General features: G+C 37.8%; 5 protein-coding genes across 7 annotated transcripts in view; 3 read left to right on the plus strand and 2 right to left on the minus strand.

Moving 5' to 3' along the window:
- The window catches only part of LOC150079614 (uncharacterized), an 88,846-nt gene extending 6,003 nt beyond the window's left edge, over nt 1-82,843 (plus strand). For both annotated transcript variants that reach the window (XM_090384158.1, XM_090384159.1), the window contains exons 2-4: nt 59,673-59,735; nt 71,358-72,620; nt 82,261-82,843. In XM_090384158.1, the coding sequence (XP_090240284.1) occupies nt 59,673-59,735; nt 71,358-72,041 (747 nt within the window). In that variant the 3' untranslated portion in view covers nt 72,042-72,620; nt 82,261-82,843. The remainder of the gene's footprint in view (nt 1-59,672; nt 59,736-71,357; nt 72,621-82,260) is intronic.
- An 8,859-nt stretch (nt 82,844-91,702) lies between these two features.
- On the plus strand, nt 91,703-187,075 carry LOC150079615 (hypoxanthine-guanine phosphoribosyltransferase-like). The gene is made up of 8 exons (XM_090383136.1): nt 91,703-91,811; nt 128,599-128,705; nt 135,344-135,530; nt 142,671-142,736; nt 142,873-142,973; nt 157,913-157,956; nt 186,801-186,877; nt 186,992-187,075. Exons 1-8 carry the CDS (start codon nt 91,776-91,778, stop codon nt 187,073-187,075), a joined length of 702 nt encoding a protein of 233 aa, XP_090239262.1. The 5' UTR covers nt 91,703-91,775.
- A 21,696-nt stretch (nt 187,076-208,771) lies between these two features.
- LOC150079616 (voltage-gated inwardly rectifying potassium channel KCNH6-like) lies at nt 208,772-806,324 on the minus strand. The gene is made up of 19 exons (XM_090383538.1): nt 805,919-806,324; nt 715,824-716,054; nt 685,880-686,023; nt 618,339-618,614; nt 579,575-579,649; nt 506,983-507,197; nt 388,943-389,368; nt 340,865-341,258; nt 311,425-311,624; nt 304,171-304,423; nt 303,135-303,328; nt 295,093-295,168; nt 284,830-285,060; nt 278,626-278,694; nt 267,574-267,786; nt 258,649-258,991; nt 254,493-254,789; nt 227,936-228,089; nt 208,772-211,221 (listed from the first exon to the last, which is right to left on the minus strand). The coding sequence occupies exons 1-19, from the start codon at nt 805,995-805,997 to the stop codon at nt 210,979-210,981; spliced, it is 4,113 nt and encodes a 1,370-aa protein (XP_090239664.1). The 5' UTR covers nt 805,998-806,324; the 3' UTR covers nt 208,772-210,978.
- A 125,807-nt stretch (nt 806,325-932,131) lies between these two features.
- Nucleotides 932,132-963,247, minus strand: LOC150079617 (putative glutamate receptor). Its single transcript, XM_090383137.1, has 8 exons — nt 963,230-963,247; nt 955,507-955,581; nt 955,302-955,390; nt 951,858-951,945; nt 946,339-946,500; nt 943,727-943,898; nt 934,371-934,588; nt 932,132-932,374 (listed from the first exon to the last, which is right to left on the minus strand). The coding sequence occupies exons 1-8, from the start codon at nt 963,245-963,247 to the stop codon at nt 932,132-932,134; spliced, it is 1,065 nt and encodes a 354-aa protein (XP_090239263.1).
- Nucleotides 963,248-972,264: 9,017 nt separating this feature from the next.
- Nucleotides 972,265-1,139,392, plus strand: fidipidine (coiled-coil domain-containing protein 93). 2 transcript variants are annotated; one of them, XM_090382322.1, is made up of 22 exons: nt 972,265-972,399; nt 978,746-978,859; nt 998,617-998,711; nt 1,005,396-1,005,507; nt 1,012,387-1,012,485; nt 1,016,615-1,016,671; nt 1,023,746-1,023,843; nt 1,034,035-1,034,071; nt 1,058,110-1,058,169; nt 1,065,358-1,065,408; nt 1,069,355-1,069,441; nt 1,079,552-1,079,671; nt 1,081,889-1,081,951; nt 1,087,844-1,087,917; nt 1,098,462-1,098,618; nt 1,110,508-1,110,579; nt 1,119,990-1,120,098; nt 1,126,010-1,126,092; nt 1,128,387-1,128,424; nt 1,130,861-1,130,945; nt 1,136,083-1,136,196; nt 1,139,290-1,139,392. In XM_090382322.1, the coding sequence occupies exons 1-22, from the start codon at nt 972,313-972,315 to the stop codon at nt 1,139,341-1,139,343; spliced, it is 1,866 nt and encodes a 621-aa protein (XP_090238448.1). In that variant the 5' UTR covers nt 972,265-972,312; the 3' UTR covers nt 1,139,344-1,139,392. The 2 variants fall into 2 exon arrangements, with proteins under 2 accessions (XP_090238448.1, XP_090238449.1); XM_090382323.1 differs by lacking the exon at nt 1,065,358-1,065,408.
- The last annotated feature ends 14,041 nt before the right edge of the window (nt 1,139,393-1,153,433 follow it).

Here is a 1,153,433-nt window from a genome sequence, read left to right on the forward strand (position 1 = left end):
TTCCAAAGCTTTGCGAAGAAATTGTTTGAAAGACGCCACCAACTTCGTGGTTCGCCCAATCTTCCTGGAACTGCGACTTCTGGAGTTTCAACTATTTAAATATACCAATATTTCTATGCAACACAGTCTGCAAAACCTACTGAGTCTGTATTCCTTCGATGTCTTGGACCCCCTTACGATGAACTCAAGACCGGCCGCTCTGCTACTCCTCAAGCGTAATATGAAGAAGCATATCTTCAGGTTTTTTGGTAGAACGCCTATTGACCACCAGCTGCACCTGCTAGCACCACTTCGGTGCGGGAATTCTAGCACCAAACATCTGTTGGTCATGGGGTCATTTCAACTTGTTTTTTCCTTCTTTACACTTTTATTTCTTCTTTTTTCAATTTCTTCTATCCTTGTATGAATGAGTGTCATTCTGTGTGTAAGTATGCATGAATGTACTGCCACTCTCCGATGAGCCGGGATGCCGGCATCTCTGAGCCCTTCTTTGTTCCTAGTAATGTGGGATCTGGTGGCACCCACAGGATTTGAGCTACTGCCTGTGGGTGTGAGTGTTTTTTTTTTTTTTTTTTTTGTGGTTGTTTTGTTTTGTCTGTTTTGGACAGCACCTGTATAATTGTGGTCCACTTCCCCATAATGTGAACAAATGTCGGTGAGTAGCCTTCCTAGTGATCGCTGCTCCCTGATAACAAAGTGACCAGAAACAACTAAATAATACAACATACACTCTCTGCACAAATATAGCACTACACATATTTCTGGCCATTTTAGGGAGTTCTGTATCATCACAGAGTGATATGGCGGAGTTGAACTAGCGTCAGGAGCCGCTCTACATAAGATACACCTCATGATCATGTCCACATGCATCAATTTTCACAAATCACCAATCTGTTCGCCTTTCTTTGAGCCATTTTTAGGAGTTCTATGTCATTTCTTTAGACATGGCTTCTAGTTCTGAATACAATCTTCCAAATGTATTACAAAACATTAACCACAGAAGCCTTGAATGCTTATATACTATTAAAAATACTCCACGAGGAAGATTCCAAGTTGGATGAATAAGGAAGTTGCCAGATTACTTGAGCAGAAAAAGACGGCATGGAAAAGTTGCAGAGAAATAAAAATTACTGAAGCCTATTAACAGCTACAACTTTATCTGTAACAGTGTCACAAAAAAGGTTAGGCTGGCAAAGGCAGATTAACGAGAAATCGCCAGCAAAGAGAACAGAGTGGAGATAAGGAATTCTTCACATAAATGCAAAGAAGAGAAGGACAAACCAAGTCGGACCCTTATGTAACGGACGTGAGATAGTATTAGATACCCCAGCTGAAGTTACAGATGAACTCAAGTTATTTTGCATCGATATTTACAGAAGAAAAACTCTGTGTCAATGAGAAATTATGGGAGTGCAGTTGAAAAAAAAAAGTAATTAATGATGTTTAAATTCCACATGTTTATTTAATGAAAAAACTTTCGAGCCTACAGGCCAGTAAGGATTCTGGGTAATGGCATGTACCCTATAATCTTAAGGGAGCGGCAAGTGAGTGCATTGAACCATTGAGGCGAATTATGAGAGCATCACTGGACTCGAGAGTGATTCCATTGGACTGGAAAAGTGCCAATGATACATTATAAGGGTGGTTCTAAGAGTGAGTGGAAAATTTACCGGATGGTCAATCCGGTCAAACTTTAGTAGTAGGAAAAATCATGGAGACAATGATAATAGGTGGAATTTAGGATCATTTAGATAGAAATAGAATTCTGAAGGATACTCAGCATGGTTTTGTAATGGGAAAATCATGTTTAACTAATCTGATTAGTTATTTTGACAGCATCACTCAAGAGCTGGATTTAGGGATTTTTTTTTTTTTTTTTTTTTGGCGCATCGGCTTCTGTGGCCATAATGCACCTCCCAAAGTTTCTGCATTTTACTCTGATCCAAGCCCGAGGCGGGATTCGAACCCGCGACCTTGGACGGAGACCACCAAGGGTGAGATAACCAGAAGATATCTACCTGACCTCCAGAAAATCTACCCAAAACAGCCGACCTGATACTTCCCAGGGTACCATTTGACATCTCTAATAACAGGACACGGACCCTACAATGAGAAGCTGCACGGATTCGGACTCACTGAGGACCCAAACTGTACGTGCGGGGAGACAGAAAGCTGGAATCACATAGTGTACGAGTGCCCACAATATGAAGACCTCAGAGGGGTACTTATAACAAAAATAAGATACCTACCAAAAGGATTGGAATCCCATTTCATAGATACTGAGGATGAATACAGAGCATTATCCCAGTTCGCACAAGACCTCTTCATCAGGAGAAGGACATTAATCACCATCTACAATGACTGACATCAAGTACCACTATTGAGACACCAGCCAGCACAATGTAAAGGCTGCAACTAAAGATGAGGGGCACAAGGACGGAGCTTGCCCCATGAGTAAAGAAACTTGAAACAATAGCTGCCAATAGCCATATGGCGATCTGAAGAGGGCACTCTAGCCCCCTTCACCTTTAAACCTACTTCCCTGGGGAGGGACATTTTCGTCCTCCTCTCCTCTCCACCCTATATCTTCTACTCTGGTGGGACATGGGCATGTCCCACTGAAAACTGGGGCTACCTACTCTATTGGCCCCATATTTCTGTCTTTTTCCCCCCAGCCTTCTGCCTCCCCCCCTCTCTATCTATAAGCTAGCGAAAGCCCTACCCAAAAACTTAACATATCTAAATTACCTTACGCCCATAACTTGGCCTAGCAAAACTAAGCGATTCTACCCCTACGTCGACGCGTTTCTGTTTTTTTTTTTTTTTTTTTTTTTAAGGTCCTAGCCGCCGAAATCTCAGGAAATTAAATGGCAGGACCTGCCAGAGTGAAACAGACTACTGGGTTCCTGGTCTGCCTCCACGGGGCGTAAGTGGGGCAACGTTGGGCCTCAGTAGGGGCCCAGCGGCTAAATGACCAGATGAACAACGGTACAAGGCATCACACATGTACAAAGTCCATACACTTTTAAATCTCTGGCTTTTCCAGTCAACTGGTTCACCCACAATGTAAACTACGCGGAGATGGGGGGAACCCCTTGTGCCGTTTGACCCTAAATACACTTACACTTACTTACCTTTGGGTTGCTAGGCAGGCACTTTACCCACCTGGCTAGCCCGGTCGGCATTTAGGGAATAATTTCGACATTATTTATTTGGATTTCAGCAAAGCATTTGGCTCAGTCCCACATGAGCGGTTACTTTATAAGCTGGAACAGAATGGAATCACAGGGAAATTCTTTAGATGGATAGCTGGATGGCTTTAGGGTAGGAGGCAGAGTGTTGTGATAAACGGTTATTCTTCAGATTGGAATGATATAAGAAATGGGGTTCCCCAAGGATCTGTTGTTTTAGATTTCCATAAATGGAAATCTAAAATTATCTGATGTCTAATCTGATGTTTATCTGATGTCTAAATTTTCAGATTACGTAAAGCTTGGTAGAGTAGTTAATGATCACCTCCAAGCAGAGCTTCTTCAGAGTGAACTAGATAGACTTCAGGGATTATCAGAAAAATGGCAGCTATGCTATAATCCAACAAAGTGTAAGGTATTACACCTGGGAAACAGTAACCCCAAAATAACTTATGCACTTGGTGGAGTTGAACTAAAGCCGTTATTGGGGGAAAGGGACTTGGATATTACGATACGGTCAGACATTAAGTTCTCCGAGCATTGTAGACAGGTTGCAAGGAAGGCCCATGGTGTCCTGTCGATAATTTATCGAACAATTGCTAGTAGAGATAAGGACGTCATAATCCCATTATATAAGGCTATTGTTAGACCACACTTGGAATACTGTTTTCAAGTATGGAGACCGCACCTAAAGAAAGACATTGTGCTTCTTGAAAGGGTCAAAAGACGGGTAACTTGCCTGGTGAGATCAGCATGTCCATATGAGGAAAGACTTCGAATATGTGGGTTGAGCTTGGAAACTAGGCACCTTAGAGGAGACTTGATTGAGGTGTTTAAGGCTCTGAGAGGCATAAGTAAAAAAAAAAAAAAAAATTCTGTTTATACTCCAGCACGACAACGAAGTCAGTACAAATATTTATCGTATTTACCAGTCACGGGCTTGAATCCCGGTCCACTTAAGGAACGCGTGCTATGCACTCTCGCTCCTGACCACTGGGCTACGTCAGGCCTAAAATGAATGAGGACAAAATTTTCACTGTTATAAATGATTCTAGAACTAGGGGTCATAATTTCAAGTTACGGGAAGGGATTGCAGGAAGTTTTATTTTAGCCAGCGAGTTATAAATTACTGGAATAAGTTACCTTCATGGGTGATAGAGGTTGACAGTTTGGGGAAATTCAAAGATCAGCTGGATAACCTATGCAAGGAGGGAAACGCATAGGTTGTCTATTTCCTTTTCTCTTATTATTTATTATTTTTTAAAATTTTCTTCTTAAATTTTTATTTATTTATTTTTTTATATTATTTTATTTATTTATTTTTTATTTTATTTCTTTATTTATTTTTTATTTTATTTATTTATTTATTTTTTATTTTATTTCTTTATTTATTTTTTATTTTATTTATTTATTTATTTTTTAGCTGGTGCAGCATAAGCCATAGGTTTCCTTGCACCATGTGGCCATTGCTAATACTAATGCTGTCTAACCATGATAATGGCGTTCTTTTTCCTATTAGCAAAGGTCCTGTAAGCTACGAACGGGACACCATGTCTTCCTAGCTGCCTGTTTGCATTGCATGGATCAATAAGGTTATTGTTGATTATTCATGTCTGACCGAATCGTAACATCCCTATATATTTTTTCGGAGGGGTATGAAACCGCTCCTCTATCCCTTCGCTTATGCGATTCCATGATTTCTGTTTCCCAAATGGATAATCTTATATTTAGAAACATTAAACTTTAGTTGTTATTTTTCGGACCACATATCGAACCGATCCAAGGCTTTTTGGAGCAACATGGCATGGCTCTTATTGTTCAGCACATTTCAAGGATACAATGAATATTGACTCTGCGAAAGCAAAAAAGAGAAAAAATAAAACTTCATAGTCAATTGAGAGGAACAGAAAAACTTTCTAATTATAAATCATGAATGTGCAACTCTACAGAAGACTAAAAAGAAATCTGAAAACAAAAAGAAAGGAAACTTTATTACTGTGATTCTATTTTTATTCAGTATGTATCCTATGCCCCATCTCCTTGTCCTATTTTTCCACTACACTATTTCAAATGCATCTCACAAAGCATTGAATAAAACTACAAGACCACTAAAAGTCACTGTAGCAATTTTACTTTAGATGATAAGATGATGTAGGAATTGCCAAAATTCTTTACACGACTGTGGTCCACAGTCAATCAGAAATAAATGCTACATAAATATCCCATTTATTTCTACGTTTATCTGATCGGCTGCCTTTATCTAAGTTCCAGGAATGGAGTCCACTTGGAGGAATGCCAGACTTGGGAACTTACAAGAAACTGCGACATTTATACGTTCGCCATATGGAGACATTTTCTCTTATATACCAAAGGTCAGCTGGCTATCGCCGGGAGAGATTGCTCTTCGCGTTCATCCGCTGCAGCATCCTTGTCCCTCCGCTGATTAGGAAGAGACTTGCATCTCACATTATTGATTCTGAAATCATCCTCCACACATGCGCACCTCGTACTAATGGGCACCAGTTAGTTCGATAGTACCAGTTATTCCTAGAAATAAAGGATAATTTGCTCTAATCTTTTATGTGTATAGCTAAACACATCTAGAATTTAACTAACTAAGCATTATAGTGAACTTTATCTGCTACTGGCTAAAATAAAGTTGACTATATTAATTCTCTGAAAGTTGCTCCTTTCTGAGTGTTTCTGTAAAATAGAGTGTTTGATTTTGTCATTTCGAAACCTTTGTTTTTCTAATATTCGATTTATCATGTATCAACTGACAGAATATGCTTATTTGTCAAGCATAAACGTTTTTGTTATCTGAAACTCACTCCCCCCCCCCTATATTTTCGAATTTCATTTTGTCAATGTTGTTGACTTTTTTTCAGAGAGAGAGACTTTTATCTGATGGCGAAATAAAGGCATTTCCAAAGAATAATACATTGTTGGTATTGATTTTAGCTATTTGATCTGTGCCATCATTTTTTTCCCATCGTAATGTCAACACATTACGTTGTTCAAGTAATGACAAGCACGTGACTAGATTACTATTGGATTAATCTGATCAAGCACGTAACCCTGTACAGTGCATACTCGTAACAGCCAAGCTTGGACCACTGTAAAGTGTCTATTAAACGCCAAAGCAGCTAAGGCTATGAGGCGTCATCACTGTGTCTGTGAATTGCGTGCTTTCTGTGGTCTGTTTGCTGGATGAAAATCCTGACATTCTGTAAAATAAAAACTATGCAGCCCTCGCCCGAGACCAACTTACTCTACCACGTTGTGAAAAAGCCGATACCCGTTATTTACGCGCCACATGTGAAAAACCCAGGAGTTTGCATTTTAACATAAAAAAAAAAAATATATATATATATATATATATATATTCCAGTAAAGCAAATTGAATGAACATAGTGGGTGGTGTTTTCCTGTCAAATTAGATTACTGCTTATCAAATTAACACCCAAAGATAAGTGGACGGAAGGAACTTTTATAGGACTTTTTTCACAATGGATGATCTACTAGACGAAGGGGTTTTTTTTGTTTGTTTTTTGTTGTTTTTTTTTGGAAGGCAAAATAAACTTCCACCTAGCGTTGTGGAAGTGAGTATTTTGAATAAGTTTAAAGCAGATTATTAGAAGGAATGGGCAAATGAAGTAGGTAGTTATCATTTTTTATTTGTTTGGCTACTGCTGTATAAAGTTTGCTTCGTTGCATCACGTTTAGAATACTAACACTAGCTGTGGTTTTCCAAAACCAAAAACACTAACGTGCTCTGGCGCCTCCGTAGCCAGGTGGGAAGGAGCAGCAGTGCGCAGCACACGCTTCTTGATTAGACCGGGGTTCGAGCCCGTCACCACCAAATACGGAGGATGCGGAAAGGTCAAGGAATGACCACCGCATATCCCGGAGCAATATGGCCTTAGTTGCTAATGCTCCTAAAAACCAACAAAACAAACAAACAAACTAACGTGCTAGAAGAACACGCACAAACATGACAAACATTTTTCATCCTGCAAACAAAATTCCATAATCAAGATATCCCATCTATACATCCTATCTTGATTATAGAACTGTATAGAATACACCCAATTTACAAACATGACACTGACAGCTGTCACGGCCTTTATTATAACCATATTATAAATGATTCAGGCCAACAGCAAATCGTAAACAGATGGAGTCTCTTTCGTTGCCACAAAAAGAAACCAATTCTAGGAGCATCCGTTGAATCACCTACATGGAAGCTGGATTGTTTCCTGAAACGTAATTATTGTCTAGTTGTACCGTATATTATTTCGAATCCTTAACCGAGTACCATAAATAATTCCATGAATCATTTGTGCAGCAAGTTCCAAATATAGCGGCCACGTCACGATAGATAAGGTCGTTAAGTGAGTTGCACATCTGACCCACTTAGTCATTGATATATATATGCGAGAAATGGCCCAGTGCATAGTGAAGGCGCGTGTAATCTATTGACGTCACCTTTCGATTGGCCCTTATTAGCCTTTGGGAAACACCGTCTGCTCCACCTGAGGCTATAAATTGACATAGGTGGATAAATGATTAGGGGGTTAGCTATACTGGAACGGTACGCGTCGTCTTGGAAGTTTAGCAATTCATTATTGAGCAGTGGAGGCGACACTTCTAGCATCTACCGGGAGAAGAATAAAAGTGATTAATAGTGAATAAAAAATTGAACAGGTGCCATTACATGTAGGCACTGATTACAAGGAGAAGAGTCCTAGAATAGATACATTTCCAATTCTGCGTATGCCGTTACAGTCATGTATTGCGCATGCGTTAGGCAGTTTCATAATGGGGAATTCCTTGTTTCATATGTATACCCAGGGCACGATTTAATGATTTTTTTCATGACGAGGTTCTCTGAAGTTATATGTGACTTCAGTTATTCTTTCCCAAGAATTAATGATTCGGAATCAGTCGACTGGTGCAGTTTATTTCATGAATATGATTAGGAGAAGGCAACATCTTTTGTCCTAGCCAAATATTCTCTAATGAGAAACTCCAATTTCTGTCAGCATACTAAATGCTAGCTGAACTAATGTATCTAGAAAACTTTGCCAACTAATTAATTCCACAAACAGAATAAGTTTACTTTGAACTCCTTCACTTAATCAACAAGAATGTATTCGTGAAAGGAATATATAATGATCTTTTATCAAGTTCCCTTTTGTCCTTAAAAGCAAACATACCCTGCAATCTGCAGCGCTTTCTATTTATACTGAAAGTCGATTGCAGTTATAGAACCTACAGAGTTAAAAAAAAAAATTAATCCGGCACAATAATTTTGGTTAATAAAATTCAAATCCAAAACAGAACAAATCATAATATAAGAGGGCTGTTTGAAAAGTAAGGTAACAAATTTTAACGGAAAAAAATTCTTTCCGAACAGTGAAACATTAAAAAGGCACATATATACAACGGTGCACCAGCACATATATACAACGCTTATGCTACACCAGCCAAAAACCAGAAAAAAAAAAAAAAAAAAAAAAAAATCGAGTTAACCTGGGAGAGAGAGAGAAGTAGAAAAGGAATCATCACCAAGAAAGAGAAGAATGATGATATCTTTTGCTACAGAACGCTGTACGCCATCTTTGTTACATTAGGTAAGTGCGCCAGAATGGCTGCCCTACTTGAAACGTGGCCAAAGAAAGAACGATAGGCAGCTATTCGATTTCTGAATGTTAAAGGGAATAAGTTCACAGAAATTCATTGGTAACCGACCTGCCTTTGGCCCAAAGTCTTGTCCTACTGTTATCCATTGCTACTCAGTCCTGAGTTAGCTCCTTCTCGCTTTCATATGTTAAGACGTTGGAGGGGGAAAAAATGGAAGAGAATACACACTCAGTGATCAATGAATTATAACAACCTACCTAATACTGTGTTGGGCCATTGTCGGCATGGACAACAGCTGCTATTCGTTAGACACTGACTTCACTAGATGTGAAGGCAGCCATAGAGTCTGCAGCCATGCTGCCTGCAAGGCTTTCCACAGTGTCGCAATAAACGGTTGCGTGTCCATATGCTTCATCCCACAGGTGTTCATTTGGACAGAGGTCAGGCGAATTTGGAGGCAAATCAAGATGGGTGATATCTTCACTTCATTCCTCGAACCATTTGTGCATAGTACGGGCCCGATGACAATGCGCATTATCGCCTTAGAAGATCCAGTTTCTGTTCGAGAAAAATGCAACATGGCAAATTGCACATGGCTCCTAAGAGCTGCCAGTAGACCTTGCCAACGAAACGTGGGTCCATACACACCAGGAGTCCCAGTCCTTGCAAGCAAAACATACTCTATATTAAGCAACCACTGCTACCTGCCTGGATAGTGGGCACCATGCAATTGATATATGGACTCGTGTATCCATTTCGACCACACGCGGAGTCCGTCGGCGTGTTGCATCAGGTATTTGGACCCATCCGACCAGCACACTCGTTTCCAGTTCTCCACTGTTCAAACAGTGTACTGTTAACACCATATCATTCAGCCGTCGACGATGATCAGCGGTGAGGAGAGGGTGTCTCTTGGGTCGTCAGTTGTGGAACCCCATATGTCTGAGTGTTTGGCACATAATCATTTGGGGTATTGTTCTTGCCTTCCTTATACTGTATTGCAATGTCAACTATCGCACAGTGACCTTCCGTGGAGCCGGTACAATGCGTTGCATCCTTCGCTTACCACGAACATCCATCTTGTGTAATCCTTTACAGTTCTGTCGGTGGGAGGTGATTTGACCCGTTCGACACCATTCTTTGTACATCTAAACCACAGTGGGCCTTGAGGAACCAACAAGACGCGCTGTTTCCGATATGGAAGCACCCGACGCAATCATACCCTTTTGAAACTCCGTGATATTTTTACTACGCCCCATACCTGGTACTTAATCCTTCAACTTGCACGACTAGATGCAAATTACCAGTGCTCTAGTGTATAAAGCTGTTCGTCTTTTTATGTTGCGAGCTATGCGGCATAGGCTTGTGGATATACACCGATGAGCCAGAACATTATGACCAGCGAGTCGTTATGCAAATCTAAGCAATTGCAGGTGAACTAAGGCGCGTGCGCGGGTCAGGACACTGTATAAAGAACACCTCATACTGAGAGCTCCGTTAATCAGTTCTTCAGATGGAAAGGCAGCGGACTTAACCGAGTTTGACAAAGGCCAAATTGTAATGGCCAGACGACCTGGCCATTACAATTTGGGTCAGAGCATATCAAAAAAAAAAAAAACCTATTATATTTAGGCCACCCGAATAATTAAATCCATCTGCTGTGCATTATGTCTGTAAATTGCGCGTGTTCTATGGACGATTTGTCTGATTTGTTGGACGAAAAACCCGTTTCTGGGGGGGGGGAGACCTTGCTATCTATGCCTGAGACCGACTAACTGAGCCACAGAGTGAAAAACGCCCACTAAAGTTCCTCGCGTCATGACGGGATTCGAACCTGGGCCTTTTTCACCCGGTATGGGAATGACGGTGATGATACCACTGCGCTATCCGCACAGACTGGTCAGAGTATAGCTGAAACAGCACGGTTGGTGGGATGCTCAAGGTCAGCTGTGGTCAGTACCTACCGAAAGTGGTCCGAGGAGGGGAAACCCACGAACCGCCAGAGAGTTGTTGGACGACCACGGCTCATCTATGTTCGAGGTGAGCAAAGGCTCTCCCGAATGGTACATGGCAACAGAAGGGAAACTGTGGCGCAACTCGCCGGTAATTTGCATGCTGGTGATGGGAGTAATGTGTCACAACACACAGCAGTACATCGAACCGTGCTGAAAATTGGGCTGTGTAGCCGCAGGCTGCTCCGAATGGCCATGCTAACCACAGTTCACCGGCGACAACGCCTACAATGGTCACGGGAGCATCGAAACTGGACCTTGAGTGATTGGAAGAAGGTCGTCGGGCCCGATGAATCACGTTTCCCCTTGCACTATGTGGACAGCTGGGTACATGTGCGTCATTTACTTGGGGAAGTGATGGCGCCTGGATGCATCATGGGACAAAAACAAGTCAGTGGCAGCAGTGTCATGCTTTGGGCAATGTTGTACTGGGTTACCCTGGATCCAGTCACCCATGTGCCGGCACTCTGGTGTCTACCACCTACCTAAACAGGAGTGCCCGGTTTGCTGTAATTTTCAGATTTGCTCTGCTGTCCTCAGCCAGACAGCAGAATGAGGTCGTGTGCATAGGCTTGGGACAAGGCGTTTCCACGATTGAGATTTAGAAATCCGTCCAGTACCACGTTCCAAAGAAGTGGGCCCAGAATGGAGCCTTGTGGGCATTCTTTTTAAATTGATCTTGTTACTGTGCAGTATGGAGCAGTGACTTTGAGACAGATCTGTTGGATAGATATGTACTTATGCACTTAAATAGGTTGATTGGAAGATTGGCCTCCAAGAGCCTACCGAGGACGCTTGGCGACCAGAAGGTGTCAAACGCCCCAGCGAAGTCGATTGCAATGACGCGGAAGTATTTCCGATCTGTTGTTGCGGTAGCGTTGATAATGTTTTGCAGGGCATCAGTGGTGGAGTGTCCGTTCCGAAAGCCGAACTGATTCGAGAACTCTAGGCCTAATGAAAATGTCCTTTCCGAAAGCCGAACTGATTCGAGAACTCTAGGCCTGTATTTGAATAGTGGTTTTATTTCCTATTTCTATGCAGGTATTTCAGCAGTTTGCAGAGTACTGTAAGGAGTGCTATGTGTCGATATTACCCCGGGAGGTCCTGCCGCTTTGTTGGATTTTTTAGGATTAGTCTGAGCGTTGCCACCCTCCAAGCATAGGAAAGTATCCTTCTTTTAGGCATTTGTTGTATAATTTTGTTTTTCCTCCGAAATGGTCTCAACTGTCTTCTTAATAATATCTGGTTCTAAAAGATCGTCCCCTGGGGACTTCTTGTTCCTCAGCTTGGCAGCCGCAATCTCCAGCTCAATCCTGGTGAAGGGTTCCTCTTCCTGTGTTGTTGTGTAGGAGATATTTTGTTGGCAGAGCTGTGTTTGCTCCAGGGTGGATAGATCCAGATGTTCCGGAAACATGGCGTCTAAGGTATTTTTAATTGATTCTCCTGATCTGCACTGGTTCTCCCCAGGACAGCTGGTTACATACCTGCTTACTGGTCACGGCACCATCGGACATAACCTATCAAACTTTTGACTCAGTGACACCCCCCACCATGCTATTGTGGAATGACAGCAATACATGGGAGCATCTTATGCACCACTCTCATTTATATGACGACCTTCGTTGCCGCCTTATCACTAAAATCCAATACGTATTACAGAACCAAGAGGACTGTATACTGAGGAGGAGGGTAGTTACAGAGCCCTAACAAAATATGCACAGGACCTCTTCGACAGAAGACGAACCTTCCCCGTGCCACAATCCCAGCAAGCACAACCAATGTAAACCCTGGCTAACTCCCTCAATGAAACCACAAAATCTGAAACCACCAAAGATCACTGGAATCTACCAAGCCTGACCATGAATAACTTGGCCATATAAACCACTACACAATGTCCATGGACGGACACTCAGCCGACTGAACCAAACTACTTAAGATGAGACCACATCCCATGGAAGATAAACACTGATTGGGCTGGACCAGACCATGGACGTGACAACCACAGACAAGACTGACAGACTCAACCCAAGGAACTGACCAAAAGCAGACATACTGCTACTACGTGACAATCGCGGACTGGACCAAACACCTCGATGTGATAACCACGGACTCGACTCAAGGATTTCACCAAATAGCAAGCATACTGCCACCGAGCCTTACTGGCGATCTGTGCCAGCTCCCTTGCTTGGCCCACTTTAACCTCCCTGTCGGGGGAGGAGTTGACGGTCCTCCCCTCCACCCCTCTTTCTCCCTCTGGCGGAGAATGGGATGCCCCACTGACATCTGATTGGGGTCGTCTTCACTATTGACCCCATCCTTCTGTCGTTCTCCTCCCAGCCTTCAGTCTCCCTCCCCTCTCTATCTCAATGCTAGCATGCGCCCCACATGTCAAAATCTAACTTTGTCCAAATTACTTTTCGCTCGCATTTTGGCCTCTCAATCTTCAAGCGCTCTCCCCATGCAATCGATCAATTATTAAATAATTATATGTATATATAGATTCATTTATTTTTTTAAAGGTCCTAGCCACTGAAATCTCAGGAAATTAGGTGGCAAGACCTGCCAGAGTAAATGCAAACTATTAGGTACCTGGTCTGCCTCCACGGGTAACGTCGGGCCTCAGCAGAGGTCTGGGAGCTAAATGGCTAGAAGAACAACGGTACGTGACACTACACATTCCAAGATCCACACACTTTTAAATCTCTGGCCTTTACAGCGAACTATATCACACCACAATGTAAACTACGCTGAGATGGAGGAAACCCTTGGTGCCGACTGACCTGAAATACACTTGACACTTTACCTAAACATCATTGCTGACCAGGTACACCCTTTCATGGTAACGGTCTTCCCCTCTGGCAGTGCCATCTTTCAGCAGGATAATGAGCCATGCCACACCGCCCGGATTGTTCGAGACTGGTTCGCGCAACATGAGGAAGACTTCCAGTATTATCCTGACCGAAATTCCTCAGACATCAATCCCATCGAGCACCTATAGTGTGTTGGAACAGCAATCTACGGTGGTCCGTGGTTGAGACGCCGTAGATCGGAGACCAACAACGTGGTTGAGCGTAGATCGGAGATCAACCATGGACCTTACAGGAGTTAATGAATCTGCTGGTTACGTGTTGGTATCAGATACCACAAGACATATTTAGAAATCTTGTAGCATCCATGCCTCGCCGAGTACGAGCTGTTTTGGCTGCACGTGGAGGACCAACATCATATTAGGTAGGTGGTCATAATGTTTTGGCTCATCGGTGTAGTAGTTATAATTCAGTCACATCACTGTGTGTGTGTGTGTGTGTGTGTATGTAAATTGCGCATGTCTGTGGCCGATTTGCCTGTGTACCGGACGAAAAACCCGAGTTTCCTGCAGGAATAAACCATGCAACCCTCGCCTGAGACCGACTAATCAGCCACGTTATGCAAAAGCTCATAAAAATTTCTCCCATCATTGACGATATTCGAACCGGGGCCTTTCCCACACGGGTGAGGACAACAGTGCTTATATGCACTGTGTTAATGCGAGAGCTGGTAATACGATGATTGATTACAACACTTCAATCACCTGAAGATTTTCGCACGGCTCGCTTGGTATGCCAGTGACCAGGGTAAAAGGGTATAATGCCTAGAGACTGACTTGTGTTGTTCCCCAACATGATTAATTTATTAACAGAAAATTAAATTATATGCGAGGGGAGGTTTAAAGACGAGAAAGATGGATGCATCTAACTCAGCTCAACAACAGAATTTTTACAGTATGTGTGTATATACATATACGCACCACACACAGCAAGACTATTTGTGTCACTGTCCTGCATACAAAAAAAAACAAACAAACAAAAAAAGAAAACCGTCATTTAGGGCCACCGAAAATTACTTCATCTACCTGTGTATAATGTCAATACATAGTATGCTGATTCCTCACGGCCTTAGCTGCCTTGGCGCTAATGATGGCTCATGGTTTTTATCTCCGGAACTCGGATTTCTTTCAGGAAGCAGCAAACCGACCAAAAACCTACACGCAGTTACAGACATAATATGTTAAAAAAGATGGCAAGTGAGATGGAATTCCTCGATCAAAGGAGCAGTGACCAGATGTTTTATACCTGATATTAAATTCACTACCTCAAAAAGTAATCAGTTTTTGTTCTATCCAAGCCTTTTTACATCATACATTCTAACTGGCCATGGTTCTTTGAAGGCTCGTCTTCAATTCAATCTAGCCACGTCAGATACCCATTTCTGCGGCGCCTCTGAAGACTGGAGTCATGTCTTATTCTTTTGCCCAGTTTACAAAGATTTAAGACAAACATTATCTAGAAGAGTACATAATTTCTCTCCTGGAAATTAAAGACATCTTATTGCAAATCAAAATGCCTTCTCATCTCAGAATGTCTTTGTTAACCTTAAAGTTATCCAAATGCCAAATAGAAAGGATACGTAATCCAATTACTTTTGTGCATCGTCCTATTGCCCTCCTGGGTAGCACAGTTGGAAGAATCGCCGTCCTCCCCGCACCGGGTGGAAAAGACCCGAGTTCAAGTCCCGTCGATGACGTGAGGTATTTTTATGGGCCTTTTTCACAACTTGGCTGAGTTAGTCGGTCTCAGGCGAGGAAAGCTTGGTTTTTTTTGGTTCAGAAAACAGAAAATAGAACACAGAACACACGCAATTTACAGACAATATACACTGAGCAATATGGCCTTAGTCGTTGATTCTCCTAAAACCCTACTACAACAATACAGTTGTCCTATTACGCAATCTGTCATCCTTTTTAGTAATAACTTCTTCGAAAATTCTCAGGCCTCAGTTACGATTAAAGGAAGTGACTTCAGCCAACGGTGATAGCATGACCAGTGGGCAGAGCAAACCACCTAAACTTGATTAGGATTCATCGCATGTCCCCCATATTCCAGAAATGCTCAATCAAGGGGGAGTCTCGAACACACTCCTCTCTATAGCAGCCAGATACAGTATCTGTCTAGGCAGTCACGCAGATAACTACCAAGTTTGACCTAAATAGCATTTATCTCATGGAACATACTACTTCGCTCTGCAGAAAAAAAGACATGCTTCAAAGACAAGAGTGGTTTTACTTGGGTGACTACCGGCAACACACTACGGGCTCGAATATGGATACACCAAACATATTCCCCTCACAAAATCTATTCAATAATATAGGACAGGCCTAGATAGAACGAAATGAACACCGTGGCCGGCGAATAAGGATGTTGGGAACGCGAGTCAAGAAAAGAAGAGGAGAGAGAGAGAGAGGGAGAGGAGAAACAAAATCAAACGATAATCTGAACATCAGATACCCTTCCCATATCAAATGGATTTTGCTAGTAGAGAGCGTTCGTAGTATCCAACTTTCGATTGCAATATTTTGTCGGTCACGCAAGTGAAACCACTCTTGTCTATTCATGCAGAGAATTAGCACATAGATTGCGATGAATGTCATTAGGGTCAAGAAAAGAAGGGTATGTGTAATTGCATGAATGGACATTTAACTGCTATTCAAGAAGATGATGTTGAGGATTCTCATTCGGCTGACATTTCTGAAATACGGGACATCTATTTAATCCTAATCAAGTTATGTGGTGGATTGCGTACGTCAGCTATATCATCGTCGGTGGATGGAGTCACTTTATATCATTACCATTTCCACTGGCTTTAATCATAACTTTGGCCACAGAATTAACTCCACTTTCGAATAAGTTATTATTCAGGAGAACAGATGGCATAAACAGGTTATTACGCAAGCAGTTACTAAGTCATGTAATTTTTTTCTACCTGCTGCTACTACACTGGTATGCAAAACTTAAGGACCAACACTATTTCTAAAGGTTAGAACCTCAAAATCGAATGAAACAGCCTGTGGCGATTTGCATAACTGTGGCCGTTCAGTAGAACGCTGGTGCACATGCAAAAATTTGAATCGTGGTGAGAGGGCTCACATAAACAGATAAAAGCAGCAGTTCAGCAGTTAAGTGCAAATTACCGAATGGTGAGCACAATTTGAATCTATGCCCCCTCAGGTTCTTAGTCTGAGCAAGGGAAAGTATGCCGTCAGCATTGAGCCTGCTCAAACCATTCAAGGCTTTATACACCTCAATCAGATCACCTCGCAGGTGACTAGTCTCCAGATGCTGCAACTTGCAGAATTTAAGCCTTTCTTCATAAGCGGCACCCCTTTGTTCCTTTCACCAATCTTGTTGCCCTTCTCTGTACTCGTTCTGGCAACTCCATCCTTTCTAAAATGAGGCCTCCAGACCTGTATACAGTACTCACGGTGTAGCCTGACCATTGCCTTATACAAAGGGATATTCACCTCCTTGTCTCTGCTAGCAAAATTCGTATATATCATTGACAAAACTCCATGACCTGCTCTGGCAGACCGTCTGCACTGCTCAGAGAACTTCATATCTGACTGCACAATTACCCCAAGGTCTTTTTCATTCTCCACCTCTCTGAGTGTAGTACCACAGAGTTGGTACGTTTCTCTTGGGTTACTGCTACCCATATGCAGTACTTTGCATATGTCAATGTTAAACTTCAGTTGCCACTTCTGAGCCCATTTGCCTAACTTTTCTAGATCCTGTTGCAGTAGCATACTGTCTTTAGTGTCATTAACAACCCTGCCAACCTTTGTATCATCTGCAAACTTGGACATTAAGCCTGATATACCTTCATCGATATCACTGATAAATACGTAAAACAACAATGGGCCCAGCACCGAACCCTGGAGGACGCCGCTAATAACACTAGTCCACGTAGAGCAGTGTCCATTTATTACAACTCTCGGCCGTCAACCTGAGTACAGTAGTACAGTATTGTGAATGATATCATCAGTACATTCAAGGATTATTCCACTGGACTGGTGAATTGCCAATATCTCCCAATACATAAGGGAGGAACTAAAAAATTGAAAGTTATAAAACAGTGAGTTTGACTTCTATGGATTGGAATTTTTTGGTTTAAGAAGCAATACAGAACCTTCTCGGCAAGAATGGGCCTAAATGAGCCAGCATGATTTTGTGAAGGAAAAATTTCCCTGAAAATCTGGTAAATGATTATGACTAGGTTGTAAAGCAACTTTGAAATTAGATATCTAGATTTAAGTATCGCTTTAGATAAGGTTCATTATGAGAATTTATTGTCTAAATTAGAGCAAGTTGGAATAACAGGGTGGACCCACTGGCGGATTATGTTGTTGTAATTTGGTTTTTGGAGCATTACGACTAAGGCCATATTGCTCCGTATATGCTGTCTGCAAATTGCGTGTGTTCTTTGGTCGATTTTCTGTTTGGTGGAAGAAAAACCCCGAGAGAAAATGCTACCCTTGCCTGAGACCGACTAACTCAGCAACGTTATGAAAAAGGCCCATAAAAATTCCTCCTCTCATCGATGAGACTCGAACTAAGGTCTTTTCCACCCGGTGTGGGGAGGATGGAATTCTATCAACTCTGCTACCCACGAGGGCTGGTTGAAGGATAGGAAACAAAGGATAGTTATAAATGGGTATTCCTCAAAGTGGACTGGAACAGCAAGTAGGGTCTCTCACAGATTAGTGCTCAGGCCTCGCTTGTTTCTTGTCGTCCTAAATGATATTTATCAGGGAATACAAGGGAAGTTGTCAAAACTACTGACAATTTAAAGTTTGTGAGAGTGGGTAATTATTGGAACCAGGCTATGCTGGTTCAAAAGGTTTTGGACGGTCTGATAAATAGCAGCCAAAGTTAAACACTATAAAATGCAGTATAAAAAGAGTTTTGTGATCGGTGCATTATATCCGAGTACGGCCGAGAAGCCAGGCAAAGGTCATATCAGTAAGCTTTCCAAGACATTTCTTTCTTTTTCTTTTTTTTTTTTTTTTTTTTTTGTAAGCCAGGACGGCATGACAAAGTACCATTTTTAATTTTTACTAAGATTCAGGTATTCGTTTTCGCATGCACATTCAAACAACTGGAATCTTTCAACAACTCGCTCTGCGCATGTCGTAGTCAACTATTAAACGAAGCAACCTGGCTGAATAGGCGTACGAAGGGCCAGTGAATTATACATTACATACAGGAAGAAAAAGACTTCATGTCATAAATAAACAAATGAAAGAAAACAAAAATCTAGATGCAAATGTTTCGTAATGAATTTTAATTCATATTTACGCAGTCTTGTTTCTCAGTCCCTAAAATATAATTGAGGTTCTCACAAGCCATACGCCTGTGTTTGCATTCAGTTGCAATATCACAACGTGACATACTTGTGTGCTCTTAACAGTTCAATAATTTACTGGAAATGTGACATCATAAAACTTCGGCACGCAACTTTATAATAGTAGCGTGCATACACAACTCGAACTGGCCACACGAAAAATTGGCTCTTTTTTAACTTCCTATTCCTTCTTCACGGAGAAAAGAGTAGAAACGATTGCGACATTCAGATTTGAGAAAAAAAAAAAAAAAAAACATTTCACAAGAGTTTCTCTGAATAAATGATTTCATTGCTTCTTCTCCGTGAATTGTGGGAATTGACGTGATAGTGCGAAAATGGTAGCTTGTGAATTCTTAATGAATACTCCAGGACGAGAGAAATACAGTTTTCATTGGACTGTGCTTACCTGTTTGAAGAAATGATACCTATACAAAAGTAAAGTCAATACAAAATCCAATCCACAGATCACGTAAAAAGGTACGGGTCCAATTCCACGTATTATCCGACAATATTTCTTTGCCATTGTTATTCAGAAGGATCCGAAACTATCAGCTTATTTATCACATACTTTCATGCCTATGAATAAACTCTTTAGAGACAGAATAATTGATTATCAGAGATGCATCAGTTATTAACAAGAATATTCAAAACTTTTGCTTCTGTCTGCAGATAATGAATTATGAACAAATTTCTTTATTATTAATTACTCTTCATTACTCATCATTTCAAATACATGTTTATTGATAAATGGAGAATTTTTTGTCAAATATTTCTTTCTGTAAAACAATTTTGTATCGTATAGTTTTTTTTTTTCATTATTTAAATTAGGAGGAACCAGTATATCGAAAGCACACCGCATGCTAAGTCCACGGTTTCTTTTCTTTTTTTTTCTTCTTTTTTTTTTTTTCACAGAGTGGCCAAGTTTGTCGGTCTCTGGAGACGTATGCATGATTTTATCTCCCAGAAAATTATTATTTTTCGACAAACACGTAATTTGCAAACGGAAATGCACTTATGCTTTAGGGGCTTAGCTGTTTTGGTGTTTATTCCCCCCCCCCTCCCAAATTCATTCGTGCTTTGTACTGCAGTCTTGTAACTGATTCACAAGATTACAGCAGGATGGAATATCCTTACAGGCATTTGGGAATGCCCTGGTAGGCTGCCACGCTACAAGTGATACAGGGCAAAAAAATTATTCGTCATTTCCTTTTCAATTTTTATTATTTAAAATAATTTAAAATTTACTAATTTAATACTGTGACCCTTAAAGTCATCAAAAGTTTAATACACATAACGTTAACATAATTCACTGAAAAGAAAACTGAATAAATCATGTGAATTGCTTTTAAGTAGAATTTACTGTGAAAAATATATGCTTACAGAAATGCCAATGGAGTGCATTCATGTATACTTTTATTCCAATACTACTTCTTAAATGATTTAACCGTTTCGAGATTGCCTATAGAATTCTGTCATCAGGCCTGAAGGAAGTTACAGCTTCAACATGAATTCGGACTGTTGTCCAAAGCCAAGCGATTTACAGAGTTATTTCAAAGTCGTTGCAGCCTTTTACCCTGAATCAACAAACTTACATTCAGGCTCAAATAACTTACCTCGAGTGAAGTCATTTAATTTATAATTTCCACAGTTAATCCAATTACGTCATATCAACGTATGACTTTCACACAAGAAATTAAACTACATTTCACATTATAAATATTTTCATTTTCAGCAAATTTGCTCTATACAAACAACTACACTTTATAATATTCATCAACAGTTTTCTAAATTTATCTCCAGTGGATGGGGAAGGGGACTTTAACTTCAATCTCTATAAAACCCAGTCCTATTTTATTTCTTGCAAAGAAAGGATTTGCTACTCTCCATGCTCTCATCTTTAATAACACTCAGATCTCTAGAATACGTCTCTTTCTTGGGATTAACAGTGACTTGTAACTTTTATTGGCATAAGCACATCATAAATATCACTTCTGCATACAAAATAGAACGCTTTCTCTTTCACTCTCGACCTTATTTTTCTCTTAAGCAATTCGAAAATCACAATACCAGTTGGCCTTACTATGTATCCAACCTTGCCATATTACAATTTTTGAGATGTGCCACTGCATTGAGCATTTCAAGTTGGTCTGAATGAAAGTCAAACCAAACTGCAGAGAAGGCGATACGATTTTAATCGCATAAATTGGACTTTCACTGGCGAGCTTGTTATACAACACTCATTTATTACTGTAACATCACAAAATAAAGATGAAAATCGCATAATTACTCATTTTTAAATGTTTCAAGTAATTTATTAGTCTCTGCACCAATGCATGGTTACTGGAATAACATACCCACCTGAGTTCCGTGAAAAATTACGCAGATTTCTGTAATTTCTCTTGCATGTGTTTATGTTAGTATCCTTCCAGGGTCGGTAACCGTCGGGCAACGTGTGTGTGTGAATAAACTGCGCAGTGATATGCAAATGATTTAGCTGGAGGCAATGAACTCAAGAAATGCGTCTCTGTTTAGTTAATGCAGAACACGACTTCCAAATAATATTCTCCTCGCACCTGAGGTCTTCGCCATCTTGCGTAATTTAAATGAAGTTTAAAAGGCTCTCATTTTTATGCTAACAACATGTAGAACTGAATTGACTAAAATGTTTTTATCTTAGTTTTAGAATGAGTATTTCAGGTTATGTATAATACAATTTATTTATACATTTTCGTGTTGTTACTAGACACAGACCAATATAACTGAATTAAGTTTTCCTTTTCCCAGCCTGAAGGGCAGATATGACGAAAACAGCCACATATTATTGCCCAAAATGGTCCATGAGAACGATTGATACCACTCTTGATTTAATAGAGAAAAGTGCTTTTGCTTGTGCTAGACGAGATCGAATGTGCTTCTTTTTTTTTTTTTTTTTTTTTTTTTTTTTGGCCAGAAGCTATAGCTATCAGAAGTTTTATTGAGAAACCGCTAAGGAGATGCGCGTTTTTCACGAATCTAAAATAAGAAACGTTCATGTGCAGAATACGCCAGTGCCCTATTAGAATGCATATTTTTAAAAAGAGGCTTTCTTCAACCATCTTTAGTTTTACTAGGAGTAGGTGAGCCTTGGCTAGCTACTTATCAGTATCTTTCAATGTCGACTTAAACGACAGTCGTCACGAAGCTATATTTGCAGATAAAGAAACTCATCTAGCACACGCATAGTCAACTTGGACAACTGGGTTTATTCTTTTTGGTCTATTTTTGTATATATAACTGCACTTCACACTGCAAAGAATGGAAAAAGATCGCTTATAAAAGGTCAAACAAAAATTCCTAACTCTTTCAAATATTCATGCTTTGTTCGATATGTTATCAATTTCTATTCTTAATGTATTAATTTGAAATACTAAAAGGAGCGGAAAAGATCAATATCGAGTAGTATTCAAAATTACAGTGCCTCGTGTATTACGTTCTCTCGCCACTTATTGTAAAACACAGGGTTAAAAAAAAAAAAATGGTTAAAACAATCAGGGTATCGGAGACGAAAAGAAAACCTGGAGGTAACTGTGCAGTCAGATATAAAATTTTTAGTGCTGTGCAGAAAGGCTACCAGGACAGCTGATGGGATTTTGTAAAGGATATACAGGAATTTTGCCGGCAGGGATAAGGAGATGATTATTCTGCTGTACAAATCAATGTTAGGCCACATCTTGAGTATTGCATACAGGTCTGGAAGCCTCATTTTAGGAAGAATGTGGATCTGTTGGAACCGGTGCAGATAAGAGCAATAAGATTGGTGAGGGAGAAACGAAAGGATACTTTTATTAGGAAAAACTTTAGTTCTGTAAACTGCAGCGCCTGGAAACCAGGCATCTGGGAGGAGATCTGATTGAGGTGTTAAGGCTTTGAATGGGATTGAGTAAGCTAAATGCTGATAGTATTTTTCCGCTTGTTCAGACAAGACGCATATGGTGGCAATTTAAATTGAGGAAGAAGGTTGCAGGATAGATGTGCAGAAATTTGCCTTCAGTCCGTAAGATTAAATTTACACCAGCAGGCGGAAAAAGCTTCCATCTGGTGTTGTGGGAGTGGGCAGTATAAATAATTTTAAGGAAGAATTAGATTTCTTAGGGTGGAAGAACAAGTGATGTGAGAATGTTTTTTGTTTCGGCAGATGCTGTATAAGCTTCCGTTCTTGCATCATTTTCCACTACTAATACAAATACTAACAACGCAACTCAGACTTGGATTATGGGCTAGAGATTGCGATTCTTTGTGTTTCTTGGGTGTGATCTGGCGCGTGTCCTCGTATTATGCTCCTGTGTGTGGCTCCTTGTGCCACTAGTGGTGTTCCTGTATGGATATGGTGCTTCAAGAAGGAACTGCTCAGATGTATTGGAGTTGCACAATCTATTCCTGTGCTTTGGAGAATCTGTGACCTGACACTTGATTGTAATTTGTTTTTTATTAGAGTAAATCTGAATTTTAAATATACGGTGGGATCACCAAAGTTTGGCAGTATAGTAAAATAAATAATAATAAAAAAAATCATGAAGATTTAAATAAAAAAGAATTTGTCCCTTCTCTACTTGACAACCGAATGGTGATAAGCAAACTAAAATGCACTTTTCAGTTATGAGGTAATGTTGGCGCTACCTGCTTTGTCGCTGTGTCCAAATTCTTGAGACTTGCATTCAGATTTAAATATGATAGAAAAATGCATCCATAAGTGCAAATACTAACAGTTTTTATTATGGCATATGCACTGTTTGGTGGAGCGGTAGATTTAAGAGCTTAAAACGGCTTGTGTGGTCTCATTTGGGACTAACAACACGACAGGTACAAAGAAAAGGGAAAAAAAGCCGACGTTGAAGATAAGAAACCAAAAATAGGAAGGGAAATGGGACTGGTGTTGTTCAAACAAAAACTCACATTGTGGGGAACTTTAAATTGTACTCGGAGGCATTTATTTTTTCATTAGTAGACATTAGTTGGTTTGCTTTTGGGAATATCTTGTTAGAAGGTGGTTGTTGAATATATGATCCAGAAATGCGTAGGCTGACTACTAACCTGCTAGCAATTCTTTGTCTTTTGTCAGAGTTGTAAAAGAAACCTTAAGGACACTGCAGATATTCTATGTCCCGCCCGTTTCTCTCAGAGACAATGGCAGAAATATTCTTATTGTGATAAGGCGAGAGACTTCATCATGCATTCCTTTGGATTCGCAAGGTTTCGTCTGATCATTGCTAACTGCTGGGTTCATTGGATTAATACAAGGCAACTAATAAGAATAATGATAAGAAGAAAAGGAACAACATGGCGAATCAGACCATCTAGCATTCTTATATAATGTCCGTTTTAATTCCGGTTTGTTTGTTGTACAGGTTGAGTATTCGCAAAAAAAAAAAAAAAAAAAAATCGTACAAAATTCTGAGATAGGATAACTCAGATAATTAAGGTACCTCTACTTTCTATTATCGGTCAAGAGGTTATTTGTGTTCCATTCGATTTCGAACTTAACTTTCAGCAACAGTAATGTACTTTCTTAGTCAGCCTTAAATAATTAACTGGATGGTTTGTTGAATTGCGTTCGTGATTGTATGCTAACACGAATGAATTGCTTGTCTACTATTAAGATGGTTGTACAGTTAAGAACGTGCTTTAGTCGATACGTGACTTCAATAGTCTCTGGTTGAAGTAGTAATGGTCTGTATCTATTTTTGATTATATTCCCCTGCCCGCAGTGCTCAAATGCGCGTGTCAATTTACGTACTACTGAAGGCATTACATTTAAGTTAGAAAAGAAGTGCATTTTTCTTTTTTGAAACAAAAAAAAAAGAACCCTGAGTGTCCACTTGTTATAACTATTAGCTTTAAAACCTTAAATGGGACGTATATGATTTGTTTCCTCAAAATTACTGTAGCTCAGAGAAAAATATACATCTTTTCAATGTTTCGGACACCCAGGAGTTTCTTGAAAGAATTCCAGTTGAATAACACGGTAACCTCATACGATATTCAGGCTATACTTAATTAAATGCAGTCCTACCAACGTTTCTAGAATATTTTCGTTATTTCTATGCCTTTTTTAAAATTTTATTTTCTGTTTATTAGTATTAGTAGTGGCAAATGATGCTTATACAGCCAAAAAAAACCTACTCTCCTCTTTTGTGCATCCCCTATAACAATTTGTTTAGTTTACAGATGCTGCAATTTTCAGAAATGAAGCCTTTCTTGGCAAGAGTAATAACCTTATTTAACTTTGGTGCTGTTCTCTGCAATCTATCTGATCCACTTCCTTCCTAAAACTGGATTTCCAAACTTGTATACATTACTCAATATGCGGCTTAACTACTGCCTTATAAGAGATAGTCACTTCCTTGTCCCTGCTGCCAAAATGTCTGTATATCATTCCCAGAACCGCATGAGCTGTCCTAGCAGCTTGTATGCACTGCTAAAAAAACTTCATGTCGAACTTTATAATTATTTCTTGGTCTTTTTCATTTTCCACTACTTTGAGTATGGAATCACCCAGGTGGTATGTATACTCTGGGATGGCCAAATATAGTCAGAGGAGTTTACAAGTTAGATAACACAATAATGTTACCGTATTTAAAGGTCGCGTTGGCTCCAACCACGGTCAATTCAAACTTGTGTTTGAATTGACCTCTCTGACCTAGCCACTTTGATACGTGAGACCTTTTGCTATCTTCATCTGGATTTTAGTCGTGTGCTGGATTTACTATCTTTATATATATTTTTTACATAAGCGTAGATGTTATGTTTTATTTACCAATTTGAGCTCAAAACTCCTACCGCACTGATTTTTAATGCCAAGAATTCAATTATACAATATATACTTTCATCTCATTATTAGGGAGTAGCGGAATTTGGATGTGTTGGGTGTCTGCACATGTAAATAGTTATTTCTCCTGATTATGTGCTTTAAAATATTCTTGGAAATGTCTGGCTTGCCCAAAGACCGTTTCCTTTTCTGAAAGTATTTAATGTAACCGGTCAGATTCTATCGTGGGGGAATCGTTCCATTTTATATTTACTCAATGGCATACAAGATAGGAGAAAGTGTTATTTTTCATTAAAAATAGTTCTTCGCCACTTCATGTCATCAAATCGTACATTAACGGACGGTACTCTGTTTTACTGGTAATGGACAGTAATAACTGATGCAACATGACGATTAAACCGAACTTACACTGTAGTGCATATCGAAAATTTCGTTAAAATGCGTATTTCGAGATTTTTATTTATTTAATTTTATTTTTGCGTTTTCCTGTTTCCTACGGCTGAAAACTAAACTGTATTAAAATTTTTCAGGTTTCCGACTTCTAAAAGTTGGCAGGTCTGGAAATGGTTTTTCACCTTTGCAAGAGTATGTAGTGCATCAGTATACGAAATGAAGGAATTGAATTCGGAATTATTACCCTCTCTCAGGTCATTTTTCTTACTGCTGGTAGTTGAAAATAATATAAAGATCCTTGTGTTTATATAATGTTTTAAACTAATATAAACGCCCTTAGTTCGCAAAGGTATTTCACAGTTTTCAGTTTTTACGTACTCAGATTTTGGTCCATCTTAGTTGGATTGCTGATTGAGAAGTTCTGAAGTCAGGACTTTTCTAGATCTTGCTGCAGTGGGCAGTTTCCAATCATTTTTAGGCTGTTCTACCCATACCTACATGTCACAATGGAAACATCCATACATCTATACCAATCGGTCATGCTGAGCACGTGAAAGAATCCTATGAGAACATGGAACTTCTTCCAAGAAAACTACAGTGCAATAAATACGAGTGGCCCGTCTGCGGAAAACAAAGTTACCAGGATCATTTTAGATCCGCAATTTTGTTGAAAGAGTGCTAAAATCCTTTGGAAACGGCAACTTGACAATCCTTCTAGAAAGTCTGTAAGCATTTCTTGGGCAACAACACAGCAGCCAACCGTAAAATCTTGGTTAAGAATTTATCAAGCCTACAAAAAGATAGGATGCAATATGTCTCTAATCTGGCACTTCCAAAATCTTCTGAACAGTTCTTGGATCAAGACTTCTTTCTGAAGATCTCTCTCTCTCTCTCTCTCTCTCTCTCTCTCTCTCTCTCTCTCTCTCTCTCTCTCTCGACAAAATTTTCCTCGAGACAGACGGCGAGGAGTTCATTCATTGGTACTGCGTTCGAGTTAACTGTGACTGATAAATACGGCGATGTTCTTATATTCTGTCTATCTTGCTACCTCCTCTGGCACTATGTGGTCGTGCCGAAGTATAAATAGAAAATTTATAGAATTTACTTTATTTATAAACCTTCTCTTTGTATTAATATTCTCCGATTTTCATTAAAAATGCATTTTGTCCATTTTATCATAAAGAAAGTATTTCGATGAAATAAATGAAATTTTCGAAATAGGGCACCTCCGTAGCCAGGTGGGCAGGAGCAGCAGTGCGTAGCACATGCTTTCTGATTAGACTGGGGTTCGAGCCCGTGACCACCAAACACGGAGGACGCAGAAGGTTAGGGAATGACCACCGCATATCCCCAGCTCGGATAAAGGGAAAGGGTTGGCGTCAGGAAGGGCATCCGGCGTAAAAATCATATATAATGGGAAAAAAGGCGAGGACAAAAAAAAAAAAAAAAAGAAATTTTCGACATAAAGAAAACATGCTTTCCCCCTTCTTAATTTATAGACAAATCATTACTTGATATAAAGATTAGAATTCAATTTTTAAATCAGCATAGTAGACCACGGAAAGATAACGTATTAGTATAGAAACCGCCAGTGGGGATTCAGAGTAGGGCACCGGGCACGTGCCTCCAATGTTATTTTTCGGAGATTATACACCAATCGTTTAAATTCCCTTTAGCTACAAAAAAAATTTTTTTTTTCATTGTTAACATAGAATTTTATCTATTTGTGCATTGTGGCTCAGCTATTTTCAACTGACTACAGTTGGCAACACTGATGCTTATGTGATCGACATTCTAGTTCGAGGCGTCACGCAGTTTGGTCGTGCGTAATGTTTACTTCAAAGTAATTCAGAGTTTAGCTGTGTGCCTGTTTGTGTCCGCCAGTCACATTATGTTTGAGGTATATAGGTATAGGCGCGGCCCTCATCGCTAGAGTCACTCGCAGGGATTGGGGACTCAGAGACGTACTACCCTGTCTCTGTACTACAAAACTCTCTTCATCCCTGCCATCACATATGGCTCCCCTGTCTGGTACGCGAGGGCGGCACTAGAAGTGAATAAACGGATCCTCGAAACCATTCAGAGGACCATCCTCCTTACTATGTCGAGAGCAACTAGTCACATTATGTTTGAGGTGTCATATTTGTTTTGTTCTGTGCACTATTTTGTGCCTTGTTTGTGCAAAATGATGCCCCTCCTGTCAATTTTTTTCTGGATCCGCCACTGGAATCTCTCTCTCTCTCTCTCCAAGAAAGCAAGCTTATATACAGCGTCACCCAAAAAAAAAAAAAAAAAAAAAAAAAAACCACAAAAAACTTCCCATTTCACCTATCCATTCGCTCTGAAAGTTTTGTCCAGTTCTTCATTGAATTTATTTCAGCAAAGACAAATTTCCGCACATCTATTCTGCAACCGTCTTTCCTAAGTTTTTGAATTTATTGTCCCCTCAAGTGCGCAATCTGAGTAAGAGGAAGAATCCCATCAGAACTAAGCTTGCTCAAACCATTAAAAGCGTTAAACGCCTCAATCAGATCAACTAGCAGGTGCCAAGTCCCCAGACACAACAATTTGCAGAACTAAAGCCTTTCTTGGTAAGAGCACCTCTTTGCTGCCCTTCTCTGTACTCGTTCAAGCAGCTCTACATCCTTTCTAAAATGAGGCCTCCAAACCTGTATACAGTACTCAAGGTGTGGCCTAACCATTGCCTTATACAATGGGATAACACCTCCTTATCCCTGCTAGAAAAAAAAAAATCCTGTATATCATCGAGAACGTCATATCGGACTGCACAGTTAACCCCCAGATCTTTTTTCATTCTCCACTACCCTGAGTGTGGTACCACACAGTTTGGTACATTATTCTGGGGTTACTGCTACTCATATACAGTACTTTGCATTTGCCAATTTTAAACTTCAGTTGCCACTTCTCAGCTCATTTACCTAACTTTTCTAGATCCTTTTGCAGTGGTATACTGTCATTAACAGCCCTGCCAACCTTTGTGTCATCTGTAAACTTGGGCATTTAAGTCTGATATACCTTCGTCCGTATCATTGATAAATATACAAAACAAGAATGGACCCAACAGAGAACCCTGGGGGACTCCACTAATAACATTATTCCAGGAAGAGTAGTGTCCATTGATTACCACTCTGTCCTCCCCACTCAACCATCTGTTTTTCCATAGCAGCAACTTGCCCTTAAAGATAAAATGCTCCAGTCTGTACAGTAGTCTTTTATGTGCAACAGTATCAAGAGCTTTCCTGAGATCCAAGTATTGTATATGATATCGAAATTTTTTGCATCCAGTTCCTTTGTGACCACATCGCAGTATCCAATCAAATTGGTCAGACAAGATTTCTCCTTCACAAATCTGAACTATAACTACAAGCTTCTCTAGATGATTCTGCATTACTTCTTTAACCAGTGACTCTATTATTTTCCCTGGAACAGAAGTTAAACTAACAGGCCTCTAATTACTCGTGTCATCCTCTGATCCCCTTTGTGAAACGGCGATACCTTCGCATTCCTTCAGTCCGTGTGGACATTCCCCTGAATCCAAGGATCCTCTTACATGCAAAGAAAAACATCAAAGACTTTTTTACTTATGTTTATATTTTATTATTGTATATTTTTGGCTAAGGGTTTGTTACTTCCTTTGCTGCCTCCCTCAATATAATTGGGTCGATCCCATCCACCCCAAACAGCTTTCTTATGTTTAACCTCAACGATTTCTTTTCCAACAATTTGTTTTCTATTACAAAATCATTTAGCTTCCTGTTATAGTTTGATAAACATCTTGCATCCACTTCTCTAAGAATTCCTCATGTGTGAATGAAGACGCAAAATACTCATTCAGTTTGTCAGCTACCCGAGCAGGATCATCAACAGTCGAACCATCAATGGCAAGTGGTCCAACCTGGTTCATGTCCTTCCTTCTGGAGTTTACATAAGTAAAGCAGTCTTTGCTGTTTTTCTTTGCATCCTTTTACCCAAAGATTTCTTGTTATCTGCCTTCGCTTGCCTAACCGTCATGCGACCTCTTTTTTGTGACTTTTTTTTGTTTGTTTGTCGGTCTCAGGCGTGGACAGCAAGCTTTTTCCTCCTGGAAACTCGGTTTTCCGTCCAGCAAAAGAAGCAAGCCGACCAGAGGGCACATGCAATTTATAGACCTATTACACGTGAGTAGACGAGTTAGTTCTCGGGTGGCTCTAAATGACACTTTTTTTTTCTTTTAGAGCTTTTAGAGCCACCCGAGAACTAACTCGGGCACTCCACTAATAACAAAAGTGGTGACTAATAGTATTAGAGAGAGGGCAACACAGCCATAAGCATAATCACGGATATTTTATTAATATCGAAGTGAAGTAATCTGCTAATACAATTTTATATCGTGTTTTTCTTCTCATCCAGCCTATTACATATGAATTTGGTAGTCTCATATGCTGGCTGGTTAATTAAATTCGAAAAGGCAAGAACTAGTACCAGTAGTAATGGCAAATGATGCAAAAGCATCATAGCATCAGCCAAAAAAAAAAAAAAAAAAAAAAAAAAACACACTTCACCCATCCGTACCATCCAATTTGACTAGTTCTCCCTTGAATTTATTCAACCCTCTTACTTCCACAACAACAGATGTAAGCCTGTTCCAATAATCAACCACCCGCTGGCTGAAACCAAACTTCCGTACACCTATCTTGCAACCACCTTTCCTTATCAAATGCCTTCCTGAATTTATGTTCCTTCATGTGTGTAGTCTAAGCAAGTGAAAGAATATCATTAACATTGAACTTACTCAATCCATTCAAGGCTTTAAACACTCCAATCAGATCTCCCCGCGGCTGCCTGGTCTCGAGACGCTGCAATTTGCAGAAATGAAACCTTTCTACGTAAGAGCACCCTTTTGTTTCATTCCCTTCACAATCTGGTTGTCCTCTGCATCCGTTTCAGAAGATCTACATCCTTACTAAAGTGAGGCCTCGAGACCTGTATACAGTGCTCAAGATGGGGCCAAACCATGGCCTTATAGAAAGGGATAATCACCTCCTTATCCTTGCTAGCAAAGTTTCTATATATCATTGACAAAACTTCATAAGCTGTCCTGGCCAACAAGTCTGTACTGCTCAGAGAATTTCATATCTAATTGTACAATTACCCCCAGGTCTTTTCATTCAACACTACCTGATTGTAGTACTACACAGTTGATAAGTTACTCTACAAATTAATGCTATCATGTGCAGTACCTTGTATTTGTCAGTGTTAAACTTCAATTGCCATTTTGCAAACCAATTTTCCTAGATCTTGTTGCAGTAGCTCAGCTGATGACTGTCTTTAACCACCCTGCCACCCTTCGCAAACTTAAACATTAATCCTGATATACCTTAATCAATATCTTTGATAAATATTGAAAACAACAATAAACCCAGCACTGAGTCATGGGAACCTCCACTAAGAATATTAGTCCACGAAGAGCAGTGCCCATTGATAACCACTCTCTGACTTCTTCCACTTTACCATCCCTTTATTCATAGCAGTAACTTGGCCTTGATGCCACATTCCTCTAGTTTGTACAGCAGTCTTTTAGGTGCAACAGTATCAAATGCCTTCCTGAAATCCAAGTATAAGATATCAAAATTAATTTTTCCATCCAGTTCATTGGTCACTGCATCATAGTAACCTATCAAATTGGTTAGACAAAACCGCCCCTTGACAAATCCATGCTGTGATTGCAATATAATTGCATACCTGTCCAAATGGTCCTTTACTTCTGTAACCAGTGATTTCATTATTTTCCCTGGAATAGTCGTTAAGGTAATACGTCTGTAATGCATAGGTCGCATTTTGATTCCCCTTTATGAATTGGAGATAACACGCATCTCCAGTCCATATGGACCTCCCCTGAATCCAAGGATGCTCTCATAATTATGGCTAAGGGTTTGCTTACCTACTTTTCTACCTCCCTTAATATAATTAGGTAGACTGAATTCATCTCAGGTGTGTTTTTCATGTCTATCTTCAACAATTTCTCCTCTACTCTCCTTTCAGTTATCACAAAGTCATTTAACTCCTGATTAGTGGAATAGGACCAGACATACCCTGGTTCTATTCCACCGATCCTTCTTGCACAACATGTTACCCTGACAACAGTCACTGACAAGAACTAGCTCCTATGGGACCAGCGCATTCTGCCTTGAAGATTGCCGCTGTGTTGTCTGATGCACAAGAGTGAGCTCTGGCGTCGAATTAGGCAGCTGAGACCTTTATTGCATCTGTACGTTGCGTACGTTCTGAAGGTTACTTTCTATTTTCAAGGATGAAAAACCGGAGCTTTCCTATTGGAAAGCTCTATTATTTTCTTTCAGGTCGTTAACGAACCCTTTTAACACAGTTCCCCAAGGATTCGGATTGCAGACCTTCATCTGAAGTATACTACAAACAGGAAACTGTTTTGAGTAAATTAGAAATTAGCCATGCGGAATCCTACTCGTGCAAAATTTCACGCTAGAACTATTCAGAATTGGAAACTAGATCAATAAACCTAATTATATGTCTCTGCGGGCGAAGTGCTCAAGGAGGGCATCTGTCGTCGGTGTTCGGCTGTACCTCCATATCAACCACTATGCTAAAAATGCAACCTTATCTTGTTATAACTTAAAGTTCAAAATAATGAAGTAAGCAAAACTTCATTCTTCTGGGGCCTTCTGCCGGCTTCCCAGCTAATTGGCTCCAACTCTCCATATATCTTTTATGCCTATAGCACTGTTTCTCATTTGTAGCGGATTCCTAAGATAATTACACTATCAGCTGGCTTGGAAGGGGGATTTCTCCTTCTCTTTCCATTTATTCTTCATTAAGAAGTGTTCACTATAGCGTAAAAGTTCTCCATTATTTGTAATAAACTATCCACGGAACTCTTGTAATGAGAATTATTTTCGATAGGAAGTTCGCATTTTTAAAATGCTTCTAACAATAGCTACATATAGTCAAGAACACATTTTCTCCATTGAGGGCTATGGTTTAGCTCGTTAAACATCTGCCAGAGTCGCAAGGTAAGATAATAAAAATGGACTAGATCTCCAATACGCAGTATTGTTGAAATCATTGGAGTTCTTAAAACATGAAATCTTCTTTTTTTTTTTTTTTTCTTGATGGTGTTCAGTATTTGTTTGGAGCGAAATAGCTTCAACAACGTTCCATAGAACTTGGAACTTATTATTCATATGAGATGAGCTTACTAAAAATAAATACTGCCATTAGGGAAACTGAGTAGTCTTCTGTAATCCCAGTGCTGCTGACAATAAAGATTATTTATTTAAGGATAGATTTCTGCATTCTTTGCATAACAAATAGTAATGTGAATAAGTGCACAAAGACAAAATCGGTAAAAAAGAATGTATACAGTGCATTTCCATTCTAGAAACAAGAGGATGCACCCTTTTTCTGGATAATTGCTTCTATACGTTTAAATCCAGAGTGACAGCCTTTTTTAATTCCACGAGAGAAAAAATGTTTTTGGTAAAGAGTGTCGACCATTACGCACCGCACTTTGAATTTCTGCAGCATCAACTTGCTCCCCTGAAAGGGGAAGGATGGCACAACATTAATCATCAATTCGAACCTTCCCGAAGTGAATTTTAAAGTGGTCCGAACATGGACCACTTTAAAACAGAAGATTCAAGGTTAGAACTGAAGGGTGTAATATTAAGGGGTCTCAAATTTCAACTTCTGCATTAGTCTACCAGCAGGGAGCTAGCAATGACCTGCTGTAAGATAAATCCTGCACTTAGGGAACCACTACTTTTCAACCGAAATGCAACCTAACGTTCAATTTATTCAAATCGAATGTTAGCATTCGATTTGAATAAATTGAAAAATTTCATCTATATTGATACTTTGACCCTTCTGAATATTTTTAATAGAACTATAAACGGTCAGGTGTTGCTAGTCTAACTGATCTACCAAAGTGATCTGTCGCATGTGGGAAAAGCAGAAGGAAAAACTGATGTTAAATTGATGTTAGGGATTCCGAGAGCCGAAGCTTGTATACCCAGAACATATTACATATGCAGTAACGCGTGTGGTCGGTTTTTTCCCTTTTGCAGAACGCAAAATCCGAGTACCTGTGGTGGGTGGGGGAATCATGCTACCCTTGCCCAACACCAACTAACTTTGATGCATGCGTGAAACTCATAAAATTTGTCTTTGAAGGGATTCGAGCCTAGTCTTTTTCCGCACGGTTGTCGACGGACGGCGATGTTAACTACTTAACAACCTGTTAGGAAACAACAGAAAGTCACAGCGAATGGGGCTCTTGTCCCCTAAACTCGTGCTCAAGTTATATTTATGGTTTTGTTCGCTGATGACTATGGCTTCACGGAATGTATTTTGCCTCTAGCCTCACAGAAATTAGTGCTATTAGTGAATGGGAGAGACCAATTCTGAAAACTGCTCACGTTATTCGATGATAAACAACTGTCGCTGTGCTCGTCATGCGTTCAAACTGTAAATTTTATTACCTTCACCATCATCAGATAGTAAAAATCAAGTGACACTTCTCTGCCATTTTGCAAGTGACTTAGCTGCCATTTTGAAAGGTTGAACACAGTATGAACCAAAACCTAAGATACAAAATCAAATAAAACACACAAGGATGGTTGTGAGAGCTGAAAACCTTGGACTAACAAATAAAGGAACAACAAAACTGACGGTCCGGTTTAGTTTGTACCATTAAAGAAACTGTTCAAATGACAATGATAAACACTTGGTTGGACAAGCTTTTTTCATTCCATGAGAGAAAAACTGGGTGTTTTACCCAGTGTAGGCAACTATGTCTTGACTTTCTATTCATACGCATTTCCACTTTATTTCAAGAACCCTACATGTTAAGACATACTAAAAGGGTATGTGATTATAAATACAAGTTAATGTTTGTATACGATGAGAAAATTATATAAAAACATCAAAATTTGCGTTATTTATTGACTATCCCGGAATTTCTGTTCTAATGTGAGATAGTGAATAACCATAAACAGGGAAAAATGAAATCCAAAATTCGGTCAATGTGTTCGAATCGGTGAATTTGAAGACACTGGCCGTATTTGTGAGGTCAAAATATTTCCCTGTTTACAAATCCTTCCTTCTTTCCAATAGAAAGTTATTCACAATATATATATATATATATATATATATATTTTTTTTTTTTTTTTTTTTCGATAATAAAGTTAATAAAGCTTTGTGATAGCTCTGCCTTAAACAGTTTTATTCTGTTACTGTGCAATCGAAAGTACACCAGCACTTCAACTCTCCAGCTTTTTGAACTCCTATCAGAAAATTTTATAAATTTTCAAAAGTTGATTAGCATATCTCATTAATTGGATATGTAGAGGCATCCCATTCTGTCATACAAACAGGCATTTAAAGGAATTTCATAAATTCCTTTAAATTTCTGAAATTCTTTCTTTAAATTCCAGGAGACAAAGACAGAGAAAATGCATCTTCTCAATCTTTGTGTTTATTTGTGAGTTTATTTTAGCAATTCTAATAATTTTCTATCTTTAGAGCATTAATTTCTTACGCACAATATCGTGTGCTGCTTTATTCTAAATAGCAATGGCAGTGTGTTGCATCTGTGCTAACTTCGTTTCGCATAGCTCCAGAGACGGTTGCCTAGGTAACGAATTCTCCGGGTTTCCAGTTGCTAGGCAACAGACACCATTATCCAGACATCAAAGAAATGTGGGGGCGAGTCTCTGACGTCACCAGACTCTAACGTCACCAGACCAGAAATTCATATGAAAAGAAATAACCACCTTATCAGCCCAGATAGCTTGATGCGAACATCAGAAACAAGCTTTATAATTTTCGATATCAAAAGAGCTATTTATACTTTTAAGTGTCTTACATAGGGACATCATCCTAAAGAGTGCTGCGTGGATAAAGACTTCGTTCTGTTCCACTGCGCAATGCAAGCCTCTTTATCTATCAAGCTACTGTTTAAAATTGGAGAAAGTTCCATTTTATGTAAAATTAATGTTATAATTAAACGAGTTTGTCTTCTATCATCAGTAAGGTTATTTTTCTAGGAGATTAAAAGTTAATTTATAAATTAGAATTTTATTGCACACTTTAGAGGCTTAAAATATAACCATTGTAACTTTAAATTACGATATTTAACTATTCACCGAAAGCACATTCCTAGAAATTTGAAAATCTTTGCAAGAATAATAAATACAGGCAACCCCCGCATAACATGGTACTTCTACAACACGGTTTCGTTCTAACACGATTGATAAATTGCTCAATCCTCGCACAACACGGTACTTATATCACACAGTTAGAGAATTTCGGCAAAACTCGCATAACAGGGTATTTTTGAGGTTTTGTGCAGGGAAAAACCTGCTATTACGTTGGATGTAATTTTTCAACATTTCCACTATTTTTGAATCCCCGCTGTTGACTCGATAGTCAAAAAAAAAAAAAAAAAAAAAAAAAAGAAAGAGAAATCCCTGTATTTTATTTTGTTGGGAAATCCCCGTGTTATGCTCTGTTCTGTTCTGTTCTATTGAACTTGTGAAAAAATCTAGATTTCAAAGTTTTATTCCTATTCGATAGCACCATCCAAAAGATTTAAGTCATCCAAAAGTTGTATTGTTCCCACCGTCAGAGTTGTACTTAGGTTAATACAACTTCTTTCATTCAGCCATTATACAGTATATATATCTTTATTGCAGGCAGTGATTGGTTACATGATTGCCTGATGCAATAATACGCACAACAGCGACAATGCCAGGGGTTTAACATTAAATAACTAATAAAAGAAAAATTACATAAAACATATATTAGGACATAAAACGTATAATTACATATTTTACATATAAAATTAATATTAACATGTGAAATGAAGATACATGAAAGGACGATGACAGTCACTCGGTTGAAGACGAAAGCTGGTCCCTGATGATGAGTCTTCTGCACGATTTGTCCTCTATGAACTTTTTGTAGTCCACATCTATCTCCTGGACGTTGTGGAGCATCTCCATGGGCAGGAATCTATCCCCTATTCTGAGCCTCCACGCCACAGACTGCAGAGAGGGGAGGGCTCTTAAGGGTTTTGGGGGGATCCTCCAATTGCACATCTGCCAAAAATTTGGCGTATTGACTTCACCCGCTATCATTTTAATTGGCACATGCAAGCGGAGGGCAAATATCCGTTTGGAGACTTTTCTGTAATTTAAAAGTTGGGTGATATCTGAAGTATGTATGAGTGTTGGCAGTTTATGCTTGAAGAGGACCCACCGAAGAAGCCAGTACTCATCAGATGCAATGGTTTTTAGCGTGGTTTTCGTTGCCGACGCCCAGATTTCTGACCCGTAGGTGATGGCTGGCTGCAGAAACTAGTATATGTATTGGAGTGTGTACTCAGGCTCTGTGACATGAAGGAGGTGTTGTTTGGCATGCCATCTTGTTCTGCAGACCTTGTTGTGAATGTCTGCAACATGATGTTTGAAACTGAGTTTAGAGTCGAATATAACCCCGAGATCTTTGTGCTTGATGACTTGGGTGATGGGGGTTCCGTGGATTTCCAGGTTTAGTTGCGTTGGGTTTAATTTGAGGGAAAATACCATTTGTGCAGATTTTTTTTGGATTTATCTTAAGAGAGAGAACTGTGCCAAGTATGTAATCAGATTCTTGAAGCTGTTGATAATGGTTTCAGAAACAGAATCAGATCGGGCGGTCCCGTTGATCCGATAGAGGAGCTTCAAGTCGTCTGCGTAACTGATAAAATTCTGTTTGCTGGCACAGGAATGGGTGGATGGCAGCCGTAAAGAGGAGCCCTGAGGGAACACCTACACAATCTTTCCTTGTGAAAGATTTTTTATTCACAGTCACATGAAGGACCCTTGTCGTAAGTAGCGACTTCAACAATTCTAGTATATTGCCTTTTATCTGGTATCCATCCTCACAAAGTTGCAGGAGGGCTGGATGTTTATGCTGTCGAATGCAGGCTGGATATCCAGATAAACAATTGCCATCTCAGCCCTATCTTGTAGAGCCCCCAGAATGGTGTTGGTGGTTTGAAATAGGTTGGTACTGGTGGACCTGCGTTTCAAGGCATAGTGAATATATGGTGATTCATATGGCAGAACCTGGTTGGTTAGGATGGGAAGAAGGCAATTCTCCATGACTTTGAGGAGACATGAGGCTTTCATTATTGGCCTGAATTGTGAAATTGATGTCGCTCCTTGTGTTTTTGGGATTGGTCGGACAATATATTGATTCCAGGCTGTTGGGAAACTTTGCGTTGTGAGGATTCCATTGAAGATACCTAGGAGTGCATCAATGATGAAAACACTAACACTCTTAAGAATTAATTGTGGCACTCCATCATATCCAGTGCAAGACGTTGGTGGGATATCATTGATGGCCTGGATAAGCTCTCTTTTTGTGATGATGATGGAAGCGAGGACATCTCGCTGACAACTGTTGTGAATGCTCTTAAGGTCTAACACTGACTTTGGCTTAAATCTTGTGATGTAGTCTAGCCATTCAATTGGATTAAGTTGTTGAGGGAATTCATCATGCCTTGCCTTAAACGGTGCCTTCCCGATCTTGATTGTTTTGTCGATGTAGGCATTAATGGCTTCAGATTTGCTTCTATTGAACTGGGAACGGGCTCTTGAGTATGCAACTCTGTCTAGTGGGTCTGATTTTGCTTTCCATTTTGCATGTAGTCTTTGTTTATTCTGAAATTTAAGGCTCAGATCTTGGGTCCACCATGCTTTGCTTCGACAGGAAATTGAAACTGTTTTTGACGCTGCAGTTCGAGCAATAGACTGCAGCCAGCAGGTAAGAAAGTGCAGCCCGAGCTGTGGATCACATTGGTTTAGAGCTTCCCAAGGAAAAATGGATGCTGCGAAGCAGCATTTCTCTGGATTGAGGAGAGAAGGGCTAATCACTATCTTCTTAACTGGTGCCTGATGTTGCCAGGATGTCCTGGAAGTGATTGGAAGAATGAGGGCTACTGGTAGATGGTCTGACATGAAGGCTGTTTCCGGTTGGCTGTCAACGGTGAGGGTGTCTGTTGTAAATATTAGGTCTAACAGGTTAGCGCCTCTGGTAGAAAACATGAGGAAAAATTCTTTTGGGGAAAAATTCTGGAGGGTCAGACCTACTGATGCCAGATTAGTAGATAACAATTTGCGAAGACTGTGTTGGCCTGAGTTAATATTAAAGTCTCCACACACTAGTAATGTTGCTTTAGGGTGGCATTGATTAATGATCCAGTTGGAGATCTCTTGTAAAGTGTTCTTTACTGTGGGAGGGGGATGTAGACTGTGCACATGTCAAGTCTGTGGCCTTGAATGCTGAGTGAGGCTCTTGCAGCTTCAAACAGTTCTGTTTTTAGAGTGGCTGAGCTAGTCAGTGAGAATTTTTTTGTGTTGAAGAGAATACCTACACCATCACCAGTTGTCCGTTCCCTGGAGGCAAAAATGCCCGAGAAGCAAGTGGCTTGAGAAAATGCCAGGTCTTCTTCATTGGGGGACAGCCATGCCTCTGTGATACAAATGATGTCATACAATCTTGACAAGAGAAGAATTTCCATTGTCTGAAGTTTATTTCTCAGACTTCTGTATTTTGATAGAAAATTGTGCACATTAAAGAAGTTTGGATGTATGCCCTTGTTGGAGCTCTGATGGCCTTCATCAGTCGTCTATGGTTCATTCTGGAGGTAGTTCTCACCTCAATCTTCATATGTCTTCCCTCAGGCGTTTGTGGTGGGTGATCATGTCGCTGGCAAGCTTCTGTGAGAGTGTTTGAACCTTTAAGAAGCTCCTATTCAGTATAACCGGAATGTTCCTCACCAAACTTAGACTTAATGGGGGGGTTTTCCTTTCATTATTTGTGGTTTCAATATGTTGGGGATACCGCATCCAGGTAGAGATACGCTTTGTAGTGTAGAAGTGTTTCACTAGTGCCCCTGCAGGCCATGAAGATACCAGGCTGAGTAGTTTGTAGTTTGATTCTGCTGTAGTGATTTTGAATAATGTATAGTATAGTTGTTTGGTCGTGAGGCTGGTAACTTCTGTGTCTATACCTAAGTCTTCATTCAAACAAGACCACATCTGTTCAACAGTTGTCCGTGGAGAAAGCTTGGAGACAAAAATTGATTTTTCAAATGAGGAGATTTTTAGCGGAATTGCATGTACATGTATTTTCGTTGAGTTAGCAGTCCCGACTGTGGGCTTCATGTAGATCAAGGCATTATATCCACCTTTAAAACTGATTATTTCAGAAAATCGTTACAATGGATTTTGGAAAAAAAAATTGATTCCGAATCTATCGAAGTAATGGAAACATTTCTCACTTGTGGACTGTATCAGATTCAGAAAGAAGTAAAACCGCCAACGTTAAATGCGTATGATAAAATGTATGGCCAGAGTTAGTTCATTCAAGAAATATGGTCGAACCGTCAGAAAAGGGAATCGGTGCGATAGTAGAACTTCCTACGTCGGTAGGAGGGGAAGGTTTTGATGACATGACTACTGAAGCCCTCGTGGGTAGCATAGTTGATAGAATCACCCTCCTCTCCACACCGGGCGGAAAAGACCTGAATCCAAATCCCATCGATGACGGGAGGAATTTTTATGGGTCTTTTTCAAAACATGGCTGAGTTAGTCAGGCTCAGGCGAGGTTAACATGTTTTTTTTCTCCCGGAAACTTGAATTTTTCGTCCAAGCAAAACAAAATCGACCTCAGGACACACGCAATTTATAGAAAATATACGCAGAGCAATATGGCCTTAGTCGCCGATGCTCCTAAAAAAAAAAAATGATTACTGAAGACGTTCAAGAATTAGCATTAGCATTAGTAGAGGCATTTGATGCAAGAAAGCAAGCTTATGCAGCATCAGCCAAAAAAAAAAAAAAAAAACCCACTTCCACCTCACCCCTCTGTTCGTTCCAAATACCTGTCCAGCTGAGCCTTAAACTTATTTAGGCTATCAACCTCCACCACAAGGGATGGAAGTCTGTTCCACCAACCAACCACCCGCTGGCTAAAGGCAAATTTATGCACGTCTATCTTACATCTGTCTTTCCTCAATTTGAATTTATGCCCTCTCAGGTGATTTTTCTGAGCTAGAGGAAGACTCCCATCAGCATTGAGCATGCTTAAACCATTCAAGGCTTTATACACCTCTATCAGATCACCTCGCTGGTGCCTAGTCTCCAGACACTGTAATTTGCAAAACTTAAGCCTTTCTTCGTAAGAGCACCCCTTTGTTCCATTCACTAATCTTGTTGCCCTTCTCTGTACTCGTTCCAGCAGCTCTACATCCTTCTTGAAATGAGGCCTCCAGACCTGTATACAGTACTCTAGGTGTGGCCTGACCATCGCCTTATACAATGGAATAATCACCTCCTTATCCCTGCTGGAAAAATTCCTGTATATCATTGACAATACTCCATGAGCTACTCTTGCAGCCCGTCTGCACTGCTCAGAGAACTTCATATCTGCCTGCACAACCACCCCCAAGTCCCTTTCATTCTCTACCACTGTCAGTGTAGTACCACAGAGTTGATACATTGCTCTGGGGTTGCTGTTTCCCATGTGTAGTACTTTACATTTGTCAATGTTAAACTTCATTTGCCACCTCTCAGCCCATCTGCTCAACCTTTCCAGATCCTGTTGCAGCAGCATAGTGTCCTTGACAACCCTGCCAACCTTTGTATCATCTGCAAACTTGGACATTAAGCTTGATATACCATCATCAATATCATTTATAAATACAGAAAACAATAATGGACCCAACACTGAGCCCTGAGGGACTCCACTAATAACATTAGTCCACGATGAGCAGTGTCCATTGTTTACCACTCTCTGTCTTCTCCCCCCTCAACCACCCCTTTATCCATAGCAGCAATTTGCCTCCAATGTCACACTGCTCCAATTTGTGTAGCAGTCTTCCATGTTCAACAGTATCAAAAGCCTTTCTAAGATCCAAGTATATAATGTCAAAGTTATTCCCTGCATCCAGTTCTTTTGTGACTGCATCATAATATCCAATCAAGTTGGTCAGGCAAGACTTCCCCTTAACAAAACCATGCTGTGTCTGAGCTATAACTGAAGTCTTGTCTAAATGATCCTGCAGTGCTTCTTTAACCAGTGCCTCCATTAATTTTCCTGGAACAGAAGTTAAGCTCACAGGTCTATAATTACTTGTGTCAGCCTTTGATCCTCCTTTGTGAATTGGAGTCACATTTGCACATTTCCAGTCTATGGGTACCTCCCCTGAGTCCAAGGAAGCTCTCATAATTATGGCTAAGGGTTTGCTTACTTCCTTTGCTGCTTCCTTTAATATAACTGGATAGATCCCATCCACCCCAGGTGCCTTTCTTGTATTTATCTTCAACAGTTTCTCCTCCACTTTACTCACAGTTATTTCAAGATTCTCTAGATTACTGCTAGAGTTGAATACACCTCTGGCATTCCCCTTGCTGAATAACTCCTCATGTGTGAATGTCGATGCAAAATATTCATTTAGTTTGTTAGCTACCTGAGCAGGATCATCAACAGTTGACCCATCAATATCAAGTGGACCAATCTGATTCATCCCCTTCCTTCTAGAGTTAACATAAGTAAAGAACTCTTTGCTGTTTTTCTTTGCATCCCTTGCCAAGGATTTCTCGTAATCTGCCTTTGCCTGCCTAACCTCCTTTGTAACTTGGTTGCATATCAACTTGTATCTATCATAGGCTTCTGTGTCATGTGTTAATTTGTAAGTATCCCATGCAGTTTTCTTCTCTGCCATATGCCTCATTAGTTCATCTGACATCCATTTTGGCCTAAACCTTGAACAATATTTCTTAGTTGGTATGTAAAGCCTAGTAGCTTCCAAGATAAGTTCTTTGAATGCTTCCCATTTTGAATTTGCTGTTGGTAACATCATCAGTTGGTCCCACTGTATAGAATTTAAATACTGTCTCAGTCCATCGTAGTCGCCTTTACGGAAGCAATAACCCTTCCCTTTACCCCTAATGGTAGTTACCTCTTTGAGTAAATCCCACTTCAGCACACTGTGATCACTGCCACCTAGTGGTTCGTTTATCTGCAGATTCTTAATGCATGAAGAATCACTGCTGATAATCAAATCAAGAGTATTACTCCCTCTAGTTGCCTCCCGAAGATGCTGATGTAGAAAATAATCATCCAATAAATCCACAAAAGCCCTGCTAGTGTGTGAGTAACCAGCCCCCAAATTCCAGTCAATATCTGGGAAATTAAAATCTCCCATTATAAGACTCTCTGATTTACTGGCCCACTCTATTTCCCTGTACAGTTCCTTATTATACTCATCAGAGTCATTAGGCCTATAGCACACTCCTACTCTCAATTTTGATCTCCCAATGCTTATGTCACACCAAACTGACTCAACACTGCACTGTCCGGCAATGTCGACTGGCTTCACTTCCTTGGATTTTATGTGTTTCTTAACTAATAGCATAACCCCTCCCCCCCTTCCTATCCTGTCTATCCTTTCTGTAGACGTTGTACTCCCCAAATTGCAGTTCTGCATCCCTTATATCTGTGTGACACCACGTCTCTGATATCCCAACAATATCTGCCTTTGATGTTTTGAGCAATACCTCAAATTCATCAAATTTATTTACTAAACTCCTAGCATTGGTGTACACGCAAGCATACCTGCACCTGTTTCTATTCTTAGCTACCCTAACACAACCCATGTGTTTACTTGTACCGCAATGGCTCCCAGCAGTCTCTGAAATACCATGCATCTTGTTTTCCAGGCTTCTGCTCATTCTAATAGAAGCAGTGCAAGAATCTCTTTCACCTCTGCCAGTGGCTACTGTCAATCTATTGGTCTTTGTCTCCCCCCAAGCTAGCAGTTTTCCGACCCACCTAACACTGCCTCGATAGCATCAGCAAATATTCTTGCACCCTTTCTATTTAAGTGTATCCCATCCCTGTAGAAGCAATCTCTCCTGTTAACAAGTACAGTCCAGGCTGAAAAAAATTCTACCCCTTGAGCCTTGCACAATCTTTCCAGGGCCGAATTGATCGACAAGGCTCTCATCATATACTCCCTCCTATCGTGTCTGGGCAGAATTGCAGACACTTTCAAATTCAACCCTAATTCTCGGCTTTTGTTCAACAGTGACCTGTACTTGTTAAGTAATTCTGCCGGTCTCCTACTCTTAATATTATTAGTGCCAACGTGTACAACTATATCACCTTTTGTGCCCTTAAAAGATGATATTCGCTCTACAACGTCATCAACCTTTGCCCCTGGCAGACATACCCTGGTCCTGTGCCACCTATCATTCCTGGTAGAAAAATAAGCTGGCGAAGTGGATTTGGTGGAAATGGCAGCGGAGATAAAAACAAATCAATTCAGAGGATGATAGCACAGATGAAAATTCTAAACTTCCAAATTTTACACTAAAAACCATACAGGAAGGCATAAAGTTAACCTAGCAATTAGAATCTTATTTTTTTTAATGCAGATTCTTGAATGAAAGGAGCCCAAAGTTCAAAAGGAGCTTCAAAAATGCTTAGTTCCATACGATGAAAATCACAAAGATTTATCAAGCAAAAGCAAACAAACCCAGATATTTTAAAGAGCAGAAGATACACGAAATCTAGAATGGTGTATTTTTGTTAACATTGTGTTAACGAAATAGTGTATTTTTGTTAACGAAATTGTGTATTTTTGTTAGCTTTTGGAACGTAATCCCCTTTTTTGTACTTTTCTTAGTCCCGTATAACACGGTTTCGCACAACACGACATTTTATAGGAACTTAACTACCGTGTTATACGAGTGTTACTTGTATATTGATTGTATCATAGTAAAATACAGGTCTATGACAGTTGGTTGACAGGAGAGTGGGTGGACAATCCGTTTTTAAGAAACGTTCAAGTTCGACGATATCAGAATTAATAAGTTTAATATTACTATTAAAATGGCATAATGAGGGAAGGAAGCGAACTTATTATGTATCTGCTCCCCCCCCCCCCCAAATACTCCCCTTATTATTCTCATAATCAAAAAGTGCCTAACCAATTCTTTCTTGAATTTTGCAGAACTCTACGCTTCAGCCACTTTTGAAGGCTCTCATAATCAAAAAGTGCCTAACCAATTCTTTCTTGAATTTTGCAGAACTCTACGCTTCAGCCACTTTTGAAGGCAACTTAACCGAACATTACTATTAAAGAACTATTGTTCGAAAAAAAGAATTTACCCACCCAATCAGTTTTAACGTTTGGCGATAAGGCGGGGCACCCTGATCTGGGATCATCTTCAGTCATCTCCAGTCTGTCGCGAAAACAACTGCAAAACTTAAATGTAAGTGAATATAACAAATCTACATTACTGCAATCTTGAGAAGGAATTTAATATTTCTGTCCATCTCCGGTGACAAGACTGAATTAGCCAAATTTGAAATGGAGGTCGAAAAAAGGGATCTAGTTTATTTCCCTATTAATGGACTCTGAAATTTTTCTGTCAAAATAAAACCAGCCCTTGAATTTTTAAGACAAAAATGCGCTTGATTTGTACAGATGAAATGCATTTCGATTAACGTCGTGGTACAACACTTCAACTGAAATGCTTCCCTGTGTAATGAGTTGTAGCCCAACCTTGTTACAATACCATTACCGCCAACAGACCAAACAGGCGCTTGCTTCTAAGAGTCCAAGGAGGGTTTGCGTGATAGGATGTGGGAAATTCGTGTTTTTAAGTATAAATAAGCTAATGTTAGCAAGCAATTTCGCCATTTTTTTTAAGTTAATGAAAGAAGCAAGAAAAACATTAAATCCACAAACAGCTACATAAACAATCCCCTATTCAACGAGGCGTAAAGTATTCCAATCAGTTTTCCAATACTGAAAGGGAAAATATACAGTATATTGTCGTGATTAAATGTTCTAAGCGAGATTAAAAGTTAAAAATACTAACCAAAATATTTGCTGCGGCGTAGCATAAACTGATTTCAATCATCCAGGAGAGCTCTACCTCTTGAATAGTATTGACATAGTTGAAACTACGAATCCATCAATATTTGAGCAACGACTCTGTTGCCAAGTGACACAATATGTCAAATAAAAACAAAAATCATCATTACGCACATGATAGAAATGATTATATATAAACACGCAATCAAAAGGTACAACGCTATCACAGCTGCATATTACGTAAGACTTCCGTACAAAGTGGTGAATGGTGAATGGAATATTCTCACCAGCTACATTCTGAATACTTTAAAATTATAAATAAATAACCTTTATTATTACTTCAACATTGTGCGCAGATGGGGGAAACCCCTGGTGCCGTATGACATTAATATACCTTATTCAACATTGTACATAATTTTGCTATGTTGAGGGTCTAGAGAAGCAATAAACTGCTCGCCAGGAGGCGTTACATAGTCCAATGATTAATGATAAAGAAATACTAGTAAGATGTTAATAACCGCCAAGCAAAACAGGCACTTCTGTAACATTACAAAAATTATAATCAACCACCGAGTCAGTTTGTTATTATGACTGTTGTAAATCACGGTCACCATTAGTCGAGCCATTCATAGTATTGCTCACGTTTGAACGGTTACATAACATCTCGCATGTTATGTTATACTAACACTTAGTCTCCTTTTTATACTAACCCTTACAAAACCAGGACCCTTACAAAAAAGGTTGGGCTTTACATCCCCAGCTAGCCTAGTACGTTTTAAAAGCCCAACCTTTTAGTGAGTACCCTGGCTTTGTAAGTGTTAGATTAAAAGGAGACTAGTCTCCTTTTTATACTAACACTACTAACACTTACAAAGCCAGGGTACTCACTAAAAGGTGAGTACCCTCACAAAAAAACTTTTTATTTTTACCTTTTTTCCCGTTCGTAGAACTATTAGTGCAGTACGAGGGCGATACGAACGTTCCAACTATCCTCATTCTATCGCTATTTTTCGTCTTTATTTAACCATTCCTTCATCCCTTCCCCATCCTCAAACCAATATCTCACTCTATACCATATGCTTGTTCTAAATAATTTTAATTTTAATTCCTCTAATTTCCACAAAATTCCAACACCAATATATTTTTCCAAATTTAATTAAAAATCTACATATAATTCAAAAACCTTTTTTCCCACTCTGAAAACACTTTATTATATTTTATTTTTGCTGTATCCTTATTTTTATCTTAACAATTTTCATATCATTGACACTGCGTTGGGATTACCTTGTCCATACTGTAAGAGAATGCGCTAATTTTATTCTTTTTGCTTTTTTGGCTTTAATTCACTCTCTTCCACTGTTATGGACAAGTATAGAAACGCAGTTCTTGATACATGGTCAAATGTAGTCCCCCTGATGAAATACCTGACAATGTATCAATATTTACTTCAGCTGACATCAGATTTTGTCTTTTTCCTATCTCTGTCTTCGACTTATAACTAAGTTTGCCCACTCATATCTGATGACAGCTCTACCACCTTTTATTTTTTTTATTTATTTTGTTTAATCACTATGAAAGAAGAAATATTTAAAGAGTGGACCGAGCTCCCTTTTCAACAGACTGACCAATCGCGTTCACAGCTCCCTGTAACACTTTCCGGCCTTCCATGCACACCGCCAATATCACTCCTAACCATAACCCGAAGCTATCTGATGGAGATTGTCAAAAAACTACCACTGAAAGCCGTAGTCGGCCCTGACCGATTTCCTCTGTTTCTAATAAAAATCTGTAGTACATATATTATAGACCCCCTGGTACATATTTTTAATAAAATCATTGAAAGTGGAAAGATCCCAAAGATCTGGAACACGTATATTGTCCGTCCAGTCCCTAAATGCAGAGACCCCAAGCGGCCACAAGATTTCAGGCCTATTGCCATCAGCTGTGGGTTCCTTAAGATATTTGAAAAAGCAATTCAGCCCTCCATTGCAGACCACTGTTTCAATCACCGGCTCCCGTCCTCCATACCGTGATTAAGGGGAGATCTACAAATAGTAACCTTATGGACACCCTTATCAGAATCCAGAAAGCTCTCAATGACAGCACACACAGCTAGACGTTATATTTTTTTGATATTAAAGTGGCCTATGAAAAAATTGATAAAATATCTTTAATCACCATTCTCTAGCATTACTTCAACATTACACGAAATACTCTCAGCATAATTAAATCAATCCTGGAGCATAGACATCTCACATCGTAGCTTCCGGACAACGTGAACTACTAATAGGAGTATCCCATAAGGGGGAGTCTTATCATCAACCCTATTTGTCGCCGTGCTAGAGCCCTTCCTGCCACCCCAAACTGATTTTCAGTCATATGCTGATGACCTGAAATTTTACATTACATCCTCTAACAAAAAGCAGGTCCTTACCACTACTCTGCAGGCAAATAAAAAAAATCCATCAACTTGAACAATTTCTGGCCTCGATTGGTTTGCTGTTTGACCAAGCAAAGACAGACCAAATGTCATTCACCTGGAAGAAGTCACACAATAAAATCAACGTTACCATCAACTTTTTAACGTTTTAACTTTTTTAATGGGTGATCCACCCATTAAAGTTAAAACGCACAAGGATCTGGGGTTAGTAGGAATGAGGGTCTGACATTCCAGGCACACTTCCTGAACACGAAAACAAAAATGTATTCTGCTATGTGGGCAATCCGCCAGGAACTAATGGGGATATGCAATGCTGCATTGGTCAAGAAATACGTCCTTCGATGTCTCTACCCCATTCCTCTTTATGCAGCAACTATTTGGTCATTGGCCCCTACAACACACTTCAATAAGTTCCTCCGCCTGGAATACTGGCTCCTGAAATGGCCCAACTGGCGGACTGGCAACCAGTACACTATTTCCAGGACCCATCTCTACATCAATCTCGAAGTCACACCATGGAAACAACGAATTATGGCAGCTAACCTTCTTGCACTGGCCAGACTAATTACAGGACGACTTGACGCCCCTGATATAAGTGACATAATAAAAATTCCCCGAATTTCTGGAAGAAGTCAAGTGGACACAAGGCTCCAACTTAGTATCAGTTTCAGCAACCTCAAAGGCCTGAGAAGCATGTTCCCAGGAAACACGGTTGATTTGACACACAGTCTAACCATCGACCTCGATAAATTGTGCCAGCATCACTTACAGACGCCAGAAACTAATGGACACATACATAAATCTACCGTTATGATTCTCAGGGACAGCACCAGAAGGAAAATATGGACTGCCTCAACTAAGGAATTACCTGCTCGTACATATACTTCACGTTTTATCCAGCATTTTTGATCAAATATTATCTTGCTGTTTGGGATACTACGGTATTCCACAATTTTCAGGTATATAATTAAAGAATTCTGTAAATACTGTTCCTTTCAGGTTAAGCACCCATATGGCTCCATGTAACCCCAGACACATGTCCCTGCCTTAATCTGTGAATGTAACAATCTGCCTCCTAGCTTACTGCTGTCCAGGGGGTGGCTCTAAAGTAGACCAATAAACAGATATTAATAATAATAATTAATCATTTTACTTTACAACTCCCTCATCTCTAACTGGCTTTGCAATTCAGCCCATAACTTTCTTAATTCATCATAATTTTTAGGTTATTAACGTTCTTTCGCCTTTTACAAACCTACTATACTTCTTTTTTCTACTGTCCTTACCCTTCTAATCCTCGGAACGTTGTGTATTTTTCACCTCCATCTATGCAAATTATTTTATCAGACTTATCTATTCCTTTACTGCTGCTTTGCGTGTTTTTGTGAATCTGTTATACTTTGTTTATTTATTTTTATCCATCAACTGAAACTTTGATTTTATATTACATTTAATATATATATATATATATATATATATATATGTTCAGGCAGTGATCACTGCCATAGGTGCCGAAGTTCTGCTTCATCCCCCTTATTCACTAAACTTAGCTCCATGTGATTTCTTCCTGTTTCCATTTCTGAAGAAGGCTCTGAAAGGCAAGCGTTTCGAGTCCGACACAACGATGCTCGGAGAGCCACAACGGAAGTACGTCGCAGGCTCTGGAAAAATGGATTTCAAGAAGCATTTAATGCGTGGGTACGACGGTGGCGAAAGTGTGTTAAGTTCAATGGAGAGTATTTCGAGAAGGAGAAATCCACAGAAGATTCAGATGATGACAATTATGCGCAATATCTTGCGCCAGCCCGCGAATTAAATGATCACTCCCCGTACAAGTATAAGAAAGTGCTCATTTATTACTATACGGTAATTATGTCCAAGGATAAATTTTATGAAAGTAGCAGGGGGCAAACCAATTCCGTTTTGAAATCAACAGTTAAAATTACATCAAATTTATACATTTGAGGTATTTTTTTAAATATGTGATCTCTCTCTCTCTCTCTCTCCAAATTGTTTATGTAATTTTTTTTTAAAGCAACTATTTTCGGAAGGTGATCTATTTTATGTTCTGGTCAGTGGCCAAATTTCTAATTCGTTAACTATAAAGCAGTAAAAATCTAGTACACAAGAAATGCCTACCTTTAATTATAAGTAATGGGAACTAGATGTGAAACAGTTACAGCATAACACTAAAAGAGACAGAAAAATAAAAAAGATATATTAAAATACAGTCAATACCTCTGGGAGCACATTCGAACTTCATAAAATAAATCTGTCATTAAAAAGCTGAGAGAAGACTAGGTTAAAAATATAATACGATTAAAATAAATGAACAAATTATATAATATAAATATAATATAAATAATTAAATTTACATTAATTTAATTAAAGAAATATAAATATTGCAAATAAGTAATATAACATAATATATGATATAAATAAATCTGCAACTGCAGCGAGAAATAAGCTAGGATAACCCCCCACTCTACTTAACCCAATTACTTGTATTTATTTATATATTTATTCGGAAATTTTCCAATTTTAAATTTTGCTAGTAAGCAAGTAGCAGCTGGCACCTCCTCAGCATTACTCGTTTCAGTTTGAAACTATCCCTTAAACATGGTATAATATTGCTTTAATTCCACAAATCATTAAAATACGTCTATGCGCGTAGCACAGTGACTATAATCAAGACTTTTGTGCAAGACTTATAAGCAACACTTTTGTGGATTTACTGGATGATTGTTTTCTACAGCAGCATGTTCGAGAGCAACCACAGGGAGTAATACTCGTGATCTGATTATCAGCAGTGATTATTCATGCATTAAGAATTTACAGATAAAGGAACCACTAGGTGGCCACAGTGTACGGATGTGGGATTTACTTAAAGATGTAACTACCATCAGGGGTAAAGGGAAGGGTTTTTGCTTTCTTAAAGGTGACTGCAGTGGTCTCAGACAGTTTTTAAATTCTATATAGTGGGACCAATTGATGATGTTACAAACAGCAAATTCTAAATGGGAAGCATTCAAGGATTTAATCTTGAACGTTACTAGGCTTTTAATACCAATTAAGACATACTCTTCAAGGTTTAGGCCAAAATGGACGTCACAAAGGAGGTTAGGCAAGCGAAGGCAAATTACAAAAAATCTTTGGCAAAGGATTCAAAGAAAAGAGCAAAGATTTTTTACTTATATAAATTCTAGAAAGAAGGGGATGAATCAGATTGATCCACTTGATATCGATGGTTTTACTGTTGATGATCCTGTTCTACAGAAGAAAAACCCTTCACATCAATGACAAATTCTGGGAGTGAAGTCGAAATAAAATGTAATTAATGATGTCACATGTTTATTTAATGAAAAAAATTTCGAGCCTACAGGCCAGTAAGGCTCCTGGGGTTGATGGCATATACCCTATAATCTTAAGGGAGGCGGCAAGTGAGTGCATTGAACCATTGAGGCTAATTATGCGAGCATCACTGGGCTCGGGAGTGATCCGTTGGAGTGGAAAAGTGCCAATGTATCTCCAATACATAAGGGCGGTTCTAAGAGTGAAGTGGGAAATTACCGGCCGGCTAGTCTAACTTCAGTAGTAGGGAAAATCATGGAAACAATGATCAAAGTTGAAATTCCGGATCATTTAGGTAGAAATGGAATTCTGAAGGATAATCAGCATGGTTTTGCAAAGGGAAAATCATGTTTAACTAATCTGGTTAGCTATTTTGACGGGGTTACTCAAGAGCTGGACTTTGGGAATAACTGTGAAATTGTTTATTTGGATTTCAGCAAAGCATTTGACTCAGTCCCACATGAGCGGTTACTTTATAAGTTGGAACAGGTTAGAATCACAGGGAAAATCCTTAGATGGATAGCTGGATGGCTTCAGGGCAGGAGGCAGAGGGGTGAGATAAATGGTTATTCCTCAGATTGGGTTGACGTAAGAAGTGGGATTCCCCAAGGATCAGTATTAGGACCACTGTTGTTTTTGATTTTCATAAATGACATCGACGAAGGGATAGAGGGCGTGATGTCTAAATTTGCAGATTATATAAATATTGGTAGAGTAGTTAATGATCGCCGCCAAGCAGAGCTTCTTCAGAATGACCTAGATAGACTTCAGGGATGGTCAGAAAAATGGCAGCTATGCTATAATCCAGCAAAGTGTAAGGTATTGCACCTGGGAAATAGTAACCCCAAAATAACTTATGAACTTTGAGTTGAACTGAAGCCGGTAGTGGAGGAAAGGGACTTGAGTGTTACGATACAGTCAGACATGAAATTCTCTGAGCACTGTAGACAGGTTGCAAGGAAGGCCCATGGTGTCCTATCGATGATTTATCGAACAGTCGCTAGTATAGATAAGGACGTCATAATCCCATTATATAAGTAGAGTATATTGTTAGACCACACTTGGAATACTGTGTTCAGGTATGGAGACCGCACCTAAAGAAAGTCATTGTGCTTCTTGAAAGGGTCCAGAGACTGGTAACTCGCCTGGTGAGATCAGCAAAAGGGCGTCTATATGAGGAAAGACTTCGAATATGTAGGTTGCAGAACTTGGAAACTAGGCACCTTAGAGGAGACTTGATTGAGGTGTTTAAGGCTCTGAGAGGCATAAGAAAAATTAATAAGGACGAAAATTTCACGGTTATAAATGATTCTAGAACTAGGGGCCATAACTTCAGGTTACCGGGGGAAGTTGTTTAGACCAGATTGCAGGAAGTTTTATTTTAGCCAGCGAGTTATAAATTACTGGAATAAGTTACCTACATGGGTGGTAGAGGCTGACAGTTTGGGGAAACTCAAAGGTCAGCTGGATAATTACCTACGGGAGGAGGGAAATGCTTAGGTTGTCCATTTCCTTTTCTCTTATTTATTAATTATTATGATATATATATATATATATATTTAATTTTCTTCTTCTTGTTATTATTTTATTCTTATTTTATTTTTATTTTTTTTTTAAATTTAATTAATTTATTTTTTTGGTTGGTGCAGCATGAGCCATAGGCTTCCTTGCACCATATGGCCATTACTAATACATAGCTGAGAAATTGAATGAGCATTTTTCATCTACATTCACACATGAGGAATTCTGTGAGGAAGGGGAGGACAGCAATTTACTAAACTCTAACAGGGAACTAAATGATTTTGTAATAATGGAGAACAAAGTGGAGGAGAAATATTGTTGTTGTTGTTATTTGGTTCTTAGGAGCATTAGCAACTAAGGCCATACTGCTCCGGGAATATGCGGTGGTCATTCCCTGACCTTTTCGCAACCTCCGTATTTGGTGGTGACGGGCTCGAACCCCAGTCTAATCAAGAAGCATGTGTTACGCACTGCTGCTCCTTCCCACCTGGCTACGGAGGAGCCCGAGGAGAAATAAGGAAGGCACCTGGGGGTGGATAGGATATATCTAGGGATATTAAAGGAGGTGGCAAAGGAAGTAAGCAAACCGTTAGCCATAATTATGGGAGCATCATTGGACTCTTGGGAGGTTCCCTCAGACTGGAGATGTGCAAATGTATCTCCAATTCACAAAGGGTGACACTAGTAATTACAGATCTGTTAGTTTAACTTCTGTTCCGGGGATAAATAATAGTCAGACTGGTTAAAGAAGCACTGCAAGATCATCTAGACAAGACCGCAGTTATAGTCAGACACAGCATGGGTTTGTTAAGGGGAAATTTTGTCTGACAAATTTGATTGTATACTATTATGTGGTCACAAAGGAATTGGATGCAAAAAATAATTTTGATATCATATACTTGAATTTCAGGAAAGCTTTTGATACTGTTGCACATGGAAGACTACTGTACAAATTGCAGCAGTATGGCTTTAAGGGCAAGTTGCTACAATGGATAAAAGGATGGTTGAGGGGCAGAAGACAAAGTGGTAATATGGACACTGCTCTTCGTGGACTAATGTTATTAGTGGAGTCCCGGAGTTCGGTATTGGGCCCATTGTTGTTTTGTATATTGATCAATGATATTGATTTATGTATATCAGGCTTAATGTCGAAGGTTGGCAGGGTTCTTAATGGCAGTAACGACAGTATGCTGCTGCAACAGGATCTAGAAAAGTTGGGGAGATGGGCTGAGAAGTGGCAACTGAAGTTTAACGTTGAAAAATGCAAAGTACCGCATATGGGTAGTAGTAACCCCCAGAGATATGTACCAACTGTGTGGTACTACGCATAGGGTAGTGTAGAATGATAATGACCTGGGTGTAATTGTGTACTCAGATATGAAGTTTTCTTAGCAGTGTAGACAGGCTCCAGAATTATTATTTAACATCTTAGGGACGGACAAAGCGCAATTTTACCTTGATGGATCTGTGATAGGCAGAAATTGTCGAATGTTGTCTTGAGAAAACATTGATGTGCATATTGAGGAATTACAGAGAGAGAGAGAGAGAGAGAGAGAGAGTCGCCACGGTAACTAAGTCTATGAGGCGAGATTATACTGCGTCTGTAAACTGTGTGTATTCTGTAGTAGACTGCTTGTCTGCTGGATGTAAAATCAGTTTTCTGGAGAAAAACTATGAATATCTTGCCAGAGACTGACTAATTAAGCTGTTCTGAAAAATACCCTAAAAATTCCTTGCATCATTGACGGGATTGAATCCAGGCACTTTCCAATCGGTATAGGAAAGGACGGTGATTTTTATCCGCTGTGCTACTGCGAGAGCTTGAGGACTCACTCCACTCTAAAGGAGTATGGTGTGGATTCAGGGGCACATTATATTATTGGTTCTTATTTTTTTTTCTTTCGAAACCGTTACCTATCAAGGGTATTTTGAGATATGCACAATTAATCCCACACGATATCTTACCTATTGCGGACTAAAATTATCCCAGATATTAAAGAACATACATGGTTTGTATGGAAAGATGATTTTTATGCAAGATGGTGCTAAGTCCCATAATGACAATAATGTGAACGTTTCTAGTAGAAACCTTCAAAATAGAGCGAATTATCAGTCGCCATTTTCCACATCCCTGGCCTTCACGACCTTCCGACCTAACTCCAGCAGACTTTTAGTTTTGGGGGGGGACTTTTGAAACATCGTGTTTACGAAGAATTCCCTTCAACTCTTTTATATCAGAGGGATGCAATCCATTGGGAGGTAATGAACGTTCCATCAGAAATTCTGAGTACAGCTATGGAGAACCCAATCCCCCATCTTGATTATCTATTAGAAAATAATGATAGACGCCTGATATCTTATCATCAATAAAGATTTGAGAAAAAAATTTCTAAGTTTTTATTGTTTAAAAAAACCTATATATACTGATCACAATGCAAAAAACTGTTTTTCGATAAGAGTTGTAGTTTTTGAGTTATTATTTTGTAAAAATGGGAAAGAACTTTATCATCGCTAGATGTTTTATCATCGCCTGTTATTTCGCACTTTGTAGAAAAAGCCTGGATTCGATTTTTGTAAGGAAAGGAACTCTTAAACAACACAACGTAAATACTGCAGTAACTAATACTTTTCGAAGTTTGTTCTTGTTTTTTTATTGTTTCCGGTGACAACGCCAAAAAAGAAGCTGTTATACAAGGGAAAAGATGAAATGAATATGGCACTCAACAAAATAGCTTTGCTAAGTGCATAACTAAAACTATAAAAATTGTGACCGAACCGCTAACAACTAACTGCTATCCTCGTATTATAAAAAAATATACTTTTTCGACGATTAAAAGTTCTTAATGACAGCATCACAGTACTAAATAATATGAATGTTGCATGCCTGAATGCAGTGATAATACGAAACAACGAATAAGAAAAAAATAATAAAATAGATAAAAATCATCAAAATGATTAAAGAATGAGGGCAAGAACTTGCTTACCAAAGAGAATTGTTACAGAACGAAATATACGTAGGGGGTTACATTTCAGACGCGTGTCAAATAATAATTCACAATTTATATATATAAAAAAAAAAAAAAAAAAAAAAAGCAACTTTTATGTACGAATCGAAAGCATTTCATTACTGCGCATCCGCCATATTTTCATTCATTTTTCTAATCACCGCATGGCAAAAATAGCATCCTAAGTTTCAGCTATAATATACGGTACATGTGTGATATCTGTGAAAAAGAGAAATAATAATTGCCGGATTTCTACTGTTCCGACTTTACTGAAATATTTGAAAGCTCAGTAAATCGCTCCAAACAAGCCAAATATAAAATTTCATGACAATACAAATTTGTACATCAACTTCGAGTTACATGCGAACGGACTGACGGATAAATAAATAATAATTTACGGATTTCCATTGGCCCGATGTTAATGAAATTTGGGAGGATTCAGTAAATTTTCTCTCAAGGAGCCAAATATTTTTTTTTTTGAAATTTCATCCATTAGGAGTCGAATTATTATATGAAGACGGACATGGTAAAGACAATCGGCGCATTATATGCCAAAGTGTTTAAAAATGATCTACTTGAGAGTTATTTTTAAGCGAGTTAGCTACAGTTACGAATTATGGGGTTCAAAGAAATAAAGAATTACCTTTTCTCACTACTTTGATTTATTTAAAATTATCTTTGCTCATTCAAATTGTAATGTGCAAAGATAACTGAACTAGGTTTTTTAAAATGGAATGTAACGATAACTAAAACTTTGAATTAACACGAGGTCTTTTAAACATAAATAGTTTTTAAAATTGAATTGGTAAATTAAAAGACGAATTAACTAAATTTTCTAAATAGCTACTACACCATGATAAAGTCAACGGAATATAAAAGGCCGAAGGCCATTTTTATTACAAAGGGGAAACAGTTTTATGAGTAGCCAACTCTGCAACAAATCTAATAAATTTTATTCATAGGGAATCTATGGCAGTCAAATGTACCATTTTATGGTACCTTTTAATGAGCAGATTATATTTATAATTTCCTCTACTGTCTATAAAGTAATACAAATCTAAAGAATTAACACTAATTAACTCTGTAAATCCCTCATTATGGGACAACCTTATGGGGTTGTCCTATAAAGGAAAAGGCTTACAGTTATTTAATAAAAAGCCATAAAAAAATAAATAAAAGAGAGAAAAACATCATGTAACCTTAATGGTAAAATAGAAACACAGTTTTACTTTAATGATTCCATTCTAGAATTCGATCGCAATGAGATGATCGATCGATCACACAAGAATTATTTAGCGTAATTAATAGTCCTTTCCTGTATATGGCTGCAGTTTTAGGTTTTTTTAAAAGCGTTTTAGAGACTCGGGCCATATTGCACCTTATATATTATGTCTGTAAACTGCGTGTATTCTGTGGTCTATTTGTCTGTTCGATGGACAAAAAACTTTGGGTTTTTCGTCTAGTGAACAGACCCAAAAACCAAAGTTTTCGGAAGGAAAGCCATGAAACTCCTGCCTGAGACCGACTAACCCAGCAACATTGTGAAAAAAAACCTATCAAATTTCCTCATGTAATTGAGTGGATCCAAATCCTGGCCCTTTCAATCCAGTGTGGGGAGGACGGTGCTCGTATGTACTGTGCTACACGCGAGGGCGTACGCATGGCCTACTTAGTGTTGATACGGTACAGAGTGCATCGTTCAAAGATTATGATCACAGCTTCTTCCATTCATTCATTTTATAGCTTTCTCAGACAACCAAACACTGTTTGGTTGTCTAAGAATTTCCTTATGATTTGATATTTGATTCACAATGTGGAAGATTGGGATGTATTCTGAGTCGCGATATGGGTCAATCTGGATACCATAAAGAGGGAGACCTACCTTTTCATTACATCATCTCTGCATGCAGTACTCATGATATTGAATGGAACGAAAAATGGATTTGGAGGATATTACCCATACCGAGATGAGCGAGTAAGAGAAGACTGAAAGAACTTGAAAAGACAAAGGTGGAGACAGCTCATCAGAGGAACTGACCAGTCACAAGACTGAATTACTGGATGATGATGATGATGACGACGACCCACACCGTGGAGCAGTAGCATAATTGCCATACTGCAGTTCAGTTACTGATAATTCCTATATTAAATCTCTAGCATTTTGGCCGTCGTGGATACTCTACTGGTGAGCTTTGATGCTTTCATTTTCACTAATTTCAATAAAGATATATATTGTGAAAAAAGGATATGGGGGAATAGGACCAGGGTATGTCTGACAAGGACAAAAGTTGATGATATGTAGAGCAGATATCATCTTTTAAGATCACAGAAGGTGATATTGTTGGTAGAGTAGGAGAGCTGCAGATTTACTACAGATTTACATACCCACTATTAGGTAGGCGGTCATAACGTTGTGACTAGACAGTGTATTTACCACAATCAAATTCCACATACATTATACTAGAGTGGCACCAGGTTTCCGATATTCCTATTATGTCTGTATTTGTTGGTTTTACTTAAACAGCACTTCAGATTTATTCATCAAATTTAGTTTTACTCTTAGCATTAGTACATCAACATTTAGAGTCTGTCTTTTCATATTCGTTGTGACTCTAACACAGCCCACTGATTAGGGCACTGTTGTCTCGAGGGGCTTCTATATAATTATCAGACTAGTTTTAGCACATTTTAATAAAGTTTAGTACTTTGTTATCAAAGTTTAATATTCTGAAAATGGAAGAATGAAATTATTTTCAATTTCAAAATTATTCTTAAATCACGAAGGTATTTTCTAATTTTAAACTATAATTAATTTATTCGATAATTTTAATTAATATTTAACACGCTGACACCTGTAATTTGACTTATTAAGAAGACAAATTTAAAGACCTATTTCTCTGAATGTTTTGGATTGCACGTTATTGCTCGTATATATGTTAGTTATCAGGCTTGCCCTGAAACGACTAAAAAAATTGATTACATTCCAGAACTCTTGTTAGAAAATAACTTTTAGTACTGAGAGCTGTTTGTAATAACTTAAATATGATTATTACTTGGTGAATGTTTGCATGATTGCGCCATAATATCGAGTTCTAAGGCAATTGTCGACTTTTTATTTTTAGGATAAACTACTAACTAGGCTGGAGGAACATGAACCCGAATTGGCTGTGTCACAAGAAGAAGAGGTTAGTAACATTGCAATTTGTTCATCATATCGGTGTATCTTTTTTCCATATATATATATATATATATATATATATATATATATATATATATATATATATTTCTGTGTCAAAATATTAGAGAATGCAGTTATTAATAAATGAGTAATAAACAATGCTCCTTTGAACTGCTTCTACAAAACTGCACGTGTATCCCTAGGGCTGCTAGCAGATTTCTGTAAAAGTATGATCTACAGATTCCCCAGAGCAGCCTCTCTGATGAATCTTTCGGAAAAATCCTCCAGTTTCTCTTGGGATTTAAATCCAGGAACTGCAGGAGTCAAGAAGATAGCGGATATATTCAGGATGGTCTGTAAATCTTTCCGAATAGTTTGCAGACCTATGCGTAGTGACACTGGTGTCCGGGATTAGGTTGTGTTGTTCAGAATTTTTCCAACGAAGATCAGTCAGGAGCGGTTAGTATATCGTATCTGTAAATTGCATGTATTCTATGGTCGGATTTCATGTTCTGCGGGATAAAAACCCCATTTCTGCAAGACAGAAACCACTCAACCCTCATACGAGACTTCAAAGTGTATTTGGAAGTTAATGGCGGCAACCAGGGTTTCCCCTATATTCGCCGTATTTAAGCATAGCGCCAAAGCCGGCAAAAAAAAAAAAATAATAAAATAATAATAATAATTTAAAATTTAAAATTTTTATTAATTATTTGCAAATAGTGTATGTAAGTGTGTTTTTTATGATGTGTGTATGCCGGCACCGGTGACTCAAATCCCTGACCACCCAATCTTGTCCCTAGCCACGAGGAGGCTGCCAGGAACTACTATATGGCGAAATCACTGAGGGAGCAAACAGGAAAAATCTGAGTGCTCTTGGAATAAAATAAAATAAAGGATAGCTCGAAAGTTTAAAAATTTTTGTAAGTTTATTTTAGAAATTAAGGGTAATTCAACTAAGTTAAAAAAAAAACAAAAAAATTTTTCTTTAAGCCAGTGCAAGAGTGCCCTGTCTTACAGTAGTCTCAATCATAGTAGTTAGGCTACTGAAAAAAAAAAAAAAAAAAAAAAATCTAGAACAAGAGCACTCTGTCTTGTAATGTCTTAATTCAGGTAGTTAGACTACTGAGAGATATAAAAAATTTTAAGTTCATTAGACTTAAAAAAAATAATAAAATTTGACCCCTAGCAATATCAAAAGCCAAAGACATTTGCGAGATAGTGACAGAACCCTGTCCACCCGCAGGGTCTGTCAGAGAAAGCCCTTCATGATCTTACATCCAATAACCAGAATAATAAAAATTTTTATACAATTTTCTACATATGACAAGTTCAATGTTACATTGGTTTCCCCATATTACAGTCATTTCCTAACACATCTGTTGATTAATCCGGAAGTCCATGGATTAGTCTTCTTCTGCGGAAAGCCTTTTCAACGAAAGTGGTCAAGGCCTTATAATTCATTTCTTTTCCACCATATATGTGGAAGATCTGTGACATCATATATTTCAGTTTTGAGATGCAGAGGTAGTCTAAGATCTGTATAGTACACACAATCAAAGATTAAGTGTTGGACGGTCTCTAAAATACCACATTTACAGTTTGGAGACGCAGCCAAACCCAGAGCAAAAAGCTTTGAATTTAGGCTGCCGTGTCCGGAAAGTAGAAAGGTTAAAAATAGACCTGAATTGATCCAAGGCCTTGTACATTTATTAGTTTCCATTACCTGGGGAAAAAATAGGAATGTGACTCTACCAGTAGTAGCGTTCATCCAGTCACGTTGCCAGTCCTCAACATACAGGGTTCTGAGTCTCTTATTGTCTTCTTTGACAGGGACATTTAAATCAAAGACGTAGCTGTCAAAACTTGACAGCAAGCCATGAATTCTACAATACAGTATGTAGCCGTTGATAACTTCATACTTTATTGGTAGTTTACCACATATAACCTGGAGAGCAGAAGTCGAGATTGTTCGGCAAGCTCTTGAGGCAGCCAGTAGGAAAAATCTTTGTGCCTGTGTTAGGAATTTATTTACTGTTTATTAACTCTGCTAGCCCAAGCACCTGCGGCATAGCATACAATTGGGATAAAGAGACAGTTATAGTATAGCTGTAATGTTGATGGTTTAATTTTCCAACTGCGTCTGGTAACTTTTAGCAGTTTGCCCGTAAGGGTTTTAACTTTATTTACAATATATTTTGCGTGGGCATTGAATTGCAGTTTGCTGTTTAAAATTACGCCGAGGTATTTATAAGTACTGACAAGCTTTATATTCTGGTTTTCCAGTTTAATTTTGGGAGGTCTATTAATGTCTAGGCTACCTTTAAACAGCACCTGTCTAGTTTTGTCTATAGATATTACTAACTTATTAGTGCGACACCAAGAGTTCAGGTCTTCCAGGACATCAGTAGCGGTTCCTCAAGGGACAGTCTAGAGTTACCTTCAATTAGGAGGACAAGGTCGTCCGCGTATATTATTTTTGTAACAAGAGGATGAGGTCGAGAGAGCCACCCATCAAGGACCACATTCCAGCAGACAGGGCCAAAAACTGATCCCTGAGGGCAGCCTCTAGAGACAGACCTCGTAACTGAGCAGGAACCACTGGAGACCACGATATTTCTATCGGAAAAGTAATCCGTAATTAGACGGTAAATGGGAATTGAGACCCCGGTCTCCCGGAACCTTGCCAGATCCCTGAGAGAGTACATTCTGATAGATGTGTCGCTTCCGTTATTGCCCCCAGAAATGTCCTACTGAACTTAGAGATGAGAGAGTTAATTTAGACACATTACCAAGTGACAGGATATTCCAATGTTAGATTAGATGAGAAACTCTCGTATATCTGTATGAACAGTTCTCTAATATTTTGATAAGGTAGTTCCATAGCAGGTTATACAATGCATGAAGTAATCTAAAAAACTTAGGCTTATTTCGTTATGCTGTCCATTGTATGTGTAATTTAATTTGACATTATAATCTTATTTTGTAAAGAACTGTAAGAAGCAAGAAATAGAATCCCACCACAGTTTTTTTTTTTTTTTTTAATATAATCTCTAGAACCCAAGTGGAAAATATTACAAAAATAACTGTTGTTCAATGTTATCTATCCATCACGGAGACAAAGTCAAGGATTTCACATCAAGGCAAAAAGGAAAATCAGTCTCTGACCAAATAGTTATACATGTAAATTTGTGGGTCAATTGTCTGAGATACAAAGAAAGTTAGCTTGCCACGTTATTTCAAATTGGTATCGTATGTTGATAATTAGTACGGCTGTCAACAGCTGAATGATGGTCTAACACAAAAAAATTATACAGACATTAAAAATAGCATATAAAACTAATAAAATATATAGTGCACTAAAAGTTAAGGATGGGGATAGAAGGGTATAAAAATATAGATCAGTAAGCCATCTACATCTCTTCCAGTTATGCTATTGCTACAGTAGTTACATTTAAAATAATGTTTATAGAATGAACACAATGTATGAATAATTCAACAGTGTGTGTGTGTGTGTGTGTGTGTGAGAGAGAGAGAGAGAGAGAGAGAGAGAGAGAGAGAGAGAGAGAGAGAGAGTTGACATTATTAGGTCGCATTTCCCCATTTTGTTTCCTCAAAAATTCTCCTCACTAATCATAGTTGATAATCAGTTCAGCAATATCTGACTTCATGAGTTTCTCAGTTGAAATACCCGGACGTTTGGCACTAGATCATTAAAAAACTAGTTCTTATAAACACGCAGCTTGAAAATGCCTACTTGCTGCGTTAACTCTTCTTGAAATTTTGCCAGCAAAACAAGAAGCAGTAAAATAATCTTTCATTTATTTATGCAAAAAAAATTCTAACATTAAATGTCCACTTTCAGTCTTAACGACGCCACATAGACAAATAACTGATTCTTCTCAAAAGAAAACAATCATCGCGGGAAGCAGAACACTTCTTCAGCATTATTCAGTATATGCTAAAGTTAGTCGTCCTGAAATGATTCCTCATTCCCCCATATACCAGTAGTTCACATATAAAAATCCATTGGATTGAGGTTAGAAGAGTGGAAGGCTAACTGCTTCCTCGATCCATTGCTGAAGGAAAATTTTCTTATAGTCAAACCAACGACTGCATTCCACAATGCCAGAGATAATCCATCGAGTTGGCACCGCATTTCTAGTAACACAATAAGATATTAAGATGTGCTTCCGCACTAAGTAAATGCGTAAAAATAACATAGTGATTCAGAAGACTAGCAAAATTTCAAAAATCTTGAACTCAACGAAAGCCATGTTCATTAGAACGTTTTTATTTTTTTTTTTAACTTGCGTGTCCAACGTGACAGTATACACTGTGCTGCCACTTTATTAGGTACATCCCTGCTGTACACACAAATGGTTTGTCCCACAACGTTGCAAGTCACATGACCACAGTTGTGGATATAAATGCAGATGAACAACCTTTCTAGTATCACTTAAGCGTGCAAACCGTAGCAAGAATGGGGAAAAGGAGTGATCTAAACGGACTTCGAACGTGGCATGGTAGTAGGTGCAAGACGTGCTGGACAAAGCATCTCTGAAACGGCAGTTCTCCTGAACCTTTTATGCACCACAGTTTCAAGGTGTATCGATAATGGTGCAACGAATAGAAAACATCCTCTCAACAGCACTCCTGTGGAAGAAAATCGCTTGTTGATGAGAGAGATCAGAGGAGGATGGCTAGAATTGTGCAAGAAAACTGACGGGCCACAATGTCGCACATCACGTCAGAATACAACCTTGGTGCGCAGAACAAAATATCGCAACGGACCACTAGTCGCACTTTGTCGCGAATGGGCTACAACAGCCGACGGCCACATCGCGTACCTTTGTTATCAATGAAGAACAAGAGAGCACGCCTCCTGCGGGCACAGTAACACCAGTACTGGACTATCGAGGATTGGAAAACAGTTGCTTGGTCTGACGAGTCGAAGTTCCTGGTGCATCATGTTGATGAAAGGCTCAGAATTTGGCGAAAACAACATGAATCCATGGACCCGTCATGTCTGACGACTACTGTGCAAGGTGGTGGGGGCCGTGTTATGGTGTGGGGAATGTTTTCTTGGCACACGTTGGGTCCATTGACACCCATAGATTCACGTCTGAATGCTACATCGTACCAAAATATCGTTGCTGACCAAGTGCATCCGTTCATGTTGACAGTTTATCCTCAGTCAGATGGTTACTTCCAGCAGGATAATGCGCCGGTGCACAAAGCGTGAATCACTATGGAATGGTTCCAGGAACATGGCAATGACTTTTCTTTGCTGCAGTGGCCCGCTCAGTCCCACAGATCTTAATCCTATCTTTGGGATGAGCTGGAAAGGGCTGTTCGCTGCAGGCCTATACCTCCGTCGAATCTCAAGGAACTGCGTGACACACTTATGTCTGCATGGTATTCCATTCCCGCACAACGTTTTCAGCATCTTGTTGAATCCATGCCTAGACGAATTCAGGCTGTTTTGAAGGCTAAAGGAGGCTCAACACGCTGCTAGGTAGGTGTACCTAATAAAGTAGCAGCACAGTGTAGTTTCGCTATTTTTCACTCTTTTGAAGAGGTCTGGATTCGAGTCCCAGTGATGACTAAAATAATTTCTAAAGGCCTCTTCAATCGATCTGTAATTAGCCGATGTCAGGTGGAGGGAGTAGAGAGCAGATTTTCCTTATGAATTAATCCGGATTTTTTAGCTGGCACAACATGCAAATTGGTCCCTAAATACACACTTGCACTGACACAACATATAATGGCTCAATATGGCCTCAGTGCTGAAGCGCCTAAGAACCAACAATATCTTCAGCACGCTCTCAAAGTTTGGCAGGAAAGTTCTGAATCACCATGTATATAACAAAAACAGCTAGTAGCGTATTAAGAGGGCTTCCACACTTCAGTTCTATCAGTGAACTGCTCCTTATGATATAGAGGTTCGTACGCCCACTCACAACAATTCTTACCCTGAAGACCATCAATTCATTCCCGTAATAACTGACTTCATTCCACGACAAGGAAAAAAGCTTTTGAGGATTTTACGTTCGTACTAGATAATTACTTGTCAAGAATCAAGTTGTAAACCTAATGTGGAATTCGTCTGTGAAGAGTTTGGCTATATTGGTTATAGGCCCATCTACGATGTTTCTAAACCCAGTTCCTGCAGGACTTATGGTGACGCGCGGTCAGTGGAAAGGAAACTAGTACCATAAACTAGTATGAAACTTCCCTTAGCGAAGGCTTATTAGCTAGTTCTGTGGATTACGTATCTTTCCGTGGTTCAAGGAACTAACGTTTCAGTCGTGTGTAGCCCAGTGGTTCCCAAACTACTGAGATTTACGGACCCTTTCAAAAATCGAAAAAAAAAAAAAAAAAAAAATATATATATATATATATATATATATATATTTGTATTTAATCTATTATGAAATGATGGAATGAAAGTAAGAGTGTTAAAATGCATTTCATGGCCCGCTTATTTCTTTTTTGCCTAATGGCCTGCTTATTACTTTTATCCTAAAGTTTTATCATAAGGTACAATTTACGCTCTTACAGTAATACTTATATATATATATATATATATATGGTCGGCCTCCGTTTCGCGGACCCCAGTTTGGGAAACGCTGGTGTAGCCTATCAGTCGTCGATATTCGACAAGCAGTTTAAACCAAACAGTGGCCATACACGAAGTTGATGGACCTCAGAGCCTTAAACTATGCTTGAAGAAAAATTAACCGACCTGAAGAGTCTACTACACTCATTCACGCTACAGCGTTCAGAATGCGGAAGTTTGCTGTAGCGATGATAGCGTGTATGTGTGTGCGGTGTGGGAGGGAATATTTGATTTAATTTGAATTTAAATTTGAACCCTACTGAAGTCCCAACCCCACCCCACATTACGCAAATCTGACTGCAATTCACAGAAAATTCTAGATTCTAGGATATGTAAAGCGGGTGTTAGCAGAACATTAGACTTTTTTTTTTTTTTCAATAAAATTTACAACCTTTAATGAACATATACAACATTTACATAAAAAAAAAATAATTACATACAAGCATACCAATTTCAATATATTTGAACCATACTACAGCACACTACACTATCTCTCTCTCATCAACTATTCTCAATTTACAAATTATTAACATCAGTTTGTATCAGTTGTATCGTACTAAATACGAATCCTCGATGATTACTCTATCATTCTCTTCCATTACCAATTTTTATCACTTGCATCAGTAAAACTCATTTCAACTCTTATTACTATTTTTGTATATTTGTTTCTAGCCTTTAACAAATGAAATGTATTGCAACAGGTATCCTCTTACCTCAGTAATGTTCACTATAAATCTCTCATTCTACCTTAATAACTCTCTAGTTACCATCTTAGTCACTCCTCTTTACTCATGAGGTTTATCTATTAATAAAATTTCTTTCTCTGTACCCTCATCTGGTATGTTATCTTGTGTTGGAACCTGGCCTAATTTAATGATATAGGTTAACATATCCTTACAGTACTACCCCTTAAATATAATTTCTTTACTTATTCCTTTATACTATTACTTTCTTTTTATTACTCCTGTATCACCCTTACGTTATTTCATAATAATTAACATTCATAACAAATTGCCTCAACCTTAGTAACTAACTTGCTTAATACAACAGGAATGTTCCTTTTTTAAAAGGACTACCACTCAATTGCTTACAGAGCTAGGTTATGAGTCCTTGAGTTCAGGGTTCAATAAAAAAAAAACAGGAACAGATTTACGTTCCAAAATGACCGCTACTTCCAATTCCCTTGCGCTCAGGCTTCCTTCGTGGCAGACAGGCTTTCTTCCATTTCTTGGGCACTCTGCTTTCCTTAGTGGCAGACAGGCTTTCATTCTTTTGCTCACATATCTGCAAAACTGGCTATTTCTCAATAGGCTGGAACCTAGACACAAGAGTAGTCTCTTACACGACAAAACTTCGGAGGTACATCTTGCGATTTCGTTGCTAAGGACGCCGATCACCCTATCACTGCCCTCCGATGCCGGACCAGGCTTTCTTTCTCTTCTTGGCTCACATATCTGCACAAATGGCCATTATCACTGTCTTCCGATGCCGAACCAGGTTTTGTTTTTCTGACATTTTTCTTCTTTTTTCTTTTTCATCTTGCTACCACCAGATGTGAACTCTGGCCACCAAAAAATTTACTTCCACTTCAACCCGCAAACTCATGACTTTCTCTTTAGACCACAGAGAAGCCAGATACAGAGTGGACACTTTCTCAATTACTCCCCCCGAACTTTTCTTTTTCCCTCAAGTTTGGAACGCCTCCCCCAAGGACTCACAACCAATCCTCATACTCTGCTTAATTTTCATTCCTTTTTACTTGCTAAAACATCTCACCCCAGCTTTCTCCCTAGTGCACAAACCAACCCTTCTCTAGAATTTTTTTTTTTTTTTTCACACAGCAGTATGACCTTTTCATGTTTGCCGGTCACCTCCAAAACACTCATTTTCGTGTTCACACTTTCTCTGCTAAATATGACCAACTTGCCAAAATATCGGTCACCTTGACGCCGTTTTCTTTTGACGCGAACACTGGACGTCCACTAATTTCCTGTTCACTTCCTAACGGTGACTTAGATCAAAAGAGACGCTTCGTAATCCCATTTTTCGGTTCTATTGTTCTTGTCCTCAGTAACCCTTTCACGTCTGTTCTCAAATAGCACCCTCTACCTAGTCCTGCTGTACCTGTTAGCACTCTTACATTATTCGAAATTACTTGTTTCCATTTAGCCACTATTTTAATTCCCACGCCTAAAACTGTACATTACTAAATCCAGTGTTCTTCCAACTTTAACCTTTTTTTACATTCAACCTAAATATTCTATCTTAATATTTACTATCTTTAAATTAATACTCGGGCATTAATACTAATACTAATTTTAATTTTCCATTGCCCTTCCCGGATTTATTTTATCAAAACAAATATTTCTATTATATTTGTAAGATCTACATCCTACAAGTGGGATTATCAACAATAGGGTGGACGAGACGACCCACGTAATAGCCACTTCTTCATTGATATTGAAAACGATTCCCTTTGCTTAATTTCAACTTTCTCTCATTGTTATACATCATAATTACCATAATGATAATTGTTCTGCAATATCATGAACTTTGCGATGCCGCTCGTATAGCATATGATCGATGCAGTTGGAGGAATTTGTTGGTGGCCACAATAGCTCCTCAGGGAACTATGTGACTGGAAGAAGAAGAATAATGAACATATGGTCATGATGGACATCTCCTAGTGCTGTTCCATCTATTCCTGTTTCAAAATATATTTCAAAAAATGAATTACACTCTCCCGTGGGAAAAGCGCCTTCTTCTCTTGGTGATCCATCCATGCAGCCAGATGCATGGGAGCCAGCATCAGTGTTGTAGTGACCCTGAGTACTAATGAGCCCCTGATTTAATTCTCTCCAGGGTATCAACCTCCTCTCCCCCCCTCAGGCCCCTAATCTCGTTTATAAAAAAAAAAAAACATTGAATTTTCGTTTCATTAACCCACTCCTTCGCATCTAACAGGCACAAAAACAATCTCTAGAACTATTACATCCTGCTAGGGACAGCTCCGATTACATGGCAGATGCAAGCAATAAAATTTTGACCCACAGGAAAATTACCTACATCATAATTATAACATCGCAATTCTTTTCCTATTCAGAATCATGAATCATGCCTCCCTGAGTCATGCTAACTTTGCTAGATCTTCTTTTAACCATAATTAGGAAAAATATCACAATATGCTTAATAAGATCATATACTCAAGAAATCTATTTATAATACTTTTTTTTAAACTATGCAACACTACAGTTTTAAATATAGGTGTGATCAGACTAGATCGAAAATTATCAATTATCGATACTTATTTTCGCAACTTTTGAACTGTTCCAAAATACACTAGAAAACAATCTGACAACCAACATGCACAGTTTATTATTAACGATCGTTAAAAATCAATATTGCAGCGACAAATGCCGCTGCAAAGCTAATTTACACGGTTTTTATGAAGTTTTCTTGGTACTTATCATTATTTGCAAATCATGTGTAAAATCACACAGGAATTGTCAATATTATATATGTTGTAAATCGATAGTATCTAATTCTAAGAGCAGTGTTTTTCGGATTCAGATCTATTGTATTGTAATCATATACAAAAGTTTTATGAAGGACGTAACAGACAACCATTTTAAAAACATTCCGCGAGTATGCATACGTGAAATGTTTCTGATACCTGCCTTAAAAAATACATTCTTAAAGAAACAACAAGAGAAGTAATCAGACTTCCTGTGTGGGTATTTTTTTTTTAAAAATATACTATACTAAAAGGCCATTGAAATAGGAACCTATCCTAATGGGGGAAGTGGACTGAGCACGAACATTGTTATGATTTTCTATTTACCTATTTTTGGCACCAAGTAGAAAAGCTTCACCATCGCTGCTCTAGGTCCTGTGCCATTGCAAAGCCTTTTTTTTTTTTTTTCCCTGTTTATACTCCGGCACGACAACCAAGTCAGTAGAGTTTACAATAAATCGTCAATACAAATATTTGTCGTATTTAGCAGTCACGGGCTTGAACCCCGGTCCACTCAAGGAACGCGTGCTATGCACTCTCGCTCCTGACCACTGGGCTACGTCGAAGTCCTATCGCACCTCCACTGCCGACCACATACAGACATCAGTGTTCCCGCTTTTCTCTAATGGTGGTGGCATCTTCCAGCAGGATAATGAACCGGACCAGACGTGTGCAGGAAAGATTTACTGAACTTTGAAGGCTTTACCATCCTCTAGTGGCCCCCAATTCCCATAACTTTAATCCCATCGAACAGACTGCCAATATTTATTCACCGTCTACCAACATGGGACAATTTTAAGTTGTCATATAGATAGCATGGGGATCCATATCCCCAGATATGTTCATGTATCGTATAATAACCATGCCGCAATGTACGAGTAATATGGTCTAAGTCCCTGACGTGCCTAAAACCAACAACAACGTATGCAAACTATTCTGCGAGCCTATTGAGGCTAGCCTTATTAGATTGTTTTTAATTTTTAGGAGCATCAGTGACTTGGGCCATATTTCTCCATTGTGTATTATGTCTGTTGAGCTGTGCGTGTGTGTACGCCGAGTTGCATGTTGTGCGGGCTGAAAAACCGAATTAACTGAAGAGGAAAAACCGTACTTCTTTCGCCTGAGATCGACTAACTACAGGCCTGACTGAAGAGACCTGCAGAAATTTCTCCAGTCATCAACAGGATTCGAAACCAGACCTCTCAAAACTAGTGACAAATGTCGAAACCACTGTACTATCATGGAGAAGGTAAACAGACCTAATTAAATGTCTCCCTTCAGTATACAGAGTTTTCAGCTTAAATCTAACTGTAGAAATTAAAAAAAAAACAACTTAAGTTTGAAATTTACGTCAACATATTTTAATATTATGCTGTATTTATTAAATCATGGAGACAGAGCATCATTAGGTATTCGTAAAAATTAAGTTGTTAAATTGACCAATTTATATTTAACGCGAGTAAACTCTTCGTTCTTATCCTGTTTTGTTCCAGTGTGCCATCTGCATCAGTGCCAAGGCTACCATGCAAACCTTTCCCTGTGGGCATAAAGTGGTATGTCGGAAATGCTTTGTGAAGACCATCCAAATGGCCGTTTCCCAGAGGATGTTGCCACTTCGTTGTGTTATTTGCCGCGCCAAGATCCTCCGACTGAAACAGTCCGCCCACCCCGCCGCCGAAACAATGGGGAGTGCTTCCTTTCCGTCCGTTATATCTTGCAGGTCATCTCTTCCACCCCACGTAGTTGCCGAGCACCTGGTGTTTTCGAGTTTGGCCAGAGGATCGTCTTCATGCCTCTCTACTCTGAGGAAAGATGCCACTCTCGGAACTGCTGAAGATCGCAATCTCCAACAACTTGGCTTCCCATGTGCCAAAGTGATATTAAAGACACCGCACTGGCGCCGTCCTAGGGCCCGTTCCCGTACTACTCCGCTCTTGCCGATTCCGGAAATGGAAGAATTGGAATTGGTACAGTCCGTACGATCAGTTTCGCCGCATTTATGCGCTGACAAGTCTGCTCAATTTAAGTTTAAATCAAATCCAGATGATGACATTCCAACCGGTATTCAATTAGCCTCAAGGGAAAGCGGAAAGAATAAAGTGAGCACGTGGTCTGCTTTGGCACGGTTATATCCGTTCCGTACTCCGTCACTTCTAAAGAGATTTCGCCGAAAATAAAATAATGGCAATAAACTTTCCCAAAAGATGCTTTTTTTTTTTTTTTGTAGGCAAACTATCTAAAGTTGCATATATCTTTTAAGTTTGCATTTTGTGAAGACGTTCTGTTTGGAAAGTTGATAATGTTGTGTTGTACTTATGTAAAAAAGAAAAACGTCAAACTCTGCATTCACCTGTTGTCAGCAGGGCATAAACATTGCTTTTCGCTACTACTACTGTGAGAACTGCTTCAGTGGCTCTTTATATACATGTGTTTTTCATTAAGTTAATACATCCTTTCAATGTTTGTATTTATTCCGCGTGCTTAACATTAAAAGAAAAAAAAATTAAGATCGCTGCATTGCCACAAAATACACTGGCTGTGGAACAGAGAGGACAAGATTTACTGTTGAGTAACTTTGGTAGAGGAAACATGCTTTGGTGGGCCGCTGATTAATTTCGAAGTATTTTCCATTCCCATGGATTTCGAAGAGAAGACCACTAACTGTCAACAATATGTGCCAAATAAATTTTATATATCGAAATCATTCAAGATGTTTTCATTTCAATTACTACATCTTCCTCTTGCATTTTAAAGAGGTAAGCTATTTTTTAAAATCCTTTTAGGTTTTCAAATTTTTTAGCGCTTTAAAATTATTTCATATTTTTAAATTGTATATTAATTTAATTAAATTTAAAATTTTGCTTAATAAGCAAATTTTTAAATCATGTATATTTAGAATTATTTAATATTTATTTTTAAAATTGAATTTTAATTTGTTTTGTTGGAGAAGGACGTTACGTGGTGGTTTTCCACGTAATCTAGATTTTGGACGGGCAAGGTTCCCGAAAAGTAACCTTAATGTATAGTGATTTAGTTAATAGCTAAATAAACTGTCTTGCTATTCACGTAGTATAAGAGTGATCATTATAGAAATCTAGATTTAATTCAGTTTCTTGTTTAATAATCAATTTTTTTAAATTGTATTTTTAGAATTATTTAATATTTCTTGTTTTAAATTGATATGAGTTAAATTAAATTTTTGTTTAATAATCAATTTCTTAAATTATGTACTTTTTAATATTATATCATTTTTATTTAATATTTTAGCATCTTTATCATGCTAATTGTGTACGAATGAGATTATAGTGTATGTTAAGGGCTGTTGTTTTCACGGTGTTTCAGGCGTATCAGGAGAATTTACATATTGTGCCATATATATTATGTCTAAATTGTGTGTTCTGTGATTGTTTTGCCTGTTTTATGAACAAAAAACCATGCTACCTTCGCAATAAGACGGACTAACTCAGCCACGTTGTGAAAAAAGGCAACAAACATTCCTAGGGTAATTATTAATGGGATTCGAACCCAGTCGGTGCGAGGAGGTGATTATATAATCTGTGCTACAAGAAGGTAGCACAGTTGATATAATCACCAATTACTCCTCAAGGGTTCGTGTACAATACACTATGTATTTATGTGCAATATCTTCATATTAGGGATATTCCTGCAAATTTTCCCCTACATGACACTAAGTCTAATTGCAAAAGAGCTACAACACTTGTCTAAACATTGTAATTTTGACAATTAGCAAATTCCGTCATATTTATCGAATGATGAATTAGCCAACATTTTGTCACTGTCAATGAGATACAAATTCGAGCTTTATGCGATCGTTGGTCAGTAAATATCCACTTTCACCTACAACCCTTAGTTTTACATACTCGTATACTGATAATTACGGCGCCTCCGTAGCCAGGTGGGAAGGAGCACCAGTGTGTAACACACGCTTCTTGATTAGACCGGGGTTCGAGCCCGTCACCACCAAATATGGAGGATGCGGAAAGGTCAGGGAATGACCACCGCACATCCCCGGAGCAATATGGCCTTAGTTGCTAATGCTCCTAAAAACCAAATAACAACAACAACAACTGATAATTAATAGTTAACTTAAGAAACTTGTCACAACAGATAATGCTATCTAAAATTATTCAAATAATTAAATAAAAAGAAACAAGTTAGGCCTAAACATGATTCTGCGTAAAAATTCTCTAATGAGTTAAAATCCTTCACATGCAACAACTGATATTATAAATCGAAGAAGGAATAAGATTTTAAAAGCTCTTCAAACTTTTACTTAAAATTACTTCAAAGTCTAATTATAACCAACCTTCTAATCAGACCGTGCTCATATTATTACAATCACGTTCAACGTTCTTAATACTTTCACTGCAAATTTTAAGCGCCATCTAACTTTTCTAATTATAATATTGTATAATCTTCCCAATTCTTACAACATAACATATTTTAAGAAATTTCAATATTGAAGTTTCGTTCCACACATTTAGGCTTGGGGAAAGAACACGACGTAGTAATTAGTTGCAGACCCTTAAAAAAAAAAAAAAAAAAAAAACAGAGGGAACCAAACTATTCTGTAAAACATAAAAATAAAAATACACCTATAATTTTACACGAATATTATTAGTATCAGTATGAATATCGTCCATGTAGTGGGAAAGGAAGCCAGAAGACTTTGCTGCAACGATAAATAAATAAACAACAACAAAAACAGCAACGACAAAAATAATAGTTTTGTTTCTCTCGTCCTATAGATATTGGTATAGTAGACTTTGCCTTCGTTCTAGTCCCGTCGATGACGGGAGGAATTTGTATGAATCTTTTCACAACGTGGTTGAGTTAGTCGGTCAACCACTAACTCCCAGAAACTCGGGTTTTTGATCCAGAAAAACAGAAAATCGACTTCAAAACACATGCAATTTACAGATAATATACACGGAGCAATATGGTCTTAGTCACTGATGCTCTTAAAACCCTACAACAGCAACAACAACCAGTAGGCCTTTGAACTTTATCAAGCTATCAACCTGACTACCCATGAGAGTAACTTATTCCAAAGATAGGCTAACAAGTTGCTGACTGAAGGAAAACTTCTTACAATACGGTCTATAATTCTTCCACTTCAGTTTTCATTTATGTCTCCTATTTAAAACTATGTTTAATACCATGAATATTTCAAACATTAATTTATTTTAACAACGCACAGAGCCTCATAGCCTTCATTCGCATCCCTCCCCTACCAAGAACTGTAGCACACATATATTCGAGGCCTTTCCTTATATGGGCACCCTTTGGCCAATTTCATCAGACGACTTGTCGTCTTTGGATCTTTAAAGAAGTTCGATGGTTTTTCGTAGGCTTGGCCTACATACAGTACATAGACAAAATGTTCCAAGTGCAGTTTCCCAACTGCCTTATATAGTGAAATTTTATTTCCCCCATCTGTACAAGCAATTGTTCGAAAACTCATAGACTGGACATTATAAGGTCCCTCTTTGCTGTCTGCACTGCTCAGAGAATTTCAGTTCTGCCTGGCTTGTAATCCCCAAAATACTTTCCTCCTGTACTGTTTTGAATTCAATCCATCGTAGTCTATGTTATTTTGCAGTTATTTCCCAAGTATTATTAGCCTTGCATTTTGCAGCTTTAGAATATTGTTTCACACTTGGCTGATCATTCTAGAAGTTATCTTGGTCATTCTGAACGAACTCCGCGTAGCAGTAGGCTTTAGTCATTTTCAAGGTACTATAGACATCACTCTCACTCTCTGTATTCCTTCATAAATATCATTTAAGAAAATCAGAAACAGTAACAGTGCCAGCATCTGTCGCTGAAGAAACTCGCTTCTTACTGTAGTCAAAGCTAAGGATAATCATTAATCAGAACTCTTTTCCTCCAATCATATTGTCATTCCAATCCTTTGACTGTGATTCCAATATGTTCTAGCTTATACAGCAATAGCTCGTACAGGAGTGAGTAATATATTTTGCTAAAGTGAAGATTAACAATGTCAATGTTATTTCCTGCATACAATTCACGTGCGACACTAATATAATAGTTTCTCAGACAATTAAACAAGGTTTTCAGTTTACAAAACAGTTGTGTTCCATTGAAATACCATTTCTATTTAGATGACCTTGTATTGCATTCTTAATAATCGCCTCTATGATTCTTCCTATCACTGAAGTCACAGCAACCGGTGCGTAATCCTCCAATCCAAGAAAACCTTCATCCTTCCCCCCACTCCGATTCCAGTGGATCAGAGTCTTAAAGAGTTTGATGAATTTCCCTCACCGCTTCCCTCAAAGTCACTTGGTATTTCTCGCCTTACTACAGGGGGCTTATTCGCTTTCAGGCACAAAAGCTTTTGTAATAAACAAGCTTTTGTTGTATTCAGCTTCAGTTTCTTCTTGCCATGAAAGAACTTTTATCTGCCAAGATCTATTGGATGTACTCATTCAGTTCTCAGCTGTATCATCTCAGTTATCAAAGACTATATCACATGTTTTGTAAGGGTTTCTTTGCTTTGCTTTATCTTCTTTATACTGTATTTATATAATATCGGTGTAAATACACCATAGTTCTACTATGGTGTATTTACACCGATATTATATAGTTTTACCATAGTTCTACTATGGTGTATTTACACCGATATTATATAAATACAGTGGTGTATTTACACCGATACATATTATATAGTTAATTATCAAAACCCATAAGGATTATGCCTAGTGCATTTAATTTTCCAAATACTGTATTCATATACGCGTAAAACGCTTTATTCCCATTCTTTGCTATTTTAGTCATTAGCTCATTTTTATGACCATTGTATTCAGCCTGATTTCCCAGAACATTTAAACTCTTTTTATCTGTCCAGTACTATGACGAAATTTAGTAATTTTCCCTCCACAGAAGAATAAAGAGAAAAATTTAGCTTGTTGTTGTTGGGTTTTTATGAGCATCGGCAACTAAGGCCATATTGCTCCGTGTAATTGTCTGTAAATTGTGTGTGTTCTGAGTCGATTTTCTGTTTGCTTGAAGGAAAACCATGCTATCCTCGCCTGAGACCGAATAACTCAGCCACGTTGTGAAAAAGGCCCATAAAAATTCCTTTCTTCATCGACGGGATTCGAACTCAGGTCTGTTCCACCCGGTGTGGGGAGAACGGCGATCCTACCAACGGCAGTTCTACGCATGTGTTTTATTTGCTTAATTTTTTCTATGATACAGAAATGCAGATTATACTAAGGGTGGCAGAGTTGTCAATGACAGTAACGACGGTACACTGTTGCAACAGGATCTGGAAAAGTTGGACAGATCGGCGGAGAGTTGGCAACTGAAGTTTAACTTGGCAAATGCAAAGTATTGCATATGGGTAGCATTAACCCCAGAGTAACGTACCATCTGTGCGGTACAACGCTCAAGAGTAGTGGAGAATGAAAAATATCTGGGGATAATTGTGCCGTCAGATATAAAGTTTACAGAGCAGTGCTGACAGGCTTCCAGAGCAGCTTATGAGGTCTTGTCAATGATATATATCAGCTTTGCTAGCAGGGATAAGGAGGTGATTATCCCTTTTAGGAAGGATGTAGAGCTGCTAGAACGAGTACAGAGAAGGCCAACGAGATTGATGAAGCGAACAAAGGTAATATTACCAAGAAAGGCTGCTACTAATGCTGATGCTAAAATAGCCACTTTGGTGGAACAATTATTGCAATGCCTTAGAATAAAAATGAACAGTGGAGTTTTATTTTAATTTGTAATGATTCCAAAAAAAAAAAAAAAAAAAAAAAATGTTGAAACCTTTAGTACACTTGTACACTCGAGGAATGAGAAGACGAAAGAAAATTGTCGACAATGAATATGGTTTCTGTAAGTTATAATTTCCAGGAAACAACTATGAATTTAGATTATTTGTATTATTCTGAAGAATAGAAGTAAAGATAATGACAAACAGGATGAAAAGTTATGTAGTGGCAAAGTATTTAGAGTTAGGCGCCATCCGTGGTTTCCCACATCTGCGCCATATGTACTCTGTGATGGAATGCAGAACTATTGCATAAGCCAGAAAAAAGTGTAGTGTCTGGTTTATGCAGTATTATGTTATGTTCTGTTGTTGTGTCTCTGGCTACTTGGCCGCAGGGTCCCTAATGGAACCCTACGTTGCCCGCCACCACCACTGGGAGGTGAGCCAGGCTGCCTTCATATTCTGGCTGATCTCCGCCAGGATCGCCTGAGCTTTCTGGACGGAGACCGAACAAAAAAAAAAAAAAAAAAAAAAAGGGAAGAGAGTGGGGAAGATAGTAGAAGTGGTGGAGTCAAAATAGGCAAAAGGAGGAGGATGAGGAAAGACGGCACGGCATTCTCCAACGGAAAGCAGAGGTGAGAAGGGAGAAGTAGGAATCACCCCTGGTCTGGGAGCCAACCGAAGGCCAGGGAAAGGAATACAGCTTGCAGAACAAGGGAGGTCTGCAAAGTTGGGAAGGTGCAACGGGAAGTGTCTGAGTTTGATTTCTATCAGTTCAGTGCAGTCATTCCAACGAGGAAGATGTCCAGTTAGGTGTTCATTCAGTTCTGATAGTGGCCGGTGATGAGGGAAGAGCAAGTACGAGGAGAGATCACAGCGGTTTCAGGAACGTCTGGTATGGATGTCTATGTTGTGGGATCAGACGTGGAGAGATGATACTAACGCCTTTTGAAGACTGCTGAGGCATACCTGCTAAAAGCTAAAAACGCTTCTTTTGATTTTAACAGGTTGCTTTCCGGGCTGAGTGTGAGTAAATTTATATCCAGTAACAGGTGATTACGTAGGTCTAGCTAGATGTTACACGAGTGCATTACGTGGTGCCAGTCCTCCAGTTCTCCACAAACACAGTGGGCTTTGTTTACAAGCCAAAAGTCTTGAAGTCGCTTTTTGAATGACCCATGTCCTGTCAGAAGAAAAGTAGCGTGTAAATTAGGGAAGAACCAGCCAAGTCTTTGTTTGTTGAGGTAGGAGACACTAGGTAGAAATAGCTTGGTAGTAATGCCTTTGGTGGAATCATCCCAACGGATTTGCCAGAGGGAAACAAGTTCCTGCCAAGGACGCCGGAGTTCTTGTTTCGGATCTGCATCGACAATAGTTTTTATCCCCAGGAATTCAGTTCTTTGTTCTTTCTGATGGCATGTTAAAGCGCTGTGAAGGCCGCTTGGAGGTCAAGGGGGATACAACCTGTTAATATTTGTAGTGCTGCTGTTGAGGTCGTTCTACACGCCCGAGTCATTTTTAGTAACATCAACCGTTGTATCTGCAGAATAACGGTCCTAGTGCTGATGATGGACAAACGATGGAACCATACGGCAGCGCCGTATGTTACGAAGGGTACAAAAAGAGCTGAATAAAGAAGGTGGAGTGCAGGTCCCTTAAGATCCCAGTCTTTGAGGGTGAAGCGAGTAAGCATATTGATATAATTTTTGGCCTTCTCTTTCATGGACTTTAGATGTGTCATTAAAGTTCTGCGATCATCTAGGGTGACACCTAAATATTTGAATGAACGTTGATTCTTGAGTGCATGTCCTTCATAACGAATGGTTGGTGGTCTGTTGATGTCAAGACGGACTTTGAGAAGCAGGGTTCTGCTTTTATCTGTAGAGATTTCCAGCTTATTCTCTTCAGCCCAAACCGACAGAGCATTCAAGACTGTGTTGGCTTTGGTCTCAATAGCTGCACGAGTAGGGCCCTCAACAACGATAACCAGGTCATCTGCATAGGAGAACTGTGTGGTGTGGGGGAAAGTCCTGCAGGAGCCATTCATCCAGAATCATATTCCAAATGGCTGGCCCCAGAACAGAGCCCTGCGGGCAGCCTCTGATGAGTTGGCGGGTGATACTATGAAATTTTGTTTTCATGGTAACTTTTCTGTTATAGAAGTAATCTGTAAGACATTTGAAGATGTTGAGGGAGCAGCCAGATATTCTGGCTCGCCGCAAGTCCCTGGCCACCAGACGGTGTCAAAAGCTCCCTTATAATCAATAAAAATCGCCAGTACGTAACGGGCATCAGAATTATCTGCTAGCTGAGTGGTTTTCAGTAGTGCATCAATAGTTGAGCACCCCTGCTTGAAGCCAAACTGGAGTGTAGAGGCGAGTCCTTTGGTTTCGTAGACAGACTAAAGACGGATGAGAAGTAACCTCTCAAATACTTTTCCTAATATTGGCAATAGAGTAATTGGACGGTATGTTTTGGCTGCACCAGTGGAACGATTTGGATCCTTCTGTAAGAGCCTGAGGTTGGCGTGTTTCCAACGTGTAGGAAAGGAGCCTTCATTAAGACACGTGTTGAATAGTTGTACTAGAACATCGGGTGCAACAGACCAAAGGTGCTTGATGGATTCCCCCTCGATGAGGTCCAGTCCGGGAGCTTTTCCATTTTGGATTTTATTTATGGCTAATGCAACCTCCTCTTCTGTGAAGGGTTCTTCTGTGGCCGAGGGCAAGTAGCCCTGATTCTCAGTGATGACGTTTCTATGTACTTCAGTGTCATGATCAGGATTGTTTTGGTAGACTATTGCGTCTAGAATCTTGTTCATTGTCTCTTTCCAGGAAAGCGTCTCCGAGGAGCCCTCAGAACTGATAGAATTTATGATATCTGTGGACCCAACTTTGTTCCCTATGAGCTTGTGCACCAAACCCCAAGGGTTTTTATTGCCTTCCGTCTCCACCAGGGCTTCGTAGTCGAACAGTAAATGGATGCTGGCTGGTTACTAGACGTTTTAAACTTGTTAGAAGGAAGTAATGGATTCCATACGCCGATTCAGAAGACCAGTGCTCTTGGATATATCCAAAGATGGGGGGGGGGGAGAAACTGATTTACCATGTTGTTCTCTTTGGAACGGAACTGAGGCTCTCGTAAGCCCACAGTTGGTATATTCATCGCCCTCCCCACACCAGCAGAAAAGACCCGAGTTTGAACAGTGAACACATCTACCTACTTTTTTGGATTTTCTCCGCACTTTATCCAAGTTTTTGGTATGTGAAGATCGAAATCTTCCTACAAGACCTTCCTATTGAACTATACCATCTTGTTCTGGTTCGACTATTATTCCAAAATGTCCCAAAGAGGTTCAGTTGGATTCAGCTGAGTACAGACTGTACTCACTGTTAGTGCAGTACGTTCTGGATGAAACTGTTTTTTTTTTGTTTTTTTTCGGCATATACCACATCCCAGTATGTCCATCCGACGTATGGACAGCGTAGCGTGAGTCATCACTCCACATCCCGTAGATCCACTGCTGCAATGTCCAATGTTTCAGTTCTCCGTAATCAGTATAGTCGGTGGGACACAGATAGCACAAAACTTCAGCTTACAAGCAACTGTGTGACAATGGTAACTTATTATTTGGTGTTTCTCTGATGGCTGTTGGTCCTGCACTTTATCCTAGTTCTGTGAACTGTCTTTAGCATGAGCGCATTAGGGGTGCTTTTGTGATTTCATCCACTGTTCATTTCAACTCACAACATGTTCTGGGGTATGACTGGTTTTGTATAAATGGTCGTGTTACTTACTCTTTTCTATTAATTACGATATTGGCAACAGTCCAATATTTTTTTTGTTGTAGACTTTTAGGCGCATCAGCGACTTAGGCCGCGTTGCGCCGTATATATTGCGTCTGTAAATTGCATGTGTTCTGTGGTCGATTTGCTATTTGCTAGAGGCTCTCGTAAGCCTCTAGCAAATAGCAAATAGCGAGTTTCCAGGAGAAAAAACATGCTACCCTTGCCTGAGACCGACTAACTCAGCCACGTTGTGAGAAAGGCTCATAAAAGTTCCCCACGTCATCGACGGGATTCGAAATCAGGTCTTTCCCACTTGGCGTAGGTTTAACAACAGTTTTTAAACTGTGCTACTGGCGAGCGCTTTATGTCACCTCTGGAATAACCATTAATTAGGGGTTAGATGTCTCAGCTATAACCGGGGGATGCACATGTTAAAAGAGAAGTTGGGTAATTCATGGTAAGCACAGAGATGCCATGAGGCGTCGATAGATTTTATCTGTAAATTGCATGAGTGCTCAACCAGTTTACATTGATGGAAAACCTAAATTTCTGGGATAAAAATCTTTCTCTCGGCTGTTCTGCTACAGAAACTGAACTGTGGACGATTTCCGAGCAATGCCAAGTAAAGAGCTAACTAAATTGTCACAGGGAATAAGAAATATCTTATCTTAAAACTTAACTCTTAAAGGCTCTTAACTTTTTTTATAAATAAAAAAATTTCTAGGATACTCATTTTATTTTAACTAGGATATATAGAAGTAAAAAGATATATTTAAGTTGGATTTCTGTGTAAGTTAACTTTTTTAAATTATAACTCTTTCTCTCTCTTTTTTTTTTTTTTTATAGGCTGAGACCTTATTAAAGCGCTTATGTACAACTTCAAGGCTGAGTATTGACATTAATACCAATTCCATCCTCAATTTCTACGAAAGCAGTTCGGATGTGATTATCAAGTTCATATTGATCATAATTCATTTCTTTTTTCTAGATACTGAAAATCGAACAAAATATTTCTTTATTCTTTCACAATTAATTATAACAACTCTTGAAACTTTGCTTATAAAATCAAGCTCCTTTGCTAAGAGAAATCTAGTCCAGACTAATAATTTTGTTTGTACATCACAAAGAAAGAGAAGAGAAAGCCATCAAGTGAAGAGCGTGGAAAAGGATTTCTTTGGACTGTTATTCGTACTTCAACATTTCTAATGTAATAGCTGCTGTCTTTCAACTTCCTTCACATTGTAAGACATGGACTAGCCAAGTCTCTAATTCTGCATCACCCAATAACACTTTGCTCAAGATGATGTTCGGCATTTCCCTCTATGTTGTACACATCAAAGACGTACTTCCGTTCTTTTGAACACTGTAAATCCGTTCATTGTATTTATGTCAAACGCCATTCATTCAAATAAAAATTAAGATAATAGTTTCTTGTGTAATGTTTTTTGTAAGATTTACATACGAGTACAATAAAAACAGGCACCTCCTTCAGGTTAAAATTTATAGAAACAGAATAAGCGCATACAGTGATCAGTTCCTCCACTGCTCTGCAGAGATGAGAAAAAGACAAGGGTAGAATATATTTGAAAGCACTGAAGAGTGAAATACAACTAGTCCTTTGATCCAATTTGAAGAACAAGAATAGTTACAGATCCAAATCATTTCAAGCTTAAAATCAATAATATGAAATTAAATAATGCATAAATAGAACTGATGCATTCCAATATGTTGCTAAGAGCCAAAGCTCGTGACAGTTAATTACGGAAAAATAAGGATAAATAGCGAAGGTGCATATAAGGAGGATTATACTCTTTTACTGGTCTACCTATAAATAGAAAAGGTATAGTAACCTATAAGGTAAAGGTAAACTGCAGCCATTATCAATCCACTGCAGGCTGGAAGCTTCCTCAATGATTCATGTTGAGGGAAATGGACCATAATCTGCCATGCTGATCCAATGAGGGTTGGCATTGGATCAGCTCGGCTTGAATCCCGGTCTACTCAAAGAGCGTGTGTTACTGCATTCCCTCTCGTGACCACTAGGCTACAAGAAGAGATTTTATTTATAAAAAAAAAAAAAAAAAAAAAAATAAGATTAACCCATCCTTACAAGTATTAGTATTCACATTTAGCAGTAGTAATAATTGCCGTCCTTACATACCATATGGAGAAGACTTCTGTTCGAATTTTGTCTCGAGAAACTTTGGGATTTTATAAATAAAAAAAAAAAAAGTCATATTAGGGTTCACCCCAGAACAAGCTCATCCACTCATGTGGATTAAAATTGCGTGTTTTCTGGCCAGTTTGCCTGTTTTGCTGGACGAAAAACCGGAGTGTCCGGGATAAAAACCTTGTTATCCTTGCAAGGTAATTGATGGTATTTGAACCGTGGTCTTTTCCACTTGATGTGAGAAGGACAATGATTATAATCATTGTGCTACACGTGAGAACTGTATAATCAGATGGTACGTTTTTAATTCTGTGATGAGGACATGTGATGTATTTTACGTAGGGCTGTCCCTGAACACTACACTCCGTATTTTAATTTTGTGATAAAATTATTGTTGATCCTTATAAGAAGCTTGTAGGAGCAAGGTTCTGTCTGTGTTGATTTGTACAGAAGCAACTAAAGCCTGATCGCTGTAGCCGAGTTCTGGTCGGGCACGAGGGTGCATAAGTACATGCGGTGCGCTTTCTAGTATTCTGTCTCGTGAACACCTCTGACCGTGTGGTCGTCCCGGATTCTAAAAAGAAAATTTATTTATTTTATTATACCAGATAATAACTAGCTGATAAAAATGTCCAAATTACCACTTACAACTAAAGTGAATATAGAGTCTATAATGCCCTTAGAAAAGTTCTTGCAAATAGTTTTATAGAAACCAGTCAGTGTCCTTAGGTTCTGTATGTAAAAGAACCTGTATAAGGCTGTTTTAAGGGAGAAAAGCATTCTACATGTCAAAGTATCTAACCAAGAAACATTATTAAACATTTTGTTAATGAGTGACATATTGCTATTATTAATTGATATCTTCTGAAAACTTTCGTAATAATTAATAAAAAATGTGAATTTATTTTGTGCAATTTTAGCCCAAAATAAATCCACATTTTTGTTATAATAAATCTAAAAGAAAGTGATGTTTTATAAAAATAAGGAATTAAATAAACTGGGTACAAGTTGAGCTAAAATGTTCGAAGCAAGTACAGTGTTCATATAAGCATTACAACAGAACATTTCATATTGTAAATGCCTACCAAGTAAGAGTAGGGGAACTTATTGTGAAGGAGGTTCCCAATACGTAACACAGGAGTGCTATCTCCCTTGGAATTTTGGGATTCTCCAAAAATTAATAAGGAATCATTATTAGTTAAAATATTGTAACAATAAAATTATGATCACTTCTTATTTTGTTTTATTTATCAAATAAGTTTTCGATCAACAAGTAAAATAAATATAAGGATTCATGTATAAAATCTGACATTTTAGCATTATTTTAACACATTTAGAGTTTATGGAACTTTTGACCAGACAGATTTCAGCTGGGATTCCTGAAGGAGAAGGTTCTGTCTGACTGCCCTCATTTCCCCACTTGTCGAAGATGGACCTAATCTAATCTGTTATGCTGGCTGACGATATAAAGATCTTTACGCAAGTTACTACCATTGATAAACCGGTATTCGTCACAGGATTTATCAACACGAAACTTCAAGTGATGGCAGTTTACCTTAATTAATTCAGTCTCAAGATAGATCCATATAAACCACAATGTATGCTGTTCTCTCTCTCTCTCTCAAGCAGATCCCCTCCAACACTGAACCAACTGTTTTATATTCTCCAATCCCGATAGTTGTTAAATAAACATACCGATCTGAGGGTTATATTCGACCTCAAAATTCGCTTTCACCACTTTCTCAAAAGTTCTCCACTAGTGCTAACTGCTTTAGATAGACTGCTCTCTAATACTTTCAGTATGTCAACTAATAGAAAACTCAGTAAAATACATCAATAGAATTATTTACTCTTCACTTCTATACATTACTGTGTGTCACAGTAACACACAAATGAACACACACGCAATCAGTACTGTGTACCTACTTTTGGCCCACCCTGTATATTTTTTTAAGAAAGCCCCAAACATGAAAGTTATTAGGACCTATAGTACCGTGCATGGGTTGAAGATGAAAGGAGATACTTGTTGACATTAGACTTGAATTTCTGTAGATTGTAATTTTTAGGAAATAAGTGTGAAGGAAGGCAGTTCCAGGAAACGGAAGTTGAAGAATAAATGAGGAAGAAGAAAAATTAGTTCTGTGAATTTGGACAGTAAAAGGGTGCTAACTGGTCGCGGCACGCGTTCAGACAGGTTTGGAAGAGAGAGAGAGAGAGAGAGAGAGAGAGAGAGAGAGAGAGAGAGAGAGAGAGAGAGAGAGAGAGAATTATAGAAGCCAATTCTGAAGAATAGTGCCCATGGAAGTATCTATAGAAAAGGGATGCAGTAGAAACAAAACGTGTATGAGACAGAGGGTGGAGAAACTTTGTTAGAGATGAGGCATTAATTAACCTAACTGCCGTCTTCTAAATGGAACATAGAAGCCTGAGAGAGGTTTGCGGACACCGCCCCAGAAGTGGGAACAATACTCTATGGGTAGGGCGGATTTGCGATTAATACAAAGTAAACAGCTGTTTCGAAGAAAAGTAACGCCGAGATTGATTAACAACAAAGCTGGTGTTCCTTGGGATACAAAAAGCTTTGTTGTTGTTGTTGTTGTAGGGTTTTAGGAGCATCAGCGACTAAAGCCATACTGTTCCGTATATATTGTTTGTAAATTGCGTGTGCTGTGGTCGATTTTCTGTTTTGCTGGACGAAAAACCCGAGTTTCTGGGAGTAAAAACCATGCTACCCTCGCCTGAGACCGACTAACTCAGCCACGCTGTGAAAAAGACCCATTAAAACTCCTCACGTCATCGACAGGACTCTAACTCAGGTATTTTCCACAAGGTGTAGTGAGGACGTCACTGATATTCCAGTTGGCGATTCCAACAACTGGAACACCAGCTTTAGTGGAGAAGTTAGAAGGCAATGCAGTCTACCATCACCGGCAGTGAACTGTACGACAGAAAAATGGATATCTAATTACAAAAACCAGTTGGCAAACCATAAGATGGAAGCTTATTTAGAACACTTTTATGCCAAGCACGATCAAAAGCCTCTTTGAAATGTCAAGAACAACTGCTTGAGTTTCACCAAGCTTTTCCATTGAATTTGGCCATAGATGAGTAATATAAGACAGTATATCACCAGTGGATCAACACAGACGGAATCCATATTGGTGATCATTGATCAGATGAAAGGTTTCTAGATTGTTTAGGAGTTGGCGGTTAATGGATTTCTCCATTACCTTGGAAAGAGTAGAAATAAGTGCAATGGGACGATAGTTGGATGGAAAAGATTTGTCACTCTTTTCAGGAACTGGCCAGATAAGAACAAATTTCCAAACAGAAGGAAAAACACCAGTGGAATACGAAAGTGCAAAAAGACAATGTAGAACAGGAGTAGGCTCAGGAGTACAGGTATAGAAAACAAGTGAAACACCATCAGGACCTGGAACTTTCTAGGCATCAAGATTGCTCAGAATTGTTCTGAGATCCTTTTGAAGGAAGAGCACAGGAAGCATTGAATGGAGTGTACTGGGAATGGTAGGAAGTGGTTTACCTAGGTCATCAATAAAAGACTTAGAAGAAAAGTATAAGGCTAGCAGGCTGGATTTATCTTTAGCTCTGGCGGCCATAGAAATATCAGATTTTAACAAAATTGCGGCCAATAGATTTGGCAAGAGACCAGAATACTCGAATACCGTTTGTACAAGAAGCAAGTTTTCTACTCTTAGCTTGTTCAATTTCTAGTTTGGGCTTATTAATAACTGCATGAAGAGCAGTTATTAATCAGTCCGAAGTGGTTGCTACCGAAGTATGGGAATCTGCTGCTCCTACCTACCACAATAAAACCATTGCCAACGAATTCTGGTTCGTCGTGTGCAATAAGCATAAACACTCTTTATCCCAAAATAGAAACAATGGAAATAACCAAGTCGCTCAACATCCAGAGGCTTCCTGCTCAAATAGTGTCCACTCAGTCGTGTAGTTACAATTAAATTAATGGCAGATTTCTGCACCTGCTTTCTGGGAGCTGCTGGAGATTTCCATAGGAAACTTCAGATCAACTTCTTTGCTAATAGATTCCTGCCATCAGACGCTCTCCCAGGTAGAAATCCTTGATGCAGACTTAAAAAAGTTTGTGATCATGCCTATAAACAGTCAGTGTTTAACCGTCCTTTCACTAAGCCTGGTATCGGCTGCTCTTAAGGCCTTGTTTTCCCTACAAAGCCGTTGATCTGGTGTAGTTCTTGCCGATCAAAGCTATACTACATCAGTTTTATTAAGCTACATCCTGCTAGCGATGGCCACTGGTGCTTCAAAGATGGCTGCTGAACGATACCTCCGACTTGTATGTTATCACGCTTACTCCGAAACAAAAAAATATTTGGGTCACACAGATTTTCAGATTGCCAAGAGAGCTTACTAATCTGAACATTCTCTGTGCTCCCACTTTCTCATTTCTACTTATGATTGATGCCTGTGTATTTGAATTTAAATCATGTTCTATAATGTTTAATACTTTATATTTCTTATGGTTTATTTCTTTTTATAATCTAATTTAATAATTTTCACTATTTGTATACTATTTAATATTATTTATATATTCACATCTCCACATTACGTGGTACGCCCCTATCTAGATGTGGGCTCCTGCCATGGAAGTGTCTTAATTTATATCATGTCAACCCCTGGCCTTGTGGCTGTGTGGGCTATATTGCAAAGTATCTGTTGTTGTTGAAATAAAGATTTCCTAATCAATAGAGCCAGGGATAAAAGGTAATAACTCTGCGGCTATGCAATTTGTGGTTTTAGATATACAGCAACTGAAATAAAATGACAATAACCATTCCAATCTAAAAAAAGTTTACTAAAGCAATAACTGTATTGCAATGACATAGTACAAAATAAACAACACAGTGCCCAGGCATAAAACTGAATGCTAAAGCTTTTCAGCCACAGCCCTCGTGGGTAGCACAGTTGGTAGAATCGCCGTTCTCCCCACACCGGGTGGAAAAGACATGAGTTCGAGTTCCGACAATGACGTGAGGAATTTTTATAGGCCTTTTTCACAACGTGGCTGAGTTAGTCAGTGTCAGGCGAGGGTAGCATGGTTTTTTCTCCTGGAAACACGAGTTTTTCTTCCAGCAACAGAAAATCGACCTCAGAACACACGCAATTTACAGACAGCATATACGGAGCAATATGGCCTTAGTCGCTGATGATCCTAATACAGGGTCGGAAACCTACGGCTCTAACTTTTAGCCCACTACGACAAGCGACGTATTTCCGCGTGCAAATATTTTCGAACATGAGCTATATTAAAAATAAATCAAGAAACCGTCAGAACAATGCAAGTCTCTCAGCATGTTTAAAGGTAAAAATTACGGTACATTCGCCTGATGTTGAGAGACTCGCTCAAGTTCAGCAGCAAAAGTCACATTAATTCGTACCTAATTGGAAGTTTATGTTTTTTTCAGTATTAATAAATGATATTTAAATATATATATTTTTAATTGAACATCTTCTCCCTCTATTCCATTTATTAAAAAACTCCCCCCCCATCCCAGCTTCAGCTGAGGTGTGGCTCTTCGGATTCTTTTTTTTATTAAATCAAAAATGTCTCTTCATTCAAAAAAGGTTGCCGACCCCTGCCCTAAAACAACATGGTAGGAGTGCCAAAAACTGGATTTGGCATTACCAGCTGACATTATAATAAGTTTGGCAGCACTTAGTACAGAAATAACTTGATCAAGATAGCCTAGATGGAGTGTAATGTCGGAAGTTGGTGGGCAGTAGGGTGAATGTAAAAAGTAAGAGCCATTAGGAGTTTGTTACTTGGTTTTTAGGAGCATTAGTAACTAAGGCCCTATTGCTCCGGCGATATGCGGTGGTCATTATATGAGAGAGTCAGAAGTAGAAGGGAATCATCGAGAAAGAGAAGAATGATGATATCCAGCTCAGGACCCTGGGTATGCCAAGCCCATACTCACCAGATGCGAGCCCCTGGGTTCTCTTTTTAATGTATAACAGTTGGTTGCAATGTTTTTTTATGCTCACTACAATATGCATATACTGTTCACGCATTATATGCATAATGTGTAAACAGTATAAGCATATTGTTTTCATGATGTCTGTCTGTAGGTCCGCGTGTAATAAGTCGACTCCCATTTTATGGATTTCATGAAATTTTATGTTTGGGGCTTTTAAGAATATTTGTCTAGCTTTCCCAAATAAATAAATAATAATTTCCTCATATATTAAAATCTAGTAATTATTATTTCTGTCTTTCTTTCTTTCTTTTTTTTTTTTTCATACATACACATAGGCTATCTTATATACTGTATATTCTAGCTGAAGCACTGGATATAATTCATTGCCGTGCGTTGGTTGTAGGAATGAATGTACGATATGGCGGATGCATAAAAACGAAATTTTTTCGGTTCGAGCAAAAAATAAAAAAAAAAACGTGTTTTTTTTTTTTGTTATAAATCATGAATTCTTACTATTTGCCATGCGCGTGAAATGTAACGCAGTGTACATTATTAACTAACGCGTTTATTTATATTTATCAATAATCAAAAGAATGTAATTGAAATTTATAAAAATTAAATTAATTAAAAAATAAATACAAATTATAAATAAAGGACGATAAAAACTTAACAATGGTAATCAGTTTTGTTCAATTTTAATTGGATGATTTGTAGGAGGCGAATGTTTTTAGCAAAATGTCTGTGAAAATAGTCTTGCACAAAAAAATTTTTAAACTGAATGCATTGTGTATGTATTCATTTTCTTTAACTATTTCTACTTTTTTCCCCCTTCATTGTAGACCGAAGTTAACACTTGAGTTTATTTATTTGCGACTTCAAATAGAGACTGACGCGCTGCCTACTGCGCTACTGAGGCAATTCTTCAAATAGATGAGATAATGATTATCAGTATTTGCAGAATGGCACTATATCTAGAGAAGGTCGCGAAGTTAAATGCTTTATCGTTTATAATACCCCAGGAAGGCGTATTATTGATGATACAATATTCATGTCAAAAAAATCAGGGCAGTTCTAAATCTTATTTGGGAGGTTCTAAAATTTATCTTACCTGGTAATCCTGACAATAATTTTTTTTTTTTTTCTAGATTCTAAGGATTTTAATTGGAAGTGTCTGTGAAAAAATGTCTGAAAAGTGTGCTGGGGGGGGGATATTGTATATTTATACATCCAGGGGCTCACATCTGGTGAGTATGGGCTTGGTACACCCAGGGTCCTGAGCTGGATATCGTCATTCTTCTCTTTCTCGATGATTCCCTTCTACTTCTGACGCTCTCTCTCTCTCTCTCAGGATAACTGAGAATTTTTTTTTTTTTTTTTTTTTTGGCTGGTGCAGCATAAGCCTCTGGCTTTCTTGCACCGTATGGATAATGATGATAATAAGGAAAATATCTCGGATAGGTTGTGTAGGTTTATAAATATTTCACACAATCGAAATTGTTTAAAATATTAATATTTAATATTAATTTCAAACAAATAAATAAAATATCTCTGGATTTTTATTTATTTGTTTTCAGCTTTCAAAAATTTTAAGAACAGCGCTTTATTTATTTTTGTGGGAAGAGAAGTTGGCACATTTAAGTGAATATTTCAGGTGATTCAAACATGGAAACTGTGATTCTACTTGCACCCAAGTTTGGTTATGAAAGAGTCAGTATATTGTAAATATCGCAAACTGCATACTGAATAGATCTTTCCGGCTTCATTCATGTTTTATTACAAAAGCCCAATCTCTTGATCTCATGTGTGATTAAGCTTAGACTATTTGATTTATAAAAATACACCGAAAAGTAAGGCAATAGAATCATATTGAAACGATTTTCTCTCTTTCTCTTCCCCCCCCCCCCCCCCCCCCTTTTAGTTTCTCTTTTTGAGCAATAAGGTTGAAGTCTAAAAAATTCTTTAGGAATGATATTATACCTTCAGTAATAAAGTTCAGATGGCAGTACGGTGCCATTACACAATTCTTTCGATGGTTAGCTTTAAGTTAAACAGGATATAATGCAATGCGAAAATCGACTCTAATTAAACACGAACAAAAGCAGTCTGTGCATTGCACTCGACAAACACGTGATAGTAGGCGTAATCTCAGAATTGTATGTCCATTTGTGCAATGTTGTCTACTTTCTTTACCCGTTCGTTAAAAACTTGTCACGATGAATGAAATATCTACAGTTCCGCCATATATTGTGGTAAGCCAATATTTTAACTTTCCCTTGGATATTCTAATATTTTACGAATGCTAATCTAACATATATTTTAAAAAGATGCATATTTACACTTAGCGCAGGTCCTGACGCTGTCGCCTTCGTTGACACCGATATTAAATTGAACCAGGCGTCGTCTATCACCGCCTGGTTCAATGTTGGCGAAAAGTACAGTATATTGCCAGAGCCCATTAAAGGGATGGGAGAATAAGGAAATGCAGCTCCAAGGTGTCAGTTGCGATAGGGAATCCCTATAATCTGTGTACATATTCTGTCAAAAACTACTTCTATTGGGAGATGAGGGAAACGAAAAATAAATGGAAAATTTAAAAAATGCAAAAAAAAAAAAAAAAAAAACTAACCTATTTAAGTTTTTTTTTTTTTTTACATAGAAAAAAAAAAAAAAAAACACTATACAGTAAAACCTGTTCGTATATGTTTATGAAATTAATGTATTATGTTTACATAAATTCAAAAAACACACATATAAGTATATGATATAATATATCATATCTAAACTAAGTAAATTAACCGAAGTTTATATATATATATATATATATATATATATATTTTTTTTTTTTTTTTTTTTTTTGTTAGTTGTTGGCGCATCGGCTTCTGTGGCCATAATGCACCTCCCAAAGTTTTTGCATTTTACTCTGATCCAAGCCCGAGGCGGGATTCGAACCCTCGACATTTGGGTTGCCAGGGAAATTTTTTATAGTTCCATCGTTTCATTACATCTCATATTGTGAATGTCCTCACAACGAGTTGTCTATTCGGTTATACTTCGAATAAGTAACGCTTCCCCATTAAAGAACACTATTGTTACTTATTCTCAGTGGATACAACCACCTAGACAGGCGTTTCAGGGTATATGTGTAGGGATGTAATGCTTTTTAACCTACAGGCTCCTAAAAGTAAAAGAAAAGCTTAAGAGTGAGCCGAAAGAAGGACAGTAGGAGACCAAAGTTTACCCCCGAAAGAAAGGAAAGGAGCCACATCCATTTTACTCATACTTCCTCATTTATACCTCGAATAAGTAACGCTTCTCCTATTGAGTAGACTATTGTTACTTATTCTCAGTCTCGGTGTATGTGGCGAAAACAAACAGCTGTTTCAGGGGTATTTGGCCTTTCATCACGGGATTGGTAAGCACCCTGATGGTATGACAGCTGACAACCCAGTTGTGAAAATAATTCCACAATATGAGAGACGCCAAATGGTGTTTAGTAGTTTAATACCTAATAAAAATTCAGGTCTAAAGCCTCAGACTGTGGGAAAATTTACAGACATAATGCATCATAGACATGACGCCTTTGCACTAACTTATATTATTATTATTAGCCATATGGTGCAAGGAAGCCTAAGGCTTATGCTGCACTGGCCAAAAAAAAAAAAAAAAAAAAATTCCCTATTACCCTGAGAGAGAGAGCAAGAGAGAGAGAGAGAAGTAGAAAGGAATCACCAAGAAAGAGAAGAATGATGATATCCAGCTCAGGACCCTAGGTATGCCAAGCCCATACTCACCAGATGTGAGCCCCTGGGGGTATGTCTGTAAATTTTCTCGCAATCTGACGCTTTAGCCATGAATTTCAAAGTACTAAATGCAGAAATAAAAATAATTCCAAGTAATTATAGCCATCAAATTGTGCTCTGTCCTGTGCTCTGGGAATGCTTAAATGCATCTTATGTATTGCAAATTAACAGGAATTATGGGAAGAAACAGTAATAGTGAAAATAAGGCCAAATAATGCAAGTGTGTCCCAGCCAAAAAGTAAAATAGAATAAATAAATAACCAAAAAGAGATGCATGTACAATCGATCCTCTGACTTACGGTAGGTTACATTCTTAGAAAAGTGCTGCAAGTTAGAGGAAATAAGTCGAAAACAATCTTACCACACAAACAATAATGTAAAAGAGGATTACGTTCCTCTTCTGATTTGCAACTTTTTATACATACGAATACAAAGAGCATATTTAATCATTTACAAAATACGATAACAATGTTTAGTAAGACCTGATATTAATTCTCAATTTCTGATTTCATTTGAATCGAATAGCATACACTAAATTTGCAATTGAAGAAGAAGGAAAAAAAATAAATAAACTTTTATTATGATTTCTGGGGAGCATTTTTGGGGTCTGATTTGTTGGATTTATTTCAGGAATGTTTTGGAGGTGCTGAATTCCCAGTGGCGAAACTACTAACCACCAAGTCACCTTCCGAGGTGAGGCATCTGGGTCGTCTTCTTCTAGTCACATAGTTCCCTGAGGAACTGTTATGGCCACCAACAAATTCCTCCAACTGCATCGGTCATGTGCTATACGAGCAGCATCGCAAAATGTCACGCCCAAAAGTTCACTGATCCCATCCTTCCAACTAGTTGCAGGTCTTCCTTTAACAGCAGGTTTTGGAGTTGGTTTTATTATAGTCTCTGTGGCATTAGATAATGTGGTGGTATGCCATTGCCTGCCACATGGCCGATTTTGAAAGAGGCCGACTTTAATCATAGTAAGAGTTATCATGTATCCCACGAGATGCTCTTGCAGAACTCTGCTTAGTGCAGGTGACTCCGCTTAGGTGACTACAGCAGAGCTCAGCTTAGTGCAGAAGGCTGATTCCAACTGGTTTTTGCCTGGTTTCCATAAGTCGTCTATGTATATAAACGGATATATATTTTTCATTAGTAATTATTATGTCTTCACTATGATGTTTAAAGATCACATGGGGGCGTTTGGCAATCTAACTTGGAGGAGCCCAGAATTTACATTTTTGCCTCTCTCTCTGAAGGCTACTTGGATTTTGTATTGAAGAATGTATCAGAAGTTTGTTTAATCTTCTCATTTTGAATTACTCTGCAGTAAGTGTAGGCATTTTTATATTGTTAATCTTGGTTGCTTGGAAATGTTTCAAGTTGGGATCATTCCTCGAAATATCCAGAGCAGCAGGGGCAGAATGGTAATTACAAGGGGATCCGGGAAATGTTTTGAGGGGCCTCCTCAACTTTTTTTTTAACTACAGATATCTTTCACTAATCACGGATCTTTTATCAATCGCAGATTAGAGGATCGGCAGACTCTTTCAATAGACAAAACCGCAAATAGCAAATACAAAGTAATCTAAAAAGGAGGGTTATGTTCCAAGCGAGTTGGAAAATGCAGAAACGCAACTTCATATTTTAGAAATAGGAAAAAATCGTATCGTAAATTATATTTATACAATAAGGGTTTAACTTACCAGTGATAAAAAAAAGACAATAAAATGAGGCTTGATACATGATACACTGGAAGATGATAGGGGAGATTTGTTGATGGGAGCTACATTCAGAGGAGGTACATTCAATCAGGGCCGGCCCCAATATTTGCGGAGCTCTGTTGAAGAATTACTTGCGGGGCCATGATCAGGAATTACTTGCAGGGCCTTTTTTGTTATTTCCTTACCTCCAGAAGTTAAAAACAATACAGATACACTGGTGTGCAAAACTTAGGGACCAGTCAGGTTTTCCCCTGTAGCTTCTCATAGGAGTGGCCTGGATATGGGAAAAGCATGCCAAAGGAACCTAGTTAGGTAAAGAAATGATGAAGGAAACAACACCGACACAACAACGGAAAAAAAAAAACAGTACAGAAGGACTTTATTCAAAAATGGCAACATAGCACTGGCTGCCATGATACAGATGCATCACTGCCAAAGATGGAACAAAGGGAAGAGGTGGTCCTCAGTAGGAGATATGGCCACCCCTAATGTCAATGAAGGCTTTGCACCGCCTGTCCATACTTAGAATAATGTTGTTGATAAGTTCTTGCGGTAACATCGCCCGTTCCTCTGTCAGTGCCATCTTCAGCAGATGAACATTTTCTGGTGGGTGTGGACGTGCCGCTAGGCGTCTCCCCAGAGCGTCCCATATGTCTTAGATGGGATTTAGAATGAGGGAAACGGGCAGGCCAATCCACACGAACAATGTCCTCACTTTCCAAAAGCATATCAACAGTTGCAGTGCGATGGGGTGTGGCATTATCATCTATAAACACGAACTCGGGGTCAATGGCACCTCGGAACAGACGCACATGGGGAAGGATTACCTCAGCACAGTAGCGTGCACCGGTTAAAGTACCACTTTCCGTATCTGGAGTTGTGTACGTCCATCCAAGATAACGCCTCCCCAGACGAGAACACCTCTACCTCTATATCGATCCCTTTCAGTGATGTTTGCGGGGTGATACCATGTGCCAACCTCTCGCCAGATTAGCTGACGTCCAGAATCACTGCTGAGACTGAATCTACTCTCATCAGTAAAGAGTACCTTACCCCATTGCGCTGCTGTCGAGTCCTTGTGTTCGATGCACCACTGTAAACGTGACTCCGATGGGCAGGTGTTAAAGGGACACAGCGTACTGGCCGTCGGGCAAACAGTCCACCTTTGTGGAGTCGCCTGGCCACAGTAAACCGCGATATCCTGCGTCCTGTGCAGCTGGTTTGCAATGGATCCTGCTGTCTGGTGTCGGTCCCTCTTGGCCTGTAGGAGTATATAGCGGTCATCACTGGGCGTTGTTTTTCGTGGTCGACCACCACTGGTCCTTCGAACAGCTGTAACTGTCATTGTGAAGGCCGCCCACGCACATGATACAATGCTATGGGCAATACCGAATTCTGCAGCCACACTCCTCGCACTTCGACCTTCCTAGAGCTTCCCAATTATTCGACCCTGGGTAAAGTCATCCATCCAGATGTTGTCTACTGGCCATTTCGTTGTCTGTAGCACTGTATGAAACCAATCAAACGTCTGTAACAATCGTGCTCACCATTCGGTAATTTGCACATAACTGCTGAATTGTTGCTTTTATCTGTTTATGTGAGCCCTCTTATCACGATTCAAATTTTTGCATGTGCACCAGCTTTCTACTGAACGGCCACAGTTATGCAAATCGCCACAGGCTGTTTCGTTTGAATTTCTCACAGGGAGTCATATCTGGTGAGTATGGGCTTGGCACACCCAGGGTTCTGAGCTGGATATTATCATTCTTCTCTTTCTTGGTGATTCCTTTTTGCTTCTCTCTCTCTCTCTCTCTCTCTCTCTCTCTCTCTCTCTCTCTCTCTCGCTCTCTCTCTCTCTCTCTCAGGGTAATTTAAAAAAAAAAATTATTTTTGCCTTGTGCAGCATAAGCCTCAGGCTTCCTTGCACCATATGGAGAATAATAATAATTTTGTGGTTATAACCTTTAGAACAGTGTTGGTCCTTAATTTTTGCACACCAGTGTATTATTGAAAGTGAGTGTAACATAAAAATTCCATTTTTAATTAACGTACTATGTACGATATCAAACGAAACACACACATTGGGAATGCAGTATACGCTCTACTTCTAGCAATTTTCAAGTCGACTCGCGCAAGCACTCCTGGAGTGAGTAACTAGACATACATTAAGACGGGTAGATTCGTTGGTAGAAATGCGGAAAAAACGTGGATGATATTATTATTTAGACCATTTGAACGCGGGGGCCTGTTCAACAGAACCGGTTGAACATGCTTGTAGATAGCCTTGCATTCAATGCAGCTGATGCAGGGCGCCTCCGTAGCCAGGTGGGAAGGAGCAGCAGTGCGTAGCACACGCTTCTTGATTAGACCGAGGTTCGAACCCGTCCCCACCAAATACGGAGGATGCGGAAAGGTCAGGGATGACCACCGCATATCCCCGGAGCAATATGGCCTTAGTTGCTAATGCTCCTAAAAAAAAAAACCAAATAACAATAATAACAATAAATAATAACAGCTGATGCAGAGGAGGTAGATGCAATGCAGCTGATGCAGAGGAGGTAGATGCAATGCAGCTGATGCAGAGGAGATAGATGCAATGCAGTTTGATGCAGCGAAGGCAAAAATCCCTTCGAGAATTGTGATTGAAATCTGCTTATATTTTTATATATTTATTTATTTATAGGGTTCTCTATAAGAAAAGAGGTCTTCCCTTCCGGAAAGTTGGATTTTTCGTCCGAGAAAACAGGCAAAACGACCAGAGAACACACGCAATTTATTGACATAATGCACGTATGAGGTGGTTCTCTGGTGAAAATAATAATAAAAATATAATAATATTTTACTATTCTTTTCTTATAAGGTAATAGAAGAGCATTGGATTTTGTAACAGAACAGCTCTGGATCAACTCCCACAACAAATCGCACCATGAGCTGTTCTGCTACAAAATCCAATGCAATTAAGTTATAAGACATGTACACATAATAATAATAATAATAATAAGTTAAAATACTAAAATAAACATTAACTGGACACTTACCATTAACAGACTTGGGTAATCTCGAAATTTTATTTAAAAATAAAATCCATTCTTCGCTTTTATTTGTTGAAAATAGATTAATAACTTTTTCATTCAAGTTTGGTGCACTGTTCAAATTTCATACAAATCCGTTGACTGTATATTTAGATTTAAAAAGCTGGGGTACTGCAGGTTCCACAGTGCCTACCAACGAGCCGCCCCTGATAGATATAGTACACAATAAACCACCTGCCAGCGTACCATGAGTATAACAATCGATGAACGACAAATTCCCAAAAAAGAACAACCACATTAAATTTATAAATTTCTATAGGCATTTTTGTTTTTTCTTAAATTTAAGAAATATGTAAAATTAGAACTTATTAAATTTGTGCGATTATGGGTTCAATAAGTCTTGCTGCTTGGGAACCACCGGCATATGTCTACCAGGAAATTTTCGGGAAACTCAGTGGCCCATGAGACTGGCCATTGAAATTCCTGTAAACATTTAGAAGCTGCATGACAGCTTTCAAAATGTTTAAAGACCTCAATTATCTGCTTGGTTTTCACTGTCTTGAAATGGGGTTCAAGCATCTGACTTCTTCTGCTTCTCTAGGAAAACATGGTCTTCAATGGTGACTTCCTGGGAATAACTGGAAAGCATTTCCTGAACATTGTCTGCTTGAACTTCTAACTACAATTTTTAACTATTTCCAAAATTCTTCCATTTGATCTTTAAATCCCAGGAAGACAGTTACGATTTCTTGTCATAATTTTCTTGAAGCACCATTGAGATGCTTCAAGAAAATTAATGAAAACGTGTGCTTGAATTCTTTAACTTGATTCCAAGCCTCTCCAGTATTCTTCACAGAATCCAAAGATTTTGAATCCTGACAGGTGCCGCGCTCCTGTTTTTGTAACTTTTTGTTCTTAGTAGTCTCGCGGCACCTCACAGATGCCGACTGCATTTTGTATTTGTACAGTATTTATATTTACTGTATATTTCGATTGCACGGTGAATATCCATCCGGTTTTTGTTGAAGGTTACAGTTCCTTGTGTAACTGTAAATATAGGGTTGCCACAGCCTTGAATTAAATGTTTCGGGACTTTTGTAGTCACTAGCCGAAATCACGCGAAAATGCTGCATTCCTTGTGAATATTTTTGCGTAATTAATACTATTTCAATTTTTCAGCTTTTTTTTTTATCGAAAATTATACAATATTTTGATAAATTACCCTAACATTTTTAAAAATTTGTTTGAGTCCATTATAGTCTAGACTTCTTCGAGCAGTATGTAGAAACAGTTATAAACGGAAAAAATTGAGCAAGTGTGATTTTGAAATTTTGCGTGCAGTTTTTACGATTTTATTTAGTTGAAAATAGATATGAACAATAGCAAAGAGTAGTATCCAGTATCTTTCTGTCATATACAGTGAAACTTCCCTTTAACGGACAGCCATGGGGAACTAAAATGTATCCGTTAGAGAGAAGTGTCCGCTAACAAGAAGTCTGAGGGAGAAAAAAAAAAAAAAAGAAAGAAAAATCGTTAAACGTTTACTGTAAAATTAAATTAAATTATATACAGATTTTGCACAATATTTTTGTAAATAATATACATACAATTGTGCTATGCATATCATGACTTTATCTTAAGAAAAATACATACAGTAATCACTTATTTTCTTCTGCACCTTCTTCCGGCTCATGATTTTGTTTTCAACATTTGTTTGGAGTGAAGAAACCATCGAAAGTCCTTCAGTATCTTCTTCAGCGGCGAAAAAACATTTTTAAACGATTGATTTGTATGAGCGCTTCTTCCATTTTCATCGGTGGTTCGTCATTAATATGTTCTTCGACAGAATGACCTCCTTCCATTTCTTTATCCTCATGAGGAACTTCTTGAAAAATATCGATGATAATGTCGTTGATATCTATAGCACCATCTTCTGTAGTGAGGTTCGAGTCTATATCTTTGTAGCCAGGGTCACTTTGTAGCTGAAGTATCGTACATTATCAATAGATGTTGAAGTTCTTGTTCTTCTTGGTGCTCCACATTGCTGTTCACAACTTCAATTTTTGCGTTTGAGAAGCCAGACTTTACAAAACAGTTCACGACAGTTTGTTTTCTAATTGCATTTAATGAAGAGGAAATCCATTGAATCGCATCTAGGATGCTGAGTTTATTTGCGAAGTCACTCGCACATGTTACATCGTTCATGTTTGCAATGAGATGTCTTAAAACACGTTGTCTGTAGTGAAGTTTAAAATTTTTTATTATCCCTTGATCCAAGGGCTGACACTCTGGAGATGTGTTTGGTGGCAGAAAAACGATTTGAATGTTGGACAATTCAATGTGCGGGTGAGATGCAGCATTATCCATGAAAAGAATATTTTTCTGTTTTGACGAATCATGTTTTGGTTAAAGTGACTTATCCATTCGCTCATGATATCTCGTGTCATCCACGCTTTTTTATTAGACTTCCAGTCAACATTCAAAAGATTCAACTTTATGCCCTTGACACAACGAGGATTTTGTGGTTTTCCTATAACAAGAGGTTGTTCAAAGTCTCTCAGCATATTTGTACACAATAGTACAGTCAAGCGTTCCTTAGGAATTTTTCCGCACTGGCATTTTTCGTTTTTTAGACTCATTGTTTTTTTCAGGAAGAGCTTTAAAAAACAACCCTGTTTCGTCACAGTTGTAAATATCCTTAGCTTCAAAATCACGACATGAATCTTCCAATTTGATGGTCCACTCTGTTACAATCCCAGTATCAACAGATCCACCTTCACCACTTACGGTTTTCCAAGAAATTTTATGCCGAGTTTTGAACTTGTCTAGCCATCCCACAGAAGCTTTGAACTCATTTACTCCCATAGATTTCGCAACCTCCAAAGCCTTTTCCCTAATAATAGGCCCATTAATGGGAATTTTTTTAGCACGTGCGCAACAAAACCACTCGTACGTAGCATTGTCAATTTGAAGTCCAACAGTTTTCGGGAATGATTTTTGAACCTGATCATTTCCGTGTTGCCAAAATTGTTTGAGCAGTTCATTTTTTTTTCTTTAGGATGTCGCGTACCTGCGTCTTCCCGATTTTGAATTTTGCAGCGAGATTGCGAACACTATTTTTTTGCCGATCATACGCATTAATGAGTTCGACTTTATCTTTTAAAGTTAAATGTTTACGAGAAGACATTGTGCACTTCACACGACACTCAACAAAACCGAAAACTGAAACTGAAAAGACGAAAGGCCAACCAAATCCCACCCCCCCCCCCCTGCACACACCGAATTCATCAAAAGTTTTACACGTGCCTTAAAATTCTTGAAAAAGGGTTTAGAACCGCGACGTAAACCTTGATAAAATTCAGAGAATCGGAAATAGAAAATAAACACACGATTGAGGCAATACGTGGAAGAAGAAAAGTTCCTAGAAAAAGGGCCGTGAGCTCGCCCGCTGTCCGTTATGGGGAGATCAAATTAAGTGCTAATCTAAACGAAACAGTGCAGATTGCCTGTCCGCGTCCGTTACAGAGAATGTCCGCTAGACAGAAGCTGCAAACACGTTAAAACCAATGGAGGTGAGTTGGGGAATTTGAAAATGTCCGTTAACGAGAGGTGTCCGTTAGGAGAAGTTTCACTATATATATATATATATATAAAAACGAATATTATTGTAACCCCTTAAAGGTAATGTTTAAAAAGTTACATAGGATAAAAAGGTATTCAGTTGATGAAATGGTTTCAGTAAATGAAAGGTTAATGAGTCAGGTATGAGAGATGCACCCAAAAGCGCAAAGCAGCATTAAAAGATGCAAGAGTATATATATGTTTGTATTAATATATTGAATAAAGTATGCATAAACGAATGTTAAAGTTACACAAAGTGCCAGTAACTAGAAGGGTGAGGATAGTTGAAAAAGAAGTGTAGTGAAAGAATGTTAATATCCTAAAAGTTATGATGACTTAAGAAAATTATGGGCTAAATTACTAAGCCAAGAGAAGGTTGGATAACTAAAGAAAAATCAGTACAGAAAAATACCAATAAAACAAAAATAAAGATTAAAAATAGAAAGTGGTACAGCTGTCATCAGATATGGGGGAAAATGTATTTAAGTAATGGTTGAATATAGGTAAGGCAAAAGTGCCTGATCTGATGTCAGCTGCAAAAAGTATTGATACATGATCAGGTATTTCAACAGGGGACTACACCTGACCATGTGATTCTTCCTCTTGCGCAGAATAATCACCTGAGAGGGCATAAATTCAAATTGAGGAAAGACAGATGTAGGATAGATGTGCCGAAGTTTGCCTTTAGCCAGCAGGTAGTTGGTTGGTGGAACAGACTTCCATCTTTTGTTGTGGAAGTTGATAGCCTAAATAAATTTAAGAATGGGCTGGACAGGTATTTGGAACGAACGGAGGGATGAAATGGGAAAATTTTTTTTTTTTTTGGCTGATGCTGCATAAGCTTGGTTTCTTGCATCATGTGCTTCTACTAATGCTAATATATCAGGAACTGCATTACTATACTTGTCCATAGTAGTAGAAGAAGAAAGGCGAATGGCCAAAACCAACAAAAATAAAATTAGCACTTTCTAATACTGTATGGACAAAGTAATCCCAACACAGTATAATTTATTAAAGTAAAAATAAGGATAAAGTTAGAATAAATATGGTTAATATAAATATGTAGAATTTAGTGTAGGATTTAAAGGATGTAATTGGAATTTTGTGTATGGTTCAATAAATAAATAATTTGGAACTGAATGGTTCAATAAATAAATAATTTGGAACAAGCACATGGTATAGGGTGGTATACCTGATCATGTATCAATATTTTTTGCAGCTGACATCAGATCAGTTACTTTTGCCTTACCTATATTCGACCATTACCTAAATATGTTTCCCCCCCATATCTGATGACAGCTGTACCACTTTCTATTTTTATTTCTGTTTTTTTATCTTTATTTTTGTTTTATTGGTATTTTGCCATACTAATTTTTCTTTACAGTTCTCCAACCTTCTATTGGCTTAGTAATATAGCCCATAATTTTCTTAATTCATCATAACTTTGAGGATATTAACATTCTTTCCCCTTTCTCATATCTACTACACTTTTTTTTCAACTATCCTCACCCTTCTAGTTACTGGCACTTTGTGTAACTTTCACATCTATTTATGCATAATTTATTCAATATATTAATACAAACATATATACAGGGTATTTCAAAAATGATGATCAATAATTTAAAGGTGAAAAGTACAAACTAAAATAAGCAAAAAAGTCCCAGTGAACATTGGGCTGCAAATGAACCGTTTTCGAGATAATGCACATTTTCTGTTAAGATCCACCACTAACTATGGGAGCACTAGTGTAGCAAAAATCTGTGAATCATTTGCTAAGGGTAGTATTATTAAACATAAGATAATACATTTTTAATTTTTGGTTTCAACACCACAGGATTTTACAGATGTTACATGTTACAGGGGCACCTCCGTAGCCAGGTGGGAAGGAGCAGCAGTGTGTAGCATACGCTTCTTGATTAGACCGGGGTTCAAGCCCGTCACCACCAAATACGGAGGATGCGGAAAGGTCAGGGAATGACCATCGCATATCCCGGAGCATTTTCGACAGAGCAAACGTGACAGTTATAAAAATTAAAAATACCGTCACGAGTAAACCTAGCTTCGTCAGTGAACAGAATGTTTAAAAATTGGGGTTTCAGGAAACGCTGTTGTTGTATTCACTGGTAGAAGTTCACTCTGGCAGGGTAGTCTGTATTGCTGACCTTGTACATGCTGGATATGGTAGGGGTACAGTAATTAGTGATGTAAAATTCACTACATGCACTGCTGTGACTCAGTACATGCTCTTGCAGAGCAACTCTCCTTGTCGAAATTCCTGGATTTTGTTCTATTCTTTCTAACACCATTTCCTCAACATCAGGTGTTATGCTTTTGGGCCTACCTGCTCGTAAGCCATTTGCGAAGCGCCCATGTTCTATAAGGCATTGATGTACCCTGATGAATGTGCACCTGTTGGGCTGCCTTTGGAGGGGAAATGCTTCTTGGTACAAACATGCAGTCTCGAGTGCACAACCGTTGCCTTTACCTAACATGAAGTGCATGTCCGCATACTCTTCATTGCTGTAACCACTTTACACGTTGACTATCCTTTGACAAGTACTAGTATGCCTGGTACGTCTCAGAGCATTGAGAGAGGGGAAATGGAGAGAATGAGCATAACCTAACCTAAAATAATAAGTCAGTGGTGGATCCCAACTAGAAATGTGCTATATCTGAAAAATGATTCACTTAAGGACCCATGTTTACTAGGCTTTTTTTGCTTATTGTAGTCTGTACAGTTCACCCTTAAATTATTGACCATCTCTTTTGAAACACCCTGTGTATGTATATAATCCAAAAATGAAATAGAGTGGTTAAAAGTAAAGGTTGTAAAACTCTGTTTGGTAAAACTGGTTTGCGATGCTACTGTCATATATTTTATTTTAGTTTATATATATATATAAATAAAAAAGTGACATGCAGAAGCGAAAGTAAAAGAGAGAAGAAAACGAGTGAAGAAGTATAAAAAAATAGTAAAGAGTAAGAAGAGTAAAAAAAATGAAAAATTATATATAAATGTACAAATAAAAAAAAAGATCAATATATTGTGGCATATTGTACAAGCCTAGTGTCATTTACAAGTGTCAACCATGAGAATTGTACGTAGTAGTAATGGCAAATGATGCAAGAAAGAAAGCTTCTATAGCATCAGCCAAAAAAAAAAACCAGTTCACTCAATTGTACCTTCCATTTGTCTATTTCTCCATGAATTTATTCATTCAATCCATCCACTTCCACAACAATAGATGGAAGCCTGTTCCAACAATCAACCACCAGCTGGCTGAAGGCAGACTTCTGCACATCTATTCTGCAATCAGAGGTGGACTGACCATAAGACTTACTGGGAAAATCTCGGTGGGCTAGAGGCCAGTGTGATTTTGAATACTGCACTCTTACTGATACATTCAATTTGATAGCATTAGAATTAGTAGAGGCATATGATGCAAGAAAGCAAGCTTATGCAGCATCAGCCAAAAAAAACCCCTCATATTTCACACCTCCATTCGTTCCAAATGCCTATCCAGCTCAGCGTTAAATTTATTTAGGCTATTAGCTTCCACAACAAAAGATGGAAACCTGTTCCACCAATCAACTACCCGCTGGCTAAATGCAAATTTCCACACATCTATTCTACAACTATCTTTCCTCAGTTTGAAACTGTGCCCCCTCAGGTACTTAGTCTGAGCAGGAGGAAGAATCCCATCAGCATTCAGCTTGCTCAACCCATTCAAGGCCTTATACACCTTAATCTGATCATCTCACAGGTGCCTACTCTCCAAGGGCTGCAATTTGCAGAACTTAAGCCTTTCTTCTTGTTGCCCTTCTTTGTACTCGTTCTAGTAACTCTACATACTTCCTAAAATGAGGCCTCCAGACCTGTACACAGTACTCTAGGTGTTGCCTGACCATTGCCTTATATAACGGAGATAATCACCTCCCTGTCCCTGCTATCAAAATTGCTATATATCATTGACAAGACTCCATGATCTGCCCTGGCAGCCCATCTGCACTGCTCAGCAAACTTCATATTTGATTGCACAGTTATCCCCAGGTCTTTTTCACTTTCTACTTCCCTGAGTGTAGTACCACAGAGTTGGTACGTTTCTCTTGGTTACTGATACCCATGTGCAGTACTTTGCATTTGTCAATGTTAAACTTCAGTTGCCACTTCTCAGCCCATCTTCCCAACTTATCTAGATCCAGCTGGAGTAGAATTCTGTCTTTACTGTCGTTAACAACCCTGCCAACCTTTGTATCATCTGCAAACTTGGACAGAATAAGCCTCAGGCTTCCTTGCACCATATGGATTATAATAATAAATAATAATAAATTAAACCTGATATACCTTCATCAATATCATTGATAAATATACAAAACAACAATGGGCCCAACACCGAACCCAACACCAAAACAACAATGGGAACTCCACTAATAACATTTACAAAAAGCAGTGCCCATTGATTACCACTCTCTGTTATCTCCCACTCAACCATCCCTTTATCCATTGTGGCAACTTACCCTTAATGCCATAATTCTACAATTTGTACAGCAGTCTTCCATGTGCAACAATATCAAAAACTTTCCTGAATTCCAAGTATATGACATCAAAATTATTTTTGGCATTCAGTTCCTTTGTGACCACATCATAGTATCCAATCAGATTGGTCAGACAAGACCTCCTTTTAACAAACCCATGCTGTGTTTTAACTATTACTGCAGTCTTGTGTCTAGATGATCCTGCAGTGCTTCTTTAACCAGTGATTCCATTATTTTCCCCGGAACACAAGTTAAACCCCCCTTTGTGAATTGGTGATACATTTGCACGATAAATGTTGATAAATTTATGCCAAGGAATCTCTCATAATTATGGCTAAGGGGTTTGCTTGCATCCTTTGCTGCCTCCTTTAATATAACTGGATAGATCCCATACACCCAGGTGCCTTACGTTTAACTTCAACAATTTCTCATCCACTTTGCTCTCAGTTATTATAAAATCACTTAGCTCCCTGTTAGTGTTTGATAAACTTCTGGAACTCCCCTCATTGAATAAATACTCATTTGTGAATGTAGATGCAAAATACTCATTCAGTTTGTCACCTACCTGAGCATGATCATCAATAGTCAAACCATCTTTGTTAAGTGGACCAATCTGATTCATCCCTATCCTTCTAGACAAGTACAGAAGTCTTTGCTGTTTTTCTTTGCATCCTTTCCCCAAGATTTCTCATAATCTGCCTTTGCCTACCTAACATCCTTTGTGACTTGATTACAGACTTATATCTGTCATAGGCTTCTGTGTCGTCTGATAATTTATATGCATCCCATGCATTTTTCTTCTCAGAAACGAGCTGCATTAATTCATCTGATATCCATTTAGGCCTAAACCTTAAACAATATTTCTTAGTTGTTGGAATGAAAAGCCTAGTAGCCTCCAAAATTAAGTCCCAGAAGGATTCCCATTTAGAATTCAACATTGGTAACATCATCAGTTGATCCCACTGTACAGAATTTAAACTCTGTCTGAGACCTCTGTAGTCACCTTACGAAAGCAAAAGCCCTTACCTTTAGCCTTGATGGTAGTTACTTTTTAGCATATAGCATTAGCATTAGTAGAGGCATTTGATGCAAGAAAGCAAGCTTATGCAGAATCAGCCAAAAAAAAAAAAAAACCACTTCCACTTCACCCCTCTGATCGTTTGAAATACCTGTCCAGCTGAGCCTTAAACTTATTTAGGCTATCAACTTCCAAGACAAGGGATGGAAGTCTGTTCCACCAACCAACCACCCACTGGCAAAAGGCAAATTTCCTCACATCTATCCTACATCTGTCTTTCCTCAATTTGAATTTATGCCCTCTCAGGTGATTATTCTGAGCAAGAGGAAAAATCCCATCAGCATTGAGCATGCTCAAACCATTCAAGGTTTTATACACCTCAATCAGATCACCTCGCTGGTGCCTAGCCTCCAGACACTGTAATTTGCAAAACTTAAGCCTTTCTTCGTAAGAGCACCCCCTTTGTTCCATTCACCAATCTTGTTGACCTTCTCTGTACTCGTTCCAGCATCCCTACATCCTTCTTGAAATGAGGCCTCCAGACCTGTATACAGCATTAGCATTAGTAGAGGCATTTGATGCAAAAAAGCAAGCTTATGCAGCATCAGCCAAAAAAAAAAAAAAAAACCACTTCACCCCTCTGTTCGTTCAAAATACCTGTCCAGCTGAGCCTTAAACTTATTTAGGCTATCAACTTCCACGACAAGGGATGGAAGTCTGTTCCACCAACCAACCACCCGCTGGCTAAAGGCAAATTTATGCACGTCTATCCTACATCTGTCTTTCCTCAATTTGAATTTATGCCATCTCAGGTGATTATTCTGAGCGAGAGGAAGAATCCCATCAGCATTGAGCATGCTTAAACCATTCAAGGCTTTATACACCTCTATCAGATCACCTCGCTGGTGCCTAGTCTCCAGACACTGTAATTTGCAAAACTTAAGCCTTTCTTCATAAGAGCACCCCTTTGTTCCATTCACTAATCTTGTTGCCCTTCTCTGTACTCGTTCCAGCAACTCTACATCCTTCTTGAAATGAGGCCTCCAGACCTGTATACAGTACTCTAGGTGTGGCCTGACCATTGCCTTATACAAGGGAATAATCACCTCCTTATCCCTGCTAGAAAAAGTCCTATATATCATTGACAATACACCATGAGCTACTCTTATAGCCCATCTGCACTGCTCAGAGAACTTCATATCTGCCTGCACAACCACCCCCAGGTCCCTTTCATTCTCTACCACTGTCAGTGTAGTACCACAGAGTTGATACGTTGCTCTGGGGTTGCTGTTTCCCATATGTAGTACTTTACATTTGTCAATGTTAAACTTCATTTGCCACCTCTCAGCCCATCTGCTCAACCTTTCCGGATCCTGTTGCAGTAGCATAGTGTCAGTGGTTTCCTTGACTACCCTGCCAACCTTTGTATCATCTGCAAACTTGGACATTAAGCTTGATATACAATGTACCATCATCAATATCATTTATAAATACAGAAAACAATAATGGACCCAATACTGAACCCTGAGGGACTCCACTAATAACAATAGTCCACGATGAGCAGTGTCCATTGATTACCACTCTCTGTCTTCTCCCCCTCAACCACCCCTTTATCCATAGCAGCAATTTTCCTCCAATGCCACACTGCTCCAATTTGTGCAGCAGTCTTCCATGTGCAACAGTATCAAAAGCCTTTTTAAGATCAAAGTATATAATATCAAAGTTATTCCCTGCATCCAGTTCTTTTGTGACTGCATCATAGTATCCAATCAAATTGGTCAGGCAAGACTTCCCCTTAACAAAACCGTGCTGTGTCTGAGCTATAACTGAAGTCTTGTCTCGATGATCCTGCAGTGCTTCTTTAACCAGTGCCTCCATTAATTTTCTGGGAACAGAAGTTAAACTAACAGGTCTATAATTACTTGTGTCGCCTTTTGATCCTCCTTTGTGAATTGGGGTCACATTTGCACATCTCCAATCCATTGGTACTTCCCCTGAGTCCAAGGAAGCTCTCATAATTATGGCTAAGGGTTTGCTTACTTCCTTTGCTGCCTCCTTTAATATAACTGGATAGATCCCATCCACCCCTGGTGCCTTTCTTGTGTTTATCTTCAACAGTTTCTCCTCCACTTTACTCCCAGTTATTTCAAGATTCTGTAGCTTACTGCTAGAGTTGAATACACCTCTGGCATTCCCCTCGCTGAATAACTCCTCATGTGTGAATGTCGATGCAAAATATTCATTTAGTTTGTTAGCTACCTGAGCAGGATCATCAACAGTTGACCCATCGATATCAAGTGGACCAATCTGATTCATCCCCTTCCTTCTAGAGTTTACATAAGTAAAGAACTCTTTGCTGTGTTTCTTTGCATCCCTTGCCAAAGATTTCTCGTAATCTGCCTTCGCCTGCCTAACCTCCTTTGTAACTTGGTTACAGATCAACTTGTATCTATCATAGGCTTCTGTGTCATGTGTTAATTTGTATGTATCCCATGCGTTTTTCTTCTCTCCCATATGTCTCATTAGTTCATCTGACATCCACTTAGGCCTAAACCTTGAACAATATTTCTTAGATGGTATGTAAAGCCTAGTAGCTTCCAAGATAAGTTCTTTGAATGCTTCCCATTTCGAATTTGCTGTTGGTAACATCATCAGTTGGTCCCACTGTATAGAATTTAAATACTGTCTCAGTCCATTGTAGTCGCCTTTACGAAAGCAATAACCCTTCCCTTTACCCCTAATGGTAGTTACCTCTTTGAGTAAATCCCACTTCAGCACACTGTGATCACTGCCATCTAGTGGTTCATTTACCTGCAGATTCTTAATGCATGAAGAATCACTGCTGATAATGAAATCAAGAGTATTACTCCCTCTAGTTGCCTCCCGAACATGCTGATGTAGAAAACAATCATCCAATAAATCCAAAAAAGCCTTGCTGGTGTGTGAGTGACCAGCCCCCAAATTCCAGTCAATATCTGAGAAATTAAAATCCCCCATTATAAGACTCTCTGATTTACTGGCCCACTCTGTTTCCCTGTACAATTTCTTATTATACTCATCAGAGTCATTAGGCCTATAGGACACTCCTACTCTCAATTTTGATCTCCCAATGCTTATGTCACACCAAACTGACTTGACACTGCACTGTCCAGCAATATCGACTGGCTTCACTTCCTTGGATTTTATGTATTTCTTAACTAATAGCATAACCCCTCCTCCCTTCCTATCCTGTCTATCCCTTCTGTAGACATTGTACTCCCCAAATTCCAGTTCTGCATTCCTTATATCTGTGTGACACCATGTCTCTGAAATCCCCACAATATCTGCCTTTGATGTTTTGAGCAATACCTCAAATTCATCAAATTTGTTTACAGAACTCCTAGCATTGGTGTACACGCAAGTATACATGCACCTGTTCTTTTTCTTATCTACCCTAACACAACCCATGTATTTACTTGTACCCCAATGATTCCCAGCAGTCTCTGAAATATCCTGCATCTTATTTTCCAGGCTGCAGCTTATTCCAATAGAAGCAGTGCAAGAATCACTTTCACCTCTGCCAGTGGCTACTGTTAATCTATTAGTCCTTGTATCCCCCCAATCTAGCAGTTTTCCGACCCACCTAACACTGCCTCGATAGCATCAGCAAACATTCTTGCACCCTTTCTATTATCCCATCCCTGTAGAAGCAGTCTCTCCTGTTAACATGTACAGACCAGGCTGAAAAAATTTCTACCCCTTGAGCCTTGCACAATCTTTCCAGGGCTGAATTGATCGACAGGGCTCTCATCATATCCTTCCTCCTATCGTGTCTTTGCAGAATTGTAGACACTTTCAAATTCAACCCTAATTCACGGCTTTTTTTCAACAACATTATCAACACTATCCTACATCTGTCTTTCCTCAATTTGAATTTATGCCCTCTCAGGTGATTATTCTGAGCAAGAGGAAGAATCCCATCAGCATTGAGCATGCTCAAACCATTCAAGGCTTTATACACCTCTATCAGATCACCTCGCTGCTGCCTAGTCTCCAAAGACTGTAATTTGCAAAACTTAAGCCTTTCTTCGTAAGAGCACCCCTTTGTTCCATTCACCAATCTTGTTGCCCTTCTCTGTACTCGTTCCAGCAGCTCTACATCCTTCTTGTAATGAGGCCTCCAGACCTGTATACAGTACTCCAGGTGTGGCCTGACAATTGCCTTATACAAGGGAATAATCACCTCCTTATCCCTGCTAGAAAAATTCCTATATATCATTGACAATACACCATGAGCTACTCTTTCATCCCATCTGCACTGTTCAGAGAACTTCATATCTGCCTGCACAACCACCCCTAGGTTCCTTTCATTCTCTACCACTGTCAGTACCACAGAGTTGATACGTTGCTCTGGGGTTGCTGTTTTCCATATGTAGTACTTTACATTTGTCAATGTTAAACTTCATTTGCTACCTCTCAGCCCATCTGCGCAACCTTTCCAAATCCTGTTGCAGCAGCATAGTGTCAGTAGTGTCCTTGACAACCCTGCCAAACTTCTTTAAGTAATTCCCACATCAGTACATTGTGATCACTGTCACCCAGTGGTTCCTTTATCAGCAAATTATTAATGCATGAATAATCACTGCTGGTAATCAGATCAAGAGTATTACTCCCTCTGCTTGCCTCTCGAACATGTTGCTGTAGAAAACAGTCATCCAATAAATCCACAAAAGTCTTGCTAGTGTGCGAGTGACCAAACACAAGTTCCAGTCAATATCTAGAAAGTTAAAATCCCCCATTATAAGACATTCTGATTTACTGGCCCACTCTATTTCTCTGTGCAATTGCTCATTATACTCATCAGATTCATTAGGCCTATAACACACACACCTACTCTCATTTTTCCTTTCCCAGTGCTTATGTCACACCAAACAGACTCAACACTGCATTGTTCACCAACATAATTGGATGCACTTCCTTAGATTTTATGTGTTTCTTAACTAACAGCATAATCTCTCCTCCCTTCCTGCACACATTGTACTCCCCAAATTCCAATTCTGCACTGCTTATATCTGTGTAACACCACGTCTCTGATATCCCAACAATATCTGCTTTTGATGTCTTGACTATCACTTCAAGCTCATCAAATTTATTAACTATACTCCTAGCATTGGTGTACATGCAAGTATACATGTACCTGTTCCTACTTTTAGTTATCCTAACACAGCCCATGTATTTACCTGTTCCACTATGACTCCCAGCAGTCCTGGGTATATCCATTTCCTTGCTTTCCAGGCTGCTGCTCATTCTAATAGAAGCAGTTGACTTATATATGCAAACTAAATGCACAAAAATCATAAAAAAAATACAGGTCTTCCTTATCCACAGTAATATATGAGTCAAGTCATTTAGAAATGTTTTGTTTGCCTGTATATTAGTTGCATCAATGCTGTTAGAGTTTGATTGATAAAAGCAGCACCACCAGGTTGCTGTTGCGGCTAGTGGCTACCATACATATTAATTCAAGGTAGTGTGGCAGCTATGGTATGGTTATGAAAATCATGACTTCTCAGTACAGTATGTGGAAGAGGTGGTATATAGGTTTTACAGACACCATTCAATTGTAGAATGTTAATCCCTTTAGCTCTTAATTTGTGTTAACTGGACCACCCATGAATTAAGAGTTAAAGGGACCACCAATGAGTTAAGAGTTAATTAACATTCCAAAATTCAGTGGAATGTTACTCCCTTTCATTCATTCCACAATTTGCAATAAAGCTTAATCTTTATGATTATGAAGCTAGCACTATTTATTTATTATTATTATTATCATTAGCCAGATGGTGCAAGGAAGCCCAAGGCTTTTGCTGCAGCAGCCAAAAAAATATATATATATATATATATATTTCTGATTTATCCAGTGAGAGAGAGAGAGAGAGAACAAGAGTCAGAAGTAGAAGGGAATCACCAAGAGAGAGAAGAATGATGATATCCAGCTCAGGACCCTGGGTGTGCCAAGCCCATACTCACACCAGATGTGAGACCCTGAGGTTACATTAAGTATTGTTAAATAAATGAAAAAATATTTTGTTTTTTTGATAAAATAATTAATTGTGATTTATATTTAAAATTCATTAAAAAATTAATGATTGATAATTACACTAGTTATTCATAATCCTCCAACCACACTTCCTTACAATATGGCCATAATCCTAGAGTAATGCATCGACTGTGTGGTACTATAGTCAAGGTTGTAGAGAATGAAAAGGACCTGGGGGTTATTGTGCAGTCAGATATGAAGTTTTCTGAGCTGTGCAGACAGTCTGCAAGAGTAGCTCATGGTGTCTTGTCAATGATATACAGGAATTTTTCTAGCAGAGATAAGGAGGTGATTATCCTCTTGTATAAGGCAATGGTCAGGCCACACCTTGAGTACTGCATAAAAGTCTGGAGGCCTCATTTTAGGAAGGATGTAGAGCTGTTGGAACGAGTACAGAGAAGGGCAACAAGATTAGTGAATGGAACAAAGGGTTGCTCTTATGAAGAAAGGCTTAAGATTTTAAAATTTCAGTCTCTGGTAACTAGGTACCTGCGATGTTATCTGATTGAGGTGTATAAAGCCTTGAATGGTTTGAGCAAGCTCAATACTGATGGGATCCTTCCTCTTGCCCAGATTAGTCGTCTGAGGGGACATAAATTCAAATTGAGGAAAGACAATTGTAGAATAGATGCGTGGTTGATTGTTGGAACAAACTGCCATCTGTCATTGTAGAAGTTGACAGCTTAAATAAATTCAAGGTAGAACTAGACAAACATTTGGAGCGAATGGATGGGTGAAATGGGAAGGTTTTTTTTTTTTTTGAATGATGCTGCATAAACTTGCTTTCTTGCATCATATGCCTCTACTGATGCTAATGCACACTAGCACGAGGCCGCTACAAATTTTCCCTGGTAAGAATTTTTGACCCAGTCTGCCTCTGCCTACAACCATCCTTCCTCAACTTGAATATATGCTCCCTTTTGTGTGTAGTCTCAGCAAGTGGAAGAATACTATTAACATTGGGCTTACTCAATCCAGTCTAGAATTTAAACATCTCAGTTAGATTTCCCCACAGGTGCCTGGTCTCAAGACACTGCAGTTTGCAGAACTGAAGCCTTTCTAGGTAAGAGCACCCTTTTGTTCTCTTTACCAATCTGGCTGTCCTTCTCTGCACCTGTTCCAGGAAATCTGTATCCTTCCTAAAGTTAGGCCTCCAGACCTGTATACAGTACTCATGATGCAGCCTAACCATGTCTGTATATATATAATAATAGACCGTTGGTCCTATTATTATATATATAAGACGAACAGTACATTATTTCCAGTTTACAACTAAATTAACCACATTCTTTCCAGTTTAAAACCAAATCAACCCACCCTCCCCAGGTGATATAATTTCACTATACTTTCCAATAAAATTCTATATCTATTATATATCTATTAATAAACACCTGGTAATATGGATCATAGAAACATTGTATATTGCTGATTGCTTTCACTTGTACATTGATGGGTGTTGGTCCCCGTTGAGTGCCCATCAGGTATACAGGCTGTAATCAGCAGGTGATAAATTTAAATATCAATAATATTAATCCGGTATTTATTTTGCTAATGTTAGTTTTAAAATCTCTTTTACCCTTCTTCACTATTACCCTTAATTACATATAAGTAATTGGTGCATTGAACATGCTAGTTCATGAACACAATTTATAGTTTATGGCAAGTATTATAGCTTATTACTGAAATAATTTTAATGGCATAATAGTTTTAATTATATATATATATATATATATATATATATATATATATATAATGTTTATATATGCAATATATAAGCAAAAATATGTGCACATGCATAATTTTGAAATTTGTTCATTTACTGGTTTTATTAACTAGAAAATTTATGCAGTTAATTTTTTTGTTTTGAGCAGAATTAATAAAAGTTTCTTAATATTTCTCCTTGTACATATATATGAAATGAGTGGCAGGTGTAAATTTGAGTGCTTAACCTGGCAGTAACTGCATCTCCAATAGTGACAAAAAAGCCTGCGGGATCTGACAGGTTCCCAAATTTATTTTTTATTCCTGAAAAACTTTTTGTTTTTTTAAAATTTTTTAATATTGCAGTATACCAATACTGGACCTTTTGTGAATGGGTTACATTAATTATTATTTATATCTTTTAATTTTTTTAATTAAAAATTTTTATTTTTAAAAATTCTTGTGTTTTTTTAAAATATAATTTTCAATGAAACAAAACTTTTATAAGTTCTGCTCAGAATAAGGGAATAAAGCTCATTAACATAAAATGTAAGCATGAAACTATTAGTTGTTTCCATTTTCAAATTTATAAAATAGATGAGCTAAAAATTGAAAATAAATTTTGCACCCTTATTTCTGTTTAATATTACTTGTAGAAGAAGAAATATGTTGAAATTTTTATTAATTCTGCTCAAAAAAAAAAAATATTATATATATATATATATATATATATATTTCTATATAAATGCGAAACTATTAGGCCCTTCTATTTTAGAGTTGATAAAACCCATTAAATACTTGTCTATGCAGCTTCTCACTTATGGTGGGCACTAAGACAGATCTGTTTTTGGAATCTGCTGTAAGTTTACCTTTGCTTCATATTGTTAAATTTAAGAATGGAAAACATCATCCTTCCTTTATAAGAGGTCACATTTTTTATAACTGTGAGTGGATACAGGAACAGTACTGTTCATGTAAATTAATTTGTAAATTTATTACAAACAAGCAAACAAACCTTTTAAGTTACAGGTTACCTGAGCAATAATTCATACTTCCCAAATGTAATTATGTGCAAGTTGCCCTTGTCTCTGGTCAGTTTGCCTACTTTGCTGGATGAAAAAAAATCCTGATTTTTTTTTGGAGAAAGAAACCTTGCTACCTCGTCCTCATCTGAGACCAACAAGTTTGATCACAATGTGAAAAAAACCACAAGCTTTCCTTGCAATGTTGACAGGATTCCAACCCAGACATTTTCCAAAATGGTCTGGAGGACAGTGAGTATAAACAATGTGCTATCCATGGGCATGGTTGTAAGTAACTGTAGTCATTACCAGATATATAAGCTTCTCAAACTTGTAAAGAACTTATAATTGGTAGTTAGTTAAAAGGTCATGTCATTTTCCCACAACTCTGGTTAGGACTTATTACAGAGATAACAACGTTATTTCTACTCACACATAGGGTATATCTGCCTGCAATAGGCAGTGTGGTTGTAAGGCAAAATGGTTTTCAGTGGAGTTAAAATTTGAAAATTCTTTAGTTTCACTTCAATCCATGCAACTGGTTGAGGGAACAATGTCACTTTTGTGCACTCAGTGTAAAAATGGGTGGGATCATTTGTTACCAAGCTGCCAGCAACAAAGGTCTACATTTGAGAACCGATAAACTTAAAAATCCTCCTTTAAAAAGCTTCCTGTCAATACTGAATATAACTAATGCCATCTACTAAACAAACAGAGAAAGAAATAGTGCAGTCTATCAGCAGAAATTACTGCAAAGCATTGTGGGTACAAATACTTTTAAAAATTGGACTCCTCCTGAAGTTATCAATTAGCATTAGTAGTGGCATATAATGCAAGAAAGCAAGCTTATAAAGCATCAGCCAAAAAAACCCCGCTTCCCATTCACCTCTCCACCCGCTCCAAAAGTTTGTCCAGTTCTTCCTTTATAGCCTTAGCAGCTTATGTGCCATTAAGCCTCCATAACAACAACAGTTCTTCCTTGAATTTATTTAAGCTATCGACTTCCACCAATGACAGATGGAAGTTTGTTCTTGCAATCATTAGCATTAGCATTAGTAGAGGCATATGATGCAAGAAAGCAAGCTTATTCAGCATCAGCCAAAAAAAAAAAAAAAAAAAAACCCTCTCCCATTTCACCCCTCCGTTCGTTCGAAATACCTGTCCAGTTGAGCTTTAAATTTGTTTAGGCTATCAACTTCAACAACAAGTGATGGAAGTCGGTTCCACCAACCAACCACCCGCTGGCCAAAGGCAAATTTCCGCACATCTATCCGACATCCGTCCTTCCTCAATTTGAATTTATGCCCTCTGAGGTGATTATTCTGAGAAAGATGAAGAATCCCATTGGCATTGAGCATGCTCAAACCATTCAAAGCCTTATACACCTCTATCAGATCACCTCGCCGGTGCCTAGTCTCCAGACTCTGTAATTTGCAAAACTTAAGCCTTTCTTCGTAAGAGCAACCCTTTGTTCCATTTACTAATCTTGTTGCCCTTCTCTGTACCCGTTCCAGCAGCTCTACATCCTTCTTGAAATGAGGCCTCCAGACCTGTATACAGTACTCAAGATGTGGCCTAACCATTGCCTTATACAAGGGAATAATCACCTCCTTATCCCTGCTAGAAAAATTCCTGTATATCATTGACAAGACACCATGAGCTACTCTTGCAGCTCGTCTGCACTGCTCAGAGAACTTCATATCTGCCTGCACAATTACCCCCAGGTCCTTTTCATTCTCCACCACTGTCAGTGTAGTACCGCAGAGTTGATACATTGCTCTGGGGTTACTGTTACCCATATGTAGTACTTTACATTTGTCAATGTTAAACTTCATTTGCCACCTCTCAGCCCATCTGTTCAACCTTTCCAGATCCTGTTGCAGCAGCATAGCGTCAGTAGTGTCCTTAACGACCCTGCCAACCTTTGTATCATCTGCAAACTTAGACATTAAACTTGATATCCCATCATCAATATCATTCATAAACACCGAAAACAACAATGGACCCAACACTGAACCTTGAGGAACTCCACTAATAACATTAGTCCACGTTGAGCAGTGTCCATTGATTACCACTCTCTGTCTTCTGCCACTCAACCATCCCCTTATCCATAGCAGCAATTTGCCTCCAATGCCACACTGCTCCAATTTGTGCAGCAGTCTTCCATGCGCAACAGTATCAAAAGCCTTTCTAAGATCCAAATATATAATATCAAAGTTATTCCCTGCATCCAGTTCTTTTGTGACTACATCATAGTATCCAATCAAATTGGTCAGGCAAGACCTGCCCTTAACAAAACCATGCTGCGTCTGAGCTATAACTGAATTCTTGTCTAGATGATCCTGCAGTGCTTCTTTAACCAGTGCCTCCATTAATTTACCTGGAACAGAAGTTAAACTAACAGGTCTATAATTACTTGTGTCAGCCTTTGATCCTCCTTTGTGAATTGGGGTTACATTTGCACATCTCCAGTCTATGGGTACCTCCCCTGAGTCCAAAGAAGTTCTCATAATTATGGCTAGGGGTTTGCATACTTCCTTTGCTGCCTCCTTTAATATAATTGGATAGATCCCATCCACCCCAGGTGCCTTATTTATGTTTATCCTCAACAATCTCTCCTCCACTTTCCTCTCGGTTATTACAAAATCATCCAGCTCACTGCCAATGTTTACTTTACCTACATCATTCTCCTTCCTGAATAACTCCTCATGCGTGAATGTAGATGCAAAATACTCGTTTAGATTGTTAGCCACCTGAGCAGGATCCTCAACTGTTGAACCATCAATATCCAGTGGACCAATCTGATTCATCCCTTTCCTTCTCGAGTTCAAGTATGTAAAGAACTCCTTTCTGTTTTTCTTTGCATCCTTTGCCAAGGATTTTTCGTAGTCTGCCTTTGCCTGCCTAATCTCCTTTGTGACTTGGTTACAGACCAACTTATATCTATCATAGGCTTCCATGTCACCCATTAATTTGTATGTATCCCATGCATTTTTCTTCTCTGCCACATGTCTCATTAGTCCATCTGACAACCATTTAGGCCTAAACCTTGAACAATATTTCTTATTTGGTATGTAAAGCCTGGTAGCCACCAAGATTAGTTCCTTGAATGCTTCCCATTTTGAGTTTGCTGTTGGTAACATCATCAGTTGGTCCCACTGTATAGAATTTAAATACTGTCTCAGACCATCATAGTCGCCTTTACGAAAACAAAAGCCCTTCCCTTTACCTCTGATGGTAGTTACCTCCTTGAGTAAATCCCACTTCAACACACTGTGATCACTGCCACCTAGTGGTTCATTTATCTGCAGGTTCTTAATGCATGAAGAATCACTACTGATAATCAGATCAAGAGTATTGCTCCCTCTTGTTGCCTCACGAACATGCTGATGTAGAAAACAATCATCCAATAAATCCACAAAAGCCTTGCTAGTGTGCGAGTGACCAACCCACAAATTCCAGTCAATATCTGGGAAATTAAAATCCCCCATTATAAGACTCTCTGATTTACTGGCCCACTCTATTTCCCTGTACAATATATTATTATACTCATCAGAGTCATTAGGCCTATAGCACACTCCTACTCTCAATTTTGATTTCCCTATGCTTAAGTCACACCAAACTGACTCGACACTGCCCTGTCCATCGATGTCAACTGGCTTCACTTCCTTTGACTTTGTGTTTCTTAATTAATAGCATAACCCCTCCTCCCCTCCTGTCCTGTCTATCCTTTCTATATACATTGTATTCCCCAAATTCCAGTTCCGCATTACTTATATCTGTGTGACACCACGTCTCTGATATCCCAACAATATCTGCCTTTGATGTTTTGAGCAATACCTCAAATTCATCAAATTTATTTACCAAACTCCTAGCATTGGTGTACACGCAGGTATACATGCACCTGTTTCTATTCTTAGCTACCCTAACACAACCCATGTGTTTACTTGTAACGCAATGACTACCAGCAGTCTCTGAAATATCCTGCATCTTGTTTTTCAGACTTCTGCTCATTTGAATAGAAGCAGTGCAAGAATCACTTCCACCTCTGCCAGTGGCTACTGTTAATCTATTAGTCCTTGTATCCCCCCCAACTAGCAGTTTTCCGACCCACCTAACACTGCCTCGACAGCATCAGCAAAAATTCTTGCACCCTTTCTATTTAAGTGTATCCCATCCCTGTAGAAGCAATCTCTCCTGTTAACAAGTACAGTCCAGGCTGAAAAAAATTCTACCCCTTGAGCCTTGCACAATCCCTCCAGGGCCGAATTGATCGACACTTGCGAATCAACCACTTGCTGACTAAAGCAAATTTCTACACATCTATTCTGCAACTGTCTTTCCTCAATTTGAATTTACGTCCCTTCAAGTGCATAATCTGAGCAAGAAGCCCATCAGCATTGAGCTTGCTCAAACCATTTAAAGCCATAAACACCTCCGTCAGATTGCCTCGCGGATAGTCTCCAGATGCTGCAATTTGCAGAACTTAAGGCTTTCTTGGTAAGAGCACCCCTTTGTTCCCCTCATCAATTTCATTGCCCTTCTCTTTACCCATTTCAATTTATAATTCTCCGTGATTAATTTAACACCCAGGTTCAATTTTCAGTTGAACTCATTCACTTGTCTATTCACATGTATCCCATAAAAGTTTTGATAATATGGCAAAACCTGTATTTGAAATTTTAGGAATTCCTTCTCATAGTATGATTCTTTCAGATATTTGAGCACTTAAAAGAGAATTTGAAGACACCAATTTCTTGATAACCAAGTGATATAAATAGTGTAACCAAAGATGTACAAATACTTAATGCTCTTGCAGAGCATTAAGTATTTGTACATCTTTGTTAATTTTAATATCAATAGAATTTTTTTGCTAATTAAATGTAGCATTTTTGTATAGTAAACTTACAAGTTTACTATAACAAAAAATTTACAAGGCATATCAGGCTTAATGTACAAGTTTTTAGATGATACATAGGTTGGCAGGGTGGTTAATGACAACCATGATGGTATGCTACTACAACAGGATCTAGAAAAATTAGGTAGATGGGCTGAGAAATGGTAATTGAAGTTTAACATTGACAAATACAAAGTACTGTATATGGGTAGCAGTAACCCCAAAGTAACATACCAACTTTGTGGTACTGCACTCAAGGTAGTGGAAAATGAAAAAGACCTGACGGTAATTGTGTAGTCAGATAATGAAGTTCTCTGAGCAATGCAGACAGGCGGCCAGGACAGTTCGTGGGGTTTTGTCAGTGATAAGGGATAAGGTGATTATCCCATTGTATAAGCAATGGTCAGGTCATTTCTTGAGTACTGCATACAGGTCTGGAGGCCCCATTTTACGAAGGATGTAGAGCTAGCTGCTTGTTGCCCTTCTCTATATTTTGATAGGTATTGAGAAGGGCAACAAGATTGACGATGGAAACAAATTGGTGCTCTTACCAAGAAAGCCTTTAGTTCTGAAAATTGCAGTTTCAGGAAACTAGGCACTTATGTGGTGATCTGACTGAGGTGTTTAAGGCTTTGAATGGATTGAGCAAGCTCAAAGCTGATGGGATTCTTCCTCCTGCTCAGACTATGCCCATGGGTACAAATTCAAATTAAGGATGAATAGATGTGCAGATGTTTCATGTGATCATTCATGTGGGCTTCCTGTCAAAGTTTTTGTTTTGTGATTTGTTTTTTTATAATACTTTTAACAATTGGAAACTTCTTAGTTGCACAGTTTCCTTTAAACTGGGCATATTTTTGATCACTGAGATCAAATTAAAAATAATTCTCTGAGATCAGGTGACAAATAATTGGCCAAGCCAGCAGGTGGCCGAACAAACTTCCATCCGTTGTTGTGGAAGTTAATAGTTTAATTAAATTCAAGGAAGAACTAGACAAACTATTGGAGAGAATGGAGAGGTGAAATGGGAATTTTTTTTTGCTGATGCTGTATAAGCTTGCTTTTTTTTATTATTATTATTTATTATTAGCCATATGGTGCAAGGAAGTCTGAGGCTTATGCTGCACCAGCCAAAAAAAAAAAATTGCTGAGTTACCCTGAGAGAGAGAGAGAGAGAGAGAGAGAGAGAGAGAGAGAGATTGACAGAAGTAGAAAGGAATCACCAAGAAAGAGAAGAATGATGATATCCAGCACTCAGGACCCTGAGTGTGCCAAGTCCATACTCACCAGATTTGAGCCCCTGGGGCTTGCATCATTTGCCACTACTAATACTAATATCGTAGCCTTTTGAATCATCCTTGTATATGCAAATATACCGTTCATGATTTTTTTGTGGATGCAAATATTCATTGAAGTTTTTGTGATGTTAAAAGGTTGAAAAATGCTGTGCTATCCAAATAATACAGTAGAGATCTTAAAGTGTGGTTTTACCATGCAGTCACTAATTAGAAATATATATTAAAAAATAGTTATTTATAGATTCACATTTTGATATGGAGGTAAAACATCAAATAAGATGTATACTACTTTATTTTTACATCTGTTGTAAAACAATATGGGGGTAGCAGAATCTGGATCCTCTCCATAATGTTCAGTCAAACTAGAATGTCTTAAAATCCTTAGTGTCATAAAAGTTAAGAAAGACAACAACAGGATTGGTGCAAGCCTGAATTATATCCCAGATGGCAAACTTCCTTAAAACTGAACACAGTGAATTGATTAGGCTATACCATATGAAATTTTTTGTGTGAGATATGCTGCCAGGTGGCATTATGACATTTAATGATTATTATATTTTGGATTTCATTGTGTTTCTTCTTGCACACCCATGCCTTGTTATATAACAAGATTATCTCAACAAATTGTCTTGATGTTGGTGTATAAATAAAGAGTATATCTCAAAATAAGAGGCATATTACTATTTAGTAATATAGAGGCATATTAGGGGCTTAGAGGGGAACAGGTATCCTGTGTGTTATCAGACACTCAGCCTAAAACACTGATGGATCCAATATCTCTCTATTACAGAAGATTTAGGAGAAGTCCGGTTGGCCTGCCTCCCTAAAATCCACTCATGCACACCTTCTCGATGGTAAGCCCTGTTACGTCACTTAGGTGGCAACGAACGTGTAGAGTGGTTCTCTTCAAGATGCCTGGTCAGCATGAAGAGGAAAAGACCAACCCCTCCAGCAATATGAAAGCACGACGAAACAAATGGCCCTCAGTCCCCAGCAGCTTTCACTCTCCCTCTTACGGCAGCGAGAGGATTAGAGTGGAAGCAGAGGGTGCTAAGAATCTCTGGGTACGACCAGGCTGCCATGCACGGAAACTGAACTTGGCCTGTTATAACGTAAGAACACTCATCGGTGAAGACAGGATATTAGAGCTGGAAAAGGAATTAGAAAATGTGAATTGGAATATCATCGGTTTGGCTGAAACAAGAAGAAGAAATGAATCACTTATAAGTTTATCAAGTGGAAATCTGCTGTACACCAATGGAAACAGTGAAAGGAGTGAAGGTGGAATTGGGTTTCTGGTCTATAAAGATTTTAAAAACAACATTTTGGAATTCAAAAGTACATCACCAAGAGTGTCAAGACTAATACTCAAGATTTCTAAGAGATACAAGCTAAAGATTATAATGATTTATGCACCAACATCGAGCCATGATGATGAAGAGGTTGAAGAAATGTACACTGAAATTGAGAGTCTTCTAGATGAGCAGAAAACCCACTACACTATTATTATGGGAGACTTCAATGCTAAGGTTGGAAAAAGACAAAACAGCACAGAAAGGGGAACTATAGGAAATTTTGGAATTGGTGAAAGAAATGAAAGAGGTGAAAGACTTGTGGAATTTGCAGAATCTCAAGGACTGTCAGTAATGAACACTTTTTTCAAGAAAAGGGTGAACAGAAAGTGGACATGGAAGAGTCCAAATGGATTAACTACTAATGAAATCGACTTCATCCTCACTAACAGAAGATATATTGTGAATGATGTTACCGTCCTGAATAAGGTAAATGTTGGAAGTGATCACAGAATGGTAAGATGTACACTTGATATAGATGTAGGAAAGGAAAGGAAAAAACTGACTCGAGTAAATAATACAAAGGTCTTTGAAATAACAGAGGAGGAGAAAAAGCAGTATGTACTGGAAATTAAGAACAAGTTTGAGCTTCTGCAGACTGCTCAGGACCAAGATATCGACGAGGAATATTACAACTTTCTGAAAGTGATAAAGCCCAAGAAACCTATAGGGAAACAGAAATCCAAAGAAGAAAAAATTAGTCAAGAAACACTTGTCATGATGAACCAAAGACGACAAATGAAGAGCAAGAAAAACACTGACAGGGAGAAAATTGAGTATACTGAGTTATGCAAAGCCATTAGAAAGAGACTCAGAGAGGACATAAGAAGATTTAACACAAGAAAAGTAGAACAAGCATTAAGGGAAAACAAAGGATTTAAATCAGCAGCCATGAGCAGTAATACAGAAAGACAAATGATACTGAAACTGAAGAATAGTGATGGTGTACTTATAAACAGCAGAGAAGGCATAATTCAAATAGCAGAAGACTACTATAGAGAATTATACAAGGAGCAGGGGAATGATGCCAGCAGTGGGGAAGATGGATTGCAACGTAGCAACACATACGACATACCCAATATTCTTCCTGATGAGGTAGAGCATGCATTGAAGAAAATGAAGAATCAGAAAGCCCCGGGGGAAGATGAAGTTACTGTAGAGTTGTTAAAATTGGGAGGAAGAGACATAACACAAAAACTGGCAAGGCTCTTCACAAAGTGCATTAGAAAAGGTGTGACGCCTAAGCAGTGGAATAATGCAATCATAGTTTTGCTGCATAAGAAAGGAGATAAATCAGAAATTGGAAATTATAGACCAATTAGCTTGTTATCCCACATCTACAAGTTGTTCACAAGGGTCATTACTAACAGATTAGAAAGAATACTGGATGAGAATCAACCAAAAGAGCAAGCTGGCTTTAGGACAGGATTCTCAACTATGGATCACCTTCATGTAATATCACAGCTAATGGAGAAAGCAAATGAATATAAAACACCATTATGCCTGGCATTTGTGGATTATGAAAAGGCATTTGACTCCATACAGCATAAGGCAATGTTTCGGGCACTGGAAAGACAAGGCATTGATACCCCATATATTATGATTTTGAAGAAAATATACAAGAGTGCTACCTCCTTTATTAGACTAGACAAAGACAGTAGGAAATTTAAAATTGAGAAAGGAGTTCGACAAGGAGACACAATATCTCCGAAGCTGTTTACTGCTGCCCTTGAGGAATCTTTCAGAAGATTAGACTGGTCGCAGAAAGGAGTCAATGTGAATGGAGAGTACCTAAACCATTTACGATTTGCAGATGACATTGTGGTCATAAGCCATGATCCCAAAGAATTAGAGGAAAATCTTAATCAGTTATGCACAGCTAGTAAGGATTTTGGACTAAAGATGAATATGGCTAAAACAAAAGTAATGATGAACAAGTATGCCACAGAAAGGGAAATAATGATTGAAGGAGCAGTAATTGAAAAGGTGGAGTCATATACTTATCTGGGACAAGTTATTAGCTGTAATAATGATAAATGGCTGGAAGTCAAGAGAAGAATAAATTTTGGATGGATAGCATTCAGGAAATATAGTCACATACTGAAGAGCAATATCCCAGTTTGTCTGAAACGTAAAATAATGGACCAATGTATACTCCCCATCATGACTTATGGAAGTGAAACTTGGGCACTCACCAAAAGAATGGAAGAGAAGCTGAGAACTACACAGCGAAGAATGGAACGAATCATATTGGGAATAAGACTGTTAGATAAGAAGAGAAACACATGGATTAGGCAACAAACTCAAGTAAAGGACATTCTTATCAAAACTAAAGAACTAAAATGGTCTTGGGCAGGACACATAGCTCGAAGACATGATGACAGATGGACTAAGAAAATAACAGAATGGTATCCAAGAGGAGCTAGAAGAAAACCTGGAAGACAAAGGCGGAGATGGATAGATGAAATTCATGAGTTTGTGGGTAGTAAATGGATGTCCAGTGCTCAAAACAGAAGGAACTGGAAAGTTGCTGGAGAGGCCTTCATCCTGCAGTGGATTGAAAATGGCTGATGATGATGATGATGATGATGATTACTATTTATTTGTAATGCATGCCACTATATATATATATATGACCATTAGAGGTTATCCCCCCCCCATCACTGGATGGGTAAGTAATCATCAGTGCAACACATGACAACACAGCGTTGCTTTAATTATTTGTATTAAACTCAATTATGACAGTGGTCATTAAAATTTAAATTTGAATAATTACAAAGACTAACTGATTTATGTATAAAAGAATGCAATTTGGTGTCTATTTTTGGAACCATTAGACCATGTATATTTTCACTGAAAAATTTAGTATTATTATATAAAAAAAATCTTTTTATTGGTTACCATACACTGAGTGATCACTGAATTATGACCACCCCTATGAAAACTGAATGCGACCCTTGACCACTTGAGGTACGAGAGTGCAGAGTTAGTCGACCTATGTAGCATAGATTGTTGTTATTTGGTTTTTAGGAGCATTAGCAACTAAGGCCATATTGCTCCGAGGATATGCGGTGATCATTCCCTGACCTTTCCGCATCTTCCGTATTTGGTGGTCATGGGCTCAAACCCTGGTCTAATCAAGAAGCGTGTGCTACACACTGCTGCTCCTGCCCACCTGGCTATGGAGCCGCCCCATAGATAACGTGTCAGTGGTTCAGTAGGTAGTAAATTTCCGAGCATGATGGGTAAAAGGAATGATTTATTGGACTTTGATATAGGACAGATTGTGGATGCCCAACGAGCTGGTGACTCAATTTCCCAAATGACTGAACTTGTGGGGTGTTTGAGAGCCGCCATAGTTAAAGTGCCAGGACTGCTGTCAAAATGGTCAAACAATGACCCGACAGCAAAACTGCAAAGGTCAGCTAAAGGTTGATGTTAGAGGTGAGTGCTGGGTCCAGCAACTCGTACTGGCAAACAGGCACAGCACTGTTGAAGAGTTGACTACCTAATACAACATGAGCCAACCCGGAACAATATCTGGCATGACCATGTGTCTCACACTCGCATGTATGGGCTATACCAGCAGACGACCCCTACGGCATCCTCTCCTAACAGCATAAAAGGCTCGCCTGGTGCAAAGTGCATGCAAGTTGGACATTAGAAGACTGGAAGAAGGTGTGCTGGTCAGATGAGTCACATTATTTACTCCACACTGTGGATGGTCGTGTACAGATTTGGCATCACAACATGAGACTCTTGATCCATCATGCATGGTATCAAAAGTGCAGGCCGGTGGAGGCGGTTGTATGGTGTGGGACATGTTTCACTGGCAGGAACTTGGACCCCTGCTGCATGTGGAACAACGTATCGGCGGTCTCTGCTATTGTCAACTGCTTACTGACTGTGTACACCCCGCTATGTTGCACTATTTCCTGAATGGCAATGGTGTCTTCCAAGATGACAATGCACCAAGCCATCGGGCACTTGTTGTGCAGGAATGGTTTGAGGAACACAGTTCTGACTTTCAGCATATTGATTGGCCTCCAAGCTCCCCCGATATCAATCCCATAGAGCACTTGTAGGATACTATGGAAAGGCATATCAGGCATCTGGATATGCCAATCACCTCCATACCTGCATTTTTGGCCACATTACACACAGCTTGGTTGACCATACCTCCCAAATGCTTCTGACATCTTGTTGAATGAATGCCATGTCGAATAGCTGCTGTACTGAGGGTAAAAGGAGGACCTACAAAGTATTAGGTAGGTGGTCATAATTCAGTGATCACTCAGTGTATAATTAGATGAGTTTTTATAATTAGGGGCATCAAGAGCCAGCAGGACCTGGAGAATGTGCTTCATTTGGACAGCTTGCCTTTCCTTTTAGGGGGGCATGGATACTAATTCTGAATCCCCTCCGTAATGTTTGGGCCCAGAGCAGTTGTATCATCTCCTACCTTGACATGCCTGCTTATAATTATGATTTATGGAAATCATACATGGTTCACACTTTTAATAGACAGTATATTTTGTGGCATCATAAAGATTTGAATATGCAATAAGTGACAATGACCATTCAACTGATCCCCGCCAAATATATTTTGTAGGGCTCAATATAGGAAACAATGTAAAAAATTTTACATAGGTACTTTTGTAGTGCAGGTTAATAGATCTTAATTTTTTTTTGTGAGTCATTTTATTTGCTTTAAACTTCTTTTAATAATAAGCAAAAGAGAACAAAACATGTCAATATGCAACTTTGATCAAACTTTTCAATTGTTGTTGTAACTCATAGTTTTGTGGACTATGGTCCACAAAACTATGAGTGTATACTGCTTTATGTATAAACTTTATCAACCACTTTAGATACTTAAAGAATTTTTTTTTTTTTTTTACCTCATTAATTTTTGAAACATTTCCTATTGATTTGTGTATGTTTTTCTAATTTATTTAGCTTGCAGATGATTATGAGGGATTTAGTCCTGAATTTTTTTCTGTTCCTAAACATTATGATGGTGCCTTGGAGTGCATTCTTATTCCAGGTGGCATGGTCCAAGACAGGTAAGATAATTATTTTTGGAAAACTTTTCTTTAGTAATTAATCGAAAAATTTCATTGCTGAATACAGTTTAGTATTTTATGAACAGTTATTACCACTGTTCTTGTATGTTTTAGGGTTACACTTGCGAGCATTATTTTATCTCTTTTCCAAAATATTGAATTTTCTTTTGTGTTCTGAATATAATTTGATAGTAACAGAGTTTCAAACTCATAATAGTTCTCAAAAGGATGGTTGAGTGGGAGAAGACAGAGAGTGGTAATCAATGGGTGCTGTTCTATGTGGATTAATGTTATTAGTGATGTCCCTCAGGGTTTGGTGATGGGCCCATTGTTGTTTTGTATATTTATCAATGATATTGATGAAGGTATATCAAGCTTAATGTCAAAGTTTGCAGACGATACAAAGGTTGGCAGGGTTGTTAATAACAGTAATGACAGTATGCTGGGCGCCTCCTTAGCCAGGTGGAAAGGAGCAGCAGTGCGTAGCACATGCTTCTTGATTAGACCGGGGTTCGAGCCCATCACCACCAAAAACGGAGGATGCGGAAAGGTCAGGGAATGACCACCGCATATCCCGGAGCAATATGGCCTTAGTTGCTAATGCTCCTAAAAACCAAATAACAACAACAACAACATGCTGCTGAAAAAGGATCTGGAAAAGTTGGGTAGATGGGCTGAGAAGTGGCAACTGAAGTTTTGCATTGACAAATGCAAAGTATTACATATGGGTATTGAATTTTCTTTTGTGTTCTGAATATAATTTGATAGTAACAGAGTTTCAAACTCATAATAGTTCTCAAAAGGATGGTTGAGTGGGAGAAGACAGAGAGTGGTAATCAATGGGTGCTGTTCTATGTGGATTAATGTTATTAGTGATGTCCCTCAGGGTTTGGTGATGGGCCCATTGTTGTTTTGTATATTTATCAATGATATTGATGAAGGTATATCAAGCTTAATGTCAAAGTTTGCAGACGATACAAAGGTTGGCAGGGTTGTTAATAACAGTAATGACAGTATGCTGGGCGCCTCCTTAGCCAGGTGGGAAGGAGCAGCAGTGCGTAGCACATGCTTCTTGATTAGACCGGGGTTCGAGCCCATCACCACCAAAAACGGAGGATGCGGAAAGGTCAGGGAATGACCACTGCATATCCCGGAGCAATATGGCCTTAGTTGCTAATGCTCCTAAAAACCAAATAACAACAACAACAACATGCTGCTGAAAAAGGATCTGGAAAAGTTGGGTAGATGGGCTGAGAAGTGGCAACTGAAGTTTTGCATTGACAAATGCAAAGTATTACATATGGGTATTGAATTTTCTTTTGTGTTCTGAATATAATTTGATAGTAACAGAGTTTCAAACTCATAATAGTTCTCAAAAGGATGGTTGAGTGGGAGAAGACAGAGAGTGGTAATCAATGGGTGCTGTTCTATGTGGATTAATGTTATTAGTGATGTCCCTCAGGGTTTGGTGATGGGCCCATTGTTGTTTTGTATATTTATCAATGATATTGATGAAGGTATATCAAGCTTAATGTCAAAGTTTGCAGACGATACAAAGGTTGGCAGGGTTGTTAATAACAGTAATGACAGTATGCTGGGCGCCTCCTTAGCCAGGTGGGAAGGAGCAGCAGTGCGTAGCACATGCTTCTTGATTAGACCGGGGTTCGAGCCCATCACCACCAAAAACGGAGGATGCGGAAAGGTCAGGGAATGACCACTGCATATCCCGGAGCAATATGGCCTTAGTTGCTAATGCTCCTAAAAACCAAATAACAACAACAACAACATGCTGCTGAAAAAGGATCTGGAAAAGTTGGGTAGATGGGCTGAGAAGTGGCAACTGAAGTTTTGCATTGACAAATGCAAAGTATTACATATGGGTAGCAATAACCCCAGAGAAATGTACCAACTATGTGGTGTTACACTCAGGGTAGTGGGGAATGAAAGAGACCTGGGAGTAATTTTGCTGTCAGATATGAAGTTTTCTGTGCAGTGCAGTAAGGCTGCCAGAGAAAGTAAGTCATGGGGTCTTGCCAATGATATACAGGAATTTTGTGAGCAGGGATAAGGAGGTGATTATCTCCTTGTATAAGCAATGGTCAGGCTTCCAGACCTTGAGTACTGCATACAGGTCTGGAAGCCTCATTTTAGGAGGATGTAGAGTTGCTAGAATGAGTACAGAGGCATGTAACAACACTTATAAAAAAGGCTTAAGTTCTGCAAATTGCAGCTTCTGGAGACTTAGGCACCTGTGAAGCGATCTGATTGAGCAGGCTCAATTCTGATGGAATTCTTCCTCTTGCTCAGATTACAAACCTGAGGGGGCATAGATTCAAACTGAGGAAAGACAGTTGTAGAATAGATGTGCAGAAGTTTGCCTTTATAGCCAGTGGGGTAGTTGTTTGCTGGAACAAACTTCCATCTGTCGTTGTGGAAGTTGAAAGCTTAAATAAATTCAAGGAAGAAATGGACAATCTTTTGAAGCCAATAGATGAGTGAAATGGGAATTTTTTTTTTTTTTTGCCTGATGCTGTATAAGCTTGCTTTCTTGCATCATGTGTCTCTACTAATGCTAAAGTTACACCAGCATCTCTTAAGGGCTTATAGGTTGGACTAGTATCTTTACTTGCAGGCTGATAGTGTATACACAATACATGCCACTTGTAAAATGAAAAGGCTTTTGTCTATTTCGAATTAGAATAAGAAAAACAATTGTGGCAGTAAGTGCTACAGTGCAGTAAAGCCCCAAAAAAGTTATTACCAGAGACAATTATTAGAACGACACAAGTCAGGAGAATAATCTTGCAAGAATTTTGATCAGATTTCCACAAACTCCTTTTTGCTCATACCTAAAGCCTACAGATTATGGGAACAGATTCCAGTACTGTCACACCAAAGTAAAACATTTAACTGTTTCTGGTCCTTGAGGTTGTCACAGACATTGACTGGTCCTTAACTGGTCCTTGAGGTTGTCACAGACATTAGCATTAGCATTAGTAGAGGCATATGATGCAAGAAAGCAAGCTTATGCAGCATCAGCCAAAAAAAAACCAAAAAAAAAACCACTTCCATTTCACCCCTCTGTTCGTTCAAAATACCTGTCCAGTTGAGCCTTAGATTTATTTAGGCTATCAACTTACACAACAAGGGATGGAAGTCTGTTCCACCAACCAACCACCCGCCGGCTAAAGGCAAACCTCCACACATCCATCCTACATCCGTCCTTCCTCAATCCGAACCTATGCCCTCTCAGGTGATTATTCTGAGCAAGAGGAAGAACCCCATCGGCACCGAGCATGCTCAAACCATTCAAGGCCTTATACACCTCCATTATACACATAGACGTGCGGAAATTTTTATGACTTCCGTCTGATCAATGATCGCCAGTATGGATTCCGTCAGTGTCGATCCACTGGCGATATTCTGGCTTATGTTACCCATTTATGGACTAATTCAATGGAAAGGTTTGGTGAAACACAAGTAGTTGCTCTTGACATCTCAAAGGCTTTTGATCGTGTTTGGCATAAAGGTCTTCAAAACAAGCTTCCATCTTACGGTTTGCCAACTGTTTTTAGTAATTGGTTATCCAGTTTTCTCTCTGATCGCTCACTGAGGGTGATGGTAGATGGCTCTCTGTCTTCTAACTTCTCCACTAATGCTGGTGTCCCCCAAGGTTCAGTTCTTTCCCCCACTCTTTTCCTCTTATATATTAATGACCTTCTTCCATTGACTGGGAATCCTATCCGTAGTTTTGCTGATGATAGCACATTGCATTCCACTTTCCATTTTAAGAAACCTTGTCCTGCTCAATCAGCTTCAACTTCTTGAAAATCTGCTACCAATTCCTTAAATGCCGATCTTCAGGTAATTCTCCAGTGGGGCAAAGACAACTTAGTTGATTTCAACCCTTCTAAAACTCAGTCTTGTCTTATATCTCGCAGAAAGGATTCTTCTGCTCCTATGCTTATCTTTAGTGACACTATGATTTCTAGGCAAAATGATATATCTCTTTTAGGGATTACCCTGACTTCTAATCTCTCTCTTGGCACAAGCACATTACAAATATTGCTTCCTCTGCATCTAAAAAAACTTGGTTTTCTCTTTCGCTCTCGCCTTTACTTTTCTTCCAAACAGCTGCTCACTCTGTATAAATCGCAAATCCGCCCTGCCATGGAATATTGTTCCCACATCTGGGGTGGTGCCCCCAAAACCTCTCTCAGGCTTCTTGATCCCATTCAGAAGAGGGCAGTTAGGTTAATTAATGATTCATCTCTAACAGAGTCTCTCCACTCGCTTTCTCATAGACATACTGTTTCTGCTGCGTGCCTCTTCTACAAATACTTCCATGGGCACTGTTCTTCTGAATTGGCTTCTATAATTCCTGCTGCTCTCTCTTTCAAAACAGTCTGAACACGTGCCGCCACCAGCCAACATCCATTTACTGTCCAACCTCAAACCCACAGAACCAACTTTTCATCTTCCTCATTTATTCATTCAACTGCCGTTTTCTGGAACAACCTTCCTTCATACGTATTTTCTGAATATTACAATCTACAGAAGTTCAAGTCCAATGTAAACAAATATCTTCTTTCGTCTTCTCATCCTCCAACCCAAGCACGGTACTAAGTACTATAGGTTCTAATACCTCTCGTGTTTGGGGTTCACATAAAAAAAAAAAAAAAAAAAAAATTAAGACAATCAAAATATCAAACAAAACTCTGTGTCTGATGAAGCTCATTTCAACTTGAATTGCCACTCAACAAATGGAATTGCCATATATGGTACCTGCTGTAGGGCTTTTTAATGAAATATTTTCTAATGATGATTCATGTGTTTTAAATTTAAAAATTCTTAAATCACTTAACACACTTTTTAATTAGAATAAAATCACTGAGAAGTCAACAGAAGGTGGATTGGTAGGCTGCACATAGTCTATATGTGACACTTTAACATGTTTGAGACCCTGGATTATGGCAGTATGTATTGTGCTTTTAGTCGGAATGTTGAAATGGTCATCAGATATAAGCCAATAAAAAAAGTCTCCTGCCTTGAGTGATGCTTAGTAGCAAATGTTGATGAAGGTTTTGCAGCATTATTGAATTAATCTTTTATGATATTTATTCTGTTTTATAACTTATATGATGGTATTATTATTTATTTACTAAATTATTTTTATGACTCACTGAAGGTAATTAAATTCTATATGTAATAAACCATTACTTACTTACTCCATGGTGCATTGAGGAAGCCAAGGTTCTAAAAGTCCTTTTACAACCTTGGTTTCCTCAATGATTTTCCTCCAACTGTCTCTTTCCCTGGCTATTGTTCTCCATCGTCTCACCTTAAAGCAACCCCAGGAGCTCACATCTGGGGAGTATGAGCTTGGCACACCCAGGGTCCTGAGCTGGATATCATCATTCTTCTCTTTGTTGGTGATTCCCTTCTCTCTCTCTCTCTCTCTCTCTCTCTCTCTCTCTCTCTCTCTCTCTCTCTCTCTCTCTCTCAGGGTAACTCGGGATTTTTTTTTTTTTTTTTTTGGCTAGTGCAGCATAAGCCTCAGGCTTCCTTGCACCATATAGCTAATAATAATAATAATAATAATAAGTTGTAGGTTGTTCTCTATGTTGTAGGTCATTCTCTATCTATCCACCTCCTTCTCGGTCTTTCTTTCAATCTTTTTCCTCCTGTTTGCCCTTCCATTGCTTTCCTTGGCCATCTGTTTTCCTCCATTCGTATAATGTGGCCTGCTCATCTAAATCTTGAGCTCTTTATCACTCCTACTATATCTGGTTCTTCATACAGTTCCTTCAGCTCTTGGTTTGCCCTTATTTTCCACTCTTCCCCAACTTATGGGGCCAAAGATTTTCCTTAATATCTTAAGATTTTTCGTCCTCCTTTTTACGCATCCATGTTTCATTAGCATAAGTCACGACATGTCGTACCACCATTTTGTATAACACTAATTTTGTTCTTCTAGAGAGCAGTTTTGATCGAAAGTGTTTCTGCAGGGAAAAATATCATCTATTACCAGCATTAAGATGAGCCTGAATTTCTGGGGTGTTACTACTATCATGTTGAATCATAGCGCCCAGATATTTGAAGGATTCTGTTCTATTGAAACTATGCTTTGCTGTTTGCCAGATCTGTTGGATTCTTTGTCTCTCCCTCCCACCTGTAATCATAAACTACATTTTATTTTCATTTACCTTCAACCCAACCCGTTCTGCTTCTTTCTCCAAGTCTTCAAAAGCTGTTGTCAGAATATGTGGGTTTCTTGCAGTCATCACTATATCATCTGCATAGGCTAAGTGCTGGTAGAGTCTGTTTTATATGATCCCATTGGAGGTGGGGGCTGATACTTTCCTCATAACCCTCTCCTTTGTTGACCCTCATTTTCACCATTGATGAGGTAGGCCTCTGGAAAAGTTGCCCATTTTCTCTTTTGCTTATCTTCAAATTATCATTTTGATGTGAACATTACATTGTATATTTATAAATTATGTTTTTTTTAACTCTTTTTTTTTTTTTTTTTTTTTGTTAAAATATTATTGAAGTATTCTTATTTCTTTAGATATTTAATTATAATATTTGAATATTTTATTTGAATGATGCAAATTATTTGAATTAATATTTTACAGAGTGGAGCGCATAGCCATAAATATCGCTAAAGATTTAGGAGAGGAATCCTTAATAGCTCTCTGTGTTCTCAAAGGAGGTTATAAATTTTTTACAGATCTTATAGAAAAGGTTAAATTATACCATAGCTATGTGTCGGAAAATTCTCTTCCCATTTCTGTTGACTTTATTCGCCTAAAGAGCTATGAGGTATGTTATATGGAAATTACTGGAACATTATGTATGTTTAATGTCACCAACCCATTACTTGTTGGGAACTTTATTTCATTACATACTGTTTTCAAATCTTAAACAATGCAGCTACTTTATAAAATATTTTCCACACATATTGTAAACATACAATGGAACAGATAATTATATGTCTAAAAATTGTGCTCATTTCATGTAATTTTTTCAAAAAAACATGGCATGATCCCCATGGTAAAGAAGCTACTTATGTAGACTATTTAGGTTTTTTTTTTTTTATGCAGAACCCCCTCCCCCCAAACGTGAAAGTTATTAGAATCTATGAGGGGCATTTGAAAAGATTGTGGGCTGAATATGAAGAATTTATTTGAGGAATCTGGTAAGACTTTACTTTTCAACATAGTCTCTTTTGGAGTCTACACACTTTTGTTGCAATTTTTTTTTTTCCAACTGCAAAGAAAGTTTTCTTTTGGGCCGCCTGGAATGCATCCACTACAGCTTTGTAGTGGATGCATTCACTGTCAATGGGAAAATGGATGCAGCCAGGTATTTTTTAAAATTAGGAAATGGTTGAAAGTCTGATGGTGCTATATCTGGTGAATATTGGGGGTATGGTCCAAGATTTCAAACCTGCACTCATGCAATGCTTCAATGGCAGTGGCAGGGTTTGTGAGCAGGCACATTGTCCTGGTAGAAAAAGACTCATTTGTTGAGTTTTTCTCTGCATTTGTTTTTGATGTTTTCATACAAACACTTCAAAATGTCTGCATAATATGCCCCAGTGACTGCCTGGCCCTTCTGAAGGTAATCTACTAGTAACGCCCCAACAGCATCCCAAAAACCGATGGCGTCACCTTGCCAGTAGAAAGGAATTGACTTGGCTTTCACAAATCTTGTAAGGAAATTTGCTGGATCTGCTTGAAAAAAATAGAGATGTTCACTTGACAACCCTTGTGCATTTTTGATGCGTTTTTGATCTGTTTTCAAAAACTTTGAGATCCATCATGCTGACACCATTTTCATAGCCAGTACCTCTGTTATTATGTGGTACACATTCAGATGAAATGTTGAAGATGCTGGCAATGTACCAAACTGTTACTCTTTTGATCATGCTTAACCAGCTTATGGACACTGTCCACAACTTCTGCAGTGATGGACATTGCAGGTCTTTCACAGTGTCTTCTAGGCTCTTCCTCCTTAATTTAAATTCTGCTGCCCACTTTTATATCCATAGAATAGGAACAAGCATCATCCCCCCCCCCCCCCAATGTTGTAACCATATCCTAAGGTCCATATCCATATCCCATAACTAAATTGCCTTTAGTGTTAGTCTCTTTTTTCTCAAATATTGTATGATTGCACAGCGACTGATTTTGTCCATCTTTCCTCATTTACACAACTTTGTTTACTTCAGGATCTGTAATTAAAAAAAAAAAAAAGATGTTATTGAAACTGCATGAAACTTGATGGGTTACTATTTGAAGTGTTATACCTTAAGTACAGAAATTTTTAACACTGTACCACTACCCTTTCATACTCAGGCCATGACTTTTAAAATGCTGCTTGTATAGTACCTAGTACTGTGCATGGGTTGAAGGCTGAGAAGAAGATATTGTTGACATTAGATTTGAATTTCTGTAGACTATAATTTTTTTGGAAATACATGTGAAGAAAGGTTGTTCCAAAAAGCTAAAGTAGGAGGGAAAAGGAGGAAGAGGAGGAAAAGCTGGTTCTGTGTGTTTGGAGTTGGATAATGAATGGATTCTGATTGCTTGCATCACATGCCCAGACTGATTTAGAAGTGAGTAGAGTAATTACAGAAGCCATTTCAGAAAATCGCTGTTTGTGAAAGTATCTGTGGAAAAGGTATTCAGAAACTGAATGTCTATGAGGCAGAAAGTGGAGAGGTTTAAAAGGTGGATCATTAATTAACCTGAATGATCTCTTTTGAATGGAGTCAAGAAGCTTGAGAAAGGTTATGAGGGCACCACTCCAGATGTGGGAGCAGTATTCCCTGATGCACTGGCGCCTCCATAGCCAGGTGGGAAGGAGCAACAGTGCGTAGCACATGCTTCTTGATTAGACCGGTGTTCGAGCCCGTCACCACCAAATACGAAGGATGTGGAAAGGTCAGGGAATGACCACCGCATATCCCGGAGCAATATGGCCTTAGTTGCTAATGCTCCTAAAAACCAAATAAACAAAACAAACAAACCCTGATGCACTCCTTGATTGTTAAACAGCTATTACATTCCAAAATAACCAAATTCATTATAGAATCAAGAGGAAGGTCCACTGCAACTAACTTGTTTATAACTAATTTATTTATTCTAAATTCCCTTAACTAAAAAAAAACACATGAACATAATATACACAATATAAATTCTGCATTTGATGCAGTCTCAGTTCAATCTTTGCTTAATGATTAATCTTCTTGAACATTATTACCAATCACTAGAAATCTTTTAAACTTTTTTGCTAACCTACTGAAAGTGAGAGTTCTAGTCTCCAGTTTTAAGAATATTCTACCATATCACTTGCTCTGCTGATATTTCTCAAGGAATTTCTACCATTTCAGCAACACTGTTCTCTGCTATCTTCCAACCTTTCTTATTGTCATATGAACATGTGATTTCTTATGCAGATGACATAAAAATCTTTGCAACCATTCAGTTCAATCTTCCACCATTGTGCAAGACTTCTTTTTTCTTTTTTATGAAAACCCTAAACACGAGAGGTAATATAACCTGTAGTACTTATTTCTGCGCATGGGTTGAAGGTTGAGAAGACATAAGATACTTGATAACATTAGATTTTAATTTTTGTAGATGGCAGTTTTTGGGAAATACATGGGAAGAAAGGTTGTTCCAGAAAATGGAAGTTAAAGGGATAAATGAGGAAAAAGAAAAGTCGATTATGTGAGTTTGAAGTTGCATAGTAAATGATTTTTGACTGGTTGCAGCATGTGTTTAGACTGCTTTGGAAGAGAGAGGAAAATTATAGATGCAAATTCAGGAGAACAGTGCCCATGGACGTATCGACAAAAATCGCCCCAAATGTCGAAAAAATCTTCCATGGTAGGGCAGATTTCAGATTTGTACAGAGTGAGTAGCTGTTTAGAAGAAATGTAACACTGAGAATGAAAGAGAAAACCCACTTTTTTAGATTCAGAGAGAGCAATATCAGTGATGTGCTTATGCCAAAGAGATTAAGAGGTCAGGGTATTCCCTAATATAGATATGTAATCTTGTCTAGAGATCTGAGTGTACTGCACCTATGCTTAATCTTAGAGATTTGAAGATAAGCATAGATGCAGTAGACTCATTTTTGTGGGATATAAGGTGGGACTGAGTTTTAGAAGGATTTAAATTAACTAAATTATCTTTGCCACATTGGAGAATTATCTGTAGATCAGCATTTAAGGAATTGTGGTGGATATTCAAGAAGATGAAGCTGTTTTTGCAGGGGAAGGTTTCTTAACCTGGAAGGTGGAATGTGTTATCATTGGAAAAACATAGACAGGATTTCCAGTCAGTGGAAGGTCATTAATGTACAAGAGGAAAAGAAAGGGAGAAAGAACTAAACTTTGGGGAACACCAATATTAGTGCAAAAGTTAGAAGACAGAAAGCCATCTACCATCACCTGTAGCAAGTGCCCATAGAGAAAAATGGATACCTAATAGCAAAAAACAGTCAGCAGTTCATAAGATGAAAGTTTGTTTTAGAAGGCCTTTATTCCAAGCACAATCAAAAGCCTTAGAAATGTCAAGAGCAGCTGCTTGAGTTTTGCCAAACTTTTCCATTGAATTCTTTCACAGTAAGCCAATATATTGCCAGTGGATTGACACCGACAGAATCCATATTGGCAATCATTGTTCAGATGGAAGGTTTCAAGGTAGTTTAGGAGTCTGTAGTTAATGGATTTCTACATTACTTTGGAAAGAGTAAAAATAAGTACAATGGATTGATAATTGGATGGAAGAGATGTATCACCTTTTTGGAACTGGTTGTATATCAGTGAATTTCCAGGCAGAAGGAGAAAAACAGCTGTGGAATAAGAAAATATGAAAGGCAACACTGAACAGGAGCAAGCTCAGGAGCATATGTATTGAGAACAAGTGGAGAAATGCCATCAGGACCTGGAGCTTTTCTTGGCATTAAGATTGTTCAAAATTCATCTGATGTCCTCTTGATGGAAGACCACAGGAGGCATTGAGTGCTGGGAATGGCAGGAGATAGTTTACCAAGATCAATACAAGAGTTAGAAGAAAAGTAGGATACTAGTCATTTGGCTTTGTCATTAGCTGAGGAAGCAGTAGAACTATCATATTTTAATTGAGGTGACAGTATAGTTCAGCAAAAGTTGTGGCCAATAGCATTGGAAAGAGATCAGAAAGCTCGACCATTTGGACTGGAAGCAAGTTTTCTACTCTTAGCCTGTTCAAAATCTAGTTTGGATTGATTAATATCTGCTTTACAATTGTTGCAAGTTTTACTGCAGGCAGAAAATGAATCTGGAGATTTGTTGTATTGCATAGAATGTTGCATAATTGCAACATGCAACATTCTTGTCTTGAACAGACTTTGCCCATTTATTGGAAAACAAAGTTTTAGGTAAAGAATGAGATTTTAAGGTGGAGTGCAGAAAAAAGAATTTCATTCTTACAAGGATAATTTCACTGACACAATTTGAGTGAATTTAAGTCAGAAGATTTAAAACAGTAATCCAACCAAGGAAAAGAAGAATAGAAATCTTAGATTAATTATCCCATTTTAGCATTCTTGTAATGCAAACAACATGAGGCTGAGAATGGCCACAAGAGAAAGGCTTCATTGGAGAAGAGCATCACCAAGTTATAATCTGAGGTGCCTAGAGGACCACTCACCTTTACCTTGTACTTAGAAGGATTGTTTTTGAGAAAAAGATCAAGAGTGTGGCTGTGTGGTTAGGATTTTCTGGTATTCTGGTAGCTAAATGAATAATCTGTGCGAGGCCATTAGTTGTTGCCAGAACCTCAGCATCTTGCCCAGCTAGGTCTGTGTGACTAGATAAAAAAAAAAAAAAGAAGCTAGCTGGAGTTTGTGAGCAGTAAAATCACTGTGGAAAATTACTTCAGTATTAGGAAAGTTGGACTTGAGAAAATAGAATTTCAGAGAAAGGAAGTCAAAAAGTTCCAAGTGTTTATATAAGTTATTATTATATGCAAAATTTTGTATGATTTTTCTTCATATCTTCATTCTTTCAATTTATCCTTAACCTCAAGATCCAGTCATCTTCAAATCTCTCTTAAAAAGAATATCCTTTCAATCATGACCTCTCTTGATTTTCAAATTATTCATCTTGTCCCTGAACACAAGGATCTCAGAGTTTATTTCATCAAATTCAGTTTCTCTGATCGTGTAAACTATTTTTTGAAAAACGTATAAAATCTATATGGTATGCTAAACAAAACCCAAAACATATTCACTCTGCCCATATTATTTATCATATATATTTCAACAATGATCAAACTTAACATCCATTATGCTTCACTGGTCTGGGTGTTTCTAACTCAAACTTCAAAAAAGTCACATCTATTGAATACTGGGTTCTGAGATGGATTTTTTAAAGTCCAGCTATGAGCCTGTAAGATGGTGATCTTTCATGGTAAACTGCCTCAATTATTGTGAAAGTACTTTTTTTGACTTGATACAACAATCTCTTACTTTTCTGCAAATTATATAATTCTGACATCCACTGCCCTGAAATTTAGGAGTTTGTGACATGAAAAATTCCCAGAAAATCCTCTAAAAAAACACTTTCTTAACCACTTAAACACTTTCCATGTAAATTATCTTCTCTGTTACCTCATTGAACTTAGATCCTGCCTTATTAATTCACAATAAAACTCTTCTTTTGCTTGCACCAAAACTAATTCAAGTGAATTTCAATCAGGCCAAAAACAACCAATTTGTTGCATCCTTTCTCTCCTTCCACCAGATTTCACACTATAATCCTTTCTTTTTTACTAAATAATAATCATGTGTGGTATTCTTACCATTAAATTATTACTTATGTTTTATTTTTTTTCCTTGTGCTTTTTTTGAAATTACATTTTTTTATTATAAATAATTTTATTGTTACTTTATTTTATTAATCACTCTTTATGTAAGAACTTTTATTGTATGCATAAAACACATCACTGTATACACCTTCCTTTGTGGCCAGGGACTCCTGCTGAAAAAATTTCTGTATTTTATTGACAGAACCCTATGAGCTATTCTAGCAGTCTTTCTGTACTGCTCAGAGAACTTTATGTGAGACTGTATTATTACCCCTAGGTCTCTTTATTTCTCCACCAACCAACTTGAGTGTGGTACCACCCAAATGTTATGTTCTTCTTGATTGCTGCCATATGAAGTACCTTGCATTCATCAGTGTTAAATTTTTAATTTCCACTTCTCAGCTCATATTTTGCAGTAATACACTTTGATTTCTATCACTTAGCACACTGCCAACCTTTTTGTCATCTGCAAACTTGGAAAATTAGCTTATTATGTACCAATACAGTTAAAAAATATTGAAAACAGAAGGGGGGCCCAGCACCCTGAATCCTGAGGGATACCACTAATAACATTAGTCCAAGAAGAGCAGTGCCAATTAATAACTTTTTTTTTTTTTTTTTTTTTTTTTGTCACCAGACCATTCATTTATCCATAACAGTAACTTTTCCCTAATTCCACACTACTCTAATTCATACAGCAGTCTTACCTGTGGAACAGTTTCAAAAGCTTTGCTGAAATCTAAGTATATGATGTCAAAATTATTTTTTGCATCCAGTTTCTTTGTTTCCAAAAAATACATTGAGTGTTATACTGAATTTATCTGCAAATTTAACATGAAATGTTTTGTGGATGTATGTGAGTAATAGTTAAAATATCATGTGATTGTTATATTTTGCTTTTTGATAGTTGTAATGATGTATGAAATTTTTATTATTGATTTCTGTATGATACATATGTTTTTTAGGCAATCTGAATATCATTCTTTCTGAATTTAAGGCAAAATAAAAACTGATTGGCACTGAGCCATGCAATTAGGTTTATTTCCCCCTTTCAAGAGATATAAAAAATTGTAACATTTTAACTTTTTCTTTGTTGAAGGATGATAAATCAACAGGTGAGATACGAGTCATTGGTCTTGACAGTCTTGATGTTTTTCATGACAAAGTAAGTAAAGCTTTGGGTTTAAAGATACTTGTTATCACAAATTGTTTTAATTTGTAAAAAATGTTTCATTCATTTTTAAGTTGTAATTTGTTGTAAGACTTAATTATGTATGAATATGTTGGTTGTCAAATTTTAGAATGTACTTATTGTAGAAGACCTTATAGACACTGGTTGCACTATCCAGAACCTCCTAAAATTGTTGGTACAGCACAAACCCAAAAGTGTTAAAGTAGCGAGGTGAGTAATCTTTTAATTTATTATTTGAAACTGAAATTTTGGAAATTCAATGAGATTTATCTCTCTATTTTCATAATAAATTCTATTTTTATTCATGTTTACCATCAGTTAAATGTATGTATAAAGTTTTGATTTATTATGTTCAGCTGTTATAATCCCAATATAGGCATAATCCTAATGGCAATGAGCCATACCTTGCCAATGACATCAAGGCAGAGAAACAACAAATTGCCACACGACTACATCAGATATGGCAAACTGAATGGGAGCAAGAGACCAAAGGTGCTACTACCAAAACATTTTTTCCACAGGTGTCTATGGTTAGCCCAAAAACACTTAAGTGGTATGCTCCAGGACTTTCTACCACATTTCTAGTGAGAGGTCATGGATCCCTTAAAGCTAAATTACACTCTTCGGGACTGGCCAATGATCCCCACTGTACCTGTGGCAAAAGTGAGGATTGGGCACACATTCTATATGACTGTGTAATGTGTGAAAATGAACATAGACAGTTAATCACAGAAATTGGATCCTTTCCTAGGGGTCAAGAACACCAATTCATCACGGAGGAGGTCTTTTACAAGGCCTTCACCAAATATGCTCAAAACATTTTTGAAATCTGCTGAAACTTGCAGAGATGGGCTCTTCAACCAGTCCCTGTAGCAAATCAATAGACCAAATATATAACCAGCGCATTTCTCCCCCCATGTCCAGTGAATGACAAAATCTCTACATGACTGAACATACCTGAATTGACTCAGAAATTACCAGGACTTTACCAGAGTTGATGCCCTATCCCTGGGGACTCCTTTGGCTCATTGCCAGTGGATCATAGAGGTAGGAAATAACCAAATGTGACTGATGGGAATAAAGACAGGATGGTACTGCCCTCATCATAGCATACGTCCAACCAAAACAGACTGAGTTCTCAAACGCGACAACACTCATGGAAACGACTTTAAAGAGACTGGTATAGACATGCAGTCAGGGTTACCTGTCAGCTGGAAAAAACTAGTAAGCCACAGGTTTCTCCGGGATATGCTAGTATGAATGAGAACTGGAGTGAATTTAAAGGCAATAGTATGAAAGGAAATGCTAGGAAGGGTGAGTGAATGATAATTTATGCTTCTGGGTGTGTGAGGGATGAATGTGTGAGAATGGGTGAGTGCTGAAAGAGTAAATTGAGTAAAATTAGCGAATGACTGTGGAGTCTGAGTGAAATGGGCTGAATGTAAGGGTGTAAAAGTGTGTGTGCCTGGATCAGTGAATGAATGCAAGAAATAGTGTGTTGAATGTATAAATGTCTAAAGCAGAATGTAAAAGTATGACAGGAAGTTTGTTTAAAAAAAAAAAATTTAGCATTAGTATAACTGTTATATAAATGTGTTTTTTTTTTTTTTTTGTTTTTGTTCAATTAGATATGTAGATAAATAGTATTCTCCTAAATTTGATTATTTGTATGTCATTTAAATTGTGTGAGCTTTCTTTAAATTATTTGCTTGTTTAAATTGTTGCTTTGTCTTTAAAGCAATGGTTAAACAAGCATTAAATTATTTTAAAGCAATAATTGGACAGGCGGGATTAACAGCTTGGTGTCAGTTTTGCCTGTTTAATTAGTCACCTCTGCCCAGTGTGAATAAGAATGATGGATGAATGGGAAATAAAAAAGTTGTAAAATGTAAAAACTATAAAATGTTGCCTTGAAATGCAGGAAAAAAAAAACTATAAAATGTACAGAAAAGAGAAAAGAAAGAAAGAAAAAAAAAAAAAAAAAAGTGTGTGAGTGAATGATATAAATTGCATGTTCTATTCCAGCCTCACCACCAGATGGATGGATGGCCATGGGAACCTTATGGACCACAAGGTCATCCATGCTGTTGGCTGTTCCTAGCCGGCATGCTGTGGAATGCTATCCCAGGTGGGACACAACCACCAGCACAGCTCAGCTGCTGCCATTAGGCATTCCTAGCCATGCTCCCTTGCATGGTTCTTTGTGCTTTGCCTCCACTTCCCAGGCGGGAGGGGGAGGTTACCTCTGGTCTTCTCCCCCTTGCCACCCCTCTTTCTGCTCTGGTGGGGCATGGGCCTGCTCTACTGATTTGGGGGTCATCTTCTCTATGGACCCCATATTTCTGTCTTTTTCCCCAGCCTTCAGTCTCCCCTCCCCCCTCTAACTTACAACTACTATCATTCGAATCATTGTTAAATTGCTTGAGCCCTACACCCAAAAACTTAATGACATCAAATCGCATAACTAGTACTCGTTTTGGCTGACCCCTATCTATAATTTTTTTTTTCTTTTTTAGGTCCTAGCCACCGAAATCTCAGGAAATTAGGTGGCAGTACCTGCCAGATAAATAACTGTAATACTCGTGTACCTGCTCTGCCTCCACAGGGTGGAGTGTGGGCAATGTTAGGTCCCATTAGGGGCCCAGCGGCCAAATGACCAGAGGAACAATGGTACACGACAACACTTGACATATACAAGATCCATACACCTTTAAACCTCTGGCATTGACAGTGTTCTGTTTCACACCTACAATGTATACTACGCAGAGATGGGGGAAACCCCGGTGCCATTTGATACTAAACACACTACACACTCTGCCTCTGCCAACCTTTGTATCATCTGCAAACTTGGATATTAAGCCTGATAAACCTTCATCAGTATCGTTGATAAATATACAAAACAATAGTTGGCCAACACCGAACTCTGGGGAACTCCATTAATAACATTAGTCCATGTATAGCAGTATCCATTGATTACCATTCTCAGTCTTGTCCCACTCAACCACCCTTTTTGATACAACAGTATCAAAAGCTTTCCTGAAATCCAAGTACTGTATATGATATCAAAATTATTTTTTTCTTCCAGTTCCTTTGTAACCACATCATAGTATCCAATCATATTTGTCAGACAAGACTTTCCCTTAACAAACCTATGCTCTGTCTGAATTATTACTTCAGTCTTGTCTAGATGATCCTGCAGTGCTTCTTTAACCAGTGACTTCATATTGTTCCCCTTGAACAGAAGTTAAGCTGACAGTTCTGTAATTACTCGTGTCACCCTTTGTGAATTGGAGATACATTTGCACATATCCAGTCCATGTGGACTTCCCGTGAGTCCAAGGATGCTCTCATAATTATGGCTAAGGGTTTGCTTACTTCCTTTGCTGCCTCCTTTGATGTAACTGGTTAGATCCTATCCACCTCAGATGCCTTTTTTATGTTTAACTTCAACAATTTCTGCTCCACTTTGCTCTCAGTTATTACAAAATCATTACGCACCCTGTTACAGTTTGATAACCTTCCGGAATTTTCCTCTATGTGTGAATGTAGATGCAAAATAGTCATTCAGATTATCAGCTATCTGTGCAGGATCATCAACAGCCAAACCATCGATATCAAGTGGACCAATCTGATTCATCCCCTTCCTTCTAGAGTTTATATAAAGAAGTTTATAAAGAAGTCCTTGCTGTTTTTCTTAGCATCCTTTGCCAAAGATTTCTCATCAATGCCTTTGCTTGCCTAACCTTCTTTGTGACTTGTTTTTCATTTTACACTATCTGGTGTGTGATATTTGGAATATTATTCTGGGATTACTGCTACTCATATGCAGTATCTTGCATTTGTCAATATTAAATTTCATTCGCTGCTTGACAGCCCATTATGAAAGAAACAGAATTAATCTACACTGGTACTTGATCAAAGAATTGCAAGTGCCCAATAGGACATGAAATATTACAAATTATCCCGTCATGCTTGTAATTTTAATAATTTTTCATAGCAGTGCTGAATCCCAGAGAATATTCAAACAGGTGAAAATAAAATTAATTCAGATCTCTTTCTGGTGCAGGTTTGGAAATGCTCTTGCTAGCCATGTCTAAACAGCCATGCCATTGTTATTAAGAAAACTTTGGGTCAACATTGCAGCAAAGTCTGCTGCAGTATCTGTTTTGAAACGGTTATAAACAGTTGACAATCCAAAACAGAGGCAATCCAAACAGAAATCCGTGGACATAAAAATGTTAAGTAAACTAATGCTTAAAAGCATGCTGTAGTGATAAACAATCATATGGCCATATTTTAATATAAAATGTATATTATTCATTGAAATTTAATTTGTAGTGCATTGCAAACTTTGAAAAATCTTCCTGCTTTTTCTGAAAATTCTCCTGTTTTCCTCCTGTTGTTTTGCCTGGTTTGGCCAAAAAACCTGTGGGACTATATGCAAAAATTTTAAACTCAGAAGCAATCATGGGTGCACCAGTGTGCAAACAACACACCAGTGCCATTATTGGGGAATGCCAGAGATGTATTCAACTCTGACAGTAAGCTGGATAATCTTGTAATAACTGAGAGTAAAGTGGAGGAGAAATTGTTGAAGATAAACACAAGAAAGGCACCTGGGGTGGATGGGATCTATCTAATTATATTGAAGGAGGCAGCAAAGGAAGTAAGCAAACCCTTAGCCATAATTATGAGAGCTTCCTTGGACTCAGGGGAGGTATAAATCGACTGGAGATGTGGAAATGTGACCCCAATTCACGAAGGAGGAACAAAGACTGACACAAGTAATTATAGACCTGTGAGTTTAACTTCTGTTCCAGGAAAATTAATGGAGGCACTGATTAGAGAAGCACTGCAGGATCATCTAGACAAGACTTCAGTTATAGCTTGGACACAGCATGGTTTTGTTAAGGGAAAGTCTTGCCTGACCAATGTGATTGGATACTATGATGCAGTCACAAAAGAACTGGATGCAGGGAATAACTTTGATATTATATATTTGGATCTTAGAAAGGCTTTTGATACTATTGCACATGGAAGACTGCTGCACAAATTGGAGCAGTGTGGCATCAGAGACAAATTGCTGCTATGGATAAAGGGGTGGTTGAGGGGGAGAAGACAGAGAGTGGTAATCAATGGACACTGCTCAAGTATCACCAATAACCATTACTGTATTTTCATATGAGTTTAACACTGTGAACCTCTTTAAGTTATCAATACTTCGGGGCCTGCACAGAAATCTGGGGCAACACAAGTCCTTCTAGTTTCACATGCCTGGATGGAGGATTAGTGGTACAAATGGGTGCACTCAACTGAAATGAATTAACAATTGGTCATTCTGTTGTTATCATAAACAATTGAACAGTTATTCACTAGGTCTCAGTTGGCTAGCAGAATGAATAGAATACATTAAGAAAAGCTGTTTTGGTCACCATTTGACTGTTTCAGAAATAACTAAACAGTTTGATAATTTTCATTTGATTGTATTAGTATTAGCAATGGCCACATGGGACAAGGAAGCCTATGGCTTATGCTGAACCAGCCAAAAAAAAAAAAAAAAAAAATACATAAAATTAAAAATAAATACAAGTAAAATAATAATAATAAGAAGAAAATAAAAAAAAAATAGACAAACTATGCATTACCCACCTCTCACAGGTAATTATCCAGCTGACCTTTGAATTTTCCCAAAAAAAAAAAAAATAATAATAAATAAAATTAAAAATAAATACAAGTAAAATAATAATAAGAAGAAGAAAATTAAAAAAAAATAGACAAACTATGCATTACCCTCCTCCCGCAGGTAATTACCCATCTTCGGACACTTTCAAGAAGCACAATGTCTATCTTTAGGTGGGGTCTCAATACTTGAACACAGTATTCCAAGTATAGTCTAACAGTAGCCTCATATGATGGGATTATGACGTCCATATCCCTACTAGCAATTGTTCGATAAATCATTGATAGGACAGTATAGGCCTTCCTTGCAACCTCTCTACAATGCTTGGAGAAAATTATGTCTGACTGTATCGTAACACCCAAGTTCCTTTCCTCCACTACTGGCTTTAGTTCAACTCCACCAAGTGTATAAGTTAGTGTTCCCCACCCCCACCATCAGGTGCAATACTTTACACTTTGCTGGATTAAAGCATAGCTGACATTTTTCTGACCATCCCTGAAGTCTATCTAGGTCACTCTGAAGAAGCTCTGCCAAGCAGAGCTTCTTCAGAGTGACCTAGATAGACTTCAGGGATGGTCATTAACTACTCTACTAATTTTTACATCATCTGCAAATTTAGACATCACGCCTCTATTCCTTCATCGATGTCATTTATGAAAATCAAAAACAACAGTGGTTCTAATACTGATCCTTGGGGAACCACACTAATAAACATCAACCCAATCTGAGGAATAACCATTTATCACAGCCCTCTGCCTACAGCCCTAAAGCCATCCAGCTATAAATCTGAAGATTTTCCCTATGATTCCAACCTGTTCCAGGTTACTTTATAAACTCATTTTACAGGCCAATGTTGGAAAAAGTCACAAGTTAGGGTTAAATTTGAAAGTGTCTGCAATTTCACAAGTTAGGGTTAGTGTCTGAAATTCTGCCCAGACATAATAGGAGGGAGTATATGATGAGAGCCTTGTCAATCAATTCGGCCTTGGAGAAATTGTGCAAAGCTCATGGGGTAGAATTTTTTAAAGTGTGGTCTATGCTTGATAACAGGAGAGACTGCTTCTACAGGGGTGGAATACACTTAAATAAAAAGGGTGCAAGAATATTTGCTGATGCTATATTTGAATATTTGTTGAGCAACGTATCAACTCTGTGGTAATACACTGACAGTGGTAGAGAATGAAAAGGACCTGGAGGTAATTGTGCAGGCAGATATGAAGTTCTCTGAGCAGTGCAGATGGGCTGCAAGAGTAGCTCATGGTGTCTTGTCAGTGATATACAGGGTTTTTCTAGAAGGGATAAGGAGGTGATTATTCCCTTGTATAAGGCAATGGTCAGGCCACACCTTGAATACTGTATACAGGTTGGAGGCCTCATTTCAAGAAGGATGTAGAGCTGCTGGAACGAGTACAGAGAAGGGCAACAAGATTAGTGAATGGAACAAATGGTTGCTCTTACGAAGAAAGGTTTAAGTTTTGCAAATTAAAGTGTCTGGAGATTGGGCATCGACGAGGTGATCTGATAGAGGTGTATAAAGCCTTGAATGGTTTGAGCATGCTCAATGCCGATGGGATTCTTCCTCTTGTTCAGAATAATCACCTGAGAGGACATAAATTCAAATTGAGGAAAGACAGATGTAGGATAGATGTGTGGAAATTTGCCTTTAGCCAGCAGGTAGTTGGTTGGTGGAACAGACTTCCATCCCTTGTTGTGGAAGTTGATAGCCTAAATAAATTTAAGGCTCAGCTGGACAGGTATTTCGAATGAATGGAGGGGTGAAATGGGAGTTTTTTTTTTTTTTTTTTTGGCTGATGCTGCGTAAGCTTGCTTTCTTGCATCATATGCCTCTACTAATGCTAATGTTAAAAGATTAATGGTAGCTGCAGGCAGAGGCGAAAGTGATTCTTGCACTGCTTCTATTGTAATGAGCAGCAGCCTAGAGAGTAAGTTACTGGGGACTTCAAGAGCTGCTGGGAGTCATCATGGAACAAGTAAATACATGGGCCGTATTAGGGTAACTAAGAGTAAGAATAAGTGCATATATACTTGCATGAACACTAATGCTAGAAGTATAGTAAATAAAATTGATGAATTTGAAGTGCTGAGCAAGACATCAAAGGCAGATATTGTTGGTATATCAGAGATATGGTGTCACACAAATATAAACAGTGCAGAATTGGAATTTGGGGAGTACAATGTGTACAGAAAGGACAGACAGGGTAGGAAGGGAGAAGGAGTTATGCTGTTAGTTAAGAAATACATAAATCCTAAGGAAGTACATCCAGTTCTCACGGGTGGACAGTGCAATGTTGAGTCTGTCTGGTGTGACATAAACACTGAGAGAGGGAAAATGAGAGTAGAAGTATGTTATAGGCCTAATGACTCTGATGAGTACAATGAACAGTTGAACAGAGAAATAGAATGGGCCAGTAAATCAGAATGTCTTGTAATGGGGGATTTTAACTTTCCAGGTATTGACTGGAACTTGTGAGTTGGTCACTCTCACGCTAGCAAGACTTTTGTGGATTTATTGGAGGATTGTTTTCTACAGCAACATGTTCGAGGGGCAACCAGAGGGATTAATACCCTTGATCTGATTATCTGCAGTGATTATTCATGCATTAAAAATTTGCAGATAAAGGAACCACTAGGTGACAGTGATCACAGTGTACTGATGTGGTATTTACTTAAAGATGTAACTACCATCAATGGTAAAGGGAAGGGTTTTTGTTTTCGTAAAGGTGACTACAGTGGCCTTAGACAGTATTTAAATTCTATACAGTGGGAGCAACTGATGATGTTACCAATGGTGAATTAGCATTAGTTGAAGCATATGATGCAAGAAAGCAAGCTTATACAGCATCAGCCAAAAAAAAAAAAAAAACCCCTTCCAATTTCACCCATCCAGTCACTCCAAATGTTTGTCTAGTTCAGCCTTAAATTTATTTAAGCTATCAACAACAGATGGAAGTCTGTTCCAGCAATCAACTACCCGTTGGCTAATGCCAAACTTCAGCACATCTATTCTACAACTGTCGTTCCTCAATTTCAATGGGAAACCTTCAGGGACTTAATCTTGGAGGCTACTAGGCTTTTCATACCAACTAAGAAATATTGTGAAAGGTTCTGGCCTAAATGGATGTCGGATAAATTAATGAGGCTTGTGGCAAGGAAGAAAAATGCATCGGATGCATATAAATTATCAAGCAACACAGAAGCCTATGGCAGATATAAGCTAGTTTGCAATCAAATCACAAAGGAGGTTAGGCAGGTGAAGGCAGATTACAAGAAATCTTTTGCAAAGGACGCAAAGAAAAACAGTAAAGAGTTCTTTAATTATGTAAACTCTAGAAGGAAGGGGATGAATCAGAACGGACCACTTAACATAGATGGTTCAACTATTGATGATCCTGCTCAAGTAACTTATAAACTGAATGAGTATTTTCCATCTACATTCACAAATGAGAAGTTATTCAAGGAGGGGGAATGCCAGAAGTTTATCAAACATTAACAGGGATATAAGTGATTTTGTAATAACTGAGAGCAAAGTGGACTGAGAAATTGTTGAAGTTAAACATAAAAAAGGCACCTGGGGCAGATGGAATCTATCCAGTTATAATGAGGGAGACAACAAGGAAAGTAAGCAAACTGTTAGCCATAATTATGAGAGCATCAAACCCTTAGATGCGCAAATACAAAGGGTGCTAGGAAAGTTTTGCAATACAGCTTTGTTTATTTAATTTTTTCAAAGTAATTTCCTCTACATTCAATACACCTCTCCATCCTCCGAAACCAATCTTTAAACCAGTTCTGCCAAGTTTCACTAGGGAGTAAAGCACACTCGTTGTCCCAAGCCCGTAGAAGGTCCTCATCACTGGAAAACCACCTCCCTTTTAGCTTCATTTTCACATGCGGGAACAGTGCAAAGTCGCAGGGAGCAAGGTCTGGACTGTAGGGAGGGTGCTTGAGAAGTTTCAGTCCTGTTGTGGTCAAATATTTGGCGCCGTGACCTGGAGCATTTTCGTGATGGAGGTACCAGGTGTCCATTCTTGACTTTGGCTGCAGGTTCTTCATAGATCCAATGACTTTAGGCAGGCATTGTTCAGTATACCACTTAGCTGTGACTGTCTTCTGCGTGTCCAAAACGACACGTTCCACAATTCCACTCGATTTGAAAAATACAGCTATCATTTTCTTCTTTACAGATCGGGATTTTCTGACAATTACGGGTGTGTCGTCATCATCAAAGACCCAAACTTTGTTTTGAGCCTTGGTCGGCAGATCGTAATAGTACAGCCAAGTCTCGTCACCTGTCACGATGTTGTTCACATACCGAGATTGTCCCTTATCAAACTTTTTTAACATCTCCCGGCACCAAGTCACACGTCGTGCCATCTGCTCTTCAGTCAGTTGATGCGGCACCCAGAGAGAACAAAGTTTCTTCACGTGCAAATGATCTTGCAGAATCGAACGAATTGCTGGTGCATTTAGGCCCAAAGTATCCTCTATCTGTTGGTAGGTCACTCGCCTGTTTTCGTCAAGCATTTTCCTCACAGCAGTAACGTTTTCCTCCGTAACTGACGTTCGTGGCCTTCCCGGCCTCTCAGAATCCTCCAGAGTGAAATTTCCCCTTTGGAATTCTCTATACCACCTGAATATCGTTGTACGATGTGGACAATCATCATCTAGTGCAAGAGTCATTTCTTCTAAGCACTGGTCTATGGTTAAACCACGCACGAAATTATACCGCAAAACTGTCCTTATCTCATTTCGTGACCACGATGCCATCGCAAGCACTTTACACTCTCACTACTAATGAATAACTGAGCCCATCGACTTGGCGCGGTGGCTACTATGCACGTATGAACATGTCTCAACATGCAGCAACAAGCAGCTTCCTGTGATTTATTGTTGCGTCATATTGCAAAACTTTCCTAGTACCCTTTGTATATATTTCCAATTCACAAAGGGGGTTCAAAGGGTGACACAAATAATCATAGACCTGTTTGTTTAACTTCTGTTCCAAGGAAAATAATGGAGTCACTTCTTAAAGGGGTGATACAGAATCACCTAGATTTGAAATCTATATTCAAATTGAGGAAAGACATCTGTAGAATAGATGTGCAGAAGTTTGCTTTTAGCCAGTGGGTAGTTGATTGCTGGAACAGACTTTCATCTGTTGTTGTGGAAGTTGATAGCTTAAATAAATTTTTGGCTGAACTAGACAAACATTTGGAGTGACCGGATGGGTGAAATGGGTAGGGTTTTTTTTTTTGGCTGCTGCTGCTGTATAAGTTTGCTTTCTTGCATCATATGTCTCAACTAATGTTAATGTGGGACTGAGTCAAATGCTTTGCTGAAATCCAAACAATGTCAAAATTATTCCCCAAGTCCAGCTCTTGAGTGATCCTGTCAAAGTAGCTAACTAGATTAGTTAAACATGATTTTCCCTTTACAAAACCATGCCAAGTATCCTTCAGAATTCCATTTCTATCTAAATGATCCTGAATTTCACCCTTGATCATTGTCTCCATGAAATTTTTCCTATTATTGAAGTTAGACTGCCCGGCCGGTAATTTCCCACTTCACTCTTACAACCACCCTTATGTATTGGAGATACATTGGCACTTTTCCAATCCAATTGTGCCCAATACTTAGTGTGCATGTAGAGTGAGTCAGTAGTAATCTGTTATTTACCTAATACCTCGACTGACACAAACCATGAGCTTTCATTTTTTATTTTTTATTTTTTTTTATAAGTATTTCATTTGTAGCTGTTCGATTAAATAAAGTTACTTGTCATTTTCCTCAGACAGGTTGTGTATTAAATCTTTTGGACTCTATCCAAAAGAGTGCAGACAGGCTCATGGTCCATCTCTTACAAACACTTACCACTCTCTGTGATGCAGATATTCAGTTTCTGCTGCATGCCTTTTCTGTAGATATATCTATGGGCTCTGTTCTGTATTGGCATTTGCAATTCCACCTCTTTCTTCAAAATCAGCCTGAAAAAGTACCTCAACTAGTCAACATCCATTCACCGTTCAACTCCAAACTTGCAGAACTAACTTTTCTCTTTGTTATTTATCTTTCTTGCTTTTGTGCTTTGGAAAACCTTCTCTTGCATATATTTACTGAAAATTATGACATCAGCAAGTATCGTCTGTCTTCTCAACCTTGAACCTATACATAGGCTTTGTGTTTCTATTATATGTAAAATTGCATTTAAAACTCAGTTCAGATGAATGAGTGGATAGCTGCTATTTTTCAATTTTGTGTTGACATTCCAGTTCTTCCATCAGTCTCTTTATATATGGGCTTACACACATGCAAAGGGAACCCTCTTTACACGCACATGCAAAGGGAATCCTGCATACCATAAAATGTCAATAGTTTTTTATTTTTTTTTTCTGTATAAATATAGCTTATTTATAAAAAAAAAAATGTTTAGGAAGATTCTTGTACCATAATAGAAAATCTATTCTTACAGTCTGAAAAATTCCAAAAATTCTGCCTGTTTTTTGATAAATTTAAATTGCATACTAAGTGATTATTCTCACTTTGTTGAATTTGGAAGTTCTTTCCAATTGGTAGTACAGGTGTGGAAAGATTTTCTTGATGTGGGATTCGCTTCATTACAGAAGCAATGTTTAAATATTCTATTTATTTAATGCTGCTCCTTGAAAAAAACTTAAATTGCATAATGTAAGATAGTAGTAGAGGCATGTGATGCAAGAAAGAAAGCTTATGTAGCATCAGCAAAAAAAAAAAAAAAAAAACACCATTTCACACATTAATTCCCCTAAAAGTTTGTCCAGTTCCTCCTTGAATTTATTTAAGCTATCATCTTCCACAATGACAAATGGAAGTTTGTTCCAGCAATCAACTACCCACCGGCTAAAGGCAAATTTCCACACATCTATTTTAAAACTGTCTTTCCTCAATTCGAATTTATGCCCCCTCAGATTCGTAATTTGAGCAAGAGGAAGAATCCCATCAGAATTGAGCCTGCTCAACCTATTCAAGGCCTTGTGCACCTCAATCAGATCACCTCGCAGGTGCCTAGTCTTCAGATGCTGCAATTTGCAGAACTTAAGCCTTTCTTCATAAGAGCACCCCTTTGTTCCCCTCACCAGTCTGCTTGCCCTTCTTGCCACTCGTTCTAGCAACTCTACATCCTTCCTAAAATGAGGCCTCCAGACCTGTATGCAGTACTCAAGGCGTGGCCTGACCATTGCCTTATACAAAGGGATAGAATTAGTAGTCTTTGCTATAGCTAGTTGTTTGGGTTATAACAGGGGAACAGCATATGGCAGACTCTTCCTTTCATCCACTCAGTGAGGTTTACATATCATGATATGCAACATGTATGCAGTGTCCTACTTCTGTTTTAATCTCCCAGTTGACATGCACAGTAAAAGTAATAAATGTTTAACCATTTTTGTTATAGACTGACACTATGATTTTAGCACGCATGCACACACATGCACGCGCACATACACACATGCGCACACACGCACACACACACACGTGCGCGCACACACACACACGTGCACACACACACACACACACACACACACACACACACACACACACACACACACACACACACACACACACACACACACACACACACACACACACACAGTCATGAATTTATCTAGTTGTAATGTTATTTCTCCACATTGTTATAAAACCACTTTACATAAAGAAAAAATAAAAATAGTAAACCATGTAACTGGCCTCAAATGTGTGCAGATGACAACTGATAATTGCCTTTTACTTCCTGCTTATTCACTTAATACTCACCCACATTTACTTCTTTTGCACAATGATGTTATAACTGATTCTCATAACAGGTGACTCTTATTGAGTTATCCTTTGGTACATCTCTTCTTCTCTCCTCTCCTGTTTCACAAACATTCAGTGAGTTGTGTTTATTTTCATAACACAAAATTATGTACACACCCATTTTATTTTTTTGTGAAGCAACATTTTTTTCATCTGCATGAGGGTCAAAGATTGACAGATTAACTCTTTTGCTGTTGACATTTCCAGTGACCTTGTTGACCTCGGATTGAAAACCATGAGATTGATTCAATCTGGATTGAAAAGGGCAGAGACATTTTTGAGCTTTCTTCTCACTGTGACTGAATTAATGAGCCTCCAGTGAAGGTTGCTTGATAGAAATGTTTGATCTTTCTTCTGTCCAATTGTAAGAAAAAGTTCTAAAAGCAGGATGGTTCTCCCTCCAAGTGGATTAAAAATATGAAGACACATTTGTGTGAGGAAGCAGTGAACATGTTAATAGAGTTTATTACCAGATGAATGTTTTATCGTCCTTAACCTTCCATTACTTGTGCCCTAATTGGAACATAATTTAATTTTGAGCATTGTTTGCAGAATTAAAAACCACCTTTAAGTTGCAAAATTTATTTCATTCCTCATTGTTCAAAATTTATTGAGCTATCTGTTTTTACATTTTTTGTTTATATCCATCTCCTCCTCAATCACATCCATGGTTATTTATCTCACAAACTGAACTGCCTTTTATGGGATGAAATATTTCAGAAAAGTACATATGATCAGTACATGAAGCCCAGTTTGAGAGATCCCATTATAAAGAGTCCTTTCTTTTTCATTCATCCACCCAACCATCCATATATACCTCTTTTACATCTATAATCACTCTCAAAATTGGACCACTTACTCAGACAGTGTCTATTTGATGCCGACTAAAAATTTTACCTCTTTTTAATCCTTAGTAAATTGGATTGAAAATAGAAAATACTGCAATCATCATTTTGACAAAATTGGCTGAGAAAGTTGGCAGACATGGCACACATTTATTAAGTTTTAGAAGAAATCATAATGAATTGTACAATATGACTGGCACATCAGTAGCCAGGTGGACAGGAGCAGCAGTGCGTAGCACACGCTACTTGATTAGACTGTGGTTCGAGCCTGTGACCACCAAATATGGAGGATGTGGAAATGTCAGGGAATGACCACCGCATATCCCTGGAGCAATATGGCCTTAGTTGCTAATGCTCCTAAAAACCAAATAACAAACAAATAAACAAAACAATATGACTCTTATAGTGTAAACTGCTCACATCTATACCTTTTGGAAACCTATTTTATAATTTTTTTGTCATCAGAAAAATAAACGTATAGATTTCTTCTTGATGCAAATGTTAATGCTGATGACAGTGAAATGAAAGTACTGCGCTGTATTTTCACTTCATGAGAAATGGCAAAATTTTTTTTTACAGAGACATCTTTCCATTCCAGGAGAAATAAAAGTGGTAAAAATATTTAATCTCTTCAGTACTTATTTTACTGCTATATCTACTTTAGACTGATGAACTGAGATTTATTTTATTATTCAATATTAACAATAAGTTGCTATAGCAAAGTTTTTTTTTTTTTTTGCATTAAGAGAAATAGTTGAATTTTTAAATTTCAGCTTGCTTGTGAAAAGGAAGAGTGAATGTAAATATAGACCAGACTGTGAGTAAAGTTTCTGCTTTTTTTTACTTAGATTCTTTTATGGCAGTTTTGTAATAGTAAAATCAGCTTGTTATTATACCAGATTGATTTAGCACGTTTCTAACAACAGAATAAATTTTGTCAAAAGAAATTAAATGATATCACAAAACAGTTTTAAAAAACTTAATGATTAAATATATATTATATTGTATAATATTAACTGCACATATTTATATTAATTGCATATATTTTTTTATAATTTTAATAGTTGCACAGGAGCATATTTTACTTTAACTTTAGAAAATTATGATGCAGCCACATGTGTTTTCTCATTAGTGTGTTTTTGGACAAGTATCACTCTAAGCTGCTGTTTATAAATGTTCTTATGACTTGCTGCTTGGATTTTTTTTCTAATATGTACAGTTTTAAAATAGGTAAGGAACCATATCTTTCATGAAGAGCACTATGAGTAACACTAGGGTAGACAACATGATTGAAGAGCAGGAAAGATTTTTATGTCATGGAGAGGTTATGCAAACTCCTGCATTCCTGTATATGGGTTATTAAAATATTTATTGTAAATATGGTGATTTGAGTATATTACCATTTTGGTTATGTTGTTTATAATAAGTGTGAAAACACTTAAGCCCTAAATGCAATGGAATGGTGTTCTGGAACAAAAAAAATTCAAATAAAATTTTTTTTGGGGAGCCATTATTTCTGGGGATCTTAGAAGTAATGATGACAAGTTTGGTGAAGAGTGGTAAAATGGCATGGGCGAAGTTAGTGAACAGACAAACATATAACTTGCCCTTATTTTTTTTATAAATATTCCTGTCTTAATAAATTAAGAGGCTATAATGATTATTACATTCTGTAAGAAACATCTGTCCAAAGCCTATTAAATGAATATCATATAAATTCTGTAGATTTATAGTGTAATTTGAAAAACTTATCAAACATACTAATTTTAGTATTTCTAAAATACTAATTACTAATACTAAATACTAATTATGGCTCATGTGATTGATAATTACTATGCTGTTGTTCTTGTATTCTCTCTATCTTGTAAACTTCTTGGTTATGTTGTTTATAATAAGTGTGAAGACATTTAAGCCCTGTATGCAATGGAATGGTGTTCTGGAACAACAAAAAATTCATATAACAATTTTTTGAATTTATTTATTTATATATTTAATCATTCAAATTTCATATTCATATAACATATGAATATGAAATTCATATAATGAAATTATAATATGAATATGAAATTCATATAACATAATATGAATATGAAATTCATATAACATAAAAATTCATATAACAATTTTTTGAATTTATTTATTTATATATTTAATCATTCAAATTTCATATTAATATTGAATTTAAATATGACAATGAGGAATCCTCCAATTAAGTATGCCACACATAGTGAAACTCAGTTATGCTCCATGCCATTTTGTCTAAGGGTTTTTGGTCCTTGAGGTTGACACAGACATTCTCTCAGATATGCCAGACAAGCTGTGCTTGCTACCTGGGAGTCTAAAACACTGATGGAACTGATATTCGGGCGACACTCAAGTCAAGTGGATCCAATTTCAGCAAATTCCGGACAGTCTATGATCGCCAAATCCTCTGCTTGCACCTTCACAATGGTGGGACTGTTAGTAATCCTGGGTATATGTTGTTGTTGTTGTTATTTGGTTTTTAGGAGCATTAGCAACTAAGGCCATATTGCTCTGGGGATGTGCGGTGGTCATTCCCTCACCTTTCCGCATCCTCCGTATTTGGTGGTGACGGGCTCGAACCCCGGTCTAATCAAGAAGCGTGTACTAACCACCTAGGTGTGAACCAATTTAAGCAGGGGTAAAGGTGTGGCACCCACACCACACAGAGAGAGGCTGCCTTTCTGTGTTACCAGGCAATACTAGGTGGTAGACGACTCTCATTAACTGGTACAATACCACCACTTTGCTTATTGGAGGCTTAAATGGTGGAACCCTTTTTTAGTCTCCAGAGCTAAGTTATGGTCAACCCTTCCCTATCTCTTCCATCATGCAGTATGACTGATGTCTTTTAGTATTAGTATTAGTAACGGCCGCATGGTGCAAGAAATCCTATGGCTTATGCTGCACCAGCCAAAAAATAAAAAAAAAAAATCCAAACAAAACAATGATAAAAACAAAAAAAATAAATAAAATAAATAACTAAATAATAATAATTAATAAAAAAAAAAAAAAAGGAAATTAAACCTATCATCCTAGGCGCTTCTCTTACCCGAAAGTACTATCCAGATTACCTTTGAATTTCCCCAAACTGTCGGCCTCTACCACCCATGAAGGCAACTTATTCCAGTAATTTATAACTCGCTGGCTAAAATAAAACTTCCTGCAGTCCAATCTAAACATTTCCCCCCCGTAACTGAATTTATGTCCCCTAGTTCTAGCATCATTTATAATCTTGAAAATTTCATCCTCATTCATTTTACTGATGCCTCTCAGAGCCTTAAACACCTCAATCAAATCTCCTCTAAGGTGTCTAGTTTCCAAACTCTGCAACCCACATATTCGAAGTCTTTCTTCATAAGGACGCCTTTTTGTCGATCTCACCAGGCAAGTTACCCGTCTTTGCACCCTTTCAAGAAGCTCGATGTCTTTCTTTAGGTGCGGTCTCCATACTTGAACACAGTATTCCAAGTGTGGTCTAACATAAGCCTTATATAATGGGGTTATCACGTCCCTATCTCTAATTGCAAAAGTTCGATAGATCATCGATAGGACACCTTGGGCCTTCCTTGCAACCAAGGTTGTGATGAACACCATGGCGATATCCAAACTTCCTTACATTTAAAGGGTACAGCTCTAAAACGGTGTTCGCAGATTGGCTGCTAGTTACTACACCAGACCGAGCCTATTTGTAACTTCCTAGGAGGCTTCTGGATCAGATAGTGTATAATCTTGCTACCTCTACTCTGTCAGATAGTGACTAGAGGGAGTCCAAGTAGTGTGTATGCGGGAGGCATTGTCAAGGCCACATATGTCAAGGATCTGGGTATATTTTTACCACGTGTAGGCAATATCCAAAAATGTCATTACTTCATACAGCACCACTTTTTCATACTATTGAATACACCATGAATTGTCACACTAATAGAGCAAGCTTATCTTCGAAAAGATCTAAACCTCCCAAACACTTCCTAGTTCATTTCACAACTATACATAGTCTCAGTTCTAATCTCAACAATGTCCATTCCCACTTACAGTCTGCTAAACCTTATGTACTTTTTCTGACAGAATCTCAGTTATCAGTTGATTCAACCACTGCTCATCTCAGTTGCCCAAATTATTTGCTGTATGATTCCTTTTGCCTCAAAGGTGGTACTTGTGCATATGTCTGTTCCGATATTCCTTGTCAGAGAGTTGGTAATTTGGAATCTCCTCTTTTCTATCTTCTCTAGCTTAAAATCTGTCTACCTCATTCTGTCAAATTCATCTGTTGTCTTTACTGTTCTCTCAACTCCACTAATCATTTGGAGCTGTTTGACTTCCTCTCTTTGCAGCTTGACTTTCTCCAGTCCAACTTTCCTAATAGTGAGGTAATTTTCCTTGGTGATTTTAATGTTCACAACTCCAGCTGGCTTCTGTTTTCTAGTCACACCGACCCAGCTGATTGAGATGCTGAGGCTTTTGCAATTATTAATGACCTCGCACTGATTGTTCTTTTACCTACCAGAATACCGACAATCCTAATCATACAGCCAACATGCTTGATCTTTTTCTCACAAAGTACATAGTTGAAGTGAGTGGTCCTTTAGGAACCTCAGATCACAACTTGGTGATTGTCTTTTCTCCAATGGAGCCTTTATCTCATGGCTGTTCCCAACCTCGTGTCATTTGACATTACAAGAATGCAAAATGGGATGACCTAAGAGATTTCTTTCTTGTTTTCCTTGGTCAGATTACTGTTTCAAAACTTCTGATGTCAATGTTTGCTCAGACCGTGTCAGTGAAATTATTCTTGTAGGAATGGAATCCTTTATTCCACACTTCACGTTAAAATCTCGTCGTTTATCTAAACCTTGGTTTCCAATAAATGTGCTAAGGCTGTTCGAGAGAAGAATTGCATATCGTAATTGGCTTGTTTCCAATTCTTCCGTTTTATTTTCTGCCTACACCAAAGCTTACAACAATTGTAAAGCAGTTATTAATCAATCCAAACTAGACTTTGAACAGGCTAAGAGTAGAAAACTTGCACCTTGCTCAAATGGTAGCCGAGCATTCTGGTCTCTTGCCAAAGCTATTGGCCGCAACTTTTGTCCATCTTTGCTCCCTCCTCTGTAAAAACCAGTTGGTTCTATTGTCATTTCAGCCATGGATAAAGCTGACCTGCTAGCATCCCATTTTTCTTCCAACCCATGTATTAATGATCTTGGTAAAACACCTCCCACCATTCCCAACACGTTCCACCACCACTGTGCTTATTGGAGGCTTGAAGTGGTGAAACCCATGTTTAGTCTCTAGAGAAAAGTTTCCGGCATCCCCCTCTCCCCATACTTCTCCTTCAACCCATGCACGGTACTAAGTACTATAGGTTTTGATACCGTTCGTGTTTGGGGTTCTCATAAAAAAAAAAAAAAAAATTCAATGTCTCCTTTGGTCTTCCGTCAAAAGGATCTCAGAACGATTTTGATAAAACTTGATGCTCAGAAAGCTCCAGGACCTGATGGTATTTCTCCACTTGTTCACAAAACCTGTGATCCCAAAATAACTCCTGTTCTTTGCTGCCTTTTTTCACTTTCTTATTTCAAAGGTGTTTATCCTTCTGCTTGGAAATTTGCTCATATCCAGCCAGTTCCTAAAAAGGGTGACAAATCCCTCCCATCCAATTATCATCCCATTGCAATTACTTCTATTCTTTCTAAAGTAATGGAGAAATCCATTAACCGCCAACTCTTAAACTACCTAGAAACCTTCCATCTGATCAACGATCACCAGTATGGATTCCGTCAGTGTCAATCCACTGGTGATATTCTGGCTTATGTTACCCATTTATGGACTAATTCAATGGAAAAGTTCGGTGAAACCCAAGCAGTTGCTCTTGATAATCTAAAAGACTTTCGATTGTGTTTGGCATAAAGGTCTTCTAAACAAGCTTCCATCTTATGTTTTGCTAACTGTTTTTTGTAATTGGTTATCCAGTTTTCTCTCTGATTGCTCATTGAGGGTGATGATAGATGGCTCTGTCTTCTAGCTTCTCCACTAATGCTGTTGTCGCCCAAGTTTCAGTTCTTTCTGCCACTCTTTTCCTCTTATATATTAATGACCTTCCATTGACTGGGAATTCTATCCATAGTTTTGCTGATGATAGCACATTGCATTCCACTTTCAATTTTCAGAAACCTTGCCCTGCTCAATCAACTTCTACCTCTCGAATATCCAATTCCTTAAATGCCGATCTCCAGGTAATTCTCCAGTGGAGCAAAGACAACTTAGTTGATTTCAATCCTTCTAAAACTCAGTACTGTCTTATATCTTGCAAAAAGGATTCTTCTGCTCCTATGCTTATCTTTGGTGACAATCCGATTTCTAGGTAAGATGATATATCTCTTTTGGGGATTACCACGACTTCTAATCTCTCTTGACACAAGTATATTACAAATATTGCTTCCTCTGCATCTAAAAAACTTGGTTTTCTCTTTCGCCCTGAGCGTTACTTTTCTTCCAAACAGCTGTTCGGAGCTTCTGTTGCCAGGTGGGCAAGAGCAGCAGTGCATAGCACACACTTGATTAGACCGGGGTTCGAGCCTGTGACCACCAAATATGGAGGATGCAGAAGGGTCAGGGAATGGCCACCGCATATCCCCGGAGCAGTATGGCCTTAGTTGCTAATGCTCCTAAAAACAAAATAAACAAACAAACAGAGCCGTTCACTCTTTTTTAACGCAAATCAACCCTATCATGGAATATTGTTCCCACATCTGGGTTGGTGCCCCCAAAACCTCTCTCAGGCTGCTAGATTCCATTCAGAAGAGGGCAGCAATAAGGACCCATCTCTAACAGTCTCTCCACTCTCTGTTTCATAGACTTTTGTGAATTTATTGGATGATTGTTTTCTGGAGCAGCATGTTCGAGAGGCAACCAGAGAGAGTAATACTCTTTATCTGGTTATCAGCAATGATCATTCGTGTATTAAGAATTTGCAGATAAAGGAACCACTAGGTGGCAGTGATCACAGTGTACTAATGTGGGATTTACTTAAAGATATAATTACCATCGGGGTAAAGGAAAGGGTTTTTGCTTCCGTAAAGGTGAGTACAGCGGTCTCAGAAAGTTTTTAAATTCTGTACAGTGGGATAAACTGATGATGTTACCAACAGTAAATTCTAAGTGGAAAGTATTCTTCTCGTAACAGAGAAGAAAAAGAAAAATGCATGGGATGCATATAAATTATCAAGCGACTCAGAAGCCTATGGCAGATATAAGCTAGTCTGTAATCAGGTCACAAAGGAGGTTAGGCATGCGAAGGCAGAGTACGAGAAATCTTTGGCAAAAGATGCTAAGAAAAACAGCAAGGATTTCTTAACTTATATAAACTCTAAAAGGAAGGGGATGAATCTGATTGGTCCACCTGATATCGATGGATCGACTGTTGGTGATCCTGCCCAGATAGCAAACAAACTGAATGAGTATTTTGCATCTACATTCACACATGAGGAATTATTAAGGTTTGAAAATGGCAGAAGGTTATCAGATTGTAGCAGGATACTTAATGATTTTGTATTAACTGAAAGCAAAGTGGAGGAGAAATTGTTGAAGTTAAACATAAGAAAAGCACCTGGGGTGGATGGGATCTATCCAGTTATATTAAAGGAGACGGCAAAGCAACTAAGCAAACCCTTGGCCATAATTATGAGAGCATCCTTGGACTCAGGGGAGCTTCCCACGGACTGGAGATGTGCAAATGTATCCCCAATTCACAAAGGGGGAACGAAGGGTGGCACGAGTAATTACAGACCAGTTAGTTTAACTTCTGTTCCGGGTAAAAAAATGGAGTCACTGGTTAAAGATGCATTGCAGGATCATCTAGACAAGACTGCAGCAATAATTCAGACACAGCATGGGTTTTTTAAGGGAAAGTCTTGTCTGACAAATTTGATAGGATATTATGATGTGGTTACAAAGGAACTGGATGCAAAAAAATAATTTTGATATCATCTATTTGGATTTCAGGAAAGCTTTTGACACAGTTGCGCATGAAAGACTATTGTACAAATTGGAGCAGAATGGTATTAAGGGTAAGTTGCTACAATGGATAAAAGGATGGTTAAGTGGGAGAAGACAGAGGGTGGTAATCAATGGGTGCTGCTCTTCGTGGACTAATGGTATTAGTGGAGTCCCACAGGGTTCGGTGTTAGGTCCACTGTTGTTTTGTATATTTATCAATGATATTGATTAAGGTATATCAGGCTTAATGTCGAAGTTTGCAGACGATACAAAGGTTGGCAGGGTTGTTAATGACAGTAATGGCAGTGTGCTACTGCAACAGGATCTAGATAATTTGGGCAGATGGGCTAAGACGTGGCAATTGAAGTTTAACCTTGACAAATGCAAAGCACTGTATATGGGTAGAAGTAACCCCAGAGAAACGTACCAACTGTGTGGTACTACACTTAAAGTGGTAGAAAATGAAAAAGACCTGGGAGTAATTGTGCAGGCAGATATGAAGTTTTCTGAGCATTGCAGACGGGCTGCCAGGGCAGGTCATGGGGTTTTGTCTATGATATATAGGAATTTTGCTAGCAGGGGAAAGGAGGTGATTATCCCCCTGTATAAGGCAATGGTCAGGCCATACCTTGAGTACTGCGTACAGGTCAGGAGGCCTCATATTAGGAAGGATGTAGATTTACTTGAGTGTGTACAGAGAAGGGCAACAAGATTGGTGAGGAGAATGAAGGGATTCTCTTACCAAGAGAGGCTTGAGTTCTGCAAATTGCAGTGGCTGGAGACTAGGCACCTGCATGGTGATCTAATTAAGGTATATAAGGCCTTGAATGGGTTGAGCATGCTGAATTCTGATGGGATCCTTCCACTTGTTCAGATTACGAATCTAAGGGGGCATAAATTCAAATTAAGAAAAGACAGATGTAGAATAGATGTGCGGAAATTTGCCTTTAGCCAGCAGGTGGTTAATTGCTGGAACAAACTTTCATCTGTCGTTGTGGAAGTTGATAGGTTGAATAAATTTAAGGAGGAACTGGACAGGCATTTGGAGGGAATGGTGTGATTTTTTGTTTTTTTGGCTGATGCTGCATGAGCTCATACATATGCTTTCTTGCATCACATGCCACTACTACTACTACTACATACTGTTTCTGCTGCATGCCTTTTCTACAGATACTTCCATGAGCACCGTTCTTCTGAATTAGCTTCTGTAATTTCCACTCTCTTTCAAACAGTCTGAACATGTGTCGCCACCAGTCAACATCCATTTACTGTCCAATTTCAAACTCATAGAACCAACTTTTCATCTTCCTCGTTTATTCATTCAACTTCCGTTTTCTGGAACAACCTTCCTTCATACGTATTTCCTGAAAATTACAGTCTACAGAAGTTCAAGTCTAATGTCAAGAAATATCTTCTTTCTTCTTCTCAACCTCCAACCCAAGCTTGGTACTAAGTACTATAGGTTTTAATACCTCTCGTGTTTGGGGTTTTCATAAAAAATAAAATAAAAGCATTTTTATTTTAGTGGTTTCTGATGATTTGTAAGCAATATTAGTGCACATTGTTGTTCTTGATCATGTCTTGAGAATTTTCCAATTCAAAGGGTGACATGTGTGACCTATTAGCTTAATTTCTATTCCAGGGAAAATAATGGAATCGCTAGTTAAAGAAGTAATGCAAGACCATCTAGACAGGAGTACAGTTACAATTTGATTGGCTACTATGATGCAGTAGCAAAGGAACTGAATGCAAAAAATAATTTTAATTATATACTTAGATTTTATAAAAGGTTTTTATATTGTTGCACATAAAAGAAAATTCAAATTAGAGCAGTGTGGCTTTATCCACAGCAAGCTACTGCTATGGATAACGGTAAGTGAGAGAAGACAGGGAGTGGTTATCAAGGGACATTGCTCTTTGGTTGAGACTCCTCAGGGTTCATTATTGGGCTCATAGTTGTTTTCTATATTTATTGATGAAGGCATATCAGTCTTAATATCTAAGTTTGAAGATGATACAAAGGTCGGCAGAGTGGTTAATAACAGAGATAAACAAGATTGAGAAAAACTTGGGAGATGAGTTGTGAAATAGCATTAGCATTAGCATTAGCATTAGTAGAGGCATTTGATGCAAGAAAGCAAGCTTATGCAGCATCAGCCAAAAAAAAAAAAAAAAAAAGTAACATAAATAAATAAAAATAACCACTTCCACTTCACCCCTCTGTTCGTTCGAAATACCTGTCCAGCTGAGCCTTAAACATATTTAGGCTATCAACTTCCACGACAAGGGATGGAAGTCTGTTCCACCCACCAACCACCCGCTGGCTAAAGGCAAATTTCCGCACATCTATCCTACATCTGTCTTTCCTCAATTTGAATTTATGCCCTCTCAGGTGATTTTTCTGAGCTAGAGGAAGAATCCCATCAGCATTGAGCATGCTCAAACCATTCAAGGCTTTGTACACCTCTATCAGATCACCCCGCTGGTGCCTAGTTTCCAGACACTGTAATTTGCAAAACTTAAGCCTTTCTTCGTAAGAGAACCCCTTTGTCCCATTCACCAATCTAGTTGCCCTTCTCTGTACTCGTTCCAGCAGCTCTACATCCTTCCTGAAATGAGGCCTCCAGGCCTGTATACAGTACTCTAGGTGTGGCCTGACCATTGCCTTATACAAGGGAATAATCACCTCCTTATTCCTGCTAGAAAAATTCCTATATATCATTGACAATACACCATGAGCTACTCTTGCAGCTCGTCTGCACTGCTCAGAGAACTTCATATCTGCCTGCACCACCACCCCCAGGTCCCTTTCATTCTCTACCACTGTCAGTGTAGTACCACAGAGTTGATACGTTGCTCTGGGGTTGCTGTTTCCCATATGTAGTACTTTACATTTGTCAATGTTAAACTTCATTTGCCACCTCGAAGCCCATCTGCTCAACCTTTCCAAATCCTGTTGCAGCAGCATAGTGTCAGTAGTGTCCTTGACAACCCTGCCAACCTTCGTATCGTCTGCAAACTTGGACATTAAGCCTGATATACCATCATCAATATCATTTATAAATACAGAAAACAATAAAGGCCCCAATACTGAACCCTGAGGGACTCCACTAATAACATTAGTCCACGATGAGCAGTGTCCATTGATTACCACTCTCTGTCTTCTCCCCCTCAACCACCCCTTTATCCATAGCAGCAACTTGCCTCCAATGCCACACTGCTCCAATTTGTGCAGCAGTCTTCCATGTGCAACAGTATCAAAAGCCTTTCTAAGATCCAAGTATATAATATCAAAGTTATTCCCTGCATCCAGTTCTTTTGTGACTGCATCATAGTATCCAATCAAATTGGTCAGGCAAGACTTCCCCTTAACAAAACCATGCTGTGTCCTAGCTATAACTGAAGTCTTGTCTAGATGATCCTGCAGTGCTTCTTTCACCAGTGCCTCCATTAATTTTCCGGGAACAGAAGTTAAACTCACAGGTCTATAATTACTTGTGTCAGCCTTTGATCCCCCTTTGTGAATTGGGGTCACATTTGCACATCTCCAGTCAATGGGTACCTCCCCTGAGTCCAAGGAAGCTCTCATAATTATGGCTAAGGGTTTGCTTACCTCCTTTGCTGCCTCCTTTAATATAACTGGATAGATCCCATCCACCCCAGGTGCCTTTCTTGTGTTTATCTTCAACAATTTCTCCTCCACTTTGCTCTCAGTTATTACAAGATTCTCTAGCTTACTGCTAGAGTTGAATACACCTCTGGCATTCCCCTCGCTGAATAACTCCTCATGTGTGAATGTCGATGCAAAATATTCATTTAGTTTGTTAGCTACCCGAGCAGGGTCATCAACAGTTGACCCATCGATCTCAAGTGGACCAATCTGATTCATCCCCTTCCTTCTAGAGTTTACATAAGTAAAGAACTCTTTGCTGTTTTTCTTCGCTTCCCTTGCCAAGGATCTCTCGTAATCTGCCTTCGCCTGCCTAACCTCCTTTGTAACTTGGTTACAGATCAACTTGTATCTATCATAGGCGTCCGTGTCACGTGTTAATTTGTATGTATCCCATGCATTTTTCTTCTCTGCCATATGCCTCATTAGTTCATCTGACAACCATTTAGGCCTAAACCTTGAACAATATTTCTTAGTTGGTATGTAAAGCCTAGTAGCTTCCACGATAAGTTCTTTGAATGCTTCCCATTTTGAATTTGCTGTTGGCAATATCATCAGTTGATCCCACTGTATAGAATTTAAATACTGTCTCAGTCCATTGTAGTCGCCTTTACGAAAGCAATACCCCTTCCCTTTACCCCTAATGGTAGTTACCTCTTTGAGTAACTCCCACTTCAGCACACTGTGATCACTGCCACCAAGTGGTTCATTTACCTGCAGATTCTTTATGCATGAAGAATCACTACTGATAATCAAATCAAGAGTATTACTCCCTCTAGTTGCCTCCCGAACATGCTGATGTAGAAAACAATCATCCAATAAATCCACAAAAGCCTTGCTACTGTGTGAGTGACCAGCCCCCAAATTCCAGTCAATATCTGGGAAATTAAAATCCCCCATTATAAGACTCTCTGATTTACTGGCCCACTCTATTTCTCCGAACAGTTTCTTATTATACTCATCAGAGTCATTAGGCCTATAGCACACTCCTACTCTCAATTTTGATCTCCCAATGCTTATGTCACACCAAACTGACTCGACACTGCACTGTCCAGCGATGTCGACTGGCTTCACTTCCTTGGATTTTATGTGTTTTTTAACTAATAGCATAACCCCTCCTCCCTTCCTATCCTGTCTATCCTTTCTGTAGACATTGTACTCCCCAAATTCCAGTTCTGCATTTCTTATATCTGTGTGACACCACGTCTCTGAAATCCCCACAATATCTGCTTTTGATGTTTTGAGCAATACCTCAAATTCATCAAATTTATTTACTAAACTCCTAGCATTGGTGTACACACAAGTATACATGCACCTGTTCTTTTTCTTAGCTACCCTAACACAACCCATGTGTTTACTTGTACCCCAATGATTCCCAGCAGTCTCTGAAATATCCTGCATCTTATTTTCCAGGCTGCGGCTCATTCCAATAGAAGCAGTGCAAGAATCACTTTCACCTCTGCCAGTGGCTACTGTTAATCTATTAGTCCTTGTATCCCCCCAATCTAGCAGTTTTCCGACCCACCTAACATTGCCTCGATAGCATCAGCAAACATTCTTGCACCCTTTCTATTTAAGTGTATCCCATCCCTGTAGAAGCAGTCTCTCCTGTTAACAAGTACAGACCAGGCTGAAAAAAATTCTACCCCTTGAGCCCTGCACAATCTTTCCAGGGCCGAATTGATTGACAGGGCTCTCATCATATACTCCCTCCTATCGTGTCTGGGCAGAATTGCAGACACTTTCAATTTCAACCCTAATTCACGGCTTTTTTCATCAGTGACCTGTACTTGTCAAGTAATTCCGCCGGTCTCCTACTGTTAATGTCATTAGTGCCAACGTGTACAACTATATCACCTTTTGTGCCCTTAAAAGATGATATCCGCTCTACAACGTCATCAACGTTTGCCCCTGGCAGACATACCCTGGTCCTATTCCACCTATCCTTTTTACAAAGCATGTTTCCCGTTTCCCTGACAATAGAGTCACCAACAACTACTAGTTCCTTTGGGACCAGCGCATTCTGCCTTGGGGGTTGCCGCTGTGTTCCGCGATGACCAAGTGCAAGCTCTGGCATTGGTGTGGGCAGCTGAGAGCTTGATGGGCCCCTCACTTGTAATCCTTCGAGGGCATCCACCCTATCCTTCAAGCTCTCATATAGGCCCATAACAACGCTGAGTTGTCGCCTTATCTCCTTACACTCCTTGCATCGCACACACACAAAGACATCCCCCATGGCAGTATCATGTCCCATACTTGACTGCTCCGCAAACATCAAGCAAATAGTGCATCTTACAAGGCTGTGATTCAGAGGACAACTGCACCCCTCAGTTCTCCCCTGGGCCACAGCATTCCCATTAGCTTGAGCCCTTTGCTTTGCTGCTCTGGTTTGAGTCATGATTTAGATTTACTTTCAATAAAATTTCAATTTCTGTACAAAATTAAATCCTAAACTTGTATCCAAACACAGTTATAACGGTATATTTATGTTTCAGTAACGAGTGTTATCTACGGAATATTTACGTTTCAGTAACGAGTGTTATCTACGAAATATTTACGTTTCAGTAACGAGTGTTATCTGCGAAATCCCTTTATATAACTTTCGTATCAAGTTATGTATTAATTATTTGTTTTTACTAATTATTTATGTTACGTAACCTAAGTGGTTATATGTATAATTAATTATGTTAAATAAAATTAATTATATTACGTTTGTAATCTAAGTCGTTATATGTATTTATTTAAACGTACAATTTAACTGCTAACGAAGTTCAACTAACGCTATCTAGTACGGTATATCGTATCACAAAGGCGGGAAAATTACGAACGGTTAGCGGAGTTGAAACACGTGGAAACCTTTACCGATACTTTTATGCAATTACAAGGCCGAGTAAAGAATAAATACACCAAATTAATCAGAAAATCACAAAATAATGTTATACTACTAAATTTAAATCAAAAGTTTTAGAAAAACAATAATTTCAAATCAATAATAAGAAAAATCCACTTAGCGGCTTTGAAAACGACCGTCTCTAGTAGCCTCGTCATATTGTGAATACCTTCACAGTGAGTTACATTGATATTTCACTACCTTGAATAAGTAACGCTTCACCAATAGAAATTGAAGTTTATCATTGACAAATGTAAGGTGCTATATATGGGTAGCAGTAATTCCAAATTAATGTACCAACTGTGTGGTACTACACTGAGGGTAGTGGAAAATGAAAAAATATCTAGGGGTAATTTTGCAGTCTGATACGAAGTTCGCTGAGCAGTGCATACAGGCTGTCACGACAGCTCATGCAGTTTTGTCAATGATATACAGGAATTTTGTTAGCAGAGATAAGGTGGTGATTATCCTTATAAGGCAATGGTTAGACTGCACTTAAGTACTGCATACAGGTGTGGAGACCTCATTTGAGGTAGGATGTAATGTAAATCTACTGAAATGGGGGCAGAGAAGGGTAGTGAGATTGGTGAGGTGAAGAAAACGGTCGTTTTACCAAGAAAAGCTATAGTTCTGCAAATTGCAGCTGTGGAGACTAGACGCCTGTGAGGTGATCGATTGAGGTGTTTAAGGCTTTGAATGGATTGAGCATGCTCAGTGCTGATAGCATTCTTGCTTAGACTACAGACATGAAGGGGCATAAATTCAAATTGAGAAAGGATGGTTGCGGGATAGATATGTAGAAGTTTTCCTTCAGCCAGTGGCTAGTTGATTGTTGGAACAAACTTCCAGCTGGTGTTGTGGAAGTGAGTAGTTTGAATAAATATTCAAGGAAGAACTAGACAATCTATTAAAGGGAATGGACAGGTAAATGTGGGAAGGTTTTTTTTTTTTTTTTTTTTTTTTTTTTTTATGTTTTATAAGCTTTCTTTCTTGTATCATTTGCTATTACTTATACTAATTAGGAAATGTATCCTGAACTATGAGTGAACAGCCATTCACACAAATGAGATGCACACAAATGTTAAATTATTTAGACACCTGCATTCAAATGTAACCCTGCAACCTTTATCATTGTACTGTACAGAGTAAATGCAGCTGAGTATTAGAAGTTTATGTACAAATTTTTCGGAAGCAATATACAGACTAATAGTTAAACAGTGACAGCAAGCAATGAAATTAATTCTAGTGCTTGCTTATATTGGTACATGTATCTACCTGAATAAAAGGTGTGGGTGATTACAAAGCCTACTTGGGAACCCTTATGTCACAAGCAAGCAAATACGCTGGCCATGTTAGGATTACTAAGAGCAATAACAAGGATACATACTTGCTTCTACATTAATACTAGGAGTGTAGTAGAATTGATGAATTTGAAGTATTGCTTAAGTCATGAAATGCAGTCATTATAGTGATATCAGAAATGTAGTGCTACTCAGACATAGAGGATGCAGAACTTAAATAATGGGGGTGGGGTACAACACATGCAGACAGGACAGGAAGAGGGGGGGTATGCTCTTTGTTAAGAAGCACATATGAGGTGTGGCAATAAAGTTTCCGGACCGGTGCAATATGAAGACCACAAAGTGAAGAAGCTCAAAAATTATTTTATTTTATTCAGAGTAATCACCAATTGATTGATTGTGTTTATTACACATTATAAAAGTTTCTGAAAGGAGTCAGCAAAGGCATCCAAAGAGATGATGTTCAGTTTAGTGGTTACATTTCTCTTTATGTACTCAGCATCCAGAAATCTCTTTCCTTTAAGAACAGTTTTCACCTTGGGGAAAAGGAAAAGAGGAAGATGTCCACTGGTGCTATGTCGGGAGAGTAGGGTGGGTGGTTGATCTGTACAATGTCATGTTTCATCAGAATTTTCTTCACAAGTGCAGAATAGGTGAGAGTAATTGTTGTGCAACAAGAACCAGCTGCCTTTCTTGCAAAATTAGCATTAGCAGCTCAAATGATACAAGAAAGCAAGCTGATCCACAAAAAAAAAAAAAAAAAAAAAAAAAAACCCCTGCCCATTTCACCTATCCATTCACTCCAAAACTTTGTCCAGTTCTTCCTTGAATCTATTTATATCATATGACAGATAGAAGTTTGTTTTAGCAATCAACCACTTGCTGGCTAAAGGCAAATTTCCACACATCTATTCTACAACTGTCTTTCCTCAATTTGATTTTATGCCTCCTCAGGTTCATAATCTGAGCAAGTGGAAGAATCTCATCAGCATTGAGCCTGCTCAAACCTTATATGCCTTATTCAGATTACGTCCCAGGTGTCTCCAGATGCTACAATTTGCAGAACTTTAAGCCTTTCTTGGTAATAGCACCCTTTGTTCCCCTCATCAATCTCATTTCCTTTCTCTGTACTCATTCCAGTAGCTCTACATCCTTTCTAAAAAATGAGGAAAGCAAAAATCTTTCCCTTTATCCCTGATGGTAGTTACATCTTTAAATGTATCCCACATCAGTACACTGCAATCACTGCTGATAATCATATCAAGAGTATTACTTCCTCTGGTTGCCTCTCGAACATGTTGCTGTAGAAAACTCATCCAATAAATCCACAAAAGTCTTGCTAGTGTGTGAAAATCCTCCATTATAAGATATTCTGAGTTACTGGCCCTACTGTATTTCTCTGTACAGTTATTTGTTGTACTTATTAGAGTACAACAAATGGGAATTTTTGCATTCCCAGTGCTTATGTCACACCAAACAGACTCAACATTGCATTGGCCATCCATGTCAACTGGATGCACTGCCTGAGATTTTATGTGTTTCCCAAGTAACAGCATAACCCCTCCTCCCTTCCTATCCTGCTGTCATTTTTCTACAGTTGCCAGGTGCCAACACTCAACAGAACCCATACATAACCCCAGGGGCTCACATCTGGTAAGTATGGGCTTGGCACACCCAGGGTTCTAAGCTGGATATCATCATTCTTCTCTTTCTTGGTGATTCCCTTCTACTTCTGACTCTCTCTCTCTCTCTCTCTCTCTCTCTCTCTCTCTCTCTCTCTCTCTCTCTGTGGATAAATCGGGAATTTTTTTTTTTTTTTTTTTTTTTTTTTTTTGCTGGTGCAGCAAAAGCCTCAGGCTTCCTTGCACCATATAGCTAATAATAATAATACTATACACACCTACACTTATACACATTTTCCAGCCTTGGCAAATGTCCTGTCAGATGCATCAGCAGTGTATAGGAGAAACTCTGGGGAACACCTATAATACAAGAATACTCTGAATACTTTGTCCTTTTCTACACAGTATACTCTCCAAATTCAAATTCTACATTCTTTATATCTGTGATACCGCATCTCTGATACCTTAACAATATCTGCCTTTGATGTCTTTACCAGTGCTTCAAATTCATCAAATTTATTTACTACACTTCTAGCGTTGTTGTACTTGCAAGTATACATGCACCTGTTCTTACTCTTAGTTATCCTAACATAGCCTATATATTTACCTGTTTCATTAATGACTCCCAGCAGTTCTTGAAATTCCCAGCACCTTGCTTTCCAGGCTGCTGCTCATTCCAGCAGAAGCAGTGCAAGAATCACTTTCATCTCTGCCTGCAGACATTGTTAATCTATTCTATATAGCCCTTCAAGCTAGTGGTTTTCTGACCCACCTAACACTGCCTCAATAGCATCAGCAAATATTCTTGCACCCTTTCTGTTCAAGTGTATCCCAATCCTGTAGAAGCAGTTTCTCCTGGTAACAAGCACAGACCATGCTGAGAAAAATTCTGCCCCATGAGCCTTGCACAATCTTTCCAGGGCCGGATTGATTGACAAGGCTCTCATCATATACTCTCTCCTATCGTGTCTGGGCAGAATTGCAGACACTTTGAAATTTAACCCTAACTCACGACTTTTTTTCAACATTAACCTGTACTTGTTGAGTAAGTCTGCAGATCTACTCTTAATGTCACTAGTGCCAATGTGTACAACAATATCACCTTTTGTGCCCTTGAAAGATATCTGCCCTACAACACCATTAACTTTTGTCCCTGGCAGACATACCTTGGTCCTATTTCACCTATCCTTTTTACACAATATAATTCCCATTTCTCTGACAATAGAGTCATCGACAACAAATAGCTCTTATGGACCAAATCATTTTTCCTTTGGGATTGCTGCGGTAATAGTAGTAGTAGTAGTAGTAGTAATGGAGGCATGTGATGCAAGAAAGCAAGCTTATGAGCTTATGTAGCATCATAAAAAAAAAAAAAAAAAAATTCACACATCCATTCCTTCTAAAAGTTTGTCCAGTTCCTCCTTGAATATATTTAATCTATCAACTTCCACAATGACAGATGGTAGTTTGTTCCAGCAATTAACCACCCACTGGCTAAAGGCAAATTTCCGCACATCTGTTCTACAACTTGTGTTGCCTGATAATCAGGTGCAAGCTCTGGCTTTGATGTGGGCAGCTGAGAGCTTGATGCACCCTGAATTTAATTTATTTGAGGGCATCCACCATGTTCTTCAAGCTCTCATAAAGGCCCATAACAATGCTGAGTTGGCACCTAATATCCTCACACTCTTTACATCGAGACATTGTGACAAATTGCAACCTATCTAGAAACGAGCTTCAATAACCTTTTGAAGCACCTGTATGTAGAGCGCAGCATTGACTTTCTCCCCTTCAGGTACAAATTCCTTGTGAATCACATCCTGTTTGTTAAAAAACATGAACAACATCATCTTGATCCTGGACTTCTGTAAATGAAATGTTTTGGGCCTTGGTAATGATTTTGAAGTCCACTGCATGCTCTGATGCATCTGTAGTGCTCTTCTCCAATGACAGTATAGTCAAGGAAATTAGAATTGTCTTGCCTAGTCTGGATGAAGTCTTTGCTTGATGACGCTCTTTGTTGCTTCTGCTCATTTGTGAGGCTATGTAGCACAAATTTTGCATAGACCTTCCTTTTTTGTAATTCTTCATGCAGAATTTGATGTATTGTCCCCTTATTCATATTAAACTCATCAGACATTATTCTGAGGCACAAATGACAATCTGCAGCCACAATTTTCCAAACTTTTGCAACTCTGTTCTCATTTCAAGAGGCTGATGGATGTCCACTTCTTGGGACATTGCAAACATCCAGCTTTCATCCACCATTCAAACATACTGGTATGACTTAACATTTCATTGACAGTTTCACCAACTGTTCATAAACAGTTTTTAACATTTCACGTTTCTGTTGTAGATTTTCCCAGTTTAAAGCAAAATTGACATATACTAATGAAACTGGTTGTTACGTGCAACCTTCCAGCCTACTGGTTGATCTCTGTACCACTGTCTGTTGAAGGAAATTTGAACTACAACATGCCACTTCTGTTTATTTTCAAACTCATTGAACATGGCTGCAACAGCACCAGTCTGGGAACTTCATTGCCACACCTCGTGGAATCTAAGGCAGTACATCTGGTTGATGTGGGTGGCCAGTATAATATTTAATCAGTGTGGCATGATATAAGCTCTGGGACAACAAAAATGAGAGTAGGAGATGGCCAGGAAATCAGCATGTCTTATAATGAGAGATATTGAGTGGAGATATTGGCTTTCCAGATAATGACTGGAACTTGTGGGTTGGTCACTCACACAATAATACAGTTTTTCTGCATTTATTTGATGACTATTTTCTACCAGATTGTTAGAGAGGAAACAAGCAAAAGCAATACTTTTGTTTATGATTTCCTTTATCTCCAGATAAAGGAATACTGAGTGGCAGTGATCAGAATCTACTGATGTGGGATTTACTTAAAGATCTAACTATTATACTGAACAACAAATTTTGGGTCATATCTTGTTATGGGCATGAAGGTAAGTTTACGTTATAGATTTTGGGGTGCTAAATGCAGAAATAGTGCTTAAAATGATAGATTGGCTCTTGTTTTTGAAAAAAAGTAGTTTATATTTATACAAGGTATTTTTTATTTATATGACCGTAGCTATGAACATACTTGTACCAAACACGGCACCTTTTCGCCTTTCGCTTGTACTCAGTTTCGGGAGCATCCCTTTTCACCATCCAACAAGTACTGTATACAGGTCTGGAGGCCTCATTTCAAGAAGGATGTAGAGCTGCTGGAACGAGTACAGAGAAGGGCAACAAGATTAGTGAATGGAACAAAGGGGTGCTCTTACGAAGAAAGGCTTAAGTTTTGCAAATTACAGTGTCTGGAGACTAGGCACCAGCGAGGTGATCTGATAGAGGTGTATAAAGCCTTGAATGGTTTAAGCATGCTCAATGCTGATGGGATTCTTCCTCTAGCTCAGAAAAATCACCTGAGAGGGCATAAATTCAAATTGAGGAAAGACAGATGTAGGATAGACGTGCGGAAATTTGCCTTTAGTCAGCGGGTGGTTGGTTGGTGGAACAGACTTCCATCCCTTGTGGTGGAGGTTGATAGCCTAAATAAGTTTAAGGCTCAGCTGGACAGGTATTTTGAACGAACAGAGGGGTGAAGTGGAAGTGGGGTTTTTTTTTTTTTTTTTTTTTGGCTGATGCTGCATAAGCTTGCTTTCTTGCATCAAATGCCTCTACTAATGCTAATGCTAATGCTAACAATAATTGGCTAACATGATGGCACTTCATTTGCTTTTGTATCTTTGTTCCATCGCTGCAATGTCTTGATGGAATTGCTCATCATGTTCATTGCTGACGGCACCACAGTTTGGCAGGAAGAAATCCAGGTGTGAGTGCAAGAAATGCATCTTCAATGACATGTTGCACCCCAGTTTTTTGTAAGAAGTAATGAGATCTTCCACAAGCTACCTGTAGTTGCTGGTTTTAACATTTCTTAGAAAACCAGCCGAAACATTTTGAAAGGACTTCCACACTGATTTCTCGCTATCATTAAGGGCACATTCTAACTATTCGTCTTTGAAAAGTTTCCTTATTTGTGGACCACACCCACCTTAATCTTCTCTGTACTAAGTCTTGCCTTTTTGTTTTTTTTTTTCTGTAAAGACTACTGTACAAATTTCTCTTGCAAGTATGTGAATGCAGGACCGTTCGCTTCCAAAGCCTTCACAAAGTTTTTCATGAGCCCCAGTTTGATGTAGAGTGGTGGAAGCAAAACTATTTGGATCTACCAGTTTAAAATGCTATATTCTTCATTCCAGGTGTTAATGTTTTTTGTTGAGGCCAATTCCCCCTTCTCATTGTGCATATCCTTGGAATGACTACCCCACTCGCAGAGAAAGCAATAGTGTAACCCTTTTGTAGTGCTAATAAAATGGTGATTACCTTCAAATTACCACATATCTGCCACTCACACTTCTGAGTGTACAGTACACCTAAGAGGATTTTCTCCTTGTTTACATATGTTTCTTTTGTGGGCAGCATACACAAGAGGTATTGAAGGCAGCATATTTCCATTATGTAATAACACAGCCTTAAGGCTAACCTTAGAAGTGTCTATAAATAGTCGGCATTCTTCGGGAACATATCTCATGTTCATTGCTGCCATTAGACCATCAGAATCCTTATAAACAGTGAGTTCACCTTCTGTTTGAAAGAATTTATCATAGTCTTTATTTCAATTACGAAATGTTCAGGCCATAAAAAGGTACTCTTATCAAGAAAGACTTCAGTGCTGAAAATTGCAGAACCTTGAAACCAGGCATTTTGTCTGATCAAATCTAATAGCAGTGTTTTAAGGCTTTGAGTGGATTGAGTTAACTAAATGCTAATGGCATCCTTATTTTGCTTGGATGACTGTGGCATTATAATGGGATATTACTTTAAATTGAGAGAGGATGATGCAGGACAGATGTGAAATGCTTTCAGCCAGAGAGGCTGCCATAGTTTAGTCAGGTGTGAGGGTGCATAAGTATGTGCCTTAAGTGACCGGGCTTCAAGTCTGTGACTGCTAAATATAGTGCTGTTTCTTGTATTCTCTCTACCTTGTGAACTCCTCTGACCGTGTTGTCATTCCTGAGTATAAACAGAAAATTTATTTTATTTTAATTGACTTTAGAAACGAACGTCTATCTGGTGTTGTGGAAGTGGGTAATTTGAATAAATTTTAGCAAGGATTAGACAGTTAGAGGGGATAGACAGATGGTATGGGTAGTTTTTTTTTTGTCTGATGCTGTGTAAGCTTGCTTTCTTTCATTTTTTTCATTGCTATTGTTACTTTAAAATTAGAGGATGCAGATGTTCTGCAGTTTGATAATATGTCACCCATTTGTCACAGGTGATTATTATGTAAACAGCTTCAGTGTTGACATCTTTAACAGACATTTGAGATTAGCCAGTATTCTTCATAGCCTCCTTTGAACTTGCCATACCATTCATACCTTTGATGCTTTGCTATGGTATTCTCAGAATAAAAATTTATTCTGAGGTGTTGAATTTCTACAGGTTAAGAAGAAATCAAACACTTGAATCTTTTCTTTACACTTTTAGTTGCAATGTTTTTTTCAAAAGACTGAAAAACACATGAATATAAAGTGATCATTAGTTGTGTAATGTGCAAAATAGCTAATCCTTTTTACAAGTAGCTCATTTGGCTATTGTTTTTGTTTTTCTCTAAAATAGAATTATGGTTACTTAATGATTCTTCCTTGCCATTTCATTTATGCCTCCCATGTAATTTGTATTTAGATAAAAGTATATTTTCTTTCTATAAAAATGTTTGAAAATAAGATATTGATTCAGCCATTAATTTTATTTGTTATTTTGTGGGAATACATAGTAAAGTCTTTTTTGTTATTATTTTTTAAGAAAATAGAACTAGTGATAAATAGTATTTTACTTGTTATAAAGTTTCCTATGTTAAGCATATATATTTTATTTTAAAAATTATTTGTTTATTATATTTCTTACATTGCAAGCAGTGCACTCATACAATTGTTATAGAATTTTAAAGTTTAAAGACTGTTAGAAATTGAAAGTAATGTGCCAGCAGAAAGAAATAGAAGCAAAAAAATGTGAATTTTCCTAATTGGTTGAATGCTGGTTTGTTTTTATTTGCATTGCAGAATTTGTGGAGTGTTTATTAATTACATAGTTCTGGGAACTATAAATTCACTTGCCTCAAGTATCGACATATCATGAATCAGAAGCTGTCAGTAATTATTTATGCTGTAGATGAAATTAAGTGCATAAATATAGGAATCTGTTGGTGAGTGGAAGATTAAAATTTTAATGGTTACCTAGAGATTTAATTTAAATACATACTCTTCACTTTGACTACAAATTTATAATTTGGAATAGATGGAAGTTCTAATGGAAATATTCTACAATGTATTACTGGTCATATGCATGGCTTCTTGACATGTTTTTCTCCAACTGTGAACAAAGTTAGTGATGTCAGTGTTCTGTCTTACTGTCAGTATATTAATTTAAACAGCTTATTTGGTTTTTAACAAGTTGTTTGGCTCAATCCTTCACGAGAGCTTATTGTATAAGCTGGAACACGTTGGGATTATTGTAAAAATTCAAAGATGGATTGCTGGGTGGCTGCAGGGCAGAAGGCATAATGTTGTGATTAATGGATATTCTTCAGATTGGTGTAAAGTTAGAAGTAGGGTTCCCCAAGGATCGGTTCTTGGACCACTGTTGTTTCTGATTTTCATAAATGACATTGATGATGGGATAGAAGGCTTGATGTCAAAATTTGCTGATGTAAAGATTGGTAGAGAATTAATGATCAGTACCAAGCAGTGCTCCTTCAGGATAACTTGAATAGGCTGCAAGAATGGTCAGAAAAATGACGGCTATGTTTTAATGCAGCAAAATGTAAGGTCTTTCACTTGGGGAACAGCAACCCCAAAATAAATTGCACACTTGGTGGAGTTGAATTAAAAACAGTAGAGGAAGAAAGGAAGATTTACATAACAGAGCCTTCTGTGTACCATCGATGATTTATTGAACATTATCTGTAGAGTTAGGAGGTCATAGTCCCACATAGATCTTACAACTGTATAAGACAGTTGTAAGATCACATTTGAAATACTGTGTTCAAGTATGGAGACCTCATCTGAAAAAAGATATTGAACTTCTTGCAAGGGGTCCAAAGATGGGCACCTCCATGGTGAGATCGGTAGAAAGGTGGCCCTATAAGAAAAGACTGTATATGTGAGCTACAGAGCTTGGCAACCAGGCACTTCAGAGGTTAGCATTAGCATTAGTATTAGTAGAGGCATATGATGCAAGAAAGCAAGCTTATTCAGCATCAGCCAAAAAAAAAAAAAAAAAAAAAAAAAACCCTCTCCCATTTCACCCCTCCGTTCGTTCGAAATACCTGTCCAGTTGAGCTTTAAATTTGTTTAGGCTATCAACTTCAACAACAAGTGATGGAAGTCGGTTCCACCAACCAACCACCCGCTGGCCAAAGGCAAATTTCCGCACATCTATCCGACATCCGTCCTTCCTCAATTTGAATTTATGCCCTCTGAGGTGATTATTCTGAGAAAGATGAAGAATCCCATTGGCATTGAGCATGCTCAAACCATTCAAAGCCTTATACACCTCTATCAGATCACCTCGCTGGTGCCTAGTCTCCAGACTCTGTAATTTGCAAAACTTAAGCCTTTCTTCGTAAGAGCAACCCTTTGTTCCATTTACTAATCTTATTGCCCTTCTCTGTACCCGTTCCAGCAGCTCTACATCCTTCTTGAAATGAGGCCTCCAGACCTGTATACAGTACTCAAGATGTGGCCTAACCATTGCCTTATACAAGGGAATAATCACCTCCTTATCCCTGCTAGAAAAATTCCTGTATATCATTGACAAGACACCATGAGCTACTCTTGCAGCTCGTCTGCACTGCTCAGAGAACTTCATATCTGCCTGCACAATTACCCCCAGGTCCTTTTCATTCTCCACCACTGTCAGTGTAGTACCGCAGAGTTGATACATTGCTCTGGGGTTACTGTTACCCATATGTAGTACTTTACATTTGTCAATGTTAAACTTCATTTGCCACCTCTCAGCCCATCTGTTCAACCTTTCCAGATCCTGTTGCAGCAGCATAGCGTCAGTAGTGTCCTTAATGATCCTGCCAACCTTTGTATCATCTGCAAACTTAGACATTAAACTTGATATCCCATCATCAATATCATTCATAAACACCGAAAACAACAACGGACCCAACACTGAACCCTGAGGAACTCCACTAATAACATTAGTCCACGTTGAGCAGTGTCCATTGATTACCACTCTCTGTCTTCTGCCACTCAACCATCCCCTTATCCATAGCAGCAATTTGCCTCCAATGCCACACTGCTCCAATTTGTGCAGCAGTCTTCCATGTGCAACAGTATCAAAAGCCTTTCTAAGATCCAAATATATAATATCAAAGTTATTCCCTGCATCCAGTTCTTTTGTGACTACATCATAGTATCCAATCAAATTGGTCAGGCAAGACCTGCCCTTAAAAAAACCATGCTGCGTCTGAGCTATAACTGAATTCTTGTCTAGATGATCCTGCAGTGCTTCTTTAACCAGTGCCTCCATTAATTTACCTGGAACAGAAGTTAAACTAACAGGTCTATAATTACTTGTGTCAGCCTTTGATCCTCCTTTGTGAATTGGGGTTACATTTGCACATCTCCAGTCTATGGGTACCTCCCCTGAGTCCAAAGAAGCTCTCATTATTATGGCTAGGGGTTTGCATACTTCCTTTGCTGCCTCCTTTAATATAACTGGATAGATCCCATCCACCCCAGGTGCCTTTTTTATGTTTATCCTCAACAATCTCTCCTCCACTTTCCTCTCAGTTATTACAAAATCATCCAGCTCACTGCCAATGTTTACTTTACCTACATCATTCTCCTTCCTGAATAACTCCTCATGCGTGAATGTAGATGCAAAATACTCGTTTAGATTGTTAGCCACCTGAGCAGGATCCTCAACTGTTGAACCATCAATATCCAGTGGACCAATCTGATTCATCCCTTTCCTTCTCGAGTTCAAGTATGTAAAGAACTCCTTTCTGTTTTTCTTTGCATCCTTTGCCAAGGATTTTTCGTAGTCTGCCTTTGCCTGCCTAATCTCCTTTGTGACTTGGTTACAGACCAACTTATATCTATCATAGGCTTCCATGTCACCCATTAATTTGTATGTATCCCATGCATTTTTCTTCTCTGCTACATGTCTCATTAGTCCATCTGACAACCATTTAGGCCTAAACCTTGAACAATATTTCTTAGTTGGTATGTAAAGCCTGGTAGCCACCAAGATTAGTTCCTTGAATGCTTCCCATTTTGAGTTTGCTGTTGGTAACATCATCGGTTGGTCCCACTGTATAGAATTTAAATACTGTCTCAGACCATCATAGTCGCCTTTACGAAAACAAAAACCCTTCCCTTTACCTCTGATGGTAGTTACCTCCTTGAGTAAATCCCACTTCAACACACTGTGATCACTGCCACCTAGTGGTTCATTTATCTGCAGGTTCTTAATGCATGAAGAATCACTACTGATAATCAGATCAAGAGTATTGCTCCCTCTTGTTGCCTCACGAACATGCTGATGTAGAAAACAATCATCCAATAAATCCACAAAAGCCTTGCTAGTGTGCGAGTGACCAACCCACAAATTCCAGTCAATATCTGGGAAATTAAAATCCCCCATTATAAGACTCTCTGATTTACTGGCCCACTCTATTTCCCTGTACAATATATTATTATACTCATCAGAGTCATTAGGCCTATAGCACACTCCTACTCTCAATTTTGATTTCCCTATGCTTATGTCACACCAAACTGACTCGACACTGCCCTGTCCATCGATGTCAACTGGCTTCACTTCCTTTGACTTTATGTGTTTCTTAATTAATAGCATAACCCCTCCTCCCCTCCTGTCCTGTCTATCCTTTCTATATACATTGTATTCCCCAAATTCCAGTTCCGCATTACTTATATCTGTGTGACACCATCTCTGATATCCCAACAATATCTGCCTTTGATGTTTTGAGCAATACCTCAAATTCATCAAATTTATTTACCAAACTCCTAGCATTGGTGTACATGCAGGTATACATGCACCTGTTTCTATTCTTAGCTACCCTAACACAACCCATGTGTTTACTTGTAACGCAATGACTACCAGCAGTCTCTGAAATATCCTGCATCTTGTTTTTCAGACTTCTGCTCATTTGAATAGAAGCAGTGCAAGAATCACTTCCACCTCTGCCAGTGGCTACTGTTAATCTATTAGTCCTTGTATCCCCCCCAACTAGCAGTTTTCCGACCCACCTTCAACAACAAGTGATGGAAGTCAGTTCCACCAATCAACCACCCGCTGGCCAAAGGCAAATTTCCGCACATCTATCCGACATCCGTCCTTCCTCAATTTGAATTTATGCCCTCTGAGGTGATTATTCTGAGCAAGATGAAGAATCCCATTGGCATTGAGCATGCTCAAACCATTCAAAGCCTTATACACCTCTATCAGATCACCTCGCCGGTGCCTAGTCTCCAGACTCTGTAATTTGCAAAACTTAAGCCTTTCTTCGTAAGAGCAACCCTTTGAGAGCAACCCAGGTGACCTGATTGAGGTTTATAAGGCTCTGAAAGGGGTTAGTAAAATGAATGAAGGTGGAATTTTCACTGTTATAGAGAATTCTAGAACTTGAAGGCATAAATTACAGGGGAAGAGGTTTAGACTAGATTGTAGGAAATTTTCTTTTGTCCAGTGAGTTGTCGATTGCTGGAACAGGTTGCCTTCACAAGTAGTTCAGGCTGAGAGTTTGAATAAATTAAAAGAACAGTGCTGGATAGTTACCTATGTGAGGAGGGAAGCAAATAATTTGTATTTGCTTATCTACTCATGTTTCCCCCCTCCTCAGTCAGTGCAGCAAAAACCTTTAGCTTCCTTGCACTATATGCAGGATACAGTTTGTTACCACTTTTGCTAAGCCTATATATGTATTCTTGCTAATTGTTCCTTTTAAAAAATATTAATATTATGTAGGCTTTTGAAGCACTAAAAAACATCCAAAATTTTAAGGTTGCCCTGTACATTTAATATAAAATTGTAAACTTGAATTAAAGGCACCTGCTTAGAATTAGAAAGACAGGAAATAATACCAGTATATTTACAATTTATTATATATATATATATATATATATATATATATATATATATATATATATATATATATGCATATTTTTACAGAAATATACATTGTTGCTCACATTTTAAAACTCAAGAATTTGTTCTTCATGAGATGAAAATGTTAATCAATATTGGTTATGTTTTTAGGTTTATTTTTGAGTTCTCAAAAAGTATACTCTTGGGACTGGTAATTTCTTATAGCACTTCCATATCGAGGCATTGTTTACAGGGAAACTAATTTTCAGTACAGTACTAAACATGCTACAAGGAATGGCTCATTTACATAACAGAGCCTTCCGTGTACACATATAGTATTAGTAAGGGCAATCATATTATCACTCGTGTTTATAGGTTTTGGTCTTGAAAGTGTACTGTACACTTTCTTCACAATTAATTATGCGCCAATAAAACCCAACCAACCATCACAATTAATTGTGCAGTGTAAACTTTAAAGCAAAATGTGAAAGATGGCTGAAAAAAGACATGGCAAATATAAGATTAGGCACGAATTTTCAAGGCAAAAAATTAGAAGTCGATTTTATATGCCACGTCAACTTAAACGCCAGAATATACATTATATAGTTCCCTTGAGGAAATTACATCCTGTGCCTTTCAGAACCCTAGTCTAGATCAGTGGTTCCCAATTTGCATGCTGTGACCTACTTCAGGTGTGCTGTGATATTTGAAAAACTCCATTCAGTTCAGTGGCAATTACTCTTTAGGTGCGCTGCAAATATAGTGTCTTTTAACGGTCAGTTGTGGTTCGAGTGACAAAAGGTTGGAAACCACTGGTCTAGATAACTATAAAGTTCCTTGAATATATTAGATATCTAAGACCAGGGATATGATTAGTCATTAAAATTAATGTAATTTACTTTCATTTTCTTTTTTTTTTGTTTTTAATAAAAAAAATCTGTTTCAATTATTTTCTATAGATTGTGGATTTGAAGTTCCAGATAAGTTTATTGTTGGATATGCAATTGACTATAATGAACATTTCAGAGACATAAATGTAAGTTTTAATTCTGATGGTCTTGCCTTTATTATAACTTACTATTAAGCATATAAATTTAATATATTGTATAATTATTTTGTGTTTTATTATGCTTTTTGATATATTTTTTAGCATGTCTGCATTGTTAACGAATATGGAAAAATGAAGTTTGGATCAGCATATGGAAAAAAAAAGATCATGCAGAATATAGTATAACTGAATTTTCTGATAAAAATTGGTATTTTCAATTGATTGAATTATTTAATAAAGCTGTTGTCTTGCGGAATGTGAGAGCAGCCTAATTTTGTTCAATAAAATAACAGAATGTATTTCTTTGTTTAGAATTAAGAACATATCGTGTGTGTATAGTAGTGCATGTTATATTTTTCATTTCACATTACAGTCACATAAAAGTAAGTAGCACAGTTAAATGCTATACCAAAATAACCAGAAGTAATTTTACTGTAAAAGGGTTTTCATTTAAAAAACATTTCTTTAAAAGCTTTTCTTAAAACATTTCTTGCACTAAATCTGTTACTATAAAAGCAGTATTTTTGGTATTCTTAAGAAAGAACTGTGAAATCTAAAATTTTGTGCTCTCCCTTTACATGTTCCTGTAAAGGGAAAGCACAAAGACAAAGCAGCCATTTATTTTCTCAACTGCTTTGCCAAATTTCTGGTAAATACTGTTCAGCTGTCTTTTAACGAGATAGCACTATCTCATTAAGAGACAGCTGGACAGTATTTATCAGAAACTACTATCAAAACAGCAGTTAGGGCAGTGTATTGGGTTGTTTAAGGTAAATTCTGAGAATATCAATGCAAATGAGGCCCTTGTTGTATTTGTTTGAAAGATGCAATATTAGGCAGCTCATTACAAATTCAAGTGTGTTCTGCTGTAAGAATGAAGACTATTGCATTATCATGCAGTTTTAATAAAAGGACTATGGGATCCGGTGTATTGAAGTTGATAACTTTAAATATAAGAAGGAACTTACCTTTGTTATTTTTTTAAAAGTGTATACAACAAATGCACACAATAAAATTAATTACAATCATGAATTTTAGCACTCAAGAAACAAGTTGCATCCCACTCTGTCAGCCTAAACAATGATTGGACACCCAATTGCCACAAATCTCAGAATGTTAAAATGTACTACCAGTTTCAAGTGAGACGCTAAAAGAGAAGTTCATTTTAAATTTCACAAATTGCTTATTTAAATAAGTTAATTTAAACTTATTTTAATAAGTAACTTGTCTTTTAGTATCTCGCTTAAAATTTGTATTGCAGTACATATCAGTATTCTGAGGTTTGCAGCAGCTAGTGTCTGTTTGTTTTTTAGACTGAAGGAGCAGTATGTAGCTTATTTTTAAATGCAAAAATTCATGATCATAAGTTTATTGTGTGTTGTACACAAGGTACATAAGTAGTACTTTGAAAAAAATAGTGAAGGTAAGTTCCTTACGTTTAAAATTATCAGTGAAGTAAAATTCTGCTGGCTACAAAAACAGATGAAAGGACAAGATAGTTTTGTAAAGCATCTTATAATTTTTCTGAGGTCATACAGCTTTAGCTATATTATAACTTTGAGTTTCTCTCTTTTAGTGATATCTGTTATTCAGTGGACCTTGTAACTTAGCACAATATGATCTTGGAAATTACTGTATACTGTTTCAGTAAGGTGAAGTCTAACAGTGATTTCAATGAAATAATTATTATTAGATATTTGGGCATAACTTAAAATGGAAGATATTTTCTTTCCATGAAGGCTATATGCTTTTCTAGCTGTCTTCATTTAATTATCAGTAATGGATGATGTATTTTAGCCTCTTTTATAGAGAAGTACTTCTCATTGTAAGTTATGGTAAATTATATCAGTGAAATGCTTATTCAATATTTTGGATTTGGAATAACAACCGAGTAAAACTTCATATTTGAAACACATTTCAAGAAATTCAAAAATTTTTAACAATTTTTAAAAATTTTAAAAACTGCTTAAAGGATCCTAAGTAATTCAAGTTTAATGCTGTCTGAATAAAATATAATGTTTAATGAAATGAATATTAAAATACTTTAATACATAAGTTAACCTTCCATCACTTCTACCATCCAGTTTAATAAGGACGCTTGTGAAGTGTCTGTGTGATTCCTTTTTTGTTTTAATTTAAAAAAAATAATTTTTATCTTTTTTACTGAATTGAAATGGTGATCTATTAATTATGATTTGCTAAACCCAATTAAAAATATCAAACAAAAATAAATATAAGGAACCAATAATAATAGTTTTTATCAGAATTTAAGGTCACTGATCCCCCAGACTGAAACCCAGACACTCTCATGGCATCTGGCCGATGCAGTGTGAACATCTGTATTTTTGTAAGCTGTTTACATTTAGCTTGTGAAATCAAAGCTCTATGGCAAGATTTAGACACCTGTCAGTGGCATGTCACACATGCCACATGGGAATTGCCAAGAAGAAAGGCACACTTTTTGCTCATATGGCTATCATGTAATTTATAGTAAAATTAAAGTAGAAAATACTGTATAACCAGTTAGAGAAGATTGGTGGGCAAAGGTACATGGGAAGATTTGATTTCATTATAAAAAAAAAAAAAAAAACAAGAAAAATTTAAAAAAGTGGTGTCTGACAAACTATGCTAGCAGTGTAGGTTAAATGAATGTCTCTGTTTTTACTAATATACCAAATTTTGTTAATTTTTCATAAAGGAGTAAGTCTCTAAGTGAAACCATTTCTTTTCAAATACCTATATCCAGAGAAATGACTCTCATGTTTACATCATATACCTATGAGAATCACACCATAAGTCATAGCCACATCAGATTTTTTTTTTTTTTTTTTGTGAATTACTGTATTCAAGTAAAACTTGTTTCACATGTTCTCCTAATAATGAAACAGATCATCTTAAAACAGCCATTTGATATGAGGGCACCACATTATAATAAAATAGTGGCATGCATCTCTTATGAGAATAATTTTTCACTACAGCATTGAGGCAACTCATTACAGTAGTTTCTGAAAAGATATGATAAATGCATCATGAAGACTTTTTCTGGTGTCCATAACAAATGAATGAATGACCTCTTATTTATATTGTTTCCACATTTAACTAAGCATAAAGTTCTTTCATGAGTATAATTATTTCATATATTATTTTTATTCCAAAATGGGATATGGAATTTGGAGGATCAAATGTGCTTTGGCAAACCTGGGTTGGATTGCATTGGATTGTGTTGGGTTGTTTTGAATCGGCACTAAAACAGCTTACTTTTTAAAGCATTAGAATGTTAGCAAAAGATCTTCAAGTTCTCACATAATTGATGGGATTTGAATATAAAATTTTCCAGTGAGTGACAAGAGTAACAAAGTAGTGAGAATACAATCTATATTCATAAAATTCTAATGTTAATTGTGATAATGTTTGAACTGATTTTTTACTGTTTTTCAATAAAGACTGATCATAATTTTTCATGAACAACCATACTGCTTGCTATTTCTAGTTGGGCTGCAGAATTTAAGACCAAACCAAGCTGCATCACACAGCAACTGCACAAATGACTTGTGACATGGTGGGAACTTGGCGGTTGATCAAGTTTATATCTGTTCAGTTTCGCCTACATAACAATGGATGTGACATGCTAGGAACAGTATGCTGCTCTCAAATTTTGTTTCCATCTCAAGAAAACATCAGCTGAAGCATATGATACGTTAAAAGAGGCTTATGGTGAATCTATGCTTCCATACAGCACAGCTCGCAGGTTGTTTAAAATGTTTAAAGATGGACATGATTCAATCACAAAAATCAGCAGTCATCGCACTGCTATCACCACAGAAACCATAAACACTGCTTCTGTAATCATGAGAGATCATTGTATAACAGTAAGGCAGAGATGGCAGAGATGTTTAGAATATCAGTAGGAAGCACACACATGGTATTCTCCATGACCATTTGCATGTGTTTGTGCACACTGGGTTCCAAGACTATTCCCACCTGAGTAACAGCAAGTTTGCATGGCAGTGTGTTAGGATCTGCAACAGATGGTTACTGAAGATGGTGAGGTTCTGCACAAGGTGAAAACAGTGGATGAGACATGGCTTCATCATTTCAACCTAGAGAGTAAGCAACAAAGCTCTGTTTGGAAGTCTGGGTCATTGCCAACACCGAAACTTCTGCAGGAAAGGTTATAGTCATCTCTTTTTTTTTTGATGTTCAAGGAATGGTTTACCAGCATGTTGCGCCACATTATATAATTGTTACTGGACCTTTGTCGCAAGTTACCACAATTGCATGCAGTGGGTGGATGCTGCGTCATGCCAATGTGAGACCTCACATTACTTGTACTGTCATTGTGTACTTAGTCAGCATTAATGTCAAATGTGTTCCTCATCTGCCCTACAGCCCTGACCTTGCAAATTTCTTTTTTATTTCCAAAGTTAAGGAAGGAGCTGCAAGGAAAATGTTTCCAGTCATCAGAAGTTGTAAAGACAGAGGCAATTCTCAAATGCATGTCAAAAAAAAATGGCTTCCACCATGTTTTAGAAGGATGGCAGAAATGTCGGAGTAAGTGCATTTTATCAAATGGGGACTACTTTGAAAAGGACTATCAAAATATGGATGATTAATAAAGGTATGTAGGCGCCTCCGTAGCCATGTGGGAAGGAGCAGTAGTGCGAAGCACACGCTTCTTGATTAGACCGGGGTTCGAGCCCATCACCACCAAATACGGAGGATGCGGAAAAGTCAGGGAATGACCACCGCATATCCCGGAGCAATATGGCCTTAGTTGCTAATGCTCCTAAAAACCAAATAACAAACAATAACAATAAAGGTATGTTGTAAAAAAAATTATGATCATTCATTATTAAACAGCCCTTGTATATTTAGTAAGAAAATTGAAGGTATGTACCAATCTAAGGAGAAAAAGTGATTTATGTTCAGGAGGAATTGGTAATTACAAGGTAGCCCAGAAATGTCTTGTGGGGGGGGCCCTCAACTTATTATTATTTTTTTAATTACAGATATTACTTGTTTGTTGCAGACGTTTAGGACTGCAAAACCACAAACAACAAATATTTAAAGTGATGGAAAAGGTGGTTGGGGAATTACATTCCAGGTAAGGTGGACAATACAGAAACACAATTATTAAACAATAGAAAAAGGTAAAATTATCAATGAAAATTATTCATATAAAAGTACATAGGTGTTTAATCCATAAAAATCATCTACACAGCTTGACAAGCTGAGAGTTGATAAGGGTGATTTGTTGATGGAAGAGCTACATGTAGAGGGGGTAGATGCATTACAGCTTTATGCAGTAGAGGTAGAAATCATTTTCAAGGACTGTGTGATTGTAAAACATGCACATGTAAATCTACCTGTAATTGTACAGACATAATGCAAAATAAACTATATGAACCAACATACTATGACTCGTACAACTGATGCACCAGAAATCCCCAAATTAGAAACAACTGTAATAAATTTTCCAGCAGCACAATCTATCCTTCTTTACATTTGTACTTGCATAATGCCTTTGCAGTTTTAAGCAACATCTACTTCCTTGCCATGGAGACATTTTGGAAAGGTTGTGATGACCACACAATTACTTTAAATGAGTAGTTGGAGTGATGATTTTGAAGAGACTGCTTAATAAACACAAGCATAGTGCATCACCTGCATTTGAAATATTCATTTCAAACACAGAAATACACAAATTACTTGTGTTTGATATGAATAATTCAAAAAATGAAACAGTGCATTATCTGTGTTTGAAATGAATATTTTAAAAACATAATGCACTATGTTTGCATATTTTTGAAACAAAAAGGCAAAAAATTAGTTACACGAGAGACAACAAGCAAGTTTTGGGACCAAATTTTTTTTTGTTTTTACCAAATACAAAAATATTTTGCCTTTCCTGAAGTTTATTATCAGGTCCCTTTATTTAATCCATTCGCAGACTTCTTTTTGTGGCAGTTTTAAGCTTTATTGTATCCAGGATGGAAATGACTTTTCAGAAGTAGGTGAATATTTTGCTTATTTATTTCTAGGAATATAGAATGAATTCCCAGTAACATCAGCACAGGACATCACAAGAGCTCTGGAACTAGAGAGACAGCATCCCCATACCACCCATTTCTAGTCCTTACCATATCCATTGCAGGTTAAAGGTGATAGAGATTACAGGTTTCTGTTCATAATGGAAGAAACTAGACTGACATATAACAATCACCAGTATTTAGGTCTTAATATGAGAGTTTTACCCTCAGACTCATCACTGGTCTTAATTTTGTGCAAATTTGGACTAGCGTACATTAAATATTTCAGTTTACTGTGTTTCTCCCTTATCACTCATGAACTATTTTACCTTTACGGATTAATTCGGACACCAGAGACGTGGTGTCACACAGATATAAGGGATGCAGAACTGCAATTTGGGGAGTACAACGTCTACAGAAAGGATAGACAGGATAGGAAGGGAGGAGGGGTTATGTTATTAGTTAAGAAACACATAAAAACCAAGGAAGTGAAGCCAGTCGATATTGCTGGACAGTGCAGTGTCAAGTCAGTTTGGTGTGACATAAACATTGGGAGATCAAAATTGAGAGTAGGAGTGTGCTATAGGCCTAATGACTCTGATGAGTATAATAAGGAACTGTACAGGGAAATAGAGTGGGCCAGTAAATCAGAGTGTATTATAATGGGAGATTTTAATTTCCCAGATATTGACTGGAATTTGGGGGCTGGTTACTCACACACTAGCAGGACTTTTGTGGATTTATTGGATGATTGTTTTCTACATCAGCATGTTCGGGAGGCAACTAGAGGGAGTAATACTCTTGATTTGATTATCAGCAGTGATTCTTCATGCATTAAGAATCTGCAGATAAATGAACCACTAGGTGGCAGTGATCACAGTGTGCTGAAGTGGGATTTACTCAAAGAGGTAACTACCATTAGGGGTAAAGGGAAGGGTTATTGCTTCCGTAAAGGCGACTACGATGGACTGAGACAGTATTTAAATTCTATACAGTGGGACCAACTGATGATGTTACCAACAGCAAATTCAAAATGGGAAGCATTCAAAGAACTTATCTTGGAAGCTACTAGGCTTTACATACCAACTAAGAAATATTGTTCAAGGTTTAGGCCAAAATGGATGTCAGATGAACTAATGAGGCATATGGCAGAGAAGAAAAATGCATGGGATACATACAAATTAACACATGACACAGAAGCCTATGATAGATACAAGTTGATATGCAACCAAGTTACAAAGGAGGTTAGGCAGGCGAAGGCAGATTACGAGAAATCCTTGGCAAGGGATGCAAAGAAAAACAGCAAAGAGTTCTTTACTTATGTAAACTCTAGAAGGAAGGGGATGAATCAGATTGGTCCACTTGATATTGATGGGTCAAGTGTTGATGATCCTGCTCAGGTAGCTAACAAACTAAATGAATATTTTGCATCGACATTCACACATGAGGAGTTATTCAGCGAGGGGAATGCCAGAGGTGTATTCAACTCTAGCAGTAAGCTACAGAATCTTGAAATAACTGGGAGTAAAGTGGAGGAGAAACTGTTGAAGATAAACACAAGAAAGGCACCCGGGGTGGATGGGATCTATCCAGTTATATTAAAGGAGGCAGCAAAGGAAGTAAGCAAACCCTTAGCCATAATTATGAGAGCTTCCTTGGACTCAGGGGAGGTACCCATAGACTGGAAATGTGCAAATGTGACCCCAATTCACAAAGGAGGATCAAAGGCTGACACAAGTAATTATAGACCTGTGTGCTTAACTTCTGTTCCAGGAAAATTAATGGAGGCACTGGTTAAAGAAGCACTGCAGGATCATTTAGACAAGACTTCAGTTATAGCTCAGACACAGCATGGTTTTGTTAAGGGGAAGTCTTGCCTGACCAACTTGATTGGATACTATGATGCAGTCACAAAAGAACTGGATGCAGGGAATAACTTTTATATTATATACTTGGATCTTAGTAAGGCTTTTGATACTGTTGCACATGGAAGACTGCTACACAAATTGGAGCAGTGTGACATTGGAGGCAAATTGCTGCTATGAATAAAGGGGTGGTTGAGGGGGAGAAGACAGAGAGTGGTAATCAATGGACACTGCTCATCGTGGACTGATGTTATTAGTGGAGTCCCTCAGGGCTCAGTGTTGGGTCCATTATTGTTTTCTGTATTTATAAATGATATTGATGATGGTATATCGGGCTTAATGTCCAAGTTTGCAGACGATACAAAGGTTGGCAGGGCTGTCAAGGACACTACTGACACTATGCTGCTGCAACAGGATCTGGAAAGGTTGAGCAGATGGGCTGAGAGGTGGCAAATGAAGTTTAACATTGATAAATGTAAAGTACTACACATGGGAAACAGCAACCCCAGAGCAACGTATCAACTCTGTGGTACTACACTGACAGTGGTAGAGAATGAAAGGGACTTGGGGGTGGTTGTGCAGGCAGATATGAAGTTCTCTGAGCAGTGCAGACGGGCTGCAAGAGTAGCTCATGGAGTATTGTCAATGATATACAGGAATTTTTCCAGCAGGGATAAGGAGGTGATTATTCCATTGTATAAGGCGATGGTCAGGCCACACCTAGAGTACTGTATACAGGTCTGGAGACCTCATTTCAAGAAGGATGTAGAGCTGCTGGAACGAATACAGAGAAGGGCAACAAGATTAGTGAATGGAACAAAGGGGTGCTCTTACAAAGAAAGGCTTAAGTTTTGCAAATTACAGTGTCTGGAGACTAGGCACCAGCGAGGTGATCTGATAGAGGTGTATAAAGCCTTGAATGGTTTAAGCATGCTCAATGCTGATGGGATTCTTCCTCTAGCTCAGAAAAATCACCTGAGAGGGCATAAATTCAAATTGAGGAAAGACAGATGTAGGATAGACGTGCGGAAATTTGCCTTTAGCCAGCGGGTGGTTGGTTGGTGGAACAGACTTCCATCCCTTGTGGTGGAGGTTGATAGCCTAAATAAGTTTAAGGCTCAGCTGGACAGGTATTTGGAACGAACAGAGGGGTGAAGTGGAAGTGGGTTTTTTTTTTTTTTTTTTTGGCTGATGCTGCATAAGCTTGCTTTCTTGCATCAAATGCCTCTACTAATGCTAATGCTAATTCAACTGCTTGCTTATTTAGATAAAGAGAAAGGAGTTACAGCTGATCTAATTAGTAGTGCAGTTTACCTAAGTCCACTGCAGCTTCTACCACTGACAAAAAAAAAAAAAATTTTTTTTGTCAGAGGTGGAAATTAGTGACTGGAAAGAAGGCCAAGCACAAACAGGATCTAAGAATTTCAGTCCATAGTTTCACTAATTGTTGTTAGACGTTGGGTTTTTTTATTTCTACATTTCAAATGCAGGATTAAAATGTCTAATTTTCTTATTATACTGATAAATGGAATCCAAATGTAGTGTGGATAAGAGCTTGCTACTCTCTGTTGATATTAGTCTAACTGAGTGCAAGTATTATTTGCAAGTAACTTTCCACTGCAAAATTTAGTTATTTAGAAAAAAATCTGATTTATTTTCAACACTGAATTTTTAAAATAGTCTTAAAATTTTTGGATAATTATGTTTTGCTATCTCAGTAAATTGAGTCTCAAACACAAAGTCTTAAGCTGTGAGATTTGTAGAATATCATGGATTTGAAATTTTGGTAAGTAGGAAAGAAAATCACACTTGTTAATAGTGTAATTATCAGATAATTATGACTGTAAGCAGCTCCTAATTGCTGTTGTTATTAGGGAAGTTTCTGAGAATAAATATCAATTTCATATATGTAAGGTAAGTGTGGTTTCTTTTCTGTCTTTAATGCCTACAGTTCATTTGCTAGTATACTTTTGATTTTTATGGCATGGTACTTATAATCTCAGTAAAAGGATTATTTTGACATTTGCTTTACTAATAAATCTGTTGCAAAGACAGTGGAACATCATTAATGTGCATCATTTGTGGTTGTACCTGGGCTTATAAATGCGAAGGGACACTCCCCTACTGTTTGATGGGTAAAGTGATAAAACTTGATTCTTACCACCTGAGCTCACTAACTTTTTTTATACTTTTCCAATAGTGCTTCATTCAGTAACATATTTAAACTTCATTGTGATGTTTGAAATCAACCTACCGTGCCTCATAAGAATTAAATACTTTGTAGGTATCGTATCTTTATATATATTTGCTAAACTTTGTGAGGAGTGTGACTGATTAGTATTGTGATGAAATAATATCAATCTGTAATATTGAAATAACAGTAGTTATCTCACCTCAACCATTGGAGTATGTTATATCAGTTATCTACTTTTGTAGTATTTAACTGGAAAATTGCAGTAACTTGTCAAGAAATCTGAAGTTTTATTAATGGGCATAAGTTTTGTGTGGTAATTATTATTATTATTATTATTATGCCATATGGTGCATGGAAGCCTGAGGCTTATGCTGCACCAGCCAAAAAAAAATTTCTGAACTACCGAGAGAGAGAGAGAGAGAGAGAGAGAGAGAGAGAGAGAAATAAAAGGGAATCACCAAGGAAGAGAAGAATGATGATACCCTGGGTGTGCCAAGCCCATATTCACCAGATGTGAGCCCCTGGGGTTAATTTAAAAGAAATCAATTACCGGAGCTTTAGCCAGTACAGAATTTGTGAGAAAAAGACTGGGTATTAACAAGACTGTTTTTATACAGTAATATATTACTGTATAAAAACTGCATAAATATATTACTGTATATTACATTAGTTTTTTTATATAAATAAAAAAACTGATGTAATATAAAAAATAAATACCAAAATAAAGTGGACATGATAGTTTTTAACATTTTTTTCATGTGTTTATACAAAATAGTGAAAAATACATTAACATAATCTTCAAGTGTTAAAGATGTGGTGCAGTGTTTAGTAGTGAGCTTTTATATTTATAATAATTTATGAAGCAGTAAAGAGCTTATCATTGTTTCTGCCTTTAAATATCTGTAATAAAATTTAACCTTTCCTACATGATTTGATTCATATATAATACATCTTCTTATAGTTAAATTATTTGAAAATTTAATTATTTATGCAAAACAGTTTTTGAAATCTCTTGATAAAAAGGCACTTAGAAAAACTTAGGATTATATATTCTTTTGCAGCAAACAGCTGTGTTACTAGCTCATATCAAAAAGTTAATTTACTTTTAACTTTAATGGATAAGCAATTACATATGCTATTATATACCAAAGGAAATGGAACACACAAAAGAGTGATCGGATTTTGACCAAAGTTGGTGATAATGTTAAGAGGCATTATAGGAATAAATTAATAAATTTTCAGGGAATTTGATTCAGTTTTAAAAAACATAACTTGTTTGTGAAAATTCTAGAGTTGAAGTTGCTGTTTCTTTAAATAAAAAATTAAAAATTTTTTGAAAGTTTTTGATTAAAATTTATCATATTCCTAGATTAATGCTGAGAAGAAATAAACTGCCCCATAAGTCCAACTGATGGACTTTGAGAGAGGACAGATAGTCAGCCTACAAGAGGGCTGAATGTCATTACCCAATACTGTTGAATGAGTTGGATGAAGACCAGGCACAGGGACTGGTGCATCTAACAGATGTGTTTGATGAACAGATCAGTTGTTAGGAGTGCTCTGGCCCATGGCTCCTTGCACAGCTTTCAATCAGTTGCTGGAAGTGAGGCCGTAATCTTGAGTCCTACTGAGCTGTCTGCCTCTTGCTTCTACTCATTATTGTGAATGTTTTTAGTAGTGTTGTGTGCAGGTCAATAGGAGATTGAAATGGCATTCAGTAGTGTTTAGCGATGAGAGACACAGGTATTGCAAATCCCAATGGTTTGGAGCCATTCGTGTATGGCATGAGAACTGTGAAGGGCAGTACAACAGCCCATTATTACTTTGAAAATGTCGTAAATTCAGTGATCATTCTGTTTTTGGTGAATTGGGATAATGCCATCCACATACCAGATTGACTCTTCAAGATGTGAATATATCCTTCCATGGTCTGTGAGATCACCAGATCTATTTTTATTTGAACATGTTTAGGATGTGATCGGAAGGCACTAGACTTCATTGATTGCACTTTTGATCCCTCAATTGAGAATTCAAGTGGAACAGGCCTGGAATGCCATACTCCAAGATGACATCCAAACATTTCTTTGACTGAATGAACATCAAAGTAAATGCTTCTATTCAAGCATGTATGGGTCATACATACTTGAATATTACTTTGTTCATGTTCAACAGTGTAAACATTTTTCAATGATATCTCAAATAAACTTATAACCATTTGAAAATTTAATCATTTATTTTTTTACTCTCTATTAACATTATCAAATTTGGTCAAAATATTTCATCGAGTTTTGGTTTCCATTTTTCAATATTGGTCAAAGTTATGCTTGAAAATGACACAAGAACTTGTGGAAATACTTATTGTACATGATTTGGCCCTTATACTTAAAACCTAGAATAAAAATTGCTATATTTAATTATTGTTTTGTTCAACAATGAACCTGATTTTTTTTGTTTATAACACTGACTGAAAACATTATTCAATTGAATAATACTAATATAACTAATAATAATAAAACTAATACTAATCTGCAGCTTTATCCATATTTTTTCACAAATGAGTGATTGAGAATATATCTTTTTTTGTAAACGTATGTGGACACCAGAATGTTGAAGAAAATGGATTTTTGTTAAAGAAATTAATGATGTCAGCATACCTTTGACCTGAAGAGCACTAATCCTTCCTGGAAGACTTTTGACAGTTTACAGTAACAGCTGACTGATACGTGGTGCTATTCTTTCTTCAGCACTGTTGCCATTTCAGCAGTCAAAGTGGGCTGTACTTGCATGGACAATTGCAGAACCTGATTATCTAGATGGTTGTATGTACAAGCTTGAATGGAATGGAGCACCATCGTGCTGGGACATGAAAGAGCTTCATTCACTAAATTGTCAAAGTGCAGGATTCTGCAGCATTGTCCATAATTTCAATAATGACACAGCATTCAGGTTTTTTGGCACTGCAAGCAATGATGTAATCGAAACATGAGATGCAAGCCCACACTATGGTGCTTCCTTTCCAAATTTCATTTCTATGACTGTGCAGTGCAGTATCATTCTCCAAATACAAACTGGATCTGTGTGGGACTAATGGGACTTGTTGCTACACAGTTCTAGTACCCATCGGCTGTACACCACTCCAAATGATGTTTGGTGTTTCTTTGTGTTATGTAGATGTGTTATGTTTATCAGCTGGAGTTTTCCCATACAAATCCATATGGATAATTAAAATGCATTTATGGACCGTTCTGTTGATGTCTGTTGCCCTGATGTTTGAGAGCTATATAACCAGACTGGGATTTGCTGATTCCCGCAAAGCAGTTCCTTAGATTACCAGATTATGGTTTAACTTTTGAATCATTTTCAGTCTTCTATCTTTTCACAACATTGATATCTGTTGACTTTGGAAAGCTCAAAAGGTTTCATGTGTCATGCACTGACAGATTATTGACATAGCAACTAGCAATCTCATCTCTTTGGAATTGCATCCGTGCCTTATGTACATCGTAATTCACTATGTACATATTTGGATGCCCCTCTGAAAGTATTGAATTATGTGTACATAATTTGCTACCTTCAGAAGGGTATCCAAATACTTTTCAGAGGACAGTGCATTCCCTTATATACTAATGTACAGTATATAGGCACCAGAGAACCTTTCTTATATTAAAGAATATGGAAATTTTCCTGAAAGAAGTAAATTGCAAAATAAAGAAAAATAGGTATGTTTAGGCATATTAGCATATATACATTATGGGTCTATTTTTATCACCATGTCCATCTGTCTGTCTATCCATCCATCTGTATGTGACAACTTGACTCCCACTGGACAGGTTTTCATGAAATTTTATATTTGGACCTTTTAAAAAGAATTATTGAAGCATTCCAAATTTTATTAAAACTGGACCAGTAGAAATCCAGAACTCATTATTATTTTTATTTTTTTCCTGCCCTTATAATAACTTAATTCCCAGTGGATGGATTTTCATGAAATTTTATATTTCAGCCATAAGAAAGATTTATAGAGCAAATCAAATTTAATTAAAATTGGACCAATAGAAATTTGACAATTATTTCTTTGTCCATCCATCTGCACATAATAATTCAACTCCCAGTGGATGAGTTTTAGCAAAATTTTATATTTTGCTCTTTTAGAAATATTTGCCAAGCCAAATATTTCTAAATTTCATTAAAATCAGACCAATTTTAATGAAATCATCCAAATTTCATTAAAATCACACCAATAGAAAATAACAGTTATTATTTCTTTATCTGTCCATCTGCATGTAATAGCTTGATTCCCATTCACTGGGAGTCAAGTTATTACATGCAGATGATTTGTCGACCATTCCCAAATTTCATTAAAATTTAACCAATAGAAATCCAGCAATTATTATTTATTTTTTTCATACATATTACATAGGCTATACATATTAGCATTAGCATTAGTAGAGACATATGATGTAAGAAAGCAAGCTTATATAGCATCAGCCAAAAAATAAAACCCCTTCCCAATTCATCCATCCATCCATTCACTCCAAATATTTGTCTAGAAATATTGTAGATGAAGTGCTGGATATTATGTTTGTTGCCATGTGTTGATTGGAGGAATGAATGGGTAATGTAATGAATGTGCAGAAATGAAATTTTTTTTGGTTCACACACCAATGTCACTGCTTTTTTTTTTTTTGTTATAAATCATGACTTGTTACTATTTGTTAATGTGCCTGAATGTAATGCACTGTGTCCATTAACTAACTAACTTGTTTTTTCCAAACACCCCTATCCTATTGGATCACGGTAGCCTTTGACAAACAGCAGTTTGTTTTGAGAGCACACCCAGGTACTTTCTGGGTAGCAAATATTTGTCTAACATAACTGTATTCTCAGTAACCATGCATGGACATGAAAAGCAATTCTTTGAGAGAGACAGTGCCTTTAATGGCATTTAACAGAGGACTGTTAAATGGATGCATTGAAAGTTTGCCAACAGAGTTTCAATGTATAGTTGTTAGTTCTGTATTGAGGAAGGGGGATCTAGCCATGGCTTTGGGGCTAACATATGTTGTCACCAATATGCATGTTGCATGATTAAATTTGTACTCTGCCAAAAAAAGATGTACTCCTGATTGTGGCACTTGGTATGCTGGGTTGATATAAAAATAAACTAGTTAATCTAAAAAGTGTTATGAATAATAAATGAGAAAATATGCTGGAGCTGCATTTAAGATTTCATTGCCCATAGAGGAATTAAGGACTGACGGACTTCATCTATTACTAAAATACTTTGCTTTGCAAATTATGAAAAACAAAACATTTTATGCCTTGAAAGTTTGGCATGATAGATAGTTAACCTCATTTAACTATTCATAAATCTCGATCAATATTCATGAATTCATTTTTCTCATTTTAGGAAGGATATGTATCTGTTGGAATGAGTGCAAACAAAAGGATGCTCTTACCAGGAAAGGCTTCAGCTTTGCAAATTGCAGTATGCGGAGACTAGACACCTGTGAGGAATTCTGATTGAGGTGCTTAAGGCTTTGAATGGATTGAGCAAGCTCAATGCTCCCTCTTGCTCAGACTACACAAATGAGTGGGCATATATTAAAATTGAGGAAGGATGGTGCAGGACAGATATGTGGAAGTTTTACTTACACAACAGGATAATAACCTCCTTATCCCTGCTGGCAAAATTTCTGCATATCACTGACAAACTCCATGAGCTGTACTAGCAGCCTGTCTGCGCTGATCATAGATCTTCATGTCTGACTACAATTATATTTGATGTTATTGTTTGTTATTTTGGTTTTTAGGAGCATTAGCAACTAAGGCCATATTGCTCCGAGAATATGCGGTGGTCATTCCCTAACCTTTCCGCATCCTCCGTATTTGGTGGTGACGGGCTCGAACCACGGTCTAATCAAGAAGCGTGTGCTACGCACTGCTGCTCCTTCCCACCTGGCTACGGAGGCGGCAATTATATTTGACCTCATCCATGTGCAGTAGCTTATGTTTGTCAATGTTAACCTTTAACTGCCACTTCTTAGCTCATCTGTCTAATTTTTCTAGACCTTGTTGCAGTAGCATTATGATCATTAACCACCCTGACAACTTTAATATCATCTGCAAACTTAGACATAAGTCTGATATGACTTCATCAATATCATTAATAAATACAGCAAACAACAATGGGCCCAGCACTAAACCTCAGGGGACTCTGCTAATAACATTTGGCAAAGAAGAGCGGCGGTTCCCATTGATAACTCCGTCTTCTCCCGCTCAATCATCCTTCATCCATGGTAGTAACTTACCCTTAATGCCATATTGCTCCAATTTGTACAGCAGTGTTTTATGCCTTTTCTGAAATCTATGTATATGACATCAAAATTATTTGCAGCATCCAGTTCCTTTGTTACAGCATCATAGTGTCCAATCAGATTGGTCAGATAGGATTACTCCTTTAATGAGTGACATCATTATTTTATCTGGAGCAAAAGTTAAGTAAACAGGTCTTAATTACTCATATCACCATTTGATTCCCATCTCTGGTCCATAGGGACTTCCTGTGAAGCCAAGGATGCTCTCATAATTATGGCTAAAAGTTTCCTTTCCTCATTTGCTGCTCCTCTTAATATAATTGGATAGATCCCATCCACCACAGGTGCCTTTTTACATTTAGCTTCAACAATTTCTCCTCCACTTTCCTCTCAATTATCACAAAATCATTCCGCTTCCTGTTAGAATTTGACACACTTTCATCATCCCCATCCCTAAAATCCTTGTGTGAATGTAGATGCAGAATATTTATATGAGTTTTATGAGTTTTCACCACAGTGAAAACTCATAACATAGTTGATGATGGTGTCTGAGTTAATTAATGACCCTTCTCTTACAAAGTCTCTCTGCTCTCCATCTCACAGACATTCGGTTTCTGCTGCATGCTTTTTGTAGATACTTCCATGGGCACTGTTCTTCTGAATTGGCACCTGTAATTTCTACAACCAGTCAGTATCCATTCACTGTCCAATTCCAAACTCACAGAACCAACTTTTTCTTTTCCTTTTCCTCATTTATATCCCTTCTATTTCTTTGACAATAGATTTAAATTTCTATTTCCTGAAACAGTCTTCTTTTGCATGTATTTCATGTGAATTACAATTAAAGAAATTTAAATCTAATGTCAAAAAGTATCTTGTCAACCTACACCCCATACATAGTACTAAGTTCTACAGGTTCTAATGCCTTTTGTGTTTGGGGTTAAAAAAAAAAAAAATTCTATAACATCATCACTATATTCACTATATCAGAGATGATCTGCAGTGGGTTTGGGCAAGCATTTAGACATTGGAAGGTTTGTTGAGCTCATTAAAATAGTTACTCATGTTACTGACTGATCAACCCTAGCAATGATGAAAATTTCAAATTTCTTCAAGAAATCTTCAACCAAGGAGCATATACCTCTGTCAGGACCAGTTAGTGTGATTGCATAGGAAGAGGCTGGTGAATAGAGTGGGATGAAAATTAGTGAACTTACTTTTATATACCATGAAATATTGTTCCCAGATCTAAGGTAAAGCTTCCAAACCTTTCTCAAGCTCCTGGACCCTCTTCAAAAGAGGGTGGTCTTTTTTTTTTTTATGAAAACCCCAAACACGAAAGGTATCAAAACCTATAGTACTTAGTACCGTGCATGGGTTGAAGGAGAAGTATGGAGGGAGGGGGATGCCGGAAACTTTGCTCTAGAGACTAAACATAGGTTTCACCACTTCAAGCCTCCAATAAGCAAAGTGGTGGTATTTCACCAGTTGATGAAAGTCATCTACCATCTGGTTAATTAATGAACGCCCCCATCCTTTACAAACTCTTTCTTCATTCTCTGTCGCATAGATGTACAGTTTCTGCTGCAGCAGAAACTGGGCAACTGCCTTTTCTGCAGATATTTCCATAGATACTGTTTTTCTGAATTGGCATCTATAATTCCACTACTCTTTTTTCTTAACCAGTACAAACACATTCCTCAACCATTGAAACATCCATTCACTGTCTAACCCCAAGCTCACAGACCTGTGCTTCCATATTTATCTTTTCTACTTTTGTTCTTTGGAACAACCTTACTTCACATGTATTTTTTGAAAAATACATATGAAGAAAAAACAGAAATGTAGTGAATAGTGTGAATGAGATGCATGCAAAGCAGAACAGGTTTAAAAGTGTGAAGGCAATAGCAGAGATATCACAAACAGCCAAGAAAATTAAGGAAGGAGAGATAGAAACAAATTGCTGCTGCTTGCTATAAAGAACTGATAAATAAATAAATTTACAGTGAGCAATAAATAAAGAATTTATTGCTCACTATAAAGAATCCACTACAAATTAATGTGGTCATTAGTACCTACACCTTATTTATTTATTAAAACTCATGTTTTTCTAAACAGGTGTCTGAATACTTTTGGTATGGCAGTATGTTATGTCTCTTTCAATATTCAGTGCTATGCATAACAAGCTGCAGTAGAGAAATGCAATAGTTTTCTTTTTTAATATATGATTATGTAGTTGAGCAAAGCTCGTGGGGATTTTTTATCAGCATGGTCTGTGCTTGTTAACAGGACACAGTTTTTAAAAACAGGGATGAGAAACACTTAAATAGAAGGGGGTACAAGACTTATTTGCTGATGCTATCAAGGCAGCATTAGGTTGGTTGAATGGAAACCTGTTAGTTTGGGGATACAAAGACTAATAGTTTAACAGCAGCCACAAGCAAAGGTGAAAATGATTCTTGTGCTCTTTCTATTGGAACACGAAGCAGCCTGAAAAACAAGATGTGGGAGATTACAGGGCCCGCTGAGAGACCTCATGACACAAGCAAATATATGGGCTGTATTAGAGTTACTAAGAACAAAAACAGGTGTACATATACATGCTTGTACACTAACACTAGGAGTATAGTATAATATATAAATTTAAAGTATTGGTTAAGTTATCAAATATGGACATTGTAATGATACCTGAAACATGGTGAAACATAGAGGATGAGGAATTTCAATATGGTGAGTACAGAGAGGATAGGAGAGAGGAGAAGTTATGCTCCTCTTGGGTAAGAAACACATAGATTCCAAGACAGTGCATCCAGTTGATGTGGGTGAACAGTGTAAAACTGAGTCAGTTTGGAGTAACATAAGCACAGAGAAATCAAAAATGAGAATAGGAGTATGTTACAGACCAAATGGCTGTGATCAGTATGATGAATAACTATATAGACAAATGGAGTTGGCCAGAAAATCATAATGTCTTATAATGGGGGATTTTAATTTTTCAGATATTGATTGTAAATTGTGGATTGGTTGCTCATACAGTAGCAGAGCTGTACTGGATGCTGTTTTCTGCACCAGTATATTAGAGAAACAGCAAGATAAAACAGTATTCTTGATTTGATTATTAGCAGTGACCCTTCATGCATTAAGAATCTTCAGATAAAGGAACCACTAGGTGGCAGTGTTCATAATCTACTGATGTAAGATTTTCTTAAGTCACAGTAAAGGAAGGGATTCGTTTTTGTAAAGGTACCCTGCATTGGGACCAAGTGATGATGTTATCAACTGCAAATTCTAAATGGGAAACATTCAGGGAAACAATTGTAGAAGCTATTAAGATTTTTATAGAAACTAGGAGATATTGCTTAAGGTTTAGACCTAAATGTAAGATGAACTGATGGGACTCATGGCAGAGAAGAAAAATGCATGCATATAAATTATCAGGTGATACCAAAGCCTACAGTAGATATAAACTAGTGTGCAATCAAGTCATGAAGGACTTGATTGCACACTAGTTTATATCTACTGTAGGAATTTTAACTAAGGAATTTTATGAGAAACAAAAAAAGCAGCACAAAAGTAGAATGAAGCCGCCTCCTCTAACTCATGGAATAAGGATCAATAAAGTGGGGGGTAGAGAGCGAATGCAAATTTCAGTTTTTTTGGGTAGAATAAATGAAATGATGTGTGACAAAGTGGCAATTAAAAACTGTAGTATATGAAATGGTAATCAGAACACAATTGCAGAAATACATGGGGCATAATGCACAATAATAAAAAAAATAATGTAGGCAGATGGAACTATTTAAACTTCAGTCTTCATTTCCCAATGAAATTTTCTGGATAGAAATTTGTAGTTTCTTTAATACTGACAAACTATCCATTAAACCTTACTCTTTAGCATCTCTAGTTTATGATAAGAATACATTCCCTCTTGTTGTTTTGTTTTTGTGCCAAAACAATTTAAAGCTATGAGGCATTGATGCATTGTGTCTACAAATTGCATGTATTCTTATGGTTATTTTGCGTGTTTTACTAGATGAAAAACCATGTAATTCTCTGAGATCAACTAACTGAGTAGTACTGTGAAAAAAAGCCCATGACAATTCTTGCCATCTTGATGGACTTTGAAATGAGTTTTTTTTAACACAGTATGGAAACTGCCATTAGCATAACTTTTAAAATTCTACTGTAAACAAGCAAAGTAAAAAAAAAAAAATAATAAGAATGCTGGTAATTAAAACTGTTATTATGGTTCATCTATTACTGAAATTTATTTAATGATTTGCAAATAAATGTTTAATTTTTTAGTGTGACACCACCTTATTAAAGGGTAAATGCTTATATAACATTTGTTTAAAACTAAATCTATTTGAGTATATACAGTCATTTTTGGGTAATTATAAAGTTTGACACTGTATTTTGAAACATTAAACTTTGGTAGTTTATCAAATGGACTTTATCTATTTGGTAAACTACCAAACAGACTTCAAAGATTTTTCAGATTTTTACTCAGGAATGAGTGAATAAGTCTTAGAAGATTTATATTTAATACCAATCTGGTAATACCATATAAGCATTTGTTTTATTTTCTAGGTAGCTTGCATACTTAAGAAATTAAGTCTTCATATATTGAAACATAAGATAAAGTGTACAACAAATTAATATTATTATGACAAAATGCAAATGACTGTGTATTGAAAAGATTCATATAAAATGTGCACAAAGGAGTAAATTAGTTATTACAAAAGAGTCACATTTCAGCTGGGACTTAAATCCATTGGATATGTGTGAAATTGGAAAGATTCATAATCTAATATTTAAATGAAGAATTAAAAAATAAACAGTACACAGGAAAATATATGGGTAGTTTATAATTCCTGTTACATCAAATGTCAGTTTTTTGGAAATGAATCATGATTAAAATATAAAATAGACAAAATAATTTTAAATGAGGTTTAAAATGAACAAATACCCTCTTTCATTATGTAAAAAGGTGTTTATTCATTCAGCCTAATACGATAATACCTGCAGCATATTCAGGAGTTCACAAGAAAATAATAGCACATTCCTTGAACAACCCTCATGAGTGTAAACCTAAGCTCGAAATGCCATAAAATTCATGATGCTTACTCTTTCCTGAGTCTGCATAGAAAATACTGGCATTTATAATCCTTTGTACTATTTTTGATATATAAGCCTTCCATGCTTTCTCATCATGATAGAGATTTTGCTGTGCAGAGTGATAACTAACATCTTGCTTGGCAAACTTATTATAAAGAAAAAAGTATCTAATGCAACAGAAGTAAAATTTAACCTGGATATGATTAACAGCGCAATAAATTACAAGAGAGTAAGGGAATAATTTACACACTATTGACATTCGCATATACTTTTATTAAAAGGAACGATTGCAGTGGACTACAAAAAAAAAAAAAAAAAAAGGTATTTTTCTTCAGCAGCCATAGAATTATGAAGCAGTTACCAATGAGCTGTGGTTAAGTGTCAATAAAATTTAGTTAAGCAGGGTGTAGAGTTCCCAGCTGTAAATTCAACTTGTTACTGGAACATTCTGTTCAATAACAGGGTTGGGACCATTGATTTGAGCACTAAACTATTTAAAGGACTCTGAATCTTTGATTATCATCATTTCTTGCTCTCCATTTGTAAATAGAAAAGGCTATACTTTTGACTAACTCAAAATGAAATATAAAGTGTGGTTATAATACTGAAAATAAACTTTTAGTAAGATTTCTTGACTGGGTGTACTTCATTCTTCAACTGACAATAGTGTAGAGATGTGCAGGACTTGAGGATATTATTGCATCTTGCTGTGTTCTGTACCAAGATTGAACTAGACTGACTTGGGTGTTTTAGCGGTACATGAATAAAAAACAGGGGAGATGGTTGCATAGGTATCTTTATTGTAGTTAACCAGTTATAGAAATGAAGCGGGCTCAAGCAGAGAACCTGATAACAAAATAATCTCACGGCCAGCAACGGAATAGTTTGCTAACATTGAAAGGAAGGCCTCATCTTCAGCATAGTTCTGTTCAAGGGCGCCTCCTGGGGGGCTCTGTATACTAACATGCTAAAAGAAACGCGGCCTGTGTTGTGTATAAACAATTCATTGTCTGTAAAATATGTAACAATTTATATAAAAATGGAGCATTTTAAACAACATATGTACAAGATTGGTGAATAACTGCTATACATGACTGGGAAGAAAGCAAACGGCCCCAGACTGACCGAATGGTGCATCACCGGTAAAGCTGAACTGCAGTGAGAATTCAAAAGTTGCATACTCGGAGTCCAGCAAAGCCCGATTAGTTGCTGCACACACACACAAAGTATTGTGCCGGACTGTAGATGCCTGTCTGACTCGTTTTGTGCATCCTCTTACTGAAGGCAATAGAGCAATGGGTGCTTTTTTTTTTTTTTTTTTTTTTTGCATTTGAATAGGAAACGGTTAAGTAAAAGTGTTACTGGCTGACGCTAGTGAATGGCCCGAAAATTCATGTTTAACTACACTGCTTAATGGTGCGCATGTTAGTAAAAGGTTACAGTTGTGATGTTTGCCAATGATGCATAATTTAAATTGATTTTGTTAGCAGACTTTTCAAAATGAGTCTAGGCTATTGGTGAGGGAAGGAAATAATGTTGGGCTGCACGCAGTTGGAGTCACCTGTAGTTTGCCATGAAAGAAGATTGGTGATTGTGTTATAATTGTCTAACTACTGGCCATTGATAAGACCGATGGTGCATAGATTAGTGGATTAATCTATGTCATTGCCAAGGCCTCTGGTAGAAAACCAACTGGGCCAAACAGTGAGATGCTACATGCAAAAACAGTGCCAGTGTATGATATTTCTTACAAGAATTCCGGGCCCATACCAGTAACAAAGGCAGAATTAATTATATTAGGCAACGAGGCAATACACCTCTCTAAACCCTACTATGTACAGTTCTGAAAGCAGAATATGAAGTTCATTATAAAGCCAGAGAGGATACTGAACTTGAAGCTAGTCCATAGTAGGAGACGTCCAGTTGCTGTTCGTTAGCAGAATTAATCCTAAATTCTAGTCTAGGCTTAGGTTGGACAGAGTTGTAGGGAATCACAGCTAGCACACACTTCCACTAGGTGGCAGCACACTTCACAATAGTTCTTTATTTAGTAGCACCTGTAGCCGACCCATCAAGAGAAAAAGAAAAGGAAAAAAACTATCACAGAACGGTGGACTAAAGCACTCCTCTTGATATTGGGTTTGTTCTGTCTCCCTGAGTAAACCACTTAAAACACCTCCATTGTGAACGTAAGCAAGGACACAAGAAAACGCTTACCCTTCACGTTTTTTGTACACAGGGTTACGTGCATGATAAATGTCTACAGCACGTTACATAACGAGATGAACAAAATTAAAGAAAACTTGGAATGAACTGAGCTTGAAGTAACTGAAAACAAATAACTCGTTGTTATTAATCCATATTCACAGGCACTAATTCAAAGGAGACAATTTCAGGGCCTGTCATTCTTCTTGCTTAGCTTGGCTGGGACATGACCACTTGGGCGAGATACTTTAAATCACACAGCACATTCAACAGTTGAAAGACTCATCTCACGGCATTGTACACATAAAAGAAAGCCCATTTGGTAGAAAAATAAATCCAACCCTACAACAATTTTATGTATTTACACATCCGATGACATTGGGTCCCTAGTATGGGCTAATGGTCGTTTTCCAGCCTCTTCACTCGAAACCTTTCTCTCTGCACTGGAGGGTCTACTGTCAGCTTCTTTTACTGATGATAGAGTTCCCGTTGAACCAAGAGGTAACACATTTCTTGTTTCTCGAGAGCCTTCCTTTTCTGATGTCAGTGGATCAGTCTGGTCGGACGAGTGTCTGTTAAGCCTGCTCAGGCGAAACCGAGGTCTCTGTAAAAGATCAAAAGACTGTTTAAGTTCTATTAGCAGTTGAGAGTGTTATCACATTTCTAATTGGTCTCACAAGTAAGTAATATTTTCATAATACAATGGAAATTTTACATAACTCAATAATCGAATCTTGCCTTAAGAAAACAAATTCTGAACTGATTCATAATTTGTAATTACGTAATTCGTAAAACTGATTTGTAATTTGTCTTTCATTTATTGGGTAACATTGTCAATTTTTCTGATAGAAGTGAGTACATAATCTCTTAAAGTCAAAAGCCTTAAAAGTCAGGTTTTCGATAAAGAAACAAAAGTTGTTGTTTTCTCTACTTCAATTTGAGCTGAGTGATACACTGGCCATTCTGAAACACAATATATTATTTCTGTGCCTCATTCAGCCTAGCCACCAGAATATTAAAAAAAAAAGAGCAAGGTATATATAAAGTCCAAATAAATTTCTGGAGTCAGTTTGGTTACTGTGCCAATATTGACACCGAAAATCAAGACAAAAATAGTCATGATTCTGAAAGAGCACTACCTTTTACATTCATAACTATTATCTAGGTGGTAGATGACTCTCATAAACCGGTGTAGTACCACCACTTTGTTTATTGGAGGCCTGAAGTAGTGAAACCTATGTTTCATCTCCTAAGCTAAGTTCCGGTCAACCCTTCCCCATCTCTTCCATCATGCAGTATGACTGATGACTTTTGAGGTTATGATGGACATCATGGCGAGATCCAATCTTCCTTACATTTCGAGGGTACAGCTCTAAAATGGTGTTCGCAGGCAGCCACTAGTTAGTACACTGGACTGAACCTATTGGTAACTCTCTAGGAGGCTTCTGGATCAGTTAGTGACTGGAGGGAGTCCGAGTAGTGTGTATGCGGGAGGCATTTTCGAGGCCATATTATGTCAAAGATCTGGGTATACTCTTACCATGTGTACGCCATATCCAAAAATTTCATTACTTCATACAGTATGTCCCACCCACATTTTCTTACTATTGAATACACCATGAATTGTCAAACTAATAGAGTAAGCTTATCTGTGAAAAGATCTAAACCTCCCAAACACTTCCTAGTTCATTTCACAAATATACGGGGTCTCAGTTCTAATCCCAACAATGTCCATTTCCACTTGCAGTCTGCCAAACCCCATGTACTTTTTCTGACAGAATCTCAGTTATCAGTTGATTCAACCACTGCTCATCTCAGTTGCCCAAATTATTCGCTGTATGATTCCTTTCACCTCAAAGGTGGTACTTGTGCATATGTCTGTTCCAATATTCCCTGTCAGAGACCTGGTAATTCGGAATCTCCTCTTTTCAATCTTCTCTGGCTTAAAATCTCTCTGCCTCATTCTGTCAAATTCATCTGTTGTCTCTATTGTTATTCCAACTCCACTAATCACTTGGAGCTCTTTGACTTCCTCTCTTTGCAACTTGACTTTCTCCAGTCAAACTTTCCTAATGGTGAGGTAATTTTCCTTGGTGATTTTGATGTTCACAACTCCAGTTGGCTTCCATTTTTCTAGTCATAGTGACCCAGCTGGTCAAGATGCTGAGGCTTTTGCAATTACTAATGACCTTGCACAGATTGTTCATTTACCTACCAGAAAATCCTAACCATACAGCCAACACACGTGATCGTTTTCTCACAAACAACCCTTCTAATTACACAGTTGAAGTGAGTGGGCCTTTAGGACCTCAGATCACAACTTGGTGATTGTCTCTTCTCCAATGGAGCCTTTATCTCATGGCTATTTACAACCTCATGTTGTTTGCCATTACAAGAATGCAAAATAGGATGACCTAAGAGATTTTTTTTCTTCTTTTCCTTGGTTGGATTACCATTTCAAAACTTCTGATGTCAATAATTTGGCTCAGATCGTGTCAGTGATTCTTGTAGGAATGGAATCGTTTATTCCACACTCCACTTTAAAATCTTGTCCTGTATTTAAACCTTGGTTTTCCAATAAATGTGCTAAGGCTGTTCAAGAGAAGAATGTTGCATATTGTAATTGGCTTGTTTCCAATTCTTCAATTTCATTTTCTGTCTAAAAACCAAAGCTCACAACAATTGTAAAGCAGTTATAAATCAGTCCAAACTAGATTTTGAACAGGCTAAGAGTAGAAAACTTGCACCTTGCCCTAATGGTAGCTAAGCATTCTGGTCTCTTGCCAAAGATATTAGCCACAACTTTTGCCCATCTCTGCTCCCACCTCTGTCAAAACCAGATGGTTCTATTGTCACTTCAGCCAAGGATAAAGCTGACCTGCTAGCATCCCATTTTTCTTCCAACTCATGTATTAATGATCTTGGTAAAACACCTTTCACCATTACCAGCATGCTCCATTCAATGCCTCCTGTGGTCTTCTATTAAAAGGATGTCAGAAGGATTTTGATGAATCTTGATGCTAAGAAAGCTCCAGGTCCTGATGGTATTTCTCCACTTGTTCTCAAAACTGTGCTACTGTTCTTTGCTGCCTTTTTTGCTTTCTTATTCCAAAGGTGTTTTTCCTTCTGCTTGGAAATTTGCTCATATCCAGTCAGTTCCTAAAAAGGGTGACAAATCCCTCCCATCCAAGTATCGCCCCATTGCAATTACTTATACTCTTTCTAAAGTAATGGAGAAATCAGTTAACCACCAACTCTTAAACTACCTAAAAATCTTCCGTCTGATCAACGATCGCCAGTATGGATTCCATCAATGTCAATCCACTGGTGATATTATGGCTTATGTTATCCATTTATGGACGCATTCAATGGAAAAGTTCGGTGAAACACAAGCAGTTGCGCTTGATATCTCAAAGGCTTTTGATCGAACTGCTGTTTTTTGGCATAAAGGTCTTCTAAACAAGCTTCCATCTTATGGTCTGTCAACTGTTTTTTCTAACTGGTTAACCAGTTTTCTCTCTGATCACTCACCGAGGGTGATGGCAGATGGCTTGTTTGTTATTTGATTTTTAGGAGCATTAGCAACTAAGGCCATATTGCTCCGGGGATATGCGGTGGTCATTCCCTGACCTTTCTGCATCCTCCGTATTTAGTAGTCACTGGCTCAAACCCTGGTCTAATCAAGAAGCGTGTGCTACGCACTGCTGCTTCTGCCCACCTGGCTACAGAGGCACCTGGCAGATGGCTTTCTGTCTTCTAACTTCTCCACTAATGCTGATGTCCCACAAGGTTCAGTTCTTTTCCCCACTCTTTTCAATGGAAGAAGGTATATTAATGACCTACTTCCATTGACTGGAAATCCTATCCATAGTTTTGCCAATGACAGCACATTGCATTCCACTTTCCAGTTTGAGAAACCTTGCCCTGCTCAATCAGCCTCAACTTCTGAAATATCTGCTACCAATTCCTTAAATGCCAATCTCCAGGTAATTCTCCAGTGGGGCAAAGACAACTTAGTTCATTTCAATCCTTCTAAAACTCAATCTTGTCTTATATCTCACAAAAAGGATTCTTCTGCTCCTATGCTTATCTTTGGTGACACTCTGATTTCTAGGCAAGATGGTATATTTACTCTGACTTCTAAACTCTCTTGGCACAAGCACATTACAAATATTGCTTCCTTTGCATCTAAAAAACTTGGTTTTCTCTTTTTCTCTCATCATTACTTTTCTTCCAAACAGCTGTTCACTCTGTATAAATTGCAAATCCACCCTACCATGGAATATTGTTTCCACATCTGGGGCAGTGTCTCCCAAAACCTCTCCCAGACTTCTAGATGCCTTACAGAACAGGGCAGTTAGGTTAATCGATGACTCATCTCTAACAGAGTCTCTCTATTCGCTGTCTCATAGATGTACTGTTGGCGCCTCCATAACCAGGTGGGAAGGAGCAGCAGTGTGTAGCACACGCTTCTTGATTAGATCGAGGTTCGAGCCCGTCACTACCAAATACGTAGGATGCGGAAAGGTCAGGGAATGACCACTGCATATCCTGGAGCAATATGGCCTTAGTTGCTAATGCTCCTAAAAACCAAATAACTAACTAAAATAACTAACTAGATGTACTGTTTCTGCTGCATTCCTTTTCTACAGATACTTCCATGGGCACTGTTAATCGATGACTCATCTCTAACAGAGTCTCTCTATTCGCTGTCTCATAGATGTACTGTTTCTGCTGCATGCCTTTTCTACAGATACTTCCATGGGCACTGTTCTTCTGAATTGGCTTCTATAATTCCTGCTCTCTCTTTCAAAACAGTCTGAACAGTGCTACCACCAGCCAACATCCATTTACTGTCCCACTTCAAACTCACAGAACCAACTTTTCATCTTCCTCGTTTATTCATTCAACTGCTGTTTTCTGGAACAACCTTCTTTCATATGTATTTCCTGAAAATTACAGTCTACAGAAGTTCAAATCTAATGTCAACAAATAACTTCTTTCTTCTTCTCAACCTCCAACTGGAGCACGGTACTAAGCACTAAAGGTTCTAATACCTCTCGTGTTTGGGGTTTTCATAAAAAAAAAAAAAAAAAACTTTTTAAAATTTTATCTTTATCCCTGGCTGGAGAGAGCTCTAATTATCCCTATCTATAAAAATCAATCCAGATTATGGATTAAAAATTGCAAGCCTATAACTAATCTGAATCTAAATGCCAAATTTCTGTAGATACCTATGAAATACTTTATTCACTTTTCTTTCATATGAATTCTGCAGCTTCTCCAGGAAGCCCACACATCAGCGAATCTTTTCTCATATGTGCCTCTGTGGAACTTGATAATACACTGATGTCTACTTTCATGAATTGAAATCATTTTAATTATTATGTACTGGATTATCGAAGATGGGTTTTTCTTGAACTCCCATTTGGTTTGCTTTTCATTATAAATTATATAAATGACTCCATCTTGTACTTTAGTAATCTTTCCCCCACACAGTTCATCTCTCATTTATAATCATCATAAATATAAACAGAAAGGTTCTGCTTCAGCTGTGCAATTACTCTGATATCGCTACTTTTGGGTGTGCAACCAATGTGGTATTTAGGTAGCCTGATGGCTCTGTAACAGAGCCGGAACAGGTGGGGTGAGTGGGGCATCAGCCCCAGGTGCAGCATTTTAAGGGTGCATCCGACCAGCTATATATTTTAAAATTTCATTTTTGGTTTAATTACAGTTGGACCTGTGTTTAATGAACTTTTTTATAGCAAATTTTTTGAATTCCTTTTGGTAGTTACATTTAAAAGTTTCTGTAGAAGAAAATTTCCATATAACAAACGGATTACATGAGACTTAACTTTGTATGCTTTGTTTCCTTCTCCAGTCTTTAGGCAATTTAAGCAATTATAAAGTGCAAATTAAGGGTTAATTACCGTTCCACAATGTAAGTGGAACGTAAGATGTATGCAGCCACCTATCCCACATACCGAGAAGTCATGCTAGTCAAATGCTTTCTATAGCCAGTCAAAAGATTAAGGCGTATTCCTGACACAGATAATAGCTTCTGGTCAACTTGCGTTCTTTGTTTAAAATAAAAATAAAAATTTTATTAAAAGAAATACTGCATTATCTTTGTATGTGCTACTTATGATTCCAGAAATTTTTGTGATTTTGTGAGAGTTAAAAAAATTATAAATTCGGGATTTATAATCACTTACAGAAAAAAATATCACGGAGGAACAGTGGTTTACAAATTTCAAAAATAACAGAGAAACTCCAATTACAAACTTCTACAAAGTATGGCCCGTTTTGTGACGTCAAACCTCTGAGCTTTTTGGTTTGTTCTCCAGTAGTTAGCACTGGAGGACAAACAATTTTTCAAATATCTGTTGATATTTCAACAGATATTTTAAAAATCATGTTTTATCAATTCTGCAGGATATAAAATCTGTAACCCTTTTACAACTACTCAAATTCGTTCATGAGTATTGTCTAATAGAATCTTAATCTAAATATAGAAATAGCGCTATGAATTTTTCTTACCCTGCCTGTAACAATAGCTTCTTGTGAAAGGGCCTTCAAAGCGAGAAAAATTCAATTAAAATAATATACCTTCATTGCATATTTTTAGTTTATGTTATAATGTTAAAAGAAAAATATATCACAATATTTTGTTTCTATGATTTTATACTACATATATAAATGTAAACTGTCTGGTTTTCTAATTTCTTTGTAGTTTATATAGAATTAAATTCTCTGTAGATATAAACGAATACTGTATTTGTAAGTTTCTTTTTATTTGATATTTTTTTTTTGTTACATTCATTGTATTATTTCAATTATTTTATTAATAATTATATGCAAATTATACTGTTGCAATAGTAATTTTTATAAATTACTAAAGGTTGCAGAGGCGTAGCAAAGGGAGTGCAGGGGGAGGGATTCCCACCCCAGCAGGTAGTTGGTAGGTGGAACAGAATTCCATCCCTTGTTGTGGAAGTTGATAGCCTAAATAAATTTAAGGCTCAGCTGGACAGGTATTTCGAACGAACGGAGGGGTTAAATGGGAGTGTTTTTTTTTTTTTTTTGGCTGATGCTGCATAAGCTTGCTTTCTTGCATCATATGCCTCTACTAATGCTAATGGTCTTGAATGGTGAGTATGAATTCTTCGGTCTTGGGGAAGAACTCATATGGATGCCCCTTTGCTGATCTCATCAGGAGAGTTGCCTGTCTTTGGAACCTTTCAAGAAGCCTGATGTCTTTTATAGGTAATCTCCATACCTGAACACAGAATTCCAAGTGTGGTCTTACTATTACCTTATACTGGGGCATTGTGACCTCCTTATCTACAAACAAATGTTTGATAAATAATTGATATTACACCGTGGGGCTATCTTGCTGCCTCCCAGTTGTTTGGATAACTTCATATCCCACCATATTATTATTATCAGACATATGGTGCAAGGAAGTCTGAGGCTTATGCTGCACCAGCCAAAAAAAAAAAATAAAAAAAATTTCTGAGTTACCCTGTGAGAGAGAGAGAGAGAGAGAGAGAGAGAGAGAGAGAGAGAGAGAGAGAGAGAGAGAGAGAGAGAGAGAGAGAGAGAGAGAGGAATCACCAAGAAAGAGAAGAATGATGAAATCCAGCTCAGGACCCTGGGTGTGCCAAGCCCATACTCACCAGATGTGAGCCCCTGGGGTCATAACTCCCAAATCTATTTTTCCTTCTACTGTATTGTTTCTGTAAATTACATCTATTCTATGTAGGTTTACCTGTTTTCTGGATGAAAACCCATGTGACACTCCTTCAAGACTAATTTAGCCATTGTATTAAAAGATTCCATAATATTACCTCCATTCCAAAATGAGGCTTGAATCCAGGTCTTTTCCACATAGCATGTGGGACAGTGATTGTAATTCGTTGCTGGCAGTGAAGCACTTCTACTTTTTCATGGCTTGATGTGCAATGGCAGTATGACAATCCATATAGCTGTCAAAGCTTCAGTAGAGATTCTTCAAGAGAGCTCAAAAGCCTTCTTCCACTCTGCATTTTTTTCTAGTGTTAAAACTGCCAACTTGGGTTTATGCTTGTGGCCATTCAGGTTACCTGTTTGACACTCAACAAATTACAGCCTAGGGCTTCTAATTATCCATATAACAATCATAAATGAAAATAAAGAGCTGAGTTGTCTTTATAAAGAAGTCTATCTCATTTGTGATTACCTGATTGATGAAACTGTTGTATATTTTGTTGAATGGTTGTTTTATTTCATAAAGGCTGATTGGATATTTATTACTGCATGTTTCTTATCACTGCAAAATGATTTGAATGTGGGATAGGGTTTGTCTTGTTCTTGGAAAAAAAAAAATTCAATACACTGCACTAATAAATGTACTGCTGCTCAAACAACCCCTGTGGTAGCATAGTGATTATGATCATCTTACACACTGTGTGGAAAAGGCCTTATTCAAAAGACATCAAGAGAGCAAGAACTTTTATAGGCTTTTTCAGATCATGGCAAGAGTTAACAAGTCTTAGGTTAGAGTTGCACTGTTTCTCCCCTAGCTAACCCAGAAACTCTAGATATTCATCCAGAAAAAAGAAAAAAAAAGGGCCATAAAATACACACAACATACATTCATATCTCTTAGCTATAGTTGCTATAACTTTTGGAGCGAATGGATGAGTGAAATAGGAAGGTTTTTTTTTTTTTTTTTTTTGCTGATGCTGTATAAGTGTTTACTCTCATGCATCATATACCTCTACTAATGCTAATGTGCAAAAATTAACAAAGACAATCAAATGCCACTACTGTCAGGATGAAACTGTTTTTTGGCTTCTGTCTAAAAATATCTCATGCCATAGTTATGTAAATTTAGATACCTAGTTGATGAAAAAGGCTGTATGTTGGGATGATTTGTTTTATTTGATAAAGCTTGCTTGGATATTTATTACTGCGTGTAGCTGGGCATTAAAAAACATTTTGGATGCAAGATAAGATTCCAAAATAAATAGTAGTAGTAGTGGTGGTAAATGATGGAAGAAAGCAAACATATAGAACATCAGCCAAAAAAAAAACCAAAAAAAAAACCCACACACACTACACACTTCACCGATCCATACCCTCCAAAAATTTGACTGTTTTTCCTTCAATGTATTCAAACCATCCACTTCCACAACTACTGATGGTTTAGGCCTAAATGGATGTCAGATGAACTAATGAGACTTGCGACAGAGAAGAAAAATGCATGGGATGCATATAAATTATCAGGAGACACAGATGCCTATGGTAGATATAAGATAGTCTATAATCAAGTCACAAAGGAGGTTACTTAAGCAAAGGCAGATTACAAGAAATCTCTGGCAAAGGACACAAAGAAAAACAGTAAAAACATTACTTATGTAAACTCTAGAAGGAAGGGGATGAATCAGATTGGTCCAATTGATATCGATGGTTCAATTGTTGATGATCCTGCTGAGGTAGCTGACAAACTGAATGAATATTTTGCATCTACATTCACACATGAGGAATTATTAAGGGAGGAAAATGCCAGAAGTTCATCAAACTGTAATAGGGAGCTAAAGGATTTTGAAATAACAGAGCAAAGTGGAGGAAAAATTGTTGAAGTTGAACATAAGAAAGGCACTTGGGGTGGACGGGATCTATCCAATTATATTAAAGGAGGTAGCAAAGGAAATAAGCAGGCCCTTAGCCATAATTATCAGGGCATTCTTGGACTCATAGGAGGTCCCCACAGACTGGAAATGTATCCCCCAATTCAAAAAGGGAGATCAGAAGGTGACACAAGTAATTACAGGACTGTTAGTTTAACTTCTGTTCCAGGGAAAATAATAGCGTCACTGGTTAAAGAAGCACTGTAGGATCATTTAGACAAGACTGCAGTTATAGTTCAGACACAGCGTGGGTTTGTTAAGGGGAAGTCTTGTCTGGCCAATTTGATTGGATACTACAATGTGGTCACAAAGGAACTGGATGCAAAATATAATTTTGATATCATATACTTGGATTTTAGGAAAGCTTTTGATACTGTTGCACATGGAAGACTATTGTACAAGTTTGAGTGGTATGGCATTAAGGGCAAGTTGTTGCTATGGATAATGGGATCAATAGACACTGCTCTTTGTGGACTAATGTTATTAGTGGTGTTATTGTTGTTATTTGTTGTTATTTGGTTTTTAGGAGCATTAGCAACTAAGGCCATATTGCTCCGGGATATGCGGTGGTCATTCCCTGAATGACCTTTCCGCATCCTCCGTATTTGGTGGTGACGGGCTCGAACCCCGGTCTAATCAAGAAGCGTGTGCTACGCACTGCTGCTCCTTCCCACCTGGCTACGGAGGCGCCTATTAGTGGTGTACCCAAGGGATCCTTGTTGGGCCCATTGCTATGTTCTGTATTTATCAATGATATTGAAAAGGTACATCAGGCTTAATATCAAAGTTTGCAGACGAATGATACAAAGGCTTGTAAGGTTGTTCATGACAATAAGGACGGTATGCTACTGCAACAGGATGTGGCAAAGTTGAGCAGATGGGCTGAGATGTGGCAACTGAAGTTTAACATTGACAAATGCAAAGTGCTCCATATGGGTAGTAGTAACCCCAGAGTAACATACCACCTGTGTGGTACTACACTTTGGGTTGTGAAGAATGAAAAAGACCTGGGGGTAATTGTGCAGTCAGATATGAAGTTCTCTGAGCAGTGCAAAAAGGCTGCAAGAGTAGCTCATTGGTTCTTGTCAATGATATATAGGAATTTTGCTAGCTGGGATAAGGTGATTGCCTCCTTGTATAAGGCACTGGTCAGGCGACACCATGAGTACTGCATACAGATCTGGAGGCCTCATTTTAGGAAAGATGTAGAGCTGCTGGAATGAGTACAGGGAAGGGCAATGAGATTAGTGAATGGAACAAAGGGTTGCTGTTACCAAGAAAGGCTTAAGTTCTGCAAGTTGCAGCATCTGGAGATGAGGCACCTGTGAGGTGATCTGATTGAGGTGTATAAGGCCTTGAATGGTTTGAGAAAGTCAACGGTGATGTGATTCTTTATCTTGCTCAGATTTCGTACTTGAAGGGGCATAAATTCAAATTTGGGGAAAGACAATTTTAGAATAGATGTGTGGAAATTTGCCTTTAGCCAGTAGGTGGTTGATTGATGGAACAAACTTCCATCCGTTGTTGTGGAAGTTGACAGCTTAAATAAATTCAAGGCTGAACTAGACAATCTTTTGAAGTGAACATTTGGGTGAAACGGGATGGTTTTTTTTTTTTTTTTTTTTGTTGAGGCTATATAAGCTTGCTTTATTTCATCATATACCTCTGCTAATGCTAACATTAGTCCACGAAGAGCAGTGCCCACTGATAACCACTCTCTGTCTTCTTCCACTCAACTATACTTTTATCCTTAGCATTAACTTGCCCATAATGCCACATTGCTCCAGTTTATACAGCAGTCTTTTATGTGCAACAGTGTCAAAATCCTTCCTAAAATCCAAGTGTATGATATTAAAAATTAATTTTTGCATCTAGTTCCTTGGCCACTGCATCATAGTCACCTATCGGATTGTTTAACAAGACCACCCCTTAACAAATCTATGCTGTGACTGACATATAAGTGCATTCCTCTCCAGATGGTCCTACATTTCTTCTTTAACCAGTGACTCCATTATTTTCCTTAAATTCACTTAATTTCTCAAGAATAAATTCACCTTATTCTTGGGGGGAAAACCATTTAATACACTGCCTTAATAAATGTACTTATAACCAGATTAATGAACTGATAATGATTAATATATTTATAAAGAGATTTAAACTTCCTTATTCATTTCACAAATATACATAGTTCTCAGTTCCAATCCCAATGATGTCCATTTTTGCCTATCAACTGACCAGACAACACAAAATTTATGGACATATTACACATGGGTGGAGGTTGTTGTTCTTGAGTAATCCTAATATCACTTTTTTTTTTTTTTTTTTTTTTTCCAAACTAGACTAAACACGAACTGCAATCAGTCAGCATCCATTCACTGTCTATTTCCAAACTCACAGAACCAACCTTTTCGCTTTCTCATTTATCACATCTACTTTTGTTTGCTAGAACCACTTTCATTCACTTGTTTGTTTGTTGTTTGTTATTTGGTTTTTAGGAGCATTAGCAACTAAGGCCATATTGCTCCGGGGATATGCGGTGGTCATTCCCTGACCTTTCCACATCCTCCGTATTTGGTGGTCATGGGCTTGAACCCCGGTCTAATCAAGAAGCGTGTGCTATGCACTGCTGCTCCTACCCACCTGGCTACGGAGGAGCCACCTTCATTCACTTGTATTTCCTGAAAATTATAATCTACAGAAATTCAAGTAATGTCAACAAGTAGCATTAGTAGAGGTATATTCTACCCCAGGGGCTCACATCTGGTGAGTATGGGCTTGGAAAACCCAGGGTCTTGAGCTGGATATCATCATTCTTCTCTTTCTTGGTGATTCCCTACTAGTTCTCTCTCTCTCTCTCTCTCTCTCATGGTAATGTGGGAATTTTTTTTTTTTTTTTTTTGGCCGGTGCAGCATAAGCCTCAGGCTTCCTTGCACCATATGGCTAATAATAATAATAATAATATGATGCAAGCTTATACAGCATCAAAACTTCCTATTTCACCCATCCATTTGCCACAAAAGTTTGTAAAGTTCTTCCTTGAATTTATTTAAGCTATCAACTTCCACAACGACAGATGGAAGTTTGTTCCAACTATCAATCATACATTGGCTAAAGGCAAACTTCCACACATCTATTCTACAACTCTCTTTCCTCAATTTGAATTTATGCCACCTCAAGTGTGTAATTTGAGCAAGAGGAAGAATCCCATCAGCATTGAGCTTGCTTAAACCATTCAAGGCCTTATACACCTCAATAAGTATCTTCTGTCTTCTTAGCCTTCAATTCATGCACAGTACTAAGTACTATAGATTCTAATACCTTTTTGAGTTTTGGGATTTTCATTAAAAAAAAAAAATAATAATAATAATTACCATGGTATACACTATTGGCCACTGGGATGCATGACTCCTCTGGTTCTTATAATTCAGGATTGCTGTGTGGTTATCCTGAAGTACAAACTGATAATTTATTTTATAAATGGACAATGTTCTGCATACAAGGTGTTTATTAATAATTTCCTGATTGCAATTTTGCAAATCCTTATCCTCTCAGAGTACTTGTTGGAAAGAGCTGAATTTTGAAATATTCTTATAGCTTGCACTCAAGATATAAAGATGCTAAAGTTGCATGATGGCATAGTTCAAGCCTGTGTCACTAGGTGCAGAATGATAATTTATTAAGGTTCAGAAAAACAAAGCAGTTGATCATCTAAGATGACAGAAACAGGAGTGCAATGTGGTGAGTAGGTGAAGCATTGATATAAGACACTAGAAAAAAAATTAGTTAATTGTAGTATTTACGGCACATAATAGATTAAAAACATGTGTACATTTGACGTTTGTTTGCTTACAGTACTGAAATTAGAGTACAAGGTCAGCTGTGACCAAAGCGAGGATTTCTGTCACAAAAGAGAGGACACAAAAGAGATGTTAGTGAGTGGCAAAAGAAGGGATTTAAGGAATGGTGTGAGGCAAAATAAACCAGAAATCAATGACAGAATTGTGCTAAGTGATCATGATTAAAAATAAAAAAAACAATTTCAAATAAGACAAAAACTGCTGCAAAGAGTTAACCAGAGATCTCATCAGCTGATTCTGGGAAAATACTTTGAAGAGAATTGCATAACTGGAGTAAGTTCCCTTACAAAAAGTACCATGTTAACAACTGGACATAAAAAAGCCCAGCTAATATGGGCTAAAAATTGTAAAAAAACTGGACTATTGATGATTAGAAAGATGTAATGTGGACTGACAAATAATGGTACACTGCCTATACTCTAATGATTCCAGGCATCAAGTTCATATGAGAGTAGAAATGAAGCATTTCATCCAGACCAGTGTGCAAGGTGTCATACAAACTGGTGTTGGGTATGAATTTTTTTTAACTGTTATGAGCTGGGATCCCTACTTGAAATGTTAACCAGGATGAATCAGGCTGGCTACATGATGATTAGGTTGCACCTTTTGCTGAACGTTTGAGAAACTCCTCATGATTTCAATAATCCTGTATTCTAGGACAACAACTGTCCAGTTCACAGGGCCTCTACTGATTTAAACTGACATGAGGAACATGATGGAATGTTAGGGCCTTTAAATTGGTCAGCAAAGTCACCAGACATAAATCCTGCAGAGAATATGGAATATATCTTGAAAAGAAACTGAAAACACAACAATAGTATCCAAGAAACCTGAATGAACTATTGCCTCAAATGTTTTCATTATGGTCTAATATTGATATAAACTATTTAAGGAGTATGGTTGAATCCCTATCAATGAGCATTCATGAATTTATTTGTGCTAAGGGTTGGATTACCATTAATAATTTAAAAATTACACAGGCGATTGATTTATTTTTGTCTGTTGTCTGGATGCAAACTTGCAGCTAATTCATGGGAACATAAACATGTCCATATTTTCAGTTGTGGTCCATGTTCTATTAGGCCTGTCAATATTTGATAAAGAAATTTGAGGCCATAGGGTTGTTGTGTGGTAGACTGCTTGTTGTTGTTGTTTGGTTTTTAGGAGCATTAGCAACTAAGGCCATATTGCTCCGGGATATGCGGTGGTCATTCCCTGACCTTTCCGCATCCTCCGTATGTGGTGGTCACGGGCTCGAATCCCAGTCTAATCAAGAAGCGTGTGCTACACACTGCTGCTCCTGCCCACCTGGCTACGGAGGCACCTGTGGTAGACTGCATAAAATACCTTGTGCTAGTACAAAATCTCTCAGATAACTGACTAAATTAATTTAATCTAATTAACCAAGCCTTATCTAATGATACAAAATTATATAATCTAATTTTGCATAAAAAGGTTCATGACTGACCTAAGAAATATGTCAAGTCACACCATTTTGTAGCCAAACATAATACATAAACTTTCAGTTCATATTTCTATTAGGCCAAATGCATTTACAACTATACTACAGTGAATCGCTGTAACAATGTACGGTATTTTGTGGTGTCGTGTGCATTTGATCACAGCATAAATAATTCTGCTTTACTGCTCTGACTCAAGTAACCATTAATTTTTATGGGACTACATTATACATGGTATCACAAAAGTGTGGAACCATAGGGGAAATACTTAATTTACAAAATTGTTCTATACATTCATCCTCTGGCTCAAAACATCCTTGCAATTGGAACTTAATGTTGTTTTGAATTGTTTGCAGCATCTATGCTGTAATGTACATGCAGAATTCAGTTTGAGATAATTTGCATTAGAAATTTTCACCCTATAAACTTGCAATTTTATGTAGCCCCAAAAACAAATGAGTGGATTTAAGTCTGGTGATTTGAGAAGCCCACTTTACTGGCTCCCCTCCTACCATCACACTAGAAATATTTTATCTAGCCAGTGATGAACTGGAAGTGCATGAAGTGGAGAGCCATCTTGTATGAATTATGCTAGCTTGCCTTTAAAGATATCAAGCTCTAACATCAACTTATCTCCTAGCATTTGCAAACAACTTTCTTCACTCGTGGTGCCAGTAAAGCAGAGTGGACCATGACTTCTGTGCCCTAAATGAATCATAAATGTACCACCATTATGCATCCCCAGGGGTTCACATCTGGTGAACACCCAGGGTCTCTCTCTCTCTCTCAGGGTAAGAGAAATTTTTTTTTGGCTGGTGTAGCATAAGCCTCAGGCTTCCTTTCACCATATGGCTAATAATAATAATTCTCTGGACTCTTTACTTTCGGACCAATGTGGATTTTTCTCTCAACCAGTACCTATCATCATAATTTTCATCTTGTTCAATGTTACCACAGAACCATTCACACATTTCTAATGCCAGTCAGAATCATCTTCTATGATGTGTTTCAATAGCTGAAGTTTATAAATTTTTAATTTTTCAGAATGTTGTTGATAGTAATTTGCGGTATTCGGAAATTCCAAGTTGGTGTGCCTCAATGACTTTTCTGGATTATTACAATTACAATTTCATAAATTACTTCTGGAGTGCTGGGATGACCTGAATGCGATTTGCCTGCTAAAAAGCCAGTTTCTTTAAACTTGTTAAATAATTTTCCAACCATAGTATGTATTACTGGATTTCTTTTAGGTGATAGTCGTTAAACTTATCTGCCTCACTTCCACTGGACGAGTCATTGTGACCTCACAAAAGAATAATCTCTACACGCTGTTGTAACATACAATGAAATTGAAACCTTGAAACTGAAAAAAACAGAGAATTAATTTTAACCAACTTTCTATAGTTTTAGACTTTGTGAGCATCCCGTATAAGTAATCATAAAGATTAAGTAACAAAGTTCAGCTGTTGCTCTTAACTGATAATAACCCAAATGAAGTCAACACAGACATACTGTTTCATTAATAATGCCAATGGATAAATAAGTATGAGAAAAACAAGCCCTTGCAAGCTGATAACTCACGTTTGCCTCTATAGAGTCAAGCAGTTAGAGAGAAAATCAGTGCACATTTTGGGCTGCATTGTACAATAATACGAAGCTGAGATTACTTGGAAAACTTTTCAGAAATTATGGTTTTGAAGTACTCCCTTTCTTTCTTAAAATAATAATGTATTATGTATTTGTGCAGTTATAATGTTTTAAATGCCTATAAAGCATATAATGTTATGTGATCATAACACTGAAGTTTTCATTTTAAAACTTTTATCCATAAAAAAAAAATAAAAATAAATATGAAGACAGAAATACAGAGTTACAGCTTACAAATGGTCACCTGATGGCTTAAAAAGGTTGAGTACTTTTCTTCCAATTCTTCAATAGCTTTGAATGTGAATATAAACTGCCTTTTTACAGTATAATAAATGAAATAAGCCAATACAGTATGGAAAAAACAAAGAATAGGCAGCTCAAGGCCTACTCACAGTATATACACACAATAAGGAGGGGTGAGCAGAGGAAACCCAGTAAGTGACCCTGATCTGCCCACTGTTTTTCTTTACTATATTATTCATTGCAATACTCTTAATATATAAGAATATTAATTAAAAGTCTCACTGAGAAAGAGCATAATATCTATGAATTGAGTGAAGCTGGGGAAACTGCATCAAAATAAATACATGTACTTGCGAGCCGAATATCCTCTTGGATATGCAACCTCTTACATGCTAAAGATGGCATTATTATTACCAACAAGAAATTAATTTACCTCTAAAGGCTGGGAGAAGCACCTAGGAGGTTCGGGTGGCCTGTCAGAGGCAGGTGTGACAGGCACAGTTTTGGGATGGTGTGACTCCCGACTACTAAAATCTGGTCGGTTAGGATCTCCTGAAGGCACCACTCCGACACTATCTTCATTGGCTCTGGACCAAACACAATAATTTTTATAACACAGCTCGGCATTTCAAAATAATATATTTGTACAATACATTTCTTTTTGAAGACTAAATGCACGAGGCATAATATGTTATGGGTTGAATTAACTATATAATATCGGTGTAAATATACCATAGTTTACCCATAAATTTAACTACATAAGTAGTGTAATGGCATCATTTGATTTTATCTCATATTATGGCTACTTTCACAATGAGATACCAGGTATTGCACTACTTCAAATAAATAATGCTTCTCTAATAGAGGAGACTACTGATATTTATTCTCAGTGGGCACCATCACCCAGACGAGTTCTGGAGTTTGTTGGCTCACTCATCGGTGGGCAGGCAGGTACCCTGATAATGCAGACATGCCATCACGGTTGCAAAATTAACATTATCTCCACCATTTTGCATCTCTCGTATTGGGAATTAACTTTGCAACTGTGATGGCATTTCTCCATTATCAGGGTACCTGCCTGCTCACTGATGAGTGAACCAACAAGCTCCAAAACGCGTCTGGATGGTGGTGCCCACTGAGAATAAATAACAGTAGTCTCCTCTATTAGAGAAGTATTATTTATTCGAAGTAGTGCAATACCTGGTATCTCATTGTTGAAGGTAGCCACAATATGAGATAAAATCAAACGATGACATTACACTACTTATGTAGTTAAATTTATGGGTAAACTATGGTGTATTTACCCAGATATTATATAATACATTTCTTTACATGATTCTTCATGTAAGGTTTCATTCACATCATGACATACATGATGTGAATAACTATATGCAGCTCTATAAGAATTTAAAGTAGCCATTAAATTTTTTTATTTCCATTTACTAGTGTTTAAAATGTAATGTAATGATATTGTTTAAAATACTTGTATTAAACAAAACTTAATAACAATATAAAGTAGGTATATTTTTATTAAGCATCTTATGTTAGTGTCTGGTATTTCACAGAAACTTAAAAATAAAATAATCAAAAGGTAAAAACATGCTAAATATTGACTTGACTTTAATTTTTTCCCCCTTGAATTATTCTTCTGGTTTTTCACTCAGCACAGTGCGTAAATCTGGCCATGAAAACATACTTATGGAGATAACAGTGCTCCCCAGATTTTCTGAAGGCAGTAGGGATGTACAAAGCAGTCACAGGCAAATTTGTTGGGATATCAGAGACGGGGTGTCACACAGATATAAGGAATGCAGAATTGGAATTTGGGGAGTACAATGTGTACAGGAAGGATAGGAAGGGAGGAGGGATTATGCTGTTACTTAAGAAACACATAAAATCTAAGGAAGTGCATCCAATTAACATCGGTGGTCAGTGCAATGTTGACTCAATTTGATGTGTCATAAGCCTGGTTTGGTTTGGTTGTCTGGTTTTTTTTTTAGGAGCATTAGCAACTAAGGCCATATTGCTCCGGGGATATGCGGTGGTCATTCCCTGACCTTTCCGCATCCTCCGTATTTGGTGTTCACGGGCTCGAACCCCGGTCTAATCAAGAAGCGTGTGCTACGCACTGCTGCTCCTGCCCACCTGGCTACCGAGGCGCCTATGTCATAAGCACTGGGAAAACAAAGTTGAGAGTGGGAGTGTGTTATAGGTCCAATTACTCTGATGAGTATAATGAACTGTACAGAGAAATAGAGTGGGCCAGTATATCAGATTGTCTTATAGTGGGGGATTTTAATTTCTCAGATATTGACTGGAACTTGTGGGTTGGTCACTTAGGATGTAGAGCTCCTGGAACGAGTACAGAGAAGGGCAACAAGATTAGTGAATGGAACAAAGGGTTGCTCTTACGAAGAAAGGCTTAAGTTTTGCAAATTACAGTGTCTGGAGACTAGGCACTGGCGAGGTGATCTGATAGAGGTGTATAAAGCCTTGAATGGTTTGGGCATGCTCAATGCTGATGGGAGTCTTCCTCTTGCTCAGAATAATCACCTGAGAGGGCATAAATTCAAATTGAGTGCGGAATAGATGTGCGGAAATTTGCCTTTAGCCAGCGGGTAGTTGGTTTGTGGAACAGACTTCCATCCCTTGTTGTGGAAGTTGATAGCCTAAATAAATTTAAGGCTCAGCTGGACGGGTATTTCGAATGAATGGAGGGGTGAAATGGGACTGGTTTTTTTTTGGCTGATGCTGCATAAGCTTGCTTTCTTGCATCATATGCCTCTACTAATGCTAATGCTAACTTGCACACTACCAAGGCTTTTGTGGATTTATTGGATGATTGTTTTCTGCAACAGCATGTTAGAGAGGCAACTAGAGGCAGCAATACTCTTGATCTGATTATAAGTAGTGATTCTTCATGCATTAAGAATCTGGAGATAAAGGAACCACTAGATGGCAGTGATCACAGTGTGCTGATGTGGGTTTTACTTAAAGAGGTAACTACCATCAGGGGTAAAGGGAAGGGTTTTTGCTTTCGTAAAGATGACTACAGTGGTCTGAGACAGTTTTTAAATTCTATACAGTGAGACCAACTGATGATGTTACCAACAGCAAATTCTAAATGGAAAGCATTCAAAAAATAAATCTTTGAGCTACTAGGCTTTTCATACCAATTAAGAAATATTGTTCAAGGTTTAGGCCTAAATGGATGTCAGATGAACTAATAAGAATTGTGACAGAGAAGAATAATGCATGGTATGCATATAAATTAAGCTGATCTGCAATCATGTCACAAAGGAGGTTAAGTAGGCGAAGGCAGATTACGATAAATCTTTGGCAAAGGATGCAAAGAAAAACAGCAAAAAGTTCTTTACTTATGTAAACTAGAAGGATGGGGATGAATCAGATTGGTCCACTCGATATCGATCGTTTGACTGTTGATGATCCTGCTGAGGTAGCTGACAAACCAAACGAGTATTTTGCATCAACATTCACACATGAGGAGTTATTCAAGGAGGAGAATGCCAGAAGTTTATCAAACTCTAAATGATTTAATGATTTTGTAATAACTGAGAGCAAAGTGGAGGAAAAATTGTTGAAGTTAAATATAAGAAAGGCACCTGTGGTTGATGGGATCTAATTAGTTATATTAAAGGAGGCAGCACAGGAAGTAAGCGAACCCTTAGCCATAATTATGAGAGCTTCCTTGGACTCAGGGGAGGTCCCCATGGTTTGCAGATATGCATATGTGACTCCAATTCACAAAGGAGGCTCAAAGAGTGACACAAGTAATTACAGACCTGTTAGTTTAACTTCTGTTCTGGGGAAATTGATGGAGGCACTGATTAAAGAATCATTGCAGGATCATCTAGACGAGACAGCAGTTATAGTTCAGACACAGCATGGGTTTGTTAAGGGGAAGTCTTGTCTGACCAATTTGACTGACTATGATGTAGTCACAAAGATGTAATCAATGGACACTGCTCTTTGTGGACTAATATTATTAGTGGTTCCCCCCCCCCCCCCCAAGGGCTCGGTGTTGGGTCCATTACTGTTTTCTGTATTTCTTAATGATATTGATGAAGGTATATCAAGCTTAATGTCGAAGTTTTCCAATGATATGAAGGTTGGCAAGGTTGTTAATGACAATAATGACAGTACGCTACTGCAACAGGATCTAGAAAAGTTCAGTAGATGGGCTAAGAGGTGGCAACTTTTTTTTTTTTTTTTTTTTTTATGAAAACCCCAAACACGAAAGGTATCAAAACCTATGGTACTTAGTACCATGCATGGGTTGAAGGAAAAGTATGGGGGAAGGGGGATGCCGGAAACTGCTCTAGAGACTAAACATGGGTTTCACCACTTCAAGACTCCAATAAGCAAAGTAGTGGTATTTCACCGGTTGAAAGTCATCTACTACCTGAAGTTTAATACTGACAAATGTAAAGTACTGATGGGTAGCATGAAGAATAACCTAGGGGTAATTGTGCAGTCAGATATGAAGTTTTCTGATCAGTGCAGAGACAGTCTGCAAGAGTAGCACGTGGTGTCTTGTCAATGAAATACAGGAATTTTTCTAGTAGGGATAAAGAGGTGATTATCCCTTTTATAAGGCAATGCTCAGGCCACACCTTTAGCATTGTATACAGGTCTGGAGGAATCATTTTAGGAAGGATGTAGAGCTGCTGGAACAAATAAAGAGAAGGTCAATGAGATTGGTGAATGGAACAAAGAGTTGCTCTTACGAAGAAAGGCTTAAGTTCTGCAAATTGTGTTGTCTGGAGACTAGTCACCTGAGAGGTGATCTGATTGAGGCGTATAAAGGCCTGAATGGTTTGAGCAAGCTCAATGCTGAAGGGATTCTTCCTCTTGCCCAGATTAATCGCCTGAAGTGACATAAATTCAAACTGAGGAAAGACAGTTGTAGAACAGATGTGCGTAAATTTGCCTTTAGCCAGTGGGTGGTTGATTGCTGGAACAAACTTCCATCTATCATTGTAGAAGTTGACAGCTTAAATAAATTCAAGACAGAACTAGGACAAATAGTTACTGATTATTAAGGTAAATTAGATAATTGGAGCTGGTTTGAGATTGACAAGAGGGAAAAGTCACCACAGATTAATATTTTAATCTAGTGATGTTTGGTGACAGAAATCAAAATGACACATAACCTGTAAGTAGTAAGAAAGTACTCAGAGTCAGATCATCATAATGCTGATGTTGAATCAGTGTAATGTGAAGTGACTTGCATTAAAAGGACACAATACTGGGGGTATGTTACAGGCCAAAGTCTCTTAACTGCAGTTTATCTCCGTCTTCTGTGACACGTGATATTGTCCCCTTATAGGCCTCAGATTTAACATTAATATTTGAAAAAGTATTTGATTTTTCTGACTTGTGCTTTTAGTGTATTATTGCTTGACATTTTACCAGTAGATTGCAATGCTTATTAATTTCATTTGATTTTTTTAAATAATAATTGAAAATTTTGCAAATGTTTTTTGTGACTAAAAATACTCATTAATTTTATAAAGAAATAAAAATTTATTAATTATACTTAAATTTTCAGAAAAACTTTGGACATAAGAGAGAAATATGAAACATTTAATTTCTGTCAAATTTAAGTTTGTGGAAGCATTAATTGCATGAAACTTCAGCATTAGTCCAACACAAAAAATTAAGCAATATTTACAAAAAATTATCCCAATGAAAAAATAATTACAAAATTATTTTTTCATTGAAATAGAAATTAATCTATTTCAATGAAAAAAATATTAAAATTCTATTAATTTTGCCTATGTATGTCATGAATATTATAAAAAAGAAATTATTCATATCCTTTTTTCCAGGATTCTTGTGACATACATTACATGAAAATTCTTAATGGCTGAAATAGAAAACAATTACAATGTTGCTTTCCTTTGCATTCCCATCTTTTATTGTAATAATTTTTATATTTATTATGAACAGACTTCTTTGCATGTTACCACCTGCATGTCACTTGCAGATTGATGCCTTCAAAATTAATTAGGAAAAAAAAAAATCACCATGGACCAGCATATAGTATTCTGGCTGATACATAGTACACAATTCATTGAACTATGTCAGCCCCCCCCCCCACCACTTTGTTGAATTGTAAAATGTTATGATCTTGTGGATTCTACCCCTTCTGTTGAAACATCAGTTTCACTGCCATGATTCATACTACCTGTCAGAATAATGTTCTAGCCATTGAAGATTAATTACTATATTTAATCATCAGATCATGATGGGTATCGGTAAGATGCCTGAAATATCACCTTAAATGTATAGTGGTTTGGGCATTAAGCTTATAAACTATATTATTAATGTCATGTGGTATAAGAGTGGTTATTAAATATAATAATTAATCTTCATGGAAAACAACCACGTAACGTCCTTCCCTAACTATATTAATTCTGGCCTTTTTTTTTTGGTATATTGTGATACTATACACAGGATACTATTGTAACACCTTCCTGGAATGCAGATGCACTAGGAATAGCTTATTTATGTTCACAGCCACAAACTTTACTGGAATTTCTCTTAATTTCCACAATAATTCTTGCATAGGCAAGTGGTGAACTTTGAGAAACTTTTAGATAGTGAAAAACATGCCATCGTAATGAAAAGCATTGCTTTATTACACGACAAACTGTACTTGGCTGGACACACTTGAGTAATATAAGCTGTACTGTCTACTCTTTCAGGGCCACTCAGCTTTCATGAAGCGAAAAACAATATAAATGGATAAAAAAAGCAGCATATACAAGTTTAAAGTACAAAAAGAATCAACTGCTAATCCCCAAACCAGTCACTAGTAAGAAATATTTTTCTGCTGGTCCTGTCTGGCGACAGGTTGGTACTGCCAAATTAAGGCAGTTTGAATGGACTAATAAGTAAGAGTGTCATATTAAGGATGACTAAAATCTATCTCTTATAGATAGAAATGCATGGAATGAATGGCCACTTTATTATATACAACTACCTAATAAAGTCATTCTCCCATTTAGCCCTCAGAGGTGTTGAAAGCATGCTACAGAGATTCAGGTTCATGCTGACTCACTTGTTTCCCACAGTTGTTGCAAATTGGATGGTTGTTGATCTCTACTCTGAAGAGCCCATTCCACCTTCCTACAGATGCTCAAATGGACTGAGATCTTGTGACTGGGAAGGCCACTGAATCAGGCTGAATTTGCTCTCATATTTCTGGAACCAGCTGTGTACTGTTCTGGTCTTGTTGTTGTTGTTGTTGTTATGGAAGTTTAAAAGCGCATACGCTACTATGGCTATAATGTGCCTTCTGGTCTTGTGACATTGCACATTATCCTGTTGGAAGAACCTATTTGCAGATGTATACACTGTAGCCATGATAAAGGAAGTGCACATGGTTGTACACAATTTCCAGATAACTGGTGGGATTGAAATTTAGCTTCTCTGGTATCAAGGGCCCAAATGTGCACCATGAAAATACTTTCCACATTGTTACACCACTACAATCAGCCTGCATTGTTAACACCTGTGCAGGATAGTTTTGTAGACTCATGCTGTTTTTGTCATTTTATGATTCTCTCATTACCATGAAACAGCAGGAACCAGGATCTGTCAGACACAGTCACTGATTTTTTCAGTCCTCTACCGTTGATGGTGCTGAGTTTACTGTAACCATACTTCTTGTTTTTTGCTGCCACGAGTGGAACCTGGTTCAATTGCTGGCTGGTCCAATCTCGATATGCCTAAGACACAGTCATAAGTGGAAATCCCAGCAGAGTTGCAGTTTTTGAGATACTCATACTGGTGAAGTTAGTGCTTACTAATTTTCCATGTTCAAAGTCACATCAGTCTTTTTTCTTATCCATTCTCTCACTGAACTGCACACACCTCTATATCTGCCCAACTGCTTTATATTGTGTTATGAACACATGATTGTGTTACTGAAGAAGCCCCCCATTTAATGAAAATGGTAGGTTACTAATAAAGTGGAGGTAATGGTACAGAATTTTTTCTTTTACAAATTGGATACTTACTACTTACTATGTCCAGAGATAGTAAGAGGATCTCTAATATCCAAGATCTCGTTCCCACTAAGGAACCTAACTGCATCAAAAACTTGAGAGGAGAAAAACCAATAGCAAGCAGTAATTGTGGTACCATAAAATGAGTTATATCTAAAGAAATGTCTGTCAGAGGTAAAGGCAAGAGCTTCAATTTCGAGAAAGAGAGAGCGGACTATAATGGAATGAAATATTTCTTGAGTTCGATCAGCTGGAGAGACAACCATATGTTGTCGTATAGAGATATGCTATGGGAAATATTCAAAGGATTTATCGAAGCCCTAGACATATTTGACCACAGAACTTGACCACTGGTCAAGTTCTGTGGTCAAAATGGATGATTAGTAAGGCTGAAAGTTTAACTAAACAAAAAAAAAAGTATGGGACATTATAGAAAATCATGTGATTCCAATTTATATGAGCATTAAAGGAAAATATATAACAAAATCACTGATGAAATTAAGGCATGTACTAGTAGTAGTGGCATATGATGCAAGAAAGCAAGTGTATGAGCTTATGCAGCATCAGCCAAAAAAAATCACACCATTCTCTCCAAATGCCTGTCCAGTTCCTCCTTAAATTTATTCAACCTATCAACTTCCACAACAACAGATGGAAGTTTGTTCCAGCAATTAACCACCTGCTGGCTAAAGGCAAATTTCCGCACATCTATTCTACATCTGTCTTTTCTTAATTTGAATTTATGCCCCCTTAGGTTCGTAATCTGAACAAGTGGAAGGATCCCATCAGAATTCAGCATGCTCAACCCATTCAAGGCCTTATACACCTCAATCATATCACCACACAGGTGTCTAGTCTCCAGCCACTGCAATTTGCAGAACTTAAGCCTCTCTTGGTAAGAGGATCCCTTCATTCCCCTCACCAATCTTGTTGCCCTTCTCTGTACACGCTCAAGTAAATCTACATCCTTCCTAAAATGAGGCCTCCAGACCTGTACGCAGTACTCAAGGCGTGGCCTGACCACTGCCTTATACAGAGGGACAATCACCTCCTTCTCCCTGCTAGCAAAATTCCTATATATCATTGACAAAACCCCATGACCTGCCCTGGCAGCCTGTCTGCATTGCTCAGAAAACTTCATATCTGACTGCACAATTACTCCCAGGTCTTTTTCATTTTCTACCACCTTAAGTGTAGTACCACACAGTTGGTACGTTTCTCTGGGGTTACTTCTACCCATATGCAGTACTTTGCATTTGTCAAGGTTAAACTTCAGTTGCCACTTCTTAGCCCATCTGCCCAAATTATCTAGATCCTGTTGCAGTAGCACACTGCCATTACTGTCATTAACAACCCTGCCAACCTTTGTATCATCTGCAAACTTTGACATTAAGCCTGATACACCTTCATCAATATCATTGATAAATATACAAAACAACAGTGGACCTAACACCGAACCCTGTGGGACTCCACTAATAACATTAGTCCACGAAGAGCTGCACCCATTGATTACCACCCTCTGCCTTCTCCCACTTAACCATCCTTTCATCCATTGTAGCAACTTACCCTTAATACCATTCTGCTCCAATTTGTACAATAGTCTTCCATGCGCAACAGTGTCAAAAGCTTTCCTGAAATCCAAATAGATGATATCAAAATTATTTTTTGCATCCAGTTCCTTTGTAACCACATCATAATATCCTATCAAATTTGTCAGACAAGACTTTCCCTTAACAAACCCATGCTGTGTCTGAATTATTGCTGCAGTCTTGTCTAGATGATCCTGCAATGCATCTTTAACCAGCGACTCCATTATTTTACCCGGAACAGAAGTTAAACTAACTGGTCTGTAATTACTCGTGCCACCCTTCGATTCCCCTTTGTGAATTGGGGATACATTTGCACATCTCCAGTCCGTGGGATGAGTCCAAGGATGCTCTCATAGTTATGGCCAAGGGTTTGCTTAGTTGCTTTGCCGCCTCCTTTAATATAACTGGATAGATCCCATCCACCCCACGTGCTTTTCTTATGTTTAACTTCAACAATTTCTCCTCCACTTTGCTTTCAGTTATTACAAAATCATTAAGTATCCTGCTACAATTTGATAACCTTCTGCCATTTTCAAACCTTAATAATTCCTCATGTGTGAATGTAGATGCAAAATACTCATTCAGTTTGTTTGCTATCTGAGCAGGATCACCATGATGTGGAAACTGATTATGAGAAATATTTAGAAAGGAGGGCTAAGAATAGGAATAGGGATTTTTCAGCTCCGAATTCTAAAAAGAACAGAGTAAATGAAAGAGAGCCCTTAATCAGATGCAGTGGAAAGTTCACAGAAAGTCCAACAGAAATGGCAGATGAGCTGAACAGTACGTAACAATGTCTACACCAAAACCAAGCTCAAATCCTTGGGAAAATTATAATGCTTGTTGTAGCACATGTTGCAAGAAAGCAAGCTTAAATAGCATAAGCCAACAAAAAAACACACCCCCTTCTCATTTCATTCATCCACCCGCTTGAACTAGACAAGGCAGGACTTGTCTAGTTCTGCCTTGAATCTGTTTAAGCTATCAATTTTTACAACGACAGATGGAAGTCTGTTCCAGCAATCAACCACCCGCTGGCCGAAGGCAAACTTCCTCACATCTATCCTACAGCTGTCTTTCCTCAATTTCAATTTATGCCCTCTCAGGTGATTATTCTGAGCAAGAAGAAGAATCCCATCAGCATTGAGCATGCTCAAACCATTCAAGACTTTATACATATCAATCAGATCACCTCGCAGGTGCCTAGCCTCCAGACACTGTAATTTGCAAAACTTAAGCCTTTCTTCATAACATTAGCATTAGTAGACGCATGATGGAAGAAAGCAAGCTTATGCAACATCAGCCAAAAAAAAAAAAAGAAAAAAAAAGCCATTCCCATTTCATCCCTCCGTTCATTCGATATACCTGTCCAGCTGAGCCTTAAATTTATTTAGGCTATCAACTTCCACAACAAGGGATGGAAGTCTGTTCTACCAACCAACTACCCGCTGGTTAAAGGCAAATTTCCGCACATCTATCCTACATCTGTCTTTCCTCAATTTGAATTTATGCCCTCTCAGGTGATTATTCTGAACAAGAGGAAGAATCCCATCGGCATTGAGCATGCTCAAACCATTCAAGGCTTTATACACCTCTATCAGATCACCTCGCCGGTGCCTAGTCTCCAGACACTATAATTTGCAAAACTTAAGCCTTTCTTCGTAAGAGCAACCCTTTGTTCCATTCACTAATCTTGTTGCCCTTCTCTGTACTCGTTCCAGCAGCTCTACATCCTTCTTGAAATGAGGCCTCCAGACCTGTATACAGTACTCAAGGTGTTGCCTAACCATTGCCTTATACAAGGGAATAATCACCTCCTTATCCCTACTAGAAAAATTCTAGCATGGTGTCTATATCATTGACAAGACACCATGAGCTACTCTTGCAGCCCATCTGCACTGCTGAAAAGACTTCATATCTGCCTGCACAATTACCCCCAGGTCCTTTTCACTCTCTCTACCACTGTCAGTGTAGTACCACAGAGTTGATACGTTCTGGGGTTACTGTTTCCCATATGTAGTACTTTACATTTGTCAATGTTAAACTTCATTTGCCACCTCTCAGCCCATCTGCTCAACCTTTCCAGATATTGTTGCAGCAGCAGCATACTGTCAGTAGTGTCCTTAACAATCCTGTCAACCTTTGTATTATCTGTAAATTTGGATATTAAGCTTAATATACCATCATCAATATCATTTATTAATACAGAAAACAACAATGGACCGAACACTGAACTCTGAGGGACTCCACTAATAACATTAGTCCAAGATGAGCAGTGTCCATTGATTACCACTCTGTCTTCTCCCCCTTAACCATCCCTTTATCCCTAGCAGCAATTTGCTTCCAACGCCATACTGCTCCAATTTGTGCAGCAGTCTTCCATGTGCAACAGTATCAAAAGTCTTTCTAAGATCCAAATATATAAACACACCCCTTCTCCTGCATCATAGTATCCAATCAAATTGTCAGGCAAGACTTTCCCTTAACAAAACCATGCTGTGTCCGAGCTATAATTGAAGTCTTGTCTAGATGATCCTGCAGTGCTTCTTTAACCAGTGCCTCCATTAATTTTCCTGGAACAGAAGTTAAACTCGCAGGTCTATAATTACTTGTGTCAGCCTTTGATCCTCCTTTGTGAATTGGGGTCACATTTGCACATCTCCAGTCTATGGGTACCTCCCCTGAGTCCAAAGAAGCTCTCATAATTATGGCTAAGGGTTTGCTTACTTCCCTTGCTGCTTTCTTTAATATAAATGGATAGATCCCATCCACCCCGGTTGCCTTTTTTATGTTATCCTCAACAATTTCTCCACTTTTCTCTCAGTTATTAAAAAATCATCTAGCTCACTGTCAGAGTTTACTTCACCTCTGGCATTCTCCTTCCTGAATAACTCCTCATGTGTGAATGTAGTTGCAAAATACTCGTTTAGTTTGTTAGCCACCTGAGCAGGATCATCAACAGTTGAGCCATCAATATCCAGTGGATCAATCTGATTCATCCCTTTCCTTCTAGAGTTTACATAGGTAAAGAACTCTTTTCTGTTTTTCTTTGCATCCTTTGCCAAGGATTTCTCATAATCTGCCTTTGCCTGCCTAATCTCCTTTGTGACTTGGTTACAGACCAGCTTATATCTATCATAGGCTTCTATGTCACCCATTAATTTATATATATCCCATGCATTTTTCTTCTCTACCATATGTCTCATTAGTTCATCTGACATCCATTTAGGCCTAAACCTTGAACAATATTTCTTAGTTGGTATGTAAACCTTAGTACAGGGGTGGGCAACCCACGGCCTTCTAAGATCTTATGTGCGGCCTTTGTCACACAAAGATGAAATAAAATCATTAAATAATCCTACTACTTTTAAACTAATATTTTTTAAAATTAAATATTCAAAACGTTTTAATAATAAAAAATTTATATATATTTTTTCACAATATAGAAACATTATTCAGATAATTAAAAAAAGAAAATACAAATTTTTTTATCTAAAAAGTAAAATATATCATGTTTAACTTTTTCTATTGTTTTTATGTATCACAAATGATAAAAAACGAAAGCTATTTAATAAAAAAAAATTCTAAACCTCTGTTAAGTTTGTTAAAATAAAAAAAATATTTTAACAGAGTTAATAATTTGACAAAAATATTTTTTTATTTTAAAATTTTAATTGTGACATCGTGATTTTTTATCTGTTGCTTTTATGTGCATATTTGTAACTATGAAAATTTTAACAACTGCATGTATGTATTCTTGTCTTGAATTTTGTAATCCTGTAATTTCTTATGTTTGATTTCACAATTGCTTAATTTTTATATTGCCCATCATGTCCAAAAAAGTTAAAAGGAAGTTGAATGAAGAAATCAGAACATTTAAAGAAGATTGGGAGATGCAGTATTTTCTTATTTCTGTGAAAGGCAAAATGGTTTGTTTGATATGTAATACAGCACTAACAACATTAAAAAAATACAATGCAAATCAACATTATCTATCTCACAAGGACCATAAATATGTAAAATTAGAAAGAGAAGCTCATAAATCTGCACTTCAAAAAATGAAGAAAGAAAGAAAAACAGCACCAGGAAAAGGCTTTTGGTGCTTTTATTAAGTGAGGAACTTCTGCAACTGATGTTACGTACAAAATTGCACATGTACTTGGAAAAAAAGGCAAATCATTTAGTGACATCGAAATGATAAAAGAATGTATTGTTGAAGCAGTAGGATGTTTAGATCCAGAAAAAGTTGACAAATACAAATAATTACCTCTCTCAAGAAAAACTATAACTAATAGACAACATTAATTAGCTCAGAATGTAGGAGAACAACTTCAGGTAATAATTCACTCTAAAGATGTATATTTTTCAATAGCGTTAGATGAAACCACTGATAGAAATGACTCTGCTCAAATATTACATTTTATTCGTGCTATAACTGAAGATTTTCATTGTTACGAGGAACTACTGGTTTTAGGTACGCTCACTGGAAGGACTCGTGGAATTGATATTTTTAACAACTTTAAAGAAATGTGTCTTGAGAGAGGACTAAACCATGGTAACCTGGTGAGTGTATGCAAGGATGGTGCACCTTCTTTGAGAGGAAAGCGAGAAGGATTTGTTTCATTATTAAAAAAAAGAAAAGCCCAATTTAGAAAAGTTAATTTCGTTCCACTGTATATTACACCAACAAAACCTTTGTGCTAAATCCTCCACATTGAGCAATTCTTTGGACAAAATTATTGCAATTGTTAACTTTATTCGAGTAAATGCTTTAAGACATCACCAATTTCGAAGCATGCTTATATTGGATGATGAGACATATAATGTCGACTTGCCATATTATTGTAAAGTGCACTGGTTATCAAAAGGACAAATTTTAGTAAAAGTTTTGGCTTTGCAAGAACAAATTAAAAAATTTTACAAGGAACAACAACAAGAATGTGATTTATTAGATGAAGAATTTTGTAGAAATGCTGCTTTTTTGTGTGATATTATGGAAAAGCAAAATGAATTAAATGTTTATTTGCAGGGAAAAACAAGACATATATATGACATGTAGCAAAAAATTCAGGTATTTCGAAAAAAATTTAATTTTTTACAAAACTCTTTTCTCTAAATCAGAAATATCTGGGGAACATTTCCTTCATTTAAAAAATATGTTAAAGGAGAAGAAATATGTTGTATGTGACACTTTCAAAGACTACATAACCGTATTGGACATGCTAATTGAAGAATACAATGATAGATTTTCTGATTTTGAAGAACATACTTTAGAAATGAAATTGGCGTATGAGCCACATTTAGTTGATATCCTGACGGCACCCACGGAACTACAGATGGAATTAATTGAATTAGGAGAAGATAATATGAAAAAGACTTTTTTTGATACAAAAAAAGATCCTATTGAAATATGGAAAAATGCAGTTGAATACCCATGTTTACGTCAACATGATTGTCGACTGATGTCTTGCTTTGCAACTACGTATTGTTGCGAATCAACTTTTTCATACCTCACACAAATTAAGTCATTTAAGGACTCAGATATCTTATATTCATTTAGAAGACCAACTCAAGTTGTATACAACTAAGATGGAGCCTAATATCCAGTTGTTATCTAATAAAAAACAAACCCAAAAATCTCATTAGTTAATTATCAAAAAAGATGTTTCGGCTGAAACAAATGCATTCTGATGAGTTTAGCTCATTAAAAATGTGCAATCAAAGTGGTTTCAGCTGAGACATCTTTTTTGGCAAACAACTCAACAACCAAAGCATCAAATCTTCAACTCATTAGTTAACTCATATTAAATTATTTTTTACAATAGTACAGTTTTTTCTAATTATTCTTGTATAATACACAGAGAGAATGTTAAATAATTGCTATAAATTTTCATTTGAATAACAATATAGAAAATAATTTATTATCTTTATAATTATATTTTTTTAAATTTTGTGTTCATATAAAATGTAGATGGATGTATTATGATGAGAATATTGTAAATATGTACGTTTCATTGAAATTTATTTGACTTTTCTATAGTTATATGTAATAAAATTTAACACTGATAATTAAGTATGTTTTACTTCGTAAGTAGTGGTTTGAAGGATCGGTGTGGCCTTTCCACTATTTCCGAAAATGAATATGGCCTTTTATTCAAAAAAGGTTGCCCACCCCTGGCCTAGTAGCTTCCAAGATAAATTCTTTGAATGCTTCCCATTTTGAATTTGCTGTTGGTAACATAATCAGTTGGTCCCACTGTATAGAATTTAAATACTGTCTCAGACCATTATAGTCGCCTTTAAGAAAGCAAAAACCCTTCCCTTTACCCCTGATGGTAATTACCTCTGAGTAAATCCCACTTCAGCACACTGTGATCACTGCCACCTAGTAGTTCCCCTATCTGCAGATTCTTAATGCATGAAGAATCACTACTGATAATCGATCAAGAGTATTACTCCCTCTAGTTGCCTCCCGAACATGCTGATGTTTGTAGAAAACAATCATCCAATAAATCCACAAAAGCCTTGCTAGTGTATGAGTGACCAATCCACAAATTCCAGTCAATATCTGGGAAATTAAAATCCCCCATTATAAGACTCTCTGATTTACTAGCCCACTCTATTTCCCTGTAGAGTTTCTTATTATACTCATCAGAGTCATTAGACCTATAGCACACTCCTACTCTCAAATTTGATCTCCCAATGCTTATGTCACACCATGACTCTACACTGCACTGTCCAGCGATGTCGACTGGCTTCACTTCCTTGGATTTTATGTGTTTCTTAACTAATAGCATAACCCCTCCTCCCTTCCTATCCTGTCTATCCTTTCTGTACACATTGTACTCCCCAAATTCCAGTTCTGCATTCCTTATATCTGTGTGACACCATGTCTCTGATATCCCACCAATATCTGCCTTTGATGTTTTGAGCAATACCTCAAATTCATCAAATTTATTTACCAAACTCCTAGCATTAGGTGTACACGCACCTGTTCCTATTCTTAGCTACCCTAACACAACCCATGTGTTTACTTGTACCGCAGTGACTCCCAGCAGTCTCTGAAATACCCTGCATCTTGTTTTCAGGCTGCTGCTCATTCCAATAGAAGTGGTACAAGAATCACTTTCACCTCTGCCAGTGGCTACTATTAATCTATTATTTCTTGTATCTCCCCAAGCTAGCAGTTTTCCAACCCACCTAACACTGCCTCGATAGCATCAGCAAATATTCTTGCACCCTTTCTATTTAAGTGTATCCCATCCCTGTAGAAGCAGTCTCTCCTGTTAACAAGTACAGACCAGGCTGAAAAAAATTCCCTTGAGCCTTGCACAATCTTTCCAGGGCCGAATTGATCGACAAGGCTATCATCATATACTCCCTCCTATCGTGTGTGGGCAGAATTGCAGACACTTTCAAATTCAACCCTAATTCACGGCTTTTTTTCAACTGTGACCTGTACTAGTTAAGTAATTCCGCTGGTCTCCTACTCTTAATATCATTAGTGCCAAAATGTACAACAATAATACCTTTTGTGCCCTTAAAAGATGATATCCGCTCTAAAAGTCATCAACCTTTGCCCCTGGCAGACATACCCTGGTTCTGTTCCCCGTTTCCCTGACAATAGAGTCACCAACAACTACTAGTTCCTGTGGGACCAGCACATTCTGAATTGGGGGTTGCCGCTGTGTTGCATGATGATCAAGTGCAGGCTCTGGCATTGATGTGGGCAGCTGAGAGCTTGATGTGCCCCTCAATTTAGATCCTTTAAGGGCATCCACCCAGTCCTTCAAGATCTCATATAGGCCCATAACAATGCTGAGTTGTTGTCTGATTTCCTTACACTCCTTACATCGCGCACACACACACACACACACAAAGACATCCCCCATTGCAATATCATGTTCCGTATCCGACTGCTCCACAAACATCAAGCAAGCAGTGCATTTTAAAAGGCTGTGATTCAGAGGGCAACTGCCCCCCTCAGTTCCCCCTGAGCCACAGCACTCCCATTAGCTTGAGCTTTTTCTTTGCTGCTCTGGTCTGAGTCATGATTTCGATTTAATTTCAATAAAATTTCAATTTCAGTACAAAATTATAACCCTAAACTTGTATCCCAACACAGTTACAACACTATATATCTATGTATATTTTTCAGTATCGAGTATTATCTAAGAGTTTCGTTTATATAACTTCCGTATCAAGTTATGTATTAATTAATTATGTTATGTTTGTAAAATCTAAGGCGTTATATGTATTTAGTTAAAAAGTACAATTTAATTGAAAACGAAGTTTAAAAAGATTAATAGATTTTACTGATTAATTGACAATATTTTATAATATAATATACTATAATATACTAAGCTAAAGCTATCTAGTTCGGGATATAACGTTGTATCGTATAACAATGGCGGCAAGTTAAGAATGGTAAATCTACGGACACTTAAGTATTAATTAACTTCCAAAATCTTGCTGTCTCAATTCAGAATAAACCAAGGATCTTGACTAGGTCTATAAGCTACTTATAGAAAATAATTTAATATAACAATTGGTCAATAAAGTGGCTAAATATGGCTAAAAAACTTCTTGTTCAGCAGAGCTGCAAAACTTGTAACGTGTGGATTGGATACCCTTACCGATACTAAGTAATAACCTACGAAATCTTTATCTAAGTTAAACTTTAAAGTATCATAACTAGGAATATAAAGCTACTCTAGAAAATAAGTTAATATGCCAATTTAAGCTAATAAAACAGAAAAAACTTCTCTATTTCGAGGAGCAGTAAAAGCTTTGCCTGAACAAGGCTACTCTCGTTCCTGTAAAATAAGAAATCTCTGAAAAGAGGTTGTTAGAAAAGCTATTGAAGTTAAAGGAGGACAAGCTTTGGGGGGGGGAGGATGGTATACATTCAGTTATAATTCAAAATGCCGCATATCAGTGTATCAAATGCTTGAGAATGTTAATGAGAGTGTCATTAGACTTCAAGCAGGACTTGCACTAGAGAAATCCTATTATCTCCCTAGTTCCCAAAGTTGGTGCAGGCTGTTAAGAGGAGTTCAACAACTATAGGCGAGTGAATCTGACTTTTGAGTTAAGAAAGATCATGGATCTATGGTTAAGAATGCGTTTCACAACCATCCTGATAAGAATGTCATCTTTAATAGATTCCAATATGGGATCATTAAGGGAGGTCATACTAACCAATCTGGTAAATCACCATGATGTAAAAACTTTTAATGCCTTTCCTCGTGGAAAGATGAGCGAATGGAGTTACTGGTCTTACATTGGATCGCATGCTGGTTAAAAGGAGAAAAGATGTCACAGTAGTGTAACAAGTGTGGTGTCTCAGAGATCAATGTTGGTTCCTCCTATTTTTAATTTTCATAAATGATATGAGGAGGATATCCAAGGGATGTTGTCAAAGTTTGCTGATGATATGAAGGTAGGAATAGTGGTTAACAATTCAAGCCAAGGCCATATTGCTTCAGAAAATACTTGGATTGGTGGCATATATGGTCAAAAAAATGGCAAGTAAAGTTTAATGCTTGTAAATGATAGGTATGCATTTGGGGAGCAGAAATCTTAGAATCATGTGCAAGCTAAGCAGTTCAGAACAAAGGAGACTTAGTGGTTACAATTTAGTCAGACATGAAATTTTCCATGCAATTTACATTGCACGGAAAATATGTGTGACTAGACACCTGTACATGATTTATAGGATCTTTGTTAGTAGGGAGAAGGTCATCATTATCCCTTTATGCAAGATAATGGTTATGCTGCATTTGGAATATATTTTTTTTTTATGTGAACCCCAAACACGAGAGGTATTAGAACCTATAGTACTTATACCGTGTTTGTATACAGGTTTAGAGACTGCATCTAAAAAAAAAAAAAAAAAAAATAGAACTTCTGGAAAGAGTTCAGAGAAGGGCAACCAAATTGGTGGTGAGTGTAAAGTGATGAGCATATGAGCTTACAAGGGGTGGACTGCAAAGTTTGGCAACTAGACATCTAAGGGAAGATCTAATTGAGGTATGTATGGCCCTGAAGAGGTTGAGTAAAATGAATGAGGAAGGTCTGTTTTCCCTCATAGGTAAGACAAAGAACCAGGATAGAAATAGAAAATCTCAGGGAATATCAGAAGATTGAATCTCATGAAGTTTATCTATGAGCAGCAGCAGTGAGTCTCTGGAGAAGTTCAAAGCAGAATTGGATGGTTTATTGTGGGAATGAGAATGGTATAAATATTGTTTTTTTTTACTATTATATTATATACTTTTTTTTTTGGTTGATGAAGAAAAAATCCACTTCCTTGTATCATTTGTCCTTACTAATACTAATAAATACATGGCAGGGAGATGTCTGGGAGTGTGACAAACTGGCTAAAGTGTAACACCTCTGAATGATTGTTTCTTGGGTTGTATCTGTGGAATGGGATCTATGATTGTGAATAGCTGGTGTAAACATTATCCTGGGGAACTGGATGGCTGGTATTTCCTTAGAGGTTTCTTTTGGCAAAATGAAGATGGGAGGTTATTTGATTCTAAAACAAAATATTGGGGTTGAAGGTTCCCCTCCTGTTTCATCAATACTTGCTATCCAACATGTTCTTGTGACCGAAGTGATCCTTTGTGATGGTGATATTGCAAAGACAGCTGTCACTGAAGAAGTGGTAAGAAAATACGATGAGACATTTGATCCCATTATATACATATTTCCAATTTTGAAATAAATATAATAATACCAACATAGGTTTTGAATGCTTTGTTATCTTCAAAAAATATCTAATGAAATGCTTCTTTGAATGCTCTTCAATGGTAGGATTAATCAATGGACAGAATAGGAACTATATTTGAGCAACCAAGTACGTCAACATTGTAGAAGATTGAAAGTTAGGTCAGGCTTATCCACTTTCCCAAACTGGACTTTCTTGTCATGTTCTTTGATCCCAACTTTAAATCTTCTGTATTATTCATCAATATAAACTTCCCTGAAACCATATTAAATGTGGCAAATACACTCAATGGCCAAAAAATTATAAATTATTATTCAATACTTAGTAGTGCCCTTTTGTGTGAATTACAGCCTGTACATGTCAAGGTATGGATTCCACTAGATGTCTGAGGATGTCTAGCTCCAGATTTGACCATTCTTCCAACAGGATATTTGTCAGCTATTGTATTATGGTTGGTAGAGAACTGAGAAGCTGAACTGCTCTTTCCAACATATTTCACACATTCTCAATTTGATTCATATCTGGACATGTCAAGGTATGGATTCCACTAGATGTCTGAAGATGTCTAGCCCCAGATTTGACCATTCTTCCAACAGGATATTTGTCAGCTATTGTATTGTGGTTGGTAGAGAACTGAGAAGCTGAACTGCTCTTTCCAACATATTCCACACATTCTCAATTTGATTCATATCTGGAGAATTAGGTGACTAGGGTAGATGTTGAAAATGTTGGGAATGTTCCTCGAACCATTGAGATAACTTTTTTATGGGAGATATTCCATTGTCTTGAAAAAATCCATCGCAATCCAAGGAAAAATGAAGCACTGCAGTTAAATCAATCTGATATGACAGAAAGATGTTCACTGGAGGTAATGCAACCTTCTAACAGTACAAGGGGACTAAGTCCATACTAACAGATACCATCTTCAGATGTTTAGGTGGTAGACACAAGACAGTCTGAATGCAAGACTTAATTAAGTTCATGGCATGCTTCCACCTTACTACTCGTGTAAAAAAGTGCAAATAATTTTTTTTCATTTGAATTTTTTTTTTTTTTGGCTGATGCTGCTTTTGGCTAAGCTTGCTTTCTTGCATTAGCATTATTGCTACTACTAATAATCGAGACTCGTCTGACGATGATCTTTTTCTACCATTCTACTATCCAGTCAGTGTTGGTGGCAGCATTCCAATCCAATTGAATCTTTCAATTTTTTACAGAAAGAAGTGCTTTCATATAGGCACGCGAATACCAAATCCTAGATTCTTCAACTCCTGCCGCAGATTTCAGTTGAAAATAGGTCTTTCTTTGTCTGAATTGAATTTTTAAGTCATTTGCTGCATACTGGACCTTACTGCAGTCTTGTATTTGGAGTACTGACATTCTGCTGCATTTCTCCTTTGCATTCATTCTCCTTTTGTCTTCCACTCATTGTATACTTTTGAAATGGTTGCTTTTGACATATCAGTGATTTTGTTTGTTTTTTCCTTTCTGAAAATACCAAGTAAAAATTGTAATCAAACCATGTGACAATTTACAATTGCATACCATCGCCCTTGTGGGTAGCACAGGTTGGTAGGATCGGCGTCCTCCCCCACACCAGGTGGAAAAGATCTGAGTTTGAATCCCGTTTATGATGGGAGGAATTTTTATGGATCTTTTTCACAATGTGGCTGAGCTAGTTGGTCTCAGGCAAGGGTAGCATGGTTTATTTCTTCCAGAAACTCTGGGTTTTCATCCAGCAAACAGAAAAGCGACCTTAGAACATGCACAATTTAGAGATAATATACATGGAGCAACATAACCTTAGTTGTCGATGCTCATAAAATCCCAACAACAACAATAACAGCATACCTTCTCTTTAATGGGTTTTGGCACATTATAGCCTTAGTTGCTAATGTGCCAATAAAACCCAACCAACTAAACCAAACCAATCTCTTTAATTATCTATTGATACCAATTGCAAAAGGTTTCTAAATTTTTGGCCAATGAGTATACGTTCACGTGAATTGTATATTTTATCCTGTTGATTTCTCAAAATCTGTTTGGTAGAATCAGAACATACATGATAGATGATGAGTCCATTGCGTTTGGCCATTTTTTTGTCTTTCCAAAACTGATCTCTAGAATAAATGCAGTCGTTATATAACTCCTCAGGGTTGTCTGCTGTGGGGGAATCAAATATAGGCAGGAAGCTTAATTAAAAATTTGCCCTGCTTCAGTCTCAAGAGAAGCTCCCAAATGGCATCTTCACATGTCGATGCTCTGGCAGTCACTTGACCCTTACCTCCTAATGCCAGCTCTGGTAATGTAGATCTAGATGTGAAAGAATGTCCTTACATGTAACTTGCGTTTTTGTGGCAAAATTGTACCTTGTAGACTAAAACTGTAAATTTGTTTGCTTAATTTTAGTAAAAGTCTGCACAACAGATTTCATCGAAAGCCATTGGGCACAATGCCATTATATATGTGTGTTATGTGCCAGAGCAAATAAAGGTAGAAACACATTATTATCACGTCACATGAATCCAAGTGAGCTCACATGAAAACATGCCAAACATCAAATTTGTGAGAGCCATATTTCCCATTTAGTTGTGTTGATGGGAGACACACTATTGTCATGCACTGTATATCCTGTGATATTGTAGGCCGGCTCACGTTTCCAAGAGCTCACATTTTCTGTTTGAACAGAAATTTCATGAGGTGCAATAGCATGAGCAAAGGAAAATGGAAGAAATGCTAATAGAAAAAGAGATTGAATAAGGTGCCTGCATCGTATCCAGATATGATCATAAGGGAGGCATGACAACCAGGTTTTTAAGTGTTTTTTAGACAGACCTAGGAACACTTATATGCATACACTTATGCGCATGGTTCAGGGGACATATTCCCTCCTGAATACACCCCTGTAAGGTGCTATATAACTGTCACCAAATTACCGAGATCAATCAACATATGCGGCAAGAAATAGGAAGAGATTTCAAAATGACAGATAAATTTAAAGTTTATTTTTATATTGGCTATATACATCTGTATTGTTATAATTAATTAATAAACATCTTCAAGTTAGTGTGAATGACAAACATATGCATATTTTATTTTACTATATAGGAAATTATTGTGAATTTAGTGTTGTTTTACATTTAAAAAAAATCTAGGTATATGGTTTTTGTTTTTAATTTTGTATTCTTCCACGACGAACTGTTGCTTGCTGCCGTGGAAAGGCACTGGTGGTACCGAACCAGCAGGAGATACAAAATAGTCTTTAATTGTGTCTCGAATTTGGAAAGCTTCAAGTGTAGCATTTCTTTGAAGGAAACCTAAATTCTGTAAGGTGGCATTAGGTGGTGAAGATTCTATTTCGGCAGGCATTTCACTTTGCTTGCATAACATATTGTGAAGGCAGCATGCAGCAAGCACAACTTTGTCAACTGTTTGGGGCTGTATCTTTAAAGGCCTACGAAATACTCTCCATTGAGCAGTTAGAATGCCAAAAGCATTTTCTACTACTCATCTAGCTCTGGACAATCGATAATTGAAAATGCTCTTAGTGTCATCTCCTGAATGATGTTGGCTACAGGGCCGAAGCGAATAAGTTTTTAATGGAACTGCTTCATCTCCTACAATAACATGTGGATATAGCTCACAATTTTCAAATAAGGGAGTGGCAGCAGGTACATCGAGTTGATTGGACTAGAGTTTTTTTTTTTTTTTTATCAAAGTTTGGGTTTGAAAAAAACACTTCCATCACTGTTTCTACCATATAAATCTACATCAACTGCAATAAATTTACAATCAGGATCTGCAAGTGCTAACAGCACAATAAAATGAGCTTCCTTATAATTGTAAAAAGGTTGAGCGCCTGCATTAATTGGGAACTGAATATTTATATGTTTTCCGTCTATGGTTGCAATGCAGTTTGTGAAATTCCATAGTTTCTTGCATTTAGCTGCTCAATTTTTCCATAGCTTTTCGCTTGGTTCTGGCATTGCAATGAAGCCCAACTTATGCCAAATGGCATCACATCGATCACTATTTTTCGAATTGTATTGAAACCTTTCTAAATCTTCAAAATCTGAAAAAGAGGATGAACTGTGGCAATTCATTTTGCTTGAGCTTCCCCCAAAGAGAACAACGTATGTAACGTGACTTGATAATAATCTGTCTCCTACGACCGATTGCACAGTTTCACTAAACAGTGAATTCACATAAACGTCATAATAGTGTGTTTTTACCTTAACGCTATGAGTCACCTGCTTGCCGGACGAAAAACCCGAGTTTCCGAGAGAAAAAAGCATGCACCTCTCTCTTGCGACCAAATAACTCAGCAACGCTGTGAAAGAAAAGTCCAATAAAAATTCCTCGCGTCATTAACAGGATTCGAACTCAGACCTTTTCCACGCAGTGCGGGAGGATGGTGATAATGCCAAATGTGGTACCTGCAGGAGCTACTTTATATCGAGCCAAAGATCTGCGTAGCTAATTGACACCACATAATTGCCATTTTTCAAGCGGATTTAGCTCGAAAAGCAACGTATTATCCACCCTTCCATATTTGAGATTGGGCTCTTCCCAAGAACTCCCATGGTGCTGTACAGTTTTGTTCCCGGGGGCAGTGTAAGTGTTTCATGTAATGCAGAGAAAAGATACATTTAGAGAGGATGGTATTTATATCATCATTCGCTAAGCATAAATTAAACACAAGATGAATTTCTACTGCGTTCAATAGCCCATTGAATAATGCACACTTAACACCTACAGTCGCTCAAATTCAGAGAATTAAGCAAAATAGAATTTCCAAGGTCAGACTACCGCTGCCCAGAAGAGAAATGGTGAACAACTGCCCTTATGTAATCGATAAAGGCTTTCAAGGCCGATGTTACAAGAGTAGCGGCATTGATTTAGCGGCGTGGTACGGTACTGTTTAATGAGCGATGGACGAACACATTCTTTTAGTGAAAATGGATAGGTGATGTGGGAAGTTTTTTTTTTGGCTGATGCTTTATAACTGTGTTTTCTTGCATCATTTGCCACTACTAATATCGACAGAATGCTATTTTCAATTGCAAAGACATACTTCGCGCATTCTCAATTCCAACAACGAGAAACCATATAAGCCAGCGCTATTAAATGAAAACATTTGTTTGCCATATCTTATTTTCAGCATTAAGCAATAGATAGGGATTCATTTTCTTTAATTTTATGAATTAATATCATTAGCTTTAATTAGCATCGATAGTTAGTGGCAAAAAATGCAAATGTCGAGAAATTAAACCATCATATTTATCCAAATACTACTGTTATATATATATATATATATATATATATATATTTTTTTTTTTTTTTTTTTGAAAACACGACGGATGCATCCTATTTTTTTGAAATTTAGGTAAGTTAAAAATAGTTTGGGTAGCGCCTCCTTTTTAGTACAATGTAATGGCAGTTTTCTGCAGTCAGCAGGTATACGTAACATTCCTGTTATTCTTTACTACCAATTTTTTTTAACACATTTTTTCACCTTTTCTGTTGACAACGTGAAGAGTAGCATTTTAAAATATAGAAGTGTCTAATTTCACTCTGTGATAGGATATATGAATATTGTTTATGAAAATGTAAGGCACTTCTGAAATAAAACTTTTAATCAGAGGTTCACGGGGTTTTTTTCAAAAAAAAAAAAAAAAAGAAAGAAAGAAAGAAAAAAAACCCACTATTTTGTTTGAAACATTAATTATTTCATCTTACAGTCTCTGATACATTTTTCATTATGTTGAAATTTTTTTCTGCTGGATGATTCCGATTTCTTCAGCTATTTTTCAAAACCTCCTGTTGTTCCCACATGCGGCGCTCCCATATCGTTCCTCAAGTTCCTAGATTATCCAAAAGGGACAGTCAGGTTAATTAATGACTCACTAACTCTCCTCAAAAACTCTGCCCCCTCAGTCGGTTGTAGTGGGCAGCACAGTGGTTATAATAACCATCCTACTTTACACCGGCTAGAAAGGGTCCGGATTCGAATGACGCCAGGACTTTTATGGGCAAAATGTTTTCACTCCGTGGCTGAATTAGTCGGTATCAGGCGAGGACAGCAAGGTTTTTGCCTTTGGAAACTCGGAGTTTTTTTTTTTTTTTTTTTTTTTTGCCAGCAAAAGAGGCAAACCGACCAGAGAACACATGGAGTTTATGGACATATACACATGGGTAGACGAGATTGTTCTCGTGGTGGCCTTAATATGATGTTCCCCCCCCCCACTTTCAGTTACATTAACTTTCAGTTTCTGCTGCACGTCTTGTCTGCTGATTTTCAAGGGACACTTCTTCCAATTGGCACCTGCAATTCTACTCTTCTCTTCCAAACCAGTCGGAACACGTGCTTTAACTAGTTGCCATCCAACCAATGTATAACTTCAAACTCACAAAAGTAACTTTTCCTCTTTTTCATTTATATGCCTTTTGGTTTGTGTATCTTTAAAATTACAGTCTACAGAAATTCAAGTCCAATGTCAACAAGTATATTCTACCTTCTCGGCCTTCAACCCATAGAATCCAACCCTTAGCACTAGAATTCTTTATATCTTTCGTATCTTGGGTTATCATTAAAATGTATAAATGGTTAATGACAGTTCTTACACCTACCTTGGTATATCTAAACTCCGACACATCTGTCTTAGCTGGGTAGCTCCGTCTCGTGGCATAGGAGTACCTTGAAGACTGATGGCTCTGCGGAAAGATTTTCCTTGAGCCCTATTAAGAGGAGGGAGATGGAGGCAGGATGGCCTAGCAGCATCCTCTGGGGTTGGTTCGGAGGACGCTGTCAGGATGTCCTTGGAGACTGTCGTGGTTGGCAAGGGGCTGGACTGTACAATATGGGCAAGGAGCTGCATGATAGTCTGAATATCTGTCGTGAGCCTTGTTTCGATTGTCCTTACCTGCCTATAATCGTCATAATATGAATAACTTTAAAGTGTGCAGTTTATCTATATTCATATACGTATTTACATATGTAGGCTAACAAAAATAAAGTAATAAATGTCAACAAGTAACATTTCCTAATAATAATAATAATAACAGCAACATCAATAAATAATGAATATTCATCATCAAAACTGTTACTTCTTATTTATCCTAGACAAGTATCTACTCAGGGTCATTAAAAAATCATTTTAGGGTTTGATCCGTTTTCAAACCTTTGTATACAATGATTTGACTCTTAAAAGCAATTTCATTTCATTAAATTAATTACGATATTAAAAGAATATATTCTCATCAAGTTTTAGCATGATAGATATTTGGAATCAGTTCACATAGTCTAGTTGCACGTTGTGTTATCAAACCATTTCAGAACACTGCTAAGAAATCTACCAGAACTCAACAAATTTTAGTTGTCTTGAACGCCAAGGGATATATACATTAATCAACCCGCAGAACAAGGAGAATGCATCTTTCACGATTAGCACACTAGTTAATGATAAGAAGTATAACTTTTAGGTAGTGAAACGATTTGATTAAGAAAACCATTATCAACGTTGGTGGCTTAAAATTGAAGTTTTACAAATTAAAAAAAAAAAAAAGAAAAAAACAAGTATTTCTTTCTGGATCCCATCACATTCCCCTTATCTTTCGCATAAAATGAATTAATGCTCTGTTTCACATTATGCCCTGACTTTTCTATCTTTTCATGCGCACAGTAGAGTATCCTGGCCACTTCAACAGATAAATTTCCTCTTGATGAGCTAATGAATTTCTGATCTATCCTTTAAGGAAGGAACTGAAAAGTGAAAATCTGTCATTTTGCTTAAGTCACTATAATCGAATCTACCAAATCCGACAATCCATTATCTGACACCAACCACTTTCCCGTTATGGTTAGGGAAATGGGAAAACCAGAAAATCTCCCAAGAATCATTAAATTTAGTACTGAGTTGCTGTTGTTGATTTAAAGATGCATCAGTATTTAGGCCATATTGTGCTGTATGTATTTATGTATTGCGCTGCGTGTCTTTTGTATCACGTATGTGTTCACAAGCCTGCATATTGATTGGAATTTAAAAACCGGTGTAACTCACGGAAAATCTTATTCCTTCTGTCTAAGATCGGCTGAGTACAGTATTAAATGAATTGCTTCAGTCTTCGACAGGTGAGAGAGAGAGAGAGACCTGTCACTTTATATCTCAAACAGTGAAAAAGGGTGAACTGATGTAGCCCATGCCTTAGATAGCATCTGGCATTACGGCATTCTAGATCCACCACAGTTCTGGCTTATGAGCTACAACAATAAGAGAAGTATCACAGAATAATTTTCGATTATCTATTACAAAAACGAATCTTTCTTTCTCGTTTTCTTTCACAAACATTTTTTTTTTTTTGAACCTGTGGTATCCAAACGTTGCTCCACTGGTATTAAGCGGCCGAATGTGCATTACACTGCCACCACTAGCCTGTATATTGACACCTGGCAGGATGGGTCCATAGACTCATGCCGTTTTCACCATATTTTGATCCCCACATCAGCGGGGAACAGCAGGAACAGGGATTCACCAGACCTGACAACGTTTACCCAATCCTCCACTGTTCGGTGTTAGTGTTCATGGCCCCACTGTAACCGTATTTTCTTGTTTTTTTGCTGAGAGCAGTGAAACCCAGTTCTATTATCGGCTGTGATACCGCACAAATTTTGAATCCTACACAAATGCTGTCGGCTTCTGTAATCTTCTGGAATTAATGGGCTGTTTCTGATCACAGGGTCGCAGTTGGCGGAATACTATTTGGTTCTTGGACTAATCTCGGTATACCCGAGGCACAGTTTCCGAGATACTTCGATTGTCAATAGCCATGTTCGAAGGAGTCTCTTGTCTCAGAGGTTTGCCTGGTTCGTCCCCTGTGAGTTCTTCCAGGATATCGAAAAATATAAGGTCTTCCTGGACTTCGCAGCTGCCGTTGGCTTGCGAAGGAAGGGTCGATGAAAATAAGTAAACATGTAAATATGCAAATAGTTTTTTAAAGTTTAGAGAGTTCTTGGAGTTTGTTTTGTGTTGATATTTAAGAGTTTACACTTTTATGTTTTGAAGTTTAAGATTTATAAAAAAAAAAATAGTGATTCATTTATACACTAATTTTACACAGAGGTAGATTGTAAATGTTCGAGAATCAAACTAGTAGAAGTTTATTAATAGCTAAAAGTGTCATAGAGAGAAGGGTTAAATAGTAGAGATCCGCCTCCTCGCGGCAGGGGCGTTAACTTGCTCTCCTATGCCTGACTTGTCAGGCAAGAGAGTACGGCTAAGAATCAAAAATGATAATTTAACAGTAAATAGAGATAATAAGCGCGGATGAGAGGCGATTACACTAGTTAATGCTCTGGAAGCGCATTAACTAGTGTAGCGTTGAAAGAAGATGAAGATATTCATACCAACTACCATGCCTGGTTAAAGACACTTAGTATTTTGTCTTGTCCATTCTCGCATTGAATTTCGCACATACTTTCCCATAGTATCTAGCTTATTTTAGAAACAAACGTCACTATTTAAAATAGACATCAAGTGATCACCAGACAGCTTTCCAAAGAGTACCCTCACGGCTCAATTTTAGGACTTGCCTGTTGGAATATAGTTCTTGATGAGTGATAACATTATTCCTTTCCTGACTTCACATCCATAATGTATGCTGATGACCGGTTTTGGTGGTGCAAGGCAATTCCTGATGACTTGGAAACTAATAATATTATATGTAAGATGATATTTCAAGACCTGACTAACTGGTATTCCTACAACAGGCTTACAATTTCAAGAACAGACGAGTAAAATGATGCTTTGCGTTTTGTATAAATAAATAGATAGTGTACGCGTATATTACTATTGATGTGTTTAGTAGATAAATAGTTTGTGGTTACTTTGTGAGTTCCAAGGGCTAACTGTTCCACATACTCGAAACATCTAGTTTCAGAAAAGTGAAATTTAGTAAAAGGGATATCCAGACACTCGTATCAAATAATCCAGATATCAAAGAAATAAAGACAGGATGTGTAGAAAAATAAAGACATTCATTCAGTCCCCAAATGAAAAGTAAATAGAGAAAAAAGTAAGACGGAAGAATAAAACAAACCATAATGGCATTTTAAATGAACTATTACCGAACTATAACAAAAGTTTTCGCTGCGGTTAGCTGCTGACTCATTTTTAGCGAATTGTCTTATTACACCAAGGAGAAAAAAGTACATAAATATCGAATAAAATTTTAAAGAAATATGTTGTATATTCATTGCTTACCCCTATCCAGAGTATTATTTCGCTGTCTTACACCAACATAAGTATTGTTGGTGTAAGACGGCGTAGTGGGGTGAGGGTATCCGAAATTAAAACGTCTGTAATTATAACACATGATAACTGTCAGGGTTGTTATACCACGGTACATTAATTAAAGACTAAGATAAACGATTGTTACTTATTTGCGAAAACATGTATGAAAAATTACGTCAGCATTGAAGTTTCGACTAGCGAAGTTTCACACAGTTCACATAGTGCATTAGTCATCACGAGAATTTCCTAATATTTAAATATATTAGGTAATGATTGTTACAGCAGACTGCTCTTAATAGGCAGGATTCTTAATAACTGCACATCTCATTGTCTGTGCAATAGCAGTAATTACAAACCCATCAGCGAAGGTGGCTTTCCCTTACGTACACATGCATTGCAGGGAGTCGGACATTTTGAAACCCAGAGAGCTGGATCTAAACAAAGAAAAACTGAATCATTAAACCTGAGTTAGCGAAACTTTAAGTTAACAGACGTACCTACTGAGGTTATCTAATTTTGCTTCTAGGACGTGAGTATCGGTTCGACCGGGAAGGGGAAAAGGCTGCTGATGGGGTGAAGTAATTTCGTCTCCTGGACTGGGTCCATTACCTGAACTACAGGACATGGGAATGGTCATACTGGAACTAGAACGCGGTCCACTACTTGAAGTACGTACCGCTGGACTGACAGAGGATATTAAGCGTCCCGGTCCTGACCTCGGTCTTCGTGCCATTTCATCAGCTGGTGCCGAAGGCGGAACAGACAAATTGGCAGAGACACCCGTTGGACTGAGCAGTTTACTAGAGCCTGGAGTGGATGCAGCAGAACCTGTGTGAGAGACTGCAGATATATCTTTAGAAAATTATTTACTATTTATTTGAAAGAAAAGGTTTTCACTGAGCGTCTATTTAATTAGAATTTAACTCTGATACCTTATTAATGAAAATTAATGAAACAGAAAGCAGCAGATATATCTACGAAACAAGTGAATTCGAGAAATGCAGCCCTGTAAAAATTACTCAAGCAAAGATCAATATTGATACAATACTTAGTTCACTAATTATCTTTGTAATTAACTAGATTTAGGTTGCCTAACTAGGAAAGTACGCTATTGTTACTGTTATTTATTATTATCATTATTTTTTTTATAATTTTATTTTGTTTTTTTGGCCAAAGCAACTAGGTCACTGTACTGAGTTTGTATACTGCGTGTATTGTATGGTCAATTTTTTTTTCGGATGAAAAACTCCAGTTTTCGAGACAAAACCACGCAACGCTATCGCCGGAAATCGATAGATTTGGCCACGCTGTGAAAAAGTCAATTAAAACATTCCTCCTGTACTAGAGAGAATATTGGCAGGCCTTTTCCACACAGAGGGGAAAGGTCAGCGATCGCAATCACAGCTGCCAGTGAGGGCAGGGACTTAAGCGAATGTGTAGTAGTAGTAGTTTGATAGCTTGGTTTCAAACAGAGCAGGTCAGCTAAACGAGGAGGAGGAGGAGTTGGCATCTTAAAGGCACAATGCTTCTCCCAAGTTAACTAAAAGGAAACCCTATCCACAGCCTTTGATGTATCCAGACTTATATTAAGGAATATAATATAAATTCTTCACTTAATTCAGGTCTATGTTCTGCTTTTACCTCAGACTACCATCGTTCGTGAGCATTTAATTACTTTGAGGGGCAATGAGTTCATCCCTTAGCTGAACGCCTTATCTACCCGGAATTCAATATTTTCGGGCTGCGCCACAACTTTGAAACATCCTTACACTGCTATTTAGGATATCTGGACATGACGCTATCGAACCCTGATCGGATTAGAGGAAATAATCGATTGGACTTATTTGTTCAATGCCAATTCTAATCGCACCAACTTTACACGTGCCTTGAGTGACCAGGGTTCAAGCCCGTGAGTGATAAATACGGTGCTGTTTCTTGTATTCTCTCTCTACCTTGTGAACTTCTTTGACCGTGTGTGGTCGTCTCGGAGTATAAACAGAAAATTTATTTATTTATTTATCAGTTTCTAATTTGATCATGTCCCTGTGGCTGTTGCTATTGTAAATATACGCACTTGTTTTGTGTAAATATTGTAAATAACTGTAATCGTGCTTTTTTGTACATCCTTCTTATATTGAAATAACTGTAATTCTTTCATTTTTGTTCACCCTTCTAGCCGGTCGGCTGTGTATAAGAGGTGAAAGCAAACACTTGTTACTTTAAATAAACGGATAATACTTTCTCATAAAAGCTCGTAACTTCAGCTTGCCTAACAGCCTAAATATTCAACTATAAGTGCATCTCAAATATCTTAACATGTGCTGGTTCCTGGCGAGAGGCCTTCACCAGAAACCGGCGAGGTATAGTAACTTTAAGAGAAGATTCTATCTTACGGCCAGATTTATTCCAAACGAGATGCTTGATATTGTCCAACAAATGGATTCCAACCTCAACAGATTTTCCAGTGATCCTATGGAAATGGGATATTTAGCTTTGATTCACCACAACATCATACTCTAATTGTAGGAAAGTTTCTTTCTGATGGTTTATTTTATGTTCCTTGCTTTATACAATTTATTTATTACTTTTTATTATTCTCCCAAACTCTAGAGTTTTCTTTCATACTTTGTTTTGCTTACAATGTATATTTCATTGTAAAATAAACTCTAATAAACTCTTCTGTATAAATGATTTTGATCTTTTATATCCAAAGATGCATAAATATTGTTAATATAACTTTGATAATTGTTTTAAACTCTATACAAAGCAGATTGACGAGTCAAATTTTGTTTGTGTTGTAAAAAATCAGCAAATAGAGATGTCTCAGTGGCAGTTGTTATACTATGTGTATGACGCAGAGAACAAGCCAATGATTTTATTTAGCTTGTTGTTTTTGAAATTGCACCTAGATAACTAATTACAAGGGGTGTCAGTATACCGTCTCTTTGCAAAATTGCAAGTATTTCATGAACATTTGCCTGTTCGGTGAAATCCTGGTTTTTCACCAGAATTTCACTCGTTTGCCTGATGAAAAACGAGAATTTCATCGAGGAAATTACCCTCGCCCAAAACCAATTACTCAAAAAATTAGGCAGATTGGCTGGGAAGTGACAATTGAAGTTTAACATTGACAAATGCAGGGTACTGCATAGGGACAGCAGTAATTCCAGAATGATATAGCAATTTTGAAAAGCATAAAGATCCGGGGGTAATTGTTTTACTAGATTAAGGGGTTTTTCGATACAGGAAATGTATGATTTGTTTGTTTGTTATTTGGTTTTTAGGAGCATTAGCAACTAAGGCCATATTGCTCCGGGATATGCGGTGGTCATTCCCTGACCTTTCCGCATCCTCTGTATTTGGTGGTGACGGGCTCGAACCCCGGTATAATCAAGAAGCGTGTCCTACGCACTGCTGCTCCTACCCACCTGGCTACGGAGGCGCCTGGAAATGTATGATATCAAATCAATGATACGCGTAAATGATATATAGGATTTCTCCAGCAGGGATAAGGTGATTATCCCATTGTGAGTATTGCATACAGATCTGAAATCTTATTTTAGGAAGGGTGTGGATCTGTTAGACCTGGTGCAGAGAAGAGTAACAGGATTAGCGTGGGCAACAAAGGCACCCCTACCAAGAAAGGCTTCTGTCCTGAAAATTGCAGATTCTAGTTGTGCAGCAATCTTTTTTTTGGAAGCGGGTAGCATGAATAAATTTAAGGTGTATGACGTGTATGAAGTATATTTAACACAGAGCTCCCTCTGTGTGAAATATACCGACTAGTTTACCACAGGAAGAAGTATGGGAGTGCGGACCTGAAGAGGAGTCCAAACCTTCAGGAAAGCTATGTTTCGCTCTCTAGTCGAGCAACTAGACACTGGTTACAATCATCGAATATTGAAAAGCCTCATGGCTGAAGCATTGGATGGGCGTCTTGACGTTCAACAGCTCGATAGATACTTTCGAATCAATTTTATGTCTTCTAACACACTAAGACCTCAAAGAAGGCCTATGACCAATGATGATGGAAACTCTAAACTGTCCCGGAGGAAACTCAGGAAGCTAGAGTATGCCAAGATCCAGAAGCTTTATGGTAAAAACTGAAAGCAATGCGCTCATACTATCTTGGACGGTGCGGCAGCAGCTCCTTTGGCTGAAAATTTCGATGAGTTCAAGAAGTTCTGGACGGCGGTTTTCAGTTCTCCAGACGAACCATCGGAAACAAGGGTGCCCTTGCCCACTTGCACAGAGGACGAGCAGCTTAAGGCTCAAATTTACAAGCCCATCAGTCCTACAGAGCTCCGGGAGGCTTACCCCCGGCTCTGTCTGCCAGCCCTGGGCCCGACGGGATCAGTCCTAAACAATTCAAGAGTATTCCTATACAAGTCCTCATTGACTTGTTACATATTTTTCTACTATTGGATACTGTATCTGAATCTCTTCTTACGGCGTATACGATCTTCATCCCTAAGAAGGGTGAACCCACCTCGCCCGGTGACTACCTCCCTATAACCGTGGCTTCTTTGGTGGTGAGACTTTACCATAAGGTCCTGAACAGGAGGATTTTGAAGTTGATTCGCTTTGCCCATCGGCAGCAAGCCTTCACACCCGCGGACGGCTGCGCCAAGAATGTTGATCTTCTCTCCGGCATCATGCACAAAGCCAGGCAGGATTTGAGACCTCTATACTTGGCATCGATAGATATACAAAAGGCATTCGACCAAGTAGCTCATGAAGCGTGACCGCTTCATGAGCTACTTGGTCGAATGCCTTTTCGTTATAGAAACTTTGCAAAGGAAAGGCTTTCCTATTTCCTTATGAATTATATTATCTCCTTGCAGGAGAGCTGTTGTACTAGTCTAAGAGTCGCAGGTAAAGAACTACCTCATCAGACCAACGAGAGGTGTGCGACAAGGGGATCCCTATCCCCCTTACTGTTCAACTTGGCTGTGGATTTGCTCTTAAAAGAGCTCCCTTCCCATATAGGCTTTACCCTGCAGGAGCAGAAAATTAATGCAATGCCTTTCGCCGACGACCTGATTTTGATGGGGTCCACTAAAGGTGGCCTACAGAGGATTCTTGACCAGGCCTTTAACATCTTCAAGAAGCGGAGCTTGGCCATCAACCTCTCTAAACCTTGGACGTTTTCTCTCGTCCCAGCTGGGTGCGAAAAGAAAATCAAAGTCCAGGACGTTAAATTCCTATTGAGCAACACTGAACTTCCATCTGTTCCAATTGAGACTATATGGAAGTATTTAGGGGTAGATTTTTCACCCTATGGAAGAACTAGTGTGGGATGCAACCTGGGTGTCTCCTTAACCAAACTCAGGAAAGCCTCCCTTGATACCACAACAGCGGCTATTCATCCTTAGTCTGTCTTGCCAAGTCTCTATCATAAGTTAATACTGGGGCACATTACGGCTGGGTTATTAAACAAGCTTGACATTCAGGTCAGGACGGCAATCCGGACTTGGATGCGCCTACCCAAAGATGTGCCGACGGCTTACTTTCATGCTGATGTAATAGATGGGGGTACTTGGCATTCTTTCTATGAGATGGTTAATCACTATTTTCAAACGAAATCGGCTGCTAGGACTCGAAACATCTTCGTCCTATACCATACGTAAAATTGCCGAAAGTAGACCAGCACCTAATTATTGACTCGGTAAGCAAGGTCATACATAGATGGAAAGACCTCCTTCACGGTTCCTGTGATGGCAATGCTCTCAAAACTTCTCATATGGTGAAGTCCCAACAGTGATGGGTGAGCGACGGCATCCGTCTCCTTACAGGGCATGAGTACATTGATATAATCAAAACCAGAATCAATGTTCTTCCGACCCTGGAAAGGAATTCCAGAGGAAGGAATAAAAACACTGCCTGTAGAGCGGGTTGCCAGGCGACTGAAACCTTAGCTCACATGACGTTACGATGTCACCGGACCCACGGAATGAGAGTCAAGAGACATAATGCCATAGTCGACATCTTAAAAAATCGACCATCTCAGAAGGCTTGGATCGTATTGAAGAAACTGCACTATCAAACTGACCAAGGTCTAAGGAAACCTGACATAGTGTGCTTTAATGCACAAAGCGCTCATATTATTGATGCGCAAGTCGTTGGACATGGCCACGACCTAGATGTATCGGATCGTTTAAAGGCAAGGTATGAGGATACCAATAATAATCTCAAAGAACAAATCAGAGATCTAACTGGCTTTAATCTGGTAGTATCTACTGCTACCATTTTACATAGAGGAGTTTGGAGCCCTGCCTCCGCCTCTTATCCCCAGACCTTAGGCCTCCGTCCTAAAAATCGTGACGGTACGGGTCTTGCAGGGTACACACACCTGCTTCAGGACTCATCAAAGGATGACCTCCATGGAGTGATGCTCCATCATGTTGCTCGTTCAGGGCATACTTTAAGGCTACCTCTCGCGTTTCCTGAGAGGGAATTAAGTAATAATAATAATAAGAATAAGAACTACATAAATTATTATAGGGGTCGAGCAGGTAATGCGGGAAGTGTGTTTTGTTTGCTGATGTATAAGTTTGCTTCCTTTTACCATTTCCACTATAATATTATTACTAACACTAACTCGGTTATGGTGTGAAAAAAGCCAACAAAAATTTGTTACGGTTGAGTGAGTGGTTTGTGCCGTTTGTCTATCTTTATTATAGCTTGGTAGACTGGTGATGTGTTTTCCTGGCAGGTTATCAATCACTTTCTTCTCTTGTTCAATAAGGTCAGTTAGTCTCCTCCCTCCTTCTTTCCGGGATATAGTCAGTCTCTCGATGGCCGACATCGTGTAGAGTTCGGGGCTCTTTGCCATCATTGTCCTGGTCGATCTCATAATATCCTCCAGCTCGGTGTTGGTCCAATCCGTAGGAGTGCGTTAATACTGGGATTGCGTAAGCATTTATGGCTGTGACAGTGTTCCCGCCATTCAGCTTTGATTTTCGCAAGCTTCTCAGTCTCTGATGGTATTTCTCAGTCAGACGGTCTTAATCTCCTTGTGTTCTAACCGGTGAGCCTGTGTCATCCCCAGATATTTGTAGGTCTCTCCCTCTGTCATGGCTTAAATCTCTTCACAGGTCGTCAGCTGGTAGTTTCGCCCGGCAGATGTTATTATTGCAATCTATGGTCTTGCATTTGTCTAGGCAAAATTGCATCGTGATGTTAGTGCTGAACTCTTCGGTGATCCGGAGTAGCTGTTGGAGTTGATTCTCGATTTCTGCATAGAGTTTGACGTCATCCATGTAAGTCAGGTGAAAGAGGGTATACAGGTCCATCCTCTCTTCTTTTCGGGTATATCCATACTTGCTGTTATTGAGCATAGTGTACAGTGGGGTTCTTCTTCTTCTTCTTAGTATTATCTTCTTTTTACTACTTAGGTTTTTCTATTCCCCCGACGGACACCGGTACATGGGGTGGTTGTTACGTGCGGCTATTATTATTTCTAGAGGAACTCTGATTATCCTACAGGATCGCGGCTTCCTGGAGTTTTGTAGATTTATTATTATTATTATTATTATTATTATTATTATTATTACAAGAGTTCAATATTTTTTGACCGTTTGTAGCTGAAATGGCATGTACAATGTGGATGCCATGAAGGCTGATCGATGAAGAAAAGGCAACTGGACTGCTGAAATTAATAGCACTTTTGGAACAGATTCAAAATTGGAGGATTTGATTTATCATTCTGATCCTGAAACCAAATTATTTTGTCATATCCTAAACATGTATTGGAATCGGCAGATTCCAATACATGTTTAGGATATGAAAAAAGTTTAGGATACGTTTAGGTATGTCTGGATGATTAAGAAAATTGGATATATTCCTGTAACCGAGATAAAGTATGTCTAAAAATACAATGTATGAGCTAGATAAATGAATATGCTGAACCAAATACCGCATTGTTGTAACTTTCATAAAGATAACAAGCAATGGTTCATAATAATTGTACAATCCTACACCAACCGTTATTAAATAAATGCTGCCCTTGAACCTGCTGATGTTTAAGGATGTACGATAATCTTCACTGTTGAAAAAGGAAGCGGATGTTTCTGAAAGCTTCGGTATTTTATCGCTTTTATTGGTGTTTTATCTACATTGTTTTATTTTATTTTATTGTATTTTAAAATTTTATATGTTTATTGTACAGACAGTTATCTTATTTTATCAGTTTTATCCAGTGTAATTATATTATTCATTCTATTTATTTCATTTCATTTTTATTATTATTATCTTAATACAACACAAATCTAATTTATTTAATAACGGTTGGTGTAGGATTGTACAGTTATTGTGAACGTGAATATTCTCAACCCCAGAGGCATATTTGAAGAACAGCAATGGTATATTCGGAGCAGGAAATAGAATGCGCATATCCTTAAAAACATGGATTTCTTGAAATTAAACTGTTATGTTCATGGAGAGGTAAATCTGTAGAAGTAGCCCTACTGGTGATGATAACCGATAATTTGAATTAGTGAAAATGTTTATTTTCATTCATTGAAATATCAACTTTTAAGAATACTTTTGTATGCCAAATGAAACCATCTTTATTAAATGCGAAAAACAGGTGTCAAGCTAACGCCATGAAGATGAAGGTAGCTAAAGTGTACGCCTAAAACAATTTCTAATATTAGTTAACGCAGTACAGTGGAACAACCTTCAAAGTCATACGGCCTAGAACTGTTCAGTTTTTATCTCTGGGGAAATTTGAAGGCTACTGTTTATGTTACGACGAAATTCGAATTTGAACCTTTTCAAATGAGAGCCACTACTTCCAACGAAAGCTTCTTAGAGGTGACCAATTTTGTAACTGTTGTTGTAGTAGGGTTTAGGAGCATCGGCGACTAAAACCACATTACTCTGCGCACATTGTCTATAAATTGCGTGTGTTCCCCGCATGTCTGAGGGCGATTTTCTGTTTGTTGGACAAAAAAACCCGAGTTTCCGGTGGGAAAAATCCATGCTACCGTCGCCTGAGACCGACTAACTCAGCCACGTTGTGAAAAAAGGCTCATAAAATTCCTTCCATCATCGACGGGACTTGAACACAGGTCTTTTCTACCCGGTATGGAGAGGATGGCGATCTTAACAACTGTACTACCACGAGGCAATTTTGTACTAAAAACCAGACTATTAATTCAGTTGTTGCAATACAATAAACCCAGAGTCTCATTTGGTTATAATCGCCTAAAAAACAATGGTTATCTGAGTTCGTCTAACAGTTAACTAGTAGAATGGTTTGACAGGTAATTATAATCTATAGCTATAGACACTCCTAATAATTAATGTTATGTATAAAGTGCAGATAAAAGCGCAATTCGTATTAAATATTGCGAGGAAGTATTTAGTTTTAAAGAGCTGTTCTATATTTACAACAGCCTAATGAAATAAGCCCTTACTTCGTTCAGCAGCATCCAAAAGAGGCATTTTCTCCTTCTGTTCAAGATGGCCACTCACTGATCGTGGAGGTGTTACAGAGGCTTCACTTTTTTCATGTGTGCTATCTCCTTTTTCCATCTTTACAGTAGGACTTGTAGACCGAGAATGTGGGAGCATCCCTGGAGACGCTCCGAGGACAGCACTAGTCAGGGTAGTAACCGCTGATAGGGCACCTGAAAAAAAAACAGTACTGCTTTTTTAAAATCCATTTTACATTTAAAATTATTATTGTATTCGTGCTTTTTACAGACTGTAATTAAGGGTAATAAACAGAATGAAATGTAGAAAGAAGACAAGAATTAAATATTCTAAAATCCTTGCAGCTGGAAAAGATAATTATAAGAAAATTAAATCAGAATTTTAAAGTCTGAATAAAAAAGTCTTCGATATGAATCAATGAAAATTAAGCAGAAAGCTTATTTAAAAAAGTTTTGATTATTTTTACTTCAGCTTGAATAGCCCAGGGAGTTGTATTCTTCTATATCGTAATCGCAAACTTTTAAATTTGCTTAGGTGATTGTACTTCATTTCAGTGAACATATTCTTATAAACAGAGATGATGTTTTCTAGTATGTTTACGAGTTGTGGCAATAAAGTTCCAGGACAGGTGCAATAAAAAGAACACAAAGTGATGGAGCTCAAAAATGGTTATATTTTTATTCAAAATAATCACCACCTGATGAAATGCACTTATTACACCGTTCTAAAAGTTTCTGAAAAGAGTCAACGAAGGTTCCAGTAAGATGACGTGCAGTTTGGCGATTACGTTTTTCTCCATGTCCTCAACACCCTGAAATCTCTTTTCTTTGAAGCTAGTTTTCACCTTGGGAAAGCGGAAGAAGTCCGCTGGTGCCAGATCGGGTGAGTAGGTTTTATGGTTGAGCTGTACAATGCCATGTTTCATCAGAAAAGTCTTCACAAGTGCGGAATGGGTGGGGGCACTGTCGTGCAAAAGGAACCAGCAGCCTTTCTCTCGAAATTGCAGCCTTACCCGGGAAATACTCTTCAATAGTCTTTGGAGCATCTGTAAGTAGAATGCAGCATCGACTCTCTCCCTCTTCAGGTACAAATTCCGTGTGAATCAAATCCCGTTTGTCGAAAAAAATGATCAGCTTGATCGTCTTGATCCTGCACTTCTGTAAACTAAACTTTTTGGGCCTTGGTGATGATTTTGAAGTCCCCTACATGCTCTGACGCTTCGTCTCTGGGTCGTATTGAACCACCCAACGCTCATCTCCAGTGATAATACAGTCGAGGAAATTTGGATTGTCTTGAAAAGTCTGGATGAAGTCTTCGCATGATGATACGCTTCGTTGCTTTTGCTCACTCGTAAGGCTCTTCGTCACAAACCTTCCTTTTCCCTAAATCTTCATGCAGAATTTGGTGAATCGTCTCATTATTCATATCCAACTCATCCGCCATCATTGTGACATTCAAACGACGTTCTCTTGCCACAATTCCTCCAACTTTAGCAACTCTGTCCTTATTCCGAGAAGTTGACGGACGCCCATCTCTTGGGTCATCGCGAACTTCATCACGTCAATCTTTGAATCGCTTATACCATTCAAACACACTGGTAAGACTTAACGTTTCATCACCATAAACAGTTTTCAAAATTTCACATGTTTCTGTTGCAGATATTCCCAGTTTAAAGCAAAACAGATTTTCGATCGTTGCTTCATAGCTAAATCGTGACACGGAACGTTAACGCTATTAGTGAAACTGCTTATTACTTGCAACCTGTCAGCATACTGGACAATTTCTGTACCACCATCTGCTGGAGGAAGTTTGAACTGCAATATACGACTTCCGTTTATTTTCAAACTCATTGAACATAACCGCAACAGCCATATCTGGGAATTTTATTACCACATCTCGTATATATACACATTTAGCATTCACTAAACCAACGTATAAATGAACTAATAACAACTTCATTATTATTAGTTCAAGTTATTACCAGATGCAATAAGTTGACACATAATGTTTATATGTTGGTTTAGTGAATGCTAAATTACAGCTGATTTCCAAATCGTCGACTATTTACTTCAAACACTCCTCTTGATACTAAGCACATACAACACCCGAAGCCGCAACAACATGTCTTCACTGATTTTTGCATATTTATATATGATACCGTTTTTTAAGAATGTTATGTTGTTAAAGATTTCAGGCACATCAGCGACCATATTGCACAGTATGTACATATTACGACTGTAAATTGCGTGTGTTCTTGTTGTCGATTTGCATTTTTGCTTGAAAAAAAAAAAAAACCCTAGTTTCCCAGGAGAAAAAGACCATGCAACCCTCGCCTGAGACCGACTAACTCAGCCACCCATAAAAATTCCTCGTGGCATTGACGGAATTCAAACTCAGACTTTTTTCACTATGTGTGGGAGAACGGTAATTATATCCACTGTGCTATCCCCGAGGGTTACTGAAAATTTACGATGTTTGGGAGAAATCAGACATTGACTCTTCAAATTTTTACATAAGCTACAAAAATACATTTAAGTTAATATAAATTATAAGGTTTATGTGTGCTTTCAGATATAGAAAGAAATAATAGAAAGAAATAGAAAGGATATAGAAAGAAATAATATTAATAAAACGTATAGAAGTTTGTAGTGGAAACTGTTTACTAATAAGTATTAACTGGCTGAGTTTATTATCTACATTTTTTGATAAATTATTTTGTAAACTGCAAGTTTTTAAAAACTTGCAGTTTTTAGTACAGTATTTAATAGTACAGTTAAGTATTTAGTACAGTATTTAATAGTACAGTTAAGTATTTAGTACAGTATTTAGTACAGTACAGTAGTATTAGTACAGTACGGTATTTAGTACAGTTTCTAATACAGTATTTAAATACTGTATTAGAAAATTGTAAATAATAGTAAAAACATGACATGTCCTAAATGTATAGAGATATATTATCCACCTTCTAGTTAGGTGGCGTGAGGAGATGATATATAAATAAATAGATCTTTCGTTGAATCATTGATTCAAGCAGGAGATTTTAGATGGTACCAAGTTTTGGTTTTGCAGTGCATATGAAGCATAGTTTGGAATGACTATCAAGAATCAACGTTAGGCATCTGCAACCGGTGCGGCTACACTGGCCCCCGCATAACGAAATTTACAAATTGAGTAAAGATAGTTGTAGAATAGATGTGCTGAAATTTGCCTTTAGCCAGCGGGTGGTTAATTGCTGGAACAAACTTCCATCTGTCGTTGTCGAAGTTGATAGCTTAAATAAATTGAAGGAGGAACTGGACAAACTTTTAGAGGGAATGGATATGTGAAATTGGGTTTTTTTTTGTTGTTTTTTTGGCTGATGCTACATAAGCTCATACACTTGCTTTCTTGCATCACATGCCCCCATTACTACTACTACTACAATGTGTATGAATTTATTTTCGCTTGAGAGAGATCAAAAAACCTCTGCGTAGCTTCGCTCTGAGGTGGTCTTGTGGGTGATCGAAACATGTCATGGGCACCTCACTACTGTTGTGATAATTCCCGATCAATATTAGGATGGCTATGTGATAGCCAGAAGCGAGTGTATACTTTGGAGGTTCCTTGAATTTGTAGAGAATCCACTAACCACCATGATGACTGCTACTTTTATACATGTATGATGGATAATCCAATGTAAAATAAGGCTAGACCGAAGTAATATTACATATCAGAGAAACTTATATTATCTTCTATTGAGTAGTGCTATAAAGTGAAGTTTTACAACTTCCAATCCGCTTTCCGTAGAAGAAACTTCAGAGATGGAGGATTCATCTAGTGAACAACGAGCATGCTCAAGTTAGTATTAGTATTAGTAACGGCCGTATGGTGCAAGAAAGCCTATGGCTTATGCTGCACCAGCCAAAAAAAAAAAAAAAAAAAATATCCGAACAAAACAATGATAAAAACAAAAATTAAATAAATAAATAAATAATAATAATTAATAAATAAATAAAAATAATAAAATGAAATTAAAAATTAAATAAAAATGAAATTAAAAATTAAATAAAAAGGAAATTAATCCTATCATCCTATGCGCTTCCCTTACCCGAAAGTACTATCCAGATGACCTTTGAATTTCCACAAACTGTCGGCCTCTACCACCCATGAAGGCAACTTATTCCAGTAATTTATAACTCGCTGGCTAAAATAAAACGTCCTGCAGTCCAATCTAAACATTTCCCCGCGTAACTTGAATTTATGTCCCCTAGTTCTAGCATCATTTATAATCTTGAAAATTTTGTCCTCATTCATTTTACTGATGCCTCTCAGAGCCTTAAACACCTCAATCAAATCTCCCCTAAGGTGTCTAGTTTCCAAACTCTGCAACCCACATATTCGAAGTCTTTCTTCATACGGACGCCCTTTTGCCGATCTCACCAGGCGAGTTACCCTTCTTTGCACCCTTTCAAGAAGCTCGATGTCTTTCTTTAGGTGCGGTCTCCATACTTGAACACAGTATTCCAAGTGTGGTCTAACATAGGCCTTATATAATGGGATTATCACGTCCCTATCTCTACTTGCAAAAGTTCGATAGATCATCGATAGGACACCATGGGCCTTCCTTGCAACCTGTTTACAATGCTCAGAGAATTTCATGTCTGACCGTATCGTAACACCCAAGTCCCTTTCCTCCAGTACTGGGTTTAGTTGAACTCCACCAAGTGAATAAGTTATTTTGGGATTACTGTTTCCCAGGTGTAATACCTTACACTTTGTTGGATTAAAGCACAGCTGCCATTTTTCTGACCATTCTTGAAGTCTATCTAGGTCTCTCTGAAGAAGCTCAGCTTGACAGTGATCATTAACTACTCTACCAATTTTAACATCATCTGCAAATTTAGACATCACGCCCTCTATCCCTTCATCAATGTCGTTTATGAAAATTAAAAACAACAGTGGTCCTAATACTGATCCTTGGGGAACCCCACTTCTTACATCAACCCAATCTGAGGAATAGCCATTTATCACAACCCTCTGCCTCCTGCCCTGAAGCCATCCTTCTATCCATCTAAGGATTTTTCCAGTGATTCCAACCTGTTCCAGCTTATAAAGCAACCGCTCATGTGGGACTGAGTCAAAAGCTTTGCTGAAATCTAAATAAACAATGTCGAAATTATTCCCTAAATCCAGCTCGTGAGTGACCCTTTCGAAATAGCGAACCAGATTTGTTAAACATGATTTTCCCTTTACAAAACCATGCTGAGTATCCTTGAGAATTTCAATTCGATCCAAATGATCCTGAATTCCACCCTTGATCAATGCCTCCATGATTTTCCCTACTACTGAAGTCAGACTGACAGGTCGATAATTTCCCACTTCACTTTTAGAGCCACCCTTATGTATGGGAGATACATTTGCACTTTTCCAATCCAAGGGAATCTCCCCAGAGTCTAGTGATGCTCGCATAACCAGCCTCAGTGGTTCAATGCACTCGCTTGCCGCCTCTCTCAAGATTATAGGGTATATTCCATCAACTCCAGGAGCCTTACTAGTCTGTAGGCTTGAAAGTTTTTTCATTAAATAATCTTGCGAAATTTCAATATCATTAATTACATATTTTTTAACTTCGCTCCCACAATTTCCCATTGCCACAAAAGGCTTTTCATTTGTAAATATCGATGCAAAATAACTGTTGAGTTCATCTGCAACGGCAGCTGGTGTATTTATTACTATCCCCTTTCCCTTACGTAAAGGTCCGATCTGGTTTGTCCTGCTCTTCTTGGCATTTATATATGTGAAGAATTCTTTATCCCCCCTCTTTGCTCTGTTTGCTAGTGATTTCTCATAAACTGCCTTTGCCTGTCGAACCTTTTCTGTGGCTCTATTACACATCACCTTGTAGCTGTTATAGGCTTCAGTACTTTTTATTGCTCTGTAACGTTTCCATGCCACCTTTTTCTGCTCAAGTAATGCGGCAACTTCACTATTCATCCAACTTGGAACCCTTCTCGTGGAGTATTTTTTTAATGGTATATACGCATTCAAGGCATCGGTGATTAATGTTTTAAAAGCGTACCACAGTTCAAATGTATTCATTCTCTGCGCGATATCTACCCAGTTAATAGAGGCCATGTAGTACCTTAAGGCATCGTAATTTCCTTTTCTGAAATTAAAACCCATTCCTTTGCCTTTTACTTCTGCTACCTCTCTCGTCATCATCCACCGTAGAACTCCGTGATCACTTCCTGCTACTGGTTCCTCTACTGTCAGCCCTGTTATGTCATCTGATTCATGTGTGATGATGAGGTCTAGGATATTCTTTTCTCTAGTACTTTCCCTGACATGTTGATACAAATAACAGTCATCTAGTTGATTTAAAAATTTTGTTCCCCATGTCGAGTTTCCTTCCCATTTACTCCAATCAATTAGAGGCAAATTGAAATCACCCATAATAAGGCATTGACGCTTACTTGCCCATTCCATGTAGTTAATCTCCATATTTCCGCATATATGGAACTTAGGAACTTCGGTGTCACCAAATCCAATGCACAGCCCTTGACATCTCGTCTAAAAGAAAGGCAGGTATCGGACACTATCTGCAATACATCTACCTAAAGGGAAGGGTATGTCACCTTAAGATATTTTTATCTAGTTTCTAATTCTTTGTGTTGTTGCTCAGTTGTGAATGTTCTCTTTGAAGTTTATTACAAATTAGCAGAGTGAATTCTCTTAATCGCCACTCAAAGAATCTGAAGGATGTTTTTCTCCACGAAGAAAATAAATTTCAATTTCTACGAAAGGTGGGGCGTTTGATGAGAAGATCAACTCTGAAATTCATGCTATCTGTGAGAATTTCGGGATACTAGTATTTCTTCTTCAAATGTAAAGTGGTTACGCCAATTATTTTTACTTCCTTCATTTTTGGGACAGCAGAAAAACAGCCCAGAACTATATTATTAGAACAGAATGGCCTGCCAAACATGGGATTAAAGCCTCATAAATACAATACAATTAACAATATGCTGGTACAAACTGGCAAGGTGTTGCTGCCATAATTTCACATTAAGATAAGGAAATAGTTTGTCAGAGCTTTGGATACAAGTGCTTATATCCAAAGCTTTCTCTTCTTTTGAAGAGAAAGTGAAAGAAGGCATATTCAATGAACCACAGTTAAAGATATCGATATTTAAAGAATGAAAATAAAATATTGTAATTGCTACTGAAAAGAATGCTATGCAAGCATTTTGGCTTCTGTGGATTTCTATAGAAGCCAAAATGCTTCTATAGATTTTTGGTTACCATGGGTTTTTAGGTAACAACAGCAGCGGAACTACAAAGAAATAGCTGACTGAAAATTTAATTGTACAGTACGGAAGACTGGAGCGCAGAACATCCAGAAAACTACAATATTTGCACTCCCACTAACTTTTTAAGACAAAATCACAAGATTAAATTTCATTGAATTCCTTACATGATACTATGCGGTGAATTTTCAAACCTTTAGGCTTGAAAATTAATGGACAGCTCTGCATATATCATACAGAGCTGCTCCATGACATGTTTCCCTAAGACCGCATAATTTCCGCAAAAATTTGCAGACCGGGTATGGACTGCAAATTTTGACAACTAGACATCTAAGGGAAGACCTGATTGAGATGTATAAAGCTCTGAAGAGTTGAGTAAAGGTCTGAGTTCGAATTCCATTAAAGATGGAAAGACTTTTCATGGGCTTTTTTAACAGTGTTACTGAACTAAACCGGTCTCAGGTGAGATCGCGTGGTTTTTTATTCCGGAAATTAGAGTTTTTCCTTCAGCAAACAGACCGAAGAATACAAGCAATTACACTCTGCATACACAATATACCGACGCCTCATGGCCTTAGTTGTTCTGGAGCTAGACACACCTAAACGACCTTCGGAAAAGCTTCTTGCTTATAATATTTAGCTGAAAGAAAAGTATGCATTCAAGTCTGAACCTTTTTTGATTCGTTTCAAAACAAGGTTTTAGAATAGTGAAACGGATTTGTATTAATAACCAAAGGAGAAATGAAGCACTGCTTTCTGTGAATAATGTGAAACTATTTATTATTTCTAGTAAAATATACAGATGTCATGCTTCAGAAGCTTGGCTGGTTAATCTTTGCCATAACGAAACGTTACATATATATCAACTGAATAAATGAATCGGCGCTAATAATAACCAGAACCAAAGAGCAACTGGGCATCCTCAAATAAGTGCTTTTATTTCTTTTTTGGTTGTTCGTATAAATCCCATGAAACTCCCAATACAAAAGAGTATTGGGAGTTTCAATATTTGCCAGCAGTTATACGAAATTGATTAATACGAGCATATTACAATCGTAAGCTTTTTTTTCAAAGCCAAAATATCTTTGTTGTTTCCAATATTACATATTAATTATACTTGTTGTAGTTTGTGATGTTAATGGTCATTATGACAAACATTTGGAAGACGAAAGCGCAAAGAGGTCAATACAATAGATAACTTGACAGAACGGATAATTTTTCTAGGAATAACAGAAAATAAATGAGATAATTATTTCTATTTTTTTTACCTTGGTTGGATAGAAGAACTACTGTGTTCGACTACTGTTTGTAGGATCGAAAAAAAGCAGCTGGTGAAGTTAGCTGGTCAAGCAAATTAAAGGGACAATTTCACATCTTAAGGAGTCACACCTTATAGGAAAAATGGTTAGATGGATCAAGCGGTAGGTGGATTTGATCGCAAATAAAGCAAGCGAAATGATTATAAAATAGGAGCGAAACACTTTCAGATAAAGCAAGAGCTGGAAGCCATACCGATAGCTTGCTGAACTTATATCTTAAAATATAAAGTTGCAGAGCAGCTGATTTAGCGGCTGCGTGAAATCAATGTCCAACGATGACGCTGAAAGGGAAGTCGCGAAGGTCTCATTATCAGACAGCATCATTAATTGACGATTCTACATTATGCCCTAATGACTTAATGATATCGAAGCTAATGTAGATAAGATAAACAACGGGGAAATCGGCTCTACATTTATGCAAATTAATTGGCGTCAACTGGAATATCGCAGTTATTGTTATTAAGTTTTGCTGATTAGTCTAGCGATGAGCGGTCCTTTAGAAAAGAATCATTAGGTATATATTGACTAGACGAGAATTATAAAAGAAAGTTGTCGTTTTTCTTAGAGAACTCAGAATTATCTGCGATGAAACTACTATGCAAATATTTATTCTTTATACAAAAATTCATTTGAGTATTTTTGTGTATTTTTTTTAATCCATATGAACAAGCAATATTTTTAATTTTTAAACCTTCTTGAACGGCCAGCGAAGAGATTAATCGTTTACGAACTGAAGAAATAATTCTAGAAAATACTGAAAAGCTTTAATATGCTTTAATATTTGCTTTATATTATATATAATTATTTAAAACTCGATTATTGGCCCGTGAGGAAAAAAAAAATTCTATTGTACATTGCGACGAAAGAACTTGAGGATCATACTGTTTGCTGGTTTAATAGTCATTTTTCACTCAATAATTGTCTCTCTGTTCTATATGTACTATGTACTTAATGCTTTGTTGCGGGTTCGAATCCCGCCTCGAGCTTGCATCACAGTAAAAATGCAAAAACTTTGGGAGGTGCATTATGGCCACAGAAGCCGATGCGCCAACAACTAACAAAAAAAAAAATAATAATAACTTAATGCTTTACTGGCAAAATAAATCGCACTTGAGGAGCATCATGTGACAAACGGCCGAAACCAGGTCGAGCTCGTACAATTAGTGCCAAGAAATCATCTGTTGGTCTATGAAGGACTCCTAATTTATCAATGCATCTCTCAAGCGAAGAAAGAAGTACCGACTATGGCTTTAGTAGAACAAATATCCTGGACGCAATTACTGACTACGTTTCAACTTCAGTTGGAAGTAATGTGGCTATTTTTATATGAAAATTTTAATCAATAAATATCTTTTAAAAGCTAACCTAGATCGTACTACCATAGAAACCTAGAGTTGAAAATTAACTACTACAATTTTATCAGTAATTATTTGCAAAGAGACCTAGAAGTCGATCGTCTTACTTTAATTATGCGATACCAGAGGAAGATACAAAATCTATTCGGTTTTCTGCTGAAAATATGAATAACGCAAATGAGTGCCATTGTAGCCAGGGTGCTGTACACCGAAGTCACTGTTTAAATGTCCCGCAGATGGACGGGTGGGGATTAAAAATTCGATTCTTTTACTGCATTGATGTCAGTTTTCACCTGCCCAATGATTTTATTCGATCCCAGAAAACGAAAAGTGAGGTTTTTTGTGGGGGAACTCTTCAGTGAAAAACAGAAAATAGTTTCTCTTAAGATGCGCGCCAACATGTAAGTTCTGGGACAGACAGCTGCTTGTTTTCACGGCTACTACGAGAAGCATATTTGGCAACAAACTGTAGGTTTTGTTATCTTCTGAGACTTTCCGGGGCAGTCTGAGAAGTAGGGTATCAACGAACTAGTATGCATGGCTTTAAATAGTTACTTTCTTAAAATGGAGTTTTATTTTTAATTTTATTTTTACTCCCAGAGTACCTTTCTAGAAGTGATGAAAGAACAATGGGACTAGGAGTTCTGCTAGAACCCTTCGAAAGTTCCATGCAGCACGCATTTGATATTTATAAATGCAATATCGATTACTTTTACGATCAAATAAATATTTCCAAGGTCCAGACAATCTGCTTCTTTTAGATAGCGAGATGAGAATCATCGTGCTAAAAATTGTAAAGTAGCGTAAAATGGGGAAACAATCAATAGCAAATGTAAATAACAACACATTTCAACCAGCATAAGCAAGCAGCAGCAGCAGCACAAGAAAAACATACAAACAGCTCAGCCTAAAACAGTAACAGTTCAATGCTGTGACACAAACACACATATATATACACTAACATCAAACAAAGAACACACACAGCACTAAGTGCACTACGCCACTTTGCTCGTGCAACCTTCCGACGTCTTCCATGCAACAATGGTAGATACTGAAATTAAGAAGCGTCTTACCATTGGTGTTTTTTTCAGATTTCAGTAATCGCAGGTCCGTAATGCTTCGCTTCAGGTGGTTCAGAATACCTAACGGAGTAGCAGAGAGAAAGCATCGTGTTTGTGTTTGTGTCAACATTTGTTAAAAGGGGGAAAAACCAACAATGGTTTTCAATTTGATATCATCAGTAACAATAAACAATTCCCGAATTCGGGTGTTGTTCTGAAATTGCTTGACCAATTTTTAATGCAAAAATTAACCTCACACGGTGATTTATTAACAATTGCATTCATTAATCTTTAAAGCAATTCACAGAACAATATCACATATAAACTATCAATTCATTAAAACAAATCAACAATAGTGGATACTGTGAGAGCCGCCTCCTGTCTTTTTCTGCTCTTCCTAAAACAACAACAAAAGAACCCTTGATTTCTGTTTCACACACGATTTCACTGAGAAACGGAGAATGCAGAAGGTCCCCAAATTAAACCATAGAATGTACTAGGTTATCAAAAAAAAAAAACTATGGTTTAAATTATTAAATATTTCACATAGAAGAAATGCTGCTAAGAATTTTAGCTTTATCTTTAAATAGCAGGATCGCTCGCTTCTAAATTACTCATGTGGTGAATTCGGTTTAAGCAACGTGATAGCGAATTAAGCGTCGAATAATTAATAATAATATTTATTATTCTATATTATTCTAAAATATTCATTTCTATAACGTCCATAAAAGAAGCGTAGAAAGAATCTTACACAATTATTCAAAAATTTAAGTGTACCTAACAGACCAGTTGAAGAGTATTCGGCAAAATACAGACAATAAAGAAGTTACAGAATTCTTGGAGCGTTAATTACATTTTGGGAGCTACTTACATAAATGTAAAATCCAAGCATCAGACATCAGTAGGGGAAAAAAATTCTTCTTTCTATTTTCTTTTTGACTTGATTAGATCACTGACAGATGTTTAGCCGGAAATATATATATACTGTTTAATTATTGTATTAAAAAGTGAGCCTTTCGCGTAGGGAGTCACAATCAATACTTACAACAACCGACTAAAAACTTTATTAAAATAAATATGCAGAAACATGTTAAAAATAAGTTAAAAATAAAATACATTGAAAGTAAAATTTTAAAAAAGTTAATAACAGTACATTAAAAGCAATAAAAGTATACAAAATGAGTTAAAATCATATAAAACACAGATAAGAAGCTTTCAAGGCAGAGTATAAACAGTAAGGTTGTCACATGACAGGAAAAGCCAGAATACGATGATTCACGAAAAAAAAAAAGAAAAAGAAAAATATTCCATTAATTAGGCAGGAATTGTTAATTATAACTATTTTAGCATAAATTAAAGCTTAAGATAAAATAGCTATAATGGGGTATCAGATAAACCAATACAATTGCACTAGTCAACACATAAAATGTTACGAAAAGAAAATATACAATCTTGATTAATTTCATGCTGCTGAACACGAAAATCACTTTAAAATTTGTCGACTGGCTCTTGTTTTCGAATTATAGCTAGGGTTTCATATTAGCAAGTTACTCTATAATATCAACTACGGCTCTCGGCAAAACGATGGCAACACTGCAGTTTCAGTAGCACAACGCTATCACGTGATTGACAACTTTCGCCTCGTTCTGCATCACGTGATAAGTTATCGCCTCAAATGCGTCTTCAACTCTGTTGCAGTAATCCTTGAATGCGGCTAGGTACTGGGTGATTTGTTCTCAGTTAACAGTTGTTCTCTGTGAGATTCCTACTTTTTGCCCAGTATTTGTGTCGTGTAAGATTGATATGCCCCGTAATTAGCATTAGTAGAGGCATAAGATGCAAGAAAGCAAGCATATACAGCATCAGCCAAAAAAAAACCCCTTCCCATTTCACCCATCCATTCGCTCCAAATGTTTGCCTAGTTCTGCCTTGAATTTATTTAAGCTGTCAACTTTTACGACAGATGAAAGTTTGTTCCAGCAATCAATCACCCACTGGCTAAAGGCAAATTTGCGCACATCTATTCTACAACTGTCTTTCGTCAATTTGAATTTATGTCCCATCACGCGATTAATTTGGGCAAGAGGAAGAATCGCATCAGTATTGAGCTTGCTCAAACCATTCAAAGCCTTACACACCTTAATCAGATCACCTCGCAGGTGCCTAGTCTCCAGACACTGTAAATTGCAAAATTTAAGCCTTTCTTCGTAAGAGAAACCCTTTGTTCCATTCACTAATCTTGTTAAGCCCTTATCTGTAGATCCAGCAGCTCTACATTCTTCCTAAAATGAGGTCTCCAGACTTGAGTTCTGTATACCAGTCTGGAGGCCTCATTTTAGGAAGGATGTAGAGCTGCTGGAACGAGTACAAAGGGCAACAAGCGTGAATAGTCCGGATGACTTTTGTTACGTATTTGGAGAGTGAGAATAGTTCGAATGACTTCTGTTACGTATGTGGAGAGGGAGAATAGTCCGGATGACTTCTGTTACGTATGTGGAGAGCTCCAAGAAAGCATCCCTTAACTCGAGTCATAAAAAAAGCCAACTCTTGTACTTTGGGTGTAAAGCAAGCGACCAGGACAAGAACTGGGGTCCACACATATGCTGCACTACGTGTTCATCAAAACTCAACGCGTGAGTGAATCGAAAGGGACATTGTATGCCTTTCGCAGTGCCTATGATATGGAGAGAGCCAACAAATTACGTCACAGACTGTTACTTCTGTATGGTGCCTCCTATTAGAAAAGGGATGACAACGGAGAAAAGATGGACAGTGACGTACCCAAATATACCATCCGCAAATCGTCCCGTGCCTCACGGTGAAGTACTACCTATTCTTGAATCACCCGACCGTTTTTCTGTACACTCCACTGATGAACATCAACTTGATATACACGAAGTACAGCAGCCGTCTACATCAAGGGATACACCATTTTGTTCAAACCTTTATCCTTCTGAACCACAGAAAGTGAGCTTAATGACCTTATCAGGGATCTCGAACTGCCGAAGAATAAGGCAGAGCTTTTGGCTAGAACAGTCGAATCTTCTAGATCATCATGTGAAAGTGACATTTCGTACTCGAAATAAAGACTATGATAAATTCTTTAAAGCAGAAGGTGAACTCACTGTGTGTAAGGATGTTGTTGATCTAAAGGCAGCAATGAATATGAGGCACGTTCCCGAAGAATGGCGACTATTTATAGAAGCTTCAAGAGGTATTGAAGGCAGTATATTTGCATTATTTACATAATGCAAATATGCTGCCTTCAATACCTCTTTCGCATCCCGTCCACAAAAAAGAAACACGCAAACATGGAGAACATCCTCTTAGGAGTACACTATCAAAAGTATGAGTGGCAGATATGTGGTGATTTAAAGGCAATCGCCATTAGGACTACAAAAGGGTTACACTAAGTATTGTTGCTTTCTCTGCGAGTGAGATAGTCGTGCCAAGGATATGCACTACGAGAAGAGGAGTTGGCCTCGACAAAAATCATTAATACCCGGAATGAAGAACGTAGCATTTGAACCGCTGGTAGATCCAAATAAAGTTTTGCTTCCATCACTCCACATCAAACTGGGGGTCGTGAAAATTTCGTGAAGGCTTTGGAAGTGAATGGTCCTACATTCACATACTTGCAAAAGAAATTCGCAAGACTTAGTACAGAGAAGATTAAGGCAGGCGTTTTCATTGGTCCACAAATAAGGCAACTTTTCAAAGACGAACAGTTTGAATGTGCCTTTAGTGATAGTAAGAAATCAGCGTGGTAAGCCTTACGAAATGTTTCGATTAGTTATCTAGAAAAGGTTAAAGCCGGCAACTACAGGCAGATTGTGGAAGATCTCATTACTTCTTATGAGCAAGGGAGGAGTACCTAGCTTTCACTGACTATGCCCAAAAGCTATTCGCGAGGAGGAGATCTCTCATCGCAGCGGCACGGCACTGATAAATTCGCAGCATAACGCGAAACCTCTAAGCTGACAGGACAAAACCACCAGGAATCTAGAGGACAGCATATGTGCAAATGCTCGCACAACCAGCCTGACGCATTACTGGACCAACTAACCTTATATGCATCCGTTCCTGAAGCACTCAACCATGCACTTTAAAAGGGTAACAACCAACAGTAATACCGTGACTTACCCGGACTTGATGATGCAACCTAAAACAAGCATCTACATCCAATGGTGAACCTAGCATGCATGGACGGGTGGTGGCGCCTCCCCCCCCCCTTTTCGCCTCTGGACTCCACAGAAAGTGACCAACCACACGGATGAGACCTCCGTCTCAAGCACAACTTTCCACCAGACTCGACATCTACAAGAACTTGATCAAACACCAACATAGGAAAAACTGCAGTACTGCTGCCAATACGCCAACAGCCGATCTGAGCCGGACCTTAGCCCGGTTCACTTTAACCCTACTTTCCTTCCTCTGGTGGCGCTTCACTGATACTCCTGGGGTCGCCTTCCCTTTCGACCCCATACTTCTACCTGTTTTCCTCCAATCTTCAGTCTCTTCCCCTTCTCCTACTCTAACTATACCGAGAGTCTACTCCCAACACAAAGTTGCTAAATCCGGATATTCAAATTAACCTAACCTCCGTTTTTAAAATCCATTTCGGCCTCATTCTAACTACTAGCGTTTACCCCCCTCCCCTTTTTTTTGCAATAGGCCCTTCCCACTGAAATCTAGGTGACAAGGCCTGCCAGAGTAATAAATATAATCTACTGGGTGCCTGACCTGCTTCCCCGTGGCGAAGTGTGGACAACGGTGGGTTCCACTAGGGGCCCAACATCAAAAAGGTCAGAGAGAGAACATACCATGACACTACACTTCAGAACAACACCCCTAACACTTTTGTAAACATCTCTGGCCTTCACAGAGTACTCTGTCACACAAACAGAGTATACAACGCGGAGATATGGAGGGAACCCCTGGTGCCGTTAGATATCAAATACTTTACACTTTACTTCCTTTATGAAAAATTGGGGTGCAACGTGCCATTTAAAGATGCAATTCTTACACTCACACCTGTAATTCTTCCCGCCAAACTTTGGTGCCGTCAGCGACGAACATGGTGAGAGCTTCCATCAAGACATCGCAGCGATGGAACAAGATACAAAATGAAATGGAGTGCCGCCATGTTAACCAATTATTGATGGATGGTGAAAAGGGATACTCTCCGAGCTGAATACATCTTACTGCCATATAAATAAAAAATACCTTGTATAAATATAAAAAAAAACTATTTTTTTTTCGAAAACAAGAGCCAATCTACCATTTTAAGCAGTATTTCCAGGTTTAACACCCCAAAATCTATAAAGTAAACTTACTTTCATGCCCGCAACAAGATATGACCCAAAATTTGTTGTTCTGTGTTACTGAACATTACAGTTTTCTGTAACATAAGGCTAAATGTGTTGTTGTATTAAGGAGAATTAGCGACTAAGCCCTCTATATATATTGTCTGCAAATTGCGTGTGTTCTGAGAACGATTTTTCGTTTTGCTGGACGAGAAACCCGTTTCCGGGAATACAAACCCTGCTACCCTCGCCTGAGACCGGCTAACTCAGCTATTTTTATGAAAAAGGCCCGTAAAAATTCCTCACGTCATCAAAGGGACTCTAACCCAGGTTTTTTTCCACCCGGTGTGGGGAGGACAGCGATTCTACCAACTGGGCTACACACGAGTGCGATAAATGTATTATAAATAAAAATATTAGTGTTGGTATAAATATCGGCAGTAACGGTCTCCAAGCGTACGCTCGTAACCGTCAGCGCATTATGTCCGTAGAAGAGTGTGTGTGTGTGTGTGTGTTCACGGGTCGATCTGCATGTTATGTAGACTAAAAAACCGGGAATAGCTTACGGAGAAACCCTACACCCTCTGCCTTATATTGGCTAACTGCAGCCTTGAATGAAGAGAACTTTAGAAATTTATTAGCAATAAACGCATTAATTTAATAGAGGCTCAAATTAAACATAAAATTAGAATTAAAAGAGTAAACTTAATATATGAGCAAAATGAGCTAAACAATTCTCTTATGCCTTGCATGGTAATGTTAGTTAAAAGACTAAAAATATATTATTTTAATTAACTTTCTCATGCAGAGTATAAGGCACACGTACGTAGTCTTTTAAAATGACTATGCTGAGTGGAATAATTTCAACACAGTTCATAGACTTATACATACAAAGGAAAGCGTTTCCTACCTGCTAGTGAATGTAAGGTACTTTGTGGCTGCCTCTGAGTGAAATTTAAGTTCACCGGGGTTACATCTCGCCCAGCCTTGGATGGAGAAAATTCCAAAATTCCTGTTCCGCTATACCTTCGTTCGTCTTCCTCGCTAAAGCCTGTTCCTTCGTCGCTAAATGATGGAGGCCTTTTACGCCGCCGCCGCCGTCGTGCTCTGGGATATTTGTATGCGTTGGCTCGAGGATCTTCTAAAAATTTGAAATGTCTGATATGAATAAGTAGGAATCTCACTATCGAACTGCATATTACAAGGATTCTACCAAAGAAACGTATTGTACTAAAGAAATGTATACACACATTTATATTTATCAAAGTTACCTGTTAACTTTTGAATGCTCGAAATTCGGAAGACTTTTACTAGAGATCTGGCTTGAGCCGGCACTTTCCGGAACTTCAATCCGGTACTGTGCGAACGGCGTTCCCAGACTTTTCTTTCAGATTACTGCAACTAACTGATGCATAAGGGGAGGGGGGGATTGAGAGACAGCAAGGGCCGTGGGGGATACGCCTCACTAGGCCAGCCTCCTTTTCTGTACGGGGTGGTACTCTTAGATATTAGACATATATCTAAAATGCAGCGTACGGCATTACTCTTCACTGCAACGGGTAAATTACCCATATTGCCAAGATATACCATAAATCGTATTTGGAAGTTCTTTGCTTCGTTTATCTTTATTATTATTTTATTTTTATTTATTTATTTTCTCAATTCATAGGATTGAGGCAACGCCGGTTTTTGGACAATAAACTCAAAAACCGGCAATTGGCATCCTGAGAATCCTTCTTCCTCAACCCATGACGGTATTACTAGTACCACTACTATTAGTAATATAAAATAGCACTAATAATACAATACTATACTATAATATAATACTAATATGTATTAATACTAAAACTAGGTGGTGGATGATGCTCATCAACCGGAAGGGAGGAGGGGTTATGCTATTTGTTAAGAAAATACAAAATCCAAGGAAGTGAAGCCAGTCGACATCGCTGGACAGTGAAGTGTCGAGTAAGTTTGGTGTGATATACGCATTGGGAGATCAAAATTGAGAGTAGGAGTGTGCTATAGGTCTAATGACTCTGATGAGTATAATAAGAAACTGTACAGGGAAATAGAATGGGCCAGTAAATCGGAGAATTTTATAATGGGAGATTTCAATTTCCCAGATATTGACCGGAATTTGTGGGTGGTCACTCACACACTAGCAAGACTTTTGTGGATTTATTGGATGATTGTTTTCTACATTAGCATGTTCGGGAGGCAACTAGAGGGAGTAATACTCTTGATCTGATTATCAGTAGTGATTCTTCATGCATTAAGAATCTGCAGATAAAGGAACCACTAGGTAGCAGTGATCACAGTGTGCTGAAGTGGGATTTACTCGAAGAGGTAACTACCATCAGGGGTAAAGGGAAGGGTTTTTGCTTTCGTAGAGGCGACTACGATGGTCTGAGACAGTATTTAAATTCTATACAGTGGGACCAACTGATGATGTTACCAACAGCAAATTCAAAATGAGAAGCATTCAAAGAACTTATCTTGGAATGCTACTAGGCTTTACATACCAACAAAGAAATATTGTTCAAGGTTTAGGCCTAAATGGATGTCAGATGAACTAATGAGACATATGGCAGAGAAAAAAAATGCATGGGATACATATAAATTAATGGGTGACATGGAAGCCTATGATAGATATAAGCTGGTCTGTAACCAAGTCACAAAGGAGATTAGGCAGACAAAGGAAGATTATGAGAAATTCTTGTCAAAGGATGCAAAGAAAAACAGAAAAGAGTTCTTTACCTATGTAAACTCTAGAAGGAAAGGGATGAATCAGATTGGTCCACTGGATACTGATGGTTCAACAGTTGAGTATCCTGCTCAGGTGGCTAAAAAACTAAACGAGTATATCTACATTTACACAGGATGAGTTATTCAGGAAAGGGAATGCCAGAGGCGAAGTAAACTCTCCCAGTTTTTTTTTTTTTTTTTTTTTGGTAGTTGTTGGCGCATAGACTTCTGTGGCCATAATGCACCTCCCAAGGTTTTTGCAGTACTTTGATCCAAACCCGAGGCGACAATCGAACCCGCGACCTTTGGGATGCCAGGCAGGCACTTTGCCTACCCGGCTAGCCCGGTCGGCCAACTCTCCCAGTGAGCTAGATGATTTTGTAATAACTGAGAGGAAAGTGGAGGAGAAATTGTTGAGGATAAACATAAAAAAGGCACCCGGGGTGAATGGGATCTATCCAGTTATATTAAAGGAGGCAGAAAAGGAAGTAAGCAAACCCTTAGCCATAAGTATGAGAGCTTCTTTGGATTCAGGGGAGGTACCCATAGACTGGAGATGTGCAAATGTGACCCCAATTCACAAAGGAGGATCAAAGGCTTACACAAGTAATTATAGACCTGTGAGTTTAACTTCTGTTCCAGGAAAATTAATGGAGGCACTTGTTAAAGAAGCACTGCAGGATCACCTAGACAAGACTTCAGTTATAGCTCGGACACAGCATGGTTTTGTTAAGGGAAAGTCTTTCCTGACCAATTAGATTGGATACTATGATGCAGTCACAAAAGAACAGGATGCAGGGAATAACTTTGATATTATATATTTGGATCTTAGAAAGGCTTTTGATACTGTTGCACATGGAAGACTGCTGCACAATTTGGAGCAGTATAGCATTGGAGGCAAATTGCTGCTATGGATAAAGGGATGGTTGAGGGGGAGAAGACAGAGAGTGGTAATCAATGGACACTGCTCATCGTGGACTAATGTTATTATTGGAGTCCCTCAGGGTTCAGTGTTGGGTCCCCTGTTGTTTTCCGTATTTATAAATGATATTGATGATGGTATATCAAGCTTAATGTCCAAGTTTGCAGACGATACAAAGGTTGGCAGGGTTGTTAAGGACAGTACTGGCGCTATGCTGCTGCAACAGGATCTGGAAAGGTTGAACAGATGGGCTGAGACGTGGCAAATGAAGTTTAATATTGACAAATGTAAAGTACTACATATGGGAAACAGTAACCCCAGAGGAACGTATCAACTCTGTGGTACTACACTGACAGTGGTAGAGAATGAAAAGGACCTGGGGATAATTGTGCAGGCAGATATGAAGTTTTCTGAGCAGTGAAGACGGGCTGAAAGAGTAGCTCATGGTGTCTTGTCAATGATATACAGGAATTTTTCTAGCAGGGATAAGGAGGTGATTATTCCCTTGTATAAGGCAATGGTTAGGCAACACCTTGAGTACTGTATACAGGTCTGGAGGCCTCATTTCAAGAAGGATGTAGAGCTGCTCGGAACGAGTACAGAGAAGGGCAACAAGATTAGTGAATGGAACAAAGGGTTGCTCTTACGAAGAAAGGCTTAAGTTTTGCAAATTATAGTGTCTGGAGACTAGGCACCGGCGAGGTGATCTGATAGAGGTGTATAAAACCTTGAATGGTTTGAGTATGCTCAATGCCGATGGGATTCCTCCTCTTGCTCAGAATAATCACCTGAGAGGGCATAAATTCAAATTGAGGAAAGACAGATTTAGGATAGATGTGCGGAAATTTGCCTTTAGCCAGCGGGTAGGTGGTTGGCGGAACAGCCTTCCATCCCTTGTTGTGGAAGTTGATAGCCTAAATAAATTTAAGGCTCAGCTGGACAGGTATTTCGAACGAACAGAGGGGTGAAATGGGAGTGGTTTTTTTTTTTTTTTTTTTTTGGCTGATGCTGCATAAGCTTGCTTTCTTGCATCATATGCCTTTACTAATGCTAATGCTAATGATGCAGTACCACCGCTTTGCTTATTGGAGACTTGAAGTGGTAAAACCCATGTTTAGTCACCAGAGCAAAGTTTCCGGCATCCCCTCCCTCCCTCCCTATCTCCTTTAACCCATGCACGGTACTAAGCACTATAGGTTTTGATACCTTTCGTGTTTGGGGTTTTCATTAAAAAAATAAATAAATAAAAGATAGCCAGTTTCCGGGATTGCCGGACTTCAGACATTACACATCTATCCTATGAATTAGAAAAAAAAAAAGAATAAAATAATAATAATAAAAATAAATGAAGCAAGGAACCACAAAATACAGTTCATTGCATACCTTGGAAACATGGTTAATCTACCTGTTGCAGCATGCGAACGTTTGAAATGTGCTTGGTTATATTTATTTCTAACCAAGCGGGAACTGTTAAAATATATGGCAAAATCCGAAAAGAAAACGGAAAACGCATGGGGAGCTTACTTTATGCCAATTTCTCTACACGATTTACTAATCTTTTTTTTTAAATAATTAACTTTCTTATTTTATTCTTGTTCTCCCTTGGACTGTCGGTAAAAATTTGGAAACCAGAAACTTAGGCACAGTGAAATTACAGAAGCCATTACCTCTAAAATCGTTTCACTAATGTTCTGTTTAACGAAACTGTTCATTACGAAACTAATGCCCTTCCCCAGCGTGAATCTTGTATCTGGAAATAAAAATTTCATCTATAAATCACTAACTGATCGAAAAAACATATTTTTATCACCGCTTCACATAAAGTTAGGTCTAATGAATAATTTCGTAAAAGTTATGGAGGAATAGAGATCAAAAGCTTAAAATTTGTTGTCCAATAGATTTCAATGTAAAATGTTTCCACGAATTAGTGGAAACTAGTTTTTATAATACATCTTCTTTGATGCCAAAATCAAAAATGTATTCGTCGTCACACAGATCACAGTTAATAAAAAACGAAAATTTTGAAAGAGTGGTAAATCTTTTGGAACTTGGAAATCCTTCAATGAAGTCTGTGAACATTTTTATGGGCAACGACAGAATTGAGAACTATAAAATCTTGACTGAGAATTTAAGAGAAGCCTACCAAAATTTCGGTTGCAAAGCCTCTAAAAATACACATCCTTCATCCCTATTTAGACTTTTTCCCCCAGATAATCATTGGACAGGTTAGTGATGAACACGTTCATCAAAGTGAAAGTCTTCATCAAGATATTGCTGCTAATTAAGGTAGAAGCCCAGCATGCTGGCATATTATAGCTGGACATTGATCAGAGAGGCTCCTGATCATTACAAAAGAAAAAAAAAACAACAAAAAAAACATGACTATATTTTTACTGTCTTTATTGTATTTATCTCTTTATATCTTTATTCTTAAAATGTAAGGAGTGTACCGATCTCAAATTAGAACTTGGTGCGTTACGAGAAGAATTTGAATCACTGAAAAAAAAAACAAGTGCTCGCCCTAGAAACAAATGTAACTGGGAATTCGTCAGGTCTCAAGCATTTTGTGACCTGACAAGTTCTCTGGGATCCCCCAATTCGGGTCCCAGAGAAGACCAGTCAAGTGCATACCACTCTAGCTGAAGGCGATCTAGTTATATTGGGAGACTCTTTTCTCAGGGGAACGGGTAATATTTTTTGTAATAAAATAGGTGGACCAGAACCAGGGTGTATTTGCTAGCAACAATTGATGATGTTACCAACAGATTGTCAGATTTTAAGGGGGTTAGAAAGCATCGTTATTATTCATGTGGAACTAACGATATTAAACGAACACGACCTGACCATTTGTTGAACAAATATAGGACCATGCTGAAAAAATGCCGCGAGTTAGGTTTGAATATGTATGTGTCTGCAATTCTGCCCAGACACGATAAGAGGGATTATCTGCTGGAAGCTTTGCGGATTAGCACAAGACTTGAGGATATCAGCAAGGCTCTTGGGAGGGAGGGTTGTTATTATCAGCATGGCCCGCACTGGTCAGTAGAAGGAATTTATTTTACTGAGATGGTATTCCTTTGAACAAATGTAGTGCAAGGATTTTTGCCAGTATCATTTAGGATAGTCTGCGCGTGTAGCAAAGTGGTATCGTCACCGTCCTCCGCACACCGGATGGAAAAGGCCCAGGTTCGATTCCTGTCGATTACGCGAGGAACTTTAATGGGCTTTTTTCACTCCGTGACTGAGTTAGTCGGTCTTAGGCGTGGACAGCAAGTTTCCCTCCCCCCCAACAGAAACTGGGTTTTTTTTTGCCCACCAAAACAGACAAATCGACCAAAGAACACACGCAATTTACAGACACAATACACATGGTTATACAAATTTGTTATGTAAGAAATTACCGAGTAACCCTAATATAATAGTAGTTTTATCATTGAGGTTACCCTAAGGATTCAGGGAAACTGCTAGTTAGGGATGAGAAATGAGGGGAAATATAATGCTTGGGATACAAACTTAAATAACTTCAAGGGGGTGTGTCAGGATAGTAAACTATAGAAGAATATTTAGTCTTTAGTCTTAACTGTGTCTACAGTAATGTCAGCAGTGCTGTCAATAAACCGGCTGATTTGAACTCCTGGTTAGGACATCTAATACTGACATAATACGGCTAAAAGAAACATGGTGCCACCCGAAATTGGAAATAACGCGTTCCACTATGGCGTGTATAATGTATTTAAGAAAGACAAAGACGATAGGAGGGGTGGCGGTGTCATGCTTTTTATCAAAAGCAGCCTGAGCGTGAAAAGAGCTTTTGCTGAGTCTGAATTACGTCTGCCAGCATAGAATCTGTGTGGTGTGAGTTGGGAGCAAAGGTATAATGAGAGTAGGAGTAATCTACAGACCAGAAGAGTGTGAAGAATATGACGAGAGTCTTTATATGCAAATGGCATGGGGAAACAAGCGCTAATGTCTTATTATGGATGACTTCAATCTGCCCCAGATTGACTGGAATAAGTGGAATGGAAACTTACCTTGGGAAAATTTTTTTATAAATAAACTAGATGATTGTTATTTGTACCGCATGTCAGAGATAATACTAAGGGTGATAATATTTTTGACCTCATCATTTGTCATGAATTAGATGACATCATAGGGCTTAAAATACAAGAACCATTAGCAGGCAGTGATCACACAGTCGTCAGTTGGAAGATGAAGAAAGATGTTGCAGTAGTTAAAGGTAAAGGCACGCACAGGTTTCAATTTCAGAAGAGGGGACTTCGATAGTTTAAGGCGCTATATGGCATCTATTATTTGGGCGGATTGTAGAGTGATGGTGAATACACTTGAATTATGGAATACCTTTAAAGAAAAAAATCACAGAAGTGAACGCATACATACCATTAAGAAAATAATTCAGGAGGCCAATCCCGAAATGGATGAATGCAGAGCTACCCAGTCAAATAAAGCAGAACAAATGATAGCATGGGACAGTTACAGAGCGATGAATACTACTGAAGTCTACAGCAACTACAAGTTGATTTGTAATAGTACCACAGATAAAGTTAGAGAGGCCAAGGCTGCGTATGAGAGAGCACGGACCAAGAGCGAAGTTCCAAGAGCGAAACTGATAACTACAGACCGGTTAGTCTGACTTCAGTGGCAGGGAAAATCTAAGAAACAATGATTATGAGTGCAATCCAGGCCACTTAGATAGACAGATATGGCATTCCGAATAATACACAGCATAGTTTTGTTAGGGGAAAATTACGTTTAACTAACTTAGTAAGCTATTTTGACAGGTACTTGTGAGCTGGATGCAAGGAACAATTTCGACATAGTTTACTGTACTTTAGAAAGGCATTTGAGTCAGTCCCTCATCAAAAATTATTGTATAAGTTGTAACATGTTGGGATTACTGGAAAAATTCTAAGATGGATTGCTGAGTGGCTGCACAGCAGGAGGGAGAGGGTTATGATTAATGCATATTCTTCGGGCTGGTGTAAAGTCAAAAGTAGGGTCCCCAGGGATCAGTTCTTGAACCACTGTTGTTTCTAATTTTCATGAACGACATCGACGATGGGACAGAAGGCTTGATGTCAAAATTGTCAAACGATGTAAAGATTGATAGCGTAGTTAATGATCAGTACCAAGCAGCGCTACTTTAGGATAACCCGAACAGGCTGCAAGAATAGTCAGAAAAGTGGTAGCTATGTTTTAATGCAGCAAAATGTAAGGTCTTAAACTTGGAGAATAGCAACCCCAATATAAATTGCACACTTGGTGAGGTTGAATTAAAAACAGTAGAGGAAGAAAGGGATCCAGGAGTTATAATACGGGCAGATATGAAGTTTTCTGAGCAGTGCAAACAGGCAGCCAGGAAAGCTCATGTTGTTCTATCGATGATTTATCGAACATTATCGTGTAATAGTCCCACTGTGGAGATTTCATCCGAAAAAAAGACATCGAGCTTCTTGAAAGGGTCCAACGACAGGCAATTCGCATAGTGAGCTCATCAAATGGGTGACCATACGAGGAAAGACTCCGATTATGTGGTTTATAAAGCTCTGAGAGGAGTTAATAAAATGAACGAAGACGGAATTTTCACTGTTATAGAGAATTCCAGAACTGGTGGGCATAAATTCAAATTACAAGGGAAGAGATTTAGACTAGATTGTAGGAAGTTTTAATACAGTTAGGGAAGGATGTTACGTGGTTGTTTTCCATTAAGATTATTATTATATTTAATACCACTCATATACCACGTGAAATTAATAATATAGTTTATTAAGCAATCACCTAAATCACTATACATTAAGGTGACGTTTCAGACATCTTGCCGATACCAATCATCAGACCATGCTGTTGGAGGACAGAATAATAGAAAGGGCTGCAAATTTGACTGTATTACAATAACAATTACAAAATCATTAATAAATTGGGAATTTTAAGTCTAAAGCATTAAGTTTGAATTACCATTACAATAGAAAACAGATATTAATTTAAGTAAATCCATTTACATAAACATTAAAATTCTTACCTGCCGACAGACTCCTACTTGCCGATGCTGCCAGAAACTTGATGTGCATCCAGCATCTCTTGCCTGGATGTTATCGTAATATTGCAATATAGTCATTGTAACCCTTTCGTTTTATTGTTCTCTCCCCCCCCCCCCCCCCCCAACAGCATGATCTGATGATAGGTATCGGCAAGATGCCTGAAATGTTACCTTAATGTAATATAGTGGTTTAGCCAATTGCCTAATAAGCTATATTATTAATTTCACGTGGTATATGAGTGATATTAAATATATAATAATCTCGTAGGAAGTTTTCTTTTAGCCAGCAAGTCGTTGATCACTGGAATAGGTTGCTTTCACGAGTAATTGAGGCTGACAGTTTGAATAAAATCAAAGGTCAACTTATGTAAGGAGGGAAGTAAATAGTTTGTATTTACTTATCTGCTCCTTTTTTCGGCCAGTGTAGCAAAAGCCTCTGGCTTCCTTGCACTGTATGACTATTACTATTACAATTGAAATGTCATTAAAAATTTCAATAAGGTAACAGGCATTCCTCTCTAAATCTGTGAGTGTTTTTGGCAATATTTGACTTTAAATTTTGGTTTAGCTCATTAAATTTTTTTATTTATTTTTCCTATATCTCATGCATGAGATATAGGAAAGAAATCAAAAGCTTAAAATTTTTTGTCTAGTGTAGTCCGAAGTCTAGAAATACGAACCAAAACATAATAAATTAGTAAATTCCATCTTCCTTATCAATCACAGTTATTAAAGACAAATAAGAAGCAAATATAGAGACACGTCATGAATGTCAAGCAAGTTGATGGATGAACTGATCAAAAGCACAGTGTTAACGGAAAACTTTATCGTAAGTGTATGAACACTTAAGTAAAGAGAGCCGTAAAGTGGGGTAAAAAAAAGAGGCAGTTGCATTAGTTGCACAAGGTGATTATGCGCTGATCCAATTGAATGAAATAAAAGAAAATAGAAATAAATTTCGTAAGCTGTGAACTTAGTCTGACAGCCGGCAGAATTTCTTATCGTGAGTTCGGGAGAACACAGCTTGTTTACTTACAGTGACCGAAAGTCTGCAAGTTGAAAAACATAAAATTAATAGACTGCAAGCTGTCAACTAGGTTATATACTTAAGTTAAAAATACCGTATTTCACTTAAATATAATGGTATTTGAAGAACTAATTCATCCAATAGCGCTACTCAAAGAACAATTTATGTACAAAACTGAAATGTTAGTTTCTGGTGGAAAAAAATGAATCTTGAAAATGTCTTCTTTTTTTTTTGAAAGTTGGGATTTGAAGAGTGCACCTGCATTGGCTATTCCAAAAGGAATCAATGTGTTTCTTGATTTGATTAACTAAGTTCATCCAGAAACAATGAAACTGAAATATTTCATTACTTTCAAGTAATAACCTTTTATATTATAAGATAAAATGATTATCATTAAAATGGTTATATAAATTTCTCAACTCACCATCCTCCGGAGAACTGGGTGGCCTGAAGTACATTTTACTACGAAATACTTCAGGATCTACTCCTGCTTGTTCGTGCTATATATGAAAAAAAAAATCGCAATTATATTAAAAGTTAAAATGAAATAGGTTAAATGTGAAAAACGTACAGATAACATTTAAAAAATCACAAAGAAGGCTATATTAAGATTATTTGTTCCCTGTTTTCCTGAGCAATTCGATATACTGTAATTTATGGTTGATGCAGTAATTAGCGCTAAAGCAATCAAGACTATTAAGACATAAGTGCATTGCTTCTGTAAACTTCGTGTATTCACTGGTTGTTTTTTCTCTTTTGATGGAGATTAAAACCAAATTTCAGGGGGAGTGGAATGTAAACCTCGCCCTAGACCGACTAACTTGGCCACGGTGTGGGGGTAAAAGCCCATAATGATATTTTAAACGTTGCGAGCAAACTTGAATTCTCCTTCCACTTAAATAACTTCTTAAAGTTTTAGTACATATTTACTTTCTGATTGCATACCATAATCAATAGCATCTTCAGTGGAGAGGCCTTTTCTAAATCCATATTGACATGGAAATTACAGATTAAATTTAAGAAACAAGTACTATAACGTTAACAGCAACAGCCTCTCAAAATTTTATCTAAATTTGACCAGAGTAATATTGGCTTGTAGCCTCTTGGATCACTGACAGATTTATCTGGTTTATGTAAAAGTTTTAAAAGGGCTATTTTCCAGAGCCCTGGAAAACACCCTTCCAATAGACACTTATTGTACATAAGCACTAAAATCTCAGGGTAATATTCAATCATCTTAATTATACAGTTATTCTCTATCAAGTCAATACCAGGAGTTTTATTTACACTTAATTTTGAACATATCATCAGTAACTCATTCTTCGTAAACAATTGTATATCATTATTTCCAACATAACAAGAATTTTGCAACCTAATTCTCTTTTGCTCATCAGTTTATCATCTAAATTATCACAAACAACTCATCAATGATTTTCTTAATAGTTGACAACCAATCACAAGTTTCCCTATTATCTACTTTAACCGTATTGATCATTTAATTAATATGTAATTTGTCTCTAGACAGTTTATATAAAAGTCCCTAAGGATCTGTATTCCCTGTTGTAAATACAAAATTATTCCATGCAGCCAATTTATGTTCATATATTCTTTATGACACTGTCTTCTTTTAATTCTATATAATTCCTTGAAAATTAATGATTCAGTAGAATCTCTACTTCCACACTTTTGAAATTTCTTCCTAAGGGAGAAAACCTCCCTGCGCAAATTCAGCAGCATTCAGTCTGTTTATCTGAGCTAAAATATTTTCACTAAAAGAAATCTTTAATAAAAGAATTCTTAAATTTATTCCAATTTATTCTTTTGTAACTAAATCTTACATGTTCAGTAGCCAAATTTTCATCAGTATGGAGATCACTAAACAACACATGAAACAAAATGGCTCTATGATCATTATTGACTCCACCAAGCACCACATCCCAATGACAAATTCTCCTATTGAATTTTTAATTTGCTATGGTAACATCTATATTAAAAGTACCGTACACTTTAATAGTATTGGAAGCCTAAATGCACAAGGCATAATTTCTTATGGGTTTAGGTAATTAACTATATAATATTAGTGTAGATACAAAGTTTACCCATAAATTTGAGATACGTATGTAGTGTAAAGGCATCGTTTTAGTTGTATCTTATATTGTGGGTGCCTTCACAACGAGATAACTGGTATTGCACTACTTCGAATAAATAACGCTTCTCTAATAGAAAAGACTACTGTTATTTATTTTCAGTCGATCCACTACCTAGACGATCGTTTCGAAGCTAGTTGGCTTCATCATCGGTGGGTGGGCAGGTATCATGGTAATGCAACGTGTCATCGCATTTGCGAAGTTATTTCCACAATATGAAAGATGCCAAATGGTGAATAAGTAATAATGTATTAGAAGACTAAATGCACAAGGCATAACGTGAAGGCATCCACAATATGAGATACAATTAAAACGATGCCTTTACACATACATAGATCAAATTTATGGGTAAACTATGGTGTATCTACACCGATATTATAGTTAATTACCTAAAACCCATAAGAAATTACGCCTTGTGCATTTAGTCTCTCTGGCGCCTCCGTAGCCAGGTGGGCAGGAGCAGCAATGCGTAGCACACGCTTCTTGATTAGACCGGGGTTCGAGCCCGTGACCACCAAATACGGAGGATGCGGAAAGGTCAGGGAATGACCACCGCATATCCCCGGAGAAATATAGCCTTAGTTGCTAATACTCCTAAAAACCAAATAACAACAAAAATTTAGTCTTCTAATGCATTATTACTTATTCACCATTTGACATCTCTCATATTGTGGAAATAACTTCGCAACTCTGATGGCACGTTGCATTACCAGGGTACCTGCCCACCCACCGATGATGAAGCCAACTAGCTTCGAACCGATCGTACGGCAGGTGGGATTCGCGGGAGGTCGACAAGTTTCAGATTACATGGCAGTAATGTGGAAAGGAGATTTATTTAGGAACGTTTGTCTGGAAAAAGGCTATTGGAAGCTCAACCCAGAAGTTCTGGAGAGAGAGTACTGGGACTTTACAACAGTTATTAAAAAGACAGTACAGCAAGGTGCGAAACGTGGGCGAAAATTAAAGAAAGTGCAAAATCATTTTATTATACAAAAATTAAGGAAAGAAATGAACAACGTAGAAATATAGTGAATGATCTCTTACAATAAAAAAAAGGATTTACCAACGGTGCGGGGAAGAAAGGGCAACAGCAGAAGTACAAACGGTTATTGACGGTATAATATTGGAAGAAGAGAAAGAAAAGGTGCGAAAAATACAGCTGAAATTTAGGGAGGCTGATAGTCCTTCAGTTGCGTTTTACCAAAGAAGGCTAAGGCTAAATAATCTAGCCAAAACGGTTCAGGAAATTAAAGACGATGGCAACACATATTCAACAACGCTCACTATTATGAATTGTTTTGTAAATTACTATGAAAAAAGAGATTGATTTGCAGAAAAAAAGAAAGAGACGACTCCATTTGGACGATTGGACAATTCACACCCGAACAAAAAGCATTACAGGACAGGGAAATAATTATGGGGGAATCTAACTGTGGCTCTAAAATCATGTAAATTACGACGCGTGCCGGGACCGAATGGTTTGGGGGTTGAATTTTATAAGAAATTTTGGAACTTGTTAGCGCCTATTCTTCTAGCCATCTTTAGCAAATTTTTTCAGAAAGGCTTTTTAAATGTCTATACTACTTTCATTCCGAAGCATGGGCGGGATTTAACGAAAACTGGAGACCTAAATATTTGCAAAGATTTTGATAGCTAAGTTAAAACGCAACGTAATCCAGGTAGTTAGAAGTACACAGTGCTACGGTATATCGGGAAGGCGGATAGAATAAAACCTTTGGCTATTAAAGGATGATATTTAACAGAGGCTAAATATCATGTGTGGAAGTTTCGAAAACGGAAAAGGTTCGGGACCTTTAGGGGATGTCTCTGGGACTTAAAACAAACTATGTCTGCTTCCATGCAAAGGTTTTTACAGTTGGAAAAATGGTGTTTAGGGTCTGATACGTTTCTGAAAAGGTGGGGAGAGACACTTCTTCTGTGCAGTTTGGTTGGAGATGAGGTTCATCTAAAATACTGGTTTTAGTTATTAAAAAAAAAAAAAGAGGCACCTGGGTTTTTTTCGTTTATACAAAATTCAGTTTTCTTGATAAAAATCTAGATCTCATAGGCTCTCATATTCTTATCAAAACAGTTCTGTTCAAAGTCAGAATTAAGATTTTCCATGATATAGGTTTGAATTTCATAATTCATTTGTTTGGTTTGATAGATCTGGTCCAATGTTTTTTTTTTTTTTTACATTAAATTCACAACTAGCTTCGAAACGATCGTCTGGGTGGTGGTATCCACTGAAAATAAATAACAGTAGTCTACTCTATTAGAGAAGCGTTATTTTTTCGAAGTAGTGCAATACCAGCTATCTCGTTGTGAAGGCGCCCACAATATGAGATACAATTAAAATGATGTCTTTACACTACATACTTTAATAGTGTACATTGACATGTGTTTTTGTAAAGGGGTACTCCTAGAACGTCAGTTCAACTCCGCCTCGTGTCTCTGTGAAGAACAGTATCACTGCAAATGGGCCAGATATATGAGTAATGAAGGTTTGTGTGCATTATGTGTGTTCTGTTGTTGTTGTGTCTGGCCGCTTTGGCTACCCAAAAGCATCAATCACCTGGAGTCTGGGTACTCGTCTACACCACGGGAAGGTGAGTCAGTCCCAATTGTGCTAGTAGTGTCTTCGAGCACAATTGGGACTGACTCACCTCCCTGTGGTGCAGTGGGTCTGAGTCTCAATTAGAGACTCAGACCCACCTGACGTTGCCAAAAGGTGGGCCAGATTCCTCCGGGCGCTCAAACCAGAGGAGAAATTAAAATAAACAACAATAACAACAAAAAAGTTCCCGCGGTGTATTTATAATAAAAAAAGGTTCTCGTGTTGTATTTAAAAAAAAAGGGAATAAAAAAAAACAGAAACAAAAAGAGAAGAAGAAGAAGAGGAAAAAAAGAAGAAGAAAAGTTCTCGTGGTGCATTTATATAAAAAAAAAAAGAAAGAAAGAAACAGAGGGTTAGCTGGAGTTAAGTTTGTTGATAGTTTGCAATCAGAGACTTCCGCCGGGCAAAGACGTTTGCAACGAAGGCTTGGAAGGCAGCGAGGTTAGTTGAGGTGCTGATAAGTTGATGGATCTGGTCTGGGGAGAACTTTAATAGTGTACGGTCTTCAAAAACAGCCAGATATGTTTCTCACATGTGATGCTTTGATAGAAATCAAGGTATCGATGAGTTGTGTCAGAATCAGTTGCCGTGTAAGTGCTGTTTCCAGCTGATTACGTGCCGCTGGATACTCCGGACGAGCTGTGGTACGTCTTCCTAGGGCGTCCCAGCCATTTTCCATGGGATTCAGGTCGGAGGAGTAGGCGGGCCAATCAATTCCGGATGATACCCTCATCTTCCAACTTATTATTGACTAATTGTGCCTCACTGGAATTGGCATTGTCGTCCATCTGAAATAACTCCTCACCCATAGCACCAGGATAGGGAAGTTCCATTGGTGGCAGTATCTCACCTCTATTACCTGAGTGCTGTGAAGGTATCGTTCCGAATAGTGTGGTGGGTCTGTACAATCACCAAGACTAATAAAAAAAGGGGGAAAAAAAGAGAACGAAAAGAAACAAACAAAAAAAAAAAAAAAAAAAACAGAAACAAAAGAAAAAGAGAAGAAGAGAAAAAAGAGAAGAAGAGGAAAAAAAGAGAAGAAGAGGAAAAAAGAAGAAGAAAAGTTCTCGTGGTGCATTTATACACAGAGGAATTAAGGCGGATGTTTCCTGCCAATATTCTGAAGCTCTTTAGAGACAAAGCCTACAGGAAGCTGATAGCAGCAGACTTGTATACTACACTACAAATTTAATGAAGAGGAGAGTGTACACTTCCGTGGAATTTGTGCCTATGAACTCTTGATCATCTGTAATGAACGATTTTTGTGTCAAGTGACTGTTGTTGTATTTATTCTTATGTATTTATTGATTTATTTATTCTTATCTATTTTCTGATTTTCAATGTTGCCGTTTAATTTGTTGTAGGATGTCTATATTAGCCACCCTCCTAGATACTGACTGTACAGGGGTGTTACATAAATAAACTAATAATAATAATAATAATAATAATACCACCTGATACTAGTAATGCACCTCCACTGAAATGTGTTTTTATACATACACAGGGTATTTCGGGTTCCTCTTTCACGCCAAACTAGTACCCCAATGAGAATCTGACTGTAGGCAGTACCTAGACTCATCTATGAAGAGCCCACGCTATCATCTTATCAGTCCAATCACGATGCTCGAGTTTCCACATTCTGTTCCTGATTTCGGGCACTCAATGGAACACAGCCTATAGACCTTCTAGCGTAAAGTTCATGTCTGTGCTGACGATTTTGTTTGATTTGGATTAGCATCCATGCGACTAGCACTGCTGCAAGGCGCCCGAGTAGCTGGGTAGCATTCAAACGTCGATTGCTATGGGCAATGAGAGAGAAAAAAGATGTCTATCTTGACTTGGACATCTGTGAACGGCTTAGGTTTGTTGGAACCGATTCCATAACCTGTTGATGACACTTGGTGGCATATCACGCCATGCCACAACTTGGCAATGTGGCTGTTTTGGTTCCAGCCTCACGATGATTTTCCAAGTGGGCAAATTAGTCTGAGATGACATTTTCAGCTATTCCGCTACGATAATCGACAGGCAAGTTGTCTTTGGCAGGGTGGTTGATGAATGTGATGCATCTGCGACATGGTCAAGTATTTAACGAAACGGTCGCACGCCCTAAATTTGCATGTTTAGGCTTGTTTGTTGGAGAACATAGAAATTTACACCTGCACGTCATTTGTGAACGCTTGCTGTCATTGAGACTATATACCATATCGATATTCCCAATTATTGATACAGTAGATTTTCTAGTAATCCTCTAACTGTTTTGACCAGCCAGTGCAGTTATACAGTACAGAGAAAAACGGATAAAACTGAATACTAAATAAAAACAATAAAATAATATACAAGACTTTAAAAACTTATAAAATACACACAAACTAATGTACCAGTGGTGAATATTTTGCCAAAACTGTTTCAGAGAAGAAGTTAAGATTATTATCGAAGAAATTACAAAAACTTCTCCCTCGGCTTCCTTCGCTGCTAGCTAAGGCGTCAGTGGGAAGGATTCGGGTAATAAAACAGATTTAAAAATTTACTAAAAATGGAATTTTATAATTTTTTACATGTATGACTATATCGTCCTTTAAAAATTGCAATTATTGCACAGACAAAAATACAGTTATTCCAGTGTACCCGTGGTGAATATTACGCCAAAACTAACGAAACTGTCGTTGCTCAACAATTTCGTAATGGAACTTTCAAAATATAACGGAAATTTTGAAAATCGGTCGGAAAATTTTACTGAATATTGTTTTTTACTGCTAAATAAAACATATTGCAAAAGGAATTCAGGTCAAAAGCTTGTTTAGCCTTTGAGTTATTCAAGTTTAAAGAGCGTTCCGGACAAAGGGACATAAGCCAATTATTATATACATAAAATTAATAAAAGTTGCATTGGGAGTTTTTGGAAATACTTCCATTTGTTCTTAAGTCTAGTGTGCGTGATTCTTGAACTCTTCACATGATAGACGCATCCACAGTATCAGATTAAATGCTGCTTTGAGTTATTTTCTATATCAGTGGCATTCAACCTTTTTAAATGATGTATACCTTACAATTTTCTCGAAGAATATATTTTCGAAATAATATCTGTTTTTATAATATCGATGACGACTGACGAATTAATCCAAACACGTGATTATTACAAATTAATTTACCATATATATATATATATATTAAACATTTTTAAGATAAGTTTTCAACAAATTTCCTGAAAGGACTCTCGCGTACTACTGGTCGAATACCACTGGCCTGTGAATCAGGCCAGTGGTACTGATTCACCTGTGAATCATGGCCTGTGTCTGCTGTGAATCACCTCCAGAATCTATTGTTAACTGAGTAAAAAACACGGATTGATCTCTTAATGGTACAACTGAAATAATACCGCGCGGAGTCGTATTATTTCAGTTTAGATAAATGGATCTCATCTCCCATTCTTCAAAGATTTTTATAAGTTTGTATGGTTTGAAACCCGTTATTCCATCGTACCTTCTACGTCTCAACTTAGCGATTTGCTACTAGTTACTTCCCTAAATCGTTGAATTAATTAAACTCTCTTCAGAAGAGTTGAATTGAAATCCAACCCTTCTATACAGAAATGAATAAAAATATATATGAAGATAGAACCAAGAGGTGCTTCACTGCGATTATATATCAGGACCTTAATGTCTATCATTTTCTTTTTCATGAAATTATGAATAAACTTACGTCTCTAAGATTAAAAGTGATTTCTATATTATTGGAGAAAGGCTCAAAGAACTCGGGATACATATCTAAGACATCTAGAACATCTTCTCTGAGAATTTTGTGAAGGTCACAGTAGGTCAAGGCACGCACGTTGCTATTGGACTTTCCCACCGTTGGGTAGATGCATGGATTTTCACCAAATATATCGTCTTTTCCTAAAACAGAATACACATATATTTACCTTCGGTGCTTCACACAAAGAAAATTCTGCTTCAGAATACCTGCAAGATTGGGCATTCGATTAACTCAATTCGATAATTTTAGGCAATTAGGCTATAGTTCACTTAACTTTAAGAAATTAAAACTACGTTAAAAAAGCAATTTTAATAATTAACATACTGAAAGATGCGACTGAAGTTAAGTGGAGCAAAATAAAAAATGAGATTCAACGTAATTATTATATAAAACGAAATTTTACAGATATGTACCATTCATTTCTTTTTGAATGCATAATATCACACATAGAAAATTTTCATACAACTATGTTTACTATATTATTTTTTCTGTAGCCAGTGTGAAGAAGATCGCAATGAGCTAATCTGCAGCAATTAAGTGGTATAAATAATTGTTGTAATTATAAAGTTCACATGAGAAATGGAAATTGTGGAAGGTTTCTGGATGGCCCTTTGAAGGAAAAATGAAAATAAACAAGAAAAAATTTAAAATTGTTAAATTTATGCTGAAGTGATTCGCTTCCTATTCTATTAGCTTAATGTATCATAAATAAAAGTAATTTTAAATTACTTTTATTTATGATAATTGCTGTTCTGTTACCAGTTTTAAGTTAATATAACGCTATTGGTTCCAAGTCAGGATAACGTGTGTGTGTTTTCAGGAAATCAATTAAGCTGATGTCATGAACTGAGCTGTTTAGTTTAACAGTAATATTATATAAATCAGAATGGTTTATTTATTTCTAGTTAAATGAACAGCTACTTTACTACCTTACTCAAAAACAATTAATAATTAATGCTTAGTAAATATGGAAAAAACTCACCTAATAATGCCATTACTACATCTTCTTTTAAAATCTCAATTGTCCCTCGGGAGATAAAATACAAGGCCGTGAGCACATCTCCTCGATGGACTAGAGTATCTCCAGGTGGCGCATGAGTAGTCTTGAACTTCATAGAAAGCGCCCTCAGACAACCAGGACTGGCACCTTTAAAGGCAGGACAATTTGTCAGGAGAGTTCGGTTGAGGTGCAGACATATATCCGCCTGAAGACACTCCGGAAATCCTTTGAGCACCTAATTCATTGAAATTAAGAAAGATTCAAAAAAAAAAAAAAAAATTTCAGCAAGGCAATGGGAAGAGAATTGCACACATACACTGTCCCGCCAAAACATTATGACTGTACCTAATACTGCAGTGGGTATGTTCTCTTGCAACAGGTACTGCCGCCACACGGAGAGACAAGGACTCCATAAGGCCTCTGAACTTTGCAGGAGGTATGTTGTACCATTTCGCCAGGATTCCCTCCTATAGATATGCGGTAGTCCGTGGTGGAGGATCCAAACGCTGGATCTGTCGACCAAGTAGTTCCCAGAGATGTTCTTTATGGGATTCATATCCGGAGAATTCGGTGTCCAAGTCAGTTTCGCGTTCTGTGAACCACTCTCGAACAATACTGGCAACATTGCAAGGCGCATTATCCTGCTGAAACACCTGCGGCATCCGGGAAGACAGTGACCATTGTGGCTGATCAGGCTACTTGATCAGCCACAATGTAGTTTTTCGTATTCAGAGTGCGCTCTAGGGAAATCTATGAAGGCTCCAAAATTCCGAGGAAAACATCCCCCATACCAAAACATTTCCGCCACTTTCCACCTTTCTGTTGGATTAGGACGTCGGAGTAATTCCTCTGCACAGTTTGTCGCCATACTCCCCATTTACTATCCACACTGCATAGCAGGAAACGTGATTCATCGGACAAGGCAGTCGCAATAGTCCAATCGGACAGGGCTTTTTTCCAGTCGCAATGGTCCAATGACGTTGTTCAGATGCAAACTTTTTGCGTCGTTGGCGATGGGTACCTCGACCGGGAACCTACTCCGACGGCCAATACAGAGAAGGGCTCCTCGGATTATGGTCTTGGAACCACTGCTGATCTTTCATGGTTAAAGTCCATGGTCAGCCGTTCCACTGTTTTCCGTCTATCGGCTGGCATAAGATGGCACAGCCTGCGTTCACCATGACCATCGATGAGGCGTGGGCACTCTTCTTTTGTCCGACGACTGCTGCTCTGTCCATTCATGCTTGGAACACCTTAACTACAGCACTCCGCGAACAGCCCATAAGATTTGCAGTTTCCATAATATTACCATCTTCTACTGGCACCCATTAATCATCCCTTTTTCGAAGTTAGTCAAATCATGGTCCCTGCCCATTTCACTCAAGTAATTCGTATGGATCGCATGCCACGAACCTGCGGTATCACATTTACCGGTTCTCATCGTGACAAGTGTGCCACCAGGTGAGGAGGAACGGCCGATTGCTAAAACACGGGGGTGGCCATAATGTTTTGGGTGGCAGTGTAAATGTACATGTTAAGTATTAATACAGTAGTGGATATCCATTGGAATTTTAACGGGAAAATGCTGAATTTTTTTTTTTTTATGTAAAATCAGAAAATATACACCAAACAATTTTGAATACAGAAATCTGTGATAATTAAATTATACTTTTTATAACCGCATTTAAGTAAATAGGCACAGGACATTAAAAAATACGATAAATGTAAACGCAACCCACACAGTACTCTTCATGATTGCATTGATAAACTCCAAATCCATGTACTTTAATTTCTGTTTGTGCATGAAAAATCCTGAATCCTTTTAATATCATCCGTTATGGCCTGGTTGTGGCATTCATAGTGGCCACAACCAGGTATATAATAATAATAAAATTCTTTATTCATAGAAATATAGGATACGATTCCCACTACAGGCAACCAAAGGAATCTCACAATTAACTGGACACATTCAGTACATAAAAACTACGTGGGTACACAGCAAATACATGAAATACATAGACAGTGCAATAGATTATACACAGCTAATATTACATTAAATAGATTTTATATTTATTATAATATATTATACAGAGCTTATATTGCATTATATAGATTTTATAGTTATTATATACAAGCTGCAACACATTGAGACAGTCTGGAAACTTTCACTGCGAGTTGACCAGTTCCGCTGACAATTGCAGGAATGCTGACTGCACTTGACTATGGATTTGTTCGCTTTTCTTCTCTGCAGGCAGAATCTCTGGACCACACATACAAATCAATGTTTGTGGCGTTCAGCGCGCCGATGATGCTGTTCGGAAAGTACCGCTTAAAGGCCGAGAGCTTCTGCAGGTTAGAACAGAGCAGTGGATGGTTTCTGAGGGCTCTACCAGGGATTTTCCAGCCTACGATTTCCCAGATATTAACAAAGTCGAGAGCAGTGGAGCACAGATTAAGCGTCATTGTGAGCTTCCTCGCATATGCCAGGTACTGGGCTGGAGTGTATCTCAGATTTATGAAGAGCTGTGATTTTAATGTTGTTTAGGGTAGGTGAGCCCAATTGTTGGCCCACTTTAGGACACAGAATTCCAGACACCAGAGCTTCTTCAGACTGGACACAGGAGCAGCCGACAAAACTTCAATACCATAACTGATGATAGAACTAAAATAGTACAGGAGAGATTTTCTGACTGTTTCCTTGTTGTGCGTTCTACAGAGATCAAGTTTCATACCCCAGAAAGCCTGTAATTCTCTTGAACGCAGTTGATGGATTTGTTCCTTATACGTTAGGTTTTCGTCCATTACCACTCCTAAGAATTTTACGGAATGAGTGGCAACGAGAACATGCTCCGCAATGGAGGGCTGCAGAGAGGCTTCTGGATTGAGGTCTGCTTGTGCTCTATGTGAGAACATGATTATACAGTATTTGGATTTTTCACGGTTTATTTCAAGCCCAAAACAGGTAGCGTATTCACAGAAAGAGGACAGATATTTATACAATGTCGTCAGCGTAGGCCATAAACGCAGGTATTTCATTCATCAGTGGAATAAATATCACTGAAAAATGCAGTGCCGACAACGATCCACCTTGGGGTATACCGACTTCCACCTGTTTTGTGATGCAGTTATTCTCTTGCTGGAAGGTAAGGCACTTCTTGGTCAGCATATTCCTAAGGAGCTTCGAGACATTACCTGTGAAACCGTAGTAGTTCTCCAGGAGGCACATAAGTGGCTTAACTTCCACTGAGTCAAAGGCCGCTTTCAGATCCAGAAAAACAGCATGAATAACATACCCTTGCTCCCAGGCTTGAAGGGTTTTCAAATTCAGAGCCTGTATGCATGTTATCGGTGATCTTTGTGAGATGTGTATGCTGAGGTCTCTGGGAAAGGATCTGATTGGCAACCACTTTAAACAAGCACTTCTCCAGGCATTTGAGAAAAGATGAGGAGATTGAAATACGCCTATAGTCCTATAGTTCAGATCAGATTTTGCAACTTTGGAACTGGGATGACTCTATAATTTAGCCAAGCGTTTGGGACGATTCCCTGTTGTAAAATTCTGTCAAACAACTACGTCAGCTCATCGCTGATGAAATAGGAGGCAACTTTAAGGCAAAAGGTGGGAATAGAGTCACTTCCCATTGTTTTCTTATTGAATAGGGCGTTGATGGCCTTGATTAGATCATCTTCGCCAATCGATACGTTAGTGAGATTAGTTATATCGTAGTGGGCACTGTTCCAGGAGGAGTCCGCAGCTGCACTGTCTGTTTTGGCGAACCGGGTTACATGATCGCACCATTCGGCTAGGTCTAACGATTCTGTTGACGGGATGTGATTGGCCGATCAGGATCGTTGGCCACACGCTATCCTCTTCTCTATAAACGAGTTGATAGCCTGCTCCTTGGATTTCTGGAAACTGCATCTGGCTATTGAGTACGCTGAATATGATCTTTCTGTGGGTGACATGCCCAATTCACTTCTAGGAGGTGAATTGGGCATGTAGTCGTTGTTTTTCATTAAACTGGTGCATAAGGATGCTGGACCACCACGGCTTCAAGAGTGGGCAGATGACGCATACTCTTGACATGGCCACTCTAGCAAGGGAATACAACGATTTCTGAAGCCAAAACGCAGCTTCATCTATATCGATTTCACTGAGAGTTCGCCGTCAGGGATAGAGCCTAAAGAGATCCATTGCTGTTTCAATTTTTAGGTATTTTGGATCATATACAGCCTTCCTGATCTTTTCAATCGAGTTCGATTGGTTTGGTTAGTTATAGCATTCTTTCAACAGGATAACAGAATGAGAGAAGCTTCAATTGGCCTGTGTTCGGAGGGAAATGCAGAATTAGAACTGATTACTGCTTAAGCACTCTCATGGCTGAAAAAGATTCTATGTAATCTGTGTCCCCCCCCTCTCCGCGAAAGGGGGGGACACAGATGTTGAGACTCGACAGATCCGAAATTAACTGATCGAGGAGCTTCGATGCAGCTGACAGGAGCAGATTGAAGTCTCCGAGAATTATTACTTTCTGGTTGCACTTGATAGAGGTCAGGAGCCAAGCAGAAAAATTCGTAATGCATTGATTTGCAACGGGTGGGGGTAAGTGAACTGCACATACTAGCAACTATAGTCCATCGACTAGATAGCAGCCCAGAACAGCCTCAAAATCGTTACCAGGGTATGCCCAAGATGAACTAATACCTGCTGCTAGAGTCGATATTAACTCACCATCTCCACTCCCTTTCTTGAGTATTATCCAGGATTTTGGATTGGCTTCTTCAGATGTACTCAAGTTTATCTTTATTTTTAAAAACTGTGTTTTAAGACTGGAGGCTAGTCTTGTAACGTCGTTGTTGTTGTTGTTGTTATTATTGTAGGGATTTAGGAGCATCAGCGACTAGGGCCATATTATTCCGTGTATACTGTCTGAAAACAGCGTGAGTTCTGTGGTGGATTTTCCGTTTGCCGGACGAAAAACTCGAGTTTCCGAAGAAAAAACCATGCTACCCTCACCTGAAACCGACTAACTCAGTCATGTTGTGAAAAAGACCCAGAAAAATTCCTCGCGTCATTTTCGAACTCAGATCTTTTCCATCCGGTGTGTGGAGGACGGCGATTCTACCAATTGTGCTACCCACGAGGGCATTCTGGTAACAAAAACGTGCAAACCATTGCTATTGCAAATAAAAATTTTAACAGCTACGAACCCGTAAAACAGTCCAGTTGCAATGAATATCGTGCAACTGCACAGTCCTCGACCTAATTCCAAATTCCTTATTAACCGTGGAGTAGTCCTAAAATAAATCGTATCAGGGTGCTCAAAATTGGGTGGGGAAATTAATTTAATTTACAAGACTGATTTACTAATAAGGAAAATTAAACATAACTTAATACGTAGTTAAATAAAACTAAAACGTTAATTAATATAATAAAAATTAAATGTAAATGTAATTAAATAAAAATTAAACGTAAATGTGATTAAGTAAAAATTAAATTTAAATTAACATATGATTAAATAACAGACTTCAATCTGCATGGTCAGAAACAATTTTCAGATAACCTGGGATTTAAAAGTTACTCCACTTGTATCGCGGGGTCCATGGACTTATACTGTTCTCACCATGTTCTGGCTCTTTCATCGCTGCAAAACAGCGGGTACGAACAGGTGGTGTTGTGACTGAAGGAAGGCTGGAATTCATGAAAATGGCAAGTTTACCTAATAAAATGAACAGTCAGTTTAGGTTGCTTTCATGAGATGTATATTAAGGACAACAGACCCATTTAATGGAAGAATATGAAAAGGAAAAAGGGATAAAAATAGCCAAAAGGAAGTAAATATAGCACAGTTTTAATTAAAATTAAAAGCGAATTACTTAAAACAAATTAAACTAATATATCTAATAAAACATTTAGGACTGGAGCCTCAAACCAGGGAATAGTTTAACCGACATACAAGTTATTGTCAAGCTAGCTTTGGAAAGTTGCAAAGCTACTTTGACAGGAACGTTTGTATAAAAGCGCTGCAAAAAGGTTATCTGATAGTCTAGCATTAATCCACGGTAACGAAGACTGCTTACCTTCTCAAATGACTGATTATTATGAATATGAATGATATTTTCAGATGTATTTAGACTAAGGCGCATTTAGGGCTAGAGCCTCAAGCTGCGAACAAATTTAGACTATGTATATAAAGTGCTTAGCATCATAATACACAGCCATTTCTGAATAAACAGAAAATTTTTAAGGTGGCATCGTTTTAGGTTATATCTCATATTGTGAATGCCTTCACAACGAGTTGCCATGATATTGCACTACTTCGAATAAGTAACGCTTCACCTAAGGAGAAGACTAGTGTTACTTATTCTCAGATAGGTACCACCACCCAGACAGCACTGTTTCAGGGCTATTTGGCCCTTCGTCAGTGAGTGGGTAGGTACCCAAGTGATGCAATGATGGCAAAAACAGTTATGAAGTATAACTCCACAATATGAGAGATGCCTGATGGTGTATGATGTATTTAGACTAAGGCGCATTTAGGGCTAGAGCCTCAAGCTGCGAACAAATTTAGACTATGTATATAAAGTGCTTAGCATCATAATACACAGCCATTTCTGAATAAACAGAAAATTTTTAGATGTTTAACTAGCAAAAGAAATTTACGCAGCTTTTGATGGATTCAGTTCGAGCCGATGGAGTTAGAAAATTAGAAAAGTTGTAACTTTTCATATATTTTAATGATGCTGCATGGATTTGGTCGGAGAGATACCAGTGGATGACAAGTTTAAGGTATTCAAAGTCAGGATTCTTCAAGTGGCTGCAACCAACACGCGCTTCAACTAGTAAACATCTACAAATAGTTGAACTGCAAACTCACCAGATTAACTTTTCCTCCTTTTCATTCATCTCTTCTATTTTTGATCTTTGGAACAACCTTCTTATGTATTTACCAGAAAATTAGAATCCGCAGAAATTCAAGCCCATCGTCAAGAGTTATTTTCTGTTTTCTCAACTTTTAATCCATACGCAATACTGGAGTATAAGTCCTAGTACTTTTCGTGTTAGGAGTCACTTTAAAAAATATATCGTAGCGCTAATTAAAAGTGAAAATATAAAATAAAACTATTCAATTAGGCTAATTTACAACATAGAGCAGAACAGCATAGCTGTCTTAAAAATTTTTAATGAGCAACTAATATGTTAAGCAATTAAAGTTACTAATTCCAACCACGTACCATGTTCATATCAATTCCATTAGTATAGGTCCAGGCATGCTGGAAGTATTCTTCAAGCCTCTGCCTCAGAGGGTTTGGAATCTGGTGGAACCTGATGAACTCTTTGACCCTAAGAAGCTGAGTGTGATACCTGGCCGTTCCCGAATAAAGCCGTTGTATGATTGCTGAAACATTTCCGAAGATGCTGGCATACATAAGGGCTGAAAATGGAATTCAGTCATTAATCTTACTGATACATTAGTAAAAACTATGGTATACATTGCATAATTTAAAAACGTAAAGAATTACAGCAAAATATTTCACGCTCTGAAATGAAGAGCATTAGTGGATAGATTTCATCTCACTGAAACATAAATGGAATGGATATATCAAAACGATAACTACAATGGTGAGTGGAATCCTACACAGATTCATGAATTTGATTTCTTGTTCACAGAAATCAAACTATCGATTTCTGCACAAAAGAAATCATGATTTTGATAACATCATGCACATCCCTTGTTCTGTAAGGAAATTCGCTAGTTGTAATAACAGATAGAGGCAGAAAATGTATATGTATGCATTTTGATTGACTTTGCAGAGCTTTAGGAGTATCAGCGACTAAGGCCATATTGCTCAGTACATACTGTCTGTAAATTGCGTGTGTTCTCTTGTCGAATTTTCTGTTTGTTAGTCGAAAATCCCGAGTTTCCGAGTCAGGGATTAAGAGGATATACAGCATGACAGGAATACGAGGGGTTGTGAAAAAGTTCTGAGAACAGGGTTTACAAAATGTATTAATAAATAACAGAATAAGTTATTTTTGTTGCCTAATGTCTTATAAAATAATATGAAAAAATTGCATCTCAATGTTTTATGCAGCTTCTAAAATTAAATTTTTTATATTGGTAGGTGGAAGAAGAAGAAGAAGGAATGAATATCCAACAAAACGAGCATTGTTCAGTAATCAAATTTTTGACTAAAGAGGGCAGAAATGCTAAAGAAATACATGAAAGATTGACTGCAGTGTTTGGAGAAATGTCATATAGTTATACGAGGAGTGATCATTTAATTCGCGGACTGGTGCAAGATCATATCTTAATTGTCATCATCTGAATCTTCTGTGGATTTCTCCTTCTCGAAATACTCTCCCTTAAACTTTACACACTTTTGGCATGCATTTAATGCGTGGGTAATTGTACCCATGCATTAAATGCTTCTTACAAGCCATTTTTCGAAAGACTGCGAAGTGCTTTCGATGTGTCTCTGCGAGCATCGTTGTGTCGGAGGCGAAATGCTTGCCTTTTAGAGCTTTCTTCAGACATGGAAACTGGAAGAAATCACACGGTGCTAAGTCCGTGAATAAGGGGGATGTGGCAGAACCTCGGTACCTATGGCAGTGATCACTGGCTGCTCAATATTAGCCAAATGGGGCCTGGCATTTTCTTGATGGAGAAACCACTTCACACCGGAAAGTTCAGTCACATCGGAATATGGCCGTCCTACCAAGACAATCATTACCATAAGCTTACTTCATCTCTTTAACTGTTTCCGATGCATTTAAGCCCCGTCTGACACAATAACGAATCACATATTGTTGTTCAATCTGTATATCCGACATGATACTTGCTTCAAACACGCGTCTAAAAAAACTCTTCAAGTAACACTAGCTCAACAAGTACTGCATGCGTACACGGTCTGCTCAATAGCGATCAGGGAGAGCGCCTCTAGCGGCAGTTATGGAAAGTTCGAGTGGGAAACATAAAATTTTGCACCAGTCCGCGAATTAATTTACCACTTGCAAGACGGTAGGCAGAGTTCAAAAGAGGACAAGAGTCACTTGAAGATGATCTAAGGTCTGGTCGTCCAACTGAAGCAAGTCAAATCTGAAACAATTGCCATCGTTGAAGAAAAAAATTTAGAAAAAACAGAAGTGGCTGAACTTGAAAGAGTAATTAACATTTCCCATGGAAGCCTTTTAACAATAATGCATGAACATTTAGGAATGTCCAAAGTTTGCACCAATGGGTTCCAAAAAACCTTTCAATTCATGATAAACATCAGAGGGTGCAGTCATCGAAAGAGAATTTAAAATTAATTCTTGTTAACCCAGGTTATGAAACATGGCTATATTCTTACGTTCTTGAATAAAATTTAAAAGCATACAGTAGAAGCACCAAGTTTTCCAACCTTGAAAAATGTTTCGAACCGAACCATCAGCTGGAAAAGTGTATTCAAGTTTGTGCGACACAAAAGGATTGTATCGCAGAAACTTGGGGCCAGTTAAAAGCCACAATTCGGGAAAAATGTGAGGAAATTCGGGACATGGGTTTGCGCCTGCACAAGAATGCGCCCGTGCAGAAAGCCCGGGTTGTACAGGACAAAGTTCATAAATGTGGGTGTTCATAAATGAACAACTACTCCCTCGTACAGTTCAGATCCTGCCCTAGGTGACTATTATTTGTTCAGAAACATAAAGTCTCATCTTCGTGAAATTAGTTTTAAAGATGATGAAGATATAAAATTAGTTGTGGAAGCTTGGTTTGATATTTAGCCAGAAGAATTTTTTTTAACGATTAGGCTCGTTGCAGTTTGGGTTGCAATTCTGCCCAGAAACGATAGGCTGGATTATATGCTTAAAGCCTTGTTTTAACTGGAGACTTGAGGGACTCTGCAAGAATCTGGGGGGAGGGAGAGTATCAGCGTGGCCCGCACTTGTAGGTAGAAGGAATCTATTTTGTGGAGATGGTATTTATTTGCACAAAGGTGCAAATGATGACTGTTTATTCGAAAACCTTTCGAGCATAAAAGCAAGTAAGGCTCCTGTATTTGATGGCATATACCCAGTAATTTTGAGGGACGTCGCCGAAGAGTGTATTTTCCATTGAAGTTAATTGTAAGGGCATCTTTGGACTCGGGAGAGATTTCTTTGGATTAGAGAAGTGCCAGCGTATCATCAATACATAAAGGTGGTTCTAAATGCGAAGTCCGTAATTACACACCGGTTAGTGTGACTTCAAAAAATCTTACAGGCAGTGATTTAGAATGCAATTCGGGGATATTTAGATGGATATGGCATTCTGAATAACACACAGCATAGTTTTGTTAAGAGAAAATCATGTTTAACTTACTTAGTAGGCTATTTTGACAGAGTTACTTATGAGCAGGATGTAGGGAACAATTTCGATATAGTTTATTTGGAATTTAGCAAGGCGTTTGACTCAGTCTCTCATGAGAGGTTACTGTATAACATGTTGGAATTACTGGAAAAATTCTAAGGTGGGTTGCTGGATGGCTGCAGGTCAGAAGGCAGAGGGTTGTGAATATTGGATTTTCTTCAGATTGGTGTAAAATCAGAAGTGGAGTCGCTCCAAGGATCGGTTCTTCGACCACCGTTGTTTTTTATGTTCATAAACGACATTGGCGAAGGGACAGAAGTGGTGATGTCAAAATTTGCAGACAACGAAAAGACTGGTAGAGTCATTAATGATCAGTGCCAAGCAGCGCTCCTTCACCATGGCTTGAACAGGCTTCAAGAACGATCAGAAAAGTGGCAGCTAAGTTTTAATGCAGCAAAATACAAGGTCTTACACTTGGAGAATACAACCATTATACACTTGAAGTTGAATTAAAAACAGTAGAGGAAGAAAGGGATCTGGGAGTTATAATACGGCAGATATCAAGTTTTCTGAGTAGGGTAAACAGGCAGCCAGGAAAGCCCATGGTGTCCTATCGATGATTTATCGAACTTATCCTGTAGAGTTATGAAGGTCATATGACGGTAATTATATAAAACTATTGTAAAATCACATTTCGAAAAGTGTGTTCAAGTATGGAGACTTCATTTGAAAAAAGACATTAAACTTCTTGAAAGGTGTCCAAAGACGGGCAACTCGCATGGTGAAATAGGCAAAAGGGCAACCATACGAGGAAAGACTCCGATTATGTGGGCTACAGAGCTTGGCAACCAGGCACCTCAGAGGTGACCTGATTGAAATTTATAGGGCTCTGAGAGAGGGTAGTAAAATGAACGAAGACAATATTTTCATTGTTGTAGAGAATTCCAGAACTCGTTGGCATAAATTCAAATTACAGGGGAAGAGGTTTAGACTAGATTGTAGGAAGTTTACTTTCAGCTAGCGAGTCGTTGCCTTCACCGGTAGTTGAAGCTAACAGTTTGAATAAATGCAAAGGTCAACTGGATAGTTACCTATTTTTTTCGGCCAGTGAGCAAAAGCCTCTGGCTTCCTTGCACTGTACGGCTATTAATAATATTATTATTATTATTTCTATTACTATTACTGAAAACGTTTGAAACAATACTAATCGGCAATCCATATCGTTAAAACACACAGGGTAGTAAGTCCCTAGCTACTTTTAAAATAAAAACTGTAAGAAGCATCATAGAAAAAAAAACCCGTTGCGAACTCAGTTTCATTTATACATAGGCCTACGAACTGCTAACGCCTTTTTGTGAACGAGAAAGGGTCAAGAGTATAACTGACGGACTGCTGCTTTCAAAACGAATTACTTTTAAAAATATTTATATTTTTAAAAATTTTTCCTGCATTTCAAAATATATCAGGTGCAAGTTTTCACAGAGCTTATTCCTGTTAATTAACAGAATCGCGTATGTTAGTGAATAGCATATGTTTGTGTTACATTTACATTATAAACACTAATAAATTATTTCTGAAATGGTGGAATTATTTTATTTCTGTTGATTCATACCGCTTACTCAAGAGTTTGACTAATAAAATGTTAAGAAACAGCATCTGCAATTATTAAGCCTACTCTTGCATGTAGGCTGTTTGTTTGATTGGTTTGGGTGTTTCTAATAAGCATTGAGCAAACCGGGGTCTTTGTATATGTTTGTAAACTGGGACTATTTCATGCCGATTTGCAAAATGAAAATTCGAAATTGAGCAGAGAAGAAGCTATACACCTTAGAAGAGACTGAGTAATTTGGCAACCACATCAAAAGCTGCTGTTATTCGTTGATTTTTTTTTTTTTCTTTTGGCGCATTAAATTACTTCGGTTATAGTACCCAAATTGATTTACAGTGTATTGTCTGTAAAGTGTGTGTTCAGAGACCGATTTGCATATTCTGTGATCTGAAAAACTTGAAATAACTTGTTGGAATCCTACTTTGCACGTCTGAGATTTTAATTAACTATCTTAACTGAAAAAAGTTTTAAGAATTTCTCTAGTCACTGAAGGAACTCGAACCTGCACCTCTTCAAATGAAAGAGAAATGGGGAACCACCTATATTGTCACGGATGACCCATGAACCCATGAAACGCTTCAGAAGTTCATGCTGTCATGGATGGTGTTGTATTATTTCTGCCGGCGAAGGTAATCGAACTCACACTTTTTTAAATGGGAGGTAAATGGTCTAGCCAGCATATGAGCGAGACAGCTCCCGTTTGCAAAAAAGTCTCAACAAGTTCTTGTCACTTATGGGATTCTAATCAGAACTGTTTACAAACATGATAAACTTATCACATGTTTGTAAATTGTTTTTTCAATGCTTATATTAATAGTATAAAGAAGGAAGGAAGGAAGGGGTTGAATCACATTGGACCACTTGATATCTATAGGTTAGCTGTTGATGACCCTGCTCAGGTTTTGGAAAAATTGAATAGGTATTTTGCACCTACATTCACACAAGGAACTCTTTACGGAAGAGGATGCCAAATGTTTATCAAACTGTAACGAGGAGTTAAATGGTTTTGTGATAACTGACAGGAAAGTGAAGAAACTGTTGAGGATGGACGTAACAAAGGAACCTGGGGGGATGAAATCTATCGAATTATATTAAGGGAGGCAGAAAAGGAGGTCACCACGCCCTTAGCCATAATTATGAGAGCATCCATGGATTCAGGGGAGGTCCCTATGGACTGAAGAAGTGTGAATATATTCTCAATTCATAAAGGGGGATCAGAAGGCAACATGGGTAATTACAGACCAGTTAGCTTAACCTCTGTTTCAGAGAAAATAATAATGGAATCACTGGTTAAAGAAGTAAAGCAGGACCATTTTGACAGGTTACAATTATACTGCAATCATAGCATGGATTTGTCAAGGGGTGGTCTTGTCTAACCAATACGATAGTTTACTATGATGCATCGACCAAGGAACTGGATGCAAACATAATTTTGTCATCCTACACATTAGCATTAGCATTAGCATTAGTAGAGGCATTTGATGCAAGAAAGCAAGCTTATGCAGCATCAGCCAAAAAAAAAAAAAAAAAAAAAAAAAAAACCCACTTCCACTTCACCCCTCTGTTCGTTCAAAATACCTGTCCAGCTGAGCCTTAAACTTATTTAGGCTATCAACCTCCACCACAAGGGATGGAAGTCTGTTCCACCAACCAACCACCCGCTGGCTAAAGGCAAATTTCCGCACGTCTATCCTACATCTGTCTTTCCTCAATTTGAATTTATGCCCTCTCAGGTGATTTTTCTGAGCTAGAGAAAGAATCCCATCAGCATTGAGCATGCTTAAACCATTCAAGGCTTTATACACCTCTATCAGATCACCTCGCTGGTGCCTAGTCTCCAGACACTGTAATTTGCAAAACTTAAGCCTTTCTTCGTAAGAGCACCCCTTTGTTCCATTCACTAATCTTGTTGCCCTTCTCTGTACTCGTTCCAGCAGCTCTACATCCTTCTTGAAATGAGGCCTCCAGACCTGTATACAGTACTCTAGGTGTGGCCTGACCATCGCCTTATACAATGGAATAATCACCGCCTTATCCCTGCTGGAAAAATTCCTGTATATCATTGACAATACTCCATGAGCTACTCTTGCAGCCCGTCTGCACTGCTCAGAGAACTTCATATCTGCCTGCACAACCACCCCCAAGTCCCTTTCATTCTCTACCACTGTCAGTGTTGTACCACAGAGTTGATACGTTGCTCTGGGGTTGCTGTTTCCCATGTGTAGTACTTTACATTTGTCAATGTTAAACTTCATTTGCCACCTCTCAGCCCATCTGCTCAACCTTTCCAGATCCTGTTGCAGCAGCATAGTGTCAGTAGTGTCCTTGACAACCCTGCCAACCTTTGTATCGTCTGCAACCTTGGACATTAAGCCTGATATACCATCATCAATATCATTTATAAATACAGAAAACAATAATGGACCCAACACTGAGCCCTGAGGGACTCCACTAATAACATCAGTCCACGATGAGCAGTGTCCATTGATTACCACTCTCTGTCTTCTCCCCCTCAACCACCCCTTTATCCATAGCAGCAATTTGCCTCCAATGTCACACTGCTCCAATTTGTGTAGCAGTCTTCCATGTGCAACAGTATCAAAAGCCTTTCTAAGATCCAAGTATATAATATCAAAGTTATTCCCTGCATCCAGTTCTTTTGTGACTGCATCATAGTATCCAATCAAGTTGGTCAGGCAAGACTTCCCCTTAACAAAACCATGCTGTGTCTGAGCTATAACTGAAGTCTTGTCTAAATGATCCTGCAGTGCTTCTTTAACCAGTGCCTCCATTAATTTTCCTGGAACAGAAGTTAAGCTCACAGGTCTATAATTACTTGTGTCAGCCTTTGATCCTCCTTTGTGAATTGGGGTCACATTTGCACATTTCCAGTCTATGGGTACCTCCCCTGAGTCCAAGGAAGCTCTCATAATTATGGCTAAGGGTTTGCTTACTTCCTTTGCTGCCTCCTTTAATATAACTGGATAGATCCCATCCACCCCGGGTGCCTTTCTTGTGTTTATCTTCAACAGTTTCTCCTCCACTTTACTCCCAGTTATTTCAAGATTCTGTAGCTTACTGCTAGAGTTGAATACACCTCTGGCATTCCCCTCGCTGAATAACTCCTCATGTGTGAATGTCGATGCAAAATATTCATTTAGTTTGTTAGCTACCTGAGCAGGATCATCAACACTTGACCCATCAATATCAAGTGGACCAATCTGATTCATCCCCTTCCTTCTAGAGTTTACATAAGTAAAGAACTCTTTGCTGTTTTTCTTTGCATCCCTTGCCAAGGATTTCTCGTAATCTGCCTTCGCCTGCCTAACCTCCTTTGTAACTTGGTTGCATATCAACTTGTATCTATCATAGGCTTCTGTGTCATGTGTTAATTTGTATGTATCCCATGCATTTTTCTTCTCTGCCATATGCCTCATTAGTTCATCTGACATCCATTTTGGCCTAAACCTTGAACAATATTTCTTAGTTGGTATGTAAAGCCTAGTAGCTTCCAAGATAAGTTCTTTGAATGCTTCCCATTTTGAATTTGCTGTTGGTAACATCATCAGTTGGTCCCACTGTATAGAATTTAAATACTGTCTCAGTCCATCGTAGTCGCCTTTACGGAAGCAATAACCCTTCCCTTTACCCCTAATGGTAGTTACCTCTTTGAGTAAATCCCACTTCAGCACACTGTGATCACTGCCACCTAGTGGTTCCTGTATCTGCAGATTCCTAATGCATGAAGAATCACTGCTGATAATCAAATCAAGAGTATTACTCCCTCTAGTTGCCTCCCGAACATGTTGCTGTAGAAAACAATCATCCAATAAATCCACAAAAGCCCTGCTAGTGTGTGAGTAACCAGCCCCCAAAATCCAGTCAATATCTGGGAAATTAAAATCTCCCATTATAAGACACTCTGATTTACTGGCCCACTCTATTTCCCTGTAGAGTTCCTTATTATACTCATCAGAGTCATTAGGCCTATAGCACACTCCTACTCTCAATTTTGATCTCCCAATGTTTATGTCACACCAAACTGACTCCACACTGCACTGTCCAGCGATGTCGACTGGCTTCACTTCCTTGGTTTTTATGTGTTTCTTAACTAATAGCATAACACCTCCCCCCCTTCCTATCCTGTCTATCCTTTCTGTAGACGTTGTACTCCCCAAATTGCAGTTCCGCATCCCTTATATCTGTGTGACACCACGTCTCTGATATCCCAACAATATCTGCCTTCGATGTTTTGAGCAATATCTCAAATTCATCAAATTTATTTACTAAACTCCTAGCATTGGTGTACACGCAAGTATACCTGCACCTGTTTCTATTCTTAGCTACCCTAACACAACCCATGTGTTTACTTGTACCGCAATGGCTCCCAGCAGTCTCTGAAATACCATGCATCTTGTTTTTCAGGCTTCTGCTCATTCTAATAGAAGCAGTGCAAGAATCTCTTTCACCTCTGCCAGTGGCTACTGTCAATCTATTGGTCTTTGTCTCCCCCCAAGCTAGCAGTTTTCCGACCCACCTAACTCTGCCTCGATAGCATCAGCAAATATTCTTGCACCCTTTCTATTTAAGTGTATCCTATCCCTGTAGAAGCAATCTCTCCTGTTAATAAGTACAGTCCAGGCTGAAAAAAATTCTATCCCTTGAGCCTTGCACAATCTTTCCAGGGCCGAATTGATCGACAAGGCTCTCATCATATACTCCCTCCTATCGTGATGGAGGGAGTATATGATGGATTAAACATGGATTAAATGAAGTCTTTTAGTACTGTTATACATAAAAGACTGCTGTACAAACTGGAGCAATGTGGTATTAAGGGCAAGTCACTGCTATAGATAAAGGGATGGTTAAATGGAAGAAGACAGGGCGTGGTTATCAATGGCAATGCTCCTCGTGACTAATGTTGTTAGTGGAGCTCCCAGGGTTCAGTGCCAGGTCCATTGTTGTTTTCAATATTTATCAATGATATTGATGAAGGTATATCAGGCTTAATGTCTAAGTTTGCAGATGATACAAAGGTTGGCAGGGTGGTTAACGACAGTCATCAGGGTGAGCCACTGCAACAAGATCTAGGAAAATTGGGTCGATGGGTTGAGAAATGGCAGTTGAAGTTGAACATTGACAAATACAAGGTACTGCACAAGAGTAGAAATAACCAGAGAGTAACTTAACTGTGTAGTACTACACTCAGGGCACTGGAGAATGAAAAAGACCGGGGGGTAATTGTGCAGACAAGCATGAAATTCTCTCAGCATTACAGGCATGCTGCCAGGACAGTTCATGGGGTTCTGTCAATGATATACAGAAACATTGCTAGCAGCGATAAGGAGGTGTTATCAATTTGTATATGGTCATCTTTATGTCGCACGTTCAGTATTTTGTACAGGTCTGGAGGCCTCACTTTAGGAAGGATGTAGATCTGCTGGAACGGGTGCAGAGAAGGGAAACCAGAATGATGAAGGGAATAAAAGGGTGCTCATAGCTAGAAACGCTTCAGTGCTGCAAATTGCAGCGTCTCAATCTTGAGACCAGGCACCTGTGGGGAGATCTGATTAAGGTTCTTAAAGCTTTGAATGAACTGAGTAAGCCGAATGTTAATGGTATTCTTCCACTTGCTGAGACTACACACCAGGGGTCATAAATTCAAGTTAAGGATGACCGCAGAATAGATGTGAGGAAGTTTGCCTTCAGCCAGCGTGTGGTCAGTTGTTGGAACACGCTTCCATCTGCTATTGTGGAAGTAGATGGGTTGAATAAACTCATTCAAGGGAGAACTAGACAACTTCTTGGAGGGTACGAATGGGCGAACTCTTTTTTTTTTTTGGCGGATGCTATATAAGCTTGCTTTCTTGCATCATTTGCCATTACTACTACTATAAGTGACAAAGATTTGGCCAGAGAAGTTTCCAGCCCACGGGATCCTATTCAGTTTTTAGGTGGCTTCACAAATGCGTAAAGTACCTATTGTCTTCACCTTATTCGTTCGTCTGTCCACATGTAATAACTCCACTCCCATTGAATTTTATATTTTGGTCCGTCAGAAAGATTTGCCAAGTCCCACATTTTCGGTAATTGGTTTTAGTAACATTTCAAGATACTACTATGGGTAAATGGAAGTATATTTCCAATGTAGGCGTTTTAATCGCTAAGAAAAGTCAGATCGGTACCAAATTTGTAGGGTATATTCCATTAGTCCCTGGTATGGTTTCAAAATCAATTCCGATTCGAGCTTTTCTCAGTTCTATCTCATTAAAGAAATGTATTGGGCGTTAAGAGCATTACTCGAGAAGGAAAGGTCAGGTCGAAGCTAATTTCAGAATATGTTTTATTGATTCCTGGGTCAAATTCCACAAATTCCTAGGTCCAATTCCCATTTCATATTCTCCCAGTTCCCCCACCTACAGAAACACTGCAATAAATTTGGAACAGAAGCGCCGATCGCTTTCAAATCTCAGGATATTTTTCCGCGCCTTTGTGTCATATGAGTGTGTCAACTCATTTCCTCTGTGCACCCTCTCCTTCCCAGTACCTTCCCTAGTACCACTTAATTAAATACGATTAGGATTAACTTATTTGATAATACAAAAACACCGCCATTTCACAAATCGATTCCAAACGAAATATCCAATTAAGATTGGTTTCAAAAATTCCGAAATAACATTTTCAACATTAAAAAATACATATATATACAGATGCTATCGTAATCATGGCTGAAAATCAAATAGGAAAAATTGGGCAGATGTTGATCGCATTAAGCTTTAATTTGATACTTTTTCTATATTTTTAAACAGAATTCAGTTTACTAGGTATAGAAGATCTGATCTTTCCCCATATTTTTTATATAGAGCTGAAGTTGTTTACATCAAGAGTTCAACCATAAAAAATTGGAGAATCAATTAGCTATCAAAGTTAGAAGTAAATTTATTCATTCTAACATTCATTATCATGTTAGAGACTAATTTAGAGAAAAAAATGGATACGAATTAATTTTTAAAAGAAAGCTAAAGATATCATACTTAATCGTTAACCACTTTTCCCTTATGTAACCATGGTTTTGAATGCCGCCGTCGGTATGAGCATGTGTGTGTAGTTCAAGTATTCTGGGAAAATTGAATCAAATGATTAAAGGTTTTACATATAATTTGATCATTTTCGAAAAAAAAAAAAAAAACTATTTGTAAACACATAAAATATATTGCTTATCAGACGTAACATCAATGAGTATGATTATACCGCACATGTAGGACTTACGATAGTATGGTGGCTGCAACCGCTGTCCTTCTACAAGCGTTGGTTTGAATCACGTCTCGATGGGCGGAACTTTTAGAGGATTTTTTACAATGTGATTAAGTTATCTGACCTTAGACGAGGGTTACATAGTTTGTCTCTCTCTCTCTCCCAGTTAGTCCTAGTTTTCCTCCAGAAAACAGGCATGCCGAACATTGAGCATATGTAATTTAAAGACACAGTGAACTGATGTGCTATTCGTTGCTTTATCGCTTATTCTAAAGCACTGCAGAAACCGTTATTAGCAATCAAGGTGGTTGTTAAAAACAACCACAATAACTGCCTTGGAGTTTTATCTAAGCGTCCAGGCAGTTACTGTGGAGGTTGTTGTTTGTTATTTGGTTTTTAGGAGCATTAGCAGCTAAGGCCATATTGCTCCATACTGTGGAGGAAGTTACTGGGTTAAGTAAGTTGTTTAGAATTTAGATCAAGACAACTAAAGTAATATGAAGTCAAGGAATAACGTTTGCCAAAGTCAAGGATTAACGTTGGAATCCTGTCGTTATTTAACAAGATCCTTAATCAATTTTTTCCCCTCCTATGTGGCATGTATATCTAGTAAGACCGCTGCCGAAAACACGCTCTGCTTCTCAGCCCAGTCACTTCCGTCCAATTTCCTCTGCATCATGCCAATTAAAGCTCTTTGAGAAATCTCTTCTAAGAACATTAACCATCCAAAATTTTGCCACAACAGCTACCGCAGATCCACTATGCTACCCGGTCAAGATCCACTGCTACAAATCTAGTCATCACCACTACCAATTTTCTCGAAGCATTTGAGCACCGTTCAGAAATCACCGTTACATATATCGACGTCCAGGCAGCATTCGATTCCGTATCCGTTCACGCGTTGGCAAGGCTACTACATGAGTATTACCTCATTGGTGGAGACGTGCTCTGGTTTATTCAGACAATGCTGGAGAACAGGACCATTATTGTTCGCGATGGCAATCAGCTCTATACCAGGACTATTACAGCTGGAGTCCCACAAGGCGGGGTCCTGTCCGGAATCTTGTTCTTAGCTGTTCTCGTGCCATTTGTGACAGGCCGAACTGATATCCTCACCTTTGCTGATGACATAAAACTGTTTACTCCCATCAGCCCTGGAGACACGGCTGAATACATCAATACCTTAATCCTTCAGAAAATCCGGAACCTTGAGGCCTTCCTCTCCGGTTTCGGACTTCAGATCAATCCTGAGAAGTCAAAACAGTTGACTTTCTCTCTCAAACGGAGCCCAACAATAGTACAACCCATTTTAAGAGGATGCGCGATTTCTGCCGTCCAACAACGTACAGATCCGGGCATTATTTTTGATCAAAAGCTCTCCTTTCTACCGCACACAGACCACTTGCAAATAAAGTTCTGTCGACTCCAGTGGATGATTAAACAACAAATAATGCACGTCCATGACCAGGCTGTTGGGTGCAGAAATATTAAGACATGTGTTTATCCGGTCAAACTCTACGGCGCCGAAGTCTGGATTTCAACTGCTACGACCCATCTTAGACGGATTTTCGCGGGGGAATTCTGGCTACTGAAGTGGGCCATATGGAAATTTCGGCTTCCTCCTGCACCAAGGACCACTCAGATGGCGGCAGCTCTCAACATCAGACGTCTTCCTGCCATCATTCACGAGACAAGACTCGACTTTGCCATCAAAATGATGGTCGGCATTATTTCAGTACCAGATTTCTGGGCTAACTGCGGATGGAGGATCCGCAGTTAGCCCAGACCGGAGGATCCATTCGCGGTCCCAAGCCTTAGGGCTAATCCAATCTTACAGGCCATTCCAAACCGGTTAAAGCCAACTGATCGGTTCCTACCCGTGCAAATGCTGCAAGACATACAGTCCTTAGACGGCGACCTCTACAAATTCGCAGTCGACAAGGAATATAAGCAGAAAGTACTCGCTCGACTTCCTTCCCAGGACCACGTCAGAGGACATTAGAACCTGCTCCCTGAAAGGTTTGAACACTGGGATGTTGGATTCAAGGCAGTGATGAATAGGTCTCCGGGAGCAGGTTCTAATGTCCTCTGACGTGGTCTTTTATGTAAACCCCTGGCTTGTAGCCGTGAAGGAAGTTGCATACAGCAATGTGCTTTCTGTATATAATAAAGAGTTCTTCTTCTTCTTCTATATGGTCGATTTACCTGCTTTTCGGGATGAAAAATCATAGTTTCTGAAATAAGACAACCACGTAGCCCTCTTCAGTGGTAGTTACTATGCAACAGCCGTCAAGTACATCCAAAAGATCTCAATGGCTACAGAGTGCTAACCGAAAACTTTGGTTCCACAAATTCTGCGTTGGAGCAAGTGGAAAATGATAAATTTGTTTGGAGACATGAAGAAACAAAATTCAATTTTAAAATTATTTCTATGTTTGATATACAGTATTTTAAACAACGGTAAACAGTTAGTTCCATATCAGTTTGTACGACGGCGCCTCCGTAGCCAGATGGGAAGGAACAGCAGTGCGTAGCACACGCTTCTTGATTAGACCGAGGTTCGAGCCCGTCACCACCAAATACGGAGGATGAGGAAAGGTCAGAGAATGTCCACCGCATATTCCCGGAGCAATATGGCCTTAGTTGCTAATGCTCCTAAAAACCAAATAACTAACAAACAAACAGTTTGTACGAAGACTTCGACTGATGCTTCCGTGCGCATTGATTCATTTCATACATGTCAGCAAACATAAATGATAACTTCATCTGCACATGCGAGATCATAATCTCGCATGTGCAGATGAATCTCCTTAGACGGCGTATGGGAATCAATGACAATATTGCATTTAAATTGTTACAATTCTTTAGGTTTGTAGGTTTTAAGTTTTTGCACGAAACAAACAGTACTGTATACTGGTGTGTTCAATTATTTGAAAAACTACTATGGACATTTTTATATTTTTATTAACGTTTATTGACTAAGTAATTCCCCCATTTTCTCTTTAAAATTTCTCAGAAAAAAATTTAAAAACAGTTATCTAAATTAATCATTTCATTTTTAAATTTTTTTCCTTAAGGAGAAAGAAATGAACGGGAATTTTTATCGAGGAAAAAAGGCTTTGACTTAGGGCGACAATTTTATTAATTTGTTCACTCTTTCTTACGTTTTCTAGTACAGTAGTGTTCTCTGTGACACTTTTCTTGCTGGTTATTTTATTATTTTTTTTTTACACAAATAACTACTTTTAGGAAAGTTAAAAAATTTAAAATTTTTTGATTAGAAGTCATGTACTTTTTCAAAAACTCATTCATTTTTAAACTCTTTTATGGTTTATGGTAGGCGGAGTGATGGCTATTGGAACTATTTTCACTTTTATTTTCTGTTTTTTTTTACTTGCTGGCGAAGTGCCAGCTAGAAAAAAGGCATTTAAGGATTTCCATAATAATACAGACAACAATTTACAGTTGTAAAGAAGAAATCGGATACGACAGGTATTCGTAAATCTTCATACTACTGTATTGCTATTACTAAACAAGAAGAAAAGCTGCGACATATGTGAAGGAATCTGCATATAACTATATACCTTAAAGAGAAGAATAGTTTCTCTCGTACCTGTCACCACCATCACGTTGCTCATAAACATCCAGCCGTTGGCCATTGTGTAGGTGATGACACCAAACTTTCTTTGAAGGTTTAGTAATGAGTGCGTTCGTTACGCATTCATGAAATGTTCACAAAAGAAGTAATTTAAAGACAGAATCGTTAAAATGTACAAATGAATACTTCTATAGACTTTCAACTCCGTACGTTTTACAGCTAGCAGAGTTGTTTTCCTGTACTGAGAGGATGGATTTACCGAAGTAATAACTTTGTCACAAATCAACGCAGTCAACTCTTAACATATATCTTAACAGGTCATATACTGATATAAAAATGATTTAACCATTATCTGTTAATTATCCCTTTGCAGTAGTATTTTATGTGAGGTCCTAGTCAACACCACCTAAAACATGATTCAATATTTGTTTAATTAACACACATTACAAGCGCCTGAACCACGAACGAGCTATCTCTTTGTTCATTAACTGTAAAGAAATTAGAATTTTTTTTGAAAAAGAGCAATCTTTTTTCGGTAATAAACTAACAGTCCCTGATTTTATTTGAAAGATTATTTACTTACTGAACACTAGGTCAATCACATTTATATTGATTTAGTTAAAGATGTGACTGGATTCGGGGGTAAAGGGAAGGAGTTTTGCTTTCGTAAAGGCAACTACAGTGGTCTCAGCCAGTTTTTAAATTCTATACAGTGGGACAAACTGATGATGTTACCAACAACAAATGCTAAATGGGAAGCATTCAAGGAATCAATCTTGCAAGCTTCTAGGCTTCATAACAACTAAGAAATATTGTTCATGGTTTAGGCCTAAATGGATGAACTGAGACTCGTAGCAGAGAAGGAAAATGCGTGGTGGGATGCATATAAATTATGAGGCTACACTGAAGTCTATGGTAGATATAAGCTAGTCTGTAATCAAGGAGGTTGGGTAAGCGAACGCAGAGTACGAGAAATCTTTAGCACACAATGCAAAGAAAAACAGTAAAGACTTCTTTACTTATGGAAACTCTAGAAGGAAGAGAATGACTCAGATTGGTCCACTTGATATCGACAGTTCGACTGTTGATGATCCTACTCAGATAGCTGACAAACTGAATGTGTATTCTGCATTTACATTCACACATGATGAATTCTCTAGGGAAGTGGAGGACAGAAGCTTATTAAACTAACAGGGGGCTAAATGATTTTGTAATAACTGAAACAAAGTGGAGGAGAAATTGTTGAAGTTAAACATAAGAAAGGCACCTGGTGTAGATGGGATCTATCCAGTTATATTAAAAGAGGCGGCAAAGGAAATAAGCAAACCTTTAGCCATAATTATAAGAGCATCCTTGGATTCGGGGGAGGTCCCACTGACTGAAGATGTGCAAGTGTATCCCCAGTTCATAAAGAGGGATCAAAGAGTGACATGAGTAATTATAGACCTTTTAGTTCAACTTCTGTTCCGGAGAAAATAATGGATTCACTGGTTAAAGAAGCATTGTAGGATCATATAGACAAGACTGCAATAATAATTCAGACACAGCATGGGTTTGTTAAGGGGATGCCTTGTCTGACCAATTTGATTGGATACTGTGGTGGGATCACAAAGGAACTGGATGCAAAAATTAATTTTGATATCATACATTTGGATTTCAGAAAAACTTTTGATACCGTTACACATGGAAGACTACTGTACCAATTGGATCAGTAGGGAATTATGGGTAAGTTGCTACAATGGATAAAATGATGGTTGAGCTGGAGAAGACAGAGAGTAGTAATCAATGAATGCCGTTCTTCATGGATTAATGTTATTAGTGGAGTCCCCTAGGGTTCGGTTTTGAGCCCATTGTTGTTTTGTATATTTATTAATGGCATTAATGAAGGTATATCAGGCTATATGTCGAGGTTTGCACTTGTTATAAAGGTTGGCAGGAATGTTAATGACAGTATGCTATTGCAACAGGATCTAGAAAAGTTGGGCAGATGGGCTGAGAAACGGCAACTGAAGTTTAACATTGAAAATTGCAAAGTACTGAACATGGGTAGCAGTAACCACAGAGAACTGCACCAACTGTGTGGTACAAGACTCAGGGTGGCGGAGAATGAAAAATACCTGGGGGTAATTGTGCAATAAGTTTTATGTTTTCTGAGCAGTGCAGAAAGGCTGTCAGAGCAGGTCATTGTGGACATGTGGTCTGGTCAATGATATACAGGAATTTTGATAGCAGGGATAAAGAGGTGATTATTCCTTTGTATAAGGCAATGGTCAGTCCACACCTTGAGTTCTGTGTACAGACAGGTCTGGAGGTCTCATGTTAGGAATGAAGGATGTAGAGTTGCTAGAGCGAGTTAGAGAAGGGCAACAAGATTGGTGAGGGGGAACAAAAATGTACCAATAAAGGCTTAAGTTCTGCAAATTGTAGCGTCTGGAGACGAGGCACCTACGAGGTGATCTGAGTGAGGTGTAAGGCCTTTAAAGGTTTAAGCAGGCTCAATGCTGACGGGATCCTTCCTATTGCTCAGATTACGAACCTGAGGGGACATAAACTCAAATTGATGAAAGACAGTTGTAGATAGATGTATGGAAGTTTGCCTTTAGCCAGCGGGTAGTTGAATGCTGGAACAGACTTTCATCTGTCGTTGTGGAAGTTGATAGCTTTAATAAATTCAAGGAAGAACTGGACAGAATTTTGAAGCGAATGGATGGGAAGCGGTTGTTTTTTCGGCTAATGCTGTATAAGCTTTCTTGGTTCATATGCCTATACAAATGCTATGGATATTCGCATGGCCTCTATTAGGCGCCAGTTTTGATTAAATGATGTTTAACTATTTTTGTTATATTTAAAAAGGCATTAAATTATGATTTACATAATTTATGCCATTACCTATTGCTTGCTATCGCTAGAACGTTTTCGTGTTTCTTGTTTTTAGTCGTTCTTTAATACCTTCACTTCGATAATTTTTTAGTTTTTCTCCAAAAACACAAATGACAAAATGCGATTTTCAGAAAATTCGCAACAGGGGTATACAATAAAGCCAAATTATACGATTAGAATGTTGAAGGAGCAAAGGGTATTCATCCACACACCCACTTTCAGCGTTGGTAGATGGATGAACCACGTTTTGCTGGATCAAGGATGGTTGCACAACCCAACTAGTTCCAAAAAGGTAAAGCCGTCACCTTCTTGGCATCTATTAGACACCAAAGAATTTTAACCTCTCGAAATTCGTAAAACAGAAATTAAAACTGTCAGACGGTAAACAATTTACAGAAGTTTAATAAGTATCATAAAGGAATTACGCTGTAGAACCACAAGTGTATGAAGACAGTATAAGAGGTACAAAATAAACTCCATAACACAACATTAAACTAATACTGCAATCAAGAGTAATATAAAACTCTGATAAAAATAAATAGCAGTACAAAAAGTACTCGTGGGATCTCATTCATTATAGAGTATTGCTCTATAATGAATGAGATCATCCTACAGAATATTCATTCTTAAAAATAAACTCAAGAGCTTTACAACTATTATATTATACGGAATAGAACAGTTCGATGATTTTTACCATACTGTTCTGCTACATGGTTGACCAATGTTTTTTCATCAAAATGTTCTGTTACGTGGTCGCAATATATATGAACATCACCGTAGGTGCTCACTAAAAAAGTCTTTATATTCCACCAGTGGGGGGGGGGGTTGCCTCACAGTTTGAGAAGTACCGTTCTAAAATGCAGTTACGGTGGTTTAGAATGAACGCTGAGGCATCAACACACCTGGCAGCGGCCGCCATAGCCTAGTAGTCAAACGCAAGGGGACAAATAGTACATGTGTTTCAATTGAATGTAGTTCTAGCCCCACATGACTGCTTTTTATCTTGTAAACTTTTTCGATCCTATGTAGCGGTTCCCGAGTGTAAACAGAAAATTTATTTTCATATTATTTAAATTGTGCGGATTCTAGTCGGTTTGCCTGTTTAGAAGTTGAAAATCCATAGTAACAAGCAAGAGTAGTTTGAAATCTTCGCCCGAATAATTCAGTCACAAAAATTTAATTTATCTAAAATTACTATTCAATGCCATCAATAAATAAAAAATATTATTTATTATTTTCAGCAATAGCTCCGTAAGATAGTTTCATTATTTGATACATGTTTATATACACTTTCTTACTATACTTGTTTTAGTATGTTAAACTATCCCTATAGTTTTGTCGGCGTGTAATTTCGTAATGTTCTTCACCGAGGTCTGTAAATGTTCTCTGCTCTTCGAAATAATCTCCTTCGAAGTGTAAAAGCTTACGATAACTGTGAACCGACTCGAAAAAGCACTCCCCGAAGCCGTTTCCCACGAGTTGTCGTTTATATTCGACTTACACTGAGTTGGCAGAAATCATGGGATACCTACCTGGTAACGGGTAGACCCACCTTTCGCCCGGTTAAGGGCAGTCACACGGAGAGGCATTGAATCCACTAATTTACGAAAGCGTTCCTGTTCAGAAGTTGGAGCAAATGGATGGGAAGATATTTCCATCTATGCTTGGTGCACCGCTGTCCATAATTCCTTCGCATTCCTGGGAGGATGATCCAAAGCTCCATCCGGCCTTTCCACAGTATCCCAAAGATGCTCCATAGGGTTCATGTCCGGTAAACGGGGAGGTTATTCCATGGTGGTAAAATCTGCGGAATACTCTTCGAACCATGTTCTAGTCACCACGGTTCTGTGGGGAGGCGCACTGTCCTGCTAGAAGAGTGCATTGCCCTGTGGATCCACGATGACCATGAAGGAATACAGGTGGTCTGCAAGGATGGACATGTAACCTGGACCGTTCAAAGATGCGTCTAGACGTACCGGAGGTCCCAACGTGTGCAGCTGAAGATGCACCAGACCATTACCGACCATCAACTTGCTTGGACAGTTCCTTGTTGAAATGATGCATAGCTTCGTGAGGCTTCCGCCAGATACGCACACACTTGTCCGCTCGAAATAACTGGAAACGGAACTCATCAGACTAGGAGACCCGTCTCCAGTCAACCAAGGTCCAGTGTCGATGTTCTTTCGCCAAGTTGAGGCGTAGAGTACTGTGTCATGGTGTTGGGACTCTGGTGGATCGGCGGCTTCCATAACCTATTGCGGCTAATGATCGCCTGATGGTCTTGGTGGAGACGTTGCTGGCACCTCCCTCGTTGAAATTGGCGGTGATTTGTGCCACTATCTCTCCAGTTGGCTGAAACAATACGAGACAGACGTTGACGGCCACGTTTCCACCACCTTTCTCCGCCCACAGCGCTGTCCACGATGAGATTTTTATTCTTGAAGTGGTGTATTCCCGATACACACCCTTGATACTGTCGAATGGGGATAGTGCAATTTCTTTACCACCTCCGCGATAGAGTGATTCCTGCGTCGGGCACCCACTATCATCCCTCTTTCAACGTCGGTTAACTCACAACGTTTATCCATACTGACATCGAATTACCGTCTATGTGGATGCAGTGTACCTATATACCTGCCAAGCGGTGGGTTCGTCCACTAGCGAGAGGACTGACAGCGTCGCGTTGCCCAGGAACCAGGTATCCCATGAATTCTGTCCTTTCAGTGTACATATGCTTATTAACAAATAAGCAATTATTTTTTTATAAGATAATTCTAATTCCGTTATTAGGACTACTAGCATTGGTTTGTTATTTTTACTCATGCAAATTTTTTCTTATATGCTAAAGATCCGTTTTTATGTTTCTTTTTATTCTTTCGCGAGATGTATATGTCGTGTCTATTAGTAGACGCGTGACTGATTCACTTAAAAAATTTCTCATACATCTCACTGTTGTTCAATCTAGTTTAGAATCTTTCGAAAGGAAGTCAATATTTATTAAGTTTCATAAATAGGAAATGTTTGTAATGATTTGGATATCAGGATAAATTAAAATTATGTTTATTCGTGTCTGTTCAATTTCTCAGTATTATTTTTGTTAGAGAGTCGAATTTCAGGGTTGCATTGTGCTAAAATTAGAAGCTCCCTACCAGGTGCACTTTTTGGTTTCTGCGGGTTGACCATCCATTCTCTGACGCTGAGGTTGTTATGAGATACTTCAAGTTATATATAAAAATGTGGATTTATGATTCTTTAATTTGGTCATCGGCTAGCAAACGCGGCATTCAACGAATTCTCTCTACTGATTTTTTTTTTGAACTGGATAAATTTTTAAAAACTAGTAAATTACACTAAAGGCTTATCGTGATTCGGTTTCCTCCCCACCACCCAACGATCTACTTCATCCCACTTACTTTTAAGGTTTTTACAATTCATAAAGATCGCAAAGGAGAAAAAGAAAGAGTGCTGAATGTAAAAGAGGCCTTTTTCAGCTGTTCGAGTTCTTAAGACCTTACGTAGGTGAAGTGCTAAGCACAAAAAAAAAAAAAATTCCGTTTTAGACCAGGCAAGCCAAAACTAGAAACCTCCAGTTTGATATTCCAAATAGCGCGAAGAGAACACAATGCACCTTTTAGATTCGATATGCATTTTAATTTTAAAATTCCCTCTACATGGCAGCATAAATCAATGCCAATAAAACCAGGTAGCTTCACTACAGATTATGAACTTTCTAAAAATTTCCCTACATAGGTTCTATCAACAGAGATGTGTATAATTAACACCACAGATGATATTCCTAAGAAAATACCACTGAAAATCTTTCAGTATAGCTACATCTCTTACAATAGTGTTTCTTAAAGTGTGTTCCGCCACAACTTTAACAAGGGGCCATAATTTCAAGTTACGGGGGGGGGAGATGTTTAGACTGGATTGCAGGAAGTTTTATTTTAGGCAGCGAGTTATAAATTACTGGAATAAGTTACCTACATGGGTGGTAGAGGCTGATAGCTTGGGGAAATTCAAAGGTCAGCTGAATAACTACCTACGGGAGGAGGGAAACGCATAGGTTGTCCATTTCCTTCTCTCTTATTAATTATTATTATTTTCGAAAATTTTTCTTCTTCTTCTTCTTATTATTATTTATTTTATTCTTATTATTTTATTTATTTCTTTGTTATTTCATTATTATTTATTATTATTTATTTTATTCTTATTATTTTATTTATTTTTTTGTTATTTCATTATTATTTATTATTATTATTATTATTATCATTTTGGCTGGTGCAGCATAAGCCATAGGCTTCCTTGAACCATGTGGCCATTGCTAATAGTTATTTGGTTTTTAGGAGCATTAGCAACTAAAGCCATATTGCTCCGGAATATGCGGTGGACATTCCCTGACCTTTCCGCATCCTCCGTATTTGGTGGTGACGGGCTCGAACCCCGGTCTAATCAAGAAGCGTGTGCTACACGCACTGCTGCTCCTTCCCACCTGGCTACGGAGGCGCTTGCTAATACTAATACTTACTTCACAAGTGGTCCATATATTGATCAAAGATCATTAAACTAATTCTATTTTCCATAAATAGACTAGGTTTATTTATTTTTAGGGTCCGTAGCCTAACGAAGGACCCTTATAATTTCACTCGGTTGTCTGTCTGTCTGTCCGTCCGTCTGTCACAGCATTGTATCTCTGGAACCACTCAACCTATTGACATGAAATTTTGCATGGGTTTGTACATCATGTCGGTCAACATAACGCCATATTGATCGTTGTTAACAAAAATTTGTCTGAGAAATGGGGGAGTAAAGTGTGGGGAGACAAAAATGTTGTCGACAACCTATAGCTTATTATACACCGTTGGAAAGTGCTCAACGAGTAGGTTTAAACTCTAATTTTTAAATTAAAAACGGCGGCGCCAGAGGTTGCTAAATAGTTAGTTAATAATTCTATAAAGTTTATTTATAAATTTTGCGACGAGAAGTATTTTTTAACAATATTCAAAGCTGGAGTTGTCCTGGCAAGGAGGTACTCAGAGAGCCAGTGTTGAGGCGACGGTGGTGAGGAGGCGACTGCGCGGAGTCTTGCACGGCCCTCCCCTGCCAGTTACTTCTCCCCCAATACTTTAATCGCTTCTCCAGGAAGACGTCGGAGTCGCTTTTCCCACTCTTGTCATTCAAAACAACTGGAAAGACTCATATAGACTACGTTTTCGTTAGTTCCTCAGTTTTAGACCAAGCCGGGACAGGCTAGTGGCAAGCACCGGCTTACCACTAGCCTGCCGGATCACTGTGAAGCTGTGTTGAGCTGGACGGAACTAGGTTGGTCGCCTTCTATAAGTCCCCGATGTGTACTACCGAGATAGCTTTAAAATTACTTGAATTAGCTCTATCTAACAGCACGCAATGCTCCACTTTTCCAGCCACTATCATCTTTGGCGACTATCATCTTAAATTTTACAAAGGATGGATCTAACGAAGTCTCGGAATTCTTTTGTTTAAAGAACTTCAAATTGTTTCTCCCACCCTTGTCATTCACAACAACTGGAAAGACTCAACTAGACAATGTTTTCGTTAGTTCCTCAGTTTTAGGCCAAGCCGGGGTATTAGAAACTTTGTTTCTGTTACCATAAAGCTCGCTATTTGAGATATTACACCAACGACCATTCGTGACTACGGACCCTTCATTCTGAGTGCCCGGCACTCAGTAGTTGACCGATTTATTGTAACTAATATGTGTCCTTCATTCATATCTGTTAGAATAGATACTAATAATGCTTCCTTAGTAAAAATTAGGATTATTTCTATTGTTTATTTATATTCTTTCTTCTATTACTTTCTTCTGTAAGGAGTAAAAGTATTTGGCATCTGTGTAAAATTTGTTCAACTTGACAGATAGTCCAAAGCATCGAAAACGTAACGAAGCACCGTCTTGGGAGAAAACGATGGAAAAAATTTAAAAATCCTTTTAATAATCCATTGACTGGTAGGTAGCACAAATAATTTTATTAATTTTAAGAACTTTAATAACGGAGAGTAAGAAAAAGGAATTTTAATACCTCTATAAATATTAGCTTATCTAAAATATAAGATTTTCGAACAATTTCCTTTAAATGTATTTTCTGTTTATACACCGGGACAACCACACGGTCAGAGGAGTTTACAAGATAGAGAGAGAACACAAGAAACAGCACCGTATTTAGAAAATCACGGGCTTGAACACCGGTCACTCAAAGCACATGTACTTATGTCCCCCGGTGCTTGACCACTCGGCTACGGCGACCATTCAATATAGAGAGAATTCAGATATTAGTTATGTAGGCATATGTTTCTTTAATTAGAATATACAAAGATGCCACCTAAGTTACTATCACTATTTAGTGTGATATTAATTTAAACAGCATCCTCAGCAACCAAACAAAATTCCTCGACAACTAAACAAAATTTCTCAACAACTATACAACTACACAAAATTCCTCGAAAACTAAGCAAATATACAAAATTCCTCAAGAACTATACAAAGTTCATCGACAACTATTGCAATTTCACTAATAGTTGCTGACGTAAATAGCGACAATTACTGAAACTGCATAGTTACGGAGGAGTTGAGACACCTAGGAGTAATGGCTGAAGAATATTGCAGAATCTTAGTCTGAGAATTAAAAGGCCATCTTGCCGAAAGAATTAGATAAATCAAAGTATACAACGTCAGTACTTTATTCTGATGAAATCAAAAGGAGGAGACAAATCGATAAATTTGGCAAGTGGTGTCGATTAGCTAGTTAACACACAACCGATATCACTTGCTGAGATCTGAAAATCTACATATACAGCTCAACCACATTTCAGTGCAAAATTTTCACTAATTCAGTAACGCTTTCCCGTAGAATATTTAAGTAATGCAGAGAAAAGGCTTTCAAAGGAGAGAGTTATTTTGAGAAAACTTAAAAATGACGAATCAATAGTACAGCACAGTAATTTTTTATTTTTTAAAAACTAATTTTATCGTATATCAGTTGCTTGATTAGCCTTTATAATATGAGATAGGTTGTTTAAGAAACTCATTGGAGGACATTTGCCTGTGATTTTGTTAGCTTGATTCTCGCAATCATCATTGGCATCTACAAGACGATTCTTTCTAATGATTAACAACAATTAATGATTAACAGATATTTATTTAAAGTATACCCAGTATAAAATAAAATAAAATAAAATAAAATATAAAATAATTTTATATTTTATTAATAATAATAATAATAATATTTTAATAAAATAATAAAATATTTTAATAATATTTTAATAATAATATTTTAATAATATTTTAATAATAATAAAATAAAATATTTTAATAAAATAATAATATTTTATTTTATTTTATTTTATTTTATTTTATACTGGGTATACTTTAAATAAATATCTGTTAAACTATGGACCCCAGTACTCCAGGCCCATTTGTCACTACAATTAATGATGTTCGTGGGCAACCGGGCCGTTCTTCATCTGCAGGTTGCCTCTCCTTTTCTAACACAAACCATACTATTAACGAAGGTTTCTTTGCAGATATTTCAACTTACACAGTCATAATTTCCTTTCGGATTTCTATTGGTTTCTGCCAAAGGCAAGAAAAAACTCATAGAGAAGGATGATAACTCATACGTCATTTGTGCGCCTATTTTTAATATCATCATTATACAGTCACATCTGAAAGGAAGTCAGTCAGATCCACCTAATTTTTCACATACATTCTATAGATGTTAAAAGTTACATTTCTGCAACCCAAGTGATTTTTAAATTAGAATACAACATTAGATCCTTACTTTCCAATTTTCCCTCGTAAATAACACTACACTGGATAGTTCAGTAACAGTTTCCTATAACACTATTATCATCTCAATAAAAACTTAATACAAATTAAATTAATTGGAAAATTAAATTGCAAAACATTTTTCACTGTAATTTAATTAACTCTCAGAAACAAGGAACAGCAAACATCAGTTTGAATAGCAGATAAAGAGAATCAATAAGTTTATTTATAATCTTGAAAAGAAAAGCTAAATTACTGTATGTCATTTTAGTATAAACAGGACTGAGTTGAAAGCGGTGAAAATTGTAATTGTAGTCCTAATGATGGAAATAAGCTTTTATTTCTGAAACATAAAAAACATGGCAATTTAACTTTCACTCCTTCCTTCAGTAATCTAGTTCAGATATTTTTGATAGATATCTAAGTTACGTCCCACCCTCGTGGCCAGCAAAGTTGTTACAAGCACTTTTCCCGCAACGGATGGAAAATGCCTTCGTTAGAATTCTGTAAATAACGCCAGAAAGTTTATGGGCTTTTTTTTTTTTCACAACGCGGCTGAGTTAATTGGCCACATGCGAGGGGTGAATGGTTTTCCTCCGGAAACTCGGTTTTTTCATCCAGCAAACAACAAACCGACTGAAGGATACACGCAAATTACAGACACAGTATACTGACGCCCCATTGCCTTAATTACTTTGGCATTTTACACACACAGATTATGACCAAGAAATCGAGGAGATAAAAAAAAAACGTTATTTAAAAAGTTTAATCAAAGTTGTATAAGACGGAAATATTAGCAAAGCATAGTATTTCATGCACCTGAGATGTGGAAGCATAGGCTTGAGAAGCCAAGTTTATATGTAAACAAAAGCGTAATTCAAGATCCTTTCCTTCCTAAAAAAGCCCTGGTGGATCAAATGTAACTGGGTTTACGGAATGTACATAGTATTGCTAATAATGTTGTGAAAATGGATGCAGGGTTTACAAAAATACGGTTGATTCAAAATGACGCAATTTCCTTTATGGATATTAATCAAAATAAGGCTGGATTAAAGCCAAGGGACAATATTAGCAGAGCGATATTTAAATAGGAAACTAGATGTACAGATATTATGTAAAATAATTTCCAGGTAGGTCAATAGTAAATAATAAGTATGCAGCGTCAATACTTATTATTCTAACGAAATAAAAAAAAAAGAGGAGACAAACTGACAGGTCTTTCGAATACCAACTGATATTAGTATTAATGCATGCATGAGTAAAATTAGTGATACAAAGCGATAGTTACTGGCATTTCTTTTTAAGATTAACACTATGTAAGAGCGTTTCGATTGTTTGTGGACAAAGACCACAAAACCCTTTTGGAAAGAGTTGGTCAACAGACTTGGGACGACAGAATGGTTCGCTTAGATCGCTATGACGGTGACTGCATCGAAGAGAATGGGTCATTTTTGATAACTTTTATAGAGAACTAGTCGAAAGTCATTTGCGAAAGATCAGTTCTGTGATGTTAAAAAAAAACAAGGTGGGTCTACATTATTAATTTTTTAATAAAAATACATTTTGTAAACGCTACCGGTGTCCGAATACTGATTGTAATGTGCTGATAATAACAGATTAAGAATCACAAGAGCAAAAATTATCTTAACCAATCACAAAAATAGGAAGAATTTCGCACAATTCTTTTATCCAGTTAATTTAACTTATTATGAGGATATATCCGGAAAGAATTCACTACAGTTCAGTTAAACTGAAAATTTAAAGTTGCTGCACAGAATAAAGGTTATCTTTCTGAAATTAGAGGGAGAGCGTTCTTTTTATCTTGATATCATGTAAATACTGTTTTATATGGAAATATCGTCGGTTGATATAAGCATAAAAAGTTTGGAAAGTTTTAGCTATTCATCAACTCATGCAGTTAAAAGGTATTATATTCAGTTTATATATATATATCATGATTCTAAACTAATGCACTTTTCACCGAATCTCGGAGTGTATCCATTCAAAATTTTCATCAACTTTTCAGGTTTCTTGAAGTAGGCACATACTTTATTGTTGAGATAACTCCAATAGGACCAAATAAAAAAATTGTGAGAAACGTTTTGTCTGTGTAAGTTTATGCGTTACAGTGTGACTGCCGTTTCATTGTGCTAAAACTGTAAAGGGTCAATAAGAACGTGTTGCCTTTGCAATTCAGGAATAAAAAAAAATAAAAGTCTTATCATGTACAGAAAACGATGTGCTGTAACCAAGGGAGTACTTGCCCGTGAAAAAAACAGAAGGAATCAATAATACAGATGCCAATGAACATTACACCACTACATAAGGTGAATCGTTGTAATAGTGTGATGTTTATTGGCATGACTGTGGGCCGTTCGCTTTGCTTATTATCAAATTCATTTCGAGATACTTTATCTGTCATGTCAATACAAAAAGGATCATTTTCACAGAGCGTAAAAAAATATGCAGAATTCCGTTGCGCTTTCGTTTTATCATTTTAAAGGCATCTATATCTGCTCCTTGTAAGGGATTGGTTTTAGTCATTAAGCAGCACGTACGATGAACAAACACTAGAGATACACTGGCTTAGCCTAACAAACGATGCAGGCCTGGGGAAAAATGACATTTGGAAATATTCCCTGCAATTTTCACTGATGCCGTTTGTGTGTATCGTTTTAGGACCACATGGTCTTGTTTTCAAAATTCGCTAATGTATTAGGATTAAATGTTTACTATAAGTGTCATTTTGCTGAAATTCTGAAAGACTGCTGTGCTCGAACTATGCAGTCACTTTGAAAATGAAGTTTCACTATGTTTATTCGGCACTTCAGATTTCCGGGTTCATAATCAACCGTTTCCACTTCTCAATAATCAATGTGAAAAGAGAGAAAACGTACTGCACTCTTAAGTATTTTCTTATATAATGAGGGATATCCTATATCTTGCAACACGAATAAGTCATATTATTTTATTTTATATATAGTCATATTATTTCTGTTCGAAGTACACCTTTGCTAACACCTAAATCTCACTAAGCTACTGAATAAGCCATATGTTCTAGTTACATAATAACAATAACACTAATCATAATAAAAAAAAATTCAAAATGAACTAAGATATGTTTCAATGAATACGATATTTATTCAGTAACATTGTTATCAATCATAAAAGCTCAAGTATTTGAGAAGTATACTTACATCCTGCTAGCATCACAAGGATAGAGAATATCTTCTCCATGTTCGTGTTGGGAGCCACGTTGCCGAAGCCGACACTGGTGAGGCTGGAAAACGTGAAGTAGAGGGCGGTGACATACTTTTCCTTGATGTTTGGACCCCCATGGCTGTTATTGTAGAATTGCCCTGTTGTGTTGGCTAAGTAGTCCAACCAGCCGATCTTCGGATTCAGCAGAGGGCGCTCAGCAGTGGCGATCGCGTACCAGATACAGGCCAACCAATGAGCAACCAGCGCAAAGGTAGCCACAAGGAGAAGCAACACGGCGGCTCCGTACTCCGAGTAGCGGTCGATTTTACGGGCAACCCTCACTAATCGCAGCAGGCGTGCGGTTTTCAGCAGACCAATTAGAGTTGTGGTCTGCGAAACAAAGAGAGAGATGTTACTCCATCGGGGGGCGCTTCATAAACTGTATGAATATGGTGGCGGTCTATAGGCGATTTTGTGCATGACAGCTAAATAATGAAGAAGAAAGTGCAGTTTCTCGACTATTACAGAAAAGATTTTAAAGATGCGAAATGCAGTAGAGTTTGACAAAATGTCTAAATATGATGAAAAAAATATCCGTAACCAAGACCAATTAGCTTGCAGCAAGTCTCTAAATTAGGCTTAATTATCAAAAAGCATTGTATGTGGCGCTAAATGTTTCTTCGATAAGAATTATGCAAGTAAATAAATCGAAATGTTAATTTACAAATGCAGTTTATTGACTTCTCAACTAATTCAAATGGTTTTGAAGTCAAAACTGCCTAAAACTGACATTTCGGTTTATTTAAATTAAAGCGTGTTTCCAAAGCATTTTTAAATGAAAGCTCTTATACTACTTGGTAAATTGTGCAAATAGTCATACCATTAGTGCAACGAAAGCCATAACAGTATGAAAATGCATAAGCGTAGGTGAGAAATATCATGACCATATTAGCAATATAATTTTAAACGATGAACAGGATAATGCGAATATAGAATAGATTCCATTCGTTATAAGCCATATTATTTGGGAACGTAGCAGGCTGGGGCGACTGAAACGAATGGTCACATCAACTTATCAAGTGACACTGAAAGAGCATTCCTTAATACAAGTTCCAGTTGCATGCCGCTAAAATGACTGACAGAAAACAATAAAAAAAAGGAAAGAAATACAGCAGCAAATGTAACTATGAAGGAGGGCAAACAAGGACTGTTTTTTCTCTTGAATATTCTTATTTATGACAAAATTAATTTTATTCTTTAAAAATTTTAGAACTGCAGCTTTTTGTATAATAATAAAAGAAAATGTTACTAATTTTGATGCCACAAGAGATTAATTTTTTTTTTATAGAAAAATAGATGACAGTGCACATAGTAATTTTCAATGAATTACCTTTTCTGCCTATCTTGATTTGAACATCTCAATAAGAAAGCGATAAACCACTCACCATACCTATCGACAAAGTTCATAATTAAAATATAGTGTCCGGCATTATTATGCTATCAGCAGCACAATCTTTTTTTCGACAGCTAAACAAATAATATCAAATCGCCTTCTGTTTCCACTCTTTGGCATTACCTTCATATTCATTCACCGATAATCGAGCATACAAAAATTTTCGAGTACAATGTTATTTATTTATTTATTTTGTGAAGCAGGGAAATCAATATTGGATGCCTGAAAAATGTTTTAATACACAACAAGTATTCAGAACATAGCAAATTAAAAGCCATGCTTTATTTAAGACTGAGAAATCAAGAAGGATGCTATAATTATCATTTGAAATAGAACACTTGCATATTTTCACTTTTATACTGATCTCCAGTAATCTTTTAATTTTGAAAAGGAATCCACTTATTTCAGGAACCCAGAAAAAACAAGTATCTGCGATAACAGAAATTGGTAAGTTATACAAGGGCCAATACTTTTTTTAGGGTCCGTAGTCTATCGAAGGACCCTTGTCACTCGATTGTCTGTCTATCCGTCCGTCTGTTACAGCATTCTATCTCTTGAACCACCGAAACCTATTGACTTGAAATTTTGCATCATGTGGGCCAACATAACGCCATATTGATCGTTGTTGGCAAAAATTTGTCTGAGAAATGGGAGGGGGGGGGGACGAAACTGTTTTCGATAACCTATAGCTTATTATAAACCGTTGAAAAGAGCTCAACGAGTAGGTTTAAACTATAATTTTAAAATAATATTAAAATTTAAAATGGCGGCGCCAGACAAGAAAATGTGAGTAATTTTCGTGTCCCCCTACTCTATTTCCGTCGCTAATGGAGCTAAAAATTTAAAAATCACATTAGCTATGCGTTATTCGATGCTTATCAAGGGAAAACTATTCTGACTGAAATCTATCATTTACTTTTTGTGTTAAAGTTAAAAAGCCAAATTTTTATTGCACTTCGATAGCGCGCTTCTTTGTACTAAGTAACTCTCCTTTTGGTGACAGAAAGGTTGCTAAATAGTTAGTTGATAATTCTATAAAGGTCATTTATAAATTTTGCGACGAATAGTATTTTTTAACAATTTTCAAAGCTGGAGTTGTCCCGGCAAGGAAGTACTCAGAGAGCCAGTGCTGAGGCGGCGGTGGTGAGGAGACGCCTGTGCGGAGTCTTGCACGGCCCTTACCTGCCAATCGCTTCTCCTCCAAGGCTTTAATCGCTTCTCCAGTTAGAAGCCGGAGACACTTCTCCCACCCTTGTCATTCACAACAACTGGAAAGACTCAAATAGACAACGTTTTCGTTAGTTCTTCAGTTTTAGGCCAAGCCGGGACAGGCTAGTGGGTCACTGTGAGGCTGTGTCTGTTGAGATGGACGGAACTAGGTTGGTCACCTTCTATAAGTTCCCCATGTGTACTACCGAGATAGCTTTAAAATTACTTGAACTAGTCCTATCTAACAGCACACAATCCACTTTTCCAGCCACTATCATCTTCGGTGACTTTAATATAAATTTTACAAAGGATGGATCTAATGAAGACTCGGAATTCTTTTGTTTGAAGAACATCAAGTCGTTTCTCCCGCCCTTGTCATTCACAAAAATTGAAAAGACTCAAATGGGCAATGTTTTCGTTAGTTCCTCAGTTTTAGGCCACGCCGGGGTACTAGAAACTTTTTTCAGTTACCATAAAGCTCTCTAATTGAGATACTACACTAACGACCATTTGTGACTACAGATCCTTCATTCCGAGTGCCCGGCACTCAGTAGTTGACCGATTTATTTTTTTTTACAGAGCCAATTCAAATTTCAATATGTCTTTGGTGTTTCCAAGGACAGAGAATATAGGTAGATGTGAAATACTATCCTCCTAGCTTAATATTCATCAACGGTGATCTAAAGATCAAGCTTCCCCAGTGCACATATTTCCGTTTATATAGAATCTTTATACCAAATGTATGTTAAAAATTAAAACATTAACAATTGTTAAATCAAATATTATTTTGACATAAAACAGCTTTAAATTCTAAATGCATTTTAACAAGCGACCAGTGAATGAGCATTTCCTTTTATAACCGTCCGCTCTGCAAAATTTGTGATCAGAAATGAGCAGTGTATTCTTCAACATACTGATATTTATTAAACATGTATTGAGAAAATTCGTAATCACTCCCCCACCCCTTTCCAAAAAGGAAAACTGAGTCAGGGGTCATTTATATCTCATTCACACCAGAAGAGTTTGATAAAATGTCTAAATATGATGAAAACATATCAGTAACCAATTAGCTTGCAGAAAATCTCTTAATTAGGCTTAACTATGAAAAAAGCAAAGTCAACTCCTCTGACTACGCTCAAAGAAGTTTACAATTAATTATTTTGACAGAATACAATCATTAACCGTTTTCAGCGGTCACGAGAGCTTGAACCACGGTCCATTCGGCTACATCAGGACTAATTACAGTATATTACAGATTATCCCAGAGAATTGGAAATATATTGCAATTAGAAATTCTATTCTATTCAAAATTTCTCTGGATTATCTGCAAAATTATAAAACTTTCATAAATATGAACAAATAGTTATTATTATTAATATATTATTTTTTGTGAAGCAGAAAAAATGTTCGCTTCCTTGCATCATTTGGCCTTACTAATTTAAATACTAATTCTTAAATGGAGATTTATTTAAATATATATGCAGGGTGGTCATAAAGTCTGGAAACATAGATACTATTATTGTATTTTTTTGCAGATTGAGGATGTCCTTGATGAAAGACGAACGCGTTGAGCTGATACTGCTGAGTGGACGAGAGGGATGATCATATCGACGGATAGCAGAGCATTTCAATGCATGTCATCCCGGAAGAGATGCCGTTTCCCATAGCACAGTTGGAAAGCTGGTTCAAAATTTCAAGGATACAGGCAGTGTGTTGGACAAACCTCGTTGTGGACGACCATCCGTTTCCGACGAGGTGAAGGAAATAGTCATAACGAAGGTAATAGCCAGCCCAAAGAAGTCAACTAGCCAAACATCTATGGAACTGGGGGTGCCTCGCAGTACCGTCCAAAAGATTCTTAAATAATAATTTTTCTGTCTATACTCCCTCCAGGACGACCACACGGTCAGAGGAGTTCACAAGATCGAGAGAATACAATAAACACACCGTATTTAGGAGTCACGGGCTTGAACCCCGGTCACTCAAAGCATGTTTATTTATGTCACATAAATAAACATGTGGTCACAGCGCACAGTCCCACATGTAAAAATTGTAACTACACCAAAATTGCTTGCCCGACCCTTTTCGGCCAAAAATAAAACTCATCCAGCGTACAATCCCTTCTCGCTCTTAAAGCAAATCGCTATGACCAAACAAAAGCATCAACAGCGATTAAGGCAATTTTTTTTTAGGTCCTAGCCAATCAAATCTGAGGAAAGTAGGTGGCAGGACCTGCCAGAGTACTGATTCCTTACTGGTAACACCTGGCTAGCCTCCACGTGGCGCGGTATGGGCAACGTCGGGTCCAATCAGGAGCCCGATGACCAATAAGCCTGATGAACAATGGGCACAACAGACTACACTATACACGATCCACACACTTTAAATCTCTGGCTTGACAGGGTACTGTCACTCGATACAGAAAACACCGCGGAGATGGGAGAAATCCTAGGAGCCGCTAGACCCTCAGCATACCAAATACCAAATGTGAGCATGGTTTACGAATCGCCTGGATAATAACGCCCGCTTTACCGAAGACTGTGTGCTGTTCAGCGACGAAACTACTTTTTTTGTGAATGGGGAGGTGAACAAACAGAACATGCGGTACTGGTCGCAAGACAATCCTTACTGGATCTCCCCTACCAAACAACAAGGAACAGAGAAGGTAATGGTGTGGTGTGTCCTGTGGAAAGAACATGTCTTGGGACTGTTTTTCTTTGAAGGTAATGTGACTAGCGAGAGACGTATTTGACCATGTTAAGTGGCCAATTAATATCCGCACATGACGGGCTAGGGGAAGGTCACCCGGAATGGTTCCAACAGGATGGCGCAGCATCCCATTACGTCAGAGTGGTGAGGGACTCGTTGGACGATAATTTCCCAAACTCGATTGGACGATGTAGCCGTGTGGAGTGGGCTGCGCACTTTCGCTAGGTCTGAACCCACTTGATTACTCCTTCTGGAGTATGCTGAAGGCGCTGGTTTATTCAAAACAATTACACTACTATATTAGGTTCACCTGGAAAGTAACTTTCAACTACCCATATGTATTGTGTCTGTAAATTGCGCGTTTTCTCTGGTCGATTTGTCTGCTTTGCCAGGCGCAACACCCCTGTTTTTCTGGGTGGGGGAACCTTGCCATCTACGCCTGAGACCGACTAACTCAGCCACGGTTTATTCAATGAAAATCAGAGACACAAATCATCTGAGGCAACGCATCACAGATGCATGTGCAGGATTGATGGAAATGCTGCGTTAATGCACCGCGTTCGTTGAAATTTTGCACAGCGCATTGAACACATTGTAATATCAATAAACCATTTATTATGTATATTCGCCAGCCCTCGTGGGTAGCACAGTTGGTAGGATCGCCGTCCTCCTCCTAACGGGTGGAAAAGACCTGAGTTCGAGTCCCGTCTATAATGGGAGGAATTTTTATGGGTCTTTTTCAAAACGTGGTTGAGTTAGTCGGTCTCAGGCGAAGGTAGCATCGTTTTTTCTCCCGGAAACTCGGGTTTTTCGTCCACCAAACAGAAAAATACACCTCAGAACACACGCAATTTACAGACAACATACACGGAGCAACATGGCCTTAGTTGCCGACGCTTCTAAAACCCAATAACGTCAACAAAATGTATATTTGCCTATGTTTCCAGACTTTAAGACCACCCTGTATATATAGGACAGTTTGTGGGGTGACATGCAGGAACTTTGATAGTAGGAATACAGAGGTAATTATCCCATTGTATAAGGCAATTGTTAAGTCGCATCTTGAGTACAGGCGCCTCCGTAGCCAGGTGGGCAGGAGCAGCAGTGCGTAACACATGCTTCTTGATTAGACCGGGGTTCAAGCCCGTGCCCATTAAATACGGAGGATGCGGTAAGGTCAAGGAATGACCATCGCATATCCCCGGAGCAATATGGCCTTAGGTCCGGAGCCAAAATTTTGGGAAGGAAATAGGGCTCTGGAGCGGGTGCAGAGAACGGCAACGAGTTGGGAAAGGGAACGAAAGGGTTGTCTTACCAACGCAGGCTTTAGGTATGCAAATTGCAGCGTCTGGAGACTAGGCAAGTGCGAGGTGATTTGGTTGAAGTGTTTAAGGCTTTGAATGGATTGAGTACGCTCAATGCTGATGGCATTCTTCCTCTTGTTCTGGCTGCACATATGAGGAGGAATAAATTCAAATTGAGGAAGGATGGTTACAGGACAGATGTGCAGAGGGTTGCCTTCAGCCAGCTGTAGTTGATTGTTGGACAAATTTCCATCTTTTGTTGTAGAAGTGAATGGTTTGAATAAATTCATGGAAGAACTAGACAAATCATTGGAGGGATTGGATTGGATTTTATTGGCGCCTTAGCAACTAAGGCTATAATGCTATTGGAGGGAATGGGCAGGTGATGTAGGAGGGGTTTTTTTTTTTTTTGCTGATGCTTTATAAGCAAGCTTTCTCGCATTATATGCCAATACTAATTATATATACATACATTTATAAAAGTATACCACAGTGTGGGAAGATTTAGCATAAAATGTAATACATATCATCGAAAAAAAAAAACAGAAGGAAATGAAGTTTTCTTTTTTTCTTTGTTTGGTGGTCGATGATAAATTACTAGTGGTGGTAAATTATTAGTGGTATAATTATTATTACTAGTGATAAATTTGGAAACATCATCTTGTAGGTGAAAGCAGCGCCTCTTTGTTGTTTTATGTAATCTGGTAGAGACTGAGCGATTAATCGTGATTAACCGAAACCGTAGAAACTCTAGTTAATCTGCCTCTGGATAATCGGGAATCTACTATATTTGTACATTTACGTATTATTTTTATCATGTTCTTACAATGAGAAATGAAACATGAAATAAGTCTAGATAAGGCGATCTCTAACCAATTGTAGGTTATGAAGGTCGACCATGGTGTACTTTATTTTAAACATTAATGTAATGTTTTTGCATTTGAAGCTTTTAACTTACTTGCAACACGAGCATTTAAACGACGAGAGGAAACGAGAGCTGCTGCCCTGAGATAGCCTGAATCCGGATCAAGAGAAAGACTTGAACAACGACTGAAATTATCTCTGAAGACTTGAACAAGGACTGACATTATCTCGGAAGACTTTAACAAGGACTGACATTATTTCTGAAGACTTGATCAAAGACTGACATCCTCTTTGCATACTTTCTAAAGAGCTGCTATCCAGAAAGATTTGATTAATATATTGTACTTCAATATTTCAAAGAAGCTTCAACTGCTACTTCCTGCATTTTGTCTCACGAACTTGAGGTGACACATTGTGATGGAAATTAAATCCTTATTGATTGGAGTGACGAACCTACTGTGTTCGAAATCGTAAATAGTGTATATAGTATGTAGTTTGACTCTAGTGCTTCAGCTGTGCCATGCCATTGGATACTTATCTAACAATGAAATTAAGGTTTGCTGCAACTACCGAACCTTCTCCTGGTCCGTTGTAGAGTTCTGATATGCCTTTGCTCTAAGAGGATTTCCTATCAAACGATGGGAGTGCCAAAGAAATCTTCAACGTTGGAAGAGCTACCCTTGAAGCTGAAGGATCTATTGAGGATGCGCCTCGATATCTCCTAATCCTGCTCACAGGATAGGAATTCCTAATCCTAAATTAGGATAGGATTGCACCACGACATGTGGCTTCTACAAAGGCTGAAAATTGCCTCCACCTTTTTTTTTTTTTTCCTCTTTTATCTTTTCTCAATTTCTCTTAATTTCTTTTTATTACGGCGGGTCCCTTCTCTGACCCCCCGCTGCACTTCTTTCCTTCCCCACCACCCCTAACTTTTCCAGCTATTTTTTTTTTCCATTTTCCTTTTCTCCTAACTTTGCCTATCCTGGAACTTTGTTTCGGTATAGACTAGCATGAAGGTAATAGATCCTGGCCGCCTCCACGTGGCGGGGATGGGGGGTGGGATGCTGTGACCAGGTGTTGCTGCTTCCCACTTGCTAAGAGCCAGGTACCGGCTGACTACATAACAACAGAACACATCATAACATTTACACACCCAACACACTACATACAAATGGCCGGTCTTGGCATGAGCCTCAACACAAGGAGTAATAGCGGCTAATGGGGGAAACCTTGGGATCCGCCCCAACAACACATGAATATCCCCTGAATATCCCTATCCCCTGTAATGTTTGGGTGTAAAAAAGGTCCATACAAGACAAGTAATGAGAATTACTTCATGTCTGTACGAGTATCTGTTCTTTTCTTATTATAGACGTACTCCTATCTATTTTTACTATTGTTATTAATTCTACATTATTATCACCATAAGTCCTCTGGCACATAAAAGGCCCATGAGTTGATTTTAACTAGACTGTTATGGATTATTACTAAGGCAAAACTGCCCATAATGTACTGGTCGTGTGTGTGTGTGTGTGTGTGTGTGTGTGTGTGTGTGTGTGTGTGTGTGTGTGTGTGTGTGTGTGTGTGTGTGTGTTCTAAGACCGGGTTGTATGTCTGTGAGCTGATAATCTGCTAACTCAGCTCCGCTCGAAAAATATCTCATAGATATTGTAAGTTGGAAAACTATTTTTATAAATGCTTTATTTTCCACTTTTATCATTGCTATATCCATAATTTAATTGCGACGAAACTAAAATAAAAAAAGTTATTGTAAATCACAAAATAGTAAGTAAACAAAGTGTGTTAAGCAGTCCTGTGTGGATATCCAAAAAAACCTGGTTAATACAGAATGATACACTTCTGTTTGAGATTCCTTACCGTGTTGTTGATATAGAGAGATAGTGACCTCTGTCTCTGTACTTGTAAAAATCCGAAAAATCATGAATTTAATACTATTTGGCGTATAATAATAAGCATTTTCGTAATATTTTAGAAGCATCGATAACACAGGACTACAACTTTGCTCTCTCATTAGTTTTGCAATTTACACAAGTATATTAGTATAATTGTAATATCAAAGAGTAATCTCAAAACATGGAAAACAAGTGACCATATAAAAACAACTCAAAATCGAACTTTGGAGTGCAAAATTTTTATTTTAAACTCCAAATAAGCAATAAGCAACTTTAAAACTGCAAAGTAACTTTAAAAAACAATGGTTCTCAAGCATTGCCGTCCCCCACCGAGGGTATTCTGCTCTTTCGACAATCGCTTCTTCCTATCACCAACATCAAAAAGACTAATTTGCAACATTTTATTTTGTGATAATCATGCCTCTCCCTCCCAAGAGTGAGTACTGCAACCGCAGTTTGAGGATATTGGTTTAGATGGTTATCTAGGAAAGCAGGCCAAACATGGAGAGAAGTGGTAATGTGAACAAATATCGATCACGGGCTGGTAAGTAGGTTATTCAGAGCTTTCCAAGAAACAGAAATCTGTTACAAAGGCGTATTCAAGACCATCCTAGGGTTCATCTGTTTCAACTTTAGCAGATAAGCAATTTTGTGGTCAAATTGTCCTAGGTCAATTTCGTCAAAAAACAATAACACATACATACACTGTGGCCATTTTATTGGGTACACCTACTATTTTCATGAAATGGAGCGCTTCCTCAGTAATAGCATCAAGTGTGTTCGTATCGTGTCATATAAAGCAGGTCGGCAAGACACGCAGGGATAAAAAAAATAGTAATATTAGGTTTACCCGCAAAACATCCATATTCATGCACGTACATTATGTCCATAAACTGCATATGCTCACTAGTCGGTTTGCTTATTTTGCTGGACGTAAAACCAGAGTTCCTGGGAAAAACCTTGCTATCTTCTGAGATCGACTAATTCAGAAACTGAGTGAAAAAAGCCTGTAACAGTTCATCAAGTCATTGACGGGGTCGGATATGTAAGGTGCATTTCTGGAGGTTACTACCATAAAACAATAAAAACTATTTGCAGTTTCTGGTTTATTAGTTCGTCTTTTCTGTTAGTTTAATCAATTATAAACGGGTAGTAAACTCGATCTTAATGCATTTGCGATAGTACCCACAGCTGGAATTCTGTGGGTTTTCACGTTATTATGGTGAAATGTGCTTCCCCTTCCATGAAATAATCAATCATATAAAAAACAAATAAATTTTCAGAAACTCATTACTCCGTATCTCACTTGTGCGTATAGTGTTTGTTGCAACTTGTGCGTGCCGTGTTCTTTGCTATTACATTATTTTACAACCGAAAAAAAATAATAAAAAAAGTCAATGAACAGAAATATCAATTAGTATGTACATATTATAGAACGTATTATTAATTAAGCTATTTTTGTAAGTGTAAATTTAGTTTTATTTTACTAACTGGAAAATATTCTTCCGATTTTCACGTATCATTTAAAAGGGGGATCATTGTATTTTAGGTTCTGTGTTATTGAATTTGTGCTTGTTTGAGACCATAAAATATTGTGACTTCGAAGCGTGCACTTCGTAACTTTTAAAGAGCAGAAGGTACAAGAAATCTAGATGCTGCAGAAGAGATTGTGCTCAGCAGCGATGAAGAGGAAGAAAATTAAATGAACGTACATTATCTGACATATAAGTATCACAGTTTGTAAGGTAAGACGTTTGTTCAGTTATTACTATTTAAGTTACTACTATTATAAAAATAAAGTTAAAATATTAAGTTATTACTACTATAAAAATTAAGTTTCCAATAGTTATATATATATATATTTAAAAAAGGTGTATTTTTGTTAGCTTCTGGAACGTAATCCCCCCTTTTGTACTGGTTCTTAGTCCCGTATAACACGGTTTCGCATTACACGAGATTTTGTAGGAACCAAACTACCGTGTTATACGAGGGTTACTTGTATTTGACTCTAAACGTCGTATGGTAGTGGGCGCCAGACACGCCGGCATGAATATCTCGGAAACTGCATCCCTGCCTGGGATTTCCACGTACGACTGTATCTCGGGTGTATCGAGATTGCTCCAGTAACCAAATAACATCCAGACAACGGCAATCAGGTGTTCAGAAACGAATCTTTGATGCGAGAGGACAATGGAGGTTGAAAGACTTGTGGAGAGTAGTAAAAAGACTACAGTCAGTCAAACAACAACCCAGTACAACGTGGTAACGAAAGAGGCATTTCAGAACGCCCAAATCGTCATACCTTGTCATGGATGCCGTATCGCAGCTGATGACAGAGACAGAATCGAATTCCACTGCTGTCAGCAAAAAATAGGAATGTATAGTTCCAGTGGACTCAGAAACACCAAGACTGGACAATGAAGAATTATGAAAATTGTGTGATGAATCCCAGGCGTTAACAATATAGGCTGGTGGTGGAGACGTAATGGTGTGGGGAGCGTTTCCGTGATGCACATTGGGCTCGTACATACCAATGGAGCAACATTTGGATGCAACAGGTCATGTGAAAATTTTCTCCTACCTCCAACCAGGGGTATCCTATCATACTGAAGTATATCCATCGGTGGATAGGTTCTTCCAAAAGGATAATGCACCAACTCATAAGGCCTGAATTGTGCAGAAGTGGTTCAGGAGCACGAGAGTGAATTCAGCGTACTGCGGTAGCTTTCCTGGTGTCCAGATCTCAATACGATTCATCCTGCAGGTGCTCAATACAATTTGGCAACTGTGGGATGAAGTGGGAGGAGCTCTTCGGAGTAAAGATCCGCAACCACCCAATTTATAATAACAACGAGAAGCAGTTCAACATGGACCATCATCCCTATTGAATGCTTTTGAAATCTCGTTAATTCCAGATGAATCCAAAGGGCTTTACGGGCTAAAAGGGACACTCAGTGTATCGTCATAATCCATTTAAAAATGATCAAAACCGACCTTGAATACGTTTTTCATGATACTGGCCTCGAGTTTTGCATTTACAAGGCACATATCATTCAAAATGTCGTGAATCGAGTTTATGATATTAATCGGATTTTAATGAGTTAATTGTTAAATACGAAATTAAGTAGGTGATACGTCTGCGCAAATGACTAACTGAAATTATAAATCAGGATATTATAAAGGCAGCGGATATTGTTGTTGTTTTTTGGTTTTTAGGAGCATTAGCAACTAAGGCCATATTGCTCCGGGATATGCGGTGGTCATTCCCTGACCTTTCCGCATCCTCCATATTTGGTGGTGACGGGCTCGAACCCCGGTCTAATCAAGAAGCGTGTGCTATGCACTGCTGCTCCTTCCCACCTGGATACGGAGGCGCCTATAAAGGCAGCGGAAACCGTTAAACTGGTAGTGTAATGAATAAAATAATTGTATAAGTGTGTGTGTGTGTGTGTGTGTGTGTGTGTGTTATGTTATTCATATCTTTAATTTGGTAAAATAATTATTTTTGAAAATTTGACTTTATTGAATGATATTTGAGAATTTGTGCTGGTAAATGTTGGTAGTGAGTACTATAGTTATAAGTTGTTTTCTTTTTTAAAAAAATCATATGTGAGGCAGTAACTTTAAAGCATATTCGGCGTTAGGGCAGCTTGTTATAAAATAATATAGGGGTTATTATTATTGTAGTAGGGTTTTAGGATCATCAGCGATTAAGGCCATATTGCTCCGTATATATTGTCTGTACAGAACACACGGAATACAGACAGTATATACGGAGCAATACTGCCTGTATTGTTCCGTATATACTGTCTATATTGCGTGTGTTCTGTAGTCGATTTTCTATATGCTGGACGAAAAACCAGAGTTTCCAGGAGGAAAAACCATAATAACTTCGCCTGGTATGGACGAACTCAGCCATACTGTGACAAAGACCCAGAAAATGTCTTCCGTCATCGACGGGACTCCAACTCAGATCTTTTCCGTCCGGTGTGGGGGAGGACGGCGATTCTACCAACTGAGCAACCCACGAGGACAAGATATGGATTATACTGCACATAAAAGTTACTGCTGTCACAAGAAGGATTGTTTCTAATCATGCTAAGCACGAGATTCAAGAATGTGATCATTTTGTAAGGCATTCAGCTGCGTCCCACTGATGTTAGCAAAAATAACTGGCGTGAAATGACCTGTTCTGGGATGACAACCAGTGCAGTCACGTCCTCTTAATTAATCAATATTCAGGCTACAGACTGATTCTCGCCGTTTTTTAGCCCATGTAACACTGGGACGACCATTTAAAATCCCAGATATTAAAAAGATACGTTTGTTGATGACAGTAGATAGCGTCAAAGCTAGCGCAGCCACCTCTCAAGCTGTTGTTGTTGTTGTTATTGGAGGTTTTACGGTGCAACGGCAGCTAAAGGCTTCGGAAGTGAGAATTTAACGAGGCAAGACTCCTTAGTTTCATGTTTACCTTTTGCTGGTGCTATAGCCAGAAACTTCATTTTAATGAATCACTAGGGTGCTTCCCCCTGCTCGCTGCGCTGGCTTCTTTTGATAAAATAAAATAAAATACTTACAGAATCTTTCGACTCTGTGTGTGTCTCTTCCTCAACTATGAATAAATGAATACGTTACTATATCTATGTAATATCGGTGTAGATAAACTATAGACACTTAATGAAAAACTGAGAAACTCTTAATGAAAAACTACGATCGTAGTGTGAAAGGTATCATTTCATCTGTATCTCATATTGTGCTCATTCTTCACAACGAGTTACCATGTATTGCACTACCTCGAATAAATAACGCTTCACTAATAGAGAAGACTATTGTCACTTATTCTTGGTGGGCACCGTTTCAAAGCTAGTTGGCTTTTCATCGGTGGGTGCCCTTCACACTACGATTGTAGTTTTTCTTTAAGAGTTGTCTATGGTGTATCTACACCGATATTAAATAGAATAGAATCATAAACTCTTAAAATATTATGCCTTGTTGCATTTAGCTTATTTAAATAAATACGTTACATATGGAAATCAAGAATGGTACAGCGTGGTCATGTTATATAAACATAGCGCGTGACCACGCTTAAACAGAAGTTTGTTTTACCACAGCAAAACAAGTTTCTGTTACGTATTACCACGTAACCCGCATCCCTCTTCTCCAGTTGGTTGAAAAAATATCGTTAGGAGGAAAATTATTTTAATGTATAGAAAGAAAAGATAATACCACATCATACAGGACTAACCTGCTAGACGAACATCCTGAAAGTGAGATTAGAAAAAATGCGGACTAAATAATCCTACTGGGTAGTCACAGAATGCTCTTGGGAAGTGCACTATTTATATATATATATATATATATATATATGGATGGGTGTCCTTATCAGAGAGTAGGGATTATTGCTTTCATTATTTATTTATATCCTAGTTCTCAACACGAGGAAAATTACTAAAGAAATGCACTACATTGGGAAACGATGAAGTTCTATATTGGTATGTGCTTCAATAAAACTAAAGTTCATTGTTCATTAAATTAACGAAAGCCACCAACTATAAAATTATTTCATATAAAACTTCATTTTCTCTTAATAATTATTAAAACACAATACATTATCTTTTGAGATATTTAGTATTTTGTAAGTTTTAACAGTAGTAATTTGTTTCGGTTCTCTGCATTTTTCCTATTTCTGAGATTTACTCTATAACCAAGATTTTAACTTCCGATTATTAGGTCTTTTCTGGATATTTACATTATAAAACTTTTCGAAAATATATAAGATAAAAAGCACTATTTCTTAAAACAGTCTCTTTTATATAATGAATTAAGATGGAATTTCAAAAACAATATGGACTTGGATAAAAGAAGATTTCGTATGCATAATACCTTTGGTACAGTAAAATAAAAGATTTTTGGAAGTGTGCACATATTTATCAATATAAATCTGTGCAGACTTATCCCATTTTATGGGGAAATGGGAACAGCGTCGATGCCCGTTGAATGCTGCTGTTTTTTTTTTATGTTAAAATTTATGATGTGACTAATTTAACAATTATAATATACTGAAAGAGACACAACATGTGGTTTGTAATCTCAATAGAGTATGATTGAAATAAGCGGACATTGTTATTCTACATGAAATAACGATAGTATAACGATTTCTCTAACGCTTTATAAGAATTTAACATACAGTATTCAGTGAAATATTCCCATCTCACTATACACTAAAACAGTTTGTGGAATTTCGAAGTTAAGCTGAAACTCGCCTTCAGACTTAATCAGAAACGAAACTTCTGCTAATTGAAATTTTTTTTTTTTTTTTTTTTTACTTATTTAGAGTGTTATAATTTCAAATAGCAGCAGTTCCATTTCTGAATAAGCTTGAAAACGAGTTTCGGTTAAACCTGGAAAAGTCACCAAATTATTTTAAGTATATAGCGAAGTAGGAAAATTTTAGTAAACGTTCAATTTCACGTGGTATAATCTATCTTAATTGTTATCTTTTAACAATTTTTATGAAAAAATTCATTCTTCACTCGCACATCACATGCAAGTGAAGAACAGCTGGCCATGCCAATGTTGGCAAGAAGCCAGTGTCCATTCCATTTAGTACGACACACTCAAAGACAGTATGAATAGAGTGACCCTCTATTAGAGTGTATTATTATTATTAGAGTGTATATATAGTATGACCCTCTATTAGAGTGTATTAGAATAGAGTGAATAGAGTTTGACATCCCTTTTAAAACATTTTGAATCTAGTGGGTTGTCCATTGTCCATAGTCTGCTTCCTTGACTGGAATAGTATATAAGTGATTTTTCATCATATGGTCTGTCATCTACAAAATTCCTGCAATCCAGGTAGATCACAAGTTAAACACTACCCCATTTCTACAGTTTCCTTCAATTAGGGTATTCACTTGCATGACCAGAAATATGCATTTTCCGAGATTTATCCAGAGTTTCAATGTTTTATCCACGTATCCCGAAAGAATCTTCTTGCAACGCATAAATGTTACAATTTTCTCAAATTTTAAAAGCAATAGTTTACCCAGAAGTTTTCAACATCTCCATTTGCAGGAATTCATTTTCAGTCTCAAATTAGATCTAAAAACAACTGTAGATCTTGCATTTTTAGGGATGAAAAAATCACTTATGTGCTCAAGTTCACCATGAGCTGATTCTAATGAAATAAGGATGACAACTGGACATATATTTCCTTTCCTTCTCTTCTAACCATAAACGGTCTTAGTGGTACAGATTTTGAGCACACCACCGTGCCACTCTGCAGAACACCTCTTAGGGATTAAAAGGCGGAATTTCATGTGGATAGAGGGACAGACAATCTGCGTTGTGTACCGGACAATTTGCTTTTCAATCTCCATTGATCTTGCCGAGGGACGCGACGTTATTTTTAACTAGTTCGTCGAACTGTGTAATTTTGTTCTTTAGAAGATGCAACGTATAACAACTTTGACATATCCAAAAAGCTGATTCTAATGAAATAAGGATGACAACTGGACATATAATTTCCCTTCCTTCTCTTCTAACTATAAGCGGTCTTAGTGGTGCAGATTTTGAGCACACCCCCATGCCACTCTGCAGAACACCTCTTAGGGATTAAACGGCGGAATTTCATGTGGACAGTGGACAGACAATCTGAGTTGTATACCGGACAATTTGCTTTGCAATCTCCATTGATCTTGCCGAGGGACGCGACGTTATTTTTAACTATTTCATTGAAATCCAAATGTGTAATTTTGAGAATTTTGTTCTTTAGAAGATGCAACGTATAACAAATTTGACATATCCAAAAATTAGCTGCTTAATTTTATAAAGCGATCAACCGGGGATCAAAATTTTTCGAAGTATTGAAGTATTGAAATTTTATTGCCAAAGAAAAGCTATCGAAATTAAGTGTAAAATTTTTGAATAACCATTAAATGAAGCATATTTCCATCTTATGCACAGTTTGCTTGGTATATTCAATAAGCAATTACTGAAAACTGAATGTTCCGAATATTGCTTAATAGAGGTAATGAGTCACGTATTCCTCCAGTCGTCGACGGAACTCTACCCCAGGCCTTTTCAAACGAGTAACAACTGGAAAACCTACTATACTATCACTGAGGAACCAGGAAAATTGAAAAGTTATTTGGCACTTTGACATTGTAGCACATAATGGAAACGTTGAAGGATATTTTCGAAAATTCATGAATCTAATTCAAAATTATTATAACTGACTACATCGGCATTGAGTTAGTATTACTAGTAGTAAGCATAAATTATGCAAGGACGCGGACATTTTCTGCATCAGGCCAAAAATATAATAAAACAGAATATTCATACTATTCCCATTCCCACAAGGTAACCATCCAATTTCGCTTTGAACATAACAAGACTAACTGCCTGTACTAAGTTGGGAGGTAACTTATTCCAGTGTTCGACAACCAGTTGCTCATAGACGAACTTATGAGATCCACACTTCTGTTATTCCACGAGATTTTATATTTGTGCCTCTGTAAATAAATCAGAAGCCAAAGCCATCTTACCCTAGGGCAGAGGGTCAGAATCGTGTATTAAACGAGATCACACTGGACAAATTCGTTTGCATTTTCATCGTCATTTGACATTTTCTTGGTTTAGAGAAATACAGTTGTGTGATATGTTATGCATTGTTATTTGTATAAAGTAAAACTAGTTATCTCAAAACAGAAATGCAATTTTGTAGTTAACGTTCTTTGACACTAAACCATTTTTACACTAAACCACTAATTGCCCTTGAATTCTGTATATATGTGAGCAGAAATTAACCAGATATCTGAATACAGGAAGAAGTGCTCTTCTTTGGATTACTGTTATTAATGTGGAAATTAGCTGTATGTAAGTCGATTATCACTAATATGTTTTGTACAAATTGTTTATGTAGATGCCATTTGAATTTGTGGACTATACATGTCATATTTATGACATTGCATGCAGAGTCACTTCAAATCAATGATTAAATGACTTCGAAATGTTCCTAATTATTCTCCCATCTTGCGATGAAATGGATAAATGCAGTACCATGCAGATTTTTGGAATTCTGGAAAAGAATATTAGAATTTAATAAGATATTAATCTTAACACACCGCTGTTACTAATTTCCAGTGACCATCACATAATCTTGCCGATGAAGAAATTTCGAAATAGATACTGCCAACTGCGATGGCGCAGTGTTTCGCAACCGGAGATTCAAATTCTGATATTTTTCATGGTCTCTCAAAACACGAAAGGTTGCCGAAACCTTTCAGGTCTTCACTTCAATTTTTTAAACTAAATAGGTTTGTGTATATTATATATGATATAATATACACAAGCCTATAAAAGAACGCCTAGATATTAGATGATGGTGTCATAATCATTTTTATTTTCTTTTTCTCAAATGCGTACATTTGAAGAAATGAAAGCACAGATGTTCTCTTATAAAAGTAACTGTCTTAAAATTTTGTTAAAATGCAAGCGTTTGTTTCACCTGCCCTAACTACTTTTATTGCTGTTTATGTTACAAAGTATTTCTTAAAAAAACTTTTCTTCTCATATTACAGGCGACTGTGCACCTAAATTATGAGAAGCAGAAGTTAATTAATCCGGAAACAACTGAACAAGCACAGTGTATGCAATGCGTTCCCAAAAAGACATCAACGTTGCCCCGGACAGAATATTTTATTCATCCAGCCACTCAGGGAGGGAGTCATCAATGCTGCTTCTCTAAGCGACTACCTGTGCACTGCTTTCTCTACGTGACAACCTGGGCGCAAACGCTCATCGACCGAACTTCGAAACGTCTTCATGCTGCATTACTGTAAAGGTTACTTAGTAACAAAACAGAAAACTGTGCTGCTACATACGAAGCCACATTAACAGAATCTTTACAAGAAAGTGGAAAGACACACTGCTCTAAAAAAGAAAGGGATTTACGATATTTACAAACTGAAGTCAAGTTTATTTGCACAACTGGCTCATAACTGGAAACATTTAAGTAGCTCTCTGTGCATGCAATGCAGTAACGAGACATACTTGCGCTTTGCTTAGACAATAAACATACACTGTTACGCACAACGAAACGTTTCAAGTGATCAAGCATCGTTAGTAAGGGTTTCATAAAATACCACTACATAACGTCTGAACACTAGCTTTGCACAAGTACTCAATAATTAAAATGCATATAAATTATTTAAATAACATCATTAGATATTTAATCCAGTTCTGTTAAGTATGATAAAAATGTGCCTATCTCTGATCCGTACGAAAAGTTTTTTCATTCCATTAAAAATTCTTAATCGGACGGTGGTAACATGATCAAATCGCATCTGTATACAAGATGTACCCCGAATTTATATTATTACTACAGGATGTGATTCCTGGAGTCATTCTGAGTAAAAGTGTTACATTAACATTAGTACAATTCTCAATGTTTCCGGAGCTATAAGTATTTGAAATGTAGCAGCATGTATGCAAACGCGTGCAAATTCAACATTTCGAATTCTGGAGAAATGGATAGTGGTTGGTTAGTTCCATATAATAATAATAATAAAATAAAAAATAAATAAATTAATTAAATAAAAAAAAAACATATAAGGTGAGAGAGGGAGGAGCTAACCTAGTCTGGGAAGCCCCAGCCCAGGGCAAAACGCGAGGGAAAAAAAAAAGAGAAAGTTAAATCCCGCAACCTGGTCAAGGAAAGGAAAAGAGCGTCGGCCAGGATGCCAGAAGACAGAATGAGAGAGAGTGAGAGAGAGAGAGAGAGAGAGAGAGAGAGAGAGAGAGAGAGAGAGAGAGAGAGAGAGAGAGAGAGAGAGAGAGAGAGAGAGAGAGAGAGAGAGAGAGAGAGAGAGAGAAGTGTTTCATCTGCACTGGACGGATAGCGAACGACTAGCAGGTGAGTGCTATGGCTACTCCAGGTTAGGGAACATCACCACACCAAGAGACAGGAGGGGAAAAAAAAAACCTAATTTCTTCTCGCAGAAGGAATTTCTACCCATACGAAACGAAAGAAGTGAGTCGGCGTTAAACCAAGCAGCCACTAGTTTACTGATTTGCAGAATCTGCTAGGATTATCCTCCTTCTATGTGTTTGAATACCTCTGCTGCGAAGTGCTATAGCACACCTAAATTATTTTGCGATTTTACCAGGAGTTCTATTTTGTCGGGAGAAAATCCAGAAATTGCTACCTGGAGTTGTTGTCTATGGTCCTCGTAGATAGTACATTCAAAGAGTAAATGTGCCCAACTCTCGACAGACCCACAGAAACAGAGACCGGTATTTAGTAGACCTAGTTGATGAAGTTTCTGGTTGAGGAACCAATGTACAGTAACCAGAAAGGAGGTTTCAATGCTGAAGGAGAACCACTTGACCGCTTTGTTGGTTGCGAATGTGACATCCGGTATAAATGTTCTCGTAACAAGTCCTTTTGTGGTCATGTCCCATCTAGTCTGCCAGACATTAATTAGCTCATTATGGCAACGAACCCTTTCCTGTTTGGTATCACTGTCCAGGTTGAATTCGATATCCAGTATTTCAGTTGAGATTATTTTCTTCAGGCGGTAGGTAAGTCCTCTATAGATGAGGAAGAGATCCAGGGGGATGTTTCCAGATATTACTTGCAATGCTGCTGTTGGCACTTTCTACAAGCGCGATGGGTAGCAAGAACAATGCTTCTCTGGTTGGAGTTAAGCTTTTCTTTGATTTTGCACCTGCAGCATAGGTAAGAAAACTGCTTTATAGTATAACTGTAGGGTACGCTTAGAGAGACCCCCAATCGCTTCTGGAGATTCTGACAATTACTTGCCTGGACATCCTGACTACCATGAGCGCGCATGTGATCAAGAGACTGGCACAAGTTCCTGAACTTGATGCTCTTTTTAAAAAAGGTAATTATCGCCGAGTAACAGCGGTTTAGATTGTAGTTATCTCTTAACTTCGAAATTTGTTTTTCTGCAAACATGCAGTGTGGTGTTCTTGGTGACTGCTTGGACCATGCACTTTCCCACGTCTAAAAGGTGATATTTATACCGGATTTTTCAGAGTTAACAGTCAGTCCTCTTGAGAACGTTCTGTAAATATGATTTTAGATGTATTTACTATCAGAGCGACAGAATATCCCCATATTTCGGTAGAAGTGTTACACGATATCTGAATGAACGGTTCCTTGAATGACCATGGTAGTTTGTGCATTGGCTACCTCGTTCTTAGTTCTCAATTCCTTAGACAACCATGCATGTGGTCACTTGAAAAACATGGGATATGAAGGCAAGGTGGGCACAAGATTTGAAAAACTTTAGGGAATTTCTGATGCCGCAAGACACGTTAATAATTCTGCAGTTCTTCGTAAGGTTACATTTTTCGCTAGTCGAAACGAACCAAATCAGCTATACGTCCAAGCTGACGGAAGACATTTTGATTACCGTAGGTTAAAACCTACGGTAATTGTATGTAAACTGTACATCGCAATCATTAATTTCCGATTTGTTCAGCGTAATGCAACCTTTTTTATTGTATTGTAATTTATATACTGTACAATGTAATATTTTTCCTAATAAAATATATTTTCTATTTCTCTTTCAAGTCACTGCACATTTAAAATACCCATAATTCAGTAACAGTTGAGAATCAGACCCATGTTAATACAAAATTTTCACTCAGAATGACCCAATAATCCCAGGCACACCTATTGACGTTATGACAGAGTTGCGGGAACATCCGATATTTTATACATGTAATACAGTAAAACCATTTTAAAATACTGCTTTTGAGATTCTTGATATGCTGAGTGGAAAATATCTTGTTAATTTGATCAAACAGTTAATACAGATGAATGATTACTAGGTGGTACTTCATGTGCGACTATAAAAAATACAAATGAGACAAGTGAATGCGACCCAAGAGACAATAACGCCATCTGTGTTTCGCAAGGTATATTTCCATATATAGTTCCATATCTTCATACAAAGGCATGTCGAAATATTTAGGCAACTCATTTATTATTTCTTTCTTTCTGATACTGGTTTGAAGGCAGTCATTCGACATTGAGTGGAAGACTGCATTTCAAAATTCTGGGTAGTCACACCACAGAACCAAGGCTCAATTTGATACAAATGAAGTACAAGAAAATTATTATATCCTAATGATTTATTAGAATGATCTTAGTTTAATATTTCAGTAGTGTACGCCTAACTGCTAAAAGACATTAGTAAAGATAGATATTCATTCATCCAGAGAGTAGAGGAAATTACTGTATAATATTTCAGGCATGACCGTTTATTATCGAATTGCAAAGAAAACATTAAAACGTTATAGGCATTGGAGAATGCTCAGAACCATTAGCTCCATTTTTGTGAAGTTTTCATAAATTAAGTAAACAAGGTGAACTGATTTCTCAGAACAATTTTGTGGTCAGTAGAAAAACAAAGAGATAATAAAGAAAAATTCCCGTACTTTATTTGTAATTTTGTGGTCAGATATAAAATGCAGGGTAATGAAAAGTGCACTCAAAATACACTCCGGAACTGCAGTAAACACTACACGGTCAATAAAAGCACTTACACCATAAAACTGTTGATTGGAAAATTGTTTATCGTTTTATATATTTCAAAATGTATTTTGAGTTAATTAAAAATTTAAATAAAATAAAGATTAATATACGCTAATGGGCAAAAACATTATGACCACCCCTGTCTCCACGAGTGGTGCATTCCACAGCACACAGAAGTAACGTCACTCACCTGTGCAGCATATAAAGTACCAGCATGTGTAGTGCCTGTTACTTTTTTGTGCCAGTTCGTCAGTACGATGCCCTTGCAGTGGGGAAAAAGGACCTGACGGAGTTTGAACAAGGAATGATTTGCTGCGCTGGGAAGGGGTTCCAGCGTCTCAGTAACCGCTGGCAATGTCGGCTGTACGAGGGCCACCGTAGTGAAGCTACGGCCGAAATGGTCAGACAACCACGTAACGTGCCGGGACGGGGGAACCACCACTGGTTGACAGTCGAGGTAAGCGGCAGTTGGAAATTGCTGTCCGGGACAAAAGACGGCTCAGAATTCCTCAGTTAACAACAGACTATAACCAGGGAACACAGAAAAACGTTTTTGAGCACACCAACCAGCAGATGCTCTTGTGGATAGGCCTATGTAGTAGGCAACCTGTTCATCTGACCATACTGACAGCCGATAAACACCTCTGACTGCGGTGGGCATGGGAGCACAGTTCCTGGACATTGAACAACTGGAAAAGAGTCGCTTGGTCTGATGAATCAAGGTTCCAGCTCCATCATAGCGATGGACAGGTGCGTATTCGACAGCAAGCAGGTGAAAAGCTGCAGCCAGACTATACTGTTGGACGAAAGCAGGCTGGCGGCAATGGTATCATGGTTTGTGGTGTTTTCATGGACATCAGTGGGTCCCCTCATCGCCATTGGGCACACATTCATCGCCAGATCCTACCTCGGCATTGTTCCACAGACTCCTAGGCTAAGAGGCCACAAGAACAACATACCAACACAACCTAACGTTAACACTGCACAAATACTCGCTAACCTATACAATCTAACCATTTACAGAATTTTGTAATCGAAGAGTTCGCACTCGGAGTTGGGGGAAATCAGCGGTGCAGCATACCACTATACACTATACCTCGGCATTGTTTCGCACAACGTTTTGCCTTCCATGGTGACCTATATAGATGGCACTGGACTCTTTCAACAAGACAATGCCCCGAGTCACAAGACTTGCATTGTGAAGAATGGTTCGAGGATCATGTTCACTCATTTCGTGTGCTCCTCTGGCCGCCAAATTCCCCGACAACAATTTGAACAAACATTTGTGGGGATGCGGAATTCTGCAGTCCATACCAGTGCCTCGTCCGGGACGTCCTTCTGTCTCCAGCTGGCCCAGACACCTGTGGTCTAGTAGAGTCGATGTCACGCCGAGTGCAAGAGGTTATCACGGCGAAAGGCGGTCCAACACGCCACGCTGGTGTTCATAATGCTTTGCCTCATGAGTGTATATGAAAATGAGTATTTAAAAATACTTAGTAAACAGGGTATCAATGTTTGATAACTCTTTTTAGGGCGCACTGCACTATATGTACAGCAAATTGTTCAATTTTATGGTTCTATGAAATATAAAGTTCAGGGGTCTGATTCATAACTGGATATACACTGAGTGATCACTGAATTATGAGCACCCCTATGAAAACTGAATGCGAGCCATTGACTACGTGAGGTACGAGAGTGCGGAGTTAGTCGACATACGTAGCATAGATAAGGTTCCAGTGGTTCAGAAGGTAGTACAATTCTGAGCGTGATGGGTGAAAGGAAGGAAGGATTTATCGGACTTTGATAAAGGACAGATTTTGGGTGCTCGACGAGCTGGTGTCTTTCTTTCTCGAACGGTTGAACTGGTGGGGTGTTCGAGAGCCACTGTAGTTAAAGTGTACCAGGACTGGCGTAAAAATGGTCAAACAACGACCTGACAGCAAAACTGCAAAGGTCAGTGAAAGGTTGATATTAGAGGTGAGCGCTGGGTCCGACGACTCGTACAGGCGAACAGGCGCAGCACTGTTGAAGAGTTGACTACCCAATACAACATGGGCCAACCCGGTACAATATCTGGCATGGCCATTCGTCGCACATATGAGCTATACCAGCAGACGACCCCTACGGCATCCTCCCATAACCAAGGTTCATCGGAATAAAAGACCCGCCTGGTGCAAAGAGCATGCAAGTTGGTTGTTAGAAGACTGGAAGAAGGTGTGCTAGTCGGATGAGTCACATTATTTACTTCACACAGTGGATGGCCTTGTACGGATTAGGTGTGAACAACATGAGGCTCTTGATCCATCATGCATGGTATCAAATGTGCAGGCCGGTGGAGGCGGTTGTATAGTGTGAGGCATGTTTCACCGGCAGCAACTTGGACCCCTGGTGCACGTGGAACAACGTATCCGTGGTCTCTGCCATCGTCAACTGCTTGCTGGCTGTGTACACCCCGCTATGTTACATCTTTTCCCGAATGGCGATGGTGTCTTCCAAGATGACAATGCGCCGAGCCATCGGACACTTTTGCAGGAATTGTTTGGGGAACACAGTTCTGACTTCCAGCATATCGATTGGTGTGGACGAGTACCCAGAATCATCTGTCCAGGTGACTGATGCTTTTGGAGCCAAGAGGCCAGAACAAAACAACAGAACACACGCACAATACACACAAACCGACGTCACACACATCTGGCCCATTTGTAGTGATACTGTTCTTCACAGAGATACGAGGCGGAGTTGAACTCACGTTCTAGGAGCCGCCCTTTACAAAAACACATGTCCACATGTCCACATATCGATTGGCCAACTAGCTCTTCCAACTAGGCCTAATACCCATAGACGTTTGTTACTGCGGGGCCAAGGAGAATTGGTTCCACCTTCTCTTCGAGTGCGCTCTCTATGAGGACCTGAGGCAAGACCTAGCAAATACCATCCCTCTAACTGAAAACCAACTGGACATCCTGTTACAGACACCACAGAACCTTGCTGCCTTCCAGAACTTTTCGACGCAAGTATACACGCGCAGGAAAGCCTCCTACAGAATAACGCAGGCTACGAATGGGGATCCCCAGACAGCAGCTTAAAACTTTTATTTTTAATTTATTTTATTTTTTATTTATTATTATTTTTTATTTTTTTATTTTTTTCACTTCCTCTGGAATTTTTTTTTAATTACACCACGGGATTTTTTCCCCCCACTTCCTCTGGAATGGGCCCCCAGAGGAACCTGGTCCACCTTTTGAAAACATCAGGTGAGTCAGAGCTTCTTTTGAGACGGTACGTGCTTTAATGGGACTGGCCCACCTTCCCGTGGTGTGGACGAGTACCCAGAATCATCTGTCCAGGTGACTGATGCTTCTGGGTAGCCAAGAAGCCAGAACAGAACAACAGAACACACACATAATACACACAAACCTACGTCATTCACATTCTGGCCCATTTGTAGTGATACTGTTCTTCACAGAGATATGAAGCGGAGTTGAACAGACGTTCTAAGAGCCGTCCTTTACAAAACACATGTCCACATGTCCACATATCGATTGGCCTCCGAACTTCACAGATATCAATCCCATAGAGCACTTGTCGGACACTGTGGAAAGGCATATCAGGCGTCTGGATACATCAATCACCTTCATACCTGCATTGCTGACCGCATTACACACAGCTTGGTTGGCCATACCTCCCGAACGCTTCCGACATCTTGTTCAATCAATGCCACGTCGGATAGCTGCTGTACTGAGGGCAAAAGAAGGACCTACAAAGTATTAGTAGGTGGTCATAATTCAGTGATCACTCAGTGTATATCAGAGTTCAGAAGAAATTAATTTATTAATTAAAATTATTATGACTTGCAGGAAAACAGCGCATTACATATTCCCAAGCTGTAATGGAAATTAAAATTTACACTCACTTAAACTAAAGTGGTTTAGGTACTTCTCTCTTAAAGAAAAGGAACCTTTTGCCTTTCTTTATAATAGTTTTATTCTCAACATAATATAAAAAAAGATCAAGATGTGACAAATATTCCGAACCACTGGTACTTAAATCTACAGCTTTTATTATTTATACACGTCTTAAGAAAAGCGAAAAAATATTTAAGGCTTGAGGTAATGTAGAGGACGGTGGAGGTTTTAAACCATTTAGCCAATTTTGATGTTGGAAATAATGTAAAAAATATTAAACCAGTTCATTTTTGTTGGAGCATTATTGTTGGTTCATAATTTTTGTTGGTTCATTTTTTTAGGAGCATTAGCAGCTGAGGCCATATTGCTCGGGGATATGCGGTGGTCCTTCCCTGATCTTTCCGCATCCTCCGTATTTGGTGGTGATGGGCTCGAACCGCGGTCTAATCAAGAAGCGTATGCTATGCACTACTGCTCCTTCCCACCTGGATACGGAGGCGCCTTCATTTTTGCTAGATTGGTTTATAATCCGAAGATATTTCAAGCTGTTATATTACAACAAATTAAAAAAAAAAAAAACTTGTATAAACAACTATCACAGAACAGTTAGTAAAAAAAAAATTTCCGTTTATACTCCGGGACGACCAAACAGTCACAGGAGTTAACAAGATAGACAGAATACAAGAAACAGCACCGTATTCAGCAGTCACGGGCTTGAACCCCGGTTACTCAAGGCACGTGCATTTATGCACCCGCGCTCCTGACCACTAGGCTACGGCAGCCCTTTATGTATGCAGTTCTGTATGCAAATATGGAGTGGACATCTTGGAAGTTTATTGTTATCAGGAAAAATATTCACATCCTGACCTAGTTACTGAGAGGTAGATATGATGCGCCAGTTCTATCAGGCATCATCTCGCATTTACGAAGTCTGAGGCATGCAGTTTGCAAATGAAACCACTTCGCTACAATCTAATCTTGAAAAGCTTTAACAGGATGTTCCCGCTTAATACAATGGAAATCCTGAAGCGGTTTCAAGTAAACTTGTGAAAAATTATGCTTCAGTAAGCGCTACAGAACGATTATCTTCCAAAACACAACTGAGTCACAACAGTACTAACAAGAACCCATAATCTCCTCTTGCATACGATGCAAGTAAAAATTGGGTTCGGAAGCATGCTCCTCGCTGAAGGCGGTCCCAATGCGCAGTTCTCTCAAAACCTCTGCCGTGGTTTCGGATGTCGTTTTGGAGGTTGTCTGCCTAGAGACACAATCTTGTTGTTTCTCAGTGTTATGCTGCCATCATGCAGTTCGTGTGCGAAGTGTGTTAAGTTTTATGTGTTGTGATACTCCTCTTTGAGACAATCACGTCGATGACGCGAGGAACTTTAATGGGCTGTTTCACTCCGTGGCTGAGTTAGTCGGTCTCAGGTGTAGATAGCAAGGCTTTTTCCCCCAGAAACTGTGATTTTTTTGTCCAGCAAAAGGCAAGTCGACCAGAGAATGCACACAATTTACAGACACAATAAATATATGTATAGATGTAATCACTCACAGGGGATCCTAATATCATAATTTGTTTTTTTTCCCCTCTTTGAGACACCCAGCAAAGGAACCTTTTTTTTTTTTAAACTGTCAATTTTTTGTAAATTTATTCTCTAAGTTATAATTTTTTTATCCCCTCTAGCTTGCACGCTGTACAAGGGGCGATTGTAACTAGCAATCAATTGAATAAATAAATAAATAAGAAATCTAAGAATGCTGAGTGCGTCTATTTGTGCTCCCATGTGTTTAAAGTCAAAAGAAAAAAAAATCCCATAGCTATCAGTGGGGGGGGGGAAGGAAGAGGAATTTAATTCAAAGAAATATTAAAGAAGTTATGTATATAAGAAAATGTAAAATAAAATAATGAGCAGAAATTTGAGGAGGAAGGAAGGGATGCATTATGGATGCATCTTTTTGGCAGCAGAATATAAATTTAAAGTAGAATTCGTTTTTTTTGTAATTTCGTTTTTTTTTACTGAACTTTAGAGAATGGAATAGGCAACTGGGTCTCTCTGATTGACCAATTTAGGAGTCAATCGTTCTCTTATAATGCCATCTCCATTCTCTTATTCTCCGGACATTCTGACCACCGAGAGAAGTGATGGTGCATGTGATCAGAGAACCAGCATACGTTGCGGAAAGTAACGCTCATTATGATTGACCTGTATTCAAATTGACCTGTATTCCATAATTGACCTGTATTCAAATATTCATCTTCATTTTCTTCCAAAACTGAACTGGCAACTTTTATGAAGCCAATATTAATGAAGCCAAAGTCGATTCTGTGAAGGCCAAGAATGAATAACGTGCCTCTTGTCTAAATGCTAAGTGGGCCTTCTGGCTTCTTGTTAATGCTATTGACTTTACAATCTATTCATCTATACTTTAACCCCTGTTGACATCTTGATCGTTCTGTTGCATATTCATCTATATTTTCACCTCTGTTGACGTCTTGATCGTTCTGTTGCATATTCATCTATATTTTCACCTCTGTTGACGCCTTGATCGTTCTGTTGCATATTCAACTAAACATAAAGCTGATTTATAAGCATCTTAATTTTCCTCTAAATCTTGTACTGATAATTTTGGTCAAGCGTCTACAACACATGGGACATAGTTATAAAATCTCATGAAGTTATGGGCAGTGAAATATCGAATACTGAAATAAGCTGCCTCTCAATGTGAAAGAGGCAGAGAGCCTCGCTAAATTCAAAGCAGAGTTGGATCGTTACCTCGTGGGAATGGGAATAGTATGAATATTCTGTTTTATTTTATATTATCATTATTAGTTGATGCAGAAAAACTCTGGTTTTCTGTCTCCCTCTTTATATTTTCTTATTCCACTGGTTGTTTTTTTTTTTTTTTTTCCTGTTGGAAATCTGTTCATAACAGGCAATTTTAAAGAAAAAGATAACTAATTCCTGCTTTCCAATTATTGTTATGCTGCACTCACCTAAAATCTTTTTTAATGAAATGAAAAAATCCATCAGCCGCCAACACTGAATCCATTTATCAATCTGATTAATAATCGTTAATATGCAATCCATCAGTTCCGATCTCCTGGTGACATCTCGGCTTATGTTGCACATCTGTGGACAAATTCCACGTGAGAAACTAAAGCAGTTACATTCGATATTTTTATGGCTTTCGATCGTCTTTGGCATAAAGATAACATCTTACAATACTCCTTCTGGCTTTTGCGATTCGGAAGCCAGTTTTATTTTTGGCACCTCACTGCTTGTAATGGTAGATGGCACTCTTCTAGTGACTTCTCAAATAATGCTAGAGTTTCCCAAGGTTCTGTCTAATTTATTCTTTTTGTTCCTGTATATTACACCTTCTACCATTGACTGGATATCCTATTCATAGTTTTGTGATGGTACTCTACATTTCACTTTCGGGTTCGAAACACTTCTCTGCACAAAAGAGCTGCAGCTTGTCGCATATACAGTGACAAAAGAAACAACTTAGCTAACTTCAGTTATTCGAAATAATAATTCTTCATTATTTATTATATTTTTTTACAAGGAGAGGATGCTGTTCCTATGCTCATCTTCAACATTATCCAGATTTCTAAAAAAAGAACACATATCTTTATAAGGAATTAAATTTGACTTTTAATCTTTCTCAGCATATGGCACAAATACTGCTTCCGCTGAAGCAAGGCTTTTTTTTTGCTTTGGAGTTACTATTCTTCTAAACAGTTTTTAACCCTGAATATATCACAAATCAGCCTTGGAATATTGTTCAATCTGGGATTGTGTTCCAGAACCTCTCTTAACTAATAGATGCTCGGATTGTGATTAATGATCCTTCCCCCCACTCTTTCTCTCCACACACACACACACACACACACACACACACACACACACACACACACACACACACACACACACCACACACACACACACACACACACACACACACACACACACACACACACACACACACACAATCTGAATTAGCATCTACAGTTCTACTGCTTTTTTTCCAAAGTTGTCCTAACAGGAGCATCACTTATTAAGTATCCAATCACAGTTGAACTCCAAAATCACCGAATTATTATTTTAGAGCAGCTATCCTACTGGTTGGGTGCCAAGCCAATTCAAGGTCAAGCGATCCCAGTGCGAATTATCCAGCGATCTTGCTCAGCGATAAAATTTCGTTCTAAGTTAAGCAGTTTGCTCTCAGCAGTTAATTTTTAAGTTAGTTCTGTATTTAAAAAAATTGTAAGTAAGAACAGAGAAAGGAAATTTGCCTCTATTTTTTATTACATATATTATTACTCTACGAAGCAACTAACTCTTTCAACCTCTTGGCCTCCTAGCTGCACTACTCCTGCCTTCCCGTGGAGGGCCCGGAAACACTGGGAGGGAAAGTTAACTCCTTAGGAAAAAAATGGAAAAAACTATGGAATACGACAATTATCCTCCAGTTGAGCAGCCTAGGCGTTCATCATACACTGTCAACGCAACTGACCATAAAACTGACCATGACACATCAAAATCAAAAACGACTGCGTACGGACATACAACAACAGAAATGCCCATCATTCCTTATCTTGCATTCTATTGGACAAATCTATGAGTACTGTATCTTAATTTCTTATTTAGAAATGCTTAGAAAATGTAACGGTTTCACTCAAAATGGTGAGAAGACTCATCTCTGGCGATCTAATGGTCGAAACTGCGAGCCGTAAACATTCTGAGACTCTGCTAAAACTATGATCCTTTGGCGATAGTTTTACCCTATATGCAACGTTAAATGCCTCCAAGGGATAATTGCAGAGTAGGACCTGATGAACGTCATAGAAGATGAACTGGTCCAGGAACTGAAAAGCCAATAAGCTATATAAGCCAAAAGCTTCATGATCATGAAAGATAGTAATCTTACTCCCACATACAACGTCATAGTGACATTCGGTACACCTATCTTACCATCCAGTGTTAAAGCCCTCCATTGCAACTGCAAAATACGTCCTTATATATCGAATCCTATAAGATGCTAAAAGTGACAAAAATTTGGCCACTTGCAAATAGCTTGTCCAGAAGATATAGTCTGCTGAAACTGTGCGTCAAAAACACATACGCAAAAGGATGCAATGGTGAAATACCGCACTGTCCAAATTGAGAAAGTCAACATCCGGCCCACTCCAAATCCTATCCTGTGAACTCTGGAAAACAGGGAAAAAATTCCAAAAATTATCGGAAATATATAAATACCGTTATGATACTGCATTATAACAGTAATCATCTCTTTACATATAAGAGGTCCGTTCTATTTAATCAATTCTCGAATGTATATAATTATGGTTCCAAGTCTGCTTTGGATGAAGAAATAAATATCTTAACGAAGAGGTTTATTAGTAGAAAATATCTAAAAAGCCTAATTTCATGGTTCAAGAACAGGTTAAAATCCGTCTGACGAGTTTACAAGCCAGCAAAATTCATTTGCATACTGTACACTGACCAATGGTATAAAACACCCCTTCAGTTATTTAAGAACGCCGAATACAAAATCGTTGCCACACCTATTGTAAATTGCACTGTTTTCAAAAATGAAATCAAAATCCTTTCACGGACCGTCTAATGCGCTCCAGAAATATGATTTAGTCTAGAGAATTTCTTGTTAGATGCAGTTCCTCTTAGCAAGGTTCCACCAAATGTACATTAGACCATAGGTTAATGTACATAGTCCCAGTGCTTTGGAATTAGCATATCACGTCCTTACTTTGAACCATGAATCCACTTTCGCCGATATTTGCATAATGGGCATATAGCACATTACACAAAATTATTAATTTCTGAAACTCTTCAAATGTCATTACTTCGCGAGTCGATAAAAGAAAAGCGGCCACATTTAATAACTGATTATTTTGTGTTTGAGTATATGCGCAAGGATGTCCCATTATCCATGACGACGTAAAATATTTAAACTTCTCGAGTGGTTCAGTTGTTAGCTAGTCTTCGACAATGACCTCAGTCGAAAAGCACACGTCCGACATCGAGCAAAGCTTTGGCTTTATAATTAGACTTGTCATTTGGTGCTGAATAAGATGAATTCTAGTATGCATCCATTCCCTTTACCGTTGAAAATAGTTATTTCTTAGAATAAATCCCATATAAACAAACTGTGTTCACTGCTACCTAAAGGGTTCCTTTATTTTAAGATTCTTAAAATATGGCGAATCACTGCTGATAACCAGATCAAGAAAACTGCTTTGTCTTGTTGCTTCTCTAACAAGTTGGCGTTGAAAGCATTCATCTACTAAATATAGAAATTTTCTGCTAATGGCGAGCAGCCAATCCCACATAAACATACTATACTGGTGTGCAAAATTTAAGGACCAGTCAGGTTTTCACTATAGCTTCTCATAGGAGTGGCCTGCATATGGGAAAAGCATACCAAAAGAACCTCGTGAGGTACAGAAATGATGAAGGAAACAACACCGACACAACAACGGAAACAAAACGGTGCAGAGGGACTTTATTCAAAAATGGCAACAGAGCACTGGCTGCCATGATACAGATGCATCACTGCCAAAGATGGAACAAAGGAAAGAGGTGGTCCTCAGTAGGAGATATGGCCACCCCTAATGTCGATTGCAGGTTTTGCACCGCCTGTCCATACTTAGAACAATGTTGTTGATAAGTTCTTGCGGTAACATCGTCCATTCCTCTGTCAGAGCCATCTTCAGCTGTTGAACATTTTTTGGTGTGTGTGGACGTGCCACTAGGCGTCTCCCAGGAGCATCCCATATGTGTGTTCGATGGGATTTAGATCGATCGGTGGAAACTGGCAGGCTAATCCATACGAACAATGTCCTCACTTTCCAAAAGCATATCAACAGCTGCAGTGCGATGGGGTGTGGCGTTATCATCCATAAACACGAACTCGGGGCCAATGGCACCTCGGAACAGACGCACATGGGGAAGGATTACCTCAGTACAGTAGCGTGCACCGGTTACAGTACCGCTTTCCAGTATCTAGAGTTGTGTACGTCACTCCAAGATAACGCCTCCCCAGACGAGAACACCTCGAGCGCCATATCGATCCCTTTCAGTGATGTTTGCGGAGTGATACCGTGTGCCAACCTCTCGCCAGATTAGCTGACGTCCAGAATCGCTGCTGAGACTGAATCTACTCTCATGAGTAAAGAGTACCTTATGTAAAGATTTTGTGGTTGTAACCTTTAGAAATAGCGTTGGTCCTTAAGTTTTGCACACCAGTGTTATCTCTAACCGTTTTGACACTAGGGTCTCCTGAATAGGGAAACTTATTTTATAACCACGCGGTATATACATGGTGATTCACTACCAGTGCGACAAACTTGCAGGAGGTGTAGGGGGCACAAAGACGAATCGGATCACATAGCATTGCAGGGTCCGAATTGCCTTCGTCATGTGGTAGAGGACGTTGAACGGGAGGTCGCGTGAACAGCGATCCCGCTGGAAGTCAGCATTTGCGAACCAGTTCCCGAGGCAGTAGGATGGACGAGTATTCAAACGTTGAACTGGCCGACATGCACCTCGCGTATGTCGGAGTTTGTCCGAGACTCAGGGAATTCCAACCCCTGGGGACTTCTATACAAAATAGCGAGGGAAAAGACTTTCAGGCCTGAAATCTTTGGCACTGTAACTACTGGGAACACCGAGACTTCTAACTGGACCGACTCCATCAACTCCACACTTGACAGACTGTTTCCTGAAGATAATCCAGCAGACGATCTACCTGAGCACAGAGCAATACGATTAGCTAATCACACCTATGCTTCTGAGGAGGAAACAAATCCCTTTACAATGGAAGAGCTCACAGCCGTCCTCAACAGGATCAATCCCCAAAAATGTCCAGGAATGGACCTCATTGAGTACGTCTTTGTCCTTCGTTTGTTCAAGCTTAGACCCCTATATCTCCAATTGCTCTACAACAAATGTCTTCAAGAGGGAGTTTTTCCCAAGGCGTGGAAAGTGGCCCTGCTGCGACTCATAAGGAAGCCTGGAAAACCCCCAGGAGATCCGCGCTCCCTTAGACCAATTGCACTCTTGGCAAATCTAGGCAAAGTTCTAGAAAGGCTCATGGCTCTCCGAATCACACAACTGTTCCAGGAAAAGAACCTATTCTCCCCAGCTCAGTATGGCTTCACACCAGGGCGATCTACAGAAGAGGCGCTATTTGACTTCATCCTCCATATTGAAAACTCCACATCTAAATATGAACTGGCCATCTTGGTGGATTTTGAAGGTGCCTTTGACACTGTCTGGTGGGACAGTGCATTGGCATGCCTCCGCCTAGCTAACTGTACCTCCCATCTCTACAAGCTCTTCCAGAACTATTTCACAGAGCGCACTATCGTGGTTAAATCCAATCTTCTGCAGATAACTAGACCAACCTCTCGGGGGTGCCCACAGGGTTCTGTCTTGGGGCCCTTTGTGTGGAACATGGTCCTGCACAGCTGGCTTTCTAAAACTTTTGAAGGATGCAAAATTGTGGCGTTTGCAGATGACCTGACTATGGTTGTTTCTGGGAAATCACGCTCCGACCTTGAAAACAAAGCAAATCTTTTCCTAGCAGATCTCTACTCCTGGACAGTTCTCAACAAGCTTCAAATCAGTACCAGCAAAACAAAAATGATGCTTTTTAAATCAAAGCTTGACCTACGTCGCCCACCACAAATCAAGATCTCCGGAAAACAGCTTCTATTGTGACACAGGCTAAAGTCCTAGGGGTGATCATTGACCATAAGCTGAGCTTCCTTCCACATCTACAATACCTAGGGGTCAAAACGAAAAGATTTTCAGCTGCAATCATGAGGATCTCCAAGAGCAACTGGGGACTCTCCAACAAAACACTCTCTCTGTATTATAAAGCTGTTTTCATCCCCATTGTGACCTACGCAGCAGGAGCGTGGTTTCACCGGGTTCAACGAGTACATATGAAAGTCAAGGTCAACTCCATTCAACGTGCTTTGCTCTTGGCCACGCACAGATTATGCCGAACAGTGTCTACAGCTGCCATCCAGGTGATAGCTGGCACTCTGCCGCTTGATCTATTTGTTATCTTCAGAGGGCTTAACTTCAGAATTAAAAAGAAAATACCAACGAAGATACAGGGCCTAGAACTAAATCTCAATACTGACCCCAAAGCAGAAAGAGCTCGCTGTTACAAGGAACTCATCAACATTTGGCAGTCTAGATGGAACACCTCACACACAGGCTCCGTTACCAGAAAATTCCTCCCTGATGTTACTTTCACAACCCTGAAAACGGTAAAGACCTGGCTTTCTCTCACCTTGGAATCCTCCTACTTGGTTACCGGACACGGGTCCCTCAACGAAAAGTTACATCAACTGGGTTTACTACCAACAGATCGCTGTTTCTGCGGCAGTTCAGAGAATTGGAAACATCTTCTTTTCGAATGCAGGTTGTACGATGACTTAAGAAGGACCCTGCTGCAGGCTGTGCCAGGTATCTCAGAACAGCAACCAGAGCCTCTACTCCAAACACCTGACAATCTAAAGGCATTACAATCCTATGCATCCGAAGTCTTTAAGCGCAGGAAGCAGAGCTACATAGTTGTTACTGCACCTAACAATACCTCTTCAGTGACTTAAAGAGTATATTCGTACATTCTATATTCGCATGCCACCATCTTCATTTTTATTTATTTTTTTTCTTTTCCACGTGCTGTCTGGAGTTCCCACTCTAGTGCAGCCAGTTTATTTATTCATTCATTTTCATTTCATTTCATTCAATTATTTATTTTATTTTATTTATTTTTCTCTTCTTTATTTTCTAAATCAAACTATTCTTTTCTTTATTCTTATTAAATTATTATTTTTCTTATTTATTTAATTTGTTCTACACGCGTTCTGCCTTGAGATCCCACTCTAGCGCAGCCAATTTATTTACTTATTTTATATCTATTTTTATTATTTATTATTTTTTTTTTCACGCGCTCTGCTTCGAGTTCCCACTCTAGTGCAGCCAATTTATTTATTTATTTTATTTTATTATTTTTATTCCTTTTATTATTATTATTTTTATATATCTTTTTTTTTTTTTAATTAATTTTTTTTTCCACGCGCTCTGCCTTGAGGTCTCACTCTAGTGCAGCCAATTTAATTAAATTGCTTTTTTCTTCTTCTTCTTTTTATTTCTTTATTTTTTATTATTGTTTTTTTATCATTATTATTTAATATATATATTTTTTATTAATTAATTTATTATTATTATTTTACTCTTTTTTTTTTTCCCTAACTGCACCACGGGTGGTTTTTTTTTTATTTTTTATTTATTTATTTATTTTTTTTTTTTGGGCTCTTCTGTCTTTATCTCCTCCCTCTGGAATGGGCCCCCAGAGGAATCTGTTCCACCTTCTGGCAACACTAGGTGGGTCAGAGTCTCTCTTGAGACAGTACGTGTTTTTCTGGGACTGGCCCACCTTCCCGTGGTGTGGACGAGTACCCAGAATCATCTGTCCAGGCGACTGATGCTTCTGGGTAGCCAAGTGGCCAGAACATAACAACAGAATACACACATAATACACACAAACGTACGTCACACACATATCTGGCCCATTTGTAGTGATACTGTTCTTCACAGAGACACAAGGCGGAGTTGAACAAACGTTCTAGGTGCCGCCCTTACATATACACATGTCCACATGTCCACCTCGCGTATGGAGCTGCAGACTGTAATGGGCGCGCCGCTCTACGCTTGTACCAGGAACGTATCCCGCACAGGCGTGTTCCTCATCATACGATTTTCGCACGTGTGCAAAGAAGGGTACGTGAGACTGGTTGTTTCACGAGAGGTACCATGAATCGAGAGCGAACGACGAGGACGCCAGACAATGAGGAGAATGTCCGACGTCTTGCAGAAGGCAATCCGAGTACGAGTACTCGAGCGATAGCCAACGATTGGGTATTTTCCAATCCACTGTATGGAGGATACTGTCAACAAACCAAATGAGTTCATACCATCTGCAACGCATCCACTCATTGGAGCCTGTGGATTATACACTCCGGAGGACTTTTGCTACTTGGTTTCTTCAACGGAAACGGTTCGCAAATGCTGACTTCCAGCGGGATCGCTGTTCACGCGGCCTCCCGTTCAACGTCCTCTAACGAATGACGAAGGCATTTCGGACCCTGCAGTGCTATGTGATTCCGATTCGTCTTTGTGCCCCCTACACCTCCTGCAAGTTTGTCGCACTGGTAGTGAATCACCCTGTATACTTCTCGAGAAAATTCGCTAGCCTCTTTGTTTAATCCTGGAATTCGTCTTATTCATATTAACGCAAATGATTTAGCCACCTAAAGGGCTCCTTTATTTGAAGATTCTTAATACATGATACATCACTGCTGATAAGCAGATCAAGAAACTCGCTTTGTCATGTTGCCTGTCTAACATGTTGGTGTAGAAAGCATTCATCCAGAAAATCCAAAACTTTTCTGCTATTGAGCGAGCAGCTAATCCATTAGTTCCAATCGCCATTTGGAAAGTTAAAATCTCCATAATGACACATTGTGATTTACCAGTCCCTTCTATTTGTCTCTCAAGATACGGGTTCGATCTCATTATGCATACTGCCGCTTCCGTGCATGTAACCCAACGACAACAATCAACCGTAAGGCCCAAGATTCAGTTCCTGGCTGATTGGCGAAAGTTGAAGGATTTTCTGATTAGGAAGGGAAGAAGCTCTCATGGGCTGTATTCCCTCCCCTGCTAAGTGAGTTGGTCACAGGCAATGAGTGGACGGTTTTCAGTTGTGAAATTTATACTTTTCGTACATCGTCAAAGAACAATTAAATCTACTATAAAATACACTTGACACAGAGGCATCCATACTTTCTCGCCCTGGGGGCCCGTTTATTCTTGTTCAGCCATTGAGACTTCCATTCAAAGTATTACTTTATTTATTTTTAAATTCTGGACAAATAAATAGCAATATCCTTCTTATTAGAAATGTGAAGTATCTGTAATACAATGAAAGTTCATACTATTATAGACGTCGAATGCTTATTCTTATATATCGGGTGGTTATAAAATAACTTTCCCTATTCAGGAGACCCTAGTGTCAAACGGTTAAAGTTAGCGCTGTGAAAACCGGTGGGTATGTCATTTAGGGAATGCCACCGTCAATAATCATTATAGCTCTTACGAAAAAGAGACGTGTTCTTTTAGTAAAACTATTCTACCAGAATAATAGTAACGTTAATGCAGCACTACGTGAATATCGGGAAGCGATTTGTAGAAGAGAAAAAAATAGTTCAAATTTCTGCCACCAGGGAAATATATGCATATATGTAAAAGTTGTTATTTACTTCAAGACACGCTGCTTACGCAAATAATATCCTGTTAGATAAAAGCAGAAAGGCCAACGCCACCGTCAATAATCATTATAGCTTTTACGAAAAAGAGACGTGTTCTTTTAGTCAAACTATTCTACCAGAATAATAGTAACGTTAATGCAGCACTACGTGAATATCGGAAACTTAAAGGATTGCGTAAAGGATCTTTGACGTCAATGGGGCTTCGAAAACTAATAAAGAAATTTGAAGCGATCGGGGAGTTAGATGTAATTCCAGGCAGGGGTACGACCACGTATGGGAACGGAGGTAGTGGATGAAGGGGCGGTTGCAATGGCCTCCAGGTCAGAATGCGAAACACTACCAATCAGTAGTGCCAGAGGTGTGTCAAGAGACTTAAACCTTCCTTAGTATATTATACGTAAAGTGCTTCGAATAATTTTCCGTACAAGATTCACGTAGTGCAAGAACTAAAGTTTTGTGATCAAACAACGAATAGACTTTGCTTTACGATTTCTGGTTCAATGGAATTTGACGATACATGGGCTCGAATGATCTTGTGGTCTGATGAGGCACATTTCACTCTTCATGGGTCTGTAAATGCACAAAACTGCCGAATATGGGGAACTTCTCGTCCATCTGTATGAATGAAAGACAAAGTCCGTACGTTACAGTGTGGTGTGGATTCACAGCAGAGTTTATAATTGGACCATTTTTCTTTGAAGAGTCTACACCTCATGACCCCGTAAGGTGTACAGTAACTAGTGCACGGTACCGCACTCTTCTAAGAGACCACATTATTCCGCTCTGCAAGAAAGGCAATGCTTGGAGACAGTAGTGTTCATGCAAGATGGTGCCCCTCCCCACGTTGGTTGACAAGTGAAGGAACTGCTCCGTTCAACATTCGGAAATGATCGCATTATTTCTAGAGACTTTCCGCAGTTCTGGCCATCCCGATCAGCAGATCTGAATCCCTGTGATTTCTGGCCATGGGGATACCTGAAAGACAGAGTTTACCGTGGCGGCATATAGACGCTTGTCGATTTGAAAACAAGAATTAAAAAGCATGTAGCCAACATCCCCAATTAGATGCTACGCGAAACTGTGTCGCACGCAGTCCTCCGTTTGCAGAATGTCATCTCAAGTGAAAGAAAGTTCATAGAACAATATCTGTAGATTTCTAAGTTCTGATATTAAAATCTAATCCTAAGTTAAGTATTCCATCTCATGTTTACAGCGCCAATTTCTCCCCTGGTGACGAAAACTTGAACTAATATTTTTTCTTCTACAAATCGCTTCCCCATACCCTAACTGACATACCCACCCATTTTCACAGAGCTATCTCTAACCGTTTTGACACTAGGGTCTCCTGAATAGGGAAACTTATTTTATAACCACGCGGTATATATACTTCTTGAGAAAATTCGCTAGCCTCTTTGTTTAATCCTGGAATTTGTCTTATTCATATTAACGCAAATGATTTATACTGTGCTATCCGTAAGTTTTGCACAAAATTGCCAGTTATTAGCTAGAAATTGTAGAAACCAAACATGTGAAAACCAAGATGAATTCAGGATTTTTTTTTTCCTTCCGCTGTAATAAAATTATATTAAAACAAACTGGATATACATTTCAACTTTTTAGCCTCCTTAAATACTGAGGAGCCCTAGGCAAGCATCTACGCCGAACGCACCACTGGGAATTTTTTTTAGGGATCGGAATAGGCGCAGGAAAGCCATTCCAGTTAGTCATACGCATTGGTAATATAATTTATACTTGACTGCTCTCTATTCCGTTATCCTGACGTTTTTTAAAAGTTTCCGTTTCGAGCCCATTTTTTTTTTTTTTTTCGCCTTTGGTAGTGACCTTTAACTCCTTAAACAATACAATATGTATATTTAAATATACAAAAGGCACTAACTCAGCATTGCTTTTCCTGTAGCGCATAAAATTTATATTGCAACTCAATGTGTAATACAAAAGGCGAAAAAATTTTAAAAAGTTTTATATATGGCTTAATATGAACCAAAAGCTATTTATTTCAAGTATCTGTAGATACCAAGAAAAAAAAAACTACATTACATAATGTCTATTCTTTTTCTAAAAAGCAAAATTGCGACCAGTGGAATTACGAGTAGAAGAATCTTCAGTAGAAATCCAACAATTAAGCGATAGATTTAGTGATATGAAAAATAATTACAAATTGCTGGGCAAGCTGATAGAACCCAAACTTTTTATCATTAAAACTCACAGTTGCCAATCATTTTAGAGAGAATTAGCTGAAGAATGAAAAATCACTGGCCTCTTTCTGGTATCATTTAGTACTCTTAGTAAAGGACCTGTGCTGATAAACACTAAATTATAGCAGCAATCTGATCGACTTTAATGTAAGTAGAAACGAAATACCAGATCTATCTCGGTAATAGTCATTTAAATAGTAGCTGAGAAGGAACTCTTGGTTTCATACGGAATGGACAATTTACGTATACAAGTTTTGTCGTGAAGCGCGTTTCCCTTTAGAGATACTAAAACGAAGTTATCATTATGTAGTACAGTACCAAATATGGAGCACAATTACTTGGTGAGCGGATAAAATATATTTTGAAAGAAACTCTTAATATTTATATGCCAAATAGAAAGCTATGTTTAGTAGAAATTTATTTATTGCTATAAATATGATAGTACAATTAAACTTTCATATAATATGGAATGAAGTTTGCTTTAGTTTTTATTTGTTTATCTAGTTTGCAAATATTTGGTTAGGTAATTTTTCCACTCTGTGCTTTTCTTTCTTTAAATGTGACTAAATGTCCCAAGGCTCTAGAGATGGCTCGAACGCTACAACCGCTACGCATATAGCGCTATTTAAAGACCTGAACCGCTGCACAATAATGATACTTGTACTATGAAGCAAGCATGTCCAACAAGCAAATGTATAGTTTATGACACGCATGCAACAAGCAAACCATGCCTCATACATGAAATATGCTAATTGCAAGCAAACGTATACAAACAGACAACATCAAATGAGCAAACATCCAAACATGCGAAAAACATTCCGCAGGCAGATAGATATACATATATATATATATATATGTAATCATTAGAGGAAAGAATGGGCACATATGAATTAAAATCTCTGTAAGAAAATAGGAAAAGTTAGACAAAAATATTTCAGAGTAAACACAAAAACTGTAGTAAAACAAATAATAAAATTAATAAATTTATATTTTTATAATAAAGACCATGTTTTCAATACAATAAAGTTTCACAAATTGAATGGAGGATCTCCATGGGACTCAATGCTATTTATTTGCTAAGAAGAGGGAAACTACGTAGTATTCGGTGTTATGATTATGAATAGTAACCAGCGCCATTCAAATATGGGAAAGTTCGATCCGGCATAATTTTAAAGAATAACATATTGAACATCGAAATGTATACTTTTGCTTCCAGCAGTTAGACTATGATAGGCAACGAATTTTGTGTACAAAGCTTCAAAAAAAAAAAACGGATATAGGCAGAAAATTGCAGATTAATGTTTGTTTGTTTGGTACAAAAATTATTAATCAACGATAGCTAACTATTAAGTTATAATTATGATTAAAATTCTTTTTTGAGAGAAAATGTTCTGATATTTCAAATAAAAAATATGCGTGAACTGCATGTGCCAGTTTACGTTTTAATTAAACTTAACATAAATATTTTATAGCAAGAACCAATATGAACAAAAATTAGAGCGTAAAATGAATGTAGACACCTTTGATAACCTATAAATTCAAGCAACATTGTACGTGTCTCGAATTATCTTCCAAGAAATCTGAACAGCATATTAACTGTGAATTATACAGAAAACGTATAAATATAAACGATTGAACAACAAATAGAGAAAATTCATTGTGAATAAGATTTATGAACTGGATGCATCTTTAAAATCGGCATTTACTTACAATGTCATAGTCATATCATCGACGTTTTATACATAAATATGCAAATAACAGTTCAAAATGAAAAAAATATATATATATCATATAGAAAATATACAGTAAATTCATTCTAAATGATATATAAAAGTACTCATCTTAAAATCCATAAAACGGTTAAAACTAAAATAAGAAAAATTACTAAGGTATATTTAAAACCAAATACATATCTGTATTGAACATTAATATGCACTCGGCTTAAAAACCTTCTTTAAGAGACAATCAATAAAGTTTGCAGGTATGGAATATGCATTTTATAATTCAACATTAAAAAAAATACCTCACTCTCTCCTGTAGCATTGTTGAAGAATCATAAAAGGAAGCGTTATACTTGGAAAAAGTTAGGGAATGTAGCTACTAACTGGATTGTACATTGGTAAGAGAACTTACCAATATATAATCATTTATTAATAAATGACATTTGTCTTTCGTCTCATCGGTCATTTATTGAGAAATGACAGAGCCTTGCAGCTCTGTCATTTATTAATTGGTAACAGAAAGGTATAGGAACAGTGTGAAAAATTCGCCTTCATATCCATGACTTGATATTGTCAGTGATCAAATATAGCGATTATGGATGCAAGAGTAATGCTTAAAAGAACTGAGAGGAAAAGAAGGAAGGATAACAAATGAGATATGGAGAAGGAAGGTTTTGAATGGAAGATTAAAGAGAGATTGAGAGATAATGTGAAAAGTGAAGATGTTAATAATAACTGGACTGAAATAAGGAATAGGGCAAGTGAAGAAAGTAGAATACAAGGGAGGAACTAGACTTTTTGGTACAACAGATATCTGAAGACCTGGGATAAACTGCAATCGTTGTGTCTTAATGGCATTTTATGCAAGGTATTTCCATTCTTGCTATCGTACTCACACAATTCTACTACTTTCTCACCATAAACCACATGAGAGTTCCTCTCGTATGGTTTATGGTTAAAATGATAAGGAAGATGGATGAAAGATGAACGTTAACACAGCAGAGGAGAAAAGGGAATATAGGAAGTATAAATAGCAGGCCGAGAAGGGGAAGATGAAGCAAGACAGGAATACTTAACGGAGCAGTGTAGGGTGATAGACAGTAGAAAAAAGGGCGATACCATTTAATTAAGAGATAACTACAATTTAAAAAACCGTTATTCAGCGATAATTATAATTTTAAAGAGTATCACGTTCCAGAAATTATCCTTTGATCACATGCACAATTCCTCTCGGTAGGCAGAGCATGTCCAGGCAAGTAAGAGAAGGGAGATGACGCCATAAGGGTCTCTCTCTCTCTGATTAACCAATCGGGGAGACAATCGCTCGATTATGACATCACTTCCCTTCTCTTACTTGTGTGGACATCCTAACGAAGGATGTCTAGGCAAGGATACAAGATAGGATTTTCTGATATTCTAGTAGGTAAATGAATCATCTGAGCGAAATCATTAGTAATTGCAAAAGCCTTAACATCTCTACCAGCTGGGTCCGCGTGACTAGAAAACGGAACCTAGTTGAAGCGGTGAACGTTAAAATCACCAAGAAAAATTACCTCACTGTTAGGAAAGTTGGACTGGAGAAAGTCAAGTTTCAAAAAGAGGAAGTCAAAGAGTTCCAAGTGATTAGTAGAGTTGGGAGAACAATAGAGGCAACATATGAATTTTACAGAGTGGGGTAAGAGATTTTAAGCCTGAGAAAATCGAAAAGAGGAGATTCCAAATTTCTGTCTCTGACAGGGAATGTCAGAGCGGACATATGCACAAGTACCACCTTTGAAGCGAAAGGAATCGTGCAGGGAATAATTAAAACAACTTAGATGAATAGTGGTCATCTTCCATATCTTTTTCTCTTAAATCTCCCTTCTCTCTTTTTCTCTTAAATCTCCCTTCTCTCTTTGTCTCTTAAATCTCCCTTCTCTCTTTTTCTCTTAAATCTCCCTTACAATGCGTAGCATAATTATCATGCTACTATTGACCACCTTTTCTTAACAATGGGAAATAGTATCCACTTCAAGTGGGATGGATATTCCCCGCGAGAAAGTAGTAGAATTGTGTGAGTACGATAACAAGAATGGAAATACCTTGCATAAAATGCCATTAAGACACAACGATTGCAGTTTATCCCAGGTCTTCTGATATCTGTTGTACCAAAAACTGAAGGAGGGGTATGGAATGAAGGATGCTGGCTAAGGTAGGACGTTTATCAAGGTTGTTAATCAAGGGCACATGAGAAATCCGTTTGGGCGAAGCGGAGGAATAATTGGTAAAAACATTTCCTACCCAAATTTTGAGGTGATCGATATAATTAAATATTAGGAGAAACAAATGCAGTCCTTTTAACATTCCTGGCCCACAAACTGAATTAAATGGAAATAATAAGATTTTTAAAAACTTCAAAGACAGGTGAAGATTACTCTTCTAACTCCTCCTGCGCGACCTTGTTGTCTTTATCTACCACAGAGGTCAACTTTAGATGCAGATAAAGTTGACCACTTTTTAAAAATAAGTATCGATAGTTCTATTAGTATTTAAAAAAAAAACGAAGTGAAAGTATGGATGGAATGAAGTTGAAATCAATTGGCTTTAGCAGCAAGTGACCAGAAAGTGGCTGCTATTCGATTGCAGCTAAAAAGTTTTCTACTGTTAAACAAAAAAGCACGATTTACTAATAAAATGTTTGCACTGTTATAAGGCTTGGTGAGAATATTTGTTGTAAGTTAACAGTAATATAGCACATTTCATATTAAACCAAAAAAATTATATAGTGGACGACAGTTCGGAATGAAATAAAAAACAAATGATCTCATTACACAGGTAGTGGGGTTCAGTGAGAGTGTTGCAATCAGCGACGGTGCTAGGATAAGCATATTTAAAATAGCAGTCAAACTACAGAAAAGACAATAGAAATCAAGTATATCATCCTAATTGTTTTTTTTTTTTTTTTTTTTTTTTTGCAATGACAAACAACCCAAGTTAGGACTAACTATATGAAAGGTGTTTAGGAGAATAGATAATAATATTGTGACCTGAGGTATCTAGAAAACAGCACTTGTTAAACTTAAACGGATATTGTTCTTGTTTATACTCCCGCACGACCACCAGGCCAGTGGAGTTTACAATAAATCAAACTATACAAATTGGCGAGGAAAAGATGATCGCGAGAGGTTAGTAAGTGATTACATTTGTCTAGCATTCTAGTACATGTGGTAGGCCATTAGTGACGACATTGAAGTGCACTTGGTATCTTAAAGTTTCTCACTTTAGTATTTAATTATACAAAGTAAAATTCAAGTTTTAATTCATAATTTATTTGTTATTGTATACCTTCATATGAACATTAAAATAAAACATTTTTATTACGCACGCACAGTCGGTTTTTGTGGAAAGAAAAGGTTTTATTTTACTTTATTTTATTTATGTTTTTAAATAAAAAATAATTTTATTTTTTATTTATAATTTTATTTAAAATACTGTGGTTGCATTTTTGAGAAATTGAAATTTTAATCTATATTAAATACATTTCATTACAACTGTTTTTGTTTAAGCAAAACAAAAAAAAAAAAAAAACATTTGGTTGGAACTGTATAATTAGCATAATATAAATTCTTTGAATAATCTTGGAAATTTCAGTACAGATAACGATTTAACAGAGAAAAGCTTACAGTAATGTTTATCGCAAAGTATTAGCTATGATGAACAAACTGAGCTTAAATAAAATGTCATTAAAATATAACATGCCTTGTAACGTCTTTAAAAAAACAACACTGATATGGATGTCTAATTTTCCATCAAGATCGTTTAATTTTTAATGCCTATCGCGTTTGTGTTCTCTTGAACAATAAATTATGATAAGCAACACGGTAAATTAAACAGCTGGAGGTATGAAAGAATAGAGAATTTTTAAAGGTACTGAATCGGATTGATTCGACTTTAGTAAAACAAAACCAAAAAAAAAAAGGGAAAAAAAGCTTTCTCTGTTAGCTGACGTTCTCATCCCTATCCGGTGTAATTTATGTAATTATATGAGAAAGCAGAGAATTTGGAAAACATTAGGAAGCAAATCAGGAATTAGTATATGAACTGCGTACAGCATAATAAAATTATAGCTTTCCGGAAGAAAGAAAAAAAAGTTACTATAAATATAAAGAAAATAGTAATTGCCAAAGCGAACATTTCGATGCGATCATAAACTGAATTCCCATTTTAAAACAGTTTAAGAGACGTGCGATACACAAACATTTAATTTTAAATTAGTCAGTATTAATATTTCATACAATGTTGCTCAATTCTAACAATCTAATCTTAACTCGCAAGTTACTCCGAATATAAGCAGAAAATAGAGTTTGGCGCCAACTTTGATAAAGAAATAAGTAGCGGCCAGTGTGACTCGCAGAAAGAGCGACTTTTACATAAAAATTTCGCATTTAACAAAAGCTATCAAATGGACGAAATCCCAAATCTTTTACTCTGCTAATTTGAAAAGTCCAGTGTGAAATCTGTGAATCATTCTGAACAAGAAGCCTTTTTATGTTCATGTAATTACCCGCGTACACGTTTAAGGGCGTCTAGTATAATTAATATTTATAGTGGTTGCCAGCATGAGGCTTTAACCTTAACACTTTTATAATTAAAATCTATGTGAGCTATAGTTTATTAATATAGATTTTGTATTTCCCGTTTTTAATTCTCAATTTTTTTTAACTTTAATTCATGCTTCAGAAAAGGATAATACGGTGCATATGATTTGCCACGACAATATACGAGTTAAATATTACTGCAACAATTCTTTCTAGTCAAGCAGTTGAAACAATTTTTGATACTGTACCTCGTCTGTTTCTGACCCTAAGAACAGAAGATCAAATGGAATAGCGGCAACGATGTCAATGATAAACCATCCGCGGAGGTAATGGACGGCAATTTTCCCCGGGTGGCTGACAACTTCGTCGTTCGTATTGACGTACGTGGTGCGGAAGTTGATAAGAATGTCGATGATAAACATTACGTCGACGAGTAGGTCGATGATGATGATGGGGTCGTCACCGTACTTCTTGTTGCGTTTGTTATCAGGTTTTTCTTCATTTAATAGGAATGCGGCGACATAAGGGGTAAAGATGGCGGTATAGATAACCAACAGGAGGATGATCCAGTCCCAAACCGCTTTAAACGGCGAGTAGTGGAGGATGGTCCATTTGTGAACACGTGGTTTTTGAAGTTTATATTCAGGAAGAACATCTTCTCCTAATGATAGCACCTGAAATATAAAAAAAATAACATTAAGTTTTACATAGAAATACACCTTTCTTTACATTGTAAAACTTGTTTTAAACATGTTTTACGCAGCATTTTCCGGTCTCAATAAAATTATTATGCAATCAGGTGTCAGGCAAGTTGACACAGGATCTCAAATCCATACACAAAGATGAGTCATTGTATGCGAGGAAGTAAGTTAATATGAAGTTATTAGAGTAAGTTATTAGAGTGGCTTAATTCAATTGTAATGTGAAACATACCAGGAATAGTGGGTGTTCGAGATGCAAAATTACTCTAATTTACTTGTGAACGAGTATTTGGCTATTTTCAGTGTGGCCAAATACCCTATTCAAGTTTATGGCAAATAATTTGTGATTTAAAGATTGGGTAAGTGCAAAACATCATTAATAGCGCTTGTGCATTGGATTCATCAAGAATCTACACAAAATCTTGCAAGCAACATTTTGTGTAAAGTGTGTTCGTTGTCAGATGGCACCAGGGGTTCCCCCATTTCCGCCTTCTGTACTCTGTTTGTGTAGCACAGAACTCTGTGTAGGCCAGAGATTTAAAAAATGTGTGGGGAGTGGAAGTAAATATGTAGTGTTGTATACTGTTGTTCTTCTGACTATTTAGCCGTTGGGCCCCTGTTGGGACCCACGATCACCACACTTTGCCACTGGGAGGCAGGTCAGGTACCCAGTAGATTTTATAAGTACTCTGGCAGGCCCTGCCACCTGAAGTGGCTAGGGCCTATATTAAAAAAAAAAAAAGGAAAAAAGGAGCGTTAAAGGTTGTTATTACCTAAAGGTTTTATATCGCGGTGATGAGTTAAATTTTTGTTGTTTTTAGCATACAGTTGAATTGGGGTATGACACCGTCCGTTTAGCTAGGGTAGGGGGAACTCAAGACTGGGGGGGAACAGTCAGTGTATAGTGTGTTCGTGTCTAATGGCACCAGAGATTTCCCCCATCTCTGCGTTGCTTTCATTGTGGATGTAGCAGTTCACTGTAAAGGCCAGAGATTTAAGTGTATGGATTTTGTAAGTAGTGTTGCGTATCGTTGTTCTTCTGGCCATTTAGCCACTGGACCCCTGCTGGGGCCCAAAGTTGTCCACACTATGCTTCGTGGAGGCAGACCAGGTACCCAGTAATTTTAAATTTTCACTCTGGCTGGTCCTGCCACCAATTTCCTGAGATTTCAGTGGCTAGGACCTTAAAAATAAATAAATAAAATAAAAATTTAAATTTAAAAATAATAAATAAATTAAAATTAAAATTAAAATAAATAAATAAATAAATAAAAATTAAAATAAATAAATAAATAAAATAAAAAATAAATAAACAATAAATAACAATATTTATTGTTTATTGTTTATTTGTGTGAACAATAAATAAATAAAATAAATAAAAATTAAAATAAATAAATAAATAAAATAAAAAAAAAATAAACAATAAACAATAAATAACAATATTTATTGTTTATTGCTTATTTGTGTGAACAATAAATAAATAAAATAAATAAAATAAAAAATAAATAAACAAATAAAATAAAAAATAAATAAACAAATAAAATAAAAAATAAATAAACAATAAACAATAAATAACAATATTTATTGTTTATTGTTTATTTGTGAACAATAAATAAAATAAAATATAAAAAAATAAAAATAAATGAATAAATAAAATAATAAAATAAAAAATAATAAAAAATGGGGGCAAAAAACCACTGGAAAAGTAAGGCCGAAAGAGGTTTATATTAATGCGGTTTAATTTTGGACGTTGTTGAATTTTGACATTGTGTGGGGGTGTACGCTGACAGTTTAGGCAGAGTGGAGAGGGGAGACTGAAGACTGGGGGGAAAAGACAGAAGTAGGGGATGATAGAGAAGGCCCCAAAAAGTCAGTGGGGCAGGCCCAGGCCCCACCAGGAGAAAACAGGGGAGGCAGGGGAGGGGAGGAGACAGAAATCCGTATCCTTCCCCCGGCCTAGGGAAGGGGATTTATAGGGAACTAGGTTAGGCACCTAGTTGGAATCGCCAGATGGCACTTGATGGGGTTTGAGTGTGTCAGTTTCCTTATCTTCCGCTGTGCGTTAATGGAACTTCTCTCTCAATCAAGGCTCCAGTCAGTGATTCAAAACTGCATCGTGAGTTGTGGGTGGTACTGTATAGTTTTCAAGTTTGTGTCCGTGGAAGTGCCCTCGTCGAGTGAACAATACTTGAGCAAAGTGCGTGAAGGCAACAGATAGAATAGAAGTATGGGGGCGATAGAGGTCCTGGTGGGGACAGGCACCACCAGGAGGAAAAGTGGGGGAAGGCAGGGGAGACGGAGAACCGCCCCCCCTTGCCAGGGGAACGGGAGTAAAGGTACAAAAGAATTAGTTGTACTGGAAAGAGAGAAAAACAGCACAATACGCTCTGCACTTATTTTGCTACAGAGGATAGATTTCATGTTCGAAATATTATTAATCGCCACAAAGCTTGGATTTGGACTTGGCCTTTGACAGATGGTCACTGTATTCGACGACTTTTGGTTACTGGAAATTTTTATTTACGAGTTCTATCTCCAGAAAGTTGCTTTCAGGAGATGCAATATAAGTTTGGAAAGTCAGAAAAAACTTGAAGCTAAAAATAAACACAAGAGTTGAATTGTTTAAATGCTACCTAGTATCGTGACAGAAGTGAAATAATTTTAATCGGTGGGTAGCTCAATTCCTCGCTGTACATTCAGATCTTATAATTGGCCTTTAAACTATTATTTCAAAAGAGTCCTCTCGAATTTAACAGGCACTGATGGCAGGAACAGTTGCATCATGTTTCGTGTAGGAAAAAAGATTTCGATTTCTCCCATAGACCTCCCAGGATCCGGACATTAGAGAGCACGTATAGGAACATATGAACCATAAACTGTGTAACAGTCACTCTCGGGCTTGAACACGGATGATTTTAAACAAAAAAGCAGACAAAGCTGGACAAGACTGGATCATGCAACAATAAAAAGTCTAATGGACTCACTCAACTAACATGTACTAAAGCCTTTTACTCCACAAAAGGGTGACTCACAAACTACTACAATATATCAGTATTTTTTAAGTACCTTTTAGCCTTTTGAAATAGTCAAAATAAAGTTCCATTCATAATTATTGGTGTTCATTTCATCATAACCAGAAACTGCACATGAGAAAGAGAATCCTATCATAGTAATAATGGATATATGCGTATAGTGGTCTTCCTCTTAACTGACTCGCTCTTAATCGACTCTACCATTTTACATCATGAAAATTGGGATAAGTTAATAAAATTTTTATTTCAAATTAGAAATAAAAATTTTATTAACTTATCCTATGAGCGCATTCCTTTACTTGCAGTAAAAGAAGATAATGCGCTCATGAAATTATCAAGTGCCTTTGATCGCAGTTTTCTGTGCCTGCATCGCGTTATCAATGGAGCTGACTTCGCAGTAATGCTAGCGAGACGCGCCGCGCGTCGTCGTTTCTGAGTACACCTTCAAAAGCGTCACTTGAAATTTATCCAACTGTCATAAATATAGACTTTGCATTTTTATTTATTTGTACCTTCAAGCAAAAAAATGTAACTGTGGATTAACTAGAGATTAGCCTTCGATCCTTCGTCCTGTTTACGGCGATTAAACAGGAGTCCACTGTTATTTTTTGTTGTTGTTATTTGGTTTTTTTTAGGAGCATTAGCAACTAAGGTCATATTGCTCCGGGGATATGCGGTGGTCATTCCCTGACCTTTCCGCATTCTCCGTATTTGGTGGTCACGGGCTCGAACCCCGGTCTAATCAAGAAGCGTGTGCTACGCACTGCTGCTCCTACCCACCTGGCTACGGAGGCGCCGGAGTCCACTGTTGTTGTTGTTGTTGTTATTTGGTTTTTAGGAGCATTAGCAACTAAGGTTATATTGCTCCGAGATATGCGGTGGTCATTCCTGACCTTTCCGCATCCTCCGTATTTGGTGGTGACGGGCTCGAACCCCGGTCTAATCAAGAAGCATGTGCTACGCACTGCTGCTCCTTCCCACCTGGCTACGGAGGCGCCGGAGTCCACTGTGTACCCAATGAAGTTACTTCAGCCTTCAATGAAAAAAGTAATCTGCGATTTGTTTCGATAAGAATCACTGTTTTTAAAATATGTCACCCAATTCACCTACATATTAATCATCAAAACTGTGCAAAAATTAATAGAAGGAGAAAGGATGCTGATATATTTTTGTTTATCAATATATATATATATATATATATATATATATATATATATATATATATACAGGGTGTCTCAAAAATACACGGCATAACTTCAGGAATGAGTTCCTCACATGTAGACAATAAAAATATTTTATATCAACATAGTTCCGGAAATGCTTGGTTCCCGAGTTATTAACCGGAATGTCTTATCTCCCGCAGGTGATTTCCTTCATCACAAGGTACTGACAGAATCTGGTGGTTTTCCATTCTGACCATGTACTCAAATCAGGAGCAAGCGGATATGCACTTTATGTACAGTTTGGCGGACGGCAATGCTCTGGAGGCTCGTCGTTTGTACCACGAAAGGTTCCCAGAACGAAGATGTCCAGACAGGAAAACGTTTGAAGGTATCCATCGCCGCCTTTGTGAACATGGGACCTTTACACCTCATGCTGCCGACAGAGGACGACCAAGAGCTACGACTCCTGAAGTAGAGGAGGAGATTTTGGATGTTGTGCATGCCACTCCTGGAATCAGCACACACAGAATAGCAATGCAACTGGCTGTTCAACGTTCGACTATTTGAAGAGTGTTGTGAGAACATCAACTGTATCCTTACCATCTGCAACGGGTACAGGCCTTGTCACCAGCAGATTACCCTGCGCTTACCCTCCTCGCTCACCTGATTTAAACCCACTAGATTTCTTCTTGTGGGTCCATTTAAAGTTATTGGTGTATTCGACCCCGGTAGCTGATGTGGAAACTCTCCGCAATCGAATTGTGGCAGGTTGTTAGACAATACGAAACATGCCAGGAATTTGGCATCGTCTTCGCGAGTCCATGAGACGTCGATGTGAGGCCTGTATTCAGGCAGAAGGTGGACATTTTGAACAATTACTGTAAGGTGATGTGAACAGTTAAGTGTCATAGACAGACCTTCACAACTCGGAAACCAAGCATTTCTGGAACTATGTTGATATAAAATATTTTTATTGTCTATATAAAGGAACTCATTCCTGAAGTTATGCCGTGTATTTTTGAGACACCCTGTATATATGTATATATATATATTTGAATAACGTTTAAAATAGTTGGAAACTGAATCTTTCATGATAAAAATAAAATAAACAGCTACAGCAAACATCAGAGGCAGCAAAAAGCATATTCCTCTACATGATGCTTGAAATATAACCATACAAATAAATTAGAACGAGAGTTAAAAATAAAAAAAAATGCCAGCAATATGGCAAGACAAGAGCGAAAACAGTCGAAATTAAACATAAGAATCAAACCAAACAGGGAGGGAAGAGAGGAGTAACAAGAGTAAAAATATTGCAGCAGAAAAACTCTAAGATGATTTAGAACATCTAATTATAAGAATAATAAATAATAATTCATTGAATTTTGAAAGCCAATTAAAACAGAAATTTAACGGCGCCCCCTCTGACGGGCACTAGGTCCAAATTTATGTGAAATATCACCAACAGAGATCTAGACCACTACAGTAAAATAAAACAAAAATAAACCAAACTAGACTGACCATTACGCCCCATCTCAACAGAGGACCACAAGGCCAATAATGGTCAGCGAATCGCTGCATTTCGATCGCTAGACAATTCGCCGCAAAGGCGAGTCGATCGAAAGATCAGTCCGCCAACCGATCCTCAGATCGAACCCCCAATGGGCATCAAAGAACCAGCTAAAAATATCGTCAGACAAGACCTCATCGATCCTCCTAAAGGGGACTCTACAACTACGACCCCCGCAAATTAAAATCAACAATGCAACAATCAAATTTGTGAGCCAACTGAAGTATCTGGGCGTTATCCTAGATAAAAACCTGACGTTCCAGCCGCATCTGAAATACATCAGAAGAAAAATTAGAGGATACTGTGGACTGGTAACCACAATCACAAGGAAAGATTGGGGACTCAAGAAAAAAACACTGATGCTTTACTATAAAACAACCTTCCTGCCAGCAATCACCTACGCAGCTGCGGTGTGGTATCCAAAAACGACACTGGTAGTTAACAAAAGAACACTAGAAATGACCCAAAGGCCCATACTGCTATCAACAACGCGCGCTTGCAGCACGGTAAGTACTCCAGCATTGCAGGTACTTGCTGGAGCACTCCCTCTGGACCTGGAGTCAGTTCGGGCGGGGCTACTGTTTTTGCTGGCCAGGGGAGTGGCCGCTACCCACCAAGGATACACGACTGACCCGGCGGGCAACCTAAAACACGAAAAAATTAGGCTACAGACCCACCTCCTAGATCTTTGGCAGAGAAGGTGGACAGAGACTACAAAAGGCGAAGTGACAAAAAAGATTTCTGCCAGACCGGAAAATATACCCAAAGCAGCCACCGTGGTACTTCCCAGGGTACCATATGACAACACTATTAACCGGACATGGACCCTACAAGGAGAAGCTGTTTGGCTTCGGACTCGTTGAGGACCCCAACTGCATATGTGGGGAAAGTGAAAGCTGGAGCCACATAGTCGATGATTGTCAACACTATGAAGACCTCAGAGGGCTACTAATAACAAGATTGAGATACTTCCCAAAAGGACTGGAGCACCACTTCCTGGACACTGAGGATGAATATAGGGCACTCTCCCAGTATGCGCAAGACCTATTCACCAGGAGAAAAACACTAATAGCTATCTACAGCAATGTACACAGAGATTGAAAAATATCGGCGCCAAATGTGATAGAAAATTTAAACCCTACAGAGGACCAGCACTTGGACAAGAAGATCACACGGAAAAGAAAAGCAAGGACGGAGCTCGCCCCATGTGTGACAAAGCAGAACAGAACGCAGCACAGCTGCAAACAGCCTGATGGTGATCTGAAGAGGACACCCTAGCCCTCTTCACCTATTATTCCCACTTCTTTGGGGGGGGACGTTTTTTGTTCCCTCTCCTCCACCCCCCAAACTTCTACTCTGGTGGGGCATAGGCATGCCCCACTGAAAACTGGGGCTATCTACTCTATTGGCCCCATATTTCTGTCTTTTCCCCCCAATCTCCAGTCTTCCTCCCCTCCCTACCTTCATCATAGCGAAAGCCCCATACGTCAAAACCTTAATATGATAAAATTACCTTACGCCCAAAACTCGGCCTAGCAAACCAAAGCGATATTACCCCTACGATAGCGAAGATTTTTCACTTATTCATATTTTTTCTTTATTTATATATATATATATATATATATTTTTATTTTTATTTATTTTTTTTATTTGTTTTTATTTTATTTATTTGTTTTTATTATTTTTTATTTTATTTATTTTATTTTATTTTATTATTATTTATATATATATATATATATTTATTTTATTTATTTTTTTATTTTATTTATTATTTTTTTTATTTATTTTTATTTTTTTTATTATTATATATATATACATATTATTTTTTATTATTATTATTTTTTTTATTATTATATATATATACATATTATTTTTTTTATTATTATTATTTTTTTTAAGGTACTAGCCGCCGAAATCCCAGGAAATTAAGTGGCAGGACCTGCCAGAGTGAATCTACAGCTACTGGGTTCCTGGTCTGCCTCCACGGGGCGTAAGTGGGACAACGTTGGGCCTCAATAGGGGTCCAACGGCTAAATGACCAGATGAACAACGGTACAGAACACAACACATGAACAATTTCCACACACTTTTAAATCTCTGGCATTTCCCAGTGAACTGGTTTACCACAATGAAAGCAATGGGGAGATGGGGGAAACCCCTGGTGCCCTAAGACAACAACACACACACTTACACTTACCCCCAATGCAGAGGACTTGAATAGCGGTGGTCCTGATTTAATATAATAAAAAAAAAAAAAAAAAAGATAAAAAATAAAAAAATAAAAAGGGGTAGCCCTTTTTTATTTTTAACTCTCATTCTAATTTTTTATTATTTTTTTTTATTTCTAACTCTCATTCTAATTTATTTGTATGGTTATATTTCAAGCATCATGTAGAGGAATATGCTTTTTGCTGCCTCTAATGTTTGCTGTAGCTTTTATTTTATTTTTATCATGAAAGATTCAGTTTCCAACTATTTTAAACGTTATTCGTTATGGCATCCGTGACCCTTTGCTCTCATGGCTACGCAGCTATATTACGCATCGTTCCTTGAGCGTTATCATCGATCAAGTGAACTCAGACTGTTTTATACCACTAAGCGGAGTACCACAAGGCTCTCCCTTAGGTCCTCTTCTCTTCATTGTTTTCGTAAATGATCTTCCTTCTTTCATCTACACCTCCAATGTTCAAGTTGCTCTCTATGCAGATGATCTTAAGATCTACTCAGCAGTGAAGGAGACTACCGATTCTCAACAACTTCAATGTGCTCTCAATAAATTCTCTCTGTGGCTATCTCTGAATGGCTTGTCTGCTAACCCCTCGAAGTGCAAAGTTATCTCTTTCTCATCTTGCAGATCTCCACAACTAATGAATACGGAGTATAGTATTAACTCTGTGATCATCGAAAGGTGTGACCAAGTTAACGACTTAGGGATTCTCTTTTCCAGCAGTGCTAAATTCGATGCCCATGTCCTTAAAATCACCAGCAAAGCATTCAAAACACTGGGATTCATCAAACGGAACACATACAAGTTCAAAAACTACAGATATGCGGTTATCCTTTATAAAACTATTGTACTGCCAATCCTTGAATTCAGTTCACCCATCTGGAATCCTCACACAAAGACTTTAACTAACAAAATTGAAGCAGTCCAAAAAAACTTTATCCGTTACCTTACGTACCGCAATCCTCTATTCTATCACTCAGTGTATTATGAATCGCTGTGTGATTACTTTCATCTGAGGCCTCTGTGCACTAGAAGAGTTACTGCTGACATCGCCCTCCTAGCCAAAGTAATCACTGGAATTTATGAAGCATCTGATATCCTGAGTAAAATAAACTTCAATGCTCCCTGTAGACAAGTCAGGAACCTTACACCGTTTCGCCTTGACTCTGCCAACACGGACTTAATGAAGTTCAGTCCACTGAACAGAATCAGCAAATCAGCAAATGACTCTCGCATTGACTTCTTTGACAACTCCCAATCACTGATGAACTCCATCCACAAGTTTGCCTCTTCACTTAAACTGCAAAGTGACTAGCTCACATCTAATTATTGTAGCTTATTATTTGTTATATTATTTTTCTATTCTCTAACGGATTAATTATTACTTGTTTTACCGGTAACTTAACTTAATACAATCCTCTTTTGTACATATGCTTTATTGTTTGAATTTGTATCAATGTTTATCGTCCTGTAGGATTTCACATTATTGTTATTATGTTTATTGATCTGATCTCAGATACACTGTTAATGGTTACCTGTTGTGTATCTTTTTATTAATAAAATAAAATAAAAAATTCAAATATATGTATAAGTATATCACATGACAGTAGTGGGCGAATTGCTAACGCTGCGCCTGTGCTGCCATCCATAGTTCTTCATTTTTCGTCTATATAAACTGTTTAAGATTACGTTTGTCAGTAGTGTGGCTTTGCACTGGAGTGTTTGTATCGGTTCTATTTTTAATTTTCGCTGCATCAGGACCACCGCTATTCAAGTCCTCTGCATTGGCGGTTCGATCTGGGGATCGGGGTGGTGAACTGATCTTTCGATCGACTAGCCTTTGCGGCGAATTGTCTAGCGATCTAAATGCAGCGATTCCCTGACCATTATTGGCCTTGTGGTCCTCTGTTGAGATGGGGGTAATGGTCAGTCTATTTTGGTTTATTTTTGTTTTATTTTACTGTAGTGGTCTAGATCTCTGTTGGTGATATTTCACATAAATTTGGACCTGGTGCCCGTCAGAGGGGGCGCCGTTAAATTTCTATTTTAATTGGCTTTCAAAATTTAATGAATTATTATTCTTATAATTAGATGTTCTAAATTATCTTAGAGATTTTCTGCTGCAATATTTTTACTCTTGTTATTCCTCTCTTCCCTCCCTGTTTGGTTTGATTCTTAAGTTTAATTTCGACTATTTTCGCTCTTGTCTTGCCATACTGCTGGCATTTTTTTATTTTTAACTCTCATTCGAATTTATTTGTATGGTTATATATATATCTCATTTTACAGTTTAGGCATTAAACTTTATGATTAAGGTTAACTGAAAATCCTAAAATCCTAAATGCTTTCATTCAGAATTGATCAAGGAGCAAATTAAATTGAAATCCAGTTTTCGATAACCAAAATTTGACCAAAAACTAACACAAAGCTTAATTAAAGCCATTATGGAATATGCTGGTAGTGTCCATCTTTCTTGTTAAGTTGGATCAGGTGTGTGTGTGTGTGTGTGTGTGTGTTAAGCGCCGAAAAGCAACTAAGTTAATGAAGCGTCAGTAAATTTTGTTTATAACTGTGTGTATTCTTTAGTCAGTTTGCTATGTGCGAGAAGGAAAACCCGAGTTGCTGAGAGAGGGGAAAAAAAAAAAAAAAACCATGCCATCTTCATCTCAGCCACGCTGTAGTAAAAATAGCTCATAAAAATTCCTCGCATCAGTGACGGAATTCGAACTTAGGCTATTTCCACAGTGTGGGAGGACGGTGATTATGCTACTGTGTTAATGCGAGGGCACGTCCTGCCTAGCAATTACATTTTTTTATAGATATTTGATGGAAATTTAAAATAATTTTGTTTTTAATGTTCATTAATGTTGATCATTAATAGGCAAATACGGCTTTAATTTTTTGCTTCAGTCTTATGAAGCTAATAACTCACGAAATAAGTAACAAAAAGGAGGAAACTGACCCGAACATATCAAACTTTTAAAGGTAATCACGAAAAACAATTACACATTTGTCCCATCACTTTATCCAATGCAATATGAGCGTAATAGACGCTATTGTGATATACAAATTCTAATATCAATAATAACATCGTTATTATTGTTAGTATTATTATTATACTTATTTTTTGTTTAATTAGCATTATTATTATACTTATTGTTAGTATTATTAGTATACGCATAATTATGTTATTATGCAGGTGTTTCTATTGTTCACAATAGAAACACCTGCATAAAAAGATGTTGACTGCTGTAGCCTAATACATAATTGATGTATTATGCGACAGTGATATACATAATTTTCTACTTCTGCATCGAAACATCTCACACGCTTTCCGCCAATGTGTTGTTCACGTGGACCAAAAAAATGGAAATTGCTAGGGGTGAAGTCAAGTCTGTAGTGAGGATGAGCATCAAGAAGTTCCTACCAAAATAATTAAGTCTTGGGGTTTCATGCACTGTATTCGACCTTGCAGTGTGTATAATAGTAGTACTCCAATAGCCCAGGCTGTTTTATATGAATTGAGTTCAACGTACAAGTTAGTGCAAACGCATCATATATATGGTCCTTGAGGTTGTCACAGACATTCTCTCAGATATGCCAGACAAGCTGTACTTGCTACCTGGGAGTCTAAAACGCTGATGGAACTGATATTCGGGTGACACTCAAGTCAAGTATACCCAATTTCGGCGAAGTCCGGACGGTCTGTGACAACCAAATCCTCTGCTTGCACCTTCACGATGGTGGGACTGTTAGTAATCCTGGGTATATCCTCCATGCACAAGCACATGGTGGGTGACCACCCAGGTGTGAACCAACGTAAGCAGGGGTCGAGGTGTGGCGCCCACACCACATGGAGGAATGCCGCCCCTCTATGTTACCAGGCAGTACTAGGTGGTAGATGACTCTCATCAACCGGTGAAATACCACCACTTTGCTTATTGGAGGCTTGAAGTGGTGGAACCCATGTTTAGTCTCTAGAGCTAAGTTCCGGTCAACCCTTCCCTATCTCTTCCATCATGCAGTATGATTGATGACTCTTGAGGTTATGATGAACGTTGTGGCGAGATCCAATATTCCTTACATTTCGAGGGTACAGCTCTAAAACGGCTTTCGCAGGCCGGCCGCTAGTTAGTACACCGGACCGAACCTATTGGTAACTCTCTAGGAGGCTTCCGGATCAGCTAGTGTATAATCTTGCTACCTCTACTCTGCCAGATAGTGACTGGAGGGAGTCCGAGTAGTGTGTATGCGGGGAGCATTGTCGAGGCCACGTTATGTCAAGGATCTGGGTATATTCTTCCCACATGTACGCCATATCCAAAAATTTCATTACTTCATACAGCATGTCCCACCCACTTTTTCTTACTATTGAATACACCATGAATTGTCAAACTAATAGAACAAGCTTATCTGCGAAAAGATCTAAACCTCCCAAGGATTTCCTAATTCATTTCACAAATATACGTGGTCTCAATTCTAATCTCAACGATGTCCATTTCCACTTGCAGTCTGCCAAACCCCATGTACTTTTTCTGACAGAATCTCAGTTATCGGTTGATTCAACTACTGTTCATCTCAGATGCCCAAATTATTCGCTGTATGATTCCTTTCGCCTCAAAGGTGGTACTTGTGCATATGTCCGTTCTGATATTCCCTGTCAGAGACTTGGCAATTTGGAATCTCCTCTCTTTGATCTTCTCTGGCTTAAAATCTCTCTACCTCATTGTGTCAAATTCATCTGTTGTCTCTACCGTTCTCCCAACTCCACTAATCACTTGGAGCTCTTTGACTTCCTCTCGTTGCAACTTGACTTTCTCCAGTCCAACTTTCCTAACAGTGAGGTAATTTTCCTTGGTGATTTTAATGTTCACAACTCCAGCTGGCTTCCGTTTTCTAGTCACACCGACCCAGCAGGTCGAGATGCTGAGGCTTTTGCAATTACTAATGACCTAGCACAGATTGTTCATTTACCTACAAGAATACCGGACAATCCTAATCATACAGCCAATACGCTTGATCTTTTTCTCACAAACAACCCTTCTAAGTACACGGTCGAAGTGAGAGGTCCTTTAGGCACTTCAGATCACAACTTGGTGATTGTCTCTTCTCCAATGGAACCTTTATCTCATGGCTATTCCCAACCTCGTGTTGTTTGGCATTACAAGAATGCAAAATGGGATGACCTGCGAGACTTCTTTTCTTCTTTTCCTTGGTCAGATTACTGTTTCAAAACTCCTGATGTCAACGTTTGCTCAGATCGTGTCAGTGAAATTATTCTTGCAGGAATGGAATCCTTTATCCCACACTCCACTTTAAAATCTCGTCCTTTATCTAAACCTTGGTTTTCCAATAAATGTGCTAAGGCTGTTCAAGAGAAGAATGTTGCATATCGTAATTGGCTTGTTTCTAATTCTTCAGTTTCATTTTCTGCCTACACCAAAGCTCGCAACAATTGTAAAGCAGTTATTAATCAGTCCAAACTAGAGTTTGAACAGGCTAAGAGTAGAAAACTTGCTTCTTGCCCTAATGGTAGCCGAGCATTCTGGTCTCTTGCCAAAGCTATTGGCCGCAACTTTTGCCCATCTCTGCTTCCACCTCTGTCCAAACCAGATGGTTCTGTTGTCACTTCAGCCAAGGATAAAGCTGACCTGCTAGCATCCCATTTTTCTTCCAGCTCATGTATTAATGAACTTGGTAAAACACCTCCCACCATTCCCAACACGGTCCATTCAATGCCTCCTGTGGTCTTCCGTCAAAAGGATATCAGAAGGATTTTGATGAATCTTGATGCTAAGAAAGCTCCAGGTCCTGATGGTATTTCTCCACTTGTTCTCAAAATCTGTGCTCCTGAACTTACTCCTATTCTTTGCCGCCTTTTTTCACTTTCTTATTCCAAAGGTGTTTTTCCTTCTGCTTGGATATTTGCTCATATCCAGCCAGTTCCTAAAAAGGGTGACAAATCCCTCCCATCCAATTATCGTCCCATTGCAATTACTTCTACTCTTTCTAAAGTAATGGAGAAATCAATTAACCGCCAACTCTTAAACTACCTAGAAACCTTCCGTCTGATCAACGATCGCCAGTATGGATTCCGTCGGTGTCGATCCACTGGTGATATTCTGGCTTATGTTACCCATTTATGGACTACTTCAATGGAAAGGTTCGGTGAAACACAAGCAGTTGCTCTTGACATCTCAAAGGCTTTCGATCGTGTTTGGCATAAAGGTCTTCTAAACAAGCTTCCATCTTATGGTTTGCCAACTGTTTTTAGTAATTGGTTATCCAGTTTTCTCTCTGATCGCTCACTGAGGGTGATGGTAGATGGCTCTCTGTCTTCTAACTTCTCCACTAATGCCGGTGTCCCCCAAGGTTCAGTTCTTTCCCCCACTCTTTTCCTCTTGTATATCAATGACCTTCTTCCATTGACTGGAAATCCTATCCATAGTTTTGCCGATGATAGCACATTGCATTCAACTTTCCATTTTGAGAAACCTTGCCCTGCTCAATCAGCTTCAACTTCTCGAAAATCTGCTACCAATTCCTTAAATGCCGATCTTCAGGTAATTCTCCAGTGGGGCAAAGACAACTTAGTTGATTTCAACCCTTCTAAAACTCAGTCTTGTCTTATATCTCGCAAAAAGGATTCTTCTGCTCCTATGCTTATCTTTAGTGACACTCCAATTTCTAGGCAAAAGGATATATCTCTTTTGGGGATTACCCTGACTTCTAATCTCTCTTGGCACAAGCACATTACAAATATTGCTTCCTCTGCATCTAAAAAACTTGGTTTTCTCTTTCGCTCTCAGCGTTACTTTTCTTCCAAACAGCAGCTCACTCTGTATAAATCGCAAATCCGCCCTGCCATGGAATATTGTTTTCACATTTGGGGTGGTGCCCCCAAAACCTCTCTCAGGCTTCTTGATTCCATTCAGAAGAGGGCAGTTAGGTTAATTAATGATTCATCTCTAACAGAGTCTCTCCACTCGCTTTCTCATAGACGTACTGTTTCTGCTGCATGCCTCTTCTACAGATATTTCCATGGGCACTGTTCTTCTGAATTGGCTTCTATAATTCCCGCTCTCTCTTTCAAAACAGTCCGAACACGTGCCGCCACCAGCCAACATCCATTTACTGTCCAACTTCAAACCCACAGAACCAACTTTTCATCTTCCTCATTTATTCATTCAACTGCCGTTTTCTGGAACAACCTTCCTTCATACGTATTTCCTGAAAATTACAATCTACAGAAGTTCAAGTCCAATGTCAACAAATATCTTCTTTCGTCTTCTCAACCTCCAACCCAAGCACGGTACTAAGTACTATAGGTTCTAATACCTCTCGTGTTTGGGGTTCACATAAAAAAAAAAAAAAAAAAAATATATTAGTACGCATCTAAACTCTAAATTAGCAAAAGCGGCATCGTTTAAGTTATCTCATATTGTGAATACCTTCACAACGAGTTGCCATGATATTGCACTACTTCGAATAAGTAACGCTTCAAAGGAGAAGACTGTCGTTACTTATTCTCAGCGGATACCACCGCCCAGACGGCACCGTTTCAGGGCTATTTTGTATATGTGTGGGATAATAACTCGACTATCCACTTGTCCCTATTAGACTTAGAAAAGCAAAAAAGTAGAGGGAAAGTAATAGTAAGAGTGGAAGAGGAAAAGAAACGGTGTAGAAGAATGAAAGGGACAGTAACTCCTTCAACTCACACAACTCAAAACTCCTCGAATAGGCAACGCTTCCCCAACGGAGAAGGACTGTTGTTACCTATTCTTGGAAACTCCGGACATCATCAGGCTCCCCTGATGCTGTTTCAGGGCTATTTGGCCCTTCTTCGGTGGGTTGGTAGGTACCCAAGTGATGCAATGATGACAAAACAGTTATGAAGTATAACTCCACAATATGTGAGATGCCTGATGGTGTATACTATAAATTAAGACTGAAATCTCTCGCAGCCTGAGGCTAAAGCCCTTAACATATTTCATGAATTCGAGTTCCTAAGTTATTTTAGAAGTGTGAATGTTGCGTGCAGTGCAATGCAACACAGCATTCACATTAACATGCAGTGTTGGCATAGTTATTTCGGTCGGTACACACCATTAACCAAGCTATCACTGTAAGTGTGCCCCCACTTTGGGGGATATTTTTCATCAATAGTAGAATATTGATGAAAAATGAATACAGTATTATCTAAACGAATATTCAGATAATATTCATTTTTAACAATTTTGTGATGATTATGAAACAATGGCTTACATTAAGTTGAAAGCTGCACACTTAATGCGCTACGTTTGCTATTTTAGCACCATCAACCTTTCTTCGCATGCTGTTAAAAAGAATGAAAAATTATAAAAATATTCTATTAAATTAAACTAAACATATCTTGAGTATTACTGTATAAACACGATCGATGAATGTAATATTAACACAATAGTAATGATGCTGCCAATAATAAATTGTACTTCTGCTACGTTGAACACATAAAAGATACTGATTAATGAATAAGCAATGAAAGCGGACAAACAATATTGAATTAAAGTAAAAAAAGAGAGCGTGGAGATGCAGCGGTAAATGGGAAAACACAGAGCTCTAGAGAGCGGACTTTCTACTATCAAAGTTTCGAGTTAAATATGAATTAAACAAAAGATTTCTATATTTTAGTCGCTATTATGTTTCTTAAAACCAAAATTCGAGAAAAAGAAGGGTTATATCCGAATTTATTCCTTCTGAGAACCTTAAAAAACGACATAATAGGGAAAGCATTTTAAATGGTAGTCCAACAGACGTTAAGAAAAGAAAAGAGCTAATAGCGGTTGTATTATAACAGGAGTTTACTGTATTGAGAGAGAGAGAGAGAGAGAGCGAGCTTCATTAGGAACACCTATCTAGCACCTAGCTGGGCTACGTTTAGCTCACAGCACGGCCTATGTACGAAGTGGCATAGACCTCACGAAGTGCTAGAGGGTGTTCTCAGGTATGGTAACCATGTCGTCATATCTCAGCCCAACTGAACATGTGTAGGAGGTCGTGGACAGTTCAGCGCCTGGATTTAGTACCACCGAACATCCAGCAACTGTCGGATGTAGTGTGGTCCAGTACCATTGAATATACCTGGAAAATGTAGGATTGCTCGTCGAACCAGCCCAACGCCACTGCAACCCTGTGACACAGGTGTGTGGAGACGACCACCATAAACGGGTGCACTTGGTTAGAAATAATATACCTGTACAAGTGAGCCACTGATGGATAATACCAGGATAGGAGAGCAGGGTCTCTCATCCAAATACGTCGCAGAACATTACTCTTTCCCCGCGGTGGCCTGTGAGTACACCATACCCGCACTTGCAGTTCGAAACGCATCATCGGATCAGGCAACCCGTTTCCGGTCATGAACTGTCCAATGTCTTCGCTCCGCTTCCGCCCCACTGTAGGCGCAGTGGCTTGTGGCAAGCCATTAGCAGGAGTACTCGGGTTGGCAGTAGGCTGCGATTGTTCAACCAAGCTAGTGTCAGAAGCATGATCCAGGCTGAAATGGTCGTGACACCCCATGTACCGGTACGATCAGCTGCCCCACATCTGCTTCTCTCAAGACAGCACTCTTCTTGCTCCTCTGGTCAATAACTAGTGGTTCTTCTACGGGTGATCCACTCTTGATGCATACGGTACACGGCTGAACGGAAACAATGGACGCAGGTGGCCGTGTCCGAGATACGGCCACGGCCACGGCCACCAATATCACATGGTCAACAATATCACAAGGCAGCGATAGCGGCAGACGCCTAACATGAAGTCACGGTATGGAGGAGGAATGTTCTCAGTGTACTGTATGTACAACATGTACATTAATACATGCAAGTAAGGCTATTACGTGAGTATTACCTCATTGGCGGAGACGTACTTTGGTTCATTCAAACAATGCTTGAGAACAGGACTATTGTTGTTCGCGATGCCAATCGGCGCTACACCAGAACTATTATAGCTGGAGTCCCACAAGGTGGGGGTCCTCTCTGGTATTTTGTTCTCAGCTGTTCTTCTGCCTTTCGTGACGGGCCGAACTGATATTATCACCTTCGCTGATGATATAAAGCTGTTCACTGCTATCAACCCCGGAGACACTGCGGACTACACAAATGTCTTAAGACATTTGTGAAGACAGAAAATCCAGAACCTCGAGGCCTTCCTCTCCGGTTTCGGGTTTCATATCAATCCTGAGAAGTCGAAACAGTTGACTTTCTCGCTCAAGTGGAACCCAACAATGGTGCAACCTAATATAAGAGGATCCGCGATTTCTGCTGTTCAGCAACACACCGATCTGGGCGTTATTTTTGACCAGAAGCTCTCCTTTCTACCACATATAGACCACCTGCAAAAAAAAATTCTGTCGACTCCGGTGGATGCTTAAGCAACTACTTATGCATGTCCATGACCAGGCCGTTGAGTGCAGGTATATTAAGACATGTGTCTATCCGGTCATTCTTTATGGAGCAGAAATCTGGACTTCAACTGCCGCAACGCATCCGAGACGGATTTTTGCAGGCGAATTTTGGCTATTGAAGTGGGCCATATGGAAATTTCGTCTTCTCCCTGCACCAAGGACCACTCAGATGGCAGCAGCTCTAAACATCAGACGTTTTCCTGCCATTATCCGTGAGAGAAGACTCGTCTTTGCTGTAAAAATGGTGGTTGGCATTATTTCCGCCCAGACTTCTGGGCTAATGTGGTTGGAGGATCCCAGTCCCAAGCCTTCGGGCCAATCCAGTCCTTCAGTCCACCCCAAACCGGTTAAAGATTATCCGATCGGTTCTTACCCGTGCAAATGCTGCAGTACATATACTCCTTCGATGGCGATCTCTACAAGTTCGCATTGGATAAAAAATACAGGCAGAACTTACTCCATCCACTTCCTTCTCAGGACCACGTCACAGGGCATTAGAACCTGCTTCCAAGGACCTGTCCATCACTCCCATGGATCCCTCATTACATTGTTTCAACTTTCTGCTCCTGCTTAGATGACTCCAGCACTGTGAAAGGACTGCTCCCTGGAGAATAATTTAACATAACATGCTGTTGTGTATATATGTTCATATGTAAATTTTTCATTTGCTTTCCTACACTTGCATAATTAGTAATAATATTATTTTTTTCTCCCATCTCATCCTTGTTTATTACATTGTATTAGCCTTTACTGTAAACCCCTGGCTTGTAGCCGTGAAGGGTATTGTGTACGGCATGTGCGTTTTGTATGCAATAAAGAGTTCTTCTTCTTCTAATACCGGATCTGTGGTCGTGAACATTTTTTTGCTTTGGTCTGTAGTACACTCCACCTTATCTCATAGAAATAAAGTATTACTTGTATACAGAGAACAAAGTATACGTGTAGTATATAGCTAATAAAATACAGTTTTTTCTACTATTTTCCATTTGCAATTAATTTAAGAAACTATATATCCTGAATGAGAAATTTAAGCGACTCAGAAAAGCGTACTTACATTTGCTACTTCTGAAACGTTGTGAAACTCACTACTGGAAGGATTTTCATTTTCATATTTCACTTTGATTAACTGTGTCGATATTAGTTCCTTGAAATTCTGTTTTAATTCACTTTCTTTCTCACATCTCGTATTAATTTTCAGAGAATATCTCGATAACCAAGGATTTTTTGTCAGAAAATTTGAAGAATAATCAAAAAACCTAATGTGATTTTCTCCAGTTTCTTCATGGTTTTGCTCATAGGATAAAGCATTGCTCGTTGGCCAAATAATTTTGTGAAGTTCAATAGAAGTCTTAACAGGAGTAGGATAACTAATAGTAAAAATGTTCACCTTTGCCATATTTACTTTGATTCTTCCGAAGCAAAAGCTAATTTACAATACATAATAGTTAGTGAACGTGCGACATAAATCCATGCTTTCACTGCGATCATTCCAAGCAGGAGAAATAACAAATATTAGTAATATAGTTGCTCTAACATAATGAACACACATTCATGCCAATGAAATGCCTCCATGAGAATAGTACTCTTTTATTTTTTTTTTGCACGGTATACTGCCATGATCCATCATACAAGTTCAAGCGACGTTTTTAACTGCTTAGAATAGAAGGCTTCCTAAAGGCTTTCCTTCATAATTAAATTACAGAATTACATTGAAGCTAATATAATTAGCTTCGGTTAAACAAGATACACGATGCGATCTTGTATGGTTTCAGTTACTTTCCCCCATCGGAAATTACTCAGCTTCCCTTCTTCTTCAGAAGTTTATTTCTGTCGTCGTGTTTTAAAGCATACTGAACATCGAAAAGTGTTTTTGCGATTTACCTATTCGCCAATTTCCAAGCCATTGAAAGTGAATCTACAATTATCAATGCTTCCGGTTTGTCACAATTGGTAAGTTATTATACTCTTCATAATCGATTATGCGCAATTTTATTTATAAATTTTGCGGTAAACTCAAAATACACTTAGTGATCAAGTGATCACTAGATATCGGATTATATGCACTAAAACAGGTAAAATATGCACTACAATTTTTGCATCTATTACTCGTTTATTACAATTAATTAAACCACAATTTCTTTGTATTCAACATATTATTATTATTATTAAATCCGTTTATTATTATAGCAAGTGATTGCTTTCACCCCTTTTACACAGCCGACCGGCTAGAAGGGTGTACACAAATGCAGGAAAAGCAATTTTTACAATACAATATTTACAAAACATGTTTACAATATTTGTAATATTTACAAAAGTGCAAACTAATTTACAGTATTATATAAAGAATGTAATTATCGACAAAATTAAAAGAGGAAATTATTCACAGTATCATATAAAGTAGATGACCAACAGTTATTTTATATGTTGGTTATTCCATCTTATTTATAAAGTTCAAGTCTCTAATTTATTTCTAGTTCAAGCTTCTTTATACTTCTATAGTTCAAGTCTCTAATTTATTTCTAGTTCAAGCTTCTTTATACTTCTATAGTTCAAGTCTCTAGTTTATTTCTAGTTCAAGTCTCTAGTTTATTTCTAGTTCAAGTCTCTAGTTTATTTCTAGTTCAAGTCTCTAGTTTATTTCTAGTTCAAGCTTCTTTATACTTCTATAGTTCAAGTCTCTAGTTTATTTCTAGTTCAAGCTTCTTTATACTTCTATAGTTCAAGTCTCTAGTTTATTTCTAGTTCAAGTCTCTAGTTTATTTCTAGTTCAAGTCTCTAGTTTATTTCTAGTTCAAGCTTCTTTATACTTATATAGTTCAAGTCTCTAGTTTATTTCTAGTTCAAGCTTCTTTATACTTCTATAGTTCAAGCAAGCTGTGCGCTTCAGAGAGGCTCTTCACTCTGTACTGCTTGCTTTCAGATTATTTCACAGGGTCTATTACCAATGAACTGAAAACGGTGACTGCGTTGTTAGGAAAGAAGTTCTTCAGACAGCAGTGGTTGAACAGTGTAGAATGCGTTGTCATTACTGCGTACAGCGCGTGGAGTAGTTTTTTTTTTTTTTTTTTTTTGGTAGTTGTTGGCGCATCGGCTTCTGTGGCCATAATGCACCTCCCAAGGTTTTTGCAGTACTTTGATCCAAGCCCGAGGCGGGATTCGAACCCGCGACCTTTTGGGTTGCCAGGCAGGCACTTTACCCACCTGGCTAGCCCGGTCGACCGTGGAGTAGTGATAACTCCATGAAGCCTGGGGGCGTCAATCACACCAGTTAGCATCTGAGACAGAAGAATAATATTCCTGGATGCTATGTGACTCTCCAGGAAGTGATATTTAAGTTGGTATATAAAACGGCCCTGGAGATGGTGAATGCGTTGCCCGTGACTCCATTCAACTATCACATTACCCAGTACTCGACTGCCAGGGATCTGTTTATATACGACGTCGGGGCAGAACACAAATTGGTGATGCATATAGTGCGATAGGTTGTAGGTACCGCTGGACGTATCCTCCGACCACATCGACGTTGAGTAACCCCGTCAGCTCCTGTCGGATTGCCCACATCGCCGAGAAAGTCTTTGTTTTCATGGTCGAAAAATGGTTCTGAAGAGTGAGGCCCTCATCACAAGTCAAGCCCCGGTCAGTGCGAGACTTCACTTTTCTTATCTGCACTCCGTTGTGGTAAGCTGTGATGTCATTTTTTATTCTCTTTTTTTTTTTTTGTAAAGATTAAAGTAATACAGCTGTTTATGAAAATTTTTAACATCTTTTTAAAAGTTTTCCCTTTCAAACTAATACCAGGAATATTTTTGTTACAATACACAATAATATATTTCTCAAACTGGTAAATTTGTGGCGTTGATCATCCAAGATCAAATGATCTTGGACGATCAACGCCACATCGGACGATACGCAAAGAATGACCTTTCTACTCCAACGGGAATGACTGGGCTGTATTTAAAAATATGAGCTTTTGAAGCCTCTACTTGAAATGGAAGTTAATTTCCTTATAGTTTATAATACATAACTCACTTTAATCACATTTATGAATTCATCCATTTTGCGTAAAGTGTTAAATCCCGAGTTCTTTTCTAAAACATTATTGTATTTTCTTCTTATTTATTCTCCTATATCTCCAGGCACGGTTGAAATTTGCAATTCAACTTTTTCCACCTCTCTAACTGTGCTACTCAAAGAGTCTCCACGTTTCATGTTCGGTTATACAACTAGTTAACCAACTAAAATGGGTCTGGATGAATATTAAATGTTTTCTGACCAAAGAATCAGAAAGCATTGCCCTAGCACTACCAATAGCCGCTGAATGCGTACTATTCAAGGAATCAACAATTTTTTTTATAGAATCAAAATTTTTAGCATAAAACGACGCCGCTTGTAATCACGTCTCCACCTTGTGGAACAGGATCAGGTGAGAAAGGAAGGGTAGGTAGCATACTTCCGTAAGTTGTTAATCTCGAAGGCACTTTTGACAAAATCTTTTTTATACTAGAAATAAGTTTGTTAATCTCACCAAAATTCTCCCGATTGCCTCTGCCAACCTATGCAAACTATGGGCTAAGCAAGTAAGAAGATTTGGATAGAAAACTTGTAACGCAGACTCTTTCGCTATGGATCGATTCTGGCCATAATAACTGCAGAGAACCATGCTTTAGATGTAACTCTGGGTGGTCACACTTCCTAGAATAATTACCTGAACGGATCGGCTTGTAACTTAGGACACCCTATGATATTCCCTGCCGCTCCTGTGTGACGTTCACAAACGGTGGACAGTTCGGACCACTAGTTAACCACATCACTGCCATCTGCGAAGGCAGCCATCATTACATCACTGCAAAACGGTACTCGTTAGTGAAGACTACAAGACAATTAGGCACTGCTCTATCCTGCCATCATTCCAAGCATGCTCGCTTATGCAGGGAAAACAATGGCATATAGCATAACAGTCAGCGCTTACGTAGGCCTGCTTTTGTACGTAATTTTGCAGTAGTTCATGTAGTCACTGGATGGTGAAAGGTTGGCACTGTACATTATGGAAGGGTTGACAATGTTGAGGTGTTATTTCTCAGAACAGATCATCTGATCGCACGAGCCTCGTGTTGTATGATTTGTTTCCACCCACCAAACTCCTCCAAATTCATGCGACTGCCTTCTTGTTATTAGGAACAAGAAGGCAGTCGCATAATGGCATTTTTTGCAAACTCGCAACAATTATGAGCTGCATTTCGAGGGTTGACTACCTGGCCTCGCTAAAGCCAATTATCTGACCCCTTTAGGATTCATCCAGTTGATATTGAGATCGTCCTGGCATTTAGAGAGTTATAGTACAAAATTCCTATCAATTGACGTTACTTTTCTCATTTTAAACAGACATCATCAAATGACACTGTTTATAACCTACGGGAACCTCTGTGATGATGTCGGGGATTTCGCCACTTGCCACTCCCTTGGAGACGTCGGTCCAAATACCACAGATATATGGAGGATTCTTTAAGACTTCTCCAATCGATAGTGTAGTTAGCCGAGCTCAGGTTTCCCCCTCCCCCACCACGAGAAGATTTCCTTCTCCGCACAACAAGCAAATGAGCCAGTGAACAACGACATTATACAATAAAAGTATTCGGCGCCAGTATTAGAACTGGTTACCCAATATGGGAGAGGAGGGTGAAATGGGAGATGACTTCAGATATAAGTAAAAATGACTATTTCCCTTCCCACAACTGTGCTTGTGTGATAAAATATCATCAACATGACCTACAGGGATCTATTACTAATCAAGTCAACACAGTTGGAGATCTTGGACTGAATCTTATATGATAATAAAACGTTTTATGAACATATTACCTGTAAAATCAAATAAGCATCACTAAAACTCGAGAAATCTCAATACGCATCACCCAAACTCGAGAAATCTCAATACGCATCACTCACACTCTGAAATCTTTAGATATTCTTTTAATGAGACGAAGTAAAATCGAGTTTATTTAAAAAGTTTTGTAACATATAACTACTTAAGGATTTATACTCCATACAAAGCAAAAATGCCCAGAATTGTGCTATTCACTAAAGTGAATGTCACTAAGTAACTAGAAAGATTTCTCTTAGCTTAGTGGAACTGCGACAGCCCTGAATAATCAGCGGTCCTTAAAAGCTACTGTCCCTAAAACCACAGCTGATGTAACCGTTTTTAAACCCTTATTTTCTCGGAAACAGTATCCCTATACTCAATTTATAAACAGAATAGTATATCGCTATCATAAGCTTATCTTAATTTATTCTTTTATAATCAACATTTTAAGAAGCTAGTTAAAATCTCACTCTTTTTTACCTTAACAAACGCTCCATTGTTTTCTTTTCCTGATTTTTTTTTCTACTCTCATTCACTGATTAATGAATCTACTGGCTTGACATCCCATAATTGGAAACTGTTTTTCTCTTTATTATATGTATGTACTGTATTTATTCTTGGCACATCCATATGAACGACATTTTTAAGTATATTTCCGTACTACCTTGCTACCGACCTCTTGATCTATTAATTATCCGTATATATTTACTTCTATTATGATGTATTGAACATATTATCACTATGTCATGACCGTTTTATTTTAAAAATTCTATTTCATTCTTTTTTATTTGAATACTCTGAGAAATGTTACTTGTATGTTACGATGTATTTTTATTAGCATTTTAGCTAAATAAAAGAATATTTAAACTTTTTAATCGTGCGTGTTTCAACGGAACTAGAGACATGTGTATGTGATGCGCAATAATTGAAGTAATAATGGTTCTTAATAAGTATCCTATGGGTAAATAACTGAATTGTTTAGCAAGTGTTTTGAAGTGAGTCCATGTACAATTACTGTGAAAGCATTTTGAGCACTACATTCTGATTCGTTCTGTTAAAGAGAAATGAATTCGCCTAGTACTCACTATACATTATGCACACTAACTGCCAATAAAGCTTCCCCCGCAAGAAGAGTTCCTACGGATCATTCATGTCAAAATGTAAAGCAAATTGTTCATGCTGATGTGTTTGTAGGTGCGGTGGTGGGGGGTAGCAGAGAAAGCTACGCTATACCGGCTGAAGTTGTTTAAATAGTCGTTAGGGCGTTTTAAGTATACATATGCACAAATCAAGTGATTTAAAATGTCTTATTTTCTTTAAATACATTTATCAATATAAAGCTCGTGTAGTAATGTGCCTGAGTTTTCGCCATTTGATGACGTTGGTTTTGAAAGAAGCTTCCACAACTGTTCACGGAATTTTGAATACATTGAACTTAGGTAATTCCCCAAGGTTTAAATTCATACGGATTGTAGTGAAATAAACAATAAAGACTTTAAAATGGTACTAGAATTAAGATCATAATAAAAGCATCAGAGGAGTTAATTTCATAGGTATCTTCTTGTAATTCTAATTTTTTTTTTTTTTTTTTTTGCTTTAAAACTTTCCCCTTTCTTATTTTTATATATTTTCAGCTTTCCCTATATTTCGAAGTAAGTGAATATCAAAAAAGCTGTAACAGAGGCCTTCTCCGATTAAAAAATGAAATAATTTCTAGAGGATCAAATTAAAGAATTAAGCAACGCTCGAAGGCGGGTAAGCATATTCATCCACCTTGCTGATATATGAATGTTTCTTAATTCTCGGTTTCCGCTTTCCGTGCCGTGATCTAGCCCTCCTATGTAGAAGAGCACGGGCTTTTGAAATGGTCAAATCTCCACCAACAAACTGTACTCTCAAGACAGGATCACATGGTTAGCACATTATCTTAGGACGACCACACGGCGCATAAAAATTTATTAGTGTTAGCATTATAACGGGGAAATGCTGAATATGCCAAAAAAAAAAAAAAAAAAAAAACTATCCTTCCCAGTCACCAAAGAGTTCCGTCTAATTCAGCTTTGAACTTTAATAAATTAACAACCTCGACGCTTTGACAGAAAATTCATTGCAGTGATCTACAAACAACACGCTGCCTGAAAGTAAACTTTATAAGATCCAGCCTTTTGTTACTTTCCAAAATTTTGTATTTGTGACCCCTGGTTCTTCTCTCGTTAGTCCCAGTGTGCTCCATATATAATAGCCTTTCATGCGGAACCGTAAGAAAAGCTTTACTGAAGTCAAGGTAAATAATGTAAAGTTGTTTCTTGCATCCAGATGTTCTATGACTTCGTCATAATAATTAACTAGGTCGGGCAAGACTTCCCTTCACAAACACATGTTGTGATCCATTAAGGACACCATTCTAATCAAGATGGTCCTATAGTGTACCCATAATCAGAGACTCCATGACCTTACCAACCACTGGACTCAAACTCGCTGGTCTATAGTTGCCCATTACGTCTTTCCTTTGTGGATTGGGAAGACATTAGCCCTTTTCCAATTCAGGGGATCTTCCGGAGCCTAATAACGATTTCATAAACATCCTCGACAAGGTGATGCACTGACATGCTGCGTTTTTTAATATAGCAGGATGCGTATCATCCACTCCTGAAATCTTACCATCGCTCAGCATCAGTAGTTTTCTCTGTATACTCCTTTCTGAAATTGATATATCACTTAATTAACAGCAGTCTAACTCCTTTGTCACTGGTATTTCGAGGTTCGAATGGTCTTTCAACTGCTAAGAGATTGAAACCTATTAAACTCGCAGGACATGCTTAAGCTGGGAATTCTATGCTTTTTAGTAGTACATATGAATAAACTATTTTGCAATTAGCTAATTAATAACAGTCATTAGGTAAATGTTACGCTAGGAGGACCTAGTTCCTAATGAATTCTCTCTTTACAAGATTTTGTCTTCGAGAAGTTCGCATCTAGAAATTATTTGGTTTAGACGGTATCAAAAGTTTGGCAATGTGTGAATAAGCTGAACTAATAGGAGATAAAGGATAAATATTTAAAATATAAAATGAAGGACTGGACCTTGCCTTTTTATAAAAGTTTTCATTTGGTCACACGTCATGTGAAAAAATTTAATACAATATGCAGTAGAGCCTCAAAAATCGAAAATGTTCAGAAATTTCAAAAATCCAGCACTTTTTGAATATTTCTCCGAGGGTAGGTGACCAGGGAGGGAATAGGATAGCCGGACATAAAAAAAAAAAAAAAAAAACACCGCAACTTGCTGGATATATGCAATACGTTTCATTAACCATTTCTAAACACCAATTTCTTTCTGTTTTACAAACGTATTTTTCTAGACTTATTATCAGTATGTATTTTCAACGTATAAACTCATTCATTCTGCGAGACATTCAATACTAGTTCACAGTATAGTACTTAATAATACAGTGGTACTTAATAATACTGGTATTCTTGAAGCAACTGAATTTCTGAAATCATATCGCACTATTTACACCTCATTTAAAAACTACTGGGCAGTCAAAATTCTGGTCAGGCGGAAGCAGCATTTGAACACTCGATTTTTATTTAGTAGGAAAGTACGTTACCTATTCAATTTACCACCCCAGCAGAACAGGTTAACATTTTGGCTTAATTCTGGAGACTATAGTTCTGTGGAAATTATAGAGATCAGAGCTTCTGTATTAGTAATAAAAATAACGAATTTTTATTAATAATACAGAAGCTCTGATGCGTACTTAGGCTATAACCTACAAAAGATCGGAATTTTCAAAAATACGGTTAAGAAGCATGACAAATTTATGAGGTTTTACAGAGCTTCGTATGGCATCACTTAAGATGATTATATTCTGGGAATAAAAAAATCAGAATTGGCAAGATAAAGCATAAGAACATTATTATATTCTATGGTTTGAATACGTGCGTGAGTAACTCTGTACTTTAAATGACTCACCGGCTATCGTAGGCTCACTATCGTTATACTGATTAGCAAAATGAAAAAAAAAAGTATAATTTTTCTTTATCTGTGCTTATTTTTTTTACCATCCACTCTAGTGGATACATTAATACTATTTATGCAGGACAGGCCTTTAATAAATATGAATCAGACCTGAATTGAATAATGTAAATACTTTATTAAAATATCCAGTTATCGTAATCCTTAATTTTTACTTCAGGTTCAGTTTAAATCATAATTATACGAGTTACCTGTAAATTACTAAACTAAATATCACTAGTCCTAATCCAAAAAACTGCGGCATAATTTGCGTCTAACACTTCTTAGCACACACACACACACACACACAGTGAGGTTAAAGTAGAATACCGACCACGAGATTGTTCTTTCATAATATGGAAAAGGCCAGGACTCGATTCCGATCTTTACCGAAGTACTATATATAGGCTTTTTTTACTTTTGACTTAGTCATTCTGAGGAGAGGACTGCATGTCTCATTTTATGGTGAACTGGCAAACAGGCCAATTCACCATAAAATATATACACTTTACAGATATGATATACCAAAGTCTCATGGCCTTATTTGCTTCGACATTTATTCTAATCAACTCGACTTAACCTACTGTAGATTTTCCTCCAGCAATACAAGCAAAATGACCATAGAATGCATTCAATTTACTGAAACAATACACTGATACATCATATCCATAGTTGCTTTGGATAAACCGAAAACAATGTTTAAAATGACAAATACGATATGAATAGTAACTAAGATAAGAGTACTATAAATTAGGATCAAATGCACTGAACGTCTATAAAGTTAGAACACCTTTTCAATAAAATGCCTTTCTATAGCTTCTTTCTTTCTTTCTCTAAAACCTTTGGCAATAATGGAAATTTCATGGTGAATAACCAGAAACAAATTTTTACACGTTTACAACGCACAACTCTCACAGCACAGAGCAGAGTACTATCAGGTTTTCTACTGTAAAATTTTCATTAAGGTTTCTTTTTAGTTTAGATAAACTTCGATATTGAAAAAAGGTCAATTTCTTCTGGTGAGCAATTTTAGAATGAATTAATCAAACATGAAATAATTTCCATAATATATATATATCAGATGAAAGACAAAAAAAAAAACAGAAAATGACTTCGATAAACTTACTGAATAAGTTATACTGTCAATAGCAAAGAGTAGAAAACTTTCCAGTCCAAGAAAACAATCTGTAAAATACAGCTGGCAGAAATTTATAAGCTTGTAGATAAAATCAAACGATCACATAACGATTTTCCATGCTGCCACCAGGCAGACTATACAGTTATTCAAAGAAAAAAGATTAGAAAAAATATGATATTCAATGAGGAAAACTGTACTTTGGAAAACAATTTATTCAGACGGGGCATATGTCATCTCAAATCAGGTGTTTCAAAAAGTTACAATTAAAACTACAGAAAGAACAGAATATTTTATTTTTTACAAATAAATACAGTCACTGACCAGTAAATGATAAGCGAGATACTCTTTCAATAAATAAGCAAACATTGACTTAAAAGTCACTGAAACGAAGGATTACAGTCAGAGACTGAGTTGTCGTTGTTGTTATTTTTTATTTAGGATTTTAGACACATCAGCGACTTAGGCCATATGGCGCCATTGTGTATTATATGTTTACAAGTGTGTGTGTAATCATTGTGCTCATTTACATGTTAAGCAAGCTTCAAAATTCAGAATAACTTACTTCCTCCGCCGGAGATCAGGTGACCACAGCCTCGATTAAAGGGGAACTTAGAAATTCCTAAAATCTACGAGGACTTGAACCCAGACCTCTCCAAACAAGTGAAACGTGAGGAATCACCATACTGTCACAGAGGACTTTGGATAAGCGCTAAGGCAACTAAGGTCATGGGACGTTATTAGGTCGCGTCTATAAACTGTGTGTAGTTTAATTGGTAGATTTACCTATTTTGAAGGATAAAATAACTCGAGATTCTGGAAGAATGATACTTACGCCTACAAAGAGACAACTAACTACCTTGGCCTCAGAATGAAAAGCTTTTAGAAAGTCCAACTGTTTCCGGCAGGAATATCTTTATTTATTTTACTCAATTTGAAATGCAGTGAGAGTAAGTTTAATGAAACAGGTTAAATGAATGGTGCATATCGAACAAGTACCAAGTTTTTCATTCCTGGGAAGGCATTCGATCCTAAGCTTTGCAGGAGATGTGACAACAGAGCCGACCTTAAGTTCGTAGTCGCTATAGGCTGGAGCTCATCAACCGACACGTTTGCTGAAACAAAGGCAGTTTTATAAGTTTTACTGGAAAACAGTTGTCAAGACGGGTCGAGAAATTTACAGTATTGGACGGAAGATCCTTTGGAGGCTTCTAAGAATATCAGAGGTTGTGAGCAGTGCTCTCATCTCAGTTTTATCTATGATCCTTTGGCTGCAATGGAGATAACTAATTCTGGAAGGGTTTGGTGAGTCCATCCTTGATGATGGTGATTTTGATTATGATTAATTCCACGAGTCCAGTTATGGTGGTACAGAGGATGCTTCTTGAGACTGTAAAAAGTATTTCAAGAGTACTGTTTAGCGGCAGCCGAAGTAACCAGAATTTGTTGATAAGAAAACTTTTGAGTTGAGAAATAGATTGAGAAGGCCAAATTATAGACGCGTAGACAACAACGGGGAGATACTTCTCAGGACTGTGTTACGAGACTTCAATGATAAGCAATAGTAAGTTCTGCTTTGCTCTCCAGAGGGCTACAAGTATTCTATTCTTGGTGTTTGATAAGTGATGTTTCGAAAACGTCACAAAGTGTTTTCAAAATATTTCGTTATGGAAGACGGTATGTATTTCTGTAAAGATATCAGTGTGCTTCTGAACGAAGTGGGCATTAAACATCATCGTAATGAATGGCGTATATGTATCGATGCCTCAAAATTAAGTTTAAAAGTAGTTTTTCTGCACAGTGGGAATGCATTCCCATCAGTTCCCCTACTTCATACTGTTCGTCCGAAAAAAACAGAAAAGCATGTGCAAGTGTGATCCCGAGCACAATAAACTACCACGACTTTGCTTGGAATGTCTGTGGCGATTTTAAGGTAATTGGATGGTCTACAGGGAGGTTTCATAAAATACTATTGTCTTCTATGTTTGTGAAACAATCGCGCAACAGGGAAGCATAATATTTTGCTGCTGTGAGAAAATAGGGACGCCTTTTTACCAGGAAGAAGTAAAAAAATGTTCTAATAGTTGAATCGAAAAAAGATCCTTTTTTTGCATATAAAACAACTTGGATTAATGAACAATTCCGTCTAGGCTCTGGATAAAGAAGAAAGTGAATTCTGCTTGCTGAGGAAGTGTTCCCCAATTTAATAGATGCAAAATTGAAAGAAAGAATTTTCATTCGACCTCAAGTAAACAAACTTCTCAAAGGTGATGTATTTGAAATAAAGGTTCGGGATAATGAACTAGCCGCTTGGTAATCGAATCGTTTAAAGGAGCTGTGCATGGATTTCTTGGAAGAAGGAAAGACGACAATTATGAATCTTTGGTATCAACTTTACTGAAATGTTATAAAGATATGTGTTGCCGAGTGTCTTTGAAAATTCAGTTTCTGCATTCTCAACTCAGTATTTTCCTCAAAATTTGGGAAATGTAGGTGATGAGCAAGGGGAACTTTTTCATCAGGTCATAAAATGCAGACATTGTAGGGATATCGGAGAGATGGTGTCATTCAGCGAAAAGGGATGCGGAATTTGAATATGGGAAGTACTATGTGTACAGAAATGATAGACAGGACTGAAGGGGAGAGGAGTTATGCTCTTAGTTACGAAGCATATTAGATCTAAGGAGGTGTATTCCGTTGACATGGGTGACCATTTACATCTCTTCTCTTCCTCCTTCCCTTTTAAAGTTACAATGCTCAGTGTTCTGAGTCTCGTGTCCTTTTCCGTTTGCCATTTTCATCAACTGCAGAATTCCGTCTGGTTTCTTTGGGTTGAAAAGCACTTAGCTATCTTCCCCATTCTGGCTTCACCAGAGCCCTATTAGCCAACTATTTTCAGGTCATCACAAAAGCTCACCCTTGCTACTTCCCCTACTCATAGTTCTTGCCATCCCCCACGATGCGGACGTTGGTTTGGACTTTGGGAGACATAAGTCAAACCCAGCTATTAAACTTGCCAATATTTATTTAGGAACCCAGTTTCCTTTATAAGGTCAATAATTTTGAATTAGATTGCAGTTTGATTCCTGTCGGGCTAGCAGATAAATCTAGACAAAGTAGTTGTTCACTCAAGATATCAATCACTGGGAGGGGGGGGGAGGATATAGCTTTATAACAGCATTGCATCTGACTAGAAGTGTAAATACATCCATAAAATTAACGTTCACATTCCATATTCGTTAACTGAAATGTTGATTTTTCGTTAAATGAGACTTAAAAATAATGTATCTAAACGTTTCTTATTTGAAAACGTATCATTCCAAAACGGAAAGAATTTTCTATAAATGTTAATAAATAAGCAAGTGAGTATCTGCTTTGGCAAAGTAGCGCATTGAAAGAACGTAATAATGTTCTCTCAACACACTAACGAGTTTGTTATGTGCCTTAAAAAGAACAGTGATTAGCAGCAGCGGAGCATATACGAAGCTTCTTGATGATTTCAGTATTGTAGCCACTTGTACTGAAACCTGCCGAATCTCTCTCTTTCTCTCTCGCGGCGTGTGTGTGTGTTTTGGGCTTATAAATGTAATTCCTGAAGCTGCAAAGCCTGTTGTTTAGTAAGCCTTAACCGGTTGCCAATGGATGCACGATATTTGATTTTTATAACAGCATCGGACTACAGCTATTCCCAATGTCAAGTGCAAGTCATTGATCGAAATTTTATTGATCAATTCTATTGATCGAAAGGTACGGATTAAGCAAAGCGAAATTACAGAGAAACCACGAGGTACGGTCTTTTCCAGAATGGGTCTCAAAAGACAGCTGCAAGTCATACATTAATACGTCACTACTGTTTATAATTAATACGATTAAAATGGGCAATATGCAATTAATGGAGGAAACCTCAACATTCTGTATGGTGAATAGCTGTTACCGCATAAAAAATGGAATAAACACAATCACCAGTTATATGTTCCCTATTACTGATGTTTTTGGCTTAATCCTCGAAGTGAAAATATGACTTTTCTCATAATTATGTTTCATCCTTAAATAAAACTTAAAACTTAGAATTGTCTCAAGTGAATTTTGTTATTCTCGTTTTAATGTTCACAATTATTTTATTAATCTTCGATGTATTACCAACATTCTAGCTAACAGTTCTTGATCTGTTTTCTTCACCTTTCCTCTACTGTCCCAAAGTAATTAACGAGTACAGTCTTGATATATTCTTTCCATACATCACCTTCCATAGTATTGAATTTAAGCTAACAGTACGCTTCGTAGGTGACGGAATAACCCCCAGCTATAGAGATAGGCTGTGAACATGGAATAAAGAGTCTTGACAAAAGGCATAGTGAGCATCAGCGAACGTTGGAACAACCTGCGGCTCAGATCTCCATCAAAACCTCGGCGCATGTCCCATGACTCGTTAATATTGTGTGTGTCGCCATTAAATAAGCACACATCCCACCAATGTCTTCAGACAGAAGAAAACACTTGGTGGACAGTAGTACCCACGAATACCAAACTGGAACAGCTGATTAATGAAATCGGCATGTCCTAAATTTTTACCCAACTTATAGAAGGCAAGGGAAAACCACTACATTATAGTCCCAAATCGATAATATGAACATTACAAACAAAAACATTGGTGCTGTTCCCAACAGTCCTTAAATGAACAAGTGGATGTAAAGATTCTGCGGGGGGGAGGAGAAACTTACGAAAGGGAACGTTCAGAATCTATATCAAGCAGCGAATACACAATATAATTAACGAAAGGAGGATATAAACTTCAATACCATGGAATAGTGGAAATAAGATTAACTCAGAAAATAAAAGTAGGAGACAGCTTTATACAAAAGCCTAACCAGAGAGAATCACTATTATGAAATTAAACACTACATATAACAAGTGAGTTAATCCCACATCAGTACACTGTGATCATCAGTACACTGTGATCACAGTGTACTGATGTGGGATTTACTCAAAGATCGACCTACCATCAGTAGTAAAGGGTTAGGGTTTTTGCTTTCGTAAAGGTGATTACAGAGGTCTCAGACAGTTTGTAAATTCTATACAGGCTATATGGCATCCGCCCTGTAGCCTGTATAGAATTTAAAAACTGTCGCATATATATGTTAACGCGCCTAAAAACCAACATAATAAATCATTACACTACCTCTACTGAAACGAGTGATCAGGAAATTTAGGAGTTCTTTGAAATTAAAGAAAAATCTCTAAAAACAACAAAAGAGCAAAAGTAAAATATCATTAAGGCAACTTCAATATCAAGGTAAAAAGAAGGGGTGGGGAAAATTAATACTACAGTTCTTAATGGATGGGAAAAAGTACTATATATAATGTCATCATTCTGAGGATTCTTGCCATCAGTTGAGTTTTACTTGACAGGATTCTTGTCGTTTCATCGACAAGAACACTGCTGATGGGTATAAGAACACGACGGGAAAATCTCCAATACCTATTCTAATGCAAACTATGAAACAAATACTTTGGACATATGTGCTGTGCCTTATGTAGGGCGGCCCCTGAACGCTAGTTGCATTCAGCGATGAAACAAATACAATTACATTAGTGGGAAAATTACAAATCAGGTTACGATGGAAATTAAACTAAAGAAAATAAAAGGATAAAATGAATGAAAATCTGAGAAATAAAAATTATGGATGAAACAAAAAATTGAAAACGCTACAGGTCTTACAAAATTTGCTGAACTCAGAACTGAGGAAGAATTTGAAAAAAGAAAATAAAGAAACTATCCCTGAAAGAGCAATACAGGCAGCATTTAGGTGCCGGTAGATGAGAGAAGAAACTTTAAATCTAATGGAACAAAAGAAATGACATAAAATAAGGGTGCAACAGCTTATCAAGTTTTTCAAATACATATTAAGAAAGAAAAATAAAAATAAAGAAGATTGGATGACAAAAAATTGTGAAGAAATCGAATAACAGTAACCAATAATATAATTTAGAAATATATAAACAAATTGGGGAGATGAATGTATTATAATATAAAATGTAAGAAATGAGAACAATGACACAGGAAAAGAAAGAGTAAATTAAAAAAAAAAACTACATTGGGATCAAAGAAAGCGAGTACAACAAAAAAAAAGGGTGAGGCTAGTCCTCAGACAATGGAAGAAGAGGCATCCACTTAAAAACACATAAATAATGAAATAAAAAAAGAGCTACTGAACGACATGGAAGATTACAGTAGATAAACAACAATGACAGAGTATACTATTATTTGAATGAACCCCGCAGTGTTACCCCGAACAGAAGAAACCTAATACGATTAAATGCAATAAACCTAAAACTCTTAATCAGGAAGTCAATCATCAGTGGTCAAGGAGGGGCGTACAGTATTGCCCACGTTTGAGTTGACTGGAATTCAAGCCAGCGAGAAACGTTAAATACGGTAATGTTCTTCTATTTTTTATCTTGTAAAATCATCTGATCCCCATGTGTTCGTCTCTGAGTATAAAAATAAAATTTATTTATTATAATCTAAACGATACAACAAAGTTACAGGAAATTAGAAGCAACAGCAAACAACAGGAGTGAAATAATAGAAACATACATTCTTCCGATCTGCATTTGTAAACTTGAAAGCAATCTTCTTTACTTAGCAAATTTGCTGAAAAAAAGTAATCGAATTTAGCCGCCCGGGGCTTCTTTGTTTTTGACTTTCATTATTAACCAGTATTTGATTAAATCAGGCACAAAAAAGTGATAGAAATTCTTCCTGGAGCAGGGAGAAATATTAAATATACTGTATGTATACATGATTTTGAAAAATGGTGATTATACAATGGTGATCTTATACCTACAAGAGACTAGGTGGAGGGGAAATAAAGCAGAAATGCCGACCCCATATGAACGTGGGAAGAAGGCGAGGACAAAGAAGAAGAAGAAGAATGTATACATGAAAGAGCATAATCATACGAAATGTACACCGAATTAGCTTTGCATTAGCAATATCCCCTTGTTGGACTGGTCTGGCACTGGCGAAGGCGCAAAGCCAGGAACAGCTGACATAAGGTTGTAGTTCACACACATGGCGATTAGCTTTCGAGTGTCTGCATTTGTAGAAAAACCGCATTTGGAGAAAAATAGCATGAGGCCATGGTACTTGGATGGGCTGTTGTGTTTAACACGTTGGAAGCGGTGGTGTTATGTAAAATGTAAAGTGTGTTTAGGGTCTAACGGTACCAGGAGGTTCCCCCATCTCCGCGTAGTATACACTGTCGTGTGTTACAGTACGCTGTAAAGGCCAGAGATTTAAAAATTTATGGATATTGTAAGTGGAATGTCATGTACCGTTGTTCTTCTGACCTTTTAGCCGTTGGGCCCCTAATGAGACCCACCGTTGCTCACACTAAGCCCCGTGAAGGCAAATCAAGTACACCAGTATTTTTATATAGTACTCTGGCAGGTCCTGCCACCTATTTTCCTGAGATTTCAGTGGCTAGAACCTAAAAAAAAAAAATTCGTGGAATACCCTGTCTTCTGATCACTGTTAATGAAAGGCTCAATGGGAATCCCACCTTTCTACCGTCGCCGATCAAGTCTATCGCTTCATGATAACAGTGTATCCAGACAACTCCGGCGTCTATCAACAAGACAACGTGCCATGCCACAAAGCCTGACAGGTTGCAGGTTTCCGGAACTTTACAATGAATTTACCATCCATCCATGGCCGCCCAACTCATTCGAACTCAGCTCACTGAGCATGTTTGGAAACCAGTGGAAAAGGCCATCCCATAATATGATCATCACCTGACAATTTTCAGGCATTACTGGACGGACACATTGGGCATGCATTGGTAGCTCTGCCACAGTACACCTAACAAAATCTTGTGGAGTCCATGCCAAGTGTACGGGCAGTATTAAGCGCAAAAAGTGGCACTGAAATAAAACCAAACACCCAATTACAAAAAAAAAAAAAAAAAAAAAACAGCTGGCAAACTATAAGATACACGAAAATGTGCTTTGAAATGTCAAGAGAAACTGTTTGAGTTTCACCAAACATTTCCATTGAATTCGTCCATATATGCGTAACATAAACCAGTAATCAGTAGTGGATCGACATCAGTAGTGGATCGAATCCATACTGGCGCTCATTGATCAGATGGAAAGTTTCTAGGTAGTTTAAGAGTTGGTGGTGCAATGGGACGATAATTGGATGGGAGTTATTTGACACCCTTTTTAGGAACTGGTTGGATATGAGAAAATTTTAAAGCAGAAGAAAAAACACCTGTGGAATAAGAAGGTGAAAAAAGGCGACACAGAACAGTAGTAATCTCAGGGGCATAGGTTTTGAGAACAGGTAGAGAAATCTCAGGACTTCGCATCAAGACTGTTCTAAATTTGTGACATCCTTTTGAAGGAAGACCTCAGGAGGCATTAAATGTACTGAAAATGGTAGGAGGTGGTTTACCAAGCTCATCAATAAACGAGTTGGAAGAAAAGAGGATGCCAGCAGGCCAACTTTATTTTTGGCTGAAGTGGCAATAGCATCGTCCTGTTTGACAGAGGTGGACAAAAGTTGCGGCCAGTAGCTTTGGCAAAAGACGAGAATGCTCAACTACCATTTTTACAAGAAGCAAATTTTCTATTCTCAGTCCGTTTGAAATCTAGTTTAGACTGATTAATAACTGCTTTACAATTGTTGCAGGCTCTAGTAGACAGAAAATGAACTCGGAGATTGGAATGCAAGCCAAATGCGATTTGCAACATTATCTTGAACAGTCTTAGCGCATTTATTGGAAAAACAAGGTTTAGATGAAGGACGAAATTTTAAGGTAGGGTGTGGAATAAAGGATTCCATCTCTACAAGTATAATTTCACTGACACGATCTGCGCAAATGCTGACAACAGATGATTTGAAACAGTAATCCGACCAAGGGGGAAAAAAAGAAACCTCTCGGATCATCCCATTTCGCATTCTTGTAATGCAAAACGAGGTTGAGATCCGCCAAGACAGAAAGGCTCCTCTGTGATCTCAGGTGCCTAGAGGACAAATTAACTGTATATTTAGAAGGGTTGTTTGTAAGAAAAAGATCAAGCGCGTTGGCTGTGTGGTTAGGACTGTCTGGTATTCTGGTAATTAAATGAACAATCTGTGCGAAGTCATTAGTAATTGCAAAAGCCTCAGCATCTCGACCAGCTGGGTCCATGTGACTAAAAAAAATGTACATCTGCTGGAGTTGTGAACATTAAAATTACCAAGGAAAATTACCCCACTGTTAGGAAAGTTGGACTGGAGACAGTCAAGTTTCAAAGAGAGGGAGTCAGAGTTCGAAGTGATTAGTGGAGTTGGGAGAACGATAGATGCAACAGATAAATCTGACAGAATGTGGAAGGGAGATTTTAAGCCAGTGAAGATCGAAAGGAGGAGATTACAAATTACTAAACCTTTAACTGGGAACATCAGAGCAGACATATGCATAAGTACCAATTTTCAAGCGAAAGGAATTGTGCATCGAATAATTAGGACAAACTGATATGAGCAGTGGTTGAATCCACCGATAACAGGGATTCTGTCAGAAAACGTATGTGGGGTTTGGCAGACTGTAAGTGGATATGGACATCACTGAGATTGTAATTGAGCCCACGAATATTTGTGAAATGAACGAGGAAATGTATGGAGGTGTTTGGATCTTTTCGCAGATAAATTTGTTCTATTAGTTTCACTATTCATGTTGTATTCAGTAGTAAGAAAAGGAGGGAAGGACAAGTTCTATGAAGTAATGAAAATTTTGGAATGACGTACACATGGAAAAAATATACCCAGCTACTTTACATAAATGTGGCTTCCCGCATATACACTAATCGGACTCCCCCAGTGACAATCTGGCAGAGTAGAGGCAGCGAGATCATATACTTACTAGCTGATCGGGAAGCCTCCTAGAGAGTTACCAATACGTTCGGTCCGGTGGACTATCTAGTGGCCGACTTGTGAACACCGTTTTAGAGCTGTATCCTCGAAATGTAAGGAATATCGGATCTCACCATGACGTCCATCATACCTCAAAAGACATCAATCATACTGTATGACGGAAAAGATGGGGCGGGGTTGTCGGAACTATGCGCTGGAGCGAAATATGAATTCCACCACTACAAACCTCCGCCGGTTGATGAGAGTCATTTACCAGCTAGTACTGCTGGAGCGTTTTGAGCGTTTAATTCATATGAAACTTAATGAATGGATGACTAGACAAAATATTACTTTACAGTGTTAATATGGTTTTGTTAAAGGTTTATCTGCTGAAGATGCTGCTGGTGAATTTTTAAATAGTATACAGACAGCCAAATCCAAATATGTACTAGTTTTGTATATTGATTTTGAAGGTGCTTTTCACACTGTATAGCATCAAAGTATATTGTATTCCCTAAGAAAATAACATTGCCCTGAACATCTCTATAGTTTAATTAGAAGTTATTTAATAAATAGACAGGTAGTTATATGTTCACACCATCTTAGATATAGTAAGCAGGTTTCAAGAGGATGTCCACATGGCTCAGTCTTGGGGCCTCTTCTTTGGAACCTTGTCCTAAATTTATGGATACAGGAAAAGTTTGATTTTTGCAAAAGGATAGCATATGCAGATGATCTGGTTATCTGTTTGCCAGGTAGGTCCAGACTGATGTTAGAATTAAATGCTAAGATTGTAATGGAGAGTTTAGTCTCATGGGCTAGACTGCATAAGTTAAAAATTTCTTCAAAGAAAGCAGTTATGATGGTTTTTAAAGGTAGATTGGATCCAGGTAGACCCCAAAGGGTCTTATTGGAGGGTAAACAAATTCCAATGGTGGAGGTGACTAAGCATTTAGGAATAATTTTTTGACAGTCGGTTATCTTTTTTGCCACATTTGACGTTTATGAGTGATAAGGTCAAAAAATTTTCATGTGCAGTGATAAGATAAGTAGATCTGAGTGGGGCCTTAAAAAGATGGTTTTAACATTGTATTATAAAGCTGTTTTTCTGCCTATAATAGCATATGGTGCGAATATGTGGTATAATAGAGTAGTTAATGCTAGATTTAGGCAAAAGCTTTTGTCTTTACAGAGGAAGGTGATCTTAGCCTTATTCAAATTCTGTAGAACAGTTTCAACAAATGCTATACAGGTTTTAGCTGGAGTGATATCCCTGGACTTGTATATTGCCTATAGTGCTTTTTCTTGTTATTTGAGGAAAGGCAGAACCTTAACTTTCGTGGATATTACTAGTGATACATCTATATGTATACCACAGGCCAAAAAAATATTGATTATTATGAACCTTTTAATTGAAAGGTGGCAGGATAGGTGGAACTCAAGTGACACTGGAGCTGTAACTAGATTGCTTGTCCCTGAAGTGAGATATGTGTGGAATCATAAAGTAACTAAGTAGTTTTTCCCTGAAATGGAGACCTCTTTTTTTAAACTGGACACGGATCTTTTAACAGTAAGCGGTTTAGTTTTGGATCAGTGGCCAACCCATCGTGTTTTTGTAGTTGTTTGGAATCCTGGAACCACATTCTTTATGACTGTCCCTTATATGAAAACTATAGGGGAGAATTAAAAAAGGAGATATCTGACTTTTATATGGGAAATGAATCTGAATATCTTGTGGATGTTAGCCTGTATAATGCATTGCAAAGGTTTGCTAAATCTATATTTAAAAGGAGAAGAGAATTATTAATTATGATAAGTACTGATTGATCGATTGATTGTAAATTTACTGTACACTTTTTTTTTTTTTTTTTTTTTTGTGGGCTCAGAGGTTTGGGCGACCTACGAGCGGGATTCTGCTGGCACCCACCGGTCCTGCACCGCTACCGGTGGGGGCGAGGTTTTTTTTAGTACATTTTTGTGCAGACAATGTCAGTGGTACAGACCCGGGTTTTTGTGTCAGGGACGGGCACCGGGGTGCATCTGCCCAGATGGTGGCTGCTCCCTGGTGGCAGAGATGCCTGATTTTACACACATTACACACCATAAAGACACACACGTACATTTCAGGCCGTAATATGGGATTCTGTGCCTACAGATTATATAGGTAGAGATAGCCGCAAGGCTGGGTGCCACCCTTGTCATTAGTATATATACTACTACTACTACTACTAGTACTGGCGCCTCCGTAGCCATGTGGGCAGGAGCAGCAGTGCGTAGCACACGCTTCTTGATTAGACCGGGGTTCGAGCCCGTGCCCACCAAATACGGAGGATGCGGAAAGGTCAGGGAATGACCACCGCATATCCCCAGAGCAATATGGCCTTAGTTGCTAATGCTCCTCAAAATAACAACAACAAAAAATTAACTACTAGTACTGCCTGGTAACGTAGAGGGGGGCATTCCTCCGTGCGGTGTGGCGACCTCCAGTATACTAGGTGCCGCATTTCAGGACTTGCACATGAGGATTATACACATGGTTACTAATGAATTTTCTTTTTTCTCTTTTGCTGTACCCCGTAAGTAGGTTCACTGTTTTATATAAATGGACTGAAATAAAATAGCAATAAAACGAAGGGTATGCCACAGATGTGTACTCTCTCTCTCTCTCTCTCTCTCTCTCTCTCTCTCTCTCTCTCTCTCCAATAATTAATAATATTTATTTAGTAGAGATAATAAATCTCCACGGATTAACAAAGGCATTAAGATAAACGACGAAATCATTACAACTTTATACTATATGTTTATGATATGCTAACATGATATTCGTAGAAGAAAACTTGCTAAATCTTATTAAGGATATAAAAATACAGTAAAGACTGGGGACTTATCATGTGATCCAAGGAAGTTGTCTTAAGCATCTGCTATCCAGGAAAGCACTTCTCACAGTGATAAAAGCCAAACGAAAGAAATTAAATACAGAGCTGGGCAGGCAATGTACAACTCAGTAGCCAATTTTAACATATGGGTGTGAAATATTATATAATTTTCCCAGTTGTTTTCTATATCAAGTCATAGGAGAATATCGAGGGGAATTCACAGTGTTAATGGAAAATGAGTATGTGATTTGCAACCTTAATTACAACAGTAATGCGTAGTAGTAAAGGTAGAAAAACAGAATCTTAAAGCTATCGATCATTTAAGATACATTTGTAGTATTTCTACGACGTTAGTTAGCTAAAATCAATAGAGAGAGATGAATATCTTTTAAAATAAGAATTTAACATCCTCTTGATTGATTTAAAACAACATATCAAATGTTTTCTGAATGCGATTAATGTTATATTAATCTCAAAGAAATTTAGTTAATTTAAAAAAAATAACCAATACCTTCACAGGAATTAGTTAATTTTCCTAAAAATTAACCAATACCTGTAAAGTGTTATATAATTTCACTAAATTTTTCTCTATATCCTAAGGGTTACGAGAGAATATTGAGGGAAATCACAGTATTAACGGAAAATGAGTACGTGATTTGCAACCTCTTAATATGTCAGATTACTGTCTGTTTTGTTTGTTTAAATGAAAATTAAAAGGACCCTTTCATCCCTTCACTGGCTTAACATAATAACAATTTCGTATATAACTCAAAAAACAGTATGATCCTATAAAAAATCTTCACATCTCTTGAAAGAAGTATCATATTGTGATGTAATTAACATATGATAATGAACGGAAAGCTGGTTTCAAAATACGCATATCTTCTTGCTACACTCGCTTTTGTTATCTTATTTCAACTACCACATTCTTTTAGCACATCACCCTCCACTTATTCCAGAATTTTTCACAGATATCTTCACATGTTGGACAGACAACTTGTGAGATCGAGACCCGCAATATTCGTAATATTCGGGTAAATGATAACTTATTGTGATTTTCTCTTGCAGAGAATCTGTGTCCTCATTTTGAATTTAAATCAATGTTTTGAATTTAAACCAAATAAAAATAAAAATAGAATAATAAATATAATATATAGGATATTAAGAAATATTAAAATTTTGAAATATTATATTTTAAGTCAGGAAATCTCTTATTGCATAACCGTAAGAATAACTGCATCACCGTAAGATGTTATCAGAACAGATGGAAATTATTTTAAAAACCTGCTTAAAGATGGAAGAACCTCGCAACAAGACAAAGGAATAAAAGCAAGTTTTGACTATAAATCCATGCATGACGAATAATTGGAAGTATAATCTGAAGTATAATGATTTATCTTTACTTTCCTTCTATTGGAATGAGCAGCAGCCCGGAATGCCAGTTGCTGGAGATTTCAGGAACTGCTGGGAGTCATGAAATAAGTAAATACATGGGCTGTGTTAGAGTAACTAAGAGTAAGAACAGATGCATGTATACTTGCATGTACACCAATGCTAGGAGTATAGTAAATAAATTTGACGAATTTGAAGCGCTGGTTAAGACATCCAAGGCGGATATTGTTGGTATATCAGAGACGTGGTGCCACTCAGATATAAGGGATGCAGAATTGGAATTTGGTGAGTAAAATGTGTACAGAGAGGACAGATAGGATAGGAAGGAAGGAGGTGCTATGCTGTTAGTTAAGAAACACATAAAATCTAAGGAAGTGCATCCAGTTGACATAGATGGATAGTGCAATGTTGAGTCAGTTTTGTGTGACATAAGCACTGGGAAAGCAAAAATGAGGCTAGGACTTGTTATTGGCCTAATGACTCAGATGCGTACAATGAACAATTATACAGAGAAATAGTGTGTCAGTAAATCAAAGTGTCTTATAATACGGGGATTTTAACTTCCCAGATATAGAGTGGACCTTGTGGATTGGTCACTCGCACACTAGCAAGGCTTTTGTGAATTTACTGAATGACTGTTTTCTACAGCAGCATGTTAGAGAGGCAACAAGCGGGAGTAACACTCTTGATCTGATTATCAGCAGTGATAATTCATGCATTAAGAATTTACAGATAAGGAAACCACTAGGTGGCAGTGATCACAGTATACTGATGTGGGTTTTACTTAAAGATGTAACTACCATCAGGGGTAAAGGGAAGGTTTTTTGCTTTCGTAAAGGCGACTACAGTAGTCTCAGAGATTTTTTAGGTTCTATACAGTGGAACCAACTGATGATGTTACCAACAGAAAATTCTAAATGGGAAACATTCAAGGAAGTAATTTTGGAAGCTACGAGGCTTTTTGTTTCAACTAAGAAATACTGTTCTAGGTTTAGCTCCAAATAGATGTCAGATCAACTAATGAGACTCGTGGCAGAGAAGAAAAATGCATGGGATGCACATAAATTGACAGGCGAAACAGAAGCCTATGGTAGATACAGAAGCCGAACTAAATGAGTATTTTGCATCTATATTCATACATGAGGAGTTATTCAATGAGGAGAGGGCCAGATGTTTATTAAACTCTAACAGGGAGTAAAATGAGTTTGTAATAACTGAGAGCAAAGTGGATGAGTAATTGTTTAAGTTAAACATAAGAAAGGCACCTGGAGCAGATTGGATCTATCCAGTTATATGAAAGGGGGGTGGCAAAGGAAGTAAGCAAACCCTTAGCCATAATTATGAGAGCATCCTTGGATTCGAGGGAAGTCCCTACGCACTGGAGATGTGGAAATGTATCTCCAATTCACAAAGGGTGACATGAGTAATTACAGAACTGTTAGGTTGACTTCTGTTCCAGGGAAAATAATGGAGTAACTGGTTAAAGAAGCACTGCCTGATCATCTAGACAAGACAGCAGTAATTATTCAGACACAGCATGGGTTTGTCAAGGGGAAGTCTTGTCTGACCAATTTTATTGGCTACTATGATGTGGTCGCAAGGAACTGGATGCAAAAAACAATTTTGATATCATATACGTGGATTTCGAGAAAGCTTTTGATACTGTTGCACATGGAAGACTACTGTACAAATTGGAGCAGTACGGCATTAAGGGCAAGTTTCTACAATGGATAAAAGGATGGTTGAGTGGGAGAAGACAGAGAGTGGTAATCAATGTGTACTGTCTACGTGGACTAATGTTATAAGTGGTGTCCCTCAGTGTTCGGGTGTTGGGCCCATTGTTGTTTTGTATATTTATCAATGATATTGATGAAGGTATATCAAGCTTGATGTCAAAGTTTGCAGATGATGCAAAGGTTGGCAGGGTTGTTAATAACAATAATGATAGTATGCTGCTGCAACAGGATCTGGAAAAGTTGGGTAGATGGGCTGAGAAGTGGCAACTGAAATTTATCATTGACAAATGCAAAGTACTGCATACGGGTAGCAGTAACCCCAGAGAAATGAATGTACGAACTATGTGGTGTTACACTCAGGTTAGTGGAGAATGAAAGAGACCTGGGGGTAATTGTGCATTCAGATATGAAGTTTTTTGAGCAGTGGAAACAGACTGCCAGAATAGGTCATGGGGGTCTTGCCAATGATATACAGGGATTTTGCGAGCAGAGATAAGGAGGTGATTATTCCCTTGTATAAGGCAATGGTCAGGTCACACCTTGAGTACTGCGTACAGGTCTGGAAGTCTCATTTTAGGAAGGATGTAGAGTTGCTAGAACGAGTATAGAGAAAGGCAACAAGACTGGTGAAAGGAATAAAGAGGTGCTCTTATGAAGAAAGGCTTGTTCTGAAAATTTCAGCTTCTGGAGACTAGGCACCTGCTAGGCGATCTGATTGAGGTGTATAAGGCCTTGAATGGATTGAAGGATCCCATCACATTGAGCAGGCTCAATGTGATGGGATTCTTCCTCTTGCTCAGATTACGAACCTGAGGGGGCATAGATTCAAACTGAGGAAAGACAGTTGTAGCACAGATGTGCGGAAGTTTGCTTTTAGCCAGAGGGTAGTTGATTGCTGGAAGAAACTTTCGTCTGTTGTTCTGGAAGTTGATAGCTTAAGGAAATTCAAGGCAGAACTAGACAAAAATTTGGAATGAATGGATCAGTGAAATGGGAAGGGTGTTTTTTTTTTGGTTGATGTTGTATCAGCTTGCTTTCTTGCATCATGTGCCTCTACTAGTGCTAATGTCTTCTCATAGAAATAATAATAATATTTTTCATTTCAGGAATTTCGAATTTTCGGAAAAACGGAAACATACATATATTAATTACATTAAATGTGCAACACACTTTAACTTCAATTAAGTTATACTTCCAATTATAATGATATGAATTTAGGGTCAAAGCTTGCTTTTATTCCTTTGTCTTGTTGCAAGGTTCTTCCATCTTTAAGATCTTTGAAAAAAAAAATTACATTTTACGTGGATGCAGTTATTCCTGAAAAATATCTCAGGTAAGAGATTTCCTAACTTAAAATATAATTCAAAATTTTAATATTTCTTAATATCCTATATATTATTTTTATTATTCTGTTTTTACTTTATTTGGTTTAAATTCAAAATGAGGACACAGATTCTCTACAAGAGAAAATCACAATAAGTTAGCATTTGTCCGATTTTACGAATATTAGCGGGTTTCGATCACACAATTTTTCTGTCCAACAAGTCTAGTAAAGTTTCGAGACAACAGGATTCCTATAATGTTTTTTATACAATGTCAGATATCTTCACATGATTTATCTTTACTTCCCTTCGATGTCTTCTCATGGCAATAATAACATTATTCCTCATTTAAAGAAGTTCAAATACAGCCAGAAAAACGGAAACATACATATATCAATTACATTAAATGTCCAACACATTTTAACTTCAATCAAGACGAACAAGTGAGAGAGGGGCTTACAATACTTGTATGAAAATATTCCCCGAAAACAAAAAAAAAAAAAAAAACCAGCAAAAAAAAAATTAATATAGCTGCATCAATGCAAATTAATAATTCACTAAATGATCTATTTTTTATGAAATATTACTGATAAAAGATAATAGCCTTGTGTAATTAGCATAATTATCGTACAGCAACTGATATTTTTTGTACAAGAATTAATTAAATTATTATTCAATTAGTCAAACGTATAATAGACGGCAGAAACATTCTGGCCATGCCATTCAATATTTAAAAACCAGTTACTAGTCCAGAAGTGTTTCTTTAAGAATTACGTGGTATAAGCCGTGTTCTTTTTTTATTATATATAGCGCAGGCAGTAAAATTTTTCATTTTTTCCCCTTTATTCTCACTTCTCTTATCTTACTAGCGCTTATGTGGTTTCAATACGGAATCTATACGTGTCTCAGAGTACGCATTTTAATCTCAGCTCACAGTACATGAAATTATGAAATTCATGGTCTTATTACCGCTTTTACTTTCCTTTTATTGTGTAATATGTCATATTTTCGTAGGAATAGTTTAATACCAAAAATCATAATGCGCCTCCTTCCCACGAAAACAAAAATCTAAATGAACTTCACCAGAAAAGCTTGCAGACTTTATCAACTCATTATGTGACAGTTCATGCAGATATTTTAATACACTAAAGAAGTTAGAATTTTCGTAATGCAATAGCGTTTAGTATTAGTTTTTGTGATAACTTTTTTTCATAGAATTAAGCGAGTGAGCGATTGTAATGTTCAGAGATCATTGTTACCCTTATATTTGCATGTATTGTTATAAGGTATTGTATATTTTAATCTTAGTTTTAGATTTTAATCCTGATGCATTTTTATTTCTAATATATTTCTCCGTCCTAATATACATTGTTTTTATATATATTAGGATGTATTGTATTTTTTTTGTATCTTTTTTATCCTCTTTCAATTTTTGCTAGCCCAATGGTTTTCAGATATATTAACTGATGTATCTGATAAATGGAAATAAAGAAAAATAATTTTTTTTCAAAACCTTCACGTAACCTTGGAATCAGAGACACTGTAATTCCAGTAATGAACCCATTATTCCCTTTATTGTGTAACACAGCATGCTAATCAATATTATCTTACGTTTGAGAAAAATTAATAAATTTAGATATTATATCTTATTTTTATTTAAATATTTAAATTCTTTACGTTAGCACATAAAATTCTGATATTACCGTGGCTTAGACTGTACTAATGAGGCGCAGATGTACGATTTGCAATAGGATTCAATCCATTGTTCTAAATTTATTTTGAAACAGTGTGCTTTGAAATAATGCAGTTTGATAAATATACAAATTGCCGAGAATAATAATTCGCAATTATTAAATATGATTTTATATCTGTATACGTAAACATAAACATTATAGACTTCAATGACACACCACTTTATCAGCCGCAATATTATCACCATTTTGAACTGCCCTAAATACTGAAATATGGAAAAAAAAATAATAAAAAAGTTTGGAATTATAATTTGAAGGAGGAGGGATGAGACAAGATTGTCGAGCCCCAACATATTAACTGAAATTATCATTAAATAATTATTTCTGTAATGAATAATGCAAGTTTCTTTTTCAATTTAAATGTAACATAATTCTTGTGCACAAGGATCATGTAATATAGCAATACATAGTTATCGGTTGAGTTCATTCTAAAAGACCACAATCGTTTTAAAACAATTAATATAACAATATATATGCATTGCTCATGGCCATAAATACCTAAGAAACTTTTATCAAGTCATAGATAATCATAAGAAAAAAATATGAGGTATTTAACACTAAAGAGTACATAAGTGTGAAAATATTATTCCTTCTTGGAATGTAAAGGTGATCCGCCTCGCTCGCTGTTCCAATCAATAACTACAAAAATAAAATCAACAAAAAAATTGCTAACATCAAAAAAATAAATCGAGCGTCTTATATAGAAGGGACAAGAATAATCTAGTGTATAAGCACAGGTAAATAAAAAGCACAGCTATACTTGAGGATAAGTAGTTCTGAAGCCACGTGATTTTAATTTACCTACCGCTTCAGTGTTTGACTGCTGAGACCTGGCACTGGCACTGGCACGTCGTACTTTGTGTCGCCAGTTTTTAATCCGGCGATGGACGGCGTGGATCATGACCTTATACTGTAGGAGAAACTGCAACTACATGGTTGTCTCTCTCCTACGTAGTACAGCTTTTCTAATCCATTGTGGAATTTACACATGTCCTTCTTATAAATACTGAATAAATCATCATGGTTGTACTGTATACCAATACGCGGTGTTTTGGACGGTACAATTACAGCACTTCAATCATATTAATGACGTTAAGTAATCATTAGGAAGTAGAAAATATATAACGCTGATAAACAATCCTGTTGCACAATTAAACTAAGCACCTATGAGCAAAATATTGCTATCCAATATTAGATTACAAACTAACTAGCTAAGTCATGTAGAAAAAAGAATTGTAAAAGTGGGAGTTGTAAGACCGATATATATTTTAAACCAAAGCTATCTTTAAATGAATCGTTTTGCTGTGAAAGTATAAACCACTTGATATCCATGTGGCTGCTTAGGCTCCACGTATTTAGCAAGCTTCCCATATTACATTACAGAACTTCACTGCAGTATATACACACATAAACACATATACACCAGCTTCCATAAACATCCCACTTTCTGGATCTAGCTAGTCTTTCGTACAGCAGAGGGATGATGGGAATGTTGCTATGGTTACGGCATCAAACAGTTAGGGCTGTTATGTATCGGTCGCAATCAATGGTACTTTGTCGCTGACACCATCACCGGGTATCCAATCAAAACTTCCGGCTGTAACTGACGACAGCATCGGTTACACTGTTACTCCTAGATGGAGCAGTTCTACTACGCATCGTAGGTAAGGGAGATGTTCTCCTCTACTCTTTATCACCTGAGGAATGTCAGGTGACCGATCGAGGTATCCTTCTATGCTTTTAGATATCTTAAAGGGATCTCTCACACTTCTCATTGTGTTGATATTTTAAGCAGGCATTATTTTAAGTGTGCTTACACTGCGGCAACAGAGACTGCATTGCGGCCTTATATCGATTCCCGCCGATAGCAAGTTTTAGTAGTATTATGCATGTGAATGACGTTATGTGACTGGTTTTATTCAAAGTGCAGAAAAATTTCTTATATCTTCAGATATGAGCCCGTGGATGAATGGAAAATTTAAGAGAAAACGAGTGCGAATATAAGACTGTTGTGATGATGGAGCACAGACGTATCAAGGACTCGAAAAATTTAAATATTTAAAGACATATATAGATAACAGTTTATACGATTGAAAAAGCAAGATAAAAGCGTTGGCCCGATACCAAAACCAATTCTTGTGAATTTTTCAGTATTGAAAAGGTGTATCCGTATGAATTCTGATAAGAAACTTTCTTAATGTATGTAATAAATTATTTAGGAATAAATCTTTTGGTTAAAATTTATTTTATACAAAAAAGTTATACATAGAGATCCTAGTTGTGTAACTTTTTTTTTTTTTTTGATTTGCTGAGATGAAAAAGGAAATCGCATTATAGTGCATGCGTAACAAGAGTGAAATTGGGTATCTGAAGAACATCTAAAATGGCTATTAAGGGAAGAAGAACATCGAGAAAACTGAAATCAAATGTCTTTCAAAAAAAAAAAAAAATGAAAATTGGCAGTCGTTTTTCGTATATAGAGAGTAAACAAAAATAGTAAGGAACAATCAGCTGAAAAATACAGGTATTTCAAAAAGAAAAATCGGAAATAAATAAATTAGTGATGTCTTGTTATTAGATTACATTACGCGTTAATTAAATTGTTGTATAATTGAAGCTAAAAAGCGATGTTATCTCTGTCATGCTTTGGTTAACAATAAAAGAAAAGAAGGGAAAAAAAAGGTTCTTTGACGGAACGTTACAATAAGAAAACCAGGTTAATCAAAAGATTAACCTGGATTAATTACAACAGTGATTAATAGTTAAATTTAAGAAATCCAATATGGTTACTGAATTCATAACACTTAATAATTGAACACGAGGTAAGAACATGAACGCTTAGGACGGATTTATATTCCAATGTTATCCCAAGCCCAAAATATCTTCTAGTTGTTATGTGAAATTATCGGATAGTCTGTTTGTTGAAAATATAATTGTGAACGAAAATAACGTTATATTTATATTTAATTACTTTATTTTATATTAAAAGTAACTGGGTAAATGTTTACATGAAAAATTGCGTTACAATGTAATTTAACAGGTGAATCCGAATATGACTACATAATACAATTGTACACTCCTGAACACGCAGATCAGGTGGCCTATAAAGTGCGCACTACAATGATATTTCTAACATTAATACAAATCGGTGCAGAACGCATCTAATTAGGTTATTCTCTTCTTAGATATTGCGGTTTAATCCCAATGTAAAAAATAAGAAATGGTTTTACCCAAATATGGAAACATCATATTTAATTACGGGGCATGGATCTCTGAAACAAAAGTTGTGTTATTTTGGGTTAGAAACTCATCCTAATTGTATATGCGCACTGCCGGTATCGTGGAATCATATTTTATTTGATTGACCCATAGATATATAAGGACTACAGGAGGGAGTTAATGCCTGTTGTGCCACACCTTGTCAGAGGACAAGAGTATGTGTGTTTAGATAATAAAGAAGTCTTTCAGGCCTTACAAAATTTTGCAAGATTAGTATTTAAGAAGAGGAGAACTCTTTCCTGTTGCTTATAGTTCATAAATGCTGTGCTATTTTTTTCTGCTCCCTGATTTAATTTGGCCTTGTGGAGGGGAGGATTTTTTTAATATATATATATATACACTAGCGTTCAAAGAAAGTGCATTACCTAGGAATTTCACATTTATAACCCTTTTTCATGATGGTATGTTACATTAATGAATAGCACCACAAATAGAAATATAAACAAAAGATATTTATTAATAGTTAAGGCAAAGCTAAATAATATTTGACAGGTGCTCTCAAAATATTCCAAAATGAGCATTTGCAACCTTTATACAACAGTTTTGGTAAACACGACAATTATAGAAATGTTGTCAGAAGCCCTCAATTTGCCTCAGTTTATCATTTAAAATGGAAAACAAAATGAAAAGTTCACCAGGTGTAAACTAATATTTAGTTGAACCGCCTCTGGCCCTGATGACAGCAGCACACCGTCGAGGCATTGACAAGATCAATTTCTGAAGATAATCAACTGATAGTTCGTTGTTCCAAACACGAATTATGGCTTCCTGAAGTTCACGAAAGGTCTTTGGTTTCTTTCTGGCAACTGCAGATTCCACACGATCATGGGCGTCAGCAGAGGGGGGCAAACGGGGAACTTGCCCCTCCCTGTGATCGAGTAAAAAATTCTACAAATTATAATCGTAAAAGTGATTGAGATGTAATCTTACACCCTCGACCATGGGACGCTTCGTCTGCCTTAAAATTTTATTACGGGTTGGCCGGTTTCGGCACTCGGCGGGGTAACCATAGAACACATGTTTCATCTATTGCAGCAATAAAACACGTGTTCCTATTTTTGGTTCATCGACTGATATTCCCCAAAATTTACAGAAGTTTCGGAACATTGCGACTATTTCCCTTCTATTAATTCGGCGATAACTATTGGTATGATATTGCCTGTTACGACCTGTACCACTGAAAGACGTTTCAGCACCTTGAGATGTGTGAAAACATGGTTAAGGTGTCCACTATCTCAGAAATTCGCTTATCAGGTTTATGTATGATTAGTGTGCACAGGAAGAAACTAGAAGAGGAAGCGGTAAAGAAGAAATTTATTTAAAATGTCATCAATAGGTTTGCAAGCGATAGACGGAGAATTCAATTCTTAAACGATACGTGATTATTGAAATTATTATCTATATATATATATTCTTGTTTCGTTTATATTGTAAATTTATATACATTATGTAGGTGTTTTTGTATTGAAGCAATACTGTATTCTATAATCTACTTGTTTAATTAAATATTATTTAAAAAATTGCTTGTGGTCGATTGGGAGGTTGCAGTGGACAAAAGTAGGAAATATTCAAGATAGAGGGAGAAAAGGATAAAATGGTAGAGATTGAAAGAGGAGGGTTCGAGGAAGGAGTTTAGGGAAAAAGTGCTAAAAGGAATAAAGTTACCGGTAGACGTGCAAGAGTGGTGGAAGTTAAACAGTTGTATCATAAGGAAAGTTGGAGAAGAGTTGTTGAGAAAAACATCAGGAAAGGGGGTGCCGGAGGGAAAGGAGGCTTGGTGGTGGAATGAGGAAGTGCAATCGGTGATAAAAACAAAAGGAGATGAAGAAAAGATGATTTAACAGGTAGCCAGGAAGATAAAGAAGCATATAAATTAGCAAATAAGGAGGCAAAAAGGGCTGTGGCAATAGCAAAGCGAGGGCAGTGGATGAGGCCTATGGGGAACTGGAAAGGAAAGATGGAGATAGGTAATTGATGAGAATAGCCAAAGCGAGAGACAAGGCATAAAATGACTTCTCATCAATAAAACAGATAAAAGATGAGAGGGGAGTGGTTATACAGGACCAGGAGAAGGTTAAGGAAAGGTGGAAAGACTATTTTAAGAAGTTATTAAATGAGGAAAACCCAAGAGCATTATGCGAGGATGGAGAGACGAATAAAAGAGTAGTGGAAGCCATAAGCAGGAAAGAAGTGCAAAGCGCACTCAGAAAAATGAAGAGGAGAAAACCAGTAGGTGTTGATCAGATACCAGTAAATGTATGGAGAAGTCTGGGAGAAGAAGGGATCGATATCCTATGGGACTTTATGGAAAAACTGTGGCAGCAGGAGAGGATACCCGATGAGTGGAGGGAAAGTATACTTGTGCCAATCTATAAAGGAAAGCGTGATGTGCAGGGATGTGGGAACTACAGGGGAATAAAGGGGAATAGAGTAATGTCTCATTCGATGAAGATCTGGGAAAGAATTGGAGGAAGGATAAGGCAGGAGACGGAAATAGGAGAGGAACAGTTTGGTTTCATGCCGGGAAGAGGAACAACAGATGCGGTCTTTGCTTTAAGGACCTGGAAAAAGCATATGATAGAGTGCCCAGACAAGAGGAATAGAGATGCAAGAGGGAGAAGGGTGCATCAGAAAAGTACGTAAAGCTTGTGAAGGAAATGTACGAGGGAGCGGTGACTCAGGTTAAGAGTAGTGTAGGTATGACTGAGGGGTTCTCTGTGGAAGTTGGACTGCACTAGGGATCAGCTCTTAGCCCATATCTGTTTGATATGGTAATGTATGTGTTGGTGAGAGAAGTGAAGAGTACAGCACCATGGAGTATGCTGTTCGCGGATGATATCGTACTGTGCGAAACATCCCAAGGAAAGATAGAGAAGAAATTGGAGGGATCGAGGAAAGAGTTGGAAGAGAGGCATGAGGATAAGTAGAACAAAGACAGAATATATGGTATTGAATGGAGAAGATGGGAGTTCTATAAAACTGCAGGAGGAAAAGCTACCATCAGTTTTGAAATTTAAGTATTTGGGATCGAACGTTGAGAGGGATGGAGAATTGACTGCAGAAATACAGCATAGAGTGCAATGCGGATGGCTGAACTGGAGAAAGGTGAGTGGGGTGCTGTGTGATAAGAAAGTAAATTGTAGAATGAAGGGAAGAGTGTATAAAACTGTGGTTAGACCCGCATTGATGTAAGGTGCTGAGGCATGGGCGATTACAAGGGCCCAGGAGAAGATGGAAGTGGCGGAGATGAGGATGCTAAGCTGGATGTGTGGTGTGACGAGGAAGGAGAGGATAAGAAATGACTACATCAGACGTACGGTTAAGGTGGAGCCTCTGAGTAAAAAAATGCAGGAATCTAGGTTGAGGTGGCTTGGACATGTGGAACGAAGAAGTGAGGAGTATGTGGGGAAGAGGTGTGAAAAGTTGGAGGTGATAGGTAAGAGGAAGAGGGGGAGACCTAAGCTGAGATGGGAGGACAAGGTGGCAGAGGATTTAAAAGAGAGGATGAAGGAGACAGAAAGCCCAGGATAGAGAGAAATGGAGGAAAAGAATTGACGGAAATGCCGACTCCATATAAACGTGGGAAGAAGGCGAAGATAAAGAAGAAGAAGATTTAAAAAATTAAATAAATTTACTGATGTAATTATTTGTCTCCAAGCTTTGCTCCTACCTGGAAAATTTTATGTGGACGCCCATGACACGATGCCAACAGTTCTCTATAGGATTCAGGTCCGGACTGTTTCCTGGCCAGCTAAGAGTTGTTATGGACCGTTCTTCCAACCATTTGTTCACCTGTAACAAATGTAAACACATTACTGTCGAACTTCTAATGCAGAAATGAAGCTAAAGCAAGAAGTGCTTACTTACACTTTTCGCCCGATGAAAAGTTAGAGTCGTCCTGAAAGATGCAGTTACTTGGCAGGTTGAAATGGTCTCTAATGGTTGGCAGCTGATTTTGCCTTCCAATATAGACAGGTATCCATTGGCATTTACGGAACCTTTTATAAACTGCAGGTGATACGAAATGCACCCCCATATCATTTGGCTGGTAGTGAATTTCACTGTATACACCATACAGTCTGGATGGTATTCTTCACCACGTTTACGGCGAATCGTGACTCCCATCAGAGCCATGCAGGTTGAATTTCTTCTCTTCCGAGAAAATAACTGAATTGCACTGCTCGGGGGTTCATTTGACATGGTCCTTACACCAAATTAATCGGGCCTTTTTCATTTTTTGTGTGAGGAGGGGCTTCTTAGGATGACGGGCTACAAGTCCATTTTTGAAGAGGTGTCTTCTGACTGTTACTGCACTTGCTACCACTCCTGTATGTTCTTCCCATTCTATTTTCAGCTCAGACGAAGAAGCTTTACGGTTTTTAAGGCATAAGCGCTTCAAAACGCGGTCCTGTTTTGGCGTAGAGACTCGACTTCGTCCGGTTCCTTTTTTCATATCAGCAGAACCGGTATTCTTCAGTTTGGAAAGAAATCTACTCACTGTCGACTGATTACAAGACACTCTATAAGCAATATGGCGGGAAGACATTCTTTCTCACGTAAAGCAACAACAGCAGTCTTTCTTCGTGGCGTCAACTGCACGTAACTCGCCTTACTGACACAAGCAAGGAATGACTGCAACTCTTGCAGAGTGCCTATATAGCCGAAAGTAATCGCTCATGCAATATTACGTCATCACATAGGCGTGTAAATCTTATCTGATGTAATCTGTAAGAAATATTGCCATATACTTAGGTTATTCGGACGACAATTACAATTTTAAGGGGTGATGCACTTTATTTGAACACCAGTTTACGTATTTTTAAGATTATTATTTATTTTTATTTTTTATTATTATTATTTATTTTTAATTATTATTTTTTTATTGTTATTTATTTTTATTTTACTTGAGGTATGAGAGTGCGGAGTTAGTCGACCTACGTAGCTTAGATATGGTGTCAGTGGTTCAGTAGGTAATTAAATTCCGAGCGTGATGGGTCAAAGGAAGCATTTATCGGACTTTGATGAACGACAGATTGTGGATGCTCGACGAGCTGGTGCCTCGATTTCCCAAACGGCTGAACTGGTGAGGTGTTGAGAGCCACCATAGTTAAAGTGCCAGGACTGGCGTAAAAATGGTCAAACAACGATCCGACGACTCGTACAGGCGAACAAGCGCAGCACTGTTCAAGAGTTGACTACATAAATACAACACGGTCCAACTCGGTACAATATCTGGCATGACCACGCGTCACACGCTCGCACGTATGGGCTATACCAGCAGACAACCCCTACGGAATCCTATCCTAACCAAGGTTCATCGGCGTATAAGATACGCCTGGGGCAAAGAGCATGCAAGTTGGACGGTAGAAGACTGGAAGAATGTGTGCTGGTCGGTTGAGTCACGTTATTTACTCAGCACCGTGGATGGTCGTGTACGGATTTCGCTTCAATAACATGAGGCTCTTGATCCATCATTCATGGAATCAAAAGTGCAGGCCGATGGAGGCAGTTGTATGGTGTTGGGCATGTTTCACTGGCACAAACGTGGACCGCTGGTGAATGTGGAACAACATATCAGTGGTCTCCGCTATCATCAAATGCTTGCTAACTGTGTACACTCCACCACTGTGTTACCCTTTTTCCCGAATGGCGATGGTATCTTCCAAGATGACAATGCGCCGAGCCAACGGTTACTTGTTGTGTAGCAATGGTTTGAGGAACACAATTCTGACCTCCAGAATATCGACTGGCCTCCGAACTCCCCTGATATCAATCCCATAGTGCACTTGTGGGACACTATGGAGGCGACTCCGTAGCCAGGTGAGCAGGAGCAGCAGTGCGTAGCACACGCTTCTTGATTAGACTAGGGTTCGAGCTCGTGACCACCAAATACGGGGGATGCGGAAAGGTCAGGGAATGACCACCACATATCCCCGGAGCAATATGGCCTTAGTTGCTAATGCTCCTAAAAACCAAATAACAACCAAACAAACACTATGGAAAGGCATATCAGGCGTGTGGATACACCAATCACCTCTATATCTGCATTGTTGACGGCATTACACACAGCTTGGTTGGCCATACCTCCCAAACGCTTCCGACATCTTGTTCAATCAATGCCACGTCGGATACTGCTGTACTGAGGGCAAAAGGAAGACCTACGAAGTATTAAGTAGGTGGTCATAATTCAGTGATCACCCAGTATATATACACTGATGTGCAAATTTTAAGGACCAGTCAGGTTTTCACCTGTAGCTTCTCATAGGAGTGGCCTGGATATGGGAAAAGCATACCAAAGGAACCTCGTGAGGAACAGAAATGGTGAAGGAAACAACACCGACACAACAACGGAAACAAAACGGTACAGAGAGACTTTATTCAAAAATGGCAACATAGCACTGGCTGCCATGATAGAGATGCATCACTGCCAAAGATGGAACAAAGGAAAGAGGTGGTCCTCAGTGGGAGATATGGCCACCCCTAATGTCGATGCAGGCTTTGCACCGCCTGTCCATACTTAGAGCAATGTTGTTGATAAGTTCTTGCGGTAACATCGTCCATTCCTCTGTCAGAGCCATCTTCAGCTGTTGAACATTTTCTGGTGTGTGTGGACGTGCCACTAGGCGTCTCCCCAGATCATCCCCAGAGGATTTAGATCGATCGGTGGAAACGGGCAGGCCAATCCATACGAAATGTCGTTACTTTTCAAAAGCATATCAACAGCTGCAGTGCGATGGGGTGTGGCGTTATCATCCATAAACACGAATTCGGGGGCCAATGGCACTTCGGAACAGACGCACATGGGGAAGGATTACCTCAGTATAGTAGCGTGCACCGGTTACAGTACCGCCTACCAGTATCTGGAGTTGTGTATGTCCATCTAAGATAACGCTTCACCAGACGAGAACACCTCGACCACCACATCAATCCCTTTCAGTGATGTTTGCGGGGTGATACCGTGTGTCAACCTCTCGTCAGATTAGCTGACCTCCAAAATCGCTGCTGAGACTGGATCTACTCTCATCAGTAAAGAGTACCTTAAGTAAAGATTTTGTGGTTGTTACCTTTTTTAAATAGTGTTGGTCCTCAAGTTTTGTACACCAGGGTATATATATATATATATATATATACACATGTGTATATAGTAAGTTACTAGAACGCGCGATGCTGGCACCAAGATAATTAATATTGACTACATGGTGCGGGATTGCAATGTGTTTTTCCATAAATGGAATGGCAGGTTGTTTGTGTGGTTTTTTTTTTTTTTTTTTTTTTTCTAGCTAAGTTTGGCTGTAGGGGGAAATTTGATTGAAATTTTTTTGTTTAATTATTATTTTTATTTTAATTTCTCATTTTTACTTATTTACTTATTATTATTTTATTTATTTCTTTTTATTTATTTTTTTCTGGCACTCAGGTTGGGGCAGCCTCGGTGTGGGATTAGTGCCAATTTGCACAATAAGAGCTTTAATAGACACAGGTTGGAAAACGAGCCTGGGACGGGCACCAGGAAGCAGCTGCCCAGGTGTGACTGCTTTATGGTGGTGAGGTGGCCTGAATATAATATTCAGGCCACCTGTAATATTCGATACTGTAATATTCATTCATACTGTAATATTCGACACTACTAGCTGAATTTTGACGAGTGTCTTAGGGCCACCATAGAACAGAAACACAGATGAAGATGAAGATGAACACCGTTTTAGAGCTCCACCCTCGAAATCTATGGAAGACCAGATCTCGCTATGATGTCCATCATAACCTCAAAAGACATTAATCATACTGCGTGATGAAAGAGATGGGGGAAGATTTGGCGGAGCTTTGCTCCAGAGACTAAACAAGGGTTCCACCACTTCAAGCCTCCAATAAGCAAAGTGGTATTGCACCGGTTGATGAGAGTCATCTACTATCTAATATTGCGTGATAACACAGGAGGGCGGCACACAGTGCATAGTGTCGGGGGAAAGGTGCCTCCGGTGGTTTCCCACATCTGCGCCATATGAACTCTGTGGAGACAAACAGTATCACTGTGAAAGCCAGAAATTTTTTTGTGTTCTAAATGAAGTATTGTGCTGGGTTCTGTTGGGTGTCCTGGCTTTTGGCCGCAGGGCCTATAGTGGGACCCCACGTTGCCCGCACACACCACTAGGAGGTAACCAGGCTGCCCATAATTCTCTGGCTAGTCTCCTCCAGGTCGCCTGAGCTTCCTGAAAAGAGCTCAGGCGACCTGGAGAACCGGTGCATTGAGCCTAGTATGATAGTTGGCTAGAGGGGCGGCACAATTACTCAAGAGAAAACATACCGTCAACCGTTTTTTTTTTTTTTTTTTTTGACTCCAAATAAAAATGATTCACGTTCGTTTTAGTATGCCAATGATATTTTCAGATTAAATAATAAAAAACTTTAACATTGAGAAAAAAAGCAGTTGATTGGGAAAATTTTAATTCACAAATTGTTAAATCTAAACGGTAATAGCCCATTTTATACAAAAAATTTAAATTCAGCCCAAAGAAGGCACGAAAGGTCTAGACAACAAATTGCCTAAACCTAAATAAGTGAGGTATACCAGGATTCCTTTTAATTCAAACAGCCTGTATTGACCCAATGGCCTTTTTCACTGGAAATCCAATAGAATGATTTGGACAAGACCAGCATATCAAATTAAACATAAAATTACTTTTTTATTAAAAGAGTTAACAAAAGTTTCAGGTTTCTGTAATCTCATCAAAAATAAAGCAAATTTTACAACACTCAAAAAAGTATTCTTATAGGAAAGGACAATATGTAAGATATTATATGTACCGGGTGGTTATAAAATAAGTTTCCCTATTCAGGAGACTCTGATGTCATTCTTATTTTTAATTAGAACTATGCTATATATAGGTCCTAGCCACTGGAATCTCAGGAAATTAGGTGTCAGGACCTGCCAGAATACTTATCTAAAAATACTGGTGTACCTGGTCTGCCTCCACGGGGCCAAGTGTGGGCAACGGTGGGCCTCAGCAGGGGTTCAGCGGCTAAATAGCCAGATGAACAACAGAACATAACACTACACATATCAATTATCCACACGCTTTTAAATCTCTGGCCTCGACAGGGTACTGTCCTACATGTACAATGAAAGCAACGCGGAGATGTGGGAAACCCTGGTGCCGTTAGACACTAAATACCCTTTACACTTTTGGCTAAAGAGGGAAACCCCTGGTGCCATCAGACAATTAACACTTTGGCTAAAAGAAGGGAAACTTCTGTGAGGATGCCTTGGTCTCTTTAGTTAACTGTATATCAACTTCCAGGGCACTGCACTTTCCATTTCCTCTGGTGGGGGAGACCGTTCTCAAATGTCTTACCAAAGCCAAGTGTTCTCAGCAACTGTTCCAAATTATCAGAAGCTATTTTCAAAATAGATTCATCCAAGTAATCTCAAGAGGATGTCCCTAGGGATCAGTTCTTGAACCCTTCTTCTGGATCATAGTTTTGGACAAAAAAAATCAAATTATTATTTTAGGGTTGCCCGTAATTAAATACATTAACCCGTATTTGTATCTGTAAATTGCGTACGTTCTATAGTCGATTTGCCTGTTTTTGCTGGACGAAAAAACCCCAGTTACTGGGGAGAAAAACCTTGCTATCTACGCCTGAGACCGACTAACTCAGCCACGGAGTGAAAAAAGCCCATTAAAGTTCCTCGCGTCATCGACGGGATTCGAACCGAACCCTTTTCCACCCGGTGTGGGGAGGACGGTGACGATACCACTGTGCTACACGCGCAGACCATAGTTTTGGACAGCTGGTTTTTGCAAAAAATTGACAATAACTCTGCCTTAGCCTACGCTGATGATTTCGTTATACTACTATTTCCACATCGATCGCGCTTTCAACTAGAACAATCTGTCAATATAACTCTTTCTGAGTTAATGAAGTGGTCTAGTGTAAATAAATTACGAATATCTGCCATAAAACTGATGGTTTTTAAGGGTTAGATTACAGAAGACCTCTTATTATAAAAACAGGCAGTAAACTATTATATTAGGGTCACCTGGAAATTTAACTTCGACTACCCATGTGTATTGTGACTGTAAATTCCGTGTGTTCTTTGGTAGATTTGCTGGACGAAAAATCTCAGCTTTTTCCAGGTGAAAAAAACCTTGCTATCTACGTCTCAGACCGACTAACTCAGCCACGGAGTAAAAAAAGAAGCCCATAAAAGTTCTCGAGTCATTGACGAGATTCGAACCCGAGCCTTTTCCACCAGGTGTGGTCCTGCAGGACGACACCTGGTGGAAAAACCGTCATAGCATCCTTGTTGTGTTATAACTAAACCGTTTAAAATGCACTGCTAGAACTAGTAAAACTCATCTTCTATTCTTTTTTTAAATTCTTTGTTTTGTTTCTTTTTCTCTTTATTTATGTTTCCCCCTTTTATTTATTTATTTAATTTATTTTTTTTTTTTTTTTGCTGTTACCCCGGTTTGGGCAGCTGTGGGTATGGGATTTGCTGGTACACACTGGAATAGCACTATCTCCAGTGGGTGTGGTTTTTGTCCTTCCTAGGACAGACAAAGATTGTAGGGCCCACCTCCTGGTAGTTAGGGATACACTTAGTTGTGACCCACCTTCCCGTGGTGTATTCGGACATTGAGCAGGCTTTTCAGGTGCCTTCCTGGTGACAGAAAGACCAGAAACAACACACACACACACACACACACAGACACACACACAGCGTAAACATAACATTATGTGCACGCATTTCTGGGCGTTTTACAGTTTCTGTATTATCACAAAGTACCTGGACGGAGTTAAACTAACGTTCCGGAGACGCTGTACATAAGATACTATACATATATACATATTTACAAACATACGAACTGTACGTAGAAAAATCAGTAACTAGCCACAAAACGTATTGGAGTTCAAGAACATGTTACGTAATCACTTCCACTGCACATGCGTAAACCGCGATAAGACAAAAAAGCGATAACATAAACCGAAGCGTTGATTGCAACAAACGTTTTCGCTATGTATTAACATACGTCTGACCGGTTCTTTATAAAAGTGATAACATTGCACGTGACCCGAGTGCACTGTATTTCTATTTTTATAGAAATATTCCAGAATTTCGCATGTGCAAAATCAGAATAAGGTGGGTGTGGAACGACGGGAATGCTTTTATGCACATCATTCAAATTTCGCCATTTTCAATACATGCGAAAAATGAGAAAAAAAGAGTGTTCACTCGATGCGGCTTTCACTAGACTGACGCATAAGTAAAAACTCGGTGTGCGTATGTGCAAAAGATGTCACTGTAAATTAAGATCATTCACCGAACATTTTGATCAAAACTCTTGTACAGTACATATTAGCATCCGATACAAAAAAAATTTATCTTCGAATTGTATTTATTTATTTATAAATAAGACTAAATAAATGGGTATGATAAAATCTATTCCTATCTCATATTCTACACAATTACATATGTACCACGATTGCTAAAAAATATATGATACGGACCACACCCAACTGCATCGGGCGGTTCCTCCCTGACATTTACAACGTATGCTTAACGAAGGAGCGCAGCTGATAAAAAAACAGAGCTAGGTAGCAGCAGCATTCTCTAAAGAAAGTTATATGAAAACACTTTTAATACATTCACAGAGCCAGTGGGAAAAAAGTAATAAAATGAAGATATTCTTTTGGAAATGATTAGATAAATATGTACATAAGCAGATGGAAGCGTTTATGAATTTCGCTTCAATATACAAACGCGGATTTCAAATATATAAAGAAGTCACTAACACGAAGCTTTGAAGTTTGTGGTAGTAAAATATAAACGTCTTATGAAGCCCTTACTGCAAACAAAAAAATATATATATAATTAAAAATATGAGCAGTTTAGATATGTTAAAAAACTTTGATTGTATAGCTTTGTTTTAAAATCTAGTGCTGGTTAGAATTTTGGGTGACAATTACGACATGATTTCCATAACAATCTCATCTAAAACTTTAATTGGTGCAGAAGCGCCGCTGAGTTCTCAGATCTAAGTAATCGTCCTTAGAATCATTGGAGGACTGGCAAATATAAGCGGCTCTCGATATCGCAACTAAACTATGCTAAAATTTCATATAATATAGATTATTCAGTCGCTAAATCCTCATTTTTGGATTTAGAGACCGGCAGATCGAGAAATTCTCGCGTGGTTAGCATAGTGGTTACGATCATAGTCATCGGCTTCGAATCGGATCTCGTCGAGAAGGGAACTTTTTTGTCGGTTCATTTCGGGTTTTCATCTGGAAAACACACACACACGCACATGCACACACGGAGGGGGGGGATTTTTGGCAGCCCAGTCTGTCACTAATTACAATTGTTTTTTTGATAGATAAAACGAAATAGGTAAATTTTTGCATGTTAATACTTTTATATAAGTAAAACATTTACCTTGGCTAAGGTAGTTTTCAAAACGGTCACACACAACAGTGTTTAGTAGTAAGACCTATTTTTAAGTTTTAAAAGTGTTTTATAAATGCAAAGAAATTATCAAAGAGAATTTAAAGATAGAAATATAAGAAAATAAATAATTTTTGTGTTTACACTCCGGGACTACCACACGGTCAGAGGAGTTCACAAGACAGAGAGAGAATACAAGAAACACCATATTTAGCAACCATGCTAACTAGAAACATGGTCACTCAAAGAGTGCATACTCATGCACTCTCGTGCCTGATCAGCTCCTAAATAAATATATGCCTCCATGGAATATATTTATTATTCTGTATTCGTTAATTTGGTACGACTATTTGAAAAAAACTAGGTTTACTGTGGACAATGTGTGGGACAATCTCTACTACCTGGCTGGCCTCCTAATGGTGTGTACGGGCAACGTGGGGTCCCACCAGGAGACTCAGAGGCCAAGAAGCCAGAAGAACAACAGAACACGTCACAAATCTCTCTAAACCACCTCCTCTCCCCCCCCCACACTTCTGTCATTTACAGAGTTTGCCTCACAAGAGTACTAAAGGCGCAGTTGTGGGAAACCACCGGTGGCGCCTCACCCCAAACACTATGCACATTATGTCGACAATGTGAAAGGTGCTATTGGGTTTAAGTGAATGGTAAGAACAGGAGAAACAATAAAATGTTTTCAGTTGTTACTCTAACATGATGGCAACTGAGAAGAATTATACGCAAATATTTCTAATATGATGTTCCAAACCAAAGAATTCTTAGAAAGGATTCAAAAATTACATCCATAAGCTATTGATGGTCTAATATGGAGAAAAAAAATCTCGTTAAAAATTGTACAGTAGTTACAGTATTTGGCACTTTGTACACTTTCACATCACATCACAATCAGTTGTTAAGGTAATGGACTAACAAAGAAGCGGCCAACGACTGAGAATCAGTTCTTCGTACGAGCATCTGTATTTTGCCTAACTAGTACATATACAAAAGCTTCTTCAGAGTAAAACATTGAAAAAAATGTCTCCATAAACATTCAGTTGGTTTGTTCAGAACAGGCGCTGTGACAGCTAAGCTCAAGAGGCACCAGTATTATATCTGTAAATTGCATTTATTCCATGGAAATTCTTCCAGGTTTTAAAATTGAAAAACTATTTCTGGGAGAAAAAAAAACATACAACCCTCGTCTCAGGCCGAATAATTCAGTATAATTCAGTTTTCTAGGGATAAATTTACATTTATTTATGATAATTTGGGCAACTTAAAAAAATAAAACAAAATGCAAATATGGACGCTTCAAGTGTGATAAAAAAACCTGTCGTCAGCCCTGCACTTCAATAAATCTCCCAATAAAATATGATATTAGATTAGCATTAGAAACATTAAAAATAAGCATTTGCTACCATTATTCTAATTTAAACTGGGAAAAATAGTTATTCTATAAAATCCATTATTATATTAAATAACTATATTACAGACTTTAAAAGCGACTTATAATATCGTTTTGAAAATAAAAAGAGATGCAGTTTCAGCTGCAATACACCATTCTTTAGAGGAAGCTAATGGTTTATGTTCCGAACTAATCATGAATAAAACCCATTAACTTCCCCAAAACGGGCGAGTTAATCGAACTTTCTTTATTCAGTATCTCACCTGTCTTTCCTTCACGAGAGAAAAGAATTTCACTTTCTTTACAATATAACCGAAGAGGGCGTCTGTCATTCTACTTTGATGATAACCAAATAAATAAGATATTTAAGAAGTAGAATTGTCCATGATAAAAAAAAAATAGTAGGCCAAGTAGCTACACGAAATTTGATTGCAATTCAGCGGTACGCCCATTCAACTTACACTACTTCCAAAAATATCGGGACAGAATAATGAAAAAGAAAACATCATGAAAAAGAGAATTTTTGGTAGAAATAAAACATATGGAAACATTATAATCACGTTTGTTTTAGCAGTAAAAAAAATAATACTGAGTATGACCCACCCGTGGGCTCTAATGACATTCATAACCCTCTGGGTGTACTTTCTACAGGCATTGTATATGCAGATGTATATTGCATATACAATGCATTGTATATGGTTCTACTCCTTCCGTAAAGCCATGACCAGTTCTCTGCTCGAAATTGGACGTGCTGCACTGGTTCTTGATTATTGTTACTAAGTATTCCAAAATGTTCAGTTGGATTCAGATCTCGACTCTGGGCAGGAAATGACCGGTTGGCACATTGTTCTTCTCAGACAGCTGTTGTACTGAATGAGCTCTGTGATATGGAGTATTTTATGATGATACGAATAGTTCTTCTCCAAAGAATTACCATAATATAGATAAGCTTAAACCGTTCAGAATGTCACAGTTTCTTTCATGGTTTCCTCGATGACAACCAGTGAAATAAGCCCAAACCACATAAAATAGGCTCATGCCATAACACTACTACCAGCATACTTCATTTCTGGCGTAAGACAATCTGGGTGAAACAATTTTTGTGAATATGCCATACCCATGTGTATCTTTCATGTTTTACCACTGATCAGACGGATCGGACGATTTGTCACTCCATAACACGTTCTGACAATGTTCATCGCTCCCGTTCACTGCACATGGATAGACGGAGATGTGCAAATGCTGAATGATAGTTTTGAATGTTGGGAAGCTATGCTAAAATGGTAACCTGTTCTGCGAGGTGTTTTTGATGATTATTACTCTTAAGTTTATTTCGGTTTTGTCAATGATTACATAAGAAGTATATTCCCAAAAAACAGTTCTCTTGGATCAGCTAATTATGATTGCCTTTGCGGTTTTTTCTCATCATGAGTTCTACATGTCGACATTCCCTGGCAATCATTAACGAATGTTCTACCAGGTTTTGGATGAATGATCGTCCTACCATCTCTCTTCCATTAGTGTATAGTATAGTGTTGGAACTTTAACTTAACCCACATTACTGTCTGCTACCTAGAGAATGTACACGTCCGCTGTGTGATAACTTGCTATCACATCTCTTGTAAACTGATCTCGGTCCTTTTCTTGCCCATTTTGTTCCCTCTTCTTCTTATTGTATACCGCGCTTTTAAGTATAACCGCCATCAATTGTCATGTGAACTAGAATAAACTTTAATTCCCTTGGGTAAGGCGTCCCAAATACACGTTGAAATATAGTGTATTACATTTCGAATGCTATAAAACAAAGATTAAAAGAAATCGTCGCATTCAGACAGACAGCCGATTCTTTAAAATTTTCGGGGATAAAATGCTAAGTTTGAGAATTAATGCAGACATTCTGTTTATACTCCGGCACAACCACAAAGTCAGAGGTTTACAGCTAATCATTTTAACAATGTAATCATTACCATATTTAACAGTCACATGACCTGAAACACGTGTGCTTCAGATGACGAGAGGTAAGCAGCCACTAGGCTGCTTACCTCTCGTCACATCTAAGATAACAGTATTTGTGCCGCGTTTCAGTTAACCTCATCAGTATGGGGAAAAGAAGATATCCGTATCTTTCATCTTCTCAAAAAATAATCACAGAATCATGATTTCCGTATACCCCTTCTAAAAGGAAGATATGGAGAAAAAAAGACAAGTTAAGCATCACTATAGTGGTTACAGTGTCAGGTAGTTTGTACAGTTTTACAATACAATGTTAAGGTAATTAAGTGACAGACTAAGGAGCTCCGAACAACTGAGAATTAGTTCTTCACATGCATCTGTATTTTGCCAAAACAGAACACAAACAAAAGCTTCTTCGGAGTAAAACACTGATAAAATGTCCCCGTAAGCGCTGAGTTGGTTGTTCAGAAGAGGTGCAGAGAAGCTAAGCTCATGACGTGCAAGTATTATATCTGTAAAATGCGCTTATTCCATGGGAAGTTTGTCAGTTTTGAAAGTTCAAAAATAACGTAATCCTCGTCTGAGACAGAATAATTCAATCACGGTATGAAAAACTGCCCATGAAAGTTCTTTAGGCCGCGCTGAGGAAAATCGACCCAGTCCTTTTAATACATCGACAGAACTGCGATTTTAGCCATTGTACTAGTGCAAGAGATGCCTCTGTGATGAGTACATACTGTTGCTTTACCGCAACATCGAGCTCTTCGCTGATTATAATCATGAATTTATGAAGTATGCAATCAGCTACGTCTCATTTATCTTGAGACTAATATACAACATTCATTAAAGGTCATCTATTTGTGAACTTGCAGTCGATTATTTCCATGTTTTAAGGTTTAGGAAATAGTGCACCTATTCAAGTGAAAATATTAACTTAAAAGCAGGAGTTATGTGAATTTATTCAATGGTCGATATAGATCCACTTTGAAATTAACGTTCCTCTTTATGGTATGCATGCCTAAATTTTCATTCAACCTCGTATCATATACAAGGGCATTATGTAGGGACCTAACTGAATAAATATAATTTCATCTACTTGGTTAGTAATACTAGTTTATTACTGGTAATTACATTGAAATTAGGCACGTCTGCTGGAGATGATGCACAAATAAAAGATAAATACCAAGCAATTATTGTATTAAAATAGATCAATCGTTTCGTATGTTCAGAAATAATAATGCTTTGCTTCACCAGTGATAACAATATTTGGACTTTAAAAAAACATATCAGTTTTGTTGTTTTGTTTTTTACCAAAATAACAAAAGTTTGGGTAGACAGTGTATTCTATGGTCGGATTGCCTGTTTCACTGGATTAAAAAAAAAAAAAACTAAGTTTCCAGTGGGGAAACCGCAGTCCTCGTCCGATACCGACTAAATAGATCAGAGTATTAAAAAAAAAAGAAAAAAAAATACCTAAGCTATCCACCCGTTACAAAAATAATCCATAATGTTAAAGTTTACGCCTCTAGTCTTGACGGAATTTGAACCAAGCCATTTTCGTAGTGTACAAGGTGAGCGATCGAAACAATTGTGCCACCGCGAGGATCAAAAGACCATTTCAAAAATGATGTGAAAACATTGAAACATCATCAAAAGTTAACTGTACATAGAAATCTTCAATTCCCTATCCCCCGCCAGGGGGGGAGACCGATATTCTATTTCGTTTCCTCTCCTCCCTGCCGACCCCTCTCTTCGCCTGATGAGGCATGGGCCTGCCTCACTGACTCTTGAGGTCGCCATACCTATCGTCCTCGTATTTCTGTCTTTCCCCCAGTCTTTAGCCTTGCCCCCCACTCTGCCTAACGCCGGCGTACGCCCCACCAAATAAATTAAAATTAGCATCGTTTCAAAAAATTAGTCCGCGTCGTATAAATCTCACTCGGCCTTTCCTATTCTTAACGTTTACCGTGTGTATACTTGTATGTATATATATATATTTACTTGTGTATATGTATATTTATTTATTTACCTGTGTATATATATACACTTTTACTTTTTTGGGGTCCAACATCTAAATGGCCAGATGAACAACTGTACACGACACTACACTTAACAATATCCACACACTTTTAAATTTCTGGCCTCAACAGTGTTCTGTTTCACACGACAATGTTTATTACGCGGAGATGGGGGGAACCCCTGGTGCCGTTAGGTATGAAAACGCTTTACACTTTTACAAAGAAACTGTCTGGGCGGGTAGCACAGTGGTATCGTCGCCGTTCTCCCAACACCAGGTGGAAAAGGCCGGGTTTGAATCCCTCCGAAGATGCGAGGAACTTTAATGGGCTTTTTTTACAAGAAATTTACAGACATAGTACACATGGGTATATGTAATAACCTACCGGATTACCCTAATGTAACAGTTTGTAAAAAGAAACTGAAGAAACAAATTACAAGTTAGCAGTACACAAAATAAGGCAAAGGGACAAATCCCAGTTTTAGGAGCAGGGGAAATTCCATTGGGTTTTTCGTATAGCAAACAAGCAAACCGACAAAAGAATATACACAACTTATAGACATGAGATATGTCCATGAGTTGTGTTAATAAGACTATGAGACGTCTCAGGCCTTTAGTTCACTCTGAAAAAAGCCAAGATACATAAACCCAATCCTCGCTATGAAAAAATGCATGGGTTTGAATCCCGTTTGCGCGGGAGAAACTTTTATGGGCCTTTTATTTCACACAGTAGTTGGGGTAGTCTATCTCGGAGGAGAGATGCGCGATTTTCGATATTTCGGAGGTGGTTTTCATCCTTAAACACAGGAAAACCGAACAAATAACTTACATTGAATCTACATCCAATATACTTCTCATAAAAACTTCAAGTTCATTTCTTAATTTCTTTTAGATTTATTTTAATTATCTTGTCGCCAAAGAACCAATAGATCGTGCAAATATTCTGCCTTCTAAATTCTCAAGTATATTAAACAAGATAAAGATGAGCTCTATTTTAAAATAGGCAGCATTACTATAGGTAATAAATAAAAAAACGATGAAAGCAAAAGTACGTAAAAACACAAAAGGGATATAAACTTCGGTCAGCCATAAATTAGGGAGTGGTACATTAATCAGTTTAATAAAAATTTTGAACTTGAAGAGAAGTGTATTGGTACTTGGTAAAATCTTATCAATAGTTAAATTACATTCTGCTAATATTTATTCATGAGCTATAAGAAACTAATGGAAGTGGGGAAAAGAGGACAATAAGCACAAAAAAAGTTAGGCACTGCGCCTTTAGACTATTTTTTTCAGACAAATACTTCTAGATAAAACCTATTTAAGTAATGAGTAGCTTCGAAACTTTTCTTAAGGTACATTATATTTCTCTTAATTAAATTAAAAGAAGTTTAAAAAAAGGAAACTGATTTTGGCTTTTTGCCACAATAAGTTCTAAAAGTAGGTTACAGCAACTGACTCCGAGGCGAGAAGATTATTTTAAAATCTACATCATCGCACATCATATATTTATATGTTCTCCGAAACCAAGAAGAAAATTACTCTAAACCTAGATGAAGTTTTGTGTTGTAACGTATGAAGACAATCAAAGAAAAGAAAGGAAACTACAGGAGTACGAACTAAGCAGATCAAATGAAGCCATCTAGAGATTCTCAAGGTGCAGTCCGTCAAACAAATGGAATTGCAAAAAAATAAATAATAAACTATTACTATTATTTTTTATTTCTTATTCTGTTAAAATTTGAATTTCATTTAACTAACAGCCTGGACTTGATACTATGTTTCAGGGTAACTGCACCAATGAAACACAGTCTATTCAGGTATCGATCTCAACTCTATGGTCTACCGATCACAATTCTTTTTCCATATAGTTAACAGGTTCCATCACCGAACTTCCATATCTCTAACAAATGTGAGCAGATCCAAATGAATTTTTGATTCGTGTGATCCAATCTTTGCTGTAGATCTCCTAACGAATTGGATTAACACAGTTGCTGCATCTGAGGTTACGTCAAGCTCATACAAGTCCAGGACAGGATAGATTCCCCTTCCAACCTCTCAAAGTGTTTTAAACAAGAGCAAGTACTGCATAAGCAATGGAGGTAGTAAGAAAAATCTTCAACCAACAAACGTCTATTGAAATAGAAACTGAGAGAATGCTAAATAAGGACAAAGTTGTTTTTTTTAGGAGCATTGGCGGCTAAGGCGCTGTTGCTCCGTATATACTGTCCGTAAATTGATGTGTTCTAAGGTCACTTTCTGATTGTGGGACGGAAAAAAACCGGGTTTCCGGGAGGAAAAACCATGCTAGCTTTGCCTGAAACCGAATAACTCAGCCACGTTGTGCAAAAAAAAAAAAAAAAAAAAAAAAAAAAACCATAAAAATTCTTCCCGTCATCGACGGGATTCGAACTCAGGTCTTTTCCACCCGGTGTGCTACCCACGAGGGCAATTGCAAAGTTCCACGTCAAATGACTACTAACCCATTCTAGAATCGCTCAATTCCTGTGGACAGTTACCTAAGGGTAGCAATTACTAGCCAACAATTAATTGAGATAATCAATACCCATCAGTCATCAAAAATTGTTTTGTGACCGAGATATTAAAACAAGGTGGTGAATTTGCATTAAACCATTGTTAATATGATAATTTGAAAAATAATTCACATATTAACAATTCATTCACGTTTTCGATTTTTAAACAAGGACATTAGGGAATATGTCTCCTATCCCAAAATGCACTTGGCGTATGCCCAAAAAGGTATACTACACTGGTGTGCAAAACTTAAGGACCAACACTATTTTAATGGTTAAACCACAAAATCAAACGAAACAGCCTGTAGCGATTTGCATTACTGTGGACGTTCAGTAGAAAGCTGGTGCACATGCAAAAATCTGAATCGTGATGAGAGGGCTCACATAAACAGATAAAAGCAGCAGTTGAGCACTCATGTGCAAATTACCGAATGGTGAGCACGATTGTTACAGACGTTCGATTGGTTTCGTACAGTGCTACAAACGACGAAATGGCCAGTAGACAACATCTGGATGACTTTATCCGGGGTCGAATAATTGGGAAGCTCGAGGAAGGTCGAAGTGCGAGGAATGTGGCTGCAGAGTTCGGTATCGCCAATAGCATCGTCTAACGTGCGTGGTCGGCCTTCAGAACGACAGGTACAGCTGTTCGAAGGACCAGTGGTGGTCGTCCACGAAAAACAACCGCCAATGATAACCGCTATATACTCTTACAGGCCAAGAGGGACCGACACTAGACAACGGGATCCATTGCAGAACAGCTGCACAGGACGCAGGATATCGCGGTTTACTGTGGTCAGGCGACTCAACAAAGGTGGACTGTTTGCCTGTCGGCCAGTACGCTGTGTCCCTTTAACACCTGCCCATCGGAGACACCGTTTAGTGGTGCATCGAACACAAGGACTGGACAGCAGCACAATGGGGAAAGGTACTCTTTACTGAAGAGAGTAGATTCAGTCTCAGCAGCCATTCTGGACGTCAGCTAATCTGGCGAGAGGTTGGCACACGGTATCACCCCGCAAACATCACTGAAAGGGATCGATATGCGCTCGAGATGTTCTCGTCTGGGGAGACGTTATTTTGTATGGAGGTACATAACTCCAGATACTGGAAGGCGATGCTGTAACCGGTGCACGCTACTATACTGAGGTAATCCTTCCCCATGTGCTGTCTGTTCCGAAGTGCCATTGGCCCCGAATTCGTGTTTATGGATGATAACACGCCACACCCCATCGCACTGCAGCTGTTGATATGCTTTTGAAAAGTAGCGGCATTTCGTATGGATTGGCCTGCCCATTTCCACCGATATAAATCCCATTGAACATATATACGACGCTCTGGGGAGACGCCTAGCGGCACGTGCACACCCACCAGAAAATGTTCACCAGCTGAAGATGGCGCTGACAGAGGAATGGACGATGTTACCGCAAGAACTTATCAACAACATTGCTCTAAGTATGGACAGGCGTTGCAAAGCCTTCATCGACATTAGGGGTGGCCATATCTCCTACTGAGGACCACCTCTTTCCTTTGTTCCATCTTTGGCAGTGATGCATCTATATCATTGCAGTCAGTGTTATGTTGCCATTTTTGAATAAAGTCTCTCTGTACCGTTTTGTTTCCGTTGTTGTGTCGGTGTTGTTTCCTTCACCATTTCTGTTCCTCACGAGGTTCCTTTGGTATGCTTTTCCCATATCCAGGCCACTCCTATGAGAAGCTACAGGCGAAAACCTGACTGGTTCTTAAGTTTTGCACACCAGTGTAGTATTTTCAATTTTATAATAATTGTTTTCGATCTCATCTTTTATATAGTCACTAAACAATATATATGAAAACATAGTGTACGCAAAATTAACATCACGGTCCCCGAATATAGCACGTTGTCAAATATTATTTGACAACGTGCTATATTCCATTGTTAAATATGTCAGTCCTGTATGAGGGGGTATCAAAAACTTCTTACCCTGACCTAGATAAAACATCAGTAAGAAAATGCCGTTTTTAATATACGTTGTCTACATATTCAATAACTAACATATCAAATTTCACTCCCGTAGGTGATCGCACACCAGTGGTGGAGGCCGGAATCTGAGGAAGGACACTATGGTTGGCAAAGTGGAGTATCGCGCAGAAATCAACTTCCGATTTTTGCAGGGCAAGAAAGCTCAGGAAAATGACGAAGAAATGAAAGCTGTGTATGGGCAGAATTGTCCATCATATGACACTGTAAAAAAGTGGAAACGGGAGTTCCAGTTCGGTCGTACAAGTGTCTTTGACTAGCCAAGAGAAAGAAGGCCATCAACATCCGCAGACAGTGAGACGGTTGCAAAGGTTGAGTAGCTGGTGTTGAGTGACAGACGTGTGACAATTAATTTCATCGCAAATGCAGTGGGAATTAGTTATGGGTCTGCCAACAGCATTTTACATGACTATCTACACATGTCCAAGGTCTCCGCACAATGGGTTTCAAGACTGCTGACGCCTTTTCAGAAGCAATGTCGAATGCAATGTTCTCGCAAATTGTTGGATTTGTGTAATGCGGATGTTGAGAACCTTTATGATCGGCTGGTGACAATTGAGGAATGCTGGGTGTACCAGTATGATCCGGAGACTAAAGACATGTCAAAGCAGTGGCTTTTATTCGTCTCAGAAGATCATCAATGAAGTGAAATCGTGATTTCAGGCAAAAAGTGCGGCATTCTATGACAAGGCATTAAACAACTGATCCACAAATGGGAGAAATGTGTTACTATAATGGAGAGTACATAGAAAAGCATTAACGTTCCTGTGAAGTTTCACCTTTCTAGGACTATTGCTTCTAGTTAAGAGTACGAACCATTTGATACCCCCTCGTAGAACAAAAATAAATGCCGGGAATTCTATTAATATAGAGAAAAACCTAAGTAAGGCTGCCTGAATAACTTTTTTTTTGTTAAATAGAAAGATAAAACGTGCAGGATCATTCCTGCTTTATAATCTCGCTAATTTCCTCTTTCATTACTCATGCAAAGAACATACTGCATTCGCTTAACCAAGTATATTTATACAAAAGTTCTTTCCTTCTTTATTGGTCGATGCCCGGTTTTCCTGACCTAAAGCAAGTCAAGAAATCTTAAATTCCTTTAATGCAAATCTATATTTTTCATTTTAAAATAATAACTTAAGGAATACTCCTTTGAAAAAAAAAGTAGTCTTTCTCGAAATATATTTGCATTCAGATTTGTTTAGTTGTTGGTTCAAGCATAAACACACACTAGTCAGACTTTTGTGGATTTATTGGATGATTGTTTTCTGCAGCAGCATGTTCGAGAGGCAACCAGAGAGAGTAATACTCTTGATCTGGTTATCAGCAGTGATCATTCGTGTATTAAGAATTTGCAGATAAAGGAACCACTAGGTGGCAGTGATCACAGTGTACTGATGTGGGATTTACTTAAAGATTTAATTACGATCAGGGGTAAAGCAACTAAGCAAACCCTTAGCCATAATTATGAGAGCATCATTGGACTCAGGGGAGGTTCCCACGGACTGGAGATGTGCAAATGTATCCCCAATTCACAAAGGGGGATCGAAGGGTGACACGATGGTGGAGATGGGCTATACCTAGGGGCCACCTTGATACCACGACACACACACATATGTTTTGTACTGTGTTTCCTCAACTGTATTTTGAATAAAAAATATATATGCTAGGATAATTATATATGAGAATGAGAATGTACATAAAATTGAATATAAAAATTATTGTAAGTGTTTCTTGAGATTGTACATAATATTTGTGTGTGTAAATAAATGAAAAAAAATTAATTTGCCTAGGAGCCACCCTTGATTCTCGGCTACACGTACGCAATGCATCAGAAGGTCAAATATAAATGCTTATATATGTGTAACGAGAATGTTAATATATATAAAATTGTATACATATCTTCTTGTAAGTATTGTATATATATGTAATAATTGTGTGTACAAATAAATGGAATGGCCACTGCAGTCGTTGGATACCTTCAATTTCAAGATATTCTTCCGCCATTTGAGCTTTATGTGTGTTGTCTTGCATGAAAAGAAAATCTGCGCCAATCGCACCCCCGAAAAGTCGCACATAGGGTTCCCCGTACCTCTGCACAGTTATGGTACTCCTATGAAAAACATGGTGATGGGCGCTCATGCTGAAGTTCTGAGTTGTGGTGTGAGGTTTTGAATTGTGGATTTTGATGTGAGGTTTTGAATTGGGAATTTTGATGTGTGGTTTCGAGTTCGACCACATGAATTTCAAAAGAGTCGAAACCCGTATCTGGGTGGTGGCATGCACTTTAAAAAGAAAGCAATATACTTCTCTAATGCAGCAATGCTTTTTATTTAGAGTAGTGCAAACTAAGCCAAATCGTGGCATAGTGTCTCCACAATATGGAATCGCTACACTAAATAACCAGTGTGCCAGTGTGCTCATAGCGATGTACAGAAAGAAACTATGCCCAACATGTACAAAGACTTTATATCGTGAAACATTAATTGTGCTTTTTTTCTTTTTCTTTTTTTTTTTTTGTTAGTTGTTGGCGCATCGACTTCTGTGGCTATATTGCACCTCCCAAAGTTTTTGCATTTTTCTACTCTTATCTAAGTCCGAGGCGGGATTCAAACCCGCGACCTTTGAGTTGCCAGGCAGACACTTTACCCGCCCAGCTAGCCCGGTCGGCCATTAATTGTGCAAAGAGACTTGGAAAAAAATAGGTATTACATGTTAAAAAACAACGCGACTTGCAGATATGAGGTATTTTTTTTGTTCTAGGAGATGGGTTTCATCTTTCAAACCATGCGAAGGAATCATATACAAAAAATACGCAGTTTATAGCCAGGTTCCAGAAAATGACACTAACATATGCTTTTCTCAAAATCTTAAGAGTCCAATTCCTGATATCTTTACATCTCTTATTTTAATTATCCTGTCGCCAAAGAATCAGAAGAATGTGCATTTTTTTGGAAGGGGAGGAAGAAAGCTATGTTTTCTAATTTTTGATTTTTGCTGCGGTCGAGATACTTACAAAGATAAAGGCACAATATAAATATATTTTGTAAATTCGATCCCTAGCTTCATTTTTTAATCTTATATCTGAACGTTGGAAAGCACCTGCGATTTTGAGTAAAACTGAATTTCATACTCCCCCTAAAACAATAGGCAGAAACCTTCTCTAATACTTAAGTAAAATCATATTTTTCTTATCTCTTCTATTAGTATTATATTGTATTAGTATTAGCTATAAAGTGCAAGGAAGCCACACGCTTTTCTGAATCGGCCAAAAAAAAAAAAAAAAAAGTAGAAAGAAAATATAAATTATGCCCTTCCCTCCTCATGTAGGTTGACCTTTGAATTTCTTCAATCAACCTCAACTACCTGGGGAGGCAACTTGTTACAATTAGGTTACCTAATACCCATTATTCTGAACTTTTCTGCTGTGCTATGACATAAGGTATAAGAAGGAAGCTATTTGTAATCTTATATATTTTTCTGATAACTATTGTTCTTATGCTCATCCTTCTTTAACCTGTGTATTTAACTAACATCCCGTTTCTGAATAGATATGAATAGCAGAGCACGTAGTATTGCTACGCATTCGAAATGCTCCCTCCCCCGCCATTTAGACTGTTTACTAGGGGGGAAGGCAGTATAATGATAAATGTGATTGACAATATCTGAATATCATAAAATAAAGTATTTGTTCTAATTTACTCGGGCTTGGGAGGTTGTGACGATCGCTCTCTACTGAATCTGCCAACTGCCCCGTTACATAACAAAGAACTTTCAATACCTTACATTCCCCACTAACCAGTGTTTCCAAGCGCATTGCCATGGTCTATCGTAGTTATCGTACCAGATGTGTATAACTCCTTACCAGATGTGTATAACTCCTTGGCAGGAAGCTACAATCTATTATTTTCAGGGTGAAATCTGCTTTGTTATGCAAAGTGTCTCTGTGTTAAGTTCCGGGATTGTAAGGTATGTTATATCGATGAAACGGGAAAGATGCTTAAAGATCGTATTTCGGAGAACGAGAATAAAATCACAACAACCAATTTTGCTCGCTCTGTTCTAGTCGAGAATCATTATTGGTGCGAGAAATACATTAATCTTAATGCGCGCTCCAACACTGAAATAGATGACCAGGCCAGTGACGTTTACCATCACTAATAGCTGGAGGGACTATGTATTTTTGAGCGGTCTCAATATTAGTCGTGATAAAGAAACCGGCATACATCCTATTAAGAATTCAATAATCTTGCAATGTAATAAGCGCTGGTCCATTCCTTATAATTTGGCCATATGCGCCACTGCACTCCGCTAAACTCTGATTAGTTTTTTTATTTTTTAACTTTCTTTCTCCTCCCTTCTCACCTACTTTTCCCACTTTTCTTTCCTTCCTCCTTTCCTCCCCCTTTCTACGTTTTCCCCTCCCCCTTTCCTGTTTTCTCTTTGTGCTGTATTATCCAAGGACCAAAAAAAGTTATTTCTATTAAGCACGTGATAACTAAATGACATATGAATATCCTCGTTATTTAAATTCCTGTACGCCATATCATTTTTGTTCCAGTTGGTAAAGAGGCAAATTGCTTTGAAAGCTCCTTTCACTTTTATATATTTTAAAGTTTGCATCAGCTTTTTATCCAGAATTTATCCTCATTTTATGCATTTTATTTGCATTTATTTATTTATTAAAGTTTTATTTACTAGTTGCTTATCAGAAATATGGTGTCACTCTGATACAGGGATGCAGAATTTAAATATCGTAAGAGCAGACATAACATGATAAGGAAGGGGATTTGCGCTTTTGTTAAAGAAGCACACAGATCCTACAGCATACCTGGAAGACAATGGTTGTCAGTGTGATATCGAATCGCCGGATGTTACAAAAGGCATTGGGAAAACAAAATCGAGATTGGATGTATATTATAGAGTAAAACAGAAAACCAGGATGTCCTATAGTAGGGGAATTTAATTTTCCGGATACTAATTGGAATTTTTGGACTGATTCATTACCAGAATATTTCTGTGTTCGCTGGATGACTGTTTTCTAAGACCAAGATGTTAGATGGGCAACAAGACAAAACGGTATTCTTGATATGATTGTGAGAAGAGAGTCTTCATATAATAAGAATCTTCAAGTAAAGGAAGTACCAGGTGAAAGATTATAGTGTGTTGTGTTTATGTGGAATTTAATTAAAGAAATAACTACTGTTAAGAATAAAAATAAGGGATTTTGTTTTCGCCTATGTGATTATAATGTCTTAAATATTTTAAAAATTCCTTTCAGGTTGACCCACTAATGCTTTTTAACAGACAAAAATTCCAAAAGCGAAGTGGCCAGGAAATAATCTTAGAAGCTACGAATAGGGAAATTTTTATACCAACTAAAAGATATTGTTCAAGGTTTAAACCAAAATGAATATCAGATGAACTGAAGAGACTAGTAACAAATAAAAAAAATATTAAGGGACAAAGAAATCTACAGTAAGAATAAACTAGTCTGCAATCAGGTTATTCATGGGGATTAAGAATGCTAAGGCAGATTTTGAGAGGCCTCTGGTTAGAGTGCAAAGAAAAGTAGCAAGGAATTCTTTTTAAATGTTAAAACTAGAAGGAAAGGGATGAGTCACATTGGCATATTAGACAAAAATGCATAACTACTGATGATCCTGTTCGTGTTACTGACAAATGGAATAAATATTTTTCATCCAAATTCACATATTAAGAAGTTTTTAGGGATTGGATATAGGACATCTATCCAATACTGATTGGGAGTTAAATGAGTCTACGATAATTGAAAGAAAGCTAAAAGAGAAACCCCAGCAGACAAGGCACCTTCAGCTGATGGAACTACCCTGAGTGTAACACCACCCAGTTGGTATGTTACTCTGGGATTACTGCTATCTATATGCAGTACGTACTTTGCATTTGTCAATGTTAAACTTTAGTTGCCACTTCTCAGCCCATCTGCCCAACTTTTCCAGATCCTGTTGCAGCAGCATACTGTAATTACTGTTATTGAAACAACCCTGCCAACCTTTGCAGATGATACAAAGGTTGGCAGGGTTGTTAATAACAATAACAGTGGATCGATCAATCGTGGACGATATTAATCGACGGTCCACGGATCAAAATGACAGCATGCTGCAGCAAAAGGATCCGGAAAAGTTGGGCAGATGGGCTGGGAAGTGGCAACTGAAGTTAAACATTGACAAATGCATTTTATTTGCATTTTATGGGTAGTTTTTTATGGGTAATTATGGGTAATTTGCAAATTATGGGTAATTTGCATTATATGGGTAGTAGTAACCCCAGAGTAACATACCAACTGGGTGGTGTCACACTCACGGTAGTGGAGAATGAAAGAGACCTGGGGGTAAGTGTGCAGTCAGATATGAAGTTTTCTGAGCAGTGCAGACAGGCTGCCAGAGTTATGGGGTTTTGTCAATGATATACAGGAATTTTTCGAGCAGGGATAAGGAGATAATTATTCCCTTGTATAAGGCAATGGTCAGGCCACACCTTGAGTACTGTGTACAGGTCTGGAAGCCTCATTTTAAGAAGGATATAGAGTTGCTAGAATGAGTACAGAGAAGAACGACAAGACTGGCGAAGGGAACAAAGGAGTGCTCTTACGAAGAAAGGCTTAAGTTCTGCAAATTGCAGCGTCTGGAGACTACGGACCTGCGAGGCGATTTGATTGAGATGTATAAGGCATTGAATGGATTGAGCAGGCTAGGATTCTTCCATGCCCTCTCAGAATACAAACCTGAGGGGGCATAAACTGAAATCGAGGAAAGACAGTTGTCGAATAGATGTGCGGAAATTTGACTTGAGCCAGCAGGTAGCTGATTTCTGGAACAAACCGTCATCTGTCGTTGTGGAAGTTGATAGCTTAAATAAATTCAAGGCAGAACTAGACAAACATTTGGAATGAATGGATGGGGGAAATAGAAAGGATTTTTTTTTTTTTGGCTGATGCTGTATAAGTTTACTTTCTTGCATCCTATGCTTCTACTAATGCATCCAATTGTAGTAAAAGAAGCAGAAAAAGAGGTAGTCAAACCATTATCTAAAATAATAAGGGCATTCTCGGATTCAGAGAAATTCCTTCGAAATCAGAGATGTAAAAATGTCTCTACTATTCAGAAGAGTAGTTAAAATTGTAAAGCTGGTAACGGCAGACCTGTAAGTTCCACCAATCTAAACAGAAAATAATAGAGTCAATAGTTAAAAAAGTAAATCAAGATCATCTTGATAGGAGTGGACCTACAAAGCAATCACTGCATGGATTTGTTAAGAGGAGATCTTGTCTGACCAATATGATTATTTACATGTATTATGAGGTTTTCATTACAGACTTCAATGCAAGCATTATTTACCTATATTTAACCTATCTGATATTTAATATATATTTAACATATAAATATCTATATTTAGTGTAGCTGATAATGTTCCGATTAATGACATTAATCAGTTATTCTACAACAAGGTCTAGATAAATAGTTCGATGTACTGAAACATGAACAGCAATTAAGGCTATAATAGTGATGAAATAAATATATTTGGGGACCAATAACAACATTTGGGTAACATCAAACTTAATGTAATCGATAATGAAAAAGAACTGAGGTTAATTATATAGTCTGATATAAAGTTCAGCAAACAGTGCCGACGGGCTGCTAAAACATCTCGCCAGGGTCTGTCAATGATATACAAGAATTTTGGCAGCAGGGATAAACATATGATTGCCCCATTGTATGAAGCAATGGTTAAGCCACATCTTAAACACTGCACATAAGTTTGGAAATGTCATTTTAGGAAAGATGTAGATCACTTGGAGAGAATGAGAGAAGTCCAATCCTGTGAACTGAAAAAATTATGCAAATTTAAAGAAGGGTCGGGTGAATTTAAATATTTATTATAGCTGGATGAAAATATGTGGCTGGGGATGAATGCTTGCAATAATTTTAATAAAGTTAGCTTATACGTTAAGTTTTGCGAATGATGTAACTATTGAAGCAAAAGGAACGCGAATACAATAGATGTCTTGTAATAAGATAATCCAATTGAATAATTAGAGTATTACCTTTAATTTTAATTAATTTATTTATTTTACAATATATACATAAGAGAGTATAACTCCAAAACAGTGTATATAATAAAGGTAATGTCCTGAGAGACGTTATTCATTTGAAATTAAAGTTTAAATTATTGATAAAAGAATGAAACGGAGGTTTAACCAGGCATACCGGATTTATTTTTTATGTGTCAACTTAGCTTTAAAAATCGTTTGCAGTATTACTTTTATAACGTTACCAATTCTATGAAGTATAGATCAATCTAAGTACGAAAGTAATAGAATGGATCAGTAAGCAGTCAAAATTCATAACTTTGGATAAAATTTTCACTTTTAAGCAGCCATGTATTAGAAATGGTTCGTATCGTCCACGGATCAATTACCAAAGTACATAAGGAGTCTTCTGCACTAGATCCTAAATCTGTCACCAGCCGTAAAGATATTTCCGTGACTTTTCTCAGTATCCTTTTACTGCCCATTACGACACACCTGTGCAAAGATGTTACGTCAAGTAATCATGCCTGATTGACCCGCTCCAAAGATATTTTTAGTTACAAGGTAAGCGGACGGGACCACTGCCAACGTTAGATGCTCAACTATTCCGACATTAAAAGATTGCAGTGCCGAACCGTGCATTATTGATAACTGCTCATTTCTCTAGCGACTTAAGCCAACTCGTGCTAACAGTGAAGGTGCTGGTTAATGTTATGGGAAAATTCGGTTTCCATGACAACTACAAACTATAATCGGAACAAATGCTGGAAATGGACGTGTTTTAATGGATAAAATAGTGCAAACAAGTTATTAAAATGATAATTTCTATACATTAATTAAAAGGAAACATGTATATATTGTTCCATATAACTTTGCCGAACATACGAGGCATGGCATAAAGTAAAATCATCTAATAGATTCTCGATAGAAGCATATAAATATAGTCGAGATTCCGAGTTTCAAGAAAAAAAAAAAGTCAGAATTTCTTCAGTGCGTAAAATAAACTTATGCAGTTTATTTTGCGGCTATAACGAACTTATTTCAGAAAAGTTTACTTAATTTCATTTTCTGGGGAAAAAACAGTAGATAAGGAGGCCTGTTTGACAATTAGCTAGCATAAAACCTGTCAACTTGTCATAAAATGACAAGGTGGAGGGAGTCTGTAGAAGTGTTTATCTGTTTATTTCAAGTTGGTGCAATACCGAATCAATTCCTTGTAAAAAGTAGTGAGTGTACTGCGTGAAAATGAAACCCCATTACGAATATTTTCAAGATGAAATAATTTTTATTGTGAGAATTAAACAAATCAGCCAAGACCCAAGGAAAGTTAATATTTCATCTTCGCAAGGGAAATTAATGTAAAAGGGAATTTAGATATGGCTAGGTCTAAACAACGTCGCAAAGCTTTCTTTATCAGTCGTAGAAAAATAATGCATTACGCTTAGCGGTAATTTTTTTGGCGTTTAATGGAATTGAAGTTCAAAGTTAAATCTTTCTTCACTTAAACTTTGGTGCTCAGATGCCAGATTACCTAAGGGGTTATTTGCGTAATTCTCATCAAAAACTTCGATAAACTGAATTTTTCCTTCACATTTTTGTGTACACCCATAATTTGAACTTTAATTTTTGATAAATAAATCAAAAACGGCTTATATATTGAAAAGGATCGCTATGAACACCATTTAGATCCTTGTGTAAAACACAAAAGTCTAAGTTGTGTTAATGCATTTCAAGTTTAGCCACTAAGTGAAGCATTTCATAGTGTGTGGCTATTGGCATAGCATCACCTCTATTAGTTTATTATATAAGAAATATAAACTTTGGATTTGAAAACTATGAAAACTATACTCCAAGAAAACTTTTTTTTTGCAAAATAAATTTAAAATGACGCTTAATAATAGGTAACAGAAGAAAGAGCATATTATTTGTGCTATGTCAACAGCTGACGGCCACTAGGAAAATGTGTTAATTTTTCTCAGATCATGATGGGTGCTAACCTTCGTGTCCTCGGAATCGTTTACTGCTTTTCTGGTACATATTTTGTTACATATAATTTTATTTTAATGTCACAAAAAAAGTAATATATAAGCAATTAAGCTTGTCAGCGAGCTGAAAACTTTTAATCTGTAACAAATTAAAACGGCAATCAGTGACTTATGAAAACAGCAATAAAGAAGCAGAATTTTGAATTAAATGTAATTTAAAACGGATATTTGAGAGAGAAGTAATGAATTACGGCATTTCATTATTCAGATGTTTTACTGAACACCGCATATTTGCTTTTATAAGTTTTATGTTTCAGATTACGTACTAATGGCGTTGTGTTATATGAGGAGTTTTAATTATTATTCAAAACGATGTGTTATATTTATTTATTGAAGGTAATTTACATATAATAAGTATTACTGTACAGGTTGCTATTCATCTACAGCAGAAAAGGCAATTTAGGTAATGTAACAAAGTTGCGTTTCATTTCAGGAGCGTTCGATTATGAAATAGCGTAATCCAGGGGATAAAACTCCTATACCATTCTATACTCGCGAAGTGTTTAACAAAAGCTCAGCACGTGATATGTAGGAATGAGTTGAGGTTTGTGTCGCACTTCATTTTTGGGGATCGCTGCACAAGAGATATGGGTTAAACTATCCATATGAAATTTGCCACAAAAGTCGAGAAGAATATTCTGAATAAGTCCTGAATTTTTGAAAGCGATCACGATCGGAACTGCTGTTCTCCCTTTCAGTTCACGAGACGCACTAGAGAAGCCTGGGAGGGGGCACTATAGAATATGAATCTAAAATCACCCTAAGTACCGATTAAATCTGCATTGAGAATTTGGTGTCGATCCGACCTTTCCTTTCTCAAGTAATATACAAACCATATAGTCGTTTATAATAGAGATTACTTTGGAGAAGCGACGGAGGGGGCTATGGAATTGGAATTTTTTCTAACTTCTCTAGTAATTCTTGCTATCCGAAACTAATATTCTGCGAGGGTACTAGAATTACTGAATTGGAATTCACTCTAAAATCGTCCGAGAGACTAGTAAAGCATACGCTGAAAATTTGATATTAGTCTGGCTTTTCCCGTGTGTACAATAGTAGCGTAGCGAAACATATCAGAAAATATATGTTTCTGAACTGAAACATATTTTCACCGATATACAGAGATAATTCGAAATTTTATGAAAAAAAAGCAAACATTCTAGACTTTTCACTGGTCCGATCTTAAATAAACTTAAGATAGTTCGGCAAATCTTTCAAAAAAACAAACAAATATAACATTTCATGAAAATCTGTTCAGTGGAAGTCAAGTGTAGGTCTGGAGGCTTCATTTTAGGAAGGATGTACATCAGCTGGAACGGGTGCAGAGAAGGCAATGAAATCATGACTGCTCAGAACTGAGAGCCAATTAATTTGTTTAATAGGGAGGATGAAAGGCAGAACTGAAGCCGGTCTACCAAGACAGGCTTCAGTTCTGCAAATTGCAGCGTCTTAAAACTAAGCACCTGCGAGGTGTCTCGATCAGGTTTTTAAGGCCTTTGAACGGATTGGGCAAGTTCAATGCTAATGGCATTCTTCCTCTTGCTCAGACTACTCACATGAGGAAACATAAATTCAAATTGAGGAAGGATGGTTGCAGGATAAATGTGAGGATTATTTGTTTGTTTGGAGATTTATTAGACGCATCGGCATCTGTGGCCATAGTGCACCAAAATGTGAGGAGCTTTGCTTTCAACCAGCAACAGGTGTGTGACTGTTGGAACAAACTTCCGTATTCAAGACAGAACCAGACAAATTATTGGGGGCGGGGGAAACAAGTGATGTGGGTGGTGTTTTTTTTTTTTTTTTTTTTTTTTTTAGCTGATGCTTTATAAGTTTGCTTCCTTGTATCATATGCTGCTACTACTACTACTAGTAATAATAATAAAGTGTTACCTGAGGACAGGTATGGTAAAAAGTGTTACCTGAGGACAGGTATAAAGTGTTACCTGAGGACAGGTAGAGAAGAAATGACGATATTGGAAAATAATAGATTACAAGATAACAATTATTTGGAATCTTAACTGAGTATAGATTTCAAGATTGTGTAGAAAAGGAAAGTTAAAAACTAAATAAATACACATGCATACAAACTCAAGTGTCCTGTAGCACACGCGTTGAAGTTAACCGTGGATACTAAATCTACCTCACATGAATACTAAATACGGTGATGCCATGGCATTTTTTTATCTTGTAAACCCTTCTGACTCTATGTGACCATTCCGGAGGATAAACAGGGAAAAAAAATTTTTTAAAATAAATAAATATGTATGTGTGTGTGTGTGTGTGTGTGCGCGCGCTTCAAAAGTAAAGTTGCAACAATAAAATTGGAGATATTGACAAAAATGTACTTGATCTAATTCTCTCAAAATTTAGTTGAAAAAGATTATTATAAAAGTAAATTACATTTTATTCGTAAATAAATACTTCTGTTTCCATGAATCATAATAACGAAATCATGACTACTCAGAACTGAGAGCTAATTAATTTATGTTTCATAGGGAAGATGATTACCACTGATAACCAAAGAAATCTCATAACACTAATTCTGTTTATAAGGCGTGATAAAAAATATCACTACTTTCTAAGGGCAGATCTTATTACATGGTGGGTTCTGGGGGAAGAGGTTGATGTGCATCGACTCGTATCCCTAAAACATTCCAGGTAAGACGAATCGGATTCAACGGAGATATGGCACTCTATCCGAAATATCTTCACTTTGACAGAATGTCGACCGGCTGGCCTTATTTACAAAAGTATTATCAAGTGTGAAAGCGATCATTGTTTATGATACCTCTGAAAAGCCCTACACAGGGTTTAGAAATCTCATCCCTATATCTTTGAGCAACCACAGCGACTTGCTCAAAGGTGTGAAGAACAATGCTGTCAGGCTTAATAATGCCACCCCAGACCATATCCACGATAGTGATCCAGTGTTAAGAGGAACAGGAACTTGTTCCAGGTGATCCATTTAGCTCCATAAAAGTCAGACGGTTGGGGCGTGAGCAGGTAACGGAACACAAACCATGGACTGTCTAGCATAGATTCCACTTTCTAAAACCTTCTATATGCAATCTGCCTTGAGATTGTTATTCCGATGTCTGCTGAGAGTTTAAAGAAAATGCCAACTGACTGTCTTTTGGTAGGAACAGATAACAGTCGTTCTGGGACGTTATCCTTGAAATTACCAATCTGGGTACCTAAACTTGCGACTTTCCTGTCGTTTATCCTTCGAATAGCCATCCATTAACTAGTCCAGTTTTTCAGGCGTCTTTGCACTCTATAGAAATAGAAAACCTAATCAAATGCGTTCTGTACCAGGTTAAATTAGACATTGTTGGTGCTTTTTCAGTACGCACTTTTATAGGCCACCTGATTTACACATCCTGGAGCTAAGAACTGCATTAAAATTTACATATGATATAAGTACATATATCATACGTACTTATGATATGTACTTATGAAAAAAAAAAGACCTATAAACTAAAGATCTACATCTACACATAAAATATAAAAAGCTTAGAGCAGAAGGCAGAAAACTAACCTGAAGAATCCGATGAGATGACTGGGAAAAATGTGTTAAATCCTTACAAAGTGATATCACGGGCCCACAGAGAAGAGGTTCTAAAATTTTTAAGAAATTACAACTAGACACAAATGATCAAATAAAAACCAACTCCATCTCTCAAGCAGAATGGAAGCAACACTATTCCAAACTATGGTATAACCCTGGCACTAGGGAATTGGAAGATGAATCTGTGGTAACCGAAGATGAAGAAAATATAACAATAGAAAAACTAGAGTTAATATTACAAAAATCAAAAAAAGCCAAGGCATAGACAATTTGAATGTAGAATTATTTAAATATGGTGGCACCTTATTAAAAACGCACTACTAAAATTATTTAACATCATGTGACATAAGCAACAGATACCCAAAGTTTTGGTAACAGGAATAGTAATCAATGTACACAGAAAAGACTCCAGAAATAACCCTAACAACTACAGAGGAATAACACTGCTATCAAATGCTTCAAAGCTATACTCTAATATACTAAAGAATAAACTTAATAAATACAGTGAACAATTCTTAGAAGAACACTGTGGATTCAGAAAAGGGAGAAGCACAATAGATGCCATTTTCTCATTACAACAAATTTTGGAGAAAAGAAGAGAATGCAATCTACCAACATTTCTTCTGTTTATTGATTATGAAAAAGCATATGACAATGTAAACCGGGAAAAAACTTTGGCAGATTCGACGTGAAGAAAATATCCCAAGCCATCTCCGGAAAGCGATGCAAAGCCTATATAAAAACTAAAAAGTCTGCATAAAATATTCTAATGGCCAACTATCAGACCAAATTAACATCAATAAAGGAGTCAAACGAGGATGTGGACTATCACCAAATTTATTTAATATCTACATCAATAAAATTATTAAAGAATGTAAACAAACAATTAACGACGGAATACAGTTGAACAACGGGAATAAAATCCAAACTATATTATATGCTGATGATCAAGTTATAATTGAAAAATCAGAAGATGAACTACAGATAGCAGAAAATGAACTGAATAAAACAGATAAAAAGTAGGAGATGAAAATCTCCACCTCAAAAACAAAATCAATGGAATTATGTGGAAAAAACATACAAAAAGTCAAAATTGTTATTGATGACAAAATGATAGAACAAATATCTGATTTCGCCTATTTGGGAAATTTAATATCAAATGTAGGGAAAGACATCCACACTAAACTACAAAAATATAATAAAATGAACGGAACGATTAAACGCCACTTCGGAAAACAAATGACAACTGAAACAAAATTACGACTGCACAACATCACTTCAAAACCAGCCCTCTTCTACAGCTGTGAGACTTGGGTCATAAATAAAGATGCACACAAACTAGAAGCACCATAAATGAGATTTTAAGACCATTATTAGGTTTTACAAGAGTAGACCACCAAAAAAATTTAGATATCCGTGAGAAATTAAAAGTAGGTAACATAGTAAATGACATAAAACGGTATCAGAAAAAATGGATCAGCCACATAGAAAGAATGAACCCAGACCGGATCCCAAAATTAACCTTTAACTACAAACTTAAGGAAAGAGAGATGTAGGTCGACCAAGACAACGATGGCGAGATCAAGACCACCTCCAAGAGTTACAACGGAACAGGTCTTAAAAGACCTAAGCCGGACCAAGTTCATTATGATGATGATAAGTACATATAAAGTACCTATTTACATATAAGTAATTAGTACATCAGTATAGAAATTATAGTAATTATAAAAAAACCCAGTTTTTTAACTATTTTTGACGCCAATATATATGACTCGAATGCGTACAATAGATTAAATGAAGGAATTAAACAAAAACGAATCTTAAGTCCCGTACATAAAATGAGCACTGTTTTCTAATTTTCCTTGAAATGTTTATAAAAGTGTAAGTATTAATAAATCAAAGTACCCATTGTTCCTCTCTTAATACAAAATATTATCATCATCTTAAACATCCTTATAAGACCTTAGCCTTTGAATGTCCACCAACCTCAATTTATTCGAGAAAATCAGTTTGAGTGGTTGAATTCCCCTCCCCTTCCCACTTCAACTCCACGTCTTATTGTGACTTTAAATTCGTCAAGGGAAGCTACTTTGCCAATTTTGCCTGGCTATATTAAATATTGTTTAGCTAAGATCGCTTGTCCTGATAGATAGCGCAAACAATAATCAACATCAGAAGGACGCACTTTTATTTAAACCACACTAAATACTGTATATGAAAAAAAAAATAATAATGATAAAAAAACGAAGTAGTGTAGCTAAAACGAAAATTGTTAATGATTTCAGAATAAAGAAGTGAATAAACAATGAGCATAGATAATAATTTTTACGTTATACATTAATTTGATTAGGAGTTATTAGAATTAAACAGAACGAGAGAAAAAAAAACAAGGAACAAAAAAAGTTAGTTAATGTAGTGTGCGTTAAGGCAACAAGCAAACAGTAATAATTCATAATTTATGTATTTAGTAAACTCATAAAAAAATAATGAGAGCTTCTTAAAGTGCAACTTTTATACGCAAACCGAGGGGACATTTTGCTTTTAAAAAAGTATTGGGACACAAATAGATAGTCATTATAAATGATTAAAAATCAATTTCAGTATGATGTGGACCCAACTTTAGTCTTCGATAAGGCATAAAACTTTTCACCAATTTATGCAGGTTTCAGTGGAAATACTTTGCCATTCCTTACGAAGGAAATCTTTTAAAATACCTCGTAAAGTTACCCTCCATGGTCGATTTCGCATTCATCTCTCCAATCAGTCCCAAAGATGCTCAAGGGTTAAGACTGGCCATTCCATTGGTAGCTCATTATTATCTTCAAATTGAGTAATACTGCACTGAGCTTTATTTCAAGGTCTCGCTGAAATTTGCGTGGCCCTTCGCTGTAAAATTTCAGTTCCAGAAATACAACGTCGCTTATAATATTACGGTTAGACAATCTATCCAATGTAAAAAAATCAGGAGTCCAATACTATACCATGAAACCCATTCCCACATCATCACACTTCCACAATTATACTTAATAATTGGGAGGATGCAGTCCGTATGGAAGGGTTTTTTCCATCAGAGTGAAAAAGAAGCAGATTTTTTCCCATCCTTTAGTGATTAATTACACTAAAGGATGAAAAAGATTAAGCACTAAAGAGAACATATTTCTATTCTTCCAATGTTTCTGCGACCACAATCACTATAACAGTCACCGAGCACTAACTTCTGTGATCATGGGCTAGTGTGCTATAGTAGGTCCTTGAAGAACCATTCGCTGCAATGAAGTTGTCAGCATAGTCATCGCACTTTGTGCGATGATCACGCTGACAGTTTCTCTTGTACTCTCCTGAGCGAGTCGAATGCAGCTACAGCTGCAAATTGTTTACCAACATGTTTGACTGTTTCGTGGCCTCATTTTTCGAAATTTGAATCTGCGAAGCGCATTTCTAATCTTCCAATGTCCACTTTCTGCGACCACGGTAACTGATTCTCCACTGCTTATCGATTGAACTTTATCATTTCATTTAGTTTGCTCCTTCCGTATGATGTTCTATCCAGTGATCAGTGGGAACTTTAGAGCTTACGAAATACAACTAAGGCATACCATGTACCATATAAATGTCCACACAATTACCTGCCCGCGTTCGAACTCGCTGAACACCGTCCATGTAGCATTTTGTTTGAAACTGAATAAGATGAATTTTGTAGTTCGGTTTATACCCATACTCAACTATAATGTCCTCCACATCATTCGCTTAGTAGATATTTTACATATCGTTTATCATATTCTATGATGTATACTTTTGTTAACATAGTATATATCGTGACACAAGTAAACTGTATAAAGCAAGTTAGTGAAATTATATTTCGAATATAATTTTATCTAATTTGCTTTAAACAGTTTTATCCAGTGATCCGTGGGAACTTAACCCCTGGCTTTTAGCCGTGAAGGGTTTTGTGTACGGCATGTGCCTTTTGTATGCAATAAAGAGTTCTTCTTCTTCTTCTAATTTAATATTCTTTAAAGAATATTAAATTAGAAGAAGATTCTTTACAGAATATTAAAAGTTTTTGAACAAAAGCTCAGCTCGGAAATTAATTTCATAAACGCACTCTTTATTTTAATTATTATTAAAATTAGCCTTTGAATAGCAAAGGAAAGTCATTTTACGACTCAATAATATTTATTACTTTGTTGTGTCTTAAAGGTAAGCTAAAGTGTTCTTTTACCCACTCTCCCTTCCAGCATGAGCACAGCACATCTATGCGAGCACATCTTCTTTATGCAGAAAGTAATCTCCCACCTTATCAGTGCTACAATTGTACTGCTATCTTGCCAAAGGGAAAGCAAGGTACTCCAGTGATACCTGTACAATTGAGAAACGATGCAGCACACGCGATGATATACTGGGCTCCGTTTATTAATGAAAGACCTCCGGAATTATTCACAAACAAGATACTTCATTTCGTTACACTCTGCGATATTTTTTGAAAAATGCCAATATAAATTCTTCCCGTCTCAATATTAGTATTTATATGAGCCATACAATGCAAAGAAAACTGTCCTATATTGTGGTATTATAACCTCTATATTTCTACAAGAAGGGTTCGAGAAATCATCAGCAGAGCATCATGTATTTTCCCCGCCTCCCCTGCTACCAGCCTGTATTGCGCAGAGGACTTCATATTTGAATTCTTGTGAACTGTATCGCAATCCTCCAAATCCCTTTCTTCTATACACTTTTTAATTAAACATCAGTCGAGGTGTACAAGTGCTTTTGGGGTTGTTATTTTCCAAAGTGTTAATTAAACCTTGCATTTTGCAACATTAAAACATAATTACCCCTTATCCGACTTGACCATCCCCGAAAGAGTGTTGCTTGGCTCTGGTCATTATTGCCCACCCGATTTTCAAATTCTACAAATATTTACATCATGCCCCAGATCTCTTCGTCTTAAATAACAATTTAAGAAAATCATAAACCGGGGCACAGATCACTGAGGTCCCCCCCCGCCACACACACACACACACTTATAACCCAAGTCATTTCTGATGAGTAACCTTAAATTACACCATTTTTCTCCTACCATGTAGCCATTCCATAATCGAAGTTAACGTTAACTCATGCTTCAACTGCCTCAATGTTTGTTTTTATTGGGATTGGTTTCGAGGGTATCGAGAGTTTATCAATTATTAATTATCAACGCTACCCCTCCATATGTCAGATTGTTCAGATTGTGTACAACACGATCTCGTCGATGAATTACAGTTCTGAAGGGATATGTGGAGTTAGATTGGTTTCCTGCAGGCTGAAGGCAATAGGATCATATTGTGAAAGGAAATCTTGGATGTCAGGCAAATTACTACAATAATCTCTACAGGTCCACTGTAAGGAGGTAAACATTATTTGGGTTTAGTGGAACCCTCGATTTGTTTTCGAGAATCATGGTTCCCTGTATCGATCTCCTCGTCACTGAACAGTTGTAAAATGTGGTTGCTTGGTGTGAACTGTCTTCTAAGTCTGCAGTCCGTTTGGTTTGAGTGAAGAGCAGTGGTACTGTAGTGCTATGTTAAACGTTTTGCCCAAATAAACAATGTCAAAGCTTTCCTGTATCTAGCTCACGAGTGACATTGTCATAATAGTTTATCAGGTTAGTTAAACAAAACGATGCTGCGTTTATTTCAGAAAACAATTTCTATCTAGACCATCTTATTTTACATTCTTAATCGCTGCCCCCATGATTTTCCTTAGCAAAGTTACGCTGACTGGGTTATGATCGCTCATCTGTAGGCTAGAAACCAGCGATCGTAACCGCTGTGTTACCCGTGAAGGTTGCTTCTGTGTTGCTAACACTGCTAATTCGGTAGTTTAAAAATATAAGTTAAATGTTTAATAAATAAAGTTCTTCTAGACTGCACTTAACGTTATTAATTCGGCGGTAGGATATAATCTATCACGCCATATATTTTAAAACAATTACTGTATTGAATAAATAACATATTCAGTAAGGGAAATAATATCTCCCATTATTGGAAACAAAGAAAGTGATATCTACATGTATGGTATACCGAAGGTATAACTAGTGCAAATCACATTTTGTTGCATATCTCTCATGCCTTTTTATAATGCTGCTTCTTTTAATCTCTGCATACCATCTGAAGGGCTATTTTATAAGCCAACTTGGACAGCACGCAGTGTAAACAGATAATCAATACAAAAACAACTTAACACTCGCGAAGCTGCTAACTAGGAGACTCTACTCGCTGAAGACTGAGGACTTGCTAACTCGGCCCTGAGTGATGCAAAGATGGTGAATAAAGAGCCACTACCACCACTCAGAAGTGGTTCACACAGCTGGAAAGTTTACCGGAATTTATCCCGTCCAACACTATCAGGATCTGCAACGCTGTACACGTAAACCCTAAAAGATTATGCCCAGAGAAAAATTATAGGACGGCAGTTTTTCAAAATGCATACCTTCAAATCTCATGATTGCTGTTTAAACAGCAATAACGAGATTAAGTGACGTCCACCCATTCAAGAAAGCTGAATACTGAAAACAAACGGTAAAAATGAAATGCAAGTGACAAGAAACTGATTTCTGACTTCTGTAAACTATAAAGTATGTATTTTTCATTATATTTATTACATATTTTATTTTATACTCATTTTTATATATTTATATAAAGTAATTATAAATTTAACTAATACATGATTGTATATTGTATTCTATACAATGGAATATATATGTATATACACCGCTGGTCAATGGCTGTAATCGTATATCTTTTAGGATAAAATAAAGAAAATAATAATAATACATATTCGGTTTGCTTTCTCTTTTCCCCTTGAAAATGAAACCATTCCCGAACGAAAAGTTAAATCGGAATTAGATAATACTTAATGATAAGTTACAGGTATATTTATGATTGAAGTGTATAATAGTGGCTAAAATGCAATTCACCTTTCCATCAGAAAAGACATATGTTGTCTCCATTACAAATATTATTAACCAGTTTGCTTCTAATATTATGGTACCAATAACGCGAATTTATACGGTACATCAGAAACTTGATATTTCCAAAAATAAAAAAGTACTTTTATATAAAAATATCCAGTTACATGCGTCTCAGTGATACTTGACAATACAGAAACAGTTTGAACTTACAAAAATCAAGAATGAAGTAATTACATACCTGAGGAACAATGCTATTTTTTCGGCTTGATTTTTTGAATGTAGATTTTGATTCAGTCCTTTCACCTTTAAAATTAGTATCACTATTTTCTACTAATAGTGTGACTACACTCTTTCGGGGACTACAATATAAACGTGGTTCAACATGGTTAGCGTCCGTAAACCGCAGATCTTCACTTAAACTTTGGTGCTCAGATGCCAGATTATCTAAGGGGTTATTTGCGTAATTCTCATCAAAAACTTCGATAAACTGAATTTTTCCTTCACATTTTTGTGGACTAAAGCTGCTTAATGTATCTTTTCCAGATGAAAAAACAAAATCTACATCTGAATTCAATTCTTTAGGTTCTTTCCAATCAGAGAAAGTGGCCTCTTCATTTCTGAACACAGGAATAGAATAAGTTTCCTCTTGATCCAATATACATGAATCTAAACAATACAGAGTATTCTGCATTTCTTGATTGTCCTCGATATCAACGACAGCGTACTGTGGATGTGAAACATCTAATGTGGAATTTCTGGAAGACTGCGTTGGTGCTTTTTTAATTTCTGATATGTTTTGATCGCTAATATAGTCTTTTCTTTCAGAGCATACATTTGTATTTTCTTCGGTCATTTCGTTTCGTTCAGTAGTGTCTTGCTGCCCAGGTATATCTCCGTGATCTAAGTGACCCATGGCTATATATCTTGATCGAGTGTTATCACTATTTTCTAAAGGTGGATACCCTAAATCCGGATCGCTCTCGATGTAGGGCTCTCCCATATCCTTTTAACACGTTTACAAGTGGCCCAGCAGCCGCTGGTCACAAAACTATGGCTCGCTAAGGTATCCACCGTGGTGTGGAAATAAAACTATTATACTTACAGATAGCTCGGTGTCCGTGAAAAACCACTGTAGAGTTTTCTCTAAGCCATATCTGCTCGTAAGAAGATACACACAATATAGTTTAGGCTTCATAGCTGGGAACACAAAAACTGAAAGGCACAATAAGGAGAACAAGCGGAAGAACTATTATATCTCCCATTTGGGAATGAGCATTTATTGCTCCTCCCGTATTCCTTGATGGACAACATGTTTGTAAAATGTACTGTGATCGTAAAAGAATGCTTAAGTAATATCTCCCCTCTCATCTTATTTCGTAAAGATCGGTTTACTGCTAAACTGTATTTCATGGAGGGTCAGCTGTCTGATTTGGAACATCCCTCTCACCATATATACTACACGTCGTATGCACGACACTAAACTGCAGAGAGCGAACGTAGTAGAGCTTTTTCGGTTGCTAAGCAACAAAGCCTATCACGATATGAACGAGCAAACTAGTCTCCACCCACCTAACTACACCTGTACGATGCAAAAGAAGCGCTTCAAACACTGCTATCACAGATTTGCAGATATTCATTACCCTGTTGAGGAATTTAAAATCTACACAAATGCATTTAACGAAAATTCATTTTTTTCGTATGAGCATCATATTGTACGAGTCTTCAAAAAATTAAACTTTATTATCTAAAAGATGACCGATATGTTCCCACACAATAGACATAATGATTAACGTGTCTCAGGCATCGCATTTTTAAGAGGGTAATATGGAAGTCTCACCTTCAGTAACTACTGGGTTACTATGGATTTTATAAAAGTGCTAGAGTAACAAATATCACACACATTGCGTTCTTTAAGATAAATATAAACTTATTATAATCCAATGTACCATAGATGGCAGTAAGAAAAAAAAAAAAAAAAAAAAAAACAGCCACACAGAAAATAACACACTAGGTGTCTCAGAGAACATTAGGACTAGGCCTGACGAAGCCAAGGGGTCAGGAGTGAGAATACAGACGTACACGCTCTTTAAGTGGACCGTGGTTCCAGCCCGTAACTGCTAAATAGGATTAACGATTGTATTCATGATTTATTGTAAACTTCTCTGACCTGTTGGTGGTACCAGAGTACAAAAGTATTTTAATAATGGAGTACAGTACAACTGAAAGTCAGGGATTCTTCAACAACGTTTAAATGGAAAACATTTGGCGATATCATTTAAACGGTTAGAGTGATTAGATTTCAATTCGAAACACAATGGATTAAGTTAAAATATCACACACATGTATAATATTTAATTATACACACACACACACATGTATGATATAATTGTGTCAGTACAAAATTTTTCGAAAAAAAAACTTTAGAAATGGAATACCTGCCTCTATAGCCAGAAATTTCTTATTAACTGATCAAAAATGATTAAATACCGTATTGTACTGATAACAGATAATAAAAAAAAAACAATTTAGACATATTTACGATGTCATAGAAATATACTGCTGGCCACATGAACGCTTTTCCGCTGTGACCGATGTTCCGAGTTAATTCACGCGGAAAAAAAAAAAAAAAAAAAAAAAAAAACGGTGTCCGTCGTGATAGTATAGTGGTTTCGTCACTCGTTTGGAGAGATTTCGATTCCAGTAGTTCGACGCTGTTGTTGCCGTTCTCAGGAGGAGGGCGTAGGAGCTGGGGCCTCCCCATGAGTTATTCCAGATTTATAATCCCGCAGAACATGCAATTCTGCCCTTAAACACACAGTTACACAAACATATTATACAACCGCGCAATATGGTCTAAGTTACTGATGCGCCTAAACCTTACAACAACTAAAAAACAACAGTGCTAATAAACATAAGCCTGTAGGCTTTTTATAAATGATTAGCATTCTGTTGGCCCACCTCGAGCTTTAATTACCTCCCTTGCACTCGTGTAGCATGGAGTGTATCAGATTATTGATATCGTTGGCTAGTTCGTGGTACTTCCTGCAATGTTATTATGTTCGACGCATTCTTTGCAGAAATGTTGTCCTATAACGTGCCAGAAGCTGTCTATGGGGGTTTAAATCTGTGCTATTTCCTGACCGCGATAAGCATTGGATATTGAAGTCTCACATGAAATTCTTCACCTAAACATAAAACAGTACCGCGTTTAGTATAACTTAATCACCAGCATACTAGAAACTGCATGAATTGATTGTGATGATGTACTCATATTGCCTACGATGTGTTTTCTGTTTCCTGAAAGTAGGCAGGAATCTTTTAAAATTTTTTGCAGTAGTCACCATTAACAATACCTATCATTTATAACATGCATTCTATCCACTCCTTTCCTTGTCATTCACTTCCAAATGATCTGGCTCAATGAAGGCATCACTCTCTCTTGATTCAATGCTTCAGAACGATAAGTTTCAACTGGGTTTATACTGAATATGGACTACAGTCTGATTCATGGTGGTTAAATTTAGATGCATCTGAGAATATTACAGATTCTCACTGCTCAACTGTCTAATTATCGTGATCTGCCCAAGTCAGGCATTTTTTTCTTATAAATTTGGCCAACAGGGGCATTTTACGAGGTTGATATGCTTTCAAACAACTCGTGATAAGTCTTCGTCGGACAGTTCGTTCACTTGCCTTTACAACATTCTGTTCCTCCGACATGGATTTTAAGTCTGTGGAACTTCATGACGATCATGGATCAACACATTACTAATTCGCTAAAACGGAACAGTGATATGTTGATGTATTAATTTACTTCACCATCTATGTGGTAGTACAGTGGCTGTAAGACGCCTCCGTAGCCAGGTGGGCAGGAGCAGCAGTGCATAGCACACGCTTATTGATTAGACCGGGGTTCGAGCCCGTGACCACCAAATACGGAGGATGCGGAAAGGTCAGGGAATGACCACCGCACATCCCCGGAGCAATATGGCCTTAGTTGCTAATGCTCATAAAAACCAAATAACAACAACAGTGGCTATAATCACCGTCCTCTTCACACTCGTCGATAATGCTCTGATTCGAATCCCCTCAGTAAGGCAAAGAATTATTATGGGCTGTTTTCACTCTGCAGTAGAGTTAGACGGTCTCAGGCATGGACAGCAAGGTCCGCCACCCCTGAAAACGCCGGTTTTCGTCCAATACAACGGACAAATCGACGAGAGAATACATGCAATTTATGGCCATAATACACATGGGGATATAACATAGTTCTTAGGCGGCCCTAATATGATAATTTTTTAATTCGCTTCAGCCCTGTTCCAGATATTATTTTAATATTTCTGGTGTAATGTTTATTTTTTAGAATTCTTGGCCAGAAGAATAATTACAGCCAAAAACTTTGGAAACATATCCAATAGAACAGCTGAAATCATCAATAACGATAATTGCATTTTTCTCTTCAGAGAAGCTTTTATGCTATATCACTGGCGAATAGAAACTAAAGGGACAGGACCATTTGGACAGGCATTTGGGCAGGACCGTTTGGACAGGCATGCAATTATACTACAATCACAGCATGGATTTGTCAAGAGGCAGTCTTGTCTAATGAATCTGATAGTTACTATGACGCAGTGACAAAGGAACTGGATGAAAAATAATTTTGACATCATATACTTAGATTTCAGGAAGGCTTTTGATACTGTTGCACATAAAAGACTGCTGTGCAAACTAGATAAATGTGGCATTAAGGGCAAGTTACTGCTATGGATAAAGGGATGGTTAAGTGGCAAGAAGACAGAGTCGTAGTCAATGGATATTGCTCTTCATGGACTAGTGTTATTAGTAGAGTCCCCCCCCCCCTGCGTTCGGCGTTCCGCCCATTGTTGTTTCTATATTTATCAATGATATTAATGAAGGCGTATCAATATCCAAGTTTGCTGATGATACAAAGGTTGGCTCGGTGGTTAATGATAGTAATGACAGCATGCTACTGCAACAGGATCTATAAAAGTTAGGCAGATGGGATGAGAAATAGCAATTGAAGTCTAACATTCATAAATGCAAAGTACTGCATATAGGTAGCAATAACTCCAGAGTAAAATATCAACTGTGTGGTAACACTCAGGATAGTGGAAAATGAAAGAGACCTGGCGGTAATTGTGCAGTCAGGTATGAAGTTCTCTGCGCAATGCAGACAGCCCCAGGGCAGCTCATGGTGTTTTCTCAATGATATACTGGAATTTTGCTAGCAGGGATAAGGAGGTGATTATCCCATCGTATAAAGCAAAGGTCAGGCCACATCTTAAGTACTGCATACAGGTCTGGAGACCTCAGTTTAGGAAGGAATGTAGATCTGCTAGAAGTGACTGGGGTAGCCATATTTTGAAAATAGGTAAGCGGGGCAACTTGAAACGAAATGTGTAGTATAGCATTTTTATCTTCAAAAAGTAAAAGAAAATATAGAATTATAATTAAAATACATTTTTTATCATTCAATCATAGTATTTATTTGTTATATGATTGTTGTTAATATATAGTGTTTGTCCTATATGAACTATAATATTATTTATAAAAGTTCTTTTAAAAATAGCGAGGAAGACTACTTTTACTTTACATATTTTTCTTTAGATTTCGCTAGTTTTAAAATTTCTTCTCCTTCCGAAGATTTTAAAAAAGTTTTTAAATTCTGAACAGGACATGTTATAGTTTTCTTTCACCATAAGTTCGGCTTCTAAATTTTCTAATAAAAGACGGTTCCTCTCTTTCCACCAAGCAGTTTCCATTAAGCTGAAAACTCTTTCTGATAAAGCATTTGAATGTGTAATGCTTAATATGGAGCTTACCATTTGAGGCAAATTTATTTTCCTCAAAATTTTTGAGAAAAATTGCACCCATTTTTCATCAACGGGCATTTTCTTTTCTTTATTACTCAGTGACGAACAAAATACCTTTGGACTTTCTCATTTTTCTTTTGTTATTAGAATTAATTTTTAACACATCCGTTGGATTCCAATAAGAATTAATTAAAAATACGTAAAATCAATAAATTAACAGTTTTTTCCCCTTTTATCGGGACAATCCCGTGCAGAAGACCAGATTGGTGAAGGGAACAAAAGGATTCTGTTGCCTAGAAACACTTCAGTTCTGCAAATTGCAGAGTCTTGAGACCAAGCGCTTCGGAGAGATCTGATTGAGGTGTTTAAAGCCTTGACTGAGTTCAGTAAGCTAAATGTAATGGTGTTCTTCTACTTTCTGAGAATACACATGAGGGAGCACAAATTAAAGTTGAAGAAGGATGGTTATAGGATAGATGTGCGGGAGTTTGCCTTCAGTCAGCAGATGGTTGATTGTTGGAACAGACTTCCATCTGTTGTTGGGGAAGTGGATGGGTTGAATAAATTCAAGGGAGAAATAGATACATTCTTGAAGGGTATGGATGGGTGAACTGTTTATTTATTTATTTTTTTGGCTTATGCCATATAAGCTTGTTTTCTTGCATCGTTTGCCATTACTACTACTACTAATACTACTACCACTACCACTACTCCTGAAGGATGTGATCCACATACAGCAGGTGAGTGCCTTTATTAACCTACATCAATCAAATTTCTGGTCCTTTTACAGTGATTCTGTTCTTGACAGAGATACGAGGCGGAGTTTATATACTTTCCAAGTGCCGCCCTTTATACACATATCCATATTATTATTATTATTATTGCTCTTTTTTTATCCCTGATAGGGGTTCCACCTCGTGACGGGTATTGCTACCAAGTACACAGGGTGATTGTTATTATGTCTGATGTTATTGTTGGTCGAGGAACTCTGACAATCCTACAGGTGTTCAGGATTGCGACTTTCTGGAGTTCCTTGCAGAAGTTCGCTGGGAGACCTATTGCAGTTAGGCTGTTATGTAGAGTCCTTGGCACCATACCGGTGGTTAACACGATGATCGGGATGGTCGTTACTTGTTGCATATGCCACATCTCTTTGATCTTCTGTCTTAGGTTCGTGTACTTCTGATTTTTTCCCCAAAGGTTTTCTGCAGGTTGCCAGTGTTGGGTACCGCTATGTCAATGAGCTAAGTAGCCTTTTTCTTCTTGTCCACAAGGGCTATGACCGGTCTGTTGTTGTGCGCGATTGCCTTATCCGTTATTATGGCGCGATCCCAGTACAGCTTGTGGCTTGAGATCTCTAGTACTGTCTGGGGTTCGCACTTGTAGTACAGTACACTTTTTTCGATCAACTGGTATTTCCTGCTAGCTTCTGATGTATTATCCTAGCTACCTGGTCGTGTCTATGAGTGTACTCAGTCTGGGTGATCACCTTGCATCCCGCGGTGATGTGTTGGATCGTTTCTGAGGCCAGGTGGCATCGTCGACATGTGTCATCGAACACTCCGGACTCCTTGGCGATGTATTTTGTATAGCTTCTGGGGTTGATTACCTGGTCTTCGATGGTGAGCATGAATGCTTCAGTCTCGGGGAAGAGCGTCCCGCTCGTGAGCCATGCATTGGAAGAAATTTTATCTATGTGATCTTGATGGAGGTCATTGTAGTGTCTGCCATGGAGTGTTTTTCTGCCCATCTTTCTAGCTTCGTTTGTGCCTCCTGGTAGAGAGGGGACTTCTCGCTTAGTTTGAGTGGGTTATACCGCTTGTGGTGCGTCTATCTTCCTTTTGGCCTGGTGGAATGCTGCTGTGTATTTCTGGAAGTAATCCTTCAGGTAAGCAAACACTGTTTTCTATTACTCGATGAGGTCTATCAGGCTCCTTCCTCCTTCTTTCCGAGACATTGTCAGTCTCTCCAAGGCTGACTTCGGGTGGTGTTGGCGGCTCTTGGTCATCATTGTCCTTGTCTTTCTCATGATATCCTAGCTCGGTGTTAGTTCAATCAATAACCCCAAAGGCCTATGTTAGCACTGGGACTGCATGGATGTTTATGGCTTTAACTATGTTCTCTCCGTTCAGCTTTGCTTTAAGCAGACTTCTGAGTCTCTGGTGGTATTTTTCGGTCAGGCAGGCCTTAATTTCCTTATGCTGTAACTGCTGACCTGCATCATCCCCAAGTATTTGTAGGCCTCTCTCTCTCTGCCATGGCTTCGATCTCTTTACCAGTTTGCAGCAGGCAGTTTCGGTTGACCAATTTTCCCCTGGTGCACTCCCTGGGTCTTGCATTTGTCCTGAACAAATTACATTCTAATATAATTGCTGAATTCTTCGGCGATCCGGAGTAGTTGCTAGAGTTGCTTCTCGGTTGCCGCGTAGAGCTTGATGTCATCCATGTACATCAGGCGGGTGAGGGTGTACAGGTTCTTCCTTCGTTCTTTGAGATTATATCCGTACCTGCTGCTGTTGAGCATGGTAGATAGTGGGTTAAGTGCTAAACAGAACCACAGTGGGCTCGGGGCATCTCCCTGAAAGATTCCTCTCATAATGGGGATTGGCCTGGTTGTGATGTTCTCGACTTAGTCTGGGCGGTATTGTCACCGTCCTCCCCATACCGGGTGGAAAAGGCCCGGGTTTGAATCCCGTCAATGACGCGAGGAACTTTAATGGGCTTTCTCACTCCGTGGCTGAGTTAGTCGGTCTCAGGCATAGAGGTTCTGTGGTTTTTCGTCCAGCAAAACAGACAAATCGACCATAGAACACACGCAATTAACAGACATAAGACACACAGCACGGCAGATGAATTTAAATATTCGGGTGGCCTAATATAATAGTTCGTTTTTTGTTTGTTCTCGAACTTAACGGTGGTACTCCACTTCGCCATCGTTTCTCATCGGAAGTTTGTCACTATCGGATTGTCTTTGTAGATGTTCAGCGCTTCTATTAACCAGCTATGAGGCACGGAGTCGAAGGCCTTGCGGTAATCGATGTAGGCCGGATACAGGTTGCGGTGCTTCTTGTAGACTTGCTCTATAACCGCGGTATCTATGGTTAATTGCTTCTTGCATCCTTTTCTCAGCCGCTTGTATCCTTTCTGCTGTTCGGCCATTATTTTCTGGCTCTCCAAGTGGTCTGATATCTTCTTGGTTATGCAACTGGTCAGGACCTTGTACATCGTTGGGAGGCAGGTGATTGGCCTGTATTTCGCCGGATTTCTTGTATCTTCGTCTTTAGGCTTCAGATATGTGATTCCTTGAGTGAGAAACTTCGGGATTGTCTCTGGATGCCTTATCATTCAAAAAAAAAAAAAAAAAAAAAAAAACCCCAAATTATGATATTAGGGTCCCCGTAAATGATTACATCTACCACCCATATTTATTTTGTCTGTAAAAATTGCGTGTGTTCTCTGGTCGATTTGCCTGTTTGCTGGACGAAAAAACCTCAGTTTCTGGGTGAAAAAACCTTGTATCTACGCCTGAAACCGACTAACTCAGCCACTGAGTGAAAAAGCCCACTAAAGTTCCTCGCGTCATCGATAGGAATCGAACACAGGCCTTTGCCACCCGGTGTGGGTAGGACGATGACGATACCACTGTGTACCCGCGCAGACTTGCCTTATCATTCGGGTGAGCTGCTCTGCCAGGTGCTTGCTTGTATGTGCAAGTGAGCTTCATGTACCAGTAGTTGTGCACGTTATGTATTTCTGGAGTTCGCCAGTTGTGAGAGTTCTTGATTGTCTGTTCCTCCCGAATCTCCCACTCTCTCAACTCCTGTACGTCCTTGGTTTCCTTCCGTTCCAGTTGTATCCAGGGTGATTGGCTGTTATGTCTCACTTCCCTGCTCCATATGTTGCCCCAGAACTCCTGAATCGTCTTCTGCTCGGGTGGTCCATTCCCTTCGTTCCCGTCTTCTCCGAGACTCCTGTAGAAGTCTCTTTGGTCCTCATCGAAGATTCGGTTGTTTATTTTTCTTTGGGAGCTCTTTTTTTATCGGCGTAATCTCTTGCTGAGTGCGAGGAGGTTCTGCTTCAGTGTGTCCAGGTACTCTCCTATTCTCAGATTTTTTGTCTCGTGTTTGCTGTCGACGTTGTCTCTCTTAAGGATGCTCTTCATTTTTCCAATCAATTTCTTACTCCTATTATCCCGTTGGTACTGGGTCAATTGGCATAGCTTGACTCTTGATTCTTCTATCTTCTGCTGAAGTCTTCTTTCCCAAGCTGGCGGTTCTTCTGCTGCTAGTCTCTCGTTTCTCTTTCATGCAGACCCCTTCCAATAAGCCAATATTTTTCTGCATGCGTTTGAAAACACTATATTAGCAGATTAAGAAGTACTACAGTCAAGATCCATAATTTCTGGGGGTCTTTAATTTATACTCGTTAACCATGAAACTGATAAAATTGTAGCTAATTGCTGCACTACATTAAACAGTTAGGTGTGAGCATGTAATTTTTGGAATAACCAGACAAGAGAAAATGGCTGTAAGGGATGTAAATTCTTGTGTAGATCATGTGACCGCCAACTTCAAATAATCTCAAGATCAAGTCAGATCCTACATCCTCCCTCTGATCATTACCCCAATCTTCTAAATCTTATCCCTAAGTTAAATCAAAAACAAACGCCAGTAAACAGCCCATCTGCATCTACAAGAAGAATAGGTGCTTTAGTGCCAACAATGTACAAATTTCTCAATTTGAAATCTTGAGTGATCAAACTATCGTTACTATACTTGACATGAATGCCCATGCAAACAAACTTCTCCAAACTGTTGCTGATTCAAGACATAGTCTCAAAATATCAATTATAATTCTATAAATACCTTTCGAACTAAAAACTGGATGGAAAGATAATCTATGAATAACTAATGAAATCAAATCTTTGATGATTCAAAGAGACAAATTAATCAGAAAATATAAAAATTTTCAATTCTCAATGGTCAATCGTTATAACAATTATAAAGTCTTAAGAAACAAAATAAATAATCTAATCACTAAACAAAAAATGTCCATTACAGTGATTTTTTTCAATAATTAAATCCATATAAAAACACAATGAATGCTCCGTCCTCCCATAGCCGCCCAACCTGACCATGTTTGGGACCTATCGGAAAAGGACCTTCGATGCTACAACCATCCACTTGACACTGAGGTCATTACTGGACACACTGTGCAATGCATAGGTAGCACTACCACAGGACATCGTGCAATACTTTGTGGAGTCCATGCCAAGACGTGCGCGGGCTGTATTACGGGCAAAAAGTTGGCGCACGAAGTAATAGGTAGGTGTTTGTTAACGCAAAGCCAACTCAGTTTATATCAATACTGTTTATTGATTTGAAAAAGCCTAGGCGTATCCTTTTTTATTGAAAAAGTTGTCTAGTTTGGGAATAAGAGGAAAAATATATGATTTGGCAAAAGTTACTTAAGAATGAAAAAAATTATTGTAGAGATTAAGGCTACAAGAACTAAAAAGAAAAAAAAATTACATGTCGTGAGTCCCAAGGCTCCGTTTCATTAGTATTCAACATCTTTGTTCTCTTTTCATACACACACAGAAAGAAAATGTTAAGATTTATGCAGATGATATTGTTCTGTGCATTGGAGGTATCTGCGCGGGTAGCACTGTTGTATCATCATCGTCCTCCAACACCAGGGGGAAAAGGCCCAGGGTTCGAATCCCATTAATGACGCGAGGAACTTTGGTGGGTTTTTTTCACGCTGTGGCTGAGTTAGTCGGTCTCAGGCGTAGATATTAAGGTTTTCCTCCGCTGAACTGGGTTTTTTTTTTTTTTTTTTTTCGTCCAGCAAATAGGCAAATTGACCAGAGAACACACGCAATTTACAGACAAAACAAATATGGGTAGATGTAATCATTTACAGGGGATCCTAATATCATAATTTGTTTATGCATTACAGGTAAGAATTTACTGTAAACGACCACTGGTTTATAGACAGATTTAATTAATATACAGAATTAATATACTCATGATAACAAGCTTTTATTTAGTGAAAGCAAAACAAAACTCTTATTAATCAAACCTTGTCATCAGATTACTGAATAATAATAAGATTCCATATTATTATACCCATAATAAGATTCCACACCCATAATAAGATTCCCCATGGACAGTTGCTTACACTTGTTAAATTATAACTTCTGCTCTTGCAAACAAATAGAACAAGTATATCTCAACACAAATATCTGGGCTTGTGCATAAACCATTCTTTTCTTTGGGCTAAACATATAGGCGCCTCCGTAGCCAGGTGGGAAGGAGCAGCAGTGCGTAGCACACGCTTCTTGGTTAGACCGGGGTTCCAGCCCGTCACCACCAAACACGAAGGATGCGGAAAGGTCAGGGAGTGACCACCGCATATCCCGGAGCAATATGGCCTTAGTTGCTAATGCTCCTAAAAACCAAATAACAAACAAACAAGCTGAACATATATATTGATTTCAAACTGAATTTCTTCTTGCACTTATTTTACCACATTCAAAATACGCTGAATCTCACTACCAGAATCTCCATGTAATTAATTTTGTAGTAATTGAGAGCAGGGTGGGGGGGTTGTTGAGGTTGAGCGTGGGGGGGACATCTGGGGTGGACGGGATCTGTCCATTGGGGGGGGGCAGCGGGGAAAGTAAGCAGACCCTTAGCCATGATTAGGAGAGCTTCCGTGGACTGGGGGAGGTCCCCCCGTGGACTGGAGGTGTGCGAGTGTGTCACCGATTCGCAGGGGGAGTTCAAGGGGTGACGTGGGTAACTGTGGACCTGTTGGCTTGGCTTGTGTTCCGGGGAAAGTGGTGGAGTCACTGGCTGGGGAGGAATTGCGGGATCATCTGGACAGGACTGCAGTAATAGTTGGGACATGGGTTTGTTAGGGGGAGGTCTTGTCTGGCCAGTTTGGTTGGATGCTGTGATGTGGTCGCAGGGGAACTGAATGCCGGAGATGGTTTTGATGTCATATGCTTGGATTTCGGGAGGGCATTTGATGATGTGGCACATGGAAGACTGCTGTTGTTGTTTGGTTTTTAGGATCATTAGCAACTAAGGCCATATTGCTCCGGGGATATGCAGTGGTCATCCCCTGACCTTTCCGCACCTGCATATTTGGTGGTCACGGGCTCGAACCCCGGTCTAATCAAGAAGCGTGTGCTACCCACTGGTGCTCCTGCCCATCTGGCTACGGAAGCGCCATGGAAGACTGCTGTACAAATTTTTTTTTTTCTGTCTGCTTACCATCTTGATTGATTTGGGGGTACAGAAATATTTATTTATAAACAAAATAATTGTTGTTTTTAGTGATGTTTTTTATCTTATTATAATAAGATTAAGAATTAACAATAAATTATTAAAGTTTCTGTTTGAAATTGTTTCTTGCCTTTTTTCCTCAAAAACCAATTGGTGAAGTTGACACTGTTTATTTATTATCATGTGATGTCTAGTGAGCATGGTTTTTTCATTCTCATCAAACAGTCAAAGAAATGTTGAAAGTGATGCATTGACTGATGCACTCCTTAAACCTTTTGAAAAGATTTTTTGCTCATGTGAGCAGTTGTTCCCTGGATATGTTGGCTACTTCACCTTTACTGTTGTCCCTCTAGTTATTCTTTCATGTGAGGATTCATTCTGGTTACTCTATCTTTTTAATAACCTTACAAGAAAAAATCAGAGGGAGTAATGTCTGGAGAGTGAGGCTGCCATAATCCATGACTTATTATTGTTTCACTGAACACATTTCTCAGCATCTGCATTGAGTGATTGGAGATTTGTGTGTTTAGCAGAATCTTGTTGGAAATGTCAATAGAATTTTTTTTCATTTTTTGAATGCCAGATTCTCGTACCTCTGATTTAATTATCTCTGTAAAATTTAAAAATTATCCATGACTTGTTATTGTACATCCATATTCTTTACAGAGTGCAAGGGTATTTGGTGCATTTTGAGATGTGCTAAATACCCACTTTTACATCATGGAGAGCAATTGCATATAGAAGATGGGGGTTTTCTTTATCCATTACCTGTTGACTTGTTCATTCAAATAAAACCATGTGTCATCCAAAAAAAAAAAAATGTCAATTCTGGGTCAATTTCTTTGTTGTGAACTGATTGAAAGTGCACTTTGCAGTAATTGATTCTGGCTATAGGATCTCATGGGAAACACCACTGTTCTGTGGGTTGCAGTTTTAACCATTATATTGCCATTCTTGCATTAGTCTTCCATTTCTTGAGCAAAGTTCATGAGGGTTATGCAGTAAATGTTTACTAATTTTGGCTAGTTTCACTTCTTTTAATACTCACTGAACTTGCTTTAGTTTATTTACTGTTCAGTAATCCGTAGCCGAGTGGTCATAAGCGTGAGTGCAGTAGCACACGCTCTTTGAGTAGACCGGGCTTCAAGCCCCTGACTGCTGAATATGGTCGATCTGCCAACCCGCACTGGACCAGCGTGGCAGATTATGGTCCATTTCCCTCAGCATGAATTGTTGAGGAGGCTTCCATCCTGCAGTGGATTGATAATGGCTGCACTTTGCCTTTTTTTTTAATACACTTTTTAGTAGAATTATGCAGCATATAATAGTCATATATGAACACCCGCTGCTTTTTTTAAGTGCAGAGACCACACAGAAAAAAAAAAAAAAGACACTGAGCTTCTTAAAGGGTCTAGAGATGGGTAACTTGCCTGGTGAGATCAGCAAAGGGATGTCCTTATTAGGAAAGATTTTGAATATGTGGGTTGCACAGCTTGGAAACTGGGCACCTTAGAGGCAACTGGATTGAGGTGTTTAAGGCTCTGAGAGGCATTAGTAAAATGAATGAGGAAACTTTTCACAGTTATAAATGATTCTAGAACTCGGGGTCATAAATTCAAGTTACGGGATGAAATGTTTAGCCATCGAGTTACTGGAATAAGTTACCTACGTGGATGGTAGAGGCTGACAGTTTGGGAAAAGTCGAAGGTCAGCCTGATAGTTACCTATGGGAGAAGGGAAATGCATGGTTGTTTATTTCCTTTTCTCTTATTATTAATTATTTATTTTATTTATTTTATTATTATTTTATTTATTTATTTTTTGGCTGGTGCAGCATAAGCCTTAGGCTTCCTTGCACCATATGGCCATTACTAATACTAATTTTCTTTAACAGATTCAGTTTTAAACTATGCTATTAATAAATGTACCAGAGCTAATACAACACAATTAAGAGTAACTTTCAGATAGGAATATTTCTGTTAACTATGGGTAAAAAAATTAGGTACTTCTGAATTTTTTATCTATCAATATGAGAAACCAGGTACAGTGTAATTAAATTTAATCCTGAAAAATAAAAACTATCATTTCTGCAGTTGATACAATCATTCCCTCTGAGATAATAACAAACTCCCATGTTAGAAATTCCACATCGCTGAACAAATATGGTTTTAGGAATGTTTTTATATTATCAATAATGTTTTCAGTAAACTGAATTTTAAAATTAAAAATGCATATTCTCTTGGAAAGATATAATTTTTAGTAAGAAAACATATTATCCAAAATGAACTTATAGAATGAGAATTATTTTCTTTGTTTGCTATGTAAGATGGAATCTAGATGCTAATTTCTTTATTCTCCCATTTTAAAGGGGGTGAAATTATTTTGTATAAAGGTGTTTACTTTAATTAACTAGAATAAATCAAACTTTTTGATAAGGAGCTAACTACTCCTTAAGAAGTTCTTTGATGTGTAAACATTTATGACAGGAATACATATTATTATTATAAAAACTTTTTCTCCTTTATGGGATTTTTTCCAACCCATGACAGGCACTGATACCAAGTGCATGGGGTGGTTGGTTGTGTTGTCCGGTTACTATTATGATTGTTATTACATTTGGTCGAGGAACTTTCTTACTATCTTACAGGTGTTCAGGATCGCTGCTTTCTGGAGTTCCATGTAAGTGTTCTCTGGAAGGCCTTTTGCAGCTAGCTTCTTATGGAGGCTCTTTGGCACCATGCCGGAGATTTGGATGTCATTACTTGTTCCATATGCCACACTGCTTTGACTTCTTCTCTTAGGTCCGTGTACTTCCTGATATTTTCCTCGTAACATTGGGTGAGGAATGGTATGATGACCAGTGTCGAGTAGCAGTAGAATTGAAGAGACAAGCTAGGGTGAAATGTTTACAGCGGAATAGCAGAGCGAAGAGTGAATCACTACAAGGAAAAACAGATTGCCGCAGCTGGGATATGTAGAAAGAAAAAGAGAGAAGCTTTGAGAAGAAAGATCGACGAAATGGTGGAACATTACAACAAGAAGGAAAGTAGAAAGTGTAATAAGAATAAAGAAAGTACACAGGAATTCCGATCAAAAGTTACTGTATGTAGGGGAGTGAAGGGAACTTGCTGACTGAGAGAAAGGAGGTTCTAAAACGGTGAAAAAGGTATTTTGAGAGCATACTGACAAGAGGTAAGACTGAAACAAAACAGCTATTGTACTATAGAGTAGAACCATCCATTGAAAACCCCAGTTTCGAAGAAATTCGAAAAGTTATTAAGTGCTTAAAGAACTTTAAAGCACGAGGAGCTGATGGAATAACTGCAGAGTTGCTCAAGAACGGTGGAGTGACACTACGGAGAAGAATACATAATCTGATACTATTAATATAGTCTGTGGAAAAAATCCCGGATGAATGGACACTTGGAATCATACAGCCGATTCTCAAGAAAGTTGATAAACTGCTTTGCTCTAAATATAGAAGCATTACATTGCTGAGCGTTACTTACAAAGTTTGTAGGGATTTATTTATAACAGACTGGCAGCACATTCAGAGAAAATCATTGGAGAATATCGGCGTGGTTTCAGACCCAATCGCTCAAAAACTAACCAGATTTTCATCTTGAGGCAGATACAGGGAAAAAAACATTTTGAGTATAATATACACTTATTTAACCTATATGTAGATTTCAAATAAGCTTTTGATTCACTCAACAAAGAGGAAATTATAAATGATCTCCTTCTCCTGGGCATACCCACAAAGATTGTTAGGCTCATAAAAGCAAGCCTGGCTGGCTCTAAAGCAGTGGTGAGAATTGGCAATGAGTTGACGACTCCCTTTGACATTAACGCTGGTGTTAACAGGGCGATGCACTCTACTGTGTGTTATTTAACTTGGTTGTAGAGGCGGCTATCAGAAAATTAGAAGTGACTAGACATAGGCACAAAGACAGTGCAGGTCTGTGCATATGCTGATGATGTCGCTATTATCAGTAGGACTAAAGGAGCACTGGAGGAAATAGTGCCAGGCTGGACAGTGAAGCACAAAGAAGAGTGTAAATCAGTTATTTTCTCGGAAGAGAAGAAATTCAACCTGGATGGCTCTGATGGGGACAAACGATTCGCCGTAGACCACCCAAAGAATACCACCCAGACTGTATGGTATCTTCAGTGAAATTCCCTACCAGCCAAATGATATGGGAGTGCATTTCCTATCGCGGAGTAGGTCACCTGCAGTTTATAAAAGGTTCCGTAAATGCCAATGGATACCTGGCTATACTGGAAGGCAAACTGCTGCCAACCATTAGAGACCATTTCAACCTGCCAAGTAGCTGCATCTTTTAGGACGACTCTGCTCCTTTTCATTGGGCGAAAAGTGTAAGTAGGCACTTCTGTAGTTACTTTAGCTTCATTTCTGCATTGGAGGTTCGACAGTAATGTGTTTACATTTGTTACAGGTGAAAAAATGATTGGAAGAACGGTCCATTACAACTGTTAGCTGGCCAGGAAACAACCGGGACCTGAATCCTATAGAGAACTGTTGGCATCGTGTGGAATCTGCAGTTTCCAGAAAGAAACTAAAGACCGTTTTTGAACTTCATAATTTGTGTTTGGAACCATGAACTATCAGTTGATTATCTTCAAAAATTGATCTTGTCAATGTCTCGACGGTGTGCTGCTGTCATCAGGGCCAGAGGCGGTTCAACTAAATATTAGTTTGCACCTGGTGAACTTTTCATTTTGTTTTCCATTTAAAATGATAAACTTAAGCAAATTGTGGGCTTCTTATAACATTTCAGCCATAATTGTCGTGTTTACCAAAACTGTTGTATAAAAGTTGAAAATGCTCATTTTGGAATATTTTGAGAGCACCTGTCAAATATTACTTAGCGTTGCCTTAGCTATTAATAAATATCTTCTGTTTATATTTCTGTTTGTGGTGCTAGTCATTAATGTAACATACCATCGCGAAAAAGGGTTAGAAATGAAATGTGAAATTCCTAGGTGATGCACTTTCTTTGAACATCAGTGTATATCAACTAAGACAGTAGAGGTCTAGTGTTCCAAACTGACAGTTTATTGAAATTACAGTGTTGGACTTTGTCAAACGCCTTAGAAAGTCTGCGTTGATAATAGCAACCTGTTTTCCTATATCGACGGTGTCTCAAACCTGCTGCGATTTAGTGAGAAGATTATAGTTGATCGACTCCTGGTAAAGCCATGTGTTGCTGATGAAGTACTGAAAATAGTTTATTAGTCGGTTGTGAATTATTGTGTCCAGAATTGCTGCAAAAGAGTTCAGGAGAAAAATGGGACGGTAATTTTCTAATGAGTGAGTTGTGCTGTTTTTAGGAATTGGAGTAGCATTAGCTGTTTTTAAATATGTGGGGGAGGTAAGTACGCATCTTAATAGAAAGACTGAATATATGCAACACTAGTATTAGTATTTATAATGACTAAATGAAGCAGGCTTTTTCAGTAATTAACACTGTCTCCGTCGCTGAAAAGTGCTTAGCCAGTTACACGTTGAACCTAGCCAAATTATAAGCCTCGACCACAGTGGCAGGCAATTCATTCCAACGATCTTCAAAGTCTGCCCGAAAGTAAATTTCACATGCCTTCTATTATTCCGGAAAAAACTGGATTTGTGTCCCCTATTTCTCTCTTCTGGCAATGAAAATATATCTCCTCCATTCATTTTCAATCATATTCTCGTATATGCCTCTGCAGGTCCCTATAAGATGTCTGGTTGCCAAGCTTTTCAATTCGCACTTTTAAAGCCGTTCGTCATACGGACATCGATTAGCACCCCTTGCCAATCTGGTTGCCCTTCTGTGAACCCCATCTAGTAGTTTTGTCTTTTTTTTTTTTTTTCAAGCGTGTCCCCACTTGAAAAATGCAGTTTGAAAAAGGTATTAATTTCATTAATTGGTACTAACAAAACACCACAAACCAGATTACGAGCCTCTTATATTGACGAATACAAGTACATTAAGGCTGCTATATAAACTGGAAAAAAATTCGAAGTGACTGGTAAGATCCTATTCTGGATCGCAGGATGGTTAACCGACAGGAGATACAGTGTTGTAAATGGTCAGCCTTCAAGTGGATCAGTGTAACAAGTAGGACCCCTCAAGGTTCAGTATTAGGTTCTCTCCTATTTCTAATTTTCATAAATTATATTTACGAGGGTATCCAAGGGAAGCCATCAACGTTTGCTGGCGTTTTGAAGGTGGAATGGCGGTTAACAACCTGAGCCAAGCCAAGACGTTTTAAAAAGATTTGGATCGGTTGCATGTATGATCCAAAAAATTCAAAAATCCTGGAGTCACACATAAGCTGGGGGAGAAGATTTAAAAATGATTCAAGATGAAAAAGACTTAGCTGTTACCATTTAATCTGATTTAATCTGGAAGGCACATGCTATCCTCTCCATGATTTATAGGAGCTTTTCCAGAAGGAAAAAGGACATCAGTATCCTTCTGTACAAAACGATGATTAGCGTTACCGTTCTCCCCACATTGAGTGGAAAGGCCCGAGTTCGAATCCTGTCCGTGACGCGAGGAACTTTTCGGGGCTTTTTGACTTCGTGGCTGAGTTAAAAGGTTTCAGACGTAGATTGCAAGGTTTCCTCTCCCCCACAAGCAGATCGACCATAAAACATGTGCAATTTACAGACATAGTGCACGGCAGATGAATAAATACAAGGGTGGCCTAATATGATAATTTTTATTTGTAAGTGTTTAGTGGTAATATTCTAAAAAAAAAAAAAACAATAAATAAAAATTATGACATGCTATAGTTATTAACTCATAATTATATTCACCTGGATCATATTTCTAAGAAAATTTATATATCGATAAATGGCTACATCCACAAGTGGCAACTTGGGACGCAAGACAGTTGTTAGTAGTTGGGAGGTAAACCTCGCATCTATTACATTTTCCAACTCCTTAATAAATCGTCGCTCCCTCTCCAATAATTTGTATGCTCCGGCGCCTATATATATGTACGTATGTGTGTGTGCTCTTAGATAGAATCACTAGTACTATTATTATTATAACAATTAATTTGAAGATGTTGAAATAAGTTTTCTTGACATTTTATAATACATCATTTAAACACTAGTATTAAAGTGGTCAGTAGTATTAAAAATATTAAAAGTGCAACTATAGTCCTACGTTAATTTAATTTAATTTAATTTTCAATTTTTTATTTTAAATTTAATGAATTTCGATAATACAGTATATATTTTTTTTATTTGCGACTATGTCTCTGATATATCGAGAGTAACCAATAACATGCAGCCAACGGCAATCATGTGATCGGAAACTGGTCGTTGCTCTGAGAGGCCAAGTGCAGTTCACAGGACTTGTGCAGGGAAAATAAAGACTACAGTAATTCAAATGACAACCCAGTACAAACAGTGGTAACCAAAGAGGCATTTCAGAAGTAAAAACTCGCCGTACATTGTCACAAATGGGATATCGCAGTCGAAGCCCGAACTCTGGGTGCCACTCATTAAAAAAAAAAAAAAAAATACACGGTTACAGTGGAGTCAGGAACAACAATACTAGTCGTTTATTGGGAAAACATTACATTGTCTGAGGACCGAATATGGCAACAACAACACCAGCAGCAGCATGAGTCCACGGACTCATTCTGCCAGATATCAACAATGCAAATTGGCGATGAGGGTGTAATGGTATGGGAAGTGTTTTCGTGATGCACATGGGGCTCCTTAATACTAATGTAGCAGCATTTGGATGCCACAGGTTAGCTGGAAATTGTTTCTGACCAGGTTCATCTCTTCATAGCTGTAGGGTATCCATCTGCGAATGAGTCTTCCAACAGGATAATGCGTAATGTCACAAGGTCAGAATTGTGCAGAACTGGTTTCAGAAACGTGAGGGTGAATTCAGCCTACTGCAGTGGTTTCTCCAATCACCAGATATCAATCTAATTGAGTACCTGTGGGATGAAGCGGAACGAGCTGTTCAGAATAGAGATCTGCAAACATCGAATTTGCAAAATCTGTGAAAATCAATTGAATTAACAGGGGCAAACATTACTTGTGTGACATTCTTTAGATAACTCGTTGAATCCATTCCATGACGAATTCAAGTTGTTCTGAGGGCTAAAGTGGGACCTGCGCACCATTAGGCAGGTGTACCTAATAAAGTGGCAACTCAGTGTATGCGCATTTTGTATTAACATATATAGCTATTGTGGAGTAACTATGGATGGGCAAACGAGACAGCTGCCTTGAGTATAGCTTCGGAGAAAGCATGTAGCACGCACAGAACATCTGAAATGGGACAAGGAGGAATAGAAATTCTGAGGACTTTCCTCGGACATAAATGCACCGAACTGTGCCTCAGTATACGTACGTATTATATGCAATATGCATGTGATCTATTGATGGAAATAAAGAAATAAATACTGTTATAGAAGAGAGGAAGAATATGAATGGTTCAGATTGTTGGAGGTAAGTTACGAAGCAACTAATGCTATGAGAGAGCGTCAGTATATCATACCTGTAAATTGTAGATATTAGGCCAAGTTTGTCTCGTGTGGAGGTTGCATGTTTTCTTCCCCTCCCTCTCGGTGATTTTAGTCCATACACCCAGAAAAACAGCCAAGCCGAGCACAGAACAATTTGCGGCCACTACACACACACAGACGTCAGATAGTCGGGGGGGGGGAGAAGAAAAACTAAAAAATCAGCCATAACTAAAACCTAAAACCCAATCTCAGATAACTATAGCATAGCTACGAATGGAAAAAAAAATCTTTAATGGAAAACATTTCCGTCTCCAAAAAATGGTGGTTTGCAAGTCGGAAGGTGAGATATTTTATTTATTTATTTATGATACCACAAATAAGTGAAGGGGGAGCAATACACGGCACACTATTCTCCAGGTCACTCATTCTGTGAATATATGAATAATATTTGCTTAAGTTCTGAGCTAAATGTAATAACACGTATACTCGTATATAAATTAGGAGGCAATATGCCATATGTCATTTTACCAAGAAAAAATGTTATTTGCCAAGAAGTAATTACTAAAAACTGTTCGAATCAGTCAATGAAATGTCGAAATAACGTTATATAATATTAATTTTAATAAAGTAATACTGGTAGTCGAGTAATACTTGAAGTAACTGACTTCAAGACTTAAACTGCACAAATGATTTCTCATTAAACTTATATATGACCCACTCTAATTATCTATGAAATTAAAAAAAGAAGCAAAACAAAAACTAAATAATTACTAACTGGATTGAACAAATTTCGTTAACCAGTTATTTTTGATAAATGGCTACAATTAATAATATTCAGCCATACATAATTTATGCAGGATATTTACATTGCAAGAGAAGGAGAGAGAGGAGAATCACAGAGTTGGGAGGGATGATGATTAGTAAGTCTTAGTCAAATTCGAGTATACATTTACTTTGGTTTCAGCTCTATTTGTGTTTGGTGATGAAAAGAAGAATATCAATTTGGGTCGTATTTATTAGGGCTATAAAGTTCACGAAGAGGTGTTGATCGGATTTTATCAGTCCGCTAAAGTTGTACATAATTTGGGTGTTTTGTCTATTGGCATCCCTGTGGATGTGCTAGGCTTGTGATCCTATATCTTTGGCATTTCCACTACACCGCTGGCAGAGTGGGTAAATTGCAGTGGAAGGGAAACAGATCACATGATGTTTTTCTACATTGTAATTCACTTACCTGGGCGACTTTTTCTCCAACGTGTGGCTTATGTGAGGGCACATCTTTGAGCAGAAACTTGGCCGAAGAATTGTTGTTGTTTTCTTTTTGCCTAGAAGTTTCGGAAATGACGTTACTCAAGGAAGGAGACTTGCGGTTTTGGAACGCTCTTATACGAGACAAATCCGACTCGGAGGAGGCGTTAGGCAAGGATTTGCTTAGGCTGTTAGCTGTAGCTGAAGATTATAAACAAGTATTAATTTATAAAAAGATGAGCAACTACTAAAACATAAAAAGATGAGCAACTACTGAAACATAAAAAAGATGAGCAACTACTAATCTAATATTCGAATTTTACCAGGTTTATTATCTGAAATTTCGGTGAAAAGTAGAACAGCATTTCAGAATACAGTATAATGAAAATAGTATTAAAATATTATATTGATAATTTAAACTGGTTAATTAATACTTCAGCTGAACTATGCAGTTGATGGATTGTACCCATAAAATGCACATAAATTAATTATATGCTGCATTATGAGTTGGGAGAAGAACCTACGTAGTTAAATAGACAAATTATCAAATATTATTATATTTATTTATTATTGTAATTTACTAATATTTTAATTATATAATTCATATTATCATATTTAATTATGTTATTATATAGACAATATTATTACAATTAAATTAAAGGAGACACTTAATAAAACGTTTACTGGTGAAAGTTAAGTTCATTTGCTACATACACCCTGTGCAGATATAAAGCCCTTATAACTAGTACATCAAATTAATAAACATTCACATGCAAACTGAGAAATTTTCTGGGTTCGCCATGGAATTCTATGGCCAAGTTAAATTAAAGGGAGATGAGGTGAAGAATAGTTATTACACTTTACACAAGCTGTCGCGGGCAACATAGAGGTTAAAGTCATTGCCCTTCCACACCGTGCGGAAATGGCCTTGGTTCGAGTGCTCCAGTCATAAAGAAGTTTTATGTGGTTTTTTTTTTTTTTTGCACCTGGTCGAATTAGTCAGTTTTAGATAAAGCAGGCAAACTGACCATAAAATCTGCACAATTTACAGATGTATTCAACTCTAGCAGTAAGTTAGAGAATCTTGTAATAACTGAGAGTAAAGTGGAGGAGAAATTGTTGAAGATAAATACAAGAAAGACACCTGGGGTGGATGGGATCTATCCAGTTATATTAAATGAGGCAGCAAAGGAAGTAAGCAAACCCTTAGCCATAATTATGAGAGTTTCCTTGGACTCAGGGGAAGTACCCATGGACTGGAGATGTGCAAATGTGACTCCAATTCACAAAGGAGGATCAAAGGGCGACACAAGTAATTATAGACCTGTTAGTTTAACTTCTGTTCCCGGAAAATTAATGGAGGCACTGGTTAAAGAACACTGCAGGATCATCTAGACAAGACTTCAGTTATAGCTCGGACACAGCATGGTTTTGTTAAGGGGAAGTCTTGCCTGACCACTTTGACTGGATACTATGATGCAGTCACAAAAGAACTGGATGCAGGGAATAACTTTGATATTATATACTTGGATCTTAGAAAGGCTTTTGATACTGTTGCACATGGAAGACTGTTGCACAAATTGGAGCCGTGTGGCATTGGAAGCAAATTGCTGCTGTGGATAAAGGGGTGGTTGAGGGGGAGAAGACAGAGAGTGGTAATCAATGGACACTGCTCATCGTGGACTAATGTTATTAGTGGAGTCCCTCAGGGTTCAGTATTGGGTCCATTATTGTTTTCTGTATTTATAAATGATATTGATGATGGTATATCAAGCTTAATGTCCAAGTTTGCAGACGATACGAAGGTTGGCAGGGTTGTCAAGGACACTACTGACACTATGCTACTGCAACAGGATCTGGAAAGGTTGAACAGATGGGCTGAGAGGTGGCAAATGAAGTTTAACATTGACAAATGTTAAGTACTACATATGGGAAACAGCAACCCCAGAGCAACGTATCAACTCTGTGATACTACACTGACAGTGGTAGAGAATGAAAGGGACCTGGGGGTGGTTGTGCAGGCAGATATGAAGTTTTCTGAGCAGTGCAGACGGGCTGCAAGAGTAGCTCATGGTGTATTGTCGATGATATATAGGAATTTTTCTAGCAGGGATAAGGAGGTGATTATTCCCTTGTATAAGGCAATGGTCAGGCCACACCTAGAGTACTGTATACAGGTCTGGAGGCCTCATTTCAAGAAGGATGTAGAGATGCTGGAACGAGTACAGAGAAGGGCAACAAGATTAGTGAATGGAACAAAGGGGTGCTCTTACGAAGAAAGGCTTAAGTTTTGCAAATTACAGTGTCTGGAGACTAGGCAACAGCGAGGCGATCTGATAGAGGTGTATAAAGCCTTGAATGGTTTGAGCATGCTCAATGCTGATGGGATTCTTCCTCTTGCTCAGAATAATCACCTGAGAGGGCATAAATTCAAATTGAGGAAAGACGAATGTAGGATAGACGTGATGAAATTTGCCTTTGGCCAGCGGGTGGTTGGTTAGTGGAACAGACCTCCATCCCTTGTCGTGGAAGTTGATAGCTTAAATAAGTTTAAGGCTCAGCTGGACAGGTATTTCGAACGAACAGAGAGGTGAAGTGGAAGTGGTTATTTTTTATTTATTTATTTATTATTATTTTTTTTTTTTGGCTGATGCTGCATAAGCTTGCTTTCTTGCATCAAATGCCTCTACTAATGCTAATAGTACATACTGATACTTAATGGCCTTAGTTGCCGCGACGCAAAATCAACCAACCAAAATAAACAGTACACAAATAGGAATGAAAACTCAATGCATTACACTATTATCCGCAGATAGGACTAAAAACTCTTCATTGCAATCAGCGTGTGAAGTGTAGCAATTACTCTCCAGTGATCTTATAACTCGTCCTCCCTCTTTTTTAGTTTTCTTGAAGTCATGATTGCATGGAGAATCCAGAAATATCATCAATTTGCATATAAACGGTTAGTTATTTGATGTTGTAGGTATAAGGGCTTCATACTTTAATGAATTTGATTTTAGTAATTTGGGCTTTGATTTTTGATATGGCATAACAAATAAACTTAACAATCATTATTAAACTTTGTACCAAGTGTCTCCCTTAATTTACTTTTAGTAATACACATTGCACTATACTGTATATAAATTTTATTTTATTTTTCCCTCTACAAGAGTTATTCACATAAACCATTTTATGTGAATAAAGCTATTAATAGAAAAGAAACGCAGAATATTAGTGCATTATTAAAGAAATAGTGGATTACCACGAGTCGCATTATATCTTAAGCCAACTGAGTCCGAAGAAAAGTATGGAAGACCCGATTCAGTCCGTAGAAACTAGTCTATAAGGGGTAAACAAGCGCTAGAGAGCCTTGTAAAATATATCAAAAATTAATACAGTAAATTGGATTAAAATTATCAATTAACTTATCGTACACTTTTCTCATCAATTATCACATAAATAAAAATATACTCTGTTTCATAACGTATAAAACATTGACGAGAAGCGTTTCTGCTGAAACTTTATAAATTTTCTAATTAAAAGACGTTTTCGGGTCCACTGATTTATGTTCAGAGCAAGTTTACGCTATTAACACGAAACTTGTCGAACGGTCCTTTCATATAATTATAACCTATTAATTTTTATTGTAACAGTAGCTGCAATAAAACATGAGGAATATTACATCAAGGAAAAAAATAATTTTTATCCGATCCATTTGTATACGTTCAAATGAGCGAAGTGTCTTCAGAGTACAAAAAAAGTTATCTTGTCATTGTTGACCTGTTTTTGCCCCTTGTTGAAATGGAATTACACGAGGTCATCAACAATTCCTTAGCCTAACATGTAAAATATTATATTTGATTGTTGTACAGCTGAAATATAGAAATGTAACTCTTTTTAAAAATTTACCAAAGTTAAAGAGTATGTGTCTAATACGTTTTTTACAGGTCATTACACTTGCGAAGTGCGGTGATTTTTGAAACGTGGAACCAAATGAGCCACGAACAGCGATAAAATATTTTAGAAAGAAAAACTTATCGTCAGCTGAGATCTACAGAGATATCATTGATACTTCTGGCGACACATTTTCATCAGATGGCACAGTAAAGAAATAAGCACGTGAGCATAAGTTGTGACTTATAAGATCCTTAAGAGACTTATGAGATCCTATGTGACTTATAAGATATTTAAAATCCCCTACCGTTGATGTAGATGATTTTAAACCGTTATTCATTTATGATATCCAACAAATTTACTCCCAGTGATTTTTGTTTGTTTCTTAAATCAAAGGATTACTTGCGTGGACAAAAGTCTCATAATAAGCACGTGAGCAAAAAAAAAATTGCACAAGACTGTCTTACGTGAGACAGTCTTGTTAAGCTGCACACTACGTACAGTATGCATAGGCATACTTACCAACGACATCGCAGGAGCTGGCTACCTCCTACCTCCTTTCGAAAGTCTTAAAACAGAATATCAGGTTCTCAAAAGACAATACGTCAAAACCATCACCACCTGTAAAATAAAATCTTGGCAGAACTTGGTTACTTCTACTGGCAATCGGGACCCATGGGGTCTTGTTTATTGCCTTACCAGGAACAAATCCTATTCCCCTGCTGTTTATTGGTCGGTACCCGCAAACGGCACCGAAACTCTCACCTGGAAGGACACCGTCAACACTATCTTGGACAATCTGCTTCCTTCTGATCGCCCAGAGAATGACTTGACTACTCATCAACAAATAAGACAGCTCAATAACTCCTACATTCCTACTTCTGAATCTCAGCCATTTACGCAGCTGGAGGTGGACACAGCTGTCCTAAAATTTAACAACTCTGGTTGTCCAGGCTTCGACCTTCATGAGCGCATCTTTATCAAACAATTCCGCAAGCTACGTCCAACGGTTCTTCCCACTCTATTCAACAATGTCTGAATTAAAGCACTTTCCGTGTTATGTGGAAGACAGCTCTTCTTAAACTAATTCCTAAACCTTCAAACACCTCGAGTGGCAAGTCCTTCCGTCCTATTGCTCTGTTATCGCATTTGGCCAAAACACTTGAAAGATTGATTGCTATAAGACTCACTTCTCTTTTCACCAACACCCCTCTTGTATCAGATGATCAATATGGTATTAGTATTAGTATTAGTAATGGCTGCATGGTGCAAGAAAGCCTATGGCTTATGCTGCACCAGCCAAAAAAAAAAAAAAAATCCGAACAAAACAATGATAAAAACAAAAAAATAAATAAATACTGTAATAATAATTAATAAAAAAAGGAAATTAAACCTATCATCCTATGCGCTTCCCTTACCCGAAAGTACTATCCAGATGACCTTTGAATTTCCCCAAACTGTCGGCCTCTACCACCCATGAAGGCAACTTATTCCAGTAATTTATAACTCGCTGGCTAAAATAAAACTTCCTGCAGTCCAATCTAAACATTTCCCCCCCGTAACTTGAATTTATGTCCCCTAGTTCTAGCATCATTTATAATCTTGAAAATTTCGTCCTCATTCATTTTACTGATGCCTCTCAGAGCCTCAAATCTCCTCTAAGGTGTCTAGTTTCCAAACTCTGCAACCCACATATTCGAAGTCTTTCTTCATAAGGAACCCCTTTTGCCGATCTCACCAGGCGAGTTACCCGTCTCTGCACCCTTTCAAGAAGCTCGATATCTTTCTTTAGGTGCGGTCTCCATACTTGAACACAGTATTCCAAGTGTGGTCTAACATAAGCCTTATATAATGGGATTATCACGTCCCTATCTCTACTTGCAAAAGTTCGATAGATCATCGATAGGACACCATGGGCCTTCCTTGCAACCTGTTTACAATGCTCAGAGAATTTCATGTCTGACCGTATCGTAACACCCAAGTCCCTTTCCTCCAGTACTGGGTTTAGCTGAACTCCACCAAGTGAATAAGTTATTTTGGGATTACTGTTTCCCAGGTGTAATACCTTACACTTTGTTGTTTCCGGTTTCCGAACTGGACGAGGAACTGAAGAAGCAGTCGTTGAATTCCTTTCTCGAGTTAACTCTGCAAGCTCTAAATACGTTCTTGCTATTTTTGTTGATTTCTCTGCGGCGTTTGATCTGTTATGGTGGGCTAGATTGTTTGCTCGCTTACGTGCTGCCGATTGTCCTCTTCCTCTCTATAACCTTTTAAGAAGTTATTTTGAAAATCGTACAGTTTCTGTTATTTCTGGATCTAACTCCGTCTCCCACTTTGTCACTAGGGGCTGCCCCCACGGCTCTGTTCTTGGACCACTCGTCTGGAACATCGTTCTTGACGAATGGCTCCTTAAAACTATTTCTTATACCTCCAAATTGACTTTTGCAGACGATCTCACCTTGCTGATCCAGGGCAATTCCCGTGCCTCTCTTGAAAGTACTGCCAATTTAGTCATGTCAGATCTCTCTCAATGGCCCACCATAAATAAATTATCCATATCCTCCACGAAAACTAAAATGATGCTGGTTAAGGTTTCGCTTAATATTTCACGGCCACCTGTTGTAAAACTTCAAAACAGATCACTTTCCATGGTTTCTTCTCTAAAATTTCTTGGTTTGATCATTGATAGTAAACTTACGTTTACTAAACACTTGAAAGATCTCTCAGAGAAAGTCAAAAAACTTACCTTCTCATTTCTGCGTTTCTCTAAACAATCTTGGGGTCTTAATTCTCGCTCTCTACGGTTATATTACAAAGCTGTGTTTCTACCAATTTGTTCCTATGGCGCGGCCGCCTGGTTCTGGCATGTTAAGAAGGTTTCAGTACAGACTAAACTTCAGAGCATTCAACGTAAAATGCTTTTAGCAATGTGCAGGGCCTGTAGGACTGTGTCTACTCCTGCTTTGCAGGTCCTTAACGGCTGTCTGCCCCTCGATCTCTTTCTTCTGTACCGAGGCCTGTGCTTCTACATTAGGCACGCTGTCCCTATTATCTTCCTTGGTATTACTATCGATGTCACTGTGAATCCTAAGGCAGAGAAAAGACGCTGTTGGAATATTCTGATGCAGAGTTGGCAAGACAGATGGTCCTCTACCTCTAAGGGTCTTGTTACTTTAAAATTCATCCCTCACGTCACCTTTGCCACGTTAGAGGTTTCACCCTGGTCTGTACATTCTCTACTTATTCTTTGGTCATGGCTCCCTCTCTTAATGCCAAACTAGCAACTTTCAACCTTGCTGAATCACCTCTCTGTTCTTGTAGCGCCGCAGAAGACTGGGAACATACTTTATACCACTGCCATCAATACCTAGATCTTCGACAGAACCTTCTTCCCTCCACTAGTATTACTGTCCCCGGAATGATAATGATGAATGATAAATAAAGGCAAACTGATAATGAACATCAACACAGAGGAAATGATGGCAAAATACTAAGGACAAACAGCGTAATATGCAGCAGAATAAATGGAGCACCAATACTATTACTGAAACAGCATCGATCTAGGAACCAATGGGAGTGGCACCAACCAGGATGTGGTCGCTCCCAGGGTCAACCCACACACCTAGAAGAGGACTAGGCCCCACCAATGAGTCAGCATCGGACTGCACTTGCTGGCGGGCACTGCAAATTGCCGATATGGCGAATTGGGCGGGGCTCCCTTGCCCAGCCCACTTTCTTTCCCCATCCCTGGTGGGTGAGGGGACGGTCTGTCTGCCCCTCCCCAACACCCCCTCTTTTCCCTCTGGTGGGGCATGGGCATGCCCCACTGATATACCTGGGGTCGCCTTACCTATTTACCCCATATTTCTGTCTTTTCCCACCAGCCTTCCGTCTCTCCCCCTACTATCCCTATATCGCCAGCGAAAAGCGAATGCCCCACACAACGAAAATTTTAAAATGCCAAACTCGACACATTTGCAACTTCTTTCGGCCTAACTAGATTCTAGCGTTTACCCTCCCGTTTTTTTTATATATATATAGGTCCTAGCCACTGAAATCTCAGGAAATTAGGTGGCAGGAGCTGCCAGAGTACTTATCTAAAAATAATGGTGTACCTGGTCTGCCTCCACGGGGCCAAGTGTGGGCAACGTTGGGCCTCAGTAGGGGTCCAACGGCTAAACGGCCAGATGAACAACAGAAGACAACGCTACACATGTACAATATCCATACAATTTTGAATCTCTGGCCTTCTCAGCGAACTGGTACACCCACAATGAAAGCAACACGGAGATAGGGGGGAACCCCTGGTGCCGTTAGACACTAAATACACTTTACACGTTTGTCCCCGGAATGAGCCGGACTTCCTGAGCACCAGAGAAAATTTACAGCCCCTGCAAGAATTTGCTCGTCGTGCTTTTGATCACCGGAGACGCCTTCTCACTCAACTACGGAATACCTTCTAGCCTTCCTAGTGGAGACTCCTGCTGGCACTGGCCTTTGGCCAGTGCGAATCAGATATGTATATATATATATATAAAATTTCCCCCCCCCCTCTCTTTTTCTTTTTTATTTAAAAATTTTTTTTTTTTTTTTTATTTATTCACTTATTTATTTTTGCTGGTACTCTGGGTTTGGGCTGCCCGAGGGACGGGATTGTATTATTTACTTACATATTTTTTATTTATTTTATTTTTATTTTTTATTTATTTATATATATATTCTTTTTTTTTTTCTTTTTTTTTTTTTGCTCTGATATTAGGGCAGTAAGAGCTGGTAAACCAGAGGGTTCGGAGGGGGGCCGCGATACATGCCTAGTTGTGGCGTACCTCCCCATGGTGCAGACGGACACTGGGCAGGCTTTCCAGGTGATCGCCTGCCTGGTGACAAAACGGCCAGAAAGAACTAAACAACACACTGCACGAACATAACGTTACACACACTTCTGGCCTTTTACAGTTTTACAGTGCTTTCTGTAATCATTACAGTGTACAAAGGCGGAGTTGGGTAAACCTCCGGAGCCGCATTGCAATAAACATTATCTCTTCCTCCAAAGCAGATTCATGTTCAACCAAATGCTGGAAAGGTCACGGTCTCTAGCTTAGACAACATCAGGCAGGTATTATGCAAGTTTGGTCTAGAAATTGTGTATGAAAATCAAAGAAAGGAAAGGAGGAGGAAAGGTGTCTCACCATGTGCGGTTCTATGAACACAATCAGCAATGGATGGCTATCATCCAAGAACATGCTACAGTGGATGGCTACCATTGATGTAGGCGACTTTAAACCGTTGATCATTTATGATATCCAACAAGTTTTCTCCCAGTGACTTTTGTTTCCTAAATTAAAGGATTACTTGCGTGGACAAAAGTCTTATGAACAATACTGATGCGATGCGTGCTATAAATTAATGGTTTCAGAGTCTTCAGAAATCTTTTTCTTTATGTATTCGTTATTTTTGAGGGGATAAAAATGTTACAGCACGGATGAAAAAAGAGGATTATGTTGCTAAATAAAATTATTTTCATTGTTACTTATTAGCGGATTCTATATTAGAACTGCGACTTTTTCATCACTCCTCATATATCAGTAATAACTATTGATAATCAATACAATACAAAAACAATTGAATACATTTTGACACATCATAATATTGATATAACAAAACTACATTAAAAATTAAAAATAAATCGCGTAACAAAATAATAATCAACAAAATATAAGGATATGCAGATATTATGAATTGTCATTAAACTATTTACACTTTTGCAAGATTTTTACTGTTGCAGGTTTTACAGTACACGAGTATCTTAAGTCATATTCTTAAGCCAGTATCTTCTGCCTGTACGAGTGCGTTCATGAGCTGATTTACATGTTATGTGTGCTGAGAGACCCCATGGCATTACTCACGAAGAACAACTCTCGGGGAACCCTATTCCTTCTGCCTAAGATGTAGCCCGGGATGAAGAGGCCTTTAAGAATTCCTCCAGTCCTCGACTGTATTTGAACCAGGACCTCACCCCACGAGTGACCAGGGGGAAAATAATTATACTCTCACGGCATCTATACAAGACCAAATGCTGTTGCGACAATAGAACTATACAATGAATTTTGTTTTGCAATAGAAATATGGTGTACTCTTAGCGTACTCTTAAAGGTGATTTCGAATGAGCAACATCCTCGATTCAAGGTATTTCATGTTTAGTTTTCATGCACTTAAGGTTTGGTCCATGTGTTCATATTAGTTGGTCTGTTGATAAGTAGGGTAAAAATTCCTTGAATATCTTTCCATACTTCGACTAAAAGTCAGGAAGGCAGTGATTGGCAGGTGCCACTCGCTGTTTTCCTCCGCCCCCTGTCCTCCTACATGGTTGACATGTCTAGGGTATTTATCCCCCTACTTGCCGCTGTTTTAAAATCGGGAACTCGTTTTCCGATTTTAAAACAGCGACAAGTTTTCTAGATCCTAAGCACCTCACCCTTCCTCGACGAAACAAAACAATCATAAACAAAACGCATTCACAATAATCACCCAATCACAGAACTCGAGAGTACAATCAACTCCGTTCCACGACCACGCCCACTGCGCGAAGCCAAGTGGTACCCAAATAATAGATTTTAGCCGATAAGAAGTTCTGGAATCAGGTGTTTTCTAGATCCTGATGTAGTGATCAGTTTCTAGACTATTGTATTCCTACCTGCAACCTGCATATCAGAAGGATATATAAAGAAAACCTCCCAGACAGATCAATCAGCCAGAGTGGAGGTTAATATGGGAGTTAAAGGTGTTTACATATTAGTGACGTGTCATTACAAAATGACACGTCACTGATATATAAAATAATTATATTTGACTGTTGTACAGAAACAATGAAATATAATTATTTGATCGTTGCTGTAAAACAATCGAATAATACGCAATTTGATGTATTATTTAATTCACAAACAAATAAAAATTCCAATTGTTTACAATATTACACAATTAAATCTCACAGGTACTCGATAAAATGTCCCTATTGAAGAAAGCATGTAAAGTTTATTTTTACTGTAAATTATGTGATCAGGACAAGAAGTGAACTCCTCATATATATGCTGAAGCATTTATGAGGAACTGAAAGCTTGGCAATCTTTCAGGAAAGTCAGTGAACATTTTTGGTAAAAACACAGCAGAGAACTATAAAGTTTTGATAAAGAATTTAAGATAAACCTAAAATATGCTTCCTTCATTCAAATTTAGGTATTTTCTCAAATAATTTCGGACACGTTAGTAATGAACGCGGTGAACGTTTTCATCAAAATATTGCCACTATGAAGAACCATTACCAAAGACAGTGTAAGCCCAGCATACTGGCTGGGCATTGATCGAGAGCCCGTGATCATTTCAAAAGAAAATGAACAAATGAACAAAAAATAATTTACGCGCTTTTCTGTAAAACTCATTAAAATTTAAATAAACGTAACTAGCATTACTCTCTAAATGTGTGGGTGCTAGGCAAAATCCGACTCCAAATTTGGATTGAGGACTGATCAAAACCATCAGATACAGTTTATTTCGGAAGGGGGAAACTCATAACAATGTGTGCATATTCTTGACTCTGTTACGAATGTACTCGTAATGTGAAAATCGCAGCTGTAAGGATACACTTAAGGCTCACGGTAAAAGCTTTGAATATCTGGCACTCTTATATTATAAACAGAAAGCCGTATAAACCGATTTTATATTGTAGAACAGGGTTATAAATTGCAGTTAGTTTTCTTACAAAAAAAGTAACTTATCGCAATCGAGTCGTTTTTTTTTTCATTAAATTATTAAAACATCAAGTATATATTACAGTAATGCTCAAAAAAATTGCATCACCTCATTTTTTAGGTTGTTTGTCCTTATACTGGCAGCTAATCTTTTAGAAATAGCTGAAAGAACATAAATAAGTAATAACAATACATATATCAAATTATTAATTGCAGAAAAATTTAGTTTTATGCCTTATGGGTAAATAGACAATGAAATAAATACTTTTATCCAAAATAACAGCATGTTACTTACGTTCATATAGAAACAAAAATTCTATGAAAGCAGTGATTTTTTTTCCATTACTTTGCTCATACTAAGACAACAGGCTGTTATATAACCAAAAACACAACAATATGCACACACTAATATTTCAGGACTGATCAAAACCATCAAATATAGTTTATTTCGGAAGGGAAAAATCATAACAATGTGTGCATATTATTGACTCTGTTACAAATGTACTCGTAATGCACACACTAATATTTCGTTGGCTCACCCCTTGCATTGATGACTGCTGCACATTGTCGTGGCATCGACTGGATAAGTTTCTGAATCTATTCCTGGGAAATCTCATGGTACCAAATACAGATTAATATCTCCTGCAGCTCTCTCAAGTGTTTTCGGTTTCTTTTGTATTACTGAAACATCCATTTTATTCCAACAGTTTTCGACAGGATTGAGGTCTGGACTGTTGCCAGGCCATGTTATTGTGAATTGATTTATCCTTCAAACAGTTTTGCATTTGTGGACAGTAAAACAGCGAAATCAATTTTATTTATTTTATCTTATTATCTATGACACAGAGCCAAAACCGTATTGGTCGTCCTGAAAGTCGTCCTAAAAATTCAGGACGACCTGAAAAATGCAATTAGCAACATTTGCATTTTTCAATCCAAATTTCCTGAAAAATCAGGATATTTGCATTGCCCTGAAAAATGCAGTTGGCAAAATTTTCATAGTGATCTCTAACTGTGGGAAATAATTTTGTCTCAAAATGCCCTTGTGAACTCAGCATTCACTGTATCTTCCAATTCAAGAAGACCGACTCTATGTGAAATACAGCCCATATCATTTGAGATGCAGAATGTTTCATTGGGGAGAAACTTGCAGAATGTCTCACTGGGGAGAAACTTGCAGAATGTCTCACTGTGTTTCTTCATTCTGCATCTCAAATGATAGTCTCCTCCTCTTGTTCGTGAACTCAGCATTCACTGTATCTTCCAATTCAAGAAGACCGACTCTATGTGAAATACAGCCCATATCATTTGAGATGCAGAATGTTTCATTGGGGAGAAACTTGCAGAATGTCTCACTGTGTTTCTTCATTCTGCATCTCAAATGATAGTCTCCTCCTCTTGTTCGTGAAAATAGTCTGCTGACCGTCCGAACCATGCAAGTTGAACTTTGATTCACCAGATAAAATAATATATTACCACTGATCTTCAGACCAACTAGCATGCTCTTTTACTCATTTTAGAAGCTGGGCTTTCATTTTTTGCATCAAAAGTGGCTTTTTTCTTCGGCGACGTGCTACTAATCTCGATGAGAAAAGGCGTCTACGCACTGTATCCGTACTTGCCTTTACTCCTTTATCCTCCTCCCATGCTGTTTTGAGATCTGTCGATGAGGATCTTCACTTTTGGACACACAGACGGACCCGAAATCTGTCCTGCGCTGCAGAAGATATTCATGGATGTCTAATTTCCTTCCATTGTGTTTAGGCTGCCAGATTCTGATAATTTTCGTAATAAACGTGCCACTGTTGACTGATTACAGCGAATCCTTTTAGCTAATTCATGCGTAGAATGTCCCTCTGCATTCAACACAACAACAACGCTTTTCCTACGTGATGTTAATTGTGAAAATTTCCCCAAGGGAATAGCACAGAATACTGGGTCCATGGCATATGTACTGTATTTATACTGCCACTAGGATGATGCAATCATGTATGGTAGATGACATCATCCAAGAGAGTTTGCTAGATATGGATGATGCAATAGGGCAATGCTATTACAAAACATATACGAAATTTCATAGAAATTCTGTGAACTTTGCAAGTAATGCAATATTTTTGACCACCACTGTATAACCTATCTTATGCTATTTTAATACAGAACATTCCTATTATATTCTTTCACACAATCGCAGATGCAATACATCAACACTTCACAGCTTTAGATGCTTTTGAGCTTAACATACATATAACCTAGCCCTTTCAAAAAAAAAAAAAAAAAAATCGTTTTCATATTACACGATATTCTTCTTTTGCGAAATTGATGATTTCGGTGGACATGACATTTTTAAATCGAAAAATATAATATAATAATATCTAATAATTAGTTATAATATATGATAGGCTAGTAACGTATCAAATATTTTTCTTATTAGACAAGAATTTAATTCCAGCCAAGTATACAAACAGGTATGTGCGATCCTCAGAGTTCAATCGAATAAATATTGGCTAATAAGCTTGTGCTTTATGGACTGTTGTTCACCTGGGTTTATTTTTTTTGTCTAGTAAATCAGGCAAACCAATCAGAGAACACATGCAATTTACACAAAATTACAGATGACGTGTATGAGCAACAGCTAGAGTAACAACTGACTGTAAAAAAAAAAAAAAAAGAAAAGAAAAGAAAGAGAGAGAAAATTAGACAAAATTTTCCATTAGCCAAAAGTGAATGACTGTTACAATACATTTCCACTTGCTCTTGGAGAGGTTGGAAGCTTATCTATATTAAAAGAAGAATTGGAAAAATACTTGAAACAAATAGATAAGTGATGTGAAGGTAGCCTTCGGTTTTTTTTATGATGATTCTACGTAGGCTTGTTTCCTTATATCAATTTGTCAATACTAAAACCTACAATTATATAGAGAAATGTGAAACTTTCAGGCTTTTCTATTAATATTAAAAAACCTACTATCATTCACACATTCATGATCAGTTCTAATTTTCTAAAATAAAATATCATAATTTCGTTTCCAACAAAAAGTCAGAATCATTCTTAACTGAAAGGATAATAATCTAATAATAAAAGTTCTGCAGTATCTTCACAATAGTAGATCTGCTATCTGAGAAATAACAAGTTAATCATAAATGTTTCTAAGTGCCAGAATACTGTTTGTAAGTGTTAACCAACACTTACAAATAGTATTCAGAATGACTTTAAATCGATAAATTATAACTGGATATAATATTGATATTTTAGGAATTAAACATTTCATAAGGATTATTTTGAAGTAGTGGAAAACTATATATTATAACACAGCAAGTTCCATACACTAGGTTCACACGTGATATGAATTCCCTACGAACCTAACATATAGATGGCTCAGAGGATCAAAAACAGAAATGCATTTAAAAATTTCGCAATTGATTAAGTATATGGAAATCATTTAGATGTCACCAGCGATATCACATTACATGAAAGGCTTTATATGATTTCTAACGAAAGCTACTGTTCTCATCGCTAATACCGATTCAGTTTACAAGTTTAAAAGTTGCCTGCTTAAAGAACGTTCATTACATTGCGATTTGCTTGGAAATTTTCAAATTATTTGGAGGACAGAAGTCGGAGAGCGCAGTCAGCGTAGAAGGAAAATTTTTATGTAATTTTTTTTGAGATTGATGTAGGATTTTTGAAAGAAGGAAAAAAGGAAGAGGGGGAAAAAAAGGCAAAAAATGCTTTGACCTGGTTCGTCGACTGTGCTGACCGTCAGCGCCTTAAGGCGATATGAACTGGGTGCCCTTTCCTGGCTCTCTGTTCACACCATTCCCCTTGGCAGGGGGGACGGGTTCTCGTTCCCTCCTCTACCCCCTATTTCGCCTGGTGGGGCGCTCGTCCTCACTGACCGCCTCGGGGGTGCCTATTGTATTGTCCCTGTACTTCTATCTGTACCCCCAGCCTTCAATCTCTCTCCCCTCACTCTAACTAGACCGACAGTGTACGCCCCTAACTTAATGTAGCTAAATTACTAACTTGCGTGCAAATTTAACTTCACTCTCATCAAACCAATTCGGCCTAATCAAACGAGCGTAACCCCAATTTTTTTTTTTAGGTCCTAGCCACTGAAATCTCATTAAATTAGGTGGCAAGACCTGCCAGAGTAAATAACTATAATACAGGTGTACCTAGTCTGACTCCAAGGGACAGAGTGTGGGCAATGTTGGGTCCCATTAGGGGCCTAGCGGCTAAATAACCAGAGGAACAACGGTACACGACATTACACATATACAAAATCTACACACCTTTAAACCTCTGGCATTGACAGTATTCTGTTTCACACCCACAACCGAGTAGGCATACTATTCGGAGATGGGGAAACCCCTGGCGCCGTTTGACACTAAACACACTCTACACTCTAACTAAGGTTTCGAATCACAAAAACGATAAACCATGAGTTTATAAAGAATGATATCTTCAAAACTATTACCAAAAAGGCCTCTTGCGTCGAGAACAGAAGTCATATCACTTTCTTGTGAATCCAAAATTACTGTAATGGTAATTGTAATGCAAGAATAAAGCACCTACGCAAATAATATAAAAAATAAAACTTTATAATTACATAAAAAAGATAAAAACGATGCTTGAAGTGATAAATCACACAAACTAAAATTACATTCCTGCACTTTAAAAAACAAAAGTTTTCTTCATCGGGGAAAAAGACTTGTGCATTACAACAGACGAATAAATACTTAATAGAAGCACACGACACGCTGCCGTCACGATACCACGTGACCGGCATTCACGCACGCCGCCAACCCCCACCCCCGCCCCAATCCGATGCTTTGTAAAGATGCGAAGTATAGTTTAATTGTTTGCTTTATCTCTTTTAATTCGTTTATTTTGAGATAATCGTAGAATAATCTTTTGGAAATATTTTAATTTCGAAGGATAAACTCGTTCTCTGAAAATAATCTCTACCCACATCACTATTAACATAGTTTCCTTTAATATTGTATGTTTTATGTTTATTATATTGATGCGTTTATATTTTCATTTTTTGTAGTACTGTCTCAGTGCTGAAGGAAGTGACATGGTAGCCCTCAAAACTGTTTTTTTTTTTTTTTTTTTTCTTTCTAAAATCTCTCTTCTTCTTTAACTTGTCGGAAAAACGAAGTTTCGCACCCAGGAAAGAGAAATCCAGGACTTACACGCTAGGTAGAGGGTGGGATTATAAGTGGTTCGGGACGAAAAAACTTAGGAGTCACGATACAGTCAGACATAAAATTTTCAGTCCAGTGTAAACAAGTGGCTAGGAGGGAAGATGGTGTCCTATCTATGATATATAGGATCTTCGCAAGTAGCAAGTTATTGTTTCTTATAGGCAATGGTGAGGGTGCATTTAGAATATTGTTTAAGGTCTAGGGGTCACATCTGAAAGACACAGAATTCTAGAAAAGGTTCAAAGAAGGGCAACCAGATTGGTAAGGAGTGGTAATCCATGTGCATATAAAGAACTGCTTAGAAAGTTCGGACCGACAACTAGGGGGGGAGAGAGTGAGAGAGAGAGAGAGAGAGAGAGAGAGAGAGAGAGAGAATTGGTAATATTTACTGAAAAAATGCCAGAATTCAAAAATTTCTTTGTGATGACCATGCATATTTTCATGTGAAAATAGATATAAAAAATAAAGATAAGGATACTTTGGAAATAAATCATTACATACACTACTTCGCTAAAATTCAGCTGCATTTTATCAAAATCAAAAAATAAAAAAGAAAAAAATGAAAACCACCATAGTAACCAAATTTGTACCCATGAAATGAAATGATAACGTGCATTACCATGCTCTGATTTGATGACCATACTTGTTTTCACATGTAAATAGAGATACTGTGAAGAATAAAGATAATACCTTTGATTATACTCTTGACACTGGCAAGCATTTCGTTAGATTTCAAATATATTTTATCAGAAAGAAAAAATTGTAAGGCACCACAGTAACTAAACCCGTGTTTATTGAATGAAACGATAGTATGGATTCCCACTGCAATGAATGGAATGAAATGATAACATTCAATCTCATTGTGGCATTACATCTCATTAAAGAGAAAGCATGGGCTTTAAAAGTATTTATTTATTTAATCAGGTAAAGAAAAGTTACATTCATCCCTTGATAGCAATAAAATGCTAAGAGGGTAAACAGAATTATAAAAATGAATACACTATCAATACTGGGTAAAATAAAATATAGAGAGATCAAGTCAATAATTAATTACAGAAGTTAAGACAGATTAGGTTCGACATAATACTCGAAATACATTCAGCGTCTGTCTAAAAAGAGTGCGGGGATGACGGCAAGGTGCTGCAGGCTGTCAGGAACAGGAGAAGGAGGGCATATCAACTTCAAACACAGTAGCCACGTAAAGCGATGGTGACATGAAAGATCTAAAATTGCACGTCTGTCAGCAATTTTAGATCTTTCAATTTTAGATTTTATCAGCTAAAACTTTTGATCTGTAGGCTTTATCGACACAAATCGTCTCAGGGTTGATATTCAGGTCGTTGAGGAGTCCAATCGTGTTTGCTGGGAACATATGACTCAGCGAGCTGATTTGGCTGAGAGCAGGTCTGATCAAAGATGTTTGCCGGTTAGTTATTCTGCTGTTGTTCGTGGGCAGGATGATAAGGCTATCGATGTTAGGAGCATCCAGTTACCCGAAATGAGTTTGGAGAGGGTAATTATGTTGCGAGTGGTGATGATTTGCTTCCAAGGGATCATTCCATGCAGCGAATATAGTATACCCCCTAGAGATAGTAAGGGGATGTCCTGAAGTCCTACTGAGGGATCGCAGAAGCTAATACTCAATCTCCAAGAACTGTCGCAAGTAGGTTGGAGGGGTAGAGGACCAGATTTCCGATGCGTAGAGTTCCACCGGTACCACACAAGTTCGGACAAACCTAGTTATTAGCTTCTTATTGCCGTAACCAACCAGCTACTGTCGAGCAGACCAAAGGGCTGCGAAGAATTTGTTTCTTGCTTCCTTGAAGCGCTCTAAAAAAGGCAGGTTCGAATCCCACACCAAACCTAGGTCCTTGTGAGAGTTGACAAGTTTAATTTGATGTCCATTTATAGAGATGTGCATTGGATTTATTCTTCTCCTCTTTTTAAACGTCATCTGGGCAGATTTTTCGGCATTTAGCTCAAGACCAATGTATTGAAGAAATATGCTTTGGACAGATAGCGCTTGCTCCGGCTGATCTGAATGAATGAAGAGCTTCAGATCGTCGGCGTACAATATCATGTTTTGGAAATTTGCTAGAAGAGGTTCCAAAGCCGCTGCGAACCGCGCTGTTGACAAAACGCCATACTGTGGAACCCCTCTGAAGAGGACTCTGGAGATGGCTGCCGTTATGGAAGCACGTGTTGATTAACGCTCTGTTAATTTTGTGTTTAATTAGTGAGAAATTCTGCTACTACAGTCAGGATTAATTGCATACCGAGGTTTTTAAGGACAAGGATCATCGTGGTGAGTTTTGTTTTATGCTTTTTTGGGTCCTTTAGTGTGCTTCAAGTCGTCATTTATTCAACGCAGGCGGTAATGTGTCTGCTTATCACAGCGGCATTATCCTGGAATTGAAGAGAGTGGCAAACAAAGGAAATTCCTGCTACCACGCTTGAACTGCGCTCCTTGACTGGGGAGGGGTACAACCCTGTGAAATGGCTACAATAACTTGTTTACCATGACGCTGATTCTTGTGGGCTCTTTACCATTTATTAATGTACAAATTTTAGCGACTCTTCATTAAACATATACTCAGTGCAGGGAACTATTTTTTACTGCACCGTACTACACTGGGACGGCCAGCGAGGTCACACGACTGCTTCACCGTAGTGGACACTAGCTTCGCTGACCAGTAACATCTCCTCTCGCTGTCTCTCTCCGTTTCATGTCACCTCATTCCCTGCAGCAATACTCTACAGCAGGAGGTCCCGCACATCCTTTGAGAAACTTTACTGTGACTAAGAGGATTAAGTTTTTGTGTGGCCACCAAATACGAAGTGTTCACTTTCATTTATTTTGTCAATTATGGAAGGGGCAACACGTTCAAAAAATGTACATAACTGCAGATTATGCAAACTCGAAATTAACAAAGAAAACAAAGGTGCATACATCAAATGCTCCAAATGCAAATTCCAAATTTGCCAAAGCTGTTCAGGTCTTTCCTACATAAGCCTGAAAAAATTATCAAGCGCAGCCCGAGCGAAATTCGTTGCGTACTGCTGCCGAAAAAAGCCGGCGAATGGGCAAGGGAGCCCTTCCCACTCAACCTTGAGCCCCCCTCCCAAACTGCTGCTTGACTCCCACCTGATGCTGCCGTGCCCACTGCAGCGTAGTAGAAGGCGGCACGTCAGTGACAGCCAGGTGTATTCAACTCAGTTCGATAAAAGAAGCCATGCTGAAGCTGTTACTAACTCAGGAGAGCTTACAGCACACGTACAAGAAGAGTGCACAGGGGAAGCAAGAGAACAACCGGAACTAGCTGCGTCCCAAAGAGATGTAAATGATGATAAACAGCAGGAGCCGCCCCTGGACCACACGCTGCCCGAGGGCACAGTCTATGAGAAAACCCTCGTATTGAAAACGGCCCTAGAACATATCTTTACGGACAATCCCGATCGAGTATCCACAGGACTGAGGTCGCAAATAGTGACCATATTTCACAAAATGGAGACGATCCTCCATGACACGTACGTAGAAAGCCAGAAAGCTAACGCACGGCTACAAGCATATAAAGAATGCGGGGCAAAACAAACGCCACAGCGCGTCCCGACATACTCGGAAGCGCTGAGGATCCCAATAGTAACAGAAACCCAACCAACCACAGAGACGCACCTGAAGAGGAAAACATTGTTGCCAACACCAAACCTGGTGATACTCCGACCAAAGGAGACCGGCAAGATCCCCTCTAGTGAGGAATTAAAAACAAAAGTAATTAGTAATATGAGGGAGGATCTTAAAAATACAAGAATAAAAGGAATACGGAAGATGAGAGACGTAGGACTAGTAATTGAAACTGAAACTAGACAAGAAATACAAAGTATCATAGAAAACCCCAAAATAGACGCTCTCGGATTAACGGCCCAGCCGCCCAAAAGGAAGGGACCGTCAATACTAATCTATGACGTCAATCCAGAAGTCACAGCAGCCCAGCTGGCCAAAGAGCTCTACCTCAGGAATCTGCAAAAGGAAATACCAGACAAAGAAACACACGAAGTAATAACCACAAAGTTTCATATAAAGGCGAGAGGAGGAATAAACAACAACTGGAGTGTGGAGCTTATACCGGAAGCATGGCAAGTCTTAAAGGACAGAACAAGGGTATATATTGAGTGGGGCAGCTACCGATTCCGGGAGCGAGTGGTGGTTCCGAAATGCTTTAGATGCTGCAAGTTCGGACACACTACGCATGTCTGCACCCAGACAGTTCCAACTTGTGGACACTGCACAGAGAAGGGACACGCCTTTAAAGACTGTCCACACAAAGACAAGGAAGCCACCTGCGCAAACTGTAAGGCAATGAAAATAGAACACGCGCATTCAATCAAGGACCCGAAGTGCCCAGTCTACCTTAAAGCCAAAAGCATATACCAAAATAGAATCGATTATGGGGACAAGAAATAAAGAGTATAATATAGCAATGATTAAGATAATCCAGACTAACGCGCAACGAGCCAAAACAGTGGCAGACCAAATCCGGGTCAGAGCCGATGAGGAAGACACCGACGTAATCATATTGCAGGAGCCATACGTTCACGCAAAGCGGGTGGTGGGGTATCCACTGCAATATAAGGCCGTCCACACGGAGGAGGACACCCCATGGGCAGCGGTCCTAGTCAGGAACACCAAAATCACTGCAACAAAAGTAACTCAACTGTGCACGACCTGGGCTGCCTGTGCCCAGCTCATTACAGCACTAGGCTCCCTATATGTAGTGGCCCTTTATAGCAGGCCAGGCCAGGAAATTGAGACCACAATCAACTACCTGCGCCGTCTCCAAAACACTCTACCGAATGAAAAAATAATTATAGGAGCGGATGTAAACTGTCGCTCTCCACTATGGCACAGCGTTACTGCCGACAGAAGAGGAACAACAAATGGGCAGCGACTCGAAAACTATCTGATAGGATCCCAATTTGTTGTACTGAACCAACCGCACCAGCTGCCAACATTCTGCAACACCCTCTGGGAGGCCACCATCGATATCACCCTAGCAACTAGGAACCTGGCGAACCACGTGACAGACTGGAGGGTGGAAGACGCTTGGACCACCTCGGACCATCGGGTCATCACCTGCAAAGTAACAAGAACGCTGCCAAGAACAACAGCAAATATATAAGCACCCCACAGATACGCAGTTGCCAAGGCAGATTGGCCCCAATACAAAGAGCTACTAACTACAGCGGTTAACAACAAACCTCCGTCCCTAGATCCACAGAATAATCCGAACGAACTGCAGAAGGCAATTACTAAATTGATGATAGATATCAGCAACCAAACTATCAGGAAGAAACACCCCCGGCTGGGCGCAGTCCCCTGGTGGACCCGGGACATTGCCATGCTCCGGCGACAAATGAACAAGAGTAGGAAGGACTTCCAGAGGGCCCGAAGAACATGGCCAGCAAATGAGGTTGAAGCCCTGAGGCAAATATATAGACAAATAAGAAACCGGTACACTGACGCCATAAAGACAAGTAAAAGACGCTCTTGGGAGTCCTTGGTCTCCACAGCAGGGAACAATGACCCCTGGGGCATTGTCTACAAAGTAACAACCAATAGACTGCCTAGGGGGGAGGTGATTTCTACCACTAGGACTCGGCAGGGAGATCTCACCACAACCTGGGAGCAGTCGATGAATAACATACTCGACACACTATATCAAAAACCAAATATGTTAACTATACCAGGTCAAAAACAGACATGCGAGAGAAACGATAACTACAGAAACCAGGCGATTGAGCCTCCCTTCACCCTGGATGAACTCAGCGTGGCCACTAATAGGGTCAGAAATAGAAAATGCCCGGGCCTCGATCTTATTGAGCCTGAAATACTCAAGAAAACCGTTGAATACAAGCCGCACCTACTCCTCACACTGTACAATCGATGCTTGGAAACAGGACATTTCCCAACTGCATGGAAAACAGCAAATTTAAAACTAATACTGAAAAATCCTACCAAAAATCCAGAATTTCCGGATTCATATCGACCCATCGCACTGCTCCCAGTGGCAAGCAAATTGTTTGAAAGATTACTCCATGTGAGAGTTATAAGACACTATGAAGCGGCAGGCCTACATGCCAGAAATCAGTATGGCTTCAGACCAGGATCCTCAACAGTGGACGCACTGGGAAACCTGTTAAGGATATTCCAGGATTGTAGACGAAAGTATCTGCTGCTCATCTCTGTTGACTTTGCTGGGGCGTTTGATTCACTTTGGTGGCCAAGCGTCCTGGCAAGGTTGAGGGAGGCTGAGGTGCCTCTTAACCTCTACAAAGTAATTGAAAGCTATTTAACGCAAAGAAGAGTGGAAATCAATGTGCACTATCAAAAAATAACAAGAGAGGTGCACAGAGGATGTCCGCAGGGGTCGGTGCTCGGGCCGCTCTTGTGGACAATGGTCCTCGATGAATTCCTGACTACGGACCTGGGTTCTGTGGCAGCACACGCCTTCGCGGACGACTTGACATTGACGGTAGAGGCGGACTCCAGGGCCCAATTGGAGACGCTGGCAAATCAGGCACTGCAGCGGCTGCAGCAATGGGCATCAAAGAACCAGCTGAAAATATCGTCAGACAAGACCTCATCGATCCTGCTAAAGGGGACTCTGCAACTACGACGACCCCCTCAAATTAAAATCAACAATGTAACAATCAAATTTGTGAGCCAACTGAAGTATCTGGGCGTTATCCTAGATAAAAACCTGACGTTCCAGCCGCATCTGAAATACATCAGAAGAAAAATCAGAGGATACTCTGGACTGGTAACCAGAATCACAAGGAAAGATTGGGGACTCAAGAAAAAAGCACTGATGCTTTACTATAAAACAACCTTCCTGCCTGCAATCACCTATGCAGCAGCGGTGTGGTATCCAAAAACGACACTGGTAGTCAACAAAAGAACACTAGAAATGACCCAAAGGACCATACTGCTATCAACAACGCGCGCCTGCAGCACGGTAAGTACCCCAGCATTGCAGGTACTTGCTGGAGCGCTCCCTCTGGACCTGGAGGCAGTTCAGGCGGGGCTACTGTTTTTACTGGCCAGGGGAGTGGCCGCTACCCACCAAGGATACACGACTGACCCGGCGGGCAACCTAAAACACGAAAAAAAATAGGCTACAGACCCACCTACTAGATCTTTGGCAGAGAAGATGGATAGAGACTACAAAAGGCGAAGTAACAAAAAGATTTCTACCAGACCTCCGAAAAATATACCCAAAGCAGCCACCGTGGTACTTCCCAGGGTACCATATGACAACACTATTAACCGGACACGGACCCTACAAGGAGAAGCTGTTTGGCTTCCGGCTCGTTGAGGACCCCAACTGCATATGTGGGGAAAGTGAAAGCTGGAGCCACATAGTCTATGATTGTCAACACTATGAAGACCTCAGAGGGCGACTAATAACAAGGTTAAGATACTTCCCAAAAGGACTGGAGCACCACTTCCTGGACACTGAGGATGAATATAGGGCACTCTCCCAGTATGCGCAAGACCTATTCACCAGGAGAAAAACACTAATAGCTATCTACAGCAACGTACACAGAGATTGACAAAAATTGGCGCCAAATGTGACAAAAAACTGAAACCCCGCAGAGGACCAGTACTTGGACAAGAAGAGTGCTGATCACACGAAAGAGAAAAGCAAGGACGGGGGAATGCAGCACAGACAGTAGAGAACAGACAAAACGCAGCACAGTTGGAAACAGCTTGATGGCGATCTGAAGAGGACACCCTAGCCCTCTCCAACTATTATTCCCACTTCCTTGGGGGAGGGGACATTTTTTGTTCCTTCTCCTCCACCCCCAAACTTCTACTCTGGTGGGGCATGGGCATGCCCCACTGAAAACTGGGGCTATCTACTCTATTGGCCCCATATTTCTGTCTTCTCCCCCAATCTTCGGTCTCCCTCCCCTCTCTACCTTCATCATAGCGAAAGCCCCACACGTCAAAAACTTAATATGATAAAATTACCTTACGCCCAAAACTCGGCCTAGCAAACCAAAGCGACATTACCCCTACAACAGCGCAGATTTTTTATTTATTTATTTTTTTTTCTTTATTTATTTATTTTATTTTTATATATTTATTTTTATTTTTATTGTTATTTTTATTTTTATTATATTTTTTATTTATTTATTTACTTTTTTATTTTATTTATTTTATTTTATTTATTTATTTTTTTCTTTTTCTTTTATTTTATTTATTATCATTATTTTTTTTATTTTTATTTTTATTTATTTTTTATTTTTTATTATTATTATTTTTTTTTTTTTAAGGTCCTAGGCGCCGAAATCCCAGGAAATTAAGCGGCAGGACCTGCCAGAGTGAATCTACAGCTACTGTGTTCCTGGTATGCCTCCACGGGGCGTAAGTGGGACAACGTTGGACCTCAATAGGGGTCCAACGGCTAAATGACCGGATGAACAACGGTACAGAACACTACACATGAACAATTCCCACACACTTTTAAATCTCTGGCATTTCCCAGTGAACTGGTTCACCACAATGACAGCAAGGCGGAGATGGGGGAAACCCCTGGTGCCGTAAGACAACAACACACACTTACACTTACACTTACCCCTCTGAAGACAGTAAAGGATCATGAGAGACAATTGTGCTCAACAAGGAGCCATCTTTCCTGCAAAATGTTTTTTGAGTACAGTGAGAAGCCAAGGTTTTTGCAGTACTTTGATCCAAGCCCGAGGCGGGACTCGAACAACGTTGTGAAGGTGACATGGTCTATGCTGAAAACAGTGCTCAATAAGTTGCGCTAGGATTGTCGTTTTCAAAACTTTAAGGAGTGAAGAGCCCACCGAAATTTATTACTTCGGTGGGCTCTTTTATTACTTTCAACAGATTTTCCTTTATGATATTAAGTGTAGACAGGGGAGTCAAATCGCGTAAGGGGATGGGGAAGGGACGATTAGATTCTTCCTTTACGCAACTCTCACCAAAAGTACTGTCTACCCATTCTATGAAGAGGCTCTCAGCCATCTGAATATTCTTGCAGTGCTTTGCAAATGGCCGCTTCGAGCATACTAATCTGTTAGCTATATATCTATAGTTGGCTTGTTGTTTTTGCTTCAGAAAAGATGCACGTTTCTTTTTAAAGATAATAAAATCGTGTGTGGTTCCTGAACTCTTCCATTTTCTGAAGGCCCTCTGCTTATCTAGAAAAGCAGGCTTCAGGTCTCTTGAGAACCATGGTTTTGTCCATTTGGAGATTTTGATGTTTTTGAAGCTTCTTGAATAGCCATTGCTGTCAGGTGGGAAGCAAGGCCATTAGTGGCTTCATCGATCGGCAGGGTGGAAAGAGCAGCATCGCAGTTGGTTGAGGTGAGAAAACTCATAATGACATCTTGCTTGATGAAATTAACTGAAAAAATGGTTTTGGTTAGGACTTCATCCATAGGATGCATCGACGAGAACGGAAAGGCAAAGATTAGTGGTTTGTGGTCTGAATTAAAGTAAAGGTTGGGATTGTGGGCGTCAAATCTGCAGTATGATGAAATACTAGGTCTAACGCCGGTTGCCCCTTGTAGGCTGTGATTCAAGGAAATCCAGCCCTAAATTTTCGATGAAGATAATGAAGTCTCGTCTAGTTTCAGAGGGTCTTGTTGTGGGCATATTAAAGTCCCCTGTAAGAATCTCTTATATAGTTACTCCATGTGATTTCCAATATTTTCAAACTATTTTTTATCAAAACGGTTTCCACTTAATATTTTTTTCTTCGGTTTTCTATCAGTCAGTCATACGGGGCTGTTTAAGCTCCTATGACAAAATATGAAACTGCACATAAAATCAAAAGAAAATATGCTCATATGAATAGATAAAATAATGCAATTTCTAGCTACTTTGTTCTCTATTTCTCATTAAAATGTGTTTTCGTTTCGTTCAATATGTATTTATAGGAATACATTAAGCATTCATAAAGGGAATAAAAAGTTTAATATATTAGAAATCGGATTTCTAAAAACAATCTATATGCAATTTTAAATAGAACAGATATTTGTTTCTAATATATTACATGGAAAAAAAAAACAAAAAAGCAAAAAAAAACAGGAGACACCCAGTGGTTAAGGGTACAATGTTCAGTATTCATGTACAAATTAACACTGTACACTTAAAACCACTATATGTTGCCATTTCCACCCCCCCCCCCACACACACACACACTTCCTCGTGTTGTGGTTGTAATACGGCATCGTATTGGCGATACATCACATTTTTCGGCCTCAGCGTTTGGCTCGGGCGCCGGCCTAAATTCTTTTCATTTCTGGCTACATTTGCCTGCCATTTATAATATTCAAAAAATATTTAGATATTATTTCTATCAACTTCAGAAAGGAAAGTTGTTTTTGCAAAATTTACGTTAAACTTTTTAAAATTAATTTTTTATTTGTTTTTTAATTGTTTTTAATTTATTACTGTAATCATTTTGCGTTAATTTTGCATTCGTTTTAATTTCTGGCGTGTCATACGGAGGAAGTGTTCTACGTACCATATTGAGGTAAATTTCTCTTATTCTTCTACAACTATTTCTTCCACATACAATTTTGACCGCTTGCGGTGGCTACCGTCATGATCTTTATAGGCGCCTCAGTAGCCAGGTGGGAAGGAGCAGTAGTGAGTGGCACACGCTTCTTGATTAGACCGGGGTTCGAGCCCGTCACCATCAAATACGGAAGATGTGGAAAGGTCAGGGAATGACTACCGCATATCCTCGAGCAATATGGCCTTAGTTGCTAATGCTCCTAAAAACAACAACAACATAATCTTTATATAGTATACATTTCACCCACATATTTCTTTTGACTGACTCCTGGTCCCGTCTTGTAGTAATCATTCATTATGTTAGATAAGGTCTTTAGCCGTTTTGTCCATACTTTTTCCTTTGTTTTTTCTGCCCAATGTCTTTATATAATATATTTTTCAACCACGTGTTTCTTTTTACTCCGGGGTCCGTCTTATGACAATAGTTCATGTTAATCAAATTCTGTAGCTGTTTTGTCTAAACATTTTTCTTTAGTTCCTCTCTCTTGTCAACCGTATAATACATGTCCGCTTTATATATCCTCTTTTTTACCTATAATGTTGCTTATATCTAAATAATTTTCTACTTTAAATTTAAATCCTCCTTATTTCCCTTAATTCACTTTATTAATAGTGCTTTTCTATGGCATGTACTTTACCTTGGAAACAGATGACACTATATGGTTGCTTTATCGTGCAATTCTGGTAGTTAACACATGTTGAGACGCCGGATTTGTGCAATATGCAACAATATATCTATATATACATGTATATATTTTTTATTTTATATATAAAATACATGTAAAATGTAATTTTGTTTTATTATGCTTTTTACTTTTTCGATATCTCTACTTTTTGCCTTTTCTATATCTATAATTCCTACCCCCCCCCTTTCGCTTATCTATTGTTTTCCTTTTTCTCGTCTTCCTTTTTATTTTCTCTTCAACTTTCAACAATACATAACACTTATGTTCACTTATATTCATTATTGCTGTTGGGTGCTTTCTGTCTATCAGTGACCCTTGTCTATAAGTCTCCCTTCCATCTTCATTCTCCCTTTCCCCTCTTTTATATAATTATTATATATATGTGGTTTTTATAAGATTTTTCGGTATATGTTGTTTCTGTAATTGGGTATATCTACTGGCTTATCTTGCGACTGACTGCAAAAACAGAGTTTGGTAGCGTTATTTATATATATACTCATTTTGCGTATGTTTTTTGTTGTGGTCACAGGCAATAGTATAGCAATTTAGTGACATGTAAGTTAGTGCAAGTGCATCATTGCTACACACAGCCAGCTAAAACGTAACTAGGAATTGGATTCATTAAGTACCAGCCAGCTAAAAAGTAACTAGGAATTGGATTCATTAAGTACATCTCATATTGTGACTACCTTCACAACGAGTTACCATGATATTGCACTACCTCGAATAAATAACGCGCCACCAATGGAAAAGACTACTGTTACTTATTCTCGGCGGATACCACCACCCAGATGGCACCGTTTCGGAGCTTGCTTGCTCTACCCTGGTGAGGCCTCACCAGGGTACCTTTTGAAATAAAAATTAAAGGGTGTAAGAACAGTAAAAAGTACTTATTCGGAAGAAGGGGAATACGGTGGTGCTCGGGCAGTCCGGGGTTGCAAAACCCGTACCTGTAGTAGAACCATGGACATAGGTCTGGGCATATGCTTCATGTGTTTAAGTCAGTAATGTTTAAGTCAAAAGTGAAAAGCATCCTCAAGAGAGATAGCGTCCATAGCAAATATGAGACAAAAAAATCAGAGAATAGAAGAGTACTTGGACACATTTGAAGCAGAATCTCCTTGCTCTCAGCAAGAGACTATGCCGATACAAAGAGAGCTCCCAGATGAAAATAGAGAGAGAGAGAGATAATCTTTAATGCCCTTCACGGCCAAAAAGCCAGGGGTTTACATTTTTACAGCCTCCCGAAACTTCCGGGAAAATAGAACAATTAATTTACAAAAACAGGTAATTTTACAAAAGAAAACATATTTTGATACAAAGGAGAGAACTCCTTATAAACAACCGAATCTTCGATGAGAACCAAAGAGGCTTCTACAGACGTCTCGGAGAAGACGGGAAAAAAGGGAATGGATCACCCGAGCAGAAGATGATTGAGGAGTTCTGGGGAAACATATGGGGCAGGGAAGTAAGACATAACACCCCAGCCCCCTGGATAGAACTAGAACGCAAGAAAACCAAGGACGTAAAAGAAATGAGAGGGTGGGAGATTCGGGGAAGAAGAAGAAGTAAAACAGACGATCAAGAACTCTCACAACTGGCGAATTCCAGGAATAGATAACGTCCGCAACTACTGGTACAAGAAGCTCACTTGCATACACACACACACAAGCACCTGGCAGAGCAGTTCACCAGAATTATAAGGCACCCAGAGACAATCCCGAAATTTCTTACTCAAGGAATCACATATCTGAAGCCTAAAGACGAAGATACAGGAAACCCGGCGAAATATATATGCCAATCACCTGCCTCCCAACAACGTATAAGATCCTTACCAGCTGTATAACCAGGAAGATATCAGACCACTTGGAGAGCCAGAACATAATGGCCGAACACAGCAGAAAGGATGCAAGGAGCAATTTGCCATAGATGCCGCAGTTATGAAGCAAGCCTACAAGAAGCGCCGCAACATGTACACAGCCTACATCGATTACAGAAAGGCCTTCGACTCCGTGCCCCATAGCTGGCTAATAGAGGCGCTGAACATCTACAAAGTCAATCCGACAGTGACAAACTTCCTATGAGAAACGATGGCGAAATTGAGTACCACCATTAAGGTCGAAAACATCACAACCAGGCCAATCCCCATCAGGAGAGGAATCTTTCAGGGAGATGCCTTGGGCCCATTGTGGTTCTGTCTAGCGCTTAACCCGCTATCCACCATGCTCAACAGTAGCAAGATATAACCTCAAAGAAGGAAGGAAGAACCTGTACATCCTCACCCACCTGCTGTACACGGATGACATCAAGCTCTATGCGGGAACCGAGAAGCACCTCCAGCAACTACTCCAGATCACAGAAGAATTCAGCAATGATATTAGGATGGAATTTTGTTTAGACAACTGCAAGATTCATGGATTGCACCAGGGAAAATTAGGCAACCAAAATTACCAGCTGCAGACTCGTAAAGAGATCGAAACCATGGCAGAGGGAGAGACCTACAAATACTTGGGGATGATGCAGGCTCAGCATTTACAGCACAAGGAAATTAAGGTCTGTCTGACCAATAAAATACAGTACCATCAGACACTCAGGAGCCCGCTGAAAGCAAAGCTGAACGGAGGGAACACAGTTAAAGCCATAAACACCTATGCAGTTCCAGTGCTAACATGTTCCTTCCGGGTCATAGATTGGACTAACACCGAGCTGGAGGATATCATGAAAAAAATTGGGGTGGGTTGTGTACGGGGACACAACCGCAATCGTTTAAGGCGTAAACCCGTCTTGGTGTTATTAGAGGGAGGGTAAGATGTAAATGAACAAAGTCTTGGTGGTTATATATGAAGTATAATTTTATTTATCAAAGGCCGATGATAGAAGTAAGATACATATGGCATAGTATTTACATCGATGTTTCTTACAAAGGTTAAAGCTATACAAGTGTTCCCCAGAGTACTGGGCGATGTATATATGTACTTCAAATTGAACTCACGTTGAACTTTTGAATTTTTTCTTTCCAATGATATACGTTTCTTACATTTCTGTTCATATTTCCTTTGCAATTTTTTCGATATTATGAAAATTTTCTTCAACTCAGGACACTTATCGGCTTATAACTTTACAAATTTTATCTTATCGGTTATTATTGCTAAATAATATTGTAGATCATGTTATTCTCTACAAATTGACACCAATTTCAACGTCCTGTCCCTTCGCAATCCAAAGTTACACTGCCCAAACGCCGCGCGGCGTCGCCATTTTCAGTGTTCATGCGCAAGCACTACCCCCCTCACCGCTGCACACCCCACTACCCACCACTTTAGAAACGACATAAACCCACTATCCAACAAAATTTAAATCATTAGATTATCATTTATAGTTTACGAGATATAAGCGCGACAAATGTTGCCATTTTTTGGGTCGCTAGAGTTTTCGTAGAGACGCCCATATACCGGACAGAATTTAAATACGTATTCACGTCAAAAGACCAGGACAATGATGACCAAGAGCCGCCAACACCACCCGAAGTCAGCCTTGGAGAGACTGACAATGTCTCGGAAAGAAGGAGGAAGGAGCCTGATAGACCTCATCGAGTAATAGAAAACAGTGTTTGCTTACCTGAAGGATTACTTCCAGAAATACACAGCAGCATTCCACCAGGCCAAAAGGAAGATAGACGCACCACAAGCGGTATAACCCACTCAAACTAAGCGAGAAGTCCCCTCTCTACCAGGAGGCACAAACGAAGCTAGAAAGATGGGCAGAAAAACACTCCATGGCAGACACTACAATGACCTCCATCAAGATCACATAGATAAAATTTCTTCCAATGCATGGCTCACGAGCGGGACGCTCTTCCCCGAGACTGAAGCATTCATGCTCACCATCGAAGACCAGGTAATCAACACCAGAAGCTATACAAAATACATCGCCAAGGAGTCCGGAGTGTTCGATGACACATGTCGACGATGCCGCCTGGCCTCAGAAACGATCCAACACATCACCGCGGGATGCAAGGTGATCACCCAGACTGAGTACACTCATAGACACGACCAGGTAGCTAGGATAATACATCAGAAGCTAGCAGGAAATACCAGTTGATCGAAAAAAGTGTACTGTACTACAAGTGCGAACCCCAGACAGTACTAGAGACCCCAACCCACAGGTTGTACTGGGACCGCGCTATAATAACGGTAGGACAGTCCCGCACAACAGACCGGACATAATCCTTGTGGACAAGAAGGAAAAGGCTACCTGTCTGATTGACATAGCGGTACCTAACTAGCAACCTGCAGAAAACCCATGAGGAAAAAATCAGGAAGTACACGAACCTAAGACAGGAGATCAAAGGGATGTGGCATATGCAACAAGTAACGTCCATCCCGATCATCGTGTGAATCACAGGTATGGTGCCAAAGACCCTACATAAGAGCCTAGCAGCAATAGGTCTCCCAGCTAACACCTACAAGGAACTCCAGAAAGTCGCAATCCTGAAAACCTGTAGGATAGTCAGAGTTCCTCGACCAACAGTAACACCAGACAACAACAACCACCACCCTGTGTACTTGGTGTCAATACCCGTTACGAGGTGGAACCCCCAGTCAGGTAGAAATAATATAGGAGCAATAATAATAGTAATAAAAAAATAAAATAATAAAAAATATATTCAACCTGCATGGCTCGGACGGGAAGCGATATGTCAGAAGACGAAAATCGGAGGCATACCATCCTGACTGCATAATACTGACTGTAAAGTTCTCCGCCGGTCGGATGATCTAGGAATGCATAACAAGCAAAGGGGTGGGGCGAATTAAGCTTATTAACGGAACGGTGAATGCAGAAACCTACACTGTTATCTTGGAGGAGTGGCTGAAACCTGTTATTAGGTATCACCACACAGACATCCAAAACGGCGCCTCCGTAGCCAGGAGCAGCAGTGCGTAGCACACGCTTCTTGATTAGACCGGGGTTCGAGCCCGTGACCACCAAATACGGAGGATGCGGAAAGGTCAGGGAATGACCACCGCATATCCCCGGAGTAATATGGCCTTAGTTCCTAATGCTCCTAAAAACCAAATAATAACAACAACGTCCAAAACTGCATTTTTCAACAGGACTCAGCAGCTTGCCACACAGTAAAATTGGCAAGTTTTATGCTATTTATATTTTATGATAAATTTGTCTTCTTGTCTCACAAGGCTTAAAACATACTTACACCAATGTTTTCTACTGGCATTACAGTGTTGAAATGGCCGGGCAACAGTCTACATTTGAACCCTTTTGAAAATTGCTGGTACATAATGTCGGTCTAAAATTGCTCAGAAGCCAACAAGTAATATTCAGCCAGGAGAGTTGTTATTGTTGTTATTTAGTTTTCAGGAGCATTAGCAACTAAGGCCATATTATTATTATTATTATTATCTTTATTTTCTCCTAAGAGACACCCGCTTACAGCTATTAACCAGGGGGTGCACATTCATATATACAAATATACGTTATATACATAATTATCTATTTATAATTTATACAAATCAGTCTTTATAAATTATACAATGTCTAAATTATACATTTTCTAAATCATACATTGTCTAATTAATTATATTTTACACATCATTGGCTTATTTTACATGACAGGCAGATAGAAAGAGAGCACAAGCATAATTTACAATTTTTCAAGGAATTAGAGAATGTTCACATCTACAGCACTATTTACAGCGAGTTCACAGAAAGACAAGACGTCCAATATAAACATAACAGGAGCAAAAACAGTTCATTTTCTTCATTTCCTGCATTCTCTTTTGTTTCCCTCTGTCGGCATCACTCAACATTTATAGATGGAGTAATGCCTTTTGAAACACTTCGGTCCTGTACCTCTTCTCTGCGCAAAGCCTTTCTGGGTCTGCTTGTAGATCGTTGAACATCTTAATGGTGTTCAAAGGAAAAAATCGCCGAAGGCTTTCCAGCTGTGTGAGCGCGCTACTGATTGGAAGGGATGTTGTTCTATTCTCCAACCTTTGCGTCATGCGGAGCCGAGTCAGCAGGTGGTCAGTTTTCGGCGAGTCGACTCTCCCGGTCAGTAGTTTTGCAAGAGTGAGGATGTTCTTGGTGACAATAATGTGAGACCAAGGCGTGACATCCAAGTTGGCATATAAAATGGTTCTTGAGATTGTAAATGGCTGCGTAGTGATCCTGTTTAACCATCTCAGCATCCAGTACTCTAAACCGAGGAAAGCCTTGATGGTAGCATCTGGGGCAGAAGACCAAATCTGAGATGCGTAGAGAGGGATGGGAATGACGCATCTTAAAATATATTGTTTAACAAGGTCAGGGTTCCTGATACCTACTAGTTCTTGTCTGGAGGTCCATAGCGCTGCGTAAGTTTTCTTCTTTACATGTCTGAAATGGGGTGTGAAGTTTAGGTTTTCGTCCCATTTCAGACCAAGATCAATATGTGTCCTGACCTTTTTGACCACACTGCCATTTACGCGTATTGATATGTGGTTTTTAAATACCTTGTTGGTGAAAACCATTTGTGCTGTCTTGTGTTCATTTAGTCGGAGCCCCATGCAATTAAGGTATTCTTGCAACTTGGCGATTTTGGAGTTTGCTTCGTTGTTGCATTGTAAAGATGTGTTTTGGTCATTCGAAGTGACGAAATATTTCAAGTCGTCTGCATATACGACAAATTGCTTTTGATTTTGGGTCAGGAAGGGATGCAGTGCTGTTGCGAAGAGAGTAGCAGAGAGGACACCACCTTGTGGGACTCCCCTGTTGACTTGGAAGGTCTCTTTGGAAGTTCCATTTATGGCAGTGATGTGTCTCTCCCTCAAAGAACTCGTTATTATAGCTAATACGTGCCCAGTTATATGGAAATATTCCTCCAAGATGATAGTAATAGCCGAGACGGATATACTGTCGAAAGCGGATGCAACGTCTAAGAAGACAATGTCTAATTGCTGTCTGAAGTTAAGGGAGTGTTGGATTCGGAATAGAGTCTCCATGAGATTGGTGGTAGTAGATCTTTGTGGGATCACTGAATGAAGGTACTCCGGTCTATGCCCGAAGCAGTGATGGTTGATGGTATTTAAAATGGATTTCTCAAATATTTTTTGAAACGAACATCCAATTGCAATAGGCCTGTAGTCTTTGGCGGACTTAGGATTGTTATTTTTGGGAACAGGTTTAACGAAATATGTATTCCATATCTTCGGAAAGTGGTTTTCACTTAAAATTTTGTGGAAAATGTGAAGGAGCAGATCTATGATGTATACACTGCTGATCTTAATCATGAAGAGCGGGAATTTATCAGGCCCAATTGTGGCTTTATTCCTGAGGCTATTCACAGCGGCTTTAATGTCATCTCTAGTGATACTGATTTGAGACAGTTCAGCATAGACCTCTGTCTTCAGTTTGCTAATTGCTTCGCGGATTTTCTCTGTGTTGACTTCACTTTCAACTTGATTTTCTGCCAGAGGAGTTCCAAAGGTGGCTTGGGTCCATTCTGAGAAGATGTACTCGGGCATTATATCCGTACGCCTTTTCTTGTTATATATTCTGCTTCCTTTCTTTAAATGTGATCGCACCATGTCATAGTGAGCTTGACGTTTCAATCGAATGAACCGCGCTCTAGCTTCTTTATATCGAATTGCTAGAGATATGCAGTGGTCATTCCCTGACCTTTCCGCATCCTCCGTATTTGATGGTCACAGGCTAGAACCCCGGTCTAATCAAGAAGCGTGTGCTATGCACTGTCGCTCCTGACCACCTGGCTACGGAGGCGAACCTGCAGGAGAGCATTGTAAAGGTGTGGTACCACGAAATTGGGCAACCATATATCCAGAAGTTGATTAACTCTATGCCAGATCGTTGCAAGGCTGTAATTGCAGCTAGAGGAACAACAACAAAATACTGAGGACTTATTTTGCTGATTTTACATAATACTATTGAATTAACTTGTCATTTCAGTTTGTACACGTAAATGCAATAAAATGTATGTTTAGTTGTCATGAATGCCATTTGCATAATTTCTTATAGTTCCATTAATTACGCATTTTACCCTTTGGGAAGATATTTATGGCAATTAGGTATATCAGATGGAGTCTTTTTATTGGATTTCATTCACAGAGATATATATCCCATCTAACAAATGCATTTCGAGCATTTCTGCAACCAACAATGCAGCGCAAAACACATTATTTGCAAAATTCAAATGTGATGCAGTTTTTCTGTCCGCCATTGTAGAATGGAAAACAAAAGTGACAAATATAAAGTGATATGTAAAATATGTTTTGAAAGCAAAAAGGTTAAATGGCAATTGCACCTAAGGACGCAAGGCTGCATCAAAGGATACAACAGTATATAATTAAGTTTAAATTAAGTTAGTGTAATGGATAATGCATACTGATGGAATTGTAAAGAATACAAGGTGCCAGAACTAGAAAGAGGAAAGTAAAATAAAGCAAAAGTAATGTGAAATAGGAAAAAAAATGTGAAGAAACTAAATGATGTCTAATTATACGAAATTAAAGGCTGAATCAAAGAGCCAATTAAAAGGAAAGAAGCTAAAACGGTAACATAAAAATAATGATTAATAATTTTAAAGAGAAATAGCGAGCATCAAATTGAAGGAGGGAAAATATAATAATAAGATAAAAGACTAAGGAGACAAAAAAGTTTAGTTTGGAAAATTTGATGCAAGCTATTAAAAGGTTTGCATTATGCATCAAACTTTTATAGCTTGCATCAAATTTTTCAAACTACTTTGTCATTTTTTCTCCCCTTAGTCCCCCTTTTATCTTATTATTATATTTTCCCTCCTTCAATTTGATGTTCGTTATTTCTATTTGTAAGTTATTAATCATTATTTTACCGTTTTAGCTTCTTTCCTTTTAATTTTCTGTGTTTTTCAGTGGATTTAGCAATGGTTGTGACAAGATCCCTCTTGAACACTTCGTCGGAAGGTATCATGACTCAACAGAAATAGCCGATGGCGGTTTCTGTGGTCACGGGATCGAACCCCGGTCTAATCAAGAAGCGTGTGACTATGCACTGCTGCTCCTGCCCACCAGGCTACGGAGGCGCTCGTTAACTACACAAGAACACTAAGTCTTAATTGATTATATAGTAGCGTCAGACTTGTCATCAATAAAATGAGTGAATTTGAACTTCTGGTTAGGACAAGTAACGCTGACATAATAGGGCTTAAGGAAACCTGGTGAAAAGGGGATAATGAGTTTCAGTATGGTACGTACAATTTATTTAGGAAGGATAGGGCCGATAGCAGGGGTGATGGGGTTATGCTTCTTATCAAAAGCAGGATGAGCGCGACGAAAGCTTTCCCGGATTCAAGCGCTTCGTATGTTAGTATAGAATCTGTATGGTGTGAAATAGTTGGAAGCAACGGTATAATGAGAGTGGGAGTAATCTACAGGCCAGGCGATTTTGAAGATTATGATGAGAGCCTCTATGTGTAAATGGAATGGGGCAAGTAAGCGTGAATGTCTTATTATGGGCGATTTTAATTTACCTCTAATTGATTTGAGCAAATGAGAAGAAAACTCCACATGGGCGACACATATTTTTAAATCAACTAGATCAGTGGTTCCCAAACTACTGAGATCTACAGACCCGTTCAAAAATGAAAAAAAATTCACGGACCCCTTCAAAAATCAAAAAACGTTTGCGTATATATATATATATGTATATTTTATATTATACGTATAACAGGGCTATGGTGCTTAATACGTTGTACGTTGATATCAATATTTGTCGAGGAATAAGAGAAATTGACCTCAATATGATACGAATAACACTTCCATATGATAATCTCCAGAAATTAAAACGAATAAAAGATTAACGCAAAATGATTACAGTAAAAAATCAATTGAAAACAATTAAAAAATTAATTAAATTCAAAATCAATTAAAGTTGATTAAAGTAAAAAAGGAAGGAAAATGGTTTTTTAAAATTTCCTTTCGAAAAACTATTTTTTTTTCTATTTTTTTGAAACAAAAATTTTTTTTCTATTTTTTTGAAAAACTATTTATTTTGAATTAATAATTCAAAATTATTATTTTTTAAAATTGTTTATTAAATTTTAATTAATTTTTGAATTGTTTTCAATTGATTTTTTACTGTAATCATTTCGTGTTAATCTTTTATTCGTTTTAATTTCTGGAAAGTAGCATACGGAAGTGTTCTACGTATTATATACACTGTGCTGCCACTTTATTAGGTACACCCCTGCTGTGCACACAAATGGTTTGTCCCACAACGTTGTAAGTCACATGACCACAATTGTGGATATAAATGCAGCGGAACAACCTTTCTAATATCAGTTAAGGGTATACTGATACTAGAAAGGTTGCAAAAATGGGGAAAAGGAGTGATTGACCTAATGGACTTCGAATGTGGCATGGTAATAGTTGCAAAACGTGCTGGACAAAGCATCTCTGAAACAGCAGATCTCCTGAACTTTTCACGCACCACAGTTTCAAGGGTGTATCGAGAATGGTGCAACAAACAGAAAACATCCTCTGAACGGCACTCCTGTGGAAGAAAATCACTTGTTCATGAGAGAGGTCAGAGGACGGCTAGAATTATGCAAGCAATCAGTCGGGCCACAATATCGCACATTACGACACAATACAACCTTGGTGCGGAGAACAAAATATAGCAACGGACCACTAGTCGCACTTTGTCGCGAATGGGCTACAACAGCCGAAGGCCACATCGCGTACCTTTGCTATTAATGAAGATCAAGAGAGCACGCCTCCTGTGGGCACAGCAACATCAGCACTGGATTATTGAGGATTGGAAAACAGTTAATTGGTCTGACGAGTCGAAGCTCCTGGTGCATCATGCTGATGGAAGGCTCAGAATTTGGCGAAAACATCATGAATCCATGTACCCGTCATGTCTGACGACTACTGTGCAAGGTGGTGGGGGCAGTGTTATGGTGTGGGGAATGTTTTCTTGGCACACGTTGGGTCCATTGATACCCATAGATTCACGTCTGAATGCCACATCGTACCTAAACATCGTTGCTGACCAAGTGCATCCGTTCATGTTGACAGTTTATCCTCAGTCAGATGGTTACTTTCAGCAGGATAATGCGCCGGTGCACAAAGCCCGAATCACTATGGAATGGTTCTAGAAACATGACAATGACTTTTCTTTGCTTCAGTGGCCCGCTCGGTCCACGGATCTCAATCCTATCGAACATCTTTGGGAGGAGCTGGAAAGGGCTGTTCGTTGCAGGCCTACACCTCCATCAAATCTCAAGGAACTGCGTGACACACTCATGTCTGCATGGTACTCCATTCCTGCACAACGTTTTCAGCATCTTGTTCAATCCATGCCTAGACGAATTCAAGCTGTTTTGAAGGATAAGGGAGGCTCATCACGCTACTATGTAGGTGTACCTAATAAAGTGGCAGCACAGTGCACACACACACACACACACACACACAGTGATTCAGGAGGAACAGTAAATATATTTTGGAAGGGTGTAGTATCGATTATTCTGAGTAAAAAAATTCATACATACATGTGTCCAATTCTCAATGGATACGGAGATACAAGTGTTTGAAACTGGGGCGCAGAGCTCCCTGAATCAGATGTGACCAAGAAGCAGTTATAACTTAACGCTGTTTGATGTTAGAAGTGTTGTTAAGCATGCCGCATATCTTCACATATGCTGAATATGCCAATATAGCGTTTGTCTAGGGTTTTTGTGGTGGAAGTGCTACTGCTGCTGTTGAGAATTCCGTCGACGGTTTCCTAACTGCAGAATACCGGATTCAAGAGCATTTACTAATGTTTACACCAAACTGTGTGAAACTGGTACAGTTTCCAGCGCTCATATTTCTTCTGAACATGCAAACGAACAAAATGAAGGTGAAATAGAACACATTCTTCAGTCGGTAGAACGTTGTCCTATTAGCACACGAAGAATTTCTACGCGTTAGCACACGCTTCTTGATTAGACCGGGGTTCGAGCCCGTGACCACCAAATACGGAGGATGTGGAAAGGTCAGGGAATGACAACCGCTTTTCCCGGAGCAATATGGCCTTAGTTGCTAATGCTCCTAAAAACCAAATAACAAACAAACATTTCTACGCGTATCGGTGTTCCACAGAGAAGAGTATGGCGAACATTGTCAGCACGGCTTGTATCCATTTCACACATAGCGGGTGCAACAACTTCAATCAGGACGCGATGCCCAGCGATTGGAATTTTTTGTCGGTGGGTAAATGCTAATCGCCGATTAAATCCATTAATACTGTTCACCGATGAAGCTACTTTCACCCGTGACTGTATTAACAACACCCGTAACTCTCATAGGTGGCCAGACGAAAATCCACATGCAAAATCCAAATTTTGTAGAAACAAAATTTCGACAATCTGTTGATTGGGCCTGTTGCGTTACGAAATCGTCTTACAAGGCCCATTTACCTAGAATTTTGCAAAACGAACTTCCATTACTTTTCCAGGATGTTCCCTTGGTTACAAGGATTGGTATGTACTTTTAGCATGACGAAGCTTCTGCACATTATACTCATCTGGTGATACATCTAAATCGAACTTTCCCTGAAAGATCTCCAGACATCACTTTGTTAGATTTTTTTTTTTTTTTTTTTGTGGGGTTGGATGAAAAACGTAGTATACAAAGAAAAGGCGAATACAAATTACGAATTGCTCGCTTGCATTTTGGATACTGCTGCCCTCATAAAGGAACGCCAAGACAACCTCAGAAGAACAACACGTCATATTACGACAAGAGTTGCAAAGTGCATTGAGGTTGGCGGTGGGATTTTCGAACATTTATTGTGAACTGTAAAAAAAGTGTCGATTATTTGTGTTTTGCATCATTCAAAAAGTCAATAAATACAAACAATAAATCATTTATCGTTTTTTTTAATATCTCTCATAATGGCTTTGTGCTGCGCGCCAGTTTCAAACACATGTTATCTCCGTATTCATTGTGAATTGTACATGTGTTTTTTTGAAATTTTTTACTTAGAATAATCGATAATACTACCTTTCAAAAATTTTACTGTTCCTTCTGAATCACCCTGTATATATGCATATATTTCTGTGTGTGTGTGTGTGTGTGTGTATGATCACTAGGTTTTCTGAAAAGAAAATTCAAATTTTTATGTTTAAAAGTACTCAACATTATTCTTATTTTTACATAAAAACATACCGTATTTCCCCATGTATGAGACGCACCTTTGTTCGAAAAATTTGGGGTCTAAAAACAGGGTGCGTCTTATACAGTGATTGTTGATTTTTTTTACTTGCATTTCCCGCTTTTTCGCGCTTGATGTCTTTGCGTTCATTGTTTCGCACTTGTTACCGGTATATATCAGGTTACGTTTTGCAACGTTCTGCCCAGAAATGGCTCAGAAAAGATTTTCGTACAGTGCTGAATTCAAGTTAAAAGTGATCCAATTTGCAAAAGTGAATGGAAATCGTGCTGCTGAACGTAAGTTTGGTCCTCCTCCAACTGAGAAAACAATCCGAGACTGGCTACGGGAAGAAGAAACCCTACTGAAAACGCCACGGCAGAAGAAGGCTATGAGAGGCAAGTCAGCAAAATGGCCTGATTTAGAGAGGGAATTTAAGATATGGATTGAAGAGCAAAGGGCAATTGGAATTCCACAAAGATGGTTCAGCATGAGGCAAGAAAAATTGCTGATGAAAAAAGAAGTTACTGATTTCAAAGGAGGAGACAATTGGTGCTTCAGGTTCATGAAACGGAATGGACTAAGCATGCGTACACATACCAGACTTGCCCAAAGGATGCCTGAAAGCTATGAGCAGAAGGTCCTTGGATTTCATCGTTTTGTCATTCAATGTCGGAAAACACATCAGTTTGAGTTGGGACAGATAGATTGCAAATATGGACAGTCCCCCTTCAATTTGATGTCCCAAGTAATAGAACTGTTGATAAGAAGGGGGTGAAAACTGTAACTGTGAAGACAAGTGGACATGAAAAGAGCCATTATACAGTTGTTCTAGCTTGTTGTGCCGATGGAACCAAGCTGCCTCCTATGCTGATTTTCAAACGCAAAACAATGCCAAAAGAAGACATTCCTCGAGGAGTGATTGTCCACGTTCACGACAAGGGTTGGGATGGATCAAGATGGGAAGAAGATCTGGTTTGAGAAAGTTTGGAGCAGGCTCTCAGACCAAGTGGGCTCTTTCGCAAACCTGCCCTATTGGTGCTTGATCAGTTCAGAGCACACATAACAAAAAATACAAAGAAGATTGCGGCAGAGCAAAAAACAAAACTTGCCGTCATACCTGGAGGTTTGACATCCCAGCTCCAACTACTTGGTGTCAGCATTAACAAACACTTCAAAGCTGACATGACAGACGAATGGAACCAATGGATGAAGTCTTCTGGGGACAATTTGACACCAGCAGGAAGAGTGAAGAAACCAACTATAGGAGAAGTTTGTACCTGAGTGAAAAGATCCTGGGATAATATCACGATTGAGATCGTTGTCAAGTCATTTAAGAAGTGATGACATAGATGGAACTGAGGACGATGCAATATATGAAGACAGTGACTCGTCATCAGACACAGATGAGGACAAGCTAATGGATGGGAGTTTTGACAGTGATGAGTTGTATGAATTTTATGATGAATAAAACTTGAGTTCAATAACTTTATGTAATACATTTTTTTTTTTTCAAATTTCGGGCCCCAAAATTAAGGTATGTCTTATACATGGGAGCGTCTTATTTTCATCGATTTGCTATACATAGAACGAATAATTTGACTAGTTCCAGGGGGCCGTTTCGTGGACTCCCTGGAACTGATCTACGGACACACAGATGTGCGCAGACCCCAGTTTTGGAAACGCCAAACTAGATGATTGTTATTTGTATCAACATGTCAGGGAATGTACTAGGGAAAAGAGTATTCTAGATCTGATCATCAACCATGAACCGGATGACATAATAGGGCTGGCAGTGCAGGAGCCAAGAGCAGGAAGTGATCACCGAGTTCTACGTTGGATGATGAAGAGAGAGGTAGAAGCAGTTAAAAGCAAAAGAATGCGTTATAATTTCAGGAAAGGAAATTACGACGGCTTAAGTTGCTGCATGGCTTCTATTAACTGGGTAGATATCTCACAGAGAGCGAATATAATTGAATTATGGTATACCTTTAAACCATTAATCACAGAAGCCTTGAATGTGTATATACCATTAAAAATACTCCACGAGGAAGATTCCAAGTTGGATGAATAATGAAGTTGCTAGATTACTTGGGCAGAAAAAGCCGGCATGGAAAGGTTAGAGCAATAAAAAAATACTGAAGCCTATAACAGCTACAAATTGGTCTGTAATAGTGTCACAGAAAAGGTTAGGCTGGTAAAGGCATATTGAGGAATAGGAGGCGTAGTGATGGTTGTGTTAAGTGCTTATGGAACTGCGCTCCCCTATTTTAATGTATAAGTGTGGTTTTAGGGTTGTTACGTTTATTAAATATATGACATGGATAGAGATAACATTGGTGAGTCATAGGATAAAATTTTATTTCAGGTGCTGAAGAGACATACAAGATATTGGTGTTTGAAAATTTTGTCTCTAATAGCGACACATATATACACCATAGCCTCATAGGCTTACTAGAGGATTTTCCCTTGTGAAAATTCCCATAGACTTTACATTGTACCGTTGAAATAACATTCACAAAATGGAGACTTGATACCTTGTTGCCTTGGATATTTACTGGCTTGGGTTAGCCACCTTTATGGAGAAGCCATTAAATATTTATATGTGATCATATACTGTGGACATATTAGTGTTTTAGAATTCACATTTAGAATTCATATAGTTACTTAGAATTCACATTTACATTTTGGTAAAGTCCCATAGGCTAACATGGGGCTAGTTTTGGGCTACTTTAAAAGAAACTTTAAGTGGTTATAGCTCTCTTAATTTTAGGGCTGAGGATCTTATATTTGAAGAAAGGAAACTTCTTGAAATTACTTATTTGGTGCATAATTTTTTATGGTGCCCCCTGTCCATTAGGGGCTGAGATCTGAAAACCCGCTTTAGGGAAATCTTCAACTCTAATGCAGATTTCATGCCGGGTGAGGAAAAGTGTCTATATAGACATATTTCATAGACTCTGGGAATTAATTGCTTTTTGTTGTCCAGATTACTTTACTAAATAACATAATGTCAGAAGAAGACAGAGATATTACTTGGTCCCAGGAATTTGAAGCATATTCTTCCTCTCTGGATTTTGCAACAAGACAAGTGTCTATCGAGAAAGAATCTTCTCGGACACCAGTAAGGAATAAATGTAAAAGGAAATCAAAGACCCCTAAAACTATTATAATAAGGGAAAAAGACAAACCCAAACTTGATAAAACTAATATGGAAAAAAATATTACCTTCAATGATTGTCTATTTCAAGAAAATATGAACCACCTGTCTCTCGTTAAAGTAGTTCAAGCAAGTACACCCGAGAACGGTGAGGGTCATGGAGATTTTGATTGCCCAAGTGATGTAGGAGATAATATAATTACTGTTTGTAGTAGGGAGGATTATAGGATTTCTTTTATAGATAGTTTAAACTTTGGAGGATCATTAAATGCCTCTGAGGTGTATGTGGCATTGGCTAAGATAAAGGCTTTAGGAGAAATAACGTCTAAAGAGTCAAGTAAAACAAGCAAACCAGCGTCCAGTAGAATTTTTGGTGTGTGGGCTGACTTGGAGGCGGTGACAAAAGCTTTGGTCGTGGACAATGAGCGCCTCAAGGTACGAGTTAGGGATCTGGAGGAGAGTGCTTGTCAGATAAATCAAATTTTAGATTGCCAGATTGAACTTCATAAGAAGTCTTATGCATAGATAGTGCGGCAGGATCTCAAGTTAATTGATCCTGTGGACATCAAGAATAAACCAAGATCCAAAGAGGGGACTGGCAGTGCTAGTCGGAATAGATCCTTATCAGTTCCTAGAGGTGTGCCTAATCCTCAGAATCTTGTTATTCTCAGGCCCACTGAGGACTCTTTCTTGAGTTCGAGTCAGGACATAAAGCAGAAAGTGACTGAAGTCATTAAGCGTGACCACAAGGAGATGAAAGTAAAAGGTATTTGTCTCCTTGGGAATAAGGGGATCCTTGTAGAGACCACAAATTCGGTGGATGCTAATAGGATCTCTTCTGCTCCTGCCTTGAAAGAGATAGGCCTTACAATGGAAAAACCTCGGTTATCAGATACAACAGTGTTAATATATGGTGTCCCTCGTGATTATGTTAAGGAAGATATACTTGAAGATTTATTCTTTAAAAACTTAAAAGATTTTGGATTCTCGCAGGATGAAGTTAAAGACGCGGTGACTTTCAGATTTAGTTCTGGATCAGGTATAAAAGTGGTTAATTGGGTGATCGGATTTAGTCCTCGCATGATGAGGTATATTCTGGAGAGTGATAGAATCTATCTTGGATTCGCATCACACAGGTTCCGTAGGTTTACGATTGTAAGCCAATGTTTCCGTTGTTTGGGTTATGGCCACTCGGCCCAATTTTGTTCCCATAAGGCAGTTTCTTGTGGACATTGTGCAGAGGGTGGTCATGTCTATGGAGAGTGTCCCCATAAAGTAGATTCTCCAAAATGTATCAACTGTAAGAGACGTGGTAGAGATTATAATCATTCTGTAAGGGATGTTAAGTGTCCAGAATATTTGAAAGCGGTACAGCTTACGGACAGTAGAACAAAACATGAGTGATAATGGTTAATGGTTCAAATTCAGTGACAGAGTGGCTGATAAGAATCCAATTTTGAGTGATGTTATATATGAGGGTGCAAAAGTTATTCAGATAAATGGTCAGCACTCAAGAGTGGCAATGGATGAGATTAGAATATCGGCATTTGAAAATAACTTTTGACATTATTTGCAAACAAGAACCCTTCCATTCTTTGCTGGTGCCCACATAAAGTTATGGGTTTTCCAACCTCGGCATGAATTATTCATTCCCTTGAAAAACTTCCAAAAAGTGCAATAGTTGTTTTAAATAATGATCTGATGGTTACCAACATTACAGGTCTGTGTACGGACACTGTGACCTGTTTAATGATCTCCACACCTTTCATAAGTTTTTATATTGCGTCTGTTTACTGTCCGCCAACTTAGGACATAAAATTGAGTCTCTATCGGATGCATGTACTTTTGAACTGTCCATTGTACTCTCAACTTACAGTGGATTTAATGTCTGTGGTTCCAAACCTATTGGAGACCAATGAAAATATCCTAGTTGAAGATCGTGATAACTTTACAGCTCCGCAAACCTTCTCGAGAACTGTCTTTACATTGAGGACTCAGCTAAGAACTTCAGCTTCTCCTGGGAACTGACTTCACAAAAAGACAAATGATTAATGTGGAAACGGAAGATTGACGTGAATTATTATTGCGTTGATTTTTGTCAATTGTTATTGTGTTGATTTTTGTCAATTGTTATTGTGTTGATTTTTGTCAATTGTTACTGTGTTGATTTTTGTCGATTGTCACTGTGTTGATTTTTGTCGATTGTCACTGTGTTGATTTTTGTCGATTGTTACTGTGTTGATTTATGTTAATCAATGGTGATTTAGATCAATTGTTATTGTGTTGATTTTTGTCAATTGTTATTGTGTTGATTTTGTCAACTGTTATTGTGTTGATTTTTGTCAATTGTTATTGTGTTGATTTTGTCAACTGTTATTGTGTTGATTTTTGTCAATTGTTACTGTGTTGATTTATGTTAATCAATGGTGATTTAGGTCAATTTCTATTGACAAGATGTCAGCAGGTTTGGAAGTTCTAGCGGAAAGACTAGATAGTGCTGTTAATTGAATGTGGAGGTGGTCTTTCTTTGAAGAGTATTTCTGTAGTTAAACATAGTCTATTGTATGTAAACTAATTATATATTGTTTTCCGGGTTCTCAGGAATTCTAAGACTCTGAGCACATTTTAAACAAGTGTTGTATATATCTGTTTATATAATAATTATTGTTTCTTGGTGGACTGAGGATAATTTGTGGAATTTTCTCCACTAGTGATTCACTTTTCAATCATTTCTTTTTTCATTTTATTTAATTATTCGCTCGCTCCAGGTTCAGGGTAATCTGGAAGCGAGATAGGCATGCACAAGTTCTGCATCTACCTCCGGTGGGTGCAGGACGTGTGCATTCGGCACAAACAATGTAAACCCGGGCCTAGAGAAGGGCACCAGGTAGCAGCTGCCTTGTATTGGTGGTGGTATAATACCGCGCATATTTTTTAAGCCAACTTCGTAGAGGTTCTACGGCTGTACAGATGAACTAGGTGGAGATTGGCTTTTGCCTAGGAGCCACCCTTGATTCCGGGATACACGAATGCTATGCACCAGGAGGTCATGTATAATATAGTATTTTATATATGTATAACGAGAATGTTAATGTATATAAAATCGTATATATATTTTGTAACTGTATATACAGGGTGTCTCAAAAATATTGGTACAAACATTTAAGGGAGGTAGGTAACATCTAAAGGAATGTGAATCGCAAAGGAACCCATAACCGGAAACGTCACGGGAAAGTAGTAGCAGAGGCACAAGAAGCAGAAATGGCACAAGACAGTAATTATTAGCAAACATTGATTTGACATAATATTAACAATGGAGTACGAGATGGATGCATTTCATGATGTTACAACAGATGCTCGAAGGTTCCACCATGAGACGCGATGCATGCGTGACACAGATGCAGCATGGATCGGCGGACACGGTCGAACACATCTGGAGTTTCTTTGACAGTAGCAGCAGCGCAGACGAGTCTCGCCACGAGATCCATTTCCGTCTCCACAGGCGATTCATTCATACACGATAGATTTGAGGGCCCCCACAGAAAGAAATCAAGGCTCGATAAATCAGGTGAGCGTGGGGGCCAGGCAACGGGTCCACCACGGCCAATCCATCGACGCCCAAAACGCCTCTTCAAATGGTCACGAACATACCTTCCATAATGGGCAGGTGCCCCGTCATGTTAAAACCAAATGTTGCATCTCACATTTGCTGGAACATCGTCAAGTAACCCTGGTAGAACTTGTTCAAGAAAGATCCGATATTTAGCGGAGTTCATGCGGGATGGTAACAGGTATGGGCCGACTAAGCAGTCACCGACCATACCTGTCCACGCATTTATTGCGAAGCGACGTTGTGCGCAAAACACCTGGGTATCATCCTGGATTCAAAGCTCTCCTTCTTCCCGCACCTCTCATACCTTCAAGAAAAAATCAGAAATTATGCAGCCTTAATCGTCCGAGTAAACAGGTGTGACTGGGGTCTGAACCGGAGAACACTCAAACTCCTGTATAACGCTATATTCCTCCCTGTTATTACATACGGATCCGGGATTTGGTACCATAGAGCAATAATTGTTCGCAATAAATGCAAACTGGAAACAATTCAGCGAAGTATACTGCTTGCCATTACCAGGGCCTGTTGCACAGTAAGTTCTCCGGCCCTCCAGGTTCTTGCAGGTGTCCCCCCCCCCTTGACTTGGAGGTTATCCGTCGAGGATTGCACTACTGCCTGTCGCGGGGAATCCCAGCTACCATCTTTGGACATACCATCGACACCCGCACTGACTGTAAGCAAGAAAAGAAGAAACTAGCTGCCATGTTACTACAAATCTGGCAGACAAGATGGGAGGAGACGGACAAGGGCCTGATAACTAAGAAATTCATCCCGGATGTCACACTAGTTTATCGAAAGTCGCCGCCTTGGTTCTCCTGGCCTCTATTGTACATATATTATAACTGGACACAGCTCTATAAATCATAAGTTGACTACCTTGGGAATCATCAATAACCCCTACTGTACATGTGGAGAAACTGAAGATTGGGACCATCTTCTTTATAACTGCCCAATTTATAACGATCTTCGAGGAACACTGTACACCAGACTCCAACACATACCTCAAGGACAGGAGCACCTGCTAATTTCTGAAGAACAATATTACAAATCATTAACGGAGTACGCACAGAACCTCTTTTCTAGGCGCAGGACTCTACAACCAACTCAAGCCAGGGATAGAAACCTGTAAAGAACTTACTCAAACTTGAAATAAAAAATCTTTACTTGACTGTTTTACCAGCATCGACTTGCTAACCCTGGAACATCCAGAGTAGGATTACCTGCTAACTTTCCATATGGTTGGGTAGGCTTCAGTGGTCTTGACCACTCCACCGCAAAATATAAGTCACACTCAGCACTCTCACTGAGTCGTTTTTCTACCCTTCTGGAGTTATCCCCTCCCCCTTTTCTCCTGGTGGGGCATATGCTCCACTGTCAATTTAGGGGATGCCCTTACCTACATCCCCTTATTCTTACTTTCATCCCCCATCTTCTTCCCTACACCCTGTACTGCCGCACTCTACCTTATTTTATTATTTTTTTATTTATTTATTATTATTTTTTATTATTTTTAGTATTATTATTATTATTATCGGGTTTTTTATTTATTTTGTTTTTTATTTATTTTTATTTTTTTATTTTATTTTATTTATTTATTTTTTTTTTTTATTTATTTATTTTTTATTTATTTTTTTATTATTTTTTCTATTTTTATTTTTTTTTATTTTATTATATTTTATTTTTATTTTATTATATTTTATTTTTATTTTATTATATTTTATTTTTATTTTTATTATTTTTTTTCATCTTTTTTATTTTTCTTTATTTTATTTATTTATTTTTTATTATTTTATTTTTATTATTTTTTTATTGGTCTCCGTTCAGGAAGCTCAGGCGACCCTGATGGAGACCTGCCAGAGAATAATGGGCAGCCTGGCTACCTCCTAGTGGTGTGTGCGGGCAACGTGGGGTCCCATCTGGGGTCCTGCGGGCAAATGCCAGGACACACAACAGAACCCAACACACTACACTTTTTCTGGCATTTACAGTGTTCTGTATTTCTTCACAGTGTACATATGGCACAGATGTGGGAAACCACAGGTGGCGCCCGACCCTAACACTATGCATACTATGTGCCTCATGGGGGTGCACACCGTGTGGGTTGTCGTGAGCCCACACATGAGCACTGTGCTGATTGAATAAGCCTTCCCGAGTGAAATAAGCCTCATCCGTGAACAAAACATAGGCTGGAAAATTCAAGTCTTGAACACTTTCTTGGAGAAACCACTGCGCAAAAGCCACACGTGCAGGATAATCTTGGGGGAGCAGTAACTGAACCCTTTGGAGATGAAAGGGGTGTAAGGAATCGTCGTGCCAGACACGCTGTACACTGCAACGAGACACTCCTAAGGCAGAGGGAACGGCACGTGTGCTGGTAGTAGGATTATTCTGGACGGCATTCAACACACTTTCTTCCATGGCGGGAGTTCGCGTCGAACGTGGTCTGCCCGCACTACTCCTGTTACCTCTAAATGACCCATAATTGCTAACCATATACTAGGTGCATGTCTGCCAGCTCACAGTTCGTATATCGATGCATACTCTTCGTGCGGCGACTACTGCTTGAATGAGTAAACCAGAAATTTTCCCTCTAGCGAACTGATGAACAGCGCCGTCTACCGACTTACGGTGACGTTTCCAGTTATGGGTTCCTATGAGATTCACATTCCTTTAGACGTTACCTACCTCTCCTAAACGTTTGTACCTATATTTTTAAGACACACTGTATATAATGGAAAAAATGGTAAAGGCATATTACGAGAAATCGCTGGTAAAGAGAGCAAAGAGTGGGGATAAGGAATTCTTCACATAAATAAATGCAAAGAGAAGAACAAACGGGATCGGACCCTTATGTAATGGACGTGGGACAGCATTAGATACCCCAGCTGATGTTGCAGATGAACTCAACAATTACTTTGCATCGATATTTACAGAAGATATTTACGATATTTACAACAATTACTTTGCATCAATATTTATCCTTTATGTCAATGAGAAATTATGGGAGTGAAGTTGAAAATATGTAATTAATGATATTGAAATGTCGCATGATTATTTAATGAAAAAACGTTCGAGTCTACAAGCGAGTAAGGCTTCTGGGGTTGATAGCATATATCCTATAATTTTTAGGAAGGCGGCAAGTGAGTGCATTGAACCGTTGAGGCTAATCAGGAGAGCATCTCTAGACTCAGGAGAGATTCCGTTGGATTGGAAAAGTGCCAATATATCTCCAATACATAACGGCGGTTCTACGAGTGAAGTGGGAAATTATCGAGCTGTCACACTAAATTCAGTAGTAGGGAAAGTCACGGAGGCAATGATCAAGGATGGAATTCTGGCTCATTTAGATAGAAATGAAGGATACACAACATGGTTTTGTAAAGGGAAAATAATGCTTAACAAATTTGGTTAGCTATTTTGACAGGATCACTCATGAGATGTATTTCTACATTGTTTATTTTGATTTCAGCAAAAAATTTGACTCAGTCCTACATTAATGGTTATTTTATAAGCTGGAAAAGGAGGCAGAGAGTTTTGATAAATGGTAATTTCCTTAGACTGGGTTATTGTAAGAAGTGGCATTCCCCAAGGTTCAGTCGTGGGACCACTGTTGTTTTTGATTTAATAAATGACATCGATGAAGAAATAGAAAGCGTGATGTCTAAATTTGCAGATGATGTAACGATTGGTATAGTAGTTAATGATTACCGCCAAGGAGAGCTTCTTCAGAGTGACCTAGGCAGACTTCAGGGGGGAATGGTCAGAAAAGTGGCAGCTAAGCTTTAATACAGCAAAGTGCAAGGTATTACACCTGGTAAACAGAAACCCCAAAATAACTTATACAATTGGCGGAGTTAAAGTCAGTAGTGGAAGAAAGGGACTTGGGAGTTACGATACGGCCAGACATTAAGTTCTCCGAGCATTGTAGACAGGTTGCAAGGAAAGCCCATGGTATGGTCTTCTATCAATGATTTATCGAACATTTGTTGGCAGAGATAAGGACGTCATAATCCCATTATATAAGGATATCGTTAGACAACACGTGGAATACTGTGTTCATGTATGGAAACTGCACCTAAAAAAAGACATAGAGAGCTTCTTGAAAGGGGGTCCAAAGACGGTTAACTCGCCTAGTAAGATCGGAAAAAGGACGTCCTTATAAGGAAAGGCTTCGAATATGTGGGCTGCATCGCTTGGAAACTATTCACCGTAGAGGAGACTTCATTGAGGTGTTTAAGGCTCTGAGAGGCATAAGTCAAATGAATGAAGGCGAAATTTTCACAGTTATAAATAATTTTAGAACTAGGGGTCATAAATTCAAGTTACGGGAGGAGATGTTTAGACTGGATTGTAGGAAGTTTTATTTTAGCAGTAATTACTGGAATAAGTTACCTACATGGTGGTAGAGGCTGACAGTTTGGGAAAATTCAAAGATCAGCAGGAGTTTCCCTCCTCCTATAGGAGGAGGGAAACACACAGCTTGTCTATTTCCTTTTCGTTTATTATTTATTAATTATTTATTTCATTAAATTTTATTAATATTATTTTATGTTTTTTTTTTTTTTGGCTGATTAGCATTACTAATACTAATTGGCTCATTGATTCAGCCTTTAATTTCGAATAATTAGACACATCTTTTAGGTTCTTCACATTCTTTTCCTTTTTTACCTTAATTTTTCTATTTCTTACTTTCCTCTTTTTATTAGTTCTGGCACCTTGTGTTCTTTACGATTCCATCTGGATGCATTTTCCATCACACTTAATTTAAAATTAATTATATACGAGCTTTATTCATCTTCATCATATTCAGCCATTGTCGATCCACTGCAGGATTAAGGCCTCCTCAACACGTTTCCAGAAACTGCGGTCTTGTGCTTTCTGTGCCATTACACACCAGAAAATTTCACAATTTCATCAATCACACATCTTTGGTCGTTTTCTTGGGTGTTTAGAGTCAATTGGCATCCATGGCAAAATTCGCGTGGTCCAGCTATCATCAGTTCTTCTTGATATGTGACCCAGCCATTTTCATTTTAATCGCTTTGTTCTTCCAAATGTCACAGACCTGTGGCTGGAGGATTCCCTCTGCTGCCCTTAGGGCCAATCCCGAGCTCTACTCGCATTCAGCACGACTCCATCTCTCGGACAGGTTCCTCCCTCAGGAAATGCTCAAGCAAACTCAGGCACTTGACGCTAACCTGAACAAATTCGCTGTTGACCGGACTTACCGGAAAAAAATTATAACTAGCAGGACTAATCAGCAATGACTGATGTGTACCTTGCATCTGTTCCTGTCTGATTGAGCTGGTGCTCTTATGTCGATGTTAAGCCAGCTCAATCAGACTTAACTCTCGTAAGGAGTTCTCTCCTTTGTATTAAAATATGTATTCGTTTGTAAAATTACATTTTTTGTAAATAATTGTTCGATTTTCCCGGAAGTTTCGGGAGGTTATAAACCCCTGGCTTTTTGGACGTGAAGGGCAATAAAGATTATATATATATATCTCTCTCTGTGTGTCTCTTTGCCAGATGCCATCTTCTATGTTCATCTGAACTTTAACATTGTTTATCATTGAGTCAGTCGCCTTTTCATATATTGATTGGAGAATACTGATGTAAGCTCTGTCTACGTCTTGGTTGATTAGGGTGTGGATTATTGCTTGTTTTGTGACTAAATCGAAGGTTGTATTCATTGTGCCGCATCAAGTATTGTATTCTTTGTACAACATCAAGTATTGTATGTATTGTATTCTTTGTACAGCTGGCAATAGGCTTATTGGTCGGTAGTTTTTTAAATCTGCCTTGTCACCTTTCTTGTGCAGTAGGATAGCTTCTGCATTTTCCAGCTACAGGCACTTTGTTAAGTAGAAGGCATTTTTAAAATAGTTTCGCTAGAGCTTTACATATTGGCTGGCCTCCAGCTTTTAACATTTCAACCTTAACTTTATCATGTTCTGCGGCTTTGCCATTTTTCATTGATTTTATAGCATCTTCTACTTCTTCCACTAAAATTAATGGTACAGTTTCTGAATCTGGTGTTGGATCCAGTCGTGTATTCTAATAAATATTTTAATAAAATCCTTCCACTCGTTTTGGTATTTATTATTGGGTTTTTGTTGTCGCACCATCCTTTAGCTTCAAACCAAACATCTGGCTCTTGTGTGTAACCATTTTTCCTTTTGCTTTCTTTAACCATGATTTTCTTCTAGTGTTCTTCTGACGAGATCAACGTTGAACTTGCACGTTTATTATTTTATGCTCATTCTTATGGTCTTGCACATTTCTACATATTCTACCTTGTTTCTTTTAGTATCACTTTGCATAATTTCTCGTCTCTTTTTCATCATGACAATTGTTTCTTTTGATATTCTAGTTGGGTTTTCTTGTTTTACAGTAGGTGCAAGGGCATAGGCAATATCTATAATAGTCTCAATGACTTTGTCATTATCTGTTGACGCATCTGTGTCAGTCAGGAAGGTCTTGCAACACATGAAAATGATTGGACAGTTCTAGTTCAAAGTTTTCGTGATTTTTCAATAGTTGGTTAGAGTCGATCTTCTTCACTTTAGCTGACTCGACCAATTTCTTTCGTCCTTTCTTGTTATTCATTTTTATTTTTGCTCTCAGTAACTGATGGTCGCTTCCAACATTAAAATGATTATTCAAGACTGGGCAGTCAGTGAATATATATATATATATATATATATATATATACAATGTATTTTATTTTAAATAAAAATTTATATACAAAGAAATTAAGGATTAATAAAAGAACAGTAAGTTTAATTAATTTATTTTACTTTTTCTCCTTCCTTGGCATTCCAAAGTGAAGTATTTAACTGCATTAAGTTAATGATGCGAAGTTATACTTGCAGTTCTAAATGAATCTTTCCATAATAAATTCAGGAGAGCAGAAAAATGCATCAAATTAAGATTTCTATAATGAAAATCGCAAGGAATATGTGATCATTTTCGGATGCTTTAATGTCCTATTAACCAGAAGAAGTAAGCAAAGCAAACATGAAAAATAGATCCGATTCTAAAGCAGTATTCTTTTTATCATTCAAGGAAGCGATTTAAATTCACTGTACATCTGGTGAGCTATGCACGGAAACTACATTTACAGGTGCGAAAATTCAGCTACAGTTTATTAACGTTATACAGAAAATGCAGAACTTGAATGAAAAGGAAAGAATATATATAATTAAAACAATGTAATGAGAATACAACTCAGCAATCTTCCTTTTAAGATTCAAGTAAGCAAACTAGGCTATGATGGTAAAAAACATTTACAGATGCTAATGAGATGTGTGAACTCTGTTTATTGAACTTTCTACCTGCTAATACAGAACTGGCAAAAGCACTTTTACAGTAAATGTTTGGCGATTAGTTGGCTTTTTTGCAAATTTGGTGCGTCGGCTGATTTTCACAATAGTGAGCCAGTCTGAATTGTAATCCACATCATACGGATTGTTGTGTATTATATCTGTAACAGCGTGTGTGCGACGGCCGATTTGTATGTTATACGAGCGGAAAAATCAGTAACAATTCACGGAGAAAATATTACTACTTCTGCCTGAGAATGAGTAACTGCAGTCACATTTAAGGTGACTCCTAGAATTTCTGTTGGCCTCAAAGGGATTTGAATGCCGACCTATGCAATGAGTGGAAAATAGTGAGATACAACCCAATCAGAAAAGACAAAGTTATGCAAAATAAAAACTTACTGAGGGTGATAAGAAAAGAGAGCCTGACCACATATACACATATTTAATATCACTGTATCATACAACTAAGGATTACTAAGAGTATTTTTTTAAACTTTTTACATAAATTACCTAGAAGAAACGAAGTTTTTTCTGATTTAAATATAAAAAATGAAGTCCTAATAAAAATCAATTTGAAACTAGTTTCACGTGGAATTCTGGTCCAATAACTATCCAATAACTCCAGGAGTAATTTTCCAATTTCTAATATGAACATATGTGCTGCTCTATAAGTTCGTAGAGAAACAAACCTGTTACACTAAACGCAGCCATAATGACTACTGACGTAGAGTCTCAAAGAATACAGTACTGAAAAAAAAAATTGTGATTACATTGAAACAGCTGCCACTTTTCCTAACTGCGATGTGTAAAACTGGCATCTGTTGCAGTAGCCTGACCACAAAAGCGTCTTTAATTTTTTTAGGTAGAAAAGCACTTTACACAATATCTGCAACATATGGTTTTCCAACATCACATTCCGATAATTGCAGTATAGAAACTGCAGTTGCTTTAAAGTGTATCTTCAAAACAATTTCAGACGAAGTATAATTTGAAATTGAGGGTTTGGAAACATTTCTCTCTCTCTCTCTCTCTCTCTCTCTCTCTCTCTCTCTCTCTCTCTCTCTCTCTCTCTCTCCCCTCCCCCCCGCTCGTCGCCATAATTTTCAATTTGGTAACTCTGAAAAATGCTAATGTGGCTTTTCTCACCATTTCTAACATCTTCTTTACACTCAAAGGTTGCTAGCCTATCAGCTATATTAATTGAAACCAACCGTTTAACACTATCAGTCTTTGGGCAGTTCTTTCCAGATAGCAGAAAATATCCAGCAATTCATCCACTTTCACAGGAAGGCGTGCAGCCCCTTTTCAGCGCAGACAAATTAACCAGATGATGAGATGAAAAGGACAATGTATTATCGCCAAGTTCTCGATCTCATCTTTAAACATTTGCTGCTACTACTCCGGTTTTTAGGCTTATTACAACTGGGACATTATAAACACTAAATGTCAGAGAGTTTTTTTAAATGAATCCCAAATGCTTTAAGGTTATTCGAAAGAAGTTTCCTAGTATTGTACCCTGTGGACTCACCTCGCACTGAAAGCAAACTACTTTCGGCTTGACGATTTTTATTAGGAAAAGTCACCACATTGTGATACAGCTTGGAATCACTTTGATTACTGCCATCTGTAGAAATCGAAAATGGCACATTTTTCAGAGCCATCACTATTTCTTCCCGCACTGTGCAATTTCACTAGCTTGAGCATCATTATCCAAACCTTGCCAAATCTGTAAAGAAATTTAACGTTTAACTATAGCATTACCATCCGACCGCTTGTTCTCCAGAGATGGAATAATAATTGACACATGCAGTCGCATAAGTTAGTTCGAAAACTTGTAATTAAATGTAAACAATAATATATTACCCATTAAACATGTATCTTCGATAAGCATAAATAACCATTAAACCTACAATGCCACACATAACAGAGAATAAGGCAACATTTTTCCGCATTCCACATAATATATGCAACGTACACTATCACAAGTGACCGCCAATTCGTTAACAAAAACAAATAAAAAAAATTACTTTTTTTGGATAAAAATGAAATAAATTTTGTTACGATAGTGAGACGATGAAGGGGTAAACACGGATCAAAGAGACTCTCCATCGTAAACCTGGAGAGTTGACAGGTATAAGTGTCATTTGAACATTTTATTTTTGGCATACACTTTAAATAAATAGAAATATACCTTTCCACTGGGGCTGTGATTTTTATTTAGAGTACTGCAATACCGAGGAAATTTATGGTGAAGTGCCTCCACCATAAGATCAACGCATTATGCAGCAAAACATATATTTTACTCAGAGCTACACTTTCCTACTTGTATAATAATATTTAGTAACATGAAACTTTTTATCTGTTTTATTATTCCACATACTGTAGATATATTTCATCAATAGGTCGTTCACGATGTGTGTTTAGCGATCGATGAGACCACAAAAAGAGTCAAAATTGCGGTTTAAGATCTGCCAGAACACGTTTCTGCCCCCATCTCTCTCTCTCTCTCTCTCTCTCTCTCTCTCTCTCTCTCTCTCTCTCTCTTCATGTCTTTAAACTGTTTGCTTTCTACTCTCGATCAGAAGCCTCTTTTGAGATTTAGAATGTATTTTTCATCCCAAAATTAAAATCGCGAAATGGATAATGGCATACACTTTAAATAAATAGCAATATACTTCTCCATTAGAGTAAGTGCAGTTTTTTATTTAGAATAGTGAAATTATTCTAAAGCAAGGAAATTATTCGTGAAGACCTTCACAGTATGAGATCAATGCACTAAATAGAAAATCTAGTTTGCTCACTGCTACATACAAACTGAATCTATGCCTACTTGCACAATAATACTTCAATAGGCAGGAAGCTTGTATTATTAACGCTGAATTTCGGTGTGAGAACTTTCATAATCAAAGCACATACATAAACTCAGCTCATGTGTATGAAAGAAATTCACCATCAGCGTTTTTGACTTCTAAGTAATTGCATGCGCAAGTATTTCAACATGTACAGATCTTCGTAGTTAACATATCTAAAGAATATCTCACACTCAGGGATCGACTTAAATTTTTTTAAGTCATTTTAAATTTAGGCTTTCATGAACATAGTATTTTCTGCTTCTAAATACATTTAAAATTATAACCGCATGCAATATCAGATTGCATTCGTAGCTGTCTTCAAGACAGGCAAAAGGGAAAAGTTTAGTTCTAAGACAGTAAATAGGATTGCCATATTTCTACTGGAATCTAAATATTGAAGGAATTTATTTTGACTAGTAAAGCCCGTAGCTGTTCGAAAAAAATACGTCCTGACAAGAAAATGTTACCATAATCCACATGTGGAACACTAAAACAAAAGGAATTTATATTAGGTTCCCTTCATTTTTTTAAGTGATGGCCAATCTGATATTCTTGTCTAATAACTAGAATATCGCTTTCAATTATATTAGCAGAGGAACAAGTAGGAAAAAGAACCTTGATGATATTGCTCACTGCAAAAATCATCAAAATACAGCACAAACCTTTGAGTATTTAAAGTAATTTGATGATGAAAACGGGAGTTAAATGGGGCACAATATACTCCAATCCCCCCCCACCAAAGATACTGACACGATGTTGCTGTCTAAAAGCAGTCAAGCAAGCAAGGTAGGTCGTGCAAGCATAAAAACTGTTGACGTTGCTTTCTCTTTAACTCGAAGACATTATCTTGATTCGACTTTTTCAGAAAATGACGTTTGCGATTCGTACACCAATGGGTCATAAAGATGTGTCCATTACTACACATCTGGAAACCAGATCATGAGGAATAAATATAAATTTGCAATACAGATTATGTGCAAAATTATGTAAAAATCATGTTCTTTATGTGTGTTACGAAAACACAGTTGTCTTAACACACAGAACAAATTTTAGTTCTGATACTCTTCCCAAAAGAGGAAATGTGATGGTTCTTCATCTAAATGGCACTTTGTGCTACACATTAACTAAAGTCTGCGCGGATAGCATCATCACCGTCCTTCCTACATCAGGTGGAAAAAGCTCTTAACTGGTTTGAATCCCGTCAATGACACGAGGGAATTTTATGGGCTTTTTTTTTTTTTTTTTTCCCCATTCCGTAGCTAAGTTGATCGGTCTCACATGTATTTTACCCCCCCCCCCCGGAAACCCGGGTTTTTTAATTCAGGAAAACAGGTAAATTGACCAGAAAACACACGTAATTCACGACCATGATACCTGGCAGATGAATTAATAGTCCGGACGGCCCCAGTGTGACATTTTTTTATTATTATACACTAACTAAATGGTAAAAATGAAGACCGCTACCAAATAGTAGAACCATAGCCGTTCTTAATTTAGAAAAAGAGAAAGCAGCCTATCAGTAGATTCCAGTTAGGTTAAACTAGGTGTGTATAAGCGCCAAAGCAACTAAGGCTAAATTAGGAGTATTATATACAAATAGTATATCTTCATTTCAGCTCTTAACAGCAAAGTAAGTTTTTGTCACAAGTTGCAATAGGATTCATCTTTGGTATTATTGGTATAACTGTGTATTGGTTATAGAAATGCAGATCACTACTGACGTGGTGATCTGCATTTCTATTGGCTATACACAGATATTGCGACTTTTCTAGAATATTATTGAGATTAAACATATATATATATATATATATATATATATAGAGAGAGAGAGAGAGAGAGAGAGAGAGAGAGAATTAGTTAGTTAAATCATTAAGAGTTTGATTATCATATTTCTGGTAATGCTTTGGTTGATCTTCATTCAGGGAATCTGAAAAAAAGAACCTCATCTGAAAAAAGACACTGAGTTTCTTGAAAGGGTCCAAAGACGGGCAACTCGAATGGTGAGATCGGTAGAAGGACGACCGTATAGGCCGCCTCCGTAGCCAGGTGGGCAGGAGCAGCAGTGCGTAGCACACGCTTTTTGATTAGACCGAGGTTCAAGCCCGTGACCACCAAATACGGAGGATGCGGAAAGGTCAGGGAACGACCACCGCACATACCCGGAGCAATATGGCCTTAGTTGCTAATGCTCCTAAAAACAAAATAAACAACAAAACGACCGTATAAGGAAAGACTCCGATTATGTGGACTACAGAGCTTGGCAACCAGTCACCTCAGAGGTGACCTGGTTGAGGTTTATAAGGCTCTGAGAGGGATTAGTAAAATAAATGAAGGTGGAATTCTCACTGTTATAAAGAATTCCAGAAATGGGATCATAATTCAAATTAAAGGGGTTGAGGTTTAGATTAGATTGTAGGAAGTTTTCTTTTAGCCGACGAGTTGTTGATTGTTGGAACAAGTTGCCTTCGCTGGTAGTTCAGGCTGACAGTTTGAATAAATTCAAAGGCCAACTGGATAGTTACCTGTGTGAGGAGGGAAGCGTGTAATTTGTATTTTCTTATGTATTTGGAGTTTTTTTTTTTTATTTTGCCAATTCAGCAAAAGCCTGTGGCTTCCTTGCACTAGATGGCGAATACTATTACTATTACTATAATTTGAAGAGCACCAGATTTGATAACAGCATTGCAAAAAAATTGGAATAATATCGAAGAAATTGTACTAAAGTAGAAACAGAATAGAGAGGAGGGGCAGCCATGTATGGAATACCCGCATCCATAAATTTGACAAATTCAGTGTCCTTATTATATAGAAGTCTTTACTTAGTAAACTGGAAAGTAACAAAAGTCCCTCGTGAAAATCCTAATAACTGTACTAGCTAAAAGGAATTACACTGACCGCATGGGATTAGTTTAGATTCAGCGCAGAGGAAACTAAGGCCAACATGTCTGTAAATTATATGTTCTGTACGGGCGGTCTGCCTGTTTACTGGATGAAAACCTAAAGCTCCCGAGAGAAAAATCACATTCTCACCTGAGACCACTAACTAAAAGACAATGAAAATTCTTCGGGCTTAGATGGGATTTGAACTAGTTTTATGAATCCATTTTTAACGTTTCTAACAAAGTTAAATTTGTAAAATAAAATTAGAAAAGCCAATTGGAGATTTTACCAGATATCTTTTAAAACCTTGAATAAATATACTTCATTTAAATTCTATATTAAAATGAAATATTTTCAGAAGACAATGTACAAAAATTACACTACTCGGCAATTTTTTTTTTTGATCATACCTCTGGAACGAAAGTTGGTTATTCTGAAGAAAATTAATGTCCTGATTATGTCTGTTACAACTACATCAAAAGATATAAGCATTTTTTTTAAATTCCTTGTTTTTATATAATATCATCATACATGGTTGTAATTATTACACACAATATATGTTACTTAGACATGTTTCCCACTCAATGATTTCCTTTTATACGCCAGATGCTTTCCCGTTTAAGGAACCAACAGTAATCTCCCATCATGGCAGAGTCCCAGTGACCTTGATATCGTTTTTCCATTGCAGATTCGTCCTGGTCGAAGCGCTCTCCTTGTTCGTCACTGGCATCTGCTAAGTTTTCAGGAAAGAAATCCAGATGGGAATGAAGGAAATGCATTTTCGATGACATTCGGTACCCCATGTTCTTCTAACATTTCAGCAAGTTTTTCATCAGTTGCTCACAGTTCTCTTCTTTTCTCTTTCCGAGGAATCGGTGTATCGCAGCCTTGAAAGATCTCCATGCAGCAGCCAGTTCAACATCGTTCAGGTTTCTTTGAAATTCTTCATCTTTTAGGAGCTTTTTTATTTGAGAACCTATGAAAATTCCTTCCTTCAGCTTTGCATGAGATAAATTTGGAAACATTTTCGGTAAATATGCGAATCCTCTGCTTACTTTATCCAGTGCCTTAGTGAAATTCTTATTAATCAGTCCAAGCTTGATGTGTAAAGGGGGAAGAAAAACCTTATGTGGATCAACCAATGGAACATACTTTACATTGCTTTTGCCTGGAATATATTTATCTCTCTTATCCCAGTGTTGTACGACGTAGAGTTTGGCTGTTGCACGACTGTCCCACAAATATAGGAAACAACAGTATTTAGTGAAACGACTTTGCAACCCAATAAGCAGTCCAATCACTTTGAGATCACCACAAATATTCCAATCATAGTCATTGTAACGTATAGCAGCAAGAATCTGGGACATACTATCGTAAGTTTCTTTCAGGCCAACAGCATGAACAAGAGAAATTGGTGGTACAGTATTTCCATTATGAAGAAATACTGCTTTCAAACTTAGCTTTGACACATCAATGAACAAACGCCATTCAGAGGTATTGTGAACAATTTTCAGTTCGTGCATAAGACCAACGACGTCTTTGCAGACACACATGTTGTTTTCCATTGCAAAATATCATGAAAACTCTTCATTTCTCTTATGGTATATTGTAGTGTTTGTACCTTTGGCGAGTAAGTTCCACTGTTGTAGTCTGGATCCGAGTAATTCAGCCTTCTCTTTGGGTAAGCCCAAGTCTCTGATCAAGTCGCTTAATTCTTCTTCTTCAGTGTAGTGTGGGGTCTTTTCTTTTTCTGGCTCGTAGTCCAAATCATGTGAAGTACATGGTTCCGCGACATCGGGTAAAAACGATTTCTTCTGTACCTTCGTCACTACTTCCAATACACCAAGACTTTGGTGGCTGAGGTGCCTCCTAACCTGTACAAAGTAACTGAAAGCATTTAACGCAAAGAAGAGTGGAAATCAACGTACACTATCAAAAAATAACAAGAGGGGTGCACAGAGGTCGGTGCTGGGGCCGCTCCTGTGGACAATGGTCCTCGATGAATTCCTGACGACGGACCTGGGTTCTGTGGGAGCGCATGCCTTCGCGGACGACCTGACATTGACGGTAGAGGCGGACTCCAGGGCCCAAATGGAGACGCTGGCAAATCGGGCACTGCTGGCATTGCAGTGCCCGATTTGCCAGACGGGCACTGCAATGCCAGCAGTGCCCGTCTGGCAAATCCCAAATGGAGACGCTGGCATTGCAGCTGCAGCAATGGGCATCAAAGAACCAGCTGAAAAGAGTACCATATGACAACAGTATTAATCGGACACGGTCCCTACAAGGAGAAGCTGTTTGTTTGGCCCCGCCCGAACATTCTCCCCCTGGACTTGGAGGATGTTCGGGCGGGGCTATTGTTTTTGCTGGCTAGGGGAGTGGCCGCCACCCACTAAGGATACACGACTGACCTGGCGGGCAACCTAAAAAACGAAAACATTAGGCTATAGACCCACCTCCCAGACCTTTGGCAGAGAGGGTGGACGGAGATTACAAAAAGATTTCTACTAGACCTCCGGAAAATATACCCAAAGCAGCCGGCCTGGTACTTCCGAGAGTACCATATGACAACAGTATTAATCGGACACGGTCCCTACAAGGAGAAGCTGTTTGGCTTTGGACTCGTTGAGGACCCCAACTGCACATGTGGAGAGAACGAAAGCTGGAGTCACATAGTCTATGATTGTCAACACTATAAAGACCTCAGAGGGTTACTAATAACAAGATTGAGATACCTCCCAAAATGACTGGAGCACCACTTCCTGGACACTGAGGATGAATATATGGCGCTCTCCCGGTATGCGCAAAACCTATTCACCAGGAGAAAAACACTAATAGCTATCTACAGCAACGTACATAGAGATTGATAAAAATCGCCACCAAATGTGATAGAAAACTGAAACTCGCAGTGAACCAGTACTTGGACAAGAAGAGTGCTGATCACACGGAAAAGAAAAGCAAGGACGGGACTTGCCCCATGTGTGACAAAACAGAACAGACTAAACGCAGCACGGAGAGCAGAGAACAGACTAAACGCAGCACGGAGAGCAGAGAACAGACTAAACGCAGCACAGCTGCAAACAGCCTGATCGCGATCTGAAGTTCTGAAGGGCTCCATAGTCTCCTTCACCTATTATCCCCACTTCTTTGGGGGGGACGTTCTCTGTTCCCACCCCCAAACTTCTACTCTGGTGGGGCATAGGCATGCCCCACTGAAACTGGGGCTATGTACTCTACTGGCCCTATATTTCTGTCTTACCCCCCAATCTTCGGTCTCCCTCCCCTCTCTATCTTCATCATAGGGAAAGCCCCACACATCAAATCTTAACGTGATAAAATTGCCTTATTTATAAGAGTTTGCGCATTAATTTGGATGCTATAAATTTTGGTTGTGTGGGACATTCGCTATTGACTTAGACAGAGTAGGGGGGAGAGACTGGGGGTGAAAGTCAGAGTAGGAGATCGATAGGAAAGGTGACCCCTGGGAAGATCAGTGGGGCAGACCAATGCCCCACCAGGAGGAAGAAAATAGGGGAGGGGAGAAGACAGAGAGTCTGTTCTTTCCCCCAGGTGATGGAAAGAAAGTACCATGCAAGGGAGCATTGGTATTGTATCGCCAGTGGGCACCTTGACAGCATAACTGCAAGAGGATGTCATATCAGGTAGTCCAGATTCTTCTAGTCCAATCTGGAGGGTTGGAAGGTAGTCCAATCCAGTGGGTCATATCAGGTAGTCCAATCTAGTGTAAGACCGATCTGGTGAGTTGATTTTATCAGTCTAGTCCAGTGTTTCGCTTAATTGTACTGTTCTGGTGGCAAATTTGTGGCACCCAGGTGCAGTCAGTGTACGGTCATGTCTCTGTCTTATCGGTTTGTTGGTCACGTTTCGTGGTTTCAGTTCAGTGTCGTGTTGAAGACAGGGGTCTACTCCTTTGAGAGTCCTTGTTCTTTTAAGTTTGTTGGAGTCCATTGAAAGTTCCAGTTTGCATGTCGATGTTCACTGGTTGAGTTTGCAGTTAGTGAGTGTCTGGTACGGGGATCCAGGGACTGGCAATCAGGTGGAATGCTGCAGTTGTCTTGTCCAGTTCTGTTCGTGAGTCATGGGACAGAGTCTTCCGGGAGTTTTGAGTTTGGAATACTTGGGCTTGCTGCGCCATGGTTATCTGTTCCTGATATTGTCTTTGCAGGCTACTGCAGGATACGGCTGTGTAATTCCGTTGCCATTTAGTGTTGGGGTGTCGGCCAGAGTCGGGAGATCACTAGTTGTTATGGAGGTGACAGGGATTTTAGTCATGAAAAGAGGTCCTGAGCAAATTGGGTAAATGCCTGTAGTATTCTTCCTGTATTATTAGGTGTTCCTGGTTTCGGAATAGGGAGTGGATCCTTGTGCCCAGCTGGCATCGAAGGTCTTCATAGATTTCACAGTCGTGTATGAGGTGCTCCCACGATTCCTCTTGCCCGCAAGAGCATTGTGGTGTTTCGAGATTCCAAAGTCGAAGATATTTTTCCTGAAAGAGCCATGTCCAGTCAGGCGAATGCGGATATACCAGATTAATCTCAGGGATGAATTTTTTGGTAACTGTGCCTTTTGTCGTGGCTGACCATCTGTCCTGTCTACCAGGATTGTTTCAGGAATGTCATGAGTCGTGCCTTTTCCAGGTTCGTGTTGCTTGTTAAGCCTGTAGTGAAGCAAGTGGTTTTTCTTCCTTTTGACAGTTGAAAAAGCAGTCCACAGCGGATAATTTCCAGGTCCACGGGTAGAGTACCTGCGAGGACCTGGAGCGCGTGGGTGTTGACTGTACAACATGCTCTAGTGATCATTAACAGAATTGAGCGGTGAATTGTTTCCAGCTTGCGTCTGTTCACTACTGTATTGCCTTTTTATACCATACACCAGTTGCATAGGCCAGTACCGGGACGAAGACGGCCTTGTAAATAGATGGAGAGCGTTTTCCCTTTCAGGCCCCAGTCCCTCCCAGTAAACCTAGCAATAACTGCAGAAAAATTTCTTATCTTGGTTCGTAGATAGCAGAGGTGCGGTGTGTAGGAGAGATTCTTGTCTAGAACAAAACCAACAATGGTACAGGACACTACACATGGACAATTCCCACACACTTTTAAATCTCTGCAATTCCCAGCGAACTGGTTCCCCCACGATGAAAACAACGCGGAGATGGGGGAACCCCCTGGTACCATATGACAACAACACACACTTACCCCAAGATTTGGGTGGCACAGGTACTAGCAGTTCTTTACCGTGTGGCACTGGCCTAATTGCTGATGGGATATTTGGATATTTGATGCACTGCTTGCTCTTTTTGGAAATACCTTTTATTTGTGTCATGCAGAAATAGCAGTCGTCGAAATGATCCTTGAGCTCGCGCCACACCATAGGGACGGCAAAAGGTAATGCTCTCAGCTTGCCATATAACCACAGCCTTAAGTTCGTTGTACAAGTAATACAACAGATATGTGGAGCCCAAGTTTTTTTCTTGGTCACCGATCTTGCAGCCGAAGTACAACGAATATGCAACTTTTGTGGCATTGTATATTTTCTTCCTCTGAGTTTTTGGGGTTAAGTGTCCACAAACATAGCGGAAGTTGTCTGGGTGATTGACGCAAGTTCTGTGCTTTGTCTTCTCCATTTAAACAATGCATTAACCTAAAGACAGTAAAAGCAATTGGTAAATTTGAACAGAAGGTGAATTCTTGTAGCGTAGTTTATCATACACTATATATTGAACAGTTTGATGATGTAATAAAATTAATAAAAATACTGACTTGTCTGGAAAAGTGCATCAAAAACAAAATATACTATATTGCAAGAACAGTAATGATGTACTTGCTTAACTTTTAGCCCAATAAACAAAACTAACCAAAAGTTAAATAAGTTTAAAAATTGTATTTCAAACAGTAATGATATCTTTGTACAAAAATGTAAGATTTTAGACACATCAGTAACTTAGGTCATATTGCACCGTATAATAATCTGTAAATTGCGTATTTTCTGTGGTCGATTTCCTGTTTCCTGCACGAAAACGTTTCCGGGGGGAAACCGTACTACCCTCTCCTGAGACCGACTAACTTAGCAACGTTGTGAAAAATACCCGTTAAAATTCCTCATTTCATTGACGGGACTCGAACGCGGGTCTTTTCCAATCCGCCAACTGTGCCACCCACGTGGGCGCCTATACTTGGTACCAGTCGACTTTTTTCTGTTCCTAAATCTTAAAGAATATCTCCAGAGCAACAGATACATATCTAGCAAGTAAGATGTTCACACTTTTCTGTTTTATGCGTAAACCGGTTGAGAAGTGATATCAATTCCAAATAACTAGCCTATTTCTTCAGAAATCTTGAACTTACTGTCCACAGATTCACTCTGAAGTATTCCCTCGATATTATTAATAGTATGGCCATTCCCTAAATTCTCTAGGATAATACACTCGTATAATTATGATGGCCAAACTACTTAGGCCCTGTGTTCAGCTTCTTGTTATTTCTCCTGGTGTTTACTTGCACCCACCTCTGAATTTCGTACTTATTCACAACCTATTGCGCCTTTCATATCTTCATCTTTACTTCGTAATTAGCAAATAATTCTATCGATCCCGTAACCATCACATTATTATTATCAGATCATCTTAGAGAACAAATTTCTGAGTTTGTCTAGTAAATTTGCTCTTTTGTTTGTTTATTTGGCTAAGAGTTGGCAACTGGATCTGCTAACACTGGCCAACATACTTTTTACCTCCAACAATATATCAACTACTTACAGTCAAATTTTTATGCGTAGATTTCGAAAATAATTCTTAAAATTTCACATCAAGTCACAATTTCCATATATACAAGTTTTGTGTTTACCCCATAATATGTATGTCTGTCTTACTACACTTTTGGGAAAGAGATAAGGCACTGATCTGTTGTGTTACGTGCAAATAATAATGTGTGGATGCGCTCACAGATGGCAGTAATGTTAGTGAGAGTTAACATGTTCAATTTTGTCTGTCTGTTTCCCACCTCTTTCTTTCAGTAACGGAAAACAGTTGTATTGTGAGCATGTGTAATTTATCTGCGTATCCATTGCATACTGTCTGTTTCTGCTGTGTTTTGCTTAGCATTGTTCTGTTAAAATGTTTAAGCAGAAGCAAAAAGTAAGTGTTTGAATCACTGTGTTAATTTCTGCTACATGTGTGGACGGTTTACAACAAAAACTCAAGAAACAAAGTCTAAAGTATTACTAAAAGTGTATATTCTTTGTACTTTGGTTGCAAGATTGGTGATCAGAACAAAACTTGGACTCCACATATGCACACGACCCACATTGTACTATCTGTATTACCTGTACCACAAATCTGAGGATGTGGCTAACTTACAAATTAAAAGTATACAATTTGCTGCTCCTATGATGTGGCGGATACCCGAATACCAAATACTCAAAATCATGGGATAAGGAAGGAGTGATAAAAATAGTGAGGATTCTTGTATCGCAGAATTTGCTGAACCGTCATCATCAACAAGTTTAGAATACTGACCAGAAAACTATAACGCTTTGCACTCAATGAAAAGAAGAGCTGAATGACTTAGTTCGTGATTTCAACTTATCCAAAGAACAAGCAAAATTCCTTGGTTCTAGGTTACAACGGCGGAAGTTACTTGAAATAACAACTAAAATTACAGTATATGGAAAACATCACAAAGTTTTTTCAAAATATTTCGTTATGGAAAACAGTATGTCTTTCTATAAAGATATTAGTGGTCTTCTGAATGAATTGAGCACTGGACACAATCCTAATGAATGGCGTATATTTACTGATGCCTTAAAATTAAGTTTGAAAGCAGTTTTGCTACAAAATGCAAAGGAAATCCCATCAATTCCTCTACTTCATGCTGTTGGCTCGAAAGGAAAATATCAAAGTATGTTTAAGATCCTGAGTGCAATAAAGTACAATGATTTGCTTGCAATGTCTGTGGTGATCTTAAGGTAATTGGATGCTCACTAGTCTACAGGGAGGTTTCACGAAATACTGTTTTCTATGTTTATGTGACAGGTTCGCAACAGAAAAACACTGATCAGCAGCAGGAAAGAAGGCGGAATTTTTACCAGGGAGAAGTAATATAAATTCTTCTTCCACCTTTGCATAAAAAGTTTTCCTAAGGCTCTGCATAAAGAAGGAAGTGGGTTCTACTAGTAGTTAAGGGAAGTGTTCCCAATTGACAGATATAAAACTGAAAGAAGGAATTTTCATTGGGTCTCAAATAAAGAAACTCCTCAAAAGTTATGTATTTGAAACAAAGGTACAGGATACTATTAACTAGCAGCTTGCCGATTGTTTAAAGCAGTTTGGCGTGGATTTCTTAAAGAAAGAAAGACTACAATTATACTAGCCAACAACTAAAATGTTTTGATAATAAAATTAGTCAATTTTGACTAATATTAATGTGCTGTCTGCGCGTGTAGCACATTGGTAACGTGACCGTCCTCCCCACACCGGGTGGAAAAGTCACGGATTCGAATCCCGTCGATGATCCAAAGAACTTTAATGGGCTTTCTTCACTCCGTGGCTGAGCTAGTCCGTCTCAGGTGTAGATAGCAAGTTTCCCCCCCCCCTCTCCCCAGAAACTGGGGTTTTTTTTGGCCAGCAAAACAGGCAAATCGACCAGAGACACACGCAATTTATAGACACAGTGCACATGGGTATAAGTAAGAAATTGCCGGGTGACCCTAATATAATAGTTTGGTTTTAATATTAATGTGATAAATACGAATATGACAGTTAAATGGATTATTAGCTCTATTTTTGATACTATACATGCCACTTTCAGCACGTTTTTGATTGAATTTTGGGGAAATTTGGCCTCGAGGTACCGTTTGTGTGGCAACACTGGAGCCATTGGTGCTGAGTCACACTATTTCCTGTATAGATGCATCAGTCAGTCTGAGCCAAGCATTTGTCAATGCTACACTTGTCTTCGATTGAGCTAAAACTTAAAATTTAGCATATAGTGTAAGTGTGTAAACAGTGCGGATATTTTTTGTTATTTTGTGGTGAAGTGACATTTACATCACATAAGCGTGCCATTACTCCGATAATAAAAAAAAAAAAGAATGAACTGCTATTTTGGCTGCAAGGTAAAAGCTAGATAAAAGATCAAGGTAAAAGCTAGGCGCCTCATATTTTCTACAATATTTGTGCTTCTAATGTCCGCAGCTGGTTAAATCACAAAAGCCACTCAATGCAATGGCAACGTACTACCATAAATTCCAATAATAGGCCATGCAGTTCATATGAAAGAATCATATAACCTGAAGCGTTTTACTGAATCCATCAACTACAAGGAGTACCAATGGCGGATTTGCGGTGACTTAAAAGTTATTGCCATCTTATTAGGAATGTAGCAGGGAAACACAACTTTTTGCTGTTTTCTTTGCGAATGGGACAGCAGAGCACGGTCTTCTCATTTTGTTGGCCATTGTTATAAAGATGTGTTGCAGAACGTCTTTGAAAATTCATTTTCTTAATTACTATTCCAGATTTTCCTCAAACGAATAAGGGAAACACTTTCGTCAGGATATATACACGATGGAAAAGCGGTGCCAACGTCGCTGGAATATTACCATGATGGCAGATTATTGTTGGTTTCTTAACAGGGAAAGCAAAATGGACTATATGAAAAGCTCACTAAGTAGCAAACATTTCTAAACAAATAAAAGGTATGTAGCTAGGAAACATGTAACCGTTCTAGCGCATACACTGTACAGGAGTTAAAACTGAATAAAAATAACTAGTACATTATATGTTGATTAATGTATTTAAAAAAAAAAATGATTCATTTCTAAGATAGCATATGCATTAATATATGATATTTCGTCAAGGAAAACGGTATGTGTTCCTATAAAAATTTATCTAAACCTCAGTTTCTATCAGACTTTATAGAAAATTTTCAACTTAATGAACGACCAATTTCAATTGAAACTAAAAGTGGTCATTCCTTCAATTGGTCGGTCACTTTCAATTGAAAGTGAAATTGGTCGTTTATTAAGTTACTTAAATATCGATATATTTTTCTATGGAGACGTGACATTATAATAATTTTGGTAGTTTTGGAATCAGCAGGTTCAATTTCCTTTACAATCTGCAAATTTTGCTCCGAAGGTACGAAAAAAAAATTTTTTTGTTGATCAGTGTAATTTTTGTATATCGTCTTCTGCCAATATGCCTTTTTAATATATAATTTAAATTAAATATATTAATCAAGATTTAAGAAGATATCCTCTAAATTGTCAAACATCTCCAATTGTCTTTTGTCATTCTAGTTTGCAATTCGATTACGTTAGAAGTGTTAAAAATGGATTCATAAAATCTTTATTTTTAAAAGGGGTTTGTACCATTTTGGATTTTAATGCTTCGTTTTTTTTTTTCAGACTTCATAAGAGAGTCCAAAGAGGATCCGAAACGTCGTTCAATTAACGAAAGATTATCTTGTTATTTTTAACTTATTTCTTAGTAATTATGCTATACTGAGGAGCCAATAAACTTGAGGTTTTTTATGTTTATAGCGTGGCGCAAATTGTTTTTATAAGTTTAACGTGAAATATCATTCTCATACAAGAAACAAAAATATGATGATCGTTGATGCGAAAGATTTTTCACACTTTTTAATGGAAAAGGACATTTAAATAAACTGTTTTAATGGAAAAATGGACATTTAAATAAAATTATTACAGCAGAAGGAAATGTATGTGAAGTTTAGTGTTACTGTATACTCTCAATAACTATGAATATTTCGAAAACACATAACAATATTCGTATATGTAGATAATATACAGGATGTTTACCTGGAACCCATTCTAATACTAGAAAATACATCTATACAAATTATTATTTTTTTATTTTGTATTGATTAATTCATGCATAATGAACTGGAAAAATATTTCTTTCATACCGTCCTTTATGGTTAATTTACATCAAATGACTAATGTTCACTGAAGCTTGGAATGACTCAGCCGATCACTCCGAGATTATTATTGTTCTAAACAGCATCATGGTCTTCCAGTTCATTGGTCACATAAACCACTAGTCCAGTAATAAAGATATCCAGGAAAGTAAAATAAGTGAGATAACGTAAAAAGAGAGCGACTGGCCCCTAACTGGTCAATCGTTCTCTTATTATGCCACCTCCGTTGCTTTTATAGGATGTTCCACTCCTCAAGATGAGTAAAACAGCTTATACATAATATAAATATACTTACCATCAGTTCGAAATAAAACAGAAAAGTTAATAAAAAATTTAAAGACTTTGTTTTCGTGAACTTTATAACAAATGTATGAATACTATGTGTTCAGTGTAATGAAATATCAAAAGAAGTAAATATAAAATATGCTTACAGTAAAACATTTACCTTTTCCAAAGTCTATGGTGAGCGCCCGACGTCTCTGTGGGTAGATCTTGGAGACAGTCACGCCGTCGGGACTAACTGGACACAAGATAAAAAAAGTCACGCTGGTACATGCATGCTAATAACGTGCACTTCTAGCCACGAGCGGGGTCCGCGACAGATCTCTCAACGATTAATGCCTTCAACAGTTTCATAAGGAAATAGCATTGGAATTGAGTTATAAGAATAATCTCACTCACTATTTTCACATTTGGGATGTTATTAAGTTATGAAAGTTTCTAAACGATTCTAGTTAGCAACAACCTTCAAAGAATACTTATACTTATATAAATAAATACTTATGTGTTAAATATATAAATTTAACCCTTACTGATAGAGAGCAGTATTACTAAAGTAGCATCTTAATAATTACGTAAGTGTTATGCATTCTGTAATGACTATTTCATCAGATATTAACACGAAAACAACTTAAGAGATAAAATATTTATATGCACTTCAACATTGTAAGCACATGGGTTGCTTTTGAAAATTCCTTCAAGGCGCAAGATCTTTACGAACAGTGATTTTAGATCGAACGAGATTATTAAAGCATAAGGAATTCTTTCGGCAACGAAAAGAAATAAAGGACGTTATTAAGTGATCGTTTAATAAATAAATAAATTTTCTGTTTATTCTCCGGACGACCACACGGTCAGAGTTAGAAACTAAAGAAAAATTACAACTTTCGCTTGAAGAAAAGCACTCATTCCACAAATGTATTCACAGTTTATCAGAGATACCACAATAATATTTTTTTTAAGCGCGGTAGCGTAATTTTGACGATTTAGGTACGAATTGTGATATCTAAGACATTGCCATATAAGGAAAACTGCAAGTTTTTACTCCCCACTTTTAGCAAATTAACATACGAGGGAGTATACAGTAAATAAGTCACAGAGTAAGAAAACTAAAAGTTGGCTGTAAACTAACCTGAACGCAGAATTTATTTTTCGGTCAGTTACCAAAATTATATATTGTCAAGTCGCTTTGTCAAATTCTGGGAACCTGCTGCATAAAAACATATCTGCTACTGTCGTGACCAGTAACAACACATTTTCAAATTCCACATCACAGTCCGAAAAAAAGTTTAAGTAGCTTAGCGACAAACGAATAGACATCCCTAGGATGAGGCTATAGAGAGTATTATCAAGAAGCTCGCACCACAAATCACTAATACTCACTTGGGTTGCCAGCGCTGTATGTGGCCTTGCATTGTCATGCAACTACAGAGCTTCACGTTCTCAACATCCCTGGCCGACTTCTGTGAATGGGTTCCCTAAAGTTTCTTTCAGAAGCGTACAATACAATGCAACATTCATGATATTTCCAAGCTTTTAAAAATGTCTAAAATGGACGCCAATGACACTCTCGGAAAACAGTCCTGCTGATGGCACAATCTATCTAAATTTCTTTGCTGTGGATAAACTATGATAAGTAGTTCTTTGTGAATATCCTCAGTGAACGTCTTTTGTCCTATGGAAAACACACAACAGTATATTATCCTTCAATTGTACACTCCTAAAGTACAGTAGCCATCTTTTACCGTGCAAGAATAACCGTTAACTGACATGAGCACAAAATTATGATTTATACCATAGTTCATTAAATATGATAATTTATTTAGTAATTTATAAAGGTGTGTTTGTTTGTCTGTTTGATTATTTTTATTTAAATCATTCAGCTATAATATTAGTTCAATTTTTGTACAAATTAGCATTTTAATTACGGTTTTATATCGAATAATTTAGTATTTTTACATGTATTAGAAATATAAAGAAAAATTGAATAATTATAATTTTTGTAAAAAAATTCAGCAATGATAATAATTTTTCCTTTATTCTTCATTAATCGACAGTTATTTTAATAGAGCGAATACATTCCCAATGTCATGAAAGCAATTTCTCAAAGGAATTAGTTTAGACTGCAGTGTACTGACATTTTTTATGAGAGTGGTATCACGTTTGTTGAACGTAAAAAACAATCCACCGAGATTTTTTTCTAATCAAAAGAAAGAAAGCCAAACTGTCTCGCGAGTGCCAATGCCTATGGCATTTACATCATGACACTTATCACTATAACGTAAAAACTGGTAAACTGCGTGAAGAATTTAAACATTTTAATTCGTTGTTACCCACCTACATGCAAAGAGACTGGGGGTGGATGGAACCCAGACAATAATTTAATTAGTAAGTGGAGGAGCACCAACCAAAGATTATACTATACTTGTATATTGGATGACACATATAGCTGAAACGGTAAGTTTTACTATCGTACCGCAGAACCCAACAATGTCAGAAGTTGTGTGGATAAACTGATTGGTACGGCGAGTCAGCTTGTCTCGGTACGCCTAATTAGTGGTGGAGATGCTTACGGTTCGGGATGGATGCGAAAGCTTTGTCAAATTTGTTAAGTATTTTGTTGGCCCTACGAAATGTTTAACTGAAAAAGCTATTGCATTTTTATTTGACAACCATTTATTTATTCTGCTTAATTAAGTCACTAACGCGACACAGTTCAAAGGAACAGAAGGATAAATTGCCATATATATAGAGAGAGATTACAGATTTAGCAGCCCGACAGAGTCCACAGAAGGATGAATCTACTTTACACCGAAATTACAGATTCAGATCGTTTTTAATTATCAAACATTTGTGTTAATACTGCTTCAGAAAAATTTCTCTGCCGAAAAGTGTTGAGTGATTAACCGAGCTATGGTGGACAAATAGGCAATGATAAAGGTAAAAAACAATCAAAATATCACAAAAAAATATATTTTTAGTGAATACAGAAAGCCAGCATACGTCAGTTTTGTAACCCTCTCTGGCATCTACGCAAGCGTTCTGCATCTTTGCCTTTAGTCAAAGAGGTTCCTAGTATGATGCTGAGGAATCCACTCCACTGTGATTTTCGCTGGACGAAGCAGTGCTACAAGTTGTTTTCAAACTATGTCCCAAAAATGCACAACAGGAGACAAATCAGGGAACCGAACAGGCAAAGAAAGATCACTGACAAAGTAGGGAAACTGTCTGACATTAGTCACATATAGTGATGAGAATTGTCCTGCTGGAATGAAGCTGCATTAATTCTTTCAGGGTAGATCAGTTTTTTTCTCACCGAGTATACTTTCTAATCAATTCCAATTCTCAAATACAAAATTTTCTATTACTTAAGAATTCATCGGAAGAAGTTTGTATATTTATATTTAGAAGTTTGTATATATGTATATAGTGTATATTTCATTTTACGTGTTTTCTGTTGGCCGTACTGTTTTATTTTTCCCATATTTCAGTGATCGGGGTGAAGGCAGAAAATTACTCGCCTCATGTTCGAATCCAGGTGATACAGCAAAAAATGGTAATATTCTTCTGCTGTCTATGTTATAAATTCGTCTGACATCTTATGAGGGCCAATTTGAAGTATAAACAGAAAAAATTATTTATTATATACATTGCCCTCCAATGTATTGAATCACTGTATCCCTGAGACGTATTGGTTAATTCAAGAGGTCACAAGATAATAAGGCAAAAGTGACAGTTAAAAATAGGATATAAAAGGTTTGCAGACTCGACGACAGCTAGATGGAAGTGAATGGGAAAAGAAAAGGACCTATATCCCGTCCCAAGAGATGTGATGGTGTTGTCGCACAGCAGCATGTATCCATTCGCCAAACAGACGAATTCAAATTATGACTTTAACAGCACCAGAACTTGACGATCATATCCGTATCGTGTATTTGCCTGTTGAAGTGTGCATTCACGGGCCGACTTTCATGTTTTGCGGGCGAAAAAACTGTAAATAACTCATGGGGAAACCCAACTTCTCCGCCTGAGATAAACCAAATACAGCTTCGATTGAAGAGGACTTAAGAATCTAACTTAAGAATAGAATGGTCTGGGTTCGAGAATCGAACCCAGACTATTCTAAATCAGACGGCGATGTATCATACAGACTAGGATGCCACGGAGGACTCGACAGATAGCCAGTTCTTTTTGGGAAACCCAAAATCAACTACTGGAATCATTGTACCCAACACAAGGCTCAATGTAACGCGATTATTCATCCCAAACCAGTAAACCAACGTTAATAAACTTCAAACCATTACCACAGTTGAAAAAGGATGGTGAGAAGAAATCGAAAAGGAACATTAACGAGCTGATTCGACTGATGGTAAAACTGTGATAAGCGTAGGACCATCTGAAAAACAGCTGCTCGTAAGCCGAAGCTGCCTCCCATCAATGCATATCACTACTTATCCTGATGCAGAGAACTGAAACACTGGACATTGCAGTAATGGCACAACGTAATGTATGATGCACAGTCCAGGTATCAGACGGGTGCACCTGTGAGTGGCATATGCTCCAAAGAACGTTCCACCCAGATTTTATTACACGAAAAACGAAGTTCAGCAGTGGATAACATGGGTCTTTTGTACATGGCTAGACTTGGTCTACTGGTTGTCATCGATAAACCGTTGAATATGACTGCCTTTTATGAAATTCTGAACAAGTGTCTGGTTTGCCTGCCCTGTGGAAATTCTTTAGAGAAGGTTGAATTTGTACCAGCATGACAACGCTCCGCGTTAAAAGCACGATCACTACAACAGCAGTTTGTGGAGAATGATGTGGGGAACCTGCCATTTCCAGACAAGAGCTCAGATCTAAATCCAGCCGAACGCCTAGGAACAACTGACCGCCAGAACAAGACGTTCTAGTTCAAGCAGAGGATTAGCAGAAATCATACAGAACGAATGGAGAAAGGTTCCAGTCTCTACAAACCAAAAACTTGCAAACGGTGCCCAATTAAAGACCATACTGTCGTACTCAAAAATCTATTATAAAAAATTAAAATTTTTATAATAGATTTTTTTATTTAGTATTAACTGTTGTAGGATAATGTATTAGCATGCGACTCGTCTGTATTTATGTCTGGAACGGTTTGTTCATGACTGTAATTGAGGTTTTTTATTTATTTATTTATTATTATTTTTTTAAATACTGTACTTTGCTGGCCTATGCGTGTGCTGTGTGTTGGCACAGTATTTGAATAGCATTTATGGAGCATCTTTGTATTGTCATATGTATCTATATATTTCCTTTGGGATTTCTTTTATTTTATTGTTTGTGGTACTTCCTCGGCACTGGTTGTGATTTGTTTTGATGAAAAATTCCAGATGTTTTCGAAGCAACACAGCCTTCTTATGTAGCCTCAAAATGAGTTGGATCTTTTTCAAATATAATCTGAAATACGGCTAATGTCCAACGCTTGCAGAAATAAAAACACAGGAATGAAAATGTTCCACGAGTATCGTGTATTCAGTTAACAACAGGAGAATAAATATTTTTTATAAAATGGCAAGCCAAAGATATTTCAAAGATTTAACATAGATTTGTTAAAGAAGTACAATCTAAAAGACACTACCGCCATCTTCATTACGCTTACAGCGCTTTCATGCGGCCACTTTCTATCCACGCCACGCCGCCTGAGGTGTACTGGAAACGATGGAGCCTTTCAGAAGATCCACAATGAGTGGGCCACACTCAGCCCACTCGAGAAACCACCAAACTTATGTAACACGTCAGTTTCTACCCGCCTCAGTCTACCTGAGGTATGTAGCAATGGGTCCTTTTAGACCGTCCACAAAAGGTAATGCAGTCAGCCGACGCAAGCAACTTAAAATAAGCTTCCGCTCTAGTTAATTTTTGAGAGGAATTGAAATTTTTAAAGATGACATGAAATAGCTAATAGCGAATAAAGATTGTTGCGCTGATAGAGATTACAATTTAGTCATACTGGATCCGCTATTATCGTATATTTTTCAGTTGAAGTTCCGCATAATAATGATGACGAGTCTCGCAAATTAAAATAACTAAATATATTTTAAATTTAGCTTAAATATATAAAATAGTGTATTTGTAAACACCTGTAGATTAGCCCCTATATATATTACTAAAATGAGCAAGAGAAAAAAAATTTTTTTACGAAATTATAAAAATAGCTAATGCTGTTTTGGCCTTTTTTCAAAATTATGAACGCGGTCTTCTCGTCCTCATCTGCTTTTGCAGCTGAGAACGAGATAGCAGAATTTACTGGGCAGGATTTAAACTGCCCAGGGAATTCTGCTACTGCTTCATAACTCAACATTCTTTTTTTAAAAAAAGAATGTTGAGTTCTGAAGTAATTTAATGATATTTTTACAGAATTATAAACTATACAATAAAATTTGTACATATCAATTTATAATGTTTTCATGATATTGCTAAACATTAATGCTGTGAATTTTACAAATAAATAAAGGTCACGGAGCACCGATCATTGTCTTTACCACACAACATTAAATTACCCCTTTCTCCTTATACAGCACACGAAGTGTCACAAAATCCTCAATGCGGCCAGTCAACGTAAAAGATTGAGCACCACTGATATAATGTAGTTTGTGTTTCAGGTTTCTTTACTTGTGTGTGATATCAGCAGATACATTAATTCCATGAACTGAATATTCAAAATAATTTTATTTATTAATTTTTTTGGAAGGTTTACTTCGTATGCTCTTAAATACAGAGAAAATTTTCTGTTCATACTCCGCGACGACCACATAAGGTCAGAGGAGTTCACAAGACAGAGAAAATACAAGAACATTACCATATTTAGTAGTCACGTGAGCAATTATCTGAATACATTTTTATCTTCGGCATCTGCATATACGGTGATTTTCTGTCTGCATGGCTCCCATTTGTCAAATGATGCACTCCGCTTTCGCAAAAACACTGTCGACACTGTTCTTTCATTTTCTCCTCCTTGTAAGCATAAGCTGAAATTCACGAACAGAAGTATCCATTCACAAATATATATCAAAAAAGCGACTTCCGTTTGATGAATCATTCTGGTAAAACATTCTGGTTCATGAATATTTGACTATTTACGACATTCCAGAGTTACTCAATACAATACTGCTTTGACAATTGTAATATCACCAAAACCATCACAGCAGTATTTAGTGATAGAGGAATATATTCAATTAATAGATGTACTTCAGGATGGCAGTGCGAGTAACAGATGGGGCTGCCCCAAAAACTTAAAAAGAGAAGATAATTCAAATGGGCGAAATGAGATAATTTAATGGTTTGGGCGTTGAGCCTAATGTTGAAGGCTGAAATAAGCCTAAGCAGCAATAAAAATGTTTATGTACCTGGGGAAAATAGAAAAGACCATTATGCAAGTCGTTCTCTTTTTCTGGCGCATCCCCCATCCCAGCAAATGAAGAAGTAGCTTCAACTTCAGCTTGGAAAAGAACAGTATGCATTCGAAAAATCATTCAATACTAATGTCCGGAAACCGAGGGCTACCCAAGGCGAGTGCAAGAAAACCAGAAATTGTGAAACTTAAAAGGAAAAAGAATTGCTATTTTATTAGACATTCCTATCAAGAAAGAACTGAAACAATTAAGGAAAGTGAAGTTGCCTAAGGAAGGTAAGAAAGCCAATTCTAAGAAAATATGATTTTTAAAAAAAATTAATGATTTAAAAAAATTAGTATAAAACATTCTACCATGTCAACATGGAACCGCATTCAAACTAATTAGTAGTGGAATGTTGAAATTCCGTGTACATGCCGTGGGTGGTACAGGAAACATACAGTAATGGTCATAACGGTATAAGTTCTTACCATAATAGTTAATTATACACATTTTCTGACTGATTGTAACCATGTTTTAGTTCAATACATATATTTCTTTAATATTTTAGTCGCAGCATGTGCCAAACCATTCCATACAATGTGTTAACCAGGACAATAATAAAACAGTTAATTGTCAGAGTTGTGAAATCCGAAGGAAACGGGTAATGCTTACGTTTGTAATATAGATTAATATATATCAGTGTAAAACATTGGTTGTGAAATTATCTTTATGATAAAAAATAATTTGATAAAGAAAATCTGAGTTTTTAATAATCATAAACCATTCGTATCAAGAAAACCTCTACCATTACCAGCATTATGCCTCACTTTGTAAACTATCTTGGCCTCAAATCTCTAGGGGGCAGAAGAATATAAGTGGATCTCTTCAAATCGTTCTCTTTTTATGCACTGTTGAGGTCAACAAGCAACGTGAAGTTGTTTGTTTTATGAAAGAACTTATCACAGTGATCCACATATTATATTGATCTTTTGGTTTTTTTCGTGTTGTATTTTGCATTTATATTTTCTCACACAAAAGATCATCGTCCATTGCCAATCACACGATATTTCACAGAAGCGTAAAAAAACAAAAAATCTTGCCATGCATTGACGAAATAGAGCCCTCTTTGTAATTTTCCGAATCAGTTTCTCTGGACTGATAAGAGAACTGTTTTTCTCCTCCTTAAATCTTAAGGAGGAGAAAAGTCAGTAAATCATAAAATCTAATTTATTATATGTTAATTTACTGTACATTCTACTGTTTTTATAATAATAAAAAGAGTAGACTGTACAGTAAATGCGTTGCTGCTAAACTCAATGTACTCTACGTTTTTGGTCTCAATAAAGTATAGTGCATTAACCATCCTGTTTTTTTTTTTTTTTTTATTTATAACTGATTTACTGGGAATTTCGATAGTATATTTATTTTCGATTGCATCATTTATTTTAGTTTTAGTTTCATTAAAACTAAAATAAAATATATTTTAATAATCTTAAAAGAATTTCCGAGTGAGGAGGGATATCAGGTAAGCTCCGATAACGCTACCAACATAAGACATATAACAACCGGAACAATTATGGAAATATTTAGCATTACAAGAAAATCCGGTGCACTAGAATTGTAAGTGGCGCTGATTCGGCGCCTAAAATTAACAACTCCCAATTAAAAATTACTCTCTCTCTCTTTCTCTCTCTCTCGGATATGAAATGCAGGAGAGTTCTTAGCATAGGTTAATACAATACTGGAGGTAATGACATGAAGAAATCGAGTTTTGATTTCGTGACTATTATTGCTTACTTTCTTTCGAATCTAGTCCAATTTTAGTCATTAGTACCGAAAAACAAATTTACAGTATTGACGTTAAAAACGTTTTTACTGGCGTTATTCCAAAAATTTTGTAACGAAAAACCGTCATCCGAAAACCGTTACGGAAGTGACGTCATCTTCAGCATCCGCTAGAAGCGAATTATTGTAACTTGTATTGTTGGAATCGTACTTGTAGGATGGCGACAATAATATATCTTCTACTGCACCAAATTTAATGAAATTTTGCACTGAGCTTCATATTAGCTCTATACTAGAGGAAAAAATTTCAAACCACTGAAAATTGCAGTAGTTTTTCCAGGATAGCGTAAAATAAGAACAGTAATCAAAGAAGTGCTTTCACATAATAAAAGGGATAATGTGAACGTATAGTATATCGCTGGAAAGCTAAGGCGTTTACAAACAGAAATATTAAGGTTTTAAGATACAAAAAAAAAAAAAAAAAAAAACTTTCGGAAACTGGGAAATGAGTTAATTCGAAAACACATCTGGTTTCAAGTCACCTGGTGTTTTCAGATTAAATGTAATTTTTTTCTTTACAATTAAACTCTGAGGCTGGAAAAGAGTTCTGCACATTTATGAGAACATTCTTCAACTTGGACATGTCATCAAATCTTTCGATAAATACTACACGTAATTGAACAACGATAGATGGTGTATTTAGTCGTGAACTAAAATATCTTCAATGCAAAAATTATATATCCTAATTTAGTCATCACATACCAACACTTTCAGTAACCGACATGTAATTATTATTAATAAAATAAAAACATTGTTATATTAATTAATTAATTAATCCATTAATTTTATTACTATCTGAAAATTAAAACGTTTTTAACAGCTTCCGATGACTCTTAAATGTAAAACACGTTAAATATGCTAGCGGAAGGACACATTATATACCTGGTACAGAATTTTTCTAATTTTTTAAGTAATAATACCCTATGCAATAGGTAGATATTGCTAATATTTGAGACTGTCATTACAAACGACAGAACAGGAAAGTGATCTATTTGTAACAATTAATTACAACTAAATAACAAAAACTTTTCCAAAATAGAATTATATCACCTATTAAATATTATTTCTAATCAAGTAGATTTCCCGAAATATATGGCAAATGCCAAATTAGTGAAGGTCCAGATTGCAAGAGGTGAAAATCCAAATAGCATCTCTAAAATGGCAGTTGAGAATGAAGAGCTCTGTTTGGAATATCTAACTCACTCATCGTTTATTTGTAAATATCTTATCCAAATACATTAAAAATAAAATAGGAAACAACCTTTAATTCTCAGATCTGTGAATTTATCTATCCGATTGTGACCAATTTGTAACACTTATAAAGACGTTAAGATATCTTAATATAATGTATGTGATACCGTTACAGTTTCTCTTTGGGGAACTGAATACTCAAAACGGGTATGTGTACAGTGGTGGTCCTAGATAGGGACTCAAGGCGTCAAGGTCCCCCTTATCATAAGATTAATGCGGATAAGAATCAGCATTGCTAACGATGATTAAAGTTCAACGATTCTTTAAAACACTGCGTTAGCTTCCCCCCGTCGGAAAACCTGTGACCGCCATTGAATATCCAGATAAATTTTCCTTCAAGTAGTACAACCACAACTGCACTGAGCTTTCGGGCCGATATATATATATATATATAACTTTGCGGAATAAAAAACTCAGAATCTGTTGCCAGCCCAAAGACATAACATTCTTTACCTAATTTGACAAGTAGCGATGTATTTGGGGAAATCTTTGAAAATCCAAATCAAATGACTTCACGGGATGATAAATTTCAAAATGAAACTGTTTTAGAACTGGAAAGTTATCCAATATAAATTAAAAACAACAAATGTTCATATATTATTCACCGCTCGTGGCAAGAAAGTATAAATAAATAACAGGCCAAGGTGCAAGATTCACTAGTTCTAAATAGCACAGATAAACACATATTCCTGATATTACACACAAACATCAAATCTAAATACAAAAACTAGAATAAAATTAAAATGAAAACAAACATGAATACATTTACACAAATATTAATACATTCAGTAATATTTAAAAATAAACAGGAAACTTTGACAACTTATCGACATAATATGCTCAGGCAAAAACTAACATTCCTAAAATGTGTTTATTTTCATACACACACACAGATATAAAACTTATTCATTTTGGCAAATTTATTGAAAATGTTTATGAAAGAATGGGCTATTGGCCACGTTACCTTCTCATTCAAAGAAATACATTCATCCTGTTAGGTGATTTTCAGTCATATTACGAATCTCTTTGATTGAAGAGCCAATATATCAGAACGGTAATGACAGGCATTTTATACAGATTTCTTAGTAATTTCCCTTTTTTCCTGTTAGTGCCAGTACAATTAAATTTTGACACTTTGGACGAAGTATTTGTTTCTTAAATTTAACTTGCTAGTACATGGAAAAGAATTTAACTTTCTTTGGGCTGTTTTGGATGAAATATAACCCGTCATATAAAGATAGTTTACAACTGCATTGCTATCAGCGCTCGGTTTTCTTTGCAAGATCACATATGCCACTACTGAAATATTTCAAACCATTTTTTCCAGGTCCACTACTATATTAATGCCCACGCGATCAATCTTTTGTCACCGGTAAACCTTCTGAACTCAGTTCAGAGGCTAAAAGTGTCCATTATGACTGCAAGATATAGCAAGCCTCATTTTGCCGTATATGATGTGCTTTAAAAACTTGTAACAATAGGAAAATAAGGCATGAACAAAAAAGAAAGATCCTGAAACTAATAAATATGGCCATAGCTGTTATAACTCCGCATTAGTTTATGCATGAAGTTAAATGACCTTGGGTCTAGAGAGATTCTTAAAAGTTCTTATCTACTAAAAATTTAAATGCATAAAACTAGGAAAACATGTATAAAACATGCAGTTCTGAAAACGGTGAGATGCTGTAATACGTAATAATAGTAACGCAGACTGAATGTATAATACAAGGTATTTCAGGCAGACCCTATAAAAAACAAAAGACGTATAAATTTTTTGCTTTATTGTTATTATTCTACAATATGAACCAGATAAATCAACCTTAGAAACATAAAAATTTGCTGAATTTGGTTTGTATTTCTTATCTGCAAAATGTCATAATACCGTAACTGATGTGAGAATTTTTTATTGAAGGGGGGAAATTGCTAATAGAGGAAGTCTATTAGCAATTTTTTAAGATAATTTCTATTATGCAAGCAACAATGAATCTGTTATACCTTTGTGGGTAGATTTGTAAATGAAGTCAGCGATTTAATGAAAAGTTTGGTTTTACGCCGGGACATATGACTGTCATTTTGATAAGAATATTTGACCATCGAGAAAAATAGTAACAGTCGTTCTGTGTGGACCAAAAAAAAAAAAAAAAAATCAGCTAAACAGCGGAAGCTTCAGTCAAAAATCCAAAGAAACAATTGCGTAAACTTTATTTGCAGCTAACTGTTGATAGAAGTACATCCTTTTTGATGATTAGACGGAAGTTACATTTTAGAGTTCTACCGCCGCCCAATGCAGTTCAAGCTTTAGCGGAGGGCGACAATAACAGTCAAAACCAGTTCTGTACATTATGGTTTATCAGTTAAAAGAGCAGCTACAGTTACAGCACAAAACTGATTGAGCATATGATGAAAAATTTCTTCTGAATCGCAGTGTCAACCGATATGACTAGTATATCTGCAACGATACGAATCCACACTGTGTCCTGACTGATGAAATTAATGCGCTTGGAGTAAAATTTTTGACAGAAATTTCTTTCAATGGTACTAAAGACCATTTTTTGAAGAAATGGCGAATTAGGAACATTGTCTTGAAATGCTGAAAAACAATCTTTTTCATGTCCATTCTTCCTTAATATGTCACGGACGTTTATGAAATGTTCTGGAAACAGGATTATGTCCCATGCCCATTACCAAATGGAAGTTTATGAACTTTTATGAACTTCTCGGCCAGAGATTTCCACAGCGGTGGTTTGGAAGACATGATCTACCTGAGATGCCAACAAGATCACTCGATCTCATCCTTATCGGTTTCTTTTCTTGGAGTTATTTTGAGGTGTACCGGACGAAACCCAAAGCTCTACTGGCTTCCCAAGAAAAAATCGAAGTTGAGATTCATTCTCTCCCACTCCATTTGCATGCAAGCGTACCCTGCTGCTGTGTTAAACACCGGATGCTGTCATACATCATTACAGATTCAGTTCATTTTAAACACTAGAATTGTTGAGGTCACTACTAACGACCAGACTCCCTCACATGAATGTGAATAAAAAATCATTCACAAGAAAAGTCTGTGTAGGTGTTCCCCAGGGCGAAGTTCTTTCTGGGCTCCTCTTTACGACTTCCATCCACCCATTCCTGTGCCAGCAAACGGAATTTATCAGTTATGCAGACGATTTGAAGCTGCTCTATCGGATCCATAGAATCACACGATTTGATGCTTCTGAAACCATCATTAACAGCCTTAACGATCTTATTACATACCTAGCTCAGTTTTCTTTTGAAATAAATACTAATAAATTAGCACAAATGGTATTTTCACTTAAATCAAATCCAACGCAACTAAACCTAGAAATCAACGGAACCTCCATCACCCCAGTAACCAAGCACAGAGATCTCGGCGTTAACTTCTACTCCAAACTCAGCTTTAAACACCATGTTGCGGATATTCACAACAAGGTTTGCAGATCCAGATGGCTTGCCAAACAACACATCCATGTCCGTGGATGTGTTGTCCGTATACATTATCATGTCACAGAGCCCGAGTTCACTCTCCAATGCATATACCGCTTTCTGCAGCCAGTCATCATCTACGGATCGGAAATCTGGGCGCCGGCAACAAAAACCACGCTAAAAACCATTGCATCTGATGAGTACTGCCTTCTTCGGTGGGTTCTCTACAAGCATAAACTGCCACCCCTCACACACACTTCAGATATAACCAAACTTCTAAAATACAGAAAAGTCTCAGAACGGATATTCACCCTCCGCTTGCTCGTGTCAATTAAAATGATAGCGGGTGAAATCAATCGCCAAGTTTTTGGCAGATATGCAACTGGAGGATCCCCCGAAACCCTCAAGAGCCCACCCCTTTCTGCAGCAGTCTGTGGCGTGGAGGCTCAGGATAGGTGACAGATTCCTGGTCATGATAATGCTCCACAACGTCCAGAAGATGGATGTCGATTACAAAAAGTTCATAGAGGATAAATCCTACAGAAGACGCATCATGAGGGAACAGCTTTCGTCTTCAGCTGAGTGACTGCCATCATTTTTTCATCGCGCTGTGTGCAGCATAAAAAAAAAAAGTTCTTTCATATCCCGTATTAATATATAATTTTTATATATGTAATTATTCGTTTTATGTTTTTTGTAATTTTAACTGTATTGGTCAAATTTATGTTAAACCCCTGGCATTGTCGCTGTTATGGGCATTGCATCAGGCATCCCTGTAACTAGTCACTGAATGCACTAAAGATATAAAGAACATTTAAACACGTAAATCACATGTAACGACACGAACATTTAGAAGCTGGCTTGTATTGTACTGTAAGCAAACAATAATAACAATAAAACAGCATTTTCTGTCCTTGGTTTCTTATAGGGTCGACCTGAAATTCGCTATATATTTTCGAAACTATTAATAATATCTCATGCTAAGATACACAGATTAACGCATGCCACTGCAGAACGTTGATGGTCGTGTGCGTGTTAAGTACTAATGAAACTAGGGATATGAGGGGTCAGTATATTGTGGCTATAATGGTGAATATTTTTCGGCCTGCCATTTGCTTGGCGAAAATCCCCAGTTTCCAAAGAGGGGAACTACAAGCCTCGCCTGAGACCTAATATCTCAGCCACGTTGTGAATATATGGGACTTGAACAAAGGACTTTTCCACTCGGTGTGGGAAGACTTATTGTAAATGCTGTGCAACCCACAAGGGCGTAGGAACTTCTGTCTGGTACTCTTACGTGAAACCGAAATATTAGATATTAATATAATTTACAGTACTGAACTTCACAGAAATAAATATCGAATTAATGAAACTTCAAATAAGTAGATAATTCCCGATCTCATTTCGTATTCGTATATCTTGCCTTATGACACTATTCTATTTTTCAAATTAATACCGTATATGGTTCCTATTGTTCAAGTATACGTTATCACGAATTCCCAATTATCCAATGTAAACTTCGTGTGAAAAAAAATGATAAAATAATAGTGCAGAAAAAATCGCTGGTTTGACTTGAAATCACTGTATTATATCAGCAGGTACTTCCGCATGATACAAAATCAAGTTTCTGTTCATTACATTTATCAGTTTCTCTTTTTCACATACAAGATGTTTCAGGAGCATATGAAAAAAAATTTTCGATGTATTCACCAAAAAAAAAAATAACAATGTTTCTGGTTCTGAATGGACACGGAACTAATGTTGTTTTAATTTAAAAAATTGCGATGGATTTTTGAATAGTAAAAAATGATGTAAATAATATAAATAAACGGACACGTATGAAATATGAATAAACAACTGTATAAATAAAATAATAAAATACTTTTACATGTATGCTTATTCTTATTTATTATTTTATTATTTTTAACATCCAAAACTCCATAGCCATTTTTTTTAATTCAAACAACCATATCTCCATAACGCTTCGGAACTAAACACATGTTTATATGACTTCTTTCCTTATTTTTGACCCTAGAACAAGTTCAAGAATTTTTGGACACGCATTTTAAACAAACCTATATATTCAAATATTTTGACCTGCTCAAGTTATTTTAATTATCTATTAGTAGGTGGTTCAAAAATAAGATTTGTAAAATCTACTTTTGAATATAGTGCTTATTTTTCCTCTAATTATACATATTTGTTTACACTTAATATTTACCAATTTATGTATAAATTTGAACATGAAACCATTTAACTTTTTACAAGGTCCATTAGAGGACTGTGGGAATGGCGTGCTGTTTCGACTATAAAGTTGCATACTGAGGAATTTATACAACAAATAGTGCAAATGCATCGTTTTAGTGCATAGCCCTATGTTCTATATAAAAAGGCATCGACTATAATGTGTAAAACTTATACTTAGCGGGCACTTAATTAGGTATACCTGCCCTCTTCGTGAAATAGAACGCTCCTTTAGTAACAGCGTCACGTGTTTGTGTCGTGAACATAAATCTGGTGGTCAGATACGTAAGAATGCTGTAAGCGTGCAAGTTAACGGGAGAATGGGAAAGACAAAAGATTTAAGCCGATTTGAACGTGGCATGGTAGCCGCGCTAGACGCATCGGTATGAGCATCTTGAAAACTGCAACCATTCAGGACTTTCACGTATGACTGTGTCAGGTGTATCGAGATTGGTCAAATGACTAAATAACATCGAGCCAACGGGGATCCTGTGGTTGGAAACAGCTCGTTGATGTGAAAGGCCAATGGAGGCTGACAAGACTTGTGCATAAAAACAGATAGGTTATACACAGAACAAATAACAACCCAGTATAAAAGTGATTGTATTAAGAATAAATGAAATTATGTTCCAATACTCGTACATACTTTTGGACAGAGATGAAATCTGAAATCTCTCGCAATGAAAGTAAAACATTAAAAAAGATCCGAATTCTTAAAAATTCGATTCGCGTATTTATTGATATTTCTACGACGTGGCTCTTGACTGACTCTTGCGTCAGCGAATCATGTACAATTGTTTTCCTAATGTTGTTGTAATCTCTCTCTTTCTTCTCGTACTCCTTTTTGACCGGCTGATGTTCTCATAGCCCCAAGAACACCACTAAACTTTTGGCTTCGCTTTTAATTCCCCTTCAGTTCCGTTGCTTCACATGATTTAAATTGACAATTGACATTAGAGAAAGTAGATCTCTAATGAAGATGACTTTTAGTTTTAGTTTTAAATTTCTTTCTTTCTACAATCATCGTCTTTTAACTCCCGTCATCGAAGCCGTTGAGGCGAGTTCCATAAATATATGAAGCATCTACTTTTATTCTCTTATAATACTAATTACAACTAGCCAGATCTGAAAGAAATGGCTATAATATTTTCTTATACTATATTATTCTAGCATCGCCTATTCATCCAACCAGATATTTGAGGTAATCGAAACGCAAGTTTTCAATTTAAGTGAAACAACATCCTTCAGGTTTAGAAATCTTTATTGCAATAGTAATAATAATAATTCAAATCGATACATTGCAACATTGCCCTTCACGGCCACCAGCATATCTAATTCGGGGATACGATCGTGCAACATGAGGAACTCATTAAGAGAAACGGTCATGGGTTAGAACTTGTTCATATTCAAAATAAAAGACATCATAACATTTATTTGTAAGGTGTTTGCTGTTCTTTCAATAAATCTGCCCATAACTAATTTTTAATCTGCATGTATAAACCTATAATATGTTATTTATCATACTCTCACTCAAATTAAACATACATCCATGTTAGGCCCATTTTATATAAAACAGCTCTTGATGAGATGTGCACTCTAAACGTTAAAAAAGACTTAAGTTTAAAAAAACTGAAGATAAAAACAATTTTTTTAAAAATGACCAGTAATAATCAAACAAAACTATCTGCACGTGCTTTCTAACGAAACAGGGTAAGTTAAATATCGGTATATAATAATTCATTAGACAACGTGCGGGTGCATGCAGGATGAAAAGGGATAGTACTATTTATACACTCAACAAGTAGACAACACAAAATCGCAAAATACCTTTATTTTGCTCCATCAGTTTTCTGAATCTGAAGAAGAATGGCGAAGCATATACTCAATCTTTCAGTTTTGCTAAGTGGAACAGAACTTTCAAACAGTTCGAGTCAGCACATAAAACAAAAACAACCTTTGCATAAAAGAAAGTAGCCTGTGTTATATTTTTGATTATTTAAACATATTGGATGGAGTTTTTTGAGAAAGATTATCTATAAAGATGCAAGTGCTAATTCAATAATGCTTCTGATACTGCAAAACAAAAGGATTTAATTCTATTACTGAATAATAAAAATGGAACAAAATGTTAAATGCACGTTTCCTTCACGAATATGAAAGGAAAGTTATCTACAATGAATTTTATAAACTATTAAGATTACAAGAATAGCTTTACTGAATAATACATCTAGCGAATTAACGAATAACTTGGCTTCTATTTTATTCTATTTATTTAAAATCCGGTATTTAATTCAATAATACAGTCCCTCTTTAAATACCTTTTGTATAAATTTTAGTTAAATGAATGGCTATAGTTACACTTTTAATTTTATAGTCAGTTTTACCTAGCAATTTTATGATTTGGAGTAGATTATAGTCTAAGAATTTAATGTCATAATATTCTTATTGCAATTTTTTTTTTCTGGGATGCACCGCAACGCCGTTCTGGACCCGCTTTCACTGAAAATAATGATAAATAAAGCTCAAATAACTTGTGAAAAAAGTACTTTTAACTTTTATAAGATTTTATAATGAAATAATTTAAATTTCAAATTTGTATTTTTATAATAACAAAACAGATATTTGGTAAATTTTAATAAGGGGCAATTAAATCACATTAAATACCGAAACAGCTGCGCAGAAATGAACGGTATCACCAATCGCCTATTTACTCCCCTTTCTCTCCTTGATTTACTTTTAAGAATAGACCCTTCATGGTTTCGTTTACTGCAGGCCTTAGGTATTCTTCTGTATCCATGAAAACTAATACATAATACTCTAATCCAGTGGTTCCCAATCTGTAGTATGTTCGCGGGTCTCTATGGGGTCCACGAAGATAGTACTGGGAATACGGGCAACAATACAGTTTGATTATACGAGCATGATTTTTCAAATTCTTTTTCTTTAAAATGCACCGGAACATAATAGTTAATAACATTATTAGCTATTAGCTCTCCTACAAACTGAAATCTTAAAAAAAATGGAGATCCATGGAGAAAATGTAATAATAAAAAATGGGTTGCTGGTAGTAGAAAGATTTGGAACTCAGTCTAATTCATTTTAGTCACAAGTTGGAGGCCCCTGACCTTCCCGTTGTAATTGTATGCACCGATATTTGTTTATACTTTACAGCGACGTAATATCGGTCTGTTTTCGATATAACTGCAATTTAATTTAATTTAATCCTATTTTAAAACAAAATTTTAATCTAAACCCCCTGTTTGGTTAGAATGTATTCAAACAGGTCATTCAGTATAAATTAATCCAGCACAGTAAATTTTACAATTTTAATTCTTCACAAAAGTAAAGAAAGGTAATAGAAGAGATTGAGGATAATATGCTACTAATTTGGAAATTATTATATAAAAATGTAATTTTTGTGATTATTAAAATGTAACATTTTAAGAGATTGAACATTAAAAAATTGAAGTTATTTCCTTTAAGAGAATAATTCCCCTATCGCCGGCTACCAATTCTGTTTTCTATTTTTTAGGAAAAAAGCATTGATTATCATTCTCATAGCGCTCTTCACAAATATTGCTTATTCGAGGTTCATTCTACTGAACCTTGAATCCTTGAACACTTCCAATAAGAGCATGACCGTTCGTTTTAAATAATAGTATTAAATATAAATAATACTATAATTTTTGTTGCCGTATATTAATATTAATATACGGCAACAAAAATTAAAATAAAATAAACAGAAATAAAATGTCTCCCTATGTTTATATTTTATCTACTTCTAAATATTTATTTAATCTACCTTTAAAACTACGTATGCTCTCTGAACCTTAATAAACCTATGTGGTAACTTGCTCCAATAGTTGATTACTCTTTAACTAAAGGTAAATTTTCTTACATCCAGTTTACAATTATCTTTTATTATTATGAATCCATATGCCCTTGTATAAATCATCCTAGAGAGAGAAAATATGTCCCATCATTAAATTTGCTCAACCCTTTTAAGACCACAAATAACTCAATTAGGTCCTCATACAGATGCCTCGCTTCCATATTTAAGTACTAGAGTCAATTTCTGTAAGAATATTATTTGTATCCACAACTACTCTGTTTCTCTCCTTCCTTCATATCCTTTTAAGCAAGTCGATATATCTAACTATTCATTTGTACAGGATATAATTATCCCTTTATCTCTACTGCCAAAATTCCTTTATATCATTTACATTACTGCATGTGCTTCTTGTAGACTTAGTATACTGCTCAGAGAGCTTCATATTGTAAATATTTATTCATTTATAACTATAATTTGTACTATTCATTTGTACAGGATATAATTATCCCTTTATCTCTACTGCCAAAATTCCTTTATATCATTTACATTACTGCATGTGCTTCTTGTAGACTTAGTATACTGCTCAGAGAGCTTCATATTGTACAGTATTACAAACTCAAGATCTTTCCGTCTTCAACAATAACTTTTACTGTGCTACTGCTGTTGATAATTTAACGCACAATTACTATGACTCAGATGCAGACCCTTGAATTTACTAGCATTAAAGCTAGTAGCTAGTAAATACCATTTTAGATCAGTTGCATTATTTGCTTTGCGCAAGCATCATACCCCAGACCTCGTTGTTAACAACCTTGCCCACCTTAATAACTTTCAGCAAATTCTGAAATGGAAATTGAATACCATGAATATCATTAGTGTAAATTAGAAATAACAATGTCTGCCGCACTGAGAAACTCTACTCATAACAGTGATCAATTTGCGATGTATGACTACTATTTAGCATTAGTAGTCATACAGCGCAAGTAAGCTACAGGTTTTTTCTGGAACAGCCAAAAAAAATACATAATAATAAATCAAAAATAAACAATAAAATAATAATAAATAAAATATATAAAAATAAAAAAGGAAATAAACTACCTATGTGTTTCCCTCTTTACATAAGCAACCACTCAGCTGACCATTAAATTTCGCCAAGCTATTAACCTCAACACACCAACGACTTATTATCATTCTGATCTTATTCCAGTAATTAATAACTTTCAGGCTGAAAGAAAACTTCCGACAATCCAATCTAAACCTGTTTAACTGTAACTTGAATCTACTGCTCCTACTTCTGTAATCGCTTATAACAGCGAAAATATCGTCTTCATTCATTTTACTGTCCCTTCTCAGAGCCATATAGCCCTCAACCGGGTCTCCCACCCCTTTTAAATTGCCAGGTTGCGAAGTTTTTTAGCACATATATTCGAAGTCGCTCCTCATACGGGAAAGACTTTAAATATATACTACAAGCTTCTTGGAAGAGAATGTGGCCACAAGCTTCTTGAAAGAATCCTTTGGTGTCTTTCAAAAATCCTGATGTCTTTTTTAGGAGCGGTCCCCATATCTGGACAAACGATTCCAAGTGGGAACTTACAATTGTCTTATATCTCATCATGTAGACATATTCTTGTTTATACTCTGGCCCGACCACCAGGTCAGTGGAGTTTACAATAAATCAATCAATACAAACGTTAATCGTATTTAGTAGTCACGTGATGCTCATAAGAGATTCCGGGCTTAGATGGCTGTATAAACAGCGCTGATAACATGTAACTGACATATCTATCATGGTCAGGTAGTACATTCAAACCACTGTCTATCCCCCACTATTGTATGCAACAGAAATACGGGCATCAGAAGCTTCCTCCATCATCAAACCAGTGTACGTCTTTGCGTATTGGCTTCTTGAGAAGCTTTACAGATGCTCAAGTTACCGCCCCAGCTTCGGACCACAGCCATGGCCAACACTATCAATATTCCGAGGCCCCCATGGCTTACTGAAGAGAGGCGACTCCTAATAACAGTTAAACTTCTGGCTGGCCTCGCCTCCTCTCCCTCCTTCTGGGATACAGGCCTGACGTAGCCGAGTGGTCAAGAGCGCGAGTGCAGTAGTACACGCTCTTTGAGTGGACCGGGGTTCAAGCCCGTGACTACTAAATACGATTAATATTTGTATTGATTGAGTTATTGTAAACTCCACTGACCTGGTGGTCGTGCCGGAGTATAAACAAGAACATACCTGCGCTTGGAGGATCCCAGTGTCTCTTGTTCGGTCAGCTCCGCAGCAGTTCTCTCTCCAGACAAGCCTTCACCTGTCGGATGGATTTCTTTCCCAGCTGGTGCTTTCTTTCTTGAGGATCTAGACGTCGATCTGAAGAAATCTGCTAAGGATCCCGTATGCAGACGAGGATACTCCATGATTGTCGACCGAGACCACTGCAGTCTTCCGCTACGTCCTGATAATCTATATCCTCAGCTGATATCCTCCACGGATCCGAGCCTAACGCCGACCGGGCTAGCCGAGTGGGTAAAGTACCTGCCCGGCAACCCAAAGGTCGCGGGTTCGATTCTCGCCTCGGGCTTGGATCAAAGTACTGCAGAAACCTTGGGAGGTGCAATATGGCCACAGAAGCCGATGCGCCAACAACTACCAAATCAAAAAAAAAAATCCGAGCCTAACTGGAGAGTTCCTCTTTACCTGAATAATTCAGGCACATCTTAATGTTTTTACTATAACTATCTATACGTGTATGCTTTAACAGTTGTATTGTAACATGCATCTTTTATATGTTAATATATATTGCATATTTACTTATAGTTTAATTTATGTAGATTTCTTGGTATGTGTTTTTAAGGATTTTCTCATAATCTCTTACCAAAGTGCCGTGATGGGATATTGTAACAAGCAATGTAGATTTATATAATTTTCTACACTTTACAATAAAGATTCTTCTTCTATTCTTTATACAATGAAATTATGACTTCCCATGACCACAAGCAGCAAATGTTTGATAAATCTTGCATCCTGTCCATTGCTGAGAAAACTTGATGTCCGCCTGCATTGTAACTCCCAAATTCCTTTCTTCTTCTACTGCTTTTAATTCAACCCCATTAAGTGAATTAGTTAATTGGGGTTGCTATTCTCCAAGTGTAAGACCTCGCACTTTTCCGCATTAAAACACAGCACTATTCTGACCATCCTTGAAGATGTCCAAGTTGTTTTCAAGGAGTGAGTGCTGCTTGGCGCTCATCGTTACTCATTCTCCCAATCTTTATGTCATTTGCAAAATGGCCTCCTCTCCAGCGCAATGTCAAAGGACATCACATCCTCTATCCATTGTAGATGTAATTTATGAAAATCAGACACAATAGAATCGATCCTTATGGGACCCCCTGTAATGTTGGTCCAAATTCTGAAAAGTAACTATTAATCAGAGCTCTCTGCCTCCTGTACTGCAGCCATCATGCGACCCATCTTGGAATCTTACCTCTAATAACAACGTGTTCTAGCGTATACAGTAAACTATCTCATGAGAGACCCGGCCAAATGCTTTGTTAAAATCCAAATAAACAATGTAGAAATTATTTCCTACGTCCAGCTCATGAGTGTGTCAAAATAACTAACTAAGTTAGTTAAACATGATTTTCCCTTAGCAAAACAGAGCTGTGTATCCTTTAGAATTTCATTACTATATAAATGTCCCTCTATTGCACCATTTCTCATTGTGGCAATGGTTTTTCCTCCCACTGAAGTCAAACTGATCAGTTTGTACTACTTTCACTCTTAGAACAGCCTTTAAGTACAAGACGTTGCTACTAAATAACGAGACAGCGCGCGCAGCCATTACACACCAAGCGCCAACAGTCGACTTTGAACGTTTCCCTAGTTGTCTGCCAAGCCACGTTCCATCACACTCATTCGCTTTGAGTGACACAGGTTTTCATTACCTTGTATTTTTTGCAGTTTGCGGAAAAATGACAGACAAAAGGGTTGAACAACGAAGCAGTCTCAAATAACAAAATAAATAAAGAAAGAAAATAATAAATATAATAACAAAACTAAAGAAAACACCACCTGAAAGTTGAGTTGTTACGTCAAGTTTATGGGGAAGTTACTATGTCAAGAGCTGGCGTATTTGAATGGTGTAAAAGATTTTTAGAAGGAATAAAGAATGTGAATTGCGATGAACGACCAGGCTGTCCGGTATCCATGAAACTAATGAAAATGTAGAATGGGTAAAAACATTGACTAGAAGTGATCGTCGTTTAAGCATTAGAATGGTTATATCAGAACTCAATATGGACAAAGAAACAGACAACTTTTAACTGAAAATTTAGGGATGACAAAAGTATGTGCCAAGATGGTGCCAAAAATTCTGAATGAAGATGAAGAATGAGAAAACTCCAATGAAGATCCACACTTTCTGAAAACTGTAATTACTTGCAATGAAAGTGGTTGTTCCAGTATGACCCAGAAACTAAAAAGCAGTCAATGCAATGGAATATAAAACAATTCCCTAGACCAAAAAAGCAAGAATGTCAAAGGTCAAAAATGAAAACCATGCTTCTTGTTTTCTTCGATAGTAAAGGAATTATTATGGCTGAATGTGTTCCACCAAATCAGACTATGAATCAAATGTACTAGACTGAAGTTCTGACAAGGCTGTGTTTTTTCACACATTTCGAAGGAAGAGAGCTGAATTTTGGAAGGATAGTTCGATGCTCCATTAAGACAATGCTGAGCACACAACACCCTTTTTCTTGCCAAAAAACAAATACTGTGTGAATATAAAAGGACTCGCCAGACCTAACCCCTTGTGAGTTTTTTTTTTCTCTTCCCTAAGCTGAAAAGAACCCATTTTCAGTCCACTGAAGACATTTAGAAAAAAAGACCGAATGTTTAAAAGGGCTCACAGATGACTTTTAGAAATATTATGGTGCTTGAAAGAAACGTATGGAACAGTGTGTTCAAGCCCAAGGCAACTGTTCTGAACAGGATAACTTGTAAGGTACCAAACTATTATATTCAGCCAGCCGAATATTTAAATTCATATGCCGTTCTGTGTCTTATGTCTGTTCATTGCGTGTGTTCTATGGTCAATCTGTCTGTTTTGCTGGACGAAGAACCCCAGTTTCTGGTGGGCAAACCTTGCTATCTACGCCTGAGACCGACTAACTCAGCCACGGAGTGAAAAAAGTCCATTAAAGTTCCTCGCGTCATCAACGGGATTCGAACCCGGGACTTTTCCACCCGGTGTAGGGAGGAAGGTGACGATAGCACTGTGCTACCGCGGAGACAACTTGTAAGGTACCAAATTATGATATTAGGGTCACCCGTAAAATTATTAGATCTACCCATATACTTAATTTTTTTTTAAAATTGCGTGTATTCTCTGGTCGATTTGCCTGTTTTGCTGGAATAAAACAACCAGATTTCTGGGGGGGGGGGGGGGAAAGCCTTGCTATCTGCGCCTGAGACCGCCTGCGTCCGACTAACTCAGCCACGGAATGAAAAAAAAGTCCAATAAAATATTTCCTTATATTTATTTTATTGAAACATTCTCGTTATTTAATAGCCAGCCACACCTCGTATTCATAATGCACTACCACTTCTCGCCACCTTCCTCAAAATTATTGAGTACATGCCATCGACTCTAGGAGCCTTTACGCCCTTACTTGCCTTTACGCTTGAAATTTTTCTAATAAACAATAATCTCTAATTTTAATATCGCTAATTTCATAATAATGCTCAGCTGCAATCGCAGAGCACATTATGAAGGATCTTTCGTCTGTAGAGATTGATACGAAGTGTGTGCGTGAGTGTGTTTTAAGCGTCAAATAAAACTAAGGCTATGAGACGCCAGTATGCTGGACTGTTAAAAACCAGTTTCCAACAAAAAAAAAAAAAATAAAAAATACATTACTCGCCTGAGGCAGTCTAACTCAGCCACGTTGTGAAAAAAGCACATAAAAATTCCTCGCATCAGTGACGGATTCGAACTCAGACCTTCTCCACCGGGTGTGGCAAGGATGGTAATTATATCCAAATACAACAGATAACCTGCGAGGGAATAAATTTAATAGACCAATAAAAAGATACTGGCCTGATAAAGCTTAGAAAGGCACATTGCACTACACCTTTAATCGGGCATTCTGTAATTTTTTCGACCTGGTTGAGTGTACGTACACCAAACTTTATTAAGATCTGCGACCTCCTCTCCGGATATTAAATAAAAAGACAATGAAGTGAATTTGGATATTTTTTGCTTTACCCATAAGTTCACATGCCCTAGTGGGTAGCACAGTTCATAGGATCGCCGTTCTCCCCACACCGGGTGGAAAAGGCCTGAGTTCAAATCCCTTTAAATCAAATCAAATCCCTTTACTACGGGATTTGAACTGAGACGGGATTTTTATGGGACTTTTTTACAACGTGGCTGAGTTAGTCGGCCTCAGGAGAGAGTAACGTGGTTTTTCCTCCCGGAAACTCGGGTTTTTCGCCCAGCAAAACAGAATATCGACCTCAGAACACACGCAATTTACAGACAATATACACGGAGAAACATGGCCTTAGTTGTCGATGCTCCTAAAACCCAAAACTAACCAACAATAACTTCACATAAGGTACTCTTTGGCCATAACGTAATGTTTCACACAAAATTTAATTGACTTGTAACACGCACTTTGAAAACTTTTGTCATCGAAACCTTAAATTTTATACGTCAGTGTATAAAACATTTTTAAATGTATGAATATCTAGAAAGTATTGTGTTTTGTGAAACACGGGTAGGCAAGAATACCCAGAGCCGTTTTGTAACAAGGAAGTAAAGCCAAAGCATATAGACAAAAAGATATAAAAAATTCCATGTCGGGTTTAAAATATTTAATTAGACCAGCGTCGGTGTACAACAGATAACAATTAATCTCGTAAGTAGATTTGAGTAAAGCACTTTGCAAACAATACAAATATTTCAACAGTAATGTAGCCACCCTTACGAAATATTTAGCAACAAGTTGTTAAGGTTGTATTTTTAGCCATAAATCTGCAGATATATAATTTAACGAAAATCATTTATGCAGTGCACAAACAATTAACAATGAAAAAAATAAAACAATTAAATATTTTAAATATTTATTCACGGGTTGTGTGCTAACTGGAGAGGCTACGCGTCATTCAGTGATTGGTGTTTTCACAGGTGACTATGTTTTGTTAGAATTTTCTGCAATTGTTATTTTTTATGGAATCCGTACGGTGTAGTTGGAGAGATTTTTACCTAAGCAGCTCCATTTTACCAACAGCTTCAAAATAAAAAGAACGTTTACTATCTAAATGAAGTCAAATAAGTGAAACAAAATTATGGTCATAAAGACCACTTTTATGATGTTAGCAGAGGCAATCATTATCAAAGAGAATATAGGTTATACAAGAAAAAAAAAACCATACGATACAAAATTTAAAGAATTATAAAAAGGTCAATGATCAAATTAAGCTTAAATACGTTTTTACCATGTGAACGTATTACTGGAACTACAGAAAGTATTTTGTTTGCAAGAAACTACCGTTAGCTGTATGCAAGCAAAAATTAAAAATAAGTAAAAACATACCTGATGAACAATTGGAAATTAAAAAAGAAAGTGTTCCCACTCACCATAGGAGGCGACCAACACAGAATTCTGCAGTAAGGGATCTACTGCAGCCTGTAATTAAGCAGGTAGACTATGCAAGGACGTCCTACTGATCAGCGCAGTAACCTCATACAAGAAAAATAACAATATAAAAGAAAGATAAAAGGAACCGCGTGTATGATTTCATAAAAGAGCCCTCACATTTGCAGATCTCCAAAAGGTCGCATTTTCATTGTAAACTGCTGAGAGGCAGCCAACTGTTCACAAGTGTCCGTATGCAATCTATGAAAGACCAAATGAAGGAAAGCGTACATAAATAAAGAAAAGCTCTCTTCAGACAAACATGAGCAAATGAAACTACAAAATTTGAATTTTTATGACGACCAGTGACGAATTGACTAGACGAATTAAATGCAAATATGCGAAATAACTATACTAAATCATCCGACACTGAAAGAGAATAACAGAAATAATTAATTACAGCGATAAAATTCAACATAATTAATTAGCTAAACGAAACACTTAAACCTTACCAGAAACACCTAAAAAAGAAAGGAATGGAAGTCAGGGTCTAACGTCATTGAAGAAAGTGTAAACGAAAGGGAAAGAGATGAAGATAAGAAATAACAACATTCAACATCCGTAACTGTCCACGTCCATATCAGTTATATTAAATCAAAGATAAGAAAAGCATACTTCCTCAGGAATTGTAGGCAGCAGTGGCGCCAGTTACGGCAGAATTTTGTGTTGGTCGCTTCCTGTGGTGAGTGGAAGCTATTTCTTTTCATGCAGGAGTTAATCAGTTATGTTTTTCACTTATTTATTATTTTATTTTTAATTATTTTATTTATTTATTTATTATTTTATTTATTTATTTTTTATTTTTGCTTGCATTCAGGTAATAGCTGTCCTTGAAAATAAAACATGATTACTGTAGTTTCGATAATAAGTTCACTTGGTAAAAAAGTGTTTAATCTTAATTTAATCACTTTGTGATAACACCATGTATTACTGTAGTTTTCTTTGATTTAATTAAAAGTTCAACATTCAGTGATTTATAATGACCCATGAAGGTTACATGTAGTTTATGGTATAGGCAATATTCCGTTACACTCGGTTGACGTTATACTCAGTGCTAAGTCTGGAGTTTACAAAGTATATAAATGAACATATGCAAAACATATAAAAATGTTTTAGGTTTGTATATCCTAATGGCATGTGTAGAAAGAAAATGTACCATAGTAATTGTAACTGACTGCTTGAGTATAGTTAGGCCCGCACAACATGCAAATCGACCTGTGAACGTACTTCTACAGACATAATACACAACGGAGCAATACGATCTAAGTCGCTCATGCTCCTAAAAATGACTACCAACAACAACAATATTGGAATACCTGGATACTTTAGTAGAAAACGTCTAAATACTTTTAAAATATCTTCCATATTACGCTTGGGTATGATTTCACATTGCTAATATGCTGTAAGGTACAGTTGATGACTTCAAGAAGTGACACATTGTCACGGTCGGATTCCATCTTCTCTGCTCCTAAGATGTAATTTATTTTACAAGGTGATATTCCAATTTCGAATACTGATAGCTTCTTTATTTCAGTTAATCGGTCATTCTTCAGGTGTCCAATACACCCTCCGTGATAGTATAGCGGTTTCACCAGTTGTTCGCTGGTTGAGAGAGGTGTAGGTTCGAATCCAGTCGATGACTGGGGGAATTTATAAAGATCTCTTTAATCGGAGCTGTAGACGATCTCAGGCAGAGGGAGTACGGTGCCACCTGTGAGTTATTCGGGATTCTCCAGCCCGCACAACATACAAATCGACCTGTGAACATACTTATACAGACATAATACACAACGGAGCAATACGATCTAAATCGCTCATGCCCCTAAAAATGAATACCAGCAACAACAACAATGTTGGAATACCTGGAAACTTTAGTAGAAAACGTCTGAGTACTTCAAAAATATCTTCCATTACGCTTGGGCTATGATTTCATTTGTGGTTGGAAATCTTGAATCCAGATTTCCAGAACAGTGGCAATTATGTTCAAAAACCATGGCCGTCTACTCAACAGCAACACAGCAATTGTTGCATCACCCGCGCTGACACTATTTACCTCCATTTCTAAACTTGATAGCTCCTTAGACTACAAAATCTTGTACAATTACTTTCTCACTTCAGCTTTAAGAGCCCCCATTCCGAATCAAAGCAGAGTTCATTGTTCAGCAGCAATACCAGGAGTCTGAAATCACACCGGTGACTAACATTCTACCAGCGTCCTCAATGGCATGTGGTCCTACTTTACTGTGATAATACCACGTGTTACTGTTCTTTTCTCGCGACTGTGTTACGGAGGAAAGAGCTGAGCGCAAATGTCTGTGTGGGAGATGGAAGTGAATAGGGAGATATGAAATGATAACATAATTTCATGGGCTTTGATAGTCTGTTTTGTCGGAAGAAATTCACAAACGGTGCACTATAAGAAATAGTTAAGAGTTTGCGTCCTACTTAACGGAGCGATTACCTCTGTAATGAAACTCGATAATTTACAGAAACTGCGAATGAGATGACCAAACAGAGCAGGACGTCCGGCTTGTGTATAGCTTACGAAAAATGAAGTGCGTTAGTAAGACACGGAATGGGAAGGCAGAGTAACAGTGGCGCATAATCTGCGCAGATATCTTCCAGAGCTTGCCAACGATTATCAAAACCGATTATTGGGTATTCGTATTTTGTTTGGTAATATTACTGTTTTATACCTTACTATACAACGAAATAAAGATAAAGATGGCGTTTTATACACAGTCTTTATCTTTATTGCGAACTCCTCCATACCTCGTAAGGACAGAGGATGGGAAGGGATTTTGTTGATTGTATTAGTAATCTACACTCAGTAAACATGGAATTATGATCACCTCATCCGTAATAGACTACGACGCATAGCTCGCAGTATAAAAAGCCGAACAGCTACTCCCGCTAGAGCAGTTGTCATTTGCATCTGGTAGTGCAAGTAAAAGTGATAAAGTAGCAGTTATGGGGGTAGTAAAGATATCACGGAGTTTCAAAGGGAACGATTGTAAGAGCTCATGCGTCGGATGCTTCCATATCGGAAACAGCATGCCTTGTCAGTTGTTGAAGGCCTACTGTAGTTAAATTATGCAAAGAAGAACGGGTCGAACGATCTATCGCCGACAGAACTGTAAAGGATTACGCATGGTGGATGTTCGTGGTGGCGAAGAGTGCAGCGGATTGTACGGGCTAAGCGGAAAGTCACTGTGCGACAGTTGACATCGCAATACAAGCAATGCAATTTTGGGAATGTAAGGATAATATGCCAAATGACGATGCGCCGCACACTCAGACGTATGCAGTTCCCCAGTAGCCACCTCTCTTCACTGCTGATTATCATCGACGGCGAATGTTGTGGCGTTAAAAACACGCAGGTTGGTCAATGGATGACTGGAAATGAGTATGGTATGCCAGTTGGATGAGTCCAAATACCTGGTGCAACACGCCGACGGACGCCTTCATGTGAGCACAAGCAATACGAGATCATGGATCCATCGTACATGGTGCCCACTATCCAGACAGGATGAAGTGCTGTCTGGTATTATTAGACAGGTGGCGGTGGTTGCTTAATATGGAGCATGTTTTGCTGCTAAGAACTAGGACCCCTGGTGCGTATGGACCAAAATTTCACTGGTAAGGTCTACCGGGAGCTCTTAGAAGAAAACGTGCACCCTGCCACGTTGCATTTTTTCCGGGACAGAAATGGGATATTCCAAGACGGTAATGCGCCGTGTCACAGACCCAATTCGCCTGACCTCAATCCAATAGAACACCTGTGGAATGTTTTGTAACGGGAAGTGAGGCGTATGGACACGCAATCGTCATCTATTCAAACATTGAGGAAAGCCCTGCAAGCCGCAATGGTTACTGATCTCTACGGACATCCTCAGACACCAATGCCTAGACGAAAAGCGGCTGTTATCCGTGCGAACAGCGGCTCAACACGGCCCGCTTTTCGCACAGATAACAGCCGCTATAACAGCCGGATATTAGGTAGGTAGCCATAATTCAGTGGTCACTTAGTGTATCACATAATCAGAAGGGTTCAAGAACAGTTATTTGATAAGAATGGTATTATTAACGGTATTTATCGGTCAGGCGAAACTGAACCACGGTCAACTGAAACGTGTGTACTGCTTTTGTTGTGACCACTCATCTACAACAGGTCTAAGTTAAATTATCGTTCTCTTTTTTTAACGTCCTTTAAATTCGGTTACTCGCTGCCTTTAAGTATCCCCTCCTCCGCCCCATAACATAGTTGTTGGTAGGTTGCTCAAGCCTATCTCTGCTCAATGGTTCGAAGTGGCCTTGGTTGTAAAGACTCTGTTGAGGTTCTAGGAGGTCTGATCCATGTTTGTGTCGCATTGTGTACTTGCAAAAGTTAGTGCCTCGTACCGGGATGTTGCTAGTTTTTCTATCTCTCAATGCTGTAGTTGTTTTCCAAACCTTCTACCGCTTATTGAGAGTTTTTGCAGTTTTAAGAATTCTGTTCATAAAATTTATGTGCCTCAGCTTATTTAATAAGCTGAGGCACTTTGTATCGCAATGAGTTCCCTCTTTTCTCTTCATGCCTTTCAAAAGAAACACTTAATATTTTTTAACGATTCTTTAAAGGCTTTCCTATGATAAGAGAGAACTGAACGGAGGATCTCGGCAGAATTCGAGCCCCAAGACATCCTACACTGAAACACATGGAAAGCAGGGCCAGACTTGTCCATCCTCCTGTACATCTCTCTCTGGAATTTTCTTTGATTTTTCCATCAAGCACTTCAATGCATAACACCTCACATCTTCACTTCGGATAGTAGACCGTGTGTCTACTATGCGAAGTGAAGACTATATTATTCTAACTCCAAGAAAAGCCGGAATAAAATCTCTAGTTTAAGGAACTACTACTTCCTTCAGAAAATAATATTGTATTATTAGATTTCTTCAAGGATATGGCTCTTTCTTCCCCAACAACAGGTACGTAAGGGATGGTAATAGTACACCTGGATTCATTTTAGTTATACTGTTTCCTTCGGATTTTCTTACTGTTTCACCTATTATCTTGTCAGTAAGATCAGTAGCATACCTTCTTTATCATTCTAAGATTCTAATGCAACTTAGTTCTCCCCTGAGGGTTTGTTCTTCATAGATTTGTGTTGGCTCTAGGAACTATGCTCTTATTACACCCACTCTGACTGAGTGGGAATGGGAGGATCCACAAATAGTCTCCTATAGATTAATTAACAAGGATATTATTGGTTCTCATCGGAAACATTGGAGGAACGGAATAGCTGAATCCAATTCAGATTTACTTTTGAATACTATTTTTGGATGTAATCTTATTGAGGGCTTCCTCAGAATCCTCCTATTATAGGAGATGAGTCTTTAAAAAAATATTTTTTATTAAGTATCGCCGCTCGAAGACCATAAAAAAAAGGATGAATTTCAATGCTTAGTATGTTAACCTATTTAAGAATTCATAAAAACCACAGTGTGTGTGTGTGTGTGTGTGTGTGTGTGTGTGTGTGTGTGTGTGTGTGTGTGTGTGTGTGCGCGCGCGCCAAAAAAAAAAATTTAAAAAAAAAAATTACGGCTATGAGACATCAGTATACCGTGTCTGTGAATTGCGTGTATTTTGTGATTGATATGCCTGAATGCTAAATGAAAAACCGAAGTATGGAGACAAAAAAAAAAAACAAAAACAAAAAAAAAAACATGATACTCGTTTGAGATCGACTAATTCTGTAATTCTGTTAAAAAAAATTTCGTCGCATCACTGACGAGACTGTGAGGAGGGCGGATCCGAAGACATCTTCTATAGCTTTTCTTAACTTACTTCGGTTGGCATTAGCTATGAACAGAAATAAATTGAACTTCGGAAGTTGAGTGCAAAACAAATCTAGAAGCTTATTTTACGAGTTGTTTTAGTATTATTTTTGGGGAAAGGGTGTTGTTGTTGTAGGGTTTCATGGACATCAGCGACTGAGGCCATAGTGCTCCGTATATATCGTTTATAAATTGCACATGTGTTCTGAGGTTGATTTTCTGTTTTCTGGACGAAAACCCATGCTATCTTCGTCTGAGACCGACTAACTCAGCCACGTTGTGCAAAAGACCCATAAAAATTCCTCACATCAACGACAGGACACGAATTCAGGTCTTTTATACCCAGTGTGAGGAGGACGGCGATTCGACCAACTGTGCCGCCCAATGAGGGCTTTAGGGAAAAGGACCGTCCAACTAATTTTCATTAATCCAAATTGGATAATTCAGTTTTTAGTCTTTTTTTAGAATACAGAAGTAATAGGTTTTATCATTTCATAATCTTGCCCTTCCATTTCTTTTTTTTCTTTAGGCTTATAATTAGTTTACTAAATTGTACTAGTAAAATTACAGTACAGCTTTTATGCTCGCAAACAATTTTACAAAGTGAATCTACGATTTTAAATATAAATTGTACTAGGTGTTGGAATATGTACATATTTTCTGTATTCCTATCATTCAGTTTACAACAAATAAAACAAAAGTAGTGACATAAACAAACACAGTATATAGTTGTTTTTAATATCCAATTTATTTAATTAGAAACACTATCACCTCAGAGAATACTGTTAGCAATTCCCAGCCATAACGAATCTTCCATTAGAATGTTAATAGCTTAAGAAATAAAGCTCAAACCTTAGAATAGTTCCAGTTTTCATAATCTTGATCTAGATTGCTGAATTGAGACATGGCTCGATAAGAATGAAAATAATTTCGCTGACTGCACGGCAGCTGACCATAATGTTGCTTTTAAGCACTGTACGGGATAGAGGAGGCAAAGAAAGGGTATTATTCTATAAATCCCCATGGATGGTAGGTAGTCAGCAGTCCCATTTGTCACTCGTCCACGTTTGAAGGGCTCACTGTTCCATTCCATTTCAATACTACTTTCGTTGACAAAGCACACATTTATATTCACCCAAGTTCTGAATATGATGCCACTGACGAAAGGTGTTTTTTTTTTTTTTTTTAACAAACGGTTCATATAAACTATAAAGCGTTTAGGGCGTAAGCCTCAAGCTATGGAAAAGTCTAGACTATGTATAAGTATAGTGCGAAAGCATCAATAATACACAGCCAAATCTGAATGAACAGAATATTAGCAAAGCGGCATCGTTTTAAGTTATATCTCATATTGTGAATACTTGTGAATATTGTGAATACCGAAGAAGGGCCAAATAGCTCTGAAACGGTACCGTCTGGGGTTGTGGTATCCATCTGAGAATAAGTAACATTAGTCTTCTCCTCAGGTGAAGCGTTACTTATTCGAAGTAGTGCAATATCATGGCAACTCGTTTTGAAAGTATTCACAATATGATATATAACATAAAACGATGCCGCTTTGCTAATATTCTGTACATTCAGATTTGGCTATGTATTATTGATGCTTTCGTACTATACTTATACATAGTCCAAACGGTTCATTTATGATCTCTATCCCTCTGCTGCTCACTTACCTGCAGTAATTTCGATTTCCGCCCCTACACTACACCTTTTCACACGTTATTTATTTCAATATGGCATATGGCTACACTGTAATATTCTACTATTATTATTATCATCATCATGTCTACGTTGGCACCTAGACTTCCGTCTATCTCCACCTGAAAAGTCGAATTTATGCAGAACTTCTGCAAAAGCGGCCTGTATGGAAGAGGCCTCTGCGCCACTGGGGAGCAGCTGGTACCCGGATATTCCTCTCCGATGACCGTCCCGAGGCACACAGAACGGGGCCTGAGTCTATCATTCTGACAGTTCCTCATGCAATATTCTACTATTATTATTATTATATTAGGGACACCCATAATTTCCTACATATGCCCGTATATGTATTATATCTGTAAATTGTCTGTGTTCTCTGGTCGATTTGCCTGTTTTGCTGGACGAAAAACCACATTTTCTGGATAAAAAACCTTGCTATCCACGCCTAAGACCGACTAACTCAGCCACAGAGTGAAAAATAGCCCATTAAAGTTGCTCGCGTCATCGACGGGATTCGAACACGGGTATTTTCCACCCGGTGTGGGGAGGACAGTGACGATACCACTGTGCAACCCGCACAGCAATATTCTGCTAGTGGTTGTAACACTGATTTTTGATAAATGAATGGAAGTGACTTAAGGTCCACCGCAGCGGATACTTAAAAAATATTAAAAGCCCGCCATGTTCATACATATTAAACATTTTATATTATTTTAATTATTTGCTATGGCGGGTCTTTAATATTTTTTCAAATATCCGCAGCGGCGGACCTAGATATGTCCGTAGACGTGAAAGAGCAAGTTTCGAATGAAATCAAAGTTTCTCCATTGTTTTCTTTTTAGGTTGATGAATCAACGGATGTAAGTTCATGTTCGAATTGATTGTCTTCGTGAAATATATTCATTCAGATGACATCAAAGAAGAGTTCCTGATTTGTAGTGCACTTGAAACTTAAAAAAATGTGAAGATACTATTGTGAAGATAAATACCTTTTTTGAAACTGGAAGACTACAGTGGAAAAACGTCTGTGGGGGTTTGTACAGATGGAGCACCAGCTATGCTAGGGTCCAAGTCGGGCTTTCAGACAAAAGTGAAAGAACTTGCTCCCCAAGCAAAGGGCATTATCTTACCTATCTTACCATTATCTAGCTACCCATCTCTTGCCAGTAAGACTCTTCCAGCTCCTCTGCAAGAGGTACTTGATCTGAATTACACCAAATCTGGAGCCCTCAACACCTGTCTGTTTAAAGAATTCTGTAAAGCATGAATCCTGATCACGAGGTTTTTCTTTTCTACACTGCTGTACGCTGGTTGTCGAAAGGAAATGTTGTCAATCGTGTCTTTGAGTAGAAAGATGAAATCAAGTTATTCCTGGAAGTGTAAGGGAAACGTGACCTTGTGGCTTACTTTAATGATGAAGCTTGGAAGAAAAGAGTTGCTTACTTAGCAGACATTTTAGACCAGCTAAATAAGCTGAACCTGAAACTTCAGGGAAAGAAAACACACATTATCCAATTTCAAAACAATCTTCAGGCATTTGTATCCAAGCTGCAAAATTGACGTCGGAAAGTAAATCTTGGAAACATTGCCATGTTTGAAAAACTCTGCAGTGTGGTTAAGGAATCTGAAGGTGAATTGGATGAGAATCTGAAGAACCAGCGACTCCGTAGCCAGGTGGGAAGGAGCAGCAGTGCATAGCACACGCTTCTTGATTAGACCGGGGTTCGAGCCCGTCACCACCAAATATGGAGGATGCGGAAAGATCAGGGAATGACCACCGCATATCCCGGAGCAATATGGCCTTAGTTGCTAATGCTCCTAAAAACCAAACAACACAACACACACACACACACACACACACACACTCTGAAGAACCTGAGAATCTGAAAAATCTGAGAATCTGAAAAACCTTGAATCTCTTGAAAAGGAATTTCAGCGGTACGTCCCTGAGCTTACAGAAGAAGAAGCTGCACCGGTACGAAACCCATTCTCTGGTTCCCTGAATATAGCCAGCATTCCCGATGAAGTGTAGGATGAATTCTTGGATCTGCGGAACGATTCCTCGGCATGTAATTTATTTTATGAAAAATTGCTGACTCAGTTCCGGTGTTTGCTATGTATCAGTCATATCCAAATGTCGCCATGCTTGCCTTTCGAGTTTTACTTCCATTTGCCTCTACATATCTCTGCGAGAATGGATTTTCAACGCTTCTTCATATCAAAACAAAGGCAAGAAATAGACTGAATGTTGAGGATGACATGAGGTTGGCTTTAACAAACACTCAGCCGCGAAAGCTGGTTGCCCAGATGCCAGTACAACCATCGCATTAAATATTGTTAATTAAATATTAGTTAGAATTATATTATGAAAAATCTATTTTTAATGTGTTTTCTTTACCCTATTAGAAATGCCTTTATGTGCAAATGTGGTGGGGGTCGCAGGTTACTTGGCTATTATAAAAGGGGGTCGCGACTCGAAAATGGTTGGGAAACGCTGCTTTAACCCATAGAACTGGGTTGCGTTTGTCATACGGAGAACAACACTAATAGGATTGCAAGGGATATATTTCAACGCAATAGTTGAAATAAAAAAAATTGCAAGCTTTACTGCGCTTGATTTCGATCATGGGGATCTTTCTGTTCCCACTGAAGGGCGATACCAAATATTTGACCTTAAGGCTTGGTCCAACCTAGAGACAAATGCCGTTATCCACGGTTCCGCCCATGTTGCTACTATCTTTTTAAAGTGTATAATACCTTCTGATGATAAGCCAGTAAGTTTCTAAACAGCTGTTCTGTACATGTCTCAAAATTTTAAATGTGCAGAATATAAATAGGTTTCATTAATCAGTAAAATTTGGGCACATTCTCACATTCAATTCTTGACGGCCTTAGCACTTATCGTAAATAATTACTTATACATTATAATTAATCCTTAATCTTAAGAATTATTTAAACAATGTAATTAATTCTCAATCTTAATAAGAATATTGTTTTATGATTTTTTTCAATGAATATCTATTCAGTATCACTGAAAATCATCGCATCCAACGTACGAGCCATAATCTAATATTTTCATTTAATTCCTCAAAGATAAACTGACCAGTGTCATGAACCGGCTGTTTGAATTTCGTTCGATTATTTCTAATAGTTTTAGATCGATATTATCGCAATACCAACAGTGGCCATCTTCTAACAAAACCGAAATTATGTAAACAAAATGGGTAATCGTAAGTGACATGCAAGGCAGTGAAGGAGCGAAAGAAGTGAAGGAAAGGGAACTAGTAGAAGTGAAGGAAAGGGAACTAGTAGAAGTGAAGGAAAGGGAACTAGTAGAAGTGAAGATAAAATATACGTGAGGGAATGATTCGTGAAGAAGATAAAATTAGAAAACATGAAATAAATTATACTTTAGGTATATTCATGAATCATTTTATAAATAAAACTCATCATGGAGCCTTAAATACAATACGAAACAACTCATTACAGTCTACAATATTAAATTACTTGGAAAGAGAGAGTAGGTGGTCTCAACATTTTGAAAATTTTAGTAACATGTGACTGCAATTTAACTCTGTTAACAATACACAGCTAATGAATGGCATATATTTTACAAACTGTACATCCCATGAAAATGTAAACGCAATTGGTTCATTATATTATGATTCAAAAGTATAAATGACAATGCCATGCTATTATATTCAACCAACCTGCTGCCAGGGACGCTGATTTCTCTTTCAAAGATGACGTAGTCCGCGTGATGGTTTCTGCAGGACGATCTAAATCTCGCGTCATTCCAATATGATCCATTTCAAGACTCTGGTGTCGTTTTGCTAATGCCTCCAGCTGTCGATCAAACTCAGTAACACTTGGCAACGTTTGCATAGCCACTACTTCGGCTTCCGGACTCATTATGGCATTTTCTCTACCTTTTCTGTCCCCACTCTTCCACCAAGGAGGAAACCGAATCCTGGTCTTGCTCGGCACTGTCAAAAAATACATATATAATAAATAATAATAATAATAATAATAATAAATGGAAAGGAAAGAAAGAAAATATGCGGTTTAAAAACTATAGAAACCATTACTAATGTATATATAAAAAAAGAATGACTATACGGAATTATGGAGTTGGATCAGGTGCTGGATACATATATAAATAAACAGATTAGAAGATTTTATAATTAATCAAGCATCAAGCGGTGACCAAAAAAGCAAAACTTAAAATTAAATAGATTGCTCAAAAGCTCCAACGTAAGACTATCTTGTAGTGCACAATAAGCATTTAAGTAGGAATTTTTAATAACGAAAACTATTAACTTTAATAACTGAGTTGCTTTTTAACAGCTCTAAAAGAAGACCTTCAATAATGTTAGTTGTATTAAACCCCAACTTTCTTGACGGCCTTATATATATATATTATATATTTCTTGAATGAATATATAATGTTCATTGTATTGCACTATCACATAATTAGCATCAAGAAATGTAAATAGGAAAATAGGAAATTTGTTCCTTAGGTTATTATTGGTGATGAATAAAATCTATTATAAACACTATTACGATGTTCCCACATTTTATTTTAAAAAAAACACGATTTATGAAGACATTTACAAAATTTAATTACAGTAGCATGATTACTTAATTTACAAAGATACAAGTGCATTCCTTGATTTTTTTTTAATGCAAAAACACGTATATTGTATTTCCAGTCTTTTAATTTACAGATTATCTTGAATTCATTGAAATATATCTTAATGCAACTTAAGTTCAATAAATAAAACCGTAAACAGCTGAAATGGGAACTATATATATATATATGCTAAATTTCTCATAATTATAAAAAAAAACATTCCCAGGTGGAAGCAAAAAACTGATAAAAATACAGGAAAATTTCTTTCCAGTTTTTAAAAGTTGAATAAATGCTGTAATAATATTTGAAACAGTTCTTTAGTTATTGGATAATTCCCTAAAGGGCGAAACTCTGATAAACGTATCGTCTCATACACACTTAATTTACACTTAACTGTAGGATAGAAACCATGTTTTGTGAGGTTTCAGTTAACAAATAAACCCGAAATAACAAAATGCAAACATATCACTGTTCCATTTGTTTGCGCATATGGATCTTAATTTACATTTTACAGAAGCAAAAGAAGACAGAAAGAGGGTCACTTTGTTCCCACAGTAAAATTATTGAGGGAAATTAATAATACATGCAAGTCTAAATTTAAGAGAAGCAAGTAAATAATATTTGATGAATAACTTCGCAATGAGTTTAAATAAACAAATAAAAATCACTGTAATATAATTAGCTTAACGATTGACATAAAATTTATTTCAAACAAGCAAAATATGCAACTACATAAAAAGGGTTTCAAATCACGAAAAGGCTTGGAAAAACCTTTGAAATCATCTACATATTACTTCACTATTGGGGGGGGGGAGAGTGCAACAAGGAGAAATGAAAGCATATTAAACCAAAAGTAGGATTGAAAAAATGGCTAAATAGCGACTGCAGTATTACGAGCTACGGAGACAATCTCAAACCTCCCAAGGGTCACTTTTTCGCAATAGTACATACTACCATAAGCGCAAAAGCCACGGGGAATCTGCTACGGTCGCATCAATGTAATACTAGTGCAGAGAAAAAGATTTCAGCCTTACAAGTAGCAAGAAATCTTACAAAATGTAAAATATCTGAAAGTAAGGATCGACTGATTTTACATGTAGCCCATATAATCGGATGTAAGACGGATAATGATGATGGGAGAGAGGGAGTCGAATGCTCTTTATGAATGAAGATTTGTCTTGTAAACTAATTCTCGGCGGATCACTGTCTAAAGAGAATGAAAAGTTGCCATAATCAGTATCTCGTACTAGTCTAAATGCACCAAAATGTCACCAATCTTAAACTAACAACCAACATGCACTGTAACATTAAATGGCAAACCATCTGGTTGGAAAACAAGAAAAATTAATATCGACCATGACCCGTCCATGGAGTTAATGACATCAGCAACCTTCTGGGGAACGCTTGATACATGTTTCTGAATGTGGATACTGAATATTATATGTGGATACTGAATATTGCTCCATTGAGCAATATTCCAGTTTCCACATCACAGAAATATTTATAAAATCAGAACAAGATGGCCTTAGAAAAATTAGCCGCTGCCTTAAGGAAGCGGCTAATTCTAAGGACATCTTGTACTGGCTCTAGACTTCCGTCCATTCGGCGTTCATTTAGATTCAGACCTGGGAACTGTGAGGAAATGTAGGTTCACTACACTATTCTCCTAAAACCACTGTTGTAATGACGGTGATTTGTCATGATGATACAAATAAGACACTACTCCAAAGAACTGCCAAAATGCAGAACTGCTTAGAATGTTACAACAGACAACTACATTCATGATTTTATCGATGACAATTAGTAAACCGACTCAAAAACATATAAATGTCTTTTTCTCCTATGTCTTTTTCAATGGAACTTCAAGGAAACAAGAAATAAAATTCTTGGATGCCCAACGGTCTATGCAACAGAAACTATTGGGTTTCAGCAATAACAAACTTGTTACTAAATTTCTTCAAATTCTGTAGCACCAGTAGCTCTGCTCTCTGTGCACCAAAATTTTAGTCACCTGCACCACCATCACATCTGCATCGGTTTTTGAGACATGGGTATTGGATCTAAGATCCTTCAATAGACTTCCATCTCCATACTCTCTCCAGCGCTGTCCTACACTCGCTGCATGGAATGACCCCTTGGAAACAAATTTTCGTCGCTAGAAACATAATTACCATCTCTAAACTTAAGCCGAGAAAACTAGATGCTACAGGCGGATGTCCATAAACTCCTTATTTTAACAAAAAATAATTGGATTATGAATCAGCAAACACCAATGGTTCAACCTACTCTCAATCAGCTGCCTCAGCCATATGTTCCCATCGAACACCCGTGGATTTTCAAAGAGGTAAACATGTGTCCTGAGATGACATGTGAGGACAAAGCATACAGAGCAAACGTTGTATCGACACTTATGCCATATTATCATATTAGGTTTTCCAGCTTGCATTCACCTTCTATGGGACATTGTATCAGAGAAATCTGGTTAGCGCCTTAACATGATTTGGACAGCATTGAGTACCTCTCTGGTACCTCTCTCTATACTCTTGGAGAAGATGCTAAAGGTATAGAGGAATTTGTAGTGTAAAATATCTGGTCATACTCTACTGTAACTATTTTTTATAGATTTCTCTACATTTTATTATCTGATTCATAATGTGTCAGAAAATATTGATATTTGTCTTTACCCTCCTAGCATATGGATGCTATATAGGAGTGGATGTAACTTTCTCTTTACCTGAATAAATAAATGCATAAATAAAATAAAACAGGCCCACAGTCGCACTAGAAACACCGAATTAATTCTTAACTGTTCCTGAAATATAATCTGGGTAAATCTATTCTTTGAGCATTCACACCAAAAGTCCATCCAACTCATGCTTGGACTGTGAAGCGTGACACTTAACTCCACATCATATTTTGCTTTAATTCCCACTGCTTCTGTTATCCGTACTAGGATAGTCGGTGACGTGTATTTCTGGCTGAGAGCTTTAGCTTACACGCAGCTGCGCGACTACAATAGCCCTCCATGAAGTGTTTATCTGATTGCTTTACATATATCAGAGTTCTGGATATGTGGATATGCGTTGTGTCTTATGTAAAGCGGCTTGTAAATGTGAGTCAACTTTGCCATGATTCTCTGTGATAATATACAGAACTTTGTAAAGTCAGAAATGAACGTAGTGCTTTGTTTGTTGTTGCGTTGTTTACACACACACAGCCTTCCTGTGATTGCCACCAGAAAGCGGCGATCACAGGAAGGCTGCTTCAAAGTACCCGTCCACGCCACGCGAAGACGGGCCACAACTATGAACGTACTATCCTAAATGAATTATTCCAGCACCCATAGGAGGTATTAGTATTAATTGTGGCAAATGATGCCAGAAAGCAAGCATATGTGTTTGCGTCTTATGTAAAGTAGCTAGTAAATGTGAGTTCAACTCTGCCAGGTTCTCTGTGATAATATACAGGAACTAGTGGCATAGTGTTTAGAGTAAGGCGCCACCTGTGGTCTCCCACAACGGCACCATCTCTACTCTTGTAAAGTATACAGGACTCTGTAAATGCCAGAAATCTATCATTCAAATCAAATTATTATATTAAGGTCTCCCGTAAATGATTATATATACCCGTTTATGTATTATGTCTGTAAATTGCGGGTGTTCTGTGGTCGATCTGCCTGTTTTGCTGGACGAAAAACCCCAGTTTCTGGGGGGAAAACCTTGCTATCTAAGCCTGAGACCGACTAACTCAGCCACGGAGTGAAAAAAGCCCATTAAAGTACCTCACGTCAACGACGGGGTCGGAACACGGGCCTTTTCCATCCGGTGTGGGAAGGACGGTGACGATACCACTGTGCTAACCACGCACACTGTGTGTGGCATATTTTATTATTATTTTTAGGGTTGCCCGTAATTAAATACATTAACCCGTATTTGTGTCTGTAAATTGCGTATGTTCTATGGTCGATTTGTCTGTTTTGCTGGACGAAAAAAACCCCAGTTACTGGGGGGGGAAACCTTGCTATCTACGCCTGAGACCGACTAACTCAACCACGGAGTGAAAAAAGCCCATTAAAGTTCCTCGCGTCATCGACGGGATTCGAACCCAGGCCTTTTCCACCTGGTGTGGGGAGGACGGTGACGATACCACTGTGCTACCGCGCCGACACTGTGTGTGGCATGTTGTATGTGTGTAGTATTGTGTTGTGTTCAGTTGTTTCTCTGGCTTCTTGACCGCATGGCTCCTAATGGCACCCTAAGTTGCCTGCCACCACCACTGGGAGGTGAGCCAGGCTGCCCATCATACTCTGGCTAGCCTCTACCAGGGTCGCTTGAGCTTCCTGACAGAAGCCACAAAAAAAAAAATAATAATAAAATACATTTTTTTTTGTTGAAGAGAGTTCACAGGGAATAAAAGAGGAGGAGGTCAGACTGTGGGGTGAAAGAAAGTTGGACTAATAGTGAAGATAGTCCACCATGGATTTAGGAGAATTAGGGTTAGGGAAGGGGATTAAAAGTCGCAAGAGCAGTTGTCACTGTGTATTGATCTAACACCCAGTTGAGTGCCAGCAGTGATCCCGTACCCTAAATTGGGTGCCAGCATGAATCCTACCCATAAAGGGTTTGCAATATTGTTTCTGTACCACAGATTTACATTTATCCTACCCCCGAAGGGGTTATCAGGGAGTGGGGAGTATTCTGGACTGTCCTAGCAGCGGTAAGCATGACACGCCTTGTGGTGAAGACAGCCTGGGCAAATCGAATGAACGCTATATATTTATCTCCGTCATTTAGTAGATCTTGCTCCTGATTGCGGGGAGTTCCTCGGATTACTGTAAACAGCTGTAACTAGGGCTTGCATAAAACCGAGAAATTTCAAAACCGAGTTTAACCGAAGTTTACTCTTAAAACCGGTTTTAAAACCGATTTTCTCAGACTTAGGGAAAATAATTAAAAGCTTATAACCCAGGTATTTATTTTATCTTGGGTAGATTGTACAAATCGTAATCAAATATTTTAAACAAAATCTATCACCTCTTATAGTAAAAAAAATAAAAAAATTAAAATGCCTCCAAAAAAGTAACCAGCTTGAGATTAAACAAAATTACAAATTGTATTCAAATCCTTTGAATAAAAACTATATTCTTGTATAGTAAACAAAAAAAATAATAAGCCCTATAATAATAATAATAATAATAATAAATAAAAATAATGTGAAAAAAAAAACAGCTTGGGGAAATTACTATTTATTGCTCAGCTTTTTGCTGAAAATTATCCTTTAAAAAACACAGTATATTTAGCATTTTTCCTGATAGACTTGACCTTATTTTTGTGTTAAAGAGACCAGTGATAGAAAACACTCTCTCAGATTGGACACTTGTTGGTTTAATGGTCAGCAGTGCTCTATAAACTTTCTCCAGCTTTTCATTTCTACTGCTAGTTGCCTCCAAAATTTTAAATTCTTTGCTGATTTCCAATTCACTCGGATATTTTGAAGGCTCTTCAGTTAATCTCTTTATTACACTATCATACTCTCGCATGAGTGTATCTCCAACATCGGAACTAGACGAGTCTTTGTTTTCTTCTAAAAGAACAGTTCGTTTATTTTCAGTTTCTTCATTCAGCGCTAAGACTCCTTCGGAATGTTTTGCCAATAATCTCTGATAAATCTCTTCAGCATCCTTTTTCAAAACTTGGTTATTTGGAAAATCAAAAGTTCTTGAACCTGAATCTTCTTTCCTAAACTTTTTAGGGTTGTGTAGATAGCTCAGCAAAGCCACAGTTTTGCAATTTCGTCTTGCATTGTAACGCTGCAAAAGGCTTTGGTGAAACTTTAAAGCAAATGGGTTTTCTGCTGTATCAAGCTTAGCAAACAGAAATTCTATTGAAGACTCGGCTTTAAGTAAGTCTATCTGCTGAGGTTGTAGCCTTCAGAATCATTTCAACTGGTCGCAAAGTTTCACATAGCAATTCAAGTGTTTTCCAGTCATCGTCAGACAGCTTCAGTTGACAGTACTGCACATAGAGCATTTGGAATGCAATTTTTCAATTTCAAAAATCTCTCAATCATATAGAATGTGCTCTCTCATCTAGTCTTGCAACATAATATAAGTTTATATTCTTTCTCATTAAATTTTGCTTTAACAAAATTTTGTAATATGTCATTTTTGGTAGGCGATTTTCGAAAAAGCTTGCAAATTTTTCTAACTTTGTTAATAGTTTGTGCAATATTGGCCATTGGATTGAAGAAATAAATGAGCTCATTGGTAAAGTCGGTTTGATAAAGCATGCCTTGCTGTCTTTCTTCAACTTCTTCTTCATCACTACTTTCTTCATTATTTTCATTTTCTTCATTGTCTTTGGGAGACTCAAAGACTGTGGCACCATAATTGATTGCTTTTTCATAAAGTATATCTTTTTTTTATTTTTTTTTTATTATGAAAACCCCAAACACGAAAGGTATCAAAACCTATAGTACTTAGTACCGTGCATGGGTTGAAGGAGAAGTATGGGAGGAGGGGGATGCCGGAAACTTTGCTCTAGAGACTAAACATGGGTTTCACCACTTCAAGCCTCCAATAAGCAAAGTGGTGGTATTTCACTGGTTGATGAAAGTCATCTACCACATCTATAACTGACAGATGTATACAATGGGCTATACATTGTTGATGATTAGGCGTAATTTGCTTGCCAAACTTAGCATCATTGCTGCTTCATCGGTGGTGCAGGCAACAATATTCTCATTCAAGTTCAAACCAAATTCCTTCAAGTGTCCATTCACAATTTGCTCAGTTCTTCTGCTATCAAGTGAACCATTAATCTCAATAAGACCTAACGACCAATGATTGTCTTTTGAATGCACATTTATATTCATATACCTTTTATTTTGTATAGACGTATATTCGTCTAGAGTCAATGAATACCGTGCACCCAAAACCAATGAATTTTTGAAATGCTGAATGAGTTCTTCTTTCTTAGTTTTATAATAATTCAGAACCATATTTTTAATTCCATTCACTGAAGCTGGTGGTAATTTATCGTATTTATTTCTCTGAAGGTGAAGGCTTGATTGTATAAACTCACTCTTGGCAATTGAATTAACAGAAAATCCATCTAAAGCAGCTAATTTTGAAATCTCTTCTTCCATAGATTTTTTTAACGATAAAGTTTTCTAATGTTCTTACCATTTTTACGGGAGGTTCACTGTTATCTTGTTTAATGTCAATCTGATGCATTTTGTTAAATGCGACATCAAAGATGATGTAAATCCTCCAGATGACTTCATTATCTTCTGACATTTCGAACATTGTGCTTCATCTTTGCTTTTTCGAGCAAAATAATTCCATACATTTGATTTCATCTTAGACATATTAAGAGTAATAAATATTAATTAGTAGGAATTTATATCACCGACAATTTTAAATAAAAATATTGAAGATAACAAAGGCACAATACTATGCGTCACTCCCGCAAGCACTGAATGAAGAGTCTAAACGAGGCAAGTTTCAAAATTTTCACGAAAGAAATTTTTTATTTATTTACTTGCAATTTTTTTTTCCCCAATTAAATCTATTGTATTTTCAAAATTACATAAAAGCTAAATTTGGTGAAGCTGCTTTTTGGAGAACATTTGATCGCAAATTTAATAGGAATAAAGAAGCAAAAAACTTTCTACGATTGAAATTTGATGCAATATTCAGCGAATCTGTTTCTAGTGGGTAACCATCAATAAGGCGCGTTCCACAACTCACTCAGTCGTAAATGAGTACACCTGCATCGTGCCATGATACAGGTGGGAAGATAAAAAAGGTACCCCTCCTAGATTTGGGCCACTTGCCCATGAGATTCGTACCTAAACATAAAATAAAATAAAATAAAATAAAAAACATGTTTAAAACAAAGCAGTTGAACGATCCAGACAAACGAACAAAAGAAAAAAATGTGCGTAACAAAAAACTATATTCGAGGGCTAACTAAAAAAATATTCGAATCCGGTTTTAGAAGCTCGGTTTCGGTTTTAACAGCTCAATATGAAAACCGGATTTAACCGGTTTATAAAACCGGTTTGCAAGCCCTAGTTGTAACCGATGGTTTTCATAGGAGGGGGCACTCATACATAACGTGCGCCCAGGACTCCTCATCCCCACAATGGCAAAAGGGATGTGGTTCGATACCCACAGAGTTGAGTTTTTTGCTGGAATGATCCGATCTGTGTCCTGTTAATAAAAAGGTTGCTTGCAATCCACGTGAGTACCAGGGAGGAGGCTGGTGAAAGGCGAAGCTGACTGAGCGGAAGAACTTATTTGTTATTTCTCCTTTGTGGGTTGAATTCCAGGATTCCTGCCAGAGGAGCTGCAAGTGATCTGAGATTCGTATTTTTTCCTGTTTGTGGTCGCTTTGTCAGGTCCACTTGGAGATTAATTAGCTGTGTATGTATGCCTTTTTTCAGACGATGGAAAAGGCCTCTTTTGGCAACTTAAAAGTATAGGAGCATATACCTTGCGATGACTTGGAGCGCAGGGGTGCTGACAGTGCGGCACGCTCTGGTTACCGATAGAAGCATTAATCGCTGTATGGAGTCCAGCTTGTGTTTTTTTCGCTCCAGTGCAACTTTGGTGCACCAGACTGAAGCACCGTAACTGACAATCGGAACAAAAACTGCTTTGTAAATTAAGGACAGGGCTTTGTGTTAAGGAGAGGATTTTGGCATACCAGGCACCGTAATTGACAATCGGAACAAAAACTGCTTTGTAAATTAAGGAGAGAGCTTTGTGTTTTAGGCCACAATCTGCTCTACTGATTCTTCTAATCATAGCTGCATATTTCTGTATCTTGATTGCTCGGTATTTCAAGTGAGGATAGAAGGTTAGCTTGGGTCAATGTAGAGGCCTAGGTATTTAAATTCCAACTAGGCGAATTGGAATATTATTAATCTTCATAACTGGTGGTCTGCGTATCTGGAGTTTCCCCTTCAATAAGATTGACATCGTCTTCTCACCGGACAGAGAAAGTTAATGTGTTCTGGCCCAACTCTGGAGGCGTCCCAAAGCCACATTGGCCTTAACCTCCAAGGCAGCTCTAGTGTCGGACTGAATTACGAGAACAAGATCGTCGGCGTAAACTAAGGGAAGAACCCCAACGGACTCTGCAATATAGCCAGAAATGAGTGTACTATGTTTGTGTAGTGTTTGTTGCTGTCGTCGTTGCAAAGTGATGCAAGTCCTCTGCGCACCAACTCCAATAACACCCTATTATCGCGTAGGGTGGTAAAAACTAAAAATAACCCTACATCCACTGGAGAAGTGCAACACCTATTGATTCCAGTAGTAGTCTGCGCGGAAAGCACAGTGGTATCGTCACTGTTCTCTCCACACCGGGTGGAAAAGGCCTGGGTTCGATCCCATCGATGACGCGAGGAAATTTAATGGGATATTTTTCACTCCGTGGCTGAGTTAGTCGGTCTAAGGCATAGATAGCAAGGTTTTTCCCCACAGAAACTGGGGGTTTTTTGTCCCGCAAAACAGGAAAATCGGCCAGAGAACACACGCAATTTACAGACGGGTATATGTCTGTAAATTTCGGGTATATGTAAGAAATTACCAGGTAATCCTAATATAATAATTTGATTATTATTTTTTTTATTATAGTAGTTCCCGTACCCAGGAAGCCCAAGTCTGGGCATCAGCAGATGAATAATCCCGTCTGTCAACTGTTATATCTCAGAGTCAGCTCATTAAGAGTGCCTTATATTTCCCCTAACTACACTGGTGTGCAACACTTAAGGACCAACACTATTTCTAAAGGTTGCAACCACAAAATCTTTACTGATGAGAGCAGATTCAATCTCAGCAGAGATTCTGGACGTCAGCTAATCTGGCAAGAGGTTGGCACACAGTATCACCCCGCAAACATCACCGAACGTGATCGATATGGCGGTCGAGGTGTTCTCGTCTGGGGAGGCGTTATCTTGGATGGAAGTACACAACTCCAGATACTGGAAGGCGGTACTGTAACCGGTGCACGCTACTGTACTTAGGTAATTCTTACCCATGTGCGTCTGTTCCGAATACCATTGTCACCTCGGAACAGACGCACATGGCCCCGAGTTCGTGTTTATAGATGATAACGCCACACTCCATCGCACTGCAGCTGTTGATATGCTTTAGGAAAGTGAGGACATTGTTTGTATGGATTGGCCTGCCCGTTTCTGCCGATCAAAATCCCATTGAACACATATGGGACGCTCTGGGGAGACGCCTAGCGGCACGTCCACACCCACCAGAAAATGTTCACCAGCTGAAGATGCCACTGACAGAGGAATGGACAATGTTCCGCAAGAACTTATCAACAACAACGTTCTAAGTATAGACAGGTGGTGCAAAGCCTGCATCGACATTAGGGGTTGCCCTATCTCCTACTGAGGACCACCTCTTCCCTTTGTTCCATCTTTGGCAGTAATGCATCGGTATCATGGCAGCCAGTGCTATGTTGCCATTTTTGAATAAAGTCCCTCTGTACAGTTTTGTTTCGTTGTTGTGTTGGTGTTGTTTCCTTCATCATTTCTGTACCTCACGAGATTCCTTTGGTATGCTTTTCCCACATCCAGGCCACTCCTATGAGAAGCTACAGGTGAAAACGTGACTGGTCCTTAAATTTTGCACACTAGTGTATTTTTTTCAACTGTCGATATGCACTCGTCCTCGCAGGTGGCAAAACAGGCAAATTAGGCATTATAATCACAGCGGTTAAAATTATAACCGATTATGGTTACGACAATAATGATTATAACTCATAATGGTTATAATCACGATCCTTCTTACACCAAGTGAAAAAGTCCCGAGTTCGAATTACGTCAATGATGCGAGGAACTTTCATGGACTATTTTTATTGAGTGGCTGAATTAGTCGGTCTCTAGCGAGGACAGCAAGATTTTTCCTCCGGAAACTCGGGTTTCCGGAAAACTGACCAGATAACATATATAATTGATATGTCATTTGATTCCGTATCCGTTCACGCGTTGGCAAGGGTACTACGTGAGTATTACCTCATTGGCGAACACGTGCTATGGTTTATTCAGACAATGCTTGAGAACAGAACTATTATTGTTCGCGATGCCAATCGGTGCTACACCAGAACTATTACAGCTGGAGTCTCAAAAGGTGGGGTCCTCTCTGGTATCTTGTTCTCAGCTGTTTTGCCTTTCGTGACGGGCCAAACTGATATTGTCACCTTCGCTGATGATATAAAACTGTTCACTGCTATCAACTCTGGAGACACTGCTGACTACACAAATGCCTTAATCCTACAGAAAATCCAGAACCTCGAGGCCTTCCTCTCCGCTTTTGGCCTTCACATCAATCCTGAGAAGTCGAAACAGTTGAGTGTCTCGCTCAAACGGAACCTAACAATGGTGCAACCCAATCTAAGAGGATCCCCAATTTCTGCTGTTCAGCAACACACCGATCTGGGCGTTATATTTGAACAGAAGCTCTCCTTTCTACCACACATAGGCCACCTGCAAATAAAGTTCTTTCGACTCTAGTGGATGCTTAAGCAACAACTTATGCATGTCCATGACCAGGCTGTTGTTCGGACCAATCCAGTCCTTCAGGCCACCCCAAACCGGTTAAAGTTATCCGATCGGTTCTTACCCGTGCAAATTCCGCAGTTCATACACTCCTTGGACGGCGACCTCTACTAGTTTGCAGTCGATAAAAAATATAGGCAGAACTTACTCCATCGACTTCCTTTTCAGAACCACGTCACAGTACATTAGAACCTGCTCCCGAGGACCCGTCCTTCACTGCCATGGCTCCATCACTACACTGTTCCAACTTTCTGTGCCTGCTGAGATGACTCCAGCACTGTGAAAGGGCTGCTCCTTAGAGAATAATTTAACTTGATAACATGCTGTTGTGTATATATTTTCATATGTAAATTTGTCATTTTTTCTTCAATGTTTAATCCTACACTCGTATAATTGGTATAATTAGTAATATATTGTTTTTTTCCTCCTATCTCATGCTTATTTATTAAATTGTGTTAGCCTTTACTGTAAACCCCTAGCTTGTAGCCGTGAAGGGTATTGTGTACGGCGTGTTCTTATGCAATAAAGGGTTCTTCTTCTAATTTAATACGCATAGGTGAATGAGGTTGTTCTCGGGTAATCTTAATATGACTTTTTTGTTAACATGTTTCCGGGTTTTCGTCCACCAAATAGGCAAACTGACCGGAAAACGCATATAATACACATGGGTATATGAGTGTTTCTTTCCCGAGTAACCCTAATATGAAATGCTTTTTTTTTGTTGTTCACATGCTCTGACTAACATTGGTGTGTGCATCTGTGGACACATGGTGTCAGCCCCCCATATGATATGTTGTGAGAAATATCATGACTTAAACAGCACGTCTAGAGATGGAGGTTTACTGAATGAAAGATGGAGATAGAGATTTCTCTTTGTGTTATTTATTGATATTTTGTATTTTACTTATGAATTTGTTGCTAATATATTTAAAAAGAGAACAGTCCTCTTATGGGAAACTACTAAATAGTAGAGACCCACCGTCCAGTCCGTGTTGATGGTGACCCTATCGACTGGGTGAGATGAATAGCTCACTTCTTCCACAGAGGCTAAGTGGGTAAGTGGCCGAACTTCTGTTTTCAGTTTTAAACGCATTAATTATTGTGTTGTGTTGTGTTGTGTTGTGTTAGCATGCATTTTATTTTAAAATTATTATCTTACATTTTGAAAATTTAGTCTTTAATTAGCTGAACCACTTATCCACTTAGCCTCTGTGGAAGAAGAGAGGTATTCATCTCACCTAGTCGATAGGGTTACGTTCCCTGCCGACTGGAGGGTGGATCTCTACTATCTAGCAGTTTCCCTTAAGAGGACTGTTCTTTTAAATATAACAGTAACAAATTCATTAGAATTTACTGCCAGACAGCACGTTTGCAAGTCCTCCCAAATGTAATTTCGACATGCTCTGGTGTGGTCCACTGGGTGTGGGAAGAATCGTCGGGTTACCTTCTGGCTCCCACTGATGCATGATGTTCTAACTGTTGACTCTGGGGTTGTCGCACTCTTCTGTTATCTTGTGAATGATGTATGCATGCTTTTAATATGCTGTTTTAGCTGGTACTGCCATCTACCTCGAGGTCTGTGGAGCAGTGTAAAACTTAAAGAATTCAGGTAAAATTTCCACGTACACAATCAGCTCTAACGTGCTGCTTTACTGAATGACCAATTCCAGAACTTAATTTAACCGATTCTAGGATGGTTTGTCGGATTCATCCATTTTCCTAAACATGGCCAGAAAACGCAAGGTTTTTGAATAGTGGATTGCCGAATTTGGGAGGTTCGACTGTAATAAGTGAACTAAAGAATTCTCTAAAAGCACCAATCGCAATATTCGAATATACGAATATAGTCAAACATTTACAATTTAAGGTCATTTGTTTTCATGACAATAATAATCGTAAGTTGCTTAAAAAGAAAAGAAACGATCAGTAAATTTATAAATAGTTTATGTTTAGAGAAAAACTCAATTCTATTTACTTTCAAGTCTAAATTATATAAAATAATTAAATTTTAGCCTGTGTAAACTAACTTAAAATTTTAATCATATAAATAATTGTGTTGTTTTACTGCTTAAATTAGAGAATTAAATCCCGTATACGATCCGCAAAATGTGTTCAGAGCTAATTCTTTACACAATTATATTCTCTGCTTTAATAAATAAATATTAGTTGAGAATGAAATTTCCACATTGAATCTTCAGATTTTCCTAAACGTTTTACTGCAATCTATTTTCATAATTATGCTATTCTCTATGAGCATCTGACAGCGTAAAAAGATGAAGACAATAATTCATCAGAACGTTGTTCTTATGTCGGTCAACAATACTAGTAAGAGATCTCATACTGAAGGAAGTACAGTGTCTAATAGATTTATAAAAGAGAAAATGCTAACAGCGTGATTATAGAAAATAGCAGAGAAGCATGAAATAGTGCAGCAGCGACATTCAAATAACATCAAGCCAGTCACATGAAGCCTCGTGCATAAAAAGATGTTAGAAAGCGTAGTGAATTTTTTTTAGAAACAAACCATCTGTCTGTGAATCCTCGGCGTGCATCTCATCGCTGCTCTTCCCCTTCATGCCAAGGATCGGCAGATGGCGGCGTAAACGCCTGAAAACTGCAAGATCAGAGGTCATATTTCAAAGGCGAGAAATTAATATGTACTGCGGTCATTAAATACTGTTAGACTTAAATATGTATTCCTGAAGGTAAATTCTTTCCACACCTATATTACAGGAACTTGTAAACAACAGTTGAAGAAAAGAACAAGATATCATCATACAATAGGCAAAACTACAGGGAAAAAAAACAGTTTCATGATAATGGAAGCTGCTAACTCACCATGGAAGCTGTTAACTCACAGTCAGTGTACAACAGCAAATGCACTTTTATGTAGACACGTACTCGTACATTAATCATTTTTGACAAAAGTTGCTTCACCCTTATATGGCACAGCCTATAGGCTAGGGTGTACAATCTAAGTGAAATGATCACATCAGATACATAATGGTTAAAATTTTGATATTAATGTAATTAAATAAAAATGAATACAAACTTATAAGTAACATAATAGTTTCGAATCAAAAGAGATAGAAAGCAATTTCAGCGAATTAGCTAGTCGGTTGCATTGAATGTCAGAGAAACGGATCATCCTTGGTTAACATTCATGTCCATTGTTGGTTGCAGTGATAATTGGCGACCACTTCTATCTATATCTGTAGCACTGTAAACAGTCCTGCTTGACACTCAGCTAGGGTAGAAAATTTGGTTAGGTCTATATAACGGAATTTAATAAATCAGTAATATTATCCGGAAAAAAAGTTGTTAAGATTAGACAGGTTACAGGCACCGCTTTCCTTGGTGCTTCAGGCTCTTGAAATACCTACAGTCCTAGTCATCCCAGGCGCGTCAATTTGCTTCATTATAAATTTTGTTATTGCCTAAAATTTTTGTTTATTATTCTGAGCTTCCAAGGCATCACTCCCTGTTGGTAAATAAGATTTGGCTAAATATGGCCAATAAAGTCCTTCAACTTTATTCATTCATCTCAGTAACAAGTATCGGAAGGAATCTGATACAAACGTCGGAAGAAATCCGAGTGTGTAGGTTTAGAGAGCAGAAGACCATACTGATAAAGCATACAGAGGAATTAATAGTAGTATAACTGCATATACTGTATTTAGAGACGAGATCTTTATTAAGGACAACGACAAGTTCCTGCGGAATAATTCACATGGATGCGTAGGTTTTTCCTTCATGATTGCAAGAGTGAAAATAAGCCCACTCAGTATGAGAACGCACCTTCAGAAACTGGAGAACCTGGCTGACACTGACGAAATCTTTGACGTCCAGCTTTTCCCTTTTCTTTTTGTGAACACGTCAAGACCTGTTTTTGACGGTATGATTACAGATTGAGAACCGTTGCATTTACAGATTTATTTAATAAGTGGGCGTCATTTCCATCATCCGAATTTATGTACGTTTTAAGTTAGTCCGTATAAAATACGAAATTGTTATTTTCTGCCAAAAATGACTACAAGGCAGTTGCAAACATGAGCCCTGAGAGCACGTTCCCTGTAAAGCTCCTCTATGGTCTCCTGGGGAGTTAATTGCTATTATATTATTCATCTCATTCGTGATGATTATCATTACTATTAGTCATCTCATTAATGATTGTTACTATTGTTCATCTCATTAATGATTATTACTATTGTTCATCTCCTGAGTGATGATTACTATTACTATTAGTCACCCAATAATAAATAAATAAATAAATAATAAATCAATAAATATTCATTTATTGTGAATAAAGCAAGCCCATCACAGCACATGGCTAGGGGCAGGTAAGGGAATGACATAAAATAATCGAATATATGTACATAGCAGATTTCATACAGACATTAACAATGACTAGGAATTATAATTATGAGTTAAAAAAAGAATTTGCAGAACAAGACATTTGGCTTTCAGTTGCAATTACTAGGTTGGATTATTTTTCTTCATTTTATCGGAGATCTGACTCCTGTAGGCTTCAGAGTTGATTAACCTGTTGCAATCAATGTTGTGTGTGTGTGTGTGTGTGTGTGTGTGTGTGTGTGTGTGTGTGTGTGTGTGTGTGTGTGTGTGTGTGTGTGTGTGTGTGTGTGTGTCAGGGTGGTTCCCAGGCAAAAGCCCATCTCAACCTAAATCATTTTAAACAGAAAATCTGTAAAGTGGACCTGATAAATAAAAAGATAGCTAAGAAATAGGAAGACAAAAGCACAATTTTGAAGAGGAATAAGAGGGAAAAAAAAAATTTTTTTTTCCCTTTTTTTTTTTTTTTTAAGTTAAGTTCGTAAGCTAAGTCAAGTGTATAAATGATTTTTGTATAGGAAAGAATAAAAGTATATATAAGAGAGATATGTTTGTGAGTGTAGTATGTTGTTTATGTTAGGTGACTTTGCCATCAGAAAGCAGCTGGACTTTTCAACTGCAATCTGATGCCCGTCCCTGGCACGAGGAGCCGGACCTGGTACTATATTTAAAAGCTGGAGCGCCGAAGCACAATTGAACACTCAACAGAGAAAGCGCAATACTATTGAGTGCCAGCTGTCCAGACTTGGGCCGCCCAAACCCAAGAACTGAACAAAAAAAAAAAAAAAAAACCACTGCAGTGGTCCATGCCCAGGAGCCCCAGACCCGACCAAAGGCTTCCAGGTCTGAAGCTCCCAAGCCCAGATGCGATCAGTGAAGATTCTGGTTGTAAACAGCCAATTCAATGTCCGTAAATGCTGTGTTTTCCATCTTCTGGAAAACACAGCATTTGCATACACCTGTAAGGCCTGAAAGTTGTTAACTCCTTGCACCAATGTATGTACATTATCTTCATCAAGATTACATATCTGTTCTTTCAAAAGACGCCTTTCAACATTATAGTAAGGACAAGAAAACAGAATGTGTTGCCAAGTCTCTACCGCTCCACAAGAACACCATGGATCTGGCTCCAACCCCCTAGAATACAATTTATCCCGGAACGACCCATGCCCTGTTAGCAGAAAACTGGTATACATAGTGGGGCAAAACCACGACGACACTGGTTTAGAAACAGCGAAATCTGCCTCTGGAATAATCTTTCTAGTTATCGCTCCCACCTCAGAAGAACTCCATCGGGCACTCCATATTCCAACCAAACCAGTCCAAGTTCGAAGTTTTTCTTCCTTAACGGTAGCCGTCAGATTTAAAGACATCCCTAGATATTGGGCAGGGATACCCTTCCTCATCGCGTAAAACATTCCTCGGTAAACCACATATAAATCCAAAGGTAACAAGCCAGCTATCACTTGTAGCGCAACCGTAGACACAGTCCGTGGCGCATTCAAATAAGTCAGCATCATTGATCGCTGCAGCGACATCAACTTACGTTGAGTTTTGATCTTAAACACAGCCTCCACCCACACGCCAGCAGCAAGACCTCTACTGGCTTCAGCATACTGAAATCCCCGTGAAGACTTTCAACCTGCACAATAATTGTGCCTTTACAATGCAGTCTCAACATCACCACCATCTACCATGACTGCCGCTCCGGCTTCGCCTCCCACCAAGTTAACACAATACTGAAATGACTTCACCACCTGGATGGGACCCGTCTGTCCCAGGTATTGCACTACTTGAATTTGACCTTCTCGGACTGGACTCTGCCAACTATGACTTCACGCAGCATTGCTGCCAATGCCATGTGGCGATCCTGAACCCGTGCTCCCTTGCACGGCCCTGTTTCTTCCCTGTCCTGGCGGGGAGAAGGTGAAGGTTCCCTTGTCTCCTCCCCGCCGTCCCCTCTTTCCTTCTGGTGTGGCATGGGCCTGCCTCAATGATTTTGGGGTCATCTACTCTATCGACCCTATACTTCTGTCTCTCACTCCCCCAGCCTTTAGTCTCCCCTCCCCCTCTAGCTTTCCAACTAGCGTTCATCCCATGTCAAAATTATCCTAGCCCTACACCCAAAATTCTTAATTCCAACACTGTATAACTTAAAACTCCTTTGGCCTGACCCAAACTCTAGCGCACTCCCCCCATTTTTTTTTTTTTTTTTCGGGTCCTAGCCACTGAAATCCCAGGAAATTAGGTGGCAGGACCTGCCAGAGTACTTATTTAAAAATACTGGTGTACCTGGCTTGCCTCCACGGGGCTAAGTGTGGGCAACGTTGGGCCTCAGTAGGGGTCCAGCGGCTAAATGGCCAGATGAACAACGATACACTACACTACATCCAACAATATCCATACACTTTTAAATCTCTGGCCTTTACAGTGTTCTGTAACACACGACAATGCAGACTACACGGAGATGGGGGAAACCCCTGGTGCCGTTAGACCCTAAACACACTTTACACTTTACTTTACTTACGCCAGCAGCATAAGCGATAACTGGCAGAAAGATCGTTTTGTAATACAAGCTCATAGTTTTTTTTTTTGCTAAGTCCCCATTCTCGCCTTGAAATTCTTATAACTGAACAGATAAACTTCTTAATTTTATCGTTAAGGTGTGAAACGTGCAGATGAAAACCCATCCTGTCATCCAGAATTATCCCTAAATACTTGATATTAGACACAAAAGGAATTTGTTTCCCGTTTAACACAACTCTAGGTGGGCGGTTATAATCAAAATGGTTTTTAAACACCATGAATTTGGTTTTAGTAGATGAAATTTTCAATTTGTTCAGAGTAGCCCAATTAGAGAGATCCTCCAGGACATCCTGTATTCTGTGTTCCAACACGATTCTAGACCGACCTGGGACCCCCACAATCAAATCGTCCGCATATGCCACGTGTATGCAGTTTATAGCTTGAGACTTATTTAACCACTGGTCCAGCACGGCATTCCAAAATATTGGACCCAGAACTGATCCCTGTGGACATCCACGACCTACGTATTTACTGTACATCAAGTGCTTCGCACATACCTTAACCAGTCTCTCCCTAAAGTATGAACGTATAACTCCGTATAAATAACTGTCACAACCAGACCTCCACAAAACATTCATAACGCTCTCCCACCACACAGTATCAAAAGCACCTTCAAAATCCACAAACACAACCAAAACATACTTCTCAGGAGAAGACCTCACATAATTAATTAACGTCAATATCGCCTCCTCGGTTGAATGACCCTTCTTAAAGCCAAACTGAAAATCCGACATAGCATGACCAGCAGTTAGGACCTCAACTATTCTAGGAAGCAATAACCTCTCAAACAGCTTACCCAGGTTAGACAGAAGCGAAATTGGCCTGTAAGCTCGAGGACTCTCACGAGGCTTACCCGGCTTGTGTAAAATCTTGAGAAGAGCAACTTTCCACGATCTCGGAAATACACGCTCCAACAAACATTTATTAAACATATTTAACAAGACATCTGGGCAAATCTCGAAAAACTTCAATAGTATTTTGTTTTCTAGCAAATCCATTTTTTGTTAGAAAACAAAACCTGGACATTTTTAGTGTTCAACCTCGCAATAGCTATACCGAGCTCCAACCTCGAAAACAAACCTATCTCCGACGAACCATCATATTCCAAATTATTCCGACGTATTCTAGCCTGATCATCTGTATCCAGCTCTGGCTCATCATCAGGAAAAAGCTCCCCAACTATCCGCTGAACAGTACTATACCAATCATCAGTCTCTTCCCCGTGGGTCACCACGGTATTGTAGATTTCACCATGTACTAACTTATCCCGTGATAATCTGTAAATCAGACCCCAAGGGTCCGAATTACCAACCTCCTTTACCAATTTCTGCCAGCATTCCATCTTGGCGCGAGCAATTTCTCTATGATACTGTCGTCTCAAAGAACGATAACTCTGAGCAAGCAACTCTACATCCTGTCCAGACAAATGCCTGCCTCGCTGCAACATTTTTCTAGCCCTCATCACCCTTGACCTCGAAGTAGACAATTCTGCTGACCACCAAGGCACCGGGACCACTTTAGACTGTTTTCTTTTAGCACTATGTAGCATAGCTTGAAATAAATGGTATTCAACATGAGCTACCAACTCATCCGCATTCAAGTTATTTAAAGATAATACAAAATCATCATTATATACTGATTTTAAATAATTACCAAATTTATCCCATTTAACTCTTTCCATAGAAAATCTTCTCAAATTACCAATTCCAAAATCCCTCTGCACAGGGTTAGGAGCAATACAAAAAGTAATAGCATTATGATCGCTGTTTATCAGATCAGAATGCACGTCCCAATTCAATATTCTCTCAGCATACCCGGAAGAAACAATAGTCGTATCTATATTAGACTGTCGATGACAGGTAGAGAATATAAAAGGCTTATCAGGCAAATTCTGTACGCTTAAATTATGTGATAGGATCAAGTCTTCCAAAAGAGATTCACGAGAATCAACTACACCGCTATGCCAAAAATGAGATTTAGCATTCAAATCCGCAGATAATACAAATCCACCTTCAGCATATCTCGAGCAAATCCTATCCAGACGATACAAACAAACCAGAAAGTCTGCCAGAGGAGAACAATACGCAGAAATCAAACAAAAAGAAAAGTCCCTCAACGCCACAATTGCACATACTATATCTGCAGAACATTCACTAGTAATAACAGTCAACACAATATCCCGATTTAGAACTACAATTGCTGACTTTGGAGGAGCATCCGAAGCAGCAAGAACTCTGCATGATGACGGATATCCCACAACCTTATATACAAGTCCTCCCACTTGGGCCGTATAATAAGGCTCCTGTATGCACACTAAATCAAAATTACCCTCAAAAGCTGCAACTCGAATTTCGTCAGCTACAGCACGAGACCGCTGTCCATTTATCTGTAAAACCTTTAAACCTTTACGATAATTTAAGATCTCTGTGTTAGATTGCAAATAATTATTACTACTCATTATATGTTCTTCTGTCTGTCATCTCTACAACTCTGATATATTCTGGTCATTTACTATCTCGCACTGAGTGATCATATCCTCTACCTCTCCTCTTACAGTTGATACATTTAGGGGGACTATCCTTGTTGGGACACTCGGCATAAATATGACCACTATTGGCACAGTGGCCACATGTCACTGCATTATGTGAACAATTCTGCGAAGAGTGACCATAGCCAAGGCAGCGAAAACACTTGCCGACCGCAGTACATTTTCTAAAACGGTGTGATCCAAAGCCCAAAAAGATTCTGTTGTTCTTAAACAAACATTTATAAAGACGTGGGCTGAATCCAATGATCCAGTTTATGACATTAGTTCCAGAGCCCGAACTAAACCGAAAGGAAACTTCTTGATTAACCTCCTCCTGAGTGACATTATAATCCTGAAAGTTTTTGTAATACAAATCCTCCAAAATATCCTGTTTAGTAAAATCCTTGGGAACTCCATAAATTAAGACAGTTGGATTGGAAAATTTTGGTTTCTCAACCGACAAACCTGCATGTTTAAAAGTTAAATTCTCAGTTATCTTACTTACATCTTCTTGGCAAGTTGTCTCCAAAAGTACTGCTTTATTTCGCAAGAGACGAATACTTTTAATTTTCATGTTTTTATATTCTTTTTTAATCTCCTCAGTCACTGTTGATTTTACACTCTGACTCGAGTCAATCTCAGAACCCTCGGTTGGACGAAAAATAACAATATGATTAGGATCAGACTGAGATTCAGGAGTTCTAAGAGCAGGTCCGCGAGTACTCTCACGATCCCCTGCTGACTTCAACAAAACCTGTTCATCCGCCACCGGCAAACCACCTCCAACAGCCTTTGCAAACGTTTTATACCTAGGATTCAAACTCCCAGCCACAGTTTGCGTCTTCACCAAGTTGTTAAAAAGATCAACACGAGTCTCAAACTCCACAGAGCGAACCTTCAAACGTTCATTATCTACAAGTAAAGTCGTGGTCACAGCCTCCAAGTCCGCCCAGAAACCCAAGATACGACTAGAAGCAGCTCCCGTGACCCCACAGGATTCATAAAACAAAAAATCTGTGAGAGCTTTTTTAACTTTAGATACCGCGGAACATATTCCTAAGACCTCCAAAACCTGTCCTGAAACAAGATCATCATCAAATGGGGAACTCAATATCGATTTCCATCTCTGAGTCGCTCCCATACCCCGATTCTTTTCAGATGCAGGCGATTTCAAAGAAGCACACACTGCAACCTCCTCAAGCTCCACTGAAGCGGATGATTCCACAAGAAGCTTCGGGGGGCAAACCACATTGTGTCTGTCTGTATTACTATTTTTAATCTTGTCTCCATGAACCACAACCCTAGGAGTCAAGGGAACCTTACGACCTTTTAATATTTTAAACACCTCAGGAGATTTAATCAAAGATGACTCCGAGCCAGAAGAGGTACCTCCCTCAGAATCATTTTTACTTTGATCCTTTTCAGTAGAAACAGATTTTTTGTTTTTGACCTGTTTTTGACGGTATGATTACAGATTGAGAACCGTTGCATTTACAGATTTATTTAATAAGTGGGCGTCATTTCCATCATCCGAATTTATGTACGTTTTAAGTTAGTCCGTATAAAATACGAAATTGTTATTTTCTGCCAAAAATGACTACAAGGCAGTTGCAAACATGAGCCCTGAGAGCACGTTCCCTGTAAAGCTCCTCTATGGTCTCCTGGGGAGTTAATTGCTATTATATTATTCATCTCATTCGTGATGATTATCATTACTATTAGTCATCTCATTAATGATTGTTACTATTGTTCATCTCATTAATGATTATTACTATTGTTCATCTCCTGAGTGATGATTACTATTACTATTAGTCACCCAATAATAAATAAATAAATAAATAATAAATCAATAAATATTCATTTATTGTGAATAAAGCAAGCCCATCACAGCACATGGCTAGGGGCAGGTAAGGGAATGACATAAAATAATCGAATATATGTACATAGCAGATTTCATACAGACATTAACAATGACTAGGAATTATAATTATGAGTTAAAAAAGAATTTGCAGAACAAGACATTTGGCTTTCAGTTGCAATTACTAGGTTGGATTATTTTTCTTCATTTTATCGGAGATCTGACTCCTGTAGGCTTCAGAGTTGATTAACCTGTTGCAATCAATGTTGTGATGATTTATGAGGTGAAGGGATGCAGTGGGGAACATTCTGTCCTGGAGAGGTTGTTTGAGCCTGGAAAGGTTGGATTTGAATCGCTGGTTTCTTGAATTTTCCTGTTGGGGGCAGCTATTATATTGGCTAAGTTTGGTGCGTCGCATGCAGAAGTGATTAACTTTGCAAGAAGCATGACTCCAGACTCACTGATCATCTGTTGCAGAGGCTTTGTTTTTAGGTTTTCATAACGCTGTTGCCTGGATATTGTATGGGGAAAACGAAGCTTACTATTGAGCCATCTAAGACCCCAATATTCTAGGGGAAGAAATTTCTTGACGGTTACTTGAGGAGCACCAGACCAGATCTCGGAAGCATAGGGCAGAATGGGAAAGATGCATCTTTGAACGTGCTTAATGACTGTTTTTCCGTCTTGAATCGCTGCTGTTTCTTGTTTGATTAACCATTTTGCTTTCTGAATTTTTTGAGCAACATATAAATAGTGGGCATTAAAGGAGAGATTTTTATCAAAAATAACTCCAAGGTCTTTGTAAGCATATACATTTGGGATTGGGACATCTGCAATTTTTATTTCTATGTGGTTGGGTTGTTTCTGAAGGGAATAAGTAATTTGAGATTTGCTTGCATTTATATTCAGATTGAGATCTTTCAGGTACTTGATGATTTCACAAATCTGTGAATTCGCATCATTGATAACTTTGCGAATATCATCACTGGCTTTGGAGATTATAAATAACTTTAAATCATCGGCATATGCCAGCAGATTTGGATTTTCTTGTAGAAGTGGTTGAAGAGATGCTGAAAATATCGTATTGGAGAGAACGGCTCCTCGAGGAATGCCTGTTGAGGTTGTGACGAGAATATTGTCAGTACTAGTGGGGAAGAGGAGAAGTCTGCGATTTAGGCTGTACTGAAGACAGGAAATAATCATTATGTCAACGAGAAAATGATTTTTTAGCATTTCAAAAGCGTTTTTGAGATCTATGTTGTCGAAAGCAGCTTTGATGTCAAAATAAAATACATCGCATTGTGCCTTATCTTGAAATGCAGTTTGGATGCGTACAATGGTGTCAGCTAGGCTTGTTGTTGTGGAGCGCCCTCTGGGACCAAAATGTATATTGACAGGTGCATTAGCGAAGATTGAATATTGAAGATATGGTAGCATGATTTTTTCAATTATTTTAGTAATTATTGACGAAACAGCAATTGGCCGATGGCCGGGATGGTTATTTCTGCAAGCTTTTTTTAGGAATCAACGTAATCCTGACAGTTTTCCACTTTCTTGGAAGGAATGGCTAGGAGATGTACCTGGAAATGATATGCACTAACGAATCAATGATGTATACGCTGGACAATCTAATAATAAAACCAGAGATGCCGTCAGGACCTTCACTACTATCAGGGCGTATTTGGTTAACTGCACGCTGAACTGTATTCTTGTTCACAAGTTGGTTAATTAGCAGGGCTTGACCCGGAGACACATCATGTTGCACGTTGTCTGCTTGTTCATAAGAATTGAGTGCTATCAATCTGTTTTGTATACATTCAGTGCAAATGTCAGAATTGCTTGTTTCCATATTGCATCTTATCCATTCAAAAACTAGATTATGCTGTAAGGTAGCTGTTGTTTTTGTAGAAAGTGCTCTTTTGTTGTGCTTTAGCGTGGACATAACATAACTTTTGTATGACTGAATTTTTTTTGAGTTGAAACAATGCTCTGCTCTTTTTATATTTTATGTGTGCTGATGAAGTGCCGTATTTCTTCCACTGTCTGTGGCATTTTTGCTTATTTTTAAAGTATGGTTTCAGGTGGGATTTGAACCAAGGTATGGAGTAAGAAGATATTCTAACAAGTTTGGATGCCGACTCTGTTTTCAGTTGATTCATCCATTTTATAAGAAAAAAGGTGGCGTCCTGTATAGGAATATTTTTAAGAGAATCCCATGGGTAGTATTTTAAGAGCTGCAAAAACTTTTCTTTCTGAAGGAATTTAATTGATGATATTCTTTTAGTGATTTCCAGAGAGGGGCAACGAGGATTCCAGCAGCAAATTGTTGCTTTCAGTTCTATACTTTTGTGGTCAGATTTAAATGTAATGTTCCTGCTAAGTTTTTCATGCAGTGGAAAGTTAAAGTATACAAGACAAGCGCTTGATTACCTCTTGTAACAGGGACGTTGATTTTTTTTAGCTACCAGGACGAAAAATGAGTGGACAGCAGCGTCATTTGTAAATTATATTTGGGCAGGGGAAGGTTAAAGTCGCCCATTATAATGATGTTAGTTTGAGGCTTAAGAAAAGTAGTGATCCAGGTTATTACTTCGTTAATGATGTCATCAGTAGATCCAGGCGGAATATAAATATTATAAATTTGAAGCAGAGAATCCCTAACCTGGATTAATAGGGAAATTCCTTCAAAGTTGAAGGTATTAGAGTTGTATGTGTTCAAAACTTTAATATTGGATTTTAAAATTATTGCTGTCCCACCACCTCTACGATTAATTCTTGATGTCATGTATGGCGTGTAGCTGAGATTCTTCGGCAGTAGGAAAACATCTTGTAAAGATTCCTGCGTCCACGTTTCAACTAAACATATGATGTCATCCGATTCTTCAACCATTAATGAAATAAGCGAAGATTTATTTTTTATGCTTCTTATATTTTGAAAAAAAAATGGTGAGATGGACATATGTGTTGGAAGGGTGTTTTCAAACAGATGTATTAGGTGGCAGGTTAAATGATGGATTAGGATGAGAATCAGGAATATCATTCTCTCGCTATGCAGAGAGTTCAGCAGATTGAGAATTAGTTGGTAACTTTTCACTAGCCTTGTTGACTGATCCTCCAATAGCTCCATAAAATGGCATGACGAGTAGACCATTTGGCCAGATATCAGGATTTAGATATTGTTGTAGATCACAATTCTTTAGCTCAATTCTAAATTATGAATATGTGGGATGTTGATTTTTATTTTGAAAGCTCTACCTGGAATTTCTAGCTCTAATAGTAGGTGGTCCATCTGCTGGGAGGTAGTATTAGGGTCTAGCCTGCTAACAAAAATGTTACTACTTCTAAGCGTCGAACTATTTCTGTTTCTAATTTTAATGCAAGACTGCATATTTCTTGTTCCTAGTATGCTTGCATATCTGTTGTTTCTGCGGGGAATCTTAAAATCTGGGGGGTTTGTAGGCAAGCTATTATGGGAAGGCACTTCAGGATAATGCTCAGAGCGATCATTTTGATAGTGCGCATACAAATTGCTCGCTTTCTGTTGATTACTAATAGTGGTGGATATCGGTTGTCTGTCTGTGTCAACACGTTGCAAGGAAGCACGATTATGTTCTCGGAGATAAAGAAAGCTAGAGCTCGATTTTTGGGATCGCGCAACTGTTTTTTCCGGAACAAATTCTTCAGCATCTAGACTGAGGACTGGAACTGCAGAAGCCTGATGAACAGAAGGGTGAGGCACCGGAGGGGTTTCGACCATAGCCTTTAGTTCAAGAAGCAAGTGGTAGAATTTACATTGTTGATCTTCTATTCGAAAAAGATGCTGTTTAATATCTTCATTTTCTCTAAGTTGCTTCCTCAGCATTTGTTCCAGGGAAGCAAATGAGCAATCATTGTTTGGAGCTGTTGAAGGCAGGGGGGACGGATTAGAAGAGTCATCCGTTTGGCGGAGGCATCTTTAGTTGACTTCCTTGTATGGCTTAGGAGATTATAGTATATTGACGGGGGGAGATGAAGGATGGTGAGCGTTGCGAAGGAGATCAGCATCTGTTGGGGTATCCTGGCAAAGCTGATGCTGACTAGGAGACTGTAAATTTGCACTTCCCTTGTTAGCACTTTTGCATGAAGGGCATCTGAAATTGTTTTAAATTACTGGATTTAGAAAAGTTCTTTATTAATGAACATGCATCACAAAACCCATACTGCAAATTCCCTTGCAGATAACCCAATTTCGTACTGATTTTTGACATACATTGTGAAACCGCTTCCTTAGGTGGCATGTTGAAGAGTTGAGAATGGCTTTAAATATCAGCAAACAGAACGTAACAAATAAGCAGGTGAGCCGTTATTGACACAGTAGGGAATCGAAGAGAAGAGTATTAAGTCTGGAGAAATGAGACAACAGTTCGGACGTGGGAGTGGCTAACTGCAAAATTGCTAGAGGTCTGCAGGACTTTACCAAAGCAGGAACACTGCGAAGGTCACGAACAGCTTTGTGTCAAGGTAAGCAATTCAGGTCAAAAGTCAATAACGTTGCTGTTTGTAGTTATGCTAAACAAAGGCTCAGAGAGTAACGTTGCACACTAAAAATTTAAGCTTAAATAAATACATCTTGATTAATACTTCATAAAAACCATCTAAGTTGCTTGACAGTCATCTAAGGAACATGTTAGTACACAGATTTTATAAAGATGCCCTTTAAAAACTACTTAAAATCACTATAAATCAGGAGCTGATTCACAAACGTCTAACACCTAGGCCAACAATAACAGCCTAAAATGAAGTATAAATTTAAGAACTTGGAGGAGGTTACTAATAATTTCAAAGTAGCTTTCCAGTACATACGTTAGGCCACTTAGTAATAAGAGGTCATAAGGTACGGAAATATTGAAGAAAATAACATTTAAAAAGTTGTTATTTTCGACTTAGTGCTTTTTACATTCTGAATAAGGTTTGGTTTGGTTTCGAGTTTTTTTTTTTTGGCGCACGAGCAGCTAAGGCTATGCGCCAAGTCCACTGAATAAGGTATCTAGGAGATTGGTGTAGGGGAATTGCCTGTAATAACCGTATGCAGATATAGGACTTGTGTTGAAAGCAGTAGTTGAATGAGGGGGTCTCAAGGACAGTCTTCTCGAAAATCAGTAGGATAATGAGTAACCTAGTTGAGATAATTTCTGCATTTCCAAGTGCTGTGATGTTCCTCACCTATTTCATATGCAGTATTCGTATTATCTTAGCATACACCGATGAGCCAAAACATTATGACCACCTACGTAATTTGATGTTGGTCCTCCACGTGCAGCCAAAACAGTTCGCACCCGGCGAGGCATGAACGCCACAAGATTTCTAAATGTGTCTTGTGGTAACTGGTACAAAGACGTAACCAGCAGATCCTTTAACTCCTGTAAGGTCCGAAGTTAGACGCCGCAGATCGGAGTTGCTGTTCCAACACAAACCACAAATGCTCGATGGGATTGATGTCTGCGGAATTTGGAGGCCAGGGAAATAACTGGAAGTCTTCCTCATGTTCCGCGAACCAGTCTCGAACAATCCTGGCAGTGTGGCATGGCGCCTCATCCTGCTGAAAGACGACACCGCCAGAGGGAAAGACCGTTGCCATGAAAGGGTGTACCTGGTCAGCAATGATGTTTAGGTAAAGTGTAAAGTGTACTGATGTCTAACGGCACCAGGGGTTCCCCCATCTCCGCATTGCTTTCACTGTAGGTGCACCAGTTCGCTGGGAACGCCAGAGGTTTAAAAGTGTGTGGATATTGTTAATGTGTAGTGTTATGTATTGCTTTCCTCTGGCCATTTAGCCGCCAGAATCCTGCTGGAGCCCGACGTTGCCCACACTTTGCCCCGTGGAGGCAGACCAGGTACCAAGTAGTTTCTATTTTACTCTGGCAGGTCCTGCCACTTACTTTCCTCAGATTTCTGTGGCCAGGACATAAAAAAAAAAAAATTATATATGCGCGCACATACAAAAGTGTATGAATACACATATGTTGGCATTTCAGTTCATTTGCGTGAGGGAGTTTTCGCTTTACTGATATGGCCGAAAATATGGGCGAATGGTATTTTAGACATAATTAGATTTAGAAATGTGGGGCATTCGCTTGCGTAAAGTTAGAGGGGGAGAGAGTGTGGGAGGGAGAAAGACAGAAGTATGGGGACGATAGGATAGGCGACCCCAGGAGGTCAGTGAGGCAGGTCCATGTCTCACCAGGAGAAGGAAAGAGGATGGGGGGAAGAAGGGGGAGGAAGTACCGACCCCGTCGGAGGAGTGGGAGGAGAAAGATACCAGGCAAGAGAGTCCGGTACACTTGCCAACTGGCGTCTGCAGAAATGTTGCGCATTGACTCAGCTTGTGGGGACTCCAAGATTGGTAGTCATGTTCAAGATGTCATCCATGAGACAGGCTGCCCTATCCCTCTTTGTTGCTTGTCCTTATTCACTTTGTTTCCTTGGTTCTCCATTTCTTGGAGGGGTCAGGAAGATACCAGGTGAGGGAGTCTGCTACTGTGCACTGTCTCTCTACTGTAGGATTTCTGCTACTGGTGTAGCTCTCTATGGAGTCAAGTTTGGTAGTCATATTGGGGATATCATCCATGGGTCAGTGTTTCTGTCCATGTTAGTTGCTGTCCTAATTTGGTTTGCTTCCTTAATCTTCCTTATTAGAAGTGGAACTTGCGTTGCACTTCCTAGCCCAAGCTGCTGCTGGTGCCGGGTTTACATCTATTCGAGGCGCTTCCGTAGCCAGGTGGGAAGGAGCAGCAGTGCGTAGCACATGCTTCTTGATTAGACCGGGTTTCGAGCCCGTCACCACCAAATACGGAGGATGCGGAAAGGTCAGGAAATGACCACCGCATATCCCGGAGCAATATGGCCTTAGTTGCTAATGCTCCTAAAAACCAAATAACAAACAAACAACAACAAACATCTATTCGATGTTTAGGTCTAAAGTGTCACTTTAAAACATCGAATAGATGTAAACCCGGCACTAGCAACAGCTTGGGCTAGGAAGCGCGATGCAAGTTCCACTGCTAATAAGTGGAAGATTAATCGATGTTTAGGTAGGTGGTGGACGTTAGAGCTCCCAGCACATGGATGACTGGACCCAGGGAATCCCAGCAGAACATCGCCCAAAGCATGACACCGCCGCGACCGGCTTGTTTTCATCCCACGGTGCATCCAGGCGCCATCACTTCCCCAGGTAAACGACGCACACGTATCCGGCCGTCCACATGGTGCAACAGGAAACGTGATTCATCGGACCGGATGACCTTCTTCCAGTCACTCAAGGTGCAGTTTCGATGCTCGCGTGCCCACTGCAAGCGCTGTTGCCGGCGAACCGTGGTCAGCATGGGCACTCGGAGCGGCCTGTGGCTACGCAGCCCCATTTTCATCAGGGTTCGATGTACTGTGCATTGTGACACATTACTCCCGTCACCAGCATTCCAATTACCAGGTAGTTGCGCCACAATCGCCCTTCTGTTGTCACGTATCATCCGGGAGAGCATTCGCTAACCTCGAGCATCGATGAGCCGTGGTCGTCCAACACCTCGCCAGTGGTTCGTGGGTTTTCCCTCCTCGGACCACTTTCGGTAGGTACTAACCACGGATGACTGTGAGCAGCCCACCAGCCGTGCCGTTTCGGATATTCTCCGACCTAGTAGTCTGCCGATTTCAATTTGGCCTTTGTTAAACTTGCTTAAGTCCACTGCCTTTCCCATCTGAATCTCAGGCAGAGGGAATATTGAACGAGATACTTTTTCTGCTGTTCGTCCATTATGTTCTGGCTCTTTATTATTATTATTATTATGTATTATCGAGTGTAGAAATTATTTATCCCGTCTATACTTACCGCAGATCGTTGCTGTAAGTATAGACAGGATAAATAAGTATAGCTTTTGATATTTATTCTGTACTAATCAGTTAAATTTAGTTAACATTGTTAAATTACTAATTTTTTCCTTATGCTGGCAGTTTGCCAGCAGAGGCGGCCATATTGGAATTTTGTTTATTGCTGATTTGAAGGTTAAGAAATTCGTTAAGCTTCTGTGGTGTTCTGTGTTTTTTATTGTGTTATAAAATTGAAGATTGTGGTCCTACTTTTGGTTGTTGCTGGTTATTCGTTGCTGGGCTCATCAATGTTACAGTAAATGGAAAGTAAGCTTACTAGGAAGACTTTAAGGGGGGAAGGAAAAGGAGGAGGAGGAGGAGATAGGCGCCTTCCCTCAACCTGCTTCTAGAGTTCCAAGACTGCATTCAGATCAAAGTAAGAAGTTACTGGATTTAAAGTATTTGAAGGGAAAAAATGCTAAATCAGCTAATCCAAGTGGAACAAGTGTATTATGTGGTGAGATAAATGTAGAGGCAGGTGTAAGTGGGACTAGTGAGTTGAATTTAACTGCAAGTCTTAGTCAGTCAACTGAAAAGCAGACAGAATTTTGTGATCAGGGTGCACAAGCAGAAGAAATCAGAGGGGGGGGGGATTGAAGATTTTCTGATTGAAGATTGAATATTTTCTGAACCAATGCTATTGGATGAGGTAGATTTTCAACATGGGTATTTGGAGATTGAAATAGATAGTTTTTATAGTGATATTAGTAGAAGGAGCACGGGAACTAATGTGAGAGAGCGTGACATTATTGTCAGTAACATTAATGAGCAAAAGTGTAGGTATGGAGATGGAAATTCAATTTATGAGTTAATTAATAAGCTTAAAAAGATATTGGTGGACTATACAACGAGTGAAAGTAACAAGGTAACAAAGGCTGCACTCAATTTTGTGTTGAATAAGTGGATAGACTTAGAGGTCGTTACTACAGTATTATTAATAGATAATGAAAGATTAAACTAGGGTTGAGGAATTGCAGATAAGAGCTGCATTATCTAATGATTTAGTTAGAGGACAATCATTTTTGCCAGGGAGAGTAGATAATCAACACCAGCAACAATAAACATATGCATATAGAGTAAAGCAGCAAGGTACTCAGGCTTTGACCCATTATGAGGAAGAAACCAACGTTGTAAAGGAATTGCAGAGGGAGGATAGGGGTATAAAAAGTAAGAAACCTAGACAAAGTAACAGTTATTTTGAGAGCTCAAGATGCTGCTAAATTTGCAACCAGTCAGGATGTAAAAGATGTTGTTGTTAACACTTTAAAACAGGATTTTAAAGAAGTAAAGATAGGGAATTTAAGAACAATTAGGAATAAAAAGGATTATTGATTGAGACAAATAATAAAGGAGATTTAAGTAAAATAATTCAAGCAGAAGATTTGATTGAGAGGGGGGATCAAGCAAGACAGTATTAAAGTGACTAATCCAAGTTTGTTAGTACATGATGTACCGAAAGAGTTGACACAAGAAGTAATTGTGAATGATTTGTATTTTAAGAACTTGAGAGACTATGGATCTTCTGAGGAGGAAGTGAAAGAGGGGATAACATTTAGATTTAAAACTGGTAATAAAAGTAAATTGACAAATTGGGTAATTGGAGTTGATCCTCAGATGTATAAGAGGATGTTTCAGAGGGACAGGTTATTTATAGGGTATTTATCATATAAATTTAGAAAGTTTACAGTGATAACTAAATGTTTTAAATGTTTAGGATATGGACATTCTGCCAATTACTACTCACAATAAACTGTTTCATGTGGCCATTGTGCCCAAGGAGGATATGTGTTTGCTGACTGTATTCATAAGGACAAGAGTTCTATGTGCAGGCAGATATGAAGTTCTCTAAGCAGTGCAGACGAGCTGCAAGAGTAGCTCATGGTGTATTGTCAATGATATACAGGAATTTTTCTAGCAGGGATAAGGAGGTGATTATTCCCTTGTATAAGGCAATGGTTAGGCCACATCTTGAGTACTGTATACAGGTCTGGAGGCCTCATTTCAAGAAGGATGTAGAGTTGCTGGAACGGGTACAGAGAAGGGCAACAAGATTAGTGAATGGAACAAAGGGTTGCTCTTACGAAGAAAGGCTTAAGTTTTGCAAATTACAGAGTCTGGAGACTAGGCACCGGCGAGGTGATCTGATAGAGGTGTATAAGGCTTTGAATGGTTTGAGCATGCTCAATGCCAATGGGATTCTTCATCTTGCTCAAAATAATCACCTCAGAGGGCATAAATTCAAATTGAGGAAGGACGGATGTCGGATAGATGTGCGGAAATTTGCCTTTGGCCAGCGGGTGGTTGGTTGGTGGAACCGACTTCCGTCACTTGTTGTTGAAGTTAATAGCCTAAACAAATTTAAGGCTCAACTGGACAGGTATTTCGAACGAACGGAGGGGTGAAATGGGAGTGGCGTGTTTTTTTTTTTTTTTTTTTTTGGCTGATGCTGAATAAGCTTGCTTTCTTGCATCATATGCCTCTACTAATGCTAATGTGTGTTAATTGTAAGAGGAAAGGTAAAAACTGTGATCATTCGGTACGGGACACTAATTGTGCATAATACATTAGAGCTCTAGAAATAGCAAGTATGAGGGTAAATAATGGATAGTGGGTCTATATATGATCAGTATGGAGTAATTAGAAATAATTGTGAAGATAGTTTTATAAGCTTTATGCAATTAAATGCACAAAGGTGTAGGTCAGTAATGGATGAGGTAAGAGTTATGGCTTTTGAGTTGAATTTAGATATTGTGTGCTTACAAGAGCCGTATGTTGGTTATTTTGGTGGGTTATACAAAGTTACTGGATTCCCCATCACAACTGAGACAGTACATATATCTAATGAAAAACCTAAAACAGCTATTATCTTTAATAAGAGTCTTAATGTCACTGATATTTCGGGCATGTGCACACAAAATGTTACTTGTGTGCACATATCAACTTTGGAGATATCATTTTATTTAGTCTCAGTTTACTGTCTTCCCTCCCAAGATATTGACTCTACTTTACAACATTTAGATTTAGTTATGGAAATTGTTGGTAGTGGAAACTAATTTGCGCAGTGAGGCCTATAGTGGACCCAGGCATGCTCTACTTGTTGGGGACGGTCACCGGGAGGCAGCTTCACGGCTGTTGGCTGCTTCGTGGTGGCCTGGGTGCAGCACGCATGGCACACGCATATGCTGGTATGTGCACTGGGTGGCATGTATTCGGGCCTCTACTCAGAGTTTGTTGTAGATAGGATTGGGGGAAGTGGATTTGGACGAGAGTCTTGGGGCCACCGAAAAAGAACATAGATAGATAGATATGTTCTGACCCAGTCGTCTGGCGATTACAATTTTGCCTTTGTCAAACTCGCTTAAGTCCCCTGCCTTTCCCATCTGAAGAACAAGAGTAACACTTAATGAAAAGAAAACTGCCCAAATGACCTTCACCAACAAAAAAAAGAAAAACGAAATTACGATCTTTGTGAACAATACCAGAGTCCAAAAATCCCCCGCACATGCCGACCTTGGCCTTAAGTGGGATGGAGGATTAAACTTCATACCTCACTTCGAACACATTAGAAAAAAGACATACGCAGCACTCTGGAGCACTAGACAAGAACTCACCGGTCATCTTATAATTCAATATATCCGTAAATGTTACACCGATGCCGTTGTATGCATCGACTATCTGGTCATCGGTCCCCGAGAACAACATCAAGGCCTTCTCAGGAGTAGAATACTGGCTTCTGATATGGCTAAATAGGATCGCCGGGAAACTGTTTACCATTTCAAGAGCGGTCTTGTATGCCAATCTTGACATCACACCCTGGAAGTATTTCTTTATTAACAAAACAACAAGCGGCCCCTAATCAGAAACTGGCAAATCCGTACGTACATACATAGATATATATACAATGATATATATATGATACATATAATGATACAATATATAATGATACGTACAATGATATATACATATAATCGTGTTAATTACAGTGTTATAAGTGTAATGAACATGTAACATGTTCACACAGCAAATCACATCACGCAACTAATCAGAAGTATTACTTGTGGCCCAGGAACCACAAGACAGCAGTCTTTTTCTGTCCTAGGAAGAACAAAAACCGCACCCACTGGAGGTACTGCTATACCAATGGATGCTAGCTAATCCTGTATGCACAGCTGCCCAAACTGGGGTACCAGCTTAAAAAAAAAAAAAAAAAAAAAAGTAGATAGCAGGGGATATCAGTTTTACGAATTATCGATAGACATTGCAGGTGTTGGGTTGGTTCCTTGTTCTTGATATGTTGATAAACTTGAGAAGAGTTGCTTTCTTTTGGTGAAAACGAAAACAGCAGAGCAGAATTGTTGTAGAGCTGAGAACGATTGAGAATTTTCAGTCAGCGCCACTTCATTCCCTTCAGAGAAGTTGGTGACAGCAACTTGTAATGTAGATCTGTCATCGTGGTACAGACTGCAGCGATACAGAATGTGCGTCCAGTTCCTCAGCACCACACAAGCAGAGATTGGTGTCAGACAAGCCAAATTGAAATAGTTTGGAGTTGGTGGAGTAAGTATATACGATGTTGTTAGGCTGGGAGAAACCATTGGCGGACGTTCTTGTTGAGAGGGAAGGTAACTGCATCAACAAAAGAGCGGGTGACTTGACCAGTAGTACTGGAATCCCATCGTGATTGCCACACACTGATAAGTTCATTCCAGATTCTCGGTTTCTCGTCTTTGATGTTAGCAGTTAAGTTGCATGAGATGCCGAGAATCTCGCCAGGAACTCCGTGCTTTAGACGATAGCACAGTCCTTTGAAGATGACATGCAGGTCTAGTGGTAAGACTGCAACAAGGACCTGTAGAGCAGCAGAGGACACTGTCCTGCAGGCCAGGAGCATGGCAAGCAGCATAATCCGTTGAATGGAGATGAGCTTGGAAAGGAGTTTAACATTAACGGCTCTATTAAACCAGACTCCCGAAGCATATGTTGTCATTGGTACGAATACTGCTGTATAATATAGTAAGAGAGTCTTCCTATTTAGTCCCCAGTCCAATTTGGAAATTCGGATAACTGCTGCAGTAAACTTCTTAATCTTCGACGCGAGGTGATTAATATGAGAGGAGAAGGTTAACCTGTCATCTAGAATTACGCCAAGATGTTTTAATTCAGGAACAAAAGGGATTTGCTTTCCGTCTATCTTTATATTTGGAGGTCTTCTGAACTTGCCCTTAAAAACCATCAGTTTTGTTTTTGTGGCAGATATTCGCAGTTTATGTATACTTGACCACTTGATTAGCTCAGAAAGAGTTATATTGGCTGATTGTTCTAGTTGAAGACGCGATCGACCTGGAATTAGAAGAACCAAATCATCGGCGTAGGCGAAGGCAGAGATATTGTCAGGTTTTTGCGTGAGCCAGCTGTCCAAAACTATGTTCCAGAAGAGGGGTCCCAGAACTGATCCCTGGGGGCATCCTCTTGAGATGGTCCTTGAGAGAGACTGCTGTTTCGAGATTACTTGGATGAGTCTATTTTGGAAGTAGCTTCTAATAACTTGGAACAGTTGCTTGGCTTTCGTAAGACGATTGAGAGCGCTTTCCCACCAGAGGGAATCGAAAGCTCCCTCGAAGTTAATGAATATGGCCATTTCATATTTAGCCCTCGAAGCTGATATGTGGTTAACTAAAGAGACCAAGGCGTCTTCAAGGGATTTTCCCTTCTTGAAGCCAAATTGGGATGGAGACATTAAGTTTTGACCTTCAATTAAATCTGCTACTCTGGGTGCTAACAATCTTTCAAATAGTTTGCCAAGGTTTGCCAAAAGAGAGTTGGGTCTGTATGCTTTGGGATCAGATTTATTTTTGTCCGGCTTGTGAATAATTTTGATCAAAGCTACCTTCCAGAGATTAGGAAATATCCCCTCAGTAAGACATTTGTTGTACATAGAAGTATTTCTGGAAAGATTTCGGCAAATTTGATAATTACAGCATTTTCCACAAGATCTAAACCCAGACATTTATGGATATTTATTTTGCTTAGGGCTAGCTTTAGCTCGGGAGGAGTGAAGAGATCCGTTTCATATGAGGAGTGGTAGGTTGTGTTGCTATTCCTGATAGATATTTGTTCTGGAGTTTCTGTGGTGAGATCGTCCAGAGGAAGCAAGCGATTCAGGACGGCGTTAACTGAGTCATTCCAGTTAGTGGTTTCTGTGTCGTTGTTCACTACAGTGTTGTACACTTCATGAGAGTGATACTTGTTTTTGCTAATTTTATATAATAGACCCCAGGGATCAGAATTTCCTGTGGAGTGAACTAAGTGTTGCTAGGAGGAGGCAAGTTTTTGTTTTGCAATTGTATTTACGTATTCGTTCCGCTGGCCTTTATAGATATTTTTTAGTCTGGTGACTTCTGGTTCAGGCCAGGACCTTCTCCGTTGAAAGTCTCTGCGTGCTTTGTGTACTTTTTTGCGCAGAGTGGAAAGTTCAGCTGTCCACCATGAAACTGTAGTATGCTTGCTAAATTTCTTCTTAGCGGAGCGTTCTGTAGCACGAAGTAAGGCAGCCTGTACATACATTGCATATTCTGAGGCATCGAACTGGTTCAAAGACCGGCGAGTGTCAACGTTAAAATCCTGGTGAATTGAAGACATAAATAAAAGCCATTTGATGGTTTTGATAGAAAATCTTCTAAGCTTTTGGAGATGGAGAAGGAGGGGGATCTGAAGTATTTGGAAGGAGAGATACCTTAAAAGTGATTGCTCGGTGGTCACTGTTTGTGTAGTCAGTATGTATGGTCCAATCAGAGATCCTCGAGGACATGGCGGACGTTGAAATGGTTAAATCAATGTTTGATTCTCCTTGGACGTTTGAGGTGTGCGGTTGGTTGGGTAAGTTGTGCAGATTGTAAGATTGTAAGTGGATAAAATTCCTCAAAAATCCTACCTCTGTTGTCCAAGACACTGCTGAACCATAAGAAAGATTTTGAATTTGAATCATTTGTAATTATTAAATATGTGGGATTTAAAATAGCAAACACCTGTTCTAGATATCTTTGTGATAAATGAATATCTGCTGATGGCGGACAATATAGTGACAGTAAGTAGAACGAGAAAGTTAATGTAGAGACTAAAATACAGGTGGAATTTAGATTGCACAAGCCAGGGATAACAGTGATATCCAGCTTGTTGTTGAATATGATGATGGCAGATTTAGGATCTGTTGCAAAGGACTGGATGATTCTTGTAGTCATGGGATATCCCATAACTTTGGAAGATTGCCCATAAATGTGCTTAGAGACATAAGGTTCCTGAATGCATATAATATCAAATAAATTTTCCGTTCCAATGAGCCTGATCTTATCAGCAACGCATCTAGAGTGTTGTGCATTGATCTGCACGATTTTAAGTTGGAAGGGACAGTCTGGTTCGCTGCCTAGCTATGCAGAGAGAGGCACACTGCCCGTCTCTGGTCTCGAGATCGCTTGTACCGCAGGTTGTTCATTATGAATGCCAAACGATGGCATTACCATGAGACCGGCGGGCCAGATATCTGTGTTTAGATATCTTTCTATATTGGGACTTTTGATCTTAATCCGGAAAGAGGAATAGGATGGATGCCTGGTATGGACCTTATGGGGGTACCGGGTATGTTAAGCTGCTTCAGAAGGGTTTCAATTTGTTCTACTGTTGTTTCCGGGCATAGTCGACTTATAAAAATGCTGGAGGGCCTTTCCCTCCTTCCTCTACGCTGCATCGTTTAATATCCAGTGTGTTAGGGTTAGAGCCAATAACTGCATCACGATTCGGAGCTGCTTGGGTGAAGAAGGTCTCCTTGTCTTGCTTGGAAGTAACGTTACTGTTGATAGGTGCTGATTTCATCCTCCATGCTCTTGGTTCAACTGTCTTCTTGGAGCTACTTTCAAACGGCACGTTGGGACCATCAGTTGTATTTGTTGCATTATTTTTCGTTGTTGGTCGGAAGTAATGCTGTTGTATGTTCACTGCAGCTGTGTTTTGCTGCAGATAGCTCGATTTGGGCTGTTTGGATTTTTTGTAGTTCAGTTCAGAACCTCTGACGGCCGCTTTAGTTGGTATTCTGGTGTTCTGATGCATTATTTCTCCTTGTGCAGCTGGTAACTGGTGTGTAGTCTGGTTCGGTCTATTTAGCTGAGAGGATCTGTAACCTCTTAATAAGGAATCTGGAGTTTTTCTTTGTGTGATTTTTTTGATAAATTCTAAACAGTCAGAGTTCCTTAGCATTTCTTCAAGAGGACTAGAGACTTCAAGAGCAGGTTTATTATTATTATTATCATTATTATTAATCGGCACCTTAGGTTGCTGCGGTACAGTCTCACTAGGCGCGGAAGAGACAGGATCTGATGTTTGAGTACCTACTTCCCTTTTGAGTATGGCTTCCTTTTCTTTAGTTGAGCTATTCGGGATTCTTAGGTATGTTTCAAGAGTATCGGCTATTCTGTTAATTCCTTCAAGTATCATCTCAAAGCCCTTTGTTTCATGCCCTTCTCTGTGCAATATTAAATCCTCAATTTTCTCGAAACGTTGTACTCAGTTTTCTAGTTTTTTTTCCCCATTGGCGGAGATATATATATATATATTTTTATTATTTATCTAGCTAATACAAGTGGCATGCAATTCTGAATTTTTTCTTTTTATATCTCTGTTTTTGCTACCGGGTTCAAAGATCGCAACAGATTGTGGTTTATGGTCTTCTGTGTGGGTGACTGCTCCGGGCGTCCTCGGTTCAGGTATGCCGTCCGAATCAGGCGGTCCAATAATTGTAATGTTATTTCGCGTATTCTTTGCTTTTCTAAGTGTTTTCTTCATTGTGGTTTTCCTGTACGGAAATCTGAAAGTGCCGGTCGGGGAGTTATTCTTAGAAACGTTAGAGCTACATTTAGTTGGCTGAACACCGGAGGCCCGTTTTAGCCTGTAACTTAGACGTTTTAATTGTGCACATTCCTTTAGTGGGCAGGCAGAGGATTTATATTTCTTCATTGTTAGGCCAAATAGAAATTTCCAGACAATTGTTCATAAGCCCTAAGGATACTTGTACCGTCCTGAATAAGGTAAATATTGGAAGTGATCACAGAATGGTAAGATGTACACTTGATATAGAAAAGGAAATGAGAAAACTGACTAGAGTAAATAATACAAAGGTCTTTGAGATAACAGAGGAGGAGAAAAAGCAGTATGTACTGGAACTTAAGAATAAGTTCGAGCTTCTGCAGACTGCTCAGGACCAAGATATCGACGAGGAATATTACAACTTTCTGAAAGTGATAAAGCCCAAGAAACCTATAGGGAAAAAGAAATCCAAAGACGAAAAAATTAGTCAAGAAACACTTGTCATGATGAACCGAAGACGACAAATGAAGAGCAAGAAAAACACTGACAGGGAGAAAATTGAGTATACTGAGTTATGCAAAGCCATTAGAAAGAGACTCAGAGAGGACATAAGAAGATTTAACACAAGAAAAGTAGAACAAGCATTAAGGGAAAACAGAGGATTTAAATCAGCAGCCATGAGCAGTAATACAGAAAGACAAATGATACTGAAACTGAAGAATAGCGATGGTGTACTTATAAACAGCAGAGAAGGCATAATTCAAATAGCAGAAGACTACTATAGAGAATTATACAAGGAGCGAGGGAATGATACCAGCAGTGGGGAAGATGGATTGCAAGTAGCAACACATACGACATACCCGATATTCTTCCTGATGAGGTAGAACATGCATTGAAGAAAATGAAGAATCGGAAAGCCCCAGGGGAAGATGAAGTTACTGTAGAGTTGTTAAAATTGGGAGGAAGAGACATAACACAAAAACTGGCAAGACTCTTCACAAAGTGCATTAGAAAAGGTGTGATGCCTAAGCAGTGGAATAATGCAATAATAGTTTTGCTGCATAAGAAAGGAGATAAATCAGAAATTGGAAATTATAGACCAATTAGCTTGTTATCCCACATCTACAAGTTGTTCACAAGGGTCATTACTAACAGATTAGAAAGAATACTGGATGAGAATCAACCGAAAGAGTAAGCTGGCTTTAGGACAGGATTCTCAACTATGGATCACCTTCACGTAATATGACAGCTAATGGAGAAAGCAAATGAATATAAAACACAATTATGTCTGGCATTTGTGGATTATGAAAAGGCATTTGACTCCATACAGCATAAGGCAATGTTTCAGGCACTGGAAAGACAAGCCATAGATACCCCATATATTATGATTTTGAAGAAAATATATGAGAGTGCTACCTCCTTTATTAGACTAGACAAAGACAGTAGGAAATTTAAAATCGAGAAAGGAGTTCGACAAGGAGACACAATATCTCCGAAGCTGTTTACTGCTGCCCTTGAGGACGCTTTCAGAAGATTAGACTGGTCGCAGAAAGGAGTCAATGTGAACGGAGAGTACCTAAACCATTTACGATTTGCAGATGACATTGTGGTCATAAGCCACGATCCCAAAGAATTAGAGGAAAATCTTAATCAGTTATGCACAGTTAGTAAGGATTTTGGACTAAAGATGAATATGGCTAAAACAAAAGTAATGATGAACAAGTATGCCACGGAAAGGGAAATAATGATTGAAGGAGCAGTAATTGAAAAGGTGGAGTCATATACTTATCTGGGACAAGTTATTAGCTGTAATAATGATAAATGGCTGGAAGTCAAGAGAAGAATAAATTTTGGATGGATAGCATTCAGTAAATATAGTCACATACTGAAGAGCAATATCCCAGTTTGTCTGAAACGTAAAATAATGAACCAATGTATACTCCCCACCATGACTTATGGAAGTGAAACTTGGGCGCTCACCAAAAGAATGGAAGAGAAGCTGAGAACTACACAGCGAAGAATGGAACGAATTATACTGGGAATCAGACTGTTAGATAAGAAGAAAAACACGTGGATTAGGCAGCAAACTCAAGTAAAGGACATTCTTATCAAAACTAAAGAACTAAAATGGTCAAAACTAAAGAACTAAAATACTTGTAGGGTAGATCTATACTTGGACGGAGTAGGAATTTGAATTGGGGGGAAATTCCTAAGGGAATTGATTGGATTATCCCAACAGCAGGGTCGATAATAGCACTTTTGACCTTGGAAGCCTATTGTTCCAGAATTCTGGCAACAGAAGTAACATTATCGGCCGTCTAATATTAATTTTAAAATTTAAAATTGCACTGTTGTGGAATTGAATGGAAAGGATTGACGTACAGCTTACACTTCCTGGATTCCGTAGATGCCAAATATGGATCAGTTTGGTGAAGCTAATACAAGAACATAGTAACTACCGGTAAACTGGGTGCACACAAACATGCGACCTGATGCTGGCAAGCAGTCTGTAAAGCCATCACAAGTAGCCCCACCCTGGAAGTATAACTAGTGTTTCTACCCTGGAAGTATATCACCATAACTAGAAACATTTTAACTCTGGCAAAGCTACTTATAAGGGAGAAAACAGATGCGCTGAAAGTGGGAAATGTGATCACTCGCCCTCGGATGATACGACCGAGAATAAATAGGGAAGAATCAAATCTCAAGTGCGAATTGACTCAGTTGGACACTCTGGGGAGATTCTTCCCAGCAAATACTGTTAATTTATTTAATAATTTAAACATAGATCCAGAGAAAATATGTACAGACAAAATGTATAGGACAGAAATTTTTGATAATGTGTACCGGCAGATACAAATATAATAAGAACACTAAATTAATAATTTATATAATAATATTTAGCTTTCATCAATTATTTAGTAATTAATTAAAACTACTTAATAATTAATTTATTAACCACATGGTCTGTGTTTTTTCATCTCCAAATTTTGTAAATAAATTCATGTAAATATGCTTAGAAATAGTGAAATAATGTAACCACACCCTCTAGCTACATGCTGTTTATGGGTGTCTCGAAAGGAAATAAACAGATAATTAACGGAGCTCAGTATCGGGTGTTTTTTATACCGTGTTCGGAACCGCGCACACGCCGTAGCTCACCTGCGGTTGCTTCGATTTGCATAACGACTCACTGGTCATAATGTTTTGGCTCATCGGTGTATCTTAACAGAAATAAATGCCTACGTGGAAATATTATGTAGGGTAACGGGCAGAGTAAATAAATAAATAAATTTTCTGTTTATACTCTGGGACGACCAAACGGTTAGAGGAGTTCACAAGATAGATAGCATACAATAAACAGTACCGTATTCAGTAGTCACGGGCTTGAACCCCGGTCACTCAAGGCACGTGTACTTATGCACCCGCGCACCTGACCACTAGGCTACGGCGGCCTCTAGGCTCTGAGACAACAAGGTTTGTGTATTCTGTGGTCAGTTTGCCTTTTTTTGAGTGATGAAAACACGAGTTTCCGGGAGGGGACCATGCAACCCACGCTCGAGATCAAATTTCTGTCCATGGTGCGAAAAAAACGTCCATGAAAATTGTTCTCATTAAGATGTAATTCGAATTCGGGCCTTTTACAAATGGTGTAAGAGAACAGTGGTCGCAACTGTGTTAACCACGCGGGATGCCCTCTTGGTTAAAGGCAAAAGAAAGCCTCGTCTAAATCATATTTGCTGCATTGTGTTAGTGAAGTACTTTCATGTCAGATGTCATTAAGAGTAAGGAGAAAGGGCTTCGTGTTAAAGGACGATGAACTGCAAATACTGTTATTTTGAAAGGCCGATTTAACCATTACGCAAACTACGAAATCATCTAGAGGCAAACTTTTGGAAACGGCAAACTTAATGAATTATTAGCAAAACTGCATAAGCAGAAGAATTTCCTTACTGCATAAGCAGAAGAATTTCCTTACTGCATAAGCAGTAAGGAATGGAAGAACTGATTTTATTTGTAACATACATAAAAGATAGATTCTACAACTATTGTGTAGCTGTACTACAAAAACTGCTCATAAAAAGCTGATTTAAAGAAATTTTTTTCAACATTTGTCTATTTGAAAGCATAGAAAGTAAAATCTTAAAGTGTATTTCTTCTAATACATATGGAATAAAAAGAGTATAAAAAATAAACAATGAGAATATTACAATCAGCATCATGTTTTAATATTTTCATGTAAAAATAACTCCGCAATTATAAATGAATATTTTTGTTCACAGTGATGTCGTATATTGAATCATTTTATGATTTATCTATTGATCAATTTTTAAAGTAAACTGTACAGGTACGCGAGGTTTGCCAAGGGCTCGTAACATTCTAGTAGTAGCTCTGTGGTTATTCTATCGTGAAGAATATAGCATATTCAGCTACTGCACATCACATAGGTGGTTATATATTTTGTAGAAGAATGGATATGCTACTTGTTCATGCAGCAACATAACGTGAAACACTATTACGATTATCTCGTTCGTGTTTGTGCACAGAAGGTAGCAGTTTTCTCAGTACTGCAGGTGGTAAGTAGCATATTACTGTATTAACTCTTCCAAATATATTACTCTTGCAGAGGATCGACTTGTATACATTGTATTTGCATATTTTAGAACATTTCATTATAATCCAGGTATTAATTCGTTTTATGCATTGCTTAATTAAAAATATACCACTAAGGGGAGTACCTCAAGGCTCTCCCCTGGGTTCTCTACTTTTAATTGTTTTCATAAATGATCTTCCTTCTTTCATCTACACCTCCAATATTTAAGTTGCTCTCTATGCAGATGATCATAAGATCTACTTAGCAGTGAGGGAGATAATGGATTCTCAATAGTTTCAATGCGCCCTCAATAAATTCTCTCTGTGGCTGTCTCTGAATGGATCGTCTGCTAACTCCTCGAAGTGCAAAGTAATCTCTTTCTCATCCTGCAGATCTCCACAACTAATAAATACGGAGTACACTGTTAACTTTGTGATCATCGAAAGGTGTGACCAAGTTAACGACTTGGGGATTCTCTTCTCCAGCAGTGCGAAATTTGATGCCCATGTCCTGTCCTTAAAATCACCAGAAAAGCATTCAAAACACTGGGATTCATCAAACTGAACACCTACAAGTTCAAAAACTACAGATATGCTGTCATGCTTTATAAAACTATAGTTCTCCCAATCCTTGAATTCAGCTCACACATCTGGAATCATCACACGAAAACTTTAATTAACAAAATTGAAGCAGTCCAAAAAAATTTGTCCGTTACCTTACGTTCCGTAATCCTCTATTTTATCACACAGTGTACTAAGAATCATTGTCTGATTACTTTCATCTGAGGCCTCTGTGCACTAGAAGAGTTACTGCTAACATCACCCTTCTAGCCAAAGTAATCACTGGAACTTATGAAGCATCTGATATCCTTAGTAAAATAAACTGCAATGCTCCTTATAGACAAGTTACGCGCCTTACACTGTTTCGCCTTGACTCTGCCACCACGGACTTGATGAAGTTCAGTCCACTGAACAGAATCAGCAAATGACTCTCTCGACTTCTTTGATAGCTCCCAATAACTGATGATCTCCATCCACAAGCTTGCCTCATCTCTTAAACTGCAAAGTGACTAGCTCTCATCTAATTATTGTAGTTTATTATTTTTTAAAATGATTTTTCTATTCTCTAACTAATTGATTTATTATTTGTTTTACCGGTAACTTAACTTAATCCAATCCACTTTTGTACATATAATTTTAATTTTTAAATTTATATGAATGTTTATCTTCCTGTTGGATTTCATATTATTGTTATCAATTGTGTTCATTGTTCTGCTCTCAGATACACTGTTAATGATTAACTGTTGTGTATCTTGTTGTTAATAAAATAAATAAAAATAATAATAAAATAATAATATAGGATATGGCCGAAACTACAGTCAAATTTAGTTTTTAAATTAAGTCCTCTAGGCGCGTAATGCAGTCACAAGTGAAGGTAAGGTATCGAAACACGGGATGTTTTCTAACACTTTTTCCCCCCTCTATTTCGTAACAGTTCAAGATGAAGCACTAGCTGCGCATCTGCGCGTTGAATTGTCTGCGCGGGTATCGTCACAGCACAGTGGTATCGTCACTGTCCTCCCCCACAAGGAGTGGAAAATACAGGGGTTCGAATCCCGTCGATGACGCGAGGAACTCTAATGGGCTTTTTTCACTCAGTGGCTGAGTTAGTTGGTCTCAGGCATAGATAGCATGGTTCCCCCCCCCATAAACTAGGGTTTTTCTTTCAGAAAAACAAACAAATCGACCATAGAACACACGCAATTAACAGACATAAGACACACAGCACGGCACATGAATTTAAATATTCGGGTGGCCTAATATAATAGTTTGGTTTGGTTGGTTTTGTGTTGAACTACTTGGGAAAACGAATTTCATAGAAACTCAACGGTTTCATCACCAGTTTCAAATCAGCAATATTCCTCATCATTCATATAAACATGGGTTACCAAATGACAAGTGACGAGCTCAGTAAAATACCATATCGTGTTCCACACGAGGGTCCCGTTCTGGGGATGTCACAGGACTCTCGTGTCTTATGTCTGTTAATTGCGTGTGTTCTATGGTTGATTTGTCTGTTTTTCTTGACGAAAAACCCTAGTTTATGGGGGGAAACCATGCTATCTACGCCTGAGACCGACTAACTCAGCCACGGAATGAAAAAAAGCTCATTAGAGTTCCTCGCGTCATCGACGGGATTCGAAACTCCTGCATTTTCCACTCTCTGTGGGGGAGGACGGTTACGACATCACTGTGCTGTGACGATACACGCACAGACAGTTCTGCGCAGCCAGTGTTTCGTCTTCAGTTGTTACGAAATAGATGCAAAAAACTACTAGAAATTGTGAAGTGAGTGAGTTAGCAATACAATAATGTATTGCTAACTCATTCACTGCACAATTTCTAGTAATTCGTATTCCACGCAGATTAGTTAGACCGCATGCTGTAGCATTTAACATTTCGGACAGACGTATTCATAGCAGAGTGTTTCGCCCAAGAGAAATGTGAATCGTATAAGCACATTTTTGGAGTTTTCGAAGTCGTTGTGCATCAACAATTGGTGCCTGAACTTCAAATCATAGCTTATCACAGGGTGATTAATTATATTAGTTTTAATAATTATGAGATTTTTATAATTAACAAAATAAGATAGCAAAGCTCAAGAACATTAAGAGTATTATTAGGTAATATTAATTACTTAGTAATAAATTAGTACTGATATTAAGGAACGTAATTTTACAAGCAGTAAATATATTATATTCGTATTTAATTAATAGGTAAGACGGCAGCAATGGCTCAATACGTTCTACGTTATAAGTAAATTAGTTTAGAAATGGAAGATTTACCTCTATGATGTCTTGTAGAACACTTCAGTGCTGATACTCTCCGTAATTGAATAATTATACAAATAGATTACATGTATTCCACTCCCTTGTAGACAAGATCGGTGCCCCAATACACCTCGGAATCGGAGATCCGCGAATCCCAAGCCCGAGCCCAAAATACATCGAATCGCCGCCCCAATATTTGATCGAGAGAACACAATACGTCCGTATTTTAAAAACAATTTAAAAGATTTGAGACTAAATAAATACATAGTGAATCCAAACTCTGAATACTTTAAAAACCAATGTTAAAAAATAAAAAAAATTAAGAATCCTCTAAAACATTAAGAGAATAAAGAATTTTGTTACTTCTCTGAAGCAGACGGGGCTTTTCGACCAGGGTCATGATTACAGGAAAGTGAAACAGCGGGTATTGCGGGGGAATTTTATAGCATGGAGATTAGTTACGATCCTGTCGCATACGCGTGAAGGACCATAAATCTGAGATGGGGTAGGGACGACGTACATTGACTGAATTTTGATTTCATTTAATTTCAAGTGTCTTCGAAATTAATAGTTTGGTGTAATCATGTTGGATGCTGAGAATTTTTGCTTCACTGAATAGAAAGTTATCAACAATAATAACATAAAAAAATATATTTTATTGCTTTACCGTATATTGAACAACGGTTCCAACAAATAAATAGTATTTTCAAAGACACAATTCAAAATCATAGCCAAACCCACAACGAAACTACATGCTGCCATAAAAAACCCAGGAAGTCCAATAATCTTCCACATTCCAATTAAATGACTTAGTCTACAATGTATCTTGCAAGGATTGTAACTTGTGGGGGTGGGTTTTTCTTGTTTATTTATTGTGGGGGGGTTGTGGGTATTATTGTTTTTCTTGGTTGCCCTAATTTTCTTTATATTTTAATTATTATAATTTATCCCCTTTTTTATATGTATATCCCCGTAGTCCAATCCTCCCACTTAGCATCTGACTTGTTTGTTCTCAGAAGATTACCTGACTCGTAGGGGACCTTAATTATTTTAAGTATTTCTCCACAGGATTGGCTGAGTTTCGGAATGACAGACTCCAACACATGAATGTAAAATAAAACAATGTTTATTAACATATCATACAGAAATTAGCAATAGTGTTTGGTCAAACTATATTTGGCTGGTGACTTGTTAATTCATTAACCTTTATATGTGTAAATATCTTGTTCAAACTCAATTGTTTCATCATCTGATATCCTATTCTAATACACATTATTATTCATTATGACATGGTGTCTCTTCATGTTCTTTACAGGGACTTCAATAGGTCGTGTCATACACTTTACATAGATTCTTCCCACTCTTCTTCCGAACAGTCTGTATAATAAACCAACTACTACCTGCCAATGAACTGGCTCACAAAAACCTTCAGAGTTCGTGTCTCAATTTGTAAGAAAATTTCATTTATTCAATAAGACACCCTTTCTGCAATCAGGTCAACAGGAAATATTAATCAATTCAATTTAACATTACCCTTTAGAACAGATAATCCTCTATACCGTTATATATCACTTATTAATTAGCCCCTACTTAAATCAGAAATACTCTCCACAAATCAACTCATAATAAATCGAAATTTCAACCTTTAATTTCATACATATTATAAAAACCTTTCCCAACATTAAACAATTCTCAGTTAACTATCATACCCTCTCCTTCCAGCAAGCATTTATATGAGGAGCTTCACTTCAAATTATAGGCTGCGTCCGTCTTAAATACATTACCCCTTTATTCATATATTCATTACTTAAATATACACATTTTTCTCCTAAAGTCCTCTCTTTAATAAATTAAGTACACCTATTTCGGTAAACTCTCTAGCACTTACGTGTTTGGCCTGGAACTTTCCTCCCTGCTCGGCTTCCTATCTTATCGGTCATTCAGGTACTGGAATGCGGGGGCGCTCATTTGGGGATCTCGGTGATTATGGTGCTTCCCTACCGGATACTGTACGGCTGGAATCAATCAGTGTCGCATACTCTTTATCGGTCAGCATTTCTTCTTCCGTGGATAGAGGGGTTTTCGAGTAGGTCAATGGTTCGACCACTCATTCGACTGGCTTTGCCTATATAATTCTCAGGGTGTGATTCTTCCTTCTTCCTCACTACGGCTTCCATGTTTACAGGTGAACATTCCTACGGGCTGTCGGGATACGCAGAATTTCTATCACTGCTTCCATCTACCTCAGGGCTGCAGCTATCACCCAAATTAGACTACCGCTCTGCTTTGTATCGTTCTCCAACTCATTCAAATCATCCTCCAGACCGCTCCGAAAACTTCTTCCGACTCCTCCGAAAACTTCTCCCGAATCTCACGAAAACTTTTCCAGAATACCACGAAAACCTTTTCAGAATCTCCCTCTCAAAATTCCCTCTATTTTCTTCCTGGCCAATAGGAGATCTGCACATCCTTTTTCCTGTGTTCTCATTTGTCTCCTCTCCTCTTCCGTGGGCGGGTCTTCTTTATTCTTTGTGCCCCAACTTCCGTGGACCTCGAACATACCAGAACAATCCAGAAAGAGAAGCGGAAGTTCAGGTCAACTGAGAAGCGTCACAGCTCCTCCCGTGACCTCACGCGCGCACACCTGGTGACGTCGCCCACCTCTAATAGCGTCTCACCGTGAAATCTTTAAGAGGGTCAGCTTAAGCACTCTTGGCCCTTACTATGGTGCATCTGCCTCTGTCTTAATGGGGGATTTGTCATGGTATATTACTTTCACTGACTCGTCAAAGAACTTCCATACAAACAAGCTACAACTACACAAGGAGTGACTGGAAGGTATTTTTGAATTCCAGTGCTACTTAACTGATGTTGTTTTTACCAGAAAACCACTATTCGTATTACAGTTAAATTCTCATAATATTTAACCATTTATATTAATTAATGTAAGGACGGGTCCTTACAAACTCCTTATACCAGGGATCCACTCAATACGAGAATGAGACAACGTTCAACATCTGTCTTCTCATCCCGCACCTCGGCTTCGGAATTCGCATTCCATGCGATCAGTGAAGGCCACACCATTCTATTCAATGGAGCAAACATTCTCAGCATCCAACATGATTACACGAAACTATTAATTTCGGACACACTTGAAATTAAATTACATCAAAATTCAGTCAATGTACGTCGTCTCTACTCCATCTCAGATTCATGGTCCTTCACGCGTATGCGCCAGGATCGCAACTGATATCCATGCTATAAAATTCCCCGCCGCGATACACGCGGTTTCACTCTCCTGTGATCATGACCCTGGTCGAAAAGCCCTGTCCGCTTCAGGGAAGTAACAAAATTCTTTATTCTCTTAATGTTTTAGAGGATTCTTAATTTTTTTATTTTTTAACGTTAGTTTTTAAAGTATTAAAAGTATGAATTCACTATGTATTTATTTAGTCTCAAATCATTTAAATTGTTTTTAAAATACGGACATATTGTGTTCTCTCGCTCAAAGATTGGGGCGGTGAATCCATGTATTTTGTGGTCGGGTTGGGGTCCGAGGGGTCTTTCCTTCGCCTTTAAGTGAAACCTTGCAGCCTTTGATTACCCTCTCATATATCTCAAATAGCAATAGCATGAGAAAAGTTAAGAACAAAACATGTGAAGACCTTCAAACAAGATCATGGATTTGGTTATATGAAAGAAGACATATGATTATAAGGTAAATTAACTTCAATAACAATTCATGATATTATATCACAAAATTAGAATAGTTTTAATGAGAAACTAGTACAGCATTATGCAGTAAATAATGAAGTCGCCACTGCCATCCCACATTAATTAAAAAGTAAAAATTAGGTTACGTTTCCCTGTTTGTGTTCTATTATAAAATGTACCAGAAACGATTGCTAGAAATATGAGTCAACATGCTTATATACACAGCCGCATATACACTGAGTGATCACTGAATTATGACCACCCTTATGAAAAGTGAATGCGACCCGTTGACCACGTGAGGTACGAGAGTGCGCAGTTAGTCGACCTGTAAGATTCAAAATCTTACAGAATAAAAGTAATGCTGAGAAGTTGGTTTTATTAATTAAGGAATTCGTGTTGCTAGTTGAATAAGATAGTAATATCGTCTGATTTCAATAATAAGAATTATTCAGTACGAAATATAAATTTAATGGGTAGTAAGAAATAAAGGAAAGAGCCATTAGCATTCAACTTCCGTTATACTCGGGGATATACAAAGAGAAAACTACGGCAAAGCTGCATGGGGTCTGGCGCAAACAGACAAATTAAGGTTTATGCAGGGTCGCAAACAGGAAGTGGGTTCTTGACCAGCACACAAGTTTCCAAAAATAAATGCTGTGGTCACTAAATGGGAGTTTCGTGGTTTTAGAACGCTACGGGGACAAGGCGTTGGATGAGAGGGAAGTGTTGTTTTTTTGGATAATCACAGGGCACACCGTATGGCAGCAGATCCGGTAAAATGGTAAAAGTGGGTGTATTCTAACACGTGTTTCTGGGCAGGCTGAGTAAAGGCCTTCTAACAAATGAAAGGAGAGGAAATCCGTAAATGAGTATAAGATTGGAGGGAGTCACTGGTAACATGCGTGGCAAACTTGGGAGTAAGATGTGGGAGGAGTAGAACAAAAAGGGAAGCCCAAGAAAAAAATTCATTCTGTCAGAGTTGAGCAAGTTTTTGACAAAGTTTAGGATGGTATAGTCAGTCAGTGTCAGTAAGTTGAGTAGTTGTAGTATAAGTTAGTGTTGGAGAGAAGAAAGGGGATCAAGTTAAGATGTAGCAGTCAGTCAGTTAGTCAATCCGTCAGCAAGTCAGTAGCAGACAGAGTTTTTTTGAGTGAGAAAGTGAAAGGAATGGAGAACAGTGCCGTAGAAAAAAATTAAAATCGTTGGACAATAAAGGAAGCCCGTCGTATTGTCAGTAAAGAGCAGAAGGCAACTAAAATAGTTGAGAAGGCAGAATACGGTACAAGTTAGCTCATTGTAGGTTCTTACACAATAATTGAGAAGGAATCAACTCCTGGGTTAATAAACAAGATGTCTGATGCACAGGAGATAATGGTGCTGAAGCTGATACAGTCCGGAGCCAAACAAAAGTGAGAACAACCGTTCTGACCAGATGAAATGAATCGCTTTTAAGGAGAAAAGGTACCCGAAACCCAAGAAGCAAACCCGATAACTCCTGTCGAACTCTCCAAGGCTTTGTGAGATGCGTTCCAGATGGAATAGACTTGCTGTTCACCGCGAGAAAGATGAAGGACATGCCGCAGAGCCCTACAAGATAACTAAGTAAGTGATTAGTTCTCTTAAGTATTCTCACCATCGCACAAAAGACTGTAGATATCCCGATAGCCGAATTGGTAGAACTTTTAACAGAACACTGTGAGATATGTATAAGAATTACTCAGTTGTAATGATAGGTTATTGTAGGATATGTGCTGAAGGACATTAGCCAGGGCAAGTTAATAGATGTATAAATAATTTTGGAAGGGAATACATATATATAAAATATTTGAAGTAATTGATGCCTTGTTTATAATTGCTTGATAGGCTACAATTAAATATGTTTTAGATGGGAATTAGAAGCGAGTGATACCTGTTAATAATCATTGTAATAAGTAAATGAATAAGTATTGAATTTTGGAAAGGAATTATAGAGAATAAGAAAAACGACGGTAGCCATCAAATGTTCAAGTCGTTATTTGTAGAAATTGGCAGTGGCATGATTACCTGTATTGAAGAAAGTTGTAAATTATAATCTGTTATAAAGGGGGGTGGGGGATAACAAATTCTGCAGAAATTAAGAGTATAGAAGTTTAATCTAATTTTGAAGTAAGAAATTGATTTGTAAAGGAGAGAGAAAGTTAACAGATTTTTGAAAGTTATTTGAGCTCAGGTGTAAGGAGGAAGAAACATTATCAGTTCTTGAAAGGGGAATTTTGATTATGATATATATATATATATATATAAAGTAGATGAGATTAGATCATCTTGTCATGTGTTTGAGTTTAATCATTTTGGTTTTGATGTATTCATGTAAATATGTACAATAAACTAAACGAAATATAAACTTTTATATATAACCTTTGTGTGTTTTTTTGTTGTTCTGGGTACCAGCCTATCCGAAGGGAATTAAATACATCTAAGAGCTTTTCCCCTTGAACCTAAATTTTTCTGAAGTTAATAGTCAGATGCGCAAGTGGGGAGTTTATTCTAAAGGGGAACTAACCAAGAGGATAGATAAAGATAATAAGTAAAAGGATATACAAATATAAATTAAATAAATAATAAATAAAAATCCCCACCCCCACAGACCTACGTAGCATAGATAAGGTGTCAGTGGTTCAGTAGGCAGCAAAATTCTCAGCGTGATGGGTAAAAGGAAGGATTTATTGGACTTTTAAAAAGCACAGATTGTGGGCGCTCGATGAACTGGTGCCTCAATTTCCCAAACGGATGAACTGGTGGGGTGTTCGAGAGCCGCCGTAGTTAAAGCGTACCAGGACTGGCGTCAAAATGGTCAAACAACGACCTGACGTCAAAACTGCAAAGGTCAGCGAAAGGTTGAAGTTAGAGGTGAGCGCCGGGTGCGACGACTCGTACAGGCGAACAGGCGCAGCACTGTTCAATAGTTGACTACCCAATATAACATGGGCCAACCCGAAACAATATCTGCCATGACCATGCATCGCACGCTCGCACGTATGGACTATACCAGCAGACGACCCCTACGGCATCCTCTCCTAACTAAGGTTCATCGGCGTAAAAGACTCGCCTGGTGCAAAGAGCATCAGGTTGGACGTTAGAAGAATGGATGAAGGTGTGCTGGTCGGATGAGTCACGTTATTTACTCCACGCCGTGGATGGTCGTGTACGAATTTGGCGTCAACAGCATGAAGCTCTTGATCCATCATGCATGGTATCAAAAGTGCAGGCCGGTGGAGGCGGTTGTATGGTGTGGGGAATGTTTCACTGGCAGGAACCTTGACCCTTGGTGCATGTGGAACAACGTAATACTGGTCTCCGCTATCGTCAACTGCTTACTGACTGTGTACACCCTGCTATGTTACACTTTTTCCCGAATGACGATGGTGTCTTCCAAGATGACAATGTGCCGAGCCATCGGACACTTGTGCAGGAATTGTTTGAGGAACACAGTTCTGACCTCCAGCATATCGATTGGCCTCCGAACTTCCCCCGATACTAATCCCATAGAGCACATTTTGGGACATTATGGAAAGGCATATCACGCGTCTAGATACACCAATCACCTCCATACCTGCACTGCTGGCCGCATTACATAGAGCTTGGTTGGCCATACCTCCCAAACGCTTCTGACATCTTGTTGAATCAATGCCACGTCGGATAGTTGCTGTACTGAAGGCTAAAGGAGGACCTACGAAGTATTATGTAGGTGGTCATAATTCAGTGATCACTCAGTGTACAGTGACAGTGATACTGAGTGAAGCACACTCATCATCTAGTAGTAGTATGCATACAGTATATCTAAGAATCCATGAATTAGTTTGCTTCATATAATAAATAAAATCTTTACTGTAATGTTCACCGGTACACGCAGATACCACCACTCTACAATACCCTTCACGGCATCATGCCAGGGGTTAACAAGCGGCAGAGATAACCTCGCCGGGAGTGCAAAGATTAAATTATAGCCAGATTATGTATATTTAAAAAAATAAAAAAAAATGTTCTTATAGCAGATAATATTGACTTGGAAGGAAAACCAATGCAAAATATAAATAACTAAAATAATACAAATTGCGATAACAAAAGATAGTTTTCTTGTGTCCGGTTTTCTGTGAGATTCTTGCCCGGCCATAACGATCAGAGATCAGTTGGTAGTTGTGGAGACCGCGTGCAGATCTAGGATAAGCGGTCTATACTTTTTATCATCTATTATTTTAAACAAGTCAGCATCCAGGGATTGGACTAGATGGAGCTTCTGATAAGGGAAGAACCGATCTTTAAAATGTAACCTCAAAGGAAGAGCAAGCTTGGGAATGGAGCGGAGAGCTGGTTGTGGGGGATCTGCCAGCACACGGTGTCCCAAATGTTGGGCGCTGAGACTCTTCCTGCGATCAAGTTAGTGAAGATGAGTCTTCTCTCGTGCATTAATGCTGAAAACCTGGTTAAAGTCAGCGCTTTGGCCATCGGTGTTGTGTGTTGCTGTGGTGAGAGATGACACTTCCAGGTTGCCCATTTCAGGAGCCAGTATTCTGCGGCTTTTAATGGTTTAATTGTGGTGTTTGCAGCCGAGCCCCACAACCCTACTCCATACAGTACACCTCTGAAAATCATCATCCTGGTATACATTTTTATCAGGTTTGTGTTCTGAATGTATAGCAAGTGCTGCTAGGCAACCCACCGTTTCTTGTTGAATTTAGCACAGAGTTCTTCTATATGATGACGGAATCTTAATTTTCTGTCGAAGATCACACCCAGATCTCTTTGCTTTTCGACGCAGGGGATCAGGACTCCGTCAATCGCAGGTTGAATTATGGTCGGTGTGGATTTAAGTGAGAATACCATGATGGCAGATTTCTCAGGGTTCACTTGCAGGTCAAATTTCATGAGGTACTTCTGATAAGGTCTTGTTGATGGTTACTGTGGTGTCTTTTGCTTCATCGGTCGAATTTATTTTTGTTAAGATCTTCAAATCATCTGCATATGATATCATATCTGTTCTATTGTGTGTTAGCGGGTATTTATAGCTGTAAAAGAATTCCAGACAGGACTCCTCCTTGTGGAATGCCTGCTTGTATTTGTCTAGTATACTTTTGCTTTCCTATGGACATTTCCTATGGTTCTATTCTAAAGAAGGGATATCAGGAACTTCAGTACTTTTGCCTGTGTTTTTTTTTATTTTTTTTTTATTTTGGTTTTTAGGAGCATTAGCAACTAAGGCCATATTGCTCCGGGGATATGCGGTGGTCATTCCCTGACCTATCCGCATCCTCCGTATTTGGTGGGCACGGGCTCGAACCCCGGTCTAATCAAGAAGCGTGTGTTACGCACTGCTGCACCTGCCCACCTGGCTACGGAGGCGCCACTTTGCCTGTGATGTGATAATAATTTCGAAGGAGTTTAAGCAAGGCTGGGATGTGAACACTATCAAACGCAGCTTGTAGATCAAGATATGTGATTGCCATTTCTTTTTTCTCCTCAAACGATCCAAGGATGGCATTGGTAGTCATAATCAGGTTACTAACTGTTGATCTGTTTTGCAAAGAATAATGAGTTTGCTGAGGCCTGTGAGGGAGAATGTGCGTGGTAAGTGTTTTCAGTACTATTTTTTCAAGCAATTTCAACGAGAGATGGGTCTAAACTGCCTGGATTCAGTTGTCTGGGACACTTTTGGGAATGGCCTAACAAAATACATATTCCATATTGGAGGGAAAATTTCGCCTTTTAATATGGTATTAAAAATTACTGGGAGGGGTCACTTAGATATGGGCTCAAACATTTAATGATAAATTGTGGTACTTTGTCGATTCCCGCTATACCAGTTGCAGGCAATTTATTAATCGCAGATAAAAGGTCTTGTCTTGTTAATTCGATGGTTTCAAGTGCATCTCTGGGCACATCATCATCAGACATGAGAATATCACTGGGCTCATGGTGATTTTGCTAAACTCGTGCAATAAAGTCCAACCACACTTCAGGATCCAACTGTGGAAGGAGTTCACAGTATTTCTGTGAGTATGATGGACCGCCCTCACGAAGTGTGATTTCGACGTGATGTTTTATGGCTTGAGACTTGAGGCGGTTGAAGCTTGCTCGTCCTTTGAAGTAGGCAATTCGGTCGGGAACTAGTCCTGTCATTTTACATTGTTTGTAGAGTTTCTGTTTACGCTTAAAGCTGTTGCTCAGCTCAGAAGTCCACCCTCCTCTCGTATCTTCGGAGATCCTTATTTCCTTTGAGGCTGCATAATTAGAAATTGTGACGAGCCAGCGTGTTAAAAGATCTAAGGCAAGTTGATTATCACATTGTTCAAGTGCATTCCAAGGAATTGCAGTGGCTGCTTCTAGACATTTACTAATGTGGAGTAATTTTGGGCTCGTTATTACTTTGGTGTGGACCCGAGTCGAGACGTTGTAGTTTGGAGTCGGAAATTATAAATTAATCAAAATTGGCATGTGATCAGATGGAAAAGTTATTTCTGTTGTAGAATCAAGTTCACAGTTGCTTGATGACAGCACAAGATCAAGATGGTGGGCACCCCTCGTCGGGAGATTATTAATTATATGAATTCCTAATGGGTCAAGTTTATTTAGCATTCTGGACTGATGATAAACAAGTTGAGGGGAAAAGTTGAAGTATCCGCAGATAACATGCCTTGCCGAGTGACGAAGCCCATGAATGAGCCAATTAGTTATCTCATCTATAGCTTCAGCATCGGGTTCTGGGGGGGGGGGGGGTATATAACTGCAATATCAATGCGAGCAGATTTAAATTGGCATGACACAATTAGCCCTTAGATCTTAGTGGACTGGCTTTTGTAATTCTTAGTAACAAGTATGTGTGGTATTTAAGAAGAGTCCCACTCCACCTCCCCTTCTGTCCAGTCGGGAGCAGAGAATCACGTTATAGCCAGGCGACACTGCATACGGAAAATCCTCCTCATTTCGGTCAATCCAGGTTTCTGTTATGCAGGGCACATCAAAATTGTGTGAAAGTAAAAGCTCTTTTACAGTTTCAAGCTTGATACGGATGCTACGGGTATTCTGATAGAATATAGAGATGCTATTATGTCTGGGAATCTTCCTTAGTACCCTCTGTGGTCAATTCCTGTCTGTTCTGGAGACGTTTCTTCGAAATATCCTAACAGGAATTGTTGTGAATTGGCTTCCATCCATAATTTCGGTATTGAGTCAGCTAGTGGGTTTGACTGGGCCCAGATTGTGACCGTGGCGTGATTGGCTGTGCATCTGAAGTCTGGTGGGGGATGAGGATTGAAAGTAGGGCCTGATAAGGAGCCCTCGAGGCCACGTGGATGGCTGACACTAGATTTTGTACTGGGTTCTGTTGCAGTCTAATCTGAAAGATGAATAGGAAGGCCATTTTGTGTGTAGTTGGTATGCATTAACAGATATGTTCAAATTATCTCTTATGCCATTTTTAACTTGTTCAGAGGTTGTGTGGGGCCAATCGTGAAATGAATAGGCTTTTGCGAGTGGGTTGTTTGTCGACGTGTGGTGCGTTGCCACTAGTCTTCAGCCAAGTAGTTGGGGCTGTCTCAGTTATATGTGATCTTCTCGATCTCTTGTTTCTTCGTGTCTGCGATACTGTCTTTGCCTCTTGGGTTTTGCGATTTTCCTTTGTTGTGTTTCCTCTGGATACGTGAGGGGACGGCACAGCGACAACCTCAGCCCAGGAGTGGGGACCGAGGTTAGTATGACATTGAGTTTCTGTAAGAGTGTCCTGACAGTTTCCAATAACAGAATTGGAATGAATGGTAGGCGTCATCATGGATCTATCCAAAGCTTGATTCGGTGTGTTGAGTTGGTGAGGTGTGCATGTTCGGTCTCTATTCCATTCCATTCATTTATTCATAGAACTCTTCACGGTAGAGTTCTATATTTTTCTCGCGGGTGCTACCACTAGAGCGGTGAAAATATTATTCTGTAGCTAATTGCTCCAGAATAACATTTTATATAATTTTCACTCAACGCAAATATTCGTAATTAAGCTAACGGACTATCCTGCTGAAATATAAACTAAACGTAAGTGTGGAGGTCATAAGTCCAAAACTTTCTGTAAACGCCAATTCTGAAAATGCATTTGTTGTGATATCTAATGGTGCATTTATCTGCTTATGACAATGACGTAGTTTATGAGATGAATAGGCACAATGACGTAACTGTGCTAATGCAACCAATGCGGTTCATTGGGCCCACGACCGAAAGGGGGTCCCACTGCCCTCCTGCCCGAAACAGAAAAAAAATTTAATTGAGTAAAAAGTTAAGTTTTTTAGTTATGATAAAATTGATATTGATAAGTTTACGATAAAATTTACTGTTTCCGAGCAATATATTTTTTTCACACGAAGCATGTTTATTGTTAGCTAGCTGCAGAGCACAAGAGAAACTGCAGTGAATAGAAGAGAAATGGTATTATAAAAGCTGCTGCTTACTGGGAAATTTTTAAGGATTTGTGACTGGAGGAGGAAGTCAAATAGGGGCTCATTTATTGTGTCATTATTATTGAGTATATTACTGTTGCATCCATTTTTCAGGGGGCCCACTTTTTCTAGTTACGTTACCGAATGGGCATTCACTTTGCATTGATCTTTACAGATGAAAGTTTCCATTACGACGAGGAAAAACCATGCCAAGAAATATGAATACTAAGGTCAGCGATATGGAAACAGAGGGTTTTTACTTTTTTGAATAATGTTTTAGCCTGAAAGTAAGTAAGAGCACTGGGATAGACTGATTTAGAAGACGTAGCGAGAGAATGGGAGAGTCTTGGATTTGAGAAAGGTCAATGTACTGCCACTCCTCAAAAGTTGTTTCCTGTTACCAACAAAGTTACTAAAAAGGCTGTAGTATAATTATGAAAAAATGGTCAAACTTGAGACTGTCACTACAGCTCTCTTAATTCATAATGGAGAGATTAAGAGCTATTAATAAAGAAATCTAAATCCAGGTAAATTTACTAGATAAAGTTGTACAAACATTTTCAGTAGGGAATATTAATAAAATACCCAGGAATCAGTTAATCAAACTGCTAAAACAAATACAGCAGTGTATGAGGGATCACAGTTTCAGGTTGCTTCCTCTGTAAGGTCATATGCTGATGTTGGCCGTGAGGCACCTTCGGTGAAAGAAAAAAATAATAAAATCAAACGAAAATGTCATAATATTACGCGCTTCGGAAAATGGTAATCTGAAAACAAGTGTCGATGTAAAATATTTAGTATCTAATACTTTAAAGCACAAAGTTTAAGAATGAAAAAATAAAATACTTGAAATCAGCGCGTAATAAAGGCATAGTGCTAGACACTGCTTCCAAGTCTTAACTAGTATGCATATCTACTTCAGTTCCCTTGTGCTCAGCGGGCATATCTACAGGGGTTCTCGAGAAAGGTAATCCTCCAGTCTTGATATACAGTACGACATTTCCTCGTCCTCAGTGGGCATATCTACAGGGGTTAGCATTTAGCATTAGCATTGGTAGAGGCATACGATGCAAGAAAGCAAGCTTATGCAGCATCAGCCAAAAAAAAAAAACAAAAAAAAAAAACTCCCATTTCACCCCTCCATTGGTTCCAAATGCCTGTTCAAGGGTTCTCAAGAAAGGTAATCCTCCAGTCTTGATATACGACATACCTAAGGATTTAAGTAAAGAAGACATCGTTCAGGATTTATACGATAAAAATTTTAGTAACGACGGATTCTCAATAGAGAAAGCCAGAAAGGATACTACTTTCAGATTTAAGACAAGATCAGGATCTTCATCGAATGTTCACTGGGTAACCAGTTTTATCCTTCTAATTTATAAATGTATTTCAAATTTATAAATGTATCTATGGACAGGTTTTTTTGGCCTGTGGCTCGCATGGACATCGGAAATTTACGATTGTTACCGAGTGTTTTTTTATGCTTGGGATACGGACATACGACTCAGCACTGTACCCACACATCTCCATCTTGTGGACAATATGCCCGGAGTAGTCATATCTATGCAGAATGCCCGAATAAAGAGGAATCCCCTTGTTGTAAAAATTGTAAAAGGCGCAAAAGAAACTTTAGACCTGGCACGACAAAAGATTTCTGACGACTGAATTTGTACAGACTGAAATTGGCAGAGAAAATAATCAATCAACTATATTTCTACAACTAAAAATGTTACAGATAAATGGTCAACGTTCGAAAGTTCTAACTGATGAGATAAGGGTGTCTACTGAGAGGAATTCTATTGATATTGCAGTAATACAAGAATATTATTCTGTTAAAGTAAATAATGGGCAATCTAAAATAACAGTTTTTCCAAAAAAAGCAAGGGTAATTTAACCGGTATCGGTTAATCCAAAATTTTTTATTATTGGCTGCGATGTTCATTCTCAATCAGTTCCAGAACTGATTAAATTTTCTCTCAGAAAAATTACTCGGACAAATTTTGAAGACTGTTAATTTGTATTTTCCCAATCCACTGGATTTATTTGAAAATAAAACGGCTGCTAAACTGGCAAATTACATTTACAAATATTTAATAAAAGCATCATAAAACTTAACAAACAAGAAGAGAATTGTAGATAGACCTTGTTTTTGGTGGTCCAGTGAGCTGTCTAATTTAAGCGGCTCGGCGAACATACCAACCATCAACATTGGCCTTCTGCTGAGGTTAAGCAGTTACCTACAGCATATATTGATATTAAGAATACTTATGAAAAAGCAATCATAAATAGCAAGCGAACTAACTAGATGAAATTAGTTCAATCATCTGATAATTATAATCCTTGGAGAATTCAATATAAACTGACGAGAAATCGGCTACATTCGCCAGAAAATTTTGGGGCAGTACAGACAAATAGGAATGAAACTTTAGATTGGTATGAAACAAGTAATGTAATACTATATAGGTTTTTCCTATTGATGATGAAGGATTGGATACAGACTTTTATTTATCTATCCGTTCAGCTAATGATAATTACTTCACCAATGAGAATTCATATGTCTACATATGTCTTACAGTTAATGAGAAACTGTACCTATATTGTTAATGGCATATCCCCCTCTTTAATAAACCCTTAACATTCCATAACGTATGACCGTAAGTGATGTTTTGCTCTGCTATCTATGCGGTTTATTTCATTTTTTTATTTAATATATTACGAGTACTAACTAATATTTAATATATTAGTAACTCCGCCGTGTACATGTTTTCACTTCAAGTAAGGGGCGTTTTAACATCGCTTAGCGGCAACTTTGAAAGTTAACTCTGGCCATTTTGTTCCTGTCGCTGTACAGTAAGGATGCGTGCCACTTATGTTGTCTAATTATTTCACTTTGTTACTCTGTATTGAAAATGTGCGGCTATCTGTCGGACCAATGGTCTCTTTATACCAGTGGACAGCTAAATTTATACCCACCAATAGTTAAATTACAATTAAAATAACATATTATATAATTATATATAAATATAATTAACTTACGCTTTATTAATATCCACTGTACTTTGATATATTGTTCTACTCGTATAGGGTCACAGAAACGGATAGCGTCAATTCTAATTACTTTTACTGGTGCACAATGGGTGTTCAGGCAGTAATTGGTATTATTATTACTCCTATTATACTTCATATACTTACTTCTTCCATATTTCATAGTTTTGTTTTGACAGTGAGTTTCGCGATAAAATAAAAAAAATAAGGAAATGAGTGTTGAAAAAAGAAATGCTATTATAACTCTGTATGAAGAAAGTTATTCCATGAGAAGTATTAACAAAAAACTAGGTGTTTCATTTAAAGGAGTACAAACTACGATTCGACGATTCAAGGAGACTAGAAGTTTAAAGGAAAACCAAGATCATGACGACCGGCCGTAACATAAGAAGCACAAGATAAGGCCATAACACTGATTTCTAAACGTAGTTGATGACATGCTGCACCTGAAATTCGAGTTGAGTTCAATAGGAACAGAAAAACTTCCGTGTCTAAATCCATTGTAAAACATTGTTTTAATTATGCAAAACTTCATAGCCGTGTAGCGGTTCGAAAACACTTATTAAAACCGGAAAATCGAAAGAAATCATTGGCTTGGGCCAAGAGCCATCAACGTTGGCCAACTGAAGAGTGAAAAAACGTACTGTGGACGGATGACTCCAAATTTGAAATTTTTGGATACAAGCGTAGAGTTTATGCGAGCGGATCAACTGAAGAAAAATTATGCTACATTTAGTGCCTACAGTGGAGCATGACGGTTTAATCATGATCTTGGGTTGCTTCTGTTTTTCTGGAATGGATGACGTCAGAATTGAAGTAATTTTAAGAAAAGAAGGCTATAAAAACATTCTTGAACATAATGCAATATCCTCTGGATTTCGACTTTATGGAAGAAATTTTATATTATAACACGAAAGTGACCAGAAGCACAGCTCTAAGCTGTGCAGGGACTTTCTAGCAACTAAACAACAGGAAGGTGGGGGTATAGCAAACTATATTGTAGCCACACCAATCGCCTGACCCAATAGAGCTTTAATGGGATCATCCTAACCTTCAAGTCGGTGAAGGTCAAGATGCTGCCCAGCTTCACAAAATGTATGGGAAACCTTGTAGTTGGCTTGGAATAATGTCATTCAAGACACTGTTATAAAATTAAATCGCCAGAATGTCTCATCTGTGTAAGGCAGTGATGAAATCTCATGAAGGATATTTTGACGAAAAATCAGTATAGTTGTTAATATTAATCATTTCAATATTTTTTTGTAAATTTTTCAATGCTTAATAAAAAATCATAACAATACTTTATAGTGTGTTGTTTTTTATATTAAACCTTACATTGTCATTATTATTTCATAATAATAAATAAATAAAATAACGAAAGTTGTTAATATAGTCATACGTTGTGATTCCAAACTTTTCCGCGAGAGTGTATATAAATATAAAAGCAAACTTATTGTATTGAAATGCTTTAAAATTTCTTGGTAGTTTTATGAATACGTAAATATTTTTACGGATAGGTCTAATTTCAACTGGTTTTTAAGGAGGCTTGGCAAAGTTTCCAGGTCAAGTTGTTGCGTCCATAGCCACATGTGTTGGTCAATGCGTAAATATTCTAAACATAAAGGATGTATTTTTATTTAATAAAAAGCACCTGTTTCAAATGGAGGATGTGTAAAGCTCAATAGACACATTAATTGTTCTCAAGAAGCATCCGGAGCTAATTTGACACGGTGGGTTGGCTGAAATGAGGGGTTTCCGGCCTAAGGACTTCTAAGGCCAAAAGCTGCCCATGAAACAGGACTGTTTACATTCACGGTTATCAAACATTAAAGTCGGTTATATAATCGAATTAGATATATGAAAACTTGATCTAGATTTGCATTGTTCCTATTATGTGTATTGCTGTCAGTAAGTTGGATGAAATCAGAAAAGCAGCTCTTGGCGCACTGTTATTGTGAGTGCAGTCAACAAGAATGTACTGTACAGTAAGTTGCTTAAAACGATATTGACACTGGGGCGAATTATCTCCTTTAATAGAAACAGGTGAGCCAAATGTGTATGACCAATACGTGCCTGCACAAAACTACGTATTTCTTCGTGTCGATTTCGTCTGAAGCTGGAAAACCAAAGTTGTGGTCACTACTTTATCTGGAATAGTTTGTATTTTCCAGATTTCAAATCTGAGAAACAATTTTTTTCTCAAAATTCTCTCTATTTATCAATTCGGAGTCTGTATACAGTATAGAACTGGAAACTGCGCTTCAGTCGAGTTCGTTGGGTTTTTCGCCGCTTCATCTGCTACTTCATCCCCGGAATGACGGTATATTCCGGGATCCAGCAAAAAGTGAGGGACTCGTTTGTTGTGCTTAATCGCCTAAACTTGATTCACTATATAATGTGAAGAGGACTTATAATTTTTCAAGGTGGATGCACTTAAAGAATCTTAATATATATCGTATTAAGGTGTGTGGGCGTGGATAAGTCGTTAGCATGTTGCAGTGCTAGTTGAACTGCAATATAATTCTGCAGTATGAACACTACATTCTACTGTAAGGGAAACAGCGACACAAGGAGAATGAAATGCTGCTGCTCCCACGATAGTTTGAGTTTTTTATCCGTCGGTGTATATCTGTACTTTCTGAGAAATGTCCAAGGAACGGACAGCATGAAACTGCCAGATGCTGAGAGTGTCTAGCGAGTTTTTGCCCTGTTATCGAAAGTTGTCATCACATGTGGGTGTTCCTGCGTTCCAAGGTGGATCCAGTTCATCTGTTTCTTGGTATATATTGTGAAGGTGTATGTCCCAGATATCCATTATTTCTTGTAGTCAGATTCCAGCTGGTTTGTTTTCATTGAGTTTGGTGTGATAATAATGCATAAACTGTGGTTCGAAGAGATATTTTCGAACTGGATGGAAAGACAGACTGTGGATTTTTTCTGTATAGTTCAGTAATAGTTTTTCCCTTTTTAAGATAAAGTGGGAAGTCATTAGCTTCTATATATAGGCTTCTAAGTTTTTAATTTGATATGAGTAATATGATCAAATGAAGTGAAGATATTAAAGAAACTAAACTACGGATCCACGCTGGAACTCATTTCATCTTTTAATTTTTGAAAACCAACCCAATGAATATTTTGCGATAATTGGAGAAAATACACTTAAGCAAACAAAATAATGTGCAAAATTCTAAAGAATTTTTAATTTTAGGCACATTGTTAGCTGAAGTTTAACAGTTTTGCTTAAGTTTAAGTTTAATGCAGTCGAACCAATGCAAAACGAACTCGATGGCGAATTAACGAAAACTTCGTTTTATTCGTAAATTCAACAAAATAAATGAAATACAGTACAGTATTATGTAAAATATCGACAACAAAACGTAAAACAAAAAGTGAATGACAAATAAACACAAATGGTAGGGTTCAAAGTTTACCAATTATGCATTCATCCGTATTTTTCTATTCCGTTCGGTTTTCGCCTTTTTTTATGCCTCGAAACCGTCATATCAGTTAGTGCATTAGAACAATTTCTATACAAAGTAAATAATTGTGAATCCCTTCACAACGAGTTGCCTATCTCATTATACCTAGAATAACTAACGCTTCCCCAGTAGAGAAGTCTGTTACCTGTTCTCAGTGGACACTACGACCCAGACGGCCGTTTCAGTGCTATATGGCTCGCAATCGATGAGCGGGTAGATACCCCGATCGGGGTACCCATCATATGTTTATACCTACCCAGGCTATGCTTGCTTCTTTACCAAACATATTCTGAATTTCTTAGTGGAGTTCTACTGGTTTCTTGCCTTTAGCCTATAACAACGGGATGGCTCTTCGCGCTTGCTTTATTTTTATTTTATTTTATTTTTTTCGTGTTTGTATGATAGCATTTCAATATATCACTGTAGTCACATCAGAAAGGCAGTCATAATTTTTAAAATATAACATTGGAGATCGTATTTTAATTTTCCCTCGTAATAAGCACTAATATTTTTCATTAAAGTTAAAACAGAATTTACTCTTACATTTAAGTAATTCAAATCAAACAATCCAATAATTTAATGTGATTGTCTCAAAATTAAATTCAGCTGTAACTAAAAATAAGCTTATACAATAGCTACTGTTAGCAGAATTCATAAAAATAAAAAATCAATCCATCGAATCGATATTTCAGATTGATCAACCAACAAACAATAAAAACATGTAAATCACACCAAATATATCAATATCATTTATCTAATGTGTAAGAATGGCAGTATATTTAACCATATTTATAATAAATCCTTCAGCACTTTCTTCAATACAAATTAAATACTACCATACCTATTATTGGACTTGGATATGGAGAGGGCAGTTCCTCACGGTATGGAGCATCAGTTATGTCTTCAAAGTTCATAATAAACATTGCAATTTCTCCCTCTTCATTCCGTATCGGCGCGGTCACCTGGCTACAGAGAAACTTTGTTCCTATAATCGAAACGGAAACTTGAGAAAATACTGAATTTTATCAAACTGTTATTCAATAAAATGTTCATATTATGAATTAAAAAAAACTACAGATTTTCATTATAGAAAACTATGACGTATCCTTCAATATCATAGTGGCCTTGGTCTTGGACCAACACCGAGCTACAGAAGACTATGAGATCGACTAGGATAATGATGACCAAGAACCGCTAACACCACTCGAAGTCGGCCATCCAGAGACTGACCATAGCCCGTAAAGAAGGAGGGAGGGGGATTGACTGACTTCATTGAACAAGAGAAAAAGGTAATTAAGAACCAGTGGGATTACTTCCATGAAAACACAGCACCAATCTACCAAGCCATAAGAAAGATAGACAAAGGGCACACAAAATTCAACCTCAACAAGGAGACCACACTCACACCGACAGAAGAAACAAAGGCAGAAAGATGAGAGAAGAAGGCACTCCAATATTAGGTAATCAACAACAGGAACTACATTTGTGGACGTGTGTTTTTGTAATGGGCGGCACCTGGAACGTCAGTTCATCTCCGCCTCATATCTCTGTGAAGAACAGTACCACTGTAGAAGGGCCAGAAATGAGTAGTGTATGTTTGCGTGTATTATGTGTGTATGTTCTGTTGTTATGTCTGGCCGCTTGGCTACCCAGAAGCATCACTCACCTAAACAGATGATTCTGGGTACTCGTCCACACTACGGGAAGGTGGGCCAATCCCAATGGAACTCGCACTGTCTCAATTCGAGACTCTAACCCACCTGATTAACATCAGGTGGGTCAGAGTCTCGAACAGGAACTACATAGTGTGCATAGTATTATGGTCAGGCGTTCCCTATGGTTTCCCACATCTGCGCCATATGTACACTGTGAAGAAATACAGAAGTACTTAATGCTAGAAAAGTGTTCTGTGTTGAATACGTAGTTTTGTGTTGGGTTTTGTTGGGTGTCCTGGCATTTGGGCGCAGGGCCCTTGGTGGAACCCCACGTTGCCCGCACACACCGCTAGGAGGCAGCCAGGCTGCCCATTATTCTCTGGCTAGTCTCTGCAGGGTCGGCTAAGCTTTCTGACAGAGACCAATGTAAAAAAAAAAGGAGCGTTAGAGCGGGTGGGCTTTAGAGTCAAGAAAAGGGGGAGGAACAGGTAGAAATATGGGGAATAAAGAAGAAGAAGGCATCCCCCAGGTAAAATGGAATACATCCATCAGGCGAAAGTAAGGGAGGGAAGTGGGACAAAAGTTTCCGTGCAAGAAAGCACAAGCGTGATCGCCATTTGGCAGAATCTTCTTGCTCTTCTCATTCAGGTCCGGTCGTAATGTCAATTTCAGTGGTGATGTCATCCGGTGATCTGTGTCTAAGTCAGTAGGGACATAAATGCAGCTGTGGTTGTCCTATTTTGTATCTTCTCAGATTTGGTGGTAGTGTAGTCTCATTTGCTGGTAGGCTTCTGCATTGATTCCAAAATATAGGTGGTTGTCTTCTCTTGGTTTTGATGATGATCCGGATAGTGACTATATCCATGGTAGGGTCTTCCGTCGTGCGAATAAATCCTGTGCATAGCGCGTAAAGGCGACAGTCTTCTTCTCTTTCGACGATGTACTGTTTTTGGTTTTTAGGAAGGTAATGTATCCTAGTCAGGAGGAGGCATCTCAAATCTTATCTTCATATATTTCGCACTCGTACATCAGATGGTCCCAACTTTCGAGGGAACCACAGAGGCATTGTGGATTTTCGGTGATCCCGAGTGCAGTGAGCTTTTCTCTGATAGATCCATGGCCAGTTAACAAAAAAGTGACGTATAGGCCTGGGGAGAACCATGTGAGAGATTTTGAGTATACTGTTGCTATTGTAGGAATGAATTTTCTGGTGACTTCTCCTTTTGTAGACTGTGTCCACCTAGACTGCCAGACCTGCTGCAAGTATGCAGTGAGGCACTTCTTCTCGGCCTTGATCTTATTTGAGGGGTCGGTGCTAAAATCCAGACAGGAGATGGCTTTACATTTGGAAAGCATGTAAAGCAAACCACATTTGATTATTTCTAGATCTAGAGGTAGCACGCCGGCCAACACTTGCAAGGCATGTGTGCTGACTGTGCACCAGGCCCGGGTGATGGTGAGCAGGATGACGCGCTAAATCGAGTCAAGCTTCCTCTTGTTAACTGCTGTGGTGGCCTTTGAAAACCAGATACCAGATGCATAAGTGATTATGGGGGTGAACATAGTCTTATAGAAGAGGGTGAGCGCACGTCGCTTCAATCCTCAGTCCCGACGTGCGATTCTTGTCACTAGCGCAGTATATTTTCGAATCTTGGTATGTAGTTATTTCAGGTGTGGGGTGAAAGATAGGTTCCTATCCAAGATCACTCCAAGATATCTCATCTCAGTTGTTAACCGGATAGTTCTCCCTTGGATTTTGATTTGCGGTAGCCTCGCTACGTTCAGAGAGCCTTTAAGCAGGATGGAGTTTGTCTTTACTGGTGAGATTTCCAGGTGGTTGTGCCAGGCCCAGTCCTGTAAAGTTCCGAGTGCTCTATTTTCTGCGGCTTCCAGTTGGGATCTAGTATCAGCGGCAAGGGTAAGAACTAAGTCGTCTACATATGCTTGGATATTCTGCAGGTCTATGTTCAGTAACTCATCAAGTACGATGTTCCATAGTAGGGGACCCAGGACAGAGCCCTGGGGACATCTTCTGTAGATTTGGCGCGTAACTTTGCTATACGGTGTCCTGACGGTTATGCTCCGCTGTGATAAATATTTTTTTATGCATTGGTACAGGTTGCTAGGGAGATTTGCTGTACGGAGTCTGCCAAGAACGCTTGGCCACCAGAGTGCATCAAACGCCCCGGAAAAGTCCACTGAGATGGCTAAGAAATATTTTCTGTCCGTGCTCTTTGCGCCTTCAATCATGTTCTTCAATGCATCAACAATGGAACGACACTTTCTGAATCAATATTGATTTGGGGATAGTAAGTTGGCATTGATGTAATATGTTTCTATTCTTTGTCATAGAAGATGTTCAAACAACTGCTTATTACTGACAAGAGAGCGATGGGTCTATAGGAATCTGGTTAGTAATGGGGTTTGCTGGAATTTTTCAAAATAAGCCTGATGTTTGCCTTTTTCCAGTCTGTTGGGAACCATCCACGCTGTAGACAATGGTTAAGTAGATTAAGGAGAAGCTCTGGTTTGTACTCCGCCACATTTTTTACAATTTCCGGTTCTAGCAAGTCTAGTCCCGGTGATTTTCTGTCTCTCAGTTTTGATGCTGAGTTCTTCGGCTGTGAGTAGAGGCTCCTGCTGTTGCGTGGTGTAACTTTTGTTGTCTTCACACAGTTGTAGTTGCTGCGGAGTGGATGGAGCAACTGGCTGTTTGAATATTACATCAAGTATGTTATTTATCGATGCGTGCCAACTCGTGGTTATAGTTCCAAGAGGGGTCTTTGTGGATGGAATCACTTCACCTCTGGGAAGGTTGTTGGTAGTTACCTTGAAGACTACCCCCCAGGGATCCGAGTTGCCAAAAGTAAAAACAAGGTCTTCCCACGATTTTCGTTTGCGCTTCCTAATTAATGCGGTGTAGCTATTCCGGACTTCCCTATACTGCTGCCTGAGGGCTTCTACCTCAGCCTCTGGCCATGATCTGCGAGCGCGCTGGAAACAGGAATTACAGTAAATTATTATTATTATTATCTTTATTTTCTCCTAAGAGACACCCGCTTACAGCTATTAACCGGGGGATACGTCGACAAGGACCTCAGAGTAACAGATGACACATGTCGCCGATGCTACCTGGCCCAGAAACAATCCAGCACATCACCGCAGGATGCAGGATGATCCCAGACGAAGTACACTGAGAGACACGAGCAGGTGGCCAGGATAATACATCAGAAGCTAGTGCAAAAATACCAGGTAATCAAAGAAAGTTCACCGTATTACAAGCAGGAGCTTCAGGCCATACTAGAGACCTCTATTCACAGACAATACTGGGACCGTGGTAGCACAGTGGTATCGTCACCTTCCTCCCCACACCGGGTGGATAAGGCCTGAGTTCGTAGCTGAGTTAGTCGGTCTCAGGCGTAGATAGCAAGGTTTTTTTCTCAGAAACTGCGGTTTTTTCGTTCAGCAAAACAGGAAAATCGACCAGAGAACACACAATTTACAAACAAAATAAATATATGGATTAATTTACGGGTGACCCGAAAATCATAATTTGGTTGATAGGCTCTTATGGAGGCCCATTGGAACCATGCCTATAGCTGACAAGATAATCGGGATGGTCATTACTTGTTCTGACATTCTGTAATCCAAATTTGATTATGTCGGCTTAATAACAGTGAGGGCATTGGTGGAGAACGTTTTCACCTTTTTGGGGGTTTCCTCATGGAGGATATTATGAAAGATATTTTTCAAGATGTCGTTGATCCCTGGGATTTACAGGGGCACTAGGTGTCACTTGTAGTAGTGGAGTCAGTACAGTGATCTACATTTCGTTTTATTACAGAATGTGAGCGGTATTGACTGGGTTCAGCAGACAGGAAGGAGAAACGACGTTGCAGACATCTCTATTGCAATTTGTGTCTCACCCACTGAGTCAGCTTATTGGAGAGGCGATTTGTTACATAAAGCCGGCTTCAATGGCCTAATTTTCCCATAAAACGGCCTAATCCTTGTAATGACAATCAAAATTGGTAGGCTCCCCCATTCAGTCATAGTCGGTACAGTCACAGTCAATTCAGGAGAAGTAGACCTGACGTAGCCGAGTGGTCAGGAGCGCGAATGCAGTAACACGCGCTCTTTGAGTGGACTAGGGTTTAAGCCCGTGACTACTAAATACGATAAATGTTTGTAATGATTGATTTATTGTAAACTCGACTGACCTGGTGTTCGTGCCGGAGTATAAACAAGAATTTTTAGTAACTGGCGCCCTTTGTTCAAAGTTGGCGGACTTTATAGACGGTGTGAAGCATGTCTTTAATGGCTTTTGTAACAAGGGCTGAAGTAGTTATCGGGTTCAGACGGGTGACAAACAACTCGCCAGCGCGACGCTTCGTGTTAGGATTAAAGAATGAAAGCAGTTCAAACTAGTGGCTGTTCCTTTGCGTCCCCAAAATTTTGGGACTCCTGTTGAATGAGGTTAAGAGGGCTTGTCGTTGGCATAATTTGATATTACTCTGCCATCTTGACACCATGTCGCAGTGTGCTGACTAGAAATATGAACGTTTCAGTGCATCGTTTTCAGATTTATTCAGTGGCTTGAGTTGGTAAGGTGGCATAATGACAGCAGGACGAAGTAAAGTAGTAACTAACTTACTTTTTGGTGACTGAATTGACACAGCTTACATTTTTACCCACATTAGAATTTTCTCTCTCTATGAATATTATTTTAACCTTTTTTTTTTCAACTGTTATCAAAGTGAGGTAGGTGCTTAAATTCTGGCTGGTTCTGGAAGCTTTTGCTGCGACCTCTGCATAGTTCTTTATTTTTGGCACCGTTGCAGTTATCAGCAGAAGAGAGTGTTGTTTGAAAGAATCTGCATTAATGGACGAAGGGTGTACTGATTCCACCACGAGGGATTTAGGTGAGGCGCAACTGATTTTAGAGTCAAATTGATTGACTTGCTGTTGCAAGGCTAACAGCAAGTCAATCACTTCAAATCTCTCCTGATTAGGCCTGATGACAGAATTCAAATGGAAAATCCACGTCACCTGAAACGAAGGCCGTTAACAACAACCTTAAAATAAAACATGTAAAATTCAAATCTTTTAGGCTTCATAACAGTATTCAACATGGAACTCAGAAACGTCACCCATTATTAAATAATTTTGTTGTACGGGAGTTGGATTTAGATAGTGTAATACTTTGTACCTAATAATATTCGCTTGATAATAATAGTTTAAGTGGTTTAGTGTTACTCACATTTCAAATTAATTCATTCTGAACAACAACATAATGTTCTTCTCTCATTATTCTAACTTGAGCCAGGGGTCTAATTGGTTTTTAACTATGTACTTTAAAAGTATATGATTGTCCAATGAACTATGATAAAGTATGTACGTATATATCAGATTTTAATTAACCTCAAACTGTGAACTGTATTTATTCAAATAGAGAACAGCAGGTCACATAATTAGTTTTTTTAACAATTTTCTTAAAGAATCATTTGTGTTCTTTGCACAGCATGATGGCAAAAAATTTTTACACATTATGAGAAACCATTGCGCAGTACGATATACTATGCTTCTAGATAATATCATCTAAAGTACATCATCTTTAACCTTAAAAGAGACCTTTTATTGCTGCAGATTCCAGTTTATTGGACAGAAATGAGTTCGGTGCTATAAATCAACTTAGTTGTTAAAAACTTCCAGTTCTTTTCAGTGAAAAGATCGATAACAAAGACACTTTTCTTACTAAACTTCTTAAAATGAAATTGAGTGAATTGGATGAGGGCAATTGTTTTTCACTTTTAGCACAAATAAATCCTGATAAAACGTTAATTGTTTTCAGAAATGTAGCACACGCAATGTGTAACAGCAGTTGCACATTCTAATGTACAGTGAAACGAGTTGTGTCATCACAATCTGTCGGGAGAGGGAGGGGGTTATGAGGCCTTTGAACGACGATTAATTTTTATTAAAGTATTAAAGACACGTACACACACACACACATTTTGTTTTCCTTATCTGCATTATCATGTATCATTAGCAAAATATTAAATGCTTCCAATATCCATTTCTCACAAATGTTAAAATATCATGGCAATTCGTTGTGAAGGTATTCACAATATGAGATATAACTTAAAACGATGCTGCCTTATAAATATTCTGTTTATTCAGAAATGGCTGTGTATTAATGATGCTATTGCACTTAATATATACATAGTCTAAATTTGCTCGCAGCTTGAGGCTTTAGCCCTAAATGCATCTTATGTTAAAATATTAAATGGGGGAATTACAATCTGTATAAGAGGTTCGAAATTCTAGTGAAATGGACATACTTGAATGGAAATTTTTAATCCTTAGAAATTATATGAAACTGTTTTTTTAAATTCACTACAGGTCAGTAACATTGTTGCGTTACTAGGACAACTGAAAAGCGAAAATATTAATTAATAATAGCACATATCGTGAAACACAATACTGTACTTATCAAATTCATACGATATCAACAATAGTGTTGTCGCAAGTCGAATGTCAATTAACTAAAAGGTGCTACTAGATTATCCAGGGCACAACAAATAAGATCCATTCGATCTTTATGAAAGTATTTCACCATAACGAATTAATATTTCCTGTAATCTACACTTCTAATAATTTGGAAAAAAAAATTACAATTTCCAATATACTCGTATAATAGTATAATACAATTTCCAATATACTCGTACACTGAGTGATCACTGAATTATGACCACCCTTATGAAAAGTGAATGCGACCCGTTGACCACGTGAGGTACGAGAGTGCGCAGTTAGTCGACCTATGTAGCATAGATAAGGTGCCAGTGGTTCAGTAGGTAGTAAAATTCCGAGCGGATGGACAAAAGGAAGGATTTATCGGACTTTGATAAAGGACAGGTTGTGGGAGCTCGACGAACTGGTGCCTCGATTTCCCAAACGGATGAACTGGTGGAGTGTTGGAGAGCCGCCGTAGTTAAAGTGTACCAGGACTGGCTTCAAAATGGTAAAACAACGAGCCGACGACAAAACTGCAAAGGTCAGCGATAGGTTGAAGTTAGAGGTGAGCGCCGGGTGCGACGACTCGTACAGGCGAACATGCGCAGCACTGTTCAAGAGTTGACTACCCAATACAACATGGGCCAACTCGGAACAATATTTGACATGACCATGTGTCGCACGCTCGCACGTATGGGCTATACCAGCAGACGACCCCTACGGCATCCTCTCCTAACCAATGTTCATCGGCGTAAAAGACTCGCCTGGTGCAAAGAGAATGCAAGTTGGACGTTAGAAGACTGGATGAAGACTGGTCCTACCCACCCCACTCTAATCCCCCACAGAAGAACCCGACTGCTGGAAACAGTAAATTGAACTTTCAAATTTTTATTTTGCTGTATCGCGGTCATTCCTGTTATCATGTTGTTTCATATGCTGTCCGCTGTTTTGGCTGTAAATATTTGTGTACATGACTTCAATTGTCACGGTATTAAGTTCTTACCAGTTTATAGTAGTTGAGTAGTAAAAGCCTTAGCGGGTAATTAATAACCCAAGTATTGTATATTCCGGATAAAATGTACTTATAAATCAGGTAACATGTATTTCATGTATTTTATAATTGTAATACATCTTCTAACATAGTTGTATATGTATGATCACCCCCTAGCAAGTGGCTGTAATCGGGTGTTCTCCTAAGAGAAATAAACTGATGATGATAATAATGAAGGTTTGCTGGTCGGATAAGTCACGTTATTTACTGCACACCGTGGATGGTCGCGTACCGATTTGGCGTCAACAACATGAGGCTCTTGATCCATCATGCATAGTATCAAAAGTGCAGGCCGGTGGAGGCGCTTGTATGGTGTGGGGCATGTTTCACTGGCAGGAACCTCGACCCCTGGTGCATGTGGAACAACGTATCAGTGGTTTCCGCTATTGTCAACTGCTTGCTGACTGTGTACACCCCGCTATGTTACACTGTTTCCCGAATGGCGATGGTGTCTTCCAAGATGACAATGAGCCGAGCCATCGGGCACTTGTTGTGCAGGAATGGTTTGAAGAACACAGTTCTGACTTGCAGCATATCGATTGGCCTCCGAACTTCCCCCCATATCAATCCCATAGAGCACTTGTGGGACACTATGGAAAAGCATATCAAGCGTCTGGATACACTAATCACCTCCATATCTGCATTGCTGGCCGCATTACGCACAAAGCTGGTTGACCATACCTCCTGAACGCTTCCGACATCTTGTTGAATCAATGCCACGTCGGATAGCTGCTGCAATGAAGTCAAAAGGAGGACCTACGAAGTATTAGGTAGGTGGTCATAATTCAGTGATCACTCAGTGTATGCCTAAATACTGAATAGTCTTCATTGTACTAAGAACACTATTCAGGTCTACCTATCCACCGACAAGATCGCAAAAGGAATCGAAACTCAAGTCAGCGCCGTTTTTTGTTTCACTGAAGTTCGCATATTAAGGTAGTTTACTCATCCTAGACGTACCATTCTGAAGTTTTTCCAGGCTGTTTGCCGTCTTTCGAGAATAAATATTCGGTCTTTCCTGCTAAAGTGATTTATTATTTGATGTTTATTTCTGACAAGTTTACATACATAATTTGTCTTCTTCCTTTTTTTGGTATCAGGCAGTACAACGGATAATGTTTCTCTTTTCCTTAAGGAACGGAGACTCACTGTGGCACAGTTGTTCCTTATAAAAAGAACATTGGAGTTTCAGACTATAATAAAGAGAAATTCTAGAGGTGGTTGATGGTCATTTGCTAGCTGCCCTCTTCTCTCTCTCGTTCCGCATAACTTTTTACTCATAGAATTCGTGGAATTTACTGCTTACGCAGGCAGTACGTTTCTCAAAGCAACATTTTGAAATAAATAAATAAATCTTTAGTTGTTCTACCAAAAATAAAAATAAGAAGATAAATATATATTCGTAAGAAACAAATTCTCTTCTCGGCAGTAGATGCCAGGGATTGACAGGTACTAGTACTAAAATAGATAATGAATAATTTGTACTGTTAACTAGAAGTTTACAAAATTACAATGTTTATAAACAAAACTGTTCACATGCCTATCTTCATAATCTTCATGGTTTGATGTTGCAATCGGTACTAGCATTCCAGAGCCGTAATTATGTAATAGTTGCTGGAATAAACCACACGGCGGTTTGCTTCCTATAGCACGTATCAGCTGATAACCTTTCAAAGTCAATTTCGATTAATTCCAATAAGCCTTAAATTGACTTCAGGTCCCAGGCTGGTATAAAATTACCTCTTGAGACTAGTGGCGAATGTACCACTCACACAGCTGCTTAGAAGTACGGTGATGATATTACAACAGTCACCATCTTTACTGATGTTAATAGTCGTTTTCAGGCAATAATTTCCGATGGACGCTGTGGTCTTACAATTTCCGTATACAGTGGGATTATGATTTCCCGATATCTACAGGAAAACGTTCGTTAAATCATCGATTGGACACTATAAGCTTTCCTGTTTACATGTTCAGGAAGCTTCAGTTGATCAAAGAAAGGATACCATATTACAAGTACGAACGCCAAGCCGTACTAAAGACCCCAACCCACAAGCTGTAGTGGGACCGCGTCATAATAATAAGGGACGAGACAATCCCGCATAACAGACCGGACATAACCCTTGTCGACAAGAAGGAAAAGGCTACCTATTTGATTGACATAACGCTGCCCAAAACTGGCAACTTCCAGAAAACCCACGAGGAAAAGATTATTATTATCATCAGTTTATTTAACAATCAGACAATTCATTAACAAGATCAGGAAGTACACGGACTTAAGGCAGGAGATCAAAGAGATGTGGCATATGCAACAAGTTATGACCATCCCGATCATCGTATCAACCACCGGTATGGTGCCAAAGACCCTACATAAGAGCCTAGTAGCAATTTGGTCTCCCAGAGAACACATACAAGAACTTCAGAAAGTCGCAATCATGAACACCTGTGAGACAGTCAGAGAGTTTCTCGACCAACAATAATACTAGACATAACAACCACCCTGTGCACTTGGTACCAATACTCGTCACGTGGTGGAACCCTCATTAGGGAGAATAATAATAATAATTATTATTATGTAACAGATATGAAAAAAATAAATTCCATATTTATATTGGTAAGCTTTTAATGAAATACAGAAAGAGTCAACAAATAGTTCTGAAAGGCCCAAATGTAAATTTATTCACTGGGAGTCTAGTTTCACTGGGAGTCTAGTTATTACATGCGAACGGACAGACATGTTAAGATAATAGGCGCATTATGGATGTATGCTAACTATGGATGTTTTTTATACCGTGTCCCGACCCGCGCAGGGTCGGGACACGGTATAAAAAACACCTGATACTGAGCTCCGTTAATCAGTCAATGTTACTCTTGTTCTTCAGATGGAAAAGGCAGCGGACTTAAGCGAGTTTGACAAAGGCCAAATTGTAATGGCCAGACGACTGGGTCAGAGCATAGCCCAAAAAAACCAAACAACTATATTTTTAGGCCACCCGAATAATGAAATTCATTATTCGGGCCGTGCTGTGTATCTTATATCTGTTATTTGCGTTTGTTCTATGGTCGATTTGTCTGTTTTGCTGGACGAAAAACCCCAGTTTCTGGGGGGAAAACCTTGCTATCTACGCCTGAGACCGACTAACTCAGCCACGAAGCGAAAAAAGCCAATTAAAGTTCTTCGCGTCATCGACGGGATTCGAACCCGGGCCTTTTCCACCTGGTGTGGGGAGGACGGTGACGATACCACTGTGGTAGCACAGTGGTATCGTCACCGCGCAGATAAGGTCAGAGCATATCCGAAACGGCACGGCTGGTGGGATGCTCACTGTCAGCCGTGGTCAGTACCTAACCAAAGTGGTCCGAGGAGGGAAAACCCACGAACCTCCGGCGTGGTGTTGGACGACCACGGCTCATCGAGGTCAGCGAAGGCTCTCCCGGATGGTACGTGGCAACAGAAGGGCGACTGTGGCGAAACTCCCCCTTTTTTTTTTTTTATTAATTATTATTATTTAGTTATTTATTTTATTTTATTTTATTTTTTTTTGTTTTTATCATTGTTTTTTTTTTTTTTTTTGGCTGGTGCAGCATAAGCCATAGGCTTTCTTGCACCATGCGGCCGTTACTAATACTAATACTAACTCGTCCGTAATTGGAATGCTGGTGACGGGAGTAATGTGCCACAACACACAGTACACCCAACCCTGTTGAAAATGGGGCTACGTAGCCGCAGGCCGCTCCGAGTGCCCATGCTAACCACGGGTCCCCGGCGACAGCGCCTACAATGGGCATGCGAGCATCGAAACTGGACTTTAAATGATTGGAAGAAGGTTGTGTGGTCTGCTGAATCACGTTTCCTGTTGCACCATGTGGACGGCCGTGTACTTGTGCCTCGTTTACCTGGGGAAGTTATGGCGCCTGGATGCACCGTGGGACGAAAACAAGCCGGTGGCGGTGGTATCATGCTTTGGGCGATGTTCTGCTGGGATACCGTGCGTCCAGTCATCTATGTACCGGGCCCTCTGACGTTTACTACCTCCGGCGAACCTCTTCAAAACAATAAGATCATACCTGTAACAAAAGAAGCTCAGTGTTCTTGCACCCTATGGAAGATTGATCAGTCCTATCTGCAGGGGCTGCCCCAAGAGCTCAGTTCCTGGACCGTTCCTGTGGAATATGGTCCTTGACGAATTCCTCGTCCTTGATCTTGGGGATGTTTGCTGCCAGGCCTTTGCTGACGACCTTATTTTGACGGTTGCCGCGGACAGCAGAGCCCAGTTGGAAAGCCAGGCAAACCAGGCTCTGACGATCCTAAAAGCTTGGGCCGAAACCCATCATCTGAAAATATCATCGGACAAAACCTCCTCAATCTTGCTTAGGGGATCCCTGGACCCCAGGCGGCTCCCACAAATAAAAATAGAAAACAGAACTGTCAGGTTGAGAAACCAACTGAAATACCTGGGAGTTATTCTGGATTCAAACCTTACCTTCAAACACCACTTGAACTATATTAGAGCCAAAATCAGGAAGTACACCGCACTGGTGTCTAGAATAACGAGACTGGATTGGGGGCTTAACAAGCGCATCCTGTCTCTATACTACAAAACGACATTCCTACCAGCAATAGCCTATGTCTCTCCGATTTGGTTTTGTAAAACTACAATGGCTGTCAACCGGCTAACCTTGGACGTCACCCAAAGGACAATACTACTCACCATCACCCGTGCCTGCCGTACCACCAGTACAAACGCTGGTCCTGGCAGGGGCCCTCCCAATGGATCTGGAAATCACCCGCTGTGGCATTTCCTACCACACTGCCAAAGGACTACCCTGCACCTTCATGAACTTTACAGTGGCCTTAACAGCTAACCCCAAAGCGAAAAAAAACAGACTCCAACAACATCTGCAGCAGGCATGGCAAGACCGTTGGTCGACAACAACTAAGGGAAAAATCACAAAAAAGTTCCTACCCAACATTGACAGGGTGTACCCTGAGCCCCCAACCTGGTTCAAACCCGGCCTCTACACGACCTACCTGCTAATGGGTCACGGAGCATTCAATGCGAAACTGAATTCCTTTACGATCCTGGACAACCCACACTGCATTTTTGGAGAGGCTGAAACATGGACTCACATCATGCATGACTGTACACACTACGAAAACCTCCGTTGCAGACTAATAACGGAAATCACTTACCTGCCGAGGAACCAAGAGATGCATCTACTGGACTCACTGGAGGAATATAAGGCCCTGACCAAATATGCGCAAGAACCGTTCACCAGACGCAGAAACCTAAAAGCAATCCATAGGGAACACTAACTAGAACCTTCTGAGCCAACACCTAGGCTTTTGACAGCGACAAAACTAAACGACAAAGCCACATCGAGCACATACCTGCACCTCAAAGAACAAACCTGGACGAGTCGACAACCCATGCTAAATGACAGACTCAACCTTGCACTTTGGACGATCTTGATTGGCTGGCGATCATGACGGCTGGCGATCTGGATTGGGCACCTTGCCCGGCCCACTTTCTTTCCTTATCCTGGTAAGGGGGAGGGGATGGGACGGCCTCCCATCTCTCCCCTCCCCGCTGCCCCCTATTTTCCTTCTGATATGCCCCCCCCCCCAAGTTTCCCCCCGGGTATGTCAGTGGGGAATGGGCATGCCCCACTGACATAACCGGGGTCTTCTTCTCTATTGACTTCATATTTCTGTCTTTTCTTCCACCCTTCAGTCTCTCTCTCCCCACAACTTCGAAACATCACAGCGTATGCCCCACACAATCAAAATTTAAATTCAAAATTAAACTGCTTAGCCGTACATCACTTTTTGGACTCCTATTCTCATTAATGTCTTACCGAAACATCTTTCACAGCGTTTTCAGCCCTACGCTTCCAAATTTAACTACATCACAATTTCTTGCCCGACCCATTTAGGCATATAGAAAATATCATTTCAGCGTATAGGCCCTCGCAAGCTTCTAAATTATGCTAATAAACGCTAATGACAAACCGCGAGCACTTTTTTTTTTAGGTCCTAGTCACTGAAATCCCAGGAAAGTAGGTGACAGAACCCGCAAGAGTACTATATATTACAGGTAACACCCGGCCGGCCTCCCCGTGGCACGGTATGGTAACTTTGGGTCCCATTAGGGGCCTGGCGGCTAACAGGCCGGATGAAAAAGTGCACAACATATACCTTTAAATCCCTGGCTTGTCCGATACGGTGTACATACGCGAAGACGGGAGAAATCCCAGGAGCCGTTAGACCCAAATATACCTATACCTATACCTAACTAAACATCACTGCTGACCAGGTACACCCTTTCATGGCAACGGTCTTCGCCTCTGGCGATGCCGTCTTTCAGCAGGATAATGCACCATGCCACACCGCCCGGATTGTTCGAGACTGGTTCGCGGAACATGAGGAAGACTTCCAAGTGGTGCCCTGGTCTCCAAATTCCCCAGACATCAATCCCATCGATCATCTGTGGTTTGTGTTGGAACAGCAACTCCGATCTGCGGCGTCTCAACCACGGACCTTACAGGAGTTAAAGGATCTGCTGGTTACGTGTTGGTACCAGATACCACAAGAAACATTTAGAAATCTTGAAGCGTCCATGCCTCGCCAGGTACGAGCTGTTTTGGCTACACGTGGAGGACCAACATCATATTAGGTAGGTGGTCATAATGTTTTGGCTCATCGGTGTATATGGTCCTTTTCAAATCTACTGGATTTGTTATTTATTTTTTTTTTTTTTTGAAAAAATCGAAAGTGTTCTGTTGAGTAAACGTCGTTTCATAACGTTGTAATTCGTTTCTCTTAGAACGAAGAAATATTATTCGAATCTCTCGTCAGAATTAGCATACTTAATCAGTAACGAGGCAACTTCTGACTTCGTGTAATTTAGCTTTTTCCTCATTGACAGGTTTCCCCCTTGAAATGCTGTTGTATAATCTTCCTTTAAAATTGAAATTCATATCTTATTCCTACATCCCTTTTACCACTACTCTGCGGCAAATTTTGACGCCTCTTATCTTTGATTCGATCTAAATAAATATGAATATCAACAATTAATTGATTTTTCTATGCATATAATAGTGATTTCTCCTTTAGTGCATTCTAACTGGCATAAGTTATAATTGTATTGTAGCTCAGGTATAAATTGCACATTTTATATTATAATATTTAATATTGGCCAATGTCCTTTCTGTTCTTGCGAGAATCGCAATAAAATCCTAAATACTCTTCAACAGCTCCCTTGTAAACGTTTACAGCTGACTCTCTCATCTACGGGTTGTATGAGGGTTGTCGTACTGGGAGATAAGAAAACGGATTTGATAATGTCATAGTCGTTTGATAAAATTTGATCAGTTGGATATGCAGTGGAATTATCTAACAATAAAAATGTTTTAATTGCATTTAGTTTCTCCTTTTGAATGATTTCCCTTCGTTTACAAAGTGATTGTGAAACCATTCTGAAAAAAAAAAAAAAAAAATCGTATGATTAAATTCTTGTTTAGGAAATATCTCCGTTCTGCATAAATAAAATCCGTACATAAGAAATAAGGCAGCCTAAATTACAGCAGGTCCGAATTAGTGAGATTTTACTGTAATTCTTAATGATGTCATTATCATCAGAGAAACCGGAATAGTTATTAAATACAGTACATAGGTACATTCTTCTGTGTACAGTTAACAAGCATTATCAACTTAATCACTCTTTAATGAATTTGATGTTCAAACTACATGCATTCCTAAAATAACTGGCTGTTAGCAGTTTCCATGATTCTGATATATAATCAGCTGCATCTTTACTAAAACATTTTGTTCAAACTATTATGTACAAACATCTTCTTTATCATCAATCGGGAGCGATACTTGTTTTTTCATCCTCGGAAAACGTTAGTATTGATTTACATTTGGAAGCGGTGGCAATTTTGCAAAGGGTGCGGCGGCTGTTTTGTTGTCGTCTTCTGGGAGACAGGCGCCTTATGGGATATTGACCATGTTACTGCACTAACGCTTCCGGCAAAGGAAGGCTGCACAAGCTGCAGAAGATAAAACCTTGTGGCAATATGAAAATGACTGCGGAAAGTGCTGTTAAGAAATTTAAAGGAGCCGGCCTGCAGAAATCTTACAGAATAACGTTCAAGATCATATCACCAACTCTCAAGGAGTAGCGTTCTACTCTGGACACAAGCTAACGGGAAGAAATGGATTTCTGTCAGAAAAGCTAACAATATATTTATATGCCCTGTCGGAATGGAATTCCGTAGAAGATACCACGGAGCCAACATTACTGACCAGCAAGCAAGGACTATCTACGTTGTTACATTGGAGTTTCTTCTTTCTAACATCCTCATAACCAGATACTTCCACATTCCTAATGTCACGAATGCCATTTATTAATATGTATCCAATTTTAAATTTCCAGTGTGCTGGGAACTTCTCCAGATACTCTTATTCTAAAATACCTAAAATTCTAACGTGCTATTTCATTGAGAAATATATGAAACTATTTCCTAGAGCGTTTTGAAGAAGCACGCTGGACGGAGAAAAAAGTTAGCGAATGCTTCTTAAGTATGCTTCAAACTTGATGTGAGTGGTATAATAAAATCTTTCTGTTTGGCTCTTTCCCAAAACGTAAACATTCATAAGAACGCCAGTCAAACATGGATACTTTATATACTCAACATCGCTGATTTCGTTGTTTTCTGATATTTTATATGAAATTTTAACATCAGTATCTAAGTACAACTACTTGCCAAAGATTCTTCAACGAAGTAAATTTATTTACTCTACATGCCAGCACGCCAAAGGAAACACCTCCCACCCACTCTTTCTCCTGACAGAACTGTTAAAAATCAGGTTGGTCGTTGCTAGAACAGTGACTCTAAAAATGTTCCTCGTGACGATTATCGCAAACTAACATTAAAAAATAATTTAAAAACAGTGAACGTAATTTTTGGAATATAATTCCAGAAATTACGTTCTTGCGGTTGGTAGAAGAAGGTTGTTGTGGTTGTTGTTGTTGTTGTTGTTGTAGGGTTTTAGGAGCATTAGCGACTAAGGCCATATTTCTCCATGTATATTGTCTGTAAATTGCGTGTGTTTTCTGAGGTCGATTTTCTGTTTGCTCGACGAAAAAAACTTGAGTTTCCGGGAGAAAAAACCATAATACCCTCGCCTGAGACCGACTAACTCAGCCACGTTGTGAAAAGGCCCATAAAAATTCTTTCCGTCAGTTACGAGACTTGAACTCGGGTAGAAGAAGGACGGGGGATCGAAAGAGAAGATAAATTAGGGATGGAGGGTATCGCGGGACAGAATATATTCGAGAATGTATTAGAGTTTCTTGCAATTTCATAAAACGTTCGAACGGTTCGGATTCTTTAATTTGGGCTATTTTCTCCACAAGAAATGGAATTCTGAGTTAATCTATTGTTAATGGTGTAAGCATAACACTTAGCAAATGTCTCAATAAAGATCGCTTTTGGGGAAAAATATTTTTAAAAGTTATAACACCGTTTATAAGACACAACCGCAACAGTAACTCACTCATCATATAAAACCAATATACAATAGTGATCTCTGTAGTTATTAATGTTTGTTTACAAAAAAAGCAAACAGTATAGCTCAAGTTACTTAAAATCGATTATTGATTGTATTACTGTTATTGTTGTACAGTTTTAGACGCAGCAGCAACTTAAGCCATACTGCGCCGTATATTATACGCCTGTAAATTTCCTGTGTTCTGTGGCCGATTTGCCGTTTGCTGGACGAAAAACCGGAGGTTCTAGAAGAAAAAAAAAAAAAAAAAAAACATGCGCCCTAGTTGGAGACAAATTCAGCCACGTTGTGAAAAGGACCTATAACAATTCGTCGCGTTTGATGGAATTCGAACTCACATCTTCAGATCTTATCCACGCGGTGTCGTGAAGACGGTGATTATTCCAACTATGCTACCAGCTAGATCCATCGGATCACTAAAGGAAAACAGTTGGACTCCAGAGCAATGCACATAAGCAGTGACCGCATAAAACGCGAAGCCCTGGGTAAGAATGAATTAGCGAGACCTCCTACTCATACCTTCGGATGAGTAGAAGGTCTTGCTAATTCATCCTTACCCAAGGCCTCGAGAATTACATTTAAGAAATTTTAAGCGATTTAAAAATTTTGCTTACCTTAAAAGTATCTTTCATTGCTTTTCCAGGAACTGAACTATTGAACTATCTCATTCACTATTGAACTAATGTGTTCGTTAGTGATGAAAGCCTATACAGTTCACTTACGAACGGACATTCTGCAGTTTTCCTGAGCTGCAGTTTAATTACACAGTCGAAAGGTTTATAGTTGATCTCTGTCAGCTGTTCGTTTAATTGAAATATTTTTCAACAAAACTTACTTCATTTCATCAGAAATTTCGGAAGTCTTCGGTTAATTCACGACCTTCCTTTTTCTCTGACCTAATTCGAATTTCCTTCTTACATCATATTCCCAGATAATCGCCCTTAAACTAGCTTAATTTTGCATGTTTCCTAAAACTTCACTGTTTGGACTCAAGTCGGCTAAATATGTTGCCCTTGTGGCTAACATGATGGCTATGGACTATTGTGGAAAAAGGCTTGGGTATAAATCCCGTCGAGACAGGGGGAATTTTTATTAGACTTTTATTTCAACACCGTGGTTGGATTTTCAGTCTCGGACAAGATTTACAAGGTTTTTGTATCCCGAAAGTAGTTTTTCAACCAGCAAATAAGCAAACCAACAACAAAATATCCAAATACAAAGTCAGTATACTGACGCTTCACGGCCATAGCTACCTTAGACCTTAACACACACAGAACAACAGTAAAAAAGTTAAATTTTATTCTCAAATGCAATGAGTTTATTGCATTTGTGGCTACGCCTGATATCAACACAATGGTCACCTTCCCACAGAGTAAAAGATACGCTCCAAACTCATTAGTTGCACACTGCATGTTACACTTGATCACCATATAGCATATCTTCCTACCATATCTACTAACAGTTCTTCAACACTATGGAAATTAATAGTGAGCTGCTATGCGAACACAAATCCTACAGAACGAGTATATATTCGAAGCGTATACTCCATTGCAGCTGTAAATAGATGGAAATCTTCGTCACACATTCTTCATTTTTTTCTTTACTACTTTATACACTGAGTTTGCATATTAATTATATTTTCCCAAATTGTTTAATGTACGAACAAAGGCGACAATGTGAAATCACTCTTATCACAAGCTCATATGTGGACCTTTGATTGTATACCTGAGCTCCGTTTATATTGGCTGTTTATAATATTGTATACAATGAACAGCAGCTTTATTAGGTACACATATCCTTTTCATGAATTTGGGCGCTCGTTCAATAACGGCATCCGATGTTCGTATCATGCGATATAAAGCAGGTGGGCAAGTACGTAGGCATAATGTTCCTAAAGAATCTGAACCGTTCAAACATTTTATGAAATTGCGAGAACATCTAGTACATTCTCAAATCTCTTTCGTTCCGTGAGCCGCTCCACCCCCAATTTCTCTTATCTTTCGATCCACTTCTGTCTTCTACTAATGTTAAGAAGAGTAATTTCTAGCATACTATTATGTTTACTGTTTAAATTATTTTTTAATGTTAGTTTGCGATAATTGTCACAAGGACCATTTTTAGAATCACTGTTCTAGCAATGAGTAACCTGATTTTTAACACTTCTGTTAGGAGAAACAGTGGGTGGGAAGTGTTTCCTTTGGCCCATTGGAGGCTAATAAGTTGACATACGTGTGCAATTCAATAAGAAAATTGGCAAGACGAAAGATTTCAGATAGAGGATGCGCCGTCACAAGTGATCAGCTGCCAGTAACTGGGCATGAAAGACCATCTCAAAAGGCAGAAACTGATCCGACATGTGAAGACATCTGAGGTGCGAGTACATATCCTGCTCATCATTGAAACCTCCCTACCTAAAAGGAGCGCATTCTTTGAGCTCAAAGTAAGTGGAGCGACAGCTATCAATGTAGACAAGAATAGTTAAATTTGTGTATATTCAGGAGTATTTACTTTGGAAAATGCGATGCATTTCAATATGAAGTATGACTTCCATGAATGTCTTCTGAGCCATGCTTCTTGCACTTGCATTGCTAGTTGAACAACAGCGGTTGGGAGCTGAGAGGCGAAGGTTAATGAACGTCCCATTATGTCCAAATGTGTTCGATGGGCCACAGATCTGTGGTCGGGTTATGGCAGTCGTATATATGCGGAAGTCATCCCTAGAAAATAGTTTGGGTCTGAGCATAGAAAGGGCAGCTCTTAGAATGGTTTCAATACACTGTCTTGCTGTCAATGTTCAATAATGACACTACCCTACATTTTGAAAAACATTCACAGATATTTTCACAGAAAAGGGTATTTCTGAATTATTTCCTAATTCCTATTTCAAAATGACTTCCTTTTGTTTCCGTCGCATCAAGTTTTTTCAAAAATCTAGAAATAAAATTTGATTTTTCACAAATTTTATTAATTTTGGGAGAATTTGTACACTGAAATTATAACAAAATGCTACTTTTTCCAGACTTTTATATTGAAATACATGTTTAAAACAACTATTAAAAAGGGCAGTGTGGTAAAAGGTCCACTAAACTCACATTTCATTTTAAAAAATGATATACGATAGGTCAAATTTTCCCTTTTTTTTTTTTTTCGTGAAGATCCTTTTACTTTACCGTCCCTCTGCAGCATCCAGCAATAGTCAGCCATCATGTTAACATTCCACCTTCCCTGATACCTCATCTCCATGCCTTTAATGTCCAGGTGAAACCTCTCACCCTGTTCTTCACTAGAACTTCCTAGATTCTCTTGGAAATAGTCGATGTAGGGGTGTAAGAATATACCTTGACACTGATGTTGCAGCCAAACTTCTTGAAGTTTTCCAACATGTTTTCAGCTACATTATTGTAGTCTGGATCCTTGATATTCCTTAAGAAGTTCTGAAGAACAGACATGAAGCTAACCCATGCCTATTGTTCTCTTTTATTCGTAGTTCCCTCAAAATCTCGGTTCCTCATCAGTTTGAAAATTTAAGGTCCAACAGAAATACTTTGTTTTAGCTTCTCTTGAGTGACGATGGGAATTTCGTACAAAGGTAACTTAAGCAGGGACCTTTCTAAGGTAAAGGTCACAAAAAGTTTTCACAAACTGTTTGATCAAACCCAGTTTTATGTGCAAGGGTGGAAGGACGGTTTTTGGGTCTACCAGTGGTTTATGAATATGTTCTTTGATCCAGGAAACAAATTGTCCATCTTTGGCATCCCTCTTGACATCCCAGTGCTTACTGCTTGCCCGACTGTACACAAAATGCAAGGCATTTTTGTGTGGCAAATTTCTGTCCAAGTAACATGTCTATCACTTTACAGTCAGCGCAGATTAACCAACCATGTTATTCATACTTAATATTTGTCAACAACCTCTTCAAGTTCTCATGTTTCTTTCAAATGCACAGAATGAGCTACTGGAATTGACCCATATTTATTTCCGTTGAGGAGTAATACGCCTTTGAGACTCCTCTTAGATGAGTCAACAAGAAGTCTCCTATGTATGATTAGAATTAATTCCTAAACAGTTCATTAAGTCATTTATATTACTGCAAAAAAACCATAGAATCGTCCTCAGAAAAGTAGGAAAACTAGTTCTCGTTCTTTGTGTCTGTACCATTAGAAACACGTCCCATGTGATAGAAGATTTTTTTACTTAAGCGTAGAATCAAGGAGTTCTGCAGATTCCTTTGATAAATTTAAATCTCTTAGCAGATCGAGTTCATGCTTTGAAAACAGTTCAGGGCTGGACTCAATGTTTCCACGTGTAGACTTCAGTTTCATCTTCAGCAGCTTCACTTTCAGCACTCTCTGTTGCTACACTCTTCTCAGGCTTAAAATCTCTCTACCTCATTCTGTCAAATTCCTCTGTTGTCTCTACCGTTCTCCCAACTCCACTAATAACTTGGAGCCTCTTTGACTTCCTCTCTTTGCAACTTTACTTTCTCCAGTCCAACTTTCCTAACAGTGAGGTGATTTTAATGTTCATAACTCCAGTTGGCTTCCGTTTTCTAGTCACACCGACCCAGCTCGTCGGAATGCTGAGGCTTTTGAAATTACTAATGACCTTGCACAGATTGTTCAAATACCTACAAGAATACCAGACAATCCTAACCATACATCAACACGCTTGATATTTTTCTCACAAACAACCCTTCTAAATACACGGTCGAAGTGAGTGGGCCTTTTAGGCACCTCAGATCACAACTTGGTGATTGTCTCTTCCTCAATGGAGCCTTTATCTCATGGCTATTCCCAACCTCGTGTTGTTTGGCATTACAAGAATGCAAAATGGGATGACCTGCAAAATTTTATTTTCCTTGGTCGGATTACTGTTTCAAAACTTCTGATGTCAACATTTGCTCAGATCGTGTCGGTGAAATCATTCTTGTAGGAATGGAATCCTTTATTCCACACTCCACTTTAAAATCTCGTCCTTTATCTAAACGTTGGTTTTTCAATAAATGTGATAAGGCTGTTCAAGAGAATGTTGCATATCATAATTGGCTTGTTTCTAATTCTTGTTTATAATTCTAAAAGCTCGCAACTATTGTAAAGCAGTTATTAATCAGTCCAAACTAGATTTTGAAAAGGCTATTTATGTCTACCTGAAAAGTCCGCAAAGACATTACCAGGTGAGCAAAGAAAATGAAAAACGTTTTGTCGAGTTTCACATGGTTATTTATGAATCTCCATTTTATCCAAGTGTGCTGAAAATATATCCCATGGGATTGCTGAATAGTGACATTAACATGCTCCGTTGACGTGACCTGCTGTATTTCGTCATGTTAGTTATTTTATAATTTTTGAATTACCTAATATTGTTTTTTAACAAAAGTAACAAAGTTCAACAAATATAGTTTTCAGTTTAGGCTAACCCTTACCAGCCCTTTTGGAGGACATGACAACGAGATGTATAGTAAAAATCGTAGTCTCGATTCGTAATAAAGTATTTCATGCCAGTAAGCAATTTCCTAAATCTAATTACAGTTATAGCATTTCTTAAGTTGTGATGTGATTCTTAATATTGCTTTTCAGTTCGCTTTTTTATAATGTGATTAATTACCCACATCAACAATCATGATCTATTATGCATAACTATAAATCAACCAGTAAAGAGAAATAAAAAAACAGAGGAAAGTAAAAGTGGAGGAATAAGTGAAATAACAAATTTAGAAGACTTTCTACAAAATAGAAAAAGCAATGCGAGGGCAAAAACTTCACCAACAAAAGTTGAACAGCAAACTGTCAAAATGATAAATGAAACGTCATCTAATTTAATAAGCAAAACATAGCGTAAAGCAGAAAGGGGATAAAAATTAAATGGAAGAGGACAAAACTTTCAGGAAGGAGATTAAAAGTGAAGCATTCGATAAACTTGGCTGGAAGAGGCGTAGTCTGAGAAAAAAAATTATCTTCGCATTCTGTAACTAACAGAGTGCTAGTATTATAAGAGGAAGTGATTATAAAATAACCTAAAAAAATCAAAATCAAATTTACTATCAAACTTAAAATAACTTGCAAATTTTGAGGGCTTAATCTCTCAAATTACTAGTTGTAAACAGTTATTTTTTTTAATTTTATGGAATAAATCATGCACTCGAGGTAACTGACGTTAGATTTGTTGTACAGGTCGAGGTCGCATCATCAGGTATACGACGGCTATTCATTAATTATTTCCAACGAACAATGTAATCATTTATCAATGATAACAATGACAAGGGTGCATATGTTAAGGTAATGAAACATTTATCGATGCAAGGATGCACTGCTGAAGTTGTGCTGTGGGAAAATCGGCATGTACATAATCTCCGCCATGGTCCATATTTTTGTAAAAGCTGTGAGAGAATTTTCACAGACATAACTGGTGTAAAGCCTCTCAGTAAAACACAACCTATTCAACTCATATTTTACACAAATGGCAACCACAAGTCATTTCAAATCAATCAATATTTCTAAAGGTAGAAACTTATATCTGTCTATCAATGATCAATTGCGAGATCCAAACTTGTAATAATTCCTTATAAATTTGCTTCTCCCCTGATCTTACAGAAGCATCATAGACTGCGCAGCCTTCAGTGCATGACTGAATCTCCAATAGCCCAGACTGTGATGGATCTGGTGGTTTAGGATGGAGAGGGGGTTCCTCTGAACGTGAAGAACATCATATATCGCAATAACCATCTTCAAGTTGTCCGATGCTGAAAGAGAGCCTCTCAAACTCAAAAGGGTGTCAGAAGGATTTTGATTAATTTTGATGCTAAGAAAGCGCCAGATCCTAATAGCATTTATCCACTCGTTCTCAAAACCTGTGCTCCTTAACTTACTACTGTTTTGTATCGCCTTTTTCCCTTTCTTATTCCAAAAGGTGTTTTCTCTTTTACTTGGAAATTTGCTCATATCCAGCCAGTTCCTAAAAAGGGTGACAAATTCCTCCCATCTAATTATTGTTCCATTGCACTTAATTCTACTCTTTCTAAAGCAAGAGAGAAATAATTAACCGCCAACTCTTAAATTACCTTGAAACCTTCCATCTGATCAACGATCGCCAGTATGGATTCCGTCAGTGTCGATCCACTGGTGATGTTCTAGCTTATGTTACCCATCTAGGGACAAATTAAATCGAAAAACTTTGATGAAACTCAAGCAGTTGCTCTTGACATTTCAAAGGCTTTTGATCGTGTGTGACTTAATAGCCTTCTATATAACCTTTTCCATCTGATGGTTGCCAATAGTTTTTTGTAATTGGGTATCCAGGTTTCTCTCTGATCGGTCGATGCGGAAGTAGATGGTTCTCTATCTTCTAACTTCTCTACTAATGCTGTGTTCCCCAAGGTTTAGTTCTTTCTCCCACTCTTTTCCTCATGTATATTAATAATCTTCTTCCATTGACAAGAAATTCTATCAATAGTTTTACTGGTGATAGCACATTGTATTCCACCTTCCAGTTTGAGAAAATTTTGCCTAAACAAACAGCTTCAACTTCTCGAATATCCACAAACAATTCCTTAAATGCTGAATTCCAGGTAATTCTCCAATGAGGCAAAGACAACTTAGTTGGTTTCAATCCTTCTAAAACTCAATCCTGTCTTATATCTCGCAAAAACGATTCTTCTGCTTCTATGCTTATCTTTGATGACACTGATATTCTGACAAGATCATATATCTCTATTAAGGATTATCCTGACTTCTAATCTCTCTCTCTCTTGGAATAAGCACATCACAACTATTGCTTCATCTGCATCTAAAAAACTGGGTTTTCTCTTTCGCTTTCGCCGTTACTTTTCTTCCAAACAGCTGTTCTCTCTGTACAAATCTCAAATTTTCCCCACCATGAAATATTGTTCTCACATCTGGGACCGTGCCCTCAAAACCTCTGTCGAGCTTCTAGATTCCATTCAGAAGAGGGCAGTTAAGTTAATTAATGACTCATCTCTAACAGTCTCTTCACTCTCTGTCTCATAGACGTTCTGTTTCTACTGCGTGCCTTTTCTCTAGATACTTCCATGGGCGTTGTTCTTCTGAATTGGCTTCTATAATTCCCGCTCTCTCTTCCAAAGCAGTCCGAACACGTGCCACCACCAGTGACATCCTTTTACTGTCCAACTTCAGACTCACTTAACAAACTTTTCTTCTTCCTCGTTTATTCATTCAACTTCAGTTTTCTAGAACAACCCTCTTTCATACGTATTTCTGAAAATTACAATATACAGAAATTCAAGTGTAATGTCAACATGTATCTTCTCTCATCTTACCAACCTTCAACCCATGCACGGTTCTAAGTACAGGGTTGTTAAAATTAAAGTATCTCTATGTAGAGGGCTCTGGAGCGAGTTCTAAGGGTCGTACTGAAGAGAAATTTGGACAACAGGTACAATAAAGAACGCGCTCGCCATTTATTGGGGGAAAAAAATTAGTTACAAAATTTGTCACTGTATGGCGTGTAACTCTCTTAGTTACGATTATGCAAATAACTTACGTTATTTGCTTAATCATAAGTTATTGCCACAGCTCCACTACTCAGCTCTACTGTACTGTATAAAAGCAAAGCAGTCTCTTCAAAATCAGTAGATGATTTTCTGCACTACAGCAACAATGCCAACAACTTTGCAGGAAAAGGCGCTATTCGTGAAGCTGTACTATCAGAACAGCAACAATGCAGCTGTGGCTATCAGAGAATTCCGGCGTCAGAAGCCCATAAGGCCCACGTGGACGTATGACTGTTTGTGCTGTCCGCAAAATGATTGCGAAATTTGAAGCGACAGGACATCTTGGTGTTCAACCAAGTAGAGGTCGAAAACGAGTGAACTCCTCTCGTGTTGAAGATGTGGCTATGGCTGTCGTGGATTTATCAAGTCAATCTCCATGTGGTAGCGCAAGTCTGCCAGCTGTTTCTCGTGAATAAGACATGCCGTATTCCACTGTAAGGCTAGTAATGCGTCAGGTGTTGCGGTACTGTCCTTACAAGATGCACATGCTACAGCAGCTAAAGCATGGTGAAACAGATATTCGTTTCATATACGCACTTCAGTTTCTGGCGCGAATGACAGTGGATATCACTTGGCCATGGAACATCCTTTGGAGTGATGAAGCCCACTTCTGCTTAAATGGACAAGTGAATACGCACAACTGTCGCATTTAGGCAACAGAAAACCCTCGAGTTATCCAAGAAGTCCCATTGCATTCTTCAAAAGTGACAGCGTGGTGTGGATTTACGACCACATTCATGATTGGGCCATATTTTTTGAACAGGTAACACCGACTGGACACCGCACCTGTTCCGTCACTGGACAGCAATATTATGAGATGATGGCAAATTTCGAAATACCAGAGCTGCAACAACGCGGGTGCCGTCAAGATACCATATTCATGCAAGATGGTGCGCCACACCACATCCACCGTTGTGTCCGAAGATTGCTAAGGCAACACTTTACAGAAGAACGGGTCATCAGCCGTTGTTTCCATGCATCTTGGCCACCCCGATCACCGGACCTCACCCATGTAACTTCTGGTTCTGGGGTTTTTTGAAGAACCAGGTGTATCGGGAAGGATATCAAACTCCGGCAGATTTGAAGGACAGCATAAGACGCCATGTGCTGGCTATTCCAGTTGACATGTTACGTTCTGCTGTAGAAAATGCTGTTCTTCGAATGGAAACTGTTATTGACCAAAATGGAGGACACATTGAACAATTGTAGCGCTCTTCATTTGTATTGCCACAGCGCCATATAGTGACAAATTTTGTAACTAATTTTTTTTCCAATAAATGGCGAGCGCATTCTTTATTGTACCTGTTGTCTAAATTTCTCTTCAGTACGACCCTTAGAACTCGCTCCAGAGCCCTATACATAGGAATACTTTAATTTTAACACCCCTGTACTATAAGTTCTAATACCTTGTTTGAGATTTTCATAAAAAAAAAAAAAAAAGAAATGGCAAACCCTGCAGACCATTTCCCGACATTCTCATTCCTGGTGGGCATACGAATGCAGAATATTGCGAGCTTTCATCCTAGTTACCAATATTCATCACATGTTGTGATGAATATTGGTACCTAGGACGAAAAGCCATATGGAACATTGGGCCCAGTGTCAAAATCTGGTGTTTTACTGCCGATTTTGACACTGGGCCCTGAACTTTAAAGAGTTCAGAGCTCATGGTCCTATCGTACTATGACGAGGTTAATGTTACTGTGAGTTCATTACCTGGGGTTTTATTCCTAGAGCTCAGACAAATTAGAGCCCCATTTCGTACTGCTTATACGGATAAGTTTTGACTATACAGACCAGACTTGCATTATTCATTATACAAATATATAGTTAATCAAAATAGCATGGATTAAAAACAACGAAAATAATGCAATAAAATGTTTAAAATATGATTCTTTAACAGCGCTGAAATCAAATAATGAAATCTTAAAAACACAACAGTTGTCAGCATCTATGTGGCAGTTGCAAAAAAACCCTCATCTGAATAGAACTGCTTCAGACCAATATCAATCGCTTGGCCTTCCTCAACTGACTCGAAGGTGCATCTTTATAGATGCACCTTCGAGCCAGTTGAGTTATGCTCGCAGTCTTTGCACATAAGTCAGAGAACGCCAATTATGCCAGGCTAAATAGATCTACAGTACCCTGACTGCAAAATCTTTTTTCACAGAAAATATTTCACGCCTGGAATACCAATGATCTTCACACTATATTTCTTGACCTGAAATATGCCTTTGATTCGGTCCAAATCGCATCACTTCTTGCCTTAATCAAATTCTACCACCTTACAGAGCCGCACATTATGCAAATTATTCATGCCTATAATCGCTGATTGCGACCACATCACTTCATTACCTTTTTTGGCTTGCCCAGTGGGATAGCCGCATCTTCAGTACTCAGAATTACGAGTCATCGTCGTTTAGATCAGCGTTCCCCAACTGGGGTCCGTAGACCAGTTCGAGGGTCCGCGAAACGTTCAGAAGAGGTATCAAGTATAGGGTTACCAGACGTCCTCGTTTCCGAGGAGATGTCCTAGTTTTTAAGGCGTCCTCGCGGATTTTACACTTGGATCCTAGTTTTTTGTAATTTAAAAAATTCATCTCATCACAAAATGAATTTTCATTAAATATTCTGTGAAATTTAATATTAATATAAATTAAATAAAAACAATACGTTAGTTGCATTAAGTGGACTGTATTATCTCAAAATTACACAAATCAAATTATGACTTCGCTACCAAGCGTCTCTCTCGAATTCAACGCCGCTCCGACGAGATCAGAAACCTCTGCCGTCTGCATTAATTAGCAATCAATGAAGGAACATTAAAATTAAAATGGAAACAAATACTGTGAATGGTATTTTGTTAGTTACTTATAATTTGAAAATGGGTTTTGAAACATTTTATAATTACTTACTTTGTAATCCACACTTAGTGAAAATGATTGGCAGTAACGATAAACATATATTGGAATTTTTAAGTAATAAATATAATTTTTAAAATGTTCTCGTTTCATCCTCGTTTTTAAAACTGAAAAAGTCCTAGTTTTTTTCCTATTTTGTCCTAGCCTTTGAATCTGAAATTGAAGCCATATGTGTTAAACTGTATTATATACAATATGGTTATTTTGATGCTAAAATAATTCGTTAAATATTATATGTTGTTTGCATTACCTCATTTCAATTTTTTATGCAGCTCTGATTTCTAGTTTTATTAATAAATAAATTTTCGTTTATTCTGTGGACGATCGAGGCCAGAGGTATTTACGTGTTCATTGTGACTGAATATATTTCGAATTATTAATGGCTTCAATTTCACGGCTCCACGAAAAATTTAAGAAATATCCAATGAGATAGCATACGAAAGAACAATGAATTGGGAGCAAGTCTGCATATTTTTTAATAAATGAAATACTAGTTTTGAAATACCACTAATGTTAAAAATAGAAATAAAACTGGAATATTTACCATCCTTCCGATAGTAGAGGATCTCCAGCTGCTTCTCAACGCAATTCGTAAGACTTTCTCGAATTTGCGCAACTGCCAAGGTGCTGGTGAGCGGCCCGTGAAGAAATTCACACAAGCACGAACGCTGCATGAGCTCTCCCCGGGTGTAGCCAACGATTTCACAAAAGCCATCGTTGCAAAAGATGATGGGATAATGATCCACTTTGGCATTGGCCACCAGATATCGCCTGTCTAAAGATATATTACATTAACTAAAGAAAAAGAAATGTATATTGTATAAAAACAACAGAAACATTAAACAGTTAAATTTTCTTGAGACATGGAACTAACAGACTTCGTTATCCTAAATGCTACACATTAATTGATTTAGCTTTTCTATTTCAAAATCATTTAAACAAAAGCTACACGGGCATTCATATGAATACGAACATAAACAAAAAATTAAGAGAATAACAAAATACGGACTACATAAGGAACCCTAATTATGGTACACATACAAGTAGAATCATTTACTAGATGCAAATATAAGGTAAAAAAATAACATTATAATAAGTAGTAAAGATTAACAAACAAGATTAACCTATTTATTGAATTTTTATCAATTTAATGAGCATCGAGTAATTCTTAACTGTTTTGAATATGAATATCTAATAATTTAAATAAAAGCGATATGCTCTAACGGGGTTAAATTGTGTGTGAGCGCCGAATATGTAGTTTTCATTTTCATTTATTTTCTTAATTATGGAAGGGGAGACTCGTACTAAAAATGCAGATATCTGCAAATTATGCAAAAAAGAAATCAATAAATTAAACAAAGGTGTATATATTAAATGTTAGAAATGAAAATGCCAAATCTGCCAGAGCTGCTCAGACCTTTCCCACTTAAGCCTGTAAAAGCTATCGAGCGCAGCCCGCGCGAAATTTGTAGCATACTGCTGCCTGGTTGGTTGGTTATTGGGAGTTTTATGGCGCATCAGCATCTAAAGCTATTAGATGCTGGTGCGCCAAGTCTAAGGTAATAAAATATAAAAATATAGGAAACATGTAAAAATATAAAATAACATGCATCTAGGCCTCGCATAACGCGAGTTCGATTAACGCGATATTCAGTTAACGCTATTTGAAAAATGATACGACTTTTCACTTTACACGATGCAAATTTCCAGTTAACGCGATCTTTTTTTTTTTTTTTTTATGCGATAGTTGAAAAAGATTTGAATCGCGCGTTAAGCTTACCGCGAGTCGTAGGGTCAATAAACAAACGTTTGCCTGCTGCCCACCTCGGTGTGTTCCATCAACCATCGGAAGAAGACGTGTTTGTCTCCTGCTAATAAAGTCAATGAAGACTTGCATTTAAAAATTCAAATTTTTAAATGAGCCAGATGAAAATGTTACCGCGAAGGAGATAACGGTAAAATAATTAGATGAAATCTTTCGTATCGCATAGAACCTCAAACAAAAGGTTTGATGTTCTCTGCGATATTTATTTCGCCAGGACCCAGAGAAGATTGTTGTCGGCTATCGGAAATTGATTGATGAAAAGAGAAAGTCAACACTGCTCAAATATTTCCGCAACAGTAATTTCTTCATTGTGTATTTTATGTCAGAGGTTCCCAAAGTTTCTCGGTTCACGGCGCCTTTAATGTCTCAGTAATTTTTTCAAGGCGCACCCAGACCAAAAGAAATACCTAACAGTTTCGTTTAATAGTTAGGTCCAAACAACTTAATAAGAAATGCTGAAACTGTGAACTACCTCGAACTAGTAGTTCGCGCGGTGTCCGAATGTCGAGTATCGCTGTGTTTCCCTCGAAAATTTAAAATATTCCGCTGCGCACAGTTTAAGAACCGCTGTTTTATGCAATAAACATTTAATTCCATAATTATTTTCATTATCTTTTACATTATATACAGTTAAAAAGTTATTTAAAAGGTATTTTTAAAATTATTTATGGACATTCCAGAAGGTCAAGGACCAATTATAATTTTTCCTATTGGTTATTATATTCGATTAACCCGTTTCCGTTTTGCGCGATGCGCTCGCGGGACGAATTAATCGCGTTAATCAAGGCCCGCCTGTATCTAGTTAATATATTATAAACAAATATATGACATAAAACATTTATAATATATTAAATACTAGGGAAATCTAAATAAATCTATATAAATTAATCAGTTGTAAAAACCTAAATACATCTGACATTATTGTCATCGTCCGATACTGATGCCGGAAAAAGCCAGCGAATGGTCAAGGGAGCCCTTCCCACTCAGCCTTGGGTTCTCCCCCTAAGTTGCTGCTCGACTCCCACTGAACACCGCCTTGCCCGCGGCAGCGTAGTAGAAGGCGACATGTAAGTGACAGCCAGGTGTAATCCGCCAAGTTTGATAAACACGTATATTTCAGCCAGCTTGGTAAAGAAAGCCATGTTGACATGCAGGCGGCGACGGGCACACCAACTGATTACACAGAAGAAGGAAACAAACAGCAAGAGTCAACCCCCACTCTAGATCCCGCTCTTCCTGAAGAAAGCATCCTAGAACAGATTCGTACAGGCCTCCGTGGTGAGATTGTCAATATATGGACAGAGAGAGAGACTATATTAATGAACACCCACGTGGAACAAGAAAAGGCCACAGCTAAACTGGAGGCCTTTCTCATGGATAGGGCAAACCAAATTACCACAGCGTGCCCCATCCTACGCAGACACGCTGAGGAAACCTGCCGATAAATCGGCAACCACTAGTAAATAAATGACAATGAGGAAAGAAACCTTACTCCAGCAACCAAATCTTGTCATACTAAAGCCTGCTACAGATGACGCCCCCAAGACAAGTGAGGGAATAAAAAACAACTGTGATCACCAAGTTAAACGATGATCTGAAAACCACAAAGAAATCCGTAAGACCTGAAACACCGGAGTAATTATTTTCTATAATTACTCCGGTGACACAGGAAGGGGTAGCCAAAATCCTCTGCAACACAAGAATTTAGTCTCTGGGCTGAAACTTTTTCTTGGCTGAAACTCCAAGAAAAAAAGGCCTGGCGATAATCATTTTTGATGTCAACAAAGAACTGACCTCGGATGAACTTAAAGAGGAGTTATACTATAGAAACTTACAGGAGGACCTTCCCGACGAGGAAATGGATTAACGAATAACCCCGAAACATAAAACAAGATCTAGGAATGGAAATGCCACCATCTGAGTGGTCAAGCTTGCCACATCAGTATGGCAAAAAATCAGTAACCAAAACAGAGTTTGCATTCAATGGGGAAGCCAAGGTTTTAAGGAGCATGTGGCTGTCCCCAAGTGTTTTAAGTGCTGCCGCTTCAGCCACACACACACACACACACCAGACTGAGCAACCTGCAGGCACTGTGCCGAAAATACAACACATGCCCCAATAAATCCGATGGGTATCTATAATTACCCGGGCCTGCTGCACGGACAGCACCATGCCTTGCTAGTGCTGGCCGGCGTGCTACCTCTAGATCTAGAAATAGTCAAATGTGGTTTGCTTTGCTGTATATGCTTTCCAAAGGTAAAGCCATCTCCTGTCTGGATTTTACCACCGACCCCTCAAATAACATCAAGGCCGAGAAGAGGCGCCTCACTGCATACTTGCAGCAGGTCTGGAGGCTAGATGGACACACTCTACAAAAGGAGAAGTCACCAGAAAATTCATTCCTACAAAGAAACAGTATACCCAAAATTTCCCACATGGTTCTCCCCTGGCCTATACGTCACCTTTTGTTAACTGGCCATGGATCTATCAGAGGAAAGCTCACTGCACTCGGGATCACCGAAAACCCACAATGCCTCTGTGGTTCCCTCGAAAGTTGGGACCACCTGATGTACGAGTGCGAAATATATGAAGATAAGATTTGAGATGCCTCCTCCTGACTAGGATACATTACCTTCCTAAAAAATAAAAACAGCACGTCCTCGAAAGAGAAGAAGACTGTCGACTTTACGAACTATGCACAGGATTTATTCGCACGACGGAAGACCCTACCATGGATATAGTCACTATCCGGATCATCATCAAAACCAAGAGAAGACAACCACCTATATTTTGGGAATCAATGCAGAAGCCTACCAGCAAATGAGACTACACCACCACCAAATCTGAGAAGATACAAAATAGGACAACCACAGCTGCATTCCTATTTATATCCCTACTGACTTACAGATAACCGGATAGGACTTTGACTACCAAACTAGACATCACCACTGAAATTGACATCACGGCCGGACCTGAGCGAGAAGAGTAAGAAGATTGTGCCAAATGGCGATCACGCTTGTGCTCACTTGCACGGAAACTTTTCTCCCACTCCTATCCCCTATTAATCGCCTGATGGATGTATTCCATTTTACCTGGGGGATGCCTTCGTCTTCATCCCCATACTTCTACCTGTTCCCCCTTTATTTATTTATTTTGTTTACATTGGTCTCTGTTAGGAAGCTTAAGCGACCCTGGCAGGGACTAGCCAGAGAATAATGGGCAGCCTGGCTACTCCTAGCAGAGTGTGCGGGCAACGTGGGGTATCGCCAGGGGCCCTACGGCCGTCTGCGCGGGTAGCACAGTGGTATCATCACCGTCCTCCCCACACCGGATGGAAAAGGCCCGGGTTCGAATCCCGTCGATGGCGCGAGGAACTTTAATGGGCATTTTTCACTCCGTGGCTGAGTTAGTCGGTCTCAGGCGTAGATAGCAAGGTTTTTTCCCAAGAAATTGGGGTTTTTCGTCCAACAAACAAACAAATCGACCATAAAACACACGCAATTAACAGACATAAGACGCAGCAAGGCAGATGAATTTAATTATTCGGATGGCCTAAATATAATAGTTTGGTTGTTTTGTTTTGTTTTGTTTTTTTGGCCCTGCGGCCAAATTCCAGGACACCCAACAGAACCCAACACAATACTACGTATTCAACACAGAACACCTTTCTGGCATTTACAGTAGTTCTGTATTTCTTCACAGTGTACATATGGCGCAGATGTGGGAAACCACAGGCGGCGCCTGACCCTAATACTATGCACACTATGCCAATGCGTCTGCCAGGATCTCCAAAAAATACTGGGGATTATCAAAGAAAACAATGTCCCTATACTACAAAACCATATTCTTGCCTATTATATCGTATGCAGCAAGTGTTTGGTACCAAAAAGTGTCAAAAGTAAAAGTTAAATAGAAACCTATCTCCACAAAAAAGATACGTTCTTCTGACAGTCAGTGATATTCCCAGAACAGTTTCAAACAACGCACTCGAAATACTTGGCGGTAGATTTATACATTATATATAATATATAAATTGACTTACTACCCGAAAAAAGGGTAGTAACTACCCGATAAATTGACTTACTACCCGGGGTTTGACTTACTACCCGAAAAAAGGACAGTCTAAGACATTTCTTGGAATTACAACTGACCCAAACAATGACTTCAAAAGTGAGAAGTGGATTTGGGAGGAACTTACTGGTGCCTGGCAAAAAAGGTGGAACGAAAGCGACTTTGGGCAAGTAACAAGAACGCACATCACGCAAATGGAATTCTCAACAACCACTGGAGTTATTTCATGTCTTAGCCCTTCTATGGCAACTTCTTATCTGCTAACAGGGCATGGGTCCCTCCGAGCTAAGTTATTTTAGCTTGGTCTGGCGTCTGACTCGTATTGCACATGCAGAGAAAATGAAACTTGGATTCACGTTCTTCTGAGCCGTCCATTGTACTCACAATCTAGAGCAAATTTAATGACTGCGATTCCAAACTTATTGGAGAACAATGTAAATATTCTAGTTGAAGACCGTGATAATTTTACTGCATTGCAAACCTGCTCAAGAACTGTTTTTTTTTTTTTTTGCGATGAGAACTGAGCTAAGGACTTCAGCTTATCCTGGAAACTGACTTCACAAGGATCAAATAGAAGAAACTGGCTATTTTTGAACTATAAATCACTATGACTTCTACAAGCTATATCTTCACTTCTAATATGATTTCCTTACCCAAAAAGATTGCTACAACAACAAAACAAAATTACTTAATAATTTTGTACGGCGCCCTCTAGCATTTAGTTCTTGAAATACTGGAACGTTAAAATAAAAATCAATCCTCTAAAAATCGTCTTCCTTTTTTTTATATCCAGCTGTTAACAATTGAACGTGCAAGAATTTCTGTTTGAGCATTATGGGGTGGACAACAATACATTGCTGCAGTAAGAAAATAATTCACAAACCTAAACTATTTCTTAAGAGATGGAACGCAATTCACAGAGCCTTGCTTTTGTACACATATTGGTAATATATTGGTAACTTTGTCTCCGTCAAGAAGCTCAGGAGACCCTGGCGGAGGCCAACCAGAGTATGATGGGCAGCCTGGCTCCCTCTCAGTGGTGTTGGCGGGCCCTGTACCAAAAAACCAGAGACACAACAACAAAACATAACACTACTCTGACAGAAACCAGACATTACACTTTTTCTGGCTTTTACAAAGGTTCTGTATTTCCTCACAAAGTACCATGGCGCAGGTGTAGGAAACCACCGGTGGCACCTTACACAAAACACTATGCCAATGCCCCTAAGTATAAACAGCATTCCAACGAGGTTACATTCCAATAGGTTAACAGAAGTTTAGAGGAAATCAACTGGGATCAAAAAGACAGGATGTCAAGAGAGGCTATAAGTAGATCTTATTTTAGAAAAAATACAGAAATAGACTTTATGAAGTGTTGTCAGTGCTAGAGATAAAGATATTAACGGTATCAAAAAATGTTTGTTGCAAGAGTAGTGGGGACTTTAATACAAATACGTTGTCAAAAATTCGTTATTTTCATCTCTAATTGTTTTTACCATATTAAAAAAAGAGAACTTTGAATTAAAAAAAAAAACTACGAGGGTTTAAAGTAAAGTTAGCAGCAATTACTTTCGTTCTATGAGAACTGTTTCACTCGTGTAGATGGAACAATCGAGCGGATCAGTAGGTTTAAAACAGAGGGATGAGGCGGCGGCTCATGTACAGGAAATTCCATTTGGCATTATAAAAAATACGACGAGGTTGAGAAAACCCATAAAAGAAAGAGATCAATATTGAAGTATGATCCGTTACAGAGAAGAAAGCATATATATGCAGTATAATTGTGTAAAGCTTATTTTTAAAGAAAAGAGCGAGGTTGAGAGATCAGTAGTCAGTAGGCCTGACGTAGCCGAGTGGTCAGTAGTGAGAGTGCATAGCACGCGTTCCTTGAGTGGACCAGGGTTCAAGCCCCTGACCACTAAATACGATAAATATTTGTATTGATGATTTATTGTAAACTCTACTGACTTGGTTGTCGTGCCGGAGTATAAACAGAAAAATTATTATTATCTTGATATTCTAGTAGGTAATCAAGATAATACTAACTAATCAAGATAAAAAAAAGTGGAAAGCTTATTTTTGAGGAAAAGAGCAAGATTGTGAGAGGAATACTTAATATGAAATTCAAAACGTTCAGTTATTTTGAAGAATTAGGTAGTATAGATGGCAAATCAGATAAAGGGATTTCAAGATAAAGAAGAAATAAGGAACCGGTTGTTGTTGCTATTGGGTTTTAGGATCAGCGACTAAGGTCATGTTTGCTCCGTGTAATATTGTCTGTAAATTTCGTGTGTTCTGAGGTCGATGTTCTGTTTTCTGGACGAAAAATCCAAGTTAAAGGGAGAAAAAACCATGCTACCCTCGCCTGAGACCGACTAACTCACCCATAAAAATTCCTCCCGTCATCGATGAGATTCGAACTCAGGTATTTTCCACCCGGTGTGGGTAGGACGGCGATCCTACCAACTGTGCTACCCACGAGGGCTAAGGAATCCAAATGGGGCAATTAGGACAAGGGTGACGAGTTGTTTCTCTAACTCGTACAATTCAGAAATTGTCTAGGAAAAAATTAAGTTTTAGTTCATTATGAATGGATTTTATTGATAACAAAACAAAGTACACGTAGTCACAAAATGAATTAGGAATCGCCCATTTCATTATCCCTTCAACACGTCACTGCTGATATTGTTTCCCCGTCTTTTCACTGACTACAAGCTATCATCTTTCCACTGGCTTTTCCCTACGCCCCCACCGGGTAGCACAGTTGATAGAATAACTGTCCACACCAAGTAAAAAAAAACCAGTTCGAATCGCGTCAATGACAAGAGAAATTTTTATGGGCCTTTTTTAAACGTGACTGAGTTAGTCGGTCTGAGGGGTAGCATTTTTTCCCCGGAAACTTGAATTTTTCGTCTAGCAAACAAACAAATCGATCATAGAATACAGGCAATTTAAAAACACAATACACTGACGCCTCATAGCTTTAGCTGCTTTGTTGTAACACATTACATTACTTTTCACTATCCACTGACAACGAAAAGACTACGCATGAGGCTACGTCGTGCGTAGTCAGTGAATAGCGTCGCTGATCTCTCACACCGTTAGGAAAAGACCCAGATTCAATACTTCTTATCATATAAAAATTGAGCAATAATTCTATAGCTTTTTACACACCACTGCGGAGGTAGTCGGTCTAGAGTGAGATTCGGATGTTTTTTTTCTTGGATTTTCATCCCTCAAAAGAGGTAAACTGATTACAGAACAGGCGCAATTTACAAATACAATAAAAAAATAATAATCTAATCTTCACGGCTTTAGTTACCGAAGCGAAAATACTAAACAAGCAACTGTCTTAGGCATTATTTTCGTCTCACTTTCACCATCATTTTCATCACGCTCAGTTTTGATCTGCTGTTTATCTAGATTGCTGTCTTATTTCTCTCACTTTCTCAGTCTTTAGGTTTGCTCTTCTCTCACTTTCTCAGTCTTTAGGTTTGCTCTTCCCTCACTTTCTCAGTCTTTAGGTTTGCTCTTCTCTCACTTTCTCAGTCTTTAGGTTTGCTCTTCTCTTATACGGTTTTATTATGAATCATCGTTAAGATTAATATATCAGCGCATGCTATAATAGTCTTTTCAAACAGTAGTTACCCGATGGTTCTTTTTCCCTTTATAGCTCTAAATTGAATAAATAATAGTAATAATAAAAAAGGGGCATGTTTTATCCTTCGTATTGGCTAATTGCTCGTTACCCTGTGGTCTTTACAAATTTATAAATTTCTGTTAACTTCCTAATTCATTTATATTATCTTCTATGTTTTTTCCCAACCAGCAGACTTTTTAATATTAGCATTAGTAGTGGCATATGATGCAAGAAAGCAAGCATCAGCCAAAAAAAACCCTTCCCATTTCACCCATCCATTAACTACAAATGTTTGTCTAGTTCTGTCCTGAATGTATTAAAGCTGTCAACTTCTACAACGAAAGATGTAAGTTTGTTCCAGAAATCAACCACCTGCTGGCTAAAGGCAAATTTCGGCACATCTGTTCTACAATAGTCTTTCCTCAATTTGAATTTATGTCCCTCAGGCGACTAATCTGGACAAGAGGAAGAATCCCATCAGCACTGAGCTTGCTCAAGCCATCCAAGGCCTTATACACTTAAATCAGATCACCTCGCAATCTAGATAACATATCTATATAACTTGCAATGCGTGATCAAGGTACATAGCATGTTATCTATACATGAGTTATTTAAAATATCTTTTAACGTAAATAGTACCTGCAGTTTCATTTCAGCACATTAACAACCGAAACTGTCTTGTCAATATGTACTGTTTGCCGTAGTCTGTACAAGTAGTTGTTTCATGGTCCGCAATAAAAGTTCTGTTAATTTGGTACCAGCTGCACACTTTACACTATCTACACTTGGTGACTAGTTTATTAGGTACATCGTCACATCCAAGGATAGGATCATCACCGTCAGAGACAGTCATGTGTCCGCACCTGACTATAAAAAACAGGTACCCAGATAGTGAGAAATCGTGTGTGTAACTCAGAAAAAGAGTGGGTCAACAGGGCGACGTAACTGACTTTAGCGTGGTGTGACAGTCTGTGCAAGTACAGTGTATAACGAACGTCTTGCTTGTATATATCCAGGCGCAATGTCTAGAGTGTACGGAGAACAGTCTAACTACCATAAAGCATCCAACTAACGGAAGCTACGTAGCCTGAGCGAGTGTGTTGATGTGCGAAGTCGATATAGGATGAAAAAATCGTCTAGGCTAACAACGGATCACATGTTCAAATTACATGCATTAAAAATTATTATTATATTAGGGTTACCCGTAATTGATTATATAACCCGTATTTGTGTCTGTAAATTGCGTGTGTTCTCTGGTCGATTTGCCTGTTTTGCTGGACGAAGAACCCGTTTCTGAGGGGGAAAACCATGCTATCTACGCCTGAGACCGACTAACTCAGCCACCGAGTTAAAAAAAGCGCATTAATATTCCTCGCGTTATCGACGGGATTCGAACCCGGGCCTTTTCCACCCAGTGTGGGGAGGACGGTGAGGATACCACTGTGCTACCCACGCAGACCAAATGACAGTGCAGCACAATAGTTGTGTGAATAAGGGTGATTCAGGAGGAACAGTAAATATTTTGGGAGGTTATAGTGTCGATTATTCTGAGTAAAAAATTTCATATAAACATGTGTCCAATTCTCAATTGATACGGAGATACAGCTGTTTCAAACTGGCGCGATCAAAGCCGTTATGACATGTATTAAAGAACGATAAATGATTTATTGTTTGTATTTATTGACTTTTTGAATAATACAAAACACAAATAATTTACAAATATTTTACACTTCACAATAAATGTTCGAAAATCCCACCGCCAACCTCAACACACTTTGCAACTCTTGTGGTAATATGACATGTCGTTCTTCTGGGGTCGTCTTGGCGTTCCTTTATGAGGGCAGCAGTATCCAAAATGCGAGCGAGAAATTCGTCTCTTGTATTTACCTTTTCTTCGTATACTACACTTTTCATCCTCCCCACAAACAAAAATCTAACGGAGTGAGGTCTGGAGACCTTGGTGGCCAATGAACGGGACCACTGCGGCCGATCCATCGTTCAGGGAAAGTTTGATTTAGACGTGTATAATGTGCAGGAGCTCCGTTATGCTGAAAGTACATACCAATCCTTGTAGCCAAGGTAATAAGAAAACAACATGTGCCTTAGACAGAGTACTCTTGTGTTTCGATCGCATTTCTACTGTGCTCCGTGTTTTCTTCGCCTCATAGTAGATAGAGATAGTAGCAGTTATTCCGGCTTTTATGAGGTGGGAGGAGTAGTCTGATTATACATAGTCAGAATTACTGTTTTGTTTGAAAACTATTTATTTTTGGAACTAATATTTATTAATATCAATAGGGATCAGTAGAAAAGAATAGCGTACTGGTTTATTGTTCTGCATGTTTTTTTTTTTTTTTTTTTTTTTGATAATCTAGCAGTTGATTAGTTTTCACTGCAAAGTAATTAGTTTGAGTTTACTGTTCGAAAATAATAAGAACTAACATATTGTTAGCTGTGTATAGTTGGATAATTGAATTTAATAAGTATTATGGAAGGATCAAGTGGAACAGTTAGGAAGCATACAGTGGAATCTGATACAGGGGAGAACGGTTCCCCACTACTTCCACCTAAAATGCCACAGTCGCGGGAAGAGTTTATAAAATATGGGGAGTTTGTATACTCTCGAGGACGTAGTCAGGATCAGTTTAGAGCTTATGGGAATACGGATATTCAGTTAGCGTATGAAGAGGAAGTTAGTGAACAAGTAGCTGCGAATACCTTATGCGTCCCATCTACTGGAACTGGCCCACCTTCCCGTGGTGTGGACGAGTATCTAGAAGCAGCCTTCCTGGTGATAGCTGCTTCTCGGTAGCCAAGAGGTCAGCATAACACAACAACATAACATGCATTAAACTACACGAACATTGCACTATTACACGCTGGCCTGTTTTCCAGAGTCTGTTCAACGTACAAAGAAACGAGGTGGATTTGAACGGACGTTCTAGGAGCCACCCTACCTATACACACACATGTCCACATGTAGCCAAGGTAACATCCTCCAACAGCAGTGGAAGTTCGCATTACAGAAATTCTAGGAAAATGGGCCTTTAAGACTATATTGTAACACAACAGGCCCAATCAACTGATTGTCGATGAAACCGCACCACACGTTTACAGAGAAGCGATGTTGAAAATTTGGTTCTACAGTGGCATGTGGATTTTCGTGACCACCTATGAGAGTTACGGGTAAGGTGTAAGGTGTAAGGTGTATTTAGTGTCAGACGGCACCAGGGGTTTCCCCCATCTCCGCGTAGTTTTCATTGTGGGTGTACCAGTTCACTGGAAATGCCAGAGATTTAAAAGTGTATGGATATTGTATATGTGTAGTGCCGTGTACCGTTGTTCATCTGGTCGTTTAGCCGCTGGACCCCTGCTGAGGCCCAACGTTGCCCCACCTTTGCCCCGTGGAGGCAGACCAGGAACCCAGTAGACTTAAGTTACTCTGGCAGGTCCTGCCACCTAATTTCCTGAGATTTCAGTGGCTAGGACCTAAAAAAAAAAAAAAATAAAAATAAATAAATAAATAAATAAATAAATAAATAAAATAAAATAAAATAAAATAATAAAAAAAAAATAAAAAAAAAAAAAAAAATAATAAAAAAAAAAAATAAATAAAAAAAAATAAATAAATAAATAAAATAAAATAAAAATAAAAAATAAAATAAATAAAGAAATAAAATAATAATAAAAGGATAAATAAATAAAATGATAAGAAAAAAAAAAAAAAAATGTATTTATATTGCATGCATATATGCATGTATACAAGCACATATATGCACACACAACGTGCATACATGTGCCAACGTTAATCGTGGGGTTGACGTCACTTGAGTTGGGTGCATATATGTGTACATACAAGTACATATATACACACATGCACATATGTACACACAACGTGCATACACATACCAACGTCAATCGTGGGGTTGACGTCGCTTGAGTTGGGCCAGAACGTGGGTGAAGATATTTTGGATGTATTTAAATTTAGGTGTGTGGGACTTCGCTAGCGTGAAGATAGAGAGGGGGGGAAGGCTGAAGACTGGGGGGAGAAAGACAGAAATATGGAGCCAATAGGGAAGACAGCCCCAAGTTTAGTGTGGCATGCCCATGCCCCACCAGAGTGGAAATGAGGGGGGGGGCGACGAGAGAATCGTCTCCCCAGGGGAGTAGGGTTTAAAGGTGAAGGGGGCTAGGGTGCCCTCTTCAGGCTGCCGTGAGGCTTTGGGAGCTAAGCTGCAGTTTGTTGTTTGTTGTCTCTATTCTTGTCCACTTGATTCAGATTGGGACACTCATGAGGCAATCCCTGTCCCCCTTTTTTTTTTTTTTTTTTTTTTTCTCCTCCGTTGATTCTCTTTTCTTCTTCTTTTTTTCCTTCTTTTCTTTATTCCTTTCTTTTCCATTCATTTTCTTTTCTTCCACAGTTTTCTTTTCCAGGAATTGTCTCTGTCTTATGCGATTTATGTTACTGTACTATCAGTCTCGATGTATGGCAATTAACACCCTTCTCCTTGTGAAGAGGTCCTGTGCATACTGGGAGAACGCTCGGTACTCCTCTTCCGTGTCAATGAAGTGATGTTCAAGTCCTTTGGGGAGGTAATGGATTTTCGTGATGAGGGTGCATCTGAGGTCTTCGTATTGTGGGCAGTCGTAAAGCAGGTGGTCCCAGCTTTCGACCTCCCCGCACGTGCAATTTGGGTCATCGACGAGGCAGAAGCTGAACAGTTTCTGGTTGAAGGGTCCATGTCCTGTGAGTAACGAGGTCAGGTGCAAGCCCGGGAAGAACCAACCCGGTTGCCTTGGGTATATTTTGTTCAGTTCTGGAAAGAATTTACGAGTGATCTCGCCCTTTGTCGTCTCTGTCCATCTTTGCTGCCACTCCTGAAGGAGGTAGGTCTGTAGTCGGGCTCTTTCCGTTTTTTGACTGCTTGCTGGGTTGATTGTGAAGTCCTGATGATTTGCGGCCACTCCCTTTGAGTGCAAGTAGAGCAGTCCTGCTTTCACAGCTTCTAAATCCAGGGGTAGCGCGCCAGCAAGCACCTGCAGTGCAGGTGTGCTTACCGTGCGGCAAGCTCGTGTGGTTGTCAATAGGATGGTCCTATGTGTCATATCCAGGATTTTCTTGTTGGTTACCAGTGATGTTTTGGTGTACCATACTGCAGCTGCGTAGATTATTGCTGGGATGAAGGTTGACTTATAATATAGCAATAGGGTTCGTTTTTTCAGTCCCCAATCCTTCCTCGTAATCCTAGCCACTAGGGCTGAGTATCTTCTTATTTTCATTCTTATGTGTTTCAGGTGAGGTATGAAGGATAGGTTATTATCTAAGATAACTCCTAAGTACTTCATTTGCTTGGTGAGTTTGATGGTCAGGCCATTTATTTTTATTTGGGGCGGACGCTGTACCTGAAGAGTTCCTTTCAGCAAGATGGATATGGTTTTCGTCGGTGCAATTTTTAGCTGGTTTTTTGTGGCCCAGTATTGTAATTTCTGCATTGCCTGATTGCCGATGTTTTCCAGTTGGACTCTGGAATCTGCCTCAATAGTAACAATGAGATCGTCCGCAAAGGCCTGGGCCTCAGCCAGCCCCAAGTCCTGGCACAGGAAATCGTCCAAGACCATGTTCCAAATGAGAGGACCCAAGACAGACCCCTGCGGACATCCCCTATGTATGTTTCTTGTGATTTTTTGATAATTTGTATTTATTTCCACTCTTCTGCCTGAAAGGTAGTCTTCCATTGCTTTGTATAAGTTGATTGGTACTGAGAGTTACGGGTATTGTTGATACCGTCACGAGTCGCTGAACAGTATTAATGGAATTAATCGGCGATTAGCATTTACCCACCGACAAAATTCCAATCGCTGGACGTCCTCTCCTGTTTGAAGGTGTTGCACCCGCTGTATGTGAAATCAAGCCATGTTCACGTAGCGTTCGCCGTACCATTTTCTGTGGAACACCGATACGCGTAAAAATTCTTCGTGTGCTAATAGGACTATGTTCTACCGACTGAAGAATGTGTTCTATCTCATTTTTTTTTTTTTATGAAAACCCCAAACACGAAAAGTATCAAAACCTATAGTACTTAGTACCGTGCATGGGTTGAAGGAGAAGTATGGGGAGAGGGGGATGCCGGAAACTTTGCTCTAGAGACTAAACATGGGTTTCACCACTTCAAGCCTCCAATAAGCAAAGTGGTGGTATTTCACCGGTTGATGAAAGTCATCTCCCACCTGATGCATATATTGTTCATTTGCACGTTCAGAAGAAAAATATGAGCGCTGGGAACTGTACCAGTCTTACGCAGTTTGGTGTAAACACTAGTTAACGCTCTTGAATTCGGTATTCTGCGGTTAGGAAACCGTCGACGGTATTCTCTAATTTTGTGGTAACAATTCCACCACAAAAACTGTAAATAACACCATGTCGGCATATTGAGCATGTGTGAAGATGTGCGGCATTCTTAACAACACTTCTAACAGCATCAGGTTATAATTGCTTAGTCGGTCACATCTGATTCAGGGAGCTGTGCGCGCCAGTTTCAAACAGCTGTGTCTCTGTATTCATTGAGAATTAGACATGTTTATATGAACATTTTTACTCAGAATAATCGATACTATAACCTCCCAAAATATTTACTATTCCTCCTGAATCACCCTATATAGGGAGCAAAGCACAATGCGTCGGATTCTGTCACGGATGGTTTACAGGAGCAGACGCCGCCGAGTTCCACTCTTGTCAGAAAAAATAAAAGCCATAAATAGGGAAAAAAAAAAAAAAAAAAACATTCTCAATGTCGGGTTATTACCAGAGCGCGAGTAGTATCTCATACCCAAATAACATGTCTGTAAATTATTCTCCGTAATCTCCATCCGTTTTCCAGTTTTCTGGGATTAAGAACCGCGTTTCGTGGACGATGCTACCGTCAATCGAGACTAACTAACTCGGCCACGGTGTGAAAAAAAAGCCCATAAAAGTTCTCGAAAGCAGGTAATTTCCAAACCGCATGGGAAGACGATAATTATAACCAATATGGACACAGGAATACTTACACTAGACCTCTGCAAAGCGAAAAAAGGTGGCTTTGTCCAATGAAGCTCGGTTGAAGTTGTTCCACGCTGACGGCGGGACCAAGATACGGCAAAAGGAGCATGACTTAATCCCATCATGCCAGTTGTCAGCAATGCAGACTGGTTGGAGAAGTGTAATAGTGTGGGTAATGTTTCCGTAGTACATGTTAGTTGCCCCTGATACTGGAGGATCAACACCTGAAATGCCAGAGCCTATTGAATATTTTTGTGGACCATACGCATTCCTTCATTCTCACAGTTTTTCCACTTGCAATGGTTATTTACAGCAGGTTAATAGGCCATTTTATAAGTCATGGTTTGTTCGGAATGGTTGTAGGATCATAAGGATGACTTTACCAAACTTACTAGCCTGCTCAGTCAAGGATCTCAACTCGAATGAGCATCTCTGGAATAAAATGGGGCGAGCTGCTCGAAACAGAGATCCATTGCCAATTTTAGGCAACTGAGGAATACGATGGAGTCTGAATGGGTAAGCATTCCATGTGGAATGCTTTTGGAACCTCATGAAGCCTCCTTCCAGCTTTTGCCAGACTGCAAGCAGAACCACCAAAGATATAATAGTAGCGGTTCGCTTCGTGTCGCTTCCCCCAGGATGCTAAGTGTCCGGTCAGACAATCCAAACTGCCCAACACGCACTATACACGGTACCCAACACAACACACATGACCCTTACTGTACTAGCTATCATAAAGAAACAGGAAATATATGATAACCCCAGGAACTGCTCGGACAAGACAACTATAATATAATGCATTACAATGACTCGTTGACTCCCTTTCACGACGATTTCGGACTCAGTGTACCTAAAAAACTGGATACATAGTGTATATTCAATATATCATTATCATCATAATCATCATCAGCCATTTTCAATCCACTGCAGGATGAAGGCCTCCACAGCAACTTTCCAGTTCCTTCTGTTTTGTGCAATGGCCATCCATTTACTATCCACAAACTCATGAATTCACATATCCACCTCCGTCGTGGTCACCCAGGTTTTCTCTAGCTTCTCTTGGGTATCATTCTGTCATTTTCTTAGTCCACATGTCATCATGTCTTCGAGCTATTTGTCCTGCGCAAGCCCATTTTAGTTCTTTAGTTTTGATAAGAATGTCCTTTACTTGAGTTTGCTGCCTAATCCATGTTTTTCTCTTCTTATCTAACAGTCTGATTCCTATTTTAATTTGTTCCATTCTGTGTTGCGTAGTTTTCAGCTTCTCTTCCATTCTTTTGGTGAATGCCTAAATTTCTCTTACATAAGTCATGGTGGTTCATTATTTTACGTTTCAGACAAATTGGGATATTGCTCCTCAGTATGTGACTGTATATTTCTTGAATGCTATTCATCCAAAATTTATTCTTCGCTTGACTTGCAGTCATTTATCATTATTACAGCTAATGACTTGTCCCAGATAGTTCATGAATCCAACTTTTCAATTACTGCTGCTTCAATGATTATATCCCTTTTTGTGACATACTTGTTCATCATTACTTTTGTTTTAGCCATATTCATCTTTAGTCCGAAATCTTTACTAACTCTGCATAACTGATTAAGATTTTCCTCTAATTCTTTGGGATCGTGGCTTATGACCACAATGTCAACTGCAAATCGTAAATGGTTTAGGTACTCTCGGTTCACATTGACTCCTTTCTGCGGCCAGTCTAATCTTCTGAAAGCTTCCTCAAGGGAGCAGTAAACAACTTAGGATATATTGCGTCTCCTTGTCGAACTCCTTTCTCAAATTTAAATTTACTACTGTCTTTGTCTAGTCTAATAAAGGAGGTAGCATTCTCATATATTTTCTTCAAAATCATAACATATGGGGTATCTATGCCTTGTCATTCCAGTACCCGAAACATTGCCTTATGCTGTCTAGAGCCAAATGCTTTTTCATAATCCGCAAATGCCAGGCTTAATGGTGTTTTATATTCATTTACTTTCTCCATTAGCTGTGATATTACGTGAAGGTGATCCATTGTTGAGAATCCTGTCCTAAAGCCAGCTTGCTCTTTCGGTTGATTCTAATCAAGTATTCTTTTTGATCTGTTAGTAATGGCCCTTGTGAACAACTTGTAGATGTGGGATAACAAGCTAAATTGGTCTATAATTTCCAATTTCTGATTCATCTCCTTTCTTATGCAGCAAAACTATTATTGCATTATTCCACTCCTTAGGCGTCACACCTTTTCTAATGCATTTTGTGAAAAGTCTTGCCAGTTTTTGTGTCATGTCTCTTCCTCCCAATTTTAACAACTCTACAGTAACTTCATCTTGCCCGGGGCTTTCTGATTCTTCATTTTCTTCAATGCATGTTTTACCTCATCAGGAAGGATATCAGGTATGTTGTATGTGTTACTAATTTGCGATCAATGTTCCCCACTGCTGGCATCATTCCCTTGCTCCTTGTATAATTCTCTATTGTAGTCTTCTGCTATTTGAATTATGCCTTCTCTGCTATTTATAAGTACATCATCTCCATTCTTCAGTTTCAGTATCATTTGTCTTTCTGTATTACGGCTCATAGTTGCTGATTTAAGTCCTTTGTTTTCCCTAATGCTTGTTCTACTTTTCTTGTGTTAAATCTTCTTATGTCCTCTCTGAGTCTCTTTCTAATGGCTTTGCATAACTCAGTATACTCAATTTTGTCCTTGTCAGTGTTTATCTTGTTCTTCATTTATTGTCTTCGGTTCATCATGACAATTGTTTCCTGACTAATTTTTTCTTCTTTGGATTTCTTTTTACCTATACGTTTCTTGGGCTTTATCACTTTCAGAAAATTGTAGTATTCCTCGTCGATATCTTGGTCCTGAACAGTCTGCAGAAGCTCAAACTTGTTCTTAAGTTCCAGTACATACTGCTTTTTCTCCTCTTCTCTTAATTCAATGACTTTCATATTATTTACTTGGGTTCAGTTTTTTCCTTTCTTTTCTTACATCTATATCAAGTATGCAGCTTTCCATTCTGTGATCACTTCCAACCTTGTTCAGGACGGTAACATCATTCATGATGTATCTTCTGTTAGTGAGGATGAAGTCGATTTCATTAGTTGTTAATCCATTTGGGCTCTTCCATGTCCACTTTCTATTCACCCTTTTCTTGAAAAAAAGAGTTCATTACTGACAGTCCTCGAGATTCTGCAAATTCCACAAGTCTTTCAGCTCTTTCCTTTCTTTCACCAATTCCAAAATTTCCTATAGTTACCCTTTCTGTGCTGTTTTGTCTGTTTCTAACCTTAGCATTGAAGTACCCCATAATGACAGTGTAGTGAGTTTTCTGTTCATCTAGAAGGCTCTCAATTTCGGTGTACATTTCTTCAACCTCTTCATCATCACATCTCGATGTTGGTGCATAAATTATTATAACCTTGAGCTTATACCTCTTAGAAATCCTGAGTCGTAGTCCTGACACCCTTGGCGATGTATTTTTGAATTCCAAAATGTTGTTTTTTATATGTTTATGGACAAGAAAGCCAACTCCACTTTCGCTCTTTTCACTGTTTCCATTGGTGTACACCAGATTTCCACTTGATAAACTTATAAGTGATTCATTTCTTCTTGTTTCTGCCACACTGATGATATTCCAATTCACATTTTCTAATTCCTTTTCCAGCTCTAATATCCTATCTTCACCGATGAGCGATCTTACGTTGTAACATGCCAAGTTCGGTTTCCGTGCATGGCAGCCTGGTCGTACCCAGGGATTCTTAGCACCCTATGTTTCCACTGGGGACTGGGGGCCATTTGTTTCATTTTACTGTCATGTGCTGGAGGGTTTGGTCTTTTCCTCTTCACGCTGACAGGCGTCTTGAAGAGAACCACTCTACACGTTCGTTTCCACCTAAGTGACGTAACAGGGCTTACCATCGAGAAGGTGTGCATGAGTGGATTTTAGGGAGGCAGGCCAACCGGACTTCTAAATCTTCTGAAATAGAAAGATATTGGATCCATCAGTGTTTTAGACTGAGTGTCTGATAACACACAGAATGCCTGTTCCCCTCTAAGCCCCTCAATATATATAATCTAGATAAATTTTCAACACAATGTAAGGCCTTCTTGGACTTGTAATTATATTGTATTCGCTATTCAAAGAACACTTTCCCACAAATTTCCTACAATTTATTACACTTGTCGAAAATAGTTTTTCGACAAGTGTAATAAAAGGTGGACACGAACGTGTAAAGTGGTTCTCTTCAAGAAATTCCTCTTTCCGTCCTCTCGAGAATGATTTCATTTCTTTATTTTTCTTATAAAACGAAACAATATTAGTTTTAATATTAAATCAAAACTTTCAGCAAAAAGATGATAAAACGGTCTATATATTATTGGTTCGTGTCTAGAAATTTTAGAAACTTCATACGTCCGCAGTACATTTTGAGTTGAAAAGCCACTGGTCTATGACCTAAAAATAAACGAGGTAGACTCGAGTACACTTAAATTACAAAACCGTGCATAACGACAGACAACATCATTACACACAATGCTTGGGAATAAAAACATAAGCGAGTATTTCAATAAACCAGTTGTTGGTTCTCACTTAAAAATCGATTATTTTTAACGAAATACGAATGAACAGCTGAAAGGAAGTGAAAAAATATTGCCATTAAATAAGTCTTGTATAATGAGACGTGTGTTAAACTGTGTTAAACGTATTTAATTATTATAATCTGAATTTCAGATACAGCTCTGGTTCTATTCACGTGTTCCATATATATAAAAAATGAGGACACACTGGTGGAATACAGATACCTTCTCAAACATGATTTCCTCCTACAGAGCACAAGGAACGTGAGTGTCGTTTATTATTATTTTTTTTTTCTAACAAAAGGAGAAAATGGAATGAGTGACGTTTTGCATTCCAGATTTTCATAGAGAAGAAAGAGTAAACTTTTGAGTAGTAATGTTACTACCGGAAAGGCTGAGAGGAAAGTTAAAATTCTTTGCCTATCATTCCAGTGTGTTCAAAATTTTACATTGGAAAATCGAATAGTATACTGAGAACACTTGAGAACAAAATGCTAAGAGATTTGCGAAATGAAGTGCTTACTGTAACACCAACCAAGTTTCCAGGAAATCGTATGTTTTTATGTAGTATCGAATGGCTTTCAAAAATGCCAAGGGCTATTTTCAAGTTTTGCTGAAAACTGGCAAAACGCGTAAAAGCACAAATATCCACAAATTTGTAGATACAGAATATACACACAAGAAATAAATAAAGAAAGAAAAATTTATATTCCAAAAATAAGTGTTCAATAAACTGTTGTTAAACTGCCTTACAATATACATGTATATTTAGCGAACAAACTTCGATAAGTGATATGTGGATGAAACTACTTGAGAGAACATTAAAGTTTAACCGTATTTCTATCTCGCTATTCAAGTACTGAACATTTTTTCATCAACTTAAACGGAGAGACGGAGGATTAAGGAAAGAAAAAGCAATGATAACACTTCTACCATATAAACCAGCTGTTCCCAACCAGGAGTCCGATCCTTGGGGAGAGGGGAGTGAAAGACCCTCACCAGAGTAAACATGAAAAACATTTATTTAGTGTATATCAAAAAAATTATATATTTTTTATGAAAACCACAAGCATTAGAACCTACAGTACTTAGTACCGTGCGTGGGTTCAAGGTTGAGAAGATGAAAGAAGACACTTGATGACATTAGACTTGAATTTCTTTTTTTTTTATTGCAATTTTCAGGGAATATGTATAAAGCAAAGTTGTTTCAGAAAACGGAAGTTGAGTGGATAAATAAAAACGAAGAAAAGCTGGTTTTGTGAGTTTCAAGGTGGAGAGTATGTGGATGTTGACGAGTTGCGACACATATTCGGAGTGGTTTGGAAGAGGGGGGGGGATTATAGAAGCCAATTCAGAACAGCGACCATGGGAGTATCTATAGAAAAAGCATGCAGCAGAAACAGAAAGTCTACGAGAAGGGAATGCAAACTCTTTGTAAGAGAGGAGTCATTATTTAACCTAACTGTGCTCATTTAAATGATGTGGAGACAATTTAAAATGTGAAGACAGAATTCCATGAGAGGGCGGATTTAAGATTTGTACAGAGTCAGTAGCTCTTTAGAAGAAAAGTAACGCCGACAGCGAAAGAGAAAACCCAGTTTTTTTAGATAAAGAGAAAGCAATGTTTAGGATGTGCTTAAGCCAAGAGATAAAGGCCTCCGTAGCCGAGTGGTCAGGAGCGGGAGTGCAGTAGCACACGCTCTTTGAATAGACCGGGATTCAAGCCCCTGACCGCTAAAGACGGTCGATCTGCCAACCCGCACTGGACCAGCGTGGCAGATTATGGTCCATTTCCTCAACATGAATTGTTGAGGAGGCTTCCATCCTGCAGTGGGTTGATAATGGCTGCAGTTTACTTTTTTTTTTCTTTTTTTTTATGCCAAGAGATATTACAAGTCAGGGTAATCTCTAATAGAGGTATGTGATTTTGTCTAGAAATCTAAGTGTCATCGAAGACAAGCATAAGAGCAGAAGAATCCTTTTTAGAGATAAGACATGCCTGAGATTTAGAAGGAATTAAATTAACTAAGTTATCTGTGCCCCACTGGAGAATTACCTGGTGATTAGCACTTAATGAATTGAGGGTGGATATTCAAGAAGTTGAAGCTCTTTTGTGCAGTGAAAGATTTCTCAAATTGGAAGGCGGAGTGCTATGTGCTATCATCAGCAAAACTATGAATAGCATTTCCAGTCAACCATAAAAGGGAAAGAGTGGGAGGAAGAACTGAACCTTGGAAAACACCAGCACTAGTGGAGACGTTGGAAGACAGAGCCATATACCATCGCCCGCAATGAGTAGTCAGAGAGAAACCTAGATATCCAATTACAAAAAACAGTGGCCCATCCATAAGATGACAGCTAATTTATAAGAGCTTTAGGCCAAACACGATCAAAAGCCTTTGAAACGTCAAGAGCAACGGCTTGAGTTTCACCACACTTTTCCAATTAATTTGTCCACAGATGGGTAACGTAAGCCAATATGACATAAGTGGAACGACACTGTCGGAATCCATATTGGTGATCATTGATCAGTTAAAAGCGTAGAGGTAAGTTCGATGGGACGATATTTGGATGGAATGGATTTGTTACTCTTTTTAGGAACTGTTTGGATTTGTGCAAATTTCCAAGAAAAGGAAAAACACCAATAGAAAAAGAAAGTGTAAAAAGGCGACACAGAACAGGAGTAAGCTCAAGAGCACAGGTTTTGAGAACAAATACCATTAGGTCTTGGAGCTTTCGTGGTATCAAAATTATTCAAAAATCTTCTGACATCCTTTTGACGAAGGATCATAAGAGACACTGAGTGGAGTGCACTGGAATGGTAGGAGGTTTATACATTTTACAAACTATACAAAAGTTTATACAAAATTATACATTAGCAACTTATGATATTTGTGGTAATTTGAAGTAAATTTCCTTGTATACTACAAGCGGCAACTACACTGGTCCTTGAATTCATTTTACAGCATATGCAGACGTTTAGGGCTGTCACAGATTGGCATGATGGGTACAAACCAGCTAGCAGTAGCGTTGCTATTTAGACTGTAGAAATTGTTGAGAATTTACCAATACGATTTTTTGGTTCTGTGCCTTAGACACTAAACATGGGCCGACCGGGCTAGCCGAGTGGGTAAAGTACCTGCCCGGCAACCCAAAGGTCGCGGGTTCGATTCTCGCCTCGGGCTTGGATCAAAGTACTGCAAAAACCTTGGGAGGTGCAATATGGCCACAGAAGCCGATGCGCCAACAACTACCAAATCAAAAAAAAAAAAAAAAAAAAACTAAACATGGGTTTAGTCTCTAAGGCACGTCAGTTCTGTGTCTACTAATGCGGGAGACACAGAACCAAGGGATAGGTAAGATCTCACATTAAAACAAAGGGGAACATCGGGCGAAAAAGGAGACACGTTTTATTCAGCTTATGCTATTGCAGTTTCCGTCACAGAGAACTTACCTATGTGGTGATCATTCCTTCATTTGTGTTCTCGAGTTATTATTATTAGTATTGGCAACGTGATTCGAGTAAGCAAAGCTTATACAGAATCAGCCAAAAAATTACTTCATTTGCCTATTTGTTCCAGTAATTTGCTCAAAAGTTCTTTAAATGTATTCAAACTGCCTACTTCAACAACACTAGGCGGAAGGTTATTCCAACAATCGCTTACTCACTGGCTGAATGCAAATTTCCGCAATCTATTAAGTTAATTTATGTGTATCATCGGAGAAACGGTAAATATGACATGGCAATTACTTTACTTAACCCTTTAAAGGGTTAAGTGAAGTATATAAGGCTTTAAAGCCTTATATACTTCAATATTCTCCATTTTCCATGATATTTAGCATATTACCAATTAATCCTAGAGCGCAGAAATCTGAATTACTCATGCACGCATATTAATAAGAAACAGAATACACTACACAAAACTTTAGAGACAGGATACACTGACGTCCCATGGACCTTGCTGCCTAAGCACAATTTGCTGTTTACTAGACGAAAAAAACACACTACCCTCGTCTGAGACCGACAACTGAGCCACGTTATAAAAAAGACACATAAAATCCCCACGTAGTGACAGGATTCGAACTCAGGTTTTTTCCACCCAGTGTGGGGAGAAGTGATTATAATAAATAAATATTCATTAATTGCAAATACAGCAAGCCCAGCACAGCACGTGGCAAGGGGCAAATAATACGATACAAAGGAAATAAAATAAAATAATCGAATACATAGCAGATTTCATATAAACATTAACAATGAATAGGAATTATACTTATGAATTAATAAAAAAAATTGCAGAACAGTATATTTGGATTTCAGTGCAATTACTGGGTTGAAGGCAGGCGGCTGTTTTTATTTCTCTTCATTTTATCGGATATACGACTCCTGTAGGTTTAAAAGTTGAGTAACCTTTTGCAATCAATACTGTGATGATTTATGAGGTGAAGGAATACATTGGGGAACATTCTGTCCATTTGTTTGAGCTTGGTGGTGGATTTGAATTGTTGGTTTCTTGAATTTTCTCTGTTAGGAGCAGCTATTATATTGGCTAAGTTTGGTGAATCGCATGCAGAAGTAATTAACTTTACAAGAAGCATGACCCCAGACTCGTTGATCATCTGTTTTTAAGTTTTAAAAGCAAAACAGAGGCTTTGTTTTTAAGTTTTCATAAAGCTGTTGCCTGGATATTGTATGGGGGGAAACGAAGCTTACTATTGAGCCATCTAAGAACCCAATATTCTAGGGGAGGAATTTCTTGACGGTTACTTGAGGAGCACCACACCAGTTTCAGAAGCATAGGACAGAATGCGAAAGATGCATCTTTGAACATGCTTAATGACTGTTTTTTTCTCTTGAATTCGTTGCTGTTTCTTGTTTGATTAACCATTTTGCTTTTTGAATTTTTTCAGCAACATATAGTGGGCATTAAAGGAAAATTTTTTATCAAAAACAACTCCAAGATCTTTGTGAGCATAGACATTTGCGATTGGGACATCTGCAATTTTTATTTCTATATAGTTGGGTTGTTTCTGAAGGGAATAAATAATTTGAGCAGATTTGCTTGCATTTATAATCAGATTGAGATCTTTCAGATGGTTGATGATTTCACAAATCTGTAAATTCGCATCATGGATAACTTTGCGAATATCATCACTGGCTTTGGAGATTATAAATAACTTTAAATCATCGGCATATGCCAGTAGATTTGGATTTTCTTGTAGAAGTGGTTGAGGAGATGCTGAAAATATAGTACTGGACAGAACACCTCCTTGAGAAATGCCTGTTGAGGTTGTGACGAGAATATTGTCAGTACTGGTGGGGAAGAGGAGAAATCTGCGATTTAGGCTGCATTGAAGATAGGAAATGATCATTGTGTCAATGAGAAAATGATTTTTTAGTATTTCAAAAGCTTTCTTAAGATCTATGTTATTGAAAGCACCTTTAATGTCTAAGTAAAATACATCACATTGTACCTGATCTTGAAACGCAGTTTGGATGCGCACAGTGATGTCAGCTAGGCTAGTTGTTGTGGAGCGCCTTCTCGGACCAAAATGCATGTTGACAGGTGCATTAGCGATGATTGCATGTTGAAGTTATGGTAGCATAATTTTTTCAACAATTTTAGTAATTATTGACGAAACAGCAATTCGTCGATAACCAGTATGGTTATTACTGCAAGCTTTTTTAGGAATCAATATAACCCTGAACGATTTTCATTGTCTTGAAGGAATGGATGAGAAACCCACCTGGAAATGATATGCACTAACGAATCAATGATGTATGCGCTGGGCAATCTAAAAATAAAACTAGGGATGCCGTCAGGGCCTTCACTACTATCAAGGCGTAATTGGTTAATTACATGCTGAACTGCATTCTTGTTCACAGGTTGGTTGATTAGCAGGGTTTGACCGGGAGGCATATCATGTTGCACGCTATCTGCTTGTTCATAAGAATTGAATTCTTTAAATCTGTTTTGCATACCTTCAGTGCAGATGTCAGAATTTCTTGTTTCTATATTGCATTTTATCCATTTGAAAACTAGATCGTGCTGTTAGGTAGCTGTTGTTTTTGTAGAAAGTGCTCTTTTATTGTGCTTTAGCGTGGATATAACATAATTTTTGTACGACTGAATTTTTTTAGTTTAAAATGCTCTGCTCTTTTTATATTTTATGTGCTGATGAAGTGGCGTATTTCTTCCACTGTCTGTGTCATTTTTGCTTTCTTTTAAAGTATGGTTTCAAGTGGGATTTGAACCAGGTTTGCATTGAAAAGATATTCTAACAAGTTCGGATGCCAACTCTGTTTTCAATTGATTCAGCCATTTTATAAGAAGAAAGGTGGCGTCCTGTATAGGAATATTTTTGAGAGAATCCCATGGGTAGTATTTTAAGAGCCGCAAAAACTTTTCTTTCTGAAAGAATTTAAATGGTGATATTCTTTTGGTGATTTCCAGAGGGAAGCGTGGATTCCGGCCGCAAACTGTTGCTTGCAGTTATTTACTTTTATGGTCAGATTTGAATGTAATGTTGCTGCTAAGTTTTTCTTGGAGTGGGAAATTAGAGTATACAAGATCAAGCGCTTGATTACCTCTTGTTACAGGGAAGTTGAATTTTTTTAGCTCCTAGAACTAAAAAGGAGCCGGGCAGCAACTTCATTTGTAAATTATATTTGGGCAGGGGGTGGTTAAAGTCGCCCATTATAACGATGTTAGATTGAGGCTTATGAACAATATTAATCCAGGATATTACTTCATTAATGGTGTCATCAGTAGGTCCAGACGAAAATTAAATATTATAAATTTGAAGCAGAGAATCTTTAACTTGGATCAGTAGAGAAATTCTTTCAAAGTTTAAGATACTAGAGTTGTAGGTGTTCAAAACTTTAATATTGAATTTTAAAATTATTGCTGTCCCACCACCTCTACGATTAATTTGTGATGCCATGCATGGCGTGTAGCTGAGATTTTTCGGCAGTAGGAAAACATTCTGTACAGATTCCTGCATCCACGTTTCAACTTACTAAACATATGAGATTCTTGTCTATGTCATGAGATTCTTCAACCAATAATGAAATAAGCGAAGACAGTTTATTTTTTATGCTTCTTACATTTTTAAGAAATCTGCTGAGATGGACATACGTGTTAGAAGGATGTTGGCAAACAGATGTATTAGGTGGCAAGTTAATTGATGGATTAGGATTAAAACCAGGAATGCTATTCTCTAGCTATGCAGAGAGTTCAGCACATTGAGAATTAGTTGGTAACTTTCCACCAGAGTTGTTGACAGATTCTCCAATAGCTCCATAAAATGGCATGACGAGTAGACCGTTTAGCCATATATCAGGATTTAGATATTGTTGTAGGTCACAATTCTTTAGCTCAATTCTGAAGGATGCGAATATGGGATGTTTGGTTTTTATTTTGAAAGCTCTACCTGAAATTTCTAGCTCTAATAGTAGCTGATCCATCTGCTGGGAGGTAGTATTGGGATCTAGCCTGCTAACAAAAATGTTACTACTTCTAAGCGTCGAACTATTTCTGTTTCTATTAATATAAGACTACATATTTTTTGTTCTTATTATGCTAGCATTTCTGTTGTTTCTGCGGGAAAACTTAAAACTTGGGGAGTTTGTATACAAGCTATTATGGGAAGTCCTTTCCAGATAATGCTCACAAGGATCACTTTGACAGTGCACATACAAACTGCTCGGTTTCTGTTGACTGCTAATCGTGGTGGGTATCAGTTGTCTGCCTGTGTCTACAACACGTTGCGAGGAAACGATTGTGTTCTCGGAGAGAAAGAGAGATAGAGCTAGATTTTTGTGATCGCGCTGGTCTTTTTTTCGGAAAAAATTCTTCAGCATCTGGACTGAGGGCTGGAACTGCAGAAGCCTGATAAATAGAAGGGCGAGGCATCGGAGGGTTTCGACCATAGCCATTTAGTTCGAGAAGCAAGTGATAGAATTTATATTGCTGATCTTCTATTCGAAAAAGATGCTGTTTAATATCTTCATTTTCTCTAAATTGTTTCCTCAGCATTTGTTCCAAGGAAGCAAATGAGCAATCATTTTTTGTGGATGTTGCAGACAGAAAGAGTTATCCGTTTGGGTGGAGGCATCTTTATTTGACTTCCTTTTATGATGTGAGGGCTTAGGAGACTAGTAAATTGATAGAGGAAGACGAAGGATGGTCAGCGTTGCAAAAGTAATCAGCATCTGTTGGGGTATCCTAACAATTCAGCTCATGCTGACTAGAAGAAAACTGTAAATTTGCACTTGCCTTGTTAGCACTTTTACAGGAAGGGCATCTGAATTTATTTTTTAAAACACTTGACTTAGAAAAGTTCTGTATTAATGACCACACATCACAAAAAACCATACTGCATATTCTCTTGCAGATAACCCAATTTTGTACTGTTTTTAACATACATTGCATGAAACCGCTCCCTTAGGTGGCATGCTGAAGAGTTAAGAATGGCTTTGAATACCAGCAAGCAGAATGAAAAAAATAAGCAAGTGGGTCGCTATTAACATAGCAGGGAATCGAAGAGAAGAGTAGTAAGCCTGAAGAAACAAGACACAGTTAGAATGTGGGCGTGGCTAACTGACAAAATTGCTAGAAGGCTGCAAGACTTTGCCAAAGCAGCAACACTGCCATGGTCACAAACAGCTTTATGACAAGGAAATCACTTCAGGTCAAAAGTCAGTAACGTTTCTGTTTGTAGCTATGCTAAAAAAAAGGCTCAGAAAGTAATGTTAAACACTAAAAACTTATGCTTAAATAAAAAAAATCACCAAAAATTAGAAATTCGGAAAAACTATTGAAGGAATAAAGTACTTACGGAATTATAACTCTACCCCTTACTCTTGTTTATGATGCTCTGAAGACTCCTGTACTTTTCTTAAATTATTGCTAAACTAAAGGGGACACAGCGGTGAGTTTGCTCCTGAATCCAAATGGTAAGAGGTTTTTCAACGTCAGCAATAAACTCCGTTCACTGCTGGGTTATCACTTTTGCTGGAACTCGAGCAGAGCTCAACATAATCCGTAACTCTTACCTTGTCTTTTATGATTACCACTACCGAAATACGAGGATATCCAAAGCACGGTTGATATTTGTAGATGTCACCTATATCAGAGGCTTAATTACACAATGTTTATATCCATTATTATGGTTCTACGTTTCTTAGAACCAAGAACATCTCCAGCACTTGATTTTCTCTTATCAGCCATTTTTATGGGATAGTTACATTAAAACACTAGTGCAAACAATACGTATTTTTACACGATCACACTGACGTAGTAGCATAGACTAAATGACACGCAATTCGAGAACCCATTAAAAACAACCGTTTAGTAATCAATGTTTACGATGTATATTTTATCCTATTTGTCAATTAACCCTATGGCTGCAGAAATTTGATTTGTCTATGCACACATTAATATGTCTGTCAAATAAATCAAGACAAAACATATTAATAGGTGTGCATAGGAAAATCAGATTCTACTATAATCAGCCAAGCCAGCCAAGAAATGACTACATTGCCTTATTAACAATGTGGCCTAGATCTAAATTAATTATAAATAAATTCATAAATAATTATGCTTTTAAATCAAAAAGTTATTTTAGCATGTTTACCTTTAGTCTTGCCAATCCTAATTTTTGCCTTCCTATGACACTGTGAGAGACTTCTGATGGCTGATGTGTTCTGCCACTATTGTTTTTATAAAGTTCTCGGATTTCTTAAGGATTCTTTTTGATTGGCACGGTTTTTCGAATAAGATCGCCCATTGTTCGAATATATCTTAATGTCAGAAAAAAGTGGCTTTTCTGATTGGTATTTAATTTGGCATGGTCGTATACGATCTTCCAGAAGAAAGTCTGTGAAATACTGAGAAGCTCCGAAATCTATCAGACGCTACTACGTATGTTCTTCCTTATGGCATTCTGTCATCTGTTTCGTTCGTTTTCAAATTCACTAGGCTCAATTTTGCATGTGATATCGCCAGCAAATGACATTTGAGCTGTCTGCAGATTTATACTTCTGTGCTACCATGCTATCCTCTCCACATCTGAATAACCCACAAAGCATGAAAATTACTTATTCGCTAGTGTCCCAGTACTTTTGGTATAATTGTGTATAAGGAATCAACTAAATCAGTTTCCGAATATAACTTCTAATTTCTAGGTTTTTAGGATATATGAGTGGTTTTAGCATCATTAAAATAATCAAAAATCAAGTGTTTACTAATACTATGAAAAATGCGAATGCAATTAGAAGAATTCGCTAAAGGAATTGTGAAACGATCAGCTGACCGTATTAACAAATCTGTCTGGAATCACACTGTCGCCTCAACTGCGTGAACTTACTTCCGTCACAGAATTCGCGGCGGTTACCATAGCAACAGTTGGTCAGGCGTCACTAAGGCGTAATTAAGTTCAATAAAGTGAAAACAGTACAGTTGATATCTGAAAACAATTTGTTGTGTGTGTGTGCGTGCATCTGTGTGTGTTAAATATCCTCTCTCTCTTTCTCTCTCCCACATCTGACAAACACGCGCACGCGCAACAGACTGGGATATAGAAGACTTAAAATTTAATAAAGGGTCGCCTCTTAAATGACGAATATATGCCCTTCTTGGATGTTGAATTCAATTATGATTTCCGTCCAAACCTCTCTCTCTCTCTCTCTCTCTCTCTCTCTCTCTCTCTCTCTCTCTCTCTCTCTCTTAAAAGCACGAGATCGCATAACTGTAATAAGAAGAAAAGCAACAATTTGGGGGGGAGGGATGTAAAAACAAGCTTTTTCGCAAAAAAAAAAAAAAACAGAGGAAAGGAAAGTACAGTTTTTTTTTTTTTCGGAAAAAGCAGGAATATATTTAAAGTCCACACTGCACTAGAAATTAAATTTCACTCGCAATATAACGTGCACATTTCTCATTGAAAATACATCCATACCATTATTTACCAGTACAGCTGCTATCAAATATTAACTTACTTCGGATTTTTCTATCTGTAATTTTTTCCTTTCAATTGTCTGATGTATCATGATCTGTTGTCTAACTCGTCACGATTTCTTCAAAAAAGATAATGTTGCAGACACCCTCTTCAGATATGTTCAAAGTTGTGTTCATAATAATGGCCATGCTATATAGATTCGGCTGTCTAGAGCATTTCCAAGGCTTCACCAAAAACGATCTGAGCTCAGTTTTTTCCCTCACCTCGTTAAATATGCTCTCACACTCAGCACAAGGAACTGTTAAAATGATAAGCATAACTTGGTATAATTCTGTTATATTTCAAGCTTCCTTGGGCACTTTATGTATTCCCCAACCAAGTGCCACTCTGCAGCAGTTCTTTCAAAATAGCATCGAGTAGCCTCTCACACTGAAACTCATTGAACTGAGGCTGAAAAACATCTATTGCTTCATCTATATCTTCAACGAAACTGGAAACTTGTCCACAAAAATTGAAAGTGATGCACTGCTAGTTTATGAAATTTGTGCCACCTCGGCGTTTATAACAACCTCACGTTTCAATGGGAACTTACGCACTATATTCACACGCAGCAATAAATTACTTCCTCCCTCACTAAACAAATGAAGAGAATCTTCTCCTGTTTTAGACTTTTCTTGACACTGGCATTAGAAATATCTACAGTGACAGACAAAAAAGCTGCATCAATTGTGAATTTTGCAAATGTGTTTTGCGCTGCATTGTGCATTGCAGAAATGTTCGAAATGCATTTGTTAGATGGGATATAAATCTCTGTGAATGAAATCCAATAAAAGGACTCCACCTGATATACCTAATTGCCATAAATATCTTCCCAAAGGGTAAGATGCGTAATTAATGGAAATATGAGAAATCATGCAAATGGCAATCATGACAACCAAACATACAGTTAATGCATTTGCATCTACAAACTGAAATGACAAGTTAACATAATAAAGATTAAGAGGGGTTAAGCGACCTAGATTTAATAACTATAGGGGTATAATTTGAATATTTTATATAAGGATAGACGCATACTTAGAAAATTAAGGAACACAGATAGGATTATAGGAGGCTACACTGGGGATATTTCTGCGTTAGGGAATAGTTTTAGTATAAGTTACTGTACATAGAGTGGATATGTATATACAGTATGTACAAAGGGGAGGGGAATATTTAGGAGTATAGAAAAAAAATTATACATATATAATTTTTTTAGGGGAACGGTGACGATTGTAAGATCTTACAAATCTTACAGATCTTACAAATTAAAATAGAAATAGTTGTTTTGCTAAAATAAATCCAGGTAGGGCAATGTAAAGTGAGAATTAGCATTAATGCCCAAGTATTAAGTTAGAGATAGTAAGTATTAAGGTAGAATATTTAGGTTGAATGTAAAAAAGGTTAAATTTGGAAGAACGCTGGAATTAGTAATGGACAGTTTTAGGCGTGGGAATTAAAATAGTGGCTAAATGGAGACAAGATTTATCGAGTAATATAAGAGAGCAAACAGGGACAGCAGGATAGGTAGAGGGTGCCATTTGCGAACAGGCAAGAAAGGGTTGCTGAGGGCAAGAACAATAGGACCGTAAAATGGGATTACGAAGCCTCTCTTTTGATCTAAGCCACCGTTAAGAAGTAAACAGGAAATTAGTGGACGTCCAGTGTTCGCATCAAAACGAAACGGCGTCAGGGTGGCTAATATATTGGCAAGTTGGCCATATTTAGAGAGAAATTGTGAACACGAAACGGAGTGTTTTGGAGGTGACTGGCAACGTGAAAGGGCCATACTATGGTGTGGAAAAAAAAAAAAGAAGAATAAATTTCTAGAGAAGGGTTGGTTTGTGTGCTAGGGAGACAGCTGTGGTGAGTTGTTTTAGCAAATAGGAAGGAATGGAAAATTAAGCAGTGTGAGGTTTGGTTTTGAGTCCTGGAAAGGCATTCCAAAATTGAGGGAAAGAGTAAAGTTCAGGGGGGGGAGTAAGTTGAGCAAGTGTGCATTCTGTATCTGACTTCTCTGTGGTCGAAAGGGTCGTGAGTTTGCGGGTTGAAGTGGGAGTAGATTTTTTGTTGGTCGGAGTTCACATCTCGTGGCAGCAAGATGAAGAAGAAAAAACGTGAGATAAATGGGTAGTTGTTTGTTTGTTTGTTGTTTTGGTTTTTAGGAGCATTAGCAACTAAGGCCATATTGCTCCGGGAATATGCGGTGGTCATTCCCTTGACCTTTCCGCATCCTCCGTATTTGGTGGTGACGGGCTCGAACCCCGATCTAATCAAGAAGCATGTGCTACGCACTGCTGCTACTTCCCACCTGGCTACGGAGGCACAAATGGGTAGTGAGGCGTAGAGAACGCGAGTAACTGCGGACTGAAAGAGATCATGTTTTTTTTTTTTTTTTTTTTTTTTTTGAGGTATGGAAGAATGCGAAACATATGCATTGAAAGCTGTGCAGGTAAGTGGGCCAAGAAGAGAAAGAAAGCATGGTCCGGCATCGGAAGGCAAGAAACGAAAGTCATAACTGGTTTCTCAGAGGTTTTTAATGACTGGAAAGCAAGCGGTTCGTCCACATCTCAAATGCGTAAATGTGGGAGAATAAAATGAACGAAAAACAATATTTCAAGAGCGGAGCAGTCGTACGCTAAGGAGGACTATACAGAAAAATAGAACTCCCAGTGTGCAGCAAATAACATCTGAATTCAACCACGCTCAGAACTGCCCTATTCCAACCCGTACCATGCGCAGGGAACTGAAGAAATTGAGTATTGGCAGTCGCCTGCCTATTCGGAAGTCGCTTGTTTCAGAGAAAAACAGAAAACTCCCCTTGCGGTGGCCAAGGACATCGTGATTGGACAGTGGAACAATGAAAGAAAGTCATGTGGTGAGATGAATCACGACACACTTTGTTTTGTAGTGATGGTAGGCAGAGACTGTGGCGAGAGCCACGCGAAGCGATGCACGCTCTTGAATCACGGGGGAATGTTTTGTTGGCACGGACTGGATCAGTTAATACCGGTGGAAGGTCGAATGTCATCCATGGAGTACCTTAGTTTTTTTGTGTGTTTTTTTTTTTTGAGGAAAAAACACTGAATAATTTCAGTGCCAAGAATTTTCTAGATCTCTATAGTATTCCTGTGAAATTTGTATCAAAACTACTGCATCCTGCAATGTTACACTTTTATCCAAAAGGTGATGGCCACTTTATGATGAAAATGCAACAGCATATCGTGCAAGAATGGTTCGGAGAACATGACACGGATATCCACCATCTTCCGTGAACCCCACATTCACCTGATCTCAATCCTACTGAGAATGAGTGGGATATGCTGGAGAGAGCTATTCGGCAACAAAGTCCTCTTCCTTCAACTTTATCGCATATAAGCGATATTTTGCTTGAAGAATGGTTACAATTAAACCAAAACATATTAAAACACCTTATAGCATCTATGCAGCACCGCACTCTTGCTGTTATTTGAAAAACAAAGCAGGGTCGATTCGATATTAAATAAAGGTTAGCATTTTTTTTTTTTTTTTTTTTTTTTTTAGCCAGTGTGTGTATTTTGCAATATGGACTAGCATATGGATGTTGCACCTTGGATGTGTGCACATGGACTAGCACCTTGGATGTTTATTGTTATCAGGACAAATATGCATATCCTGGTCAAGTTAATGACAGGTAGATACCACGCGCCAATCATATCCGGCAACATCTCGCACCCACGAAGTCAGAGGCAATCATGCAGTCCCTAAATCCACTTCGCTCCAACCCAATCTCCTTGAAGAGTATTAACACAATATTTCCGCTTAATGCGATAGAAATCCTGAACCAGTTTCAGGTCAACTGCGAAAAATTATGCTCCAGTAAGACCTACAGAACGACTATCTTTCAACAAACAACTGAGTCACATCAGTACTAACTGGAACATGATGTGGATACTCCTCTTTGGAGACACCCTGTACTATGGACCTTTGTTACTAAACTGTCAATATTTATTTAAAATTATTCTCTGTGTTGAAATTTTTTTATTCCCTCTGGCTTGCATGCTGCATAAGAGGCGGTTGTAACTAGCAATCAATTGAATAAATAAATAAATAAAAACATGTGATGGACAATTCGTTAACGAAAATAAGCAATAATTTGAAGAAATTTTTGAAATATTTTTACTAATTTTTTTCGAAAAAAAAGACGAAGAAAATATGTAACTGCAAAAAAGATTGAGAAAAATAATGTAACGATGGTGAAACGGACAACGGATCAAATCGAATCAAAACGATGGATTCTCTGTCACAAAACCAGAGTCGGCAACTATGTAAATGCCACCAACTGCTTGACTCAGGAATGGAGAGTCATATATTTTCATGACTCTCCATTCCTGTTATTGCACGTAATCATGCTAATACTTACGCAAGTTGCTACTGCTTGGAACCGAGTCTGGCTGAGGATTTTTGATTTAAACTATTATGAAAAAAAATAATAAATAATCTATATCTGCTGAGATGAGTGCATTTCAACTGATATTTAAGATACGTGTATCTCAGAAAATCTAGTTTGGGTAGGAGAAAATATTATTCCAGTTACTAACTTATTTGCAAATAAGATTTGAAGACTAAGCTTACTTGCAAATAAGATATGCAGATTGGATATAAACTAACACCTGGAGAAAAAAAACAAGCAGGAGTTATTTTTTTCAGTTTCTGTTAAATAACAAAAAACGCGTTTGACAGCGTGTGGACCCTGTACGCACGAAAGATGTTTCATGTGAAAACATCTGATCATATACTACTATATAGTATATTAGTAGTTATACTATACAGTATAAGTACTGTATATGATTGGTAGTTATACTATACAGTACTATATACTAGAGGTCTGTAGGGGCCCGGAACTGGTCCTCGTGCTTCGGCCCACCCGGCGCCCGAGGGTCTGGGTACACGAACGATGTTCGGGTCAGGTACAAATAATCGAAATGAATTATTATTTCAAACATTTCTGACTATTTCTTATATATTTTAAAAAAATTTTTTAAAGGTTTTTTAGAAAAAAAGGTATATTATTTGTCTGTTGACACTTTTAATTGGCCAATAAGGAGCACTTTGGCAACGTCTCCAAAATTCACCGAGATTTTGACTCTTTCCTGGAAATAACCCGCCAGTTTGCAAGCTCCGAAAGAAATTTTAGTGCAGCCGATTAGCAATGAAAGAGCGTCGAAAGTAGCGACAGGGCTGACTCATTTTATTTCTGCACAACAATTTGCAATATAAAGCATGTGAGCGTGTGTATTCGTTTTGGAATTATATTAAGTATGTTAAATTTAAAATTTATTATATCTTCCTTCTTTGTAATTAATATTGATAATTATTTTGGATAATTATTATTGTTATATAATTATGAATACTGAATTTTCAATCTGAAAATTTATTTCTTTATTATTATGAAACATCAGAAACTAATGCTAGCGATTTTATTTATATAAAAAGTTTCAGTCGGGCCGGGATAAAAATCGGTTAGGGTAGGTATGGATAATGAATCTGAAAAACAAATTCGGACTCGGATCGGGTCGAGTAGGATCGGGCCGTCTACGAGACGGGTTAAGCGGGGAGAGCTTATATTCTTGCATAATATTACTACCCGCTACTTACTCTACCGATCACCGTTAGTGACTGAGTTAGCATCGTTAGCACCATTTAGGAAGTGACGTCATTTGCGTCATTTCTGTTAGAAAATTTCGTTGCCAATTGGTTTAGCTTCAGTTCGAAAATGTAGAAGGTGCCGCCAAAGATGTTTTCGAATCAATAATAAGAGGGAGAAGAATAAAACGAGTACAGGTAGTAGTAGTAGTAGTAGTAGTAATAACAATAATAACTCTCCTCTACCACCTTATTGTGGTGAGAAAGTTTGAGAACCCCAATGACCCTTAATCTACTGCCTGCTATGCTGGCAGGAGATTAAGTTCCTGATAGGGCCACCCTGGTCAGAAAGACAGAAGCATAGGGGTGGGACGAAGGGCAGACCACCACTGAAGAGAAGGACTAGCAACCCACCCTGTAGATGTAAAATTAAATGTTCAAGGAAATTGAAGGCTAGTAACAGACCAAGAAGATGATAAGATAATTTATCCTAAACCAAACAAGCAGGATGCTTAATGGGAAAAAGAAGCAGAAGATAACGAAAATAAGAAAGTAAGGAGTACTGCAGTCACATGAACTCAACAGAAATTTATCAATTTTAATCCTGAACTAGGCAAAACAAAAAATTAAAATGGGATGCATATAACGTACACTCTACCAGCAGCGCAACAGACGGATGTTGCTGGTATGTGTTAAGCGCCAGAGCAACCAAGGCTATGAGATGGCTATCAGTATATAGTCGAACCGCTCAAATTAGGCAACCATTTTCCGGCTATGTTTAAGAAAATGGACAATCCGGCAAACAACTCGAAAATCGTCAAATTCATTTATCGGTTGCTGTTGATTTAACGGTGCATCGCCGTCTTATCAGCGGCCATATTATAACAGTGTATTGTCTGTTCAAATTTGTGGGAGAGGGGGATTGAGATTTCACTTCAGAGCCATAAACCGCAAGCTGACAATATTCTTGACAACTTCATGGAATTGATGCCGTTAAGTCATGGAATTGTCTAATTGTTATTCGTGAACAAGATTAGAGACACTGATAACAAGCGAGGGTTTACTCAGAACTTCTGGGCTCACGAAGCAGACTGGTAATGTTTCACTAAAACGCTTACTGTTAATGAAATGTTTTTTGAATTTTTGATTGCCATTTGTAAACAGCATCGACATAGCTAGAACAGTGGCCGTTCAAAATGCATACACAGATCATCTATATGGTGTGGAAAAAGTTGTATTATCAAAAACGATTAGGGGCTTCGGTAAAGCAGTTATGTCAACCTTTTCGCGTTCCCCTTCCAAAATACATCATAATGTATACAATGCAATTTGGAAGGAGAGGGAAGCAAAACGTTTTGAAGTATTAATGAAGAACAGAGGTGCATTTCTAATATTTGGCCGTCAGTGCCAAAAATCTTAGTTCTTTACTGCTTATAAACAAAAAAGGAAATTATTTCCTGTCCAAAATACACTGTACACAGTACGATACATTTTTATGGGGGGCAGGAATAATTAGTTTTATTTTTACTGTGCTATGTATGTACTGTACTTTTCCAGGCATTATAGGTTACCTTTCTCTCGAAAATAGGCTGAACTTTTACACTGTGGCGCCTAATCCTAAACACTATGCACGTTTACACTATGTACAATAACTTACAGTAAAGAAATACAGTATTTTTCTCATTTTTTACGATTATATGTCAGCCTGAAATCCAGAAATTTCCCAGATCCGGCAAATGATCATGTTTCGATTGCCAGTTTTAAGAGGTTCGACAGAATTGTACAGGGTGATTATAATTAAAGTGCGTAAATTTCAGATAGCTGTAAGCGGAAAACTGTTAATGGTAAAAATATAAAATTTAGAAATGACATTATCTAACCCATGAAAAAATGGCAAGTCAAAAATTCTCGTCCCATAGTACTGACAGTGTTCTTGACAATTTACCCTAGTGCCAGTTCCAAAAACTGCCATCAGGGGACAAGTGATAGAGAGATAATGACGAAATAGTTGGGGATATAAATCCTTGGTTCATGGGTGACGACTTTAGTGCTCTCATCCGATGGTCACGAAATATTCTTCGTATGTATACGCGATCCTGGACGCGCTATACCATCCACTGTGAGAAAAAAGGTGTGCATGTAGAGCGAAAAGTTGCAGAGCCGGCAGTAGATGAGACACATTAAAACAGGACTTCAAAGAAGTTAAAATAAGAAATTTTAGGATGGTAAGAAATAAGGGAGTTTTAGTTGAGTCTCAAACAACAAATAACTTGAATAAATTAATTGGATCTGAATCATTATCCTGTAAAGGGGATAAAACATGTCAAGTTAAAAACTACTAATTCAACCATATTAATATATGACATTTATAAGGATTATACAAAGGAGGAATTTTGCGAGGACATTTTTATTAAAAATTTAAAAGAGCATGGTTTTAATGAACAGAAAGTTAAAGATAGAGTAACTTTTCGCTTTAACACTGGCTCTAAAGCTAATTGGGTTGTTGGGTTATTACCTAAGTTTTTGAAATGTTTATTGGAAAATAACAGAATATTTTTGGGGAATTCCTCACACAAATACAGGCGTTTTACAATAGTAACAAAATGTTTCGAATGTTTAGGATATGGGCATAGTTCTTAAGTATATACTAATAAAAATGTCTCGTGCACATTGTACTGAGTCAGGTCATTTATTTGTAGACTGCCCACATAAGTATCAGCAACCTAAATGTGTTAATTGTAGAAGGCGAGGGAAGGATTCTAACCATTCTATACGTGACTCTCATTGTCCTGAATATACAAGAGCTTTAGAGATCGCAAGGCTAAGAGAAAATTATGGATAATACTGATTATATAAATACGTATTGTTAGACCAATACAACCAGTATTACTGCAGTATGTATTAATGTATTGCAATTACACTGTCATAGGTCGCGTAGTGTGATGGATGAAATTAGGATGGCATCTTTTGAAAGGAAAGCTAATATTCAATGTTTACAAGAGCCATATACTAGTGCACGAGAGGGGACATAAAGTTGTTGGTTTTCCTGTTAATTCACATGTGGTGCAAGTTGATAATGGTAAACCTAAGGTGGCAATTGCTGTTACATTCAAATTGTGCTGAATCACAATTTGAATGTAACAGTATTGTCTGGCTTATGTTTGGCTGAAGGAGTTTTGTATTCATGTTCCAACACCTGTAATCTCATTTTATTTAGTATCACAATATTTCTCTCCTAATAATGATATACAACAATCATTAAATTATATGGAAAGTGTTTTAGGGATTGCTGGAAGCAGCAACATTATTTATTGTATGGATGTTAATGCTAGGATAGTACTGTAGTACACTGGTAATTCAGACACCAGAGGTACTTTTCCAGAAGATTTCATTATAGCTAATGATTTTTTTGTTGTTAATAAATGTGGCCAGCCTACAACTTTTGATAATTTTTTGGGTTCCTCAAACATAGATGTTACAATTGCTTCAAAGGGTATAGTTAAGAGAATCCTTAATTGGTATATGAATGATCCTTAACTGTACTAATAGTGATCGTAGGACTATATCTTTTAGTATTAACCTGCAGTATTATATTAAAAATAATGACATTTATGTAGAAGATTTTAAAAGGTTTTCATACAGACCTAAGGACCTTTTTCAGCAGAGGTTTTCTCTGCTGAAAAAGATCCTTAGCTGAATTCTTACGCCACTGAAGTATATATTCAATCTCTCTTTTCAATCTGGTAAATTCTCTTCTCAATTCAAAAAAGCAATAATCATTCCTGTTCCAAAGGGAAACCGTTGTAACTCCATCAACAACTTTCGACCATTAACTCTACTCTCAGTTTTTGCAAAATTACTCGAAAAAATTCTTCATAGCAGACTCATGGGTTTTCTTGAAGAAAATCAGCTCATCCATCCAAAACAGTATGCTTATCGCTCTAAAAGATCCACTGATCTTGCAATTGTTGACTTCTGCTCAAGGATCATTGATAGCCTTGAAAAGGGGCACTATGCTATAGCACTGTTTCTTGACTTATCCAAAGCTTTTGATTGCATAAACCATACTATTCTACTTAACAAACTCAGTAACCTTGGCTTGAGAGGGAAAATTAACCTTCTCCTTGAAAACTACCTTACCGATCGGCCGTTTGTCGTAAGAACAAATCAATCATACTCTGACATCTGTTATTTCTCCAGGGGAGTACCTCATGGCTCACTTCTCGGACCTATCCTATATGTTCTTTACATCGATGAATTTCTCTCTCTTCTTCAATCTTCTCACCTAGTAGCGTATGCCGATGATATTTCCATCCTAATTACAGATAAAGACCCTAATGAGCTCCAACTCAAAATCTCTGCCTTGCTTTCTGTGATGCATAATTGGCTTCAAAAGAATCAGCTTATACTGAATCCAGAAAAATCAAAATATATGGTGTTTAGAATGAAAAACAAACCACTAAATATTGATTTAGACGTAACATACAAAGAAAAACAACTTGAAAGGGTGAATGAAACCAAGTTTCTCGGAATCTGGCTAGATGATAAGCTAAGTTGGGCAAAACAAATGATAACCCTACGAAAGAAAACTTCGTCACTAGCGGGAATACTCGCCAGGGCCTCTGCCTGGGTGTCTCCTTCTCTTCTCAGAAAAGTATTCCTTTCTTTAATTCAGCCACACCTCACCTATGGAATCATCTCATGGGGTACCACCAGCCAAGAAAACCTCGCGAGAATCAACTCTATTCCCAATCGATGCGTTCGTTCAATTTTGGGCCTTCCCTGGAACGCATCGGTTAGTTCGAGATACAAGGAAGTGAGACTCCTAAGCATCTACCAGCTATTGCAGAAAGCCGAGGCGATCCTTGTTTACAATGCTATGAAGACAGCAGACTTTCCCCCTCTCTTCAGATCCTTTCTCATAACCGCAGACGAAGAAGAAATATCATACAATCTAAGAAATGAAGCCAACCTGAAGATTCCGCTTTTCAGAAAAGCCATAGATCACAAAAGCATAAAATACAGAGGTGCAAACTTCCTGCAAAAATCAAAAATGTCACTTCACAAAATCAATTCAAGAAACTACTAATTGAACACATCACCAGGGATGTCTGATACAAATTACCTTCCACTCAACTCCCGGATTTTAAAAACATCAACATGGAAACAATGTACAAATGTTAAAGGAAGCAGTTAGCAAATAGTTTGTAAATTTCTGTGCATGTATCTCATCATTTTTCTTTTCTCTTCTCATTTAATTGTAAAAATGTTCACAATGATGTTATAAGTAGTGATGCTTTTTGAAGTCTTCTGCAAAGAAATGTACAAAAAAACTCCAATTTATTTATGCCTTTTCTGTTGAACATTACCTGTACAATTTCAGAACTGTACATTTTTCAATTGTATACAGTATTTGTATATTCATAATTTTTTAAGGGAACATCCCCTAAAAAGCCATTGGCTTATGTGTTCTCCCTCCCTTTTTGTTGTTATCTCCCAAAAAAGTGTGACATAAAATAGGGATAAATAAATTATTATTATTATTATTAAAGATTAATAATTTAAAAGTAAAGGAATTACGGAATTTTTGCAGGTTGATTTAAATAGTGTTATAATAAATGAACTAAATCTTCTAGAGGCAGTGGAATACTCAATGTATGTTCAAAATTCTTTATTTAGAGCATTAAGTTATGCCTCTAGGAAAAGGAAAGCAGTTAATAAGCAAGTACCTTGGTGGTGTATTGAATTGTCAGTATTGCAATAAGAAGTTTTTGCTTCCAGGAAAATTTATCAAAGGTTTAAATGATGGGGAGGTACAAGAGGCTGCATATTACAAAGAATTATATAAAATTTTAAAATGTGTATTTTAAAATAATTTATGAGAGTAAGTTAATGGCTTGGAGAAACTTAGTTCTAACTACAGGAAATACTAAACCCCGGGGTCTTCTTTACAAAATATTAATGAATAAATTATAGAGTAATAACATTTTTAACAGTGATTATTGATAATGTGGAGACAGTAGACTGGTATACTATTATTAATGTGGTAGCCAGTAAGTTATTCCCTGGGGATGATTTTGGAAAGATACTGGAGAAAAGAGAGGAAAGATACTGGAGATACAGGCTAAACTTAGATATGAGAATTCACATTACAGTGGACCTGAGGATGACTCTTTATTTACGTATGATGATTTGCAATTAGTCGCTTCACAAATTAACATAAATAAGTGCCCTGGTCCTGACGTAGTAGAAAATTGTATGGTTCTTAATTTTTAGAATTATATCAAGCAATTATGCTAAACATGTACAAAAAATGTTATTTAGAGGGTGTTTTTCCTGGATTTTGGAAGTTAACGCTCTTGAAATTATTAAAAAACCCAGGGAAAGGGTTGTGTGACCCTAAGAGTTACAGGCCTGTTTCTCTGTTGGCCAACTCGGGTAAGTTTTATGAGAGATTACTCTTACTAAAATTAAATTGCTGATTAAGTGAATCACATGTTCGGCCACAAACCTTCATACCTCCATAGTGTACTACCTGGACGATCCACGATCACCAACCTCTTGGACACACTGTTCGGAATTGAAGTACCTTAAGCAAAAAAGGGCAACTGGATATTGTGTTCCTCGACATTAAACCGGCCTTTGACAATCTGTCCACTCATGCATTATGTGCCATACTGTGCAACTACTTCAAAATCTCTCGCAACATCCTAGTTCTCCTTAGGAAACTCCTTCAGTCCAGGACCCTATGGATCAGAAATCAAAACCATAATCACCACATTCTCTGCTCCAGAGGGCTCCCCCAAGGGGGCGTTCTCTCTGCCGCCCTCTTTGCCGCATCTTTAGAACCCTTCCTATCAAACCGTACTAATTTTACCACCTACGCAGATGATATTAAGTTGTTCATCATCACAAAATGCCCCCAGTCTCTCCAGTCTATTACTGTGAGCTCCAACCGACAGCTACATAAACTGGAAAACTACCTTCAGGCGATTGCGCTCTCCATTAATAAAGAGAAAACTTCACAACTCTCTATCACCAAGAAGAAAAATACCAACGATGTGAACATCATTATAGCGAACTCTCCAGTTAAAAAAGTCACCCAACATAAGGATTTGGGTGTCACCTGGGACAAAGACCTCACCTTCTTGCCTCACTTTAATGCCACTCGAACTAAGACATATTCGGCTTTATGGGCAGTAAAACAAGAGATCTCCAACTTCCATAACCCGGACCTTATCATCAGATACATTCTTCGTTGCATTTTCCCAATTCCTTTATATGCCTCGACTATATGGTCCTCAGCACCCTCATCATACCAAGCAACGTTCCTCTCCCTAGAATTCTGGATCTTGAAATGGCTAAATAGGGTTGCCGGGCTAACACCCACAATCTCAAAATCTGTTCTGGTCACCAATCTTAATACGCTTTCTTGGAGGTATCACATCATCTCTAGGAACTTTCTTACCCTCTCTCAGCTTCTATCCAGAAAACTGAGCTCACCTGATATATGGGATATCATCGCCAGACCGTCCGACAGGAGACGATGCCAGTCCAACACCTCCCCATACAGATCGAAGCTGCGTAGCATGTCCTCCCTGGACAACATGTTTCCACATAACTCCTTCCAAATATTTAATAGAGTAGCCATAGAGGTTGAGAAACTTTGCAAGGACAGAACCAACAGATCTTCCATTCTTGCAGACATGTATGCCTTAGTCATGCTCCAGGTGGACTCTCTGTGATGCGGCACTATCCAAGATCCGTATGCACTTTTATTTGTTGTAACTTTATGTTTTTGGATCTTCACCAGTGGCTGTTTAAGGCCGTATATGGTATCTGGCTCTGTATACAATGTATTTGTCTGTATTTTATGTTTTCATCTCTGTATGTAACTCTTGTCCTCTAGCTGCAGAGCTGCAAAGGGACATTTCTTCGGAAATAAATTGATGATAATAATAATAATAATAATAATAATAATAATAATAATAATAATAATATAATATTTAAGTTTGTAAATCAGTATGGATTTACCAAAGGCCTTTCTGTAGTTGATGCTATAAGAGACTTAACAGCACATATTCTGCAATCTGAACACAATTATGAATTAATTATATTTATAGACTTTTAGAGGGATTTTGACAATGTCTGGTTTCACAATATTCTGCTTTCACTTAAAACTTTTGTATTCTTCAAATTTGTTATACGAGCACTTTTTGATTATTTAGATAATAGACAGATATTGTTGAGGGCCCAGCATAAGGTTTTTAAGAATATGATTTTTAGAGGATGCCCCCATGAATCAGTCTTAGGTCCAGTGTTTTGAAAAGGAACTTAGTGTTACATCAATGGTTGGCTACTGAACAGGAATTTTGTTATCAAGTTGCTTATGTGGATGATCTTGCCGTATGTATATTCAGGTGGATCAAGGAAGTTATTGGAACACAGAGCTGAAGTTGTGTCGTCCAGTCTAGTTAAGCAGACCTGTCAGCAAAAATTGACTGTATCCCCATCTAAGGCTGTAAAGATGTTATTTAAGGGGGAAACTATATTTAGGAAGACTACCTAGGGTTCTTTTACAAGGAAAACAAATTCCTAGGGTGATGGAGATTAAACATTTAGGGATTATTTTAGACAATGAATTAATGTTTATGCTATATTTAACATATTTGTGTGAAAAGATTACGAATTTTACTTCGGCGGTTATAAGAATTACACGTTCTAATTGGGGTTTAAAAAAGAAAGTGTTGCTGTGTATTATAAGGCCATTTTCCTGTCTATTCTTTCTTACATATCAGTCATTTGGTTTGAAAAGGTAAGATAATATTAAATTTAGAAATAAAATTTTATCTATACAGAGACTGGTGTTATTAGCTATCTGCAGAGCGTGTAAAACAGTATCCACTAATGCCCTGCAAGTAATTGCAGGGCATTTACCTTTGGATTTTTATATTATTTATAGAGCATGTTGTTATTGTCTTAAGAAGGGGATTCCGTTTACTTATTTAAACGTATTAAGTGATAATATTGTTCAAATTAATATTACTAAAAAAGATGTAATAAAGAAACTTGTGTTTATGTGGCAAGACCATTGGAATACCGTTGGTTATAAATTACCGGAATAAGTTACCTACATGGGTGGTAGAGGCTGACAGTTCGGGGAAATTCAAAGATCAGCTGGATAATTATCTATGGGAGGAGGTAAACGCATTGGTTGTCTATTTCCTTTTCTCTTATTATTTTATTTTTATTCTTATTATTTATTTATTTTTTGTTATTTTATTTTATTATTTTATTATTTTTTTTTTTTTGGCTGGTGCAGCATAAGCCATAGGCTTCCTTGTACCATGTGGCCATTGTTAATACTAATACCAGTGAAAGTGGTAATATGACACGGTTATTCATTCCTAACGTACAATTTGTTTAATAACAGGATGAATGGCTGCTTTTACCCTAATATGGAATTACCTTATATTTTAGCTGGATATGGCTCATTAAACGATAAATTATTTAAATTTGGATTAGATATGAGTCCTAATTGTTTCTGTGGAGCTGGGGAAATCTGGCATCACATCTTGTATCAGTGTTTGTTGTATTCAGAGTACAGAAATCAACTAAAGCAAATCATACCAGAATTAAGTGTTGGCTGTGAAAATTTATATTTAAATATTATTTGCAACATAATAAGAGAAGTTTACCTCAATATAATATGTAGAGCACTTCCGTATGATACTCTCCAGCAATTAAAACGAAAAAATCGAAAATCTTACATTACAGAAAAAATAATTAAAAACCAATTGGACATAATTAAAAATTAATTGAACACAATTAAAAATCAATCTAACGCAACTAAAAATTAAATTAATTAATTAAAAGAAATTTGACGAAAAAATTGCAAAACGATTTTCCTTCCTGAAGCTGACAACGTTTTAACCGTATGTCGTGATCACAGGAACGAAAATTACCGAATATGGGTGAGAATGAAACTTGAATAAGGATTATTTGTCTTCGCGCATGCGCGTAAAAGCCCACGAATCGGAGATTAGAAATGGCCGGCGAACATTAACAGAATTCTCATGTAATTTAATTTCGACAGTTTCTGCAATTAATAGTCTGGTATAATTACTTTGGACACTCAGTATTTTGGCCTCGTTAAATAAAAAAGTATATTTTTCGTTAACGGCATGAAAGGCTTATTCTGACGCTGCTGAACGAGAAGCACGAACTGAGGCCGCGTGTTGATCAACACGAAAATTCAGCGAAAAACGCGTAGAACCTTGGTACGACGAGTTGCAATCACCGCAAGAAATGTTGTATACCAGCAGAGGCGGATTTAACGGCGGGCGCACCGGGCGCGCGCTCTGGGCCCCGACTTCTGAAGGGCCCACGAAAAACCCCAACAAATTAGTTGAACATATTAGTTCAACTAATAGTTAAACTAATATGTTCAACTATTAGATCAAAACTTTGTGATTATTATTATGCTATTATTAATTATATTATATATATATATATATATATATTATATTCAAATTTTATTGGAAAACATTAATAATACATAATATTTTTTATTTTTTTAAAAAAATGGTTAACATGTATTTTTATTTTCCCTGTCTCTCTCTTTTTTTTTAAGGGGCCCAATATTTTCTTCTGCGCCCGGGGCCTCAATCGACCTTAATCCGCTCCTGTATACCAGGTCATTTATATTAACCTGTTCTCCAAATTTATCTTCAGTACGAGCCTTAGAACTCGCTCCAGAGCCCTCTACATAGGGATACTTTAATTTTAACAACCCTGTACCTACCAATTTTAGCAAAAAAAATGTTGTCAGCATTGAATAAGTTAGTGCAAATGGGAGTGTCATTATCCAGCGGGACCTTGCTCCCTGCTATTCATCCAAAAGAGCCATGCATTTTTAGAGGAAGCAATATAAAGTGCTTGGAATGGCCTGGAAACTCCTCTGGCCTCAATCTCATTGAAAATCTATTGGCTGTCTGTAAGAAAAATTTCAAAAAAATGGACTGTACAACGAAAAGAGATGTTTACTTTGATAAAGGTGTGGTTCCATTATCTTTTTGAAATATATTTCAATGCTCACATTCATTTGCACAAGACTGTACTTATGTTCCCTTGCAAGAGCCTTCCTTCACATGGGTAGCACAGTTGTAAGAATCGCCATCCTCCCCACACCGGGTGGAAAAGACCTGAGTTCGAATCCAGCGGATGATATTAGAAATTTTTATGAGCTGCCTTTTTCACAAAGTAGCTGAGTAAGTTGGTCTCACAAGGGAGGGTAAAAGGTCTTTTCTTCCGAAAACTCGGATTTTTCGTTGAGTAAACAGACAAATCGACCGCAGAACACACCCAATTTACAGATATTATATGCGGCACAATATAACCTAAGTTGCTGATTCGCCTAAAACCCTAAAACACCAACAACTTTCACATGTATTTCCTAATAATCACAATCTACAGAAATTCAAGTCCATCGTCAATAAGTATATTTTGTATTCTCAACCCATACGTGGTACCAGAGTACTACAGGATCCCACAACTTTTCATGTTTGAGATCACTATTTAGGAAGGATGTAGATCTAATGGAAAGGGTGAAGAGAAGGGCAACGAGATTGATGAAGGGAACGAAAGGGCGAACTGATCAAGACAGGCTTCAGTTCTGCAAACTGCAGTCTCTGGAGAAGAATGGGGAAAAGGAGTGATATAACGGACTTTGAACGTAGCATGGTAGTATGTGCAAGACGTGCTGGACAAAGCATCTCTGAAGCGGCAGTTCTCCTAAACTTTTCACGCACCACAGTTTCAAGGGTGTATCGACAATGGTGCAATGAACAGAAAACATCCTCTCCACGGCACTCCTGTTGAAGAAAATCGCTTGTTGATAAGAGAGGTCAGAGGAGGATGGCTAGAATTGTGCAAGCAAACAGACGGGCCACAATGTCGCACATCACGTCAGAATATAACCTTAGTGCGCAGAACAAAATATCGCAACGGACCACTAGTCGCACTTTGTCGCGAATGGGCTACAACAGCCGACGGCCACATCGCGTACCTTTGTTATCAATGAAGAAGAAGAGAGCACGCCTCCTGTGGGCACAGCAACACCAACACTGGACTATCGAGGATTGGAAAACAGTTGCTTGGTCTGACGAGTCGAAGTTCCTGGTACGTCATGTTGATGGAAGACTCAGAATTTGGCGAAAACAACATGAATCCATGGACCCGTCATGTCTGACGACTACTATGCAAGGTGGTGGGGGCAGTGTTTTATAGTGTGGGGAACGTTTTTTTGGCACACGTTGGGTCCATTGATACCCATAGATTCACGTCTGAATGCCACATCGTACCTAAACATCGTTGCTGACCAAGTGCATCCGTTCATGTTGACAGTTTATCCTCAGTCAGATGGTTACTTCCAGCAGGATAATGCGCCGGCACAAAGCCAGAATCACTATGGAATGGTTCCAGGAACATGATAATGACTTTTCTTTGCTGCAGTGGCCCGCTCAGTCCGCGGATCTCAATATCATTGAACATCTTTGGGATGAGCTGGAAAGGGCTGTTCGCTGCAGGCCTACACGTCGGGGGGAAATGTTTAGATTGGACTGCAGGAAGTTTTATTTTAGCCAGCGAGTTATAAATTACTGGAATAAGTTGCCTACATGGGTGGTAGAGGCTGACAGTTTGGGGAAATTCAAAGGTCATCTGGATAGTACCTTTGGGTCAGGGAAGCGCACAGGATGATAGGTTTAATTTCCTTTTCTTTTATTAATTATTATTATTTATTTATTTTTATTTTTTTATCATTGTTTTATTCGGGGTTTTTTTTTTTTTTGGCTGGTGCAGCATAAGCCATAGGCTTTCTTGCACCATGCGGCCATTACTAATACTAATACCTCCGTCGAATCTGAAGGAACTGCGTGACATACTCATGTCTGCATGGTACTCCATTCCTACACGTTTTCAGCATCTTGTTCAATCCATGCCTAGACGAATTCAGGCTGTTTTGAAGGCTAAAGGAGGCTCGACACACTACTAGGTAGGTGTAGATGATAAAGTGGCAGCACAGTGTATGTATTTAATTATAAAGTCGTGAGGAAAAATGGAGTTCTCTCTATTGTAGTGTCCATAGCCGTCTAAATAGTCAATTCAGCATCGGCTAGCATTCAACATATGACGTATGTGAAGTGCTAATCAATATGAAGGAACAATTGCACTGCTATTTATGTATCTAAGCAGAAATTGCCATTTTATAGGCAATATCTGAAATGAATTTTTATACTGAACAAGAGTTACACTTTCAGTAGTATATAGGAAATCAAATAACACAATTAAATTGAATTTAATTACATTCATGGTGAGAAAAATGTGAAATCATACCCATATTTCGTAAGAAAAAATTATAATATTACCTGCACATTACAAGTATATGTTTATTATACAAAAAAAAGCAAGTCACATATGCTAATATGTTTAGCGTGACTGCATTGGACTACTTCCAACAATAGAGTCGACAAAAGCAAGAAGGAAACAACTCCTCAAATTTATATCTTTTACGAGAATAGCATCATCATCTTTAACGTCATCTTTCTGTCCACATGTACTATTCATGGTCATTAACCGAGCTCAGCTAGGGAAGCAAATTGTGATCGCCTCTTTTTCGAAGTGCTTTGTATTCGTGAGGGGTAATGTTTAATTGCTACCCATTTTCGTCAGCGACCTGTTATATATGATATTGAAGAATCCGCACAACATATAGTCTTTATAATTTTTTTTATGAAAATCCCAAACATAAAAGGAATTAGAACATACAGTACACAGTACCGTGCGTGGGTTGAAGGTTGAGAAGATAAAAGAAGATATTTGTTGGCGTTAGACTTGACGTTCTGTAGATTGTAATTTTCAGGAAATACGTGAAAGACAAGATAAAGAAGTTGAAGGGATCAATGCGAAGAGGAAAAGGTCATTCTGTGAGCTTGAAGTAGGACAGTAAATGGATGTTGGCTGGTTGCGGCGCGTGTTCGGACTGGTTTGGGAGAGAGAGAGATAGAAGCCAATTCAGAAGAACATGTGTTCATTGGATGTATCTACTGGAAAGGCATGCAGCAGGAACAAAATGTCTGTAAGACAGAGAGTGGAGAGATGGGTCATTAATTAACCTAACTACGCTCTTTTCAGTATTCTGGAAGCCTGAAAGAGGTTACGGCAGCACCGCAGCAGATGTGGGAATAATATTTCATGGTAGGGAGGATTTTAAATTTGTACAGAGTGAGCAGCTGTTTAGAAGAAATATAACCATGAGAGCAAAAGAGAAAACCGACTTTTCTAGATGAAGAGGAAGCAATATTTGTGATGTGCTTATGCCAAGAGAGATTACAAGTCAGAGTGATCCCTAATAGATATATCTGATTTTGTCTATAAAGCCGAGTATTGTCTAAGATAAGCGTAGGAGCAGAAGAATCCTTTCTGAGAAGACAGGACTAGGTTTTAGAAGGCTATAAATGAACTAAGTTATCTTTTCCCCACTGTAAAATTACGTGGAGATCAGTATTTTAGAAATTGGTAGTGGATATTCGAGAAGTCGAAGCTCTTTATACAGGGCAAGATTTCTCTAACTGGAAGGTGAAGTGCAATGCGCTATCATCAACAAAACTGTGGACAGGGTTTCCAGTCAATAGAAGAAGGTCATTAATATACAAGAAGAAAAGAGTGGGAGAAACAACTGAATCTTCGGAAACACAAGGATTAGTGAAGAGGTTAAAAGAGAGAGAGCCATCCACTGTCACCCGCAGCGAACGGTCAGAGAGAAAACTGGATATCCAGTTTTCTCTCTGACAATGTTAAGAGCAACTGCTTGAGTTTCAAACTTTTCCATTGAATTTTTTCATAGATGGGTAACATAAGCCAGTATATCACAAGTGGAACTATACTGCCGAAATCCATAATGGCGATCATTGATAACATGGAAGATTAAGTTAGTTTAGGAGTTGGCAGTTAATAGATTTCTCCATTACCTTAGAATCCGTAGAGGTAAGTACAATTGAAGGATAATTGGATGGGAAGGATTTTAACCCCTTTTAGGAATTGACTGGATATGAGCAAATTTCAAGCAGAAAGAAAGACACCATTAGAATAAGAAAGTGTGAAAAGGCGACACAGAACAAGAGTAAGCTCAGCAGCACAAGTTTTGAAAATAAAGTGTCGAAATACCATCAGGACCTGGAGCTTTCGTGGCATCAACATTGATCAAAAATTTTCTGACATCCTTTTTGACGAAGGATCACAAGAGGTATTGTGTGGAATGCGCTGGAATGGTAGGAGGATTTTACAATTATCGTCAATACAAGAGTTAGAAGAAAAGTAGGTGCTAGCAAGTTGGCTTTATCTTTAACTGAGGTGGAAATAGAACCATCAGGTTTTAACAGAGGTGGGATTTTACAGATAGGCAAAAGTTGCAGCCAATAGCTTTTGCAAGGGACCAGAATGCTCGACTTCTGTTTATAGAAAAAAAAGTTTTCTACTCTTTGCCTGTTCAAAATCTAGTTTGGACTGATTAATAATTCCTTGACAATTGTTGCGAGCTTTGGTGTAGATAGAAAATGAACCTGAAGATATGGATGTAAGCCAATTGCGATATACATCTTTGAACAGCCTTAACTCATTTATTGGAAAACCAAGGTTTAGATGAAGGATGAGATGTACGATGGAGTGCGGAATAAAACATTTCATTCCTACAGGAATAATTTCGCTGACACGACCTTAGTAAACGTTGACATCAGAAGTTTTGAAACAATAATCCAACCAAGAAAAAGAAGAATAAAAATATGGCAGATCATCCCATTTTGCATTCTTGTTAGGGCAAACAACCCGATGCTGAGAAGAGCCACGAGAGAAAGACTCCTTTGAAGAAGAGACCATCACCAAGTTGTGATTTGAGGTGCATAGAGGACCATTCACCTCCGCCATGCACTTGGACGAGTTGTTCTTGAGAAAAAGATCAACCGTGTTGGCTGTGTGGTTAGGCTTGTCTGGTATTCTTGCAGATAAATTACTAAAGGCCTAGCACAGATTGAATCTGTTCTAGGCCATTAGTAATTAAAAAAGTATCAGCATCTCAACCAGCTGGGTCCGTGTGATTAGAAAATTGAAGCCAGCTGGAGTTGGGAACATTAAATTCGCCACGGAAAATTTCCTCACTGTTAGGTGAAGTCGGACCAGAGAAATTCAACCTTCAAAGAAAGGAAGCAAAGAGTTACAATTACTGGAATTTTGAGATCGACAGAGGCAACAGAGGAATTTGACAGAATGGAGTGGAGAGATTTTAAAACAGAGAAGATCAAAAGGATTTTATTACAAATTGCTATACCTTTGACAGGGAACGTCAGAGCAAACATATGCATAAATGCCACCTTTGAAGCGAAAGGAATCGTACAGCGAATAATTAGGACACCTGAGATGACCAGTGGTTGAACTAACTGATAACTGAGATTCTGTCAGAAAACGTAAGTGGGTTCGAGAAAACTAAATAGAAATGGACATCTGAGATTGAACTGAGACCGTATATTTTTGAAAAATGAAAGAGGAAGCGTTTGAGAGGTTCAAATCTTTTCGCAGATAGGTTTGTTGTATTAGTTTTATTAAAAAATAAGGAATAAAAAGTTTAAGAAATTTTTGGATGTGATGTACAAACATTAAGAATATACCCTGCTCCTTGACATAACGTGGCATCGACAATGCTCCCCGCATACTCACAACTGGGACCCCTCCAGTAAAGGCAGCGAGATTATACACTAGCTGATCCTTCTAGAGAATTCTAGAGAGTTATCAATATGTTCGGTCCGGTGAACTAACTAGCGGCTGAACTTCGAAGACCGTTTTATAGCTATACCGTCGAAATGGAAGGGAGATTGGATCTCGCCACGATGCCCATCATAACCTTAAAATCCATCAATTATACTGCATGATGGAAGAGACGAAGGGGGGGGGGGGTTTATCGTAGTAGAAAGTACAAGTAAATAATCACCCGTTACAAAATTGTAACACACTTAAATTTCCCCTAAATCCCTTATAATATAAAACAAAAACCTAGAAATATTTTCTATTTTTTTTTTCTAAAAAAGTGTCTTTTATATACACCGGGACATCGAACCCAGTAACAGCTGCAGCTGAAATAACAGCATCCTTTTACATACACAAATTACTAAATAATCCTTGTTTCGAAATGGGGTTCAAGGGCTCGAGTTCAAGTCCATGAACATATATAACACATGAAATATATTTCATATATGATTCAATTTCTCCTTTATTTTATTCCTTAGCCGGGATTCCCGTTATCGTTACAACCAGTGACACCTCAGAAAGGATTTATTCCTATCTTCAAGTCATATAATAGATTTTTTCTTTTCTTTTTTTTTTTTTTTTTTTACTATTTCGTTGGATACACACATTTCAGAACGGGTAGGAGAGGTGGTACTTCTGCAGCTTTATTTCCGCCCTTCGCAATTCTAGATTTTACGGTTGCTATGACAACACGTACGTCATTCGCAGGCCACAATGTGGTTGATCCGTGAAAATTCTCATTCCTTAACTCACTGCATATTGTCTTTTGCTGAATTTCAGTCGGTACACTTGAAACAGAAGAAATACTGTATAAATAAACGAATTCTATCGGAATATTAACTGAATGATTAAATATTTCATAAATATATATTAATGTAGTAGTTTTATGTGAAGATAAAAAAATAATGAACGTATTCTCTCTCTCTCTCTAAATTGGAAATTCGTTTAATATAACTCATATAAGTGAAACCGTTGCCTAGTGAGATGTCAAAATGGCAGCTATTTAATCTTAAAAACTATAGTCCCTGAAGTGAGTTGGCGATTATTCCATACCTGTGAATTTACCACTTCGTCTAATCGATTTCTTGGCTTCTAAATTGATCGAATGAATATATATTTCGGAAGAAAATTTTAAAAGTGGTTTCTTATTTTTTTCGTGACTGAAACTGTTGATTTCCCGATTCCACACTCGATTACTAAAATGGTATAATTAATAATTTTCTTCAACTTTTCTTCTCCCGACAATTTGTGTTAGATGTGTGTTAAGCGTCAAAGCAAGTTATGAGGCACCAATATATTTGTGTGTAATTTTCATCGTTCTGTTTGTAGAAAAACACGCAACTCTCGCCTGAGATCGATTAAGTCAGCCACGCTATGAAAAAGCCCATAAACATTCCTCGCACCATCGACGGATCTCAAACTGAAGCATTTCCACCCGGTGTAGGAGGGCTGTGTTTATAATCACTGTGAAGGTCTGCTCTATTAAACATAATGGAATGTACCTTCGATAAACCGCATGACAGCTCACATGGAACAGCTTCGCTTACCACGAATTGTCTTTGATTCACTAACTGAGACCAAGTGCTATCCGACGAGGAAATCAGTGAGTCCTGACACAAGCTCAGTTTGTGAGATTGATAGTGTTTGGGCACTATTTCAGACAGCCGTTTCGCGTCCCATATTTATTTCTCTTTCCTTTTTACCAACCTTTTGCAGTTTTCCTCTGTCAGTCAGAGGCCTTTGGAGTTTATACATCCAAAAATTAAACAGGCTGAGAATGTAAAGGTAATTGACATGCGGCGCTCACCGTGCAATGTGTCAGCTGCTCACTCAGCTTAGGAGCTTGTTGTGTTTATAATCTTTCAAAATTATCATTAGCTAAGCGAAAATCCTACTTGTGCCAAGCTTGTAAAACGCCTGTACGTAAAAAGTACTAGCAAATAAAAAGTCGAAATCGAAAGGAATTGAGACCGAACATAATAACTCCTTTAATATAGATAAATCTAAGCCGCTGTCAATAACAAACAATGGGAACAGTGATGTCAGTCCTGCTGTCGTGTTCATCTCAGAGAACTCTGTAAATGAAAACGAAACTCCATGTGAGGAGCCAACCATCAGTGAAGATTCTATGCATGGAGACATACTAATTGGTCAGAAAACAGACGGTTTGATATTGGAGAAAACACCCAGGGTTTATACTAACGACAAAATAGCTAGAGAACACAGTGCACCTACCATTTCTACACCAAACTCTGCAATGAATTTTAATACTGGGATACAATCTCCCGTAAATAACAGTTATGTTGTTAATGCTAATGGCAATCTTGTCTCCAGAACGCAACTCCACAGAAATCGATGTTGACGACGGCATATTAGTGATAGTATTGTATATGCCAGCCGTCATAATGAAAACCTGGCTGATGCTGGCTCTAACAGTGAAAAGAGTATTGTAAACTTAAATGAATTTCAATATTCAATATGGCAGTCCCAAATAAACAACAGCGCGAGTCTAGATGTCCCAAGTGAAACACCCAACTCGGTTGTGGAAGCTTGCCTAGGAACCAAGAAAAAATCTGACCATCGACAAGCAGATGCCAAAAAACTAGATCAAATTGTGAATGAAATAAGGCATCTACAACCACAAAATCAAGCCGGAACTGAGCATAGTTCAGAATGTGACACTTTATGTTTAGCCCTACCAAACTTTGAAGGTCGCCCGCTGGAGGAAACATGTCTCTTCCCTGAAAGTATTGGGCATATAACCTTCCTGATAAAACGTTTAGGGGCGCAAACTGAAGATCTCAGGGATGAAGTTTTCTCTATGCGAGAACAAAATAAAACTGTCAAGCATATGATAACAGACCTCTATGACTTATATAAATCTAACCACAACCTTGAACAGAAGCGATTGGCAAATCCCAAGCACCTCATTCAAATGGCTGAGACTAATGAACTGTCACAAAGAGAGAGCCAGCAGCATCACGAAAATCAGAAAGGACAAGTGAGCCTATCAAAAGTTAATGATCGACTACACAATACTTCTTCCAGAAAAGAACACCCTACCTCTATACATAGTTGCCTATGTCCTGACCACCTAGCACAACTCTCAGGGTATACATTAGCCGGTCGGAACGAGTGCTTAGGGAGCTGACGTTACCACTGAAAACCAACTTTAGTAATCTAACTAAAGAAAACCAACATTTAAGATTCCAAAACCAAGTAATTTTAGACAAACTAAATGACGTAGAAACACAACTGCACGACTTCAAACAATTTGTTAGTGAAATGGGAATTCCAACAAGTCAACATTCACTAATAGAACCAATATTAAACCATCCTTACCCCAACGAACCTCAAGAGGATAATATGCCCACTCTGGATAGTATGCCTGCTACCACTGAGATTCCACTCCATGTGAACGAAGGAGAGAATGCAAACGAATGTGCCGAACTTCAGAAAAAAACAAAAACATGCCAACAACAACTCGCTAAACAAAATTCCTACTCCACTAGGCTGCCATGTCCACGAAGACGTGATACACCAGGTTCCCCAGCAGTGACTGAAGTATCAGGTACAAGAGGAATCATAGTCCCCACCCAGACCTCTGTAAGCCCTAAAACAAACATAACGGATTCGACTTTAATTGAGTATCCCACATGTGCGGAGACAGTCCAAATTCCCTTAGTCGAAAACCAAAGTAAAAAATTTAAGCATGTCCCATCTAAACCTAATCTCTCTCAGCGAACTACTAATGTATCAGTTGATACGAACCTCCCATTGATTACTCAGGCAAGAAAACTGGTGGACATATACCATATATCAGCAGCTGTTCGCACCAGAGAAAGGATCTTCGTATCCAGACTGGGCCCTGAGACAAGAACAGAGAGTATTAAAAGTCTCTTTTGGATGGAATATGGGTTTGAAGTGGACGTAAAGAAATTAAGAACCAAACACCCATGCTATGCCTCCTTCCTAGTGATATGCACATCTAATACTGTCATGAACCAGAAGAACTGGCCTCCAGGAACACTGGTTAAGCCTTTTAAAGAAAGACGTCCCGTGAGGGCGCACAGACAAAACTCACCATCTAATCCAACGTAGCAACTAATGGCTAGTTTGGAGACTGAATCAAAAACTATGCATTGCGATATTTCCTACAAAATGTCAGGAGTTTATCTAATAAGCTCCACCTCCTACAAACGCTTTTGTCTCTCAGAGAAACTGATCTCATCTGTTTAACGCAGACCTGGCTGACAAATGAGCGACAAATTGATATACTTCTTAAAACTACCCCTTACAAAGGTATCGGAAACAGTAGAGGTATGGGAAGAGGAGGGGGCGTCCAAATATTCTTTCCAATCCAGTGGCAGGCGATTAGAGTTAAACTAAGCCAGTCTAACAACTTTGAAGCTTTGTATGTAACACTGGTGAACCGACAAATGAAAATACAACTCTGTTTGGTTTACCTCCCTCCTGACCATTTCGATGTTACACGGATTGAACTTTAGACATGGTCAGTAACAAGCCTAGCCCCTACTCAACAAACTGTTGTAGGTGGAGACTTCAATATGCCAGTCCCAAGACATGTAAAAGCTCTACAAGACTTAACGTTAACCTTGAATTCTTTAGATCTCAGGAGACATATTACACTGCCAACGAGAAATGGTCACGCTTTAGACCTAGTATTCCACAACTTCCCCAACTGTAATAACATACCTAACCCTTTCACATTCTCATCAGATCACTCACCTATCACCTGTACCTTCTCCATACCAACGTTATCGGGAAAGAAAATTAGAAATTTCTATTCGGATACTCACTCTGATCTGATTTTTTCTCCAAAATTCCTGAAACCTGATATAGTTATCAACCATCTCTCCACCATTAATTGGGATAATTTATCTTCACTATCTGTTGAAGGGCAATCCAGACTCTAGCTGAGCAGTTGAGACATATCGCCACGATCGGAGCGTCTAAACAAGTCAGAATTACTGAGAGAACCCAGCGGTGGTTCCATTCGGATATGAAAATTGCCTTTAGAAGTAAGCAGAGGGCTGATAGAAAATGGTTAAAATTGAGAAGCAGTACAGACAACGAAATCTTTAAAAGAGAGAGAGCTCGTTTCCTTCGCTTCAAGAGAGGAGCACATCAACAGTATATATTATCCCAAATTATAAAAACCAGGAGAATTTTCCCAAAGCGCAACAACCATCTCAACATTGATGAAAAGCTATTTGAGGAGTGGACTCGCATATCTTTCGATCATCAAGATGCGACCACTGAAGTTTCAACCTTACCTAATGTAAACCAGAACACTCTTTCTGCCATGGATGATGTTATTATCACTAAGCAGCAGCTCATTGACGTGATAAATGGCCTGCCCAACAAAGCTACTAGGGGCCCTGACGGTATACCACTATTTATAGTTAAGGTGTGCTCTGTGTATATTGTGGATCTTCTCTTAAACATCTTCCAGAAGATTCTAAAGACAGGCACCATACCGGAAATCTGGAAATCTTATGTCAAATCAGTCCCTAAAATTGGAAATCCCAAGATGCCTAAGGACTTCCGTCCAATCTCCATAGGATGCACATTATTAAAGATATTTGAAAAACTCATACACCCAGTGATTATCCAACACTGTTTTGCTCACTGACCACCCTACCTCCACACAGTCCTGCACCATAGGTCCACGACCGCTAATCTCCTCGATACTCTCTTCAGAGCACAAAAAGCCTTGAATGACAAAGCCCAACTGGACATAATCTTCTTCGATATCAAATCTGCCTTCGATACTGTCTCCATTCCTACTCTTATAGGTATCTTAATAGAATATTTCAAAGTATCTAACCAAATTGTCAGCATTGTGAAGTCCTTACTACAGCGGAGACACTTAATTATAGTCAACTGAACTCACCAGAAAACAACCTATGCAACGAGGGGTGTACCTCAAGGTGGGGTGATGTTGACAACCCTCTTTGCAATCCTACTTGAACTATTCCTCGCAAAAAATCCAAATTTTAGTTCCTTCGCTGATGATCTAAAATTCTTTATCAATTCAAAAGACCCCAAACAGATATAAAAAATTAATAATGAAACCTCCAAGCAAATTCAACAGTTAATTGACTTTTTACAGCGAGCTGGACTCCAACTCAACAATGCTAAGTCAGCCCACATGACAATCACGAAGAGGAAGGTCAAGAATGACATTCGAGTTACGGTTATTGGTGAGTCAGTCCCCAAAGTTTCATCTCATACTGACTTGGGACTAACGTGGGATGAAGACTAAAATTTCAAGGAACACTTCCTAAAGGCAAATAAGAAGACCTATGCTGCTTTCTGGGCTATCCACCAGGAGCTCGCAGGCTGTCACAACACCAAACTGATTGGACAATACATTAATAGATGTCTCACACCCATACCACTATATGCCTCAGAAATCTGGTCCTCTGCATCTACCTCTCGATGTAATAAATTTCTGTTAATGGAATATTGGATTCTGCGGTGGCTGAACCGTCTGGGAGGGAACCCCTTCACCATCTAGAAATCCATTCTCCTAGTCAACCTAGGCATGACCTCCTGGAAGCTCATTGTCCTCAAAAAAACCTGTCAACGCTTACCAAGCTGCTAACTCGCCATATTGATGCCCCATCAATAGAAGATATCATCGCACTACAAGAAGAAGAAACAGAAGCCATCACCCACTTAGGATGAAGCTATCAAACTTGGACTCCCTAAAAGGAATGTTCCCATGTAACACCATTGAACACTTCAACACCTTCTCCATTGATCAGGTAAAGTTTGAAGTCAATAAAACCTACAGAAGCCAAATTATAGACCAAATCTGGACTAAATCACCAGGATTGCTGTGAAAATTGATCCGTTTTTATTATAAATTTGATGATATGAACAATGAAATGCAATAATGTAATGAATATAAATAAATCTGTTATGTTAGTTGCTGATAAAGAAGTCAACCTATGTATTTAACTCTTCAATTATCAAGATCTATGTTATTTCAAAGTGAATACAATTAAGCAAATGTATATATCTATTTAATAGTTATTATTATACAATAATTATATTGTAAAGATCTGAAAATTTGTACAAAAGTGTATAATGCAAATTTTAAATTTTCTGTACACCCTCCTAGCCCACTTGCTGTACAGGGGGTGAACCTTATGTTAATAAACTGATAGTAAGTAAGTAAGTAAATAACAATCCAAAAGGGAACTGAAGTGATTACGTGTAGTATGATGGTTTTGAGTTCCTTTAGGTAAGGTGACTGTGGTTCCTGTTGTGTAGGTGAAACACTGGTGATAAAGGAACGGAGAGTAGGACCATTGTACTTTGAAACTAGAGTTCAGTTAGTGAAGGTGGTGCTGGTCCCATATCTGATGCACGTATTCTTGTTTACAGATATTAACAACCGGACAGTGGAGTGCGGTTTTCGTCACTTGTTTTTTTAAGTATGGACAAATATCAGGTGGTTAACAACAATGGGTACATTTTGATAAGTTGGAGGGGGGCTGAATTGCCATATTTAAGGTGGGTTTATTGGACTTCCACTTTTTGTCGTACCACTGCTGCTAATCATATGGTACAGAACTTGATTCAATATCTATTCAATAAAAAAGTCTATTCAATGATAATAATTCAATGACTAAAAAGTCACTTTTTAGAACGTGCAGAGATGTAGTTTTTTTAGGTGTTTCAGTTCATCAACTCAGGAGTTTCTTACCCTTCTTGGAGAGTGAGCTATAAGATAGTGGTGATTCCAGGCCCAGTCGCGTGGGCGGCCTGGAGACAGAGAGAGAGAGGTACAGGGCTGGTGAACTGGGACAAAAGAGATATACTCCATATAGCTGTTTCTGTACAGTCTTCTCAGTAAAAGGCCTGGGGAACACGAGTTTGTACACTATTTAATGAGTTTATCAAGCTGTTATATAACTAGTTTGGCAGTTCTTATTCCCATTAGATCAAACTAAGACTCTACTTCTCTCCCTATTACGCTCCAGCAACTATTATATTTAAATTTTACTTCTTACTGTTTTTAAGAAACGCATCTATCAATATGACATGGGAATATGTGTGAAACTGCCATTCACTTAATTACATTTCGCTTAATTAACAACTCGTTTTCGATGAACCCAACCCTGTTATTTAAGAAATCTTTATTGCAATAATAATGATAATAATGATACAATTCGATAGATTGCAATGTTGCCCTTCACGGCCACCAGGCCAGGGGTTAACAGTAATAATACAATATAAATAGGGAACATTGATATATAAAACATAGGAAATGCATATGCGGAAGTACAATTCCAAACTCCAAGTATCATACAGTTATTTACAATACAATATATACAGAAGATATGGGCGGAAACGGATAATTTCATATACATATAGTAGTATAAACAGGCAACGTTCTTTGCACTGAACAGAAGTAGTTAGTCCATCATTACTAACTGTCATACTGAAGAGTTAGTATACCGTCTTCACATCAGGTGGTGTTGATGGCTTGCAGCATTAAGACGAGCTTCGAGGAGAAGGATCAGGGACAGGGAAGTACAATTCAAGGGTGCGACGTCTGTATTCCCTGTCAGAAGCGAACTTGTTAAGGTCAGCATCCAAGGACTGGGCACACGAAAGTAGCTGAAAAGGCAGAAACCTATCAGATAGGTGGAGACGGCTGTGATGTGGGCATAGAGTTGGAGTCGCTCTGAGAGAAGACTGAGGGATTCTCCATGAGCACAGGTCCCAGAATGATGGTGCCGAAATCTCGCCAACCATCATTTTGATAGTCGTGGTAAGACGTTTCACCCTAATCAGCGTGGGGAGCCTGTGAATTTGAATTAAGCTGGCCATTTCAGTTGTCCTGAGCTGAGGAGGCAGTTTGTGTTTGTTTATGGCCCATTTTAAGAGCCAATACTCAGCAGAAAAAAGTGGCCTGATTGTGCTAGTTGCAGCTGATGCCCATATCTCTGCAGCGTATAAAAGCGGAGAGTATACAGTGGTTTTTATATATGTTCTAGTAGTTGTGACTTCATTTATATAATGTAGATGCTGTTTGGCAATCCATCGGAGTCGAGCTGCCAGGGTGAGGAGCTTGTCTATGTGGTAAGTGAAGCAGAGCTTAGGATCAAACACAATCCCGAGATCAGTATGCTTATTGACGATGGGAATTGGAGAATTACACAGAATGGGCTGAATATAAGAAGGTGTTTTCTTTAAAGAGAATATCATAAATTCAGATTTCTCTGGGTTTATTTTTAATCCGAACTGGTTGAGGTAGTTTTCAATTTCCGTCAGTGTATTATTAATTGATCCTGTTATCATGAGAAGATCATCGTGTGGAGAAATCGGTGTGAGGAGCTTTATATCATCTGCATAACATAAGATATCATACCTGGACTCAACAAGTGGAGAGATAAGTGCTGTGAACAAGAGCCCAGATAAGACACCACCCTGTGGCACGCCTGAAGAGATACTTCGCTCATATATGTGCCCATGGACAATAAGCTGGATTATTCTGTTTCGAAGGAGTGACGTGAGGAACTGTAGAGTGTCTCCTTAGTGAGGTAAACACATGTATTGATGTTTTAGTCACGATTAAACACTGTACTCGCCTGCAGGAAAGTTCGGCCGAGAACAGGAAGTGACGCCATAAAACTTTTGTCTGCTGTATCTTGGTAGAAAAAAAAAGTAAAAAGTAAATGACGCCCTTAATTCAAAAATTCTCCTTAGTATTTTCATCTTATTTTTATTTTCAAGCATTTGGCCTGTTGGGTTTTCATGAGTGATTTACTATTCACCCTGTATACTGATTTACATTTAATGGAAAAGAAGACTTATTTTACAATTTTCCCTTTATTTAACTTACTGATTGGTTAACAAGGCAATCAAAGACTATGTAAACTCAATAAATAATCTTGTGAATTACATAAATAATATTGTTAGTACAATGTACCCCTTTATCAATATGGATCTTTTATGAGTGAAACCATAAATGGTTCAACTGATATAAATAAATTAAAATAGCCAAGGAAAGGTGATACCTCTTGTTAAAAGCGAACTTTATGCGGAATTTGTACATGAGTATATTGGCGCAGCCAACAAAAGAGTGCAAAGTAAGCTGTGAAAATAAGCTAGGTATATGCTATTTATTTTTTGAACTTAGTTTAGTTACATAACTCATCGTGCACGAAAAAACTATTAATGACATAGAGCTACTTGGTCTTCTCACGACATTCAAAGGTTGAAAGACATCTCTCGTGATCTAAAAAAGGATTAAGTAAAAGCTATTACTACAAGTAAAATATCATGGCAATTCGGGTAACAAGGATCCTTGGGTTGCAATTTATAAAATTGCGAAGAACAGGTTGATCTTCCCTGTTATTTATAACACTGTACTCTACATCGATATGGAATCTACTGCATGGCGTGATACAGTAAACATTATTCTCGACTCTCTTTTCCCTTCAGATGATCCATAACACCTTGTGAACAGATAGTAGTTTAATGTTCAATATGCTCCTGAATTGTCTTCAGATCCGTTCTCAATTGATGAGGTCAAGGCTGCAGTTCAAAAATTCAAACCCAATAAATGTCCAGGTTCCGATACTATAGAAGGAGAATTTATAGTTCGGCTTTTCTCTCTAAATCTCTAAATTTTAGTTAATCTATATAACAAATGCTTCAGGCAGAGATCCTTCCCAATATTTTGTAAATGCGCTCTACTAAAGATATTACAAAAACCTGGCAAACTTCTTTCTTCATGTGGTGCTTATAGACCGATTCCCTCTTGCCTGTCCTAGGAAAGGCGTTCGAAAGGTTGCTCTCCTTCAGGCTTTCCTCACTTCTGAACAACAGTTGCCTTCCTGTTAATCATTGCGGTTTCTCCTCTGGTCGTAGCACTGAAGATGCTCTTGTTCAATTTATGAGACTCATCCTTCTGACCACCAATACTTACACTCTTGTTGTTTTTTTGAAACTGGGGGTGCCATTGATTCCCTTTGGAGGAAAAGCGTCCTCGAACGTTTCCGTCTACTTCAGTGTCCTAAGCAGCTTTATTTTACCATTAGGGGATTATTTTTCCAACAGACTTGTCACTGTAGCCTCCAATTATCATTCCATAACTAGACCTGTTTTTCATGGTTGTCCTCAGGGCACTATTTTAGGTCCCTTTTTCTTCTGGAACCTTATCCTCAACAAATGCTTCTTAAGCATTCTGAGTGTTATTCCTTGATGTTTTTGCTGACGAGCTAGCCTTATTTTTACGGCAATTCAAGAGCTTAGCTGGAAGTTAATGCTAACAATGTTTAAAGATTCTTTTTAATAGGGCTTCGCTTAATAAATTAAAAATCTCTCCATCTAAAACGTGTATGTGAGTTTTTAAGAGTCGTCTTTCTACAAATAGACATCCACTCGTCAAAATTAATAACCAGTCTAATCCATTTGTGAAAAGAACTAAATATTTGGGTCTTACAATTGGCATTCGACTAACGTTCCTACTCGATATTACTCATTTAGCGGATAAAATTAAAAAGTTTATGGCTATGTTAGCCGTGTTTCTAGGCAGGAACAAGTTTTGCAAACCCTTCGTCTTACGTACAAAGTTTTTCTTCCTATTGTTTCTTATGCAGCTGGTGCTTTCATCGTGCCAGGCTGCTTACTACTCAATCAAAGCTTGATTCTATTCAAGGAACTTTCCTTCTTGTCCATGTTTATGCTTGTTGCACCGTTTCCACTCTCGCACTCCAAATTCTTGCTGGTACCTTTCGCCTTGATCTTTCTGAGTATACAGAGGGCACTTTTATTATTATTTTTTTTTTTTATCAAAACCCCAAACACAAGAGGGTATTAGAACCTATAGTACTTAGTACCGTGCTTGGGTTGGAGGTTGAGAAGACAAAGGAAGATATTTGTTGACATTAGACTTGAACTTTTGTAGACTGTAATTTTCAGAAAATACGTATGAAGGAAAGTTGTTGCAGAAAACGGCAGATGAATGAATAAATGAGGAAGATGAAAAGTTGGTTCTGTGAGTTTGAAGTTGGACAATAAATAGATGTTGGCTGGTGGTGGCGACACGTGTTCGGACTGTTTTGAAAGAGAGAGCGAGAATTATAGAAGCCAATTCAGAAGAACAGTGCCCATGGAAATATTTGTAGAAAAGGCATACAGCAGAAACAGTAAAGCGAGTGGAGAGACTCTGTTAGAGATGAGTCATTAATTAACCTAACTGCCCTCTTCTGAATGGAATCTAGAAGCCTGAGAGAGGTTTTGGGGACACCGCCCCCCCCCCCCTTTGTGGAAACAATATTCCATGGTAGCGCAAATTTGCGATTTGTACAGAGTGAACAGCTGTTTGGAAGAAAAGTAACGCCGAGAGCGAAAGAGAAAACAAAGTTTTTTAGATGCAGAAGAAGCAATATTTGTAATGTGCTTGTGCCAAGAGAGATTATAAGTCAGGGTAATCCCCAAAAGAGATATATGACCTTGCCTAGAAATCGGAGTGTCACCAAAGATAAGCATAGGAGCAGAAGAATCCTTTTTGCGAGATATAAGACAACACTGAGTTTTAGAAGGATTTGCCATACTGTAGAATTACCTGGAGATCGGCATTTAAGGAATTGGCCGCGGATATTCGAGAAGTTGAAGCTGATTGAGCAGGGCAAGGTTCCTCGAACTGGAAAGTGGGATGCAATGTGCTATCATCGGCAAAACTATGGATACGTTTTCAATGGAAGAAGGTCATTAATATAAAAGAGGAAAAGAGTGGGGGAAAGAACTGAACCTTGGGGGGCACCAGCATTAGTGGAAAAGTTAGAAGACAGAGATCTACCATCACCCTCAGTGAGCGATCAGAGAGAAAACTCGATAACCAATTACAAAAAAACTGTTGGAAAACCATAATATGGAAGCTTGATTAGAAGACCTTTATGCCAAACACGGTCGAAAGCCTTTAAGATGTCAAGAGCAACTGCTTGTGTTTTACCGAACTTTTCCATTGAATTTGTCCATAAATGAGTAACCTAAGCCAACATATCACCAGTGGTCGACACTGACGTAATCCATACTGGCGATCGTTGATCAGACGGAAGGTTTCTAGGGAGTTTAAGAGTTGGCGGTTAATTGATTTCTCCATTACTTTAGAAAGAGTACTGTTTACAGGTCTGGAGGCCTCATTTTAGGAAGGACGTAGAGTTAATACAACAAGTACAAAGAAGGGCAACAAGATTGGTGAGGGGAACAAAGGAGTGCTCTTACCAAGAAAGGCTTAAGTTCTTCAAATTGGAGCATCTGGCCAGTAGGCACTTGCGAGGTGATCTGATTGAGGTGTATAAGTCCTTGAATGGGATCAGAAAGCTGAATGCTGATGGGATCCTCTTGCTCAGATTAAGAACCTGAGGGGGGCATAGATTCAAATTAAGGAAGGATAGTTGTAGAATGGATGTGCGGAAATTTGACTCTAGCCAGCGAGTAGTTGATTGATGGAACAGACTTTCATCTTTTTTTTTTGTGGAAGTTGATAGCCTAAATAAATTTAAGGCTGAGCTGGATAGGCATTTGGAACGAATGGATGGGTGAAATGGGAGGTTTTTTATTTTATTTATTTATTTATTATTTTTACTTTTTTTTTTTTTGGCTGATGCTGCATAAGCTTGCTTTCTTGCATCGTATGCCTCTACTAATGCTAAAGAGTATAAGTAATTGCAATAGGACGATAATGGGATGGAAGGAATTTGTCACTCTTTTTAGAAACTGGCAGGATATCGGCAAATTTCCTAGCAGAAGGAAAATACCTTTGGAATAAGAAAGTGAAAAAAGGCTGCAAAGAACAGGAGTAAGTTCAGGAATAAGACTAAAATCCGACTCTTCCGGACTTTGATCCTGCCCATTCTCGGATCAGAAACATGGATTTGTCTCAAGCTAGATTTAAACAAACTTGAGGTATTCCAAATGCGATGCCTGCGGCAGATTTTGGGCATCTCACTTCGTGTCCGCATCACTAATGATACCATCCGCACCAGATGCCAACAGCAACCAACCATTGCCGACCAAATCCAGAAGCGAAGGCTTAGATGGTTTGGCCACGTATGTAGAATGGGCACGAACAGAATACCATCCACACTCCTTTGGAGACAACGACCCACCCAATGAAGCATCCAATGGACCGCGCCTAGGAAAACGTAGGCCAAGCAAGTGGAAAATGACTTGAAGAGCCGACGTCTCGACCTTAACCAGGCCAGGACTGACGCCATGGATCGTAAAGTATGGAAGAACATCACAGAGCAAATCCGAAACCCTGCGGCACCTACAGCAGCATACTGGTTGCGTGGCCAACCGCCTCCCCCAGCTGCCAGCTAAGGACCAAGAAGAAGAAGAAGAAGTTCAGGAGCACAGGTTTTGAGAACAAGTGGAGAAATGCCATCAAAACCTGGAGCTTTCTCAGCATCAAGATTCATCAAAATCCTTCTGACATCGTTTTGACGGAAGACCACAGGAGGCAATGAATGGAGTGTGTTGGGAATGGTAGGAGGTGTTTTACCACTTTCATTAATACATGAGTTGGAAAAAAAATGGGATGTTAGCAGGTCAGCTTTATCCTTGGCTGAAGTGACAACAGAACCATCTGGTTTTGACAAAGGTGGGAGCAGAGATGGGCAAAAGTCGCGGCCAATAGCTTTGGCAAGAGACCAGAATGCTCGGCTACCATTAGGGCAAGAAGCAAGTTTTCTACTCTTAGCCTGTTCAAAATCTAGTTTGGGCTAATTAATAACTGCTTTACAATTGTTGTGAGCTTTAATGTAGGTAGAAAATGAAACTGAAGAATTGGAAATAAGCCAATTACGATATGCAACGCTCTTCTCTTGAACAGCCTTAGCACATTTATTGGAAAACCAAGGTTTAGATAAAAGACGAGATTTTAAAGTGGAGTGTGGAATAAAGGATTCCATTCCTCCTAGAATAATTTCGCTGACACGATCTGAGTAAACGTTGACATCAGTTTTGATACCGTAATCCGACCAAGGAAAAGAAGAAAAGAAATCTCTTAGGTCATCTCATTTTGCATTCTTGTAATGCCAAACAACACGAGGTTGGGAATAACCATGAGATAAAAGGCTCCATTGATGAAGAGACACTTACCAAGTTGTGATCTGAAAATTATATACGACAAGGTCGTTCTTATGAATTTGATGGCATTTTACTGACCCTGAAGCACTCCTAAAGAAAAACAATCTCTCAACAACTTGATTTTTTAACAACTAAGGAAATGCAAGCGGAGAACAAAGATGTTCAAATGCGATTGCATTATTGGCTAGCTGACAAGCCATCAGCCTTTTTTTTTTTTTCCGAACTATTCAATAGAACACAGTTTATTCTTTTTCTGTCCCGTTGTTCAACGCATCTGGGTTAGTGTCCATAAGAGTATGGGGACAGCGCGTTTATTGAAAGATCAGATATTGTTTTTGCAGTTAACTGCTCCTGTCTCCAGAGATACACAAATCCTGATGTTTCTCATAAATGAAGGAAAGTATTAAGCATGGAAGATTAGAAAGAGAAAAGCAGAAGGAACCTTCATAGATGTGGCTAAGTATGCTCTTCGATGTATGCATACTACTATCAGAAGGTTTTTGATGTTAGAACTATTACAACTGAGAGAACAAAGATTTCTACAACAGTGGTGTTGTTCCACACCTCTTTGTCATTAAGTAGACCATAAACTTTATGTGCAGCTTAAGTGGTAAAGTTTAGTTTAGGTTATGAAGGGTGCACAATAGTTTAGTTAGCTTAGCTTTAAAAGGGATAGAGACCAAGCCGGCTGCAGGCTTATGGTATTTCTCCCGCATATGCGGCGGCCTGTCTTAAAAATGCCGTGTAAGGAGAGTGAAAGCGGTGGATGACCTTAGAACTCATGTAGGGCAAGCCAACTCCAGGCGGCTGCCGATCCGGTAGTCAAATGGATAAGGCCCTCCGCGGAGTGTATCCGAGTGAGATTGAGACAAGTAACCCTATTGGGTCTTAAGTTAATGTAGTGGGTATAAGTGATGAGTGGATTGTGGTAACTGTCCCTTTCTGTTTCTGACGGCAGGTTTTCTCTCTTCTTCCACTATTCCCTTTTATACTCATCTTTCTCCTTTTCTCAAGTCTAACAGAGGCAGAAAGTATGGAAAAGGATTGTTTATCCCCTACCCATACGCAAACTGCTGTCTGGTGGTGGTATCCGCCGAGAATAAGTAACATTAGTCTTCTCCATAGGTGAAGCGTTACTTATTCGAGGTAGTGCAATACCGTGGCAACTCGTTGTGAAGGTATTCACAATATGAAATATATATATTTTTTTTTTTATGGAAACCCCAAACACGAAAGGTATCAAAACCTATAGCACTTAGTACCGTGCATGGGTTGAAAGAGAAGTATGGGGGGAATGCCGAAAACTTTGCTCTAGAGACTAAACATGGGTTTCACCACTTCAAGCCTCCAATAAGCAAAGTGGTGGTATTGCACCGGTCGATGAGAGTCATCTACCACCTATAATTAAACGATTCATTAAAATTACCTTGGTAGTAGAAATGATGTGTATACATTAGCCATGCATAAATAAATTCCTCCAACTATACAGTTCGAAATAAATTAAACAGTTAGAATTTGATTACCGGCTATTTATGAAATTTCTTTTACGCACTGGGAAAATAAAAATAAGAGTAGGAGTATATCATACGCCAAATGACAGTGACAAGTATAATGAACAACAATGCAAACAGAGAGGGCCAAAAATCAGAATGTCGTACCTTGGGAGATTTTAACCCTCCAGATATTGATTGGAACTTGTGGGTTGTGGTGATCACTGACAAAGTAGAAGAAAATTTCTGGATTTACTGAATGACTGATTTCCATAACATCTAGTGGAGTCAATGCTTAGGCGAATAGCGGCTGTTATCCGTGCGAACGGGGGTCCAACACGGTATTAGGTAGGTGGTCATAATTCAGTGATCATGAGTGTATATCTCATGATATTTATATCTAACTATACTTGCCCTCGTAGGTAGCACAGGTGGCATAATCACGATCCTCCCCACACCGAGTAAAAAGACCTGAGTTCGAATCCGCTCAATGACGCGATGAATTTTTATAAGTCTTTTTCAAATCGTAGCTGTCGCAGGAGAGGTTAGATGAGTTTTGCTCCCGGAGCAAACAGCAAATCGACCACAGAACACACGGTTTAAATCCATATTATATACGCAGAATATGACCTAAGTTGTTTATGCACCTGAAATCCTACAACAACAACCATCCAACCAACCAACGTAACATATATACAGGAACTCAGTTTTAAAATATCATACTTAATCATTTAGGTTTTTTACTTGGGAAACAGAAACCCAGTAGTAATTAACAGACTGGGAGGGAGGGGTTATAGATTTTTCAGAAGGAAAAATATTTAGGAGTTATAATACAATGGAATATGTAAATTGCAATTTAAGGCTAAAAAGGCACCTAGTGTCCTGTCACTGATTTATCGGGTGTTTTCAACTAGTATTATTAGTGTAAAATGATATAAGAAAGCAAAGCATCAACCAAAAAAAAAAAAAAAAAAAACATTCCCAAACCACCTGTCCATCTCCTTCAATAATTTGTCTAGTTCTTACTTAAATTTAATCAAACTCAAGTTTCACAACAGCAGATGGAAGTATGTTCCAACAATCCACCACCCGCTAGATGAAAGGCAAACTTCCACACATGTATCGTGCAATCATCCTCCTTCAATTTTAATCTATGCTCCCTTCATACAGAAGCCTTTTATGTGCAAACAGTATCAAAAGCTTTCCTGAAATTCAAGTATATGATATCAAAATTATTTTTTTCATCTGGTTCCTTTGTAACTACATCATATTATCCAATCAGATTGGTCAGAGAAGATCGCCCTATAACAAATGCATGCGGTGACTGCAGTATAACTGCATTTCTGTCTAGATCGTCCTGTATTACTTTTTTAACCAGTGACTCCATTGATTTCTCTGGAACAGAAGCTAACAGTCTGTAATTACCAATGTGACCCTTTTGACCCTCCTTTATGAAATGGAGATACATTCGCACATCTCCAGTCCACTGGGACATCCCCTGAATCCAAAGGTGCCCTCATAATTATAGCTAAGGGTTTACTTACCTCCCTTAATATAATTGGTTAGATACCATCCATCCCAGGCACATTTTTTATGTTTAGCGTAAATAATTTCTCTTTCACTTTTCTCTCAGTTTTCGTTAAATCCTTTATCTTCCTGTTAAGATTTGACAAACTTCTGGCATCGCCTTCCTAAAGAATTCCTCATGTGTGAATGTAGATGTAAAATACCTATTCAATTTGTCAGCAGCCTCAGCAGGATCAGCAACAATCAAACCATCGACATCAAGTGGACGAACTTCATCAAGGGGTTAAATCAAGTGGATGAGATTCAACTCCTTCCTTCTACTGCTAATATAACCAAAGAAGACTTTGCTGCTTTTTTTTTTGCATTCTTTTTCAAAGGGAGGCGGATGCCATTGTACCACTGTATAAGCTGATAAGACTGCACTTGGAATACCCTAGAATTCAGGCCTAGAGGCCACACACAAAAAAAATCTAGAACTTCTAGAGACAGCTCAAAGGAGGATGACCAGACCAGTCAGGTACAGTACTCATTGAGAAACTGCTTTTAAAGTACGGACTGAAAACCTGGCAGCTATACACCTTGCGAGAGATTAGACTGAAGTGTGAAAGACACTGAATGCGAACAGTAAAATGAACGAGGAAGGTATATTATCACTGGCAGGAGAAACAAGCAGCAGGAGTGGAGGGGCGAACACAGATGACGGGGATACAGAAGGCAGGATATCATGAAATTTACCTTCGGATAGCGTGTTAAAAATCACTATCACTGGAATAAGTTGCTTTCCAATGTCCTCTGGGTAGAGAATTGATAAAGTACAAAGCGGAAATGCAGATGCAGAAAAAGTCCTCTTCCTTGCATCAGTTAACCATTCTACTATTATTACTATCATTATTAATGTAGAAAAAACGTTTCCTGCCTCATTCTTCCCACTGTTTAATCTCCCAAATCATAAGCAGTGTTTCCTTTTTGATTTTTTTTAATAATATGTACGAGTTCTCTTGATGGCACAAGAATGCACTGCAGAATATAAAGGATAATGAAAACATATTATAACCGAAAAACTGAAAATATTCAGCAGGTAATTTCTTTTTATAGCTTCTCAAATACCCCTGCCTCGAATGATTAATATTAACATACAAAGCATTATCATTGTAGGATAACTTACTGAAGTTTATCGGTATTTTATGATAACAAGGAGCCGTTGATTGTCGTCAAAATACATTTTAGGCCCTACATGAAAATATTTGATTACCCTACGAAACACAACGGTATATCGCGGTTAAATGCGAATCGTATAATGAGCTCCTACGCGTTACTTATTAATCTTCATAAACATCAGAAATATGTAATTACGACAACAAATGTTACTGGTGATAAATGTATCCCACATGACAAACGATTTAACTAACTCCCTGAAACAAGCTATGTTCAAGATGAGCCGCCATCTCTCTCTCTCTCTCTCTCTCTCTCTGAATAGGCTTCTAAGTACTTTCCAGTCTTCACTTGTATACCGTGATGCTAAATAAGTGTTACTTTTTATACCTGTTAACGACAATTATGTTTCATTTTGATGAATCTGCTAAAACTAAACGTTTTTCGCTTATTCCCTTAAAAATGTAATAACGGGTGTTTTAACATACCTTACTTTCACACATTTCAGATTCAAATGAACTGATTCATTTGAATCAGTTCATAAAAAGAAGGTTACAGAATGTGACCAAAGAAGGTTACAGTTCCCAGCTGATACCTGATATGGCCAAGGCCATCGGGTATCAGCTGGGGATCTGTAAACTGTACAGTATGCATTATCTGATCCCTCTGCCTGTTTTTTGGACGAAAAATCCGAGCTTTCTGGTGAAAACCTTACAGTCTTCGCTCGAAATATAACTCGATCACCGTATGAAAATAAGCCCATACAATTTCCTCGTGTCTAGAGAGAACTCGAGCCCTCGCTGGTAACACACTGGTTATAATTACCGTCCTCCCACGCTGGGTGGAAAAAAAAAGACTTAGTTCGAATTTCATCAATGACTAGAGGAATTTTTATGGGCTTTTTCATAACATGGCTGAGTTAGCCCATCTCAGTCAAGGATTGCATGGTTTTTTTCCTCGAGTTTTCCGTCCAGAAAACAGCAAACCTATTTGAAGAATACACGCAATTACAGACACAATACACTGTTGTCTCATAACCCTAAAAAATTTCATATTAGGATTCATCTGTCCAACAAACAAAAGCATACTGATAACTCTTAAGGTTATTCAGCAGGAAAAAAATTATGAAATTTTTTTACGATATATAATTACTGAAACAGAATTTAGAAGACAACGTATAACTCTTCGATCGTCAATCCCTGTTTAAGTGCTAATCGGCGATAAAACAAATGCGATTTCACTTTCCAAGTTCACTGTCTAAAAAACAAAACTAATGAAACTTTTATTTAGTTTACAACATAAAAAATATTTGTACTCGCTTCTTTATTTCGCTAAATAAACATTTCCTTGTTGATTTTTTTCAACTAATCAGGGGAAGAATAAATAGATGACGCGCGACTCTATCCAATGTCATTACTTTCATTATCGTTAACCTTTCTCAAGGTAATTAGCATTAACTGAGTTTCATTAGTGTGACTGAGTAAGTAATTAAGTTTAAAGTGACAGAAAGCAAGTACACTAAACAATAACCTTAACAGGTAAAACAGCGCAGTTGTGAAAAATAGCAATTTTTTTTCACGAATGTGAATTTTTTTTTTTTTAAATAGTGATGCAAAAAACAACACGAATTTCCAAGTATTGGGAGGAGGGGGGGGAGTAAGGGAATAAAATTAAAGGTCTGAAATCGAAAATCTGAATGCAACAAAATAAAATGCATTTTCCTATTTTCCTATTACGTCTCATTCCTTCATTGTGGTTTTTAAAATCAAGTTCGATAAAAGCATTTCCAAGGCAAAAGCAACAAGGTGTTTTTTTTTTTGTTTTTTTTATTAAAATTGGACAAATTTCAGTTGGGGAAATATGCTAAATAAAATCTTTAGGTTCGTGTCTAGCTAGTGGATGGCAGCAACTAAACCTTTAAATTTTTTCATCTCTTTTTAATTTAAAAACAATATACTGTATATATGTGAAATATGTGAAACCAACGACAGTGTATCTTTAAAAAAAAAAACTCAGTACAGTTTCACCGTTTTAAAAATAGATATAAAAATGAAAAACTGCTTACCGGAAAGGGAAAGAACATTAAATTAAAAAAATAATAATAAATAGTTTCATGGACTGTTATTTCGGAAATCTTTGAAATCTATTCTGTGAATTTTTCGTAAATACACATATTTTTAATAATTTTAAAAACAATTTTTAAAAAAAGTGCAGCATATATCACTGGAGCAAGTGCATATTGAAGGGCGCCTCCGTAGGCAAGGAGCAGCAGTGCGTAGCGCACGCTTCTTGATTAGACCGGGGTTCCAGCCCGTGACCACCAAATACGGAGGATGCGGAAAGGTCAGGGAATGACCACCACATATCCCCGGAGCAATATGGCTTTAGTTGCTAATGTTTCTAAAAACAAATAACAACAACAACAACAACAACAGCATATTGAAGTTAAATTTGGTAATAACTAAAGAAATATAGACATCTGATTATCCAGTTGAAGTAAAAGCACTTAAATAATTAAATTACATTTGTTTATCCATAACAGCATTTATTTCTCTCTCTCTCTCGCACACACACACACACACACACACACACACACACACACACACACACACACACACACACACACACACACACACACACACACACACACACACACACACACACACACACACACACACACACACCTTCAACTATCGAGAAACGCTTTACATTAAATAGACAAAATATTCTGCTAAACAAATATAGTCGAACCTTCCGAATCAGTCAACCTCGAGGCCTCACCCTTTATGAATCTTGAAATTTTTTGTATTTTGGGTGTCATATAATAAAACTGCGAAAAATATTGCGTTTCGTAATACTATACAAGTGTGGTTTATCTGTCGAGAAAGGTAACGTGCAATACATGGAAGTAAAAAGTAACTATCGTAGTAAAAATAAAAATTATTTATTTTGAAAGGGGAAAAGAGACAGGTGGTGTGTGGGTGGGTGGGTGTGTTAAAAGGTACGCTGGAAGGAGATATCTGGACTTTTTTAATTGAATTAATTTTCCTTTAGGTAGGGTCCAGCGTCAAAAATGTTTAAAAAGAACAATCTGAAAGTTCCAAAAACATTCACAAAACAGTAAACGTGGTTAATGAATCGATACCTATCTAACGCTTCATGTACGAATCGTGAAACTCAGAAACCGAGTAACTCATCACTTATTACTAAATATTATATGAGCGGCATTACGTGTCACAATTTTAACATATTATAACTTTATCTGTACCCTAATCTACTAAATTTATTTCTAGCGCCTTGTAACTCACTTCTGGTAGAAGTACACAGTTTCAGAGAGCGCCAGAGGGTGCTATCTGAAAAACTGTAAGCAGACAGTAATAGAATAAGCAAACATAAGCTCATAATAGATATTTAAAAAAAAAACATTCCACCTAAATACACTTATTAAAATAATAAGCACTGTTATAAAAATTCTTAACGTCACGTACTGTTACTATTGAAAATTTTAAGCTAGTCCGTAATTTATTTACAAACGAACTGAAATTTATTTATTTTATTATTTTTTTTTAATTGCATCAGGAAGGAAATACAGTCAGCAGCAGTAGACCCTGTTTTAAGCTAATATAATCTGATCAAATACACATACTATATTTGTAATTATTTTGACTATACCAAGTACCCAGTTGTCACACTGGTACTTGGCCTATTCAAAACATGGCCTCGCAAAAAAAGTTAAATGGCCATAAAAAATGAAACTGATATAACGAACTGTTTAGGGACTAGCTAGCCTCTCATCAGATTTCATCTTTTAAACAAATAACGAATTACCGGTGAAGCAATCCGTTTGAAAGTAGTACAAGACCAGAGCGACTCGTTACAAAGGTAAAATTTATTCTACGGTGATCATTAATACCAATTCATTAACTACGCAGTCTAAATCTTGCTGGGCCACAAAAGGCAGGAAAGAACAAGACAGTCCTGCAATATGTTTAAAATACAAATTTTTAATATTAAATAAATTTCACTATACACTGGGGGAATTGAAAGACAGTGAAAGCTAATGTGAATCACTAAAACTTTTTATTACCACGATAACAGAGCGTTAAAAACGCGATATATAATTCGTAATTTGTCCAGGTGACATGAAAGTCAAAATTTCGTAAATCATATATTATACTATTGTGTATTATACACGCACACACAAGTGTAATACTACACTTGTGTGTGCGTGTTACATTAGCATTAGCATTAGAAGAGGCATACGATGCAAGAAAGCAAGCTTATGAAATGGGAGCAGCATCAGCCGCTCCCATTTGACCCCTTCGTTCGTTCCAAATACCTGTCCAGCTCAGCCTTAAATTTATTTAGGCTATCAACTTCCACAACAAAAGATGGAAGTCTGTTCCACCAATCAACCACCCGCTGGCCTAAGGCAAACTTCCGCACATCTATCCTACGACTGTCTTTCCTCAATTTGAATTTATGCCCTCTCATGTGGTTATTCTGAGCAAGAGGAAGAATCCCATCACCATTGAGCATGCTCAAACCATTCAAGGCTTTATACACCTCAATCAGATCACCTCGCAGGTGACTAGTCTCCAGACACTGTAATCTGCAAAACTTAAGCCTTTCTTCGTAAGAGCAACCCTTCGTTCCATTCACTAATCTTGTTGCCCTTCTCTGTACTCGTTGCAACAGCTCTATATCCTTCTTAAAATGTGGCCGCCACACCTGTATACAGTACTCAAGGTGTGTGGCCTGACCATTGCCTTATACAAGGGAATAATCACCTCCTTATCCCTGCTAGAAAAATTCCTGTACATCATTGACAAGACACCATGAGCTACCCTTGCAGACCGTCTGCACTGCTCAGAAAACTTCATATCTGCCTGCACAGTTACCCCCAGGTCCTTTTCATTCTCTACCACTGTCAGTGTAGTACCACAGAGTTGATACGTTACTCTGGGGTTGGTTTTTAGGAGCATTAGCAACTAAGGCCATATTGCTCCGGGATATGCGGTGGTCATTCCCTGACCTTTCCGCATCCTCCGTATTTGGTGGTGACGGGCTCGAACCCCGGTCTAATCAAGAAGCGTGTGCTACGCACTGCTGCTCCTTCCCACCTGGCTACAGAGGCGCCTCCCATATGTAGTATTTTACATTTGTCAATGTTAAACTTCATTTGCCACCTCTCAGCCCATCTGCTCAACTTTTCTAGATCCTGTTGCAGCAGCGTACTGTCATTAGTGTAATTAACAACCGTGCCAACATTCCTATCGTCTGCAAACTTGGACATGAAGCGTGATATACCATCATCAATATCATTTATAAATACAGAAAACAACAATGGACCCAACACTGAACCCTGAGGGACTCCACTAATAACATTAGTCCACGAAGAGCAGTGTCCATTGATTACCATTCTCTGTCTTCTCCCACTCAATCATCCCTTTATCCATAGCAGCAATTTGCCTCCAATGCCACACTGCTCCAATTTGTGCAGCAGTCTTCCATGTGCAACAGTATCAAAAGCCTTTCTAAGATCCAAATATATAATATCAAAGTTACCTGCATCCAGTTCTTTTGTGACTGCATCACAGTATCCAATCAAATTGGTCAAGCAAGACTTTCCCTTAACAAAACCATGCTGTGTCCTAGCTATAACTGAACTCTTGTCTAGATGATCCTGCAGTGCTTCTTTAACCAGTGCCTCCGTTAATTTTCCTGGAACAGAAATTAAACTCACAGGTCTATAATTACTTGTGTCGCCCTTTGATCCTCCTTTGTGAATTGGGGTCACATTTGCACATCTCCAGTCCATGGGTACCTCCCCTGAGTCCAAAGAAGCTTTCATAATTATGGCTAAGGGTTTGCTTACTTCCTTTGCTGCCTCCTTAATATAACTGGATAGATCCCATCCACCCCGGGTGCCTTTTTTATGTTTATCTTCAACAATTTTTCCTCTCAGTTATTACAAAATCATCTAGCTCACTGCCAGAGTTTAATTCACCTCTGACATTCCCCTCCCTGAATAACTACTCATGTGTGAATGTAGATGCAAAATACTCATTTAGTTTGTTAGCCACCTGAGCAGGATTATCAACAGTTGAACCATCAATATCCAGTGGAGCAATCTGATTCATCCCTTTCCTTCTAGAGTTTACATAGGTAAAGAACTCTTTGCTGTTTTTCTTTGCATCCTTTGCCAAAGATTTCTCATAATCTGTCTTTGCCTGCCTAATCTCCTTTGTGACTTGGTTATAGACCAGCTTATATCTATCATGCATTTTTCTTCTCTGCCACATTTCTCATTAGTTCATCTGACATCCATTTAGGCCTGAACCTTGAACAATATTTCTTAGTTGGTAGGGTACATAAACAACTATACTGTACTACAATTGTGTGTAGTATATGTGCACAATTATACTACAATTGTGTGCGTGTTACATAAACAACAGAAAAAAAATTAGCAAATAACTTTTTTTTAATAGGATAAATAATATTAGTAACGCAAAAATCCCTTCTTTCTTAAAGTTTAATGCTATTTATGGTAATACTGACATAAATAACTTTATGATAAATAAACTTTTCATTTATAATAAAATTTGCCTTTTGGATAGTTATTTTGTGTTATTATACAATAAATAATAAAGTTAAGACATAATAATCGTTTTAAAGATTTTTAATCTTATTAAAATGACTTTTTATAAATGTGTATAATATTATATGTGCAATTCGTAATTACATCGGAATATTTCAACGTTTAAGAATATAATGAGTCGCTAATATTTTCGGGAAGTCATTTTACTACGCCTGTTGAAATATTTTAATAATATAAATATTAGTCATAAAATTAAGCAAAATATAAATAAAATATTTATAATATTCACATACAACGAGCACAATTCAATGTAATAAATGACAGCAAATATAATTCAATTATTTTATTCATTTAATGTTTACCGACAAGATATAAATATCAAAAGTTACGAAAAATTAATAAAAACCCACCTGTGAAAGCAGACAAGTCCCTTCGAATAATTCACAATTATTTATAATCACTAAACATGCTGATTGAAAAATGTCATTAGATAAATATACACCTATTATATTTATATTTTTCATACAGGCAGAGAGCCAATGCATTTTTATATCTCCATAAAGCAAAGCTATAAAATTATACTAGCTTTTGTGGACGCAACTTCAGCAATAAAACTAAAATATCATTGGCTACATACCTACGTTTTTCGTTTGGCATAGTACTGCCCAAGCGCCACCTTTTCGAATTACATTTAAACTTCGATTAATTATTGAATATTAATTCATATACTGTATTTAATAAATATGAAGAATTAATAAATTAATAATTGATAATCACTTAAAAATAAACAATGCATTTTAATAAAAATATTAAAAATATTAAATATAAATTACGAAAGCCATTTGATAAAATCAAATGGCTTTCGTAAAAGATACCGAAGAACAGTTAATCAAAAACAAGAGATTTTAAAATAAACATTCAGTCTTATAATAATAATAATAATAATAATAATAATAATAATAATAATAATAATAAGACTAAATGTTTATTTTAAAACAGTGAGGATTTTACTGATGAATTAATAATAATGCACGACATGTTAATAATAAAAACGTGCGATTATTTTCTCTTCCACTAATATGAAAGAGTAGAATAGCATGGTCCACCCTCCCAAAATGGTAATACATGTGGGGACTAATGAATTAAAGCTTAAATGAACCGATGAATTGGTTATGAAATATAAAGTCATGTTAATCCACAAGTGTTAAAAAATTAAAATTTCATGTTAATCCACTCTTGTGGATTAACATGAAATTTTAATTTTTTCATGGAAATTTTTCTCAGATGACCAGCCTTAGTTTGACACAGAATTTATTTTGTAAGACACTATTCAGTTAAACAGAGGATTTCCAAAGGTTTTTCCAATGCCAGTGAGCAGTCATTAAGGGCACAAAGAAAATAGTTCAGAAGATCAGGGTTGTTGTTGTTGTAGGGTTTTAAGAGCATTAGCGACTAATGATATTTCTTCGCATATATTGTCTGTAAATTGCGTGTGTTTTAAGTCGATTTTCTGTTTTCTGGATAAAAAACCTGAATTTTCAGGAGAAAAAACCACGCTACCTTCGTCTGAGACCAATTAACTCAGCCGTGTTGTAAAAAAGCCCAAAAATTCCTCGTGTCATCGACGGGACTCGAACACAGGTCTTTTACACCCGTCGTGAGACTACCGCGATCCTACCAACTGTGCTACCCACGAGGGCAGAAGAAATCAGCATATGATCGGCTTCGGTCAGTGGCATGGGACATGATTACACTTGCACCGTCTCTGAGAGTGCAAGTATTCAATCATTAATTACCATTAAGACTAATATGAATTACCATTAAGACTATCGTGAATTACCATTAAGACTAATATGGAACTGTAATAGAAAAAAAATCCACCAGAATCTAAACGCACACTGTTGTTGTTGTTTGTTTGTTTTTTATTTGGTTTTTAGGAGCATTAGCAACTAAGGCCATATTGCTCCGGATATGCGGTGGTCATTCCCTGACCTTTCCGCATCCTCCGTATTTGGTGGTGACGGGCTTGAACCCCGGTCTAATCAAGAAGCGTGTGCTACGCACTGCTGCTGCTCCTTCCCGCCTGGCTACGGAGGCGCTGTAGTTGTTGTTTTCGTAGGATTTTAGGTGCATGAGCGTCTTGGATCATATTGATCTAAGTCGCTCTTGCTGATGCTCTTTACAATTATATGGACATATAATCCTAAATTATAATATGGACATAATATCTGTAAACTGGATGCTTGTTTTTCTGGACTAAAAACCCGAGTATCCTGGAGTAAAAACTGTGCAACACTCGCCTGAGACCCATTAACTCAAACATGTTGTGAAAAAAAAAAAAAAAAAAAAAAGTAAATAAAAATTCCTTCTATCACTGACGGGATTCGAAACTCCGGTTATTTCCACACAGTGGGGAAAGGATAGTTATTGAACTCACTGTGCTACCCTTGAGCGCAACCACACGGAAAAACACTTTTAAGTAAATATAAAAGTTGTATCAGGGTTGTCGAAAGGAATAAAGTACGCGTACAAAGCTTAATTTTTATACAGTAATGACGGGAGAATTCTAAACAAGTTAAATGAATTTTTACTTTTCATCAAGTCAACTAACAATTATGTAATTGAGCTTATTTAAACATAGTGCCACCAGAGATACGATATGAAGGGTTTCATTTTGGTCAATGTTGCGTGATAAGAAAGACAGGGGGACAAGGAGTGATTCTTCTTATCAAAAACTACTTGTAGGTAACAAGAGTGTTACCTGAGTCGGACTAAAGTAATGCAGATATTGAGTCAGTGATTGGTTGTTATTTGGTTTTTAGGAGCATTAGCAACTAAGGCCATATTGCACTGGGATATGCGGTGGTCATTCCCTGACCTTTCCGCATCCTCCGTAATTGGTGGTGACGGGCTCGAACCCCGGTCTAATCAAGAAGCGTGTGCTGCGCACTGCTGCTCCTTCCCACCTGGCTACGGAGGCGCCGTCAGTGATTGGAAATGACTTGCGGAGTATGTTATATGCCAAATGAATATGAGAAGAGAGTATGATAAAAGCCCTTTAGGTAGGTCGAATGGGCTAGCAAATACGATTATCTCATTATGGGCGACTCCAACCAACTCTTATAGACTGGAATACGTGGGACCAGAAATAACATATAGTATAAAAAATATTAATAGTGAAAATAAAATAGATGATTGCTGCTTATTCCAGCATATCACAGATGGCATAAGGACTCTCATATATTATATTTGGTTCTCACTAAGGAGCCTAATGTCAGAAACTTACTAGTGATAACAGTACTATAAAATTTGTCGAGTTTTTCCTCGAAGAGTTAGACAAATTATTGGAGGGAATGGACAAGCGATGTGGGATGTTTTTTTATTATTATTATTTTATTACTTTATATTTTTGGCTGATGTTTATAAGCTTGCTTTCTGGATCATATGCGACTGCTGCTACTGCTACTACTACTACTACTACTACTAATAATAATAATAATGACAGACAAGCGGCATACCCAACTCAACCTAAGCGAGGAGCCCCCTTCCCCCCAGACGGAACAAACGAAGCTAGAAAGATGGGCAAAGAAGACACTCCATGGCAGACACTACAATGTTCTCCATCAAGACCATACAGATAAAATGGCCTCCAGTGCTTGGCTCACGAGCAGGACGCTCTTCCCCGAGAATGAAGGATCACCATCCAAGACCAGATAATCAACACCAGGAACTACAGAAAATACATCGCCAAGGATGAATTTTCTATACTTCATAATCATCGTCAGATGACACAAGTCAACGATGCTACCTGGCCTCAGAAACGACCTAACACATCACCACAAGATGCAAAGTGATCATCCAGATGGAGTACATTCGTAGACACGACCAGATATCCAGGATAATACATCAGAAGCTAGCGATAAGAAATACAAAACAAAAAAACTGTTGATCAAAGAAAGTGTACCGTATTTCAAGTACGAACCGCAGACCGAACTAGAGACCCCAACCCACAAATTGTATTGGGACCGCACCATAATAACGGACAAGGCAATTTCGCACAACAGACCGGACATAACCCTTTTCGACAAAAGGAAAAGGCTACCTATCTGATTGACATAGTGGTGCCCAACACTGGCAACCTCCAAAAAATACACGAGGAAATGATCAGGAAGTACACAGACCTAAGGCAGAGATCAAAGAGATGTGATATATGTAACAAGTTACGACCATCCCGATCATCGTGTCAACCCCGCTATGATGCCAAAGACCCCACAGCAATAGGTCTCCCAGAGAACACGTGTAAGGAACTCCAGAAAGTCGCAATACTGAACACCTATAAGATAGTCAGAGAGTTTCTCAACCAACAGTAACACTAGACATAACAACCACCCTATGGTCTTGGTAACAGTATCCGTCACGGGGTGGAACCCCCATTAGAGAGAAATAATGTTAGAACAATAATAATAATAAAATGAGTTGTATCAAAAGAAAATTATTTGATCAAAGGTAAAGACGGAAGCTTTGATTTCAAGAGATGGTGTTATAACGGAACGAAATATTTCTTATGATCGATTAACTGAAGAGAATGCATAGTGTCGGATATAAATATGCTATGGTAAAATATTCAAAGGACTTATCCTCGAAGGAATAGACGTATCCTACTTGTCGCCAATTAACCTCGCGGGAAACGAAGTAGTTATAATCAGTATCCTCCCACAAACGGGTGGAAAAAGTCTGACATCGAATCCCGTCAACGAAGCAATGAATTTTTATGAGCTTTTTTTTTTTTCACAAAGTGACAGAGTTCATCGGTCTCAGGCGAGGACTGCATGGTATTTTCTCCAGGAAACTCAGGTTTTCGTCCATCAAATAGCAAGACACCCGAATGATATACGAAATTATAGACATAATATATACTTACGCCTCAACGCCTTAATTTCTTTGGCGTTTGACACACACATAATCTAACCAGTGGTCAAGTTTCATAAACATAAGATGTCAAAATGACAGGAGAGGGTGGAATACAACTGAGCACAAGAAACAAATATGGAACAGGTATGGGCAGTCTCATGATTACGATTTGTACGTACGTTATAAAAGAATAAGTAGCAAAATTATGCTGGGCTAAGAGGGATAATAGCTGATTATGAGAAAGAGAGCTAAAACCGGAATAGGTTCTTTCTCTTAAGTGAACACCAAAAATATGATGAAGAAAATCAAATAGGTCACGTAATTGCTTGCAGTAGAAAGCCCGGCATAAGTGGAAAATGATTCGAACTCCTCAATGATATGATATTTATAGTCGAAAGTAATCTTGAACTTGTCTGAGGAATGTTAAGAAATCAGATTGTAGTAAAATAGAAAGTTATATAATAATCTCAGAGAAGCGTTTTTCGGAAACGCTACTGAGTTTAAAGAAGGGCAAGGCTTTAGGGGAAGGTGGTATACATTGAGTGACTACTGTATTAGGTACTCTTACGGTTTACATTAAATGCAGTGCTCTTTTAGTAACCGCATCAGTTCATAGCATGCAATGCAAAGCATTGCATGGTACGAACAAGTTGGTGGGGAATTCATGGGGATGTCCCTTGAACATGTCGAGACTGCTCCAATAACAAAGTAATATCCAACCAACGTCGATCCTGTGAACAAAAACAGCTCATTGATGCTAGAGAACATCGTAGGCTGACAAGATTAGTACAGAAAGACTACAAACAGTAAATTTACAGTGGCAACCAGAGGCATTTCAGAACGAAAAACTTGTTTTACCTTGTCATGGATGGGATATCGCTGTCCATAGACTCAGCGGAGTTGGGGGAAACCCCGGAGCCGCATTACAATTAACACTATGTTCATAGACTCATCCCGCCAGGTGTCAACAATGCAGACTGGTGATAGGTGGTGGTGGTATGGTCTGGGGAGTAGTTTACTGGTGCATATTTGGTCTCTTGATACTAGTGGTTCAACATTTTGATGACACAGATAATCTGGAAATTCTTTCCGCCCAAGTGCATCCCGTTATGGACGCAATGTATCTATCTGCAAATGGGTTCCCACAACAAGATAATGCTCCACGTCACATTCGGTGATCCAGTGACTGAAGTGGCCTCCCCATCACTAGATTTCAGTTAAGTTCCTTTGGAATTAGGTGGAACGAGTCTGGTGTGGATTGTAACAAGATTGGTTGTGAATGTTCACAACCAACCTTGTTACAACTGTGAGAAACAGTTGATTCAACGTAGACAAACATTCCTCTGGCACGCTTTCAACACTTCGTTGGGCCCATGCCACGACGAATCTAGGCTGTTAAACTGACTAATAAAGTAACCGCTTAATGTATATTTAATTACAATTAAAAATACCACACACTAGTGTATCAACCCGTTAAAAATGTTAATGAGAGCGTCATTTGACTACAGGGAAGTCCTGTTGAATTGGAGAAATGGTAATGTCTCTCCAATCCGCAAAGATAGCAACTCTTTGGCCAGCAGAGTTTGACTTCTTTGATAGGAAGATGAAGGTGTCTAGGGCTAAGATTGATATTCAAGACTGTCTTTAAAAGAATGGTATCTTAAAGAGACCCCAGCATGTATTCGTTAAGGGGAGGTCACACTTGACCACCCTGGTAAATTACTTTGATGTTGTCATTAAACAGTTGAATGCAGGTAATAGTTTCGACATTACATATCCAGACTTTAGTAAAGCTTTTGATACCTCCCCTTCCTATGGATTTCAGGCTGGCTGAAAGATAGGAGGGAGAAGGTTGTCATAAATGGACAGACACTCTTCAACTTGACTATTGTTAAAAAGTAGGTTCCCTGTTTCTAATTTTCATAAATCATATTGATGAGAGTATCCAAGGAAAGCTGTGAAAGTTTCCTGATGATCTGGAAGCGGGAAGGGCTGTTAACAATTCAAGGTGGGCCAAGTTTTTTCAAAAAAACATGGATCGGTTGCATCTATAGTCCGGAAAATGACAACTAAAGTTTACTGCTTCTAAGTATATAGTTATAGATGCGGGGAACAGAAATCCTGAAGTCACGTATAAGTTGGGTGAGAGGGACTAAATGTGGTTCAAGACAAAAGGACTTAGGTGTTGCAATTCAATGTGAAATTTTTCATGCAGTGCAAACAAGCGGAGAGGAGAGCACATAGTGTCCTGTCCATGGTAAAGCCAAAATATAAGTGGTGGATTGAGAGTTTGAAGCCTCGGGATGCGATCAAGTATTTGTGAAAAGATTTCGCTCCCAGAAGAGTCTTCTTCAGATGCGTATTGTTTTTACTACCATAATAAAATTATGGACAAATAGTAAATTCGTTTAAAGTTGATGTAGCTATTTCACATGCTATTGAAGGTACAACGCGACTTAAAAAATAAAATAATTAATAGATTAGAACAATAATTCATATACACTACATAAGTACAAAGTGCACATAAGTGCAAACTAAAGCTTTCTAAATCTTTGTCGAACATGAAGATATCCGTGACGATTCGGAGGAACTTAATTTTTAGAAAGGTTAAATGGATTAATTCCTTACGAAATCAAATTTACGTTATGAAATCAAATAACAGTCAAATAAGTAAGAGAAATATCGAGGATAGCGATGGTGGTTGATGCAAATTGTCGCTGTAATAGTGTTAGAAAGCCCTACATTTTTTTTCGATTTTCGAATAAGGTTTGGAAAACCATAATTTCCCTAAAATGTCAATGGTATTTTCATTGAGCCATAAGTCAGTAAATTTTAATGATTCACTTTTTCTGCCCTTTATCATTTTCTCATAAGGGGAAAGCACTGAGACTTGCCATTTTACCAACTTAGAAATCGTCCAATTACCACACAAATACTTTGCCTTTCCCCTGAATCTCACAATACTGATAAGCTTGGAAAGGATAAGATGCGTTTCTGTAAGTGATTCTTTCATTCCCATAGACTAAAGCATTGGGCCAAAGCAGATGGCAGTGCAGACACGTAACCAGACGACGAAGCAGAACCTTCTAACAATTATGCAGTAGAAGACCGGTACTGCAGAGCACAGGTTACCATAGCAACGTCAACACAACTCGTACCTCTAGCAGCGCTCCGAAGAACACATATACGAACCGGTAAGTAAGGTAGCATTTCGAGTTTCTTCGAATATTAAAATGCTGTTCACGTTTTCAAGTGTGATCCAAACAGTTGCGGAAACCCTTCCAAGTAAAAATAATGAGCACGGTATCAATAATTATCATTGTATACACAAACTACTTCATCTCTATCACCCACTCCATAATACTGCGAAAATCATTTAGAACTAATTTCATATTCATATATTCTGCCTCTAACTTGTGTTTTATAACACTGTGGTTCTCAATAACACTGAAAATATTAAAGTATTTAGAATTAATGTATATAGTCGCTAATTCAGTACTCTTTCTGGGTTACTTTAACACTAGAATGATAAAAGACACGCAGAACAAAAGTTCGTAAGTTGGCAAGATGTGACCTTGTAACCGAATGTCATGTTCAACCTCAATTTCCTCTAGCCGTATATATTATGCAAAAAGAAAAAAAAAAAGATACTGCGCAAGCTAACATTTTTTTATATTTGATTACCACTGTTTTCAAGTAATGATCTTTTCTCAGCTACGTGCAATCAGTTGACCTTAACCTTTACTTTACTTTAAAATTCTTACAAAGCGTATTAATGTCATATTTCCGTTTACTGAAAATAGCCATTAAATAATTAGGAGCTTTTAATAACTCACTCCGTGTAAAATAAAAATTCCTAGAAAAGATACATTTCATAAAATATCAAAATATTCTATAGAAAAACGTTGACTTTAATGCGCTACCTAGTGGTATAAACACTTGTCGTTTATTTCCTAAAATTTGTACCTGCCGTTTGATTTTTTAATAAAAAAGTGGTCATACATTTTCCATAAGACTTTTCAATAGTATTTGAGAAACTGGAAGTTTTTCATTCCTAAATAAATTACTGTCATATTTACTATTACACACATAGGCTGAACTCCTATACACAGAAGACGAATTTGTAATACATTTGGGATTTGTTTTCTATATACATGCTCCAGTTTATGAAACACTAATTACTTTAAACTCAGTCCATAAACCTAAGAAATGCCAATGACTATGATCATGGAGTTATTTACGTATTATAAAAATAACTTTAGAATGCCAGAAACACTTTTTATTCACTTATCATTTTTGGAATATTCTGAGGGTTGTTTTTATAGACATATAGACATGTAAAGTTTCGATGAAAATTGAAAACAAATGCCGTAATTCACAGAGAGCTGACAGAATAACTTGGACAGCATCTACGGCAGGCCTTATTTCATTTTACTTTTTGTTCCTCTTTGAATTACTGTATATCCTTATCTGCCACGAAGTTTATTATTTTTTACCATCTAATGCTTTTAAAACTTCATTCATACGTTCCTGCACCATTTTATTGTGGTGATCTCGAGGATGATGGCAACGTTGGATCCTCTGGCTTTAAATGTACTAATTAATGACAATTATTCAAAGGTTACTGTTCAAAGGCCAATATTCATAACTGATTTAAATCTGACAATTTTTCATAAAGGGAATTTGTTTATTTTTTGGATTAAGTGAATGCAGATTCATTATTGTTTTTGGCACTTATATTGTCTATTGTTTTTTTTTTTTTTTTCTTTTTAGTGACAAAAAATTATTATGTAATAAGAACAAGACCTGCTAACCCTAATTTACAGTGTACAGGTAGTAACGGCGGAAAGATTAAAAGCGCCACGATACGGCTGATTATCCGCTTTTTTTTTCTTTTTTTTTCGCTTTTTGGCGTTTTATATTTTCGTGGAGAACTAACTGATAGCCATTGATCAAGCAGAGTTTCATTTATAAAGTTTATTGGATTTATTACCACTGATTTGTTCATCAAATCTCTATTGGAATCAAACGTACAGATGACCTAGTTGCTATTGACATTTTAAAACCTCTCAGAATCCTACCCAGGTTGTTTTCCCGACACTGCTCGCCATCTTTGAGGTGAAGCTCTTTATCGAAAAACTAACTCCCGCCATCATGATCCGACACTGTAAAGAATTATGAAAAAATAATATAACTTACTGAGGCTGTCGAACTTCCGGATAATGCTATCGATGAAGGTATTTTGGGGGACAACGTGGCCCCTCCTGACCGGCATCATTGCAGCCGCTAGGAGGAGGACGAGCGAGCAACCATACTGCTTGGCTACGGCCGGAGACAGACGCCTGTCGTTCTGCCTGCTGTGCGCACCTCCATCTCTGGTGCACGAGACCTCACTATTTGCACGTGAGCAAGGAAGATCGATGGAGAGAGTGCTGATGAAAAAGGTGTGGATGACTTAATGAGCAGGACAAAGGGGTTTAATGTTAAAGGAGCTCTGATACTCCCGTTGTATTGCTACGAGTAACCACAAAATGGGAAGTGCCCAATCGACTCACATCCTTAGGGTTGCATCTGTACAAGAATGTTCACCATTACGCGGACACACTCCACACTACATCCTGTACCACTACACCAACGTCCAGAAAACTGAACATGCGTTAAACGGATGCCATAAGCCTGCCATCTGGCGACAAGTGAGAGCTACGGAAATAATAAAATATTCATAGGTTTAAGCTTCAGAAGCTCTTTTGCAAGGATCGCTGATGAAGTGAAAGCTTCTGGCGTGCGAATCATACAGTGTGCATGGTTACTGTTACCAAACACGGATATTTTATTCAGCACACATCTACCTCTAGCCCATAGGATAGCAAATGTAACAAAGTTAAAGAGAGCGAGAGAAAGAAATTCGCTTGATGTATTTTCTAAGTCAGAAGTTCCTAGGAAAATGCCAGGTTATAAAAAGATCAGTACCTGACTACCTGACGCAACGTAGAAAGAGCTTCAATGGATTGTAGAACGTGGGTATATAAGTTTACACCTCCCTTGAGATACTTACATTACGGAATGCGAGTTTATGTTTTTACTTTATATTTTTCAATGAGTCCACACCAAAAATTCTCTCACTACCAAAATGAACTCCAACTGTAATGATCGGACAGTGGCTTAATGTCATATAGTTTCAAACCGGTGTTAAAATCAATGCTTTTAGATTACTTTTAGATCGATCATACCTTTTTAATCGGTAATCAGGATGCTATCCAGTAATGTCTGCAGTCCCGAGAAGGCATCTTTATACCAAGAGTCCAAAATTATGAGAAAGTAAAATAATAAATAAATAAATACTATTATATATATTTTTTTCTGGAGCTTTTGAACTATTCGGTTGAACTATTCCTGTCATCTATGAGTCATTGCAGAAAATACCAGTAATTTATAAAAGTCGTTGAAATACTTAGGCTATCTGCTACTTTATCAAACAGCTTAATTGTAATGTTTAAAAATACTCTTAGAGTGCAGGAATTATTTTTACAGGAAGTATTTTTGAAATAGAAGTAGAATATCAGAAATGGCGCAGCTGATTGGCAATCGAATGGCAGTATAATTCTCAAAATATATTTTGCGTGGGAAGTAGCCTTTTCTACCACTATTGAAATTTCACTTTTGAATTCGTAAGGCACTGGCTGACTGCCACGTATATACGAAACTACTCATTGTGGCAGCACGTGATCCATTAAGTGCTTTTTTTGTAAAAATGAAAAAAAAAATAGTTATATGCCTTTTTTTCAAAAAAGGTGTTTCCTTAAAAAAATACAAATAAAAGGAGGGAGAAGGGGGATCATTCAGAAATTATTTTTTAAAGACTCTTGGCTGACAGCATTGCTAATTTTTTTTCTAACTTCATGCATAAAGAAAAGTAAACGCATCAGTTTATCTGGAAACGTGATCTGATTCGAATTATATACTTAAGATTAAGCTTCTTTCTTAAAGAAAGAACCTTGAGTTTACCTGCTCAGCAATATTCATCTGTATTTTTTTACCATCTGAATCGATTAGTTACACCCATCTGCACATTTACAAAGAATTAGGGCTACATGGGGTTAGCTTAAAAAAAATAAGCTCTTTCCATATTAATTAGTGTAAAAAAATGCACTTCTTTCCCAAATACGAAACTAATATTCCTCCTGCATATTTTAATGTATTACTTACTATAGGTTTTCTCCATTTACTTTCTTAGTTCTTTTTCGAAACATATACTACTCGCCTTACTTCCACTCCTCGTTTTTATTTTCAACAGTATTTGCAGTCTGTTACAGTTGCAGTCGGTTACCTTCCCAAAACCTTAACTTCGATGTCCTAATTTTAATATCGAGAATTTTAACATTCCGTTTTATAATAATTTTTATTTCTAGCCTTCTGAAAAGAACTGTTTGCGCTTCTTCCGTTTCTATATCTTAATGGTTTGAAACATCTGTCGGTGGTTTTGGTTGAGTTATTTTCGAATTTACATCAAGGCAACTATGACTCTGAGGAGTCAAAACATTGTGTCTGTCAAAGGTATTAACTCTACGGTTGGTTTTTCTGTTTAGTCAAATGATAACCCTAGTTTCCAGAAGAAAATACCACGCATCCTACGCCATGAGACCAATTAACAGGACTACAGAGTGAAAAAAAAAAAAAAAAGTATAAAAATTTCTCAAGTCTTCAAGGAAATGTTTCTCTATTTCAGCTAGCAACTACAATCAACCCAACGCCTTTTCCATATAGTGTAAGCCAACAGGACACTATTCGCAATTCTACTAGGAACGGGACTTCTCTTGCTACTCCATCACTAGTCTTAATAGTCTACAAAGTTCTGTTATATTTGCTTATAATATAAATCCTTGTGTGGTTGTCTTTCTTCTCATGAACTCAAACTGCATGCCATCATTTCTCATTATTTCTCTCTCTCTCTCTAATTTCCATATTTCGAAATTACTCCTTTCTGTTAATAGTGATGTCAGGCTATATCTCTTCCAGGAATCTAGCATCGCCTGACTCATACGGGTATTTACAACATCTCCCATTTAAGATAATCAGTCCCGATGGTCATTCTCTTTCTAGTCATCCATTTAAATAGAGTATTTAAATAGAGCGAGTACAGAGTCATAATTTGTTATTTTACTATGCAAGAGTGTTGATTTTAAAAACCAGGAACATCTGTGATTGTTACAGAATGGTAAACGGGAGAGTAATGGACCTAAGGTGCACTAGGAATTCATTTCAGAACTTTTTTAAAAGAAACCAAGCCCAAGCAACTGAAAGTATTTAGATAGAGCGAGTGCAGATTCGAAATTTATTTTGATATGTAAGTGATGATTTTAATAGCCAGAAACATCTGTGGTTGTTATAGAATGTAGTGGATCGAGGGTGCATTAGGAATGCACTCAAACACTTTTTTTAAAAGAAGCCTAGCCAGTATATGTAACCCAAGCACCATACTTCTTTTTTATAGGTAGCGCAGTTATATTTATAATTGCATATTCTTTTTGAGTTATTTAAGGTAAATTAGATAAATTTAGATAATTTTAGATAATTTTAGGCAGCTGTCCTCGAGGTTAGCATAGTGATAAAAATCGCTTCTTTGCACGGGGTGTGGAATTGGCCTGAATTTGTACCCCGTCTAGACGAAAGGAACTTTTATGGGCTTTTTTAATACTATGGAATCAAATCTAACGATTCTCGGATGAGTTTTGTAATTTTTTTTTTTTTTTTTTAACACGGAAACTCAGGTTATTCAGCCGGCTAAACAGAGGAAATAACCAAACAGTGCACGTAATTTACAAACACATTACACTGACATCTCAATACCTTAGTTGCCTTAACGCAAAATAAAACAACAGCAGCAGACTTGGATATCAGACGTTAATATAGTACCTACATAAACTTTCTGTATTCTAGTTTGGTTTTCATTTATATGGGATCAAAATTTGGGATTACTCTTGTACTTTCTTCTAAGACTGGAATATAAGTTAAATAAATAAAAAGAAACCTCCCATCTGCGACTGGAATCGAATCTCAGTCCTTTTGCAAAGGAGTGGAAATTTCGGCGTATCTACTGATTTGTACGGCCACGTTAGCATCATATTTGTTGTAAAAAGAAATATTCTGTAAAGAAGTTTACTTTGAAGCAATTCTGAATTGTAAAAATTTAAATAAAAACGTAAAAATTAGCAATGAAATACAAATACCGACATCTCTAACGTTTGTGTTCTTTCGCCTTATCAACTTGTTTAACACTGACTTTTCAACAATTATATTGTTTATGAATATTGAGAAATACAAAAAAAAAACTTAATTAAAACATTCATGTACATTATGACTGTAGTACTCTCTTTGTGGCGCGAATTGTTTATTTTTATTAGTTAATTATTCCAAAAGTAATGATTTTAATTAAGTTTTGATTTTTGTTTAATTTGTGCATTAATTAGTAAAATAAATAATGTACAAGGGGAGGTTGAAAAGTTTCTAGCCTCTCATAGAAGGATACTGTAAAGTTGTGAAAACCCATTACTTTTCAACATAGCCCCTTCCTCCCTTAAGTCAACACATTGTCTGGCACGATCCACTATCTTTCGTAATTCGCTCAAATAAAATTCAGATTTTGTCTCAGACCAGTTGTTGACTACATCCAACACAGCATTGTCACTGTCAAATTTCTGTCCTTTCAAGTCCTTTTTTGAGATTTGAAAATATAAAATAGTGCGATGGAGCTAAATCAGATGACTAGGGCGGATGCTATAATAGCTCGAACCCACAGTCAAGAAGCGTTGCCTGAATAACAAACGTATGCTACAGCGCATTGTCTTAATGCAAGACTTTTGGCCACAAAATAACAAGCAATTTACAGAGAATATATTGTCGCTTTATAGCTTTAATTACTCCCTGTATTATTATTACCTTAATACTTCAAACAGCCGAACCCAATTCTATTCTATAGCCTACGAAAGAACTGTCTAGGTTATGCACAATTCAGTCATAACACCGTATATCACGAAATGATATCACTCATAGACGGATTACGAATCCTTACATTCACAAGCAACGGCTAAAATTCTCACCTATTATCTAGATACTAGGCTGGGTTATATACCTTCTTACCTTTCTTAATGTTGAATTTTATCCAAATTTATATATATACACTGCTCGATAAAATTAACAGAACACGTAGAAAACGTGGTGTAACTCGTGCAGCTTGTGATGAAGCAGGACAATACTTGGTATGCTGGTGTACCATAGAATGACGATAAAATGTGGAGGCAGTGAGAAACTTCGGAGAGGTATAAGAGACATTTATAGGGGTTGTATAATAATTACCAAAAAGATCACATTACAGATGTGGATGCTCGAAAATATGATCATATGACATCAGTACGGCGAAAAACCCCCCTCCAACGGCTAAACAGGCCTGACAGCGGTGAACCATGCTCGATATTCTATAAGGTTCTGTGGCAACAAATCCTATCACCTCAGACCATAGCTCAACGAGTGATCGAGGAGTCGGCTGTTGGCATGCAACGCGATGCCCAAGGACGTTCCACACATGTTCGATTGGATTTTAAGTCTGCTGATCGTGCTGGACACGGCAGTCATTGGATATCTTCAGTTTCAAGATATTCTTCTAACACTTGAGCTCTCAAGATATTCTTCCAACACTTGAGCTCTCAAGATATTCTTCCAACACTTGAGCTCGCAAGATATTCCTCCACCTCTGCTCTATGTGCAGAGGCGTTGTCGTGCATGAAAAGAAAAAAAAAATGGGCCAACTAAACTCCTAAAAAGTAGCGCATAGGGTTCGAGAATCTGTTCTCGGTACCTCTGCGCAGTTACAGTAGGATCCTATTAAAAACACGAAGAGTGGTGCGGTAGCTGAACTCTGTTCTCGGTACCTCTGCGCAGTTACAGTAGGATCCTATTAAAAACACGAAGAGTGGTGCGGTAGCTGATCATTATTCCACCCCACACGAGAACACTGCTCACACCATAAGTGTCCCTTTCTCTGATGTTGGAAGGATGGTACCGCATTCCACGTCTCCAGATGAAATTACGTCTAGAATCTATTTGTTGGCTAAAACAAGACTCTTATTTTATTGTGAACGGTATCTTCAGTGACACTGTTCAAAAATATTCATGAAAAACGTGTTAATTTTGTGTACCACATTCCTCGTTATCTCCAATTCAAATAGCGTATATAATCTGTTTGTAGACTAAAACGGAACTCAGAGAATATAACTGTACTTCATTTGTCAAGACTTCAAGTCACATGTTCATGGCACCAGTTTCGACGAACTCTGAGGTGGTTTGGGATTAACTGGGTGCTACCCACTGTCTTCCTTGCAGAAAGTCCACTTGAATTAAGTCTTCTTAACACAGTCCGGTTGGAAATGTTTTCACCTGTGGCCGCAGCAACCTAAAGAGACAGTTGATGACAGGGCATCACATGGTTCCGTTTTGCTGTTAGAACAATATAGCGGTCTCTTCTGGTTGACGTAGCCCTTGAGAGACTTTGGCAGGCTCTTCTTGTAATGGTTCCTGTCTTCTGAAACTGCTTCCATAATGCCGAGACGACACTGGGTAACACATTAACGTGCCATCGCCGCCTGTGACTGTCCGGATTCAAGTCGTCCAACGGCCGCCATCTCAAGAAATCATCTAAACGATGATGACTTGCCATCCTGAGTACTGGAGATGTGGCTGTCCCTGAGCAAGCAAAAAAACAAACGGGAATTAAGTGATGTGGTCGCAACCCGTGTTTTTATAGGCATGAATAATTTGCATAACATGCGGCTCTGTAAGGTGGTAGATCGATTTCTATTGGATACTCAGAATTTTCATGCCAGAATGCCTATTATATAAAATATTCGTTCTCGGTGACATTGTTCACAATGAAATATTCATGAAAAACATTTTGTTGTTAAGTTTGTCGATCAGTTTAAAAACAACGTTGGGGGTCAATGATGGAATATATATAGGTTGGCCTCTAGCTATCGGAACGGAAGTCTTAATTGATTACGGTAGGCACAGGATGTGCGGTACGTTCCGATTAACGGTGGATTACTTGCCCTTAAATAACATCATTCCTGATATCTGGAAGGAAGAAACAAAGTTATTATCATCTAAACATCTTGCTGTGGTGCTGGGTGTTGTTATCGTCTAGACTGGCAGCTCCTTGTGCTGTTCGCCTCAGCACCTTCATGAGGTGCTGGGTGCGGTTCTTGCCAGGATTGGGCAGCTCATTATACTGTTCAGTTCTGGACTGCTAAAATGTGCGGATGGACTGCAATTCTTATCTTTGTGAGAGCGAGCCAGAGGGACTTCGGATTGTTGCATACTTTTGTATGGCTGTACCTCATTTTCTGTATGATAGTGTAAATTATATTTGTAATATTGTATGTATGGTATTGTAATATACGGCGGGAATAGCAGAATTTGGCAGGAAACGTCTGGCACAATAAATAAATAAATAAAATATTCACCATACACACTATGCGCGAGACATGATACATTTTAAAAAATATCTCATTTCCATCTGATGTTATTTTAATAAAATGTTTCGTAATCGTTTATAACTCATAAACCCACTAAAAACAACCGATTTGATATCACTTAAAGAACTCATTAAAATCTTATAAATTTCATACCATTAAAGGGTAATAGGAGTGTGCTCACCCATCATTGCTACATCTCTCGTGCTGAGCACTGAGCCCTCGTGCTTGCTGAAAACAAGGCTATTCAGGACACTTTCTCAAAGCATCTCAGGCATGTTCTATAGAACTGAATTATATGATCTCAGAATGCTCCAATCTCCAGATAGATTTTCTTTCCAGAAACTAAACGAGTCCTATAGGAAAGTATGTTTTCATACAAAAAACATAACTGAGGACTATTTGTACCCCACAGCAGCTCATATGAGAGTCTACGATTTCAACTCTAATAGAGCCTGGAAGAAGGTGTGACGACCAAGGCATAGGCGTCAGCGCAGAAATACCTCGTCTCGGCTCTGATCGCATATATTTTCGCGCAATCAGGGTTCCAAACTCGAAGATATGGAACAGCATATAGTCATTAATGAAAAAATTATGATAACCTATAAATGATTACATCTGGCCATATACACTGTGCTGCCACTTTATTAGGTACACCTAATTAGTAGCGTGTTGCGCCTCCTTTAGCCTTCAAAACAGCCTGAATTCGTCTAGGCATGGATTGAACAAGATGCTGAAAACGTTGTTCAGGAATGGAATACCATGCATACATGTGAAAAGTTCAGGAGAACTGACGTTTCAGAGATGCTTTGTCCAACATGTCTTGCACCTACTACCATGCCACGTTCGAAGTCCGTTAGATCACTCCTTTTCCCCATTCTTGCTACGGTTTGTACACTTAACTGATACTAGAAAGGTTGTTCTGCTGCATTATATCTACAACTGTGGTCATGTGACTTGCAACGTTGTGGGACAAACCATTTGTGTGCACAGCAGGGGTGTATCTAATAAAGTGGCAGCACAGTGTATTTATTTTGTCTGTAAATTGCGTGTATTTTCTGGTCGATTTGCCTGTTTTGCTGGACGAAAAAATCAGTTTCTGTGGGGAGGAACCTTGGTGTCCACGCCTGATATCGACTAACTCAGCCACGGAGTGAAAAAAGCCCATTACAGTTCCTCGCGTTATCGACGGGATTCGAACCCGGGTCTTTTCCACCCGGTGTGGGGAGGACGGTGACGATACCACTGTGTTACTCGAGCACAGTGGTATCGTCATTACCAGTAATTCTTATTCAATGTATTCTTCTTCCATCTCTAAATGATTAAGTTCTAAAATCATTTTCTGTGTCTTCGTAAAGTTTCGCGATTCAGTATTTATGTTGAATCTTAACTCATTACAGAAAAGAAGTTGAAGTTGTTCAGTGTCCCAAATGCGTTGTTCTGCACAACACAATAAATAGATCTTATTTTGAATTTGGGTTAGAAGAACGTAGATCGTAGGTTCCTTAGCACAGAGTTTCCCTGTGTTTAAGTTATAAGACACAGTATAACTTGGCAAGCACGACCAGTAGACTCTAAGAGCTCCAATGCAAGTTGACGTGCAGACATTTTTCTGTTGCATTCGGCTATGCAAACCAGATATTAACTGTCTTTCGATGCAGTTGCCCCAAAACAGCCTTTATCTTTTTTGGAGTTACTTATTCATGTCTTTTAGAATTGACAGCCATCAGCAATAAAGTAACACGCGAGGTGTGGCAATAAAGTTCCTCGACTGGTGCAATAAAAAGAACACAAAAATGAAGGAGTGCAAAAATTGGTTTTATTTTTATTCAAAGTAATCACCGCCTATTTCAATGCACTTAATTACACCGTTCTAAAAGTTTCTGAAAAGAGGCTTCCAAAGAGATGATGTTAAGTTCGGCAGTTACGTTTTTCTTTATCTCTTTCCTTCGAGAGCAGTTTTCACGTTGGGAAAGAGGAAGAAGTTCTCTAGTTTTAAATCGGAAAAGTGGGGCGGATGGTTGATCTGTACCATTCTATGTTTTGTCAGAAATGTCTGCACAACAAGAGAGGAAAGGGCAGGAGGGCCATTGTCATGCAAGAAGAACCAGCTTCCTTTCTCTCGAAATTGCGGCCTCACCGGAAAAATTAGCTTCAATAGCTTCTGAACCACCTGTACATAGAACGCGCATTACCTGAAGAATTTGTATCTGAAGGGTAGAGAACTCTACCCTTCAGTTACAAATTCCTTGTAAATGACACCGTTTGTCACAAATATGATCAGTATTGTCTTGATGTTGGCCTTCTATAAACGAAACTCTTTGGGCCTTGGTGTTGATTTTGAAGTCCACTACATACCCTGAAGCTTCGTCTCTTGGTCGTACTGAAACATAGAACACTCATCTCCAGTGACAATACAGTCGAGGGAATTAGGATTGTCTGGATGAATTCGCATGATGACACTCTTAGTTACTTCTGCTCAAACTTGAGGCTGTGCAGCACAGATTTTGCACAGACCCACCTTTTCCCTAAATCTTTCTGCAGAATTTGACCAATAACCTCCTTATTCATATCTAAGCAGCCATCGTTCCGAGGGTCAAACGACGACTCTTGCCACAATTTACTGAACTTTTGTAACTCTCTCTTTATTTCAAGAGTTTGACGGACGCACATTTCTTGGGTCATCTCGAGCATCCTCATGTCCGTCTTTGAACCGCTTATACCATTCAAACATCCTGGTGCGTCTTAACGTTTAATAACCATGAACAGCTTATAACATTTCATACTTTTCTGTTGCAGATTTGATTTTCCTAGTTTAAAACAAAATTTGATATACATTCGCTGCTTCTTTACAAAATCATGACACGGAACGTTAGCGCCACTAACGAAACTGGTTGTTATTTGCAACCTGTCAACCTATTGGACAATCTCTGTACCAGCATCTGTTGGAGGCAGTTTTAACTACAACATACCACTTCCGTTTATTTTCAAACTTATCGAACATGACCGCAACAGCACCAGTCCGCGAACTATATTGCCCCCCTTGTAGTTCTTTAATGCAATGTGCTGCTTTTGAACACATTGAAGAACCTGGCAACCTCCAGTGTGGTTTGCCTATCTCTATCTTTCTAAGAGTTTATCGTTGCTGAAACTCACCGACATGGTATCCGCTTGCCATATAATGCAGTCTGTGAAAGAGAATACCTATCAGTCATGTTTTCTCACCGAGTCAGATGTGAAAAGTACCACTTAGGCGAATTTCTAAAAGAGGTGTAGAATTTGAATTGTTGTGGGGTTCTTATGTGAATGTTGTGTACATTCCTGAAAGAGTAATGTGAAGTAAAAGTATAAATTTAATTAGAATATGTTTCTTTGCTTCAATTCGAGAACTAACCCAATGGCAGATAGCAGATGCTATGCACCACTGCAGTGTTCTATATACTATTCGTGCACAGTCAACACTCTGCGGGACGAGGCATTATCACAGAACAAGAAACATTGTTTAGTTTCACATTTTTATTGGTTCTCTGAGGCGAAGCTCATACGTCCTCAGTATTATGTCTGTAAGTTGTGTGCGTTGTTTTCTTTGGTCTATTTTTCTGGACGAAACACCGAATTTCTGGGAGATAAAACCTTTTTACTTTCGGGGTACCGATTAACTGGACCACTGTGTAAAAAAAAAGCCAATAAAAATTCTACACATCATTGATAAGATTCAAATCCAGACCTTTTTCCACAGTTGTGGATGTTGTTGTTTTTTAGGAATTTATGGCGCATCAGCGTCTTAGACACTGATGCGCAAGTCAAAATTGTGATTGTGGAATGAAAGGGCCCTCGTGGGCAGCACAGTTGGTAGAATCGGCGTTCTCCCCCACCGCGGATGGAAAAGACCTGGGTTCGAGTCCCGTCGATGACGAGAGGATTTTTATGGCTCTTTTCCACAACGTGGCTGAGTTAGTCGGTCTCGTAGAGGGTAGCATGGTTTTTTCTCTTGGAAACTCAGGTTTTTCGTCCAGCAAACAGAAAATCGACTACACATTCAATTTACAGACGGTATATACTGAAAAATACGGCCTTAGCCGCTAATGCTCCTAAAAAAAAAAAAAGGACAGGGCTTATAATGGCTATGCTATCTGCGAAGACACATCTGTATTTCGCCAGTTTTCTTGTATCTTGGTCATTAGCCTTTGGGTATGTGATTCCTTGAGTAAAAAATGCTGAGATTGTCACTGGGTGACTTATCATCATCCGGGTGAACTGCGATGCTAGGTGCTTGTGTGTGCAAGTGAACTTCTTCTACCAGTAGCTGTTATCTCTTTCTGGGGTTCGCCAATTGTGGAACTTCCTGATACGTCATCCTCCTGAATCTCCCATTCTGTCATCTCTTATACGTCCTTGGTTTTCTTCCGGTCTAGTTCTATCCAGGGGATCGGCTGTCATGAGTTATTTCACTGCTCCATTTCTTGCCCCAGAACTCTTCGATTGTCTTCTGATCATGTGGTCAACTGCCATCTTCCCCCTATTGTTCGATACTGCTGTAGAAGGCTCTTTAGTTTTCATCGAAGATTCAGTTGTTTATTTTCCTCTGGGAGCTCTCTTTCTATCGGTGTAGTCTCCTGCTGAGGGCTAGGAGGTTCTGCTTCAGTGTCTAAGTATTCTCTTATTCTCTGATTTTTGTCTCGTGTTTGCTCTGGACGTCTCTCTTGAGGATGCTCTTCACTTTATCGTTCAACTTCTTACTCCTATTACCTCGTTGATACTGGCTGAATTAGCCTATCTTGGCTCTTATTTCTATCTTCTGCTGAAAGCTTTTTCAAAAGATGAACAGTTTCTTGTTTTTTTTTAAGCCATGTGCCAACCTCTCGCCAGATTAGCTGACGTCCAGAATCGCTGCTGAGACAATCTACTCTCATCAGTAAAGAGTACCTTAAGTAAATATTTTATGGTTGTAACCTTTAGAAATAGTGTTGGTCCTTAAGTTTTGCACACCAGTAAAATAACAATGAAATCAGGCAGCCAGAAATTTTGCACAGGTATAAGGGACATTTATAGGAGTTGTATTAGAATTACCAAAAATGTCATATTACAGAAGTTGATACAAGATGTCTTGAAAATATGGTCACATAACATCAGTATTTCCCCTTCAGCTGTCTGGGAGAGTAGCACAGTGGTATTGTCACCGTCCTCTCCACACCGAGTGGAAAAAGCCCGGGTTCGAATCCCGTCTATGACGCAAAAAACTTTAATGGGCTTTTTTCACTCCGTGGCTGAGTTAGTCGGTCTCAGATATAGATTGCAAGGTCTCCCCCACAGAATCTGGGGTTTTTCGTCCAGCAAAACAGACAACTCAACCATAGAACACAGACATAAGACACACAGCACGGCATATGAATTTAAATATTCGGGTGGCTTTTATACTATTATAGTGTGGCCACACTATTACAGTGTGGTTTTTTTTTTTAGTTTCCACTCCAGCTGCGCTGGGTTGTATTTCTTCTTGCACTTCCTCCTCTGGCTCCATATTGTCCATATTCTTTGTAGTTGGTCGCTCACATCCTGCTTTATTTTTTACAAGATTGCATGAGTTATTTTATTTCTCTCTAATGGGTAGTTTCATCCCCATGATGGGTACTGGTATCAAGTGCACAGGGTGGTTATTATGTTCAGCTCTTATTACTGTTGGTCAAGGAAAGCTCTGACTATCCTACAGGTATTCAGGATTGAGACTTTCTAGAGTTCCTTTTATGTGTTCTCTGGCAGACCTCTTGCTGCTTGGCTGTTATGTAAGGTCTTTGACACCATACCAGTGGTTTACACGATGATCGGGATGGTTGTTATTTGTTGTAAATGCCATATATTTTTGATCTCTTCTCTTAGGTTCGTATATTTCCTGATCTTTTCCTCGTAGATTTTCTATAGGTTGCCAGTGTTGGGCAATTACTGTAAACTCTGGAGTTACTTTGAAACAGTGATCGGAACTTAACTTCAATACATCATGAAGTACATACATTTACATATTTACAGAAACATCATTTGCTGCGACTCCCTAAGTGTTTAGACCAAGATACTTTAACAGTTCCAGCAGCAAGCTGAAACTCTATATGGACATCTACTGTATACGGAACATAGGAACGTAATATACTGTAATCAAACTCTTTAGACACGAATACCATAGCTGTGTATAACGAAAATAGCAAGCTACCATTGCTTGATATTTTAGTCAGCAGCATTCAGGGTTATTTTAGTACAATTGTTTAAAGAAAAGTTCAAGATGTGTGCTGCCCAGTGTGAATCAACAGATTGAAGCTAGCTAACGTTTTCGGTGTTAAGTTAGGTATGCATTAAGCACCAAAGCAACTAAGGCTATGAAACATCAGCATATTGTGCTTGTAATTACTTCCATTCTTCGGTTCTTTTGCTGAAGGAAAAACTAGAATTTTCGGGAGAAAAACCTTGTAACCCTCATCCGAGATAGACTAACTCCACCACATTGTGAAAAAAGCCTAGAAAAACTCCTAGCGTCAACGATGGAATCCGAACTCGTGCCTTTTCGGCAAAACATTTCAGTCGAGCTGAGTCGTAGCCAAAACCAAAATAAGTCTTCTCTCTCCCTTGCAGTAAATAATCACAAGTACAAAAATTAAGAGGATCAGAGGCAATTTCTTGGTGTGTGATTTCCTCGTTTCACCAACTATACTTCATGGAGCACAATACACAACCGACACAATGCAACCATGCAACAGCCTGTAAGCATTCACTCTTCTAACCCAATGTCCTTCAACATCGTTGTTGTTGTAATAGGAGAGCGTTTCCCAAACTGGGTCGGCGTACCCCTTGGGGTCCGTAGACCAGTTCCAAAGGGTCCACGAAACGTTCAGAAGGTATCAAGTAATGTATTTATTTTCTTTAAAATATACCGATAGAATCACAGCGAATTTCGCTATAGAACATCACTTATTTTCGATACGATTAGTATATTGCAATTTTTTTCAATGAGCAGGTATTTTCTATCCTCCACTCAGTATCGAGCCAGTCTGATTCTTTCGAGGAAGTGCTAGTCACTAAAACCTAAAAACAACAGCCAGAACGTTTCTCTCGACATTGTCGCAGTGTATATCCCACCAGTTCCAGACGCACAAGTAGTAGATGAACTCAATTGGCTGCTTACCAATCTCCATCCATCACTGAAGCACGTCGTGTGTGGGGATTTCAATCTCCCAAATACTCTGGGGAGCCTCAAGAGAAGACTGAGTCAGCATCTAGACATATTAGGTCTTAAACTGGTGAGCACACCACCCACGAGGGATGAGAGCACATTGGACCTCGCGTTCGCGTCAGCAAATTGTGTACCTAATCAAAACCCTACATAGTGGCATAGTGGCATAGTGTTTTGTGGAAGGCGCCACCGGTGGTTTCCCACATCTGCGCCATGGTACTTTGTGAAGAATTTACAGAATCTCTGTAAAAGCCAGAAAAAGTGTGGTGTCTGGTTTGTGACAGAGTTGTGCTGTGGTCTGTTGTTCCGTCTCTGGCTGCTTAGCCGCAAGGCCCCTAAGGGAACCCCACATTGCCCGCCACCACCACTGGGAGGTGAGCCAGGCTGCCCATTATACTCTGGCTGGCCTTCGCCAGGGTTGCCTGAGCTTCCTGACGGAGCCAAAAAAAAAATAAATAAATAAATAAATAAAAATAAAAATAAAAATAAAAAAATAAAATAAAAAAAAAATAAATAAATAAATAAAATAAAAATAAAAAATAATAAAAAATAAAAAAATAAATAAATAAATAAATAAAAATAAAAATAAAAATAAAAAAATAAAATAAAAAAAAAATAAATAAATAAATAAAATAAAAATAAAAAATAATAAAAAATAAAAAAATAAATAAATAAATAAATAAAATAAATAAAAATAAAAAGTAATAAAAATAAATAAGTAAATAAAAAAAAGAAATAAAAAATTAAAATAATAATAAAATAAAATAAAAAATTAAATAAAAAATAAATAAATAAATAAAAAAAATAAATAAATAAAAAAAAAAAAAAGGAGAGAGAGAGGAGCATAGAAAAAGAGAGGATTTGAGGGAGAATGAATTTGGGTGGGTTGACAGGGGAGAATAAATCCACCCTAATTTAGGCGAAGTATAGGAAAGAGTATGGGTTTAAAAGTCACAGGGGACAGGTGCCCCTGTGTAATTGTCAATGGCATAGTGCCTGTAGATCCCGCACTGAGGTCAGTGCCAGCATTCCCGCACCTAGATCGGTGCCAGCAGTATATCCTACCCATTTCGGGTTTGCGATGACTTTTAAATCCCGCACTCCGAGGAGTGCCAGCATCCCGCACCTTGGATGGTGCCTGCAGTGGATCCTACCCTATTTGGGTTTGCATAATTATGTCTGCGTTTTTCCGGGGGAATGGAGAGTTATCCCACGCCGGTCCGGTTTAGTTCTTGGGCTCTGAGTTCTGCAATCTTAGCTCGCCTAAGAGAAAATGTTTCCTGCGCGTAGGTGGTTAATGCCTTATAGGTATGTTCCTCGAGTAGCAGAGTGGATTCTTGATTTCGAGGGTTTCTCTGTATTGTGGTGAGGAATTTAAGCCTAATGTTGTCGTAGCTGGGGCACTCATACATGAGGTGCCCCCAGGACTCCTTTTCGCCGCAGTGGCAACGTGGGTCATTCTCGATTCCCATGGCGGTCAGTTTTTGTTGGAAGGATCCATGGCCGGTGATGATAAAGGTCACATGGAGGCCAGGCGAAAACCAGGGTGGAGGTTCTGGGTGAGTTGAACTTATGGATGGAAGGAATCGTTTTGTGATGGCCCCTTTTGTTGTAGTGTCCCAGTCATGTTGCCATATCTCTTGTAGATGTTTGGTTATCCGTTGTCTTTCCTGCCTGGTGCCGTTTGTGGTGTCAAGTTGAAAATTTAGCAGTTGGGTTGGAACTCCCTTCCTTAAGTGATAAAAAAGCCCTCTTTTAACCACTTCTAAGTATAGTGGCTGACATCCAGTTAATACCTGCAGAGCAGGGGTGCTGACGGTGCGGCATGCCCTGCAAATTGAAAGGAGCATGAATCTTTGGATTGAATCCAGCTTACGTTTATTTCTTGCTAGGATGGCTTTTCGATACCAGATGGAGGCACCATAACACACAATTGGCACGTATGCCGCTTGGTATATCAGAGTAAGAGCTTTGTGCTTCAGCCCCCAGTCTGCCCTGCTGACCCGCCTTATCATAGCACTGTACCTTTGAATTTTGTTGGCTAGATACTTTAGGTGGTGGTGGAAGGTAAGCCCCGAGTCTAAGAAGATACCTAGGAGCTTGACTTCAGCGTGCAGCCGTATGGGCATAAAGTTGAATTTTATTGTAGGTGGTCTTGTGATTTGTAGCCTGCCTTTAAGGAGTATGGACTTTGTTTTCTCTCCTGAAATGGTAAGGTTGTGCAGGGCTGCCCAGTTCTGAAGTTTTACCAGTGCTCCATTTGCCATTTTCTCTAAGTTCGTCCTGGTGTTAGCACATACCAAAAGGACAAGATCATCTGCGAAGGCCAAGGGCTCAACACCTTCCAGGTCCATGCCCAGGAACTCATCCAGGACAATAGACCAGAGGAAAGGGCCAAGCACAGAGCCCTGTGGACAGCCTCGATCGATGTACCTAGTCACTGTCTGGAATCTGTTGGTAACTTGGACTTTTCTACCAGTTAAATATGACCTTAAACTGTTGTATGGGTTGTTGGAAACATTTGATTGCCGAAGCCTCCGAAGAACACTGGGCCACCATAGTCGATCAAAGGCCCCAGCGAAGTCTACCATGATTGCAAGGGAGTACTTAAAGGCTGTGTGAGTTGCTTGAGTGATTAAACTGTTAATGGCATCTTCTGTGCTGCTACCTGCTTTGAATCCAAATTGCTTGTCACTTGGAAGTTTTTGTTCTTCATATCTGGCGGTTAAGCGAAATAGGAGTAGGCGTTCTTGTAGCTTGGCCATTACAGAGAGCAAGGCAATCGGGCGGTAGGAGGTTGGAATTTGTGGTGGCTTGTCGGGATTTTTCAATATAAATTTCAGGGTTGCCGTTTTCCAGGATGTTGGAAAGGTGCCTTCTGTCAGGCACCTATTTAGAAGGCTTAGGAGAGTAACAGGATAGCATTCTGCAAATTTTTTAACCACATCCACTTCCAGCAGATCAGCACCAGGTGTTTTTCCTACTTTCATTTTGTTTATTGCCAAGTCCATCTCAATGTTAGTGAAGGGGGATTCCACAGAGGCAGGATGATAGTTGTGATTTTCATCTACTATTTCTTGTTGTTGTTGAGTCATAGCTGCAGCTTCAATGGGATAAATGGTGTCTAGAATATTGTTAATGCTATCCTTCCAGGTGTAAGTAGAGGAGCCATCCATCTTTAGTGTCGTATCGAGTACCTCTCCTCGCGGCAGCTTGTTTGTTACGATCTTGAAAACTATGCCCCAGGGGTCCTTATTCCCAGAAGTGGATACCAGGGTTTGCCACGTTTGCTTTTTACTTTTACGAATTAGCTTTGTGTATTCATTTCTGACAATGCGATAAGCCTCCCTGGCGGCATCTACCTCATGGGGAGGTAGCCTTGATCGAGCCTGCTGGAACATTTTTCTTGCATGGTGGACTCTTCTTCTGAGATCCTGTAGTTGGGGATTCCACCAGGGAACTGCATATCGGTAGGGCCTTCTGCGTGGGATGGAGAGATCACATGCAGATCTTATGGCAGTGGTAATAATCTGTACACAATCGTCTGAAGGGAGTGCTTCAGGGAGTGGAGTGTCTTCAGGGAGTCTTCTTGTTAGCTCAGTCCGAAAACGTTGCCAGTCTGCCTTTTTTGAATTGTACCGTATCACATCTCGTGGGATCGGAGGGGTCCGTTCCACAGAGCGAACCAGAGAAAATGATATCGCTCTGTGGTCCGACGTGGTCCAGGCTTCTTGTACAGTCCATTTGGCTAGTTTGTTGGCAATGTCTGGGGTGGCTGCTGTAACATCTATAGTGCTCTCCCAAAGGGGGCCGCTGTAAGTTGGAAGTTGATCTGGTCGGTTTATTACTTGGAGGACTGTGGCTAGGAAGAATTCTTCTAGTTTTGCACCATTTCTTTGTGCAGATCTGTCAGGGGTGCGACTGTGCCAGAGCAGAGATCTGCAGTTTGCATCCATGGCTATTAGTAGTCGTCCCCCCGGGAGAGTCTCAAGAGCCGTCTGAATAGTTGAGATCGCTGGGGTGATGTCTTCACCAGGGTGAGTATATATTGTTAACAGGAACAAAGACCCTAACTGAGTTATGATTTGTGCACAGGCACTGTTTGCAGTGCAGAGTGGTGTAATCTTTGTTGTGCTGATTTCTGGATTTCTGATGATTATTGCTGCCCATGGGGTTTCGGTTTTACAGTAGACCATTTTATAGGATGCAGGGTAACCTGTGACCACACCTGAGCGAACATATGGTTCCTGTAATAAGGCCACATCAATTTGGTTTTCTTCTATTTTCACTTTTAGTTGGTCAGCTACCAGCCTCGCTCTTTGTGCGTTCAGTTGAACTATTTTTATTTCATGGTGGCAGTTTATAGAGGGGCCTCTATCCATAGTTGATTCTCATTTGGTATTGGCTTTTGGCTTTCAGGTATACCATACAGTTCCCATCCCTGATTGAGTGTTGATGAGGAGCTTCCACTGCTTTGCAGTTTGCACAGACTGGGAGCTGGTCTTTTGCTGGGCAGTCACTGTACTTGTGCCCTTTCTGGGCACAGTGGCCACATGTTGAATCACGCTGGTTGCATGTGTGTGATGTGTGGCCAAAGCGAAGGCACTTGTAACATTTCGTAACTGAAATATGCTCCTTAAACCTATGGCTTCCCCAGCCTATGAAAATGCGACTCTGTGGTTCTAAGATTTGCCATGCTCGCGTGGAGAGCTGGATTACCCAATTGACATTTGAATGTGTTTTAGATTTAGTACTGTATTTTGGGCTAACGTCTTCTTCCACAGTGTCCTCAGGTAGGTGCAGACTTAGATTTTTGTGGTAAATTTCCTCTTTGAGTTCTTCTGGGGTTACACCTTGCTGTATGTCAAATAAGACAATTGAGGGTCCTTTTTTCTTGGGAGCCTCTGAACGTACGGAGCCTTTAAACCGTACTTGGTCATATTTTCATTACTTAAAATTGTTTGTGCCTCTTCTCTGGAGTTGGTTTCAATTACCACACCTGGGTGTCTAGTCTTCCGCATGCTTTTGATCTGGATTGTCTTCATTTGGTCTTTTAGATTTTTGGTTAAGGTTTCCTTTACAGCATCACTTGTGTCAAGCTGCGCATCTTCTGTTGGCTTAATCAGGATTATATGTGATTCTGTCTTTCTTGTTAGTGTTTTGGTTTGGGGTCCATCTGGTTTATGGGATGCTACTTTAGCGCCATTTCGCAACGCCTCCGCAAAGGTAGGGGGGGCCTTGTTGCATTTGTTTTCCCCCTTTCTGAGGGCGAACCTCCCATTTCGCTTGCACAAGCAACATACAGTGTGATCATAACCCCATCATTCTCTCTGTGCAAATAGAAATGCCTATCACTTCTGGCAGGAGGAAAGTCACAGCCAAAACAATTACAGCGCCCAAATACCTAAATCCTGAAAGGTGTGTTTATGCGGCCCAAGCAATCCCATGGGATGTCCTTGAGGAATGTGAACCTGAACTCGGGATTGACCTAATAACAAGATGAATAGCCACCATCTCTCTCTCTCTATGCTGCAACGAAGAAGCTAACCATTACAGAGCATTCAAAGGCTTGGTGGAATCCAAAAGTCTCTGAAAGCTTCCACGTCAAACAGAATATGTACAAGAGGTGGAAAAACTCCGGCTCAGTCTCGGACAGAACTGCTTTCTCCCGAGCTAGGGCGCTTTTTATTAGGAACAAGAGGGGGCAATAAAACTTCACCTAGAGGCTACCATAAATAAGGGGAAGCCCTTCCATAGAAACAAATCAGAGGACGACATCGACCCACTCAATCTGAGCAGTTGGCTCGACCATATAACTAGGTTTGCGGCTCAGCCAGAATCCACTACACCAATAGAATTCCCAATCAATCCGATTTCAACAGATCCCTTAAACTCAGTTAAACTCACCAAATATCAGCTGATCGAGGCAATAGTTTAGCACCTACGGCCGCATCTGGCGCCGACGCGATTCCTCAGTTTATGCTAAAATGCCTCAGTACATTTATTGTTGAACCCATTCTGTCGTTCTTTAACAAAATCCTTCTTCAAATTTTCTTCGCTCCTAAATAGCATGTCTATCTAGTAAGACCGCTGCCAAAAATACTCCTGCTCAGATGATTCCGACACTGTAAAAGGACTGCTCTCTGGAGAATAATTTAACTTGATAACATGCTGTTGTGTATATATTTGCATAACTAAATTTGTAATTTTTTTCCAACGTTTAATCCTACACTTGTATAATAGTAATATAGTTTTTTTTTTTCTCTCCTATCTCATCCTTGTTTATTACATTGTACTGTGTTAGCCATTACTGTAAACCCCTGGCTTGTAGCCGTGAAGGGTATTGTGTACGGCGTGTGCCTTTTGTATGCAATAGAGTTCTTCCTCTTCTTCTATATATAATTGAATACATATTTCAAATTATTTGTTGTAATACGACAGCGTTTCCCAAACTGGGGTAGGCGGACCCCTGGGGGTATGTAGACTAGTTCCAGAGGGTCCACGAAACGTTCAGAAGGTTGGTTGGTTGGGTTTTATTGGCGCATTAGCAACTAAGGCTATAATGCGCCAAAACCTGGTCATAAAAAAGATAAGATAAGAAAGATAAAAAACTTTCAGTGGCCTAATGAATTAGGTCAGTAAGTCAAGGTATAAAAACAAGTATAAACTGTAAAAGACAAATATCAATAAACAAGTAACAATTTTTTAAATATCAGTAAAAAGATTTACTGATTTCAAAAAGCTAAAAATAGCAGACACATGGTCATTGTCGGATAAAATCTGACTGAGTGTATACGGCTCAGTCAGATGATTAAAAGCGGTAAATCGGATATTGCTAAAATCAGGACAGTCAATTAAAATGTGTTTGATTGATAAAACTGTGCCACAGGACTCACACATAGGAGGATCATCAGACCTCAGAAAAAACGAATGAGTCAAATGTCTACGTCCTATGCGGGTCCGGGCAAGAACAACTTCCTCCTTACGATTCCTGCGCAGGAATCGTAAGGATGAAGGTTCAATTACAGGTTTTATACGATATAATTTATTCGTAGTCTGTCTATTCCACGAATCTTGCCACTGGGAGTATATCTTTTGGTGTATTATTTGCCTGTAGTCTGTATAAGGGACTGACAGGCAGCGATTATTACTGGGAATTGCTGATTTGGCTGCGGTGTCAGCCAAATCATTCCCCCTAATCCCAATGTGGCTGGGAATCCAACAGAAGCGGATATCATATTCACGTTCATGGAAAGAGCGAATCTTCTGCTGAATGCAAGACAGAACTGGATGAGAATTATATCTCACAGTTATTAAAGCCTGTAACACGCTGAGAGAGTCGGAATATAAAATGAACCTTTGGTATTGGCATTTACTAATGTGATCCAAGGCTAACTCTATAGCGTGCAGCTCTGCAGTAAATATGCTGCATTCGGGGAGAATCTGCTGTGATATGGTGGTGTCCGGAAAGACAGCAGCAGATCCCACATATGATTCCGTTCAGAAGGTATCAAGTGATGTGTTTATTTTCTTTAAAAATATATTGAATCACAGCGAATTTCGCTATAGTATGTTACTTATTTTAGATACGATTAGTATATATAATTGTATACATATTTCAAATTATTCATTCTATGTATAGCAAATTGAGGATGAATAAAGTTATTATATATCTGTATAAAAATAAGAATAAAGTTGAGTTGTTTCACATGTAAAACTTTGAATTTTCTTATCAGAAAACCGTGTCCATACATGTGTATACACAAACAAAAACCTCAAACTACACTGGTGTGCAAAATGCCTGAATATCGGAAAAGCATAACAAAGGTACCTCGTGAGGTACAGGAATGATAAAGAAAACAACACCGACACAACAACGGAAACAAAACGGTACAGAGGGACTTTGTTCAAAAATGGCAACATAGCACTGGCTGCCATGATGCAGATGGATCACTGCCAAAGATGGAACAAAGGGAAGAGGTGGTGGTCAGTAGGAGATATGGCCAACTCTAATGTCGATGCAGGCTTTGCACCGCCTGTCCATACTTAAGAACAGTGTTGTTGATAAGTTCTTGCAGTAACATCGTCCATTCCTGTCAGCGCCATCTTCAGCTGGTGAACATTTTCTGGTGCGTGTGGAGGTGCCGCTAGGCGTCTCCCCAGAGCATCCCATGTGTTCGATGGGATTTAGATCGAAATCCATACGAACAATGTCCTCACTTTCCAAAAGCATATCAACAGCTGCAGTGCGATGGGGTGTAGCATTATCATCCATAAACACGAACTCGGGGCCAATGGCACCTCGGAACAGATGCACATGGGGAAGGATTACCTCAGTACAGTAGCATGTACCAGTTACAGTACCACCTTCCTATCTGGAGTTGTGTACGTCCATTCAAGATAACGCCTCCCCAGACGAGAACACCTAGACCGTCATATGGATTCCTTTCAGTGGTGTTTGCATGGTGATACCATGTGCTAACTTCTCGCCAGATTAGCTGAAGTCCAGAATCGCTGCTGAGACAACCTACTCTCATCAGTAAAGAGTACCTTAAGTAAAGATTTTGTGGTTGTAACCTTTAGAAATAGTGTTGGTCCTTATGTTTTGCACACCACTGTAGAATAACAATGAAATCAGGCAGCCAGAAATTTTGGACAGGTATAAGGGACATTTATAGGAGTTGTCAAAAATGTTATATTACAGAAGTTTATACAAGATGTCTTGAAAATATGGTGACATGACATCAGTACAGCGTATGATCCCCTTCACAGGCCTGACTGGTGAACCATGCTAGATATAAGGGTGCCTATAAGATTCTGTGGAAACAAATCCCATTACACTAGTGCAGACCTTAGTTAACCAAGTGGCTGAGGAGTTGGCTGTTGGCATGCAATGCGATGCCCCAGAGTGTCCCACGTTTGAGTGGATTTAAGTCTGGTCATTATGCTGGCCACGGTTGTCATTAGATATCTTCAATTTTAAGATATTCCTCCTTGAATTGGGCCCTATGTGCACTGCCATTGTCGTGCATGAAAAAAAAATCTGGGCCAACTGCGCCCCCTAAAAAAGTCACAAAGGGTTTAAGGATCTGTTCTTGGCACATCTGTGCAGTTATGGTATCCCCTATCAAAACAATGCAGAGGAGTGCGGTCGATCATTTTTCCACCCCATGCGAGAACACCGCCATCACCGTAAGTGCCCTATTCTCTGATATGGGATAGATGGTACCACATTCTCATTGTCTCCAGATGAAATGTCTAGAATCTGTAGGTTAAAACGTGAACTCAGAGAACAGAACTGCACCAAATTTGTTAAGGCGCCAAGTCATATGACACCAGTTTTGATGAGCTTTGTGTTGGTTTGGAGTTAATGGGACACAAACCACTGGCTTCTTTGCATAGAGTCCACTTGAATTGTGCCTTCTTGACACAGCCTAGTTGGATATGTTTTCACCTGTGGCCGAAGCAACCTCAAGAGACAGTTGATGATAGTACATTGCAGGGTTTCGTCTTGCTGTTAGAGCCAGATAATGGTCTGTTCTGGTTGACAGACCTTGGGCTTCCATAGTGCTGAGATGATGTGTTAAGTGAACATTGCATTTCAGCCTGTGATTGCCTGGCTTCAAGTTGTCCAACAGCCTGCAATCTCAAAGAATCATCTAAACGATGATGACTTGTCATCCAGATTACTGGAGACGAGGCTGTCCCACTGAGCAAGCCAAAAAATGGGAATGATGTAGTTACAACCCGTTTTTATAGGCATGAATAAATTGCATAATGTGCAACTTTGCAAGATAGTAGATCAAATTCTATTTAAAACTCGGAATTTGCATGCTAGCATGCCTATTATATAAAATATTCATGAAAAACATTTAATGTTAAATGAAACATTTAAAAATTTAACATTAAAATCAAACTAAGCCTGTGGCGATTTGCATAACTGTGGCCATTCAGTAGAAAGCTGGTGCACATGCAAAAATTTGAATCATCATGAGAGGGCTCACATAAACAAAAAAAGCATCAGTTCAGCAGTTAAGTGCAAATTACAAAATGGTGAGCACGATTGTTACAGACGTTCAATTGGTTTCATAGTGCTACAGACAACGAAATAGCCAGTAGACAACATCTGAATGACACTACCCAGGGTCGAATAATTGGGAAGCTCTAAGTGCAAGGAGTGTGGCTGCAGAGTTCTGTATCGCCCACAGCATCATCTCACTTGCGTGGTTGGCCTTCAGAACGATAGATACAGCTGTTCGAAGGACCAGTGGTGGTCGTCCACAAAAAACAAAGCCCAATGATGACCGCAATATACCCCTACAGGCCAAGAGGGACCAACACCAAACAGCGGGATCCATTGCAAACCAGCTGCACATGACGCAGGATATCACAGTTTACTGTGGCCATGCAACTCCACAAAGGTGGACTGCTTGCCCGACGGCCAGTACACTGTATTCCTTTAACACCTGAACGTTGGAGACACCGTTTACAGTGGTGCATCGAACACAAGGACTGGACAGCAGTGCAATGGGGTAAGGTACTCTTTACTGATGAGAGTAGATTCAGTCTCAGCAGCGATTCTGGATGTCAGTTAATATGGCAGTCGAGGTGTTCTCAGCTGGGGAGGCGTTATCTTGGATGGACGTACACAACTCCAGATACTGGAGGGTGGTACTGTAACCGATGCATGCTACTGTACTGAAGTAATCATTCCCCCTGTGCATCTGTTCCGAGGTGCCATTGGCCACGAGTTCATGTTTATGAATGATAACACCACATCTCATCGCACTGCAGCTGTTCATATGCTTTTGGAAAGTGAGGACATTGTTCGTATGGATTGGCCGCCCGTTTCCTCAAATCTAAATTCCACCGAACACATATGGAATGCTCTGGGGAGACGCCTAGCAGCACATCCACCCACCAGAAAATGTTTACCAGCTGAAGATGGCACTGACAGAGGAATGGGCAATGTTACTGCAAGAACTTAACATTGTTCTAAGTATGGACAGGCGGTGCAAAGCCTGCATTGACATTAGGGATGGCCATATCTCCTACTGAGGACCACCTCTTTCCTTTGTTCCATCTTTGGCAGTGATGCATTTGTACCATAGCAGCCAGTGCTGTTGCCATTTTTGAATAGTCCCTCTGTACAGTTTTGTTTCGTTGTTGTTTCCTTCATCTGTACCTCACGAGGTTCCTTTGGTATGCTTTTTCCATATTCAGGCCATTCCTATGAGAAGCTACAGGTGAAAACCTGACTGGTCCTTAAGTTTTGCACAACAGTGTATGTTACCCTACCAAATATTGTACCGCTTCCTCGTAAGCTGCACAAGTTTCACTACATTTTCTACGTGTTCTGTTAATTTTGTCATGCAGTGTAGTTCCATTAGTTCCATCAAGGAAACTGAGGGCACTTATTTGCAATTGCACAGTGCATTGATATGTAGGGTTATATATAGGACAACTTCAATAACGTTTACATTGATGAAACTTACAGAATGGAAGACTGTATGGCTGAGTACATAATGGCCATAATGCTGACTGAGAAATCAGATGTCCATTCATAGAACTTGAAAAAATCTAGTGTTTAAGACAATGGACATGGCCACTGTCCTTTGACTCAATGCGAGAGTTTTATACTTTTTCACATTGCAAGAATTTGTCTTGCAAAAGGGTTACAGCTTTTCCTCCCAGAAACTAGTGTTTACACAGTAAGACTCTTATTGCTGTTGGATTTTAGGTGTATTAGTGTTAGTCCACATTTCACCATTGTGCCTTATGTCTGTCTGTACAAGTGTATGTTCACAGGCTGATTTGAATGTAATGCAGCTGAAATACCAAAATAACTTGTGGGGGACCATACCTCCTCTGCCTCAGGTGGCTGGCTACAGCCCCAAAATGGAGTGGACTTTTGAAATTCCTCAGTTATAGACATGAATTGAACCCAGACATCTCCAAAAAAAAGAGTGATAAATGGCACACCAATACTGTCATGGAGGACCTCCACAGTGACTCTTTCAACCTCTTTCTCTCTCTGTGACACCTTGTTTTCAAAGGTAGCTTTGAAGCTCAAAGGAAAGATTGTAATGATGCCTCCCAGCTTTGGTATGACACTTGACAGTACTATGAGCAATTTCAGATATACTTCTAGACATGTATTGTCACAAAGAAAGCATTTTAAAATGATCATGATACAAAATTAGGTAATTGAACCAAATATTTGTTTTCAAATACAATCTCATAGGCCCAACAGAGGGGAGAAGGACTTGTATTAATTAATCAAGTTAAAAGGGGCCGAACTAGTTTTTCAAGTAGACTTTTCCTCAATAACACTGGTCAAGAAAATGAAACTTTTTTTTTTAACTATATAAACACTTTTCTAAACCAGTTTTGTGCACTAATTTCAAATATTTTTGGTTTATTCTAGCACATGTAGTTTTCACATAACTGCTGGTAACATCAGTACAAGTTAAGATGATTTCATTACAAAACACATGACGCTTGTTACAATTAAATGTTTATCGCTTTTGCAGTTTAAACTAAATATACTTTATCCATATAGACAAAACAATACAGTACACTATTCCATTTAGCTTGATTTGTAAAAGTGTATGTACAATTTAAAAATAAAATGTTCAGAGGATTTCCTTTGATTCTATGTCTGGAATGTCACAGTACAACATCCAGTAGTCTGCCAACATGTTCGTTCCAGAAACCTTAGTAGCAACTTTCAATTGACTTAATGGAATCATCCCTCTTGCCACTCACTATGTCAAGGTTTTTCAGGAAATAAATGAAAATAAAAAAAATGAACTTTCAACTATATATGACACCCTATAAGCATGGAACAGTTTCTGAACTGTCTTTGCATGCAAGAGACCTGTAGTTACCCAAAGTTTCCACAAAGCCATCTGAAAGCCTGCCATGTTTTTATTTCTAATACACTGAAGCATTTTTCAATGCTTTCTTCCTGCAGCTATGATTGGAGGATCCACAAAGATCTCCTCTTTCACAGCATTGATCTTTGGAAATTTTTACCTAAGTAGTGAAATCTTCTCAAATTCATCTTACCCATTGCTTTCACAAAACTCTTCATTAGGCCAAGTTTAATGTGGAGAGCTGGAAAACCTTTACTAGATCCACTAATGGCACAAACTGCACACTGCTTCTTCCTGGCTCATGTTATATCTGATTGGCTGATCTTTAAGGCTAGTTATATCTGATGTGATGGTCTGTGGTGGAAAGGCTGTCCCATAGACAAAAAAAAAAAAAAGTTTTGCAAATCCTCTTTGAATGCCCAATTCAATCTTTGAATTAACAAACAAATGATTTCAAAGTCACTGCAGATAATCCACTGATCAGTGCTGTACTGAATTGCTTCAAGTAGTGTTTTCATGTCATGTCTCCTTTAACAAGTTTAAAGCCATCTATCCATTCCCCATTGTTGGGTGGACAAGTTAAAGCCACCCAACAATGGGGAATGGATGGCTTTGAAAGTTCCCATTATGCAAGAGAACAGCATTTCAATCTTCACTGAGAAGTCAATGAAGAAGTACTATTCAGATGTAATATGTACTTGTGACAATTCCATAAAAACTACACTGAGATCAGTAGTAGAGCAGCCCATTTGATGTAAAGGATGTTTCCAAAACTTTATTTTTCAATAGTGAAACACTGATGTTCTTAACTAAGTGTTTCTGCGTTAGTCTCAAGGCAAGAAATTTAGCTTTATTTTTGGAAGGTTGGATATGTAATGAGGTCATTCAATTTATCATGGTAAACAGCACTGGTTCCAGAATGGAGCCAGAACTGCTTACAAACAGAGAATGGAGATTGAAAAGTTATCATGGAATGGACAAAGCATGGAATGGCAATTACAGCAAAAGAAAATTGTTCGCAAGAAATATGTTCCATCAGAGGACACAATGAATAAAGAGTATACCATGTATAAATTTTGAATCATTTGCTTAAAAGAATTCACTAAGGCCTCAGTATTGAGAAAAAAAGAGCGAGTTCCTGTTCACAACAATTCTGAATTCGGCACTGGTTATCAAAAAGTGTTTTGCCAAAGCATGGCATTGTGGAGCTAATACTCCCCCATTACTGATTTCTTTTCCCTTAGACTACTTGTTTCTCAAGTGAAACACTGAAAGGGCAATAATCTGATGGTGTAGAGGATATTAAAGGAAATTTGACAAAGGAATTGGTAAGTGATTAATTGAAATGCATTAATAAAATGTTTACAACAATCCTGCAAGCAACCTCACTGTGTAGCTGCTCAGGGTGCTTACTTTGAAAAATATTAAAAGCTCTTAATTCTAATGTATGGTTTCCTTTAAACTGGTTCAGTACTAGACCTTACTGGTCAAACCATGTAGTAGCGTGCACAATTACCCCCAGGTCCTTTTCGTTCTCTACCACTGTCAATGTAGTACCACAGAGTTAATACGTTACTCTGGGGTTACTGCTTCCCATATGTAGTACTTAACATTTGTCAACTGTAAACTTCTTTTGCCACCTCTCATAGCTCACTCTGCTCAACTTTTCTGGATCCTGTTGCAGCAGCGTGCTGTCATTAGTGTCCTTAACAACCCTGCCAACCTTCGTATCTTCTGCAAACTTAGACATTAAGCTTGATATCCCATCATCAATATCATTTATAAATACAAAAAACAACAGTGGACCCAACACTGAACTCTGCAGAACTCCACTAATAACATTAGGCCACAATGAGCAGTGACCATTGATTACCACTTTTTCTTCTCCCACTCAACCATCCCTTTATCCATAGTGGCAATTTGCCTCCAGTGCCACACTGCTCCAATTTGTTCAGCAGTCTTCCATGTGCAACAGTATCAAAAGCCTTTCTAAGATCGAAATATATGATATCAAAGTTATTCCCTGCATCCAGTTCCTTTGTGACCACATCATAGTATCCAATCAAATTGGTCGGACAAGACCTTCCCTTAACAAAACCATGCTGCATCCGACCTATAACTGAAGTCTTGTCTAGATGATCCTGCAGTGCTTCTTTACGAGTGTCCCCATTAATTTTCCTGGAACAAAAGTTAAACTAACAGGTCTATAATTACTTGTCAGCCTTTGATCCTCCTTTGTGAATTGGGGTAACATTTGCACATCTCCAGTCCATGGGTATCTCCCCTGAGTCCAAAGAAGCTCTCATAATTATGGCTAAGTGTTTGCTTACTTCCTTTGCTGCCTCCTTTAATATAACTGGATAGATCCCATCTACCCCCAGGTGCCTTTTTTTATGTTTATCTTCAATAATTTCTCCTCCACTTTCCTCAGTTATTATAAAATCATCTAGCTCACTGCCAGAGTTCATTTCACCTCTGGCATTCACCTCGCTAAATAACTCATGTGTGAATGTAGATGCAAAATACTCATTTAGTTTGTTAGCCACCTGAGCAGGATCATCAACAGTTGAACCATCAATATCCAGTGGACCAGTCTGATTCATCCTTTTCCTTCTAGAGTTTACATAGGTAAAGAACCCTTTGCTGTTTTTCTTTGCATCCTTTGACAAAGATTTCTCATAATTTGCCTGCCTAATCTCTTTTGTGACTTGGTTACAGACCAGCATATATCTATCATAAGCTTCCATGTCGCCCATTAATTTATATGTATCCCATGCATTTTTATTCTCTGCCATTATGTCTCATTAGTTCATCTGACATCCATTTAGGCCTAAACCTTGAACAATATTTCTTAGTTGATATGTAAAGCCTAGTAGCTTCCAATATTAATTCTTTGAATGCTTCCCATTTTGAATTTGCTGTTGGTAACATCATCAGTTGATCCCACCGTACAGAATTTAAATACGGTCTCAGACCACCGTAGTCGCCTTTACGAAAGCAAAAACCCTTCCCTTTACCCCTGATAGTAGTTATCTCTTTGAGTAAATCCCACCTCCGCACACTGTGATCACTGCCACCTAGTGGTTCCTTTATCTGTAGATTCTTCATGCATGAAGAATCACTACTGATAATCAGATCATTAGCATTAGTAGAGGCATTTGATGCAAGAAAGCAAGCTTATGCAGCATCAGCCAAAAAAAAAAAAAAAAAAGTAACATAAATAAATAAAAATAACCACTTCCACTTCACCCCTCTGTTCGTTCGAAATACCTGTCCAGCTGAGCCTTAAACTTATTTAGGCTATCAACTTCCACGACAAGGGATGGAAGTCTGTTCCACCCACCAACCACCCGCTGGCTAAAGGCAAATTTTCGCACATCATGAGTATTACTCCCTCTAGTTGCCTCACAAACATGCTGATGTAGAAAACAAATCATCCAATAAATCCACAAAAGGCTTGCTAGTGTGTGAGTGACCAACCCACAAATTCCAGTGGGTTGGTCACTCACATAATGGAGGAAATTAAAATCCATTATACTCATCAGAGTCATTAGGCCTATAACACACTCCTACTCTCAATATTGATCTCCCGATGCTTATGTCACACCAAACTGACTCGACACTGCACTGTCCAGTGATGTCGACTGGCCTCACTTCCTTGGATTTTATGCGTTTCTTAACTAATAGCATAACCCCTCCTCCCTTCCTATACACATTGTATTCCCCAAATTCCAGTTCTGCATTCCTTATATCTGTGTGACACCACGTCTCTGATATTCCAACAATATCTGCCTTTGATGTTTTGAGCAATACCACAAATTCATCAAATTTATTTACCAAACTCCTAGCATTGGTGTATACGCAAGTATATATGCACCTGTTCCTATTCTTAGCTACCCTAACACAACCCATGTGTTTACTTGTACCGCAATGACTCCCAGCAGTCTCTGAAATACCCTGCATCTTGTTTTCCAGGCTGCTGCTCATTCCAATAGAAGCAGTGCAAGAATCACTTTCACCTCTGCCAGTGGCTACTGTTAATCTATTAGTCTTTGTATCCCCCCCCCAAGCTAGCAGTTTTCAGACCCACCTAACACTGCCTCGATAGCATCAGCAAATATTCTTGCGCCTTTTCTATTTAAGTGTATCCCATCCCTGTAGAAGCAGTCTCTCCTGTTAACAAGTACAGACCAGGCTGAACAAAAATTCTACCCCTAGAGCCTTGCACAATCCTTCCAGGGCCAAATTGATCGACAAGGCTCTCATCATATACTCCCTCCTATCGTGTCTGGGCAGAATTGCAGACGCTTTCAAATTCAACCCTAATTCACGGCTTTTTTTCAACAGTGACCTGTACTTGTTAAGTAATTCTGCCGGTCTCCTACTCTTAATATCATTAGTGCCAACGTGTACAACAATATCACCTTTTGTGCCCTTAAAAGATGATATCTGCTCTACAACGTCATCAACCTTTGTCCCTGGCAGACATACCCTGGTCCTGTTCCACCTATCCTTTTTACATACCACATTCCCCATTTCCCTGATAGTAGAGTCACCAACAACTACTAGTTCCTGTGGTACCAGCGCATTCTGCCTTCGGGATTGCCGCTGTGTTGCACGATGATCAAGTGCAAGCTCTGGCTTTGATGTGGGCAGCTGAGAGCTTGATGGGCCCCTCACGTCAGATCCTTTGAGGGCATCCACCCTGTCCTTCAAGTTCTCATATAGGCCCATAAAAACGCTGAGTTGTCGCCTCATTTCCTCACACTCCTTACATCGTGCACACACAAAGACATCCCCCTTGGCCATATCATGTCCCGTACCTGATTGCTCCACAAACATCAAGCAAGCAGTGCATTTTAAAAGGCTGTGATTCAGAAGGCAACTGCTCCCCCTCTCAGTTCTCTCATGAGCCACAGCATTCCCATTAGCTTGAGCCTTTTGCTTTGCTGCTCTGGTCTGAGTCATGATTTTGATTCAATTTCAATTAAATTTCAATTCCAGTACAAAATTATAACCCTAAACTTGTATCCCAATGCAGTTATAACACTATATATCTATATATTTTTTTTTCAGTATCGAGTATTATCTCCAAGTTCCAATATATAACTTCCATATCAAGTAATGTATTAATTATTTATGTTACGTTTGTAAAATCTAAGTCTTTATATGTATTTAGTTAAGAAGTACAATTTAACTGACAATGAAGTTTAACAAGATTAATAAATTTTACTGATTAATTGATAATATTATATACTTTACTATACTATACTAAGCTAACGCTATCTAGTTCGGGATATAACGTTGTATCGTATAACAATGGCGGAAAGTTACGAACGCTAAATCTATGGACACTTAAGTATTAACTTCCAAAATCTCACTGTCTCAATTCAGAATAAACCAAGGATCTTGACTAGGTCTATACGCAACTTATAGAAAATAATTTAATATAACAATTAGTCAATTAAGGTGGCTAAATATAGCTAAAAAAAAACTTTCCTTTCGCTGGAGCTGCAAAACTTGTATAACACGTGGATACCCTTACCAATACTAAGTAATAACCTACAAAATCTCTATCTCAGTTAAAATTTCAAACTAGGAATATAAAGCTACTCTAGAAAATAAGTTAATATGCCAATTTAAGTTAATAAAACAGAAAAAACTTCTCTATTTTCCGGAGTCGTAAAAGCTTCGCCTGCACAAGGCTACTCTCGCTCCCAAAAAAAATTAGTCAGCATTAGTCAAATATTAATCACTCAAAAAAAATCAGTATTTAGTCAGCTGTTACAAGAATTTGTAACTAGCAGTTTCCATGTGCCCTTAAAGATCATCCAATAACACACAAGGACCCTTGCACCTCCTGTTCAAATGTATGCCATCCCTGCACAAACAAATTTCTTCAGTCAACTAGGGTGATCAAGCTGATAAAAATCTGACTCCCCACCTTGCAGAGTCCTCACAGTTAATCAGCAAGGCTTGGGTAAGATGGAATTATATTTTTTTGCTAATTCGTAACTTTTTTTTTCCTTAGCTTTACCCCATACTTTTCAGGTCCTCAGTTCGTGTGCATTTAATGTCATTAGTACCACGTATTAACTACACCTCAATTAATTTCCCTTAAGAATTGACAACTGGTTAGTTACATCATTGATCACTACATGATCACAAATATTCTGGTACTAGTCCCTATTTATACTGCTAAATAATTTCAGCTGTGAAGCATTTTCAGATTCACAAATAAATCTAACTCCGTTGCACCAAAACAGTCTTCTCGTGACGATTTATATCTAAATCCTAAATCAGGAGAGCATTAAAGATATTTTGAAAATGTATTCTTAATTATGACACTATATTTGATAAGAGCAAATAATATATTTAGTAACAGTAATAATAGCCTTGTTATCCAAAAATAAATTGCTCCCAAACTACCTCACTTTCAATAGAAAATGACGAGCAAGACAAAACTGAAACCAAAATAGAACCGTAAGGATTTCTTTACTTCTCCAATTAAAAAATAATATCAATTTCAATTTATTGAACATCATGCTAGTGACATGCTAAAATTTGCACTGTCGTAATTCTAACAGACATTTTAATTTTTAAGTTTCTTTGTTTTTGTTTAATCAGATGCAGATAACATGTCTATTAGAGGGTGAAAACATTTATTTTTAATATCTCATTTGTTAAGACCAAACATAGAACCACATAATGATTATGCATATGTAGGTAAATAAGAAAGTAAGTGGAAACTCATTTTAAAGCTAAACACAATTCAGCTGTAAAATGAGAAACCTAATATAAAGAAACTGTGCACCTAAAATAAAATGTTCATTCCAACTTTTATGTTCATCAACTATTCATTCGTGTTGTTTTTCTATAGTAGAAATAAGTAAAATCTCTGAACAGTCTTATTCTAGTAAAGACTGTTTACTTATTATCAGCAAATATATATATACAGGCAATCCCCGTATAACACGGTTTCACTCTAACACGATTGATAAATTGCAGCAATCCTCGCACAACTGTACTTATATAACACGGTTTGAGAACTGCAGGAAACCTCGCATGACATGGCATTTTTTCGCTTTTGTGCTGGGAAAACCCTTCTATTATGTTGGATGTAATTTTTCAATGTTTCCATTCCTTTTTGTGAATCCCCACTGTTGACTCCCTCGTCGTTATCACCTTCGTGATATATTTTTATAAAACACATTTCTGGAGGTCACTACCATAAAACAATAAAAACAATTTGCACTTTCCAGTTTATTGGGCTTTTCTGTTAGTGCAATCAGTTATAAATGGGTAGTCTTATTGTATTTGTGAAAATACTGATAGCTGGAATTCTGTGGGTTTCCATGTTATTATGGTGAAATGTGTTTCTTCTTCTATCAAATATTCAATCATATAAAAACAAATTTTCAGAAACTCATTACTCCGTATCTCACTTGCAACTTGTGCATGCCATGTTCTTTGTTATTAATTGCTTATCATTTTTACTGTTTTAAATTTTAAAACAAAAAAAAAAAAGTCTGTGAACAGAAATATCAATTAGTTTGTACATATTAGAGCATGTATTAATTAAGCTATGTACGTAAGTTTATTTTTATTTTTCCAGCTGGAAAATATTCTTCCGATTTTCACATATCTTTTAACTTTGTTAATTGGTAAGGTAATAAAGTTAAATTTGTGCTTTATATCTTTACTTTTATAGCCTGTGGATAATATTCCTCCTATTTTTGCTTATTAGAAACAAAGTTTAAAATGGTATTTTATTATGAAGAGTCTATCATAAAGTGATTTGATTACAGTGAACCAATCATAAAGAGAGGGGCCACTGTATTTTTTGGGATATCCTTAGGTTAGGTAGGTTCTGCACTTGTTTGAGACCATAAAAAATTGAGACTTCGAAGAGTGTAGTTTGTGAATTTTAAGGTTATTTTGGTTTTTATTTGATTGTTTATTCGTTTTTCCGGGTATGTATTACTAAACTTTGTTCTTTGTTGTGAATTAAATTCCACCCTAAATTATGACTAAGGAAAGCAAAAAAAAAACTGCTCAAAAGAAATTTTATTTCATTAGAATCGAAGATACAAATTTTGGATCATCTTAAAAAAGAGGGGGAGGAAGGTATCATACATTGCAAAAAGTTTAAATTTAAATGAAGCAACAATCCAGACCATAAAGAAAAATGAACAGAAAATTAGAAGTGACATTGCTACAGGATCTTTCATTTCCACTAATATGACAGCTCGTCCCTGAGCACCAATAATTGAGAAAATGGAAAAAACTCAGTATTTGGATTGACGATAGCAGTAAAAAACGGATCCCATTAGATAAAAATGTAGTTAAACAAAAGGAACTAAAAATTTATAACCATTTAAAAGAAACTGGAGAATCTTCTGTTAAACCAGGGTTTGTTACCAGTAAAGTTGGTTTGAGCAATTTAAAAACCGCTTCTCATTACATAACATAAGAATTCAAGGGGAAAGTGTGTTGGCTGATAATGAAGCTGCCAAGAAGTATACAGAGGAATTTCAAAATATTATTGAAGGGCATGGATACACGGCACATCAAGTTTTCAATGCCGTTGAGACAGGTCTTTGGTAGAAAAAATGCCCAACAGAACATTTATTTCAAAAAAAGAGAAAACTGTACCAGGTTTTAAGGCATCAAAAGATCTTGTAACATTACTTATGTGCAGTAACGCATCAGGAGATTACATGATAAAACCTATGATGCTTTATAGATCTTCTAATTCTCGTGAAGTGAAAGGTGTAAATAAAAATGAGTTACCAGTATATTGGAAAGCAAATAAAAAAGCTTGGGTAACTACCGATTTGTTTAAAGAATAGTTTCTAAAATGTTTTGTGCCAGCTGTGGAAAAGAATTTAATGCGGAAAAATCTAGATTTCAAAGTTTAATTACTATTGGACAATGCGCTGGGCCATCCACAAGGTTTTAGTCATCCAAACATTGAAGTAATGTTCCTACCACCTAATACAACTTCTTTAATTCAGCCATTGGATCAAAGCATTATATCTATCATTAAAAGCTCATTACATCAGAAAATCGTTACAATGGATTTTTGAAAAAAATTGATTCCGAATCTATTGAAGTGAAAACATTTTTCAATTGTGGACTGTATCAGAATCATAGCTTTATCGCTCAAAGAAGTAAAATTGTCAATATTAAATGCGTGTTGGAAAAATGTATGGCCAGAGTCAATTCATTCAGGAAATATGGTTGAACTGGCAGAAAATGGAATCGGTGTGATAGTAGAACTTGCTAAGTCGGTAGGAGGGGAAGGTTTTGATGATATGACTATTGAAGACATTCATGAATTACTGGTAGAAAAAGACGCTGGTGAAGCGGATTTGGTGGAAATGGCATCGGAGGTAAAACAAATCAATTCAGAGGATGATAGTACAGATGAAATTCTGAAGTTGCAAATTTTACACTAAAAAGCATATGGGAAGGCATAAACTTACCCGAGCAATTAGAATCATATTTTTTGAATGCAGATCTTCTACTGAAAGGAGCACAAAGTTCAAAAGGGAGCTTCAAACATGTTTAGCTCCATACCATGAAATTTACAAAGATCTATCAAGCAAAAGCAAACAAACCCAGATTACTGATTTTTTAAAGAGAGCAGAAGATACATGAAATCTAGATGCTGCAGAAGAAAGTTCAGAAGGTGGAGTTATTCTGCAACAGAGAAAATGTTCTCGTTTGATTGTGCTTAGCAGCGATGATGAGGAAGAAAATTAAACGAACGTACATTATCTGACATATAGGTTTCAAAGTTTGTAAGGTAAGATGTTTGTTCAGTTTACTATTAAAGTTATAAAAATAAAGTTAAAATATTAAGTTATTACTATTATAAAACTTAAGTTTCCAATAGTTATAAAAAAAAAATGGTGTATTTTTGTTAGCTTTTAGAACGTAACCCCCCTTTTTGCACCGGTTCTTAGTCCTGTATAACTCTGTTTCACATTACACGAGATTTTGTAGGAACCAAACTACCGTGTAATACGAGGGGTGGGTGTGTGTGTGTGTGTGTGTGTGTTGCTAATGTATTACCTTAAATATTGCAAAATTTCAGATATTACAACTTTTAATTTAATTTAAAAGTATTATAACTTTTAATTTAAGAGCATTTACCCATTATTATCAACATCAGGTGAATTATCAAAATGGTATACAAATCATCTGGTTTATTACAGATATTTATTTAACATATATGTAAAAATTTTTCTAAGAAAATGAACAATGCTTTTGATAGCAGTTTGTGATATCCTGCTTGAAATACCTTGTATATCCACCAAATAATATTTTTAAGGAACAAGAAATAAAAATACATATCAATGCATTTAAGAACTATAATGAAATACAGTAGTTGACAATAAGCAGGTACTTGCTTGTTTATCATATGATAACCTAAAATTGATTCAATTAATAATACAGTTACATGATCAAAACACCTGGGAATTCATTATTGTGCACTGTTAGTCAGAAGAGATACTCAGTTTACAACTCGATCCTTCTAAAGTGAAACAGCTTAGATTTATATAGAAATCCTAAGTTAAATAAATTTTCATTATATAAGTATAATTTACATACCACTGATAACAGAATGTACTAAACTACAATTACTAAAATTTGTATCCCATTTTCAGTCACAAAAACGTTTTGTACATACATAAAACACAGAAATAAATTTCAGGCTTCAGCACTGCTAACAGTAAACTTGCAGAGTCATTAGAACCATTCCGCTTTCAAAACTGAAGCTTGATAGTCAGTAGTAAAAATACAAGGACTTCATATTAGTAAAAGTATTTACTTTACACTAATAACAGCATTTATTTTAATCTTATAAAAAAGTGCTGTTTTTCAAGTTCTTACTCTTAATTATTTGAAGGTGTACATAGGACAGCTGTTGTTCGATGCTAAGTAATAAGTAGTACTGGAAAATATAGTTCTTTGATGAATGAATATGCTCTAATAATATAACTGCTTAATTGTATTCAAGTCTCTACTTGTAGTCCATAATTCAAAGGAAGAAGCCTTTTACCTTTTTATCCTACAATATCACAGTACTTAATCCTGAATGAAAGAAAAAAGAAAAAAAAAACTTTTATTTTTATTGCTGTTGTGTGCATCTCGTGCATACACAAAAAAAGATAATCATTAGGAACACTACTCATAAGGGAAAGTGGCAACTTCATTTTTAGTTTGTTTTTCTGCTGAGCAGTGATTAACCTATATAAGCTTAAATCTGCCTATCATTTGAATATTATAATTTGCATGTGTGCACATACTCTCTCTCTCTCGAGTTAATTGAAAATTGTCTTGTATAGTCATGATGGATTCTTTTTAAACTTCAAGTCAAAACCATGACAGAAAAGACAAATTATAAATTTATGTCTTGCTATCATTGTTTCAAGGGAACACCAGGGGTGTGGGGTGAAACACATTTAAAGTGACCATGGACTGGAGAGCTACTTGAGAAAAACTCCTATTTGAAAATTATTTGCACAACAAAATGTAATCACTTTTTTTCCCAGAAAAAGGATAATGAACTTAAATAACTATGAAATCATCAGTCATTCAACAAGTTAAAGTACAAAGAGTAAAACTGTAAATTTACACCAATTTATTTTTTTTTTCTTTATAACTCCACTTGGCCTTTAAAAAAAATCTGAAAAAGTTCTATTCTTATAAGACATATGACAGGAACCAATCATCCCAATAAAACTTGTACAGTCAGTATACATTTTTGTATGAACCATCAAAAACCATTTTCCTACTCAGACAGAGCCAATTTAAAAGCCAATACAGGCCTGGAGTTTTAATATCTGAGCATTCCCAAGAACTAGATTAAATCACTTACTGGGGAAACAATTTAATCAAAATAAAGCAATGTAGTTTTCTTTTGATTAAAAGTTGAATCAGAAGTTTAATCAAAAGGATGTAGCCTAGGCAAAATATGGCTTGCAGGCTATATTTTGCACACACTTTTGACATAGATGTTAATGTGCTTCACTATCATAACATGAATGAGATAACTGGATTTGTGACCTTTTTTAGTCTAAATAATAAATCATGTCATTCTATTTTATTTCTTCAGGAATTTACTTAAGGTAACTGAGACTTCCCACTTCACACACGGCACCTCCATAGCCAGGTCGGCAGGAGCAGCAGTGCGTAGCACATGCTTCTTGATTAGACCGGGGTTCGAGCCCATGATCACCAAATACAGAAAGGTCAGGGAATGACCACCGCATATCCCCGGAGCAATATGGCCTTAGTTGCTAATGCTCCTAAAAACCAAATAACAAACAAACAAACTTCACACACAAAGCCTTAAAAAAAAAAAAAAAAAACCCTTCTCATATCACCTGTCTATCCCCTGCAATAATTTGTCTAGTTCTTCCTTGAATTTATTAAAACTAACCACTTCTACAATAACAGATAGAAGTTCGTTCTAACAAACAATCATCTACTGGCTGAAAGCACACTTCTGCACATCTATCCTACAACTATCCATCCTTCAATTTGAATTTTTGCTCCCACATGTTTAATCTGAGCAAGAAGAATGCCATCAGCAATTGAGCTTACTCAATCCATTCAAAGCCTTAAACATCTCAATCAGATATCCTTCCAGCTGCCTGTTCATCAGACACAGCAATTTTCAGAACTGAAACCTTTCTTGGTAAGACCACCCTTTTGTTCCCTTCATCAATCTCGTTGCCCTTCTCTGCACCAATTCCAGCAGATCTACATCATTCATACTCAAGCTGCAGCCTAACCATTGCCTTGTACAATTGGATAATCACCTCCTTATCCCTGCTAGCGAAGTTCCTATATATCATTGACAAAACCCCATGAGCTGTCCTTGTAGCCTGTCTGCATTGCTCAGAGAACTATATATCTGACTGCAAAATCACTCCCAGGTCTTTTTCATTTTCCACTTCCATGAGTATAGTATCACACAGTTGGTACATTCATCTGGGATTACTGTTACACACATGCAGTACCTTGCATTTGTCAATGCTAAACTTCAGTTATCATTTCTCAGCCCATCTGCCTAATTTTTCTAGATCTTGTTGCAGTAACTTATCTTGATTAATATCATTAACCCCTTCCTGCCAACCTTTACATCATCTGCAATGTCATTAATAGATATAGAAAACAACAATGGGCCTAGCACTGAACCCTGGGGGACACCACTAATAACACTGGTCCATGAAGAGTAGTGTCCATTAATAACCATTCTTTGTCTTCTCCCACTAAACCATCCCTTTATCCATAGCAATAACATGCCTTTAATGCCACACAGCCACAATTTGTACAGCTGGTGTTTTTTTTTTTTTTTTTTTTTTTTTTATGTACAGCAGCATTATCAAAAGCTTTCCTGAAATCCAAATATATGATATCAAAATTATTTTTAGTATCCAGTTCCCTTAATTACTACATCATAATATCCAATCGGTTTGGTCAGACAAGATCGCCCCTTAACAAACTCATGCTGTGATTGCAGTGTAACTGCATTTTTCTGTTCAGATGGTCCTGAATTACTTCTTTAACCAGTTACTCCATTATTTTCCCTAGAATAGAAGTTAAGCTAACAAGTTTTTAATTACTCATGACACCTTTTGATTCCCCTTCAGAAGTAGGCACAAGTATCTTGATTTACAAAAGTCTATTTTATACATCAAAAATATTTTTTCAACTACTTTTAATGTAATGTGTTTATCACCAACAAATTTTTGAAATCTAAGGTGCTGTATTACCGTGTACTTTCATTATAGTATAAGGGAAATAGCATTAGCATTAGTAGAGGCATTTGATGCAAGAAAGCAAGCTTATGCAGCATCAGCCAAAAAAAAAAAAAAAAAAAAAAAAGTAACATAAATAAATAAAAATAACCACTTCCACTTCACCCCTCTGTTCGTTCGAAATACCTGTCCAGCTGAGCCTTAAACCTATTTAGGCTATCAACTTCCACGACAAGGGATGGAAGTCTGTTCCACCCACCAACCACCCGCTGGCTAAAGGCAAATTTCCGCACATCTATCCTACATCTGTCTTTCCTCAATTTGAATTTATGCCCTCTCAGGTGATTTTTCTGAGCTAGAGGAAGAATCCCATCAGCATTGAGCATGCTCAAACCATTCAAGGCTTTGTACACCTCTATCAGATCACCCCGCTGGTGCCTAGTTTCCAGACACTGTAATTTGCAAAACTTAAGCCTTTCTTCGTAAGAGAACCCCTTTGTCCCATTCACCAATCTAGTTGCCCTTCTCTGTACTCGTTCCAGCAGCTCTACATCCTTCCTGAAATGAGGCCTCCAGGCCTGTATACAGTACTCTAGGTGTGGCCTGACCATTGCCTTATACAAGGGAATAATCACCTCCTTATCCCTGCTAGAAAAATTCCTATATATCATTGACAATACACCATGAGCTACTCTTGCAGCCCGTCTGCACTGCTCAGAGAACTTCATATCTGCCTGCACAACCACCCCCAGGTCCCTTTCATTCTCTACCACTGTCAGTGTAGTACCACAGAGTTGATACGTTGCTCTGGGGTTGCTGTTTCCCATATGGAGTACTTTACATTTGTCAATGTTAAACTTCATTTGCCACCTCGAAGCCCATCTGCTCAACCTTTCCAAATCCTGTTGCAGCAGCATAGTGTCAGTAGTGTCCTTGACAACCCTGCCAACCTTCGTATCGTCTGCAAACTTGGACATTAAGCCTGATATCCCATCATCAATATCATTTATAAATACAGAAAACAATAAAGGCCCCAATACTGAACCCTGAGGGACTCCACTAATAACATTAGTCCACGATGAGCAGTGTCCATTGATTACCACTCTCTGTCTTCTCCCCCTCAACCACCCCTTTATCCATAGCAGCAACTTGCCTCCAATGCCACACTGCTCCAATTTGTGCAGCAGTCTTCCATGTGCAACAGTATCAAAAGCCTTTCTAAGATCCAAGTATATAATATCAAAGTTATTCCCTGCATCCAGTTCTTTTGTGACTGCATCATAGTATCCAATCAAATTGGTCAGGCAAGACTTCCCCTTAACAAAACCATGCTGTGTCCTAGCTATAACTGAAGTCTTGTCTAGATGATCCTGCAGTGCTTCTTTCACCAGTGCCTCCATTAATTTTCCGGGAACAGAAGTTAAACTCACAGGTCTATAATTACTTGTGTCAGCCTTTGATCCCCCTTTGTGAATTGGGGTCACATTTGCAAAGTAATTACTGGCCAAATGTTCAGATATAAAGAATATATCAATTTTTATTCTCCTTATATTGCTCTTCATAATAAACAACATTTCTTCATTGTGAAGCTACACTTCACAATGAAGCATCACCTTTAACAGAGGCCATGGTTTAATGCTTCCACAGTCAATTGTTCATTTTCAATTGTTTTGGTGGTGATGGTTACATATATCTGCCTTATTCGAGCCCCTCAGCAATTTTTGGCACACCTTGCCTAAAATTTCCATCAGTGTTTGACAATAAATTTATTAAATTAATCCAATGAGGCACTGATGTTATCCATGAGAGACCCATGAGATGCTATCCACAAGAAATATTCCCATATTTCCTGGATAGTATGCCTTCCTATTATCTGAGTGAGTGATAATAAGCCTCAAAGTATACCACAGATAATAAAAAATATGCAAAGAAATATAACAAATTTAACAAGAAATGTACCAAATATTCTACAAAGGAACATCAATCAGTCAATACACACATCACACACTGGACAAACACACAAGCAGACATCAGAGAAAAAAAAATAACTGCCTGAAAAATAATTCTTAGAAAATTTTTAAAATTTTAAATGGTTAAAAATAAAAAAATTTTTTAACTCCATTCATAGCAAATAACACTTCTTAAACAATTAAAATATTCTTGGTGAATTTGATTTTTTACACTGATAATCAGTGAAAAAAAAGTAGAGGATGCAGGGGATTACAAAATGTAATTCCACTGCATCCCACTTTCTACTCTTATAAGCATCTTTAAAAAAAGTCTTTTTAAAGAAGCTTTCATATCAATTCTTTTTGATATTAAAAATATCAAAATCATACTAGTCAACTAAGTGAAAAGTACAAAGAGACTTCTTCTAAGCCACCTCCCTGACTCTTTCCTAAACTGGAATATAAATAAAATACAAATACAGAAATACAGCAAGACACTTTTTTAAAGTTTTTAATGACAATGTGTTTAAAATGATATTTTCCATCTATTCCAGAGGGGGTGTTCCAGCTGTGGAACACCCCCCCCCCATCTTCTGCCAGCATCAGTAAGCAATCTGCTAATGGCACATCGCCTTCCAGCAGCTTCATCAGCAGATGTGACAAAAGATGATATCGAGCCAGAAATTCTGATCACCAAAGAAAAAAATTGTCCACCTCATCTGTCCATCATTTGTGTAATCCTTCCTTTTTCACAAACTAGATGGAAGAAATTCCAAATCAGAGAACTTTCTTATGCCACATGAAATCTCTAAAAGCATGTCAGTCTAAATGAACTTTAAAGGTCTTTTACCATGATTCTTTGTTTTATTGTTCTAGTGTTGTTAAGGTGCAGGAATGAAAAAAGCCAAACTATTCACATTTAAATGTTCCCAATTCTATATTAATAGATTGTACACTAGCTTTTATTACATTATTATTAATAAACAGTTCATACTATGGTATACGGAGTGAATATTTTTATTAAGTTATTTTAGTGTAACAAATGGATACATCTCTACTCATCTTTCACTTTGATGTAGCCGAGTGCTCAGGAGCATGTGTGCAGTAGCACGTGCTCTTTGAGTGGAATGGGGCTTAAGCCCAAAACTGCTAAATACGATTGATGTTTGTATTGATGATTTATAGTAAACTCCACTGACCTGGTGGTCATGCCATAGTATAAACAAGAACATTGTATTTAATTGACAATCACAACCTCATTAAATTTATAAATTTAAGTGATTTATAAAATTAGATGATACAAAATATGATGGCTACTAATTCTAAAAATATCCAGAATATCCTTATATCATTAAAATACATTTCTGCAATCAAAAAATATAAAAATGAAACCAGTTTCACATGTAAATAAAATAAATATAATAAATCTAGTAAAGGCTTGAAAAGGACCTTCTTTTTGTAAATAAAGCATTTTCAACCACTATTTCTAGTCAACAGAAAAAATCTAACAAATGTTTTTTTTTTTATTTTTATTTTTGGCCCTCCATCTGATGCAAAAAAGAAAAAAAAAAAAAAACACAGGCTGGGCTTTAAGCATTTTTAGTTTTTTTTATTTCTAAAGAGATGTCCTTTTAATTTATATGTCTTATGTTGACTTCTCAATAGGTAAAAAATATACTTATTGAGGAGCATTCTCATAGTAAACACTTTTGTTTTCTATAGCAAAACAAAATAATTCAAAATCACAAACCTTTAGAGAAGAAGGTACTGAAGACAAAGTATTGGTACGATGAAAACTCACTTGTTCTAATACAGTAGCTTCTAATGGAGGAGGTATATTTAAAAATGGTTTCTGAAAGTATAGTATACAATAAGATTTAATAATAATATTAATAGTTAATTTAATAGAGGTCTCATGAATTGGTACAGTATCACTTAATTATAAGACCAGATGTGCAAAAAACAAAAGCATGGGTTCATATCGTGATATCCAAAGCAGCTCTTAAAAGGATAACTATATTCATAAAATATTTACTATAAATAAACTACTCTGTATGTAAGATTTTTCCTATTTTGTTGTCCTAATTTTTATTTATATATCTGAGTTAGGTTACTATTTAAAAAAAAAGAAAAAGAAAACAGAAATTACAATGTCTTCAATATCATATGCTTTGTTTTTGGACAATCCTTTGAAAAACAATTTTTCAAAATATTATATGGACAAAATATAAGTAAACAATTGTTCATTAAGACACTTTTTGGAAAAATAAAACTTAAATGGTTAAAACATCAAACTTTACTCACATGCATTAAACAATTACAGATACTCTTGGTCTGCTTGATCATGCAGACAATCAGTGAAAGAGTAATCCCAGAAATAAAGTAATTACACCTTTATCCTCTCTCTCAACACTATACTCTTTATAAGTATCTGAGTAGAGTATTTTAAGAGCTGGCCCCATAAACTATTACACAAAATTTGTTTATTCCATAAACTACAACACAATTTTGGTTCTTTCCTTAGCTTTATAATCTGAACCTGCATTGAGAGCATTTGTGTTAGTCTGGTTTTACATCCCACAAACTGGAATGTCAGCTCTGCTATAGCATTATACAATCATAATGCAGGAGTTTTCATCCAACAAAACACAACACAACACAATGCACATTCTGTTTGGGTGTCTAAGCACTTAGTTTTTCATCCTATTCAAATCGCAATAACACTGACAGCTAGTGAGTTTCATCCCGTGCATCACCAAACTGCAATGTACTCAAGCATTTCTAAGCGTCATACATTATATAGTATTATTGTAAACAAACACATTATTTCTAAGATGAGCACTGTACACAACATGCACATCAAAATTTTAACTAGTATAAATTGTAAATGGTGTTTCATTTAACAATAGAATACTATAGCCCAAGGAAAGGTAGTGTCATTAATGACATTTAACATAATCCACTGGATGCAAAAAGGGAGGAATAACTATTAAAGTGCAAAATAAGAACTTCTAACGCTGTACTCATATTGCCATAGTCATGTACATTAATTTTAATTTAACTTCTAACCATAATTTAAAGAAAACAATTTATTTTATACTGTCTTATTACATACTACCAAATGTTGAACATTAAATTTTTATCATTAATTTTAATGTATATTACTTAATTACTGTAAGTGGCAGCAAAAACCATTTTTCTGATGTAGCACTGAGCAAACTAAGTGCAAGAGGGAGCACAAAAAATAGAATTAAGTAAAATAAATTGGTAAGAGCCAGTGCTATGAGTGCCGACAAGGGTCAGTGCAATGAGTATTTTACAGTGGTATTGCTGCAAGTGTTTGATGGTGTTTAATAATATTTTGTAGCCAGTGGTATAAAACATTATTGAAAGTGGTGGCCATTGAAAGCAAACAAGTTTCCTACTTATTATACTGATGTCATATTGTGGAGGTACTTTTGCTTTGGTATTGCACTACTTTAAATAAAGTGCACACTACTACAGCAGTGGAGAAATCTACTGTTGTTTTATTTTAGGTGCTTGCCACTGCCGAGAATTAAGTTTCAATTCTACTTGAAGTCTCATCAGTGAGTAGGTAAGTAATGTGAAAACCTTAGCAACACAGTGGCATGAAGTACTCACATTATATGAGATGTGAGTGGGTAGATGGGTGTGTGCCCATGCACACATACACAACTAACTTTCTCTAACAAAAAGCAAAAGAAAAATTAAACTTTTCTAGCAGTGAGGTATAGTATTTCACTGCTTCAAGAAACATAAAACCACCAAGGTTTTTATATCTTCCTCACTCCTGCAATCAATCCCGCTGCCGTGGTAAGTGATGAACGTCTCTGGCATAAGTAATCCACTGCAGGAAGTGTAGCTCTTTTGACAAAAAAGGCACATGAGTTTGAAGGTAGGTAGCAATCTACTCAGAGGGCATTTCAACATAGCTTGGTCCACAGTCAGTGGTGAGCTATAGTGGGCTTGTGAGAGCTCACTGTTATTTTTTTTTTGAAAATTTGCGAGCCCATTGTTGAGACGATCATTTATTTTACAAATGAAATCCTGAATGCAATTATTGAGTACCAGAGCCGAAACTACGGTGGGGTGAGCGGGACCCCATCCCCAGCATTTTAATGGTGCAATCGATCGGTTATGTATTTTAAAATTGTCGGACTTCTGTTTAACGAATTCTATATAGTGAATTTTTTTGATTCCCCCTTGGTAATTACATTTAAAATAGTTTCCGTTGAACGAAGAAAATTTCCATGTAACGAATAGATCAAGAGAGACAACTGTGTATGCACTGTTCTCACCTCTGGCCTTTAGGCAATTTAGGTAATTTAGAAAGCACGAATTAAGGGTGAAGGGGATTATGGTTTCACAATTTTAGTGGTGTCCATAAAACCTATGCAGTCATATACCGAGAAGTCGTGTCAGAGGATTAAGAAGATTCCGGACACAGATGATAGCCTCTGGTCAACCTGTGTTGTGGTTCCCCTTTACTCTGACAAACAGGCATATGTTTTTTGGAGAAGTGAGTGATCCTTGCCTTCCAGTAAATTTCTCCTGTCTATGTTTACATGGTCACAATAGCTGAATATTTGTGTGATTCCGGCATTTTGCACTGTATTCAAAGAACTAGTAACAGTAGCAATGTAGAGGTGGGGGGGAGATTGAGGCAACTACGATATATAAACTTTACAAAGATGAAATGTTGGCAGATTTTGAAACTTTGTCGAGCTTTTCACTGTGTAGAAAATGTTCTAAAATATAATGGTATACAGGCAATAATTTAAAAAAAATAAATAAACTGTCTTACCAATCTCCAAAAAACTAGCGTGAATTAAGGATGTTTGCTAAATAACTTGATGTGGAAATTACAAAGATTGGTCATGCGTTCGGGCCACAATGGGTAGCTTGTGGACGGCAATTGTGGGTTGGAGGAATTATCCCACTTTGTGCAAACATTTTGAATCAGAAGTTAAATATTCTGGATTATTAAATTGACTTTTAAATTTGGAATTTCTTAAAAATTTAGCACTAATAATCGACATCCTGCAGGAGCTCTCTTACCATTCAGAAGCTTTACAGAATCACTATGGTAAAAGCAGATAAATTAACAATTCGAACTATCAATGCTATTGCTAATTTGAAAAATTCTGAAGGAAATTATGAAGTTAAAATTGAGAGCATGTTGAAGTGGAGAGAATTTGAAGGAATCAAAATCCAAATTTAAGAACAGTAAAATTACCTCGTGAAAAATTATTAAATGCATTGTTTTATCCTTAAAGGATAAGTTATTAATGCAACGGAGTGATTTTAAATTAAACAAAAAAAATAATGATACCATTGAAATAAATTTTAAACATATGCTACCTGAAATTGTGGAATGTGAAAGAACTTTCGTTTCGGGGGCAAGATGGTGAAAACCGAATAAGAAATTTGTTTTCTGATAAATTATGAAATAAAAATGAATGATTAAAAGTGAGTGAAATTCCCTTTTCAATTAAGAAAGACAGAAATATCTTTGAAACCATTGCAATTAGCAGTGCTGAAGCTGAGTGAGCTTTCAGCTTAATGAATAATATTGTGACAATTAAACACGATGCAGATTATGATGATCATACATCTAAATGGAAAACCATTGCTTCAATTTGATTTGGATCGTTACATCAAATCATTCCTCTGTAATCATCGCTCAGCTATTGAGCAAAGCAGATCGACAACAAATATTAATAAAGAAGTAAACTGGCAATTTTTAGAATAAATTTTTCTTGAGTATTTGGGAAATAATTTTTTTTCATATAACCTGATTTTGTGTCTACTTTTTTCTAGAAAGTTTGTTTTTTATGTAATATTTGTTTTTATATTGTGGAATGTTTTGTGATAGTTTTTATGTTGTTTGTGATATGGGAAATATTTCATGTTATTTTTTATTCGCAATATTAAAATTTTATCATGAAAACAATGTATCCATTATATTTCCCTAGTTGTTAAAAAAAAAAAGTTGCGCATGTGACGAGCACATGCGGTAGATGGTTTATGCGAAACATCCTTCACGTTTCTTTTAGGCATTTTGATTTGTATAAATCGATTATGAAATAAGAGCGTTTTTTATTGTAAATATTTTATTGATCATTCACAAATTTTCTTAATTTCTGGAAGACAAGATACAATGGATTTATGATAACTAAAGTAAGAGATGTATACTTCGAGTGCAATGTGTCTAAATATCTCAGTAAAATAGCACCTACTGATGTCCGATCTTGTAGTTGAAGCGACATACGCAGCTGTTAGGGGCACCTAACAATGGAATGTAACGAAAATGCGAGACGAAAAAAGAAATTGTTGACAAATACAATCGAACTTCCCTATAACAAATTCGATAAATCCAGCGAAAAAATTCGTTATAGAGAAATTTCGTTATACAGAGAATATCTTTTTTATTAGAAATTGTTATCTAATTAGAAAATGAAAACGAATCTACATTTATTCTTAATGTATTTTATTTCAAAAACAAACTTATTTAAATTATGTTTATACAATTTTCGCCGGTAAGTATCACAAATTTAAAAAAATCTGTAATTTTCGTTTGCACAGTATAATTAAAAAATGTCTGATTCTCAAAGAAAATCTCACATTTGTTCAGAGCATTAAAAACATTATCAGGAACATTTTCACAAAACTGTAGACCCATACGAACCATTTTAAAAGCGTTAATCATTTCTTCGCGAGTTGGCTTTTCTACAGGTTGTTCTGATGCGTCTTCAGCATCATCGTTAATTTCTTTCTAACACTGTTCAGCAATATTTCATCTTCATTTGGATGTTCTGCTGTAGTCAGATCTTGATCTACATAAACATAACTATCCAGTGTTATTTCATTTTCGATGTTTCCGGACGATTCTAATAATGTCCAACAGTTTTTCAGTTGTGAAAGGGGCAGTTCATCTTGTTTGTCCAGTTGTTGTTTGACTTCTGTATTCAATGCAAATCCTGCTTTCGAAAAACAATTTTGAATAGTGTATTCGGTGACATCATTTGTCCAAACCTTTGCCAGTTCAGAGATGCAATCTCTAAGGTTAATTGTAACCTCCAAGTTTCTATTTTCTGATAATGCATTGACAATCTTCATTATTATTCTCTTTCGATAATGAAATTTAAAATTTTTAATAATTCCTTGGTCCATTTGGCTGGAGTTTTGACGTTACATTTGGTGGTAAAAACAACAACTTTGCACTTTTAAGTTTGACAGAAATACTGGCAGGATGTGCCGGACAGTTTTCAGTTAGTTTAATATCCATTCTTCAAACATATCACTTGTCATCCATGCTTTTTTTTATTAAAGGTGTAGTCAATTTCCAAAGATTTTGTGCCTCTAAAACACCTTGGGTTTTTTGATATTCCGATGACTAAAAGTCTTAATTTTTCACTTCCTGTCATACTTGCTCCAACTAGCACAGTGATTCTTTCTTTGCTTTCTGCCAAAACATTTATCATCCTTAAAAGAAAGTTCTATTCGGTAAACATCTAAAGAATAAACCCATTTCGTCAGCATTAAAAACATCCTTATGCTCATATTCTTCCAAAATATTCTTTAAGGTATTGTTCCTCCAACTGTTGCAATCTTCTTTGCTTACATTAACACTTTCTGCACAAATAACCTTTTCCACAATTCTGTGGCGCTTCTTAAATTTATCTAGCCACCCAGTGCTTGCATTAAATTCTGGATGTCCAAGGGACTGTGCAAATTTCAGGGCTTGTTGCTTAATTATTAGGCCCGATATTGGGATATTCTTTTCACATATCATTTGCACCCATTTTAGAACAGCTTTATCTACATCTTCATATATACACAACTTAATTCGCTTCTTGTCTGCTCCTCCTTCAATTGCATTTAAAACTGATTCTAGATTTTTTAAAATCGTAGATAAACTGCTTGCAGGTATGCCATATTTCTCCGCAACATCTTTTTTCTTAAAACCTTGGTCAATATCATAACAATCTTTGCTTTATCATTAATACTTAAACACTTTCTCTTCGACATTGTTTCCGCAATTGTAACAATTACTTGACTGCAGCTCTTGCTGATAGATACACTGCAAACTTCGCTGCGCTGGCCATATTGTGAATCGTTAGTACCGCCTACTCAATGACGTTTGTTTGCCAATTCAACAGTATCACATGACCTTTCCTATCAATCACTTTGAAGAAATATATGACTTTGTGAATTTCTTTTATTCTGCTTTCATTCATATATACATGAAAGAAAATTTATGATTAATGTATGCTGTATGTTACTTTTCAAGAAAAAAAAATAGAATAAAGAATAGGCTATATACAAGAGCATATAGCCTATGTGATTGATGATGAACAAAATTAAAAAAAAAAAAAATTCATGAAAACCATCTACTGGGAGTCCAGTTAGATGAGAACGGACATAACATATAATGATTGACAGGAAGGTCACATCGTACAGTCAAGGTGAGAAGCGAATGTCACTCAGTAGGCGATACTAAAAACTGACTATGGTAGCATTCTATGTATTGCCGCCGCAGCATGCTAAAGGTTTACCGTGGTGAATTTCTTTTTCGTCTGAGCCAACATCAATTTACAAATCTACCCTATTTATTGTAAAGTTTATGACCACTTATAAGAAAATCCATTTGGTTTAATAACTGTAACAAAAATGAAACAAAGACCCTCCTACGGGCGTCAATGGCCACATGTGTTCACTAAAAGGATGATTATTTAATTCCAGATGCTAATGCGCAATTTCAGAAGGAAGGAGGAGGCAGTATATTTGAGCGGCTGTCTCGCAGTAAATGCTTGAAAATCTTCAAAAATGCTCTTACTAATTTTTTTAAAAATTTGTTATAGAGAGATTAACACTTCGCTATACGGAGTTAATCTTACATGTAATTTCGTTTCAAGGTGCAATGTTTTGCAAAAAAATTTATAATATAGAGAAATTCGTTAAATAGAAGTTCGTAATAGAGAAGTTCCACTGTATTTGTATTGTTGCAAATTCAGTAGCAACTTCAGGAAGCATGATTGTGACGTCATACTATTCAAAATTTCTAAAAATTTAAAACTCCAGAAATTGTGTTAGTCAATTATCATCGTAAGGCGAGGCATGACAACCAGGTGTTTTAAGTTTTTTTTTTTTTTTTTTAGATAGACCTAGGAACGTTTTACACATTCACTTATACGCATGATTAAGGGGGGTAATAAACCGCATCTGTCCATCCCCTAAATCTGCCCCTGACTAGAGATATCATACCGGTCACGAAAAATGCGTCACGTGCTCTAATCACACTACTAGTAGTGTGAGCGTGGGAAGTGCCTCTGGTGGAAGCCGCGAATGAATGATGTCACTTCTGTGACCGATCAAATTTCCTGGGTAGAAAGTCAGAAAAACTGCAAGCCCATTGTTAAAATATTCATAGCTCACCACTGGCATTAGTAGAGGCACATGATGCAAGAAAGCAAGCTTATACAGCATCAGCCAAAAAAAAAAAAAAAAAAAAAAAAAAACCCTTCCCATTTCACTTATCCATTCATTCCAAATGTTTGTCTAGTTCTGCCTTGAATCTGTTTAAGCTGCTAAATTCCACAACAACAGTTTTAAGTTTGTTTCAGTATTCAACTACACGCTGGCTAAAGGCAAACTTCCGCACATCTATTCTACAACTGTCTTTTCTCAGTTTGAATCTATGCCGCCTCAGGTTTGTAATCTGAGCAAGAGGAAGAATCCCCTCAGCCTGCTCAATCCATTCAAGGCCTTATACACCTCAATCAAATCATCTCACAGATGCCTAGTCTCCAGAAGCTGCAATTTGCAGAACTTAAGCCTTTATTCATAAGAGCACCCATTTATTTCCTTCACCAGTCTTGTTGCCCTTCTCTGTACTCGTTCTAGCAACTCTACATCCTTCCTAAAATGAGGCTTCCAGACCTGTACGCAGTACTCAAGGTGTGGCCTGACCATTGCCTTATAGAAGGGGATAATCACCTCCTTATCCCTGCTTGAAAAATTCCAGTATATCAATTGACAAGATCTCATGATCTACTCTGGCAGCCTGTCTGCACTGCTCAGAAAACTTCATATCTGACTGCATAATTATTATTATTATTAGCCATATGGTGCAAGGAAGCCTGAGGCTTATGCTGCACTAACAAAAAAAAAAAAAAAAAAAATTCCTGCATTACCCTAAGAGAGAGAGAAGTAGAAGGGAATCACCAAGAAAGCAAGAAAGAGAAGAATGATGATAACCAGCTCAGGACCCTGGGTTTGCCAAGCTCATAAACTCAACAGATGCGAGCCCCCCAAGGTCTCATTCATTCTCCACTAACCTTTGCATTCGTCAACGTTAAACTTCAGTTGCCACTTCTCAGCCCATCTACCCAACTTTTCCAGATCCTGTTTAGCAGCTGTCATTAACAACCCTGCCAACCTTTGTATCATCTGGAAACTTTGACATTAAGCTTGATATACCTTCATCAATATCATTGATAAATATACAAAACAATGGGCTCAACACCGAACCCTGAGTGACACCACTAATAACATTAGTCCACATAGAGCAGTACTCATTGATTACCACCCTCTGTCTTCTCCCACTCAACCATCCTTTTATCCATTGTAGCAACTTGTCCTTAATGCCATACTGCTAGAATTTGTACAGTAGTCTTCCATGTACGACAGTATAAAAAGCTTTCCTGAAATCCAAGTATATGATATCAAAATTCTTTTTTACATCCAGTTCCTTTGTGACCACATCATAGTATCCAATCACATTCATCAGACAAGACTTCCCCTTGACAAACCCATGCTGTGTCTGAATTATTGCTGCAGTCTTGTCTAAATGATCCTGCAATGCTTCTTTAACTAGTAACTCCATTATTTTCCCTGGAACAGAAGTTAAACTAACAGGTATGTAATTACTTGTGTCACCCTTTGATCCCCCTTTGTGAATTGGAGATTCACAAAGATTGCTCTTGTAATTATGGCTAAGGGTTTGCTTACTTCCTTTGCTGCCTCCTTTAATATAACTGGATAGATCCCATCCACCTCAGGTGCCTTTCTTATGTTTAACTTCAACAATTTCTCCTCCACTTTGCTCTCAGCTATTACAGAATCATTTTACTCCCTGTTAGAGTCTGATAAACATCTGGACCTCTCCTCCTTGAATAACTCATGTGTGAATGTAGATGCAAAATACTCATTTAGTTCGTTTCGTTGCTGTTTTGTTCGTTTTTTTGCATTCAGTTGCTGAACTTAAATAGAACTTACTTTGAAAGGTACAAAAGAGTATATCAGGATCAGAAAGTACAGCATGTCTCTGTAGTAAGTTTTTTCCCAAGGAATTTGGAAGTTTGTAAAAATTGAAAAATTATATAATAAATGAATTTAAATATTTTTTTCCTATTTTTATTATACAGTTGAACATTATATGTAGATTATTTGATTCAATTTTAGCAACTTGTGCATCAGAACAGAATTCCACAGAATTTCTTCAATTTAGTCTTGTGCAAACCAATAACAGTCTTGAATCTTGTTGAAAGTATGCCCCCTTATAGTGATTTTTGAAATTATGGCATATATAAAAATGGCTCTTATTATACATTAACATAAAATACAGTATATATTAAATATAGTATATATAAAACATTAAATATTAACATAAAATTAATATTAACATAGAGTCAAGGATTCAAAAATTTTTAAATTTCATCTGGTATGAATCAACTGTATAAATTAACAATTCAATACTCACATCATTTTCTATGTAGTCTAAGTTTTTAATAGTTTTGCTTGGACCTGAAAAATATAATTTTTTTTGTAATCTCATATTTTTATATTTATAAATCTGGCTAATTTAGCCAGATTTATAAATATAAAAATTATTAATTTGCTTTAGAGCAAATTAATAAAAATATTAATTTGCTCTAAAGTACAAAGATAATAATATAATGCAATATTTTGGAACATACTATATGAATTCAAATACATTATTGCTAATATTAAAAAAGCATGCATAAAACACAAGGTAATACTAATTTCTGAATTTTTTCCTATTCCTTGAAAACCAACTACAGGAACTCCCCAATTTACGTAATACTCGACTTACAGAAATTCGACTTTACGTAAGTTTTTGCCGGCTAGTGCACTCTTAAAATAATCGTGGAAACGTATTTTGCATCCAGTAGGAATAAACGGATGTATCATGAAAATATCGTAACATGAACCCAATAACACATTATTTTTTGGTAATTCTTTCCAAGACCTCCGAAGATGAAATTTTTGCTATATAACTAAGCTATTTATCTCTCCAAAAGGTCATATTTATAATGGAAATTGCACTACACTTTCATCATTATCATGTTTTGTTATAAGGATCAATTTTGAACACCTTTGTGATATTTTTATAAAGCATATTTCTGGAGGTCACGACCATAAAACAATAAAAACAATTTGCACTTTCCAGTTTATTGGGCTTTTCTGTTACTGCAAGCAATTATAAATGGGTAGTAAAGAAGATGTTATTCATTTGCGATAATACCAATAATTGGAATTCTTTGGGTTTTTACGTTACAGTATTATGGTGATATGAGTTTCCCCTTCACTGAAATCTTCAATAGTATAAAAAACAAATTTTCAGAAACTTCTCTTCATTCCTATTTACTATATAATATCGGTGTAGATGCACCATAGTTTACCCATAAATTTGAACTACGTATGCAGTGTAAAGGCATTGTTTAATTGTATCTCATATTGTGGATACCTATCTTGTGAAGGCAAGCACAATATGAGATACGATTAAAACGATGCCTTTACACTATATACGTAGTTCATATTTATGGGTAAATTATGGTGTATCTTCACTGATATTATATAGTTAATTACCTAAACCCATAAGAAATTATGCCTTGTGCATTTTGTCTTCTAATTCCTATTTATGTATTACAATGATGAATGGAAAGCGACCAACTGAAAGTGCAAGTGCTTGCAGTGCCAGGAAACAAAACAAAATTGATTTAGAAATGAAGATGAAAATGATTAAGAAATAAGAAGAGACAAAGTTTGTCATCTATTGCAAGGGAATTAGGTCTCGCTGCTTCAACAGTGAATACTATTTTAAAGGACAATGAGCATATAAAAAAACATGTCAAAGGATCAATGCACTTAAGATCAACAGGGATCACAAAACAGTGTTCAAGTGCAATATCGAAGATGAAACAGCTGTTAATAATATGGATGGAAAATCAGATTTAGAAGTGAGTGCCCCTGAGTCTAATGACCATTCAAGCAAAAGCAATAAGTATTTATAAAGATATTAAGGATGAGTATGGTGAAACCCAAACCAAGTTCGTGGCAAGCAATGGGTGGTTTAATAGGTTCAAGCATCACACTGGTTTCTGCAACGTTAAAGTGTGGGTGAAGTCGCCAGTGCCGATTCTGCAGCTGCAGAGAAATTTTGTGATGTGTTGGAAAAAATTATTGATGAAGGCGGCTATTCAATGCAGCAAATTTTTAACGTTGATGAGACTGCTCTGATTTGGAAAAAAATGCCGGATCGAAAATACATTGCCAAAGAAGAAAATACAATGCCAGATTTCAAGGCGTCAAAAGATAGGGCCATGCTCTTTCTTGGGGCTAATGCAGGGGGAGATTACAGATTAAAACCACTGTTTTGTACCATTCTGGAAATCCTTGTGCATTTAAGGGCATCAATAAAGCCACCCTACCCATGCATTTCCGATCGAACCAGAGAGCATGGATAACAATATCTCTCTTTGAGGGGGTGCCTCCATAGCTAGGTGGGCAGGAGCACCAGTGCATAGCACACGCTTCTTGATTAGACTGGGGTTCGAACCCGTGAGCCACCAAATACGGAGGATGTGGAAAAGTCAGAGAATAACCACCGCATATTCCCGGAGCAATATGGCCTTAGTTGCTAATGCTCCTAAAAACCAAATAACAACAACAACTCTCTTTGGTTTAAATACTGCTTCATTCCCGAGGTTGAAAAATATCTTAAACATTAATAAGGCCTGGGTGGAAATTACTAAAAGTTGTTTAAATGGCACAGGAAAGAAAATATGCCCACAGAACGAAAAAGGCTTCGAAGGATTTGAAAAAGATGAATCATATGAAGAGATTTCAGATAAGATTGTAAAGGTTGCAGAGCTACTTCAGTTGGAGGTTGATGCCAAAGACGTGGAGGAGTTAACAGAGGATGAAGAGAAGGAATTATCTAACGAAGAACTTATTGACTTGCAGGCAGCAATAATGAAAGAAGAAAATGCTGACAAAGCTCAAGATGAACTATATAAAGAGCCAAGATGCTTCATCACCAGAGAGATAGCAATGGCATTTTGTGAAATTGCATCAGCAATGGCGAGGTTTGAGAAGATGGATCCTGACAGCGAACGATTCTTAAAAGTTAACAGAGGGGTGAATGATATGCTTGCTACAAATAAATCTACGATGAAAAGAAAAAAGCCACCATCCAGTCGTCCATTAATATGTTCTTTCGTAAGGTTGAGCGGCCAACCCCTTCTAAATCTCCACAGCCCTCAACCTCCGCAGCAGCATACTTATCAGCTGAAGACGTTGATTCTGGCAACGATGCTCGAGAGGTAAAACTTACTAATGTAATGCCTGTCTCCTCTTTTTTTTTTGTAATTTTTCCTGCACATGAGATAAAATATTGAATAAATACAATAAATAATTCTATTTACATGTTTGTCAAATATCCATTTTTTGATTCAATCAATTCAGCGAGCACAGTTATGAGTGCTGCACATGGGAGAAATTCCGACTTACGTAAAATCCGACTTACGTAGTGTTCCGTGGAACGAAATCCTTACGTAAGTCAGGGAGTTCCTGTATTCTGTACTTACACTGCTTATTTTACCTACAATATTAGTTTATACTGACCTATGTAAATATTCAAGAAATTACCAATATGTGCATCTTATTCTCTCTAATTGAAATTTGCAGCAGGAGCATAAATGAACTGGATCAAAGCCTTCAAAAGCTGAGATAACTACCAAATATTAGAGGAAATAATTGGAAATAACCTTTTGCACTTAAAACAAACTAGGGTAAAATGAAATTTGAACCATCTTCAACATTTTAGTCCAATTTTAACTCTGGTAACATAAGTCGGAATTTCTCCCATGTGCAGCACTCATAACTGTGCTCGCTGAATTGATTGAATCAAAAAACTAGGGTAAAATGCAATTTGAACCATCTTCAGCATTTTAGTCCAATTTTAACTCTGGTAACTTTAAATAAAATAATTAAGAAAAAAAACCTATAATTGATCAGGACTGGTTCAGCAGTGTATGCACATCAAGTTTTTGTATGCATGTGATCAAGAGCCTGGCAAAGAGTCTAAAATGGTATGCTCAATCGCACTACTAGGATAACAAAACTGAAAAGAAAGTTATTCTTTTCTTTTCGAGGACTAAGTCCTTTATCCAGAAGTTTCCCATACTCTATTACGCATTATCAAAACTGTTCTTCAATAGGTCCGCACCTTACCATTGCATTGTGCATCTACAAAAACATATCACTCTCAAAAGGCCTTGATGAGAAACTGAGTTTATGATATTAACCAGGATTATGATTTATTGTTATTTATAAAATTACTACATCATCATCTTCCAAATCTGTTATACCCAGTGGATATACTGATTTGATAGCACAAATCAGTTCCTCTGGATTGAGCCTCTTTTCTTCCTATCTTCAGCCCCAAAGCCAGAGCAAGCTCTCTTTTTTTCTAATATTTGACATCATCAATTCACCTTCTTCTTCATCTGTCTCTGCACCATCCTCTCATTGTCCCATCTTCTATTTAATTTTCTTAAAATGTCTCATTTCTGATAATTCTAATTTTTGATCAATTCCTTCATTACTTACCCAGGTCTCAATTATTAGAGAAAAAAAAAGGTTTAAAAGCAACTAACTGTCATTTTGCTAATTTCTCTTTTTCACCAAATGAATTTAACTGATTTCCTACACTTCTTGCTTTGCATATTCTACTGCTCATTTTGATGCCAAATCTACAACCTTCATTAAAGACTGTTCCTACATAAAAAAATTCAATTTGTTCCAATTTTTGATTATTTAGTCTAGATTAAATTTTCCTTGTCTTTCATAATTTTAGTTTTTGTGTAACTAACTTCTAAGAAAATTTCTCTACAACCTTTGTTTATCTAATTTTGAAATTAATCTTATTACCTTAATATCTTTATTTTATTTTGAAAATGATAAAGAAGTGCAATACAGTGCAGTCCTGTCTCATTCCAATTTTAACTTTAAATCATTTTACAATATGTCCTGGAATACTCACTGCAAATTTACTATTTTTATACCCCTTAAAGGATTATCCTTGGTGGCATATTTTCCTAGACTTTGAAAGAGCAGCTTTCATTCTGATATGCTGTAATATTCCCAATGCTTTCTTTCACTGCTCCAAGGATAGGTGATGTGCATTGTAGGGAGCCAGGTTTGGATTATGAGCAGCTGCATGACCATGTTAAGCCATTCTATTAAGTTTTGGCTGTTGGTCCTACACTCATCCCAGTTCTGTCAAATGTTTCTAGAGTCAGCTCATTAAGGAGTGCCTTAGCAATTTTCTCTTACTATGTGTTTCAACTGTCAACATGCTCTGGGGTTGGAAGGGGAAGGATCATTAGGGGTGGGAATGGATGAACAGTTGAATTACCTTCTGTCTTCAATTTGTGCACAGTGTTTCAGTTGATTTTTGGCTCACTTTTCTGCTATCTGTTGAATAGAAAATGCCCATAATCACACTTCTTTCACCTCATTCTGTTCCATCTATCTGTTGTGCGACTGCTGAAATTAATCATTACTTCCCATGGGTAAAATCTTCCAATACACATTTGTAGAATAGTGTATATGCAAAAATAAACAAGATAAATGCCAGTGAGTTATCTTTCTTATTTTTTAAGTTTAGACTATTTGTTTTCTGGACTTTTTTTTTTTTTGTTTGTCATATTTGGGCTGAAATTTCTGAATTTAATGTTAAATTTAATTATTGCCATTTAGAGTTTATGATTTCTAAATTAAAATTTGCCTAATCAACTACTTTTTCTCAATGTTGTTCCCATCTTCAGTTTAGTGCTTATAAAATGAATGCAAACCAATTTTATTTGATAAAAAGAACAAAACAAACACAATGGTTGTATGATGTTTGCTCTTCAGTATCTGCATTTAGCTATGAATGGCTGGTTATGAGTGAAGTTGTGTCACATCTCATGCTACAACCATTGTATTTGTTTTTATTTTTGTTTCAAATAAATCATTTACATTTGTTTCTAAAGTGTAAAGATGATATTTTTAAGCTAAATGAAGCTTTTAGGGTCTGTAGTCTAACAAAGGACCCATATTATGTCACTCGGTTGTCTGACTGTCCATTCATCTGTCTCAGCATTGTATCTCTGGAACCATTCAACCTATTGACTTGAAATTTTGCATGGGTTTGTAAATTGTGTGGGCCAACATAACGCCATATCGATCGTTGCTGACAAAAATTTGTCTCAGAAATGGAGAGGGGGTAAAATGTGGGAGGGGGACAAAAATGTTGTCGACAACCTATAGCTTATTATACACTTGAAGGGAGCTCGACAAGTAGGTTTAAAAAATAATTTTAAAATATTTTTAAAATTAAAAATGGCACCAGACAGGAAAATGTGAGTAATTTTCGTGTCCCTCCCCCCTCTATTTCCATCACTAATAAAGATAAAAATTTTAAAATCACATTAGCTATACATTATTCGATGCTTATCAAGGGAAAACTATTCTGATTGAAATCTATCATTTACTTTTTGTGTTAAAATTAAAAAACATTTTTTATTGCACTTCGATAGCACGCTTCTTTGTACTAAGTAACTCTCCTTTTGGTGAGAAAAAGGTTGCTAAATAGTTAGTTAATAATTCTATAAGGGTCATTTGTAAGTTTTGCGAAGAGAAGAATTGTTTAACAATTGTTAAAGCTGGAGTTTTCCCGGCAAGGAGGTACACAGAGAGCCAGTGTTGAGGCAGTGGTGGTGGGGAAGTACCTGCACGGAGTCTTGCACGGCCCTCACCTGCCAGTCACTTCTCCCCCAAGACTTTAATCACTTCTCCAGGAAGAAGTCTGAGTTGCTTCTCTCACCCTTGTCATTCACAACAATTGGAAAGACTCAAATAGATGTTTTCGTTAGTTTCCCAGTTTTAGGCCAAGCCGGGGGGGGGGGTACTAGAAACTTTTTTCAGTTACCGTAAAGCTCTCTATTTTAGATACTACACTAACGACCATTCATGACTATGGACCGTTCATCCTGAGTGCCTGGCACTCAGTAGTTGACTGATTTATTTCTTAAAAATTTTTATTAGGAAAAATTTTAATTGAGAGATTATAAAATCTAAATGGTAATATTTTTTTTTTATGTAAACCCCAAACACGAGAGGTGTTAGAACCTATAGTACTTAGTACAGGTGACCCCCCGCTTAACGCTGATAGTTCGTTCTGGAAAAACAGAGTGGTAAGTGAATCCGCGCTAAGCGAGCGCCGTATTCCCATAAGGTAACATATGTATTTGTGAGTTGCGGTCTATTCCATAGGATATTTTCTAATCAGTAATAAATGGTAGTGAAAATATGCACCAATGTCGATTAAAAATATTTAATATTCAAAATTTTGTACATATAAAATATTCTACATTATATACACATATAATTATGAGGTAATTAACTAACGAAAATCATGAATTTATTAATTCGATGGCCCTATGCTCTCGAGTTTTCGTATCTTTGGATTGAAAAATGTGTCGATTTTGGGTTGTGCTTTGGCCCTCTTCCTCTCATTGTACAACATCATGTAGGGATTCATTTCTTCCTTCAAATTTCTTATTACCTTGGCACTTCATTCCATGTTAGGGTCGTTCTCCCGGAAATAATCACACATTTTTTCTAAGTGTTCAAAAGCTTCACTAAGTCCTTTTGCAGTCAGCCACTTCATCGGTTCTTCATCTATAGTATCTTGATCATCATCTCCCTCAATAGCAAGCTCTTGTTCTTTTATAATTTCCATTAGTTCTTCATTAGAGAGGCCATCCCTGTCGTTGTCGATCATCTCTTGTACGGCTTCATTCATTTCGTGTAATCCTGCTTCTTTTCCGAGCTCAACAATTTGTGTTTTAACATTTTCAACGGAATCATCAAGTTCCTGGGAATGCTTTATGCAATTTTTCCAAACTTTCCTCCACACTCCATTCATGGTTTTCTGAGTCACTTCATCCCAGGCACGTGAAATGTTGTAGATGGCGGTTTTAATGTTATAGGATTTCCAAAACTCCTTTAAGCTCGGTACATTCAGTGTTGATAGCTTTAATAGCCTGGGAAAAGGTGTTCCTTATGTAGTACGCTTTAAATGTGGCAATTACTCCTTGGTCCTACGTCTCTGATCCAACTCCTTGGTTGGATCAGAGACATAGTGTTTGGAGGCATGTAAAAAACTTTTATGTGATTGTTCAAGTCTTTTAAGCTCTCTTTGCTTGGGTGTCCTGGCGCATTGTCCATGATTAGAATTGCTTCATAACCAATGTTATTTTTTGCACAATATTTTTCCACTGCAGGACAGAAGAACTCAGCATACCAATCAATGAAAAGCGGCCTGGTTACCCAAGCTTTTTTATTAGCCTTCCAGATTACAGGTAGGTTTGATTTAGCTAAACCTTTAAGAGCCCTTGGATTTTCAGAATGGTAAACTAAAAGGGGTTTTAATTTAAAATCCCCCACAGCGTTACCACCCAACAACAAAGTTAACCGATCCTTCACCACTTTGAAGCCTGGCATGTTTTTTCTTCTTTCGATATGAAACTTCTTTTAGGCATTCGTTTCCAAAAAAGACCTGTTTCATCTATGATAAAAACTTGTTGAGCAGTATAACATCCTTCTTCAATAATTTTAACAAATTCTTTTTTGAAAGTTTCGGCTCCTTGTGATCTGCACTTGCAGCTTCTCCCTGTATTGCTACGTTGTGCAGGTTATAGCGCTTTCTAAATCTATCACACCAGCCCTTACTAGTGTTAAATGGTTCCACATTTTTTTCGGCGTGAGCTTCCTTTAAATCTTCATATAGGCTCTTCGCTTTTTCTTTAATAATAATTGAACTTAACGAAATTCTACGTTGAATGTTGTCTTCAATAAAATTATGTAGAAGTTTCTCCATTTCAATAATAATAGCCGGCCTAGCCCTGGTCAATTTAGTTGCCTGCAGGGGAACAGCTGTTTTTCCAGCTGCTAAAATTGATTCTTTATTTTTTATGATTGTTCTTACAGTTGAACCTGCCAGTCCTAAATTATTGCACACATCCACTTGTCTTTGACCAGAATCAATTCTCTTCAAAACGTCTAATTTAATTTTCAAACTCAATGTTTTTCTTACCTTTCCAATCTTTGCACCGCGTCCAGACATTGTTGCTTTTTCATTCTTATCCGCCATAACTCTCTGCAAATGTAACTGCGTTGCACTGATTGTGATACGATGTTCGAGTACAGTAAACTGTCTGTATGTCTAACACTGTATGCACTGAATGATATCTAGAATTCCTCTGGCAAGTGAGCTGAAGACTGTGACAAATGTTTTATTTATCTGAAAAGTTCGATTTTACCGTGCAGTAAAATCAAATGGTTGTTTATTGCACGAAAAGTACTGTAATCAATTATGGTGTGAGTCATGGAGAATGTTTATGGAATTTCCAAAACAGTAAAACAAACAAATTTTATGTACTTCAGGTGACCACAAGGTCAGAGGAGTTCAGAAGACAAGAGAATACTATACAAGAAAAAGCACCGCATTTAGCACTCATGAGATTGATTGTGTGAAAAACATTTCGCAAGTTATAGTTCCCACGGTAAAACAAAAGAAGAGATAGGGAGTAAATCTATTTTTAGTATCTTTCTATTACAGGTCAGAACAGAAAATGCAGACTTCGTAACAGCATATGACACTGGATGGTAAATTTTTTCAGCTTGTGCACTAAAAAAGAATTTCTCCCTTGAAACTATCCACACAAAGAAAATAGAGCATATTGAAAGTTTCAATTTTGTACATAGAGTAGAAATTATAAAAATAATTACTGTAGTTAATTTCATGGTGGCTATTTTCTCCTTTTGCCAAAAAAAAAAAGAGGCTCAAAACAGACTGGACTGAAGACGGATTTGCCAAAAATTCAATCTGTACGCTAGTAAAATAGTGTTACAGTGAGTTTTGACAGCGTTATAGTCAGATACGGGTTACAATATAAGAACAGCGTTATAGCGAATCAGCGTTAAGCGAACCGTGTTATAACGGGGGCCTGCTGTACCGTGCTTGGGTTGGAGGTTGAGAAGACGAAAGAAGATATTTGTTGACACTGGACTTGAACTTCTGCAGACTGTAATTTTCAGGAAATACGTATGAAGTAAGGTTGTTCCAGAAAACGGCAGTTGAATGAATAAACGAGGAAGATGAAAAGTTGGTTCTGTGAGATTGAAGTTGGACAGTAAATGGATGTTGGCTGGTGGCGGCACGTGTTCGGACTGTTTTGAAAGAGAGAGCAGGAATTATAGAAGCTAATTCAGAACAGTGTCCATGGAAGTATCTTTAGAAGAGGCATGCAGCAGAACCAGTACATCTATGAGACAGCGAGTGCAGAGACTCTGTTAGAGATGAGTCATTAATTAACCTAACTGCCCTCTTCTGAATGGAATCAAGAAGCCTGAGAGAGGTTTTGGGGGAACAACCCCAGATGGGGGAACAATATTCCATGGCAGGGCGATTTGCAATTTATACGGAGTGAACAGCTGTTTGGAAGAAAAGTAACGCTGAGAGCGAAAGAGAAAACCAAGTTTTTTAGATGCAGAAGAAGCAATATTTGTAATGTGCTTGTGCCAAGAGAGATTACAAGTCAGGGTAATCCCCAAAAGAGATATATCATTTTGCCTAGAAATCGGAGTGTCACTAAAGATAAGCATAGGAGCAGAAGAATCCTTTTTGCAAGATATAAGACAAGACTGAGTTTTAGAAGGGTTGAAATCAGCTAAGTTGTCTTTGCCCCACTGGAGAATTACCTGAAGATCGGCATTTAAGGAATTGGTAGCAGATTTTCGAGAAGTTGAAGCTGATTGAGCAGGACAAGGTTTCTCAAAATGGAAAGTGGAATGCAATGTGCTATCATCGGCAAAACTATGGATAGGATTTCCAGTCAATGGAAGAAGGTCATTAATATACAAGAGGAAAAGAGTGGGGGAAAGAACTGAACCTTGGGGGACACTGGCATTAGTGGAGAAGATAGAAGATAGAGAGCCATCTACCATAACCCTCAGTGTGCAATCAGGGAGAAAACTGGATAACCAATTACTAAAAACAGTTGGCAAACCATAAGATGGAAGCTTGTTTAGAAGACCTTTATGCTAAACACGATCGAAAGCCTTTGAGATGTAAAGAGCAACTACTTGTGTTTCACCGAACCTTTCCATTGAATTAGTCCATAAATGGGTAACATAAGCCAGAATATCGCCAGTGGATCGACACTGACGGAATCCATACTGGCAATCGTTGATCAGACAGAAGGTTTCTAGGTAGTTTAAAATTTGGCGGTTAATTGATTTCTCCATTACTTTAGAAGGAGCAAAAGTAATTGCAATGGGACGATAATTGGATGGGAGGGATTTGTCACCCTTTTTAGGAACTGGCTGGATATGAGCAAATTTCCAAGCAGAAGGAAAAACACCTTTGGAATAAGAAAGTGAAAAAAGGCGGCAAAGAATAGGAGTAAGTTCAGGAGCACAGGTTTTGAGAACAAGTGGAGAAATACCATCGGGACCTGGAGCTTTCTTAGCATCAAGATTCGTCAAAATCCTTCTAACATCCTTTTGACGGAAGACCACAGGAGGCATTGAATGGAGCGTGTTGGGAATAGTGGAAGGTGTTTTACCAAGATCGTTAATGCATAAGTTGAAATAAAAATGGGATGCTAACAGGTCAGCTTTACCCTTGGCTGAAGTGACAACAGAACCATCTGGTTTGGACAGAGATGGGAGCAGAGATGGGCAAAAGTTGCGGCCAATAACTTTGGCAAGAGACCAGAATGATCGGATACCATTAGGGCAAGAAGCAAGTTTTCTACTCTTAGCCTGTTCAAACTCTAGTTTGGACTGGTTAATAACTGCTTTACAATTGTTGCAAGCTTTGGTGTAGGCAGAAAATGAAACTGAAGAATTAGAAACAAGCCAATTACAACATGCAACATTCTTCTCTTGAACAGCCTTAGCACATTTATTGGAAAACCAAGGTTTACATAAAGGACGAGATTTTAAAGTGGAGTGTGGGATAAAGGATTCCATTCCTGCAAGAATAATTTCACTGACACGATCTGAGCAAACATTGACATCAGAAGTTTTGAAACAGTAATCCGACCAAGGAAAAGAAGTCTCGCAGGTCATACCATTTTGCATTCTTGTAATGTACAGACAACACGAGGTTGGAAATAGCCATGAGGTTGGAAATAGCCATGAGATAAAGGTTCCATTGGAGAAGAGACAATCACCAAGTTGTGATCTGAAGTGCCTTAAGGACCTCTCACTTCGACCGTGTACTTAGGATTGTTTGTGAGAAAAAGATCAAGCGTACTGCCTGTATGATTAGGATTGTCCGGTATTCTTGTAGGTAAATGAACAATCTGTGCAAGATCATTAGTAATTGCAAAAGCCTCAGCATCTCGACCAGCTGGGTCGGTGTGACTAGAAAACGGAAGCCAGCTGGAGTTGTGAACATTAAAATCACCAAGGAAAATTACCTCACTGTTAGGAAAGTTCGACTGGAGAAAGTCAAGTTGCAAAGAGAGGAAGTCAAAGACTTCCAAGTGATTAGTGGAATTGATAGAACAGTAGAGACAACAGCTGAATTTGACACAATGAGGTAGAGAGATTTTAAGCCAGAGAAGATCGAAAAGAGGAGATTCCAAATTGCCAAGTCTCTGACAGGGAATATCAGAACGGACATATGCACAAGTACCACCTCAAAAGGTGGTACTTGTGCATATTCACTCTATGATTCCTTTTGAGGCAAAAGGAATCATACAGTGAATAATTTGGGCATCTGAGATGAGCAGTAGTTGAATCTGAGATTCTGTCAGAAAAAGTACACGGGGTTTGGCAGACTGCAAGTGGAAATGGACATCGTTGAGATTAGAATTGAGACCACGTATATTTGTGAAATGAATTAGGAAGTGCTTGGGAGGTTTAGATCTTTTTTCAGATAAGCTTTCTCTATTAGTTTGACAATTCATGGCGCATTCAATAGTAAGAAAAAGTGGGTGGGACATGCTGTATGAAGTAATGAAATTTTTGGATATGGCGTACACATAGTAAGAATATACCCAGATCCTTGACATAACGTGGCCTCGACAATGCTCCCCGCATACACACTACTCGGACTCCAGTCACTATCTGGTAGAGTAGAGGTAGCAAGATTATGCCCTAGCTGATCCGGAAGCCTCCTAGAGAGTTACCAATAGGTTCGGTCCGGTGTACTAACTAGCAGCCGGCCTGCGAACACCGTTTTATAGCTGTACCCTCGAAATGTAAGGAATATTGGATCTCGCCACGATGTTCATCATAACCTCAAAAGTCATCAATCATACTGCATGATGGAAGAGATGGGAAAGGGTTGACCGGAACTTAGCTCTAGAAACTAAACATGGGTTCCACCACTTCAAGCCTCCAATAAGCAAAGTGGTGGTATTGCACCGGTTGATGAGAGTCATCTACCAACTAGTGCTGCCTGGTAACATAGAGGAGCGGCATTCCTCCATGTGGTGTGGGCGCCGCACCTCGACCTCTGCTTACATTGGTTCACACCTGGGTGGTTACCCACCATGTACTTGTGCATGGAAGTTATACCCAGGATTACTAACTGTCCCACCATTGTGAAGGTGCAAGCAGAGGATTTGGCTGTCACAGACCGTCTGGACTTCGTCGAAATTGGGTCCACTTGACTTGAGTGTCACCCAAATATCAGTTCGATCAGCGTTTTAGACTCCCAGGTAGCAAGTACAGCTTGTCTGGCATATCTGAGAGAATGTCTGTGACAACCTCAAGGACCAACCTCAAGGAATGTCTGTGACAACCTGAATTTAATACAGCATTAGGTTAATACAACAAAGTTATATTGTATGATGTAATCTTAAAAGAATACAGATTTGACATAAATTAACTATGCAAAAGTTTTCAATAAAGACAGTGAAAGAAAAAGAATTACACTGAAAATGTTAGTTTTGGAAGCACTCACTAAATAGAATCTACTTCATGCAGAAAATAAATTTAAAAAATATACATACCTCTGTGCTTTACAATGGCTGGAGAGTTTGGAAGTACAGGTTGAGAAAAATACTTCTGAATTTTCTTTCTGTTATGAATACCCTCCTTTGTTAAATCTATTTGAGAATGCTACATAAAACAACCAAATTTTAGGTATATGAACAACAGTGTTAGCAAATCTCCAAAAAACTACACAATTATCCAATTTATCGTGCATGCAGTATATAAAGTGACATTTTGAAATCACCTTATCAATAAAAATAGCAGAAAAACTGTTCGCTCAATTCCTTGTCAAGAAATATTGTTAATTGTGAATTAACAATATTAATTCTCAATGAACTCTTTGTTCATTGAGAATTGCTCCAAAATGTGAATTTCATAATGTTCACATAGTTGTCAACCCCAGATTTACAATAGTCTCCTTTTTATGCCCTATTTTTTTGTTCGCTGTCCATCCTTTTCACAAAAAAATCTCAAACTATAATTTCACTTAAATTTAGAATTCTTAAAAGAAATTCAGTGAATTTATGCATGAAATTTATTCTAGGTCTCTAGCTAACAATTAGCTATCATGTGTGCTAGTCTTGCATAAAATGTGAGTAATGCATGAAACAAAATGTTGGATATACAGTAAATGTTAAGCCACATTTTCAACTAGAACAATCAACTACCCACTAGCTGAAAGCAAATTTATGTGCATCTATCCTATAACTAACTTTCCACAATTTAAATTTATGCGCCCTTGTGTGTTGTCAAAGAAACAGGAAGATGCCATCAGCATTTAGTTTACTCAATCCATTCAGAGCCATAAATACCTCAATCAGATCTCTTTGCAGGTGTCTAGTTTCCAATGCTGCAATATGCAGAATTGAGGCCTTTCTTGGTAGGAGTACCCTTGTGCTCTTTTTTCAAAGGTTACTAGAATTTATTTATATATTTATTTTTAAACCTGCATAATTATGTCTTGGCACATAATAGCCTTAGATGCTAATGCACCAATAAAATCCTAATCGCCTCCTTATCCCTGCTGATAAAAGTCCCTGTATATCATTGACAAAACCACATAAACCATCCTGCCTGCCTGTACAATTACTCCCAGGTACTTTTTTGTTCTTCATTACCCTCGTCAGTGTTGTACCACACATTTGGTATGTTTAACTACACTGGTGGAACAGTAACAACCTATGACAAGTCTATTTAAAGAAGAGATTAGAAGCACTAAGGAAAGCCAAATATAAGCAATTTTCAAAATTAACAAATTGAAAAATGCAACACACAATCACTAATGAGTAGCTAATCACTCATGTTTAAATTCAGTTCATGATCCAAAATAAACTTTGGAAAAAAAAAAAAAAAAACCTCTGATAAGTCCAGGCAAGTTGTCCTCACACATGTGGAAAGGCTGTTTATGACACTTTCTTCTGGCCTGAATAAAGCATTCTGCTCATTCCTTTTAAATATTATACCAATATTTGAAGATTCAAATCTAGTTCTCAAACGTCCCACCACATCCATCTACTGAAGACAATACCCTTAATATATGTTGAAGAAACTGATGTGTAAATTTGTTAGATCAACATTTATAAAATTTTCCACTTTCCTTCTGGAAGTTGCTTACCATAGCACAATAAATCAGAAGGATGATTCTGACTTAGTCATAGGCAACTCTGCAGGCAAGATCACGGAGTCCAAAATAAGAGCAGAAGCTTCTGTTCTTTTGTCCACTGATGTAGCACTTTATTGCCTGTAACTATATGGGGCACAAGTCCACCATGAAAGGCTTTGAGAGCAAAACTTTCACAAACTGACAACTACTTTGTGGACAACTTTTCATTTCATCTATTTCTTTACCACTGAAGATAAAGAAACAGATAAAACAAGAGATGTTTTACAGTATCAGTTTTGTCAATTTCACCTAGCAGAACTATTACAAAAGGAAAAAGAAACAATGTTTATCGGTTCTTGGCTGGGAACTGAGAAGCGCAGAAGGAAACTAACTATATTAAATTATTTCAAGTCATGCTTGGCATTGTAACAATGTAATGTGTGAAAAATTATTCTGCCAGGTTAAAATAACAAAAACCCAGCCAGATTTCTTTTAAATTGCTCCTGAAAACAAAAGGCAGGACCATTATAAGTAAAACTTTGACTAAAATTAGTGAAGAGGACAAACTGTGTAATAGTATTTTTCTGGAAGCAATGATAATCAGCTGGTGGTGTCTAATAGCTACTCAAAATTTACATTCTTTTTTTCTTTATTTACAGAAAGAAAAAAAAAAAAAAATTCTGGGTATGCTAATGAATGTGTTTGAAAGCAAACTATCCTATGGTTATACACTGTGCTTCCACTTTATTAGGTACACTCCTGCTGTGCACACACATGGTTTGTCCCACAATGTTGCAAGTCACATGACCACAGTTGCAGATATAAATGCAGCAGAACAACCTTTCTAGTATCAGTTAAGCATACAAACTGTAGCAAGAATGGGGAAAAGGAGTGATCTAATGGACTTCGAACGTGGCATGGTAGAAGGTGCAAGACGCGCTGGACAAAGCATCTCTGAAACGGCAGTTCTCCTGAACTTTTCATGCACCACAGTTTCAAGGGTGTATTGAGAATAGGGCAACGAACAGAAAACATCCTCTCAATGGCACTCCTGTGGAAGAAAATTGCTTGTTGACGAGAGAGGTCAGAGGAGGATGGCTAGAATTGTGCAAGCAAACAGACGGGCCACAATGTCACTCATCGCGTCAGAATACAACCTTGGTGTGCAGAATGAAATATCGCAACAGACCACTAGTCGCACTTTGTCGCAAATGGAATACAACAGCCAACGGCCACATCGCATACCTTTGTTATCAATGAAGAACAAGAGAGCATGCCTCCTGTGGGCACAGCAACACCAGCACTGGACTATCGAGGATTAGAAAACAGTTGCTTGGTCTGATGAGTCGAAGTTCCTGGTGCATCATGTTGATGGGAGGCTCGGAATTTGTCAAAAACAACATGAATCCATGGACCCGTCATGTCTGACGACTACTGTGCAAGGTGATGGGGAAAGTTTTATGGTGTGGGGAATGTTTTCTTGGCACACGTTGGGTCCATTCATACCTATAGATTTACATCTGAATGCAACATCATACGTAAACATTGTTGCTGACCAAGTGCATCCATTCATGTTGACAGTTTATCCTCAGTCAGATGGTTACTTCCGGCAGGATAATGTGCTGGTACACAAAGCCCAAATCAATGACATGACAATAACTTTTCTTTGCTGCAGTGGCCCGCTCAGCCCGTGGATCTCAATCCTACTGAACATCTTTGGGATGAGCTGGAAAGGGCTGTTCGCTGCAGGCCTACACCTCCGTCGAATCTCAAGGAACTGTGTGACACACTCATGCCTGCATGGTACTCCATTCCTGCACAATGTTTTCAGCATCTTGTTCAATCCATACATAGACGAATTCAGGCTGTTTTGAAGGCTCAACACACTACTAGGTAGTGGCAGCACAGTGTATCTTAATATAAAATGTATATTGTCTTAATTAAAAAATCTCCTGCTTTTCAATACCTGCTTTTGGCAGATATATAATCTTACAATAAAAATTATACTGGTCGGGAAAAATTTTTTTTTTTTTTTTTTTTTTTTTTCCACTCCCTGTTAAAATTCAGGGGTTCTTGTATATCTGATGTTCCTGAATTCAAATATGGCAAACCATATTGCTGTAAACTCACCAATTTTAAGGGAGAAGGCATTAAAGTCAAAAACTAAGTTTCTAATAAAAAAATATTTTATATTTTTTAAGAAAACGTTACATACAGTATTAAATATTGAACAATGGGTCTATTAACCTTAATCTATTTACAAAAATGTTTATCTGTAAACAAAAAACTTATTTTGTCATTTTTTGCTTTTAAAATCGTCCACTGGTGTCTCCCATACAAGATTCCAACAGTAGTCTACCAACATATTTGGACTCCATTTTCCCTTGTATCCTTTTTTCCATTTGAGAAATATCTTGTTGAAACCTTTCTCCATGTTCATCGGAGACCACTCCCAAGTTTTCGGAAAAAAGACTAAATGTAAGAAATGAAGCTTTAATGATATGTTGAATCCCATCCCAACTTTCTGTACGCTAAAATTAGCTCATCCATAATTTCACTGTAATTTAATGTTTTTAGTGAATTCCTCATCTTGGAATAGCAATTTGATTTGAGGATCCACAAAATTCCCTCTTTTATCTTGGCCTCACCAATACAAGGAAACTTTTGCCTCAAACAGGAAAATCCTTCTTTTTTGTCCATCGCTTTCACAAATAAATATATATATATATATATATATATATATATATATATAAATTTTTTTTTTTTTTTTTTTTTTTTTTAATCAAACCTAGCTTGATGTGCAATGGAGGTAAATAGATTTTTTTACTTACCCACCAAAAGAGGATGTGCTACATTTTTCTGGCCTGGTGTAGTTTCTGAACAGTCTGGCCATTTTTTTTTTTTTTTTTTTTTTACCCTCTAGTGGCAATTCTTCACTCGGCTGTCCCACTTGCATAAAAGCACCGTATTTAGTGTAACTACCTTAAACCCAGTCAGCAAAGCTACCACGTTTAGGTCAGCACAGATATTCCATTTGTATTCTTGATAGCATATTTTTTGCTAAAGAACCTGTAGGTTCTCGTAAGTTTCCTTCGTGTAAACTGCATGGGCCAATGGTATAGATCGATACTTATTTCCATTATGGAGTAAAACTGCTTTCAAACTGACCTTGGATGAATCAATGAAAAGCCTACGCTGCTCAAGTACATGCTCCAGATGCAACTCTTTCATTAATTCCTGGACATTGTTACAATAAACAAAAGCACCATCCATGGAGTAATAGGCTGTTATGTTAGATTGCTTCTTCCTATAAAAAGACATCTTGACACCCTTTTCAAGAAGATTCCACTAATGAAGCCATGATCCTAGTAATTGAGCTTTGGTTTTGAAGATGTCTGAATCTCTGACCAAATCGTTCAATTCTGCCCGAGTATGCAGCTTCACGGTATCAACAATTGAAAAGTCTAGATCTGTACTCGTTCTTGGTTCTGCATCTTCTGGAGACTCCTTTTCCAATCCTGAATCACAGTTAAGTCTATAAGTTTCTGGTGGCACTGGCACTGTATCATTGTGAGGAACCAGCCTTAGAGCAGAAGATATGTTGGTATGTACATCATTATGGAGGGCAGAAGGTATGCTTGGATTTCCCAGAAATGCTGGTCATGCAAAAGTAACAATCGTTTATGTGGTTTCGAAGTTCCCACCACATCAGCAGAACAGCAAAAGGTATTGATTTATGACTACCTCTAAGCCAGTACAGGAAATCTTTGGAGTTTATACTTTATCTTGATCTCTGAAATCAAGATAGAGTCCATAGGCTTTTCTCAGAAGTTGTGACAGTGGCTTCTGCTGCGATTTTAATACCACTTTCCTGCAAATGTAGCAAACATATAAGGCTTATTTCAGCAAGAATACAACATATTTCATGTACAATTGAGGTGCATGCACATAAGAACACAATTTAAGAAATTGTAGATTTTTATTTCTAATTTAGACACAGTTCACGATTTACACCAATGCACACAACACTTGTTGACAAAAGCTAATTCACTAAAACATTTATTCACATTGTTCACCACTTGCTCTTTGAAACACATACACTTTTTGAAATATGAAAATGCTTGCTTGATGCAGCACTCACTCATATAGATACCGGTAGAGAAGTTTCTAGAATGCTCGCAATGTTTCTAGAGAATTCCACTGAAAGTTCTAGAACCTTCCAGAAACATCCAGACCTTTCTTTCACATGTAGCAATATTCTAGAACGTTCCGGAACATTCTCAAATATATAAAGCTCCCAAATGCTCTAGATATCTCCCAAATGTTCTAGAAAACAAATAAAAAAATAAACAGATAAAATAGATGGAAAAGATGATTAACCAACTATAGGTCTTGGTTTTCGGTCATCATTAACCTACAATATTTGAAAACTAAGGGTGATGAGAACTTTTTAAGCATATATCTCAGTTTTTGAAGGTATTTCCTATGAGAATCTGTTGAAACTATTTCAGGAAGGAAATTGATGCCGACCAGTGTTATTTTTAAAAACTGTTTTGAGTAAAGAGAAAAACTCCTCAGAAAGTTTCAGATTTTCAAACATATTTCCAAAAAATATGAACATTTAGTATAAAATCGGGCTGCCTTTGCTTCGAATAATAGTAAGTATGCAGCACAGCATGAATTCTGTAAAGGGGTTTTAGTGTGTCTTTTGATCTAACTGCAATCATTCTTCCAGCAAAATATCATATAGATGTAACAAAGTTCAAGGAAGAGGACTTCATTGCCAAATAACTCTCTCCAACACATCCCACACATTCTCAATAGGATTGAGATCAGATGAAAGTGGGAGCTAGGGAAGATGGTGGAAATCCGTATCGCATTCTCCAAACTATTCTTGCACAAATTCTGGCATGATGCGTTGTTCAATGGAGCCAATCTGTGTCAACAAAACATTTCCCATACCATGATACTACCTCCAAATGCTTGGGTTTTCATAACAAGGCAAGCAGTGTCTATCACTTCATGAGGTTCTTGGCACACTCTTTGCTTACCATCAGCGCAAAGCAAAGCAAAGTATATTTGTCTGACCACATGATGACTTTCTTCCATTGCTCCATTGCCCAATCATGACATTCTTGTCCACTGCAAGCAGATTTTTCTGTTTTTCACTGAAACAAGTGACTTCCAAATAGGCTGGTGACTACCAATAATCAACTTCTTCAATTCCTTGTGTACGGTACAGGTTTAAATAGGGACGTTCTGGGCTTGGTTGAATTTAAATGTTATTTGCTGCGCACTAGATGTCTTATTTTTTCGCACACTCCTTAGAGTATGACAGCTTCACTCTTGAAGTATTGTTTTTCTGCTGCATTTACACGTTTGATATGTGGAAGAACCACTTGCTTTCCAGTCATTAAAAACCTTTGAGATGGATGGTTTTGAGAACAATAAGAAAAACAAAATACCCCTTTTAGGCTAGAGCCTTTGCAAAAATAGTTGTCTTTTGTTTCTTGAATCATGGCTCCTGATAAATGTGCACCCACAATAAGACCTTTTTCAAAGTCTGATAGATCGTGTATTTTTCCCCATTCTGGCTTCAGATTACTGCAGTTGAACAGCCTATGCAGTCTTTATACTCAATGAGGAATTGATTGAATGATTGAATTTTATTGGCACATTAGCTTCTAAGGCTATAATGCAACTCAATGAGGCAACATGTCATCACCCTATATCAGTTTTCTTTGTATTATTTTCATTTATTAGCATTTCTTCTGATTGTGACTGTCTTACTACAAAGGCAATATTAATTATTCCAACTTTCTTACAGAAATTTGTATAGTACAATAATTTTCTCTTTATTTCCATGTGAAAAATTCCATTATACTTGTACTATTATATCACTGATTTGAATTTGAATTCAAGTCTTTGTATACCCTTTGTCCAGAAACAAGGTAAAGAAAACCTTGCTTTTCAGTGCTGATATTTTAACATGTTAATTGTATGTTGATGCATATTTGCATGAAGGAGTTTTTAATCTACTTGGACGAAAAACAATCTGTTTCAAGGACCATTTTTTTCTGATTTGACCAAATATTTAACAATGATTTTCTTCTGATTTAATGTGTTAACCCTATAGCAGAGGTTCCCAAAGTGTGGGGCACACCCCCCCCAGGGAGACACCATTTGCATTGGGGGGGGACACTTGTTTTCAGGAAGCACTTTTTAAATGAAATATGGATAAACGATCCCACTAATCCAGGTACGAAGCATTTTTTTTTTTTATTTCTATTATTCATATTTTATTTTTTTGAGATTAAATGTATTGAAGTATATATTAATTTATAAAAGTACCTATATTCATAGCTAAATTATGTCAATTCTGTTTATTTGTGCTTGTTCTGGAATTTGGGAGGCATGCAAAATTTATGAAAAATTAAGGGGACCCAAGTATAAAAGTTTGGGAACCTCTGCCCTATAGTAATTAATACACAGCAGTTAGAACAACCTGAAGGGTGTTTCCTTTGAATTTTTTCCTTAAATTATTAAAATATTAAAAATCAAAGAAAAATTAAAGATAAAATACAAAGTTAGTTATAAAATACGATAGGACCACTTCTTCATTATAACTTTTGGTGTCTTTAGAGATATTAAAGTGGTGGAGGACCTTGCCAAAATAAATAGATTATCTTAATTAAAAGGTGTTTATTTATTCCTCTTAAATTTAAGAATATTAAATCACAGACTGTATTGGTTCTGATATGTTCTGTTCTGACTGCTCTCTCCAATTGTAATCACTGGTCATGCAAATTGTGAGGCTGTGCTTATTTGAAACTATTTCAATAAGTGGCAACTTGTGAAAAATCCAAAGCTGGCTAATGAGAGAACTAAAATTATAATAATTTTTTTCCCCACAAGTTTAGGATAATAAAAAGGAATGGAACAGTTCTGAGTATTATTCTACATGAAATTATGTCTTTCACTTGTTTGTAAATTATCTCACTTTATATTGTCATAAATAATTTTGATCAACTGAGTTAATATTTTTCCTGAAGATATATAAAAACATATGCAATGCCCATTATTGATAGTGTGCAACTTACTAGAGCTCCCAGCGGCACTGAGGGTTGATACGTTACAGCAGGTAGAACTGGACGGGCAGAACTAGTTGGATTAATAAATGGAGATTTGCATTTCACACGTGGTGGAGATGACAGAAAAGCTTCATCATGTGACAAGCAATCTGTTAACTGTAAAATATATAATGAGATATTTTTGTGCATTTTTCTAAATACTCAGCTCACACCAAACAATAATGTCTAATTTATAATCAAATAAAATACTATTACAACAAATATAGTTTTAATGAAAAAAATTTCATTATACCATAACTAATTATGGATTCCAGCGGACTTTCCTTATTAATTGGTGCTTTGTAAGTTGTGTTTGATCAAAACAGTTTTGGAAAAAAAATTCATTACAAATTATTTTCAAAATCCACTTACAGCTAAATTGTACTAGTTTATAATGAAAAAAAAACTTAATTAAAAAATTATGAATGATATTATTATTTTTTTTTTTTGATTTGGTAGTTGTTGGCGCATCGGCTTCTGTGGCCATATTGCACCTCCCAAGGTTTTTGCAGTAATTTGATCCAAGCCCGAGGTGGGAATCGAACCCGCGACCTTTGGGTTGCCGGGCAGGTACTTTAGCCACTCAGCTAGCCCGGTCGGTGAATGATATTGTGTAGCTCACTTTGTAAATATGGCTACAGAAGCATTTCATTTTTCTTTTTTACCCCACATATTTTCAATTTTACTAAAGCTGAATTTTCCTATTAAAGCAGGAAAAAAATTAAACATTAAAAATAAAATATAACATGTTAACATGTGAAAAGTAACAAAAATTTGTATCTGCTGCATAGTATTTCTGAATGTGTGATTTCTGAATGCATTTCTTATAAATAAAATATGCTTTCAAAGTGACTCACTGAGCAAATAGTTTTAGTTTTGCAATGCATGTATTTCACCATTTTATTTACTACTGATTTTTAAATGAAATAAGCTACTTGAATATATTAGAAAATTGCAGTAAAATTTATTTGTGGAAATAATGATTCTTTTTAAATAATTTTCAGTGTTCATTAAGGAAGAATTTCAGTACAACAAAATGCATGCATCCATACATTCAGATCCTATTTTCATTCCTTATTTTCCCAAGTTTGTTGTAATGACATTTTAATGTATTTATAAAACATTTAAAAAACATTATTATGTTTATGCAAAATAATTTCTTCCTTTTTTTCTCATTATTTTGATCCTAAAAATGTGAGACTCAGCATGAAGTGGGAAGCTGCACGTGTATGAAATAAGAGAAAATTAGATAGGAAAACAAAAAAAAAAAAAAAAAAAATCGTGAATTTACTATAATAATTACAGAAAATTGAGTGTCTGTTTACTGCTGAAACAATTCTGATCAATTGTGCCATTCATGTATGTGAAAGTGCTATCTAAGGATAGTTTCTCACACATCAATCACATTACTGTTGTCTTAAATTAATTTTAATGCTCAATCATACTGATAAATAAACTTAAGTTTTTCAATGTAATTTTATTAATATCATTCATAAAGGTTATAAACAGCAAGTGTAGCGGTCACTACAATAGTAAAACCAATCCTCCCCAACAACCAGACTTCCATTCCTTATTTTTCTCCATATTCCCCTATTTCCAGTTAGATCTTCATCTAAGCAGAGAAGGTACTTTTCTTTTTCCTTTAATGCTTGCTTGACACTATGAATACACTTTTCTCTTGGTCAATAATTACCATTCATTTTTCTTGAAATATCCATTTAGTTAATCTCCCTTTTACCAAACATTTTATATATTCATAACATTTTAACTTTGCTTCACATGTGTTTAATTGGATATATGTCATGCCAAGATATTTTCTTATTTACATATTTCTGATATCATTAAATTACACCTGTTTGAGCAGTTCATTTTTTACACAGCTGCTCCACAGATTAAGAAAGGTTTAAAAAACTGTTATAAACAGCTAATTTTTCTTTTGTTTCAAATAAATTTGTATAACTGGCTTCCTACTTACTGCTCTATTTACTCCATTGTTAATTTCCATACCTAATCTTTCATCTACATTTACAACTGCTCCTAGATATATGAAATTAACTTGTTCCCATTTTTGGTTATTTAGCCTGCATAAACTTTTCTTTGTATCTCCAAACTTTTATAAGTTTTCTATTTTGTGCAACTAATTTTCATTCCAAATTATCTATAGACTAATTTATTCAGGAATTCTCGAAGGTCTTATAAATTATTATGTAATGACGTAATATCATCTACATATATAATCCAACTTTTACTTTTTGCACACTAAACTTTGTCAGTAACTTACATTTTTTTTTTTTTTTTTTTTTTTCATTAAATGGTACATGAAAATTATAAAAAGAAGTGGCAATAAGATGAAGCACTACCTCATTCCAACTTTAACCTTAAACCATTATCCGAGGTTTCCTTCAGTTAATCACTGACAATTTGACATTTTTAAACAAATTTTTTATTCCCCATAAAATATTAATCTTGATGCCATATATTTTTTTAATTTAAAAGAGCAGATTTCTAGGTACTTTACTATATGCTTTTTTTCCAAGATCAACGAATCTTAACCACTTATTATCTATTAATATTTGTTTTAATGAAAATAGTTGATTCTGTTTGGAATAAAACCTGACTGTTCTTCCCAAAATTTACATTTGACAATATGTCTAATTCTCTTCTGTAAGAGAGTTGCATAGATTTTAGTTGGTATGCCAAAGAGTTAAATTCTATAATTTCCACATTCAACTTTATTTTCCTTTTTATGTATTGGTATAATTAATTCTTTGCCACAATCTTCTGGAACTTTTCCTTCAAAAGACAACCTCTGAATAATGTGAAGCAATTGAATGAAGCTACTTTCCCTCAAACTTTCAATATTTCTGGTCTAATTTCATTTAGATCGCCACCTTTCCGTGGTTAAAATTTTCCGTGATCTTTTCTACTTCAATAATAGAAACGGTTCATAAGGGTTCAATGCTGCATGAATGCTGACCTGGCAAACCAAGGGCGTGCTGAGCCAACCCTTTCTTCTCTTTTTAGATTTAATTCCTTTTTTAAGTCCTTCCTTCTTTTAGCATTAGTAGAGGCATTTGATGCAAGAAAGCAAGCTTATGCAGCATCAGCCAAAAAAAAAAAAAAAAAAAACCCACTTCCACTTCACCCCTCTGTTTGTTCAAAATACCTGTCCAGCTGAGCCGTAAACTTATTTAGGCTATCAACCTCCACCACAAGGGATGGCAGTCTGTTCCACCAACCAACCACCCGCTGGCTAAAGGCAAATTTCCGCACGTCTATCCTACATCTATCTTTCCTCAATTTGAATTTATGCCCTCTCAGGTGATTTTTCTGAGCTAGAGGAAGAATCCCATCAGCACTGAGCATGCTTAAACCATTCAAGGCTTTATACACCTCTATCAGATCACCTCGCTGGTGCCTAGTCTCCAGACACTGTAATTTGCAAAACTTAAGCCTTTCTTCGTAAGAGCACCCCTTTGTTCCATTCACTAATCTTGTTGCCCTTCTCTGTACTCGTTCCAGCAGCTCTACATCCTTCTTGAAATGAGGCCTCCAGACCTGTATACAGTACTCTAGGTGTGGCCTGACCATTGCCTTGTACAATGGAATAATCACCTCCTTATCCCTGCTGGAAAAATTCCTGTATATCATTGACAATACTCCATGAGCTACTCTTGCAGCCCGTCTGCACTGCTCAGAGAACTTCATATCTGCCTGCACAATCACCCCCAAGTCCCTTTCATTCTCTACCACTGTCAGTGTAGTACCACAGAGTTGATACGTTGCTCTGGGGTTGCTGTTTCCCATGTGTAGTACTTTACATTTGTCAATGTTAAACTTCATTTGCCACCTCTCAGCCCATCTGCTCAACCTTTCCAGATCCTGTTGCAGCAGTGTAGTGTGTCAGTAGTGTCCTTGACAACCCTGCCAACCTTTGTATCATCTGCAAACTTGGACATTAAGCTTGATATACCATCATCAATATCATTTATAAATACAGAAAACAATAATGGACCCAACACTGAGCCCTGAGGGACTCCACTAATAACATTAGTCCACGATGAGCAGTGTCCATTGATTACCACTCTCTGTCTTCTCCCACTCAACCACCCCTTTATCCATAGCAGCAATTTGCCTCCAATGTCACACTGCTCCAATTTGTGTAGCAGTCTTCCATGTGCAACAGTATCAAAAGCCTTTCTAAGATCCAAGTATATAATATCAAAGTTATTCCCTGCATCCAGTTCTTTTGTGACTGCATCATAGTATCCAATCAAGTTGGTCAGGCAAGACTTCCCCTTAACAAAACCATGCTGTGTCTGAGCTATAACTGAAGTCTTGTCTAAATGATCCTGCAGTGCTTCTTTAACCAGTGCCTCCATTAATTTTCCTGGAACAGAAGTTAAGCTCACAGGTCTATAGTTACTTGTGTCAGCCTTTGATCCTCCTTTGTGAATTGGGGTCACATTTGCACATTTTCACAGAGAAGGAAAAGTCTGGCTTCTCTTGCAAGGTATGAAAAGCAATGGGAAACATCAAAAAACCTGTTTACATTTCCTGTTAGTGGCAGTGAATGAAACAGTTAGTAATAATGGTGATGCAACCCCAGAAAATGGCAGAGGCATCAAACCTATCAGGGATGGAGATAGGGCCTTCCAGATCATCAACAAGTGAAATCCTCATATAGGACTCGTGTGTGTGTGTGTGTGTGTGTGTGTGTGTGTGTGTGTGAGAGAGAGAGAGAGAGAGAGAGAGAGAGAGAGAGAGATATGGTTGATTTCAGTAGAGAAAATAAATTGGTAGTGACAAGTAGTAGGGGGCAAGGAGTTTCTTGTACATAAATACAAAGAAAATGAAAAATAATGAAGATCCAAATGAAGTGTTTAAAGCCTTAAACACTTCATTTGGATCTCCTCACAAGAAATCAGTTTCAAAACTGCAATTTTCAGGATTGAGTCTGTTTTTTTTTTTAGCATGAGTACCCTTCTGTGCTCCTGACTAATTTTTTTTTTTACTCTTTTCTACACTTGTTCACACATCTTTCTTAAAATGAATCTTCCAGACTTGTATGCAGTACCCTTGCTCCAGCTAAACCATTACCTTATACAAAAGATAATCACCTCCTTGTTCCTGCTAGAAAAATTCCTGTATATTATTATTAGCCATATGGTGCAAGGAAGCCTGAGGCTTATGCTGCACCAACCAAAAAAAAATTCCCAAGTTACCCTGAGAGAGAGAGAGAGAGAGAGAGAGAGAGAGAGTCAAAAGGAATCACCAAGAAAGAGAAGAATGATGATATCCAGCTCAGAACCCTGGGTGTGCCAAGCCCATACTCACCAGATGTGACCTCTGGGGTTAATATATACAGGCAGTCCTCGCTTTGCATGGTAGTGCAAGAATATATATATATATATATACACACACACACACACACACACAGGCAGTCCTCGCTTTGCACGGTAGTGCAGGACCGTAAAAATGGCCGTGCAAAGCGAGCTTAATAATCAATGGGAAAAATTATGATTGTTTGTGACCTTTAAAAATTTGTCAAAACATTAAAAGCTCTTACTGTCGGTTATAAATGTATGAAAAAATGAAAAGGAAATGAAAAAAAGGAGTAACACTAATATAAATGTTATTATAACCCATGACCTTTTATTTGCACACCAAATGACTGGTAGAGCTGCTTTATGATTTTTTTAATGCTCTGGGATTCTCAAACTGATAGATAAGCATAGGTTTTAATTTAAAGTCACCCTCTGCATTTCCTAAAATGTAACTCCCTCTATATTTAATAACTGTGACGTGTATGAAATCACAGAGTAGTAAGATAAGTAAGATACCCCGTGTATGAAACTATCATGGTGATTTTCGAAGTCTATGCATAAAAATTTGTTAAAAACAGCACTTAAGTTCTTGGAGGTAAAAATCGTGTTGGCTAGTGTTATAGATTAAGTGCAGACGGTCTGCAAGAGTAGCTCATGGTGTCTTGTCAATGATATACAGGAATTTTTCTAGCAGGGATAAGGAGGTGATTATCCCCTTGTATAAGGCAATGGTCAGGCCACACCTTGAGTATTGTATACAGGTCTGGAGGCCTCATTTTAAGAAGGATGTAGAACTGTTGGAATGAGTACGGAGAAGGGCAAGAAATTAGTGAATGGAACAAAGGATTGCTCTTAAGAAGAAAGGCTTAAGTTTTGCAAATTACAGTGTCTGGAAACTAGGCACCTGCGAGGTGATCTGATTGAGGCGTATAAAGCCTTGAATGGTTTGAGTATGCTCAATGCTGATGGGATTGTTCCTCTTACTCAGAATAATCGCCTGAGAGGGCATAAATTCAAATTGAGGAAAGACAGTTGTAGGACAGATGTGCAGAAGTTTGCTTTTAGCCAGTGTGTGGTTGATTGCTGGAACAAACTTTCATCTGTCGTAGAAGTTGATAGCTTAAATAAATTCAAGGCAGAACTAGACAAACACTAGGAGCGAGTGGATGGGTGAAATTGGAAGGTTTTTTTTTTTTTTTTTTTTTTTTGGCTGACACTACATAAGCTTGCTTTCTTTACAAAAATGGATAATCGAAAGGGGGAATTGCCCAACAAAGATGAAAGTGCAGCAAAGAAACGAAACTTTGTCTGAATAACAGATGCGCAGTGACCAATTACCGATGACTAACCAAACTTTGAAAGAAGTGACATGATTGGTCATTAATCATGATGCGCATCTATTATTTAGTCATTTGTGGACCGAAGAGCTAGCAGCAAAGTTTTTACTTTATGCAGTTCTCACAGTTAATATACCGTGGAAATTGAAGTTTGAACCGTGTTGTTGGGGGACTGGTGTTATTTAACTAAACCATGGTAACTGAAATTCGTGTATATCAGAACCATGCAAAGCAAGAACTGCCTATATATCATTCACAGAACCCCATGAGCTGTCCTAACAACCTGTTTGCACTGCCTGGAGAAGATCAAGTTGAATTGCACAATTATCCCTAGATATTTTTTGTTCTGCACCACCTTGGGGTGTTACTCATAACTGGTATGTTATACTGGGATTACTGCTATCCAAGCTATCCAAGTGTAGCATCCTGTATTTATCAATGTTAAATCTTATATACATAAAATATTGTCTTTTGATATTTGAGTTTCTGTTAGTAACAGCAAATGTAGCTTCAAAGATTGTTACATGAGTATAGACATCGATAGGATTAAAAGTTTTTGGAGGTTTGATTCCCCCCCACACAATAAGCTTGTTCAACTTTATTTTGAATATTTGTGATACATCAAAGTTGGAGGATTGGATGAGGGAAGTGCAACATCATAAGTTGTGCTTTCCCCATCCAATGTGATAAGATGACATTTTGAGATATGCTGTACACATGGCAGAGGTGCACCAGACTTCTTCATGAAAACATGGCCTTGACAGTGCATCATTTCTCCTCCTCACAACATAACAACTGTGCTTAGTCATGGCAAGATGCCCTCTGGCACATGACTGGCCACAGTAGATACAGCAAGAATATTCACTAGCCAATCCTGAAGCACTACCATTAAGTCTGGTCTGATCTACTATCTAATAGCTCATTTGTGAATTGGCTTGAAAGCAGAGGTGGACTGGCCATAAGATTTATCGGGGAAACCTCAGTGGCCATAAACACTAGTATGAGGGCACTACAAGTTTTCCCCATTAAGAATTTTTGACCCAGTCCACCTCTGCTTTAAAGGTATGTTCTATAACTTTTCTAAACATGATTTTGGAAACTTATGGCCTGCTCCCCGAGGCCTCTACTTATTGGAGATCTCTCAAACTTTCCAATGATACCAAGTGATAACAATCATGTGTCAAGCTGTTTTGAGCTTTTTTGGTGCATTGACTATTTTGAACAAGTTACTCTTGTTCTTCAGATGGGAAAGGCAGCGGACTTATATGAATTTGACAAAGGCCAAATTGTAATGGCCAGACAACTGGGTCAGAGCATATCCGAAACGGCACGGCTGGCGGGTTGCTCACAGTCAACCGTGGTTAGTACCTACCAAAAGTGGTCCGAGGAGGGAAAAACCAAGAACCACCAGCAAGGTGTTGGATGACCATGGCTCATCAATGCTCGAGTTGAGCAAAGGCTTTCCCGGATGGTAGGTGGCAACAGAAGAGTGACTGTGACGCAACTAGCTGGTAATTGGAATGCTGTTGACAGGAGTAACATGTCACAACACACACAGTATGTCAAACTCTGCTGAAAATGGGGCTGCGCAGCCGCATGGCCACTCCGAGTGCCCAATGCTAACTTGGTTCAACAGTGACAGCACCTACAATGGACACGCGAGCATTGAAACTGGACCTTGAGTGATTGGAAGAAGGTTGTCTGGTTCGATGAATCACGTTTCCTGTTGCACCATGTGAACGGCCAGGTACGTGTGCATCGTTTACCTGGGTAAGTGATGGCGCCTGGATGCACTGTGGGATGAAAACAAGCAACTGGTGGAGGTGTCATGCTTTGGGCGATGTTCTGCTGGGATACCTTTGTCCAGCCATCCATGTGCCGGGCACTCTGACATCTGCCACCTACCTAAACATCATTGCTGACCAGGTATACCCTTTCATGGCAACTGTCTTCCCCTCTGGCGGTGCCATCTTTCAGCAGGATAATGCACCCTGCCACGCCGCCCGGATTGTTCAAGACAGGTTTGTGGACCACGAGAAAGACTTCCAAGTATTGCCCTGACCTCCAAATTTCCTAGACATCAATCCCATCGAGCATCTGTGGTTGTGTTAGAACAGCAACTCTGATCATTGGCGTCTCAACCACGGACCTTACAGGAGTTAAAGGATCTGCTGGTTAGGTGTTGGTACCATATACCACAAGACACATTTAGAAATCTTGTAGCGTCCCTGCTCACTGGGTATGAGCTGTTTTGGCTGCATGGGAGGACCAACATCATATTAGGTAGGTGGTCATAATGTTTTGGCTCATCGGTATATCTGTGAAAGTGTGTGCTGGCTGAAATAGCCAGATAAACTCACAGGATGCTCTTACTCTTAAAATTTGGGTGGGTGATATGGGGCCACTTCATTTTTTTTTTGTTAACCTTAGTCTGTGTTAGTTCATAATTGTGTAGTGACCTCTAGTAATAAAAGTAATTTATAACAACATTAAACCTTTTACAAAAGGAGACATCCTCAAGTTTATGAATGTATTGTTTTGTTACAGAATAATCACCACTTCACTAAAATATGCATGCGCAATTCGTGTGCATTGTCTACATGTCAGTTCCATCAATCTTAGAATTTTTGAGTGATAGGTTTGGTAATGAGACATGCTTAGACCTCTCTAACTATCATCACTTGAAGAATACAAGGTGTTGTCAAAATTTTTGGGGACTGACTGTGTATTACCTTGAAATTGAGGCAACGTAATGAGTTGAACTTATCAAAACATGTTCAAATCAGAGACAAAGCAACGCATTAACCATCTATTTATCTTTTTTTTTTTTTTTTTTTTTTTTGATTTGGTAGTTGTTGGCGCATCGGCTTCTGTGGCCATATTGCACCTCCAAGGTTTTTGCAGTACTTTGATCCAAGCCCGAGGCGGGAATCGAACCCGCGACCTTTGGGTTGCCGGGCAGGTACTTTACCCACTCGGCTAGCCCGGTCGGCATCTATTTATCTACAATCAGTCCAAATTAGCATACCTTGAATAGAAGGTGTTTTGGTGTTTGTCACATTTTAAAAATTAATGCTTTTACTGAGTGGAAAATTTGCAACAGGTTTTGTTTCAAATTATGGAAAAGCACAACAGAAACTAATGAATGTGAAATACAGCTTTCAGAGAAGATACTATGTATTTCAAAGACTTCTCAGTGGTTTACAAAGTTTAAACAGTGCTGCTTGTCCATCAAAGATGATCCTTACTCTGGTCTTCCTCTGACTTCAAAAACGAACAATTCAATCACACAAGTTCATGATACGATTAGGAGTGATTGACATTTAAATATCTGCAAAGCTGCTGGTAAGACTCAATTTCTCAAGGCACATATTGTTCAATTTTAACATAAGGTTTGAGAATGTCATGTGTTTCTGCCTTGTGTTCTCACCAATGATCAGAGAAAGTGGCAAGTTCTTGCATGTCAGGATCATGTGAATAATTAATATGATTATCACACGATCAAGGAAAAGCATGAAATGTTGGTATAACATTACAACACTTAAAAGATTTTCTGACATATCTGAAAAATAACTGGCATGGAAATGGAATATTCCATTCATTTTTTTCAGAGTATTCAACCATAAATGCCTAATTTTAACTGTATTCGTCTTTTATTTAAATATGCTATCAAATGTACTTCATACACTTTTAATTTAATTTAATAATATTAAGGTTGCTGTTATTTGGTTTTTAGGAGCATTAGCAACTAAGGCCATATTGCTCCGGGATATGCGGTGGTCATTCCCTGACCTTTCTGCATCCTCCGTATTTGGTGGTGATGGGCTCGAACCCTGGTCTAATCAAGAAGCGTGTGCTACGCACTGCTGCTCCTTCCCACCTGGCTATGGAGGCGCCTTTAATAATATTAAGTAAATTTTTAATAATACTGAGACTTATCATCAATAGTGCAACAGCAAGTGTGTGATAAACAGCTTAAGGATAAATAAGATTCACGCAAAAGAGGTCACATATTTTTCATATGTAAGCCATAGTCATATTTCACCATTTTGACTGAAATTATATTTAAAATTGAAGAAATGTATATCATATAAATTTTAACATGCTTTTCATATAATATACATAAAATTTACATAAAAGGCTTGTAACATGCAAATTTCACATGCATAATAGAAACAGGCTTAAATGAACTTATCTGATAGATTTTCTTTTATAGGACTATAAAAGCAGATATTATCTAGATGACCCAGCACGTGGAAGCCATTGGAAGGATGGGTACAGGCTATCCTAAAATGTAAAGGGCACCAGATTTTTCAGTGTGTCCAAAAATGCCAAATATCTCAATGTTACTGGAAACAATCCATAACACTGATAGGGCATTCAAACACAATGGATGATCAGCAACCATTCACATATGCTGATCATGAATGATCAGCAACCATTCACTATTTTTCTTCATGATATCTTATTTCCCATTAGCCTCCTTAGCTATTTCCTCTAATACTTGCTTGACAAATCATTCCACCTTTCTCTTAGTCTGTGGGTTCGAGCCCATGACCACCAAATACGGAGGATGCGAAAAGGTCAGGGAATGATCACCACATATCCCCAGATGCTCCTAAAAACCAAATAACAAACAAACAACAAACAGTCTCTCTATGTCTTCATTTCTGCTTCAAATATCTGTTTAGCTAATTCCCTCATTCATACTTTCTACACCATCATAGCATCTTAAGTTTGTTTCACTTACCTTTCATTAGATATTTGTTGCCAAGGTTTTTTTTTTTTTGTATTTCTTCATTTTTAATAGGATCTCACCATTGGTTCCATCTGTTAGTTCCATTTATTTTTTTAAAATTCATTTCTGAAGATTCTAATTTTTGAGCAATTTCCTTCAGTTTTTATTCAGGTGTCAGCAAAACAGGTTAAAACAGCTTAAAAAACTGGAGTATAAACGTCTAATTTTATATTTTAGCTAATTTATTTTCTATTCCCACTGAATTTATTTTCTCACCAAAATGTCTACAATATTTATATAATTTATTTAGAGATTCCTGAAGATCTTATTAGCAACTATTTAAAAGCACAATATCAATCCAATTTTTACATCTTCTACGCTAAACCTTGTCTAACATTCTTGTATTAAATGGCCCATTAAAAATTACAAAAAGTGTCAATAAGGTGTAGATCTGCTTCACTCCAAGTTTAACCATACATCCTTCAATCCTTAGTTTTCATTTTTATACAAGCTATTTATTTCCTTTAAAAGATTATCCTGATGCCATATTTCTCTAAAATTTGAAAAAGCACGCAGATTTCTGAGTACTTTATTGTATGCTTTTTCAAGATAATGTATATCCTAAATACTAATTTTTGTTATGATTCCATGGCCTCTCTATAATTTATCTTAGTACAAATATTTCATCCTGGCATCCCTTGTTTCATTTAAAAGCTAAATGTTCTTCCCCAAGGTTATATTCAAAAAGATTTCCAAATCTCTTTTTTGTTTGTTATTTTGTGGCGTAAAAGCTGCTTCAGCTACATTGCACCTGTTCCAGTTTTGTTATTTCAGTTACGTTAACACTGATATTTGAATATTAGATACAATTGGTAATGTTTATTAGACTGAGGTATGTAAAGAGTTCCTTTACATCTGAGTTTTCTCCCATAATGAGTTCAAGGCTTAATTGTTCATTTGCACACAATTTGAAAGCCGAATGGCGGGCAATTTGGTAACGTGGACATTCTATGATGACATGCTTTACTGTTAGTACGGTTAAGACACTGAGGGCATTGTCGAGGATCAACTTTCATTAGGAGATAAGAGTGTGTTAAATGTGTATGTGCAATGCGAAGCCAGGCAAGGATAACCTCTTCGTGTCTGTTTGTCTGAAAAGTTGATTTCCAGGATTTCGGCTGCTGCTTGAGATTTCCAGGTGTGTCTCCAAATATTTTGAGCAGTTTTTCAAATGACATTTTTAAAATCACTGTGTGGAATTTTATGCAGGTGATAAATTTCATTTGATGGATGTGTGGCAGCCTGATCAGCACGTTCATTGCCCGGTATTCCAGAATGTCCAGGAATCCAAGTGAATCTGACTTTTTCGTTTTTAGTCTTAAGAAGCGATAAGCAGGAGAGAATTTTTTTAGATACAGATGAGATGGTTGATTTTGTAGTTGTAAAGCATATATTGCACTTAATGAGTCTGTAAAAATTATACTTTTTACGAGGGAAGTTTTGGCAATGTGATCTAGTGCAGGACTTATTGCAAACAGTTCAACACTATAGATAGTACACTCTATTGGAAGGGACTGAGAGATTTTGCTATTTGGCAGGACCACAACAGCACCAACGTGTGTATCCATTTTGGAGCCATCAGTGTACAGATGTGAGTAATCAGAGAATTGCATTACATAAAAAGAATGCAGCTGTTTCATATATTGATTTGGGATGTTATGTTGTTTCCATTTTGTGAGGTCCATATCACAGGCAGATAAACTGATTTCCCATGGCGAAAGATATGCGGGAATATCTTTGTAGATTTTATCCATTTTTAAGTTCCATTGTGAAAGTATTTCTTTTAGTTATATGCCGGCAGGTTTCTTCTCATATAAAGTTTCCCATTTTGGAGTATACAGATATTGCCATGTTGGATGTCCAGGAAGGCTTCGAATTTTTGCAGCATAGTTCAGAAGAAGTTGTCTATGAAGGCTGAGTGGGAGTTCATAAATCTCTGTGTATAGGCTGTACACAGGTGAGGTACGAAATGCTCCGGAAACAACACGTAATGCACTGTGATGGATAGGATCTAACCAATTTAGAACACTTTTCCTCACAGATGAATAAATGGGAGAACTATAATCTAATCTAGATCTTATCATTGCTCGATAAATGTGCAAAAGTGAATAACGATCAGCTCCCCATGTCACGGCAGATATTGCTCGTAGAATGTTTAATTTGTTTACGCACACTGTACATAGATGTTTTATATGGTCTAGGAAATTTAATTTCTGATCCATGATTAGACCTAGTAATCGGATACTATGTTTCAGTGGGATTTGTTGATTGTTTATTCTTAGTTCTGGGTCAGGATGCATCTTTCATTTTCTGCAGAAGTGTATTGCTGCTGTCTTTTGTACTGAGAGTCGATATCCATTATAGGTGAACCAGTACTCTATTTTGTTTATAGTGCATTGAAGCCGTCTCTCAATTGTCTGCATATTCTGTAAGTGACATGAAATGGTGAGATTGTCTGCATATAGATATGTTTCTACTGTTTCTGGAATGACGTCTGTGATAGGATTGATTTTTATTGCGAAAAGGGTTGCACTAAGGACTGAACTTCGGGGTACCCCATGTTCTTGATTGTATATTTGAGACAAATTATTATGGTAGCAGACTTGGAAAGTTCTTTTATACATGAAGCTCTGGAGGAACTTTGGTAGATGACCTCGCAGTCCTAATTTATGCAATTAGTGTAGGATACCATATCTCCAGGTAGTATCAAAAGCCTTTTCAATGTCGAGACATATCAAAACAAGATGTTCATTTTGGAGAAAGGCATTGTGGATGTTTGCTTTGGCTTTTGTCACTATATCTAGTGTTGATCTGTTTTTCCAAAAATCATATTGGCTCGGACTAAGGAGATTGTGCAAGTCAAGAAACCATGTTAACTGATTATTCACAATTCTTTCTAAAGTTTTACTAAGACAGTTAGTGAGGGAAATAGGGCAATAATTATTTGGATTTAAGTGGTCCTTCCCTGGTTTTGGAAAGGCCAGCACAAATGAATGCTGCCAAGAGTCTGAATATGTGTGCTCAAGGTATATCCTATTATAAAGAAGTAGGAGATGAATAAGGAATTTTTGGTGAGGTGCTTAATCATTTGATAGTGGATTCCATCCGGACCTGCTGCACTTTGTTTTGATTTGGCTAAGGCTTTATGTAGCTCATTTATAGTGAAGGGTTGGTTGTATGGAATCTCATGAGTTGTGCAGAAATTAATTTTGTATTTTTCAATTTGAGTTTTATATTTTTGAAAGACTGGTCTATATGATGATGTAGCTGCCAATTCCTCAAAGGTTTCTCCTAATAGGTTTGCAATTTTTTCTGGATCAGTTATGTCATGGCCTTTCCAGCTGATTATTGGTTTAGGGGCTGTTGAATATTTACCTGAGAATTGTCTAATTTTATTCCAGATAATTTTAGTGTCAGTATTTCTATTAATTTTGCTAGCAAAAGATATCCAAAGTTCTTTTTGAGATTTCTGACGTATATAATGTGCTTTTGCTCTGATTTTCTTAAATTTTATGAGATTAGTGGTGGTGGAGAACTTTCTGAACTGATTCCAAGCTTTATTTTTCTCTTTCTTTTCTTCCAGGCATTCTTCATTCCACCACTGCTTGTAATGTTTATGGTACTGTTTAGTGGTCTTTAGTATTGAAATATTTGCTGCAGTGATGATTTGTTTTGTAACATAAGTAACAGCACTATTGATATCACAATGCCTTATAGTTTGCTCATCTAAAGAAGCAGCATATTGGTATTTTTCCCAGTTTGCTTTGCGAAATTTCCACCTCTTATTAATTGCGGTACATCATTTGTTAATAGGTGACAAACAACTGGGTAATGATCACTGTTAGTCAAGAATAGGAAAGAGAGCCTGGGAACAGATGGTGAGATCAATTGCAGAAGTACTCCCTGTTGGTAAATGGACATGGGTGTGAGTATCCATGTTTAAAAATGTTAAATTCCTGTTATCTAGAAGTTTTTTGATCATCTGTCCTCTTTTGACTGTATGAAGTGAACCCCAAATGATATGATGTCCATTAAGATTGCCCATCAGACAGAAAGGAGATGGTAATTGGTCAATTAAGTCCTCGAAGTCTTGCAGTGTATACCTATGGTTAGGTGGAAGATATAGTGAAACCAAGTAAGTGACACAATTCATACCACAACTGCTTCAAGAGGCGTTTGCAGCTGGATATGCCTGGAGGGAATATTAGAGTCTACCAGAATGGCGACCCCTCCATGAGCAGATGTTGTGGTTTTACGATCTTGCCTATATATAATGTAGTGCTTGATTGAAATGCTTACGTGCAGAGTTAGGTTGGTTTCTTGTAAACAAACACTTGCAGGATTATAGATGGAAATTAGATCTTTGAATATCGTTAAGGTTACTTCGAAGCCCACGACAATTCCACTGAAAAAGTGTACGCATTATTTGGACTTAGTTATTGATTCCGATGATTTACGTTGTGCTGCCTGTTTGCACCGATCTGTTTTGATTTTTTCTTTTCTAGGGAAAGTTGGACGACCACCACTGTCCATATCATCAGTTGCATAGAGTTCCAGGACTGGTTCATTTTGCTCCTCTTCGTCAATTTCCATAGTATCAGTATTTTTCTGTTTTTTGTCTACAGATTTGGTGGGACTTTCACTATCGGTTGCTGCTGGATCTTTAGCATCTGGTGGGATTATAATTGGAGTATTTATTGCCTGATCAGCTTTTGTTTTTGTCTGTAAGAGAAGAGTACATGCCCATCCGCTATTGAGATGTCAGTTTGTGATGCAATTACTTTTGTTTTCTGGACTGTCATTGCTGCTGCTGTGTATGATCTAACAGCTGGGAGTAATGATATCTGCTTGTTAGCTTCTTGGTATGTAACTTTATACTCAGTTTTATATTTCTATACTTGCTTCTCTCTTTTCCATATGCTGCAGTCTCTGGAGTAGGCAGGGTGGTCTCCTTTGCAGTTTGGGCAGCGAGGAGACTGTGCATAGCATTCTTTATCGTTATGATCTTTTGAGCTACAGGTGGCACAAATAGCTAGACCTCTGAAACTGTTTGCAAATGACCATACTTTTGACACTTGAAGTATCTTATTGGATTGGGGATGTATGGCTTTACCTGGCAATTCAGGTTTCCTGCTTTCACTGATGTTGGTAGGGTAGGTGTGTTGAAAGTAAGTATGATAGTGCGGGTTGGTAGTAGGTTTCCTTCCTTTTTGATAAGAATTCTTTTCGCATGAATGACATTCTGGTTTTGTAACTCTTGTACAATTTCTTCTTCAGAGCTGTTTAGGAGGTCCCATTCCACAATAACCCCTTTTGATGTATTTAAAGTGGCATGTGGAGTGACTTTGATGGGAATCCCACCAAAAGATATTGTTTTAAGAAGTAGCTCAGAATGATGCTGATTTGTTGTTTCTATCAGTAGGTCACCTGATTTCAAGCGGCAAACCATTTTCGGTGGACCAGCTACATGTTCTAGACACCTTTGTATTACAAAGGGAAAAAGTTATACTAACCGGCTGGTCTGATAAGGAATGTAAAATTAGAAAGAGTGGACTGATGGTCTGGGTCACATCTTTCTTTTGTCTCTTGGCAGTAGATGGGTTAGGATCATCTTGCTGCTGATAGTATTCAGTTTGATCCAGTGATCCAGGTAAAACCTGGTTTGTAGAGTCCATTTTTGCTCCTTTTAGCCCCGAAAGGATTATTTATTTCCTTTGAGGTTTCCGGCCCCACCACAGGGAGGCAGGATCAGTGCCACCTAGTGACCAAGCGCCTGGAGAGGTTAGTTTGTTAGTGAAAAAATTAATTAATACACTAAGAAAAGAAAGGTAATTTTCTTTCGTGGGTTCTTACTCAATTTGTTAAGTACAGAAGCATTTCAAAAGAACTGAGGATAAGAAAGGCACTGGAAAGAAAACGGAATGAAATCACTCAGAAAATTGCTCGGACACTATCACTTGGGGCCCCAAATCTCTTCTCTGGTATACTTGCACAGATTCTACCTAGTATGTTTAGTACTGAAATTCCATTGTGATTTTAATGTCCACCTTTATTACGTATTGGTATAATTAATGTCTTATTCTAACCTTCTGGAAATTTCCCTACAGAAAACAACCTCTGGATAATCAGACAAAAACTTCATCTACACCTCCATACTTTTTCCACACATTACCTACATATTTACATTCCTTTAATTTAATTACATACATCTTTACATACTTTATATTTTCTAGGACCTTTCTTACCTCAATACTGTACTAAAAATAATATCCAAAAATTTCCCCATTTTAATCTTTTCCTCTTCTTTGATGTTTCCACTCCATTTAGAAAAATCAAAAAAATTTACCGTATCTTCTAAAATGTCCTTCTATTCTAACTTCTGTTTAACATTTTTGATTGCTGTCATTATGTATTTCCCCATTCTGAGAAGATTTTTAACTAAATGCCAAAACATTAATTCTTTTCCATAACTTCCCCAATATTTTACTTTAGCTCTTTCACACATACTCAACTCTCTTGCATTTTTCTTTAGATTCCAATAAGAATTTATTAGTTTTATTTGCCATAAATTTCTCATATGTCCTACTTTTCTCTCTCATTGCCATGGAGGTTCTATTCTATCAAAATTCTGAATTTCCTCTCTTTATAGACCTTATCTCCCACATACCTGTTTTTGTAACTTCCTTTAGTTCTCTTAAATATTTTCATCTAAAATCATGTTAACATTAGTAATTCCATTTAACTTTTGAAGAAGAAGGTTCTTATGTTTCATGGTTGTTGGCAAATCTGAGAGCTTTTTAATTTTTGTCCTTTTTATCACTTGCACCATGCTGCCAGCACCCATGTTGTGAATGCCTTCACAACGAGTTGTCCTGATATTGGACTACCTAGAATAAGCAGCACTTTGACACTGGATTCTTGAATAGGCAACACTTAGACACTGGATTCTTAGCAAATACCACCAACCAGGGGTGATGGTATCCGCTGAGAATAAGTAACATTCTCCATTAGCAAAACGTTGCTTATTATAAGTACTGCAATATCAGGGTAACTCGTTGTGAAGGCATTTACAATATGATAATATATATCAAAAACGATGCCATTTCACCTACTTCATTGATTTACAACAAATTAAAATGATGCGTGGCACTAACTTGTTCGATTACCAAAATGTTTATATTGCTTAATATTTTTTTAATATAAAATTAAGAATTTCTATATTTAAAAAACATTAAGTGGGAAAACGTCATTATAATAATACATTGTGTATTATTATAATGCATTGTATATTATTATCACAAACTTTATACATTGTGCATTATTATCACAAACTTTTTATGTGGGAAAACTTTTTACCTGGGAAATTTACAATATATAAAGGTGAAATTGGAACTTGAGAAACCAAACCTAATATGGAGGGGGAAACTTCTTATGTAGGAATTTCTTATCCGGGTTCTACTGTAATTGTAATTTTTTACCCTGTGATTTAAATCTACAACCTGCACTATTTTTCTTTGCCATTAGTTTCCACTGCTATTTCTAAAATATTAGTCTTTTTCTAAAACATAAAGGCCCAAAAAAAGATGGACTCTTCATTTTTCGGCCTTCAACTGGGTTGAATGTTCAGACAAATGTCATCACCCAACTTTTCATTTTGAATTTTGCACAAAATTCTACTGGACAATGTTTCCCAATCAATTAAACTTTTGCCCTGCCCACCAAGCTTGTTGCCATTCTGCATACTTGTTCCAGCAGCTCTATATCCTTCCTAAAATGAGACATCCAGACCTGTATGCAGTACTTAAGATGCAGCCTGACCATTGCCTTATACAATGGGATAATCATCTACTTATTCCTGCTGGCAAAATTCCTGTATATCATTGACAAAACCCCATGAGCTGTTCTGGCAGCTTTTCTGCATTGTTCAGAGAATATATCTGATTGCACAATTACTGCCAGGTCTTTTTCATTTTGTACTACCCTCAGTGTACTACCACACAGTTAGTATGTTACTCTGGGGTTATTGCTACCCATATGCAGTACTTTGCATTTGTCAATGTTAAACTTAAATTGCCATTTATCATCCCATCTGCCTAACTTTTCTATATCCTGTTGCAGTAGCATACTGTAATTAACTGTCGTTAACTGACCTGCCAACCTTTGTATCATCTTCAAACTTGGACATTAAGCCTGATATGCCTTCATTAATATCATTGATAAATACAGAAAACAACAATGGGCCCAACACCAAACCCAGGAGGGACTCCGCTAATAACAGTCCATGAAGGGCAATGTCCACTGATTACCACTCTGTCTTCTCCCACTCAATCATCCCTTTATCCATAGTAGCAACTTGCCCTTAATGCCATGATGTATGAGTCTCAACTGTTTTGACCTACCATAATGGTAAGATTTAAGCATATAAGTTATCATTAAGGTTAGCTTAGTTCCATATTCACAGCAAATCCTCATTCATTCAGTAACCATACAGCTGGCTCCCTAATGACAAGCTACACCATGAAAAGGTAGAGTGGAAACTAAGTCAGTAGTCCAGGCTGTTCCCCACGATACTAGCTTAGATGTAGAGGTTTCTTCTTGGTTAGGTAACCTCAGATCCATAGTAACCTCTAGATCAGTGCTACTCAAAGTGTAGTCCACAGATCAGTGCTGGTCCGCGACAAATTTCCAATTCGTCATGGACGTTACTGATCTGTAATAATTCTTCTGTTACTGGTCCATGAAGATTGTATTTTACAAAAGTGCCAGTCCGATGGATTAGAAATAAAAGGAACTGGTCCTTCACCACAGATAGTTTGAGAAGCACTGCTTTAGATGACTACACAATATTTTAGTGAGATGTCAGCTGGTGGTTAAGAGATACATAGTTATATAATATTATCTATTAATATCTCACATTTTTATCTGAAGTGGATGGAGTCAACTGCCTGGCAGGTCGTACAGTCCTTATAAGAGGTGGGGCTGGTTGTTCTTTAATGTACTGAAATATAAACAGGTACAGTTAGTATATAATATTGTAATCCTACTTAGAATCATGTATTTTATGCTACAGAATGTAAACAAATTAAGTGTTAATTATCACAATTCATGAAGATTATTAAGCTATTCACCTAAACTACTATACATTAAGGTAACATTTCATGTATCTTACCGACACCCATCATTAGACCATGCTGCTGACAAACTCCTCTTGCTGATGCTCCCAGAAACCTGTTATGAGAACATTGACAAGAGAAGCCTGTCAGCAGCATGGTCTGATGATGGATATCGGTAAGATACCCGAAACATTACCTTAATGTATAGTTTTTTTGTTTTTTTTTTCGTTCGTTATTGCCACATCAGCTTCTGTGGCCATAATGCACCTCCCAAGGTTTTTGCATTTACTCTGATAAAAGCCCAAGGCGGGATTTGAACCCACGACCTTTGGGTTGCCAGGCACTTTACTCACCCAGCTAGCCCGGTCAGCTAATATATAGTAGTTTAGGCGAATAGCTTAATAAACTATATTATTAATTTCACATGGTATAAGAGCGGTATTAAATATAATAATAATCTTAATGGAAAACAACCACAAAGTCCTTCCCTAACTATATCACAATTCAATTTAAATCATATTTTTTCCTTACTATTTTAAATTACAATTAACCTTATCTACATACTTCATAATTTTGCGGTTTCAACAGCTCTTCATGTTGTTTTAAACTGTAGAAGAATGAGCTTAAAACCATAAAATACAGATCACTCATAAAATAAAAACCACTGAAAAATTATAAATATGTATTTTTATGAGTTCATATTAGAACAGTCCTTGAAATCATACTGACATAAACTTTTGTAATTAAAACCTACATAAAATTTAATATTTGCTATACTATATATGGTCATATCTTGATGTTGGCAGCAATTTGTTACAAGATCTTGTCTATTTCTGTTTTGTTAACACTCTCAATCTGATTATTCATCATTGTACATCACATTTCAGATTATGATTATTTAGTAGATAGAATGTCAGTCTACACAGATCAAAAAAATCCAGCCAGCATCACTGAATTTTGCTAATAAAAATCAGGCGCTGACTCTCTTTAAAAATTACAGTTGTGAGTTACAGGCTCCGAAAAAGCGATAAGTGTTTGCCTTTTTATTTACATAATTGTTATTTTATATTGTACTTAATACGTAGTTTTATAGTTACGCTGGTTATTTTAATTTAGATAAAGAGTTTTTGTGGATTACTACTTAATTTACATAAAACCGTTATTTCGTTCGAATCTTGCAGCCATTGTTTTTGTATATAGTGATAGGGAATTCAAATTTTTCATTGAGATAGCCAGGTAGCTCTAACGCATAATTATATAGATTAATATGCTTCACTGTTTCTATTAGATAGCGTAGTATTGACATTTAATTAATTTAATTTTTTAATCTCATTAATTTAAAATAGCATGCCCCAAACTAGACCAGTAAAGCAACGGACACAAAGTGGCAGGAGTGCTGTGACTCGGGGGAGAACTGAGGGGGGCGATTCTCCAACGCATCACAGCCTAAAAAAATGTGCAACTTGTGAAATGTTTGCCGAACTCTCTGGAATGGAACATGATATTGCCACGGGGGATGTCTTTGTGTGTGCGCGATGTAAGGAGTGTAAGGAAATCAGGCGACAACTCAGTGTTGTTATGGGCCTATATGAAAGTTTGAAGGACAGGGTGGATGCCCTCGAAAGATCTAAATTGAGGGGCCCATCAAGCTCTCAGCTGCCCACATCAACGCCACAGCTTGCACTTGGTCATCACGCAACAAAGCGGCAACCCCCAAGGTAGAATGCGCTGGTCCCACAGGAACTAGTAGTTGTTGGTGACTATTCTCAGGGAAACGGGTAACATGCTTTGTAAAAAGGATAGGTAGAACAGGACCAGGGTATGTCCATCAGGGGCAAAGGTTGATGAAGTTGTAGAGTGGATATCATCTTTTAAGGGCACAAAAGGTGATATAGTTGTACACGTTGGCACTAATGATATTAAGAGAAGGAGACCGGCAGAATTACTTAACAAGTACAGGTCACTGTTAAACAAAAGCCGAGAATTAGGGTTGAATTTGAAAGTGTCTGCAATTCTGCCCAGACACGATAAGAGGGAGTATATGATGAGAGCCTTGTTGATCAATTCGGCCCTGGAAGGATTGTGCAAGGCTCAAGGGATAGAATTTTTTTCAGCCTGGTCTGTACTTGTTAACAGGAGAGACTGCTTCTACAGGGATGGGATACAGTTAAATAGAAAGGGTGCAAGAATATTTGCTGATGCTATCGAGGCAGTGTTAGGTGGGTCGGAAAACTGATAGTTTGGGGGGATACAAGGACTAATAGTTTAACAGTAGCCGTAGGCAGAGGTGAAGGTGATTCTTGCACAACTATTAGAATAAGTAGCGACCTGGAGTGAGGGGTGTTGGGGGTTTCAGGGACGGATGGCAGTCATCCTGAAATAGGTGGGTATATGGGATGTGTTAGGGTAACTAGGAATAGGAGCATGTATACCAATGGTAGAAGTATAGTAAATAAATTTGATAAATTTGAAGTGTTGGTCAAGACATCAAAGGTGGATATTGTTGGGATAGCAGAGACATGGTGTCACACAGATATAAGGAATGCAGAACTAGAATTTGGGGAGTACAATGTGTACAGAAAGGATAGACAGAATAGAAAGGGAGGAGGTGTTATGCTGTTAATTAAAAAAAACATAAAATCAAAAGAAGTGCACCCAGTTGATATAGATGAACAGTGCACTGTTGAGTCAGTTTGGTGTGACATAAGCACTGCGAAAGCAAAAATAACAGTAGGAGTGTGTTGTAGGCCTAATGACTCAAATGAGTACAATGAACAATTATACAGAGAAAGAGTGGGCCAGTAAATCAGAATGTCTTATAATGGAGGATTTTAACTTCCCAGATATTGACTGGAACTTGTGGGTTGGTCACTCACACACTAGTCAGACTTTTGTGGATTTATTGGATGATTGTTTTCTGCAGCAGCATGTTCGAGAGGCAACCAGAGAGAGCAATACTCTTGATCTGGTTATCTGCAGTGATCATTCGTGTATTAAGAATTTGCAGATAAAGGAACCACTAGGTGGCAGTGATCACAGTGTACTGATGTGTGATTTACTTAAAGATATAATTACCATCAGGGGTAAAGGAAAGGGTTTTTGCTTTCGTAAAGGTGAGTACAGTAGTCTCAGAAGTTTTTAAATTCTGTACAGTGGAATAAACTGACGATGTTACCAACAGTAAATTCTAAGTGGGAAGCATTCAAGGAATTAATCGTGGAAGCTACTAAAAGTTTCATACCTATTAAGAAATATTGTTCAAGGTTTAGGTCTAAATGATTATCAAATGAACTAATGACACTCGTAACAGAGAAGAAAAATGCATGGGATGCATATAAATTATCAAGTGACTCAGAAGCCTATGGCAGATATAAGCTAGTCTGTAATCAGGTCACAAAGGAGGTTAGACAGGCGAAGGCAGATTACGAGAAATCCTTGGCAAAAGATGCTAAGAAAAACAGCAAGGATTTCTTTACTTACATAAACTCTAAACGGAAGGGGATGAATCTGATTGGTCCACTTGATATCGATGGATCGACTGTTGATGATCCTGCCCAGATAGCAAACAAACTGAATGAGTATTTCGCATCTACATTCACACATGAGGAGTTATTAAGGTTTGGAAATGGCAGAAGGTTATCAAATTGTAGCAGGATACTTAATGATTTTGCAATAACTGAGAGCAAAGTGGAGGAGAAATTGTTGAAGTTAAACATAAGAAAAGCACCTGGGGTGGATGGGATCTATCCAGTTATATTAAAGGAGGCGGCAAAGCAACTAAGCAAACCCCTAGCCATAATTATGAGAGCATCCTTGGACTCAGGGGAGGTTCCCATGGACTGGAGATATGCAAATGTATCCCCAATTCACAAAGGGGGATCGAAGAGTGACACGAGTAATTACAGACCAGTTAGTTTAAACTTCTGTTCTGGGTAAAATAATGGAGTCACTGGTTAAAGATGCATTGCAGGATCATCTAGAGAAGACTGCAGCAATAATTCAGACACAGCATGGGTTTGTTAAGGGAAAGTCTTGTCTGACAAATTTGATAGGATGATGTGGTTACAAAGGAACTGGATGCAAAAAATAATTTTGATATCATCTATTTGGATTTCAGGAAAGCTTTTGACACTGTTGCGCATGAAAGACTATTGTACAAATTGGAGTAGAATGGTATTAAGGGTAAGTTGCTACAATGGATAAAAGGATGGTTAAGTGGGAGAAGACAGAGGGTGGTAATCAATGGGTGCTGCTCTTCGTGGACTAATGTTATTAGTGGAGTCCCACAGGGTTCGGTGTTGGGTCCTCTGATGCTGAATAAGCTCATACACTTCCTTTCTTGCATCACATAGTAGTAGTAGTGGCATGTGATGCAAGCAAGCATGTGTATGAGCTTATGCAGCATCAGCCAAAAAAAAAAAAAAAAAAAAATCACACCATTCCCTCCAAATGCCTATTCAGTTCCTCCTTAAATTTATTCAACCTATCAACTTCCACAATGACAGATGGAAGTTTGTTCCAGCAATTAACCACCCGCTGGCTAAAGGCAAATTTCCACACATCTATTCTACAAATGTCTTTTCTTAATTTGAATTTATGCCCCCTTAGGTTGGTAATCTGAACAAGTGGAAGGATCCCATCAGAATTCAGCGTGCTCAATCCATTCAAGACCTTATATACCTCAATCAGATCACCATGCAGGTGCCTAGTCTGCAGCCACTGCAATTTGCAGAACTTAAGCCTCTCTTGGTAAGAGGATCCCTTCATTCCCCTCACCAATCTTGTTGTCCTTCTCTGTACACGCTCAAGTAAATCTTCATCCTTCCTAAAATGAGGCCTCCAGACCTGTATGCAGTACTCAAGGCATGGCCTGACCACTGCCTTATACAGAGGGATAATCACTTCCTTTTCCCTGCTAGCAAAATTCCTATATATCATTGACAAAACCCCATGACCTGCCCTGGCAGCCTGTCTGCATTGCTCAGAAAACTTCATATCTGCCTGCACAATTACTCCCAGGTCTTTTTCATTTTCTACCACCTTAAGTGTAGTATCACACAGTTGGTACGTTTCTCTGGGGTTACTTCCACCCATATGCAATACTTTGCATTTGTCAAGGTTAAACTTCAGTTGCCACTTCTTAGCCCATCTGCCCAAATTATCTAGATCCTGTTGCAGTAGCACACTGCCATTACTGTCATTAACAACCCTGCCAACGTTTGTATCATCTGCAAACTTCGACACTAAGCCCGATATACCTTCATCAATACCATTGATAAAAATATAAAACAACAGAGGACCCAACACCAAACCCCATGGGACTCCACTAATAACATTAGTCCACGAAGAGCAGCACCCATTGATTACCACCCACTCTGTCTTCTCCCCACAACCATCCTTTTATCCATTGTAGCAACTTACCCTTAATACTTTTCTGCTCCAATTTGTACAATAGTCTTCCATGCGCAACAGTGTCAAAAGCTTTCCTGAAATCCAAATATATGATATCAAAATTATTTTTTGCATCCAGTTCCTTTGTAACCACATTATAATATCCTATCAAATTTGTCAGACAAGACTTTCCCTTAACAAACCCATGCTGTGTCTGAATTATTACTGCAGTCTTGTCTAGATGATCTTGCAATGCATCTTTAACCAGTGACTCCATTATTTTACCCGGAACAGAAGTTAAACTAACTGGTCTGTAATTACTCATATCACCCTTCGATCCCCCTTTGTGAATTGGGGATACATTTGCACATCTCCAGTCCGTTGTGACCTCCCCTGAGTCCAAGGATGCTCTCATAATTATGGCTAAGGGTGTGCTTAGTTGCTTTGCCGCCTCCTTTAATATAACTGGATAGATCCCATCCATCCAACCCTTGAATGGGTTGAGCACGCTGAATTCTGATGGGATCCTTCCACTTGTTCAGATTACAAACCTAAGGGGGCATAAATTCAAATTAAGAAAAGACAGATGTAGAATAGATGTGCGGAAATTTGCCTTTAGCCAGCGGGTGGTTAATTGCTGGAACAAACTTCCATCTGTCGTGGAAGTTGATAAGTTGAATAAATTTAAGGAAGAATTGCACAGGCATTTGGAGGGAATGGTGTTATATTTTCTTTTTTTTTTTTTGGCTGATGCTGCATAAGCTCATACACTTGCTTTCTTGCATCGCATGCCACTACTACTTCTACTACTACTACTACAAACTTCCATCTGTCATTGTGGAAGTTGATAGGTTGAATAAATTTAAGGAGGAGCTGGACAGGCATTTGGAGGGAATGGTGTGATTTTTTTTTTTTTTTTGGCTGATGCTGCATAAGCTCATACACATGCTTTCTTGCATCACATGCCACTACTACTACTACTACCCCAGGTGCCTTTCTTATGTTTAACTTCAACAATTTCTCCTCCACTTTGCTCTCAGTTATTACAAAATCATTAAGCACCCTGCTACAATTTGATAACCTTCTGCCATTTTCAAACCTTAATAACTTCTCATGTGTGAATGTAGATGCAAAATACTCATTCAGTTTGTTTCAGTAATGAAGCATACTTCCATTTGAATGAAACTGCTATCAAAGACTTCCATGCAACTGAGTATCAAACTCAAAGCTGGGTACATTTAAAGGCTATTACATTATTTGCGGTAGGATATCATTGGAATACCTCTTATGCCTTGTTTTATTCCTTTTTTTGCTGGAATTTCTGTTCTGCATTCTATATTCCAACATAGTTTTGGAAAGTGGAAACTAAGTGGATGCCTTTCGTATTGCAATTATTGATGCCCTGTAGCCGAGTGGTCAGGAGCGGGAGTGCAGTAGCACACGCTCTTTGAGTAGACCGGGGTTCAAGCCCCTGACTGCTGAATATGGTTGATCTGCCAACCCGCACTGGACCAGCGTGGCAGATTATGGTCCATTTTGTCTCAGCATGAATTGTTGAGGAGGCTTCCATCCTGCAGTGGGTTGATAATGGCTGCACTTTACCTTTTTTTTTTTTTTTTTAGACCAGCATTTCCCAAACTGTGTTCTCTGGAACACTAGCGTTCCACAAAAATTCATAATTAATAATTAAAAAAATAAAATAAATAACTTTTGCATATTTGTAGCGTACACCACTTTTGTATCATTATAGTTTTTAACATTATTTTTTTCAGTTATTAATATTTACTAGTGTAGACTAATAATCAAATAGACCACGGAACACTTTATTTTGGCTGAAGTATGCATAGAGGTAATAACATCTACGAAAAAGTAGCAACATAGTGGTCTAATATGCCATTCGTATGCAATCTAGCCTGGAGTACATGGGTTGAAAGAGAGGGGGAAGCAAACCGATAATATAACTAAACTCACTTCCTTGTACAAATTTTTTTTGATAATTTCAGTATTTTTTGATAATCAGTATTTCTAATTATTATTATTAAAATAAATGACCATGGATTTGTGGTTGAAAAAATAACTTTAAAATAAGAAGCGAGTACTTCTAGTATTGCAACTGTAGTCGATGAAAACGAACACAATATTGTCACACTTCGAAGTGAGGATGAACAATCACAGCCTTCTGTTCCCAAAAAATCCAAAGTGACAAAACAGGAACCAGCTAATAAAAGACCAAAATGAAAGTATGATGATAGTTATTTGAATTTCAGCTATACATATGTTGGAAATAAAGATGCTCCTGATGTGATTTTAGGACCCTAGAAACCTGTTGTGATAGATTTGGGATAAAGGTGCTCGTGGTTGATTCAATACCTTGGATGTTCCTGTTGGTCGCTATGTGGTCATGTGTCTGTAGGTCACACCTATCAAGGGTACCGGTGGATTAGTCATCCGCCTTGACTTTAGCAATCTCGTTGTGCCCTCCAGGGTACTAGTGACTATCCAGTTAGGTTACACCTGTCGAGGATACTGGTGGCTATCCCACCAGTACCCTCGACAGGTGTAACCTACAGATACATGACCACATAGCGACCAACAGGAACATAAATCCAAGGTAATGACTCAATTGCGAGCGCCTTTATTCCATACTACCCAAACCTATCACAACAGGTTTCTAGGGTCCTAAAATCACATGGGATAAAATGCGTACAACTCCCAGGCAGAAAGTTACGATCCCCCATCTCTAAAGTGAAAATACCAGTTCCCACCTTACTACAAAGTGGTCTAGTCTACAGCATCTCTTGCCGTGACTGCATTGGCTGCTACATTGGGGAAACTGGGAGACAGCTTGGAAAACATCTTTCGGAACATGGGAGAGCCATCCGCTTAGTGGACATAGAACACTTAGCCATTGCCGAACACTTCTGGTCAATTCACCACGACATTGACCCACACCGCAATGTCGTGACTGTAGATAGGTCCCGCCACTACTGGAGATGCGCCTGGTTGGAGTTGTTGAACATCGCATACTCTAATACCTCAGTCGACAGGAGCAGTGGATGTTGTGTCCACCCTATCATTGAAGCAACCATTTCTTTGAATGACAAACGTTGGCAACATTCACATGCATCACAGCCACAGGCTTCAACATCCAACAATTAACCATCACATCACACAGTTCATATACGTGACTGGCAGTACACGCCCTCATGTTCCACACTCTTAACTGTCAGTTTGACTGATGAAGGTTAACAAACTAACTGAAAGCTTTTGTATGTATTTAATTTAATATATGTGTGTTTTCCAATTAGTACTAAACTTATCATTATTTATTCTGTCTCCATTTCACTCTGTCACACAATAATAATAATAAATCCAGAGTGCACAGGCCTCTTTAATCATATGAGATTTTATTGCTATCAAAAAACTTCAAACATAGATTAATGTTTATTTGAATGTTGATAGGCTATTAAAGATCAGCTAAAATCATTCTCTCTGCCTATGGTTGACAGGTAAAAAAATCTATTAAAATACGATTTAAGTAAATTGTAGTTATTAACATCTGTATTCTTTCCAATATTCAAATATGGAGGCTTATTATAAAACAACAACGAGCTACATACACATATTAAAATAAATATGAGTAACTTTGAATAAATGCTGGATCTCATACTTAAATATAGCAGTAATTAACGTTCACCATTAAGTCTTTCTACATGTAACATATCTGATAAGACATACCTGAGCAACTGGACTCACTACATTCCACTTTTTGATTGGGGTAAGCTTTGTATTAGATGCAAATGGTCTTCTTCTCAGGGGTGCTGATAAAGGGGTTTTGAAATGAACAGGTTGAGTTCTGGATGGAGTAGAAAACAATGAAAACTGTTTCTTATCAAAAATTTTCTGGGGAATTCCAGAACGAAACTGTGCATTGCTAAACTTCTCTTTCAAAGGAGTACGAGAGCAAGGTTTACTGTCTTCTGTCCTAGCCAGATAATAATAATTGTGAGAATTCCACGTTTTTTCAGAACTTAAAGGTGTCTCATTAGCATTCAGATTTTGCAGAGATAATGCTTTCTGATTTGTTTTAATATATGAAATTCCTGGCCCATTGACAGTTAATTGAGAAAGTTTATCAAATGAATTATTTTGACCTGAATAGTGATTTAATGGAATATTCTCTTTACAATCATCATAATGTTCTGCAATTTGCTTAGCTTCGTAATGGTCTGTAAAACTCCTGGATAAATCTAAAGAATTATTCAGGTTGCATTTCTGCTTAGTAACATTAGCACATGAAATATCAAGGGCTTCAATCAATAAGCTTTCCTTATTATCTTCATAGTGGTTTATGCTATTTAAAGGTCCATATAAAGCTGAAGAATTATTCCATTTCTCTTTCTGCTTTGGTACATTTGAATAAAAAATATCAAGAGCTTCCACTAATAAACTTTCCTTATTATCTTTATAATGGATTACATCACTTGGAGATCTAATATATAAATCTGAAGAATTACCTTTTTGCTTTGGAACATCAGCACAGTAAATATCAAATTCAGTGGTCAATAAGCTTTCATTACCTTCATCTGTTGTACTTGTATCCTTAATATATAAATCTGAAGACTCACGCAAGTTACTTTTTTGTTTTGGAATATCTGCAGAAGAAATACCAAGATTATCAATCAACATGCTATCCCCATTATTTTTGTAATGGTCTGTAAAACTTGCAGTTCTATGTACAATTGAAGAATTATTGAAGTTAGCTTTCTGATTTGGAACATCTTCAGAGGAGACACCAAGATTATTGGTCAATAAGCTTTCCTCACCATCTTCATAACTGTCTATGCAACTTGCAGCCCTAATACTTAAATCTGAAAAATTATCCAAGCTACTTTTTTGCTTTGGAACACCTACAGTGTAAATACCAGCATTGTCGATGAATAAATTTTCCTCATTATCTTCAAAATGGTCTGTATAACTTTCAGTCTTTGTACATAACTTTGAAGAATTCTTTAACTGACTGTTTTGCTTCTGAACTTCTGCGGAAGGCATACCAAGGTCATCAGTCAATAATCTATCCTGATCATCGTAATGTTCTGTACAACTTGCAGTCCTATTATATGAATTTAAAGAATTATTCAAGTTATGGTTTTGCTTTGGCATATTTGTAGAGAATATATGAAGATCATCGGTCAATAAGCTTTGTTTGTTATCTTCATAATGGTGTGCACCATTTATCACCCCAATATATAAACCTGAAGAATTATTCAAATTACATTTTGGATTTGGAACAACTACTGAAGGGAAATTAATATCGTCAGTTAATATGTTTTCTTCATTATCTTCATAACAGTCTGTATAACTTGCAGTCTTAAGATATAAATTTGATGAATTATTGAAGTTACTTTTTTGTTTCAGAATATCTGCAGAGGACATGGCATGATCATCTGCCAACAAGCTTTCCTCGCTATCTTCATAATGATCTGTACATCTTGCAATCCTAATACATGAATTTGAAGAATTATTCAAGTTACTTTTTTGTTTTGTAACTTCTGCAGAGATGCCAAGATCATCAGTCAACAAGCTTTCCTCACTGTTTTTGTAATGGTCTGTACAACTTGTAGTCTGAATACATGAATTCGAAGAATTATTCGAGTTAATTTTTGGATTTTGAACATCTCCTGAGAAGGTATGAAGATCATCAGTTAATATACTTTCTTCATAATGGTCTGCACCACTGACAGCCCTAATATATAAATCTGAAGAATTATTCAAGCTATCTTTCTGCTTTGGAATCTCTGCACAGGAAACATCGGGAGTTTTAAGTAATAATTTTTTTTTTGGTTCTAGAGGGCCTGTATCACATGCATCCCATTTAGATAAATCTGAAGAATTAATCAAGCATTGTTTTAGATTTGAAGAAGAAATATCAGAGGATTTAACAAGCAAGCTTTTTTTGCTGTGTGGAAATAACATACTCTCAGAAACTGTAGGCAGCTCTTCATCAAGAATACCATCACTAATCACCATTATATCATTCCACCTATCTTGCATATAACAGTCTACCAGTCTGTTATCAGCAGTATGTTTATTTTCTAACATATCCTGATACTGCATTTCGTGATTATATTCGCATTTTATAGTTGTAATATCACTCGTGTGGAGCTCCTGCAGTTGAGTTGTATGTACTGTATCATTGAGAGATAGATTTTCTTTACTTCTTTTAAATGATTCATTTTCAAAGTTTTCTGTTAGCACCTCATTAGAAGAGTGCTGCTCCAATAAACCATCTGTAAAGGCCTGCACATTATTATGTTTAGAATTAGAATTGTCAAAGCTAGATGAAAGCATTTGATTCTTAATCGGAAATGAGCTGTAGCCATTCTTACTGACATCAGATGTCCCACTATAACCATGACTTGTCACCCCAGACCGAGAAGAATAAAACAGATCTTCACTGCTTTCATTAATCTCTAACGTTACATCACATTTTATTTCTGAATCAGAATAATTTTCTCCACTTTCTTTCACACCATAAATTTCACTGTCTCCCATAACTTTATGCAAGTATTCTTCAGAATTACATGTGCTTTCATGTGTTTCATGTTGAAAATCTGCATCTGCCACAGATTCATTGTTATTTCTGAAATCCGGATAATATATTTCTGTTTTACGCCCACTAAACTGCTTAATCTTCTCTCTTTCTCTTTCAGAAATTGGCCCAAAAAATACTTCATCTTCATCCTCATCAATAAAAGGTGAAAATGAACTTAGTGACCTGAAAGAAAAAGTTAAGAAATATAAATAATCACCCATACATATAAAATATTATTTAAAGAAATAAAACTAAAATGCAAAGTTTACTTGCTAGAATATTAGCATCTACATAAATTAAAAGTGCAATACACTTCATTTCAAAGCATTACTTAGATCCTTATAAACTATTGTTATAAAATATTTTGCCTTAATGGGCAGAATATTTAAAAAAAAAAAAAAATTTAATGGTACTGATGAGATATTTTAATCAATGTAATGGAGATCTAAACATGCAATGAGTGTAGTAAAGCACAATGCATTAAGCAAAGTATGAATAAAACATCTCTTTCTGATATACTCATGAACTTGTAGAGTTCATAAGTACATAACATTCCACAATTAAAAATTAAAACTGAATTGCTTAATATCATACCAGTAATTCATTAATTAAATTAAAATTAAATTATAAAATACTAACAGTACTACATTCATACAAAGCAGCAATGCAACCAAGTGATGGGGTTGCACATGCATTCTCTCAGGCAAAAACTGAATTATTTTATATATCGTACGGTTAAATTATATACTTCATATGGATATATTATTATTTTTTAATGAATGCTTATTCAGGAGGATTTTCTGGGAGGGAAATCATCCCCCACTCCAGATAAAAAAAATAATAATAATTCCCGGGATGAAATGGCGTCAGAATTTGATCATTGCTTACTCATTCTCACATTGAATCCCACCCTAGATATAAATTCAGCGTTGGCTGCCCACCCCCCACAATTCGAATTTCTGGTCACACCACTGGTGTGCACATATCGATATATGTTAAAAACACTTACTCATTCATATTCATTGCATACGTATCAAGAAGCCAGAATCAGAAAAGCCAACCTAGAATTGTGAAATAGAAAGAATTTTATTAATTGAATGAAAATGCAAATATTTGTATGATATATAAATTTTTATGGCACATAATTACAATAAAATGGCTCGATTATTTTTTACTAATGGTCTTTTAAATCAATAACTTCTTGCTTACCTTCTTGTTAAAACATGAAATTTTTCGTTGTAAGATCGAGCATCAAATTTACTTAACTCATTGATTATACGGAAAAAATAATGCTACAGTCCATGCCTCCGCTGTTATATAATGAAACAACTCTAAAAAAACTAAGTTTTTAAAATGGAACACTTCTTAAACATTTCGCAAACGGAAACAAATACAGTATTTCGATGCATCACATAAACACCACTTTAAACGGCAATAGCAAATTATTTTGAACTAAGCGCCACCAGCTGCCACAGACGAATGACAGTAACCGTCAAACCTCTCTAGAGATAAATTCTCACTAAGATGAATTAAATAACAAAATCAAAACTAACAAGTTTTATAATTATTTTAAATAATGAAAAATGCAACTTGTCTAAGCCTTATATAATTTTAAAATTACATATTCATTAATTTAATATATTAATTTTTTCGATATTTGATGTTTCTGATTTTTTTCTTTTTATCTTTATTTCACTAAAAACTGTTTGTTGTTTTGGATTAGCGCACATCGAAGTACCGACGTATTATACTGTATTTCCAATTGAGTGGGAAATCTAATCGCATTATTTGTTTGCTAAAAGAACATCTTTACCGAACTTGTTAAAAAAAAAAAAAAAAAAAAAACTCTACTGCATTGCTATCTGAGTGTAGAAAATTGATAAAATTCCCCAGAAAATCAACGGAATTCGAACCCAAATATACATTTCAAATTAAATGATAAGTGATATGACTACTTTTGCGGCTAAGATTCAATTAAAACAATCGAGCATGTAAAATAAAAATAAAAAACTCGTTTGTTGGGTTGGGTACAGACCCCAAATAATGGGACTGACACTGCAGTATCTAGCACGTTTTGTCCAATCGCACAGGGCCAAGTGCGTTGCTCTTCGAGGCTGAAATCGATAATAGTGCTCCTCACCCCCAGTTTATCTGTAATGACTGCTTCAATTTGTTCGAAAACCTTTTACTTATTTTGGATAGAAAGCTGGATGCATTCTGCATTATTTCTTGCCCTCGTGGGTAGCACAGTTGGTAGAATAGCCGTCCTCCCCATACTGGGTGGGAAAAAAAACCCGAGTTTGAGTCTTGTAGATGATGCGAGGAATTTTTATGGGCCTTTTCGCAATTTAACTGAGTCAGTCAGTCTCAGAAGATGTTTTTCGTCCATTAAACAGAAACTCGACCACGGAACACACAATTTACAGACAATATATAGGACGCAATATGACCTTAATCGTTGATGTGTATAAAAATCCTACAACAAACATCCACTAATGAAGACATCCAACTTAGCCTTCACCTATTATGCCATCTGTGCGGTCAGCACAGTGGCATCGTCCCGTCCTCCCCACATCGGGTGTTCGAATTCCGTTAATGACGCGAGGAACTTTTATGGCGTCTTTTCACCCTGAGTTAGTCAGTCTCGGGCGTAAATAGCAAGGTTTCCCCGGAAACTTGGGATTTTCGTACAGCAAAAACAGGCAAATACCGGAGAACACATTCGATTTACAGATACAATACACATGAGAAGATGAAATAACTTTTCGGGTGACCCTAATGTAATAGTTTTTGACTGTTGTGCACTGCAACTCATATCAGAGATGTTTCACCATTTTGAGATTGGAGTTCTGTGTGGCCACTGCAATGCTTCTTTTAAAAATACGTTTTTCCAATCCTCTGTAGTGCGTGGCGCTATCGTGCAAGAAGGTTTAAGAGTCGCTTCCATAAAATAACTGCAATGTAGGGCACAAAAAAATTGTCCAGAATGTCAATGTAAGACGCAGCATTTCTAGTTCAATGCACAACGACCAGTGGATCTAACCTAGTCCACGAAAAATACTCCATACCATACCATACCATACCATACCATCTCCTCCTCTTCCTAACTTAGCGGTTTGAACAACCTACTGGTTAGTAATGTTCTCCAGGCATCCATCATACTCAAAAATGTCTCTCGGATTGGAAGAAATGAGTTCACTAGTTTTGCTTAGCTCGTTGTTCAATTCAGACATGCATTGCTTTTGTGGTCAAATGCTTACGGGCTGCAACTGTTCAGTAAACAACCATGACATTCAGCTTTCTACATGTCATGGCAAAACTTGCAAGTTTACTTATGGCCGCTCGCCTCCAACAGATTATCTCCGTCCGATGGCGAGATTAATCATCTGCCGCTCGTTAAGAGACGTTTCAATTCGATCCCATCGACGAGTGAAGGAATTTCTAAAGTCCTCTTCAATCTAGATAATAGTAAAACCAAACTACAGTATTTGGTTTGGTTTGGTTTTTTAGATAATAGTAAGCCTTTTCGGGCAGGGGAGTCGGGTTCTCCCCGTGTATTATTCTCAGTTTTTTTGCCTGCATAATATGGCAATTGGCCTGTAAACACATATTTCTAGAGACAACTGCACATGCTGATATAAGAATGCCCTTGGATGGCGTTAAAATAATTATTTGTATTGTAATGCCCTTGGATGGCGTTAAAATAATCATTTGTATTTAAATTTGCACCAAACTACCTGGTCGTTTCATAAGCTCTATGTCACTTTGGATTTCCAGTTCTTTAGCACATTGCCATTTGTAGACTTGGGAAAATTCCTGAGAAATAGCGCGCAACAACATTTGGTCTACATGAAATCCAACTATCGTTTACCTTTGATGTCCTGTTAGCACTTTTCAGATGCTTATCGTTCTACGTGCGTGGGTGAAACTAATTCCAGGCTAAGCGCCATTCACTTTTATAGTCTAAAATATTTACATATTTCTTATAAGGTAGGAAAAGGCAATCGGAAGGATCTATAATTTACATTAGTAGTTTAAATATGAATTAGATTTTTTTTATAAATTAAAAACTTTACTGGTGCTAATTGTCAATAATGCAATCATTGTTACTTCTCAAAATGGTCTTCCAATTCATTAAACAATTTTTCCAACTTCCTACTAAGTTCTGAAAGATTTTTTTCCGAAGTGACTTTGCGGCTGTTCTCAGAATTAGGATTGCGCGTCCTATGCTCTAGCGAAAAAAAAAAAATAATAATAAAAAAGACATGCAGTTTGGGTTCCCAATGTGGATGAACTTCACTACAGGCTCTCGCGTAGGTACCGATCCGATCGATCCCAACTCTTCTCCTTTTACTTTCAAATTGCTTATGCCGTAGATCGACTGATGTTGTCTTGAATCTTTTCTACAGCGTCTACGAAAGTGACGTTGCAAACTACCAACGGAATTTGTCTTTGCAAACTGTATCACCAAAATACTTTTGTTCCATCCAGTTTGCAAAATCCCTGTAGACATCCCAGAAATTAAATTTGTGATGGAGATTTAAATTTATGGAGCAAAGTGGAGGAGAAATTGTTGAAGTTAAACACAAGAAAAGCACCTGGGGTAGATGGGATCTATCCAGTTATTTTAAAGGAGGCGGCAAAGCAACTAAGCAAACCCTTAGCCATAATTATGAGAGCATCCTTGGACTCAGGGGAGGTCCCAACGGACTGGAGATGTGCAAATGTATCCCCAATTCACAAAGGGGGATCGAAGGGTGATATGAGTAATTACAGACCAGTTAGTTTAACTTCTGTTCCGGGTAAAATAATGCAGACACTGGTTAAAGATGCATTGCAGGATCATCTAGACAAGACTGCAGCAATAATTCAAACACAGCATGGGTTTGTTAAGGGAAAGTCTTGTCTGACAAATTTGATTGGTTATTATGATGTGGTCACAAAGGAACTGGATGCAAAAAATAATTTTGATATCATATACTTGGATTTCAGGAAAGCTTTTGACACTGTTGCGCATGGAAGACTACTGTACAAATTGGAGCAGAATGGTATTAAGGGTAAGTTGCTACAATGGATAAAAGGATGGTTAAGTGGGAGAAGACAGAGGGTGGTAATCAATGGGTGCTGCTCTTCGTGGACTAATGTTATTAGTGGAGTCCCACAGGGTTCGGTGTTGGGTCCACTGTTGTTTTGTGTATTTATCAATGATATTGATGAAGGTATATCAGGCTTAATGTCGAAGTTTGCAGATGATACAAAGGTTGGCAAGGTTGTTAACGACAGTAATGGCAGTGTGCTACTGCAACAGGATCTAGATAATTTGGGCAGATGGGCTAAGAAGTGGAAACTGAAGTTCAACCTTGACAAATGCAAAGTACTGCATATGGGTAGAAGTAACCCCAGAGAAACGTACCAACTGTGTGGTACTACACTTAAGGTGGTAGAAAATGAAAAAGACTTGGGAGTAATTGTGCAGTCAGATATGAAGTTTTCTGAGCAGTGCAGACAGGCTGCTAGGGCGGGTCATGGGGTTTTGTCAATGATATATAGGAATTTTGCTAGCAGGGAAAAGGAGGTGATTGTCCCTCTGTATAAGGCAAAGGTCAGGCCACGCCTTGAGTACTGCGTACAGGTCTGGAGGCCTCATTTTAGGAAGGATGTAGATTTGCTTGAGCGTGTGCAGAGAAGAGCAACACGATTGGTGAGGGGAATGAAGGGATTCTCTTACCAAGAGAGGCTTAAGTTCTGCAAATTGCAGTGGCTGGAGACTAGGCACCTGCGCGGTGATCTGATTGAAGTCTATAAGGCCTTGAATGGGTTGAGCACGCTGAATTCTGATGGGATCCTTCCACTTGTTCAGATTACCAACCTACGGGGACATAATTTCAAATTAAGAAAGGACAGATGTAGAATAGATGTGCGGAAATTTGCCTTTAGCCAGCGGGTGGTTAATTGCTGGAACAAACTTCCATCTGTCGTTGTGGAAGTTGATAGGTTAAATAAATTTAAGGAGGAACTGGACAGGAACTTGGAGGGAATGGTGTGATTTTTTTTTTTTTTTTTTTTGGCTGATGCTGCATAAACTCCTACACTTGCTTTCTTGCATCATGTGCCACTACTACTACTACTACTACTACTACTACTACTACTACTATATATCTGTTTATCTTTTGGTATTTGAGAATTTACTGCCATGGCCATGAACATTTGAAAGCGTTCGCCTCTGAAAGCTTCGCTCTCGTTGATAGCACAGTTGGTAGAGTCGTCCTCCTCCCCATACCAAGTGGAAAAAACCCGAGTTCGAGTTCCGTCGTGACAGGAGGAATTTTTATGGGCCTTTTTCACAACGTGGCTGAGTTCATCGGTCTCAAGCGAGGGTAGCATAGTTTTTTCTCCCTGAAACTCGGGTTTGTCGTCCAACAAACAGAAAATCGACCACAGAACACAAGCAATTTACAGACAGTTACACGGAGCAATATGGTCTTAGTTGCATGCTCCTAAAACCCTAGGTTTTGTTTGTTACAACTGAAAACTTCGCGTTTTTGATTACCCTGTATATTCATTTAATTTTTATTTCTTTCAGATACAGTACTGTTACTTAAAATATATAATTTTAAGACATAAACGTATCTTTTATGTTCTTTTGTCGTTTGTTCTGGAGCTCCTTGGTGCATCGCCTACTCTGGTCATGGTTCACCAAATTCAAATGATCCTACATGTGAACTTTATCGTGTATATTATTTCACTACAAGTGTAGTTTCGCAGGCCGATTGCATATTGTACAGACTAAAAAACGAAGTAACTCACTGGGGAAACCATACTCCCTCTGCTTCATTGCAATACCGATTGAAGAAGCTTTTGAGAATTCAAGTTTTCGATTAGAGTTCTCAAAGTTTTCTTTGGCCGGAGTTTTGAACCCCGACCACTCCAATAAAGTGACAAAGTTGAATCTATTATTTTCGATTCTATATTGTCGCTTGATGAAAGTATCCTTTATTATATAATCTACCATGACATATGATTTTTTCATAAATGTATCCCTCACGGGTAGCATAATGGATAAATTCGCCGTCCTCCAATGCCGGCTGCAAATGATCGGAGTTTCAATCCTGTCAGTTGCACAAGAAATTTTCCACAACGGGTCTATTATTATTATTATTATTATTATTATTATTATTATTATTATTATTATTATTATTATGTTAAGGGTTACCTGTAATTGATTACATTAACCCGTATTTGCGTTTGTAAATTGCGTGTGTTCTGTGGTCGATTTGCTTGTTTTGCTGGAGGAAAAACCCCCAGTATCTGGGTGAAAAACCTTGCTATCTGCGCCTGAGATCGACTAAGTCAGCCACGAAGTGAAAAAAGCCCGTTAAAGTTCCTAGCGTCATCAACGAGATTCGAACCAGGGCCTTTTACACCCGGTGAGGAGGACGGTGACGATACAACTGTGCTACTCGCGCCGACCCACAACTGGTCTGAGTTAGTGGATCACAAGCAAGTGCTGTATGGCTTTTCATCCACAAAAACAGCAAACAGGCCGAGGAAGACATAATACACTCACGCTGCACAGCCATATTTGCGTTGGTATTTCAAAAAACTTAATCTAGAGTAATCTAATCTATTAACTGCTTTGCTCTTTGGTATCTGTCCTCTCCTATTACCTTGTTCTTTAAGAATTATTTTGTCTGTTTATAGTTCACGTGGATTCATTTGGTTCGTCTAGCTTAGCATTTACACATGTCACATTATTATTATTCTTATTATTAGCCATATGGTGCAAGGAATCCTGAGGCGTATGCTGCACCAGCCAAATTTTCTAAATTACCCTGAGTTTTGCAGTATTTACTTCATCTCTAATATTGGCAATTTAGAGATGATTCTCATTTCTCCATTCAGTATTAATCTGTTTGTTAAAAACTGTGTTAATGCAGTAGTAGTACGAAAAATATAAATATGCTTTAAATTTGATTTTTAACAGTAAGTTGATATAATCAGTAAGCAATAAATCTCTTATTACATTATCAAGTAACTTTTGCTATTTGCATACTTTATCTAGGGTGACGTTGCTTAACCGTGGGTCGTTGCACCCTGTACATTGGCCGTTATGGTATTTAGTTTATCAAAGCATAGTTTGAACTGTGGCTTATCAATTCTTCAGTCGGTGGTGAATTCGGTGATGTTGATAGTAAGGTTGTTATAAACACATCTCTTGGGCTGTCTCATCGAACCATAAACAAATTTCAAAAACAGTATGCTGATCTTGTAGCTCTGAGTAGGCACATTTCATATAATTTTACGGTATCCACAATATAACTTTATAAAATATACATGGACGTGCACTAAACAATTTTTTATTTTTATTTTTATTATTTATTACTTTTTTTTTTTCAGGAGAAATTTGTACCTGAAAGAAAAATTCTCATTTCAGTATTGAACTATTTTCTCTTTATTGTAGGCTGTAGGTGCAACGTAATTTGGATTTCCTGTATGTAAAAACATAGGTGTATATATATTATATAAACAGTATAAATTACACATACACTACCTAGCCAAAATATTCAAATGTCATCACTTTTGGAAAAACATGTGTAAAATTAAATTTTAAAAAATACTTAAACCACGAAAAAATACAAATAATAATAACAATAACTAGGGGGCTTCGCCCCCTGCTCGCTGCGCTCGCTTCTTTTGATAAAATAAAATACTTACAGAAGCTTTCGACACTGTGTGTGTCTCTTCCTCAACTATGAATACATAAATACGTTACGATATCTATATAATAATATCGGTGTAGATACACCATAGACAACTCTTAAAGAAAAACTACGATCGTAGTGTAAAAGGCATCATTTCATCTGTATCTCATATTGTGCTCATCCTTCACAACAAGTTACCAAGTACTGTATTGCACTACCCCGAATAAGTAACGCTTCAATAATAGAGAAGACTATTGTTATTTATTCTCGGTGGGTGCCTTTCACACTACGATCGTAGTTTTTCTTTAAGAGTTGTCTATAGTGTATCTACACCGATGTTATAGAGATATAGAATCTTAAAATAGTATGCCTTATTGCATTTAGTTTATTTAAATAAATACGTTACATATGGAAATCAAGAAGCTTGTTTTACAACAGTAAAACAAGCTTCTGTTACGTATTTTTGTATTTATTACGTATTACCACGTAACCGCATCCCTCTTCTTCCATTGGCTGAATAAATTCATTAGGAGGAAAATTATTTTAATGTATATAAAGATAATTAATGCCGTTCACATAGATCTATTTTATCTTCGAAATCACTTACAGATATCCCATAATACACTATTAGAGCTATCCCTCTCCCTTGCCTTTCGGTTTCATCCACCCTTAAGACAATGACGTTATCTGGAACAAGTTCGCTAGCACTACTGAAAAAATATCGAATTCCATACATTTAATACTATTTTTCTATAAAACTACCTCAGAAGAAATTTTTTAGAGTTGTTACAGTAATAAATTTATCATTATATGTACACCATTAAATGAAATACTGTAGACGTATCAATCAACAAGTGACAACGGACACTGCTCTTCTTGGACTAATGTTATTAGTGGAGTCCCCCAGGGTTCGGTGTTGGGCCCATTGTTGTTTTCGGTATTTATCAATGATATTGATGAAGGTATATCAGGGTTAATGTCTAAGTTTGCAGACGATACGAAGGTTGAGAGGGTTGTTAATGACAGTAATGATAGTACGCTACTGCAACAGGATCTGGAAAAGTTAAGCAGATCGGCTGAGAAGTGGTAAATGAAGTTTAACATGGACAAATGTAAAGTACTGGATATGTGTAGCCCCAGAGTAACGTACCAACTGGGTGGTACTACACTCAGGTTAGTGGAGAATGAAAATGACCTGAGGTAATTGTGCAGTCAGATATGAAGTTTTCGGAGCAGTGCAGCCAGGCTGCAAGAGTAGCTCATGGGGTGTTGTTTATACAAGAATTTTGCTAGCAGGGATAAGGAGGTGATTGTCCCCTTGTATAAGGCAATGGTCAGGCCACACCTCGAGTACTGCGTATAGGTCTGGAGGCATCATTTTAGGAAGGATGTAGAGTTGCTAGAACGAGTACAGAGAAGGGCAACGAGATTGGTGAGTGAAACAAAGGTTGCTGTCACCAAGAAAGGCTTAAGTTCCGCTTCTGGCGACTAGGCACCTGCGAGGTGATCTAATTGAGATGTATAAGGCCTTGAATGGTTTGAGCAAGCTCAATGCTGTGGTATCCTTCCTTTTGCTCATATTACTCACAACTGAGAGGATATAAATTCAAATTGAGAACGACAATTGTAGAGTAGATGTGTGGAAATTTGCCTTTGACCAGCGGGTAGTTGATAGTTGAAACAAACTTCCATCTGTTGTAGTGGAGATCAACAACTTAAATAAGTTCAAGGCAGAACTAGACAAACATTTGGTGTGAAGGGATGGGTAAAATGGGAAGGTTTTTTTTTTTTTTTTTTTTGGCTGATGCTATATAAGCTTGCTTTCTTGCATCATATGCCTCTACTAATGCTAAGTGCAAAGGTCAGATCACACAAGGACCTCGGCCTGACATGGGATACGGGTTCAATTTAAAGAATCACTTCAGTGGGGTGAAAAGAATCCTTTTTGACTATGTGGGGCATCCGATAGGAATTCGTGGGATTGTCACCAAAAACTTACACTGCAGTATATTCAATGATGTCTCAGTAAGAGCCCGTGACCACCAAATACGGAGGATGCGGAAAGGTCAGGAAATGACCACCGCATATATCCCCGGAGCAATATGGCCTTAGTTGCTAATGCTCCTAGAAACCAAACATGTCTCAGTCCCTGGTCTCGTACTCACTTAAATAGATTCATGGTATTAGAATACTGAATCCCGGGGTGAACAGAGTTGCAGAAATTCCCCATCTATAACGGGATACTACACACACAGACCTAGGCGTAACCATTTGAAGACGAGACAGGAACAAGCGCACTCTCACCTGACTCGTTAGAGGATAACTGCATGCACCTAAAATCTGGACCAATGAGAGCAGGAAGAACCAATATTAGTCTGTATCTCTCGTTGCGCAATAACCTAAACAACTTCTCTAAACTCAGAAACATATTTCCAGAGAATGCCTTCCGTCTCAGTACTGCGAGAACGTGATGTTGTGGTTTTTTAGTGTGCCTGGTACTGGCCTTCATTAGCTGAGAGCAATGAGCAGAAAATGAGCAACGTCCTAATGGGAGACTGGTCGTCATCGACGTTAGTGGACGATTGCACTGTCAGCCAAGCCTAGCATTCTTCAAAAATCACCTGTACCTGAACTTCTTAATGTGTCTGCGGTTTTCCTTTAAGCTAATATTTTAACTTTGGATGCAAATAACTGTAAATTAGTAATTGCATTTTCTACTGTCTGCCCTCTTATACCTCTTATATCTTGTTCCTTGCGTAATGTTTTACTATAAATACAAGCGTGCATCCTTCTAGTCATCTGGCTGTCCCAATAGTAACCACTAATTGGTAATAAATCAATATTTATTTATTTATTATTCTGTATGTCGGTTAAATTAATTGAACCAACATATAATAAATTGTAAGTTGGTTGTTTTCTTACCTTCTGTTAGTTTCTAATAGGTGTTTTATTATTATTAAAGTTGTATGGCATTATTAGCACCATGAAGAAAGTGTTTGGCTTTAACAAAGTATTTGTAAATTTTTCATTAAAAATTAATCCTAAGTTTCAAGTCTCTTAAAAAGGGTGTGGATAACTGGAATAACTGAGAAAAAAATAAACGGAAAAGCTACATTGATTACAGTCTTTTTTTCCTGATACATAAGCTTGCATCCTTGCATCATTTTGCAAATACTAATAATGATTTATTTCATTTAAATTGAAGTTCATGTTCATCTAGTGATCATATTCAAGCAGATGTAACGAACAATTATCCATTTTATAAACTACTAGCACCGTGCATACAGCTACAATGCAGTCATAGGGCGTTGGATTGCTTCACCGGATAACTTCAATTGTCGATGTTTATTCCTACAACATCCTCTTTCATAAATCAGCGCGATAACTGACATAAAGAGACACATAGCCCAAAGAAGAAACAATCCTTGTAAGTCCGCAATTCCTAGAGGTTTTTCTGAATTTGCAACTTCCGTGAAACACTTTTCAGGATCGTCGTTGTCTTTAATCAACCAATTATCGAAGAGTCCTCCTTCGACCATCCATCGAGATCTGTTGGAATAATTAATTTAGAAATCAAACTAGTTAATATTTATATAATAGGAAAAACCTACTATTGCCTTTATATGGCTAACAAAAAATTAACACTAATAAGTATCTGAACCTGTATAAATATAAATAAAAAATTATTACAGCAATTAGTATTGTTTAAAGAAGCAAAATAATCATGATATAGTAGAATGGTATCATGAAAACAAACATTTTGAAAGATAAACAGACATTTTTCCTAAGGACTTTTATAATGAATTTTCCACACCCATTGACACTTAGTCCGGTCTTTTTAGTCTTCTACTTTTTATTCACATACAAGAATTGTTGTTGTTCTAGGATTTTATGCGAATCAGCAACTTAAGCCATATTACGCCTTATACAATGTCTGTAAATTGCGTGTGTGTGTGTGCTGTGGTCGATTTGCTGTTTGCTGGAGGAAAAAGTCAAGTTTCCGTGAAAAAAAAAGTGCTGTCCTCTCCTGAGACCCACCTAACTCAGATACTTTATGAAAAAGACCCTTAAAAATTTCCTGACGTCATTGATAGCATTCTAACTCAGGTCTTTTCCACCCGGTGTGGGAAGGACGGTAATTATACCGACTGAGATTAAAAAAAAAAAAAAAAAATCCCTCTTTGTGCCAATTCTTTTCTCTCAAACAGTATTTTCTCATATTCAGCCTTTGCCAACCTAATCTCTTCTGCGGTACTATTACAGATTCACTCGTAGCTTTAATAAGTTTCAATACTTTTAATCTCTCTGTAACTGCTGTGCCAAGTTTTTCTGCTCCATTGTGGTGAACAGAACTGCATTCATCCATTTCGGTATTTTCCTTGAGCTGTATTTTCTTAATGGTGTATATATATTCATAGCTTTTGAAATTATTGCTTGAAAGATATTCCATATGATAGATAATCCAGATATTTAAATGATATAGGCTATGTAGCATCTTAAACTGTCATGTGAGCACACACATTCGATACATAATACACGATAAACTAGGAGATTAAGTAGAATTCGCACCGACTCAAGCAAGCCAGTGAAGTATAAATCGTTGGCAGCATGGACGCATGTATCAAACTCTTTTATATGAATTTGATTACTCATGTTCATGGAGAAGCCGATCCCCAGTCTGTAAGAAATGTAGGCAGTTCTATATATTAGTAAACTATTAGTAAACTTTTAGGAAGAATGTAGAATTGCTAGAACGAGTACAGAGAAGGGCAACAAGATTGGTGAAAGGAACAAAGGGGTGCGCTTACGAAGAAAGGCTTAAGTCTGCAAGTTGCAGCATCTGGAGACTGGGCACCTGCGAGGTGATCTGATTGAGGTGTATGAGGCCTTGAATGGTTTGAGCAGACTTAATGCTGACGGGATACTTCCGCTTGCTCAGACCAAGAATCTGAAGGGGCATAGATTCAAATTGAGGAAAGACAGTTGCAGAATAGATGTGCGAAAGTTTGCCTGTAGCCAGCGGGTAGTTGATTGCTGGAACGAACTTCCATCTGTTGTTGTGGAAGTTGATAGCTTAAATAAATTTAGGGCTGAACTAGACAAACATTCGGAGTGACCGGATGGACGAAATGGGAAGGGTTTTTTTTTTTTTTTTTTTTGGCTGATGCTCTATAAGCTTGCTTTCTTGCATCACATGCCTCAACTAATGATAATGCTAATTAGTAGTAGAGTATCCATACTCTCCAAGAATTTGTCTAGGTCTTCCTTGAATTTATTCAAACTATTCACTTCGACAACCACGTATGAAAGTTTGTTCCAACAATTAACCACCCGCTGGCTGAAGGCAAACTTCCCCACATCTGTTCTGCAACCAGCCTTCCTCAACTTGAATTTATGCCCTCTGATGTGTGTAGTCTCAGCAAGAGGAAGAATGCCAACAACATTTAGATTACTCAATCCATTCAAGGCCTTAAACAACTCAGTGAGATCTCCCCGCAGGTGCATAGTGTCCAGACACTGCAATTTACAGAACTGAGGCATTTCTTGGTAAGAGCACCCTTTTGTTCTTTTCACCAATCCGGTTGCCGTTCCCTGCACCCATTCCAGCAGATTTGCATCCTTCCTAAAGTGAGGTCTCCAGACCTATACAGTATTCAAATGCGGCCTAACCATGGCCTTGTATAAAGGGATGATAACCTCCATATCCCTGCTAAAAAATTTTCTGTGTATCATTGACAAAACCTCATGAGCTCTCCTGGCAGCCTGTCTGCACTGCTCAGAGAATTTCATATCTGACTGTACAATTACCTCAGGTCTTTTTCATTATCCACTACCCTGAGTGTAGTACCCCACAGTTGATAAGTTACTCTGGTATTACTGCTACCCATAGGCAGTACCCTGTATTTGTCAATGTTAAACTTCGACTGCCATTTCTCAGCACATCGATCAAATTTTCCCAGAACTTGTTGCAGTAGCTCAGCCTGATTACTGTCATTAACCACCCTGTTAACCTTTGTATCATCTACAAACTTAGGCATTAAGCCTAATAAACCTTCATCAATATCCTTTTCATGATGAAGGCATTCATTAATATTATTTATTATATTATTATTATTAGTCATATGGTGTAAGGTAGCCTGATGCTTATGCTGCACCAACCAAGAGAGAGAGAGAGAGAGAGAGAGAGAGAGAGAGAGAGGAATCACCAAGAAAGAGAAGAATCATGATATCCAGCTCAGGACCCTCGGTGTGCTAAGCCCATACTCACCAGATGTCAGCCCCTATGAATACATTCATCATTTATAAAACTGTTTCTGGTTGTCTATTTGTTCTTCTGTTGTTGAAAGTCTGTTACTGTCTTGTAACTATAGGTAGTGTAAATAATTTTTTTCAAACGAGACACAGTGACTTTTCCATAAATGGTTTATGAATCAACTTTATGTAATAATTATTCATCTCGTCTCTAGGGGCTTAAACTATTTAAAACTATTTATCAGGGTCACCCGGCAAGTTATTTCATCTCCTCATGAGTGCTGTGTCTGTAAATTACGTGTGTTCTCTGGTCGATTTGCCTGCTTTGCTGGACGAAAAACCCTGGGGTCCCGGTCAAAAACCTTGTTATCTTCGCCTGAGACCGACTAATTCAGCCACAGAGTGAAAAAAGCCCATAAAAGTTCCTCGCGTCATCGACGGGATTCGAACCTGTACCTTTTCTACCCGGTGTGGGGAGGACGGTGATGATACCACCGTGTTACCGCGCAGATCTCTAGGGGCTTAAGTTTGAAATACTCTTATAGTTGAAAGTAGCATTCCCTGTAATGGAATGTCCGGCCATGATTAGCAAGAACTGAGGCCTTTGTCTAATGAAACTTCCTCGGTTTCTGCAGTTTGTTGATAAACCTGACATCGAGTTTCATATCTGTGAAGCAGATTCAAGTTTTGGAAGGCTTTAAACAGAGTTTTCTGGTTTCTAAATTAGTCCGGTCAATTCAACAGAGAAGCTCGCGAAGATTATAGACTTTGTAAAGTTTATTTGTGCCACAAGTTTTGACGAACGAAAAGGTAAAACCGCGTGAAATTTTTATCCCACTTAGCTGGGATACAATCACAAATGGTGAAAAAGTTTTACCATTTGTCATTTCAATGAAAATAAACTTCTCATTGCCTGCCTTCATTGAAATAGCCTATGATTTGGTATTTTAATCTCTTTTGTTAATAGTTTAGACTTCTTGAAAAACTGATAATTATAAAATTCTAGATCAAAAGTAAATTAAGATATTATTTTAAAGTAAAGTTAGTTTATGGCAAAAGCTGATTCTTTAATTCATTTTATTTTCCTACACCGTCTCGCATCTCACATTTAATGGACATTTCCCGTCCCTGGATTGTTAAGGTATAACCCAGGCACACTGCATACCTGCCCACGGATAAAATCCCAAATAGGATGGAGTCTGGTTAGTGGAAAACGCTTTAAATAAAATAGCAATGTACTTTTCCTTTGGGACACTACCAAGGAAAGCACTAAGCAACAAACTTAAAATCTTCTCAACACTACGCAAGAAATATGGCTTTGCCATCCAAGTACAATAGTGATATTATTTTGACTACTGCGACTCTTTATGATACCTATCATACGTACCTTCTTCTGAATTCCTTAATAAAGTTTTTTGGAAGTGCTTTACTTAATCCCGTTGTGAACCCGTGCGGTAAATACAGGCGTTCAGAAAATAAAACATCCCTCCGTTCAAGTTCTTACAATGTGTAGCAACAGCTGCCCGAACAGTCAACATATCAGAAATGATAACTCCTTTGCCCTGCATCACTTTCAGTAGGGTATCGTAACTATACAGTTGTCGAACACTATAAGAGGATTTGTACTTTTCTACTTGTTTCCACAGCTTCTTGAATTCTACAGCTTTTGAGTCCTAGAAAGAAAAAAAACGAAGGATAAATTTTCTGTTAAGATTTACCGAAATAATTGAATAAAAAATGTTGCGTTTCACATCTGATATGTGAAATAAATCTCTAGAATATTTTCCTTTAAACATGAAACAAGAAATAAGTCGTCACAAAAATTCTATATCCTATATTTTTATATAAAATGTGTATATTTTATATCCTAGAAATCTTACAAGAAGTTGTTGAAGTAGGGTTTCAGAACACAGCGACTAAGGCTGTATTGCTCCGTGTATGCTGTCCGTAAATTTCGCGTATTCTGTGGTAAATTTTCTACTTGCTGGACAAAACACCTAGGTGGTCTAGGTGTTCCCAGTTTCCGGGAGAAAAACCATGCTATCCTCGAGACCGACTAACTAAGCCACGTTGTGAAAAAAGGCCCATAAAAATTCCTCTCGTCATCGACGGGACTCGAACCCAGTGTGGGGAGGACGCGATTCTACCAACTGTTTTACTCACGAAGAACAAAACAAGAACACGCAATGACAATCAACTGTTTCTGAGTAATACACTGCTAGGCAAAACTTAAGGACCAACACTATTTCTAAAGGTTACAACCACAAAATCTTTACTTAATGTACTCTTTACTGATGAGAGTAGATTGTCTCAGCAGCGATTCTGGACGTCAGCTAATCTGGCGAGAGGTTGGCACACGTTATCACCCTGCAAACACCATTGAAAGGGATCGATATGACGGTCTAGGTGTTCTCGGCTGGGGAAGCGTTATCTTGGATGGACGTATACAACTCCAGATACTGGAAGGCGGTACTGTAACCGGTGCATTCTACTGTACTGAGGTAATCCTTCCCCATGTGCATCTGTTCCGAGGTGCCATTGGCCCAGAGTTCGTGTTTATGGAAGGCAACGCTACACCCCATCGCACTGCAGCTGTTGATATGCTTTTGGAAAGTGAGGACATTGTTCGTATGGATTGGCCTGCCCCTTTCCTTTCGATCTAAATCCCATTGAACACATATGGGATGCTCTGGGGAGAGGCCTAGCGGCACGTCCGCACCCACCAGAAAATGTTCACCAGCTGAAGATGGCGGTGACAGAGGAATGGACGATGTTACCGCAAGAACTTATCAACAACATTGTTCTAAGTATGGACAGGCGATGCAAAGCCTGCATCGACATTAGGGGTGGCCACATTTCCTACTGAGGATCACCTCGTCCCTTTGTTCCATCTTTGGCAGGGATGCATCTCTATCATGGCACCCAGTGCTATGTTGCCATTTTTAAATAAAGTCTCTGTCTGTCTCTCTCTCTCTCTCTCTCTCTCTCTCTCTCTCTCTCTCTCTCTCTCTCTCTCTCTCTCTGTACCGTTTTGTTTCCGTTGTTGTGTCGGTGTTGTTTCCTTCATTATTTCTGTACCTCACGAGATTCTTTTAGTATGCTTTCCCATATCCTGGCCACTCCTATGAGAAGCTACAGGTGAAAACCTTTAAATTTTGCACACCAGTGTACAATGAAAACCAATAGAGGCAATAAACAGGATGTTCTCCATAAACACGATTGCAAGCTTGAACAAGTTAAAGATAGATCCCGAAGCATATCGCCAAAGTAAAAAATATAGGGCTGATCGAGATGCAGAAACACACATTGGTCTGAAACTGTGAGAGAAAGCATCGCAAAGTTAAAAAGGTCCTGCTGAAGCTCCCCATCCAACCGCTTGTTCCTGAAATTTGTTTAAATGTTTAATAACAGAACTGTAATTCAGAGCTCGATGGGATGACTGTACAGGAACAACGTGAAGTCGTCTCAGAGTAAGATGAAAGTCATTTATAAGTTCATTGTACTTAACGAACTACACCTTAATTGATTTATATATAAATAAATAAATATAGAATTTTCCTCTGCCTCCTGCTGGTCTAAGTATGGACTGTATGGACAGTATTTATTTATAGAAATAAAATAAAATAATACTAAGCGGAATAAACTTGTTCTTTTTAAATCACTACTTACTCTAATATACTGTTCGTAGGTTGTTCCTTTTTGTACAAAAGGTATCAACGAAGGATGTTGCACTACGTCAACCACAGATTCTATTCTTTCGAATTTTGGTTTTATCAGTAAAGAAGCCTTCAAGTTTCCACTAAATCCGTTCATCAGGACCAATGCTGTTAACAGCCAAACTCCCAGAAGAAGACGTGGAGAAATAAATTTAGTTTTGACCGGATATCCTAATTAAGACACAAAAAATAATTATAATAATTGAACTGGTGTGTGTGTGTGTGTGTGTGTGTGTGTGTGTGTGTGTGTGTGTGTGTGTGTGTGTGTGTGTGTGTTTGCAGTTACAGAGTTATTTTCATAAAACAAGAATTAATATGGAGACCACGTGTAGTAAATCCATAATTGATATTTATAAATTTAATCTTTTATTTTTCAAAGCATATTAAGGTACATTCGAAATACACTGAGTGGACAGAAATCATGGGATACCTACCTAGTAACGGCTAGGATAAGGGCAGTCACACGGCGAGGCATTGAGAATTGAGTCCACTAGTTCACGAAAGCGTTCCACACGTATTTCCATTCATGCTTGCTGCACCGCTGCCCATAATTCCGTCGCATTCCTGGGTTGAGGATCCAAAGCGTCCCAAAGATGCACCACAGGGTTCATCTTCGGTGAACGGGGAGGTCATTCCATGGTGGTAAAATCTGCGGAATGCGCTTCGAACCATGTTCTAGTCACAACGGCTCTGTGGGGAGGCGCATTGTCCTGCTGAAAGAGTCCATTTCCCTGTGGGTGCAAGATGACCATTTGGGATGCAGATGGTCTCCAAAGATGCCTGAACAGTTCCTTGTTGACATGACGGGTGCATAGCTTCGTGCGGTTTCCGCCAGATATTTTTCTTGGTGCAGTATAACCATAGTCGTTTTTGCACCAGTAAAAACAAAATCAATCAATCAATAAACGGGACTCATGGGACCAGGAGACCCGTCTCCAATCATCCAAGGTCCAGTGCCGATGTTCTTTCGCCCAGTTGAGGTTTAGAGTCCAGTGCAGTGGTGTTAGCAATGGGACTCTTGTGGGTCGGCGGCTCCCGTAACCTATTGCGGCTAATAATTGCCTGATGGTCTCAGTGGAGACGTTTCTGGCACCTCGCTCGTTGAAGTCGGCGGTGTTTGTGCCACTGTCGCTCTCCGATTGGCTGAAACAATGCGAGACAGACGTCGATGGCCACGTTCATCCACCACCTTTCTCCGCTCACAGCGTTGTCCACGATGAGCTGTTATTTCGGAAATGGCGTATTCCCGAAGCACTCTTGATACTGTCGAACAGGGACAGTGCAATTTCTGTACCATATCCGCGATAGACTGAGCCATGCGTCGGGCACCTACTATCGTCGCTCTTTCAAAGTGGGTTAACTTAACCCCAGGGGCTCACATCTGGTGAGTATGGGCTTGGCACACCCAGGGTCCTGAGCTGGATATCATCATTCTTCTCCTTCTTGGTGATTCCCTTACACTTCTCTCTCTCTCTCTCTCTCTCTCTCTCTCTCTCTCTCTCTCTCTCTCTCTCTCTCTCTCTCTCAGGCTAATTCAGATTTTTTTTTTTTTTTTTTTTTTGGCTGGTGCAGCAAAAGCCTCACGCTTCCTTGCACCATATGGCTAATAATAATAATAATAATAACTCATGACGTTTATCCATACTGATATCGAATTACTGTCTATGTGAATGCAGTGATGCAGTGTACCTATATACCTGCCAAGCGGTGGTTTCGTCCACCAGCGAGAGGGGTGACAGCGTCGCGTTGTCCATGCGATAAAAACAGATGTGACCAGAGTAAGAAGCAGAGTCAACGGCCCAAACCAAAGATCAAGCTTTATTTGTGCTCATATTCAGAATCTGATCATTCTGTAATGTACACTGATGAGCCAAAACGTTATGACCACCTACCTAATATGATGTTGGTCCTCCACGTGCAGCCAAAACAGCTCGTACCCGGCGAGGCATGGACCTACAAGATTTCTAAATGTGTCTTGTGGTGTCTGGTACCAACACGTAACCAGCAGATCCTTTAACTCCTGTAAGGTCCGTGGTTGAGACGCCGCAGATCGGAGTTGCTGTTCCAACACAAACCACAGATGCTCGATGGGATTGATATCAGCGGAATTTGGAGGCCAGGGCAATGGTTTCTGGCATGTAGGCCTGCTGCTTCATAGTGTTTTATAACTCTCGCATGGAGTAATCTTTCAAACAATTTGCTTGCCACTGGGAGCAGTGCGATGTGTCGATATGAATCCGGATATTCTGGATTTTTGGTAGGATTTTCAGTATTAGTTTTAAATTTGCTGTTTTCCATGCAGTTGGGAAAAGTCCTGTTTTCAAGCATCTATTGTATAGTGTGAGGAGTAGGTGCGGCTTATATTCCACGGTTTTCTTGAGTATTTCAGGCTCAATAAGATTGAGGCATGGGCATGTTCTATTTCTGACCTTACTTGTGGCCACACTGAGTTCATCCAGGGTGAAGGGGGGGGGAGCTCAATCGTCTGGTTTCTGTAGTTATCGTTTCTGTCACATGTCTGTTGCTGAGCTGGCATGGTTAGCATATCTTGTTTTTGATATATTGTGTCAAGTATGTTATTCGTCGACCACTCCCAGGTCGTGGTGAGGTCTCCCTGCCAAGTCCTAGTGGTAGCAATCACCTCCCCCCTAGGCAGTCTATTGGTGATTACCTTGTAGACAATGCCCCAGGGATCAGTGTTCCCTGCTGTGGAGACCAAGGACTCTCAAGAGCGTCTTTTACTTGTCTTTATGGCGTCAGTGTACCGGTTTCTGATTTGCCTATATCTTTGCCTCAGGGCTTCAACCTCATTTGCTGGCCATATTCTTCGGGGTCTCTGGAAGTCCTTCCTACTCTTGTTCATTTGTCGCCGGAGCATGGCAGTGTCCCGGGTCCACCAGGGGACTGCGCCCAGCCGTGGGTGTTTCTTCCTGATAGTTTGGTTGCTGATGTCTATCATCAGTTTAGTAGTTGCCTTCTGTAGTTCGTTTGGATTATTCTGTGGATCCAGGGACGGAGGTTTGTTGTTAACCGCTGTAGTTAGTAGCTCTTTGTATTGGGGCCAATCTGCCTTGTCAACTGCGTATCTGTGGCGTGTTTGTATATCTGCTGTTGTTCTTGGCAACGTTTTTGTTACTTTGCAGGTGATGACTCGAAGGTCCGAGGTGGTCCAAGCGTCTTCCACCTTCCAGTCGGTCATGTGGTTCGCCAGGTTCCTAGTTGCTAGGATTATGTCGACGATGGCCTCCCAGAGGGTGTTGCAGAACGTTGGCAGCTGGTGCGGTTGGTTCAGTACAACAAACTAAGATCCTATCAGATAGTTTTCGAGTTGTTGCCCGTTTGCTGTTCCTCTTCTGTTGGCAATAGCTCTGTGCCATAGTGGAGAGCGACACTTTACATCCGCTCCTATAATTAATTTTTTTCATTCGGTAGAGTGTTTTGGAGACGGCGCAGGTAATTGATTGTGGTCTCAATTTCCTGTCCTGGCCTGCTATAAAGAGCCTCTACATATAGGGAGCCTAGTGCTGTAATAAGCTGGGCACAGGCAGCCCAGGTCGAGTACAGCTGAGTTATTTTTGTTGCAGTGATATTGGTAGGATCGTTGCCCATGGGGTGTCGTCCTCCGTGTGGACGGTATATTGCAGCGGATACCACACCACTCGCTTTGCCTGAACGTATGGCTCCTGCAATATGATTACGTCGGTGTCTTCCTCATCGGCCCTGTCCCGGATTTGGTCTGCCACTGTTTTGGCTCGTTGCGCGTTAGTCTGGATTATCTTAATCATTGCTGTATTATACTCTTTATTTCTTGTCCCCATAATCGATTCTATTTTGGTATATGCTTTTGGCTTTAAGGTAGACTGGGCACTTGGGGTCCTTGATTGAATGCGCGTGTTCTATTTTCATTGCCTTACAGTTTGCGCAGGTGACTTCTTTGTCTTTGTCTGGACAGTCTTTAAAGGCGTGTCCCTTCTCTGTGCAGTGTCCACAAGTTGGAACCGTCTGGGTGCAGACATGCGTAGTGTGTCCGAACTTGCAGCATCTAAAGCATTTCGGAACCACCACTCGCTCCCGGAATCGATAACTGCCCCACTCAATATATACCCTTGTCCTGTCCTTTAAGACTTGCCACGCTTCCGGTATAAGCTCCACGCTCCAATTGTTGTTTATTCCTCCTCTCGTCTTTATATGAAACTTTGTGGTTATTACTTCGTGTGTTGCCTTGTCTGGTATTTCCCTTTGCAGATTTCTGAGGTAGAGCTCTTCGGCCAGCTGGGCGGCTGTGACTTCTGGGTTGACATCATAGATTATTATTGACGGTCCCTTCCTTTTGGGCGGCTGGGCCGTTAATCCGAGCGCGTCTATCTTGGGGTTTTCTATGATACTTTGTATTTCTTGTCTAGTTTCGGTTTCAATTACTAATCCTACGTCTCTCATCTTCCATATTCCTTTTATTCTTGTATTTTTAAGGTCCTCCCTCTTATTACTAATTATTTTTATTTTTAATTCCTCACTACAGGGGACCTTGCCTGTCTCCTTTGGTCGGAGTATCACCAGGTTTGGTGTTGGTAACAGTATTTTCCTCTTCTGGTGCGTCTCTGCGGTTGGTTGGGTTTCCGTTGCTATTGAGATGCTCAGCGCTTCCGAATATGTCGAGGCGCGCTGTGGCGTTTGTTTTGCCCCGCATTCTTTATATGCTTTTAGCCGTGCGTTAGCTTTCTGGCTTTCTACATACGTGTCATGGAGAATCGTCTCCATTTTGTGAAATATGGTCACTATGTGAAATATTTGCGACCTCAGTCCTGTGGATACCCGATCGGGACTGTTCTTAAAGATATGTTCTAGGGCCGTTTTCAATACAAGGGTTTTCTCATAGACTGTACCCTCGGGGAGCGTGTGGTCCAGGGGCTGCTCCTGCTGTTTATCCGCAACGAATTTTGCACGGGCTGCGCTTGATAATTTTTCAGGCTTATGTAGGAAAGACCTGAGCAGCTCTGGCAAATTTGGAATTTGCATTTGGAGCTTTTAATGTATGCACCTTTGTTTTCTTTGTTGATTTCGTTTTTGCATTATCTGCAGTTATGTACATTTTTAGAACGATTTGCCCCTTCCATAATTGACAAAATAAATGAAAGTGAAGACTCCGTATTTGGTGGCCAGACAAAACTTAATCCTCTTAGTCACTGATGCAAAGCAAAGTTTTCTCAAAGTATGTGCGAGACCTCCTGCTGTAGAGTATTGCTGCCAGTGGCGCCTAACCCTAAATATAGTATTTAGGGTTAGGCGCCACCCGTCTAAGTGGTTCTGCAGAACTACTTAGACGGGTGGCGAACTACTTAGTTTTCTGGCTTATGCAGAACTACTGCATAAGCCAGAAAAAAGTGTAGTGTCTGGTTTATGCAGTATTGTGTTATGTTATGTTGTCGTGTTTCTGGCTACTTGGTGGAACCCTACGTTGCCCGCCACCACCACTTGGAGGAGAGCCAGGCTGCCCTCATACTCTGGGTGATTTCCGCCAGGGTCGCCTGAGTTTTCTGGACGGAGACCAAATAAAAAAAAAGGAAAAGGGAAGAGAGTGGGGAAGATAGTACAAGTGGTGGGGTCAAAGTAGGCAAAAGGAGGAGGATGAGGAAAAGAAGACATCCTCCAGCGGAAAGAAGAGGTGGGAAGGGAGAAGTAGGAATCACCCCTGGTCTGGGAGCCCACCGAAGGCCAGGAAAGGAAGACAAATTGCAGAACAAGGGAGGCTGCAAAGTTGGGAAGGTGCAACGGAAAGTGTCTGAGTTTGATTTCTATCAGTTCAGTGCAGTCATTCCAACGAGGAAGATGTCCAGTTAGGTGTTCATCCAGTTCTGATAGTGGCCGGTGATGAGGGAAGAGCAGGTACGAGGAGAGATCACAGCGGTTTCAGGAACGTCTGGTGTGGATGTCTATGTTGTAGGATCAGACGTGGAGAGATGATACCAACGCCTTTTGAAGGCTATGCGTGACGTCGCAGGCCGTTCCAGTGTAACACGGCGCAGTAAAAAATAGTTCCCTACTCTAAGTATATGTTTAATGAAGAGTCGCTAACAAGTTATTTGCATATTAATAAACGGTAAAGAGCCCACAAGAATCAGCGTAATGGTAATCAAATTATTGTATCTATTTCACAGAGTGGTATCCTTCCCCAGTCAAGGAGTGCAGTTCAAGCGTTTTTTTGGTTTTTTCTTCCGGCAAAAGAGGCAAATCGACCAGAGAACACACGCAATTTACATACACAAATACTGGTTTATGCAATCAATTATGGGTAACCCTAATATAATAATTTGATTTTAATTTTATTTGTCCATAAGAAGGACGGATAAAAAGGTGATGACTGCAAATATAGTGGTTTCCCCTCTTGTCCCTGGTTTGGTGAGATCGGGATTCGTCATAGAAAGGCGCCTCCGTAGCCAGGTGAGAAGGAGCAGCAGTGCGTAGCACACGCTTCTTGATTAGACCGGGGTTCGAGCCCGTCACCACCAAATATGGAGGATGCGGAAAGGTCAGGGAATGACCACCGCATATCCCGGAGCAATATGGCCTTAGTTGCTAATGCTCCTAAAAAAAAAACAAATAACAATAATAACGTCATAGAATGGAAGAATTTCTAGAGGTTTCTTCAATCTGGGCTGTAGCTAGTCAATCTCAGGCGGAGGGACTAGGGTTTTTTGCGGCGAGTTATTCCGGAATTTTTTTCACACAGCATGCAAATCGATTCGCGAACACACACTTGTAGAAACATACACTGTGCTGCCACTTTATTAGGAACACCCCTGCTGTGCACACACATGGTTTGTCCCACAATGTTGCAAGTCACATGACAACAGTTTCCGATATAAATGCAGCAGAACCTTTCTTGTATCAGTTAAGCGTACAAACTGTAGCAAGAATGGGGAAAAGGAGTGATCTAACGGACTTCGAACGTGGCATGGTAGCAGGTGCAAGACGTGCTGGACAAAGCATCTCTGAAACGGCAGTTCTCCTGAACTTTTCACGCAACACAGTTTCAAGGGTGTACAGAGAATGGTGCAACGAACAGAAAACATCCTCTCAACGGCACTCCTGTGGAAGAAAATCGCTTGTTGACGAGAGAGGTCAGAGGAGGATGGCTAGAATTGTGCAAGCAAACAGAAGGGACACAATGTCGCACATCACGTCAGAATACAACCTTGGTGCGCACAACAAAATATCGCAACGGCCCACTAGTCGCACTTAGAAATCGCGAATGGTCTACAACAGCCAACGGCCACATCGCGTACCTTTGTTATCAATGAAGAACAAGAGAGCATGCCTCCTGTGGGCACAGCAACACCAGCACTGGACTATCGAGGATTGGAAAACAGTTGCTTGGTCTGAGGAGTCGAAGTTCCTGGTGCATCATGTTGATGGAAGGCTCAGAATTTGGCGAAAACAACATAAATCCATGGACCCATCATGTCTGATGACTACTGTGCAAGGTGATGGGGGCAGTGTTATGGTGTGGGGAATGTTTGTTTTTTGGCACACGTTGGGTCCATTGATACCCATAGATTCAGATCTGAATGCAACATCATACCTAAACATCGTTGCTGACCAAGTGCATCCGTCCATGTTGACAGTTTATCCTCAGTCAGATGGTTACTTCCAGCAGGATAATGCGCCGGTGCACAAAGCCTGAATCACTATGGAATGGTTTCAGGAACATGACAAAGACTTTTCTTTGCCGCAGTGGCCCGCTCAGTCCGCGGATCTCAATCCTATTCAGCATCCTTGGGATGAGCTGGAAAGGGTTGTTCTCCGCAGGCCTGTACCTCCGTCGAATCTCAAGGAACTGCGTGACACAGTCATGTCTGTATAGTACTCCATTCCTGAAAAACGTTTTCAGCATCTTTTTCGATCCATGCCTAGAAGAATTCAGGCTGTTTTGAAGGCTAAAGGAGACGCAACACGCTACTAGGTATGTGTACCTAATAAAGTGTCAGCACAGTGTAATTCATAATGACACAGGATAGCCTAAAATCCAGAAACAACAACAACAACGTACTGCAAAGTTTGGTTAGTTGTTTTAAGGTTTTAGGCGCGTCAGCAACCTAGACCATATTGCGCCATATATACTGTATATATGAATATTATTGCATGCGTTCTGTGGCCGATTTGATGCTTGCTGGACAAAACACACGAGTTTCCGGGAGTAAAACCATGCTACCCTCGCTTGAGACCGACTAATTCAGCCACGTTGTGAAAAATGCCAATGTGCTACCCACGTGAGCCAAAAATTGGCAACTAGACATCTCTGGGGGACTACTTCAGATACACAATACCCTGTAGGAAATGAACAAAAGGAACAAGTGGCGTATATTTTCACTAGAAGGAGAAACAAGAACTAGGGTTCGCAAATATAAAGATTTTGGGAGTCATACAAAGATAATCTTGTGCAGTTTATCTTCGGTTAGTATGTTACAGTTCATTGTAATAAATTGCCTGCTGTTGCGATCGAGTCGGAGAGTTTGGTCAAGTTCAAAGATGAACTAGATAGTCATTTTTTGGACGAGGGACATACATGTGAGTAAGAATTTTTTCGTTTTTTTTTTTTTTTTTTTTTGCAGATGCTGAAGAAGTCCACTTTCCTGCATCATTTAGCCATTATGATAATACTAAGATTCCAAGGAAGATGGCAGATTACTGCTGGCTTTGAAAAGGGGAGACGTATAGTGTAATACATAAAAGAAGAACCTCAAAACGATCACTTGAGACTAAAAAAAATTTAGAATTTATTCTAAGAAATCTAATGAATCTGTACAAATATTCGCCTTTTGTATTAATATTTCTTCTATTAAACTTTTAAAATACTTCTTTTTATTTTAAGTTTTGTCCATTTTATTATGAAAAAATACACAAATTGTGTTTGGATAAATCAAATAATATAAAATAAGGATACTGGCTTTTGTTTCTCGAATCGCAGAAAATCCTTATGTTATACAAAACATGGATATCAATTTGAAATCAGGATAGCAAACTTAGAGAAGGTAATATATTAGAACCGAAATTCGTTTCTACAAGTTTTAGTTTACAGGGATGTGTAATCAAATTGGCTAGAAGCATTTTTTATATCCAATGACTGAATTAAATCCAATTAACTGTTTCTTTGTGAAAGCGAAACAAAATTAATGCTATTAAGTTCTTATTACTATAACCTATTAGTGAAAGGTTTATTGGAAAAGTTTCTTCATTTTGATCCTTCATTATGGATACTGAAAAAAATAATAATTATATTATTTTAAAATATGATTCTGGGAAAATACAAACCTTCACAAAACAGACTGGCCATCAGCATCCAAAAATATCTTGCCATTTTTTCCCTGATTTTGCTCTTTTTAACCTTCCTGCTACGTGGCATTAGCTGCTTCTCAATAAGATGCTCAGTTGCTGTAATTGAGAACGTATAAAGCAGAAGGCTTGCTAGTAGAGTTAACCATACCTGAAAATTAAATACATATGAATATATTTAAATAGTACTTGTCTAAGATAAGAATTACAGTATTAGGGATTTTTGAAACTATACGGACAGTGGAACTAACCCAGCCTTTGTGAGTAGCATAGTTAGTAAAATCACTATCCTCCTCCCACTGGGTGTGCTGAGTTCGAGTCCCGTCAACGCGAGGAATTTTTATAGGCCTTTTCACATTTGGCTGAATTATTCGGTCTCAGACGAGGTTAGCGTGTGTTTTTTTTTTTTTTTTATACTAGAAACTCTGGTTTTTCGTCCAGCAAACAGCAAATCGGCCACAGAACACATGCAGTTTACAGCCATATAATATATAGTGTAATATGGCCTTAGTTTCTGATGCGCTTAAAATCCAACAACAACAACAACTGAGTCTCAAGATGGCCGTTTCTGGAGGAAGGCACGGAAATTTGAATACTTGGCGGGTGACATTTTCTTAAAAACAATTCACAAAATTTTTTTGATCATCCTTTTTAAGTTCGCACCTTGGTCTGCTGCTCCAGATAGAGAATGTTATTTTCATTGAGAATATGCATTACTAGGTGAAGTTTAATTCATCCAGATCAGTGATCGGAAATAGTTGTTATTAAGGAGCAAATTAGAGAGGAAGAAGCGAAAAAAGGACCAACCCATTGAAAGTGACTAATTATGTATGCAGGCGCCCAAAGCCGATTTGTTCAGTACAATCTGTCCGATTGAGCATATGAAACTAAATCAAATAAGTTTGAAATGTTTTATTCTGCGCTGGTTATCGCAGAAAAGATTAATGCCTGCCTATGAGGTTTGTAAGATTTACTTGGAAGGGAAATAAACGAAAATTTTTCTTTCTTTTAAATTCCGAAATGGAAAGGCCTTTGTTCCATTCCCGCAGATAACTATCGGGACTTTTTACCGTATTTCTTATCTGGTACTAAATCAATCGGTCTTAGGAGAAGGCAATGAATTGAGCAACAACTATTGCAATAAAACGACAGATATTGCAATAAAACGCAATATCTGCCGTCTCATCCAGTCTTACAGTCATTTAAGAACAAGCTTTAGAAATATTATTATAATAAATGACATTGGCTAGAGACAGTATGACTCTGTTCTGCCCTCGTGGGGTAGTACAGTAAAAAAGGCCTGAGTTCGAGTCCGTCGATGACTTAAGAAATTTCTATGAGCCTTTTTCACAACGTGGCTGAGTTAGTCGGTCTCGGGAGAGGGTAGCATGGTTTTTTCTCCCGTAAACTCTGATTTTTCTTCCAGCAAACAGAAATTCGACCACAGAACACACGCAATTCATCAAAGACAATATATAAGGCGCAATATGGCCTTAGTCGCTAATGCTTCTATCTACCCTACGACAACAACAACGACTCTATTCTGGATGTACATATCCCCACACCGGGTGGAAATAGCCCTAGTCCGAATCTTGTCAATCATGCGAGGAACTTTTATGGACTTTTATCACTCCGTGGCTCAGTTAGTCGGTCTAACGCGAAATAGCAAGGGTCACCCAGTCCCACGAAAACTCGGGTTTCTCGTCGAGTAAAACAGCCAAACCGATCAGAGAACACACGCAATTTACACCCATAATACACACGGGTGGATGAGGTAATTTTTGGGTGGCATTAAATGATAGGTTTTTTTTTTTTTTTTTTTTTTTTTTTCGAAAGCTTTGAGCAGCGCAGGCTCGAGGTAAAATGGCGCCCTGAGCAATGTCTACTTTCAGTGCCCCTTACTATTACTATTGGTGTAATAGTGGGGGAGTGGAATATATAATAAAGATATTTTTTTTCTTTTCTTTTGTTTCTTCGATTTGGTGCTCTTTGTGGATCCTGGCACCAGAGCATCGCCCGGTCAGCTAGTTCATCAAGCATCTGGCTTTGACTTCATAGAAAGATACTAAGAATGCCCAAGCAAGGCATTCTTAAGAATGAATAAAACTAGGAAGATCATGGATATTCTCTGCAACACGATTAAGCGAATGAAAATAGCTGTTTCACTGAAGTTCACTGCAATTGTTGTGACGAGGAATAAGTTAGTTACCTTACTACTCCTAGCCACCAGATCTCAATCCAGTTGAACACCCATGGGATGATACATGGTTATCCAGCAACCATCCAATATGCAACAAGTGTGGAAAGCAATTGAGTCAATTTCATCCCTGTGGCACAATTTTGACACCTGGTTGAGTACATGCCACAACGAATCCGAGCTGTTCTAAAGGAGACATACTCGCTGTTAAGTAGGTGTACCTAATAAAGTAGGTACACCTACTTAATAATAGTCAACAGTGGTCAATAAAAGTTGCCAATCGTCTTTAAGGAGTATATTCTCTTTTATTTAATTGAAAAACGAATAGAAAGATAAAGAAATAAAAATCAATTGAGAAAATATAAAAAACGTAAATTTATTTATCAAACCTTACCTGCCAGTCGAAGGTTAGGATTGTACTGAATAAACTGTTTGGCTGTTCGTTTAGCCTACCTGCTAATATAGCAATGTAGTTTTTGATCAAAAGAACATTGAAGTCCATGGTTTGGGATCGATAAAGTGTCATGGCAAATGGACCTGGGGTCATGTCTGCTTCCTGGGGAAAGAAAAATGTTTTAAAAAATATTCTAAAGGAATAAAAGTTAAGGAATGATTTCTCTTCATCTTTGAAAATACAATAAAAACATTCATACAAGCAAATATATTCTCTCTCTCTCAGGCGCCTCCGTAGCCAGGTGGGAAGGAGCAGCAGTGCATAGCACACGCTTCTTGATTAGACCGGGGTTCGAGCCCGTCACCACCAAATACGGAGGATGCGGAAAGGTCATTCAGGGAATGACCACCGCATATCCCGGAGCAATATGGCCTTAGTTGCTAATGCTCCTAAAAAAAAAAAAAAAAAAAAACCAAATAACCTCTCTCTCTCTTCCCCATCACTTATTCAAATTTATCCTTTTTTTCAACAACAACTACAAGGGGTGATCATTTAATTCGTTGACTGGTGCAAGATCTTATCTTAATTGTCATCATCTGAATCTTCTGTGGATTTCTCCTTCTCGAACTTTAACTCTCCCTTGAACTTTACACAGTTTCGCCACCCTCATACCCACGCATCAAATGCTTCTTGCAAGCAATTTTTCCAGACTGCGAAGTGCTTCCATTGGGGCTCTGCGAGCATCGTTGAAGCGGACGCGAAACGCTTGCCTTTCAGTGCTTTCTTCAGTCGTGGAAACAGGAAGAAATCACATGGGGCTCAGTCCGATGAATAAGGAAGATGTGGCAGAACCTCGGCACCTACGGCAGTGATCACTGCCTGCACAATATTAACTGTATGAGGCAGGGCATTGTCTTGATGGAGAAACCACTTTACGCCGGAAAGTTCGGTCATACCGGACTATGGCCGTGCTACCAAGACACTCATTACTATACACTTCATTCATCTCTTTAACTGTTTCCGATGCTTTTAAGCCCCGTCTGACACAATAGCGAATCACATATCGCTGTTCAATCTGTATGTCCGACACGATACTTGCTTCAAAACAACCGTCAGTTAGACGCGACTAAAAAAACTCTTCAAGCAGTCCTAGCTCGACAAGTATTGCAATGTGCCAACCGAGTCGGCTTAGTAGCGATCAGGGAGAGCGCCTGTAGCGGCAGTTATGGAAGGTTCGTCCGGTAAACATAAAATCTTGCACCAGTCAGCGAATTAAATGATCACCCCTCGTATATATTTCCATAGAATGGTATACATGTTTATTATAATATTTTCATAAAATCACCTAATTAACCTCTTAAAGTCTGCCTAACTTTTTTGCGTAAAACTATAAATATACTGTCCACTCAAAACATTATGATCATCCCTTTGTGTTTTTGTTATCGCCAGTTCTTCCCCGCCTGATGGCACGTGTCGCAGTGATAACCGATAAATGCGATACTGCAGGTTCTTCACATACACTCCATACGTCATGCTTGGTCCACATGGGTATGGGATGAAATCTAACAAACTTCGAAAAATGGATGATTACCCGTTGAAGGATGACAATATTAAAAAACCAAACTATTATTTTTAGGCCATCTGAATAATTAAATTCATTTGCCTTGCTGTATGTCTTATATCTGTTGATTGCGTGTGTTCTATGATCGATGGACGAAAAACCCCAGTTTCTGTGTAAAAAATCTTGCTGTCTACGCCTGAGACCGACTAACTCAGCCAAGGAGTGAAAAAACCCATTAAAGCTCCTCGCGTTATCGACAGGATTCGAATCCGGGCCTTTTCCACCCGGTTTGGGGAGGACAGTGACGTTACTACTGTGCTACACGCGTAGACTGGGTGACAGTAGTGTAAAGTGTATTGAAGTCTAACGGCACCAGGCGTTTCCCCCATCTCCGCGTTGCTTTCATTGTAGGTGTACAGTTTTCGAAAAGTGGCTAGATGGGTACGCAGGGGCTCCCCAGGGCTCGGTCCTGGGGCCGCTCCTATGGAACATTGTCTTTGACAACTTCCTGGCTCAGGACTTGGGCGAAGTGAACTGCCAGGAGGAGACTCATGCAAACCAGGCAATACAGGTGTTACAGGATTGGACACAGCTACACATGTTGAAGATCTCACCCACGAATACAAACTCTGGTCAACTGAAAGGGGTGCTCGACATCCACGGACCACTGCAAATAAAGATAGCAGGAGCAACCATCAAACTCGCAAAACAAATACGATACTTAGGAATTACAATCAACAGTAATTTATCCTTCATCTCTCACATCATCCACCTGAAAGAAAAACTAAGGAATTACGCAGCATTAATAGCAGAGTCTCACGCAGGAACTGGGAATTAAAAAGAAAAACCCTGTCCCTGTACCACAAAGCAATTTTCATTCCAGCCATTACCTACGGATCCCCGATATACAAAAAAACAGGAACAGTAGTAAATAAAAGACACCTGGACACAATCCAGCGTAGCATTATGCTCATCATTTCTCGTGCATGCAGAACAGTGAGCACGCACGCCCTCCAGGTCCTGACAGGAGTTCCTTCCACTGGACCTGGAGGTGACTCGCTGCGGGCTGATGTATCACCTATCAAAGGGAACACCCACTACAATCTATTGACTAACCCTAGAACCAAACAACAACTGCAAAGCAGAAAAGGATAGAATCGTGGCTCACTTGCTACAGCTGTGGCAGGACAGATGGACAGCGTCGAACAAAGGCGAAGTGACGAAGATATTCATACCATTGGTTGCCCAAGACGTATCCAAAAGTCCCCCCCCGCCCGTGGTTTACCCCAGGGTTAAATGCAACCTACTTACTAACCGGCCACGGCCCATTCAAGGCAAAATTGAGCACGCTGGGTATAACGAAGCTAACTTGCACCTGCGGTGAGCCTGAAACATAGCACCATATTATGCACGACTGTGAGTGCTATGAGGAACACAGATGCGTGCTAATAACTAAAATACAATACATAACAAAAAACCAAGAACAGCATCTTATGGACACAGAAGACGAATACTCGGCTTTCAGCCAGTTTGCACGAGAAATTTTCGACCGAAGAAGAACGGAAATTGCCATCCACAATGAATAACAAGAAATTGCATACTCGAGGAAAATCGACCACTCCACAAGACTGCAAAGAGCAAGAGGAAATCAAAATGAGCATGGAAGAAGACAACCCAGACCGAAGTGAGGCCACAAAGAATCAAGGGACCCAACAAATGTGAAAGAAAATAACAAAGTGACAAAGAACCTGGTTAGACACAGCCACAGGAACTACACGACGAAGATGAGTGCGTGCATGCAAACAAACCAAGTGACAAAAAACCGGGACTGGACACAAATGCAGGAACTACCTGCTGTACGCCATATGGCGGTCTGAATAGGACGCTCTAGTCCTAGTCACCTTTAATTCCCAATCCTCTGGCAGGGGGAGACGGTTTTCTGTTTCCTCCCTCCCCTGCCACTCCCGCTTCTCTACTCCTGGTGGGGAAATGAGCCTGCCCCACTGCTTTTGGGGACACCTATTCTATTGTCCCCATACTTCTGACTTTTCCCACCAGTCTTCAGTCTTCCAGCCTACTCTGTCTATACACCAGCGCATGTCCCACACAATGTCAAAAATTAAAACACGTCCAAATTTAAACCCTTTCGGCTTAAACCTTTTCAGCGATTATTCCCCCACAATATTTTTTCTTTTTTTTTGTATATATATATATATACGCCCTAGCCACTGAAATCTCAGGAAACTAGGTGGCGCGGCCTGCCAAAGTAAAAATTTCAACTATTGGGTACCTGGTCTGCCTCCACGAGGCCAAGTGTGGGCAACGTTGGGCCCCAGCAGAGGTATAGCGGCTAAATGGCCAGAAGAACAACGATACACAACACTACACTTACAAAATCCATACCAAGAGTGGATAGACAGTGGAGAAAGCAGCAGTCGCCGTGCCAATGGCAGGCGCCACGCTTCATCAATGGTCGTGGTGAACGTAGTCTCTCCTCCTGATGCCGCCCAATATACAGAAAACAATGCAAGGGCTAACCAAGGACTTTCTGCGCGTGTAGCGCAGTGGTTATTCACTATCCTCAGCACACCGAATGGAAAAGGACCGGGTTCGAATCCCATCAATGACACGGGGGATTTTTATGGGATTTTTTTTTCACTCTGTGGCAGAGTTAGTCGGTCTCAGAATAGATAACAAGGTTCCTCCGGAAACTCGGGTTTTTTGTCTAGCAAAACAATCAAATCGATGAGATAACACACACAATCATATAAGTTAGTTCGCTCTAATATACGGTTTTTTTTTTTTTGTGACCATGTACAGTTCTTCAATCAGGTGACGAGCAACAGTGTTTTCAAGCCCACTATACAACGAACCCTGCTCCGTATGGGCCTCCGCCCAAGGTATTCGTGCTTACAGCCACCCATCGCCAACGACACCTAAAGTTTGCATCTGAACGGCGTCATTATACCATTGAAGACTGGAAAAAAAAGTTGCCTTTTCCGATAAATCACGTTTCCTGCTAAGCCGTGTGGAAGGTAGATAGAGGGTACGGCGAAAAACTTCAGAGAGGAATCGCTCCGATTTCCTGGTCCAACAGAAACAAGCAGGCAGATGGAGGCAGTGTTTTGGTATGTGGAACGTTTCCCTGGGAATCTCCTGGAACCGTTATACCCCTAGACTCTGAATGCTAAAAACCACCTATCCATTGTGGCTGATCAGGTACATCCCTTTATGCTGACTGTCTTCCCGGATGGCACAGATGTGTTCCAGCAGGATAATGGGCCCTGCCATGTTGCTGGTATTGTTCGAGAGGGATTCACCCAACACGAAAGTGACTTCCAGGTGTTACCATGGCTGCCGAATTCGCCGGATACGAATCCCATAGAACCGACAGATCCGGCTTTTGGATCTTCCACCAAGGACAACCACAAATCCATGTGACACAGTTCTGGCGACATGATACACATATCTCCTGCAATGGCCATAGACCTTATAGGGTCCATGGGCGCAGTGTGGCGTCGATACCAGCTGAAAGAGAACATACCCGCTTATTAGTGATCATAATGTTACGACTAGATAGTGTATGTATAATAATAAATCTGCAGCCATTGTCAATCCACTGCAGGATGGAGTCCTCCTCAACAAGTCACGTTTAGCAAAATGGACCAAAATCTGCCTCGTTGTTCACGTGCGGGTTTGCAGTTCGACGATATTTAGCAGTCAGGGCCTTGAACCTCAGTCTTATCAAAGATCGTGTGCCATTGCACTCCCACTCCTGGCTTCTCGGCTACGAAGGCCGATAGTTAGGTAAGAAAAGATAGTAGCGTAAATTCTACTTATCACTTTGAGCAAGAAAAGTCGTAAATTTTGAGAGCTAAATATTCTGTAATTAAAAATTCATGTCCAGTTTTATTGCAAATAAAAAATAAAACTTAAAAAACGAAGCTCAAATACATACATGTCTCTGAAGCATACCGGCCATACCACTCCATCTGCCAGATGAAAGTTTGCCCCACTCCATTTCGGACGGTGTACTAACGGTGAAACTAAATACAGAAAATTTCATTTATCAGTGTCATAATTTGACCACATCGAAATACAGATATTTTATAGGTTCATTTTTTAAAGTCAGTATACATTTTATTATGAATTCACTACGAGAGCCGTTTGAAGGTAAAGTAAGGGATGTTTTTGAGCAAGAAAATGCCTTCTCTGAAGTGAAACATCACATCAATAAGGTTACATATGTAACATTTTCTTTCTTCGGCATCCTATTTGATGTTGATGTCAAAGACCATCAAGCAGGATGCTTGATGGTCTTTGACATCAACATCAGCGTGATATCAAGTGACTGCCCTACTTGAAAGTGCGCGAGAGTAGCATAGCGGTTATCAACCTCCCCACACCGCGTGGAAAGGCCCGAATTCGAATCCAGTCAATAACGGGAGAAATTTTATGGGTTTCTTTTATTCCGTGGCTGAGTTAGTCGGTCTCAAGTGTATAAAGGAAATATGCACACAGAAATTTATCAGCAACTGCCAGCTCGTATCATGCAGCAGTCACTATCAAAAACAAGTCTGATTTGATGGAAATACTATCTGTGATTATTTAAATAAATAAAATAAAATCCGTAAATAATAAATAAATAAATATTTATTAACTTAATTAAGTTGATATAAGTATTAAGGCCATAAATAAAACCATTCGGTTGTATTTCAATCGGAAATCGCATGTTTCAGAATTGGCATGTTTTATCTAGGAGCCATAAAATAATACACTTCCATACCGAATTTTAGATACTTGTATTGATTATTTTGCAATATATTACACTTTTATCATCTCTAACTTAACCTTTGCAGATCAGTGTATTTAAGCGGCTACTAAAACCTTTTTGTAATACTTAAGATATAATAGATACCTAAGAGTTAATAAGAATTAGATATTGTTGTTGTTGGGTTTTAGAAGCGTTGGCAACCAAAGCAGGATACTGTCTTTAAATTGGCTGTGTTCTGAGGTCGATTTTCTGTTTGCTGAACGAAAAATCCGAGTTTCCCAGAAAAAAAAAAAAAGAAACCATGCTGCCCTCGACTGAGACCGACTAACTCTGCCACGTTTTGAAAACGACCGATAAAAATTCCTGTCGTCATCGAAGGGAGACGAACTCAAGCCTCTTCCACCGGATGGCAGGACGGCGATCCTACCAACTGTGCTACCCAAGAGGGAAAGAATGGGATACTTAAAGAGTTAATTAGAATTAGTTGTTACGATATGGATTAATGGGTTGCATTATTTACATGCTCTTAATTAAAATTTTGTTATAATTTTATTTTTACATTCCTTTAAAATCATCTCATGGGCCTCTTTTATTCACCATCTTTGTCAATGATCTACCCAATTTGTTTAGAGAGGTAGTATTAAGATCTTAATATTTGCCGACGATGTGAAACTACAGGGTGTCTCCAAAATACAAGGCATAACTTCAGGAATGAGTTCCTCATATGTAGACAATAAAAGTATTTTATATCAATATAGTTCCGGAAAATGCTTGGTTTCCGAGTTTTGAAGGTCTGGTTATGACACTTAACTGTTCACATCACCTTATAGTAATTGTTCAAAATGTTCACCTTCTGCCTGAATACAGGCCTCACATCGACGTCTCATGGACTCGCGAAGACGATGCCAAATTCCTGGCATGTTTCGTATTGTCTCACAACCTACCACAATTCGATTGCAGAGAGTTTCCACATCAGACTTCAGGAGTCGTAGATCTTGGTCGTCTTCTGTGGGCAGCACGAGGTGTAAAGGTCCCATGTTCATAAAGACGGCGATGGATACCTCCAAACGTTTTCCTGTCTAGGAACCTTTTCGTTCTGGAAACCTTTCGTGGTACAAACGACGAGCCTCCAGAGCATTGCCGTCCCCCAAACCGTACATAAAGTGCATATCCGCTTGCTCCTGATTTGAGTACATGGTCTGAATGGAAAATCACCAGATTCTGTCAGTACCTTGTGATGAAAGAAATCACCTGCGGGAGATAAGACATTCCGGTTAATAACTCGAGAACCAAGCATTTCCGGAACTATGTTGATATAAAATATTTTTATTGTCTACATATGAGGAATTCATTCCTGAAGTTGTGCCGTGTATTTTTGAGACACCCTGTATATTCATGTATCAACAGTCAAGATGACTAAGATTTTAGTTAACCAATATTACATCAAGGAGATGCTGATTTCCAGAGTTTCTCAATTTAAAGATCTGGGAGTTACTTTTACCGTTGGATGTGGGTTTGATAAACATATTAGAAATATAAAAACCAAGCGATAAAACAAATAGGCTTCATTAAACGGCTGACGCAGAGATTTCAAGATCCTCAGTTCTCTGTGCTTCTATTCAAAACAACTGTACTCCCTATACTGGAGTTTGCTTCTCCTACATGGAACCCACACTATGAAATTTGTTTCATACTTGATAAAGCAAATTGAATCGCTGCCAATGAAATTCATCCACTATCTTTCCAGACGTAATCCCATGTTTTACCACCGAATCTTCTACCTGAATCTCTGTTCCTACTTCAAGCTTCAATCTTTGGAAACTCGGCGAACTGTTCTCGATTTAAAACTATTGTACCATATCTTCACTGGTTCAATCTATCTACTGGATCTTCTATGCTATATTGATCTTCACGCTCCAGCGGTAGCCAACCAGACAGAAGACTACATTCCACATCAGTAACTCTAGATTAGAAATATCCAGGAACTCCTTCTTCAAAAGAACATTGGCACTCATGAACAAATTTGATCTGGATATGGCTGTGAACAGGAAAGAGCTTCACAGAACTATTTTCAATACGTTGACTTGCTGACGGATGAGTTCTGGGTTACAGATGTCCTCATTAATTTGTATGTATATGATGATGTCTTCTGTAGCTACCTGGTGCCTCCGTAGCCAGGTGGGCAGGAGCAGCAGTGTATAGTCACAAGATACTTGATTAGACCGGGGCTCGAGCCCGTGATCATCAAATACGGAGGATGCGGAAAGGTCAGGGAATGACCACCGCATATCCCCCGAGCAATATAGCCTTAGTTGCTAATGCTCCTAAAAAAATAACAATGCAGCTCTCTGTGATTTCTTCATGGCACTGGATTTGATGTCATGAATACCTTTTTTATTTCCTTTTCTCGTTTGAACGAACTTTCATTGTACAAATGTGTTATTCTACTATTTATTTTTTTATGTTTTATACAATCTTTGTTCTGTTATCTTTTTTTTTTTTTCTGCTCTGTTATACACTTTAACATATAATATACACAAGAGGCGCATGCTTGTTGTGTATATTATACGTTAAAAAAAATAATAAATAAAATGCTCACTGTTTTACAGAAATATCAGTAATTCTTACTTGAACAACATTGTGTCTGCCATGGCAATCAGCGTTCTCACTGTTGGACCTTTGGCTTCTTTCCCATTGAAAAGGAACCACGGAGCAAACTATAGCAAAAAATATTTCCATTAAATTTTATGTTAAATTACCCCACTTATGATTAATTCTGAAATTTATAAAGACAAATCTAAATAAATAAATGAATAAATCAACATAATCTTACCGGAATACCGCATACTACGAAAGACATATTTGCAAATGGTACGCTGTGGGTAAAAAGGGTTTTATTGGCCATATCCTGAAATAAAAAGAATAATAGAATAATGAACCGTGCGTGAATAATGAATAATTATAATACAATAAACACCAGTGCTACGTTGTGGACTAGCAATATAAAATATAGTATTAATTATTATACCATAATAGCAAAGTTTTTTTTAAGTTCACAAAATTTTCATCCTTTTTTTTTTGGCTGTACATATCCTGTTCTAAAAACAGATAGATTCAGTCCTTGTGAACTTAATTTTACAATAACACTGGACTAAAAATTTTATGCTTTTGATTTTTTACCCTCGGAAGTATGATACATCTCATGGATTGGGGCGAGATGAATCCAAACTTGAAAGCCGATATTGCTCCACACATTTAGAAAGGAATGCAGGTTATACTTAGTGAAATTTTTAATTAAAATTTTAATAAGCATTACAATAAACGATAAAAATATATAGTCAATTATTATTTTTTAAACAAATTAAAAAAAAAAACAGCAGAATTTACTTTTTCTTTTGTTATGTTCCAATGTCCAGCAATAGTCTGCCAGCTGAATATTTCCACTTTCTTTCGACACGTTAGCGATGAATTTCGCCGGGTTCATTAATAACGTGTCCAAGGTTATCTAAAAAAAAAATCTAAATGTGAATAGAGGAAGTGTATTTTTAGAGACATACTGCAACCGATTTGGTAGGCTTGTAATAAATTCTCACCATAAAATCAAATATTTTATAGTTGTCCGCTCTGTGGTAGGCCCAAAAAAAAAAATCCACAAACTTTCTTGGAGGATTTCCAAACTTCTAGTTCCACATGTGCTGCGTTAATTGAGTAGCATACATGAGACGCCCACCTTCTTGTTCTAATCTCCTAATTTTCAAACAAAAATAGTCTCTGTGAGATTTAATTGCGAAATAACCACACACGTAACAAAAGATATTTGTTTAATTAACGCATTGACGCGACTCTGTCCAGCTGCAATAAATATCAAAAACTATGAAAAGAGCATATGTTTACTAAAGTAAAGGTTTACTTTATATATTCCATCTTTATATAACTGTCTGACATGCAGGAAGCAGGTGAGGATAGAATAGAAACTTCGGGAAAATGATCATAGCAGAAAGATCTAGAGATTCCTTGTTTCAGAATTTCTTAATCAGCAGTTCAACTAATATGAACAGATAGACCAAAACCTAAGTACGCGAAAACGAATTTATGAAAGACCTTGCAAACTGTGAGTACGCGTGAAAGAAATGGGCTGCAAGTTCGAAATCAGAATGAGAAAGTTGACTAAGTCCATTACGTTTCTATTGAAAAAATTATTCATTATTGTTCAATGAATAATTTTTTTTATCTCATTAAATTATAATAACGTAATAAAATAAGATAGAAATAAATATCAAAATTATACAAATTTTTACGCTAATACAAACAATCAACTTACTGAATCAAATTGAGTTCGAGTTTGGAAATGTTTAAGGCCAAGGGATAGGAAAAAGGCAAGGTTTAATAGAACCACTGTTAACTATCCTCTGGAATAATTTCTTTCTGGGTATACTGAGCACGGAGGATGCGACAGCAATGAAAATGGACTAGTTTGGAATACTCTTGGGTCACTGAAGTTTGTATCGAATCAAATAACCGATTTTGTTACATCGCATTAGGCTCCTCCCCATTACTAGTAAAAGTGGTTTTGCGATCATTGATCGTCTAAGCAGACATTTAAGTCTTGCTAGACAGCCGACCTCTAAAGCATTTATCATGAGTTCCAAAATGTGCCATGACAAAAGGAATAACAGATAGTGGGCAACACGATCCGCTTATCTGTTGTTAATCGCGCAACGAAGACAGTTGTGAACAGAAGAGGGGAACGAGAGACAATAATTCTGAAATAAAAGCTAAATGGGAATAGGAACAGTTCAGATATTCTTTAACAATATAAAAATAACAATAAATAAATGGTGAAAAATTCATCGTTGAGTTTCCTCTTTGATTCCTGGGCCTAGTAAATCCGGGGTGAATAAAAGTTTTTGTTGTAGGATTTTAGGAGCATCAGTGACTAAGGCCATTTTGCTCCGCGAATATTGTCTGTAAATTGCATGTGTTCTGTGGTCGATTTTCTGTTTGCTGAACGAAAAACCAGAGTTTCCAGGAGAAAAACCATGCTACCCTCGCCCATAAAATGGGCGAGGGTAGCATGGTTTTTCGCAACGACGGGGCTGGAAGTTAAGTGTTTTCTACCCGGTGTGGGGAGGATGGCGATTCTACAAACTGTGCTACCCAAGACTGTATGAATAAAAGTGGGTCACATGAAGATGTATTGAACAGCGATGCTACAACTCATAACGGAAGAACGATCATCCATAACCTTAACGACGTTTTAAATTATATTATTTAATAGCTTCTTGTTTTATCAAGTAATATAATTATTAAATAGCATAAAATAATTATAATTATATTATGTTATAAATAATAATTCTGATTTCTAAAGCAAGTAATCAAAAAAATAATTTGGAAAATATCAATAATTGCTACTATATTTACCTAACCCCAGGGGCTTACATCTGGTGAGTATGGACTTGGCACACCCAGGGTCCTGAGCTGGATATCATCATTCTTCTCTCTCTTGGTGATTACCTTCTACTCTCTCTCTTCAGGGTAAGTCAGATTTTTTTTTTTTTTGGCTGGTTCAACATAAGGCTCAGGCTTCCTTGAACCAAATGGCCAATAATAATAATAATAATCAACAGAAACATTTTGTTCATGGAATGTAACATGAGCTGTAATGTAAATAGAGTTATGGAATGTAAAAATTAAACATTGACTACTTAAACTGTGGCGTTATTGTGCTGTGCAAAATTTTAATATCGTATGACTCTGCAATCGTCTGCTGTGTGAAATGTTTCTGTTTGATTTCATACATGATTTCATGATTTCACAACACGAAGTGCATGATTTCATAACAATATTATAATACAGTAGTAAGTGAAGAAAATAAATTCAAAAGAACAACAGTTTCGCTTCCTTATTACAACTAACGTTTAAGATAGCCCTTGTATATTAAAAAAAATAATAAAAACTGAATAAAAATACAAAAATAAATTCGCATCGTAAGGAATAACAAACTACTAGCACAATCATATACAGGTGGCTATACTGAATGAGGCTGAAAGAATACTTAAATGACAATAAAATTTACGACCCTGTATATAAAAATCTGTTAATGCTTTAAGGCAAATTGCCTTTATTGCTTAAAGTTAACTGGTATTAAGTGCAAGTAATCTGTTGTTAAATTGCAAGCATTAAATATATATATTCTCATAAGAGACTTTTCATCTTAGAATCTAACATCCATCTGTTTAACACATTATTGGGACGGAGCAGGCCCAAGCCCATATTCCATTTCTCTCTGGTGCCTTATTCTTTTGCAGAGATGGTTTATACAATTGCATTCGGAAAACAACTTCGAATTACTAAGATAAAAGTTTCAGATTTCATTACATACTTGGTGCATATAGTTAATGTGTTCTTTGGTTATAAATAACATCGTTTTTGTTTCATTTTTGTGGTATATCTGAAAACAGTTAAAACTGTCATGCAAAGGCTCTCAGTACATCTCGAGTAATTTGGGAATACTAAAGTTACGACTATATTGAATCTTTAATGTAGAACTTTATTCTCATATTTCGATTTGATGATAATGTATATTCAAATAGCATTATAAGTCATTGTAAATTCGTCTCTTCAACTTATTTACGTCATATTATAAAGGATATCTATTCTACAGATAAATGAGCTTATGAAAGAAATAATCAATATTATTGCATTACTATGCCTTCTGCTGTCTAGAAAAGTAGCTAACATGCTTCCAGAAAACAACATGATGAACGTCTTGTCTCTGTATTCTCTTAAAAGAAAAGATAATCGATTATAACTAATGGATCGCCAAGTAACTTAAATGCTTCATAAAGAATGCTTATGACTTTGCTGAAATATATCCTAAGAGGTAAATGGAGTTGTAAGGAAACAAAAGTTTCTTCCTGACTAATAACGTAAGCTTGCTGTCTTTTTATTCCGATAAATTATATTTTTCTTCAAATCATCGTATTATTTTCGAATAGCATTCCAGCATTTTATTTTTTATTATTTACGTTTTACTTTATTTTTGTGGTTCTTATTTGTGACGATAGGGTTTGCAAGGTTTCCATCCTCCTACGCCAATTGGAAAAGGCCTGGATTCGAATCCCTTCAATGAAGCGAGGAATTTTTATGGACTTTTTTTCTACTGGGTGGCTAAGTCGATGGGTCTCACGCGAGGGTTGCATGGTTTTAACTCCCGAAAACTTGGGTTTTCAGTCCAGCAAACAGCAAACAGATAGAAGAATACACGCAATTACAGAAAAAAAAATATATGCTGACCCTTCGTAGCCTTCCTTGTACATACCTAACGCACTTTTTCTATCAACTTGTGAAGGGGTGACCATAAGTTCCGTTATAAAAGTAATTTCCACACCTACCCTTAAAATTGTAGGAGCAAAAGAAAATGCTCTTGCAGTCCTAATACGCTGCGTGCCCACTTTATTACTTTAATAAGAGGCAAGACAGTGTATAAGGATTACAATTCATTTGCCAAGATTTGCATAAATATGCTACAGAGCGTATTTATGCTAATCTAGCGAAGAGTGCATTATTCTACAGTACAATGGACCCTTCACTAGGGGCGAATTTATAAATTTACAGACCCTAAAAATAGCTGCACACAGATTACTGAAGAGGTGGTAAAAATATCAAAAAATGATGCTTGAAACACTACTTAGCACCAAGACAGCTAAAGCGATGAGGTGTCGATATACAGTATAATATCAATAATATTCGAGTTTCCGGAAAGAAAAGCCATTAAACCTTCTCTCGAGACTGTGTGGTTCTACAACACAAAAGAAACCATAACGTTCCTCCGCTCTTGAGGGGATTCAAACCTATGCCTTTTTTATGCCGGTGTATGGCAGCTGTTTAACCACTGGGTAAACGCGAAGGCCTAAAAAAATGGTGTAATAACCGTAATAAATATTGCGAGTTAAAGTAACTGCTTACACGAGCTTAATCGCAAAAAGATAATCAAATTAATTCAACATAATTCATTTTATTGTAAAAGGCTATTAATGATGCAAAATATGCAGGTAATCGACGTTGAGTAATGTTGTGGTAGGGTTTCAGGCGCATCAGCAACTTAGGCCGAATTGCGCCGTATATAATATGTAAATTGCGTGTGTTCTGTGGTCGATTTGCCTGTTTAGTGGACGGAAAACTATTTCTGGGAGAAAAAACTATGCTATCCTCACTTGAGACCGACTAACAGAGCCACGCCTTGAGTAATCTTGAGAATCCTATAAGCTAAGGTTAGTTCACTTTAGGTATATTTAGTGAATGTTTGAAATGGAACTTACATCAAATTTGTAGATTCACAGTTTATCTATCAAAAAAAGAATGGAAGTTTTTTTTATTCCTTTCCTTTTCACTTTTCAGACTAAATCCGGGAATAGATTAACTAGTTATGAATTTTATCGAATAATAACAATAGGAATAAATTAAATTGCTATATCTCGAGAACACTGGTTTATGATAAAATACAGTGGAAGTTGAAAATTATGTATCAGTGATTATAAGAATAATTAATAACTTTTTAGGCACAGGATTTTCAGCACTTGAAAAAGATGTGGGACAAGTGCTTTTGATTATGTTAAAAAATAAGTAATTCAGAGTCAGTTTCCTGTTTGTCTTTCGTTTCTTTTTTTTACTTACTTATTTGTGACTTTCTAACTCCCCCTTTCAGTCTTCATTAGCCCTCTGACAAACCTTAGTGGCAACTTGTTCGAATAGCTAATTACTCTTTGGCTAAAGAAAATTTTTTTATATCCCATATACAATTAATTTTCTTTAATTTGAATCTATGTCTCCTTCTTTGTGTCATCATAACAAGCGTAAACATTACGTTTACGCTTGTTAACACATCACATCATTAAGTTTGCTCAACAGTTTTAAGCCCTTAAAGTTCAATCGAGTTTTCCCATGCAAATTCCTGGTTTACAAATTTTGTTGCTTACAAAAATGGAGTTCCTTTCTGAAAGAATATCTCTTCGCTATCATAACCATTCTTATTTCCCTTCTTTGTACCCTTTCAAGCAAGTCGTTATCTATCCTGAAATGAGGTGGTGCGTTATTCCCTAAATTTTCCATGTGCCATTAAAAATCAAACCTTCTAACTGAGCCAGGTTGTGAAAAATGCCCATAAAAATTCCTCGCGCCATTGACAGTATTCGAACCCAGGCCTTTTCCACTCAGTATGGGAGAATGGAAAAGTTTTCAGTCCCTCCCACACCCAAAAAAAGAACAACAAACATAAATTAATTAATTTATGTATAAAAATATTTTTGCATTTATCTAAATCCTTTTTCAATAAGAGTGAGCTGTCACTTTCAGTGCCCTCAACAGAAGAGGCGAATTGAGATTCAGAAAATGAAGGAACATTAGCATTAGCATTAGCATTAGTAGAGGCATATGATGCAAGAAAGCAAGCTTATTCAGCATCAGCCAAAAAAAAAAAAAAAACCCTCTCCCATTTCACCCCTCCGTTCGTTCGAAATACCTGTCCAGTTGAGCTTTAAATTTGTTTAGGCTATCAACTTCAACAACAAGTGATGGAAGTCGGTTCCACCAACCAACCACCCGCTGGCCAAAGGCAAATTTCCGCACATCTATCCGACATCCGTCCTTCCTCAATTTGAATTTATGCCCTCTGAGGTGATTATTCTGAGAAAGATGAAGAATCCCATTGGCATTGAGCATGCTCAAACCATTCAAAGCCTTATACACCTCTATCAGATCACCTCGCCGGTGCCTAGTCTCCAGACTCTGTAATTTGCAAAACTTAAGCCTTTCTTCGTAAGAGCAACCTTTTGTTCCATTTACTAATCTTGTTGCCCTTCTCTGTACCCGTTCCAGCAGCTCTACATCCTTCTTGAAATGAGGCCTCCAGACCTGTATACAGTACTCAAGATGTGGCCTAACCATTGCCTTATACAAGGGAATAATCACCTCCTTATCCCTGCTAGAAAAATTCCTGTATATCATTGACAAGACACCATGAGCTACTCTTGCAGCTCGTCTGCACTGCTCAGAGAACTTCATATCTGCCTGCACAATTACCCCCAGGTCCTTTTCGTTCTCCACCACTGTCAGTGTAGTACCGCAGAGTTGATACATTGCTCTGGGGTTACTGTTACCCATATGTAGTACTTTACATTTGTCAATGTTAAACTTCATTTGCCACCTCTCAGCCCATCTGTTCAACCTTTCCAGATCCTGTTGCAGCAGCATAGCGTCAGTAGTGTCCTTAACGACCCTGCCAACCTTTGTATCATCTGCAAACTTAGACATTAAACTTGATATCCCATCATCAATATCATTCATAAACACCGAAAACAACAATGGACCCAACACTGAACCTTGAGGAACTCCACTAATAACATTAGTCCACGTTGAGCAGTGTCCATTGATTACCACTCTCTGTCTTCTACCACTCAACCATCCCCTTATCCATAGCAGCAATTTGCCTCCAATGCCACACTGCTCCAATTTGTGCAGCAGTCTTCCAACATGAAAATGAAGTAATCAACACATACCACAAAAGCAGGATCCATGATGAAGGGTATTACCGTATTAGTAATTGCCCTAGAGAAAAGCTGTTTCCCAAAAGTAGTGCTATATAATAAAGAATCAATCATTTAAGTTTTCACTATAATGTTTATAATGTATAAAAATGCAATGTTCCAAAACAGGTTAAGTGTATTACCAATACAACCGAAGCTATTCTAAAAACAAACTTGCCTTAGAGTAATGTATAAAAGAATATAATAAATTTAAGTTAGTAATGATGTCAATGAAGCTAAATAAAGAACAAAAACACAATAATAAAAGCTCCCTGGAAAAAAAAGTTTATTTATATGAAAATCCTCTTCCAGTACCAAACAGTCTTCACAGAAGGCCACAGGGAGGTAACCTCATAATATATTCAAATTTGATGTTTTCAATTTTGAGCTGTAAGCTAAAAGTGGCTCACAAGAAAACTATGGAGGACCAATTTCTTTCCAAAAAAATCTGCCAACTAAGAGAAAAACGAGGAAAAAGGACGCAATGGCTGCCAAAGTAATATCACTATTAATAAAATACAAATAAATACAAAATGTTAATTTTCCTCAAAGCACGGTTTACACATAAAAAATGATAGCGCTAACCTTGCAGGGGTTCATAATGTGAGTAGTTTAAGAAAATATAAGCTAATAAAATGACAGCATTGATGAATATTTAAAATCAAAATATTAAACAATTAACCACAAAAAAACGCATTAAATTAGGCTTAAAATTACATTAAAGCAACACATTTACAAAGCATTTGTAAATGAACAAAATGGCGGTTACGGGTACAAGAAATGATCTCCGAACTTCAAAACAAGTTTAAGGTAACGCTATTTAATTTAAGATAACGCTCTTATGACACATTATGTGTTAAAATATGCAAATTTTAAGTGAAAATACACAGTATATACAGTTGCAAAATTCCGTCTCCACAGTACTAACGGGGAAAGAATATCTCAAGCTCTGTGCAGATGAAGGGTATAGCCCTGGTGAGTAACACAGTTGGTAGGATCGCCGTCCTCCCCACACCGGGTGGAAAAGACCTAAGTTCGAATCTTCCCGTTCGAATTACTCCCGACGGGAGCAATTCGAACGGGAGGAATTTTTATGGGTCTTTTTCGCAACGTGGCTGAGTCAGTCGGTCTCAGGCGAGGGTACCATGTGTTTTTTTCTCTCGGAACCTAGGGTTTTTCGTCCAGCAAAACAGAAAATCGCCTTCAGAACACACACAATTTACAGACAATACACAAGGAGCAACATGGTCTTTGTCGCCGATATAGTTTTAAAAAAACCACACTTCTGCTAGTTACATATTGTAGATGTGTAACTTAAAAAAAATGGCGCCATAATAATAATATAGACATCATTTGGCAACAACAAGCTATGAAAAAAAAAAAAAAAACCTCCCATAGACTTAGTACTTGAACCATAAATCTTGAACGGAAGTTTGAGACACAAAAGTCTAAATATCTCAAATCCCCATGTCAGTTATCACCAAATATATAGAAAGAATAAACTTACCCTTTACGAATCAGATAGGTGTGAGTTTGAAATACAGACAATACAAAACAAAATGCAGATACCCGACTCACAGCTTTAAATAATGTCAGTGAACGATTCCACTCTGTGTGCAGAAAGGACATGCATGTATATATGTTTCTAAAGTAGGGAGGTTTCGAAACAGAAATTCACCTCCATCGTTTAAGCCTCTTTAAAGCCAGTCATGTGAATAAAGTGTTATCTGCAAAGTCTAATGTTGGGAAATGTTGATGCAATGCGTATTAACCACTTAGCTAAAAATCCTGAAAACAGAGAAAATTTTCTTTAGAACCCAATAAAATAGTTTCACTACCAGGAACCGAGAAATCAGTGAGAGATTTTTGGTTCCTGGTCGAACTTGCTGCCGCAAATCAGAGTGAGGTGGCAGAAGTACAATACATGCTTCCAACCTTTAGGGTTTCTGCAGAAATAGAGTGGGGAACTAGTTTGCAATTTAAACTAGCAGAATTTATGTCCACTCATAGATTTAAAAAGATGGATTTAAAGTACTTCTGAAACACATTTGTTTGCAACAGAGCCTTTTTGAGACGTGGACCAGTGCGATTGCCATTTCTGTAGAAGGATACACCAGAATCGGAGTTTTTCAGCCTTAAGATCAGAAAGAGTACTAGCAGTTATATCTTGAAAAGTAATAGAGATCTGTGACGTATATAGAAACACAACATCCGGGAAAGACAAGGTGTAGATGAACAGGTAAACAGCCGTTAAGAACTTGAAAGGCAGAAGTTGACACAGTCTGACATGCCCTACGTAGCCAATAACAAAGCCTAAAAGAATAAAGTACAACTTATTTTGTAGAAAAACTTTACGAGCATGCCAAAACCAGGCGATGGTACCGAAAAAAAAAGGGGGTAAAAAAATGGCCTTATAAACAACCGCAATGTCTTGGTTATTGTTGTTGTTGTTGTTGTTGTAGGGGTTTGTCTGCGCGGCAGAACAGTGGTATTATCACCGGCCTCCCCACACCGGGTGGGAAAAGTTCGGCTTCGAATCCCGTCGATGACGCGAGGAACTTTAATGGGATTTTTTAGCTCCGTATCTGAGTTAGTCGGTCTCAGGAGTAGATAGCAAGATTCCCCCCCCCCCGAAACGAGAGTTTTTTCCCGTCCAGCAGAACAGGCAAATCGGCCAGAAAACACACGCAATTTACAGACACAAATACGGCTATGTGTAAGAAATTACCGGCTTAATATAATAGTTTTTGGGGGTTTTGTTGTTGTTGTTGTTGTTGTTGTTGTTGTAGGGTTATTATTATTATTATTGTTGTTGTTCTTATATTATTTCTCCCTGATTGGGGGATTCCACTCCGTGACTGGTACTGCTACCAAGTACACAGGGTGATCGTGATGTCTGGTGTTACTGTTGGTCGAGGAAATCTCTGACTGTCCTACAGGTGTTCAGGATTGAGTTCTTTGTAGGTGTTCTCTGGGAGAGCTATTTCTGCTAGGCTGTTATGTAGAGTCTTTGGCACCATTCCGGTGGTTGACACGATGATCGGGATGGCCGTAACTTCTTGTACATGCCACATCTCCTTGACTTCATGTCTCAGGTTCGTGTACCTCCTATTTTTTTCCTCATGGGTTTTCTGGACATTGCTAGTGTCGGGCACCGCTATGTCAATCAGGTAGGTAGCCTTTTCCATCTTGTCCACAAGGGTTATGTCCGATCTGTTGTGCGGGATGGTCTTATCCGTTATTATGGCGCGGTCCCAGTACAGCTTGTGCGTTCAGGTCTCTAGTACTGCCTGGGGTTCCTATTTGTAGTATGGTACATTTTCTTTTATTATTATCATTATTATTAGCCATATGGTGTAAGGAAGCCTGAGACTTATGCTGCGCCAGCCAAAAAAAATTCCTAAGCTACCCTGAGAGAGAGAGAGAGAGAGAGAGAGAGAGAGAGAAAAGGGAATCACCAAGAAAGAGAAGAATGATGATATCCAGCTCAGGATCCTGGGTATGCCAAGCCCATACCCACCAGATGTGAGCCCCTGGGGTTCTAGGAGCATCAGCGGATAAGGCCATATTGCTTCGTGTATATTGTCTGCAAATTATGTGTTCTGAACTCGAGTTTCTGTTTTGCTGGACGAGAAACCAGATTTCCAGGAGAAAAACCATGCTATCCTCTTCTGAAACCAACTAACCCAGACACCTTGTGAAAAAGACCCATAAAAATTCCTCCCGTGATCGACAAAAGTCGAACTCGAATCTTTTCCACCCAGTGCGGAGAGGACAGCAATCCTATCAACGAGGGCGCAATGGCTTGGTATTAAGCCTCAAGATTGCCTGGTGGTCATGATTATCATAGAGATTTACCTTTTAATCTTATCGAGATTTTGAATCAAATGCAAGTTAAAGTTTAAACTGTTATGTAAAATCACAGTAAAAATTTAGTAAGTTTCACTAAATAAACTGATTTTTACATGTACACAGGTGCATTTGTCAATATTAAACTTCATTTGCCACCTCTCAGCTCATCTGCCCAACTTTTCTAATACTTTCCCAATAATTTCAGTATGTGTAAATGTCCCTCCTATTCACAAAGGAGAATCAGAAGGAAATATAAGCAATTATAGACCTATAATCATGATTTATGTTCAAGGAAAAATAATTGAGTCGGTTATTTCCATTGATAAAGGGATGGCTGAGTGAGTGACAGAAGACAGATGGTAGCTATAAAATGTGGCACTGCTCTTCTTGGACTAATGTTATTAGTAGCATCGCTCAAGTTCAGTGCTGGGCATCTTACTGTTTTCAATATTTATTTATAATATTGATGGAAGTATACCAAATATCATAAGAGTCGTGCTACTGCAACAACATCAAGAAAAATTATGTGGGTGGGCTGAGAAGTGACAGTTTATGTTTCTCTGTATATGGGTAGCAGTAATTCCAGAATAACATACTAATTAGGTGGTACCACCTTCAAGGTATTGTTTGAAAATGAAACATACCTAAGAATTATTTTACAGTCCGACATAAAATTCTTTCAGCAGTGCAAACAGGCATGTAGAGCAGCTGATGGGTTTCTCTCAATCATGTACAGGAACTTTGGCCAGCATGGATAAAGAGGTGATTATCCCCATTAAAAATCCTCATTTCAATACTGCTACAGGTCTATAGCCCTCAATTAGGAAGGATATGGATGTATTGCAGTGGGTGCTAAAAAAAAAAAGCAACAAGACTGGTAAAGGGCACAAAAAGGTACTAGTATTCGTAGCGGCAAATTATGCAAGAGAGCAAATTTATAGAGAATCAGCCAAAAAAAAAAAGCTTCCCGCTTGAACTATCCATCCCTAGAATAGTTTATCGAGTTGGAATTTATTGAAACTATCCATTTCTACAACAACAGATGGAAGTTTGTTCCAGCAATCAACCATCCGCAGTCTGACTTCCACACACCTATTCTGAACCATCCTGTCTCAGTTTGAATTTGTGCCTCTTCATGTGTGCAGTCTGTGCAAGAGGAAGAATTCCATCGGTATTGTGCTTGCTCGATCCATTCAAAGCCTCAAACACTTCAATCGCATCACCACACAAGTGTTTAGTCTCCAGATGTTGCAATTTGCAGAACGGAAGCCTTTTTTGTAAGAGCCTCTACAAAGAGCAGTGTCCATTAATAGCAACTCTTGTCTTCTCCTACTCAATCATCCCTTTATCTATAGCAGCAACTTGCCCTTAATGCCACACTGCTCTAATTTGTACAGCAGTCTTTTATGTGCAACAGCATTAAAATCTTTCTTGAAATCCAAGTATATGATAGCAAAATTAGTTTTTTCATCCAAATTGATAAGAAAAGATTTCCCCTTAACAAATCGACGTTGTGTGTGAAGTATAATTGCAGCCTTGTCTAGATAAATTTAAGGCATTATAACTAGATTAAATTTTTAACAAATTTAAGGAAGAATTAGACAAATTAGTGTGGATGGACAGAGGAGTTTGTTTTTTTTTTTTTTTTTTTTTTTTGTTAATGTTAAACTTTTACTGCCGTTTCTCTGTCCATCTGCTTAATTTTCCAGATTTTGTTGCAGTAGCATACTTCCATTGCTGCCGTTGACCACTGTGCCAATCTTTCTATCATCTGCAAACTTAGATATTAATCCTAATGTACGTGTTCTGGTGTCTGCAAGGAACCATGATTGACGTTTTAATTTTTTTCAATTTAAAATTTTATAAAATAAATGCTGATAGCATTCTTTCTCTTTCAAGAACACGCACACATAAGGGGATATTAATTGAAAAGGATAGCTACAGGACGCCTGTATAAATATTTGATTTCAACCAGAGAATAACTGAATGTTGGAACAAACTGCTATCTTACGTTGATGAACAGGTAGTTGTAATAAATATACAAAGTGTTTCAAAAGTGATGGTCAATAATTTAAAAGTAAACTGTACAGACTACAATATGCAAAAAAAGGCTAGTAAATATGGATCCTTAAGTGAATTGCTTTCAAGATATCGCACAGTTCTAGTTGGGATCCACCACTGACACGGTGAACTGTACAGAGTTGGGATCCACCACTGACACGGTGAACTGTACAGAGTTGGGATCCACCACTGACTTGTTTGTTTAGGTTAGGTTATGCTCATTCTCTACCTTTTCCCTCTCTCAATGCTGTGAGACGTGGCAGTCATACTAGTACTTATCAAAGGATGGAAAGAGGTTACAGCAACGAAGTACTTATCAGCATGGAAAGAGGTTACAGCAACGAAGTACTTATCAGCATGGAAAGAGGTTACAGCAACGAAGATTATGCGGACATGCACTTAATGTATGGTAAAGCAAACGGCAGTGCACTCGATGCTGCACATTTGTACCAAGAAGCATTTCCCTGCCGAAGGCATTAGCATTAACAAAGGTACATGATGCAAGAAAGCAAGCGTAGCATTAGCCAAAAAAAAAATCCCTTATTTCACCCATCCACTCGCTCCAAATGTTTGTCCAGTTCTGCCTTGAATCTATTTAAGCTATCAACTTCTACAATGAAGGCAGTCCAACAGGTGCACGTTCATCAGGGTACATCAACGCCTTAGAGAACATGGGTGCTTCTCACATGGAGTACGAGCAGGTAGGCCCAGAAGCATAACACCCAGTGGCGGATTTCCGCACAGGCGCACGAGGCGCGCGCCTGGGGCCTCTTAAATAGAGGGGGCCTCAAATCTCAGGTGTCAAAAAAAATTGTTTCATTTTTAATTTTCACACTCATCATTATTACCGTTACTAAATAAAACTATAATTTAATATGAGAAGTTTGTAAACTCTTATGCGAATATCCCTACATATTATATGAAATATCTATGCGAACTAAGTGAATCTGAAGTAGAATACGTATTATCATTAATGCTTAGTTGTGCCATTTTTTCGTTTAAACATTAGTTAAAATATGTATGAAAGAATTGCGCAACCAAAATGATTAAAACCGCAACACCAAATCTAGAGAGCGTGCTATAGTAAAAACGTGCGCGTAGAATGCACACTGTAGTGGTACCGAAAATATTTAGAGGGGGGGCTCAAAATTCAATTGCGCCTGGGGCCTTTCAAGTGCTAAATAACTTTCAAGCACTTTATAACTTTCAGAGAGCACCGGATTGTTCTTTTAACGAGGTTTAGAGTTTCTAGTGTAATAGTATAGCGTTGTTAATTACTATACTGATGTTGAGGAAAGGGCGTTAGAAAAAATAGAACAAAATCCAGGAATTTCGACAAGATGGGTTGCTCTGCAAGAGAGTCCCTCCTTGCCGAAAGGAGCGACGCTCTTGCAGAGCAACAAACAAGTCAGTGGTGGACCCCAACTCTGTACAGTTCACTTTGTCAGTGGTAGGTCCCAACTAGATATGTGCAATATCTCGGACCCATGTTTACTAGGCTTTTTTACATATTGTAGTCTGTACAGTTCACCTTTAAATTATTGACCATTACTTTTGAAACACCCTGTATAGAAGAATTAGACAAATTAGTGTCGGTGGACAGAGGAGTTTGTAGTAGTTTTTTGCCGTTTGGCTGATGTTGTATAAGCTTGCTTTCTTGCATCATTTGCTACTACTAATACTATTTCTGATACAAGAGCATTGCCGAAGTCCCCTGCATCAAGAAGGAATTGATAATGGAGGGAAATTAGTTTTATAAATATCATGCAAAATAGAATAACGTAAAACATGCCATGCAATTGTAAAATATTGGCCTTCAACTTTTCCAATAGTCAGCATTATAATAGATCAGCATATTGTAATATATCAGGAATGAACTTAAATGGAGACAGGCTTTATGAACTATGAGATGAACTTATATTATTATTATTATTAGCTATATGGTGCAAGGAAGCCTGAGGTTTATGCTGCACCTGCTAAAAAAAAAATCCCGAGTTACCTTGAGAGAGAGAGAGAGAGAGAGAGAGTCTCCAAAAAGAGAAGATGATCATGAACACATTATAACTCTCTGGAGAACATTTTATAACTTTCAGAGAGCACCGGATTGTTCTTTTAACGAGGTTTAGAGTTTCTAGTGTAATAGTATAGCGTTGTTAATTACTATACTACTTGGAGAAAACCCCATGCTACCCTCGCATGAAACTGACTAACTCAGCCACGTTGTGAAAAACTCATAAAAGTTCCATGCGTCATTGACAGGAACAGGGTTAGAACTCTGGTCTTTTCTACTCGGTTTCGGGAGCAGGACGATGATTATACCAACTGTGGTACCCACGAAGGCATTATACTAGTGTCCAAAGTCAACTTTGCACTAAGTAAACTGTCAGGTTTATGTAATCATTCATTTATCTGTTGATGAATTTTTCAGATATAAAGATGATTACTCTGTTTGAAATTCTCATTATACCTATAGTGGTTTCCTACTAATTTACCTCTTCCCGAACCAACTTATAAAAAGGATGTCTCTGAATGAATGCGTGCATGTGACATCTGTTGCCCTCGCGGGTAGCATAGTTCGAAGAATCACCGTCCTCTCCACACCAGGTGGAAAATACCAGAGTTCGAGTCCCGTCGATGACGTGAAGCATTTTTATGGGCCTTTTTCACAGTGTGGCTGAGTTGTTGGTCTCAGGCGAGGATAACATGGATTTTTTTCCGGAAACTCGAGTTTTTCGTCCAACAAATAGAAAATAAAACACAGTAAACACGCTATTCACAGACAGTATACGCGGAGCAATATGGCTATACTGTAGTCGCAGATGCTCCTAAAACCTTACAAAAATTATCATCATTCTTCCCTTTCTTGGTGATTCCTTTCTACTTCTCTCTCTCTCTCTCTCTCTCTCTCTCTCTCTCTCAGGGTAATAGAGATTTTTTTTTTTTTTTTGGCTGGTGTAGTATAAGCCTCAGGCTTCCTTGCAACATATGGCTAAAACAGTAATAATAATAATAATAACATGACATCTGTAATAGTTTTGGAATTCTTCCTTATGTTTGAGTTTGGACACCACTGCACGTCGCCACTGTTCCGTAAATAAGCCGGTGGGTGTAGAAGTTTGACCGAGTTAATAGTTTTCTAAATTATGTTCGTTAAGAGACGCTCGTTGACTAAACAACATTCAAGCCTGTATGGCAGTTCTAGTTTTGAACGTGATGAAAATGCAACTGAGGTGAATTTAAATTTCTTCCATAGAAAATGTATCGCTGTTAAGACATCAAACAGAGTTGATGTGCATATGGCTCTCGCTTTGGTAGAGTGCTTTAAATGTCAAGATGTGCAGAGTTTCTGTAAATAATACGGGAATTTCAAATTTAACTGTTTATGGGATTGTGTAAAACAGGGTAATGAATTAAGTTGTAACATACGTTAACGAGTGTGTTTTTAAAATTTGGTTGTGTTATTTCGATATGAGCGTCGATTTTTGTTCATTATGCAGCCAACCTGTAATTCAGCTGTTGCCGTGTGCGCACCAACACCTGGGCAGTATGGCTTTATTCAGTACACATGGTTAATGCCAGATTTTAGTAACCTCCAGGGTTTCCAGGACCAATAATAATCCTGTTGCTCCTGGAATCTCTCCCCCACCACACATCGATCTTTGGGGGGGGGAGGAATTCCAGAATATAATACTGACATAAATGGGGGGGGGGTATTAATAAACAGCACCACACTTATGGAACTTTTTTTTTCTTTCTTTCTTTTTTTTATTTGAATTTTTAGCTCACTATTACTTATAGTGTGATTTGAATCTAGACGTGTTGATTTTGATGCTTTGAGATGAGTAACTGTAAAAACACCTGAGAATTATGTACTGCATTACACAAATGCTATAACTGATGGCATCATAGTGTGAGAGTTTGATACCATATTATAAAGAGCTTTCATTCCTTCTCTTGTCTGTAAAATATAGTTGTAAATCCTTTTAACTGAATTTCTTTGTAGTAGTAGTAGTAGTAATGGCATGTGATGCAAGAAAGCAAGTGTATGTGCTTTTGCAGCATCAGCCAAAAAAAAAAAAAAAAAATCACACCATTCCCTCCAAATGCCTGTCCAGTTCCTCCTTAAATATATTTAACCTATCAACTTCCACAACAACAGATGGAAGTTTCTTCCAGCAATTAACCACCCACTGGCTAAAGGCAAATTTCTGCACATCTATTCTACATCTGTCTTTTCTTAATTTGAATTTATGCCCCTTAGGTTCGTAATCTGAACAAGTGGAAGCATCCCATCAGAATTCAGCGTGCTCAACCCATTCAAGGCCTTATACGCCTCAATCAGATCACCATGCAGGTGCCTAGTCTCCAGCCCCTGCAATTTGCAGAACTTAAGCCTCTCTTGGTAAGAGGATCTCTTCATTCCCCTCACCAATCTTGTTGCCCTTCTCTGTACATGCTCAAGCAAATCTACATCCTTCCTAAAATGAGGCCTCCAGACCTGTACGCAGTACTCAAGGCGTGGCCTGACCATTGCCTTAAACAGAGAGACAATCGCCTCCTTTTCCCTGCTAGCAAAGTTCCTATATATCATTGACAAAACCCCATGACCTGCCCTGGCAGCCTGTCTGCATTGCTCAGAAAACTTCATATCTGATTGCACAATTACTCCCAGGTCTTTTCGTTTTCTACCACCTTAAGTGTAGTACCACACAGTTGGTACGTTTCTCTGGGGTTACTTCTACCCATATGCAGTACTTTGCATTTCTCAAGGTTAAACTTCAGTAGCCACTTCTTAGCCCATCTGCCCAAATTATCTAGATCCTGTTGCAGTAGCACACTGCCATTACTGTCATTAACAACCCTGCCAACCTTTGTATCATCTGCAAACTTCAACACTAAGCCTGATATACCTTCATCAATATCATTGATAAATATACAAAACAACAGTGGACCCAACATCAAACCCTGTGGGACTCCACTAATAACATTAGTCCACGAAGAGCAGCACCCATTTATTACCACCCTCTGTCTTCTCCCACTCAACCATCCTTTTATCCATTGTAGCAACTTTCCCTTAATACCATTCTGCTCCAATTTGTACAATAGTCTTCCATGCGCAACAGTTTCAAAAGCTTTCCTGATATCCAAATATATGATATAAAAATTATTTTTTGCATCCAGTTCCTTTGTAACCTCATCATAATATCCTATCAAATTTGTCAGACAAGACTTTCCCTTAACAAACCCATGCTCTGTCTGAATTATTGCTGCAGTCTTGTCTAGATGATCCTGCAATGCATCTTTAACCAGTGACTCCATTATTTTACCCAGAACAGAAGTTAAACTAACTGGTCTGTAATTACTTGTGTCACTCTTCGATCCCCCTTTGTGAATTGGGGATACATTTGCATATCTCCAGTCCGTGGGGACCTCCCCTGGTCCAAGGATGCTCTCATAATTATGGCTAAGGGTTTGCTTAGTTGCTTTAATATAACTGGATAGATCCCATCCACCAAACTGGCACCTCCATAGCCAGGTGGGCAGGAGCAGCAGTGCATAGCACACGCTTCTTGATCAGACCGGTGTTCGAGCCCGTGACCACCAAATACGGGGGATGCGGAAAGGCCAGGGAATGACTACTGCATATCCTGAAGCAATATGGCCTTAGTTGCTAATGCTCCTAAAAACCAAATAACAACAACAACATCCCATCCACCCCAGGTGCCTTTCTTATGTTTAACTTCAACAATTTCTCCTCCACTTTGCTCTCAGTTATTACAAAATCTTTAAGCACCCTGCTACAATTTGATAACCTGCTGCCATTTTCAGATCTTAATAACTCCTCATGTGTGAAGGTAGATGCAAAATACTCAGTTTGTTTGCTATCTGAGCAGGATCATCAACAGTGAACCATCGATATCAAGTGGACCAATCAGATTCATCCCCTTCCTTTTAGAGTTTATATAAGTAAAGAAATCCTTGCTGTTTTTCTTAGCATCCTTTGCCAAAGATTTCTCGTAATCTGCCTCCGCCTGTCTAACCTCCTTTGTGACCTGATTACAGACTAGCTTATATCTGCCATAGGCTTCTGAGTCGCTTGATAATTTATATGCATCCCATGCATTTTTCTTTTCTCTCATGAGTCTCATTAGTTCATTTGATAACCATTTAGGCCTAAATCTTGAACAATATTTCTTAATAGGTATGTAACTTTTAGTAGCTTTCTCTTAAAGTAATAAAGTTATGATTGAAAAAACATGTTGGAAATAATTTAACATTGAAGTTCTATATATGTTTCTGTGCTGTCATTCCGATTTATAAGTGTCATTATTATTTTATGTAAGGAAGCCACCAGTATTTTTTATTGCTCATTGGATGTCACTTTGTAGATACCGATATACTGGTGATGTAAGACTGCCATCACCATATATTTCTGTCCTCTTCATTAAAGGGCATTTGAAGGGATGTTCCAAGTAAGTTATCTCTTATATGTTGAGTATGATACTACTGGTCTGTGTGACTTTGCTATCATATTTTCTTTTCAAAGTCTGAATTTTACAATGCTTGAATTCCCTTGTGCTTTATTCTTCCTCTCCCCCCACTTAGGAAGTTTTTCATATATAACATGTTAAATTTCATTAATAGAGTTTTGAAAGGGCATATTGAATACTGGCATTAGATTGCAGTATTAAGGATACTTCACTGCATTAAGAAGCTGTTTAATTTTGAAATATATTTTAAAGAGAATTTACACTAACACTAAAAGATATCTTACATTTTATCATATCTCAATGTGCCTTCTGAGAAGAAAAATTTTCAACTAAATTGAAGGACTAGGGAATACCTCTAAATGAAGCTGGAGAAAACGGTTATCTCCCGGGAGGGAATACCAAGTCAAAGAGCCCATAGGATTCAGAAAATTAAAAGAAATTCTCTGATCTTCCATCCATGTGTCAATTGTAGAAACATAGCTTACTAGTCAGTTATTAATTTTCAGTACCCATGCAAGGTAGGGAACGTTGGGGGTAGTGAAATCATATTCTACCATTACTGAAAACTGTTAGTTGCCATCCAAAATCCCACCAGAAGAGAAGAGACTATAAGGAAGCTTTTGTCATCCAGGCAACCTCCAACAAAAATATAAACAGGAAAGAACCATGTGATAACCCCTTTTCTCAAGCTGCATTCAGGGTCTCCATGCCTCCCCATCCCAACTAGCTCTCCACTACAGAAGTCACCCTTCCCAGACACGTGTAAATGGATAGACAACAGTCCAGTAACAAACTGTCAATGAGCATACTACCTGAAAGATTCATTGAACATCTGACAGATCACCAGGCTTAGCAGGTTTTTTTGACCCATCTCCACCAACACCTGAACAATTTACAAGCCAAGCAGCCAGCAAGAAAACACATAGAGCCACTCTGTGTGTGAGTGAGTGAGAGAGAGCTTACTGTGACCGTGTTACTGCCATTTGTCCATGTTTCCACAGAGAAGAGCCTTTGTTTTACTTGTTTTGCTTTTATTTAGGTTCCTTTTTGTTATATGGAATGTAATACAGCAGGCCCCCGTTATAACGCGGTTCGCTTTACGCTGATTCGCTATAACACTGTTCTTATATTATAACCCGTATCTGACTATAACGCTGTCACAGATCACTATAACGCTCTTTTACAGATTACATTTTTGACATATTTAACGAAATCGTTTCATTTGATGGAGTCGATAGCTTGAAAATGAATAGCAAAACAGCATTAAAACGTTTCCCACGCCGACTTGAGAAATTTTCCCATGCTCAGTGAAATTTTCTCGCACGCTAATTTAATTGCAGTACAGTGACTTGTTAGGTAGTTCCGAGATCAACATTTTAAAAAATTATCAAATATATTGCTTGTAATATTTGCGTTATATGCATTTATACGAAGTCTAGTCATCACTCAGTACAGTATTAGACATCGTGCGTAACGGAAAGTTTACTTGAACATTGTATCATAATTAATTCAACCAACGCAGTTATATTTTCGAAGAGCTAATAATGACCGATAGGAATGAAAAAGCAACAATGTCTGGGCGCAGTACGAAGACTATAAATGTAAGAAAAAGACTGAATTTGAAAATTAAATTAGACGTTTTGAAGTGAATCGATTCCGGTCAACGACAAGCGGATGTGTGCCATAATTTAGGACTTGCAATTTTAACTGTAAGAACAATTATAAAAAAATAAAGAATTTATTTTAGCAGCGGGAAAGATAGCTGTTCCACTGCAAGCAACTAGGACAGCTATTAGGATTGGAATGGAAAGACTTTAATTTTATTGAAGATAATATTCCAATGCAGAATTCAGTTAAGTTAAATATTTAAAAAAAAAGAGAGAGAGAGATTAGCCAATATGATGATCTGAAGAAAACTCGCCTAAAAAAAAAAAAAAAATGTGGAACCGTTTAAAACTCGTAAGGGCTGGTAGAATAGAGTTAAAAACCAGGGAGAAGCCGCTAGTGCAGATCAAGTCAAAAAAGAACTTGTTAAAATTATTGAAGAGGGGTATTATGTGTTATACTTCTCAACAAGTTTTTAACATAGATGAAGCAGGACTTTTGTGGAAACGAATGCCTAAAAGAAGTTTCATATTGAAAGAAGAAAAAACATGCCAAGTTTTAAAGGGGCGAAGGATCAGTTGACTTTATTGTTGGGTGGTAATGCTGCGGGCCATTTAAAATTAATACCCCTTTTAGTTTAATCGGAAGAGGGCAGAAGTTCAACTCAAAATCCACACATTTTTCATGATTAAATTCATCCTTTAAATTAAATCAATTAAATTCATGATTTTAATTGTAATTTTAAGTTTAATTTTGATACGTAAGTAGTTACCACATAATTATATATATAGGCGCCTCCGTAGCCAGGTGGGAAGGAGCAGCAGTGCGTAGCACACGCTTCTTGATTAGACCGGGGTTTGAGCCCATCACCACCAAATACGGAAGATGCGGAAAGGTCAGGGAATGACCACCGCATATCCCCGAGCAATATGGCCTTAGTTGCTAATGCTCCTAAAAAAAAACCAAACACATAATTATATACGTATGTAATGCAGAATATTTTATGTGTACAAATATTTGAATATTAAATATTTTGACCGACATTTGTGCATCTTTTCATTACCGTTTATTATTGATTAGGAAATATCCTATGCCACCGACCACAGCTCACAAATAGATATGTTACCTTATGGGAAAGCGGCGCTCGCTTAGCGTGGATTCACTTAGCGCTCTGTTTTTCCGGAACGAATGATCAGCGTTAAGCGGGGGTCACCTGTAGTCATATAGTAGCCTCTGAATCTAAAAAAAAAAATTTTTAATGTTCAAATTGTTTCTTAGATGTAGATGAGAGAGCGAGAGATGTGTTGAAATGTAAGATATTTTTAATGTTATAGTTAATTTTTTTGTAACATTTATTCTCTAAATATAAACAGGGTCATAATTCAGAGAAATGCCCTTATCACAACATTAAAATGGATAAAATTTCTACAAGAAAGTTAATTTCATTTATTAATTTTATCTGTTTTTTTAACTATTTCAGGTGGAAACTCGAGAAGATGAGGAACAAAGCATTAAGCTTCAGGAAATTATTGAACTTCTTTTGGCTGCCGGTTATTTTAGGGCAAGAATTAAAGGTTTATCACCTTTTGATAAGGTAAATATAGTAAATTTGGGGGTTTTTTTTGTGTTGTTTTGCAATTATTTATTTATATGCTAATCCCAAATTCTTGATCAGTATTACTAGTGGCAAATGAGAAAGCAAGCTTACACTACAACCCCAGCAAAAAAATAAAAAAATAATAAAAAAAACCTGCCCACCTCATGTCCATCCCCTCTATTTATTCAAGCAATCAGTTACTCTCTGGCTAAAAGCAAATTTTTACACACCTTTTTTCAATTTAAGTTTATGTCACCTTATGTGTATAGTCAGAGAAACAGTAAGGATGCCATCAGCATTCAGTTTACTGAATCCATTTAATGCCTTAAACACCTTACAGGTGCTTAGTTTCCAAACACTGAAATTTTCAGAACTGAAGTTTTTATGATACCTTTTGTGTTCTTGACTATCTTGTTGCTCTTCTCTGTACTCGTTCAAACAGATCAACATTTATCCTAAAATCAGGTCTCCAGACCTTTAATAGTACCGATATGTGGCATAGCCATTATCTTATACAATGAATAATCATCTGTTTATCCCTGCTGACGAAGTTTCAGTATATCACTGAGAGAAACCTATGAGCTGTCTTAGTGGCCTGTCCAGACTGCCCAGAGAACTTCATATTAGACTGTACAATTCTTTCTTGGTCTAGTTCATTCTCCAACAACTTGAGTGTGGTACCACCCAATTGGTATGTAATTACAAGTATTGCTTCATAATGGAAATACTTTACCATCAATTCCTCCTGTTCATGCTGTTGGCCTGAAAGAAACTTACTATAGTATGTCCCAGATTCTTGTTGCTGTACATTGCAATGACTATGGTTGGAATATTTGTGGTGATCTCAAAGTGATTGGATTGCTTGTTGGGTTGCAAGGTGGTTTCACTAAATACTGTTGTTTACTATGTTTGTGGGATAGTCGTGCAACAGCTAAACACTATGTCATACAATACTGAGACAAGAGAGATGAATATATTCCCAGAAAAAGCAATGTAAAGTATGTTCCATTGGTTAAGCCACAAAAGGTTTTTCTTCCCCCTTTACACATCAAGCTTGGACTGATTAAGAATTTCACTAAGGCACTGGGTAAATAAAGCAGAGGATTTGCATATTTACTGAAAATGTTTCCAAATTTATCTCATGCAAAGCTGAAGGAAGGAATTTTCATAGGTCCTCAAATGAGAAAGCTCCTAAAAGATGGAAGAATTTCAAAGAAACCTGAATGATGTTGAACTGGCTGCATGGAGATCTTTCAAGGCTGTGTTACACAGATTCCTCGGAAAGAGAAAAGAAGAGATCTATGAGCAACTGGTGACAAACTTGCTGAAATGCTACAAGAACATGGAGGTCACCTCTGTGGGCAGGAGCAGCAGTGTGTAGCACACGCTTCTTGATTAGACCGGGGTTCGAGCCCGTGACCACCAAATATGGAGGATGTGAAAAGGTCAGGGAATGACCACCGCATATCCTCAGAGCAATATGGCCTTAGTTGCTAATGCTCCGAAAAACCAAATAACAAACAAACAAGAACATGGGGTGCCAAATGTGTCATTGAAAATGCATTTGCTTCATTCCCATCTGGATTTCTTTCCTGAAAACTTAGCAGATGTCAGTGATGAACAAGAAGAGCACTTCCACCAGGACGTATCTGCAATGGAAAAATGATACCAAGGTTGCTGGGACTCTGATGGGAGATTACTGTTGGTTCCTTAAACAGGAAAGCAATTTGGAGTATTAAAGGAAATCGTTGAGTGGGAAACATGTCTAAACATATATTGTGTGTAATAATTACAACCATGTATGATGATATTATATAAAAGCAAGGAATTTAAAAAAAAATGCATATATCTTTTGATGTAGGTGTGACAGAAGTAAAAGGTTGATATTTTCATAACCAGGACATTAATTTTGTTCAGAATAACCAACTTTCGTTCCAGAGGTATGACAAAAAAAAAATTTGTCGGGTAGTGATATTGAAAACAGTAACATGCCCTGCACTGAACCCTGAAGATGCCACTAATAACAGCATTAGCATTAGTAGAGGCATATGATGCAAGAAAAAAAGCTGATACAGTATCAGCCAAAAAAAAAAAAAAAACCCTTCCCATTTCCCCCATCCATTTTCTCCACAGCGACAAATGAAAGTTTGTTCTGGCAATCAACCACCCGCTGGCTAAAGGTAAATTTCCCCACGTCTATTTTACAACTATCTTTCCTCAATTTGAATTTATGTCCCCTCGGATGATTAATCTGAGCAAGAGGAAGAATCCCATCAGCTTTGAGCTTGCTCAAACCATTCAAGGCTTTATACAACTCAGTCAGATCACCTCACAGGTGCCTAGTCTCCAGACACTGTAATTTGCAGAACTTTAGCCTTTCTTCATAAGAGCAACCTTTTGTTTCATTCACCAATCTTGTTGCCCTTCTCTGTACTCATTTTAGCAGCTCTACATCCTTTCTAAAGTGAGGCCTTCAGACCTGTGTACAGTACTCAAGGCTTGGCCTGACCATTTTCTTATACAAGGGGATAATCACCTTCTTATCATTGCTAGAAAAATTCCTGTATATCATTGACAAGGCACCATGAGCTACTCTTGCAGACTCTCTGCACTGCTCAGAAAACTTCATATCTGACTGGACAATTACCCCCAGGTATTTTTCATTCTCCAACATATCAACTGTGGTATCACACAGTTGATATGTTACTCTGTGGTTACTGCTATACATATGCAGTACAGTTATACCCCGAAGTTATGCGATAGGTGGGTCCGACGAAAATTGCTTAAGTCGAATTCGCGTAAGTCGGGGTACAACTTTGCATATAAATACATATAAATTTTGTTTAATTGGGACCAAGGACTAACAAAAACACTAGTTTAGAAGAAAAATATTTAATAAAATTGTAGTTATTTATACATATTAATACAAAATATGTATTAAAAAAATAAATGAGTTACGTAAAAAAAGTTATTTCGATGTTGATGGCTTCATAAAATCTAACAAATTTGTCTGACGACACAGCGCCTTCTTTTTTTCATGCAGAATTTCTTCGTAGCAAGTTAATTTTTTTATTCCTTGCTTTGTAGCTATAACGCGTTCTTCGTTGGAGTCTGTGTTCTAAAATTTTTAAGCCCTTTTCAGTTGAGCTGAGACCTTCTGTCAAACTTGCAATTCTCATGTGCTTTTCTGGTGGAACTGGGTCTGAAGTGTCAGATACTTCAGTGATGTTTTGCTCACACATCTCTATAAGCTCATTCATTGTCAGCTCCTGACTATGTGAATCCAACAGCTCATTGACATCATCACCATTGACTTCCAAATCTAATTGCCTGGCAAGATTAACAACTTCTTCTATCACATGAACGACATGATCAGTTTCTGGCGTTGTTTTCGTCTCGTTTTTGAAAAAAAATGAACAAAGTTTCTTCCAGAGACCATTCAATGTTTTTTTTGTGAATTTCATCCCAAGATTCTTCAATGATTCTTACGGCATCTAAAACATTGAATTGTTTCCAAAAGTCTTTAACAGATATCTCACTATTTTGTCTCATAGCTTCATTCAGACGTGCAAACGAACGCCTCATGTAGTAAGTCTTGAATATTTTGATGACTCCCTGGTCCATCGGTTGAATCAAGCTGGTTGTGTTTGGAGGCAAAAACACAACTTTCACACATGGGTCGAAATTAATTAGGGTGGCAGGAGGGCGACCGGGTGCATTGTCAATAAGAAGCATCACTTTAAATGGAACCTGTTTAGACTTGCAATAACGTCCGACTTCAGGTATGAAGTGGTGACTAAACCAGTCCTCAAAAATGGAAGCTGTCACCCAAGCTTTATGATTTGACTTCCAAATCACTGGTAAGCTAATTTTAGATATACACCAAACGAAAAAATCAAGAACCGTGTAACTCCGAGTTCGCATAAGTCGGGGTATTACTGTACTTTACATTTGTCAATATTAAACTTCAGTTGCCACCTCTCAGATCATCTGCTCAACTTTTCTAGATCCTGTTGCAGTAGGCCCCTAATGCCACACTGTTGCAATTTGTACAGCAGTCTTTTGTGTGGAACAGTGAGAAAAGCTTTACTTACATCTAAGTATATGAAATCAAAATTATTGTTTACATCCAGTTCTTTTGTTATTATGACATAGGCAATCAGATTGGTATGTAAGATCTTTCTTTAAAATCTAAGGATGGACTCATAATTATGGCTGAAGATTTGCTTGCCTATTTTGCTATCTCTTTTAATATACATAATTGGATAGATTCCATCAGTCCAGACCTTTATTTACTTTTAGCTTCAACAGTTTCTCTTCCACTTTCTTCTCATTTATCAGAAAATAGTTTAGCTCCCAACTTGGTATACTTCTGGTATTCCCATCCCTAAATGCATCTTCACCCTTGAATGTAGATGCAAAATGTTTATCCAGTTTGTTAGCAATTTGAACAAGATCATCAATAGGTATAGCATTCACCCCTTTCCTTCTAATTTAACATAAGCAAAGAATTCTTTGCCACTCTTTTTTGCATTTTTAGCCAAGGACTTGTCATAATCTGCCTTAGCTTGCCTAACAGCCTCAGTGACTTGATTGCAGACTACTTTTTACTTACTATAGGCTTCTGAGTAACCTGATAATTTATAATCATCCCATGTATTTTTCTTCTCTCTTATATGTGGAGGGAGATTAACTTTGTCTTGCTTTCTGGAAAGAAATAAGCCCTTTATTTTATTAAGACTATATTTAATTTAATTAAAATTTAAAATATTTAATTAAATTTTATTTATCATGTAATTAAATATAAAAGTAAATATAATTATTAAATATTATATTTAGTTAAATAATATTTAAATATTATTTATATTTTGTTTAATTTATATTAAAATTAAAATATTTAATTTAAAAGTGTATGCATATGTGTATTCGGCCTCCGTAGCCGAGTGGTCAGGAGCGGGAGTGCAGTAGCACACACTCTTTGAGTAGACCGGGGTTCAAGCCCCTGACTGCTGAATACAGTCGATCTGCCAACCCGCACTGGACCAGCGTGGCAGATTATGGTCCATTTCCCTCAGCGTGAATTGTTGAGGAGGCCTCCATCCTGCAGTGGGTTGATAATGGCTGCGCTTTACCTTTTATGCATATGTGTAGTAACGGTTTTCTGTGATGATGATGAATGCATAGAAAGCAAAGTGATTTATGTTAATATTCAACAATATTCAGTTGCCTTACTGCTCATTTAATATTAAATTTTTTTTAAAGGGCAAACCTTTATTGGATGTAACTGAGATTTTTATTGCAAGATAAAGCAAAAATATATCCAATGACTTTTGGCTCTAATTTACAATATTAGTAATTTGTTTCATTCATTTTTAAAAACTTAAGGTTTTATCAGAAGATGCGAACAATTTTCAAATAATACCTAACTGCATTTCCTAAACGGAAATGTAGATTTCTGTCCATTTCTGCATTAGAATTTCATATGCAGGCAACATGTAAAGTCTCTACTTACTGGTAAGTCTTGGTAACCTGTGATGTTATGGGTGTTGAAATGATAGTTGTATACAGGAAAAAGCTTGTGAACTACAGGCAATTCTCAGTTTACGAATGTTCGATTTTAGGTTCACTATAATGAACATCACAATTCATTAAAAATTTCTTAAAGTCACCAATAGATAGAGTTCCTTATAAAACAAAATGCCAAACGTATAGTGAACATAATTGTAAGCTTTAAATAAATAAACTTTTAAAAAATGTATTTAACACAATAATTATCAGAAAATTATTATATGATAATTATACTGAACTAATCTAGCCACTAAAAAATGGTTTACATTCCACACCACATAGAATGTTATAATAGGATCATCACTTGCTGTGCCTAGGTTATTTAAAATGGTCAACCATTGGTTCACTTAGAGTCTGAGAAATGGAAGCTTCCCCATCCGTTTCTCTTACAGTCGCAAAGATACCTGAAATGGATAATAGCAGCACTGCGAACACACAGAAGAAATGAGCCCAACCAATCTTTCACGTTACACAACAACAAATGTGGTCAGTGGTTTTATAGACACCGTTAAGTGTAGTTCTGCATTTGGTGACTTCAAAATATATTTTTAAAAATTTAAGCCATCATTGGTCCAAAGTGAAATAGTAATGCTGGTGCTGATAGTGATAGTAATAAAAGACACAATATTAGTTTAGAAACTATAAGCATCATAAAAAGGACAGAAAGGTGTCAGAAGCAGGTGGACATAGATCATCATTATGGTGTGAACCAATCGAGTATCGCAACAATTATTAAAGATAAAGAAAGAATTGTGGAGGCAGTTAAGGAAACAACTCCTGTTTTAATGAGTAGAATAGTAAAAAATAGAAGTTTTTTGTTGCGCAAGATGGAAAAACTCCTAATTTTTTGGATTGAGAGGCAAACACACGACCATGTGCCTCTTAGCTCATTAATAATTCAGGAGATGGCCAGGAGTTTATTTGAAGAAAAGAACTGGACCTGAATATTGAAGATAATTTATTGAATGTCCCTCATATAATTCTTTTCTATGCTGAGTTGTATACAGGGTGTTTCAAAAATGATGGTCAATAATTTAATGGTGAAAAGTACAAACTAATCAAGTCCACTTGATATTGATGGTTCAACTGTTGATGATCCTGCTCAGGTAGCTAACAAACTAAATGAATATTTTGCATCGACATTCACACGAGGAGTTATTCAGCGAGGGGAATGCCAGAAGTGTATTCAACTCGGGCAGTAAGCTAGATAATCTTGTAATAACTGAGAGTAAAGTGGAGGAGAAATTGTTCAAGATAAACACAAGAAAGGCACCTGGGGTGGATGGGATCTATCCAGTTATATTAAAGGAGACAGCAAAGGAAGTAAGCAAACCCTTAGCCATAATTATGAGAGCTTCCTTGGACTCGGGGGAGGTATCCATGGACTGGAGATGTGGAAATGTGACCCCAATTCACAAAGGAGGATCAAAGGCTGACATAAGTAATTATAGACCTGTGAGTTTAACTTCTGTTCCAGGAAAATTAATGGAGGCACTGGTTAAAGAAGCACTGAAGGATCATCTAGACAAGACTTCAGTTATAGCTCAGACACAGCATGGTTTTGTTAAGGGAAAGTCTTGCCTGACAAATTTGATTGGATACTATGATGCAGTCACAAAAGAACTGGATGCAGGGAATAACTTTGATATTATATATTTGGACCTTAGAAAGTCTTTTGATAATGTTGCACATGGAAGACTGCTGCACAAATTGGAGCAGTGTGGCATTGGAGGAAAATTGCTGCTATGAATAAAGGGATGGTTGAGGGGGAGAAGACAGAGTGGTAATCAATGGACACTGCTCATTGTGGACTAATGTTATTAGTGGAGATCCTCAGGGTTGAGTGTTGGGTCCATTATTGTTTTCTGTATTTATAAATGATATTGATGATGGTATATCAAGCTTAATGTCCAAGTTTGCAGACGATACAAAGGTTGGCAGGGTTGTTAAGGACACTACTGACGCTATGCTGCTGCAACAGGATCTGGAAAGGTTGAGCAGATGGGCTGAGAGGTGGCAAATGAAGTTTAACATTGGCAAATGTAAAGTACTACATATGGGGAAACAGCAACTACAGAGCAATGTATCAACTCTGTGGTACTACACTGACAGTGGTAGAGAATGAAAAGGACCTGGGGGTAATTGTGCAGGCAGATATGAAGTTCTCTGAGCAATGCAGATGGGCTGCAAGAATAGCTCATTGTGTCTTGTCAATAATATACAGGAATTTTTGTAGCAGGGATAAGGAGGTGATTATTCCCTTGTATAAGGCAATGGTCAGGCCACACCTTGAGTATTGTATACAGGTCTGGAGGCCTCATTTCAAGAAGGATGTAGAGCTGTTGGAATGAGTACAGAGAAGGGCAACAAGATTAGTGAATGGAACAAAGGGTTGTTCTTACGAAGAAAGGCTTAAGTTTTGAAAATTACGGTGTCTGGAGACTAGGCATTGGCGAGGTGATCTGAGAGTTGTATGAAGCCTTGAATGGTTTGAGCATGCTCAATGGTGATGGGATTCTTCCTCTTGCTCAGAATAATCACCTGAGAGGGCATAAATTCCAATTGAGGAAAGACAGATGTAGGATAGATGTGCGGAAATTTGCCTTTAGCCAGCGGGTAGTTGGTTGGCGGAACAGACTTCCATCCCTTGTTGTGGAAGTTGATAGCCTAAATAAATTTAAGGCTCAGCTGGACAGGTATTTCGAACAAACAGAGGGTGAAATGGAAGTGGTTTTTTTTTTTTGGCTGATGCTGCATAAGCTTGCTTTCTTGCATCATATGTCTCTACTAATGCTAATGCTAAAATAAGCAAAAAAGTCCCAGTGAACATCGTGCCGCAAATGAACCATTTTCGAGATAATGCACATTTTCTGTTAAGATCTGCCACTGAATATGGGAGCACTAGTTTAGCAAAAAGCTGTGAATCCTTTGCTAAGGGTGGTTTTTTTAAACATAAGATAATACATTTTTAATTTTTGGTTTCAACACCACAGGATTTTACAGATGTTACAGAATGTTACAAAAAGTATTCAAAATGCTGTCCTTGCATCCATACGCAGCCTTGTAGTCTTCTCTGCAATGAGTTGCGAATCCTCTCAGGCATTCCTGGGTCATTTCTCATTTGCTGAAAGACTCCTTCAACCTGATGCTGCAATTCCTCAACTGCGTTAATGTCAGAAGTGCACACCAAACTTTTTACAAGAGCCCAGATACAAAAATCCATAGGATTTTTTTAAGTCTGGTGATCTGGGATGCCACATTACAGGCCCACCTCTACCTATCCACCGTTGACCATACCTTCTAGTTAGATACTGAGTCACAAGGCACTTCCGTAGCCAGGTGGGCAGGAGCAGCAGTGCATAGCACATGCTTCTTGATTAGACCGAGGTTCGAGCCTGTGACCACCAAATACGGAGGATGCGGAAAGGTCAGGAAATTACCACCGCATATTCCCGGATCAATATTGCCTTAGTTGCTAATGCTCCTAAAAACCAAATAATAACAATAATAACTGAGTCACAACACGAGCAAAATGTGCCGGTGCTCCATCACACATAAACCACATGTTCTGGCATTGTTGAAGTTGAACATTATCATCATCAAGGAGGTCTGGAAGAACATTCTGCAGGGACTGAAGGTACAGCTCTCCTGTAGCCTGTTTGGCAGAAAGTGTGGTCCAATTAGACGGTCTCCTAGTAGTCCTGCCCAGACATTCAACGAGAAACATTGCTGATGTCGTGACTCATGAATTGCATTAGGATTTTCGTTGGAGCAAACATGATAGTTATGAAAATTAAAAATACCATCACGGTAAACCTGGCGCCTCCGTAGCCAGGTTAGCAGGAGCAGCAGTGCGTAGCACACACTTCTTGATGAGACCGGGGTTCGAGCCCGTGACCACCAAATACGAAGGTTGCAGAAAGGTCAGGGAATGATCACCGCATATCCCCGGAGCAATATGGCCTTAGTTGCTAATGCTCCTAAAAACCAAATAACAAACAAACGAGTAAACCCAGCTTTGTCAGTGAACAAAATGTTGTTTAAAAATTGGGGGTTCAGGACACACTGTTGTTACATCCACTGGCAGAAGTTCCCTCTGGGAGAGTAGTCTGTATTGCTGAGACCTTGTACACGCTGGATTCGCCACACATTGCTATTACTCAGTACTCTCTCTCTTGCAAAGCAACCCTCCTTTTTGTTCTGTTCTTTCTAACACCCTTTCCTTAACATCAGGTGTTATGCTTCTGGGCCTACCTGCTCTTACTACATGTGCGAAGTGCCCATGTTCTCTAAGGCATTGATGTACCTTTATGAATGTGCACCTGTTGGGTACCTTCAGTGGGGAAATGCTTCTTGGTACAAACGTGCAGCCTCAAGTGCACTGCCATTGGCTTTACCATACACGAAGTGCATGTCCACATACTCTTCATTGCTGTAACCTCTTTCCATGTTGACTATCCTTTGACAAGTACTAGTATGCCGGCTACGTCTCAGAGTATTGAGAGAGGAGAAAGGGAGAGAATGAGCATAACCTAACCTAAACAAACAAGTCAGTGGTGGATCCCAACTCTGTACAGTTTACTTTGTCAGTGGTGGATCCCAACTAGAAATGTGCAATATCTTGAAAACGATTCACTTAAGGACCCATGTTTACTAGGCAATTTTTGCATATTGTAGTCTGTACAGTTCACCTTTAAATTATTGACCATCACTTTTGAAACACCCTGTAAATCACGTATTTAATTCCTTCTTTCTTTTCTGCCCACTAAATAACTACTACTTTTTTATACAGTTTTCAGTTTTTTTGTTTTGGTTTCAAATTCAGTTTGGCATGCTTTCTTATGGCAGTAAGTTTGCGTTCCTTCCTGTTGTATTTGTGTTACCTGTAGGGTCAGTTATAAACCACATGCCTGCTACATTGTTTTTCCTGCCCCTTTTTTACATTTAGCTTGAATTTTTAAATGACTCAACTTCCTTTATATCTTAACCTTTACCTCTTTTGACATGTATTTTATGTTCAAAATTGAGAGGCTCCATGTTGTTTTTTTCTTGCAATTTCGGTGATGGACCCGTAATCAGAAACACTAAGGTTATGTGCATTAATATCTCTTTCCTTTGTATTATATTATTTTATCATTATATATTTTATAATTTTTTTTCTCCTCTATTCTCTTTTCTATTTCTCTCCTTTTTTTTTTTTTAAGAAAACCCCAAACACAAGAGGTATTAGAACCTATAGTACTTAGCACCATGCTTGGGTTTGGTGGTTGAGAAGATGAAAGAAGATATTTGTTGACATTAGACTTGAACTTCTGTAGACTGCAATTTTCAGAAAATACGTGTGAAGGAAGGTTGTTCCAAAGGAAGGTTGTTTCACCTCTGCCAATGGCTACTGGCAGAGGTGAAAGTGATTCTTTCACTGCTTCTATTGGAATGAGCAGAAGCCTGGAAAACAACATACAGGATATTTCACAGACTGCTGGGAGTCATTGCATTAGCATTAGTAGAGGCATTTGATGCAAGAAAGCAAGCTTATGCAGCATCAGCCAAAAAATAATAATAATAAAATAAAATTTAAAAAAATAAAAATAGATAAAAAAATAACCACTTCCACTTCACCCCTCTGTTCGTTCGAAATACCTGTCCAGCTGAGCCTTAAACTTATTTAGGCTATCAACTTCCACGACAAAGGATGGAAGTCTGTTCCACCAACCAACCACCCGCTGGCTAAAGGCAAATTTCCTCACGTCTATCCAACATCTGTCCTTCCTCAATTTGAATTTATGCCCTCTCAGGTGATTATTCTGAGCAAGAGGAAGAATCCCATCAGCATTGAGCATGCTCAAACCATTCAAGGCTTACAAGTAAACACATGGGTTGTGTTAGGGTAGCTAAGAAAAAGAACAGGTGCATGTATACTTGCGTGTACACCAATGCTAGGAGTTTAGTAAATAAATTTGATGAATTTGAGGTTTTTCTCAAAGCATCAAAGGTGGATATTGTTGGGATATCAGAGACTTGGTGTCACACAGATATAAGGAATGCAGAACTGGAATTTGGGGAGTACAACGTCTACAGAAAGGATAGACAGAATAGGAAGGGAGGAGGGGTTATGCTATTAGTTAAGAAACACATAAAATCCAAGGAAGTGAAGCCAGTCGACATCACTGGACAGTGCAGTGTCGAGTCAGTTTGGTGTGACATAAGCACTGGGAGATTAAAATTGAGAGTAGGAGTGTGCTATAGGCCTAATGACTCTGATGAGTATAATAAGAAACTGTACAGGGAAATAGTGGGCCAGTAAATCAGAGAGCCTTATAATGGGGGATTTTAATTTCCCAGATATTGACTGGAATTTGTGGGTTGGTCACTCACACACTTGCAAGGCTTTAATGGATTTATTGGATGATTGTTTTCTACATCAGCATATTTGGGAAGCAACTAGAGGGAGTAATACTCCTGATTTGATTATCAGTAGTGATTCTTCATGCATTAAGAATCTGCAGATAGAGGAACCACTAGGTGGCAATAATCACAGTGTGCTGAAGTGGGATTTACTCAAAGAGGTAACTACCATCAGGGGTAAAGGGAAGGGTTATTGCTTTCGTAAAGGTGACTACGATAGTCTTAGACAGTATTTAAATTCTATACAGTGGGACCAACTGATGATGTTGCCAATGGTGAATTCTAAATGGGAGGCCTTCAGGGGCTTAATCTTGGAGGCTACTAGGCTTTTCATACCAACTAAGAAATACTGTTCAAGGTTTAGGCCTACATGGATGTCAGATGAACTAATGAGACATATTGCAGAGAACAAAAATACATGGGATACATATAAATTAACACGTGACACAGAAGCCTATGATAGATATAAGTTGATTTGTAACCAAGTTACAAAGGAGATTAGGCAGATTACGAGAAATCTTTGACAAGGGATTCAAAGAAAACCAGCAAAGAGTTCTTTACTTATGTAAACTCTAGAAGGAAGGGGATGAATCAGATTGGTCCACTTGATATCGATGGTTCAACTGTTGATGATCCTGCTCAGGTAGTAAACAAACTAAATGAGTATTTTGCATCGACATTCACACATGAGGTGTTATTCAGCGAGGGGAATGCTAGAGGTGTATTCAGCTCTGGCAGTAAGCTAGATAATCTTGTAATAACTGAGAGTAAAGTGGAAGAGAAATTGTTGAAGATAAACACAAATAAGGCACCTGGGGTGGATGGGATCTATCCAGTTATATTAAAGGAGGCAGCAAAGGAGGTTAGCAAACCCTTAGCCATAATTATGAGAGCTTCCTTGGACTCAGGGGAGGTATCCATAGACTGGAGATGTGGAAATGTGACCCCAATTCACAAAGGAGGATCAAAGGCTGACACAAGTAATTATAGACCTGTGAGTTTAACTTCTGTTCCAGGAAAATTAATGGAGGCACTGGTTAAAGAAGCACTGCAAGATCATCTACACAAGACTTCAGTTATAGCTCAGACACAGCATGGTTTTGTTAAGGGGAAGTCTTGCCTGACCAATTTGATTGGATACTATGATACAGTCACAAAAGAACTGGATGCAGGGAATAACTTTGATATTATATACTTAGATCTTAGAAAGGCTTTTGATACTGTTGCACATGGAAGACTGCTGCACAAATTGGAGCAGTGTGGCGTTGGAGGCAAATTGCTGCTATGGATAAAGGGGTGGTTAGGGAGGAGAAGACAGAGAGTGGTAATCAATGGACACTGCTCATCGTGGACTAATGTTATTAGTGGAGATCCTCAGGGCTCAGTGTTGGGTCCATTATTGTTTTCTTTATTTATAAATAATATTGATGATGGTATATCAAGCTTAATGTTCAAGTTTGCAGACAATACAAAAGTTGGCAGAGTTGTTAAGGACACTACTACTGACGCTATGATGCTGCAACAGGATCTGGAAAGGTTGAGCAGATGGGCTGAGAGTTGGCAAATGAAGTTCAACATTGACAAACGTAAAGTACTACATATGGGAAACAGCAACCCCTGAGCAATGTATCAACTCTGTGGTACTACACTGACAGTGGTAGAGAATGAAAAGGACCTGTGGGTAATTGTGCAGGCAGATATGAAGTTCTCTGAGCGGTGCAGATGGCCTGAAAGAGTAGCTCATGGTGTCTTATCAATGATATACAGGAATTTTTCTAGCAGGGATAAGGAGGTGATTATTCCCTTGTATAAGGCAATGGTCAGGCCACACCTTGAGTACTGTATACAGGTCTGGAGGCCTCATTTCAAGAAGGATGTAGAGCTGCTGGAACGAGTACAGAGAAGGACAACAAGGTTAGTGAATGGAACAAAGGGTTGCTCTTATGAAGAAAGGATTAAGTTTTGCAAATTACAGTGTCTGGAGACTAGGCACTGGTGAGGTGATCTGATAGAGGTGTATAAAGCCTTGCTCAATGCTGATGGGATTCTGCCTCTTGCTCAGTATAATCACCTGAGAGGGCATAAATTCAAATTGAGGAAAGACAGATGTAGGATAGATGTGCGGAAATTTGCCTTTAGCCAGCGGGTAGTTGGTTGGTGGAACAGACTTCCATCCCTTGTTGTGGAAGTTGATAGCCTAAATAAATTTAAGGCTCAGCTGGACAGGTATTTCGAAAAAACGGAGGGATGAAGTGGAAGTTTTTTTTTTTTTTTTCTGGCTGATGCTGCATAAGCTTGCTTTCTTGCATCAAATGCCTCTGCTAATGCTAAAAAATGGCAGTTGAATGAATAAACGAGTAAGATGAAAAGTTGGTTCTGTGAGTTTGAAGTTGGACAGTAAATGGATGTTGGCGGCACACGTTCAGACTGTTTTGAAAGAGAGAGAAGGAATTATAGAAGCCAATTCAGAAAAACAGTGCCTGTGGAAGTATCTGTACAAAAGGCATGCAGCAGAAGCAGTACGTCTATGAGACAGTGAGTGGAGAGATTCTGTTAGAGAGGAGTCATTAATTAACCTGACTGTCCTCTTCTAAATGGAATCTAGAAGCCTGAGAGAGGTTTTGGGGGCACTGCCTCAGATGTGGGAACAACATTCCAGGTAGGGCGGATTTGCGATTTGTATAGAGTGAACAGCTGTTTGGAAGAAAAGTAATGCCAAGAGTGAAAGAAGAAACCAAGTTTTTTAGATGCAGAGGAAGCAATATTTGTGATGTGCTTATGCCAAGAGAGATTAGAAGTCAGGGTAATCCCCAAAAGAGATATATCGTCTTGCCTAGAAATCGGAGTGTCACCAAAGATAAGCATAGGAGCAGAAGAATCCTTTTTGCGAGATATAAGACAAGACTAAGTTTTAGAAGGATTGTAATCAACTAAATTGTCTTTGCCCTACTGGAGATCGGCATTTAAGGAAATGGTAGTGGATATTTGAGAAGTTGAAGCTGATTGAGCAGGGCAAGGTTTCTCAAAATGGAAAGTGGAATGCAATGTGCTATCATCAGCAAACCTATTTCCAGTCAATAGAAGAAGGTCATTAATATACAAGAGGAAAATAGTGGTGTCAAGAACTGATCCTTGGGGGACACCAGCATTAGTGGAGAAGTCAGAAGACAGAGAGCCTTCTACCATCACCCTCAGTGAGCGGTCAGAGAGAAAACTGGATAACCAATTACAAAAAACAGTTGGCAAATCACAAGATGGAAGCTTGTTTAGAAGACCTTTATGCCAAACACGATCAAAAGCCTTTGAAATGTCAAGAGCAACTGCTTGTGTTTCAAGCTCCTCTGTAGCCAGGTGGGAAGGAGCAGCAGTGCATAGCACACGCTTCTTGATTAGACCAGGGTTCGAGCCCGTCACCACCAAACACGGAGGATGCGGAAATGTCAGGGAATGACCACCGCATATCCCAGAGCAATATGGCCTTAGTTGCTAATGCTCCAAAAAACAACAACAACAACAGCTTGTGTTTCAGCAACTTTTCCATTGAATTTGTCCATAAATGGGAAAAATAAGCCAGAATATTGCCAGTGGATTGACACTGACAGAATCCATAATGGCGATCGTTGATCAGATGGAAGGTTTCTAGGTAGTTTGAGTTGGTGGTTAATTCGTTTCTCCATTACTTTAGAAAGAGTAGAAGTAATTGCAATAAGATGATAATTGGATGGGAGGGATTTGTCACCCTTTTTTAAGGAACTGGCTGGATATGAGCAAATTTTCAAGCAGAAGGAAAAACACCTTTGAAATAAGGAAGTGAAAATAGGCAGCAAAGAAAAGGTGTAAATTGAGGAGCACAGGTTTTGAGAACAAGTGGAAAAATACCATTAGGGCTGGGAGCTCTCTTAGCATCAAAATTTGTCAAAATCCTTCTGACATCCTTTTGACAGAAGACCACAGGAGGCATTGAATGGAGTGTGTTGGGAATGGTGGGAGGTGTTTTACCAAGATCATTAATACATGAGTTGGAAGAAAAATGGAATGCTAGCAGGTCAGCTTGATCCTTCTCTGAAGTGACAACAGAACCATCTGGTTTTGACATAGGTGGGAGCAGAGATGGGCAAAAGTTGCAACCAATAGCTTTTGCAAGAGACCAGAATGCTCGGCTACCTTTAGGGCAAGAAGCAAGTTTTCTACTCTTAGCCTGTTCAAAATCTAGTTTGGACTGATTAATAACTGCTTTACAATTGTCGCAAGCTTTGGTGTAGGCAGAAAACATAACTGAAGAATTGGAAATAGGCCAATTATGATATGCCATGTTCTCCGTAGCCGAGTGGGCAGGAGCGGGAGTGCAGTAGCACACGCTCTTTGAGTAGACCGGGGTTCAAGCCCCTGACTGCTGAATACGGTCGATCTGCCAACCCGCACTGGACCAGCGTGGCAGATTATGGTCCATTTCCCTCAGCATGAATTGTTGAGGAGGCTTCCATCCTGCAGTGGGTTGATAATGGCTGCACTTTATTTATTTTATTTTATGTTCTTCTCTTGAACAACCTTAGCACATTTATTAGAACACCAAGGTTTAGATTAAGGACCAGATTTTAAAGTGGAGTGTGGAATAAAGGATTCCATTCCTACAAGAATAATTTCACTGACACGATATGAGTAAAAGTTGACATCAGAAGTTTTAAAACAGTAATCTGACCAAAGAAAAGAAATCTCATAGGTCATCCCATTTTGCATTCTTGTAATGCCAAACAATACATGGTTGGGAATAGCCATGAGATGAAGGCTCCTTTGGAGGAGAAACAATCACCAAGTTGTGATCTGAGGTGCCTAAAGGACCACTCACTTCAATCATGTACTTAGAAGGGTTGTTTGTGAGAAAAAGATCAAGCATGTTGGCTGTATAGTTAAGATTGTCTGGTATTCTTGAAGGTAAATGAACAATCTGTGCAAGGTCATTAGTAATTGCAAAAGCCACAGTATCTCGACCAGCTGGGTCGGTGTGACTAGAAAACTGAAGCCAGCTGGAGTTATGAACATTAAAATCACCAATGAAAATTACCTCAATGTTAGGAAAGTTGGACTGGTGAAAGTCAGGTTGCAAAGAGAGGAAGTCAAAGAGCTGCAAGTGATTAGTGGAGTTGGGAGAACTGTAGAGACAACAGATGAATTTGACAGAATGAGGTAGAGAGTTTTTAAGCTAGAGAAGATCGAAAAGAGGAGATTCCAAATTACCAAGTCTCTGACAGGGAATATCTGAATGAACATATGCACAAGTACCACCTTTGAGGTGAATGGAATCATACAGCAAATAATTTGGGCAACTGAGATGAGCAGTAGTTGAATCAACCTATAACTGAGATTCTGTTAGAAATGGACATCGTTGAGATTAGAATTGAGATCACGTATATTTGTGAAATGAACTAGGAAGTGTTTGGGAGGTTTAGATCTTTTCACAGATAAGCTTACTCTATTAGGTTGACAATTCATGGTGTATTCAATAGTAAGAAAAAGTAGGGGGGGGGACATGCTGTAATGAAATTTTTGGATATGGCGGACACATAGTAAGAATATACCCAGATCCTTGACATAACGTGGCATCGACAATGCCCCCCCCCCTTGCATAAACACTACTCGGACTCCCGCCAGTCACTATCTGGCAGAGTAGAGGTAGCAAGATTATACACTAGCTGATCTGGAAGCCTCCTAAAGAGTTAACAATAGGTTCGGTGTGGTGTACTAACTAGTGTCCGGCCTGCGAACACCATTTTAGAGCTTGTACCCTTGAAATGTAAGGAAGTTTGGATCTTGCCAATGATGTTCATCATAACCTAAATTTTTATTACTTTTGTCATTAAACTAATTTTACACTTTGACTCTTATACATCCCTTCAATTTCTAATTTTTTTTTCTTCTACTCTAAACTAATTTAAAAACTAATACTCATCATGGTCGTTGGGCTTTCTCTGGTTATCAGTAACCCTACTCTGTGAATATTCTCTCTTGTTTTGTTTTTTTTTCTCCTTATATTTTATATATATATATATATATATATGTTTATTTTTCAGTGTATTGAGTAGGGGTGCTGACCTGTCAATTGTATAATTACCATGGAAAAAAATTAGAATTCCTGCAAGGTAAAAGCAGATAACCTGAAATTAAATTAGATTAACATAATAATGATAATAATGATTGTGCCTAAAGCAGCTTTTTTCGGCTTGAGTCTCTGATTTCATTTCAGGTTATCTACTTTTTTCTTGCTGGCTTTCCATGGTAATTACAATTGACAGGTTAGTGCCCCTACCCAATACACTGAAAATAAACATTTGTTTATATATCATTATGGTTGCTGGGTATTTCTACTATAGTAATATCCCAGATCCCTAAAATAATCTGAAATTAAATTAGATTAACTTAAAAATAATAATGATAATAATGATGGTACCTAAAGTAGCAGGCTCCTCCCTAGCCAGGTGGGAAGGAGCAGCAGTGCGTAGCACACGCTTCTTGATTAGACCGAGGTTCGAGCCTGTCACCACCAAATACGGAAGATGCAGAAAGGTCAGGGAATGACCACCGCACATCCCCGGAGCAATATGGCCTTAGTTGCTAATGCTCCTAAAAACCAAATAACAAACAAACAAACAAACCTAAAGTAGCTTTTTTTTGGCTTTCATCATTAGGTCTCTGATTTCATTTCAGGTTATCTTCTTTTTTCTTGCTGGCTTTCCATGGTAATTACAGTTGACAGGTCAGCACCCCTACCTAATACACTGAAAATAAACATTTGTTTATATTTCATTATAGTTGCCGGGTATTACTACTATAGTAGTACCCCAGATCCCTAACCCAGTATAATAATTTAATACTTTTTCTTGCTTGCTTAGTCATTCAGTAACTTGATTAAATCCTGTAATTTTTATCAATATTATATATATATATTTATATATATATACACACACACACACAATTAGGTGGATATAGTTGAAGAGAGCAGGAAATATGCTAGCTTTGCCTTCCATACTTATATTTCCATTGTGATCGTTGGGTTCATTCTGCCAAGAAGAGCAGTGTCCCTGGCCCATAATCCATATAACTATATTGTTATACTCCTTCTCAATCTCTTATAAATACGAAATATGTATGTGTGTGTGTGTGTGTGTGTGTGTGTGTGTGTGTGTGTGTGTGTGTGTGTGTGTGTATATATATATATATATATTATTAGCCATATGGTGCAAGGAAGCCTGAGACTTATGCTGCACTAGCCAAAAAAAAAAAAAAAATTCCTGCATTACCCTGAGAGAGAGAAGTAGAAGGAAATCACCAAGAAAGAGAAATCCAGCTCAGGACCCTGGGTTTGCCAAGCCCATACTCACCAGATATGAGCCCCTGGGGTAGATATATAGAATGAAAACATTAACATTAAATATTTTTCATTCTACTGGCATGTATTTTATTTGTTTCTTAGTTATATATATATAGCAATTAAAATGCAACTGGTTTGTATTGTTTCCCCTATTTTCATTGTTTCCATTACATTAGTATATTAAAATAATGTTAGCTATCATTTTAATAGATAACATTGCAAAATTATCCATTATTTTAATGCTATAAGGGATACGGTTAAAAAAAAATCTGTTTTTAACTTGCAACAGTGGCAACAGTCTTTGTTTGCTACAGAAGTGGTTCCCACTTCTGGAGCAAACTAAAAGGCTGAATGCTTGTTAAAAACTGATTTATAATGTATTGATAGAATTCTTAAAATATTCTTAATATTTCAGGTTGTTGGTGGAATGACTTGGTGTATGGAAACATGCAGTGTCGATATTGATGTGGATCTTCTCTTCCAGGAGAACTTAACTATTGGACAAAAAATGTAATTAATCATGTGATTTAATTTAATTTTTATCATTAAAAAAAGTATTAATACAAGCTGTTAACTATATTGTTTTGTGGAAAAATTGAGTCATAAGCTGGAGTGAAGTTAATTTCTAACTTTATGCAGATCATTTCCTAACTTCTAAAATGAAGCACTAAATATGAAGTTATGATATATAGCAATGATGAACAACCTTTTATATTAAAAGGGCTGCATTATCATTTTATCACTTTATTGGTGGGAAGCGGAATGAAAGGGCCTTGGCAGAATTCTCAAATATAACAGAATTTTTATTTATAATGTACAATTGATATAATATATTCTTATAAGAGGCAAAAATTTATTAAATGAAACAGTTAAACTTCCTTAATAATGATATCAAAATTTTGAAAATAACAATACCCAATTGCCCATGTGATTATTGAACTTGGATAATAAAAATGAAATGGTTAATATTGGTATGATGTATTCTCAGTTGCATCATTGAATCCAAATTTTCATCTGTAAATCAATTCCATTATGTGTTTATTTGTTCACCTTCCAATTCACAGCTATATGCACTTTGGAAGAAACCTGCACAAACTGCTGCCTTCTGGTGTAGATTAGTATATTTGCCTTGCTGGAGATTAGGATACTTGCCTTCCTACAAAAATTTAGCATGTTGTAGCATTTTGCTTGAAGTTTATCACTACAGGGAAGGTCATTGAACTCAAGTTATAAAATTAATTTCAGTGGAACAGGTTTTGCCATGTGAACTCTCCATGTTTATCATCAGAATCATAATCCAAATTTGTTCTATCCATTGTATGTCCAAGTCACTGTTGTAGTACAAATCATTACTTGTTGACTTTCACCCTTTTAGCATTAGCATAGGCATACGATGCAAGAAAGCAAGCTTATATAGTATCAGCCAAAAAAAACCCTTTCCATTTCACCCATCCATTCACTCCAAATGTTTGTCTAGTTCTTTTATTTAAGTTGTTGGCCTCCACTACAACACATGGAAGTTTTATCCAACTAACAACCAGCCACTGACTAAAGGCAAATTTCTGCACATCTATTCTACAATTGTCTTTCCTCAATTTGAATTTATGTCCCCTCAGGTGAGTAATCTGAGCAAGAGGAAGAATCCCATCAGCATTGAGCTTGCTCAAATCATTCAAGGCCTTATACACCTCAGTTAGATCACCTCACAAGTATTTAATCTCCAGATGTTGCTATTTGCAGAACTTAAGCCTTTCTTGGTAACAGCAACCCTTTGTTCCACTCACCAATCTCATTGCCCTTCTCTGTACTCTTTTATTCACTATTTCCTTGAAACTATTCTATTTCCTGTTAAATCTTTAGCCCAACCAGAGTATGACCTCTTTCTTCTAACAGTTGTTTGACACAGTTGATCCACCTTCCTTTTGTTCTGCTTCTAGGCCTGTTATCATTCACTTTAGTTTTAAATACCTGATTAGCTGTCTCCCTTCTCCAGTCCTTTTTACATGCCCATTCCATCTGGAGCTGCTTCATTACCTTTGAATATTTGCTATCCCAAGATTTTTTTCTCATTTCCTCATTTGTAATATGGTCTTCTGTTCTTAGTAGTTCCATTTATTTTTCTTAAAACTCTAATTTCTGAAGATTCTAATTTTTGTTCAATCCCTTTATTTCTTACTTACCTCTTATAGGTAAGAAATAAAGAGAGAAAACATGCTCAGAACTCTTAAAATCTTTTTTCTTTTTTCTTTTGTCCTTTGATTAACTTATTTTTTTTCTCCAAATGAATTTGTTTAATTGGCTTCCAACACTTTCTGTTTTACTTATTTTATTATTTATTTCCACATCTAATCTTCCATCTTCATTAAAACTACTAAATGCATAAAATTGCTACTTTTCCACTTCTTGGTTATTTAGTTTTTAATATAAAGTTACCTTGCTTGCCAACTTTTATAGATTAATTTTTGAAATGAATCACTCCTATACCATGTGATTAATCCAAAATTAGTTAATTAATTAAGTGCTTTGACCTAATTCCTAAACTTATTACAGAGGTGATGTTTCAATGGAAATTAAACTTCTGCAAGTAGATGATTGAAGTATTTAAAGCTTTAAGTGGGTTGAGTAAACTAAATGCAGGACATCCTTACCTTTCTTGTCATCACACAAAAGGGGACATAAAATTAAATTGCCCAAGGATGGTTACATGATCAATATGCAGAAATTTGCCTTCAACTCAGAGAGTATTTATTTCCAATAAGCCTGGAAATTTGTTGGAGCAGACTTCTTCCACCTGATGTTGTGAAAGTGAGTAATCATCATCATCAGTTTTCACAAAGTAGGTATTTTTTTATGGCTGATGTTCTATAAGCTAGCTTCCTTGCATCATTTTGACACTATTAATATAATCCTTTATACTAAGTTTTGAACATTTGTGAAAACTGACGTTAAATAGTGCATATTCTGTGTTAAATTTCCCCATGTTAAATAGTGCATATTCTGTATAAATGCCCTATGGCATCACTGATCCTTAATTTCTAAACTGCTGTTTGCACAGGGCTTTCTCTACACTGATGTTAAATATGGGTTCTCTCTCATCATATCAGGACATCCAAAAAAAGAAAGTGCATGAGCCACTCCTGACTCAATGATAAACTGAACAAAAGATAACAATGAATTAACATATTGGAGAAGCAGAAAGTCTGATCCAGAGGGAATTACCACAAACACATGATCCATATATCTCCTGCAGAGACTCAGTCAGATTCAGAAATATATCTTCTTCTAATGCCTCCATGGTAATATTGGCTATTGGGTCCCAAACAGCAGTACTCTGAATTTGTCAGTATAAGAAATCTTTAAAAACAATCACACATTAGGTCATGTCCTGGGGCATTTACACAGCTCATCAAATATGCTGTTTAATGGAGAATGGTCCCACTCTTGTTCTTTGGTGGACAGGAATAATGAACTTTCCAGAATTACAGTGGGTTTGCAATAATACAGATAACCTCCCCATGTTCTTGACAAAGTTCAAATGGAGAGTAAGTTATCCCAGTCAGGTTTTGCAAATGAAAATAGAGACAGAAAGGAAACTATTTTCATTGTGTACATTCTCCGGGTATTTCCAGTCATATCATTAGGGTGCTGCAGTGCTATTATATTGGTTGCATCCAGCTTCCTAGCAGGAGATTACATTCTGTTATTTCTAGGATAAAATTGGTTATTCCTATATTACAGTGAGGTCTATCAGTTTATTTGCCCGGATTGTGAGGTATATGATTTAGGTGAAACTGTTTATAGGTAATGTGAATGTGTCTGGGAGACATAAGCAGGCTATCTGCCTGGTTAATTTTGAATGTTTGGCTGTTACAGAGGATGGATAGAGCAGCATACAAATCTTAACCTACATTCCCACATTGAGTGGCAGCTCTGAATGTAAATTGCAGTGTTGGGAGGGGGGGGGGACCTGCATACATTGAATTATGGAGTTATTCTCCAGTGTGATGAGCATTGGCAGTCTGCTTATTCGACAGCTAATGTATGCTGTCCTGTTTCTCCAGAGCCTGACTGTCATATATTCAGTATGTGTTTACAGAATTATGTATGTACATATGTTTTTTGTGTTGTCTGTTGATGTTTTCTTGGTACAAAATGATTGTTTGCCATACCATGATTCCTATACAGTCGATTCCAGTTATTTGGGACACATCAGGACTAGTGCATTTTGGCCCGATTAAACGGCTGCCCCAATTATCTGAAGTTTCACGTAAATAGTTAAAAATACAATGGACCCCCGCTTTACAATTGGTTCCCTGTACAATCAAATCACGTTACGATAAACTCACCATAGTAAAGTATACCGTTCAGTATACGATGTGTAGTAAACGCCGGTCATTGTGATCACATTTGTAAATTGAATTTTAATTATATTAAACAGCGATTCTAATTACCAAAAATAGGAGGAATATTATCCACAGGCTATAAAAATAAAAATGTATTAAGCACAAATTTACCCTTTATTACCTTACCAATTAAAAAATTAAATGATACGTGAAAATTGGAAGAATGTACGTGATAATCGGAATAATTAATACGTACTGTAATATGTACATACTAACTAGTTGACATTTCTGTTCACTGACATTTGTGGGTGGGGGTTAAAATTTAAAACAGTAAAAAGAGAAGCAATCAATAACAAAGAACACAGCACACACAAATTGCAAGTAAGATATGCGCAAGTGAGAACAGAGTAACAAGTTACGAAGCTTTAAAAATAGGAATGAAGAGAAGATTCTGAAAATTAATTTTTTTATATGATTGAAGATTCCATGGAGGTGTAAACACATTTCACCATAGTACCCCACAGAATTCCAGCTGTCGGTATTATCGCAAATTCAATAAGATCGAGTTTACTATCCGTTTATGATAGATTGCATTAACAGAAAAGCCCAATAAACAGGTGACTGCTAATTGTTTTTATTGTTTTATGGTTGTGACCTCCAGAAATCCGACTGTACCACATGGTAATCTCCAGTGCTGCGGTCTCTTACCCCGATTAAACAGTATGTTGTCCCAATTAAGCGAAGTAAATCCTAGCTATTTTCTCGAGTGGGTTCTGTTTTTTAAGATTTGCCTCAAATAAACGGCTGCCCTGATTAACCGGTGGCCCAAATAACTGGAATCCACTGTAGTTGATAAAGGAACACTTCACCTGAAAAGCTTCCAGTGTGTATTATGTTATATTATTATTTTTATACTCTTTTAAGCTTGTACTTTAATTATAATTTATTTGTACAGTATATTTATTAAATAAAAGTTTTATTTCTACAATTTGTCTGTGACAACAAGATTTGTTTATGATATGCTTATCCTAAATCCAAAAAGTCTTTTTCTGATGGGCCCCATATTATTTTCAATATTTATTAATGATATTCACAAAGGCATGTCAAGTTTAATGTCTACATTTTCTGATGGTACAAAGGTTATCAGGATGGTTAATGACAGGAATCAAGGTATGCTACTCCAACAAGGTCTGAATAAATTTGGAAGATGGACTGAAAGGCAGCAATTGAGGTTTAACACAGAAAAATTTGGGTAGCAGTCATCCCAGAGTAATATGCCAATTGGGTGGTACGACATTCAAGTTAGTGGAGAACGAAAAATACCTGGGAATAATTATACAGTCCAATATGAAATTCTCCGAGCTGCAGACAGGCTGCTAGAACAGCTCTTGTGATTCTGCCAGTGATATACAGGAATTTTATGAGCAAGGACAAGGAGTTGATTATTCCATTGTATAAGGCAATGGTTAGACCCCATCTTGAGTCCTGCATATATAGGTTTGAAAGATTCATTATTTTAGGAAGGATGTAGCTATATTGGACTGGGTGCAGGGAAGAGCAATGTTAGTCAGAGACAAAAAAGGATACTCTTACTAACAAATACTTCAGTTCTGCAAATTGCAGTGTGTAGATCGTCTAGAAGACCTGATCGAAGTGTTTGTCTTTAAATGGATTGAGTAAACTAAATGCTGATTTGGCTTAATCCTTGGATGCCACACATAAGGATTGAAAAGGATAGTTGCAGGATAGATGTTTGAAGATTTGCTTTCATCTAGAAAGTAATTGATTGTTGCAACAAACTTCCATCTGGTGTTGTTGAAGTGGATTACACAAATTATTAGTGGGATGGACTGATATGGTTAGTTTTTTTTTTTTTTTTTGTCTGATGCTGTATAGGCTTGCTTCCATGCATCATTTGCTACTACTGATACTGACTAGAAAGGATTATATTTTCAACAATAACAAAACAATATATTATGTTAAATGAATTGATATACACTACACTATTTGTAAAATAATAAGAGTTTACCTCAATATAGTATCTAATACACTACACTATTATATCACATAGTAGATTTTTGAGCCCGTGACCACCAAATACGGAGGATAAGGAAAGGTCAGGGAATGACCACCACATATCCCCGGAGCAATATAGCCTTAGTTGCTAATGCTCCAAAAAACAACAAACATAGTAGATTAAGTAATTTATTATCAAAATGATATAATTTAAAGGAATTGAACCACCTCAATGCCAAACACTTAAACTATTTATGGTTATGTTTTGGGAAACAGTCCAGACAGGAATTAAGTTCTCGAAGTGTAGCCATAAATAGTTTAAGTGCTTAGCATTGGGATAGTTCAATTTCTTTAAATGTATCATTTCGATAATAAATTACTTAATCTATCACATGATATAATAGTGTAGTGCATAGCAATTCGTTAACATAATAATGAACATAGATAACAAATAACAATCACATAGACACTCTCTCTTACAAGTAATTAAAAACAATATATACCTAAATAAGTAATCTCATATGTACTCCGTGCTGTACATAGAATTGTACATCATATTAGTGTTCAGCATCACTTCTAAAGAGACCTCATAGGATTAAGACTGTAATATGTATCATCTTTAAATAAAAATGTTACATTTAAAAATACATTACAAATATTATGCAATGAAACATAGATAAGCAGGTACCATTATCTTCCTTTTCCTGGTGAAAGTTACAGTATATTTCATTATATTTATTAACAGAGGCAATATTTTAAGCCGTGTAAATTTTTTAATTAGCATAATTATTATTATTAAATATTATAAACAGATATGTTTCATACTCAATTTTAGATCACTGACAGAAAAAATTGTTGCTGTATTGCCCAAGATGAAGTGCCCATATCGTATTGAACCACACCAGATTCAAGGCTTAGATTGCATTCACATTTTTCCTGTAGTACAGGTAATTTTTACATTTCTACTAAAAATATTAATTAAAGCCAACTTGATAACAATTGAAAATGCCTGAATTATTCAGGGTTGGCCTATCAGTTTTTGATAGTTATGATCTCATGATTATGATTCATGAAAAGAGAGACATATTTCTTTTCAAACTTGGTGCAATTGAGTCATAACAATAATCTTCTGCAAAAGATTTGATAAAAATCCATCAAATGCACATTTCTTTTGGTATTAATTTAAGAGGCTAAATTTGTTATAGCTAAATAGCAGAGCTCATTTAAAACATTTCATGGTAATGAAATGATCTTGGGTCAAAACTATAAAGACCAATATAAGCAGCAGTTTATATTTCTTATAGTTCAAGACTCTTGAGTCCTATATGAGGCTCGAGAATCTTGGTCTTTATACTGTGATATAACTTAATGCATGGTATCAGGCTGTGAGTCTCATATTGATGATTGATCCTGAATTCATTTTCATGGATAATAATGCTCTTCTACATAGGGTTTAGTTGGGTGATGAATTCCCAGAAATTAAAAATATTCTTTGGTTGGAGTGGCCAGCCAGATGGGTTCTGAATTTGATTGTCTGGAATCCTTTAGGGAGATGAATTGGGGCATGTAATCCTCCTTCTGGAATCCTCTGTGTGCTATGATCTCTTCTTGTAGAGGAGTATAATTTATTACCCTAATGTTTAATCATGATAATAGTAAACATCATTTGAGACTTCATTTTGTGAAAGCTATGCTGTCAGGGCTATCATATACACAGTAAAATATTGAAGACTGGCGTCTTGGTTTTGAGTATTTAGGACTTCATAATTATGATTCATGAAAATAGAGGCATATTTATTTTCAAACTCAGTATAACTGAATCTTATACTCTTTTGCAAAAGGTTTGATGGAATTCCATCAGGTATATACATTTCTTTATATCTCAGGTGTTATGGTTGCAACTTCTGGGCACCAATTTATATTTCTTATTGCATTAATTTAAGATGCCAGCAACAGAAATCATTTAAAACTTATTTCATTATTTTCCTTCATTGTAAGATCTTTATAACATTCAGGCTGGTACTACTGGACGTAGAAACGTTTTTCACATACTTAAGGAAAGTAGATTGTATTTAATGGAACTATAAAATAAATTTACAATTAAAGCACAATGCAAGATCATTTCAACTGGATGTGATTATTACCTGCTCTTTCTGTGATAGTTCTGTAAAACAAAACAAATCTAATCTCTGAAATATACATAAAAATTTTAGAAATATGCAGATTAACCAGTCCTATTTGTTTTTCTGTGTTATTATGCTGAGGATGACTATACAACTTCTGGTTGAAATGTTTATCTATGTTGTTCATGCATTTAATTTTATTGTAAGTTTAGTTTTCTGTTGTTATGATGCAATTAAATACAGTCTAATTTTCTTAATGCAGTGTGAATAAATTATTTCAATTTTCTTTTCCTTGAACTTTAAACTGGATACAGATGTTCAAAGATTCATAAGTTAATCAGACAGTTTTTAAAATATAATCATTTTCACATATTAAATGTGGATTAAATAATAAGATTTATGTAAAAAATCAAAGCTGCATTTGTACACATCTTTAACTAGAATAGATTAGACCAAGCCAAAAGCTTGTCTGAATGATACAGTCATCTATGAAAAGCACGTACATCCTACAGCAGGGGTCGGCAACCTGTGGCTTGCGAGTTGCATGTGGCTCTTTAACTTTTAGCCCAAATGAAACAAAGTTTGAAAAGGAGTTAGAGGACTTAAAAATCAAGGACATGTAGAGTGCAAGACTAAAATGCCTTAAAACTGAAATTGAGGATTTGGAGAGGCAAAAGGGTGCCTTTGCAATTCTACACAAATGGACAGTGATAGATCAGTTGAAAAAGCAAGACCAAATTGTGTTTGCTGCTTGGAGTAGCTTACCGGACATGTATATAAATTTGAAAATATTTGCGTTTGGACTTCTCTCAGTTTTTGGTTCAACAAATTTCTGCGGGCAAATATTTTCAAACATAAACTGCATTAAAAATAAATCAAAATAAACCATCTGAATAATGTGAGTCTTTCAGCATGCTTAAAGATGAAAATTATGGCATACTTCCCTGACGTTGAAAGACTCGCTCAAGAAGTTCAGCAGCAAAAGTCACATTAATTAGAAATATTATAATAAATAATATTTCTATAATAAATTAATAAATAAATAAATAAATTAATAAATAAATTAATAATTTATTAATTAATAAATTAATTAATAAATTAATTAATAATATTTCTATGATAATTTTATAATAAATAATACTATTAGAAATATTATAATAAATAATATTTCAAAATATATATTGTTTTAATAAAACACCATACCACTCTATTCCATTTCTTAAAAAACTCCGCCCCCTAGCTTGAGCTGAAGTGCAGCTCATCGGATTCTTTTTTTTTTAATTAGATCAAAAATGGCTCTTCACTCAAAAAGCATTAGCATCAGTAGAGGCATATGATACAAGAAAGCAAGCTTATGCAGCATCAGCCAAAAAAAAAAAAAAACACTCCTATTTCACCCCTCCTTCTTTCGAAATACCTGTCCAGCTGAGCCTTAAATTTATTTAGCCTATCAACTTCCACAACAAAGGATGGAAGTCTGTTCCATCAACCAATTACCTGCTGGCTAAAGGCAAATTTCTCCACATCTATCCTACATCTGTCTTTCCTCAATTTGAATTTATGCCCTCTCAGGTGATTATTCTGAGCAAGAGGAAGAATCCCATCAGCATTGAGCATGCTCAAACCATTCAAGGCTTTATACACCTCTATCAGATCACCTCGCTGGTGCCTAGTCTCCAGACACTGTAATTTGCAAAACCTAAGCATTCCTTCGTAAGAGCAACCCTTTGTTCCATTAACTAATCTTGTTGCTCTTCTCTGTACTCGTTCCAGCAGCTCTACATCCTTCTTGAAATGAGGCCTAGAGACCTGTATACCGTACTCAAGGTGTGGCCTGACCATTGACTTATACAAAGGAATAACACCTCCTTATCCCTGCTAGAAAAATTCCTGTATATCATTGACAAGACACCATGAGCTACTCTTGCAGCCCATCTGCCCTGCTCAGAGAACTTCATATCTGCCTGAAAAATTACCCCCAGGTCCTTTACATTCTCTACCACTGTCAGTGTAGTACCACAGAGTTGATACATTGCTCTGGGGTTACTGTTTCCCGTATGTAGTACTTTACATTTGTCAACGTTAAATTTCATTTGCCACCTCTCAGCCCATCTGCTCAACCTTTCCAGATCCTGTTGTAGCAGCATAGTGTCAGTAGTGTCCTTAACAACCCTGCCAACCTTTGTATCGTCTGCAAACGTGGACATTAAGCTTGATATACCATCATCAATATCATTTATAAATACAGAAAACAATAATGGACCCAACACTGAACCCTGAGGGACTCCACTAATAACATTAGTCCATGATGAGCAGTGTCCATTGATTACCACTCTCTGTCTTCTCCCTCTCAACCATCCCTTTATCCATAGCAACAATTTTCCTTCAATGCCATACTGCTCCAAAATGTGCAGCAGTCTTCCATGTGCAACAGTATCAAAAGCTTTTCTAAGATCCAAATATATAATATCAAAGTTATTCTCTGCATCCAGTTCTTTTGTGACTGCATCATAGTATCCAATCAAATTGGTCAGGCAAGACTTTCCCTTAACAAAATGATGCTGTGTCTGAGCTATAACTGAAGTCTTGTCTAGATGATCCTGCAGTGCTTCTTTAACCAGTGCCTCCATTAATTTTCCTGGAATAGAAGTTAAACTCACAGGTCTATAATTATTTGTGTCAGCCTTTGATCCTCCTTTGTGAATTGGGGTCACATTTGCACATCTCCAGTCTATGGATACCTCCCCTGAGTCCAAGGAAGCTCTCATAATTATGGCTAAGGGTTTGCTTACTTCCTTTGCTGCCTCCTTTAATATAACTGGATAGATCCCATCCGCCCCAGGTGCCTTTCTTGTGTTTATCTTGAACAATTTCTCCTCCACTTTCCTCTCAGTTATTACAAAATAATCTAGCTCACTGTCAGAGTTTACTTCACCTCTGGCATTTCCCTTCCTGAATAACTCCATGTGTGAATTTTTATGCAAAATACTCGTTTAGTTTATTATCCACCTGAGCAGGATCCTCAACTGTTGAACCATCAATATCCAGTGGACCAGTCTGATTCATCCCTTTCCTTCTAGAGTTTATATAAGTAAAGCACTTTTCTGTTTTTCTTTGCATCCTTTGCCAAGGATTTCTCATAATCTGCCTTTGCCTGCCTAATCTCCTTTGTGACTTGGTTACAGACCAGCTTATATCTATCATAGGCTTCCATGTCACCCATTAATTTATATGTATCCCATGCATTTTTCTTCTCAGCCATATGTCTCATTAGTTCATCTGACATCCATTTAGGCCTAAACCTTGAACAATATTTCTTAGTTGGTATGCAAAGCCTAGTAGCTTCCAAGATAAGTTCTTTGAATACTTCCCATTTTAAATTTGCTGTTGGTAACATCATCAGTTGGTCCCACTGTATAGAATTTAAATACTGCCTCAGACCATCGTAGTCACCTTTACGAAAGCAAAAATCCTTCCCTTTACCCCTGATGGTAGTTTCCTCTTTGAGTAAATCCCACTTCAGCACACTGTGATCACTGCCACCTAGTGGTTCCTTTATCTGCAGATTCTTAATGCATGAAGAATCACTACTGATAATCAGATCAAGAGTATTACTCCCTCTAGTTGCCTCCCGGACATGCTGATGTAGAAAACAATCATCCAATAAATCCACAAAACCTTGCTAGTGTGTGTGAGTGACCAACCCACAAATTCCTGTCAATATCTGGGAAATTAAAATCCCTCATTATAAGACTCTCTGATTTACTGGCTCACTCTATTTCCCTGTACAGTTTCTTATTATACTCATCAGAGTCATTAGGCCTCTAGCATGCTCCTGCTCTCAGTTTTGAACTCCCAATGCTTATGTCACACCAAACTGACTTGACACTGCACTGTCCAGTGATATAGACTATCTTCACTTCCTTGGATTTTGTGTTTCTTAACTAATAGCATAACCTCTCCTCCCTTCCTATCCTGTCTATTCTTTCTGTACACATTGTACTCCCCAAATTCTAGTTCTGCATTCCTTATATCTGTGTGACACCACGTCTCTGATATCCCAACAATATCTGCCTTTGATGTTTTGAGTAATACCTCAAATTCATCAAATTTATTTTCCAAACTCCTAGCATTGGTGTACATGCAAGTATACATGCACCTTTTCCTATTCTTAGCTACCCTAACACAATCCATGTGTTTACTTGTACCGCAGTGACACCCAGCAGTCTCTGAAATATCCTGCATCTTGTTTTCCAGTCTGCTGGTCATTCCAATGGAAGCAGTGCAAGAATCACTTTCACCTCTGCCAGTGGCTACTGTTAATTTATTAGTCCTTGTATCCGCCCAAGCTAGCAGTTTTCCGACACACCTAACACTGCCTCGATAGCATCAGCAAATATTCTTGCACCCTTTCTATTTAAGTGTATCCCATCCCTGTAGAAGCAGTCTCTCCTGTTACCAAGTACAGACCAGGCTGAAAAAAATTCTACCGCTTGAGCCTTGCACAATCTTTCCAGGGCCGAATTGATCGATAAGGCTCTCATCATGTTCTCCCTCCTGTCGTGTCTGGGCAGAATTGCAGACACTTTCAAATTCAACCCTAATTCACGGCTTTTTTTTAACAGTGACCTGTACTTGTTAAGTAATTCTGCCGGTCTCCTACTCTCAATATCATTAGTGCCAACGTGTACAACTATATCACCTTTTGTGCCCTTAAAAGATGATATCCACTCTACATCATCAACCTTTGCCCCTGGCAGACATACCCTGGTCCTGTTCCGCCTATCCTTTTTACAAAGCATGTTCCCCATTTCCCTGACAATAGAATCACCAACAACTACTAGTTCCTGTGGGACCAGCGCATTCTGCCTTGTGGGTTGCTGCTGTGTTGCATGATGACCAAGTGCAAGCTCTGGCGTTGATGTTGGCAGCTGAGAGCTTGATGGGCCCCTCAATTTAGGTCCTTCGAGGGCATCCACCCTGTCCTTCAAGCTCTCATATAGGCCCATAACAATGCTGAGTTGTCACCTGATTTCCTTACACTCCTTACATCGCGCACACACACAAAGACCTCCCTCATGGCAATATCATGTCCCATACCCGATTGCTCCACAAACATCAAGCAAGCAGTGCATTTTAAAAGGCTGTGATTCAGAGGGTAACTGCCCCCCTCAGTTCTCCCTTGAGCCACAGCACTCCCATTAGCTTGAGCCTTTTGATTTGCTGCTCTGGGATCTGAGTCATGATTTTGATTTAATTTTGGGTTGCTGACCCCTGTCCTACAGTTTTAATCTGTGTAGTTTTCTAGAATAGACATATGACTTAGGACCTTAATGTATTAAAATTATGGAATTTGTTGGTTGTATTCATGACAGTAATCAATCTTCAAACTAAAATTGTCTATCTGACAATTCCCAATTTGACCAAAATTTGAAATCCCTCCCCAGTCACAAGAATGATATTAATTTTTTTTTTTTTTTTTTTTTTGTTCACTGGCTGTAATTACAGTACAGCCAGTGAAGAAAAATTATTTTCAGTACAGTAAGTTTTGTGATTATTGTATGTTTTGTGTAAGCTGTTAGAATAATAGAAAGCTTATTTTCCTTTATAGATAGTTGTCATATATTAAAGGAGTTTTTAAAAACTAATTTTGAATTTGTTATTTTGATTATTCTATTTTATTATTATTTTTTTAATATCTAGTGGTTGGTAAAGAAAGCCATTGAAACACGGCAAGAAATGGGAGATTATATTCGGACCTATTCTATTTCTCAGTTTAACAAGTCGCATGTGCATCCTGAGGTCATTAATTTTTTTTGTATAGTACTGTATATATATATTGATATTAATATATGCAATGTGTGTATGAATGGCGTATGTATAATTACTAGAGCAATAATAGTCTTAGAAAAAATAATCATATATAATCTTATATAAAGTAATGTTTATTTCTTAATGTCTTAATACTGTTTTAGTATTTATTACATACTCAGCGGACAGTTTTTAGGAAAGACCTGTAGAACTGCATAAAATCTTCATTTTCCTTGGCATGCAATCCATGATAAAAACAGTTCTTGGAATATTCAGACTTTTATAGACTGAACAGCATCCTCAGTTTTATGTTAGTCTATCTTGGCCTTGTTCCTCAGATGCTCTTATTGGATTTTAATCCAGCAAGTCAAAGGAATTAAGATAAGGTCACTGGCATTATTGTTGTTTTGGAGGACTTTCTTGGTGCATTGGCATTCCAGGTCACAGTGCTCTTTTCCTGTGAAGTTATCTGCATTGTTATTTTTATTATCAGAATAATTCACAGTGGAACATCCAATTTCTGCCTGAAATCAGTTAACCACATTCCCAAGTGAGAAGACTTTTTTAAGTATTCTTCCAGTGTCAAAATGAAATTAGAAACTAGACCTTTTTTTTTATGAAAACTCCAAACACGAGAGGCATTAAAAAGCCTATAGTACTTAGTACTGTGCATGAGTTGGAGGTTGGGAAGATGAAAGAAGATATTTGTTGACATTAGACTTTAACTTCTGTGGATTGTAATTATCAGGAATACATATGAGGGAAGGTTGTTCATAAAATGGAAGTTGAATGAATAAATAAGGAAGAAGAAAAGTTGGTTCTGTGAGTTTGGAGTTGGACAGTAAAAGGATATTGAGTGGTAATGGCATGTGTTCAGATTGCTTTGAAAAAGAGAGCAGGAATAATATAAGCCAATTCAAAAGGACAGTGCCCATGGAAGTAGCTATAGAAAGTGCCCATGCAGCAGAAACAGAACTTCTATGACACAGAGTGGAGAGACTCTGTTAGAGACGAGTCATTAATTAACCTAACTGCCCTCTTTTCAGTGGAATCTAGAAGTCTGAAAGAGGTTTTGGGGGCACTGCCCCAGATGTGGAAACAGTATTCCATGGTAGGGCGAATTTGCGATTTGATATTAATATCAAATAGAAAAAAACTAAGAAAACCCAGTTTTTTAGATGCAGAGGAAGCAATATTTGTAATGTGCTTATGCCAAGAGAGATTAGAAGTCAGGGTAATTCCCAATAGAGATATATCATCTTGCCTAGAAACCGGAGTGTCATCGAAGATAAGCATAGGAGCAGAAGAATCCTCTTTGCAAGATATAAGACAGGACTGAGTTTTAGAAGGATTGAAATCAACTAAGTTTTCTTTACCCCACTGAAAAATTACCCGGAAATCAGCATTTAAGGAATTGGTAGTGGAGATTCAAGAAGTTAAAGGTGTTTGAGCAGGGCAAGGTTTCTCAAACTGGAAGGTGGAATGAAATGTGCTATCATCGGCCAAACTATGGATGGGATTTCCAATCAATGGAAGAAGGTCATTAATGTACATGAGGAAAAGAGTTGGAGAAAGAACTGAACCTTGGGGAACATCAGGATTAGTGGAGAAGTTAGAAGACAAAAAGCCATCTACCATCATCATCAGTGAGCAATCAGAGAGAAAACTGGATAACCAATTACAAAAAAACATTTGGGAAATCATAAGATGGAAGCTTGTTTAGAAGACCTTTATGCCAAACACAATCAAAAGCCTTTGAGATGTCAAGAGCAACTACTTGTGTTTCACCGAACCTTTCCATTGAATTAGTCCATAAATGGGTAACATAAGCCAGAATATCACCAGTGGATTGACACTGATGGAATCCATACTGGCGATCGTTGATCAGACGGAAGGTTTCTAGGTAGTTTAAGAGTTGGCGGTTAATTGGATGGGAGGGATTTGTCACCCCTTTTAGGAACTGGTTGGATATGAGCAAATTTCCAAGCAGAAGGAAAAACACTTTTGGAATAAAAAAGTGAAAAAAGGTGCAAAACAGGAGTAAGTTCGAGGTACAGGTTTTGAGAACAGGTGTAGAAATACCATCATGAAGTTCTCTGAGCAGTGCAGACGGGTTGGCAGAGTAGGTCATGGAGTTTTGTCAATGATATATAGGAATTTTGCTAGCAGAGACAAGGAGGTGATTATCCCCTTGTATAAGGCAATGGTCAGGCCACACCTTGAGTACTGTGTATAGGTCTGGATGCTTCATTTTAGGAAGGATGTAGAACTACTAGAACGAGTGCAGAAATGGGCAACAAGATTGGTGAGAGGAACAGAGCGGTTCTCTTACCAGGAGAGGCTTAAATTCTGTAAGTTGCAGCATCTGGAGACTAGGCACTTGTGAGGTGATCTGGTTGAGGTGTACAAGGCCTTGAATGGTTTTAGCAGGCTCAGTGCTGATGGGATACTTCCACTTACTGAAATTAAGAACCTGAGGGGACATAGATTCAAATTGAGGAAAGACAATTGTAGTATAGATGTACGGAAGTTTGCCTTTAGCCAGCGGGTGGTTGATTGCTGGAACATCTGTGACCAGATGGGCAAAATAGGAAGGTTTTTTTTTTTATTATTTTTGACTTATGCTATATAAGCGTTCTTTCTTGCATCATATGCCTCAACTAATGCTAATGGACCTGCAGCTTCCTTAGCATCAAAATTGTTCAAAATCCTTCTGACACATTTTTACAGAAGGCCATAGGAAGCATTGAATGGAACGTACTGGGAATGGTGGAGGTGATTTATCAAGATCATTAATACCCAAGTTGAAAGGAAAATAGGATGCTAGCAGCTCAGCTTTATCCTTGACTGAAATGGCAATAGAGCTGTCTGGTTTGGAAAGAGGTGGGAACAGAGATGGGCAGAATTTGTGGCAGAATTAGCTTTGGCAAGAGACCAGAATGCTCGGTTACCATTTGGACAAGAAGCAAATTTTCTATTCTTACCTTGTTTGAATCTAGTTTAGACTGATTAATAACAACTTTACAATTGTTGCGAGCTTTGGTGTAGGCAAAAACTGAAACTAAGATTTGGAAACAAGCCTATTATGTTTGCAATGCTGTGATGGTGTTTAAATTATTTACTGTGATGGTGTTTAAATAGGCTTTACTGTGAAACAGTTGGTCCAAAAATATCATAGGCCATACTATCTTCCAAGAAATCATGTTCCTCCATAACATTTTTCTATCAGTACATTCCAAGTATAATGGAGTCCAGAGATTTTCCATGCCCAATTCCTACCATTTGCACAAAACAAGTGGAACTGAGTCATTGTACCAGTTTATCCTTTCCTAGGCCTAGTTCTAGCAATTCATAGCCCACTGAAGTATCTTTTCGCCATGAGCTGAATGCTAGAACTGGTTGTTCTACAAACCGTGAGTCTGAAGTCTGATTCAGTTACTGTACTGTACAATCGATGTGGCATGATCATCCACCATTAGAATTATGGAATCCAAATTTTTATGTCCGAACTTGGTTGCTGTCTCATCATTCTGCTGTTGACCAACAAAAAAAAAGGGCAGTCACACAAGAATAAGTGATCAGTCCTTTATAGGAATTTCTATGATTCTTCCAAACAGTATTTTTTATATTATTTTGGAGTTTTTGTGTTTTTTTAACGCAGGTGTTGGTGTGCATCAGTGATTTTGTTACTGTACCCTGGACATTTGCTGATGCATTGTATACTGGATAGCTTTGCTGTAATCCATAAGTGTACTGAAATGTTAGCTAAGCCTGTGTGGACTTTTACAGTCCTAGCTGGCCTCTGGGGCCCTCCAACCTTGACCAGCCATTTCTAGTTGGATGATTTGAACCAAATACTAATTCAATTTTCCCATTTTAATGTAATAAATATGTTGTAAGCAACTGTATTCTGTTAGCCTATATGTTAGCATATTTGTGGACATATGATAATGATGACACGATAATGATATATTTTATTTCCTTGAAGGAAATTAATATTCCTAATAAACTATAAACTGAGTGTGTATTCTTGTGTTAGTTATTTTTGAATAGCAAAACAGTTTCACTGATTCAGCTGTTTATAATTTGTCTTTTCTGATTTCATTTATTGAATCAATAGGATGCAAGCTTCGAAGAAAAGATAGACAAGGTGTCAGCTTCACTTAAAGAAATTGAGGTAAAAGTTACTGAGCATTATTTCTGAAGTTAAAAATTTCAATTTTGAAGATTTTTAACTGTATTACACTTAAATTGTGAAATCAATTAAAGTTTAAGCTATAGTTGCCCTTTTACCCCTTTTTTTTATTTTCCTTCATTAATTTTTCTTTGTTGCCTTGTGGTAATTTTATATTATTTGATCAGTGTAATTTTCCTTAGTTTATTTCCATTTGTATTTTTCTTTTCTTTATTTTTTCTTCAGAAATGTTTAACTTATTAATCTACAGTGTAGTCTACAGTGTGTTAAGATAAAATGTATGAATATATATATATATATATATATATATATATATATATATATTGTAGATGGTCTGTGAGTACTGTGTGTTCAGCTAAATTTAATTCCTTACCAACTGCATCCACAGTATTAAAATCTTATAGATTCCTGGACCTCTTCTCCTGAAACAAAACAGATCACAAGACACATGGGAAGGGAGCAGCAATCATTTGCAAGGAACAGTTATAATCAAATATCAGGTTCATACAAATGACAACACCCTTGAATTACAGATATAATTCAAGTATTTATCCAAATTACATTTTAGCTGTTCCCAAGTGACCAAAAAGGGGTTCCCAAAGCAACATAGGTCTGAAATGCGAAGTTTCAATTATTGGCATGAGTGAACAGTGGTCAGGTTCTGAAACATACAAATTAACATATGTTTCTCACAAGTAGGGTTTTACTAATACTAAGGTACCAGTGGCGTATTCGGTACTTTTTTCTAAATGTTATAATAGAAAATCATTAAATTTATACGCCTAATATTATGAAACAATGGCATAATCAAAGGGGAGGGAGAAATAATATCTATTTTACTCATTGCTACTAAAAATGTATATTAATAGTAATCTTTAAAATTAATAGATTTTTTAAAAATTTATTTAAAAACAAAAATATAAATTTCACAATGAAACTTGTACATTTCTTACTAAAGTACAATGTGTTAGATAAAGAGATCCGAATGAGATATACTGTGATGCATGCGAACGCTGCATTTTGATTCGCCATGAGCTGAATGCTAGAACTGGTTATTCTATGAACCATGAGTCTTAAGTCTGATTCAGTTACTGTACAATCGATGTGGCATGATCATCCACCATTAGAATTATGGAATGTAAATTTTTATGTCCGAACTTGGTTGTGGTCTCATCATTCTGCTGTTGACCAACAAACAAAAAGGGCAGTCAAACAAGAATACGTAATCGATCCTGTATGTAAATTTCTATGATTCTTCTGAACAGTATTTTTTATATTATTTTGGAGTTTTTGTTTGCGTTTTTTTTTTTTTTTTTCTTTTCTGATTTTTAATTTGTCTTTGTTTTTTTACTTTTGAAATGTTTATTTAATAGTTATAAATAAATACTGAACAAATATTCTAATCTTTTACTTATTTATTTTTGCAAATGAAAAAAGTGTAGGTAACTATATGTAGTTAATTGACGAGCGTTCTGGTACTATTTTTTTAGCAATACACCTCTGCTAGTCACCATTTAAAATGAGTACCTTTTTAAACATGCTTAAAGCAAATAGATTTGACAATACAAATGAACCTTAAAGAATACATTGACAGTGTATGTTGCTTAATATTAGAATAGTTTTTCTTCCATGTAGAAAATAATAAATATTTACTGCACATTAAAAGTTTGATTTGGTTTTCCTATTTCCTTAGATTTAAATGGGATCAACTTTCAATAAGAGTTCCAAGCTTTTAAAGTTGGCCACCAGCAGAAATTAGTCTTTCTTTTAATTTTTCCAGTGTTGAAGCAAAATACGCTACTTTAAGATGATCCAATACAGAAAGCTCTTACCTTGTTCCCTCTTGGATAAAAATTAGAGAGGAACTTTTCTTCTATGACCACAATATATAATTAAAAAATTAAGTGAATATCCATAAATTAATCCTTTATATGAATCTGTGAATATGAATCTTTATATGAATCAGCCAAACAATCTGTGTGGTTTCCTTTGCATTAATGCTTAATGAAATTTCCTAAATGGTATAATTACACGGCTCTAATTCTGAAAAATTCAAAGGATTTAGAACACTTGTCATCGGAGATAAATAACTTAACATTGGCAGCAGGATTTGTTCTTTCAGAGTGAAAGCAAATATTATTATCACTAAAATAACTTTCAATAAACCTCTAATGGAAAAACTAAATCGGTAATTTTAACTTCAATCCATACTCTGTATTCCAATTTTCCATTTTTCCTGATCCCTGAATATCATTGTTAAGAAAATGAACACTCTCAGACATCAACTACTCTGGTGGCAAGTAAAACTTGGCTATATTAATTTTCAGCATGGACTGAACTAATAAAGCCTATTTTGAGTAAGGTAAATACAGTGCAACCTTGATATAATGCAGATGTCAGGTGACAACTTTAATGCTCACGTTATAAACAAAGCAAGTTATAGCCAAAAAACGTTTTACCATTTTCCCCAGTTTTTCTTAACATAAATACACTTTGCTTAGTAAATAAATACTTTTTTACTAATGTTTTATGAGTATACAGACTAAAAGACATAAATTATTAAAGGCTATATCATTCCTTTTACATTCTACTAATACACAATTCATGGACTTAAATTTTATGCATCCATTCTGAAATAGTTGCAATTTATTTTGCCAGAAATTATGATATTGTTTTATCAGTATGTAATTCTTAATAGTGATCAGATGCAAATAAATAAAAAGATGTGCAAATGTGACCCAAATTCACAAAGGAGGATCAAAGGTTGACACAAATAATTATAGACCTGTGAGTTTAACTTCTGTTCCAGGAAAATTAATGGAGGCACTGGTTAAATAAGCACTGCATTATCATCTAGACAAGACTTCAGTTATATCTCGGACACAGCTTGGTTTTCTTAAGGGAAGTCTTGCCTGACCAACTTGATTGGATACTATGATGCAGTCACAAAAGAACTGGATGCAGGGAATAACTCTGATAATATATATTTGGATCTTAGAAAGGCTTTTGATACTGTTGCACATGGAAGACTGCTGCACAAATTGGAGCAGTGTGGCATTGGAGGCAAATTGCTGCTCTGGATAAAGGGATGGTTGAGGGGGAGAAGACAGAGAGTGGTAATCAATGGACACTGCTCATCGTGGACTAATGTTATTAGTGGAATCCCTCAGGGTTCAGTGTTGGGTCCATTGTTGTTTTCTGTATTTAAAATTGATATTGATGATGGTATATCAAGCTTAATGCCCAAGTTTGCAGACAATACAACAGTTGGCAGGGTTGTTAAAGACACTACTGACAGTATACTGCTGCAACAGGATCTGGAAAGGTTGAGCAGATGGGCTGATGAGAGGTAGCAAATGAAGTTTAACCTTGATAAATGTAAAGTACTACATATGAGAAACAGTAACCCCAGAGCAACGTATCAACTCTGTGGTACTACACTGACAGTGGTAGAGAATGAAAAGGACCTGAGGGTAATAGTGCAGGCAGATATGAAGTTTTCTGAGCAGTTCAGACGGGCTGCAAGAGTAGCTCATGGTGTCTTGTCAATGATATACAGGAACTTTTCTAGCAGGGATAAGGAGGTAATTATTCCCTTGTATAAAGCAATGGTCAGGCCACACCTTGCGTACTGTATACAGGGCTGGAGGCCTGATTTTAAGAAGGATGTAGAGCTGTTGGAACAAGTACAGAGAAGGGCCACAAGATTAGTGAATGGAACAAAGGGTTGCTCTTATGAAGAAAGGCTTAAGTTTTGCAAATTACAGTGTCTGGAGACTAGGCACTGGCGAGGTGATCTGATTGAGGTGTATAAAGCCTTGAATGGTTTGAGCATGCTCAATGCTGATGGGATTCTTCCTCTTGCTCAGAATAATCACCTGTGAGGACATAAATTCAAATTGAGGAGAGATAAATGTGCAGAAATTTGCCTTTAGCCATCGGGTAGTTGGTTGGTGGAACAGACTTTCATCCCTTGTTGTGGAAGTTGATAGCCTAAATAAATTTAAGACTCGGCTGGATAAGTATTTCGAACGAACGGAGGGGTGAAATGAGAGTGGTTTATTTTTATTTTTATTTATTTATTTATTTTTTTTTTTGGCTGATGCTGCATAAGCTTGCTTTCTTGCATCATATGCCTCTACTAATGCCAATGCTAAAAAGATGTTCATTATCACTCTGAAGTTCTACCCATGCCATTACCTCATTAATGTTTTTAAGCACTTTGTTAATTTCTGGTGCTTTTTCCTTACAGGAGTCATCCACATTATCTTCTAAGTTGCTTCCTACATTTCTGGCCTTCTGTTTGTCAGTTGTTTTCCTCACTGTTCACATAGGCAGCAATTTCTTCTTTGCTCTGGCAATGTGCAACTGGAGCTTCTGCACCTCAATCCAAGCAGCCAGGTCATTTGCTCCAAGACTACCCACTAAGTACGTTACAAGCAGCCTTTGCTTCTTGTTCTAAAAGTGCTGCTAATTCAAGGTTATTATTAGTGATCTTTTCTTTTCCAATACATTTTTACAAGCAACTTTCAGTTGCTGTTGAGTTTATTTTATTCCACACTAATCCAATATTGTATGCAATGTCTTTCAGTGTTATGTTTTCAGAAATTCTGGAAATTGAATTTCTGAGTTCACAACACCAGCAAATAGCTCACTACAATAGTAAGCTTTGAAGGCTTGAATAATGCCCTGATCCATGACCTGAATTAGTGCATTTGTGTTCTTGGCAGAAACACAACTCTGATCTTACCACCTTTAGATTTTAGGACATTAGCTGAAGGATGAGCTGATCAGTGATTCAACAGTAACAGATCCTTTTCTTCAAGTGTTTTAGAAAGCAAGTGGTGTCTCTACAATGGTACAAGCTCACTTTCAAACCATGATGCAAAAATAACACTTTTCATCCAAGCATTGGAGCTATTTTTATAAATTACGGCTAGAGATTTCATGTTGATGTGCTTTAAAAACCGGGGACTTTGACTTTTATCAATGCACAATGGCTTTAGCTTCTTGTTTGCATGCAGTAACACAGTAACGCTCTCTCTTTGTATCTTATTTTTCATGCCTACTTTGTTGGTGCCTTTTTTAATATCTGATGATTTATCAGGAAGAAGTTAATAGTACAATGCTGTTTTACCACAGTTTACAACTGTTCATCTTGAAGCACATTACACAGAAATGCGGGAAACGCTTCTGCTGCTGTAATGTCACCAAATGTTGATTTCCCTACAAGGCTAAACTGGGATATCCCATGATGAGCCTTCCATCTCTGAAGCCACCCTTCAGAAACTTTGAAAGTGTCATCATCTCCACCAAGTAGCTTATGAAATATAAGTGCATATTCTTTAAAAAATTTTTAAATTTGTTATTTGTAGCATGCTTAACTAAAAGGGTAATGTCTGAATACTTGTAAAATTTTAAAGTTGTTTATAAAACTGATCTACCAAATTCTGCTCTTATATCAGAAGTTATATCAGAAATTAGTAGCCTAAACTGTAAATAACTTTAATGTTTATTTGCTGATAAAAATATTACTTTATTTTTCTCAACTGCATATGATTCTGTCTGTTTTCTTATTATTACCAATTTGTTTTCTCAGCCCGAGGACATCAGGCCTGTATCTAGTTTGGGATACCCTTCGGTAATACCCTGCTGAAAGTTTTTAATTATAAATACTCTTATACATACTGTGTGAGTAAGGGGATGCAGTTGACTGTACTGAACCAGTTTTCTTATTTCTGCTCACTGCGGACATATTGAATAACTTATTCCATAGATATTGATAACATCTTCCTTTGTTCTGTTGTTCTTGTTTATTTCAACAAAAAGTGACAACAATGTGTGATATATTATGTGGTTGGAGAAAAGGCTTGACTAGTAAGATTATGAAAAGACTTATTTTAGTTTAACCACTCTTATCATTGTGTCTTACCAACACTACAACCACCTCCAAAAGTTTTTTTTTAATACAACAAAGAGTAAACATAATACTTAGTCAATAGGATACGAATAAATTTGGTAATAATTTATCTTAATTTTACTTTTTGTAGAGAAGATGGTTACAGTCGTTCCACCTGGAGATAGCATTTCTGCCTCTGCATCTGGTTTTCCCGAAAGTACAGCCTTGTTTAATATTGGCTCTCTTTTTATATGCCTTCACTGGAAAGAACTACCAGACTGGAGTATTCTTTAAAAGATGCAGAAAAACTCTAGAGAAAAGCTAGGTGGTCAGAAGGTGACCTTACTATTGTGGTCAAGGCATGGGATTCTCTGCTCAAGGGTGCATTGCTACTGGTCAATTTTATATATGCATATCTCAACTAATATTAGGAGGATCCTAAATTGTACTCAGCACCCTTAGAGTTATTTCACCTAAGATATTGGCTGAGAAGGAGAAATTAGATATCACTGGGCCAGACATACAGTTTGTTGATCAGTTAGTCTTTTGCCAACTTATTGATTCAGTCAGAATGGTTAAAATTTAGATTTTGAAGAGAGGCTCTCACATCATGTTTCACATTTGGCAGTTGTGTAAGGAGATAGAATCCATACAGTTGGAAAGTAAAGCCCATAGACTATCTGTGTTGAATTTTATAATAATTTCCTATGCTAATTTAATTTAAGCTTAATTTAATCTCCTCTCCACTATCTGCTGAAGAAGATCCATAAAGAGGGGTCAGTATTTGCAGTCCTCTTTTAGTGTTAGAAACGAGTGTTAGAAAATGCTTTTTGCATAAATGCATTTTTAACTGTTCGTTCTTGAATATAAGCAAGTAATGCATCAGAATAAAAGTACCATTCCTAACATAGTGCCCAGTGTTATTATCTGTGAACCAATTAGTCTTTCAAATATGACACAGAGCAGCTATATGAAATTCATTACATAGTTTATTTTTAAATAATTTGCATTTCATTTCATTCTCTTGGACTTGACTTGTAATATTTTCCAAGGTTAAAATTAATAGATATTTATAAACTGTATCTTTAGGAAATTTTAATTTAAGCAAATATTTATCTCCCATAAGTTTAACATAAATGCAATTTGTATTTTGATAGGAAACATATAAGCCTTGTCGTCGATATCGTCATCCTGCTGCACAGAAAATCAAAGATAAAGAATTAAGGGTACAGACAACTCTGTTAGAGTATGGTAGGTAAGTGTAATCTTAAATGTAGTTTTCCTTACTGAGGATATCTTTTTTATATTAGATTAAAAAATTTAATAAATATTTTTAAGAACCTACAAGTAATTTTAACACACATTGTGGTGTTTGACTCATTTATGACAGTTCTGTGAAAAACATCTATATTTTGCATGAGTCATTTATATTATATATATCTTTTGCATGTGCAAGGAGCACAGATCTTGTTACCAACTTCTCTCATTGGCTGCCTCAATCATTCTGGATCCCAGAAGTATCCAGCTAGGACCTTTTCATATATTATGGGTAAATTCCTGAATCTTCATAATAGAAACCTGGGACTAAGAAAAAGCCATGCACAATACATGACAAAAACCACAGCAGCAGTTCTCCATAGGTGGGGGAATTGGTGTTAGTGATTGTCTGATTCCTCCCTACATGCTGCCTACCCAACTAATAGATAATGTTTATTTTATTTACATTTACATTGCTTGAGTTCCTGGAACAGTTCTCATTTCTTTTCTTTTTCTTTGTTTGCTCTTCTGTTGAGTCTTATTTTTATTATTATTTTTTAAACTTCATTTCTATTGCTTAACCCTCTAAACTGAAAATGCTATCAGATAAATTTTTCAGTAATTAGCTTCTTCCAAAAATAGCTTTTTCATTTTCAAGGCAAATAACAAAGTTTCAAATTGAGGTATCAACAGATATTCACTTAATGATTGCTATTACACTCAGAGTAATTGCAGAAGTATAGATTAGAATAATTAAATTTTACTATTATAAATTTTAAGAGATATCAGATACATTTAAAATAATCTGAGAGTGGTTCAAAGGTGAACTGAATTTTATTTTTACAAAAAAAAAAAAAAAACACATACTCAGATTTCTCAAACTTATTAGGGTATACTTTTATTAATTTCATTTTGAAGTCACTGTTACCATTCTCCAACCAATGATACAGAGTTCCATGTGCACTTTATTACAGATTATACAAAATATATGTCTGAATTTGGTCCCTGAGTCTACTGCTTGTCTAATTTGAAAAGATTGCCAAAAACACCAATACAGGCAAACATTGTTATAACAAAATTGATGCAACTATAACAATAATTTGCTAGTGTGTTTCTTATAATATTGTTCTGTAGTCTATTGCACCTTTAAATTTTATATTTCTATTCACTTCCCCAAGTACTATCTGCAGAATCATGAAGAAAAGAATTTTAAAAAATTAACTATTAGCATTAGCATTAGTTGAAGCATATGATGCAAGAAAGCAAGCTTATAGAGCATCAGCCAAAAAAAAAAACCTTCCCATTTCACCCATCCGGTCACTCCAAATGTTTGTCTAGTTCAGCCTTAAATTTATTTAAGCTATCAATTTCTACAACAACAGATGGAAGTCTGTTCCAGCAATTAACCACCTGCTGGCTAAAGGCAAACATCAGTACATCTATACTACAACTGTATTTCCTCAATTTGAATCTATGTCCCCCTCAGGTTCTTAATCTCAGCAAATGGAAGTATCCCAACAGCATTGAGCCTGCTCAAACCATTCAGGCCCCTATGCACTTCAATCAGATCACCTTGCAGGTGCCTAGCCTCTAGATACTGCAACTTACAGAATTTAAGCTGCTCCTGGTAAGAGAACCCCTTTGTTACTCTCGCCAATCTTGTGGCCCTTCCCTGCACTCATTCTAGCAGTTCTATATTCTTCCTAAAATGAAGCCTCCAGACCTATATGCAATACTCAAGGTGTGGCCTGATCATTGCCTTATACAATGGTATAATCACCTCCTTGTCTCTGCTAGCAAAGTTCCTATATATCATTGAAAAAACTCTGCCAGTCCATCTGCACTGCTCAGAGAACTTCATATCTGACTGCACAATTACCCCCAAGTCTTATTCATTCTCCATCTCCCTGAGTGTAGTACTACACAGTTGGAACATTTCTCTTGGGTTGCTGCTCCCCATATGCAATACCTTGCATTTGTCAATATTAAACTTCAATTGCCACTTCTCAGCCCATTTACCTAACTTTTCTAGATCCTGTTGCAGTAGCATACTGTCTTTACTATCATTAACAACCCTGCCAACCTATCATCTGCAAACTTGGACATTAAGCCTGATATACCTTCATCGATATCATTCATGAATACACAAAACAACAATGGGCTCAGCACCAAATCCTGGGGGACTCCACTGATAACATTAGTCCACGTAGAGCAGTGCTCATTTATTACTACTCTCTGCTGTCTCCCACTCAACCATCCCTTTATCCATTGCAGCAACTTGCCCTTAATGCCATATTGCTCCAATTTGTACAGCAGTCTTCCATGTGCAACAGTATCAAAAGCTTTCCTGAAATCCAAGTATATGATATCAAAATTATTTTTTGCATCCAATTCCTTTGTGACCACATTGTAGTATCCAATCAAATTGGTCAGACAAGACTTCCCCTTAACAAATCCATGCTGTGTCTGAACAATTACTACAGTCTTGTCTTGGTGATCCTGCATCACTTCTTTAACCAGGGATTCCATTATTTTCCCTGGAAGAGAAATTAAACTAACAGATCTATAATTATTTGCATCACCCTTTGAACTCCCTTTGTAAATTGGGGATACATTTGCACATCTCCAGTCCATGGGAACCTCCACTGAATCTAAGGATGCTCTCATATGGTTATCGGTTTGCTTACTTCCCTTGCTCCTTCCTTCAATATAACTGGATAGATTCCATCTGCTCCAGGTGCCTTTTTTATGTTTAACTTTAACAATTTCTTCTCCACTTTTCTCTCAATTATTGGCGCCTCCGTAGCCAAGTGGGAAGGAGCAGCAGTGCATAGCACACGCTTCTTGATTAGACCGGGGTTCGAGCCCGTCACCACCAAATATGGAGAATGCGGAAAGGTCAGGGAATGACCACCGCATATCCCGGAGCAATATGGCCTTAGTTGCTAATGCTCCTAAAAACCAAAAATTAACATATATCTCTCAATTATTACAAAATCATTTAGCTTCCTGTTAGAGTTTAGTAAACTTCTATCCTCCCCTTCCGTACAGATTTCCTCATGTGTGAATGTAGATGCAAAATACTGATTCAGTTTGTCAGTTATCTGAGCAGGATCATCAACAGCCAAACCACCAACATCTAGTGGACCAATTTGATTCATCCCCTTCCTTCTAGAGTTTACATAAGTAAAGAAGTCTTTGTTGTTTTTCTTTGCATCCTTTGACAAGGATTTCTTGTAATCAACCTTTGCTTGCCTAACCACCTTTGTGACTTGATTACAGACTAGCTTATATGTGCCAATGGCTTCTGTGTCACTTTCTAATTTATATGCATCCCATGCATTTTTCTTCTCTGCGATGAGCCTCATTAGTTCATCTGACATCCATTTAGGCCTAAATCTTGAACAATATTTCTTAGTTGATAGGAAAAGCCTAGTAGCTTCCAAGATTAATTTCCTGAAGGCCTCCCATTTAGAATTCACCATTGGTAACATCATCAGTTGATCCCACTGTATAGAATTTAAAAACTGTCTGAGACCACTGTTGTCACCTTTACGAATTCGAAAACCCTTCCCTTTACTTTTCATGGTAGTTACATCTTTATGTAAATCCCATATCAGTAGACTGTGACCACTGTCACTTAGTGTTTCCTTTATCTGCAAATTCCTAATGCATGAGTCATCACTGCTGATAATCAGATCAAGAGTATTACCCCCTCTGGTTGTCCCGCGAACATGTTGCTGTAGAAAACAGTCCTCCAATAAATCCACAAAAGTCTTGCTAGCATGCAAGTGACCAATCCACAAGTTCCAGTAAATATCTGGAAAGTTTAAGTCTCCCATTACAAGATATTCTGATTTACTGGCCCACTCTGTTTCTCTGTACAATTGTTTGTTGTACTCGTCAGAGTCATTAAGCCTATAACACGCTCCTAGTCTCATTTTCCCTTTCCCAGTGTTTATGTCACACTAAACTGACTCAACGTTGCACTGTCCACCCATGTCAACCGGATGCACTTCCTTAGATTTAATGTTTCGTAACTAACAGCATAACCCCTCCTCCTCCCTTCTTACCCTGTCTATCCTTTCAGTACACATTGTACTGCCCAAATTCAAATTCTGCACTGCTTATATCTGTGTGACACCATGTCTCTGATATCCCAACAAAATCTGACTTTGATGCCTTGATCAGCACTTCAAATTCATCAAATTTATTTACTATACTTCTAGCATTGGTGCAGATGCAAGTATACATGCACCTGTTCTTACTCTTAGTTACCCTAACACAGCCTATGTATTTACTTGTTCCATGATGACTCCCAGCAGCGCTTGAAATCCCCAACAACTTGCTCTCTTGACTGCTGCTTATTACATAGAAGCAGTGCAAGAATTGCTTTTGCCTCTGCCTGCGGCTACTGTTAATCTTTTAGTTTGTGAACCCCCCCCCCAAGCTAGCAGTTTTATGACCCACCTAACACTGCCTTGATAGCATCAGCAAATATTCTTGCACCCTTTCTGCTTAAGTGTATCTCATCCCTGTAGAAGCAGTCTCTCCTGTTAACAAGCAAAGACCAGGCTGAGAAAAATTCTACCCCTTGAGCCTTGCACAATCTCTCCAGGGCCGAATTGATTGACAAGGCTCTCATCGTATACTCCCTCCTATCGTGTCTGTGCAGAATTGCAGACACTTTCAAATTCAACCCTAACTCATGGCTTTTTTTCAACATTGACCTGTACTTGTTAAGCAATTCTGCTGGTTTCCTACTCTTAATATCATTAGTGCCAACGTGTACAACAATATCGCCTTTTGTGCCCCTTTTTTTTTTTTTTTTTTTTTTTCAACTTTTGCCTTGGCAGACTTACCCTGGTCCTGTTCCACCTATCCATTTTACACAATATATTCTCCATCTCCCTGACATTAGTCACCAACAATAACTAGTTCCTGTGAGACCAGCGCATTTTGCCCTGGAGATTGCCGCTGTATCACCTCAAACTCTCATAGACACCCATCAGAACACTGAGTTGGTGCCTAAATTCCTCACATTCTCTGCACCTAGCACATACAAAGACATCATTCTCCTTGGCTAGATCATGTCCTGTTCTAGAAGGGGCCGCAAACATTTCACATTTTATACATTTTTTTAGACTGTGTTGCGCTGGAGAATTGCCCCCTTCAGTTCTTCCCCGAGCCACAGCATTCTGGCTAATCTGTGAGCGTTGCTTTGCTGCTGTAGTCTGGGTCATGATTCCATTTAAGTACAATTTGACAATGAAATTTAATAAGATTAATAAATTGTACTGATTAATTGATAATACCCTTCTGATTAATTGATAATAATATTCTTAAGAAATTTACAACAAGGTATATGAAATATTTTTTTACTTCTCACATGCAATAACAACAATCATTGGGTTTAATTTTTGCTGCCATAATAGTCAGCCAGCTATACTTGCAAACTTTTCGTTAAAACAAGCACTGTGTTGTTTATTACTTATAATTGTACATGCCTTCTAAAATGAGAATCCATATTGTAGGATTATTATGCTGTTTAATACTTTTAATCCATGCAAAAAAGGATAACATTTCTCTCTTCTGTACTGCTGCTCATTTCATTACTTTTGTAACGTACTGCTAAACTAATCTTGCTTAATTGCAGCTATGTAAATTGATCATAGAACACTTGCATTGACTAGTTTAACATTACTTTAGAGCAGTTAAGAGTGGAAAGACAGTGAGAGCAAGAATGCCCAGTGTATAGCAGAGCTTTAAAAATATACATATATTTGATTTCTGAACTTTGAAATGTGTTATTCAGCTCATTTGCCTCAGTACCCTAAACCAGTAAAGTGTAAATTCACTAGAGCAGTTATCCATTTTATTTTAGCATTAGCAGAAGCATGTGATGCAAGAAAGCAAGCTTATGCAGCATCAGCCAAAAAAATAAAATAAAATAAAATAAAAAATAAAAAAAACTACTCCCATTTCACCCCTCCATTCGTTCGAAATACCTGTCCAGCTGAGCCTTAAATTTATTTAGGCTATCAACTTCCACAACAAGGGATGGAAGTCTGTTCCACCAACCAACTACCCGCTGGCTAAAGGCAAATTTCCGCACATCTATCCTACATCTGTCTTTCCTCAATTTGAATTTATGCCCTCTCAGGTGATTATTCTGAGGAAGAGGCAGAATCCCATCAGCATTGAGCATGCTCAAACCATTCAAGGCTTTATACACCTCTATCAGATCACCTCGCTGGTGCCTAGTCTCCAGACACTGTAATTTGCAAAACTTAAGCCTTTCTTCGTAAGAGCAACCCTTTGTTCCATTCACTAATCTTGTTGCCCTTCTCTGTACTCGTTCCAGCAGCTCTACATCCTTCTTGAAATGAGGCCTCCAGACCTGTATACAGTACTCAAGGTGTGGCCTGACCATTGCCTTATACAAGGGAATAATCACCACCTTATCCCTGCTAGAAAAGTTCCTGTATATCATTGACAAGACACCATGAGCTACTCTTGCAGCCCGTCTGCACTGCTCATAGAACTTCATATCTGCCTGCACAATTACCCCAGGTCCTTTTCATTCTCTACTACTGTCAGTGTAGTACCACAGAGTTGATATGTTGCTCTGGGGTTACTGTTTCCCATATGTAGTACTTTACATTTGTCAACGTTAAACTTCATTTGCCACCTCTCAGCCCATTTGCTCAACCTTTCCAGATCCTGTTGCAGCAGCATAGCGTTAGTAGTGTCCTTAACAACCCTGCCATTCTTTGTATCATCTGCAAACTTGGACCTTAAGCTTGATATACCATCATCAATATCATTTATAAATACAGAAAACAATAATGGACCCAACACTGAACCCTGAGAAACTCCACTAATAACATTAGTCCACGATGAGCAGTGTCCATTGATTACCACCCTCTGTCTTCTCCCCCTCAGCCATCCCTTTATCCATTGCAGCAATTTGCCTCCAATGCCACACTGCTCCAATTTGTGCAGCAGTCATATTTTGTTAAATTCTGCTTTCAAATCCTACAACTGCTTGGTAAAATGTCCTTTTTTTGGTATATAATCTTAATTTGGTGTCTTGTTATTCATATGAGGTGAGAAGCCCAAATTACATATTCAGTTACTTATAGCAAGATTGTGTTAATGTTAACAACAAAAACACATAACGCTAAGCAAAACAACAACTTTTCTGTGGACAAATAATACATAAATGTTGAATAAAAATTAACTTGCATATTGATTTCAACTGAAAATCGCTCAGATATTGCCAAAATGTGTTGCAGTATGTCGAATTGGACATTCTCCTATGCTGCAGATCGACCATCACTAATCCGGTCCACCGCTAATTCGGACATAATTTCTGCAAACGTAATTTAAAATTCCGCGGTTGGCACACCGACCTGTCGCTATTGTTTTGGTGGCGTTGGTTGCAGCATCAGCTGTCGGCATGAACTCGTAAACACTGGCAAGCTATTGATACTTGTTTTTATGCATTTATTATTATAACCTGCTCACATTTAATCTCAGCCATGGTTTCAATGCATAAAGGAAGTGCTTCTCGTGATGTAAAGTGCAAACATTGTACAGTATCCATAACAGATAAAGTTGAACTTCTGAAAAAACTCGACAGTGGTGTGTCTGTGAGAATTTTCTCTGCTTAGTTGTAAATTCCAGCAATTTCTCTCAGTTCCTCTTATTTTAGTAATTTTCTTTTAGCCATTCCTTTTTAGATTTTTTTTTTTTACAACACACTTGTACAAACTTGCGAAAAAACACAACACAATATGATGGATAATACAGTGCACTAACAAACTTGTTTTCACAAACAATATTGACAAACTTATTGCAATGTTTGAGAGTTTATTTTATCACAATTAGTTTTATTTCAGCACTCGCCACGCATGCAATAAACTAATCACAAACGACCTTCATATGTATGCTGTAATAGCATCACGCGTATGTGCCCAACATGGCTTCTCAAGAAATAAAGTAACCTACGGGGCCACGTTAGCCACATGTATATGACACACACACACACACAAAAAATAAACACTTTTTTTTGATATTTTAAATGAAAAAAATGACAACACTGAGATTACAATATTTATTTTAGAATTACTTATCAAATTATTTGCTAAATATTTTTTGGCTCCTGGGGAATTTTTTTCTTATACTAGCTTGGCAGTCAACATGTTAATTAAAGGTAGGATGAGGTGTTAGCTGTTGGTTAAACTGTATGTGCTAATATAACCACTGGTAATCCGGCAAACTCACTAATCTGGCACCCTGCAGGTCCCAACGCTGCCAGATTAGTAATGGTTGACCTGTACTACTTTTTTTTTTTATTTTTTTTTTTATGAAAACCCCAAACATGAGAGGTACTAGAACCTTATAGTACTTAGTACTGTGCATGGCTTGGAAGATAAGAAGATGAAGAACATATTTGTTAACATTAGACTTGAACTTCTGTAAATTGAAAATTTCATTAAAAAGTTTCACTGAGTGTTGCAGTTTGATTTCTTACTAGTGATTGAAAGTTTAATATAAAAGTTGTATAATATATTACTGAAATTAAGTTTCAGTAATATATTATAGGCCAAAATCCAGATTAAACAAGAAATCTCCCAATAAATCCTGATAAAAATTGAGAAATATGTAATTTTTTTAAATTTTGAAAGTTGAGAGGTCTGAAATTATAATAGTGATACCATTTAGATATAATTAGCAGAAAAAGAAACCTGACAGTGACAGTTTCACCCCCCAGATATATACAGTCGATTCCAGTTATTTGGGACACATCGGGACTAGTGCATTTTGGCCCGATTAAGCGGCTGCCCCAATTATCCGAAGTTTCACATAAGTAGCTAAAAATACAATTTACCCCCCCCTTTACAATTAGTTCACTGTACAATCAAATCACGTTACGACGAACTCACCATAGTAAAGTACCGTTCACTATACGATGTGCAGTAAGGGCTGGTCATTGTGATCACGTTTGTGAATTGAATTTTAATTCTATTAAACAGCGATTCTAATGAGCGAAAATAGGAGGAATATTATCAGGCTATAAAAGTAAAGATATATTAAGCGCAAATTTACTCTTTATTACCTTACTAATTAAAAAAATTAAATGATACGTGAAAATCGGAAGAATATACGTGATAATAGGAAGAATTAATACGTACTGTAATATGTACATACTAACTAAACTAGTTGACACTTCTGTTCACTGACATTTGTTGGTGGGGGCTGAAATTTAAAACAGTAAAAAGATAAGCAATCAATAACAAAGAACAGGGCACACACAAATTGCAAGTAACACAACACGCGCAAGTGAGAACGGAGTAACAAATTAGGAAGCTTTAAAAATAGGAATGAAGAGAAGATTCTGAAAATAATTTTTTTTATATGATTGAAGATTCCATGGAAATGTAAACATATTTTACCATAATAACCCACAGAATTCCAGCTGTCGGTATTACCGCAAATTCAGTAAGATCGAGTTTACTGTCCATTTATGATAGATTGCACTAACAGAAAAGCCCAATAAACAGGTGACTGCTAATTGTTTTTATTGTTTTATGGTCATGACCTCCAGAAATCCGACCGAACTACGTGGTACGGTCGGAGACAATCGTAGGGTAATCTCCAGTGCTGAGGTCTCCTGCCCCGATTAAACGGCATTTTGTCCCAATTAAGCGAAGTAAACTCTGGCTATTTTCTCGATTGGTTTTTGTTTTTTAAGATTTGCCCCAAATAAACGGCTGCCCCGATTAACCGGTGGCCCAAATAACCGGAATCCACTGTATATCGATATCCATGGATACGGTAAGGAAAAAAAACAAGTACTAAGGCATCTATTATACTCCATACAAGAGTTTAATATGAGAGTAGAAAACTAACAGGTATATGCCAATTATAATCAACCAAATCGCTGTTCTTGTCCTTTTAGTGCCCCTTGTGTTTTTGTTCTAGACTTTTATTTGGTTCATGGTGCTTTCTTGAAGTCCTTAATATTCAGTTTAATTACTATGGGACTTGGCCCAACTTTTCTGTCAGTGATTTTTCTCAATTCTAAAAATAATTTTATTTATTAAAAGGTTAAATAATTGATTATAGTGATTAAAGAAATTAATTATTGTATATTTACTTTTTTGTTTTAATAATTTTTCAGACGCTTTGGACTTGGAACTGTAGAGCATACAGAAAAGGTAAACCATATTAATAGTTTTTTTATAATTCCCTTTTTTTTTTTGATTTCTTAGTAAGTTTTTTTTTTTATTAAAAAACACCCCAAACACAAAAGGTATTAGAACATATAATACTTAGTACTGAGCATGGTTGAAGGCTGAGAAGACAGAAGATACAAGTTGGTATTAGATTTAAATTTCTGTAGATTGTAAATTTTGAAAAATACATGTGAAGTAAGCAGAAGGTTGTTCCAGAAAACAGAAGTAGAAGGAATAGGTTCTGTGAGTTTGGAATTGGATAGTAAATGGATGCTGACCTATTGCAGCACATGTTTGGACTGGGTTTGGAAGATGGCAGTGGAATTAAAGATCTAAAATTAGAAGAATAGTGCCTATGGAAGTATCTATAGAAAAGGCATACAGCAGGAAATTGAACATCTATGAGATGGAGAGAGTGTAGAGATTTTATGAGAGATGGGTCATTAATTAACCCGACTGCTCTCTTTTGAATGGATCCTAGAAGCTTGAGAGGTTTTGATGAGAGCAGGGGCACAACCCCAGATTTGGGAACAATGTTCCACAGTAGGGCAGTTTTGAGATTTGTACTGAGTGAGCAGTTGTTTAAGAGAACAGTAAAAATAAGATTGAAAAAGAAAATGGTTTTTTTTTTTTTTTTTTGGATACAGAGGAAGTGCTATTTGTAATATACTTTTACCAAAAAAGATTAGAAGTTGGGATAATCCCTAATAAAGATATGTGACCTTGTCTATAAATCTGAGTGTCATCACATATTAATATTGGAGCATTAGATTCTTTTTTGTGAGAAATTAAACAGGGCAAATGGCTTGTTTCTAGGCTAGTTTATCCGTGATTTGTTTAAAGTTATAGAATTACTTTTGCAATATTTGAAATATTGATGATGAAATATTGATTGATGAAATATTGATGATGAAAGCAAGCTTATATAGCATTAGTCAAAAAAAGCCCTTCTCATTTCACTCATCCACTTGCTCCAAATGTTTGTCTAGTTCTACCTTCAATCTATTTAAGCTATCAACTTCTACAACAGATGGAAGTTTGTTCCAGCAATCAACCACTCTCTGGCTAAAGGCAAACTTCTGCACATCTATCCTACAACTGTCTTTCCTCAATTTGATTTTATGCCCTCTCAGGCGATTATCCTGAGCAAGCGGAAGAATCCCATCAGCATTGACATTGCTCAAACTATTCAGGGCTTTATACACTTCAGTCAGATCACCTTGCAGGTGCCTAGTCTCCAGACACTGTAATTTGCAAACCTTAAGCCTTTCTTCATAAGAGCAGCCCTTTGTTCCATTCGCTAATATTGTTGCCCTTCTCTGTACTCATTCCAGCAGCTCTACATCCTGCTTAAAATGAGGCCTCCAGACCTGTATACAGTACTCAAGCTGTGGCCTGATCATTGTCTTATACAAGGGATAATCACCTCCTTATCCCTGCTAGAAAAATTCCTGTATATCATTGACCAGACACCATGAGCTACTCTTGCAGACCATCTGCACGGCTCAGAAAACTTCATATCTGACTGCACAATTACCCCCAGGTCCTTTTCATTCTTTACCACTGTCAGTGTAGTACCACACAGTTGATACGTTACTCTGGGGTTACTGCATCCCATATGCAGTACTTTACATTTGTCAATGTTAAATCTGCTCAACTTTTCTAGATCCTGTTGCAGCAGCACACTGTTATTAACAACCCTGCCAACCTTCGTATCATCTGCAAACTTAGACATTAAGCCTGATATCATCATCATCAGTCGTTTTCAATCCACTGCAGGATGAAGGCCTCTCCAGCAACTTTCCAGTTCCTTCTGTTTTGTGCAATGGACATCCATTTACTACCAACGAACTCGTGAATTTCACATGTCCATTTCCGTTGTTGTGTTCCAGGTTTTCTTCTAGCTCCTCTTGGGTACCATTCTATTATTTTCTTAGTCCATCTGTCATCATGTCTTTGAGCTATGTGTCCTGCACAAGCCCATTTTAGTTCTTTAGTTTTGATAAGAATGTCCTTTACTTGAGTTTGCTGCCTAATCCATGTGTTTCTCTTCTTATCTAACAGACTGATTCCTAATATAATTTGTTCCATTCTGTGCTGCATAGTTTTCAGCTTCTCTTCCATTCTTTTGGTGAATGCCGAAATTTCTCTTCCATAAGTCATGGCGGGGGTATACAATGGTTCATTATTTTACGTTTCAGACAAATTGGGATAGGTGCCTCCATAACCAGGTGGGCAGGAGCAGTGGTGCGTAGAACATGCTTCTTTATTAGACTGGGGTTCGAGCCCATGACCACCAAATATGGAGGATGCGGAAAGGTCAGAGAATGACCACCGCATATCCCTGGAGCAATATGGACTAAATGGCTAATGCTTCTAAAAAAAAAAAACAAATTACAAATTGGGATATTGCTCCTCAGTTTGTGACTATATTTCCTGAATACTATCCATCCAAAATTTATTCTTCTCTTGACTTGCAGCCATTTATCATTATTACAGCTAATGACTTGTCCCGGATAAGTATATGAATCCACCTTTTCAATTACTGCTCCTTCAATGATTATATCCCTTTCTGTGGCATACTTGTTCAACATTACTTTTGTTTTAACCATATTCATCTTTAGTCCGAAATCTTACTAACTCTGCATAACTGATTAAGATTTTCCTCTAATTCTTTGGGATCATGGCTTATGATCACAATGTCATCTGCAAATCGTAAATGGTTTAGGTACTCTTCATTCACATTGACTCCTTTCTGCGACCAGTCTAATCTTCTGAAAGCTTCCTCAAGGGTAGCAGTAAACAACTTCGGAGATATTGTGTCTTCTTTTCAAACTCCTTTCTCAATTTTAAATTTGCTACTGTCTTTGTCTAGTTTAATAAAGGAGGTAGCATTCTTATATATTTTCTTCAAAATCATAATATGTGGGGTATCTATGCCTTGTCTTTCCAGTGCCCGAAACATTGCCTTATGCTGTATGGAGTCAAATGCTTTTTCATAATCCACATATGCCAGACATAATGGTGTTTTATATTCATTTGCTTTCTTCATTAGCTGTGATATTACGTGAAGATGATCCGTAGTTGAGAATCCTGTCCTAAAGCCAGCTTGCTCTTTAATTTGATTTTCATCAAATATTCTTTCTAATCTGTTAGTTATTACCCGTGTGAACAACTTGTAGATGTGGTATAACAAGCTAATTGGTCTATAATTTCCAATTTCTGATTTATCTCCTTTCTAATGCAGCAAAACTATGCATTATTCCACTCCTTAGATGTCACGCCTTTTCTAATGTGTTTTGTGAAGAGTCTTCACTACATAGTATCAGTAGTGTCCTTAACAACCCTGCCAACCTTTGTATCGTCTGCAAACTTGGACATTAAGCCTGATACACCATCATCAATATCATTTATAAATACAGAAAACAACAATGGACCCAACACTGAACCCTGAGGAACTCCACTAATAACATTAGTCCACGTTGAGCAGTGTCCATTGATTACCACTCTCTGTCTTCTGTGGACCAATCTGAATCAGATTGGTCCACAGTTTGTCAGTTTCTGTGTCAGTTTCTGTGTCATGTCTCTTCCTCCCAATTTTAAAACCCTACAGTAACTTCATCTTCCCCTGGGGCTTTCTGATTTTTCATTTACTTCAACGCATGTTCTTACCTCATCAGGAAGGATATTGAGTATATCGTATGTGTTACTAATTTGTGATCCATCTTCCCCACTGCTGGCATCATTTCCTAGCTCCTTGTATAATTCTCTATAGTAGCCTTCTGCTATTTGAATTATGCCTTCTCTGCTATTTATAAGTACATCATCTGTATTCTTCAGTTTCAGTATCATTTGTCTTTCTGTATTACTGCTTATAGCTGCTGATTTAAGTCCTTTGTTTTCCCTAATGCTTGTTCTACTTTTCTTGTGTTAAATCTTCTTATGTCCTCTCTGAGTCTCTTTCTATTGGCTTTGCATAACTAAGTATACTCAATTTTGTCCTTGTCAGTGTTTATCTTGCTCTTCATTTGTCGTCTTCGGTTCATCATGACAAGTGTTTCTTGACTAATTTTTTCTTATTTGGATTTCTTTTTACCTATAGGTTTCTTGGGCTTTATCACTTTCAGAAAGTTGTAGTGTTCCTCGTCGATATCTTGGTCGATATCCTGAAAAGGGTGAACAGAAAGTGGACATGGAAGAGCCCAAATGGATTAACAACTAATGAAATCGACTTCATTAGTTGTTAATCCATTTGGGCTCTTCCATGTCCACTTTCTGTTCACCCTTTTCTTGAAAAAAGCGTTCATTACTGATATTCCTCAGTATTCTGCAAATTCCACAAGTCTTTCACTTCCATTTCTTTCACCAATTCCAAAATTCCATATAGTTCCCCTTTCTGTTCTGTTTTGTCCCTTTCCAGCCTTAGCATTGAAGTTCCCCATAATGATAGTGTAGTGGGTTTTCTGCTTATCTAGAAGACTTTCAATTTTGTTGTACATTTCTTCAACCTCTTCATCGCCATAGCTCAACATTGGTGCAAAAATCATTATAACCTTTAGCTTGTACCTCTTAGAAATCCTAAGTAGTACTCTTGACACCCTTGGTGATGTACTTTTGAATTTCAAAATTTATTTTTTTTTTATCTTTATGGACTAGAAAGCCCACTCCACCTTTGCTCCTTTCACTGTTTCCATTAGTGTACAGCAGATTTCCACTTGATAAACTTATAAGTAATTCATTTCTTCTTGTTGTTAAAGACAAACCGGTGATATTCCAATTCACATTTTCTAATTCCTTTTACAGCTCTAATATCCTATCTTCACCGATGAGCAATCTTACATTGTAACAGGCCAAGATCAGTTTCCGTGCATTGCAGCCTGGTCGTACCCAGAGATTCTTAGCACCCTCTGCTTCCACTCTGATTCTCTCGCTGCCGTAAGAGAGGGAGTGAAATCTGCTGGGGATTGAGAGCCATTTGTTTCGTCATGCTGTCATGTGCTAGAGAGTTTGGTGTTTTCCTCTTCACGCTGAACAGGCATCTTGAAGATAACCACTCTACACATTTGTTGCCACGTAAGAGGGCTTACCATCAAGAAGGTGTGCATGAGTGGATTTTAGGGAGGCAGGCCAACCGGATTTCTCCAAAATCTTCTGAAATAGAAAGATGTTGGATCCATCAGTGTTTTAGACTGAGTGTCTAAGCTTGATATACCATCATCAATATCATTATCCCAATATATCATCAATATCAATATCATTATCCCAATATATTATCAATATCATTATCCCAATATATTATCAATATCATTATCCCAATATATTATCAATATCATTATCCCAATATATTATCAATATCATTATCCCAATATATCACCAATATCAATATCATTATCCTGATATATCATCAATATCATAAAACAACAATGATCAGACGGAAGGTTTCTAGGTAGTTTAACAGTTGGCGGTTAATTGATTTCTCCATTACTTTAGAAAGAGTAGAAGTAATTGCAATGGAACGATAATTGGATGGGAGGGATTTGTCACCCTTTTTAGGAACTGGCTGGATATGAGCAAATTTCCAAGCAGAAGGAAAAACACCTTTTGGATAAGAAAGTGAAAAAAGGCGGCAAAGATTAGGAGTAAGTTCAGGAGCACAGGTTTTGAGAACAAGTGGAGAAATACCATCGGGACCTGGAGCTTTCTTAGCATCAAGATTCGTCAAAATCCTTCTGACATCCTTTTGACGAAAGACCACAGGAGACATTGAATGAAGCGTGTTGGGAATGGTAGGAGGTGTTTTATGAAGATCATTAATACATGAGTTGGAAGAAAAATGGGATGCTAGCAGGTCAGCTTTATCCTTGGCTGAAGTGACAACAGAACCATCTGGTTTGGACAGAGGTGGAAGCAGAGATGGGCAAACGTTGCGGCTAATAGCTTTGTCAAGAGACTAGAATACTCGGCTACCATTAGGGTAAGAAGCAAGTTTTCTACTCTTAGCCTGTTGAAACTCTAGTTTGCACTGATTAATAATTGCTATACAATTGTTGCAAGCTTTGGTGTAGGCAGATAATGAAACTGAAGAATTAGAAACAAGCCAATTACGATATGCAACATTCTTCTCTTGAACAGCCTTAGCACATTTATTGGAAAACCAAGGTTTAGATAAAGGACGAGATTTTGAAGTGGAGTGTGTGATAAAGGATTCCATTCCTGCAAGAATAATTTCACTGACACGATCTGAGGAAACGTTGAAATCAGAAGTCTGTAACAACCGAAATCTCGGAGGTCATCCCATTTTGCATTCTTGTAATGCCAAACAACATGAGGTTGGGAATAGCCATGAGATAAAGGCTCCATTGGAGAAGAGACAATCACCAAGTTGTGATCTGAAGTGTCTAAAGGACCTCTCACTTCGACCGTTTACTTAGAAGGGTTGTTTGTGAGAAAAAGATCAAGCGTGTTAGCTATATGATTAGGATTGGCCGGTATTCTTGCAATTACTAATGACCTTGCACAATCTGTGCAAGGTCATTAGTAATTGCAAAAGCCTCAGCATCTCGACCAGCTGGGTCGGTGTGACTAGAAAAGAGAAGCCAGCTGGAGTTGTGAACATTAAAATCACCAAGGAAAATTACCTCACTGTTAGGAAAGTTGGACTGGAGAAAGTCAAATTTCAAAGAGCTCCAATTGATTAGTGGAGTTGGGAGAATTTGGGCATCTGAGATGAGCAGTAGTTGAATCAACTGATAACTGAGATTCTGTCAGAAAAAGTACATGGGGTTTGGCAGACTGCAAGTGGAAATAGACATCATTGAGATTAGAATTGAGACCATGTATATTTGTGAAATGAATTAGGAAATTCTTGGGAGGTTTAGAACTTTTCACAGATAAGCTTGCTCTATTAGTTTGACAATTCATGGTGTATTCAATAGTAAGAAAATGTGGGTGGGACATACTGTATGAAGTAATGAAATTTTTGGATATGGCGTACACATGGTAAGGATATACCCAGATCCTTGACATAACGTGGCCTCGACAATGCTCCCCGCATACACACTACTCGCATTCCCTCCAATCACTATCTGGCAGAGTAGAGGTTGCAAGATTATACACTAGCTGATCCGGAAGCCTCCTAGAGAGTTACCAATAGGTTCGGTCCGGTGTACTAACTAGCGGCCCGCCTGCGAACACTGTTTTAGAGCTGTACCCTCGAAATGTAAAGAATATTGGATCTCGCCACATTGTTCATTATAACCTCAAAAGTCATGAATCATACTGCATGATGGAAGAGATAGGGAAGGGTTGATCGGAACTTAGCTCTAGAGACTAAACATGGGTTCCACCACTTCAAGCCTCCAATAAGCAAAGTGGTGGTATTGCACCAGTTGATGAGAGTCATCTACCACCTAGTACTGCCTGGTAACATAGAGGGGCGGCATTCCTCCATGTGGTGTGGGCGCCACACCTTTACCCCTGCTTACGTTGGTTCACACCTGGATGGTCACCCACCATGTACTTGTGCATGGAGGTTATAACCAGGATTACTAACAGTCTCACCATCTTGAATGTGCAAGCAGAGGATTTGGCTGTTATAGACCGTCCAGACTTCGCCGAAATTGGGTCCACTTGACTTGAGTGTCACCCGAATATCAGTTCCATCAGCGTTTTAGACTCCCAGGTAGCAAGTACAGCTTTTCTGGCATAACTGAGAGAATGTCTGTAACAACCTCAAGGACCAGATTACTGATATTTCTGATTTTATTTTTATATTTTATTGTAAGTAGTACTTTTTTTTGCATAGTTATAGTTTTTTTTTAATTTTAATTTAATTAAAGGCTTATTTGTTAGATTTTAGTATTTTATTTCTGGTTGGAGCCAGCAGCAACAACTAAAATTATTTTACTTGATCTTGGAAACATCAAGAAAAGACAGATGTAGATTAGATGTGCAGAAATTTGCCTTTAGCCAGCGGGTGGTTAATTGCTGGAACAAACTTCCATCTGTCGTTGAAGTTGATAGGTTGAATAAATTTAAGGAGGAACTGGACAGGCATTTGGAGGGAATGGTGTGATTTTTTTTTTTTTGGCTGAGGCTGCATAAGCTCATATGCTTGCTTTCTTGCATCAAATGCTACTACTACTACTACATATTTCTGAGTATACTTTATTATTTTTCTAATCCTATTGTGAGAAATATGTAGCTTTAGTGTATTTCTCACTTGACAATATGTAACATTATATTATCAAAGTGCTACAGCAGATCAATTTAGAAGTGTGCAAAAATTCCCTTAGTAGTATGTTTAAATAATATAAATACTAGTATCAACATACTATCAAATACCATAAAACAATAAACTCTCTAAGTAAAAAGTTGAATAAAACATTTTACAAACCATTTCATTCAACATTAATTTCTAATGGATGCTCCTAGTTCTAATATAAACAGCTGTATTTGTCCTGCTGTATGTAGTGTACGTAATTTTGATAATTTTTCTTTGTTTCAGTCTGTATAGTTTTATACAAATCAAGTTGATACAAGTATTATCAGTGTTTGGACATAATAATTTGCTTGTGGCTTTCGGTAAGCTTGCAGAAAATCATTTGAGATTCTTTTCAAATAGGCCTATGCGTAATCTGGCTGTAGCTTGACTACTGTTCAGTGATTGCTGGATAACTTATTAGAAAATGGTGCCATCATTCATCCATTCTAGCAGTGTACTCTTTCCACAAATAACTTTCCTATTATTAAATAACATTGAAGAGTTACCTCCTACACATGCTAAACAACAAATTCCATTTTAAATTTTGTATTCCCTCTTAAAGGCTGGTATACCTACTGTCATTGAATTCAAGCATGACTTTCATAAATATAATTGTCTCTTGCTCTATCATTTGGAATTTGCACTCTCTTTAGGCATGAAAATGTATCAATATATTCATATGAGATAACAAAAAAGAAAAATGGTAGCCTCTGAACATTTGAAATCTATATGTATACCAAAGGTACTCTTGTTCAATTAAATATTAAAATAATGATAAGCTGGATTATACATCATTAAGCCAATATACCTGAATTTTTATTACTAAATGCACTTAATGTTATTCTTTTGAATTAGCATATTATTTCTTCATTTCTTATTAATAAATTATTTTATTTTTGATTTAAATAAATATTTTACTTTTTTATTGTAAATTCTATTGGAATCAATTTTGTTGTGTAACCCACCCTTATATGCTGTCAAGATCACAATACAGGCTGGCCTCGATTAACGTGATTAATTCATCCCACGAGCACATCGCGCAAAATGGAAATGCGTTAATTGAATATAATAATCAGTAGGAAAAATTATAATTGGTCCTTGACCTTCTAGAATGTCCATAAAGAATTTTAAGAATACCTTTTAAATAACTTTTTAACTGTATACAATGTAAAAGATAATGAAAATAATTATGTAATTAAATGTTTATTGCATAAAACAGCGGTTCCCAAAATGTGCGCCGCGGAATATGTTAAATTTTCGAGGGAAATACAGCGATACTCGACATCTGTCGGACACTGCACAAACTATTAGCTCGAGGTAGTTCACAGTTTCAAAATTTCTTATTAAGTTGTTTGGACCTAACTACTTAATAAACGGAACTGTTGGGTATTTCTTTTGGTCTAGGTGCACCGTGAACTGAGAAAGTTTGGGAACCTCTGACGTAAAATACACAATGAAGAAATGACTGTTGCAGGAATATTTGAACAGTGTTGACTTTCTCTTTTCATCAGTCAATTTCCGATATCCGACAACAATTTTCTCTGGGCCCTAGTGAAATAAATATCGCTGAGAACCTCAAGCCTTTTGTTTGAGGTTCTCTGCGATATGAAAGATTTCATCTAGTTCTTTTACCGTTATCTCCTTTGCAGTAACATTTTAATCTGGCTCATTTAAAAATTTGAATTTTGACTTTATTAGTGGGAGAAAAACAAGTAGCATTAGTAGAGGCATATGATGCAAGAAAGCAAGCTTATGCAGCATCAGCCAAAAAAAAAAAAAAAAAAAAAAACAACTTCCACTTCACCCTCCGTTCGTTCAAAATACCTGTCCAGCTGAGCCTTAAATTTATTTAGGCTATCAACTTCCACAACAAGGGATGGAAGTCTGTTCCACCAACCAGCCACCCGCTGGCTAAAGGCAAATTTCCGCACATCTATCCTACATCTGTCTTTCCTCAATTTGAATTTATGCCCTCTCAGGTGATTATTCTGAGGAAGAGGCTGAATCCCATCAGCATTGAGCATGCTCAAACCATTCAAGGCTTTATACACCTCTATCAGATCACCTCGCTTGGTGCCTAGTCTCCAGACACTGTAATTTGCAAAACCTAAGCCTTTCTTCCTAAGAGCAACCCTTTGTTCCATTCACTAATCTTGTTGCCCTTCTCTATACTCGTTCCAGCAGTTCTATATCCTTCTTGAAACGAGGCCTCCAGACCTGTATACGGTACTCAAGGTGTGGCCTGACCATTGCCTTATAAAAGGGAATATCCTTATCCCTGCTAGAAAAATTCCTATATATCATTAATAAGACACCATGAGCTACTCTTGCAGCCCATCTGCACTGCTCAGAGAACTTCATATCTGCCTGCACAATTACCCCGAGGTCCTTTTCATTCTCTACCACTGTCAGTGTAGTACCACAGAGTTGGTACGCTGCTCTGGGGTTGCTGTTTCCCATATGTAGTAATTTACATTTATCAATGTTAAACTTCATTTGCCACCTCTCAGCCCATCTGCTCAACCTTTCCAGATCCTGTTGCAGCAGTATACTGTCAGTAGTGTCCTTAACAACCCTGCCAACCTTTGTATCATCTGCAAACTTGGACATTAAGCTTGATATACCATCATCAATATCATTTATAAATACAGAAAACAACAATGGATCCAACACTGAACCCTGAGGGACTCCACTAATAACATTAGTCCACGATGAGCAGTGTCCATTGATTACCACTCTCTGCCTTCTCCCCCTCAACCACCCCTTTATCCATAGTAGCAATTTGCCCCCAATGCCACACTGCTCCAATTTGTGCAGCAGTCTTCCATGTGCAACAGTATCAAAAGCCTTTCTAAAATCAAAGTATATAATATCAAAGTTATTCCCTGCATCCAGTTCTTTTGTGACTGCATCATAGTATCCAATCAAATTGGTCAGGCAAGACTTCCCCCTTAACAAAACCATGCTGTGTCCGAGCTATAACTGAAGTCTTGTCTAGATGATCCTGCAGTGCTTCTTTAACCAGTGCCTCCATTAATTTTCCTAGAACTGAAGTTAAACTTACAGGTCTATAATTACTTGTGTCAGCCTTTGATCCTCCTTTGTGAATTGGGGTCACATTTGCACATCTCCAGTTTATGGGTACCTCCCCTGAGTCCAAGGAAGCTCTCATAATTATGGTTAAGGGTTTGCTTACTTCCTTTGCTGCCTCCTTTAATATAACTGGATAGATCCCATCCACCCCAGGTAACACGTCTTCTTCCGATGGTTGATGGAACACACTGAAGCAGGCAGCAGGGAAACGTTTGTTTATTGCCCGTCCGACATGCAGTAAGCTTAATATGCAATTCAGATCTTTTTCAACTATCACATAAAAAAAAAAAAAAAAAAGATCGCATTAACTGGAAATTTGCATTGTGTAAAGTGAAAAGTGGTATACATTTTTCAAATAGCGGTAACTGAAAAACATGTTTATCAAACTCGCGTTATGCGAGGCTTGGCTGTATTTCAATTTTAGTATTTTTCTTGTTTTGGCAATATACATATAACCCTTCTAGCCTGTGACAGCTTCTGGAAAATTAATACTATTGGATAAAGGTGTAATAAAAATTATGTATATACAGTGGAACTTCTCTATTACAAATTTCTATTTAATTAATTTCTGTATATTTCAAATTTTTTCGCATCATCACATTGCATTTTGAAATGAAATTACGTGTAAAATTAACCCTATATTAGCAGAGTGTTAGTCTCTCTATAACAATTTTTTTTAAAAAATTAGCAAAAACGTTTTTAAAGGTTTTCAAGCATTTTCTGCTAAACAGCTGCTCAAATATAATACAGCCTCCTTCCCTCCAAAATTCCTCATTAGCATCTGAAATTAACCATCACATTTAGTGAACACTTGTGGGAATTGATGTCTGTATGTGGGTCTTTGTTTCATTTTTGTTACAGGGATAAAACCAAATGGATTTTCTTAAAAGTGGTCATAAACATTATGATAAATAGGGTAGATTTGTAAAGGTGACTACAGTGGTCTCAGATAGTTTTTAAATTATGATTAAAGAGGCCTGTGCTCTCTGGATTCATTATTGCTATTGTGGATTATTGCGGACACAGAGCGAAAAGGAGACAGAATAAATAATGACAAGTCTAATATTAATTGGAAAACACACATATATTAAATTAGATACTTACAAAATCTTTCGGTTAGTTTGTTAACCTTCATCAGTCAAACTTCGGTAGTGGCGGGACCTATCTACAATCACGACATTGCGGTGTGGGTCAATGTCATGGTGGGTTGACCAGACGTGTTCGGCAATGGCCGAGTATTCTATGTCCGCTAAGTGGATGGCTCTTTCGTGTTCTGAAGTTGATAGGTTGAATAAATTTAAGGAGGAACTGGACAGGCATTTGGAGGGAATGGTGTGTTTTTTTTTTTTTTTGGCTGATGCTGCATAAGCTAATACATTTGCTTTCTTGCATCACATGCCACTACTACTACTACTATGTTTTCCGAGCCATCTCCCAGTTTCCCCAATGTAGCAGCTAGTGCAGTCATGGCAAGAGATGCGGTAGACTAGACCACTTTGTAGTAAGGTGGGATCCAGTGTTTTCATTTTAGAGATGAGGGATCGTAAATTTCTGCCTAGGAGTTGTACGCATTTTATCCCATGTGATTTTAGGACCCTAGAAACCTGTTGTGATAGGTTTGAGTAGTATGGGATAAAGGTGCTCGTGGTTGAGTCATTACCTTGGATGTTCCTGTTGGTTGCTACATGGTCATATGTCTGTAGGTCACACCTGTCAAGGGTGTGACCTACAGAAACCTGTTGTGACCTACTGGTGGGATAGCTACACCTTGCAGATCTGCCTTGACTTTAGCAATCTCAGTGCACCTCTCATCTACAGAACTAGAGTGGGTTCAGGCACGAGTTAGCAAGGTTCGTGCAGTGGCAAGAAGATGACTGTGTGCATGTGCTGACCGGAAGTTAGTAAATTGGCCAGCACACATTGATTTATGATAGACAGTTGTCTTCAAGCGTGTGCCCTTACGTCGGCAAATATCACAATGGAAGAATTAGAGGGTCATGTATTTATGAATGTACCAGATCCCATTACCTTTTGGTGTCGCTACATGGATGATGTGTTTGTAGGTATCCCCAGAAATTCGGGTGTCTTCAAGCGTGTGCCCTTGCGTCGGCAAATATCACAATGGAAGAATTAGAGGGTCATGTATTTATGAATGTACCAGATCCCATTACCTTTTGGTGTCGCTACATGGATGATGTGTTTGTAGGTATCCCCAGAATTCGGGTGACCAACTCTTCAATTCTCTGTCACCTTTCATAAAATTCACCATCGAGCTAGAATTGGACAATACCATACCATACCATACTTAGACACCCTTGTCTGGCACGAGGGCACACGCTTGAAGACAACTGTCTATCGTAAACTAATGTGTGCTGTCCAATTTACCAACTTCTGGTCAGCACACGCACGTGCAGCCATCTTCATCAGTCAGTTTGACTGATGAAGATGGCTAAATTCTATACAGTGAGAACAACTGATGATGTTACCAACAGCAAATTCTAAATGGGAAGCATTCAAGGAAATAATCTTGGAAGCTACAAGGCTTTTCATACCAACTAAGAAATACTGTTTAAGGTTTAGGCCTAAATGAATGTCAGATGAACTAATGAGACTCTTGGCAGAGAAGAAAAATGCATAGGATGCATATAAATTAGCAGGTGAACCAAAAGCCTATGGCAGATATAATCTCGTCTGTAATCAAGTCACAAAGGAGGTTAGGCAAGCAAAGGCAGATTACGAGAAATCTTTAGCAAAGGATGCAAAGAAAAACAGTAAAGACTTCTTTACTCATGTAGGCCTGACGTAGCCCAGTGTTCAGGAGCGAGAGCGCATAGCACGCGTTCCTTGTGTGGACTGGGGTTGAAGCCCGTGACTACTAAATACGATAAATATTTATATTAACGATTTATTGTAAACTCTACTGACTTGGTTGTCGTGCCGGAGTATAAACAGAAAATTTATTTAGGCCTGACGTAGCCCAGTGGTCAGGAGCGAGAGTGCATAGCACGCGTTCCTTGTGTGGACTGGGGTTCAAGCCCGTGACTACTAAATACGATAAATATTTATATTGACGATTTATTGTAAACTCTACTGACTTGGTTGTCGTGCCGGAGTATAAACAGAAAATTTATTTAAAAATTTATTTAAACTCAAAAAGGAAAGGGATGAATCAGATTGAGCGACTTGATATCAATGGTTCGATTGTCAATGATTCTGCTCAGGTAGCTGATAAAATGAATGAGTATTTTGTCTACATTCACACGTGAGGAATTCTGTAGGGAAGTGGAGGCCAGAAGTTTATCAGACTCTTGACAGGAGTAAAATGATTTTGTAATAACTGAGCAAAGTGAAGGAGAAATTGTTGAGTTAAGCGTGAGAAAGGTACCTGGGGTGGATGGAATCTATCTAGTTATATTAAAGGAGACAGCAAAGGAAGTAAGCTAGCCCTAACCCATGATTATGAAGGCATCCTTGTATTCGAGGGAGGTCCCCATGGACTGGAGATTTGCAAATGTATCCCCTGTTCACAAAGGGGGATCGAAAGGTGACACGACTAATTTCAGACCTGTTGGTTTAACTTCCGTTCCTGGGAAAATTCTAGACAAGACTGCAGTTATAATTCAGACACAGCAAGGGTTTATTAAGGAGAAGTCTTGTCTGACCAATTTGATTGGATACTATGACGTAGTCACAAAGGAACTGGATGCAAAAAATAATTTTGATATCCTATACTTAGATTTTAAGAAAGCTTATAATACTGTTGAACATGTAAGACTATTATACCAGCTGGAGCAGTATGGCATTAAGAGTAAGTTGCTGCTATGGATAAAGGGATGATTGAGTGGAAGAAGACAGAGAGTATTAATCAATGGCCACTGCTCTTTGTGGAGTAATGTTATTAGTGGAGTCCTCCAGGAGTCCGTGTTGGGCCCATTGCTGTTTTCTGTATTTATCAGTGATATTGATGAAGATATATCAGGCTTGATGTCTAAGTATGCAGATGATACAAAGGTTGGCAGGGTTGTTAATGACAGTAATGGCAGTGTGCTACTGCAATAGGATCTAGAAAAGTTGGGAAAATGGGCTGAGAAGTGGTAACTGAAGTTTAACATTGACAAATGCAAAGTACTGCATATTGGTAAATGTAACTCCAAAGAAATGTACCAACTGTGTGGTACTACACTTAGGGTGGTAGAAAATGAAAAATAACTGGGAGTAATTATGCAGTCAGATGTGAAGTTTTCTGAGCAGTGCAAACGGTCTGCAAGAATAGCTCATGGAGTTTTGTCAATTATATATAGGAATTTTTCTATCAGAAATAAGGACATCATTATCCCTTTGTATAAGATAATGGTCGGGCCCTGTATAAGATAAAGGTCCTCGAATACTGCATACAGGTCTGGAGGCCTCATTTTAGGAAAGGTGTAGAGCTGCTAGAACAAGTACAGAGAAGGGCAATGAGATTAGTGAGTAAAACAAGTTACTGTTACCAAGAAAGACTTAAGTTCTGCAAATTGTAGCATCTGGAGACTAGGTAACTGTGAGGTGATCTGACTGAGGTTTATAAGGCCTTGAATGATTTGAGCAAAGGTCAAACAAATAGGAGGGGGCATAAATTCAAATTGAGGAAAGTCAGTTGTAGAATAGATGTGTAGAAATTTGCCTTTAGCCAGCAGGTGATTGATTGCTGGAACAAACTTCCATCTGCCGTTGTGGAAGTTGACAGCTTAAGTAAATTCAAGGATGAACTAGACAAATGTTTGTAGTGAATGGATGGGTGAAATGGGAAGGGTTGTGATGAATGGGCCTGGTGTACTGGGGTCCATGGTTAAAAAATATATACAATAGCAGTAGCTTTCGAGACCCTCTGTGGCTCTTTGTCAACTGATTAATTTGAATACAACGGATATAGTGCAATGAGCTGAGAGTGGGGCACGTTATTCATTCAAGCTGGTTTCCCACTTGTGCCTGTAACAGGCACCTGTTTAGCACATGGGATGGATAACCACATTTGGTTAGGTCTGCCTTCACACAGTGGTCCCACCCAAGACCACTGAACCAAAACGGTATACCGTCCGCCTACATTTCCTATTATCCAGGCGTGTCAGGATGGATCTCAAAAATCCTCAGAAATTACAACATCAAATGCGTACAGTTACCCTGCAGAAACCTACGTTCACTAGTCTCCAGTGTGAAGACCCCTGTCACATCTCTCTTATGCAGCAATGTAATATATCGCATCACCTGTAGAGACTGTGACAGCTGCTACATAGGAGAGACATCAAGACGTCTTCAAGATCGCCTTACGGAGCATGACAGAGCAATCTGGTTTGCCAAAACTGACCAATACGCAGTCGCGCAACATTTTTGGACCACAAACTACCATCTTTATCCCAAATGTGACTTCGAAATAGTAGACCACTCACGACACTTTCGCCACTGCCTATGGCTAGAGTCACTTAATATATTAAACAATCCAAAGGTCATAAAGGCATACAACTGCACCCCATCCTAGAAACAACCATTTTAACGCTGGATAAACACTGGGGTTTTTTTTTTGGTTTTTTTTTGGATGATGCTGTATAAGCTTGCTTTCTTGCATTGTATGCATCAGCTAATGCTAAAACCTTAGTAGCTTCCAAGGTTAATTCCTTGAATGATTCATATTTAGAATTTGCTGTTCGTAACATCATTAGTTGGTCCTACTGTATAGAATTTAAAAACTGTCTCACACCGCTGTAGTCAACTTTACGAAAGAAAAAAACCCTTCCTTTTATCTCTGATGGTAGTTACATCTTTAAGTAAATCCCACATTAGCCCACTGTGATCACTGCCACCTAGTGATAACTTTATCTGTAGATTCTTAATTCTTGAAAGATCACTGCTGATAATCAGATCACGAGTATTACTCCCTCTGGTTGCCTCCCAAACATCCTGCTGTAGAATACAATCATCCAATAAATCCACAAAAACCTTGCTAGTGTGTGAGTGACCAACCCACAAGTTCCAGTCAATTTCTGGGAAGTTAAAATCTCCCATTATAAGACAGTCTGATTTACTGGCCCATTCTATTTCTCTGTACAGTTGTTCATTGTACTCATCAATGTCATTAGGTCTATAACACACTCCTCTCAACAAATTTTGCTTTCCTAATTCTTATGTCACACCAAACTCACTCAACATTGCACTTTCCACCCATGTCAACTGGATGCACTTCCTTAGATTTAGATTTTATATGTTTCTTAAATAATAGCATAACCCCTCCTCCCTTCCTATCCTGACTAACCTTTCTATACATATTGTACTTACCAAACTCCAGTTCTGCATTCCTTATATCTGTGTGACACCATGTCTCTGATATCCCAACAATATCTGCCTTTGATGTTTTGGCCAGCACCTCAAATTCATTAGCATTAGCATTAGTAGAGGCACACGATGCAAGAAAGCAAGCTTATGCAACATCAGCAAAAAAAACCAAAAAAACCCTCCCATTTCACCCCTCCCAAATGCCTGTCCAGCTCAGCCTTAAATTTATTTAGGTTATCAACTTCCACAACAAAAGATGGGAGTCTGTTCCACCAATCAACTACCTTTTGTTTAAAGGACAATTTCTGCACATCTATTCTACAACTGTCCTTCCTCAGTTTGAATCTGTGTCCCCTCAGGTTCTTAATCTGAGCAAGAGGAAGAATCCCATCATCATTCAACTTGCTCAAGCCATTCAAGGCCTTATACACCTCAATCAGATCACCTCGCAGATGCCTACTCTCCAGGCACTGCAATTTGCAGAACTTAAGCCTTTCTTGGTATGAGCATCCCTTTGTTTCCCTCACCAACCTTGTTGCCCTTCTTTGTTCTCGTTCTAGCAACTCTACATCCTTCCTCAAATGAGGCCTCCTGACCTGTACACAGTATTCTATGTGTGGCATCACTTCACTGTGCCTGCTAGCAAAATTCCTATACAGGTCGACCATCACTAATCCGGCCACCAGTAATCCAGTTCCACTGCTAATTCGGACATAATTTCCGCAAACATCAGATTTCCCGGTTTGGCGCGAACTCGTAAACACTGGCAAGCCATTCCCACTTGTTTTTCTGCATTTATTATTATAACCTGCTCACATTTAGCTCAAGCCATGGTTACAATACATAAAGGAAGTGCCTCTCGTGGTGTCCGGCACCTCCGTAGTCAGGTGGGCAGGAGCAGCAGTGCGTAGCACACGCTTCTTGATTAGACCGGGGTTCGAGCCCGTGACCACCAAATACGGAGGATGCGAAAAGGTCAGGGAATGACCACCGCATATCCCCGGAGCAATATGGCCTTAGTTGCTAATGCTCCTGAAAACCAAATAACAACAACAACAACAACGGCCTCTCGTGGTGTAAAGTGCAAACACCTACATTGTCCATAACAGATAAAATTGAACTTCTGAAAAAACTCGACAGTGGTGTGTCTGTGAAAAATTTAACTCTGCTTAATTGTAAATTCCAGCAATTTCTCTCTGTTCCTCTTATCTTAGTAAGAAAATTATTAATAATAATAATAATAATAATTTTCTTTTAGCCAGTCCTTTATAGATATTTTTTTTTTTTTTTTTTTTACAACACACTTATACAAACTTGTGGAAAAACACAACACAATATGATGGATAATACAGCGTGCTAACAAACTTGTTTTCACAAAATCTCTAACAATACTGACAAATTTATTGCAATGTTTGAGAGTTTATTTTATCTTAATTAGTTTTATTGCATCGCTCGCCGTGCGTGCAATAAACTAATCACAAACGACCTTCATATGTATGCCGTAATAGCGTCACACATATGTGGCTGACACGGCTTCTGAAGAAATAAATTAACCAACGTATGGCCACTTTGGCCACAAATATGCGACATAAAAAAAATACTTTTTTTTTTTATATTTTAAGTGAAAAAACAACAACACTGACATTACAATATTTATTTTAGAATTACTAATCAAATTATTTCCTAAATATTTTTTTGGCTCCTGGGGAATTTTTTTCTTAAACTGGCTTGGCAGTCAACGTGTTAAAGGTAGAAGGAGGTGGTTAGCTGTTGGATAAAATGTATATGCTAAAATAACCACCGGTAATCCGGCAAACTCACTAATCTGGCACCCCCCAGATCCCAATGCTGCCGGATTAGTGATGGTTGACCTGTATATCATTGACAAGACTCCATGACCTGCTCTGGCAGCCTGCGAACTTCATATTCATCTGCACAATTATCCTCAGGTCTTTTTCACTTTCCACTTCCCTGAGTGTAGTACCACACAGTTAGTACGTTTCTCCTCAGTTTTTGCTACCGATATGCAGTACTTTGCATTTGTCAATGTTAAACTTCAGTTGCCACTTCTCAGCCCATTTGCCCAACTTGTCTAGATCCAGTTGGAGTAGCATACTGTCTTTACTGTCCTTAACAACCCTGCCAACCTTTGTATCATCTGCAAACTTCGACACTAAACCTGATATATCTTCATCAATATCATTAATAAATATACAAAACAACAATGGGCCAAACACCGAACCCTGGGGAACTCCACTAATAACATTTGTGCACGAAGAGCAGTGTCCATAGATTACCACTCTCTGTCGTCTCCCACTCAACCATCCCTTTATAATTGTAGCAACTTTCCCTTAATGCCATATCTCTCCAATTTGTACAGCACTCTTTCATGTGCAACTGTAGCAAAAGCTTTTCTGAAATCCAAGTATATGATATCAAAATTATTTTTGGCATTCAGTTCCTTTGTGACCACATCATAGTATCCAATCAAATTGGTCAGACAAGACATCCCTTTAACAAACCCATGCTGTGTCTTAACTATTACTGCAGTCTTTTCTAGATGATCCTGCAATGCTTCTTTATCCAGTGATTCCGTTATTTTCCCCGGAACACAAATTAAACTAACAGGTCTATAGTTACTTATGTCACCTTTTGATGAACCCCCTTTGTGAATTGGTGATACATTTGTACACCTCCAGTCCGTGGGAACCTCCCCTGAGTCCAAGGAAGCTCTCATAATTATGGCTAAGGGTTTGCTTACTTCCTTTGCTGCCTCCTTTAATATAACTGGATAGATCCCATCCACCCCAGGTGCCTTTTTTTATGTTTAACTTCAACAATCTCTCCTCCACTCATTTATTACAAAATCACTTGGCCCCTTGTTAGAGTTTTATAAACTTCTGGCAGTCCCCTCATTGAATAACTCCTCATGTGTGAATGTAGATGCAAAATACTCATTCAGTTTATCAGCTAACTGAGCATGATCGTCAATAGTCAACCCATCTATGTTCAGTGGTCCAATCTGATTCATCCCTTTCCTTCTAGAGTTTACATAAGTAAAGAACTCTTTGCTGTTTTTCTTTGCATCCTTTGCCAAAAATTTCTCGTAATCTGCCTAACCTCCTTTGTGTCTTGATTACAGACTAGTTTATATCTGCCATAGGCTTCTGTGTCACCTGATACTTTATGTGCATCCCATATATCTTCCTTCTCTGCCACGAGCCTCATTAGTTCATCTGACTTCCATTTAGGGCTAAACCTTGAACAGTATTCCTTAGTTGAAATGAAAAGCCTAGTAGCCTCCAAAATTAAGTTCCTGAAGGCTTCCCATTTAGAATTCAACATTGGTATCATCATCAGTTGATCCCACTCTGCAGAATTTAAAAACTGTCAGAGACACCTGTAATCACATTTATGAAAGCAATAGCCCTTCCCTTTACCCTTGATGGTAGTTAGATCTTTAAGTAAATCCCACATCAGTACACTGTGATCGCTGTCACATAGTGGTTCCTTTATCTGCAAATTCTTAATGCATGAATATTCACTGTTGATAATCAGGTTAAGGGTATTACTCCCTCTGGTTGCCTCTCGAACATGTTGCTGTAGAAAACAGTCATCAAATGAATCCACAAAAGTCTTGCTAGTGTGTGAGTGACCAACCCACAAGTTCCAGTTGATATCTGGGAAGTTAAAATCCCCCATTATAAGACATTCTGATTTACTCTATTTCTCTGCACAATTGCTCATTATACTCATCAGATTCATTAGGCCTAAAACATACACCTACTCTCATTTTTCCTTTCCCAGTGCTTATGTCACACCAAACAGATTCAACATTGCATTGTCCATCAACATCAATTGGATGCACTTCCTTAGATTTTATGTGTTTCTTAACTAACAGCATAACCCCCTCCTCCCTTCCTGTCTTGTCTATCCTTTCTGTACACATTGTATTCCCCAAATTCCAATTCTGCACAGTTTATGTCTGTGTGATACCACAAAATTTATTCGTGGTGTCACACAGAAATTCGGCGCCTGCATAGCCAGGTGGTCAGGAGCAGCAGTGCATAGCACATGCTTCTTGATTAGACCGGGGTTCGAGCCTGTACCCACCAAATATGGAGAATGCAGAATGGTCAGGGAATGACCACTGCATATCCCCGGAGCAATATGGCCTTAGTTGCTAATGCTCCTAAAAACCAAATAACAGACAACACAGAAATTCATGAAATTTATTTACTATACTCCTAGCATTGGTGTACATGCATGTATACATGCACCTGGGTGCCTCCATAGCCACCACAGCAGTGCGTAATACATGCTTCTTGATTAGACTGTGGTTCGAGCCCGTGACCACCAAATACGGAGGGTGCAGAAAAGTCAGGGAATGACCACCGCATAATCCCAGAGCAACATGGCCTTAGTTGCTAATGCTTCTAAATAACGACAAACAAACAACAACATGCACCTGTTTTTATTCTTAGTTACCTTAACACAGCCCATGTATTGACTTGTTCCACTACGACTCCAATCAGTCCTTCAAATCCCCAGCACCTTGTTTTCCAGGATGCTGCTCATTGCAAGGATCACTTTCATCTCTGCCTGCGGCTACTTTTAATGTATTATCTGTGTATCCCACCCAAGCTAGCAGTTTTCCGATCCACCTAACACCGCCTCGATAGCATCAGCAAATATTCTTGCACCCTTTCTATTTAAGTGTATCTCATCCCTGTAGAAACAGTCTCTCCTGTTAACAAGTACAGACCATGCTGAGAAAAATTCTAGCCCATGAGCCTTGCACAATCTCTCCAGGGCCAAATTTGCTGACAATTCTCTCATCATATACTCCCTCCTATCGTATCTGGGCAGAATTGCAGGCACTTTCAAATTCATTCCTAACTCGCTACTTTTTTTCAACATTGACCTGTACTTGTTAAGTGATTCCGCAGTTCTCCTACTCTTAATGTCATTAGTGCCAATGTGTTCAACAATATCACCTTTTGTGCCCTTAAAAGATGATATCTGCTCTACAACATCATCAACTTTTGCCCCCTGGCAGACATATCCTGGTCCTGTTCCACCTATCCTTTTTGCACAATATAATCCCTGTTTCCCTGACAATAGAGTTACTGACAACAACTAGTTCCTGTGGGACCAGTGCATTCTGCCTTAGGAATTGCCACTGTGTTTCATGATGATCAAGTGCAAGCTCTGGTGTTGATGTGGGCAGCTGAGAGTTTGGTGGGCCCCCATTTTAAATCCTTCGATGGCTACCACCCTGCTCTTCAAACTCTCATAAAGGCTCTCATAATTGGCACCCAACTTACTCGCACTCCTTACATTGAGCACACTCAGAGACATCCCACTTGGCAATATCCAGGAAGTTAGAGGCACAAGCACGTCCTGTGGTTGTTCCTATGCTTTTACTGTAAGCAATTTTGAAATTATGGGGGGAGGGGGGTGAAGAGATTTTACTGCAAGAAAAATTAGAAATTTACATAAGAAAATTATGTACATAGTTGGGATGATTATGTAGATGCTACTTTTTAGCAGCAGAATATAATAGAAAAAAAAAAATTTTTTTATGTTAATTTTTGGGATTTTTTTTAACTTGGGCTATAAAACCATATACGCTAATCGAACTGATCTTTAAAGAATAGGATAGGATAGTTTTTCTTGGTCTATCTTGTTGTCCAATCAGGGGTCAGTTACTCTCTCTTATGACATCTCCCTTTTCATACTTACCTGGACATTCTGACTGCAAAGAGGAGTTTGCTTATGATCAGGGGATCGGTATAAGCCCTGGAATGTGATGGTCTTCATACAGGTAAATACTGCAGAGTAACATTGTTTTTTAATTGTAGTTTGATCTTAATGGAATTAATCCATAAAGGTAAATGACTCATTTAAAGTTGTGTTCAGTAATTATCTTGTGCAGCTCTTCAAATTTTCAAAGCCTGTCTTGTGTGTGGTTTTCAGGGTTAAGCATGGCCACTCCTGATATAAGCTGTGAAATAAAAATATTAAAATTACATTAAACAATTACATGTTTAAGGGGGCTTCAAAATAGTATAAAAAAAGAACTAAAGATGTAATCAGTTATTGCCATGAAGAGAATTGCACATTGGCAGCCAGTTAGTTTGATAACTATTGCCAAATGAAATTTCACATCTGTATGCTATATACAGTTAATTTGATTTCTATGGTAAAGGCTTGTGCATTGCTACTCCTCATGGTTATAATAATTTTCATTTTTAAAGATATTACTATTGTACATTACGTTGCTTTATTTTCAACACAAACATTTGTGACTGAGTGAGTAGCATGCTGCTATTTTATTAATTTGAAAATTTTTCAGACTGATGTTACTGTAGGAGAAGGTGATTCATCTGAGAAGAATGTAGCTGAAGCAGAGGAGGTAATGTGGAAAATTCTTTAGTATATCTTTGTTGTTCTGCTCTATAAAATATTTACATAATTAGAATGAGTATTGATCATTGTTATGTCGAATTATGACTAACACTTTAATAGTTTTTGTACCCAATTTCTTAGTTATACATGTTTACAAAATTCATATTTATTCTGTAGATTAACCCACATCTGCTTTCATAATGAAATATTATAATACAGAAGAGAAAGCATGCCTTTTTATTACTTCAGAAAATAATTTCTATATAACTGTATATGATTTCAATTTAAACTTGTGCCCAGTTAATTCCCCTCGACATGGGCACCTCTATGCGGTGAAGTACCTCCCAATGATACTGATGAACCTTTAGGCTAGCATCACTGGGATCCAGTGCATGCAGACTTGGTTTCAGGCTTCAGAAATATTATTCACTGCTTAATTGAAATAGGAATCTGCCATTTTTGCCATGCGCCGCAACCCATGAAACTCAGGGACAGTGATCCTAGGGTTGAGGGCCCAGCTTCAACACACCACTTCACACCCTGCTTCAAGAAGATGGGAGGTCCTGGAATGGTTCACCCGGGATCAGTTGGCTAGTGGGTTAACTGCAAGGTTAACCCACTAGAGTACACTTAGGGTGGTAGAAAATGAAAAAGACCTGGGAGTAATTCTGCAGTCAGATATGAAGTTTTCTCAGCAATGCAGACAGGTGGCAAGAGCAGGTCATGAGGTTTTGTCAATGATATACAGGAATTTTGCTAGCAGGGAAAAGGTGATTATCCCTTTGTATAAGGCAATGGTCAGACCACGCCTTGAGTTTGCTTATGATCAGGGGATCGGTATAAGCCCTGGAATGTGATGGTCTTCATACAGGTAAATACTGCAGAGTAACATTGTGAATAGGTCTGGAGGCCTCATTTTAGGAAGGATTTAGATTTGCTTGAGTGTGTACAGAGAAGGGCAACAAGATTGGTGAGAGGAATGAAGGGATGCTCTTACCAAGAGAGGCTTAAGTTCTGCAAATTGCAGTGGCTGGAGACTAGGCACCACCTGCGAGGTGATCTGATTGAGATGTATAAGGCCTTGAATGGGTTGAGCATGCTGAATTCTGATGGGATTCTTCCACTTGCTCAGATTATGAACCTAAGGGGCATAAATTCAAATTGAGGAAAGACAGTTGTTGAATAGATGTGCAGAAATTTGCCTTTAGCCAGATTAATGCTTTAGCATGATTAATTGCTGAAACAAGCTTCCATCTGTCGTTGTGGAAGTTGATAGCTTAAATAAATTCAAAGAGGAACTGGACAAAATTTTAGAGGGAATGGTTGTGTGAATTTTTTTTTTATTTATTTTTTTTTATTATTTATTTATTTATTTTTATTTATTTGTTTTATTTTATTTTATGTTTTTTTGGTTGATGCTACATAAGCTCATACACTTGCTTTCTTGCATCACATGCCTCTATTACTATTATTACTATATTAACCATGTTAACATGTCAATGCCATGACCCTACTCTCATTATCCAAGGGACATGTTTCAGCCTGGCAGTGGTGTGGGTATGGTGTCTGGATATCCCTAGCATCCCACTCCTGAGTGCATTTATTGTTTGCCGGGTGATGAGCATCTCATTTGGGCTCCATGGTGGATAGGAAGCCGGGGCACTGAACCACAAAAAATACTTGTGAATCCTGATAATCAAAACTTTTCTTCTGGGATCTCAACATGGTCCCTACCAGATACTAATATGGTTGACAATAACAGTGCAGCAAAACAGTCCAGAACAGAAGAAACACCAGGACCTACATCATGCTTCCTGGTAATTCATTTCACTACTGAAAAACTCACTGGGAAGATGTTGCCCTTCTTTATTCAGAAGGACCTGGAAGAGTTGGCAGGGTTGCCAAAATCAGTGAAATGGCTTCATACCAGCGATATTCTAATAGAAACAAAAAATGAAAAGCATTCAGAACAGCTTCTTTGAGTTGACTCTATAGGAGAAATTCTGATTAAGAAATATTGTTCTAGGTTTAGGCCTAAATGGTTATCAAATGAACTAATGAGACTCATGACAGAGAAGAAAAATGCATGGGATGCATATAAATTATCAAGCGACACGGAAGCCTATGGCAGATATAAGCTAGCTGCAATCAGGTCACAAAGGAGGTTAGGCAGGCAAGGCAGATTACGAGAAATCTTTGGCAAAAGATGCTAAGAACAACATCAAGGATTTCTTTACTTATATAAACTCTAAAAGGAAGGGGATGAATCTGATTGGACCACTTGACATTGATGGTTCGACTGTTGATGATCCTGCTCAGAGAGCAAACAAACTGAATGAGTATTTTGCATCTACATTCACACATGAGGAGTTATTAAGGTTTGAAAATGGCAGAAGGTTATCAAATTGTAGCGGGGTGCTTAATGATTTTGTAATAACTGAGAGCAAAGTGGAGGAGAAATTGTTGAAGTTAAACATAAGAAAGGCACCTGGGTTGGATGGGATCTATCCAGTTATATTAAAGGAGGCAGCAAATCAACTAAGCAAACCCTTAGCCATAATTATGAGAGCATCCTTGGACTCAGGGGGAGATCCCCACGGACTGGAGATGTGCAAATGTATCCCCAATCGCAAAGGGGGAGGCGCCTCCGTAGCCAGGTGGGCAGGAGCAGCAGTGCGTAGCACACACTTCTTGATTAGACCGGGGTTCGAGCCCGTGACCACCAAATACGGAAGATGCGGAAAGGTCAAGTAATGACCACCGCATATCCCCAGAGCAATATGGCCTTAGTTGCTAATGCTCCTAAAAACCAAACAAACAAACAAACAACACTGGTTAAAAATGCATTGCAGGATCATCTAGACAAGACTGCAGCAATAATTCAGACACAACATGGGTTTGTTAAGGGGAAAGTCTTGTTTGACAAATTTGATAGGATATTATGATATGGTTACAAAGGAACTGGATGCAAAAAATAATTTTGATATCATATACTTGGATTTCAGGAAAGCTTTTGACACTGTTGTGCATGGAAGACTATGGTACAAATTGGAGCAGAATGGTATTAAGGGTAAGTTGCTACAATGGATAAAAGGATGGTTCAGTGGGAGAAGACAGAGGGTGGTAATCAATGGGTGCTGCTCTTTGTGGACTAATGTTATTAGTGGAGTCCCACAGGGTTCGGTCTTGGGTCCACTGTTGTTTTGTATATTTATCAATGATATTGATGAAGGTATATCAGGCTTAATGTCGAAGTTTGCAGATGATACAAAGGTTGGCAGGGTTGTTAATGACAGTAATGGCAGTATGCTACTGCAACAGGATCTAGATAACTTGAGAAGATGTGCTAAGAAGTGGCAACTGAAGTTTAACCTTGACAAATGCAAAGTACTGCATATGGGTAGAAGTAACCCCAGAGAGATGTACCAACTGTGTGGTACTACACTTAAGGTGGTAGAAAATGAAAAAGACCTGGGAGTAATTGTGCAGTCAGATATGAAGTTTTCTGAGCAATGCAGACAGGCTGCCAGGGCAGGTCATGGGGTTTTGTCAATGATATATAGGAATTTTGCTAGCATGGAAAAGTGGGTGATTGTCCCTCTGTATAAGGCAATGGTCAGGCCACTCCTTGAGTACTGCATACAGGTCTGGAGGCCTCATTTTAGGAAGGATGTAGATTTGCTTGAGCGTGTACAGAGAAGGGCAACAAGATTGGTGAGGGGAATGAAGGGATCCTCTTACCAAGAGAGGCTTAAATTGTGCAAATTGGAGTGGCTGGAGACTAGGCACCTGCACAGTGATCTGATTGAGGTGTATAAAGCCTTGAATGGGTTGAGCATGCTGAATTCTGATGGGATACTTCCACTTGTTCAGATTACCAACCTAAGGGGGCATAAATTCAAATTAAGAAAAGACAGATGTAGAATAGATGTGCGGAAATTTGCCTTTAGCCAGTGGGTGGTTAATTGCTGGAACAAACTTCCATCTGTCATTGTGGAAGTTGATAATTTAAATAAATATAAGGAGATGCTGGACAGGCATTTTGAGGGAATGGTGTGATATTTTTTTTTTTTTTGCCTGATGCCGCATAAGCTCATACACTTGCTTTCTTGCATCACCTGCCACTACTACTACTAATGGAGTAGTTGCCATTCTTGTGGGCAACCATATACCCTTTTCAAGCTATGCTACTTATCACCAACTTAGAGGCAATAGCAGTTTGTCTAACAGTAGGGTTTCCTTTTAACTGTTTGCTCCATCTATTTGCCTCTTGGGAACTTCTCCCATGCAGACCTTGATGATCTCATTAAGCAATTGCCATCCCATTTTCTATTACTAGGAGATTTCTAGGGTAGTGCTGACATTGATGGGGGGGGTTGCACTGTCAAGCATATGCTCAAAGACAATGACCTGGCCATTCTAAATGTGGATTGTAACACCTACTTCCACCTGCTTAGTCATACATTTACTATTATTAATATTTCTATATGCTCCCCTTCTCTCCTGCCTTTGTGTACATGGGAGGATGAACACAACCTTTGATACTAATCACTTCCCCATAATATCCACTCTTTGCAATGGAGAGACCATGCCACCTGTTGATACCACAGTGGAAGATCAATCACTCTGACTGTAATGCCTTCAGATATCTGGCAACATTTAATACTACCATAGTCAGCCAGGAGGAACCAATTAATGATGCAGTTAAGTACTTCATGGAAAGTATCATCCAAGCAGCAGCATATGCAATACTGAACATGAATCAGTTCCCACCATTTCCATAACCATGGTGGAATGCAGGATGCACAGCAGAAGAAAGGCTCAAAACAAAGTGTGGGGCATATTTTTTCGTTATCCCACCACAGATAATTTAAATGCCTTCAAACGTGCACATGCCAAAGCACGTTACGTTAGACATCAGAGTCAGAAGGAATTGTGAATCTGCTTCACATCTTTCATCAACAAGTCGGGGACACTAAGCTCATCTAGGATGAAAAGTCTGGAAATTGAAGGGCAGGTACACATCACACTCTTCAGTGATGCTAGAGCATAATGGATGTGCAATTGCAGACCCAACTACAATTGCAAACATTCTAGGGGACACGTTTGCTAAAATGTCTCCTGAAACTTCTTAATCCTCTAAGTTTCTGGCCCTCAAAGAAAAAGCTGAAAAGCAGCATTTTAAATTGTCTTCAAATAACTATGAGGATTACAACCAGCCTTTCACAGAATGGGAAAAAAACATGGCCCTATCTCTATCCGAAGTGAGTGCTATTGGGCCAGATGACATCCATTACGAAATGATTGAGCATCTCTCATCTGAATCTGTGGATCAGCTGCCTTGTCCATACAACAGAATCTGTCTTGAAGACCAGTTTCTGGACTCCTCCCTGCATAAGGCAGTTGTGCTTACCTTCCCCAATCCAGGAAAGGATCCAAAAATTCTGAACAGTTATCTCCTAGTTGCTTTGACAAGCTGCTTGTACAAGATCCTGGAAAGGATGGCCAATGTCTGCTTCATGTGGTATTTAGAAGCAAATGACCTTTCCAAAATACAGTGTGGCTTCCAAAGAAACAAGTCAACATTAAACCATTTAATAAAACTGGAAATGTCTATTTGAGAATATCTATTTGCTTTCCTCAAATGCAAGCACTATATGTTGCATTTGAGGAATGCATCTTGAATGGTGTCAGTAGCCTTTGATATGGGAAAAAGTGTATGACACAGCATGCAGATTTTGAATTTTAAAAGATATCTGTAATCTTGGTCTTAGAGGTCGCTAGCACCTTTTATTATATTTTTTTTAACTGCTCATTCCAAGTTCAATTGATTTCTCTTTTGTTTCAAATGAATTTATTTAATTCCTGAACTTCATGCATTATTATTTTATTGTTCATTTCCTCTTCCATCTTCATTAAAAATTGTTTCTAGATAGACAGAATTACTAACTTTTTTCAATATTTGTATATTTAATCTATACAAGAACTTTTCCCTCTTTCTCCCAACTCTCATAACTTTTGTTTTGTGTAACTGATTTTCATACCAAAACTGTATACAGCCTATAGCTAATTTATTCATAATTTATTAATGATCTTGCATGCAACTGTTTAATGGCACAGCATTATGTAAATATAATAATGATACAAATTTTATCATCTCCCACATTTATCAGTAACTTTCTCTCTGTAATTAAATGGCTCATTTAATCTTAAACTATTTTTCAGTGCTTCCTTCAATGCTCACAGCATATTTGCCATATTATACAAATTTTTAGTATTTCCCATAAAAGATTGTTCTTGATATCATAATTTTCTAAAATTTGTTAGAGCAAATTTCTAGGTACTTTGTCATATGCTTTTTCAAGCTCAACAAATCCTATGTACAGGTTCTGGTTATGTACCCATGACTGTTCTGTAGTTTGTCTTAGTGTAATTATTTGATCATGGTAGCCCAAAATATGACTATTCTTCCCCAAGTTACATTTAATTTGTGAAAGTAAAATTTTAAAAATATCCTTCTCTCCTATTTTAACTTAACTTGACCCTTGTCACTTTTGATTACCTTAGTTGTGGTTTCCCCCCACCTGTTCCAAGATTAATAACACAAAATGTTTTGCCATCTTCCTGATGCCTGTTTTCATGGCCTTCCCAAAATTTTTAAGATTTTTTATTAGCCACTTTCACATAAACTACCATATTCTAACTTATGATCTTTTACCCTTATTAGTAAGCATTCACAATAATGATTATAACTAGTATATCCTTATCACATGCAGGAATTTTTTTGAAAAAACAAAATGGAGGAAAGTGCTGTATTTAGTATAGAGATGTTATATTGGACTTGTCTTCTTTTCCTATATTCATGTTCCTAAGGAAACATTATCTTTAACCATAAATGACATATCATATTGGTGGATGAGATTCTAGGATGGCATTAACCTTTTCATTTATTATTAATTGGGAAGCTTCTATTGGGAGGATTCTTGTACTTAGTATTCATCTAGATATCCTGAAGCTTAATTCTCCAGTATTCAGAATGCTAATTGTACATAACGCATGGAACTTTGATAGTTCATGCACTTTTTTGTATTACATGCATTATGTGCACTTTTTGCCATAAAATAAAATAACTGATTGTAATTGTCTTTTTTTTTTTAAGTTTTTAATGCTATGCTTGTTGTGTGTATATATATAGCAGAGAATCCAGAAATTATTGAGTAGCATGTCAGCCATGGAAGAGCATGAGGTCAGTGTTTGTTATTTAAAAGTTAAACTATACCTAACCTTTTTAAATCATTTAACTTTGTTTTTTAAAAGAAATTTTTGGTTTCAGAAGTCATTTAATATATATTATTTCCCAACTTAATATTTTGGATGACGTTACTGCTATAGCAAGTATTATGGTAATTCTAATTAACTTTCCATCTTTGTTTGCTAATCTTATTTTCTTATAACTAATAACTAATGTTACCTATACTTAATTTTCACATTCTTTGATTAAACTAATAATTTATAAAATACTGTGTGCATTGAAATGAGAAAAAAAAAAAAAAAAAGCATGAAATTTCTTTTTTATGCTATATTAACAATGTAAGCTGTATTTTGATATTATTAATTATTAAAAATTGTCATTTTCCTGATATGCTGTTAATGACAGACATTTTTGTTCCTGTAAATTTACACTTCTAAATACAAGGGTTATCCCAAAAGTAATGCACACTGTGTGTGTGTGTGTGTGTGCGTGTGTGCGTGCGTGTGTGTGCGTGCGCGTGCGTGTGTGTGCGTGTACGCACACTTCACCCCATGCACCTGCACAACTGACATTTTTTTAGAATAATAATTTGAAGTTAACCTCAATATTATTATACATGAAACAGAATTGCTGCATTGAATGTTTGTGATGAGGCCTTTAAAAATGGGTGGTGATATTGCTTCAGGTCAGATTACAGTTTCAGATCAAAAATCTGATATCAAAATTGAAACTTTACATGGCAAAATGCCAACATAAATGTATGAATTGTTTGCAGGAAGTGTGTAGCTTGTCAACAGCAGATCATAGCATGATTTCATGTTGGTCTCAAAAGTTTCAAGGTCAGACCAGCAGTGAAGACAAGCAATGCTCAGGTAGACTAAGAACATCTGTGCACAACACATTGGCAGTCATTATTACCATCATTTTGGAGGAAGGCAGACGTAAGACCTGTGAAGAAATATCCAATGAATCTGGTATACTGAAATCATCTGTTCACTGAATTTTAATTGAGGTGTTACAAAATTAAAAGTTGCTGACCAGTGAGTCCCAACTTGCTATCAGATGAACAATGAGCAAAGTGTGAATAAATTGCATCACAGTTACTTATATGTTATCGACAAGAAGGTGAAGAGGTTTTAAAACACATTGTTGCCATTGATGAGACATGGTCACTCAACTTTTAACCTGACTGAAGTTTTTTTTAGCTCAGTGTTCAGTCTTTGCATTCAAGTTTGTTCAGTCTTTCAGCATCGGTCTTTGCCACACCCCTGTAAATGTTGCCAGCAACAATTATAGATCAGTCACTCGAGACTACTACGTATCATTTCCTCATCAAATTATGCCCAAAAATTCATCAGAAGTGACCACAGACATTGGAAGCTGGTGTGCTCATGTTCCATGATAATTCAAGTCCATATTACACAGTCTGTACAGCTTATTTTCTTATGAAAATAAGCTGTACAGACTGTGCTGATTGATATGAATCCTGAATCCTTGAGATTTTGATCTGTTCTCAAGTCTGAGGAACCATTGCATGGACAATGATTTCTGCCTTTAGAGGTGTTGAGTACAGCTTTGACCCAGTGCATCAGACAGCTTAACTTCAGTAGACAGTTAAATGGCATTCAGAAATTACCTGAACATTGGGAAACATCATAAAGTATGAAGGAGACTACATTGAAAGTTTTTAATTTAAATTATGTTATAAAATAAATTCATTTTAAATTAACTGCTTTTGTGTGTGACGTCTGGGATAACCTTCATAAAATGCTGGTAGACTTGCTGCAGTTTCTCTCCATGAACATGGCTGCCAAATGGCACACACATTAGAAAGTATGATTAGAGCTTCTTTTTTAATGTAGAACCAAAGCATTTGATTGTAGTCAGGATTAACCTCAGGGGCTCACATCTGGTGAGTATGAGCTTGGCACACCCAGGGTCCTGAGCTGGATATAATCATTCTTCTTTTTCTTGGTGACTCCTTTCTACTTTTGACTCTCCCCCCTCCCTCCCTCTCTCTCTCATGGTAACTCGGAAATTTTTTTTGTCTAGTGCAGCATAAGTCTCAGGCTTCCTTGCACCATATGGCTGCTAATAATAATAATAATAATAATTATTATTAGTAGTAGTAGTTCATGCCAACTCTGTGAATATCCATAAGACAGTCATTTGATGATAGGAAAGTGGTTAAAAGTATAAATGAATTTTACCTATTTCCTAAGTTGGAGTGACATTGAACTTCATCACAGTCAAATCCTGGTGATATACATTTCAAACTTTCAGTATGTTCTGCAAATTGAGATGTATCTGTTGTTATTGCCTGCAGGTTGTCTACCCAGTTTATCCTATTGTAAAGAGAGTGAAATCTCAGTTACAGTATTCAGTCAAGCCAGTGCCTTGACTGTCTTTTAATAGCTCACTTCACTGGACTGGCATGAAATTACCTTTTAACTGATAAAAATAAAAATTACTTTTCTTAGATGTAATATTTTAATTACTGTTGTAGTTAAAATATCAACTACTTGCATGTATGAGGTAGCCATTTCCTGAGACTAAATTTTGAAGAATTACCTGATCTTTTGAACCTATATAAGCATTACTAAATAGGCATCAAGGAGTTGATTGGTAACTCAACTTACATACTGTGTAACTGATATGAGGTTAATTCTTTTACAAGCTAATATTTATTAATAACTTAATTAGCTTGTCAGCTGTCAGTACTATTCTGATTACTCTCATTGAATTATGCTTGGGTTTTACTGTAAGTGGATGGTGGCTGCTACCGAAATATTCCTACACATTTTAAAAGTAGTTGATGCATAGCAGCTTGAAAGAAGTGTCTCTAAGATATCTATAGAAAAGGTGTGCTGCAGAAACTGAATTCTTTTGTGGTGAGAAATTAAACATATGTGAGAAAGGGATTGTTGATTAACATCCCTTTTGACAGCACTGACGATATTTACAAGTTTGCAGGATATTGTACCAAATATGCAAACAGTATTCTGTGGTAAAGAAGGCAGGATTTGTGCAGGTTAACATTGCTTAGAAATCAATAACAATCAAGCTAAAAAAACCTAGATTATTAGATACTGAGGACACGTCATGTGAAATATTTTTGCCAAGCAAAGTTAGAAATTAAACTTAATTGAAATAGAGAAATATGATCTCATCTATCAATCTGGGTATTGCTCTATTGACATGATCTCATGAACTTGCTATATAAATAAATATATTGCATGACCACTGGAACAAGGAAGACAAAAATAAAAATTTCAGATAGTTGACCTACTTATAATGAATTGAATAATATACACTAAATTAAAAAAAAAAAAAAACACTATTTTAATAATACAGTACCATTGTTAGAGAAAGTACCCTAACATAATTAGTACAATGTGGAGTAACCTTAAATATACCTTAGCTTAATGAGAAGTATAAGATTAGTCTCATGTTGAAATAACATTAAATTTTCTTTCAAAGAAAGGATGTAGGCTATTTCTGTCACCTTGTATCTGGTGACATTGTGTACATAGGCCTTCACCATGTTCACACAATTTGACAATATTGCAAATCTCAGATATGAAAAGAAAAGTATGTAAGGAAATTTATACTGAGAGGTAAAAAACAAAAAAACTTCCTTAATGACTTAATTCTTAGTATAGCCTTATAAAAGATTTAAGACAGAAGTTTAATCTTAAAATTTTAATTTGAAATGTACTTTAATTTGAACAAAATTACTTTTGATATCACACTAGCATATTTCAGAAAAGGATTTATTCAAAAAGTTTTACACATTGATTGAAGATAAACTTGAGCTGAAAACAAAAAAGAGTAATTGCCTTAATGTTACCACTCTTATTAACTACTTAATATTTTATAAGGTTTATTTATAATGTTTTTTTTTTTTCTCAGTTATTCCTTTATGCCTTTATTCTCACAGAACAAATTGACAGCTAGTGCAGTGGGATCCATTGTTGGGCTACAGTCTGCAGAAATTCAGCAAGTAGCTTCTGAGTTTGCTGAAAAGGTAAAATGTTTTGTTTGTTTTCATGCCTAAGGAAATGTGATATTCTGTATTATGATTACACCACTCTGCATGGTTTTTGATGTTCGTAAACTAATAGCTGTTTTTAACTCAGTTTTTATGCTGATTTCAGAAATGTTATTCATTTTTTCTATAACATACCAATTTTCACAAATCACTTAAGTTGATGTCATCAGTTGTATTAATAAATGTATTAAGTTAGGAGTAAATGCTGGGAATTTGTAAACTAAATCTTCACATGTTGGCAACACTCACTGCCTTCAGTCATTTGTTTCTTGACCTTGAGAGCTCCATACAACAGTGTTTATCAGTGTGAGCTGTTTATTTTTGAGCTTATTTTATCAAACTTGTGCTAAAAAGTGAGTAAAATGACTTCATGCAAGTGTTTGAACAATTCAGACTTATTCTTTATATTTGTGGAAGTTATGTAGTCCTCAGGCAAAGACAAGATATTACATAAATTGTAAAAAATGTTTATTATGTTTAAAATGTTTATATTTTGGAGTGAAAATTGGTGACCAAGAGAAACAATAGACTCTACATAAAGTTTGCTGAACTTGTGTTGAAGCATTGAAATTGTGGAAAAATGGTAAAGGGAAGGCTATGCCATTTGCAATTCCCATGATTTTGTGGGAGCCTACAAACCACTGTGATGACTGTTACTTTTGCTTAGTTAATGTAGAAGGATACAATGCAAAGAGTAAGAAGGGCATTCTGTTTATCATGATATTCCACGATAAACAGAATGCCCTTCTGTTTATCGTGGCATTAGACCAGTTCCACATGAAGATAACTTGCTGATTCCATCCCCCCCACTTATATTGGAGAATGTAGCATCAGAGAATGTCCTGAAAATGAAGTTTCTGAAGATGAAACTGTGAAGTCTACATGCCTGCAGACATTGAGTCCAGCCCTCAACTGTTTTCACAGCATGAACTCAGTGATCTGGTAAGAGATTTAAATTTACCAAAGAAATCTGCAGAACTGCTTGGTTCTAGACTTAAGTAAAAAAATCTTCTAGCAAATGGGACATTTTTCTCAGGGTACAGACACAAAGAATGAGAACTAGTTCCCTACTAATCTGAGGACGATTATATGGTGTTTTGCAGTAATATAAATGACTTAATGAACTATTTAGGAATTATTTACAATCCTGCATAGTGTAGACTTTTTATTGACTCATCAAAGAGGAATCTCAAAGGTGCATTGCTGCAGAATGGAAATAAATGAGTCAATTCCAGTAGCTCAATCTGTGCATTTGAAAGAAATATATGAAAACTTGAAGAAGTCATTGACAAATAATATTGACCATGTTCTTCATAATTATAATTATGAAGAACATGTTTGGTTGGCCTGTGCTGACTTTATAGCAATAGGCATGGTACTTGGACAGTAATCTGGCTACACAAAAATGCCTTGCTTTTTGTATGTGAGACAGTTAGGTTAAGAGTAAGTACTGAGGTAGCAAGGTCTAGCCAAAGAGGGGCAGTTTGTTGCCTAGATCAAAGAACATAGTTCATAAACCACTGATAGACCCCAAAACTGTCCTCCATTCAACTTTCACATCAAGTTTGTGAAAGCTTTACCTCAGGAAGGTCCCTGCTTCCGACTATCATTGTACTAAATTCCCATTGATCACCCAAGAGAAGCTAAAACAAAGTATTTTTGTTGGACCTCAAATTTGCAAACTGATATGGGACTGAGATTTTGAGGGAACTATGAATAAATCAGAAAAACAGACATGGATTAGCTTCAGGTCTATTGTTGAGAACTTCTTAGGGAACAACAAGGATCCAGACCACAAGAATTGTTTCGACAATAGTTGAAAATATGTTGGCAAACTTCAAGAAGCTGGGCTGCAACATTGAGGGTCAAGGTATATTTTTTACACTCCCACATTGACTACTTCTCAGAAAATGTAGGGAGTGTTAGTGAAGAACAGGGTGAGATGTTTCACCAGGACATTAAAGACATAGATGAGGCACCAGGGGAGGTAGAATGTCAACATGATGACTGACTATTGCTTGATGCTGCGAAGGGACTGTAAAGTAGAAGGATCTGCAAAAAAATCAAAGAAACAAAAATTTTACCCATCATAGATGTTTTTAAAATGAGAGCTGAGTGTTAAGTGGACTTTTTACCATACTGCCCTTTTTAATCGTATTTTAAACACGTATTTAAATATAAAAGTGTGGTAAAAGTAGCATTTTGTTATAATTTCAGTGCACAAATTCTGCAAAAATTAATAAAAACTTTTGAAAAATCAAATTTTCTTTCTTGATTTTTGAAGAAACCTTATGTAATGTGATGGAAACAAACAGAAGTCATTTTTGAAACCAGCATTAGAAAATGATTCAGAAACCACTTTTTCTGAGAAAACATCAGTGATTTTTTTTTAAAAATGCAGAGTGGTGAAATATCAGTAATTTCTCTTTCCAGTAATGTAGTTATATTTATTTTGCTAACGGATTCAAGAGTTTTTGTTCTTTCTTTTGCATATGTATTCAACTTTAAAACCCAGCTGTATTATTTAAAAGTTTGCTATTATAAAAATATGCTAATAAAGTCTATATTATTACAAGTTTTCACAAAATATCATTTACAGTATTAAATAAGATAATGGCATAATGTGTTTTGGAATTCTGCTGCTTATGAAAGAAATGCTTAGTTCTGCAAATTGCAGCATCTGGAGACTAGGAAACTGTGATGTGATCTGATTCAGGTGTATAAGGACTTGAATGGTTTGAGCAAGCTCAGTGCTGATGGGATTCTTCCTCTTGCTCAGATTATGAACTTTTGGACATAGATTCAAATTTAGGAAAGACTGTTTTTTTTTTTTTGTTTTTTTTTTTGGCTGATGCTATATAAGCTTGCTTTCTTGCATCATATACCTCTACTAATGTTAATCATACCAATTTTTTTAATTAAAAGTAAAAAATTTAAAAAATCATGAAGCTTATTTTTAATACTATTAATCTACTTTTTTGGAATTTTATTATTGTGAAGTTTCAATAGGCAAGATCAATTTGAGTTAATTCAAATCAGTTTGATTTGACTTAAAGTATCCACTCATTAATTACCTGCACTCCAATAATTTGCTAAGTATACTAATGAACTCAGATAATGTAGATAATAGAAAGCAGTAATTTGTTAAAAAAAAATGGAAATGAGGAAGGGTCTCTGCCTATTTTTTTATTTTTATTTTTTTTTCAGTGAGAGAATAATCAAAATTTTTATAACCAGGGTGGTCACAAGTCATGAGATACTTTCTATTCAATGTGTATGCAACAACACAGTTGAATATAAAATGACTGTGATAATATGGTAAATCATTAATTAAAATTTTATAATAATCCAACTTCATTATAGATATATAAAATCATTTATTATCAACAGATAAGATAAATTATAACAATCAGTAACAATGTATAAAATAAGCATGAGGTTCTAAAAAAAGAAATTAAAGTAGAAAAGTTTGTTGGAACTGGCAGTGTATTTGCTAAAGTTAGAAGTTTAAAAAAATGAGCATGTCTAAAATTCTTTTTTTTTTTTTTTTTGTACATCCTGTCACAAAGTTGTACATCAGGGTTAAGGCCAAAACAGCTAGCCAGCTTGATTGCATTTCTGATGAATGAAAGATTAAATCTGTTATGTCTGGAAAATTTAAACTGAAGGAATGGAATAACCCTAGTAGTCCTGAGTGGAATTCACCATCGAAGGAAGTCCCAAATGTTAGTCACTTTAGCCAGCGATCAGTGACTCCAAATAGTAAATAGTTTAATGTTGTTGAACAGTAACAGGCATGATTTCAGTTTGTTGGTAAACATGATGTTGAGGTGATAGGAAGTCCAATCTTGTGTTTAAGTATCTCATGAGAAAATATTCAGCTGACATGAAAAGTTCAAAGGCGGATTTTGAGATAAAAGACTAAATCATCTTTCCTTTTTAAAAAAATAAAGGAAGTGTAACAAAATATAGAGATATTTCTAAGTAGGATTCAGATTATGAAGCAAGGTCACATATTGCAAACCAAACATCTGTGAAGATCTTTATTCAATGAACTAAGAAAATAACTTTAGAATCCATGTGTATCCCCCAAAAAATTTAGTATGGTTTACAGGGGAAATTACTTTAAAAATGGATTCTAACTCATAGCAATGAAGAAGTTATTGAGGGAGCAAATGATAAGTCTTTAAGGGAATATAAAATATCTGTAAATATATAAACCAGAAGGTGAGTATAACCCAGGAAGTTTTTAATAATTTGTTGATCTGTGCACTCATGCTGATCATATTTTTTTGTAAAGGCAGAAAAATATGATCAGCGCGAGTGAGCTAAAGTTGGAATGAATTGATAGAAAAGACAGAGTTAATCAAGAACAACAAGGCTCAGGAGGCCTCCTCCTTGGAGGAGGCCTAAATTTATGTTTTGCAGGTCATGGATTTGTTAGATAAGATGAGGATGCAATCATAATAGTTCTGGAGTAGAAATGTCAGAGGACTGGCAGCCATTGAATTAAAGGTAATAGTGATATCAAGTGAAGATTCTCCTTTTCTGTAATGTCGCATAAATGGAGATAATGAGTTAAAGATTGTGAAGTCAAACATGCTGCGATGATATAGACAGTGGATGTTGGCACAATGTGGAGAGTCTTTGAACATGAGCATTGTGTCATTGCATCACAAGACGAGACCACATCTTGTAACATGATCACTCCCAGCCTCCAGATAGAAACTTTGAGGGATGAATGAAATTTCTTGTAAAATGATCATCTTTCCTTTTTTTACATTAGACATTAATTGACTTAGGGCATTTTTTTAAATGCTATAAATTATTAAATAGTGAATGATGAGAAGGCTGTTTTTGATAATCACAAAATGCTATTCACTTATTCTGGAAAACGAAAGATAAGTTGAGATTCTCCTTATGGAATGTTTTGTGCGAATTGGCACCACCTAGACATTTTTGGATTTAAAATAAAAGTAAAGGAAGGGCAGGAAGAATTGGAGGTAGATCGACCAGGGGAAGGAGGTCAGCAGGAATTTGGTGAGATCTTGGTTTAGGAAAATTAGTGATGAAATTGCCTTCCCTAAGCAGACGAGGGTTGCAAAACAGCAGGACACTGAATTTTGTTTGTAAAGGGAAGAGTTCTGAGTCAAAGCAGGTTGGTAGTTTTTACTTGAAAAAAGCGATCTGAGTGTTAGTAAAGATTCTATCAAGCCTGGTAGCACTCTTGTTAGTTGAGAATTAGCAGTTAGTTAGACCTAATGACTTATAAATCATTCACACAAATGAGACTGTCAGGTGGTTTTGTGGAGATTAATCAGGATTTGAGATCATCATACTGACCTAATAATGCTAGAGGAGTAGAAGTTGGCCACAACAAGAAAAACAGAATTAGTATGAATACGATATGAATAATGCTGCTAAGTATGTATGGTGCATGTACTACGAACAATAATTCTCATCACGGCGACATGGCCAGGAGTTTTACATTATATATGTGATTAAATTGGTAAAAATTAGTTACATGAGAAATTATGAGTTACACAAAATTAAACATGTAAAAATGAAATTATAATAATAAGAAAATATAAAGAGGAACTGAACGTCATAATCCAGTTTGGAGGAATTTATCCCAGTTCAACAGATGCAATCCACTCAAGGAGCATGTGATGGTATTTGTAGTTGGTAGCCATTTTCTGTAGGTTGACTCCAAGACGGAGCAGCACCTGAATTTTGGGGAGTGCCTGGGCAGGTAGGAACCGACTACACAGTTTCAACTGGTTGTATTTGAGTATTAGTGTGGAGTTTGACCTCAAGGATGGCAGAGGATTGTGCCACTGACAGAAATCCCAGATGTTTGAGATTTCTGTCACTTTATCACTCCTATGTACATTTTTAATGTAGTCATTAAATGCCTGCTGTCAATTAACCTCGGGAGCCTGGGTACATTTAACTGCTCAGCCATGTTAGTTGTTCTCAATTGAGAGGGCCGGCAATGCTTATTTGTGGCCCATTTCAGGGTCCAGTATTCACACGAGCATACCGGTTTTTGAAGTGAGGGCGACGCAGATGCCCAAATTTCAGCAGTATATAAAATAACCAGGTAAACAGTGGCTTGAAGATATCTGGTAGTGGTTGCGGCATCGTTGGAATGAAGCAAGTGTTGCTTCGCTCTCCAGTGTAGGGTGTTAAATCACTTCCAGAGGTATTCTGTGTGAACATTAAATTTCAGCTTCGGATCAAAATAGACACAGAGGTCCTTATGGCAGGTAACTACTGGGATGAGAGTACCCAAAACTGACGGTTGAATTACTGTTGGTTGCTGTTTCAATGAGTAAATCATTATTTCAGATTTTGAAGGGTTAAGGTTTAACTCAAACATCTTCAAGTAAGTTGAAAGAGCGGTCAAGTTCTCTGTGATTGAAGACGTAATTGCCATTGGGTTTGCAGATGGTGGAATTAAGGTAAGAAACTTTATATCATCGGCATATATTAGAGCATCATCACGGGGATGCATGAAAGGAATTAGAATGGCTGAGAAAAGAAGGCCAGACAGGATGCCACCTTGTGGGACTCCTGCATTGATTTTTCTTGTAAAGTGGGTCTTCTTCATTGTGAGGTGGACACTTATATTCCTCAATAAGGCAGTGAAGAAAGCTAGTAGGTCTCCATTAATCCTGAAGATGCAGATGACTGAGAAGGGCTGTGACATCTAGGCTGTCAAAAGCAGCTTCAATATCGGTGTACACAATAGCTAATTTGGATTTAGTTTCGAAGGCTTGAAGAATTGATGTCTGTACGGCCACAAGGTTTGTTATGGTGGATCTATTTGCGACTGTAAAATGGAACTGTTTCGGTTTCTGTGGCATCGGCTGTTTGTTTAATGCTGGAAGGAATACCTTTTCAAGAAGTTTGAGGAGGGTGGAAGAAGTTGAGATGGGTCTGAAATCTTTTAGGCTTGTTGGTGTTTTAACCTTAGGCAGTGGACTTAAGAGTATTCATTCCATTGAGCAGGGAAAACTCGTGTGGAAAGAACAGAGTTGTAGATTGAGAGCAATGCATCTAGAATGTAGAGGCTAAGGCAATTAATTATGAAATGAGGTATCTTATCTCGGCCTGTGGTACTAGATGGACATAGTGCGTTAATACACATATCAGTTGCTGGCTTGTGATGGAAATTATGGAAAGGTCATCAGTAGGAGCAAATCAAGAGTTTTCGAGAGGAATTTCAGCAGAAGCGGAATTGGCTTTGAATCTTGAAATGTAGTCCATCCGGTTATCTAAATCAAGATGTGAATTAATGAGACTGTGTCTGGATGAGTATGGTGCTTTTCCTTTAGACAAGGTAGCATTGGTGTATCTCTTTATTGCTGATGCCTTGAGTTGGTTGAAAACAGCTCTTGCTCTAGAGTATAGGATTCGATCTTAGGTTGTGCCAGAGATTTTCCGCTGCCTGTGAAGGTACTGCTTGTTGTGGAAACTGTGTGCTAGATCTTTGGTCCACCAAGCTCTAGTCCTTAGAGAAATGTGTAAGGTTTTGGCTGACGCATAGAGGGTGACTGTATTTATCCCTCTTGTGATTATATCAACTGCGAGGATTGGGTCACATCCATCAAGCACACGCCATGGAATAGACTGCGCTGCCTCGAGGCACTTTTTGGGATCCAGAAAAGTCAGAAAAAATATGATTTTCTTTTCTACAGTATTATAGCAATTGAAGCTGGGCATAGGCAGAACAAGAAGTAATGCAATTGGGTCGTGATCTGATTCGAAGGACGTTTCTGGTGGAATGTCGACTCTGCAAGTTCCAGTTAATCTCTTTTTAACTAGAGTCTGATACTCATAACTGGAGATGACAGAGTTAACACACAGAAAAGAACTAGCAAACAGTACTACCCATTAATTCTTAGGAGATATAATATTAAAATTAAAATTGGCAGAAAGAGTGTCAAGATCACTTTCAGGTGTGAATCACATCTCTGCAATTGTAGTTGTCTAACAAGCAGATCCACGACAGTGGAAATCTGTTCCAGATGCTCCTAACATTTTAGAAGAGGATGTTGGCCTTGCATATTTACTTGCATAGTATGTGTCCACATCCATGTACACATGGGATGTGGACACATACTAATGAAACTGACCTAGCAGGTCACAGTTAGTATAGATGTTGTCTTCTTGTGTGGTTTTCCGGCCCCATGGTGAACACAACTGTAACTTAGCTAGTAGTTAATACGGAGCAATATGGCCTTAGTTGCTAATGTTCCTAAAAACCAAATAACAAACAAACAAACAACAAGCTAGTAGTTAATAAATGACAAGACATTCTTACTAACTTACAGCAATGCAGTGTGGCTACTGGCAGCAACTAAAATGCTGATCTTCATACATTTAAGTGTCAGAATTAACAGATATCAGTAAACATTTGCAACTGAGCTGAAAGTGCAATACATGTGGAGAAGCCAAAATCCTGAGGTAATAATCACTGTATGTAAAAATTAATGACAAACGCATTACATATGGCAGCCATTAACAACTGATACCCTCTGAAAATATGTCTTTGTTTTTCTACCACATTTTGACAAATTTCAGTATTTAGAGTTGAATTAATTTTTGAAAACTCTGCAGTTGTTTTTAACATGCCAGCAGTCCTAGATTTATGACTCTAGGACTGTTGGCATGGAGTTATCTAACAGTTCTCCGTAGCCGAGTGGTCAGGAGTGGGAGTGCAGTAGCACGCGCTATTTCAGTAGTTCAAGCCCCTGACTACTAAATACGGTCGATCTGCCAACCCGCACTGGACCAGCATGACAGATTATGGTCCATTTCCTTCAACATGAATAATGGCTGCAGTTTACTTTTTTTTTTTTTTTTCTAACAGTTCTGAAGATTAATCTGGTGATCTCATCTGCCATCTTTTGACCCATATGTGGCACCCCTAGTGCTCTAAGAGGTTTTTAAGAAATCCTTCCAGTCATCGATGTGATTTGAACCCAGGCACTTCCAAGTGAATAACAAGGCAAAACTACTATATGGCCACTCAAGTCATTTAGCCTCACATAAACATGATCATTAATTATAGTATTATGCTGTGTTCTTGTGTTTTTGTTAACATATGAACTATATATTACATACTTCAAGTACTAAACATTTATTTTTCCACATATTTACCACCACTTTGTTTACATTTTCTCCACTGCTAAACTAGAGTCTGCATATCCATAAAATTTATTGTGAGGCTCCAAGAGTCATGTCTTGATTGCTGCAATGTTAGTATTGTCATCAGTGAGCTTTTTCCCACAAAGGCCATTCTTCATTGGGCCAAACAAGTGAAAATTTGATGGTGTAAAGTAAGAACTGTACAGATGTGACAGAACAGTCCACCATATTCTGCAATAGTCTCCCTTATAGGGATGACAGTATGAGGTCTGGCATTTTCATTCTGAAGGAGAAATTTTCTTTTCTGGCCTCACTCTTGCAGTTCTTCATAAACTTCTTCGTCTCCACATAGCATGCAGAATCAATTTTGTCCCTATTCCAGGAAATCCACAGGGTTAGCACCTATCTTTCAGTGGATGACTGTGATGAATTTCTTCTTTGTCACTAAAGCTAAAGCAGAAATTGAAGTCACAGCTATGTCTAAAACAACCATCACTGATATACCTGACCCACTGCCTAACTGTGCTCACATCGACTGTCATGTCCTCAAACTTTCTTGAAGTGCTAGTGAATCTAAATGGGTGCAACATTCTCTGTATTCAGGAACTCAGTAACATACTATTGCTGCTTCATATGTACATCAATGTCATCCTCCATTTTCACAGACTGCTGCAGCCCTGCTACCTGGCTGAAACTTGCAGGATACTGGCATTAATATTTAAATCTTCACCTCACATCATTACATTTTGTATGCAAAATCACACTCCATTAGTTTTGGAGCAGCTCTTGTTTTATGTAGAACAAAATGAATAACTGTAAAAACATTATACTCATATGTGACATACGCCTCTTGTGCTAGCTTATTAATTCAGTCTTACATTGTGGCTTTGAAAATACAACAACTGAATTATCACATATTTTTGTTAACAGCAAGCAAAGCTTGCAAGTGAAGAAAAAGGTGAAAGAGGTTTGGGTGGAGTCCAGCATCACAAGAGACTAGTGGCTTCCCTTAATAAAGAGTTTGCTGAAAAGACGCAGTCATTGCAACAGGTAAGTAATTTTCCTAATGACTGTGTTTATTTAATTCTTCAGTATACTGTGTTGCTTTTTTTATTTTATTTGTCTACTCTTTGAGATACCATAACCATTTTAGTCCATTAAAATATTTTCAACACAGTTCTGTTGTTTATAAAGTAAGTGAGAGGTACTCTTTCTGTGTGAAATTCAATTTATTCTTCTACATAGTATATAAAAAAGAATAAAATTGGATCACAGATGCTTCACAAGTGAATTGTTTTCTGTATGTCTTCACTCTAACAAAAATACAAGGAAAAAATAAAGGTGTATTTTACACAAGAAGACTAACTGCTAAAGACAGTAATGCTTATATTCTTTGTCACGATGATTAGTAGTAAACTCCTCTAACTTATGTGGCCATTGTAGAATATAAATAGAACATTTTTAAATAGAATTTTATGCAGGAAGAGTGCATCTCACATGTTTTATATAATTTTTTCCTGCCATACAAAAATTTTACAGGTGTATCAAAACTAAACTCCACAGTTTTTATATGAAGTATGTAATACAGTTACTGCCATCTCTTGATTCCAGGTCAAATTACCAATTCATTTTTATCATTTCATATTATTCATATTAATCAATTTTTAATTTAGTTACATTTATTTAGTTCACTATAACATGTGAAAAATCATACGCACAAACATAAATATTTTTAGTGATTTTAATTTATTTTTTCATTTTTTTAATCTTATTACATAGAAAACTAAAACACATTTATTGACTTTGAAAACACTAACTCCTTAGATTTTGGTGTCATATGACTTAATGAATGCTGTTACTGTATCTTAAACTTGTGTTATACCTCAAGGATAATTAATTAACGACATATAAAAAGCATGCAAAAAGCACTTTTTTTTTATTAGCTAGCAGCAGTTATATTTAGAAAATGTCATGACACAACCATGGTGATTAAATAAAAATAAGTATACATTGCTTAGTATCAAGGAAAAATAGTTAATTCACTTATTAAGAATGCTTAAACAAGCAGGTAGCTAAAATCAGTGATGTTTGAAGTACCAGAATTTGATATATATCTTTGCAGCTAGGATAAAACACAATAAAAGAGATACCTGGAAAAACACAATAAGTAAAATGCATAAATCAAATATTATTCTTTACAGTTTCATCACCCTCATGATGAGAGTGTTAGGACTGTCAACTTCTAAACAAACCAAACACTACCAAAGCCTGTTGCCACCCGTGCTTTTACATCATTAACTGATTAAACATTTTTCTTGCTTAGCTACACACTGTTTACATAAGGTTGACATGTTTCCATTTTTTTAATCAAAACTTTTACACACATAGCAACAGCAATAATCACATTACTATGAAGAGTTAGTTATATAACAACTCTTCACACAAATTTTGAACCTTTTGAGATTTAGGCCTCTGTTACAAATGTTTTTGGTCCTAGATGATTAAATCATTACTATAGGTCTTTCAACCTAGGTCAAAAAAGAAAATTTTTGATCTAAAAACTTCAAGTAAAGAATTTATGTAACTTGATTATACTATTACTGCAGATGCCTCAGTTTGTTTGTTACCAAGAGCTGGCAGTTTGCTATAAAATTCACTGTTCTCATTTTGTGAAGCAAATTTCTGAGTTGTATAGTAACAACAAGGATTACTTTTGCTACTTATGTTTGTGTTTTTAATTTTAAATAGTTTTCACACTGAAGAAGAGCTTAGAGGAGTTCTAGGAACTATATTTGCTTAATTTGGTTTCATGCTAGTATTAAATGTATCTACAGTAATTAATCTTAGCACAGAATAAATTTTTATTTTCTTATAACATAAGAACAAGTTTAGTTTTCCTTTTTTTTATTCATATGACAACCTTTGCAGTATCATTCAGGTCCTTTAACATTTCTTATTATTAATAATAGCTATTCTTTCAATAACTGATTCTTTTGAGAAAAAACAGAATAAAGGATAATAAGTTATATTCATGATTTCCTGCCCCCTCTCCTTTCAGTATTATCACAGTTAGTGAAAAACTGAAATATTTATAAATGCCAGTTATATATGCTTCTAATTTTGAGTAAATGTCAGATCCCTACGAACCACTAATGGAATAAAAATTTTAATGGCTATGAGCTTAAAAATTTTTTTTTTTATCTCACACACATGTATGTTGTAAAATTATTTACTAATGTTAACCACCTAAATTTCTTTCATATTCAGGCAGAAGTACAGCACTCTGAGTTGAAGTTAGTCTTCGAGAAGACACAGCAGCAACTGAAGGAAGTGAGTTTTTAATTTCTTAGAAGTTAAATGAATATCATAAGCAATGAGGCTGCAAAGATAATTTGATGCACTCTTTATAACAAAATTTTTTAGTTTGCATCTAAATTAAAACTTAATTACTAAATTTTTAAAAAAAGTAAGTTATTTATGGTGGTGAAACTTTTTTGTCTAGCAAAAGCTATAGCCACATATGTTTTCTTTCTCCTAGAGGTACCAATCCAGCTATCCTTTAAATTTGTCCATGCTGTTAAATATCAAAGAGGAGTACAAGATTTTATGTGAGAATACATGAGGTACCCTCTCCAAATATGAATTCCTATGCCACTTTAAGAAAATTATTGGTAGTTAAGAAAATTATTGAGTGACATGCTACCTCTCATTCATTCATTAACAGTGGGTGACAACAAACATTTCAAAAACATTAAATTCCAGTTTACAGTGTTACTTAGATTACTTAAAGTATTTCATCTTTGACAAACCAAAGAAATATGCACATTGTTTTTGGAATTTTTTTATTTTAATTCATACTCTGTCAGTTTTTTATAATAATCATTTCTAACAAGGATTAATAAAGGTGAGCTTTGTTAGGGGGTTAAAAAACTGTTTTCCTCCTCCTAGAAGTACTAATCAAGCTGGCATTTGAATTTCTCCAAACAATCAGCTTCAATTACCCATGCAGACAATTCATTGGCTAAAGGAAATTCTTACAGTTGAGTCTATAACTCATTCCCCTTAATTTTAATTTATATCTCCTGGTCCTAGCATCATTTCTTGTTGTTTACAGTAAATTGGACTGATATTATAGGAGACACTACAAATATGTTTACTTTATCTGACTTAACTGGTAAGATTTTATTTAAATAAATAAATATTCTGAAAATTTTGCCTTCATTCATTTTACTATCCGAACTCAGAGCCTTATAAACATCCATGAGTTCCTCTCCAAGGTACTTACTTATCAAGCTCTGCCAGCATATATTTCAATACTCTCCTCACTTGGATGCCCTTTTGTCATCTCGAGGGCATGTTGTCGGCTGTGGATCTTGTTAAGAAGCTCAGTGTCTTATTTTAGGTGTGTGGCCTCATAACTAAATACAGTGTTCCAAATTGAGTTTTACAATTGCCTTATATAGTGGAATTATAAATACCTTATCTCTATAAGCAGTTATTGTGTGAATCATCAATAGGATATCATTTATACCGGGTATTTCAAAATTGTACATAAAAAAAATATATGTAGGTGCATATTCTACATAAGGAGAAATAGTTCTTATAAACATGTGCCTCAAAAGTCTTTGTCTGAGATATTAAACAATACTCATAAATTAAAAAACCATGTAAAACAGCAGCAAAACATTTTTAAATTAAATTTGTCATAAAAAATAAAACTGTATAAAATTGGCTTGCTGTTCCTGTAGAACTATATTCACTGATGTGAATCACAAATTATTCTAGTTTAAAGTAAGCATTGTGGCAGAGTATGTGCTGGTGGTGTCAATTTGTCCGTTACCATGTTAATATGTCGTTTTATGTTCCATAAAATTTTTCTTGTTGTTTATAGTAAGGCATTTGTTGAACTGATATTATAAGAGACACTACAAATCTGTTTATTTTATCTGAGTTAACTGATAAGATTTTAATTTATGGTGAGGTATAAGAATTTTGTAGCTATTGTTTCAGCTATGCCAATCAATTTCTAACTCATAGATTATCAAATTGTAAAATGTTTGCTGCTTTGAGAGACGACTTAGAGAAACAGGTATGCTGAAACCATTTGAGTAAATGCTGGTAGAGGGAGATATCAAATAAGTGCAAACATTGAAGAGAAAATTGTATGAGTATCTCTTTCCAACAATTACCAGAAGGTTGCCAGGTCATATAAGTTTTTCTTCTGCATGTGTATGGACAATATTACGTGAACAGCAATTGTATCCATTTCAAAGTACATCTGTAGAAGAATTTTTGCCACAAGATATAAATAAATACATAAACAATGTTTAAATAGTCGGTGTTTCGTTTTACAATGTACACATGATCCTCAATTTCTCAGAATGTTCTGGTTACAGATGAATTGTGCTTTACAAGAAATAAAATTCCCACCTCTCAAACGCTCAAACCTGGGCTAAAGAAAACCTACATATTAAAGCGATAATACTGCGTCACTGGGAAACCAGAAAATAAAATATAAATGATTGAGTTAAACTTGTTTAATGACTAATTAGAACAAAAATAAAAATAAAAATATAAATATATTTTTTTTGTTCTAATTAGTCATTAAACGAGTTTAACGCAACCATTTATATTTCATTTTATTTCCTGCTTTCCCAGTGACGTAGTATTATCGTTTTAACATGAATCCTGGGTACTTAGGCCTTTTTTCAGACAAAACCTACACATGATGATCAATACTCATTATCAACATACTGTTTTCCTTAGTTTGGTGTAGTGTTCTTGAGGGATAATCTTGTTAGGCCTTATTTTTAACTACCAAGGTTTTCAGGAATAGAATACCTACATTATCTATGGAACAATTTGTGGGCACTGTTGGAATACTTACCCCTTGAAAATCAGCAGAGGATGTGATTCATGCATGATGTTACCATTGCACTTTTCCAAGTGGGCTGGTGCACCATAAGTTGACCATGGTAGACTAAACTGTACCACTGGAAAGACCAAATTCTCTCTCTCTCTCTCTCTCTCTCTCTCTCTCTCTCTCTGTCTCTCTCTCTCTCTCTCTCTCTCTCTCTCTCTCTCTCTCTTCAATAGTACAGTTTTGTCTCTCATAGTCAAGTTATGGAACTCCTCCCAAACCCAAAATTCCAGAGCCAAAGATGGATTTCAGTATTGAAATCTACCACTTAGGCAGTTTTATTTTGTTATTGGGATTGATTGGGGTTTAATTGCAGCAATTGCCCTTTTACATACCAATAAACTAATTAAAATAATTTAAGGAAAAATGTCCTTATTAAACCTTTCTTACAGGACCCTATGTTTTTCAAAAGGACAATGTGCCTCCTTTAAAAAAAGTTTGTTAGCTTAATTTAGGAAGAATAATGTAGCAGTAGACTGATCCAGATCTAAGATCAACAGAACCACTGTAGAACATATTAAAGATATATGAAAATTTATCCATGGCAGCTAACATCACTTGCCCAGTTAAAAACTATTTAGTGGAAGAATTATTTCCATTCATGTCATAAATTGCAGGAAAGTGTTCTGCAAAGACTCTATGCTATATTACATACTGAAGGTGGCCTTACAATATACTAAAAATGTATTAAAATATACTAGTTACATTGAGTTGGCTTTGCATTAACAATTCCTACCTAATAACCCCATCAGGCCACCTTTTGCCCGTAATATAATCCATACATGTCTATGCATGGAATTCCACAAGTTGTTGCAGGATAGTGCTACCCATACATTGCACAATGTGTCCATTAATGCCCACGCATGCTGGAGGATAAAATGTCCTTTCCAAGTGGGTTCCAAACATGCTCAGTTAGGTTGAGATTGGGCAGCCATTTTTTTTTTTATGCAGGATGGAGAATTTATTGACACATTCCTAAAACTAGTTAGCAGGCTGCTGGGCCTTGTGGCATGGTGTATTGTCTTGTTGATATATGAGAGACTTGTCTGGATACACTGTTGTAGTGAAGGGTCAGCAACAAATAGCCGCCGTAGCCTAGTGGTCAGGCGCGTGGGTGCATAAGTACACGTGCCTTGAGCGACCGGGGTTCAAGCCCGTGACTGCTGAATACGGTGCTGTTTCTTGTATTCTGTCTATCTTGTGAACTCCTCTGACCGTTTGGTCGTCCCGGAGTATAAACAGAAAAAAAAAAAAAAAAAAGAATTCTCCTCAAGCCTTTGGTTAATGGTGGTCAGAGGACCCAGAGTAATCCACGAAAACAGTCCTCAAACCATAACACCACACCTCCAGCCTGATGAACACCTACGGTGCATCCAGGTGCCTTGGCCTTGTTGCTTTCTCCAAATGTGGATATGCCCAGCAGAGTTGGAAACTGGGTTCATCAGACCAAGCAGCAGATTTTCATATGTTGGTGGTTCAGTATTTGGGCTGACATGCCCATGCAAGTCAGTTTTTTGTGGCTCTGCAGGTGAACTACGGCATGTGGACAGGTCGGGACATGGTACAAAAACACCTGATACTGAGCTCCGCTAATCAGTGTTACTCTTGTTCTTCAGGTGGGAAAGACAGCAAACTTAAGTGAGTTTGACAAAGGCCAAATTGTAATGGCCAGATGACTGGGTCAGAGCATATTCGAAATGGCAGGGCTGGTGGGGTGCTCGTGGTCAGCCATGGTTAGTACCTACTGAAAGTGGTTCAAGGAGGGAAACCGACGAACCACCGGCAAGGTGTTCGATGACCATGGCTCATTGATGCTCGAAGTGAGCCAAGGCTCTCCCAGATGGTACGTGACAACAGAAGAGCGACTGTGGCACAACTCACCAGTTTGGAATGCTGGTGACGGGAGTAATCTGTCACAACACACAGTACATAGAACCCTGCCGAAAATGGGGCTGCAGGCTGCTGTGAGTGCCCATGCTAACCATGCTTCACCAGTGACAGCGCCTACAATGGGCATGCGAGCATCGAAACTGGACCTTGAGTGATTGGAAGAAGGTCATCTGGTCTGATGTATCATGCTTCCTGTTGCACCATGTGGACAGCCGGGTACGTGTGCGCTGTTTACCTGGGGAAGTGATGGCGCCTAGATGCAACATAGGATGAAAACAAGCCAGTGGTGGTGGCGTCATGCTTTGGGTGATGTTCTGCTGGGATACCCTGGGTCCAGTCATCCATGTGCTGGGCACTCTGACGTCTGTCACCTACATAAACATCATTGCTGACCAGGTACATCCTTTCATGGCAACAGTCTTCCCTTCTGGTGGTGCTGTCTTTCATCAGGATAATGTGCCATGTCACACCACCCGGATTGTTTGAGACTGGTTCGCAGAACATGAAGAAGACTTCCAGGTATTGCTCTAGCCTCCAAATTCCCCAGACATCAATCCCATCGAGCATCTGTGGTTTGTGTTGGAACAGCAACTCCGATCTGTGGCATCTCAACCACAAACCTTACAGGAGTTAAAGGATCTGCTGGTTATGTGTTGGTACCAGATACCACAAGACACGTTTAGAAATCTTGTAGTGTCTTTGGCTGCACGTGGAGGACCAACATCATATTAGGTAGGTGGTCATAATGTTTTGGCTCATCAGTTTATAAGAGTTAATGTCTAATGCATAGTCCACACGGAATTGGGAGAGATCCCAGTGCTGCTTGACAAGAAACACTGTGCTGCATCACTGCTGTGTTCTGAGACAAGATAAAATGCTCATCTCAGGCATTTCCCACATGTGGCTTAATTTGTGACCTTTGTCACATTTGTGTTTGATCTCTGTTGAGCCAGTCACAGTAGATTCATGACACTGCAGAATGAGAATGCTTAGCCATGTTGACTGTTGCTGAGATACTGGCACCTACAAGTCTTGCCCCCACAATCATTCCACATTCGAATTTGGAAAGGTCACGATACTGACTCATCTTCCTCGCAGACACTCAAAAACTGATCACCGCATGTGCAAATACAATCGTATATCAGCCATTCCCAACTTTAAGCCATCACCAGTTTCATAGATCAGTCTATTCATACACAAGGGGGTGTTGTTAATGCAAAGCCAACTCAGTATATACTATATTATATGTATTTTGGTAATATTATACAATATACAAAATATAAAATTCAGGGGTGTATTAGACTAAATATGGGATTTTGAAAATTTTCCATATTTTAGGTTAACTACCAGGAAGTTTGTATTTTGATGCTAGACATTCTATTCTCTAACATATTTTTAATGTTTCCTTCCAGTTACAAGAACAGTATATCAAAATGGCAGAGGAGATTAAAATGGTAGAAGAAGCTGAAGTAGGAGAAAGTAAAAGGTCTGATTCTTTGATACTATTGCATTTAATATTCCATTTTTTCCAGGCTAATTGTGTGTGAAATATTTTAACTTATTCTTGCATGTAATTCAGTTGTTCAGAAATTTAAAAAGGCATTAACATGTGCATTGATGATTTTGGTTTAGTCTTCCTGCTAAATTGTTACAGAAGGATTTTCACTTTTTATTATCATTTACCATCATTAACCACCCTGCCAACCTTTGTATCATCTGCAAACTTAGACATTAAGCCTGATATACCTTCATCACTATCATTAATAAATATAAAAAACAACAATGGGCTTAGCACCAAGCCCTGGGGAACTCCACTGATAATATTAGTCCACAAAGAGCAGTGTCCATTAATAGCAACTCTCTGTCTTCTCCTACTCAACCATCCCTTTATCCATAGCAGTAACTTTCCCTTAATGCCACACTGCTCAATTTGTATATCAGTCTGTTATGTGCAACAGTATCAGAAGCTTTCCTGAAATCCAAGTATATGGTATTAATATTATTTTTTGCATCCAGTACCTTTGTCGCTGCTTCATAGTATCCAGTCAGATTGGTCAGACAAGATTTTTCCTTGACAATCCGATGCTGTGACTGAAGTATAACTGCACTACTCTTCAGATGGTCCTACATTACTTCTCTAACCAGTGATTCCATTATTTTTCCTGGAACAGTAAGCTGACAGATCTGTAATTATTCATGTAAATCTTTGATCCCCCTTTGTGAATTGGGGATGAATTCACACTTCTCCAATTAATGGGGACTTCCCCTGAATCCAAGGATGCTCTCATAATTATGGTTAAGGGCTTACTTCCTTTTTTACTTATGGCTTACTTCCTTTGCTGCTCTTTTCCTTAATATAATTGAATAGATTCAATTTAAACAATATTACATTTTTTATTATTATAAGATTGGTCATTATTTTGTATGATTACAGAGAGAACCATAAGTATTGAGAATACACAGCGCAAAAACATGGCACATGTAAACAGAAAAGTCCAGCAAAACCACATCAAAGTATTGCAAAAATTGTTTAATTTTAAAAATTAGATGCAAGATGAGCTTGTAGGTTTATTTCTTAAACTTCCACATAGATTTTATTTCAGAAATTATTGGTTCCATCATTGAGGAACAGAGTGGACAATTTCACCACAAAATAAAAGAGATGAAGAAGAGGATACTAGAGAGGGTGGAATGTAAACATGATATTAAATTATTGTTCTTCTTTAAAAAAGAAGATACATTTGGCAAAATGCATAAAAGAAAATCCACAAAATGTTCAAGACCAAAAGATCTAGAATTTATTCCAAGTTATCTGGTCATTCTGCTCAAATTTTCACAAAGGTGAAAAATGACCTTCTGTTTTCTTCTTTTGAGTTGTCATTTTTATCATAAAAAATTTACATTGTTATTTGGATAAATTAAATAAAATTTGCAAAATCCTTTAAAAAGTTTTTTCTTTATCACAATTTGTGGAAAATCCTTATGTAATAAAATGAGGATGTCAATTTTGAAACAAATATAGCAAACTTAGGGACTATAGAATATAAACCCCATGCTGCAGGTTTCAGTTTTGCTGGCTTTTTTTTATGTGAACCCCAAACACGAGAGGTATTAGAACCTATAGTACTTAGTACCGTGCTTGGGTTGGAGGTTGAAAAGACGAAAGAAGATATTTGTTGACATTGGACTTGAACTTCTGTAGATTGTAATTTTCAGGAAATACATATGAAGGAAGGTTGTTCCAGAAAACAGCAGTTGAATGAATAAATGAGGAAGATGAAAAGTTGGTTCTGTGGGTTTGAAGTTGGACAGTAAATGGATGTTGGCTGGTGGCGGCACGTGTTCGGACTGTTTTGAAAGAGAGAGCAGGAATTATAGAAGCCAATTCAGAAGAACAGTGCCCATGGAAGTATCTGTAGAAGAGGCATGCAGCAGAAACAGTACGTCTATAAGAAAGCGAGTGGAGAGACTCTGTTAGAGATGAATCATTAATTAACCTAACTGCCCTCTTCTGAATGGAATCAAGAAGCCTGAGAGAGATTTTGGGTGCACCACCCCAGATGTGGGAACAATATTCCATAGCAGGGCGGATTTGCGATTTATACAGAGTGAGCAGCTGTTTGGAAGAAAAGTAACGCCGAGAGTGAAAGAGAAAACCAAGTTTTTTAGATGCAGAGGAAGCAATATTTGTAATGTGCTTGTGCCAAGAGAGATTAGAAGTCAGGGTAATCCCCAAAAGAGATATATCATTTTGCCTAGAAATCGGAGTGTCACTAAAGATAAGCATAGGAGCAGAAGAATCCTTTTTGCGAGATATAAGACAAGACTGAGTTTTAGAAAGGTTGAAATAAACTAAGTTGTCTTTGCCCCACTGGAGAATTACCTGAAGATCGGCATTTAAGGAATTGGTAGCAGATTTTCGAGAAATTGAAGCTGATTGAGCAGGACAAGGTTTCTCAAAATGGAAAGTGGAATGCAAGGTGCTATCATCGGCAAAACTATGGATAGGATTTCCAGTCAATGGAAGAAGGTCATTAATATACAAGAGAAAAAGAGTGGGGGAAAGAACTGAACCTTGGGGGACACCGGCATTAGTGGAGAAGTTAAAGACAGAGAGCCATCTACCATCACCCTTAGTGAGCGATCAGAGAGAAAAACTGGATAACCAATTACTAAAAACAGTTGGCAAACCATAAGATGAAAACTTGTTTAGAAGACCTTTATGCCAAACACGATCAAAAGCCTTTGAGATGTCAAGAGCAACTGCTTGTGTTTCACCGAACCTTTCCATTGAATTAGTCCATAAATGGGTAACATAAGCCAGAATATCACCAGTGGATCGACACTGACGGAATCCATACTGGCGATCATTGATCAGACGGAAGGTTTCTAGGTAGTTTAACAGTTGGCGGTTAATTGATTTCTCCATTACTTTAGAAAGAGTAGAAGTAATTGCAATGGGATGATAATTGGATGGGAGGGATTTGTCACCCTTTTTAGGAACTGGCTGGATATGAGCAAATTTCCAAGCAGAAGGAAAAACACCTTTGGAATAAGAAAGGGAAAAAAGGCGGCAAAGAATAGGAGTAAGTTCAGGAGCACAGGTTTTGAGAACAAGTGGAGAAATACCATCAAGACCTGGAGCTTTCTTAGCATCAAGATTCATCAAAATCCTTCTGATATCCTTTTGACGGAAGACCACGAGGCATTGAATGGAGCGTGTTGGGAATGGTGGGAGGTGTTTTACCAAGAACATTAATACATGAGCTGGAAGAAAAATGGGATGCTAGCAGGTCAGCTTTATCCTTGGCTGAAGTGACAACAGAACCATCTGGTTTGGACAGAGGTGGGAGCAGAGATGGGCAAAACTTGCGGCCAATAGCTTTGGCAAGAGACCAGAATGCTTGGCTACCATTAGTGCAGGAAGCAAGTTTTCTACTCTTAGCCTGTTCAAACTCTAGTTTGGACTGATTAATAACTGCTTTACAATTGTTGTGAGCTTTAGTGTAGGCAGAAAATGAAACTGAAGAATTAGAAACAAGCCAATTACGATATGCACCATCCTTCTCTTGAACAGCCTTAGCACATTTATTGGAAAACCAAGATTTAGATAAAGGACAAGATTTTAAAGTGGAGTGTGAGATAAAGGATTCCATTCCTGCAAGAATAATTTCACTGACACGATCTGAGCAAACGTTGACATCAGAAGTTTTGAAACAGTAATCCGACCAAGGAAAAGAAGTCTCGCAGGTCATCCCATTTTGCATTCTTGTAATGTACAGACAACACGAGGTTGGGAATAGCCATGAGATAAAGGTTCCATTGGAGAAGAGACAATCACCAAGTTGTGATCTGAAGTGCCTAAAGGACCTCTCACTTCGACCGTGTACTTAGGATTGTTTGTGAGAAAAAGATCAAGCGTACTGCCTGTATAATTAGGATTGTCCGGTATTCTTGTAGGTAAATGAACAATCTGTGCAAGGTCATTAGTAATTGCAAAAGCCTCAGCATCTCGACCAGCTGGGTCGGTGTGACTAGAAAACGGAAGCCAGCTGGAGTTGTGAACATTAAAATCACCAAGGAAAATTACCTCACTGTTAGGAAAGTTGGACTGGAGAAAGTCAAGTTTCAAAGAGCTCCAAGTGATTAGTGGAGTTGGGAGAATGGTAGAGACAAGAGATGAATTTGACACAATGAGGTAGAGAGATTTTAAGCCAGAGAAGATCAAAGAGAGGAGATTCCAAATTGCCAAGTCTCTGACAGGGAATATTAGAATGGACATATGCACAAGTACCACCTTTGAGGTGAAAGGAATCATACAGCGAATAATTTTGGCATCTGAGATGACCAGCAGTTGAATCAACCGATAACTGAGATTCTGTCAGAAAAAGTACATGGGGTTTGGCAGACTGCAAGTGGAAATGGACATTGTTGAGATCAGAATTGAGACCAAGTATATTTGTGAAATGAATTAGGAAATTCTTGGGAGGTTTAGTCTTTTCGCAGATAAGCTTGCTCTATTAGTTTGACAATTCATGGTGTATTCAATAGTAAGAAAATGTGGGTGGGACATACTGTATGAAGTAATGAAATTTTTGGATATGGCGTACACATGATAAGGATATACCCAGATCCTTGACATAACGTGGCCTCGACAATGCCCCCCGCATACACACTACTCGGACTCCCTCCAGTCACTATCTGGCAGAGTAGAGGTAGCAAGATTATACACTAGCCGATCCGGAAGCCTCCTAGAGAGTTACCAGTAGGTTCAATCCGGTGTACTAACTAACGGCTGGCCTGCGAACACCATTTTAGAGCTGTACCCTCAAAATGTAAGGGATATTGGATATTGCCACGACGTTCGTCATAACCTCAAAAGTCATCAATCATACTGCATGATGGAAGAGATAGGGAAGGGTTGACCGGAACTTAGCTCTAGAGACTAAACATGGGTTCCACCACTTCAAGCCTCCAATAAGCAAAGTGGTGGTATTTCACCGGTTGATGAGGGTCATCTGCCACCTAGTACTGCCTGGTAACATAGAGGGGCAGCGTTCCTCCATGTGGTGTGGGTGCCACGCCTCGACCCCTGCTTACATTGGTTCACACCTGGGTGGTCACCCACCATGTACTTGTGCATGGAGGTTATACCCAGGATTACTAACAGTCCCACCATCGTGAAGGTGCAAGCAGAGGATTTGGCTGTCACAGACCGTCCGGACTTCGCCGAAATTGGGTCCACTTGACTTGAGTGTCACCCGAATATCAGTTCCATCAGCGTTTTAGACTCCCAGGTAGCAAGTACAGCTTGTCTGGCATATCTGAGAGAATGTCTGTGACAACCTCAAGAACCAAAGGCTTGTATAATCAGATGCTAACTGCTGGTTCCTCTAAACCAGCGGTTCCCAACCGGTGGTTCACGAATCCCCCTGGGGGTTCACGAAAGTGTTCCAGGGGTTCGAACTAAAAATTCAGTAATGGCGTCTGCTTAGATTTACATAGGTATATTATTATAAACTACAAAATATAACTAATAATACACAATAAAGTGAATTAAAATTAAATAAAAAGTAAAGAGTTGCCAAAGAAACTACATATCCTACAATTCCTTATAATTAGTTTGCTGTCTTACAGTATATCATGATAAATAAATATGTTTTCCATGCTCATGTTTTTTTGAGAATATGTTTTCATTCTCAAGGACCATTGTTATGTACAGGTACTTTTCTTTTTTTTTTTTTTTTTTTTAGAACATATAGTACCTAGTACCATGCATGGGTTGAAAAGTTGAAAGAAGATACTTGTTGACATTAGACTTGAATTTTGTAGATTGAAATTTTCAGGAAATACGTATGAAGGAAGGTTGTTCCAGAAAACAGAAGTTGGATAAATAAACAAGGAAGATGAAAAGTTTGTTCTGTGAGTTTGAACTTGGACAGTAAAAGGATGTTGACTGGTTGCAGCATGTGTTCGGCCTTCTTTGAAGAAGGGAATTATAGAAGCCAATTCAGAATAACAGTGCCCATGGAAGTACCTGTAGAAAAGGCATGCAGCAGAAACAGAAATTTGTCTATGAGACAGCGAGTGGAGAGACTCTGTTAGAGAGGAGTCATTAATTAACCTAACTGCCCCCTTTGAATGGAATCTAGAAACCTTAGAGAGGTTTTGGGGGGTACTGCCCCAGATGTGGGAACAATATTCCATGGTAGGCAGGATTTGAGATTTGTACAGAGTGAACAGCTGTTTGGAAGAAAAGTAACGCCGAGAACGGAAGAGAAAACCAAGTTTTTTAGATGCAGAGGAAGCAATATTTGTAATGTGATTTATGCCAAGAGAGATTAGAAGTCAGGGTAATCCCCAAAAGAGATATATCATTTTGCCTAGAAATCAGAGCGTCATCGGAGATAAGAATAGGAGTAGAAGAATCCTTTTTGCAAGATATAAGACAAGACTGAGTTTTAGAAAGATTAAAATTATCTTTGCTCCACTGGAGATTAGCATTTAAGGATTTGGCAGTGGATACTCGAAGTTGAAGCTATTTCAGCTGGGCAAGGTTTCTCAAACTTCAAGGTTTGTTTTTTTTTTATTTTTGTAGGAGCATTAGCAACTAAGGCCATATAGCTCCGGGGATATGCTGTGGTCATTTCCTGACCTTTCCGCATCCTCCATATTTGGTGGTCATGGGCTCGAACTCCGGTCAAATTAAGAAGCGTGTGCTACACACTGCTGTTCCAGCCCACCTGACTATGGAGGCACCAAACTGGAAGGTGAAATGCAATGTGTTATAGTCAGCAAAACTATGGATAGCATTTCTGGTCAATGGAAGAAGGTCATTAATATATACAAGAGGAAAAGAGTGGGAGTAAGAACTGAACATTGGGGAACACCAGCATTAATGGAGAAGTTAGAAGACATAGAGTCATCTGCCATCACCCGCAGTGAGCGGTCAGAGAGAAAACTGGATACCCATTACAAAGAACAGTGGCAAACCAAAGGATGGAAGCTTATTTAGAAGACCTTTATGCCAAACACAATCAAAAAGCCTTTGACAATTCAAGAGCAATGGCTTGAGTTTCACCAAACTTTTCCATTAAATTTGTCCATAGATGGGTAATATACACTGCCCTAACATTAATATCCGAACACCAGCCTTTAGACAAAAAAAAGCTTTTATTGTGTCATTTAATATTTTGTGCTGAAATCTTTTGCTTTTATGACGGCCTTCAATCTTCACTGCATACTCTCAACCAGCTTTCTATAAATGTCAGGCGATATGTTCCTCCACTCGGCCTTTAACACAGCCACCAGTTCGGCCTTATTCTTTGGGTGATCTCGACGTGCACATACCCAATGATCCAATACACCCCAAAGATGCTCGGTAGGGTTCAGATCAAGACTCTGGACTGGCCAATCCAACTTTTCAACAACACCCATATCTTCAAATCACTCTGTTACGACCCAGGCAATATGGTATGGCGTGTTGTCTTGCTGATACAGGTATGGGCCTTCTCCGAATTATTGCCATAATGTTGGAAGTGCATAATTTTCCACAGCATTCATGGTTTTGTCGATAACAACTAATGGACCCAATCCAAACCATGAAAGGAACCACATACTGTGACACTGTCTCCACCAAACTTCATTGTAGAGAGGATTCAATCAGGAAGGAACTGTTTATTTGGCATTTGCCATACCCAGGAACAGCTATCAGACTGGTAGAGTGCGAACCTCGACTCATCTGTCTATAGAACTGTTTTCCACTGTTCTACATTACAGGATTTGCACTCCTTACACCATGTTAATCGGCGTATAGTATTTGATGAGGTATTCAATTCTGTTGAACTGTTGAGGTAATTCTGTTGAACGTGTCATCTTGCATGCCCATTTTGCAATTGTCTGTTCGAAGCCCAGTGTGCATATTTATAGCAGGTTCGGTGATGTGTTGCATGCATAGGACCTGTTTCCCCATCCATGGAGGGGTGTCCGGATATTAATGGTGGGGCAGTGTAAGCCAGAATATCACCAGTGGAACAACACTGACGGAATCTATACTGGCGATCGTTGATCAGATGAAAGATTTCCAGATAATTTAAGAGTTGGTGGTTAATTGATTTCTCCATTACTTTAGAAAAAGTAGAAGTAATCGCAATGGAACGATAATTGGATGAAAGACATTTGTCACACTTTTTAGGAACTGGCTGGATATGAGCAAATTTCCAAGAAGGAAAAACACCTTTGGAATAAGAAAGTGAAAAATAAATGACACAAAACAGAAGTAGATTCAGGGGCACAGGTTTTGAGAATAAGTGGAGAAATACCATCAAGACCTGGAGTTTCCTTAGCATCAAGATTTGTCAAAATCCTTCTGACATCCTTTTGATGGAAGACCACAGGAGGCATTGAATGGAGTGTGTTGGGAATGGTGGGAGGTGTTTTACCAAGATCATTAATACATGAGTTTGAAGAAAAATGGGATGCTAGCAGGTCAGCTTTCTCTTTGGCTGAAGTGACAACAGAACCATCTGGTTTTGACAGAGATGGGAATGGAGATGGGCAAAAATTGTGGCCAATATGTTTGGCAAGAGACCAGAATGCTCAGCAACCATTAGGGCAAGAAGCAAGTTTTCTACTCTTAGCCTGTTCAAAATCTAGTTTGGACTGATTAATAACTGCTTTACAAAGTATAAATAATTCTTAATAATAATATTTATTATTATGCAATGTCACATAAAAACATAGTACTGGGAATATTTTATAATAAAAAATCAGAAAAATTATACGATTTCAGAGAATATAGGGGCTTAGGGGTTTGCATTAAAAATATTATGTTGAAAGGGGTACTCCATAAAAAATATTACGTTGAAAGGGTCAAGTCAAAAATGGTTGGGAACTGTGGAGGTTGATGCCATTTTAATATATACAAATACTCAAACTATACATTTTTTTGTAGAATTTTAAAGTTTTGAAAAAATAAAACATATTTAATATATTCTTATTTTGACTCAATTGCCAAACAGCATAGTGAAATTATTGTCAAAAGTCAATAATCAGAATGAGAATTTTAAAAAAAATCCTAAAAAGCAATAAAAAATATTTTAAAATAACTCAGTTACTTATTTATGCAGTAACATGCCCCATCGATTTATGTATCACTTGATTCAATTGTATCGACTTCTTCATCTGAATTCCAGAGAATCCCTTCAATTTCAGCTTTTGTAAGCCTGAAACTTCTAGAATTTTCAAAAAATTTTTGTGCTGTCATCTGTTATAAATTATGTTTAAAAAGGTTGTAGATAACATATGACAGCATGTGCCAGAAAAATTTTAAGACAATTCATACATCAATGGGCACATTCTTTGAAGTGACCTTCTAAACATATGAACTCCCTCAAAACCCACACATGAAAACTGAATCTATATATGTACTTATGAGAGAATTAAATAAATAAATTATTTTGCATACATATTTACTTCTGCTCATTCTTGTTGAATGTTGTAAATCATTATTTTGCCTAAAACGTTTGCTTGATCATATGTAATGTGTTACTTTTGTTAAGTACATTGTCATCTGGTCAGAATGTCTTTGGATTGTCCATTACATAGTTGACTTGTTAAATATATATATTTAAATGCAATAAATCAGTGCTACTGCCATCTTGACAATAGCATATTTTTGGTTATGTAATTAAAACCATTGTCTTCTATTGTGATTATCAATCACAAATGATGTCATATTTTCTTATTTATTTATATTTCACATTATTCTTTCAAAATTTAAAATAGCCTCACTTGTCAGTGTAATCTCTTTCTCAGTAGTTGAATTATATCCATCCTAGGTTTTCCAGGTAATTTCTTTAACCCTTTATTTTCTGCAGCAGAAAAATATACCAAATTGTGTGTTCATAAGAAAGTGTTTATTCATTCATCCTTTGTTAAATGATTCTTCATTTTATAGCACCTATTCTCTCATACGTCTTATTCATTCTAATATACATTCATTTTGATATAATATTTTGTATTACAATTGTTACCATTAATAGTCACATAAAGGTCATTAGTCAATTTTTGTTGTATGTCATTTTAAGTCACAATCTGTTGTCTAAATTAAAATTTTTAACTTTATTATGATATCCAACATTTATGTTAGTGTTACTCCATTCCAAGTACATGCAATCTACTTCTGTAGAGACAAAAATCTGTTTTATGTTCATTTTGGGGCTCTCAGTATCCTGGGCACAGACATTCAAAAAAACTTAACCAAACTTGAATTTAGTCTTGGGGTTAGTTTTCTTGCTAAGTAGAAATTAAGTTTTGTGAAGATGATTTCTAGTAAAATCTATAAAGAAAATGAAATCATTTCAGGTATTTACCTTTAATGTAATTTTCAGATGTTTCCCTCCCTTTTTCTAGTGAACTTTTGAGGTCTGTTGAAATGAGAAGAAAGAATACATGAATCATAAAAAATGCAATCTAAATGGTAGCCATTTAGTATATACATCAAATTTATAATTCTGTTTGGTTTTTTAGTGTATTACAGAAACTTCGCTCTTTGGTAGCAATGAATGAAAATCTAAAAAAACAGGAACAAGAATTCAGAGCTCACTGTAAAGAAGAACTTGGAAGATTAAAATCAGAAATTGATGAATTAAAATCTTCAAATTATGAGGGATCATATGAAGATCAGGTTTGACTTTATTCCCTTTTGTAAATGCTTATGATAATTTACATATTTTATTTATTCATGTGATAAAAAGATAGATAAACAGTTTTTTTTACTGCTAGCATCACCTGTCACTTTTATCTAATGCTTTTTATACTTCTACTCCTGATGGCACATTGTTTGCTTTAATTGCTCTAAAACTTCCCAGCAATGCTTTGTGACCAGAGAGGCTATTTAACATGTTTAGATGAGAATAATTTATTTCTGTACTATCAACTTACCACTACTATTATCCCCCCCAGAATTTGTATTTATAGAATTATTATCACAGAAGGAATTTTATAGAACTTAGCATATAAAAAAGTAATGTCTGTGTGATAAAGAAATACTTTGAGTATAATGCTGAAGAAACCTCACTGATACCATAAAGTATTTCTTTTACACAAAAGAGAATAACAGTTGTAGAGAATAACAGAGAATAACATTCTGCTAACTCCCACTTAGCATGCCCTTGGCAAACATGAATTCATAGTACTGGTGAGAATAATCCCACTGAGCAGGATACATACATTTGTTACTTGCAAATTTCCATCACCACCTTTTAGTTGCTGTCAAGGTCTTGTACCAGGAGGGTGGTCTCTTGTACTATCTCAAAATGATTGTATATGCTACATGAAAAAAAAATAATAATAAATAAATAAAAATATTTTCTGCAATCCAATTGCACTGTGCTATGGTTTACAGAAAGTATTAGAGAAAATTTGTCGTGACACAATTATTTTTGAAGTTCCATCATTAAAGCATTACTAGGACAGAATAAACAGCTGCTGGTGGAAAAATTTTTACATAATGAAGGCAATCAGTAGCATTGATGAAGCTTGGAATAATAAGTCCCTATCTTGTGCAAAGGGTGTCTAGCAGCAACTATACTCAAAAGTTGTACATGACTTACCTAGTTTTGAAGGAGAGCTACCAACTGCATCTGAAGACCTGAGCCATTGGCAACCATAGCATGAATCAAGGGAGTCAACACTGATGATGTAGAGAACTTGCTAACCCCCCCCACAGTAACTCCCTTACCAATTATAAACTACAGGAGTTTGAGTTCCATGTTACTTTTGAGAAAACAGGAGTCTGCATCCACTCCCATGAAGGTTTTAACTATCAGTCCTTGAAGAGGCACTCTCACTGCAAAATCAGGGTATGAATTTGTTGGAGGACAAATGACTTTTCATGGACATGGCAATGACTTTTCACAAGTGAGTATTATACTCACTTGTGAAGAGGTTGTGAAGAGATTATGAAGAGGTTGTGACTACTTATATGAGTGCTATAAACAAATTTTGTGTAATAAGTTAAAAAAAAAAAAAAAAAAAAAAAACCTCAAAAATTCCATCTTGGATTCACTTTTTAATATAAGGTCTGTGGAGTCCCATAGGTGTTATATATTCTTAATGTATATATTTACAAAACTTTAACAAAATAAGTATAAAATGTATAAAGCTTTTTATTATTTTTTTTTCATTTTATTGTTTCTCTAATAATAAATAAAATACAGTAAATCCCCGCTATTCACAGGGGTTATGTTCCTGAGAAATGCCATGAATACTGAGTTATGGCTCCCATAATAATAAAGGAGTTCCGTTCCAAAGTATGAAATATATAAGAAAAACTAGTCTAAAATTTTGTCTATGTATGTATTATATGTACCTTCATAATATGACTATGTACATAGACAGTACATAGTGAAATGCAAGCATATGGCATCGAAATGAAAATATGAAACAATTAAATATTAAATGTAATATTTATTAGAAATTTTAAACAAATCTTTCAAACCAGCACCTTTGCTAACTAAAAAAACTTATCACGTCAGTGCTATCACCTGTTTCGCTAAAGTGTTGATAAAGAAGTTTTGCCTTTTCACGAATGATGAGTGAACTTAACGGAATTTTATTTTGAGTTCGGTCTTCTATCCACAGATTTAAAGCCTTTTCCATTTTTTCTAATTTAACATCACGAGTTACAGAGCAAATTTTTGAAGATTAGCGCATTTTCATGGACACTACGGCGGATTTTTTCTTCTGATTTCTTGATTGATCGTACCGTTGACTCATTGATTTTATAATGTTTTGCCACTGAGGAGACACTTTCACCATTACAAATTTTGTCTAATAACTCAATTTTATTTGCTAATGTCGTCATCTTCTTTGATCTTTTCACAATTCCCTTGTTATTCGTAGCCATATTTTTGTACGGGTTAGAAAGAATTTGTCCACAATAAAGTCACTTTCTTCCATTAACACACTCGAAAAAGTCTGTTTTACACTGAAAACGGTAGATTTATCACTTTTGTATGCATATCAATTTATAAATTGATAAATTTATTCAATTTATAAGCATATAAATTAAAAGCAAACGACGAAACCTTCCATGACAAGCGCATAACACATACTGAACAAGGATTAGCAAGAAACATCCATGCTTGCAATTTTGTCACCTCTCTCCCCCCACCCACTGAGCGCTGTTTTGACTGGGAAAGATCATTTTAGCCACGCTCATGTATTTTTTGGCAGAAAATGTTCACAGCGCTTTAAAATTCACATTTTTTTAGGTTTCATTTTATATTAAATAAGGAACCGCGAATAGCGGAGGTTTACTATACCATGGTAATATATTTTTGCTTTAAATTTTACTATAAAAATGGGGTTTTGCAAAAAAATATTTAAAAAATGTCCCTAGCGAATGTGGATTTTTTGCTTAAGTCACCAAGAATGCATCTCTCCATTAAGGAGGGATTATATGTACTGCTGCAACTTAGTGGCCTTCTGCTTAGTTTCTGTCACCCACTGTATGTATTCCATAGAAGGAAGAATATTCCTCTTATACTTTATTAAACAAACTTAATGCTTTTCAAATTGTTTAATAATTCTTTGCTAATGAATCAATGGCCTTTCGTTTCCTCAAAATTGAAGAGTTTTTTAGGTGCACTCGCAAATGCATAAATAAAGTACCTATTGTCATCACCATGTCTGCCCATCCATCAGTTCATGTGTGTCTCCCTACATGAAACAACTCTATTCCTAGTGGACAGATTTTTAAGAAAATTTATATTTAGCTCTTTTAGAAAGATATGTGAAGCCATCCCTAATTTCATTAAAATCAGACAGATAGAAATTCAGCAGTTATTATTATTTTTTGTACATATCTTTTTTATACATTGCTGCAGTGCACTTAAAAGACAATATGGAAATTGTACAGAAAAGAAAAATTATTTGTTTAAGCACTGTGCACATGAAAATGGTTGCTTTTTTTTTTATGAGAACCCCAAGCACAAGAGGTATTTAGTACTTAGTGCCATGCATGGGTTGAAAGGTGAAAAGAAGAAAGAAGATGCTTGTTGACATTATACTTGAATTTCTGTAGATTGTAATTTTCAGGAAATACATATGAAGGGAGGTTGTTCCAGAAAATGGAAGTATGAGGAAGAAGAAAAGTTGTTTCTGTGAGTTTGAAGTTTGAGAGTAAAAGGATGCTAACAGGTTGAGGCATGTATTCAGATTGATTTGAAAGAAAGAGAGAAAATTATAGAAGCCAGTTCTGAAGAAGAGTGCCCATGGAAGTGCCTATAGAAAAGGCATGCAGCAGAAACAGAATTTCTACGACACAGAGAGTGGAGAGACTGTTAAAAATGAGTCATTAATTAACCTAACTACCCTCTTTTGAATGTAATTTAGAAGCTTGAGAAAGGTTTTGGGGCACTGCCCAAGATGTGAGAACAATATTCCACAGTAGGATTGATTTGCAATTTGTACAGAGTGAACAGCTGTTTGGAAGAAAAGTAATACCAAAAGTGAAAGAGAAAACCCAGTTTTTTAGATGCAGAGGAAGCAATATTTGTAATATGCTTATGCCAAGAGAGATTAGAAGTCAGGGTAATCCCCCAGTAGAGATATATGATATTGCTTAGAAATTGGAGTGCCTTTGAAGATAAGCATAGGAGCAGAAGAAATATTTTTTGCGAGACAGGTCTAAGTTTTAGAAGGATTGAAATGAACTGAGTTATCTTTGCCCCACTGGAGAATTACCTGGAGATGAGCATTTAAGGAATTGATAGTGGATATTTGAGAAGTTGAAGGTGGAATGCAATGTGCTATTATCAGCAGCAAAACTGTGGATAGGATTTCTGGTCATTGGAAGAAGGTCATTAATATATAAGAGGAAATGAGTAGGAAAAGAACAGAACTTTGGGAAACACCAGCATTACGAGAAGTTAGAAGACAGAGAGCCAGCTACCATCACCCTCAGTGAGCGATCAGAGAGAAAACTGGATAACCAATTGCTAAAAACAGTTGACAAACCATAAGATGGAAGCTTATTTAGAAGACCTTTATGCCAAACACAATCTAAGTTTTTGAAATGTCAAGAGCAACTTCTTGAGTTTCACCAAACTTTCCCATTGAATTTGCCCATAGATGGGTAACATAAGCCAGAATATCACCAGTGGATTGACACTGATGGAATCCATACTGGCAATCGTTGATCAGATGGAATATTTCTAGATAGTTTAAGAATTGGTGGCTAATTGATTTCTCCATTACTTTAGAAAGAGTAGAAGTAAGTGCAATGGGATGACAAATGGATGGGAAGGTTTTGTCACCCTTTTTAGGAACTGGCCAGATATGAGCAAACTTCCACGCAGAAGGGAAAACACCTTTGAAATAAGAAAGTGAAAAAAGATGACACAGAACAGGAGTAAGTTTGAGTACAGGTTTTGAGAACAAGTGGAGATATACTATCAGGACCTGGAGCTTTCTTAGCATCATGATTAATCAAACTCCTTCTGACATCCTTTTGATGGAAGACAATGAGAGGCATTGAAATTTATTTACTGGCAATAGTGGAAGGTGGTTTACCAAGATCATCAATACACAAGTTGGAAGAAAATAACATAAATAGGATGCTTACAGGTCAGCTTTATCTTTGGCAGAAGTGCCAATAAACCATCTGGTTTTAATAGAGGCGAAAATAAAGATGGGCAAAAGTTGTGGTCAATAGCTTTGGCAAGAGACAAGAATGCTCATCTACTGTTTGGATGAGAAGCAAGTTTTGTACTCTTAGTATGTTCTAAATCTAGTTTGGACTGATTAATGTTGTGAGCTTTGGTGTAGACAGAAAATGAATCTGGAGATTTGGATGCAACCAATTGCAATATGCAATGTTCTTACCTTGAACAGTCTTAGCACATTTATTGGAAAACCAAAGTTTAAATAAAGAATGAAAGAAATCTTGCAGATCATCTCATTCTGCATTCTTGTAATTCCAAACAACATGAGGTTCAGAATGGCCACGAGAGAAAGGCTCCATTGGAGAAGAGACCATCACTAGCATTAGCATTAGTAGAGGCATTTAATGCAAGAAAGCAAGCTTATGCAGCATCAGCTAAAAAAAAAAAAAAAAAAAAAAAAAAAATAAATAAATAAATAAATAAAAAATAACCACTTCCACTTCACTAAGTTGTGATCTCATGTGCCTAGAGGACCACTCACCTCAACCGTGTACTTAGAAAGGTTGTTTGTGAGGAAAAAAATCAAGTGTGTTGGCTGTGTGGTTAGGATTGTCTGGTATTTAACTACATAATGGTAGTTAAATGAACAATCTGTGCAAAGTTATTAATAATTGCAAAAGCCTCTCGACCAGCTGGGTCCATGTGACTAGAAAATGGAAGCCAGTTGGAATTATGAACATTAAAATTACCAAGAAAAATTACCTCATTGTTAGGAAAGTTGGACTGGAGAAAGTCAAGTTTCAAAGAGTTCCAAGTGATTAGTGGAGTTGGAAGAATGATAGAGGCAACAGATGAATTTGACAGAATGTGGTAGAGAGATTTTAAGCCAAAGCAGATCGAAATGAGAAGATTCCAAATTACTATATCTCTGACAGGGAATATCAGTACAGACATATGCACAAGTACCACCTTTGAAGCGAAAGGAATCATACAGCAAATAATTTGGACAACTAATATGAGCATTGGTTGAGTCAACTAATAACTGAGATTCTGTCAGAAAAAGTACATGGGGTTTTGCAGACTGTAAGTGGAAATGGACATCATTGAGATTACAACTGAGACCACATATACAGTCAGTCCTCGTATAACATGTGTTTACACTACATGAATTCGATCATACACGACTTATAAATAGGGGAACGACATCGTATATAACATGAACCGAATTCGCTTATGCATGATCTGCCTTTGCGTTTACAAGAAATGGCAGTCGGACGCGGAATCACCCCAACTGAACGCAACACGATAGGAATGAAGAGAAGATTCTGAAAACATATTTATGTTTTTTATATCAGTGAAGGGGAAACACATTTCACCATAATAACGTAAAATTCCAGCTATCGGTATTATCGCAAATGCAATTAGATAGAGTTTACTACCCATTTATAACAGATTCCATTAGCAGGAACGCAACTGAAAATTGTTTTTATTGTTTTATGATAGTAACCCCCAGAATTGTGCTTTAGTAAAATGTGAGCTAGTGAGGTGTTAATAGAGTTGTCTCTGCCTTTACGGTGTTGTTTATTCAGCTGCTACACCCGCACAGCTTTGTTTATGTGAATCAAGCGTGCCTCCTCATTTTATAATTGTGCTTTATTCCCTAAAAATGAGTGAAATACTTAAAAGGTGTGAAAAGGAAGCGTCCTTGTGAAGACACTACAGATTCAGAGAGAAAAAGAAAAGCAGTATCAATAAACAGAGGCGGACTGGGTCAAAAATTCTTACCCGGGAAAATTTGTAATCGCCTCACATTAGCGTTTATGGCCGAAATCACACCGGCCCCGGGCCCACCAGGGTTTCCCTGATAAGGCTTATGGCCAGTCCGCCTCTGTCGATAGAGAAAAAAATATGAAATTGTGAAACACTTTGAGCGAAATGAAAGACCATGTGATATTGCACGTGCTACTTTAGAGGAGGAATGTGTATCTGTTAGAATAGGTGCAGAGAAGAGCAGTAAGAATAGTCAGAGACACAAAGGGCACTCTTACAAAGAAACACTTCAGTTCTGAAAATTGCAATTCCTGGAAACTTGACACATGCAGTGAGATCCAGTTGAGATGTTTAATGCTTTGAATAAAATAAATACTGATTAATGTAGTTAGTTAATGTACGTTATGTTATATTTCAGGTACATCTGATTTTTCTTCTTAAATTAATTGAATTTTTGTTCTTTTGCTATGATTATTTCTTTTTCCATACAAATTGTATGGAAAAGAAGATTATAGTAATTACAAGATTTATATTTGCCCAATTAAATATATAAATATTAATTGGACAATTAATAAATGACTCAATAAATATTTTTAAAAGGTTGAAATATAAAATTTCATGAAATAATGAGCTAATATATAAAACAGCATGACAAAGCACTGTAAAAGCTCTAATGCTTTCTAATGCTTTTTCTTCCTGGAAAAAAATGTTCACAAAACTTTCCATCCAGATAATCAAAAATACAGGGTGTTTCAAAAAAATTTTAACGCTTATATGTATTCATTGTTTTTAATGGAAACAGAATGGATAATACACTGTAACATGATAACAAATGTATATTCATAGCTTCAAAGACATTTCTTGTGGTATTGTTGCAGTTGCACTTTCGATTTTCTGTCAGAAGTCTTGCACATCACGTGGCTTGGTAGCATAAATACATTCTTTTACCATACCCCACAGCCAGAAATTACAAGACATAAGGTCCAGCAAACATGCCAGCCATATTAAGATGGGCATGGACATTCAAAGCAAACACCATTCAACTGAAAGTATCCTGTAAGTCAGATTTGTAGTTACAGGTTGTCCTCTGCATAGTTCTCCAACATACACAAGAAGTCACCTCTGTTGATTGTGGTGTTCTCAAAAAAAGTATGGCCCTACCACCCCTGCCGCAGTGACAGAACACCAGACATCAATTTTAGGATTGACTAGTTTGTGCTCATGATGTGAGGATTCCCGGTACTGCAGAAGACGCAGTTGTGTTTGTTAACATGTCTACTTATATGAAAGGTTGCCTTGTCACTGAATGCCACTAGCCTGCAAATATTGGATTCCAAATTCTTCATCTCCAAGATGTTTTAAGCATCAACATGAGTGGCTTTGTCTGCAGAAGATAAGGCCTGTATGACCTGCAGAAGATATGGCTGCATTTTCAGGTCCTTACTCAAGGTTTTCCACACAGTTGATATAGTAGTAGTAAAAAAAAAAAAAAAACAGTTCACCCATCCACTCCACAACAACAGTTGGAAGCCTGTTCCAACAATCACCCACCCACTGGCCAAAGGCAAAATTCCACACATCTATCCTGCAACCATTCTTCCTCAACTTGAATTTATGTCCTTTCATGTGTATAGTCTCAGCAAGTGGAAGAATACCATTAACATTCAGCTTATTCAATCCATTCAAGGCTTTAAACACCCCAGTCAGATCTCTCTCTCTGCAGGTACCTGGTCTTAAGACACTGCAGTTTGCAAAACTGATGCCTTTCTAGATAATTGCACCCTTTTGTTCCCTTCACCAATCTGGTTGCCCTTCTCCGCATCTGTTCCAGCAGATCTACATCCTTTCTAAAGTGAAGCTTCCAGATTTGTATACTACAGTTCTCAAGGTTTGTCCTAACCATGGCCTAATACTAAGGGATAATCACCTCCTTATCCTATCCCTGCTAGCAAAGTTTCTGTATATCATTGACAAAACTCCATGAGCTGTCCTGACTGCACAATTACCCCCAGTTCTTTTTCATTCTCCACTATCCTGAGTGTAGTACCACACAGTTGATAAGTTACTCTGGGATTACTGCTACCCATGTGCAGTACCTTGCATTTGTCAACGTTAAACTTCAACTTCCCTATCTCAGTCCATCAACCCAATTTTCCTAGATCTTGTTGCAGCAGCTCACCTTGATGACTTCTGTTAAGCACCCTCCCAACCTTTGTATCATCTGCAAACTTAGACATTAAGCCTGATATACCTTCATCAGTATTATTGATAAATATTGAAAACAATGATGAACCCTGGGGAACTACACTAATAAGAATTAGTCCACGAAGAGCAGTGCCCATTAATAACTACTCTGTCTTCTTCTACTTAACCATCCCTTTATCCATAAAAGTTTGCCCTTAATGCCACATTGTTCCCATTTGTACAACAGTCTTTTATGTGCAACAGTATCAAAAGCCTTACTAAAATCCAAGTATATGATCTCATGATTATTTTTCGCATCCAGTTCCTTAGTCACTGCATCATAGTAACCTATCAGATTGGTTAGACAAAATGACCACCACTTAACATTGTGCTGTGATTGCAGTATAATTGCATGCCTGTCCAAATGGTCCTGCATTACTTCCTTAACCAGTGATTCCATTATTTTCCCTGGAACAGACATTAAGCTAACAGGTATGTAATTACTCGTATCGCCTTTTGATCCCTTTATACATTGGGAATATATTTGCACTTCTCCAGTCCATAGGGACCTTCCCTGAATTTAAAGATGCTCTCATAATTATGGGTAAGGTTTGCTACCTCCTTGATATAATTGGATGGATTCCATTCATGCCAGGTGCCTTTTTTATGTCTATCCTTAATAATTTCTCCTCCACTTTCCTTTCAGTCATTTAGCATTTTCCTTTCAGTCACAAAGTCATTTAGCTCCTCGTTAGAGTTTGATAAACTTCTGATATCCCCTTCTCTAAAGTTGTCAGGAGAAGACCATATTCTGTGCTGCAATGTCTGGTTGATTTCTTTGGACTATGCAAAAAGGCTTTTTGTGTAACAGCTCTGATTGCAAGGGATCAACCTGCTTTCAGTTGACCGCTGTTCCCTCTGTAATTGTCAGCAACCTAACCGGTTTTGATGAACTTGTTGTAAACACGATAAATGGTCAATATCAGGGTGGGTCATAGTTGAAATGATCTTGATATTTGTTGCGAACCACTGTGAGCGACTGGAAGACCTTCAATCTCATTGCTATTTCTGTCAACTACAAAGAAAACCAAATTATTTCCTGTAAGTGTTAACATTTTTTTTGAAGCATCCTGTATTTTTTACTTTAGAGCACCTATTTTGAATTCCTTTTGTTTGTCCTCTGGTAGGTGGGCAGAGATGCAACGTGCAAAACATCTGCAGAAATATCTTCCTTCTAAATACATCCTTGAAATTTCAAATTCTCTCTGGCCATTCTTCAGACCAATATTTTTTATATCAGTTTTTTCATGTAGTTCTTCGTTGATAATAACTTCAAAAACTTTCTTTACTTCATTTAATAAAACTGGAAAACAATAACACCATATAGAACAGCCGAAAACTATATTACTTGTAAAAGTTTCCTCAATTTTTTAAGAAAGGTCTAACAATTTCTCAATTTCGCAATCAGAAAGCCATTACAAGATCTTGATGGTATGTCTAAATACTGTACTCTAACGCAGAGAAAAGTAACTTTGTGACTTCTCCATTTAAAAAAAAAAAAAATTGCTTGCTGGTAAAAATTGAATATAAACATCGATTTAGTTTTCCAGATTGCTTATATGAATTTTAAATAGATGATAGTACAGTAATTGTTCTGGCACAGCTGGGAAACAATTCTATAATTGGAAAGGCCAACAGGTTCACTGGCCATAACATTGGACTGGGAGTGAAGTTTTATGATGTCACTGTGGGTGTAACATCAGGCCGCAAAGAGTTAAATTGAAAAAGGATGGTTGCAGGAGAGATGGGGAAAAAATTTGCTTTCAACCAGAGAGTAATTATTGGAACAAACTTCCATCTGGTGTGGATGAGAATAATTTGAATAAATCTGATGGAGGATTTGACAGATTGTTAGAGAGTGAATGTTATAGATGAGGTAGGTAGGGATTTTTTTGCTGATGCTCAATAAACCTCCTTCCTTTCATCACTTACTAATACTGCGTGTACATTGCCTTACTTCTTTTCTTTCATTTCATAAGGAAAAGTTAAAAGGAAACTTTGTTAAAAGAAGAAATGCTAAAATACCACATTAGTGATTTTTAAGTAGAAATTATTGTTCTAAATATTTGTTTACATAAATTATAATAGTGTACTTAATCATACTTCAATACAGAACCCTACTTAACTAATTATATGGTATTTCTTGAAGAAAATCATTAGAAGAAAAAAAATTAGTAAACTGTGTGAATTATTTTTAAGTAGAACTTTTTTATTGTGCTAAATATTTGTTTACGGAAATTACAGTAGTATGCATTCATGTATATGCTTACTTCAATACAAAAAATGTTTTTCTTGATGTTCTATACATTCTTCCTAATTGTATTCATACAGTAGTTACCCTTCTTTTGTTCTTGCCTGTTAACAATATTCCACAGACATGTTTATTATTATTGTTATTATTATTATTATTACTAGCATATAGTCTGCACCAGCCAAAAGAAATTTTTGAGTTACACAGAGAGAGAGAGAGAGAGAAAAGTAGAAGAGAATCACCAAGAAAGAGAAGAATGATGATGATGATGATATCCAGCTCAGGACCCTGGGTGCACCAAGCCCATACTCACCAGATGTGAGCCCCTGGGGTTAAATGTATACCTTAATAAAGGTGTATATACATGAATGAACACTTACAATTGCTGTAACCAAATATTTAGTGCAGTAAATTTTATTTAAAAATAATTCACATGGCTTACTAGTATTTCTCCTTTAAGGATATTTCTTTAGAAATACTTCGTAATGTCCCTTATTCTATACATGAAATAAATTTATTTGCAGTTCTAAATAGTTTTAAGACTCTTAAGAAATGAAATTTTTGTGGATATTGAAACAGAAAGTAGGATTTTAAAGATAATAGGGCTCACTTTTGTTATTATTTTACTTGTTCTTTACAGGAACGACACCAGTTGATTGAAAAACATTACATTGCTGATAAGGAAAGGCTCCAGAAGTTGCGTGTGCTACTGGTATGATGTTACTTAATTTGAATTGGAAGAAAGGATTCCCTTTAAAGTGAAATTTTTTTTCTATAATTCATCTAAAAACATGTTAATTAGGTCAACAAATGCCATTTTATAGGTTAGAAAGAAATCAAAATATGTGGTTCTACATTAATTCAACAGTAAAAATTAAATTATAGACAGTAATCTATCCATTTACTAAAGTCTTTAAAAAATCAGGTATAAAAGATCATGGGAGAGCCTACATCACATTTCTTTATGCAGAGACCTGGATGTTTTCTTGGACTTACAACTAAACAGTTCCATCTGGATGGTTTGTTTGTTATTTGGTTTTTAGGAGCATTATCAACTAAGGCCATATTGCTCCAGGGATATGCGGTGATCATTCCCTGACCTTTCCGCACCCTCCGTATTTGGTGGTCACTGGCTTGAACCCCGGTCTAATCAAGAAGCGTGAGCTACCCACTGCTGCTCCTGCCCACCTGGCTACGGAGGCGCTGTTCCATCTGGAATTGATAGTATTTCTAACAGATATAATGGCATAACTTTCTCTCTCTCTCTATATATATACACACACACACACATTATTATGACCAGCGAGTTGTTATGCAAATCGAAGCAACTGCAGGTGAACTACGACACGTGCACATGTCGGGACACACTATAAAAAACACCTGATACTGAGCTCCATTGATCAGTGTTACTCTTTTTCTTCAGATGGAAAAGACAGCAGACTTAAGTGAGTTTGACAAAGGCCAAATTGTAATGGCCAGACGATTGGGTCAGAGCATATCCAAAACAGCATGGCTGGTGGCGTGCTCATGGTCAGCAGTGGTTAGTACCTACTGAAAGTGGTCCAAGGAGGGAAAACTCACAAACGGTGTTGGATGACCACAACTGCTTGAGGTGAGCGAAGGCTCTCCCAAATGGTACGTGGTAACAGAAGGGCAACTGTGGTGCAACTCGCTGGTAATTGGAATGCTGGTAATGGGAGTAATGTGTCACAACACACAGTACATTGAACCCTGCTGAAAATGGGGCCTGGTAGCCGCAGGCTGCTCCGAGTGCCCATGCTTCACCAGTGACAGCACCTACAATGAGCATGCAAGCATCAAAACTGGACCTTGAGTGATTGGAGGAAGGTCGTCTGGTCCAACGAATCATCTTTCCTGTTGCACCATGTGGAAAGCTGGGTATGTGTGCTTCGTTTACCTGGGGAAGTGATGGTGCCTGGATGCATCTTGGGACAAAAACAACGTGGTGTCATGCTTTGGACGATGTTCTGCTGGGATACCCTGGGTCCAGGATATCCATATGCCGGACACTCTGTCTACTACCTACCTAAACATCATTGCTGACCAGGTACACCCTTTCATGGCAACAATCTTCCACTCTGGTGGTGCTGTCTTTCAGCAGGATAATGCACCATGCCACACCGCCCGGATTGTTTGAGACTGGTTCACGGAACATGAGGAAGACTTCCAGATATTGTCCTGGGCTCCAAATTCTCCAGACATCAATCCCATCGAGCATCTGTTGTTTGTGTTGGAACAGCAACTCCGATCTGTGGCGTCTCAACCATGGACCTTACAGGAGTTAAAGGATCTGCTGGTTATGTGTTGGTACCAGATACCACAAGACATGTTTAGAAATCTTGTAGTGTCCATGCCTCACCAGGTACGAGCTGTTTTGGCTGCATGAGGAGGACCAACATCATATTAGGTAGGTGTTCATAATGTTTTGGCTCATCGCTGTATGTAGATAAATAGATTAGATAAGTGTGTGAGTAGGTGTGCTGACCTGTCAGGTGTAGTTACCATGGAAAAAATTTAAAAAATGCCTGAAAAATAAAAGCAGATTGCATAAAATTAAATAAAATAAAAGTGGTACTTAATGCTATAGATCCTAAGATTTTAACTATGTAATCATGAGCCTGCAGCCAAAACCAAAGGAAATACAGCAAGAAGTAAGTCCTCTGTTTCTGTTATGATATACACATAGCAGACAGAAAAATTGAGCAGATGTATTATGTCATAGCCAACCTTACAGAGACTGAAAAGAAAAGGAATAAAAAAACCCAAATATAATTCAAAAATAAATAAAAATAAAAGTAAAATGCAAAATTAAGATAAAATTAATACCAATTAATTCCAATTGAATGAATGGCAAACAGCCCTACATGATTTTTAACAAAGAAAATGTAATATGAAGATGAAAGGGTATAGTCAGAATATGACAACTTATGTCGAGCCTGGCATAAGTTGATGAAATGGGCTGAGGGAAGCAGATGTATCACGGCTGTATTGGAGACCAAAGAAGTTAGCCGAAATTCCCAGCAATTTATAATCATTAAAGCAACCCCAAGAATGGTGGGGGGGGGGGGATATTGCTTTTGGTATTTGAGATACCATTTTTCTGCTATCGCTCACTTTTTTCTTCTCCAACAAAGTTTAGTCTTTTTAACTCTACTTTATAAGTTATTGATTTCTCCCCTTTGCTGGTCTATTTGCCTCATTTGTTTAATTGCCTACTTCCCCGTTACATGGGTAAGGTTTACATTGACCTATTTACACCTTCACCCCCCTCCCATTCTTGGGGTTGCTTTAACGATTATAAATTGCTGGGAACTTTCAGCTAACTTCTTTGGTCTCTGATACAGCCTTGATACGTTCGCTTCCCTCTGCCTATTTCACTGACTCCTGCCAGGCTCGACAGTAAGTTATCATATTCTGAATATACCCGTTTGTCTTCATATTATGTTTTCTTTGTTAAAAATCACATAGGGCTGTTTGTCATTCGTTCAGTTGGAATTAATTGGTATTAATTTTATCTTAATTTTGCATTTTACTTTTATTTTTATTTATTTTTGAATTATATTTGGGTTTTTTTATTCCTTTTCTTTTCAGTCTCTGTTGGGTTGGCTATGACATAATACATCTGCTCAATTTTTCTGTCTGCTACGTGTATATCATAACAGAAACAGAGGACTTACTTCTTGCTGTATTTCCTTTGGTTTTGGCTGCAGGCTCATGATTACATAGTTAAAATCTTAGGATCTATAGCATTAAGCACCACTTTTATTTTATTTAATTTTATGTAATCTGCTTTTATTTTTCAGGTATTTTTAAAAATTTTTTCCAACGTAGTTACACCTCACAGGACAACCTACTCATACACTTGTCTAATCTATTTATCTATATTTCATTATGGTTGCTGGGTATTTCTGCTATTACTAGCAGTGTTTCAGATCCATAAACCAGCACAATATATTATTTTTTAGTTCTTTTTTATCCGTTGTGATTTTTCACTTCAACTTATTACTATTATTAATTATATATAATATATATGTATATATGTAAAGTGATAAAAAAACTAATAGATAACAAATAAAATATGCATAATAAGAAATAAATAATTACAAAATTGACAAAATAAGGCAATTTCTTGTAATCCCATGCACATGGGATTGCAAGGAACATTGCAATGTGTCTTCATTTCTGATGTAAACCACAAGCCAATGAGTAAAAAGCATATACATAAATAAAAATGAGAATAAAATTTTGTTACCAAAATAAATGAAAATGAAAATAAAATTTTGTAAACAAAATAAAAATCATAAGGATTAAAAGGGGGGGGGGTTGAAAATGGCTTGTGAACTTTACAGTTGATACTATGAAGATGAGAAATTAAAACTAGAATTGATAGCAGAAATTTCTAGAGACATATAACATATTAGTCTGATACAAGTTAAGCTAAAGAGATTTGAAAACATATAGTTAAAAGCAAAAAGCCTTAAAAGAGAGCAAGAGACTTGAAATAACACTTACATAAAATTATAAGTGACAGCTTGCAGAAAAAATGAAATATAGATATAAAGCTAAACAAAAGTGGCATCTGAAAATAAATTTTCAACCAGAATCTAGAAAATTCTAAGGTTAAAAAACATGTTATATTACTTCCCTTTTCTGTTTTCTATCTTCTTATTTTGAATTTTCTACCTTTTTATTTCCACTTTTTTGTTATTCTATTCAATATATATATATATATATATATATATATATATATATATATATATATATATATATATATATATATATATATATATATAGTGATAACACAAAAAAAAATTAAAGAAAGATAGTTATATCTTCTCTCCCTGTCTCCCTCACTTCTCTTTCTTTAACTTAATTTTTTTTGTGTTATTGCTTTATTGTTTATGCTCTACTTAGGTTTGCATTTGCTGCCTTTGACTGCACTAGACTACTTCCCCATTTTTCTATCTTACTTCCACTGTCTTTTTATTCTATTCAACACACACATACATACATATATATATATGCACACACAAAATAAAATTATTATCTAATATGTCACTGTATAAACAAGCAAGCGGTATGCAGCAATCAACCTACAACATTTTGGATCTAAAAAAGGCTGTAAATATTATCTTTCTAATATTAAAAAAAAAATACTTTACTACCAACATGCTCTGATTTCAGTGACCTGAAATCAGCTAATTTTGCCAGAGGAAATCAGCTAAGGGTGCTGGACCGGATACGGAGGAGGGCAATGAGGTTGGTGAGGGGAACAAAGGGGTACTCAGCTTGGGGAAGAGAATTTAGGAGAGGAATTATTTCAGCTCTTACAATCACAGTGGTGCCAACATTGAAAATGTACTAAACGTTAAACATCAAGAATTTTTCAGTATTCTGCACCAAGCCTCATCATCATATGCCTTTTATTTAATGAACTGTTAAATTTAAAATTCTCAAGTTCTTCCTTGTATTTAATGTAATATGAAATGCCATCCAACTTCATTGAATTTTTTCTGTCACAGATTCACGTGATGTATCTTGCAGACCTTTATGGCTTCATGAATTTCTTACTTGCCTTGTGTTGGGAGCTTCTCAAATAAACATAAAACTGCAAAAAATCCCCCCCCCAGATTTCTTTTGTTTTTTTACAACCTGCAGACTAGCAGATGACCAGCCTTAAAACATGGCACAGTTTAGACGCAATACACTTATGCTGTTTCTCTTGGTATGATTATAACCTGAACCACTGATACTACTTTTATTATACATTTAATATAGTATACAATCATTTACATAAATAATATTCTGGTACTCCCCCGCAGGTATCTCCACCTTGTCGTTGGTGGTGGTGGGGGGGCTTGTGTGCTTCAAAGAACTATAGAGCTATATCGGCAGTAGCTTGCTACTGGTAAGGCCACCCAATCTGGGCAGATCTGTAGCGAGGAGCCAGACTAAGAAAGGTACCCTGGCCCTCCAGGTTGGGGGTTGATGCGATGGGCTAGCTCCCCATTCATTGTAAAAACTTAGCAATGCTAAAAGACCTGACAAAGACAAAGCCAGACAGAAAACTCAGAGACTAACTGGAATAGGAAAACAGATTTTGAATATTGTACAGAGTTTAAATATAAGCAATGATCAAGTTTTATCAGAATCAAATGAATTAGGAATGGAAGTTGTTTTGTCGGAAACAAAGAAGAAAGGAAAGGGTGAGAAAACAGTCAGATTGCATGTCCATTCCATCTGTGGAGTGGTGTTGATAGACATAGGAGAGAAAGGTGGGAGTTTCCATACTCATACATAAAAGAATCAGAAAATTTATGACAAAATGGGATCTTTTGAATGAACAAATCTTAACTGTGGAGTTGAAGATATTTGAAAGAGGAATCAAGATCGTTGGAGTTTATGTGCCTACCAGTGATACTCCTACAGAGTGTAAAGAAGGGTTTTGGAAAGAACAGAGAAATGATGGAAGAAATACCATGCTCTAGAGAAATCTTTTTGATGGGAGACCTGAACTAAAGTTGGACAGGCTGAAGAGTCATAGGAAGATTTGGAGAAAATGAAAAGAATGGCAATGGAAAGAGATTAATTTTCTTTGAGGAAGTAGAAATAGAAGTAAAAAAGGGGGAAAATGGAAAGGCACCTGGACTTGGTGGAATGAACATGGAGCTACTAAAATATGGAGGAGGGAAAATCATCTCACTGCTCACAAGACTATTTAACAAAATATGTAAAGGAGAAGAAATACCATCGACACTGGGATACATCACTTCTTTGTTTAAGAAAGAGGATAGAAGAAATTTCTCAAATTACAGAGGAATCTGTGTTTTAAACCCAATTGCAAAGCTTTTTAGTAGGATACTGAAAACTAAACTAGAGAAAGGAATAAGGATTTCAGAGGAGCAGCATAGATTCACAGCTGGACGGACCTGTATTGACCATTTATTCACAGTGAAACAGATTCTGGAAAAATGCCAAGCTACTGGACAGGATATGGGATTAATGTTTATTGACTTGGAAAAAGCTTATGATAGGGTTTCAAGAAAGATGCTGTGAAGTGCCATGAAAAAAAATATCAATATGATAACCACTGATCAACATAATTAGAAAAATATACAAAAATTTAAAACATCAAAAGGCTTGCTACAGGGGTGCTGTTTATCCCTCACGTTATTCAAGTTGTACCTGGAAGTGACCTTGGAGGCTTGGTTCCAAAGATGCAGACCAATGGGATTATGTATGGCTCAAAACATCTACCTTTCAAATCTTTTGTTTGCAGATGACCAGGTACTGATTGTGCAGGATGCAGAGGATGCTGACTATATGTGCAGAAAGCTATTAGAACAATATAGAGATTGGGGTTTGACAATAAATTTAAATAAGATGGAATATATGAATTCAACAGGGGACATTTTGAGTGTAAATGGAACACATATAAAGAATGTGAAGCAGTTTTAATATCTAGGAGCTATTGTGCAGATGGATGGTTCATCTGAAGATGAGATTACAAGAAGAATTAATGAGGGAAGACAGGTCTTGAGAATGCTGAATCCAATATTATGGAGCAATAATATTCTCCCAAAAACCAAACAATTAATATATAATACAAAATTTCAGAATATTCTACTATGTGGATCTGAGATTTGTACCATAAATGAAAGGTAAAGGAAAAAATTGATAGCTGTCAAGATGGATGTTTGGAGAAGATAAGCCCAAAGATCTAAATTAGAAAGAGTTAGGAATGAAGACATAAGAAAAGCAATGGATGCTCAAATAAACATCATTGGTAAAATAGAACAAAAAAGATTAAAATGTATGGATATGTTATGAGAATAGGGGAAGAACGACTACCTAAAAAAGCAATGGAATGGATACCCCTAAAAGAAAAAGGAGAGGAAGTCCTAGAAGCACATGGATGGAGGAAGTGAGGGCGGCTATGGAAAAGAGGAAATTGAAGAATGAAGACTGGGAGGATGGAAAAGAGTGGAGGAACAAAATTTTAAAAAAATATATATATATAAAAAAGTAAGGTCAAGGATAACCTTTGATACAATGGAGAAATCCAAGAAGATTTTCTGGTATTCAGTATCTTTGTATTGCATGCATTTATATATTATTATATCACCAACATACTGATATACACTGAGTGGCCAGTTTATTGGGTACACTGGCCTATATAGTAAGTTGCACCTCCATTAGCCTGCAGAATAGCCACAGGGATACTACACATGTAGGCTTGATCACATCTCAGTTGCATCAAATAGTATGGAAGCTTAATTCTGCCATGAACAGTTTGCTCTGCCTGATCCCACAAATGCTCAGTCAGATTGAGATCTGATGACTGAGCAGGCCAATTAAGTATAGTAAACTACCTTCATATCCATGGAACTATTCCTTATGATGATGCACATTTTCCTACAGGAAGTAACTGTTACCAGATGGATAAACTGTGAGAACGAAGGGATGCACCTTGGTGAGAGCAAGTGTTCAAATAGTCTGTAGCATTCAGATATTGATTCCCTAGTATTGGTGAACCTAATGTGTACCACAAAAAACACTTCTCACATCATTGCATTTCCACCTGTACCTTTGACACTTTGCACAATGAAGTTCTGGGAAAATGAATATGAGAGTAGGAAGATGCTATATGTCTAATGACTGTGATGAGTATATCAAATAGCTATACAGAGAAATAGTGAGCCAGTAAATCAGAATGCCTTATAATGGAGGATTTTAAATTTCTAGATGTTAAAACTGGAATTTGTGTGTTGGTCACCCACACACCAGCAAGACTTTTGTGGATTTAATGGATGACTGTTTTCTACAGCAGCATGTTAAATAAGCAACAAGAGGAAGTAGTACTCTTGATCTGGTTATCAGGAGCGATTCTTCATGTACTTCAGGTGGCAGTGATCACAGTGTACTGATATGGAATTTACTTAAAAGGCATAACTACTGTCAAGAGTAAAGGGAAAAGCTTTTGCTTTCATAGAGATGACCACAGTGTGACCAGCTGGTGATATTACCAACAGCAAATTCTAAATGGAAAGCATTCAGCGAAATAATCACAGAAGCTACTAGGTTTTTTCATGCCAACCAAGAAAAACTGTTGAAGGCTAAATGAATGTCAGATGAACTGATGAGACTTGTGGCAGAGAAGAAAAATGCATTGATGCATATAAATTATCAGGTGATACAGAAGCCTGTGGTTGATATAAACTAGTCTGTAATCAAGTCACAAAGGAGGTTAGGCAAGCAAATTATGAGAAGTCTCTGATAAAGAATGCATAAAACAGCAGCAAAGACTTCTATACTTATATTAACAGTAGAAGGAAGGGGTTGAATCACATTGAGCCATTTGATATCAATGGTTTACTGTTGATGACCCTGCTCAGATTGCTGACAAACCGAATAAGTATTTTGCATATACATTTACACATGAAGAATTCTTTAGGGAAAAGGATGCCAGAAGTTATATAATTTGAAAATAATTTCATAAAATTTATTTTTACTTAAAGTATGTGATGGTAAAGTATGTTAGAGTACGGTTAATAAAAATGAGAAAATAAAAAAATGAAAAACAAAGCATTACTGATAAAGTAATCCTTTTTTTTCTTTTTCTTTTTTGAAAATGAGTTTTATTGTATTGTAACAATTTCTCTTTTCAAATAATAGCCTATGATTCCCCAAAAAAAGATGTTGCCCTACTCTTTAAGATAACATTTATTTTTGAATTGATAAATATATATTCTTTGTGACATTATAGTGGTTTCACCACTTGTCATTCTTTTGTATTCAGATCCTTTGAGAAACTGAAGGAATTCTTAAAGCCTTCTTCAGGAGGGGCTATTGTTAGCTGATTTCAGGCAGAGGAAGTAGGGTTTCCTCCATCACTCTACTCCTAGGTTTTTCTGAGTGTTTCAGCCCATAAACATGCAAATTAGCCTGTGAACACACATTTGCAATATGGCCAAAGATGCTGATGTTCCATAAAACCAATAATAATAAATATATAACATTCTGAAAAGTTTTTTTAAATGTTCTTTAAATTTTATTTATTTAAATGTTCAGGTAAATAATAATTCTTTGTATTTTATTAAGGCCAGAAAAAACAGAGAAATTGCAAGCCTTCAGAGGAAGATAGATGAGGTTCCTTCAAGAGCAGAATTAAGCCAGTACCAGAAACGTTTTATTGAATTATACAATCAGGGTAAGTATATTTTATAAAAGAAAACCGACCTAATGCTATCACTGTATCTGTGTCCATACATGATGAGAGGGCTCTGAATGTAATCTCAAGTGGATGTAGTGAAATTCGAACTCCAAGAAATATGTGTTTTTTGCTATTTTATTGACTTGATTGTCATATTATATCATACTTTATAAGTAGCTTTATAGACCTAGTTACACTCGTTATTTTTAATTTTAATTTAGATAGAAATTTTGTAGGTTACTACTTAATATACGTAAGACCATTGTTTAGTTTGAATCTTGCTACCATTGTTATAGTATAGAGTGAGTGGTAAGGAATTCAAATTTTTAACTGTGGTAAATAGGTAGGTAACGTAAAACTAGATAGCGTAGTACATATCACTGCATTTAAAAATCTATTAGATAGTGTAGTATTGATAATTTATTAATTAAATTTATTAATCTTATTAATTTTCATTGTATTCAATCGGATATCATGCCCCAGACTAGAGCAGCAAAGCAATGAGCACAAAGTAGCAGGAGTGCTGTGCCTTGGGGGGAAACCGAGGTGGGCAGTTCTCCAATGTATCGCAGCCTCAAAAAATGTGTGGCTTGTGAAATCCTTGATGATGTGATCATTCTGGAACAGGACATGATCTAGCCAAGGAGGATGTCTTTGTGTGCGCTAGTTGCAGAGTGTCAAGATATTAGGTGCCAACTCAGTGTTCTGATGGGCACCTTGGGAGTTTGAAGATCAGGTAGATGCCCTCAAAGGTATTAAATTTGGGGACCCATCAAGCTCTCAGCTGCTCAACTCAATGCCCGAGCTCCCTCTTGTGCATCAGGCTATACAGCTGCAATCTCCATGGCGGAATGTGCTAATCCCTCAGAAGATAGTTATTGTCAGCGAGTTGATGACGCTGTAGAGCAGATATCATCTTTTAAGGACACAAAGGGTGATATTGTTGTACACGTTGGCACTAATGACATTAAGAGTAGGAGATCTGCAGATATACTTAACAATAACAGATCAATGCTGAAAAAAAGTCTTGAGTTAGGATTAAATTTGAAAGTGTCTGCAATTCTGCCCAGACACGATAGGAGGAAGTACATGATGAGAGTCTTGTCAAATAAAACACTGCTGCAACAGGATCTGAAAAGTTGAGCAAATGGGCTAAGAGGTGGCAACTGAAGTTTAACATTGACAAATGCAAAGTACTGCATATGGGTAGAAGTAACCCCAGAGAAACATACCAACTGTGTGGTACTACACTTAAGGTGGTAGAAAATGAAAAATACCTGGGAGTAAAAGACAGAAATATGGGGTCAATAGGGAAGGCGACCCCAGGTATATCAGTGGGGCATGCCCATGCCCCACCAGAGGGAAAAGAGGGAGTGGTGGGGAGGGGAGGGGGAAGACAGACCATCCCCTCACCCCACCAGGGATGGGGTAAGAAAGTGGGCTGAGCAAGGGAGCTCTGCCTGGTTCGCCGTTGCGGCAATTTGCAGTGCTCGCCAGCCAGTGCAGTCCGATGCTGACTCGTTGGCGGGGCCTAGTCCTCTTCTAGGTGTGTAGGTTCTATCTGGTGTGGGTTCATCCTGGCTGGTGCCACTCCCATTGGTTCCTAGGTCGATGCTGTTTCAGTAATAGTATTGGTGCTCCATTTATTCTGCTGCTTGTTACGCCGTTTGTCCTTAGTATTTTGCGATCATTTCCTCTGTGTTGATGTTCATTGTCAGTTTGCCTTTATTTATTATTTGTGGTCATCTATTCGTTGTGGATGGCTATTTCTGTTCGCCGTCTATTGAAGACATCAAGTGCAAATCGGCTGAGGGCTTTGTATTCATCTTCTGAATCCAGTAGATGGTATTCTTGATTTTTTGGCAAGTATTGAATCTCAGTTATAAGTCTACTTCTGTGTTCTTCGTAGCATTCACAGTTGTCCATAATATGCTGCCAGGTTTCAGATTCTCCACAGGTGCATATGGACTCTTCTATTATTCTGAGTGCGTTCAGTTTTGCTTTAAAACTGAACTTCCTCTTGATGGCCCATCAAGAGGAAGATTGTATTTAGCCCAGGGTAGAACCACAAGGGGGCTTTTGGGTACATTTTTACGACTATCAATATGAAACTTCTTGTAACTTGACTCTTTGGTGACATCTCCCATCTGTGCTGCCAAATCTTCAACATGTGAGCCACTATTCGTTGTTTCTCTGTCATCCGGCTTTTGGTTGGGTCCAAAGTAAAGTCATAGATAGAGGCAGGCATATCCTTGGATAGTAAATACATGAGTCCACATCTAGTCACCTCAAGTCCTGCCAGGACTTGCAGAGTGTGGGTGCTCACCGTTTTGAAGGCCCTAGTTATAGTTAGAAGTATGTTTCTTTGGATAGTGTCCAGCTGTCTTCTGTTGACAACGGTTCCGGTCTTCCTGAACCAGATTGGCGATCTGTAGGTGATCGCTGGGATGAATATTGTTTTATAATACAGAGACTTCCTGTTGAGTCCCCAGTCCCTGCGAGATACTCTTGCTACAAGTGCTGCATAGTCCTTTAGTTTCTCTCTCAGGTAGGTGAGGTGTAAAGGACAGGCTTCCATCCAGGATAATACCTAGATACTTTATTTGCTTTGCTAGTTTAATGGTGGATCCTGCTATCTTTATTTGTGGTGGTCGTCTGATATTTAGAGAGCCTTTTAGTAATACTGAGTATGTCTTGGTTGGTGAAATCATTAACATATGTGTTTTCGCCCAATTCTGTAGGGTTTGTAGTGCATGGTTGGCCTATGTTTCAAGTCCCGTTCTGGAGTCCGCTTCCACCATTAAAATGCAATCATCAGCAAAGGCCTGACTCACCACATTTCCCAGGTCCAGAGCCAAGAAGTCATCAAAGACCACATTCCACATTTGTGGCCCCAGGACAGATCCCTGTGGGCAGCCCCTTCGGAAAATTGTGACGACCTCAATTTTCCTATCCAACAGATATGCCCAGACACTGTTAAACAAGTTTTCTGGGAGTGCTACTTTCCGGAGCCTGCCAAGGACGCTCGGCCACCAGACGGTGTCAAAGGCCCCAGCAAAATCCACTGCTATTACCAGAAAGTATTTCTTGTTACTTTGCGTTGCTTTGGTTATGAGGTTTTGGACTGCTTCAATGGTCGAGAAGTACTACACTGACAGTGGTAGAGAGTGAAAAGGACCTGAGGGTAATTGTGCAGGCAAATATGAAGTTTTCTGAGCAGTGCAGACAGTCTGCAAGAGTAGCTCATAGTGTCTTGTCAATGATATACAGGAATTTTTCTAGCAAGAGAAAAATTCCTGTATATCATTGAATTTTTTCAAACAAGAAAATGTGCGGAGAAATTCTTAGTGCTGATTTTGAAGCTTTGATGGCCTTTCAGGAAACAACTGAATGATTTTATTCAAAAGGAGGATTATCAATTGAACCAGGTGTGCAACTTTGATGAGACGGGACTGTTTTGGAGAGCTCTGCCTGAAAACACACAAGCATCAAAGACTGAGAAAACCACGCCTGGAAGAAAAATAAGCAAGGAACGTGTTTCAGCATTGCTGTGTGCAAGTGCCAACAAAAGCCATATGTTAAAAACTGTCATTGTTGGGAAAAGCAAAAAATCACGTGCCCTAAAAAACATTGTAGTAATGGATGATTTACCAGTACACTACTACAATTCCCACCATGCATGGTTTACCATGGAAATGGATTGGTTCCACAAGAAAGCTGTGCCAGAAATCAGAAGACATCAAACCGAAGATTTGAAAATCCCAGAAGACGAAATAAAGGCCTTGGTTTTGCTAGATAACGCACCAACCCACCCTGACATTGACAAACTTGTCAGTTGAGATAAGAAGATTAAGTGCATGCTCCTGCCACCAAACACGTCTGTTTTCCAGCCTATGGCCCAGGGGGTGATCTACACGACAAAGCAGCTCTACGAAAGAAGTTTTTGAGTGAAGTCCTAGAAATCGAGGAGCCACTAGTTGGTGAAGAAAACAGAAGAGGACAACAGACATTGAAAAATTTAAAGTCGTACAATGTAAGTTCTATGATTTACAACTTTGCTGATGCTGCAAAAGAAATCAATTCAAAAACTTTGGCGAATTCATGGAAAAAACTTCTCTTAGATGAAGAGGCTAATCCAGAAACAGATGGTTGTGAGACAGAAGACTTTCATGAGACTACAATGAGGAGGGGAAAAAAGCTGTATCCTTAGAAGAAGATAGTCATGGATGGAAGAAGAAGATGATGATCCTGGCTACCACATCATGACCGAAGAGGAGATCGCAGATAGTTCAGACGAGGAAGAAGATGAAGTGAGCAACAACTCTCAGCCAAAAATTAAGGTAAGCGAAGTGAAAGACCACTTGAACTTCGTAATTCAGTACGTTGAACAATCAACAAATGAAAACGTATCTGCCTATTATGAACACTTAAGACACCTACGTGAATTGGTAGTAAAGGAAATAAACTGCAAATAATCACAAAAAAAGATAAGTAATTTTTTCAAACCAGTGAATGTGGCAAGTGATGTAAGTGAAGATGAACCAGTGCAATCTTGTTCTAAGTGATTATGGACAATATGTATTTTTAATGTAAATACAGTTTACTACATATTTTTGACTATGTACATACATATTTTTAATGTAAAATAAACATGTTTTTACTGTTATCCACGTACATTATGTTGTTTAAATAAGCTTTACCCACATTACAAAGTGTATTTCATATAATTCGTACTTTCATTAAAATGGACACCTCTCAGCCCCTATTAGTCATTATATAGTAATTGTCATATCCCATATATTTGCATAGCGGTTATTTTGGCACAGTGGTTAAAATTTCATTCATTCCGGTTTAATGAGGGTTTATTGTATATATATATATCTTTCAGTTCATTTGGTTCTATGTCATAATTTTAGTCAATGATTTTAAATTTACTATATCCATGTATAATCATGTCAGTATTATGATAGTTTTAATAACCTCATTCAGACAGCAGCTAACACAACAATTTTTGTAGCTTATGGATATCAACCTCATATGTAGTGAACACATATTCTATCTCCAAACCAAGCCAATCCAATTAAAACACACATCATGCTGTGTAAAGAATAATGGAAGTTGAAACCTATATGAATATAATTATTATTTATTATTATTGTTCATCAGATTTTAGATTTTTTTTTAGCTTAGTCACACAATAGGAATGAAATTGCTTGTAATTTTGAATTTATAATTTATACCTACAGATCGGTTAAAAAGTTGTTCTTACAATACAAGTCATTATATAGTAATTGTCATATCCCATATATTTGCATAGTGGTTATTTTGGCACAGTGGTTAAAATTTCATTCATTCCAGTCGTGTCAGTATTCAACAATAGTTGTTATTTTATAAGTAATAGGAACATGCATGATATTGTTAGCAGTTTTAGTTGGAGAAAATGTTTTAATTACTTTTTCATTAATCCACTGCTACTCAAATAGATTTTCTTTTATTGCCATTTGTAATATCACTTGATGTTCAAATCTACCTACAAATTTTTATTTACACTGTTTGCCATTGCAGTTGGCCATTGAATACCACACAATAATAACAAGAAAAAAATTGAATAAAAAACACTTCATACCACAAAGTATTTTTGATTCATATATATTTATAATTATCTCCCAAATTGTGCTTTGACACAACATTTATTCAATATTATCTTTCTGTAATTGGCATAATTGAGGGTATGTTGCTTATGTATATATTGTCGAGGATTTAATTTAAAACAATGTGGAGTAAGTATTGTATAAATTTAATATGATATTGGTCTGTCTGCAGAGAATTCTTATTGTTATAAGAATAGAAATAGATTTCATATTAAAATGAAAGAAATAGCTTTGGTGAGGAATTCTTTTTGTCTTAGTGGCTGCCAAACTGAAGGAAACAAGACAGTTCTACACTCTTTACAACACCTTGGATGATACAAGGAAGTACTTACAGAGAGAGGTATTTTGCCAGTTTCTTTATTTTTTGTCTTCTTATCATAGCTATATTTGGAAGTGAAAGTGAGGAAAGTTATTGACTTGATAGCTATTTTATTTAAATAGATTTTATACCATGTTGTTGTTAGCTTACCATCTTTTTTTTTTTTTTTTTTTTTTTTTGATTTGTTTGTTTGTTGAATCATCATACATTATTTGCATTTTATGAATACATGTGTAGATAAAATTTATCTAAAACAAAAATTATTTTATTCATAAGCTTTATATATGAAGGATTTTCTGTCATGTATATTTTACCACTCTAAGAATGGGTTAAGAAAAAAAACTTTTAAATACACATAATGCAAGGTTATATATTTTTAGGTTAATTAAAAATATTTGACCCTACATAAAGTGAATACAGTAGACTATTTCCATACTTGCAGGATTGCCTGACTTCATGTCAGCTGAACAGAAAAGAATTACAGAATGATTTTTGTGATTAAAGAAGTGCTTTTGAACTTGAAGATTATAATCAAAAGTAATAATGTATTCATGCAATTTTTTCAGATATCAGCTAGTTAATTAAACTACAAAAAAATACATATTGCAAGAAAGCAATGGTAATACTGAAAAAAATTATTTTTACTTTGATTTGAGCTAAATAAAACTTTAAAAAATTTCATGGATATATTGCTGCTTTAAATTATAATCTTTAAACTCAAAAGTACTTCTTTAAACTTCAATTGTGCAGTATATCCTCATTAATGATATTGTTTATTCAAAATACATCTACAGTGAAATTGAAGCCAGAATTTGGGCCTCAAAACTGGTAAATAGTTTGTCTACTTCAAAAAGACTGCTGAAACCAACTAGTCAAACATTACTTTATGTTATATATATGTCACCTTTACAATTTTATATTTTTATTCACTAATTATGGCTAAAGTTTTACTTACTCTTTTGCTGCCTTTCTATATGTAATTGGTTTTTCCCATCTGCCCCAGGTGCCTTATTTACTTTTAACCTTCAACAGTTTCTCTTCCACTTTATTCTTAGTTGTCACAAAATCATATAGCTCCCTGATAGAATTTGATGTACTTCTGGCATTGCCATCCTTACAAAATTCTTGATGTGTGAATGTAGATATAAAATATTTATTTAGTTTGCAAGCCACCTGAACAGGATCATCAAAGTTATACCATTCATATATAGTGAAGACCACTGCGATTTTTGTGTGCTCCTTGACCAAGAGCATAGCTCTTTTTCCTCCTCCTGTCTTGTCTGTCCTTTCAGTACACATTGTACTCACCATATTCAAATTCTGCATCCCTTAGGTCTGAGCCGTACTATGTCTCCGATATCCCCATAATGTCTGCATTTGATGACTTCACTAGGCCTTCAAATTCTTTAAATTTATTTACTGTGCTATTAACATTTGTATAAATGTAAGTGTACACACCTTTTTTACTTTTTTTAGTAACCCATAACATATTTAATGTTAGAGCTACTAAGAGTTACCCTAACGTTAAATATGTGTTTGCTTGTCTCATGAGGACCCCCCAGCACGTCTTTCAATCCTTGGCACCTTACTCCAAGCTGCTGCATGTTCCAATAGGAGCAGCACAAGAATCACCTCTGCCTGTGGCTGCTGTTAATCAATTAGTCTGTGTAACCCCACCCCTGAGCTAGCAGTTTTCTGGCCCACCCAACATTTCCTGAATAGCATTAGCAGATATTCTTGCATCCCTTATATTTAAGTGTATCCAATCCCTATAAAAATAGTTACTCCTGTTAGCAATAACAAACCATGCTGAATAAAATTTTACCCCATAAGCCTTGCACAGTCATTTATGACACATTCATCATTAAATATAAATTATACAGGATGACAATTGTTTCCAGTTGATATTTATAGCTTTTTTGCGAAACTAATAAAATTAATGATGGTTGCATCATTAAATATGGTGTAGGTATTTCAGCCTATACTTCTAATCACTCATTCACACTTCTGAAAGAAATGTTTTTTTTTGTTTTCTATAAATTACAGAACTATTTCATCCTTAAAAGATAATATATAAATTCCATCTGCTGTTGATTACGTAATCTTATCTCTGTCTCATTGTTTTTCCATTACACCATTTGTTTATTTTTGAATGTTCCTTGGTTCACTTCTTGTTTTTATTATGAAATAAATTACTCTTTACATCGGCTTTGTAAAGGAAACTTTGAATTCTTTTATAACAGTAATCGTGTATACTTTAATTAAAGAAAGCTTTACATGTTTATGTATGTGATTTATGTTGTTTTCTATTACAGGTCAATCTCTTGAATTCAATACATGACAACTTTACTGAGTAAGTATATCATATCTTGAATGTATTTTTCAGTGTATATAAACATGCATTATTTCTTGGAAATATTTGCACCTTTATTTTTTAGCATGCATGTAGATTTTCAATTGAAGGCAGAAACTGCAATCCAGACATGTGAAATGATGAAAAAGCAAAAATAATAGAAATGACTGTCCAAGAAGTGACTGTTCTGGTAAGCAAATAATCCCTGGGAGGGGAACAAGTACAGTGTTAGAATATCAGCTTGGGTTATCCTGTGACCATCATTAATTGTGAGGTAGTGGAAAAAGGTCCTATAAAGCAACAAGTCATACTAAACAAGTACACACAGTTCAGGTCTTGTGGTCAATTAGGGACTTAGAGAATGTCTAGAGAACATTATTTACCAAAATGCATCAAATTAAGAAGTGTTATGTTGTAAAATTCTTCCTATGGGAAGCAATTTACGCCATTAGTTATAGTGTTTAGAATTTTTACAACTAAATTCTGTAGTAACATTCTGGACAATTCTCTACTGCCTAAATTATGTCTGTTCTGTAAAAGTGGGTTCTGAATGTACCAGAACAATAATGTTCCAAGGTAGATAGGTGGGAGAATATGCAAATTTGGCATAGTGACATGACTGAATTCTATAGAGCATCTGTAGGATGATCTGAAATGTCCAATTTAGGCATAGCTAGTATGGGGCATCAACTTTTTCTGAACTGAGTATATAAAAAGAGTTAATGTTAATTTTGAAAGGTTATGGATTCATAATATCATATGCCAATCTTTATATCTTAATTTATTATACACATCTATACCTTACAATTTTAAAATACTTCTTACAATTATGAAAAGTACTTTAAATTGCTATTTATCAGCACATTAATTATAGATTTGTATAGTTCTAGGTGGTAAACTACTCTCATCAACCAGTTGCAGTACTACCACTTTGCTTATTGGAGGCTTGAGGTGGTGAAACCCATGTTTAGTTTCCAGAGCAAAGTTTTTGGCATCCCCCTTCTCCCACCCCCATCTCCTTCATCCCATGCATGATACTAAGTACTATAGGTTTTGATACCTTCATGTTTGGGGGTTTTCATTAAAAAAAAAAAAAAAAAGCTGAAAGAATGAATAACTTTAAAATTGAACCATTGCTTTGTGTTTTTTGTTTTTAACAAAAGAAAGACAAAATACTAAAATTCATGAATGACTATGGTATATGTTGAAGAATCCCTTGTTTTTCTTACCATTGTATGATTTCAGAATCAATTGGAGAGAAAGAATGTCGAAATATCCCACGGAAGCATCTTTATACAATGATCCATTTTGGTAATGGATTTCGTAATTTCTGAATAGAATCATTTCTATTCAAACATTACTTCGTCATCTGTGGCAGTATATTGGTTTTTGCACTTGTCACTCATTTGTATGGGTCTCGGTTTGAATCCCTTTGGAGACTAGAAGAATTTTTAAAAGCCTCTTCAATCAGAGCTGTAGTTAGCTGATCTCAGGCAAACTGGGTTGGGTCCCTCCCACCTTTGATGACTTATTCTGGGTTTTTCTGTCCACACAACGTGCAATAGATCAGAGCAATATGGCCATGCTGCTGATGGTCAATACAACCAGCAGCAATCCCACAAAAATTACAAACCTTTCCAACAGTTGAAAAGATTTTGGCTTCAGTTTTCTGAAACTCAGACGAATTATTGCTGAAAGATTAGTTACTACCTAAAACATCAATCATAGCAAGTTAAAAGCTGCATTTTGGGAGAAACAGAACAAACTGTCTTGTTTGTGATTTGTTTTCATTCATAACAAAACTTCTGTTCATAAAGCTTGAATTCTATGTAGGCTAAAATTTGGGAGTGTGGATTCAAACAATTAAACTGCCTCCAAATAGTCTGGTATAACTCCCAGTGACTAACTAGTTTTTGTTCAAAAAGTTCAAGGATCACTTCTGTAGAATTCATTTCAAGAAATGATGGGGACATGAAAAATTGAAGTCATCAAAAAAAAAATTTTGATAACTTCATTCCTTACAGCCTAAAAAAAATTTTGATAACTTCATTCCTTACTGTTAAATAAAAATGTATGGTTTCTCAAAAAGTGCATTGAGGTAGAGAATGTTTTGTTTTTAAATGTATTTTTCTGACTGTTTTCTTTCTACTCTGTTCTCAAAACTTTTACCATTCCTTGTATATCCTTCATTTTTACCGTGCAACTTATAATGCTTTAAGAGGGTGGTGTGAGGTGAGTCAATAACTAGGTCTGTCAGTGCTTTGAAGGAGTGAACTGAATGAGTAACTAGGCCTGTTGATTTAAACCTGTAAGACTTATTTATGAAATATTAAATTGTATATTGTTATTAGTGATTCACGTTTTATGTGCATGCCTCTTAAATGTATGTTTATTTTTATGTTCTTAGTTGATGCTTTTTTTTAACATATCCTGCAGAGCCATGACAAGCCATGGGACAAGAGAACAGTTCCTGACTCAGCTCGATGGAATCGTAGAGGGAATCAGGCAGAATAAGATAACAGTATGTAATTTAACCCCTTACATTGCTTAAATAATTTAAATGCTTTTAACAGTTTAATTTATTTCTTACCATTTCTCTAAGGGCCGACAGATTGCTTTAAAAATGCCTATTATGGGAGACTTCTGCAATTAGGTAGGTCTGGCACTGATTACCCATTTAAGGAGGTTCATAATTCCTTTGGTGGAGAATATTTCTGTTTTTTTTTTTTTTTTAATTCTACAAACATACAAACTAATCTAAGAACATGTGCACCTCACACTCAATACATTGATATCTGTTAGCTGCACTTCACAGTCAAGTTTATTGTATTATTTATTATAACATAATAATTAGTAATGTATTCCATAAATTACTAGACTGGAGTTCTAAATTGATTAATATTATTGCATGTAAAATCCTAAAAAACCACTATGTAGAATGAAAATAAAACATCTTAATGAGCTGCAGTATGGAGAAAATGTTTGGGGTGGTACCCAAAATGTTAACACACAGTATCATTAATTAAAACTTAATGTTGGTTGAATTTCATTTAAAGTTGTCTGCAGCAGTTCCTGCAAAGTTTGTTAGAGAGCAGCAGTAAGTCACAGTACTTTACATATGTATGAATCTCATGTGCTCTCGTCAGTAAGCAAAATGGAAGAAGCCACAAGCAAAAATCAAGCAGAAGGCTATAGTTGTGTTTTTTTTTTTTTTTTGCTGAAACAGAGTGTAATGCTGCACAGAAGAAGAAAATAAATTTTCTGTTTAACCTCCAGGACAACCACAAGATATTAGAGGAATCTACAAGATAGAATGCTAGAAAACATTACTGTATTACCCTTACATTGACCATCTGCTATGCCTTTTGGAGTTTTTTGAAACTCATTGAGAGCACTTGCAAGATGCATAATCCCTTTTTTTATCCCAGACGCTTGAAGAGGAAGGCTGTGTAAAGGAAGGAAAACAACCTTGTGCAGCCAGTGTTTATTCTCTAGAAAATGCTTGAAGCCTTGTGAGTTGCAGTACACACAAGGAAAACAGCTTGCAAACTTGGAATATTTTGGCATTCTGTTCAACAGATGCTTTATTTGGATTTGAGAATGTTCACATACAGGATTACAGTGCTGCATAAACTTTCCAAAAATGATAAGCATAGAAGACTTCAATTTTCTGTGTAAGCAGAGGGAAGAAATGTATTATACATCTGGTTTTCAGAAGAAACTTATTTTCATGTTGATGGGACTAACACAATTTTGAGCAACAGAACTTCCCCATTAGCTTCATTCAAATTAACACAGTGCTAGCTGCATGTGTTTAAGAATGACTGTCTATTGCAACTCATGGTAATTCAGTTTACTGTGGGTTATGCAAGATGGCACCATGCTACACACAACTAATGTCAGGTTGCATATCTTGCACAGTTGGCTCTCAGCTAATGACTTGATCTTCACAACTGCAGTTATTTTTAGCCACCACTTCTGACTCCAGATATGAACTTGAGAGCCATGGTTATGTGTTTTGACAAAGGTATGTTGTTGCATCATTACAAATGTTGGTGTATACCTTTGGGAACTTATCTTCAAAATGGAAGGCATATTTAACATGTGGTAAAATGTGAATATTTCCAAGACGCTTAGCATGAAAATTCATAATGTTTGTAACAGTTAATGAACACATGAGTTTCTTAGAAAACATTTAAGATGTCAACGTTCCATGCGTCTCCCTATATGTAAGATAATACTTGACATGATTTTCTAGAGGAAATTCATTTCATTGATTTTGTCATCACTGAAAGTGTCACTATGAAATAAGGTGTCACTGCATTTCTTCTGTGACTGCTGTAAATTAAAATCTCATATTTTTTTTCTCCTTGTAGTGATTTATGTTTGATCTTGCATGAAATAATGTTGATGACCAAGTACGCATTACAATATCAAAATGGTATGTATGTAGAACACTTCCGTATGATACTCTCCAGAAATTAAAACGAATAAAACATTAACGCAAAATGATTATAGTAAAAAATCAAATGAAAAAAATTCAAAAAGCAATTTTTAAAAAATTGATTAAAAAAGTTTAACTTAAATTTTGAAAAACAATTTTCCTTCCTGAAGCTGACAGTGCTTTTCGACCATATGTCGTTATCACAGGAATGGAAATTACGGAGTATATGAGCTTGAATCTTAAATAGACAGATGTCTTTGCGTGTGTGCGGCCACAATTATTTGTTTTCATGTATGCGCACAAAAGACCACGAATCAGAGATTAGATAAGGATGGCAAACGTTAATAGAATTCTCATGAAATTTAATTTTGATGGTTTCTGCAATTAATAGTCTCGTATAATTATGTTGGACACTTAAGTATTTTGGCCTTGTTAAATAAAAATGTATGGTTTCTCACTAAAGGCATGAAAAGCTAATTCTGACACTGCTGAATGAGAAGCACATACTGAGCAAATATTCAGCAAAAATTGCATAGATCCTTGGTAAGATGAGTCGCAGTCACTGCAAGAAATGTTGTATGCCAACTCATTTATTTGTGTTGCGAAAGAGGAAAGGACTGAGCAATTGTTCAGTATAGTGTGTAATTTCCATATTGGTTTGGCCACAATCTTAAATTCGGTATCTTTAAAGAATCTGTTAAGCTACTTGTACCACTGTTCAATGTATGGGACAGAAATAAAGTATTTTTTGATGTTACTATCGTCTAAAGGGTTTTATAATACTATATACATGTGTGGCTAAGGATGAAAATGCTGAGTTTCTGTACTTAACAATGGGCCAAATAGGAAATCCAGTCTTATGCAGTTTTACCCAACCAAAAAGTGCAGGAACATTGTATGTTCTGGCCTTCAGTTCCTTTAACTGATGACATGGTAATGTCATTCTATTTTCAATGCAGACAGGTGATACAATATGTAATAAAAAACTATGATACATTATTTAATAACCTTAAGGACTGTTGACTCTGCAATAATGATAATTTATTCTCACTGGATGTTACTTCATTATATGCAAATGTAAATGTTGAATATGCATCAGATATTCTTTGGAATATGTTAAATAATAACTCTATACCAATTAATTATACGACACTTTGAATAAGGAAATTTTTCACTTAATTAAACTTTTAGTTGAAGCCAACTATATCACCTTTCGAGACAAAGTATCGAAACAAATTTTTGGTTTGCCAATGGGATTGAGTCTAAGTGGCTTAACTTCGGAAGTCTATCTCTCAACAATTGAGAGTATACATTTGATGCCTTTTCTACCCCATATCACATACTATGGGAGGTATTTAGATGTTCTGGTTATTACCGATAGTAGCATTATTCATGACATTTTACATTCATTTAATAATATTCATCCTAGACTCGATTTTACATTGGTAAGAGAAAATATGCATACTAAGTCATTAAATTTCCTAAATTTCACACTTACTCAGGACTTGAATAAAATCCAATTTAACATCTTTCGTAAACCAACAAACACCGGTATGCTTCTACATTATAACAGCTATCACCTGTTCACCTACGAAAGATCTATTATATTCAATCAATTTCTCAATTCCTATAAATATTCAATGACAATCTGCTTTAGACTCAGAAATACAGATATTAACCAGTAGATTCTCACATGGGGGTTCCCCCCCCTTGCTACAATATATCAAATTAGGATACAAGCCAAGGATAGGATACAAAAAATTAAACCAACCAACAATAGTAACATCAAAAAATACTTTATTTCTGTCCCATACCTTGAATAGTGGCACAAGCAGATTAAAAGATTCTTTAAATATACTGAATTCAAGATTGTGGCCAGACCAATAAGGAAATTACACACTATACTGAACAATCGCTTAGTCCTTTCCTCTTTCGTGACACAAATAAATGACTTGGTATACAACATTTCTTGTAGTGATTACGACTCGTCTTACCAAGGATCTACACGATTTACACTGAATATTCGAGTAGAACGGCACGCGTTCTCAGTACTTGCTTCTCGTTCGGCAGTGTCAGAATTAGCCTTTCATGCCGTTAATGAGAAACATAAATTTTTATTTACCAAGGCCAAGATACTTGTGTCCAATGTAATTATACAAAACTATTAATTGTAGAAACCATCAAAATTAAATTACATGAGAATTCTATTAACGTTCGCCATCCTTATCTAATCTCTGATTTGTGGTCTTTTGTAAACACGTAAAGACAAATCTCTCTATTTAAGATTCAAGCTCACGTACTCCGTAATTTCCATTCCTGTGATAACGACATACAGTTGAAAAGCACTGTCAGCTTCGGGAAGGAAAATCATTTTTCAAAATTTATGTTAAACTTTTTTTATTAATTTTTGAGTTGTTTTCAATTGATTTTTTACTGTAATCATTTTACGTTAATCTTTTATTCATTTTAATTTCTGGAGAATATCATACAGAAGTGTTCTACGTATCATATTGAGGTAAATATCTCTTATTCTTCCACAAATATTGATATCAACATAGAACGTATTGGCCATCATTGCTCCGTTATATACTATCGGTCTTACACTTTGACTGATTTTGAATCTACAGAGTGTACACATACAATGTTTCAAATTGTATGTGACATACATGTCACATACAATTTGAAAGTTCTTAATGAGGAATCAGGTATAATATTAACCCTTTAGGCATAAGTTTCCAGAGAGTAACCAACAAGAATGAGTTCTGTTTTTTTTTTTTTTTTTTTTTTTAATATTTTATAGTGTTGTAGAACTATGAACATACTCCTTGGTATGTAGAAACAAATAGTAATACCACTTCTTAGTTTTTTACTCAACTAAGCCACAACTTACTATTTCATATGGTCAAAAGAAAACCCTATGTATTTTTTAAATACTGAAGCATATAAGGAATGTTCTGTTCTTGGTAATAGTTAATAAAAAAATCAGCATACAATATACGAATATATATACATATTTTTTATGCACATTGTAATAATTTCAAAGCTCAAGTTACATTCCATGTGGTTAATAACTTTTTGTTTGATTCTGTTTACAGTTGCTCACTCCTGTTCCTCCATAATTAAAAGGACTATTTTTCTTTATTACTGAGTATTAGAATTACCTTTTTATTGTTATTTTTTAATCTCAAAAATCTTAATAGACTTATATTTCTAGGTAGAAAAAAAGAAACAAGGAGAAAAAATGAGAAGAGACCAACTAAATGATCAGTATCTGGATCTTATTGAGAAACAAAGGCTCTATTTTAAAACAGTCAAAGATTTCAAAGAAGTAATAATTTTTTGCATATACATGTTAAAATATTGACAATTTTATGCCTCTCTATGTTTATGAATAATGTGCCTTATCATTTTCTCATCTATCTAGATCTGTTATTAGCCAAACCAGTGGCATAATATAGCTTGTAAGAAGATTTTAGTTTTAAGAAATTATGACACATCACACTTACTTAGGAGATAAGATAATCTATGTTATTTCATGCCAGATTGTATTATTATTTTATAAATTTAAATAAGTTTCATAATTTAAACTTGGAAAGCTATAGATCCTTTAATGTGTAATCAATTCTGTAATTACTTTTCCATTTTACTGTTAATAAATATAAATGAATAACTGTAAAATAGTTTTTTTTTTCTTGACTGTTATTCAGAATTAGTCTAAATGTTTTAAATAAATTATTTAATTCTACATTGCACTCATAGCAATACAATATAAAATTGGCTTTAAAGTTTAGTTACACAAATTATATTGTCTTTTCTTATTGCTAAAATTATTTGAATCGCTAAATTTGAAACTGTGACCTACTTTACAGGGTAGTTTTGAAGTTGTCTTTTTTGTATTCATTGATTTGAATGTTGTTTTCTCCTGAAGTGATCTTTGAACTTTTTTTTCTGCATTAGTATTTTAGTGTGGTTTTTTTTTTTTTTTTTTTGTATCTGCATCTTTGGTTCCTTGGGCTGCAGTTCAGTTTTTGCAGTGATGTAGAATTTAGCATTGATGATTTTTCTCACTGCTGCTCTTGCTAATTCCTCACTGTTTTTCAGCATGCATGTGATTAGTGTGGACAGAATATTGTTTGTCTTCTTTTTAAAAAAGAGAAAATTTGGCTCAACCTAAACCCAGATTTTCTCTTTGAGTTATGATTTGCTCTATGCTATTGATGATTTTTAGGAGTGATATCAGCCAGCCTAGACATGTTAAAGTCTAAATTAATTAATCATAACATTATAAGATCAGCAATGGAAAAATAAAAATGAGAAAAAAGTAGGATTTAGAAATAAAAGATGGAAATTGACTTTGCAGAGATGAGAAATGGGCCAATCTGTATATACAGTGGTGGACAAAACAACTGCATCACCTTAAAAAAACTAACATTTGTAGTGAAACGTATAAGATATTGTTTGATTACAGTCATTTTGTTTGTCGCAAAGCAAAGGTATTGCGTCAGATAATGCTTCTATTGCATCAGACAGTAATTGCAAGTGTTGCATCAGCCATTTCTATAAATACGGCTTGGAAGGGTGTACATGCTCATTAGTATTCTATTTTGTGGAAGTGTAAGCATGGCTCCATATGGAGCCATGCTTACACTTTTTTCTGTTCCAGAAAAGGCTTTCTATGCATGCTGTTGCTAATAAAATAGGCTGCCACCAGTCAACAGTATCCCGGGTGCTGAAATTAAAGTGTGAAACTGGTGATGTGAAGAGAAGATCTCTTCACGTCGTCACTCTCTTATGGCCTGGATCAGGCCATAAGAGAGTGACTATGCCTTCCCAAGATCGATATTTGAAACGACTATGCTTCGTAATTGCCATGCTAGTGCTCCTGATCTAAAGCTGGACTTTGAGATGGCCTCTGATGTTGAAACAAGTGCAAAAACTATCCAAAGGTGGCTTTCAGAATCTGGTCTGCATGCCTATTGGCCCAAGAAGCCTTTATTGACCCTACAAATGAGGAAAAAGTTACTTGCTTGGGCTAAAATGCATGTTTCATGGACAAAAGATCAATGGAACACAGTCATCTTTTCTGACGAATTGAAATTCAACCTGCATGGCTCGGATGGGAAGCAATATGTCAGAAGACGAAAATCGCGGGCATACCATCCTGATGCATAACACCGATTGTAAAGTTCCCCGCCGGTCAAATGGTCTGGGGATGCATAACAAGCAAAGGGGTGGGACGAATTAAGTTTATTAATGGAACGGTGAATGCAGAAACCTACATTGCTATCTTGGAGGAGTGCCTGAAACCCGTTATTAGGGATCACCACACAGACATCCAAAACTGCATTTTTCAACAGGACTCAGCACCTTGCCACACAAAATTGGTATGTTTTATGCTATTTAGATTTAATGATGAGTTTGTCTTCTTGTTTCACAAGACTTAAAAAATACTTACACCAATGTTTTCCCTCGTTTTTCTCACTTAAGGTGCAGTCATACCTCAGAAATGTTGGCATTACAATGTTGGACTGGCCCGGCAACAGTTCAAATTTGAAAATTGCTGATACATAATGTCATCTAAAATTGCTCAGAAGAAGCTAACAAGATTAATTGTGTCAAATCATTGCAAGGCTGTAATTGCAGCTCAAGGAGGAATAACAAAATATTGAGGAATTATTTTGCTGATTTACAGTACATATTACGTTACGTTACATAATACTGTTATGTTAACTTGTCATTTCAGTTTGTACACGTAAATGAAATAGAATGTATGTTTGGTTGTCATGATTGCTATTTGCATGATTTCTCATATTTCCATTAATTATGCATTTTACCCTTTTGGAAGATATTTATGGCAATTAGGTATATCATGTGAAGTCTTTTTATTGGATTTCATTCACAGAGGTATATATCCCATCTAACAAATGCATTTCAAACATTTCTGCAACCCACGATGCAGCGCAAAACACATTATTTGAAAAATTCACAAGTGATGCAGTTTTTTTGTCTGCCACTGTATGATGAACTTCTAACATTTGGCTTTTTTTTTTTTTTTTTTTTTTGAGGTACCCCCTCTCAGGCTGGAGAATACATTCCTGTCCTACCCAAGACTTTTCTCCATTTTTAAATTCTATAAATAGGCAAACCATTCCATTAAGACATGAGTTTTACAGGCAAAATATATACATTGAGAAAGCAATGGGAACCACCATACTGTTTTTACCTCCTAAGAATGCTGTTACATGTTGCATCATGAATCCTCATTTGTGAGGAGATTGAAAATATGCATATTATTATTACAAACTCAATAATTAGGCAGTTAATGTATATTCATTTTTATAATAGCTGTTTGATTAAATAGAGAAGTCTTATTTATCACTAAGGGAATTTACTTTCTGATCATTTTTTTCTTTTTCATTAGGAATGCCGTAAGAATGAAGTTTTAGTAGCCAAACTAAAAGAAAAAGGAAAATAAATGTTTGTTATGTCTTGCATACTTGGCTATTACAATCTGGCATAAGGTCTGAAAAAAAGAAATAATGTAAATATGTTTTCATTCATTGATGATTAGAAAATTTTGAAATACAAGAAATTGTAAAGATTTGTGTTTTTGGTTAAATCTAAAATTTTGCTGTTCATTTTGTAGTAATTTGCTAACAGTATTTTTCTAATTATGCCAGATATTATTATTCATTAATGTAAATTAAATTTTATAGATACCATAGCTTCAGTATAATGTCACACTTTATTAACTAATAAGCAAATGTATAAAACTAAAAACTAAAATATAGTCTTTTGAAAAAAAAAAAATACCAAATTTCTTATTGTTTCAATTATGGGAATTATTGATTTGCATTATTTTCATGACCAGCTGCAGTTATTCCATAGATGAAGAATTTTGTTACTTACTTTTTTGTGTGTTTAATGTATGAATCTTCAGTTTCTCAAAAATGTAATTAAAAAACTGTCTACACACTGAAAATACATGAGTGTAAATAAAATCATGTTGAAATAATTGGAAATTTTTTCTGAAATTGCACCTTCATATAACAAAGTGATTTAATATACATATAAAATTAAAATTAATCTCAGATTTCGAGAAGGTAAAATTGTGAATGAAAAAAAAAAAAAAAAAAAAATATATATATATATATATATATATATATATATATATATATATATATATATATAGATTCTCCAACACATCACAGTCTAAAACAATGTGGGAAATGCGAAATGTTTCCAGACCTGTCTAGAACAGAACATGATCTAGCCAAAGAGGATGTCTTTGTGTGTGCTAGGTGCAGAGACTGTGAAGAAATTAGGCACAAACTCAGTATTCTGATAGGCATCTATGAGAGCTTCAGGTGTAGGGTAAATGCTGTCAAAGAAATTAATATGAGGGGCCCATCAAGCTCTTGTGCATCAGGCAACACAGCTTCTTGATTAGATCGGGGTTCGAGCCCGTGACCACCAAATACGGAGGAAGCAGAAAAGTCAGGGAATGACCACCGCATATCCCCGGAGCAATATGGCCTTAGTTGCTAATGCTCCTTTATAAAAAAAAAAAAAAAAAAAAAAACCAATCCAGGTAATCTCCAAGGCAGAATGCACTGATCCCACAGTAACTAGCTATTGTCAGGGAGACGGGGAATATATTATGCAAAAAGGATAGGTGGAACTGGACCAGGGTATGTCTGTCATGGGCAAAAGTTGATGACATTGTAGGGCAAATATCATCTTTTAAGGGCACGAAAGGTGATATTGTACATGTTGGCACTATGACCTTAAGAGTAAGAGACCTGCAGGTTTACTTAACAAGTACAGGTCAATGCTGGAAAAAAGTCGCAAGTTAGTTGCGAGGGAGGAAGTACATAATGAGAGTCTTGTCAATCACTTTGGCCCTGGAGAGACTGTGCAAGGCTCACGAAGTAAAATTTTTTTTCAGCGTGGTCTATGCTTGCTAACAGAAGAGAATGCTTCTACAGGGATGAGATACACTTAAATAGAAAGGGTGCAAGAATATTTGCTGATGCTATTGAGGCAGTGTTAGGCAGGTTGGAAAACTAGATTGGGGGGGATACGCAGACTAAAAGATTAACAGTAGTCGCAGGCAGAGGCGAAAGTGATTCTTGCTCTGCTTCTATTGTAACAGGCAGCAGCCTAGAGAGCAAGTTGCAGAGGATTTCAAGAGCTGCTGGGCTGTGTTAGGGTAACTTAGAGTAACAACAAGTGCATGTAAGTGGAGGCACTGGTTAAAGAAGCACTGCAGGATCATCAGACACAGCATGGTTTTGTTAAGGGCAGGTCTTGTCTGACCAATTTGATTGGATACTATGATGTAGTCACAAAAGAACTGGATGCAGGGAATAACTTTGATATTATATATTTGGATCTTAGAAAGGCTTTTGATACTGTTGCGCATGGCAGACTGCTGCACAAATTGGAGCAGTGTGGCATTGGAGGCAAATTGCTGCTATGGATAAAGGGATGGTTGAGTGGCAGAAGACAGAGAGTGGTAATCAATGGACACTGCTTAACGTGGACTAATGTTATTAGTGGAGTTCCTCAGGGTTCGGTGTTGGGTCCATTGTTGTTTTCTGTATTTATAAATGATATAGATGATGGTATATCAAGCTTAATGTCCAAGTTTGCAGACGATACAAAGGTTGGCAGGGTTGTTAAGGACACTACTGATGCTGTGCTGCTGCAACAGGATCTGGAAAGGTTGAGCAGATGGGCTGAGAGGTGGCAAATGAAGTTTAACATTGACAAATGTAAAGTACTACATATGGGAAACAGTAACCCCAGATCAACGTATCAACTCCGTGGTACTACGCTGACAGTGGTAGAGAATGAAAAGGACCTGGGGGTAATTGTGCAGGCAGATATGAAGTTCTCTGAGCAGTGCAGACGAGCTGCAAGAGTAGCTCATGGTGTCTTGTCAATGATATACAGGAATTTTTCTAGCAGGGATAGGGATGTGATTATTCCCTTGTATAAGGCATTGGTCAGGCCACACCTTGAGTACTGTATACAGGTCTGGAGGCCTCATTTCAAGAAGGATGTAGAGCTGCTGGAACGAGTACAGAGAAGGGCAACAAGATTAGTGAATGGAACAAAGGGTTGCTCTTACGAAGAAAGGCTTAAGTTTTGCAAATTACAGAGTCTGGAGACTAGGCATCGGCGAGCTGATCTGATAGAGGTGTATAAGGCTTTGAATGGCTTGAGCATGCTCAATGCCGATGGGATTCTTCCTCTTGCTCAGAATAATCACCTGAGAGGGCACAAATTCAAATTGAGGAAGGACGGATGTCGGATAGATGTGTGGAAATTTGCCTTTAGCCAGCGGGCAGTTGGTTTGTGGAATAGACTTCCATCACTTGTTGTTGAAGTTGATAGCCTAAACAAATTTAAGGCTGAGCTGGACAGGTATTTCGAACGAACGGAGGGGTAAAATGGGAGTAGTGGTTGTGCTTTTTTTTTTTTTTTTGGCTGATGCTGAATAAGCTTGCTTTCTTGCATCATATGCCTCTGCTAATGCTAAATGCTAATGTATACTTGCATGCACACTAATGCTAGAAGTATAGTAAATAAAAAGGCCTCCGTAGCTGAGTGGTCAGGAGCGGGAGTGCAGTAGCACACGCTCTTTGAGTAGACCGGGGTTCAAGCCCCTGACTGCTGAATACGGTCGATCTGCCAACCCGCACTAGACCAGCGTGGCAGATTATGGTCCATTTCCCTCAGCATGAATTGTTGAGGAGGCTTCCATCCTGCAGTGGGTTGAAAAGGGCTGCACTTTACCTTTTTTTTTATTTTTTTTATACTAAATAAAATTGATGAATTTGAAGTGCTAATCAAGAAATCAAAGGCATATATTGTTGGGATATCAGAGACATTGTGTGTCACACATATAAGCAGTGCAGAATTGGAATTTGGGGAGTACAATGTGTACAGAAAGGGTAGGAAGGAAGGGAGGATTATGCTGTTAATTAAGAGACACATAAAATCTAAGTAAGTGCATCCAGTTGACATGGGTGGACGGTGCAATGTTGAGTCTGTTTGGTATAACATAAACACTGGGAAACGGAAATTGAGAGTATGAGTGTGTTACAGGCCTAATGACTCTGATGAGTACACTGAACAGTTGTGCAGAGAAATAGAATGGGCCAGTAAATCAGAATGTCTTGTAATGGGGGATTTTAACTTTCCAGATATTGACTGGAACATGTGGGTTGGTCACTCACACGCTAACAAGACTTTTGTGGATTTATTGGAGGATTGTTTTCTACAGCACCATATTTGAGGGGCAACCAGAGGGAGTAATACCCTTGATCTGATTATCAGCAGTGATTATTCATGCATTAAGAATTTGCATATAAAGGAACCACTAGGTGACAGTGATCACAGTGTACTGATGTGGGATTTACTTAAAGATCTAACTACCATCAAGGGTAAAGGGAAGGGTTTTTGTTTTCGTAAAGGTGACTACGGTGGTCTCAGACAAATTTTAAATTCTATACAGTGGGATCAACTAATGATGTTACCAATGGTGAATTCTAAATGGGAAGCCTTCAGAAACTTAATCTTGGAGGCTACTAAGCTTTTCATACCAACTAAGAAATACTTTTCAAGTTCAGGCCTAAATGGGTGTCAGATGAATTAAGAGGCTTGTGGCAGAAAATAAAAATGCATGGGATGCATATAAATTATCAGGCAACACAGAAGCCCTACAGCAGATATAAGCTAGTCTGTAATCAAGTCACAAAGGAGATTAGGCAGGCGAAGGCAGAGTACGAGAAATCTTTGGCAAAGGATGCAAAGAAAAACAGCAAAGAGTTCTTTACTTCTGTAAACTCTAGAAGGAAGGGGATGAATCAGACTGGTCCACTTAACATAGATGGTTCGACTATTGATGATCCTGCTCAAGTAGCTGATAAACTGAATGAGTATTTTTCATGTAGATTCATACATGAGGAATTATTCAAGGAAGGGAAGGCCAGAAGTTTATCAAACTCTAACAGGGAGATAAGTGATTTTGTAATAACTGAGAACAACGTGGAGGAGAAATATTGTTGAAGCTGAACATGAAAAAGGCACCTGGAGCAGATGGAATCTATCCAGTTATAATGGAGGCAGCAAAGGAAGTAAACAAACCCTTAGCCATAATTATGAGAGCATCCTTAGAGTCAAGAGAGGTCTCCATAGACTGTAGATGTGCAAATGTATCCCCAATTCACAAAGGAGATTCAAAGGGCAACACAAATAATTATAGACCTATTAGTTTAATTTCTGTTCCGGGGAAAATAATGGAGTCACTGGTTAAAGAGGTGATACAGGGTCACCTAGACAAAACAGCAGTAATAGTTCAGAAACAACATGGGTTTGTAAAGGGGAAGTCTTGTCTGACCAATTTCATTGGATACTACGATGTGCTCACAAAGGAACTGGATGCAAAAAATAATTTTGATATCATATACTTGGATTTCAGGAAAGCTTTTGATACTGTTGCACATGGAAGGCTGCTGTACAAATTGGAGCGGTATGGCATTAAGTGCAAGTTACTGCAATGGATAAAGGGATGGTGGAGTGGGAGACAGCAGAGAGTAGTAATAAATGTACACTGCTCTACGTGGACTAATGTTATTAGTGGAGTCCCCCAGGGTTGGGTGCTGGGCCCGTGGTTGTTTTGTATATTTATCAATGATATCGATGAAGGTATATCAGGCTTAATGTCGAAGTACGTAGATGATACAAAGGTTGGCAGGGTTGTTAATGACAGTAAAGATAGTATGTTACTGCAGCAGGATCTGGAAAAGTTAGGCAGATGGCCTGAGAAGTGGCAAATGAAGTTTAACATTGACAAATGCAAAGTACTCCATATGGATAGCAGTAACCCTCGAGAAAAGTACCAACTGTGTGGTGCTACACTCGAGAGGTGGAGAATGAAAAAGACCTGGGGTAATTGTGCAGTCAGATATGAAATTCCCTAAGCAGTGCAGACAGGCTGCCAGAGCAGGTCATGCAGTTTTGTCAATGATATATGGAATTTTGCTAGCAGAGACAAGGCGGTGATTATCCCTTTGAATAAGGCAATGGTCAAGCCACACCTTGAGTACTGCCTACAGGTCTGAGTCCTCATTTTAGGAAGGATGTAGAATTGTGAGAGCGAGTACTGAGAAGGGCAACAAGATTGGTGAGAGGAACAAAGGGGTGTGCTCAGTAGTGAGCTGTGAATATTTTAACAATGGGCTCACACTTTTGCTGACTTTTTGATGTGAAACATCCTTTGGGGAGGGGTATCTACAGAATAAATCTGATTGGTCGCAGAAGTGACATCATCAGAGGCATCTGCCAGAGATACTTCCCATGCTCAGACCACTAGTCTGTGTGGAGCACTCACTAGTATGATTAGAGTGCATGACGCATTTTTCGTGACCAGTACGATATCTCGCGTTCTAACTTTTTGGAATTTTTGAATAGTATGACGTCACAATCATACTTCCTGTGGTTACTACTGCAGTATTTGTATTTCAAATACTGCAGTATTTCATATGCAAGTATTTGTCATATGACTGCAACAATACAAAGATTTGTCAACAGTTTCTTATTTTGTCTCGCATTTTTGCATACGCAGCTATTCAGGACACTAACATTCCATTGTAGGTGCCCCGACATTTAGATAAGTTGCAATAGCAACTATACATCTCTTACTTTAGTTATCATAAATCCATTGTATATTGTCTTCCAGAAATTATGGAAATTTGTGAATGATCAATAAAATATTTACAATACAAAAGCTCTTTTATTTTGTAATCAATATATACAAATCAAAAAAGAAACGCGAAGGATGTTTCACATAAAACCACTACTGCGCGCATGCTTGGCAGATGTGCGACTTTTTTATTCTTGTTTTTACAACTAGGGAAATATAATGGATACATTTTTTTCGTGATAAAATTTTAATATTGCGAATAAAAAGTAACATGAAAATATTTTCCATATCACAAAACAAATAACGAATTATCACAAAACATTCTAAAATATAAAAACAAATATACATAAAAAACAAACTGTTTTAGAAAAGGTTCACAAAAATCACAGATTACATGAAAAAAATTTATTGCACAAATATTAAAGAAAATTTTATTCTAAAATATGCCATATACAATTTACTTCTTTATTAATATTTGTTTTCAATCTTCTTCTTTGCTCAACAGCTGAGCTATTATTATGGAGAAATGATTTGACATAACAATCCGGATCAAACTGAAGCAATGGTTTTCCACTTAGATGTATGGTCATCATAATCTGCAACGTGTTTAATTGTCAACATTATTCATTTATTCACACAATATTATTCATTACACTGGAAGCTCGCTCGGCTTCAACACTGCTAATTGTAATGGTTTCAAAGATATTTCTGGCTTTCTTAATTCATCATCATCATCATGAACTTGGTCCGGCTTAGGTCTTTTAAGACCTGCTCCATTGTAGCTCTTGGAGGTGGTCTTGATCTTGCCATCATTGTCTTGGTCACCAACATCTCTCTTGTCAGTGGGTTTGTAGTTAAAGGCTAATTTTGGGATCCGGTCTGGGTTCATTCTTTCTATGTGGCTGATCCATTTTTCTGATACCATTTTATGTCATTTACAATGTTATCTACTTTTAATTTCTTGGATATCTAAATTTCTTTGGTGGTCTAGTCTTGTAAAGCCTAATAATGGTCTTAAAAATCTCATTTGTGCTGCTTCTAGTTTGTGTGCATCTTTCTTATTTATGACTCAAGTCTCACAGCTGTAGATGAGGGCTGGTTTTGAAGTGATGTTGTGCAGTCTTAATTTTGTTTCAGTTGTCATTTTTTTCCGAAGTGGCGTTTAATCGTTCCATTCATTTTATTATATTTTTGTAGTTTAGTGTGGATGTCTTTCCCTTCATTTGATATTAAATTTCCCAAATAGGTGAAGTCAGATATTTGTTCTATTATTTTATCATCAATAACAATTTTGACTCTTTGTATGTTTTTTCCACATAATCCCATTGATTTTGTTTTTGAGGTGGAGATTTTCATCTCGTACTTTTTACCTATTTTATTAAGTTCGTTTGCTGCTATCTGTAGTTCATCTTCGGATTTTGCAATTATAACTTGATCATCAGCATATAATATAGTTTGGATTTTATTCCTGTTGTTAATTGTTTGTTTCCATTCTTTAAGAATTTTTTTGATGTAGATATTAAATAAATTTGATGATAATCCACATCCTTGTTTCACTCCTTTATTGGTGTTAATTGGGTCTGATAATTGGCCATTAGAATATTTTATACAGACTTTTGAGTTTTTATATAGGCTTTGGATTGCTTTCCAGAGTTGGGTTGGGATATTTTCTTCACGTAGAATCTGCCAAAGTTTTTCCCGGTTTACATTGTCATATGCTTTTTCATAATCAGTAGAGAGCAGAAATGTTGGTAGATTTAATTCTCTTCTTTTCTCCAAAATTTATTGTAGTGAGAAAATGGCATCTATTGTGCTTCTCCCTTTTCTGAACCCACATTGTTCTTCTTCTAAGAATTGTTCACTGTATTTATTAAGTTTATTCTTTAGTATATTAGAGTATAGCTTTGCAGCAGTTGACAGCAGTGTTATGTTATCCCTCTGTAGTTGTTTGGGTTATTTCTGGAGCCTTTTTTGTGTAAATTGATTACTATTCCTGTTTCCCAATCTTTGGGTATCTGTTGCTTATATTTAAATATAAGCAACAGATACTAACAGATAGCCCCATATTTAAGTAGTTCTACATTCAAATTGTCTATGCCTGGGCTTTTTCGGTTTTTTGATTTTTGTAATATTAACTCTAGTTCTTCCATTGTTATATTTTCTTCATCTTCGGTTATCACAGATTCATCTTCCAATTCCCTAGTGCCTGTGTTATACCATAGTTTGGAATAGTGTTGCTTCCATTCTGCTTGGGAGATGGAGTTGGTTTTTATTTGATCATTTGTATCTAGTTGTAATTTCTTAAAAATTTTAAAACCTCTTCTCTGTGGGCTCGTGATATCACGTTCTAAAGATTTAACAAATTTATCCCAGTCATCTCGTCGGATTCTTCTGGTTAGTTTTCTGACTTCTGCTCTAAGCTTTTTATATTTTATGTGTAGATGTAGGTCTTTAGTTTGTAGGAACAGTTTATAGGTCTTTTTTTTCCTCATTGATTGTTTGTTTCAATTCTTCATTCCAAGTTCTTAGCCAGTTTTTATTTTTTATAGGTTATATATCCAAGACTTATATCCAAGACTTGCTTCGGCAGCTCCCAGAATTGATTTTTTCATGTTTGACCAGATTTCCTCAACATTATCACTTTCATCTGATTTGAGTTTATCTTTCAATCAACTTTCATACAGGAATTTAGTGTTTTCTTCTTCCAACAAATGTATTTTTAATTTCTTAGTAGTTTTTGTTGGTATTTTCTTCTTTTTATTAAGATAATTTCTTTTTATTTTGAAAGTACTTTCTACTGGATAGTGATCACTGTCAATTTCACCGCCTCTGAATACTCTAGTGTCTCTAATTTTGTCATTTAAATTTTCATTAATGATAATATAATCTGTTATAGACTTTGTGTTTCGTGCTTCCCATGTGAATTTATGGATATTCTTGTGTCTGAATAAAGTATTTGTAATTTTAATTTATTAAAAATGCAGAAGTCTATCAGGCATCTTCCATTATTGTTGACCACGGGTTCGCCTTCTGATCCTATACATTTGTCTACTGATTGTGCACCAACCCTTGCATTAAAATCTCCTGTTAGTATGAGATACTCGTTTTTGTTAGTTTGGTCTATGATCTGTTGTAATTCATCATAAAATTCTGTGGTTTCATCAATGTTGCCTTCTACTGGTGCGTAGATGCCAATGATTGTTATTGTATAAGATAGAATTTTTAGTTTTAATTTCAATATTCTGGGTGATATCCAAGAGTAGTCTAATATTTTTTTTTCCCATTCTTTCTTTATTATAACAGCAACTCCCAATGATACCCACATTTCACTTGGTATGCCGGAGTATATCATTATGAATTATGAAAGTTACCTATTTCTTTGGATCCTTTGTTCTTTTTTTTTTGTTTCGGTAATGACTGCTATGTCAATATTTCTATTTTCTAGTTCCATGGTGAATTCATCTAATTTGTGATTTATTCCCCTAACATTCCAAGTTGCTACTTTAAGTTCCTTAATCGTAGTCCTATATCCATTGCCTAGGTCGTTACCCTTGAGATCCGTCCAGTTTTTTCCCTTGAGCTTATTTCGAGTATTTAGAATGTCCCCCGGATAGATTACCAGCCTTTCGTGGGGTAAGTCTAGTGGTGGGACTGCCACCTCTAGACAGCCTCTAGACAGGCTTCAGGTACAGAATTTCCTCTGTATGTGATGGGACAGTTATACCGCTGTGACTTGGTCGCCAGAGCCTCATCTATGGAAACGGATCAGTTCACCCCGAGAAGGTGAGGTTGACATTTGGGTAGGAGAGGTTATGGAATGCACGTCACCACCCCTTGAACATGTCCAAGGTGTTCAAGGGGTGGTGACGTGCCTAATTGAAAAGGGAATTTCACTCGATTTTAAAGATAAACTGTCTTCGACAAAATCTCTAAAATCATTCATTTTTATTTCATATTTTAAACAAAACAAATTTCTTATTCAGTTTTCACCGTATTGCCACCGAGACGAAAGTTCTTTCATATTCCATGATTTCCGGCAGCATATGTTTAAAATTTCTTTCAATGGTATCATTTTCTTTATTTAATTTAAAATCACTCTGTTGCATTAATAACTTATCCTTTAAGGATAAAACAATGCATTTAATAACTTGTCACGAGGTAATTTTACTGTTCTTACTTTCAATTTTGATTCAAATTCTTTCCACTTCAACATGCTCTCAATTTTAGCTTCATAATTTCCTTCAGAATTTTTCAAATTAGCAATAGCATTGATAGTTCGAATAATTAAGTTATCTGCTTTTACCATAGTGAATCTGTAAAGCTTCTGAAAGGTAAGAGAGCTCCTGCAGGATGTCGATCATTAGTGCTAAATGGTTAAGAAATTCCAGATTTAAAAGTCGATTTAATAATCCGGAATATTTAACTTCTGATTCAAAATGTTTGCACAGTGCAGGATAATTCCCTTAACCCACAATTACCAGCTGCAAGCTGCTCATCTTAGCTCGAACACACGACCGATCTTTATAGTTTCCACATCAAGTTCTTTAGCAATCATATTTAATTTGCGCTGGTTTTTTGGAGATTGGTGATATAATACATACAGTTGTGTTTTTTTGTTTTTTTTAATTGCCCCTATATTTTTTTTTTAATATTGCCCCTATGCCATTATATTTTAGAACATTTTCTACACAGTGAAAGCCTCGAAGAAATTTCAAAATCTGTCAACATTTCATCTTCGTAAAGTTTATATAATATCTTAGTTGCCTCAATCCCTCCCCTCTACATTGCTACTGTCACTAGTTCTTCGAATATTGTGCAAAATGTCAGAATCACACAGATATTCAACTACTGTGATCATGTAAACATAGACAGGAGAAATTTATTGGAAGGCATGGATCACTCACTTCTCCAAAAAACATACACCTGTTTGTTGGAGTAAAGGGGAACCACAACACAGCTTGACCAGAGGCTATTATCTGTGTCAGGAATCTTCTTAATCCTCTGACTGGCTATGGAAAGCATATTGACTAGCACGACGTCTCGGTATGTGACTGCATAGGTTTTACAGACACCACTAACATTGTGAAACAGTAATCCCTTTCACCCTTAATTCATGCTTTCTAATTACCTAAAGGTCAGAGGTGAGAACAATGCATACAAAGTTGTCTCTCCTAATCCGTTCATTACGTGGAAATTATTTTAGTTCAACGGAAACTACTATATTTTAAATGTAATTACCAAGAGGAAGAAGAATTTAAAAAAATTCGGTATAAAGAAGTTGGTTAAACAGAGGTCTGACTGTAATTAAATCAAAAATGAAGCAATTTTAAAATACAAATGATCGATTGTGCCGAAACTACAGTGGGGCGAGCTGAGCCCCTAATGGGGCTCAGCTCGCCCCACTGTAGTTTCGGCTCTGGATACTCAATAATTGCATCCAGGATTTCATTTGTAAAATAAATGATCGTCTCAACAATGGGCTCACAGATTTTCAAAAAAAATAACGTCCTCTCGCGAGCCCACTATAGCTCACCACTGGGTGCACTTATGAAGAAAGGCTTAAGTTCTGCAAGTTGCAGCATCTGGAGACTAAGCACCTGCGAGGTGATCTGATTGAGGTGTATAAGGCCTTGAATGGTTTTAGCAGGCTCAATGCTGACAGGATACTTCTACTTGCTCAGATTAAGAACCTGAGGTGGCATAGATTCAAATTGAGAAAGACAGTTGTAGAATAGACGTACAGATTGCCTTTAGCCAGCAGGTAGTTGATTGCTGGAACAGACTTCCATCATTCAAATGGGAAAATTTTTTTTTTTTTTTTTTTTTTTGGCTGATGCTGTATAAGCTTGCTTTCTTGCATCATTTGCCTCAACTAATGTTAATGCTGATAACAGGAGTCTCTAAGTGAAAAATGGAATATTTGTGCTCCTATGAAACTTTAATGTCAACCAAAAATAAGGCTTTACAATGTTAAAAATAAAAGATTCTTTGCCTATCAAAGAAGTAAAAGTAAAATCAAGATACATAATACAATAATGAGTATTAATACTACATAGACAGTTTAAAATTTATGGATCAACTAATTTTATCATTCCCTTTTGATTTCATCATGTGACTAGTTTAAAAACGAATCAATCATTTAAGTTGAAAATCCAGTCAAGACAGTAACTGGGACAAAATTAGCATTAGTAGAGGCATATGATACAAGAAAGCAAGCATATACAGCATCAGAAAAAAAAAAAAAAAAAAAAAAACTTCCCATTTCACCCATCCATTCGCTCCAAAAGTTTGTCCACTTCTTCCTTGAATTTAATTTAATTAAGCTATCAACTCCCATGACGACAGATGGAAGTTTGTTCCAGCAATCAACCACCAGCTGACTAAAGGCAAATTTCCACACATCTATTCAACAACTGTCTTTCCTCAATTTCAGTTTATTCCCCCTCAGGTGTGTAATCTGAGCAAGAGGAAGAATCCCATCAGCATTCAGCCTGCTCAATCCATTCAAGGTCTTATACACCTCAATCAGATCAGCTCACAGGTGCCTAGTCTCCAGACACTGCAATTTGCAGAATTTAAGCTTTCTTCATAAGAGCACCCCTTTGTTCCCCTCACCAGTCTTGTTGCCCTTCTCTGTACTCATTCTAGTAACTCTACATCTTTCCTAAAATGAGACTTCCAGACACTTCCAAATTTAACCCTAACTCGCGACTTTTTTTCAACATTGACCTATACTTGTAAGTAAATCTGCAGATGTCCTACACTTAATGTCATTAATTCCAACATGTACGATATTACCTTTTGTGCCCTTAAAAGATGATATCTGCTCTACAACGTCATCAACTTTTGCCCCTGGTAGACATACCCTGGTCTTATTCCACCTATCCTTTTTGCTCGATATAATTTCCACTTCCCTGACAATTGTCACTAACAATAACTAGCTCCTGTGCGACCAGCGCAATCTGCCCTGAAGATTGTCGCTGTATTGCCTGGTGTAGAAGAGTCAGCTCTGGAATTGAGTTGGGCAGCTTGATGGGCCCCATTTTAATTCTTCAAGAGCATGTCATTTTAGGGACGATATAGATTTGCTTGAGCGTGTGCAGAGTAGGAGAACATGATTGGTGAGTGCAATGAAGGGATTCTCTTACCAAGAGAGGCTTAAGTGCTGCAAATTACAGTGTCTGGAGACTAAGCACCTGCTAGGTGATCTGATTGAGGTGTATAAGGCCTTGAATGGGTTGAGCACACTGAAATCTGATGGGATTCTTCCACTTTCTCAGATTACGAACCAAAGCAGGCATAAATTCAAATTGAGGAAACACAGTTGTAGAATAGATGTGTGGAAATTTGCCTTTAGCCAGCATGTGGTTAATTGCTGGAATGAACTTCCATCTGTTGTTGTGGAAGTTGATAGCTTAAATAAATTCAAGGAGGAACTAAACAAACTTTTAGAGGGAATGGTTGTGTGAATTTTATTTTTTTTATTTATTGTATTTTATTTATTTATTTTTTTTTTTGGCTGATGCTACATAAGCTCATATGCTTGCTTTCATGCATCACATGCTTCTATTACCTACCTGACTCTTCAAACTTTCATAGACACCCATCACAATGCTTAGTTGGCACCTGATTTCTTCACAATCTCTGCACTTAGCACACACAAAAACATCCTCTGTGGCTAGACCATGCCCTGTTCCACAAAGTCTGCAAACATGTCACATTTTGCACATTTTTTTAGAATGTGAGGTGTTGGAGAATCACCCCCCTTCAGTTCTCCCCCAAACCATCACTTTCGCTACTTTCTGCACAGTGCTTTGCTGCCCTAGTCTGGGGCTTGATTTCCATTTAAG

The sequence above is a fragment of the Mastigoproctus giganteus genome, chromosome 10, assembly GCF_048544385.1.
Source record: "Mastigoproctus giganteus isolate SK-2022 chromosome 10, ASM4854438v1, whole genome shotgun sequence".
Taxonomy (NCBI): Eukaryota; Metazoa; Arthropoda; class Arachnida; order Uropygi; family Thelyphonidae; genus Mastigoproctus; species Mastigoproctus giganteus.

Excerpts from the sequence above, each read along its gene's own strand:
- LOC150079615 (XM_090383136.1), top strand. The coding sequence starts at position 91,776 with ATGAATGAAATATCTACAGTTCCGCCATATATTGTG. Across the intron at positions 135,531-142,670 it reads TTCGCCTAAAGAGCTATGAG|GATGATAAATCAACAGGTGA; the intron begins GTATGTTATATG and ends TCTTTGTTGAAG. Across the intron at positions 186,878-186,991 it reads AACATTTCAGAGACATAAAT|CATGTCTGCATTGTTAACGA; the intron begins GTAAGTTTTAAT and ends TATATTTTTTAG.
- LOC150079616 (XM_090383538.1), bottom strand. The coding sequence starts at position 805,997 with ATGATGCCGGTCAGGAGGGGCCACGTTGTCCCCCAAAATACCTTCATC. Across the intron at positions 341,259-388,942 it reads TAGGGTCAGAAACAGACGAG|ACCACAACTCTAATTGGTCT; the intron begins GTACAGTATCAA and ends TTTGTTTCGCAG. Across the intron at positions 295,169-303,134 it reads TCACTTTTAATCTTAGAGAC|CACGAACAAGCAGGAGTAGA; the intron begins GTAAGTTTATTC and ends TTTCATATATAG.
- LOC150079617 (XM_090383137.1), bottom strand. Across the intron at positions 946,501-951,857 it reads CCGGTATGCTTCAGAGACAT|GAAGCAGACATGACCCCAGG; the intron begins GTATGTATTTGA and ends TTCTTTCCCCAG. Across the intron at positions 934,589-943,726 it reads GGCCAGTCTGTTTTGTGAAG|GATATCCGGTCAAAACTAAA; the intron begins GTTTGTATTTTC and ends TGTCTTAATTAG.
- fidipidine (XM_090382322.1), top strand. The coding sequence starts at position 972,313 with ATGTTCGTTAAGAGACGCTCGTTGACTAAACAACATTCAAGCCTGTAT. Across the intron at positions 1,034,072-1,058,109 it reads CTGTAGAGCATACAGAAAAG|ACTGATGTTACTGTAGGAGA; the intron begins GTAAACCATATT and ends AAAATTTTTCAG. Across the intron at positions 1,130,946-1,136,082 it reads TCAGGCAGAATAAGATAACA|GTAGAAAAAAAGAAACAAGG; the intron begins GTATGTAATTTA and ends TTATATTTCTAG.